Source organism: Phocoena sinus, chromosome 7 (assembly GCF_008692025.1).
Source record: "Phocoena sinus isolate mPhoSin1 chromosome 7, mPhoSin1.pri, whole genome shotgun sequence".
Lineage (NCBI taxonomy): Eukaryota > Metazoa > Chordata > Mammalia > Artiodactyla > Phocoenidae > Phocoena > Phocoena sinus.
In genome coordinates, this window is record NC_045769.1 from 79340524 (window position 1) to 80493956 (window position 1153433).

At 39.3% G+C, this 1153433-nt stretch overlaps 8 protein-coding genes and 1 long non-coding RNA gene across 17 annotated transcripts; 6 read left to right on the forward strand and 3 right to left on the reverse strand.

Moving 5' to 3' along the window:
* Window positions 1-75945: 75945 nt before the first annotated feature.
* On the forward strand, window positions 75946-127504 carry STAM2 (signal transducing adaptor molecule 2). Of its 3 annotated transcripts, none has more exons than XM_032637886.1 (14): window positions 75946-76348; window positions 104920-105004; window positions 105921-105996; window positions 106107-106205; window positions 107342-107488; window positions 109046-109115; window positions 109652-109838; window positions 113107-113201; window positions 115240-115322; window positions 115457-115544; window positions 116525-116579; window positions 120420-120573; window positions 123211-123380; window positions 124862-127504. In XM_032637886.1, exons 1-14 carry the CDS (start codon window positions 76075-76077, stop codon window positions 125091-125093), a joined length of 1815 nt encoding a protein of 604 aa, XP_032493777.1. In that variant the 5' UTR covers window positions 75946-76074; the 3' UTR covers window positions 125094-127504. The 3 variants fall into 3 exon arrangements, with proteins under 3 accessions (XP_032493777.1, XP_032493779.1, XP_032493778.1); XM_032637887.1 differs by having other exon boundaries at window positions 75953-76348; window positions 115243-115322; XM_032637888.1 differs by lacking the exons at window positions 123211-123380; window positions 124862-127504 and adding an exon at window positions 121978-122180 and having other exon boundaries at window positions 75951-76348.
* Window positions 127505-143316: 15812 nt separating this feature from the next.
* CACNB4 (calcium voltage-gated channel auxiliary subunit beta 4) lies at window positions 143317-418877 on the forward strand. 3 transcript variants are annotated; one of them, XM_032638265.1, is made up of 14 exons: window positions 143317-143401; window positions 143916-143999; window positions 359764-359883; window positions 361986-362108; window positions 368924-369054; window positions 377115-377191; window positions 378703-378722; window positions 378946-379026; window positions 380386-380444; window positions 388570-388679; window positions 393973-394124; window positions 396423-396518; window positions 409594-409779; window positions 412211-418877. In XM_032638265.1, the coding sequence occupies exons 1-14, from the start codon at window positions 143342-143344 to the stop codon at window positions 412469-412471; spliced, it is 1560 nt and encodes a 519-aa protein (XP_032494156.1). In that variant the 5' UTR covers window positions 143317-143341; the 3' UTR covers window positions 412472-418877. The 3 variants fall into 3 exon arrangements, with proteins under 3 accessions (XP_032494156.1, XP_032494157.1, XP_032494155.1); XM_032638266.1 differs by lacking the exon at window positions 143317-143401 and adding an exon at window positions 143590-143689; XM_032638264.1 differs by lacking the exons at window positions 143317-143401; window positions 143916-143999; window positions 359764-359883; window positions 361986-362108; window positions 378703-378722 and having other exon boundaries at window positions 368995-369054.
* A 4064-nt stretch (window positions 418878-422941) lies between these two features.
* ARL5A (ADP ribosylation factor like GTPase 5A) lies at window positions 422942-450844 on the forward strand. Its single transcript, XM_032636743.1, has 6 exons — window positions 422942-423290; window positions 433542-433602; window positions 434061-434208; window positions 436286-436369; window positions 441292-441443; window positions 444365-450844. Exons 1-6 carry the CDS (start codon window positions 423245-423247, stop codon window positions 444411-444413), a joined length of 540 nt encoding a protein of 179 aa, XP_032492634.1. The 5' UTR covers window positions 422942-423244; the 3' UTR covers window positions 444414-450844.
* Window positions 444571-721794, forward strand: NEB (nebulin). The gene is given in 167 exon segments (XM_032636744.1): window positions 444571-444690; window positions 457637-457729; window positions 469554-469666; window positions 485871-486012; window positions 494304-494368; window positions 497717-497758; window positions 499589-499789; window positions 501621-501728; window positions 502198-502302; window positions 502994-503098; window positions 503779-503883; window positions 509218-509322; window positions 513653-513757; window positions 514399-514506; window positions 517035-517151; window positions 518774-518878; window positions 518965-519072; window positions 519170-519274; window positions 519668-519766; window positions 520978-521082; window positions 522289-522396; window positions 522482-522595; window positions 530875-531072; window positions 533085-533192; window positions 535502-535600; window positions 536368-536472; window positions 536560-536667; window positions 538144-538455; window positions 538561-538767; window positions 547843-547947; window positions 548735-548842; window positions 551825-552136; window positions 553140-553346; window positions 555394-555498; window positions 557036-557143; window positions 558087-558398; window positions 558970-559176; window positions 559638-559742; window positions 559931-560038; window positions 560916-561227; window positions 562368-562574; window positions 566019-566123; window positions 567558-567665; window positions 569127-569438; window positions 569566-569772; window positions 570155-570259; window positions 571252-571359; window positions 574676-574987; window positions 575184-575387; window positions 577570-577674; window positions 579529-579636; window positions 579981-580292; window positions 580746-580949; window positions 581223-581327; window positions 581416-581523; window positions 582600-582911; window positions 583201-583404; window positions 583884-583988; window positions 587035-587142; window positions 588783-589094; window positions 589549-589752; window positions 590026-590130; window positions 590219-590326; window positions 598782-599093; window positions 599383-599586; window positions 600063-600167; window positions 603203-603310; window positions 604950-605261; window positions 607246-607449; window positions 607787-607891; window positions 609424-609531; window positions 610751-611062; window positions 611385-611588; window positions 612317-612421; window positions 615478-615585; window positions 616974-617285; window positions 618084-618287; window positions 618751-618855; window positions 619813-619920; window positions 621499-621810; window positions 626080-626283; window positions 627672-627776; window positions 627923-628030; window positions 628427-628738; window positions 629424-629627; window positions 630466-630570; window positions 631462-631569; window positions 632963-633274; window positions 634091-634294; window positions 635019-635123; window positions 635716-635823; window positions 636672-636983; window positions 639020-639223; window positions 639576-639680; window positions 643512-643616; window positions 643718-644029; window positions 644731-644835; window positions 645385-645483; window positions 645685-645786; window positions 645910-646017; window positions 647133-647444; window positions 648782-648886; window positions 649012-649116; window positions 649488-649595; window positions 650396-650507; window positions 650604-650716; window positions 651161-651358; window positions 651752-651761; window positions 651764-651801; window positions 651803-651856; window positions 652584-652688; window positions 652784-652888; window positions 656473-656580; window positions 658718-658831; window positions 659148-659345; window positions 659682-659786; window positions 660445-660549; window positions 661625-661732; window positions 663132-663239; window positions 664416-664523; window positions 665078-665182; window positions 665286-665390; window positions 666393-666491; window positions 666823-666933; window positions 670659-670763; window positions 671468-671572; window positions 671983-672087; window positions 674167-674271; window positions 674427-674531; window positions 675182-675286; window positions 676291-676395; window positions 677714-677818; window positions 679983-680087; window positions 680764-680871; window positions 683009-683113; window positions 684668-684772; window positions 685214-685318; window positions 686186-686290; window positions 686381-686491; window positions 687211-687321; window positions 687536-687637; window positions 687748-687852; window positions 692402-692512; window positions 693113-693217; window positions 693775-693879; window positions 696150-696254; window positions 697668-697778; window positions 698190-698300; window positions 698867-698980; window positions 699472-699576; window positions 701452-701556; window positions 702333-702437; window positions 703076-703168; window positions 704218-704310; window positions 706296-706388; window positions 706877-706969; window positions 711420-711512; window positions 713079-713171; window positions 713463-713555; window positions 713883-713975; window positions 714741-714848; window positions 714954-715137; window positions 715443-715535; window positions 716642-716788; window positions 717083-717189; window positions 720232-720317; window positions 720319-721794. Coding segments are annotated over 164 exon segments (22992 nt in total). The 5' UTR covers window positions 444571-444690; window positions 457637-457729; window positions 469554-469666; window positions 485871-485951; the 3' UTR covers window positions 720404-721794.
* On the reverse strand, window positions 714026-720218 carry LOC116756426. The gene is made up of 2 exons (XR_004350639.1): window positions 716634-720218; window positions 714026-714882 (listed from the first exon to the last, which is right to left on the reverse strand). It is a non-coding gene; the product is annotated as an uncharacterized LOC116756426 (long non-coding RNA).
* A 1295-nt stretch (window positions 721795-723089) lies between the features above and the next one.
* RIF1 (replication timing regulatory factor 1) lies at window positions 723090-780268 on the reverse strand. Its single transcript, XM_032636735.1, is given in 38 exon segments — window positions 723090-729506; window positions 729985-730093; window positions 731946-732099; window positions 732621-732736; window positions 732826-732903; window positions 733213-733359; window positions 735474-738704; window positions 739077-739131; window positions 739213-739293; window positions 739670-739821; window positions 741267-741386; window positions 742527-742626; window positions 743181-743383; window positions 743909-743951; window positions 745098-745362; window positions 751044-751143; window positions 754772-754921; window positions 755287-755394; window positions 756749-756929; window positions 757146-757216; window positions 760361-760447; window positions 761950-762050; window positions 762312-762374; window positions 763049-763159; window positions 763645-763809; window positions 764680-764797; window positions 767441-767592; window positions 769824-769962; window positions 772201-772293; window positions 774087-774116; window positions 774118-774194; window positions 774197-774276; window positions 775147-775241; window positions 775335-775462; window positions 776571-776667; window positions 778686-778764; window positions 779507-779622; window positions 780022-780268. Coding segments are annotated over 38 exon segments (7635 nt in total). The 5' UTR covers window positions 780247-780268; the 3' UTR covers window positions 723090-729291.
* Window positions 780269-803683: 23415 nt separating this feature from the next.
* Window positions 803684-821498, reverse strand: TNFAIP6 (TNF alpha induced protein 6). Its single transcript, XM_032636742.1, has 6 exons — window positions 821328-821498; window positions 816331-816468; window positions 814503-814664; window positions 810388-810616; window positions 808255-808295; window positions 803684-804374 (listed from the first exon to the last, which is right to left on the reverse strand). Exons 1-6 carry the CDS (start codon window positions 821419-821421, stop codon window positions 804205-804207), a joined length of 834 nt encoding a protein of 277 aa, XP_032492633.1. The 5' UTR covers window positions 821422-821498; the 3' UTR covers window positions 803684-804204.
* Window positions 821499-855599: 34101 nt separating this feature from the next.
* On the forward strand, window positions 855600-895295 carry NMI (N-myc and STAT interactor). Of its 5 annotated transcripts, XM_032636739.1 has the most exons (10): window positions 879270-879312; window positions 879403-879573; window positions 883006-883089; window positions 885714-885810; window positions 886861-886956; window positions 888959-889121; window positions 891913-892019; window positions 892106-892292; window positions 894119-894225; window positions 894680-895295. In XM_032636739.1, exons 4-10 carry the CDS (start codon window positions 885727-885729, stop codon window positions 894863-894865), a joined length of 930 nt encoding a protein of 309 aa, XP_032492630.1. In that variant the 5' UTR covers window positions 879270-879312; window positions 879403-879573; window positions 883006-883089; window positions 885714-885726; the 3' UTR covers window positions 894866-895295. The 5 variants fall into 5 exon arrangements, with proteins under 5 accessions (XP_032492627.1, XP_032492630.1, XP_032492629.1 ...); XM_032636736.1 differs by lacking the exons at window positions 879270-879312; window positions 883006-883089 and adding an exon at window positions 855600-855847; XM_032636738.1 differs by lacking the exon at window positions 883006-883089.
* A 15797-nt stretch (window positions 895296-911092) lies between these two features.
* RBM43 (RNA binding motif protein 43) lies at window positions 911093-932711 on the forward strand. The gene is made up of 4 exons (XM_032638426.1): window positions 911093-911308; window positions 917971-918181; window positions 928237-928325; window positions 929118-932711. Exons 1-4 carry the CDS (start codon window positions 911306-911308, stop codon window positions 929847-929849), a joined length of 1035 nt encoding a protein of 344 aa, XP_032494317.1. The 5' UTR covers window positions 911093-911305; the 3' UTR covers window positions 929850-932711.
* The last annotated feature ends 220722 nt before the right edge of the window (window positions 932712-1153433 follow it).

A 1153433-nucleotide genomic window follows, 5' to 3' on the forward strand; every position in this document is an offset into this window, starting at 1 on the left:
GGGCATCCCGGACGAGCCCCCAAATGAAATGCCCACGGTCACGAGACCCCTCCACAAGACCACCAGAGACAAGAGTCAAAGCCAAACGGCAAGGGTCATTTATTGCAGGTTCGAACCTGGACCTCCGCGCACTCGTTGCCGGTGACGCTAAGAGGTCCCGATGGAGTTTAGTACAGCTCTTTTATAGACAGGTACAAACAAGCTCGCGACCTTCAGCGGTGGGGGGTACTGATTGGCTAACTTTTAAACAAAGACATTAGTCACTGATTGGTTAACTTTTAAACAAAGACACTAGTCACCGTCTGATTGGTTGGATGGTTGTAAAAGGGGGTTCAGCAAGCATAGTTACAGAAGCGAGAGCGGCTGGTTAAGTTTCGGTTTCCTGAGGCTTTGTTTTTCAATTAGGAATACTTAAGATGGGGCCATAGTTACAAACAGTACAAACAGGAAGATCGATGCAATCCTAGCAGCACTACGGCCTAATGGCAGGGCATCAATTCAGTCCTATTTCTACCAAAGTAGAACATAGCCCTTCACTAACACAACATTGTAAATCAACTCTACTTAAATAAAAATATGTAAAAAATAAAAATAAATTTTAAGCAAAGGAAGGACACTTTAGAACATGGAATAGAAAGATCATTCTTGTGGCAGGGTGGAAGATTGGGGCAAGGAAATTAGTTAAGACACTTTTGCAGTCATCCAGTTGAGAAATGATAGGGCCTTGAACAAATGGGGATGGAGAGGAGCAAATCAATATGACAGTCCTTTAGGAAGGAAAGTCCACTAGGTCTGGTGAATGATTACAGAAAAGGTACCAAGTGATATTTTCTATCTTCCAAAGATCTCACTGGGGTACAAAGCCCACTTATTCCCTTAAACATATCACTCTAGAAGTGTGAAATTCAAAAAGTTCAGTCATGAAGCTTCTCTTTTATCCAGGTGGGGGTGTGAGTTTCCCTGGGTTTGGGCTTTGGTCTGTGGTCTCCAGAGAAAAGTTTGGACAGACTATCTTTTTAAAAAGGTCTAAATTTACAATTAAAAATACAGCTGACTTATAATTAAAAATAAATTGCCAGCAATCTTTTATAGCTTTATTTGCTTTCTGATTGTCAGATCTTTAAAATGCTGTGCGGCCACAAATAGTCCACCTATGTTCCCTGACTTCGTACTTCCTTCCTTATCTGATTAGCATGAGGCAGAGTACTAAGTAGCTCAGCTATCTTCGTCACCTTTAGCAGGATGGAAAAACAAGAATGAGCCGAGTTTTCTAACATGTGTTTGATGTGATGAAATCACATTTGTCTTCAAAAAGAGAATATTGTTGCCTTTTTTATGGCTTGATTTTTTTTTTTTTAAACTAAAAATTCATCCAGATGTGTGCAGATTCCAAATGACAAAAGCCATTCGTTTCAACCCCTTCAAGTGAAATGGAGTCATTGTGTGAAGAAAAGATTACAGGATTATGGCTCTGAAGTCTTTTCGGCCAGGAACTGAGTGGCAGTTTGGTGGTAACTGAGCTGCTCCACCGCCTGGCTGGGTCACACCACCACCGCCTCAAGCTGAGGGCAGAACTGACACAGATGGGGTTTGGGGGTGGGCAGAAATCACAGGCGAGACAAAGGAAAAGAGCAATCTGTCATTTTAAAGAAAGAAAACTTCCCCAATGCCAACCTTTAGGTTTATGGAGACAATGTGCAATGCACAGCTGTGGGAAAGGCGGCTTACTTCTGTCACAGTTGCTACTTGGGTCCTGCCGACTCAACTCCTCCTTGTCTGGCTTCTCTCTGGAAACCCCAGGCAAGATGCTGCAGTGCCCAACTAGGAGAGTGACCTCCGTCCCAATGCCGAATGGATGACTAAAATAAATACAGAAAAACAAATCATTGTTTTTGGACTGAAACACCCATTTTCTTCATTTCAGGCCTCTGGCTTCCTTTTGGAACCACTCTCTTGAGATGCCCGGATGTGGCCTTCTGAGTCTCCTTGTATGAGTTTGTTTTTTAAAGTGATATGTGCCATATGTTTGAGAGTCTAATAACAGTTCTTGTTATTGGCTGGAGCTAGAGGAGGAATAGAAGTCCAGTGTAGGAAAAGAAGATAAAGAACAAACTTAGCTGCATCTCTTAAGGAACTGAAGCTGCTTTAAAATGAGTGCTTATAATTCCTTGCCTGATCTGTGATTTGAAAGTCTTAGTACTATTGTCAATTTTTCACACGTGGAATAGAAACAGACTGGTTCAGTAAGTCTGACATAAAATTTAAAAATATTTTAGGGCCCATAGAAAATTTTTTTCAACCATTGTTGACCCTTTAATTCTTCATGGAGTTTTCACTTAAAGTCTAAAGTTATTATCTTTGTTTCATCCCACTATATTAAGCTAAGAATTATGGTTCTTAGGCCTTCCTCAGCTATTGGGAGTATATAAAAGCTATCTAAGGTCTAGCTGTATCAATTAGAACACTTTTGGTTGCAAGTGACAGAAACCCATTTAAAATTGGCTTAAGCAAAAAGTAGAATTTATCGGCTCACATAACAGATAAGCCTAGGAGTACCCAACTTCAGGCATGGCTTGATCAAGATGCTTAAACAATGATGTATGGAATCTTTCTATCTCTCTAAGTCATAGATCTGGTTTTCTTTTTTTTGCGGTACGCGGGCTTCTCACTGTTGTGGCCTCTCCCGTTGCGGAGCACAGGCTCCGGACATGCAGGCTTAGCGGCCACGGCTCACAGGCCCAGCCATTCCGCGGCATGTGGGACCTTCCCGGACCGGGGCACGAACCCGTGTCCCCTGCATCGGCAGGGGGACTCTCAACCACTGCGCCACCAGGGAAGCCCTGCTTTTCTTTATGTTGGCTTCATTTTCAGATGTGGTAGAAAGATGACTATCAACAATTCAAGGCTTGGCAACATCAGTAGAAAGAGATTCTATTTCTATATAATCCTTTCGGCAATTTTAGGCAAGGTTCTCTTTGTCCTGACTTAGGTCATGTGCCCAGTCTTGAACCAACCACATTGGTCAAAGGCTTGCAGTGTGGTTAACCTGCTCTCACTAGAGCCAAGAATGGGTCCTGCCCCACTCAAATCACAAGGATAGTTTGAGAAGGTGCATGGTTCCCCAAAGTAAAATTGGGTTACTAATACCAAGATGGGAATGGGCACTGTAGCAGGCAGTGTTGGTTGCCTCTCCAAAATCCACTTTCCTGGTCCTCCCTGCTAAACTGAACCCTGATTATGTTTAGGTATTTACTCCACTCCATGCAGATGTGGGCTCAGGAAAGGGGTAAAGAGTTGGGGAGCTGGCCAGGCACACAGTGTCAGAGTCTAGGCAGGATGAGGAAGGCATCTTGTTCACAGACCAACACTGACAGCATGTCACAACCCAAATGCAGTGAGGTTGGCATCCATGCAAGGACGGGTGGTGATAACTTATGGGAGATTGGTTACGTTCAGAGGAATTGATCAAATAAGTAATATATTACAAGTAATTGGGACCAGGTTTCTCACTGTCAGAGAAGGGAGTTAAAGAAAAGGAGAAAAATAGTGAACCCTATGGCGTTTGGATTGGAATTGGAGGTAATGTTGTGAACTCATGGTTTTCAACTTATATAGATACATACAGAAATATAGAGGAAAACAAGTATGTGCGTGTGTGTGTGTCTACACATATATAGCCTAGCTCTGTTCATAGAGAGGCCTGAGAACAGTAATACCTCATGGCAAAGAACAAATGTAATGCTCAGATGTTATCTTCTAAATACCATTCTCCACTAAAAGGAACCAAGCTTCCTAATCAATGGCCGATTCCTGGGCAAGGAAAGCATAAGATGAACCTGGGATATTTTGTAATACCAAAAATTAAGGAGGTCCTCCAAAAATGGATGAGAGCATCTTGAAGGGACACAAGGACTAATGTTAAGGAGTTCCAAATGGCTGAACTGTGACAACATTGAGCAACAAAATAAATAACCTTAGCAATGAATTATAGCCCATTGAATAAAATAAGAATTTGAGTGCATACTAATACAAATAAACAAATAAGGAAGAAAAGAGGGTTCTCCTGAACCATTAGCAGAATGGCAACTAATAAATGTTGAAGGAATGTTGAAAACAGAAAATCTCCATTTGGCAAACACTGTAGTAATAATTGTTTCAGGCAAGAGTCATCAATGAATGCTAAAATTAGAGAACAAAACTGTGATAAACTTTTGCTTACATAGTCTCAAAGTATCTCCCCATAAGTTAGTAATTTAGTAAATATAAATAACTTTATAGTGGAGAAACCTGGCAGACACCACCTGAATCAACTAATTAAAGTTAAAATTATCAAGGCAGAAGCTGGGGATAGGTGAAATGGGTAAAAGGGGTGAAAAGGTACATATAAGTCCTGGGGATTTGTGACTACAGTTAATTATACTGTATTGTATATTTGAAAATTGCTAAAAGAGTAGATGTTAAAAGTTCTCATCACAAGAAAAAACTTATAGGGAGTTCCCTGGTTGCCTAGTGGTTAGGATTCTGGGCTTTCACTGCCATGGCCCGGGTTCAACCCCTGGTGGGGGAACTGAGATTCCACAAGCTGCATGGCACAGTCAAAAATGTATATATAAATATATGTGGTGATGGATGTTAACTAGACTTGTTGTGATGACCGCTTCACAATATACACATATATCAAGTCATTATGTTGTATAACTGAAATATAATGTTATATGTCAAATATATCTCAATTTTTTTAAAAGTTAAAATCACCAGTAATGGGGCAAATCATCATATGCCTCTGATATGACGCATGAAGAAGGACACCACAGCACTTCTGTAGCACTTGGTCCAAAACACATAAGTCTAATCATGGGGAAATATCACACAAACCAAAATTAAGGGATATCTGCAAAACAATTGGGCAGGACTCCTCAGAAATGTCAAGGTCAGGAAAGTCAAAGAGTATGGAGCTGTTTCAGATTAGAGACTCTAGACTGAATCTTGGACCAGAAAATCTTTATTAGTAGGACAATTGGTGAGTCTGAATAAGATCTTGGGTATACTGAGTTAAGTAAAATTTATTATTAAAATTAATAATAAATTATTAATAATATTAGTACCTGTTTCTTTTTACCTTTTTAATGTGATTTCTAGAAAATTTTTTTTTTTTTTTTTTTTTGTGGTACGCGGGCCTCTCACTGTCACGGCCTCTCCCGTTGCAGAGCACAGGCTCTGGATGCGCAGGCTCAGCGGCCATGGCTCACGGGCCCAACCGCTCCGCGGCATGTGGGATCTTCCCAGACCGGGGCATGAACCCGTGTCCCCTGCATCGGCAGGCGGACTCTCAACCACTGCGTCACCAGGGAAGCCCCTTTAGAAAATTTTAAATTACACATGTGGCTTCCATTATATTTCTATTGACCAGCACTGATCTAGATCTTTAATGTCCTCCCAGTACTCAGGGTCACACACTCTGAACAGCCTCCTAGTTACCCTACTGACTGCAGTGGTCAGGAATCAGTCCTTGTGAATGCATGCTGGGGACTTGTACTGGGCCCAGTGGTTGAGTCAGTCCTCAGTAAGGCAGCAGGGTAGAATGCCTCAGCAGTGGAGAATAAGTCTCACTTAGTGGCCCTTGGAGCATCTATCCTCTTTGTTGTTATTCTTGATGTGCTCATCTAGAAAAAGAATGAAGCATCAGTGGGACTTAGCACAAATGCAGTCAGATGGCCAGGATTCTTGCTTATTTGTCTGCTCTGTTTGTCCCAGCCAGTACTATCATAGTGGAGTAAGGAGTCTTGGACCACTATTAAAAAGTTATTACATCAGAACTTTAGGAGCATAAGTTCCACCAAAATGGTAGGAGCAAGGGTATGGTTCAGGCTTTTTCCCCCAGAAAAGGAAAGCACTGATGGTATACCTTAAATAATGTACCAGTACTTACAGGGTTAACATTCATTTTTGTGCCTTTGGTGAATACATTCTCCATGATATGTCTGAAAGCCAAATTGTTGTGATCTTCAGGAGAAGTAAAAGCTTTCTAGATTTTATCATTTCTACAGGTGAAGCACATCTGCTACAATCAAGAATTCCTTAGGACGTTAGTCTCACCACACAGGTGCTTTAGAAGTACGTCTCCTTTTTCATTAATTTATTAGGGTTCTAAGGTCAGTTTGCTGAACGAAGGTTCTGGCAACGTCTATGACATGCTATGAAATTCCTACCTAAAAAGATAGTTTTGGAGGAAAAAACACTGATCTAACTGCTTAGCTGCCAACACTTCCAGAAAATTCCTTTGTGCTGTTTTTACCCAGGAACTAAAGGAGCAGCTAAAGAAGTGTATTCCTTGTATTGTGATTATGTCACACTTTATATACATTCATACAGGTCAATTAAAAGATATCCACTACAGGGCTTCCCTGGTGGCGTAGTGGTTGGGAGTCCGCCTGCCGATGCAGGGGACGCGGGTTTGTGCCCTGGTCCGGGAAGATCCCACATGCCGCGGAGCGGCTGGGCCCGTGAGCCATGGCCGCTGAGCCTGCGCGTCCGGAGCCTGTGCTCTGCAACGGGAGAGGCCACAACAGTGAGAGGCCTCCGTACCACACACACACAAAAAAAGATATCCACTACAGTGATTCTGTACATGGTACAAAAATAAAATATATTTTAGAAGAATCCCAAAGTTGTAACATTCACACAGATCTTAGTTTGCCTGAGTCTTTCTGTTTTAACCAGCAGCAGTGACTCAGCATGTCAGGGCATGAGAAGCTGTAAACCAAGGCACAACTCTTCCTTGAGTTTCTCCATGGTTGTAGGGATGGAGGAAATCTGTATGGGGAAGGGGCTGATAAACTCATCCAAGCATCAAGAAAGACCAGCCAAGGGGCTTCCCTGGTAGCGCAGTGGTTGAGAGTCCACCTGCCGATGCAGGGGTCACGGGTTCGTGCCCTGGTGCGGGAAGATCCCACATGCCGCGCAGCGGCTGGGCCCGTGAGCCATGGCCGCTGGGCCTGCGCGTCCTGAGCCTGTGCTCCACAACGGGAGAGGCCACAACAGTGAGAGGCCCGCGTACAGAAGGAAAAAAAAAAAAGAAAGACCAGCCAAATCAATTACAAAGGAAAAGGAGAACCTAGATTTAGAAAATGGGAGTATAGGTTTAGAAAAAAATTTGGCAATTCTTTAGATGTTTATATCATTAATTCCATTTTCATTATCAAAAAGTGGTCATGGGCTTCCCTGGTGGCGCAGTGGTTGAGAGTCCGCCTGCCGATGCAGGGGACGCGGGTTCGTGCCCCGGTCCAGGAAGATCCCACATGCCGCGGAGCGGCTGGGCCCGTGAGGCATGGCCGCTGAGCCTGCGCGTCTGGAGCCTGTGCTCCGCAACGGGAAAGGCCACAACAGAGAGAGGCCTGCGTACCGCAAAAAAAAGTGGTCATGAATGTTCATTGAGTTTATGGTGTTATTCGAGTTTGCTTTGACACCTAAAGGGCCTTTGAAACACTTTTGTCTGTTTCAAGTGTTTGATGAGCTTAATTAAAAAAACAAAAACAAAAAATAAAACAGTCACAAGCTGGAGAGTTTTTGATCATTGATATGAGTTGTTTCTTCAATGTGTTTTCTGTGTACTTGAACATTATGATTGAGTTGAATGACCCTGTACTCAATTTCATCACTAGGTCAGTTCATTTGATGAAAGGCTGTATTAAAGTATTGTGCCATGGCCTACGTGTTATCCAACTTCTTACACCTAGCACTCTTCTGAGCAGAGGGAAAAGCCACTTGTGGTTTTCATTTGAAATTTTTCAGAAATCAGATTATCCAGATTTTTTTTTTTTGCAGTACACGGGCCTCTCACTGTTGCGGCCTCTCCCGCTGAGGAGCAACAGGCTCCTGACGCGCAGGCTCAGCGGCCATGGCTCACGGGCACAGCCGCTCCGCGGCATGTGGGATCCTCCTGGACCGGGGCACGAACCCGTGTCCCCCGCATCGGCAGGTGGACTCCCAACCACTGCGCCACCAGGGAAGCCCAGACTATCCAGATTTTGAAGCTAGTGATCACCAGCTAAAGGCATTGTCTTGGAATCCATTAAGTATTTACTTTTCTACTTCTACCTAAAATCACTCATGCATTCCTATTAGCCAAAAACCTGAGCAGAAATCCCCACAGAAATTTCTCCTATCTTTGTGCTCCAATAAAAACTATCCATCTCACAATTTCACTGCCACAATGAAAGGAAACTTGCGTGTCTTTTTCCCATAGCAGCTACCGAGAGTCTCTCCTCTGTTTAATCGAAACTGGAGAGCCCCTGCTCCTGCCCTTCCTGTCCTTTGGCACCATGGGTACAGAATGCCCTAGAACCATGACTGCCAGACCTCCCTAGGATGCTGGAGTGAGTCACTGGCTGAGTTCAACAGTAATGGAAGCTCCAAGCAGAGGAAAGTCACAGGGCCAGGGCTCCACAGGCAACATTCACAGCACGCAAAGCCATTGTCTAAACATAATCTAATTTTGGCCAAGAGGGTATGGAACAGATTGGTTTCTTTTTTGTCTGTTTCTCTATAACTAGGATCTATATGATCTGATAAATCCAAAGAGACAATTTTGCCTCGTGGCATTTCTTTTAAATTGGGTTTGCCGGGAGGTATGCCAGATGAAGTCCTTTCTTCCACAGTGGATTCAGGGCAGGCAGCAGCAAGCTGACCTTTCCCACCCTTTTCATTCACACAGTTCTAAGAAGAGAACCTACTTTTGTTCCTGGAGCTCATTCAGCCCTCAGCCTCTCTGCTGAGCCTACCAATTAGTGTTAATAATGGTGGCCAGAGTTTAAGGTCTGGACACGGGAACACAACTGAGTAGATGGATTCATTTCAGGACCTAGACTACTAAGAAGGCATCTGATAGAACATGGAGGAAGCAATTCATAAAGCTAAATAATAGCCTGGGGAGGATAGCGCTTCAAGTTTGGAAACTTTCTATCAAAGCCTTTTCATGTTATGTCGATCAACTCATTCAATTTGCCTCAAATCTTACTTGCTACAATTAGAATAGCATAACAAGGCCAGACATTTGTTTACAATTTTCTACAATTGATAAGTTTACCTTAAAATACTCAAAAAGACTTGCAGACATTTAAAATTCTGTATTGAATCAGGGTAAAAACTTTGAGAAGCTCATAGTTTATTTCTTTCGTTCCCACCCTACCACTAGGATGTGTTTAATAAAGAATAGCTATAAACCAATCATCTTTTAAGGAAGGTGACTTTGAAGCCCAGCAAGATGACAAAATTTGCTTTAGGTTAGGTGAACAGTACAATGGCTAGGAGCAGAACACTATCAGGCACTATGGGCTCAGGCCAGAGGGAGCAAGGTGGAGTGACTGAATGCATGGGTTTTCACACCAGCCTTGCCTGGGTTCAAGTCCAGCCGGTTTACCTTAGGAGATCTACTTAACTTCTTTCTGCCTCCATTTCCCCTTTCTAAAACACGGCTAGTAGGAGTTTCTCACTTACAGGTTGGCTATAAGGACTGGATGAGCTAATGGGTGTCAAGTGCCTAGAACAATACTTGATATGGGCTACGTAAGTATTTATTCAACATAAAACACAATGGGATGGTAAAGACCTTCTGTTTTGCTCCTTATCTACTTACATGATCTTAAAAAAATGTTTCATAGAAACTAATATGTACAATATTCTTGGGATGTTGGGTAACTACTGGAGACCCAGGGTAGGGTCTGGCTGCTCGTCAGGCAGCGCTGTGGTGGAGTTGTGACTTGTAAAGCCCATTGCATAGTTCCCCATGCCCACCACCAGAACTCACTGCTCACCATAATTACAACAGGCTTTCATCGCCTGGTGTTAATGAGTATCATTGCATCCTTTGATCAGCGTTTTCACCTCCAAAGATGGATTCGTACTTTTGAAATTTTAATTTAAAAGGAAAATAAGCTGTTTGTTTACTGAGCACATATATTATGTAAATGTGACAATTATAGAGCTATAAAGAAGCACACATACATGTTTAATGTGCAAATTAGGGGTGAGAGGGATCTCAACAGCAACACACAAGGGTCCAAACCTCCAGTTTCAAAACTCCTAACAGAAACCAATGAAATATTTATGTTAGGAAGACATACACATCACATTTATATTTGTATATTCTACCATGAACAGACAATTTACACACATATTCACACCCACATATTCATATATCTATATATAAAATATATGATACTTATTCCCGTTTCATTTGTACCAAACAATGACAAACAGTCCTTCAAATGAAACATCTCAGGAAGAACCTGTGGAATTACTAGGTAATAGTTGAAGAGTATAATCAGGCTCTGGATCATAAACCTAAATTCCAAGCTGTATGTGTCCTTATCTTCCTACCTCATTTATGTAGATGCAATTTTGTTTGGTAATTACAGTGGTATTTTTGAAGCAATATAAAAAGGTTCAGAGGTGGGTGGGGTACTTATATACGTGTCTAATTCAGGAAGTCTGGCAAGCCACTGCAAGCCACCAACAGCCCTCCTTGCAATGAGAAGTGTGAATGCTGGGAATTTCTGAGTGCTCTGTGCTTACTCCCCAACATCCCTGGGGGAGGGGAGGCGTCCAAGTACTAAGTGAGGGAAAGCACACATTCCCCTGGTCTCATATTTTCCATAAAGAGATGAGTGAAAGAGGAGATTTTCAGCCTCTCCCCACCTCCTCACTTACTCTACCTCCTAGAGAAATGACTTGTTTCATCGGTGACTTTGGCTACACTGGGCTCACCCCTTCTGGGATTTCTTGAGGAGCCAGCCTGGCCACGTGACACTTGCATTCTGGTTTGTCTCCATGATATGATAACCTTAGCAGGCAGGTTTCTGCAGGGGGAAAGTTCAACCTCTGGGGAAGGTGGGGTGTGGGATTTTTAGCAATTGCTTTGGCTACAGATCTAAAGCAGAGCTGCAAATCAGTAATAAAACTGACATTTACTTATAAAACTGACATTTTAATCTTCATCTGTTTGTCTCCGTGCCTTCATTCTTACATAGTTTGAACTTAGCTATCTCCGTTTGGACCCCTAAAAGGCCCAACACTGCAAAATAAGGAGTTAGGATCACGAAAGTTGCACATTTGCTGCCTCCCTCACCCCTCAATAATTCTGTCACATAGCACCTCTGATCAAAGAGCTGTTGGGTTAAGCAGTGAAGGGAACATATAACCAATAATGGAATCCCAGGAAACAGAAGGCCACTGATTCATGATGAGGAGTAGAGATAATTTTGAGTGTGCCTCTGAACGATACCACCCAAATTCCCTTTGACCTGGAGGAATTTGACCAAAATACAGTGATGGAAGGACCCATAAGATTTTGAGGGAACGAAACTACCCTTTTGGGAACCTAATCAAAAATCCATAATACATAATCATTAGAGAAATGCAAATCAAACCTACAATGAGATATCATCTCACACCGGTCAGAAAGGCCATCATCAAAAAGTCTACAAACAATAAATGCTGGAGAGGGTATGGAGAAAAGGGAACCCTCTTGCACTGTTGGTGGGAATGTGAATTGGTATAGCCGCTATGGAGAACAGTATGGAGGTTCCTTAAAAAACTAAAAATAGAACTACCATACGACCTAGCAATCCCACTACTGGGCATATACCCTGAGAAAACCATAATTCAAAAAGAGTCATGTACCAAAATGTTCATTGCAGCTCTATTTACAATAGCCAGGTCATGGAAGCAACCTAAGTGTCCATCAACAGATGAATGGATAAAGAAGATGTGGCACATATATACAATGGAATGGAATATTACTCAGCCATAAAAAGAAACAAAATTGAGTCATTTGTAGTGAGGTGGATGGACCTAGAGTCTGTCATACAGAGTGAAGTAAGTCAGAAAGAGAAAAACAAATACCGTATGCTAACACATATATATGGAATCTAAAAAAAAAAAAAAAAAAGGTCATGAAGAACCTAGGGGCAAGATGGGAATAAAGACGCAGACCTACTAGAGAATGGACTTGAGGATATGGGGAGGGGGAAGGGTAAGCTGGGACGAAGTAAGAAAGTGGCATGGACATATATACACTACCAAACATAAAATAGATAGCTAGTGGGAAGCAGCCGCATAGCACAGGGAGATCAGCTCAGTGTTTTGTGACCACCTAGAGGGGTGGGATAGGGAGGGTGGGAGGGAGGGAGACGCAAGAGAGAAGAGACATGGGGACATATGTATATGTATAACTGACTCACTTGGTTATTAAGCAGAAACTAACGCACCATTGTAAAGCAATTATACTCCAATAAAGATGTTAAAATAAAATAAAATGATCTTTTTACACTAAAAAAAAAAAAATCCATAATACAAATGCCAATGGAAAGATTCTCCCAAGTAAGCCAGGGGTCTTCCAATGAACCATGCCTCCCAGTACTCATGCCTGTGTGTACTTCCTTCTCTTGAATTCTATTGGTTATCACAGAATCAGCAGGTTGCAGTGAAAGTGATGCTGCATGGCTTGCAAGGCTAGGTCAGAAGAAGCCTTGCAACTTTCACGTTGGTCTCTTAGAATGTTCACTCTAGAGAAAGACTGTTATCATAAAAGAACTCTGATTTCCCTGAGACCTTCAAACTATCATGAAGCCCAGGCTAGCCACATGGAGGGACCATGTGAATTGATATTCCAGGGAGGCCTCAGCTTTAAGCCACCTCAGTCCAGGCACCAAACAGGATGGAAAAAACTCCCTTGGACATCCAGGTGAGTCCTCAGAAAACTCCAGCTCCAGCCAACATCTAACTTTAACTGCTTAGAGACCCAAAATTAGAATCACCCAGCTGAACCCAGTAAATCCACAGAATTAGGAGAGATAAGAACAAGTTATTTTAAAAATCATTGATTATTTGGATAGTCGTCTATAGCAGCAGATAATTGGAACAGCATTCACAACATGAGGTATGAAATTGTGGTAATATTGCTGAGCTGCTACAGCCAGATGGGATTGTAATAAAGTGGGCATCCATGTTTTACCCAATGGGGGCATCCACTTTCAATTTGGATTCTAAGCATGAAGTTACTCTTCCCTCCAAAAGGAGCAAAAACAAACAAACCAAAAAGCCCACCCTTCCCATCTGAAAACAAAGGGCTCTCATTATGGACCAGCAAGAAAAGTATGTGACTTGTGGAAAGTGTTTTCAGGGAATCTTTAAGAGTTTACACCTTTAAAAAAAAAAAAAGAATTATAAATGTTTAAATCCAATACATAAAATGAATTTGGCACAATTCCAGATGGAAACAAAAAAAAAGTAGTAAGGCTCTGACATAAGAAAAGAATACCCTACCACAGACCACACTGGAATAGAAAGTAAGCAAAAGATGCAGGGCATACCAATGAGTTCAAGAGCTTAAGGTTTGGAATCACGGGTCTGGGTTTGAATCTTGTTACTGCCACCTACCAATGGTATGATCTTGGTCTAGTAACTTAGTCTCCCTGAGTTTATAATCTTAGAACCTAAATATAAAACCATAAATAAGTATTAAATGAGATGATAAATGCAAAGTACTTATTATCATGCCTAGAATGTAGTAGGTTCTTAATATAAAGTAGCAATTATATTATACTCTAACAATTTGAGTTGTTTTGTATATTTTTGCTTGAATAACACAAGAGTCTATTCATCTAAGTGCTTTCACCAATTTCTTATTGAGGGAGAAACTGGAAATTTACATCATAGCCTCACTGTATAATATTTGTGGAATGTTATACGAAATTATAAGTAAAATATATTAGTTAATGCTACTGAAATAAGAAATTCCTGAAAGTTCAGTGATTTAATGTGATAGTTTATTTCTTGCTCACTCAGTGTCCCAAAATGGGTGCTTCTTGTTGGGTCCGGACAACTCTTCTCCAAGTGATGATTCAGGAATCAAGGCTTGTTCCACTTTGTCATTTTGCCATCTTCAACATAAAACCTCCAAGGGCACCATATTCACTTAGATTGAACCAGACAGGGAAAGATTATAGAATATTATTACATGTGGGAAGCTTCTAGGAACCAGGCTGGGTTCCACTTCCAATCACATTCTATTAACTAGAAATCAGACACATGGCCAAACCTAAGTGCAAGGGAGTTAGTGGTCTAGCTAAGGGCCCAGAACATTTGATAATTAGATAGTAGTCTCTGCCTCAAAAAGTATAGAACCAGGCTTCCCTGGTGGCGCAGTGGTTGAGAGTCCACCTGCCGATGCAGGGGACACGGGTTCGTGCCCCGGTCCGGGAAGATCCCACATGCTGCGGAGCGGCTCGGCCCGTGAGCCATGGCCACTGAGCCTGCGCGTCTGGAGCCTGTGCTATGCAACGGCAGAGGCCACATCAATGAGAGGCCCACGTACCGCAAAAAAAATAAAAGTATAGAACCAAAATGACAGATAACTGATATGAACAACAAAAAAGGATAATATATTCTATGGCAAAATGTATATACATTTTTCCCCTGGTGGGTGTTCAACTACTTCTACTAACCATAATCTTTTTATTTCCAATATAAAGAACGCTCTAGATCAAAATCTAGATTTGTAGTACTGAGCTGACTATCATTATCAAGATTCTGTTGCCCAGAGCAGGAAAAAAGAGACAAGTGACACTTTTAACAGATTGTTGTTTTAACAAGATTTATTTATGTTCAGGTCGTATAAGTACCCACATTACGGGTCACCTTAATTGTTTTTAAGGAAAAAAATCCCAAGTATACTTTTCTTGTTGTTTTATTCATTAGTATGCCTCCTCAGCAACTAATTTATTAGAATTGGGATTCCATACATATTTGAGCAGACCATTCATTCATTCATCCATTCATTCTGTACTTTCCTATGTTCAGAGATGTAGAAAGTGTAAGAGGGAGAATAGAGGATGTGTTCCTCTTAAATCAGGTGGAGAGTTGAAAGTTATACAGCTTAGAATATCCAAAGAACAATTCTAGGAAAATATAAGGTGGGATAGCCTAGTCTAAATAGGATGACCATATTTTCTAGGTCAAAAAAATCAGGACATGTGGTCTAACAAAATATTCTTTTACTAATTCGTGAATTTGCTCATATGAAGTCTCATGAAGGTGTATTAAATTTGATGTTTCACAGACTATATGACGCAGTGACTTCCAGATTAATATTTCATGTCTTCTGTCTGAAAACACTCAAGCAAACGTGAGATTCTTTCATTCCATTTCCATCTGCTTGAGGGTGACCTAAAACCTCAAGACACATATCACATAAGTAATATCCTGGCATGGAGGAGGAAAATGTGCTTGTCTTTGTGTGCCTTCCTTGAGTTATTCATTTCACATGTCTGTTCATTGGCCTCAGTGGCTGAAGGGTTCTAGGGACACTTTTCTGCTGGCTTCTGGGTCCAGCAAGGTCACACTGTATCCTCCACCCATCAGTGAGCCTCTCTAAGTCAGCTGACTACCCTCAGGCTCATCCACTTACACAGTTATTCTGCCCTTCTTGTGTCACAGGGGGCTTTGCTGTGAGGTTTGCAAACTCCCAGGCTATATCCCAGGAAGTCATGTAATAGTCCTTCTGCTCCAAGATTCAACTCTTGCCCAATTTACTAGGAGTTTCTCTCTTCAGTCAACCACCCCCACTCCACACTTCAGAACTTGGCCCAGGACCTCAGGCCCTTTCTCAAAGACAATCCATGGCAAACCTTAGTCATGTTCATTTAGCTTCTTTCCCACCACTAGCAGGAAAAAAAAATGAACTTCCTGTTCTATCTGTGAAAAGCTTATTCTTGCCATCATGATGCCTTCTTTGCCACTCTGGTCTTTTATAAAGACTATTCTATCTCAAACCTGGCTCTTGATCTTCAAAATCAAGTTTGTAGGATTAAAAGCAATTCACAAAGACAACACTTCTTTCGGATTCTGTTTCACACAACTCAAAGGTGCTTTAATTTCAGACTATTGCCTCTGTCACGAATTTTTTTAAGTCTTCTTAAAAGCTTAAATCCTAGAATTTCACTAATTCCTCTCTCTGTGTGTCACCCCAATCTGGAGGAGAGTGCAAATAGAATGTTCTTAGTGCTGCTTGAATGATGTGGAAAGGGCAGGGGTAAATGAGGGTTTTTTTTCCAAATACGTGATTTAATATCAAAATATTTTTCTGCTACAGAAGTATAAAAGATTAATTCATTTAGATAGGCTACATTTATTGAAAAGAATGAAATGGTATGGAACTGTCCATACTATTGGAACTGTCCTGGAAAATTGCAATTGCATGGTTGCCATAAGTTGCATTGTACACATGTGAGTATTGAGGGAATTCACTGTTTGGGAAAGAGCACCAGGGGTCAGAGAAAGCTGTGTGGTTAGCCACTCAGTTACTGCCAGCATGAAGCTGTGCCAGTGGACAGATGGGCCTTTGTGCTCTCTTTAAATTCTGTAAAGCAATATGTTTGCATATGTTAAGTATCATCTCACTAATATTGAATCAATGGTTCTCAAATTTAGGGCTCAGAAAAATCAGGGAGGTTATTTAAAAATGTATCTTGGTAAGGGGGAAGGGGGGGTAGAATGAATTGGGAGATTGGGATTGACATATATACACTACTGTGTATAAAATAGATAACTAACGAGAACCTGCTGTATAGCACAGGGAACTCTACTCGGTGCTCTGTGGTGACCTAAATGGGAATGAAATCCAGAAAAGGGGATATATATACATATGGCTGATTCACTTTGCTGTACAGCAGAAACTGACACAGCAGTGTAAAGCAACTATACTCCAATGAAAAAAAAATTTTTTTAATAAGATAAATGTATCTTGTTAAAAAAAATTTAGACTCCTGAATTCTATCTCCAGAGATTTATTGAATAAGCCAGGGATGGGACCCACTAAGCAGTTTTAACAGATACCCAAATGATTCTCATTCAAGTGGCCCTCAGACCACACCTTGAGAAACTATCTCAACTCAGGGAAAGAAAACACTCATTCATTCAGGTGCTTTGTTTCATATCTGGGACTCCCCTAAATCAGTATCATCAATCACCACCCACACATGGATGGCAATGATCCTATGGCTTGCCAGGGCTCACTTTAAGAGCCTACCTGCTGAGGAAGGTGCCCACCCACAATCTCCCATGCAGAATCAGCATCTCAGCACCAACTGTGATTCCAGGATTTGTTTGGCATTTTGGCCATCTGGACACAAACACACACAGTGGGTAGTGCTAGGATTGCCAAATAAATTGCCTAGATAACAGCAAGCTTTTGTTCAGCATTTGGCCAGATTTTGTGCCTTGACAATTAGTTATTTTTAGGAATCTGACTTTTTTCCCCATAGGAAGATATTGTCTCTTAATTCTTTCTTTAAAAACTAGTTGTTATATGTGAAATACTCTTTCTGCTACCAAAATACCCTGAACATTACACTGGTTTCATTTAAACAGAAGATATGATAGGACGATTATTTAAACAGAAGATATGATAGGACGATTATACTTGTCTTCATGAATAAAAGCAGAACAGTGAAGCCATTGCTGATTTATTATTGTTCAGATTTGTTGTTTTGGTTGCTAGCATTTTTTAAAGGATCAAAATTCACTAGAACAATCTCATGAAATACAGATTTTTCTCCTTATTTATAGCACCAATAACCACAAAGATATTCAAAGGCATTTTATCCTATTCTAAAGGTGCTACAGGGCTTCCCTTGTAGCACAGTGGTTGAGAATCTGCCTGCCAGTGCAGGGGATATGGGTTCAAGCCCTGGTCCAGGAAGATCCCACATGCTGCGGAGCAACTAAGCCCGTGCACCACAACTACCGAGCTTGCGCTCTAGTGCCCGTGAGCCACAACTACTGAAGCCCACACGCCTAGAGCCCGTGCTCCGCAACAAGAGAAACCACCGCAATGAGAAGCCCGCACACCGCAACAAAGAGTAGCCCCCTATCGCCACAACTAGAGAAAGCCCGTGCGCAGCAACGAAGACCCAACACAGCCAATAAATAAATAAATAAAAATTTTAAAAATAAATAAAAAATAAAGGTGCTACATTTGCAAACATTCATCCGGGTAGAACAGAGAGCGCTCAAGTTCATTGTGCTGACTCAAATCGGGGGTAATAATTGGAACCAGGAGAGCTTGTAGGTAAAATATTGGACTGGAATGCAGTAGAAAATCTTACAGAGCTTTGAGAAAACACAGTGGTGCTTATTTCAAAGTGCCATACTGAGAGAGGAATTATTTACTGTCACGAGTTACAAATAATGAGGTAAAATAAAATGGGAAAATGTAGGAAGCCTATCTGAATTCCTAGCAGTGAGACTTATTTAATAGTGAAGTATGTTCTGCTAAGAAAAAAAAAATCCATATCAAATGAAGCATTGAAAGCCAGCCTGGACACTGCACTAGAAAATGTAGGGTGAAATCCTCTCCAAAGGGGAAATACATGGACTAACCCTCAGTGGTGCACCTCATTTCAGCATTTTAGGACACAATATTCCTAAAGAAATTGTTTCTTTCCATTCATATGTCAACACAGGAAACTACTTAATCCAAAAATCTTCAGAAATTAATTGTAAAGTTGCTATGGTACATAATGAAGGTGGAGGTGGTAGAAGACATCTAAGTAATTTAGGCTCAATAGGCAGTCCATAATGAGTCACTGGGCTTTTCCACTGTTAAACTCCGCCTCACTGTCCATAATTTCTTTCAGTCTTGTCTCAGTCCCTAGGCTAATTCAAACATCCTGCCCTCTTACTCCTTCACCTGCCCCCAATCTGATGGAACTTAACATTAAGTCCATTATTAGGCTGGGGCTCTTGAGACTCGGTGACTACCGCTGCACCCAGGGGTTTGTTGTCCAGATTCTTGGATTCCTGCTCACTGTTCCTTATTGCCATAAGTGGACAGCCACAATCACGTGTGCCTTATGCCCAAGTCCCAAGTAATGACAGCTACTTTTGCTGGCTCTTCCTGCTGTCATCACCCTTGGTCCCAGGGCCTTGTACTTATGGGCTAAGGTGCAAATCTCTTCCCCAGTGTCTCCCAGGTCCCTTCTTAAAAGACAATGTACTGTTTCTTTGCAAGAACACCACTTTTCTACAAGAGTGAGGGCCTATTAGGGTACAGTAACAAACATCTAGGTCCAACTCTATAAAGTAGTCTCTGTGGTCCTTGGTTTTAGATATATTTGCCCAAGTCTTTTCAGATTTAGGCCCTGTTCTGCTTTACTATTCAACAAATCCAGCTTCTCCCTATTTCATTTTATGTCTCTGCTCTAAACTCACCTGGCCACTAAAGCAATAGTGGCTTTACCATGTTCTTAAGGTCCCATCAAGACCTCAAGTACACTTTACCCAAGATCTTTTACACCATCAGATCCTACCTTGTCTCCAGTGTTTTTACAAGACTCTGCTCTGTTCTAACTCTGACTCATCCCTTTCTCTGATTCTCCTCTTAATTTGTTATCTTTTTCTCATTTGGAGGCCCAGAACCTACCTGTCTTTCACTGGTGTCCAATCTCTCCCGACTGTGTAGAGTATGACTGCCAAAATAGCAGATGTAAGCACAGAAATTTCCAAACAAGAGTATGAGATATAAGTGTGAGACACGCAAACTGGAGAGTTAGATGGGAGAAAGGCTTCTCTGTTCCCCCCACCTCAAATTAATTTAGGCCTAAAAAGTCTAGTAGCGACCTGAATTTAATATAATTGGATTTGTCTCAAATGTAGATGCTCAAGAAGAAAAATGCAAATGGCCATTTATTAGAGTAATGAAATTAAGCAGAATGCTAACATGCAGGGCTGACAGGGATGAGGGGAAATGAGTGCTTTCATGTAAGATTAATGAAAATGTCAAGGAGTATGCATTTTGGGGAAAGTAACTTGGCAATATCTATTGAAATTTAAAAGGTGCATACCTTTAGTCCAACAATCTCATTTTAACAAACATTTATTTAGTGGCTCATCTGTGTTAGAAGCAACAAAAACCATATTGAGCAAAGCAGACAAGTCCTGACCCTTATGGAGCAAGTATTCATGAAGGAGAAAGATAAATTAATCAAATCACCAAGGAGATGAATGTTACTAAACCACAACTATGATGCATGTTAGGAAGTAAGTGTACATGATGCATATACATGGGGGACCTAACCACGTCTGCAGGGCAAGAAAGGCCTCCCTGAGGAAGGGAGATCAAAGAATGAATAGAAGTACACTCGATAAAAGAGAGGACAGTAGGAGTTAACTGCGTAAAAAGAAGGGAAAATATTCTAGGCAGAGAGAACAGCATGTAGAATAATTTCTTCAATTTGTTCATTTTTCACCATGCCCAACCCTACCACCTTGGTCCAACAAGCCAAGCTCATTCCATACTAGGGTCTTTGCAGTTTCTGTTCCCTTTGCCTGGAAGGCTATTCCTCATGATCTCTGCATGGTTGGCTACCTTTCATTTGAAATCCTTTAGAGAGGCCTTCCCTGCCCACCCAATAAGGAGCATCCAGTTAGTCATTCTCTTTTATATCACCTTAAATTTATTCTCAGCATAGAAATTAACAATTATCACTATCTAATAAACTGTCTTGTTTATGTTTGTGTTTTTGGTGTGCCTTCTCACACTTTACTCCTCTAGAATGAAAGCACCATTAGAAGCAGAAACCTTGCCTGTCCATCCCAGAGCCTTGACATAAACAAATAAAGATGTTCTGTAGATGGAGGGAACATGGGAGAACACTGGAGGAATTGAAAGAAGGCTGGTGTGGCTGAAAGGCAGAAAGTGAGGAGGGAAGGTCAATCTGGCTATAAATGGAAACTTGATTAGAGAGGGGCAAGAGTAGGTAGATAAAGATAGAACTTAATTAGGAAGACATGACAGTGGCAAGAGATAGTTGTAGCATGAATTAGTTGGGTAGCAGTGGAGATAGGGAGAAATTGATGAATTGAAGAAACATTTAGGGGTAAAACCATGCTTGGTGATGAATTATATATGGGTAGTTATTTCTATTGTGCAACTTTTTGGATGCCAGTACCACTCAATAAAATAGAAATTACTGGGGAGGACTATGTTTGATGGAATTATGAGTTTGATTTCAGATAAAATGAGTTTGCGGCAGTAGGAGTCATGGGTCTAGAATAATGAAGAGAGGTATGGAGTAGAAAAATAAATCAAAAGTAATCTAGAAAGTAATAAACATGTTGCAATATACATGGTTCTGGAATCCAGAGAGTCAAGGGTGAAGATATAAATATGGGTGCCATTCCTGTATACATGGTAATTAAAGCCTTGGTCATTGATGAGGTTGTCTAGAGGTAAAATATAATATGCAAAGAAAAGAGTGCCTAGACTGAGCTTGAGGAGTTTGCATTGAAGAAGAGGTGGTGGTGAAGTAGATTTAGAAGGAACAACAAAAGAGGTAGGAGGAAAAGCAGAGAAACTTCCAAGGAACAGAGAGGATGGTCGAAAGTGTGCTAAAGAAAACCAACGTCCCACTGGCTCCAGCGTCATGCTGGTTATGGTGACCTTAGCAAGAACTAGTCTGTGGGGAGATACATCTTACATACATGCTACACAACCACATAAAGCTACATATTATTCCCTGAAATAGTGTTTTCAGTAGCGTAAAAGAAAAACATCTATATTTAACAATTTAAATATCAATGGAAAATATCTACACAGATTATGATACACCCATACAATGGAATGCAATAGTTATTGAAAGTGAGGAAATCTATGTATGATGATATGGAAATATGTCCAGATATATAAGTAAGGGGAAAACCTATGTTATAGGTCAATATGGCTAGCCTGATCCATTTCTGTAAAACTTGTGTAGATAGATTGATTAATATAGCTGTATGAAAGGGAAAATTGAAAAGAATTTGTAGCATCAAATTATAAACAGAGGGCTCTTCTTGGACTGCTAATAAATGGTGGGAGCAGGAGGATAGGAATGGGGTAAAATTTAAATGGTGGGATTATGGACACTTCTTTTGTGTATCTCAATTAAAAAAACATGGTGATGTGCTAAACCTCCTTTTCACTTTGTGATGTAAAAAGATATTTTTAAAAAATCTAAACCAATATAAAAGCTGAATCTATAAAATAACTGCTTCCACAAGTATGTCAGAGAAATGGATAACGTCACATAGGCCAAGAAAGTTCAACTGACACATTCACTAACTGGATCCTCTTTTGAAGTACAAAACAATTATTTTATGATTTTAAGTCAAATGCTGGACATACCCAAAGTGGTAGCCATCCTTAATAAATGCTTCTTTATCTAATATGAATTCCCATATTTTGTACAAACTTATCACAGATCTATGCTCAGTAAGCACTTCCTTGGATTAAATAGTTTTGTTCAGTTTATTTTTAAAATTAATGAATAGATTCTATTTTAAAGGAAGCAATGATGAAGAATAGCCCAAGATTCATGGTCTTATTAATTTTCCTTTTCTTTGGCATATGTATGGTGTGTGTATATCTGTGGGTTTTTAGGGGATGGATACACGTACAAATGTACATTATAAATCTACTTATATTGTGTATATACAGTTGACCCTTGAACAACATGGGTTTGAACTACATGGGTCCACTTACACATGAATTTTTTTCAATAGATGCATACTATAGTATTATAAAAATAATGTTTATTCTTCCCTGTTGGAGGCTGAAACATCATGTGCAAACAGAGACTGTTTTTTAAAAATCTTTATATACATATATCTACATAGTTGTATATGAAACTATAAATTGATTAGTTTATACATTAGTCCCAAACAGAATTCTCAATATTTACTTATTCACATAAGTAAGTCATATATAGAAATATATATTACAAAGCTTAGGCAGATGTGACATATAAGATACTTTAAGAAGTTTCTTTTAACATGTAAGCACTTTAACTTTAATAAAAAGGAATATGTCACTAATGGTATATTGTTATTTACTGTTTTAATTAATATAATTCAAAAATCAGGATGAATGAATTATAGAACCTTTTTAAAATGCTATAAATGCATTCTAAATATATTAGAAAGTATTTTCCTTAAGTTGCATTTAGTATCATAAATGGATCATTTACAAAATGTGTAAAACAGCCTTGACCGAAGTCTGCTAAATTTGCATACTTTCCAACTTAAGAGTAACTTAACTTGAATAACTCTCCATAGTTAAATTATCTAAAACATGCAAAAAAAAGGAGGCAAGAAAGGACTTTAATGATAGAGAAGTTAAATTTTTTTTCTCATTTCTGTATAATTCACTAAGACTCCATCCATCTTTACCATATGATGTCTATACTTTGGATATAAATATAATTTATAATCATAGTGTATGAAGCACCATAGAAGCACACACACAGAGTAACTGAATTTTTTAAAAGACACAAAAGTAAATATTGATTTCTGATAATACATAATACCTAAGACTCATCTTGAATATATGAATATAATTGTTTCGTTAGGCATCTTTACACTGTAGCTCTTGCAAGCCAAACTACTATTTCAAGCACAAAGTCTCAAACATACTTTTGTAAAATTCTGAAATGTTTAGAAACTCAACACTAAAGCCTAATTTTATTTTATTTTATTTTATTTTATATTATTTATTTATTTTTGCGGTACGCGGGCCTTTCACTGTTGTGGCCTCTCCCGTCGCGGAGCACAGGCTCCGGATGCGCAGGCGCAGCGACCATGGCTCACGGGCCCAGCCGCTTCGCGGCATGTGGGATCTTCCCGGACCGGGCCACGAACCCGTGTCTCCTTCATCGGCAGGCGGACTCGCAACCACTATGCCACCAAGGAAGCCCTAAAGCCTAATTTTAAACACAAGTCTTGCATATGCCTGTGAGTTGCTGAACTGAAATACTAAAGAAATTTCTCTTCCATCATCCTGCCTTTAGACAATGTCTAGCTAACCATCCCAAAGCCATTAGATGCTATTTTCTTTTTAAATGTCTCAGTCATGATGATTTCACAACCTCCCTTGTAATCCATTCCTGTACTTAAAGTTCTTTTTTCTCAGGAAGCCCTTCTCTAGGGTAAACTAGGAAGAAACAGTAAAAGAGACCTAAAAGGACTTTAACATATTCATTCTTCTTTAAAAAAAACAAACAAAAAAAGATATTCTCTTAGGGAATTTCACTGTCCTAAGCCAATTAAGAGAGAGCCATCTTGAGCAGGTAGATCAAAATCTTATGGGACTGCACCTCAGGGACGGCCCTTTCCTATCACGGTTGCTCCAGAGCCAGGCAGTCAGCCCAAAGAGCTTTCCTAGACAGAATCCCAAGGTTGTTCCAAGTTTGCGGCATCTCCCTTGGCTGGGCTCAAGCATCTGCCCTCTCAGGCTTTTCCTGCCTCTTTTGGTCTCCCCTACCTTCACTGTGAACCCAGAGATCTCATTACCATGAAAAACAAACAAGAGAAAACACCCTGCAAGTGTAAAGCATTATAGGATTTTAAGGTCTTGTTTATATGGTCCCCAGGTATGCCCCTAACATTTCACCTTTCTGCTCTGTGTGACTCCTTCCACTACTGACTACCTGATGTACATTTATAAACCCCTGGAATTGGGAATTGTTTCTAGAGGGCCCTGTTCTATCCCAATCAGATAGACAAACCCCAGCAAACCCAATTACCATTTATTATCATATTAATATATCACCACTCATATTTGCAATTTAAAAAAAAGATACTTTCCTGAGATAAGATCTTATCATAAAAACACTTGGTAAGCCAGAGGGGAAGATTATTTTTGTTCAAAAAGGTGGGTCTCATTAATATTTTACTCATGGCAATGAGAAACTAAGGAAAGAAAGCATTATCTTTGTAAAAGGCATTAATGTGTCCATGGAAAATGCTACAACGTAATATACTGAGAGCTGTTTGTTAAACTTAGCGTGCATTTTATTCCTTTTTAACTTCTGGTTTAGTGTTAATTCCTATTCTATTTGTATGTTAAAGAAAGCAAAGTTAGTTATATCATTCTCAGTGCTAATAAAATTGATGGTGAAAAATCTGACAAAGAAAACAGACGGTCCTCCTAAGACCCATCAAATCTCTCTATCTGCAGCCAGGCCTTGTTTCCTGGATCCTACATGTTTTATTTTTAATGTAACTGATGACTTATATATCATGGACACAATAGAAATGCCAGACTAATTTTTACTGGAAGGGCATTCTCTCACACTCATGTTACTTGTTCATTATAATTTAGAACAGTCAGATGACAGATTTCTGAGCTGCGGATCAGTAGAATATCTGAGTTCCAGCCCCAGATTTACTATCAAAAAACCCAGGGCAAACCACTCAATATCTCTTAATCATATTCTAATTCAGTAGGTCTAGGGTGGTGATTCTGCATTTCTAACAGACTCATTTGATGATGATGCTGGTTCTCAGATCACACTTAGAGCAGCAAGACCTTAGGATATCTGACTTGTGTGTAGATAAAAGCAGTTGTACTTATTATTACGCAGTACAACTGCATGAGTAAAATAATAGGTGAGAAAATGTTTGGAAAGTAAAGAACTATGTAAATGGGAAGTTTTATGAAGATATTAGCACCTTGCTTTTGAAACAAACTCAATGTGAAAATCTAACTTTGCAAAATAGATCAATAATTAAAAACTAATATACTTTTCTTGATGATTCTTTGCTTTATAAGAGATGTCAAGATGATATTTCTTCAGTTATTGTATCCACTAATATATTTAAGGTGATTCAACACTTAAAAATTACATTTAGGGCTTCCCTGGTGGTGCAGTGGTTGAGAGTCCACCTGCAGGGATCACGGGTTCATGCCCTGGTCCGGGAAGATCCCACATGCCGCGGAGCAGCTGGGCCCGTGAGCCATGGCCGCTGAGCCTGCGCGTCTGGAGCCTGTGCTCCGCAACAGGAGAGGCCACAGCAGTGAGAGGCCCGAGTACCGCAAAAAAAAAAAAAAAAAAAAAAAAAGAATTACATTTAATGCATGGCTTCTCATGAGCACAAATACCTCATAAAACTCTATACCAATAATTTACCATAAATGTAAGTCATATGTCCAGTCAAATTCTATTTAATACCTAGATTCAGTTTCTGTCTATCTGATCTAAAGTCTTAACAGAACTCAATTCAAAGAACTAATTTGACTGTTTTTTCTCTACTGAGTGGATAAATGGCAGCTGCAGCATTTTGTGTATGTAAAGAGAGTGTGTGTTTATTATTGGACTGAAAGAATTAACACTGGCCAGAGCAGTTAATGTACCACACTAGGAATAGTTAATAATTTCTATTTTGGAAAAATAAAAGATTTTAGGACTCACCAAGGCAATATCTCTTTGTTAGTATGCAAAATTTCTTTATATCAATTTTAAGCCTATAGGTAGTCCAAGCCAGAACTTATAGTAAGATATTAAAAACAAATAGCTCAAAATTTGTGAACCATATGAAGCTAAAATCTAGGCTGATGAAGAAAATAAGGGAGCACTGAGTGTGAGTGTGAATATCTGTGTGTGTGTTAATGTGAGGACTGGTTTTTGCCAAGCACTGTAGGTCCTACAAAGTTACACTGAGCCAATAAATCAATAGAAACAGTACACGGATCACTAAGACTGGTAAGCAGAGAAAATGGAATAAAACCACAGATGTCTTGGATATCAAGGACCAGGAATTGGCATGAAGTATTTATTAAGCTATATCTAAAAATTACACCATCAGTTTGAGTGATTTTGTGATTTGGCCTCTGGACAGAAAAACAAAAATAAAAGTAAAAATAAACCCAGTTCTTATTAAATTATTATATAGTGAAGAAAAGAAAAGTTTCCCACAGGTTGTAATTTAAAGAAGAAAAATATATACAGTACATCTTTGCTGCCCTAACTGATCTGAATAGCAATAACCTGGCACTTTCATATTACTCCCTTTTCCAGTAAGTAATTGGTCAGTTGGAAACATTTTGTAAAACATGGTCTTTTCTTTTTCTGATGTTAATGGCTCCTTGTTTATATGACTGTATGTGGCATTGATTATAAGGACATTTGTTGGATTCTAGTTTTATACTTATACATTTATAGGAACACATCAAGTATTAGGAGATACTCTATATATTTTCTCAATTTATTGAGTAGTAAAACCAGGAACAAAGAAATGAGAGAAGTCAGAGATTAGATGACAAAGTAGTAGCTTTGATTGAATCCAGTTCAGGAAGACAGTTAACTGCTTCCAAAAGTATTTATAAGAGTCCTGACCATAAACTGTGTATTTGAGCCATATTTACTAGGTATTAAAAACTGCTTGATATACATGTATGTTCAGTGAACAGCAGCACTATTCACAACAGCCAAAAGGAGAAAACAGCCCAAATGTCCATCAATAGGTAAATGAGTAAACAAATTGTGGTAGGTATATACAGCGGAATATTATTTAGCCAGAAAAAGGAGTGAAATACTGGTACATGCTACCATGTGGATAAACCTGAAAAGTATTATGATAAGCGAAAGAAGCTAGATGAAAAAGGTCACATTTTATATGAAATGTCCAAAATAGATAAATCCATAGACACAGAAATCAGATTAGTGGTTAATAGGGGTAGGGAGAGAAGACAATTCAGACTGATGACTTAACAGGCATGGGGTTTCTTTCTGGAGGGGTGAACATATTTTAGAACTAAGAGGTAGTGGTTGTACAACATTATGAATATACTAAATGCACTATTGTTTACTCTAAAATGCTTAATTTTATGTTATGTGAATTGCACCTCTATAAAAACCATTTGAGAATGAACAAAAGTAAGAATAATTATCACTCAGTGCCTAGTCAGCAGAGAGCCTGAGTGACAGTAAGTGTTCAATAAACATTCACTGAGCAATGAATGAATAATAAGATTATAATTCTCTTGCTAGATGGTCTGTTTTCAGAAAGCCATTGTTCAGATTTTTAGATTTCTCCCCCCTTCTAGAAACAGTGGAACCAGAAAATAGCATGAAAATCATAGAATTTAGAAGGGGAAATGTTAAATGACAGTCTAACCTCGTTACTGTATGAGGCCCACAGGTGTGACTCACTTTAATTAGGTAACAGCCACTTAGTCTCAGTAGGCCAGAATCTGAGGCTCCAGACTTCTAGTTCTCTCTTTGCTACTCCTCCCTGCTTCAGCCATGACCCAAGATCCCTGAGAAGGTTGGAGCCTGGTGGAGGAGGAAAGATTTGACCAGACAACGGCTGTAATGAAGTTAGTTTACTCTGTGGATCAGGACTCAGGCCATATTTGGGTGCGGAGGGAACACAGCTGTACTAAAAAGAGGAAAAACAAAGTGGGTGGTAAATAAATTATCAAAAGTATAAAATGCAAATATCCCAATGGTTGATGCAATTCTATTCCCAGTGGACAAATATCTAGAATTGTAACTCTTTTTCATAAGGGAGTTTAATATTGCTTAAAAGGAGAAAGAGGGAGGTAGGTCCCATTCAAACAAAGCCAAGGAAAATAAATACACATACACCTCATAAATTTATTAGAATTATTTGAAATTTGATAGAATTTTAGGATAAAGGTCTATCCTAAGAAATTTGGCTAAGAATAGTCCTTATACGCTCATATTTTGTAATAACGTGATCTGTTTGAAAGTGAGTTCTTTTTTTGATTCCTATCCTTAAAGAATTTCCATTTTCAAAAAGCCAACATGAGGCTTTTCTTATAAGATAGTTCAGTGACAAGAGATAGAAATTGTCATTAAAAGGTATACTAGAAATTTTCTTTTTCAATGCTAAAAAAAAGTGAATCGAGCTTGCAAATTGTGTTGAGATGTGAGTGTGTGTGTGTTAAAGTTCAGTGCTGATGGAAATGTGCCAAGGACTGTAATACTAAGAACTGGCTTACGGCCAAGTGCCTTTGGTTTTAGAGAAGGCGAGCACGAGCCAGAGAATGCTCTCAGTACTGGTGGGAGGTTATTTGAAGTTGAGGGGGTCAGTGTATTTGATGCCCAGGAGCAGAGAGAAACAATGATTCTCTGATAATTAGGATAGTAATCCCAGCAGGGAAGCCCTATCACCTTTGTTTCTCTCAGACAGAAGCATCTCCAGGCTATGGCTTAATCTTGTGAGTACTCTAACTTGGAGAAATCATGATATCTTTGGTAGTATGCTGCGAGCTGACCCATGCTTACTTTGCAAACTCCTTCTTCCATAAACAGACATTATAGAAGGTGAAATTCTATGACTTGATCCTTGTTCAAAGCATCTTATAAACCATATCAGCAATAACACTGCAAAATCACTAAGATGAATGCACATTTCTTGTCAGTATACTTATATATGTTTAATTCTCTAAAATTTCTGTCCTTTATTCTTTTTTCTTTTGATATCTTTCTTTTTTTTAATGTAAAGTCAATCGATTCCATTTTCTGTTTCCTCAAGCCCTCCTTTCCTCTCTCCTCTATTAGAATACTTTTCCAGGCCTGATGGTGTAATTGTACATACAATATTTCTTATCCTGGCACTTTCTAACAATAAATATCAAGATCAAAGTTAAAGTCCCATTTGCAGGATTTTTTTTTTCATGTCATAGACACACAGCACAAATCGGACCTTTTCCTAGGCCTAATGCCTATGTTGTTTTTTTCTTTATTTCTATCATTTATAGTCCTGTTTCTATGACTTTCTTTATTGATCTGACCCTCCTCTTTTCTTACTGAGAAAAATTCAGTTTTTACTATTAAAGATTCTTTTGACAGTGCTGTAAAACTCACACTTTAGTGATTTACATATGCTCCTAATTTAGTGGTATTATTTGAATTCAACAATTTTTAACAATTAATTCACCTCCAGTTTCTGCAAATTCAGCTCTTATACAGAGCCAGATCTCTTCATTGCTCAGGGAGCAGTCACCCAAGCCTTTGGGCATAACAGAACAAACATATTGATGTCTCTTAGCAGTTACTCATGTCTAGACTTTGCTCCAGAATCTCCTTAGTACTTCAGCTGAGCCTGAAGTCTCTAGTGGGATAAGCTAAGTTCTCTATTGCAGATAATTTTCTGACTCACAGTAAACAAGAAAATGTTGGGTGGAAAGATGCCATGACAGCAGAAACAAATGTTAGTGGGGAATACTGCAAAAGCAGCCTCTTATAGGCAACAAGTTCAGGAAACAATGACCAGTAAGACGGCAAACACCACAGACTCACTGTACTTAGAGAGGCTGCTGGGTTTTACACATGCTTTGTGTTTAGCCTAGATTTGTGATGAGGCCCTTAATATGCTCAGGGAAACTGCTGAATATTTTTTTTAATTGAAAACTTTATATGTGAATATTCCAATGAAGGATAACAAAAACACTGGATTTGCAGAAATTCTTTTCTACCAAGAGATCAAATACCCTAATACACAATACAGACAAGGACAGGTTACTAAAAGGAAAACTGAGAAGCCTAGAGAAGTACATTGAGTTGACAAAGCAAATCAGTGGCCAAGATGGAACTAAAATTTAAGTCTTTACTTATTTCAGAGAGTGGAATATTATTTGATGAATGTGGAAATATAAAAGTGGAATATAAAAGTAATTGGCTAGACAGAGATTCAGAACAAATGCATTCAACCAGGCTACTGTTTAGTGTCTACAATATAGGAAAACTAGTATCTGACATATTTCATAAATATTTGGTATTAAGATTTTATAAAGGCATAATACATTAAAGAGATATAAAAGTTTATAATGCACAAGAGCCTTTTTATATTTAAAAATAAGTTTATCGGGCTTCCCTGGTGGCGCAGTGGTTGAGAGTCCGCCTGCCAATGCAGGGGACACGGGTTCGTGCCCCAGTCCGGGAAGATCCCACCTGCCGCGGAGCGGCTGCGCCCGTGAGCCATGGCCGCTGAGCCTGCGCGTCTGGAGCCTGTGCTCCGCAACGGGAGAGGCCACAACAGTGAGAGGCCTGTGTACCGCAAAAAAAATAAATAAGTTTATCACTGTGCTTGTCATATTTTATGCAAAGTATTACACAGCTTGTTGAAGCCAAGAGAATCCCACGTGCTTTTTTTTATAAACTGCACATAAGAGTTTATTAAGTCAACATTACAAACCAATGCTCAAAGCCAAAACATAAAGTTCCTGTTTCAATTAGATATACTAACTCAATCTCTGAAGACCTTCACATTTTCTCATGTTCTAAAACAGGGGTTGGCAAACTTCTGAAAAGGACCGGAAAATAAATATTTTAGGCTTTGCAGGGCTTACAATCTCTGTTGCAAACACTCAAAGCAGCCATAGATAATATGTAAACAGATGAGTACAGCTATGTTCTCATAAAGTTTTATTCATGGACACTGATATTTGAATTTCACATAATTTTCACATGCTATGAAATATTGGTCTTTGATTTGTTTCTCTCCAACCATTTAAAAATGCAGAAACCATTCGTAGCTGCAGGACACATAAAAAACAGAAGCAGGCCAGTTTTGACCCATGCACCATAGTTTTCCAACCCCTGCTCCAAAATATGTATTTTTTAATACTTATTTAATTTTTAGGTTGAATATTCTCTCAATGACAGTGCCAGCAAAAGTATAATGAAAACTACAGCCTTATATGGAATTACTCTAAGAGGCTAACAGTGGAAAAGAACTGAAATTTAAGATAATAATAACATTTACAGAGAAGAGAATGAGACATTTATGTCATTATGCGAATGTATAACATAAGATAATCTTTACTTAACATAAATTGCAGACTGAGCAAATTACTAATTCAGTGTAAATGAGCTGGCTGTATAACTGGTTACTTGACATTCAGCTATTTTGCATATGTTTAATAACATTTTATTTTTGTTTAAGAATTAAACACATAAAATTTAACATTTTTAAACAAATCCTTTGGGAAACCATTAGCTTCTTAAAAATTATAGTAAAAAGGTAAAATAGCCATAAGTGATAGAACCCTAAATAAGTTCCAATTATTCAAATTTTAATTACCTAAAATGGGGCTATGTCTTGTGAAGTATATAATTCATTAAAATTTATCTAGCTTAGTCAAATTTCCAATTATTAGATGAATTCAGTAATTCAATCACTCTATCCTTGACCCATGATTACCTTGGGAATTACTTACTATTTTAACAGACTCTTAGAGGTTAACATTTATTACATTTGTGATTTATCAAAATCTGATATTTATGGCTACTTTTACTCTATTCCCAGAAAATGCTAGAATCTTAGAACAATTTACCAATATTTTATCTCTCCTAATATACTACTGTTGTGTATTTTTCTGCATACTATAAAGACCAGAAGTCTTTATTATTACTGTTTATGCAGCAAATACTCATTTATATTTACCCAAATGTTTAAATCTCTTTGTTTTCGCTGCTATCTACATTTCCAATTGGGATCATTTTTTTCTACCCAAAGAATACCCTATAGTATTCCCTTTAGTGTAGATGTGCTTGTGACTAATTCTCTCAGTTTTTTTTTTTTTGTTTTTTTTTTTTTGGTACGCGGTCCTCTCACTGTTGTGGCCTCTCCCGTTGCGGAGCACAGGCTCCGGACGCGCAGGCTCAGCGGCCATGGCTCAAGGGCCCAGCTGCTCTGCGGCATGTGGGATCCTCCCGGAGCGGAGCACGAACACCTGTCCCCTACATCGGCAGGTGGACTCTCAACCACTGCGCAACCAGGGAAGCCCTCTGTTTTTGTCTTTATTTGTCTTTATTTATATGTCTTTATTTCCCCTTAATTATGGAAGAATGCTTTCACTGCATATGAATGTCTAGTTTGGTTGTTATTTTCTTTCGGTGCCTTGAACTTATTATACCATTGTCTTCTGCCTTCCATTGTTTTTCTTTTCTTTTCTTTTTTTTTTTGGCTGCCTTGTCTTTGTTGCTGTGCGCAGGCTTCCTCTAGTTGTGGTGACGGGGGCTATTCTTCACTGTGGTGCGCGGGCTTCTCACTGCTGTGGCTTCTCCATGGGCTCTAGGTGCACAGGCTTCAGTAGTTGTGGCACGTGGGCTCTAGAGCTCAGGCTCAGTGGTTGTGGCACACGGGCTTAGTTGCTCCACGGCATGTGGGATCTTCCCGGACCAGGGCTTGAACCCGTGTCCCCTGCATTGGCAGGAGGGTTCTTAACCACTGTGCCACCAGGGAAGCCTGCCTTCCACTGTTTCTGTTTAGAAGTTAGCTGTTGGCTCTTAGGCTAGTCATTGGTCCTTTGAAAGCAATCTGTCCTCCTCTGGCTGTTTCCTCCACACCCCTGGCTAATTTAAAAATTCTTTTCTCTTTTTCTTTCCTTTTCAGAAAATTTTCTGTGATGGACCTGGCTGTGCATTTCTTTTGGTTTATCCTGTTAAGAGTTTGTAGGAAGTTATGAATTTTAAACTTATCTTTCATCAGTTTTTGGACATTTCTCAGCTATTACCTCTTCCAATATGTCTCTTAGTTTCTCTCCTCTACTTCTGGGATTCAACTGTACATATACATGGGTTTTTTTCACAAATCAACCTTTATGATTCTTACCCTTTCACCTATAATTTCAATCCTTTTGACTCTTTGTGCCTTATTCTCAATAGTTTCTTTTGTTCTAATATGTCTAATCTGAGTTTTAATTCCAGCTATTCATTTTTCATTTCTAGGTTATATTTGGTAACATTTTCAAGTATTTTTTGTTCTGTATCTCCAAAAACTTTCAATATTGTCTTTTACCTTCTTGAATATGGTAAACATAATTATTTTAAAGTCTATTCTGATAAACCTAATGGACCCTAGGGCCTGTTTCTGTTCTCTATTGTTCCTGCTGGTTCTCAGTTATGTTGTCATGTTTCCTTGGGTACCTGGTTATTTTTTATTGTGTGCTAGACATTGTACTTGAAAACACTTATGGAGGGGAGTTGATCAAGATGGTGGAGTAGGAGAATGCTAAGCTGACCCCTCTCCCCATAAACACATCAAAAATACATCTAGGGACTTCCCTGGTGGTTCAGTGGTAAAGAATATGCCTTCCAATTCAGGGGCCCTGGGTTCGATCCCTGGTCAGGGAACTAAGATCCCACATGCAGTGGGGCAACTAAGCCCACGCACCACAACTACTGAGCTCACACACCTCAACTAGAATGCCCATGCACCCTGGAGCCTGCACATCACAACTAGAGAGAGAAAACCCACATGCCACAACTAGAGAGAAGCCCATGCATCGCAACAAGGACCTGACACAGCCAAAAATAAAAATAAAGAAATAAATATTTTTTAAAAAGAAAAGTGTTTAAAAAAAAAAGGAAAAAATCTATATGGAACAATTCTCACTGAAAACAAACTGGAGACTGGCAGAAAGACTCTTGTACAACCAAGGCTGTAGGAAAGATGGGGTAGGAATGGAAGAAAAGTGATCAGGTTAGGACCTGTATCCCTGGAAGGAGACACAAAGAGGAGGAGGATTACACAGTTTCAGAGATCCTCCCTGGGGAGTGAGCAGTTCGAATCACATATTGGGTACCTCAGCCCTAAGGTTTGACACTGGTAAGATGAGTCCCCTTAGCCAATTTGAAACCAGTGGGTTTAATAGGAGGGCTATAAGAAACCCAGGCTCTACTCATGAAGAGTACACATGTGCTTGCTTACTCCCAAGAACAAGGCAGAGGAAGCAGACTGAAATAGCCTGGGACTTGTGCCAGGTCCCCAAGACCACCCCAGCAAGCAACCCAGCCTACTACAGCACCTGCTCTAACCCTAAACTCTGGCTCTGGAGCAGCTCCACACTAGCGAGAAGGCTGCTGTTGCTAAGGAGAGTATGCAGTTGTGGGGACAGAGTTCGCTCAGACCTGGTATGGCATCCAAACAAGGCAAGGGTGGTCATTACTGGTGTTTGCAGAAGTGACAAATACAAAGCAGCCTCAAGCTATGGCTGGTGTGCTGGGACTGGCAATGCATGTCCTGGCCCACACTGAGTGACCACTCTGGACCTTTTTGCTCCAGTGCTGCTTCCTTCTGGGGTGAAGGTGCCATTGCTGGGCGAGGGGAGAGTGCACAGTTAGAGGGAACAAAACTAGCTTGGACCCAAATCTCAGGGTTTCTGCATTAGCACCTTGGGACCCGACCACAGCCCTGATAGGTCAGTAACAGCCACTGAACATAGGAGAAGGCCCAGCTCACACCTAGCTCTAGCTCTAGCCACTCCATCTCCAGTGCCACCTCATACCAAGGTGATAGCTGCCAGCACACAAGGGGGAAGACATGGCCAGTGCTCACTTCAGATCCAGCTCTCCCACCAAAGTAACCAGACACACATAGACTGCATAGGAATGTTCCCACATAAGGACACCCCTTCAAGACTCGGATAGGTAACTGTTTCACCTAATTTCATAGAGACAGAGAAAATTTTAAAAAGTGAGAAGACATATGGATTTGTTTCACTTGAAAGAACAAGAGAAAACTCCTGAATAAACAACTAAGGAAACAGAGATAAATAATTTACCAAATAAAGAGTTCAAAACATTAGTAATAAGAATGTTAACTGAACTAGGGAAAAGAATAAATGACCACAGTGAGAATTTAAACTAGAAACTAGAAAACTAAAAATAAAACAGAGCTGAAGAATACAATAACTGAAATGAAAAACACACTAAAATGAATTACCTACAGACTAGCTGATACAGAACACAAAAGGGATCTGAAGATAGGAAAATAGATATCACCTAACAGAACAGCAAAAAGAAAAACAAATCTTAAAAAAGAGAACCATTTAAGCAACCACTAGAACAATCAAGCATACTAACATTCGCATTATAGGGGTACCAGAAGGAGAAGAGAAAGAGAAAGGGATTGAAAATGTATTTGATGAATATATGGCTGAAAACTTCCCAAACCTGAAGAAGGAAACAGATATATAGGTACAGAAAGTACACAGAGTCACAAACAAGATGAATCCAAAGAGGCATACACCAAGACATATCATAATTAAAATGGTAAAAGTTAAAGAGAATATACTAAATGGCAAGAGAAAACAGAGAGTCACATACAAGGGATCCCCCCATAAAGCTATCAAATGATTTTTCTGCAGAAGCTTTGAAGGCCAGAAGGGAGTGACATGGTATATTTAAAGTGCTGAAAGGAAAAAAGGTACAATCTAGGAAATTCTGCCCAGCAAGGTTATCATTCGGAATTGAAGGAGACATAAAGAACTTTTCAGACATGTGAAAATTAAAAGAGTTCATCAATACTAAACCAACCCTAAGAGAAATGTTAAAGTGTCGTCTTTAAGTAGAAAAGAAAACGCTACAACAAGAAGAATTTATGGAAAAGGAAAAATCCCACTAGTACAGGCAAATATATACTAAAGGCTGTGGATCAACCACTTAAATAAGAGAGTATAAAGATTAACACTTTTTTTTTTTTTGCGGTACGCAGGCCTCTCACTGCTGTGGCCTCTCCCGTCGCGGAGCACAGGCTCCGGACGCGCAGGCTCAGCAGCCATGGCTCACGGGCCCAGCCGCTCCGCGGCATGTGGGATCTTCCTGGACCGGGGCACGAACCCGTGTCCCCTGCATCAGCAGGTGGACTCTCAACCACTGCACTACCAGGGAAGCCCAAGATTAACACATTTTTGACTGGAGACAGATTACAGCCACTGGTGTTAGTTTCTGCAAAAATCCCCCCGTCAATAATGTGTTAAAAGACAAAAATTATAAAATCACCTATAACCACAACAAACATTTAAGGGATAAACATGATGTTATAAAATAGGACATGAAAAACACAAAAATAGGGAGGGGAGTAAAAAATGTAGATCATTTAGAACATGTTTGAACTTAAATGAGTATCAATTTACAACAAGTAGAATAGTTATAGGTCAACATATATGAACTCTATGGTTACCACAAATCAAAAACCTACCACAGATACACAAAAACTAGAGAGAGAGGAACAGAAGCATAGCACCAAAGAAAATCATCAAATCACAAGGGAGGAAACTAAAAGAAGAAGAAAAGAAGAGAGAACTACAAAAATAACCAGAAAACAAGTAACAAGTTGGCCATAAGTACATACCTATCAATAATCACTTTAAATGTCAATGGACTAAATGCTCCAACAAAAGACATAGGGTGGCTGATTAGATAAAAAAACAACACCCATCTATATGCAGCTTATAGGAGACTCACTTCAGAACTAAAGACACACAGACTGAAAGTGAGGGGATGGAAAAATATATTCCATACAAATGGAAATGACAAGAAAGCTACAGTAGCAATACTCCTATCAGACAAAGTAGATTTTTAAAACAAAGTCTATAACAAAAGATAAAGAAGGGCATTATATAATGAGAAAGGGATTAATACCAGAAGAGATTATATTTAACATATATGTGCATTAACATATATGCACCTAATATAGGAGCACTAAATATATAAAGCACATATTAACAAACATAAAGAAAGAAATTGACAATAATACAATAATAATTGAGAAATTTAACACCTCATTTACATGACAGATCATCCAGACAGAAAATCAATAAGGAAACAGTGGTCTTAAATGACACAATAGTCAAGTTGGACTTAGTATATATCTACAGGACATTACATTCAAAAACAGTAGAATATACATCGTTTTCAAGTGTACATGGAACATTCTCCAGAAGAGATCACATGCTAGGCCACAAAACAAGCCTCAACAAATTTAAGAGGATAGAAATTATATTGAGCAACTGTTCCAACCACAATGATATGAAACTAGAAATAAATTACAGGAAGAAAAATGGGAAAAACACAAACACATGGAGACTAAACAACATGCTACTAAAAACCAATGGGTCAGGGCTTCCCTGGTGGCGCAGTGGTTAGGAGTCCGCCTGCCAATGCAGGGGACGCGGGTTCGAGCCCTGGCCCGGGCGGATCCCACATGCCGCGGAGCAGCTAAGCCTGTGAGCCACAGCTACTGAAGCCCACGCACTGCAACAAAGACCCGACGCAGCCAAAAATAAAAATAAATAAAATTAATTAAAAAAAAAAAAAAAAAAAAACCAATGGGTCAATGAAGAAATCAAAGAGGAAGTCAGAAAATACCTCTGGACAAATGAAAATAAAAACACAACTTTCCAAAATATATGGGTCTATGCAAAAGCAGTCCTAAGAGGGAAGTTTATAGTGATACAGGCCCACACCAAGAAACCAGAAAAATCTCAAACAACCTAACATACCATCTAAAGGAATTACAAAAAGAAGAACGAAGTCCAAAGTCAGCAGAAGGAAGGAAATAATGAAGATCAGAAAAGAAATAAGAAAGAGAGACCCCCCAAAAAAAAAAAAACATCAATGAAAATAAGAGCTGTTTTTCTGAAAAGCTAAACAAAATTAATAAGCCTTTAGCCAGGCACATTAAGAAAAAAAGAGAAAGGACCTAAATAAACAAAACAAGAAATGAAAGAGAAGAAATTACAACTGATATCACAGACATTAAAAAAATCATAAGGGGGGACTTCACTGGTGGTTCAGTGGTTAAGACTTTGTGCTCCCAGTGCAGGGGGCACGGGTTTTATCACTGGTTGGGGAACTAAGATCCTGCATGCTGCATGGCACAGCCAAAAATAATAAATAAATAAGGGAATACTATGAACAGTTATATGTCAACAAACTGGATAACCTAGAAGAAATGGATACATTTCTGAAAACATACAATCTCTAAGACTGAATCAGGAAGAAATAGACAATATGAATAGATTGTTTACCAGTAACCAAATTGAATCAGTAACCAAAAAACTCCCAACAATAGTCCAGGACTAGACAGCTTCACAGAGGAATTCCACCAAACATATAAAGAAGAGCTAATACCTATTCTTCTCAAACTATTCCAAAAAAATTGAAGAAAAGGGAACACTCCCAAATTTATTCTACAAAGGCTCCATTACCCTGATACCAAAATCAGACCATGACACTACAAAAAAAAGAAAATTACAGGCCAATGTCTCTGATGAATACAGATGCAAAATGCCTCAACAAAATATTAGCAAACCAAATTCAACAGTATATAAAAGGATCATACACCATGATCAAGTGGGATTCATTACAGGGATATAAGGATGATTCAATATCTTCAAATCAACCAATGTGATACACCACATTAACAAAAAGACAGATAAAAATCACACTATCGTCTCAATAGAAGCTAGAAAAGCTTTTGACAAAATTCAACATCTATTCATGATACAAACTCTCATCAGAGTTATTAAACCAGGGACTATATCTTAACATAATAAAGGCCATATATGACAAACCCACCGCTAACATAATACTCAATGGTGAAAAGCTGAAAGATTTTCCTCTAAAATCAGGAACAAGATAGGGATGCTCATTCTCACCACTTCTACCTAACATAGTATTGGAAGTCCTAGCCACAGCAATCAGACAAAAAAAGAAGTAAAAGGCATCCAAACTGGAAGGGGGTAAATAAAACTGTCACTGTTTGCAGACAACATGATCCTATATATAGAAAACGCTAAAGTCTCCACCCAAAAGCTATTATTAGAACTAATACATGAATTTAGTAAAGTTGCAGGATACAAGATTAATCTACAGAAATCTGTTGCTTTTCTGTACACTAATAATGAACTATCAGAAAGAGAAAGCAAGAAAACAAACCAGTTTAAAATCACACTAGAAAGAATAAAATAGGGCTTCCCTGGTGGCGCAGTGGTTGAGAGTCCACCTGCCGATGCAGGGGACATGGGTTCGTGCCCTGGTCCGGGAAGATACCACATGCCGCGGAGCAGCTAGGCCCGTGAGCCATGGCTGCTGAGTCTGCGCGTCCGGAGCCTGTGCTCCGCAACAGGAGAGGCCACGACAGTGAGAGGCCCGCATACCGCAGAAAAAAAAAAAAAAAAGAATAAAATAACTAGGAATAAACTTAACCAAGGAGGTAAAATACCTATACTCTGAAAACTATAAGACATTGATGAAGAAAACTGAAGGTGATACAAAGAAATGGAAAGCTATCCCATTTTCATGGATTGGAGGAATTAATATTGTTAAAATGCCCCTACAACCCAAAGAAATCTACAGATTTAATGCAATCCATATCAAAATACCCATAATATTTTTCACAGAATTAGAACAAATAATTCTAAATTTTACATGGAACCACAATAGATCCTGAATAGCCAAACGAAACTTGAGAAGAAGGAACAAAGCTAGAGGTATTATGTTCCCAAACTTCAGACCATATTACAAAGCTACAGTAATCAACACAGTATGGTACTGGCACAAAACCAGACACATTGATCAGTTGATCAATGGAACAGAATACAGAGCTCAGAAATAAACCCATGCACCCATGATCAATTAATCTATGACAAAGGAGGCAAGAATATAAAATGGGGAATAGATAGTCTCTTCAAAATGATGCTGGGAAAACTGAACAGCTACATGTAAAAGAATGAAATTAGAACATTCTCTAACACCAAATACAAAAAGAACCCAAAATGGATTAAAGATCTAAATGTAAGAATGGAAACCATAAAACTCCTAGAAAAAAACATAGGCAAAAGGCTCTTTGACATAAATCATAGCAATTTTTAAAATCTATCTCCTAAGGCAAGGGAAACAAAAGCAAAAATAAACAAAAGGGACCTAATTAAACTTAAAAGCTTTTGCACAGCAAAGGAAACCATGACAAAATATAAATACAACCTACTAAATGGGAAAAAATATTTACAAATTATATGACCGATAAGGGCTTAATATTCAAAATATATAAACAGTTCATACAACTCAATACCAAAAAACAAACAACATGATTTTAAAATGGGCAAAAGACCTGAATAAACATATTTTCCAAAGAAGACACACAAACGGCCAACAGGAGGATGAAAAGATGCTCTCTAATCATCAGAGAAATATGCAAATCAAAACCACAATATCACCTCACACCTGTCACAATGGATATCTTCAATAACAAATGTTGGAAAAAAAACAAATGTTGACAAAGATCTGGAGAAAAGGGAAACCTGGTACACTGTTGATGGAAATGTGAATTGGTGAAGCCAGTATGGAAAACAGTATGATGGTTCCTCAAAAAACTAAAAGTAGAACTACCATATGATCAGCAATTCTACTCATGGGTATATATCCAAAGAAAATGAAAACACTAATTTAAAAAGATACATGCACCCCAATCCTCATAACAGCACTATTTACCATAGCCAAGATATGGAAACAACCTAAGGGTTCATCAACAAATGAATGGATAAAGAAGAATGGTATATATACATATATATATATAATATATAGCATAATATCCTCAGGTCCATCCATGTTGTTGCAAATGGCAAAATTTCTTTTTGGGGGAGGGGCTGAGTAATATATATATATAATATATATTTTATATATATATATTCCCCCAAATATATATATATTTCCTCCCTTGGTGGGAGGGGCTGAGTAATACATATTTCCTCCAAAACAGAAACTTACATTTCCATTAGTAGTGTACCAGGTTTCCCTGTTGCAAATTTTGCCATTTGCAACAACATGGATAGACTTGAGTGTATCATGTTTAGTGAAATACGTCAGTCATAGAAAGACAAATACTGTATATGTCATCACTTATATGTGGAATCTAAAAAATAATCAAACGAGTGAGTATAACAAAACAGAAACAGACTCACATGTATGGAGAACAAACTAGTAGTTACCAGTGGGGAGAGGGAAGCAGGGAAGGGCAAGGTTGGGGAAGGGGATTAAGAGGTAAAAACTCCTATATAATATAAATAAGCTACGAGGATATATTGTACAGCACAGGGAATGTAGCCAATATTTTACAATAACTTTTAATTTTTATAGATTTTATAACCTATAAAAATATTGAATCACTATGTTGTACACCTGAAACTAATTTTATAAATCAACTATACTTCAGTTTTAAAAAATGCTTATAGAAATAATTTGATGCTTACAATAATATTATCATACTGCATGGTGAGTTTATTTTTATCTTGGTAAATTGTATTTTTAAAAATCCAAGTATATGCTGTATATTGAGGTACACCTAAAATATAAAGACACAAAAAGTTTGAAAGTAAAAAGACAGAAAAAAAATGTACCCAGGAAATACAACACCCCAAAAACTGGTGCCATAATATTAGTATCAGACAAAGTACACTTTATGATAAACACTATTAGGCACAATATGGTCATTACATCATGATGATATGAACAATCCATTAAGAAAGTATAAAAATTCTTAACCTGTATGTATCTAATTATATTAGCATTAAAAAGGCAAAAATGGGGCTTCCCTGGTGGCGCAGTGGTTGAGGGTCCGCCTGCCGATGCAGGGGACATGAGTTCGTGCCCTAGTCCGGGAAGATCCCACATGCCGCAAAGCGGCTGGGCCCGTGAGCCATGGCCACTGAGCCTGCGCGTCTGGAGCCTGTGCTCTGCTACAAGGAGAGGCCACAGCAGTGAGAGGCCCGTGTGCCACAAAAGAAAAAAAAAGGCAAAAATGGAGAAAATTACAAGAAGAGAAGGATAAATACATTCAAATAGGAGAGATGTAAACATACTTCTCTTCATATTTAAGATACTATGCAGACAAGAAATTAGTAAAGCATAAAAAATGTGAAAGCACAATTAATATTCTTTCTCTACTGGACATACACATATATGTATGTGTGTATGTATATAACATACTGTTATATCCATCAAATACGTAATATATAGTCTTTTCAAGTACATAAATAACAGTTTAAAAATTGATCATTAACTTGCAAACTAAATTAAATAAATACCAAAGAATATTTGTCATGGAGATAATTTTGGTATTTATCAGATACCAATGAAATTACATTAGATAATAACAAATGAGAGAATAAATTTTTTAAATGAAAATTCCTTTTATTCCACACATCTTCTCCCCTACCCTCCATCCTAAATAACCAAGATGAAGAGATAACTATTGTAACAGTTGGGCCATATCCTCTCAGATCTTTTTTATTTTTTTCTAATAACATAGTAACATTCATCACATTATTTAGAAAGTTTTCAGATTTTTAGTAAAATCATTTCCTCTATATTCTTTTTTTAATTGAAATATAGTTGAGGTACAGTATTTTATTAGTTTCAGGTGTACTATGTAATGATATGACATTTGTGTGTATTTTGAAATGATCCCCACAATAAGTCTAGTAACCATCTGTTCCAAACAAAGTTATCACAAATATTATTGACCACATTTCTTATACTGTATGTTACATTCCCATGACTTATTTATTATACACCTGGAGGTTTGTACCTTTAAATTCCTACACTTACTTCTCTTACCCGCCACCTTCCTTCCTTCTGGCAACAACCCATTTGTTCTCTGTACCTATGAGTCTGTTTTCATTTAATTTTTAATTTAACATCTTCTTTATCCATTTATCTGTCAGTGGACATTTACATTGCTTCCATATCTTGTCTATTGTAAATAATGCTGCAATGAACATTAGAGCGTATATATCTTTTCCAACTAGTGTTTTTTGTTTTCTTCGAGTAAATACCCAGAAGTGAAATGGCTGGATCACACGGCAGTTCTATTTTTAATTTTTTAAGGAAACTCCATACTGTTTTCCATAGTGGTTGCACCAGTTTACAATCCACTGATAGTGCATGAGGTTTTCATTTTCTCCACATCCTCACCAACACTTGTTATTTGTTGTCTCTTTGATGTTAGTCATTCTGACAGATATGAGGTCATTATAGTTTTGATTTGCATTTCCCTGATGATTAGTGATGTTGAGTATCTTTTCATGTATCTCTTGGTCATCTGTATGTCGTTTTTGGAAAAATGTCTGTTCAGGTCCTCTGCCCATTGTTTAATTGGGTTGTGTGGGTTTGTTTGTTTTGTTTTTTGGGGGGGTTTTGTTGTTGTTTAGTTGTATGTGTTTTTTGTATATTTTGGAAATTAACCCCTTGTCAGATATATAATTTGGGAATATCTTCTCCCTCGAGTAGGCTACTTTTTCATTTTATTGATAATTTCCTTCACTGTGCCAAAGCTTTTTAGTTTGATAAAGTCCCATTTGTTTATTTTTGCTTTTGTTTTCCTTGCCTGAGAAGACATATCCAAAAAAATATTGCTAAGACTGAGGTCAAAAAGTATACTGCCTATATTTATTTTCTACTAGGAGTTTCATGGTTTCTGGTCTTACATTTAGCTCTTTAACCTATTTTGAGTTTATTTTTGTATATAGTATGAGTAGCTATTCAGTTTTCCCAACACCTTCCGTTGAAGAGGCTGTCTTTTCCCCATTGTATATTCTTACCTCCTTTGTCATAGATTAATTGACCATTTAAGTGACAGGTTATTTCTGGGCTCTCAATTCTGTTCTACTGAACTATATGTCTGTATTTGTAACAGTACCATACTGTTTTGATTACTCTAGCTTTAAGTATAGTTTGAAATCAGGGAATGTAATGGCTTCAGCTTTGTTCTTTTTTCTCAAGATTGTTTTGGCTATTTGGGTTCTTTTGTGTTTCCATACAAATTTTTGACTTATTTGTTCTATTTCTGTGAAAAATGCTATTGATATTTTGATAGAGACTGCACTGAATCCTGAGGGGAAATAAGAAAGAGAACATGACACAAATACAAACAATATGGTAGAGAAACAGGGCTTTTTACATGTATTACTTTATTACATGATGAAAGTAGGGAAAGGAAGAATTATACAATGAATCATTGGGGATATTTACTGAATAATTTGAAAAAAACAATGTCATTGCTTCTGACCAAATACTGAAATGAATTCTCAGGATCAGAGTTAATGGTGGAAATAAACCATAATAATCTAAAAGAAAATTGGTCTAAATATCTTTCTGAACTGTCAGTAGGAAATTCAAAGAAGATACCACAAAATATTAAATGTGTTCTTTGCTTCTTCTTTCTTCTTTTAAAATACACCACACACAAATATATATATAGTGTATATTTTATAAATATAGTGTGTATATATAGTTGTCATACAACTCAGTACATTATTGCCATACAACTCAATAATGAAAAAACAAACAACCCAATGAAAAAATGGGCAGAAGACCTAAACAGACATTTTTCCAAAGAAGACATACAGATGGCCAATAGGCACATGAAAAGATGCTTAACATCACTAATTATTAGAGATAAGCAGATCAAAACCACAGTGAGAGATCACCTCACACTGGTCAGAATGGCTATCATCAAAGAGTTTACAAATAATAAATGCTGGAGAGGATGTGGAGAAAAGGGAACCCTCCTACACTGTTGGTGGGAATATAAATTGGTGCAGCCACTATGGAAAACAGTATGGAGTTTCCTTAAAAAAAACTACCAATAGAGCTACCATATGATCTAGCAATTCCATTCCTGGGTATATATCTGGAAAAAACAAAAACTCTAATTAAAAAGATACATGCACCTCAATGTTCATAGCAGCACTATTTACAATAGCCAAGACATGGAAACAACCCACAAGCCCATCAACAGAGGACTGGCTTAAGGAGATGTGATATATATTCACGATGGAATATTACTCAGCCATAAAAAAGAATGAAATATTGCCATTTGCAGCAACATGGATGGATCCAGAGAATATGCCTAATGAAATAATTGAGACAAAGACAAATACTATATGATAGCACTCATATGTGGAATCTATACAAATGAATCCATACACAAAACAGAAACAGACTCACAGACATAGAAAACAAAGTTATGGTGACCAAAGAGGAGGGGGAACAAATTAGAAATACGGGGTTAATAAATATAAACTACTATGCATAAAATAGATAAGCAACAAGGATTTACTATATAACACAGGGAATTATATACAATATCTTGTAATAACCTCTAGTGGAACATGATCTGCAAAAAATAAAAAAAACTGAGTCACTATGCTGTACACACGAAACGAATGCAATATTGTAAATCAACTATACTTCAATAAAAATAAAATAAAATACATAATTGTTTTAAAATATTATATATTGGGACTTCCCTGGTGGTCCAGTGGTAAATAATCTGCCTTCCAATGCAGGGGACACAGGTTCGATCCCTGGTCGAGGAACTAAGATCCCACATGCTGCAGGGCAACTAAGTCTGCGTGCCACAACTACTGAGCTCACGTGCCTCAATGAGAGAGCCCATGTGCCGCAAACTACAGAGCTCACACGTCCTGGAGCCTGCACACCACAACTAGAGAAGAGAAAACTCGCACTGCCACAAGTAGAGAGAAGCCCACACACCACAATGAAAAGATCCTGCATGCCTCAACGAAGATCTCATGTGCTGCAATGCAACTAAGACCCGACCCGGCCAAAATAAATAAATAAATAATAAATAGATAAATAAATCTTTTTTTAAAAAAATAAAATATTATATATTACATACAATAATGATGTATAAATATTATATATATAATTGTATGTGTATATACATATGCCTATAATGTATTGAAATGTAATATATTTGCCAGTATACCGTATGAATATTGACGAAAGATTCTCTTCAATAAAATACTAGAAAACTGAATCCAGCAGCATATAAAAAGGGTATTATACCATGACCAAGTGGGATTTATCCTGGGAACGCAGGTTGGTTCAACATATGAAAATTAATCAGTATAATACACCATATGAATGGAATAAAGGAAAAAGTATGATCATTTCAATAAACATAGTAAAAGTATTTGAGAAAATCCAAAAGTTTTACGATTAAAACACCCAACAAACTAGGATTAGTTTAAGGAACTTCCTTAACCTCACAAAGAGCATCTATAAAAACCCCCACAGCTAACGACAAATTTAATGGTGAAAGACTAGATGCTTTCCCCATATGATAAGGAAGAAGACAAGGATGTTTACTCTTGCCACTTGTATTTAACACTGTATTGAAGGTTCCAGCCAGGGAAGACTAGAAAAGAACTAACTCTCTTTGCAGATGACAAGATATTGTAAGAAAGTCCTAAAGAATCCACTAAAAAATCTATGTCTGATGTATGAGTTCAGCAAGGTTGTGGAATACAAGATCAGCTGGAAAAGGTCAATTGCGCTTCTATACACTTGCAATAAACAATCTGAAAATGAAATTTTAAAAAATTCATTTACAATAGCATCAAAAATAAAATACTTAGGAATGAATTTAACAAAAGAAGTGAAAAATATATTCTGAAATATATTTGAAAGAAATTAAGGATTTAGATAAATGAAAAGACAGCTCATGTTCATGGATAGGAAACTTAATATTGTTATTATAGCATTAATCTCCAAATTGATCCATAGATTTAATACAGTTACTCTCAGAATCCAAAAGTTACTGCTTTGTAGAAATTAACAAGCTGATCCTAAAATTCATATGGAAACTCAAGAGACCCAGAATAGCTAAAACAATCTTTTTTTTTTTTTTTGGCGGTACGCGGGCCTCTCACTGTTGTGGCCTCTCCGGTTGCGGAGCACAGGCTCTGGACGCGCAGGCTCAGTGGCCATGGCTCAGGGGCCCAGCTGCTCTGCGGCATGTGGGATCTTCCCAGACTGGGGCACGAACCCGTGTCCCCTGCGTCAGCAGGTGGACTCTCAACCACTGCGCCACCAGGGAAGCCCTCATTTCAAAACTTACTACAAGAAACAGTAATCAACAGTATGGTGCTGACATAAGGATGGACATATAGATCAATGGAATAGAATTGAGAATCCAAAAACAACCCCCCACATTTATACTTAATTTATTTCCTGCAAGTATGTCAAAATAATTCAGTCGGGAGAGAATAGTCTTTTCAACAAATGGTGCTAGGACAACTGGATAGCCACATGCAAAATAATTATTTTGGACCCCTAACTCACACTATATAAATAAATTAACTCAAAATGGATCAAACATCCATTTTGTACAAGCTAAAATAATAAAATATTAGAAAAGACAAGATTAAATCTTCATGACCTTGGATTTAGCACTGTTGTTTTAGATATGACACCAAAAGCACAAGCAACAACAACAACAACAACAACAAAATAGATAAACTGGACTTCCCCAAAATTAAAAACATTTGTGTGTCAAATGATACTATCAAGGAAGTTAAAAAACACCTCATGGGATGAGAGGAAAATATTAGCAATTCATATATTGGACAAGAACTTGTATCTAGAATATATAAAGTACACATAATTCTCAATAATAAAAAGATAAATAACCCAATTTTAAAATGGGCAAAAGATCTGAATAGACATGTCTTCAAAGAAGATATACAAATGGCCAAAAAGCACATGAAAGGATGCTCAACATCATTAATCATCAAGGAAATGCAAATCAAAACAACAATGAGATACCAACTCACACCTACTTGAAAGGCTGTAATCAAAGAGACAGATAATGAAAAATGTTGGTAAGGATGTGGAGAAATCAGAACCCTTATAAACCACTGATGAGAATGGAAAATGGTGTGGTTACTTTGGAAAACAGTCTGATAATTTCTCAAAAGTTAAACATGGAGCAATTCCACTTCTAAATATATAGCCAAGAAAAATGAAAACATATCCACACAAACACTTGAATATTTATAGCAGTATTATTCACAATAGCCAAAAGGTGGAAATGACCCAAATGTCCATTAAATAATGAATGGATAAACAAAATGTGGTATTGTGGTCTATCTATACAATGGAACACAATGAATATTACTTGGCCATAAAAAAGAATACTAATTAATACATGTTACAACTTTGATGAACCTTGAAAACATTATGCTAAGTGAAAGAAGCCAGTTGTAAAGGACCATATATGTTTCATTTATATGAAATGTCCAATATAGTCAAATCTATAGAGGCAAAAAGTAGATTAGTGGCTGCCTACAGTAAGGGTATGGGGTAGGAGGATTGAGGGGTGGTAGCTAAAGGAGAGAGCGTTTCTTTTTAGGGCAGTGAAAATATTCTAAAATTGATTCTGATAATGATTGCATATATCCATGATATACTAAAAACCACTGAATTATATTCACTTTAAATTGGTGAACTGTATGTGACTATATCTTAATAAAGCTGTCACCAAAAAAATTTAGATGTTAAATGTGGGAAGGTCAGGTCAACAACTTTTGAGCAGGAAGTGATAATGGTAAATGTAATATGTCTTGAAAGTTAGTCTAAATAAGGAAAAATCTAGAAAACCAAGGTGAGGAGAATCTGTACTTTCTTGAGATTGCACTTAAGGAAGGGGAATACATGAATTTCAGTAAAAAGAGCTTTAATTTAAATTACTTTATTGCCTATGTACTTAGCAATAGAAAACACGTTAGTGATTTTTGCTGCTTATATACACTTAGTTTAGCTGAATGTATATCATGCAAATCTTAACCTAGAAAACAAGATATTCTCAGAGGTTTGGAAACATGTCTCTCTAATAACCAGGGTCAAAAACAGACTGTCATAGGTATGAACACTAACAGACATCTTCTTGGTAATGCATTCAGACTTTCTTCCAACATAGCTACAAAACTAGCATAAAACACTGAAACTTAGTTTTCAATATTATGACTTGCTGTGGATAGGTCAAATCATAAACCTTGTATTTTTTGTTTTGAAAGCAATATAGAAATAGACTTGAATGCTTCTTTGAAAATGATAGCATTTTAACTTTGATTCATTGGCATGTGATATGAAGTAAATATGGAGTTTTAGTGATACTTTTTATATTATAAGATCCTGGTCTGATTTTTCACATCCAGTTGTGTGATGTAGGTTTGATATTTAAAAATAAATTTGTAAAACGGAAATCAATTCATCTATCATTTGGAGAACCTAAGTAGATATGAAGAAAGTAACTTTTTTAAGAGCCAGAACAACAGGCTTTATAGGAACTTGGAATCTATAATCAGGATTCCTTGATCTATCAGGAATAATCTCTTTCAAGGGACCTGAATCAAGGTTCTTTTTTAGGATCTTAGTGTATCATCATGTGTACATGCTACTAAAATCATTATCTAGTGCCAAAATTGTTTACTGCTTCATATTGAGTGCTTTACATCAGGAAGAGGTTTCTCCATAGAATAGAATTTGGATAATCTTTGGCTAATGCAGACCAGGAATTATTTTCATTGAGAACACTGGTGTGCTACATGATTAAACATAAAATAATATCAAAAATTTTGTGGAAGAATAATGCCTGGAAATTCCTATAACCTGGCAACCCACTTCTATTTTCCCAAATTACCACTTAAATGTCTTTTAACTGATTTCATATGGAATATTTTCATGGTGATTATTAGTCAAGACAAAGTGGCACCTGAAATTAGGATATGACAGTAGGGCTAAGCAAACTGTAAAGTTTGTGCTCTGCTGTAGTTTCCACACATACTTCCTGATTCCCTTTCCCTCCTTTTATTGCCTACACCTCCTTGACCTCACATCCATTTTAGACTTCATGCTCTCTGTTTTGGAGGAGAACCTCTGACAAATGAATTCACATTAAGATGCCAATGACCTGAAGTTTCCCATCTAGAGATCTTTGTATTTTTAAAAAATCAGTCCCGGGACTTCCCTGGTGGCGCAGTGGTTGAGAGTCCGCCTGCCAATGCAGGCGACACGGGTTCGTGCCCCGGTCCGGGAAGATCCCACATGCCGCAGAGTGGTTGGGCCCGTGAGCCATGGCCGCTGAGCCAGCGCGTCCGGAGCCTGTGCTCCGCAACGGGAGAGGCCACAACAGAGAGAGGCCCGCGTACCGCAAAAAAAAAAAAAAAAAAAGTAGTCCCCTTACATGGAAAAAATACAACTTCAGACTTACATGAGGAACATATTTCAGGTAAAATCTTGGCACATAAATTCTGCTTAAGAAGTTAATTAGTTCATCACCCCACATAATAAAAGAATCACAATTAAGCAATAAACCTAACTATTAAATGTTTATTTTGATATAGCTGTTGAGTCATTAAACAAGCCTAGAAATAAAGATAGCACAGAGATACGGTTAAAAGTAGAAAGAAAAGGGCCTCCCTGGTGGCGCAGTGGTTGAGAGTCCGCCTGCCGATGCAGGGGACACGGGTTCATGCCCCGGTTCGGGAAGATCCCACGTGCCGCGGAGCGGCTGGGCCCGTGAGCCATGGCAGCTGAGCCTGCGCGTCCGGAGCCTGTGCTCCGCAATGGGAGAGGCCACAACAGTGAGAGGCCCGCGTACGGCAAAAAAAAAAAAAAAAAAAAGTAGAAAGAAAAAAGTTATCATGGTACATTGCCAACACTTTTTCCACTTAGCAATCAAGAACAGGGCACTAAGTGAAGTGAGTTTCTTCCCACTTACTCATTAGGAAGGGAGGAGAAGACAATGTTGAATTTCTCATGAAAATCAAATCAGTTGAATCACAAGGAGTGGATATGGGGAGAAAATAAATTAGGTTAGTGATCTGTGTTTTCCAATCTGGTGTGTGAAATGGTTTCACACTCTGGTTTTATTTTGAATGTCCACATTACCAACAAAGATTTAACATTTTTTCATATATTTGTGAGCCAGTTTTGATTCATCTTGGTGAAATTTCTGTTTCTTTCTATAGGCCATCTTTCTACTGGAGCATTTGTATTTTTCTTATTTAGTCATACCAATTCTTTAAACATTTTGGACAACTCCTTTGTCGGTTATATGTGTTGAAATTGTCTTCTCTCAGTTTATGGTCCATTTTTTCACTCTCCTAATATGTCTTTTTTTTTTTTTTTTTGCGGTACGTGGGCCTCTCACTGTTGTGGCCTCTCCCGTTGCGGAGCACAGGCTCCGGACGACGTGCAGGCTCAGTGGCCATGGCTCACGGGCCCAGCCGCTCCACGGCATGTGGGATCTTCCCGGACCGGGACACGAACCCGTGTCCCCTGCATCGGCAGGAGGACTCTCAACCACTGCGCCACCAGGGAAACCCCCTAATATGTCTTTGATGAAGAAAAGCTCTAAATTTGAATGTAGTTTGTTGATTATTTTTTATACTTCTCTGTTTTAAGAAATCTTTTCCCACTCTAGTGGTATAAAGATATTATCCAATACTGTCTTCTAAAGGTTTTATTGTATTGCTTATCTGTGAGGTTTGTAATCCTTCTTTTCTGTGTGTGGTGAGAGGTGGGGGGTAATTTCATCCACCTCTTCTATGGTTATCCAATTGTCCCAGCACCATTTATTGCAAAGCCAATATATTTCCTTGCTCAACTGCAAGATTTAATAATCTCAGTCAAGTATCAAACATCCACATCTGGGCTCTCAATTCTGCTCACTGTTCTTTTTTCCTGTCACTGTGCAAATAACACACCATTTTAAATACTATAACTTTATTAATTAATTTTATAACTGGTAGGTCAAATTGCTCCACTTCATTCATCTTCTTCAAGAGGGTTTTGGTTATTACCAATCTTTGCTCTTTCAATTTAAATTTTAGGATTAGTTTGCTCGAATTTAACAAAAAAGTACCCTGAAATACTGATTGGAATTTTATTAAACCTACACAGTAGTTTTAGGAGAAAAGAAATCTTTATAATATTGAGTCTTTTATTAATTAACATGGCTTCTCTCTAATAGTTTAGGGGTTTTTTAATGTATTTAAATAAAATTTTATAAATTTATCTTATAGTTTATACCTGTAATATTTATTGCTAGGTACTTAATATTTTTGATGCCGTTATAATAATTTAAAAAAATTTCCCCAATATGTGATTTATTTATTTATATTTTTATTCAGGAACAAAGAACACATTAATGATCACAACATAAGTAACTCTTTTTTTTTTTTTTTTTGCGGTACCCGGGCCTCTCACTGTTGTGGCCTCTCCTGTTGCGGAGCACAGGCTCCGGACGCGCAGCAGGGAAGCCCAGTAACTCTTTTAATATTTAACTAATTTCATCCTGTAGCTATACATATAGTAAAATTTAAAACCATGTCTATTATTTAAAAAAAAAACTGAAGTGTTTAAATAATCCCACCAGTGATTTTATCGCTGAGCAACAAATGTCTTCGGTTTGGTATTTTATATATATAATAAATTTTAAAATTCATTTTTGAACCATCTGTTGATAGTTTATACAAATGCAATGCACTGATATTGATGTATTTAGGAACACGCTATATTTTGAAATTAATTCTAATAATTAATCTGTAGATTACTATGAGTTCTATTACTTTGGAACAAACATACTACCTGCAAAATAATGGACTTTTTGTTTCTTTCTTTTCATCTCTATTCCTTTTCTTTATGCCTTTCTGTGTTGTCTAGGATACCCAGTACACTGTTGAATGAAATAGTTATTGTGGCTATCGTTGCCATTTGCCTGATGTCAAGAGTAAGCTTTCACTTTTTCAGAAATAAAAATTTGATGTTTTATTTTATGCACACCCTTTGTCAAATTTAGAAAGTTCTGTTTCTAGTTTTCTAAGAGTTTTATCACAAATGTTTCATCAAACACATTTTTTGCATTTATGAAGATAATCATATGATTTTTCTCCATTAAATCATTAAAGTGGTAAATTTAACCTTGTATTCCTGAAGTTAAACCCAATTTTGTGAGGATGTATTATCTTTTTTAGCTGGATTTGATTTTTTAATAGTCTTAGGGTTTTTCTATTTCAATTCATGAATAGTATTGACTTGTAAATTTTCTTTCTTACACTGTTTTTTAAGTTTTTCTTTCTTTCTACTTAATTTTTTTTTTCCAGCTTCTTTGGTGATTTCAGACTTTTCTTCTTTTCAAACATAAACATTCAACACTACCAATTAGGTCACAGTGGTTAACAATGCTCATAATCAGTATATCTTTGCTGATTTTTTTTCCAGTTTTATCAATTTCTGAAAGATCTCTCAAATGGTACTTGTGTTAAAATCTTCAACTATAATTGTGGAATTGTCTATTTCTCCCTTTAATTTTTTCAACTTTTATTATGAATTACACATGTTAGACTGCTTGATATTATTCCTGGTCTTTTTATTTTTAACTCTTTTTTCTCTCTGTTCTTCAGACTGAATAACTTCCATTGATCTGTCTCCAAGTTCTCTCACTCTTTCCCCTGTCATTTCCATTCTGCTTTAAGTTGACCCAGTGACATTTTTATTTCATATATTGAATCTTGAGTTCTAGAATTTCTATTTTATCTATTTTTATAGTTTCTATTTCTCTGCTGAGATTTGTTATCGTTTCATTCCAATAATATCTTCCTTTACCTCACTGAGCATAGTTACAATAGCTGCTTCAAAGTCTCTGGTATTTCCAACATCTGGGTCATCTGGGATCATCCTTCTTTGATTATCTTTTCTCTTACATTTCTTTAATCCTTCAAATGTCAAGAAAATTTGGATTGTATCCTGGATATTGTCAATGTTGTGCTGTGGGATTCAGGACTGTGGATTCTTTCATATTTCTCCAGAGAGTATTGACGTTTTGTTATAGCAGGATACTAATTGGTTATACTTAAACTGCAAGCTCTTCCTTGCCTAGAGTGGCTGGAAGCTCAAATCTCAGTTCAGATCTTCTATTTTAGGGGAACTGCTTGCAGTCTGCCATATGTAGGTGTTGTTCAGAGGCCGGCCTTGGGCAGAGTTTATACACAGGAATTTGGGGTCCCCTTCTTAGGCTCTCTCTTTTCTGGGATTTTTGTCTCACTTTCTGGAAGCCCTTCTTACTTGGGGTTCTATCCCCTGGCTGCTCAGGACAGAAAGATGGTTGACTTTCTGTGAGTCTAGCTGCTCACAGCATGCTTCATCTGTAGTTACCCCTGGAGGCAAGCTATAAAAAAGCAGGAAATTTACCCCAGGCTGGTCATCTTTTCCAAATTTTAATTTCTCTCCCAAACTTGCTGCTTTTTGTTCACTCTGCAGAGCTCTCAGGTAGTTAGTTTCTATATTTTGTTATTTGGTGGGAGTTTCAGTCTGTTAGGAGTTTATTCCTCGGTGCCAGGAGAGAAACTTTTCCATATCTTAAGTTACCAAGTCATGTTTTAAGAAGAAGTGCTAAATATGCCCTGGCACACCACTACACATTTATTGATGAGGGGGTAAAAGTGCTTTTGCCCACTGTCGTAGCAATGCCACAGCTGGCCAACCTAGTCACTGTCTTTTTAGGGTTGTTCCTAAAGGCAAGAATGACCGTGAATAAACTGGGGATGATTCTATCATAATCCTTTCAGATATCCCTCACAGCATGGTTTATTGTAAATCACTGACTTTCAGTATGGAGAACTGAATTCCTCTGAGACCAGCCCAGAAACTCTGGCTTTTTTCATGGTCATCCTGGTCACTGATGGATTTATAATGTTTCAGCAACAATTTCCCAAAGTAGACATCACTTTAATAGTGCTTTCTAGGTGGCAAAGGTCATTTACCTCAGAGACCCTTCAAAAGCATTCACTGGTGTATTTTTTTTTGAAGGATGGAAGTGCAAATTGCCTGAAAGCTGTACAAATCACTGTGGTTAATGTATGGTAGGATAACCAAGGCCCCTAGGAGTACTAATAGCATGTTAGAAGGCATCTAATGATAGACTGTATAGGATGTTGGACATATATTTAAATACCAAACTTGTCAGAAACATTTTTTTTTCATTGTTCCCATGTTTACGAACGAAGTCATCTCAGTAAAACTTGGCAAGTCTGAAAATGTTCCAAGATCCTCAAATTGGCCTGTACATCTTGTAATGATACTTATGGGTAAGAGATAATGTTCATGATTGTAAAGAACGTTGTGCGGGCTTCCCTGGTGGCACAGTGGTTGAGAGTCCGCCTGCCAATGCAGGGGACACGGGTTCGTTCCCCAGTCCGGGAAGATCCCACATGCCGCGGAGCAGCTGGGCCCATGAGCCATGGCCTCTGAGCCTGCGCGTCCAGAGCCTGTGCTCTGCAACGGGAGGGGCCACAACAGTGAGAGGCCCGCATATCGCAAAAAAAAAAAAAAAGAAGGTCGTGCCCTTTAGATCTGAAATCTTGTTGTTGGTGGTTCTTTTTTTTAACAGGTAGCTTCATGTCATGTCTAAGTATTTTAAAGGAGTGTTTCTCAAAATATGGCCCAATAACCTCCTGCATTAAAATCTCCTGTGGTGTTGCTAGAAATGCAAATTCGTAACCTTATTTTAGCCCTAGAGAATGAAAATCACAAGTAGGGAGGATAGGAGCGATGGGACCCTTGGATTTGCATTTGTGTCAAGCTCCCCCAGATGATTCTCACGCACATGAAAGAAAACAACTACATTAGATACTCAGGAGGGTATTTTTCAACATAAGGGTGCCAGTAAAATGATGTAACAAATTCTGAGAATTTTTTTCTTTTTATCTAATACATTCACTGTGTATCTCCTAAGTAAAGAACATTATGCTAGCTGCTGGTGGGATATAAAGATGAATAAACATAGAGGCTCCTGTCCTGCTAAGGGAAGAGCAGAGTGCCCAGAGTAGCTTGATTAGAAAAAAAGCAAAAGGTTCTAGTTGGAGTGTGATATGCAATGAAAGTGTCTAAAGTCTTAATGAGTTTCTCAAGTTGTCTGGATATATATTAAAAAAGTAGTCAAGTTAATGAGGGACCACATTATAGATCCATCTCAGAGACTGCTCTAAAGTCTGAGGCCCACAAAAAGAATGGAATTCCAAAACGTATTTCTTTTAATTCAGACTAGTTTATTTTTAAAGTTATATATATATTTTTAAAGATTATTTTCCATTATAGGTTCCAAAAGTTATTTTAAAACAAATTTCCTCAGTGTTTCAGACAGGTTCTGAGAAGCAGAGCCTGAGACTGGGATTCATTCAATTGGTTGATTGGGAGAATGCTTTCCTGAGACACTGTAAGGGAGGGAGGGTAGCAGGAGAGGGAAGGGGAAGAAGTCAGACAAACGTGTAGTTCAGAAGAGGTCTAGCCTCCGCCTTTCCTGCCCCTACATGAAGCATTCTCACAGGAGTAGGCATGTGCCACAGAGGCCTTCCGCACACCTGCACAGCCTCTGAGGGCCAGGAGCCACCACCGCCAGCCTCCCAGGCCTCCTAGTCATCTCCTGTCAGCCAAGGGTAACCCTCCCCCAAAGGGTGCAGCTGTGAGCCAGGAGCAGGCAATATTCGCGTTAGCTGGGGACACGTATGCTGCCCAGTAAAGAGATCAGGGAGGAACCAAAGCATCTGCCATCCTTGCCCAATGCCTGAAAGGCTTCTTCCTCTATGCTGCACTGACTCTGCTATTCAACTCTGCAGTCAGACTGCCTGTGTTCAAACCTCAGCTTCATCTCTTATTTGCCATCTTACAGCAGCCTCTTTGTGCCTCAGTATTCTCATCTTTAAAATGTAATTTATAAAGTTAACCATTAGAAGACTGTGAGGAGAGAATGAGATAACCTACACCAAGTATTTTCCGCAGTGCCTGGCATATAGTAAGCACTCAATACATTTTAGCAACACTAGTTATTATTTGCATTCCCTCATGATACTCCTCATTAAGACCTTGGCTACCTTGTGCCTAGGATTTTCCATCAGCTTCCTGCCTGGTTTCTCTGCCTCAGACACTGCCTCCCGCTCCGCCAAAACACACTAAACAGATACACACCTTTTTCAAACTGTCCTACACACATAAGCATATATATGTGTTCTCTTCGTAAAAAGTTCCTTTCATCATATTATCTCTCTGCTCAAAACTCCATTACCTCCATGATAAAAATACCCACTTTAGCCTGCAATTCAAGTTGCTTCACAGCTTGGCTCTTCACTGTCTCTCCAGTTTCATCTGTCTCTTTTCTTTTACACCAGTGGTTCTCAAAATTTGATCTCATAACCCCCTTTCCTTCTTAACAGTATGTTATCTATTGATATTTACCATATTTGAAATTAAAACTGAGGAACATTGAAAAGATTTACTTACTGATTCATTAAAAATAACAATAATAAGCACATTACATGTTATTAATAACAGTTTTATGAAAATAAATGTATTTTCCAAATTAAACAAATTTTTTGAAAAGAATATCACTTTTTCATTGTTGCAAATCTCTTTAGTATCTGGCTTAATAGAGGACAGCTGCATTCTGATATCTGTTTCTGCATTCAATATGTTGCTTTGGTTCAAGTATATGAAGAAAATCTGGCTTCATGCAGACACGTAGTTGGAAAAGGGAGAAGTATTTTAAAAGCTTTACAGATAATTGTAGATATTCCTCTATGATACAATACTGATATTCAACCAGTGGTAGTTTCTCAAAGATTAGCTACAGTGAGGAAACTGAAACCATATCCACAGTCTTTTCATACTTGGTTACATTAGAATCCATTGGGCTTTTGCACTTTGAGAAGATCTTTTACTTGTTCATGATTTTGATCTCTCAGACTCCCTGAAAGGTTTCAGGCAACCCAGAGTTCCTAAAACTGCACTCTGAGACCAAGTTCTACATAAGTCCTTTTCATTCTGCATCTCTTGTTTTTAAAACATACCCAGGATTTTGGTTTTTATTCTGGTAGAGTGGGTCCAACAGATCAGGAGACAACTGCCATTGAAAAGATAGTTTGTTACTTACAGTTCCCAAGAGGAGGGGGCACGCCACGCCATGGAGGGCCACAGGAAGCACCATGGTCAGTCAGGAGGCAAGACAAGCGCGGGGAAAGCACGGGCAAAAGGTTTGTTTATTTGTTTTTGCGATACGCGGGCCTCTCACTGTTGTGTCCTCTCCCGTTGCCGAGCACAGGCTCCGGACGTGCAGGCTCAGCGGCCATGGCTCACGGGCCCAGCCGCTCCGCGGCATGTGGGATCCTCCCGGACCGGGGCACGAACCCGTGATGAAAGGAGGCTGAAGTGGGTACGGACGAGGGATTGGTTGGTTTGAATATCAAAGGAGTGCTTGTGTTCACAGCACAAGCACTATGGTGGAGTATCTAGGAACTATATTTTCCTTTCTTTAGCTCTAACTCAATATCACAACCTGATTTATACTTACAGACAGACTATAAGCCTATCTTATAGGTATAGTCAATAAGCCAAAAAAAAAAAATAAAGGTATTTAGAGACTACCTAAAGAAAAAGATGTATTTTTCATTTGTCTTTGTTTAAACCTCTAGATCCTTTTATGAATACAAAGATCATGAACATTTTATTTTCTAATGGGGGCAAGAATAGGGAACACGTGTTGAGTGTTAAAGTGGTAAAGTCATTCATTTGTTACACTTAGGGTTTCCTTTTGACATTTCTTTAATAAGTGATATGCCTAGATTCTGCTAATGTGCTAATGAATTTGGGAAGCAAAGGTTATTTCATATTAACTGGAATATGGAAGATGTTAATCTTACGACTAAAGGTTAGTCCTAAAATAGTAATTTGGTAGTAGGTTAAGACTCCCATACAGTGTATTAAGAAGAATAGAGCAATTTACTTGATTTTTGTGTGATATTAGTTTTCAGCACCTAAGATTTGAATCTTAGACCATGGGGATGTTTTTGGAAGAACATTGTCCTCTATTTTTTCCTAACAACTCATTATGGATATATAATCTACAAATTGATCTTAATCTTCTTTGGAACCACTTAACTTTGAGGACTTTACCAGCCTAAATTATTTTTTAAAGTGTCTCAAGTTTATTGTCCACTGTATTACGGTATTTTGTCAAATTATGCTCATTAAATGTACCTCTTATAAACTACAAAGAAATCTTACCCACTTACAATACATTAATATTTAGTTAAGAGGTATATTGTCACTTTATCAACTCCTTCATGGTTTTACATGCTGTTTATTTTTTTTTTAATTTTAAGTATTTATTTATTTATTTATGGCTATGTTGGGTCTTTGTTGCTGCACGCGGGCTTTCTCTAGTGGTAGCGAGCGGGGGCTACTCTTCCTGGCAGTGTGCAGGTTTCTCTTTACAGTGGCTTCTCTTCTTGTTGAGCATGGGCTCTAGGTGCATGGGCTTCAGTAGTTGTGGCACATGGGCTCAGTATTTGTGGCTCACGGGCTCTAGAGCACAGGCTCAGTAGTTGTGGTGCACGGGCTTAGTTGCTCCGTGGCACATGGGATCTTCCTGGACCAGGGCTCGAACCCGTGTCCCCTGCATTGGCAGGCGGATCCTTAACCACTGAGCCACTACGGAAGTCCCCGTGCTGTTTATTTTTTAAATGAATATTATAATGATTAATTTTTACTAAATTTTTATAAGCAAATGAAGTATTGCATGACAGCATTTTTGAAAAATAATGCCATGTACATATGAACTACAGTTTATGAACTCTGACCATATTCCTTCTTAACGTCTATCTTTCTTAAATTATAGCCTTACTCATTTGGCTGGTTTTCAGATAGTAGACCTCATATAGTTTATCACTCTGGTGATTCCTTTCTGGATATTTTCAAGAGTCATTATATTCGTGAAGTACCACATAACTAGAACCATAAAACATATTTCCACAGCTATTAGAGTATGGTTTTATTAAAAAGTAAGTAGATGTTTTCTGCATTATTTCTGAATATCTTCTCCATTTAAAAATCTTAAATAACTTACACAGTGGAGGGTCATCCACCACTACATTTGCTTGTCATGTAAGCTCAACAATGTCACTTGCTATTTATGGCACTTCTACTTTAGCATCCAATAATGTTTAAATTTATTATTCAATTTGTTGAATAAAGCAATTTAGCCTAGTAGAGTGATAAATAGAAATAGTAAAATGTCCCCCTCCCTCCTCAAAAAACTCCTTTCAATTCTTGCCCCTGATCTTCTCCCATAGGATTGCACTGGTATCTCTAGGAGGGAGACCTACAGTAAGTTTGGGTGTACCCTCCTTTGTTATATTGACCCTATGATAATTACAACTTCTTCCTTTATTTTTTCTTAAATTGGGCCCATCATCTTTATAGAATTCCTTTTTATTTCTAGTCCAATGACTTCAACTAGTGAAATAATCTACATTGTTTAAAATGTGTTAGTTCACACCTGCGTTTATACATTTGCCCTAAATTTCCCTCCCAGATTAAGTTGGGGGGCTTGATGAGCCAGGGCTGGTTTAATGTGTGAGGGTAACAGAATTTGATGTCCAGGAAGATCTGAAACACAGAACTGACAGCAAAGCTGGAGCAAGCCTGGGAGAGAGTTGAACTGATATGAGTGTTGAATTTACTTGTTGCTAACTGAAGGGACAGTTAGAAGGGACACAGCAGAGAGGAGGATGCTGGGAATGAGGCACACGTTGGAATCAGAGACACTGAGTACAACAAGCGGGTTCATAAGAGAAAGCAGGAGGGAGACGCCAAGAAAGATTCCTCAAGAGGCTTAACAATAGCCACGGGGATTCCAGTAGGACGTCTGAGGCCCTGCCTGTGGGTGGAATCGAGCGATTCAGGACACTGAGACTGTTCAGGTGCATTTGTTCAGCCAACAGTTGTTTGCACATCTGCTGAGCCAGGTGCAGGTGATACAATGAATCCTAAGTTGTAGCTCTTAACACACTAAAGAGTTATTATTTTATATTACATACAACTTTTTTTTGGTGCAAACAAAAGAAGGTTTTTTTAGGACATCTGTCTCTATGCTTAATCTGAGATCTATAAAATATCTTATTAAAAATGTGAATATACTTGTGGACAATATGGTGACTCCCTGCAACAAACGTGATTTCTTGTTCTTTACATAAATCTCTGAAATGTCCTTGAATTGAAAATTTCCCTTGACTAGAAAGAATAGATAACTTTGACTAAAGTAAGAATAAAATAAGACATTTGGGAAAAAGCAACCTAAGCTGCTGCATGCTAGGTTAAAAGGCATGTATTAATTATGACCAAGAAAGAGATCTTAGAATTTTGAAGTTGGCTTCCTAAAGCTGTTGGTTCACACTCAAGATCCTCAAGAAATTATTGGAAACCAAAAATGAAAATATAATCCTACCTGGTATATCTCTACTTGGAATGTTTCACTTTAAGTAACACTACAGTGATTATGGAAAGGATCAAAAAGGGAACCCAAATGGGACAAGAGACAAAGACAGTTATTTTTTAAAAAATATCTCTTATTTTAGAAAAAGAAAGATTTAAAAATATAGGATCTTAGGAGGATATAAAAATAATAAATTCAGAATAAATTCTGAATACTAAAATTAGGCTGCACCCTTTAAAGCTAAAAGAGGTAAATTTTAGAATAACTAAAAATGGCTACTCCACATACTGAGTGAAGTATGTCAGACAGAGAAAGGCAAATATCATATGATAGTGCTTAGATGTGAAATCTAAAAAAAGAGTACAGATGAAATTATTTACAAAACAGAAGTAGAGTCATAGACGTAGAAAGCAAACTTATGGTTACCAGTAGGTAAGGGGGGGAGGGATAAATTGGGAGAATGGGATTGACATATACACACTACTATATATAAAATAGATAACTAATAAGAATCTACTGTATAGCACAGGGAACTCTACTCAATGCTCTGTAAATGGCTTATATGGGAAAAGAATCTTTTTAAAAAAAGAGTGGATACATGTATATGTATAACTGATTCACTTTGCTGTACACCTGAAACTAACACAACCTTGTAAATCAATTATACTCCAATAAAAATTTTAAAAAAACCCCAACTGCTCCATAGCATGCATAAATTATGGCTGTATATTGCCTGAAAGTGACGTTTTAAACCTCAAATGCATGTTGAGATTTTACCTGTCTTTAGTGCCCAACCCAGATAACTGCTCTTCTGACTACCTCTGCAGAGCTTCATGGAGTGCTGGTCATTGTAGGCATAATAAACATTGCTGAATGACTAGCACAAATGAAATTAAGTACAAAATAAATACTATCTTTACATTAAAACTAAAAAGGAATTAATTTGTTACAGTCTCGTGATGAAGAATAAGTAAATATTGATATTTAAAACAGCACATCCTGGTTTATTGACATTCATTGGCAAAATGAATTTGTCAGCAAATACTTTTTATTAAACTCAATGTAGGAAATATACAAATTTGGTATACTATAATGAGGTATTATTCATATAACTTTTTTTTTTTTTTTTTTTTTGCGTTACGCGGGCCTCTCACTGTTGTGGCCTCTCCCGTTGCGGAGCACAGGTTCCGGACGCGCAGGCTCAGCGGCCATGGCTCACAGGCCCAGCCGCTCCCCGGCATGTGGGATCTTCCCGGACCGGGGCACGAACCCGTGTCCCCTGCATCGGCAGGCGGCATATAACTTTTTAAGGTAGATAGAAAGGGCAATGTTTCAAATTGGCCAAATTGGGTTCCTGCAATTTGTTTCAATATTTGCTTCTGTATTTTGTAGTTAAGGCCATTCTGTTGATAGGAAGTTAAACAATGCCGCCACCTACTGTGCAGGGCATGGTAATAAAGATGATAAAAGGAGAAATAAATAATTCTCCAGTTTTAAGTTAGTTATGAAGTAAAAAGCTAATTTTTGGTGTAATTACATTATACCACTCTTCAACTGTATTTTCAATAAGCAATATTACTGAATAGAATCAACCAATCCTGCTGAGAGTCCTGTGAGCTAGGCCTTTATGGCCATGGGCCTTTTTTTTTTGCTTTTAAATTTTATTTATTTTTTAACATCTTTATTGGAGTATAATTGCTTTACATTGTTGTGTTAGTTTCTGCTGTATAACAAAGTGAATCAACTATACGTATACATATATCCCCTCCCTGTTGCATCTCCCTCCCACCCTCCCTATCCCACCCCACTAGGTGGTCACAAAGCACTGAGCTGATCTCCTTGTGCTATGCAGTTGCTTCCCACTAGCTAGCTATTTTACATTTGGTAGTGTATATATGTCAATGTCACTCTCTCGCTTCGTCCCAACTTACCCTTCTCCCTCTCCGTGTCCTCAAGTCCATTCTCTACATCTGCGTCTTTATTCCTGTCCTGCCCCTAGGTTCCTCAGAACCTTTTTTTTTTTTTAAGATTCCATATATATCTGTTAGCATACAGTATTATTTTTTCTCTTTTTGACTTCATTCTGTATGACGGACTCTAGGTCCATCCACCTCACTACAAATAACTCAGTTTTGTTTCTTTTTATGGCTGAGCAATATTCCATTGTATACATGTGCCACATCTTCTTTATCCATTCATCTGTTGATGGACACTTAGGTTGCTTCCATGTCCTGGCTATTGTAAATAGTGCTGCAATGAACATTGTGGTACATGACTCGTTTTGAATTATGGTTTTCTCAGGGTATATGCCCAGTAGTGGGGTTGCTGGGTCATATGGTAGTTCTATTTTTAGTTTTTTAAGGAACCTCCATACTGTTCTCCATAGTGGCTGTATCAATTTACATTCCCATCAACAGTGCAAGAGGGTTCCCTTTTCTCCACACCCTCTCCAGCATTTATTGTTTGTAGATTTTTTGATGATGGCCATTCTGACTGGTGTGAGGTGATATCACACTGTAGTTTTGATTTGCATTTCTCTAATGATTAGTGATGTTGGGCATCCTTTCATGTGTTTGTTGGCAACCTGTTTATCTTCTTTGGAGAAATGTCTATTTAGGTTTAGTGCCCATTTTTGGATTCGGTTTATTGTTCTTTTGATATTGAGCTGCATGAGCTGCTTGTATATTTTGGAGATTAATCCTTTGTCACTTGCTTCGTTTGCAAATATTTTCTCCCATTCTGAGGGTTGTCTTTTCATTTTGCTTATGGTTTCCTTTGCTGTGCAAAAACTTTGAAGTTTCATTAGGTCCCATTTGTTTATTTTTGTTTTTATTTCCATTTCTCCAGGAGGTGGGTCAAAAAGGATCTTGCTGTGATTTATGTCACAGAGTGTTCTGCCTATGTTTTCCTCTAAGAGTTTTATAGTGAATGGCCTTACATTTAGGTCTTTAATCCATTTTGAGTTTATTTTTGTGTATGGTGTTATGGAGTATTCTAATTTCATTCTTTTACATGTAGCTGTCCAGTTTTCCCAGCACCACTTATTGAAGAGGCTGTCTTTTCTCCATTGTATATTCTTGCCACCTTTATCAGAGATAAGATGACCATATGTGCGTGAGTTTATCTCTGGGCTTGCTATCCTGTTCCATTGATCTATATTTCTGTTTTTGTGCCAGTACTATACTGTCTTGATTACTGTAGCTTTGTAGTATAGTCTGAAGTCAGGGAGCCTGATTCCTCCAGCTCCATTTTTCTTTCTCAAGATTGCTTTGGCTATTCGGGGTCTTTTGTGTTTCCATACAAATTGCGAATTTTTTTGTTCTAGTTCTGTGAAAAATGCCATTGGTAGTTTGATAGGGATTGCACTGAATCTGTAGATTGCTTTGGGTAGTATAGTCATTTTCACAAGGTTGATGCTTCCAATCCAAGAACATGGTATATCTCTCCATCTGTTTGTATCATCTTTAATTTCTTTCATTAGTGTTTTATAGTTTTCTGCATACAAGTCTTTTGTCTCCTTTGGTAGGTTTATTCCTAGGTATTTTATTCTTTTTGTTGCAGTGGTAAATGGGAGTGTTTCCTTATTTTCCCTTTCAGATTTTTCATCATTAGTGTATAGGGATGCAAGAGATTTCTGTGCATTAATTTTGCATCCTGCTACTGTACCAAATTCATTGATGAGCTCTAGTAGTTTTCTGGTAGCATTTTTAGGGTTCTCTATGTGTAGTATCATGTCATCTGCAAACAGTGACAGTTTTACTTCTTCTTTTCCGATTTGGATTCCTTTTACTTCTTTTTCTTCTTTATTGCTCTGGCTAAAGCTTCCAAAACTATGTTGAACAACAGTGGTGAGAGTAGGCAACCTTGTCTTGTTCCTGACCTTAGTGGAAATGTTTTCAGTTGTTGACCATTGAGAACGATGTTGGCTGTGGATTTGTCATATATGGCCTTTATTATGTTGAGGTATGTTCCCTCTATGCCTACTTTCTGGAGAGTTTTTAATATAAATGGGTGTTGAATTTTGTCAAAAGCTTTTTCTGTATCCATTGAGATGATCATATGGTTTTTCTTCTTCAATTTGTTAATATGGTGTATCACATTGATTGATTTGCGTATATTGAATCCTTGCATTCCTGGGATAAACCCCACTTGATTATGGTGCATGATCCTTTTAATGTGCTGCTGGATTCTGTCTGCTAGTATTTTGTTGAGGATTTTTGCATCTATGTTCATCAGTGATATTGGCCTGTAGTTTTCCTTTTTTGTGTCATCTTTATCTGGTTTTGGTGTCAGGTTGATGGTGGCCTCATAGAATGAGTTTGGGAGTGTTTCTCCCTTTGCTATATTTTGGAAGAGTTCGAGAAGGACAGGTGTTAGCTCTTCTCTAAATGTTTGCCATGGGCTTTTAAGATAAACCTCCTCAGTATTTTTCTTAAAAAAACATACACACATGTGCACACACAGAATTTCCTGAATTTGTACCTCTGTTTTTCTTCTCCAACCCTTTTAACATGATTTTTAATGTTATTATCATTTGTTTATCCCTTACTTTTCCAGGTTACCTTTTTCTTGTTTTAAGCTTAATAAATTTTTTTCTAGTGACAAATTTTTATTTTTAAAATTTATTTATGTTTATTTATTTATTTATATACAGTATAGTGGACCATGTTATCTTTTTCATAAGCTGATTTTCAAAATGATTTTTTCTATACTGTCCATACGTAGTTTCTCTTTATTTTGCTAAGGATTCAACCTATCCAATTTGTGAGAGTTTAGTTCAAGATAAAATTTCTTAATTACAATCGGAAGCATCCCAGACACCAAAATTTGTTAGGCTAACTACCCTCAACTAGGCAACTAAAATATTTTAAATAGCTACATACCAAAATACTATTGGTCTATATTCCACCAACAGTTGGTAATTCCCTTTTTCCTGTGTATTCTCTTCCATTAATCAATCGTTTTCATAAATCACTCTCCTCTTCTAAATATAACTCATTCGAGAGCAGTTATATCATTTTCATGCCCCCATCATCAACTCTTTTTTTTTTTAATTTATTTGTTTGTTTGTTTGTTTTTTGGCTGCATTGGCTCTTTCTTGCTGTGCACGGGCTTCTCACTGTGATGGCTTCTCTTGTTGCAGAGCATGGGCTGTAGGCATGTGGGCTTCAGAAGTTGTGGCTCGTGGGCTTTAGAGCACAGGCTTGGTAGTGGTGCATGGGCTTAGTTGCTCCGTGGCATGTGGGATCTTCCTGGACCAGGGTCGAACCCATGTCATTTTTTTTAAATTTATTTTTGGCTGCGTTGGGTCTTTGTTGCTGCATGCAGGCTTTGTTGCTGCTAGGTGTGGCAGCGGGGGCTACTCTTTTTTGTGGTGCGCGGGCTTCTCATTGCGGTGGCTTTGCAGGCTCTAGAGCACAGGCTCAGTAGTTGTGGCGCACGGGCTTAGTTGCTCCGCAGCACGTGGGATCTTCCTGGACCAGGGCTCGAACTCGTGACCCCTGCATTGGCAGGCAGATTCTTTTTTCTTTGCCGTACGCGGGCCTCTCACTGTTGTGGCCTTTCCCGTTGCAGAGCACAGGCTCCAGACGTGCAGGCTCAGCGGTCATGGCTCACAGGCCCAGCCACTCCGCAGCATGTGGGATCTTCCTGGACCGGGGCATGAACCCGTGTCCCCTGCATCAGCAGGTGGACTCTCAACCACCGCGCCACCAGGGAAGCCCAAGCAGGTGGGTTCTTAACCACTGCACCACCAAGGAAGCCCCAGCAGGCAGATTCTTAACCACTGTGCCATCAGGGAAGTCTCCATCATCAATTCTTGTCCCTACCACTAATATTTTGTAAATAGTAGGCACCCAATGTTTAACTAAATTAAATGGGAAAAATGTAACGTACCTGAAAATATGCTTTTATTCATTTTGCAGGAGTGAGGAGAATAAAGTAACACAAAGGTAGAATAGAAAAAGATAAGTAAGTATTTTATTGGATATTTCGGCACTTCTTTCAGCCTAATTGGTAGCGGGAATTGGAAGGTGAGAAGAATGAATCAGAGAGGTAAAGGACAAGTAATAAATCAAACAGGGTTACTCAGTGTGTCTTAGTTCATGCTGCTAAAACAAAGTATCAGAGAGTGGGTAGCTTATAAACAACAGAAACTTATTTCTCACAGTTCAGGAGGCTGGAAGTCTGAGATCTGGGTGCCAGCATGGTCAGGTTCTGGAGAGGATCTTCTTCTGGGTTGCAGACTGCTGACTTATTGTATATTCACATGGCAGAAAGAGAGTGTGCTAGATTCTCTGGCCTCTTCTTATAAGGGCACTAATCTCATTAGTGAGGGCCACACTCTCATGACTTAATTACCTGCCAGTGGTCCCACCTCAAAATATCATCACATTGGTGACTAGATTTCAACATATGAATTTGGGGGAGACACAAACATTCAGTCCATAATGCAGTGTTTACATATTTTAAGTAATGGGCTATTTGCCTTGGAGGGGCACAGAATCAAAAACCACACAGATCCTTATATTATGCTCTTGGGGAGTTACAACTATTGCACAAGATAGGTCAGAAGAATATTAAGTGCTAAGTAGTGCAGTGTTGAACATCTGTTCAACAAAAGTTTCAGAGAAGTGAAAGACGTGAATTGTGACCAACTGAGGAATGCTTCTTGAGAAGATGGGTGTTGAATTAGGCCTTAAATTTACAGATGTGAAAAATGAAAAGAGGTAAAAGATGAAGATAGGTGAATGAAGAAAGCACGCATTTCTGGAAAGGGAAGTATCGTGAGACACAAGTAATACAGACAAAAGACACTTCTATTTCCTTCAACTGATTTTCACAATGTTTACTAGTGCTAGCTCTGTCTTAAATGCTAGCCACTAGCTACATGTGGCTATTTAAGTTTAAATTAATTAAATGAAATAAAATTTAAAATTCAGACACATTTCAAGTGAGCAATAGCCACAGATGCCTAGTGGCTACTATATTGAACAGTGCAAATAGAAAACACATCTATCATTGCAAAACTTCCTTTTGTAAATGCTGTAAATGCTACCGAGCACATACTATATGAAAAGCTCTCATAATCCCGTTGAATCTTCATAGCAAACTTATGAAGTTATACTTACAAATAAGAAAACTGAGGTTCCTAGAACTTAAGTATTTTCCCAAAGTCACATAGTCAGTGGCAAGGCTGTGAAAATTCACCTGATTTCAAAAACTGATGCTTTAAGCCATGGAAAATAAGGTTATTGGGTAGGGAAAAATGAGTTATTTACCAGAGACAGTGACAGCCCAGATTGAATTTTCTGTGGCAGGCAAATCCAGTAGGTTCTTGAGGGAACAAAACCATAAAGGTGGTGTTTCAGGATAATTAAGTTGTTCTGTGGGCAGGGATAGGCTAGCCCATATGATGTCTTTAAAAGAAAAAGGCTCCCTCTCTGGGAGAGACGTAGCCTTATAGGTTCATGACTCAGTTAACAGAGCATGAAGTAGATCCCAGCCCCTTCTATTGGGTGCCCTTTCTCAAAGGGAAGAATTGGAAGGCGTGGAGGAAAAGAGAGCGTGGGATACAATAGAGGCGATGCCAAAGGGAGGGGGTGGGTGGACAGCAAAAAGAAAGTTTGAAGAAAGAAGTGAAACAATTAGGTTTTTAGAAACTGGAAAAATAGAAGCAGAGTTAGAGCTTATTCTAAGGTTTCTAGTATGTAGGTCCAAAACACTGTAATGCCTATGATAGAAAAGAGAGAAAAAAAGAGAGCCAACTTCTGGTTTCTGGTCTAGAATCCAAGAAGCTTAGGAGTTGTCACTCTGGTCCACACAATAAGAAAAAAAAGCTGACCTGAAAATCAACAACTCTTTTTAGCTCCCTCAGAGATCTGAGGTCACAGGGCAAACTGCTGCCCCCAAAGTTGGAGAGACAGACAGGCAGATATAGAGAATCACAGCTTATTAGAGCAGAAGCCTCTGCTGGAACAAGTACTGGGGTAGGGAAACCTGAACTGTGATTGATGAACTGCTGGAGGCTCACTGTGGATAAGTCTGAGAGTTAAACACTTCATGAGGACCCAGTAACAGGGAGGCCCCCCCATTATTGTAAGTTTTACCTCTAGGAGCCCTATCATGTTCCCACAAGGAAGATCAGAGAAAATCCCCTTGTGCTTCTGGCAGGGGGAGGAGGAAAGTAGCCATTCTGAAATAAGCCCAGAGCATTCTATTCTTTTCAAGAAGGCCTGTCTTCAAGAGAAATTATTATTTTAGAATCTGGTAAAACCCTAGATTCTAACCTAAACTAGGGTTTTACCAGAGCCTAACTAAGTAGGGTTTCACCAGAGCCTAACCAACCCGGCAGAAATTAAGCCAGGTTGAAGAAATGTCTAACATCCCTGTCATGTCTGAATCTAGTTCTGATGCTTGCTCTTCAAACTGTTTTGTTTTGGTTTTTGTCTTTTAGTATGCTTTGTGAGCTTTGGTTAAAAGCCAGACATGATATACTGGGTAAAAGGAACTGAGGAGAATAGGCCTTTTGTGTGAAGTTTTATGTTTACCTGGGTAGGGTTTAACTTGTGCTCCACACAAGATTTACTAAATCAGAAACTCTGCAGTGGGGTCCAGCAATCTGTGTTTTTAGCAAATCCTCCAGGTGGTTCTGATGCCAAATGTTGAGAACTACTTCCGTAGCATCACAATTACTAAGATCATGGTAAATTGGAGTTGGGTACAGGTAGAAGGGCATGCACTGGCTTCTATAATAGCTCTAGCATTTGAGAGAGGTGAAGACAGTTATAAAAACTGTGGAATTGGATGGCTGTTGTTAATTACTGTTAATGTGCTTCAGGAAGGAAATAACAAGCTCAGGTTAGCCAGTTCTCTACTTAAGGCATCATGAAGGCTAGGAATCTTCTATGGCAGCCTTTAAAGAGAACGTCAGAACCAGGTTGCCTTCGAGAAACAGTTGATTCTAAGAATGCAGCAGAGAATACACAAGATGAGCCTATAGTACCAGGAAAGTAAAGAAATGCTAACAAAAATAGTAACGCATCAAAGGGACATAGAAGTCAACTGAAAGAACTCCCAGTGACCAAAGATGGAACACTTTGAGCAAACACAAACAAGAAAAGAGCAAAAAAAAAAAAAAGTATTATTGGGTTACAACTCAAAGTATAAGATAAATATACATGAGTTCATACTGCTATAAACAATTTAATAAATGGGTAAATAGGATAAAAGAGACAAATTTTCCTTATAGAAAAATTCCAATAATATACTTAGATATTCCCCTCTACAGAAGGTAAAGCTTAATGCCCTCCCTTCCCCTTGAGGGTGGGCTAGACTCAGTGACCTGCTTCCTAAGAACAGAGTACGGAAAGGGAAAAATATTAACTTTTAAGTGGAGGAACTTGGCAAATGCTACATTTACTAAGTGCTAAAAGTTACCATCACCAGATATCATGTACTCCTTACAATAATGTGATAAGGACACTCTACCTCTGTGATATACTTTCCAAAATCCTACAACACCCATCTAAGCATGAGAAAGACATCAGACAAACTTAGATTCAGAGACAATCTACAGCATATCTGGTCAGCACTCCTCAAGACTGTAAAGGTCATGAAAAACAAGGAAAGACTGAGAAACTGTCACAAACCAGAGGAGACTAGGGAGACATGACAACCAAATGAATTGTGATACTCTGGTATGCAGAAAAGGGCTAACATAGCAGGCCTGAGACCACTATCCTTAGAAAGGCCTGCTTGCCACACCACTATATATAAAGTAAATCAACAAGGATTTACTGTATAGCACAGGTAGCCATATTCAGTATCTTGTCATAATCTATAATGGAAAAGAACCTGAAGCTGTACACCTGAAACTAACACAGTATTGTAAATCAATTATAGTTAAATTTAAAAAAGCAATCAGAAATGATCATGCTAAGTGAAGTAAGTCAGAAAGAGAAAGACAAATACCATATGATATCACTTACATGTGGAACCTAAAATACAACACAAATGAACCTATCAATGAAACAGAAACAGAATCAGGGACATAGAGAATAGACTGGTGGTTGCCATGCGGGGGGGTGGCGGGAGAGGGTTGGATTGGGACTTTGGGATTAGAAGACGCAAACTGGTATATATAGAATGAATAAACAGCTAGGTCCTACTGTATAGCACAGGGAACTATATTCAATATCATGTGATAAACCATAGTGGAAAAGAATATGAAAAAGAATGTATATATATGTATAACTGAGTCACTTTGCTGTATAGCAGTTAATTAACATGACATTGTAATTCAACTATACTTCAATAAAAAATAAATTAAAAAAAAAAAAAGGAAAGTCTTGCTTGCAAAGTTGGCCCTTGACTGGCATCTGGGAACTTAGATTTTGGGAGAGTTCCCACAATTTCCCTGATAAGAATGGCTCATGGTGTCTAAACTGTACAAACAATGCGGTTTATGCTGACCACCTGCTTTCCTTCTGAGAGTCTGGAAACATGGGTGCATGTTAGGTAGAGGGTGCCTGTGTGACTAGACCCCGGTAAAAACCCTGGGCATTGAATTTGCAATGAGCTTACCTGGTAGATGACATTGTTGTACGACTCATTGTTGGAGGATTTAAGCATGTCCTGTGTGCCTTCCTTGAGAGAGAACTCTTAGAAGCTCGCACCTCCAGACTTTACCCTATGTGCCTTTTCCCTTTGCTGATTTTGTTTTGTATCCTTTAGTTGTAATAAAATACAGTCATGAGGATGACTATATGCTGAGTCCTATGAGTCCCAATGAATCATTGAAACTGGGGGTGACCTTGGGGGCACCTGGCACACCTGGATTGGATCCTGGAAAAAAAAAAAAGGAGGCCATTAACGTAAACATTGGTAAAATCCAAATAAATCTGTGGTTTAGTTAATAGCAATGAACTAATGTTAGTTTCTTAGTTTTGACAAATATACCATGGAAATGTAAGATGTTAACAGTGGGAAAAAGGGCTGAGGGGTAAATGAGACCTCTCTGTACTATCTTTGTAACTTCCTTGTAAATCTAAAATTATTCCAAAATAAAAAGTTTATTTAAAAAACACTCAAACTGAATGCTTTGGAAATTAATGAAAAATAACATACCACTCATCCTAAAGATACATAGAGAAATTATCCAAACTGAAATACAAAGAGAAAAATGAGAGAAGGAGAGAGAGAGAGAGAGAAAGCTAGCTAGCTTTATTTGCTATGGCCAGAGGGGAGGGCCAGAGGGATGGATTACAATTAAAAAAAAAAAATCAGGCTCAGGACCTGATTGTGAGAGTAGCAGAATTTAAAAGAAGGTTGAATTCATAATCCATAGCATAATGTAAAGTCAGGACTCTGCAGGGGAAAGAAGGAGACCCTGAGACCTAGGATGATGGGGATATCTGGGTGGATACTCTTGAGAACTTTGAGCTGATAGATTCACCTCAATCCTCTGGACTGACAGAAGTGGTGTGCTTGCCCCTGCTAGAGGATAGTGACCTCCCTTTGCCCGAAGACCATGGAGAAACCTCATCTGAGGAAGATGCCTTCCAAAATGCTACTTTCCCTTTCAAGATTTCCCTTTTGATCCAGAAAGAACCAAACCACTGCTTTCCCTGCTGACCTCAATCCTTATTCACTGAAGTACTGGGAGGAGGTCATGTTCATTAATCTTTTGCGAGGGAGAAAAAGAAAAAAAGATTTCCCACAACCCCCTTCAGTTTTTCTAGACCAATAACTAGAGTCAAGTTTCATCATGTCTTGACTGGGGAAGCACTGTCCCTGTTTTGCAATAAAAAGGGTTATTCACCAAATACAGACTGGCAGAGTTGGAAGAACATACCTGAGGATGGATCTTGGTGTATGTTCAGAGCAAGTGGTGTGAGGTAAGGATGTAGATTTGTTGAGTGTAAACCCAAAATAATAATAACAACAACAAAAGCACCTAAAGAGACAGAATTTAACTGAAATTGATGAGATTATTTTGTTATCAGGGAGACTGGGGCTCAAAAGAGGTTGTACAACAGAAATTTTGCACACCAGAACTTGTGGGCTGCCATTGACATATCTTTTACTTCTTCAATAACTTCATTAGGTGAAGTAACAATGAACAATCTTTGTATCTTCTTGTTTCTAACACAGGGCCTGGCTCTTGGTGACTATTAAAAATTTTGTTAACTGGATTCACCAAGAGACTGAGTATAAGCACAGATGAGTAAATACCCATAGATTCTTCTTTTTTTTTTTTTTGCAGTACGTGGGCCTCTCACTGCTGTGGCCTCCCCCGTTGCGGAGCACAGGCTCCGGATGCGCAGGCCCAGCGGCCATGGCTCACGGGCCCAGCTGCTCCGTGGCATGTGGGATCCTCCTGGACCGGGGCACGAACCCGTGTCCCCTGCATCGGCAGGCGGACTCTCAACCACTGCGCCACCAGGGAAGCCCAACCCATAGATTCTTGAACATGCTTGCTATTAAAGATGTGGAGGAGCTAAAGGAATCTCTTTAAAATGTGAATAGTTTCCAAAGACAAATCCTCAGACCTTTGCTCTTATCTCAGTACAATCTCCTCTACAATATCTCTTCTTCAAATACTACGTAACTCCTAAACTGTTCCACTGCCTGGTCTGCTTCTTAATATATGTCATGCACACTGCTGTCAGATTACTATCTGGAAACTCTTTTTTGTGTACTCCTCTGCTGCTCAAAATCTTTAAATGATTATCTAGTGCCTTATGTGATAAAATTAAAAATTCTTAGCTTGCTCCTTAAGGCTCTTCCCAATCTGTTTCCTCCTATCTCTATCTACCCTTGTTTTCCATTCCAACACTAAGCCTTAATCCTAGACAAATTCACCTAGAAAGTCTCCAAACATATCTTGAACATCCTAGGTTCAATGGTTTTTGAAAATCAGCTCCTTTCACCTGCTGATGTTTCCTCCTTATTTGTGAACCTATCTTTATGATATAAAATGCAACAACCTTTCTGAACTATTCCATGTATAATGGTTCTCTCTCTTTTGTATCAAGTCTTTACACAGAGGTTGTAAAATGGTCTTGTTTAGCCCATTATTAAAAATGTTGAAGTAATTCTTAACATTAAAAAAAACATCGAGGGCTTCTCTGGTGGCGCAGTGGTTGAGAGTCCGCCTGCCGATGCAGGGGACACAGGTTCGTGCCCCGGTCCGGGAAGATCCCACATGCCGCGGAGCGTGTGGGCCCGTGAGCCATAGCCGCTGAGCCTGCGCCTCCGGAGCCTGTGCTCCGCGACGGGAGAGGCCACAGCGGTGAGAGGCACGCGTACCGCAAAAAAAAAAAAAAATCATTGAAAAACTGGAAACTCTAGTAGAGCCCACACTTCAACAAATAGCTTAAGTTTACTGGTAGGTGCCATGCACTGTTTGGTTGGATTTGAAAAGTATTTACTGAGCACCTATTACTTGCTGGACACTGTTTTAGATGCTGGGGGTACAGCAGTGAACAAAAATAATCATGGAGTTTATAGTCTAAAGAGGAGAGACAGAAAACATAATTCTATATTAGGAAGTGATAAATGCCATAGAAAAATAAAACAGGGTTAAGAGGGTTTGGGAGCGTGTGGGTGGGAAGGGTGCTTGCACTTACACACTCATTTCAATACCTGGCTGTCTCCGATGGGAATTTGAGTTTGTGACCGCGATTGCATATCAGAACCGTCATGTACTGTCACGTATATGCTATACACTGTCCCCATAAAACTGTCAGCAACTTGAAGGCAGGGACAGTCGAGCAGTGTTTTCAGTGTAAGAGCACGATGGAAAGCGAAAAGTGAGGAGTCCCGATTTCCACGGTGGTTATTCTGGCGGGGTTTAGGCGCCGAGGAGAGTGTAACCCCAGAACCGCCAGGAGCGGAGCCAAACCCTTCGCCAACTCTCGAAACCAGTGAGGCTCCATCCGTTTCCAGGGCAACGGGACTGTGACGCGAACGTAGCCGCGGGCCCTCAGCCGCGTGGGACTAGCCCATATCTTAGGAAGGAACTAAACTGGAGGGAACTTGGCCGTCGGAACCAGCAGCCCTACGCAGGAAATCCCAGAACACCTCGCCCCCTGCAGAACTGCCGCCGGCATTGCAGCTTCCGGTCCTCTGGCGTCGCCAAGTTATAGGCTCGACAACTTCCGGCCTTGAAGGGCCCCCCCCTTCTATGGCTTGCCGGGGTCCTAGCGATGGAAAGGTGGCCTCGGCGGCCGCCTGACCCCTACGGGGGCTTCGGATCAGGGCTGCCGCCTCCTCCCGGAGGGCGGCGGCTACAGGGCCGCTGAGAAGATGCCCGCGGCTGGTGGGACCTCATACCGGGAGGAGAGGTCGGGGCGGAGCGCAAGGACGGAGCGCGGACCTGGAGCTGGTCCGTCAGGCAGGAGTGGGGCAGGTGCGGTGGCGGAAGTGCCGGACGCGACTGGAGCCGAGCCGTCTAGGAAGCCGGGGCCGTGGGTACCCCAGCCCGGAGCAGCTGCAGAGCCTCAGCCTGACCGCAGCAACTCGGGCTCGGGCGCCGGCGAGATGCCTCTGTTCACCGCCAACCACTTCGAGCAAGATGTGGGTAAGTGCTGGGCCGGGGCCCCAAGCCGTTGTTTGTTGTGCTAGAAAGTGGGCGGTGGCGACTCCGGGGACTGGAAAGCCTAGCAAAGCGGGAGGAGGGTGCGGCGTCGCCGCTGCCTGGCAGCCGGGATTTTTCTGGGGGCAACCTCGGCGCGTCCCTAGCTGCCAGGGGAGTGTCCCCAGCCCACCTGAGGTTGGGGACCCCGAAAGAGGACCGTTCCCCTTGCCAGGCACAGGAATAGGGAGGAGCCTGGGGTTCTCTGGAGACCGAACTAATTGAGCAATTACGGAGTTGATGACACAGAACTTCCAGCTCCCTCTAGAGCTGGTTGAGTCTTGTGTCCCCCCCTCCCCACTCCCCCGCCCCGCGGTTAAAAGTGATGCAGCAGACCCTGTTGTCTAGGGCAGCTCAGCACTTACAGAGACTTCAACTTGTCCCGGTTCAATAGGAAGAACCTATTTTATCTCGCTTATACATAGATGCGCCCAACCCCTGATCGCACGGCTTCAGGATTTATTTATGATAGTTGGAAGTGTTACACTATCCATGGATAGTGCAAGTTCTATAAGGTGTTCTGCCTTAGGGTATGAAAAGGAAAACCCCAGGATTTCAAAACAGTCCAGAACACCTGTTTTACTTCTTGGGGGGTCGTCAGTGACTATGGAGTGAGAAAAAGATGGATTGGGTATGAGAACTTAACTTGTGGCTTTAGAAAAACAGTAAACCAAGCTGGCTAAAATAAATATTTTTGTAGCAGTAGTTAATTCTAGGTAGAGTTTTAGGATTTAGTGGAATGAAAAAAACGCATGGCTGCAAATTGCCAGTTATACAGAATATTGCACCTGTTTCATAGTTACAATTTTCTAATTATGGGGAAAGTTTAGAAAGTGCCCTATTTTGGTATATTATGTGATTCCAAAAATGTGTTCAGAAGTCAAATATGATGTATAAGTACCTTCCTTTCACAGAGAGCTAAAAAACTTTATAGATTTTGACCCTTAGATAGTCTTCAAATATGTATTTCCATAATTTCATTCAACTTTTTTCTTGGTAGTTTAACATTGCTGACTGCTATAAACCTAGGAAGCATAATGTTGGGGTTCACAGCGTCTGCTTTTGGAACACCTAATGATGTCTTCCTTTGCTGCAGTGAGACCTTCACTTTTTATTGTTGTGAAGACTTTAATCTTGTCATAGTGGGGAAAAAAAGGCAAAATAGAATAAGACAAATGATTTTCAAACTTAACAACTGTGGAACTCTTCAAGGGAGATCTTTCCTGGAAGCCCATTGTTTTCTGATTGACAACTTCTCTGGTGAAAGTAAGCCAAGTTGCTTTTCTAAACCTCCCCCTCAGTGTCTCCTGAGGTTCCTACATGGTTTAGTGGATCACAGTTTAGTTCCACTGTAGTAAAAGAAGCATTGCTGTTCAGACATTAAAAAAAAAAAATACTGTGTATAGATTATTTCATGGGCAGTGCCATCAGCCAAAGCTTCAAGTACTTGTTAACTCAAGTATGAGTTAACTCAAGTATGACTGACTGAAGTCGGTTTCCAAAAGGCAGTTTAAGATAAAATAGAAAGTTTGATTGTAACCTCTTTTAGGCAAGTGGTTGGAATTAATAGAAAAAGTGGCATGAAATACTAAGGATTTCAAATTGTCTTTGTACATCTATCATAGAAGAAAAATTATATATTGCACTTTTCAAAACTTAAAGTCCCTGTTAATTTGAAATACAGTAGTTAATATGACGATCAAGTCATTGTTTAACTTGAGATGCCCACAGGAATGTTCCTTTGCAGTGTCATTGTCCTTTTCATCTTTCTTTGATTCAGTCAGATTTTTATTACCATTGTTTCTTTTTTGTCATAGCTTTGTTTACCTTTGATTCAACAAACAGGCTCTGAGTGATTACAAAGTGTGTGTCAGACAGTGTGTATCAGACTTTGGGAGCACAAATTTAATAAATAAACTGGGTTCCCTCAAGGAACTCTCAATCTAATGGAGGACTCGTACACACATAAAAAGATAATTGTATTTTTTACACCATATTACGATACTAGAAATACAGGAGATGCTTTACATTCTCCCTCTATTTAAAACAATCATCTTCCCTGAAGAGAAGACAAGGACCTTCAGGCAGACACTTTATTTGTAAAAGTGTTGACACTATCCTCTCTCTTCCCCTGCTTTCCTGATAGCACTTACACCTGCAGGAAGTGACCATCTCTTACTATATGTATGGTTTGGTCATTTTTATAATTAACTGTAAAGTTGAAACTACATTCCTTTGGTCGATGCAGTCTCATCAGAGGGTGAACAGCGTTTCTGACATCATTCATGTGGGGAAGAAATCCTTTTCTCAGACCTTGAGACTCTGAGAAAAGGCTGTAGTGACTCAAGATGTCTAGGAAGGCACTCATAAGTTGATGATGGTATATGAGTTGTCAAATGGTAGCCGGCCAAAGGCTAAGAGGTAAGGAACTCTGGCAAGTTCCTGTTTTTTTTCTTGGAGTCAGACCTACAAATCCTGAAAGGTATGCTAGGGATGGTAGCATTAGAGCTCTTTAAATATTTATTGGATCGCTTCTAATATGGGTTTATTGTTTGTTTTGTTGAATAAAATTCCTTTGAAGCTGTGCTGAGAAAAAAAGAGAAAATATCCACACACATCCCCCCTCACCCTGGCCCTGATTCTTATCTTGAAGGGGAGTGTAGGTTTCCTAAGGTAGAGAGCCAGTTTGGGGCAGCCTTTTTAGGAGATCCCAAGGAGAAAGTAAAACATGAGGGACAGAGCCACAATAGGAAGATTTAGTGGTAGTGTTAAAAGGGCAGACAGATGTCATTTCCTTACATCCTGTACCGATTTTTCCAGTCTCACTACATTGATTCCTGAGTCATGTCTGTCTGTTCTGCTCCATAACCCCAGTTCTTATTTGCGTGTCTTTTTTCTCCTTACTCAAGCCAGGCAATCTTGCCAGTTTCTGTCTCTGTGCCATTTACTACTATTCGCTGATAGATTTTTGCTTTTTTCAGCAATACTTGGTATCTCCTTTCTTACACATAAACTTACTTGTGTCCCACAGAGCTGAGCTCAAATTCTACTTCTACAAAAACTCTTTTCACACAGTGGATTGAAGTATGAACTTTATCTTAAAAGGAGACTTTTCCAAGTAAAATTTGAATGCATGTATTGCTATGTCTTTGGCTTGTGTTTAGTCAAATAACTTGACAGTGAGTAGCTTGGAGTTTTTGATAATGGAATCGTTTTCTCCAGTGAAATTTTACAAGAAACCCTAATATAAAAATAGATATTGGGCTTCCCTGGTGGCGCAGTGATTGAGAGTCCACCTGCCGATGCAGGGGACATGGGTTTGTGCCCCAGTCCAGGAAGATCCCACATGCCACGGAACGGCTGGGCCTGTGAGCCATGGCCGCTGAGCCTGCACGTCCGGAGCCTGTGCTCCGCAACGGGGGAGGCCACAACAGTGAGAGGCCCGTGTACTGCAAAAAAAAAAAAAAAAAAAAAAAGATATTGATGGCACTCTGGTAATACAAATTTACTTTATACATTTAAATATATTACATTTACATAGTCATTAAGGCAATTCTTGAACATATGAGGTTGTTGCAAAAAATTAAAAAAATTTTGGTTTTAGGTGAGAATGACAGCTGTAACAGCCAGTTTTTTTCCTATACTTTCTTTTGCTTACATGGTACCAAAAATTTCTAATACCTAGTCCTAATTAAAATAGTTACAAATTTTAATTAATATATTTCGTAATTTTTTAAACGATGAAAAATTTTTAGCATAAAGTACAGAATATAACATAAACTCCTATTCCTGTCAGTCACCTCTGTCAAGTCCTAACATTTTGCCACACTTCATTCTTTTTTTTTTAAAGAAAACATTCAAAATACAGTGGAAATTATTACTTTAATTTATTAGCTACCTGATAACTATTCTTTTTCCTCTCAGAGTTAAACACTCTAAAAAGATAAAAAAGTCTATTTTATAATATATACTATACATACAAATATACTATATTGTTTTGCATGTTTTTTTTTTTTTTTTTTTTTTTTTTTTGCAGTACGCGGGCCTCTCACTGTTGTGGCCTCTCCCATTGCGGAGCACAGGCTCCGGACGCGCAGGCTCAACGGCCATGGCTCACGGGCCCAGCCACTCTGCAACATGTGGGATCTTCCCGGACCGGGGCACGAACCCGTGTCCTCTGCATCAGCAGGCAGACTCTCAACCACTGCGCCACCAGGGAAGCCCTGTTTTGCATGTTTTTAAACTTCATAAAAAATAATATTCTCTGTAGTCATTTGCAGCTTGTCATTTAGCATTTTTTGTGAGAGTTATTCATGTTGATGTTTGTAGCTTTAGTTCATTAATTTTAAGAGCTATGTGATATTCCACATATTTTTAACTCATTCTCCTATTAATGAACATGAAGTTTTTTGCAGTTTTTTGCTATCACAGACAACACTGCAGTGAAAGTTATTATCCACGTTTTCTTCTTCACAAGAGTGAGAGATTCTCAAGGGATTGTATCTTGAAGAGGAATTCTTTTTTAAAAATGCATATAGTGCAAAGTTGCAAAATGTTAAATAATACAGAATTGTTCTTCTAAGTGTTTGTGGGAGATTTTACTCCCACCAGCAGTGGAAGTGAAGTCTCTGTTGTTCCACAGTCTCACTGACGCTGGGTATTGTCAGACTTTAAAATTTATGCCAATTTGATGGGTGTGAAATAGGGCATTGTTTTCCATTTATTTCAGCTTCATTGCAGTTGAGCATCTTTTCATATGTCTCTTGGTCAGTATTCTTTTTGTATAAATTGCCTGCTCCTTACTTTCATGTACTTATTATTCTGTTGGATTATTTTTTCTTATTGATTTTTAAAGTTTCACATGCGTTCTCTACTAATCTTTTGTTGTTTATGTGAATTGCAAATATATATCCTTGTCTGTTGCTTCTTTTTGTTTTTCTTTTTGTGCTGCCTTTTACTATTAAGAAGATTGAAGTTTCGGTTTAGTAATATTGTCTTTCTCCCTTGATTTTATTTTCTTGTTCAAGAAAAGCTTTCTCTCCTCCTTGAGTCTATAAGGATCTTGTTATGTTTTCTTCTGAAAGTTTTATTGAAGTTTTGATTTTCACAGTTAGGTCTTTAGTCCACCTGGACTTGGTCTTTATGTAAGGTCTAAGGAGAGATTTGATTGGATAGTCAATTCACAGTAGACAATTATCAGTTGCCTAATCACCATTTATTGAATTATCTATCCTTCCCCCACTAGTTTGGAGCACTTTCTCCTTCATACAGTAAATCCCTTTCCTTGTATGAGGTCTGTGTCTGTGCTTTCTGTTCTACACTGTTCTTTTTATCTATCCTGTACCAATACCACATTCTTAATGTCATTGGCCTTTATAGGTAGTAGGGCACGCCCCCTGTCTTGTTTTTCTTCATTTTTATACTCTTAGCTGTTTTTTGCCTTTTTTCTTTCATATGGGTTTATTATCAGATTAGTAAAATCATAAAAAGGAATTTCTTTTATGTTCTTTTAGAATTTGAGAAGACATTGTAGTTTATATTTTTGATTCATATGCACTGATGATGTTGATAGTTAATAATACACTTTTTATTTCCTGATAATAATGTTTAGTTCTAATCTTACTTAGATTATATAGTTGACCCTTGAACAACTCGGGGGGTTAGGGGTGCTGACCCCCTGTACAGTTGAAAATCCATGTGTTAACTTTTGACTCCCCCAAAAATTAACTACTAATAGCCTACTGTTGACTGGAAGCCTTACCAGTAACAGTCAGTTAACATGTTTTGAAGGTTATGTGTATATCTACATATATTTTATACAATTCATGACATACTTTTTTCTTAATTTTTTTGATATTTCTAGGCTACCCGGTTTGTCGCAAGTTTTTTCTAATTGTTACAAATCTCCAAAAATTTTTCCAATATAGTTATTTTTAAAAATCTGCATATTAAGTGGATCTCTGCAGTTAAAACCCATGTTATTCAAGGGTCAAGTGTAATTGTAAAGTTAGGTAAGAGAGCAAGAGGATGATTTTTCTACAAGTAAGTATACACATACTACTACTGTCCCTTGAGGTGGAAGGGAAAGGGAAAGAACTTTTTAAAAAAAAATATAATTGCCTTATTAGGCTCTGTAACTTTACTTGATAGTGAATAAATGTTTGTATTGAGTATAGGGATTGAACCTAAGAAGGTCTATATGACAGATATCAGACATTGCCCCCTGAAAATTATTGACATTTTGAAGCTGCCACCTACTTATTTTTAGCACATATTACTTCAATTTCATATAAAAAATTTGTTGGTACATGGTGGTGTAATTTTAAGAATTTTAGCCATTCTAGTGGCATCTCTTTGTGGCTTTAATAAGTATTTATTTATCTAATCTTTAATATAGTTATTCACTAAATTAATATCCTCCTTTTTGAAATATCTGTTTAAGTTTTTCACCCATTTTTCTTTTCACTTAATTTTCACAACTCCTCTTTTAAGCATGGCAGCCATTTTAATTTACATTTTACAGATGAGAACATGGATTCAGATTTGAGTCAGAGCTGAGGTGAACTACCTAGCAACCTTAAGCTAATATGTAAGTTTCAGAGCTGGGAATAGAGAAGGTGGGTCTTCAGTGTTAATGGGTGACGTGTGTACTCCACATGTGCATAATGATTTCCTCAGTCTGCAGAGGTTATGTGGTCATCTGCCCAACCTAACTGCTTTTGATTCTCCATCTGTGATGTTTTGGCGTGTTAGTGGCTACTTTGAGACTCATTTTTCCTTTTCCCCAGCTCTTATTGTGTCTTGCACGTGAAGCTTCCAGATAGGTCTGTTAAAATAGAAATTATACTTACTACATTTATTCTTCTGCCCTGTTCCGTAATGTAAGGGTGTTTGTAGAAAAGAGCATGCCTGTTCTGTGGAGTTGCGAGGGGGTATGGCTCTCAATGAACAGGATTACAGAGGGCATCTTGGGAGTATCAGACAAGAAGAAAGTGAACTTGTAGGAATGTAAAGGCTGGCTCTAGACCTTTTACCTTTTAAATAGATGATTTACAATATTAGAAGGAAGTAAAAGATGATTTTGATTTTGTTTCTTCCTTTTTCCTATCTGCCCAACGCTCTAAACTCTTCCTAGTCCCCCCACAAATGTTGGTGGTAACATGTGAAATGAAAAGAGTAGCAGTCACTCTTCTGTATTCCACCAGAGCAAGAAGTTCTTAAATATGTACATTGTGTTATTAAATGATGCAGTAAATGGAGTTAAGTGTGGCATTGTGTCTGATTCTTTTCTTATAAACAAGAGTTGATCTTGCATTTGTCCTATTCAGTATGTTTAAAATGTTCATGCATAGAGAAACTGAAAACTAACTTGTTGAAAGAGTTAATTTAGCAGTTTTGAACAAAAATTGCACCCAAGAGGCAGATTAATAGAAAATATGCCCTGAGCCAGACTGCCTAGACTGAAATCCCACTTTTACTATTTAGTATCTGTATGATCTTGTGCTAGTTACTTTTCTGTCTCAGTTTGCTCATCTATAAAATGGGGCATTTTCATTGGATTCAATGTAAGTAGTTTAGCGTACGTAAAATACTTTGAAACTATTGTTATTTTTTTCATTTTTAATTAATTATTTTATTTATTTTTGGCTGTGATGGGTCTTCGTTGCTGCGCGCGGGCTTTCTCTAGTTGCGGCGAGTGGGGGCTACTCTTCATTGCAGTGTGCAGGCTTCTCATTGTGGTGTCTCCTCTTTGTTGCAGAGCACGGGCTCTAGGCGTGCAGGCTTCAGTAGTTGTGGCACACTGGCTCAGTAGTTGTGGCTCGCAGGTTCTAGAATGCAGGCTCAGTAGCTGTGGCACACGAGGCTTAGTTGCTCCGTGGCATGTGGGATCTTCCCGAACCAGGGCTCGAACCCGTGTCCTCTGCATTGGCAGGCAGGTTCTTAACCACTGCGCCACCAAGGAAATCATTGTTATTGTTTTTTAATTAATTATTACCTATCATTCATTACTCAGAGCTGTAAGTAGGCTTTCATTTTAGGAAAAGTAGAATTTATATTATTGTTTTCTCCAGAGTAAACTGAAGATTTGTATCAATAAAATTTTTACCCAAACAAATCAAAGCATTAAATTGGGAGGAGGATTAAATGAGAAAATGTATGTTGAACCCAAGTACTCTAAAATGCTAAGTGTGTTTGTTGTCATTGGAGTCAGAGAAGCAGTGAAATATTTATAATCTGTCAGTTTGAAGTATTGGGCGTTTAATTTTTATTTAACTTTTAATTTAACTAAATTAACTTTTAGTTAATTTTAATTTAACTACAGAAGAATTGTGTGGTCTAGAAATTTAATAACAAATATGTATTTAATAGTGTAAACATGTAAGGTTTATAAACTAGAAAAAATTGTTCTATATTTTCAAGTAATTATTTAGTTTATAATGAATTGGTACAAAGAAAAAGCGTTTTTATATCTTTAGTAAAAGCTGTCAGCTGTGGTTTCCTGTTAGATACCAAAATGAATTTTACTTATTTACTTGCTTTCCATTTTCTAGTTTATTTCTTCTTCTGGGGAAAAAAAAATTCTTTTTTTTTTTTTTTGCCAGTTTTCCCCTGTTCTTCTACTATAGTTTTAAGGTATAAAAATAATTGTTTAATACATAAGAAGTAATTTTTTCTCTAAGATCTAAGCATTGCTTTAGTCATAGCCCAAGATATTGATATATAGTATCCTAATTATAATAAAATGTTATGTTACCTTCTGTTACAGTCTTAATTATATGTTGTGATTGTTAATGTCCTTGTGATTGGCTATTATGTTTGATCTAATACAAATATAGTGTATTCAGAGAACACACTGAGTCTGTTGTCCTAGATTATTTCTAGGTGTTGGTAGTTTTGTGCACATTTGAAGAAATATTTAAACTCTGCTTTAATGTACAAGCAGTCTTCACTTTACATAATTCCAACATGCATGAATTTAGTTACCATGTGTAATTAATTAACAACAATTCCCCAACAACAAGTCTGTAATAACCTGAGCATAGAGCCCAACTGAGCCTGCTTAGATTTTGAACTACAGAACTATGAGCTAATAATGGGTGGTGTTTTAAACCACTAATTTGCATTTGTTACATAGAAAGTTTAAAAACTTAATATACTGAGACTCTTCAGTTTTCTTAAATCTTTTTTCACTGTTCTTCAAATTTGATAACTTTTGTTAACTTTTCTTCATGTTCACTAACTTTTTTTTTTTTTTTTACATGTTCAGGTTTGTATCTGAGGTTATATTAACTGTATAATACTGAAACTTTCTTTTTTTACCAAATGACAACCATTTCCTCCATTACTCAAAATTGTATATGAACACATACCATAGTAGTTGACAGTTAGGACTTTTGACGTAATTGCATTCATTCACTTGCTCATTCATTCATTCTTCAAACATTGAGTAGTCATTTTAATTTACCATAGATTGTGCTTATGTGTTTCCTTTCCCATGATAAATTAACTTTTAGGATCACTTTTTAAAAAGGATCACTTTTTAAAATTTTCATTTATTTTTTGGTGCAGCAGGTTCTTAGTCATCCACTTTATACACATCAGTGTATACATGTCAATCCCAATCACCGAATTCATCACACCACCACCACCACCACCCCCGCTGCTTCCCCCCTTGGTGTCCATACGTTTGTTCTCTTCATCTGTGTCTCAATTTCTGCCCTGCAAACTGGTTCATCTGTACCATTTTTCTAGGTTCCACATATATGCGTTAATATGCAATATTTGTTATTCTCTTTCTGGCTTACTTCACTCTGTAAGACAGTCTCTAGATTCATCTACGTCTCTACAAATGACCCAATTTTGTTCCCTTTTATGGCTGAGTAATATTCCATTCTATATACGTACCATATCTTCTTTATCCATTCGTCTGTTGATGGGCATTTAGGTTGCTTCCATGACCTGGCTATTGTAAACAGTGCTGCAACGAACATTGGGGTGCATGTGGTTTTGTTTGTTTGTTTTTGTTTAATACAGCAGCTTCTTATTAGTTATCAATTTTATACACATCAGTGTATATATGTCAATCTCAATCACCCAATTCAGCACACCACCATCCCCACTCCCCCGTGGCTTTCCCCCCTTGATGTCCATACGTTTGTTCTCTACATCTGTGTCTCAACTTCTGCCTTGCAAACCGGTTCATCTGTACCATTTTTCTAGGTTCCACATAACATGTGTTAATATACGATATTTGCTTTTCTCGTTCTGACTTACTTCACTCTGTATGACAGTCTATAGATACATCCATGTCTCAACAAATGACTCAATTTCGTTCCTTTTTATGGCTGAGTAATATTCCATTGTATATATGTACCACATCTTCTTTATCTATTCGTCTGTCGATGGACATTTAGGTTGCTTCCATAACCTGGCTGTTGTAAATAGCGCTGCAGTGAACATTGGGGTGCATGTGTCTTCCTGAATTATGGTTTTCTGTGGGTATATGCCCACTAGTGGGATTGCTGTATCATATGGTAATTCTATTTTTAGTTTTTTAAGGACCCTCCATATTGTTCTCCATAGTGGCTGTATCAATTTACATTCCCACCAACTGCAAGAGGGTTCCCTTTTCTCCACATCCTCTCCAGCATTTGTTGTTTGTAAATTTTCTGTTGATGCCCATTCTAACTGGTGTGAGGTGATACCTAATTGTAGTTTTGATTTGCATTTCTCTAATAATTAGTGATGTTGAGCAACTTTTCATGTGCTTCTTGGCCATTTGTATGCCCTCTTTGGAGAAATATCTATTTAGGTCTTCTGCCCATTTTTTGATTGGGTTGTTTGCTTTTTTAATATTGAGCTGAATGAGCTGTTTATATATTTTGGAGGTTAATCCTTTGTCCATTGATTCGTTTGCAAATATATTTTCCCATTCTGAGGGTTGTCTTTTCATCTTGTTTGTAGTTTCCTTTGCTTTGCAAAAGCTTTGAAGTTTCATTAGGTCCCACTTGTTTATTTTTCTTTTTATGTCCATTACTCTAGGAGGTGGATCAAAAAAGATCTTCCTGTGATTTATGTCAAAGAGTGTTCTTCTTATGTTTTCCTCTAAGAGTTTTATAGTGTCCTGTCTTACATTTAGGTCTCTAATCCATTTTGATCTCTAATCCATTTTGAGTTTATTTTTGTGTGTGGTGTTACGGAGTATTCTAATTTCATTCTTTTACATGTAGCTGTCCAGTTTTCCCAGCACCACTTATTGAAGAGGCTGTCTTTCTCCATTGTATATCCTTGCCTCCATTGTCATAGATTAGTTGACCATAGGTGCGTGGGTTTACCTCTGGGCTTTCTATCCTGTTCCATTGATCTATAGTTCTGGTTTTGTGCCAGTACCATATTGTCTTGATTATTGTAGCTTTGTAGTATAGTCTGAAGTCAAGGACTCTGATTCCTTCAGCTCCGTTTTTTTCCCACAAGACTGCTTTGGCTATTCAGGGTCTTTTGTGTCTCCATACGAATTTTAAGATTTTTTCTTGTTCTGTAAAAAATGACATTGGTAGTTTGATAGGGATTGCATTGAATCTGTAGATTGCTTTGGGTAGTATAGTCATTTTGACAATATTGATTCTTCCAACCCAAGAACATGGTATATCTCTCCAACTGTTGGTATCATCCTTAATTTATTTCAACAGTGTCTTATAGTTTTCTGCTTACAGGTTCTTTGTCTCCTTAGGTAGGTTTATTCCTAGGTATTTTACTCTTTTTGCTGCAATGGTAAATGGGAGTGTTTCCTTAATTTCTCTTTCAGATCTTTCATCATTAGTGTATAGGAATGCAAGAGATTTCTGTGCATTAAATTTGTATCCTGCAGCTTTACCAAATTCATTGATTAGCTCTAGTAGTTTTCTGGTGGTGTCTTTAGGATTCTCTATGTATAGTATCATGTCATCTGCAAACAGTGACAGTTTTACTTCCTCTTTTCCAATTTGTATTCCTTTTATTTCTTTTTCTTCTCTGATTGCCGTGGCTAGGACTTCCAAAACTATGTTGAATAAGAGTGGCGAGATTGGACATCCTTGTCTTGTTCCTGATCTTAGAGGAAATGCTTTCAGTTTTTCACCATTGAGAATGATGTTTGCTGTGGGTTTGTCATATATGGTCTTTATTATGTTGAGGTAGTTTCCCTCTGTGCCCACTTTCTGGAGAGTTTTTATCATAAATGGGTGTTGAATTTTGTCAAAAGCTTTTCTACATCTATTGAGATGATCATATGGTTTTTCTCCTTCAGTTTGTTAATATGGTGTATCACATTGATTGGTTTGCGTATATTGAAGAATCCTTGCATCCCTGGGATAAATCCCACTTGATCATGGTGTATGATCCTTTTAATGTGTTGTTGGATTCTGTGTGCTAGTATTTTGTTGAGGATTTTTGCATCTATATTCATCAGTGATATTGGTCTGTGATTTTCTTTTTTTGTAGTATCTTTGTCTGGTTTTGGTATCAGGGTGATGGTGACCTCATAGAATGAGTTTGGGAGTGTTCCTTTCTCTGCCATTTTTTGGAAGAGTTTGAGAAGAATGGGTGTTAGCTCTTCTCTAAATGTTTGATAGAATTCACCTGTGAAGCCATGTGGTCCTGGACTTTTGTTTGCTGGAAGATTTTTAATCACAGTTTCAATTTCATTACTTGTGATTCGTCTGTTCATATTTTCTATTTCTTCCTGGTTCAGTCTGGGAAGGTTATACCTTTCTAAGATTTTGTCCATTTCTTCCACGTTGTCCATTTTATTGCCATAGAGGTGCTTATAGCAGTCTCTTAGGATGCTTTGTACTTCTGCGGTGTCTGTTGTAACTTTTCTTTTTTCATTTCTAATTTTATTGATTTGAGTCCTCTCCCTCTTTTTCTTGATGTGTCTGGCTAATGGTTTATCAGTTTTGTTTATCTTCTCAAAGAACCACCTTTTAGTTTTATTGATCTTTGCTATTGTTTTCTTTGTTTCTGTTTCATTTATTTCAGCTCTGATCTTTATGATTTCTTACCTTTTTCTTGTTCCTTTAGGTGTAAGGTTAGATTGTTTATTTGAGATTTTTCTTGTTTCTTGAGGTAGGCTTGTATAGCTGTAAACTTCCCTCCTAGAACTGCTTTTGCTGCATCCCATAGGTTTTGGATCGTTGTGTTTTCATTATCATGTGTCTCTCGGTATTTCTTGGTTTCCTGTTTGATTTCTTCAGTGATCTCTTGGTTATTTAGTAACGTATTGTTTAGCTTCCATGTGTTTGTGTTTTTTACGTTTTTATCCCTGTAATTCATTTCTAATCTCATAGCGTTGTGGTCAGAAAAGATGCTTGATATGATTTCAATTTTCTTAAATTTACTGAGGCTTGATTTGTGACCCAAGATGTAATCTGTCCTGGAGAATCTGTTCCATGTGCACTTGAGAAGAAAGTGTAATCTGCTGTTTTGGGATGGAATGTCCTATAAATATCAATTAAATCTATCTGGTCTGTTGTGTCATTTAAAGCTTGTGTTTCCTTAGTAATAATCTGTTTGGATGATTTGTCCATTGGTGTAAGTGAGGTGTTAAAATTCCCCACTATTATTGTGTTACTGTCGATTTCCTCTTTTATAGCTGTTAGCAGTTGCCTTATGTATTGAGGTGCTCCTATGTTGGATGCATATATATTTATAATTGTTATATCTTCTTCTTGAATTGATTCCTTGATTATTATATAATGTCCTTCTTTGTTTCATAACATTATTTTAAAGTCTATTTTATCTGATATGAGTATTGCTACTGCAGCTTTCTTTTGATTTCCATTTGCATGGAATATCTTTTTCCATCCCCTCACTTTCAGTCTGAATGTATCCCTAGGTCTGGAGTGAGTCTCTTGTAGACAACATATATATGGGTCTTGTTTTTGTATCCATTCAGCAAGCCTGTGTCTTGGTTGGAGCATTTAATCCATTCACGTTTAAGGTAATTATTGATATGTATGTTCCTATTACCATTTTCTTAATTGTTTTGGGTTTGTTCTTCTAGGTCCTTTTTTTCTCTTGTGTTTCCCACTTAGAGAAGTTTCTTTAGCGTTTGTTGTAGAGCTGGTTTGATAGTGCTGAATTCTCATAGCTCTTGCTTGTCTGTAAAGCTTTTGATTTCTCCATCAAATCTGAATGAGATCCTTGCCGGGTAGAGTAATCTTTGGTGTAGATTCTTCCTTTTCATCACTTTAAGTATATCATGGCACTCGCTTCTGGCTTGTAGAGTTTCTCCTGAGAAATCAGCTCTTAACCTTATGGGAGTTCCCTTGTTTGTTATTTGTCATTTTTTTCTTGCTGCTTTCAATAATTTTTCTTTGTCTTTAATTTTTCCCAATTTGATTATTATGTGTCTCGGCGTGTTTCTCCCTGGGTTTATCCTGTATGTGACTTACTGTGCTTCCTGGACTTGGTTGGCTATTTCCTTTCCCATGTTAGGGAAGCTTTCAAGTATAATCTGTTCAAATATTTTCTCAGGTCTTTTCTCTCTCTCTTTTCCTTCTGGGACCCCTATAATGCGAATGTTATTGTGTTTAATGTTGTCCCAGAGGTCTCTTTATTTTATAAATAAAGACAGTCCCAGGCTGTCTTTATTTCTTTTCATTCTTTTTTCTTTATTCTGTTCCGCAGTAGTGAATTCTACCATTCTGTCTTCCAGGTCACTTATCCGTTCTTCTGCCTCAGTTATTCTGCTATTGAGTCCTTCTAGTGTATTTTTCATTTCAGTTATTGTGTTGTTCATTTCTGTTTGTTTGTTCTTTAATTCTTCTAGATCTTTGTTAAACATTTCTTGCATCTTCTTGATCTTTGTCTCCATTCTTTTTCCAAAGTCCTGGATCACCTTCACTGTCATTATTCTGAATTCTTTTTCTGGAAGGTTTCCTATCTCCACTCCATTTAGTTGTTTTTCTGGGGTTTTATCTTGTTCCTTCATCTGGTACATAGCCCTCTGCCTTTCATCTTGTCTATCTTTCTGTGAATGTGGTTTCTGTTCCACAGGCTGCAGGATTGTAGTTCTTCCTTCTGCCGTCTGCCCTCTGGTGGATGAGGCTATCTAAGAGGCTTGTCAGGTTTTCTCCACTGATTCTTTCTGCAGTCTTCAATCTGTTTTAAACCCATTTAGTGAAATATTTTAGTTGAGATGTTGTATCTTCAGTTCTAGGTGTACCACTTTTTTAAATAGATCTTTATTGGACTATAATTGCTTCACAATACTGTGTTAGTTTCTGTTGTACACCAAAGTGAATCAGCCATATGCATGCATATGTCCCCACATCCCCTCCTTCTTGAGCCTCCCTCCCATCCTCCCTATCCCACCCCTCTAGGTCATCACAAAGCACCGAGCTTATCTCCCTGTGCTATGCTGCTGCTTCCAACTAGCTAACTATTTTACATTCGGTAGCGTATGTATGTCAATGCTACTCTCACTTTGCCCCAGCTTCCTCTTCCCCCATCCCCCCGCCATGTCCTCAAGTCCATTCTCTATGTCTACGTCTTTATTACTGCCCTGCAGGTTCATCAGTACCTTTTTTTTTTTTTAGATTCCATATATATGCATTAGCATATGGTATTTGTTTTCCTCTTTCTGACTTCACTCTGTATGATAGACTCTAGATCTATCCACATCACTACAAATAACTCAGTTTCGTATCTTTTTATGGCTGAGTAATTTTCCACTGTATATGTGTGCCACATCTTATCCATTCATCTGTCGATGGACATTTAGGTTGGTTCCATGTCTTGTCTGTTGTAAATAGTGCTACAGTGAACACTGTGGTACATGTCTCTTTTTGAATTATGGTTTTCTCAGGGTATATTATTCTATTTTTATAGTTTCTATTTTTCTGCTGGGCACTCATCATCTATTCACTTATGACCATCGTTTGCTTTAAGTTCTTGAAAAAAAAATATAATACCTGCTTTAAAGTACTTTTTTGCTAATTCTAACATTTGGATTATGCTTTTTTTCTTTTTTTTTTTTTTGCTGTACGCGGGCCTCTCACTGCTGTGGCCTCTCCTGTTGAGGAGCACAGGCTCCGGATGTGCAGGCTCAGCGGCCATGGCTCACGGGCCCTGCCACTCCGCGGCATGTGGGATCCTCCCGGACTGGGGCACGAACCTGTGTTCCCCGCATCGGCAGGCGGACTCCCAACCACTGCACCACCAGGGAAGCCCTATGCTATCTTTTTTATTGATTATTTTTATCTTGATTGTGCGACACTTTTTTGCACATCTAGTGATTTTTTTATATTATGCTGGTCACTCCTTATTCTTTGTAAGGAGGCTAGATTATGTTGTTTTCCTTTAAAAGAGTGTTGAATTTTGTTCTGTCAGGTAGTTATATTATTGGAGAATCTTTTAGGTTTTTGTCTGGCTTGGTTTTCTTTGTGAGGTAGGCCTATTTCAATATTGTACTAAATTTTCCGGTACCTTTATTCCTAAGGTGTTTTAACCTTTCTGGGGTTTCAACTGATAGCCTGAAATGTTCTCTCTACTCTAGTTGGGTGGAGTATTAGTCTTCTTGGGCTGCCATAGCAAAATACTATAGACTAGGTAGTCAAGCAACAGAAATTTGCTTTCTCACAATTCTGTCAACTTGAAGTCCAAGGTCAGGGTCCCAGCAGGGTTGGTTTCTGGTGAGGGCTCTCCCCTTGGGTTGCAGATGGCTGCATTCTCACTGTGTCCTCACATGACCTCGTCTTTGTACGTGTGAGGAAAGACAGTGAGCTCTCTGGTGTCTCTTCTTATGAGGACACTAATTCTCTTGGATCAGGACTTCAACCTTATGACCTCATTTAACCTTAATTACTTCTTTTGTGTCTAGTCTCCAACTACAGCAATGCTGGGGGTTAGAGCTTCAAGGTGTGAATTTTGTGGGGACACAGACATTCAGTCTGTAACAGGAACTTTAAAAGACTCCTTGCATTGCACAACCTTTCAGCCTCATAGTAGGTGATCTGTGCTAGACCTCATAGAGCCTCACCCTGTGTGGATGTGGGTGTGGGTGTGTATAGCACAGCCCTTGAGCAACGAGGACCCATGATTAAATCCCTGTGCTCAGAAATCTGCTGTCTCCTAGCTGCTTTATTTGAGCTAGTCCTCCTTGTGTTGGGACAGGAAAGTGTTCCCAGGCAGAACACTGGGGCCATCGAGAGGCTCACTTCATATTTCCCTTCCCTCAAAGACCTCAGATGTGCACTGCTTGTTATTCATTTCCTGAACACAGTTGCTTTGTATATTTTGGCCAGTTTTATCCTTGTTTTCGGTAGAATAGCAAATCTGGTACCAGATATTCTGCCATGGTTGAAAGCAGACAAGTCATGAGTTTTTATTTTCAAACATAGTAGGAGAAGCTTTAAAGATCTCTTTTGGGCATTCTTGTTTTTCATAGTTAATTTTTTTTTTTTATTACTGAAGAAGCCTATTTTATTAAAAGTTTTATGGGTAGACTTAGACTTCCCTGGTTGCGCAGTGGTTAAGAATCTGCCTGCCAGGGCAGGGGACACGGGTTCAAACCCTGGTCGAGGAAGATCCCATATGCCACAGAGCAACTAAGCCTGTGCGCCAGAAGTACTGAGCCTGCACTCAAGAGCCCACTAGCCACAACTACTGAAGCCCACACGCCTAGAGCCTGTGCTCCGCAGCAAGAGAAGCCACCGCAATGAAGAGTAGCTCCCACTTGCCGCAACTAGAGAAAGCCCGTGCAGCAAGGAATACCCAATGCAGCCAAAAATATATATATAAATAAATAAGTTTATTTTAAAAAAATGTTTTATGGGTAGACTTGAATTCTTTTTAATGCTGTGTGTTGAACATAATGGACTTTGTAGAGGGTGACTCTTTTGTTCTTACAGGTATTGATGGACTGATTCTTTATGATATTGTTAGAATCTTTCTGAAGTATTTCACTGTGTATTTGAAGCTCTCTATATACAGTAATCAAAACCTGGTGATGAAATGTTATAACTTACACCCACCAAACCCTAGAAATTTAGCATTTAGGCCCCAGGAGGGCTCTTTTAACTGTCTCCCCTATATGAATTTGACATAGGATAATGTGAGATATGGCCCCAACACTGGGCAAAGTGACATGCTATAAAAGAATGGTTCCTTAATTATAATAGTTAAAATTTTTCCAGGAGTTTAAAATACTCCTAAGTACATAATTTAACTGTTACTTCGTTCACTTGAAAAATGAAATCCTTTTTGGCAGACCATTATAAAGTCTTTAGATTTTATACTTTTTGAAAAGAGTAATTGTGAGTCCTGTATTTGTTGAAAGTAAACTATGCTGGATAGAGTAAGTCAGGATTTTTCCATTTTCTATAAGGATTACATCAAGTAAAAACAATTCTGTTTAGATATTTTTGAAATTGTTAGAAGGGTTTTGAGGGGTATTGAAAAGGCTTCACATTTAATTATGTATCACATGGCCAAAATTGAAAAAGCAATCATTAAAAGTTGAGTTCTAGCAGAAATAGGTAGGTTATTGGATGGTCCAAAATCGGACTCATTTGCATGTGGGGGGTGGGCATGAGTGGGTGTGAGTGTGTGTATTTGTACTCATACACATATGTACTGGCAAAATTTGGTAATTGATTATGCTGGCTTCTCAGATCAGAGAGGAAAGGATAGATTCTTAGATGTTGGAACTACTGAAAATAATTTATAAAAATACTTTTCTGTCCATGCCTCACTCCATGTGCCAAATGAAATTTCAGAAAGACTAAGGATTTGCCTGTAAATAATATATATACAGAGAAATATACGGGTGAATATTTAATCTCAGGTAGTTATAACATTGCCAAATGACATTAAAAAAAAAAGATCAATCTGTACAGCAAAAACAAAACCCCATCGATTATAAGCAGAGAGAAGAGTTGAGCATGAAGCTGGCAAGTCATATGTAATATATGTGATTTGTTCTTCAGACTCAAGGTAAAAAGTTAGTCACCTATATATCACTGTACAAGAAGTCCTTTGCCTCCCTCTCAGGCATTCCCTTCCACACTTACCTTGTCTACCTGTTGAAATTCCCAGAGGTTATTGTCATTCCTCTTTAGTAAACAAGCAGAGAACTGGAACCTCCCTCTTAAGCCCCTGAGTGCTGTTGCCTGTTGTTGCCACAGGGTGTTGCTATTGAAGCTTGATCCTGTGCAGCCCCTTGATGTCTGCTCAGCGGTGAAGCTCTTAACTGGTCCAGAAGTTTGCACAGACTTCACTGGGGGCACATGGGGCCTCTTAAAGGCTTTTAGAGTTCATATAATCAGAAGTTCTGCTATTGTTTCCCACTTTACAGCCATTGTACCAGGGTTATAGGATATGAAGGAGCAATGAGCATCATTCATTCATTCGACAAATATTTACTCAGCACCTGCTATGTGTACCAAATACTGTTTTATGAATTGGAAATAATAATAGTGAACAAAACAAAACAAAAAATTCCTGCCATAATGCAGTCTACATTCCTTCTGAGGATTGGGTGGAGGAAGAGTAACAGTGGCAGAGACAGACAGATAAGATTGTGTATGCTATGACACATCTACAGAAAGGCCTATGCATGAAGTCCTGACCTCTTTTAATTATTTTGTATTTATTCTATGTGGGACATCAATATGAATGGTAACAGTAAGTATATCAAAGAAGAGAGGCTGAGTACTTGATGTATTTAAAATTATAGTTTGCTGATAACTTCTCACTAGCTTGTATAGGCACTTTGTGGCCACACTGTATACAGTGGTGCATCATGCAGCTATTAAAAATGTTAGTATAGACATATATTTATGAACATGGAGAGATGTTTATTATAAGTGGAAATGCAGGTTAGGAAATGATACATTTAGTATGATCACGGTATCTTATATGATCACGGTATCTTATCTGATTGGTAAATTAGGGAGTAACTGGCCCTACTGATGCCCTTTGTCAGCATAGCAGCTAGCTAGTCTTTCCACAGCCATTGAGTGATTTCTTCATGGAATAAGTTGTGCAGGGGCTCACCCCTGAGGGAGAGCTCTTTTTCTTTCTAGTGCTAACATGTCCACCTCTGGGGCTATTAGCAAGCCCATTTGTCCAGCACACCTAAAGCTTCTATTAGTAATATTTTATTCTTTGTTTTGTTTCTCAACTTGTTCATTTGGCAGGGAAGTGGTTTTTGGGTGCTCTCTTTGGACACCTTATACTTATAAGCCTATTTTTAGTTTTACACATATTTTTATTATTTTTCCATATACATATATAGGAAGAAGTCTGGGGAAATATGCATCATAGATTTCCAAGAGGTTTGTAGACTTAGAAGATTTTTGCTTTCTTTTTTTTCTTGTCTGTACTTTTGAATTCACTGGAATTATTAGATATGTAATTAAGAAATAGTTAAGCATTTTAAACCTCTGAAAAATATAGCCTGGTCTGACTTTCCCTGTAGAAGAGTTAGTCATCTTTGTACAAGGGAAGAAGCTGGACCTGAGTAGATATGTTTCCACCTACAGAACTTGGTGCTTGAGTCTAGAACTTATGGTAGGCAAAAATATATTACTTCTAAAGTCTCTGACTTGTCATTTCATCACATATGTCAGAATAATTGCCTTTTATCCTTAAATTGTGTTAGGCAATTTGCATTATTTTTTTTTTTTTTTTTTTTTTTTTTGCGGTACATGGGCCTCACTGCTGTGGCCTCTCCCGCTGCGGAGACCGGGGCATGAACCCGCGGGATCTGCATCGGCAGGCGGACTCTCAACCACTGCACCATCAGGGAAGCCCGCAGTTTGCATGATTTTTAAAAGTTTGTTACAGTATTTAATTGAGGTCAACTGGATTCTGTATTTTTCTTTCCTACTTGCAAAGTATAGCTGTTTGCTAATAAGCCTGTTTATTTTTTTGGTTTCTTTTACTATTCCTTGCCTTTAGAAAAGGAGCTACTCTAGATTCCTACCATCCTTCCTGTTTATCATAGTGATAATAGTACCCTTATATGTATATAGTACCCAGGTTTGTCTGTATTTGAAATCATAGGATATATTTATTAAAAGGGGAAAAGACATAAAGAAAATGTTTCTAAAGTGCTAGTTTTTATATCCCCACTTCTCTATACTAGTAGAAAAAAAATTGTATTGTCTCTCTTGATATTGAAATTGTAAAAGAGTAAACATGCTACATAATTAAATTATTATAGTTTGACCATGCTTTTTAAAAATTTACATTTTTAATTTTTATTTTGATCATGAAATATTTCAGACCACAAAAAAAGATACTGAGAATAAAATAAAGAATTTCTGCATACTCACTTTGCAACTTAATAAACAAAAGTTTACAAATACAATTACGTCCCTGTGTACATTGTTTTAATTCCCCATCCACCTCCAGTTTGGTGTTTATCATTCTTGTGCATATGTTAATATATTTACTGTCTGTATATGTATATCTAAAGAATAGAGCATACTTTTAAATGTTTTTTTAAAACATAAAGTTTTAATTTTATATGAAACATTCATATATTGCTAGTAAGAATGTAAAATGATACAGCTGCTTTGGAAAACTGTTTGCCATTTCCTAAAAAAATTGAACAGTTACCATACAACTCAGCAGTTCTCCTAGGTATATGCCAAAGAGATATGAAAACATATATCCCCACAAAAACTTGTACATAGATGTTCATAGCAGCATTGCATTATTCAAACTTAGCCAAAAAAACCACAAAGAAAACACCCAAATGTTCATCAGCTGGTGAATGGATAAATAAAATGAGGTATATCTGTAGAATGAAATATTATTCAACATTGTAAAAAGGGATGAAGTACTGATACCTGCTTCAACATGGATGAGCCTTGAAAACATTATACTAAGTAAAAGAAGCCAGTTACAAAAGACTGTATATTTTATGATTTCATTTATATGTGAAGTCCAGAAAACATATAGAAACAAAGTAGATTAGTGGTTGTCTAGGGGGAGAATGGGCTGTGATTTCCCATGGTTAGGGATTTATTTTTAGGATGATGAAAATGTTCTAAAATGAGATAGTGGTGATAGTTGCACAACTCTGTGAATATACTAAAAACATTGAATTGTACACTTTAAATGGTGAATTGTATTGGGATGTGCATTACATCTCAATTTAGCTGTTTTAAAAGTTCATGTGAATGTTATATATAAGCTTTTTAAACTCAGCATAAGCCAAACAAATCATCATTTTGAGATTTACAGATTTTTGGACAGTTCAGTTCTTTATAACTCATTTTCACATTCTGTTATATGAATTTACTCTATTTTCTTAATCCATTTTCCTTTTTGCTCTTAAAAAAATGCTTCAGTGAGCAGTTCACTCCATGTTTCCTTATATTGTAACACATTTTTTTTTTTTTTATAATTTTTTTTAATTAATTAATTATTTATTTTTTGTTGTGTTGGGTCTTCGTTTCTGTGCGAGGGCTTTCTCTAGTTGTGGCAAGCGGGGGCCACTCTTAATCGTTGTGCGGGGGCCACTCTTCATCGCGGCGTGCGGGCCTCTCACTGTCGTGGCCTCTCTTGTTGGGAGCACAGGCTCCAGGCGCACAGGCTCAGTAGTTGTGGCTCACGGGCCCAGTTGCTCCGCGGCATGTGGGATCTTCCCAGATCAGGGCTCGAACCCGTGTCCCCTGCATTGGTAGGCAGATTCTCAACCACTGCGCCACCAGGGAAGCCCTGTAACACATTTTTAAGGCTTTCTTTGAAGTAAGAATTTGGTAGAATTATTGATCATTTGAAATTTATTTAGTATTTAATTATTTAGAAGACATTTTATTGGTATACCTCAGCACATTTAATTATACAACTTAAAATTGAAATTAATAAAAGTACTCATTGTCTGAAATCTTTCTGTGCAACTTTTATATTTGGCAAAAGAAAAGGTAAGACTTCTCAATCTTAACTACTGTGCCTTTCTTGGTATTTTTATTTTATTTTATTTTATTTTACTGTAGTTTAACTGAAGTATAGTTAATGTAAAATATTGTTAGTTTCAGGAGTACTACATAGTGATTTGACATTTGGGTGCATTATGAAATGATCACCATAATAATAAGTCTAGTAACCATCTGTGCCCATATCAAGTTATTACAGCATTATTAACCGTATTCCTAATCCTGTATTTTTATCTCTGTGGCTTATTTATTTTAAAACTGAAGTTTTAAAATATTCCCCTCACCTATTGCCCCCCCCAACCCTGCCAAATCCCTCCCTTCTGACAACCACCCACATTTGTTGAGTCTGTTTCGGTTTGTTTCATTTTGTTTTGTATTTTAGATTCTACGTATGAGTGAGTTCATGCAGTATTTGTCTCTTTGAGTTATTTCACTTAGGATAATATTGTTTATATCCATCCATGTTGTCACAATGGCAATTTTATTTTTTTCATTTTTTTAGAATATTACTGAGTAATATTCCATTACATACATGTATATACACACACCACATCTTCTTAATCCCTTCATCTTTTGCTGGGCACTTTGATTGCTTCCATATCTTGGCTTTTATAAATAATGCTGCAGTGAACATTGAAGTGCATATATCTTTTAGAATTATTGTTTTTATTTTCTTTAGGTAAATACCCAGAGTGAAATTGCTGGACCACATGGCAGTACTATTTTTAATTTTTTGAGGAACCTCCATACCATTTTCCATAGTGGCTCACCAATTTACAGTTTCACCAGCAGTTCACAAGAGTTCACGTTTCTCCACATCCTTGCCAACACATGTTATTTGTTGTCTTTTTCATGATAGTCATTCTGATAAGTGTGAGGTGGTATCTCATTGTGGTTTTGATATGCACTTCCCTGGTGATTAGTGATGTTGAGCATCTTTTCATGTGTCTGTTGGCCATCTGTAAGTCTTCTTTGGAAAAATGTCTATTCATTTCCTCTGCTCATTTTTTAAATTGGGTTGATGGCTTTTTTTGATGTTGTTATATGAGTTCTTGGTGTATTTTGGATATCCCTTATCAGATATATCATTTGCAAATATCTTCTCCCATTCAGTAGGTGGCCTTTTTGTTTTGTTGATAGTTTCCGTCACTGTGCCATATCTTTTTAAATTTGATGTATTCCCATTTGTTTATTTTTGCTTTTGTTTCCCTTGCCTGAAGAGACATATCCAAAGAAAACTACTAAGACTGATGTCAGAGAGCATTCTGCCTATGTTTTCTTCTAGTAGTTTTATGGTTTCAGGTCTTAACATTTAGGTCTTTAATCCATTTTGACTTTATTTTTGTATATGGTGTGAGAAAGTAGTCCAGTCTGATTCTTTTGCATGTAGCTCTCCAGTTTTCCCAACACCATTTATTGAAGAATTTATTTCCCCATTATATATTCTTGCCTCCTTTGTCATGGATTCATTGATCATATAAGTGTGTTGTTCATTTCTTGGCTCTTTATTATGTTCCATTGATCCATGTGTCTGTTTTATGTCAGGACCATACTGTAGCTTTTTAGCAGTTTGAAATCAGCTAGTGTGATATTTCCAGCTTTGCTCTTCTTTCTCAAGGTTATTTTGGCTATTTGGGGTCTTTGTGATTATGTACAAATTTTAGAATTATTTGCTTTAGTTCTGTGAAAAATGCCATTGGTATTTTGATAAGGATTGCATTGAATCTGTAAATTGCCTTGGGTAGTATGGTCATTTTAACAATATTCTTCCAATCCAAGAACACAGGACATCGTTGTTTTCAACTTCTTTCTTCAGTTCTTGTAGTTTTCTAACTACGGGTCTTTTACCTCATTGGTCAGATTATTCCTAGGAATTGTATTCTTCTTAATGCAATTGTAAGTGGGATTATTTTCTTAATTTTCCCTTCTGATAGTTTGTTGTTAACATATAGAAAAGCAACATATAATATATCATTTGCAAACAGTGACAGTTTTATTTCTTCCTTTCTAATTTGGATTCCCCTTATTTCTTTATCTTGTCTGGTTGCTGTGGGTAGGACTTCTAATACTCTGCTGAATAAAAGTGGCAAGAGTGGGCATCCTTGTCTTTTTTCTGATCTTAGGAGAAATACTTCCAGCTTTTCACCATTGAGTATGAGGTTGACTCTGGGTTTTTCATATATGGTCTTTATTACTTTGAGGTATGTTTCCTCTATACCCACTTTATTGAGTGTTTTTATCACAAATGGATTTTGAATTTTGTCAAAAGCTGTTTCTATTAAGATGCTCATATGATTTTTATTCTTCACTTTGTTAATGTGGTGTATCGCATTGATTCATTTGTGGTTGTTGAACCATCCTTGCATCACTGGGATAAATCCCACTTGATTGTGGTGTATGATCCTTTTACTGTATTGTGGAATTCGGTTTGCTAATATGTTTTTGGGGATTTTTGCATCTACACTTATCAGTGATATTGGCCTATAATTTTCTTTTTTTGTGTGATTTCTTTGTCTGGTGTTGATATCAGGATGATGCTGGCCTGGTAGAATGAGTTTGGAAGCATTCGTTCCTCTTCAGTTTTTTGAAATAGTTTGAGAAGAGTAGATGTTAACTCTTCATTAAATATTTGATAGATTCACCTGTGAAGCCCTCTGGTCCTGGACTTTGGTACTTTGGTTTCTTGGAGGGTGTTTTTGTTTGTTTGTTTGAATTACTGATTCAATTTTATTACTGGTAATTGGTCTGTTCATGTTTTCTTTTTCTTCCTGATTCGATCCTGCGAGATTGTACATTCTAGGAATTTATCCATTTTTCCTAGGTTGCCCCTTTTACAGGCATACAATTGTTCATAGTAATTTCTTATGATCCTTTGTATTTCTGCATTGTCAGTCATAACTTCTCTTTTATGTCTGATTTTATTTGGGCCCTCTCTTTTTTTCTTGTTGAGTCTGTCTAAAGTTTTATCAATTTTATTCATCTTTTCAAAGAACTAGCTCTGAGTTTCATTGATCTTTTCTGTTGTTTTTTTAGTCTCTCTTTCATTTATTTCTGCTCTGGTCTTTATTTTCTTTCTTCTATTAACCTTTGCGTTTTGTTGGTTCTTCTTTTTCTAGTTCCTTTAGGGATAAATTTAGGTTGTTTATTTGAGAGTTTTCTTGTTTCCTGAGCCTGGCTTCTGTTGCTATAAACTTCCCTCTTAGAATGGCTTTTGCTGTGTCCCAAAGATTTTGGATCATTATGTTTCCAGTTTCATTTGTCTCCAGGTACTTTTTTTATTTTTTCTTTGATTTTTTTTCAGTGGCTCATGGTTATTTAGTAACATATTGTTTAGCCTCCATGTGTTTGTGTTCTTTGCAGTTTTTTTCTTGTAGTTGATTTCTAGTCTCATACCACTGTAGTCAGAGAAAGATGCTTGGTATGATTTCATTCTTAAATTTATTGAGAGTTGTTCTTTGACCTAGCATATAATCTCTCCTGGAGAATGTTCCATGTGCACTTGAAAAGAATGTGTATTCTGCTGTTTTTGGATGAAATGTTCTATATATGTTTGTTCCATCTGCTCTATTGTGTCATTTAGGCCAGTGTTGCCTTATTGATTTTCTGTCTGGATGATCTGTCCATTGATGTAAATGGGGTGATAAAGTCCCTTACTATTATTATATTACTGTCAATATTTCCATTTTTGTTTGTCAATATTTGCTTTACGTATTTAGCTGCTTGAATGTTGTGTGCATAATTTACAATTGTTGTATCTTCTGTTGGATTGATCCCTCTATCATTATGTAATGTCCATCTTTGTCTCTTGTTACAGTCTGTTTTAAAGTCTGTTTTATCTGATACACATATTGCTACCCCAGCTTTCTTTTTGTTTCCATTTGTATGGAACACATACCTTTTTCCATCCACTCACTTTCAGTTGGTATGTATCTTTCCATCTAAAGTGAGTTGCTTGTATGCAGCATGTATATACGAGTCTTGTTTTTTAATTTATTCTGCCACCCTGTGTCTTTTGATTGGAGCATTTAGTCCATTTACATTTAAAGTAATTATTGATAGGTTTGTACTTACTGCCATTTTGTGAATTGTTTCTGGTTGTTATCGTAGTTCTTTTTTGTTCCTTTTTCCTTTGATCTCGTGATTTGATGACCATCTTTAGTGTTACATTTGGATTCTTTTCTCTTTTTTGTATGTGTACCTATGGTAGGTTTTGGGGTGGGTTTTTTTAGTAAATCTATTTATTTATTTTTGGCTGCGTTGGGTCTGCATTGCTGCGCACAGGCTTTCTCTAGTTGTGGTGAGTGGGGGCTATGCTTCATTGTGGTGCGCAGGCTTCTCATTGCAGTGGCTTCTCTTGTTGTGGAGTACAGACTCTAGGTGCATGGGCTTCAGTAGTTGTGGCACGCAGGCTCAGTAGTTGTGGCTCGCAGGCTCTAGAGCACAGGCTCAGTAGTTGTGGTGCACGGGCTTAGTTACTCTGCAGCATGTGGGATCTTCCTGGACCAGGGCTCAAAACCATGTCCCCTGCATTGGTAGGCAAATTCTTAACCATTGTGCCACCAGGGAAGTCCTTATTGTAGGTTTTTGATTTGTGGTTAGCATGAAGTTTATACATATCAACATACAGATATATATCGAGACATATACATATTTATATAATCATATGTATATTTTTTGACTTGATGACTTCTTTTTTTATTAACTTATTTTATTTACATACTTGGCTGCATTGGGTCTTCATTGCTGTGCACAGGCCTCTAGTTCAGGCAAGTGGGGGCTACTCTTTGTTGTGGTGCACGGGCTTCTCATCGCTTTGGCTTCTCTTGTTGCAGAGCACGGGCTCTAGGCATGTGGGCTTCAGTAGTTGTGGCACACGGGCTTAGTTGCTCCATGGCATGTGGGATCTTCTAGGACCAGGGCTCGAACCCATGTCCCTTTCATTGGCAGGTGGATTCTTAACCACTGTGCCATCAGGGAAGTCCCGACTTGATGACCTTAAGTTCAAAAACATTCTAACCACCTTACATTTCCCTACATACACTTTTAATTTTTTTATGTCATATTTTACAATTTTTCATTTTTTGCATCCCTTAATTACTCTTGTGGTTGTAGATGAATTTACTATTTTTGTCTTTTAACCTTCCTACCAGCTTTGTAAGTAGTTGATCTACTACCTTTACTGTATATTTGCTTTTACCAGTGAGATTTTTCCTTTCATAATTTTTGTATTTCTAGTTGTGGTCTTTTCTGCTTAGAGAAGTCTCTTTAACATTTCTTGTAAAGCCAGCTTAGTGGTGCTGAACTCTTAGCTTTTGTTCGTTTGTGAAACTCATCTCTCCTTCAAATCTGAGTGATATCTTTGCTGGCTAGAGTATTCTTGTTTGTAGGTTTTTTCCTTTAATCACTTTAAACATATTGTGCCATGTTCTTCTGGCCTGTAGAGTTTCTGCCAAAAAGTCAGCTAATGGTCTTACAGGAGTTCCCTTGTGTGTAACTGGTTGCTTTTCTCTTGCTGCTTTTATGTCTTTCTTGGTATTTATTGTTATGCAAGACATCCTTATTTTTGTGTGTGCTTATCTCTTATAGAAAAGGCCACAAATGAGTACAACACTACAGAAGATTGGAGTCTTATTATGGACATATGTGACAAAGTTGGAAGCACTCCTAATGGGTAAGATGCCCAGTCATGCCCACTGAACGTCTAGGAACTTAATAATCTGTGTCTCTTATCCTGATGTAACTTTGGAAGGAAAATGGGATTTTTACTATTTCCTTTTGGGGGATAAAAGTAAAGACATGCTGGTGGCTGGATTTATGCGGTTAACCTCATCCTGAAAGAACAAATGAAAAGAATTGACCAAAAATTTGAAATATTAAAACATATAATTAAAGCCTTGTTACAGCAGGGACACACGTTAACAATGAATAGACTTAATTATTTAGGGAATTCCCCTGTGACTTAGACATGTTTAATAATGAAGTAGGTAAATATAATAACATAAAACATATATACTAAAAAGACCTTTCAATAATGAATAGGTAAATGCAATAAATCATAATGAAAAAATGAATATAAATAATGGTGCTTTGGGGATGGAATGGAGCAGTCAAGCTGAACTGATTATACTTTAGAAGTTTAGAAGACTGATGAAAGCATTTTTTTAACATTACAGCTTTTCAAAGTGCATTCATGCATGTTTATACTTAAATCTTTTGAGACTGTATATCTTGCTAGTTTTTCTTCCCACAAGATAAGAATTTGCTGTGTGAAAGCTCAGTCTGTCTTAAAGAAATGAAAAGGTAATTTATATGATATTGTTCTCTTGTGTTGACTGACCTTTTTTGAAATGATTTGGCTCTTCATTTTTGATTTTGGAATGTACAACCTTTGCAACAAGTTTTCTTTTTCTTTTTTAAGTTCTACAAGTCTATGAGCAAAACATTGTGTAAGATCATTTTATAGATTGAGTCCTTTAATGAAGTGACATTTGCAGGTGTATATATAAGGTATTCTGCTACCAAATAAGTTTAAATTTAAAAATGTTTGAATTGAAATTCTGAACACTTAACCTTCTTCATTTTTTTAGAGCAAAAGATTGCCTAAAAGCCATAATGAAAAGGGTAAATCATAAGGTTCCTCATGTTGCTCTGCAGGCGTTAACTGTAAGTGAAAGTCATGTTATTATTTGACCCAAATTTTAAATGTGTATTTATTTCAGTTAAGTAAGATAATATCTTGACATTTATATATTGATTTTTATTTTAATTAATAGCTTCTTGGGGCTTGTGTGGCAAACTGTGGAAAGATATTTCATTTAGAAGTATGTTCCCGTGATTTTGCAACAGAAGTACGTGCTGTGATAAAAAATAAGGTAAATTTTAAAAAGAGAAGAAATTTGTCATTAAAAAATATATATGCTGTGTTATTTTAACTATATAAAGCATTAATAGAGTTGTATAGTAAGGGAAATCATTTTAAATAGATTTGAAATGAAAAAAACTTTCTGTTCTAAAATTTGTTGTTTGCATTTGTAGCACCAAAAACTGTTTTCCTCCCCAAATCATATATATTAGTGATAATAGCTGATCTTTATTGAGGGTTAGCAGTCACTGCTTTAAGCATTTTATGTATGCTACCTTTTTTAAAGCTCTTAACAACCCTTAGAAGTTAGATTCCCTTATCATTCCTATTTTATAGATGCAGAAACAGACTTAAGAGAAGTTAAGTAACTTGTCTAAGGTTATGCAGCTACTAAGTGGCATAGTTGATGTTCATATTCAGGTTTCTGTGACTTCAGAGTCCAAACTAACTACCATTCTGTCCTGATTCCCATTAGAGATGGTGAACAAAGGGGCCCTTTATTTTAGAGCAGGGTGGAGAGGGTCTTCTTGATGGAGTTGTTATTAATTTATTTCTGTTAGAAGCTCTGAAGCACTATTCTCATGCTATTAGTGGCAAAAATATCAGAATTTTAGTTTAGTTGATATGAAAAGCTTAATCTAATATTGAGAATATTAAGAAAACATAAAAGAAATAACCTCTGAATATAATAGATTCATTGTCATTGTATAAGGCATAAACGTTGATGTTCAAAAAGGGTAATTTTCTGGGCTTCCCTGGTGGCGCAGTGGTTGAGAGTCCACCTGCCGATGCAGGGGACACGGTTTCGTGCCCCGGTCCTGGAAGATCCCACATGCCGCGGAGTGGCTAGGCCTGTGAGCCATGGCCACTGAGCCTGCGCGTCCGGAGCCTGTGCTCCGCAACGGGAGAGGCCACAACAGTGAGAAGCCCGCATACCACCAAAAAAAAAAAAAAAAAAAAAGTAATTTTTCAAGAAACAACTGTATATTAAAATGTAAATAAGCATTTATCAAGTGCTCATTTAGGCTAAGGATTGCTAGACTTTTGTTGATGTTTATAAAATTAGAGAATTTTGGTGGTAATTCTCTTTGTTAAATAATTCAAGTACTTATTTTAACAATTTTTTTCTTTGCCTTTCTTTAAAAGGCTCATCCTAAAGTATGTGAAAAACTGAAATCTTTAATGGTGGAGTGGTCAGAAGAATTTCAGAAGGACCCTCAGTTTAGTCTGATATCTGCAACTATTAAATCTATGAAAGAAGAAGGAATTACTTTTCCTTCAGCAGGTTCTCAGGTAAGAGATCATTCAGACTCATGGTTGACCCTATACTATTTTGAAGATATATGCCTTGGGTAAAAGCTGGCAAGGTTTATCTTAGTCATCATTGCTCACCTGCACTCTACATGAGTCTGTCTAGCGTAGTGCCTTATATTGAGTAGACATTGTAATTGTCAAGTGAATTACTTCTACAAATGAGAACTTTGAGAAGTGAATCATCCATAAATAATCTGTTTAATGCTACTCTGAATGTAGAGTCATGCAAAAGGCATAGATGTGTGAGAGAGCCCTTATGTTCAAGAAATATATAGTCAATTTGGAGGGTAACTATATACATGTGAAAAATAACTAGTTATAATTAACAAATATGGATGAGGGATACACAAGCTAGATGCCAGGAGGGAGAGGTTAACTATAGATTGGGATGGTGAAGAAGGTGAAGAGTAGAATTTTTAGGCTGGAATGTATTTCAGTATGTAGAGAAGAGTAAAGAGGTCATCAAGGAAGGAATGACATGAACCAGTTCATGGACTTGAGAAAGCTCAAGATCTGTTTGTTGAAGAATGAATATGCCTGGAGTGAATAGTGTAGTTTACATATAAGATGGGGTGAACTATAAGATGAGAAATTTATTTGGGGATGTAGAGGGTAGCTTTAGTAGGACAGGGGTGGGAGCAGGGATGATGAGTCACAGAGTAGGTTGTTTTTTTTAGTCTGTGGGAGAAAAACACTGTGTCTTGGCTTTTGCTCTCAGTGCCTCTTCTTTTCCAGGATGTGGGCTAGGCAAAGAGACTAAGAGAAGTACTGTATATTTTTTTTAAATTTTGGACTGTAGACTGAAGACACAAAAAGAACCTATATAGCTGACCAGGCCTAAGGGTTCAAGGTAGAATTTTGAGATAAAAACCTTATAAGTAACAAAAGTCTAGCATTTTCCTGCTCTGTCCTTTCTGCAGGTCATTCTCAAAAATCTGTGTTAAAGAACTGGTTGATGGTTTAGAATCCTGGACATCTATCTCTGTCTTCCATGCCTTTAAGTTTAACCATGACCTTCCTTAGTCCTCTGCTATGCCTGAAGAGCCACCACCATTCAAACACAATGAGTAGTAAAAGGGGGCTTAATGTGTATGCCTAGAACTGCACCTTTTGTCTGCGTCCTCCCTCCTCTTCTCTTCAGTCATTATCATGGCTTCTTGCTTCTACTGCTCGCATAGCCCTGTGCCTCTAGCAGTATAGCACCTCTCACTGAATGAGAGACCTTGGACCACTGAGATCAGGAAGTGCAATCAGGAAAGATTCATATTTAAGTACTTTCTGTATGCCAGGTTCAGTGTCAGATACTAAGATTTATGCAAAATGTAAACTGGTTCGTGCCCTTTGTGATTTTTTTATGTTTTCTTGAAAATTCTGATGTTCTGTTTTAGTGCTTGAAAACAACTACTTAATATTATCACAAAGACCTTCACTTTTAAGTGGAACTTAATTAACTTTTTAATTAGCATGAGCGAATAATCATAGAGCTTGTGTTTTCCTTGAAAAGGTAGTTGTGTTCATTTTACTCATACATTACAGACTGTCTCAGTTGCTGCCAAGAACGGTACGTCATTGAACAAAAACAAAGAAGATGAAGATATAGCTAAAGGTAAATAAAGGATCATGCACGTGTAATTTAGTGTTGCTAATCTAAAAACTAGTGGAGTCTGAGAAGTAAGAGAAACAATTGACGAGATATAAGATTAATTGAACTCATAAGCGTTGTCAGTAACATGTATTTAATGTCCTACCTTTGACGAGATTACATTTCACCTTTTCTTTAATGCCAAAGTTATGAGTCAAGCACAGAAATATGTTCATGACTTGTCCTATATGGAAAGCTACCCATATTATAATGTCACAATCTGTTTGCTGTAAAAATAATAGCTGCTATATATGACAGACTGTGATAATAAGGAATGAGCAAAAACTTATTTTAAAAAATGTCATGGTTCTCTGCCCTGTCCCCTCTCCCCTTCCTGCCCCCACAAAAGCTAATTGTTTAGTGTTCAACTGGACAAATAAGATATTCACTTGATTTATTCTTATTAAATAGTATATTATGTAATATTTCTTATTAAAGTTTTAAAAAATAAGAATTAATTCTGGCTGTCTTGTTTTTTGTATTTTAATTTTTCAAACTAGCTATTGAATTATCATTGCAAGAGCAGAAGCAGCAACACACAGAGACAAAATCTTTATATCCATCTGCAGAAATTCCATCAAATAATAAAGTTGCAAGGAAAGTGAGAGCTTTATATGATTTTGAAGCTGTGGAGGACAATGAACTCACCTTTAAACATGGTGAAATTATTATTGTTTTGGATGACAGGTATGTTTTAAATATTTCTGGAATATTTTGAAGTTATTAAGTATAATACCCTTAATTTAGAATGCTGGATATTCAGCTTTTGACTTTGGTGTATTTAAATCATACTAGAACCTTTTCTACCTTAGTTATTTTTTTCTCAAACTAGACTGGGTAGTGTGAGTTTCTTATTCTTTTGTTAAATTTGGTAATAAAGTATTCTTTAGATCTTGGATTAAAAATGTATTAAATAATATTGTTTATTATCACAATTGGGAAACAGAAATATTCACTCATCTGAATGCATTTACGTTAGGAGTTGTATATACTAAAATTACTGGCAAAAAAAAAACTTTAGGAAGAGATATAGTTATATTACCTTTGATCAGTGCAACCAAAAACTATACTCAGCTCCTCCGCAATTCTTAATCTGCTACTGCCTCTCCCTCACAATTTCTCTATCACTTAAAGTTGTAATAAAGAATAGATCTGTCTGTATTGGGCCTAAGTCTATTTTACTTTGCTTTTAAAAGAAATTGATGAAATTTAGCAAGAGTGAGACCTAATAGCTTGTTGCTATGAAGAGAGATTGCAAATGTATTTGGTATCCATTATAAATAACTTAGTAAGGATACATTAGTATATTTTTAAATGGGTAGATACACAAAATCGTTTTACTTTGCTACAGTAAATATTTATTGAGAAAATGTTATGTAAATAAGCTGTGTTTATAATAAAAAAGTGACCGAGGGCACAATTCTTTCTTCATGAAACCTAGAATAAAGTAAGGGAGTTAAAGTTAGAGGTAATTAGGTGGGATGCAGATTGTGAATGCCGTAAGAGGTAACGTTGGGGTCCAGAAGAAAGCAGAATCACACCTGGTACAAGCATCTAGGAAAGAAGGCTTATCCAGAGGGTCTATTTCAGGTGTTTGGAAAGGAATAGACAAAATTATCATTTCTAGATTCTGTGGCTGTCCATTTACAAGGTCCAAGAGAATCAATGATCAGACTGTTAAAACTGATAAGAAAAAAAAAAAAAAAAAACTGATAAGAGTTCATCAGGTTGTTGGATATAGCTCAGTATACAAAAATCAGTGGTATGCTTTAATCACAACTATTTAGAAAATGTAGAAAAAAATGTCATTCTCTATAGTCACAAAAATTATAAATGATTGAGGAATAAATAAACCTAACAAAGGTACATAAGGACTTTATGGAAAAAATTATAAAATTCTTTGAAAGATACAAAGGAATATAAATATATGTAATATATTTATGTAAATATAAATGGAGAGAGATACCATGTTTATGGTGAAGAAACCTTAATATTGTAAAGATTTAATTTTTCCAATGTTAATGCATAAACAGTGCCTTTCCAATTAAAAGCCCAATAAGACTTTTTTTAGAGAACTTGAAAACGTTTTAATTTTAACATTAATATGGAATTGTGAAGGTATACAGTAACATAGAGAAGGTACTTTCCCTGCCAAGTATCAAGGCATATTAACAAGCTGTAGTAAATAAATACATAGACTGTTGCAACAAGATGGAATCCAAAAATAGGCTCATGAAAGATAGCAGCTTGCTGTTTGAAAGATAGGCTATCATAAATCAGTAGAAAAATTGGTGTACTATTAAGTAAATTTTGCTGGGATGAATGGTTTTTTATGCAGTATAAATAAAATTTGATTCAGCTTCACACAGTACATAAAATTTCATTCCAAATAAATTAAAGAACTAAACGTGGGAGAGGGATACAAAGGAAAACCTGAAACTATTAAACAAATATATAGGAGAATAGGGGTTCAAGGATAGAGAAAGATTTCTTTTTTAAAAAAGTATAGAGACTTCCCTGGTGGTGCAGTGGATAAGACTTCATGGTCCCAATGCAGGGATTTGATCCCTGGTCAGGGAACTAGATACCACATGCATGCCGCAAATAAGAGTTCACATGCCACAACTAAGGAGCCCACCTGCCGCAACTGAGGAGCCCATGTGTCGCAACTAAAGGAGCCCACGTGCTGCAACTAAGGAGCCCGCCTGCTGCAACTAAGACCCAGCACAACCAGATAAATATTTTAAAAAATAAAAAAAAATTAAAAAGTGTAAACCATAAAAGGTTGCTAAATTTGATTATAGAAACAGAAAACAACATGCAATAAAAGAAAACTGTAAGCATATGTTAAAAGACAGTGACAGTTTGAGAGAAGGTATTTGCATAATGCAGACAAACAAATGCTAATCAGAATATGTACAGAACTCCTACATATCCATGAAAAGAGACAAATGACCCAGTGGAAAACGAAAAGTGCACAGAAGGTATGAACGAGCAGTTTACAGAAGAGGCATTTTGGATGCTCAGAAGTGCAGATGAGCACAGCAGTGAGAGATGATTTCTCCTGTGTGACATCATGTGTTGATTGGACAGTTAACACGTGTGAGCAGAAATGACATTCTCACACACTGCTGAGGGAAAGGAGGATGGTGAATTGCCACAACCACTTTAGGGAACATTTGGCAATACTAGTAACGTGTTCTGTGGCCCTGCAAGTGCATGTCTGTGAATAAGCTGGAGAATTGTTGCATGTACGCCCTAAAATCTAGAATGATTATTGCCCCAATCCTCATAAGGGTGAAAGACTGGAAATAACCTAAATGTCCGCCTGTATGGGGATGGATAAATCAAATATGCCATGTTTGTGTGATGGATCTTTAAAAGGAATAAGCAAGAGCTGAAAGTATTGACATAAAATTTAAAAGATCTATAATGACTAGTATTTATATCTATAGAGCTGACTATAGATATCTATAGGTATATAGATATCTATAGATATATAGATATTTATATCTATAGAGTTTACTATATAGATATTTATATCTATAGAGTTTACTATGTAGATATAGTAAAAGAATAAAAAATACACTTGAAGGAAGGTGACATACCAACTTGATAGTGGTGGTATGAAAGATGGATGTGAGTTTGGGACTTGGGGTTGTTGATAAAGGAAACTTCAGTGTTATTTATAATGTTTTGATTTTTTTTAAGGCCCAGAATCAAATATGACCAGTTGCTGATTGGTTCTAAATTTAAGTATGGGAGTATGGATGTTTTGTTTTATTTGTGCTTTTTTATAGTTCCTATTAACTTTAAGAAGAACTACATTTAAATATAGTGGGATTTGAGCTGGTATTTTCAAAGTAGGCTAAATTTAATTTTTATCTTAATTACTTTTGACATTAGTGTACTGAAATGTAGAGTAACAAGTGACATTTTTGTACTGTATTTTCAGTGATGCCAATTGGTGGAAAGGAGAAAATCACAGAGGAATAGGACTCTTCCCATCTAATTTTGTAACCACTAATTTAAACATAGAACCTGAGGCAGGTAAGTTAAGTCTGAGGGAAGGTTAAATCTATTGAAGTTTTTTTAAACTTGAATTTTGTGGTTCAGTTTGAAATATAAAGTAGATTGACATTTAACTCTTGTTTTAAGTCATTTATTTATAAGCAATACAGTTTAACATACTGCTTACCAAATTAAGGCATTAACTTATCCCAGGTCAATTCCAAGGGTTATTTCCTTATCATTATATTTTAAATCCTTTGAGAGCTAATGTACAGAGGTACAATTAAGGCATAAAATAAGCTGTGCTTGACCATGTAAATATTTAAATCAATGTAATTATAGTTTTAAGAGGCAGTATGTGTTTGTTCAGTACAAACAAATATTTGTTTTATTCATCACTGAAGCACAGTATCAAAGCGGGCCGGGGGTGGGGTGGTGGTTGGGAGAACTGGTTGACAAGTGCTGAGTGTGATTACAGGGGTTAGGAGTACGCCTAAGTTTTAGACTTTTCCTCACCTTGATTTGATCCTAGCGAACTCAGAACAATAACAAAGTCATGTAATCAAGGCAGTAGGTCCCTAGTTCAGATCTTCTGAACTTCACTCAGTTTTGCAGCCATAGACCGTTCCCCTCAGCTGCTGCCAACCATACAGAGAAAGCTTCCATTTGTTAGGCAGGCAGGGAGTTGGGGGGAGCTGGGTGTAAAGAATAGCTGATGATAACACTAATGATGGTGAGGATCAAAAATAGAATTTCTCAGTGGTGTTTAAGCACTCATTTGTCAGGTGTTAAGCCAAATCTTTTGCTTGCACTATTTCGTTTAATGTTCATAAGTCTGTGAGGTAGGTACTTTTGTTACTTCATTTTACAGATAAGGAAACTGATGCTGAGGTTATGTGGCTAGTAGGTGACAGCCAGGATACTAAAGTCAGCCAGTCTGCAATTAGAATGTACTTGTACTAACTGACTCACTGCTGGACATACTGCTTCTAATGCTTATAGTTCTAGAGAAAGAACTTAAATTGAAAGCTCTCTGCACTGTGTGTAACATCATCTTTGTATGGGTAGGGTGATGCATTCAATTAAAATGAAGTGTAGAGAGATGAATACTGAGTACTCTGCCACTATTTATACTTTTTATTCCTCTAGTCTGACTCTCTAAGTAGGTATGAAAATTAGAGACACTAGTTTTAATAACTTGATAGACCACGCTCAGGGAATCCTATACTATGGTGATTTCCCCTTGGCATAGGCTAGAGAGATTGAGCTGCAGTTTTAAAAGGAAAAAATATTTGGGGTTTTCAGTAAGTCCTCATGTTATGCTGAGCTCTGCTCCTTAGGGCATATTTGAAAGTTAGCCAAATATTTGAAATAACTGTTGGGACTTATAAGTTCTTTGGTTATATAAATTTTGATTATAATTTTTTTTACTAAGATTTACTTTATTAAAATATAGTACATTATAGCAGTACTCCAGTGAGCATTTAAATAGTTTTTTGTATATGTATGTTTGTAAGTTATTTTTCAGCCTTCTTTTTCCTAGGAAAAGTTTGTGTTTTGTGTTGCTTTAACCGTTATCAAAGTTAGGTTGAAATCAAGTCTATTTTTTTGTACATATAGAAAATAATTTTTTATAGCAAGGAAAGAGTGTAGAAGGAGTTCATAGATTTAACTCTGAAATTAGCTAATTAGATAATACTCTGTCTACTCTCTCATATATATATATTCACCCTAGTGATAACACTCAGTTCTCAGGAAAGTGTCTGTAATGACAGTTCCCATGAATTGCTTACTTGTTCCTCTATAATGTAAGTTCCATCAGGGCAGGGATTCTTATCTGCTTTATTCATTGGTGTATTTCCAATGCCTAGAACAATGCCTGGCACGTAGTAAGGGCTAAATAAATGGTTGTGGCATGAATGAGTGAACATACGTAATAATTTATATTGATTATGAAATGTGATGATTATTTAAAGGGTTTCCATTTTCTTATGGATAATCACAGGCTACTTATAAATTAATGACTAAAATACCAAAGTAAATACTAAGGAACTTAAAGTTTACTTTGTTTCCATAGCAGCTGTGGACAAATTGAATGTAATTGATGATGAAGAGGAGGAAATTAAGAAATCAGAGCCTGAGCCTGTTTATATAGATGAGGTAGGATCCTTCTTTTGTTTAATGGTTAAACTGTTGAGACTTAAAATGTATTATCCTTGAGAACACTTGGAAAGAGTAATTTTTATTATCATTGAAATTAAAACTCTTTGTAAAGTGTCCTGTTACTTTTTTAGGATAAGATGGATAGAGCCCTGCAAGTACTGCAGAGTATAGATCCAACAGATTCAAAACCAGACTCCCAAGACCTCTTGGACTTAGAAGGTGAATATTAGGGATTAATGTCATTTAATGTTTTAGCTATTTATAATGTCTTAAATTTCTTCTGCCTTGGGTTGCTTCCAGAGTTTAGAAATCTCTGGTGGGAAATAGACTGGTGTAGTAAATGAGTAAACATATTACTTAGAAGATGTTGCTATAAAACTGCCTATCCTGTCCAGTGAAGAAGTCTTTGCTTTTCTGTAATATCACTAGTGAAATTTGCAGTCCAAAAAAGAACAGAATTAGAAATAACAGCATATTAATTGAGTCAAAATGTTCAAAATTCTTATTCCTTTTAATTCTCTTGTGTCATAATTTTAAATGTCAAAATTATACATGATCTGTGTTAACTTTGTAATGCAGTTATTTGATGCATGCTGATGTGTCTTTTTAGTCTCTAAGAAATCTGAAACAATTAAAACAAATGTCTTTATGCCTTTTTTAATCCATTGGGAGAAAAATCTCTGTGATAAATGGATAAATGTTATTAAATTTTTTTATGGAAGAAAGCCTGGTTATGAATATATAATACTGTGCTATTGTATCAGTGTTTACATTTGGAGATATATAAAATGTTTTATTTTGAAATGGCTTAAATAAATGAAAAATGTTCATATCTAATCTGTACTTAATTACATATTTTATACACTGTGACTCAAATTCCTTTTATTTTAGCTAATAATAGTTTTCTAGGTATTTTTAAGATTTTTGAGGTAACTCCAAATTTCAGTCTGCAAACTTAGTACTTCCAGAGAACATGGTGGGATTTCTGTTCTGATTTTGACTTTGCCTTGGTCACATGATATTAATGTTGGTGCTGAATAGTATTAAATTTGGTCTTTTATAGTCCCTTCTCTAGCATAAACTTAATTCTCTTTGTATTTTGCATGGTGTTGCATATGGTGCTCTGTTGTTCAAAATTGTTGAAATTGACTTAAACTGGTTTTTAGTTTCAAGATTTTAAAATATTTTTGTATTTACAGATATCTGCCAACGGATGGGTCCAATGATAGATGAAAAACTTGAAGAGATCGATAGGTGAGATTCTTCATGCAGGAAATAACAAATATGGTTTTCCTAAGTTTACTTGTTTTTGGCAGAACTTTAAGCTAGGGAGTTTTTGTGGAACTGTTCCAATCTTTTGAAATTGTTTCTCAGTTTCCAAAACTCTTACAAACTAATAGCAGAATGGTACTTTTGATTTTGGTGCAGTTTTTTTCATGGCAATATATTACATGCAGAATGATAGACTCCAGCTCTTACAGTGCCAGTCTTCCTTTTCCTACTTGGGCTGGAGTTGAGAGATAATGAGTTGTGAAGAATAAAGCACAAAAATGGGAATAGGGATCTTAGGCAAGCATTGTTTTGTTATATAATGAGAAGTAGTATTTGTAAAACTTTCAAATGAAATTTCCTATGTGTTTGTGACTCTAAATCCAGTGTATATACCTTCTGTTCTCATTTTTTGTTCCCTGTATTTCTGTATCTCTGTTGTCCTTTTAATTTCATTATCCCATCTAGTCTTACACTTCCTTAGAAATAGTAGCACTGAAAGACAGGCTGTCAGGGTTTTGAACTTTTAACTTAGTTTTGCTCCTTCTCTTATTCCTCAGAGCTTTCTGTCTGAAGTCAGAGGGGGCAGCCATAGTGAACAGCAGACAAGGAAGAAGGCTTTAGTGTTCCACCATCCTCCCTTTCTGTTTACTGAACTTGTGTACAAAACAGCACAAGAACAGGAACTACTTTACTTCTTATCTGCCTTTACCAGAGAAGAGTAGTAGCAGCAAGATTTTTTCTAGTCACTGAAGATTATAATCTTTGTTCCCTGAGACTTTTTTTTGGTAAATTTGTTGTATTTTCTACAGAAATGAAAAATAAATTCCTGTCGCAGTAAATGAAATGATGGTAGCAGTTTCATCACATTTTATTGGTCTTATTTTGGAGAAAGCATTGAATATCTACCTATACATCTGTTACTTTGGTTTCATTGAAGGCATGTTAATGGTCAGTGAATAATCAAATGGGAAAGATTAAAAAGAAAGATAGTATTATCTTAGGTGTGGTTAGGGGTGCAATTATTATAAACCTTTCTGGAGCCTAAACATAGTCTATATCTTTTAACCCAGCAATACTAAATACATAGGGATATATGCAAAGATTTACCTCTTAGAGTGTTCTTCACAGTGTTATTTATAACAAACTTGAAAGTAACTAAAAATCTCTTTTTTTTCCCCTTAATTTTTATTTATTTATTTTTGGCTGCATTGGGTCTTTGTTGCTGTGTGCGGACTTTCTCTAGTAGCAGTGAGCGGGGGCTACTCTTTGTTGCAGTGCTCAGGCTTCTCATTGCGGTGGCTTCTCTTGTTGCAGACCACGGGCTCTAGGCACGCGGGCTTCGGTAGTTGTGGCTCACGGACTCTAGAGCGCAGACTCAGTAGTTGTGGCACAGGGGCTTAGTTGCTCCGCGGCATGTGGGATCTTCCGGGACCAGGGCTCGAACCTGTATCCCCTGCATTGGAGGTGGATTCTTAACCACTGCACCACCAGGGAAGCTCTAAAATGTCTTTCAATGTGAAATTGGTTTAAAAAGTATTCTACATCCATACATTCTACAATAAAAAGCATTACCACTGATAAATATCTATTGACATGGAAAGATGTCATGCTATATAATGAAAAAATCCCCAAAGATATGACAGTATAATTTTATTTTTGTTGATAAAAAAGAATATCTTCAGAGAAAAAGGTCTAGAACAATTAAAAATTAGAGTGATATTTTCTGATACGAGTTAATTTTTTGAGTGAAAGCTCACCTGTTAACCAGTTCTCTCTTCAATTTCAGTTCCTGAATGGGCCAGCTGGCATTTTCCATTCCATGCCCACTAACTGCAGATGCATCTCCTGTTCTGGAAAATGCTTGCTGTTCTGCAACAAATTTTTATTGACTATTTACCTTTGTCAAACATTCAGAGATGAATAAAATATTGCTTCTTCCCTTGAATGGATCATTGTCAGTTTGTTTTTCCTTAAAAGAAAAACAACTTTACTGTCAGAATTTAAAATTTTACATTTCATTTCTGTCATTGTACAGAATGAAATTTGGTAGCATTTATTACACTAGGAAATTATATTGTGTAAACAATATAAATTAACCCCAAAAAAGTGTACATAGAGTTATTGAAGAGAGATCCATAGCTTGAACTTTTAACTATGTTCCAGGCTGTTCTAACGTTCTTTCCTTCTACCTTCCGAAAACCGTTTTCTACCACCTTAATCAAATTACCCTCTTCATTCTTCCCTTGTGTACCCTTCTCGTTCCTTTCACTTGCCTTAATTCACACTGTCCCACTGACCTGACTTAGTCTTCCTTTTTTTGCTTGGCCTCTCCATCCTTCCTCAGGTGCCAGCTTAAGTCCCAGCTTCTCCCTAAAGCCTTTTCAGTCAAATTAATCCCGTCCTCTAAACTCTTCTGTTCCCTACCTATTTCATTTAATTTTGCATTCAAATGTATGCTGTCTTACATCATTTGCTATTTTTCAGGTACTTAGCCTTGTCTCCCTAGTAAGTTGCAGTCTTTCTGAAGGAGAGGACCACACCTTCTGCCTAATTTCTCTGTCCCAGGATAGTGCTGGGCACAGTTTAGTAAAAATTTGTTTCTTTGGTATTATGTCTCAAATCCTGGAAGGTGATCTCAAATGTGCTCAGTCATCCTGCCCTTCTATGTTCTTCTGGTATTCATCAGTATACTGGGTTATGTGGACCAATTGCCTATGGTTACTTCTTAGTCACAAATTTGTCAGCATGGACACTAATTTCTGAAGCTTCCTGTATGATTTATAACTGGTATTTCTGAAAATAGAGTTTGACCTCCTTTATACAGTCACATGCAAGAGAGGAAACAGCACTTTTTGTTTGTTTGAGACATAACAGTCTCTGATAGAGGAAAGGTGACAAGTCCTGACAGGACTCAATCCAGGTCATGTATTTGGGAGCCCTGTGTCTGGCTGCCTGTGTTTGCCTCTTGTCTCTCGAGTCTCTCTGTGTACATATTTAAAAAGCTACATTTAATAAACAGACTTGTGGGTGCTTTAGGCCAGATAAAGTGGCCGTTCAACTTTTATGAACTTGTCAGTTGCAAAGGGAGTTCTTTATTACTCCCAGGGTAACAGGCAAAACTGTACCAAGTCAAAAGGATTTGCATTGGAGTTCCTTGGGCAGATTTGAAGATGCAAATTTGAAAATGTTCTTATTTGGACCTGGTTTCACTCACTTTTTCGGAAGAAACCAGCAAACAAGCAGTAGAGACTAGTTCATTATATTGTTTTCATTTGCATTTTCAAGGATAATTATTCTTTTTTTTTTTTTTTTTAGTTAATCCTTTCATGAGTATGAGCAAATGAAAATGTGTGTGATTTTGTTTGTGAATGTACTTTTATCTCAGTCATATTGTATTTCATAGCAGGCTCTGGGCCTTGCCTGAGGACTTTCTTCTACTAAGATTTTTTTAATTAAGGCTTGGACTCTTCCTAAATTTAGAAATTACTCTTCTTTGTAATTGAATTTCCAACAGAGACCTGTAACATAAGAAACAACATTCTCCTAGCACCAAAATTATGAATTGATTGCATTTTATGAGGTGTGGAAAGGAGTTCCCCTAATATTATGAAGTCATATCAGCCTAGACATTACATGAATTAAATAATTCCTCCTCCCATTTTCCCTTTTTGAATATACTTTCATATATATAAAGAACCTTTTAAAATATGAGTAGAAAATGTGGTAAATTTTAAAAAATAATTTATGTTGCTAAAAATTTTAAATATGCTTAAAATGCTTAAAAACTTTGAAGAGTATTAAAGTGCTTCCCTTCTATGTTAGGAAGCATTCAGAATTATCTGAGTTGAATGTAAAAGTCTTAGAAGCTCTGGAACTATATAACAAGTTGATGAATGAAGCACCAGTATATTCAGTCTATTCAAAGATCCATCATCCAGCACATTACCCACCTTCATCAGCTGGAGTTCCAATGCAGGTGAGCATTTTTGAGAACATTTTTCAAAATTTAAGAAAAGTTTTAAATTTAAAAAAAGAAAGCTTTAAAGCATAGTATTAAAATTTCTATGGTCTATGAATAACATTATAAAATTCATCTTTGTCAAAAAATGTTGGCTAAACAATTAGTGTTCACCAGGACAATTACAAAGACACTGATACTTCACAAATACATTTTAGATCATTTATAACATAATGAAGAGACCATTAAATATATGAGGGGAGTTCTGTTCTTCATAAGCTTTTGTAAATATAAAGCATAAATCCTTTATGTAACTGTAAATCCTTTTTGTAAGTATAAAGTATAAATCCTTTGATTTAGGACAGTGCCTGGCATGTCACAAGTTCTACAGATGAGGTACTGATGCTGTTCCTGTTGCTCAGCAAGCAAAATTTAACATTTCTTTTAAATTTCTGTTAAGATTTCTTTGACTTACATGATTATTAAAAGGCTTCATTAAAGAACTCATTTTGTTCTTAGATCATGCTTTATATTTTCTTAGATGCACAACTTAAATTGTGCATGCATAACATATATGATGCAGGCATATAGATGCAGGTTCCATGAGCCATTCATGAACACCATCTTTTCCAGAACTTTACACCTTTTCTGTGTTTCCCAGCTGAACTGAATATTTATATTTACCAATATCCATTATTCTGAAACCTTTTTGAAATTTCAGCCAGTTAGTGGTTGAATTCAGAATGAGTTTGGATGAACAAATTTCATATTAATTTACAAAAACTGGTATGTAAACGAGTGTGTGAAGGAGACACCAAGGAGAAAAGATAGAATATGGATGCATAATCTAGATGACTTGACACAACATAATTGTTAAGTAAAAAAAAACGAATAGTTACCATGGTAACTCACATCAGACAAGATGCATTTATCAAATATGCCATGCCCTGAACTTTTGAAAATGATGAAAGAGTCATTACATATGAGGATAGAAAGAATTTCTGGGTGCAAAAGACAGCTGGAGTTTATTCAATATTGCTTCTGTTTTCAAAGAGTTATCTGCTAAAAAAAAAAAAAGAGTTATCTGCTGCTGCTATGAACATGGAACAAAAAGAAATGTTTGCGCCATTGCGTTATGGGGCTGTGTGTTGTATTTCTTTGTGTGTCTGGAAAGGGTTATTTATTATTCCTATGTCAGGTTTTTCTGTTTAGTTGCATACTATTTACAGTCTGTGTTTCGCTAAGCATAACTCATTTCTTTAAAAAGCTAGCTTTCTGTCTAGTTTGATTCTTCACATGATGCTATCTGTACTATTCGTGCGTAACAGCATTTGAAATATTCAAAGTTCCTATTCTAATTTGAAAAAAAAAGTTCGTACTAAAAAAAGTTAGCGTAACACACCATTAATTGCATCTGTGAAGGCCACTCAGGAATCCTAACCTGCAGAAGAGGTCCGCTTCCACCATCTCAGCCTGTGGTCAGTGGGCTGTTATGTGTCTGCTAAGGAGGTAATATGATTGTACTTATTAATGTCATAGTTGATTTGGCATTTCTAGCACTCTAAATTTTCATGTCATTGGTCTTTGCTTTAAAAATAGCTTACTTTAAAACTTATGGTTACCAAGGGGGAAGGGGTGGGGGGGGAGGGATAAACTGGGAGATAGGGATTGACAAATACACACTACTATATATAAAATAGATAACTAATAAGAACCTACTGTATAGCACAGGGAACTCTACTTAAAACTCTGTAATGAAGAAAAAAAAAAAAAAAAGAAAAAAAAACTCTGTAATGACCTATATGGGAATAGAATCTAAAAACAGGTGGATATATGTATATGTATAACTGATTCACTTTGCTGTACAGCAGAAACTAACACAACATTGTAAAGCAACTATACTCCAATAAAAATTAATTTTTAAAATGAGCTCAGTTTAAAACTGGAGCGATTGATATTTATTAAACGTGCATCGTTTTGATGCTGTATTTGGTAAGCAGATGGTAGATCCTGTATGTTACCCTGGAAATTAAGTAGGGCACATATAAATATTCACAGAGACTTAGACCTTTACTATTTCTTAAGAGTACATCTCCTTTACCCATAGTTCTTCTTTCCTTTTGTCCTATCTGTCCTGCAGGCAGGATGAAGGAGGCATTGGCAGAGAGGGCCTGCACTCTGCCTTGATACCATTTATTCTTCAACTTGCTCTTTTAAGTTTCATTCTTAAGAAGTTGAATAAGTCACCTGAGATGGGGGTGAAGAAGGTCATCTCTCTGATGGTAACTTGAAGTGATACTGTGCTGCCCTTCAAGGGAGTATATAGTTTTCTGTGGCTCTTCATTCAGCAAGACATGTTACTTAGTAATAGGCAACCTGGGTGGATTCCAACGTGCTCCTTAAAAGTACACCACCTCCCTTCCTTTCAACCCCCTGCAAAATAAAAGAACAAGTAAATCATAAATTTCCATAGATTTGGCACTGTGATTTGGAAGCGCTCCACTTTTTATACTAAGGTGGATAGATTGGTAGAATCAGATTGCTCCCCAAAGAAGTATAACATTTTATTTCATTTAAGTCTTTTAAACTTTTAAATGTATCGCTAGGTAGTTGTTTGGGAGATCAGTGAGTCAACTTTTTCTCTTTGGTTAATAGACATATCCAGTTCAACCACATGGTGCAAACTATATGGGTCAAAGTATTCACCAAGTCACTGTTGCCCAAAGCTACAGCCTAGGACCAGATCAAATCGGTCCAGTGAGATCGCTGCCTCCAAATGTGAATTCCTCAGTGACAACACAGCCTGCTCCAACTCCATATTTAAGGTAAGTGTTTGGGAGCTGTGTTAATTTTGTAATTATATGCATTAAATTTTCACAGATTTTCAGAATGAGAATAATTAGACCCTTCTCTTTATAATAATAGTGCCCTCTTTTGCTATTGAGATGAAGTTGTAGAACTTCCCATTCAAGATCCCATGAAATCGGAATGGTGCTGTCTTAGCTTTGTTAACCATACTGAGATGGTGCCTAGACCTGGCTTATGGTCTGGGTCCCCGGGACAAAATAAAGCTAACTGTCCCTTACAGGACCCAAGCCTGTACTTGGGTCCTGTAAGGGTATACTTAGCACGGTGCTCTAATCAGCCTAGTAAAGTAGTCCCAGACATATTTTAGGAGCAGGTACTCCTAAAAATCAGAAAACTTTTGTTACTTTGACTCTTAAACAGAAGTGTGTTTGAGCTGTGGAATTTGTAGTCTAAGTTTTCATACTACCTTCTATTCTGAAAAACATGTTTAAATCTTGCCTTCTGTTAACTTTGCTTAACCACACAAAATGTTTATTCAGTACAGTCATGTGTAATGATTTGTAAGGTCTCTTCCCACTCTTAAATTCCATGTGTATAAATTTTAGACATTATCTGGAAATTAAATAAATCTGTTGATATTGGTGTTTGATTAAGTTAAAATGTAAAAATTTTGTTATCCTGGGTGACACTAGGAATTACAGAGAGAAAAATGAGTATAGACAATACTCGTTTTTGGACGAGTATAGACATTAATCCTCCTATATTGAAGCAGTGTATTTGGTGCATTTAAAAATTATATATCTTTTGAAAGATATGCTATAGTAATTACAGGAACAAATGAAAGTCCTGTGATTTGGTGTGACTTTTCAACTTAGTGGGGTTTTGGGGGTTTTGTTTTGTTTTTGTATAGTGTCAATATACAAATAGGTCAGGACTATTTTGAGGGTAGATTCAGGACACTTTGTGGATTACATGTTCTCCCTGCCTTTATTATTTTTATGTAGGGATTCAGGTTAAGCTACCCCGGGCAGCCTTGAAAGTGCCCTACCAAAGGAAAGTATAAAGAGTGGGTGAGGAATAGTGGTCTCCTCTGTGCTGATCGAGAGAAGAGGGAAGGGAGAAAATGGGCCGAGGGTGTACTTGAGCCGGGGTTTTGTTCTCATTGCAGCTGGCCAAGGACACCAGCATCAGAAATAATCTGCATCTCCTCAGAAGATTTCTAAATGTCTTCCGTGAGAGATTTTGGAGAAAACAGAATTAGATAGGCCGTATAATCCTATATTTTATTTCTTTTTGAGTACTTTCTTCTTCCCAAATATAAAAATTACATTAACAGTATTGGATAGCTGGAGTAGTTAAATCATAATCGGAATAGTAGAGGTATATAAACTTAAAGAGACGGAAAAGACATTTTTATTTTCTCATGATGATTGATCTCTGACCGTAACTTAGATAATGTAAAGTAAATATGGTTTTCTTTTTAAAATTTTGTTTGTAGTGCTGGACAAGACTCTGTTTCCAATCCTACTTACATGAATCAGAACTCTCACCTTCAATCAGCTGCTGGTGCAGCTGCTTACACGCAGCAAATGGGGATGTCTGTGGATCTGTCATCTCACCAGAGCACTACTTCCAGTTTGCCGCGGTCGGCAGGGTTTGCAGTGGCAGCTCCAGCTCATTCAGTTGCACAGCAGCAAACAGATTACCCTCAGCAGCAGCCTCTCCTTTAAAAACAAACCAAGCATTTTCTTGAAAGCCTTCCTAAGTGTACTACTTGACCATTGTGATTGTAATCTGAAAATATTAAAAGAAGAAAAAAAATTTTTCTCAGCTCAAAAGGCCCATGAATAAAGCTCAGAAACGTATTTTACTCTAACAGGCCATAAAAGGTTTTTTCAGTCCCAACTTGTTTGAGGTCAAATTTTTCATGAGAGGCAGCTTCAGGTTCCTTCCAGTTAGTTTTTTCTTACTTTCAAATCTCTCTACACAAATCTGGACAACCAGTAAGTAGCCTTATGACACTAAACAACATGACATAGGAGCGTATAAAGAAACCACCATTTACCCCTAAAATGGTAATTGGGAGAGCACTGAAACGTTTAAGTATTTTTTGTCTGCATATTTTTTTTTCAGAGTTTCCCACCCATCATTATTTTAAAAGGCAAACACGTTTTTGTGTATGCTAGCTTCCCTACATATTTCCTTTGGCTTCTTACATTGTAGTTGTGTTTGCAGTACTGTCAGTTTTGCTCTCAGTGGTGTGTTGAGTAGTAATTAGCATATAATTGTCTACGGAAGCAAGAGCACTTTGGGAGGAACAAAAATGTTTTCTGTTATTATCAGTGAAGACCATGTAAATGCAGTTGTGTGATAAAGCATTTAGCCAGTCCCCCAGTCATGCCAACAAGTGGGCTGAGGAATGCCCCACAAAACATTTCCATTCCCTGGAAAAAAACGATTTCTTTTCCTACAAGGTTCCTTGGCATTTAGAATTGCCACTAATGACCTTTTCAAGTGATTTTGGCCATTCTCTAATGAAGGTATGGTCAGTTTTTTTGTTTGTTTTGTTTTGTTTTCCTGTAGTGTGGTGTGCAGAGATGCTGCATTCCCTTTTTACAGAGTATATGTGAATTTAAGCTATGAGACGTTCCTAATAATTTGATGTGATATATATACCAAGTGTGGATGATGTGTGTTTTTATTGATGTTGTTCTTTTAAAGAGATGATTTGAATACCACTGGTATGCCAGACTGTTGAAAATTTTGCCCATTCCTTTCAAAAGTAATCCTGAGCCTGTGGAATAATAACAGGCAATGGCTTTATAGGGAAGCCATCAAGACAGTTTTCCTGAAGCCTATGTTTTAAAGTGAGTTTATAGTGCTAACAGATTCCATGTACTTTAGGAGTTCAGTAGTAAACCAATAAGGATTGTTTTCTTTCCTAAAAATTTGCACACTACTGCATCATCTGCCAACTTTTTAGATAACACAACATGCAAATACATATGCTTACAGATATATGGTATTTAGACTGGGGAAAAACAATGGACATAAGTTTTGTTTTTAAAAAGTTAACTTGTGGGAATTCTCTGGTGGTCCAGTGGTTAGGACTCGGCGCTTTCACTGCTGGGGCCCGGGTTCGATCCCTGGTTCGGGGAACTAAGATCCCGCAAGCCGCCAAAAAAAAAAAAGAAGTTAACTTGCATGGAAGCAAGATTTCTATATTGTTTTTTAAAGAAAGCCCTTAATCTTTCTACCAAGAATCCGTTTGAAGACAGTACTCTGGAAATTTTTGTCATTTATGTAGTTACAGAAATTTGATTATAAGTATGTTCTTTTTTCAAAGAAACTGTATATTAGAACAAAATAGTCTTAGGTATACTACTTGGTCTACATGTAAAGGGAAAAACAAGCAGTATTTGAAAGCCCAATTTCTGTCATTGTCTTATTTCAGGTACAAGTAACTGGAAAGAAACTTAACCTTTCATGTCTCTGTTTTGTTTTTTATCCAGTATTTTCCTTCTATGTGAATTCAATTATATACTTACAAAAAATTCTAAAATGGCACCTTACTTTTTTGGAAATGAATCTTCTATTTAAAGAAAACAAAACATAAAAAACATTTACAGAGCTGCTCTTAATAATAATTAATGTTTGCATATATATGGAAAATCTTATTTTTTCCCCAAAACAATATTTAATAAAGTTATTTTAATGTTTGTGTAAATAATTCATGTATAATTGTGATCTGAATTCTAAAAGCTTAATTCTGTATAAGTCTTTGAAGTAGAATAAATACTGCACACCCACTAAATCGGGATCTGCCATTTAAGTTCACCTAATGTAGTTTTGTAATGATGTAACATGCAACATGTATATAGTGTATATTGGCATTTAGCAGTGAAATTTTATACATCCAGAAGTTTCTTCTCCCTTTTAAATTAAAAATTATTTTTGCCATACTGTAATGAATTTTGTGTTGCAGGTTGTTGATAGTATAAAAACGTTATTGAATCTGTGTACTGAGATGATATTTTTGGTGTTAATAAGAAACACAGGGTTGTTATTTTTCTTTCTTTTTCATGATCTTATGGATTGTATTTAAGACCTGTTTATAATTAAATGTTTTCTGCCAAAGGAATTGTCTAACATCAGATTTCTACATTAGGTTCATAGGTTTATATAAAAAATAAAAATAACTTCTGCTTTTTCATATTGTATCTTGGTACATTAGAAAGAATTCCTGAAAATTTATAATAAAATTAATTTTCGCTAATGTAGGAAAAATTTCCCCTGGATGTTAAACTGTATAAAGTAGGATATGTTCTTATAGTTTGGAAAATGTATGGTCTATCAGTATTGTCTTGTAATTTGGTAATTTGTTTATAAAATTACCTGAACATTAAATAATTATAATATTTATATCAACTAGGAGTTGATACTTGACTAGGTAACAAATTTCACTGTAAATTTTTGAAGATAGTTACAGTTTCATTGTCCAAATTTTTAAGAAAATTGATTATTAGATGTTAAAAATAATTATGGCTTAAAGATTTAAAAAGCAAGTTTTTCTTAGTAAAAATTGTGTCAAGGCCCCTGACTTCTAAGAGAGGATTTATTGAATTGTCATTATGATGAGAAAGCTGAAGTTATTTTTGTAAATAATAACTTGTAAATAATATAGCACCAGTCTGTCATGCTTTGTTTCTGTCAAAAGGTATTTTTCTTATTTACTTACATCAGTTTTAGTAAGTAAAGGGAGGACTCAATTCTAGGGATTTGATTTTTTTGTTGTTAATTTGATTTATTTTTGTTTGAAGGTTAAAGATTATTTTTTTTAACGTTTATTTATTTATTTTTGGCTGCATTGGGTCTTCATTGCTGTGCTTGGACTTTCTATAGTTGTGGTGAGTGGGGGCTGCTCTTTGTTGCAGTGCGTGGGCTTCTCATTGCGGTGGCTCCTCTTGTTGCGGAGCACAGGTTCTAGGTGCGCGGGCTTCAGTAGATGTGGCGAATGGGCTTAGTTGCTCCGCGGCACGTGGGATCTTCCCAGACCAGGGCTGGAACCCGTGTCCCCTGCATTGGCAGGCGGATTCTTAACCACTGCACCACCAGGGAAGCCCCAAGATTTATTTTTTAATAAAGCTTTCTGCAGAAGAATTATTCTAATTTTACCAAGCCAAATTTGAGTTTGCATTTTTAAAAAACATTACTGTGTCAAAAAAATTAGGTTGCTTATGTAGAGTAGTGGGATGAATAGTGTCCTCCCAAAATTCACGTTCACCCAGAATGTCAGAATGTGACCTTATTTGGAAAAAGTCTGCAGATGGAATTAGGTAAGGATCTTGAGATGAGATCATCCTGGATTTAGGGTGAGCTCTAAATCCAATGACAGGTGTCCTTATAAGAAGAGAAGACACGGAGACAGCGAGCAAGTCATGTGAAGATGGAGGCATAGATCAGAATTATTCTGCCACAAGTCAAGAACTGCCTGGGGCCACCAGAGCTGAAGGAGGCAAGGAAGGATTCTTCCCTAGAGACTTCAGAGGGAACATGGCCCTGCTGACACCTTGATTTCAAATGTCTAGCCTCTAAAACTCAGAAGAAATTAATGTTTTAAGGCACTATGTTTGAGGTACTTTGTTATGGCCGCACTAGGAAACTAATGAACTTGGATAAAAGTGTACAGCAAAATCTGAATACCAAGCATTCCAAACTTTTACAAGATTGGTTAAAATTATCACAAGACTTCTGAGACAAATGTTTGTAGCCCAATAGCAATCTTTTATTATCTTTTCCAAACTATAATGAAATTGCATGGATAAATGAAACTAAGACCCCTGATAATCCCATAATCCCATTTTTAGTGATTTTTTAAAAAAAAATCTACATTTCAATTATTGCTTTCTTTATGCCAGAGGTGTTAACAAGATTGTAGCTTATGCATTTACTATTCACTCTTCTCCTCTATCTTGAGTAGTGGGTATTGAACGAAAGGAGAAATGTTCAAAGGCAAGCAGAGGAACAGAAGAAGAAACCAGAAAACTGGATTGGATATTCCCCAGAAAGGCTACTGAAGAATGGAGTTGTGTTCTTATTTTATACCATTTAATATACTAATGAGGAAAAGAAAGACTTTCCAATATCTTTACATCAAGTCAGTGACCTCTACTAATTACATGTGGTCTAGGGAGCCTGCTACCTTTAAAAAAAAATTGAGGTGAAATCATATAAAATTAGCCGTTCTGAAATGAACAATGGCATTTAGTACATTTATAGTGTGCAGCCACCACCTCCCAAAATTAGACTTTTTGTGTCTCGCTGTTTTCACTTAGTATAAAGTTTTTGAGGTGCATCTCTATATATACCATAATATATGAGGTTCATATACCACAGTTTATTCATTCATCTGTTGATGGATACTTGGGATGTTTCCACCTTTTTGCTGTTGTGAATAGTACTGCCATGGACATGCATGTACCTGTTATTTGAGTACTGATTTTCAATTCTTCTGGATCTATACATAAGAGTGGAACTATTGGGTTATGTGGTAATTCTATATTTAATTTTTTGAGGATCTGCCAAACTTCCACCAACAGTGCATGAGGGTTCCAATTTCTCTACATCCTCACTGACGTTTATTTCCTAGTTTTAAAAATTATAGCTCTCCTGGTAAATGAGAAGTGGTACCTCATTGTGGTTTTTGTGTTTCCCTAATGATTAACGATGTTGAGCATCTTTTCTTGTGCTTGGCCATTTGTATATCTTCTTTGGAAAAATATCTGTGTGAGCCCTATGCCCACTTTTTAATTGGATTGTTTGTCTTTTGTTATTGAGTTGTAAGAGTTCTTTATATATTATGGATACTAGACTCTTACTATATACATGACTTAGATCTAGTTTCTTCCATTCTATGGGTTATCTTTTCACTTTTTTTTTTTTTTCCGGTATGCGGGCCTCTCACTGTTGTGGCCTCTCCCGTTGCAGAGCACAGGCTCCGGACGCGCAGGCTCAGCAGCCATGGCTCACGGACCCAGCCGCTCCACAGCATGTGGGATCTTCCCGGACCAGGACACGAACCCGCGTCCCCTGCATCGGCAGGTGGACTCTCAACCACTGGGCCACCAGGGAAGCCCTTTTCACTTTCTTGATGATGTTCTTTGATGCACAAAAGTTTTTAATATTGATGGAGTCCATTTTATCTATTATTTTTTTGTTGCTTGTGCTTTTGGTGTCATATCTAAGTTCATTACTAAATCCAAGCTCATGAAGATTTTCTCCTGTTTTCTTCTAAGCGTTTTATGGTTTTAGCTCTTATAATTAGGTCATTGATCCATTTTGATTTAGTTTTTGTACATGATGTGAGGTAGGACTCCCAACTTCATTCTTTTGCATATGGGTATCCAGTTGTCCCCATTTGTTGAAGAGACTGTCCTTTCACCAGCTGCTTTTTGACACTGCTATAACGTACTCTAATGGTAGTCAGTTCTAGAACCTAAGTCCTCCAACTGCAATGCATCAACCACATAGCTGTATAGTTTGCAGTTCTAAGAGGTGACAGCCTTGTCCTCATCTGATTACTTCTGTCACATACCAAAAAGGGAATCAGTGCTATCTTGTCAGCATATAGCTCCCCACGGTGAACAGGTAGCCCATGAACAGATATGTTGGGTGTCACTCTAGAGGTGGTTTTTAGCTGTCACATAAATTTTTTTTTTCTCCAAGTAACTTCAAACAAGTGCTGTGAAAAGTACGTTGTCTAAACTTTATAAATGGGACATAGAACCCCAGACAAATATAATATTTATCATATTTCTTTCCTGGGAAACCCCCCCGCAGGGATTTTTGCCTACATGTCTTTGGTCAGGGCTGTGTCAAAAGGCTACCCTTAATGGCAAGTGAGTCTGGGAAAGTGAGTATTTTGTTTTCCAGCCTCTATATAATACAGAGAAGGCAGGAAAGAAGATGATTAGGAATGAATGTAGAGTGAGCCATTCTATAGTATCTGCCACAGAGACAGACCTGTCCAGGTGTGTTTACAAGCTGGTGTTACTATTTGTGTGCCTGGTAAATAAATTCAGACTCAGATTGCTCTGTTACTGTCCCATGGTCAAATAAGCTCTTGTTCAGATTCTCTAATACAAGCACACCATAGTTTTTTAGTCAGTAAAGGCTAAAATTAATATATTTACATCTGACTTGATTATTAAAACTGGGACATTTTTTTTTTTAACCTCAGGAGAGACAGAGAAGCCCCTGGAAGTGGAGATGGGGATTAAAGATTTAAGCTGCTCCTGTCACTTCTATTTTAAAACAGATTTTAAAAATTACAGGTTTATTAGCATTCATTAATTAATTCATATAATAACATAGCTACTATATGCTGGGGATGCTAAGAACTGAATTTCCAAGGCTGAGTTGCTTCTCGCTTCACCATGCACTAACTGGTCATATAACATCAGATGTTGCATTTTGACTTGATTGTAAACCATTTTCATATACAGTGTCATTGAATTCTCAACACTTGTTAGAGAGGTAGGCAAAGAGGTTAAATAATCTTCACAAGGTCACACAGCTAGTTAAGCGGCAAAGTTAGGATTATGAACCGGTCTATCCGATGCTCGCGCATGTGCCTTTTCCCTTTTCCCTTTTCCTTTACACTAGTGTGACTATTGCCTAGAAATGATTTGTATATTAAGGTTATCAGGTAACAGCTTCCTTTCTCACAAATCACTGAGATTGATGGGGTCCCAAAGGGCTCACCACATGGATATAAAATGCCTTCAGAAGTGAGAACGCTCATCTAAAGAAGAGCATACAAGTGGCTGGATGTATTTACTGTGTAACTTGTAGCAGTACACTTAGCTCTGTCACACAGGTGGGCTGATGAGACCAGAGTTTGATGCAAACAGACTGGCTCTTTCTGAGACTCTGACAGGGTTCTGTGTTTGCTGAAAGAGTGAAATTCAAGGGATTGCTCTGAGGAAGACAGCAAGTGACAACTAGTTGAGTGATTTGAACTAGGAGAGTAGTTCCGAGTTGAAGCCTGGGGACCCGCCGTCAACATACATAGGCTGGTTTCTCCAAGAACCAAAGTTGCTGAGAAAAATCATTCAACCTGAGCTTGGGGTTCCGTTACATTCTCGGTAAGGGCTAAACTCTTAAGGATCACATATTAGGTAGGGTCTTCATGATCTCACCCATGTCAGTCCTTCTAAGCTCCTCCACTTTCTCACATATATGCTAGATTCCAACCCCCAAGCCCCAAATTCCTCAGGTGCTAATTTTGCTTTTTTGTGCCTGCGTTTGGCCCTATTGTTTTCTCTGCCTAAAATGCTTTTGATCACCTAATAAATTATGTTTTTAAGTGTCAGCCCAAATTTCACTGATTCTGGCTTCCAGACCTTGCTGCCCTTCTGTGGGTAGCATCTTGTAACTCTGTTAGCCTAGTTGCCATGTTGCATTGGAATGATCTGTCTGTGTGTCATATGGATGTCTCTGTGTGTGATACTATAGTTTTACTCACCATGCATTTCCAACCATCTTATTAATATTCCTCCATATGGAAATCAGTAAATAAGATAATAGGGCTTGCGTTCCCGGACTCCTTTGCAGCCATGGGTGACCCAATGACACGGTTTCAGTCAATGAGATATAGGTCAGAGGTCCTGGGGAGGGCTTTCTAGGATGAGAGAAACACCTTTGAAAGAAAAGGCTTTTGGCTCTTTCCCCTTAAGGCTTACAACGCAGATGCAGTGTCAGGAGATAAAGCAACCATATTGTGACTATGAGGAAGAAAGTTATGATGGCTCAGGAAGATTACAGATACCTGGCTCTGATGGCACCTTTGAGAGCACTACCAGTTCTAGACTCTCTTCCTCTGGACTTCCTCATATGTGAAAAAAAAAAAAATCTTTATCTCTTGTCAACCCTATTTGTATAGGTTACTGTTGGTAGGGTTTTGCTATTTGTATCTGAAAGCATTCCTACCCCCACTAGGTCTACAAAATCCTTCAGAACTTGGAGTTGTGTTTTACTCATTGGTGTATTCCCAGGGCCTAGCATAGGCATATAAAACATTTGTGGAATGAAGAATAAAAATTGATTTAGCAGAGAGCTGCATAGCACCTCACAGTGCCTGGCATTCAATAAATGTGTGTTTTCTTCTAACTTTTCTTATCCTTGTGCTTGTTGTTTATCATAATCATTCCATTTTAACGTGTGAAATCAGGATGTATTTTACAGTGGATAGGCATGCATTGTAGGACTTCATTTTATTCCCTCAAAGCTGTTCAACCAATGATGCATCTTAAACTCCAAGTTGTCTTAGAATCCAGAGAATAGGGCATTATTTTAACTGTCAAGAGACAAAGGGGGCTAGGGTCCTAATTGTCAAGAAGGCCCATAGCTCTTAAAAAAACCTCAGTGTCTCCAGTGCTCATTGAATAATACTCATGGATGCTTTCCAGAACAGCATGCTCATTTCTCCACTCTGAGCTCAGGGACTGAAGCAGCACAGAAGCACAGTGAACATTTCTTTCTGGCTTACGGCAGGAAACAGTACATCACAGACCCTTGCTATGGGCTGGAGGAGGAGCGAGTGGTTATGAAGAACACTCAGTAAATAAAGGAGTCACCTAGAAGGTTGAAAGGTCATAGGTAATTTAGGCAGGTGACATTAATAAGAGACACAACGAGAGGACATGGGGATTAAGGAAAAAGCAAATTCTACGTAATCGTCCTGACAATACTGGATATCTCCACTTCCATGTTTATACTTGCTGTGAACCACTGGTATAGATTCATTCATGTTCTCTGCCAACTTTGAATCTCTGTAAGCCTTTGTCCTTCACTGGGGACAGAAAAGTAGGAAAACTAGTACAGTATTTGAATATTAGTTGGAATTTAATTAACACTCAGCACCAATGAACTTTTATTTATTTATTTTTGGCCACACCATGCAGCCTGCGGGATCTTAGTTCCCTAACCAGGGGTTGAACCCATGCCCCCGGCATTGGAAGCGCAGAGTCCTAACCACTGGACTGCCAGGGAATTCCCTAATTTGAACTTTTAGAAGAATGTTTCCTTTCAACATTATAGAAAGAATTAGCATTATTTATGACAACCACCCAAAAATGGCAGAATGAAGACAATGAAGGATAGAGGTGATCAGATTTTATACCTACCTAGTTCAGTAAGTTATCCTTCAAGTGAAGGGTTATATTGTTCTTTGTAGTTTTTTACTCTCCCCTTTCCTGGAAGAGGCTTATACATATCTGCCCATGCTCTTGACTTCTGGAGTAGTATGTCTCCATTCAATGATTTTGGTTTTGGTTGCATGTCATGCATTAGCCAATGGGATATGAGCTGATGCAACAAATGCCCACATCTAAGCAGAAGCTTAAAGAGGCATCACGAAATTCCTGTAACTCTCTGTTTTCTACCCTCTTCAGAGCTACTATGTCTCAGATCGGGGCTGCTTCTTTAGCCTGGGCCTGGGAATAGGAAGACAAGAGGAACAGAGCCACTGCCTGGACCAGAACCACGGGCTCCACGGCGTTGTAATCCACTAAGATTTTAGGGTTGTTTGTTACCAAAGCAAAGATGACAAATATGACTGGTAAAAGAATAGTAAACAATTTAAATTAGCTAATAGTTAGCATCTCAGTATAATTCCCCACTTATGAGTCATCTTCACAGTAATTATATTTCAAACTTAAATTTTAAAAATTTACTTCCATTACCATCTGAATCATTTATACCCTTTAAAATTGTACCCAGAGAATAGCATTTTCACTGGGTTTTATAGCATATAAGATTTTTTAGGGTTAAGAAAGTGGAATTTTTTTTCCAATTTCTGGAACTATAATAATCTTTAATATCCTGAAGGTGCATGGCTTTACGTGACTTTTGAACAGATTTGCAAAGTTTGAACCAGAGCATTAGGGGAGGGGTGGGGTGAGAAGAGGTAATTGGAGAAATTCTTTAGAACAAGACAAAGTAGATCCTCCCAAGACAAAAATTCAGAAAATTTACATTGGGATTGTTATGCAATTGAGCACATGTGCTACTGTTGTGATTTTGTATGCTCCTAGCTTAAAAATACAAACAATATTCTCCAGGTGCGTGGACCCTGGACAAAGTGTGTTGTAATTTGATTTTTAAACATGAAACCACTTCCATCTTACGATTCTGAGCTGTGACTTCTGCAAATCATGTTTTTTTTATAACAGTGCCTCAGGCAGGATATTAACTGTAGGAAGCACTTTTCAAAATGTATTTATTAAGTGACAGAATAAAGTTTATTAAGAGTATTTGCAGCTGAAAAAGTGATTTGACAGCATTCAGTGTTTGAGGAAGGAAAGCAGAGTGTAAGGTCATTTGCTCTTGAGCAAGTCATTCTCCTGAGCTCAGATTCCTAATTTGCTAAAAGCTGGGCTTGTTCTAGATGGTTACTAAGTTCCCTTCCAGCTATGAAATTTTAGACTCTTTAAAAATAAAATGTTATCTTGGGATCGTTTTAGATTTACAGAAAAATTGTGAAGATAGTACAGAGAGTTCTACACCTAGTTTCCCCTATAAACATGTTACTATGGTACATCTGTTACCATTAAAATCAATATACATTATTATTAACCAAAGTCCATACTTGATTCAGATTTCCTTAGCTTTTGCCTCATGTCCTTTTTCTGTCCCAGGATCCCATCCAGGATACCACATGTCATTTAGTCATCATGTCCCCCCAGGCTCCCTTTGGCTGTGACAGTTTCTTGGACTTTCCTTGTGTTTGATGACCTTGACAGTTTTGAGGAGAACCAGTCATATATTTTGTAGACTGTCCCTCAATCGAGATTTGCATGATATTTTCCTCATGAATAGACTGGGGTTATATGTTTGTGGGAAGAAGACCCCAAAGGTAAAGTGCCTTTCTCCTCACTTGATACCACGGGTATGTAATGTCATCCTGATCACCGTTGATGTTGATCGATCTCGAACACCTGGCTGAGGTAGTGTTTGTCAAGTTTCTCCACTTCTCCTTCCCAAGTTGCACTCTTTGGAAGGAAGTCACTATGTGCAGCCCATACTGAAGCAGGGGCAGCTGTGCTTTCCTCCTTGAAGGGTGGAGTATCTAATAAGAGTATTTGGAATTCTTCTGCATGGAAGGTTTGTCTCTTCTCTTCTGTTTATTTAATCATTTATTTTTATCACTATGGGCTCATGGATATTTATTTTATACGTTAGGATATATTCCAATACTACATTATTTTATTGCTCAAAGTGTTCCAGCTTTGGCCTTTGGGAGCTCTTTCATTTTGCTCCTGTGCCCCTTTGATATACTCCCAATCATTTTTTTTTGTTTTTAGCACTTCTTTACTTTCTGGCACTTTAAGATGCTCCAGGCTTATGTTATATATTTCCTGCCCCACTCCTAAAATCAGCCATTTCTTCAAGGTGCCCCTTTATTAGAGAATAGTATTAGAAACCAAGACCTGGATCCTAGATGCATTTGTTGCTGCTGAGATATAGTTATTTCTAGGCCCTCAACTGAAGGCAAGAAAATATGTGTGTATACTAACCTGTGTATATACACATATCTATAAACATTTCTATATGGAACCATCTGAATCTGTATCAAGCTACACTTGAGCTCATACCAGTGTCTCTGACTCTAATCCATTACCACATGGATCACCCCAGCCTTCTCCTGTTGCTCATCTGTAACCTTCCACTCCAACAGTAGAAAAGCTGGCTCCCAGTACTGGCCATCTGTTTACCTAATGGTCCAATTCCCGTATGTATGTATAGAGACTTCTGAATTGTTAACCTTTCCCCATCAGGAAACAACTTTGTCAACTGCAGCACAGTGCTTATGCACAGTTCCTTTTGCCTTTAGTCTTACAGACTCTACTCATTTCCAGAGTTACTTAGGCCAGTACCTTTTCCCCCACGCCCTTCAGTGAAGTTGTTTCATATATTTATAATAATAAAGAAAATAATATTCTTTTGTCACATTCTGCATCCCATCTTGGAATCGCCAAACTTCCTAAATGATTATTTTTTAAAATTTGCACACATTAAAATTCACTCTTGGTGCTGTAAAGTTCTATAGATTTTGACAGATGCATAGTGTCAAATATCCACCATTACAGTATCATACAGAATAGTTTCACCACCCGAAAAAATCCCATGCTTCACCTATTCAACCCTCCCCGTCTCGAACCACTGACCTGTTTACTGTCTTTATAGCTTGACTTTTTCTAGAATTGCATATAAACGTAATTTTATGTAGCTACAAATGTAGCCTCAGACTGGCTTCTTTCACTTAGCAATATGCATTTAGGGTTTTTCCATGTCCTTTTATGGCTTGTTCATTCTTTTTTATCACTGAATGGTATTCCATTGTATGATTTACCACATTTAAAAAAATCCATTCACCTATTGAAGGACATCCTGGTTGCTTCCAGTTTGGGGAGATTATAAATAAAACTGCCATAAACATTTGCATGTTGGTTTTTGTGTGGACGTAAGCTGGACTGTTGGTGTGTTTAGCTTATTAAGAAATTGACAAACTGTCTTCCAAAGTGGCTGTACCTTTTAGCATTCCCATCATCAATGAATAAGAATTCCTGTTGCGGGCTTCCCTGGTGGCACAGTGATTAAGAATCCGCCTACCAATGCAGGGGACACAGGTTCGAGCTCTGGTCTGGGAAGATCCCACATGCCGCAGAGCAACGAAGCCCATGCGTCACAACTACTGAGCCTGCGCTCTAGAGTCCATGAGCCACAACTACTGAGCCTGCGTGCTGCAACTACTGAGCCCATGTGCCGCAACTACTGAAGCCCACACACCTAGAGCCCGTGCTCCACAAGAGAAGCCACCACAATGAGAAGCCTGAGCACCACAACAAAGACCCAATGCAGCCAAAAATTAAAATAAATATAAATTAAAAAAAAAAGAATTCCTGTTGCTTCTAATCCTCACTAACAATTGGTATTGTCAATTAAAAACTTTTTTTAACCATTCTGATAAGTGTGTAGTGGTATTGTATTGTCATTTTAATTTACATTTTCCTATTGACAAATGATGTTGGGTATCTTTTCATATGCTTATTTGCTATCCATATGCTTATTTTCTACCATCTTTGGTAAGGTGTCTGTTCAAATTTTTTGTCCATTTATTAATTGGGTTTTCTTATTGTTGACTTTTGAGAGTTGTTTGTATATTTTGTTTACAAGTTCTTATCAGATTTGTGTCTTGCAAATGTATTCTCCCAGTCTGTGACTTATTTCATTCTCTTAACAGAGCCTTTCACAGAGCAGAAGTTTTTAATTTTAATAAAGCCAAACATACCAACTTTTACTTTGTTGGATCACATTTTTGGTAGTGGTGTTTCTAAAACCTCATCACCAAACCCAAAGTCATGTAGATTTTCTCCTATTTTTTCTCCTAGACATTTTAAAGTTTTGCATTTTACACTTAGATCTATGATCTATTTTGAGTTAACTTTTTAAAGTCTGAAGATTTTTCAAAATAGAGGCTTTGAGATAATCCATATACCATACCATTCATCCATTTAAAGTGTACAATTCAGTGCTTTTTAGTGTAGTCAAAGGTATGTGCAACCATCACTCTAATCAGTTTTATTAACATTTTCTTTGCCTCAAAAAGAAGCCCTGTACACTTAGCTATCACCTCAATATCCCCCAGCCCTAAGCAATCACTAATCTATTTTTAGTCTCTATAGATTTCCTTATTCTGGACATTTCATGTAAATGGAATCATATACTATATGACCTTTTGTGATTGATTTCTTTCATTTAGCTTAATATTTTCATTTTTTTTAGCTTAATATTTTCAAGGCTCATCCATATTGTAGCTTGTATCAATACTTAATTCCTTTTCATTGCCAAATAATATTCCATTGTATAGAGAGATACCACAGTTTGTTTATCCATTCATCAGTTGGTGGACATTTGGGTTGTTTCCACTTTTTGGCTATTATGAATAATGCTGCTATGAGCATTCTTGTACAAGTTTTTGCGTGGACATATACTTTTGTTTATCTTGGGTATATACTCAGTAGTAGAATTGCTGGGTCATTTGGTAACCTTATGTTTAACCACTTGAGTAGTTGCCAGACTGGTTTTCAAAGGAGGTGCACCATTTTACATTCCCACCATTAGTGTATTATATTTTGAATTTCTCTGTGTCCTTGCCAACACTTATTATCTTATGTTTTCATTATAGTTATCTAGTGCATGTAAAGTGGTATCTAATGGTATGTTGTTTTTTTCTTTGGCCGCACCATGGAGCATGCGGGATCTTAGTTCCCTGACCAGGAATCGAACCCGTGTCCCCTTCAGTGGAACATTGGAGTCTTTTAAAAAAAATTAATTTTTGGCTGTGTTGGCTCTTCTTTGCTGCATGCGGGCTTTCTCTAGTTGCGGCAAGCAGGGGCTGCTCTTCGTTGCAGTGCGTGGGCTTCTCACTGCAGTGGCTTCTCTTGTTGCAGAGCATGGGCTCTGGGTGCACAGGCTTCAGTAGTTGTGGCACACGGGCTTCAGTAATTGTGGTTCACGGGCTCTAGAGCTCAGGCTCAGTAGTGTGGCACACAGGCTTAGTTGCTCCATGGCATGTGGGATCTTCCCGGACCAGGGCTCGAACCCGTGTCTCCTGCCTTGGTGGGCGGATTCTTAACCACTGCGCCACCACGAAGTCCCGGAACATCGGAGTCTTAACCACTGGACTGCCAGGGAGATGTCCTCATGGTTTTGATTTGCATTCCCCTGAAGACTAAAAATGTCAAGCATCTTTTCATGTGCTTCTTGGCCATTTGTATATCTTCTTTGGAGAAATATCTATTTAGATTCTTCACCTATTTCAAAATTGGGTTATTTGTCTTTTTATTACTGAGTTGTAATATATATGTGTGTGTGTGTGTATATATATATATATATATTAGATACAAGTCCCTTATTACATATATTGAATATGATTTGCAAATATTTTCTCCCATCCTGTTGTCTTTTCACTTTCTTGATATTGCCCTTTGAAGTTCAAACATTTAAAATTTTGAAGCCCAGTTTACTTTTTTTTCTTTTGTTGCTTGTGCTCTTGGTGTCATATCTAAGAATCCATTACAAAACCCAAGGTCATGAAGATTTACCCTTATGCTTTCTTCTAATAGTTTCCCATTTTTATGTAAAACTTTCTCATTTAGGTCTTTGGTCCATTTTGAGTTAATTTTTGTACGTGGTGTGAGGTAGGGGTCCAACTTCATTCTTTCAGCTCTGGTTCTGGGGGCGGGGACAATGGTGTATCTCTCTGAGTGACACCCTCACTTTAGGAGCTGAGTGCTTGGTAGGGAGGGGCAGTAGGCCGGTCTTCTGGCTTGTCTCTCCATGAGTGATCAGGGCCCCAATATTCTCAGTGGCGCTGTGTCCAAGGTAGAGCCCCCATCCCACGAGTGAGGGCTGGGCTAAAGAAGGGAGCCCCCACCTCTCTGCTATATTTGATGGGAACTTAGCCTTAGCAACAGGTGGCTGCTGCAGGATGATAAATGCCCCATGACCTGTCCCTCTCAGGAAAATAACCCTCCATCTGGGAGCTGAGGGGAGAGGGAGCCCTGTTTTCTCAGCTGTACCAGTGTACAGTAAGTTTCCCTCTTGCTGAACTGGATGGAGGTGGTGGTGGAGGGGAAAGCAGGTCTTAGTTCAAATACCACAGGCTCACTTTTCTTACTGAGTTTTAGTAAATTTTCTTGAATAAAGGTTTCTTCATTGGCTGCATACCCTCAGGACCATTTCCAGAGATTAAAGAATTTTTTAGAAACTATTTTCACCATTTCTGCTGTAAGGTAGGTACAGAGAACCCCTCACTGTCATGCTGCTGTAGATTCTTTTTTGATAACTCAAAGTAGTAAGACTGTGGGCAGTGGAACACCAGAAAACTCAAATCCCAGTGCCCACATAGTAATTCATTCTGTAAGTATTGAGTAAGTATCAACTAGGAAAATGGCTGAGAACTAAAAATGGATTGAGTTGACAGTAACTAAAGCAGGAGTTATGCATTGGCAGACACACCATTACCCATATACTTTATGAAATATCTACTATATGTGAGGTATAAGAGTGGAAGATAAAAAGCTAAAAATCTATTTTAGAAATTAGACTTACACAAAAAGAGAACAAGTAAACCAAGGCAGTCTGCACTAAGTGCCCAGAGAATAAATGCTCCAGTTTTTCAGGGGCACAAGAAACTACCCAGACCTGGAATGGTCAGGGGAGATTTCTGTGGAGGGAGAGTGTGCTGAGCTAGGCTGGGAAGAAGGGTAGCATTCAGCCCAGTGTGGGTTGGGGGAAGGATACATTCCAAGGCAGAGGTGCTGAAGTGGGATTGTATTTGGTATGTCTGAGTATAGACCTGTCTACTTGCCGGAAGGTCTGTTTAGAGATCAAGTTGGAGAAATGAGGTGGCGACCAGAAAAGCAGGGGCTTGATTGTTGGACCATGGAGTTTGGACCCTGTCTTGTGGGCTGCTGAAAGCAATGAGTGCTTTTTAGAGAAGAGTGGCTTGGGCAAAGAGATTTTAGGAAAGTGGCTTTGCTTGTAGTGTGTAGATAGAATGGAGTGTGTGTGTGTGTGTGTGTGTGTGTGTGTGTGTGTATGTGTGTCCAGCAGGGAGCCAGGAGGCAAGGAGACTAGTTATTAGGCTGTTACAAAAAATTGAAGGTCTGGATTAAGTGAAGGGGGTGGGAATGTAAAGAAAGTGTCTGGTGGATGGTAAAACATAATCAGGACCTCAATAAGGCCAACCAATTGTTAAAACAAACATGGCAGTTTCCCTAAAAAAAATACTAGAACCCAAAGTGACATGGGCTGATTTAGCAGTTTGAGATACTATGCAAATTTTATTGATGGATTTCTCTTGCAGTTACTGTAATTAAACGGGGTCTCTTTATTTTTGAATTCACATATGTTTTTCTTCCCTCTTCTTATTACTTCAAATTCCTCTTCTCCACAATTCGCTTTTAATTTGATCTCAAATTAATCTCTAGTATGTTTTTGCAGGAGGAAACCAAGGGTTGCAACAACGGCAAAGATTGTGTATGATTTCAAAGATGAGTTTCCTCCCTTGAAAACAGATGTCCGCGTAGAAGTGGGAGGCACGTGGCCAACTCTTGCTTTTTAGCAGGTCTAACATGACCTTCAAAACTCCTTGGGGTATGCTGGTCTCCTGCGGGGCTGCATCCCCGTCAGACTCAGGTTGTCATAGTCTCCCGCGGCTGCCTGGATGTGTATGGCTTGGGGTTCTGAAGCTAGAGTTCACAAAACAATACAAAAACACCGACAAAAACCAAACCACAAAACCCCATGCCTTACCACCGTGGGCAGATGAGTGAAGTCGCGGAAGAACGGTTCGACTCTTGCTTGCCCTTTTAAAATTCCAGTGCAGCAAACACACACACACTCGCGCGCGCACACACACACACACACCCGGGTCAGCTCTTCCCACTCACTGCCACACTGCACCAGCGTCCCTCCCAAAGTCCTGATTCATGAACCGTGCTACCTTTGTCTCATTCTAAACTGTGCAGACTATTTTAATCCTCCCACCCCCATCCCAGATTCCCCCCCTCCCTTTCTCCTCTGGAAAGCTCTGATGTAAGGCGCTCGCTAGGTTGGAGAGCGCTTCTCCCGATCGGCTCCGGTAGGCGAGATTCCGAGAAGCCCCCTCCGCAGGACCTGCGCCTGCGGGGTCCGCTGCCCGGGACCCCGCTGTGGGCGCGGGGGAAGCGTCTCGGTCGCTTTAAGGTGTTGCGCTCTCGGAAGGGCGGGCAGGCAGCCCGGGAGCCGGCGCGGTCCTGGGAGCGGGTGGGGAAGTCCTGCCGCCCTCCCCTACCTCCCGCTTCCGAACGTCCGGGGGCCTCACCGCCCTCCGCCCACAGCGCCCGGGCCCGCCATGCGGCTGTGAACCATGTCCTCCTCCTACGCCAAGAACGGGACCGCGGACGGGCCGCACTCGCCCACCTCGCAGGTACCGCCCCCTCCTCCCCCTCCTCCTCCCCCGTCCTCGGCCGCCCTAGAGCGCCCCGCCTTCGCGCCCGGCGCGCGTGGCCCCCAGTCCTGGGAGTCTGAGGCCCCGCTCCCTCGCCCCTCCCCCCGCGTCCCTTCCTCCTCCGCCCCTCCTCTTTCTCCTCCTTCTCTTCCTCCTCCTTCTCACCTCGTCAGGGTCTCTGCGCTCCCGCTCCGGAGCCCGCAGCCTTCCCCAGCCCATGCCGGGGACTCGGACCCCGCACCCTGAGAGTCTTTGTTAATGGATGTGGTGGGTGCTCGCGGGCTGCTCTTCTCGGGCGCCTTTTCAGCCGTCGAGGCTTGAGTGGGTGGGTGGGGTGGAGGCTGTATCTGGGGACCGCGGAGGAGACTTGGGTGCGGGCTCTGGGGGACCCCGGGGATCTGGTGTCCGGAGGCGGACTCTAGCCAGGGGTGGTCGCCCGGTTCCACACTGCCGTCCTCACCGGGTTCTTTCTGGCTCCGTGTGTCGAGTCCAGGTGGCCCGAGGCACCACGACCCGGAGGAGCAGGTTGAAAAGATCCGATGGCAGCACCACTTCGACCAGCTTCATCCTCAGACAGGTAGGAGGCGGGCGCAGGGGAGCAGGTTGGGCAGTAAGCCGAGCGCGCGGCCCCCACGTGCCGGAGCGGCTGGTAATGTCTCAGCGCGTCGCTTTTCGGCCGCGGGCTGGAGCTCCGGTTGGTCCTTCACTCTCTGTCCCGGGTTCCCAAGTCTTCGGGTCCTGGGAAGTTAGTTTGTGGGTGTGGACACAAGCCGGCGGGGACCTAGTTTAGGTCAGGGACGTTGAATTTAAGACTGGAAGTTACTTCTTTTTGCACCTTCGATGCGTGAGGAAGCGTCTTAGTCGTGTGACTGGACTTTGAGCGATCAGAGCCCCTGGGGCCGGACAACTGCTGTGATTCGGCTGAGAGTTAGAGGGCTCTTCTGTTTTGCCCTATTTTGAATACTCTCCTTTGTCATCTCCGAGCTCTGGTCAAATGAAAGACATTTGGAACAGAAAGTTTGGTCTCGCTTTGGGACCTATTTGGTTCGCTCAGTTAGGGAAAGACAGCGGATCTGGTTTAAATCGAAATAAGCGAAGGCCGGCCCTCAGTTTCGGGGGTCTCGGTGGTGCTACACTTAGTGTTTGTTTTCTTAGGGGTTTTCTTCTGCGTGGTTCTAGTGCCTGTTGACAGTGCTAAAAATCGCCGGTTCAGCTGAATGCTGAGGTGCCTTTTACCTTGACACAGGAAATTGCTCCTTAATTTGCTGCAAAGAAACCACCCCTACATGGCTGCTGGGTGCTAGAGAGATCATGCAAAAGGGAATCACCTTGATCTCTCTTTGGAACAGAAACTGTCGAGGTGTGTGAGTTCGGGGTACCCTGGGAGGACTTTGGTCATTGCACCACGACGTTTTTATCCCAAGGCTCTGCTGTGGGCTGCTGGAGTGACATTGGGAAGTTTTTTTCCCTCTGGGTCACTCAGATCATTGTGTTTTTAACCTATGATGGCAGCTGCACTGTGTTTCTGTAGTGATTGTTATCAATTTAAACAGATTATCCATGACGAATTGGGTATTAGACTCAGAATTGGACTCAGACCTCTCCTAAAAAGTCCATAGAGCATATTTACATAATATTGATTACATAGGCATTCATTTTCTGCAGAAATAGAAATTATTCCTACGACTCTTTAATTCAGTGAGTACTAAGCATGTACATTTAAAAAATAAATATATTTTGGATTCTGAATTCATTCGAAAGTATATTCTATCCTTTTTGCAGTGTTTAGATTATTTATGTATTTAATAAAGCAAAGACATTCTTCATCTTTTACAAAAATTGAGTTAGGTGACTGAGATCTTGTTTATGTTATTTTGTAGGCGCCTATTTTTGGTAGTGTTTTATTATTGCAACTTCTTAGAAATATTAATTATACAGCAGTGTATTCCATGAGCTGTTTGACTAAAACTTTTGAGTTCAGCTACACCATCACTTCACTAATGTTTTATTCTTCCAAGCACAGAGCCGTCAATATCCTTTGTAATATTCTTATTCTTTCTTCAATTTAAATGAAAAAGTGAGATAATGCATGTATAAGTTCTTAAGTGTGCTGGTATGTGTTGGCTTAAAAATGTAGAAAGTATTCATGCTAAATAATTTCGAGAGTAATTTAAACCATTGCAGATTTTTGGAACAAATATATTTCATAAGTCTTTCTGAAAATAGGCTAGGATTTGTTGGTGTAATAAGATGGCCTAATTTAAATTCAGAAGCTAGCTGTGATTGTATTATATACACAATCTTAACTAACTTTTCTGCACAAAAATAATACATAGTTTTTGTGAGCACTTACAGTTCGGTAAGCATCCTATATATGATCTTGTTTAAATGGCATAATATAAACTTTTATAATGGCTACAATAAAATAACTGAGGGATTTTTATTTATTTGACAAGAGATGAAAAATGATTCCAAATGTAACTTTAACAGTGTATTTTGAAATTAAATTGAACAGTTTTCACCCAAATGCCAAAAAAGTATTTTTTTAAAAAGCACAACAGCTGTTTATGTTACTAGAGACTCATTATTTGTAGAGTGACCAGTGGTTTACTGTTTTCAAATTCTTGATGTATTTCACAATCTCTGTGATGCCTTTGCACATGATGAAGATAGTGAGGATACCAATAAAAACAGTGCTGCTCATTTCTCTGCTATATCATTTACAGAGATGGGAGGGGGAAGATTTCACTTACTAAAAAAAAAAAAGATTGTGTTGAATCAGATGGGTAAATCTGGGCTGGTGGTAAAGAACAGAGGACAGCTGGCAAACTCATCAAATAGAACAGTGTTTATTCTCTGAGCTGGTAAAAAAATTTCAGTGTTCATGTGTGTATATGCACAGATGAATATGTGTGCACACACATACACATGTACACATGTGAGTTGGCCTAAAAATGAACAGACTGAGACAGAGAGCCTGCCTCTCCCCTGAGGACTGCTCACAAAGTCCCTCTGGCATCTTTGACCTTGTTTCCTGGTCTCCTAGATTGCTGCCCTCCACAATTTAGGAGGGATGGAGGTTTTGGAATGAATCCAGGGAGCAGCTAAATTATTTCTTTGAGGAAAAGTGAGAAGATTAAGTATTTTGCCACTGAAAGGAGAGAGAGCTAGGGGTGACCCAGTAATGATCTTCAAAATGTACACAAAGATGGGACTTCCCTGGCGGTCCAGTAGTTAAGACTCTGAGCCTCCCCTTCAGGGGGCTCAGGTTGATCCTTGGTTGGGGAACTATGATCCCATATGCTGTGCGGTGCAGCCAAAAAAAAAAAAAAAGTACACAAAGACGTTCTTTGGAAATGTGATGGGCTGTTGTCAGTCTTCACTGAGGACGAAACTCAAGAATTGGCTACAATTAGAAAGGAATGATGCTTTTACAGCAGGACTTTCTGAAGAGTGTTGATATCATTGGAATGGCTTTCCAAGTAAGGCTGTAGAATTTTGTCTCAGGAGATTACTTTTGACAGGCTGTTTATGAATAGACTGTTTATTCATGTTTTAAATTTTTAGGAAACACATTAAATATTTGCCATGTGCCTAGCACTGCACTAGATACTGTGGAATAGGAATGAAAAGAAGAATGAGACACAGCTTCTGTACCCAAAGGATTTTATGATCTAGTTATGGAGACATAGATGTATACAAATAATACGGTGAAACGGAGCAAGGAATTAGGGTGTCTGCAGAATGCCCATGTGTGCTGAGTATATGAAATACCCATGGGTGGCACTGTGCATACAGGTTGTGTGGTAGAATGCTACAGGTTACTCTCACTGGGGTTACTCCCACCTTACTCCCCACTGGCTTTCGAAGGAAAATCTGATCAGAGTGAGATCAGTTTGTTGACCTCTCCTTGTTAAGTCTGCCTTTATGAGAACTGCAGAGTCTTACAAGACCTGGCTCCTACCAGCTTCCAGCCTCATCTTAAGCCATGATCTCTAAGCTCTGGACACAGATCTTGAACACACCACCCTCCCTCCTGCCATAGGCCCTTTGCACATGCTGAGTGTCTGTGTGGAGGGCTCTTGTTCTCCCCTCTGCCTAGCTGATTTTTTAATCTTCCTTGAGACCTAAGTTTAGTCTTCACTTCTTCTTCTAACCTCCCTGTTAAGGTTAGTTCCTTAGCCACTTACCTCACCCCAGAGTGCATTGTACCAGTTCTCAATAGTACCATCACTATTTATTTAACATTTCATTATTTAACATGTAATTAGATTTTTTTGTTAATGTCTGTCTCCCTATCCAGATAACAAGTTCCACTAGGGCAGGGACATGTCTGTATTTGGTCTCCTTTTTGCCCTCAGCACTTAGCATAATAGATGTTCAGTAAATACTTATTTGATTGAATGAAGGAGTGGAAGAATGGAGGACTAGCTTGATGTATTTTAGACATGAGGTTCTGCTCCAATATTAAACTCTTTGTTTAATCTGGAGAAATTGCCTCCTAACAAACCTCCCTCAAATTTAGTGACTTAAAGCAACAACATTTAAAAAAATGTCTGTGTACTGAGCAGACACAGTTCTTCTTTGTGTGATGTTACCTGGGTACTGGGAAGGCTGAAATGTCTAAGACAGCCTCACACGTGTGGTTGGTGGTTGGTGCTGGCTGCTGGCTGAGAACTCAAGTAGAGATTTTGGCAGAGGGCTCACTTTTCCTCTACCTGGGCCTCTCAGCATGGTTGCCTGAGCTTCTTCCCAACATGGTGGCTAGGTACCAAGCAGGACCATCCCAAGAAGCAAAGGCTGAAGCTGTAGACTTTATAAGACCTGGTATCAAAAGCTATATGACATCACGTCTGTTGCAATCTCTAAGTCAAAACAAATCAAAGGGATAGCCCAGTTTCAAAGGGAGGGGAAATAGACTCTATCTTTTGATGGAAATAGACTCTATCTTTTGATGGGGTGTGTCAAGGTCACCTTACAAAGGAGCACATAGAATGGAAGATATTGTTGCAGCCATCTTTGGAACCATCTACCTTAAAGCAAGGTTCCTTCTGTTTTTTTTCAGATTATGCTAATCAGATGATCATTACAATAATTCAATGAACCCACACTGTAGGTAGAGATCTAAAACACATTCAGGTACTAAGTTGATACTATAATAAAACAAGTTGGCAGAAATATTCTTTGGGTTCTAATTTGAGCACTGGTTATAGACACATTTCTCTGATGAAATGCAGATTCATCAACAGAAGGTATATGCTTTGTGCACAGCTCTAAGAATAATCATACACTTGGAGTCATGCATATATGCAAAATTTATCCATAAGCTTAGAATCACAGAATTATAGAACTGGAAGAGATTGTGGAGGGAAAGTACTTTGATTCCCCATTTTTAGATGAATGAAACACAGACCCAAGGACATAAAGCCCTTACCAAGGTCACACCAGTAGATAGTGGCAGAACAGAGACAGGAGACCCCCACTCAGATCCTGCAGTTTTTCCACCACAACACACTTCATCCCTGAATAATCACGACAGGCACACAAACACACAAGGACTTACTCCTCTTAGAGCCTAGAAATATTCCTAGTTTAGATGGTTACTGTGAAGAGCAAAGCAACCACTGAAGAATCTGCAGACTGTAGTTTTTTCCCAGTTTTATCATGGGATGGAATTTTTGTTTGCATGGTTCACGGTTCATGGAGGTTTGTTTGTTTGTTTACTTACTAACGTACTAGTCATTGTATTAACCAGTCTAACCAGAAGATGAAATTACTTGAGTTTTTACAGCTGAGGGACTTGAATTATAGAGACATGATTAAACAGGTGAGGGGAGGGCTTAAAAGCTAAACCTGAGGTTAGCAACAGCGGGAAGCTGCTATCACCTCTAGGTACAAGGACAAGGGGAGGAGACTGTAACTAGAACCCAGGGGCCAAAATCACCTGGTAGATGCTGGAACCAGTGGGGTGCTGTTTGTAGGAGCAAGAGACACAGAGGAGATGCAGCCTCTGTCAGAGAAGCCACTTGAGGTGGAGAAAATGGGGAGAAATACTCTGGCTTCTCCTTTCTTGTGCTCCCCACCCCTGCCTTGTCTCCCACTGGCTGACCTGGACACCAGCTGACATGGGAGTCTGGGAAACAACCTGCAGGCCATGGGCCCCCTGAGACAGAAAGCAGAGCAGAAAACGGAGAGGATGAATCTGAGGAAAACAGGCCAGGACTGGCACAACTATTATTATATTTTAGCTGCCTGGAAGATAATAATGAATCGTTTTCATCAGCAAAATTGGAAGCTTTTACTTGCTCTGTAAGTCGAGTGTCCTTGCTAAATGATATAATCCAGTGACAGTGAACCTTAAGGAAAAGTTTACACCTATTTCCTTTGTGAATTCTATCCAGAATGCATCTTCCCAAATTGAGATCTGATAGAACAAAACAGAACTCTGCCTCTGTGGCAAACTGTGCTTCGTTCTGGCTCTTGGGCTTGAATAAATGGAACTGAATTTATGAAGCTTCTTTCGGATTGAGAAATCTAATTACTAGGCAGCTAACCCGTTAAGCAGTCGTTTTTGCTTTTCTCCGAGTTTCTGTTCGTGGCGTGCAGAGTTCCCGAAATCTCATTTTTTATAGAATAAAGAACTATGTATCCTTCAGTTTAGGTTGATCAGATTTTATTGAAGCTTACATAAATTCTGATTCAAATTTTAATCCTTCTAGAAAATTATAGGACGCCGCGTGAAAATGAAGCTGAAAATGACCTTGGCTTTCCTGTGGCCCTCTCCCTGTAATTATTCCACGTGCTGACCCAGACAATGTTGTTACCAAGGATCAGGGACTATTTCTTCATCAAGGGAAAAAGCAAGGGCAGAGTGGAAGAGAATGTAGTTTTGTCTACAAACTACAGTTAGTAGCTAGTTGTAGAAACGAGTCTCTTCACTCCTGATGAGCCTACTAACTCAGTGGGGTTAGCTGGGCTCAGCAGATCGAGTTCTAACCCATCTTTTCTGGCTGAGGTTGTGGCGTTGTCAAAGCTCATCGTTGTCCCCTGAGTCTGGCCCTTTCTTGGTCTCATTTCTGCAGCTCAGATTCAGAAGAAAGCATAAGCCCTAACCAGGGTGAGTGGGCTTGCACCTCACTCAGGTTCACTGAAGACCCCAGGAAATGTCCACAGACTTGTGGGGAGTGGAGTGTGCAGGCCGCATTCCATGTTTGGCCTCTGCAATGCTTTGGAGAGGAGTGCTTCCTAGAGCAGCGCCACCCTCTCTGCTTGCTTGCCCTTTGCAGCCGGAGTGTGTGTGTGTGTGAGAAGGACCATCTGAGCCCCTGCCTGGTATAGGCAGAGCCCCTGGATGGTGTTCACTTCCTTTGAGTCCAGGCTGTTGCACCAGTATTTCCCCTGTGGGCCGTGCAGAGCACTTCCTTACCGTCCCCAATGACACATTCTCTTGATAATACCTCTCCAGATTAGAATCCACCAAATTGATAAGTCTTAAGAAGAGCTAGGCTGTTATGTGTAAAGAACCCCCATAAAACCCCACTCCGATTTAAGCAGCCAGTATGGTCCTGCCTTCACACAGTTACATGTCCTCATTCTAACTGAGCCAGGAGAACATAGAGGTAGAACACGCACTCTTTGTTCTAGAAGAGTGTAAGTTATGAACTTGACTACAGAGCGACACATCAGGCATTTTACATGGATTCAACCATGTGAATGGGGTCAGCGAGGCGGGTAGGGTGAGAACTAGAAGCCTGAACTAATGAAGAGGCTAAATTATAGATTCAATTTTAAGGGAATAGTTTTATTGCTTTCAAGTAACAAAAATGACAAGCTGTGTGCTTCCTTAGCGGGCGTTCAGAAAGTGAGAAGGCTGATGAATTACCAACACCTGGCTTGAATATAGATGGTGCTTTGAAATTCCTTGAAGATGGTTTTCATTTTAACTAGAAAAACATGCCGCTCTGTAAACTTTCCTACTTTCTTTACTCTATCCTTTCTTATTACACCCATAGACAGAGCAGAGGTAATTACTTGAATTCGAAGGGATGACATTCAGCTTTATTTACTGAAAGTATAATTTAGATGGGGCCATAAAACTTGAGGGACATCTGAATCTTTCTGATCATTTTCACTGTCATCATTGGATGAAAAAGTGTGCCTATTTTATTTCTCATTTTATGTTCTTTTCTGTTGGTGGAGGTATCTTTCTCCAGGGCTGCAATTTAAATTGCTGGAGCAGAAGTCTTTGTTTTGAGAGGAAATATTTTGTAAACAAACTTGAAAAGAATCAGCATTTTTTTCAGGTTGTGAGAATCACTAGAAATGGTAAACTTTTGTAGTGCTCACTGTGTCTGAATGTTATGATATTATTTTTTAACTCCTTAGGAAAAATCTTTTTTTCAATTTCTTTTTTAATGCAGAAAAGACCAACAGTAATGGAAATGCATAATAACTCACGTAGATGAATTTATCATCCTGGCCCACTTCCTTCTCCATGGCCTAGTGCTAGGGTAACAGCTCAAAGGCTGATTATGTTTCCAAATCAAACAAGTGGATAAAATCCTCACTGTTGAGGTTGGAGTGCGTTATGGTCACACCTTTCTAATTTGGCCTCTTTGTGTGTGTGAGTGGAACAGAAATGAGGAAGTCATTCTTTCAGGAATTCAGAGGCTGTATTCTGTTATCACCATAATCTAATTTTCGAACATTTTCATCACCCTCCCAAAAAAACCTTGTAACCATTAGCTGTCATTCCCCAACCTCCTTCCCACCCCCAGCCCTATGCAACCACTGATCTACTGTGTCTATAGATTTGCCTGTTCTTGATGTTTCATTCCAAATTACATTCACGTAACTGGAACCATACAATAATATGTGATCTTTTGTGACTGGTTTTGGATTATTTCATTAGCATATTCTCTACACCAGTCTGAAGGTTTCCAGTCGTAGCCCCTGGTCTAAACGCAAATGTTGGCCTGCCTGTGGAAAGAGACTTGCCTTTCCTTAAGCCTAGATCCAGAAAGCACTTCAAGTCATGGTGTTGAATTGGGTGGATCGTGTTTGTATTTATTTTGGAATTGCAGTGTCAGGTCATAAAGCTGAATTTGTGGGGGAGGGGTAAAACTATTTGACCTGCATGGAAATCAAATCCCTGACCTTGGCCTCCTTGTCATCGAGACTGAACAAAACTGAGTGACTCTCATCTATAGAAGGGATTTATGTAATAGGATGAGATCGATGGGATTAAAGAAAAATGTCAGGATTAAAGAAAAGTGATCAATGCCATCATTTTCAATAATTTTTAGTGATAGAAATGTCTTGGGTACTTACAATTCAAAATACTTCTTTTATCTAGATGTTTGTAATAACTCAGCTTTGGTAATTATATTTCTTCCTTGAGAGATACAGTTAAGGAGAAAGCAGAGTGCTTGAGTCCCAAGCTAAGTACAATATTTATGAGAATTATTGGGTGTATAAAACTGTACTTTCTATGTGGCAGGTGCTGCTCAATTATATTTGAGCACTTCCCTGGGGGACAAAAGTCAATTATCAACATAGTCCTGTGAGAGAGAAATAGGTCAGCTGCAAACATTCTCTGCTAATTTCAGAAAGCTTGAGGGGTGATTTCTTTTGGGGGATTTTTTTTTTTTTTTATTCCTTTGGTGGTTGTAGGAAGACCTTCTGATTAGGGAAGGCTCTGTTTTTCATTTGGGTGTCTTATTCAGTTACTTTACTGTGAATATTTCTTTTGATCATGTAAAATGAAAATTAAACAAAATAGTATCTTTTAAAAAACTGTCAAATCTACATTGTAAGAATAATGTGTACCATGGGTATTATTATTACTGTTTCTTATACATTAGTAGAGATGCTCAGGCTTTAAATTCACCTGGTAAAATGCAAATTTCATATTTGCAAGTATTTTGTTTAATAGTTCTGTTACATAGGAAGCGTAAAAAGTGTTAATTGTTAAAAAAAAGGAAGGATACTGGTGTTTTTTTAAAAAAAATTATGTTTATATTTTTATTGTGGAAAAATACATGTAACAAACTTTACCAATGTAACCATTTTTAAATGCATAATTCAGTGGCATTAAGTCCATTCGCTGATGTCATTTTTATTTTGTTTTACTTTATTTTTTTATAAATTTATTTTATTTATTTATTTATTGGCTGTGTTGGGTCTTCATTGCTGCACGCAGGTTTTCTCTAGTTGCGGCGAGCAGGGGCTGCTCCTCATTGCGGTGCATGGGCTTCTCATCACGGAGGCTTCTCTTTGTTGCGGAGCATGGGCTCTAGGCGTGCGGGCTTCAGTAGTTGTGCACAGGCTTAGTTGCTCCGTGGCATGTGGCATCTTCCCGGACGAGGGCTTGAACCCATGTCCCCTGCATTGGCAAGCGGATTCTTAACCACTGCGCCACCAGGGAAGCCCTGCTGTCATTTTAAAAATGAATGTGGCAGGTTATTTAAAAAGTGCAGACCAGGCAAAACTTAAATATATCCTACTTCAAAATACACTAAAAATGTCCACCATTGTCCAGGCCCCCAAACACAGCTGTGACCTTGTTTGAAGCCACAACAACAATAGCAGGAAACCGGCCCTGGAGCACGTCACGGTGCCATGGGGACTGCAGCTGAGCAGAACCAGGAGGCACTGTGGATGCCCAGCCGACCCCCAGGCTGGGTGTGGAGAGGTGGATGGGAATAGGTTGGGGCCCTGCCCCAGAACACCTGTTTTCTTCTTCCTCCACTGTCTGAAATCCGAACAGTTTCTAGATGATTTGGGTTAAGGAGCAGCCTATTTTAAAACTGTGAACGTTCCTGGGAGTCTTAAGGGGCTCTCGTCATTCATCTGTGATCGTGGTTTGACTTACTGCCTGCAGGTAAGCTCATTTCACTCTTGTCCCCAAGCCCACCTCAACAAGGCAGACGGTTCCCAACAGAGACCCCAGTCTCCCTGGGTCTGTTTGTCCTTTCACACCTGTGTTCTCCCCTTACTTTCCCCGCCGACCTGCCCCTGCTACAAGCACACCTGCCCAGACGCAGACTCAACTCCCGCTCTCTTCCCTCACCCCCTCAGTCATGCCATTCCTTCTCCTTGAAGAAGGTCTCACCATTTTCACTTGATGCTGATCTTTCCATCTGTTAAACCCTTCTAGAACCTTCTCCTCCATGAAGTTCTGTGATACGGCAGCAGGTCTCCTTCTCTGGCACTCCCTGACATTCTGTTTTGACCGTTCCCTATTAAATTCTCCTTTGTGTAACCAGAAGGACCCCGTGCCCCACCAGCCTGTGGGTCTATGTGGTCATTGTCACTAACTAATCACGTGGCGCAAGAGGAAGGAGAAGCAGCTTGGAAAGGAAGTCTTGATGTAGAGACATTGATAATGTCCCATTTTGCTTGTTCACTTCTCCTAGCTGTAGACAGAGGACTGCAACGCCTTGCCTCCTAATAGCCTGCCCATTATCTCTGAGTTGAGGGGGTGATCACAACTCTGTCCCTCGTTGAGCTCGGCTGCCACAAGCCTTTGAAGGAGGTTATTCCCGCTGCAGTTGCTCTGCTTCATCTGTGAGGACACTGCTTCCTTCTTACTAAGATGCTGCTTCTCAGGCAAAATCTCAAAGGTGACTAACAGCACTATACTCTTCAGCCTCTCTGGACAAGTTGTGTTCCAGACTTCCTCAACTCTGGGTCACACTCTGAACCCTGGGCCCTCGAATGGCACTTGCTGTGCCCTGCATATCACATGTCCCCTTGTAAAGCCAGCTTCTGTGCTTTCAGCCTGCATCTCACTGTAGGGTTACACTGGGAAACAGATGTCATTCTGCCTCTGCCCCAGGACTGTACACAAAACTTGCTTCGAACAGCGACCCTCCCACCCATGCATACGTGTTGACCTGTACAGTTTGAGGTAGCCAAGGCCAAACTTTGAATCCCCCATTAGTCTCATTGATAAGATACTAATAGTAATTTATGTATTTTTTCTTTATTTTTGTTTTGTGAATTTGAATGGGGGTGCGAATAGAAAAAATAAGAGGAAAGAGGAAGGTAATATTGGGGCCTGAAGCACTTTGGGAGTTAGTGCAGGCCTGGGTTGGATATCAGAATGGAGACCTTGGGACAGAAGGAGGGCACTGGGTACCTGGAGAGAAAAACAGTGGCTGGTGGGAGATGGTTTCAGAAAGGGAAGTGAATGAGGAACACACTTTGTTTATTTCAAACTTTGTTCTGGAACTGTGTCTGTTGGGAATCTTTCAGTTGCAAATAAACAAACTCAATGCAATTGGCTAAGGCAAAGTAGAGAATTACTGGCTTATGCTAGTGAAGAGTTCAGGAGTACGTCTGGCTAGCTTCAGGTATGGCTTGTTCCAGTTCATGACTTCATCAGGGCTTCTGTTCCCTTTCTCTGCAGTTCTTCCAGTACTGCATGATCTTCTGTGCTCAGTTCTGTGTGCTCGCTCAGTCCTCGGTTTGGCATTTTTCATGGTGGCAGCAGTGGCCACAGTGGCTCAGGGTCTCCCATTCATCCACTCCCCTGTTCAGAGGAAGAGCTAGCTCTTTTATGGTAGCTCCAGCAAAAAGGAAAAGAAGGTTTTGTTTGTTTGTTTTCAGAGGTACCACCCTCCCTCTGAAACAACACAATACACACACACACACACATATACTTCTTGAATCTTATTGGCCTGAAATGGCTCATGAACCAGTACTGTGGCCAGGGGACTGCCTGAAGCCAGTGGTTGGCCACTCCTGGAGATGAGATTGGGGTCAGCCCCACTAAGACTGAGAATGGGGAGGACCAGTTCCCTAAGAGAATTTGGGAGCTTAGTGGTAGACGGAGGGGAAAGTGGATGTTGCAGAAGCAATTAATCAGACGTTTATTCAAGGAAGGACCCTCAGGTGGACCCAGCCAAGATGGTGGGATTCATTCCTTCTCTTCCTTCTTGTATTACGTTTCATCCACTTCATGGGTTAAATAAGAATTTTTTAAAAATTGTGTTAAATACATGTAACATAAAATTGACCATCGTAACCGTTTTTCAGTGTACAGTTCAGTGATGTTAAGTACATTCTCACTGTTGTATTATCATCACCACCACCCATCCTAATTATAATTTTGTAGGGAGTCTAACGTTCTGTTGTAACATTGTTTCTTAATGAGAAAATATGTACCAAATTTCAAATAACTGACTAAACAATGAATTTATGGGACACCACCCAAGTATTAATACAGGAGTGGCTACCTGAATTAATATTTCTCAAGGGCCTCTGTTTTTCTGTCTGCAAAACGGGGGTTTGAGTGGGGTGGACTAGATGACCTCTGAGGTTCCTTCAGTCTCTAGTATTATAGAGCTTCACGTCTGTGTCTGCAGATGTGTGTGGTCAGTTCATGCATCTTGGTAGAAAACACTATATTCTGTAGTTTTTGCGGAAGTCCAGTGACACTTAGCTGCTGAGATGAACTCATAAAACATAGGGTCATTCAATATCAAATATTATTGAAAGTATTAGATGAAGGCATTCTTTATAGAATGTAGCAAAGAGATGATGTGGAAAGGTTTAGAAGAGGAAAGATAAATTTGGATAGAGCTGGAATTTATAACTCTTTCAGGCATGTGCATACAGCCTGAAAGGATCTGCAAAGAATAGAGTGGGTTGTCAAGAATGAGATATTTGTGAAATGTGCTGAGATGGTTCTCAGATGTGCATCCTGGAAGCTATTAAGAGGAAGTCAGCTGAGAAGTAGTGTAGCTCCTGCTATTATGATGATTACAGCCACCAGGAAGAGCAGTAGCTAATGGGGCTTAAATCTATAATAAAGAATAACAAAAGTTGCCATATGGAAACTTTGCTGGAGGTGAGTGGAACCACAAGTTTGATTCTTATCATTTAAAAACACTGCATTAGGAGCTTTCAGTACTGACTTTCCTGCGTACCCCTAGTTTCATAGGGGAAGGATATTTAGCATTTGTAGTTCAGCATGGCTCCCCATATTCCAGAAAATGAGGCAGGAATTTCTGTTTTTAAGTGACATTAACTATTTAATAAGTAGACTTCGGTGGATATGTTTATAGAACTTCGTGTGTTCAAGTTGCCTGGGTAAGCTGGTGCACTTGATTGTTTTCCTTCTCATCCCTCTTCCAGTCAGTGGTACATGCTCCTTATTTATTATTTAAAAATATGTTTACATCCTGGCTTGGTCTGGAAATGACTTAAGTTAGCTTGTATGATATCACAAGTGAAGAAAATGAACTAAGGAGAAAATAAGGCTAAGATGGTGTGCCAGTAAAATCCGAGTCACTCGTTAGTTGGGGGCCTCCAGTTTGACTCTGAACTTTCTAGGACGTACCCAGAGAGGAAAGCAAGGTCATTTACAGGATTTAGGATGTCCAAGGGTAAAAGTACACTTGTGGTTTAAGAGAAGCACAAATACTTCCCACTCTGAGACTAGAGAGAAGTTTCTCATGGGAGTTGAGAGTGTGTAAGGTAGTAAATTAAACCCTGATGTGACACCTTATCATTATTCTGGAGTTGTTTTTTTACTAATATCATTTACTATACAGATAATGTCCCTCATCGTGCTGGAGTATAGTTCAATAAAAGCAATTATGTGGGAGCCGTTGCTATATCATCCACAGATGTCTGTAATTCTCAACCTTGGCTGCATATTAGAATCACCAGGGACGTATATAAAAATCCCCATGCCAGGCTGCACTCGAGCCTCATTAAATTAGGATTGCTGGATATAGGACTCAGGCATCAGTATTTTTCAAATCACTTCAACTGATGGATGGGCTTATCTGGACTCAGTAATCCAGGTAAGGTTTTTTTTTTAATAACATCTTTATTGGAGTATAATTGCTTTACAATGTCGTGTTAGTTTCTGCTGTATAACAAAGTTAATCAGCTATATGTATACATATATCCCCATATCCCCTCCCTTTTGCGCCTCCCTCCCACCCCTCTAGGTGGTCACAAAGCACTGAGCTGATCTCCCCGAGCGATGCAGCTGCTTCACACTAGCTGCAGTAGCGGGATTGCTGGGTCGTATGGTAGTTCTATTTGTAGTTTTCTAAGGAACCTCCATACTGTTCTCCATAGTGGTTGTATCAATTGACATTCCTACCAACAGTGTAAGAGTGTTCCCTTTTCTCCACACACTCTCTAGCATTTGTTGTTTGTAGATTTTTTTGATGATGGCCATTCTGACTGGTGTGAGGTGATACCTTACTGTAGTTTTGATTTGCATTTCTCTAATGATTAATGATGTTGAGCATCCTTTCATGTGTTTGTTGGCCATCTGTATATCTTCTTTGGAGAAATGTCTATTTACATATTCTGCCCATATTTGGATTGGGTTGTTTGTTTTTTTGATATTGAGATGCATGAGCTGCTTGTATATTTTGGAGATGAATCCTTTGTCAGTTGCTTTATTTGCAAGTATTTTCTCCCATTCTGAGGTTGCCTTTTCATCTTGTTTATGGTTTCCTTTGCTGTGCAAAAGCTTTTAAGTTTCATTAGGCCCCATTTGTTTATTTTTGTTTTTATTTCCATTTCTCTAGAAGGTGGGTCAAAAACGATCTTACTGTGATTTATGTCACAGAGTGTTCTGCCTATATTTTCCTCTAAGAGTTTGATAGTGTCTGGCCTTACATTTAGGTCTGTAATCCATTTTGAGTAGATTTTTGTGTATGGTGTTAGGAAGTGTTCTAATTTCATTCTTTTACATGTAGCTGTCCAGTTTTCCCAGCACCACTTATTGAAAAGACTGTCTTTTCTCCATTGTATATTCTTGCCACCTTTATCAAAGATAATGTGACCATATGTGCGTGGGTTTATCTCTGGGCTTTCTGTCCCGTTCCATTGATGTGTATTTCTGTTTTTGTGCCAGTACCATACCATCTTGATTACTGTAGCATTGTAGTATAGTCTAAAGTCCGGGAACCTGATTCCTCCAGCTCCATTTTTCTTTCTCAAGATTGTTGTGACAATTCGGGGTCTTTTGTGTTTCCATATAAATTGTGAAATTTTTTGTTCTAGTTCTGTGAAAAATGCCATTGGTAGTTTGATAGGGATTGCACTGAATCTTTGGGTAGTACAGTCATTTTCACAATGTTGATTCTTCCGGTCTAAGAACATGGTATATCTCTCCATCTATTTGTATCATCTTTAATTTCTTTCATCAGTGTCTTATAGTTTTCTGCATACAGGTCTTTTGTCTCCTTTGGTAGGTTTATTCCTAGGTATTTTATTCATTTTGTTGCAATGGTAAATGGGAGTGTTTCCTTAATTTCTCTTTCAGATTTTTCATCATTAGTGTATAGGAATGCCAGAGATTTCTGTGCATTAATTTTGTATCCTGCTACTTTACCAAATTCATTGATTAGCTCTAGTAGTTTTCTGGTGGTATCTTTAGGATTCTCTATGTATAGTATCATGTCATCTGCAAACAGTGACAGCTTTACTTCTTTTCCAGTTTGGATTCCTTTTATTTCTTTTTCTTCTCTGATTGCTGTGGCTAAAACTTCCAGAACTATGTTGAATAATAGTGTTGAGAGTGGGCAACCTTGTCGTCTTGTTCCTGATTTTAGAGGAAATGGTTTCAGTTTTTCAGTTTTCACCATTAAGAATGATTTTGGCTGTGAGTTTGTCATATATGGCCTTTAGTATGTTGAGATAAGTTCCCTCTATGCCTACTTTCTGGAGAGTTTTTATCATAAATCGGTGTTGAATTTTGTCAAAAGCTTTTTCTGCATCATTGAGATTATTCTATAGTTTTTATCCTTCAGTTTGTTGATATGGTGTATCACATTGATTGATTTGCATATATTGAAGAATCCTTGCATTCCTGGGATAAACCCCACTTGATCATGGTGTATGAGCCTTTTAATGTGCTGCTGAATTCTGTTTGCTAGTATTTTGTTGAGAATTTTTGCATCTATGTTCATTAGTGATATTGGCCTCTAGTTTTCTCTTTTTGGGACACCTTTTTCTGGTTTTGGTATCAGGGTGATGGTGACCTCGTAGATTGAGTTTGGGAATGTTCCTCCTTCTGCTATATTTTGGGAGAGTTTGAGAGGGATAGGTGTTAGCTCTTCTCTAAATGTTTGATAGAATTCGCCTGTGAAGCCATCTGGTCCTGGGCTCTTGTTTGTTGGAAGATTTTTAATCACAGTTTCAATTTCAGTGCTTGTGATTGGTCTGTTTATATTTTCTATTCTTCCTGGGTCAGTCTCAGAGGGTTGTGCTCTTCTAAGAATTTGTCCATTTCTTCCAGGTTGTCCATTTTTTGGGCATATACTTGTTTGTAGCAATCCCTCATGATCCTTTGTATTTCTGCTGGGTCAGTTGTTACTTCTCCTTTTTCATTTCTAATTCTGTTGATTTGAGTCTTATCCCTTTTTTTTTTTATGAGTCTGGCTAGTGGTTTATCAATTTTGTTTAACTTCTCAAAGAACCAGCTTTTAGTTTTATTGATTTTTGCTACTGTTTCCTTCATTTCTTTTCATTTATTTCTGCTTTGATATTTATGATTTCTTTCCTTCTGCTAACCTTGGGTTTTTTTTGTTCTTCTTTTTCTAATTGCTTTAGGTGTAAGGTTAGGTTTTTTATTTGAGATGTTTCTTGTTTCTTGAGGTAAGATTGTATTGCTATAACTTCCCTCTTAGAACTGCTTTTGCTGCATCCCATAGGTTTTGGGTTGTCATGTTTTCATTGTTATTTGTTTCTAGGTATTTTTTTATTTCCTCTTTGATTTCTTCAGTGATCTCTTGATTATTTAGTAGCATATTGTTTAGCCTCCATGTGTTTGTATTTTTTATAGTTTTTTTTCCTGTAATTGATGTCTAGTCTTGTAGCATTGTGGTCGGAAAGGATACTTGATACAATTTCAGTTTTCTTAAATTTACCGAGCCTTGATTTGTGACCCAAGCTGTGATCTGTCCTGGAGAATGTTCCATGAGCACTTGAGAAGAAAATGCATTCTGTTGTTTTTGAATGGAATGTCCTATAAATATCAGTTAAGTCCATCTTGTTTAATGAGTCATTTAAAGCTTGTGTTTCCTTGTTTATTTTCATTTTGGATGATCTGTCCATTGATGAAAATGGGGTGTTAAAGTCCCTACTATTTTTGTGTTACTCTCCATTTCCCCTTTTATGGCTGTTAGCATTTGCCTTATGTATTGAGGTGCTCCTATGTTGGGTGCATAAATATTTACTGTTGTTATATCGTCTTCTTGGATTGATCCCTTGATCATTATGTAGTGTCCTTCTTTGTCTGTTGTGATAGTCTTTATTTTAAAGTCTATTTTATCTGATATGAGAATAGCTACTCCAGCTTTCTTTTGATTTCCATCTGCAGGAATATCTTTTTCCATCCCCTCACTTTCAGTCTGTATGTGTTCCTAGGTCTGAATTGGGTCTTTTGTAGACAGCATATAGATGGGTCTCGTTTTTTTATCCATTCAGCCAGTCTGTGTCTTTTGGTTGGAGCATTTAATCCATTTATATTTAAGGTAATTATCGATATATATGTTCCTATTACCATTTTCTTAATTGTTTTCAGTATGTTTTTGTAGGTCTTTTTCTTTTCTTGTGTTTCCTGCCTAGAGAACTTCCTTTAGCATTTGTTGTAAAGCTGGTTTGGTGGTGCTGAATTCTCTTAACTTTTGCTTGTCTGTAAAGGTTTTAATTTCTCCGTCAAATCTGGATGAGATCCTTGCTGGGTAGAGTAATCTTGGTTGTAGTTTTTTCCCTTTCATCACTTTAAATATGTCCTGCCACTCCCTTCTGGCTTGCAGAGTTTCAGCTGAAATATCAGCTGTTAACCTTATTGGGATTCCCTTGTATGTTATTTGTTGCATTTCCCTTGCTGCTTTTAATATTTTTTTGTATTTAATTTTTGATAGTTTGATTAATGTGTGTCTTGGCATGTTTCTCTTTTGATTTATCCTGTATGGGACTCTCTGCACTTCCTGGACTTGATTGACTCTTTCCTTTTCCATGTTAGGGAAGTTTTCAACTATAATCTCTTCAAATATTTTCTCTGTCCCTTTCTTTTTCTCTTCTTCTTCTGGGACCCCTATAATTTGAATGTTGGTGCATTTAATGTTGTCCCAGAGGTCTCTGAGACTGTCCTCAATTCTCTTCATCCTTTCTTCTTTATTCTGCTCTGTGGTAGTTATTTCCACTATTTTATCTTCCTGGTCACTTATCCGTTCTTCTGCCTCAGTTATTCTGCTATTGATTCCTTCTACAGAATTTTTGATTTCATTTATTGTGGTGTTCATCTTTGTTTATTTGCTCTTTATTTCTTCTAGGTCCTTGTTAAACATTTCTTGTATTCTCCATTCTGTTTCCAAGATTTTGGATCATCTTTATTATCATTACTCTGAATTCTTTTCGGGTAGACTGCCTATTTACTCTTCATTTGTTTGGTCTGGTGGGTTTTTGCCTTGCTCCTTTATCTGCTCTGTGTTTCTCTGTCTTCCCATTTTGCTTAACTTACTGTGTTTGGGGTTTCCTTTTTGAAGGCTGCAGGTTCACAGTTCCTGTTGTTTTTGGTGTCTGCCCCCCAGTGGGTAAGGTTGGTTCAGTGGCTTGTGTAGGCTTCCTGGTGGAGGGGTCTGGTGCCTGTGTTCTGATAGGTGGGCCTGGATCTTGTCTTTCTGGTGGGCAGGACTGCATCCAGTGGTGTGTTTTGGGGTGTCTGTGAGCTTAGTATGATTTTAGGCAGCCTCTCTGCTAATGGGTGGGTTTGTGTTCCTGTCTTGCTAATTGTTTGGCGTGGGACCTCCAGCACTGGAGCTTGCTGGCCGTTGGGTGGAGCTGGGTCTTAACATTGAGACGGAGATCTCTGGGAGAGCTGTCACCGATTGATATTACGTGGGGCTGGGAGTTCTCTGGTGGTCTAATGTCCTGAACTCGGCTCTCCCACCTCAGACACTCAGACCTGACTCTTGGCCAGGGCACCAAGACCCTGTCAGCCACACGGTGATCATGAAATTGGAGGTAGCAAAAATGGGTATATGCAAGTCACTCCTCTTTTGGCTGATGGCACTCTCTCCAATGGCTGTGATTTGTAATTGGAAAGCCAAAACTTCCAGCTACAGTCATGATCACAGATGCCTAGTTCTTCAAAATGAAATGAAATGCATGAGTCAGAACCAGGCTGCTAGTATTGGAGGGTCTCCTGCAGAGGCGAGGGGCAGCTGTGGCTCACTGCAGGGACGAGGACACTGGCAGCAGAAGTTCTGGGAAGTACTCCTTGGCGTGAGCCCTCCCCAGGTAAGGTTTTAAAGTAGCTATTTTTCAACCAGAATGTATTAGTCAGGGTAGGTTAGGTGATGCTGCAGTAATAAAACTTTCCTCAAACAACAACTACAACATCAAAGGCTTATCCCGCACTCACCCTCCATCTATCTCCTGGGTTAGCTGAGAGTTTGTTCACTGTTGTTCTCACTCCAGTGGAGTAGCCACTATCTGGAACGTTTCTGTTTCCTGCAGAAGAGGGAATGAGACACATGGTGGATCATATTCTGGCTGTTGAAGCTCTGCATGGGTGTAGCTAAACTGCTGCAACACTGTAGTCAAAAGGTATAATATGTATTTGTTTGTCACTTAAGAGTCCAGAGGTTGGTGAGCAGTTCAGAGTGGGTAGAGGGCTCTATTCTAAGAGATCAGTGGTCCGAGGACCCAGGCTGGTGGGTCGGCTCTGCCGTTCTCAGCATGTAGATTTCATCTTTGGGTCTAATGTGGCTGCTACCATTGTCACCATTTCCTAGGCAGCTCAAAATGAAGAGATCAAGTAGCTTCATTTTCAAGGGAATGACGTAGAAGTTAAACATATTTCTTCTGCTCACAGCCCATTGGCCTGAACTTTGTTGTGAGGCCACGTCTAGCTTCAAAGGAGGCTGAGAAATGTGATCTTTAGCTGAGTAGCCATGTGAAGGCTAAAAATTGCGACAGCTCTATTTCTGGAAGGATAGAGAGAATGGATATTGGGGCCAGTTAGGCAGACTCTGCCTTATCACAGTAGTGGTTTTCCAAGTTTGGTTTTACCATAAAAACCCTTTTTCCAAATGAAATTGCAGATGTCATTCTTGGCAATCAACATATTTGGAGATGCTTTGATTGATGCAGTGGCCTATATCTGGACCACTCTCCCATTATACACCTCATGCTCTCTGCAGCAGTTCTAGTGACATCTAAGAGGATCCATAAAAATCACTGATGTAGATGAACTGATGCATATGCTGTAGACCATCCTCCCAAAATAGTCTTCCAGTCACTTCTATCTCAAAAGTCCTCTCAAGTCCATCCACTTCTCTCTGCATCTCTCCTGCCACCACCCTAGTTCCTACTTTGAGCCAGCATCATCTCGTCTGGTCTACTGAATCTCCCTGCTTCCTTTCACCACCAGATCCATTCTCCACACAACTTCTGGAGTTTTTTATTTTATTTTATTTTTTTAGCAGTACGCGGGCCTCTCCTGTTGCGGAGCACAGGCTCCGGAAGCGTAGGCCCAGCAGCCATGGCTCAGGGGCCCAGCTGCTCCGCGGCATGTGGGATCCTCCTGGACCAGGGCACGAACCCACGTCCCCTGCATCAGCAGGCGGACTCTTAACCACTGCGCCACCAGGGAAGCCCCTGGAGTTATCTTTTTAAAAAGGAAATCAGAGCATGTCATTCCCCGGTTTTAAGCCCTCCAGTGGATTCCAGTTGTGTTAAAATATAATCTGAATTCCTTATTGTGGTCTGCAAGGCTCTGTAATAACCTGACTCCTGACAAACTCTCCTTATTTCATCTTCAACTCTCCTGCTTGCTACTCTACCTGCCACCCCTTCCCCCATCCCTGGCCTGCTTTTGTGTACTTTGAATAAGCCAGGATTAATCCTGTCTCTGGGCCTTTGCACTTCTGCTCTCTTGTCCTGGAGTGTTCCTTCCTCAGCTCTCTACATGGCTGGCTCCTTCTCATTCTTCTCATCTCAGACCAAACATCACCTTCTTAGAGAGACCTCCTCTGGATGCCTGTCTGAGGCAGCCCCCCTCACCCCTCCTTCCATGCTTTCTTGCTGTCACTTTCCGTCACGATCAGAAATCACCTTTTTAATGTCGTTTTCTTTTTCCTTATTCCTATCAATCCTCACTGGAATGTAAGCTTCAAAAAGGCAGGGAACTGGCGTATCCTTGTCATTGCACATTCCCATGAACAGAAGAGGCATCTGGCGCATAATAAGTGTTTAATAAACATTGATTGGTAAGGGAATAGGATGACAGTGATTTTGAGGTTCAGTAGCTGGGTAAGAATCTGGGTAGGACTGAGTCTTTGTTGTCAGTTAAGGGAGAAATGGTGCCAAAGATAGACTTGATGTCTATCTTATAGACCTCAAGACCTGAGGTCTCTAAGAAGAGCATGTTCCTGAAAAAGAAGGCTTAGAGGTGGTCCAGGGGCCAAAGATCTTCTCAGAAAGTAGTTTGGAATTTACTCAAAAACACACAATTGGATGTTTGTGGACCCGTAGTTTCAAGCCCAAAGACAGAGCTGCAGTGTTTTTTGGCTTGGAAAAAAAAGCAGTTGTGGTCACATGCCACCTTGGCCCCTACCTTGGTACACCTTGCTTTGAGAAATTTCCTTCCTAATCTACTTTCCAAAAAGACCTCATGACAAAATGTATACCCCAAGCACTGAATTGCGTGGCTTGGTATCAGGGATGTTAGCTGCAATTTGGTGACATGCAGGTTAGCAATCGCTTTACTTGATTGTTTCATTTGGACACTCCGTCCTGGATTTGCTTCGGGACAGTATCTGCCCGAATAGAGGGTGTCTAAAGAAGCCCCTTGGTCAGTCCCAACTGACTAACACTGGGCCTCAGCTCTTAATCTCCTTGTGGCTGATGCCTTGGTCCGGTGCCCGCTATTGGATGCCTGAGTTCCTGCAGACCAGATCCTTTCGTCCCAGACTTCCTTGGGAGGCGACAGGATGTGTTGGACTCTGGATTTTGAGCCAGAGTTAGGAAGGGCTGAGACAGGTGTCTGTGTGTAAGGCTCGGTGGGTGTAAAGAGACAAGCTGGCGGTTTGACCAGACCTGAGGCGAGGCCCTCAGTCAGACCAGAGGTCAAACGTGGGAACATTAGCAGAGCCAGCGGGGCTAAGGCAGCACAGTGTGTGTCCTTCACAGCTGCTGGTGCTCCACCTGGAATGCTCTCCCCTCCACGGCTTTTTCTGGTGACCTCCTACTCCTTTTCTTCTTGATTGTATAAATGTCACATCCTCTGTAAAGTCTTCTCCAACCACCCCCTGCCCCCTCCCGGGCAGAATGAGTTTCTTCTTCCCTAGTACAGTCGAAACACTTCTCACATTGTTTTTGTTTGTTTGTTTGCGGTACGCGGGCCTCTCACTGTTGTGGCCTCTCCCGTTGCGGAGCACAGGCTCCAGACGCGTAGGCTCAGAAATTGTGGCTCACGGGCCCAGCCGCTCCGCGGCATGTGGGATCTTCCCGGACCGGGGCACAAACCCATGTCCCCTGCATCGCCACCAGGGAAGCCCTCTCACATTGTTTTGAAATATGTTTACAGGCCTCTCCCACTGCGAGTGAGCCCCTCGAGGATGTGGCTGTGTCTTAATTTTCTTTAGAGAGGCGACACAGCAGAGCTGTTCATAGAATCAGCTGTGGAAGCAGGTGGGCTGGAGTGTGAGGTCGGGCTCCATCACTTTTTACTTGTGTGACCTTGGGCAAGTACTACTGTCCCCGAGGTTCATTTTCCTCACTCGTAAAATAGGGGTAGCCATGCCTGCCTCCTAGAGTTTGTGAGAATTTTAAGAAGTGAGCTAATATATGTCTATCCTGGATGAAAATTAATAAACCACACCTACTGTAGCTGTTCCGCTTTGTAAGCTGGGTAGTGGCCATCGTTTGTATCAGTACTGCCATCTTCCATTTTCAGGGACTGGTGGGGAAGGTTGACATTTCAAAGCCTCTGCCAGCTCCTCTGTGCTTGTGAAGGGGACATCCTAAAGGGATGATGGTCACGGGATGATGGTCACATTGGCGACGTGGCTGGTGGTAGTGATGGTGGTTGTGGTGATATTAGTGGTAATGATTGGTGGTGTTGGGAGTGAGGGTGAGGGTGGTGGTGGTGAGGGTGGTTGGTAGTGTGATGGTGATAATTGTCGGATGGTGATGGTGCTGATGGGAAGTGTTGGGTGGAGGTGGAGGTGACGGTAGTGATGGTGGTGGTGGTGATGGTGATGGAGGTGCTAATGGGGGTGGGGGTGATGTTGGTAATGGCGATGGCGGTAGTGATGGTGAGGATGGGGCCTGTGATGATAGTTGTGGTGGAGCTGATGGTGGTAGAAGTGGTGGCTCTGAAGGTTTGGGGAACAAGCTAGTTACTTTCTTTTTTTAAAATTTATTTTATTGACATATAGTTGATTTACAATGTTGTGTTAGTTTCTGTTGTACAGAAAATGATTCAGTTATACATATATATACATTCTTTTTCGTATTCTTTTCCATTATGATTTATTACAGAACATTGGATATAGTTCCCTGTGCTATGCAGTAGGACCTTGTTGTTTATCCATTCTATATATAGTAGTTTGCATCTGCTGACTGCCCCAAACTCCCAGTCCATCCCTCCCCCACCCCTCTCAGCCTTGGGAAGCTAGTTTCTGGCATTTACTCCAGGATCCTCACTTCTGTTGCTCAGCCTGCTAGTTGATACTCATGGCCTCCAGCTCCTGGAGTTATAACCACAGGGATTTGTTATCTCTTCTTCTCTGCCTGCCCACGTGCCTCATTCTGAGCTCAGTCCCCTCCACATGGGCTTCCCTGGGGCTCTTCACCTGGCTCCCAGCCCTTGACTCTATTTGGACACTAGCTTTGGTGGCAGATTCCCAGATCTAGCATAGAATCCTATCCCACCTGTCCCCATTCTCTACTCTATAAAGCCTTGCCCCTTCTGGTCCTAGATCCCTGCCCTTCACCCTGGAGCCAGGGACACGGCCCCAGTACATTAGTTTTTTGAGTTGCCTGTCAGAGTGAGAGATTTTAGTGTTAGAGGACCACATTTCTTATTGAAGGGGATGCTCCAAGTTCTGAGAGCCCCCCTTTGAAGAACATGGCTGGCAATGGAGAATGGATTTCCTTTTAAGCAATGACAACAGGTTGACCAGTCAGCCCACAATTTTATTCTGTTCTCAAAATCTATCTTTAATTATTTTCACAGACAGTTTTTATTAACTTGCATTGTGTTCCAATCTCTTAATGTTATTTAACCTGTTTTTAAAATTTATATATATAGCAATTCATTTGTTTACATTTCTGTCTTTGCTTGTTAAAAATTCATAATTTCGTCTTCTATGCCAGACGTGGTGATGGCACTAGAGTGTGGCGGTGGTGGCTAAATTCTTGTGAAAACAGTGAAAACATGATGGCCAGCTTACTATATAGGGGAAACTGCATTGAGCTGTAATGGAGAGGACACTTCCAGGTGTGTCGAATTTGTTGCAGGGGTAGGGGCTGGGATGGGTGAATTTTTTGGACCTTTGATGACCAGGAAGAAGGTCACTTTGTTAAGGAAATCATTATGCTGACATTGTGACATTTTTTTGTTCGCTGATAGCTGACTACTGTCAGTTCTCCGGGACCTTACTCTTTCTCTGCCAAGTACACAAAGTAGATATGTACAGATTTCTCCCAAAGACCAGTAGCATTTGTGATATAGTGCTCTGTGAGAGCACTTCCCTGTTATTTTGCAAAAACCCTTAAATTGGCAGTAAATTCTGGTCTAGTAGAAAGAGGACAATATTTACAGCAAAAGCCCAAGTTCAAGGTCTAGCTTAGCTATTTACTAGGCCTGGTATATGTGAGTCACTTAACTTCTTTGAGTTTTAGTTCCCAGCTCTGTAAGATGGAGATAACTGCTGTGCCTCATAAGGTTTTTGTAAGCCTTGACTGAGATATGATCTGTGAAAAACGCTTAAATGTTAAAAAATTTCTACTGCTATTTTTATATTTGACTTATGATACTTAGCTTGAGGCATGAATGCTCTGTAACTAGGAATTTTGCTGTTTAGGAAAACTAATACAACTATCACAGATATTTGTGAAAATAATTATATATATATATATAATTTTTTTTTTTTTGCGGTACGCGGGCCTCTCACTGCTGTGGCCTCTCCCATTGCGGAGCACAGGCTCCAGACGCGCAGGCTCAGTGGCCATGGCTCACGGGCCCAACTGCTCCGCGGCATGTGGGATCTTCCCGGACCGGGGCACGAACCTGTGTCCCCTGCATCGGCAGGCGGACTCTCAACCACTGTGCCACCAGGGAAGCCCAATAATTATATTTTAAAATCCGTTTGTATGCAAAAATTACCCTACAATTTCATATTCATTAAACCACTCTAGCCACATAGAGTTTCTCAGGTTGTCTTGGAGCTGGGAAGTAAAAGCTGGCTCAGTGACAGGTGTTCTCCAGATCTCTGCCTCCAAACTGTGCTCTCTGGGTCAGGAATGACTGTCCCCATTCCTGCCTGGTGTGCTCCTCCTCATCTCTGAGGCCCCAGCTCAAAAGTCACCCCTTCTGGGATGTTTAAGTCCTCCTGGCAGAAGGAGTTTTTTCTGTCCTTTTACATCTCCTTGTTCTTATCTCTAAGCCTCCCCTCTCAGTTCTTATCATCTAATTGTAAATGACACCTGAATGTAAGCTCCAGGAGGGTAGGGATTTCTGTTGCTTTCTATCACTGTGTGATTCCCAGGACCTAGAGATGTGCCAGGCACATAGTGGGTGCTCAGTGAACCTTTACTGAATGAGCAAATGGGTAAATGAATGAAGATACGTCACCTCCTTCAATTGCTTAAGGGCGTGAACTGGTTTACATTGATGTTTCTTGTGCCTTCATCTTGGTCAGGGCTTGACACCTACTAGGTTTACATGTTTGTTGAATGAATAAATTTCTGGATTAGGAACTAAAAAACAGAAGAGAAAGGCTAAATATTATAAGGTCTTAATGATGTCATTGTACTTTTATGCTATAATTGTTTAAAATGCATCCTTTATATTTGGTTTTTAGGTTTTCATAGGCCCAAATGCTATTTTATTATTATTATTTTTAATGAGAATCCACACTTTTACTCACATCGAACATCTTAAATATGAAGACCACAGAGGGAATTTCAAGAATTTAAAAGTCATTTAAAAACATACACAATTAAAAATTACTTCCTACTTAAATAAATGAATTTTAAAACTTCTTCCTAAAGACATTTTTTTTCTTTTTAATTTTTATTGGGGTATAGTTGATTTACAATGTTGTTTTAGTTTCAGGTGTATAGCAAAGTGAATCAGTTATACATATACATACATCCACGCTTTTTCAGATTCTTTTCCCATATAGGCCATTACAGAGTATTGAGTAGAGTTCCCTGTGCTATACAGTAGGTCCTTATTAGTTATCTATTTTATATATAGTAGTGTGTATATGTCAATCCCAATCTCCCAGTTTATGCCTCTCCCCCTCCCCCGGTAAACATAAGTTTGTTTTCTACATCTGTGACTCTATTTCTGTTTGGTAGATAAGTTCATTTGTACCCTTCTTTTAGATTCCACATATAAATGATATCATATGATATTTGTCTTTCTTTGTCTGACTTACTTCACTCAGTATAACAATCTCTAGGTCCATCCATGTTGCTGTAAATGGCATTATGTTGTTCTTTTTAATGTCTGAGTAATATTCCATTGTATATACGTACCACATCTTTTTTATCCATTCCTCTGTTGATGAACATTTAGGTTGCTTCCATGTCCTGGCTATTGTAAATAGTGCTGCAATGAACATTGGGGGTACATGTATCTTTTCAAATTACGGTTTTCTCCAGATATATGCCCAGGAGTGGGATTGCTGGATCATATAGTAGCTCTACTTTTAGTTTTTAAGGACCTCCATACTGTTCTCCATTGTGGCTGTACCAGTTTACATTCCCACCAACAGTGCAAGAGGGTTCCCTTTTCTCCACACCCTCTCCAGCATTTATTGTTTGTAGATTTTTTTGTTGATGGCCATTATGACTGGTGTGAGGTGATACCTCATTGTAGTTTTGATTTGCATTTCTCTAATAATTAGTGATGTTGAGTATCTTTTTATGTGCCTTTTAGCCATCTGTATGTCTTCTTTGGAGAAATGTCTATTTAGATCTTCTGCCCATGTTTTGATTGGGTTGTTTGTTGGAGTAGTTTTTAAAACCAAACAAACCAAGTCACAGATTTCTCTGGACCAGTTTTTAATATAAATTCCTAATTTTTTTTCTAAAAAATGATATAAACATCATTATAATAGAACATACCAAAATATGTTTTACATCTTTAGTATCCTAATGTACAGATATTAGTAGTTCCCTCTTAATAAGAGTTACTGCAAATTCATGGTTAATATCAAAATAATGACAGCCCACAGTTTTGCACATGGCTGTTTGCCAGGCTTTCTGTAGCTGCCTCCCCGCTACTGAGTTTGAGGAAGTCTTTCTCATAGTAAGGTTTTTTTAAATTCTACTTACAAAATTTTATATCCTCTTCAGCAGATGGGCTGACCAGCTTGCAATCTCCATGGTAACAAGGTTTCTGTACCCCCCCCCCCTTTTAAAATAGCCTAAAGTCACAGAAGGGAACTTAGTTATTAATAGCATAAGAAATTTCAGTGTGAACAACAGTTATTAAATATGCAGCTTTTGATTACTTGTTTCTTGATCTAGAATCATTTATGATATATAGCAACTGTGATTAAGCATATATGAATATAATTGTAATACTCAGAGATTAGGAGTAGCAGTTGGTTTGCTGAAATGATTAACTGTTGGACAACCTGTTTAAATTAGTCCCTACTTCCCAACATCCTTTTTGCCAGCCAAATCAGATTCTGCCCTATCCTTCACTTAGGAGTCAACAGCATAGTAATAATGCATTACATTATTTTAACCTCTATGTGGAAGACAAAACCAAGACTCCTTTGTGGCATTCCTATGGACACCCATTTCTGTGTTAAGCATAAGTGTGGTGTTTGTTCTAAATGTAGGAAAAGCATGGATGATTTCTTGGGGCCACAGCCCGCCCATGTTGACTTGATTGGGTTCTGGTATCTTTGATTGGCACATATAAGGCATTGCAACTCCAAACCCAGATAGTGCATAAATGATTCTCTAAAACTAGTACACTAGCAAAGCATGAAAAGCTATTTTTAAAAGAGAGGTGTATTTGGTTTGCTAAGATTCTGGCTTTTTCCCAAGAAGTGCCCTATTTTTGATATAGCATATTGAGCCTCACACAGAAAAAATGATTCTTATTTTTGGGTCTACTTATAAATGTTTATTTTTGAGACGTCATGACATATTCTTGCTTGTTTAGCTGTAAATATTGACATAGATTGTTATTCTATCAAAAGATCTTGAATAAAGGATAAGTTTTTCTTTAAAACAGCAGAAATTATTAAGCATACCTGGAATGCTTGGTCCTATGATGGGCTCTTTTGTAATATATTATTGGGCTAAAATCCTATTACAAGATCATCTGAGAGTTTCACTTAAATATTTCACTAAGACTTTTTCCTCCTTGTTTTCCACTGTCATGTCTCTATATTTACGTTCTGTGCTGTCAACTAATTAGGTTGAGCTGTAAAAGACCCAGTGTGGAGGGTATGTGTCAAAGTAGCATTTGATTCTACTGGAAAAGAAAAGAAGGGTGTTGCCTCTATGCTTGTGAAAGAAATTTAGTGGGAGATTGGTTAGGGTGCGAATCTGCTGATGACGCCTGTCGTCACTGGGACTTCTGCTGTGGGACCAATTTCCTAGGAGTCTAAGGGCTTGTCCCATATTAAAGCCCTTCTCTCCCCATTATCCCTAACTACTGGGCTTTGTTTTATCCAAAGTTCCTCTGAAAGCTTTTGTGCAGGTGCTTTATTTGGGAAGTGATTTTTCAAGCAGCGGGGAGTGGAGAGCAAAAGCCAACACCAGAATGTGTTAATAGGTTGGCCCATGCTGGGAGCCACTAGTGATCGATGATGACACCAGGCCTCCCTAAGGAGCCTTGTGAGATGCATGCAGAGCTGTCTACTCTGGACAACAGTAGGGGGAAGCATTTCTTCATCAGCTTCTGTCCCTCACTGACCAAGGGTGGCCCCGCAGAGGTTGGTTCCCTCACAGTGCCAGGCTGCATGTGTGTGAATGCCAAGTATCCTGCACTGACCACACTGTCAGAGAGGTCCAAGGCCAGGAAACCAAAGGCCCATGGAAGGCGAAGGCCAGGCACTGTCAGATCTCACCAGGGCGAAGCTGGTCATGGCCCATGTGGAGCTGATACTGCAGCAGTGATGGGAGTAAGAGGTGGGACCTAGAGGCTGAGAAGTGGTTCCTGAAAGATGTACAATTGTGCGTCTAAAGATACCACTGCCTCTGTTTGCAGTCCATTGCTTATCCTCTTGGTAAAGGGAGGACTCTTCTCTGTGCCCTTCCGGGAAACATAGGGAGCGGGTTCTTCAGTCTCATATGATAAGTTCATATTTATAGTCTCACCTGCCTGATCCTTGGATCCCTTTCTCGGTCTGGCATCTCCACTTCATTAACAGGGAGCCATCATCCAGTCCAAGCTTCATGAGCCATTCCAGCTGGATGTTAAGACCAGCGTCAGGTATCCTTGCCAGGACTTTGAAACCAGAGTCATAGGAGAGTGCTCCCATGCCAATGAGTTATTCTTTATCCAGCTTTATATTTTGCACCCCCTGGTCCTAAAACCCTCAGGATCCACTCTAAATCATCTTCCTCTGGTTCCAGCTGATATATATGCCCTTTGATAAATAAGCACTTTACTTCAAGCAGTAGGAACTCTGTTTCCCTGCTTGGGCGGTGCTGAGATTTGACTCTAGTTATTTGTTCAGAGGCAATGGGATGAGGTGGCAGCAGATCTTAAAAAGGACAACAACCGGGCTTCCCTGGTGGCACAGTGGTTAAGAATCTGCCTGCCAATGCCGGGGACACGGGTTCGAGACTTGGTCTGGGAAGATCCCACACGCTGTGGAGCAACTAAGCCCGTGTGCCACAATTACTGAGCCTGCGCTCTAGAGTCCACGAGCCACAACTACTGACTGAGCCCATGTGCTGCAACTACTGAAGCCCGCACGCCTTGAGCCTGTGCTCCACAACAAGAGAAGCCACCTCAACGAGAAGCCTGGCGTTGCCACAAACTAGAGAAAGACTGTGCACAGCAACAAAGACCCAACACAGCCAAAAATAAAAATAAATAAATTTATTAAAAAAAACAACAATTACCTTGTTAGGCACCTACCTACCTGTGAGGTGTCTAGGAAAGGGGAGGCTGCTGTCCTTTAGCAAGAAGGAGCGAGACGCTGTTAATGGTCTGGAAGATTCAGGGATTTAAGATTCTTAGGCTCATCTACCCAGATGTACAGATTCCTGGTCACAGAGTCACCAGTTTTCCTATCAGAGTCCAGACGTTGACACAGGAGATAAAGTGAGACCGCATTCAGTCTCCTTTGCAGGACTTCCAATTATAGTTCCTGAGCGTGAGTTCCAGCACTGCCTGCCTTGAAGACATGAATGAAGGTCAACCTAAATGCTATCAAAGAAGCATTTCAACTGTGCCTTGTGTTAATAGTTGACTGACCTGGATATGGAATTTTAATTTTACCTCTTCACAACTTCCAAAGAAGTTAACAAAAAACAGACAGTTCTGTGATTCTTATCATTATCATTGACCCCCTATCATTCAAGTACCTCAACTGCCAGTTAATTCAGCACTTCACACTCCATGTGCACCTCAGCCTCATCCACCACAGGTAAGAGTATTATTAAATGGGCTACTACCACATGCCAGGGTTTATCATCATCTTGCTTACCACCAGCAATGGGGTGGGTGATCCAGCTCCTTAATCCAGAGGGTCTGCTGATAATCCACTTGCTTATCAGCACTCTTAGCTTTGATCCCCAAGAAAGCAAAGCCTGAGATAACTGCTTGCATGCGGGTATTTATTTGGGATGTGGCCCCAATTGGAGTAGAGGACCTAGGAAGAGAAGGAAGGAGAGAAGCCAAACACATCTACATTGTCAAATTACCCACTGCTAAGGGCAATGGATGCTTGATTCCCCAGCACTTTTCAGGCAGCATATAAAATGCATCCCAGAAATGTCTGCTTAGGGGCTGAAATGAAGAAACATCTATCCATTGGCTTCTGTCACTATTGGTCAAGAGTGGCCCATAGAGGATGACTCCCCTGTGTTCCTGGGTTGCAAATGCATGAACATGGGATGGATACCTACGGGCTCCAAAGCCTTGCTTGGCATTAGAAAGCTCTGGAGCAGGAAGTGAAGGGTATGTGGATGGGGAGAGGAGGCAGAGGCTGGGAGCCGTCAGATTGTACCTGTTTGAATCTGGTTGAAGCTTGCATGGACCTGGTCACTTCATCAGGGGCTGGAATAAGACGTGGGGCTTGAGAGGTTGTGAAGTGGTGAGTGAGGGATATCTGATACAGGCTTCATCCCACCTGATACATTGGTTAAATGGATTCATTTTTTATGCTCCTTAGCAGTACACACTTTTTCTTAATTTTTTTCTAATATGAACATATTTAACTTTCGTAATCAAGAATATTACCTCCGGGCTTCCCTGGTGGTGCAGTGGTTAAGAATCCGCCTGCCAATGCAGGGGACACGGGTTCGAGCCCTGGTCCAGGAAGATCCCACATGCCGCGGAGCAACTAAGTCCGTGCACTACAACTACTGAGCCTGCGCTCCAGAGCCCGAGAGCCACAACTCCTGAAGCCCGGGCGCCTAGAGCCTGTGCTCTGCAGCAAGAGAAGCCACCACAAATGAGAAGCCTGCGTACCGCAACGAAGAGTAGCCCCTGCTCGCCGCAACTAGAGAAAGCCCACGCGCAGCAAGGAAGACCCAACACAGCCAAAAATAAATAAATAAAATTAAAAAAAAAAAAAAGAATATTACCCCTTTGTTAAAAAAAAATAAATATTGGAGTCTTAAAGCCAGGATATGTAGGACTGCCTGGGGGGAAAGGACAAGTGAAGCATGTAGAGAAGAGAATAAATTATGTAATTAAATTGCTGCTTGCTGTTACTTTTCAAGGGGAAAGTAGGGAAGCTCAGCATTGTAGCAAAGAGCCTGAATTTGCACTGTGTGACGTCCTTGAAGACCTGGTAAGAACAGCTCATTGCTAAGAACTCCTATTTCTAGCACTTTCCTTTCCCTCATACTTAGGAGGATTATCTGTGTGCTTTTACAGATGTAACCAAGCCTTCAAAATAGATATTGTTACCAGCCAAGGAACTCACCAGAAGTGAAACTGGAAAAAAAGTATATCGCTCCGCCTAAAATTGGCACTGTCTTGTGGATCAAGGTTGGAGGACAGATACACAAGTAAATAACATTTACTACACAAGCAAGAGTATACATTAAGCCTACTCTTTGCTGGGCATCTGACACAAAAAGGTAAATAAGGATCAGCCCTTGCCCTCAGGGGCAGTTCCTTCTGCTGGCCCTGATTTCGTAGGAGCACTGCTGTGTAGCAGCTGATTGGGGACTGAAGGGTCAAGCTTTTTGGTTTAATATTGAGTTTGTTGGTGAATTCCCTGTATGACTTGTGTAGACAGGATTCTTTGATTTCTGGACTATATAGATAGAATTTTTTATGTTTTATGGTCAGGTTTCTCTGAGTATATGATATCAGTGTTGGTGTAACTGTCATAGCCATTATTTTACTTTAATGTATATCTATTATTTGGAAAATATGTATATATAGTACTTTAAAGTGTATTATGAACATTGTGACGCAAATGTAAAAAATGAAATTTTAGAAGAATAAAAAATAGAAATATAAAGTGGAATATTTTCTTCCTGCACCCCAACAGCTGTCCGTGCATACCACCTGGAGTGCCTGAAGTCCACTTTGGAGACCCTTGACTCAGGTGCCCTTGGCTGCCTTCATATACTATAACAGGGGTGAACCTTGGAGATGTTTGGATTCATGTACTTGCCATTAGACACAACCAGACCAAAACCAACATCTTTGTATACAGACCTTCTTTGATTTATGATGGGGTTATGACCAGATAAACCCATCATAAGTTGAAAATTTTGTAAATCAAAAATGCATTTAATACACCTAACCTACCAAACTTTAGAGTTGTGCCCAGCCTACCTTAAATGTGCTCAGAACACTTGATTTAGCTCACAGTTGGGCAAAATCATCTAACACAAAGCCTATTTTACAATGAAGTGTTGAAGATCTCATGTAATTTATTGAATACTGTACTGAAAGTGGAAAACAGAAAGCTCCTGTGGCTACAGAATGGTTTTAAGTCTTTCAGTTGTTTACCCTGGTGATCAAGTGGCTGACCGGGACTGCGGCTTGCTGTAGAATATCGTACTGCATATTGTTAGCCCAGGGAAAGGTAAAAATTCAAAGTACAGTTTCTATTGACTGTGTATTGCTTTCTCAACATTGTGAAGTTGAAAACTTGTAAGTTGAACCATCGTAAGTCAGGGACCATCCACAGTTATATATTGATGACTATCTTCTTAACATTTCAGAATTTCTACTAATTTCCAGTACTCTGCCATTTAGAAGGCTACTATTGCCCTTGCCTGCTGAGAACTTCGATGAATCTAGAACAGAGGTGGCAGCCTGTGTTTGCAGATCAGTTTTTGTTTGGCTCATCATTCAGAGAAAGATAATCTTGAATGAGTGCCAAAATTTGAAAATTGTGGGGATTTTGCTCAAGAGTCCGAATTTTCAACCTTTGAAAAAATGTGAGAATTGGCAAAACTAGTTCTCCCATCTTCTAGGGAGACAGCTGTCTGGAGAGACAGGTAGACATTTGCTCTCTTGGTCCTCACTAACTCCCATCCCCCCACTTCACCGTCCTCACATTCAGCATACATCACCCAGTTATGCTTCTGTGTGTCTTCTGTGGAATTTAAGTTGTTTCCTTTGATCTGAATTTTGTGAATGGTTTGATGTTAACAAAGAAGGTCTCTTGAAATTATATAATCTTCAGAAAACCTATTCAAGGCTCATTCTGCAAGGAGTGCTGTCTATCTGGTTTACTCACTCAGAGCCACAGAATAATCTAGATTACATGCGCCGGTTGGAGTTGACCTGGTACAGTGTGGTTTATTATAGTTTAGTGATTACAGCACGCCTTTAAAATGAGATTGCCTGGGTTCAGGTTCTTACTCTGCCATTTCCTAACTGGGGCCTCAGGCATGTTACTTAACCACTTCCTGCCTCAGTTTCTCATCTGTAGAATGGAGATAATAACAATGGGATAGATGTAAAATAACCAGCTAATAACATTGCCTAGCATGTAGTAAGTACATGTTGGCTGTTATATTATCTTTAATTTATGAATTTTTAAAATTAGGTATTTGATAATGATTATGAAGAGGTTTGTACTGTTTGACAATATCTAAACTGGTTGAGAATAACTAAATCCACAATGTGGAATGATCTATCGATATATGCAGTTTCCTGAACAGTCAACTAGTCATAAGTATGTGTGTAACGAATTCCCAATAGCATGCTGGTGTGTCTGGTGTTAAATCCATCCCTTTCACTGAGGGAATAGTGAATTCCTTAGTGTGGAGCAGGTACAGCATTGTCTCTGTCCTGGTACATCTGGATATTTCTCAGCTCATCTCCTGCCTGGAGGGCTGGCCCACACCCTCATGCTGATCTGAGTCCAAAGGGGCACTTCCTTGTCCCAAAGCGGATATGCTAATTTCAGAGAAGTGCCAGCCTTTCTGTCTAAAATTGCTCACAGTTCACACCTCACGTCCTGCCTTCTGCTCTGTTTCCTTCCAGTTTGGTCAGTACACAGGTCTGAGCAGAGCCAGACTTTAAGGAAGTTCCCTCTCCTTCCCTGTGTCCTCAGCCTCATGCCTGCAGTCTGTCTGTCTGGCCAGGCTGCTCCAACTGCACTGCTCCCTGAAGAGCCTCCTTCACTGTCCAGAGATGAGGAGATGATTGATTCTATCGCATTTCCAGTCTGGCTGGGCCACGAGGGGTCTTACTGTTTAAATTTCATGCCCATTCTGGATGTGTACCACCTTTGCTTGCTTTGGGAATGCATGTATCTGGTGGAAATGCTGTTTTTCTGAGTATTTCTTTGTTGTGGTTTAAAGCAGACTTCCCTATACAATTAACACAGACATAAAGGGACTGGATCAGATTCAAAGTAAAATGACTTAAAAGAGTGGTCAATGATGTGTTGGTCAGTGTTGGTCTCACCTCCGCAGTGTTGGCAAGACCTCTGGCTCTGGGGATGGGGACTTTGTTCTTCACAGTATCTCGGCTGCCTGAATACTGGTTTTCTTAAACTCTCTGCCTGGTTTTTTCTTTCTATGTATCTTGATACATTAGGAGTTCCATATATTGGCCTGTGCTTAATTTGTAGTACCACTGAAAAGCATAGTTAGCTGAAATTTTCAGAAAAACTTATAAATAAGGTGACATGAAAATGAATTTATCCAGCAGTCTTCGGTATTTGCTGAAAAAAATTACTCAGGATTTCAGTATGTCCATGAAACATTCTTAATCATTATTTTGTGATCATTCCTAATTTTGCTATTTGAGATGACCAGTTGCATCTGGAACCATTCATAACATTTCCCTTCCCTGCTTTAGGACTCAGATACCATACATCTGTTTTTTTTTTTTACTTACTCGGTATGTGACTTGAGCAAGTCATTTGATATCTGTAAAATGTACTTAATAAGCTCACAAAGTTTCGGGAGGCTCAAATGAGTCTACTTAAAGTTGCTTTAAAAATTAAAATGTGATCGATTATGTTAGCTGCTTTTACATTCCAGAATATTAATTTAGTAAATAATTCAATTGGTAACCCATGTTTGCCAAATTAGGATAATACTAATTAATTCTTTCCTCTATTTTTAAACAGTATTAAATATTTTTGATTAAAATAAACATATGCTCATTGAAAACATCTGAGAAAATATAGAAAAATATAAAGATCAACTATAATGTGATTATGGATATCTATTAACATTTTGGTGTATATCCTTTCACATTTTTCGATACATGTGTACACAGAGATATAGGCAAATAACACTTTTACAAACATTTATGTACCATTTTGTTACTTGCTCTTTTCATATAATACTCAATTGTAGACATATTTCTCTGTTAATAAATAAGATCTGGTTTCATCAGTTTTTAATCCAATGTGTGTATATAACATGACTTATTTAACTTGCCCCTATTGCTGGATATCTGGTTCCCCAATTTTTTACTTTTAAAAATAATGCTAATGTTTTATTCTCTTACGATAAATTCCTAAAGCTGGAATTCCTGAGCAGTTGCTTTCTAGGCAGAAAAAGCTAACATATTCCCACCGTGAGTTATAGAATATCTAGTAACATAGAACATGTCCTTTTTAAAAGAGTATTTAATTAATACATTATGAGCCTCACAGCATGCTGTAGTATTGGGTTTGTCAGAGCACTAGTTTTTCTTGAACCTTTTTAAAGGAGTTATAGTTGTTTGAAATATCCGAGGACCTTATTATAGTACAGTTTTACTTGCAGCCCAGTACAGTGTTCTCCTGTGCATTAATAAGCATTAATAATTAATTTTAAATGTAAATATTTTAATGTAATGGTATTTAATGAATACACATTCAGCAAACATTTACTGAGTCCTGACTGTTTAATCAACTTTGTAGCATGCACGGGGGATATAAAGATGAATAAAATCTGTCATTTTCCTTTAAAACTCAATCTAGTGGGGGAGCAGATTTGTAAGCAAATAATTATAAAACATCATGGTAAACTGTAGTATAGGCATTATATTATACTATGTCTTTGGAAAAATAAAAGTCCCTCTCCCCACTGCCTGCCCTAGGCAGAAATTAGGGAGAAGGTTAGTGCTTTGTCAGTGTACCTTATTAGGACCTATCAAGGGTCAGATATTCTCTGGGGTCAAATCAATCTCTCTGCTTCTGTCTCTGTGTGTCTCTCTATATATATTAAAAAAGTTTTTTTTAGCCTGAGATAGAAGATGTCATAGTAGAGGAGGGAGGGAGAGGCTGAATAACACAGTGGAGTGGCTAAAGGATTCTTAAAGAATGTCCAAGATGCACCTTTATGCTTTTAGTGTTTCTGTGGTACAAAGCCTCTATGTCTCCTAAATGATGAGTAAAGTCTTCTGTATACACAGACATCCCACGTGAATGGGGCTTGTTTATTTGTTACCTATTAGTTACCTATTATTGCATAAACAGCACACATTTATTATTTCATGGTTTCTCTGTGGTTGGGAATCTGAGCATAGCTTAGCTGGGGCTTCTGTTTCACCTGCAGTCACAAGGTTGCAGTCAAGGTGTCAGTCAGGGTTGGGGTCTCATCTGAAGACTTGTGTGGGGAAGGATGTGCTTCTGCTCTCACCTACATGGATGGTGGCAGGATTCAGTTCCTTACGGTCTATCAGGCTGAGGGTCTCAGTGCTTTGGCTTTTGACCAGAGACCACCCTTAGTTCTATGCAGCATGGGTCTATCCAGTCAATGAAAGGGAGTCTGATAGCAAGTCAAAGTCATTATCTTTTGTCATCTGATCACAGAAGTAACATCCCTCAATATTGCCAGATTCTATTGGTTAGAAGCAGGTTACTCTGGGGGAGGGAATTGTACAATACCAGGAATATCAGGAGATGGGGATTGTTTGGGGCCATCTTAAGGGCTGCTTCCTGTAGTTTTCAATGGCAACCAGTATAATGAGTTGAGGTCCACGTTTGCGGAAGCAAAGACACTGAGCAGAGAATAGGAACTCAGTGGAGATAAAAAGTCAAACATAATAGTATCTACCAAGATGAAACACCACTCTCTCCTCAGCCTCTAGGAATTTCAGAAATCTTGGATGGGTATTGAATTTTGCACGGGGTAGAATTGTGTTGTGAGCCAATAGTGACTGTAGCATAAAGGGCAGTGTGATTCTAGTTGCCATCTGGGTTATAATAATAATAGAACTATGAAGAAGTTGCTGAGGATATCATAAAAGTAGAATCTGTTAATTGGCTGGTGAAGTTGGGAAGACTTCACCAGGGAGGCAGCACTGTCTGGGTCTTCACGCATGAGTAGGAGTCTGCTTTGTGCAGAAGAAGGAAAGTACATTTGAGAGCACAGGAAGTTTTAGGGGTCCAATGGTTTTGGTAAACTGGGAGAAATTTGATAAGGCTCGAGTGTGCGAAAGGTGGGAGGTAATTATAGCAAATGAGTTGGAGAAGCATCTGGGGACTTAAAATTTCTGATTTCTAAGTTTTTCTGACTTCTGAAAAATCTTTCATATATTAATGAGTCAATTGATATAACCAGATTTTTGAATTAAGATCCCTCTGCCTGTGTTGTGGTGGGTAGTCAAAGGGGGTGGTGGTGAGGGTGATGAAATAAGGATATTAAACTTCAGTTGCCCCAATTTGCTGTGTGTATTGAGCTCTCCTTCTCACACTTTGCGCAGTTTCTATTTCCTTCCTCTTTCCTAGTCAAAGTTAGAGAATTTCAGAGGCTAAAGTTCCTCTGACGAAAGTTATTTGTCTTTAAAACAACTTTTTAACTGTCTTCTTATCTCAGAATGGTGGTAGCGGGGAGATCACCTTCCTTCTTATCCCTCACAGCTATTTTAAGTATTAATTAATAATTCTGAAAGCCTGCAGAAACTTAAAAGCCTTCCATAGCTGTGTGAGTGTTCAAGAATAATCATAGACGTAATCAGAGACCAGCAGGACTCAGTGGGGGTGAAAATCCATTCACGTCTTGCATTGCCTGGGGGCTGTGTGGTCTGCTCTCTCTGCATCTATGAATGAGTCAGGCCAAGGAGAAGCCCTGCTGCTAAAATGGAAAAGAACCAATACCTGAGACTGCGAAACACAAGCTGAAAAAAGTTTGTTTTAAAAGAATTTGATCTTGAGATATGACACCAGAGCACAAATAACCAAAGGAAAAACAGATAATTTGGACTTCATCAAAGTTAAAAACTTTTGTGTTTCAGAGGACACTATCAAGAAAGTGAGAAGACAGCCCACAGAACGGGGGAAAATATTTGCAAATCATATGTCTGATAAGAGACTTGTATCTAGAATATATAGATAAGTCTTACAACTCAATCATAAAAAGACAAACAACCCAATGGAAAATTAGGCAAAGGATCTGAATTGACATTTCTCCAAAGAAAATATACCAGTGGTCGATGATCACATGAAAAGGTGCTCAGTGTCATTAGTCATCAGGGAAACACAAATCAAAACCACAGTGAGGTATCACTTTACACCAACTAGGATGGCTGTAATCAAAAAGATAATTTTTGGTGAGAATGTGGAGAATGTAATGTGGAGAATAATGTAAGGTGGACAACCAGGTAGGAATGTAATGATCCAGCCATTTTGGAAAAGAGTTTGGTAGTTCTTCAAAAAGTTAAATATAGTTACCTTATAACCTAGCAATTCCATTCCTAGGTGTATACCCAAGAGGCATGAAAGCATATGTCCACATAAACACCTATATATACAAGAATGTTTATTGCAGCATTATTCATAAGAGCCAAAAAAAGGAAACAACCCCAGATGTCCACCAGCTGATGAATGGATAAACAAAATGTGGTATCTCTACACAATGGAATATTATTTGGCAATTAAAAGGGATTAAGTATTGATACTTGCTGCAATATGGATGAGCCTTGAAAACATTATGGTAAGTGAAAGAAACCAGACACAAACCCCCCACATATTGTATGATTCCACGTATATGAGAAGTCCAGAATAGGCAATTCTACAGAAACAGAAAGTAGATTAGTCGTTGCCCAAGGAGAGGAAGGGTTGGGGGCTTGGGGAGTGACTGCTAAAGGGAACAGGGTTTCTTTCTGGGGTGATGGAAATATTCTTAAATTGTGGTGATGGTTGCACAACTCTGATTATACTAAAACCACTGAATTGTACGCTTTAAATGGGTGACTTGAATGGTTATGTGAATTATATCTCAATAAAGCTGTTACCAAAAAAAAAAAAAGTTGATAGTAGAAAGCAGGATGAGGGAGGGTCTGGGAAAAGGACTTTATTAGGTAAACTTGCTCAGTGGTCACTTGTCTTTATATTACATCATTCATTGTGTTGCTTTTAGAAAAACTAGATATGCCTATATTTTTCTTTCCTCGCTGTAGTGGACCTGGCCCTATTTGCTTATCAAAAAAACAGTGAGCATTGGTGGAATGTTAATGGTCTGAACTATATTAACTTCCCATCTGTCTGTTACTCTCCAGGAAGTCTCTTTTTATTTGATTGTGACTGATTAGAGGTTTTGTTCATGTTCCATTTGTGCTGATTTGGCTCATTGAGAATAAATCTAGTTTGTGATGCACCCTCCTCCCATCGTGTAGCATTTTAAACAGCCCTTCTCCAGATCTGTATTCTCTTCATAAATAGCAAGTGAGACTTCTAACCAGCCAGAGTGGGATACAAATTGAGGGGAGAGTGAGGGTTGGAACTGGGTGTGGGAGACCCTGCAGCTTTCTTTCCTGGTCTCTAAATGACAGGCGGCAGGCTCAACACAGGGCGTTACTTTGGGAAGTCATTTTCCTGGCTCAGCTGTCATCAGCTGTATTTCACCAAGAAACCTGTGGTCCTCATCCAACTTGCTATGTCCTGGAGCAGTGCCAGCTCCTTGGAGCTGCATCCACACAGCACAGGAAGGCTCATGCTGGGGTTCTCTGGGCCAAATTAAGGCATTTGGGCACCCCACCTCTATATTGTGTCCTGGTTGCTTCAGACACAGTTGCCTTGCAAACAAGTCAATACATCTGGCCTTTATTAGGAGTTCCTCATCTCAGGTTAATGATGGTCATTTGCAAACATAGTCATGACGTGTGACAGTCTTATGTCCCATAAAAGGAACCATTCATTCATATGATAAAGGAGGAACTTAGCATATGGAGGCTTCATCCTTCAGGACACAGTTTGACTTTCTTCTGTAGAGCTGATCTTTGAGGAGATGGAATCTAGGGCTGCGGCTGGTAACCTATTCCTTTCTTCTGATGAAGAAGGTCAGGGAGACGAGAGGGAAAGAGGGCGTGAGCCAGTGAGAGAGCCACAGAGAAAGAATCGTCATAGAGAAATGAAGAGAAATGAAGGGGTCTGAGTACAGAACAGGGAGAAAGAAGCGGGAAACTGGCTTGTAAAATAAGAAGGAAAGAGTGCATATGGAGAGGAGTATTGGTGTCAGGGTATGGACAGGACAAGTTAGGATGGGTAAAGATGCTGGGAGTGCTGGGCAATATAAAAAGCTACTTCTTTTTATTGTGTGTGTGCTGTACGCAGGCCTCTCACTGTTGTGGCCTCACGCATTGCGGAGCACAGGCTCTGGACGCGCAGGCCCAGCGGCCATGGCTCACGGCCCAGCCGCTCCGCGGTATGTGGGATCTTCCTGGACCGGGGCACGAACCCGTGTCCCCTGCATCGGCAAGCGGACTCTCAACCACTGCGCCACCAGGGAAGCCCAAAAGCTACTTCTTATTAATCCTTCCTTCTTTATGTCCTAGAAATTGCATTTGGTTGTTGCTGGTCTTAAGCCTCCCTGACTTTTCCCTGAATTTTCTTAAAAAACCTGAATTTTCTTAAAAACCTATCTTAGGCCCTGTCTTATGCATACCATGCAGTCACCTGAGACTATTCTGTTGTTTTCTAGGTTCTTGTGCCTCAGTCTTCTCCCTGCTCCTTTCCTGTACGGTCTCCCAAGCATCTGGCCCCTAAAATAGTTGTACTCCAGATCTAGAAGTAACCTCAAAGGAGGTCTAAAAGATTTGGCTCATTTGCTTTACACTGAGGAAAAGACATCTAGCAAAATTAAATGCCTTGCCCAAGGTCACGTGACCAGGGTTGCACAGCTGGACTAGAACACAGAGCTTCTTTCCCGTGGGCACCTGTTGGATCCCGGTGAGCCCACCTCTGTCAGTGTAGAGCTGTCTCCCTGCAGCTCAAGTCCTTGGATAGATCGCCTCCTTGGCAAAGTGGAGGGTGGAGAGACCACAGGCCAATGAAGTGCTAGCTTTGTCAGCTCTTTCACAGGTGGGAGACGGCAATTTGGGGTACTTCTTATATTCTCCTCTCCTTCATTTAGCTTGGAGGTTGAAGTGGAGGCCAGTTGGTTTCCACTTGGACAAATTCTCATCCTTCCCAACCTGGGTCCTGCTGATGGGCCCTCCTGGATCTAACGCACGTTCTCAGGAGTGATGGGTGGGGGCGGGACAGAAGAGGAGCGTTTCAGATTGACGTTTCTGATGGTGGTGGGTGATGGGATGGAATCTCATTTCACCCCAGTGGTTCTCAGCAGGGGAGTCCCTCCCCGTGAGGAGTCCTCCCCGTGAGGACTTTCAGCAGTGCCTGGAGACGCCATTGGTTGTCGCCTCTAGGGGGTGCTACTGGCATCTAGCAGGTAGAGACCAGGGATGTTGCTAAACTCGACACAGACAGCCCTCCCACAACAAAGAGTTCTCTGGCCCACAAAGTCACTAGTGCTAAGGTTGAGAAACCCCGACTGACAGTCCCCGAAGCCCAGGACAGACAGAGACACTTTTTCCTAACTGGGTGGAAGCACCAGGGACAGGTTAGTCCAGATACCCGGGGCTTGGGCAGGCTGCCTGAGATGATAAGCTGACAAGAATTTCTGGGTTAATTAACTTAATTTTAAAAAGCAGAGGTTTGATGAAAAGCAGGCAGAATTCTCATCTCCTTTGAGATTCCTACAGCCCAGCAGGTGTATCTTAACCCCTCTCATCAGTGGCCTCTGCCCGGGTGACATCTTTAACAGGCAGAAGTAGAGCTCTCTAAGATGAAGGCTTCCAGTGGTCTATGCGTGGTGCGGATAGACTGAACTGTTAGTTGTGGAAAATTAAACAGAAAGGAAGTAAGCGTGAGGCTGAAGCGTGACGGGCAGATTTTTAAAAGAGCAAAATAGATCGTTCTGTTTGCCGCAGTCAAGTTGAAACCGGTCACAGCTGTATGGAAGAAATTATGGAAGGAAGATAATCATCTTAGCAGTTGTTCTATAAAATTGCTTTAGGCCAGAGGTGTTTTTCTTTAACATTTTTGTAATTTAATCTCTTTTACCTTGTTGGGCCACAGAGCTCGTTTGTGTTCCTAAAATACCTTTTTTTCTCCAGGAAGGAGCTGTTTCTGCCTGTGGTCACGTTTGAGAAGATGAGTGCTTGTGTTCTCTTGTCTCCTCTGAATGCATAGAGCATGAGATATAAAATACATTCTTGGGCTTCCCTCATGGCGCAGTGGTTGAGAGTCCGCCTGCCGATGCAGGGGACACAGGTTTGTGCCTCGGTCTGGGAGGATCCCACATGCTGCGGAGCGGCTGGGCCCGTGAGCCATGGCCGCTGAGCCCGCGCGTCCGGAGCCTGTGCTCTGCAATGGGAGAGGCCACAGCAGTGAGAGGCCTGCGTACCGCAAAAAAAAACAAAAAAAGAAAGAAAAAAAGAAATACATTCTTATGCAATCAGAGTTTCCAGGTAAAATGTTGCCGTTTCCCTCCTGATCACTTATTTTCCTTTCTATTTTATTAAAAATGCTAACTCAAATTGATCTTATTTATATATGATGATTCTTTTCCCTCATTATAATAGACGTTGTTATTAAAGAAAAAGTTTCCCATCCTTTCATTGATTCTCAGTTACTCGGAAGATTGACTTGTTGTTTCTAATCTGTCTACCTTCTAGTCAATTTATCAGAAACTTTTTACCCCCTGTCTTCCAACCTCTGTTCCAAAAAAGGAAAAACAGTCCTTCCAACTGTTTATTACCTGTGCTTTTTTCCTTTTCAGTGAATCTGCAAATGTTTAATGCACCCCTGCTAGCTGCAAGTCACTGTATTTAGAGCATGGGATCTGCAGTTATGGATAAGGCACCATCTTAGCCTCGCCTGGAACCAGAAGAAGGAATTTACAGGACTGTGAGTTCCCAGTACTATGTGTTTGAAATGAGATGTATGAAGTAGGGGGATGTGAGGTCACCTGTAAATCTGTGAGTCTGCACTCTGGATCCTCTTTTCTAATCCTTATCTTTTTTTTTATCGTGATTAAATTTACCGTCATAACCATTTTCAGGTGTACAATAAAGTGGCATTAAGTACCTTCACATTTTGTACAACCATCACCACTATCCATCTCCAGGACTCTTTCATCATCCCAGAGTGAAATTTCCTCCCTCCTGCCCCTGGTAACCACTAGTTACTCTGTTTCTGTGAATTTGACTATTAGGTACTTCATGTAAGTGGAATCATACAATATTTGTCCTTTTTTTTTTTTTTTTGCGGTATGCGGGCCTCTCACTGTTGTGGCCTCTCCCATTGCGGAGCACAGGCTCCGACGCGCAGGCCCAGCGGCCATGGCTCATGGGCCCAGCCACTCCGCGGCATGTGGGATCCTCCCGGATCGGGGCACGAACCCGCGTCCCCCGCATCGACAGGCGGACTCTCAACCACTGCGCCACCAGGGAAGCCCAATATTTTTCCTTTTGTGTCTGGCTTCTCTCACTTAGCATAATGTTTTTCCGGCTTCATCCATGTTGTAGCAGCTATCAGAATTCCATTCCTGTTCAAGGCTGAGCAATATTCCATTGTGGGTATGCACCACATGTTGTTTATCCGTTCATCTGTGGATGGACATTTGGGTTGTTTCCGCCTTTTAGCTGTTGTGAATCATGGTGCTATGAGCATTGGTATACTTCCGATCCTTTTAAAGCATGTTAAAAACCTCGTCTACTTTGTGGAAGCACCCGAAAAGACGTTTAGCAAATGATACCTTTCTATAAACCATACATATATACATATATTTGTGTATTTATCTAATTGCGTGCTCTGGGAATAGTCACATGGTGGAAAATGATTTTTTTCTGGCCTGAAATTCTGAGCCAGGCCAATATTATTGCATTCACTTGCTTCATATTCTCCCTTCTCTGCACCTCATCTCCCTCTCTCTCTCTTCTCTCTTCTCTCTCTCTATCTCTCCACTCACTCCACCACCATCTCTTTCCAATGTCTTCTTTCTCCTAATTCAATTCAATTTAGCAAACTTTTATTACTAAGAACTTTTTGGGTGCAACATGCTCTGGGAATTTTGAAGAATAAAACTGCCCTTGGGTTGTTCATGGTCTCTCATTGGAGACAAGACCTCTAACACCAGATGTGTGGGCCAGGCCAGGTAGCTGCTATGGCGGCCAGGTTTTCTAAAGGGCAAATGTGTTTCGGCCAGAGAAAGCCACCCAGCAAAGGGCGAAGGATGGGAAATGTATTTTAAATTGATTTTGTTTGAATGTGGCCTTTAAGTGTTTTCCATTATTATGGTGTGCTTGATCAGCCCTCTACCTGGGAACAAGAGTGATTTTTCTAAACCCTGTATTGGAGACTTTATTCAGGCAGTTTCTCTTCAGTAATTTTGTTTTAAAAGAGGTGCGTTTTTGTTTGAGGTAATCTCAACAGACATTCTCCATGGTTCGAAGAGAGGAGCTAGTTCTTTTGGTGCGTTTTACCTCAGTAATTTATTTGGATTTTTTCCGTATAATTCTGTTGGCTTTTTAATTAAATAAATCTGATTGAATCAAATGTTTGTGAAGCCTGGAAAAGAAGACTTCTCAATTTAATAGTTTAATATTTGAAGAATAAAGACGTTTCTATTGATTTATTTAACAAAAGAAACAAGTGAATTCTAGATATTTCCCCACAAATATGTAAAAGACCCGAGTATTTATATGTGTATATATATATGTCTTTATGTGCACGCACACACACACACACACACACACACACACACACACACACTTTTAATTCCAAGTGTGAAGGTAAAAAAATCAATACTTTCAGCCAGAAGGGACACCCGAAGATTCAAAATACTATTTTTCTTTCCCATGATCATCTTCTAATGATTATTTGCTTTTAGCAGATGGCCACACAGTATGGGCAGTAAATGATGTAGTAAATTTAGCTGGTGTTTCTGGTCAATGGTACTGCCAGTCTAGCTCCTTGGACCTCAGCCTGACTTCGAAGAGTGAGTTCTCCTGGTTTATAGGACTCACTCAGGAAATCTCAGAGGTCTAAGAGGTCCAGGATTTTTCTTCCGCAGGAGCCTGAGAAATACAATTCAACCCCCTGGGAAACAGCAAAGATATGAGAACAGAGCCTGGGGAGGGGACAGATGGAGGAATGAAATGGAATTGGACAGCATTCCCAGGGGTAGAAGGAAACAGGAGCAGGACACGGCTTGAGACCTTGCTGGTGACCCCAGATTAGGTACTAGGGGGACCCAAAAGGCATTCTAGCCTTCCCACCGTCCAAGCTTCTGGGAGCTTGTCCCCCTGGGAGTCACTGATGTGCTCTGGCCATGGATGTTGGGGAGATAGAGTGTTGCATCTAAAGCACGAGTTAGTTAGTGTTGCATTTGTGGTGAGGTTTGGCTGGACTGAACGGATCACACAGTTTACTCATTTGTTCCCATGTGCAGCTAGTACTTATTGAGCACCTACTATGTGCCAGGCATTATTCCAAGTGTTAGCAATGATGGGGTGAGTGGGACAAAGACCCCACACGGTGTTTATGTTCCGACGGATTTTAAAATTTTGATACATGTATCTTTTGTGAAATGATTACCACAACAAGGTCAGTTAGTGCATCCATCACTTCACATACATACAAATTTTTTTTTTGGTAAAAACATTTAAGATTTACTCCCTTAGTCACTTTCAAATATGCAGTACAGTGTTGTTAGTTAAATTATTGTCACCATGCTATATATTAGATCCCCAGAACTTACTCATCTTTCTGATGGGATTAAGAGGAGAATTAGTGTTAACGTTTGGTCTTCCAACTCCTGGGGGAGTATCCTTCCACTAGTGCTAGACCACTGTCTTTTAATTACTTGCAAAATCTTTCTTTTTTTTTTTTTGATGGTTTTGGAGGAAGAAAGAGAAGCCATACCCAAAGCTGTTTCTGGAAAGGCTCAGTCTTTTTCAGAAAATCAGAGGATTATTGAAGGGAAGTGTTTCCAGTGCTATATCTCCAAGTCTCTTGGCCATGGATGATTTGCCCAGATTCTTCTTTCTTCCTGCAAGGTCTCCATGCCCCAGCCCCCTATCAAAATTCAACCTTGCCTGGTAGTGATTTTAGTAAACTCTCTCATAACCAACAATTGCATTCTTCCAGCCAATTGCCTACTTTCTGTGTTTCTTCCATTGTTATATTAATATTGTTTTTTTTTAAACTGGAGTTAATCCCTTGTGGCAAATTTAAACAGAAATGTATAATCCCCATTACAGACTGCCCTTTACCTTATTCCAGAAATGCTTCCCTTGAGTACTCAGTTTATGCAACTAAAAAACAATGATGCCTTGTAAATTCATGGGTTGTTAAACAGATGCTTGAGCCTCAAAACACAGACCTATCTATGCACAAAGGATTCTGCAGTGAAAAATTCCACAGGGAAAAAAATAATACTTTGGAAACTAGCTAATGGGAATAGGAAAAGTCATCTGTATGTCTTAGTGTCTCAGAATCACTATATTAAAAGCTAAGCGTTTGTTGAGAGAAACCAAAAGGGCTTTATTTGAGGTTGAAATCCTTGTTGTGTTCGTTCCACAGAATTCACAGATTCTACTCTGGCTGCTCAGAGGGTGTCCATCCTGAAAGGCTGAGATCGGGGGTCACAGTCGTTGCTCTACTGCCATGGGCATTTAAGACTTTGCAGAGATGACCAACATGGAGATTTGATCATAATGCAGCTTTGTTTATGTGAACATTTTCTTACTAGGAAATGGTCCTGAAAATACCAATTTGTGTCACAAAAAATATCAACTGGGGGTTAATTACCATCATTTGGCACTGGCAACTTGCACATTTGGGTTTGAACAAAGGGCCAGATTTTTCGGTAAGGTCTAATAAATATTTCTCTGATCTTGAAAAAATTATTACTGAATTTAATTTGCTGAAGGAAATATAATATCAGTGATTGGCTATACATGGTTCAATTCTCATCTAAGCTAGATTTGATAATAGAGATTTATAAATTTGAAGGTTCTAAATTTGTTGAATTCTTTTTAAAATGTAGGAGTTAAATTCCATGAAATAGGAGAATCATGAATTTTCTGATACAGCAGATATAAAAAATTCTTTTAACTAGTATATGGGTTAGACCTCTTGGTGTTTTTGATACTTAAAAAAAAATCTCCCGGCTAGTTTATTCAGCATAACCCATAAATGAGACATTTCCATTTAGCTGTAATGAAAACAGGGGCCATCGTTCATTAGCCAGTGTAATTTTTTTTGGTTTGTTTTTTGTTTTTGCGTTACTCGGGCCTCTCACTGTTGTGGCCCCTCCTGCCGCGGAGCACAGGCTCCAGAAGCGCAGGCCCAGCAGCCACGGCCCACGGGTCCAGCCGGCCCACGGGTCCAGCCGCCCCGCGGCACGCGGAACCCTCCTGGACCCGGGCACGAACCTGCGCCCCCGGGCACGAACCTGCGCCCCCTGCATCGGCAGGCGTTCTCTCAACCACTGCGCCACCAGGGAAGCCCAGCCAGTGTAATTTTTATAGAAATAGAATGTGGAATTAGAATTCATATCCTGCTTGGATGTAAAGTACATTCATTTCCATAATGCAATTAAGGGGCTTTAATCTTTGTCAACAAATTATGCCCAAAGTGTGCACAAGATATGTGTTGTAAATATCTTTATTTTGTTCCCTTGTATTTATTTTAAATTCTTTTGAAAAAATAGATGTTATCTTATGTACGTTCAGGTTCAGTGCTTCCTCCATGTCTACAACTGTTTCTGAGGACTTATTTCATTTTCTCAGAGCTTTGCTCTGCTTGTCCAGTGTCATAAAGGAAATTCTGCATTTCTGTGCGCAACACTGGTCCCAAGCTGCTCCCTTGCGCTCCCTGCTGGCCCTGGGTAGAGTGATCAGTCAGATGTTCTCAGTAAGTGATAGAAAGCAGCACACAACAAGGCTCTAGCCTCAAAGAGCAAACAACATAGTTGGAAGGGTAAGGTAGAAGCTATGTGAAAACAATGAAGAATATTCCAGGGCTCCACATGCTGTTGGCACGTGAATAGAGTAGGAAGGTGTAGGCTTTCTGCAAAGGGCCGGTCAGGGAAAGGTCTGGGTTCAACACTGGGGGTTAATAAGGTTTTTAAATAGGTAGAGAGATTGGAAAGGTATATTTCTTGATTTTTTTTTTAAATACAAGGAAACATTAGCTTATAGAGCTAAACCTTTAAAACATGCTGTTTAATTACTACTATATAAACTAAACAAGGGACCTGAGTGCTGTATTACAGTCAACTCTTGAACAACACAGGGGGTAGGGGCCCTGCCAACCCTCCCTGCAGTCGAAAATGTGTGTGTAATTTATAGTCCGCCCTCTCAGTATCCACGGTTCCTCCATATATCCATGGTTGTGCGTGTGCAGATTCAACAACCCTGCGTCATGTAATACTGCAGTATTTACTATTGAAAAAAATCCACATATAAGTGGACCCAAACAATTCAAGCCTGTGTTGTTCAAGGGTCAACTGGAATTTCTTTCCTTTCCTCTGTACTGGTCCAGAGCTGTGATAAGGGGCTAGCAGGAAGGCATCTCTGGGGAAATATCCTCATGTCCTCTTGGGGTGGGCATGCACAGGCCTGGGAAGAGAGTGGGAGTTTCTTTTCTGCCCAGAGTGTCCTGGGCCTGGAGGCAGGAGGCCTGGGCTCCTGTCCCTCCCCACCACCAACATGCTGTGTGACCCCAGCCAAGTCATAGCGCCTCTCAGAGGCTCTGTGCCCATCTGTGTGGCAGCATCCCCTCCATCCCCCAACCCCAATCTCACATTCTCTGAGTCTTTGAAAATGACTGAATTTGCAGCTGGTCCTGCCTTCTATTACCTGCGTCTTTCATGGAGAGAGATTCAAGAAGAAATGGGATCCTCAACCTCTGCTATTAAAAAGCCGAAGCAGAGAGAGACTGGGCTATGATAAAGGGCCGGTGTGAGGCAAGGACGGCCTTTCCTCTCCCGGGCCTCCAGCTGCTCCCTCGCACCGCCCGCTTACATCTCCCAGCCAGATTCAGGGCCCGGCGGCAGTCCTAGGTGCTCATCACCTGTGCTGAGCACACTCGCTATCTGCAATCAGGCCACACTCCACCTCTGCCCTGCCAGCAGCCAAACCCCTGTTGTCTTTAGTAGAAGCCGGATCCGGGATACATGGTCTGAATTCAGCCCCGCATGCCAAACAAAGGCAGACAGCAGAACCGAAAAGGGCCTGGGGAGGGCTGTCCTGCCATTCCCACCCAGCAACTTGTACACACGTTGAGAATTAGCAAAGCCCAGAATTACAAGCTCGCCACCCTCTTGCCTTACAAGGCTGTTTGTTCTGTGTGTCCATTGCAGGTGAGCATCCTGATGCTTTAAAAGAATTTAGGAACTCTGTCATGGGCAGGATTTATGAAAGCAAGCAGCACTTCCACTCCTGCCCCCAAACACAGCATATGGTAAGTCACAGGAGGTTCTTGACATGCCTTTCTTTGGGGACCCCTCTGATCCTCCCCAGTTTTCCCTGCCAGCTTGAACACTGAACAGGTTCCCTGGGCCTTGCATTTTGTCACTGTCTCTTTGGGGGCCGTTGCCTTCGGCATCTGGCTGCTGAAACCTGGCTCCGTCTTCCCTGCAGGTTGGGGCTCTGCCAGCTCCTGCTGTAGCATTTGGCGGGCAGCTCTGAGGATGAGGGGCGTGTGGGAATACTGCAGGCCCGCTGATGGCTTGGCTGCAGGATGGGCGCCCTGGCTGACTTTCAACCAAGTGGGAAAAGGAAAATCTCTCTGGCAAAACATTTCCTCCTTTCAGGTCACAGAGGGAAGCTCTGGCTGCCCTACAGCAATTCTTTCTCTCCCTCTCACCCATAGGAACAGAGGAGTGTCATCCTGAATGCTGTGCCCTCACCTGGAGGGGTTAGGTGCTTTTGGTCAAAGCAAGATGAATGAAAACATATAGATTCACCAGGAGTCAGAAGATCACATTGAGTTGTTCATGAATACTTCAAAATGTGTTAACATGTTTTTTGCTTTGAAATACCTAAAACAAGAAGTCAGACTTATAAGCATTCTTGGAGGTAGGGTTTATACTGACTCGAGAACATCACAATTCCTTTGTATTGTCTGCAGATGTGTTTCTTTTACGAAAGATTGAGGTTTGGGTCCAAGCAGTGTCTGTTTTTCTTGGAATGCTTGATTTTGTAAATCAGTGGGATGCAGAATGCTTCACAAGCACCTTCTCAGATTCATACTCAAAGGAGAGAACCTTGTTACATTCTTAGTGTAGTGTTATACTTTATACTATACTAATACATTATTAGTATAGTTATTGCAGTATCTACCCTATTAGAGTACTCATCAAAGGGGATGAGTGGAAATATTGTTATTATTTCTGCCCAAACCAAGGTTCTCAGATATGACTTATGCAAAAGGTAATGAAACAGAAGTCCAGGGGAGAAGACCTTTAACTAAGCACTTGGGAGCCTATTTGCCCTGGAAGAATAAACTGTGAGACAGTAGGTGTGCAGTATGGTCTATGAGCGCCATCTTGTGGCTAAGGCCATTATAATTGTTTTGAGATAGAAACACCCAAACAAGGACTCTGCCCTTTTGAAGCTGGAGCTCATGATAGCTGCTTTCTAGCATCTGGTGCAGTTCCTGACATACTCAGTTAATCTTTGTCAAATGAAGGGATCTCATATTGTGACAGAGGACCCTTGTTGTATGTTATACTAGAAGGCATAGCCAAGACTTTGGTATTACGTCTTTCAGCCATGGTCCATAGGCCACTGGGTCCATTGTGAGAAAGAATAAATCTAAATCTAAATCTAGTCTGAGTGCTCTAAAGTATCCTGGCACTATAACTTCCTATGTGCTGGAAACTCTGCTTCTAGAGGTTGATATCCTCATCAAAATCTGTCCTTCGTCACATTTAACACTTTTATTCTCGTTGTTATGATGGGGTTTAAAAGTCTTATGGAGAATTTAACTTATTCTTGAAGTTTTAAACTCAAATGCTTAAGGGAACAAGCTTGAGGGAGATTTTAATTTTATTTATTTGTTTATTTTAACATCTTTACTGGAGTATAGTTGCTTTACATTGTTGTCTTAGTTTCTGCTGTATAACAAAGTGAATCGGCTATATGTATACATATATCCCCATATCCCCTCCCTCTTGTGTCTCCCTCCCACCCTCCCTAACCCACGTGCCTCTAGGTGGTCACAAAGCACAGAGCTGATCTCCCTGTGCCATGGGGCTGCTTCCCACTAGCTATCTATTTTACATTTGGTAGTGTATATATGTCAATGCCATTCTCTCACTTCGTCCCAGCTTACCTTTCCCCCTCTCCGTGTACTCCAGTCCATTCTCTATGTCTGCATCTTTATTCCTGTCCTGCCCCTAGGTTCTTCAGAACCTTTTTTTTTGTTTTTTTTTTAGATTCCATATATATGTGTTAGCCTACGGTGTTTTTCTCTTTCTGACTTCACCCTGTATGACAGCCTCTAAGTCCTCACTATAAATAACTCAATTTCATTTCTTTTATGGCTGAGAACTATTCCATTGTATATATGTGCCACATCTTCTTTATGCATTTATCTGTCGATGGACACTTAGGTTGCTTCCGTGTCCTGGCTATTGTAAACGTGCTGTAATGAACATTGTGGTACATGACTCTTTTTGAATTGTGGTTTTCTCAGGGTATATGCCCAGTAGTGGGATTGCTGGGTCATATGGTAGTTCTGTTTTTAGTGTTTTAAGGAACCTCCATACTGTTCTCCATAGTGGCTGTATCAATTTACATTCCCACCAACAGTGCAAGAGGATTCCCTTTTCTCCACACCCTCTCCAGCATTTATTGTTTGCAGATTTTTTAAAAAGTATTTATTTATTTATTTATTTATTTATTTATGGCTGTGTTGGGTCTTCATTTCTGTGCGAGGGCTTTCTCTAGTTGCGGCAAGTGGGGGCCACTCTTCATTGCGGTGCGCAGGCCTCTCACTGTCGCCTCTTCTCTTATTGCGGAGCACAGGCTCCAGACGCAGGCTCAGTAATTGTGGCTCACGGGCCTAGTTGCTCCGCGGCATGTGGGATCTTCCCAGACCAGGGCTCGAACCTGTGCCCTTGCATTGGCAGGCAGATTCTCAACCACTGCGCCACCAGTGAAGCCCCGTTTGCAGATTTTTGATGATGGCCATTCTGACCGGTGTGAGGTGATACCTCATTATAGTTGTGATTTGCATTTCTCTAATGATTAATGATGTTGAGCATTCTTTCATGTGTTTGTTGGCAATCTGTATATCTTCTTTGGAGAAATGTCTATTTAGGTCTTCTGCCCATTTTTGGATTGGGTTGTTTGTTTTTTTGATATTGAGCTACATGAGCTGCTTGTATATTTTGGAGATTAATCCTTTGTCAGTTGCTTCGTTTGCAGATATTTTCTCCCATTCTGAGGGCTGCCTTTTCATCCTGTTATGGTTTCTTTTGCTGTGCAAAAGCTTTTAAGTTTCATTAGGTCTCATTTGTTTATTTTTCTTTTTATTTCCATTTCTCTAGGAGGTGGGTCAAAAAGGATCTTGCTGTGATTTATGTCATAGAGTGTTCTGCCAGTGTTTTCCTCTAAGAGTTTGATAGTGCGTGGCCTTACATTTAAGCCTTTAATCCATTTTGAGTTTATTTTTGTGTATGGTGTTAGGGAGTGTTCTAATTTCATTCTTTTATGTGTAGCTATCTAGTTTTCCCAGCACCACTTATAGAAGAGGCTGTCTTTTCTCCACTGTATATTCTTGCCTTGTTTATCAAAGATAAGGTGACCATATGTGTGTGGGATTATCTCTGGGCTTTCTATCCTGTTCCATTGATCTATATTTCTGTTTTAGTGCCAGTACCATATTGTCTTGATTACTGTAGCTTTTTAGTATAGTCTGAAGTCAGGGAGGTTGATTCCTCCAGCTCCGTTTTTCTTCTCAAGATTGCTTTGGCTATTCGGGGTCTTTTGTGTTTCCATACAAATTGTGAAATTTTTTGTTGTAGTTCTGTGAAAAATGCCATTTGTAGTTTGATAGGGATTGGGGAGATTTTATTGATTAATCTGAGATAAAGTAACCTTGTGGTTTGTCACAGGGGCAGTCTTAATCCATATTGGGTACATTCTAATATCCTAATATTTTTGAAAATTATCAGATAGTTTTTGGAGCAAGGAAGGGACTCAATGTACAAAATAAAAGAGTCCATTTAAGAAAGTTCTGGCCTCCCACAAGGCCTTTGGATATTGCTTGTAATGTGGTGGAGACGATGTCAGATATTTCTCTCTTCATAGGAATGTCAGACTTTCCTTCTCCTTCCCAGAGGCTTGGGATTTTGAAGGCCATGGGATTGTAAAGTAGCCTAGCCTACTGACGATTAGGTCAGGACCCTGGAAATGTGTTCACTTAACGGGGGCACTTATCAACCACTGACAATGCTTTTGCCACTGCATTCCCCTCACTTCAGCTGCCTGGGTGGTTCCTTTGGTCAGCTTCTCTGCCTTAACCCATCTGCTGATCCCACGGAGAATACAAAGGTAAAACCAGCTAGTTCCACTTAAGTAGCACCACAGAGTGCTTAGGAAGGAATAAAAGGGCCAGGGCAACTCTTTTCCCCATAACTTATTTTTCTTACCTCAGAGGTTAGCTGTGTTTGGAAGGGTATTTTTGTGAGGAGCGCTGTCACAGAAAGTGGCAACTCTCTATGTGATGCCATCCTCTGGCCTTTTAAAGCTGGACGGCAAACACCCAGAGAACAAAAAAGCCACCACCTCCTCCTCATTCATATGCAAAGCATTAAGTAAAAATGGACATTTATGTGATGCTTTTCCTGTCCATTTTGTGGTAACAGGGCTTAAAATAAAAAAGAGGGAAGGCCAGAGCAGGCAGGGAGATCAGCTTGCTTTTCTTGTGTGGTACAGATTGTCCTCGCCCTTAATTCCCCTGCAGGGTGGCCTTGTCCCTTCGTTGTCACCGCCTGTCACTGGAGTTCTGGGTGACCATCCTAATGGAGACCTTGGCAGCATTCAGTCCATAAAGTGTTACCATCTGCACCCTAATCCCAGCTCCCACCTCCCCTGCAGACCTCTGCTGCCTGGCATGGAAGTATTCAGACCTGCTTGCACGACATGACTTCTGGTGGGATTTTAATTTGAAATGAAACTTAAATGCACTAACCCTGTGCATTCTGATAATTTAACAGCCCTGTTGGGAGACGAGAAATGAGGAGAAAGTTGCTCTGAGTCGATCTTGCTCTTAAGCCTGACAGGTTTTATTTGGAAGAGCTGCCTGTTAGCAAGGGACAAATGCTCATTTTTTTTTCCTGCCTGAGGAGCTGTTGAACTTTATTTTTCCCCCCAGGTGTTAGGAAACAGGAATTAAAAATAGTATGTGACCCAGACACTGTGCAATGAAAAGTCATTTCTTTTATCATGTTGCTGATTCCCTGAATCTTGTTAATAAGGAAGAAAAAGATCTGTTCCCCCAAAACTGAAGGAGTGAATCATTCTATTCAGGGAAATTTGAAGTATCAGAGGAATTGGCGGAGTTCTTGAAAAAGAGCAAACCCCTACATTTTTCAGTTTTCTCTTTATTTCATGTGACTTCTGCCCTCCTCCCCACTTCCCCCCGCCCCCCACTCGCTAAATGTTGTGTCAGATTATTTAGAACTTTCTAAATAGGGGAGAAAAAACTCTTCCAAGTTTGGCTTCCCAGTTTTTGAGGAGATACCATCTGTGGAGGAGAATTTATAAAAAGATGGGAGGTTTGGGTTCCTGTTACTTTTGGAAATGGTATTTACCCAGACCACACTAAATCTGCGTCTCCCCCTAACTGGCAGATGCTGATGGGGTGGCATCTTCATGTGCTAGAAAGGCTGCTGGAGACCGAGCTGAGACCTCAGGTGACCTGAACTACAGGGGTATCCAAGCAACTGTGGAGAGAGGCTGCAGTTTGCTCTTGCAGGATGCTGGGCTTCACCCCTCACTTCCCCCTGTGTTGTCTGCAGTAACCTTAAAGGCGTGGCAGTCCGTTCACAACACTCAGGGGAGAACTTACCCAACGAGTTTAATCTGCACGGGCAAGTAGAGATCTGCCCTCTTGCCAAAACACTTGTCATCGTAGCTCTTCGGCCTCATTTCCTTCCATTCTCCTTGGTGGCTATTTTACCAGCTACAGGAGCCTTCTTGCCCTCAAATAAGCCAAGCTCATCCCCATGTAGGCTGTGGAATCTCTAGGTCTTTTTTCCCGGCTCCCTCTTCTTCACTCAGGCCTTAACTATGGTGTGACCATTGCAGGGGGGTGAGGGGGCTTTCCCCATCAACCTAGTCCATCATTTTTCTCTTTTCTATCGTCATAGCCTTTTTCAGTTCCAGAAATGGCCTTAGATCTAGCTCGTTAAAGGCACGGGCTGTGGCGTCAGGTCCCTTAGGTGTATCTCATCAGCTCCACCACTTAGGTGCTGTTTGCCCTTCGGTTTGAGCTTCCACATCCGGGTCCTCTCCTCATTGTTCTGTGTGGGAGGGACCACGGCTGTGGGGCTTCTTACCTCCATTTTTCGGTTCTGCTAGCACAGCGGGGGATGCGGTGGTGTGGGCGTGAGCGGCGGTCCGGGCAGACCCCGGGCTTTCTCGCAGTCCAGGCACCTACACCCCTCGAGGAACGGCCACACCTCTGCCCCAGCGGCACCGTCCATGGAGCCACCGTGTCAACGTCTTGCACCCGCTCCTTCGCGCTGGAGTGGACACGGCCCCCGCTGTTCGTGCCCTGGGGTTCTGCACTACCCCTTGTTGGTTTTCTTAAACACTTTGAAAAGCACCTTGATTAAACACTCCTCAAATCACTCAGTTTGAGAATGCTCTTTATTTCTCCCAGAGGCACGTAACTTACTAGCTATATGAACTTGAGGTAGTTAATTAACCTCTCTGTGCCTCTGTTGCGAAGTCCACATAATAACAGAACCTGCTTCATAAAGTTGTTGTAGGATTAAATGAGTTAATATATAAGAAGTTATTAGCAGGGTGCCTGGCACATGGTAAGTACTATATAAGCGTTTGCTTTTTAAAATTACAGTTATAATTGTAATTATACAGTTATACAAATGTAATTATAATTATTGTGTGGTTGTTGACCCATGTATTGCCTCGTTTGTCCCCACTAGAATGCATGCTCCCCGGGGGCAAGGGCTCTATCTTCTAGAACAATGCCTGCTCCATAGAGGCACTTTATTTATTTTTCTATTTCTCTACCTATTTATCTATTACCCATTTATTTATTTTTAAAACTGGCTGTCAGATAACCAGTAAATTGTATTCTGTAATAAAATTCAAGTCCACAAACATTTATTGCATGTGTCAAGTTTTATATTCTAAAAAGTTCAAAATCAGTTATTGATTGATTATTGAATGAATTTTAATTGATTCAATCATAATTAAAACAGAATAAAATCTCTTTAAATAAACTCTAGTTTTATCAACCTGATGAGCTTTAAATTTGCTAATTTTCAATATGGTAAAAAAATGGTTCCCAAATTACCTAAGTTTTCCGGGGTCTTAAACTTTTCATTTAGGCAGACTTTGCCTGCTAACCTGGAAAAAAAATAAATAAAGCTAAAGGCATGCTTTTAGCTGGACAAGTGTCTCTTCGGGGCTTAACATAAACCCTGCTGTGTGTGAGGAAATACAAGGCTGCTTATAACAGTAGGAGCACATATTCTGGCTGAGGGGATATAAGATTCCATGTTAATATACTTACTGAATATATCTCTTTTTAAACTGAAATCAGTCAGTTTCAAAGTACCGTTTACAGCCTCATACATGCATCATGCAGTGTAGACTTCCAGGCCTTTTCTTCCTTTAAAATTAGCCATATTACATATTTTCAGAGGATCATTGGCTTTTATGTCTTTTGAGTGTCTCTTGATATCACTTACTTAATGGCAGTGGCAGTCGGACTATTTAGTAAATGCATTGAATCAATCCTTAAATCCTTTTACTCCTCTTGCTATTTAGCAGAAGTAGCAGGGTTTCCCATGGCTGCAGTTTGGGTGTAGCATTTATTGAACTGTAGACTGCACTGCGGGGGTCGGGGAGGGAGCAGGGTAAGTGGGAAGAAAGAGGGTAAAGAAGACGAAACATAAAGTAAATAGGAGGCAATCCTTCCTTCAAGCAGTTCACAGCTGTGTTAGATATGTGGGAAAGGAAAAGGCTTGAGGCCATTCAGAGATTAAATGAGTAAATAAAATTAAGTCTTAAGTCTGTGTATACAAAGAGACTGTGAAAAACATACATTATATTTATTTATTTTTATAGGGAGATTATGTTAACAAAGATCATGCAACTCCTTTTAGCAACATTGGTATTTACTCACAGTAATCAGTGCCCTCACTGTACAAAGGAAATGCAACGATGGGACAGATTCCAGGGAATCAATATTGACAAATACTTAGAAGATATCTAAACTTATTTTGTCCAAAATGTGGTTCATTTGGGAAGATTCCAGCATGACAAAAGGAGTGGGCTAGGCCTACCTTGTTGAGAGCTTGTTGTAATGGGATTTAGAGAAGTTGTCTAGTGTCACAGTTCCAGAATCAGGTGTTCATATCCTGGCACTATCAACTAGCTGCGTACCTTGGTCAAATTTTGCTGCCTCAGTTTTCTCATCTGTAGAGGGGGATAATAGTGACCCTTCTCACAGTGTTGTGAGGAGTAAATGATTCAATACAAGTAAGCCCATGAGTTCAGTGTTAGCTGTTATTATCTGACATGCTTATTCCTCTCCCAACAGAAATATCAAAAACTTTTTAAGGTAGAAAGATATGAAGTACATTGAGATCTTCTTTGGCAAGAGGAAATGGCATTAAGTGAAAAAGCATTTAGACTTTTGAATTCCCTATTATTAAAAATTAAGTTTTATTAAAGCATCTCAGTAATATATGGTTAAACCATAGTGTTCATTTGCTGTGGTTAAGGAATTTATAGTTCATTACAGCATCCTTAAAATCATACCCACTGAGTTAGATGTGCCAGCTTCAATAGTTGATGGACTGGATTAGTTGCAAGTTAGCAAGTCAGTTGTTGACTCCTGTGGGCTGCAAAATATGTTTGATTCAATATGTCAGTCCTTCTTTCTTTAAGGGAAAGGTTAAACGAAGATGTGACACCTGGCTTCTGTCCCTGCTGGCTGTGTGTCCTGGGTCCGTCCTTTTCCTCTCCTGGCCCGTTCCTTCTCTGTGGAACAAAGATACTGGACCAGTGAGAAGAGGATTCCTTCTGGCTCTGACAATCTTGGATCTATATTTTGAAACCATCTGCTGGGCAGTTTTAACAGAAGGTCTGGAAAATCAGACTTGGTCACATGCCTCCGTTCCTTTTCTTTTCCTTTCTTTGCTACATTTCCCCCCATCTTGAATATCCAGAGACTTGAATCGTCAAGGCTAGGCTGCACTCTGTTCTTGCCTGAATATGAAACAAGAAAGTTCGCCCTCCCCTAATTGAACCTTAGTTAAAGCAAAGCTTTAAGCCCTTGGCTTTGCAAGACCATTCTTACAGTGTTTTACATTTTAGGGAGCTGGATGCTGACAGAAAAGGGCAGACTTTCAGCAACCGAGGGAAACATCCATTTTCAAAAGTGGATGGTTATTAAAGCATTCTCCTCTCTTCGATGCCTGTGACCTAGTTCTCTATCATTAACCCCAGGTGTCCCTTCAAGGTTTCCCAGAGTTTCCACTGACTCTCCTCCAGCTCCCTGGAGGCTCTCGGGCCTCAAACTGAGGATGAGGCACTGCCAGCATGGGTAGATGGGGAGGTGAGAAAGCGGGTAAGGAGAGCTGGGTGTCTGGAACATCCCCTGCCCAGTCCCACGGCTTTGGGCAGGAGGCCGCCGTGGGGTCTGCAGTACAGATGAGGGCACCTGTCAACAGTGGAAGGTCAGGAGGAAAAGAAATCACTCTCCTGCTCTTGAATCCTTAGTGCCCTGTGTTTCCAGTTTCTGGAGTGTACTCCCACTGAGCCGAACTGCATGTCCCATGTAACATGTGACTGCAATTTAAGTCATGATTCACCCTCAGACTTTTATCCACCTTTACTTCATTATCTTAATACCTTATACTTGCTCAGATTTAATATTTGTGAAGTGTCCTTTGTGGGGTCACATATGTCCTGGAGGCTGAGGGGTTTCGCAGGACGAGGGCGGATCGTTAGGTGCTAAAACCAAGCTGTTCCAGGCAACCCAGGATGGCTGGTCACCCTTGCTTGAGGTTCTCTTTTTCTGTCTGGTAAGGAGTTTGTCAATACATTGTTCCTTCTTCGTCTTTAAATATCTTGTTAGCTCATGGCCATACCTTTCGTCCACCCCAATGCCCTTTCCCTGGGACGGCAACACCCCATCTGCCTGTCACTCCCCTGTCTTCCTTCCAGACCCGAGACTGTGCAGTAAGTGAACCTTCCTTCCCGGCCTCGTTTTAAATTTTTATTGGAGTATAGTTGATTTACAGTGTTAGTTTCAGGTATACAGCAAAATGAATCAGTTATACATATGCATACATCTACTCTTTTTTTTTTTTAGATTCTTTTCCCTTACAGCCCATTACAGAATATTGAGTAGAGTTCCCTGTGCTATACAGTAGATCCTTATTAGTTATCTATTATATATATAGTAGTGTGTATATGTCAATCCCAATCTCCCAATTTATCCCTCTCTCAGATCATTTGACATCAGTCTCAATCTCAGAAGGTGAGAGTGCTTGGAGTTTGCCTCTGAAAAAAAGCATCTTGAACTTGGTCTTCAAGGTTCTCTACTCAGTGCAGCCTTTTCTGTGATTTCCTCTTTACCTATTGTCAGGATACTTGCTTTTGCTTCCATGTGATCAGTGTGGTCCATCTCCTCAGCCCTGGCCTATTTCTCCTGGATGGAATGTCCCCTCCCTAACAACCTAGATTTTTCTCCTCAAAGTGGAGTATTGCCTTCCTCTCTGAAGCCTTCTGGAACAAACCTCTCCTTCATTTTCCATCCCTAGCACTTATTGGTGCTTGTTGATGTATGTATCCTTTTATTGCTGATGTCCACTTGTTGAGTTCCCTGTTGCTTATTAGATTTTAAGCACTAAACGCACGGATCTACTGCTCCTTTCCCGTGACTCCCCTGAAGCTCACTGCAAGCTGTTCACCACGTGGTTACACATGAAATATTTTTGACCAACAGATTGCTCATTTGGTCTCAGGCTTGGTTGGATGCCAAGGAGAACACATTAGAATAATACAGTCTCTTCTGCTTCCTTCACAGAAAGACAGATAAAAATGATATGGTTATACATATTGCATGATGATGATGAAATGATTGCATCATTATCTGGAAATCACATAATTAAATATTCAAAGGTACAGTTAAAGAGTGGTTTGTCTGTAGGCTGCAGTAGAAATCAGAACTGAAATGAATGAGGGCAGGGTTGGGGCTTGGGCTGGTCTGTGCTGTAAAACAGGAGATGCCACTGGGTGTCAGGAGAACGTGCATTGACTCATGCAGGGCACATGGAGTCTGGGCCACAGGGAAGTGCTTGTTCATTCGCAGTGATGTGTTTCGTGTAGCTTTAATTTTGTAACACAACTTTTCTCCATTTTTCCCAGTTGTTGGTCTGGAGGTTCCAGTAACAGCCAACAAATCAGTAACCCTTTGGTTTAGTATGCACCATTGGAATTCCTGGCATTCCCAGCCCTAAATGATTTCTTTCCATTTGAAGGGGCTTACAGGTACACCCTCCTTCTCCGCTCTTCCCTCATTCCCTTACTTCACTGAGGTCTTGGCTCAGATGACTCAGGTCTTGTCGGGTGGAGAAGATCCAAAATTTGGTTCTGATGTGGAGACTGATGATGCCACATGTGCAGGGAGAGGGTATGAGGAGATTTATTCCTCACGATGTGAGGCCCTCTGAGAGACCAGGGCAGGTTCCCAAGCAGGTCTGAAATGGCTTGAAGAGCAGGGAGGGGCTATTGGCTGTGGCTCTTATGGTGGGTGGGCTTTGGGCTGGGGTGGGCCTTGTGAAGTTTGAGCTTCCCACCAGAGCCAAAGGAGGCAGCACACGGCTTTCCTCCCCGCCTCCCCTGACGTGCGTCAGCAGGGGAGGAAGGAGGGATGGGGCTTGAAAGCTGTCAGGAGCCCAACATCAAAAATGGGGGCAGCCCTTCATTACAGCCCTTTTCTCTGACCACCACTTGGCACTACCAGGTTTTATATTAAAAGTTTATTCATCTGATGGTTGTTCCCCCCACTAGGTTATGAGGTCTGATTTGTTTACCATCCGATTTCCAGGGCTGAGAACTGTGCCGAGCAGCGGTAGGCTCTCAGTAGGTATTTGCTGAAAGGATGCTGGGGCGTGGATGCTGGACGCCCCAGCATCCTCCTTATGACTGGCTGCATCTCTGACCCTCCTGCTTGTGATATTCTTCTCTATTCCTTCTCGTCTTTGGCTCCCAAGTCACTGATCAGATTCTTCTTTCTCACTTTGAGTTCATCTACACTGGCATCGTTGTCAGAGTAGCATTGGTTTCCCTAAAGATCTGGAGATGTGATTAATCTTGGAGGTTAGCAATTAGCCTCAGTATTTTCTAGTGGTTAAGAGTCAACGCTTTGGGATGAGATATACTTGGGTTTATATCTGGGCTGTTAAATAATTGTATAATGTTGACAATTTAATCAACAGGTCTCTGCATACAGGAAGCTAATAATAGAACTTAGCTCTTCAGCTGGGTGTGAGGCTTAAACGAGTTAATATATGAAAGTGCACATTATAGTGCCTGCAGAGGTAGCAGGGCTACTTATGTTATGTGCACCCGCTGCACATAAGAATCACCTGGTAAGTTTTTAAAATACATTGATGCCCAGGCCTCAACCAGACTAATTAAATCAGAGTCTCTAAGGGTGAGAAATGTTAAGAAATATTAATATTTCTTAAGAAATATTAATATTTCTTAAGAAACATTAATAATTATTATAATTATTGGCCTCCTCATTCATGCATTGAACTTTTATTTATTGAGTGCCTACTATAAGCCAGCACTAATTCTAGGTGCTGGGGACCAGCAATGAGTGAGCAAAATGGACCGAAATCCCTGTCCTCATGGAGTTTACATTCCACTAGGAGAGACTGAAAATAAACAAGATAAAAAATAAAAATACATACTATGTTAGAGTGTGTTAAGTGTCAAGAAGAAAAATGAAGTAAGGTCAGAAAAGAGTTGCAATTTTAAATAGTGCTGACAGGAAAAGACCTCAGTAAGAAGATGACATTTAAGTAGAGACCTGAAGGAGAAGAGAGAGGGAGGCAAGTGGTTAAATGGGAAAAGAGTGTTCCAGGTAGAGGTTACAGTAAGTGCAAAGGTCCTGAGGCAGAATCATGCCTGGTATGTTTGAGGAACAAAAAGGGTCAGTAGCAGATGTGATCTAAGAGGTCACAGGGGGCCAAGTTATGTCATCCTGACTTTTACTCCAAGTGAGAAGGGAAGCCTTTGGGTGGTTTGGAGCAGGGAAGTTACATGTTCTTTCTTACGTTTTAACAGGATCTCTCTGGCTGCTGAGTTGAGAGTAGATTTAAAGGGAAAAGGAAGGGTGGAAGCAGAGACAGAAAGCTGTAGCATTAATTCAGGCAATAGATGACGGCTTGGACCTGGAAAAGTGGAGGTGGTGAGAAGTGGTCATAATCTGGATATATTTTGAAGGTAATGTCAATAGAATTTGCTGATGGATTGAGTGTGGGGAGTGAAAAAAAAAGGAGCTGAGATGACTTTGAAGATTTTGGGCCTTAGCAACTGGGAGAATGGTGGGTAAGGAGTAGATTAGGAACTTGGTTTTGGACGTGCTACGTTTGAGATACTTGTTAGAAATCCAAGTCAGTACGTGAGTCTGGAGTTCAGGGGGAAGGTTAGGGCTAGATATATACAGTTTGGAGGCATCAGATGTAACACCCACATTGGTTACCAGGTGGCCTACTTTTGATATCTACCACAGCTGCGCTAGGCAGGTCACTGTGAGCTCAGACTCACCTCAGGTGCAAACTGTATCTTTCACTTTCTGTGCCTGGCTTTCTCTGAAGCTCACTGCAGCTTAGAAGTGCAAGGGAGTTAATACCTCTGGGGAAACCCTCCACCAAAGCGAAATGAAGCAAGTGGGTAAATGCTTCAGCATCCTGTGGAGGGGGATTCTCTACACTTTTCAGGAGGGCCAGCAGAATCCAGTCCCTGTTGCCCATAACAGTGACACTGAAAACACACTTCATTGTTTTTTTTTTTTTAAACATCTTTATTGGGGTATAATTGCTTTACAATGGTGTGTTAGTTTCTGCTTTATAACAAAGTGAATCAGCTATACATATACATATGTTCCCATATGTCTTCCCTCTTGCGTCTCCCTCCCTCCCACTCTCCCCATCCCACACTTCCAGGCTGTCACAAAGCACCGAGCTAATATCCCTGTGCCTTGCGGCTGCTTCCCCCCAGCTATCTACCTTACTACGTTTGTTAGTGTGTATATGTCCATGACTCTCTCTCGCCCTGTCAAAACTCACCCTTCCCCCTCCCCATATCCTCAAGTCCGTTCTCCAGTAGGTCTGCGTCTTTATTCCTATCTTACCCCTAGGTTCTTCATGACATTTTTTTCCCTTAAATTCCATATATATGTGTTAGCATACGGTATTTGTCTTTTTCTTTCTGACTTACTTCACTCTGTATGACAGACTCTAGGTCTATCCATCTCATTACAAATAGCTCAATTTCATTTCTTTTTAAGGCTGAGTAATATTCCATTGTGTATATGTGCCACATCTTCTTTATCCATTCATCCGATGATGGGCGCTTAGGTTGTTTCCATGTCCTGGCTATTGTAAATAGAGCTGCAATGAACATTTTGGTACATGACTCTTTTGAATTTTGGTTTTCTCAGGGTATATGCCCAGTAGTGGGATTGCTGGGTCATATGGTAATCCTATTTGTAGTTTTTTAAGGAACCTCCATACTGTTCTCCACAGTGGCTGAACCAATTCACATTCCCACCAGCAGTGCAAGAGTGTCCCCTTTTCTCCACACCCTCTCCAGCATTTATTGTTTCTAGATTTTTTGATGATGGCCATTCTGACTGGTGTGAGATGATATCTCATTGTAGTTTTGATTTGCATTTCTCTAATGATTAATGATGTTGAGCATTCTTTCATGTGTTTGTTGGCATTCTGTATATCTTCTTTGGAGAAATGTCTATTTAGGTCTTCTGCCCATTTTTGGATTGGGTTGTTTGTTTTTTTGTTATTGAGCTGCATGAGCTGCTTGTAAATTTTGGAGATTAATCCTTTGTCAGTTGCTTCATTTGCAAATGTTTTCTCCCATTCTGAGGGTTGTCTTTTGGTCTTGGTTATGGTTTCCTTTGCTGTGCAAAAGCTTTGAAGTTTCATTAGGTCCCATTTGTTTATTTTTGTTTTTATTTCCATTACTCTAGGAGGTGGGTCAGAAAGGATCTTGCTGTGATTTATGTCATAGAGTGTTCTTCCTATGTTTTCTTCTAAGAGTTTGATAGTTTCTGGCCTTACATTTAGGTCTTTAATCCATTTTGAGCTTATTTTTGTGTATGGTGTTAGGGAGTGATCTAATCTCATACTTTTACATGTACCTGTCCAGTTTTCCCAGCACCATTTATTGAAGAGGCTGTCCTTTCTCCACTGTACAACTTCATTCGTTTTTCATCATTCTCTCTTATTCTCTCCACTCTCTCCCTCCTGATTAATGGAATCACTTTCCAAATAAACTCCCTGCACACAAGTCCTTGACTCAGGCCCTGGTTTCAGATGAACCCAAACTAAGACATCAGCTTGTAAAAGGTATTTAGGACTTCCCTGGTGGTGCAGTAGTTAAGAATCTGCTTGCCAGTGCTGGGGACACGGGTTCGATCCCTGGTCCAGGAAGATCCCACCTGCTGCAGAGCAACTAAGCCCGTGCGCCACAACTATTGAGCCTGTGCTCTAGAGCCCACGAGCCGCAACTACTGAAGCCTGCGTGCCCTAGAGCCCCGCGTGCCACAACTGCTGAACCCACACACCACAACTACTGAAGCCCGCACGCTCTAGGGGCTGCGTGCTGCAACTACTGAGCCCACACGCCGCAAGTACTGAAGCCCGTGTGCCTAGAGCCCGTGCTCTGCAACAAGAGAAGCCACCACAATGAGAAGCCCATGCACCGCAACGAAGAGTAGCCCCCGCTCACCACAACTAGAGAAAGCCCGCACTCAGCAATGAATGCCCAACGCAGCCAAAAATAAATGAATAAATAAATAAATATCTAGGGAATAAAAAAAGGTATTTAAAGCCACGAGACTAGATGATGAGATCTCAGAGAGAGTGAGTGTAGACAGAAAGAGAAGGCTGGGAACTGAGCCACGGGGCGTTCCAGCATTTAGAGCAGTGATCCTCAATCATGGATGAACTTCAGACTCACCTGGGGCAATCTAACAGCCCACTTGTGCCTGGGACCCTCCCCTGCTGAATTAAGTCAATCATTGTAGTAATCTCTGGCACTCTACCTTTTAAAAACTTCCTGGGTGAAGCTAGGATTGAGGACCACTGGTTTAGAGGCTGGGGAGATGAGGATGAACTAAGGAGACTAAGGAGTGGCCAGAAAAGTAGGAGAAGATGCCTGAAAGCCAATGAAAGAAAGGGTTCCAAGGAAGGAGATATGTTAATTGTGTCAAATGCTGTCATTGCTCCAGCTAGATGCATCTGAGGTTCACTGAAGGATTTAACCACATGGAGGCCATTGGTGACCTCAGTAAGACCATTTCTGGTGGAGCAGTGGGCAGAGAAAGTTTTACTGGAATGGATTCAGGAGAGAATAGGAAGATTGAGATTGGAGCCAGTGATTGCCGGCAACCCTTTCAAGGAGTGCAGCAGTAAAAAGGAGTGGAGGAATGGGGAGCTAATTGGAGGGAGAAGTGGGGCCTCTTGGTTTTTTTTTTATGATAGCGTACTCATATGTTCATGCTGAAAAAAAGGAAAGGAAAAAGTGGAAAGGGAAAAAGAAGGATGCAGGAAAGAAGAAAGAGAATTGCTGAACCCAATGCATGACTGAGGGGATGGTCTTGCAGGGAGCTCGGGCAGTTTGCTCACAACCACAGGAGAAAAGGCAAGGCTCCTGGACCCATTGCAGGGAGGAGGGTAAGTGTGGAAGTTCTCTTCTGAGAGCTCCCAAGAGTCTCTCCTGGACACCCATGCAGAGGCAGTGATGGCCCTGGCCCTGCACCTTCCAGAGGCGCTCGCTGCATCAGCACCTCAACATCTGCATCAGCACCTGTGCCCTTTGCGCCCCCCGCCCCCCCAGTGCTTTGGTTACATGCTCTTTACTGAACACAGAGATGGGTGGGGCAACACTTCCTGCTGTAAACACAGTTCTTCGAATATACTTACATATTTCTACAATGCTCTAGGCACAGCTATAATCACATTTAAAAACAAATGTAAACAAAAAAATGCACACAAGAAAAATGCATGGTTTCACAGTATAACAGATGTTGACTTGTGGGATAATATAGAACATTTTCTGAAATCTTGTTAAAAACCACATGGGGGCACCGTTCCTTTAAAACTACAGAATATCCCTTTGTGATGATGGAACCAATGGCTTCTTTTTTTTTTTTTTTTTTTTTTTTTTTTATGCGGTACGCTTCTCACTGTTGTGGCCTCTTCCGTTGCGGAGCACAGGCTCCGGACACGCAGGCTCAGCGGCCATGGCTCACGGGCCTAGCCGCTCCGCGGCATGTGGGATCTTCCCAGACCGGGGCACGAACCCGTGTCCCCTGCCTCGGCAGGCGGACTCTCAACCACTGCGCCACCAGGGAAGCACCCAATGGCTTCTTTGAAGTTCAATTTCCTGAAGTTTATTTTCCTATGAAATGAGCAGCTCTTGTGTCATAACAACAAAATATTTTCCGCACCTCATAGGGCATTTGAAATGCTCTGGAGACCTGGATTTTAATTTAATCTGGCCCTTGAGCAATTATTCTTTTACTTTTACAACCACTTCCTTTGCACTTAAGGCACAATGAATATTTTTCTCATTTCTACTTTTTTATATGTTTACAATACAGGCTGAGGACTAGCAATGAATCTAGTTTGTGCTCGTATCTGGAATAAGGTAGATTGAAGTTGACAATTGGGGAGAATTTGGAGAAAATGTCCTTGTCTTTCTCGGTTGCCACCCCACCTTTCCCAGGCTCTCAGCTCTGAAGCTTGCACTTTTGCACTTTTTATGATGTGAAAGAGAAAATTCTTTTAAACCACTTCCTGTTTTCAGTTATACGTAATTTACACAAATGAAAGTAAAGTTTTGAGAGGTAAGGTAGGATTGGGAGAAGAACAGTGAAATTCAGAATTGGCTTACCAGTCTGGCAATATAGAAGCTAGTGGTAGAAGATAATTTAGCCAAGATGGCAAATTGGTTTAAAGTTAATACTGGATTTTAGATTTCTGGTTTTGTAGTTTTTAAATGAGTGCTGCCTACCGTATTGATAACAATGACAGGTCACTAAGGGTGCAGCCCCTTTCAATTGTATGATGATATGCTTGTGGGGAAGGATGCGATGATGCCTGTCATAGTTGATGTGCTAAATTAATAAGCAACTATTGAGGCAGGTATTTATCAACTCTCTATTTCACAGTTCAGAGCTAAAATACCATATAATATTTTAACGCCATTTTTAGGCTATCCAATAAGAAAATTACAGTGTTCGTTATGTAAAGGCTTTATGGAAGCTACTTAAATACAGAAAAACAGACAAGCAGAAAAGGTGAAAAAATAGCCATCATAGCTAAATAATTACAAAACCAGTGTCTACAAATATTTATTTTTAGCCACTTTGTGTTCTTCTCAGTTCCACTTGAACAGGTAAACAGTTGGTCCCTAGACAAGTTAGGGTGTTCCTGACGTTTTATGTCCCCCCTATCATGACCCATTCATTGTGCTTCATCTTAAATATCAGTTGTCACCATGGTAAACAGGTGTATGTGTCTCTAGGGCACAGTTCTAACTTACCTGTGCCTTTAGAGATTGTCTTTTTGGCTTTGTGATAGCAGAAATGCTTTTACTTCTCTGAGTTTTACACTTAAGTTGTTTTTCAAAACAGATAGCCAGTTACTTTGGAGGGGGAAAGCTATTTAAAAGTTAATATTAAATGTCAGTACAATACCCATCCTATCCACATAGTGGCCTTTAGCCAGAGTTCATTCTCTTTTTTCATTTTTGTCCAAACTTATTTCAGTTTTGCTTTTCTTGGACATCCTCAACTTTTCCAAGGGCAAAACATTGTCAAGAAAAGGAATTCAGGCAACCTCAAAACAGCCCTAAATTCCTTTGCCCTCATCACCTGGGTCCTAATGATTACAGTTGTGAGGCCTGTACATGATCTAATCAGTTAGTTGTGTCAACAACATCATAGGTCCCGGGGTGCTGTGGATCTCAGAAGAACATTAAGCTTTCTATAATTCTTTGGCCTCATGTTATTTCATTAAGGAAAAATCATACCAAATGTCTAATTATGTGACTCTGCAAGGAGGGCTGAAAGAAATGTAGTGATTGCACATCATTAAAATAAAGTCCATGCTTTCATACACACAAATCAATCATATTAAAGAAATGGAGATCTATGACATGCTGGCCTTTCTTTAGAAGGAAATATTGTACTTTTTGTCCAACTTAATATAACCAGGAGGTTTTAGAAAAATTGTAGCAATAGATATAATTCTTGATTACTCTTCATGTTTTTCACACTCGTTTTTTACGCGAGCCTCTCACTGTTGTGGCCTCTCCCGTTGCAGAGCATGGGCTCCGGATGCGCAGGCTCAGCAGCCATGGCTCATGGGCCTAGCTGCTCCGCGGCATGTGGGATCTTCCCGGACTGGGGCACGAACCCGTGTCCCCTGCATCGGCAGGCGGACTCTCAACCACTGCGCCACCAGGGAAGCCCACTCTTCATATTTTTAAATTCTACTTGGACTGAATCAGTTACTTCTTGCAAAGCACTCTGAAGTGCTCTGCTCTTCTATGATTTGAGCCATCGATTGTGTTCTTTATAAAATAGTTACTAGTTTCACATTTCCTCTCCTTTTCTTTGACAGCTGCAGACTGTGTGATTCATCTCTGCCCTTTGCTCAGTGTAATGAATGCTGAAAACGAAACAAACTGGGTTTATTTGTAGGAGTTAAAATAAGAGGAGTGGTTTGAGTGGTGTCTGTTGGATGGAGGTGATGCAGAGGTGGTGGGGGTGGGGGAGAGATGTGAGTAAAAGCAGATTGCCGAAGAGAGGAGCTGAGAGGCCCTTTATGTCTCCCTTGAGTTTAAGTGATGGGCTCATTGCAGTCACTACGGTTGTGAAGGAACTTGTCTGTAACTTTGGATCAAGATGACGTATTTAAAAATTAGGGGCTGATACTTTTTGAATAGGATCAGCCTTAAGTTTAAATTCACATTCTACTAGAGATGATCTTTTCAGGAGTTAGACAAAATGTAAAAAGCTAGTGTTCAGTAAGGTAAAAGAATAAGCTGTATCCCTTCTTAAGAGTAAGAGGTGAAAACTGAAGACAGAAAGTAAATAAAGAAACCTCAGGTTACTTTCAGTTTTTTAGTTTTCTTCCTTTCAAGGCTCCGTTCCGTGTACATTGCCTCAAATTCTGTGAAGTCTTTAAATCAATGATAGTTTTACACTTGATAAAACATACACTTTTTACACTGGATAAAGCATCACGGATTCACAAATAAAAGTACAAGAAGGGAACATAGGCACTGTTTTAATCCTTAGAAAGGGTGTCAGATATTCTCCTAGATTTTAACAATATTTTCAAAAAGGAGACATTTTCAAATTAAGAGACTTCACCTCGCTTTTACTGATAGTCAACTGACATTTCTAGGTGAGTCAAATGTTAAGGGAAGATGGGTTGATGCAGTTAATACCTCTGTTTTCATGAAGTCAAACTTTGGTTGTCTGCAGGGTAACATTTTTCTTTACTTGAAGTTTAACCCTCTTAAGTGCCAATCTATAATTTTATTTTATATGAAATCATTCTAAAATGGATTATGTATTTTTCTGCATACTTAACTAGAAGATACAGAACAGACTTTGGAAAAAATTGTTTTACTGTCTCAGAGTTATTTTGTGCATTTTGAGGGCAAGCCACAGATGCAGGTGGCAGATTAAATATACGCATTTATATAAAACACATTTTGGGTGCCTAGTTTAGACTTTTGCCTCCTTCCCGTATTGTTTCAGCTGAGGACATGCCCTGTGCCTGCCTTTCTAGGGCTTCCTCCTCCAGGTGCGTTCTTGATCCTCTAACCCTGTCACCCGGGTTGTCACTTAATTATCACTGTTATCCTCTGGGACTTTAGTCTCCCCCTACCCCCGGAGAACTTCTCCTTTCGCTGCAGTCATACTTAAGCATACCGCATTCTGGAAAGTAAATTGGTACAGCTACTATGGAGAATGGTATGGAGGTTCCTTAAAAAATTAAAAACAGAGCTACCATATGATCTAGCAATTCCATTCCTGGGCATATATCTGGAAAAGACAAAAATTCTAATTCAAAAAGATACATGCATCCCAGTGTTCATAGCAGCACTGTCTGCAATAGCCAAGACATGGAAGCAACCTAAATGTCCTTTGACAGATGAATGGATAAAGAAGATGTGGTAATATATATACAGTGGAATATTACTCAGCCATTAAAAAGAATGAGATAATGACATTTGCAGCAACATGGATGGACCTAGAGATTATCATACTAAGTGAAGTAAGCCAGACAGAGAAAGATACATATCATATGATATGTGGAATCTAAAAAAAAATGATACATCAATTCCTATCAACTTACCAATGGCATCTTTCACAGAACTAAACAAAAAATTTTACAATTTGTATAGAAACACAAAATACCCCGAATAGCCAAAGCAATCTTGAGAAAGAGAAACGGAGCTGGAGGAATCAGGCTCCCCAACTTCGACTAAACTACAAACCTGCAGTAATCAAGACAGTATGGCACTGGCACAAAAATGGAAATATAGATCAATGGAACTGGATAGAAAGCCCAGAGGTAAACCCACGCACCTGTGGTCACCTAATCTATGACAAAGGAGACCAGAATATACAATGGAGCAAAGATAGCCTCTTCAATAAGTGGTGCTGGGAAAACTGGACAGCTACATGTAAAAGAATGAAATAGGAACACTCCCTAACACCATACACAAAAATAAACTCAAAATGGATCAAAAGACCTAAATGTAAGGCCAGACACTATAAAACTCTTAGAGGAAAACATAGGCAGAACACTCTATGACGTAAATCACAGCAAGATCCTTTTTGACCCACCTCCTAGAGAAATGGAAATAAAAAACAAAAATAAACAAATGGGACCTAATGAAACTTCAAAGCTTTTGCACAGCAAAGGAAACCATAACAAGATGAAAAGACAACCCCCTCAGAATGGGGGAAAATATTTTCAAATGAAGCAACTGACAAAGGATTTTCTCCAAAATATACAAGCAGCTAATGCAGCTCAATATCAAAAAAAACAAAACAACCCAATCCAAAAATGGGCTGAAGAGCTAAACAGACATTTCTCCAAAGTAGACGTACAGATTACCAACAAAAACATGAAAAGATGCTCAACATCACTAATCATTAGAGAAATGCAAATCAAAACCACAATGAGGTATCACCTCACACCAGTCAGAATGGCCTTCATCAAAAAATCTACAAACAATAAATGCTGGAGAGGGTATGGAGAAAAGGGAACCCTTCTGCACTGTTGGTGAGAATGTAAATTGATACAGCCACTATGGAGAACAGTATGGAGGTTCCTTAAAAAACTAAAAATAGAACTACCATATGACCCAGCAATCCACTACTGGGCATATACCCTGAGAAAACCATAATGCAAAAAGAGACATGTACCACAGTGTTCATTGCAGCACTGTTTACAATAGCCAGGGCACGGAAGCAACCTAAGTATCCATCGACAGATGAATGGATAAAGAAGATGTAGCACGTATATGCAGTGGAATATTACTCAGCTATAAAAAGGAATGAAACTGAGTTATTTGTAATGAGGTGGATGGACCTAGAGTCTGTCATACAGAGTGAAGTAAGTCAGAAAAAGAAAAACAAATACCGTGTGCTAACACATATATATGTAATCTAAAAAAATAGGTTCTGAAGAACCTAGGGACAGGACAGAAATAAAGATGCAGACGTAGAGAAAGGACTTGAGGACACGGGGAGGGGGAAGGGTAAGCTGGGACGAAGTGAGAGTGGCATGGACATATATACACTACCAAATGTAAAATGGATGGCTAGTGGGAAGCTGCTGCATAACACAGGGAGGTCAGCTCGGTGCTTTGTGACCACCTGGAGGGGTGGGATAGGGAGGGTGGGAGGGAGGCTCGAGAGGGAGGGGATATGGGGATATATGTATACATATAGTTGATTCAGTTTGTTGTACAGCAGGAACTAACACAACATTGTAAAGTAATTATACTCCAATAAAGATATTAAAAAAATAAAAATTAAAAAATGGTACAGGGCTTCCCTGGTGGCGCAGTGGTTGAGAGTCCGCCTGCCGATGCAGGGGACGCGGGTTCGTGCCCCGGTCTGGGAAGATCCCACATGCCGCGGAGCGGCTGGGCCCGTGAGCCATGGCCGCTGAGCCTGCGCGTCCGGAGCCTGTGCTCCGCAACGGGAGAGGCCACAACACTGAGAGGCCCGCGTACCGCAAAAAAAAAAAAAAAAAAAAAATGGTACAAATTAACTTATTTACAAAACAGAAACAGACTCACAGACATAGAAAACAAACTTATGGTTACCAAAGGAGAAAGGGAGGGAGGGATAAATTAAGAGTTTGGGATTAACAGATACAAAGTACTATATATAAATAGGTAAACAGGGCTTCCCTGGTGGCGCAGTGGTTGAGAGTCCACCTGCCGATGCAGGGGACAAGGGTTCGTGCCCCGGTCCGGGAAGATCCCACGTGCCATGGAGCGGCTGGGCCTGTGAGCCATGGCCGCTGAGCCTGCGCGTCTGGAGCCTGTGCTCCACAACGGGAGAGGCCACAACAGCGAGAGGCCCGCGTACTTCCAAAATAAATAAATAAATAAATAAAATAAAATAGGTAAACAGCAAGATCCTACTGTATAGCACAGGGAAATATATATATATATTTATATATAATATAATTTTATATGTAAATATATATAATTATATATATATATAAAACTGAGTCACTTTGCTGTACACCAAAGACTAACAACATTGTAATTCAACTATACTTCAGTTTTAAAAAGTGTACCCTATTCTGAAATCAAAGCAAGAATAATAACAAAGAAACACCACCGCTCTGCTACTACTGCTACTGCTGGATCTCTCTCTCTCCTACCTTTAATGTCAGACGTCTTAGAAGAGCAGCCTTCTATTCATTACCTTTATTTCCTCATGTCCAATTTACTTCTCAGACAGGAGCATTTGGTTTCTTGCCTCATTACCCTATCCTGAAATGCTCTCTGAAAAGTCACCATGAGTTCATTGCCAATTTCTAAGCCTTCATAGAATGCTACTTAGTCTGTTCGGAGGCATTTCATCCTTCTGAAGATGCTCCTAACCTTGACTTTGGAGGCATTCCTCCGTCTTGACTGGACTGCAACTGCTTGTTCTGTTTCCTTAGCTGGCTCTTCTTTAACTACTTGGCTTTTAATTGCTAGAGCTCTCCAGAATTCTCACCTGGTCCCATTCCCATCCTTCATTTCTTTGACAAACTTACCCACTTACATACTGAATACTCCCAAATAATTTTACTTTCCTAAAACTGTCTTGGGAGGCCAAAGACAAAATGGTCTGTTGATTCCACGACCCAAGTAAACATAGCTCATTGGTCACTTGAAATGTCCTTCGAAACAAGACCATTCCCCTCTTTGAAAGGCTCTTGTTCAACATGCAGCAATGTATGATGTTGAAATACTGTCACTGTATGTTGGACATCATAGTGGCTAAGACTTGTGTCACTGGGTGTGGCTAAGATACTTCGTTCACCAGATTCATCTTTTTAACTTGCTTCTCTTTTCATGTCATGTCCAAATGGTTTTCTTTGAAGTTTAACTGATATTCTTACTTTCCCACCCTTATTTCTAGGTGGAGGGAAATTATTCTGAGGTTTTAAGTTCTCTATATCTAGCTGCAATGGCACAACACAGCCCATCGACTGAAATTGAAATTCTGTTGAATCAGAATTTCTGGGTGGAGGGCCTAAGAATATGCATTTTCACTAAACAGTCCTAGCTATTTGTATGCCCTAGAGCTTGAGAACCATGGGAGTGGGTGCTATGCCTGTGTTCTTAATCTGAGCTAAGCTTGTCTTATATTTGTATTTACAGATTTCTGCTCAGTGAGCAGAAAACCCTGGTGGTTTAACAATGTGGACTCTGGAGCCAGACTGCCTGGCTTCAATCCTGGTTCTACTTCTAACGACTATATGATGTTGGACAACTTGTGTAAACTCATTGGGCCTCAGTTTCCCCATCTATAAAATGGAGATGATAATAGTACCTACCTCGTAAGGTTGTTGCATGAATACAGAAACAAAAACAATAAGCGTGCAATAAATGTTGGCTATGACTGCAAGCGTGTTTTTGTATAGTGGCCTTTTGTGGTTTGTCCAAAGCGCAGTGATTGCTGCTATACAATAAAAACATTTTCCCCAAACACCCTCATGCCTAAGCACAGACACAGACATGCATGCCTGGTACCATGAATGACAGATCATGATCTGGGCTTCAAGTAGCACAACTGTAGGTCAAGGTCATGTTGACAGTTGCTCCTACCTCTTTGAAAGCAAAATATCTAAGTTGAAGGAGTATCACTGTCACAAGCCTTAATCTTTTTCGAGATGTTGAAGCCTCAAATTCAGAGACTCATCAGTGTTTTAAAACCAGAGTCGTGGCTTTGTTTTAAGTTGAGACAGTGAGATAGGGCTCTTGTGTGTGCACTAAATTATGCAGCAATTATGATGGAATCCCATCCAGAATTCTACTGGTTTCTATGGCAACCTGAATTCAAAATAGGCTCTTAGAAGCCTCTTCAGAGTAGAAAAAAGCAAGTTTCATTCCTCCTGTAGTTATGGAATATATAGCCTATGCGAAGAATTTTCTAAATGGAACTTTGTCTTTTTACTTATCTTGCCATTAATAATTTTATGTTGTTGTAGTACTTGCATTCCTAAATGTTTTTTCTGTATCTCTGAATGAGAATCTCAAGCCTCCTTAAACTGCTCATTTTGCTATGAATAGCTAATGTTTCACTTTGTTGCTCATACAGATGCACTATGTATTTTTTTGAATTTATTTATTTAATTTATTTATTTTTGGCGCATTGCGCCTTTGCTTCTGCACACGGGCTTTCTCTAGTTGCGGTGCGCGGCTTCTCATTGCGGTGGCTTCCCTTGTTGCGGAGCACGGGCTCTAGGCGCGCGGGCTTCAATAGTTTGCAGCACACGGGCTCAGTAGTTGTGGCTCGCAGGCTTAGTTGCTCCGCGGCATGTGGGATCTTCCCAGGACCAGGGCTCGAACCCGTGTCCCCTGCATTGGCAGGCGGATTCCTAACCACTGTGCCACTAGGGAAGTCTGCACTATGTATTTTGACTTTTCTGACTAATACAGTAGTAATTAGTACGAGGGAGAGCACTGCTAGAGGATTTCCAGGTTAGCAAGTCAACCTATTTTTAGTGACAGCTTAAAGAAATAGCATTTGAGTAAATGCCTAATTTTTGTAAAAGACATATTTTAGCACGTATCTGTCTGAGACAATTCCAAAATTGGAGCTTGTGCTCACAAAGAGCAAGTCTTTTGCAGATACTGACTAACTGATTTAGTAATGGCAAGTTTAGTGGTGAGCATAGGCTAGGTTTTCCGAGGTAACAAGCACACCCAAAGTCTCAGAGGCTTATGACAACAAAAGTTCATTTCTCACTTGTGCTTCCTACCCACTGCAGGTTTGCTGTAGCTCCTCTCCCTGCCATCTGCACTCTGGGAGCTGGCTTGACAGAACAGGTCTTATCTGGAGCATTGCTGGTCCCGTGGTAGAGATCATGGTGAAAGTGATTTACTAACTCTTAATCTTCAATGCAGAAGTGACACACGTTTCTGCTCACAATTCATTGTCCATAGCAAATCTCATGTCTGGACCTGAATCCACAGGTTGAGGATGTATAAACCCCCTGCAAAGCAGTTAATAGGATACTCCCTGTGGTAATAAGGTCTATCGCAGCAAGGACATCAGAGTTTGGAGATGATTTTTTTTTAGGGGTGTTGGTGGTGGGGAGTAATGGTTAAATGACAGAATTTTTGAGCTTGGTGAATTGATCCATGAGGGTTTTGTGACTACTAAAATCCTTGCAGCCATCGGCACTAAAACAGGTCTCTTAGCACCTATTCTTTCTAGAATTAGGAGACATGGTCTCATGGTTTTAACAAATGAGCTCTTTGTACAAGATAGCAGAGTGTTCAGGCCTTGGGTTAAAGTGCTTTCTCTTCCATTTGTTTTTTGTTTGTTACTTTGGATAATTAAATTAAATTAAACATTTTAATTTCTGATAGTGGCACCCAGTGACTGCACAAATGTTTTTATAATTGGTTCTCTGAGGCATGACCTCTAAGAAATGAAAATGGCCAACAAGACATTTTTACACTGGTAGTTTTTCTATATTGATTTGGAATTATGTTTCTTTAAATTGCACCCAAACCATCAGAAAGAAGAAAGAAGGAGACCTGTACTGGGCCAAGAAGGACTTTTTGAACTCTAGGGGTGTTGCTCGTTGGGATGCCTGAGCCATTGAACAACCGAGGGGCACCATCTGAGTCGTGTGGGTGGAGGTGGAGATGTACGACGGACTGTACGCAGATTTATGCCTGAACCATTTCCTTCGTGTGATATTGCTCCGGAGAAGGCTTAAGTGGTCTGCCATCAGCCTGCCTGTTTCTCTGGGTAGATCAACTGCGACTGATGCTTCAGGGTCACTATCCACACGAAGGAGTCGGTGGTGTTCACCACATCCCAGTGTCCCGCAGGGTAGCATCAGCGTTTTTCTAACCAGTTGGGGAAGGTCTGACTTGCTTAGCTAGTGACGTTACCTGCAGAATAGATGGGAGACAAGCAGAAGAAACATATTGGTCCAGGAGACTAGAAGCTTCCATCATATGGAGTGAAGTCTGGAAGTCTGCAAACGATATACTGTGAAGATTCTATTCTTCTGAAGGAAAGAACCAGCCTGTCTCCTAATGAGTCATAAGAGGGCGAGCCTTCTTACTGCAGAGTTACCGGGGCCTTGTGATTATAACCTGACATCTCCCACAGTCTTCCTGATTCCTTGGTAACGGTTGCATGAAGAGGTTGAAAGAGGACTTCCTCCTATGCTGGGGGAAGGGTCTGGTGCACAGGGACTGCTTTGTGAGGGGCCTGGTGCCTGATTCGGCTTCCTCCAGGTACCCTCGTCAGGGGCCTCTCTGCTGTGTGAACCCCCGGGAATTCCAGCACAGTGGCTCGCTGGGGCATGTGCTAAAGGGCCCCCCGAACACCTCTCTCGGATGCTCATTCTTTGCAACCTAGTATTTTCTGTCACTGATATTTCTGTGTACCTACTGCCCGAGGGCATTTAATATTCATAATAGTGTCCTTCCTTCGAGTGCTAGCAAAGACTTCAATATGTTTGGTGTGAATTAGACATATTCTGTAGTTTGATCTCTTGAAAATTTGTGATCCTTATGTGGTCTGTGTATATTCTATGTATGTGGTAAAACTCTGTATTAGGATAGCTGAGTCTTGAGTTTCCGGGTTAGAAAGGATCTTAGGGTTTATCTAGAATTCTGGATCACTGTTCCTACATATCATTTGTGGTCTCTCGCCTGTGGGGATGCAGACCTCACTGTCCCATGAGGCGGTGACCCTACTGGAATAATTCCTTTGTGTTCTCCATTGTATCAAAGCTAAATCTAGTTTCTTGGCCTTCTTGAGCTTTAGTTCTGCTTCCTGCGATTACCCAGAATGTCTGTCCCTTTTCCTACGTGGGAGCTCTGCAGATACATGGGAGAACAATCACATCTTCCCGCAACGTCTTGTCACGGGGCCAAGTTTATTCTCTCACCGTTTCTCACAGGAACTGGATTTCGTTTCCCCTCCCTCTGGTTGCTGTCCTTGGGCTGTGTTCCCTTGGGTCCTGGTTCCACCTTTTGGTGCTAGGCTTGGACTAGATGCGGGACTCTAGCTGTGGCTGGGCCAGCACTGTCCTCATCCGGGCAGAGTGGTCCCAATGGAAGGGGCACAAGCTCGGCCATCAGATGCAGCTGGGCGCAGAATCCAGCTCTGCCACTTGCGAGCTGTGTGAAAATGTGTCATTTTCTAATCTTTGAGCCTCAAGTTTATTCATCTTGTAACATGGGGACAGTGATTCCTTCATCCAAGTAGTATTGTGAGCAATAAAGGGGTGACATGCTTGAAGTATCTCATATCAGTGTGTGGCATATAAGCTATTGTCAGGAAATGTTTGATTTTCTGTTTTCTGGGTATTATACTTTTATTAATTGATGATTATATTATACATGCTTTTTGGTAGCCGTATGACTCCTATGCCACCCTGAGCCAGAAATAGTCTCAAGTCCCAACATCCTCCTCGTGTGCTTTGCTAAATCAGTCTCTCCTGTCCTGTTGAAAATGTGTAATAAGTATCCCATGGAGGTAGTAACAGCACCTGCCTTATAGAGTTGGTCTATAGAGTGAATGAGACAAGATCATACACAATAAAGCACATGGTGCTGTATCTCAAATACAGTGCAAAGAAGAAATGCTAGCGGTAATCTTTATTATTACTAATTATACTAATTGTTTAGTACAGATTGATTTCAATGGTGCTTACTTCCCTAAGGTCAATATTTTGATATAAACAAAATGTGACAGAGCTAATGAAAAAGGTTATTTGAGGAGCTGAGAGAGAAAGAAATCATCCCACTTAAAGAGAAGGAGCTTATTGTAAAGAGTGTGCAGTGGCACCTGAACTTGGTCACCTGTTGGTAAAACTTAGTTCCCCGTGGCACTTGACTTGACATCAGTACTTTCTTCTAAGAATTGATATAACTTAAATTTTAATCTCAAGAAAGTACATTTCAACCCAGGAAAGGCAGATAAGATAGTGCTAGAATATTGCTTAGAGTTTCCTGTGTCCTTAACCCCAGGTTTTTGATGCCCTTTTAGCAGATGGCTCCCCTCAAGGAGAAAGATGAGTAGCCCATTAGGCAGCAGAGGCCTGTCCCAGGCCCAGCAGAGGGAGGCTGGCCTGGTGTCAGATTCAGGGACAGCCAGCTGCTGACCATCTTTCCTCAGTGCTGCAGAGGTGTCACTTTGATTATAAAAGGTCCTGGAGGTACCAGCCTATTCCACAGCGGGAAATTAAAGACACAAATGTTACTTCCTACACATCTGCAGCTGATTTTCATCTTGATGTTCTGCCTGTTCTCTGCCTCCCCTTTTAAAATAAACTTTTTATGTTAGAGGAGTTTTAGGTTACAGAAAAATTGTGAAAGTAGTACAGAGAGTTCACACACTTCCCTGTTATTAACATCTTCCATCAGTGTGGTACCTTTGTCACAATTAATGATACATTATTACGGACTAAAGTCCATATTCTGTTCAGATTTCTTAGTATTTGCCTAATGCCCTTTTTCTATCCAGGATCCCATCCAGGATGCCACATGCCTTTTAGTCATGTGTCTTTAGGCTCCTCTTGGCTGTGACAGTTTTCGCTGCCCTATTTTTTCAACCTGCTTTGAGCTACTTTTCAAGGTATGCTTTTCATATTTTTGATAAATGCCTGATGGTGAGTATTAACAGGGCTGTTAATTTTCCTTATTAATCCTTCAATCAGCAAACATTTATGGAGCACCCCTGAGATGAGGTAATAGAACCTATCAACAGAATGAAGGTAAACTGCCTCTCCCTATCCTAGTATCACTCAACAATTAATGTGCTTGCAGACCCCCTGGAGATCTTGTTAAAACGCAGATTCTGGCTCACTAGTTCCAGGGCAGGGCCTGAGAGTCTGCATTTTTAACAAACTCCCAGGTGAGCCCACACTTGAGGATCAAGACCCCAAACTTGGGGACTTCCCTGGTGGTGCAGTGGTTAAGAATCCGCCTGCCAATGCAGGGGACACGGGTTTGAACCCTGTTCTGGGAAGATTCCACATGCGCGGAGCAACTAAGCCTGTGCGCCACGACTAATGAGCCTGCGCTCTAGGATCTGCGAGCCACAACTACTGAAGCCCATGCGCCTAGCGCCCATGCTCCACAACAAGAGAAGCCACTGCAATGAGGAGCCCGCGCACCACAACGAAGAGTATCCTCTGCTCGTGGCAACTAGAGAAACCCTGTGTGCAGCAACGAAGACCCAACGCAGCCAAAAAATAAATAAATTTTATTAAAAAAAAAAACACCCAAACTTGTGTAGAGCTCAATATTAGGTGCCAGTGGGAGTTAGGGGATTTGGATAGAGGGTGAGGGAAGGATACATAAATTGTCTATGACCATTTGGCCATCAAGAAGTTTGTGATTCTGTTAGGAAAAAAAAAAAGACTGAACGAAACAAAGGAGTGAAAAGTAAAGTGCAAAATGGAGATAAAGACAATAGATGGTGGACACTACACACCATTAAGATGGCTATTATTTTTAAAAAGCAGAAAATAACAAGTGTTGGAAAGGATGTGGAGAAATTGGAAACTCTGTGCATTGCTAATGGGAATGTAAAATGGTGCATCTTCTGTGGAAAATGATATGCTAGGTCCTTAAAAAATTAAACATAGAATTATCATATGATCCAGCAACTCCACTTTGGGTATATACCCAAAAGAATTGAAAACAAGGACTTGAGTTTGGGATTCACAGATGCAAACTATTATGTATAGAATGGATAAACAACAAGGCCCTATTATATACCACAGGGAACTATATTCAATATCCTGTGATAAACCATAATGGAAAAGAATATGAAAAAGAATGTATATATATGTAAAACTGAATCACTTTGCTGTACAGCAGAAATTAACACAACATTTGTAAATCAACTCTACTTCAACAAAATAAATTTTAAAGAAAAAGAAAGCAAGGACTTGAACAGATATTTACACACCTATATTCATTGCAGCATTATTCACAATTCACATTCACATTATTCGCAAAAGTTGGAAGCAACTCGTGTCCATTGATAGATGAATGGATAAACAAAATGTGCTATATACATACAGTGGAATACTGTTCAGCCTTATAAATTCTGACACATGCTACAACCTAGAGAACATTAGGCTAAGTGAAATAAGCCCAGTCACTAATGGACAAATGTTGTATGATTCCATTTACATGAGATACCTAGAGTCGTCAAATTCAGAGAAAAAGTAGAATGGTGGTGGCCAGGGCCTGGGGGAAGGAGGCAATGGGGAGTTAGTGTTTAATGGGGACAGAGATTCAGTTTCGGAAGATGGAGTTCTGGAGATGGATGGTGGTAATGGTGGCACAACAGTGTGAATGTAATTAATGCCACTAAATCATACACTTAAAAATGGTTAAAATGCTAAATTTTACGTTATGCCTATTTTACCATAATTTTAAAACGGTTGAAAAAAGACACATGCACCAAAAGTACAACATGCAATAGAGCTGTCGGGAAAGAGGGATAAAATGGTCCTAGTAAGTCCTCTTTTATGGACCACGTGTGACATGCCAGGCACAAAGTGCTTACTAACTCGTTTAGCCTCCACCAACCACCCTATGAAGCTTATTAGCCCCAACAATTGATGTCAAAACCAAGAAAGGGAAAGATTACACAGGCTGTAACAGTCAGGGAGAAGTGTCCGAGGTGTCAGTGGAATTTAAGGTGGGCCTTGGAGGAGAGACAGGATATCAGTGGCAAGAGGTTGGCAGGGAGGGCAGGGGCGGAGGTGATTCTAATCAGACAGTGAGAACTGGCTGAGGAAAGATACAGAGACTGGATGGAAACAGCTGTTCAGCTGGCATGATTGTGCCTGGCACAGAGGGTTCATATGAATAAAGCATGACTAGAAGGGCAGACTGTGAAAAGCCTTCAATTCCAGCATAAGAGATAGGGACTTTGTCTCTTAGTGTCTAAACAAGGAGTATCAAACTCAAGTGTTTTCAGAGCCAGCAGGCAACATAAATGAGAGAAGTGGACCAGGGCATATATCCAGAGAAAACTCTAATTCAAAAAGATATGTTTTCCCCAATATTCACAGCAGCACTATTTACAATAGCCAAGACATGGAAACAACCTAAATATCCATCGACAGAGGAATGGATAAATAAGATGTCGTAGATATAGACAGTGGAATACTACTCAGCCATAAAAAAGAACGAAATAATTTGCAGCGGATGGACCTAGAGATTTGCAATAATTTGCAGTAATTTGCAGTAATTTGCATTTGCAGCAGACGGACCTAGAGATTATCACACTAAGTGAAGTAAGTCAGAGAAAGACCAATATCACATAATATCACTTATATGTGAATCTAAATATGACACAAATGAACTTACATATGAAACAGAAACAGACTCACAGACATAGAGGTGGCCAAGGGGGAAGAGGGGTGAGGGAAGGATAGATGGGAGTTTGGGCTTAACAGATGAAACTATTATATAGAGAGTGGGTAAACACTAAGGTCCTACTGTATAGCACTATTGATATATTCAATATCCTGTGATAAAACATAATGGAAAGAACTATGAAAAAGAATGTATATCATGTATAACAATCACTTTGCTCTACAGTAGAAATTACACCAACTTTGTAAATCAACTATATTTCGTAAAATAAATTTTAAAAAATGGGAGAAGTGGCTTAGTACAAGGTGACAGGAAAGGGTGTGGACTGTGGCAAACTGAATAGAGCACATCCCACCAAGACACTGAAGTTCAATACATAAACCAGAGCAGTGTGGGCTGCTGTTGGTTTTCAGCTAGGCATTAGATACTACTGAACTTCTCAAGGTGAGGTCCCCACAATCCTTGAATGTATGCAGAGTGATGTTGAGGGCATGTAAGACTACATGATATGTGATGCACATCTTCCTGGCTGTGTCAACAGTACTAGAAGATTGTGGGTAAAAATTAATGCAGTTTCACTAAGTACTTAAAGTATTTTTATTGTATGACAAAGACAAATGGAGTAGAATGCTAATGTAGCTAACCAATTATTGGCACCAATTATTATGTAACAAATTTTAAAAATACATTCTTTTTTAAAAGAAGTATTTATTTATTTATTTGGCTGAGTCAGGTCTTAGTTGTGGCACATGGGATCTTCGTTGCAGCATGTGGGCTTCCCTCTAGTGTGGCGCTTGGGCTGTAGAGCATGTGGACTCTGTAGTTGTGGTTGAGAGGGCTCTCTAGTTGTGGCACACAGGCCTCCAGAGTGCACAGGCTCAGTAGTTGTGGCACGTGGCTCAGTAGTTGCAGTGTATGGGCTCAGTAGTTGTGATGTGTGGGCTTAGTTGCCCCATGGCTTGTGGGAATCTTAGTTCCCCAGCAGGGATCAAACCCGCGTCCCCTGCATTGGAAGGTGGATTCTTAACCGCTGAACCACCTGGAAGTCCCCAAAATACATTCTATCAATTAAAATAATACAGAGCTAACACTAATTGGACACTCACTACGTGTCAGGCGTTTTCTGAGTACTTTGCATATATTATCTCCTTCAACCCTTGTCACAGCCCACGTGCTCAGTACCGATATTACCCCTGTTTACAGACAGGCGATGGAGGTGTGGAACGGGGAAATCACCTGGCCCAGGTGATTGTGGCAGAAATCTAGGACGTGACAGCTGCCGCCGCTGTGCTTAGAATTAACTCTGAGTTTCCTGAAAGCCACGTTTCCTTTCTTTTTTCATGGCACTGGAATCCAAGAGTAATTTAAATAGGGGCCACTAGGTGTCATTACCTAGAGCTCCCTAAAAAAGAGCTGGGCAGCCCTGTGACTCCACCTTGAAGGGAACAGAAAAAAACCCACACGAGCACTGGTATTTCTGGTCTTCCTGTTGGAGATGCTGACATGACCTGGTCGCCACAGCATCTGTCTCCCTCCTTCCCCCTCTTGGTCCAGCCCAGCTAGCTGGTGCTGTCAGACCCCCAACTCTGCTTTATAATTGTAGAAAAACAGAAGGGTCTCTGTCATTTCAGGAGTCAGTTCCCTCCTGCATCTGTTGCCAGCTCCACTGAAGGCAGGGGGGCAGGACTGGCTGAGGGGGTTTTGGTGGTTGTTGCTGGTGTGTGTGTGTGTGTGTGTGTGTGTGCGCGAGAGAGAGAGAGAGAGAGAGAGAGAGAGAGACAGATAGACAGTGACAGTCTGAGTTGTGTTTTTTCCAGTTTTGACTACCCTGGGACACGTTCTTGCAAATTGGACTGGTGCTTCCAACTAAGACCCTTTCTAGCCCCATGCTTGCCCAGGGTAGAAGTGCTACCAACATCTGCTGTTACACAGAGGGCAGGAGTGGGGCTTGTGCACAGGGCACCAGTGAAGGAGAGGAGGATCTGGAAAGGGTCCAGGGCCTCCCAGGGCAGTGGGTGGTGGAGGATGTGAGAGGAATGTGCTCATTCGGAGGGAAATAAAGGGGTGCAGCAAGGGGCACTGTGCTTCCTTACAGGGTACCTGACTGCCACTGATTTAGGATATAGTTATAGAATGTACACGTTCTACTACAAGTGCGTTCAGAGATGTGCCAAGGATGAGCAAATCAGAGGTTTACAAAAATCCTTCCTCGACCCCAGCATCCTCCAACTGATTCTGAAATCTTCCTTCTCTACTGTAAACTTCTCGAGACTTCTGCATTTATATCTAAATACAGTCAATAGATTGATGAATTACATTTCAATCACTTGAGGCAGGGAAATGAGGAGAGGGTTCTCTAAAACATGACGCTCACACAAAAGTAGAGCAGAGAAGGGGAAAAACACTGCAGGGAAAAAAAAAGTGTAACTTTTTACTGAAATGTGTCTCCTTTCTTTGGGGTCAGAATATAATAGACACATTCAGGAACTGTTTTGAAAAATGGGGCTAAGTTATGAGAACAGCTGCAGAGCTCTTCTTAAAAAATGCGGATAATAAAGCAAAATAGTATAGCTGAATGTCTTTAAATAATAGTAAAAAATGTCAGTATCGGGCAGAACTTTGTGTTTCATGTGGGCCCCGGAGGTGGAAATTCATTTGCACAGAAATGGAAAGCATGCTTTATGTTATGTTCATTGATAGGATGTGTTTTTAAAATGTGGAACATAATAATTGGTGCTCTCCAGAAACTTTCCACTTTTATTAATTCAAATCGAGACTTTCTGCTACACACATAAAATGCAAATGCTGATTTATAAGCTACAGTCATCAAGACAATATGGTACTGGCACAAAAACAGAAATATAGATCAATGGAACAGGATAGAAAGCCCAGAGATAAACCCACGCAACTATGGTCAACTGATCTATGAAAAAGGAGGCAAGGATATACAATAGAGAAAAGATAGTCTCTTCAATAAGTGGTACTGGGAAAACTGGACAGCTACATGCAAAAGAATGAAATTAGAACACTTTCTAACACCATATACAAAAATAAACTCAAAATGGATTAGAGACCTAAATGTAAGACGAGACACTATAAAACTCGTAGAGGAAAACATAGGAAGAGCACTCTTTGACATAAATCAGAGCAAGATCTTTTTTGATTCACCTCCTAGAGTAATGGAAACAAAAATAAACAAATGGGACCTAATGAAACTTCAAATCTTTTGCACAGCAAAGGAAACAAGACGAAAAGACAACCCTCAGCATAGGAGAAAATATTTGCAAACGAATCAATGGACAAAGGATTAATCTCCAAAATATATAAACAGCTCATGCAGCTCAATATTAAAGAAACAAACAACCCAATTCAAAAATGGGCAGAAGACCTAAATAGACATTTCTCCAAAGAAGACATACAGATGGCCAAGAAGCACATGAAAAGCTGCTCAACGTCACTAATTATTAGAGAAACGCAAATCAAAACTACAATGAGGTATCACTTCACACCAGTTAGAATGGGCATCATCAGAAAATCTACAAACAACAAATGCTGGAGAGGATGTGGAGAAACGGGAACCCTCTTGCACTGTTGGTGGGAATGTAAATTGATACAGCCACTATAGAGAACAGTATGGTGGTTCCTTAAAAAAGTAAAAATAGGGCTTCCCTGGTGGCGCAGTGGTTGAGAGTCCACCTGCTCATGCAGGGGACACGGGTTCGTGCCCCAGTCCAGGAAGATCCCACATGCCACGGAGCGTCTGGGCCCGTGAGTCAAGGCCGCTGAGCCTGTGCGTCTGGAGCCTGTGCTCCGCAACGGGAGAGGCCACAACAGTGAGAGGCCGGCGTACGGCAAAAAAAATAAATAAATAAAGTAAATATAGAACTACCATATGACCCAGCAATCCCACTACTGGGCATATACTCAGAGAAAACCATAATTCAAAAAGACACATGCACCCCAATGTTCATTTCAGCACTATTTACAATAGCCAGGCCATGGAAGCAACCTAAATGCCCATTGACAGACGAATGGATAAAGAAGATGTGGTACATATATACAATGGAATATTACTCAGCCATAAAAAGGAACAAAACTGGGTCATTTGTAGAGACGTGGGTGGATCTAGAGACTGTCATACAGAGGGAAGTAAGTCAGAAAGAGAAAAACAAATATCATATATTAACGCATATGTGTGGAACCTAGAAAAATGGTACAGATGAACCGGTTTGCAGGGCAGAAACTGAGACACAGATGTAGAGAACAAACGTATGGACACCAAGCGGGAAAAGCTGTGGGTGGTGGTGGTGGTGGTGTGATGAATTGGGAGATTGGGATTGACATGTATACACTGATGTGTGTAAAATGGATGACTAATAAGAACCTGCTGTATAAAAAAATTAAAAAATAAAATTCAAAAAAAATAATAATAACCATACCACACATTTGAATCCCACTTTATCATGTGATTACATTTAAATCTTATATCAACCCTGTGTGGTGTAAGGTAGACATTGTAATTATATTTGATAGGTGATGGATGATCAAATCAAGGCTCAGAGAGGTTAATTAACCTGCCCAAGGCCACAGCTAATTATTGTGTATGTTGATCGTGAAGAATCCTTATTAAAATGAATAGATCCCATTAATAAACATTTTGCTTTGGGGAAATTGCAAAATCTTCTACTGCAGATGTGTATTTAGACCATAGTCACTGTGTAACCGTGGCAGTATTTATTGTATGAATGTGCAGAGAAAAAGCCAAGAAAATACATCTTTGATTTCTATTAGCTCCATATTATTTAATATTTTTTAAATTATCTTCCTTAAAAAAATCATATTTCTAATTTGTTGAATCAAGAAGTTCCATCATGGTTTTTTGTTTTAGTTTTTGTTTTTTTGGCTGCACTGTGTGGCATGCGGGATCTCAGTTACCAGGAATCGAACCCGCGCCCCCTGCAGTGGAAGGTCGGATTCTTCACCACTGGGCCGCCAGGGAAGTCCCCATCATGTTTTGTTTATTTGTTTGTTTGTTTATTTTTTAAGCAAGGGGAGGAGGAAGGAACCAAAAAAAAAAAATCTTCACTTTAAACATACTGCTGCATTGCAAGTCAGCCACTTATGAGACTTTGAAACAGTTGTGTTTAGAAAGATTCTTGGTACCTATAGTGAAGATGCAGGCACATCTGTGACCGCGTCTGAAGCAAGTAAGGGACGATGGTAGCAGCCCTCTTGCAGTGGGGTGTGGCATGTGAAGGCTTTGGTGTGCCACGGACTACTCCTTGGAGGGCTGGTCATTGTCAGCATCTTTAGGTCTTTGCCTGGCAGGATGGCAGAAGCCAATTTTCTAAAACTACCTCCACAGATCTCCCTGGTATCATTTTTTTTTTTTTTACATCTTTATTGGAGTATAATTGCTTCACAATGGTGTGCCAGTTTCTGCTCTACAACAAAGTGAATCAGCTACACATACACTTAATGTTCCCATATCTCCTCCCTCCTGCCTCTCCCTCCCTCCCACCCTCCCCATCCCACCCCTCCAGGTGGTCACAAAGCACCGAGCTTTTGCATTGTCTTCGACCTGATTTGAAAAGTTCCCACTGACCCTCCATGTTGACTTACCCTCTATTCAGCAACCCAGCAGAGCGGCGTTCCCCGCACTCCTTCCCTCAGATCTTGGCCTGATGTAAACTTTGTCCTCCAAAAGTATTTATACCATCATGACTCATTTTTTTAACTGAGTGGACACTGCCTTACCTGATGGTGGTTTCGTTCAGGAACATACATGTTTCATCTCCCCAACTTGAGTGTAAACTTCAGGAGGGCAGGATTTGCAGCAACCTGGATGGACTTGGAGGGCATTATGCTAAGTAAAATGAGTCAGACAGAGAAAGAGAAATACTGTACGATATCACTTATACATGGAATCTAAAAAATACCACAAACTAGTGAATATAACATAAAAGAAGCTGACTCCCAGATGTAGAGAACTAGTGGTTACCAGTGGGGAGAAGGGGAGGGACAATATAGGGGTTGGGGAGTGGAAGATACAGACTGTTGGGTGTATGACAGGCTCAAGGATGTATTGTACAACACGGAGAACAGAGCCAATATTTTGTAATAACTGTAAATGGAAAGTAACCTTTAAAAATTGTATAAAAGTAAAACATTTTTATAAAAAAACTTCAGGAGGGCAGGAAGTGGGTCTTAGGCCCTAATCTTTTATGTTTTTTAAAAATTTTTTTTTTTGCGGTATGTGGGCCTCTCACTGTTGTGGCCTCTCCCGTTGCAGAACACAGGCTCCCGACGCGCAGGCTCAGTGGCCATGGCTCATGGGCCCAGCCGCTCCGCGGCTTGTGGGATCTTCCCAGACCGGGGCACAAACCCGTGTCCCCTGCATCGGCAGGTGGACTCTCAACCACTGTGCCACCAGGGAAGCCCAGGCCCTAATCTTTTTTTAAAAAAATATTTATTTATATTTATTTGTTTATTTATTTGGCTGTGTCAGGTCTTAGTTGCATACAGGATCCTTGTTGAGGCATGTATGATTTTTCATTACAGCGGGCAGTCTCTTCATTGTGGCACTCGGCCTTCTCTCTAGTTGCAGTGTGTGGGCTTCCCTCTAGCTGTGGTATGAGGGTTTTCTGTCTCTAGTTGTGGTGTATGGGCTCTGTAGTTTGTGGCACGCGGGCTCTCTTGTTGAGGCGCGCAAGCCCAGTAGTTGTGGCATGCGGGCTTAGCTGCCCTGCAGCATGTGGGATCTTAGTTCCCCGACCAGGGATCGAACCCGTGTCACCTGCATTGGAAGGTGGATTCCTTACCACTGGACCAGCAGGGAAGTCCCTCTTAGGCCCTATTCTTGCTCCCCATCCTTCCACCTCCCTTCGGCTCCCAGCCCTGGGCCCGACCCAGTGTGCTGAGAGGCAGAGGCTGTGGTAATCAAGGCCATGTACTCTGGGCCTGATTTCCTGGGTTTGAATCCTAACTGCAGTTTACTGATTGTGACCTTCGGCAGCTCAGCCTCTTAATCTGTAAAACAGGAATCAGAACGTACCTACTTCATAGGGTTGTTAAGAAGATTCGGTGAGATATGGTGTGCAGAGTGCTTAGAACAGTACCTGGTATGCAGTAAATATGAGAGAAGCCTTAGCTGTTGTTATTCTTCAGTAAGTATCGGCAGGCAAGAGACAGGAGGCCTGGGAAGAGGCTGCTGGGGCAGGGAGAGTGGAAGAGCCGGCTGAGGCCCCACACTCCCTGCTGGGCCACAGGCACCAGTCACCACCTCAGCACAGGCCCCTTCACCAGCTGCAGGCACGTTCTAGCTGCAAGTGGAGAGTCGAGTCGAGTGCTGTTGCTGGGAGAGGATGCTGAGGTAGAGTGGACAGGATGTGGTGCCCATGAGAGTGGGTGTGGGGAAGCAGGTGGGGAGTTAAGGATGCCATCCAGCTTGGATGGCTAGGTCGACAGTGATGCTGTTTTTTTTCTTCTTCTTTTTTTAAAAAAATTTTATTGGAGTATAGTTGATTTACAATGTTGTGTTAGTTGCAGGTGTACAGCAAAGTCAATCAGTTATACATACACATATATCCACTCTTTTTTTGTATTCTTTTCCCATATAGGCCATTACAGAGTATTGAATAGAGTTCCCTGTGCTATTAAGTCCTTATTATTTATCTATTTTATATATAGTAGTGTGTATATGTCAATCCCAATCTCCCAGTTTATCCCTCACCCCTCCCTTACCCCTTGGTAACTGTAAGTTTGTTTTCTATATCTGTAACTCTATTTCTGTTTTGTAGATAAGTTCATTTGTACCTTTTTTTTAGATTCCACATATAAGTGATATCATGATATTTATCTTTCTCTGTCTGACTTATTTCACTCAGTATGACAATCTCTGGGTCCATCCATGTAGCTGCAAATGGCATTATTTCATTCTTTTTTATGGCTGAGTAATATTCCAATGTATATATGTGCCACATCTTCTTTAGCCATTCATCTGTTGATGGACATTTAGGTTGCTCCCATGTCCTGGCTGTTGTAAATAGTGCTGCAGTGAACATTGGGGTGCATGTATCTTTTCAGTAATGCTGTTAACTGAGAAAGGGATCTAAGAGTGGAACAGGTTAGGGACAAATAATGAGTTCAGTTATAGACATGTTGAGTTTCCAGTGTCTGGGATGCTTCCAGTTGGAGCCACCCAGTAGCAGTGGCAACAACAGATAACATGCATTGAAAGAATATCATGCTCTGGTCATTGTTCGAAGCCCTTCACTGGTACTAATCTACTCAGTCTCACAGCCACCCTTTGAAGGAGGTATTAATTGTTACTCCCATTTTACAGATGAGAAAACTAGGTGCAGAGTGGTTAAGTCATGCTGGTAATATGGGATGACACAGGTATTGGAACTTTGAGCTCCCAGATTTAGCCACCACTCTATGCAGACTCTGTATCTGTGGTTTCAGAGGGAGGCGGGTCTGGACATGTGGATGTGATGAAGCCATGGTAGTGATGATACTACTCAAAGGGAGACTGCAGAGTGGGGTGGATGTTGACTGGAAAAAACCCATTTGCTGGCATAAGGGAACATCATTGTGGAAGATACAGGTTCAACATAAGGTATGACTGGGAGGAAAGGTTAAGTAAGAGGATAGTGCTTGCTATGGACTGTGTTTGTGTCCTCCCCGAATTCACCTTGAAGTCCTAACCCCCAGTGTGAAGGCATTTGGAGGTGCAGCCTTTGGCAGGTAATCAGGTCACGAGGGTGGAGCCCTCATGGTGGGATTAGTGCCCTAATGAGAAGGGATGTGAGAGAGAAGGTCTCTCCCAGCCGTTTGAGGACATAGCAAGAAGGTGTCTGTGTGCAAGCTAGGAAGAGCGTCACCAGAACCCAGCCAGGCTGGCACCCTGATCTGGGACTTCCAGCCTCCAGAACTGTAAGAAGTAAATGCTTGCTATTTAAGCCACCCAGTCTGTTATTTTGTTATAGCAGCCCGGGTAGACTAAGACCATACTCTTTGTAAATCTCCAGGAAATAGTTACAGGCTTCATGATACAATGATTTGATAAAACACTATGTCATCCGTTTCAGGCAACAAGGTTTGTTTAAATTGTTTTTAAATTCCTTAACTTAGTGTTCTTTAGAGGTAAGTAGGTGGTGAGTGTTGTTATTGAGGGTACATACGGAGAAATGAATATGGGATAGAATCCTAGCTAGACACTCCCCGCCAAGCATGTTATGTAACAAAGCACCCACTGGAGGAGGGTTTAGGTTGCAAAATACTAGTTATGTCCTGGAGTTGGTTTAGTTTTCAATTAACTTTTAGGGTGGTATAGCCTGGTACCTAAACAAGATGAAGTGGCTGCTAATGATAATGATTTATTTTGTACCGTACATGCTGCCTTAACTATACCAAGAAGATTAATGCTCTCAGCTCTGGCTGTGCATCAGAATCATAATCACCTGGGAAGCTTTAAGAAAATGCACACTTATTAGGCCCCATCCCTGTGGGTTTTGGTTCAGTAAATTAGGGAGGGGGTAGAGGAGCAGACTAGTGGTTTTTGGTTTTGTTTTTGTTTTTTTGCCAATGCATTTTTAAAATAGGTGCACTTTTGACAAGATGATGGAATGACATAGCATTTGTTTGCTTTTTACCCCACAATCTCATTGAAACGATTTTCCCCAAAATTTTAAGAAAAAAAAATCCATAACAGGTGGCAGACAGGAAGGGGTACAATCATCTGATAAGAAAATTTGAGGCTTTTCTGGAATATACCAGCAGATGAGATTGGATTTTAAAAGATAACAGAGTAGAAAACTCAAAAGGATCTGACATGGGGCTTCCCTGGTGGCTCTGTGGTTAAGAATCTGCCTGCTAATGCAGGGGACACAGGTTCGATCCCTGGTCCAGGAAGATCCCATGTGCTGTGGACCAACTAAGCCCGTGCGCCACAACTACTGAGCCTGCGCTCTAGAGCCCACAAGCCACAACTACTGAGCCCACGTGCCACAACTACTGAAGCCCGCATGCCTAGAGCCCATGCTCCAGAACAAGCGAAGCCACCACAACGAGAAGCCTATGCTCCGCAAAGAAGAGTAGGCCCTGCTCGCCGCAACTAGAGAAAGCCCACGTGCAGCAACAAAGACCCAACACTATCCAAAAAAAAATGTATTTAAAAAAAAAAAAAGCATCTGACATGACCTGCTGCTTGACGTGAGTGCTGTTCTTTGCCCTGGAGCTGGGAAGAAATGCCACAGTGCCATCTAGGGAGGTTGGGAGGATGCCTTGGAATGATTGATTATCAGGGTAATTAATTATTGACAATAAAAGACACCCTGTTCGCACCTGCTTCCTCATGCCCAGCAGCTGGTGGCAGCATTTGTCTCCAGGCTAGAGCTGCAAGAACAGTTCTCTAAATAAAATTTGGGCTCTCTTGGGATGAGAGGGAACATTGGCACTGAGGCGACAGAGAGAAGCAGAGGTAACTTTGGACTTTGAGGGGAGTGAGGCTTGCCACGCTTGTCCCACTTTGGTGGAGGGGTTGATGACTTGCTTATTGCCCCGTTCACACACCCAACAGGAAGCCTGGCTGTGAACCTGTCTGCTCACTTAATAAGCAGATTCTCACAACTCGGCTAGACAGCACTGGAATTCAGGGGAGAGGCCAGTGGTACAAATCGACCTTCTCAGGTGTGTGCTGAATAAAACAACATTCTGATCCAGATTTGGCATGAGCAGCCAGTTATTGGTCATATCCATCGTTGATTCTCCTAGATGGATTCCTCAGTGCCTCTACTTACCTGTTTGCAGAGGGGAGATGAAGCAGTGAGAGGAAGGGTAACAAGCACTGGTGGTTTCTGTGCAGCCCCATCACTTTCACGTCAGAGCCTTGTAATAACTCTGTGAGGTATTGGTACTTCAGAGCACAGGCTCCGGACGCGCAGGCTCAGCGGCCACGGCTCACGGGCCCAGCCGCTCCACGGCATGTGGGACCCTCCCGGACCGGGGCACGAACCCGCGTCCCCTGCATCGACAGGCGGACCCCCAACCACTGCGCCACCAGGGAAGCCCTGTATTTGTACTTTTATTTCCATTTTACAAATAAGACAGCTGAAGGTCAGAGAAGTTAAGAGACTTATTAAAGTTCATATGGATAATACATGGCAGAGTCAGGATACAAAACTAGATTTGGGGACATCATATTACGTTCTCTTTCCGCTTACCACATAGGTTCTGACTTAATTTCAATGACTTGAAAAACATTCATTTCTCGAAGACAGAATGGACTTGGGGATTGTTAGGTAGCAATTGTTACCTGTGCCAGTGTAATAGCTGCAAAATATTGAGGAGTATTTGCAAATGATGGCTCCTATGTAAGATGATGGTAGTGAAAAGGACAGTTTAATGTATTAATAAGGGGTTATTTTAGGGGTTTGATTGTAGATGGATGGAGTGTGTATTAGTTTCCTGTAGCTGTTTTAACAAATCACCACAAACTTGGTGGCATAAACCAGCAGACTTATTTGCTCATAGTTGTGGAGGATAGAAGTCCAAAGTCAAGACGTCAGCACAGTCACCTTTCTCTGAATCTCTAGGGGAGATTCCGTTCTTTGCTTCTTCCAGCTTCTGGTGGCTGTTGGTATTCCTTGACTTCTTGGCTTGTGACTACATCACTCCAATATCTGCCTCCATCTTCACATCACCTTCTCCTCTGTGTCTCCCTGTCTTCTCCTTGTCTGTCTCTTTTAAGGACACTTGTTATTGGATTTAGGGCCTCCCTGGATAATCCAGGGTGATCTCATATCAACATCCTTAACTTTATTACATTTGCCAAGACCCTTTTTCCAAGTGAGGTATCCACTGGGGGATCCAGGAATTTGGATGTGGACATATCTTTTGGGGGGCTACCATTCAACCCACTACAGAGTGTAAACATTTTATTTTTCATGGTGAAATTAAAAAATCCCTTCGTCTTATTCCCTGTGGTGTATATTTATACAACCATCGGCATACCTCGTCTCTAGGGACTAGATCTATGTCATTTTTTCTTTTTTGTTTTTAGTATTTTAATTTTACGAAGAATAGTTGATTTACAATGTTGTGTTAGTTTCAGATGTACAGCAAAGTGATTCAGTTATACAGATACATATTCATTCTTTTTTTTAGATCCTTTTCTCATATTGCTTATCACAGAATATTGAGTAGAGTTCCCTGTGCTATACACTAGGTCCTTGTTGGTTTTATATCTTATATATAGTAATGTGTGTGTGTTCATCCCAAGCTCCTGATTTATCCCTCCCCACCAAGTTTCCCCTTTGGTAACCATAAGTTTGTTTTGATATCTGTAAGTCTGTTTCTGTATTGTAAATAAGTTCATTTGTATCTTTTTTTAAAAATTAGATTCCACGTGTGAGTGATATCATATGATGTTTGTCTTTCTCTATCTGATTTACTTCACTTAGTATGATAATCTCTAGGTCCATCCATGTTGCTACAAATGGCATTATTTTTTTCTTTTTTATGGCTAGTAATATTCCATCATATATATTGCGTTGGCCAAAAAGTTCTTTTGGGTTTTTCTGTAAGATGTTATGGAAAAACCCGAACGAACTTTTTGGCCAATGCAATATGTACGTCTTTATCCATTCTTCTGTCGATTGACGTTTAGATTGCTTCCATGTCCTGGCTGTTGTAAACAGGGGTGCAATGAATATTGGGGTGCATGTGTCCTTTAGGATTATGGTTTTCTCCAGATACATGCCCAAGCATGGGATTGCTGGGTCATATAGTAGCTCTATTTTAAGTTTTCTGAGGAATCTCCATACTGTTCTCCATAGTGTTTGTACCAACATGTCATTTTCTCTTAAACGCCAACAGGTAGCAGCCGCGAGTTTGAAAATCAGAGCTTTTCTTGAGCCTTTCCTATGCTTGCGTGTGATGACATTTCTTATGACTTTGTCTCTCCCTTCTTTTCTTTAGCTTCCTAGGCAAGACATTTGGATTTTCAGTCTTGGAAACTGCTATTCAGAAGAGAGGCAATCAAGCAAAAGAAAATAAGAAACTGTTCTTTGGTTTCTGTATTCTTTAGTAGTGGAAAGGAATGTCAGGTTTATTCAGGTCCCAGTTGGAAAGAAACATAAAATCCTTGGGAAGGGAGTGGATACTGGGCTATTTATTTTTGAGTCTCACTCACATTCTTCAGTTTGCAGATGGAAAAAACTGAAAGTCAGAAGGATTATATAAGGTCACTTGGCAAGTTGAAGGCTGACCCAGCATCAATGTAAGGAGCTTTGGAGCTCTCTATTCCCGTCATCTGATCGTATTACATCTCAGGGGGTTCTTACTCCATTAATCTTGGGTTGTCTGGGCAATAGATGGGGGTCTTGACACTCACAGTCAAACTGACGCACAGGCGAAGAAGTCAAGCCTTGAATTTGTTGAGTTGGAGCCTCATTCAGTAAATGAGTAGAAAACCAAATGGTCTGATTGTACTGTTCAGGCTTTCTCTAAGCTAGCTAGTGGTATGGTGTCTGCAAGCAAATGGATTTTCAAAACTCCCTTCCTAATATCTACCACTGGCAATGCCTTCCTTGAATCCAAGTAAATTGTCTGTAGGATAGCCATGGCTAGAGTCATTGTGTGCCTGGTTGTACGAGAAAAACAGCAACAAAACAGAAGACCGCCTTTCCTCTTCATATGACCTTGTTCCAACCGTTCACCTAAAAGCAGATTTTCCCTTTGCAGACTCTGAACTGCTTCGAACTTGTTTGCATGTTCACATGATCTGGTGGAATGAAAGCTATTTGGGGAACTGGAGTAAATGTTTAAATAAACCGGGCCAAGGAAAACTTTGCTTCATCTCGGGAACAACTGAGAGCTCTAACAGGTACTGGTGGGCCATGTTCCAACGTGAGGCCAGCATGCCAGGCAATATTGCCAGGCTCCACAGTCCTCCAAGTGACAATCAGGCTTTAATGGAGCATCTCTGTTAGGGATACTATGCTTTGAATCATTTTATCTATGAATTTAGTGCCTGATTCTTTTTTCTTTTTTTGCTAATGCTTATTGAATCTAATGTACTAAGCTTTTTTTTTTTTTTATGGTAAGCACATGACTGAACTACTATAAGCCACGAATCTTAAACTCAGAAAGTTTACATATGAGGTTTCTTCATTTGACCTAATAGCTGCATTGATCTTGTGGTTTATTGTCACGCCTGGGGGAGTTTTCAGGGTACATGTTGATTCGTGTCATCTAAAGGACAAGAACACTCCCGGTGTGTATCTAAGGGAATAGTCGTGTTGGTAGTTACGTTGGCAGTCATGCTTGCCAACCTTTTGGAGTTACTCAGTGGGCCAGTAATAATTTGGAATATGTCTTGTTGAGTATAAACTTCTGAAAAACTTAAAAACCAAAGTTTCTGCAAATTTATCAAATTCCTGTTCTGATCAGCACATGGGTCTCAAGGCTAAGTTTGTTTCTCTATCTTTGCTTGGGCACAAAAATCATTGCAAGAATTTCCAAGGCTAGTAGAAATCAGTGGGCTAAAAGGGACCTGGCCTCAATGATGTATGTGCTAGATGTAGGCTGGGCAGGCAATAACACTTGCTTAAGGAGACCAAGAGGCATCCTGTAGAAAAGAGACTCTTTCCCTGATGGTAGATAGGAAAATTTCAACCTCAGTATGAAGATGTTTGGCACATGAGACTGATTTAATCTAAACGCATTTCTTTGCGTTTATCCATTTCAGCTTTACAAGTGGTCGCTGGTCTCTGCTCCTTTGTTCAGAGAATTGGCTTCGGGAACTAGCCTACTTTTCTAATTACTTACCTGGCACCTCATGCAATTTGTTTGCCTCCCCTGGCCTACAGATTTCTCACTGCTTTGTTGTTTCACCCTTGTTTTGCCACTTTTACTCTGTGTTCCTTCTGGTCTGCCTCAACTTTCACTGGCTCCTGTGAATATCATCTCTCCTGGGCCCCAGGTTCCTACTTCCTGTCTCTGAAAGTAGGTCTAGGCTTCCTGGGTCAAACAAAAATTGTATCTACAAATTACTTTGTCTCAAAGAGTGTTTCTAGATATAGTGAGTGATCAAAAATGTGTTTCCTAACAAAAGAAAAGTTTATGGGTAAAACCTTGATAGTTAAAAAAGATGTTAAGAAAACATGGTTCAACATCTCTGACCCTTGGGACGTCCCCCGTGGTCCAGTGGTTAAGACTCCACCCTTCCACCGCAGGGGACATGGGTTTGATCCCTGGCCAGGGAACCAAGATCCTACATGCCGCGCAGCATGGCAAAAAAAAAAAAAAAAAAAAAAGAAAAAGGAGAGAGAGAGAGAGATATTTGCTAAAGCTTAAATGGAAATAAAGATTACTATTAAAGAAAAAAAAAAACAACTCTGACCCTGACCTTACCAAAGATGTTTTCTTGTCCTTTCTTCCCACATCTACCACAGAAAGGTACCAGAGTGGAGAACCTTGTGAGAGCAGGCCTCAATTTCAGGCCTGTCAGTGGGTGTGAGGAAAACAATAGTTACTGAATTTGGAAGCCGAGGCAGGTGTCATTTTGACAGTACCGAGAACTGAAATTTTCTGTTTGCATTGCTTGCAAAACTGTTTGCAGTTTAGGAAGTGAAAGCCTCTTTGGTGACATGGCTTGACCTTGATTTTGGGGGAGTAAAAGTCAGTCAAAGGTGCTCAACTAGTCAGTCAACTAGGTGCTCATAGCATCACCTTTTTCTAGGGTGACAGAATGAATCGCAGTTGTAATAAGGGAAGAAATGGGCCTGAGTTGCATCTTTGATTGGCACGGTAACTAGGGTCGGTTGCAGCTTTCCTGGAAACTTAAATATACTCCCCAAGGTGCCCGTTTGCATTTACACCTATCAGGAACTGTCATAATGACACGTGAAACAGTCATGCTGTTTACAGAAAGAGCTAGAACTTTGTGTTGGTAAGTAAAACCCTCCAGAGTAAGGATCTACTTAGTGGTTCCTGCCAGTGGTTATTATATGTCTTTCCATAGTTATGTACTTGACAACCTCCCAAAGCCATAGTTGCCTTTACATTTCGTTCTTAATTACTTGAAAGATAAACTAATAATGCAGGGAATGAATGCACACTGTTATTAATTAAGATCCCCAGGAAATGGGACAAACGGAAGAGAAAAGTGCTTCTTAAAAATAGTTAAGTGAAGCTTGCCACACTGCATAGAGAGTCTTATACCCACATAGAGCTATGGCTGGCACTTTTGGGGCCTCATGCCACATCTCGCTGGCCCACCTCAGATTTCAGCTGCAGCTGTGGTGGACAGTTCCTGTGCTTGAAACTGGCTTACCTTCTCTTTATTTGCCTCAGGGTTTCCCTCTGGAACCTGTGGAGGTTACTCAATCCTTGCTAAAGCCTTTTCCCAAACGCAGGGGAGTTAATGCCTTCTCAGCCACTGGGTCAGAAGACTTGATGATCACATGCCCTAACCTGTCATCCTTCAGAGGGACAATTTTAAGGAAATTTTACTTAGTTGCTCAGAAGTCCTCAGTGGGATTGAGCCTGTTACCTGAAAAGTCAAATCAGTAATGGCTTGATTGGCTTTTCCTTTTTCCCTAATACACTGTCCTGTCTCCCTCATTCCTGCTCCCTGAGACCACCTCCTAAAGTCCTTTATCTTAGGTTCTGCTTTGGGGGACTCCAAAGAGGAGAATGGATACATGTATATGATGGCTGAATCGCTTTGCTGTACACCTGAAACTATCACAACATTGTTAATCAGCTATACTCCAATATAAAATAAAAAGTTTTTTAAAAAAGGATTAAAAAATAAATAAAATAAAATTCCATTTCCTAAAAAAAAAAAAAAAGACATCTGCCATCACGGATGAAAAAATCATTAGAAGCAGCTTTTTCAGCATTTCCTCTTAACTCTCTGTAGTTAAAGATAATACTTCCAGATTTAAAAAAATTTTTTTGGAAGCCAGAAAAATGGAAAGATGAAGAAAAGGGTTATTTGTTTCTTATGGTCATGTCAAAAAGACTCTCAGAAGCTGTGCATTCAGACGGTTATGGCTTCAGAAAGTTAGAAGCATATTCTTCACACACTATTTTCAATTATTGGCATGTCATTTGGCACATTTTCAGAGTTTGGCAACAAATGGCTACTTTAAATTCAGAACAACATAGGTAGAATTGTAAGGGTGAAATGAGGAAAAGTCATCTGGTCAACCTCGCAGCCTTCAGCCAGGACAAGAATTAAACCCATTTGTCTTGTTAGGGAGCAACATGAAAAGATATGAAATATCTTTTAAGTGTTAAGTGAACTTAACAGCTATAAAGACCAACTTCTGGGAAGACAGTTCCCCAGGCTGGGTTCCATCCAATATGGAATTTTGGTCTTAAGTATTACTGATTAAGAGCTAACATGGGTCTCCAAAATGGAACTTCTATGCTCAGAGACCTAAGGCTAATCTAGAGCCGAACTCTGAGTTAGCTAGAAGGTGATGAAGCTGCTCAACTCCATTGTTTAGGGCAACACACAACCCATCTTTCTAAAGAGATACAGTAAATGCTATTTTGATGGGAGCATGTTAGAGATAATCTGAGTTTCATCATAGCATACTTCTGTCAGAGATTTTCTGATGTACTCAAAGGTCTAAAGATAAGTAGGACTTAGACATGCAGTTTTTGGAAGAACTTTAGTATAATTTGTATTCCATATATGATTCATTGCAAATTAATTCCCCCAGATTCTGTCATTTTCTACTGCCACACAATTTACCACTCCCAATTGGAAAACCATATTCCAAAATGACATTTTGAACAACTATTAGTGAGATTGTAAATGGACTTATTTTATTAAACTAATTTTTGAAAATTCTCCTCATATTTCTTCTTATTTATCTGCACATGGTAATCTCTTTCTGATACAGTTGACTGACTAATTCCTTGTTCTCCTTGCTTTCTCAGTTGAAATTGTGGCTTCATCGGCATCAGTGTCGTGACCCTGGTGTGTTAGGTATAATCAGAGAGTAAAAGGGAAGGGAATGTGTTTCATGGAAACTTCTTTACCAATGATGGGGTTAATCCCAGAATTCTAAAACTCTTTCATGTATTAAAAAAATTGAGGGGCACATTTTCTGTGTAACAGCCACTGCAGTGGCTGTTAAGAAATCAACCTGATACCGATCAGGGTTCTTGGCCTTCCTTAATCAATAGAAATTGATAAGAGGCCAGACAAGAAATTCAGGCAAGACTTTATTGGGGCCCCTGCTACAGCAGGGGGGGGGGCAAAAACAAGTAACAGTTTCGCTTGCTTGCTCACCGAGGAGGGGGTGAGCTGTTTCCTTATGTGGGGTGAGGGTAGGGGCGGGTCCAAGGGTCAGGCTGGAGGGGTGGCTTAGGTGATTTGCCCACCCCTTTGGTGGTGTTCAGTGCAGGAGGCATGCGCAGTACCCTGCTTTTGCTTCCGACACCCTGTTTTTGCTCCCAGCAAAGTGGCAGTTGGTTTTTTTATTGGTCTTTTTTGTATCTTGTTGTCCATAATTTGCCCCAACTGTGCATGCACAGTTATTTTTAGTCCCTTATAGTTTCTTTGTATTTTGTTGCTCACAAAATATGAGACGTTTGTCCAGATGCAAACTCTGTAGCAAAGGGCCCCAGGTCCCAGGTCCCAGCCTGTCTCAAACCCTGTAACAAGGTCCAGACCCTGTTCCTCCTGGAGCTTCCATTCTCACCTGAGTGCAGAGGGCACACTGTGGTCAGTGCTGTGACGTGGTGGCACCTGCACCTGGGAGACGCTGCAACAGGGACAGGTAATCTCTGACCAGAGATGGGTGTGCCTTTGGCAAGGCTTCCAAGGCTTCCTAGGCTGACTTTTGAATGACTAATAGAGAAAGTAAGGTAAAGAATGTGATAGCAAAACCTTTTTTGAGGAAGAGGGTTAAATGTGTTCAGAAACACAGGATAGTGAGTGCAAGTCCTTCAGGACCTACACTGTGGTATGGCTGGAACATAGATGAGGAAGTCGTGTGAGAGACGAGGCTGGTCACATCAGGAAGTGGCTGTACTTTATCTAAAAAAGAATTTGAATTTTATCCCAAAGAAAGGAAGGTGCCATTGATGTCGTTTAAGCAGAGAGTCTTAAGATTTGCAGAATATTTTGGTATTACAATGGAATGATATGTGGGACTTGTGAGATGGGCACAGGTAGAGGCAGAAATACCAATAAGGAGGCTATCACAATAATTCAGGGGAAAATGAGGAGAACCTAGACTCCTAAGGATTGAGATTCTGTCATTTTCTACTGCCACACAATTTACCACTCCCAATTGGAAAACCATATTCCAAAATGACATTTTGAACAACTATTAGTGAGATTGTAAATGGACTTATTTTATTAAACTAATTTTTGAAAATTCTCCTCATATTTCTTCTTATTTATCTGCACATGGTAATCTCTTTCTGATACAGTTGACTGACTAATTCCTTGTTCTCCTTGCTTTCTCAGTTGAAATTGTGGCTTCATCGGCATCAGTGTCGTGACCCTGGTGTGTTAGGTATAATCAGAGAGTAAAAGGGAAGGGAATGTGTTTCATGGAAACTTCTTTACCAATGATGGGGTTAATCCCAGAATTCTAAAACTCTTTCATGTATTAAAAAAATTGAGGGGCACATTTTCTGTGTAACAGCCACTGCAGTGGCTGTTAAGAAATCAACCTGATACCGATCAGGGTTCTTGGCCTTCCTTAATCAATAGAAATTGATAAGAGGCCAGACAAGAAATTCAGGCAAGACTTTATTGGGGCCCCTGCTACAGCAGGGGGGGGGCAAAAACAAGTAACAGTTTCGCTTGCTTGCTCACCGAGGAGGGGGTGAGCTGTTTCCTTATGTGGGGTGAGGGTAGGGGCGGGTCCAAGGGTCAGGCTGGAGGGGTGGCTTAGGTGATTTGCCCACCCCTTTGGTGGTGTTCAGTGCAGGAGGCATGCGCAGTACCCTGCTTTTGCTTCCGACACCCTGTTTTTGCTCCCAGCAAAGTGGCAGTTGGTTTTTTTATTGGTCTTTTTTGTATCTTGTTGTCCATAATTTGCCCCAACTGTGCATGCACAGTTATTTTTAGTCCCTTATAGTTTCTTTGTATTTTGTTGCTCACAAAATATGAGACGTTTGTCCAGATGCAAACTCTGTAGCAAAGGGCCCCAGGTCCCAGGTCCCAGCCTGTCTCAAACCCTGTAACAAGGTCCAGACCCTGTTCCTCCTGGAGCTTCCATTCTCACCTGAGTGCAGAGGGCACACTGTGGTCAGTGCTGTGACGTGGTGGCACCTGCACCTGGGAGACGCTGCAACAGGGACAGGTAATCTCTGACCAGAGATGGGTGTGCCTTTGGCAAGGCTTCCAAGGCTTCCTAGGCTGACTTTTGAATGACTAATAGAGAAAGTAAGGTAAAGAATGTGATAGCAAAACCTTTTTTGAGGAAGAGGGTTAAATGTGTTCAGAAACACAGGATAGTGAGTGCAAGTCCTTCAGGACCTACACTGTGGTATGGCTGGAACATAGATGAGGAAGTCGTGTGAGAGACGAGGCTGGTCACATCAGGAAGTGGCTGTACTTTATCTAAAAAAGAATTTGAATTTTATCCCAAAGAAAGGAAGGTGCCATTGATGTCGTTTAAGCAGAGAGTCTTAAGATTTGCAGAATATTTTGGTATTACAATGGAATGATATGTGGGACTTGTGAGATGGGCACAGGTAGAGGCAGAAATACCAATAAGGAGGCTATCACAATAATTCAGGGGAAAATGAGGAGAACCTAGACTCCTAAGGATTGAGAGAAGAGGAAAAGTTCAAAAGGTATTAGGAGATTAATACAACATTGTAAATCAACTATACTTTAATAAAATAACATTTTTTAAAAAAAGTGTTGGGGTAAACAATAACAGCATGGGGTTCAGTGGAGAGATGGGAAGGAAGCATCAAGGATGGTCCCCAAATTTCCAAATCGGACAACGGGGTGCAAGTGCCATTCTGTGTTATGGTACAGGTACTTGGTTTCATAGAAGATGGAGATGAGTTTGTTATTGGATATGTTGAGTGTAACATGTGTGGCCTGTGGGACATTGGGGTTGAGATATCTGGTAGGCAGTTGCATGGGTAGTTCTGGAACTCCAGACCTAAATTTGAACTGAACATATTTATTCATAAATTATCAGAAGACAGGAGGTGGTTGAAGCCAAGGGACACCTAGAAATGGAATTCTGGAAAATTGGAGAGGTGGCTAGAGAGTTTACTTGGCTTCTGTGGCAGGAACCAAGGAACAGGAGAGTTTCCAACAAAAGAGAGGTCAACAGTGTCAGAGGTCATGGAAGATGAGGTTCTATTATATATAGCAACAAAAAGGTGTTTGGCAATTTTGACGGGAACAGTTTGAGTCCGGGATGAGGATAAAGGTCAGATTATGAAGACTGAAAAGTGTAGAAGAAGTGAAGGCTGAGGGTGTGGATACACTCTCTGGAGGTTGGCTATGAGACATAGATAGAAACAGGTTGATAATGGGGAGAGACAAGGCCAGGGAAGGGCTGTTGTTCTTGAAAGTGAAGGGGACTTCAGCATGTGTATGTTTAAAGGGTAACAACAGAGAGGAATGGGTCGAAGTTATAGTCAAGAGAGCAGATGGAATCAGGTTCATATTGAGGTCACAGAAATTTGGATTTTGAGGACAGGTGACGAGATCAACCTTAGAAGGAGGAGGGATACCTCTTCCATTGAAATGGAATGGAATGGAAGGAGGTCTAATTTGTGGGATGGAACAGGAAATTCAGGGAATGTTGATTTGTTTGCCTCCTGGGGAGTAGGGGAGTGAGATCATCTCTTCATGGTAAAAGAAGAAGGATGAGGTAGGAATTTCAGATTGATGAAGATTTGTGTGGAGTAAGGAGAAAACTGATGATACATACAGGAGTGCTGGGCAGTTGTTATGGGCTGAATGTCTGTGTTCCCCCTCCAAGTTCATATGTTGAAGCCCTAATTCCCAGTGTGATGGTATTTGGAGGTGAGGCCTTTGGAGGTAATTAGGTTTAGATGAGACCGTGAGGGTGCAGCCCGCCACTTGAGGATGTGGCAAGAAGGCAGCTGTATGTGGACCGACAGGAGGGCTGTCACCAGACACCAAAGTTGCTGGCACCCTGATCTTGGACTTCCCAGCCTCCAGAACTATGAGAAATAAATATTCGTAGTTTAAGCTACCCAGTGTATGGTATTTTTGCTATAGCTGCCTGAGCTGACTAAAACAGTAGCATTGAGAGACCAGTGGAGGTCATCAGGCTGCATCTGCATACTTCTGATTTTTTTAAGAAATCAGACTCTTTACCCATGTTGGTGTAGGGTAGGAGGTTTTTAGATTCCACTAGGATGTTCCTAAGTGAACATAGGAAAGGTTGATGTATTAGATAAAATTGGAGGTGTTTAGGGTCGGGGGAGCTCAGCCGAAATGTGAGTAATTGAGAGACACATTTAGAGGAATGAATAGAGGAAATCATGTCCTTGGGTGGGGAGCCTGGTTTGTCTATTCCTTTGCTATTGTTGTCCACTTTGACTTCTTGGAAAAAATTAATTTACAGCCAATCACTGTAACAACTTCCCATTAAGATTTTACTTTACTTTGATTTCTAGATTATTTTAACAGGGTGTCTTAACCTCAAATTCAAGATTTTTTAAAAATTGTATTTCATTTGATAATTAAAAGGGAATATAAAAGTTATTTCATGGAATAAAATTTTCAAAAGGAAGGGTACAATCTTTAATGTAAAGACATTTTTCACCCAGCTCTATGGAGATGTATAAATCCTCAAGAATGGACACCAGAAAATGATGCATACTGACTGAAATTTTGTCATTGGAAATGGAAATGTACAAAAAAGACATTTAAATTGGTGGATCTCATCGAAACTGTGATTTATTCTTCTTGTGCATAGATACTATAAGTTATCTGAGTTAACAGAACTTGTAATGGTACTAAATTTAGAAAAGTAAAAAAAAAAAATGAAGGGGAGGGAAAGTGCTGGTGTGGTGATTTACAGTGACACACAGCTAAATGCCTAGGTGTGAAGGTGTGACCTTGTGATTACACTTATATATATGTGTCCTGGTTTGCTAATTCCAGTCACCAAGTTTGGTGCACTTATTAATGCTTTTTTTCTTTTACTTAGTTCAAAACATCAACGAAGTCCCTTTCTTTTGGATGCATCATCACAGCTTTTTATGCCCCGAGGCCTCTAAGCTTTTCTGTCCTGAGGCTTTCTTGAGGATGCTGTCCATGGCAGAAACAATCCAAAGGCTGCCAAAGTGGCCCCTGGAGAGAGATGAACAGAATGAAACAGAGTGTTCGCTTTGCTTCTCTGAACTCAGCTGTGCCCAGAGATGAAAGCACCCCCCTGAGCTGTAGTAGTAAACCATAAAGAATATTCATGGCCATATACAGATTTAATTTTTGAAGTTGAAATAGCCTATTCATTATTGTCAGTTAATTTGTACCAAGAGCCCAAGGTGGTTGGCATGGTAGTACTGATACTTTGGGGACTTTATCTGCAGAATAGATAAAATAATTCATTTGGACTCACATTTTTCCTAATTTTGAAAATCTGTCCCTTACTTTTCTTATTGGAAAATTGTAGTGACCTTTCCACTTAAGGATTTGTCAAGGACATGAGTTTACTCCTCCAATCTGACCCAACAGTGTAAGTACTGGTTCTCAGTGCTTAACTTGGTCCTCTCCTGCCATCTCTTCCTTCCAGAATGGTTTCTCTCTGGTGGTAGGGGATGACCACTTTTAGCATCTAAGAGGGAAGGAAACAATCTCTGAAACAATTCTTGCAGAGATTCTTGTGCTGTTCAATTTGTGAACCCCCAGTAGGGGTTCAGGCTCCAAACAATACTAGGAGAGTCTGATTGGACCTAGGCTGTTCTAATACTAGTATTTTCCAGCCAAATGGGGTTTACCAGAGTTGATATGGAGGAAACTTTCCCTTCTAACATCAGAACTTCTTTTTTCCCCCATATTTCCCCCCATTATTGTGTTAGCTAGCCTAGCTCTGTGAGATGAGGGCACTTCCTAAGCCCAGGTTATATCAAGGTGACGAGTTCGCTAGGCCATGTGACACCAGTATCAACAGGCATAGACTGTTCAAGTATGATGCTTAATTGTGTGAAGGGGAGTAATTGGTTGTTTGGAGATTGGAGTGGGATTGTGGGTGTGTCCAAGGGTCAGCTGGATTTCATATTTTGGTAAACATCAACATAAATGAGTAAATAATATCAACACTTATCCCTGGCCCATAGAATACAGGCAGAGGCTGTCCTTGAGTTGAAGAAGGTGCCATTTTGGAAATTCACACCAGATGTTTATCCTATCTGCTGTGTAAATACTTCTGCCAAGTACTGGGTATATGAACAAAATGGTACATCACTATTTAGATTACTTTCTTTTCACATGAAACAAGGTCATTCTTAGAAATGAGACTAAGAGGTATGGGCAATGTTATGTCCCTCGGTAGAAGTAGATCTCACAGGGTCCTAAGTTGCCTTATGGATGTAAGGTAAGCACCACAGAATAAAATGATAGTTTAGAGCATGGTGCTCTTCATCTTATGCCTGAAGGACGCATGCAGTAGCTTATTCACCTGACAGGTGAGACATTTAACTGTTTCAGTCTTAACTCAGTGATCTTCTCATTCAGTTGCCTACTAAAATGGCAGTGAAAGTTTTAGAAAATATAGATGATAGAAGCTCTACTGAGTTTGAGTCTCTAGAGTGTAAATGGATTGTAAAAAAGCTCCACAGGTGATTCTGGTCCTCTGCTGTTGCTGAGAGCCATTGCCGCAGATACTATTTTCATAAGACTTTACAAAAAGAGACTGGAGACAAGAACATCACAGTCTCTTTTATTTGAATGTGGAAATTCCTTATTCAGAGACAGTAAATTTGCCATGCTTATGAAAAAGTGCAGTATTATATATATCTCACATGTATATGTTTATTAGCGAAAAATGCAATTTAAAGCAAGAGTGAAATGCCACTTTTTCTGTATCAAATTAACAGATAAAAAAAATTAGGGGCTTCCCTGGTGGTGCAGTGGTTGAGAGTCCGCCTGCCGATGCAGGGGACACGGGTTCATGCCCCGGTCCGGGAAGATCCCACATGCCGCCCAGCGGCTGGGTCCGTGAGCCGTGGCCGCTGGGCCTGCGCGTCTGGAGCCTGTGCTCCACAACGGGAGAGGCCACAACAGTGAGAGGCCCGCGCACCGCAAAAAAAAAAAAACAATTAGAATGTTAGGTCTCCCGTTGCCCCACTGCTGATGAGGGCTAAGACCTAGGACTTCGTATCAAACTAGTAAGTATGTAAATTGGTAGACTGTTTCTCTACAGCATTTGGCAATGTGAGGATTAAAATGTTCATACACTTTGACCCAAGAATATCTGGAATCTAGCCAAAGAAAATAATCTGAATTACAGACTAATATGATATAAGAGCAAAACAGTGGGAACTGCCTAGTATATTCATATGATGCAATATTATATAATTGTAATAGGTTATGTTTATGAGAAGTTTTTAGTAATGTGAGAAAATGCTTGTGCCGTTATAGTTAAGAGAACACAAAAGTTTACATACAGCGTGTTCTAAATGTAAAATAAAAGGCATGTAGAGAATGATACCAAAGTACTAATAGTAATCATGTTTCAGTAGTAAGACTCCATATTTTTATTCTTGTCTTTGTATTTTTCTGAATTTTGCAAGTTTTCTACAACACGACTGTTTTAAAAAAATTTTTAATAGATCTTTATTGGAGTATAATTGCTTCACAACACTGTGCTAGTCTCTGTTGCACAACAAAGCGAATCAGCCATATGCACACACATGTCCTCATATCCCCTCCCTCTTGAGCCTCCCTCCCATCCTCCCTATCCCACCCCTCTAGGTCATTGCAAAGCACCAAGCCGATCTCCCTGTGCTATGCTGCTGCTTCCCACCAGCCAACTATTTTACATTCGGTAGTATATATATATATATGTCGATGCTACTCTCACTTCGCCCAAGCTTCGTCTTCCCACCCCATGTCCTCGAGTCCATTTTCTATGTCTACCTCTTTATTCCTGACCTGCAACTAGGTTCATCAGTACTATTTTGTTTTTTTAGATTCCATATATATGTGTTAGCATACGGTATTTGTTTTTCTCTTTCTGACTTACTTCACTCTGTATGACAGACTCTAGGTCCATCCACCTCACTACAAATGACTCAATTTTGTTTCTTTTTATGACTGAGTAATATTCCATTGTATATATGTCCCACATCTTCTTTATCCATTTATCTGTCGATGGGTATTTAAGTTGGTTCCATGTCCTGGCTATTGTAAATAGTGCTGCAGTGAACATTGGGGTGCGGGTGTCTTTTTGAGTTATGGTTTTCTCAGGGTATATACCCAGTAGTGGGATTGCTGGGTCATATGGTAGTTCTATTTTTAGTTTTTTAAGGAACCTCCATACTGTTCTCCATAGTGCCTGTATCAACTTACATTCCCACCAACAGTGCAGGAGGGTTCCCTTTTCTCCACACCCTTTCCAGCATTTATTGTTTCTAGATTTTTTGATAACGGCCGTTCTGACTGGCATAAGTTGATACCTCATTGTAGTTTTGATCTGCATTTGTCTAATAATTAGTCATGTTGAGCATCTTTTCATGTGCCTCTTGGCCATCTGTATGTCTTCCTTGGTGAAATGTGTATTTAGGTCTTCTGCCCATTTTTTAACTGGATTGTTTGTTTTTTTTGATATTGAGCTCCATGAGCTGTTTGCATATTTTGGAGATGAATCCTTTGTCTGTTGTTCATTTGCAAATATTTTCTCCCATTCTGAGGGTTGTCTTTTTGTCTCGTTTATGGTTTCCTTTGCTGTGCAAAAGATTTTAAGTTTAATTAAGTCCCATTAAAAACAAAAATTTGGGAAAGAATTGGCAGTGGAAGTTCTCATAAGACAGAGAGTTGATTTGCAAAGGGATGATCTGTGGAAAATTTCAGTAGACTACAAAAATGCTTAAGTTGGTTTCAAGCATAAGAAACAGCAGGAATCTGGATCATAAGCACATATTTTGGGGAAAGTGTAATGAGTGGATGAAATAAGGATAAAGTGAGAAAGATGTTGTAAAGTAGAGATGGCAGTAGACAAGTAGATGGAGAACAAATACAATGAAAAATATATTTTATTCTCTTCTTTTATGGTTTTAGAGTTGTGTGTTGTTAGGACACTTTCCCATGATTTCTAACCCTTCAGCTCTCTCTGATTATTTTATATTCATTAAGTTTATGGTTAAATGAAGTAAACACAACCAACAAGAGCTAAAAGTGAGAGGAAATGAATGACTCTACTGGCTATGAAGTTAGCTTGCTCATCCCCTCTCTTACTGGACCTTTTATTCTTCTCCCCCAAGTTTTAGTGACTGATTTGCTTGATTGAAGATAGGATGATGATATCCGAAGCTGTTATTTTGGTTCACATCTTACTGTTCTAGTAGATATCTTTTTCAAAAGTGAGCCTTTATTAGTTGAGGCCCACAGGCCATCTTCCTGACATTGCCTTTTAGTTCAGTTCTTTCATGGAAAGCTTTAAAGGTACCTGGCAGGGAAAAATCTCTTAAGTTCTTCATTAAGTTGGATAAATCTGAACATTTACTCATAACATTCTTTTCCTAATGCTGGCAGGTAGTACTTTGAGATCCGTAACAATGTGTTTGTGAACCGCCCCCCTTATTTTCTGGAATGAACTATTACTGTCTGTTAGTATCTCTTTCATGGCATGTAAACATATCCAAATTATGTTACAAAGGCTGTTCCATGTTCATGTGATCCATAGGTTTAAATGGTTAAAGAGCCCAAGAAACCTCTGGAACATGAAGATTTGACATTATTTGAAGATTAACAAGTTACTCATTTATTATCTTGTAGTGTTTTATATTTATTTAATTTGAAGGTTGAAAGAGTAACTTAGAGGGGCTATGAGAAATAATTCGTTTTAAACTACTGTTTTTGCAAATTGTGATATTATTGCCTTTCCCATTTAAAAGAAAATAGATTCATAAGGTGTACAAGACAAGAGGGTCATTTCTGAACCCTCTCACAGAAGGTTCAAAAATACAGTGAGTTGGGGTGCCGTAAGGTACATGACACCTAAATATTTATTTGGATATTGTTATTTTTAATTTTCAATCTATCTTAAACATTTGAGAAATCACTTTCTGTAATTAAGAAAAATGCATTGCCAAACAACTTTGAAAAACCGTGTGTGTGTGTGTGTGTGTGTGTGTGTGTGTGTGTGTGACCAGTCTATATGCTTAGTTTGTTTATGCTTTTGGATTTATGAAACATGCCTACAGATATAATGGATTATCTATAATTTTTCCACATTTTCATCTATTTTCTATCAATACAAATGTATACTATTTTTTTTATTATTTGTCCCCAAATTCATACTATTTTCTACGGAGATGATTGTTATTTTCCTTGAATATTTAATGCAGGAATCACTTCTGAGAATTGGAATTTAGATCAAGTAACTCAGCTTGTTTCCATTTGTGTCTCTTGGGGAAAGGATTTGGACTTAGTGCTCTAACTTATTTTCCATCCAGTACTGCAAAGGAAATGACCAGGTTAGGAACTAGGAGAAATTATATTGAAAATCTTCATGAGGAAGTCCTTATGGACTCTGCTAAAAAGTGGTGAATATTTTTCTCTTTGTAGTGGTCTTCTTCAATTTAAAAACCCAATCGAGTTGAAGATTTTCTCTGAACTCATTTAAGCTTTGAAAAAGCAGTATAAGATTGGCAATTTATATGTGTTTTTAGCTTACCAACATTTTGGGTTTTTCCTAATTTTGGTTTTAGAAAATAAACAGACTTACTGTGGCTAAACATTACGTAACAGTGTCTGTTTTTAATGGGGATAAGGGGGTGGGGGTGAGGATTTGCTGTAACCGACCACCATCTTGGTTTTATTAGCATTTTGTGAAAAAAGAATTGGAAGATATGCCACAGCCTAGTGAGAGACCTTTTTCTGAGTCCAGTGCCTACCTTATGGACGTTTTTTTCTGATTGCCTTCTTCTTGTTCTAATGACCTCCATCTTAGTTACTTCTGCAGCGGGCATTAGTTAATAGAAGCTGCTTTAACAAAGAGATCCCCAGGTAAAGATGTTTCTTTCTCTTTCACCCAGAAGTGTAGGAGAGCGGTCCAGGACAGCAGAGTAGCCCTCTTCACAGGTCATTTACTGACTCAACTTTCTTTAGCCCTAATAACTCTTCATTGTCCATCTTTCTGGTGGAAATTGGCTCATCAGTGCACATCCAAAGGAATGGGGAAGAGAGTGTGTGGGCAATCAGTATCCTTTCAAGGATGTAAGGTATAAATTGGATGCATTACTTCCACTCACACTCTGTGGGCAAGACCTGGGTCACATCTCACTGCAAGGGAGGCTGTGAAATGTAGTTTGTAGTTGGAGAGTCATATGCCTTGCTAAAATTGGGGGTGGAATAGGGTTTATTGCTAAAAGGAAGAGTTGGAGAATGGAATCTAGGACTGTTAGTCATCTCGGCCACATAGAATAATAAAGAAGTCAAAGCTTGGCAGTGTGCACCAAAACCGCCCACCCTTCCTTGCTTCCTGCTTACTGGGTTGCAGAACCTGAACACTATCAACCTGAAGCTCAAAACCAGTCCATTGCCTGAGACAATCCTACTCAAGTCTAGCAGCATTTTGTAAAGCTTTAGGTCTACCTGCAGGTGGGACCTAGAATGAGGATTGCTGCTCTAAACTCCGTATTTTGCAGTTAGTCACATTTCCCTATTTCCCTGTTGAGAGTCTAGGATGCCTGGTGCCTAAGGCAGCATGAGATATGATAGAACTTGAAATACAAGGTCCTCTCAGGACTATGTTCTGTTGTGGCGGTCACCTATATCATACTAGCTTATTCGCCTTTTCCCAATGTAGTTATTGAACTTCTACTTTCCAGTTATTGTGATAGGCACTGGGTTAGAGAGGGGTATGTTAAGATGAATAAGACATAGTTCCTGCCTTTGAGGGGTACAGAGTCTGGCACTCTTTTCCATAGGGAAATAGGGGTTTCTCCAAAAATATGTTCTAAGGCAACAATGTTTTGGGAAACACCCTGGGACCCCAATGCTACCATCCACTCATCATTCACCAGTATCCCTTCTGCCCATAGATTCCACTCAAGAAAAGCCTCTGCCGTTGACACAAGTCCAGCTCACACCTGAGTTCCTACACTCCTTTCCATCTTGTGGTTTGTTTTCTAAATCTATAGCAGCCCTAAAATTGACCTCACAGATTCCTGGCTCATTCCCTTCTCTGTTGATTCCCTCTAAGATCTCAAACATCTACTAGACTAGACTGCATGGATTATGATGGAGACAGTGTCATCAGGGCTCAAAATGTGGGTTTTCTTTTCATGTTTGTCATTCACTTTCTGCATCCAGTATTTATTGAGGCTCTTCTGTGGAATGAAGCATTTAGGGTACAAAGCTGAGTAAGACATGGTTCTCGCTTGAGTTGTTCATCTTGTAGTAGAAAAAACAGGTCTGCTGGATGAATTATACACTATTATGTGGTAGGCCCATTAGTAGAAGTCTAGGAGCATAGAGGGCTATGGGAGTATAGAATGAGTGTGTGATTGTCTGAGGGAATTGGGGAAAGGCTCAGTGACATTTACCTCGGACCTTCAAGAAAATGAATTCACTACTTAGAAAAAGTTGAGGGTGAGATGTTCCCAGACAGAGGGAACATTGTGTGCAGAGGTATGAAGGTATGAAAGATCATGGGGTCTTCTCTCCATCACCCCCCCAAAAAAATTCCATCAGTACATTATATAAATTGTATTTTTTTTAAAATAAAGGCATTGTTAAAACAACACCTCTATGTCACACCTAGATTATTTAATTTGTAAGAATCTGAATCTGAACAACTCTCACCCAGTCAGGGCATGAAGACAGTTTGTTGAGGACCCTCTAGGGATGTTCGTATTATGGGTTTTCTTGGCTCTAAAAAATCCACATTTCGTTTTGTGAGCTTTTTGTTGTTGTTGTTAGTCACTGCACTGTTTTGGCAGCCCAAGTGCAGAAGTGGCCAAGAGTTCAAGGCCATTGTGAGTTATTCGCATATTTATTTAAAGCTCTGTGTGTGCAAGGCACTGTGCTTGGCAGCGGGCATATGTGGCAAGAAGCTACCGGATTCCTTTTTCCATGGAAGTCACATTCTGGAGACAGATGTTAATTCATCAGCTTCATTACTGCGTGTTCATGGGGGCGTGGTGGTAGGAGGGGTGGGGTTTTAGGCAAAGGGCTCAACTAGATGGAGCCCTGTGGTGGGAGCGGGTGTGATGGGGGTGTCCGAGAAGGGGAGGCTGGCTCTAGAGGAGAGAGGGAAGGAGTCAGAGGTGCAAAGTGAGGGCTGTGAGGAGAGAAATGCTGAGGCCATGCTAGACCGTGTTAAAGGTTTGAATCTTCGCTGTAAGAGCAACGGGAAACCTCAGAAGGTTTCAGATAGGAGCTGACATGATCTGATTTCTGTTTGGAGGAGATACTAGGTACTTAGTAAGAATTCATGGATGTTTACTGGATGACCGAATGGATCTGTAAAAAAGAAACAAAAACAACAACAACAAAAAACATGTTATCAAATCAAAGAAAAAAACTCCCCCAGGGAGAGGAAAACCTGAATTTCTACCTCAAGGTGGTAACGAAATAGAAAATAACCTTTCATAAATTTTACATTGAAAAAAAGGAAACTGTTTACTCTTTATAGCAAATTAGGAATCACTGGAAAATGGTTTGCCCATGGCCATGCAGTAAGTTGGTGGCCGATTCATTTCTGCCCTGTTCCCTGAGTGAAATTGATCCCTTCCTTCCTCCTTCCTGCTTCTCCTGCTGAAGCCTTGAAGATAAAGGAATCAAATTCCTCTCCAGCTCTCCTCAGAGCTTATCCAAATGTGAGAGCTCTGATTGTAGCCATCTCCTTGGTTCGGTTTCTGTCTGAAGGATCTCCATGCGGCTCTCTGGAGGATGCAGTTGCCCATCTTCGAGTTCCCAGCCTCTAAAGTAGTGCAGAGTGGTCAGCAATTGAAAGTGTAATGATTAAATTAGCATTGATCATATGAGCTAAATGATGTATAGACGACGGGGAGGAGACCAGCTGGACTAGTCTCCTCAGCCCCTTTTGGCAGAAGCAGGGAAAATAAAGTTGTGTAAAGTTAATGAAAATTGTGGCTGCGTGGAGTGTTTTTGCCGAGAGATTGGCATTTTTTTTTAACAGAAATTTCAGAAAGCAAGAGATTTCTGAGTAATACGTCAATCACGGGGAGGTATCTGTCATTTTCTGGCAAGTGAATAGGCCATGGGAATTTTTTTACCTTACCTACACTCACTCTTTTATGAATTATGAAGTATTATTTTTTTCCCGGAGCCATCAAGAGTGGAAGAGTGGCAGAGAGGAGGAAAAACAAGTCCACAGATTCATTCTTCCTTTGGGTGTCTCTAGGGTTTTTTGTCTCTGCCTTTTTATCCCTGTCTCTATTTCTCTTTCTCACTGGCCTCTTGCCTCCTTGGTGAGAACCAGTCGTAGCATGTGTTGCAGGTTTTTCGCAGGGGTGCTTGCTTGGCAGTGGGCTGTGACAGGCTGGGGCAGCCAGAGAGTGGCTGGTGGAGGCGAGGGAAGCCAGAATTCTAGTTTGGGGAGAGGCCGGGCCGTCGGGAAGGTCAGGTGCACGTGGTGCGCCTATCCCGGGGCACACGGGAAGGATGTGGAGCTCGGAGGGGTGGCTGAAGGGCTGAGGTGTCGTCAGGCCAAGGAGGCCTGGGAGTCCCTGCCAGCTTCAGCATAAGGAGCAGTCAGCCTAGCCAGATGAAGCAGGTAGGCAGCCGGGAGGAAGTTGGCATGAAGGTAAGTAGGGCAGGGGGAGGCAGGATGCTGGTCTCGGCTCTGCTGGCTGAGACCAGGGACCCAGGTGGAGATTGAGAGGACCAGGCTGGCAGCAGGGACGAGGAATCCCACCGCAGAGGCAAAGGGCACCAAGTCTTCAGGCCAGAGCCCAGAGATGAGAAGAAGCAACTGGTGCTTGTGCAGCCTCGAGTTTGTACCACACATCGTTCTGAGCACTTTCTTATATCGAGGCTTTTCATCTTACACGATAATCTTGGGGTAATCCTCATTTTACAAAGGAGGAGATGGAGGTACAGAAAGGCAAAGTAGCTCACTGAGTGTCATCCAGCTGGGAAGAGGCACCACAGGGATATGCAGGCAGCCTGGCTCCAGAGTCCCTGCTCTTCACTAGCCTGCTCCGAAGAATCCCTGTGACGCCGCTCCTGGGAGTACCATTCACACGAATTGCAGTGCATGGGGGCCCTCGGAGCTGGGCGATGTAGGCGGCCCTGATTCCACACTACTCCCTTTAAAAAAAGACTGATTCTTCACTCTGCCTTATGATGTGCCAGGCACTTTCTGTGTACCTTTTATACATTCACTCATGAAGTCCAGAACTCTTTTTACCTCCATTACAGATGAGGCACAGAGAGACGTAAGGATACACCTGCCTAGGTAGTTATAACGGTCTAATTTCAAACTCGGAGGACTACTAAAAGGGCAGTCAGTTTGTAGAGTTTTGTTTTGTTTTCACTCTTGTCTGCCCTGCCGGTACCACCTGTCTGAAGCACGCCAGGGGGGAAACAGGGGTTAGAATATTAACGTGCAAAATGCCATATATGTTTCTAGAGGGAAATAAGTGTATCTGTGCTTGCAGAAGAGGGAGAAAATCATCTAGTACATTTAGCCACTTAGAAAAACTTAAAAACAAAGAGCAAAATAATCCCCAAGGTTAAATTGTCAGGCAGAGACCTTGGGCTCGTGTTCTAGTCCATAGAGCCAATGAGAGTCCGAACACTGTTCTTTTGTCTCTTCCCTGACCTCGCAGAGTCCTGCTGCAGAACACATAACCTCACTGGCTTAGAAAGTTAAATTCTGGAGAAATCTGTGGGGGGAAATTAGAAAGCAAAATTTCCTTTTGTTTCCAAATCTGTACCAATTGTCTTGATGACAGCTATGTAAAACTCAGAGCTAATCAGCTGATTCTTGGCTTTTCTCTCCCTCTTCCCCTCCCTTTCCAAACAAATGGAAAAGAGAAACGCTTGTCCTTTGTATTCCACCGTCAAATCCATAGGTGTGCTGTACCACAAAGCCCAGCCCAGGTAAGGAAAAGCAACTCCATGTCCCTAAGTATGAAGCCAACAAAAACTAGCTGAATGTTGCCTTGAGCTGCAGAAGAGAGCTTCCCTGATTTGTCGAGGACCACACCATTCCCTCCACTGAACTGAGCTCAGTTGAGACATTTGTCAAATTGCAAGAATAATCTCTATACGGAGAATCACGTGGAATTTAGAGAACAGAATCACACAAACAATACCTTTTCATAAGGTCTTTTGACTTTGAACTGTTGATGGTGGTGAGAGATGACTTGAAAGGAAACACAGTCAGCAGGGCACCCTCAAAATGGGAAGATGCCTTTGGGGGCTGTGTAGTTTTGGAGGCTACTCAGGGGTGAGAGGTGGACAGGTTATGGGGAAACACTGATGCAAGGTGACCCAGGAGCTTTTCAGACTGATCCTCATTGTAGCTGGAAATAGAAGTAGACCCAGGGGAGGGTTGGTTTCTCTTTAATCCTCTCAATCAATCACTTAACTGGAGAACTCTTCAAACCAAAACGAAGACGGTGCCGATCCCTCACTTGATGTTCGCCTCTTGCTGCAGTGAAATATGACACCCTTGAAATTTGGTCCTCAGAACTGAGACCTGATAGGATATCAAGGCCCTTTCACCAAAAGCTAGGGACTTGAGATGATCTGAAACAGGCCCAGGAAGCTCCCAGGGACCTCTCGCTACTTCTCAGCCAGCTCTCAGTTCAGAGAATCTTGGGACAGGAATGGTCAGTTCCAAGAGCCCCTTGGAGTTCGAGTTCACTTTTGTGGGAACTTCTCAGAGTTCCTTTGGGGAAGTCCAGACTGAGTCTCTCACTGGCTGCCTCTGGAACTCTGGGATCAGCCTGAGCATTGGGTTGAGACCTTTAGGTGACCTGTACGTGCAATGCTTATTCTATGGAGATCGAAACACTAGGGGCAGACTCCCCAATCTATTAATTGATTTTCAGTTGTCAACTTGTGGGTGGGTGACCAAATAGCTTGTGATTAGACAGTTTTTAGAATGAAAGGAGTGGGAAAAATAGGGGTTTTCCCATCAAAGTGACCCCCCCCTTTCATTTTACCAAATTCCTCCTGGGAATACACCCACTGCTCCTCATTCCTTATCTTGAAAACCCCCTCAAGAAGGAGCAGGGAAGGAACACTTAAGTATAGAAAATTATGGCTTTGAATACATCAGTTTAACCTTTCTGGGTATTAAAATGAGGGCTGGGGCTTCCCTGGTGGCGCAGTGGTTGAGAGTCCACCTGCCGATGCAGGGGACACGGGTTCGTGCCCCGGTCCGGGAGGATCCCACATGCTGTGGAGCGGCTGGGCCCGTGAGCCATGGCCGCTGAGCCTGCGCGTCCGGAGCCTGTGCTCTGCAACGGGAGAGGCCACGGCAGTGAGAGGCCCGCGTACCGCAAAAAAAAAAAAAAAAAAAAAAAAAAAAAATGAGGGCTGGATTAGGGGACTTCTGGGGTTCTCCCACCTCTAACAATTTGCTCAGCACTTTTCTAACCTGGGAAGCAGGCAGAGCCCCTGCTTTACATCTGTTCTTAGTCCTTGAGGGGTTTGGGTGTAGGGTTGCTGGGAGTAACCACAAGCTACTTTGCTTGATCCAATTCTCCCTCCGGACCGCCGATCCTGAGTTATCTTCCTTACTGCCTACATTCGTATATCACAAAACGAGCCCCTGCTCTTTAAAGACTTTCCTTAGACCCTTACATTGGCTGTTGGGAAATGCAGGAGAGGAATTGAGGCATGTACAGTTTTCCCAGTAGGGGGCAGGTTCTCTCATCTTGTTGGTGAATTATGGAAGTGAACGGCTTCTTCCCACCCGCCCCACCCCCCCCCCCAAATTTAGATTCCCATTTAAAGATATTCAGGAAATATCTATACTCTCGGTTGAAACAGTAAAATAAGGAAATGATCTGGAAAATCTAAGGAGAAAAAAGACCCTCTTGCCTTGATTTTCTGTTGATTCTGCCTAAAATATCACATGGTTGTAGTTAGAGAGTTAATTAAAATAACAGAATCTGATACAGGAATTTGAGCTTAGAAATCTTTTGGCCCAGTCCTCTTGCTTAATGGAGGGGAGAGCTGAGGTTAGCCTGGGAAATGACTTGCTCCAGGACACACAGTCGTCAACAGGTCGGGCTGGCACTGGGTCTCTTTCTATGAAATCCTGCCAACTGTACCCATCCGTTTCTGCCATCCTCCTGGTGGCACAGATGACCTCCTGTATGAACCCTACCATTTTCAGGCTCTGAAGGACAGGTGAGTCCCTTTGGCATCTTTTATATTTGAAAGGATTGATGCTGTTCCCAAAGTGTGCAGCTGTGATTGGAAGACCTTAGTGGGTCAGTGCAGACCTGGGCAAACTGTGCTCGACTCAGCAGTTGTAGCTCTTGTGTTGTTCTTTGTGACTCAAATTTGTTCCTTTAAGAGTTACGCTTTTCAGAGATACTGGCTTTTCAGAGATACGGGCCTCATTTCCTGGGTCCAGGGCCAGACAGTTACTCCTGTGCTGAGTTCCCATGAACTGCAGCCGATGTCTTCCAGCTGATGAAACAGGGTTGTCATTGATAAGTGTTTATGTTGCGCTTTAGATTTGCAAAGTCCTTTCTCTGGGTTATTTCTTACCTCAATTTGGCAGGTGAGGAAACTGAAGCCCATAGAAGTGGTGACTGGTCCAGAGTCATCCGACCAATTAGTGAGGAAGCTGGGCTCAGCCTCTGAGTTTCTGGGTCATTGTTTTACCCCTGTGAGTCATGCAGCTTCTCTAGATTATGTTCGTTGCTCCTCACCAACTTCTTTTTTTTCCAAATTTAGCTGGCTTCTTTTACAGTGAGCTATAAAGCTCTTCTGTTTCAAAGCTGCAGTACCTTATTGGTTGACCAGGAAGCTGCAAGTATCTAGGTATGCTCCAGTGTGAGACCTGTCCTAGGTGAAACCGAGCTGTGGTGTCATGGGAACTGGGAAGGCAGTGGGACTTTTCTGATTGGGTTTTTGGAAAAAGATCAATGCTGCTTTAGGAATATTAAAGGTCTAAGCGCTGGGGAAAAGGGGATTTAAGCTAAAACGTTGGCTGTCGCTTAAAGGCGATTAAAAAAAAAAACAAGCTAAAAAGATAATGGACAATTTTGCTTCTACATAAAGGCTTTTGAGAGTTTCTGGCTTCGTTTTCAAACTTCACTAGTTGGGTCACAGAGGTACCTTCTTGTCAGTGAGGCAGAGAGATTTCGGTGAGAATATCAAAAACTTTCACAGTAGAAATTCTTTTTTTTTTTTTTTTTTTTTTGTGGTACGCGGCCCTCTCACTGTTGCGGCCTCTCCCGTTGCGGAGCACAGGCTCTGGACGCGCAGGCTCAGCGTCCATGGCTCACGGGCCCAGCCACTCCGCGGCATGTGGGATCCTCCCGGACTGGGGCACGAACCCGTGTCCCCTGCATCGGCAGGCGGACTCCCAACCACTGCGCCACCAGGGAAGCCCCACAGTAGAAATTCTTTTACAGTAGAAATTACCACAAGAAATCTTACCATCTGTTTATTGTTTTTCTTTTATCTTGGTTTTAAAAAAAATTTTAAATGACTTATTGCCTGTTTGACTTCAGTTGCATCTGTTAAGTACAGGTGTTAGATAGAGATGAGTATCTGTTCACCTGTCTTTACACAATATTCTCTGAAAAAAAATTTCTCTGTTGCTCCCCATCCCCCTCCAGTTGTGCGTTTCATTAAGAAGATGAGCAGTTGTGTTTAGAGTATTCAATCGCCCGCCTTTCCCCACATACCAAGCAGCCTTTTAGATGTTGATAAGTGTTTGCTGCAGAACTATATGATCCAGACGAAACAGGAAGCAGCTGTCTGCTTGGTAGGGTGCTCCGAGCGGCCCTCCACTCACCGAGGGAGCACTCTTCAGCTGACTGAAGCAGGGGAGCTGAGCCAATCAGAGGCTGCTTTCCTAGCTCAGTCACCAGTCTGTGGTTGAGGAAGGGTTCTGCTTTTTTATGCTCTGTTTGGGAAGGCAGATAAAATGCCAGCTCTGGACCGCCTCTGGGGATAACCTCACCCTGTGCGATGTGAATGAATAGCATCTTGCCTGGTAAATTCACAGCAATTGATAAGGCAGGTGCAATTCTTCCAAACAGGCCTTTTCTGTCTTTACCTCTAGCTGTGGCTTCTGTAGCAGTTTTGTTTTCGCCTTGATAGAGGTGCTCTGGATTATCAGACCTCCATGTATGACAATTTGTACCTGCATGGAATTGAAGACTCGGAGGCTGTAAGTATTTTCACAGATAGCTGATTTCCTCTCCCCTTCTCTTCTTCCTCCCATTAACAACCCCCCCCCCCCCCACGCCACCTTATTTCTTAGGCAACGCAGGGAACATGGAGCTGAAAGCCAACATCATTCGGGTGCTTGCTGGCTGCTGTGTAAATGTTCTCTGTATAGTTTAGAGTTAACTGAAATAATTCTTTATTATATAATGTCTTGTCAAGCAAAAAACAAATTAATTAGGGTGATAGCTGAGGGATCTAAGGGTGTAGTCTGCCTGGATTTATACAATACTTGGTCCGCGTTTGATCTGACAAGGGATAACTGCTCCCTGCAGACCGGCTTAAACTATGCAGAAAGTGCCTATGTTTCCAATAGCAGGGTTCACAGAAAAGGCTCATTCATTATATAATACACATTGTATTGAGCTAGGGTGAAGGAAGTTCCTCAGCTGTAGCTGTATTATGTGCTTTCTGGCCAAACAAACAGTGCAGATCTCCTGCTTCTTTGTTAAGGAAATCAGATGCAAAGGTTGTGGTCATATAACACCCCAGTGCAGAGGCAGGAAGTATGTCCCTATACTCTACCCTGGAAGCCCGGAGTAGGCTCACTTGTGTTTTGGCTTAGAAAACTGGACTCCCTTCCCTCCACAGGTCAGGCTCATATAATGTATTAAAATCAGGATGAAGGTGGTTTTGAGAAATCCCTAAAATCATACCATCTGAATGCTAGCTTTTGAATCCAGGGTAAAGCTGATGACTGGATCTTTCTTTTACTATTGCTAGTGGTGGTTCTTGATGTTTTTCATCAATTATATAGAAACCTTGCAAGGTAAAATGATTCGGGATGGGAATGGGACCTGCTGTGCAGAGCCTGCATTTTCTATGAGTGCAATGCCATACATGTTGCTACATTTGAAACAGGAATGTGTTATATAAGATTCTCTGGCTAAACCACCAAACAAACAGATTATAACAGAAAAAACCCCCCTATGCTATACGTCAGTGTAGACGTATGTATCAAATGATGTGCTAGCCCTGAAAGATAGAAACCCTCTGTTCTGATGAGGTATCCCATTTTCCTGCCTGTCTGCGTGTGAGCTCTCACTCCAACTCTGTTTCTGCAAAGTCTCTCTGGTGTTGCCCAGCGTGCTCGTAAATTACCAACCTGTCAGTTTACTGCAAGGGACTATAGTCGGAAACGGCGGTGGCTGAGATAGAGAAGGTCCGCGTTGGCAAGTGGGATGGGAGGATGCAAACGGCAAGTACAGGAGTTGAGTGAACTGCTTCCCCGGCTTGGTTCTTCGGGAGGTCTGATTATTTCTCCTACCCCTTCTCTCCACACTCAGTTATGAAACATGTGATGCCTCATTGAATTGCAACTTTTCGACCCTTGGTTTTAAACTTAAGTGGATTGGACTTATTGCAGAATAACCCAGTGATGTGAGACACCGGCTGCTCTGACCAGAGTTGGCTAGGAATGAATGTATCCAGCACCTTGTTCTCCAGAACTGTGTACATTTCAGATGCAGTGGTTCAGAGGGGAGCCATTATAAGTATAAAAACATGTTTTTTCCCCTCCTGGTCCAGCCTCCCAGGACGGCCAAGCTTTTGGGTGGGGTGGCAAGTACTGAGTGCAGTGATTTGAGTCCGTGGCAGTAGTTGATGGCGGGTAGTGCTAGGTACTGCAGTGCTCTGCTCCAAGTGACTCAGTGGCGGCTAGCAGGCTGAGATCCTCAAGGGTGTGCACGTCTGCAGAGGCAAGGCAGGTGGGAAACTTGAGGAAGGAAGAAAGGCACCTGGCCCATCCTTAGTTGAAAGAGAGTAGGGGAGGCTTTCTCATGGGTGGGATCGGAAGGGTGTCCCATAAATCAGAGGGGAAGGCAGAGGTGTTCGGAGGGGTGAACTGTCTCTGAATGCTCATTTGAGTTTATTTGTTTTTATAAGGAAGAATAATGTGATGTGTTACCCAAGATGGTGTGAACAAAGCTTCAAGCCAATGGAGAAGACTAGGCCTAAATAGCTGACCCGGTGAAGTGAAAAATAAAGCCACACCTGGAGAGCCACATCCTCCGCAGTCTTTCTCAATGCCAATGCATATATGGCTGTAAGTGTGGGGTTTGCCCCGATCGAAGCTAAGCTCTCGGAACAGGTCTGGTGGATAGGTGCGGAGAGGCTTTTCTCAGACGCCCAGCTGCAGTCCGAGAATACACAGTCACTAAAAGCTGAGTACAGCGCTTCCTTTGGGGGGCTGGGGAAGCCACCCACATGTGTCCCACCGCTCTGTGCTGTTGAAAATGTCTTCGTGGGGTGTGCGGGGTTTTACCTGTCATAAGTGATTCTATTCAGTGTGTTCACACAGTCAGCCTGTAATAAGATCATCTCGCCTGGGGACAGATATTTTATTCTGAATAAGAACAAAGTGTTATTGTACACTGTTAGCCCTGCACCTCCCCGTAGTATGAGAGAGATTTTGGTACTGTGATGCGAGGCCTTTTTATAAGAATCTGGTCTAGAGGTAGACAGTCTACTCCGGGTACCCTAGATTTTTGCTCGTAACCTCTGTGTTTCTCGTACTGTATATACAGTGAGAGGGGAACAGGAGCCATGCTGCGATACACTCAAGTCCGGGCATTTTAGACTCGAGTCCTTTGGAGCCTTTTTGGACAAGTCCGTTAACTTCTGCTCTGGTTTCTAGGAGGGTAGTTAAGTGTCAGCATCATTTAGATTTGCAAGGAAGTACAAAAGACCTTTGGGTGTCCCATAGCAAGGCCCTGCACAGGAGTGGGAGGTTTCACACAGAATGTCACATCACTCCTTTTGTTGCCTTGACGTGAATAATGGAGTGTGTGCTCCTAAGTGGGTCCACACCCAGCCCAGGTCAGTTACTTCCATCATGCACAGACTGTGGGAGGGTTGCCCCATTCCACCTTCCCCGCCCCCACTGGGTCTTTAGGCAGCCCTTGATGGCCGAGATACTTTTCACTGGCTGAGCCCCCAATGTACACTATCTGTTTTTTATCTGATGCACAATTGATTTTGATAGATCTGCTCCTTGGTATACACATCTTATAAATGGATTCATTGCATATTTTGACGTTTGTGAAATCACTATAAGAACAGATTGTTTTCACTCAGCAGGGGTATTACACAAACAGTATGAGGGATGTTCTTATAGGGATAAATGGAAGAAGCACATAAGTAGAAAAAGTTACCTAAAATCCACCCAGAGATGATTGCTGTTAACATATTACTGTGTATCCTTTCAGACTGTCATTGTACATGTATGTATGTCATTCTAAACCTGCTACTGTGTATTGCATTCTGTGAAGTCCTGTTCTCACTTGATAAGATATTGAGCACATGAGGACTAGACTGGCCTGTGCAGGAGACACTTTGCAAAATTTAAAGTTCCTACGTGGACCTTCTGGAATTTTGAGCATTTTAAATGAAATACAGATTCTTAAGAGTATTTTGTAAATGGAAGCCAGGCTTAACTACACATTAAATTAATAGCTGATTTCTCTGACACAATTTGTTCCTTTTCCAAATGCTTAAATCTGAATGTAGAGGTAGGGACCTGACCTTTTTCAATAAAAAAGATGATCAGATCATAATCCAAGGCATTTACTAGGGAGGGAAATATATTCTTGTAAGTGTTTTCAAACACAGAAAGGAGCTATAGTATATTTATTAACACTATTAGAACTCTTAAAGTGAAGGTAAATTTTACAAAATCTAATGTGTACGTATACATTAAAGCACGTATGTAAATTTACATCTACTTACATATTATAAGGATAACTATATGTTAATTATTTAAACTATTCATTTTCTATAAGCTGTGTAACTATGTGTGTTTGCCTAAATGTCTGTGTACCCATAGATGTACACACACTGTACACCTCATACATTCATGGACATTCACGTATAGATATGATCCATGCTTTGCTAATTGATGGTTAATGCTAAGTGGGAGATTTCTGCCATAGAACTTGTGGAGAAGGAAAACTAACTGCTTTTGACATAAAGATACCCAAGAGGGTTGAAAAACAACACATCCCCAAGAGAGTAAATTATTGCTACTTCCAATGATTATAATAGAGTTATTAAATATGAAGGTATGTCCTTGTGCTTGTTAGGAGGGAGGATAAATTTCAAACAGAAGGCTTTGTGTGTTTAGAGACCTTTGGAAAAACACTCTAGGGATAGTAAGGCTTAGATTTCTTTTGGAAATGTTTAGACCAGAGGTCTTTATGGTTTGGTATATCAGAAGATCCCTTCTGGGGTTAAAAAGTCTTTCTGGCCTATTTCTAGGGAGTCAGGCCTGTTTTATGAAAGAATCCGTCACTGGCCAGAGAGAAAAACCAAATGCTGCTTATGTGTAATAAATTTGACTAAGAAAAAAAACTTGTTTTACTCAATTGAGCAATTTTGGTGTTTGTCCCGAGTCTGTTAAGTAAGTGGTGAACAGAACCTTCTCTTCAATCAATCAGTTCTTAGCAATATATATTGAAGAAATGATTTCTAGATATAATTGTCGTGGAGCTAAAGAGAGAAATTCCTTAAATCTGGTCAGAACCCATGAATTTGCCTCTCCAAGGTCATCAGTCTTGCCTCTTTCTTGGTACTTTGCATTTTCGAGCGACAGAGGGAAGCATTAGGATCGATCCCCAACTTTCCTCAGGGGCTTCTGTATCTCCTTTCCTGCTGGTGTTCTGCTTCCTATTCGATTATGATGAGTCAATCAGGACTTTAGAATGTGGTCTTCTGACTCTATGTGTACACAGTGAACATTACATTATTCTGTGGTGTAAGATGTTCTGTAGGAAGGTCTGCAATAATGATGAAAAAAACATGCTTTTAGGGTGAAGGTGAGGAGGCATCCCATTGCCTTAGCCCTTCCCTTTCCATCAGAGTTCAGCTTGGATCTTCTTTCTGTGTGGACAGTTCTCACCATTCAGTTTACCTAGGTAAACTAAGCCACCCAAGGAGGACAGGAGACATAATTGAATGTGTTAAGTTGTGTTCTTTTTCTTCCCTCTCCCACTGGTCCTTTACAGTAATCATCAAGTCATGAGCTCAGATTTCCATGAAGCTAAGTTAAAAATTGCACCAAGAAAGCTGCATAGATAGACACTCTGTATGCTGATCTAAATCAGGCTGACTTAGGTGCCTGTAATGTGTTTGCATCGGGCCGTGCGGACAGTAAACGCAGCAACAGCTGTTACACTGCTACCCAAGGTGAGGCCCCGTGGAGCAGGTGCCTGGGATCTTACTTTTGGAGGATGGAGCACTAGTAGTGTGTAAACTCAGGAGAGTTCACATAAAATAATGGGAAGCCGATTGGGAGCTGTAGATTTTTATACCTTGGACTTTGAACTTTTTAGGACTTGGAAGAGTCTATGATAAAACTGTGCAGCCCAGACAAAAGGAAGGTGACCCAGATAGCTCACATGGCAGTTTTTAAGATCTAAATAGAACAATCCTTGTTCTCACTATACATTTATGTATTCTTTTATAGCATAAATATGTGGTTTGAGCAATAAATACTTTTCTCTCTCTTAAATGGTGCCACAGTATCAGTACTTCCTATATCCTATTTTTTTCTTTTGCATCTGTTCTCAGAAATATTGAAAAGTCTCACATTTAAAACAGGATGTTTGAATTTGCTTTCATTCCTTTTTCATTCAAGGGAATTGATCTAAGATAGTACATCTTAACATGAATATTGGCAGCTGCCAATTATCCAGGAGCTTGATTGTGTAGTTTGTGAATAACTTAGTCCTCTTATTTTGCCTTTTTTGTTCCTATTATTCTGTAATCCCTCTCTTCTTCTTAACTCTAGCATCATATAGGAAAAAGAATCTGACCTCCAGTGTTATTATTCTATTAGCAGATTTGTTGAAAAGTTCAGTGAGTGATAAGATTTTAATTAAAAGTATCTCTCAATCATTTTTAACCTCCATAAAACTTAAAAAAAATTATCTTCTACTGAACATGGCTATGAGCTGGGAAAATGTCAAGTTTACTTTTTGTGTTTTGTATTATGAAACGTGTATGTGGTGTACTAGTGTTGTGATTAAAAACAGAAACTCAGGGCTTCCCTGGTGGCGCAGTGGTTGAGAGTCCGCCTGCCGATGCAGGGGACGCGAGTTCGTGCCCCGGTCCGGGAAGATCCCACATGCCGTGGAGTGGCTGGGCCCGTGAGCCATGGCCGCCGAGCCTGCATGTCCGGAGCCTGTGCTCCGCAACGGGAGAGGCCACAGCAGTGAGAGGCCCGCGTACCGCAAAAAAAACCAGAGACTCAGTCAAGATTGTCAGGGATTAAGTCCTGGCTCTCCACTCCCTAGCTTGTGGCCCTGGGTACACGTCTTAAATTTTCTGGGCCTCAGTTTCCATATCCCCGAAGTGTCAATGATAATGGAACCTGCATCTGGGGTGGTTTTGAAAATTAAATTAGTTAATATTTGTAAAGCTCTTAAAACATATACTGTAGGGCTTCTCTGGTGGCGCAGTGGTTGAGAGTCCGCCTGCCGATGCAGGGGACACGGGTTTGTGCCCCAGTCCGGGAGGATCCCACATGCCACGGAGCGGCTGGGCCGTGAGCCATGGCCACTGAGCCTGCACGTCCGGAGCCTGTGCTCTGCAATGGGAGAGGCCACAACCGTGAGAGGCCTGCGTACCAAAAAAAAAAAAAAACCCACCACATATACTGTAAGTGTTTTCTGCTCTTATTATTATACATATAATGAATATACTTATGCTTTTGGGAACTAAACATACTCCTTCCTTGGCAGGTTTTAATATTCCCACCAAATCCTGTGGTTTATTTTCAGAGTACTTGCATGGCTTTTGACAGTGATTTCCAAAAATATTATAGTAGTTGACAGGTAAAAATATGCACTAATCTCCCAAGGCCTTATGATTGGTTGATTGGTCCTGTTTTCAGAAGAGGGGGTGGTAGTGCGTAATTGCTGGGAGTTGGAGGTTTTGGTCTTTGCCACTTACTAGCAGTGGCCTTGAGCAAGTCATGTAACCCCTCTAATCCTTAATATTTCCTCCTATAAAACAAAGAGGTTTGGGCTTCCCTGGTGGCACAGTGGTTGGGAGTCCGCCTGCCGATACAGGGGACGCGGGTTCGTGCCCTGGTCCAGGAGGATCCCACGTGTCACGGAGTGGCTGGGCCCGTGAGCCGTGGCCGCTGAGCCTGCGCGGCCACAAAGAGGTTTGACTAGATAATTTCTAAGGTTTCTTCAAATCCAAAATTTTGTTCTGTTTGCTGATAAGCAATTTCTTCAGTTGGGGTACAAATGCCACTATATGCCATTTGATTTTTGAAATGATCAATTACCATGGTGTTTTATGTATGCTGACAAAGGGGTCAGGATTTGGACCTTGAGTCTTTTTCAGAATCTTTGAAGGATGAAGGTGTGTGTGACACACATCTTTGAAAGGACTAGATGTTTGAAAAGGAAGATTTTTTTTTTATCTTAGATTTTTAACTCTAGAAGCCAAAAAAGGATGCTTTTCCTATTGCTCATTTGCTTACCAATACCCACAGTGCACTTCCAGACCACAGCGATTTGAGGTGGAAACATCTGAGTCTCATCTCTAAGAAAAAAAAAAATCAAAGGCAAAAGCTTTCTGAGATGTAAGCTTCTCCTAATTCTTATTGATGATAGAGGAGAGGTATTTCTTCTTTAGATTATCTCTGACTTTCCTTCTTAGTTGTGCACTAGGAAAGTATTGACAAAAAAAGTTTAAATAATTGTTTTGTGATGGTTGTGACGTTTAATCATCAAGAATGTTTATTGTTTGGTGTTTTCTTGCTTTACAAACTTTTCTTCAGCTCAGCATTATTATCCTTTGGGGTGTACTGAAAACAATAATCACTCAATAGGAAAACCCCAGGAATAGAATAAATTCTAGGAGATATTCATTATTTTTTATAAAGTCATTCATTACTTTTAAAAGGAGTGACTGTTGTCAGATCTGTTTGATTTCTCTATGATAAAGTGAAAGGCCACCAAGATGAAAAAAGTAAAGAATGTTTACTTCAGCCACAAATCAGATATTCTCTTAGTGTTTGAATGAAGTAAGAGTTGGAGGCAAATATTTATCAACAAACTAGAAAAATGTATAGACCATCATGCTAAAATAGTTAGTGAGTAAACAAATCAGTTCCCCAGTTTATTTCCAAAGAATCATTATTGATAGCTTAATATTTAATTTCAAATGACGTTCCAGAGATTAATGTCTTGGGGTTTATTTGATTCAATGGCTCTACTGATCCAAGAGATAGAATTAGAATTTATTATTAGACTTTCAATAATCTCACATTTGATCATGTTGTTGTTGCTTAGAATATAGGGATGGAGGTATATATTTATATCATGTAGGTGAAATTGGTAAGGTAGGGAAGCGCAGAACATTTCCTAGTTATCACGATGCACAGGGCCTGCTGTGAAGTGCGAAGATGCTCCAGAATAGAGTAAGGATTAAAACCACACAGGTCCGAAAATGCTATGTTGATACTTGATTTTACAAAGAAAAGATCCTTGATAGTCACATTTAATTATTAGCTAACTAAAACCCAAATATTTGGTACATAAGATATGATGTGTCTTTCTAGAGTCCCAATGTTAGTTTTCTTCTATATTGTAACAATTTCTGAGGTCATATAGTGTATTTTATTGACCCTGAGCCATCTACCCCCTCACACACACATTTTGATACATCTAAAATTGGGCTACATCTTAAAATTAATGGTATCTCATAGTTTTATTGGTAGCTTTTTCCCCTAGTGATACATAATCTGATGTTGAGTCTTAAAATCATTGTTATCTTAAATTCAGTGAAATGAGGTATTTAGGAAAAAATATTTAAGCAGTAAAAAACCATATAGTGTGAAAAATTTGTCTTCCTTGACTATCTCCCAACCTAGTTCCTTCCTCAAGGATAGCTGTTCTTAGCAATTCAGTGGGTATCCATTCAGACCTTTTTTCTATACATTGATAGACATGGATATTTAGAAAAACATACTTACAAGCACATAAATGCTATTTGTAATTTAAAAAATTATAAATGAGATCATCATAAATATTATTCTGTGACTTGGCTTTCTTTACCTAAAAATGTACCATGGGTGTTTTTCCCTAACAATTTATTCTTTTTAATAACTGAATGACATAATGACTGTGTAGGGTAGATTTACCATAATGAATTTAGCTCATTGATAGATTTAGAATATTCCCCATTTTCAATCCTGCAGATAAATGTTATGGTTAATATTCTTACATATGAATCTTTGCATATACATAGAGCATTTCCCCAAAAGAGTTTCCTAGAAGTGAAATTGCTGGGTTAGTACATTTTAAGATTTACAGATATTGGTGAGTATTGTAAAACATTTTTATATTAAAATAAATATAAACATTCTTTTTTCATTGAGAATAAACCAAATTAGCTCAAAATTTTATTGTGAAATATAAGACTTCAAAGAACTTTCTCGATCAAGGGAAGCAGCGTTAGGCTGAGGCTTCCAGGTTCCATAAGAAGAATTTATTTACTCTCTGTTGTAATGTTATTTTAAAAAACAAATATTTGAGAAGTTGCATCCCCGCCCCCCGCCCCCGCACTTCATTTCATAAATGAAAAAACTGAGGTTCAAAAGCGGTGAGGCAGCTTGTACAGAATGACCCAGACAATTTGTGGTGGAACTGGCCCTAGAACCTCCTCATATCTCTTTCTAGAGCAGTGTTCTTTTTACAGTGCTGAATACCAGGGTTAATAATATAAAAAATTGGAATAAACCACTGAAGGGTGATATGAGCAAATTATTTTGTATGGTGCTTGCTTGACAGCTAACAAAGCAGTTGGGAGTTGGGAGAATATCCAAGATAGAGACTAGATTGCTCTCTGACGCAAATGGTGAGACCTTTATCTAACTTGGAATCCAGATTAAAGTTGCAATTTCTTTCAAGCTTTTTCGTTTGCTATTGCTTTCTGATACGATTTGAAATCCCCAGTCCTTCTTGACGGATTAAAATGATAGTGCATCCATAAAACTTAAACGAACATTAAAAACTCAGTGATAGAGAATGTCAGAAAGAGGTTTTGTGTTTTAGGAAAATGTTGGCGTCCTCATTCTTTGTATGCAGGTCTTGATGACATTTGCATGTCGATGCTACATTTGGCCCTAGCCAAGAGTGACCAAAGTTCCATTTTTATTCTTTCGTATTTTCAGTTCATCTCCATGAGCTTCCAATCCAGGAAAACATTTGCATGATTCAGTAGTGATCTTTTTAAAAGGTAAAAATGGATAGCAATATTTGTCAAAGGTAAAAGGAAACGACACGTTCTGAGTAGGGGGGGCGAGAGGTCCTTGTATCAATCAGAATCTCTACAAAAAACAGATAGCATCCTCAAATTAGGACAATTTGAGAGGGTTTAATAAATTGAAAAGGTGTTGGTAGGGTGTAAGGGAAGCATGAGGTCTGGTAACTGCAGAGCTGTTACCACCCTTAGGCTTAATAGGACCAGAAAAAGGCGTGGTTATGGAAACCTAGGAGGACTGAGTCCTATCAAGAAGGCTACCTCGAGAAGGATGCAGCTTTGCCTGTGGAGGGTTGCAGCCAGCCTGAGGGCATCCCACGGGGAGGAAGCTAGGGGATTAATACCCTAAACTCATTCTCTCCCCTCACTATGGACTCTGTTGGGGCTCCCACTGACTAAACCCAACCAGAAGCCAAAGAGTAGGGCTTATAGGTCAGCCATGCAGTGTAAGAGTAGAGTGGGGAAGAGTGGAGGCTGATCTGGAGAGGACGCTGCTTTCATGCACATTGTTATTGGGGCTTCTCTGTGTATATTCATGTCAACAGATGAAAGCATGTACTCGGAAGACATTCCTAAAACATACCTCCGGAGATGCCAGTGAAGCTCGAGGTGCTCCTGTTGGTCATTTTCTTTTTTTTTTTCTTTTGAAAATAAATTTATTTACTTATCTATCTATCTATTTATTTATTTACGGCTGCGTTGAGTCTTTACTGATGTGTGTGGGCTTTCTCTAGTTACAGCAAGCAGGGGCTACTCTTGATTGTGGTGCACGGGCTTCTCATTGCGGTGGCTTCTCTTGTTGCGGAGCTTGGACTCTAGGCGTGCGGGCTTCAGTAGCTGTGGCGCACGGGCATAGTTGCTCCAGGGCATGTGGGATCTTCCCAGACCAGGGATGGAATCGTGTTGCCTGCATTGGCAGGCGGATTCTTAACCATTGTGCCACCAGGGAAGTCCCTTTTGGTCATTTTCTATTGGAGATGTGTGTTGCCCTTCATATGTGAAAATAGTTCTACTGAAAATGGTGACCTGGATTTTAATAGTGTTTTGTCTAAATTAAGATTTGGATTACTTCAACAAGGTCTAGCAATGGGAGAAAATAAAAGATTTAAATACTAGTTTTGTGGAGAAAGCTTGAGAAGTTAAGCTGTGCGGGCTCCCACCACAATACACTAAGATCTTTGCAGATAATGAGCAGATACAGAAAAGCGTGGATGAGACCAGCCTGTGGCTCAGCTCCGCTCCACTGTCATGGCTGAAGCAGAATTAATTCTTAGGATCCCTCCTAACGTCATCACATTGTGATTCCCAGCACATAAAACAGTGGGAGGTTTGGTGGGAGTAAGGATTAGCGCTGGGAGATTTTACCATTCTGATGACAGCCTCCTTATTAAAAGATGTATTGACTTAGTGGAGCGGGGGTGGGAAGGCTAAGAGGAGTATTCCCTTTACAGTGTTAAAGCGGAAATTGTTTTGCGAGGTTATACGAAGCCGATGGAAAATACTAGCTTGGAGACCAGACTTTGCCATTTTGGGTAAAGCTAAACAGACCTTGTGTGTCTCTATTAAAAAGTCCACTTGACTGCTTGCCAGTTATGCAGTGTAAAATTTGTGAAAATCCATTGAGTTGCACATGTATATGGCATGTTTCTGTATGTGCCTTATACTTGAGTTAGAAGTTCTGTAAGTCTCTTTTGGGGAAGCAAGTGAAACTAGTGGGATTCTGGAAGCTGGGATAGAGATTAAGGTTAGGATGGGCATAATGAAGGCCCTTGCTTCCCATTGTTAGAGCCTGAGAAATGTAGAGGGAGGAGATTCTTACACTGACTATGTGCCGGAGGTTCTGAGTTCAGAAGAGCTCTAATCCATGACAGGTGGACCAGTTGGCCAAGGATGGGACACATGACTCATCACTGGGAGATGGGAAGACCATGCCCTTCCAGTGTCTGGAGCAGAATGTCCTCTTGTTGCTTGGTGCTCCTCTTGGCCTTTTGCTTCACCACCCTCCCTGGGACAGATTACTCACTATACTGGTGGTTACCTGCCATGTACGGTAGATGCCTCACCCCTCTAAAAATGATGATTCCTAAGGTAAAGAGGACTCAGAGTAGATTTTCTCTCTGCCTCTAGCAGTGTCTGCAGGGTCAGAACCAGGCTGTTTCCAGTGGTGAGAGCTGGTCCTTATGCTTACAGAACAGTGCCAGGGCATCAGCGCAGAGCCAGTTCAGACAACAAAGAATAAAATGATGATTGCCATGCGTCTCAGTTGAGGTTTATTTGAATAAAGTGCTAAGATTCAGATGTTTACTCTTGGAAGAGTGTGTGCTTGGTACATGGGTGTACTCAACAGAGAGGTGCTGATTAAGTCTTTACTAAAGCTAAGATGGCAAACATATTACGTGAACACTGAGTGTTTTCATTTTGAAAACTTATAAAATAATATACATTATTTTTAGACATTAGTTTCTCATATTATTTTTATAGCTCTGATTCTTTAATTATTGCTACTACAGAGTGTTGTAGTGTTGTAAGCAGGATGAGGTAGATCTTATAATTATTATAGATGCTTTCATCAGCTGTGGTATCTTGAATGGTGCGCGCGTGCGTGCATGTGTGTGTGTGTGTGTGTGTGTGTGTGTGTGTGTGTGTGTGTGTGTGTTTTAAACCCCTTGGATCAAAGTTACAATATAAAGAACTATGCAAACTATGCAAGATATTATAACTATCAGGGTTTTCTTAGGACTGAGTAATATGTTGATAAGTGTGATATTGTTTTGCCCTGGTTTTGAAATATACACTGTATAAAGGTAGCTTTGAAAAAAGTTCTTCGTGCCACATTCCAAACTTAGTGGGGGTGAACTTCCCAAAATATTTTTTAAGAGAAAGGAAAAGAAGAATACAAAAAGACAGAAAAATAATAAGGAAGTGCATAGCTTAGTTTCTATGAATGTTTTGATTCATATCCCTTTTAAGTAAAATATGTTCTGACTGTAAGATGTGCAACTAGTTAGATTTTTTGCTTGAGTGTTGCATTTACATAGAGTAGCTGGCTTGCAAAATGCCAGCCAGCAGCCAACTCAAATACTGAAGATTTGTCTAACTTAGTGACTAGTTTAGTAGGAAGATATCTTGAGGACGTTGCAGGGGAGGCACATATCAGATACCTAGCTCTGGAAACTCAGCCAGAATTTTGTCAGCAGTGATCTATCTGATTCTTAGGGTATTTGATTTTCATCTCCTAATTTAGGACTTGCAAAGATGCTGTGAGCATAAAACCTCACCTCCACATACTTAATTGAAGAGGATAATTTTGAAGTTCAAGATTGCCTTCCTGGAGAAAACTTGGGTATACCCATCAAGCTCTGAATGTAAACTATACCATTTCTTTTTATTTTTAATTAAAAATAAAAGTGGGAGGGGGCGGGGATTCCCTGGCAGTCTAGTGGTTGGGACTCTGCGCTTGCACTGCAGGGGTCACCGTTTCGAACCCTGGTCAGGGAACTAAGATCCCACAATTTTGGGATCTTAAATTTTGGGACAAAAAATTTTGTCCTGCAGTGTGGCCAAAAAACAATTTTTTTTTTGTTTAAATTGAAGTATAGTTGACTTACAATCAACTATTTGATTTCAGGTGTACAGCAAAGTGATGCAGTTATATACTCTTTCTTTAGAAGTGTAAAAAGTGCCCACTATCCCCTAAGCATTTATGTTACAGTAATTTCTGAGATTACCCCAGCCAAAGACATGGATAGACTCTGGAAGCATTTCCCAATTTACTGATTGGGGCTTCTTCTGCATCCTGATTCTCCAAAAAATTATTAGACCTTTCTGCAATACTGAGGGACAGATCAGACACTGATGGATAGTCTTCTTTATTGTACCTCCACGTAATGACACTGGCCTCCAATTTCAAAGGAGCCCTTTATTGTAGATCATGTATTACATTTGTGTTCTGCAGAACACACTTTGGGGAAAATTATTTGCAGTAGGTAATTGGGAGCTACTGAAGGATTTTTAAAACGGAAAGTGGTATGATCAGATGTGCATTGGTCAGAGTGGAAGATAGATTTGTGGAGAGGGAGAGTTGAGGCAAGGAGTCCAGTTAGGAAGCTCTTGAAATAGTGTAGGTGTGAGATGATGGAGACCTCAAGTAGGGCAGTAGCAGTGGGAATAGAGGAGGAGGTGAACTGAGAAATATCCAAGTCATAAAGGCAGCAGGTTTAATAACTAACTAACTTAGGAAGGGAGAGGAGTCTAGGATGAACCCCTCCACTCTGGTTTGGGTGACTGACTGGTTAGTTGTATGCTGCTGAGATTGGGAAGCTGGGCATTTCTTCTGATGCCTTTTGAATTAACCCAAGGAGCTCAGGTTAGAAGCACTATCCAGGTTTTGAAGGCTTCAGTCTTCCAGCTGTTGATCTTGATTCATGGCTAAGAAAATTACTTGGCTTCATCCCAAGGCTGTGGAATAGTTTTGTTTCAGAGATCTAGGACCCCCAGGGACCAGGAGCTGGCTGCAGAATAATTATGATCTAGCTGTCTCCATTCTGGGCCCTGTACCCATCCTGATAGACCCTATTACGTTTTCTCTGGAAACCAGAGAGGAAACATGCTGTGTTCCCTTAGCCTTGGCCTTGAGGAACTTCTCAGCAAAGAAATCTTCAAACTGATTTTTAAACAACCCCTTCCTCAGTAAGCGAGTATTGTTCCAAGTGACAATCAGTCTACACAGAAGGGCATTTGGGATATTGCTCAGCTAGTAACCAGAAGGAAAAACTATTGAAAAAAATTTTATTCTCTTATATATGCTTCTTTTTCTGTTAAGAAGTAGAAGATCATAATATTTTTCCAGAGTATCTCCGCTCTCTTAATTTTGTTAGCGTTTCTAGCCATTCGTTTAGTATGTTCACTGACATATGTGAGAGAAAAATGGGTCCCTAGTCAAGTAAGTTTGGTAATGACCACATTCAGTACCCTTTCAAGGCACACAGTAGGCCACTAAAGTCGCTTAGCATTCTGTGATAAATAAACCGATTAAATTTTATTTAACCCAAAGATATCCCAAAGTCATCTGATCTCAGAGCCCATTTTTTTTTCCCCCCAGTGAATGCCTATTAACTACTTGAAAAACTGGTATTCTGCAGAATGCAGCTGGGGAAAGGCACATCTAGTTATTTATACCAAGTTACATATTTTCTGGGAACAATCTCAGCATCTCAAATTGGGTGCATTTTGCAGGCAGGATGCAGTTAACATTAGATTGATATATATGTTCCCAGGCCTTCCTCTCAGAGACTTTGGTTCACTAGTTTGGGATGGGCCTTAGGGTTTTCATTGTTGACATACACTTCTAAGGTGATTTTTATGTAGCTACTTTGAGAAATACTGGGTAAAATTATTGCCCTGATCAGCCAGTGTTTGTGACAGGGCACAGTACTTGGAGTTTCCCTTTTTTTCAGGTCTCTCTCCCTCTGGGTGGCAAGCCCTTTGAAGTAGGAGTGTCTTTCTTATTCCTCTCCCTACCCTTGCCTAGCCTTGCTTGCCTGGGTACTTGCCCCAAGACAGACACTCAGTAAATATTTGCTGGAATGTATTGAAATTCAATAACCCTAATTCCTCCAGAAATCAAGAGGGACCTCGGGAATGGTCAGAAATGATTGAACATGGTGTATATGTCAGGGATTCCCTAGGAACGTATATCTATGAGCAGCCACACAATTATTTTTTATTTAAAAAACCAAAGTAAATTTGGGATTCCCTGGTGGCGCAGTGGTTGAGAGTCCACCTGCCGATGCAGGGGACGTGGGTTCGTGCCCTGGTCTGGGAAGATCTCACATGCCACGGAGTGGCTGGGCCCGTGAGCCATGGCCACTGAGCCTGCGCGTCCGGAGCCCGTGCTCCGCAACGAGAGAGGCCACAACAGTGAGAGGCCCGCGTACCGAAAAAAAAAAAAAAAAAAAAAAAAAAAAAAACCAAAGTAAATTTAAAAATAGAGGTTAGCAGGTTTAGGAAATCAGAAGGCCTATATCTGTAAAAGAGCTAGAGTGTGATAAGGGAAACTCAGTCTTCTCCCCTTATATTTCCAACTGGGCTATATATTGATTGTAAACGGAGTGGTGACAATGTAAGTTTCCCTCCACACCAGAATCCTAGACCCTACTCCGTGGAGCCCACCTCTTTCAACAGTTTTTCTTTTTTTTTACTAGAAGCTTTATTGAGATATAATTCATATAGCATACAATTCACTCATTTAAAGTATATAGTGCCATGGCTTTAGTATATTCAGAGTTGTGTAATCATCACATCCCCCCAGAAGGAAATCTCATACCTATTAGCAGTCACTCCCCACTACCCCCCAACTCTCCCAGCCCTAGGCTGTCTCTATGGATTTACCTGTTCTGGACATTTCATATATATGGAATCAGTCATACAATATGTGGCCTTTTGTGACTGCCTTCTTTCACTGAACATGATGTTTTCAGGCTTCATCCATGTTGTAGCATATATCAGCATTTATTTCTTCTTGTCGCCAAATAATATTCCATGTGTGGATATAAACTATTTATCTGTTCATCCACTGATGGACATTTGGGTTGTTTCACTGTTTGGCTGTTATGAATAATGTTGTACAAGTTTGTGTGTGTATATGAAACTTAATAGTTTCTTGACCAGTCACTTTAAAATGTAAGCCATTTTTTTAAAAATTGGAGTAAAATTGCTTTACAATGTTGTGTTAGTTTCTGCTGTACAGTGAAGTGAATCAGCTCTATGTATACCTATATCCCCTCCCTCTTGGACCTCCCTCCCACCCCACCCCCATTCCACCCATTTAGGTGGTCACAAAGCACCGAGCTGAGCTCCCTGTGCTATACGGCAGGTTCCCACTAGCTATCTGTTTTACACATGGTAGTGTATTTATGTCAAATCTAATCTCACAATTCATCCCACCTTCCCCTTCCCCCCGTGTCCACATTTGCATTCTCTATGTCTCTGTCTCTATTCCTGCCCTACATATAGGTTCATCTGTACCATTTTTCTAGATTCCACGTACATGCATTAATATACGGTATTTGTGTTTCTCTTTCTGACTTACTTCACTCTGTATGACAGACTCTAGGTCCATCCACATCTCTACAAATGACCCAATTTCATTCCTTTTTATGGCTGAGTAATATTCCATTGTGTATATGTACCACATCTTCTTCATGCATTCATCTATCGGTGAACATTTAGGTTGTTTCCGTGTCCTGGCTATTGTAAATAGTGCTGCAGTGAACATTGGGGTACATGTGTCCTTTTGAATTATGGTTTTCTCTGGGTATATGCCCAGTAGCGGGACTGCTGGGTCATATGGTAGTTCTATTTTTAGTTTTTTAAGGAACCTCCATACTGTTCTCTCCATAGCGGCTGTATCATTTTACATTCCCATCAACAATGTATGAGGGTTCCCTTTTCTCCACACCCTCTCCAGGATTTATTGTTTGTAGATTTTTGATGATAGCCATTCTGACCAGTGTGAGGTGATACCTCTTTGTAGTTTTGACTTGCATTTCTCTAATAATTAGTTATGTTGAACATCTTTTCATGTGCCTCTTGGCCATCTGTATGTCTTCTTTGGTGAAATGTCTATTTAGGTCTTCCACCCATTTTTAATAATTTGAGATATACTAAAGATATGTTGAAGATTCAAGGTATTTTTGAATCCTACTCCACTGACCTATATGGTCATATCTCAGCTATTTCCATGTAACTCTGCTCTAGGCAGTGTGGTCCCCTCCCAGTTGCATGAATAGGCAGTGTTCAATCCCAAGTGTGAGAATTGTGGACACCGTTCCCTTTTTGGGGGGAAGCTCCACCCCACTTTAGAGCTTTCACACTGCACAAGGTCCAGCTCTTATTCCATTCCTCCTGTGAGGCTCTTCCCAGCGTTTCCAGACTTTGGAATTCACGTGGCAGCATCTATCCCACTCACCTGGGCGCTGACCACCTGCAGCCCCGTATAGCTTTGTCACTCTTTCATGAGTCTGTGTCCTCTCTGCAGGTGTGAGATGCTGGCGGGCAAGGATCAAATCCTACCATTCTTTTGCGCCTCCCTTACCCCAGCCACAACTACACAAGGGTTAGAGAGAAATGAATACTAAATAAATGGTTGCTATAGCTCAAAGCCTCTGTGACATCAGTGTTCTCCATGCAGAGTAAAATGGGACTGGTTTGCAAGTGAGGAAATGATGGGAGTCATCGATTGAACCAGGTGCAGCTCTGAGATTGCGAGGGGCTCATTTAAAGAGTTGCAGACTTGTCACAGAAAATGCGGAAAGGCACTCTGTTTAGAAATAACCTTGTCTGAACATCATATATTCTCTTCATTTCTTCTTACTTGTTCTCATTTGCAAGGACATGTTCAGGGACATTGTCTTGAAAATAGGATCCTTGCAACTTCCTCTCTTTTATTTACAAGTTCAGATCATAATTTAGCGGCTCTATCATTATCAGAGCCATTATGTCTGTGATGGCCATAGACCACTTCACTAACAAGGTCAGTTCTTTGAATGACCCCCACATAAACAGACATTCTAATGTTAATCTCTAAAGCCAAATGGAAACCAAAAAGAAAAAATTATGAAAAATCAGATAGAAAAGTATAATAATTTGAAACAGAACAAAGATATTTGTTTTTCTGGCATTTGGCAATGAAAATTTCAAGCCATTTTCCTATAAAACCTTCTCTCTCTAGATATTTCTCTGTGGATGAAAGTATTAAACAAATCATCCCAGTTCTTTCTTTATGAGCTAGTTATGAAAAGGTCCATGGGAATAATTCTGCCTAAATAAAATTACTAATTCATAGCCTTAATTTTTCTGTGATATTGAAAAGAGCTACAGCCTAGGACAGTAGCTGTTGGTCACTGCTACCCTGGTTTAGAATGAGGGGCTGGCTGAGGGTTGTAGAGACAGACTGTACATTATAGTGAAGCTGCGGCTGTTACTTATTATGTCAGGGGCCACACTGGTTTGCTTGGTCACAGCTGTAATGGGTAGAACAGTGGTAGATCCCTTCAACAAGAATGTGTCTTTGGATCCCCGGCATCATTCATGTAAAGACAGGGGTCATCTGGGTGACTTCCTTAAATTCCTACCGTGCAAATATGTTGACATGTTTGTTCAACAAACAGAATTTGTTGTGAAGGCATGAGCTTTGTAAATTAATCCTAGAACTATTTATTGGTGGCCTTTGTACAGAGCAAGTTATTAAGTCAGAATGTTACCAAAGAACTGTTTACAGATATGGTTTTTTTCTGATCATCCAAATGGACAGTTAGTGAGTACCTATGGCATGCCTAACACTATACTAGGAGTGGTAACCCCTTAGAGTTATAGAGATAGAAGGTGTCCCAGTATGGAAATGCTTAGGGTTAAGTCAAGAGGACCAGATCCATGCACATGAAACAACCAGGAGGGACCATAGAATAATGGGATGGGCTTTATTTTTGCAGAAAGAATTGGATTCACCACAGTGCTTGCCACTTACTAACTGTTTGGATTTGGACAAATTATGTACCTCTCTGAGTCTATTTTCTTATCAGTAAAGTGGGGTAATAATATCCTTACAAGATTATTGTGGTGATGAAATCAATTAGATAACATACATAAAAAGATAAAGTTCTGACACATAGTAGTTTAATAAAATTTAGATACTATTATTAATTGGAAGACAGCTTAGGGTGACTGAAACCAGGTCCAGGAGATTTGGTATAGAGTCTAAACATAGGCACAAAAGGAATTGGGAATCATAAAAAGACTTTGGAGGCATGGAATTAGCCTGTGTAATTTCATAAATGTAATATCTAAGCCAGACTACGGTAACCATAGTAATAGTTCCCATGTGTTATAGGCCAAAATTGTTGTAATTACTCGATGTGAATTTTTTTCCCCTTAATTTTCACAATAACCTTATGATGTAGATACTTTTATCATCCATTTCCTAGGCGTAGAAAATGTTAAGTGATTTGTCCAACATCGTTCAGCTAGTAAATGATGGAACCAGGGTTTGAATCCAAGTGTCTGACTCAGAGCCACTTCCTAAAACAGGGAAGCGAGGGGTTAGGGTGGCTAGAAAGGCAGAGATGGCAAATCAAGTGAAGAAACAGAATCACAGGAGAAACACTAGGCAAGATATTGACAGACTAATAAAGATGGGGACCTGCTGGTGATCAGGCATGGCAGTGAGGGCTGGGACAGATCTGTAGGCAGAAGGGAGCCACTTCCTCTCAAGGTGGAACTTTATTGCATCTGGAGGAGTCCTGGCAACGTGGTGGTCTCACCTGACTGCATCTGCTGCATCTTTGAGTTCTACTGATAGAGACCGAGCCACTTCACATACCTTTCCTGTGTCAGGGCAGAATCTTTCATCTCATCTGAGTCGTTCCTTAATTTCCTTAAGTTTAGGACAGAATTGCATTCCAGGAACCCACCTGATATGCACTTTTCTTCTCTAAACATACCCTGTCCTCTCTTTTCCACGAGCCATCCATGCACTCATCCGTCTATTCATTCAACTAGGCCTGAACACTTGAAGCCTGTGCTGGCAAAGGGATGAACAAAGTCAGAAACAGTTTTTCATCCTTCTCACACAGTTCCCTAAAATGTACCCCCTATTCCTGGGACTATAAATATTTCAAATATTTTTGAGAACAATGCCAGTTTAGTCAACATCCGCACCCCACCTCCACCTCTCCCCATAGAAGTCCTTTTTTTTTGTGGTACGCGGGCCTCTCACTGTTGTGGCCTCTCCCGTTGCGGAGCAACAGGCTCCGGATGCGCAGGCTCAGCGGCCATGGCTCACGGGCCCAGCCGCCTCCGCGGCACGTGGGATCTTCCCGGACCAGAGCATGAACCCGTGTCCCCCGCATCGGCAGGCGGACTCTCAACCACTGCGCCACCAGGGAAACCCAGCAGTCCTTTTTTGATGAAGGAATCAAGCCATTGATCTGCATTCTGGTTCATGCTCCTCTCTTCTGAGAGGGGGTACGGCAGCCCTTTAAGTCCTGGACTCGCTGCTTCTGCGGTCCTTTTATTCGGGGCCTTTAGACTTCTATGGCGAATTATTAGCCAGTTTTAAATGTACCTTGTGCCTATTTACACTTCCTTTGTGCTTTCTTTTTAAGTGTCTGGGAAACAGGATCCACTTTGCCACCTTCCCTGGAGATCAGCTGTCTACAGAAGTGGGGTGTGGTAAGGGGACAGGAGAAAGAGGAGGCTCCCGGGCAAGGGGGGACTTTCAGAGATCTTTTCCAGCCGGTACTTGCCCTTGTCTGTCGTACATAGAGCTGTCTAAGAGTGGGCTGTATTTTATAGAAACAGTGCCCTCCCCCTCCAAATTCTGTTTCTAGCTGCCTCTTCCAAATAATAGTTACTCTTCATTGAAGGCTTACTATGAACCAGGAGCTATTTCAGGGAAGATTTGTACATTACCTGTGCAGCAAACAGATGGGACGTGGCTGGTGTCTATCCTGATTAGATTGCTTATTTCGTTGTTTATGCTGATTAGTTGGTATTCATATCACACCACTTATCAAACAATTTGAATATTTCCCGGCACTTTCTGAATACTCTACGTGACATATATCATTTATTTCTCATAAGAGCAGATGAGCTATGAGGTGGGTGTAATTATCCCTGTTTTACAGATGAGAAAACTGAGGCATAGAGAGGATAAATAACTTCTCATGGTCACACAGTTAGTCTGTGGCAGTATCCATGTTCATACCCAGAGCCTCCAGGCCTTTCTAGCGTGCAATGCTACTTTCCAAGCCCTAGAAAGCCCCTTTTCAGTGCTTGGTGCAACTAAGTCATGTCTTGCTGCTTTGTTTACTAGATGCAGGCTCTCAGAATGCCTCCTTCTCGGAGACCAGAGGAGGGAGGTTTGATCAGCTTCCTTGTGCACAGTACTCCAGCCTCTTCATTAGTCTTTCCTGTAGGAGGAAACAGAGGTGCAGCTGTGGCAGAAGCCAGACAGTGCAGTCTACAAGCATCTCTCAAGCCACTTCCCCCAAAGCCTGCTGTGCATGTTTCTGCAGTGGGACCTAAGCTTTCTTCCCCTGCACGGACTGCCCTGATCTATGGTATATTGCATTCTCTTAAACTATCAGATTCCACCACTCAAAGGAGCAAACTGAAACCTGTTCTCGCTGACCTCCCTGATTCTGCCGGCTCCTCTAAACTCTCAGCACCCTTAAGGGAAATTGAAAAATGTGACCATCCGTGGCTGTGTGCCAACTCTGGAGGGCTTGCTCTGGTCAGCTCCATCCTTATAACACTTCAGTTATCAGGACATTGATTATAGGGGGGAACAGCGTTGGAGAAAGAGGAGAGTGAAATTGGATCATTAGTTTTTCAAAAAAATTTTTTTTAATTGAGGTGAAATTTATATAACATAAAATTAACCACAGTACATTCATAATGTTGTGCAACTACCACCACTGTCTAGTTCTAAAACATTTCATCACTCCAAAATAAAACCCAGTACTCATTAAGCAGTTACTCAGCACTCCCCCCTCCCCCCTCCTCCTACCCTGGGTATCCACCAGTCTGCTTTCTATTTCTGTGAATTTACTTTTTCTAATATTTCATACAAATAGAGTTATACAACATGGCCTTTTGTGTCTGGCTTCCTTCACTTAGCACAATGGAGATTCATCCACATTGTAGTATGTATCAGTACTTCATTTGTTTTTATGGCTGAATAATATTCCATTCCATGGATAGATCACATTCATCCATGAATGGACATTTGCGCTGTTTTCAACTTTTGCTGCTAGAAACTTTTTTTTTTTTGGCTGCCTTGGGTCTTTGCTGCACACGGGCTTTCTCTCTAGTTGCGGCGAGCGGGGGCTGCTCTTCGTTGTGGCGCGCCGGCTTCTCACTGCGATGGCTTCTCCTGTTGTGGAGCATGGGCTCTAGGCGTGCGGGCTTCAGTAGTCATGGCATGTAGGCTCAGTAGTTGTGGCACACGGCCTAGTTACTCCCGTAGCATGTGGGATCTTCTTGGACCAGGGCTTGAACCCGTGTTCCCTGCATTGACAGGCGGATTCTTGACCACTGGACCACCAGGGAAGTCCCTAGAAACATTTTTGGATGTGTGTTCATTTGAGTACTTGTTTTCAGTTCTTTGGGGTATGTACCTAGGAGTGGAATTGCTGGGTCATATGGTAATTCCATGTTTAACTTTTTGAGGAACTGCCAAACTGTTTTCCGCAGGGGCTGAAACATGGGTCGTTGGTTTTGGTAGAGAACTTCAGGGCAGACATCATGAAGACAGGAAAGCACATACGACTCTGTCTCTATAGAAAGTCTATACATCTTGGGACAAGACTGAAAATGTACAGTAAGATGTCTTCTAGGGACCAATACTGAGCAATAAAAAATATAGCTGTATGTGTATGTACGGGGGCAGAGATTTTCTTATGTCTCCCCCAGTCCATCTCCCACTGGGATTACTGAGATAACCTCTTTGCTGGTCACTTTCCCTCTGCCATTGTCCCTCACCAGTCTTTCCCTTGGAGTGGTTTGCTCTAGGAATTATCTTTTTAAAGTGCAGATCTCGTCTTGTTACTCACCTATTTAAAATCCTTAAGTGGTACCCCATGGCCTTCAGAATACATTGCACATCCCTCTCTTTGGTGCATCAGGAGCTTTACTCCTTGGTCCATGCTGGGGTCTTCAGCTTCAGCTTCTGCTACACCCACAGGCATTGTCATCCTTAGACGACATTACCTACCTGTAGGTCCCCAATGGCTCATGCTCTTACCCCTTCTTGCCTTTGCACATGTTCCCTCCTCTGCCCACAGGGCTAACTGTTACATCTCCTTCCAGACTCCGCTCAAACACTGAATCCTACCAGAGGTCTCTCATGACTCCCCGGCCTGAACTTTGGTACTCCCCACTGTATTTTCATGGCTTCTTTACAGCTTTTACTAGGCTTCACAAGGATAGGGACCATTATTCTGTTTGGTTCATTGTGCGTCTCAAACACCCACAACAGTGCTTGGCACAAAGGAGCTCTCAAAATAGGTTCTGACTGAATGAGGTCAGGATGGCATTTTTCATTTTGTTGTCTTACTATCTGACAGGTAGTAGGTATCAAATAAATGTCATTTGAATGAAAGATAAGGTGGAAGAGAAGAGGAAAGGGCGAACGAGGGAGGGTGGGAAGAAGACATAGGAGAAAGAGAGATGGAGAAGAGGAAAGAAGAGAGCAGGAGAGGCAAAGAAATGACAAAAAAGATGAAAAAGAGAGTGGATAAAAGAGTGGGAGAATGAATGAAACTGGGGAAGGCAGAGAGGATGCCTAGCTTCAAAAAAAGTGTAGCCATTTGTACTACAGATTTCAAACTTATTACATTCAAACATGTGCTTGCGTATTAGAAGGATGGAGGGCTTCAAGTCTTGGGATGAATGCCCCTCACCTGATCTCATCACATTCCATGTCCATTCTGCACAGGGTCAGGGGAGGGTATCAGACACCTGGCAGAAATAGCTGCTTCCATCAGTCCCATCATCCTTAGTCTGTTTGGGGGACCTCTGGGTCAGAGCACATAAAGGGGCATTTGAGATCAAAGCGGGAGTGGCTGTCTTCTGCTCAGCCTAAGCTGCCTTCCTTTGCTTACATAGCACACGTTATGTAATTTGCACTTTGCAAGCAGCTGCTAGGTGATGCCGCTACCTTCTGGCTCTGCAGTGACAGAAGAAAGGCTCACTTAGGAAATGCTGGCATGGGACTAGGAAGGCTTTTTAAATTCAGGTCTCTATGGAGAAAATGACACCAGGTTCCTTCCTAGTTTCTCATAAGGGATTTTTAAGCAGCTAATCTAAATGCGATAGATGCCCTGGTGACAGGCTCCTGCCTACCCACATTGCTTCATGCATGCCAAAAGGTGGAGGAGCAAGAAGGCCTCCGCATGAGTCACTGGTCTCCTAAGGGCCTGAGCTCCTAAATGGAGCATGAGGATGCCCTCACGCACCTCCGGCAGCCCTGGCCAGGAAAAGACTCCTCAAGGTACCCCTTCTGCACTTTTTCACTGGCCTTTTCTCCCATTTTAAGGCTACTGCTGCTTGTTTCTATAAACCAGCAACTAGTCAGCCAACAAAATGATGTTCTCAAAACAGTGATTAAAATCTGATCTCATGTGTCTCACTACAGGGCTCTGTGTCAGGGCAGGTGCCTGCAGACCGTGTTGGGTGGGCTCAGAGAAGGCGAGTGGAGTTGGCGGTACTCACTCCCAATTAGAAGTGTCTCCTGTCAGAGCCAGAAGACCTCATGGCTTTTCACAAATCAAAGAAACTTCTCCTTGCAAAGGGAGCCCTGAGGTAAATGCTTCCAGAAGCACCTTTGGAAGTGCATAGACATTTTCAGGCCACTCAGGAACTCTTTCTAAAGTTGTTTATTCTCTGTGTGATCCAGAATCCCTGCAGCAGGGATTCTCAAAGTGTGGTCCACAGACCACTCTGTGGTAGAGTCCTCTGGGGAGCTGGTTAGGAATGCAGTTTCTGGATTCAGCATCCACTAGGGGAAGCAGGAAGCACCATCTTTATAAACACGGCAGATGATTCTTTGCATGCTGAACACCAGAGCCACAGTCTTACAGGTTTACAGAGCAGCAAATCTTGAAAGGCAAGCCCCAGACATCTCCTGTGTACGCACCTGCAGAGTTCCTTCTCTGTGTCTCACCTGGGTGACCCCCGGTCCAGGATGACGCGACCAAACACACAGCACCTGCTGCTGGCTGTAAGGGCACTTCTGGAGCTCTGATTTAAGCCATTCTTGTCAGCTGGGTTGCTTGTGTTGTTTTGTTTTTAGTGTTTATTTATTTACTTGGCTGCGCCGGGTCTTAGTTGTGGCATATGGGATCTGTTTCCCTGACCAGGGATCAAACCTGGGCCCCCTGCATTGCGAGCTTGGAGTCTAAACCACTGGACCACCAGGGAAGTCCCCTGGGTTGCTTTTTTTTGATGACTGCTCTTTTCTTCATATTGGCCGCATACGGAATGTTTTTCATCCATGTCTCTCCTTGGGGGATTGGACTGAAACCAAATCTCAGGCTGTGAGTACATGTCGCCACCAGGGTTTGTGGCACAGGGCACCAGGATTTACTTGGACTTTGTTTTCAGACCGGTACCGGTCCGTGGCCTGTTAGGAACCGGGCCGCACAGCAGGAGGTGAGCAGTGGCGAGCGAAGCTTCATCTGCCGCTCCCCATGGCTCCCCATCGCTCCCCTTCGTCCTCATTACCCCCTGAACCATCCCCCACCCCCGTCCATGAAAAAATTGTCTTCCAGAGAACTGATCCCTGGTGCCAAAAAGGTTGGGGTCCGCTGTTCTGAAGGACTCAGAATTGCCACAGTCCTTCAGAGTCCTAATCTTACTTCTATAAGGATCTATAGAAGAGATCCTCACAGCGGTGGTAAAGTACCCTCCACCTAAGGATGGTTTTGATAAAATGGAGAGGGAGAAACAGCATCTCTCTGGGACCGTTGTTGCCTTCCTTTTTCCCTCCTCCCTGTTGGGCATGCTCACCCCCTTTCTACCTCATCCTGCCTGATGCCAAATGTTCATCAGGAGCCCTTGGCTGGTCCGGACACACCCGGAATCTCTGATCTTCTTCTGACCCGCTGATTGCCCATCAGAACTAATCTGTCCTGTGGCTCGCGTTCTCAGAAGTTCGCTAAGCTATGGATCTAATTGTAATGCTAATGATTTAAACCAACCCAGCAACTCTCGGGTAACATCTGCATCTCAGTCACAACCTCATTGAAGTGAATGATGTAGGAATTTGAGGCCCCTTAGGGCAACACATGGCAAACGCGGAAGGTTGGTCTCTGAAGTCTCATTCTGCCTGTTCTCTGTGTACGGCCACTCTGCAAGAGGTAGTCCTGGGATAAAATAGTCTTCAAACCTGAGTATTTTTTTTTATCCCATGTGGCTTTCCTTTTGATGAACTTTCAGTTTAGTGGAAAAGTTGAGAAATTGTTTTAACCAACAAATTCATTGAGGCGCCTGCAGAAAATTACCTGGTGCTCGCAGTGTGGGGTTCTCCGTTAGTAGAACTTCCAATAAATATTGAATAGTGCCAGTGAGTGACTGAGATACTGAGCAAAGGTATAAAACAATGCCCAGGTTATTGACCCCAAACTAAAGGAGGCCCATGATCTGTGTTTAGTCTGCCTGGCCTGCCATAGCAAAATACCACTTAAAGAACAGAAATTTATTCTCTCACGGTTCCAGAGGCCAGAAGTGCAAGATCAAGGTGCCAGCAGAGCTGGTTCCTGGTGAGGTCTCTCTTCTTGATTGTAGATGGCACCATCTCACTGTGTCCTCACATGGCATTTCCTCTGTGTGGCTGCATCCTGGTGTCTCTTCCTCTTCTTCTAAGGACACCAGTCCTATTGGATTAGGACTCCTAATGACCCTGGTTAATCTTAATTACCTTACTGTTAACCAAATACATTAGGGATTAGGGCTTCCATGTATGAATTCTGGGGGTACAGTTCAGTCCATAACAATCTGAAAGGCAGAACTTCCTACTTCAGGGCTTGGTTCTGTCACTGGTTTGCCTCATGAGTAAAAGATAATTCTAAACCTTGTTAAATGGGTAATCTGTACAGCAACCTGATACAGTTGTTCCAGTCAGTGACAATGTGGTGTAGTCTAACTTGGGCTCAGCTTGCTTATGCTTAGGTTTCCGGAATCCATAACTCAAGACTGTGGGTTGTTGTTCTTGAGCATATATGTGTGTGTCTAACTGAACTTACAGCCATATAACATAAAGTGATTATAGCAGAGGAAAATTCTGTGGGGAGCAGAGCTGTTGCAGAGTGACAAAACAGGTGTCTACTTCCACTCTTGGTGATCTTGGAACATCAGATCTTGGACCCTGAGGACAGCTGTGTTTGGCGCAGTTGCGCCCCCTCCTGGATCTCTTTCTTCTGTTGGTTTTCAGGATACACATTGTCCAGGGTCTTCTGCTCCTCTGATCTCTCCTGTATCACCTTTGCTGTCTTCTCTTCCACCTTGGAATCCCTTACCACTTGCTCTTTCCTAAGATTTACTTAGACCTTGATCTTTTTTCTCTTTTCTCATTTTTTTTCTTTAAGAGCCCTCTGTTTCTCCACTTCAGCCATCAGCTTTATTCCAATAAATCTCGAATCTTTATCTCTATCTGTGATGTATCATCCAAGTCTCCGGTACCACAGGCCTGATTGCCTACCAGCCCTTCCACTTGAGTCTCTTGTTATCACTTCATTTCCAGTAACTCAAATAAGCTTATGCCTTTACTCCATCTCCCATAAAGTTGCTAATGACTAAATCCTGACAGCTTTTCTTATACTATGTATTATGCCATTTCTTTCTTAATTCTATTACCATTGGCCCAATCCAGACCCTGTTGCCTCATAACTGGATCACTGCCACAGCTTAATTTCTGGCTTCCCATCTTTCTCCTCTCCAGTCCATATGCTCCTGCTAGAACTGTCTTCAGATAAAACTTTTATCATGTCTCTCATCTGCTTAATACTTTACTCTCTTCTATCCTCCAGATCAGACCCAAAGAACTCTGACTAACTTTTGACCCTTACTATTGGGTAGGCCAAAACTTTGTTTAGGTTTTTCTGTAAGATGTTATGGAATAGGGGCTTCCCTGGTGGCACAGTGGTTGAGAATCTGCCAGCCAATGCAGGGGACATGGGTTTCAAGCCCTGGTTTGGGAAGATCCCACATGCTTGCAAAGCAACTAGGCCCGTGAGCCACAATTACTGAGCCTGCGTGTCTGGAGTCTGTGCTCCGCAACAAGAGAGGCCACAACAGTGAGAGGCCCGTGCACCGCGATGAAGAGTGGCCCCCACTTGCCGCAACCAGAGAAAGCCTTCGCACAGAAACGAAGACCCAACACAGCCAAAAATAAATAAATAAATAAATAAATAAATTGAAACAAACAAACAAAAAAAACTATAAAAAAACAAAGATGTTATGGAATACATTCTTCATCTCTTTTGAACCATCAGAGCTTAGCACTGAAAGGGACCTTAGATAGTCTAATCCTGTATCCATCTGATGATCAACGACCCACATAAACTATCACTCAGGAGCAATATTAACACCTTTAGTCACAGGCGACGTAGGGAAGCACATTCCCTTTCATACACTTTAGTTGTCAGAAATGTCTTTCTTGAATACAGGTAAATTTGAAGTCTGTATAAAATTGTCCATTGACCTTAGTTCTGCCCTTTTTCCACCTACTAGCTTTTAGGTATTTGTAAATGGTTACCATGTGTTGTCTTCCCCAAATAATACACAACCAGTTTCTTCAAATGATCCTCAAAAATCCCTTCCCTCCTGGTTCTTGTCTGGAGGCTCTCCTGGTTGACACTATTCATTCTAACATGAGGCACCTTGCACTGAACCCTATATTAGTTTGGGGGGAGGTGGGGCTGTCATGGTTAATATTAACTTTAGAATCAACTAAAACCACAAGCCCATTTAATTATTTTTTTGTGTGTTGTGGTATGCGGGCCTCTCACTGCTGTGGCCTCTCCCGTTGCGGAGCACAGGCTCTGGACGCGCAGGCTCAGCGGCCATGGCTCACGGGCCCAGCCGCTCCGTGGCATGTGGGATCCTCCCGGACCGGGGCACAAACCCGTGTCCCCTGCATCGGCAGGCGGACTCTCAACCACTGTGCCACCAGGGAAGCCCCCTTCTAATTACTATTTGTACTATTTTTAAGTCAAGTGTCTCATAACTGTACTTGGGTAGATTTTTTTCCCCCCAGAAATAAATATCTTTATTTAGATTAAATTTCATCTTGTCCAATCTGGCCATGATTTCAGCCAGAAGAATTCTTTATGGATTCTCTGCCTGTCACCCTATGTATAAATGTTCTCTCGCAATGTTATGGTCCACTGTAAATTTGATCATCAGTGCTATTTATATCTTCATCCAAGTTTCTGATAATGACGTTTTGGGCAGGACGCATTTGGAACCAGCAGCAAAGGTTGATACCTTGATAGGCATCCTGTGTCCAGGCACCTGCACAGCCATCGAGCACACAATCTGTGATTAACCAATCTTGTGAATAACTCTGTTCCATGGCTTGATGCATTCCAAAGAGCATTTCTTGTAGCCATATCAGACAAGAAGAACATGGAAATCAGGGGTGGCTTCCTTGTTATCCAGCATGCATGCCATGTTCGTGGTCACTTTGGGGCCTTTTTTCCATTCTTTCTGGCTAAAAGCTTCCTTTTTTTTTCACCTTTTACTTATATTCATAATGCTCTCTAGCACAGCCAAGAAGCCAGCACTCATCTCCTCCCCATTAATTCCAAGCATTCAGTTTTGCTACAAAGCCCCTAACCTTAAGGCACTTTGCATTGTTTATATACATTGCTTAGTATTACATTTATGCCCAGAATGAAACACACACTCAGGAAATATTTGTTGGATGAGTGCAGGGTAGGCTTGTCATCTTTATCAGACCATAACCATAAACTTCTTGATGGGGGGTGCTAGCCTTACATTTTTTTTTTTTTTAATTCTGGAGAAATTCACATAACATGAAATTAATCATTTTAAAGTGAACAATTCAGTGCTCCTTTGGGGGCAGTCAAAATGGAGTAGGAAGGCAGCTGAAGCAGAGTCTCTCTTTCCAAGTCACTCCTGGTCTGGCTTGGTTCATTTGATATATTTCTGTGGAGGTACTAAATGGAAATTTACTTTCTAAGCGCTACTTGCTCATCCAGAAGAATTCTTTGTCTCTGAAATAATAGCATGAGAGAGTCTAATACTTTCAGAATAAGGCTTCCTTTAGTTCACAACTTAGAGTTTCCAAAAATAAAACACTGGCTGTGTTGATAAATTCATTTCAAAGTATCTGGGTAATTAGTCATTAGTCACAGCATGCTTATGGAGGAAACCGATAGATTACTGCATCAGGTTATTGTTAGCAAATGCCTATTTGAGGATTTCTGTGTAGTTCTGTGCCAAAAGAAGAGTGGCACAGCTATGTGCACCATAATGAAATACCTTCACGCATCTCTCTTCCAAGACCCTTGAGAGTCATGCCACTGTTAGAAACACAAGCATTTGGCAAAGGCATTCTATCCCACTTTAAACAGTTCATGCCACATAACTCTCCCTTGTCTTCTTTAATGCTTTCTAGTTGGCAAGCGGTTTCCACCTCCAGGATCAGTGAGTCAGGTGGTAGTAGCATTGTACCCACTTATAGATGAAGAAGACGGAGCTCAGATACAACAAATATCTTGCCTAAAGCCTAACAGTTAGTAAATGCTGAACCTGAGACTTAAATTCCAGCCTTATCTCCAAGTCTTTGGATGCCCAGAGACACTTGCAACACTCAGGTTTGCCCCAGGTCACAAGCAGTCAGTGGTGAAACCTCTGGCCTCCTACTCTACAGTCCTGGGTTTTTTTTTTTTCTTAATCAAAACTGCATTGGTAACTACAAATTTTATTATGTGAACATTTTTTGTGACATGCATCTGTACAAACCTTTCAGGCAGTCGTCCACAGCTAGGTTGTGAATAAAAGGACATACGTTTTTCTCTCATTTTATTACAATGAAGTTTAACAGTACAGAAACGTCACATGACCTTGGTGAGTCTAGAACCCTGTTTTGGAGAAGCATTTTAGCTGAAAATTTCCATTCCCTCAACACTTAATCCCTTTCCTGCTTTTTTACCTTTGTTCATGCCTTTTCTCTCTTCTGGTACCACTTACACATTTTCTGTCTAAATCTACACAAATTCAGAGGCTTCTCTTTGGGAACATTCTTGAGGTTCTTTCCAGAAGGCCCTGTGTCATGCTGTGTGGTTTGAGGTCAGCACCGTGTGCTTCACATCTCCCGTGTGTACAGTAAGGACTGAGAACACGCTTTGTTTATAAGTGTCACATTAACTAGAAAGAGCCATTCTTCTTAGGAAAAAAACTGGATTCTACTGCTTTTAATTTGCTTTTTACTTGGGCACACATATACATGTCAACACTGCCAATCATGCAGATAAACTAGGAATCGTTATTTGGGCAAATGTTATTAGGCTGGACAATTTTTTTCTGGATAGATTTCATAACTAACAGGAGTATAATTTAGGAGTAGGACAGATTATTTGATATAAAACATGATATAATTCATAGCCAGTCTTATCTAAGAGGCTAGGCTCTTCTACTTTAAGAAATGAATTGAAAGGAATGTGATGACTGAAACAATTTTTTAAATTTGTTTTGTAAGTCCTTACATTGTGTACTATATTTTTCCTTTCCAAAAACTTTTATATCATAACAGGGTGGGTTTCATCATTGTCCAGGCCCATCAGTTTTTCTTTGGTCATGGAGGGTGCTGGCAGGTGCCCTAGGTCGTTGAGAAGAGTGCTCACATACAGCAGTTTGGAAGGGGCTAGCAAATTGCTGGGTCATGGAGAGTCACTTTGGTTGGCTGACTCCTGGGTGAGGTGCCCATAGCTGTGAATGGAAAGTTTTCATCCTCCCAGAGAGAAGTTCAGCCTAAGGGACCCACAGTGATGACATAAATGATAACTCATAAAGCCTCGTCTGGAGTCTTCCAGACTTGTCATTTGTTCAAGGAAAGTCCTGGGCCATTTCCACTTATTTCCAGTGGATTCTTAACCTGATCCCCTTGTCTGAGGCCCTCTGCAAAACCTCCTTTAAGGTCAGGGTCCTGTGCTATCTCTCCCTCCCCTCGACCCTCAAAAATCCAGGTGACTGTCATCTGGTTTCCTCTGGCCTACCCTTTGAAGATCTTTCCTTTGCTCCTCACAGTAACTTTCTTTTCCCAACAAAACCTACTGCTTCAAAATAAATATTTGGGCTTATTTATTGTTTTGCATGTTCTCATGTAAGTATCAAAAAAAATTGTTTTTCTTTTGGAAGTCAGAACTGAGTGTAGATTCATTCTTCTCGCTGCATTCCTGCTCTTTGGGTACCTGTACCGCTAAGGGATGCCAGTCCCCTGAGGCAATGTGGCTGCTGCTGACTAAGAGGAAAGAAAAGGGCTCCAACAAGGAAGGGGAAAAAAAAAAAAGCAAAAGGATTAATATCTTGCAACAATATATACTAGCTTTTTAAAATTCCCTTAGGAGCAACCTTGGGACATATGTAGGGAAAGTATTATGTCTCTTCTAAAGATGAAGAAATGAGACATAAGAAGATCTAATGAAGGTCTCATAGTTAGTACGCACAGCTGAGAAAGAATCGAAATTTCCTGGCTCCCAATCCAGCTTTTCTCTCACCAGCAAACATTGCCAGTTGTGGTCCCTGCCGCCTTCCATTATGTTTACCACAGTTTGGGACATCTGAGGCTGCGTTTTTAACTATGTTGCTGTCCCTCCACCCAGATTCTCCAAATGCAAGAAATTTCAGATTATTCTCATTTTTGAGCGTGGAAGAGGAAGAGGGGTAGTTCAACCCTTCTCATACTTCAGATGTCCTTTTTAAAAAAAGAACAGGAGTTGAGGAAAATGGCAGAAGAATAGGACGTGGAGATCACCTTCCTCCCCACAGATACATCAGAAATACATCTACACGTGGAACAGCTCCTACAGAACACCTACTGAACACTCACTGGCAGAAGACCTCAGACCTCCCAAAAGGCAAGAAACTCCCCACGTGCCTGGGTAGGGCAAAAGAAAAAACAGAGACAAAAGAATAGGGATGGACCTGCACCAGTGGGAGGGAGCTGTGAAGGAGGAAAGGTTTCCACACAGTAGTAGACCCTTCGTGGACGGAGACTGCGGGTGGTGGAGGGGGAAAGCTTCGGAGCCACGGAGGAGAGCGCAGCCACAGGGGTGCGGAGGGCAAAGCGGAGAGATTCCCGCACAGAGGATCAGGGCCGACCAGCACTCACCAGTCCGAGAGGCTTGTCTGATCACCCCGCCGGGGAGTTGAGGCTCGGGCTTCGGTCGGATCCCAGGGAGAGGACTGGGGTCGGCTGCGTGAACACAGCCTGAAGGGGGCTAGTGTGCCACAGCTAGCCGGGAGGGAGTACAGGAAAATGTCTGGACCTGCCGAAGAGGCATGAGACTTTTTCTTCCGTCTTTGTTTCCTGGTGTGCAAGGAGAGGGTATTAAGAGCGTTGCTTAAAGGAGCTCCAGAGACGGGCATGAGACGCTTAAGGCTGCTGCTGCCGCCACCAAGAAGCCTATGTGCAAGCACAGGTCACTATCCACACCTCCCCTCCCGGGAGCCTGTGCAGCCCGCCACTGCCAGGGTCCTGTGATCCAGGGACAACCTCCCCGGGAGAACGGACGGCACGCCACAGGCTAGTGCAACGTCCCACCGGCCTCTGCCGCTGCAGGCTTGCCCCACACTCCGTGCCCCTCCCTCCCCCCAGCCTGAGTGAGCCAGAGCCCCCGAATCAGCTGCTCCTTTAACCCCGTCCAGTCTGAGCGAAGAACAGACGCCCCCGGTGACCTACACGCAGAGGTGGGTCCAAATCCAAGCTGAACCCCAGGAGCTGTGCGCACAAAGAAGAGAAAGGGAAATCTCTCCCCAGCAGCATCAGGAGCAGTGGATTAAATCTCCACAATCAACTTGATGTACCCTGCATCTGTCGAATACCTGAATAGACAACAAATCATCCCAAATTGAGGAACAATTTGGACTTCGGGAGCAAGATATATTATTTTTTCCCCTTTTCCTCTTTTTGTGAGTGTGTATGTGTATGCTTCTGTGTGAGATTTTGTCTGTATAGCTTTGCTTCCACCATTTGTCCTAGGGTTCTATCCATCCGTTTTTGGTTTTTTTTACTTAAAAATTTTTTTTTCTTAATAATTATTTATTATTTTAATAACTTTATTTTATCTTACTTTATTTTATTTTATTTCTTCTTTTCTTTTCTTTTCTTTTCTTTCTTTTCTTTTCTCCCTTTTATTCTGAGCCGTGTGGATGAAACTCTTGCTGCTCCAGCCAGGAGTCAGTGCTGTGCCTCTGAGGTGGGAGAGCCAACTTCAGGACACTGGTCCACAAGACACTTCCCAGCTCCATGTTATATCAAATGGCAAAAATCTCCCAGAGATCTCCATTTCAACACCAACACCCTGCTTCACTCAACGACTAGCAAGCTACAGTGCCGGACACCCTATGCCAAACAACTAGCAAGACAGGAACACAACCCCACCCATTAGCAAGAAGGCTACGTAAATTATAATAAGTCCACAGACACCCCAAAACACACCACTGCCCACCAGAAAGACAAGATCCAGCCTCATCCACCAGAACACAGGCACTAGTCCCCTCCACCAGGAAGCCTACACAACCCACTGAACCAACCTTAGCCACTGGGGACAGACATCAAAAACAACGAGAACTACAAACCTTCAGCCTGCAAAAAGGAGACCCCAAAACACAGTAAGATAAGCAAAATGAGAAGACAGAAAACACACAGCAGTTGAAGGAGTAAGGTAAAAACCCACCAGACCTAACAAATGAAGAGGAAATAGGCAGTCTACCTGAAAAAAAATTCAGAATAACGATAGTGAAGATGATCCAAAATCTTGGAAATAGAATAGGGAAAATGCAAGAAACGTTTAACAAGGACCTAGAAGAACTAAAGAGGAAACAAGCAACAATGAACAACACAATAAATGCAATTAAAAATACTCTAGAAGGGATCAATAGCAGAATAACTGAGGCAGAAGAATGGATAAGTGACCTGGAAGATAAATAGTGGAAATAGGGCTTCCCCGGTGGCACAGTGCTTGAGATTCCGCCTGCCAATGCAGGGGACGCAGGTTTGAGTCTTGGTCCGGGAGGATCCCACATGCTGTGGAGCAACTGAGCCCGTGCACCACAACTGCTGAACCTATGCTCTAGAGCCGGCATGCCACAACTACTGAAGCCTGCGTGCCACAACTACTGAAGTCCATGCGCCTACAGCCCGCGCGCAACAAGAGAAACCACCGCAATGAGAAGCCGTACACCACAACGAAAAGTAGCCCCGCTCGCCGCAACTAGAGAAAGCCCACATGCAGCAAAAAAGACCCAACGCAGCCAAAAATAAATAAAATAAAATAACAAATTAAAAAAATATGTAGTGGAAATAACTACTGCAGAGCAGAATAAAGAAAAAAGAATGAAAGAACTGAGGACAGTCTCAGAGACCTCTGGGACAACATTAAATGCACCAACATTCGAATTATAGGGGCCCCAGAAGAAGAAGAGAAAAAGAAAGTGATTGAGAAAATATTTGAAGAGATTATAGTTGAAAACTTCCCTAATATGGGAAAGGAAATAGTTAATCAAGTCCAGGAAGCACAGAGAGTCCCATACAGGGTAAATCCAAGGAGGAAAATGCCAAGACACATATTAATTAAACTATCAAAAATTAAATACAAAGAAAACATATTAAAAGCAACAAGGGAGAAACAACAAATATCACACAAGGGGATCCGCATAAGGTTAACAGCTGATCTTTCAGCAGAAACTCTGCAAGCCAGAAGGGACTGGCAGGACATATTTAAAGTGATGAAGGAGGAAAACCTACAACCAGATTACTCTGCCCAGCAAGGATCTCATTCAGATTTGATGGAGAAATTAAAACCTTACAGACAAGCAAAAGCTGAGAGAGCTCAGCACCACCCAACCAGCTTTACAACAAATGCTAAAGGAACTTCTCTAGGCAAGAAACACAAGAGAAGGAAAAGACCTACAATAACGAACCCAAAACAATTAAGAAAATGGGAATAGGGAACATACATATCGATACTTACCTTAAATGTAAATGGATTAAATGCTCCCACCAAAAGACACAGACTGGCTGAATAGATACAAAAACAAGATCCATATATATGCTGTCTACAAGAGACCCACTTCAGACCTAGGGACGCATACAGACTGAAAGTGAGGGGATGGAATAAGATATTCCATGCAAATGGAAACCAAAAGGAAGCTGGAGTAGCAATTCTCATATCAGACAAAATAGACTTAAAATAAAGACTATCACAACAGACAAAGAAGGACACTGCATAATGATCAAGGGATTGATCCAAGAAGAAGATATAACAATTGTAAATGTTTATGCACCCAACACAGGAGCACCTCAATACATAAGGCAAATATTAACAGCCATAAAGGGGAAATAGACAGTAACACAATCATAGTAGGGGACTTTAACCCCCCCACTTTCACCAATGGACAGATCATCCAAAATGAAAATAAATAAGGAAACACAAGCTTTAAATGATACATTAAACAAGATGGACTTAATTGATATTTACAGGACATTCCATCCAAAAACAACAGAATACACATTTTTTCTCAAGTGCTCATGGAACATTCTCCAGGATAGATCATATCTTGGGTCACAAATCAAGCCTTGCTAAATTTAACAAAATTGAAATCGTATCAAGTATCTTTTCCAACCACAACGCTATGAGACTAGATATCAATTACAGGAAAAGATCTGTAAAAAATACAAACACATGGAGGCTAAACAATACACTACTTAATAATGAAGTGAACACTGAAGAAATCAAAGAGGAAATCAAAAAATACCTAGAAACAAATGACAATGAAAACACAATGACCCAAAACCTATGGGATGCAGCAAAAGCAGTTCTAAGAGGGAAGTTTATAGCAATGCAATCCTACCTTAATAAACAGGAAACATCTCAAGTAAACAACCTAACCTTGCACCTAAAGCAATTAGAGAAAGAAGAACAAAATAACCCCAAAGTTAGCAGAAGGAAAGAAATCATAAAAATCAGATCAGAAATAAATGAAAAAGAAATGAAGGAAATGATAGCAAAGATCAATAAAACTAAAAGCTGGTTCTTTGAGAAGATAAACAAAATTGATAAACCATTAGCCACACTCATCAAGAAAAAAGGGAGAAGACTCAAATCAATAGAATTAGAAGTGAAAAAGGAGAAGTAACAACTGACACTGCAGAAATACAAAGGATCATGAGAGATTACTACAAGCATCTCTATGCCAGTAAAATGCACAACCTGGAAAAAATGGACAGATTCTTAGAAATGCACAACCTACTGAGACTGAACCAGGAAGAAATGGAAAATATGAACAGACCAATCACAAGCACTGAAATTGAAACTGATTAAAAATCTTCCAATAAACAAAAGCCCAGGACCAGATGGCTTCCCAGGCGAATTGTATCAAACATTTAGAGAAGAGCTAACACCTATCCTTCTCAAACTCTTCCAGAATATAGCAGAGGGAGGAACACTCCCAAACTTATTCTACGAGGCCACCATCACCCTGATACCAAAACCAGACAAAGATGTCACAAAGAAAGAAAACTACAGGCCAATATCACTGATGAACATAGATGTAAAAATCCTCATCAAAATACTAGCAAACAGAATCCAACAGCACATTAAAAGGATCATAAACCATGATCAAGTGGGGTTTATCCCAGAAATGCAAGGATTCTTCAATATACACAAATCAATCAACGTGATACACCATATTAACAAATTGAAGAAGAAAAACCATATGATTATCTCAATAGATGCAGAGAAAGCTTTCGACAAAATTCAATACCCATTTATGATAAAAACCCTGCAGAAAGTAGCCATAGAGGGAACTTTCTTCAACATAATAAAGGCCATATGTGACAAACCCACAGCCAACATCGTCCTCAATGGTGAAAAACTGAAACCATTTCCACTAAGATCAGGAACAAGACAAGATTGCCCACTCTCACACTATTATTCAACATAGTTTTTGAAGTTTTAGCCACAGCAATCAGAGAAGAAAAGGAAATAAAAGGAATCCAAATCGGGAAAGAAGAAGTAAAGCTGTCACTGTTTGCAGATGACATGATACTCTACGTAGAGAATCCTAAAGATGCTACCAGAAAACTACTAGAGCTAATCAATGAAGTTGGTAAAGTAGCAGGATATAAAATTAATGCACAGAAATCTCTGACATTCCTATACACTAATGATGAAAAATCTGAAAGTGAAATTAAGAAAACACTCCCATTTACCACTGCAACGAAAAGAATAAAATATCTAGGAATAAACCTACCTAAGGAGACAAAAGACCTGTATGCAGAAAATTATAAGACACTGATGAAAGAAATTAAAGATGATACAAATAGATGGAGAGATATACCATGTTCTTGGATTGGAAGAATCAACATTGTGAAAATGACTCTACTACCCAAAGCAATCTACAGATTCAGTGCAATCCCTATCAAATTACCACTGGCATATTTCACAGGACTAGAACAAAAAATTTCAGAATTTGTATGGAAACACAAAAGACCCCGAATAGCCAAAGCAATCTTGAGAATGAAAAATGGAGCTGGAGGATTCAGGCTCCCTGACTTCAGACTGTACTACAAAGCTACAGTAAGTAAGACAGTATGGTACTGGCACAAAAACAGAAATATAGATCAATGGAACAGGATAGAAAGCCCAGAGATAAACCCACGCACATATGGTCACCTTTTCTTTGATAAAGGAGGCTAGAATATACAGTAGAGAAAAGGCAACCTCTTCAGTAAGTGATGCTGGGAAAAGCATGAAATTAGAACACTCCCTAACACCATACACAAAAATAAACTCAAAATGGATTAAAGGCCTAAATGTAAGGCCAGACACTATCAAACTCTTAGAGGAAAACATAGGCAGAACAGTCTTTGACATAAATCACAGCAAGATCCTTTTTAACCCACCTCCTAGAGAAATGGAAATTAAAAACAAAAATAAACAAATGGGACCTAATGAAACTTAAAAGCTTTTGCACAGCAAAGGAAACCATAAAGAAGACCAAAAGACAGCTCTCAGAATGGGAGAAAATATTTGCAAATGAAGCAACTGACAAAGGATTAATCTCCAAGATTTACAAGCAGCTCATGCAGCTCAATAACAAAAAAACAAACAACCCAATCCAAAACTGGGCAGAAGACCTAAATAGACATTTCTCCAAAGAAGATATACAGATTGCCAACAAACACGTGAAAGAATGCTCAACTTCATTAATCATTAGAGAAATGCAAATCAAAACTAAAATGAAATATCATCTCACACTGGTCAGAATGGTCATCATCAAAAAATCTAGAAACAGTAAATGCTGGCAAGGGTGTGGAGAAAAGGGAACACTCTTGCACTGTTGGTGGGCATGTAAATTGATACAGCCACTATGGAGAACAGTATGGAGGTTCCTTAGAAAGCTAAAAATAGAACTACCATACGGCCCAGCAATCCCGCTACTGGGTATATACACTGTGAAAACCATAATTCAAAAAGAGTCATGTACCACAATGTTCATTGCAGCTCTATTTACAATAGCCAGGACATGGAAGCAACCTAAGTGTCCCTCATTGGATGAATGGATAAAGAAGATGTGGCACATATATACAATGAAATATTACTCAGCCATAAAAAGAAACGAAATTGAAATATTTGTAGTGAGGTGGATGGACCTAGAGTCTGTCATACATAGTGAAGTAATTCAGAAAGAGAAAAACTAATACCGTATGCTAACATATGTATATGGAATTTAAGAAAAAAAAAAAAAAAAAACAGGTCATGAGGAACCTAGGGGTAAGATGGGAATAAAGACACAGACCTACTAGAGAACAGACTTGAGGATATTGGGACGTAAGCTGTGAGAAAGCGAGAGAGTGGCATGGACATATACACTACCAAATGTAAAATAGATAGCTAGTGGGAAGCAGCCACATAGCCCAGGGAGATCAGCTCGGTGCTTTGTGACCACCTAGAGGGGTGGGATAGGGAGGGTGGGAGGGAGGGAGACGCAAGAGGGAAGAGATATGGGAACATATGTATATGTATAACTCACTGTGTTATAAAGCAGAAACTAACACACCATTGTAAAGCAATTATACTCCAATAAAGATGTTAAAAAAAAAGTCTGAAAAAAAAGGACAAATATCGTATATTAACGCATGTATGTGGAACCTAGAAAAATGGTACAGATGAACCGGTTTGCAGGGCAGAAGCTGAGACAGAGATGTAGGGAACAAACGTATGGACACCAAGGTGGGGAAACCACGGTGAGGTGGGTGTGCTGAATTGGGCGATTGGGATTGACATGTATACACTGATGTATATAAAATGGATGACTAATAAGAACCTGCAGTATAAAGAAACAAACAAACCAAAAGAACAACTAATACTAAATTTTCTTTGGGTTATTTGTATGGAAATATGTTAATATAAATGTTTCAGACATTTAAAAAAAACCAAAAAACAACAACAACACAAAAACAAAAATTTTTTTAACCTCACTGACATCCAAGTAAAACTCTGAAATTATAGGATTCGTCTTACTTATGGAATCCAACCTAAGGGGAAAGTAAAAATGTGTCTAAGCACCTATGATACCCATCTATACCCAAGGGAGTGGGTCCCATTCCTTGCTAGCCCCACTTCTGCACTCAGACACAATGCCACTCTGTAAAGACACAGGTGAGAAACGGAAGCTTTGGTTGCAAAGGGTTTTATATAACCAGTGAGAGGCTAGTTAATTGAGTCCAAAATTTCAAAATGCTGTATCTTGTAGTCCTCCTAAAAAGAAGATGAAAATATATAGCTATAAAAGAAGAAATAAACAGTTCAGAATGGTTTGAATAGCCTCCCCAAACTTTCAGATGGGCAGGTACATTCTGTATATGCATGTCTGTTGACATGTCTGCCGACATGGTTGTCCAGGAAGCCATATTAGCACATTAGGATACTTAAACAGAGGCCCTCGGGCGAGGCTTTTACTCTCCTTATTAACTAATATTTGCTGAAAATATGCTAGAATTTCTTTAAATCAAAGGTAGTGTTATGTTATTCAGCACTTCTGGTACATAAAATACTCAGGGTATGTGACAGCTGTCTTCCGATGTTTCAATGACTGTCATGTGTGTCTAGCTTATTCTGTGGGAACTCAGGGTATTGGATTAGAATTCATGGATAGAAATCTCAGGCAGGCAGATTTTTATAATACATAAGAATAAAATTTCAGAACTTTCTGAAAATTGAATGCTTGAGTTCCCCAGCCTGGCAGGTGTTCAATCAGAGACTGGAAGACCACTTGGCATTTGTTATTTAGATGGATCTCGATTCTTAAATTGGCAAATGAACTACATACTCTCTAAGACATCCTCCAAGTTTGAAATGAGGTGATCCTGTGTGTCAGTTGGAAGTTAGACTTTGAAATTTGACCATTACATCAGTGACCATTTAACAGCCATCAAATAGGGCACCATGACATAAGATTCCATTGCAGATTCTGCAAGTCACCATATATCCATTGTCTACAGGAAAGGGGAACATGAACACCCCGGGGCATAGAGCTCCCCAGACTATAGACGCAGAGATAATGTATTGATTCCTTAGAAAACCTTCAAGTTTTTCTCTAATTTCTGAGCTGGTACCATTCCAGAATATTCTGTTTATCTTCTCCATAGTATGCAAAAGCACACTGCAAATAGAAATCAATTGAGAAAGGTTTCCTTCCTTTTGGGAGGCCCTGGCAACTCAGATCCCTCTCTTTACCCTCCTTTTCCACCTCCAGGCTCTTAACTAACTCTTGGGTAGCTGGGAAGTGAATTGATAGCTTAAAAAGGCTTAATTTAATGCCCCTCAAGAGGTCTTTGAATTTTCATAGCGAGTTCTGGATGATCAAGGCAAAACGAAACAAACCTCTAACACTTAAAAGAATAACACACTAATGGTAGAAATTGATCCTGGGACTGGCGGAAAGATTTTTGGTGAGGGGACTGGAAGGGAGAAGGGCCTTTCTGGCATGTAGATCATTATCCAACGTATCCATTTACAAGGCCTGCTCTGATAGGAATTCACTGAAATGTGTTAATTTTAGTGGTTTCCAAATAGGAAACTCTGCGAATGTGGACTGGAATTTATTCATTGCTGAAACTGGGTTGAAAGGTAATTTGTGCCTTTTCCACAACTGCCACACATCTCCTCTGACAAAACCTTCTCTAATCCCTACAAAGAAAACCTTATTCAGTGAGACATATAAAGATACCAAATGCACTCTCATGAAATGACCTCCATAAATCAACTGAAGCATCTTCAGTGATTTATGCTTTGAGAGGTTGGAGAACACTTACAATCTTGAAACACAGGAGGGATTTTAGAGGGTTTTAGTGGCAGTTCTTCTGGTGCACATTAGACTAAAGCATACTAGTCCTCAGGAAGAGAATTGGCTTTATACCTGATGATGCAGTAGGCATCTTGTTTCCCCAATGAGAGGTGGTCCAGGCCCCAGGGTCTTCACAGCCACTTATTACTGGGAGAGAAAGATGAAAGGGGGAGGGGGCTTTCACTTTCAAGTGTCAGACCTGCTCCCAAGAAGGCTACTTTTCATCCCTGAAGGAGGCAGTTGATACACAAATGACCAAGGAATCAAATACCACAGGACCTCCCAAGCATAGAGCACTTGAATTCACAGATCTGAAATTAAACAACACGATTCATTTTCAGCAGTTGTTTTCACAACAGCATCCAGAGGCTTTTACTATTCTTTGTGGAATGGGAACCACTTAGGCAAAGTTTTTTGCACAACATTTCTTTGGAGTTCTGACTACCATTTTCTGCGTCTTTGGCTGAGGTCTTTGGCTAAGATTCCCTGAAGAAGTAGGCAGAACCAGAACACATTATGATCCTTGAATGTCCATTAGAACCAAAATACGGCTTTTCATTGCAAGAAAGCCACGGTCCTCTGTGTAATTAACAGAGTTGGCTGCTCCCCAGAATGCTTTAAACAAGGATTACTAACTGTATAATGTCTGAACTTCCACTCCTTGGAAAATTAACATAGGCTTTCTGGCACTCTGCAAAAGCTGTTTACATTTCTGTTTCAAATAGTACTGAAAAATTCATGAATTGTACTTTACTCCAGAGCTTCAGTTTATTATGGATCAGATTATTTAAATGACCAAATCTTGGGAATCTTAAGATAAAGTTGATGTAGTTTTGTTTGTTTGTTTTGTTTTTCAGAGCTGGCTTAAGAGTTCCTCCATGTATTAGCACCTGTAAACTTGATCCAGTAATCATTTGGGAAAAATGGGTAAATTCACTTACATAAAAAAATGTAACATGGGCTTCCCTGATGGCACAGTGGTTGAGAGTCCGCCTGCCGATGCAGGGGACACAGGTTCGTGCCCCAGTCCGGGAAGATCCCACATGCCGCGGAGCGGCTAGACCCGTGAGCCATGGCCACTGAGCCTGCGCGTCCGGAGCCTGTGCTCCGCAACGGGAGAGGCCACGACAGTGAGAGGCCCGCGTACCGCCAAAAAAAAAAAAAAGTAACAAAGTATAATAATAGTCTTTCAGAAAGCAATCCAGATCTCCCTTTTCTAAGCATTTCAAATTCTTTGAAGGGAAACCTTCAAAGATAGGAGTGGGAAAATCTGTACCCCTCGGATTATTGCTCTCCTCAGGGTGAAAGGCCCAGCTTCACATTCTGTAGTCGTGAGACTGCAGGTTTCATATTCCAAGTCAATTCCTACTTTATCAAGTCTAATAACAAGTTTCATGTATTTGGTACATAGTCCTATAAGGGATAACTATCTTAGGCAGTCTCCTACATAAGTTAAAAAAAAATCCTCAATATAGTTATTTTAATGGTGATCCTATAGTTTAATCAAAATATGTAGAATTGGATTTCAAGTGTCACTGCAACTGAATTAAGGATCCCAATGTTATAAGCCTGTCCTTTACTCATCACAGTACCACACACTGTGGGCAGGGGCTGGGGGGTCTGAGTGGAGGCAGTGGGGTTTAGCAGTTCAAAGAGTGGACTTGGAGTTGCTCAGACCCAGATTTGAGGCCCAGCTTCTAACTGTGTGATTTTGAGTATGTTGCTTAGTCTTTCTGAGTTGCGGTTTCCTTATTTGTAAAAAGGCGAATGGTAATAACAAAAAAACTAACAACCTCAAGGGTTGTGGTAGGGTTTATATAAAATAATGCATGCAGAGCACAATGTTTAATATTTAGAAAGTAACCTCAAGTATCATTACTATCATTATAGAATAAGATATGGTCAAGGTGCTTTCCTGTCTTGTTAAAGACACAGGACATGTGTCCACAGAGCAACCAGAAAATATAAATCTGTTCTTAGATTACTGAATTGTGTGACATATATAAAAGGCTAGCATGAGACACTGACATTTCTAGTTTACCCTGTTGGATACGATATTAATTTCCTGGGTCTGCCATAGCCAAGCACGACAAACTGGGTGGCTTAGAACAACAGAAATTTATTGTACTTATAGTGCTGGGGGCTAGAAGTTTGTGGAGCTTTTGTGCCGACATTTGTAATATCTAGGTCCTAACAGCAACAGGAAAAAGACAAAGTATATATATTATTCTCTTACAGAATGACCTCATTTAAACTTGATTACCTCTGTAATCAAAACAGGTCACATTCTGATCTATAAGGGGTTAGGAGCTCAACATATCTTTTGGGGAGGACACAATGCAACCCATATCGGATACATATTCTCTAGTGTTGTCTATAACCCCAAGCTCCACCAGTGAGGGGCCCTCACATGTGGTGTTTATTGACTGCCATGCATTGGCTATTTCAGAATTTGGGGCTCATGTCTCATCTATAGCTTTAGGTGTGGTAGAAATCTGTCATTTTTGCACAGATTCTTTCAGGAGGTATACTTGTTTGGTGGCCTATTGTACTTTGTTTTAAAATGTTTTTCCCCTTTATTTTATAATTCTAAAATTATAAAAGTAGGGGACTTCCCTGGTAGTCCAGTGGGTAAGACTCCATGCTCCCAACGCAGAGGGCCTGGGCCCGATCCCTGGTCGGGGAACTAGATCCTGCATGTATGCCGCAACTAAGAGTTCACATGCCACAACTAAGAAGTCTGCATGCCACAACTAAGAAGTCCGCATGTTGCAGCTAAAGATCCCGTGTACCACAGCTAAGACCCAGTGCAGCCAAAATAAATAAATATTTTTTAAAAAAAATCAGTCACACAATTTTCAAAAAAAATTATAAAAGTAATATGTGATTATTGTAACAACTGAGTGAAACGTAAAAGCAAAAGTTAGCCATCTCTCTCTAGCTTTCTTTCATTTTCACCTTCTCCAATAGTAATGTCAATATTGGTAACCCAGCATCTATCTTTCCATTAGTTATTCATGTTCAATCAGGTGCAAATATACTTTGTCATTTTTTTTGGTAACTGATTTTTACAGAAAATGGGATTGTGCCATATTCATTATTTTGCTTTCATCCACATCATAGTTAGAGAGCTTTTGCTTTTGAATAGTTGCATTATATATGGGTATACTACAACTTTTTTCTATTCATTTTTAAAACTTACTGATGGAAGTTTAGATTTCTATTTTCCAGTTTGAATTGTAGGAAATGTTAAGGAGGGGTGGAAATCATTTGTTTGTCTTCCTACTGTGCTACTTGTAAATTTATTATTTTTAAAGAAAACCCTCCAAATCTCAGTTCTTATCAACGTAGGAATGTCTGGAAGGGTCTCACAGAGGGATAAAACCCTTTGCCACTTTGTTGCCCTGTGTCTTCATTTGGGAAAATGACAAAGGGTGTGCCTGGGACCAAACGGGAGTGTGAAATGTGGTTTGGGAGCATCTTTGAGTTTCGTAATTTAACGATGTCTGAATATTCCTAATTTGGTGTTGCCGTGTTCCTTTCGTGAGCCTGAAAATAAACCTTCGTGTGTTATGTGCTACATATATCATTGCCAGCTAGACTTGGATAAGCAGGCTCTTCAGGAAAATTAATTAGAACATACTAAACGTAACCTGGATTTTATAGATAAGCTTAAGCTGATGTCACCCTCCACTTTGGGGCCATTTCAGGGCCTAGTCTGTTCATAGACATGTCAGCAACAGGTCTCCCAAGCATTGTGTTGTAGTCACTAGTTAGCATCACTCATAAACTTGTTCTGTTTTCAAAGCAAACACAGGATACAGGTTCCTTAGCAATTTCTGGTCAATAGTCAGCTGTTACACTGCAGTGACCTAGGATAACCTGAGAGTTCACTGCAGGAAGTGAGTTTATAGGTTTATATATTATAACTGCAGGAAATGAGTAGCTGCTAACATTTTCTTGCATAATATGTATATTTTCAAGATGTATTAAGTGAAAAAAAGCAAATTACAGAACTTTATATATAGTACTTTTCCACATATATTACACAATAAACTAATGTAAGCATTACACACATATATATACTATATGTAAAGATACACACAAATATATATGTGTGTTTATGTTATTATATGTGTGTGTGTGTGTATATATGTATAGAATATTCTGGAACTTTCCCTTTCACTGAATAATATACCTTCAACATATTTCCATGTTCCACCCCATTTCTCTCAGTTGTATCAAAATTAGTATCTTTTGTTTTCTAATTCACACAGGTTAATATTTTCAAACTGTAGGTCACAACCCATTTGTGAGTCATTAAATCCATTTAGTAAATTATGACCAGCATTTTTTAAACCTGAAATAAAATAGAATAAAAATAGAAAGCTATCAGAGAGCATTACATATAGTAAGAGTTATGAATCTGAGATTTCAGTTGTGTGTGTATGTACGTGTTTACTGGGTCACAAGATAAAATTTTGTCTCACTGTAGGTTGTGGTAAAAAAATCTTTGAAATATACTCATATAAGTGATCTCATTTCTGGAACTTACAAATACTTTTCCTTTTCCTCTGGCAGTTAGAGGATAACCCTTCTCGTGGCTCCATCTCCCCTTGCCTCCCCATCAGGAACACTGAGTGGAATTTTGTAAGCACTGTGATGGCTTGACAGCCTCTTGGTGGAATGACAGTGGGGGCAGAAGCTCTGGCTTGGAAGGTGTTACCCTCAGCGGAATGTCCAGGAGGTGGGGACTAGAACCAGTTTGCTTTTAAAAAAGAAAAAAGGCAAAAGGTGAAGGCACTATTTGTTGAATTTAGGCAGAATAGTGAATCCATCTGTATTAACTTTCTTGGTTAATTTTGAATTATTTGCCAAATAAAGTACAAGGATTGCAAATCCACAGTTGATTTTTCAGCTACCTTTCTGACCACTTAGGCAACTCAGTTTCTCAAGGAGGCAGAAATAGGAGAGAGATGATCAGGGTGTAATCCCTTAAGAGTCATCACGCCTACACATTTGTGGACTGCCCCCCAAGCACAAAGGGATGTCCTAAGGCATGGGAATAGACCAGGTGAGGTCCTGGTCTTCACAGGGCTGCTTGTGGCTCTGTTACATTGTAGTTATTCAAATACTTATATTTGAACATCTGCAATTTAACACAAAACGTAGAAAGTGCTGTAAAAGGGGGCGTTAAACTGGCCAAACACTCCCATTTGTAATTTGAAAGTCATTCAATAATAAAAAGATATATATTTTTTTTAATTAGGCAATAAATGGCTCCCATTTGCTTTTACACCCTTCTATGCAGATAGTTGTATGTGCTCAAAGTCCAAAGCAGCTCCAGGGACCAGTTCTGAGCAGCTCATGCCCTGAGCAGTAGAAGCTGATGGAGCAACCGTCTCTCAGGAGATGGTCAACCATTCTCCTGACCAAGTCTTCTCCTTTTCCTACCTCGTACTCAACACAGGTTTCTGCTTACTTAAGACTTATGCTTACTCACAGCCCACCCATGCCTCTCCACCGTACAGACTTTTGCTTCTGCTTCTGCTGCCACCTGCCTGATGATTTTCCTTTTTCTAGTGTTTGACTCCCAGGAAAGCAGGAGACAGGAAAAAACAGAAAGGGAAAATGAATCTGAGTGGTCACACTCTCCTCTTCTGTATGCATGCTCTTTCTTTTCAAGCCATTGGCCACTCTCAGCAATCTTGCCATTCTCTGGCTTTGTCTTCATTTGCACAACCCTGGTTGCATCTCTCCACCTACTCAGCACCTGCACCACTGAAGCTGGATGAGACTAGAGTGGAGCACACAGTCATGGTGACTCACTTGAAATTCATGGTCATGAACCTCAAGAGAGTCCCCCGGTTTTAGTCTCCAGTCACTCTGCATTTCACTAGTCCATTCAATCTCCTACTCTTCTGCACAACCATTTCCTTCATACCTTCTGCCCCCTCCTCAGACCTCTAGCACCTCCTCCCATCCTCACTCTCAACTGATGACTTAGCTTCTTATTTTAATGAGAAGATAGGAGGAATCAGAAGAAGGGTCTCATCAGCATTTCCTCCCCCATAAGGTCTCAGCAGCATCTCCTCCCCGCTACCTGCTACTCTGTCCATATTCTATGCCTTCTCTTCTGTAGGTGCACAAAGGACCCAGGTTCTTATATTAGGCCAACTCCTCCATTTGTCCATCCATTAGATGAATCTAATTCTCCATCTCCTCTTGCCTACTCGAGAGCATTGCTTTAGCAATTCTCCCAATTCCTGCGTCATCATTGCCTCCCTCTGTAGTGAATCATTCTTATCTGCAGTACAAATATCTTTTATTTCTCCCATGTTAGAACATTGTCTGCTGATGCTTTCTCCTCCTCCTGTTATCCATTTCTCCCTTCCATTTTCAGAGGTCATTCTTAACTTCTTTATGTCATGAATACCTTGAATGGTCTGGTGAAGTTTATGGACTCCTCAGAATAATGTTTTTAAATGCTTAAAATTAAATATAGGATTGCAAAAGAAGCAAATTATATTGGAATATAGTTATCAAAATGACCTTCCACTGCTGTGATGTGGTAACATGTTATTCTTCATTAATGCACTAGATAATACATTTAAATATAGGCAAGCTAAAGGGAGACTTTATTTTCAAAAGCATAGTGCTGCAAAGGTTCTCACCAATCATAGTTCTTGCATCCTGTAACCTTTGTGTTACAAAAGGTTGTGCTATCTTACAAGAATTAAGAATTCTCATTTGATCTGTCAAGTTTTGTAAAATTTAAACCATGAAAATCACTCATCGACTTCCATGTATTGACCAACAAGTAATTATGGATTAGAACGGGGATACTGATGAACAACAAAGGTGTCTGGTTCCACAGGGAGAATGTGTACTACCAGGTGGCTGAATGACTTCTGGGCACATTTGCCACGCGTCGGCCAGCCATGTTTGTCCCAGTACTTGTACAGCAGATCCCAGTCGCATGAGATCTAGTGATAGTGATGGAGCCAGTAGTTACTGTACGTTTAAAGAGTGACAATCATGATGTTGTGAGAGATCTGTAACAACTAAAATGTGATGTGAAAAAATATCCACGGTTTCTAGATTTGGCAACAAAGAAACAGACACTGCTGATTTTACATTGATAATTGGAGAAAATGCTAGATTAGTTAGAGAGTAGTGAAAATATCTAATTCTTTTCCCGTCTAAATTCATGAGCTTTCTGAATTCTAGCCACAGATTCTTTGGGGACCCTAATTTAAAAGGCCTTGCTTTTCATAGCAATATTCCCTTTAAGAGCTGTTATATCCTCTGCTTTCTACTTCTCTTTCTCCTTTCTCTATTGGAGTTCAATAGTCTCTATGGCCCCCATAATCCATTGAAACTGTTTTTATCAAGGTCACCAATGACTTCCATATCGTTATAGCCAGTGATCTTGCTTGCCTTATCAGCAGTATTTGAGAAAATTGATCATTCTTTCTTTTTGGTATACTTTCCTTCACTTAGCTGCAAGGATATATACTCTCTTGGTTTTCCTGTGGCCTTTCTGGCCACTAGTTCTCAGGTCTCTTTACTGGTTCCTCATCTCCTGCATGCTGAATCTTGGAGTGACCCAGGACTCATCCTTAGGCATCTTTTATTTGTATCTATGCATTCTCTTGTTCTTTTCATCCAGTCTTGAGGTTTTAAATACTCATTGTATTCTGATGTTCCCACCCAATAATTTTAACTCCAGTCCTGTCTTATCGGCTGAATTCCACACTACTATACCCAACTGCCTACTCAGTATCTCCACCTGGTTGCCTAATGGGGAAGATTCATCATGTCCAAATCTGGGTTCCCGATGTTCTCCCCAAACCTGCTTTTCTTGCCGTCTTTCTCATCTCAGCAAGTGGCAGCTCTATTCTTCTAGTTGCTTTGGTCAAACACCTTGGAGTCAGGTTTCACTCTTCCTTCTCTCACATCCCACATCCAACCCATCAGCAAATCTTGGCAGTTCTAGCTTCAAGTATATCCCAGTGTTACTATTTTCCACCACCTCACTGTTGCCACCTGACACAAGCCTCCAAGGACTTTCCCCTGGTATACCATAGCCTCCTTACCACTCTCCCCACTCCTTTTTTCTGTCCTTAAAGCTGGAAGTCCACAAATCTTACAAGCAACCCATTCACTCTGCCTCCTCAGAATTCAGAAGAAATATGCACAGATGCCTAACTACATTCAAGCTCTTCTAAGTGCCAGATGTTTTCTGCTAATGCACACAATTCCAGATGGTGGATATTCTCCCATGAGTGACTCATGGAATTCATTCAGCAGCCACATCACTAACCTGATAGGATTTTACATGTAGCACTACAGGTGTGATACCCATATTAACAAAGTTTTAAAAGCTTGGTACCTCAACTTTAGGAGCTTATTTTGAAAGGATGCTTGGAAGTGGTTTCCAACGTTCAAATGAAATTATTACCTAGGTCCCCCAAATATTATGTGATTACTGTCATGTGACTGCCAATACACAAAATGTGTTAGCTAATAGCCACATTCTTCCACTGTCATTCTCTTGCTATTGCATCAGAAAAGAATAGAAATGCCTTCAAGTAGCTTAGAGTGCTGGTAACCTTTCTTAGCAATTAATTAAGTCATTCATCAGTAAACACTTTTGAATGGCTTTTATGTACTCCACTAGGTGCTAGGGGCACGAAGATGAATAAAATCCAGTGAATATCCTCTAAGAGCTCACAGACAAGTGGGGGAAGCCGAAGAGTAAACAATTAGGTACAGTGCAGTCTGACATGTGCCATAATAGAATGGTAGGTATACAACACTAGCACAAGGATTGGAATACTCAGCTCTGTTTAAATTGATCAAGAAGTTTCAATCCTGCGACACTGTGGGGATTCCTTGAAAAATGATATGCTCTTGGTCACCATGTGTAAAGGGTTACCTGTCCCTACCACACCTCAACTCTGTACCAGGGCTTGAAATTCTAAAGGATAAAAACAAATATCATAGGTATTGTAACCACCCTAAGTTGAAGAAGGGCCAGTCTGAAATGCTCGAGAAAGTGAGATCTGTTCTAAAACCTCCTAAAGCAGGTATATTCCAGAACCTCTCTTATTCCTTCAGAGATTGGGGAAGCTTCTTAGGCATTCTTACCTTATATATAATTTACCTCCATCATGTTACGACTTTTCTCCATGGTGATGTTTTACATAAAGGAGCTTACACATACATATATTTACACATACATACACATACTTTAGGAGGTTTTAGAACAGATTGTGTGTGTGTGTGTGTGTGTGTGTATGTATACACACACACGTAAAGATATATAATATATAATAAATATATTTATATAAAATTAATATAAGTATATATTATAAATATATCAGGGAATCATTATTTAAAAACCAGCCCTCCTGAGTGGAGATGAGATAGAAACTCATGGAAAATTATTAGAAATTTTAGAATTATAAGAGACTGCTTGAGTAGGTTCAAGTATCACTGTTCTTGTGTGACTTTACTAATAATAGGGTGCAAGGAGCCAGGAAGTAATCTCTCAATCCTCTTCCATAGTACTTATGAGAAAACTGAGACTGATTTTGGCAGTGAGGAACTTTCCTAGAGTTATCCTGCGGGAATAGAACCCAAGTTTCCTGCCTCAGTCCTGTTCTGCTTCTTCTACTTTCCTTTATGTGATTTCACTGGCTGGCACACAGAAACTTTTCCAATCAGGATCTATCGGCTAATGTGAGTTTATTTAGGCAAGAATATTTATGTTGTACTTGAAGAATGGAATATCAGCTAGATGCCCACCGTTTGCCTCTGACCAGGCTCCCTCTCACTAGTGGCTACAACAGAAAGGCCATGTGAATAGCTCCAGCAGTCCACAAGCAAGGGGCCACACTGGATCACAGGCCTGATGCCAGCACGGGAGAGGGTCAGGGTCTGGACAACAACTCGTTGAATACCAAGCTAGCATGTGAGAGATCTAGTATTTAAGCAGAATTGTAGGGTAGGATGTCAGAGTCTTTAAGGACAGAGAGGAATTGAGAGGCAAAGTGAGGTGAAGCTCTAATGGCCCAGTAGTAATCATGGGTCCCCTGGAACTGTAAGAGTTGGAGCCAGATTCAGAATGGAAGCAGCCTCTAGCAGGGGTAGCAAACTTATAGTCTGAGGACCAAATCTGACCTGCAGTTGTGTGTGGTTGAGAATAGTTATTGTTTTTAAAACTACTTTAAATACTTTAGGTAGGTCACACACTCTCCATTTTTCCAGCCTTACCTGTTGTCTCATACCTACTCAGACAGGTACTTAATGAGCCCAGGCTGCTGTTCCTTCAGGGGTCCAGGTATTGCACAGCTGATTAGGAAGCAAGCAACGTTCCTTAACACTGTCTCCAGTCCTCTGAGGCTCACAAATATGAATGTGGATAAATTCCAACCTGAAGTTATTTCATAGTAGGCAAACCCAACAAATCTTGGGTATTGTCTAGATATTGTCCTTTGGAATCAACTCAGTACTTTATGAAACTGACTGATGAAGTACAAAAGGTTTCAAAATGATGGTATGAAGATAGCATTTGTGATTTACAACTGCCTTGTAAAATATCTTTTTTGAACGTTTTGGTTGCCAGGAAACTCCAGAGTGTACATGCCAAAGGTCTGACACTTGAAAGGTCATGAATCTTATAAACCCCTATCTCACACAGGGCAAATTTTATATAAACTCCTTATAGTAGGCAGAATAAATGGTCTCCCCAAAGATATCCACGTACTAATCCCCAGAAGCTGTGAATATGTTTAGGGTACATAGCAAAGGAGAATTAAGGTTGCTTATCAACTAACCTGGAGATGAGGAGATTATCCTGGATTATCCCTGCAGGCTCAGTGTAATCACAAAGGTCCTTAAAAGTGGAAGAGGAAGGCAGAAGAGAGAAAACCAGAGAGTTGGCCGGTGAGAAGGACTCAGCCAGGCATAAGGATTACAGGTGGCCTCTACAAGCTGGAAAAGGCAAGGAAATGGATTCTCCCCTAGAGTCTCCAGAAGGAACGTAGCCCTGCCAACACCATGACTTTATAGGCCAGTAAGACCCATTTTGTAATTCTGACCTCTACAACTGTAAGATAATAAATTTGTGTTGACTTAAGCCACGGAGTTTGTGGCCATTTGTTACAACAGGATTATGAAACTAATACGCTACTAGATGAGGAAAGTGTGAAATGAGGCATGCCTGGATCAGTGTGGCTTATCTACGTCATTCATGTTGTTTTAAACCAAGATTCACCATCTGATGTTTGTAATTTGGCATTTGCAGCAACAGGATGAAACTGGGACTTGTTCCCAAAGGAGGTTTGTGAAGCTCTTTGAACTTCCTAAGCCAATCAATTGAGTTTTAAATAGCACAAGCTAAGGATTCTAAGGCCAGCTCTCAAAATCTTGAAGCCCCATTATAACTAGCCACTTAGCACTGTTTCACTTGTCAGTTGTGATCATAAAACATAGTTGCATGTTTAGATAGAAACTCTTTTTTGTTAGTGGAGACCCAAATTACAAATTACATTAGACTGATAAATGTCTGAGGTTACTACAAAACTCTAGGACTAGTAGAGTGAAAAAGGAATATAGAACGAAGTCTCTTTACAATTGCCCTATTTCTATTAATATTCACGAAGGACACGTTCTGACACCTAATAATTTCTAAATTGGTGTGACACTTAGTGGGATACCATAATAGGATTACCAAGCATAGAGCAGGAGCTAATTACAAGGCATTTAATTTGGAAATCACAACCACTGCAAAATAGCTCTATAGCTTGATTTTTTTGGGTGTTTGTCATGGCAGGAATAAAAATGAGTCCGGAATTCAGTCCTGTCTTGTCTGAACTTTCCAAGGTATATCCTGGTTTTAAAATTTATTTATTTTATTTATTTTGTATTTTTGGCTGCGTTGGGTCTTTGTTGCTGCGCACGGGCTTTCTCTAGTTGTGGCGAGCAGGGGCCACTCTGTTGCGGTGCGTGGGCTTCTCATTGCGGGGCCCCTCCCGCTGCGGAACATGGGCTCTAGGCGTGCGGGCTCAGTAGTTGTGGTGAGCAGATTTTAGAGCGCAGGCTCCGCAGTTGTGGCGCACGGGCCTAGCTGCTCTGCGGCACATGGGATCTTCCCAGACCAGGGCTCAAACCCGTGTCCCTGCACTGGCAGGCAGATCCCTAACCACGGCGCCACCAGGGAAGCCCCTATCCTGGTTTTTTAGTCGCATGAGGAAAAATTCAGTCTGGATAGTTTTTTTCAGACTTTCACTTAAGATGTGCCTCTTTGATGGTGGATCTCGTCTTAATGTTTCCTTTGGCATTGCTAGATTCCTGAGTCTTCAAAGTGTGCATTGAGGGGCTTCCCTGGTGGCAATAGATAGATAGATAGATAGATAGATAGATAGATAGATAGATAAATAGATAAATAAAACAAGTGTGCATTGAGGACTGACCATACCGATTAAGGGGCACCAAATGGGAGTGAAGGAGAAGTGGGGGAAAGTGAGCAAGTGAGAAGTCTCGGGTACAGAATTTTACCGAGGCGCTCACTCTCTGGACTATGCACATGCCAGTCTACACTTGCATGACCCTGGTGGTGGTGCCTCCTTAGGAGAGAGGCAACCGGGCACTCACTTTCAGGGTCACGCATGTGCCGAGTTGGCTCTTGCACCACCGTGACAGTGAGTGCCTTTTTAACATTTTACACCCAAGGCACCTCACTTGCCTCAGTGGTCTTGCCCTAGAGGTGAGGGTGTGGTCGCCGATGGCTGTGATGATGGCTGTAAGCCTGTCTCAAGTCAGGTGTTGCTGTGGGACTCCTCATGCATCCCAGACCATCCCCTTTGGCCAAAAAAAAAAAAAACAACTATAGAAGGCCTCCCTTAGTATGGCCCCAGATCAATCCAGAATTGAGCACGATCCCTCCTTCAAACCATACCTCTGAGGCTACGCTTGTCGAGGCTCTACGCTCACCACTGAAGAGAGCTTGACCCTACCGTTGACTCTGGTTTAAAACACACCTTCCATGTGCTACAGAACTTCAGGGAACAGATCCTTTCGACTCTCCTATATGCCTTTTGATTTCAGGAAACTCTTTCTATTCAATGATTATTTGAATCTATTTTGTACACATAGAAGCAAATCTATTTTGTACAAAGTCAGAATGGTAAACTATAGATGTAGTTAACATGGTATTTCCATCTCTGGGCATGCTTTCGTTGCCGATTCTGCCTTTTATGCAAGGGATCACTTGTATGGAATGCTAAGCCTATACAGTGCAGTTATAACATGAGTTTTATCGGGGAACAATTAATAAGCAGGCACAGAGCAGCATGTACACAATCCTTTGAACTCTCCTCCCACAGCTTAGACCAGGCGTGAAGGTCTGCTTGCACTTTAGCCACAGCTCGGGGAGAGAATGCTCGATGCATTTATAGGGTCAGTAGCCAGGGCACATCTATGTGATTGTTCAACAATGGAAGCTCCCTGGTCAGGGAGTGGCCTTATCAGAAAGGGAAAGCCTCTGGAGCCTAGCGGTTGGTATCAGCTTATTTTCCGTTGAGCTGAGCCAGCTTTCTTCTCAACTGGCAAAAGAGGGAAGGAAACCGAGTCTCCGGAGCCGTCCATATTTGTGTCTTGCTAACCACAGGTTTACTGTCCTCTTTGCCTGATTGGGAGCAATTGGAGAAGAAAGACAAAGTCATATGAATCTTTGCAACTCCCGTGGTACCCTGCCTGTGGTTGAGTGCTTAGTACATACTTGGTGAGTGAATGAATGAAATGCAATAGACCTCAATCAATGCTGAATGAGTGCTGTATTAAAAAACATAAGTACATACTTTCATGGCAACTTGAAGTATGGGCTATGCCTCCATAATGGCAAACCACATATTTTGGTGGGGAACAAACCAGTACATATGGCTGAGGGTGACTGCTGTATTGTTTTGGGTTTTTTTTTTTCAACAAAGAAGAAAAATGCTATTTTTTTTCTGTTGTGTGTTCTTAATGTGCAAATTGGTAGCACCCTTTCTCCCCTTGCCCTTTTCAATTTTGTTTCAAAACATTTGTCTCTGCCATATTGAGATGAGGAATTGAGACAAAAGACCCCCTTTAGTTGTCAGTACATGGAGGTTTCCAGCCAGTTTCTCTTTAATGCCTTTCTAGGTGTGCACAGACAAAGCACACGGAGGGGAGAAGAAGTTTGGGTAAATAGTGCTCATTTTGGAAATATTCTTCTTGTGTAGACTTGGTTTTCATAATAAGAATGACAGTCATCATCATCATCCTTATTCTAGTGACATTTACTCTGTTCTGCAGTGTACTGAACTCTTCATGTCATTTAGTCCTCAATCCCTTAGGGCAGTCACTGTTTATTAACCACATTCCCAGACCTGAGTTCACCTTGGAGTCCTTCCAGGTATTTGTTTTATAGCTATATTCCTTATACACCAGCAGCTGTCGTGTATAGGGATCCAGCTGAGATCCAGGCAAGCAAGTTTTGCCGAGTCTTCCCAAAGCCTTCCAAGTTGGCAGTTGTCTTTTCATCCATGATGGTTTCCTAGCAGGGAGCTATATTCTCTTCTGGTTATTCAAGGGCTGTGTGATCAGAACACCAGCTTTATAAATATTGGCTAACATCGTATTAGGGTCCCTACATCCTAGATATCTTCTTATTGAAATATTTAAAGTGAAGCTATGGTTGACTGATAAATTGTTTTCCTGTTAATCAGAAAAAACACAAACATATTTCTAAATATATCCACTTAATTAAAAAAGATATACTGGTCATTAAAGAGAGCTGATGATTCTAAGCCAGTTTCTTTTTTTTTTTTCCTAATGTATGCAGTTTGTTGAGTTTGGACATAAACATGTACCCATGAAACAATGACCACAATCAAAGCAACAGACATATCCATCACCTCCAAAAGTTTCCCTTGTCCCTTTGTTGCCCCCCTCCCACCCCCATGGTAAAAACACAACACAAGATCTACCCTCTTAACAAATTTTTAAGTGCACACTACAGTATTGTTTTTAATTATAAGCACTACGTAATTCAGCAGATCTCTACAACTTACTCATCTCACATAACTGAAACTTTACACCCATTGAACAACTCCCATGTCCCCCTCCACTCCAGCCCCACACCCACCATGGAAGTCTCTGCTTCTGTGAGTTTGACTATTTTAGATACCTCGTAACGGTGGGATCATGCAGCATTTGCCCTCCTTATTTCACTTAACAAATATCTTCCAGGTTTATCCATGTTGTCGCAATTAGGATTTCCTTCTTTTTTAAGGATGAATGATATCCCACTGTATGCATACACCACATTTTCTTTATCCATTAATCTGTTGATGGACACAGGTTATTTCCATATCTTTTTCTTTTAATTGAGGTATAATTGATGTACCATATTATGTAAGCTTCAGATGTACAATATAGTGACTCACAATGTTTAAATGTTATATTCCACTTATAGTTATTATAAATTACTGGCTATATTCCGTGTGTTGTATAATATATCCTGTAGCTTATTTATTTTATACATAGTAGTTTGTACATATTAATCCCTTACCCCTATCTTGCTTCTCCCCGCTCCCCTCTCCCTACCAGTGACCACTAGTTTGTTTTCTATATCTGGGAGCCTGCTTCTTTTTTGTTTTTTTCACTATTTTATTTTATTTTTTAGATTCCACATATAAGTTGTATCATACAATATTTGTCTTTCTCTGTCTGACTTATTTCACTTAGCATAATACCCTACAATTCCAACCATGTTTTTGCAAAAGTAAACTTTCATTCTTTTTTATGGCTGAGTAGTTTTCCATTCTCTCTCTCTCTCTCTCTCTCTATATATATATATATATCACATCTTCTTTATCTATTCATCTGTTGATGGACACTTAAGTTGCTTCCATATCTTGGTAATTATAAACAATGCTGCTGTGAACATTGACGTGCATGCATTTTTTCAAATTAGTGTTTTGTTTTGTTTTGTTTTTCAGATATATACCCAGGAGTTAAATTGCTGTGTCATAGGGTAGTTCTGTTTTTAGTTTTTTGAGAAACTCTGTACTGTTTTCCACAGTGGCTGCATCAATTATATTCCTATCAACAGTGTACGAGGGTTCCTTTTCCTCTACATTCTCGCTAACATTTGTTATTTGTGGTCTTTTTGATGATAGCCATTCTGACAGGTGTGAGGTGATATCTCAGTGTGGTTTTAATTTGCATTTCTCTGGTGACTAATGATGCTGAGCATCTTTTCATGTGTCTGTTGGTCATCTGTCTGTCTTTTTTGGAAAAATGTCTATTTGGGTCTTCTGCCCATTTTTTTTTTTTTGGCGGTACGCAGGCCTCTCACTGTTGTGGCCTCTCCCGTTGCAGAGCACAGGCTCTGGACACGCAGGCTCAGCGGCCATGGCTCACGGGCCTAGCCACTCCGCGGCATGTGGGATCTTCCCGGACCGGGGCACGAACCCGTGTCACCTGCATCGGTAGGTGGACTCTCAACCACTGCGCCACCAGGGAAGCCCCTACCCATTTTTAAATTGAGCTTTTTGTGGGTTTTTTTTATGTTGAGTTGTATGAGCTGTTTATATACTTTGAATTATTGGTCATATCATTTGCAAACATTTTCTCCCATTCAGTAGGTTGTCTTTTTGTTTTGTCAGTGGTTTCCTTCTCTGTGCAAAAGCTTTTAAGTTTAATTAGGTTCTGTTTGTTTACTTATTTTTTTTCCTTAGGAGACAGATACAAAAAAATATTGCTTTGATTTATGTCAAAGAGCGTTCTGCCTATGTTTTCATCTAGGAGTTTTATGGTTTCCAGTGTTACATTTAGGTCTTTAATCCATTTTGAATTTATTTTTGTATGTGATGTGAGAAAATGTTCTAATTTCATTCTTTTATATATAGCTGTCCAGTTTTCCCAGCACCACTTATTGAAGAGACTGTCTTTTCTCCAGTGTATATTCTTGCCTCCTTTGTCATAGATTAATTGATGTAAGTGTGTGGGTTTATTTCTGGGCTCTCTATCCTGTTCACTGATTTGTGTGTCTGTTTTTGTGCCAGTACCATACTATTTAGATTACTGTAGCTTTGTAGTATAGTATGAAGTCAGGGAGCATGATTCCTCCAGCTCTGTTCTTCTTTCTCAAGCTTGTTTTGTCTATTCAGGGTCTTTTGTGTTTCCATACCAATTTTAAAATTATCTGTTCTAGTTCTGTGAAAAATGTCATTGGTATTTTGACAGAAATTGCATTGAATCTGTAGCTTACTTTGGATAGTATGGTCATTTTAACAGTATTCTTCCAGTCCATGAACACAGTGTACCTTTCCATCTGTGTGTGTTGTCTTCAATTTCTTTCATCAGTGTCTTATAGTTTCCTGAGTAAAAGTCTTTTTCCTCCTTAGGTAGGTTTATTCCTAGGTATTTTATTCTTTTTGATACAGTTGTAAATGGGATTGTTTTCTTAATTTCTCTTTCTGATAGTTTGTTGTAAGTGTATAGAAATGCAACAGGGAACTTCCCTGGTGGTGCAGTGGTTAAGAATCACCCTCCAGGGCTTCCCTGGTGGCGCAGTGGTTGAGAGTTCACCTGCTGATTCAGGGGACACGGGTTCGTGCCCTGGTCTGGGAAGATCCCACATGCCGTGGAGCGGCTGGGCCCGTGAGCCATGGCTGCTGAGCCTGTGCTCTGCAGCGGGAGAGGCCACAACAGTGAGAGGCCCTCATACCGCAAAAAAAAAAAAAAAAAGAATCGCTTGCCAATGCAGGGGACATGAGTTTGAGCCCTGATCCAGGAAGATCCCACATGCCGTGGAGCAACTAAGCCCGTGTGCCACAACTACTGAGCCCGCATAATGCAACTACTGAAGCTTGCGTGCCTAGAGCCTGTGCTCTGCAACAAGAGAAGCCACCACAAGGAGAAGCCCACGCACCGCAGTGAAGAGTAGCCCCCTCTCTCTGCAACTAGAGAAAGCCCACGCACAGCAATGAAGACCCAATGCAGCCAAAAATGAATAAATAAATTAATTAATTAAAAAACTAAATGCAACAGATTTCTGTATATTAATTTTGTATCCTGCAACTTTACTGAGTTAATCGATGAGCTCTACAAGTTTTTTGGTGACATCTTTAGGATTTTCTATGTATGGTATCATGTCATTGGCAAATAGTGACAGTTTTACTCCTTCTTTTCCAACTTGGATTCCTTTGATTTCTTTTTCTTCTCTGATTGCTGTGGCTAGGACTTCCAATACTATGTTGAATAAAAGTGTCCAGAGTGGGCATCCTTGTCTTGTTCCCAATCTTAGAGGAAATGCTTTCAACTTTTCATCATTGACTATGATATTAGCTGTGGGCTTGTCATACATGACCTTTATTATGTTGAGGTATGTTCCTTCTATGCCCACTTTCTAGAGAGTTTTTATCATAAATGGGTGTTGAATTTTGTCAAAAGCTTTTTCTGCATCTATTGAGATGATCATATAGTTTTTATTCTTCAATCTGTTAATGTGGTATATCACATTGATTTGCATATATTGAAGAATCCTTGCATCCCTAGTATAAATCCCACTTAATCATGGTATATGATCCTTTTGATGTTTTGTTGGATTTGGTTTGCTAATATTTTGTTGAGGATTTTTGCATCTATGTTCATCAATGATATTGGCCAGTTATTTTCTTTTTTGTGTGATATCTTTGGTTTTGGTATCAGGATGAAGCTGGCCTTGTAGAATGAATTCAGAAGCATTCCTTTCTCTCCAGTTTTTTGGAATAGTTTGAGAAAGATAGGTGTAAACTCTTTTCTAAATATTTGGTAGAATTCACATGTGAAGCCATCTGGACTTTTGATTGTTGGGAGTTTTTCAAATTACTGATTCAATTTCATTACTGGTAATTGGTCTGTTTATATTTTCTATTTCTTCCTGGTTCAGTCTTGGGAGACTGTACATGTCTAGGAATTTGTTTCTTCTAGGTTGTCCATTTTATTGTCATATAGTTGTTTGTAGTAGTCTCTTATGATCCTTTGTATTTCTGTGGTGTCAGTTGTGACTTCTCTTTTTTCCTGTCTAATTTCATTGATTCAGGGCCTCTTGCTTTTTTTCTTGATGAGTCTGACTGAAGGTTTATCAATTTTGTTTATCTTTTCAAAGAACCAGCTCTTAGTGTCACTCATCTTTTCCTTTTTTTTTTTTCTATTTCATTTATTTCTGCTCTGATCTTTATTATTTCTTTCCTTCTACTAACTTTGGGTTTTGTTTATTCTTCTTTTTCTAGCTCTTTTATGTGTAAGATTAGGTTGTTTGTTTGAGATTTTTCTTGTTACCTGAGGTAAGTTTGTATTGCTATAAACTTAACTGCTTCTGCTGCATCCCGTAGATTTTGGATCATTGTGTTTTCATTTTTGTTTGTCTCCAGGTATTTTTTGATTTCAATAATCCATTGGTTGTTTAGTAGCATATTGTTTAGCCTCCACGTTTGTGTTTTTTACAGTTTTCTTTTTGTATAGCTGATTTCTAGTCTCACAGCATTGTGGTTGGAAAAGATGCTTGATATGATTTCACTTTTCTTAAATTTACCAAGGCTTGTTTTTGGCCTCATGTGTGATCTTCCCTGGAGAATGTGCCATGTGCCCTTGAAAAGAATATGTATTCTGCTGCTTTTGGAGTTGTTTCCTTATCTTGACTGTTAAGAATAGTGCTATAATGAACATGGGAGTGCAGATATCTCTTTGAGATCCCAATTTCAGTTCTTTTGGATATATACTCAGAAGTGGGGTTGCTGGATAATATGGTATTATAGTTCTAGTTTTAATTTTTTGAAGAATAGCCATACTGTTTTCCATAGTGTAAGCCAGAGTTTCTGAACCTCAGCACTATTGACACCTTGGACCAGATAATTCTTTGTCATGGGAGCTTGTCCTTGCATCTTAAGATGTTTTGCAGCATCCCTGGCCTCTACCCACTAGAGGTCAGTAGCATTCCCTTCCCCCACTCAGTGTGACGATCAAAATTATCTGTGGATATTGCTAAAAGCCCTCTTAGGAGGCAAAATTATGCCAGTTGGGAATCGCTAGTCTAAGCCCATAGTTTAAAAAGCTTGACCTTGCACCAGAACAGAAATTACTATTTCCTCTTGTGGCTCTCCAGGAAAGTTGTATGCAGTTTCAATATTTCGGCTTTCTTTGTTAGATATGAACAATCATTAAGTACTTTATAGTCCTTAGATAATTCCTTCCCTGTGACAATTTATAATCAAGATAAGATTTAAGTTTTTTTAGTTGACTGTTTTAAAACTAGTGATAGATTCTCATGTTGAATGTTTTTTTCCACAATAGGTCTTTTTTAATGGAAAGCTTTTAAAATAGGCGTGAATAATTTTATGCTTTAAGCACTTTTATTCTTCCAAGTATTCATGTAAATATAGAGTAAAATGGTTCAATGTATATCTGTCTTGATCTTTTATGTATTTCTAACTATTTGGTATTTTCTATAGCACAAGACAGGGGTTATATCAGGAAATCATGTAGAACGGGTATTCTGTGTTTTAGAAAGTAGATAAGAAAATGTAATCATAGTAAGAGACCTGAAAACCTTAAAAAACGACCCAGGAATAAGTAAGTCAAGGGTGGAAACTTACCTAAAGTTTTCTTTCTTCCTAAATTTATCCAATTATCATTTTTCAAGTATGATACCTGTTTGCTTTTTTTAAAAATATACATAACAAAATTCATAAATCCTTTATGTTGGCTTTTTTGCTTTTTACTTAAAGAAGATGAGAAAATATCTAACACGAACTTACGATAACCAACTTAGTAAACTTGTTTAATAACCAATTTTTACTCTTAAGTAAAATGCCAGCTTATACTCTTTTAAGTAATCTCTCAGAGTTATGAGGGAACTTGAGAAAGTAGGGCCAGAGATTTCATAATATGAATCATAAACTTAGTCCTCTTACCATCTTGGTCAAAAAAATGTATTTTTATTCCTGACTTAAATCTCTCATGCTGCAGTGAGGCATGTTTCTTTCACTCTGCCCTCCCTGCAAAGTCACTTTCTCCCAGCAGCCCTTGAATTTGAGCCATTCACATTCTTAAAGCGTGTTATTTAAAATCTTCCTTTGGCTTTCTAACTCCAGAGTAGTAGATCCAAATTCCTTTGTCATGATTTGTCATCATCACTTGCAACCCTCCACGTGCTTCCTTCAGGATCTTCACTTTCCCTTGTGTGCAGATTCCTGAAACCAGGGAGGGCTAGGGATGCCAGGATTGCACCACGGAGAGCCTGTTAAGGTATCCTGATTGACCTTAAGCTACTGTTCTAACTAGAATGGGATCCTCTCTTTATCATCAGGCAAAAGTTCAGCTTCCTTTTACCTTAAAAATAGTCCCTGCATAGTCTCTGCTTTCAAACTTTCCAAAGTGCTCAAGTTCACCACCTCAACCTAAATATACTGCTCTATATCTTTTAAGGCCTGGGAACATGGAAATTAGCAGCAAATGAGCCCCTTATTTTCTGCTGTTAATACCCTATAGACCTTGAAAGGCCCCTTTGCTGAAGACAGGCTCTCCCTGGTGCCTTTGTTCCTTCTCCCACTGTGCCCTTCCTCTCCAGCCTCCCTGCCTGGGTTTTGACAGCAGCAAAGGCCCATCCCATCCGTGTATTCTCCTCCTGCAGCTGTTTTTTCTAACCCGTTGCACCAAGCTAAGCTTCCGGACAAAAGCCTCTTGAAGAATATTTGAGAACTTTTGATCCACGTGTGATCCCTTTGAAAAAACCAACTCAGGAGGCTCTTTATTACCAGTTGTTTTCATTGCTATCATCTCTACTCTATCTCAGTTTCTTTGATTTAGAAACTGTGTGCTGACCTGATTGAAACAGTCTTAGCCCAAATGAGCGAACAGATAGATGTGCCTGGCAATTGAAGCAGGAAGGCACCTGCTGTGCTCTTCCTGGCTGAGACCAGGAAAGGAAGCTGCTGTCCTGTCCATCACACCTGAGAGGGAGGAAACAGGAAGAATGGTTGAGAGGTTTAGTCAGTCTTTGAAGCAGTTTTTCTTATTCGAAATCAAATCAATATTTGATTTAGAAAAGCATATACTAAACGTAATATGATATCCTGAACTGAATACTGGAACAGAAAAAAGGGTAGGAGTAGAAGACTGGTAAAATCTGATCGTATCTGGAGTTTCACTAATGGTAATGTACCAATGTTAGTTTCTTAGTTTTGACACATGACCATGGCTGGGTAAGATGTTAACATCAGAGGAAACTGAATGAAGGGTATGTGAGAACTCTCTACTATCTTTGCAACTTTTCCATAAATCTAAAATTATTCCAAAATAAAACGTTTATTTTCGAGGGCCCCAGCTTAATCCCAGACCCCACTCACACCCACATTGTGCTCGGCCCCGGGCGTCCCCGGGAGTCCCGACCAGCAGGACAAATCCTTGTGAGTCCGAGGAGGAACCTGTAGGGGTTGAAAAGAGAAGAAGGGGCAGGAGACGCGAAAGAATGGAGGCAAGACAAAATCCTGATCAAGCCTCAAACCTTTATTGCTGCAGTAGCTGTATTTATACAGTACAGAGAAAGGGGGGCGGGATCCAGAATAAGGGAAGTACTTGGCAAATTATCATTGGTGCTGCGTGCGCGGGCTTTCGTTGGAAGCGCGGGCTTTCGTTTTTAGGCGCGGGCTTTTATCTCATTAAGCAGGAAGAGAAGCAGGATGTCGGCCATCTTCTAATGGCGAAAACTTCTTGGCTCCCAACACATAGATATTTGCATACATGCTGGATGGAGCTGGGTAAACAGGCAGGAGAATAGCCACACTGTACTTGGAATCGCAACAGTTTCCCTTGGCCTCTGGACATTCCTTCCTTGCCAAGGCAACTTCTATTTTATTTTATTTTTTAATTAATTAATTAATTTTTGGCTGCGTTGGTCTTCGTTGCTGTGCGCAGGCTTTCTCTAGTTGCAGAGAGCGGGGGCTACTCTTTGTTGCGGTGCACGGGCTTCTCATTGCGGTGGCTTCTCTTGTTGCGGAGTGCAGGCTCTAGGCGCGTGGGCTTCAGTAGTTGTGGCACGCAGGCTTAGTAGTTGTGGCTTGTGGGCTCTAGAGCGCAGGCTCAGTAGTTGTGGTGCGCGGGCTTTGTTGCTCCACAGCATGTGTGGTCTTCCCAGACCAGGGCTCGAACCTTTGTCTCCTGCGTTGGCAGGCAGATTCTTAACCACTGCTCCACCAGGGAAGCCCTCCACTTCTATTTTAAATTAAAAATAAAGAAATGGAAGATGAGTATAAAAAGGCTTCTTTTAAAAGATAGGATATTTTTCTCTAGAATAATTTGGGTGGCTTACTTCTATTTCCTTGATGGTCAGTATATTAAGGACCCAATTCAAGGAAAAAATATTAACAAAGTACAGCTTTAGGACACAGCAGAGGATTGTTAGGGCTATAGCTCATCTATATCTGTAATGAATATATCTGGTCATATGTTAGTGCCCTTGCTTGTGCTATTTTTCCTACCTTCTGTTCTCTGCTTCTCTATAATAATTATTTACTTATTTACATGTTCCCTCATTCAATTAACATTTATAAAACCAGGCACTGAGTTTAACCCTGACGGGGGGAAAAAAAAAGGAGATGAATAAAGCATGGTCCCTGCCTGTATGGAGGGCACAAGCCAGTGAGGAAGGGACACACAGGGGGATAATGATTAAATAATCTAAGTGCAGTGATAACAAATGTACACAGCAGTTTTCACTAAGCAGGGCTACAGAGTGTTATCCCAGAAAGCATCCTGAACGGGACACACCTCTTCTTTCAGGATGAGTAGGAATTAGGATGGAAGTATTGAAGAGACACATCAGGGTAGGAGTCTACAAGACGCATTCAGGAAACTGGGGAGCTACAAGCTTTCAGCGTAGCATGAAGGAGGCCACAGGGAGGGGTGAGAGATGAAGCTGGGGAAATACACCGGAGCCTGTCTTAGGGCCATCGACATGGAGTGGTCCTTCTGTTGCTGAACAAGACTGTAGTTTTCACCCTTTAAATCGTAATCAGATGAAAATAGTAAGACAGCAAAAGTTAGGGACTAGAGAATTTCTTCTTCCCTTTATTCCCCATCCATGACAATGGCTCAGGTATTTCCTAAAAGTAAGGCTAAACTGAAGGAACTGTTCTTGCCGTGAACGAATTGGTGGCTTTATAGATGCAATGATTACTCTTAGGCTCTTACCCTCTGCCCTAGTAGCTAGAAACAGTGGTTTATTTGTAATGTTTATATAAGTGCTGATGCCCAATTATGATTACTATTAATACTTAAACAAACAGTAAAATATCAGACAATTATTTTTACCCCTGCAAAAGAGTGAAAATAAATCTTCTGCTTTTATTCTTGGCTTTATTAATATTTCACCCAATGTCTTCAATTACTTCTCATTTTAAAAACTCATGTGATGAAACATGAAAAGTTCTGATTTAAAGAAGCTGATAAATTGCTTCTTTTAAAATGTTCTTGCACTGTTGATCACACTTGAGTTGAGGATTTCTAAGATAAAAATGCATCTGAATAGTTCTTTTTTGATACAGGGTCCCTAAACTATTTGGGGAAAAAAGCTAGTTTTTATATTCTGGATCTGCTGCAACTCCTGGTGGCTACTGAGTAGGTTGATTATAGTGTGTGTGTGTGTGTGTGTGTGTGTGTGTGTAGAAAGATAGAATGAGGTAGTGAAGTGCTGTTTATTCAGAGCTAGAAGGAAACCAAGTTAGGGTTTTGGCTAAACACCCTTTTTACTTAAGGGGATCTGGCCACATCAGGGTTTGCTCCCATTGAGTTGAATATGAACTTGATGTAAGACGTTGAGTATTCTTTGTTTGTAAACAATTACATTAGGAAATTACTTCAGAGAGTAAATGATATATTCCCATTTCCAGTCAGTGAATGCTTCTTGACGTCTAGCCCTCCTTGAGTGCAGGGGTGGCCTTTCTGGTTAGTTTCTTCAGATCCCTATCCCACTTGGTTCTCTTTCCCTTGGGGAGGCTTCTGTCAGTGATGTTTCCCTGGGATGTGAAGAGTAATCATTTATTATCTAAAGACCCTGCCCTGACATAAGGCAACTGATACTTGAAGGAGGAAGCGGAACCTGATCCCCATTCTATATTGTCAGGTATAATACACATATTTGTGGCCATCCTGTCATTGTATTATTTTCTTTAGGACTCTGAATTAAAGAGAACAAGTCATCTACCCAAGACCTGCAAACACTTGACAATCAAATTATCCATTTCTTAAGCCTATGAATTGTTCCTCTCTGCTGCAGAGTTGGATTTTTAGCTTGAAAGTCAAGTGTACATAGGGAAGATGTGTTGGGTGGAAGTAAGATGCATTTTGCATTATCTGCAGCATGTGTGAAACTGTAAATTGATAATACAGTTATTAGCAAATGGAGTGACAGTGGGTGACAAGCAACTGGCTGGTGAGAACTCTGGTTTGGGAGAAAGAAATGGCTAGGCATGGAGGCTGAGCTTTTCGTGTTCTCCTTCTTTGGAGAATGGGTTGGATATTTTAGGTTCATCTGCAGGCCTCGGTTACATTTAATAGCACACGATCCTGGCACACACTTGAACCAGGCTGAGAGGCTGACAGCCAAAATGAGCTGGATCGTGTTCGCACTTCATTATTTGATTGCAGACTATGAGGGGAAATGAGAGCATTCTAGTTCTTTTTGGAAAAGATTGCATTACCTTTCAGAATGTTTCCTTGCCAGATGCCGCATAGGAATTAGGTGTAGTTCCTCTCTTCCCACCCGGCTAATAAACCTGGAAGCCAAAGAGATGTATTTGTTTCAATTTCAGTCGTTAGCATGTTGCTAATTGTTACTGTCTTTATGTTGAATGTCTCAGGGTTCCCTGATTTATGGAATATAGCTGGATTTTTTTTTTTTTACCAGTTAGTAGAAGAAAACAGGAGATTGAATGGTATCACATTTATTATGGCAGTAACCAAAGGGGCAAATGGAGTTCACATACTTATAGTTTTTGTAAATTATTCTTTTGTTTGTCAATAACGGACAGTTTGTCCATTTTGATTGGCTAAGGGGTAACAGTGGCTCCATTTCAGCAGACAAATACTGAGGATTTGAATCTTTATTAAAATTAATGGCACCTGGAGGAATTCCCAGCTGCACATGTAACTAGATGTGCTTAACTACCCAATTAATCATGAATGGATGGATTCAGTGAAACACAAAATTTAATCTGCTTCTGTAGGGGTGGTTTTGAAAAATTGGAGGCAAGCATTTTTCTCCACTGAATGCAACTCTGAGTAGCTAGTAAAATGCCATACGTTCTTTTCGAAGAGCAGTGCAAAGAAATGTTCCTCCCTCCCTTCCTTCCTTCCTACAGATATAAGACATCTGCCGTGTGCCAAGCCCATGCTGGAGGCACAAAGATGAAAAAAATGCAGTACCTGCCCTGAGAAGTTATTGTCAGAAAGGAAAGCAGCTCCACATACAAACAGTTACAACTCAGAGGATGGATGAAATGGAGTTTGCCAGATGAACAAGGAGAAAAGGAGCTTTTCAAATAAGAGTCAACAGCCTGTACAAGGGCAGGGAGGCATTAGGGCATTCCCCCTCCTTATTCAACAAGTGTTTTTTGCCTGCCTACTGTGGGACACACACTGTGAATGAAGCAGGTTTGAAAGCAGATTATGGCCGGAGCATGTTGGAGGAGAAAGTTGAAAGATGAGCCTGTCTTATTTTAGTTCTAGCTTGATGTTGATGAATTAAAGAGTAGTGGGACAAAGATTTTGAGTTGATTCAATGCATGTTTATACCTAATCTTAGTAGATATACAAAGAAACATACTGAATGAATCACAGACTCAGCATTCAAGAGCAGAACTAGGCCAACCCGTGGCACAGTAAACTACTGAATTCCTTATTTGGAAACTTCCAAATGGCTAGCAGGACCCTGGACAGACAGCAAGAGAGGGATTGAAAAACCTCCTGTCTGGAAAGAGAGTCTATTAACAGTTTTTTTTGTTTTTTTGTTTTTTTTTTTGCTATACGCGGGCCTCTGACTGTTGTGGCCTCTCCCGCTGTGGAGCACAGGCTCCGGACTCGCAGGCCCAGCGGCCATAGCTCATGGGCCCAGCCGCTCCATGGCACGTGGGATCCTCCTGGACCGGGGCATGAACCCGCGTCCCCTGCATCGGCAGGCGGACTCCCAACCACTGCGCCACCAGGGAAGCCCTAGTAACAGTTATTTTGATAATTGTTAGTGGAGAGCAGCAACCAAGGGCTCAAAAAAAACTATCTGAATACTTCTGTAAAGAAAATGGAAGAAAATTTCACCCATCACAAATGGTAGTTTAAAATTCAGTGAAAATTATTGTAGGGTTTTTTTTTTTTTTAATTTCTGGTTGCACCTCATCTAGCAGAGATTTTGAGGTGACTTAAAAGACCATATAAAGTCCCCCTCCCAAATTAGTAACAAGCAGATTAGGGTCATGGAAAATGTAAATCCAGGTAGAAGATGTACACCAAGAGGAAAATTAGAACTTAGCTCTGAGTATCCTGGTGGCTGAAGCAAAAAACAAAATATAATCAATTATAGTCTTCTCATTGTCCATAGGAGAACATATCTCAGGGCAGATGATGACTTCGTTTTTATTGTCTAGAGCACAAGGTTCTAATATTTGTGAAGAGCCCTTCTTCATGTAGTCATCTGAGGTAGAAGGTGATTGTAAACAGCCTTCCATGTTTTGAGGAGTGCTTTCACTGGGGGCTTTGCCGGGCATTCAGGGGGCATTTTTGCTGCAGAGTTTTCATGTGAATTTAAATTGGCGTTTCATTGAAAGACAAGTGATAGTGTTATCCACCAAGAAGAACATTGCCAACTTCAGCTGCAGCCACTTTGTTCTCATGAGGACTGCTTTTTGACAATATGTGTAGTGATTTATTTTCTGGTAAAGTTTGGGTGTTCTGCCAGTGTGAGCTTCATTTTTTCTCCATATGCAGCATGTATACAGCATTTCATACTAGGCGGTGATAGGTTCTTTTGTAGTTCCAGTTTTGTAAGGGAGTAATACATTTTGCAGTAAAACCAAGCTTCCCTGGAATTTGTTCAGTCAAGCAGTGATTGCTTAAAAGGGGAGGCTTGTTTCTCAAATTCTTATTCTCAAAATTAGTGTAAGCCTCAGCCTCCATGTATTTTGCTTGTTACTCATGGCCAGTTTTTACGCTCTCTTTGGTTATAAATAACTTCTGCAACAAGTACCAGACCACGTTTCAATAGCAACTTTCAAAACTCAATCTGCATTCCTTTTTAAATCCTCTGTGATCTTTTTTTGGAGGAAAAATTATCTACTAATTTTAATTTTGTAACATTATAAATAGTATTCCCTTGAACCTACACAGCTCAAGTTGGTGAAGAATGTTTTTCCAAAATATGAAGTTAATAATGAGGATTTATTGGATTTGTTAAAGGACATATTTTAAAACGTTCCCACCTTTACTACATTTTCTCTCTTATGAGCTCTGATTTTTGTTTCTCCTCATCTCTGCTGAACGGAAGATAGATAAAATGCTCATAGTTTGTTGATGGATTTAGCACAGCTTTTAAAAAACCGAACAAACCGTGAGAACTATTGGTCTTCAAGTTGAAATGACTAAATTAAGGTGGGGTTTTTTTTGAAATTACGGTGATCGGAGGTGGGTTTTTTCCCACCTCCGATCACCCTTAGCCAGCATCCCATCCCATTCAGTGCCCAGCAGACACTAAGCAGTAAGTAAAGTGTAGGTATCCCCTATATCCTGTCAACCATTTTTAGAATCTGCCCTTTGACACGTGTTTGGGTTTGCCTTTGCCTCCTCCCTCTTCGTGCTCCATTTTCCTATCAATCTCGCCGTCGGTCTCTCTGACTGCACTCTTTCCCACTTCCAGACTGAGTCTCCTAGTGTCCCCTTTCCGTCTGATACTCTCCTGCCCACGTGCAGCGTCAGCCATCGACTCCCCTGCAGGGGGCTGCGATCGCCTCCTCCCGGCTTCCCGCTTTGCCGTTCTCTGCATTTACTCCCCTCTACAATTTTATTTCTAGCCTCTCCTCAGCATGAGCCTCTCAGGGTACTGCCTCCTGCCTTTGTTCACATTGCTGTTGCCTTTTTTTATTTTTATTTTATTTATTTTTTATACAGCAGGTTCTTATTAGTTATCTATTTTATACATGTTGGTGTATATATGCCAATTCCGATCTCCCAATTCGTCACACCACCATCACCCCCAGCCCCGCCACTTTCCCCCCTTGGTGTCCATACGTTTGTTCTCTACACCTGTGTCTCTATTTCTGCCCTGCAAACCGGTGCCGTTGCCTTTTTTTTGAAATGTCTCAGCTACAGTTTTCTGAACTCTGCCTTCTTTCAACTCTAAAGCTAGTAGCCCTCATTGCTTTTCTTTTTTTCCTCTCACTTCTCCCTTTTATTTTTATTTTTTTAATTCAAGTATAGTTGATTTACAATGCTGTGTTAGTTTCAGGTGTACAGCATAGTGATTCAGTTATATATATATATATGTATATTCTTTTTCAGATTCTTTTCCCTTATAGATTATTACAAAATATTGAGTAGAGTTCCCTGTGCTATACAGTAGGTCCTTGTTGTTTATCTATTTTGTATATAGTACTGTGTAAATATTAATCCCACTGCTATATAGATTAATCCCAAACTCCTCATTGCTTTTATTAAATAACATAGTTCTAGCACTGAATTGCTTTGTTTCATGAACACATATCTCATCTCCTCAATTTGATTGTAAGCCGTTTAAAGGCATGAAACATGCCTTTTATATCTTTGATGTTCACCACAGCTCCCACCCCAATACTGACAACAGACTTGTCAAAATTCATCCTTCTCCAAACATATCCTTTATTTTCCTGCTCTTTGCTTTCCTCCCTGCCTGGAATGCCCTGTCTTGATGACATGCTGTACAACCTATTCCTGACAGCCCTGCTTGTTTAACACCCTTCACCTTCTCCCAAAGATTTTCTATTCCCCCAGACAGAATTAATCTATCCTCTCCTATTCATAGTTGCATTTGTATTTCTGTTAGAGCACTTCTCATGCTCTCCTTCATAACGTGGTTGTTTGCAGACCTGTCTGCCCTAGCAGATCATGAGCCCCTGTTATGCAAGGACCGCGTCTTATTCACCTTCATGCTACCACTGCACTTAGCACAGGTCTCATCCATACTAATTTTTCAACAAGTATTTGTCAGTTTGAATCCCATACTTGATGGGAGACAACCAGACTTGAACTATCGTTCGTTGTTAGGCACCTCCAAGTGTGGTTGGTGTGCAGAGGGCCACTTACCTGCTCTGTCCTCTTGGGATACCTGGACCCTGGGAACAGTTATCAGTTAGATTCACCTGGTTCAAATATAAAAGTATATATATCTATATACATATATAGATATATCTATATATATATATTTTAAGCAGAGGTCTTCTTAGAAGCCCATATGATTTAAATTTATTTATTTATTTATTTTTGGCTGTGTTGGGTCTTCATTTCTGTGCGGGGGCTTTCTCTATTTGCGGCAAGTGGGGGCCGCTCTTCATCACGGTGCGCGGGCCTCTCACTATCGCGGCCTCTCTTGTTGTGGAGCACAGGCCCCAGACGCGCAGGCTCAGTAATTGTGGCTCACGGGCCCAGTTGCTCCACGGCATGTGGGATCTTCCCAGACCAGGGCTCGAACCCATGTCCCCTGCATTGGCAGGCAGATTCTCAACCACTGCGCCACCAGGGAAGCCCGACACATATATATTTAACCAAGCAGTTAGGCATGATTTCACTACTGTGCATGCAGTAATCCATACAGACTCTGCCAAGGCTGTTGAATCCTTTGTTGCTGGGTGTTGGGAGTGCCCTCCCCCTGGAGAACAGAAGGAAAATGTCTCTGGCCCTTTCTTTCCAGGGCCCTTCTGCAGCACTGTTCACTGGCCCAGTATTGTTGTTTCTTAGGCCACCTCCACCTCCACCTTCCTCATCCAAAGCCTTTTTATTCTCTGCCTGTTTTTTAGGCAGAGAACTCTTAGTGTTGTGTGTGCATTTGCCCTGGATTCTGCATTGGGGTACTCAGTCTCCCAGAACTGAATTTCTCAAGTGTCTCCCCTGTTCCAATTGCCTAGTGCATAGGTACACTGTACATGCAGTGCTGGGAAGATGGAAGCTCCTTCTCCTCAGCCTGCCCGGTGCTGCCTGTGGTTCTCAGGGTCATCCTCTTCTGCACTGTGGGTCTCTCTGAGCTTCGTTGTGGCAACGTGGAAGGAGTTTTATATACTCTGAAATACTGGGGGCAGGAGAAGAGCTTTTAGGATGCACCCAATGAGAGAAAAGCTTTCCCCCTGAATGAACGTTGTGTGTCTTGTGTTTTGGTATGAACTGCCTACTTCTCTTCTCAGGCTCTTCACCCAGACTTGGGTTTCGCTCTATAACCATCACACTGTTGTCGAACCCAAGTTCATGTGCCTGACATACAGTGAGGCCAAACAAACCCAAATGCCAGAATTTGGAGCAGAGAAAGGCTTATCGCGAGGACCATGCAAGAAGAACAGGCAGCTCTTGCTCCAAAAGCCCAAACTCCTTGATGGTTTTCGAGGAAGAGTTTTAATAGGCAAAATTTGCAGAGAGGACTGAAAGGCATGTGATCTTCCTCTGATTGGTTGGTGGTGAAGTAACAGGGTGGTGTGCCAGGAATCTCAATCAGCCTTTTGGTTCCAGCCAGTTGGGGGTCCACTGCTTATGCTCAGCCTGAAGTTACAGTCCTGTACCTGGGTGGGAGCCTTAGGCTGTAGAAGAACTCAGAGATACGTATCAGATTGTTATGTGTATCCCTTGACCAGAAACCAGGACCTTGCCCCATTGCTGTTTCTTGACTGCCTTTCCTTTGCTTCTGCATTCCCTCACTAGTAATGCATTCCTTGATTAGTAAGTGTTTGAATCAGCCCTTTGGAACTCAGGGAAGGTCTAGGAGTCTGAAACCTTTTTCCTACAAATAAGACATAGGGGACACATGGGAAAGGCTTTTGTACCCAGGAGGGCCCCACAGGGTCCTGCTCAGTTTCAGCACCTAACAATAGAGATGATAACACTATGGTACTCAAATATTTGTTTATTTCAAACCCAGCCATTTGAATTATCTATGTGTATGTTTCATGAATTTTTTCTTGATCTATCAAGATGCAGAGTAAGAGCGATAACAAAAGACCTATTTTTAAATTCACTAGAGCTTTAAAACGGGAGTGTTTTCGTTTTTTAAGCATGTATTTCAAGGAGGCAAAAAGAGCGAGAAACTAAAAAAAACCCACAAAATATAGCTAAGTAAAGCAACTGCTGCCTTATTTTCCTCATTGAAAAGACAGGAGGGCAAACTCTGTGACCAGAGAGCCCATATTCTGCTTTTGGAAGGGAAAAGAGTGTCATGTCTCTTTGAACCTGTTTAGGGTTCTAAAAGTCTCTGATGGATTGGCTCATTTTGTTGACGGCGCTGGCCGTGAAACCCAGGGCGTGGGTGGGTTAGTAAAGGATATGCCTGTGCTCTGTGACTGGTGACTGCCCCTAGCCCCGGCTGTCTTGATGAAGGCACTGGAGTCTTAAGAGAGGAGGACTACCACATCAGCCTTGGTTGGCGGGCAAGTCCCTTAGAGCTGCCATGCAATTCAGGGTAGAGAGTGGGTCAAGGGCGTCATCCCCACATGAGAAGGACAGCAGTCTTCTTCATGCAGCTGTCTGACCAAAACCCAAAACTGACTGTCTTCGCATTATTCCCGAAGAGGGAATGCCTCCCGGGTGAACACAGCTTTTGCACGCAGAAAAAATATGGAGAGCTAAAGCCAACCTGATTTCTCAATTTCCTTTTAGCCAATACCTTTAATTGTCCCAATCAAAGTTCTTACTAGAGCCTTTAATTCTTCCTCATTTTGATTAATTTAAGCTTTGCATCTCTATGCATTTTTTTTTAAGAGAGGGGTTAAAAATAGCAAATATGGGCTCACCCAAGAAGCAAAGGGCCAGGATAAATCCATCAACGGAAGTGTGCTTGCTAACCAGTATGGAGTGATACCTCTGCTGAGTGCTTACACTGTTCTGAGTGCACAATCTTCACAGCACTTCTATGGGTTAGGTTAATATGCTTCTCTTCAGAAAGGGGACTGAGCAGAGAAAGATTAGGTATCTTGTCCAAAAGCAAACACCTAGTAAATGGCAGTCTTAGGATTCCAACATAAGTCTAGTTTCAAAGCCCATCTCTGAACTCTTTATTTTTTCCAGCTCTCATACAAATAATCACTGCCTCTCCTTATGTTTCCTAATGAAAAATAAAGGTGATTCAAATAAATTAAATCATAGTATCTCTCCCAGACTCATTCTTTTTTTTGAATTTTATTTTTTATACAGCAGGTTCTTATTAGTTATCTATTTTATACATATTAGTGTATACGTCAATCTGAACCTACCAGTTCATCCCACCCCCTATCCCCCTTTCCTCCCTTGCTGTCCATATCTTTGTTCTCTACGTCTGTGTCTCTATTTCTGCCTTGCAAACAAGTTCATCTGTACCACTTTTCTAGATTCCACATATATGCATTAATATATGATACTTGTTTTTCTCTTTCTGACTTACTTCACTTTGTATGACGGTCTCTAGGTCCATCCACGTCTCTACAAATGACCTAATTTCGTTCCTTTTTAAGGCTGAGTAATATTCCACTGTATGTATGTACCACATCTTCTTTATCCATTTGTCTGTCAATGGGCATTTAGGTTGCCTCCATAGTGCTGCAATGAGCATTGGGGTGCATGTGTCTTTTTTTTTTTTTTTTTTTTTTTGCGGTACGCAGACCTCTCACTGTTGTAGCCTCTCCCGTTGTGGAGCACAGGCTCCAGACGCGCAGGCTCAGCAGCCATGGCTCATGGGCCCAGCCACTCCGCGGCATGTGAGATCTTCCCGGACCGGGGCACAAACCCGTGTCCCCTGCATCAGCAGGCGGACTCTCAACCACTGCTCCATCACGGAAGCCCGGATGTGTCTTTTTGAATTATGGCTTTCTCTGTGTATATGCCCGGTAGTGGGATTACTGGGTTATATGGTAATTCTATTTTTAGTTTTTAAGTAACCTCCATACTGTTCTCTATAGTGGCTCTATCAATTTACATCCCCACCAACAGTGCAAGAGAGTTCCCTTTTCTTCACACCATCTCCAGCATTTGTTGTTCATAGATTTTCTGTTGATGACCCTTCTATCTGGTGTGAGGTGATACCTCATTGTAGTTTTGATTTGCATTTCTCTAATAATTAGTGATGTTGAGCAGCTTTTCATGCCTCTTGGCCATCTATATGTCTTCTTTGGAGAAATGTCTATTTAGGTCTTCTGCCCATTTTTGGATTGGGTTGTTTGCTTTTGTAATATTGATCTGCACGAGCTGTTTATATATTTTGGAGATTAATCCTTTGTTGGGTGATTCATTTGCAAATATTTTCTCCCATTCTGAGGGTTGTCTTTTCGTCTTGTTTATAGTTTCCTTTGCTTTGCAAAAGCTTTTAAGTTTCATTAGGTCCCATTTGTTTACTTTTGTTTTTATTTCCATTACTCTAGGAGGTGGGTCAAAAAAGATCTTGATGGGCTTCCCTGGTGGTACAGTGGTTGAGAGTCCACCTGCCAATGCAGGGGACATGGGTTCATGCCCCAGTCCGGGAAGATCCCACATGCCGCAGAGCGGCTGGGCCCATGAGCCATGACTGCTGAACCTGCGTGTCCGGACCCTGTGCTCCGTAATAGGAGAGGCCACAACAGTGAGAGGCCCGCGTACCACACACACACAAAAAAAGATCTTGCTGTGATTTACGTCAAAGAGTGTTCTTCCTATGTTTTCCTCTAAGAATTTTATAGTGTTAGGTCTTACATTTAGGTCTTTAATCCATTTTGAGTTTATTTTTGTGTATGGTGTTAGGGAGTGTTCTAATTTCATTCTTTTATGTGTAGCTTTCCTGTTTTCCCAGCACCACTTATTGAAGAGGCTATCTTTGCTCCATTGTATATTCTGGCATCCTTTGTCGTAGATTAGGTGACCATAGGTGCATGGGTTTATCTCTGGGCTTTCTATCCTGTTCCATTGATCTATATTTCTGTTTTTGTGCCAGTAGCATACTGACTTGATTACTGTAGCTTTGTGGTATAGTCTGAAGTCAGGGAGTCTGATTCCTCCAGCTCTGTTTTTTTCCCTCAAGATTGCTTTGGCTATTCATGGTCTTTTGTGTCTCCATACAAATTTTAAGATTTTTTGTTCTAGTTCTGTAAAAAATGCCACTGGTAATTTGATAGGGATTGCATTGAATCTGTAGATGCTTTGTGTAGTATAGTCATTTTCACAATATTGATTCTTCTAATCCAAGAGCATGGTATATCTCTCTATCTGTTTGTGTCATCTTTGATTTCTTTCATCAGTGTCTTATAGTTTTCTGAATACAAGTCTTTTACCTCCTTAGGTAGGTTTATTCCTAGGTATTTTATTCTTTTTGCTGCAATGGTGAATGGGATTGTTTCCTTAATTTCTCTTTCTGATCTTTCGTTATTAGTGTATAGGAATGCAACAAATTTCTACGCATTTATTTTATATCCTTAACTTTACCAGATTCATTGATTAGCTCTAGTAGTTTTCTGCTGGCATCTTTAGGATTCTCTATGTATAGTATCATGTCATCTGCAAACAGTGAAACTTTTACTTCTTCTTTCCAATTTGTATTCCTTTTATTTCTTTTTCTTCTCTGATTGCCTTGGCTAGGACTTCCAAAACTATGTTGAGTAGTAGTGGTGAGAGTGGACATCCTTGTCTTGTTTCTGATCTTAGAGGAAATGCTTTCAGTTTTTCACCATTGAGAATGATGTTTGCTGTGGGTTTGTCATATATGGCCTTCATTATGTTGTGGTAGGTTCCCTCTATGCCCACTTTCTGGAGAGTGTTTATCATAAATGGGTGTTGAATTTTGTCAGAAGCTTTTTCTGCCCCTATTGAGATGAACATATGGTTTTTATTCTTCAGTTTGTTAACATGGTGTATCACATTGATTGATTTGTGTATATTGAAGAATCCTTGCATCCCTGGGATAAATCCCACTTGATCATGGTGTATGATCCTTTTCATGTGTTGTTGGATTCTGTTTGCTAGTATTTTGTTGAGGATTTTGCATCTATATTCATCAGTGATATTGGTCTGGTATTTTCTTTTTTTGTAGTACGTTTGTCTGGTTTTGGTATCAGGGTGATGGTGGCCTCATAGAATGAGTTTGGGAGTGTTCCTTCCTCTGAAATTTTTTGGAAGAGTTTGAGAAGGATGGGTGTTAGCTCTTCTCTAAATGTTTGAAAGAATTCACCTGTGAAGCCATCTGGTCCTGGACTTTTGTTTGTTGGAAGATTTTTCGTCACAGTTTCAATTTCATTACTTGTGATTGGTCTGTTCATATTTTCTATTTCTTCCTGGTTCAATCTTGGAAGGTTATACCTTTCTAAGAATTCATCCATTTCTTCCAGGTCGTCCATTTTATTGGCATGGAGTTGCTTGTAGTAGTCTCTACTGATGCTTTTGTATTTCTGTGGTGTCCGTTGTAACTTCTTCTCTTTCATTTCTAATTTTATTGATTTGAGTCCTTTCCCTCTTTTTCTTGATGAGTTCTCCCAGACTCATTCTAATCAATAATTTTATCTCAACTTTTTTCTTTTTCGTTTGGTCCAAAAGTTTCCAACAACAACAAAAAAGCAGGTGTGGATTTCCTCTCTGATCACTTTGGATATAATAATGAGCTAATGGATAGGCCTGAAGGAAGGGAAGAGAAAACCTGAAAGTTTGATAGTCCCATCCTTAGGAATAGTTGATTGCGTGTATTTTGATGTGAATTCAAATGAATACTCTATCACCATGTACTTGAAGACCTAATTCCTCTCACTATGAAGACATCTTTAAGAACAGATCTCAGAAGAATCTTAGAGATCATTCAAGAGATGCTCTGACCTGAAATGCAATTCTTGGCTTCATTAGCTGATGGTTGGGTGACTTAGGGCATGCAGCCTGACCCGTCTGTGAGGGCTCAAAAGAGCTTTGGAGAGAAATCAAGATCATTTACTGGGAAAAACATAGCATGGTTAGTGATTGTTAGTTCATTCTAAAAGCAGAGAAAGAGAGAGATTCTAGTGTTTTTAAGCCAGAAGCCTTAGTGATCTGCTCATCCAGCAGTGTCTACCAACACCTCAACTGAGCTTAGTTATTAGCTATTAGCAAGGGCTTTTGAGTTAGTGAGATCAGAGTTCACCATACTTGGCCAGCTGTATGACCTTGGGCAGATTATTGGTTTCTCCTGAATCTTGGTTACTTCAGTGAGGATAATGAGCTCCACGTCTTAATGTTTTTATGGTGACATTTAGATAACGTCTGTAAAGTGCTGTTTTATTCTGATTAAAGCCTCATTTCCTAGTTCCAAAGGTTGAACTAAGAATTTCCTCTAATCTAACAAGCTCCAATACAATTATCAGATGGGAGTCAAAAAGCAAGCCTTGTTTTCATTCCCCACTTCTGAACCCACTGCGGAGGAAGGACACTACCCAGGGAAGGTTATTGCTTTCACCACTCCAGATTCCATATAAAGTTGATCGATGCTGATGGGGAGGGCTGGGCACTGTGTAGTCGCTGTCAAGGCCCCAAAGAGCAAAGGAGGGATAGCAAGTTTGTAAGGAATATAGCAGCCTGGAGTACAGGTCTCGTGACAGTGAGATGCTGGAGGATTCCTTCTCTGGAGGTAACTAGGGGTAGCTACGTGTGCGTAAGGGACCCACCAGACCTCTCATATACCCTCAAATCAGTCACTGTCTTACAATTCAAAAATAGCATTTATACCTAAATTTAAACTACTACATTAAGTTGCATCATCTTGTTTTTAACTTAAGACCTACAAGCTTCACAAATTTGGGAGATTAGTGGTCAAAGAGAAAAACTCACGCTAGCCTTTGTTGGGGCCCCTAGCCCTTTCAGAGGGAATATTCTTTTCCAAAGACCACAATTAATAAAAGTGGTTAACACTAACCACACCTATCAAAATCATCATTTGAGGTTAAGGCAGGTAATTTCAATCTACATAACTCTGTAAAAAGAAATACAGGGCTTCCCTGGTGGCGCAGTGGTTGAGAGTCCGCCTGTCGATGCAGGGGACACGGGTTCGTGCCCCGGTCTGGGAAGATCCCACATGCCGCGGAGCGGCTAGGCCCGTGAGCCATGGCCGCTGAGCCTGCGCGTCCGGAGCCTGTGCTCCGCAACGGAAGAGGCCACAATAGTGACAGGCCCGCGTACCGCAAAAAAAAAAAAAATAAGTACATGTTTATTTTCAAGCTACATAACTCTTAGTACACATTGTGTATATAAATGTGAATATCTATATACATAATATTAGTTTTTTGTAATTTCTCAAGGTAAAAATTCAAACTGTACAGAAAGATATAAAGTGTAATAAATGAAAGTTTGTTTTCCTCCTCCTGTGTGTGTGTGTGTATGCATACATATATATGTGTTATATAGAGAGAGACTCTCATTTATTTTAACACAATTTTAAAACAACATGCCAGATTATTTTACCATTTGATCTTGTGACAATTTTACATATACTTACTTAGAGGTCTGTGTCATGCTTTTTAGTGCTTACATACTATTCTATGTGTGAATACACTCTACTTTTAAAAACATGTCTTCTATGGCTAACATTTAGGTTTTTATGATTTTTTTGCTGTCATATGCAATATTGCAGTGAATATTCTTGTATGTACATTTATATATACATATCTGATATAGGTATATTTCTAGGGTAAATTTCTTCAGGTAGAATGGTTTGGTTAAAATTTATGTCTGTTTTATTTTGATTGTTTTTACCTAATTACCTCCAGAAATATAAAACCAACTTACACTCATACCAACATATGTACCCTCACTAGTACGGGGTATTTTCAAATGTTTTGATCTAATCAATGAAAGTAGTATCATATTTTAAGTTATATTTCTTTATGTAGGAAAGAGACTGAAGTTCTTTTCATGTGTTCAGTGTACATTCTTGTTCCTTTTTCTTTTTCCTAACTTTTTATTTTTTTGCCATATTGGTGGGTGAAGAGGTAGGTTGTTCATCTTTTTCTTATTACTTCATTAGTGGTCTTTGAATATGAAGAACGTTAAGCCCAGGTCACTTATGTGACAATATTTTCTTTTTCTGTCATTTGCATTTTTGTATTTTTTTCTCCCAGATAAATATTTAAACTTTTTATGTAGTCAAATTAATCAGTCTTTTCATAGCTTCTGAACATTTTGGCATGCTACATTAAAATTATAGCCATGGGCTTCCCTGGTGGCGCAGTGGTTGAGAGTCCGCCTGCCGATGCAGGGGACACGGGTTCGTCCCCCGGTCCAGGAAGATCCCACATGCCGCGGAGTGGCTGGGCCCGTGAGCCATGGCCACTGAGCCTGCGCGTCCGGAGCCTGTGCTCCGCAACGGGAGAGGCCACAACAGTGAGAGGCCCGCGTACTGCATTAAAAAAAAAAAAAACTTTAGCCATAGTTTCTGCCAGTGCTAGTATAAATATATGTATATATGTAAGAAATACATAAGGATATATCTATATAATTTTGCCTTTAAATATCTTCATCTGCAATTTATTTTTGTATAAGAAATCAAATAGAGATCTACCTTTTTCCCCCAATCGGCCAGCTAAGTTTCCCAACATTGTTTACTGAATAATCACTCTTTTTCCATTGATTTGAAATGTTTCCAGTTATATATATATATATATATTTTTTTTTTTTTTAATTTATATTTATTTATTTATTTTTGGCTGCATTGGGTCTTTGTTGATACATGTGGGCTTTCTCTAGTTGTGGCGAGCGGGGGCTACTCTTTGTTGCCATGCACGGGCTTCTCATTGCGGTGGCTTCTCTTGTTGTGGAGCACAGGCTCTAGGCACATGGGCTTCAGTAGTTGTGGCACGTGGGCTCAGTAGTTGTGGCACACGGGCTCAGTAGTTGTGGCTCGTGGGCTCTAGAGCACAGGCTCAGTAGTTGTGACGCATGGGGTTAGTTGCTCCGTGGCATGTGGGATCTTCCCGGACCAGGGCTTGAACTCGTGTCCCCTGCATTGGCAGGTGGATTCTTAACCACTGCGCCACCAGGGAAGTCCCCCTGTTAAATATTAATTATCAATATATAGAGGTTGATTTGTGGACTCTTATTTCTTTGATCTGTGCTAGAACCAAACATTTTTAATTTCTGCAGTTTTATAATGTTTTAATATCTATTTTAAAAAGGTTAATTCTCCTTCTTTATTCTTTTTTTTAACATTTTTTTCTGAGAGATTTTTGAATATTAAGTTTTCCAAATCACTTTCATATCATTTTGTCAAGTTAACATTGGTGTTCACTCTTCCTTCCAACATGGTTTCCAGCAACATCTGGAAGCCCAAAGTGCATACTCCCTTTGGGTGAAGTCTGGCCATTACCGGGCAGTCCATTTGTGTTTCTCTTCCTCCCCTTGAAACCTCCTTATTCACTTTTTCATTCAGTAAATAGTTTTGAACTCCTCTGAGGTGCAAAGCTCTGTGCTGGGGCCTCTGAGGACAACAAAAGTGGGGAAGACATGATCTCTGCCTGAAATGAAGCAGATGCTTCATTTTGGCTTCCGTCACATCTGCAGCCATCTCTGGGGAAGGGTTTCTGTTCTTGATGCAGTCAGTATGCATCGCTTTAATGAGAAACGTTATGAATACAAAATATTTTCAAAGAGTGAAGGATAATTTTTCATCAACCCATTTCTGAGGCTACAGAAATGATACAGGAGAGGTTCAAGTCCTTCCCTTACTTTCTTCTAAAGCAACCTATATTATTCCTTCCTTTATATGACAGAAGGAAAAGTCTTAAAAAAATTTTTTTTAAATACAAATAATTGCCTGGAGCTCCTTTTGGGAGAAACATATTTACTGTTATCAGGTCTCTAATATGACTCTCAAGAAAATAGACCACAACATAAAAGTAGTGTTTTGTGGGCTACTTTGTAAACTACTCTGGGGGTATGTGAAGTGTCAGTCAATCCCTTTTCCAGAAGGATCACAGACGCCCACATTTACAAGAAACCATTAGTTGCCTTATCACTATGCAGTTCTGCAGCAACCAGCAGCACATTCAGGATTTTCTGAACAAATATATTCATTTCCTTTTTAACGTCTCCGCTGAAACTAGATTAGTGCAGCTTGAGCCACCGCCCTGGCATGAAGACCGCGTGCTGTGGCTGCTGCTTGCAGGTGCCGCTGCTGGGATCGGCCAGGTGTAGCTGCCCAGACACTCACCTGTGTCCCATGGGTTGGTCAGAAGCTCTCAGTTCTGAGCAGGCAGCGCTGGTTCCGGGGGTGGCTGCTCCGTGTCCCATGATGTTGTTCTGTGACCCCGTACAAAGTAAAGCTTGACTGCTTGAAGCCACCTTCTCCCAGCAGGCAGTCACTTTCCCTTTCCCAGAAGGAGAGTGAGCTCCATAATCTCATCATCTGTACCATTAAAATAACCTTCTTCTTGTATGCAAAATGTGATCATGACTTTTTTCAACGTCTGTTGCCCTTTAGTCTCACAGGGGGTTTTGATTGATTACTAATTGTGTTCATTGATGTAGCACTTCTTACATACGTGTATGATCCCATGCACTGATTATCAGAGCAGTCTGGTGAAATAGGATCCATATAAAGTCATCTTTATCTTTTGTTCTTCCCCCAGTGTATTAGGCTGAACCATATGAAACTGCAATCCTCATAGTAGCCCAAGCTAAGAGGAATCTGCCCCCGTTACCAACATCACCACTGATTTAACTTGCAGATCTGCTGTTAGCCCCACAATGCAACTTCTCCTTTCCCACAAGCTCCTAAATGGCCATGACTGACACAGATTTCCTTTTCATCTCCATCTGGGCCTTTTTGTCACCTCCCTCTTCATACTTATGAGGCCAATTGAAACTTTTCTGCTGTTGTTGTATCGCCACTGATGGGTCTCCTTGGACTACCAATGAAAAGAAATACCTATCTATCATTCTGTGATATATGTAAGTCACATCATTATGCTGTACACCTTAAATTTATACAGTGCTGTATGTCAATTATAGCTCAGTAAAAGTCAAAGAAAAAATGCAAAAGAAAAGAAAAAAGAAAAGAAATACCTATCCGAAACCAGGCAATTGCAACAGTTGCCAAACTAGTCAACATAACGAGAAGGATAGGTTGGCTAAGTTTTCTAAATAGTATTACTTCCTTTTAAATAAATTATGTAAAAACAGTTATAATAGAACCCATTAATTTGGATTCCACTAGTCAGATAATTTAGACAAAGCCTGCATTTTGTTTTTAACTAAATATTGATATATGATTATAATTTAGTTATAAGAAGTAACCTGTAAATAAGTAGTTTAACACAACTGGAGGAGTTATCACTTAAGAGAAAAAGAAAACTCAAGGGGGCCTTAAAATCTCCTACCAATAACTAAAATGCTGAGTAAAAATCCTGTCATTAAAGCAGAAACTCAATGAAATTCACAAACCAAAACCTTGATAATCTAGAGTTACCATGTGAAGTTAGAAAAGCAAACATGTCTTTTGAAAAACAGTCTCCAGTTTGTTTTCCTTGATCTAAGAATGTCATTTCTTTACTTGCATCCATCGTTCCTAGTGAGTGAGATTTTGGTGTACGATCTGTGTTAACAAAATATTGCAGAATGTTGTTTTCTTTTAGTGAAGGCGACTAAAATGTTTGACTTTTTAATGTAAGTTTGCACCACATTTTGTAGAGGAAATTTAAAAAAAGATTCTGCCCATACTCCTGCACTCTGCAATGTGCCCTATGATAGTGACATTGAGGGAAGTTCTTATTGCCTGTTTGAGCCTCAGATGCCTCATCTATAAAATGGGGATAATCGTAACCTACTTTGTAGTGTTGATGTGATAATCTAAAGTTCATAAGTTAGTGACTCACATAAAGTAAGGGATGAGTAAGCATTCATTCTCTTTCCTTTCCGTTTATGGCCTTTTCTGAACATATTCCTTTGCTGCCATTGACTGCTCTTTGAAGCCTAAAATCGGAGCTTAGTCGGATTAATTGCTGGTCTTCTGTCCAATAAAAGTGGGCTGCAGAGCTTGCCTTATTCTCTCAACCAACGTATTTGAAGACCTTCTGTTTACAAGACACGGTACAAGGTACCTTAGAGCAAAGTTAAGTTGTCATCTCTGAGGCGTAATTTCAAAAGCTCCTTGTTCTGCCAAAGTGCTGATAATGTACACATTATCCAGTGCTCTGGATTAGGGCACTGAAAACCATAATTTAAAAAAAAAAAGAAAAAACTCATGTTATGGGGGGTTGTCTGCTAACAACATCACACCCAGTTAGCATAAACCTTGATCAATTAACCAACCACCCTAGAAGAACTTGAAATCATGGAACAAAGAATAGATTTTGATGGGAGCGAGAGTGTCTTTCTTTCAACGAAGTTGAGGTTCTGCTATGTTCTAGGCACTGCCCAGGCGTATCTACTTGGAGACATAGCCTGGACCCTGCTAGGCTGGGTGGGGGCCCTGGCTAAGAGCTCTGGACATGTTTGGTGAAGGGGGTGGAGGAGAAGAAAGCATCTGCAAGAAAGTGAGGGGCTATCCTGTAAAGATACATGTTGCCTACAAGACCTTTTTGTCTAGGGCAACCTCACGAGGGGGCTCTTTACCTATCCACCCTGGGAAATCTGGGAAAGTAATCAAGAAAGAGCTTTGTTCCTTCTACATTGTGGAAAAGTGCATCGTCACGTCATTGCAAACTCAGTGGAAAGAAACAAGCTCACATCCATTGGGAGTGATATGTGTCTCTGGACATTCCACTTTTACTTAGCCCACTTAATACAACTATTAAAATACCAGATTTACATCAGGTTTAACATTCACTTGTCTGATCTGGAAGGGCTGACATTTGGAGTTCGTACCACTGCACAGCCCCATGTGGTAGCCACTAGTTAACATGTGGGTATCTGCCTTTAAATTAATTAAAGTGAAATAAAACTTTAAACATTTAAAAATTAAATGATAAGTTCAGTTCTTCCGTCTGGCCAGGCACATTTCAAGTGCTCCATAACCACATGTGGCTAGTGGCTACCATACTGGACAGCAGCCATACAGAATATCCATCATTGCAGAAAGTTCTCTTGCACAACACTGGTTTTATTTGTGCCATTACTATGCTTGTATGCTATGCTATACTATGGCATCTTAGTAATTCTCCAATATAACCCTGAAGGGTTCATTCCTATTTTGCCGATGAGGATAGAATCTCAGAAAAGTTAAGCAGCTCTCCTCTCACATTGTTGCCACTGACAGGTGGTCAGTGTCCAGTGAATGGACAGCTAAGCTAGTTAGGAAGTGAGAGGCACAGGACTGACCACAAAGCCCAAAAGTTCCAACAATAACCACGTTCTGTTCCAGTATTAATGCATTTAAAAGTCAAACATTTATAAACTCTCCCTTCTCCTTGCTGTAATTTAATGACATATCTAAATACTAAAGCTACTCATAAGAAGAGAAGTATATTTTAGTTTTAAAAGGACAAGATAAGTAAGTGGATCCCTGGATCTCGTGGTAGGTTTGGAGAGTGACTGCAAATAGGCAAAAGGGTTTTTTTTTTTTCCTGAAGTGGTAGAAATATTCTAATATTAGATTGTTATGTGAATTGTATCCTGTAAATTTATTAAAAATTTATTGAATCATAATTTAAATTATGTGAATTTTATGGTATGTAAATTATACCTCAATAAAGCTGTTTAAAAAAAAAGAACAAGATGTAAATCCTAAAACTCTAGGGCAGCCAAAAATTGAATGCTGAAGAGCTGCCAAAAACTTTAATGAGTGAGTCAAATATTATTTGCTGGCAATTCCTGAATTTTCCTCATGATGGTAAACGAAATGATGTTCCATCTCAAATCAAACACTGGGAAACTCTGTGAGGTATGTGTTATTATCTCCATTTCAAAGGGGGAGGAAATTGAGACTCAGAAAGTTAAAATTAGTTGCCCAAGACACACAGCCAGTAAGAACTAGAAGCAGTGTCAAACCCAATACTTCCTGACCCCAAAGTCCACGGCCACTCTCCCATTCATGTCATGGCCTCTCTCTCCAGGCAGGAAAAGAAACTTTTCCATTGTTTGACTTGAGATCACTTTCCTTCTTCTAGGACAACAGTAAACTAATTGACTTTTTCAATGTTTCTATAACGTTTGTATTTTATACTCAAGAAGATTTACGAAAGGTGTGAGGCTGGAATCTGTTTTCAATATTGAGTAAAAGGGGGAAAAATCTGGGCCTCATGTTAATAGAAAGACATGTATGTGTTTCTTTTGATATTCGCTAGGATGCATTATTTTATACATACATATGTAATGTTATATATATATAAAAAGACTTGCAGCGGGCTTCCCTGGTGGCGCAGTAGTTGAGAGTCTACTCAACTACACACAGTGACAGGCCCGTGTACCGCAAAAAAAAAAAAAGACTTGCAGCAATTGTTTCCATTTTTTCCCCCCAATTTAGTTGTTTCTTTGGAGACTCAAAGATGTGACCTGCAATGGTTTCTGCTTAGGAACTTTTGAGGGACTAGCCTCTGTCGTGCATCTTACAGAAAGATTAACAGCCCAGGTTTGGCTCACTTGATGAGTTGGGTGCCTTGCTCTTTGCCCATTTTATGAAGTGGAATTTTGGAAAACAAAAAGCTGACGGGGCTGCAGTTTTTAGCTTTGGCCAGAGCTAGTAACCTTTATATCTTTAGTTCTGTCCTCTTAGCATCTAGCATTATTCCCTTCTTGCAGTTTCCCTCTTCCTGATCATAAAGGTATAACCAGACCTCTGGGCAGTACCCCGACCCTCCAGTCCTACTAAGCCTGCTGCAGCCCAACTTCCCTTCCCCATCCTCCCTCTAGTCCGGCCCAGGCAGTCTCCTCTTACCTCTCTGTGGCTCTCTTCTTCTGCTCTCTGTGCCTTTGTAAACAACCTAGGTTCTTTTTCTTTTCCTTTCTTTCTCCTGTCTGTACTCTCTATCAACCAGTTGAAACAAATCAAATAAAAATAGAAACAAGAAATCAGTTCTGTGCCAAGCCAGCAGAACATGTCCATGGGCCAAATTTGGGCTCTTGATGTTGGATCTCTGCTATCCCTAGGACCATTGAACAGCAATGATTTCCATATTCAGAGAAATGTAGATGTCATTGAAAGAAAAAAAAAAAAAACAGAGTAAATGCTGTGAATCTCATACTGTAATTATAAAAATAAATATCACAGTGCTTTATTTTTCCCTCTACCAATATTATTAGAATATTGTGTGCTTTTACATACTTGGCAATAGTAGAACTTATTAAGTAATTTTGAAATTCTTAACAGTCTTGTTCACATTTCAAAATAAAGTTTATTTGCAGGAGCCCTTGAGTCACTCCTTGTGTGCGCAGAGGATTGAATGCCAGGATTTGAAAAATCGTTAACAGAGTTTTCAGGAAATTAGCCATCTCCTAGTGTCAACAGTGGATTGTGTATTTTAGCTGTTTGACTCACTGCTCCACTGGGCAGCCTGCTTTCTTGTGAACTGCAGTTGTTAGCCTTCCCCAGCACGTGTTTTCAAAACAAGTGCCTCCTTCCTGACTTCCTGCATCATAATCACTTTATAGTCCAGACACTTTCGCAGACATCTAACACCTTAAAATGGTCTACCACACACATCACACTTCAGCAAAGCATTGCCTAGAACTAACACAAAACCGTTTTCATATATTTTTTAGAAACATTGTTTTCTTTCTCTCTTCCTCTGGATTTTATGCAGATATACCTAAATTTGGACAAAAGATTTATGCTGATAGAACTCTCTTGTTTTAAAGGATTTCAAGGTAGCTCTTTTTTTTTTTTTTTTTTTTGGCGGTACGCGGGCCTCTCACTGTCGTGACCTCTCTTTGCCTATTTTATGAAGTGGAATTTTGGAAAACAAAAAGCTGACGGGGCTGCAGTTTTTAGCTTTGGCCAGAGCTAGTAACCTTTATATCTTTAGTTCTGTCCTCTTAGCATCTAGCATTATTCCCTTCTTGCAGTTTCCCTCTTCCTGATCATAAAGGTATAACCAGACCTCTGGGCAGTACCCCCAACCCTCCAGTCCTACTAAGCCTGCTGCAGCCCCACTTCCCTTCCCCATCCTCCCTCTAGTCCGGCCCAGGCAGTCTCTGGAGCACAGGCTCTGGACGCGCAGGCTCAACGGCCATGGCTCAGGGGCCTAGCTGCTCCGTGGCATGTGGGATCTTCCCAGACCGGGGCATGAACCCGTGTCCCCTGCATCGGCAGGCGGACTCTCAACCACTGCGCCACCAGGGAAGCCCAGGGTAGCTCTTTTTTAAGCAATGAATGCATCTATAAAATAGTCACCCTGTACTTATTTATTTTGTAGGTCCAGATTTTTCCCCAGTAGATTTGCACAGATGAGTTTGGTTATAATTTGGTTAGCAAATACATTTCCTCTGTAAAGGGCACTTTCAAAAGCACTGCATAAAGTGCATGGATTTGGACACACTGCAGTTATGAAACTTACAGCATAATCATTTTGCAATATATAAATGTATCAAATCAACACATTGTACACCTTAAACTTGCACAGTGTTATATGTCAATTATATCTCAATAAAGCTGGGGAAAAAAACTTACCGTGTTTTCTATGCAGCAAATACAATAAAAAAGGATACTGTACATTTCAAGATGGGCAACTTACTTGCATATGTAAGTAAGCTGAAAAATGATTAGAATCTCTTAACTCTTTTTTTTAAAATCAAGTTAGAAATACCAGCACTAGGAAATAGAAATGAGAATGGCTATTTATTGTGTGCCTACTATGTGCCAGGTCCTAGAGTAAATACTTCATCAAGTCCAGCTCAATGTAGGGTTTGAAACTGCTGGCTCTACAGTTGGAGTACCCGTGTTTGAATCCCAGCTTACCCACTGCTCTAAGGATTCAGTGAGATAAGGTGTGCAAAGCATCTAGCCCCACGCTGGTGTGACAGCCAGGGCTCAATAATCAGGGATTCATTATATCCTATTCCATTTAATTCTGTGAAGTAAACCACATCCCCATTTTACAGAAGAGGAGACTGAGTCTTAGAGTGGTCTAGGAACTTGTATAAAGTCTTCAAAAGTGGGTTGCAGAGTTAGAATTTAGAACCAGGGTTCTACTGGGCATTCTGATAAAACTCTAACCAGGAATTATTGTTCTAGGCTGCCAGGAAAATCTGTGCTGGGATTTTTTTTATGGTGGGAAAGACTACCCCAGCTAAAATGACACCCTCTACTGAGACAAAGCTACCCATACAGGCAGCAAATTCACAAATAATGTATAAACAAACAAACCCTAACATTTCTAAGTTTAGAAAAATCTTTCAAAGTGCCCGCTTCAGCAGTCAGCCATTCTTAGAGTTATTTTTTTGCAGTGGGTGGCAAATTCTCAGCTATATGGATAAGCATACGCCTTTTAGAATCTGTACCTGGTTTATGAAACATGCCAAATCCACCAGTCTTATCAATACGTCTGCTGTGGAAATAGCTACACAAATATCAACTTCTCATGCCAGCTTAAGGAAATTGTAAGGGTGATGTTCTTTTAGCAAGCAGAAAGCAAGCTTCTGGGGTGTTTGTTTTTGTTTTTAACTTTTCAACTGCTGTGGTTTTCACCTCTTCTTATGGCATGAGCACAAAGTGATGTCCACTGCCCGAAGTTCCTTGGCCACATGAGTCAGGCTGGATTTCATTATTGTTCAAATAGTCCTTCTAGGAATGGGCTTCAGTTGAGGACATCCTTGTTCAATGGCGTTGACAATGGAACTGAAAATCATTTTACTAATTCAGGTTTCTGATTTGCTGTGTTGAAATCTTAAATTGATCATCTGTAATCCAAGATATGGGTAGGAGTTACTCTTGTAATAGGCTAAATCTCTTACTCCTTTAAAAATCTGTATATAAAACAGAGAATGGAATGAAATTTCAGTTCCGCAAGTTGATATGGGCTTAATATAAAGATAGCACAAAACAAGAAGAATTGGGGCTGAACATCACATAATTTTCATTGCAGTTTACTTTCTAGCACTTAATCTAGTCAAAATATTTCCCTTCCTAACATTGCTACCTTCCGAATTACTCAGATGCTTAACTATATTCTGCCATCTAAATTTATGTCTGCAATAAGGCATAGAGCGTATTTATCAAATTCTATGCAAATGAGAAGAACCCACTCCAGGATGCTGTTAGATGTGATGATTTAAGAAGCTCCACATCACCTCATTCAAGCTACTCCGGGTTTTCCTTTCCAGGGTTCAGCGGATTCCTACACGAGCAGGCCGTCTGACTCCGATGTCTCTCTGGAAGAGGATCGGGAAGCAATTCGGCAAGAGAGAGAGCAGCAGGCGGCCATCCAGCTTGAGAGAGCAAAGGTGAAGTTCTTGCCCCTCTTGGGTTCCAAAGTGGCATGTTGCTCAGCAGGTATCAGCTGCTCTTCCCCAGCCTCAGATTTCTCTGGAGTAATCATTTTATGATCATTCTGATAAGGCACCAGATTGCAAGGCTCCATGATCTGTTCACCCCTGATAGTAACATTCTCAGGGAGCCATATCCTGAGACACGGACCCCTTCACCTACCTTTTGTGTTTGGTTTGCTGGTGAAAATTCTTGGTCATCTTCTAACTTAGCGATTGTGCCCCATATCCAGCTTGCCCCTCCCACTGTCGTTAGAGGGCCTCCCAAGGAACCAGCGTGCTTGCCCCGTTCTCCAAGACAGCAGCTTTCATGCAGGCCACACGTGCATAACTGGTCAGTGGGTCTCCCTGTTGGTGTCTCTGTTCTTCCCTCTTGGTGTCAATCTCCCACCTCAAGTTCACCGTTCAGAGCTTTGAACAACGATTAGCATTTCAGCAAAAATGAGCAATGAAAGGCTTTGCCGCAAGAGACCTTCAGATATTCCACAGGGAGGGGCCCCCATAGGAATCCCTGCCCATAGGAGGCAACAAAGAACAAATTGCATTTTTGAATGTTAGAACTGAGTCACTAGAGATCTCCCATGCTATGTCTTTCAGACTTTTTTTTTTTTTTAAGTACAGACCCCTTTTGTCAAATGAAATTTTATGCACAGTAACAGATATAACATGTTCCTGGTCAGCCTCTCCTCCTTTGCCCTTCACGATAGACTCCTAAAGCATATTGATCTAGTCTTTCTAATTTTTAGGAGAAAAAAAAGGAAGCTCAGATAAAGTGAACTCCTTCCCTTTTCTATTTTTATTTTATTTATTTACTTATTTACTTACTTATTTATTTTTTTAATTTTTATTTCTTTGCGGTACGCGGGCCTCTCACTGTCGTGGCCTCTCCCGTTGCGGAGCACAGGCTCCGGACGCGCAGGCCCAGCGGCCATGGCTCACGGGCCCAGCCGCTCCGCAGCATGTGGGATCCTCCCGGACCAGGGCACGAACCCGTGTCCCCTGCATTGGCAGGCAGACTCTCAACCACTGCGCCACCAGGGAAGCCCCCCTTTTCTATTTTTACAGTAAAATGTTTAAAAGAGCGGGAAGAGGAGGATGAGGCAGGTTCACAAGGTGTCTTCCTTTGCTTCCACACCCGTGCTACCTGTGCTGGTTGGCGGAAGGGTGTTGGAGCAGCACCTGGGAAAGGACATCAGTGAGACTCTAACTCGGATCCTGCCTCAGTGCTGTTGCTCCCAGGCATGGTCCCAGCACGAATAAATGAGCCCATAACAGAGCAGCCCGGGATTGCTGGAAACTGGTGTTCTTACTTGTGGCTAAATTTTGTTTTAGGTTTCTCTCAGAGTCTATTTTGTGGCTATTGTGGTCACCCAAATGTCAGCAACAGCGCTGTTAGCTTAGGCTGGTGGCTTACTTAACCTCTGCCAAGCTGCACCAGCCCGAGAGCACTTTGCTGCGGAGGAATCTGTCTAAGAAAAGTTTCAGAAGCAGCTTTTGTTAGCTAGGGAGAAGGTGATGAGTGAGCAGCTCCGCCCTTCCTGTCTACTCGGACCTGGGCTTTCTTTTCCCTGGCAGGACAAGGTATTCTATTAAGTGGGATCCTGCAGGTTTTCAGGCCTAAGGCTATTTCAAAAATATTTATTTTAACCCTCCACCACCTTTTTATTTAAGACCCAGCACACATTTCCTGTATGCCAAGGTGGAGGCCTCTGTTACCATTTAAAATAATAAACATGAGTTTTATGACTAGAGGCCAAAGCAGACTGCCCCTCCCGCCTTTCCATCCCTTCCCCCCAAATTTTAGGGCACGATTCTTTGGGATGTTGGAAAGTACGACAGGAGGGGGAACATGGTCGGGCTGATAGGACTGAATCCTCTTCAGAGCCCTTTCTGCAGATTTCTCACTGCTGCCTGGAAATGTAGAACCCAGTTGAGATCCCTCTTTGGAAAGTGATTTCCCTTACTGCCTGGTACTATCCATTATCTGGTTCTACATTTCAGTGTGAAAAATCCTCTTCTGTCTTCCTCCCTCCATCCTTATTCCATGGTTCTGTTCCCAGTCCAAACCTGTAGCATTTGCTGTGAAGACGAATGTGAGCTACTGTGGTGCCTTGGATGAGGATGTGCCTGTTCCAAGCACGGCCATCTCCTTTGACGCCAAGGACTTTCTACACATTAAAGAGGTAAATGTACGGCACTCTGTATCCCCTAACCTGCTACAAGGCCAAGGCCAGGAATCAGCTCTGAGCCAAACTAAATGGAGAGAAGCCCTGAGGAGCTGCCAATGTGTTACCTCATTTAATTGGCTAAGCCTTCCAAATCCATTCCTTCTCAGCGAGATTTGGAAGCCTGAGATCATTGCTTACATTATCACACATTTAAAACATTGAATCACAATCATCAGAGGATCGATTTAGGATAGACCTGTGGTCCTCTGGTCACCTTTTAATCACCTACCATGGTAGATCCATTGACATAGATCAATGGATCCAATTTAGGGAAATGTGAGTTCGGTGGCATGGCTCCTACCCAGAAGGCACCATTTACAAGGGATGTTGTAATTATAAACATCTGGATTATTGTCCCGTGGACCTTGACCGCCAAACCAACACTACAGAGTATAATAATTAAATTGTTAAAGTTAAGAGAAGGGCAGAGGACTTTGGGAAATAGAAACCTTGAGGGATTGAGCACTTGAGGCCTCGCATCTTGAAAGATGGAATAGTGACATCAGAAACTTTCATTTACTCAACCTGGGTGTATTGAAATCCTCCTTTATGTCAGACATTGTGCTGGGCATTTGGGGATCAGAGCTGAAGGTCCACTGTCCCCTCGGCCAGGGAGCTCAGAGTCTGGTGGGGGAGACAGACTAGTGCATAGTTTCTGCATGGGTTGAGAAGTTCTGTTACAGTAAAATTGAATGGGTGTTGTGGGAGCCCAAAGAAAGAGCAGGAGGGACCATCCGGCTCAGGAGGAGGAGGGTGGGGGGCTGGAAAGCTCTTCAGAAGTGGTGAAGCCTGAGTTCAGGCTGGGGTGAGGGGTGGCAGTTTCAGGTGGAAGGGACAGCCAGGGGCAATGAGCACAGCACCGCTGGAGGGCGGTAAGCGGGGAGTGGTACAGGGGATGGGCCACATCAGAGAGGCAGGGGCCAGATGAGAAAGGATCTCGTAGGCCATGGCAAGGAGGCTGGACTCGATCACCAGGCAGTGGGCTGGAGAGGAATTTTAAATAAAGGATGGATGTGACCAGCCTCGTATCTTAGCATGGTGACTCTGATGGTCGAGGGAGTATTGCAGAGGCTGGGGAGACATGGTAAGTCTAGACAGTGGCTGAAGCAGAGATGATAGAAAGAGGGAGCAGCTTGGAGAGAGAGTTAAGAGGCAAATAGACCAGATTGGAAGATTTCACATGGTGGCGGGGGCGGGGGGGGATAGTGGAGAAAGTGAGATGAAGAGAAATGAAGGATGGAGGGCAGTTTTTCTAGCTCACCTGAAAGGGCAGAGGGTGGTGTCAGCTATCAAAATAAAGAAGGCTGAGAGGGGAGAAGATTTGTGACAGGGGTGATGTGATTATAAATTTGCTGTTAGGTGCACTGTGTCTGGGGCACTGGGAACCTCCCATGGAGTTACTCAATGGGCCTCTCCCCACATAATGTGGAGGCCAGAGGAGAGGAGTTGCAGTTTGCTCTTCCTAAGTGCTTTGAGTTGAAAAGGACAGGTTTTACCCAGGAGAAGGCAGAATAGAGTTGAGGGAGTGTTTTTAAAAGTTTATTTGCTTTTTTTTGTTTTTTTAGGATGGGAAAGATTTATATATGTTTTCCATGCTGAGATGTTGAACCCAGTGATATATATGGGAAGGAAAAGACCTAACTGATAGAATGAGGGGCTGGAGTAGAGGGAAGGAGACAGCATCCGGAATATTGGCACAAAAAGTAGGCCGAGTCAGGAGGAAAGTCTTGCCTTCCTTGAACTTCCCTGTTCTGCACAGGATTTTCCAGTGGGGCTGGAGGCATACATCGGAGGACATTCCTACTTGATAGTCTCCATTGGCTCTGCTGGAAAGGAGCCGTTAGAAATTGGATCTTAGAAAACAGAGAGTGGATATATAATGGTGGATACATGTCATTACACATTTGTCAAAACCCGTAGAAGGTACAACATGACTCTGGGTGAGAATGATGCGTCATTGTAGGTTCATCGTTGTAACAAATGTACCACTCTAGTGTGGGATGTTGATAGTGGGGGAGGTTATGCATGTGTGGAGGCAGGGGTATATGGGAACTCTCTGTACTTTTCCCACAATTCTGCTATGAACCTAGAACTGCTCTTAAAAATAAAGTTTACTAATTAAAAAACATTTTGAAAAAAGAAAAAGGAGAGTGTAAGGGTGGAACAATAAAGTGAAACCCGACCCTGAGGAGCCTGAGGAATGTGATCAACATAAACCTGTCACTTAATGTCACTGAGACACCAGCACTTACCCTCTGGCCCAAAACAAGATGTGCACAGTTAATATATAACAATTTGAAAATCACTGTCTTTCAAAACTCTGCATTCTACAATAGCATTAATGACACCAAAACATGTACATTTAAAAATTTTTTAACTATATGATAGCAAGTAGGTCAAACACTGATGTGTCTACAGATGTCTCACTGTCTTTGCATTGTGCCCATGTGAACTGGGTGGAATTCTACATTTGTTCCTTTGTTCCATTCAAGATATAGTTCTTGAGCATTTAGTGTGTGCTAATGTTGGCAGATATTGTCTGACAGATGTTGTCTGACAGCTGTAAACAAAGACAGAGTACCTTCCCTCATGGACTTAAATTCTAGTGGGGAGACAGATAATGAAAAAATAAATCATTACAAATTGTGAATGCTTTGTGTAAAAAATGAACTGGATGCTGGGAATCTTAAAATATAGGGATGAGGAGGTTATATACTTTTAAATATAGGGGTGATCAGAGAAGCCTTTCTGAGTATGTGACCATTAAGCAGGGTAGCCAGCCTTAAAAAAAAAAAAAAGAAGAAAGAAGAAACCTTCTAGGGAGAGGAAACAGCATGTGTAAAGGCCCTGTGGTAGGACAAAATAAGTTGGCACAATCAATCAACTGGAAGAAGGTCATATGCCTGGAACGCAGTGAGCCAGTAGCAGGAAACAGAGTTGTAGAAGTAAGCAGGGCACAGGTCAAGTAGGACCTTAAGGTGACGGCAAGACTTCATATTTTATTCTAAGTATAATAAGATGGCACTGAAGACTTTAAAAGCAGAGGAGTGGGATGAATTTATTATTTGAAGGCTATTCTGATTGTTGTAGAGACAGTGGATTGGAGTGGGATAAGTACGGAATCAGGGAGACTGTTAGAACCATTTTAGATGAGAGATAATGGGACTGAGCTGGCCTGGTGTCAGTGAGATGGAAAGAAGTAGACACCTTTGACATATATTGTGGAAGTTCAATGATCTGTGCTGCTGATGGACTACATGTAGGAACTAAGATTGAGGGAGAAATCCAAGATGATCAAGGAAATCAAGCTTTATGAATTGAGCAACTAGGATGGAGTTGACCAGGGTGGAGTGAGGACAGATGGGAAGGGAGGTTAGGGAGTAGACATCTCAAAGGAGATATGAAGGAGGAAGTTAGATGTAAGAATTTGGAGCTCAGAGGACGGGGTTGGGCCAAAGAAATAAGTTTGGATCATTAGTTTATCCAGGTGGCATTTAAAGCTGAGGTAATGACAGAAGTCACCTAAAGAGAGAGGAGAGGGAGGAGAGAAAACAGCCCTAGATCAAACTCAAAGGAATTCCATCCTGCAAAAGTGCGGTGCATGAAAAGATTCAACAATTACGGAAAAGGAGAAACATGAGATTTGGGAGGAAAATCAGGACAGAGCAAGGCATGGACATCAAGAGAGAAGAGCATATCCAAAAGGAGGCAGCAACCAGCTGTGGCCAGTGTTGCGACGTGTCACCTAAGACAAGGAGAAAGGAATGGATGTCGGGTTGGCAAAGTGGTCAGTAGCAACGAAGTCACTGGGACCATTGTCTGGAGTTATGGAGACAGAGAGACAGAAGCTGGATGGAGTGTAATGAGGAGAGAAGGGGAGTTAGGAAGTATATTTAGCAAGCACAGACGGTGCTTTCAAGGGAGTTGACACTGACCGGGCAGTAGACTGAAGAGCGTATGAAGTCCAAAGAGCTTTCCTTTCAAGATGGGAGCTATCAGAGCACCAGTACATGCTGCTATTAACCACCAGAGAGAGAGAGGGAGAGATTGATGGGAAAGGAGAGATGGGCAAAGGAGTCAAGTTTTTGGTAGTCAGGAAGCGTGGGATCCAGACCCCGAGAGGAGAGACAGACCTCTGATACGAAGGGGAACACTAATTCATTATAACATGCAGGAAAAAGATGAGTGCAGGCACACACAGCTCAGAGCCTTGGTTATAAGAAGCTGAGGAAGCACAGAGTTGATGGCTTCTGCTTTCTCAATCGTGTACGTGGTGGGGATATCCATATCTGCCTCGAAGACAAGGACTCTTTACCTGAAACATGTACCCTGACATCTGAATGGTTACGTTGACTTTGTCTCACCATTCCCATCAAAAATGACCAAACAGTATTCCTTAGCTGCTCATACCCATCGTTTCCAAGGAGAAGCAGCACTTTAAATGGTAAGAGAAGTTTTCACATATTCCATGCACACTACTCACACCCTTATCCCCACCTTGCTATATTTTATTGCTTTCCTCCATCCCATCAATCTTTTCCATTTGTCCAGTGGGTTGCTTTTTTGAAGTATGTGCTCCTTCATCAGTGACTTTCTCTTGTCTGGCAGTTTGATGTATGGTATTGAGTTGGTAATCCTATGTGGATTTGAGCCACGTGTTTTCAGACCTTGAGGTCGCAGATAAGGAAACATCTTAGAAAGAGAAAGTGCTCATCGTTTTAGGGAAATGAGAAGGATTGGAACACTAAGGTGACCTTGCCAGAGAGCTGGCATGTGCTCCCAGAATATCAACACAAAGGAACATATTTCTATAATCGAGTTGTAGCCTTTCCTCTCATCCATCACCTAGAAGGCCATTTGGTATATGCTCTGTTAAAAGTACTGCCTCAGTAACGAAAAGCTTCAATGCAGAGAAAAGCTACAGCTCTCCTTATCACATATATACCAAAGGACGGGCTATTTAATAAGCTTTTGAACATACAACGCAGCTTTCCCCAAATTGGCTCAAAGAACTTTCATTAATGTTAAGTCAGATTCTCACTGTTTCTTAGAACTAAGGTAAAACATCTTGGGAAGTTGTGTTAACTACTTCAGAAACCCCTTAAGGTTATTTGGATAAGACTTAGTAAGTTAGTGTTCTGGTGGGCTAACTTGATTTCCGGAAGTAACTTAAGCCCTAGGAAACGATGACTCATTGTGTGTTTTGCCCCTACCACAGTAAAATTTAAATTCCAGGTCTGTGCACCAAGCATTCTGAAAGGGTCCCGTTGCCTTTTGTTAATTCCAAAATAAATGGGCCTGGTATTTCAGGCCTGTTATCCTGAAATAAACGATGGAAAGATGGAAGAAACTGAGACCTAGATTGTTCAAGATTTTATATTAGGTCAACTCTTTTCTTCAATGCAGGCTCAGACTGCATGCCATGCGGGCCTTGTGTAGGAGCTGTGTGCATAACAAAGGCCAAATCTCTAAATCATATCTTTTTGCTTTTGAGTGTGAAGCTGTTACTCAGAATTACTCAGTTACCTGGAATTTCATGCTGCGATGATTCAACAGAATCATCCATTCCTCCTTCACAACGTGTCAATGTCATATACATATAAATTCTACTGTTCTCTGAGCTAAGCAAAATATACCATAGAGAGTTACATTTCGAAAAAACTAAATGGTTTCTGGATCAAAGAGAGAGAGTTACCTTGCCCAACACTGTTAAGGACACAAAAGGAAGTTTTTGGAATTATCTCTGGAGGATGTAAACAGTAGGACTAATATCTGCTTTCTAGAAATCACCTAGCAGAAACCTTCCCTTGAGGCAGGTAGCTTGGATTAAATATGCCTCCTGTCCTAGGATCCAGCAAATCTATCATTACAAATGCAGTTTTGCTGGCCCATCACATAGGACCATGTTCACCCCATATTGGCTGAAGCCTTTGTGTGGGTTTGTTTCCCAAGTTTATGTGTCATGGAACTTTATTTAAATGGAAATTCCTTCATTCCTGTTGGGCTTCAGGCCATTTGGAGATTATTTCAAAAATTCCACTTATGTATAATATGCTTAGCCTTTGTAAGAGTAGGCTTGTTTTTCTTCGGGTAGTAAGATGGACCTTGATTTGCAAACCTGTATTTGGAAGATTATAATTTTTCCCCAGAGAGAGTAGAATACAGATAGTATGGTGGAATTTTTACCTCAAAGCTTTCGACAAAAACCAGACTATTCAGTGTATTTTGTCTTAGGCTTGTCTATCCTGTCTTCCAGAGTTCCAGTTACGTTGGTGCATATTTATCCATGTAAAATCTATTCCTTAAGAATTGGCTAGAGCTTCTTGACAAGGACCAAAAGAATCCAAATGTTAAGACCTGACTTTTGCCCAGGGATTGGCAAACTGTGGCTCACAGGCTGAAACCAGCCTGCTGCCTTTTTTGGAAAGAAAAAATTTGTTGAAGCACATCCGTGCTTACTTGTTTACGTATTGACTGTGGCTGCTTCCACACCATAATAGCAGATTACAGTAGTTGCAGCAGAGACCATATGGCCTGCAGACCCTAAAGTGTTTACTCTCTGGGCCTTTAGATTAAAAGTTTGGTTTCTTCTATGGACTTCTCCACCCCAGATATATATAATATAGTATAATATACTATAAATAGTGTTTGTATATGTAATATAGTATAATATTATATAATATAGTGTTTCATTCCTTTGGTCCCCTGAGATTTATAAATGTGAAGATCAGTGAATTACTGTTGATAGCAGTTTTATTCCTGCATTCCAGAAATATAACAATGATTGGTGGATAGGAAGGCTGGTGAAAGAAGGCTGTGAGATTGGCTTCATCCCAAGTCCACTTAGATTGGAGAACATACGGATTCAGCAAGAACAAAAAAGAGGACGTTTTCACGGAGGGTAAGGCTCCTTCCTTTCTCTAAAGTTTTTTGGTGGAAGTAGGAAAATTAGGTGATATTTTCAAGTTTGCTTATTAGGTTAAACATATATGCTTTCAAAGTAAAAGCTACTTCTCTATGTGCAAGGTGTTTCTGAAATTGACACAAAGGGGTTTCACATAGTTCACTCTCTCCATTGTGTGCTGAAGCCTGGACACCCCTGGAATCAACACGAATTCCACAGTGGAGACTGTTTTCTGCGGCTTCAGCAAACCCTCCTGGGAACCTAAGCTTTCCTCTGTGAGAGTCGTGTAGGGTATCCTTTCTCAGTACAGTAAGTGGGGGCCTGACCTGACCTGGCATCATGGCTCTTCTTGGTTAACTTTCAGAGACTCTCTTTGAAGTGGGCACAGAATGCCATGGCACATGCAAGACCATTCCGGGACTAGTAGCACTTTGTCCAGGGTTTTCTGTGGCTGCTGCCATCACTTGGTACTTGGGGTAAGACTCTGTCCAGCTTCAGATGAATTAACCTCTAGTGAACTCATGAAGTAGCCACAAAGATCTCAGAGTGCAGGTATTTAAAGGTCCCAGGGATACAAGCAAAGCCTGAGAGGAGAAATCAGAATCATACTGAGCCTGCATATATTGTGAGCCTACATTGAAGTACTGATTTGCTGTGTGTTACCATTTTATGAAAGTCCTAAAATAGAAGCAGTTCTTTCTTTCAACTCTCAACCTCCTTTTTCTATTAGATCCTTTTCTGTTTCAAAAACTCCTCTGTTCTTCAGGGGCCCTTTTGCCTTTGTCATAATGGGAACCTCTTAAACAGTGATAGGAGATCACAAAAGTAGAGTGTGAGCCCACTTTTAATTATCATGCGTATAACATTATTAATGATTAATCCTTCTTATTACTTCTTCTCTAGACTTTTTGTCTCTCATGCTGCTCCATGTGGGAACACATGTTCCTGTCTCAGGACCTTTGTAATTGCTGTTTCCTTTTACTGGACGCTTTTCTTCACTTTTCCACTGGATCACTCCATCTGCTTCAGATCTTAGTTAAATATCACCTTTTCAATGACCCCTTTCCTGCCACCATATTTAAAGTTGAATCCACTTCTCTTCCCTTGCTTCCTGTCTCTCTCCCGACTCAGTTTTCTCTGTTGCACTTATTACTGTCAGAAATACTATATATTTACCTATTCATCTGTTTGATACTGATACTTCCCATTAGAATTTGTCTGTATAAGGGAAGGAATTTTGTTTTTCCCCCCACTGTTGTATTCCTAGTTTCTAGGACAGTGAATACTCAATAGATATTTGAATGAAATAATAAATGAATTATTATCACCATTTCCAAAGTTATTCTACTATTATTATTCCATAAAATTATTTTACACTTCTGAACTAAAGGCTTACTTTGCCCACAGGCACAAGAGTAAAACCAAGAGCTCAAAGATATAATCTTCTTTTATCTTTATACCAACTGTGAAGTATAGTTTCTCCTTCTAGAGATGGGGAAACTCAGGCACAAAGATATGATATGGTGTGCCAAGGTCCCACGACTAGTAATGGGCAAAGCCGGGAGGAGAAATCAGATTGTCCTAACTCTAGGGACCATACTTAAGCACTGAAGGAAGGGACACTGGAGAAGTGGGAAGGTGGGCTCCTGAGGGCCCTGGTGGGCTCCAGGGAAGCTTCCCAAGCCACATGCAGGAACCAATACGAATGAGCTTCCATTCCATTCCATAATATTACTCATGACCAAATCCTTACTGCCAGTTCTTAATTCTGCTCCCCACATAAGGAGTGCTTCTTCCAGGTCTTACTGCTTGTTTTGAGCGACATCCAGCTAGTGTACTAGTGACCAGTGTTGGTTAAAAAGACAGTTCACAAGAACATTCCCAGTAGTGATTCTTTTGCCTCATTTCTGCATTGAATAATTAGGAGACATACTTTAGCAAAATATTTCCAGGTCCTAGATAGTTTCCCACTTTCTCTGAGAAAGGAGGTCAAAGAAAACATTTGGGCAGATCCTTGAAGTACTCTATAGCAGGACTTGGTGTGTTTTGAATTACTTAGTGGATTAAGGCCAAAGAAAGCTTTGTACCCTCAAGTTCTATTTCGAAGGAATCTGGGGAATGAGTCTCTTTTTTCTTTGAATTTTATTTTATTTATTTTTTTATACAGCAGGTTCTTATTAGTTATCTATTTTATACATATTACTGTATATATGTCAATCCCAATCTCCCAGTTCATCCCACCACCCCCCACCAACTTCCCCCCCTTGGTGTCCATGCATTTGTTCTCTACATCTGTGTCTCTATTTCTGCCCTGCAAACCGGTTCATCTGTACGATTTTTCTATGTTCCACATATATACATTAATATACAATATTTGTTTTTCTCTTTCTGACTTACTTCACTCTGTATGACAGTCTCTAGATCCATCCACGTCTCTACAAATGACCCAATTTCGTTCCTTTTTATGGCTGAGTAATATTCCATTGTATATATGTACCACATTTTCTATATCCATTTGTCTGTCAATAGGCATTTAGTTTGCTTCCATGACCTGGCTATTGTAAATAGTGCTGCAGTGAACATTGGGGTGCATGTGTCTTTTCAAACTATGGTTTTCTCTGGGTATATGCCCAGTAGTGGGATTGCTGAGTCATGTGGTAATTCTATTTTTAGTTTTTAAGGAACCTCCATACTGTTCTCCATAGTGGCTGTATCAATTTACATTCCCAGCAACAGTGCAAGAGGGTTCCCTTTCCTCCACACCCTCTCCAGCATTTGTTGTTTGTAGATTTTCTGATGATCCCCATTCTAACTGGTGTGAAGTGATACCTCATTGTAGTTTTGATTTGCATTTCTCTAATAATTAGTGATGTTGAGCAGCTTTTCATGTGCTTCTTGGCCATCTGTATGTCTTCTTGGGAGAAATGTCTATTTAGGTCTTCTGCCCATTTTTGGATTGGGTTGTTTGTATTTTTAATATTGATCTGCATGAGCTGTTTATATATTTTGGAGATTAATCCTTTGTCCGTTGATTCGTTTGCAAATATTTTCTCTCATTCTGAGGGTTGTCTTTTCGTCATGTTTGTAGTTTCCTTTGCTTTGCAAAAACGTTTAAGTTTCATTAGGTTCCATTTGTTTATTTTTGTTTTTATTTCCATTACTCTAGGAGGTGGGTCAAAAAAGATCTTGCTGTGATTTATGTCAAAGAGTGTTCTTCCTATGTTTTCCCCTAGGAGTTTTATAGTGTCTGGTCTTACATTTAGGTCTTTAATCCATTTTGAGTTTATTTTTGTGTATGGTGTTAGGGAGTGTTCTAATTTCATTCTTTTACATGTAGCTGTCCAGTTTTCCCAGCACCACTTATTGAAGAGGCTGTCTTTCTCCATTGTATACCCTTGCCTCCTTTGTCATAGATTAGTTGACCATAGGTGCATGGGTTTATCTCTGGGCTTTCTATCCTGTTCCATTGATCTATATTTCTGTTTTTGTACCAGTACCATACTGTCTTGATTACTGTAGCTTTGTGGTATAATCTGAAGTCAGGGAGTCTGATTCCTCCAGCTCTGTTTTTTTCCCTCAAGATTGCTTTGGCTATTTGGGGTCTTTTGTGTTTCCATACAAATTTTTAGATTGCTTGTTCTAGTTCTGTAAAAAATGCCATTGGTAATTTGATAGGGATTGCATTGAATCCATAGATTGCTTTGGGTAGTATAGTCATTTTCACAATATCGATTCTTCCAATCCAAGAGCATGGTATATCTCTCTATCTGTTTGTGTCATCTTTGATTTCTTTCATCAGTGTCTTACCGTTTTCTGAGTACTGGTCTTTTACCTCCTTAGGTAGGTTTATTCCTAGGTATTTTATTCTTTTTGTTGCAATGGTGAATGGGATTGTTTCCTTAATTTCTCTTTCTGATCTTTCATTCGTGTATAGGAATGCAAGAGATTTCTGTGCATTAATTTTGTATCCTGCAACTTTACCAGATGCATTGATTAGCTCTAGTAGTTTTCTGGTGGCCTCTTTAGGATTCTCTATGTATAGTATCATGTCATCTGCAAACAGTGAAACTTTTACTTCTTCTTTTCCAATTTGTATTCCTTTTATTTCTTTTTCTTCTCTGATTGCCGTGGCTAGGAATTCCAAAACTATGTTGAATAGTAGTGGCGAGAGTGGACATCCTTGTCTTGTTTCTGATCTTAGAGGAAATGCTTTCAGTTTTTCACCATTGAGAATGATGTTTGCTGTGGGTTTGTCATATATGGCCTTTATTATGTTGAGGTACGTTCCTTCTGTGCCTACTTTCTGGAGAGTTTATATCATAAATGGTGTTGAATTTTGTCAAAAGCTTTTTCTGTATCTATTGAGATGATCATATAGTTTTTCTTCTTCAATTTGTTAATATGATGTATCACATTGATTTGCATATATTGAAGAGTCCTTGCATCCCTGGGATATATCCCACTTGATCATGGTGTATGATCCTTTTAATGTGTTGATGGATTCTGTTTGCTAGTATTTTGTTGAGGATTTTTGCATCTATGTTCATCAGTGATATTGGTCTGTAATTTACTTTTTTTGAGACACCTTTGTCTGGTTTTGGTATCAGGGTGATGGTGGCCTCATAGAATGAGTTTGGGAGTGTTCATTCCTCTGCAGTTTTTTGAAAGAGTTTGAGAAGGGTGGGTGTTAGCTCTTCTCTAAATGTTTGATAGAATTCACCTGTGAAGCCATCTGGTCCTGGACTTCTATTTGTTGGAAGATTTTTAATCACAGTTTCAATTTCATTACTTGTGATTGGTCTGTTCATATTTTCTATTTCTTCCCAGTTCAGTCTTGGAAGGTGATACCTTTCCAAGAATTTGTCCATTTCTTCCAGGTTGTCCATTTTATTAGCATAGAGTTGCTTGCAGTAGTCCCTTAGGATGCTTTGTGTTTCTGTGGTGTCCATTGTAACTTCTCCTTTTTCATTTCTAATTTTATTGATTTGAGTCCTCTCCCTCTTTTTCTTGATGACTTAGGCTAAAGGGTTATCAATTTTGTTTATCTTCTCAAAGAACCAGCTTTTAGTTTTATTGATCTTTGCTATTGTTTTCTTTGTATCTATTTCATTTATTTCTGCTCTGATCTTTATGATTTCTTTCCTTCTACTAACTTTGGGTTTTGTTTGTTCTTCTTTCTCTAGTTCCTTTAGGTGTAAGGTTAGATTGGTTTTTTTGAGACTTTTCTTGTTTCTTGAGTAGGCCTGTATTGCTATAAACTTCCCTCTTAGAACTGCTTTTGCTGCATCCGATAGGTTTTGGAACATCATGTTTTAGTTATAATTTGTCTCTAGGTATTTTTTGATTTCCTCTTTGATTTCTTCAGTGATCTCTTGGTTATTTAGTAACATTTTGTTTAGCCTCCATGTGTTTTGTGTTTTTTACGTTTTTTTCCCTGTAATTTATTTCTAATCTCATAGCGTTGTGGTTGGAAAAGATGGTTGATATGATTTCATTTTTTTTTAATTTACCGAGGCTTGATTTGTGACCCAAGAGGTGATCTATACTGGAGAGTGTTCTGTGTGCACTAGAGAAGAAAGTGTAATCTGCTGTTTTTGGATGGAATGTCCTATAAATATCAAGTAAATCTATCTATTGTGTCATTTAAAGCTTGTGTTTCCTTAGTAATAATCTGTTTGGATGATCTGTCCATTGTTGTAAGTGAGGTGTTAAAGTCCCCCACTATTACTGTGTTACTGTCAATTTCCTCTTTTATAGCTGTTAGCAGTTGCCTTATGTATTGAGGTGTTCCTATCTTGGGTGCATATATATTTATAATTGTTATATCTTCTTCTTGGATTGATCCCTTGATCATTATGTAGTGTCCTTCCTTGTCTCTTGTAACATTCTTTATTTTAAAGTCTATTTTATCTGATATGAGTATTGCTACTCCAGCTTTCTTTTGATTTCTGTTTGCATGGAATCTTTTTCCATCTCCTCACTTTCAGTCTGTATGTGTCCGTAGGTCTGAAGTGGGTCTCTTGTAGATGGCATCTATATGGGTCTTGTGTCTTGTTTTTGTATCCATTCAGTGAGCCTGTGTCTTTTGGTTGGAGCATTTAATCCGTTCACGTTTAAGGCAATTATTGATATGTATGTTGCTATTTTCTTAATTGTTATGGGTTTGGTTCTGTCGGTCCTTTTCTTCTCTTGTGTTTCCCACTTAGAGAAGTTCCTTTAGCATTTGTTATAGAGCTGGTTTGGTGATGCTGAATTCTCTTAGCGTTTGCTTGTCTGTAAAGTTTTTGATTTCTCCATCATATCTGAATGAGATCCTTGCCGGGTAGAGTAATCTTAGTTGTAGGTTCCTCCCTTTAATAACTTTAAATATATCGTGCCACTCCCTTTTGGCTTGTAGAGTTTCTGCTGAGCAATCAGCTGTTAACCTTGTTGGAGTTCCGTTGTATGTTATTTGTTGTTTTTCCCTTGTTCCTTTCAATAATTTTTCTTTGTCTTTAATTTTTGTCAATTTGATTACTATGTGTCTTGGTGTGCTTCTCCTTGGGTTTATCCTGCCTGGAACTGTGTGCTTCCTGGACTTGGGTGGCTATTTCCTTTCCCATGTTAGGGAAGTTTTCGACTATAATCTCTTCAAATATTTTCTTGGGTCTTTTCTCTCTCTCTTCTGCTACTGAGACCCCTATGATGCAAATTTTGTTGTGTTTAATGTTGTCCCAGAGGTCTCTTTGGCTGTCTTCATTTTTTTTCATTCTTTTTTCTTTATTCTGTTCCACGGCAGTGAATTCCAGTATTCTGTCTTCCAGGTCAGTTATCTGTTCTTCTGCCTCAGTTATTCTGCTATTGATTCCTTCTAGTGTATTTTTCATTTCAGTTATTGTATTGTTCATTTCTGTTTGTTTGTTCTTTAATTCTTCTAGGTGGCTGTTCTTTAATTCTTCTAGGTCTTTGTTAAACATTTCTTGCATCTTCTCAATCTTTACCTCCATTCTTTTTCCGAGGTCCTGGATCATCTTCACTATCATTATTCTGAATTCTTTTTCTGGAAGGTTGCCTATCTCCACTCCATTTAGTTGTTTTTCTGGGGTTTTATCTTGTTCCTTCATCTGGTACATAGTCCTCTGCCCTTTCATTTTGTCTATCTTTCTGTGAATGTGGTTTTTCATTCCACAGGCTGCAGAATTGTTCTTCTTGCTTCTGCTGTCTGCCCTCTGGTGGATGAGGCTATCTAAGAGGCTTGTGCAAGCTTCCTGATGGGAGGGAGTGGTGGTGGGTAGAGCTGGCTGTTGCTGGGGTGGGCAGATCTCAATTAAACTTTAATCTGCTTGACTGATGATGGGTGGGGCTGGGTTCCCTCCCTGTTGGTTGTTTGGCCTGAGGCGACCCAACACTGGAGCCTACTGGGCTCTTTGGTGAGGCTAATGGCAGACTCTGGGAGGGCTCACACCAAGGAGTACTTCCCAGAACTTCTGCTGCCAGTGTGCTTGTCCCCACGGTGAGCCACAGCCACCCCCCTCTGCAGGAGACCCTCCAACACTAGCAGGTAGGTCTGGTTCAGTCTCCTATGGGGTCACTGCTCCTTCTCCTGGGTCCCGATGTGCACACTACTTTGTGTGTGTCCTCCAAGAGTGGAGTCTCTGTTTCCCCCAGTCCTGTCGAAGTCCTGCAGTCAAATCCTGCTAACCTTCAAAGTCTGATTCTCTAGGAATGCCTCCTCCTGTTGCCGGACCCCCAGGTTGGGAAGCCTGACGTGGGGCTCAGAACCTTCACTCCAGTGGGTGGACTTCTGTAGTATAAGTGTTCTCCAGTTTGTGAGTCACCCATCCAGCAGTTATGGGATTTGATTTTATTGTGATTGTGCCCCTCCTACCGTCTCATTGTGGCTTCTCCTTTGTCTTTGGATGTGGGGTATCTTTTTTGGTGAGTTCCAGTGTCTCCCTGTTGATGATTGTTCAGCAGTTAGTTGTGATTCCAGTGCTCTTGCAAGAGGGAGTGAGCGCACATCCTTCTACTCTGCCATCTTTGGGGAATGAGTCTTAAGTTCCTTTTCTGTATCTTAGGAAATCCAGTGGAAATTCTTCTTCAAGTCTTGGAGAAATGGTATCAGGGACATTTCGAGCAACCCCCACATCAACAGGTGAGGGTTTCAGTTAGACCTTTTTTTAATGGAATGTATTCCTTTCTTAATATTTGAAAGTACATGCAAGTATTTTTACTAATTTGGAAGCAATTTAAAGACTTGACTTAAAGATTTTTGTACTTAACTTTTCATTGCTCATTTGCTTTCTATGGTCATTTAATTTGATTTAAAGGGTACTTGTGGTACTAGAAATTCAGATCATGGTAATATAATTTTGTAAAATCTTATTTGCCCTCTATTTTATAAATCATTCAGAAGCAAGTTCATTATTCCACACAGAAACCCAGCAGACTTTAAGATGGTGAGGGCCAACCAATTAAAAAGTTTTTACAAAGTTGTAAAGTCTGAAGAAAATGCTCTATTTAAGTCTCCATGTAAAACTTTAGGGTGTGTTGGTACAGCCTGGGCTGTGGAGGTGGAGAGGGTTGAAGCAGAGAATGAGGTTGAGCCCAGATGACCTCACTTCTGTTTGGACAGCAGATAACTGAGCCCTGGAATTAATGGTAATGAAGAGACAGTGTTGGCCCAATCAGGAGTTGTATATTTAGAAACTGTGGAGGTATTCAAGCAGGAATTTTTCTTCCACCACGTTCCCTGACTCCTATAGGCTCATTTCATTCTGCCCAGAATTGATGCTGCATTAAGTCATCCAGGATTACCGATTCAGAATGACAGATCCAAGGTCTATCCTGGTCTATCATAACTGCAGGAAACTGGATTGATTCTGGAACAGATCTGAGTATCTGGGTCCTTGTTCATGTGAATCCTGATTTCCATGGCTCTGAGCCAAACTCTGGGTCTCTGGGTTGTCTGCAAATGGACTGGACCTGATTGGGTGGCCACAAAGCCACTTTAATCAGATATTGAGTATATTTTGCCTCATCCCCATTTGTTGGACATTTAGGTCATTGCAGCTTTTCACTATTACAAACAAGAAAGAACAGGAATAACTGATTATAAACTTACTTGAAATTAAGAGCAACATAGTAGGAAAAATGTGTCAATATTCTGGAAAGTGAGCAGAAAGACTTAAGAACACAAAAAGAACCACAAAATTTTTTGATAATTCACCAAAATTACAAATCCAAAAATAACTAGTGAGTGAGGTAATGATCATTACTATCCAAATTGTTATTCTAAGTGTCTTTTTATCAAATTTGATTTGTCCAAGTTGCTGTCAGCCACACTGCATGGTGTGTCCAGCACAGGAACAGCCCATGGCCTGTGAGTGGCCCAGCCAATGTTATTATGAAATCCACCCTCCCCACCCCACATGAAATCAGGATATAAGCCCATTCTAACGGAGAGGAAGTTGTCTGTTTTTGCATTTGTCTTCAAAATTGGCCTGACCAGTATGAAACAGTAGAGTGGTGCTTTGCAGAGTGGGTGAATTGGAAAATGACGAAAATGACAGGGACAAATTGGTACATTCTTCCTTCTTTTAAAAGCATGTGCTAACAATGACAGAGATTGCATATTTTGATATGGCTCTCATTGTTGTCTTTTAGCAAAACAGAAGCAAAAAGTGGTAAGTTGTGTTTCCTTTTTAAATCTGCTGTGAAGGTTTCTATCCATACATGCCTGCAATGCTCCATTTCAGTGACCCAAATGGCTATAAAATAAGGGAGGAGTCTCCTTGGTGGGACCTGTGGTCATCATTTCTCATTTGACCTGAGGATTATGAATGTTGTGGCTGTGGAGGAGGTGTGCTGACCCTCCCCTTGTCACGTGTGTCCAATCATCTTTTTCAGACGGAGCACATCCCTCCCTACGATGTTGTGCCATCCATGCGTCCGGTGGTGTTAGTGGGGCCGTCACTGAAGGGTTATGAGGTACAAATACCAGTCTGTTACGCTTCAGTTCTTGATCAAGAACCTAGGTGACAGCCATTTGGAGCTTGCTTCTCAGGGTCTGCTTTCACACGGGTCCTAACAGAAGCCAGCCCTCAGCTCGTGAAGGCAGGAGGTGCAGCGTGGGGCTTACGTGGCCCTTCACTCTTTCTTCCCTCCCTGGCCCACTTCTTGCCTTTCTTGTATTACAGTGTTCAGAAATAGCTCCCTCAAAATATTTATAATGGGAAGTTCTTGTCAAAAATTTGCTCTGCATTCAATTCAAAGAAAAGGATTTTTTCTGTCTCCACTGTTCCCATTGCTATTAGAAATAATAGAGTATGAACAGCACAAGGGAACATATAGGCAATATGCCAGCAAACCTCACCTCAAAGCACCAACAGATCTCATCTTGCTGCGTGCTCAAGACAATGGTATATTCCACCAAACATTTCTCTGCTTCTTTACTTTAAAGACCATATTAAAGAAAAAAAAAAAAACACTCCACTAAAAGTATTAGTGAACTCCTTCAGAGATTAATTAAACAAAACCATGCAAAAACGAAAAGAGTAAAGACTTAGATCACTGCATTTCAGATGTTGCCATTTTGGCTTTATGCCAGCGTGGATAAGAATAAGTGGGTAGGACATTAAAATCTGAAGGTGGGCAACCTCCAAGGCACCCTTCCCACTGAGTTAGCATAGTGGCTGGCACATAGTAGGCATTCAGTACACATTTGTTGAGTGAATTAATGAGTCTCTTTGAGGCAGATTTAAGAATCCCATCTCCTTCTCCCCCACCCTCCCTTTTCCCCTTCTTCTTCCTCTCCTCCTCTCCCCTTCTCAATGGGGAACATCAGAGAAAGAGCAGGAGAGCGGGGTACAGAAATCCAGCCCTAGGCGTGGAGAATTTCCACCGACTTGCACAGACTAGCAGGAGGCAGAGCCCCAGGCTGGCCTGAGGAGCTCTAGCTGCTCCTCACTGAAGGCAGGCACCACTCAGGTACGCCAAGGATAGGCTGCACCTGCGCACAGAGCTAGCCTATCGTGGACTCTCGGTGGCAGTTCCACCCCCTAAAAGGAGATGAGGGTTTGCCTTGGATCTAGTGAACACTGCTGGTTCATGCCTCAACACCCTGGAGGAGAACCAAGGGGGGAAGTTGAGTAAGTGCAACTGGTTAAGTATGACAGACTCTGTCCACGGTCACCTGCCCTGTCCCACCTCCACCAGACGAGTGGCTGTGATCAGATCTTGGCTCCGTCAGAATGCCTTCCCTTTCAGCTCTCTCACTTTTGACTTCTCTCTCTCTCTCTCTCTGCGTGTGTTTGCCTCATTCTTTTTTTTTTTTCCACCTCTGCAAAGGTCACAGACATGATGCAGAAAGCCCTCTTTGATTTCCTGAAGCACAGGTTTGATGGGAGGTGAGGCATACAGATGCTTTTGTATTCTTTATTTTCCTTTAACCAAACATGAATGATAAATTGATTTGTGGATCTATGTTTCTGGTGATTGCAGATGTTCTCTAATTAAAAGTTAACTCAATGTTCAGGGGAGAATACAATGGAAGTGTTCTGAAAATATGAAGTTATGACGTATAGCATTGAATCCCTTAAAGAAAAAGGACCTTGAGAAGGAAAATTATCCATTTGTTTTATTTATATGTACGTGTTAGTCTTTATTTTCTCACTTGTTAGTGAACTCATACCAAACTTATGTTTATAAAAAATAGTGAAAATATAGAATATTTCTGACAAATATGGTGCCTCACTGGTCAAGATGGGTAGTATCATTTGGGAATTGTACGTGTGCATTCATGTATGCGTGTGTATCATATGAAGGTATAAAGTACTGAATTTCCTTAAAAGAAGAGCGCAAGAAATGTTTTCATCATAAGTTTCCAAAAATGACTATTTTGTAGGGAATAGTACTTCTTTGGATGTTCAGTTCTGGGTTTGTTTTACTAGAAATTTCATTGCTATTTTATGGGTTTCTTTTGTATGTATCCTATCCCCCTATGACCCATTATCAACAGGGCTCAGTCTTTAACCATCAGAAAATTTTATCATTTAAGTTTTGTGAAAAATATCTGGAAAGAGTTTCTGTATTTTGCAGAGTAACGGTAAAAAGTCCATACTGACTCAATACTAAGTACCAAGCTCTTTCACAATTCAGAATGCACTCCATGTAAAAATAACTATGTGCAAATACCTGAAGACTTATTAGAAATGAAGAAAACTTAGTGTGTGCTAAGTATGGTTAAATGCATCCAGCTTACCAAATATTTAAGTATTTGAAGACATTTTAAAAATATCCACAAATAGATTTTTTTAAATATGGTATTTTAAGAAAAAAGCAAACATGATAATGCTTTAAGTACAAATTGTATGCATTTGTCAAAAGAAAAACCTTCTGGATAATTGTGCTTGAAATATTTGTTAGTTTCTGGGACTATATACAAAGAAAATAAACTGAGATTTTAGTTCCAATAATTGAGATTTTAGTTCAAGAAAGCAGAATGCTTCAGTGCCATTATATGAATTGCTAAGTATCTTAGTACAGGCCAGGCTGCCTTAATAAGTAGAGCCCAAAATGTGTAATGAATCAAACACAATGGAAGCTTAGTGTTGCTCATTTAATAGTCTGAGGCGGGTGTTCCTCAGCTGGGAAGGTGGGTAGTGTGGAGGAGGGAAGGACTGGGCAAAATGTTTGTCCTGCCTGTCATTTGGGACCCTTGACCTGGGCTTGGTCTCTCCAATTAGCTGTAGAGAGAGGAGCAAGCTGGCCTGGAAGTGACTTCACATCATTCTCACATTTCATTGGCTAGAACTTAGTCATGTGGCCACACCTAATTGCAAAGGAGGCTGGGAATTACAGTCTAGCTGTGTACCCAAGAGGAAGAGTAAATGGATTTTGCTGAACAAATAATAGTCTGCCACATTTATCTAGTGGACACAAAAGGCTTAATAAGAAAGTCATGGATGTATCCTATTCTCTGTATTTTTGTTTCTGTTTTTTTTTAAACAAATAGGCAGAGAATGAAGTAATTTCAGAGAAAACAAGTGAAAAGCACTGAGTGCTAGACTCTTGGAGTTGGAAGGAAATGTAAAAGTCCTTTTAGGCTAATCTCTTATGTCCCCAAACCACAAGTAGATGGATAACCTTCTTCTGTTGGAAAACTTTTGACTACTGGGAAATTACTTCTTAAAAAAGCATTACAAAGAAACAGCTGAACTCTTGACTCGTTAAGTTAATAATATTGGTGTTGGTCCTTGCCTCCGATGACAGACGCCATCACCCTTACCCTCATGCAGCTCTCCCTGGGTTGGCCGCTGCTGACATGCCCGGCTCAGTCAATCACACTTCCTTCAGCTGTGCTTAGAGTCACATGGTTCTAACCTGCAGTGCCTTTATTTAAGGAAGTTCTGAGAAGTGCCTCATCCTGTGGCCCCATAATAGCCCTTGAGCTGAACAAATGCCATCCTATACGCAATCAGCTTCTGTTAGATTGTTTTGGTCCCCACTTAACATCCTTGTAAGCAGCAGTAAAATTAAAGGTTTGAAAGGTAGGACCTATGGAAAAGAAGAAAGGAATTATTATAATTTAGCAAAGAGAAAGTGAGTGACTTAATTACTGCCTTCAAGAATGAAGAATCTGAGGTTCTTCCTCAATCTTCAGACCCAAAAAGAGGAAATGCATTTAATTGTAAGAGCAGAGATTTACCAGCTAGAGTTACCTGATTCACCAAGCACTTGTACACACTATTGAAGTTAGTTTTAGTAGAAATAGAATTAAAATTTCAATGCCAAGTGTTCCATGGGGTCTGATGGCACAGCAGAGGGTCTGGAGATATGAGGAAGAATACAGCAGCAGCAAAAGTAATAGCTGGAGAAAGAGACTCAGCCCTAGAGAGATCTGATGTATGGCAGAGTTGGAGAAAGCTAGATATTAAAAGTGGGAGTAAGAGAGTGGATTTGCTTTCAAATTAGAAGAGGCCAGTGTAGCAGAAAAATGATAATGAATTCATTGGTTGAGTATATATAGAGAGACTTTGGTAAGGAAGAAGAAATGTGCAATGTGGATACACAATGACTCTGACATGTCTGCTGTGTGGGGAATATCCTTACATTCTGAGCCATGACAATCTGGTGTGTTATGTTTTACCAATTAATAAAAGGAGAGAAAACAACAAATAGTCTTTAATTGAAACCAGCCAAGAGAACAATTACACAGTGGGCTTTTGCACAACAATACAATATAAACAATATGTTCTTGTGGAAACCTACACAGTGTTTTGTTGGCTATGAATGCAGTAGGTCAGACAAAATAGGATAAAGTCTTTTCTTTTTCAGAAAGAGCCTAAAAAGCAAAAAACAAAAAAAAAACAACAAAAAAAAACACGGCTAAAAGGCTTGCTTCTTCAATACCGTTTTTCAGATCTTGGCTAAAAAATAATTCAACAAATTGGATTAAAATCCAACATTGACTATTACAGAATCATATGCTTATTTTTTTTATGATACCTTAGAAATTATTTGAATCAGTTTAAAGCTACTTACTTATTTTACAATTTTATTGTTATTGTAGGGCCTAACTACAATCTATGTAAGAAAAATGGAAAGCACAATACTAAATACTTCCTGAGGGAACCCCTGTACATGTGGATCTCCACACATAGTGACAATTCCTATGCACAGATCATAAACTAAGTGAGCCTAACGAGCTGCTACAGTGGCACCAGCCTGGCAGGGACACAGTGGATGCACAATGGCATGGAGCTTTTCTCTCTTCATTTAACACCACAAACATTCAACGGGGATCATCCTTTCAGATGAGGTTTGTTCAGCTTGTTGAATCTACCATTCATAGGCTGAACAGCAAGCAGTCAAACCAATTGCAATTTGTTGACCTATGCTAATCATTTCAAATCCCAACAAAGTTGTAACTTTAGGCTTTTTGACAACTGGATCAGATCAGCTCTATGGCAGTTATAGGACACTTTGTAACTGAAATGATTATGGCCCCAAATCATAAATGAACATACAAATAGGATCTGAAGCTATTAGCCAAGGAATGCTTAAAAAAAAAAAAAAGGTTTGAGAAATAATTTGAAGAAAGGAGGCTAAGAATATAATTTAGGGAGACTCAAAGAAGTAGTATTTATTTATAAAAGGAAATGGCAACAGCTGATGCTATCACAAAGCAGCCAAGACATGGAAGATTTGCAGTCAACAAATGGGAAAGAACAATACAGTGTCTTCTGTTTCATAACCAATATCCTCTTATTATCTCCTCCTCCTACTCTCTATTCAAATGCAGACTCATCAGTGGACACTCAAGCACTAGAGATAATTAATTGAAAACTTTAATGCCAAATATGATTTTTTAAATTAGCAGATTTTGATTGCAACATGTCTGACCTTATTCTCCCATCCTCAAAGTATATATAAATTTCACAGACTCCAAGAATGGGAGAGTTCATGGTAGACTGCTAACTTTTTTTTTTTTTTTTTTTTTTTCGGTACGCGGGCCTCTCACTGTTGTGGCCTCTCCCGTTGCGGAGCACAGGCTCCGGACGCGCAGGCTCAGCGGCCATGGCTCACGGGCCCAGCCGCTCCGCGGCATGTGGGATCTTCCCGGACCGGGGCACGAACCCGTGTCCCCTGCGTCGGCAGGTGGACTCTCAACCACTGCGCCACCAGGGAAGCCCGACTGCTAACTTTTGAGGATAGAATATAAAGAAACTGTCTCCTTCAAGTCTCAAATCCCCAACAGCTACCTTGTATACGTTATATATGTGCCTATCAACATAGGACACTATGAATAATTATTTAAGAAAGCACTTTTATATATTACCTGGTTTGCTCCTAAGGACAGTCCTGTGAGATAATTCAACAAAGCCACTATCACCACTTTATTGATTATGATATTGATGCTCAAAAGATGGCATGACTTGACCATGGTCACACAACCAGCCAAGAGGAAGACCCAGGAAGAGTACCGAGGTCTACATATGCCTTCCATTCCTGTGCTCCTGACAGTTTGCTGTCTCATCTTTGGAATGTTTTCCCTTTGTGAAGGAAGTCTAAGCGTTTTAATAAAAACTAATACACTAACAGGGTTGCATATTAGATGTGGCAAGGATAGAGTTTAGAAGGATCTTTAGCTGTTCCATTATCAACATGGAAATACTAATTATTGTTGAATGAGTGTGTCTCACCTAAGAGTAATGTCTTTCCATAGAAAAATCACAGAAAACTAATACTCATAGCACATGATGGACTGCAGAAATAATGAATTCCAAACCAGAAATAAGCAACAATTAGGGTTCAGATTTACTAGATTTAGAGATATATATACAGTCTGCTGGGGAACTGCACTTCTGTTAGTCTTTCATCTCCGGGCTAGTAATTACTGACACTACATCACAAAAAAGTTTCCAAGGGAACTTTTTAGAGATGTATATCAAATAAGATACATAGAAGTACTGAAAGAAACTAGAGGATATGAATATAGCAAGAAAAGAAATAGAAAGGGTATAACTTTAAGTAAAAAAAAAAGTAAATAGACTAGCATTTAATGATGAATGTAATTACATTGCTGGGGAGCCTTTTAAACAACAAAAAAAGTTTGGATTTGGTGTCTGAGTTTGATAATAGTAAGCATCTTTGCATGGAAAATAAAAACTCCTGCTTTGTCTTATTAGAGGGTTTCTGGAGCTGTGTCTGTCTTCTCCTGAGCTGTTTCATAATGTGTATTTTTATTAAGAAATAACCTATATTAACAAATTAGCTGTTATTTTATTGACCAATAAAAGAAGAAAAAGAACCTTTTATTGTCCACACCTTTTCCTGGTTTGGGAATACATGAAGCAGTTTTTTTTCTGTTTTTGTGTATGTGTGTTATTGTTTTGTTTTTTTGGTAAAACTTTGGATGTGTCTGAAAATGGCTTGGTAAAAGTGTGTTAAAACCCAGAAAAAAATAAGAGTGCACATCTGTTGATGATCCTTTCAATTTTTAAGAACCAAGGGGCACTATTTGGCCAGTACAGAGCTAGCAAATTTGATTTTCACTGAAGCAGAGTAGACTCTTTGGGCCCTCTAAAAATCATTATTCTAGAAGGTTGAATTCTGTCCCTAAACCAACCCACTTGTCTCCAGTCATATATTTGAATTGCTCTGGAAATTAACTGTATGTTTCTAACCAGCAACTCCATTCTTAAAACTACAAAGAAAAAAACCAGAAACTCAAAAATAAGCAAATCCTCTTCTGTAGGTACAAGGAGCTATGACCGCAAAGACTACCTATGAGATTTCATGCCTCAAGGGCAGCAGCCAACTGAGTAATGGAGACTCAGATGTGGGCTTCACTGACTTTAACCTGATTTAGATCTTGACCATCTCTCAGCATGTGGCCAAGATCTGCACTTGATGATGTGGCTGGTATCAGGAGATTCAGCGTTGCTGGAGAAGAAAACTGAAACTGTAAGAGAATTATGAGTCAGGTGACTTAAGTACTGGCCTGGTGCTTGGGGACCTGTGCTTTTAGACCTTCTTAGACTCTAAATAACCATGTGTAACTTCCTCTCTGTGTCTCACTTTTCTTCTTGATAAAATGAAGAAGTGGGACTTCCCTGCTGGTGCAGTGGTTAAGAATCCGCCTGCCAATTCAGGGGACACGGGTTCGAACCCTGGTCCGGGAAGATCCCACATGTCGTGGAGCAACTAAACCTGTGCGCCACAACTACTGAGCCTGTGCTTTAGAGCCCGCGAGACACAACTACTGAAGCCCGCACACCTAGAGCCCGTGCTCCACAACAAGAGAAGCCACCACAATGAGAAGCCTGTGCACCACAACAAAGAGTAGCCCCTGCTCGCCACAACTAGAGAAAGCCCACGTGCAGCAACAAAGACCCAACGCAGCCAAACATAAATTAATTAATTTTAAAAAATGAAGAAGTTGTACAGACCAGTGTTTTCCAATATCTTTTAGCAGTTGAACAAGTTCTTACAATGAAATCATAGATAAGCCCTCTGTGTAGAAAACATAAATGCAGGGGTGTTTGCCTGGCATTGAGGGTCAGAAAGCTGGAGCCCTCCTGGCCTACTCAACCCCCATTTAACATTCTCAGTAGCCCAAGATGTATTTCACAAAATTCTTGATTTCTTCAGAAGACAATTTGAAGATGCCTCGAATAATTTATTAGAACCTAAAAATTTCTAAGAAGTTCAAAAATTTTAAACTTCCTGACCATCTATAGCTTATATATACAACAATGCAAACAAGGAGTACTTTGCTTTAAAAGAGCACCAGAACTTTTGCACAGCCTGTTGCTTTAAAGAAATCATTTCCAACCATTTATGAAAAGGACTATTTTAAACTCTCCCCAAGGATTCAGGTCTCTGAAGTCAGGTGAAGAGTCCCCTGAGAGTGCTGACAGTGTTGTCCCCAAATAGGTGTGAGATGACATATTGCTCAATAATTGTTGCTAACTCTACCCTCTTCCCTGCTCCACCAGCTAGAGGCATTTGAAAGTGGGGGAGAATGAGTGCAGTGAGTACAAAAGGGAAGGGGCGGGACTCTTCGTGTCTCCTTCCTGGAACTCTGCCAAGTTTTGGAGATAAGAATGAAGGGCCCATGATGGCAGTAGCTGGCTTAGAGAGGCATTCTTTGCATTCTGCAGGGAGATCATAATCTGAAGTTGTGCAATCCCAGCTTAAAATAAAGAATTTTAAAATTATAAATTCCAGAGCTTCTCATCATATACAGCTAGACCCCTGTCTCCATTCATTTGCAGTGTCTCGGTTTTATTCTTGTCTTGCATGACTGCAAGATACTTTCTAACTTATGGAAATCCTGGAACAATCCTTATATTGCCTTCAGCAATAGTGTCTTATTACTGCCCACAATATGCATTCAAAGCAATATGCAAATATGCTGAAGAATCCTTGTGCCTGCCGAAAAGAAATCATATTTTTCATATTCTTAGAAATGAAACATTCCTTTGGGCCTGTGGCGAAATGCTTCATGTACCATGAGTTAACTGTTGAGCATCAGGAATGCAACACAGCTGATTGTCTTTGATGATTGGAATGAAGAGGATTTCCCGCTTTGACCAGCAGCATTGATGCACCTGGGCAGAGCATTTGCCGTTCCTGAAAGTCTTGTTCAAGAGCAAATCAACTGTGAATTGTGGGGAAGTTGTATTGCTGCTTCCTAGAAAGAGCATGGTTTATTCGTATGTTTTGATTCCCTCCTGGTATGGTGTGTATTATAAGGAGAATTCAGCAAGGCAGACAATAGTGGAGGAAGAGCTGCATTTTTCCTGGAGTCCTTTTTTGTTAAATAGCCAAAACCTTCCTCCATTCTGCTCTGCCTGTATTTTAATGCTAGCGAAATCCTATTTAAAAATACTTGTGGCCAATGTTTATTATACTGTGGTTGCAGTATAGTATGTGAGGCGGTTATTAAGTACTGTGGTTATAAATCTCTTGGAGAGCCCCACGACATTTTTACTGGCTTGTTCTGTTCTGTGTTCCTATTCATAGGATATCAATAACAAGAGTGACAGCTGACATTTCTCTTGCTAAGAGGTCTGTCCTAAATAATCCCAGCAAGAGAGCAATAATTGAACGCTCAAACACTCGGTCCAGCTTAGGTAAGATGTTCAAATGTGGTACTGCGCTCTCAGACCGGGGTGACACATGTTGCATTTGTGAATGTCTTTCCAATTTGCCCATTTTCCCCATTCTGAAGGGGGAAGTGCTGGTTAACTGACAAGAAGGCTAGCCATGGAAAAGCAGGGAGCAGAGTCCTGCAGTAGCCTGAGACTCCTCTTTCTCAGCTCCAGTCACTTAGCTAATTAGTAGTCTGGTAGGAAGAATCCTCAACAGGTTGTCCACCTCTGTCACTGCCTCAACACGCGAAACCACTCATCCCTGCTTTGCCTGAGCTTCTCAATGAGGCTAATGATATCTGTCATACCCAAGTCACAGCTGACATGAAAGGAAATGAGATGTCCACCTTTCCCAGATCCTTAGAAGGAAGCTAGGTAATGATGTTCTCAGTGTGGTTTCTGCTGCCAGCTGGTGCCCAGAGTAGTCACATCCTTAAGTGGAAGTAGCAACCACCATTAATACCGTTCAGGGAGTTTAAACATGTCTTTCCTGGTGAACCGATCAGAAAGCATCCTGAAATTCACCACGATGGAGAAGAAAAAGCACTATATGTGATTAGTTCCGTCAAGCCATGCAGGAGCAAGGCTGTGGAGGATGGATTCACCAACCACAGAAGTGGCTCCAGGCTGCAGGAGAATCATATCACTCATCTCTAAAGCCTGTTTGTGGTTTCTGTGGTGGCCCAGAATGGTGTAGTCCACTTATAACTCTCTTTTGCATTCACATTCTGAGGGCAACTTGTTTACTGCCCTATTCCTCATGGACAGGGTTTTTCTATGCCACTACATTTTTTAAAAAAACTACTTAAATGAGCTCTGTAGGTGATAGAAAACTTTTTCTAAAATTAGGGTTTCTAAGATAGATTGCATGCCCAAATATCCCATCAAGTGTCCACTGAAGGCTATGCCAAGAATTGTGCAGGTGGAAAGAGACGAGTGTCATCTCTATTCCTGGCCTGGGATTGGCACATGGTAATTGCTCAATAAATGTTTGTTGGATGGCTGCTTTTTGAAAGAATGCTGAACCTACCAAATGCGACAGTTGTCAGCGTTTGTGAGAGCAGGATCCCAGACATTGGTGGTTCCTTCTTTAGTTCTGTATTTAGAGCCTTCCACAGACAGAGTGAAATACTCTTAAAGGCACAGTATTTTGACCTTCAGGGGTGTTGATGGCAGAGTTGATGATGATAAATCAGATTAGGTAACTGACTAAAGTAGTATATCATGGGTGACAAGGATACCAAATTAGATTGAAGGTTTCTCAAATAAGCATCTGTTCTCTGTTCTCCTGTCTTCCACCCTCCTTTCCACTCCTCACAGTGCCTTTGACTCTTAACCATTCCTTCCTCTGATGTATAATGAGAGGCTAAAGGACACTGAAAAACATAAGCTAGGTTGCCTGACTTTTTCAGCCATCTTGCACCAGCCTAGAGTGTGATGGGCATTCTGTGAGGTCGTTCCATATCACCTATGTAGTCACCTGTTGTCAGAGTCAGTGGAGTGGGTGCAGTGGGGTTGGTGTAAATATTGAGGAAGAAACAAGGTAGATATCAGTTCACTGGTTTTCCTTTTTACTCTGTAAAGTCATAACTCCCACAACCATTGGAGATAATTTAATGGCAGCCTATTATAATAACCACTATGTGAGCCACTTATGCCCATTTGTCTGCTTGTTAATGCACATGTGTAGATTCTTTCATCAAATGTTTATTGAACACTTGTTACTGCCATGCATTGTACCAGACTTAGGAAGTACAGACATAAATAAGGCAAAGTATCTTAGCCACAGGCAAACAGAAAAAAGGGAGTGATGGTTAAAATACTGTGTGATAATGGAATTATGAGCAAAGTACTAAAAGTATAAAGAAAGAAGGGTAGGGAGTAAGAGGCGTCTGAGAAGACTTCACAGAAGTTCTTTTTGAGCTGGTTCTTAGAGCAGTCAAGAATGTACAAAGGCATTGACATTTAAACACTGTGTGGTTGAGAAACAAGTTGTTTTGTGCAGAGCATATTTAGAAAAAGGAAGTAGGGGGCATGATTTGAGAGCAACAGAAGAGACTGAAAAAACAGATCGAGGCCAGTATGTTAAGGCTTTAGTACGCCTTGCTAAAGAGACCCCAAAATAGATTCCACAAAATGTTGATTTTAAAGGATACTAATAGTATGTTTTCCGCAGTCAAATAAATTTGAAACTTACGGATTAAATAGCTGTCAGATTTCTTCACTGCAACACTTCTTAGAGGCATTAAGATAAAGAGGGCAATGTACATTTGAAATTGCAAGAGAAACTATTATAGCATGTGATATCTCCCTTGCAAAAAAAAACCCTTCTTTGCGTAGGCTATCTCATGAGATTAGTGATCCAGGGTACTGCCTTTGGAAAATGTTGCTTTGGGCCACAGGGAGCCATTGAAGTAGTTTAAGCCTTTGGATATAAGAGAAAGGGCACAAGTGACAGAGATGCTGGGGAGAGGTGGGTCCAGACCAGTTGTGGTCAAGTTATAGAAGTGTTCACTGAGGTCCCTCCAGGTTCATGGTCCATGACTTCTCAGAGTTCATTTGTCTGGAATAAGATCATGATAAAGCTTTGATTGGAATCAGCCTGGGTAGTCAAGATTGTTGTCTTTGGTTAAAGTTTTTCTTTAAAAGAACTGAGCTGTGTAGGTAAATATGTCTTTCTCACACATATAATTTATTCATTGTATTCCATATACATATTATCCCAATATTGGACCCACTCCAGTATATAGGGTGGACCTCTGCAGCCTCCTGGCCTGCTCTGCCCGAGTACCTCTCTGTTGATACCCATTGCCCAAGTTTTGTTTTGGTTAAGCTGTAGGTGTGCCTGCCCTTGGCGCTTTCACTGCGCTTTCACTGCCAGGCCCGGGTTCAACCCCTGGTCCAGGAACTAAGACCCCTCAGGCTGCGTGGCGTGGCCAAAAAAACTCCCAAAAAATACCACACTTGCCTCATGGCTGGTGCAAAGTAAATAAGGCCCAGGTGTCTCTGAATTATTTACACAGAGACTCAGAGTGCCTCATGGGTTCTTTGTACCGGGGCAGTCTACTTTGCGTCACTGCCTTTTTGCTACTTCAGAAAATACTGTATTCAGATTTTAAGTTTAAAGCAAGATAGCCTTGTTCTAGTACAGTCCTGGCCAGGAGTTACCTTAAACCAGTGGCAGTTTAATGAAAAAAGAAAAAAAAAAAGAAACTTACTACAATAAAAATAAACTTTACTTTCCAAACTTCTCTCATTAAAAAAATCTTTCTGTTTCTGACATGAGAAAAAAGGGACAAGTAGGTTGTTTTTACTAATAAATGTAGAAAGTATTTCAGAATTTTGCAAATAAGCCAAATTGTCCAGATTCTTTACATTAATATATTGAAAACTAGTCACCTTTCAGAGCAACATGAGATCTTTCAGGGTATTGGTATTGGATAATATGAAAAATGATAGATATGTTGCTTTTTTTTTACTTGAACAATAGAAATTTGTCTTCTCAGAGTCTGGAGGCTAGAAGTCTAAGATTGAGGTATCCACAGGGTTGTTTCCTTCTGAGGGCTGTGAGGAAGAAGGTGTTCCATGCCTCTCTGCTAGTTTCAGTTGGTTTGCTGGCAATCTTTGGCATTCCTGTCTTGTAGAAGCATCACCCCAGTCTCTGCATCCATCTTCACGTGGTGTTCTCCTGTGTGTGTGCCTGTCTCCAAATTTCCCCTTTTTATAAAGACACCAGTCATGTAGGAGTAATTCCCACCCTAATGACCTCATTTTAACTTGATGATCTCTGTAAAGACGATGTCTCAAAAATAAGGTTACATTCTGAGGTACTGAGGGGTTAAGACTTCAACATATGAATTTAGGGACGATACAATTCAACCCATTATAGGAGGGAAATCAGAGAACATGTTGAGAGTCAAAAGTTGAACTGAACAGCCTCTACTGGGTTCTAATGACTCTTTAAATTCATACTTCTTATACAGATCATGCATTAAACACCAGTGGTTTTGTGGGAAATAAGAATTTTATGCTATTAGCAAAGCCCTAGAAAATAGAGTTACATGGTAGTTTTGAGCATTCATGGTCCCACACACCCTGTCAATCTGTCTGGTTATGGAAGGGAGAATTTTTGGTGGTTAACATGGATTTGAATTTATACTGATTAAGCAAAACAAATCACGGGATTCTGGTACAAACCCTTTTCAATGAGGACATTTAGAGCAACATCAACTTTTTCCTAGGCCATCTTGGAAATAATTTAAATTAGGTAGCTTTGTCTACTCTATGTAATTTGGATAAGATTACAACATTGTTAAGTCATGCTATAGCCAAAAATGAAAATAAGCAAAAAGCAAACAAGATCGTCTCTCTTAAATAGACCAATTCAGACTGTGGACATGATCAATAAATCTGGTGATTTATAAAAATATATATTGAAAAGCTTTTTATATTTCAGAAAGCCATATTATATTTTTATAGATAATCTGCTTAATTTTTGCTTAAAAAATAGCTGGATTGCTTTTGACATTGAAAATAACTAGATTTTTCATTTGACCAGATTTGTGCACAGATTCAGGTCAGTTGGCTATTACAGCAAGCCAAGTAGATTTGCATCTAAATGCATTGTGGCACTTTAATATAATTGATCTTAGGTTGTTTTTTGTTTTTTTATTTTAATACTGAAGATAATTATGCCTTAGAACAAGTCCACTGGCCCTAACACTTGAATGAAGACTTAGCAATATGCTAGTTGTTAAGAGTAGATCCAGAACATTTAACAGGGATACAAAAATGTGCATATCAGTCAAAATAGATGAGTTGTGAGATGTTAAAAAACATATCCATAAAATATTAACATGGAAGTTGTTGATTGGTAGGCGTATTTCAGCATAATTTGCTTTCCATGTGATGTTGCTCTGCACATGTATTTCGATTGCTTCCTAAAATGTAGTTGCAGCTTCTATAGCTAAAATAAAATTTCTTTAGAACAAAAGCACAATCAAAACCAACATAGCTATGTAAATAGCTAAATATTAGGGTGAGCATAAGAAGCAAATCAAGAGAGCCTTCTCAATTTTTTCCACCAACTCTTTGGTTTTATGTAAAACTCAACCCATCTCTCTTTAGAAAAGATCTTAAGTTAGATAGGACTATGAAAATTCAAAATGTTCTGTTTTGCAATGTAGGCTAACATCTGAAAGAGGTACTATTTTTTAAATATAGGAACTAATTAATAAAAATACCATGACCTGTTATTTGATATTTCTCCTTTTAGCGGAAGTACAAAGTGAAATTGAAAGAATCTTTGAGTTGGCAAGATCTTTGCAACTGGTTGTTCTTGATGCAGACACCATCAATCACCCAGCACAACTTATAAAGACTTCCTTAGCACCAATTATTGTTCATGTAAAAGTCTCATCTCCAAAGGTAATCAGCTCATTTCTGTCTTAAGGGTTAGAAGCTTGTTTCTTCTGAAATATTTTTTGCTCTGTGCATTTTTGTTAGTGGGCAAGGAGAATGTCTTGTTGAGACCCTTTTAATGAGCAGTTTTTAATTCACCTGTTCTGTACAGGTTCTAGAAATTTTGAGATAGCACATAAAGAATTGTTTATTCCTTCAAGAAGCTCAGTGTCTATTGTGGTTCCCAAACTGGGCAGTTATGCAAGAGTATAATAAAAACAAAAAGAACTAAGGTGAGGAAAAGTAAAGTCTGGTTTTTCAGAGACTTTAGGTTCTATCTTGGTAAACCTCTTGGGTAATATTGATTCTTGTATCACCTATATTCTCGCCCCAGTTGAGAAAGTACATATATATGTAAAGCAATTATACTCCAATAAAGATGTTAAAAAAGTACATATATTTATCATATAAGTCAAACATCACTGTATAAAATCTCTCATGGAAACTTTATAGACCCTTAATTTGTGCTTCGGTTGGGTTCTTCAAGGAGTATAGTTATTCTGTGGTTGAGCACAATGTCATATCTGCCATGTATCTTTATGCCAATGGGGGAGATTAAAAAAAAAAAAAGTGACACAGCCTCAAAGTGGTCCCTTTTGACTTGGGTGTTCTTTAATTTTAAAAAGTGATGATGAAAAAAAAAAAAAAAAAAGTGATGATGGGCCAGGGCGGTAGTGGGGGGAGAGATAAATTGGAAGATTGGGATTGACAGATACGCACTACTATTTATAAAATAGATAACTAGTAAGGACCTACTGTATAGCATAGGGAACTCTACTCAATACTCTGTAATGGCCTATATGGGAAAAGAATCCAAAAAAGAGTGGATATATGTATATGTATAACAGATTCACTTTGCTGTACACCTGAAACTAACAGAACATTGTAAATCAACTATACTCCAATAAAAATTAAAAATAAATAAATTTTAAAAAATAGATTATGCATTTATAAAAACTAAGAGTACAATGAGATTGCTTTTAAAAATAAATATCGAAATTTGAAAAAAAAAAGTGATGATAGGGAATTCCCTGGTGGTCCAATGGTTAGGACTCCATGCTTCCACTGCAGGGGGCATGGGTTCAATTACTGGTCGGGGAACTAAAATCCCTCATGCCACGTGGCGTGGCCAATAAATAATTAATTAGATTTTAAAAAGTGATGACGTTCTAAAAAGTTAATATGAAATGGATACCCTTGGGAGGTACTACCTTAACAATCAGCTTCTTTTCAGTGGCCCTAGGAGTGCATTTTCTTGCTTAAATGCCAATTCAACTTCCAGCCAGAACAGGGGTCTCCTCTCACAGGTAGAGAATGTGCCCTTCCCAATGCTTCTGAGCTTCTCAGCCTTCCATCTCTACAGGCACTGATTCTGTGCAGTATGAGCTTGGGAATCCTGACCAAACCAGGACCTTTGGGGAATCATTAAAATCGATTGAAAATGCCTTGAGCACTCGGAGTCTCTTTGACCCGGAACTGAAGGGGATTCAAGCACCCTTACTGCAGTGGAATAGATTTCAACCCCTCTCGCCCCAGTCACCGTGGGCTCCATAAGTGCAGGAACGGGGACTCCTGTGGATATATGTGCTGAGATATCATTGAGCCTCATAGATTAGTAGTAGTTGGGGGGAAGGGTCTTACTTCAGCTAAAAAAAATATTAAGGGAAAGATGAGTATATGGAAAAATGCAGTTACAGCAGTGCCCAAAAGACATAGGTACATCCCTGGTTTATACGTAGCAATACACCAGTACAGATGTTCTGCCTAGATGTCGATCATGAAATTGTCCTTTAATGTAAGATTAGACTGGAATGCCTTAATTATCAGTGACACAAAGGGTCAAATATATGTAACTCTTATATTTATCTGACATTGAGATAGTGAACCAAAATATTACTGAACTAAATTTGGACATAAATGACCTGGTACAGATCAGTGCCTGCACTTTTGCAGGGCTCTCTTTGAAATCTCTGGGTAAAATCTAGGGTGGGAACTCCAGATCCCACCAAGACCTCACATGGAGCGAGAATAGGATGAACATGTCAAATCCACTATAACTGAAAGCTAGTGTAAGTGGCTGATGTCATTACAGAGTTTATATATATATATATATATATATATATATATATATATGACTTGTTATATTGTATTTCCTCCCTATTAATACTCAGCTCAGGCTAAACAGACTATGAGAAAAGGTCTGGATTTATTTGGTTTTCTTTCAGCTCATTGACAGTATCTCAGATTCATGTCTTCTTCTATCAGGTTTTACAGCGGTTGATTAAATCTAGAGGCAAGTCCCAAAGTAAACACTTAAATGTTCAACTGGTGGCAGCTGATAAACTTGCACAATGTCCCCCTGTAAGTACAATCATTTTTTTTGTCTTAATCATTCTTGACTAGTTAGGAGAGGTTGGTAGGTTTTGTTTTTATCATATTAGCATTGTCATTTTTATTCTAGAACGGTCGTGATGATGGTATGTTGTCACATATCTAAAGGATTTCTTGCAACAAACTGCTGCTGTCATGTTGGCTTACCCAGGCATCCAGAGCTGTGTGGTGTCTGCCACGTAATAAGAAATGAACTTGGTGTCCAGGGTCTGATGTCCTTACTGCCACCTTGATTGCCTTGCAAACAGTCAGCAAACTATTTAATGCAGTCATGTGGACACTTTTATGAAAAGAAAACAACAAATAAAACATACTGATTTGACTCCTTTAACTTTTCTGACAGAAAGTTCCTAGAGGCATAATAGATTATGACATTGAAAATTGAGAGTTTATTAGAACTAGAAGAGCCCTGTGGTTATAGCAGATGAAAAGGTCAGGGTTAAGTAAGATGAAAAACCATATTAGAGCAGCTTTTCTTCTAATGCCATTACCAGAAAACAGCTGCTGAGTTCAAAGCTGAGCAAATGGCGAGGAGGTGGGGGGGGTAGGGGTGGTAACTGCTACCGTGTGGGTCACCAATGTCTACACCTGCTCGGCTGACTTACTATTTCTGTGCCTGTGTTTCTCTGAAGGAAATAACTGTTTTTCCTACTAATTTAATTCACTAGTTTTTGTTATATGCTTATGTAAGGATCATTCATGCTCTGTGGAATCATAAAATTCAATTCAAGTGTTTAGAGAAGCAACACAGCATAGCTGTTAAAAGTACAGACTCTGGATCCAGACTGCCTGGGTTCAAATCCATACTAATCTACACTAAGGATTACATCCCTAGTTATGTAATCTTGAGCAAATACCTACCTTGTTGGTTTGGTGTAAAGTGTCAATGAGTGAATGTGTAGTAGAGCTCTTAGAACAGTACCTAGCACATAATAAGCACCATCTAAGTGTTTCTGTTATAATTACTGGATGTACTTTGTGCTGTGCCATGCCTACCTGTCAGGCTCTGCAAGGATCTTTGCCTGTCTGGTTCACTGTTGTGTCTCAAGTTCCTATCATACTAGGCCCACGATAAATATCAAATGAATGAAAGGATGTACAGGCAATAAGAGTACAGGGTAAGAATAAGGATGTACAGGCAATGCGATCTCTTATTAGATGCTTACAATGGGCCAGACACTGTGCTAGGTGCTTTATATAGATTATCTCTAACCCTCACAGTTACTATCTCTAACCCTCACAGTTACTTAGTAAAGTAGGGCAGTATTATCCCCATTATATAGTTGAGGTGACTGAAGACAGAGAGGTTAAGGGATTTCCTTAAGGTCACACAGCAAATTAGGATTAGATTTAGATCTGTCTGGCTCCGAAGCCAATTTTCTCTCCAATCGAACCCACCTATTCACACACACGCGCACACGCGCGTGCGCACACACACACACACACACACACACACACACACACACACACCTGGTTATCTGCTTGCAGATAATTTGGATAGCCCGGAGTCTGGAGTCCTATGTTAAGTCTAATTGTAGTTAGACAGACACATTGCTGACTATTGAAGTCCACTTACACAATGGAATGTATGATTAAAGCACTGAGCGAATGTAGGAGAATGTATTACCCAGTCCCTGACTCTAATGCGTCCCAGTTGAAGGAAGCTAACCTTTTTTTAGCAGCTACCAAAAGACAGGAACTATGCTATTGTTTCCAATTTTTAGAACAGTTTTCTAAGGATAGTTATATCAGTTTGGGTCTTCTGGGAAGCAGACACTTAAGTGGAATTCAAAGTACAGATTTATTAGGGAAAATGCCTATGAGAGGAAAAAGGGAACAGGGACAGAACTGGCAGGGACAGCCTTCAGACCTGATGTAGTTCTGACTCTATGAAAGGAAAAGGGGAAGGAAAAAGTGGGTAGGAGGAGCCTCAGACTGTGATGTAGCCTTGAGAAAATCTCCCACTTGGAGCTGGGGACTTCCCAGAGCACTAGAGGAGCCTCATGTTGGGCAGAAACATTTAGGCTCTAGTCCACGTGCTGTGCTCAGGTGGTGGCTGGGAGCAGCCTGGGGAGAGCAGGTCCTTGCTTGAATGTCCTGGTGGATCCTGAAGGTGCAGCAGCCCAAGGCTGTCTGCTGACTGCACTCAGCACAGCAGGTAATTTGACTCCAGGGGAAGTCTCGGCATGCACCTCTATGACCGCCACAGTAGATAATACTATCCTTACTTCCTACAGGAGAAAGCTAAGTCCCCACTAAGCTAAGTCCCCACTAAGAAATTTGTTGGAGGTCACAATTAATTGTTAATCAACTGTGCTCCAATATAAAAATTAAAAAAAAATAAGTGGGCCCCAAGATTCAACTGCTTTGTCTGACTCCAGCAAAGCTCTGTCCACCGTACTGCTCCACTGGTACACATAGCTGTGTAGTATAGATGGATCTCTGGCCCCTAACTTCGATGTGCAAGAAATGGCTCTTTTTCTACTTTGACCCCTTAGCCCACTGGGCAGGCAGGATGTTTAGCCATGCTTGCAGCTGCCTTTACCCTAATCCAGGGCAGAACAAAGACAAAGGGTGGGGCTGGCGGGAAGTTGAGGGAGTGAGGGGGAGAGTTCCAATGCAGACAACCTATTCATTGACCAGATCCACGTGGTCCTTAAGGATGGAGGCTGTGCTGCATCAGACCTTATCGGGAACAGGGGGTCTTTGGCAAGGCCGGGAGACTCATAGCCCCTCCTCTCCGGGACATTGGCAAGAGAGCTCCCTTCTCTTCTCTGTCTGAGAGAGTGGAGGTATCTTCCTTTTTCCCCCCTCTTGTTACTATTAAAGGAACTCTGCTTTTGTTGTATCTAAAAGCATCCTCACCTTCTTTTGTTTCCAGAGGCAGTTAGCACAAAATGTTTCCAACCAATTTAGGCTTTGGGGACACAAAATCCAGAAGGGGAAACGGAGAGCTGGGAATTTCCTGCCACAGACACCTCCCTCCCCCACCAGACAAGGAAGCACAGACCCTGCCACCTGCTTAAATGGCAGAAAATGAAGAGGGAAGGTACAAAAGGAAAAACACGGATTCATAGCTCAGATCTCATTGGCCGTGTCTGAGTTCCTTTATGTAGAGATCCACACTGTGAGGGCAGCGCTGGTTCTGTGAGGTCCCAGACGTGGTGCTAAGATCTGTGGGAGTATGGGGAAGCAGATCTGGGGGGACTTGAGGGCAGTTAGGCCTGTGTAATTTCATTTGACACAGGAATCAGACTCACCCAACAGGAGGAAGGCGTTTCACACATCTGCTCAAATGCAAATGCTGAGAAGAATGGGACGGCTTTCTAAGTAGAGAGCTTGTCTCTAATTGCCTTCAGTTGGTGGCAGGGATGTGGGTGGAGTGGGCTGTAGGACCTGATGTCAGGTGTCGTGGAAGGAACCTCCTCTGGTGAAGGCTGAAAGCCGTGGTAGCTAACATCCCTTCCCAACTCTGACACTCTGATTCTATCTAGATTTTGGAAGTGATCAGCACAGACATGTTATTGAAATCATGACGGTTGTAGAGCCCAGGGAAAAGGAGAGTATAAACATAAGCAGAAGATATATTAAGTCAAGTAATATGCTTATTGTTTCAAAACATGATTAAGATGTTTCACAGAATGACATGGGGGCATGTCTGAAGACGTGGTATCCATGTCTCCATATGGTTAAACCAGACAAACTCAAATATTTAGTCATTTCAACTCTGTGTAGCTCACCTACAATCGACCTTCTTGGCGAGAACTAAAATACACTCAGCAAACATTATTTAAGCTTTAGGCCTGTTACCTTGCTAGGTGCTAGAGAGACAAAGGCACGTTCCTGCCTTCAAGGAGCAGATAGTCTAAAAAGGTTCCATTGGTTGAGTCAACTCTTGGCAAACAATTTGTTAGGTCATAAATATCGTTGCAGATACTACTTTATAAATCTTTTTTAGATTAAAAGAGAAATGTAGATCAGGGTTTCTCCACAATTGACACTGTAGGTTGAATAATTTTTTATTATAGGGAACTGTCCTGTTCATTGTAGGATTTTAGCAGCATCTCTGGCCAGTAACAAACCCCAAGTTGTGACAACCAAAAATATCTTAAGACATTGTCAAATGCCCCTTAGGGAAAAACGTCACTCCTGGTTGAGAACCCCTGGTTTAGATGAATATCTACACAAGTTTTGGTTAATAATGTTATAAGAAGTCTCAGTAAGTGATTCCTTGAGATGCATTTCAGGTGAATTGAACTTGTTCCTTTTTAATTTGATCTTTTTATGAGAATGAGTTTATTAACATTTATTCCTAATAATTACTAGAGAAAATAACTTGTGTCTTATTAAAATTGATGTATTATAGCTGCGGAGACAGTTGATAGTTGAGTATGTATACAGTACATGTTACATCTGAAATAGCTGGAACCAACAAAAGATACGTGCACTTAAATGCACATAATACCGTGAGCTGCCTTAGGGTATGTCCTCGTGTCAGGAATCTCCAACAGCCTCATGCACTGCGAAGGCAGCTCTACCCTGTCATTATTTCAGTAGGGTAAACACTTCCTTGTTTTATATAATTGGTTCGATAACCTGGAATTCTAAACATGCAGTCTGGATAAGCAAGGTTACCTTGTATTTAATATTTTCTAAACACTTTACATTATTAAACATGTTCATTTAATATTGTTTGAATAGCATTTGTAATGCTAAGAAGGAATTGTACACTCTATTTTGGCATTCACGAAAAAAATCTTTGGATTATAAAAACCAGTAGTAGTCTCAAAATGTATCTGCACTTGTCCCTACCCTACTTCAAGACCATAATTATCATTTTCATCCAAAGACGGGTGATCACTGTGTCATTTTAGTTCCTCTAGGAGAATTTGCAACTTGCTAAATTGGCCACTGCGTCTCCAATCTGAAAAGTCAGCAAATTACACTGGTGGAATCTCACATCGCTAAGAAATTAAAGGCGGCAGTCTTTAGAAAGGGAAGTCTAAAAGAGTACTGAAAAAAGTTGACTCTCTATATCCAGAAAAATGAACTCAGCGACTATTGAAGCAAAAAGGGAACTTGGAAAGCACCCTGTGTAGTATTTCCCGGAGTGCGTTCTTCCCACTACAGGTTCCATATGCAATGTCAACAGGTGGAAAGCACTTTGGTACCAAAAATGTTTGAGAAAACACCTAAGTAAACAAACGTAGACTGGTTTCTTTACAACAAGAGCCTTAATGTGCTAATGAGCATTTTGTATCTCCATTAAGATAGGTCATGTACAGTGCTTCCCCTGAATTTTGACTGTAGAACCATTTTAGTGTTTCATGGCACAGTTCTAAGGAAAGTCTCATGTTACAAATGAGGGGACTGAAACCAAGAGAGGTGACCAGGCTTTCCAAAGGTCATGCACCTTGGGCAAAGCCAGGGTAAGATCTCTGTCTCCTCATCTAGCAAGACTTTAGAGAGTGAATGGCAACAGACGGGCTATTATATATCCTCCTGTAGAGAGAATCATGGGTTTCTTGGGTGAGGCTTCTTCTAAGAGTGGGGTCAGCAAACGTTTTCAGTAAAGAACCGTATAGTAAATATTTTAGGCTTTGTGGGCCATGTGGTCTCCTTCACAAAACTACACAACTCTGCCTTGGTAGCAGGAAAGCAGCCACACACAGTATGTAAACAAATACAAGTGTTCCAGTCAAATTTTGTTTATAGAAGCAGGAGGCAGGCCCAATGTAGCCAGCCCACCAAAGTTGCCATCCTTGTTCTAGGACAAGGTTCTGGTTACCTATTTCTGTGCAACAAACTACCCCAAAACTTAGTGACTTCAAATGACAACCACTTGGTGGTACTCAGCTGGTGGCTGACTTGGTCCCTTAGCAGGAATGGTTGGAAGGCTGGGCTCAGCCAGCTCCTCTCCCTCTCCGCGTGGTCTCAGGGCTCTTCCATGAGATTTTTCCAACAGGAATATGCGCTTCTTACCTGGCATCTCCCAGGGCTCCAAGAGCAAGTATTCCATTCCCTTTAACTTAGATACTGGGCTTGGATATTGGCTCAGTATCACCTCCACAGCCTTCTGCTAGTCAAGGGAACGTCTCTAGTCAAGGCTGCTCAGATTCAAGGAGAGGGGACGTAAACCCTCCATCTCTATGCAGGGAGTGTCAAAGAACTTGTGGCCATTTTTAATCTGCCACAGACAGAAAGATGAGCTGGGAGGATGGGCTACTGAATAGTTCTACTCTGGAAGAGGGAGAAACTTTCCTTCATTGCCTGCTCGGGATTCACAAAAGAAAAGTTGGGATGGGGCTTCCCTGGTGGCGCAGTGCTTAAGAATCTGCCTGCCAATGCAGGGGACACGGGTTCGATCCTTGGTCTGGGAAGATCCCACATGCCGCGGAGCAACTAAGCCTGTGCGCCACAACTACTGAGCCTGCGCTCTAGAGCCCGCGAGCCACAGCTACTGAGTCCGTGTGCTTAGAGCCCGTGCTCCGCAACAAGAGAAGCCACCTAAGTGAGAAGCCCGCGCACCACAATGAAGAGTAGCCCCTGCTCGCCGCAACTAGAGAAAGCCCGCACGCAGCAGCAGAGACCCAACGCAGCCAAAAATAAATAAAGAAATTTATATTAAAAAAAAATTGGGATGCAGACAGAAAAGGGGTTTGTGAGACTAGAACCCATAAGCCCTTTCCATATATGTATTTTTATATGACCAGCCTGAATTTGCATTTGGAATAGCCTTCTGTACACTATAGTGTTGGATTTCATTTTGCTTCTACCATGTATTGGTGCCATTTTCCTTTTTAGAGAAGTTGAAAATAGTACATTTTAAGAAGCGCAAAGTTCAAATTGCCCCAGTACTGTGGTCACAAGAGCTACATAATGCATGGTGAGAAAAGCAGATAGGCAGACAATTGAATATATAAATGAAATGTAATCCTTTTATCCTACTTAGCTACAAGCTGGTTTGTGTTACCAAAAGCTGACCCTGGTTCTTTGAGCTCTGTAATTTTTCTGTGCATATAAATGACATTGATCGCTCTGTCTGCTAGAGGGGAGTGTGTCTCCTCCACAGTCTTGCAAACCTCTAACGTTACAGTAACCATGGTCATTCTCTTCTGTCACTCTTCATTTTCCATTGCTGAATGGACTCAGATTTATTAAACACAGGAATTCTGAAGTGAGTGGCGGTGCTCAGTATCCTATCACAATAGTATTGCTATCATGGTAGTAATTTTCCACTGCCCTTTTCCAGTAATTTTATTTAAATTATTTAGAATTGTGTGAACTCACCTACCTGAAGCGCCATCCCCACTGGTGCATTCGTTATTACAGAGCCTCTGGATGGTCGTAGTTTAATTCACAACATTACTTTTGAAAAAAGAGAATAATTGATTTCAGATGTTTCCTTCATGAAACAAGGCCACATGGGATCTAGTTTCTCTCAGTCCTAAGGCGACTACTCTTGAAGGAATTTCAGCCACCCAACTTAGATACACCGAGTTAGGGATACTTCAGTACTGTGATGTAAAGCATTGGATTAATATGGACTTAACAAAAACACTGGGTGCCTTTTCTGCAGACAGTAGTACGGGTAAATGTTGTTATAATCTTTGAAGAATAAGAGTGGACAGGATGGGAGTTCCCTGGTGGTCCAGTGGTTAGGACTCAGAGCTTTCACTGCCATGGCCCCAGATTTAATCCCTGGTCAGGGAACTAAGATCCCATAAACCACACAGCACGGTCAAATAAATAAATAAATAAAAAGCAGGACCATCTTTTAAAAAAAAAAAAGAACGGACAGGACGGATGGGTGTGGTGAGGAAAATGTGGTTGAGTTCAGAATGAATGTCACGGATCATTAAAAGAGAGGAGCTAATCTATGAGCCATGGGCTTCCCTGGTGGCGCAGTGGTTGAGAGCCCGCCTGCCGATGCAGGGGACACGGGTTCATGCCCCGGTCTGGGAGGATCCCACATGCCGCGGAGCGGCTGGGCCCATGAGCCATGGCCACTGGGCCTGCGCGTCCAGAGCCTGTGCTCCGCAAGCGGGAGAGGCCACGGCAGTGAGAGGCCCACATACCACAAAAAAAAAAAAAAAAAAAGAGAGGAGCTAGAAGGGATCAAAGTCACTGTATCCTTTGCCTTCATGTTTTCCCCCACCATCAGTGGCAGGAATTCTGATTGTCTTTCCCTTTTGGCTCATTAAAGTGGAAACTGTGCCTGAAACTAACTGCTAGAGCCCCATGATATTGGTAGGCTTTCCTTTATCCCCATGAGATCTCCTAAATCTTTCAAAATCCCTTTAACTTAGTTCTTTGAGCCAAAGAACTTTGAGCTATCACTAGTTGACCAGTGAGTTGAGTACTCAGGAATTCAAAAGCTTTAATAATATAAAGAATACAATTTTAATATGAAAGAAACATTGGTTGGTTATTTTATAATTAGCATTGCATATTTGCCATTCAGCCATATTATTTCACTGAATAGTACTTGCCGGTCTTTTTTTTTTTTTAATGGTGGCAGATTTAGGAGCTCTATATTCCAATAACAAAGAAGTAAAAGTATGCTCACCCCTATTATTTCTTTTTTCCACTTAGAAATAGGAAAGATGACCCATATGAGGTTTTATCTCTGCGCAACAAATAAATGTAAAGCAATGCATATACCATGGGAGAGTTTGTATATATTTAATCCCCTGGCTAGCTAATATTCAGTGATGCACCAACTTTTTAAAAAAGTTAAGATTAAACTGCAAAATTAATTTCTAAGTTTTATAAACTTTTTATTTAAAAATGTTTAATAACAACTCCTAGATAAGACATATAAGAAATTGTTTGTTTTAATGAAATTCTCCCTCTTTGCTAGAAAGTATATATTTCACAGTCATAAAGAAAGACGTGCCCACTCTCTCTATATCTTCCCTCCCAAGAGAATGTAAAAGAAATAAATGGAACCTGTTCCAGTTGTCAATGTAGGAACTGAAATGTGCTCCATTTTTTCTAAAAACTAGGGTGACTGACCATTCCATTTCTCCCCAGTTTTCCAGATTTTGGCACTGATAGTCCCAAGTACCCAGAAACACTCAGTCCCCGGCAAACCAGGATGGTTGGTTGCTCTAATTCAGGTGCCTTCCTTAGGAACGTTTGTGATACTCTATGAATGAAGAACTAGACAGATCTTTAAATACTTAAAAAATTTTTAAAAAGCTATTGCAGATTTTCTTCATTCCCATTTTATTCAGCTTCAATCTTTCCCTTTCTTCCCTGTCATTTTTGTTCTCTGGCCACTGGATAAGCTAGAGGTATGTTTTTCACTCTTGTTATTTCTAATGCTTTAGCTTTTCATTTTTCTGAAAGAGGTTGTCCAGAAAAGGGACCTACTCTGCCTGGTTTTCTGGTGATTTGTTTTGACTCCTCTGTTCACTCCTTATTTACTTTGGAAGTCACATTATTTCTGACCACCTCAGCTGAAGAAAATACCCCATCACAAAATGTCAGAAGCGCGTGCTGTGTCTGTACGGTGCTTTGAAAACAACTCAGCGTTACCCTTATCTCCAGCAGTCCCAAGAGCATGGTATCACTGAGTGGGTAATTGTTCACTGCCTGTGACTGTCCCATTACCCACACCCTCTTCTCCTGATTAGATAGCTTTCTGCATCCATATCCCATGCTGGAGGCTTCACATATTACACAGTAAGGAGCTAGCTAGGCTTGAACATTTTTTCTTTAATAAATTTATTTATTTTTGGCTGCGTTGGGTCTTCGTTGCTGCACCGGGGCTTTCTCTAGTTGTGGCGAGCAGGGTCTACTCTTCGTTGGAGCACTCGGGCTTCTCATTGTGGTGGCTTCTCTGTTGCAGAGCACGGGCTCTAGGCGCACAGGCTTCAGTAGTTGTGGTGCATGGGCTTCAGTAGTTGTGGCGCACGGGCTCAGTAGTTGTGGCGCGTGGGCTCAGTAGCTGTGGTGCAGGGGCTCAATTGCTCCACGGCATGTGGGATCTTCCCGGACCAGGGCACGAACCCATGTTCCCTGCATTGACAGTCAGATTCTTAACCACTGTGCCACCAGGGAAGCCCAAACTTTTAAATTTATGAAAAATTGGCAAAGCTGGTTTGCATAATTCATTCGGCTGCTTTTCGTTGAATTTCTCTTTGTATAATTAAAAAAAATTTTTTTTTCTCCCTTATCCTCATTTCCTAACACTCTGGTCTAATCAGCTGTGTTATTTCCTAAAGAGTTGAAAAGAAAAATTGTCACAGATATCCAGGCTGTGAGATTCCTCTTAGTTGGAAATAAGCCACACATGTCAGTATTCATTCAGAGGCTGAAATTTGCTTTGCCCTGTGCTTTTGAAAGCCTAAAAGCAATTTCAGATCATCTTCTATCATATAGCTGTCTTTTTAGCAGTGCAAAAGCTTAGTTTCCTAGAAATGATTGAGGCTTCAGCCAACAGCCATGTGCTGATATATACAAATTCGATCCATTGGCAAAGAGAAGTACTTTATTAAAACTACTTGTAATTAAGTGTATGTTTAACTGTGTCTGAAGCCCTGACCATGTAACATGTGGAACAGCCAGGGAGATAAAAAAACTCTTTCAAATAACACTCTGCAATGAGGGCTGCTTACCTTGTTTTACCCTCTCTGGACTTGGCAGTCCTGGCTGTAATAGTTAGAAACCTTAGGCCAAGTGTCCCTGGAGGGTTCATTAACTTGGGACCTTAGGAAAGCAAGGAAATGACTTGTTGAGATTACACATTGTTGGGACCCCACATTAAAGAATGAGATCTACCTAATTGAATTATACAGTTAACATAAATAACACCATGTAAACAGCAGACTCCAGATCAAATAGAATTTGTGGACGATTTTAGCCTGGAGTGGCTGACAGAGTGGTCCCTTGTTCCAGTGCTGCGCGGTTTCCTCTTTCTTCTTCCTGTGTCATCTGTCTGAGTCTGTGCACGCCCTTTGGGATGGGGCTGTTCTCGTTCCACTCAAGTTAGCACTGCAGTGCTATCAGAGGATGCAATGTGTGTATCAGAGCATTAGGGACATTTCTCAGAGTCTCTGTTTGTAACTGTTGACGGATTAGATTAATGGGGGGAGGGAGCTTTTGATTGCAGGAGACAGGCACTCCCTTGATTTGCTTTAGTGGAAAGAGGATTTATTGTAAGGATGTATGTTGACTGACACTGTAGGAACTAGCTGTTGTCCTGTTCTCTCATGGGCTCTATCGTCTCTTCCATTGTGTCTTTGCTCCTCTTTGTCTGTTTTTTCTCTTCCCTCTACAGATAGAATTCTTTGACTTATAATTTAACTTATAAATTTAACTTATAAATTTAACTTACACATATCTCTCTGGGCCTCCTTCTAAATCCAGAACTTTAAGCTGCAGCTCTGAACATTCACTGGCTCAGTCTCTGTTGTTCTGAATTAAAGTCCTGGTCTGATGTAGGGTATTATGGATTTTAATACTTGTCTCTCCCCCGAGACTGGATGCTTCTTGAGCATAGGGATGAAGTCTGTTTTCTTTGCCACAGTATACCCACAATGCTTAGCACAGGATAGGTACCGAGTAAACACTTTATGAATGAATAAAATATGTAAAAACCCATCTGAAATCCACTAATAAGTGTTCTTGTGGGGGAATGGTTTCTACATGACTTCAACTGGCTGAGTCTTCTCAAACAGCAGTCGGTTTAGGCTGAAGCCACCTTATTTCTTTCCTAGTCGCTAAACGTATCTCACTGCTCCAAGGACTTTGAAACTGCTTTGCAAATTAGGGTCAAAATATTCAGTAAAGATCAACGTGATGAAAACATTCAAAGAGTTAATGTCGGGAGAGAGATTGTTTCCATGGTGACTTCTGCTTCAGGGAGCCCTCGTGCTGATGAGAGTGAGTCAGCTGACCCACCACCAACTCAGAGTCATCCAGTTGTTACAAACCTACGGTCCACCTGCCGCATCAAGCGTTGATGGCAGTAACCCTGTATTTGATTCATTACTGGGAGCTCCTTCTTTGGGTAAAATGAGCTTGTAAAAGCAGGTGGAAGTGGTGCAAGAGGGAAGAAGTGGATTCAGAGGCTGAAAGTCAGGGGTGTGCTTTCACTTACTCATGGAATGGCTTTTCTCTTTATGAGGTGCCACGGTTATCTGACTGTCCCTCCAGGGAATCTGTGTCCCGGTTATAGTCTGTGTTCCTGACCACACTGCAGTGACAGAGGGGCCACTCTGCTCCTTTGGGGCTGAAGAACAACTTCCTGATTATAGAACAGGTGTTGGACAAAGTCCTTACTGTCAGAAACATGGACCCCAGATACTTCTTGGGCGAACTACCCCCCAACTCCCTGCCTACCACCACTGCAATCAAGTACTCGTTCTTGTTCTTTTTTAACCATTTCACACAGTGATCCTCTGGTAGCAGAAGTCACTATACTGTGGTTTTCTACTATTGATCCTAAACCTTTCGTATTGCTTTACCACGAGACAGATAGCAGATAATATTTTCACCAACATTCTAAAAATTACCTAACTAAATGTTATTTCCTCCAACATAGTTACTTTGGGAGATGAAATGTTTATTCCAGTGATACATTTGTTACCGAAACATTTTTAGAACTCCTCTTTCCATACCATTAACTTGCTTCTCTCTTATTCTGAAGTATAATTCAAAACTTTTATATAGTATATAAAAGAATGTATTCAGTAAGTATCTATAGGAATATATGGATAAAGACGTGAATACGTATGTGTTTTCACTCTATTCTCCTTAGAACGCTTTTACGTGTACCTCATCTTTTTTTTTTCTAAATGAAAGATCCAAATATTTGATGAGCTTTCCCATTTTTATGTGAATGTCCAAATTTGTACATGGCTAACTGTGCAGTTCTTCACTTGACTTTAACTTTAGCAACTTCCAGTACAGCCCCTCAAGTTTGATATTTGCTGTTGGACATTAGAAACAATATTATCTGCATGCAGTGAAATTTTAGGTTTCATTGCCTAAAACCTGAAGTAGAAATAAAATGGACTTTCCTTGTCATCTGTAGGAAATGTTTGATGTTATACTGGATGAAAACCAGCTGGAGGATGCGTGTGAACATCTGGGAGAATACCTTGAGGCCTACTGGCGTGCCACTCACACGACCAGTAGCACCCCCATGACCCCGCTTCTTGGAAGGAATTTGGGCTCAACAGCACTCTCACCATATCCCACAGCAATTTCTGGGTTACAGGTAGTGTCACTTGTGCTCTTACAACCTTACATTTAAGGTTCTATAGGAAACTTGACTGAGATGGAGACTGGGAGTGGCCTAGAGAGCCATGCGTTACTATATTAAAAACCTAGAGTATCGCCTAATCATATAGACTATTCTACATTTTTACAAACTCAAATCACTTTGGTTCATATACTTGCTCTGAAGTCTTGGCGACAAAATTCTTCAGATTCACATTTTTGGCTCCATTGATTCTAACAGATACAGACTATTTTACATTTTTACAAACTCAAAACGTGTTACCTAATTATGACCTGCCCTAGACAAAGTTACCCTGAGAGTGGCGTTTTCCTTAGAACTTTCTCCTCTGTTAATTTATAATGGCTTTTACCTAGGTAAATTCATCCCTCCTATGTCTAAACCCTGCTAAGAAACTTTCTACCTACTATGCAACTGTCCATTACCTGTCCGTGTCACTTCTTAAGGATTATACGGTGGTGGCACTGTCAGGCACAGGGCTAGCTAAGTAAGGTATGTGAGACAGATGGACCTTATGGCCACCCTTACCTAACCCTTCCCCCCGAGGCTGCGGGGCCCGTCCCCTAGCTTGCCCAAACAAAACATGCACGTAAGTAGAGTCACCTTGTTTGGAAACAGTCGTGAATCCCTGAGTTTTCTTAGGGGCGGGCAGGGCCCACCTCGGTCATCGGCTATGGCCAGCGTCCTTTAGGGAAGCTGGGGACGAGTGTAGGAGCAGGAGGCTCCTGCTGTTGTGGTGCTGCACTCAGGGCTAGAGGTGGGGAGCCAGAGGCATTATGATACAAAGTGGATCTTGCCTTCCTCCATCAATGATTATGTACCATCTACCAAGCCACTGCTGGAATGTGGCCAAACCCCCAGCTGACTGAGGAACAGGTAGTCAATTGAGCTCTCTTGCATCATGACTAGTTTTGTATTAATGGGTTATAATGATAGTCATAATTGTAGATCCTACAGAGTTAACTCTGAGATAAATGGCACTCTCTCAAATGTTATTATAACTGTATTACTCTTTTACAGAATTGCATCTTTGTAAGCAAAAAACTGCCATGTAAATGAATAGCTTTCGAGGCTGGAAATGAACTTGGGAAACGGGCTATTGTAATATCAGTGTATATGTGCGCACTGGGACTCTTTCTTTTTCTTTTTTTTTTTTTTTTTTTTTTTTTTTTTTGCGGGGGGACTCTTTCTTTCCTTGTTTCACTGCCTGCCTGCTGATCCGAGTGTGGTGTTCCACCGACTAGTTTGGGTTGGCTTCAAATTGTACACTGTAGGGTGAGAAACGGATTCATGAAGCGATATGCTTCCACCTACACTAGTAGGTGGAAATGAAATGTTGCACTTTGTTTATGAATATAACACTCCTGACTTATCACCTCCAAGATGTCCACGTAGAGTGCTTCTCCCAGTTTCACTTGAGTTACCGTGGTGCCCTTTATCCTGGGGCCTAGTTCTCCTAGTAACCATGGGCACTTAATTGTGAGACCCCTGGTTGGGGCTCCTAGCACAGGCTGTGACTGTTGAATGAGCTTCCTGCTGTGTGCAGGTGAGTGTCCTTTAGAGGAAATGCATCTGGGTCTTTGGTTTCATCAGCATCCTGTTTCTTAACTGAGGCGACCTACCTAAGGAAGTAGACACAGCTATGATACATGTTTTCCCATGATTTGAAGCAAAACGTTAATAGCCTTTTCTGAGTGCTCAAATAAGTATCTAAAGATTAATTTCAAGTAATGGTATTAGAGGAATTTAGTTTATATTCTGAAGATTATTTCTGCAGGACATTTCAGTTGAGGAAGCAAGAATTGTAAATATATCAATTCACTGGCTCCATAATTATTGTGTACTTCTTTGGAGAGAATATTGTTGAGTCTTATGTAGGATGTAGAAACAAATATTTTATGGGTAGCACAAATCATAATTTTATTAAAATATTTTTTAAAGGTATCAGGAACATTCAGCTAATAAAGATGAACTGTGTGACTTTAGAAGGAGAAAGGTTTTATCAGTTCAAGAGAGGAATAAAGTAACAGATGCTATTCTGAACTTTAACTTATTTCCCAACAGTAAAATAATCCTCATTTTGCAATAGAAGTGGAATTATTAGGCCTTCGTAAATATATTAAGTTCCATTCAGCAGCTAACTTTGAATTCTGTGTTTTTAATAGGAAGCATAATTATGCAGTATTATGTAATTAAATTCATAAACTACCAGCACTTTGGCATCTTTGCATGTTGTGTCCCAAATACATAAGACCAGGTATTTCGAGCAGACCATTTGTACGTCAGAATGTTTTATTGAGTCAGATATTTAGCATCTTATTGTCCAGATCCTACCGTTGTACATACATTTGCATGTTCTAGAAGAATGAAGCTGATGTAATTTAACCAGTGAACCATCTGATATTTTTAGAGTCAGCGTATGAGGTACAGCAACCACTCCACAGAGAACTCTCCAATTGAAAGGCGAAGTCTAATGACCTCTGATGAAAATTATCACAATGAAAGGGCTCGGAAGAGTAGGAACCGCTTGTCTTCCAGTTCCCAGCATAGCCGAGATCATTACCCTCTCGTGGAAGAAGATTACCCTGACTCATACCAGGACACTTACAAACCTCATAGGAACCGAGGATCGCCTGGGGGATATAGCCATGACTCTCGACATAGGCTTTGAGTCTGCAGAAACAAGCAAAATATTCATCTGTTGACAATTTGCCATTGCACTGCTAGGATACAACCAATCATCTTAACTCGGCAACTACAGCACAGTATTGACTGTGCTTATGGGCTGCTGTCATTGATGCTAAGAAGGGGCAAAAAGAAAAAAAAAAAAAAAATGTACATTATGCCCTTAAGTCTAGATGGATATTAGATGCCCAATCATAGAGATATTTTTAAGTGCAACATTTACATAACAGTACCTTTTGTTTTCTTCATTAGGTTTAGACACATCAATTTGTAATTTAAGGTACTTATCAAGGCACATATAAAATAATTTCCCATGCTGGAAATTCCAAATGACCAGTTCCAGTTGGAACCAATTTATAAACCAATTCCTGTTGGAATTTGGGTGAATCGACTAGAAAGTCTACTTGAGCATGTTGTAATCAATTTAAAAATCTGAAAAAAAAAATAAGAAACTAATTAATAAAATCAAAATACCAATAGAAGCCAAAACCAGCTATGGTATTTATTTGCTGGAGACTAAATTTACACTTAAAGTTGGAATGTATAAACATTTTAATATATGTTAACGTTGCCAGAATGGCTTTTCAGACTTACCAAATGTATTGATAGTGCCAAAAAAAAAAAAAAAAACTCAAATTAATGCAGAAATTCTACAGTCTCCTCAGATTTTAATATTTTTATTTCTTTTCTGGCACACCTGTTGTATTCAAAGTGTTTTGCTTTTTGTTTAGTCACAACTGTTAGCTTGTTTGAAGTTGGCAAAAAAAAAAAAAAACTCAAAATTTCTTTAGCAGTGAGAGAGAATAGTAAAGAGAAGCCCAATCATAGCTGGTTATGTGAGATGGAAAATGGAGTGTCGTTTCCCCTTTAATCAATCTGAGCACAACTACATACATCCAGGAATCTGAAGTCAGACAGTAAGAATGGGGCACAGATCCTCCTGAGTGCAAGGCTAAACATCTCCAGATGGGATTTCACCTATCCCACTTAACCACAACTACGGGTTCCGTGTTTACCGCCAGCACAATTGAGTATCTTTCCATTGCTTCACTCAGTCTCTGTCTTTGAATATCTGAATGTTCTAGCCCTTCACCAAATTCTTTATAATCATGCTAAGGATTTTTTGTTTTACATGGACACATTGAATTTTGATATTGAAAGCTGCGTTTATACAAAATGATTAATTGAAAAACTGTGAAAACGAATTTAAGAGCTTGCAGTAAAAAAATAAACTTGTAGATTCACAATAGATTTGTTTACTAAAATTGTATCATTTTTATTGCAGAGAATTATAAAGCATTTGAAGATTGAACTGCTTTATTTCTAATGAACACTCCTCTTTACCTATTAAGTCTTCACAGTTTTTCCAGTGACTATAATTACAGAATCAGTGACCTTATGTCTACTATAATCAAGGAAGCCTTAGATTCACTATGATCCAAGAAACTATTGAAATTGACCCTTTTATACAATACACAAATGTCTTTAGGAAAAGACTCTTGTTTCTAAGAGTCCGTTTTTCTAAAACTCGCATAGGATCAGGCATAAAAGTCCTTTTCTACTAGAACATGTCATGAAGCCTATTTTTTTTGGAAAACAATAATAGTTCATATTCTGTTATCTTATTTCCCCCCATCCAAGCCTTTCAGTGTTTAGGCTCTTCAAAGCATGCACCAGTTAAATAATATTTTGACCATGAAAATAGGTTCCATATTGTTAATTAGTTATGTATATATCTTGAGCCTCATTATAACCCCCGCATTCCCTCTCCTCCTGTTATTCACTGTGCATACCCCATTATGAACCTGTTTAGCTGATAATGAGGATGCCTATAATCATGTAAGTTATCGCAAGTATTTGATACAATTAAAAAATGTGGGCTCAGTGAATTCTAAAAGTTAACATGTGATACTGGCTTGTGAGGTTCTTTTGTCATCTAGTGAAGCTTACAGAATTTTCAGTTAAGACATTTAAAAGAGCTATATCCATTAGGCACTTTACTAAACATACAACCTGCCATTACTGAATACTTTGTTAGAGCACAGAAGAGCATTTTCCAGCAAACAAATATATTTATTACATGTACAGCACATATTTGCATGAAAAAGAAAACACTAGCCAAAACATTTTTCTATATGCTTTACTGGTTTCTTGTTTGTGCGCATTGAAGTATTTAATTGCAAAGAGTGCACCAAGGTGTTAAACTTAGATTAGACAGCTGTTCAGCTTTTTCTGTAGTAGCATTAGCAATCTGGCCATTTAACTACTTTAAGATATTTACATTTTATGGCAGGTAGCTGTAACAGCATTTACATATATTTCCTAGTCAGCAAGATTACCATATTCTTTCAACTTTTAAAAATCTCTTGTTTTTAACGGCCTCTCAAAGCCTAGTTTCTATGTCCTCTATGTCACACTGATAGAGAGGTCCATTCAATATCTGTGCACAAAACCAATCTTTCCTTTACCATCAAGTGTCCATACCTGTTTTGCTTTGCATTCTTATTCAAAAGCTAACAATCTTGGAAAGGGTATAATGTATATTTTCTTGATGGATGTACTTAAATTTTTACTTAGATTTGGCATATCCTTTCCCCTTCCTTTTATAATATGTTATCTTCTCCAAATGAATAAGGGATATGCATTTTCCTTTCTCTTTTTCTTAAGCCTTAGAGTTTAATGTGTAAATGATACTAAAATACAGATATATACTAAATGAAAAGTTTTATTTTTACCAAGGCACATCAAGCACCTTTGGAAAATACATATACTCCATAAATACTTTGTTTTTAACTGATTTCATTTAAAGATTAGCAAATGATAAGCAGGAGAAGCAAGTCTTATAATGTTTTGAGCCTGTTTTAACTTGTAGTATAAACCACATATTCTGTAATTTCAGCATATATAATTTCAGAATATGTAAATTACATATTCTGTAATTTCAGTCAGCGAACATGTAACAATGTAGACACATGTGACAATGTGGAAGTGTAGTCTTAGAAAAAAAAGGAATGCAATTTGTCAATCCTGATGTTAATTCCTCAAGGCTGTATGTGACTCCAGTATTGTAATCAACCATGTTATCTTGTTTCCTCCAACATTTAAAGCAACACTTAGAAATGTTTATAAATGACTGATGATTCTTGCTTATCTTTATACAGTTCTGTTGGAAAGAAAATTGAAATTAACAATTCAGACTGATAGTCTTTCCTAGTAAGAGAGTCTTAATTATGTGACAATGTGACATTGCTTAGTTCTTAATGAAATGATTTTTTTAAACATAAAACAAATTCTGAGAAAATTATTTGTTCCCTTTGAATAATTTGTTAATTACTTTAATTATTATTGTTGTTGTTTGCAAAATGTATTTTTGGAATGTTAACCTCTTTAACATACCTGCATACTTGAACCTGTCTTTTGTGTGAGGGCCTTAAAATTCATAATAGGAAGCTAAAGCAGTGAAAGGGAGGGAGAGAAGAAAATGATGCCAAAAGACGGTTTGCAAATTTAAACTCCTTGAATGAACATATCATAAAATGTTGTTGAGACCCAGGATGTCAGTTAAGAATGTGTCTAGGCAACCTTAATTTGCATGCTAGTGTATTTTCTTATTATACAATTTTATTTTGGTATTTGCTAAAAAATAAAAACAAAATAATGCCACTACAGAAATTGCCCTATATATTGATATTTATACTACCTCTTCTCTAGAGAAGACAATCTGTCTTTAAAGAGAAAACACTTTTCAATAAGTAGGGAATTTATTACTCTTACTGCTAACCTTGCTGCAAAGCTAAATGCATAAATTGTTAAAATATACTTTCCCCTTAGATTTTCAACTGTTGACAAAATGCTCTTGTCACCCTTTCATTTCTTCCATGTTAGTGAACTTTTCTTTGAATCAGTTCACAGTTTATCAGGAGACAAGGTAAACATTTAATATGTCAGTAATCACAGGGAACAAGACAAACTGCAAGGAAATTGCTTTTGTGTGCAATTTGTTATAACATCTAGCTCCAAGTCTGAGAGTAGATTCAGAGATTTGATGTTTAAGTGAAGTTGGCTTGCAAATTCAAATTTTGTTGATCCTTGACTTTTCCTATGGACACTTAGCCATTTACTGAGTAGGATCATCTTGGACACTCATGTCATTGGAACAAACTTCATATCAATGTTTCAAATAAATGAGAATGTACCCCTTATTTCTTTTATATTTCTGCCTGTATTTCTGTCTTTCATGACACTGTTGCATGTTCTTTTATTTATTAATTATATAAAATTCATTTTTTAATAACTTTATGAATGAAAACATTTTAGGGACTTATGTAATAAAATTTGTTTCATTAGTTCCTCATACCTTTAAACATTAGTTCCTCAATACTTTAAATATTGTTAATGCTGTAACTGTTATGAAGTTACTTACTCAAGCTGTGTCTATAAGGCAGAGAACAGTCCTCTTCTTTTAGATGATAATCATGATCAAACCACTCAATACAATAGTTGTCAGATAGACAACAAGGATAACTTTTTTGTTGTTGACTTAAGCAGTCAAGTTACCAAAATAGTAAAATTGGTTTATATGAGCAGACAGAGCTACAGCATTCAAAAATTACTTGTTAAAGGTTTCTTTTTTTGTTAAAATGAACTTTCTCAAATGAAACTCATCCTCATGTAGCAAGTATCTCTCTCTACTTGTGGATGGTTTCATACCAAATGCTTCATGTAATTAAGGGACATTATGAGAGGACTAGAAGATATTTCATCAGATAATCTTGACTAAGGGCTGTAACTCCCACTTACCATGAAAACATAAATAAGAGTGAATAGTCATGAGTTTGGGGGAGTCATAGTTACATATGAAATTTTCCTTTGTTTCTTTTGATGTATGTAAAATGTTTGTAGAAAGATGGTAGAAAATGTTATTAATGAATTTAGAGTGTTTGGGGAATACACTGATGCTTCTTCTTTGAAAATTATAGAGTTAAAATGAGGACTATCTAGGAAGCAAAATTGGCAGGCCTCCAGCTTTACAATACTTTGTAAGTGTTCTTGGTTATGTTTTGAACATTTGAATTTCTCAACAAATGGCTATGTCTATATTTATGTAGGGGCCACTCTTGCTCTACTTGCATGCCACTTTCACACATCTTTAACTGAGATCAGTGTGAATTCTGTATGCATATGGGATGTATTTTAAGATGCAGGATCATTAATGCTATATTGTTGCATACTATTTTTTATTTTTCATATGCCTTACAATATTTTCTGGGATGTTATTAAAATGAAAGCATTTTATTGCCAAAATAAACCTATGTTGTTATTTCTAATCTGCATTAGCAGTAGAAAAATAATGTAGCAAAAACATATATTGTATAGTACAAAATTATAAAAGATATATATTTTGCCAATAATATAAAAATAGATTGAGGAGAAAAGCACATTTGTTATAGCACAAACTTACAACAAATCCACTGTTAAATTTGGCAGTTGTATTTTTTAAAAGTATATAGATTTAGTTCTAAGTTTTATCAGATTTATTTCATCTACCATCTTTTTAACTTGCTGCTTGATACTTTTCCAGCAATTTACTTCATAGCCTTGCAATCTGTGGATGTAATTTATTTTACTTTATCCCCTTCCATAAAACTTATTAAATTTTATTTTGTGATAAGACTCCTACTATATTTACTGTTCTTATTTCTTCTCCTTCAGTAACAACTACAAAAAGTAACAGCAAGTGAGCTTATAGGGCTCCTCTGAATTTTGGACATGTTTGAAATGTTTTATATTTTTCACAGCCTACAGTCAGAATGAGAAATAAAGATGTCCCAACAACAACAAAAAAGTATTTAGGGATTCTTCAATTTGTTTTGTACTGAATACCATTTTGAAACATAAGTAAAAGCCATTAGCTGTTTTTTTTGAAAGGGTGGTGGGAGGGAAAAGCATAAACTTATTAATACTAAAAATAAAAATGGCAAATTGATGTAAAAAGATTTCCCTACTATTCTGAGAGCTGTTGATATCCCAAACTATTGCTATATCTCCAGCTACAAAGTGGAAAAAAAATGCTTTTATCTAGTATTTTTCCTTTCTTTAAATTTTAGTTATTTATTTTGATAATTTACCCCCTTTTATTTTTCTTACATAGGTAAATGTGTAGCATTCTACAAGGCATGCTGGGTAAAATATACTATGCAAATGTGTACAGTGCTGCATGTTTTGTTCTCCCTCTGCTTTAGTGGCTTTAAAGAAAAAAAAAAAGTGTTGTTATTTTTGTGAACCAAAACATTTAACAAAGAAAATGCAGAGTGCATGCATATAGTATCCTAATTTCTATGGATTTGTTTTATGGAATTTAAATGTGTACAAACCAACTGCATTAATTTTTTTTCTTTTATATAATAAATGAAAAAAACACTGAAACCAGCGTTATACCTCTCCTTTATATTATTCTAGAGATATACTGAAGATATACCGGAAATCAGTAGGTATATTCCCGTCCCTTTTATCCAAAAAAAAAGTCTAAACATTTACCCTCAAAACACAGGTTCAATTAAATGACTACTTCCTGAATACTCTGCTAGGTGTTACAAGTGATTGCAAATATTAGGAAAGAGCTTGTAGTTAAATACATACACATACACGCATGTGTGCATGAAATAGAATATATTACAATGTATGTGTGAAATAGGATTGAATACAATATAGAAAAATAAACTAGATAAACCATATTGTTCACAAGAAATCCCTATATGATTATTTTAACAATTATCAGAAGTTTCCAAAGGTATTTTGTACCTGTAAGAATTCCATGGATGGCATACAGCTTATGACTTGACATTTCATGTGCTCAATGTCAAGTGTCCGTGCTATGACTTGATCCGTATTTGACTTTTCTCTCATTGCAGTGCACAAGAAGTTCAAAAGAAATGTGTACTATGTTGACTATTACCACTGTATTAGGATTATACAGTGATTTATTATAGCCAAATTACTTCACAAGCATTATCACATTTGATCAATCTGACCCCCCCCCCCCGATGGGAGATAGGCAGGGCATAGGTTATTAGACAACTAAAATGAAGATGCCAAAGCTCATTGTAGTCTTTCTCTCTAAAGTACTGTTATCTAAAAATACATATATTAAATGCTTTTAGGCTGATAGTCATCTGAAGCATACAAAACAAGGCCTGGAATACAGTAAATAGTGACTGAATGAATGGTACCTTGGTTATTGGAGGTGTACTATATAAGGCTACCCCAACTATCAAGGCATTTCAACCAACAATCTGCAAGTCCCAACTGGAAGAACTGCAGCTCACTGCAATCGCTCCATCAACCTGGCCCTGAAGCCACACCTTTTGCATCATCAGTGTATCTCCACTAATGAGATAGGTTGTAGAGAGAAGCATCTTGTTTGTCCTGTCATACAACATGCAGATTAGCATAGTGGTTAGACTGTGGCCTCTAACCCTTGCCTGGGTTCAAAGCCTAGATCCAGCAGTAACTAGCTAGGAGTTTGGGGCAATCACTTAACTTCCCTGTGCCTGTATCTATTTTTGGTAGAGTGATTTTTCTTTTGGTTATGGGTCATGTTTTCATATTTCTTTGAATGTCCACTAATTTTTTTATTGGATTCAAGATATTGCAAATTTTCCACTATGAATGACTTGATCTTGTCTTCTTGATCTGTAAAGAACTTTGGCCTTGTTTTGATAAACAACTGTGAGTTAGTTTGATCCTTTCAAGGTTTGTTTTTAAGGTCCTTTAGGACTGGTCTAGAGTAAGGCTTATGCTTAGGCTAGTTTAGCTCCTCTTTTAAGATCTGTGGGTTGTCTACTGAATGTCCTATATATTCTGTGTGTTCTCTTCACACTGGCTGAAGGGAACTCAAATGATTCCTGGCCCTTTGTAAACTCTGGTAATTACTTGTTTTACCCCTTCCCTGTACTTGTTTATTTCCTTTAGTCATTACTGGCTAGCCTCAGGGGGTTTCATACTGGTTTTATACTACACACGTACAGATTGATATGCAGTCAAGGACTCAATGCCTCAACCTATGTAGGTTTCAGGAGCTTTTCTCTGGATCGCTTCCTTCTTTCAATCACTCTGCTTTACAAATTCTAGTAGCCTTGATCTCTTGGAATGCTGATCTATGTCTTCATCTCCAGGGAATTGCCAGACTCTATTTGAGTTTCCACTCCCTCTGTAGCTGTCTGGAGTTGCCTCCAGGCAGAAAATCCACATAATAATAAAACTTGTCCCATTTGTGTCTCTTATCAGGGATCACAGTCCTTTGTTGGGTGTGAGCCGAAAACAGCTGTTTTCTATATTTTGTACAGTTTCCTATTTATTAGTGGTAGGATGGTAATTCCAGACCATCCCACTCTCCTTTACATGGAAGCAAAATTCTCTCCAATGACATTTTGCATATCACTATAATCATGAATAAATGAGTCTTTTAAAAGTCTCATAAGCAGTCTATTTGTACAAATAGCTTCATACCACCCAATGTTATTTATATAACATATAAAACCTTCTTTACTACTAAAGAAGTAATTGCAAATTTGTATTTCACCCATGGATCCTACAGTTGGACAAGATTGTATTAGGAAAATTTCTTCTCCCCCCCCCCCCCCCCCCCCCCCGCCCACGCATCCCCACCCCCGCCTTTTTTTTTCTTTTTTGAGACACTTAGAAGATAAGCTGGGAGACCATCTCCCAGGTTATAAAATATGAAGCCCTAACTTCCCAAGTTAATATGGATATGACACCCATTTAATAAGTTGACAGAGATGTGTGGGGAGTTTGCAAAAAGTTTTAGAGCTGCCAAAAGCATTACCTACAGTGGGCAAGAATGGAAATTGTTGTTTTTCTAAATAGGCTAGAGAGAACTTTCTTATTTTTTTAGGAATTTATTTATTTATTTTTATTTTGGGCTGTGTTGGGTCTTCGTTGCTGCGTGTGGGCTTTCTCTAGTTGCGGCGAGCAGGGGCTACTCTTCGTTGTGGTGTGTGGACTTCTTATCACAGTGGCTTCTCAATGCAGAGCATGGGCTCTAGGCGCGTGGGCTTCAGCAGTTGTGGCACGTGGGCTCAGTAGTTGCGGCTCACGGGCTCTAGAGCCCATGCTCAGTAGTTGTGGCGCACGGGCTTAGTTGCTCCGCAGCATGTGGGATCTTCCCGGACCAGTGCTCAAACCCGTGTCCCCTACATTGGCAGGTAGATTCTTAACAGCTGCGCCACCAGGGAAGTCCGAGAGTACTTTATTATGTAAATATAAACATAACAATCCATAAATTTAAATGGATTAATATAGTAATTTTCTTTCCCTTCATTTGTTTTCTCTAAACTTTGTTTCATAATGATAAGTCCCAAAAGAAACCAAAGGACTTTTTCTTGAACAGTTGTTTAAAAAGAGACGTTTCAGCCCTCAATGCTGCCCTTTGTTTCACAGGTACAAGTTTGCTTACAGACAACTACGAAAAACTGTAGACTGTCTTCAGGTCTTACTTAAATGGGTTATTTTTCTATGTATTGAGATGAGATAGTGTATGACTAGGAGAAGTGGTGTGGAAAGGTGGAGTTTATTGCTGATTTTGTTTCATTTCATTTAGCTCTTGCACATGGGGGGCAGAGCAGTTCAAAATGTCTTTTACAGCTCCCGCACCTTTTTCTTTCTCTTTTTACCAAAGTTAAAGAGAATAGAAGGGGTTGGAGCTGTTTCTGGTTTCTTTGTGGAAGGGAAGAAGTAAACAACCTCAGTTTGTTTTCCCACTCTTGCCTCTAACAAGAATAGAGACTAATTATCATTGTTCTCAGATGATCTGGAATCGAAGAAAGACCTTAGAGACAAACGCCTCTGCTACTCAAAACAGCTTTAGTGGCCACTAAAAATTTTTAAACACGGGAGTGAACTGATCAAGATAGTTGTTTCGGGCAAGATTGATTTGAAAGTGAAGGGAGTGGAGCGGGAACAGCCTTGAGGTGCAGGACGGCCATAAGGCGACCGCTTAGGTAAGGCCACCCTTCAGGGCGTCCAGGTCAAGAGATTTGAGAGCTAGAGGTATTCAGCTTCCCTCAGAGCCCCTGATGGAATGCCATGTCTTTGAAGGCCAAGATGTGGGACTTTTGGTGTTCTGTGCGTGCAGGGTTGGGGATGGGCACTGGGCACTCAGTGACATGTTCACATTTTGGCTCTGTGTAAGAAATGCAGAAAAAAAAACAAAACTCGGCGGGGACGCCAAAGCAAGCAGCCCAGAGCCACCTGCCCCAACCTGCAGCCCGCATTGCCTGGATCCCGTGGCTCAGTCCCGCCGCCTGAAGGTCGTCCGGCTTGTCACAGAAGCTAGGGCCAGGCGAGTGCCCTTTCCCAGACCCCGCCCCTCCGGCCGCGCGCCTGCGCATTCCCGTGGCCTCCGCCCCGCCCCTCGCCTCCCCCACTCGCCCGGTAGTCGCCGCCTCAGCTGCCCGAGAGGAGCTGTGGGAGGACGGTGGCCTGCGAGGCTCGCCGCAGACAACGCGGCGGCGATGTCCGCGAGTCAGGCGGGAGCCGCGGCGGCAGCGGCGGGTCCTCGCGCACGACAGGGCGTCCTGGGCTTCGGCCTCCCTCCGGTTCCTAGGAAGCGGGCCGACGGCCAGCGCAGGAGCAGCAGCGGCAGAGACGGAGGCTCCGGCGCGTCTCTCTCCTCCCCTTGAGCCTGAGCCGGGGGAGGCCAGGCGGCCGGGGTGGCTGGAGGGGGGTCCGCTGCCCGAGAATGGGAATTCTCTTCACCAGGATATGGAGACTGTTCAATCACCAGGGTGAGGGGCTTGGGCCGAGCGCGTACGGGTTAGGGAGAGCGTCAGCCCTGGCCGGGTGGGTGGGGGTCTCCGAATACTTCCGGAGTGTGGGCGGCGCGGTGGCGCGCGCTCTCTGCGCTGGGTGCGGGCTGCTGCGGCTGCGGGCCTTGGGGCTGTTCGCTTTCACTCCCAGCTCGGGAAACTCCCGACTCGCAGCCCTTTGTCTTAGGAGAGCTTCCTAAGAAATCATGCCTCAAATACACCCATTGCTCCGATTTCGATTGGGAGTGGAGAGGGTTTCTTGCCTCACGTCCGACGCCCCTGAGTGGCCCCGCTTGGTCCACGTTTCAGTCCTTTTTCCTTCAGCAGTTGGGTTTGCACAGCACTGAGAAATGCTGGGGTTCTCTGGGATGAAGGTTACAGGTTGTGGCCCCAGCCGCACCACTGAGCACCCGAGGATTACAGAATGCGGTAAAACCTGAGGAATCGCTCTTGGCTTGACCAGTACATTCAGGTTTATGAGCCTGCCCTCCACCTCCACCCCGCCCTTCCCCGCTTTGGGGAGATTCTTCTGCATCCTCAGTAGTGATGGTCCTCTCTCCTCTTGCCATATTGATATCTGTGTTTAAGGTTAAGCTTAAGGTCAGTTTCCTACTCGTGTTGCTTATTTAGAGGTTTTGGGGGGCTGGATTAAAAAATGGTAAAATGTTTCGCCAAAAGCACTTAAAAATCATATCATATGAAACATTTGTTAACTGTAGGTAACGACTAAGTTACCAGGTATGGAGTATATTATAAAGAGATGCTTAAGTTCATCTAAGCTCAAACATTGCCTTGAAATGCATATCAGATTTATTGAAATTTGTTACAAAATAAGTGTAAAACTGGGGAAAGAAGATACAATTTTAACAAAAAGAGTCCATAGTCATTAAGATACACTCTAGTTACTGGTGTACTTTTGTTCTTTTTAACTCAAGTAGGGTGATTCATCATCCTGGCTGTCAGTAACTTAGTTTGTGTTTTTCTCTTGTGTAAGCTGGTGGTGGTGTCACAGCCCAAAGTTTTCCAGTAAAGACTTAAATGAATGGTGGCATCTATTATGTACAAGCATCTCCGCCTCCTCCTTCGTTATCCAGCTGCTGCTGTAAGAAGGCGATTGGGAGGGAGCAGAACTGGAACTTGTGATCGATCTCTAGTGTATCTTTTAAAAATATAAAGATGATGGTGTCGATCACATGATAGTGAATGGAAGAGCAGTATTTCAAATGATTTTCAAATGATATGGAGAATTTTCATAAACTGGAGAAAGCCAGTTCTAATCTACACTGTCTCTGGCTAGCTGTTTCTGTTGAGAGAAGGGTGAGTGGGAGCCAGTCACTTAACCTCTCTGGGTCCGGGTCTCACCTAGCATAGCAGGGATCTTGACTGTGTGACTGTGGAGCCCACAAATCCTAAAAACTTAATGTGTAGGTCTTAAGAATTGAAACTTAACATTGCTGTAATACTGGTGGTGCTTATAGTAGATAAGATCTATTCTAGTTTTTAAATCCATAATTTTGTATTATTTTTAGCAAAGCTAGTATTTCAACTCTGCTGTGAAATTTAGAAAGGCTTTGCTTGTTAATTGAGCTCTAGTCCTGCAAGAAAAATTCGGTATTTCCACTTTCTATTTTGAGTCAATGATAAAACTATTTGTCTCTGTAACTTAAGAATGAATTAGAACTTTGCCAACAGCTACTTGCCAGTAGTAAATAATGATGTGTGCTTTGTTACCACTAGCAATCGCTGAGTAGTGTTCTTATTACCTGTATTTTGTGGTAATTTTTGACTGGACATTTATTTCAGTGTTGGGAATTAATAGTAAGAGAAATTAATGAAGTTAAGTTCTAAAAATTTAGATGTCAATATTGTGAAAATGTGAATAAACTATTTCTCTCCTGTTAAATGATGTGGTTGTCTTATCAGCAGGGTCACTTTAAAAAATATTCAGCATTAAATCTAATGTCAGGTACTTGTTGGTCTTTTTAGTTCTGTATTAAACTGGGTATATATATGTGTGTTAGATATATCTTGGATGCTTTATTTTACGTTCAGAAGATACAGAACACAGTCCTATGTTCTTTTCACATAAACTGTTGGAAGGAAGTTTTGGGGGATTACAGAATTTGCTATGCTGATGAAACAAACTGTAACATCTCTCTCTCTCTCTCTCTTTATTTTTTTTGAGCTCCCTTTAAAAACAACTCTTTCAGTTTAAGCTTAAAATATGAGTACACAGTGAAACCTAATTGCATATTGCTCAAACTTGAAAAACCAGAGGTTCCATTTAGGTGATATTTAAATCAGTAGGGTACAAACTTTGTCCTAGATGCTGTTGTATATATCATTTTTAAACGTTTCTACAGTCCTTCGAAGTAGTTATTCTTTTCTCCTGAAAAGAGGAAACTGAGGTACCAGTGGAATGATTTTCCTAGACGACGCAACTGGTAAATGCCAGAGTTAAAATACTGCAGAAATATGCTGCTGACACTGGTCTTAAAGAAGTGACTGACATCATTTTTTTGTATGAAATCCCCTCTCCCCCCAAAGGTGTTTCTCAGTTACTAAACTATAAGTGTTTACAACTTTAGGACTTTGAAGAGTTGCCATTAGTATCTTTTAGTATAGAAGGACTTATGATCAGTACTCGGTTTGTTTATTAAACACGTATTTTGAACACCTATTTTGTGCTGGGGGACTGTTCTAGATGGTGGGGATAGACAAGGAACAAAACAAACAAGACCCCCTGCCTTTATGTGGGGAGACAGAAAATAAGCTAACTTCATCTTTATAGATAAAATAATAGCAGTTAATACTGGCATGCAACGTTAGGTTCTACATGTTTCATGCAGTTGATTTAGTCTTAATTGATTTACTCTTAACCACAACCCTGTGAGGCAGATATTCTCCCCCATTTTAAAGGGGCAAAGAAACATTAGGTACCTTGCTTCAGGCACTACAATTAAAAGTGATAGACCTTTTAGATAGAGATTTTAACCAAGGTAGTCTAGTGCCTGAGTCAGTGCTCTTGAAACAAAACAAAACAAAACTTCCTTTGTATAAGAAGGATTTGTGTTAGGTAAAAGGAAGAACTTTCAGACACTACTATGAACTATGAAAGAAGTTGTGAAGTTTCCTCATGGATAGCCTTGTTTCATTCTTCCGATTGGTTCTTAGAAAAGGAATGATACGTTGTGAATGAGTTCTGGACAAGCTCCCTGTGCTGCAAGACCTGGTGCTGGGAAAGGCACCTCAGCTTCTGTTGTTTTTTTTCATTGTGTGGGAATTCAGAAGTGCAGAAGAGTACATATAGAAGCTGAGTAGCCAAAGGGGTGAACTGTGCCTGCTATTAAAAATTTTAGCTCCAAATTCACCCTTTTTGCATGCTCTGTGGATACAGAACTGGGTCCTTTAAGTATTTTTCTTTTGCCCTTTGGCACGGTGTTAGGCTCTGTCGGTAGACGGCATTGGAGGGACCCTGAAGGAGGAGAGGATTTTTCTTCCTGGATATGGCGTGCTGCTCAGCAGGGTCTGTCCTGCTCATGCAGTGTGGACATCTCGAGTGGCTGGCTCTTGCACTGTGTAGTGGTCAGCAGCAGCTTCTTCTAGCACCCACTTCGGTTGGTCTCAGAATGGAGTCCCTCCAGTGAAATAACCTCCCAATGAACAGTTTTCCCCAGCATCCTAGAGGGAGGATTTCCAGAAAGATCCACTGGCAAGTTTGCTTAGCTACTTCTCTGACATTCAGTGAGCCCTGGCCAAGCCCTCAGCAAGGTCTGCATCTCAGTCCTGGGGAATTGGGGGAAGCTCTCAGCCCTAGAGATAGGGAATGCTCCGTGTATTTGTCATTCCTTTAATCTTTAGAGTTACTTCTTGTTAGCCAATCCCTCATTACTCCAATCCTCTGTAGTAGTTATTTTCTTTAAATTAAACTTTGAAAGTTCAAATTGCTATGTGGTTTATGTTTCCTAATTGGATCTCTACTTTTGCCCTGTATAATTGTTACTTTTCATTCAGCGAAGTTTTTTCCCCCTGAAACTTCACTACCATTGCTATAAATCGCAAGTTTATTTTCCAACTTTGTTTTTTATTGATGATACTTTTAGATTTTGCAAATTGAATTTTTAGTATGTAGAGACTTGATTAGTTATCTCCCTTCTAACCTTTATGTCTTCCAAATCTGATTTATTTATTCACTCATAGTTTATTAAGCACAAACTTTATTCTAGGCTCTGTGTTAAGGCCTGAGAGAACTGTAGTAAACCTGACAGAAATGGATTTTTTGCTCCATGTGAGACAGAATCCACGGGGCTTAGTGATAGTTTGGATATGAGGTGAGAATGAAGAATCAGGAGGACTCTCAGTTTATCTGCCTTAGTATTTGTAGTATTTTTGTTTTCTGGCTTTGGTATGATTCACAGAGATAGAAGTCCTCCAGGATGACAGTGACATTTCTTTTTGCTTAATTTACTGACTGGTAGCTGGTAGGATATATATATATATATATAGACTCTTAGAACCTGGCAGTAAACAGAACTGGTAGGCTGCCTGCGTATATCAAAAGGAAGTGAAGAAGGGAAACAAGCATTTTCATGACAAAACAGTAAAGTATTGATTGGGAAACTAAAGCCTAAGTGATAACTCAAAATTCCATCCAGGCACTGTGACAGTGTATAGTTGTTTTGGCTTATCTGAGAAACTGCAAGAATGCTATGGCATAGATATTCTAGAAGAAGAACCATACTAAGCAGTAAACTTGTCATGAATCACATGCTTCAAAGAGTTGGTATAACCAAAAGTTCTATTACATTTTCCCATAATAACATCTCTTTGTATACATATTATATATTCTATGGAATGTTTGTTTTGAAGTGCATTATAACAGTTTTTAGCTACAAATTTGTGTTTTTCATAGAACATTGTTCTGGTAATGAGAGACACAAGTTGGGGTGGTGAAAGAACCTAAGGATAGTCAAAGGAAGTTGATTTAATATTAGAAAGTGTGAATAATCTAACACTATTGTTGGGGATAAACTGGCTCTTCACCATTGAGTCAGCACCTTTATCTTTGAGCCCATTGCACAATTATGTCTTAATTTTATAGTTCTCACTGTGACCCATGTGCTATACCTTAGACTTAGGAAGCTGTTATATAGCCATTGCTGCTTTATTGTAAAAACACACAAATATTCAAATAGAGACAAGTCCTAGGAGGGAGTAGATATAAGTTGGTATTGAATGTGGCTTGTAGGAGTTTAGGTAGGGTGAAGAGGTGAAGGACCTCTGGATCATGGCCTCATTGGAATGCCCTCCAAAGAAATCTCAGACTGCTCCACAGAACATGTGGCTCCTTGGAGATTTTCTACGTTCTGCACATGCTTGATGTGAGACTCTTTCTTCCTCTTTTTCTTTTTAAAATATTTTAACCACTAAAAAAAACCCTCATGAGTTCAAATATGTTAGCTTGCATTCACTTGAATGACTTTAGAAATCTGCTTTCTGTCTTAAGAGTTTGGAGGAATGTTTGCATATTTATGGCATTTGTAGGTGACAGGAATTCATTGTGTTTGTAAAATTAAATAGACAGAAGAGGGAGGTTGTTTCCAGTATGGACAGTGGTTTGAGTAGCTTCTTTACTACCCCTGTCAACATCTCTGACACTCTTTTCTCCTGTTTACTCTCTACCATGCCAGACATGAATTCTCGCCTTGTATTGTCCACCAAACCTTCTCTCCCCAGTGTGCTTCCTTTATTTCTAGGTACTAGTGAAGAAAGACTTAACAAGACTTTACATCTTTATCTACCACAGGTTATGTTATCTAATTTCAGCTTATTCTCTAGTTCATTCATTCATTCAGTGGCTGTAAAAGGTGTGTCTTGAAACTGTTCCCTCCATCCTGTCCTTAGCTGGCAACTAACTTGTGTAAGGAGGAGCCGGAATCCCGTTGTGAGCCTCTTCTGCCATCTGCTTTATCTCAGTGTATGTGTGTTGATTGCACAGTGGTTTGTTCACAGTAGTTTCACCTTATCATGTTCATCTTGTGATCAAGTATGATACAGAATCTTTCTTTAGTTGTTGTTTTTTTGCCTTCCTCACAGAAGTGGTAGAAGAGTACTGTGTTTGAAATCAAGAAATAAGTCCAATGGGGCATGGCTAAATTAAGGAGACCACTTTAAAAAACAAAACCAGATGGGGTTTTCACCTTAAAAGCAAAGGAGGCCAGATAGTTTTTCTGCTGGTACATCTTACTATTACTCAAAATACCTTTTGAAACTCCTTTTAGAATTTCTTTAGAGACACATTTAAAAATAATATCATTTAGGAATCACACCTCATTTAACAACAAAGAGGTAACAATCGTCTTAGCTGCCTTTTACCTTACGACTGAGATGATACCACGTGGCTCCCCTCCCCCTTTAAAATCAAATTCATCTTCAGAACACCATTGGGAGTGTTCAAAACAGTGTATCTCAGGCTCTGAAAGCAATGGCAAGAGAAAAGTAGCAAAATATTTTGAAAAATGGTAGCATGGTTAGAATAAGTGTTTAACCTCCTTAAGTGATTAAGGGCCTTGTAAGAGACAGTGCTCTTGTATTTGTGATCTCTGTGTGTATAATTCATACACACAGATGCATTTTTTAGTCAGTCTGTAGTTATTTATCATAGATCCTTGCCTAAATTTGTATTGTTTGCTTTTGCCCCTATTTTGTACTGTTTTTAGAGTATCATTTCTCTCATTGGTCAGAGTAATTGTATTTTCTTCCTGAGTACTGGCAAGTCTATCTAAATTTAGTCCTGCAGCTAATACATAGGGTTTTACAAAATGATGTTCCTGAAACTTAAAAATAAGTTGAGGGCTTCCCTGGTGGCGCAGTGGTTGAGGGTCTGCCTGCCGATGCAGGGGACACGGGTTCGTGCCCCGGTCCGGGAAGATCCCACATGCCGTGGAGTGGCTGGGTCCCTGAGCCATGGCCATTGAGCCTGCGCGTCCGGAGCCTGTGCTCCGCAACGGGAGAGGCCACAACAGTGAGAGGCCCGCGTACCCCAAAAAAAAAAAAAAAAAAAAAAAAAAAAAAAATAAGTTGACGTTTTAAGAATTATATGATTACAAATTGGTATTCAAGTGAGAAACTAAAAAAACTTTCATCCAAGTCAGCGGTCAGAGTATAGCCCAATATGAATTCTGCTTATATTAGAATGTTTACATTGTTTGTATTACTAGAACTGAAGAAGATATCTGTCATCAAAAGGGGAATGCCTAATTTGGGGACATAGAAAAATATAGAGTCAGGCAAAATTGCCATGCCGTTTAAAAACTTCCCGGATAAAAAGGCACCCTGCTCCAGGGACTCAGTAATCTGGCCCTGATGCAGGTATGGCCCTCCTGTGAAGATGGATTTGTCTGTCACCACAGCGTTGAACACTCCCTTTGATGGGATTCCATGCTCCCCAAGTAATCTGATTTTAATTCAGTCACCTTACATACTTTGCTTTAGGCAGAAACTGCACTTGTCAGGTAGTTTCATTTTCTCAGTTCCTTCCCCCTAGTCATCTCTAAAGATGATAGACTGGGCCTGCATTTTTTAAATGACCTTTAAGAACCTGTGTGGGGGGAGCATGGTGATGTCAGTTTAGGACCCTGGTGGTTCTAAGCTGCCTGCTCTTTCTTCAAAGAAATAAGTGATTGGATAAAATGGATTGTGTTAAAATTTTCTATTTACTTGATCTTCGTATTTTTGTGTAACAGGAGGTACCTATGTAGCATTAGGAATTCCCCTCTATGGTAAATGTCAACTATTTGGAAAACATCTACTACCTGACTGCAAAAGCTTTTTCTTAAAGATCTCCTTACTCTTAGGTGTTATAATCCTTAGCATTTATTATTTATAGAATGAATATTAATTCAGCATTTACTGAGTACCTGCCTTGCACCAGAAAAAGTTGTAGTTACTAGGAATATGAAGATGATTAGCATGTGATCTATATACTTGAAGGGTGCCTCATTAAGCTGAGAAGATTAGTGAGTGTACATGTAAATTATTATAAGTGCTGTCTTCGAGGTGTGGCAGAAGAGCAGGAGAAAGTGATTTTTCTTGGGAAGCTAAACTTTAAAGATTAGTAGGAATTCTTTAAATGGAGAATTGGAGAGGATAATTCCAGCACAGGTAAAAACCATGAGTTTAGAGGTAGAGAAATGTTTGCCGTGAACATACGTGGCAGCTTGTGTAGGGAGAACAGCTTGAACTCCAGCTTAGATACCTGGCGGTAGTGGTGAGGGATAATAAAGCTGAAGCCTATTCATTTGGGACTGGCTTTATTTACAAGGCTGAGAACTTGTACCTTGTTTTCCTGTCAAACTGGAGAGCCATCATTTAAATAACAGAGTGGCATTATGAGCTTTATTGTTTCTAGAAAGATTACTCTAGAAACAATAGGAAGATGGACTGGAGATAGTCTGCTTAGGTACAGTAAGAGATGAGGAGGACTACAACTAGGACAGTGGGAGGAGGCAGGTTTGGGATATATTTTTGAGGTAGAATAGAACTTGGTGACAAATTAGATGTTCGGGTTGAGGGACTCCAAAGGCATCTGAATTAATGGTAATACCATTAGGCAAGTTAAGTAAGATAGAATTAGGAACAGGTTTGAATATTGGGTTTTTGGTTATGTTGAGTGGCACTGTGTCTATCCACTAGGTAGATTGGAGCTTAGGAAACATTTGGGAACATGGATTAGGAATTGTCTTTCTTGGTGGTAGGCACACCCCATGTGCTGTCTTAATCATGACATAAACCCAGAAAGAGAGGTAGTGTTGCCCCTGTTTTACAGTGACGAAGCTAAGAGTTAGAGAAATAAGTCATTTGCTCAGGGTCACATAACCACATGTATTTTTTCATCTTGCTTCTGTTATCTATTACTGTGTAACAAGCCAATCATAAATTTTATGACTTAAAGGGATAATTTATTACTGTCTCTCATGGTTCTGTGAGTTCACTGAGCTCAGTTAGGAAGTTCTGGCTTGGGGCTCATTTGATTACATTTGGATGGCAGCTAGCGCTTGGAGTCATCTCCAGCTCCACCTGGCTGCATATCCGAGGTGGCTTTTCTATTTGTGTGTCTGGCGTCTCAGCTGGAATGGCTAGAACAGCTGGGGGCATCTGTGTGTCTCTCTCCACAAGATCAGACCATGTGATTAGCCTGAGCTTCCTCACTCATGCATAGCAGTCTTGGGGTAGTCGGACTTGTTACATGGTGTCTGGCTTACCCCAGGGGGAGTTGTCCTAGAACCAGGCAGCAGCTGCAAGGTGTGTGATAATCTAGGTGTGGAAGTCATACAGCGTCACTTCTGCTGCATTCTTGTGGTTAAAAGCAAGTCATAGGACCAGCCAGGATTTAAGGGGGGAACTATATAGGGGCATGAATATCCAGAGGCCATCTTTGGAGATTACCTTTCTCCACACACTGCTGTCTTTCAGGATAGTTTTTAGACAGCACGGCAATAGATAGGCCCCAAGATGCCTTGTTAAAATGTGAGAGGAGTGTAAGAAGAGAACTCTGGGAAACGTGAATGTTTGAAGGAAGACCCAGGGAAGAGGAATCAGTGGAAAAAAATAAACATCAAGAGACAGAGGAAGAAAACTTGGAAAAAGTGATGCTTTAGAAGCCAAGGGGAGAGGAAGCTGCTGCCACCATAGCTATAGGTCCTTAAATTTGGTTAGAACGACCCTATGGTTCAAATGTACTCAGATAGCTTATAGTTGCCTTTTGCCAGCAGCTTTAAAAGGCTGCCCTTTTTTTCCCTTCCCATTCATCCCATCTCACCTATACATACCCAGTTAAGGCCTAAAATTCATATTTAGAACTTAAGTGACTTAGTTAAGTTTAGTTAGGTAAACTTAAGTTTCCAATGTGAAACATTTATACCTCAAGTCATCCATAAATTGTTGTGATTACATTTGGGATACTTTACTGAGAGTAGGCTTCCATAGAGTGGAAAGAATGTAGTGCTTCTGGCTTCCTTCAGAGAGATGAGATGAGAGTTCTCTATGTAGAATGAGGGGGATAGGAGGTTAGACCAATGGCGTACTTCTGGTCTTGCTGTGATGTTCTTTTGAGTTACAAGAAGGTATAAAGTGCCATGTACTGAATTATACCATAGCTGGAAAGAATGGGTGAAATAGGAAAATTTTTGTTTTTGATTAATAAATCACTGGTGTTTTTCTTTTTTTCAGAGCACAAAGTTATTATTGTTGGGCTGGATAATGCGGGAAAAACTACCATCCTTTACCAATTGTAAGTACTAACTACTTAAGATTTTTTATTTTATTGTTTATAGTTTTTCAGCCTGAGAGATATTTGATTAATGAAAGCAATAAAAAATTATATGGAATCCAAGTTACTCTGTAAAAAGGCAGGTTGGCCGTGAACCAGGAGCCAAATTTAAGCAACTGTTTCTAGAGAGCTAGAAATTTATATGACATTGAGCATGTTGTTCAGTTGTTTTGCTTGTGGAGAGTAGAGAAATATTTGTTTCTATAGTTTCCTGGAATGAATCTAGAGTATTCCAGATAATCCACTACCTAGCTCCACCTCTGTTTAAACCCTTCATTCACTCTTATGAGCTAGTGGAAAGGGGACATTTGGGTACAAAATATAAAAGTAGGTGATGCTGACTTATCCCTTAATTGAAAAATTTTCAAACAATCTAGCTTCCTTACTAACTGTAATATATTTGAACTTTTTTTCCCCAGTTCTATGAATGAAGTTGTACATACGTCCCCAACAATAGGAAGTAATGTAGAAGAGATAGTGATTAATAATACACGTTTTCTAATGTGGGATATTGGTGGCCAAGAATCTCTTCGTTCTTCATGGAACACTTACTATACTAACACAGAGGTATGTTTCTTAATATACTAAGTCTTCTATGAATATAATGCCTGGGAAACACCTCCCAGATATGAACTCTTATAGCTCGTCTTTTTGAAATATCACAGTATGTTAATATAAGTGGAGTTTAAACATAGTGGAATCTTTGATTCCCTCTTTCAGGGTCATTGTTATATATATCCATTCTCACTGAACCTCTGTAGGGAGAATTGGTGATTGATTAATCTGATTTTATATTGATCCTAGAGCTTGCCTTAAGTACTTGTTTAATAAAGAGTTCCATTTCACAGTTTGTAATTCCATTTCTCTCTTACTATTTATTTATGTCTGCATAGAGGAAATCCTAGTTAGATGCGAGGGCTCTGATGGTTTGAATTCTTGGCCAGAATTTTACTATGTGTTTTCTTTTATGCAATACAATTGCACATTAAAGAATTCTTTTTCTTTTGATTATAAAGCAATTTAGACATAATCATGTGTTTTATTTACATATTATTTGCCAAGAGAAAATTTCTGACGTTTGAGAGCTTCACTATATAGACCTTATAAGATGAAAGGCTGTGACAGTTGTTTTTGTAGTGCTGATTATAAGTTAATAAATCTCCAAATGTATATACAGATTAATATTATGTCAGTAAGACACTATTAAGTGTCTCTAATGACTTGATCCCCTAACACTCCATTAAGCATTTGATTATGTCTTTTGGAGAAGGAGGAGTATATATAATTGGTATTCCTATATAAAACGCTGCAGGTATCAAGTTCATGGCAACACCTTGAAAATTAATAGCTTTGTTAAGAAGGCTTGGAGTAGAACAGGTGTTATAGTGATAAAACCACGTATCAGTAAGGTCTCAAGTGAGAGAAGAGGGAAAGTAGCGGTTCTGTTATCCTTCTGCATTATGGTTGATGAAATCTGAAGAATAGAAAAGATCCTGAAAATTACTGTGGTTTATTTGGAAATGAAAAGCTAGTTCTAAACAATAAATAGCACATACTAATAATAGGCAGTCAGAATTAACTTGGGCATAACAAATGCCATCATAAAGCAACTATATCTGCTTCTGTTTCCCTGGTGCCTTTTGGTGTTCATGGAATTGAAGAAGAGGCACACTGTAGCTCAGTCCTGCACAGCTCCTTTCGAGTCTTTGATTGCATCTGGTCTCATCGTCAGTTCAGGAAAGAGTTATGCCACTTATATAAGGAAGAGAGCATGGTTTTTGATATAGATTTATTCTTTCAATTTGTTGATTTTTAAAAATTGGTTTCTTTAACTGTCACATTACTTTATTCTCATACACATACCCTTTTAGATTTTTTTAATTAATTTATTTGTTTTTATATTTGGCTGTGTTGTGTCTTTGTTGCTGTGCACGGGCTTTCGCTAGTTGCGGTGAGCGGGGGCTACTCTTTGTTGCGGTGCGTGGGCTTCTCACCGTCGTGGCTTCTCTTGTTGCAGAAACCGGGCTCTAGGCGCGCGGGCTTCAGTAGTTGTGGCACGTAGGCTCAGTAGTTGTGGCTGGTGGGCTCTAGAGCACAGGCTCGGTAGTTGTGGCGCCCGGGCTTAGTTGCTCCAAGGCATGTGGGATCTTACCGGACCAGGGCTGGAACCCGTGTCCCCTGCATTGGCAGGCAGATTCCCAACCACTGTGCCACCGGGGAAGCCCTCTTTTAGATTTTTAAATTGACATTAATAAATAATGTCTGTCTGGAAGTAACTTAAATTTAGGATCATATTTTTGTCTTACTGACTTATGGTGCAAATAGGCCCATTAGCATTCAAGATATTAATTTAGAAAACAAACATGTTACATATTGGTTAGAATATTAGCAGAATATTCTAAAAGAATGATAACATCATATTGTCTTTTACTTTCTCTTAAAAATTAGTAAATATGTCTGAATTCAGGATCAGACCTTTAGGTTTCACAAAGTATAGCGGGTATCTCTGGTTTTCCAGTAATACCATACCATAAGGTTCTAATTTCTTGATAGCTGTTAGCCTGTAAATCAAATAAACACTTGATAAATTTTACAAATATCAAATTATGTAATCACTAATGATTTTTTTGTTTTGTAATTTTAGTTTGTAATAGTTGTTGTGGACAGTACAGACAGAGAAAGGATTTCTGTAACTAGAGAAGAACTCTATAAAATGTTAGCCCATGAGGTAAGTAGGATTCTGGCATTAGATGTACGGGGGTGGGATATTTCTATCACCTTTGTACTTTCTACTTTCTCATGAGCGTACTATTTCAAATCTTTAAAAAAATTCTTTATCTGCTGGCCATGCCTGCTTTATAATTTTGACACTTCCCAACTTGGAAGCATATCTGGAAGCAGCAGAAAGATTGAGGAGTCAATTGTAGTATTTTAATTCCATTCATCTTAGATAAATTTGGTCTAGAAGTTTTCCTGGCCAAAAAGACCTAAGTTGACTTTCATTTTGCATTTTAAATAGATTAATTATACAGACGATTATCATTAGAAATGAGATTTTACAGTGTCAGGGACACACAGCAAGTGTTGATTGTAACTCAGTTATCTGACTAATATTTAAATTTGTTGCTCGTAGGTTTCTGATATTGTTTCTTTAACTGAACAAAACTGTTATAACTAGCCACATTTTCTTAGTCCTTGAGAAATATTACTGGTAGCATAATTTGAAAATTACATAAACTGAATAATAGTCAGTAATGATAATAGTAACTGTAAAATCATATAATATTTATAAAACAGTCATATCTCTCTATCAGCAGAGTTTTGGTTCTAGGATACCAAAATCTGAGGATGTCCAAGTCCCTTGTATAAAATGGCGTAGTATTTGCATTATAACCGGTATGCACATCCTCCGGTATACTTTAAATCATCTCTAGATTACTTATAATACCTAATACAATGTAAATGCTGTGAAAACGTGCAGCAAATTCAAGTTTTGCTTTTTTGAACTTTCTGGAACTTTTTTTTCCTGAATACTTTCAATCTCAGGTTGGTTGAATCTGAATGCAGAACCCACGGATAAGGAGGGCTGACTGTAGTGGCAATTGATTATTTTTGCATGCCTTTTATTGCAGATGTTACTTTCTCAACTCAAAGGTGGAAATAGAAAAGTTAATATTCAGTGGAATTTTAATAAAGCTTAAGAAAACTGGGATATCTTTGTAATGAAGTTTTATATTAATTTTAATATTGATTCAATGATTTGCTTCTGAGATTTTCATTAAGAATTTTGGTATGTTTCAGACATAAGGAAACTTAGTAAAGTGGTTATGTAAACTGAAATTTATGTTTTGCTTGTGGTGATCATACCCACCAAGATGCACCTTCCCCTGTTTTGGACTGATTCTAGCAGTTGTGCTAAACCCTTTGGGGTTTTTACAGAAAAAACACATCTTGCCTTTGTACATGTATTTAACAGCTTTCAGTTCTAGTTTGAGAAACAGAAAGCAATAAAAGAGGCAGGGGGCTAAGGATTTTTTACAATTTCCCCTTTGCATTTTACAAGAATACGTCATTCTTCATTTTATACCAAAGGGTTGTTTTATTGTTGTTTTATGAAGACTTTAGAAAAAGAAAAGTAAGACACAAAATGTATTTGTCTCTTGACTATATTTTTTACTCTGTAAACAGGTATCCTCCCTATTTGATTCTTACTCTAATTGGCCAGGATGTAGGAGGATCAGTATTATAAAAAGCCCAATAGTAGGGCTCAAAGTCATTGAATTTTATAAGTTGGGTCATTAACTTGGATAGATCAATTAACCTCATCTGTTATGGATTAGTATGCTGAGGCCCAGTAGTTTTTGGGACTTGAATTTAGGTATTCATGTCATTCAGGCTCTTTGCTGGGAAAAAAAAGTAAAAGCCAGAAATAGGGCCTAGCTGGAAAGTGATAGGAGAAGGGATGAGATTACCAGAGAAGAAGGGAATTACAGATGAACTTGGGAGCTAGAGTAAGCCACGTAATAGGGTCAGGAAGAGCCAAATAGGCAGAGTTCTGGAGAGGGAGGGACATCCGGATCAAGGATGAGAATGTGTGAAAAACAAACTTTGACATGGGTTGGTCACATGTTTCTTGCATACCACAAAAACCAACAGAGTCGTATTATCATCACCAGTAATGATTCTTTCTATGTATTACTAAATACAAAGCTATAAAACATGTAAATTCATTTCTGAAAGCTTCATCTTAAATGAAGCATAAAACTTTGACACTCATGAATTTTTAAAAAGTTCCAAAGACAAAAGGATAGATGAATTTTATTCAGAATGACTCAACTTCTAGGAATTATCTTCACAAAGGAAGCTTTGCGAAACAAACAGACAACTACATGTGGCATATAGAAGATGCTAAATAAGTATACTTTCATGTGCTGTTATTCATTTTCTTGACTAAACTAAAAAATATTTTTAGACTCTGAAGAACAGAAGTTGATATGTAGCAGAAGTTTTTCAAAGTGTTTAAAATGGGTGTTGTACAAAAGACGCTGTTTACCTTGTACTTTGACCTCGTGTTAAGTCAAGTTGAACAGCCTTAACCCAATGTATCTCTTTTCTACTATTATCATAATGCATAATTGGTTGTGAGGTTATTTAATAAAAAGTAAAGGAATATTTTCTTTCCTCTCTTCCTAAATATTTAAAAGTGGGTAATATAGCTTAAAAAAAAAATCAAGAACCCTAAATAAAAAAGTTTGAGCCTGTGAAATCTAGAAAAAGTACATTCAATATGGATTTTTTTTCTTTTCTCTTTTTTAGACCTTTCAGTAAATGACTTTTTATTTCTTATGTTTTCCAATTTTCAGTCCAGGGCCTTCTCCAAATAATTTTGTTACTAAAAGTGATGAAGATAGGTTACTTGTAAATAAAATAGCGTAAACTTTGTGTCCTAACTTATGCCGAGTATTTCTGTTGTCAGATATTTCTAAAGTGTGTTTGTTCTCTGAACATGCCAGCATTAGCAATCCTGACCTATATAAAAGATTTCAACACACATTGGCAAGAGATAGTGAAACCTAGACGATAGGAAGATAGGAATTAAATCCCATGGAAAGTCCATCTACTCAATGATTCAGCCATATATCAACTATTGATAACTGTTCCATGTTCTGATTAGGATAAGAGAAAAAATATCCATATACTTGATAATGTATATGTGTACTAGTTATAGTTCATCCCTTCAAATTTTTGCCTTATATAAATAGACAGATGAACTGAACTATAGCTGAAACAAATTGAATAGGAGGTCTTAAAACTTAATGTTGTAGAGTATCCCTTTCTGACCAAGCTATTCAAGTAACTCTGTCCTTATCTGTAGTAGTGTAGTTGCCATCCTGCAGAGGGCACTGTAACTAAGCCAGCCTCCTTTGTTATATAAAGCATATTGCAGAACTCCTTTTAACCAAATAAGAAATTTACTACTTATATTTTTTATTTGCATCAGAGAGAATCAAAGAAGTCATGGAAACTCTGTTCTAACAAGAGTAAAATAATGTGGAGCAATGTCAGTTTAAACCTACTGAACACTTTCTTGCTTCAAACATACACACACATGATTGAAACCAAAATATTCCACTAAGATCCCTAAGAAGAAGGTGGCATTCAACACAGCTGTGAAAACTTGCAGACATAGCACCAAAACCTTAGTTTCCTCAATATCTCTTAAAATATATAGGCAGAATTTTATGAGAGTTTAATCCACTTGTTGAGTGCATCCATCATAGTTTCTTAGCCCAGGATCCACGAATGGACTTTAGGATATCTATTAACACCCTAAAATCATACTTAAACTTTTTTTGACATAAACATATATACATTTTTATGAGGGAAAGGTTCATAACTTTCCATAGGTTATCAAGGAAGCTCCCGGCTGTAAAAATGGTTGAGAGAGGGGAAGGTAGAGTACAGCAAAAGGAGACGTAGAACCTTTGGTCTGCTTTGTGAGTAGAGTGTTACATCAGTCATTTGGGGGCATGCACAAGGGTAAAGCTAATCCTCATTTGCAGAGCAATAAGTGAACTAACTTTGTTGAACTGTCGCCAAACCCAGGTACTGAACTGAGTGCTTTAAATATAGTAATTCATTCATCCAAACTACATTCCCAGGAGGTAGGTGGTGGTCTCAGCATTTTACAGATGAGGGACAACAGCTATAGTAGGAAGATCTCAGCTCAAACCTGGCTCTATTATTGAGTAGTTATGTGACTCTGTATGATTTACTTATATCTGAGTCTTAGTTTCCTCATCTGTAAAATGGGAATAGTAAAGCCTATCTTGTAACAGTCTTGTGAGGATTAAAGAGATTTTATTCGGGAAATGGTTAGTATCATGGGTGACTTGCTCAGATTAGATACTCAATAAATGTTAGTTATGAGGAACAGATTCAGAAAAGTTAAAAGAACTTACCTCAGAGTTGAAGCATTGAAGTGGTAGAACTTACTATCTAATTGGGAAATCTGATACGTTTAATGGTAGTCTAAGAATGCCCTATCAAATATTCAAATCTAACACATCTTCATGGACAAAGATAGAAGAGCTAGATCTCAGAAGATGAATAAGATTGGTTTAGGTTAGCACCTTCCAATTGAGAAAAGTCCTAAGGCCTAAGGTGTATATTGTATATAATGATTTAGTTTATTTCCTAAATAAACTGGGAAGAAGATTGTAACTTTAGGTATAGATATAGTATAGAGTGGGGTAGAATTTTGTATAGTATAGACTGGAGTAGAATTTTGAAAAGCTCTTGAGTCCCATGCTAAAGAGTAGTTCTTAGTAGCCATAGAAGTTTTGGGTTGGGGAAAGGGTTAGATATGTATTAAATTGGAAGATGTGACTTTGTTAAATATAGCACTTTGGACCATAAAAATGTAATCTAGGAATGTAAGAAATATATAAATCCATACAAGTATAGATTGATTTATTTAAATGTGTTCAGTTTGATATTTACTTTCCATCATAAGAGCTATGAGATACTTTTATGTCAAGTAGTTGAGAAATTCTAGGTTACAAAGGTTATCATATATAATCTGTTAATTAAATTGGAAAATGTATGAAAAAAATGAACTGGCCCTTACAGTTTTGTTTGCTTTTATAGGACCTAAGGAAAGCTGGATTGCTAATCTTTGCTAATAAACAAGATGTTAAAGAATGCATGACTGTAGCAGAAATCTCCCAGTTTTTGAAACTAACTTCTATTAAAGATCACCAGTGGCATGTCCAGGCATGCTGCGCTCTTACTGGCGAGGGGTAAGATGTCTTCTTCATGAATAGCATGTATTTAACTTTGAAACATGTATTTCTCTTTAAAATCAAATATTTAAGGTTACCATTTACAGAACTTTGTAAGGGAGAGATGTAAGACATAGTCCATGTCTACAGTGAGAGAGTTTTTAGCTTGGTTCTGTAAAGAATTAAACACAACATACACAGAATACACATAAACATACTGAACTAAAGCATGTGAGCATATGGATGATAGAGTTGCTGTAGGAATTCTGAGAAATGGACTTGTCATGTGTCTGGAGAAGTCAGGAAATAGTTCCTGCACTGGCGGTGCTGACCTATAGTCTAAGAAAGGAACTAACACTTGCTGAGCGTGTCCTTGCCTTGAGTGCTTTCTATAGAGTGTTTCATTTATTCCTAACAATCATGTAGACCAGTTGTTTTTAATTCACATTTTATGCATAAAGAAGCTGAAATAGAAGAAGATTTGCATGTGGGACTAGTGTGCAGATATGCCATCAGTGCTGTCAAGAGGGAGTTGCTGCACTTAAAAAAAATAAAAGAGCTAGAATTGGAGAGAGTGTGGCATGAGGGGGTGCCTGCAGTAGAATTTTGCCCATGTCTAATGCCCAGAGATGAAAGGATTTCAAGAAGGCAGTGGTTGTTAGCATTGTTATATGTAAGATATATAACATAAAATAATCTATACGTGGCATAGATAGATAGTGTCAGTAATTCAATGTTTGGTTTACTCTTCACTGTGGTCTTAAAAGGAAGGGAATTTCTACTACTTCAGGTAAACTCATGTATCTGTGCCACAAGCTTCTGCCCTTTCCTGACACCTGAAGAACCTCAACCCCAAATTTAAGACCTTTATTTAGAAGCCTTCATGTATATATTTAAAAGCAGAGAAAAAAAAGAATTAAATTGGGGGGCTTCCCTGATGGCGCAGTGGTTGAGAGTCCGCCTGCCGATGCAGGGGACGCAGGTTCGTGCCCCGGTCCGGGAAGATCCCACGTGCCGTGGAGCAGCTGGGCCCGTGAGCCATGGACCCTGAGCCTGTGCGTCCAGAGCCTGTGCTCCGCAACAGGAGAGGCCACAACAGTGAGAGGCCCGCGTAACGCAAAAAAAAAAAAAAAAAAAAATTGGAGATGAAGCTGAATCTTAGTGTAATAGAAGCCACTGTTACCTGATTACAGATATTTGGAAGAGCATAATTAGATCCTCAAAGAAGCAAATCTGTTCATTAAAAAAAAAAATCAGACAATACCAATTGTCCACATACTTATTTAAGTAAAAATATCTTTTACATATTTCTTTGTCGAATAGTTTAATACATGTCAAGATGCATATATAGATATAGGTATATCTTTATATATTATCTTTGTCTATCAAAGGTCTTTAGGCAAAAGCACTGATTATAATACTAAATTTGACAGCAAAGACAAATCATCTAGGATTGATAAAAGATTCAACTTATATACTTTGGGTAATTGTGTGGAAGATATATCATTAGTTAGGATACATATGAACTCTGGCAGTTTTATTTTTAAAAGTGGACATCGACAGATGATGGTATCTTTTCAGTTTGGGGTCTTTGGCAAGTAGAAATGTTTGGTTTGAGGGGTACTGTTGTTTCCCTGTGCAGTCTGACCACCTTGGTCTAAATTCTTGGTTTTAGTATTGGTGACATTTTGACTCCCATCTCTGCCATTTGCTAACCTCTCTAAGCCTGGGCTCCCTCTGTAATATGGGAAGGGTTCTGGTCTTAGTGTTGTGAAGATTAATGAAGATAATGGATATTAAGTGCTTACCGCAGTTTCTACTTGGCTGTTAAGTAACTACTGTACCTTTAACAGTTTGGAATTAAATAATTTACTCACCTATTAGTCTTATTATTTTGTATCATTTTCTATGAGTAGTTTAAAAGTAAGGAATCGAGTAATGGCAGAAAAGTATGGGCCAACACCAAAACAACCATTTATTTACCTCATTGCCCTTTTTTCCCTTCTATTTCTATCATCTTTTATATTGTTAGACTGCTATACAAAAATCTGAGTTCTGGCTTTTTAAGTATTAATATAGTAGCATAGTTTCTCATATCTATAAAAGCTCCTTGTAGATAACGGTTAATGCTTCATAACAGTCCTTCATTTTCTTATAAAATTATATGTACAGCCATTTCTCTCTTACTAAACATTTAGATTCTTTTACTACAATGAATATCTCTTTCTGTATTTTGGATTATGCTCAATTACCCATTGTTCAGTGGTAACTGGTGTTAGTGATGTGAGATTTTATTTCTTTCAGATTTTTAAAATATATAGATGTAACAAATATTGTGTGCATACTTTGTTTTAACAACTCTACTATATATTTAATATCCTGTCATTTCTACTTCATTTATATCATGAGCATTTTATCATATTGTAAAATAGTCTTTGAAAGGAAGTTTTTAATATTTCATCATATGAATGTTCCATAATTTGTTAAATTTTTCCTCTGTTGCCAGACATTTAAATTTTACTTTTTCCTATTAAGAATGCTTTCATGAACAGTCGAAATACATAAACCTGTCTTTATCTCTGATTATTTTTTAGGATACATTTCTGAAAGTAGAAAAAGGGGTAGAGTATTGATATTTTAAACATTTTTGATACTTCTTGCTAAATTACTTTCTGTGGGCATTCACTGTGTAATTATTGAGCTCCTTGTATGTGTCAGGCAGTATTCTAGGCACTAGAGACATAACAGAACCAAAAATATACGGACGCACTCTGTGAAAGTATGGCTTCACCACAATAGCACCAACACTGAATATTACTGATTTTTTAATCTTTGTTGTTTAGGTAGATGAAAAATGATATCTTCTTTTAGTTTGCTGTTCATAGCTTTTTAGTTCATAGCTAAAATATCTTAATCAAGATATTTTATTTTCTTTATAGATTATGCCAAGGACTTGAATGGATGATGTCACGACTTAAGATTAGATGATCTCTACTGACCTGTTCTCATAGACTTTGTATAAATGAAGTGCTGGACTTTACCTGAAAGCTGCAAAAATTAATGGTTTAGATATATTTATAATAAACTGATTTAAACAGTTAAACTTTTTCTATAAGAAGAACAATTAAGACCACTTGTTTGAAAACAAAGATGAAGTCTCACCTTTCCATCTGCTTTCTCATTAGTTCCTTCCAAAGCAAGGTCTTAAAGCTGTGATGGACATTTTTCTCAAAAAGAATCCTCTCAGGACATTGTGTAGCCTGTGGTAAGTACAAAGGGAGAGGACGATATTTTTAACTTTAAGAGCTTTATTATCAAAAGTATTTTGCATAGGGTTGTGTAGGTATTATGTATATACCTCAAATTCAAGTTAATGGCTTTGATTTATGTTCTTAAAAAAAGGAAATAACACAAAAATTAATAACATCCTTCGTTATAACCATAATGAGATGAGTACTGGCATTGGTGGTAAGTGCCATTTTGTACTTCCCCTGTGTTCTCTGTATCATACTAACCAACCCCCAAATTATTGAGCTGCTCTTAAAAAAGAAAGAAAAAAAAAGAAAGGAAAAAGCTTGACATTGTGTACCTAATATTTTGTTGACCAAATCACATACAAGGAAACATGTAGTCCAGCTGAGTGAAATATCTGTCATATTCTTGACTTAGTATTACTAATGGGCAGAATTGCACATTGAGCAATCACCAGATTGCTCCCTTTACTGGACCTTATGCCATCTAAATTTACTGAGTAAATTGTTAATCTATTTTCAGTTAATCATTAATTGTGATTAAAATTATCAAGTGATTTTTTTTCCAGCGTTAATTGGAAACTGTTGCATGAAATATGTCTACCCAGAGAAGAAGTATCACACTATAAATATTATCAAATAATTTAGCTACAGTCTTTTTAGATATTAACTTGTATGTCAAGCATTTAAAAGTCAATTTGAGATGAAAAGTAAAGCATATTTTCTAAGCAACAAAGATAATTTCTTAATTTGAAAGTTTCTTATTTCTTAACTTAGGAGTTGGAATAGTTTGAGGGTTTTTTTGTGTGTCTGTAAGTTTTCCTCTATCATCTTAAACCACATGAATGCATTGTTTGACAATTACAAAATATGAATCCTTTTTAATGCTTTTAAGAATTTGGTTTAAATATTGATCAACATAATGTATTATTTTTACTAAGAAGTAACTTGGCCCCAAAACCTTTTATGTTTGCTAGGTTTTTTTTTTTTTTTTTTTTCCAGCATCTGAAAGTCTAAGGTATTTCTGTTATACATGTAAACAAACTTATCCTAAATGTGTTAAAACATATTCTTGGGCACTCTGTTGGTATATCTTTCATGCCCTGAAAATCTGGTGACTAATCCCAAACTGGCACGTTTTAGAATATTCAAGAAAAAAAAAAAAAACTACTTTTAATACCAGCCTTTTAGATTTCAAAGATTTTGATGAGAAATAATAGTACGTACTATAAGTATTGACAAAACTTTGAAAGTTCCTTTCTATAAAATATAAAATACTCGTTATATAAATCCAAGTCAGGCATGGGAAATCAGCATTTAAAATTAGATGTTTTGTGTTTTATATTTATATTATAATGTTCAAAATGCAAGTATAACATTTTAATATTTGTGAACTTGCTTTTACAAAAGTAAATCCTAAATTACTAAGCTTTATTTGTTCATATGTCCTCATACTTTTTCAAATCACTGTAAGAAATTGCTTGTATATTAAAAACCCAAATCTATTTTGTTGATGTTGCAGTGTCATCACAGACAAATATTCTGTAAAGTAGCCCAGCAAATCCACACCTTTTATCCTTTTTGTCTTTTAATTTGAATAACCATGGTTTAGTCCCTTGAATTGCTGCCACATCAGTTCAGCAATATACCAGCACATTCCCTTGTCATCAAGGTATTAGCCAAAATTTATTCTTAATTGGATGTTTAAAGCATGTACTACATTGTTACAGTTGGTTTAGTAATTGACATGGCATCATGAGAATGCATGAAATCTTTTACCACATTTATGAAACATGCTTTTTTTGTTATATTCTACCCTCCAGGCCAAGCATTAGAAAAAAGGTGGTACCTTTATACTTGTGCATAAAACCAAAATTACAATGGGAAAAAATTTTTTTAATTTGTGTACGAAAATACATCAAAATCATTGTAACAGTATTACTTCCAAATAACATGGAGAGCCTCATGAATAGTCATATTGGTGATTTATATGTAGTTTTTAAGTGGAATTAAGCAAAGGGCAATGCTTTTGGTTTTTTAATATGCTACTTTTGGGTATAAACAAACATTTTATTTAGGGTTATTATGCTCAGCTTTGAAAAGAACAAAGCTTCATACCTCTGTACATGTGGCTGGATTTAAATATCCTGTGTTTGATACTAATTTTGAAAGTTGTGTAACTTCTCTTGATATCTTCGTAAAAGTAACCATATTGCTATACGCATTTAAATATGTTTAATTTTGTCATATTGCATTTAGGAAGTATATCTTACACAGTCTAATAAGGATTCTTGTTTGAAATTTTTCAGTTCTATCTTCTTTGGCCCTCATGGATGGGCAAAGAATACATTGAAGGCAGGTAGTTTGCGAGGCAGGGGAAAGTGGGTAGGGAATATGACATTTTGCCTTAAGAATAAAAAAGTGCTTCAGCACTGCTGTCTGGCATTTTTAATGCAGGTAAAGTGATTTTAGAAGCGTGGCATGGAATAGAGAAGAGTTTCTGTTTTCTGGCCTTCAAGAAGTGCCTAGTAGGTAGTGACAGTGAGATCACAGAGAAGTGAAGGGCACTGAGGAAGGGCCGGAAGTCCCTGAGATGTTCTTTTCTTTTCTGTCTGAGTGTATAGTATTAAGATATCTAGAAATGGGATTCTGTTGTCCCCCCTCACAGGCACTTTACATCTCTTGCTGTGACTGCAGCAACCACATACAGTACAGACAACCTCAACATTTGTTTATATTAGTGCACATAGAAAAACTGTAGACAGCTTTCTAGTTTTCTCTGCAGGCATTTTTGGGAATATATCTGTAGTGTGTCCTACTTTGTATATAGGGGGTAATAGCACATCCCAGATTATCTGTGGACTTTGGAATCATCTTCTCTCAGTTTCCCAGTCATATCCTAGAATCAATCCATCTTTCAAGGCTGGGTAGAGACAAGGTTTCTTTGCATGACTTAACTTTGAACACTCCCACTGTCCAAATATAATCTGGAACTTCTTGCTTTAGGATTGGCTTTCCCATAGCTCAGCCATCCCCTGCTCTCCGGTATCTTCATTGCCCATCAACAAAGATATATTATCTTGGTCCTGGAGATATTCTAAACTTTACCCATATCCACTGTTCTCCAAACTACTAGTTTCTAAGTTGGTTCTCTGGTTCTTTGCTATCCTCCACTGGCTTGATTCATTGATTTGCACTTTGCTCATTAGAGAGTATTATTAGAGTTATTGAGTACATCACAAGACTGGCTTGCTGTGTGTACAGCACATAAATACATACCAGCAGTAGAGTCCTTTAAATTATACTCTATTTAACATTTTAATACTACTTAATTTTAGCTTCTCACACTGAAAGGTAGATTCAGAAAGATAAGAGAACTACCTAGACTGCCAGCTCCTTGAGCTACTGGGTAGACATGAAAGGGATTAAGTTATATGTGTATTATCTTCCCATTATGAAAAATGAGTTACATTTTGAGGAATAAAAGACGCCAGACCAAATTCATATGTAGTGTTTAACCTGAAGACATCCCCACATCCTTAAAACCATAGACCACATTCCATTTTTTTCCCTCATGTTTACTTAAAGAACAAAGATAAACATTAGCTGTCGAAAGGAATTAGTAATGAGAAGCCTATCTTTACAAAATAAACCTGTTGAAATGGACTTTAAAAACATCAAAATTATCAATCACCATGTATTGACACTATAGATGCAGATATAATATAGATAATACTTTTTTAAAGTTCCACTTATACAAAAAATAAAACTTCTATATCATGCTCCCTCAAAGAATGTACGATAATTTTAAGACCAGAATGGTGGAGTAAAGGAAAGAAAGAGAGAATTTAAAAACCTTGGATGCTAAAAAGTGAATCTATTAAATCCTAAAATCATGTGTGGGATTGTGAAGAAATTGTAACAGGATACAGTTGGATTAATTATGCAATATTTCTTATCGAATGTCTAGCCCTTGTGTATTGTTCTGAAAACTACAGTTTGAATCTTTATGGTCTTGCCTGCTAGATATTGTGTTCTTTGGTAGAAAATTCCCATAGTCTGTACTCAGCAAGTGCCTAAAACTGATTTGTGTTGATTTTTAAGTCCATCTAATAAATTATACATGTTTTCTATGGTATTATATGTGCTTGGCTTACTGATGATACAGCCTTGAGGGTTTTTAAGTCATAATTTTTGCTTGGTTTGACTAAAAAGCCTCAAAACTGAAAATACCCATCCTAACCCTGAATAAACCATAGGTTAAGGAAGCACGAGCAAAACCATTTTTTCTCTTTCCTAATACAAATATTCCATGACCCTGGTGTTAGTTAATGCAGAGACTAGAAAACTAGACTCTATTTCTGTTCTTTTTAAATAGTTCTAACACACAGAAAATGATATTGTGTTTTAAAATCTTGGTAAAAGTTTGTTGCTTGTGTAAGAGTAGCCTCTTAATTCTCATACTTAGTGGTTAGTAATTTTAAGTTGTATCATTTAGATCTTGAGCCATTTCATGTGTGTGCACACCAGAATCCTTCCTCTTTAGAGTCTCCTTATAAAATGAAATATTTGATAGAACTCTACTATGTTTCTCATGTTCATTCTTCCTTCCTTCCTTCCTTCCTTCCTTCCTCCCTCCCTCCCTCCCTCCCTCCCTTCATTCCTTCTTCCTTTCCCCTCCCTCCCTCCCTTCATTCCTTCCTTCTTTCTTCCTTTCCCCTGCCTCCTTCCCTCCCTCCCTCCCTCCCTTCATTCCTTCTTTCTTCCTTTCCCCTCCCTTCCTCCCCTCCTTCCTTCCTTTCTCTTTCTTTCTTTCTTTCTTTTTTGACTGTAAACTCTGGGGGCAAAGACTGTATTTTCAGTGATTCACAACTACATTTTGTTTATATTTTAAACAATCTTGCATGAAAAGTGAAATGTATATGTGATTTTAATTATTATAATATATACTATTCTCTTCCAAAACTTCTTACATTGGTGATGTAAAGAAGTCCTCTAATTATTTTTGCTTGAAATAGTCCTTTAGATTAGAGTAGTCTTTTGTTACATTATGTCCCTCTGTGGTTCCTTAAGAGGAAGTGATACCTGCAGAGCACTTTTAAAGATATTTTCTGGGTTAATGTTCAAGATAACACATTGAAAAGGAAGCTATAATTATGTCTAATGAGGGCTCTTCTGGTTGCTAGAGATGAGAAAAATGAATACTAATTTTAGTTTGTGCTTAAAATATATTTTACTAACTATATTGATTTTTAAATATGACAAATGTATCTTGTAGATATTAATCTTCCTTGCTTATATTTTCCTAGAGAAACTAGATGAAAATGTGTTCCAACTAGTCTCTATATATTGACATATGTGCTCTATGTATATTGACATAGTTGAAGCTGCATTTAATACAACTAATTAGAAACATTTTGAAAATTTTTAGGTTTGTTGTATTGGAATTTCTAATATGATACAAGGTTTTGACTCAAGCTTTGTATGCAAGAAGAGGTGGAAGATTTTTCTTATCTCTTTATCATTTTATTAACTTGTATTTCTCTGTATCCTAGGAAAATTGTACATTCAAGGAATATTCCAAAAAGTGATAATCTTAGAGCACTTGGGTGCTTTTCTGTTTCATCAGTGCTGATATGTTAGGTACCTAGGGAAATAATGCTTCAGGGCCTTCTTGACAAGACAACTTCGTGGGTGGCTGGGGGATATTTATGTTTGTGCTCATGTTGGGATGGAGTGGCAGATGGTATAGGGACCTCTCCATTGGTAAAGCAGTGCAATCAGCTTCTTTGCAGGTGTGTTACTTCATTATACTTGTAACATCATTCCTGTGTCCATAACTGACTGAAATGTCAAGTTCCAGAAATGTAAGGCATTGGGTCAGGTGACCAGTAGTAGGACCTAGTTTATAATGCAATAAAGGAATAATGTTAAGGTATGTTTGAGGGGAAATAACAAATATGATTTTACTGCTGAATTTCCATGTTTAATATGTATATTAACTTTTTTTTTAAGTTGCATGTTAACCTGGTAAAAAGTATTGTCTCTGCTTTATGCTTTGAGTAAAAAGAACAGCAAAAAAAAGACAAGTTAAATTGTTACCCTATTATGTACTATTACATATACCTTTTCTTTTAGAAAAGGTTAATTATAATTACTATTCACACATCCATGTTGTCAGTGTTTTCATTCTGGTTTATTGTCTTAATGTGTGCAGACTTGGTGATGGTAGCTCTATTAACTGTCCAGGGCTGGGATCGCCAGGGCAATTGGAAAGGTGTGACGGTTGCATTATGCAAATGAAAAAACGATTGTCCTCATCTTCTCTAGGAACCTTTTTATGGAACTCCGTCAACTAATAGCATTCTATCTTTTACTTCTGGGTACTTGAATTGGACATGAACCTGATAAACAGTGTGACCAGTTTGTGTGATTAATTTGTCTTAAAATGTGAGGAAGGTCCAGTCGTTTAAAGTGAATATTTTTTAAAGTGAACAGTCATGAGAATGGTTGACAGTAAACTGGAGAAAACGGAGGAAAAACGTTGCGGATGCCTGGGGACGGCACCTCCACACGCATGCTTGTTGAGTAGCGGTCTTTCTCCCCTCTGCAATGTAAGCTGCAGGACCACAGTGACCACGATTGCTGTGTTTACCAGTTTACATCTCTCAGCGCCAAATACGGTGCCTAGTATGTGACAGGTGTTCAGTTTATACGTGTTGACAGACAAATTAATGAACTATTAACATTTTTGTGTCCTGCCCCCCACCATGAATGAGTTTTTCTTACGTCTGTGATTGTAGCATACTACCTCATTTAATTCTTATTTCAATTTTTATCTCAACTTTTATTTAATTCTGCCTTATTTCAAAAGGAATTCAGGGTGACTATTTTTCTGACTAGTTCTTCTAGTAGGAATAAGACATATTTCCTTAAAAATGGCCTAAAAGCATCATGCAGTGCAAATAAATATATACAAATTTCATTTCTTTGAGATCTGTGTGAATCGGCATCTAGGAATGTCAGGAATGCAGCAGAGTTTGTGGTTTACTATCTGTAGACATTGAAATAGTAAATGGTACGACAGCTCTTTTGGGAAAAGATCTGTGTCATCATCTTCTTGATCTTTTATGCCCTTCCTTTTTTTAGTTTTCACATCTGGAATATCCTCTTTTGGGTGCTAAATAAACTTTATCCCATGAAAAGAATATTTTCACAATGTAAAATAGCCTCCGGCAGTCCTTTTGAATGTGTTCCTAATGACTGGAACCAACTTTTGGGGGATCCCATGAGTTGGGCTGCCTAAGTGACCAGTTATTCGCATCACTACATGGCTTACATTCTAGCAAATCATTCTGTATCAAAATGGACAAAATCTTTTTGAAACAGATCCAGTGTTTGAATTCTTCTAGTATTCAAATCCCCAAGTAATCTTCTACTGTATTTCCATTATTTTATTTTACAAGGAACATTGTGATTGACATCTTCCAGTGAAAGTTGTTTTCATAGTTAGGAGTATTTCTTTTGACTAGAATCCCAGAAGAGAAAATGGTTTGATGGGATTTGAGAATGCCTATTATTCCATGTTTTATTAGTATTGTATATTTTGGGTGGGGGAATTTCCACTCTAATAAAAGGATAAGCACATATTTGATTATTGAGACTATTTTTCTTATATGCTTCAATGTCCTCTTAATTATTCTTTTGTTCATTTATTGTTAGAATCTTAGTGTTTTTCTTGTAAATGGAATAAGTTCTTTAAATACTAAATATATTAGTCCTTGATCATTAAACTTCCCCATTTGTCCCTTTAATTTTAATAATTATCTTTTCTTTCTTTTTAAAGATTTAATTTTATTTATTTTTGGCTGCATTGGGTCTTCCTTGCTGCACGTGGGCTTTCTCTAGTTGCGGCTAGCGGGGGCTACTCTTCGTTGTGGTGCGTGGGCTTCTCATTGTGGTGGCTTCTCTTATTGCGGAGCATGGGCTCTAGGTGTGCTGGCTCATTAGTTGTGGCTTGTGGGCTCTAGAGTGCAGGCACAGTAGTTGTGGCACACGGGCTTAGTTGCTCCAAGGCATGTGGGATCTTCCCAGACCAGGGCTCGAACCTGTGTCCCCTGCATTGACAGGCAGATTCTTATCCACAGCGCCACCAGGGAAGTCCCTATAATTATCTTTTTAGCATATAAAAGTGTTTATGAAAATAAAAAAATTACATAAGAAATGCATGATTTCTTTGTGTGAAAAACAGAAAAGAGACATAATAAGCAAGAAGAAAATTAAAATCATTCAGGGCTTCCCTGGTGGCGCAGTGGTTGAGAGTCCGCCTGCCGATGCAGGGGACATGGGTTTGTGCCCCGGTCCGGGAAGATCCCACATGCCACGGAGCAGCTAGGCCCACGAGCCATGGCCGCTGAGCCTGCGCGTCCGGAGCCTGTGCTCCGCAACAGGAGAGGCCACAACGGTGAGAGGCCCGCGTACCGCAAAAAAAAAAAAAAAATCATTCACTGTCTCATCATTCTAATAAAACCAGTATCAACACTTTGGAATGGGTATATATTTGAGTCAATATTTTGAATACAGAATTCTAAAAAACTCTGTAATTTTTCCACAATATACTATAAACGTCTTTTACACATGAAACATTATTTTACTGGATGTATTATGTTTGCCTGTTTGGATTATCATAATTTATCTAACCAGTCTTCTGTTGTTAAATTGTTCCTTAGTTCTCACCTTTAAAAATAATACAATTAATACTTGAATTTATTTTTTATTCAAATTACAAATTGAATTGCTGTGTAAACGTGTTTGAATTTTTAAAAGGCGTTATTGACATGTTGCATAATTGTCTTACCCAAAGAGTACCCACATCCTGGTCAATTCTTACTCAAGCACATGACCATCTCTATATTAAGACACTTTTTAAAATTTTTTATTTATTTTTGGCTGCTACTCTTCGTTGCGGTGCACAGGCTTCTCGTTGCGGTGGCTTCTGTTGTTGCGGAGCACGGGCTCTAGGCACGTGGGCTTCAGTAGTTGTGGCATATGGGCTCAGTAGTTGTGGCTTGCGGGCTCTAGAGTGCAGGCTCAGTAGTTGTGGCGCATGGGCTTAGTTGCTCCACGGCAAGTAGGATCTTCCCGGACCAGGGTTTGAACCCGTGTACCCTGCTATGGCAGGCGGATTCTTAACCACTGTGCCACCAGGGAAGTCCCAAGACATTTTATATTATAGTAAGATTTGTTGACCTGTTCATTGCTCCTCACAGGCCATCACTGCTCTCCAGGCGTTTTCAGGTTGTGCTGTACGTTGACTCGTTCTCCCTCACTTAGCAAAGGGCAGCACAGAGCTTCTCTCTACCCTCGACTTTTCTGTGATCTTTAGCCTTTAATTATTGTGCAAAGTTTATTTGTTAATCCACTTGTATCCATCATGTGCTAATCATAGACTTTTTTTGGAAGAACAGAAGGGAAAAACCTAAAAAAGGTACTCTCAGCTCATGTTTTTTTAATGTGGGGGAAGAGTAATCTCTAACCATCTAACAGAGATGACTGGTCTTCTGCCTTGGTGATGCTTTCCTGCAAATGTGTCAGTGTACAACTGGCAGCCTTTAATGCTAGTCCTTTTGCTTTTCTTTTAAAGGTTCTTTGTTTTAGAGGAAGTTTACATTCATTTTAATAATAGAGATTGTACTCTTTCCCAGTGTGACTGAAACTCCCATCTTACCGTTATCTCTCGCAAGAAAATTGCTTTTGATGAACAAGTTTTTAAGTTGCAGGAACACATCTTTGTATATTTCAAACACTTACTGTTTCATCCTTTTAAATTCTTAGCTACTCTCTGGATATGTTTGAGGTATGAGATTGAACATCTTCATAGATTTTTGGTCATTTGTATTATATAAATTTTCTACCTCCTTTGTACATTTTGCTCCTGCTTTGTGAAAGTTGTTTTAAAGTACAATGATCTTTTGCCATGTGTCATTAATCTTTTTACCTTTTGTGTGTGTGTGTGTGTGTGTGTGTGTGTGTGTGTGTGTGTGGTATCTTAAGTTGGTCTCAGAAGAATTAAAAATTTTAATTGGATATATTAAGCTTTCTTTATGGTTTGTTGTTCAAAACTTTTGTGATGGAGAAGATGGAAAATAACTATACCTAATGGTTGTAGGATATTTTTTTTGTACGCTGAGTAGATGATAATGACTTTATATTTATTCCTTTTTTCCCCCAGTAAACTGTTTCTAGTTAATGTGATAGGATCAGTAAAGAGGACATGATTGGCTTTTTATCTACTGGAATATATTTCCTACATTTTCTTTGTTTTTAGGATTTTGCCTTTTTTGTAGAACCCTACTTAAGCCATACATTGAATACAATTCAAAGGTAAAAAGTGTTGAAAGTCCTGTGTTAATTCCTTCAAAATATATATCCAGTGTCCATCCATTAATGTCCAACATATTAAGGGATTTGTTAAATTATAAGGTGAAACATGCTGCCATTAAATTTTCTTTACAAGATTTTAACAGTGTGGGGAAATAACTGATGTGACAGGTAAGTGGGGAAGAAAGGATACAAACTTTTACATCTAGTATGATCTCAACTATGTTTAGGAAAAAAGCATAGAAAAAAGGAAGAAAATGTATCCTAACAGTATATATTACAGGTTGTTGTAAGATGACAGCATTATGGTTGATATTTTTCTGATTCTTTATGCTTTTGTACATGCCAGATATTCTGTATTGAGCACGTTACGTTCATACTTAGAAACCAGTGTTGGATCATTTTTGTTTGTTTTTAAAGAATCATCTTAATGGGGTAGGAAAAATACAAAAATGTTTCTAATTTATAAGTAAATGAGATGCAACTCTGTTTTTTTGTTTGTTTTATCTTCGTCTAACTGCATTTGGGGCATTATGAAGAGAGATCAAGGTGATTAGTAAATATTAATTCACTGATACAATACCATTTGCAAACTCCAGATGCAAGGTTGATTAATTTTGATAGAATTCCCATCAATCATTGTGGATATAAAGATACGAACTACTCTTTTAGCTTGTTGTTGATATTTTACGGCTTTTGAAGGATTCTTGACCATGGATAAGATCCATTCAAATGGTTATTTTTCAAAAGATACAAGCAAAATGCAGTGAGAATTAGAAAAAAGAGGTATTATTTCCTGTGCAGGGTTCAAGAACTCTTCATATAAGCAGGCTGGTATAGTAAACCAAACACTAGGCTGGGAGACAACCTGAGTGATAAACTTAGATCTGCCGTGTACGCACTTCCAGTGCTTTAAGACCTCAACTTCCTCATTTGCAAAACCCCTTTTTCTTAAGTGATATTCTGTGAAACCCCATGTAAAACAAAAACAGATAAAATTGTTGTTTTATTTCTGTCCATTTTCTGTAAGTTCCCACATTTACTGGGTGGAAAAAAGGGGGAGCAGTATAATTAAAATTTAATTAGTTAGTATCAAATTTAATTAAAATTTTACATTTATTTAGAATTTTTAAAAATGTGTTCCCTTTTTGAAAATAGGAAAATAATAATTGACAAAAAATGGGAAAGATGGATTTACTAAAGATAGAAATAAATTTTAAATGTTTAATGGTCTTTTTGTACATATAAATAGTGTTAGCATTTTGGCTTCATTTTAATAAAAATAGGATGTATTTGAGAGAGAGAATGGTAGTCAGTTTTTAAGAAAATATAAATTTTTTTCACATTATTAAGTTGCCTGCTTGTTTTCTGTACTTGATAAATGAGAGCCACATTAAAATTATTTATAGTTTAATGGATTGCTTCACTAATATTTGCCAGGTGAGAACATTACTTTAATAAAAGATGTTTATACAACATTTTTCATGGTGAGTATGGCTCTCAAATGTTTTATTCTTATATTATCATTTGATTAAACAACAAATTCATTTGATTCAGACAAAATTATTTGCTACCCCTTAAAATGAATACATTTAAGAGTCCCTCTATGAAAAAGCAAAGTTGATATATAAGGGAATTATACCAAATGGGTAACAGTGGCTCTCTGTAAGGAACGGGATTGTGGGAAGGTATAAAAATGACTTAGTTGTAACTATTCTTTTATTTTTATTTAATAATTTAATTATTAGATTAAATTTCTGTAATTAGTATCAAATAATTACAATTAAACAGTATGTTATACTTTTGATATAAAGTTGGAACAGAGAAATATAGGAAATATAAATATATCTAGTGAATAATGACTATAAGCAAATATAATTTTCAGCTGACTTATCAAAATTAATTATAATTAATGTGCTGAATTTGAATGTTAGAAAACAAGCTAACACTTTAAACATTAGTAATGTATTAAAAGTAAAATGACTCTTACTTTAAAAGAGGATTCAGGTAATTCATGCTAAACTTTCTTTTGACTTTAAGCTGCCGACAAGAGTGCCAACGTGATGACTTTCTGGGTACCGTTGCTGTAAACAAGCATATATTCCGTTCCTGCTGTGTGAAAAGGAGCCACATGTAATGATTGTGGTCGTATTCAAGGACAGAGTGCTGAGGATATCATTTCCATAGACAGTACAATGCTGCAGCTGGCTCTGTCAGTCTAGGAGGAGAGTGCACTTAAAAAAAGACCATGAAGTAATTTGCAGTTCAGGGGCAGTGTTTTAAAGGAAATGAGCTGGAAGTCTACTCACTAAAGTCAAAGGAAACCTTGTGCTGTTTTTTCTTTTTAATGTTTTTGTGTCTTCAAAGTGTAACCATACCAGCTTGCATAGCCCACGTTAGGAATTCAGGAAAGGGTGGACAGCGTTAAGAATTTTGCTTTTTGGAAAAGTTCTTTGGCGGGAGACCTTGGAAGAAAAAATTATATACATGTCTGGAATTTAAACCTACATTGGTAATTTCATCTAAGACATTTAAGAAATGTGTTTCAGGGATATTTATTAGTTATTTGTTCCCTTGCAGTGCAAGGCTGACAAGCATATAAGTGCACGAGTCCCAACAGCATGAAAGCAAGGAGTCAGAGTTCCCACCCTCCTTGGCTCAAAGGAAATACAAGTGAGTAGCATTCAGTGGACCAATAACCTGACCAAAAATCCATTAAGTGCATAGCTAGTTTTCCTAGGACAATATTTTAGCTACAAGTGATTTTTTGACACCATGTGTATCTCCTCACTCCTCTTCTCTAGTGTCCAAAAATGTATCTTTCAGCTTCTATATACAATAGCAAAATAAAATTCAACAGATACCTGAATACCTACCATGTCTTAGAGATGGTGCTAGGGGTCAGGGATGTAGAGAATGAAACCACGTATGTTCCCAGGTTGCTTAATCTCGTGGGGAAGATTTATGAACAGTTAGCTTGGGCAGTGTTAGAAACATAACATTAGACATGTAAGTATTTCTGCTTCTGGTTGTAAGATTTCTGGCCCAAGACTCATGAGAAATAAGTCTGTGCCAGAGCATCTCTCTCTTTTATTAGGTGTCAGTCACATAGCTTGGTTCCTCTTTGGGATGTATTTTTTTCATATTTGTGCCTACTGACTCCTCTTTCACCCTATATTGTGGGAATTCCTCAAGACACACCACCACTCTGCTATTCCAAGTCATTCAAGGTATTACCAAACCTCCCTCTCCATCCCTGACCATTTGCTTTTTATTGAGACTCACGTTGCCTACAGACATATGTTGCCTGTGTGATTGTTCAGATGTCTGAAATGTGATGTGTATGTCAGAAAAATTCATCTTCCCTACTACCCACCTCTTGCTTCCTTTTTCCATTTTCTCAAATTTCATTACCATTGATCTTCTCTTGGTCCTTCAAGTAACAACGTCCTTACATAGAATGGCCTCTCCTTTTCCCTTCCCTCTCTCCCTTCAACCTTTGTTGCCAGTATCTGTGTTTCTTTCCTTCTTTCCAACTTCAAACAAACATTTGGAAAGTTCTCCTGGTTTAAACTCAAAACTTTATTCCTTCCTCAAGTCTGTTCTTTCAAAATTACTGCTCAAGTTATTTAATACTAATCAGTTACATTATCACAAAAGTACTAGTATACCAAGTATTTTTAAAAGATAGATTTATCAGAACAATGACAACATTTCAGAGATGTTTGCTAGTGATTATACATTTAAATTAATAATGTTCTGTATGCATATACTTCTTGAATTCTCAGTCCACTCAACAAAAATGGTATTAAAATTAATTCTAAGGTATTGTTTGAAAAGTAAGTGGATAGAAACAGCTCTGAGTTGAACTTTAACATGTATTCGGAGATTTTTCTAGTTGTCCAGATGTTTATCCTTTCCTCCTTCAAATACTGGAACCACCTAAATAAGTCTGTTGAACCAAAAATCCTATAAAATGATCAGATGCTACTGAATTCAACTGGCTGGTTTTCTACAGATTTACCTATTTACCTGTAAACCAAAATAAGTCAGAGATTCCTTGAAGTTGTTTATTTCTCCCGTAATTGTCCAAGGCAGGTGTTCCAATTTGATGGCCAGGTCCTTCCGTCTTGGGACTCTACCATCCCCAAGGCCTTGCTGTTAACGGCATCAAGGCTGAAGAAGGGGACAGAGCATGGAGGAGATATGTCTCCTTCTTAAAGGCCTCAGCCCTAAAAGTGGCATGCCTGACTTCTGATCATATTCCATGGGCAAGAGCTGGTCACGTGGCCACCACAAGATCCAAGGGAGGCTGGGAAATACAGTCCCCGGCTGGAGAGCCACTTCCTGGTCACCACTGTATCACAATCAATGAGTGGGATTTGGTAGACAACAACTCTCTCTGTCATGTAGGGCATTTGGACAAGTTGACAAATGATTACAGTATGGCAGTAAAGAATACATTTAACTCAGTTAACTCAGACTGGGGGACAGGTCAAGGAAGGCTTTGGGGAGAGAGTGGCATTTGAGCTGTGTCTTAAAAGAAGAGTGAAAGTTAACCAGGTGAAGAAGAGGAAATGATTTGAGGCAGAGAAAACATGTGAAAGATAAGGAGATATAAAAGTATGATAAGGAGAACAAAAGTAGTGCAGTATAAGTGGGTTGCATTGCAGAGCTGTGATAAGGTGAGCCAAAAGACGTGGCTAAAGGGGCTTTAGATTCAAAGGAAAACTTGCGTATTCAAAATATTTTGTAGGATGTAGAATCCACAAGGTTTGGACGGGAGATGAGGTCTGAGATAGTGAAAGGTCATACTACCTATGGCCTTGTAACCATGGGGGAAATTTTGGATTTTATTGTAAATAAGGCTAAACTAAGGACACACATGTATTTATTCAATCACAACAACCATATTCTGCCCCTACTCCCCAGAATACAACATTTCCTAAGTGGTACATGTCAACATAGTGTACTAGCATGGGACTCATTATTTTAGAGTGACATTGACATGTTTATTTGAATTAATGTTCTCAGCTGAGCTGTCTCATGGTGAGAACAAGTTCACATGCAACAGAAATGAAGACAACAGGTATAGGGAGAGGAGGGAGAATGAAAATAATGCCAAACAATGCTAATGTGAATTTTTTCTAAAATGAAACGTTTTGGGTATGGTTTTGCAAAAGCCAAGCCAAGATTCAATGTTGGGGGTAGTCTCCAAAAGGAAAGTTTTCCTCTCATTTAAGATAATGGTGCCATTTCCTCCAAAGGCTGTGGTCCAGTTCTCATGGTGTCTATGACAGGCACTGGCCCAACAACTCCATGCAGAGGATTTGGGGAAGAGTTCAAGAGAGGTTCAAGAGAATTTATATTAGAAAACTCCTACTTCTAAATAAGAATCTGGGACCTGATAATATGAAGATGCACTTTTCAAAAGAGCCCTCTTGAGACTCAAGGAAAAATTTTAGGAAAGGGGAAGGTCTCAGAGTTGAAGAGCAGACTTTGACACAGCTGCCTGTAGGATATGATATGAGAGGCATTTCTGAGAGGATTTCCTATTCAAAATGGCAACGTAGCTAATTTTGAATAGCTAATCCCCAGACCCCTTGCTAACCCCAGGAACTTTCCAAAGTGCTTGGTATTAAAATGTCATTCCATTGGTCAGGGTGAGATTTTTGTCTTAGAGTACAGTGGAATTGCCTTTACCCTGATATGGTGGATGTGTTAATAGCTGAGTAACAGACAGGAATCCCATTTTGTAGAGTGTCTCCTGAAGCACCTAACTCCACCCACAGCAGGTGCCCCTTCTTGCCCACATGAGGTATTGCAACACTTCAGTGGACAGCTCAGCTCTCCTCTACCATTTTCCTTACTTTCCTTTCCCCAAGCTCAGCAGACAACCTTGCTTCATAATTTTTTGAAAAAACAGTCAAGGCCATGAGGTGTTAATTTCTTGATTTTCCTGCCCTCTTATCTACATATTTACCTCCCTCTGCCCATTTCTGGGAATTTGTTTCCTCCGCTCACTGAGGAAAGACACACAGATTCTACAAAATGTGTCCTTGAATTTCTAGACATCTAGGCAAAAAGGATTTCCAAAAGGGAGGGAAGCAAGTGGCCCTGATCTGAGGAGAAAACTGACCTTGACCTTGGGCCCCATCTCTGCAGGGGAGGCGGTGTAGGCTGGTGGTGGCCAGCCAGGGTTTTAGCTGGATTCAGTTTTGACTCATCTCTCCATCCCTTACTGACTGTGTAATTTGGAGCAAATTAACCTCTGAGCCACCTCTTTTAGCTTCACTTCTCTTTGGAAAATCGGAATAATGTCTACTTTGTAATGAGAATTAAATGAGATCATACAAGTGTGGAGGAAAGAAAATGTAATTTAAAAACCTAATTTCAGTTGCTTCCACATGAACCGTCCTCAACAGGGGAAAACTTATCCTTTTGATTAGGAAAGCATATTGATGGGCCACCTACTTCTGAGAGGCAAAGTACAGACCCAACTGGATCAGAGAGGTTGGGATATAGTGGGTATAAATGTAGCTTGCTCTGAGTAAAGAAGCAGTGAGACTTTCAAATTTTCTCCCTGAAACCCAAGGAAAGCAGTTTGGACCCTGGAACTAGAGGAAAAAGCAATGGGGGAATAAGCCCAGAGCGCTCTTCCCAACGGGCATAGTAGATAATAAAGTGATGGCTGCTTTTTCTTTGATGCTCCAGTTTCTTGTTACCCTTTCCTGTGTCTTCAGAGAAGCTTTGCAGCTTCCTTAGATTTGTATTAACACTGCCTTAAGGAATCAGTGGAAGGTCATGTTCAGAGCAGGCTGGGGCAGGCCACAGGATGTCGATAGGGAATCAAGAGTTGCGTCTAGGGACTGGGAGCAAGTGGTGAGAAGAACCACCAGGAAAATGTAACTTCCTCTCTGGCGCTCCTCAGAAATATTAGGAAGGGAGCTGGACTCTCCTAGTTATCCATTTATTTGCATTTTGGAGACTTTGTATCCCTTTGAGCCCAAAAACCTGGAGGACTTGGGGACAAGTGAAATACACTGAGTACTTTGTACTGCCACCACCTTAGAATAAGCTACCACCCCCTCTAACCTGGACTACTGCAAGTGCCTCTTACACATACAGCATCTTCCATTGTCACTTCCAATCCATTCTTCATACAATTGCCAAAAGAAGGTATTTTAAGCATAAAATGGATCAAGCCACCACCCTACTTAAATCTTTTCTTTGGCTTCCCCCTGGATAAAATCCAAACTCCTTATCTTGACCTATTAGGCCTGCATGTTTCCATGAGCCACCTTGTGTGGTGTCCAATGGCGCCCTTCACCGACAGTGCTCCAGGACCCTCAGGGTCCGTACACACCCTTCTGTCTTCTGAAGTCCTCCTCATCCTCTTCACGTGTCTGGCTCATCCCACTCCGGTCTCAACACCAGTGTCACCTTCTTGGTGCGATCTTCCCTGGCCACTCTAGGTAAATAGGTCTCGCCCTCTGACCCTTGCTATTATCTATTGTGATACTCTGGCTGTTTCTTCATCACACTTACCCAGATTTGTGATTATTCATCTTTTTGCTTGCTTATTTACTATCTGTCTCCATGAGGGCAAAGGCTTTGAGTACTTCACAAACCCCACCATGCCTCTAGCACCTGCCTTAGTGCCTGAACCCTAGTATAGGCACTCAGATATTTGAAGGATGGATAGATGAATGAACGTGCATCCAGAGTAACACCATTCAATAGAAGTATAATGTGGGCCACATATGTAATTTTAAATTGTTCGGTGGTTACATGTAAAAGAAACAGTAAAATTAATTTTAATAGTGTATTTTATTTACCCAGTATATCCAAAATCTTATCATTCCAGCACGTAGTCAACATAAAAATTATTAATGAGAAATTTTACATTTTTTTGTACTAAGTCTTAAAAATCCATTGTGTATTTTACACTGTCATCGCATCTCAGTTTGACCTAGCCACATTTCAGGTGCTCAGTAGCCACATGTGACTCTTGGACAGTGAGGTCTAGAGCATACTGGACAGTGAGGTCTGTACTGGACAGTGAGGTCTAGAGCATACTAGGGCTTCATATGTGGTAGCTTACATGATAAAAGTAATGCAAAGCTTCAGATGAAGAAAGGCTCATTTTGAGAGCTGCAGAGAGGAGCTGTACCTACTGGCCAAGTCAACAGTATACCTGAGGCTTCATTCACCCGCTAACATCTGGAACAACAGGGAGACCTAGCGTGCCCTAATGGATGAGTAAGGCTACTGGAAGAGGAGCAAGATGGACATCTGTGCAAAAGCCCTTGCCTTCCAGATGCCACAGAGCGAGTGCAGAGAGGACAGCAGAACAACAGGCTTGCTGTCTGGGTGGGAGGACAGTGGACAGCAGGCTTTGCCGGAAAGTTCTCTGCCAGCGGAGTATCTCAGAATGGAATCCATCCAGACACCATCAGAGATCTTGCAGAAACATACTGTTTCTGGGGTTTGTTGGTAACATAGTATGTAATGCTGATTTTTTTTTGGTGATTTTTCTTCTTTTGATTAAAACTTCCTTTGGCTAATTTGTGGCCAAGCATGCTTCCAGTTAGGAAGTTAGAACCAGCCAGTTAGGCTGTCTACTGAAGAGTTTTAACCAGTTTTCTGGGTAGGAAATTGTCTCCTAAAAAAGTGACTTTTAGATGAGAGCGTCTCACTAGATAATATTCACCACTGCATCCATGGCACAGTGCTTGGGAGAAAAATCCATTATGTATATTTAAAACTCAGTTGTAATACTCTGAGAGTAAAATGTGCGTAGTATAAAGAGGTAAGCCACTTACTGGTATCCAAAGCAAGAAATGTTTCCCACCCATGTTACGTTTCATCGCTCAATGCCATTATCATCTCTTGTCACTGTGAGTTCCTGAATCAGAGGGACAATAGGGCAATTAGTGCCAAGTCACTGAGCCCACCTCTTTGCTCTTACAGAGCAATCTGGGTAGTGGATTCTGAATCGTTTTGCACAGAGTTCCCAAAGGCGTCAGTGGAGATCTGTAAGCAGGAGCACGTTTATGGATATTTGAGAATTCAGCAGCCCAGATCTGAGAACCCAGCCCACAGTCCAGAGTGAACAGTTCTAACATGTTGACTTCTCCTAAAACTGAAGACCCGTTCTTTGCAAGTTTCAAATAATATCTGCCAGTAATATTTTGTTGGAGATCCATGATTTACAAAAGGTCCAATAATTTTGGTGAGAGGTTTCCTTAGTGGGGTGAGGAAGGTAAGACTCTTTCCCCAGCACAAAGAAAGCTGCTAATTTGATAAAATATCAGCTGTGTTTGACAACAAACAGAAACACGCCATGAAAGCACAACTGTTCATTTCAGACTATATTAATAGAAAAATCTGGTAAACAAAGAAGATTAGCACAAGAACGTTCTACCAAGTAGATCCAATTTCTCCAAGGAAATGTTAATCCATACTCGCTACAGGCTTTCACATTAAAAATAAAAAATGAGTCATCATTGTCTCACTGATTATTTTAAAAGATTTTATAAAGGTTAACGGGTGTTTTGAGTCAAATGAGTCTTTTTTTTAATTTGTTTTTCTCCCCTTCAAATACTTATAATGAAACAAAATATTAAAATATATTTTTAAGTTCTTAAGGGGCCCTTGCCAGTTTCATTTCTCTTTCCCTCTTAAACTATATTATGTCTGAGCTCCAGTGTATTTTCTACTTGCTATATATGCATGTATCCAGAGATAAAATACAGTATTGCCTTTGCATTTTTTAATTTTCAAATAAATGGTAACTACTGCTAATACTTTGTGTCTTCTTGCAGAAACTTTTGTGACCATACAAGCATATATAATTTTTTACATACATAAGTTCATATACACATTTCCACACCTTGTGCTTTTCACTTAATATGTCTTAGATATCTTTTTATATTTACCCATGTAGAGCTACCTCATTTGACTTAACAGCTCTGAATATTCCATGTTAGATGTACCTCAGTTTATTACCCCAATTTCTTATCAATGGGCATTTAAATTGTTTACTTTCTCCTATTGCAAAAATTCCTCTATTACAAATATTGCTGAAAATGTTTCTGTGTACTTACAAAAGTATACTCATGAACTAAATTTCAAAGGCTGTGTTCATTTTAAATTTCAATAGTCATAACCAAATTGCTCTTCAAGAAGTATGAGAGTGTTTGTTTCCCCCTATTCTGGGTATTGTCAGATGATTTGACATTATTCAAGCACTGGTGAAAAATGGCATTTTATTGCTTGAATTTGCAATTTTCTAATATGTGCAATAAAAGCTCTTTTCATCTGCTTATTGGTCCTTTTTTATCCTGTGAACTGCCTATTCATAGCCTTTTCTCTTTTAAAATTTGATTCCTTTTTCAAGTTGCTATACAAGTGCTTTTTTATATTAGGGAAATTCAACCCATTCTTGTACGTATCGCAATTTTGTTTTACCAATTTTCTTTTGACTTTGTTTATGGTATTGTTTAAGTTACAGAACTCTGCAGCATTTGATTCTTTCTTACTTCTCTTTCTTACTCGAGTCTGGGTCCTTGCCACTCAAAGATTTCCCATTGAACAATTACAGAACCAAAGCAGGGCATTACTAATAAACCTGCCTCACAAAATTGAGGAATCCCAGACCTTGGAATGGTTCAAACGGGCACTAAAATTTATCTGACAGGACTGTTGTGTGGAGGACAGGGAGACTGGATTTGAAGATATTAGAGTTCCTTCCACTTTTCAATAAAACCCATGGTGCTATGAAGAATCTGCTTGGAGTCATTTTTTGGAGTCTTTCAGAATGAGCATTTTTGAGTTCTCCTTATTGTCTGTAGTTACTTGCATTTACTGTAGGAGACTTCACTGTCTTGGCTGCAATTTATGCCCATGTGGCTCTCTGGAAATAAAAGAGGTTGGAAATGTGTGACTCGGGCTTATGCCCAACACTCCCCTCCCCCACTCCACACCTCCTCTGCCCTCGAAGGTCCCAGCACCTCCGTGGCCCAGGTGGGGAATGAGGAGTGGGTTTGTGTGACCTGTGAGGCCTCCAAGGGCTGTTGTGGGACCATCTGTTGATCAGCCAGAACGAAATGTACCCCCTTCCCAGCCCACATGTAGCGTGTTTGCCAGCTTCTTGAAGATGGACACATTCCCTTTTCTGTTTACACCATAGACACTCAATAAACAGCAAATGTTAGTAGTCATAATAATCCATGGTTGCCCTGAAAAACAACAAACTCTTGAATAAAATCAGCATTAATGGACTCCAAACAACTGTCACATCTCAGGCGCCTCAGAGTGAGCTTGCTATTTGGTAGCCAATGACCTTTCCTTGCCAGCCTGCCCCTGCGTGTTACTGGAGGGGGACCAACTGCTTTCCCAGAGTGCTCGGGGCAGCTTCCAACAGCTGTGTTTGCCCAACTGTTTGATGTCACCTTCCTATTTAGTCTTCGGACTAGATCTGAGAAAAGAAAACACAGCACAACAGCAAGTTCTAAACTGTAAATATGACAAGGCAATAAAATGGCTTGTCTGCTTAGATATTGGGAATGCTCCACAGAGACCAAAAGGCTGGAAGGGGAGGCTAGGATAAGATTTGGAATCCCCATTTCTAATTTAAGGCCTTCAGAAGTCTGGATTTGTTTAGCATGTAAATTCCTTAGAACTGGCATTCCTCAATTGATTGGAGAGTCTGAATCTGGGCTGCTGACAGAGAGTCTAGAGGAGAGCGATGGGTACAGCAGAGTGATTAATCATCTCATTTCTTTAGAAATGGAAACAAAGATCCTCTGTCATTGTGCTGTGGCTTAGCGGTAAGGGATCTGGAGCGTATCTGGAAACAGTCGCCTAGTTCTGGCACTACCTGGGCCAAGACATTTTATCTCTAGGCTTAGTTTATCTCACTTTGCCCATCTGTGTAATGGGAGGGTCAGACTTCATTAGATTGTCTAATGAAACTCTAAGAGCTTCAGTAGCCTTTGCAAAGTTAAACAGAGACCAGAAACTATCCAGGAAGCCTTGACTTTATCCATAAAAAGGGCTTATAAAGACTTTTAAAAATGTTCCCTGTGAATTTTATATAAATTTTGCCACTCCCTAAATCTTCTCTATCTTTCTTTGGAAACTAACTCCAAGGAGGGTTAGTTTCATGAATCTACTCATAGGAGCAAAGGGAATTTGACTAGCTGGAATAATTCCTCAAACTTTTAAACTCTTGAGTCCAGATCTTGTCTATCACTGTCATTGATAACAGAAACAAATATATATTGAATATTTACAGTAAGTAAGAAACTTATTTTGCCAGGAACTTGATTAAAAACAAACTCGGCCCTATGCCTAACAGACAGACTCACATGATCATTGTAGAGGTAAATTTCAGATAACAAGGTAAAACACAGGGGTGGCATTTTCTGGATTACAGTGGAAAATGGCGTCAGGATGCTCTGTGGATGGGGAGAGCCCTGACAGAAGCCTTGAAAAAGGAGGCCTCAGAGTAGTGAAGTGAAGCTGGGAGGTGCTCCAAGCCAGGAGGAATGATGCACAAGGGCACACAAGAGCAATATTTGGGAGACACTGAGCAGGTGAGCCTCTGAAAGACAGGACCAGTGAAAGCGAGTGGCCAGCAGATTTGGCTGGAAGTGAGGTTGGAGGTTTTGGCAGAAACTGCTAGTTACTTACTCTGATATCTTTTCCTCTCCTCCTTAGTAATCTAACCCTGATTTTTAGCTGAGCTTCTTACTGCTCCGAATTAAATATTACTTTTTCCAAGTTCCTTTGCAGTTAAGTGTGAACATGTGGATGAGTTCCGGCCTATAAAATATTGATACAAGCAGAAATGTTCTGGGGGACTCTAGGAAAATGCATGTTTATCTTTCCCCTTTTTTCCTGCTACTTGGAAAGCAGATGAAGTGGCTTGAGCTCTAGCAACCATCTTGAACCAGGAGGTGATTTGAGAATGGGTATCACATGCTAAAATTTCTAGAGAAGAAAGGAGACTGGGTCATTAATAATGCTTGGAAGCTGCATACTAGCCCAAGACTGCTTATCTTCAGACTTGTTTTATGTGAAAGAGATTTTTAGGGCATAATTCTTTAGTATTTTTCTTAAAAAAAATTCTTTTTATTAAAGTGTAGTTGATGTATAATATTACATGTTACAGGTGTACACTATAGTGATTCACAATTTTTAAAGGTTATGCTCCATTTTTAGTTATTATAAAATGTTGGCTATATTACCTGTATTGTACAATATATCCTTGTAGCATTTTTTTTTTTTGGCCGCACCATGCAGCATGTGGGATCTTATTTCCCGGACCAGGGATCAAACCTGCGCCCCCTGCAGTGGAAGCTCAGAGACTTAACCACTGGACCACCAGGGAAGTCCCCCTTGTAGCTTATTTACTTTATGCATAGTAGTTTGTACCTCTTAATCCCCTACCCCTATCTTGCCCCTCCCCCTTTCCCTCTCCCCACTGGTAACCACTGGTTTGTTCTTTATATGTGTGAGTCTGTTTCCTTTTTTATTATACTCACTAGTTTGTTTCATTTTTTAGATTCCACACATAAGTGATATCATACAGTATTTGTCTTTCTCTGTTTATTTCACTTAGTGTAATACCCTCCAAGTCCATCCGTGTTGTTGCAAATGGCAAAATTTCATTCTTTTTTATATATATACACACTTTCTTTATAGTAATTTCTAATAAAGTTCAATGAAGTTAAGAATAATAATAGTAGCTAACCTTTTTTTTTTACCATGTGTCCTGTATTGCAAAAAGTATATTACATGTATTATTTAATTTAGTGCTAACAGTAACTCTGTATGCTAGGTACTGTTGTAATCTCTATATTTCACATGAGGAAACCGAGTCTTGGAGAAGCTAGTAACTTTCCCAAGGTCACACGGTAGGTTCACAATGGAAATGGACAATATTTCCCTAGTTTTGTTTTTTGTTTTTTTGGGTTTTTTTTTTTTTTTGCGGTACGCGGGCCTCTCACTGTTGTGGCCTCTCCCGTTGCGGAGCACAGGCTCCAGATGCGCAGGCTCCGGTCGCGCAGGCTCACGGGCCCAGCCGCTTCGCGGCATGTGGGATCCTCCCGGACCGGGGCACGAACCCGTGTGCCCTAGCATCAGCAGGCGGACTCTCAACCACTGCGCCACCAGGGAAGCCCTCCCTACTTGTTTAAGAAGAAGGTTAGTGAGTTCTCTCTGTCGCCCCAGACAGGTATAAACTGAGTCTGGGGTGCTGAGCAGAGATTTCTAGGCTAATAGGATTTATCTGGCTGGTTCAGAGAGCAGGACATGAATTTTGACGCCCTGGGTTTTGAGGACATTTTGACTGTGCCGTCCAAGCATACTATCTGTAGTGATGTTCTTTCTAAATATATCACAGGAGAGAGTTAAAATATAGAAATATATGTAAGTTAAAGGCAAAAAAATGAACCCCCTGTTTATAAATTTATCTTCTTTCTTACAGATTCAAACAACGCATTTGGGTTATGAAGATAAAAGCTTTGCTTATGAACCATGTGTGAGTCACAGTGACTTTAGGAAATGATGATTCAGCAAATGATTCAACGAAAGTTGACAGTAAGCAAACTATTTCAAGTTCTCTTAGAGTCGTAGAGTTGGAAGGACTGTGGGATGCCGAGGGCCCCCCAGCACTCCTAATCAGAGGTTGTACTGCCGTCTTCTATACCCTTTGAGTTACAGCAACTATTACCTCACCAAGCAGGCTGCTCCTTCGTCAGACAGCTCTAGTTATAAGAATGTCTCTGTCTATGTTAGCCCCTAGTCTACCTCTCTGTGACCCCCCTCGCCCTCCATTGAGCCTCATTCTGCCATTTGGAGCTGCTCAGGGATTCTGTCTAATCCCTCTTCCACATAATATTAACCTATGACTGTGTTTCCAAGTTCCAACTCTGTGGTTGCCTACCTCTGAACAAAAACTAAAACTCTGTGTGTGTGTGAGAGAGAGAGTGTGTGTATGTCTGTGGTATTGAGGGGAGGAAGAAGAGAAGACCAAGTCAGATCACCACTCCAGGACCGGCTGGTTCACTCTGGTGCTTGAACATGCACGTCCAAGCCTACATTTGCTCAGTGCTAGCTGGGCTTGTTACTTTCAAAGGTGATTTTGCCTAGTGCTTTCTAGCTTAGAACATCCAACTGCTCTTTCTGTTGCCTGTGAGTTAACGCATGAGGGAGGATGAGAGTGACTCCTGGGAAAGGTGACTATCTTCAAGTTTACCTCAGTCCATGGAACCCTCAGAGGATGGGCATCCAGATGAGCTATCATTCCAGGAAATACCTCTCTGCCCACACGCTCCCCTCAACCCCCAACACACATACCCTGAGCCCTGAATCAAAGGTAGGGCTGCTGCCACAAAGCTGATGAGGGACAGCTCAGTGGCTCATTAAGAATCGGAGAGGCTATGGCTCCAGAGTCATCATAGTGACAGGGATACTCGAAAGGAGACACAGAGTCTGATGCTGGCGGTTCGACGTGGGAGCCCAGCCACACACATAGGAGAGAGGGCTCTGGTGTCAGCGCTGCAGCTAAATAGCCATCTTCCTTACCTTCTCTGATGGCCAGTGTCCTCATCTATCAAATTTGGTAGGAATCCCTTTCTTGCAGGCCCTAGCACCGATGTTTACTCAGTAGCTCTAAACTTCCTTCCTTTCTTGGCTCAAAATGTTAAGGCAGGAAATAACTTAATGAATATCATTAACTTGAGATTTCCTTTGTGGTTCATTATAAGGAAAAGAAGGAGAGAGGGGGAGAGAGGATATAAATGAATCAAAGGCAGCTGGGTTTGGTAGGATGAACATTGGCCCAGGAGAATCAGGACCCCTGGACTTCTAGCCCCAGGTTCTGCTGCTAACTGGCTGTGTAACCTCGGGCAAGTCAGTTGACCTCTCTGGGTGGGCCTCATTTTTCTCATTTCTAAAATGAATGCCATAAACTGGGAAGTAATTTCTAGTGTATTATACTCACAAAAATTCTAAATCTGTTCTCACTCATTGAAGTTTGTTGTGTACCTTTCACACACCAGGGACAATTTCACAGCCAGGAGCAACTCCCGAGGTCCCTGCTCTCGAGGTGCCTGTTTCCCGGGGAGGGAGACAGATAATGAATAGACAAATACATGGTGATGGCTAGTTGGTGATGAGCACCGCGAGGGACAATAAAGCAAGGCAATGTGATGGAGAGTGGCTGGGCTGGCAAGCGCTGGCCGGCACACGGTGGAAGGAAGTGCTATTTGGGCAGCAGCTTAATGATGGGAGGAAGGGAGCCCAGTGACTATTTGGGGGAAGAATGTTCCAGGCAGGGGTCACAGTAGGTCTGAAGCCTGGAGCTCCCAGGAAGAAGGCCAAGGGGATTGGAGCCCACTCTGGGGAGAAGTGAGCCTGGAGGGGCAGGAAGCAGGCCGATGCAGGAGATTGGATCTCACTCCAGGCGTGGGGACTTTCATTCTATTTTGGTTCTCAGAGCTGTTCAGTCCATGTGTAACAGGGAAAAACTGCTTCTCCCAGCTCCCTCCCATCTCCAGTGGTGCTGAGAGGTGAGAGGTGCTGTAGGTGAGAGAGGGAGGCTGGGGAGGGAGGTGGGCGGGGGAAGTGGACATCGTAGGGCTCCTTGGAGAAATTGTGAAGTTTATGAATGAAGGCAGGAGGCTGGCAAGAGAATGGCTTCCAGTTCATCTTGTGTTTTTCAAACTCTGAGTTCACTATTTAGAATGAAGAGAGAAGCCCTATCACATCCCACCTTTCCCTTTTCCCTTGTATTTTCTCCTCTGTGAGAACACGGGGGCAATCAATGGCAGTGCCTATACTTTCCTAGCTTATTTTTAAAATATTTGCTAAGCCAAATAATTATGTGTTGTGCAGAAGCTGTTCCCATATTATCTTCGGTCTTTATTTCAATACAACCTTTTGAAAGCAAAGAAGTAAAACCATTGCTTTCCTGGCCTCGGTGTCTCCCGGGGGCCTGGCTGCATGGGCCGAAGCATGTGGACATCTACTCTCCAGAGGGGCAAGTTCAAGCCCTCTAAAACAAAGAAAAGAAATAACAGAATAAAATAAACTGATAATTGAGTAAAAAAGAGCCAGGCTGGGACTGGTTTCACGAATCTAAAGCAAAAAGGGCAGATACTAATGATGGACACGGATCAGCTACTTCCCAGACCTCAGATCAGCTGTCGGTTCACCCTTCCTTACCTACACTTGGACCAAGTTGAAAGACTCGTGGTTTGCATTTTGTCTCCTCTCCCCAGTTTACCTTTCCTAGAAGTCTATTGAGGAGGGACAGCTCCTGAGTGGGAGGAGAAGGAGGAAGGAGAGAAACAGTGGGCAGAATGATGCCCACTCCTGAATTAGCTCCAAGAGACTGGGATTGGAACTTACTCTCTGCAAGGAATGGTGGCCCTCTGGCCACCTCTGAAAAGTCTGTGCAAGACACCCAATCGTCAGAACTAACGCCCTTTCCAGGATTATCGATGTGGACCACAGTGCACGTGGCTGTCACTCCCTGACTCATAACCTTCCAAAAGCATGATCAGGGACGATGGGATCTGACTCTAATGTGTTCTGAAGGGTTCCATGCTAATCTCCTCCATCAATCCCTTCCAGCCTCCTTGGCTTGGCTTTTGCTTAAATAAGTCAGGCATATCCCTCCCTCAGGGCCATTATATTTGCTGTTTCTTCTGCCCAGAATGGTCTCCCTCAGACACTCATATGGCTCACTCTCGTTTCATTGAGGCCTGTGCTCCAACTTCACCGTATCACAGAGCTTCCGTGGCTCTCCTGACAAGCTTGCCTTGCCGCCCTTCCCTCTCCTCTTAGAACTTTGATCTGTCCCCTTGTATACTATCTGTCTTCCTCACTGGTATGTAAATTCAGGAGGATAGAGACTTTGTCCTTTTCAGTCATCACCATATCCACATCACAATTCCTAGCACATTAATTGGCACTCAATAAATATTCACTGGATGAATGCTTTGGTGGGGCAGAGTCATAACTTGCTGGTCCAGCAATGTCTCCAGCACAAGCTTCGTTCATGAGCCTATGTATATCATCTGCACTAATTATATGCCCTGGTTGTGTGTGTGTGTGTGTGTACATGTGTATACATTCGCATGTTAAGAATAGCTCTAATAAAAGTGCTATATATATATTTTTTTTTTTTTGCAGTACGTGGGCCTCCCACTGCTGTGGCCTCTCCCGTTGCGGAGCACAGGCTCCAGATGCACAGGCCCAGCAGCCATGGCTCACGAGCCCAGCCGCTCCATAGCATGTGGGATCCTCCTGGACCGGGGCACGAACCCATATCCCCTGCATCAGCGGGCGGACTCTCAAACACTGTGCCACCAGGGAAGCCCAGTGCTACATATTTTGATTTTTGAAAATTGTAAAATAGGCATGGTGGCAAGTTCAGGAACCTATGTGGCCAGCAAACAGAGGAAACGTTCAGGACCTCAGCCTTGAAGGCTTTCACTAGGGCTCGGGTTGGCATGCCTTCCTGTTGTCCTGCTAGCACAAAAGGGAGATGCCATCCAGAATGCATCTGGCCTCTGGGCATTGCTGAGCGTGGATCTCAAAGAGGGATCCAATTAATTTAAAAAAATAAAAATAAAAATAAATAAATTCTTTAAAGAGAGGGAATCTACTGAGCTAGTGTTGATAGGAACTGGGTATTGACCCAGATCTCTTTGGGATACTCATATCTCCCAAACAGCCTCAGGGTCCTCTGTGGTTTCAGCCACATTGGATTGAGGAGTTTGATTGCTTTTTAGCTTGGTTTCTCTGTTTACATGAAGCTGTTAAAAGTCATGAAAGGACCTCAACACCTCTGAGTTTCCTCTCTTCCCCAAGAGGACTAGCCCATGCTGCATGAAATACCCATAAGGCAGTACCAAGAGGAAAGTTGTCACCCGTGTGTCATTCCTACAGCTTTTGTTGACTAGGTCTTTTTAGTCTGGCTTGCATTCATAAGCAGTGACATCATTTAGCATCTGTTAATCCAAAATTCACTGAGCACATATATTTTGAATCTATTGGAACATTCAATAAATATTTACTGAGTAGCTACTATAATGCATTAAAATGAAAAACCAAATTCTGCCTTGTTTATCAGGAGCAAAATCCAATATGTAAAGGAGGGGGGAAAATGGAGAAATTCTACTGTCAGCTATTCCTAGGGTAACTCCAAGAAAACTCCTTCCAGCCACCCAGGGCCTCAAAGACCATGGTCAAAAGACCACGATCAGGTAGAGTATTTTTAAATGTTAAAAAAAAAAAAGTGTTCTCAGGTCTATAACAATAGCTGATTTTCAGGCACTTCCCTGGCTGTCCAGTTGTTAAGACTCCGAGCTTCTAATGCAGGGGACGTGGGTTCGATCCCTGGTGGGGAAATAAGATCCCACAGGCTGGGTGGCATGGCCAAAAGATTAAAAAAACAAACAAAAAAACAAAAAAACTGTTTTTAATGTATTTAACATATCTCAGTTTAAAAGCCACAGTCTCTTTAACCCTCTGGCAAACTATTGAAATTCACTCTGCTTGGCAGGTAGACAGGCCAGAGTGTCGATTCAGAGAAAGGAAGGCCCGTGGTAACCAAGTGTCACATCTAAAACACCTGTGTGGGTAGGTGTGCACCTAGATGAGTCAGAGTTCTCTCAGTTTTCTGATACCGTTTATACCACTGCACAAGACAATCAAGATTCTGACCATTGAACACGAGGTGTATTTACTGCAGTGTGGTCAGTTTAGCCAGCGGCAGGAAGCATTTCTCTCTCTGGTGACTGATTTGAAGGCCAGTTGTCCTGAGAATTTGGATTTTTCTGGATCTTTTCTCATGCATATGGGAAACAGATGATAAGCACGTAGTCGTTCTCTTTTCCATCTGATCCTCTGGGCAACTATTGAGGTTGACTGGATGGTTCCAGTGTTCAAATCATGATGGTTCTGTTAGAAATAACTCAGTTTGCATCTAGGGGTAAATAACAAAATACAACTTTTCCTAGTGAGGTATAAATTGGGTATCTTTGAAGTTATACATTTTGAAGAATTTAAAATGTCCAATACTTCTGAAAACACATAACCTTTAATGAATTGATTTTTGTTTTACCATTTCTTTTCCTTTTGTTATGTATTTCATCTTTCTAGAACTGACATGTTTAATGATAACATGATTATTTTCAACCAATGGCTGTGTAGTAATCATCACAGTAGCCTAATTGTAAAAGTCATTGAATATCAACTCAAAGACTGTTGACACCAACATCAGAAATTTATACACACACCTACATACACATCTACTTGTGTATGTGTGTGTGTTCACATGTGTGTGCATTATATATGGAGAAGGAGAAACACTGAATTACAGCTAATATCTCCCACATGTGCACTGGACATTGAAGTGATACTCATTTTTAGTTTCAAGGAGTTGTTTCCCAGGCAAATCAGTAAGGCAATAAACTTACTTTTTAAAAGGCCCAAAAGTGTGTGACTGAAGGCTACTCAGAGGTAAGGGGCAGATCTGAGGTCAAGGCTGTGTGACCAACTCAGTGTCTCAGATCCCACAATGTCCTCCAGGGCCATTTGCTGCTGCCCTGGTTTCTCACACCTAGCACCTTTGTATACCTATTAAGTTGGAAAATAGTTCAGTATTCAAGGGCTGGAGGCTGAAGGTGGACCAGCAGCCAAGGTGAATCCCAGAGGTTCTTTGAGATTCATTCGTTCAGTCAAACGTGCATTTATCGAGCAACTATTATGTGCTGAGTTATAGATGAATAAACACCACCACTCCTGCTTATAGCCCAATAAGAGAAGACAAACATAAGGCAACACATGGGATCCTGTTCTAACAGATGCCTGGACCATCTAACAGAGGCTGTGAAAATAGAGGGCAGATGTAACCTTGTGTAATAGTTTGCTAGAGCTGTTGTAACAAAGTACCACAAACTGGCTGGCTTGAACTAATAGAAATTTACTGTCTTACTGTTCTGGAGGCTGGAAGTCTGAAATCAAGGTGTTGGCAGGACCATGCTCCCTCTGAAAGCTATAGGAGAGAATCCAGTCTTGCCTCTTCTTGCTCCTGGTGTTTGCAGGTAATCCTTGGTTCCTTGGCTTGTAGATGCATCACTCCAATCTCTGCCTCCATCTTCATGTGGCCATCTTCTCCTTTGTGTCTCTCTGTCTCTGCACATGACAGTCTCCTCTGTGCTTCTCGTCTTTTTGTGAAGACACCAGTCATACTCTTTAAGGGCCTATGCTACTCCAGTATGACCTCATCTTCACTAATTACATCTTCAACAACACTGTTTCCACATGAGGTCACATTCTCAGATCCTGGGGATTTAGAACTTCAACGTACCTTTTTGGGGCGAGGGTTGGGGGGATACAATTCCACCCATCACATCCTGATGTTCATTTTGTAAAAGTCAATGTAAAGCTTCAGGAGACTCAGTGCCTGGCCTGTTCCACTTTCTCTTTGGAGACTCATAATCTATTAAAAAACAACTCTTGAAAAAATTTTGTATCAGGATTACAAGATTATAAATATTATGGGATACTTAAATGTTTTCAATCAACAAATTAACTTATAAAACAAAAACAGAATGCAATATAATTATGTTATTCATGAGAAAATTGCAGAACTTACTTAAAAATCTTAATTTACAGTGTACTCTAGGAAGTGGGATCCAAGTTTTAAGTTCCCTGATGAACGGCAACTTATTTTAATCCTGTCAGTTTATCTTGGTCAGCTATTGTGTAACCTCACTAGACTTAACTTCAGAGGCCTCCTCTTGAGGCCCTTTGTGAAAATGAGGCTGGGCCTCACAGATAGCACAACCCCCCTTGAAAAGAAGCCATTTTTGATTGAAATGTGCTTAGTTCCTTCCCTTCTGCCCACTGAGCCCACACACACTGCCTTTGCTCTGGCTTAGTTTTCCTCACACCCTCATGCCCCTGACTCCTTGCCAGAGGGTGGACACATTCTGTCCAGCCCACAGGTGGCTGCTATTTGCAGCAGTGAGCTCCGCGTTCAACACTGTGTTGACCCCAGGTCTTGAGCCTGTTTGCTCTTGTCTGATGACCCAAAGACAGCTCAAGGGCTCAAGACAGTTTTCTAAGTGCGGCAAGCATTCTCCAGAGACATTGTGATGGCTCCTATAATATATTCTTCACAGTTTGGTAGAGAATATTGCTTTACCTCACCACATTGCTACTGCCCCCAGAGAAATGATAATAAGAACCAACATTTATTGAACACTCACCACGTATTAGGCACTGTGCTCACCTTTTTACAGAAATTCTCTCAATCTGCAGAAAATTTTATGAGGCCAATACAGATGTCTTCCTCATTTTACAGGAAAGGAACCCAAGGTACATAGCAGGTAGGTTACTTGCTCAAGGTCACACTATTAGTATCCTTGCACTCAGGTGCTCCAACCTCAGGGACAAGACTCTTCACCGCTCTGGCCACCAATGGAGGACAATGAATGGATGACCAGTGAGCAGGTAGATGGATGGACGGACGATAGAGCAATAGATTGACCCCTGTACAGTGAGCTCAACTGGCCTACCCTAGAATATGTCAGGCCCTTTGGATAATGTCACATCCCCACAGTCACAGACATGCTCGGGAGGCAGTAGCACACAGGGGTTAAGAAATTGGGCTCTGGAGTGACACTACCTGGGTTTGAATCTTGGCTCCATTACTTCTAAGTAATGTTGGGCAGGTTGTTTGCAATTTCTGCTGCCTCTTAAGTTTCCTCTTATGTGAAATGGGATTATCATAGTATTTTACTCATGGAGCTTTAAAAGGATTAAATAAAATGATGCATTTTACAGTCAGATTAGGCCTGGCAAATAATTAGTGCTCACTAAATGTTGGCTAGTGTAATTGTCTCAGTTATTTAACAGCAATACCTTACTTTTGTCTTGTATCTATACCTCAGAGCTTTCAAAGCTTGTTATAAATGTTTTCTCATTTGAGCCTCATCCAGCCCCATGTGATACACAAGGCAAGCATTTATCTCTAGTTTACGGAGGAGGAATTCATCTCAAAGAGTTTAGGGACAAAATAAGTCCTAGAGCCAAAGACAGTGAATGCAGAATGGGCTGGAAAACAAGTGGCTTGACTGGGCCCTGAGGGGTAAGACCTACCCAGAGGAAAACTGAAAAAGTAGAGAAAAATCTAGCTTTGGCCTCTCCATCCTCCTTTTCTCTTCACCCATGCAGCCTGAGTTGCTTTAGGCTACTGATCCCCTCCAAAATTTGATTTTGTCTTGAAGAGTTGTTTTTTACATGGCTATGGCTTGTTTAAGGAGGGCACTTGTGGGGTTTTTAAGACCCTAAGGAATGTAGCTGTGATAGAGACGGTTCAGGCACTACCTGAGGAAGTGAAAGGGGAGGTGTGTCTGAAGTCCAGGAAAAGTTAGGCAGGAGACAAAGCACAAATGGCCTTCCATGAAGAGCCTAAGGATCTTAAACTTACCTTTAGATGACAGACTGCAATGGAAGCATTTGAAGCACTAGAGGGACACAACACATTTGCATTTTAGACACACACACACCAGGGCTGATGGAGAATAGATGGGAAGCACGGATTCTGGGAGACCAGTTGGGAGACTGCATTGATAATTCAGGTGAGACGTATGGATCGGCCTGAATTAAAGCAGTGACAATGGAGAAGGAGAAAAGAGGTCATCATGAGAGAGATTTACGAGGTGGCGCTGAGAGTTTGAATAAATGTGGAAGAGGGTAAGAACTGGAGTTGGAGGTTTTTACAGTCAGATTGTGGGTGACAGGAAATGCTTCCTAGAACAGTAGTTCTCACATTTCATCGTGCATCAGAATCACTTGGAGGGCTTGTTAAAATAACGATGCTGGGCCCCTACCCAAGAGAATCTAATACAATAGGCTGGAGTAGGGGCCCAAGATTTGCATTTTTAGCAAGTTCCCAGGTGATCCTAATGCTGCTGGTCCTGGGACCATACTTTGGGAACTCTCCTAGAGAATGGTATAGTTACATTTTGATGTAGCTTCTAGGAAGGATTTAGACACAAATTAGCTGAGAAGATAGAGGGGAGCATTTTAGGGGGGCTCAAAGGCATAGGCGAGGCAATCATGACTTACTCACTGGAGTGGCCTTTGGAGAGCTTCAGCATGTTGGAGGTGAGATTTTCCTTGACAACTATGCCCCTTTGCAGTATAACCTGTTTTTGAGAACTTCCCTTCCTCATTGTGAAATGGCCATTGGATATAACGAGTCTTAGTGTGGGTTTTCCCAGGTGCAGACGCTGAAGATGGATTTAAGTGAAAGTACTTTATTTAAGAAGCACAAGCAACTCCAGTAAAGAAAGGCATGTTATACAGGGAAGGGAAGACAGAACTATTAAGCCTCAGGGAAACTGGGATCATTGCAAAGCACACGCCTCAAAATTATTCCTACCAAGGTGGGAGGGAGATGGGGTATTTATACAAAAACTCCTGACAGGCACTATTGAGTGTGGTAGCTGGTGACTTGGGGTAGTGTGTTAATTCCTTGGCACTTCTGGTCTGCAGCTTGCTGGGCAGTACAACTTCCCTTAGTGCTGAGGAAAAGAGCCTCAGGGACAGAGATGCAGATTTGGCTTTAGAAGTGGTGGAATATGTCCAAAGGGGCAAGCGACAGACTGTACATTGATAAAACACCACCTGGGGGTAATCTTGAGCTGAATGCCAAAAATGGTCTCTGATAAGTCTCCCAGTCTGGGCCTTTAGGCAGCGTGGCAAAGCAACAGTCAGCCTTGTAATTCAGTGTTTATTTTCATTTTGTGCATCTGGAGAAAGAGAAAGTCAGGAACGTGAATTGAGCTGAGGTAGGAGTAAGGATTCCTTTGGCTGGCTAAGGATGGCAGGTATTTAGCCTCTGGGAATGGCACATTTTAGAGTTAATATTCTCTACCTATTCCCTACATGTAGGACTATTCTTTACATACTCCTTATCTGGAGAACTATTCTTTTCTTATTTCAAGAAGCAGAAGTCAGTTCCAAACTGCTAATGGGGTTTGAATTTTGTTTTGGTTACTCACTTGAGATTAACACATTGCTAGCTTATTATCTCATAGTTTCTTATTATTACTTTTTCTCCCTGAAAATACCATGACTTAGGTATTTCTTTAAATGTTCTTCCCTGAAAGCCATATTTTCTTTGGCATCTAAGTTAGATTTGCATTTTACTTTTGGTCCTTCTCAGTCTCTGCAGCCTTAGGTCCATTTTTAGATCAGCTGGTGTTTAGACCCTTTTGTCATCATTCAGAATTAAGCAAAATAACAGAGAAATGAAATGGTTCTGCTCCCTGTTAAGCTCCTAGGGTGGTCAAATAAGGCACACCTGTAACCAATCAAGAAATGTACTAATCACATTGAAATGTCTTTTATTGGTTTCATAAAAAAAAGGAAACAAATTTTTTAGGTAAAAAGTCATTATTAACCCCAATGGCCCCTGGGATGACTCTAAGGTGCATTGAGATGCCTCTTGGGTGTTGACCTGTCCAGAGAAATTGCTTGGTAAGTTTTAAACTTATTTTCAAATAAAAATCAGGACTGTCATTCATACTTATTAAATTAAAAATATGTCATTGCTTTATAGTGTAATATAATGGTTTTTAAATAGTGTAAAATGTTTTCTTTTGGAGATCAGATTGGTCTTGTTTGAAAGTTACTATGTGTCAATCTTCAGCTATAAATTCATCCTGAGACCCAAGATATGGAACATCTATTTATGGAAGATTAGCTGTGGTGTCTGTCATTCAGCAGCCCAAGGGGCAGTGGTGAGGTCAAGTTCTAAAGTGAACCTCACACGTAGGAAGATATTTCATGCAATGCAGAGCCGAAAGGGTCATACAGCTTGCTCATTTTACAGATAAGGAAAATGAGTCCCAAAGCAAGGGAAGGATTTCCTAGAGTAAGACATTTAGTTGTCAATTAAATGACATGCAGGTCAGAGATGGAAGGTTGGTAAACTGACTCTCTCTTCCCAGCCTTGGGTGCCAGTTTTTTTTCTGTGGCAGTCCTCAGGGTTTGTTTCGACCAAGGCAGGTCTGGAATTGCCACACTGGATAAACGTTAACGTCGGGATTCACAAAGTATATTCAGTGGGACAAAATTAACTTAAATATATTGTACTATGGTTGAATACTTTTCAGACATGCAAGGAGAAACCAAAGAAGCCAGTAGATTTCTCTTCCTTCGAGGCTCTGTTTCTTGGAGCCATTACAATTGAATGTGCCTGCAAATCTCATAGAGGGGTTAGAATGCTCAGCACTTCCCACACTTCTTGACAATGGAACCCTCTTCTCATGGACCAACTTATAAGACTAATGATTCTCAAGAACTCCTACTGGGAAAGGCCAGTCCCAATTCCCTTGTTTACTTTTGAGGAAAGGAAGCCACAGAGAAGTTTTATGGGACAAGCTTCTATTTTGGAAAAAACTAATCTCAGGGGACTTCCCTGCTGGTGCAGTGGTTAAGAATCCACCTAAAAAAAGAAGAAGTAAAACTGTCACTGTTTGCAGATGACATGATACTATACATAGAGAATCCTAAAGAGGCCACCAGAAAACTACTAGAGCTAATCAATGAATTTGGTAAAGTTGCAGGATACAAAATTAATGCACAGAAATCTCTTGCATTCCTATACACTAACAATGAAAGATCAGAAAGAGAAATTAAGGAAACAATCCCATTCACCATTGCAACAAAAAGAATAAAATACCTAGGAATAAACCTACCTACGGAGGTAAAAGACCTGTACTCAGAAAACTATAAGACACTGATGAAAGAAATCAAAGATGACACAAATAGATGGAGAGATATACCATGTTCTTGGATTGGAAGAATCAATATTGTCAAAATGACTATACTACCCAAAGCAATCTACAGATTCAATGCAATCCCTATCAAATTACCAGTGGCATTTTTTACAGAACTAGAACAAAAATCTTAAAATTTGTGTGGAGACACAAAAGACCCTGAATAGCCAAAGAAGTCTTGAGGGGAAAAAAAGGAGCTGGAGGAATTAGACTCCCTGACTTCAGACTACACTACAAAGCTACAGTAATCAAGACATATGGGACTTCCCTGTGGCACAGTGGTTAAGAATCCACCCGCCTAATGCAGGAGACACGAATCAATCCCTGGTTCGGGAAGATCCCATGTGCCACAGAGCATCTAAGCCCATATGCCACAACTACTGAGCCTGCACTCTAGAACCCGTGAGCCACAACTACTGAGCCCACGTGCCACAACTACTGAAGCCTGCGCACCTAGAGCCTGTGCTCTGCAACAAGAGAAGCCACTGCAATAAGAAGCCTGTGCACTGCAACAAAGAGCAGCTCCTGCTCGCCACAACTAGAGAAAGCCCACGCACAGCAACGAAGACCCAATGCAGCCAAAAATAAATAAAAAATAAATAATTAAAAAAAAAGGACAATATGGTACTGGCACAAAAACAGAAATGTAGGTCAATGGAACAGGATAGAAATCCCAGAGATAAACCTGCACACCTATGGTCAACTAATCTATGACAAAGGAGGCAAGGATATACAATGGAGAAAATACAATCTCTGCAATAAGTGGTGCTGGGAAAACTGGACAGCTACATGTAAAAGAATGAAATTAGACCACTTCCTCTTAGAGGAAAACATAGGAAGAACACTCTTTGACATAAATCACAGCAAGATCTTTTTTGATCCACCTCCTAGAGTAACGGAAATAAAAACAAAAATCAACAAATGGGACCTAATGAAACATAAAAGCAAAGGTAACTACAAACAAGACGAAAAGACAACCCTCAGAATGGGAGAAAATATTTGCAAATGAAGCAACTGACAAAGGATTAATCTCCAAACTATATAAACAGCTCATGCAGCTCAATATTAAACAAACAACCTAGTCCAAAAATGGGCAGAAGACCTAAATAGGTATTTCTCCAAAGAAGATATACAGATGGCCAAGAAGCACATGAAAAGCTGCTCAACATCACTAATTATTAGAGAAATGCAAATCAAAACTACAATGAGGGGCTTCCCTGGTGGCGCAGTGGTTAAGAAGCTGCCTGCCAATGCAGAGGACACAGGTTCGAGCCCTGGCCGGCGAGGCTCCCACATGCCACGGAGCAACTAAGCTCGTGCTCCACAACTACTAAGCCTGAGCTCTAGAGCCCGTAAGCCACAGCTACTTAAGCCCGCACGCCTAGAGCCTGTGCTCCACAACAAGAGAAGCCACAACAATGAGAGGCCTGCGTACTGCAATGAAGAGTAGCCCCTGCTCACCGCAACTAGAGAAAGCCCGCACACGGCAGCAAAGACCCAACACAGCCAAAAATAAATAAATTTATTTATTTAAAAAAAAAAAACTACAATGAGGTAACATCTCACACCAGATAGAATGGGTATCATCAGAAAATCTACAAACAACAAATGCTGGAGAGGGTGTAGAGGAAAGGGAACCCTCTTGCACTGTTGGTGGGAATGTAAACTGATACAGCCACTATGGAGAACAGTATGGAGGTTCCTTAAAAAACTACAAATAGAACTACCATATGACCCAGCAATCCCACTACTGGGCATATACCCAGAGAAAACCATAATTCAAAAAGACACATGCACCCCAATGTTCATTGCAGCACTATTTACAATAGCCAGGTCATGGAAGCAACCTAAATGCCCATTGACAGACAAATGGATAAAGAAGATGTGGTACATATACACAGTGGAATATTACTCAGCCATAAAAAGGAATGAAATTGGGTCATTTGTAGAGACGTGGATGGATCTAGAGACTGTCATACAAAGTGAAGTTAAGTCAGAAAGAGAAAAACAAATATCGTATATTAACACATATATGTGGAACCTAGAAAAATGGTACAGATGAACTGGTTTGCAGGGCAGAAATAGAGACACAGATGTAGAGAACAAACGTATGGACACCAAGGGGAGAAAGTGGCAGGGGGTGGTGGTGGTGGGATGAATTGGGAGATTGGGATTGACATGTACACACTGATATGTATAAAATAGATAACTAGTAAGAATTGCTGTATAAAAAATAAATAAAATAAAATTCAAAAAAAAAATGAATCTGCCTGCCAGTGCAGGGGACACAGGTTCAAGCCCTGCTCAGGGAAGATCCCACATGCTGTGGAGCAACTAAGCCCATGCGCCACAACTACTGAGCCTGTGCTACTGAGCCCGTGTGCCACACTTCTGAAGCTGGCACGCCTAGAGCCCATGCTCCGCAGCAAGAGGAGCCACTGCAATGAGAAGCCCACACACCACTCTGAAGAGTAGAGACCCGCTCGCTGCAACTAGAGAAAGCCCGCGTGCAGCAACGAAGATCCATTGCAGCCAAAAATAAATAAATTTATTTTAAAAAACCCAAACTAATCTCAGGAGTAACCAAGCACCAGGCATGCCCACTCTAGGCAGCTGTCTACTGAAATAATAATTCCAGGGTGCCCCATTTAGGCACAGTTTGGATCTGAGATTATCTGTTTAATTCAGGATCTGCAATGCCATCTTGGCCCTCCCTAAAGCATATCTTGAGTCACTGGAGAAGATAGAATTGACCCAGTTTTTCAGTGACCTCCAGACCACCTGTGTTCAATAGGTCAGCTAGACTGCCCATACCATGCTGAACTGGATTTCAGGAATAGACCTGCATTTCAGGGTCTTCCTGGGGCTACAATGCACTTGAGAATCAATGGGACAATTATTGTCCACTGTTTACCTGCCCATATATTGCTATATTGTCAAACATTCCAATTTCCAATGTTATGTGACTAACCATGAAAACATTGCTGATAAACTCTCTCCACTTTCCTTCTTAAAAAACAAACTGTTCTGGTCCCGCTGACAGTGACGGAAAGGTGAGTTAGATATTAGTTCAAACTCTGTCAAGTGAGTTAGGCATTCCCAGACTGCTCATTACCTCACAAAGAGCGTTAAGAACTAGTTAACCTTTTTTTTTTTTTTAAAGAACTATTTAATAAATCACTCTGAAAGGATGGCTTAGGTAGGTTGGTTTGGCATATACAGGACCTCATAAAATGCCACCTCCTTCACATAGCCTTTTCTTGCTAACTAGAAAGTGATACAGCAGCTTCCTCCCCTAAAACCAGCTCATACAATCACTAATGGACATGGAAATGTATATTCAATTTAAAAAATTGTCATCTAAGCTAGATGTACCTTTTATGTTGTAAATTCTATGGCTGCCTCTCTGTTCATACTTACATATACATGTATACACAAATACATGTAATGAATAATTTTTGAACTCTAGACCTTATTTTTAACAACAACGTAATGACATATATTCAAACTAGTTTTTGGGAAGTCATTTTCCTGGAAAGAAATTCACATACACATACATACACACATATGCGTGCAAAGATGCACACACACATACACATGTATATTTGTGTGTGAGGGCAAGAGTTGGAGGTACTGACTATGGAGTAAGTTCAATGCCACACAAGAAAGCCAGCTTTGCTATCTTATCTTTATATCTCATGTTGGAAATTCTTTAGGAATCAGCAATTTAACGCTGACATTTTTTGAGACCCATTCATTTGCGAAGTTTGGTTGGCAATGGACAGTAAATTGTTGTAAATTCTGATAATTTACTGCATAACTATTGAATATCTATGGGTAGTGGGTTGAAAGGACAATTTTGGGCTAGGCTGTGGAGAGGGGAAACAGAAGCAAAACAATGAAAGCCCTTGGCTGTTCTCATTGCAATACAGAGATCCAGAGACTCGCTGCTTCAAAGTCAGGACTCTCAAAACCAGGAAACTTCATGAAGAGCTCACTTAGAAGATAAACCTATGTCCAAGACCTCCAAGGAAGCAGGGACAGGAGAAAGAGAACCTAGAAATGGATCAGAAGGTAATTTTAAAAGCTCCCTCTTCCATGTTTATGTGTTTTTCATCGTAGGGAGCATCAGTAGGAGGAGGTAGGAGTCTTTAGAAGGGTGAGTAGGCATATTGCTGAAATTTAGTTTGTCTGACATGGATTTTGGAAAGCAAATAACACCTGGGAGTTTTGATAATTTGAGAAATCTCTTATTCATACCTACATATCCTGCTATGTTATTGTATCTGCATGTTTCACAATTGAATGTATTTAACTGTATACTGTATAATGTATTTCTGATGTATATTTGTTTAGCTGCTGTCTCTACACTAAAGAGACAGTAGCTAAAGCTCTACACTATGTAGAAGAGAATAGCCATATGGCAATGTCAGAACATGCCATTTTCCACTGCTTAGCTCGGCATTCAGGGTCCTCCACAGCATAACTTCTACTTTAGAGTCTTCCATTACTTCTCTACATATACCTTACTTGACCTAAACCAGATTAATCTTCATTCCTCAAACATGCCACACACTTTCCCACCCCTATGTGATCACTCATACTATCTACTAATCCTGGAATGCTCTTCCCCCTGTCATTTCTGGATCTTAAAATTGTATCCAAAATTCACTCAAAAATGCTGTGTCCATGCTTTGGATTCAAGATGGCTGACTGAGCACACACACTTATTTCCACCTTTCTCAAAATCCTAATAAATTTTATGAAAAAGTTATTAATAGTAACAAATGACAAATCAATAACAGAAATAAAAAGAACTTGATGCATAGTATCTACTAGAAAGTCTATACAAAATCTAATTTACAGTGAAAATGAGTGCTTTAATATACCTAGAAATACACTTATACTATTAATGTGCAAGACCTATATAACAAAAACCATAAAACTTTAGTAATGGATGTAAAAAAGAATCTGGATGGGAAGATTACATTATCAAGTATCAATTCTTGCAAAATAAATCTACAAATTCAATGCAATTATTAAAAAAGAATCCAAAGATAATTTTCATGGAACTTGATAAACTAATTCTCAGTACTTCTAAAAGAACAAAAGTATAAGAATATCTAAATGAATGTTAGAAGAATGAAGGAAGCTTGCCCTACAGATATCAAAACATACAAAAGAGGTACAATAACTAAAACAGTGTGATACTGATTTAGAAAGAGTCAAATAGATTAATTGAATGAACACTTTTTAGGGAAATTGATAAGCCACTTCTAAAATTTATGTAGAATATCCAAGACAGGTAGAGCCAAAACTCTCTTACAGATAATATGGTGGGAGGACTTGCTCTTCCAGATATCAAGGCAGATTATAAAGCTACAGAATTACAACAGTGTGATATTGTAGACCAGTGGATAGAATAGGGAGTCCAGAAAGAACTCATACATATATAGATAAGATTGATACCAGAGGAGGAATTTCATCAGTGGGGAAACAATGGAATTTTAAATAAAAGGTGCTGGCATAATTGGCTATCCATATGCAAAAAATAAAATTAGATCTCTTGTTCATTATATAAAAAAAACATTTCCAGATAGGTTAAACACAAATATGAAAGGTAAGACTCCTAGTATTTAGAAAAGTATACAGGAACACATCTTCATGATCTTAGGGAAGAATTTTTTTTTAATTGGAATATAACTACTTTACAATGTTGTGTTAGTTTCTCCTGTACAATGAAGTGAATCAGCTCTATGTATACCTATATCCCCTCCCTCTTGGACCTACCCCCCCCCCCCATCTAGGTCATCACAGAGCACCGAGCTGAGCTCCCTGTGCTATACAGCAGGTTCACATTAGCTATCTACTTTACACATGGTAGTGTATTTATGTCAGACCTAATCTCCCAATTCATTCCACCCTCCCCTTCCCCTTCCATGTCCACATGTCCGCGCTAGTCACAAAGAAGAAAATTGATGAGGTCGACTACATGAAAATTAAGAACTCCTGTTCATCAAATGTCAGTGTGAAACTAATGAAAAGAACCACAGAGAGAGGAAGATATTTACAACATATATAACCATCAAAGGATTAGTATCCTTTATAGGATACTATTAGATCAATGAACAGGGGGCCAAGAACTCAACAGAAAAATGCGCAAGAGAATTAAACAGACACTTCTCAAAAAACAACAAAACATCCAAATGTCTAATACACATACGAAAGAGTTCAACTTTACTAGTAGTCATGGAAATGCAAATTAAAACCACAAGATTACATTATTTCACACCCATCAGACAGATGAAATTTAGAAAGCTTAAGCTTAAGTGGTGGCCAGGTTAAGAGCATACATGTAAAGAATGTAAAAAATTCTTATCAATTTACATGATAAGAATGTAAATTGGTACCAACATTGGAAAACAGGTAGCATTATTTAATAAAGTTGAAGATAAGCATACTCCTTGACCTATAATTTACCTGCCTACTTACATAGGCAGGTCAGTTAATTGTCTATGAGTACCAGAATACACGTGCAACAATGTTCATTTCAACTTTGCTCTTAACTGACAAAAGCTGGATATACTCAGTTCCTCCTTACCAGCAGAATGGATAAATAGAAGTATTGTCATATTGTACAATAATTAAATTATTACACAATAATAAACATTATTATATGATAATATTATACAATAATAAAAGTAATGACATTAAGTGAAAAGTTAAGTTATAAAAATTACATATAGCATGAATCCATTATATAAAATTTAAAAACAGACAAAACTAAACTATATTGTTTAGGAGTGCATACAGAGGTGGCAAAACTAAAAATAAAAGCAAGGACATTTTTACTCTCAAGGTCACGACAGAAATGACCTTTTTGTACCTGAGTGATAATTATATAAATGCTCACTTTACCACCATTTGCTAAACTGTACACATAAGCTTTATACAGTTTTCCGTATATTATACTTCACAACAGAAACAAAATTAAAGTAAAAAACAAAAACAAAAACCCAGAAAGTAAAAGGAGAACAAAACAAGAAAAAACACAAGAGACTAGAAACAGACATCCATGTTAATTCAACAAGTGCTAAAAGTGGCATTTCAAATTCAATTTACTTGTTAAGTAGAGTCGAAACTGGAAAGAAGAGATTGCCTGATTTGACTGCATATGGATTTAAAACATCTTTATGGCCATACATACCACAAACAACTTGGAGGAAATACGACACACAGAAGAAACACATGGCCAATAGCTATAATATATTAAGAATGACTGGGGCTTCCCTGGTGGCGCAGTATTTAAGAATCCGCCTGCTAATGCAGGGGACGAGGGTTCGAGCCCTGGTCTGGGAAGATCACACATGCCGCGGAGCAACTAAGCCCGTGTGCCACGTCTACTGAGCCTGTGCTCTAGAGCCCGCGTGCCCCAACTACTGAAGCCCATGCACCGAGATCCTGTGCTCCGCAACAAGAGAAGCCACCGCAATGAGAAGCCTGCACACTGCAACAAAGAGTAGCCCCCGCTCACCGCAACTAAAGAAAGACCACGCGCAGCAATTAGGACCCAACACAACCAAAAATAAATAAATAAATAAAATTAAAAAAAAAAAAGAATGACTATAAATCAGTATAGGTGGGGAGATATGGGCCAATAATACACCGAATAAAAGATACAAATGGTCGATAAACATATGAATAAATAACCAACTTTATTAGTAGTTGGTAAAGTGCAAAATAGAAAAAAATATATAATATGCAGGAAATTTTAAAATACAATGTAATTATTTGTGCAATTATATATTAAACTTATTAAATTATAAAATAATTACAAAATATAAAAATTAAGGGGGTTATTAAAGCCTGAGTCTCCTTCTAGCTTTACCTTTCTTAGTGTATGACTTACACCCTCATGCTCTGCCCCCGGACATTACATCTGTGTCCCAGGCCTAGAGAAGGGTGGAATGGCAAGAGGAAAACAGTACGTGCCTGCTGAATCTGACCCTGCTCCTCAGTAAAATCATACCTTTCCCAGCAGGCTTATTCTCTAGAATTACACTTAAATCTTATTGGCAAAACTATGTCACCTTTTTCCCCTAACATTTAAGGAATTGAGGAGGAATGTATTTTTAAAATTAGCATATTTCTGTCCCAAACTAAATTGCAGTTCCGTTAAAAAGCAAGAAGTGCTTAGTCAACTCCTGCTGCAGGATGGAAGCACCTAGAACAGTGCCTGCTACATTGTACATAATATATATTAGTTAAAGGACTGGGAATTTTCATATTATAATCTACATAATCCCCAGAATGACAGTGAGGGGCATCAAGATGAGATCTGAGTACCAGGAAATTAGGTCGGATAGAACAAAAGGCTCCCTGAGAGATCTAAGATGAAATAGATATAACTATAAAATGCTACTTGATGTCTTTGAAAACACCAAGAGCGGATTTAGACAGAAAGTTTGAGGTAGTGATAAGCCTCTAGAATTGTGCTGTTAACACCATAACCACCAGCCCCATGTGACTATTTAAGTTTAAATTAAACAAAAAAATATATAAAAACTCAGTTGTGCAGTCATGCCAGCCATATTTTGAATTCTCAATAACCGCACGTGGCTGGTGGCTACCATCTTGGTGCTGCTGGTATAGAACTTTTCCATGACTACAGAGAACTCTATTGGATACTGCTTATCTGGAAAAATGAAGCCAATGGAGAAAAAAAAGGAGAGACAGAAAACAAACAACAACAACAGCAACAAAAACTATCAACTTGCAGAAAAACAAACCCTTGTGCAGGAAAAGAAAAATAATCATAATATATATATGGGGTTCAGCTATGAATGGCCTTTTGCAATCATAATAACATAAACATTGAATTCTGAATTACATAAATAGAACATTATTGGGAGGATAGAGATGGGGCATGAGGTTTGTGTCTGGTGAGAGTGGGGGTTATATAAAAGAGAACTAAAGCCTGATCTTCCAAGGTGGGAACCTGACAGATAATACCAATGACTGGAAAACTCAGAAAAGAATAATATAGACATTTTGTTAAATGTGTAGAGATAAATAACAAAAGATTCAGTTAAAAGGGTTAAAATTATTGTTTCCAGGGTGGGAAAAATAAAGGAATAGTGGAAACAGGAGGCACTGATTTTAATAACAAGCCTTGCAAAACTATTTGATTCTTAAATGATGTGCAGATAAAATTTGGTTAAAATAATTAATAAAATCAAACTGCAGCAACAAAAACTCTTTTACAATGCCATTTCCTCCATCAAATCTTTTCTGGTCCCCAGACGTGACACTTCTATACTTTGATATTTCAGAAAGCATCATCTGAAGCTCTGCTATTGGTACCTCACTGTACCCTGCTTTGTTTTGTAGCCAATTATATTGGCTTATAGCCAAATTCCTATTGATTCATAAATTCTGAGACTAACTACCAACTGGTTTCGGAAGCTTCACAATATTTTGGTATTTCAGTCTAATATAAAGAGTAAAGATTCCAATAAAATGTTTAAAGATGTAATAATAATTTAAAAATAATAATAGCTAACATTTATTGAGCACTTACTATGTATAAGGCGTATGATAAGAAGCTACCAATAGATCAAGGTGTCAATTGATTCTTTTTCAACAGAAGAGGCCGTTGATAGGCCAGAAAAATAGAGGTGCTCTTTTGTCTCGAGGGCATAACTCCAGATAAGCATTAATCTATGCCTATTTTTTACTTTTTAAAAGGCCCGTATTATTTTTCAACTTAACACCATCTTTTAAAAAGCACATAATGAATAGTAAGTCATAATTCTAGTTTGCAGATGCCAGGTGAATGATCTCATAATCCACACAAATATTCCTTGGTCATAAAACCTGTGGAAACAAAAGGAACAGGTATAATTAATTCAGATGATAAAATGATGTTCAAATTTTACCACCATATGAATCATGGAAGGGGGAGAGATACGTATGTTTGAAATGTGACATTACTTCCTAACATTTAACCAAAAAGAACTATAACAATATGTTTAGTTTCAAATCCATATCAAGATGTGAGTGACCCATGGGGTTTTTGCCTTAATACAGGGAAGTGGAAAGGGATTAAATCAGTGAAAATTGATTTCAGGTAGAAAATTGTTGGATGATTTTTACGAAGTCAATGTCTTACACTCTGACTTGCATAATAGAGCATTATCTTCTAGTAATTTACTGATTTCCATTTTATCTGCCCTTGCTGTTCAGAAATTGAACCCTTTTGTGCCTGCATTCACAATTTGCTTCTAGGAAGCATTTGAGTAAATAGAAAATCAATAACCCAGTTACATATGAGAGGCTCTGCATTCCTAGCAGCTAGGAATGCTTAGAAAGGGAGAAGGTGATGAACATGATCTTGGCATTCTCCCCACCTGGTTTAGTAATAGAAAAATGATGGGGCCTAATCTCTCTAATTACGCCCTGTGGATACCTTATCTAGTGTCACCATCAAGTATTTTCACCAATCACTTCATTTTTATCACATTTTAAAAAATTGGTTTTGCCAACTTGATGTTTTCTGGATCTTATCCCCCTGTTTCTTTCACATTAACACCTGTGACTTACCTGTGGCTCACCTGGTGAGCTGTATATGAGCAAGCATAGTTATCTCCATGAAGATTGGAAAATTGACAGGAAGAAAGTTGCAGAAAGCTTAAAGCCCCTCAAAGTCATGCTGATTTTCTTCTAAATTCTTTTGCATGAATATGGTATTAAACAGAGCTGTAGGAAATGAGAGATTAAACATAACTTAGAACCCCATACTCTGGAAGTTAGGTAAAATTCCATTACATTTGAATACTTCTATGCAAGCAATTTGTTACCCTTTATCCTTTAGTGGAATTGATGAACAGGTGGTTTTCAGAAGCTCACTCAGTATATTTAGCTTCTGAAATTTGAGCAACTCGAGATCTGATTGGCTGCTCTGGCCACATGATAATTCGGAGCCCAGGCTCCTCGCTGGCTCTTGCCTGGGGTTCTCAGGAGGGGAGAGTTGGGAGAGGCTTTGCTGCTGAGGAAATTTATTTGGTAGATTGAAGGTAAGGCCAATTTACGGCTTTTTCTGTAATATTCTTTCAGGACCTGTTCCACAACTTCCCTTGAAGTATTTTCCAAAGTTTGGGTTGTAACTGGGGAAATGAGTGACGCAAATGTGACTAGGAAAGTCTGTAACCCCATTGCCCTACTCAGACCTTACTAATACGTGACATGTAGTGTGTGATTAGAGTCGAGTCCTATATTAACCAATTTATTGCTTGACTGAGTTGGATCTGTTGTCTAACAATTTTTTTTTCATTTTTTGCCTTTTTTTTTTTCTAAATATATTAGTACAAAAAGGATCTATGTTCTACGTTCCTATATTTATCTGGTTCTACTGGGCTTCATTTGCCTCAGAAGGAGCGGCAGTTTTGCTAGCGTAACAAAACCAGCCACAGCTGGGGTATTGATTTACATGGCAAATATCTTTGGCCAAAGGGACAGCTGCTCCAAATCATCATCCACTTTTATCAAGGGAGAGTCCTACTCTCTGGCGTCAAACTAAGAAGGCCTTGGGAGATCCTTTTGCTAGTTCCTGAATTAGAAGCTTAGGCCAGAGACCCACCATCTCATATGTACTTCAATCAATGCTTTAACAATTTGTTATTTTTCAGGTTTGAACAGAGCTACAGAAACAAAAGAGAAAAAGCCACACAGGCCAATGGTGTTCGGGAAGAGAATAACCCCATTGCCTTGAGGTTTCTATTTTTTCTCTTAAAGTCCGTTGACAGATTTATTTTTATGTGTTCTAATTTGAAGCATAGGATCTATTGCATACAATGTAGTAGAACAGGATGGAGACCTAAGGCAGCCCTCCTAGAATTTGGGTGCTACCAGGAAAAACTCCAACTTTTTCTGAAAGCCAAGCTGAACTTCCACTAAAATTTTTGCTTGAAATTTTACTTGAAAATACTGTTCTCCAGGTATCTGGAAATGTAGATACTCTGTACCTTTGAATCCAAACCCTTTACCTCCCTTACCTCAGCTTCCTTTTACAACTTTAGCTAAATTGATCATGTAGCTAGAAGTAGCAATACAAAACACATTCCTGCGGGAATCAAGAGAAAGAAATTTGAAAAAAAAAAAGAAATTTGAAGCCTCAGATTTTTTAGACCTGTATTTAAATGTCTTTTCTCACTTAGCCTGCAAAAATATATGAATATGTAGAATGGATTAGCCTTAAATTCTGTTTTTAGAATGTTATAAGATGGTTTCAGTCCTGGGGATAGATTCTAATGTATTTTCTAGTGTATAGATTCTAATGTATTTTCATTCGTCTGGAATATGAAAAGTTTGTAGGTGCCACTACTACTCTGGGAAAATGGCAGATGACGAAGAATATGAGGAGGTGGTGGAGGTAAGATTTTTTAAAATCCTGACTCTGACAGCAGAGAATTTTATGTGGCGACAATCAATATCGTGTAGGTGAACTAATCATTCGAAAAACACATTGTCTATTATAACTTCTCAAGGAGTCATCATTAAAGCATAAGAAAGGAATATTTTACGTTCAGTTTCACTATAATTATGTGGGAGTAGAACTGAAAAGAAGTATCACTGTTTCCCACTTCTGCTTTTCTTTAAACTCTCAGAAAAAAAAAAAAAGTGTAGTGTAAAGACAGATTTTCATTTGTCTTCTGAAGTTACATTCTTCCCCACTTCCCAGACCCCATGATCAAAGGGACTAAGGGGATGAAGAGAAAGTTCTGAGAACTGAACTCAATTTCTTAGTGTCTGCACAGCCACAGAGGAAAAAGAGCTACTTACTCTTTGCTTCAATCAGCTAATTATCTATGTATAGGGCGAAATGGACCAAGTGTTCAGAATAATGTATATATATGAGCTTATAGACATATGGGAGATTTTATATATGTGTTTATGTGCACACACATCCATATATAAAAGCAAACTCATGAGTTTATTTTTACTTGTCTCACAAGTGACGGCTGGAGCCACACTTCCCCACCAACTCCAATATATTTACCCAAGAGAACAAGACTAGCTTTTGCATTTGAATTTTGAAAAAAAAACAAAGATCATAGTGGGCATCTTGAAATATTCCCTCAAGATTATTGGTGGATATCTGACATGAGTTATAAAGTTAATTGTTTATTATATATTTATTTTATATTTATTTTATTTTATTTTGTCTTTATTATGTTGTGGGTTTTCTTTACCACCTCTTGCCTTTAGCATTCATGTGATACATTGCCATTGAATCTGAAGGTCCTTAATAATTACCAATTAACCATGATGATCTACACATGTGAAAATCTCTAAGTGCCCAAGATAGGTGGAGGCAGCTTTGAAAATCTGTGCTTTTTAATAAGAATGAAATTAACTTTAAGAGTTACCCAGAATCAAATTCAAATTGAACGTGCCAAAATTTGTCTTTGGAAGATTATTTTATGGAGCAGTTTATATTTAGGTCAAGAAAATTTTATTCTACAAATAAAATTGCTTTTATTACTGAAGGATAGGAAGAAGAAGGAAAAGAAAAAAAAAACCCACACTGAGACTCATTCAATATAATGTTCAACTTATCTGGCTTAAATGCCAAAGGTCATGTCTTCAGTGTTCAATATTATCACTAGTGCATTTTACATACGTCCCTGATGGTCAGAATAATCACTATGAAGCACTAACACAATTATAAATTAAATTGCCTTTCCTATGATGGTAATACCAGGAATACTTTTTAGCCTCCAGCTTAAATATACCTTGTCTTTCTTAAAATAATTGTGTTCATTGGTCCCTGGAAATTGTCCTTAGTGCTAGATTTGATGGATTTAACTAGATGTCATAAAAATGGAGGAGGCTATTTTTAGGCATCTCACCCTTGCCATTTTGTTCCCATTACTGCTTCTGGGTCTGACCAGCAGGTGATATACTAATAGACTTTCTGCCAGAGAGAATTGAACCAAGGTCTTTCTGACCTCAAAAAAGATGCCATGAGAATGGGATGGTGGCAGATTTAAGAAAACGGGCAGGGAAGAATTCACAAAACAGACAGGAACTAGCTTTAAAAATATATCTCCTGGGGATCTTGGACAACTAAATAAAATTGTACTGTCATTCTGTACTCAAACTTAAACTTGGAAAGAAAGGAAAAGGCAGAGATGTACTATCTAATTAGTGGCACAGATCTAAAAAAAAAAAATGTGAGATTTGGCATGTAAGTTAATGCCAACCATTTGGATAATGTTGCCTGTTTTGGTAAGCTTTTTTCTAAGACATGTTTACTAATGATGAGAGCCCAGTAAAGGTAAAATTTGATGGCTACCAAAAAGCTGCTTTTACTTGGATGCTAAGAAAATCCAAAATAGTTGTGAATCACTCACTTTAGTTTAAAATTTCTTTTCAAGTCACTGATGTTTTGTGTGGCCAGAAAAATGGTTCCATGTAGATCAGCATCAAACAGCATTTCCTAAAGTGTCCAAATGATAGTTCCCAGGTGATGAAGGCACAGCATACAAGAGATTCTCTGTCCTGTAAGAGCTTGTGATTTATGTTGCTATGTGTAAGGGCACAGAGACAGAATTAGATTTCAAATTTTTAAAAAACAGTACAGGAGCAAAGAAAGCACAGGAGTGGGGGACGTTAAGCAAGTTTTATGCTAATTTTACTGCAAGTGAAACAGACCATGTGGCCTACTGACAATGGTTAAGTAATTTGATGAGAGTTCACTGAACCAAGGGCAAAAGAAAGGCCCCCGAGAGGGATTTTGCCTTCAGTGTTTTTTCCTCCCCGCAAGAATGTTTTGGTGGCAAAGAAAAAATGAAGCATAAAATGTTACACATTTTGTTAACTGAGAAAATGAACCAAGTGTTTCATTTTTATCCCTTTCCTTGTATGCCTCGGCCTAAACTAGTCTTTCCTTCTGTTCACCCAGCTTTGCTGGGTGATGCTGGGGGCAGGATTCCACTCTCCTTAGCATCTGAAACAAAATGTCAGCCAGCTCCTATCCACGTCTATTTATTGCTAGTGATGTCAGAAGTAGCTCAAAAGTAGATTTGACTTCATATCCAGCCTGCAGGCACCTCAGAGCCATCAGTGGCAAATCGCTGCCTAACTTTCCCACATTTTGTTGATGAGGAATTTCTCCGTAGCAACCCTTTCAGGACCATCATGCTACTAGAAGCAATTTGCCCATCACTCCAGAAGAAACTTATTACTTAGTACTCAGGGTGGTATAGGGATAATTGAGATGTGTCTGTGCTTTCGGATCTATCATTTCCATGATAACAATATTTTAAAATTTTATTCACACTGAGGTTTCTGCTTTTCTTCCTTTTTATTGTTAGTCAGCAGTGAGTTTTATCACAGTTCCTCTCTGCCAACTCACACACTCAAGATATTGTTATTATATTCTTTTCTCAGCAAACTCTATCTAGGGTACCATAAGAAAAGAATTTTACTTGTCTCAAGTAAAATAGCTTCAGCAGATAAATAGCCAGCATCAGACACTTTCCTCGTCATTCTGTCTGCATCTCCTTGTCCAGTCTGAGGGCTTTCACTGTAGCTACCCTGATGTTTCACATAGTTGGAATGCGTTCCAAAATGTGAACAGCCTCGCTCATCTACGTCCTTCCCACAAATATTAAAAACCAACTGGACTAGTGAAATAAGCCAAGTGGTTCTACTGAGGCAGAGCAGAGGTGATTTCTGCTTTAGTTCTCATGATAACTTTGTTCTCTATTTATAGTATTACACAGAGGAGACAGTCTATGAAGAGGTGCCGGGGGAGGTAAGACCCAGCCCACACCTGCACGAGCTGCATGCTCATTAAAGCAGAAGGAGCCTTCTCCTCTCAGACTCCCAGGGCCACCGAGCTGGCAAAAGGGAGAATCTGGAGGGTCACTCACCTGTGTGCCCAGCAGCCGGTGTTAAAAGAATGAACGTTACCTGTTTTTACTATTCAATATATTCAAGATGGCTAGGGATGGTTTCCCCTGTTACTCGTATTGTATTTTTGGTGTAGGTGATGCTTATTAGAATGACATCATTGGCTATCACCACTCTCTGACTGCAGCAAAGGTATTGCCTTGGACTTCTGATTTGCACGGGGACCAACAGTTTTATTGTGTACTGTCATAACTTCTGGGGCACCAGCTCTGCCAAAAGAGATGGCACCTCCAAGCCTTTGTTCTTGATGATACAATAAAATGCTACTTAGATTTTGGCACATTAGGAATTCTGAGAAAGTCATTTCCATAAATATTCCAAGTTGGAACTTTTTTTTCCAAGCTCTCTCATGCTTCATTTTCTGCATGGAGCTGTTTCTCTTGAGCATGACAAATAGTGATATGGATGGCTAACCCTGAAGCCTGCATAAAAACTAACACCTGTAGATGTTGTAAATTGGTTAGTTTCTCACCATCAGCCATACATCAGTAATAACGGGCAGAGAGCAACCTATTAACAATGATCTGACAAGAGTAGAGGTAGTTGTCATAGATGTACAATTTCCTTATCATTTAGCTTTCTATTTTCATAATTGATGCTGGAACTCTTCCTTTGGTACAGATGATATAAGCTGTGAAGGAAACTTTACTATGAGATGGATTGAAGATTTAGCTACTTATTTCTTTTCTTACATACTGTATTTTTAACCTCGGACTAGACCCAAACTTTGGACCTTCGTTTCTTCCACTATAAAGCCTGTTGTAAGAAACAACAATCTCCCACCTACCACATACGTAGGACTGTTGTGAGGCTAACCAATTACCCCATTATGTTGTCATCATTATTCTTGTCTACCTAAGCATTTATTAGTGTAAATGGCACTCCAGTTCACATTAATTTTTTTAAAACATCTTTATTGGAGTATAATTGCTTTACAATGTTGTGTTAGTTTCTGCTGTATAACAAAGTGAATCAACTCTATGTATACACATATCCCCATATCCCCTCCATCTGTGTCTCCCTCCCACCCTCCCTATCACACCCCTCTAGGTGGTCACAAAGCACCAAGCTGATCTCCCTGTGCTAACTGACTAAGCCAAAAGAATGGTAATCACTTGTAATATTGATGTGATTCATTTTTTCAAGTTCATCATTCTTTGTCTCATACTACAGAATGCTTAAAACACCTGCAGAACAAGCAACCAACTTTTTCTTAGAATCATTTAAAAGTTAATATTAAAGTCAAGAATTTGAGCTTTGATTGTCTTCATTTTTTTGTTCCCTGATCCCAGTTTGCTTTTACTTTACCCATGCAGTTTAAGAAGATTTTTAAATGTTTGAAAATATTTTTATTTTTGATTTTTATCCTATCTTAAGGTGTTCCTTTAGGCAAATGGAATTTTATGGTAATGTTGCAAGTCAGTAAAGAGTAACCATTTTATTCCATGCAATCTGACACAATCAGCATTCAGATTTATGTCACACAATATGCCTTCACATGAATATAGCATGTAAGTTCCTGCTTTGGCTTGCTTTAGATATGGAGAAGTAACACCAGGGATATCAGTCTGACTTGAAGTTAGAATAATGTATATCAAGACTATGGTATCTCAGTTTTTACTTTCATAACAATGTTGTCAAATTTTGACATAACTGCATGTCAAATTTTCAGACAGTAACAGAAATCTATGAAACTACGACAACAAAGACATCTGACTATGGGCAATCAGAAACTTCCAAACCGGCACTGGCACAGCCAGTACCAGCAAAGCCGATGGGGAGGAAGAGAATCGTTCGAAAGAAGGTGGACTCTTCAAAGTTCATGACCCCTTACATTGCACACAGTCAGAAAATGCAGGATCTCTTCAGCACAGTAAGTTTCAAACAACTTCTGCTTATCTGGTTTTATTATTGAGAAATTACTGATCTCAGTCAACTCTGTTTTGGATGCTGGCTGGATTTTGTTTTTCAACCATGTATGAGAAAACTTATTGTACAGAAATATAATGTCTTGTAACTCTTGAATTCTGCTTTCAGGTAATTTACTTGTACCATTGCAGCATCAGGGGAAGCATCCTTATTGAAATTGTCCCCACAAAATAAGCATAAGGCCAACTATAAAGCATTTACTGGATTTAATCACTCTTTGATAGCCAGTCTAGAATAATGGAAATCATAGTTATAGATTTATAGATATAGATTTAGTTGAAATCAGTTCACAGAAGCTAAATAACACTTATCTACACTATGTCTGAGCATGATGCCCTTCAAGTAGACTAGCTGACAGTATATAACAAGGTATCTAGGAGGTATAGTGCAAAAGAACGTGTCGTTGAACAAGCCAGGATCAGACTAAGAACTCTTCTGAAACTGAGGATCAGAATGTTTTACTGTACCTTGGAACAGCAGTTTTTTAACTGTGGCTGCACATTGGAATTCCCAAGGAGCTTTAAAATTACTGATGCCCAGGCTGTTCTAGTTTAATTGGTCCAGGCAGGCCTGGGACCTGTAGAGGAGGATTTTTAAAAGCTTCCCAGGCTCTCATGTGCAGCCCAGGTTGAGAATCATTGCTTTTGATGATCCCTGGTCCTTACATTTCCATGTACATTTCCGTAGGTTACAGTGACTGGCAGCAGGTTTAGACCCCTTTGAATGGATCTCACTTGTTGATTTCCAGAGTAGACTGAGGTCTCACTAGGTGGCCTGATTGCACATCCTCTGGAGGTTTGAAAAAGATGAAAGGTACTCAGGGGAACATCGAATTATATAGGATTAATGCTTATGTCAAAAGCATCCTGTTGTGGTTGGCCAATAAATATTCATTTCTGGTTGAGTGTTAACTACTGGGGACTATTTGGTAAATTTCTAGTTCAGATTATTGAATGATCTAAAATTTAGGTTTTCTAAAATTTAGATTTCTAAAAACAAGATTATCTTGCCTCTTTTATCACAGTCGTATTCAGCAAAGATAGAAAAATTTGTCAATTTATTGTCATAAAAATCTCATTAATTCAGACATTAATATTCAAGAATTTCTGATGGTCTGAACAAAATGTTGGCAAAGGTTTGTAATATTTTTAAAGTGATTAGTAATGAAATCAATAGTATAATTTAGATTGTTGACTATTCCACTTGAGTCTTCCTGAAGCATTAATAATGATAAATTATGCATATTATTGTTAAAGCAAGAACTCGTATATTTAGCAGAAATAATAAAATTGCATTCCTTTTCAAAATACTCATAATTTAGACTTCCCATTAATTCAGCTGGTGTCTCAGTTATCTAAATTACTGAGATTTAGCTGCAACTTCTGAACTGAATATTTTTGCATTGTATTAGCAATCAAATCTTTTCAGACTTGACTCAATTTCTATACTTATTTCCTAAAATTATTGAGGTTCCAGCTTTTTATGTGTGAATTTAGACAATAAAAATATTGAAAGAATCATTTTAGGGCATTTCCAAGACAATATTTTATAATAAAATTTCTACTGTCTCCAGTATTCAGCCATGTTTAGGAAGAACAATTAACATATCTATTTTAGTTTTTGAGAATCAGGGTAAGGGACAAAAAGAGAGCTATTATAATTGATAATTGTTATAACCTGCAAGATTAAAAAAATAAGATGGGGATGTGTGCATTGCCTGAAATTTCTGCTACTGTGTTGTCAGGGTTTAGGCTAATATCTGATATTCTTTTTAGAATAAATACAAGGAGAACTATGAGAAGGCAAAAGGACAGCCATACGCCATCACAACTGATACCCCAGAACTTCGCAGAATCAAGAAAGTACAAGATCAACTCAGTGAGGTGGGCTGCATTGCGAAAATAAAGGAGAGAGACATTTCAAAAATATACCTACTACTGGGAATTTGAGGGCTTTAAATAGGTGTGGAGAGAATAAGGGGTCAAATTACTATGAGCCAGTCCAGAAATCTAGAGGAAGCAATGGCCATAGATTATGCTGCTGTAAATATGAACCTAAAGAGATTTCTAAAAGCTTGGCTTCAAGGTGATATGAGATGGGAGTTCCAACTCGCTGTGATCCTCCATACTGGAGCACAGAGAGGCTGAAATTTGCCCGGGAAAGCAGACACGCAGTAAATACAGGTGCTCTATAGATCTTTGGAGATCACAGTTTTCTACCTAAAATGCAGAAACTTGGCTTTGTGATGCAGACATAGAGTGATTGGGTCAGTGCTCTTTATTATAAGATATTCTTTAATATACTCATATGTTCATGCCTGTCATGAGTTCTAACTGTGCATTATTTTTGCAGGTTAAGTATCGAATGGATGGCGATGTTGCTAGAACTATTTGTCACGTAGACGAAAAAGCAAAGGACATTGAACATGCAAAGAAAGTGTCGCAGCAAGTCAGTAAGGTAAGGTCATGGGATGGATAGCTGGGGTACTAAATAGCATGTGCATTGTCTCTGCCTGGCCTTAGAGGAGAAAACTGGACTGGCCAGATCCTGCTCACCAGTCTCACTTGAACCCACAGGCATGGTGGGCTCTAACGGCAACACGTGTCAGGAAGGCTGCACAGGTGACTGAAGTGGCTGGTCAGAGCTATGGGGGTTGGAAAGCCCAGGCCATGCCACTCAGTTCCAGGCAGGTGCTGCACAGAATGCAGTCCCAGTGTCACCAGAATCTCTTATTTATTTTTTAAAGAAGTTGGGAGGTGAATTTTTATGAGAAATCTCCAAATTTCAAAGGTAGGCAACTAATTAAAACATTAAAAAAAAATACCGTCTAAGTCAAACACATCTACCATCCAAATTCAGTGAATGACTGACAGGTTGCAACCTTTGTAAAGAATCTCTAGAGAATTAGAATCATGATTTAGTTTACAAAATTAGGCTTTTCAAGTAAAAGCTTACTAATGCAGGCAAATTATCATGGGATGTCGACATGGTCAGTGTTTCCATAATTGATGCTGGTGGCACATCAGCAGGCTTTGCATGAGGACAACTTGAGTTTGAAAGACTCTTCATAGTGCTCTCCTTTGTGCTCTAAATCCTCATGCCCTTGTGGGAGACATCAAGTCACAGGTCCTCTGTTCTTTCTGTCCAGGTTTTATACAAGCAGAACTGGGAAGACACCAAGGATAAGTACCTGCTTCCTCCTGATGCCCCTGAACTTGTCCAGGCTATCAAGAACACAGCTATGTTCAGTAAGGTAAGGGCCTCTGCTCTGTCGCCACTTCTATCTTCTCATGTCCTCCCACACGTCATGCAGAGGGATACCCCGTAAACCCTGGCTAATCTGGAATATGGTTCCCCAACCATTTTGTGAGTAACCTTGAGACATGTGGGGCTGCAGGGGTAGGGCTGGCCAGGAGGAACTGAGAAGAAAGCTCTTGGGCCGAGTAGAGGAGAGGGTCTGAACAACCAGGGAAAACAAAGATGCACCTGAGAGCCTGCTGTGAGACCCACAAAGACCCACAGAGTGTAGAGCCTGTGCTACACTTTGGATATTCCCAGCTGTCACTCTCATTAAAGCTTTAATTTTCTCACTCTTATTAAAGGTTTATTAAAGGTTTAAGCACAGCAATTATGCTAAGTGCTTCCTGGCTCCTTACATTTGCATTAGTACTTGCTGCAGGAGGCAGGTGCAGTTACAGAGGGGAGATGAAACAAAATCAGACACATCTGCCCTTCTGTAAGTAAGACTTGTCAGGAGAAGCTGGAGAAGCTATTAATAAATATGACTTGGATTGAATGGAATTTGTGAATTCCACTTACCTTTGCTCTCACCTTGCCCTGGGTTCTTTATGCCATTGATGGATGAATTCAAAATTATATATTTCAAGTAAGTGTGTTCTCACGTTCTCATAACTTCATTCTTCCCTGATTTAGAAACTTTACACTGAAGACTGGGAAGCTGACAAAACTTTGTTTTATCCATATAATGATAGCCCGGAGCTGAGGAGGGTTGCCCAAGCCCAGAAAGCTCTCAGTGACGTAAGTGCAGTGCAGTGTGCACATTTGGGAGTGTGGAATCAGGACACCTCGAGTTATGTCTTCTAGCCAGAAGTTCATTGCAACTCCTCCTGTAAAAAGACTAAGTGCTATTATTGTAAAGGAGTACATCTAGAATCATCATAATTTATGATGTCTAATTTAAATTAGATTTTATAATTTATATTACATATGTTAGTCTAATGCCCTCTTCTTACTGGTGAGGAACCTGAGTCTAAGGTCACATAAGTAGTTAGTGGCAGAGCCCAGACCAAAAGCCTCGTCTTGTGATCCTAAGACCAATGTTCTTTCCGCTAGAGCATGTGTCCTTCTATCCCGCTGGCTGGAGTTAAGTTTTTCTGTGACATTAGAGTGGCATTTAAAAAAACTTACTGGGATTATAGCCACCTTCCCAGTTGTATTAAGAGAACAATGTTATTGAAGGATTTTGCTTTGCTATCCTAATCATAAAGTCTGAACTGTGGTATGTCACCTACTTCTGCACGGGGGACCTGACTACGTACTTGTCCAAACATCTTGGTGTAGTTATCTCACAAAGAGCTCTCACCATTGAGTGTACATAGAGGATATTTCAGAGTTAGTGAAAAAAAAAAAGTCAGCAGCCCCACTGGCCAGAATTTTAGTATCCTAGACCTTGAAATCTTTATTAGAGGAACTTAAAAGGCATAATAGAGCTCTTAGAATTGAGAGCAGCAGCAGCAAAGATGACCACTTGGGTCCAACACTAGCCCTTGTTTTGAGGTACTTTATTTCTTGACCCCTTGATTTGCTAGAGGCCATACTGAAAATAAGACTGCTCTAGGCTTCAGGAAAACACTGTATTATAGAATGAGACATTGTCTTTCATTCAATAGACCCCTGAACCTCTTACGTTAAACATAGACTTAAGTCACTTGGCATCTTGAGACTCATTAGAATGCATCCTAGGATCCTATCTTGCCCTGAACTGAAGTTATACATACTCATTTGAAGGTATCTCCAACTTTTGAGCTCTATTTTTTAATTCCTATCATTTGATATCAACTGCAAGTTTAATAGACATATTTCTATCCCAGTTTGCATATATTTGATTAAAATATAGCACAGATATAATCCTATCCTTCCACAGGGTAAACTAGGAAATAACGGAGGCATAACAAAATTTTAAGGCCTGCTAGTAAATGGCAGCAATTTTAATGTGTGGGGACCTTCTGCCTCTCTTTTAAGATTAGCTGTTTGGTTTTGAACCTCATAAATGTACAATGTTGTTGTGTGGCCTTTATTAAGTGATCAATAATTTTTTTTTAATTGAAAGTCCATTATGCATGCATACCTGGCAGGATGAAAAAGTACAAGAAATTTTCATCCTTTCCCCCTCAGAATTTAAAACCAGGCTGGTAAGATGAAAGTGTTCTATAACAAACAACAAGACAAAAATTAAAAACAAAAACAAAAAAGCCAGACCCAAACCATACAGTCTAATATTTGCTAAGAGAAAGACAGGACATGTGTGAATAATCAGAGAAAGCCATGTGGAGGTGGTGATCCCAAGGGAATAGGTAGTGATGAACAGGAAAGGCATTTTGAGGAGAGATAGTACTGGACAAAGGGACAGTAGTGAAATGAGTCTGGAGTTTTAGGGGACAAAGAAAGTGAATGCTTGCTGTGATAAACCATAATGGAAAAGAATATAAAAAAAGAATGTCTCTGTGTATAACTGAGTCACTTTGCTGTACAGCAGAGATGGGCACAACATTGTAGATCAACTCTACTTCAATTTTAAAAAATTGAAAAAAAAAAGAAAGTGAATGCTTGGGTGCTCAGTTAAGAAGGCACTTGTAAGAAACTGGTATCAGGACCTTGAAAATCAGACAAAATAGCTTTGATATAACATGGTAGGCATTGAGAAGCATCATAAGATTTTGGAGAGGAAAACAACATGTTAAAAGTAGAATCTCAGGAGGCAGACAGCAGAAGCAAGAAGAACTATAGTCCTGCAGCCTTTGGAACGAAAACCACATTCACAGAAAGATAGACAAAATGAAAAGGCAGAGGACTATGTACCAGATGAAGGAACACGATAAAACTCCAGGAAAACAACTAAATGAAGTGGAGATAGGAAACCTTCCAGAAAAAGAATTCAGAATAATGATAGTGAAGATGATCCAGGACCTCAGAAAAAGAATGGAGGCAAAGATCGAGAAGATGCAAGAAATGTTTAACAAAGACCTAGAAGAATTAAAGAGCAAACACCTGAAAGTAGAATCTGGAGAAATTTTGATGGACCATATGGTGGATTGAGACAGGGAACATCATGATTTGTAGAATATTATTTTAGTAACAGACAAATCAGAGGGATGATGGAGACAAAGGAGAGGAAGAAAGGAATCTGAAGGTGGTATTTAAAAAAATGTTAATGACATTAGATATTGCAGATAAAGGTGAGAAAGGAAACATCCATGAGTTTATGACAGACTGGTAGTCTGGGTGAATAGGGGTATAAGTGGTAAAGATGCCTTTAGTGAAAAGAGAAATAGAGTTGAGATAATGGAAGAAACATTCAGATCAAGGCATTTGATAAACTAGAAATTTAGTTCTATTGCACAGGTGTGATATCAGGACAAGAGATTAATATTTGAGTCAAATAATTTTTAAAAACTGACAACTGTAGACATGAAAATGTATGAAGGAGGCAGAACAGTGTATGGCCAAGGGCAGAGTTCTGGAGGACACCCACACTTAGGACATCTGGAAAGGAGCCAACAGAAGAATGACAGAACAAAGGTCAGAGAAGTTGAAGGGGAACCAGGAAATGCCATGTCATGTAAGCCTAGGGAGAAGTTTCCAAGAAGACTCTTAATCTCCAAATGTCTCCTTTTACCCACAAAATGGAGAGATGAAGAGTCACCTCCATGCCACTTTAGTGCTATGGACTTTGAACAATTAAAGTTGACCACATTTTTTGAGATATCTCAATAGATGACATAATGAAGAATTTATAATAGCGAAGTAGAATCTTCCCATCCTTGCCTCAGAAAGACTTGGCAGTTGAGGTATGGCTTTTATTTTTGCTGCAGACCAAGTATCAGATTACCAGCATGCCTATTAATACTGTTGTCAGCACCATGAACTTCTACAGTTATTGGACACAGGGCCCCAAACAAGCTGTTGTCCACAAACATACCACTGGGTAGGTTCATAGATTTTGAGCTAAGGGTTTGGTTTCAGAGGCTCTCTCTCCCTCTCTGTGTCCTTAACCCTACTTAACCATGTTTTCCTTATTATCTATCTAAGTAGAGACAAACGACTTTGCAAACACTGAGAGTCTAAGCCGATCCGGAGTACCGAATTCTAACTAGACAGAATTCTGAACAAAGGTTCTTCAGAAATTAGGACTTCTAGATCTGATCTCTCAGAAAGTTCTTGACAGCATGTCATACTTAGTAAGCATTTCTCCTGGCAGAATGTTGCTTTCTCCTTAAGGACTTAGCTAGTCATGGAAAATACAGGTTGCCCTATGCCTAGAATAAGTCTTCACTTATTTAAAAGAAAATAAGCCATGGAATTAATACAAATACATTTTAAAATCTGTCTTTTGTATCCCAATTGACTTAGTATTTGTGAAAGCGTTTATATAGGCACGAGGTAGATATTTTTAGAATAAGATATAGTTAGACTTGGTTAAAGTATGATGAAGATGATTGTGACCTTGGAACTATCCTACCTATTTACTTTATAAATAAGGACACTGCCACATGGAAGAAGAAATCATCTGTAGAAGTCTCACAGCTGAGTAGTGGAAGAGCTGGGAGGATAATTCTCCTCTTCAGATCTCCCCTGATGGCTTCAGTTTGTAAAACACACATTCAGAAAACAGTTATCAAACCCTCGCTCCAGTCAGGTACTAGACAGGGAACAGGGTTCCCAAATGAGAGGTTGCCATCCCAGAGCTCACAATCCAAGGTGGGACAGACATGTAAACAACCAGTTACAGTGTCATCCGATAATTCCTTTAAAGGAGGTAAGGGCCAAGTTGAGTGAGATCCCAGGAGAAGGTCATCAAGACAAAAAAGGCTCAAGAGGTGAAATCGTGCCTGTCCTGAGACATGAAGAATGAGTAGCAGTTTGCAAGCAGATGGGGAGAGGGTGGAGTTGGAGCTTCCAGGGAAAGGGAACAGCATGTCTGAGGTTCAGAGGCATAAAAGGACCTTGTGTGTCTGGGGATCTGTGAATGTTCTACATTGTTAGAGGCAGGGGTCAAGACTGGTAGAAGAAAAAGCCGGAGAAGTCAGTAGTGAAGAAAAAAGGGAGAACAGGAGCCAAGGGGATGCATAGTTAATGGGCACAATGCTTATTTTAAGGTTCGAGAGGCCTCTTGTAGGCTGAAGGAAAGAAGCTAATGAAGCGGGGGGCTGTTGAATCTGTAAGAAAGAAGAGGGGTGGCTTCTAGAGCTGGGTACCCAGGGCTACTGGAGTGAGCAGCACCCCATGTGCAGGACTCATGCCCTGCAAGGGATGCTTCCTCTGAGCCATGCAGGGGCTGGGAGAGGCAGGGATGAGGATAGATAAAGATAAGTGTGTAGGCTGTCTTTATGAAAGAGGAAGCTGAGAGGAAAATGGAGCGGATTGGACAGTGTTGGGGTTTCAGACGAGTCACTGGGAGTAGAGACTGACCAGAGACACAAAATGGGATGTTCAAGCTTCAGTAAAGGCGAAGTAGCAATTGGATACCATAAATGCAGAGTTTTGGGCACACAGCACCAAGCAAGTAGCTGTTCACAGAACATACCATTGGGTAGACACATAGATTTCAACTAGAGGCTTGGGTTCCAGAGGCTCCCTCTCCCACCTCTGCACCTTCTTCCAGTGTCCCTTTTAACCCTGCTTATGGTGCTGTCATTACCTAATCCATAGAGTTGTGTGATTTTCCTCGGCAGCACTCAGCATCCTGGATATAAGAACAGCTGAAGTGTGTGCCTGACTTTTCCAGAGCTGGGAGTTTGTGAGCAGGTGTGATGTAAAGACAAGGGGATGGGAGTTGAGGGTGCTACTTAAGAGAATAACTTTAGTTGTAAATCATGGTGTGGAGACGAATGGAAGGGGATGGATGTAAGGCCAATAGTCTTGGAGAAGGAAGACTCAAAGAAATTGAAATCACTAGTAAAGCTGAGAGAAAGGGCCTGTAACATTTAAAAGGATAAATTACAGTACTCTAAAATGTAAGACTTCAAATAAAGTGGAAGACATAGCCTTTTCTAAAAAATGTCAACAAATGGAATGTGGGAAGTAGATTAATTTGCTCTAGCTCTTGAGCATCCCTGTCTTTTATTTTGTCAGATTGCCTACAAAAAAGGTCATGCTGAACAGCAAACTCAATTCACATCTCTGCCGGATCCTCCAGATATAGAATTTGCCAAGAAAGTGACCAATCAAGTGAGCAAGGTGAGTAAATGGGGCTGGGACAATGTTTCCCTTGAAAACTCTGCTGAATAATCTCAGCCATCAGAGAAAGTAACTAAGGTAAACCTAAAAATGCAACACAAACACTAAGAGTATTTGTGTATATGACCGGAAAACTCTACAGCTAAAGAAACACATCCATTTACACCGTGGAACCATGTTAATAAATACTCAGCCAGCTTGATGACTCAGTGATTGATACATGGGAAAGTGTTTTGAGAACAGAACCCATGTCCTGATGTCCTTTGACATTTTGACTTATGAGAGGGATACTAACAGAGTAACCAAGTAACTGCAAATTTCCACAAAGGATCTGATTGTTTTAATTCAGTGCAGACCCTGTATAGTTTTATGCTCAGAGTCAGACTTGGAGAAGGTAAGAGCGCATGAGTGGTCTCTCAGATGTAGTTTGGTTAGACAGCCCTGGGAAGTGCACCTCATAATTTTTAAGGCCCTGGCAAACAGCTTACTCTGTCTGTATTTAGTCAGGTAAACTAGCTCTGAGGAATGCAGCCCTGACAGGGAATGCAGAGAAACAGATGTTCAACTGATGAATAGATCCATGCTAAATTACCATTTTATTTGTTTTGTTTTTGTTTTTTGCGGTATGTGGGCCTCTCACTGCTGTGGCCCCTTCTGTTGCGGAGCACAGGCTCCGGACGCACAGGCCCAGTGGCCATGGCTCACGGGACCAGCCGCTCCGCGGCATGTGGGATCCTCCCGGACCGGGGCACGAACCCATGTCCCCTGCATTGGCAGGCGGACTCTCAACCACTGCACCACCAGGGAAGCCCCTAAATTCCCATTTTAATTTGGCCCAAATCAGGCCACTTTCTTCTGGGATACTGCTGCTTTTAAATACTTTCCTTTGCCCTCTGTGGAGTTGACTGTCAGTTTGGTCTTCTGCTTGAATTGTGATGGGACCTCATGATTTCTATCTTGTTTAAGTATTTTGGGGGAAATTATGTCTCCAGTAAAGGAGAAGGAAGGAGATTACAGATGATGAAGTCTATTCAGCAATATTTTTTAGTGTCTGACATTGCAGATTACCTACTGGTGTAACCAAGGGCTATTTGGATAAAAGATCTAAGTACAGTAAATTTTCACTGATAGGAATACCGTGAACCTGAAATTTTGCCCAGGCAGGGCTAAGCAGATATTAACTTTAGAACTAACTATTCACAAAGAGATGGCCTCCTGAAAGTGTTGCTACTGTAAATAAGATTGGAGAGAAGGACAATTAGAGAGAAGGATGGTTATTTATTTATTTTGGAGGGGGGGAGAAAAATAAAAAATGGCTTTCAAGTAGTCATTTAGAAAGAAAAATGAATCTATTTTTAATATTTGCAACATTCTTTTACCTCATTTGAGTATGCGGGGTGGGTACTTGAAAGTGATTTAAAAAAAAAATCTATTTCAAACTCCTATAATCAGTCTCTCCACTAATTTAGGCTTGCCAGTTAGTCTAGAGCTGCACTCTTTTTTTTTTTTTAACATCTTTATTGGAGTATAATTGCTTTATAATGGTGTGTTAGTTTCTGCTTTATAACAAAGTGAATTAGCTATATGTATACATAAATCCCCATATCCCCTCTGTCTTGCGTCTCCCTCCCACCCTCCCTATCCCACCCCTCTAGGTGGTCACAAAGCGCCGAGCTGATCTCCCTGTGCTATGTGGCTGCTTCCCACTAGCTATTTTACGTTTGGTAGTGTATATATGTCCATGCAACTCTCTCACTTTGTCCCAGCTTACCCTTCCCCTCCCCGTATCCTCAAGTGCATTCTCTAGTAGGTCTGCATCTTTATCCCGTCTTGCCCCTAGGTTCTTACAATTTTCATTTTTTTCTTTTTCTTTTTTTTTAGATTCTATATATGTGTGTTAGCATACGGTATTTGTTTTTCTCTTTCTGACTTACTTCACTCTGTATGACAGTCTCTAGGTCCATCCACCTCACTACAAATAACTTAGTTTCTTTCCTTTTTATGGCTGAGTAATATTCCATTGTATATATGTGCCACATCTTTATCCATTCATCTGTCGATGGACACTTGGGTTGTAGAGCTGCACTTTTAAGAGAGTAGCCACCAGACACATGTGACTATTGAGCACTTGAAATGTGAGGGTATGAACTGAGTCCTATATGTGTGAAATATACACTAGATCTTGGATCTTGGACACTTGGTATGACAAAAGGTAAAATAGCTCATTAATTATTTTATATTATGTTGAAATGACAATATTTGGCATCTATTGGCTTAAGTAAAATATATTATTAAAATTAATTTCCCACCTGTTCCTTTTTTACATTTTAAAGTATGGCTACTAGAAAACTTAACATTACAATGGTGGCTTGGATTATACGCCTATTGGATTGCAGCAGTCTGCTGGATGCAGAGACAGCATTGGGTACTTTGAAAGCATTGCTACAACTGGGTTTGCTTTGTGGAATAACAATATGATCCAAGGGGAGGAGGGCTGTGGATGAAGGTCATTTAGATTCAGCCATGGTGATAGTTATTCATCCCAGTCTCATCCAGATTTCCAACTTCTAAATGGCTGTTGTGCATCCAAAATAATAGTCAAATAATAATAGCCCCAATATAATAGTCCCAATAATAATTGGGAAGAAGTGCTTGTGATGGGTAGCAGTCCATCCAACAACAAACCATCCAGTAAGAGAGGTGTAGGGCTGCCAGGGGTGACTTAGATGTGGGACTTGCTGCCTTTCTTTTGAAGTTTTCCTCACTCTTAAGCTGCTTTGACCCATGTTTCAGTATCATTTCCTTTCTCTCCAAAAACGTAAAGTCTCCTTTATCTACTCTCTTTCGTGCTGTAATTTCTTAGCATTTCCTTGTCAGATTATGTCTCCCAGATCCATCCCTTTGTCTTACAGCCTCCAGTTCAGATTTTAACATAAGGAACACATATCTGTAATGATTATATTGCCATTACATTCTGTTTACCATCCTTCCTTACTGTACCTTTCAGAATCAAGTCTCTCACCTTTGTCTTTGGCCAAAGCCATCAAGTACATGCCAGCACCGCCTCCTGGCTCAGCGCGTTTTGTAGAGATGGGTAGGCAGGCAGGGCTGTTTGTGTACACCATGCCTGCTACAACCAGCTGGGGTTGTTACAGGGGGTTCTGTAAGAAACACTGGGAAGTCCCTTTAGTTAGCTTCTCTGTGCTAACTGCTTCTCTGCTTTCTTACAGACTCGTGATAGGAAAGATATAAGATTTCAGGTTGGAATTTCCAGTTAACACTAGGTCTGGACCTGAAAGGAGAAACTGGGATCTAGAATGTTAACCTTTTGAGAAGAAAGGATATAGGGTGTTAGAGAGAGGGCTGGGCTTCCTATAACTCAAATTCTCTGGCTTTGCGTATCACTCACCCTTGGTACTTGTTCTTTAAAGGTGTAACAGAAAATGACTTTCTTTTTCTTTGAAGAGTGTGGTGGGGGTATAGGCAGGCAAACACTTTGAGACCCCCTGGTAATGTCTGTGGACACATTCTATTGAGCAAAGGAGGGGAAATTGCTCTAACCCAGCTCTGGCTCGGGCTCATGTCCCAAATTTGGGGTTAATTCGATTCCAAGAACATTCAAGCCAAGGTAGTCAATATATCATGGACTAGGTTCAGTTTAACATAGTTGAACATACATTTATGTGGTAACTTCTGCATGCTGCATTTTGTGTTAGATCCGGAGGATTCAAAAATGAAAATGATACAATTCCTCTTTCCAAGGAGCTCACAGCCTAAGATTCAGGTGGTGTGGTGTTTGTGAGTTAATATGGGACAGCAGTTCAATTTTTTAATTACTTGTCAGTTCTCATTAAAATTTCTTTAAGTCTAAACCAGGAAGTCTTATTCATTGGCCTTCATGCCAAATTTTGTTGTGGTGTTGCTTTCTGGATAACTAGGAGTTTTGGTAAAGCTCAGAAATTAATGGCAAAGTTCATCGGGCATGAAAATCTGGGGTTGAGTGGTTTTATTATAACTATGAATTATAGAAGGAAGATGCATCCGACTCTCTCTTCCCTCAAACATCAGGGACCATCTGTGAGTTCTCAATGAACTAAGTCTCTAAACTCAGCAAAGCGGGGATTGATACCTCTATCCCCCACACCCAACCTTCTTTTGGGTAAATTGACACTATACTGGGAGATTTGAAGACATCTGTTAAGTACCCAGGAAGGGCCTGGTCAAGATATTTTTAAAAGCCAACCACTACCACTTAATTAGCTGCTTTATTTGGCAATTCCCAGATTTTGCTTCTCTTATTTTCTTTCTTTCTTGTTTTTTTTTATCCTAGCAAAAATACAAGGAAGACTATGAAAATAAAATCAAAGGCAAATGGAGTGAGACACCTTGCTTTGAAGTTGCAACCGCCAGAATGAATGCTAATAACATCAGCACGGTAAGTAGGAATGGATTGCCAGATGTCCTTGGGTTGAGAGGGTGACCCTTTCCTGTATGACTTCTAGCCACCTGCTGCTCCAGCAATGGTACTGGAACATTTGAATCTGGGCACCTCTTCTTGGGGGTAAGACCTGTGTAGTGTTCCTATTTAGAAAGGAATTCCACAATCTTGCCTTCCTTTTGAGAAATGCTGTTTTTATTGGATTCCATTATTCTTGCCTCGGTTTTCATAGGAACAATATGGTTTCAAAGTGAGTACAGGTGAAAGGGGCCCTTTTAAGTTTATTCTGTGTCTGGGCACTCGAACGGTACATTTATGAAACTGATTAGTTTCTTCCTAGATTCTCCTCCCTGGAAAACATAAGTCCCCTTTTTCTCTTCTCTTAAATTCTCTGCCTCTGGCCTTTGAGAGCTCCTTATCTGAAGTTGTCTTTCAGCCTATTATAATTTTCCCAAGTCTCTGTTAAGTTGCTAATGGTTTTTGTGATGGCACCACATTCTATAATTGTAATCTGACCTGCAGAAGCTAAGAGGAGCATGGCTTTGGGTAACATCTCCAAATGGCCTCTGTCCTCGCGTATAAAATATTTATGTAGTTTGTTCCCTCAGCAGTTCTCCAGCATGTTTAATGTCTTACAGAGGAAATACCAGGAAGCCTTTGAGAATATGAAAGACCAGATCTACTTCATGCAGACTGAAACACCAGAGTACAAAATGAATAAACAAGCTGGGGTGGCAACTAGCAAGGTATGGGGACATTCTCTCTTTTATCTTGATGGTCTCAGTGTGGGTGAATTTCTTACAACTCTTACTTTTGTATATAATGGGAAAAAAAGGTTCTTAGGGGAACAATAAGAAAAATACTTTGGGATTACAATAGGGCTACCAAATTTTTTTTTTAAAAATTGCCATGTAGGAGAATTCACAATACTCAATTACCATCTTCAGCATTTCTTAGACTAAAGGACGTTCTGATACCCAGAAGTAGAAAGGACAAAAGAATTTCTCAAGAAAAAGCAACTGGCAGCCTTGTATGCATATAGACACTTCACACTTACAACTACCATCATTTTTCTATTTTCCTACTAACTGGTGAAAATATAGTCACAGACAAGATACTTGAATCCATGGATCTGCTCATATACTCTATAGAGTGACTTTGGTAAATAGTCTACTCCTAGGCATTCTAAAGCACTAGAAAGAGCAATATGTTCAAAGCCAATCAGACTTGATTCTAACCCTGGTGCTGGCTCTGCTGGAGCAGTGCAAGCAGAAAAATCACATCACTTAGGAGGCTATTTCAGTATCCAGGTGCAAGACAGTGATATTTTGGACCAGGAGGGTAGCACAGAAAGTGATGAGAAGTATTTTGAAAGTAAAGCTGACCTGATTTGCTGATGGGTTGGATGTGGGATATGAGAGAAAAGTTTTGGTCTAAGCAACTAGGTGGATGAGGTTTCCCTTTGTCAAGATAGGGAAGATGGTGGAAGGAGTAGGTAATTTCTTTTTAGAGGGGAGACCTGAGCTCTTCAGATATGTAAAATTTGAGATGCCTTTGAGACACCTAAGTGGAAATGTCAAGTGGGCATTTGATTACATGGGTCTGAAGTTTCAGGAGAGATATCTGGGAAGGCTGTATAAATTTGGACATCAGTAGCATATGGACTGTATTTAATGTCATAAGACTGGAGGCCATCAAGGAAGCAAGTGTAGACAAAACTCTAAGGACTGAACTCTGGAGTGCTTCCATGTGAAGACATCAGTGAGATGGGATTGGAGCAAAATTAGGAGAAAGTGATGTCTTGGGAAGCAGGTGAAGAAGGAAGGGAGTGAGCAACTGTGTCAAATGTTTCTGAAGTGGATTTATCAATGTATGGTCTCTGGTGAACTTAATAAGAGCAATTTGGTTGAATCTGCTTAGAGAGGGTTTGTGAGTGAATGAAAAGAGAGACATAGAATATGAGTGTACTCCACTCTTCCAAAGTATTTTCCTGAAAAGAAAAGAAGAAAAAGGGGTAGTAGCTGATGGATAAGTAGGTGAAGAGGAGATTTTTTTAGGTAGGAGACAAAAATACCATGTTTCTATGCTGATAGAAGAAAAATCCAGTGTAGTGGGAAAATGTGATGATGTTGAGGGCCGGGGGAAGAAAGTGGCTGGAGTGTTGTCCTAGAATAGGGGAAAGGAGAAGGGACCTGGCATTTAAGAGGAGGGGATGGCTTCCCCAGAAACAGGAGAGGAGGTTGCGAATCCAAGATGCGGATAGGCGGATAGTAGGGTTTGTGAAATTTCCTTTCTGGTTGTTTCCATTGTTCAAGGAACTAGATAATTCTATAAGATTGAGAGGTTATCTATATCGTCCACTCCTGTAGAACACCCCCTGCGAGTCCCCTGTTTGGGCTCTAGGGGGTGGTGCATCTGTGTTTCAGAGTGTATCTCCTGCCTTTGGATACCAAGATGATTGTATTTGTTTCTGAGGTTCTTAAATGTTGGCAGGTTATCTAGGATTCCCTCAACTTGTCTATATTCTCACATTACATTGCTTGAACTAATAGCTGGCACTGGAGATCATGGTCAAGATTAGGACCAGTTTCTTGTTTTCTTTCCTTTGGACATGCGCCTGAAGGGGGCTTTTGTGCCCTCACTTAAAGCTTCTGTCATAGCTGGAATTGAAGGTGCAAAGCAGGGGGTGCAGAAGGAGAAGATGAGGTTGCCAGCATTCATCTAGCCCCAGCCCCTTCCTCTTCCTCCCGCGTGTACATTAAATACACATGTGCTCACACACATAGTCACGGATGAGGCATGAAGCTTCCAGCTTTTTTCTTTAAAAATGTGTTGGCACATAGGCAGGTGGAGGTTAAGAGATGAATGAGGGTTCTGGAGCAGCAGGTATCTGGGGCATGATGTACTACCGTTATTATGATGTGCATCTTTTATTATTTCTCTCCCCCTGCCCCCCACCTTCCCTCCCTCTCTCTCTGAGGTCAGGGACCATGTGTTACTCTTTCTTGTATCTGTCCCAGGGCCAGGAACGTAATCAATGCCCTATGGATATTTTTGAATGAATAAATGAATGAGAAGAAAAGATATCCTGAAAATGTATGCAGTTTCCCTGCTGCTGTCATAAGTTACTATGAATATTTTGTTTATGAAATGTCAAGCTGCCATTTTTCTAAAGAGAAAATCGATTTGTGGAGCTATGTCATAATATCTGTAATAGAGACGAGAGCAAAAATAACCTGGAGAGTTACTTTATCACTTTATTTCACTCCTACAGGTAAAATACAAAGAAGACTATGAAAAGAATAAAGGAAAAGCAGATTATAATGTACTTCCTGCTTCAGAAAACCCACTGCTTAGGCAGCTGAAGGCGGCAGGAGTTGCCCTAAGCGATGTAAGTATATTCTTGTCAAAAGTGTGTTTTTAACCTTAGCAGCAAGAGAGATGAAACTTCTCTCCTTCTATAATGAATAAATGCAAATAGAACTTTACAAATACTTTAAGATTATGGTGTAACAGTTTCCCTGGAGCTGTCTAACCACAGGAAGGCATTAGTGCCTCTGAGTATGATGTGTGTCAATTTGGGGAGCCTGTGGACTTATTTCAGCAGGCAGGGAAATCCTCATTTGCTTATAAGCTCCAGGAGCCTATGCCTTTGTGTGGGCAAAGAGTACATTGTAGGAGTTACGTTGTGATTCTGACAGAGGCAGAAGGAGACTTTGAAAGGGGAGGAGAGAAAGACGAAGCCACTTAGTGCCCTACCCTTGTGCTCTTCAAGCCTGCTGCTAGGAGAAGAAGGAAAAGTTCCTGTGTTTCACAACTTCTCTCCCCAGACTCTGCCATTTTCTGCTCAGGTCTTGGCCCCAGAAACCATCATCTGCAGATAGCAGAACTTAAAAGATGGCTCCCTAAGTCTTCAGAGCAATTTCTACTTGTGGAATATTAAGAGCTTGTCTAATCCATTAGGTTTCAAATAGATTAGATAAGTGAGAACTGGGCCTGGCATTAAAAGACTAACAGCCCAAGACCACTTTGATTATATATCAATATATAAAGACACTGAACAAAAGATCAGTTGAGTTTTTCCCTTTTGGTTAGGCAGTATTAAGTTTTCCAGTATTTGAGGATTATATGTAGCTCCCTGTGTGAGTTAGTTGTCTTTTCTTTGTGCCTTGAATTCAGCACCACAGAAATGTGTACATGTGACTGAGGAGTGGGGCAAGTGGAGTGGCAGGTGAGAGGATGTAAATGGATCTGTTCAAATAGCTCTACTGGGAAATCAATGCAAAGCACATCGCCTGCTTCCTAAATGAAGGTCATCTTTATCAAACGTATAAGAACTGAAGTTCAAATCCATTTTGTTGAAAAAGACAGCAATATAAAAATATTGAAAATGAATAGCACTATTTACAATTTCAAAACCGAACATGAAAAAATCATGTTTTGCACTGTAAAATCCAGTAACTTTTAGAGCTAAAGATAAATCCTAGCAGAGAAGAGGAGTTAGTAGACTCTTGTATATACCTTATTTTTAAGGTGTACTGTCTGTTCGTATGATAAGGGATTTTTTTCCTTGGTGGAAAGAGGAAGAGTGCGTATTTCTCTGTGTGCTAGACTTTTTCCATGAAGGTTTGTTTAAAAAAAATGAAAAATTTGCTGTTGCTCAGAGTATTCCTGTTTATTGGGGCATCACTAGTAAGAGAAGAGTATTGAGTTGGGAGGTCTAAAAGGCAGCAATTCAGATACGCAAGAACCTCTACAACTAAGGTCTTGGTCTGAGGCAGTCTAGTGGTTTCTTAATTTTTTGGAGAATATTAAAAACTTAGGCTTCACAATAATAGCTAATAGAAAAGGTTTATCATTTATGACACTCCAATGTTTGATTGTCAGTTTTTAGACAGTTGACAGGTAATATCTTTTTTCTTCTTCCTTTGTTTAGTGTTGGAAAATACAAGTATAATAATCGGGGTGGGAGTGACAGGAATCTACTGTAACTGATTTTTTTTTCTTTGACAGAAACTGTACAAGGAAAACTATGAAAAGACAAAGGCAAAGAGCATAAATTACTGTGAGACCCCCAAATTTAAGCTCGATACAGTTCTGCAGAACTTCAGTAGTGATGTAAGCCACCCCATGGTCATTTCCTCTGTTAAATCAAAGACCCATCACTTTGCCAATAAACAAATGAAATATGTTTTGTCTTTCAGACTAAATATAAAGATTCCTACTTAAAGAATATTTTGGGACATTATGTAGGCAGCTTTGAGGATCCATATCATACACACTGCATGAAAGTCTCAGCTCAGAACAGTGATGTAAGTCCTAAGGCAATTGTTTGACTTCCCAAATAACACATTTTTAGGGCATGAATACACTGGTTGCATCCTTATGTCTGATTTCTTTTCCTCATAGAAAAACTACAAAGCAGAATATGAAGAGGACAGAGGCAAAGGCTTCTTCCCCCAGACCATAACTCAAGAATATGAAGCAATCAAGAAACTAGATAAGTGTAAAGATGTAAGTCTGTAGTATAAACTGTGAATGTTACCACCCTCCACAGTATCTAGTGATCAAGATGTGTTTAATATTTTGACACTTTTGCAAACAAATGCAAGCAAGGAGTCTGTAAGAAACACAATTTATTTTTCCCTGTTGTCACCCACATGTCTCAAGCGCTCATTCTAGCTCATTTTCCCAAAGAAAAGTAATCAGGAATCTGTAGATATGGGAAAGTTTCCTATATAGATGTAAGAGCATCTCTCAAAGAAACTGCAGTCTAATTAGAAAAAATTCATTTTGCTTACTGAAAGTTTCTTTTCTTTTGGGGGATGGGGTTCTGCTTGCTTGGCCTTTAGGCCAACTCGGATTTGACAAGTGATACTACTAAACGTGATTCTCTTTCCCCCACAGTACACCTACAAAGTCCACCCAGATAAGACAAAATTCACTCAGGTCACCGACTCTCCTGTTCTGGTGCAAGCCCAAGTCAATTCCAAACAGCTGAGTGATGTAAGTTCCCCTAAATATCCAAGAAATCCAGTTATGAGGGATAGCATATCATAACTCTATACGTGAAATCCAGTGACTTGTCACATTTATAAAAAAGGCTACGTAACTTTTAACAAGTTTAACTTGTATATATTTGTAATCACCTAAAATACTTTCCTATTTAGTTACCTTACATCTTCTTGGGTGGATAACAATTATAGTAAAAGAGCTCTGCAAGGGAAACTAACGTAGCTTAATGCGCTGGAAAGAACATGAGTTTCTGAGTCAGAGAGAACAGGATTCAAATTCCAGCTCTGTCATTTATGACCTGGGGCCTAGGAAAGTTGTTTAACCTCTCCATACCTCATAGTTCCCTTTGATAATTTGTGGTGGTTTTGAAGATTGTGAAAGAAGATACGCGCATAGTACACATCCTGGCCCAGAGCGGGTATTCAGTACATGGGATTTCTCTGTCTCTCAAATAAGTTTTTAGGAAATAGAGTCTTTGAGATACATTTTATCATATAAATTTTCAGTGTGAATTTCCAAACTTGTGTTGAAATAAAAAAATGAAAAATAAAAGTAACCTCAGTAGATTATGGCCAGAAATGAAGGCTTCAGTTAGAGTATCCACAAACCATAATGCATGTGAGGGGACATAACCAGATTTGTTAGAAAAGATTTTCCAGTGGTTGAGCGTTGACAGCAGAAAGGAAGAAAGGCTGTCACTCTCAGAACCTACAGGACCAATTGTGATATATAAAGAGGGGAGCTCCCACGTATGAAAGTGCCACCTCTTTCCATTAGGGCCCTACCATGGTGACAGATATGATAACAGCTGTCAACTATCCTCACGCAGTGTCAGTAAGGCAGAGTGGCCCACCCTAGATCTGGATTTCTCTTTTTCTTTTTAACATCTTTATTGGGGTATAATTGCTTTACAATGGTGTGTTAGTTTCTGCTTTATAACAAAGTGAATCAGTTATACATATACATATGTTCCCATATCTCTTCCCTCTTGCGTCTCCCTCCCACCCTCCCTATCACACCCCTCCAGGTGGATTTCTCTTTTGATCATAACGACTCTGTCAGTTGTTATTTAACAAAATGTATTTTACATTTTATCTCATGAAATGTACCACCCAATATTTTTTTTTCTTTTGCATTTTGGAGCAATCTTCTTCTGAATTGAGAACTAAATGGCTCATTTTCTCTCTCTCTCTTGCTCTCAGCTAAATTACAAAGCAAAACATGAAAACGAAAAGTTCAAGTGCCATATACCTCCAGATACTCCTGCCTTTATCCAGCACAAAGTCAACGCCTATAACCTGAGTGATGTGAGTTCCTCATGCACTATGCCGTGTGTTATACTGACAACTATGCTTTTATTTTTGAATTGCCTCATTGAATAAATATTTCAATGTTAAAGATGGGAATAACAGTTAACATTTGTATTGTGTCCCTATGCCCCTGCCAGGGTAACTTTAAACTCACCTTATAAAATGTGTGTAGCGATCTTATAAGTAGCTTTATACAATGAGACAATCTTAATATATTTTAACCAACCCTCAAAATACCACTGTTCATGTATGTTTAATTGCAAATCTTAATGTAAGCTCTTTTAGCCATATATCCTTTTATACTATACTATAATTTTCTTTCAGAACCTCATATTTTAAGATAGTTTCATTTTGTTTACTCCCCAGGCATGTAAAGTCCCTTCTTTCACACAAATGATACTTATTTCTACATGTAAGAGAACTTGCACTAACAAAGATATAGGGTATTCAAAAGGCATAAGGCCAGGTATCCATTGCTATCTTTCATTTCCAAACTAAATAATTTTATAGAAAAGTCAAATTACCCTTGAGGGTTTCAATTTCTTCAACAATTCTTTAAATAAGTACTAAAACTATCCAGCATCAATGAGTATTGCAATGATTCGTGAAATAACCTTTCCAGAGGACTTTGAGATCAAATGAAAATGGTGCCTTTATATAATACAAAGTAAGTTAACTATAGAATATTTGTGCCACTCTATAAAATATTCAGTGTTAGGAATCAAATATTAGTATGATAACTAGAATGAAGTTAATATAATACAATATTCTCATGGAGAGTAGAGAAACTTAATCTTAGAGAATTGGAAGATTCATCTTGAGGAGAATTATCTAAAATATGCACAATTTCTTTTTTTTTTTTTATTATTTTTTTTTTGCGGTATGCGGGCCTCTCACTGCTGTGGCCTCTCCCTTTGCGGAGCACAGGCTCCGGACGCTCAGGCTCAGCGGCCATGGCTCATGGGCCCAGCCGCTCTGCGGCATGTGGGATCTTCCCGGACCGGGGCACGAACCCATGTCCCCTGCATCGGCAGGCGGACTCTCAACCACTGCGCCACCAGGGAAGCCCTATGCACAATTTCTTAAACAAAGAAAATGGTCTTTTTATATTAAGACAAGGTATTGGGTTACCCTCTAGTCTTTAAAGTGTGATAACATGCATATTACTTTTGCCCATTCCTCTGCTAAAATTTTTCTGTCCAGAATGCTTATAAGTATGACTGGGAGAAGACCAAAGCTAAGAAGTTTAACATTAAGGTGGATGCCATTCCCCTGCTGGCAGCCAAAGCCAATACCAGGAACTCTAGCGATGTGAGTATGGCCTGGGCACCTGGACAGGGGGGGCCTCAGCGATCTTCCTGATGAGTGAGATCTGGCACGTGTGATGTCTTTGCAGGTGATGTACAAGAAAGACTATGAGAAAAGCAAAGGAAAGATGATTGGAGCCCTCAGCATTGACGATGATCCCAAGATGCTGCACTCTTTGAAGACGGCCAAAAACCAGAGTGATGTGAGTGCTTTTGTGAATCTGTCTTGTTTTCAAGATTGTGTCCCAGTCAATATGCCCAAGGGTAATGGTGTAAAAAGATTCCATATCCATGGGCTCTCTCAGGTTCACAACAATGAACTGCTGAGGACAACTTTAGAAGTACAGTGATTCCCCAGACTCTTGCACCTCTCATGTTTGAGGAGAGAAATTAATGATTTGTACTTGATCTTCATTTCACTTTGAAAAAACCTGTATTCATATTTAGTAGAATATTGATTGTAATTCTCAACACCTTTTGGAAAACATTAAGATGTTTTCATATTTTCTAATTCAAAAGTAACTTAAAACTGTGGTTTAAAAAGTGACTTTATTTTGGAAGAAAATCATGAGTCAGAGATAAAAATCTTAGTATAGCTAACATTGCTCTTTACTGACTTTAGTAATTAGTATTGGCCTAGGTCTAAGATTCCATTAATTATAGGCCCCGTTGAGAATCTGATAAAAGATCTGGTCCATCTCTTTAGGGAAATGGAGTTTTTTTCACATCTTTTGCCTGACTTTCATAGAGAATTCATGGACTCCCTAAGGATAGCCTTTAGGATATCTATCATCTTCCAGTTAAAATTCTTACCATAGAGAGGCAAACATATACTATTGAAAATTGCAATATACACTGTGTTTTAAAATGTTTGGAGAATCCCTTAAAAGTGGTAAGAATGTTCAACATAGCTTGCAAATATTAGCTTTTCATGGTGAAAGAGAAGGGTGTTTGTATCATTTAGCTTCACTTTAACCACGTGTTCATATTGTGAGCTATTAAACCTTCTTTAAATCATTTCACATTTACTATATAGTCATATAGCACTTTAAACGTCTTATTCAGTTATTTTCTCTAGTAAGTTCACACTGAATTAGATACAGTGTGATTATATACAGTCAGTATACAGTGCTCACATACATAATACTATCTTCTTCACCAGTTCCTTATTTTGTCTCAACTCAAGAAAGTTATAGCTCCCATTGACAGCACGTGTATGTTTATCTTTGGTTTTTACCCTACCACAGAACCCATTAGAACACTAAGTTATTAAGTGCATAATAATTGTTCAATAAGTACTTGTTAATTGATTCATGTTGGCAACCAAAAGGGATAGTCAATGATGAGTCATTCTCAAATAATATTCAGGCTAAAATCAAGCTGCAGATACAGAGCACACATCGCTTTAAAAAAGAGTCTTTTAAAGCCATTTGGGACTAAACAACATGCCACTAAAAAAACAGTGAGTCAGGCTTCCCTGGTGGCGCAGTGGTTGAGGGTCCGCCTGCCAATGCAGGGGACACGAGTTCATGACCCGGTCCGGGAGGATCCCACATGCCGCGGAGTGGCTAGGCCCGTGAGCCATGGCTGCTGAGCCTGCGCGTCCGGAGCCTATGCTCTGCAATGGGAGAGGCCACAACAGTGAGAAGCCTGCATACTGCAAAAAAAAAAACAAAAAAACAAAAAACCAGTGAGTCGATGAAGGAATCAAAGAGGAAATCAGAAAATACCTCAAGACAAATGAAAATGGAAACAACACTCCAAAATCTATGGAATACAGCAAAAGAAGTTTGAAGAGGGAAGTTTATAGCGATATAGGCCTTCCTCAAGAACAAGACAAATCTCAAATAAATAACCCAATCTACCACCTAAAAGAATTGGAAAAAGAAGAACAAACAAAACCCAAAGTCAGCAGAAGGAAGAAAATCATAAAGATAGGAAATAAATAAAATGAAAATTTAATAAAACAATAGAAAAGATCAATGAAACCAAGAGCTGTTATTTTGAAAAGAGAAAAAAACTGATAAAGCCAAGATCACCAAGAAGAAAAGAGAGGACCCAAATAAATAAGAAATGAAAGGGACAAATAACAACCAATACCACAGAGAAACAAAAATTATAATACTATGAACAGTTATAAGCTAACAAATTGGACAACCTCGAAGAAATGGACAAATTTCTAGAAACATACAACTTGCCAAAACGGAATCAAGAAGAAACAGATATTTGAACAGACCAATCGCTAGTACTGAAATTGAATTTGCATTAAAAAAAAATGCAAGCAAACAAAAATCTAGGACCAGACGGCTTCACAGGTGAATTCTACCAAACATATAAAAAAGAACTAATACCTATCCTTCTCAAACTATTCCAAAAAATTGAAGAAGATGGAACACTCCCAAGTTCATTCTGTGAGGCCACAATTACCCTAATATCAAAACCAGAAGAAGATACTAGAAAAAAATACAGACCAATATCTTTAAGTATAGATGCAAATCTCCTCAACAAAATATTAGCAAACTGAATCCAACAGTATATAAAAAGGATCATATACCATAATTGAGTTGGATTTATTCCAGGGAGGCAGGATGGTTCAATATTTACAAATCAATGTGATTCACCACATTAACAAAAGGAAGGATAAAGATCACATGACCATCTCAACAGATGTAGAAAAAACATTTGACAAAATTCAATATCCATTCATGATAAAAACTCATCAAAGTGGGTATAGAGGGAACATATCTCAACAAATAAAAGCCATTTATGACAAACCCACAGCTAACATCACACTCAGTGATGAAAAGCTGAAAACCTTCCCTCTAAATTCAGGAACAAGCAAGGATGCCCACTCTTTCCACGTCTATTTAACATAGTATTGGGAGTCCTGGCCACAGCAATCAGAAAAAATAAATTATTAAAAAAATAATAAAAAGCATCCATATTGGAAGGGAAGAAGTAAAATTGTCACTATTTGTAGATGACATGATACTTTATATAGAAAACCCTAAAGTCTGCACCCAAAAACAATCAGAACTAATAAATGAATTTAGTAAAGTTTAAGGATACAAGATTAATATACAGAAATCTGTTGCTTTTCTATACACTAATAATGAACTATCAGAAAGTAAAAAAAAAAGCCACATTTAATATTGCATCAAAAAGAATAGGAATAAATTTTTTTAAATTCAAACAGAAAGTCACAAAAATTATAATCATCCTCATCAGTTCACTCAGTCCCATGTAATTAATTTTTTTTCATCTTGATCTTTTGTTAGCACTTTTATGGATACATCAGTTTTCCATTAGAGTTCTGAAAATGCTTATTCATTCAGTTCAGCAGTGTAGTCAGTTACCAGAAACCTGTACTTGTCAGAGTCTTTTCCATGAATTCCTTGAAGATGAAATCCTTTTATAGGAACATTTTTGCAAAAGCATCAGAGTACACCCAGAACTGTCTGTAAATGACAAAAGACTTAAAAATGACCATGGTTAAAGATTTGATGAAAGTTCATAATAATGCAATTAACAAGGAAATTTAGTTATTTCTGAGTTATAATTTTAAAGTAATAACTAGAATTATGACTTATAACATTATACCAGAACATACAAGATTTTTAGAAATTTCATGTAATGTCTGAAACATTTATATTAACATATTTCCATACAAATAACCCAAAGAAAGTTTAGTATTAGTTGTTTTTTGTTTGTTTGTTTGTTTATACTGCAGGTTCTTATTAGTCATCAATTTTATACACATCAGTGTATACATGTCAATCCCAATCGCCCAATTCAGCACACCACCATCCCCACCCCACCATGGTTTTCCCCCCTTGGTGTCCATACATTTGTTCTCTACATCTGTGTCTCAACTTCTGCCCTGCAAACCGGTTCATCTGTACCATTTTTCTAGGTTCCACATACATGCATTAATACACGATATTTGTTTTTCTCTTTCTGACTTACTTCACTCTGTATGATAGTCTCTAGATCCATCCACATCTCAACAAATGACTCAGTTTTGTTCCTTTTTATGGCTGAGTAATATTCCTTTGTATATATGTACCACATCTTTATCCATTCGTCTGTTGATGGGCATTTAGTTTGCTTCCATGACCTGGCTATTGTAAATAGTGCTGCAATGAACATTGGGGTGTACGTGTCTTTTTGAATTATGGTTTTCTCTGGGTATATGCCCAGTAGTGAGATTGATGGATCATATGGTAATTCCATTTTTAGTTTTTAAGGAACCTCTATACTGTTCTCCATAGCGGCTGTATCAATTTACATTCCTACCAGCAGTGCAAGAGGGTTCCCTTTTCACCACACCCTCTCCGGCATTTGTTGTTTGTACATTTTCTGATGATGCCCATTCTAACTGGTGTGAGGTGATACCTCATTGTAGTTTTGATTTGCATTTTTCTAATAATTAGTGATGTTGAGCAGCTTTTCATGTGCTTCTTGGCCATCTGTATGTCTTCTTTGGAGAAATGTCTATTTAGGTCTTCTGCCCATTTTTGGATTGGGTTGTTTGTTTCTTTAATATTGAGCTGCATGAGCTGTTTATATATTTTGGAGATTAATCCTTTGTTGATTCATTTGCAAATATTTTCTCCCACTCTGAGGGTTGTCTTTTCGTCTTGTTTATGGTTTCCTTTGCTTTGCAAAAGCTTTGGAGTTTCATTAGATCCCATTTGTTTATTTTTGTTTTTATTTCCATTACTCTAAGAGGTGGATCAAAAAAGATCTTGCTGTGATTTATGTCAAAAAGTGTTCTTCCTATGTTTTCCTCTAAGAGTTTTATAGTGTCCAGTCTTACATTTAGGTCTCAAATCCATTTTGAGTTCATTTTTGTATATGGTGTTAGGGAGTGTTCTAATTTCATTCTTTTACATGTAGCTGTCCAGTTTTCCCAGCACCACTTATTGAAGAGACTGTCTTTTCTCCATTGTATATCCTTGCCTCCTTTGTCATAGATTAGTTGACCATAGGTGCGTGGGTTTATCTCTGGGCTTTCTATCTTGTTCCATTGATCTATGTTTCTGCTTTTGTGCCAGTACCATATTGCCTGATTACTGTAGCTTTGTAGTATAGTCTGAAGTCAGAGAGTCTGATTCCTCCAGCTCTGTTTTTTTCCCTCAAGACTGCTTTGGCTATTCGGGGTCTTTTGTGTCTCCATACAAATTTTAAGATGATTTGCTCTAGCTCCATAAAAAATGCCATAGGTAATTTGGTAGGGATTGCATTGAATCTGTAGATTGCTTGGGGTAGTATAGTCATTTTCACAATATTTGTTCTTCCAATCCAAGAACATGGTATATCTCTCCATCTGTTGGTATCATCTTTAATTTCTTTCATCAGTGTCTTATAGTTCTCTGCATACAGGCCTTTTGTCTCCCTAGGTCGGTTTATTCCTAGGTATTTTATTCTTTTTTTTGCAGTGGTAAATGGGAGTGTAAAATAGGAATAAATTTAACAAAGGGGGTAAAATACCAGTACTCTGAAAACTATAAGACATTGATGAAGAAAATTGAAGGTGATACAAAACAATGGAAAGATATCCCATTCTCATGGATTAGAAGAATTAATGTTGTTAAAATGCCCATACAACCCAAAGAAATCTACAGATGTTATGCAATCCATATCAAAATACCCATAACATTTTTCACAGAACTAGAACAAATAATTCTAAAACGTATATGGAACCACAGTAGATCCTGAATAGCCAAACCAATCTTGAGAAGAAAGAACAAAGCTGGAGGTATTATGCTTCCAAACTTCAGACTGTATTACAAAGCTACAGAAATCAATACAGCATGGTCCTGTACAAAATCAGACACAGAGATCAGTGGAACAGAATAGAGAGCCCAGAAATAAACTCATGCGTCTATGGTCAATTAAACTATGACAAAGGAGGCAAGAATATACAATGGAGAAAAGACAGTGTCTTCAATAAGTGGTGCTGGGAAAACTGGACAGCTACATGTAAAAGAATGAAATAGAACATATTTGCAAATGATATGGCCAAGAAGGGGTTAACATCCAGACTATATAAATGGCTCGTGCAGCTCAGTATCAAGAAAGCAAACAATCAAAAAAAACAAAAACAAAAAAGAAAATGGGCAGAAGACTTGAATAGACATTTTTCCAAAGAAGGCATACAGGTGGCTGACAGTCTTATGAAAAGATGCTCAGCATTGCTAATTATTAGAGAAATACAAATCAAAACAACAATGAGATATCACCTCATACCTGTCAGAATGGCTATCATCCAAAAGTCTACCAATAGCAAATGTTGGCACGGATGTAGAGAAAAGGGAACCCTCCTACACTGTTGGTGGGTGTGTAAATTGGTGCAGCCACTATGGAAAACAGTATGGAGGTTCCTTAAAAAACGAAAAATAGAGCTACCATATGATCCAGTAGTTCCACTCCTGGGCATATATCCAGAAAAGACAAAAACACTAGTTCAAAAAGATACATGTACCCCAGTATTCATAGCAGCATTATTTATAATAGCCAAGATACGGAAGCAACCTAAGCATCCATCAACAGATAAATGGATAAAGAATATGTGGTATATATATACAATCGAGTATCACTCAGCCATAAAGGAGTGAAATTCCGCCATTTGCAGCAGTGTGGATGTACCTAGAGAATATTATGCTTGTAAAATAAGTCAGACGGAGAAAGACAAGTACTGTATGATATGTGGAATCTAAAAAATAAAACAAATGAACGTATATAACAAAACAGAGACAGACACAGATATAGAAACAAACTTGAATTGATAGTTACCAGTAGGGAGAGGGAAGGAGAGAGAGGCAAGATAGGGGTATGGGATTAAGAGACACAAACTGTTATGCATAAAATAGATAAGCAATTAGGTTATATTGTACAGCACAGGGAATTATAGCCATTATCTTGTAATAACTTTTAATGGAGCATAATCTGTAAAAACACTGAATTACTATGCTGTCCACCTGAAACTAATATTGTAAATCAACTATACTTCAATAAAAAAATAAATCAGTAGGGAATTCCCTGGCGGTCCAGTGGTTAAGACTCTGCACTTCCACTGCAGGGGGGCACAGGTTCCATCTCTGGCTGGGGAACTGGGATCCCACAGGCCACACGGTGGGACCAAATAAATTAATAGATAAAAATAAAAATAAAGCCATTTGGAACTTTGACAACCTTTTATATGTGCAGCATATGTGAGCTTATCTGAACTTGAACAAAAGGGTCAAAACAATTTAGTCAAAAACACTTCCACACACCAACTGCTATTGCAACATTGCTTTATCCGTTTATTTCTAATAAAGACAAACTGTCTTTATTTTTTTCAGTGTTCTTGCATGCCATCATAAAGTTTCCATATTTTATTTTCATAAACCAGGGCCTAGATTTTACAATTAAGAGAGGAATTTATTCTGTGAAACTGACTACCCATGATGTTTTAGAAAGAAGACTATATTCCCTAAGAAAGTTAAAAGATTGGATTATTTGTAAAAGGAATTTCTGCAGGAGATTTATAATGCACATCTATACTTGCTAGCTTGGATCACTGTCTTTAGAGCTTACGTGATTATAGGGAGATATAATAGGTTTAGAATCTTCCTAAAGGAAAAATTCTGGGTCAGAATTTTTCTCTCTTTTAAGGTAATTGGTGAGCAGACGTGATGAACCTGGGACTTTGGCCTAATTAACACCCTGTCTAACCATTCCAGAAAACCAACCGATGAAAGTGCCTTCTGAGGCCAGTCAGGACATTTGGTTTATGAGAACACTGTACATAAGGGCCAAGGTTACTTCAGTGGGTCAGTTTCATAAAGTTTTCTCCTTTGAGGTCTTATAACTGCTGAAATCTGAAACTTCTTTTAAATTGTTACCAAAATTAAACTTAGTATGGAAAAACCTCTGGGGTTCTCAGTGGGGCTTATCTGTTGTCCAAAGTAGAATAGTCAGGTTGAAAAATCAGTAACTATTCACTTAAAGATGACTTTAGAAAGGTCAAGAAGTCAAGTGTACAGCTCTGTTTATGAAGTAGTCATTTTATAAAATCAGAAGTATGAAATGATTGTCAAATGATTTTTGACAATTTAAAAAATACTTCTTTAATGGAAGACTCTTCCAAGGTTAGATTACCTTAGCAGAAATCATGCTTGCTAGTGGTCCTTGAAAAACCCTGTTTTAAAATAAAATAATAGCTGGCTGAATCAGAAGCTGTGGCCCATTCCTGCTGTCTGACAGTTCCTCTTTGATCTAAACAAAGATTTGAGAAGATCTGTCCATGCATCTGCCCATGATTTTGGGAGGGGCGGTTTCAATGATATGAAACATATGATCAAATTTTAGGAAAAAATAACGAACTAGAAGGAAAAAATCTCTATCTTGTATTTGTTGTTTATGAGAGATCTCTGTGCTTTTCTGGAAATCCATTGAAGGTTTGTGCTAATAAATGGTAATTTCCTATTCACAGCATGAATATCGTAAAAACTATGAAAAGTCAAAAACTATCTACACGGCACCTCTTGATATGCTCCAAGTGACTCAAGCTAAGAAATCTCAGGCAATTGCCAGTGATGTCGACTATAAGCACCTCTTACACAATTACAGCTACCCGCTGGACAGCATTAACATGGACCTTGCCAAGAAGGCTTATGCACTGCAGAGTGATGTGAGTAACCAGATTTTCTCTATTCCCTCTTTTTAAGGTAGAAACTGAAAAGGATTTCTAAGTTGAGTGATTTTTTGGCAATTCTCAGAAGTATCTGCATTGTCTTCTGTATGTAGCAAGTAGTAATGGGAAAATGATCCTTGGGATTCTATGAGAGCACACCCCTCAGAGTTAGAGAGGCCTGGGTCTGGCAAAAGCACCCCATCACAGTTTCCTTTTGGGAAAGTGATCAGCCTTGCTGAGTTTAGAGTCCTCCTGCAAAATTGGAATAATACAAAAGAATTGTTTTCATTATTTAAATGCATTCAAAATACTCTTAGCATGGTGCTGGGCCCTGGTGAATTCTCAGTAAACATTCACTATTATCATTATCACCATTATCATAATTATCACATTCATCATTATCAATACTTTTTTGTGTAGATTGCTTTCTTGTCTGAAAATAGAATATATTATTTATAGCATTACTTTTTATAATAGCTGGGTTTTTTTCCCTGCAGATCAAAACTTCTTTAGGCAAATTAATTTGTCTGAGCTATACAATTGAATACTTTATCCTAACAATTCTATTTTTTTAATGGTAAAATAGACATAACATAATATTTGCCATCTTTACCAGTTTTGATTGTACAGTTCAGCAGCAGTTACATTCCCATTGTTGTGCAACCAATCTCCAGAACTTTTTCGTCTTGCAAAAATGCAACTCTCTGCACATTAAACAGCTCCCCATTTCCTCTTCCCCTCAGTCCCTGTCAACCACCCTTCTACTTTCCGTCTCTGTGAGTTGGACTACTCTAAAGACCTCGTATCAATGGAATTAATGCAATGCTTTCCTTTTGTGCCTGGTTTATTTCACTTAGCATAATGTCCTCAAGGTTCATCCATGTTATAGTATGTGTCAGAATTTTCTTCCTTTTTGAGGCTGAATTCTATTCCATTCTATGTGTATACATTTGGGTTATCCATTCATCTGTCAGTGAACATTTGGGCTGCTTCCACCTTCTGGCTATTGTGACGAATGCCACAATGAACATGGATGTATGAATATCTTCAAGATCCTGCTTTCAATTCTTTCGAGTATATACCCAGAAGTAGAATTTCTGGATGATTTGGTATTTCTATTTTTAATTTTTTGAGGAATCGCTGTACTTTTTCCCATAGCAGCTGCACAATTTTACATTCTTATCACTAAAAATTCTATTTTATGCATTATTATCTTATTTGTTTCATTTTGTTATGTTTCTTCCTCCCAAATAGATCATAGGTTTTTCAAAGGCAGGAACCAATGGTTTCTTGATTTTTCATTCCAGTTAGAAGGCCCACACTAAAGAACAATCATCTGAATTTTATATCTAGAGTACATGTTTTAGGTATCACCTATAGCCAGACAACAGGAGTAGGTCATTATTTTAATAGCATCAAGTAACTGTCTCCCAGATAGGTCCAATTCCAAATGATAACTGCTCTCCATAAGCAAATTATTGAATACAGCTGTATTAAAGTATGTTGTTAGCCAATGTAGAAACACTCTTAAGCTTACAATTACACATGAAGGGCAATATGTGTAAACACTTAATACAAATAACTACTATCAAGTCTTATCAGAAAATGAGTAAAATGATCCACCTTCAATATGGCCTTCAGTTATAATCTGACCATAGAAACATAATACATAATATGTTCTAGTGAGCAAACATCTCACGTTTGATGATCTAAATATAACAATTTCATTTATTCTTTGAAATACAGCTTTGATTTTAGCAGATTGGAATTATAATTCCACATACTTTGGAAATAAGGGTGAAGTAGAACATATGCTAACTAGAAAGAACAGTGCAAACCTAAGGGCTGTTAAAATCTTTCCCCAAGGAAATGTTTAAAATAACCTCAACGTATGGAATAAGGAAACTGGTCAGAAAACTTAAAAGCATTATTTTGGGGAAAATGTTAATGATTTTACGAAGAAGGATGATGCTGAGAAAAGAAATGTAATCTTTCTCTTGGTGTTTTAGGTCCAATACAAAGCTGACTACAATAGCTGGATGAAAGGTTGCGGCTGGGTACCTTTTGGGTCCTTAGAAATAGAAAAGGCAAAGCGAGCTTCAGACATTCTGAATGAGGTAAAGCCATCATATCTCTGTGTGTCACAGAGATAGATTTGTGAATGTGACATGGTAAAACTTCCCAAACCATGGGAAATGCCTCCTTTACCACTTCATTTTCTAGTATTGTTGCTGAGGAAAAAAACCCCAACTTATCACGTGCATGAATTATCTCGGTAGATAATCATACCTCTTCACATCACCAAAGTCGTTTACGTTAACCACTCATGACAGAAATATTTTTAACAGCTTTATCGAGGTATAGTTTGCATACCACAAAAATTCACATATTTTAAGTGTACCCCTTGACAAGTTTTAATAAATCCATATAGTTGCATAGCCATCCCCACAACTGAATTTTTTTTAACTGGTAAATGCATCTTTATTTTTCAGAAGCAAGATAGAAAATGAGTAGTATATTATGAAATACACAATATAGGAGAGAAATCAGCATGGTCTAGGGAGGTTGGACTGCAAGCTCTGTTAGGTCGTTGGATGCAGTTGGTATCAAGAGGTTAGGTCAAAGTTGCTTCAACTTTGGCCTTGGGTTTCATGAGATCCCCCTACTAGTTAGGAATGGTTTTAGCAGCAAGAAAAAGAGAATACTTGAAGTTATGGAGGCTACTCAAATATTTTGTCTTCAAAATAGTCAGGAGGGGGTTGGCTGCTGGCGTAGATTCAGGGGCTCAGTGATATCAGACCCACAATTGAATTTTTTTTTTTTTTGCGGTACGCGGGCCTCTCACTGTTGTGGCCTCTCCCGTTGCGAAGCACAGGCTCCAGACGCACAGGCTCAGCAGCCATGGCTCATGGGCCCGGCCATGGCTCACGGGCCCAGCCGCTCTGCGGCATGTGGGATCTTCCCAGACCAGGGTACGAACCCGTGTCCCCTGCATCGGCAGGCAGACTCTCAACCACTGTGCCACCAGGGAAGCCCCACAATTGAATTTTAAGATGCTGCTAGCACCCCAAAAAGTTCCCACTCCCATTTTCAACCCCAGACAACCACCGATCTGCTTTCTGCCTCTATAATTTTGCCTTTTCTAGAAATTTCTTTTGTATCAGTATCAGACATATGTCTCAATGTTTTTGAGGTTCGTCCATATCTCTACATGTGTCTGTAATATTTTCCTTTTTATTAGTGAGAGTAGTATTCCTTTGCACGGCTATATCACACTTTGATTGTCCAGTTAGTGGGCATGTGGACTTTTTCCAATATTTGGCAATTGTGAATTATGCATATAATGACTATTATAGAAATTTTCTTTGAAGTATTATTTTACCTTATGCTATATTCTTGATGACTTTGAAGTAGTATATATGTTGTTATTCAGTCTAAGAAGAAACAAAGATGATCTTGGGGCTCTTAAAGCAGTCCCTTCTCTGACAGCAACTGAACATTCCCCCTGCTGTCAGGTGAATCCGTCATCCAGGAAGTTAGACCACATAAAGAAGGGTCAGAGGTGCTAAGTGAGGGTTGTCTTCCACACCCAAGTTTTTGTTGTTCTTATTGTTTTGTACATCTGTTTGTTTTTGGTGAAAACCACTTTATCTACTCAAGAGATCTTTCAGAAAAAATTCTGGGTTAGTGGTTTTCAGAAGTCTGAAGTTGAAAGAGGGATGCTACTATATACACAAAAGTGGGATGTATAGTATGAAAAAATGAAGAGAACTAGGAGAAAAATATAGAAATAAGGGTAGCTAGATGTTGCCAGCTCCCAATTGAGACATCTTCCCCATGGCCCCTCTCCTGTGTCTCCTCAGCACTTTAGTGATAACTTATGTACTAACCACATTAAGGCTTGCAAAGCAAAAGTCCTCCTTTTCTTATTAGTAATCCATAGCTATTGCCCTAGTTCCTCAATTCCTCGTCCCTCAACTGGAAAACTTCAGTTGCTGATGGAGTGACAAAGAAAATGACATTCCTGGGAGCTTGTTTAGTGTCATGCAAAGATACTCCAAAGATACTCCATACTCTTGCATGCTTTCCTGTTAATCCTTTAGAAAACTTTGTGATGTTTCGAGATTCTGCTGAGCTTTCACAGTGCCTTCTTTCACATCATAAGCAAGAAATTAAGAGAATAAAGTCATTCCTGAAAGTTGTATTGGTCTGTACTGCCCCAAACAATCCAAAATTAAAACAATTTCTTTAAATGTTGGTTTTTGTATTGTATTCATTTTTTCACCCAAGCCAACAAAGAATCAAATATTTTTACATTTTAAAATCAGGAAAATTTCTTGTCCCTCCAAAATAAATTTAAAGTTTTTTAATTTATTAGCCTTTGGTGAAAGTATTATTATCTTTCTCTTTTTAATTTGTCAAACAGAAAAAATATCGGCAACATCCAGATACTCTCAAGTTTACTTCGATTGAAGATGCTCCAATTATAGTACAGTCTAAGATTAACCAGGCCCAGAGGAGTGATGTAAGTGTTAATTCTCTCTGTATTTAAATGTTAACTAATACAAATACATTTGTATTCTAAATGTAATGATCACCTGTACTTATTAGGCAATCTAAAGAGACTCAGTTATATAAACAACTGTATAATTCCCCAGGTTTTCATTAAAAAAGCACACCTAATTCATATCTTTAGAGGATTATACATATTTCAGTGATTGGACATTGCTCTCAAAGGAAAAGGTAAGAGGGGCTTCTCTTGATAACCAGAAACACAAGCCTATTTCTAGGAAAGATCAGGAAGGTGATTATAGACACTACATCATATGAAAGGGTTATATTTAAAGTCAGAGGTAAGACAAAAATCATGCTTAGTAAAAACTACCCCTAAGTCCCTTTAGTCACCCACTGCCCACAAAATATAACATAGATAGTTGGTAAATCCCACCCTATTTACTTTTCCTATGCTCAGGAAAGTGTCTACAGGTTAACTTTGTCTTTGGGTCACTTTCCTGGGCTCTTAGGTAGGTCCCCCTACCTTAGTCTGGAGGTTCTTAGCACATACCAAGGGACTTTTGCCAAGGCTAACAGGCACTAAGATCAGACCCTGTGCAATTACATAGGAGATCTTAAATGCCTACAAATATTTTCCGGGGAATGTGGGGAAGGCACAGAGAGTGTCTTTCATTAAAGAAACTCCTCTGTGCAATGTGATCTGCTCCAAAATTATTCTCTTGTGCCATTAAACACTTTCCCCTACTTTGTTTGTTTATGCATTTTTTTCTCTTCCAGATTGCCTACAAAGTCAAAGGGGAGGAAATTATTCACAAGTACAGTCTGCCGGCGGACGTGCCCCAGTTCATTCAGGCTAAAGTCAACGCCTACAATATCAGTGAGGTGTGCATGTGGGCTCAGCCGCTCACTGAGGGTTAAGCCTTTTCTACACGTGGTCTGAGTTATCTTCAAATGACATTTTTCTTTCAGAATATGTACAAAGCAGACTTGAAAGACCTGAGCAAGAAGGGGTACGACCTGAGAAACGATGCAATCCCCATCAAAGCTGCCAAAGTTGCCAGGCAGGCAGCGAGTGACGTAAGTCCAGCTGGTGGTTACCTGTGTGTAACCAGAAAATGGGGGCAGGTGGGCTTCTTATCCAAGTCTCCACGTCTGCTGTCCCTGACTGGAAGCAAGCCAGGCTGAAACTATTTAGAGAAGAAAGTTCCCTAAACAGATCTGAATTTTCTTGGGGGTAAGGATTTGTATAACCTTAACCAATCTGTTCTAATCAAGCCCCCTAATTTAAAATTCTCATCTATATTTCGGCACAAATTCACATTATTTCTCTTATAGAAATAAAGAAGTTACCTGCTATTTACATCATAATTACCTCCTGATGGTAAACCTTTATCTCAAAACTTGCTTAATTTCTATGAATTCCCTCTTTGCCTTACCTCTCTTTTCATTTCATTGCTTCTACAGACTGATGAATGGGCTTCAAGTGTCAGAGCCCCTAAGAGTCAGTCATTAGGTTGCATTAAAGTGAAGACTTTTGTTTCTTTTCCTATCTTACTTCAACTCAGATGTCAACTGAAGTCACTTTGCTCTTTGAGATTTAAATAAAATGGACTCAAGCCCCCTCCTGCTGTCCTGCAGGAAGTGGGATTCCCTCCCCATGATTGCTGCATTCTCTGAGGTTTTTGCTTTTCTGATCACCTCTGGCTCCTGGTTTGCACATGATGGTTTTGCTCTGGCTCACCTGGGCTCTCCTCCCCTAGATTTATTCTCTTTCTGCTCTGCATGATCCAGAGATGGAACTCAGCCCCTTCTTTTTGGTTTCCCTCCAAATCCCAAGTACAACTTTAATAATTGTTTGAAATGGAGTTGTCACTGCAGCAATGTAAATACATTAAGGCTGAATAATGAATGTCCATGTCCTAAAAGCCCTGCTCCAGAATTTCTCACTGATCCCCTTTCTCTGTGGGTGATCTCCTCCAGCCACCCCACCCCAGCATACACATAAACCTTTCCTCACATCTCTGCTACTCCGTTTCCTGGGGTTCTTCCCAAGTCTCCTCAAGGACACTTAATTCTCCCCACTTTATTATTTGGAACCAATTAGTGTTACACACTACTGGTTCTGGGTCTCCCTTTGAATATCCAAAGATTCATTAAAATTGTACTACTACTACTACTACTATAACTCTATTATTAAAATAGCCAGCTATTTGGCTTTAGAAGCACAGTATAATTGGTAGAGTTTGTGAAATATTTATCTTTTCATTTGTCTCTATCACTAAGTGGAACAGAACTTATTTTACTTTGTCACTGATATAAATTATAGTAACGTCCCTCAACCTCCCTTGGGTGGCAGAAGCAACCACAGACAACCAAATGGGCTCTAAATAACATTTTAATTTTAACAGGCTACATTTCATATATATACAAGCAAATATCAAATTGGTTATTGAAATAATTTCTTGGAAGCTTAGTTGCTCAAATCATGGTCTCATTGTTCAGTAAAACCTTCATAACTACATTAAAAAATATGCCCACCTTTGTTTCCAACAGGTTCACTACAAAAAAGATTATGAAAAAGCCAAAGGGAAAATGGTTGGCTTCCAGAGTCTCCAAGATGATCCTAAACTGGTTCATTATATGAATGTGGCCAAGATACAATCGGACCAGGAGTATAAAAAAGACTATGAGAAGACAAAGACCAAATACAACACACCCCATGATATGTTCAACGTTGTGGCAGCTAAGAAAGCTCAGGATGTTGCCAGCAATGTCAACTATAAGCATTTGCTTCATCACTACACCTACCTGCCTGATGCCATGGACCTGGAATTGTCGAAAAACATGATGCACATACAGAGCAATGTAGGTGACATTTACTCCACAAGACAGTCCCCCTCTAAGGAGGGAGCCTGCGTGAGAGAACCCACTGCCTGGGGCACTCACTTCTCTCTTCTCTCTTTGGTGTAGAACGTCTATAAGGAAGACTACAACACCTGGATGAAAGGCATAGGCTGGATACCTATTGGCAGTCTGGAGGTAGAAAATGTTAAAAAGGCAGGTAATGCCCTGAATGAAAAGAAGTACAGGCAACATCCAGACACCCTCAAATTTACCAGCATCGTGGACTCCCCAGTTATGGTCCAGGCAAAACAGAACACAAAGCAAGTCAGTGATGTGAGTACAACAAAACAGAGGGTGCAAAAGGATGGAGGGAGGCTTCAAAAGATGAGCTCATCATTTTTATTCTCTGAGCCTGATATCTTTTCCTTTTAAAATTATTATTTTATTTCATTTAAAAATAATAATTACAATTATTTTTAGTTTGGGCACTAACATTTTCTTTTTTTTTTTTTTATATCTTGCTTTTTATCTTCCTTTTAAAAATGTCTTCCTTTTTAACTGCCTATAAATACTGTGTTATTGGATAAAGTATTTGAGAAAGTGCAAAAAGTTCTACCCTAGAACGACACACACACAAACAAAACTTAAGCTTAAATCCCATACACGTTATTGTGGCAAATGCATCATATTCAATTCTGTATTAAGTTGTTCATATATAAAATATTAGTACAGGGAAATAATACACATGAGTAGATGATTTCTCTCCTCAGAATTCATCATATACAATTATTATAGATACTTTATTTATGTCGTGGAGATTAGTGTATTGTTTGCCTGCCTGTCCATGAGGAATGTATATGCTCTGGCTAAAGACAGCTCTCAAGAAAAAGTTGTATGAAAGAGCTAAAGGGACATCAAAAAACATTCATTCATTAATTCATTGAATGAGTGTTTTTGAACACCTTCCATGTGCGAGGCACTATATTATGTGCTGATGGTATAAAGATGAAACAGACGAGGATGAATGGGATACAGGACAAGAGTATAAGACAAAGGCGTGGATAGAAACAGCATCATCATATGGAGAGACGAATGCTACAGGAGAGGCATGTGCTAAGTAAGTATAAGAGGAGAGGGTAACTGCCTGCCAGAGCTTCCCTGGCAAATAAGGGAAGGCTGCATTACTGGCAAAAGGAAAAACATAATGACAGTCAAAAAGTAATGAATGGAAGGACAGTGAAGGATGAAGGATTTAGGATTGTAATCCTTCAAGACCTGATTATTGAGGGTCTTGAATGTTAATTTATACTCTGGACATTATGGGGTAGGTAACAGGAAGTACTGAAGATTTTTAATCCATGGAGTTGCATTATCAGGTCTGTGTTTTAAAAGATAATTGGCAAAAAAATGCAGAGAATATATTGGAAAGGGGAGAGATTGAAGGCAAGGAGGTGAATTAGAAAGCTGCTACAGAAATTCGACAGAAACCTTATTTGGACCTAACTCAGGCAATAGCAGTGGGAAAGGAGATGTTTAGAAGGTAAAATTAACGAGATTCTCTGAATGCTTAGATGTGGTTTCTAAAGGCAGTGAGGAAGTGAAGATAGCTCTTGGATTCCTAAAAGAAATTATTTAGTATTTGGAGATTCATTTAGATATCAGCCATTTCAGATTTTACTTGTGATACATGCATACCAGTTTACATATGGTATTCCACACAGACATGCCTGGGAAATGGAGGTATAGATGATAAATGACAATCAAGAGATAAAAATTTACTTGGGATTCCGATTGTGTTTTAGTTTTAGAAACTGAGCAATTTCTTTCTTTTTCATTACCAAGAGGAGGATACAGTATGATTTCTACCCCATGCACTTTGGTGTCTTTCAGACATCTTTAAAATGGCAAAATAGGGTAAATGTGAAGTGGTAAACCTCTTGCGTAGGCTGGATTTACATATAAGCACCTTTATATCATGAGGAAATTATTATGTGCTTTTACTGATACAATTATAATTGGAAAGTTTTTAGGGGAATTGAAAGACTCATTCTAACTACCTCTTTCTAAGAATAAAAAACCAAAAAATAAAAATAAAACCAAGACTTTAAGAACTATTAATTCCACTAGCAAAAATGACCTTTTCTGGCTTTAGTGAATTCTGTTATCCATTTTAGGGTTTCACATTTGAACTCAGTTTTTATTCATCTCTGGCAAGCAAAGATTTCTATTTTCTTAGGATTTTTTTCTCTCTATTTTAATACAGAGTTTTTGGGTCTTCCTTAATGAGATTCTTGAGTTTCTTAAAATAGGAAGATGGCTTTGATGATTTTTTTTTTTTTTTTTTGCCGTACGCGGGCCTCTCACTGTTGTGGCCTCTCCCGTTGCGGAGCACAGGCTCCGGACGTGCAGGCTCAGCGGCCATGGTTCACTCCGCAGCATGTGGGATCTTCCCGGATCGGGGCACGAACCCGCGTCCCCTGCATCGGCAGGCGGACTCTCAACCACTACGCCACCAGGGAAGCCCGGCTTTGATAATTTTAAGTAATAGAAATTGTGGGGAATTATGCTAGGAATAACTTCTTTAAGCGTGTAATTAATGTATTTTCCTTTTTGTACCATCCATAATGCATTTTTCTTTTAACATCTTCATTGGAGAATAATTGCTTTACAATGGTGTGTTAGTTCCTGCTTTACAACAAAATGAATCAGTTATATATATACATATGTTCCCATATCTCTTCCCGCTTGCATCTCCCTCCCTCCCACCCTCCCTATCCCACCCCTCCAGGCGGTCACAAAGCACCAAGCTGATCTCCCTGTGCTATGCGGCTGCTTCCCACTAGCTATCTACCTTACGTTTGGTAGTGTATATATGTCCATGCCTCTCTCTTGCTTTGTCACAGCTTACCCTCCCCCCTCCCCATATCCTCAAGTCCATTCTCTAATAGGTCTGTGTCTTTATTCCTGTTTTACCCCTAGGTTCTTCATGACATTTTTTTTTCCTAAAATTCCAAATATATGTGTTAGCATACGGTATTTGTCTCTCTCTTTCTGACTTACTTCACTCTGTATGACAGACTCTAGGTCTATCCACCTCATTACAAGTAGCTCAATTTTGTTTCTTTTTATGACTAATATTCCATTGTACATATATGCCACATCTTCTTTATCCATTCATCCGATGATGGACACTTAGGTTGTTTCCATCTCCGGGCTATTGTAAATAGAGCTGCAATGAACATTTTGGTACATGACTCTTTTTGAATTATGGTTTTCTCAGGGTATATGCCCAGTAGTGGGATTGCTGGGTCATATGGTAGTTCTATTTGTAGTTTTTTAAGGAACCTCCATACTGTTCTCCACAGTGGCTGTATCAATTTACATTCCCACCAACAGTGCAAGAGTGTTCCCTTTTCTCCACACCCTCTCCAGCATTTAGTTTTTCTAGATTTTTTGATGATGGCCCTTCTGACTGGTGTGAGATGATATCTCATTGTAGTTTTGATTTGCATTTCTCTAATGATTAGTGATGTTGAGCATTCTTTCATGTGTTTGTTGGCAGTCTGTATATCTTCTTTGGAGAAATGTCTATTTAGGTCTTCTGCCCATTTTTGGATTGGGTTGTTTGTTCTTTTGTTATTAAGCTGCATGAACTGCTTATAAATTTTGGAGATTAATCCTTTGTTAGTTGCTTCATTTGCAAATATTTTCTCCCATTCTGAGGGTTGTCTTTTGGTCTTGTTTATGCTTTCCTTTGCTGTGCAAAAGCTTTGAAGTTTCATTAGGTCCTATTTGTTTATTTTTGTTTTTATTTCCATTTCTCTAGGAGGTGGGTCAAAAAGGATCTTGCTGTGATTTATGTCACAGAGTATCCTGCCTATGTTTTCCTCTAAGAGTTTGATAGTTTCTGGCCTTACATTTAGGTCTTTAATCCATTTTGAGTTTATTTTTGTGTATGGTGTTAGGGAGTGATCTAATTTCATACTTTTACATGTACCTGTCCAGTTTTCCCAGCACCACTTATTGAAGAGGCTGTCCTTTCTCCATTGTACATTCCTGCCTCCTTTATCAAAGATAAGGTGTCCATATGTGCGTGGGTTTATCTCTGGGCTTTCTATCTGGTTCCATTGATCTATCTTTCTGTTTTTCTGCGAGTACCATACTGTCTTGATTACTGTAGCTTTGTAGTATAGTCTGAAGTCAGGGAGCCTGATTCCTCCAGCTCCGTTTTTCATTCTCAAGATTGCTTTGGCTATTCAGGGTCTTTTGTGTTTCCATACAAATTGTGAAATTGTTTGTTCTAGTTCTGTGAAAAATGTCAGTGGTAGTTTGATAGGGATTGCATTGAATCTGTAGATTGCTTTGGGTAGTAGAGTCATTTTCACAATGTTGATTCTTCCAATCCAAGAACATGGTATATCTCTCCATCTATTTGTATCATCTTTAATTTCTTTTATCAGTGTCTTATAATTTTCTGCATACAGGTCTTTTGTCTCCTTAGGTAGGTTTATTCCTAGATATTTTATTCTTTTTGTTACAGTGGTAAATGGGAGTGTTTTCTTGATTTCACTTTCAGATTTTTCATCATTAGTGTATAGGAATGCCAGAGATTTCTGTGCATTAATTTTGTATCCTGCTACTTTACCAAATTCATTAATTAGCTCTAGTAGTTTTCTGATAGCATCTTTAGGATTCTCTATGTGTAGTATCATGTTATCTGCAAATAGTGACAGCTTTACTTCTTCTTTTCTGATTTGGATTCCTTTTATTTCCTTTTCTTCTCTGATTGCTGTGGCTAAAACTTCAAAAACTATGTTGAATAAGAGTGGTGAGAGTGGGCAAACTTGTCTTGTTCCTGATCTTAGTGGAAATGCTTTCAGTTTTTCACCATTGAGGATGATGTTGGCTGTGGGTTTGTCATATATGGCCTTTATTATGTTGAGGAAAGTTCCCTCTATGCCTACTTTCTGCAGGGTTTTTATCATAAATGGGTGTTGAATTTTGTCGAAAGCTTTCTCTGCATCTATTGAGATGATCATATGGTTTTTCTCCTTCAGTTTGTTAATATGGTGTATCACGTTGATTGATTTGCATATATTGAAGAATCCTTGCATTCCTGGTATAAACCCCACTTGATCATGGTGTATGATCCTTTGAATGTGCTGTTGGATTCTGTTTGCTAGTATTTTGTTGAGGATTTTTGCATCTATGTTCATCAGTGATATTGGCCTGTAGTTTTCTTTCTTTGTGACATCCTTGTCTGGTTTTGGTATCAGGGTGATGGTGGCCTCATAGAATGAGTTTGGGAGTGTTCCTCCCTCTGCTATATTTTGGAAGAGTTTGAGAAGGATAGGTGTTAGCTCTTCTCTAAATGTTTGATAGAATTCGCCTGTGAAGCCATCTGGTCCTGGGCTTTTGTTTGTTGGAAGATTTTTAGTCACAGTTTCAATTTCAGTGCTTGTGATTGGTCTGTTCATATTTTCTATTTCCTCCTGATTCAGTCTTGGCAGGTGTGCCTTTCTAAGAATTTGTCCATTTCTTCCAGGTTGTCCATTTTATTGGCATAGAGTTGCTTGTAGTAATCTCTCATGATCTTTTGTATTTCTGCAGTGTCAGTTGTTACTTCTCCTTTTTCATTTCTAATTCTATTCATTTGAGTCTTCTCCCTTTTTTTCTTGATGAGTCTGGCTAATGGTTTATCAATTTTGTTTATCTTCTTAAAGAACCAGCTTTTAGTTTTATTGATCTTTGCTATCGTTTCCTTCATTTCTTTTTCATTTATTTCTGATCTGATTTTTATGATTTCTTTCCTTCTGCTAACTTTGGGGTTTTTTTGTTCTTCTTTCTCTAATTGCTTTAGGTGCAAGGTTAGGTTGTTTATTCAAGATGTTTCCTGTTTTGAAAGGTAGGATTGTATTGCTATAAACTTGCCTCTTAGAACTGCTTTTGCTGCATCCCATAGATGTTGGGTCATCGTGTCTCCATTGTCATTTGTTTCTAGGTATTTTTTGATTTCCTCCTTGATTTCTTCAGTGATCACTTCGTTGTTAAGTTGTGTATTGTTTAGCCTCCATGTGTTTGTATTTTTTACAGATCTTTTCCTGTAATTGATATCTAGTCTCATAACATTGTGGTTGGAAAAGATACTTGATACAATTTCAATTTTCTTAAATTTACCAAGGCTTGATTTGCGACCCAAGATATGATCTATCCTGGAGAATGTTCCATGAGCACTAGAGAAAAATGTGTATTCTGTTGTTTTTGGATGGAATGTCCTATAAATATCAATTAAGTCCATCTTGTTTAATGTATCATGTAAAGCTTGTGTTTCTTTAGTTATTTTCATTTTGGATGATCTGTCCATGGGTGAAAGTGGGGTGTTAAAGTCCCCTACTAGGAATGTGTTACTTTAGATTTCCCCTTATCTGGCTGTTAGTATTTGCCTTATTTATTGAGATGCTCCTATGTTGGGTGCATAAATATTTACAATTGTTAAATCTTCTTCTTGGATTGATCCCTTGATCATTATGTAGTGTCCTTCTTTGTCTCTTCTAATAATCTTTATTTTAAAGTCTATTTTGTCTGATATGAGAATTGCTACTCCAGCTTTATTTTGGTTTCCATTTGCATGAAATATCTTTTTCCATCCCCTTACTTTCAGTCTGTATGTGTCTCTAGGTCTGAAGTGGGTCTCTTGTAGACAGCAAATATATGGGTCTTGTTTTTGTATCCATTCAGCCAATCTGTGTTTTTTGGTGGGAGCATTTAATCCATTTACATTTAAGGTAATTATCGATATGTATGTTCCTATTCCCATTTTCTCAATTGTTTTGGGTTCGTTATTGTAAGTCTTTTCCTTCTCTTGTGTTTCTTGCCTAGAGAAGTTCCTTTAGCAGTTGTTGTAGAGCTGGTTTGGTGGTGCTGAACTCTCTCAGCTTTTGCTTGTCTGTAAAGGTTTTAATTTCTCCATCAAATCTGAATGAGATCCTTGCTGGGTAGAGTAATCTTGGTTGCAGGATTTTCTCCTTCATCACTTTAAATATGTCCTGCCAGTCCCTTCTGGCTTGCAGACTTTCTGCTGAAAGATCAGCTGTTAACCTTACGGGGATTCCCTTGTGTGTTATTTGTTGTTTTTCCCTTGCTGCTTTTAATATGTTTTCTTTGTATTTAATTTTTGACAGTTTGATTAATATGTGTCTTGGCATGTTCCTCCTTGGATTTATCCTGTATGGGACTCTCTGTGCCTCCTGGACTTGATTAACTATTTCCTTTCCCATATTAGGGAAGTTTTCAACTATAATCTCTTCAAATATTTTCTCAGTCCCTTTCTTTTTCTCTTTTTCTTCTGGAAACCCTATAATTCGAATGTTGGTGCATTTAATGTTGTCCCAGAGGTCTCTGAGTCTGTCCTCAGTTCTTTTCATTCTTTTTTCTTTATTCTGCTCTGCAGTAGTTATTTCCACTGTTTTATCTTCCAGGTCACTTATCTGTTCTTCTTCCTCAGTTATTCTGCTATTGATCCCATCTAGAGTATTTTTCATTTCATTTATTGTGTTGTTCATCATTGTTTGTTTCATCTTTAGTTCTTCTAGGTCCTTGTTAAATGTTTCTTGCATTTTGTCTATTCTATTTCCAAGATTTTGGATCATCTTTACTATCATTATTCTGAATTCTTTTTCAGGTAAACTGCCTATTTTCTCTTCATTTGTTAGGTCTGGTGGGTTTTTATCTTGCTCCTTCATCTGCTGTGTGTTTTTCTGTCTTCTCATTTTGCTTATCTTACTGTGTTTGGGGTCTCCTTTTTGCAGGCTGCAGGTTCGTAGTTCCTGTTGTTTTTGGTGTCTGTCCCCAGTGGCTAAGGTTCGTTCAGTGGGTTGTGTAGGCTTCCTGGTGGAGGGGACTAGTGCCTGTGTTCTGGTGGATGAGGCTGGATCTTGTCTTTCTGGTGGGCAGATCCACATCTGGTGGTGTGTTTTGGGGTGTCTGTGGACTTATTATGATTTTGGGCAGCCTCTCTGCTAAGGGGTGGGGTTGTGTTCCTGTCTTGCTAGTTGTTTGGCATAGGATGTCCAGCACTGTAGCTTGCTGGTCATTGAGTGAAGCTGGGTGCTGGTGTTGAGATGGAGATCTATCGGAGATTTTTGCTGTTTGATATTATATTGAGCTCGGAGGACTCTTGTGGACCAGTGTCCTGACGTTGGCTCTCCCACCTCAGAGGCACAGCACTAACTCCTGGCTGCAGCACCAAGAGCCTTTGATCCACACGGTTAATTTGGGATGATTGGTTGTCTATTCATATATTCTACAGATGCAGGGTACATCAAGTTGATTGTGGAGCTTTAATCCGCTTCTTTTGAGGCTGCTGGGAGAGATTTCCCTTTCTCTTCTTTGTTCTCACAGCTCCCAGGGGCTCCGCTTTGGATTTGGCCCCGCCAATGCTGTAGGTCGCTGGAGGGCATCTGTTCTTCGCTCAGACAGGACGGGGTTAAAGGAGCCGCTGATTCGGGGGCTCTGGCTCACTCAGGCTGTGGGTAGGGAGGGGCAAGGAGTGCCGGGCAAGCCTGCGGCTGCAGAGGCCAGCATGACATTGCACCAGCCTGAGGCGCACCGTGCGTTCTCCCGGGGGAGTTGTCCCTGGATCACGGGACCCTGGCAGTGGCGGGCTGTCTCTGGGGTCCGCGCTTTTAGCCGCGGCTCACGCCCGTCTCTGGAGCTTCTTTAAGCAGCGTTCTTAATCCCCTCTCCTCGCGCACCAGGAAACAAAGAGGGAAGAAAACGTCTCTTGCCTCTTCGGCAGGTCCAGACTTTTCCCCAGACTCCCTCCCGGCTAGTTGTGTTGCACTAACCCCTTCAGGCTGTGTTCACGCTGCCAACCACAGCCCTCTCCCTGCGCTCCGACCGAAACCCGAGCCTCAGCTCCCAACCCCGCCTGCTCCGGTGGGGGAGCAGACAAGCCTCTCGGGCTGGTGAGTGCCAGTCGGCACCGATCCTCTGTGCGGGAATCTCTCTGCTTTGCCCCCCGCACCCGTGTTGCTGTGCTCTCCTCCGAGGCTCCGAAGCTTCCCCCTCCGCCACCTGCAGTCTCCGCCCGCAAAGGGGCTTCCTAGTGTGTGGAAACCTTTCCTCCTTCACAGCTCCCTCCCACTGGTGCAGGTCCCGTCCCTATCCTTTTGTCTCTGTTTATTCTTTTTTCTTTTTCCCTACCCAGGTACATGGGGTTTTTTTTGCCTTTTGGGAGGTCTGAGGTCTTCTGTCAGCATTCAGTAGGTGTTCTGTAGGAGTTGTTCCACGTGTAGATGTATTTCTGGTGTATCTGTGGGGAGGAAGGTGATCTCCGCGTGTTACTCCTCCGCTGTCTTCCTGGAAGTCAGCCACAATGCATTTTATTTTTGTGACTATGTGTTGCAGATCTTATACAAAGCTAAAGGAGAAGATGTGAAACATAAATATACGATGGGTCCTGATGTTCCTCAATTTCTCCAGGCCAAGTGCAATGCTTACAATATAAGTGATGTAAGTAGGAGTTTTGATGGGGTGTGAAATCCTGACCTGATGATAAAATAATAGAATTTTAGAGTATGACAGGGCTTTGACAATTTAGATCAGTTTTCTCCATAGCCCCCATTAGAGCATATCCCATGATGATGGTTCTGTACCTCTTGAGTTGGCCTTTTCAAGTGTTGGACAGCTCTAAGGGGTATAGCATTCTTCTTTGTGTCAAGCTCAACACATATTCCTCTAGTTTTCCTAGTTCTGCACATGGAGGAAGTTTTTATCCTCCAGAAAAATAAGGATAAATGAAATCCACCCCCCCGCGTTTTTTTTTAACAACAACACTAAAATTTCTAAAGCTAACCACCAGGTCTTTCCTGGACCTTCCTTTCATAAGATTGAACTTCATTTTCTCCAGTTGGTTCTCACATACTGTAGTTTCCAGAACCTTTATTATTCTCCTCTGGATCCACTCCAGTTTCTCTATTTCCCTCTTCAATATGTGCCCAAACCAGACTTGGGTGAATGATTAGTACAGAGTCTAATAAGTTTATGCTATACAATTTCATGTACAGAGTCTAATAAGTTTATGCTATACAATTTCATGTATGACACTTTGCTAATGTGACTTCTGTTTTTTAAATTGAAGTATAGTTGATTTACCATTAATGTGACTTCTTAAAACTGTGTGCTATAGGAGATTCTTCTAGCTTCTATCTGGAAAAGAACAAAGCAATCCCAGCTGTTGAGTAATCAGTCGCTGATTACCCCACAGCATGCTGACATCCTTTTTCCTTTTCCATCGCAGGTCTGTTATAAACGGGACTGGCATGATTTAATAGCCAAGGGCAACAATGTGCTGGGTGACGCTATACCCATCACTGCAGCCAAAGCCTCGAGAAACATTGCCAGTGACGTGAGTAAAAATTTTAGGTGAAATCTGGGTGATTGTTATTTTTACAAAGTAAGCAAATGGGTGCTTGTTTAAATGATACCACATTGAAAACAGTATGTTGAATTAATGACATTTAAATTCTCCACAAAATATTGTTTTGAAAACCTGTCACTTTTTTTTTTTTTTTCCCCTGCGGTACGCGGGCCTCTCACTGTTGTGGCCTCTCCCGTTGCGGAGCACAGGCTCTGGACAGGCAGGCTCAGCGGCCATGGCTCACGGGCCCAGCCGCTCCGTGGCATGTGGGATCTTCCCGGACTGGGGCATGAACCCATGTCCCCTGCATCGGCAGGCGGACTCTCAACCACTGCGCCACCAGGGAAGCCCTGAAAACCTGTCACTTATTTTTTTTTTTTTTCTCCCTGCGGTATGCGGGCCTCTCACTGTTGTGGCCTCTCCCGTTGCAGAGTACAGGCTCCAGACACGCAGGCTCAGTGGCCATGGCTCACGGGCCCAGCTGCTCCGTGGCATGTGGGATCTTCCCGGACTGGGGCATGAACCCATGTCCCCTGCATCAGCAGGCGGACTCTCAACCACTGCGCCACCAGGGAAGCCCTGAAAACCTGTCACTTATTTTTTTTTTTTTTCCCTGCGGTACGCGGGCCTCTCACTGTTGTGGCCTCTCCCATTGTGGAGCACAGGCTCCGGACACGCAGGCTCAGTGGCCATGGCTCATGGGCCCAGCCGCTCCATGGCATGTGGGATCTTCCCGGACTGGGGCATGAACCCATGTCCCCTGCATCAGCAGGCGGACTCTCAACCACTGCGCCACCAGGGAAGCCCTGAAAACCTGTCACTTATTTTTTTTTTTTTTCCCTGCGGTACGCGGGCCTCTCACTGTTGTGGCCTCTCCCATTGTGGAGCACAGGCTCCGGACACGCAGGCTCAGTGGCCATGGCTCATGGGCCCAGCCGCTCCATGGCATGTGGGATCTTCCCGGACTGGGGCATGAACCCATGTCCCCTGCATCGGCAGGCGGACTCTCAACCACTGCACCACCAGGGAAGCCCTGAAAACCTGTCACTTTTTCAATGTTTTGTGATTCTTTTCAGTTGACCCCACTTGGTAGAGCTGTCCTAAATCTGACAGTGGCTTTCTCTCCTGATTCGTAGCCCAAATTATCTTCCCTGACAGCCCACATTTATTTTCAGGGAGAATACCCCACCTGCCACTAACATGTTAAATTCAGATGACTGCCTGTATTATAATTGTATTAGAAGATTGAAAAAAATGTTAAATAAAATGTACAGATTTTATAAACCAAATGGGAGAAAGCCCACTTTTCTAGAATATAATTTTGATTTATTTCATCTGTAATAGAAAAAGTATACACTTATACTTCTTCTCATCATTGAAAAAGAAAATTTTCCAAAAGCACGCACACACCATAGATTTCACTGTCACACACTATTCCAGAGGCTACACTCTTCGTCTGACACAAGAAAAGAAAGAAACCACGTGTACAGACCATGTGGAAGATAGGGTGTAAGAATTCTACAGCCTTCCATGTAGGGATGGTACTGAAAATGTGTTCTTCAAAGCTTTGCACATCACTCTGAAATACATTTCTAGTTTAAGGAGAAAGTGACAATCTAAAATATGACATTATCATTTTTATTTTTAGCCCTTACACAGAACTTTTTCTAACATGCCTAGAAATTACTTGATAATTCTTTTGCCTGCTAAACTCTTGTTTATAAATTGGTGCTTAAATGGCAGGAGCAGAGTGTCTTCAGAGTTTGGGTGGATTTGAATTCTCTTACATAAAAATTGAGGTTTTGATTTGTTACCTACTGTATAGCTCAGTCTACACCCCATTGCCGATCTCAGCAGTGAGAGACCTTGGACCGCAGAGCTTTTGCAGTCAGGCTTTTACTGATGAGGAGAGGTCTTGGTGGTTCCTGCCCTTATTATATAGTTCCTTAATTCATGTGCAGCTGCTTCAGCAGTGAGCTTGGAGAGTAGCTGCTGAGAAATGGGGTTGGATGAAAGCCTAGCTACCTGCCAAAGAAGAGGGTTTTTTTGTTTAACCACATTAGGTCAACTGAGACAACAAACATAGTAATATTTTCCATCCCCCACCCCAAAGAGATCTGAGTATAAAAGTCTTGCATGTACAGTTCTTTAGAGTTTCTTCTGCACCTTTTGTGTACATATCCTGGACCAATCAGAATTGAATACAGAAGTATTTCTAGTATTCTGTGATGTGAAGTAACATGTTGGATTAGGCAAATTCACATCCCTGGAAAACCAAGAGGTATATTTGGAATGTAGTCTTATATTTTGGAATATGTTATGTTTATATTAAGTGTGAAAACTTAATAGAGTTGGCTCTATATAAAGTTCCAGGGCTTCCCTGGTGGCGCAGTGGTTGGGAGTCTGCCCGCCGGTGCAGGGGACACGGGTTCGAGCCCTGGTTTGGGAGGATCCCACATGCCGCGGAGCGGCTGGGCCCGTGAGCCACAACTACTGAGCCTGCACTCTAGAGCCCGCGAGCCACAACTACTGAGCCTGTGCGTCTGAAGCCTATGCTCTGCAACGGGAGAGGCCGCGATAGTGAGAGGCCCGCGCACTGCGATGAAGAGTGGCCCCCACTTGCCGCAACTAGAGAGAGCCCTCACACAGAAACGAAGACCCAACACAGCCAAAAATAAATAAATAAATAAAAATTTAAAGTTCCACATGCAAATCATCTATAGCATTCGTAGCAAAGAAAAGAAACTGCTCCTGAATTTATCATGATACCCATTTATAACCCAGCAGTATTGGAAATAAATGCTTTCAGTCTAAACTTCCTGGGGTTGGGAGGCATGGGGTGTGGACTGTATTTCTTGTACAGTCTTCCAGAAAATCACAATATTCTGAATGCCTTTGTGTGTGAATATAATCGCTCCACCTAATGTTCCCAATGCTTAGGACTTTGCTAACCAAATTCTGCCTCCACAGTATAAATACAAGGAAGCTTACGAGAAGGCAAAGGGAAAGCATGTGGGTTTTAGAAGCCTCCAGGATGATCCTAAGCTCGTCCACTATACGAATGTGGCAAAGTTACAGTCTGATCGTGAATACAAGAAGAACTATGAAAACACCAAAACCAGCTATCATACCCCTGGGGACATGGTTAGCATTACAGCTGCAAAGATGGCCCAGGATGTTGCCACCAACGTCAACTACAAGCAGCCGATACATCACTACACATACCTACCTGATGCCCTGAGTCTTGAGCATACCAGGAATATGAATCAAATTCAGAGTGATGTGAGTATGTATAACATTATAGACCTAGAGATGCTGGTACTGAACAGGTGATCATTTCTTCCTATTTTAGTAGACTTCACAATACAATAAGGTATTTGAAAAATGCACTTTAAAATATACAGTCATCATTGAAAGAGTAACAAAGGCATGGTAGACACGCTGTGTTTTACTAGCTTTCTGTGCTCCTATCGCAATCATTGATATTACCTTTATTAACTTATGGGTCAAAGATAAAGCCATGTTCTACTAAGTACATAAGCCACCCTGGTTCTCAACAAAAGGAAATGGTTACTCCTGGTGGGCCTGCTTCAACGGCAATAGGTATAATGCAAAATAGGAGCATTCTCTATTCTTTCTGAATTCAGGAATGTTCTTTTTTTTCTTCTTCTTCTATTTTTGAACTCAAGGTCACACTCTCATGCATGTAAATGTATGTAACAAGTCATCTAAAATGAACCAGGAGGGTTTTGTGATTGCAGCATGACTCATGGAGAGCTGCATGGGGGAGGGTGTTTAATATTCAGAGCATTTCCTGCTGCAGGAGCCAGGTTTTTGTAAGAATCATCCTTGGTAAAGGGAAAAAATTGTGTTCCTTTATTGTTGCTCAATGAGAATGTCTCTCTCCAACTGAGATGGAGGAGCCCAGGTGGACGGTGTGGGTGAAATTCAGAAGTTGTGGAGATTTCAGTGAAATCAAAAGGAAAGCCCAATTTATTGTCAGAAGAGACACTTTTTTTTTTTTTTTTTTAGCAGTACCCATGGAAATATGTGGCCTACATTCTCTCCTGGAGTGTTAATGCACTCTAACAACAGAACTGCTTTTTCTTATGACCAAATTCTGGGTAAGAAGCTCTGTGGCATAGATAGCCAAAAGCTCCAGTATAGACACAGGCATGCTGACAGGTTGCTCTTCATTCCCCCCCCCGGATAGAATTACAGATTCCAGAAACAGCTCTTGAGTATGCACTAGGATATCCCCTCATCTGAGATTACTCTTTTACAGAATGTATATAAAGATGAGTACAACAACTTCTTCAAGGGCATTGGATGGATCCCTCTTGGTTCTCTGGAGGTTGAGAAGGCCAAGAAGGCAGGCAATGCATTAAATGAGAGAAAGTACCGACAGCACCCAGATACCATCAAGTTCACAAGTGTGCCTGATTCCGTGGGCATGGTTTTGGCTCAGCACAACACAAAGCAGCTAAGTGATGTAAGTGGTTTTCCTTCAAAGAGTTTTGTCCATGAATAAACCCATGTCCAGTTACTCCACAATCCTTCTTAATTCAATTCATGAGTGTGCATCTATCTTAGCAAATCATCTGCTTTCGGAGGTATATCAAAAGGTTTTACTTTTGAAGCAACTTAGGACTTAAGAAGAACAGGAAGGAGAGAAGGACAATGTTCCAAGTTTGCTTTGTTTTCCAAATGTAGAGAGTCTATGTTATTTATAAGTCTCTCTCTCTCTCTCTCTCTCTCTCTCTCTCTCTCTATATATATATATATATATATATATATATATACACTGTATATATATATATATATATATAGTTGTAAGAGTTCTACCTAGCCAGATGAGGAGAAGGCTAATGTCCTAATCCCCTTGCAAAATAAATAGGACGATATTCTGAGAGAGAGATACACCTCTGGGGAAGAGTAAAGCAGTTTGCTTTCAGAGTCATTTTTCTGAGCCGAGGTCTATCTGGACCCTTTTTCTTAGTCAGAGGCTAATGACAATGCTCAGTGCTTCCCCTCATTTGATAATTTCAGAGTTCTAAGGTATCTCCCCCAGAAATAGAGTGGTAAGTAAAAAACAAAGAAGAGAGGACTTTTTGTGTCTTTAACCCCAGGTATTCGAAGGTGGGGAGTGCATTCTTTGGTTCAGATTTGAGGGTTTTCTGGATTTTATTTCTCAGATCAGTCCCACATTACCACAGATGTTTCAAGGTTAATTCTATTCTAGTGGTACTAAATGGTGTAGACTGTTCTGATTTCTTTTGTACTGACCGAGGTGTCACTTATCCCTGTGTTTTTCCAGTTAGCTAGGAAAACCCTAAACTCACTGTATTAAGTCTTCCTCATCCCAATAAATGCCGTCAACATCTACCTAGTTACTCAAGCCTGAAACCTGGCAGTCACCATTGACACCTCCCCATGTGAACCCCCCTCATCCAACGCATCTACTGAGTTAGCCTCCCAAATCTCTCAGCCATCCTGTTGGAGCACTTCTCTGTCTTTCAGCTGCCACCAACCCTAGTTCTGGCCTCCATATCTCACGTGGACAACTGTAATAATCCATTACCTGGACTCCCTGCCTGGGGCCACACAAAAACCAAAAAGACTGTCTTAAGACATAAATCAAATCATGTCCTTCTTATACTTAAAACCCCTTAGTAGCTTCTCCTTGAACTCAAATTAAAATCTAAACTGTTAACTTGGTTGAAAAATCCCTCAGCTCTGTGCCCCCGCCCCCCTCCTGTCTAATCCTCCTGGGACCCCGCTCAGCACATTCCAGCCCAGTGACCTTCAGTTCCTCAAGCTAGCCATGCCCCTTCTAGACCCAGGGCCCTGAATGCTCTTCTTCTGCCCGGACCCTTCCCTTTTCTTCAAGTTTGGGTGTAAATGTTACCTTTTTAGAGAGCCTTTGCTGACCCCCCACCCTGACCCTGTTCATTTCTTTCCTAAAGTTATTTAATTTACAACACATCACGAATTCTAGCTCTATCTTACAGTTTATGTGCTATTCTCTGTTTCCTCTATTGGACTATAAGCTCCAAGAGGACAGGTCTGCCTTTTTCTTTTTCTTTCTTTTTTTTTTTTTGTGGGCCTCTCACTGTTTTGGCCTCTCCCGTTGCGGAGCACAGGCTCCGGACGCACAGGCTCAGCGGCCATGGGTCACGGGCCCAGCCGCTCCGCGGCACGTGGGATCCTCCTGGACCGGGGCACGAACCCGTGTCCCCTGCATCGGCAGGCGGACTCTCAACCATTGCGCCACCAGGGAAGCCCCTGCCTTTTTCTTTTTAACCACTTTAAACACAGAACCTACCATGCTGCCTATTGATCAGAGTGCTGTCCAATAAATATGGGTGGAATGAGCAATGAATATGTCTGCCAATACTCCCTCTGTGTGATAATGTAGCTAATTGCCTTATAAATGGAAAAACACAAACGATAGTCTTCCTTTTTAAAGGAACGTGTGCTAGATGAAACTTACATTATGTTAGCTAATACGATTTGCATGCTGCCTCCTTTGTTTTTAGTTGAACTACAAGGTGGAGGGAGAGAAACTGAAGCACAAGTACACTATGGACCCTGATGTACCACAGTTTATTCAAGCCAAGGTCAATGCCTTCAACATAAGTGATGTGAGTATTTGGCCTGGTGCCCGTCTAGTATTGCTTACATGGGCCTCTCCTTTCCAGTTCTATATAACTCTAGCACTGGGAGTTTTAAGGGGAGCAAACTGAGTGTGGACCCTTTGAGTCTTTGATAGAGGAGGTCATTGAGAGGACATGATTGACAGGTGACCCTTGAACTGGACTTGGGCAGTTGGAGGCTCCTCACCCCCTCCCATCCTTGGAATGTAAGTTCTGCCCACTGTTCCCACAGTGGGAGCCATTTTCAAGTACACAGCCTTGAGAGACCAATGTGTTGTTGAGACCATTTGCACTGAATCCACTTGAGGCCTTAATAAACTTGTAAGGTTCTGGCGGGCGGGTGTGAAGATCTACTTGTCTTGTGACTGCCCAAGACAACCCTCGAATGTAAGTTCCCTTGTTTATTAAACCTACCGCCTACCAAGCTGGAGTGGTCAGCCTGTTTTTTCAGTCTCTCCTTGCCCTCCATGTACGGGGACCAATTTGCGAACCAACAGTCTCCAGATTGGATCCTTATCATAGAATATGAGACTAGAGCCTACCATACATTTCACTTAATGCAGACTTTTCCCAACTGTGGGCTATGACTCATTAGTGGGTTATAAAATCAATCTAGTAGGTTGTGTTCCATTTTTTAAAAAGTAAAACAAAATAGGACAGAGAGGATTGGAAAATACAGGAATGCATGGTCTGTAGTAAGGATAAGTATTGCTATTTCTATAACTTTTGTTTCAGTTATATGTTAAAATTCTAAACTTCTAAACAAGTTTACCATGATTTTCTTTAGAAACTCTTCTTTGTATGTGACTAGCATCTCTCTCTAATTGGTGGCGATGTTTCAATTTACTATTATGAATTATTTCCTTTTGCTTTTAAAGAAAATTGGTAAATTCTAATTTAAAGACATAATCCAACCTGGATAAAATTGTTCATTTCTTAAAAGATGATTTAGTCATTCTTCCTAACATTTTAGGCTCTCTTTTATCTCCAAATAAACATTTTTTAAAGTACTCATTTCTATGCTTTTGGTTTATTTAAAACTTTTTCCTGCTTTTATAAGTAATATTTAAAAATTAATATTAATTAAAGCTGGGTGGTACTACATCTGAACTTTTAATTTTAGTACCCACATCTTTCTGTAAGTTTAAAATGTTTCATTATAAAAAATACAAGAAAATAAAAGCATTGCATGCTTATTATAGAAAAATTGGAAAATATAGAAAATTATGAAAAAATTAAAATCTTCTGTTATCCCACATTCAAAGCAATACCTTTCCATTGCTTTTTTTAATGCACACATATACATTTTTTACAGCAGTTGAGATCATACTGTGTATATATTTTACTGATTTTTTTTTTTTTAAAGAATAATAGATTTCTAAAAGATGAACTTAGAGCCCTAACTCTGGATTCTTTTAATAGAAAGGGATATATTATGACATGTTTTATAAGAAAGATTTTGGTTTCCTGTTTCATTCCTCTTTTAATTATGTCAGATAATAAAATAATCTTTCCTTTTTTCAAGGCTAAGTATAAAGCAGATTGGAAGAAAACCCTTGCTAAGGGCTATGATTTGAGACCAGATGCCATTCCAATTGTTGCTGCAAAAAGTTCAAGGAATATTGCTAGCAATGTAAGTCTAATTTGAAAATAGTAAACTCTCTTTATATTTAAAAAATATTTACATGGTGTATGAGGTTATATGAGCTATATTAGGAAGCAAATAAAAAATTGTAGTATAAAAATAATTCCTAATATCTTAGGTACCAGTGATTTTTTTATCTTAAAAATATTTAAAAACTCAGTAAGTTGTTACAAAGAAGATACTTTTTTTTAACTGTCAAATACATGGAATTCTCATTAGTATTATTATTATGAACTTGAAAACTGCTTTTTATTTGGATTTTGTTAAGAAAAAAGCCTTGGTATACTAAAATATTACTAAATCAAGAAAGTCTCCCAGTATTTTAAAAGAATACAATTTTTTGATAATATAATTTCCATAAAGAAAAAAATCTGGTGAAATATGGAAAACCAGGAAGAATTATATATTAAACGACAGCATTTCAGTTACCTGCTTACTTAATTAATTAATTACTTTTTATAAATTAAGTTATATTTTCTACAGGAATTGATATACCTTGGTAGAGTAGAAATTCATTTGGAGTCCAATATACTAATTTTTATAATGTCTTTGCTGCAATTTACTCAGGATTATGCAAATAGTTTATAAGGTGGTGCAAATTAATCATAGAAACAGATAATAAAAACTATGTACACCAAATCCTTAATAAACTTTTCAGGAACCTTTGATTGTATTCAAAGAATCCACCTATGAATAATCTAGATATAAACTACAATTTATTCCATTCTTAATTGTCCCCAGAGCAGATCTCAAGACCATCCATTGGAAATACTTTGCTAGTTTACTTAAAAATACGAAAAGACTTAGGTGTTACCTAGATTCAGAATGAATTTGGCTATTGCTTAATTTGTGATATAAATTCAGTTTAATGCTTTAATATTTCATACAATCTACCCTATCAAACTTCTGTCTGCCCTTCTTTTTCATGTAGTTCAAATATAAGGAGGCCTACGAGAAAGCCAAAGGCAAACAAATTGGATTTCTCAGTCTTCAGGATGATCCTAAACTGGTTCACTACATGAATGTAGCCAAAATCCAGTCAGATCGTGAGTACAAAAAGGGCTATGAAGCCAGCAAGACCAAGTATCACACCCCCTTGGATATGTTCAGTGTGACAGCAGCCAAGAAATCTCAGGAGGTCGCCACTAACACCAACTACAGACAACCCTTCCACCACTACACCCTGCTGCCTGATGCCTTGAACGTGGAGCATTCCAGGAACGCGATGCAGATTCAAAGTGACGTATGTAGCAGTCATCAGATTGTCAGCATAAAATTAGTTATCCATTTCTAGCTGACGGCTAAGAAGAACTAGAAATCAGCAATTCCATTTACTCCATCCTAAACCTGGTTGGACTCACTGTAATTAGGGATCCTCTCCAGAATTTGGAGTTTTAGGATTTCACTCATTTGAACTATATATATCGTTTTCTTTAGTTATAATGTATATATATACTCAAACTTTGGAAGTTAGACCCAATATATGTTGTATTCTCTGAAAGACTAACAGGTCCAAATGGGTGCTATATAATATCCTTTCCAGTGCAAAATTCTGTTAACGTTCCCCCCAAGAAAGTTAAATTTTTAAAGGAATTATTGGGTCAGGATTTTCTGTTCAAAACCACCATGAATACAATCACTTTGTAATTATTTTTTTTCTGAAGGATGGTAGGGAATAAAAAGCAGATTATTCTCCCAGTCCCCCCCATCCTTTTTTTTTTTTTTCCTCTTTTTAAAAATGAGCAAATCATCTGGTCAAAGAAACCCATGCCCTGACTCTTTCTGAAACGAGAATTTCCTTTTTCGTTGTGAAGAATCTGTACAAATCCGACTTCACCAATTGGATGAAAGGGATCGGCTGGGTGCCCATAGAGTCACTGGAGGTGGAGAAGGCAAAGAAAGCAGGAGAGATTCTTAGCGAGAAGAAGTACCGCCAGCACCCTGAGAAGCTGAAGTTCACATACGCCATGGACACAGTGGAACAAGCACTAAACAAAAGTAACACACTGATTATGAACAAGGTAAGAACTCACCTGCTGGCCTCAGCCTCAGAACCCCTGCAGTGCCCAGACCATTGAACCAGGCAGTGCCACTTTGACCTTCATCAGCGTTTTCATCTTTCTGATGGTCGTGGTCGTGGCGGTGGTGGTAGGAGGGGGCAGTCTATAACCGTCATCGTGTCTAGAGAGCTCCCACTTATACCAACACCAGGCTGTCTGTCATGCTGAGTGTGTGCTAGAACCACGAAACTATGTAATGTGTGGTTGGAGCAAGATAGCCTTTGTTGTTTCAGTGGAAGAGGGCTCCCTTGTTTGATGATTTTTAAAATCATGTGTCCAGTCTCATCAGCCCACCTTCTTGCTATTTCATTCATTTTCCAATATCAGATTTAACCTCTTCTACCATGGAGATGTGAGTCTCTTGATAGCACATTGCAGATTTTTCCTGCTGTACAGTCATGTGCCTGCCTTTCTTGTTGTAGAGGCTCTACACTGAAAAATGGAACAAAGACAAGACCACCATTCACGTCATGCCTGATACTCCAGGCATTTTACTCTCCAGAGTCAACCAAATCACCATGAGTGATGTGAGTAGATTAACAACAACAACAAAGATGCAGGGAGCGGGAGAGGGGGGTGGCAGGGGGAGGGAAGAGTTTGAAGGGAACTAATAGTTGTGGAATATCTGTCTTCCACATGACAACCCCTTTAAAATTAGGGTCCCCATTCTAACACGACTAACAAGCTGCTGGTGTTTTTTTACTTCATCATTTAGAAACTGTACAAAGCTGGCTGGGAAGAAGAAAAGAAGAAAGGATATGACCTGAGGCCTGATGCCATCCCAATAAAGGCTGCAAGAGCCTCCAGAGACATTGCCAGTGATGTAAGTGCTTTCACTGATGCTTATTTAGTCTAAACGAGAAAAAGAGCAAATGAACCAAGCTCATGTGTATGCAGGAGCTGTAATCAGCTCTGTCCAGTGTTGGTGGGACCACTGTCCCATGTAACACACAAGACACCTCCCTTCACCCAGTCCAAGGATGCTCTAATTATTTGTTCATCATTCAATGTAAAAAGTGACAGGGTCTTGTTAAAATAAGTTACTTTTAGAGTGCTTAAGTTGTTTATGGGCAATTCCTAGCAAACATAGGGATGTGATCTATGCACTTTATCCAGAAGATCCATTACCAAGCTCTTTCCTGAATGTAGAGGTGCACCATGAAAAGTGGTGCCTGCAGCCTTTTCCGCTGGTTACACATCAGAGTGGGAAAAGCTGCTTTCTAAATAACCCTAAAACAACTTATTTACACATCACTTTGATTAACTCTAGATGATTTTTTCCCCTCATGGACTCAAGTCTGTCGAGAAATTTGAAGTAAAAATATTTTGCCCCTGGGGCTTCCCTGGTGGCGCAGTAGTTGAGGGTCCACCTGCCGATGCAGGGGACACGGGTTCGTGCCCCGGTCTGGGAGGATCCCACATGCCGTGGAGCGGCTGGGCCTGTGAGCCATGGCCACTGAGCCTGCGCATCCGGAGCCTGTGCTCCGCAACAGGAGAGGCCACAACAGTCAGAGGCCCGCGTACCGCAAAAAAAAAAAATTTGCTCCCAGTCCCCCCACCCCGCCAACAACTCCTCCCTTTGTAAGTTTAGAGTAGCTCTAAAACCCTACACCTGTGACAAAGCTAATGGCACGTAGTGAATTATATTTTGTTCTCTTTCTTTCACTATCTTCATCACCATGTTTCTTTTCCATCCACAGTACAAGTACAGGCAAGCCTATGAACAAGCCAAAGGGAAACACATTGGCTTCCGGAGCCTAGAGGACGACCCCAAGTTGGTGCACTTCATGCAAGTGGCCAAGATGCAGTCAGACCGGGAGTACAAGAAGGCGTACGAGAAATCCAAGACATCCTTCCACACCCCGGCGGACATGCTCAGCATGGTGGCAGCCAAGAAGTCTCAGGAAGTGGCCACCAACACCAACTACAGGAATGTGATCCATGCCTACAACATGCTTCCTGATGCCATGAGCTTTGAATTGGCCAAAAACATGATGCAGATTCAAAGTGATGTACGTGACAGCCACAACATTTGCAGAGCATTTACTTTGGATAATAAGCAAATCATGAAAGACCATAAGTAATGACATTTTGAAAATCCTGAAAGAAATTCATATGTAATTTCCCAATGAGGTGTTTCAGTTTTTACCTTAGATTGAATTTATTTTTTTTAACACAAAAGGGATGAACCCTATCTGTTATTGTTGTGAGCATTATTGGATGCTAGATCAGCAATAACACATGAAATTTGGTTTCAGAAAGAATGTGTTGAAGGAAATATATCTAGCAGGGAGAGTCAGAAGTATAAAAAGTTCCTGATTAAGGAGTAAGAGGTAAAACAGAAAGTCAGGTAACTTGAGAGCTACTGTCCCTCACTCCCAGCCAGCTTTCATTTCCAGCTTTATAATTGCCTATCTTACTTACTGATGAAATAGTAAGGAGGTGATGGCTGAAACAACTATTAGAATAAATGTGAGGAAGGCACAGAGAGTGTAAAGCCAAGAATTGAGCTATAGGGGCCCTTTGGTGGCTGGGGAAAGTGAATATAAATTATGAACGAAATGCAGGCCATGCCGAGCCTATATTTCTCTTTGGAAATGTAAGAGATGAGCTATAGCTGGGGAGGTACATAAGTACCCAAATGAAAGCAACCATGGTACAGTTATAGGGGGAAATGTCTGATTTGAGGGGAAAAAAATGAAATTTGCACAAAGTATCAGTGAGGTTTCTGGCATACCCGAAGGAGTTGTAACCATGGTGGCTGCTCAAAGGCTTATAACAAAAGAGAGAAATGGAGTCCTCTAAGTCTCCTATTAACCAAGGGGCCTTGGGGATTTTTGTAAGAAAGTTAGTCCAGCATGGTCACCTTTCTTGAGATAGTAGTCACATGGTAGATTGATCTATTTGGTATTTCTTAGCACTTTTTCTTTATGAAGGCATTGAGAGAAGCAAATAAATCACAAAGATATTGCTGCTTGTTTTAAATTCCTCATGCAAGGAGATGTAAAAAAAAGTAAAGTTTAGGGTTAAAAGTAATTAAAGTTGAGTATACTATCAGTTGAAAACTGAAGTGGAACTTATGGAATATTAAATACTCATGGTTCTTGGAAGATTTGGTTTCTTCTCATCCTCGAACTTTTCCTCTTTTGCAGAATCAGTACAAAGCTGACTATGCTGACTTCATGAAGGGCATTGGATGGCTCCCTCTGGGCTCCCTGGAGGCTGAGAAAAACAAGAAAGCCATGGAGATTATCAGTGAAAAGAAGTACCGCCAACACCCAGACACTTTGAAGTATTCCACCTTGATGGACTCAGTGAACATGGTTTTGGCCAAGAATAATGCAAAAATTATGAACGAAGTAAGTCTTTCAATATTGTAGTGTTTCATAAGCAACAGGAATAAGCCAGGCATATCCTACATTTAATCTACAGGTTTTGATAACAGTTTTACAGCATCATAATTAATGTTTCCTCTACCTTGAAAAAGGGTCTTGTAGTTAAAAAAACAAACAAAAAAGATAGAAATTAGTCCTAATAAGTGCCCTCTCCAAATGCTCAATGAACCACCCTACCTAATAGACATAACAAAATAAGTATGGACTCTTTTCTTTCGATGCAGATCTTGAAAATGAGTCCCATTTGTCTAAGGCGAAGTTAGTAGAAGCTCATTATGCTGAATCAGTAGACTGTAGGGCTGATGATAACAGCTGGGTGTTGCAGCCCACCCCTGCTTCCTTGCTCTTTTGATGGAATAAAAGAAAACTAGATTACATGGCTGTAGTAGCATTCTGAGCCAGGACCTTCTCTGGGCAATGCTGAGAGCGATAGCTCTCCACTAGTACTTCCCTGGATCATTAATGACTCCAGCCTTCAGAAAAGCCTTACTGTAGTTTGACATAATTAGCCATAATTTGATTTCAGGATCAACAAGTACATCACCCTTGGACATCTGTTTTTAAGTTGCAAAAGTAAAATAATTGCAACAGCATTGGTTATATGTTGTGGATCATAATTAGAAATGCCATTGATTAACCAAAAAGGGGAAAAATAATTTGGATCTGAACATGAAACGGTTGCAGGAAATGATGTAGAAAGATAGAGCTGTATTACGCTAAGTCTCTGAGTAAATCCTCTGGAGTCTTCTGAGAAAGAATTTTGTCAAGAAGACCAATCTCTTTGGAAAGGACTTGTTGACACAAGGCAAAAGTCTCAGTGCCCCTTTTAAGACTTAGAATTTAAACTACCACAAACATACATTTACTTTTTAAATATTAAATTAAGCCTTTCATTTTTTCAATGTTAAAGATTACCATTTTAAAATAATCATGCCAAGATGAGAATCACAGAAGTAGCAAATGCTAACACTGAGAGATATCTTGATGGTCATCAGGTTGAACCCCTTCCTTGCAGAGTTGAGGAAAGGGTGGCCCAGAGAGGCAAGGCACCTCCCTTAAAGACACACAGCAGGTCAATGACCTGGTCTGGACTAGAACCAGTACTCTAATGACTAACTATTGCTCTTTCCATTAGAATTGTGCTTCCAATACTATAATCACTAGCCACATGTGATGACAAATCTCAATTAATTAAAATTAATGTTAATAATTTGTTCTTCATTCACATTAGTTACATTTCAAGTGACTGATAGCCCCGTGTGGCTAGGGACTGTCGTGTTGATGACACAGATGACACAGATCACTTGATCAGAAGTCAGAAAATTAGTTTTTGTAAATAAAATTTTATAGTAACACAGCCACAGCTATTCATCTGCATATCATCTGTGGCCGCTTTTGCACTGCAACAGCAGAGCTGAGTAGTTCATAACAGAGACTCTGTGGCCCACAAAGCCTAACATTATTTACTATCTGGCTCTTTACGTTTACTGACCCCTGATCTAGAAAAAGACTCTAGCAGAAGTTTTTTTTTCTTTTTTTAATCAAACCTGGCTAAAACAAAGAGATAGCATTTTTCACCTATAAGATTTGCAAAGATTAAAAAAGTTGTGTGATATACAGTATTGGAAAGGGAGTTAATGTAAACTAATCAACAGTTTTTGTTAATATTTGTTAAAATATTAACAGTTGCCCAATACCCTTCAGAAATCCTCATGTATGTGCAAAGATGTACACACATACATACACACGGTAATATTTTTTGCAGGTTAGGGTCCCCAAAAAGAGATGCTGAGATGAAATTTGGAGTACAGGGCATTTTTCAGGGATCAGTACCAGTGAGGGGGCTTTAGGATATGGGGAGGGGGAAGGGTAAGCTGTGACAAAGTGAGAGAGTGGCATGGACATATATACACTACCAAACGTAAGGTAGATAGCTGGTGGGAAGCAGCCACATAGCACAGGGAGATCAGCTCGGTGCTTTGTGACCACCTAGAGGGGTGGGATAGGGAGGGTGGGAGGGAGGGAGATGCAAGAGGGAAGAGATATGGGAACATATGTATATGTATAACTGATTCACTTGGTTATAAAGCAGAAACTAACACACCATTGTAAAGCAATTATACTCCAATAAAGATGTAAAAAAAAGGGGGGGGGCAAGAGGGGTCCGACTGTGATGCCAGCCCTACAAAGCCTATGCCAGTGCCCCAGAGGTCTCTTGAGTATATACGGCCTGTGAGACGTGTCCTGAACTGGGTGGAATGGCCAGGCCTTTGTACCACCACTCTGATGAGTAACTGGATGGCCACCAGGGAAGAGTGTGCTCTTGAGTGAGGCAACAAAACCTTGAAGCAAGTGACAGTTTGGAGGCTGTCTGCCAATAGTTGGTGCAACCAGTCCTTCCTTGAGTGAGTGTCTGGGTTGTCCATCTCCAGGCCCACCACAAAGATCATGGTATCATTGCTTATAGTAGAAAAAAACTGGAAACAACAAATTAAATGTCTATCAAAGGAGAACTGGTTAAATCAATTGGGTTACACCTCTTCATGGAATACTGCACAGCTCTTTAAATGAATGAAGTAAATTATTAAGAGGGCTAAAAGATGTCTAACCTATAATATTAAGTAAAAAAGCAAGATGTAAAACATGTTTTATATAACCTCATTTATATTAAAAAAAGGACTATATGTGGACTTTAATACGCATAGAAAATTTTAGGATGGAGATGCTATATCCAGGCTGTAAAATAGGAAGGCAGGACATTTTACTTTCCATCTGACATCCTCTCCACTGTTTTGTTTGAATGAGCACCTTTTTTAAATTTTTAAATTTTTAAAAATTTAAAAATTTTTAAATTTTTAAAAATAAGAGCCAGGGCTTCCCTGGTGGCGCAGTGGTTAAGAATCCGCCTACCAATGTAGAGGATATGGGTTCGAGCCCTGGTCTGGGAAGATCCCACATGCCACGGAGCAACTAAGCCCGTGTGCCACAACTACTGAGCCTGTGCTCTAGAGCCCGTGAGCCACAACTACTGAGCCCACGTGCCACAACTACTGAAGCCCGCGTGCCTAGAGCCCGTGCTCCACAACAAGAGAAGCTGCCGCATTGAGAAGCCCATGCACCGCAATGAAGAGTAGCCCCTGCTCGCCACAACTAGAGAAAGCCCGCGCACAGCAACAAAGACCCAACGCAGCCAAAAATAAATAAATAAAATAAATAAATTTATATAAAAAAAAAAAAAAATAATAAGAGCCAGCTAATAAAAATACATAAAATATTGATATTTGTGTACAATAATATATATGTACTGACTTCCTTTAAAACTTTTAAATACTAACTTCCATTGCTTTTTTCTTCTCTTTTTTTTCTTTCTTTTTTCCTTCCTTTCTTTTCTTTTTTTTTTCTTTCCAGCACCTCTACAAACAAGCATGGGAGGCTGACAAGACCAAAGTCCACATCATGTCTGATATCCCCCAGATTATTCTGGCAAAGGCAAATACAATTAATATGAGTGATGTGAGTATAATTCCTCCAGTTGTCATTTTTCTTTCCTACCTGTTTGAACCAATAAAAACAAATTAACTAATTAATGGCTCGATTTTGAGAATGACTGTTTTGACAATAAGTGGGAACCCACAAATGAGAATCTTTCTCTTTCTAATCTTGCTTTGCTAAGAGTAGGAGTAGGCCTGTTTATGGGACAGCAGTTAGGAATTCGAAGGGCAGTTGGATTTTGTTCTAGTAGTAGGTACTTCTTAACAAACTAAGAGAAGTAAAGAGAGTGGTTTAGAGCCCAGGATAAGAGATAAGGAAAGAGTGAATCCCAGGACTTTCTTAAAGAGTCCCTCTACCAAGTTTTTGAAATGATTCTAAAGAGGCAGTCTTGGGAAAAGTTAAATGGAAAGGGAAGAATAACATTTTGAAAAATTTAGGTCAAGCCCCATAAGGAATTTAGGTCAAGCCCTGTAAGGAATGTAATGTTCTAACTTACTGTTAGAAACTTCATAGGTGTTTTATTTCACTTCCTTTCTCATCCTGACCAGTTGCCAGGAAACCCTCAAATCCTACCAGTTTTTTTAAAAAAAGATTTATTATTTATTTATTTATAATAAATGCCGCATCGTGTCTTAGTTGCGGCACGCGGGATCTTCATTGAGGCGTGCGAGATCTTCGTTGCAGCACACGGGCTTCTCTCTGGTTGTGGCATGTGGTTTTCTCTCCTCTAATTGTGGCTTGCAGGCTCCAGGGTGGGTGGGCTCTGTAGCCGTGGCACATGGGTTCCAGAGCGCATGGGCTTTGTATTTTTGCCGCTTGCAGGCTCTCTAGTTGAGCTGTGTGGGCTCAGTAGTTGTGGCATGTGGGCTTAGTTGCCCCACGGCATGTGGGATCTTAGTTCCCTGACCAGGGATCAAACCCGGGTCCCCTGCATTGGAAGGTGGATTCTGTACCACTGGACCCCAGGGAAGTCCCTCTACCAGTTTTTTTCTTTTGTTTGTTTGAATTACACAGGGATTTGGAATTGTTGACTTCTTTTTGAATTGTAGTATCCACACAGTTATATACATAAAAGTGTCAATTGCAAAACAGTGAAGTCTTTTGATGTAAGAACATGGCTATTTTGTATTCTTCTCTTGAGTCTTATTTGACAAAATGCATCAGTAAGAATCTACTGGGCTTTCACATTTTTAAAAAGCATATTTACAACCTAATAGAGACGAGTAGCTCTTACTTTTTCTGATGGTTTTTTGAAGATGTTTTAATTTGTAATAGATTTTGTTTTCAAACACAGTTATGTTACTTGTGAGAGCATTTAGCCCTTGAACCACCAATGAAGCATTCTGCTGAAAGATTAAAAAAAAAAAAAGATGCTGCAGTGCCAGTTTACTCTTTTAAAATAAACACAGACTTTCCTATTTAGAAGAAAACTATTTCCTTTGCCTCTCTTTCCAGAAACTCTACAAACTTTCTTTGGAAGAGTCTAAAAAGAAAGGGTATGATCTCAGAACTGATGCCATTCCTATCAAAGCTGCCAAAGCCTCAAGAGATATTGCAAGCGATGTAAGTCTGAAGGAAAGCGGTCACCTGACTGGGGGTTTCTAATCTACCAAAATAATAGGGGCTGAGTTTTAGAAACACTGAGTGAATAAAATATGAGAAAGAAAGCATGCCTGCTAACAATAGTCCCATTCTGTTCTGTGAATGCTTCTTAGCCTTGCTCTTGTGTTTTCTCTGGTATTCTGAAAAAACAGAATGCCAGCTACATTATGACCACCTTTGTACTCCATCACCAAGGCTATGGCCAGTAGAAATCCAAAGCCCTTCGCTAAGTTTTCTTAAGACTTGTGTTGTTCTTGCCTCCTGCCTCTTAGGCTCTGTCTTCCCAACAGGATGTCCCAGGAAGTGGTGTGCTGGGGGTCCTGATCTTTTGTGCTCATGATAGCTGATTATTAAATAATCGTGAATTTTGCAAACCAGTTGTTAAACTATTGGTAGTTTGATATCAACCATAATGGGAGAACTTACACCACAGAAATTGGCAAACACTACAAATTAGGGCTTTTTTCCCCCAGAGAGCTGGTGTGCCAACACACCGTTGCCATAACACATCACCTTTATGAAACTCAGTTCTTTCGTTTGGTTGTTTCCACAAGGAATCCACTCACAGTGAACATTTAATGATTTGGGGGTAATGAGAGGAGCACATTCAGGGCACTCGTTCCTCAGCCATCCCCCAGATCTACTTTCTCTTTCCTCTCCCATCTCTGCTCTTCATTTTTCCTACCTACCCATCCCCATCCCACTCCTACATTGTCCTGAGGACTCCAGACTTCTCCCTCTATTGTGCTGGAGTCATTTGGCTCTCCCAGCTCCTAACCTCTAAGTTGTACACCCGAACTCACAAGAGATAGGCAGAATAAGAAGTTTTCCATGCATCAGGATCTCCCCATGAAAGAGGGAACTTGGTGATAAATAGTAAAATTTCTTCCCCATTATACCAGAGTAGAGAGTCTTAAAAGAAAAAAACCTCCACAAATATAAAGCTGCCCTAAATTTATACTGTGTATCTTATAACTAAGCCTCTTCTCATCAGTGAAAGACTGGCTGGATGATTTTTCAGGGCAACATTAAACTGCTTAGAACATTCTGCTTTCTTTTCTCTCATTTGCTGTACACTTATTACCTACTAAATGTTCTTTAACAACAGGGTATGTGTGAAAATCTGGGTGGTGTATCATCGCAAGATCCATGTTCTAAGCTTTAATGACTTTAGCAAGTCACTCACCCCTCTGGCCTCAGCTTACTGTTCTCTAAAATGGGGGCAGTAACAATAACCTTGCTGTCTACCTCACAAGGTATAGTTGTGATGATCAACTTACACAAATAAATGTGAAAAAAGTGTTTTGTGAACTGTAGAATTCTATAAAAGTATCCCTTTTTATGAAATACAGAATATTGACACTAGAATGATTTCTGGTCAAGGGAATTGCTCTGAATAAATATTCAATTGTTTCTTCACAGTATAAATACAAACACAATTATGAAAAGGAGAGGGGGAAGATGGTTGGTTTCCGCAGTCTTGAGGATGATCCCAAATTAGTCCATTCCATGCAAGTGGCCAAGATGCAATCTGATCGGGAGTACAAGAAAAACTATGAGAAAACCAAGACCAGCTACCACACCCCTGCCGACATGCTCAGTGTCACGGCCGCCAAGGATGCCCAAGCCAACATCACCAACACCAACTACAAGCACCTGATTCACAAGTACATCCTCCTTCCAGACTCCATGAACATCCAGCTGTCCAAGAATATGAATCACATACAGAGTGATGTAAGGCTCTCTTCTTTCTGAGTGATGGTTGCATTCTTAGCATGAGAAGGGAGATTACAGGCTCCTGTGCCACAGTTTTGTATCTAAATTGATAAGGTAAAGTAGAATGTGCTTCTTCTCTTTATAGAATGAATATAAGCAGGACTACAATGAATGGTACAAAGGGCTTGGCTGGAGTCCAGCTGGTTCCCTAGAAGTGGAGAAGGCCAAGAAAGCAACTGCAAATGCCAGTGATCAGAAATACCGCCAGCACCCTAGCACCTTCCAGTTTAAGAAGCTGAATGACTCCATGGACATGGTTCTTGCCAAGCAGAATGCGCATACCATGAACAAGGTAGACAGAACAGCTATCCTTCCTTGTAGCTCCCAGCCAGACAGGGCTAGCAGTCTCTGGTTCTTGTTTGGGAAATTTAATTTGGGCCCACCACTTCTATGCAGTGGCAAACCAGAGCACTCCCCTACACCATATTCTTCTGCTCCCAACCTCTTATTTTTATTTTACTTGCCCTTCTAATTAAGTTAGAAATTATTTGTTCTTTTAAATTATTTTTTTAAGTCTGAGTTTATTTTTGGTGTCTTTTCTGAATCATATACTACTTTAGTTACTAAGTTAACTTAATCTAATTCAAATTGAGTGCATTCAAATATATATTTTTTCTTTCTTGTTTGTCCTAAAAAGTTATTACATTTTAAATGTATGCTTTTTAACTTTCTAGTACCTATACACCGTTGATTGGAACAAAGATAAAACCAAGATTCATGTGATGCCAGATACACCAGATATTTTACAAGCCAAGCAAAATCAAATACACTACAGTCAGGTAAAGCTACATAAAAATTTTGCTTGAAACTAATTGAACGTTTTAAATGATGGCATGGTATATCATTGATGTAAATGCTGAAGCAGTGGAAATGAATGACTCAAACTGGTTAGCGCAGGGATGTTGCAGTTTATGGTGGTTTAAAGCAAGCGCTTCGGCTGTGATTATATATCCCATGGAGTAGGCATTGTGCCTGTTTTGTTTATTTCAGTACTCATTGTGCGTGGCGCAGTATAGAAAATTGATAAATAGCTGTTGGAAGAAAAAATTGCACCAAACAGACCTGGTATGAGCTTTGGCTTTGCCATTTATGAATTGTGTAATATTGGGTCTAAACCTTAATTTCCTCATCCCTAAAACTGGGACCATAAAAGTGCCTATGACATTGAATTGCTGTGAGGACCAAATGAGAAATTCCATAAAGGGCTCTCATCACAGTGCCTGGCACATAGTAAGCACTGGATGGCCTTCAGCTATTTTTATTATTGTCCAGTTTTAACATACGTGCATCCATTCAATAAATTTGATTCAAAAAGATTAACTTATTTATTGCACTTTACAAAAGGCATTTCATTATCTATTACTTTTATCATTTAGATAATTAAAATATGTTACCTGGCCCTTTTTTTTTTAAATCAATTTAACATCTGTAATCAAAATAGTGAGCCTAGACTGTATTTAACTGCAAAGGGAATCTACCTAATATACTTGATATGACCATATTGTGTCTGAACAGAAAAGGACATGATCAACTGCACTACCAAGGGGGTGGGGAGTGAGTCTCAGAGGCAAAGAACAAAAAAAGAAGCCAGATCATGTGATGCTAAGTCATTGCTCTATTAAACAGCTTGCTTTGTTTTTATCCATATCTTCAGAGATAAGATAGGTGATGTTAAAATCTGCTGTCTACTCTTTAGGTACACTTTTGTTCAATAATCTGTTTGGGTTTTAATATACACTGAATAATGCTAAATAATTTCTTTAATTTTCAGAAACTCTATAAACTTGGATGGGAAGAAGCTTTGAAGAAAGGCTATGATCTCCCAGTTGATGCAATTTCTGTACAATTGGCCAAAGCGTCAAGAGACATTGCTAGTGATGTAAGTATTGTTTGACTTCTATGAGGATATACTGTTATCTGAATCCAGTACCTTAATGCTGGTAATGATTTTCACAGATAGGCCCTACCTTTCAAAATGTAATGCTGTCCCCTTCATCTTCTCCTACCCTCTTCACTTACCCCCAATTCACTCTTGTTTCTCACTGATCGAATATCAAAAAAGGGGCTGCCTGGACAGAGACTGAGCCAGAGGACCTACAAGGTGCATTACACTAAGACATGACGTTTCTAGACATTACAAAAGTACCAGAGATTTCCGTTTTCCCCTGCTTGCCTGCAAATAATTTTTCTGGCTTCTATCTGTCTATTTTAGACAAATTCAAAGTGCCAGATAATAAATAACCTCAACAACCTAATGTCAATAGATTTTTCTTTGCACATATTTAAAATTAGCTTCCAATTCTTTCTATTTAGTCCATCCTTGCATTTACATAATTATAATAAATTGGCTCAGGGTATAGAAAATACAGAAAGTGGCAGGAATTTAGGTTTAAGATCCAGAGGACTTAACTTTCCCCGGATATCTGGTCGAAAGTTCATAAAGCAAGGATGTTCGCTCTCCAAGGCAACTTCTTCTTTTTTTTTTTTTTTTGGCCGCACACAGTTTGTGGGATCTTAGTTCCCCGACCAGGCATTGAACCCCAGGCCATGGCAGTGACCGCGCCGAGTCCTAACCACTGGACAGCCAGGGAATTCCCAAGGCAACTTCTATTTATGATTGGAAAGGGTAGTAAATTTGATAAATAAACTGGATATAGTTCCTATTGATCAATTAAATTTTTATAAGTATTCAACTTAGATATTCTGCAAACACTAAAACATATAATTTTGTTAACCCCAAAAATTAAACACCAAAAATTCAGAGAACTTTGGTTATAGAGAATAAATTACCAGAATTTCATAGGGAAGCACAACCTCTTAATCAAAATCTTTGAAACAAAGCAAAACAAGGATTTGGTTTGGAGAGAAAGCAGAATCTGACATAAAGAAGATGTGGTACATATATGCAATGGAATATTAGTCATAAAAAAGAATGAAATAATGCCATTTGCAGCAAAGACCTAGAGATTGTTATACTGAGTGAAGTTAAGTCAAACAGAGAAGGAGAAATATCGTATGATATCACTTATATGCGGAATCTAAAAAGAAATGATACAAATGAACGTATTTACAAAACAGAAACGGACTCACAGACTTAGAGAATGAACTTAGGGTTACTGGGGGGAAGGGGGGAGGGAAGGGATAGTTAGGGAGTTTGGGATTGACATGTACAGACTGCTATTTTTAAAATGGATAACTAACAAGGACCTACTGTTTAGCACAGGGAAGTCTGCTCAATGTTATGTGGTAGCCTGGATGGGAGGGCAGTCTGGGCAAGAATGGATACATGTTTATGTATGGATGAGTTGCTTTGCTGTGCACCTGAAATTATCACAACATTCTTAATGAGCTATACTCCAATATTAAAAAGGTTAAAAAAAATAAAGACAGAATCTGACAATAAACTCTAAGAATATAAGGGAAGTTTCTCTCTAATTCAGTTAATCTGTGGCACTCCAGAAGTGCTGAGAATTAATTAGATGATGTGTTATTACCCACCCTGGGGCTTGCAGGTCAATACTTCATTAAAATGAATAGATGTGGTAATGAACCTAAAGCAGTAGTGATGCTTGAACGGTCCCCGGAAAGTAAACTCATTTTCATTTAATGTTAGTGCTCCCCATGAGGTAAAGATAGTTTAGGAAATTAAATTGTGTCAATACTTTCGTAACAACACGATATTTGAAAGTACCTAATTTCTTTTCACGTAAATCTGTTAGAAACTTTCGAAATCGTACCCTAAAATTAAATTACCTATAAATGAATTTCCCACCATTGTAGAGATTGTATCTCCTCTCAGTTTCAAATGGTTCTTGTATCTATACAGTCTAAGGAGAGTAGAGCTATTTTTTTATGAGTACTCAATTTAATAAATTAGAATCATAGAATTTAGAGTTAGAAGATAACTTAAAGGTTATTTAATCTAATCTCCCACTCAGCATCCTACCTTCTCTCCATTCCAACTGGTCTCTGGGTACTTACAAATATAAGAATTTTTGTATCCTTCAGGGCAGGTTGTTTCCTTGCTGGATCATCTCTAATTGACGTTAGCTATTTCCTTATTTCGAACATGTTACTGATCAGCCCTAGGTCTGTGTTTTAGAACACCACAAAAGTAGCATATTTCCTCTTTCACCTGATACCCCTTCAAACATTTCAAGTTTCTTACTTATTCTCCTTTGGTTTTAGCTTTATAGGTCCTTCAATCCTCTGATCATTCCACTTGTGATTTATTCTATTTTTTCAAAACCCCTCTCAAAATAGAGTGCCTCAAAACTCGGTGTTGTTTTCCTGTTTCAGGTCAGGCCAAGCAAGTGAGTTTCTGATTTGCCTTCATCTGTACCCCTACAGAATCTCTTACAAAAATCTACTTTTTTAAAAGCAACTTTGTCAGATTGCCCACATTGAGCTTATAACCCACGTAAACTCTTGAGTATTTTTAGTAGACATAACCATGAAGCTGGGTGTCAAGAGAGAGTAGAACCTACTTCTGTGAAGTGTAATGTTTGTTCAGCATCTGGTATCAAGTACATGCTATTATTCCTCTCATTATTATTATCCCTCTTGTCATTGTCATCCAACAGTAATGCAGTTTTTCCCAATTGAATCTAAATACTAGATTTCACTCTTAATTTCTTACATTTATGTAGTTCGTTTGACCTATCTTGGCGATATGTTGAGATCTTGTGGAATTTTGTTTCTAATTTAACATGTTTAGCTGTTTTATGTGCATGAAGATATGGATCCCGAACAGGCCAAGTTTATGTGACATAATTATATGGCAAACCACTAAAAAACCCTGCTGCTTAATAAATTAATCTACACTATTAGGCCTGTTCATCAAGTCCTGAATCTACCCAATTTTTTTTTTTTTTTTTGCCATTCAGCCGTACTTCTCCATCATTCCCATAAGGATATCACAAGAGCTTTATCAAATACTACCGTAGTCAGCATACACAATGTCTAGCACATCCCAATATATATTTCTACCTCTAGTTGATTTTAATTTCTCATCATAACCTGTCCTGATACTCAGCTACATTATGTTTTTTTGGAAGCTTCCACTTAAGTTTTCACATTTCTTATTAAGTTAGATGAAATTCTCAGTTTTGGAAAACAAACATGCAAACAAAGCAAACTGAGTTTAACTTGCCCTGTGTTTATGTTAATAAGAGAACTGTTTCCTCTGATTTCAGTTTAAATATAAACAAGGCTACCGCAAACAAGTCGGCCACCATATTGGATTCCGGAGTCTGCAAGATGATCCAAAGCTTGTGTTGTCCATGAATGTAGCCAAAATGCAGAGTGAAAGGGAATACAAGAAGGACTTTGAGAAGTGGAAAACCAAGTTCAGCAGCCCAGTGGACATGTTGGGAGTGGTGCTGGCCAAAAAATGCCAGGCCTTGGTCAGTGACGTGGACTACAAGAACTACCTGCACCAGTGGACCTGCCTGCCTGACCAGAATGACGTTATTCAAGCTAAAAAGGTTTATGAACTACAGAGTGAGGTCAGTTTCTACTAAATCTCATAGTTTATGTAGTACTTTATATCTCATATGAGTAGCCATTTAATCATAGACAGAGTGAAACTAGATAAATTATTATTGAATATCTAAAATGCATCTGTTTGTAATGCATAGAATCACTTCGGTCAAGGGTCCAGATGAGGTTGGAATTTTGATGGCTTGCTTTGTATTTTCACAGAATTTGTATAAGTCTGACCTTGAGTGGCTGAGAGGCATAGGATGGAGTCCCCTGGGTTCTTTGGAGGTAGAAAAGAGCAAACGGGCTTCAGAAATCATCAGTGAGAAGAAATATCGCCAGCCTCCAGACAGAAACAAGTTCACCAGCATTCCTGATGCCATGGACATAGTTCTGGCAAAGACAAATGCCAAAAATAGGAGTGATGTGAGTAACTCTTCATAAATAAATAAAAGAAATTATAGTGCCTGATACCTGGTAGGTGCTCAATAGTATGTGCTTAATAAATTAGTAGAACAGCACAGCATCGCATCACACAGCATAATGTTTTTTTATTTGGTTACTTCATTTGAATTATCAGTTACCCTACACTGGATCATGTAAAAATGGGTTAGTATAAATTTTGTCACCCAAACCTTGCTTGCTTATTTATTTATCCAAATCATAAAGAAAAATCTATTGAACGTATTTTTTTCTTTGAAACTTGAGTGCATTAAAGACCCAGATTTTGTTGGGATAGAGTATATGAGAGGGAGATATTCTGAGTACCTTACACAGGCACAGTGGAAATGTCATAAAGAGTATATAGTTATCTATTTATCTGGTGGTTCCCAACCAGGGACGATTTTGTCCCACAGGGGACATTTGGCAGCATGCAGAGACCTTGTCATAACTTGAGGGTGGCATGCTACTGGCATCTAGTGGATAGAGGTCAGGACAGTTCCCTCACAACAAAGAATCATCCGGTATACAACACCAATAGTGCTGAGGTTGAGAAACTCTGATCTTTCTTAATCAGAAAGGTTAGTCCAGAACCAGGGTAAAGGTATATGGAAATTCACAAGCCTTGGTTTATTTTAGTCCTGAATGTCTTTAATTGGCTCCTCTGGGTTACATGGACCATAGTAAGAATGTTCAGGAAGGAGAAAAGTGCCAACCCCTCACACCCCACACTGCACACCTCAAAGGGAAATTGATAAGTCCAAGGAACCAATGAGACTTTAAAATCTTTTTATATTGAAATAATTTCAGGTATACAGAAAAGTTGAAAATAGTACAAATAATTTACGTGCATCTTTATACGTATATATATCTTTTCACCCAGATTCCACAATTATTAGCATTTTGTCACTTTTGCCTTTTTCTTTCTTCCCTCCCACCTCTTTCTCTTAGCTCTGTGTGTGTGTGTGTGTGTGTGTGTATATATGTATGTGTATGTGTATAAGTTGCTTCCTGATGCCACTCTATCCCTAGATGTGTATTTCCTGAAAATAAGAACATTCTCTTAGATAACCACAGTGCAATGATCAAAATCAGGAAAGTAGTGTTTAAATAACACTAGTCTACAGAATTTGCTCAATTTTACCACAAGTGTCCTTTATAGAAAGTAAAAAATCTTTTCTGACCCAGGATCCAATCCAAGACCACACGTTGAATTTACTTGTCATGTCTTTAGTCTCCTTTAATCTGAACTGGTTCCTTACTTCTTTGTCTTCCAAGTCCTTGACATTTGTGAAGAGCACAGGCCAGTTGTTTTGTAGAACCTCCCTAAATTTGGTTTTGTCTAGTGTTTCCTCATGATTAGATTCAGGTTTTGTATTTTTGGCAGGATAGCACATGTTGCATCCTCCTCCATATAGGCACATAGTATCAATCTGTCCCATTACTGATCATTTTAACTTTGATTACTTGGGTGAAATGGTGTCGCCAGCTTTCTCCACTGTCTGGTTACTATTTTGTCCTTTGTAATTGATAAGTATCTTGTGGGAAGATTCTCTGACAATGTAAACAAAGTTTTTCATCAGACTTTCACCCCCTATTTTTAATATATCAATGAGATTTTTGTTTGGGTCCCTCTGTCTTCTGTTGAAGAAAGACGGATGATGACCCCAAGACATAAAAGAGGCTTTGATAAATCTCATACAAAATCCTTTGGGGGAATCCTAATCCTCCCAAGTAATTATGAGGTATAACCATATAATAAACCACATAGGAAATGAGACTGCTTAATATATAGACATACCCTGAATATGTCATCTTTTCAGAAGATAAGGGCTGTCCCCCAGTTAAACACCGAGGGAGACTTTTACAATCCAACAGGTGGAGAACTGCTGCTCCATTTGATGATGTTGGCAAAGGCTTTAAATACTTGGGTTGATTTCTTACAGACAGGTTAGTTGTAACTTTGAAAAGGTAATCCATAATCTATATTTTTGAAGGCAGTTATGTCTCAGATGGGTCAAAAAATACTATATCTATTCTCTGCTTATGTTATCTGCTTATGCTATTGTGATGCTTAATTTAGATGAATCAGTAATACTGTTTGAAGTTAACTATGTCACTCACTAGTCTTATAGCACCACTGAAAAACACTTATTTCTCATTTTAGAGACTTTATAGAGAAGCTTGGGACAAGGACAAGACTCAAATCCACATCATGCCTGATACACCTGGCATTATTCTGGCTAAAGCAAACTTAATCAATACAAGTGATGTAAGTTTCCAAATTCAGCATGTGTTTTCAGAAAGCTCATTTTATTTTTATTTTTTAAAATATTTTTTTTTATTTGGTTGCACTGGGTCTTAGTTGCAGCAGGAGGGCTCCTTAGTTGTGGCATGTGAACTCTTAGTTGCGGCATGCATGTGGGATCTAGTTCCCCGACCAGGGATCGAACCTGGGCCCCCTGCATTAGGAGCGTGGAGTCCCAACCACTGCGCCACCAGGGAAGTCCCCAGAAAGCTCCTTTTAATTGCGTCTAAGGCAGTGAATTTATTTGGAATTTATTTTGAATACTTGAATCATGTTAATTAACAAACTACAAGTGACATAGAGTCCTCATTTAGTGGTTTTAAGCCTGAACATCCAAATAATTGGCACTCCCTATGTCAGATAGAGTTGGAAGGATGTGCTCTCTGTTCATTATAGTCCATTATTACACATGTTGTTATAACATAATGGTTTGTATAGCTCTTCCCTATGTGGATAAGAACTTCTTGGGAGCAGAGACAATTCATATTTGATCTGCAGTGCTTAGCTAGTATAGTGCCTGACATACATGAAATTCAATAAAATTTAAATGAGTGAGCATAAAAAACTCTTGCACACACACAAAAAATTCATGCACCAAAAAAAAAAAAAACTCATGCAGGATAATTTCATTTTTATTGTCATCATGGCATAATCTCCTGAAAATAATGGATGTAAAAATTAATATTTTAAAGACAAGTTCTAAATTCTAATACAAACACTTTAGCTTAAATAATTTACTAGAGTAATGACACAAAGGACTAAAATATAAAAATAAATCCAAGATCAGTAGGCACTTTAAACAATCTGGTTTCTAAATGAAGTGCATTAAATTAGATTCTCAATTATTTAATTATGTAACAAATCTGAAGAAGCACATTATTTCACTTAAGCTTTTTAATTCAATATTTAAACTTTCCTCATTTTAAAATCTTACATTTTAAAAATTATGAAGGACTTTGTTTCTTACCTAAAAATGTGTATCCTACTTTTGGACAGCCCTATATTGTGAAATAGACTTTGTTTCACAATGTGTTAGCTACGTAGTCCGTTAGGTGTGATTTTCCCCCACTAGAGGTGTTAGATGGGAAAAGGCATTGCTCTTGGGCTTCCCTGGTGGTGCAGTGGTTGGGAATCCACCTGCTAATGCCGGGGACATGGTTCAAGCCCTGGTCCAGAAGGATCCCACATGCCAAGGAGCAACTGAGCCCATGCGCCACAACTACCAAGTCTGCGCTCTAGAGCCCGTGAGCCACAACTACTGAGCCCGCATGCCACAATGACTGAAGCCCCGCGCACCTAGAGCCCATGCTCCGCAATAAGAGAAGCCACCACAATGAGAAGCCCACGCACTGCAATGAAGAGTAGCCCCCGCTCGCTGCGACTAGAGAAAGCCTGTGCGCAGCAACAAAGACCCAAACGCAGCCAAAAATAAATTAATTAAATAAATTTTTTTAAAAAAGGCATTGCTCTTTTCTAACAAAAACTTCTAATGAAACATTCAAAGTTAATTGGAAAACAGCACCTAAATGATAATTTCATTTCATGTCTCTACCAATTTACTTCTATCTGTCTCATTCTCATAAACATTTGGGAAGAGATGACATTTAATTTTATTGATCTAAGTAATTGAAGAGCTTTCAAGTTTAAAACAGGATCATCAGCAATCAATGAGCATAATTTCCAATTACATTTGAGTATTCTAGAGCACATATTGTACTATCCTCATGAGCTCTTAAAATATTTAGCACGTTGGATTCATTATGATGCAGATGTTTATGGAAAATAGCTTTTTTCAAAGTGATTTTCATCTCTTAACAGAAACACTACCGAATGGGTTATGAGGAGCTGAAGAAAAAAGGTTACGATCTTCCCGTTGATGCCATACCACTCAAAGCAGCAAAAGCATCCCGAGAAATTGCCAGCGAAGTAAGACTTTCTCCCTTGTTTGTATTGATTCGATTGCAATTTTCACTTCAGAGCAGTCTCAATTTAAGATTAAGTTGAACACAGTCCTCCAAGTAACAAATTAAAACACAGTGAAATGATCCCAGGGACGCAGTGTGAGATGAGGATAAATTCAAGGATGCATTTATTATGTATGGGATTTGTAGGATTTAGCCTATAATCTTTACTATCAAAAAACCCTGAAATCTGTGGCTCTCTACCCTTGGTGATATTTGGAATATATGTTCTTTGTAATTTGCCACAAAGATAGTAATATAAGTTAATCTTAAAAAGAATAAGACATGATTTCTTTTTTTTCCCTTTAGTACAAGTACAAGGAAGCTTTTCGCAAGCAGCTTGGCCATCACATTGGAGCCCGGGATGTGAAAGATGACCCGAAGATGATGTGGTCCATGCATGTGGCCAAGATCCAGAGTGACAGGGAGTACAAGAAGGACTTTGAGAAGTGGAAGACCAAGTTCAGCAGCCCAGTGGACATGCTGGGGGTGGTGCAGGCCAAGAAGTGCCAGGCCTTGGTCAGTGACATAGACTACAAGAACTACCTGCACCAGTGGACCTGCCTGCCTGACCAGAGTGATGTCACCCATGCTCGACAAGCCTATGACCTCCAGAGTGATGTGAGTATAAGATTTTCCTTTGGCCAACAAAACACCATGTCTGATTTCCTAAGTATCCCAGTTCCCCCAAAATGAGGGGAGTTGAGTTTATACAACTGAGTTCTACCTCCCTGGACTAATGCCCACTCTCTATCCAGTCACACAGACATCTGAGAGCATCATTATTTCCATAAAGAAAGAACCAGCAAAGCACCGATTGCTTTGATGGAAACCTCTAGATTATTGATCTAGTAGAGTTGGGTCATTCTCTATGTTCTGTTTAAAATGTTTTTCAAAATAGGTTTCTAATCTGAATATTGGGTGGATTCACAAGACATAGCAAAATTTTTAAATTTCCCAAGAATCCAAGCATTGAAATATATAATATAATACAATGTATTGTAATTCAAATTTTTATTTCTTTAAGGCATATCATTATGCTGATGTTTAGTGGTTTATCACTTACAATTTCAGAATTTGTACAAGGCCGACCTTCAGTGGCTCAAAGGCATTGGCTGGTTTCCTAGTGGCTCTCTTGAGGATGAGAGGAACAAGAGAGCTACCCAGATTTTGAGTGACCACGTTTACCGTCAGCACCCAGATAAATTCACATTTTCCAGCCTTATGGATTCCATCCCAATGGTTTTGGCAAAAAACAACGCTATTACCATGAACCACGTAAGTCCTTTTTTTACTTGAGCGGGGTATCAATTTTTGTATGTGTGTATGTAAACACTGAAATCTGTTTTGATAAAAGAAGAATCACATTCAATTATTTTGCTTGGTATTAAAGTGGTTTTTAAGTAAGTGTTGTGCTTCTTACTGATATGAGACACCTAGACGTAAAGGTGTCACAAGGACTGACTCACAGAGTGGGCTCTCTTTACTCTCATTAAGAACCAGATTCATCACTGGCCTGTACTAGTCACATCCTTTTTTTGTTTCTTTCAGCATCTCTATACAGAAGCTTGGGATAAAGATAAAACCACTGTCCACATTATGCCAGACACCCCTGAAGTTTTACTTGCTAAACAAAACACAATAAACTACAGTGAGGTAAGCAATGTATTCATGGTGCATGTTATATTTTTTTCTTGCACTGCACTTTATATATCAAACTTACGATGATTTATGTCTATTTCAGAAACACTATAAACTTGGCCTAGAAGAAGCCAAGAAGAAAGGCTATGATATGCGGATAGATGCCATTCCCATCAGGATGGCCAAGGCCTCCAGAGACATTGCAAGTGAAGTAAGTGCACCTGTAGAGTTCTTTGCTCAGCTTTGGCTCAAAGATTTCTTTCTCTCTCAAAGATATGTAGTAGAGCAAGTAAGCTATGAAGTTAAGGTTCTAGCTAACAGTTTTTTGTAAGTAAATAGTTTAAAATAATGGTAATAAAACTCTCAACATAAAGGTTAACTTCTAGGTACGACTGAGTCCACAGCAACATGCATTTCAAAATACTGTCTGTTCCCTGCTGAACAAAAGCACTGGCTACTTGACTATAGCTCAGAGACAGCCTTTTGGCTTTTCCACATGATGTGTACTTATATACAATTGAGCTCATCATAGGATCCCTTCCAAACCCAGCCCATTCATTCCCTGTAAACCAATGGACCTGTAAGGGCTGAAGGAATGGACACATTATTCTATTTAAAGTCCAACCATTCATGCGCACCATGTGTTTATCTCTGCATCCTGTGATTGGCTGCAGATACTCACTTATTTCAAAATATGGGTTTGCTCACATTTCTAGAAATGTTTGTCCTTCTATTTCTTTTGTCTGTGAAGTCAAAAGCATATTTTCCCTTTATATCCAAAATATGGGAAGCAACTGTCATACTTTAAAAATAAATGTTCAACGATCACAGAATGGTTAAAAGTATTAATATATACCAATATAATGGAATACCTGCTGTCATTAAAATTCATGTTTGTTGGGAATATATAATGACACAGGAAAATGCTTATATAATAACTGAAATAAACAGATACAAACCCATATACAGTATGACTCCTAATTTTAATCTTTCTCTCTCTCTCTCTCACACACACACACACACACACACACACACACACACACACACACACAAAGCCGTTTTCATCAGCGGTTATCACTGAATGGCAGAATAATGTCTTAATTTTTATTTTCTTTTCTGTATACATATACAAGCTTTATTTTCTAAATGGTTAACAAGATGCAGACACACATATTATTTATATATTCGGGGGGAAACATGTTTTTAATGAATAGGAAAATCTGAGCCTACTAATCACTTTATACTAAAAGTTATACTAGGTGACTATCGGTATTTTTCTTCTTCAAGTTCAAATACAAAGAAGGTTATCGTAAGCAACTTGGCCATCACATTGGTGCCCGAGCGATACGTGATGACCCCAAGATGATGTGGTCCATGCATGTGGCCAAGATCCAGAGTGACCGGGAGTACAAGAAAGACTTTGAGAAGTGGAAGACCAAGTTCAGCAGCCCAGTGGACATGCTGGGGGTGGTGCTGGCCAAGAAGTGCCAGACTTTGGTCAGTGACATAGACTACAAGAACTACCTGCACCAGTGGACGTGCCTGCCCGACCAGAACGATGTCATGCACGCTCGGCACGCCTATGACCTCCAGAGCGACGTGAGTACTGAGGATCATAATGCCGTGCAAAGGTGGGAAATCAGTGAATTAACACCCCTTGGATAAGTGGCGCCAAACTCACCAGCCCCTGCAAGTGGGGCATAACACTTCTTCTTTTCCTGTGAGTGTTAAGTGTCAAACCCTCCAGACCGAAAAGGAATATTGTCTGATACCCTGCCTGTCCACCAAACTACGTTTTCAAGAGTGTTCTTACTTTATTTCATATCCTTCTGATGAAAATGTTTTCCCAAACCAGAGATAAATATTTATTGGCTATTTGTATCAACAGAATATGTACAAGGCAGATCTCCAATGGCTGAGAGGCATCGGCTGGGTTCCCATTGGCTCTTTGGATGTGGAACAATGCAAAAGGGCAACTGAAATTCTGAGTGATAAAATCTATCGCCAGCCTCCAGACAAATTCAGGTTTACCAGTGTGACTGATTCTCTGGAACAAGTGTTGGCCAAGAACAACGCCATCACTATGAACAAGGTGAGGCTTCAGAGTTCAGAGAACCAAGGTAGGACTCCTAATGCTAAACCAAAGGAAAAGAAGCATGATCAGGAGAAGAAAGAAATAGAGCAGTGAGCAACAAAATATATCTGTTATCTATCTATATCTATCCATATCTGTCTACCTAATGTCTATGTCATTTATATTTTAACATTTACTTCAGTAGTTATTTCATGGTTTTGATAAAATGGTACATGTTTATGGAAAATCATCTCTGCATAAAGGATATTCTAAATTTCCTTTTGTTAACATACAACTCAGAGTATCAGAAGGCACTCATACATATCTGTTTTACTGTGAACTGGTTACTTTACTTGAAGATACGTGTAAAATACATAATGTGTATAAAATACGTAACCTTTTGTTATTTCTCTTTATAAAGTTCTTGTGGCCTTGAAGTTTCGATTAACAATACACTGAAGTTTTTTCCTGATGACATTTTATATTTTCCTTGCTAGCGTTTATACACGGAAGCCTGGGACAAAGACAAGACCCAGATCCACATCGCACCAGATACACCAGAAATTACGCTGGCAAGAGTGAACAAAATCAACTACAGTCAGGTGGGAGCAGATGCTAATTCTATGACATTTGCATGGTGTTTCATATTTCAGTTAATCCATTCCATGGTGATGTAATACTAAATGACAACTTTGTAAAGAATGTCTTTTCTTGCTCCGTGTGAATACCAACTCTTTCATTTCTCACTTACCTAAACATCAGTCTTCAAGTAACACATATTATCATTTCGGAAGTGCAAGTTATAAGGATGAATGATTTAAGCAGTAACCAGAAGATTAATTAGACCTTCCTCTTTTATTAATTTAAGAAATTAGCAATAGACCAAAGTACGTTTATCTCCTCCTTATGCTACATAGCTGTGCTAAATGTATTTGCCACATATGACTTATTTATCCTAAATTGTACTCTAGGGTCAAAATTTAAGATTTTTAATGTACAAGATTTAAGTCAAGGATTAAAATCACAGTACATTCAAATAACACTTAGAGACAGACAGACAGATACAGAGAGGATCTGTCAATATATAAATATATTAGCAAGCCCATTTCCTGTTCACTTTCTGTGAGCATAGAGCCGTGTGCCCCCATATCAGAAGCACAGATGTTTAGGCTGAGAGGTCAGTCTCCTCTAGCGCAGGAGTCCCCGCCCAATAGGTCGTCATCCTGCCTTCGCTTACGTGTTCTCAGTGACGAGGTGCTTATAAATCTCATAAATCAACCTATTTGTTCTGGAAAGTTCCTTTAGAAGATGCTTTTCATGTATTGGGTCAATGGTTTCTCTCTGTAGACCCACATAATCCTCTAAGACCATGCAGAACCAAACTGTGCCAACTCCATAGGCACTGTGTGCCTGCGCTGCCACTTCACCCCAGGTTCTCTTTATAATCCAAGCATCCCAAGCTCCTGGGCATTCCTCACATGACATCCCTGCTGGAATGTGACTCTCAGAACCAAACAAAGTCCTGCGAGTGAGGAATGACTAGTGTAGGGTACAGTCGACATTGCATTTCCTCTTCTGGACATTTATCCTCCATTTCTGCACTCTGTGCCTTGGGGCTCCTTGGGGCTATGTCACTGCTGGTGTGCGTGGGACTTGGGCGCAACCAAAACCCTAAGACAACTTACATGGGCTTAAACTAGGTTTCCTCTATCTTGTATTTATACATTTTTCAACTTAAATCTCAGTTCAAAGATTGACATTTATCTCTCTGCATTTTTTTCTTAGAATGAGCCTATTGGTTTAAGCCTGTGGAGATTTTTGTGACTCTAAGATTCTGTCAGATGATGTATTAGTTATTTCTTCCAGCTTTGTGCTACCAGCAAGGAAAATATTGTTTCTTTGACAGCATAAATCAATAGCGTGTTACTCTTCTGCAGAATATAACTGAGAGAATTTAGATTGACTAGCCACCACCTTAAGTCATTTTATTTTTCAGGGGTGCAAACTATAATTTTAATGCTTATATAACTAGCTCTTAATTGTCACCCCAAACTAAAATTGTCAAGTTCCACTCTCAAATCAAAAATAAGTGAATTTTCAGCTACACGTGCACTATAGGTCCCATAGTGTTACAGGAAAGCGTGTGCTATATGAGCAGATATTTTGAGAGACAAAGGGTCCCTGTAACTAGCCACTCAGCATTTCTGGAACTGTTAACTCTGTCTTTGCTGCAAAAGCTCAGAGATGTTGTATGTTGCCCCTGGTTTGAAGAGGCCCAGGAAGAATGCCTGAACCGATTGCCTAACCCGTCTGGTCTGCTTTCTCTGACTTTCTCTTTCAGCTTAGTTCATTTCTATTGTGTTTCTTTCTCATTTAGGGTAGGAAGATACAATGCAGATTTGATGATGTCACTGTTCCTCAAAGATTGTTGTTGGTTTCCCTTTTCCTATAGAAGTAAGGACAAAGTTATCTTAGCACCAGGCCTTCATAGCCCGACTCCCGATTCTTTTCAGTTCTGTCCTGCCACTTCCTCTGGCACTGGCCCCCCCCCCCCCCACCGCCACTGCTTGACACCCCTGCACTTTCACTGCCCCGTACTTTGATTCATGGAAGTTCCTCTGCCCTCGACCACCATCTCAGTCTATTGAAACCATATTTATCACTCAGGATCCAATGCCAAGGTCATGCCCTCTGAGGAAACTTCCTGATTTTCAATTCAGAATAAATTACTCCTTCCTAGAGCTCGTTCTTATTTTTTAAAAAAAATTCCATCTTTTTTAAAAAAACTATTTACTTATTTATGTATCTGTTTGGTGCGTGGGGTCTTAGTTGTGACAGGTGGGCTCCCCAGCCATGGCTCGTGGGCTCCTTAGTTGTGGCAGTCAGGCTCCCCAGCTGCAGCCCCAGGGCTCCTTAGTTGCAGCTCTCTGGCTTCTTAGTAGCAGCATGCAGGCACCCCAGCTGTGGCATGCAAACTCTTAGTTGCGCAATGCATGTGGGATCTAGTTCCCTGACCAGGGATCAAACCCAGGCCCCCTGCATTGGGACCGTGGAGTCTTGTCCGCTGCGTCACCAGGGAAGTCCCGTGGAGCTCTTTCTTAATAATATGGTTAAAGCACCTTTCATGGTCTGACTTTTTGGCAGCTTGTTCTGCAGGTTATCAGTCTTTCCATCAGTTCTCCCAGAAACCCTGAAGATGGGAGAGGCCTCATATTCATCTTTGTTTCCCAAGTACCAAGCACAGTCATGGCACAGAGTCAGTGCAGAATAAATGTGGATCAAATGAGTTTCCCTTCTGTCCACATTTTGCCACCTTAGGCCCATGAGTTTCAGCTTAATTTTTTCCAGTTCTTTCCAAAAACGGATTCATTGTTGTAACTAAAGTTTTAAAACCATGAATAATATCTGTATATGGTTTAATGTAACATAAGTTTTTAAAATAAAAAGCAAAGGTGCCATATTCCATATAGGTATCATGTTTAAGTCTCAACTTCAGCCAAAACCGCAGAAAGCTTAGGACTCTCAAAAGTGACATTATTACAGGCCACCTACCCGTGCTTAGAACTTGGTGAATTATTTTAGTCGTCTGTCGTTTTTGGATATGAACGTTCAACATGTAACTGATTTGTTTTTTTTGCCCCAATTTAGAGTCTGTATAAACTCGCCAACGAAGAAGCAAAGAAGAAAGGCTACGACTTACGAAGTGATGCCATACCGATTGTGGCAGCCAAGGCCTCCAGGGACATCATCAGTGATGTGAGTTGTCAGTTTTACTCCTAGTATGTGGTCAGTCTGAAGTGACATTTTCACTGAACTAAATCTTCTAAAAGAATTTTCCTGTCCCTTTGGAAATATATCCTGATGTATTTGTGTAGGGTTTTCAAAAACCTGGTTTTGAGGGAAATGAAAAATTTGATGTTTACAAAAAAGTTTTTATAACCACTAAGTCACAGTATCTTCAGTGAAAGCGGATCCACCAAGAACAGAGAAAGATCCATTCATGTGGAATTTGTTAGAGTGTAGCTGCAGGCTTGGAGATGCTTATATAAAAATTGTCACAGTGCTTATAGAAAGTGTGACTCATAAACTGAAGTTCTCCCAGTGAGAATCAGGGCCTAGCTTTATATAGCATTTTAATATACAATATTCAAATAATGCATATGACACTTGCCATTACAATTCATCCTTGTAAAATCATGAAAAGAAGGCAGTTGATCAGTGCCAGACTAGCCCAAACTTGCACCCTTAACACTAGCTCCTGGCTTGTGGCTTGTGACTCCCAGAATAAAGCCATCATCCTTTCCTGGTACCTCAGGGAATTCTTGTGGAACAGACCACTGCTCTAAAAATCAAGGACCCACTATTTGGGAATATGGTTAATACGCTGCCACTTTATTTTGGAAGATCATATTAGTGACTCACTTTAGTTTACGTATGTTTACCTTTCCTACAAATGGATTTTATACCAGTAATAATATATAACAAAATAATAATAACCAAGAAGTGTGAGAAATCTGTGCTAAGAATGTTATATGCATTATGTCACTTATTTTTCATAATTACGCTAGGATGTAAGATTGTGATTATCCCTGTTTTATGGGTTGCTAAGCAACTTGTCTAAAATCAAACTCTTAGTAGGTGATGGAGTGAAAACTCCAATCAACCTGATTCCTTCCCACTGTACTATATTGCCTCTGCTGACTCGTTTATACTTTCTCACTCAGTTATCTTGAGACTAGAAGCATGTATTTTGGATAATTGGCTCAGATTCCAGGACAACGTCTTTGGACATGGAATAATAACAACACTGTTGGTCCATGAGAGATGAGAACCCGTGACTTCATTAGGGGCATGCTCTAAGCAACTGGGCTGCTAGGTCAGCTTCCTAGTATAACCAGTTTTCCAAAATGATGCCAAAATTTGCCACCACCACTGAATGCCTGAATCCAGTATGAAACAGGAAATTCTCTTCTGTTGCTACTGCAAGTAGCCTTGGACCTTGACTTCATCCTCAAAGGAGCCAGACACGCATTTTACTACTTATTAAAACACATCTTGTCACCAAGTGCATTTCTTTTCTGATGTACTTTTAGTGCCTAACCCATTTCTCCAAGTCCTTGGTCCACATTGACCTCTCCGCTGTGTGCATTGCTGCCCCCAGAACTATTCCTTGTTACCAGGCCATTAGGTGATTTGGGGTATACACTACAATTATATGAATTCCATCTATTTTATTACCTCTATAAGCTTCTAGGGGAAAGGTAGGATATTGCCTTGAGTTAGTGCTTATTAGCAAAAGACAACGTACAACAGTGATATAAGCAAGATGATTTTGTACAGGCTTGTGACCTCTATGGGCTTAAAATAAAAATCTAATTTGTGCATTTTCATCTCAGTACAAATACAAAGATGGTTACCGCAAGCAGCTTGGCCATCACATTGGAGCCCGGGACGTGAAAGATGACCCGAAGATGATGTGGTCCATGCATGTGGCCAAGATCCAGAGTGACAGGGAGTACAAGAAGGACTTTGAGAAGTGGAAGACCAAGTTCAGCAGCCCAGTGGACATGCTGGGGGTGGTGCAGGCCAAGAAGTGCCAGGCCTTGGTCAGTGACATAGACTACAAGAACTACCTGCACCAGTGGACCTGCCTGCCTGACCAGAGTGATGTCACCCATGCTCGACAAGCCTATGACCTCCAGAGTGATGTGAGTATAAGATTTTCCTTTGGCCAACAAAAACACCATGTCTGATTTCCTAAGTATCCCAGTTTCCCCCAAAATGAGGGAGTTGAGTTTATACAACTGAGTTCTACCTCCCTGGACTAATGCCCACTCTCTATCCAGTCACACAGACATCTGAGAGCATCATTATTTCCATAAAGAAAGAACCAGCAAAGCACCGATTGCTTTGATGGAAACCTCTAGATTATTGATCTAGTAGAGTTGGGTCATTCTCTATGTTCTGTTTAAAATGTTTTTCAAAATAGGTTTCTAATCTGAATATTGGGTGGATTCACAAGACATAGCAAAATTTTTAAATTTCCCAAGAATCCAAGCATTGAAATATATAATATAATACAATGTATTGTAATTCAAATTTTTATTTCTTTAAGGCATATCATTATGCTGATGTTTAGTGGTTTATCACTTACAATTTCAGAATTTGTACAAGGCCGACCTTCAGTGGCTCAAAGGCATTGGCTGGTTTCCTAGTGGCTCTCTTGAGGATGAGAGGAACAAGAGAGCTACCCAGATTTTGAGTGACCACGTTTACCGTCAGCACCCAGATAAATTCACATTTTCCAGCCTTATGGATTCCATCCCAATGGTTTTGGCAAAAAACAACGCTATTACCATGAACCACGTAAGTCCTTTTTTTACTTGAGCGGGGTATCAATTTTTGTATGTGTGTATGTAAACACTGAAATCTGTTTTGATAAAAGAAGAATCACATTCAATTATTTTGCTTGGTATTAAAGTGGTTTTTAAGTAAGTGTTGTGCTTCTTACTGATATGAGACACCTAGACGTAAAGGTGTCACAAGGACTGACTCACAGAGTGGGCTCTCTTTACTCTCATTAAGAACCAGATTCATCACTGGCCTGTACTAGTCACATCCTTTTTTTGTTTCTTTCAGCATCTCTATACAGAAGCTTGGGATAAAGATAAAACCACTGTCCACATTATGCCAGACACCCCTGAAGTTTTACTTGCTAAACAAAACACAATAAACTACAGTGAGGTAAGCAATGTATTCATGGTGCATGTTATATTTTTTTCTTGCACTGCACTTTATATATCAAACTTACGATGATTTATGTCTATTTCAGAAACACTATAAACTTGGCCTAGAAGAAGCCAAGAAGAAAGGCTATGATATGCGGATAGATGCCATTCCCATCAGGATGGCCAAGGCCTCCAGAGACATTGCAAGTGAAGTAAGTGCACCTGTAGAGTTCTTTGCTCAGCTTTGGCTCAAAGATTTCTTTCTCTCTCAAAGATATGTAGTAGAGCAAGTAAGCTATGAAGTTAAGGTTCTAGCTAACAGTTTTTTGTAAGTAAATAGTTTAAAATAATGGTAATAAAACTCTCAACATAAAGGTTAACTTCTAGGTACGACTGAGTCCACAGCAACATGCATTTCAAAATACTGTCTGTTCCCTGCTGAACAAAAGCACTGGCTACTTGACTATAGCTCAGAGACAGCCTTTTGGCTTTTCCACATGATGTGTACTTATATACAATTGAGCTCATCATAGGATCCCTTCCAAACCCAGCCCATTCATTCCCTGTAAACCAATGGACCTGTAAGGGCTGAAGGAATGGACACATTATTCTATTTAAAGTCCAACCATTCATGCGCACCATGTGTTTATCTCTGCATCCTGTGATTGGCTGCAGATACTCACTTATTTCAAAATATGGGTTTGCTCACATTTCTAGAAATGTTTGTCCTTCTATTTCTTTTGTCTGTGAAGTCAAAAGCATATTTTCCCTTTATATCCAAAATATGGGAAGCAACTGTCATACTTTAAAAATAAATGTTCAATGATCACAGAATGGTTAAAAGTATTAATATATACCAATATAATGGAATACCTGCTGTCATTAAAATTCATGTTTGTAGGGAATATATAATGACACAGGAAAATGCTTATATAATAACTGAAATAAGCAGATACAAACCCATATACAGTATGACTCCTAATTTTATTCTCTCTCTCTCTCTTTCTGACACACACACACACAAAGCCGTTTTCATCAGCGGTTATCACTGAATGGCAGAATAATGTCTTAGTTTTTATTTCCTTTTTTCCTTTTTATTTATTTATTATTTTTTTAACATCTTTATTGGAGTATAATTGCTTTACAGTGGTGTTTTACTTTCTGCTTTATAACAAAGTGAATCAGGTATACATATATCACCATATCTCGTCCCTCTTGCGTCTCCCTTCCACCCTACCTATCCCACCCCTCTAGGTGGTTACTAAGCACTGAGCTGATCTCCCTGTGCTATGTGACTGCTTCCCACTAGCTGTCTGTTTTACATTTGGTAGTGTAAATATGTCAGTGCTATTCTCTCACTTTGTCCCAGCTTACCCTTCCCCTCCCTGTGTCCTCAAGTCTGTTTTCTACATCTGCGTCTTTATTCCTGTCCTGCCCCTAGGTTCTTCATAACCAGTTTTTTTTTTTTTAGATTCCATATATATGTGTTAGCATATGGTATTTGTTTTTCTCTTTCTGACTCACTTCACTCTGTATGACATACTCTAGGTCCATCCACCTCACAACAAATAACTCAATTTCATTTCTTTTTATGGCTGAGTAATATTCCATTGTACATATGTGCCACATCTTCTTTATCCATTCGTCTGTCGATGGACACTTAGGGTGCTTCCATGCCCTGGCTATTGTAAATGGAGCGGCAGTGAACATTGTGGTACATGCCTCTTTTTAAATTATGGTTTTCTCAGGGTATATGCCCAGTAGTGGGATTGCTGGATCGTATGGTAGTTCTATTTTTAGTTTTTTAAGGAACCTCCATACTGTTCTCCATAGTGGCTGTATCAATTTACATTCCCACCAACAGTGCAAGAGGGTTTCCTTTTTTCCACACCCTCTCCACATTTATTGTTTGTAGATTTTTTTATGATGGCCATTCTGACTGGTGTGAGGTGATACCTCATTGTAGTTTTGATTTGCATTTCTCTAATGATTAGTGATGTTGAGCATCCTTTCATGTGTTTGTTGGCAATCTGGATATCTTCTTTGGAAAAGTGTCTATTTAAGTCTTCTGCCCATTTTTGGATTGGTTGTTTTTTTGATATTGAGCTGCATGAGCTGCTTGTAAATTTTGGAGATGAATCCTTTGTCATTTGCAAATATTTTCTCCCATTCTGAGGGTTGTCGTTTCGTCTTGTTTATTGTTTCCTTTGCTATGCCAAAGCTTTTACGTTTCATTAGGTCCCATTTGTTTATTTTTGTTTTCATTTCCATTTCTCTAAGAGGTGGGTTAAAAAGGATCTTGCTATGATTTATGTCATATGGTGTTCTGCCTATATTTTCCTCTAAGAGTTTTATAGTGTTTGGCCTTACATTTAGATCTTTAATCCATTTTGAATTTACTTTTGTGTATGGTGTTAGGGAGTGTTCTACTTTCATTCTTTTCTATGTAGCTGTCCAGTTTTCCCAGCACCACTTATTGAAGAGGCTGTCTTTTTTCTGCATTGTATATTCTTGCCTCCTTTATCACAAATAAGGTGACCATATGAGCGTGGGTTTATCTCTGGGCTTTCTATCCTCTTACATTGATCTATATTTCTGTTTTTGTGCCAGTACCATACTGTCTTACTTACTGTAGCTTTGTAGTATACCCTGAAGTCCAGGAGCCTGATTCCTCCAGCACCGTTTTTCTTTCTCAAGATTGCTTCGGCTATTCTAGGTCTTTTGTGTTTCCATAAAAATTGTGAAACGTTTTGTTCTAGTTCTGTGAAAAATGCCATTGGTAGTTTGATAGGGATTGCATTGAAACTGTAGATTGCTTTGGGTAGTATAATCATTTTCATAATGTTGATTCTTCCAATCCAAGAACATGGTATATCTCTCCATCTGTTTGTATCATCTTTAATTTCTTTCATCAGTGTCTTATAGTTTTCTGCATACAGGTCTTTTGTTTCCTTAGGTAAGTTTATTCCTAGGTATTTTATTCTTTTTGTTGCAATGGTAAATGGGAGTGTTTCCTTAATTTCTCTTGCAGATTTTTCAGCATTAGTGTATAGGAATGCAAGAGATTTCTGTGCGTTAATTTTGTATCCTGGTACTTTACCAAATTCATTGATTAACTCTGGTAGTTTTCTGGTAGCGTCTTTAGGATTCTCTGTGTATAGTATCATGTCATCTGGAAAGAGTGAAAGCTTTACTTCTTCTTTTCCAATTTGCATTCCTTTTCTTTTCTAATTGCTATGGCTAAAACTTCCAAAACTATGTGGAATAATAGTGGTGAGAGTGAGCAACATTGTCTTGTTCCTGATCTTAGTGGAAATGATTTCAGTTTTTCACCATTGAGAACAATTTTGGCAGTGGGTTTGTCATATATGGCCTTTATTATGTGGAGGTAAGTTCCCTGTTTGCCAACTTTCTGGAGGGTTTTTATCATAAATTGGTGTTGAATTTTGTCGATAGCTTTTTCTGCATCTATTTGAGATGATTATATGGTTTTTCTCCTTCAGTCTGTTAATATGGTGTATCCCATTGATTTGTGTATATTGAAAAATCCTTGCATTCCTGGGATAAACCCCACTTGATTGTGGTGTATGAGACTTTTAATGTGCTGTTGGATTCTCTTTGCTAGTATATTGTTGAGGATTTCTGCATATATGTTCATCAGTGATATTGGCCTGTAGTTTTCTTTTTTGTGACATCTTTTTCTGGTTTTGGTATCAGGGTGTTGGTGGCCTCGTACAATGAGTTTGGGAGTGTTCCTCCCTCTGCTATATTTTGGAAGAGTTTGAGAAGGATGGGTGTTAGCTCTTCTCTAAATGTTTGTATAGAATTTGCCTGTGAAGCCATCTGGTCCTGGGCTTTTGTTTGTTGGAAGATTTTTAATCACAGTCTCAATTTCAGTGCTTGTGATTGGTCTGTTTATATTTTCTTTTTTTTGCAGGTTCAGTCTCAGAAGTTTGTGCTTTTCTAAGAATTTGTCCATTTCTTCCAGGTTGTCCATTTTATTGGCCTATAGTTGCTTGTAGTAGTCTCTCATGATCCTTGGCATTTCTGCAGTATCAGTTGTTACTTATCCTTTTTCATTTCTAATTCTCTTGTATGAGTCTTCTGCTTTTTATTCTTGATGAGTCTGGCTAATGGTTTATCGATTTTGTTTATTGTCTCGAAGAGCCAGATTTTAGTTTTGTTGATCTTTGCTCATTTCCTTCATTTCTTTTTCCATTAATTGTGATCTGATCTTTATGATTTCTTTCCTTCTGCTAACTTTGGGGGTTTTTTTGTTCTTTCTCTAATTGCTTTACGTGTAAGGTTAGGTTGTTTATTTGAGATGTTTCTTGTTTCTTGAGGTAGGATTTTATTGCTATAAACTTTCCTCTTAGAACTGCTTTTGCTGCATCCCATAGGTTTTGGGTCATCTTATTTTCATTGTCATTTATTTCTAGGTATTTTTTGATTTCCTCTTTGATTTCTTCAATGATCTCTTAGTTAATAAGAACTGTATTGTTTAGCCTCCATGTGTTTGTATTTTTTACAGAATTTTTCTTGTAATTGATATCTAGTCTCATAGCGTTGTGGTTGGAAGAGATACTTGATATGATTTCAATTTTCTTAAATTTACCATGGTTTGATTTGTGACCCAAGATATGATCTATCCTGGGGAATGTTCCATGAGCACTAGAGAAAAATGTGTATTCTGTTGTTTTTGGATGGAATGTCCTATGAATATCAATTAAGTCCATCTTGTTTAATGTATCATTTAAAGCTTGTGTTTCCTTATTTATTTTCATTTTGGATGATTTGTCCATTGGTGAAAGTGGGGTGTTAAAGTCCCCTACTATGATTGTGTTACTGTCAATTTCCCCTTTAATGGCTGTTAGCATTTGCCTTATGTGTTGAGGTGCTCCTATGTTGGGTGCATAAATATTTACAATTGTTATATCTTCTTCTTGGATTGATCCCTTGATCATTATGTAGTGTCCTTTTTGTCTCTTGTAATAGTCTTTATTTTAAAATCTATTTTGTCTGATATGAGAATTGCTACTCCCGCTTTCTTTAGATTTCCATTTGCATGGAATATGTTTTTGCATCCCCTCACTTTCAGTCTGTATGTGTCCTTAGGTCTGAAGTGGGTCTCTTGTAGATAGCATATATATGGGTCTTGTTTTTGTATCCATTCAGCCAGTATATATCTTTTGGTTGGAGCATTTCATCCATTTACATCTAAGGTAATTATCAATATGTATGTTCCTATTACCATTTTCTTAGTTATTTTGGGTTTGTTTTTGTACGTCTTTTTCTTCTCTTGTGTTTCCTGCCTAGAGAAGTTCCTTTAGCATTTGTTGTAAAGCTGGTTTGGTGGTGCTGAATTCTCTTAGCTTTTGCTTGTCTGTAAAGGTTTTAATTTCTCTGTCAAATCTGAATGAAATCCTCGCTGGGTAGAGTAATCTTGGTTGTACTTTTTTCCCTTTCATCACTTTAAATATGTCCTGCCACTCCCTTCTGGCTTGCAGAGTTTCTGTAGAAAGATCAGCTGTTAAGTTTATGGAGATTCCCTTGTATGTTATTTGTTGCTTTTCCATTGCTGCTTTTAATATTTTTTCTTTGCATTTAATTTTTGATAATTTGATTAATATGTGACTTGGCCTGTTTCTCCTTGGATTTATCCTGTATGGGGCTCTCTGTGCTTCTGGACTTGATTAACTATTTCCTTTCCCATATTAGGGAATTTTTCAACTATAATCTCTTCAAATATTTTCTCAGTCTCTTTCTTCTTCAACCCTATAATTTGAATGTTGGTGCATTTAATGTTGTCCCAGAGGTCTCTGAGACTGTCACAATTGTTTTCATTCTTTTTTCTTTATTCTGCTCTGCAGTAGTTATTTCCACTCTTTTATCTTCTGGGTCACTTATCTGTTCTCCTACCTCAGTTATTCTGCTATGGATTCCTTCTAGAGAATTTTAAATTTCATTTATTGTGTTATTCATCATTGTTTGTTTGCCCCTTTGTTCTTCTAGGTCCTTGTTAAAAATTTCTTGTATTTTCTCCATTCTATTTCCAGGATTTTGGATCATCTTTCCTATCATTACTCTGCATTCCTTTTCAGGCAGACTGCCTATTTCCTCTTCATTTGTTTGGTCTGGTGGGTTTTTACCTTGCTCCTTCATCTGCTGTGTGTTTCTCTGTCTTCTCATTTTGCTTAACTTACTGTGTTTGGGGTGTCTTTTTCGCAGGCTGCAGGTTCGTAGTTCCCGTTGTTTTTGGTGTCTGTCCTCAGTGGCTAAGGTTCGTTCAGTGGGTTGTGTAGGCTTCCTGGTGGAGGGGACTAGTGCCTGTGTTCTGGTGGATGAGGCTGGATCTTGTCTTTCTGGTGGGCAGGGCTGTGTTTGGTGGTGTGTTTTGGGGTGTCTGTGACCTTGTTATGATTTTAGGCAGCCTCTCTGCTAATGGGTGGGGTTGTGTTCCTGTCTTGCTAGTTGTTTGGCATAGGGTGTCCAGCATTGTAACTTGCTGGTCGTTGTGTGGAGCTGGGTCTTAGCGTTGACATGGAGATCTCTGGGAGAGCTTTTGCTACTTGATATTACGTGGAGTCGGGAGGTCTCTGGTGGATCAGTGTCCTGAACTCACCTCTCCCACCTCAGAGGCACAGGCCTGACACCTGGCCAGAACACCAAGGCCCTGTCAGCCACACGGCTCAGAAGAAAAGCGACAAAAAAAGAAAAGAGAAGGAAGTTATTAAAATAAAAAATAATTTTTAGAAATTTAAAAGTAATAAAAAAGAAAGAAAAAGAGAGCAACCAAAACCAAGAAACAAATCCACCACTTATAACAAGCACTAAAAACAACAAAAAACGGATAGACAGAATCCTAGGACAAATGGTAAAAACAACGCTCTACAGACAAAATCACACAAAGAAGTGTACACACACACACTTACAAAAAGAGAAAAAGGAAAAAAAATATATATATCATTGCTCCCAAAGTCCACTGCCTCAATTTTGGGGTGATTCTTTGTCTATTCAGGTATTCCACAGATGCAGGGTACATCAAGTTAATTGTGGAGATTTAATCCGCTGCTCCTGAGCCTGCTGGGAGAGATTTCCCTTTCTCTTCTTCGTTAGCATAGCTCCTGGGGTTCAGCTTTGGATTTGGCCCCGCCTCTGTGTGTAGGTTGCCTGAGGGTGTCTGTTCTTCGCTCAGACAGGACGGGGTTAAAGTAGCAGCTGATCAGGGGCCTCTGGCTCACTCAGGCCGGGGGAGGGAGGGGTACGGATGCGGGGTGAGCCTGTAGCGGCAGAGGGCAGTGTAACGTGGCAACCGTCTGAGGCGTGCCATGTGTTCTCCCGGGGAAGTTGTCCCTGGATCACGGGACCCTGGCAGTGGCGGGCTGCACAGGCTCCCTGGAAGGGAGGTGTGGATAGTGACCTGTGCTTGCACACAGGGTTCTTGGTGGCTTCAGCAGCATCCTTAGCATTTCATGCCCATCTCTGGTGTCTGCACTGATAGCCATGGCTCCTGCCTGTCTTTGGAGCTCATTTAGGCAGTGCTCTGAATTCCCTCACCTCGTGCACCAAAACAATGGTCTGTTGCCTCTTAGGCAGGTCCTGATTTTTTCCGGGACTCCCTCCCAGCTAGCTGTAGTGCACTAGCCCCCTTTAGGCTCCGCTCACGCAGACAACCCCAATCCTCTCCCTGAGATGTGACTTCCGAAGCCCGAGCCTCAGCTCCCAGCCCCGACCCGTCCCAGCGGGTGAGAGACAAGCCTCTCAGGCTTGAGTGCTGGTCAGCACCGATCCTCGGTGCGGGAATCTCTCCACTTTGACCTCTGCACCCCTGTTGCTGTGCTCTCCTCCGTGGCTCCAGAGCTTCCCCCCCGCCAACCCCGTCTCCTCCAGTGAAGGGGCTTCCTGGTTTGTGGAAACTTTATCTCCTTCACAGCTCCCTCCCAGACGTGCAGGTCCCGTCCCTATTCTTTTGTCTCTGTTTTTTCTTTTTTCTTTTGCCCTACCCAACTACGTGGGGAGTTTCTTGCCTTTGGGGAAGTCTGAGGTCTTCTGCCAGCATTCAGAAGGTGTTCTGTAGGAGTTGTTGCACATGTAGATGCATTTCTGATGTATTTGTGGGGAGGAAGGTGATCTCCACGTCTTACTTCTCCGCCATCTTGAAGGTCTCCCCTCATTTATTTATTTATTTATTTTCCTCATTTATTTTTAAAATAAGTTTATTTGCAATCTGGTGACAACAAAGCTTGTGTAATCTTCAAACAGAGAGCTTCTGAATATATGAGTTCACTTTTCTGGGTCTTAGTTCCTTCATCTTTAACCTGTGCTCCCTGGGGCCCGACGGTGCATGCACGAGGCCACCCAGCGGTGACATGCTGACTGCCACCCCCATCTAGAGCAGCACCCAGGGCACTGCGGAGGCTGAACACACGAGGGCGCACAATGGCTGAGCGCAGGGCGACGTGGGGTCTGGCCAGGCGCAGGGGCCTATTTTCTTTTTTGTATACATATACAAGCCTTATTTTCTAAATGGTTTACAAGATGCAGTCACACATATTATTTATATATTCGGGGGGAAACATGTTTTTAATGAATAGGAAAATCTGAGCCTACTAATCATTTTATACTAAAAGTTATACTAGGTGACTATCAGTATTTTTCTTCTTCAAGTTCAAATACAAAGAAGATTATCGTAAGCAGCTTGGCCATCACATTGGTGCCCGAGCTATACATGACGACCCCAAGATGATGTGGTCCATGCATGTGGCCAAGATCCAGAGTGACCGGGAGTACAAGAAAGACTTTGAGAAGTGGAAGACCAAGTTCAGCAGCCCAGTGGACATGCTGGGGGTGGTGCTGGCCAAGAAGTGCCAGACTTTGGTCAGTGACATAGACTACAAGAACTACCTGCACCAGTGGACGTGCCTGCCCGACCAGAACGATGTCATGCACGCTCGGCACGCCTATGACCTCCAGAGCGACGTGAGTACTGAGGATCATAATGCCGTGCAAAGGTGGGAAATCAGTGAATTAACACCCCTTGGATAAGTGGCGCCAAACTCACCAGCCCCTGCAAGTGGGGCATAACACTTCTTCTTTTCCTGTGAGTGTTAAGTGTCAAACCCTCCAGACCGAAAAGGAATATTGTCTGATACCCTGCCTGTCCACCAAACTACGTTTTCAAGAGTGTTCTTACTTTATTTCATATCCTTCTGATGAAAATGTTTTCCCAAACCAGAGATAAATATTTATTGGCTATTTGTATCAACAGAATATGTACAAGGCAGATCTCCAATGGCTGAGAGGCATCGGCTGGGTTCCCATTGGCTCTTTGGATGTGGAACAATGCAAAAGGGCAACTGAAATTCTGAGTGATAAAATCTATCGCCAGCCTCCAGACAAATTCAGGTTTACCAGTGTGACTGATTCTCTGGAACAAGTGTTGGCCAAGAACAACGCCATCACTATGAACAAGGTGAGGCTTCAGAGTTCAGAGAACCAAGGTAGGACTCCTAAAGCTAAACCAAAGGAAAAGAAGCATGATCAGGAGAAGAAAGAAATAGAGCAACAAAAGGTATCTGTCTGTTATCTATCTATATCTATCCATATCTGTCTACCTAATGTCTATGTCATTTATATTTTAACATTTACTTCAGTAGTTATTTCATGGTTTTGATAAAATGGTACATGTTTATGGAAAATCATCTCTGCATAAAGGATATTCTAAATTTCCTTTTGTTAACATACAACTCAGAGTATCAGAAGGCACTCATACATATCTGTTTTACTGTGAACTGGTTACTTTACTTGAAGATACGTGTAAAATACATAATGTGTATAAAATACGTAACCTTTTGTTATTTCTCTTTATAAAGTTCTTGTGGCCTTGAAGTTTCGATTAACAATACACTGAAGTTTTTTCCTGATGACATTTTATATTTTCCTTGCTAGCGTTTATACACGGAAGCCTGGGACAAAGACAAGACCCAGATCCACATCGCACCAGATACACCAGAAATTACGCTGGCAAGAGTGAACAAAATCAACTACAGTCAGGTGGGAGCAGATGCTAATTCTATGACATTTGCATGGTGTTTCATATTTCAGTTAATCCATTCCATGGTGATATAATACTAAATGACAACTTTGTAAAGAATGTCTTTTCTTGCTCCGTGTGAATACCAACTCTTTCATTTCTCACTTACCTAAACATCAGTCTTCAAGTAACACATATTATCATTTCGGAAGTGCAAGTTATAAGAATGAATGATTTAAGCAGTAACCAGAAGATTAATTAGACCTTCCTCTTTTATTAATTTAAGAAATTAGCAATAGACCAAAGTACGTTTATCTCCTCCTTATGCTACATAGCTGTGCTAAATGTATTTGCCACATATGACTTATTTATCCTAAATTGTACTCTAGGGTCAAAATTTAAGATTTTTAATGTACAAGATTTAAGTCAAGGATTAAAATCACAGTACATTCAAATAACACTTAGAGACAGACAGACAGATACAGAGAGGATCTGTCAATATATAAATATATTAGCAAGCCCATTTCCTGTTCACTTTCTGTGAGCATAGAGCCGTGTGCCCCCATATCAGAAGCACAGATGTTTAGGCTGAGAGGTCAGTCTCCTCTAGTGCAGGAGTCCCCGCCCAATAGGTCGTCATCCTGCCTTCGCTTAAGTGTTCTCAGTGACGAGGTGCTTATAAATCTCATAAATCAACCTATTTGTTCTGGAAAGTTCCTTTAGAAGATGCTTTTCATGTATTGGGTCAATGGTTTCTCTCTGTAGACCCACATAATCCTCTAAGACCATGCAGAACCAAACTGTGCCAACTCCATAGGCACTGTGTGCCTGCGCTGCCACTTCACCCCAGGTTCTCTTTATAATCCAAGCATCCCAAGCTCCTGGGCATTCCTCACATGACATCCCTGCTGGAATGTGACTCTCAGAACCAAACAAAATCCTGCGAGTGAGGAATGACTAGTGTAGGGTACAGTCGACATTGCATTTCCTCTTCTGGACATTTATCCTCCATTTCTGCCTCTGTGCCTTGGGGCTCCTTGGGGCTATGTCACTGCTGGTGTGCGTGGGACTTGGGCGCAACCAAAACCCTAAGACAACTTACATGGGCTTAAACTAGGTTTCCTCTATCTTGTATTTATACATTTTTCAACTTAAATCTCAGTTCAAAGATTGACATTTATCTCTCTGCATTTTTTTCTTAGAATGAGCCTATTGGTTTAAGCCTGTGGAGATTTTTGTGACTCTAAGATTCTGTCAGATGATGTATTAGTTATTTCTTCCAGCTTTGTGCTACCAGCAAGGAAAATATTGTTTCTTTGACAGCATAAATCAATAGCGTGTTACTCTTCTGCAGAATATAACTGAGAGAATTTAGATTGACTAGCCACCACCATAAGTCATTTTATTTTTCAGGGGTGCAAACTATAATTTTAATGCTTATATAACTAGCTCTTAATTGTCACCCCAAACTAAAATTGTCAAGTCCCACTCTCAAATCAAAAATAAGTGAATTTTCAGCTACACGTGCACTATAGGTCCCATAGTGTTACAGGAAAGCGTGTGCTATATGAGCAGATATTTTGAGAGACAAAGGGTCCCTGTAACTAGCCACTCAGCATTTCTGGAACTGTTAACTCTGTCTTTGCTGCAAAAGCTCAGAGATGTTGTACGTTGCCCCTGGTTTGAAGAGGCCCAGGAAGAATGCCTGAACCGATTGCCTAACCCGTCTGGTCTGCTTTCTCTGACTTTCTCTTTCAGCTTAGTTCATTTCTGTTGTGTTTCTTTCTCGTTTAGGATAGGAAGATACAATGCATATTTGATGATGTCCCTGTTCCTCAAAGATTGTTGGTTTCCCTTTTCCTATAGTTTTAAGGACAAAGTTATCTTAGCACCAGGCCTTCATAGCCCGACTCCCGATTCTTTTCAGTTCTGTCCTACCACTTCCTCTGGCACTGCCCCGCCCCACCCCACCCTCCCCCAGCTGCTTGACGCCCCTGCACTTTCACTGCCCCGTACTTCAATTCATGGAAGTTCCTCTGCCTTTGACCACCATCTCAGTCTATTGAAACCATATTTATCACTCAGGATCCAATGCCAAGGTCATGCCCTCTGAGGAAACTTCCTGATTTTCAATTCAGAATAAATTACTCCGTACTAGAGCTCGTTCTTTTTTTAAAAAAAAAAATTCCATCTTTTTCTTAAAAAATATTTATTTATGTATCTATTTGGTGCGTAGGGTCTTAGTTGTGACAGGTGGGCTCCCCAGCCATGGCTCGTGGGCTCCTTAGTTGTGGCAGTCAGGCTCCCCAGCTGCAGCCCCAGGGCTCCTTAGTTGCAGCTCTCTGGCTTCTTAGTAGCAGCATGCAGACACCCCAGCTGTGGCATGCAAACTCTTAGTTGCGCCATGCATGTGGGATCTAGTTCCCTGACCAGGGATCAAACCCAGGCCCCCTGCATTGGGACCGTGGAGTCTTGTCCGCTGCGTCACCAGGGAAGTCCTGTGGACCTCTTTCTTAATAAGATGGTTAAAGCACCTTTCATGGTCTGACTTTTTGGCAGCTTGTTCTGCAGGTTATCAGTCTTTCCATCAGTTCTCCCAGAAACCCTGAAGATGGGAGAGGCCTCATATTCATCTTTGTTTCCCAAGTACCAAGCACAGTCATGGCACAGAGTCAGTGCAGAATAAATGTGGATCAAATGAGTTTCCCTTCTGTCCACATTTTGCCACCTTAGGCCCATGAGTTTCAGCTTAATTTTTCCAGTTCTTTCCAAAATGGATTCATTGTTGTAACTAAAAGTTTTAAAACCATGAATAATATCTGTATATGGTTAATGTAACATAAGTTTTAAAATAAAAAGCAAAGGTGCCATATTCCATATAGGTATCATGTTTAAGTCTCAACTGCAGCCAAAAACGCAGAAAGCTTAGAACTCTCAAAAGTGACATTATTACAGGCACCTACCCGTGTAGAACTTGGTGAATTATTTTAGTCGTCTGTCGTTTTTGGATATGAACGTCAACATGTAACTGATTTTGTTTTTTGCCCCAATTTAGAGTCTGTATAAACTCGCCAACGAAGAAGCAAAGAAGAAAGGCTACGACTTACGAAGTGATGCCATACCGATTGTGGCAGCCAAGGCCTCCAGGGACATCATCAGTGATGTGAGTTGTCAGTTTTACTCCTAGTATGTGGTCAGTCTGAAGTGACATTTTCACTGAACTAAATCTTCTAAAAGAATTTTCCTGTCCCTTTGGAAATATATCCTGATGTATTTGTGTAGGGTTTTTCAAAAACCTGGTTTTGAGGGAAATGAAAAATTTGATGTTTACAAAAAAGTTTTATAACCACTAAGTCACAGTATCTTCAGTGAAAGCGGATCCACCAAGAACAGAGAAAGATCCATTCATGTGGAATTTGTTAGAGTGTAGCTGCAGGCTTGGAGATGCTTATATAAAAATTGTCACAGTGCTTATAGAAAGTGTGACTCATAAACTGAAGTTCTCCCAGTGAGAATCAGGGCCTAGCTTTATATAGCATTTTAATATACAATATTCAAATAATGCATATGACACTTGCCATTACAATTCATCCTTGTAAAATCATGAAAAGAAGGCAGTTGATCAGTGCCAGACTAGCCCAAACTTGCACCCTTAACACTAGCTCCTGGCTTGTGGCTTGTGACTCCCAGAATAAAGCCATCATCCTTTCCTGGTACCTCAGGGAATTCTTGTGGAACAGACCACTGCTCTAAAAATCAAGACCCACTATTTGGGAATATGGTAATACGCTGCCCTTTATTTTGGAAGATCATATTAGTGACTCACTTTAGTTTACGTATGTTGTACCTTTCCTACAAATGGATTTATACCAGTAATAATATATAACAAAATAATAATAACCAAGAAGTGTTGAGAAATCTGTGCTAAGAATGTTATATGCATTATGTCACTTATTTTTCATAATTACGCTAGGATGTAAGATTGTGATTATCCCTGTTTTATGGGTTGCTTAAGCAACTTGTCTAAAATCAAACTCTTAGTAGGTGATGGAGTTGAAACTCCAATCAACCTGATTCCTTCCCACTGTACTATATTGCCTCTGCTGACTCGTTTATACTTTCTCACTCAGTTATCTTTGAGACTAGAAGCATGTATTTTGGATAATTGGCTCAGATTCCAGGACAACGTCTTTGGACATGGAATAATAACAACACTGTTGGTCCATGAGAGATGAGAACCCGTGACTTCATTAGGGGCATGCTCTAAGCAACTGGGCTGCTAGGTCAGCTTCCCTAGTATAACCAGTTTCCAAAATGATGCCAAAATTTGCCACCACCACTGAATGCCTGAATCCAGTATGAAACAGGAAATTCTCTTCTGTTGCTACTGCAAGTAGTCCTTGACCTTGACTTCATCCTCAAAGGAGCCAGACACGCATTTTACTACTTATTAAACACATCTTGTCACCAAGTGCATTTCTTTTCTGATGTACTTTTAGTGCCTAACCCATTTCTCCAAGTCCCTTGGTCCACATGACCTCTCCGCTGTGTGCATTTGCTGCCCCCAGAACTATTCCTTGTTACCAGGCCATAGGTGATTTGGGGTATACACTACAATTATATGAATTCCATCTATTTTATTACCTCTATAAGCTTCTAGGGGAAAGGTAGGATATTGCCTTGAGTTAGTGCTTATTAGCAAAAGACAACGTACAACAGTGATATAAGCAAGATGATTTTGTACAGGCTTGTGACCTCTATGGGCTTAAAATAAAAATCTAATTTGTGCATTTTCATCTCAGTACAAATACAAAGATGGTTACCGCAAGCAGCTTGGCCATCACATTGGAGCCCGGGACGTGAAGGATGACCCGAAGATGATGTGGTCCATGCATGTGGCCAAGATCCAGAGTGACAGGGAGTACAAGAAGGACTTTGAGAAGTGGAAGACCAAGTTCAGCAGCCCAGTGGACATGCTGGGGGTGGTGCAGGCCAAGAAGTGCCAGACCTTGGTCAGTGATGCGGACTACAAGAACTACCTGCACCAGTGGACCTGCCTGCCTGACCAAAATGACGTCATGCACGCTCGGCAGGCCTATGACCTCCAGAGCGATGTGAGTACCGCGTCCGTAACAGGGCTGTGTGCGGAAATAACTTGAAGCATATGAATGTTATCCTTTGTAAACAACCCACAGGCCTACTCAAACTAGGATTTCTTGTTCATTGAATGAGATTTGAATCAGAGTATGGTTTTATTGCTTTATTGTGGATACATTACTAGGCTTTATAAGGAAGTGAAGTTTACCAACTGGACCTAGCCTTATAAAAATAAGACTGGAATTAAGCAGTGTTAGAATTCAGGGTCCAACACAGGAAGATGTTTTATTTTATTCTTTTAAGGGGGAAAGAAATAACACATTTTTATTTTTAAAAATTACTCATAAATTTGTTTTTAGCTTCCTTGCAAAACAAATGAGGTTATCATTAGCAGAATACTGTTACAACACTAATTGTTACTCTTATGAATTAAAAGAAGTCACTGTGTCTGGAAGCTGTGGGGTCATTTCATTGACACTTTGTCCTCTCAGCACAGCTCTCTTTGTGGAGAGGTCATGTGGTAATGACAGAACCGGTACCTATTAGAAACAGAGGCAGCATCTCAAATCTGGGTGTGACAAGCACATTTCCTGCAGCATATATTTTATAGACGTTTAAAGGAATTATTAAGCATTAGAGGACTTTGGAGAATAACATGAATTAACCATAATTATACATTAAATGGCTGTTCCTAGAAATTGTACAGCCTACCTGTGGAAACTCCCACATTTGTTCTGTAGCTTTCCACAACATGCAGAACCCTGTGTTTTGCAAAGAAAGGCTTTGCCTGCATCTGAAAGGTAGTTAAAAACGGTTAATGTCACCCATAGAATGACAGCATTGACAGACTGCTTGCCTCTGTCTATTTGTCAAGTGCCTTTTTGAGATCACCTCCTTCTCACGGTGACACAGTCTTAATAATATGGGAAGCATTCGAAAGTTAAGAAGCACTCCAGAGGTGTAAAATGTTATTGTTTTCATTCTTGCTGTTGTTATTTAAGGGGCAATAACTAGTCAGCATAAGGCAGTTCCAATAGGCTTTTAGTCTAGACAGTAAAATAGCTGTCTGTATGCTCTACTTAACTGCCGTTACAGGTAAAATCCTTCAAATGATCTGGGCAAAGGTCCGATGCCACCGTTGTGAAGTAGTTATGAATGCCTAATAAGTACACAAAAGTCTTTAGCAGAAAAAATGACTTAAAGTGTTAAATAAAGATATGGAAAGACAATTCTGGAAAGGAGTCTGTGCTTCGCAGCCTGAGGATTTGGTGGGGAAGAGACGGGTTCTGGGCCAATAAGATGGTCATTTATTGTCCTGAATCTTGGACAGTGTCGAAGTAGTCAAAGGTCTGCCTCAGGGCTTCAGAGGTTCTATGTCATTATTATATTTTAACTTCTCTTTTTTGTTGTGAAACCAAGAGCTTTACAGATATTTTGAAATATAAGAAAAAATACACAGAAAGCAGTAAGAATCCAACGTAATCCAACCACTGAAAAAGCCCACTCCTGCTCATGTAATTTATATACAGATTGTTTTATGTGCTATTGTTTCGTTATTGTTACATTAATGACATTTCTACCAATCATTGATATTCTTTAAAATGTGGCTTTTAATGGCTGCAGAGTGTTTCATTGGACTGGACCTAATATTTATTTACTGACAGCCTGTAGGTCGACATATGTGTGGTTTCTCTCACTTTGGGCTGGCATTCTTTTCCTGTGCACACGAGCAGTGAACATCCACTGAACTGGCTGACAGAAGATATTCATTTGGATTCCTCCTGTCCTAACAACCTGAAATATTCTATCATTTTTTTGTTACATTTTTGGGTCGTTTTTGAACATACTTCCTCTGTTAGTCTGCCTAACACAGGGAGCCAGTTTTCTATGAAACCAACAAGAGCAACAACCAGAATTGTACTTTACTATCAATTCTATTTGCACCTTGACCCTAAATCTTTCAGTCTTACTGAAGAGTTCCTGCCTTTTTCCTCCTCACAGAATGTTTACAAGTCTGATCTCCAGTGGCTGAGGGGCATTGGCTGGGTCCCCATTGGGTCTGTGGATGTGGTCAAATGCAAGAGAGCTGCAGAGATACTGAGTGACAACATCTACCGCCAGAGTCCAGACAAGCTGAAGTTTACCAGTGTGGCTGATTCTCTGGAACAGGTGCTGGCCAAGAACAATGCCATCAACATGAGCAAGGTGAGCCCCAGCTGCCTCAAGCTTCTTCAAGATGTCAAAAGAGGTTTTTAGACTTTAGTGACTAGTAGAGTTAAAATTATCCATGCAGGTGTGGGGTCACGTTTATCTCCTAAATGATGTACTTGAAATCCTCTAAGTACTTTCTATTATCCCCAGTTGTAACCCTGATAACTATCATTAAGACAAACCTCCAGCTGAATACCTTAAATCCTAGTGTGGTTTATTTTCCTAATTAGATCAATAACATTCCTGCTTTAATTGGCTTTTTGTAATTCCTATTTCAAATGGTTTTCTTTTTTTTTTTCAAATGGTTTTCTATCAACATATTCTTTGATAGCACTTATACACAGAGGCCTGGGACAAAGACAAGACTCAAATTCATATAATGCCTGATACCCCGGAGATCACGTTGGCGAGGCAGAACAAGCTCAACTACAGTGAGGTAGGGGCAAAATCCTGGGGGACCACGCTTGTTTTGTTGTTATTGTTGTTGTTATTGTTAGTTTTCTACACTTTTGTGGATATTCTCGGACCTCAGCTATCATGGTACGTGCAGCTCTGCGATATGAACACTCAGCCCATCCAACCTTTCATCTGTGGGTTGAATATCATACGCTATAGGATTCCAGGGGCAAACTGAAGTCACATTATCTTTTCCATTTGTGGTCTTTACCAGTGTGGGTCAGTGGAACTGAGGAGTATTTTTGGCATTTCCAAGGCGTAGGATAACCAGATATAATACTAGCTCATTATTTATATGAAACCATTGTTTGTTATTTATCTGAAATTCAAGTTCAGCTGGGCATGCTATCTTTTTATTTGCTAAATCTGGCAACCCTACCAAGGGGACCTCTAATAATATGCACCTCTTTCCCACCTGGATCCTGAATAAAATTGAGAAGTAAAACAAAGGAGTGGAACTAGAAGTCAAAATCTCACATCTCTTACTACTAAAGTTAGGTTCAAGGACACATTTGTATGAGAGCCAAACAAACCTGCTAAGTGAACCCCAGAATTAGGTTCCCCATCCAGGCACAGGCCACACTGGAGCAGGACAATCAGCTCTACCTCCCTCAGGGGAGAGTCCTGCTTCGCACAGAGAAGCAGAGGAGGGCACTGGGCATGTTCCTAGAGGGAGGAGGTCAGAGCTGAGCTGGGCATGCCCTGCTATCCCATCCCTACCAATTAGATACATCAGGAAATCACTGCACCTCTCCAGGGTAAAGAGAGTAAAGGGGCAGAGATGAAATAATCGAGCTCCTTTTATAGAAAGAGAACCTCAGGCATGGGGAAAAAGTGCTCTCCATTAACAATACTGATTACTATTTTTTTTAAGTAAAATGCAGTTTTATAGTTGAATGTTTTACTAATATGATCCAGCCAAAAATTAGAATCATAAAGTTGTGATTATAGTCAAGTTAACTATGTTTTAAATTGTACTTTAATTTTTTTCTCATTTGTTTTTTTAAACATCATAAGATACTACATGATTTTCAAAAATGTTTAAGTGATAAAGAACTAAGTAAAAGTATATAAATATATATTTTATATACAAATGAATAATATTAAACACATTGTTCTGCAATTTTTTCATTTAGAAATACGTATAGATTGATGCTTTGCCTATCAATCTATATTACATTAACATTAACATAGATTATATTAACATTAACATTATATTATATTGATATGCATAATGTATCATATAATCTACATATTATATATATTAATCTATAATGATATAAATAATAGATTACTCTATCAATCTATGTTAATGCTCATTGATATATTTCATTTGTTTCTAATGCTACATAGTTTTTTTCGGTAAAATATAATTTATTTACTTCCCAATATTGCTAGAAAGTTAGATTGTTTCTGGAGCCTATCCTTTTTAAAATTTTGTGATATGTCACCTGTTAGACTCCAAATTGTTGCTATCAAAACTTTGCTTTAAGTCTGACTTTGCTTCTATAGGCTCTGTATAAACTCGCCAATGAAGAAGCAAAGAAGAAAGGCTATGACTTGCGAAGCGATGCCATCCCGATCGTGGCAGCCAAGGCCTCCAGGGACATCATCAGTGATGTGAGTACCAACACTCCACATATGTACATGGCTGGATGGGGGTGGAGCAGAATCAGTATTACAACAGCAAGATACATCCTGGTGCCAGTTAAAGCACATTTACTGTGCTTTAAATGAAATGTTTTTCATTTCAAAAGAGCTTTAATAATTTAACTCCAAAAGATTTTAATATTCAGGTCCCATATGCAGAGGGGGTATCGTAAACTTCAGTTAAAAAATGGAATTTGAATCTACATTTGTTTATATCTGTAACTATAAGGCATTCATCTGCATATTTTGAGCACATAGAAATAAGAAAATGACAGAAGAGTTGGGGAAAAAGCTTGGGTACGTGTATTGGTTCAGCATAAGAAAAAGATCTGGTACAGCCAGGTTCAGGAAAATTCACCCTTCCCCAAACCTGCTCTGGATTCTTGCCAACCCTTTCTTTGAAAAATTGCCTTAAGTGCTTCCTTTGAGTTCTTTTTAAATGAAAAAAGAAAAAAAAAGTTTTATAACAACCAAAACCAACAAAATAGCCTGATTTCTCTTTCCACTGTCTCCGAAAGAAGTTCCTTTGGTAGAGAATTCAGACTTCAGTAAATATATGCTAGGATTTGTGTAATTTTGTTGCCTGAAGTGGAGAGAAGCTAATCCAGAGTCAGCTCTTACCATCGCCAACAACAAAACACTTTCTTGTAGTTGTATAATCCGTTTTTTCTCCTCACGGAATCCCAACAGACCTCACCCAAATTTGGTGTCCAGTAGAGCCGGTATACAGGATGGAAACGCAAGCCAGTCTATTTCAGGAGTCCTGTGAAAGTTAGCAGAGCCAGATTTGGGAGAGGCGGGATGGGCAGGGGAGTGAAAAGTTTCCTCTGAACTCAGGAGTTGTTCTAAAAATCATGTGTAAAACTTCTGGGTTAATGATTTCACTGGCCCCAAAAAGATTTAAAAAACGGCAGTTTTACAACTCCAACTGATTTTCTGAAAAGTGCTGCTGCCTTTAATTCCAGTGACTTAGTGTCTGCAAAGCATAGAACTATGAAGTTTGGCCTGCTCCCCATTAGAGTACTGCTGTGAAGTCTCATCAGAGTTTAGGATGAGGAGATAAGTTGATATTCAGATGATTTATTTCTCTGCAAGAATTACCAATTTTAAAATAATGAAGTTTTATATTAATAAGACCTTTAGCCCTTTTCATTAATTTTTATTTTTAAAATGACTACTGTTATTTCAGTATAAATACAAAGATGGTTACCGCAAGCAGCTTGGCCACCACATTGGAGCCCGGGACATCAAAGATGACCCCAAGATGATGTGGTCCATGCATGTGGCCAAGATCCAGAGTGACAGGGAGTACAAGAAGGACTTTGAGAAGTGGAAGACCAAGTTCAGCAGCCCAGTGGACATGCTGGGGGTGGTGCAGGCCAAGAAGTGCCAGACCTTGGTCAGTGATGCGGACTACAAGAACTACCTGCACCAGTGGACCTGCCTGCCCGACCAGAATGACGTCATACACGCTCGGCAGGCCTATGACCTCCAGAGCGACGTGAGTACTGAGACCCATTAAACACCACTGTTGACCATGCTTATGATGATAATACATAGTAATATGCAGATAATGGCCTAGGATTAGGTAAAGCCCTCAGAAAAAAAATAACGTTTTTTCCTCTCCACCTTTAATTTACTGTGCCTTACTTTTCTTTTAGAGAGAACATAATACCATGAAATATATCCAATTGGGCTTCATATTTTAAAAGACATAGACATGAAGTTTGCCTATCCACTTTTTCCAGTCCTTTTCATTCATTTTTGAAATCAAGAGTCCTAACAGCTTCAGTAATCCTTGCTTTTGTGTTTGATCTCACCAGAACATTTATAAATCAGATCTCCAGTGGATGAGAGGCATTGGCTGGGTCCCCATTGGGTCTGTGGATGTGGTCAAGTGCAAGAGAGCTGCAGAGATACTGAGTGACAACATCTACCGCCAGAGTCCAGACAAGCTGAAGTTTACCAGTGTGGCTGATTCTCTGGAACAGGTGCTGGCCAAGAACAATGCCATCAACACGAACAAGGTGAGCCCCCAATGTGGGGGAACATAAAACAGGGCTGTATGTCCTTGAGAATATCTATTACTAATTAAGTTAGTCCTTTTGTTTGTTTTATCTAGTTGCCATCCTGTGTATGGTGATTTGATTGAGTTCTGTATTAGGATTCCCCAAGTATATGTGGGAATTTCTGCTTTGACATCTCTTGTGAAATAGAGTTAGGAGTAGGACAGCTGTTTGGTGTTTAAATTGTTTTAAGTCTATAACAGTTATACATGTTTGGTATCAAGGTTCCTTTCTCGTTGGGTACTTATCTAAGTAAGTATAGAACAAACAAGTCAGGTGCAAATCTTCATAACCTTTATCAAAAAGAAATCTAGAGATGGCATATCCAGGTAAATTTGCAGTTAATAAACAGACAAACAGACAAAATCATGGGAAGAATTTGTTGATACAGCCTCAGTACATACGGACGTGTATACATGCTTGGAAAATACTTGCTTTTAATTTAATTGGAGTGGAGGTGATCTTGTAATGAAACACACACACATTTTCTTTTCATATCTTAGTCTACACTTATATTTAGTGACAATAATATCTTGTAACATCAAAGAGATTGAAGAATGTTAATATACAGCAGACAGCCCAGATAGTCAGAAGGCTGGCTTTCAACTTTGTCATGATCTCTAAGTTGGAAACCTCTGTTTACAGCAAACATTGTTGTTCTAATTCATTAACCTTTTTATCCTTCACAGCGCTTATACACAGAAGCCTGGGACAAAGACAAGACCCAAATCCACGTGATGCCTGATACACCTGAAATTATGTTGGCGAGACAAAATAAAATAAATTATAGTGAGGTAAGACCATTTGTTTTGACCTGGCCACGTTATTTTGCTGATGTAGTAGAAAGGTCAGAATTATGGATTTAATTCTCATGTTGACCAATTATTTATTTATTTTTGCCATAACCTACCCTGAATATATGTATCATTATATTCAAGAATAGTTACAGAAAAAATTAACATAACATTGTAAATCAACTATACTTCAATTAAAAAAATACATAGGGAAATGGATAAATACAAAAATATCTCCATGTCAGGAGTGGGGGGGAAACTCTCAAAGTCAACTATTAATGATAGAATCATATTGTAATTTTAATTAAAAAATAATTATTGCTATTTATCAGATTAGTATTTACTTCAAAATTTGTTCTATGAGTTTTTCTTTAGTTACCTCATCTGTAAAATGAGATTAAAATGTCTATCAAAGAATTTTTGTGGTGGCTAAATGGGGTAGTATATATAATATGCCCCGTGTAGAGCCTGGCATACAGTAGCTGCTTAATAAACTTTAATTTCTTCCCTTTACACTCAAGTCACTGTGAAGATTAGATTTATTTAATATGCTCAAAATGACTTCAGTTTATTTATAAGAACTGAAATAAGAATTCTTAAATTCATCCATCTCAAAATTGCCTGAGGACAATTAAAAAAACATTTTTTTTTACTTACTATCTCCAGCCCCACTAAACTTGTCATCACAAATCTTTGCAGAATAGAAATACTGCCGCAGAAAAAGCTTCTTGCCCAATTGTTCTTGCCAAAGTCAAGAATTATCTGGTTCATTCAAGATGAATATTGATTTCTTACATGTTGTTTTGTGTCTTCATTAAACAAAAAAAAGGCAGACTTCCCTTTAGTTTGAGAATATTGGAAATTTTAAATACTCATTTTCAAGACTTGACCATATTATTATTTTACCCATTAATTACTTTTGCCTATCATAATGTAGCCCTAAAGAAGAGGCATGACAAGTGAAATGAAGAGGAGACGATTTCCTTTTGTCTAGCGTTATAAAACAGACCCAAGGACAAGCCTGATCACGAGGATTTGATTGACCTTGGCTTCAGTCATTTTTGAATGAACGATTTTTCTCTTGGCCACAGGGCTTCTCTGTTGGACTATCTTTTCCCAGACATTCTGCCTCACCCCAGGCAGATGAAGTTAGTTTCTATCCCAAAGGGATAATGCTTTTAAGCCTCTCCCTTTTGTTAAAATTAGGTCAGATGAGGTAGGGTATTTTCTTTTCAGACTGCTGAGAGGAAATTGGGCTATTTTTTTAATTTCTAAAATTTTCATCTGGATTTATTTCTTTAAAATTGCATGATTATGTTAATTCCCTAAAGACTGTCTCCTGAAGATTAGATTTCAAAACAGCCCACCTGAATTTCTTCTCAACCCGTTACCAATGGTACCTTCATTCCATACTTAGCTCAGTAAAGTTTAACAAAACAAAGTAACTATATCTCATTTTTTTTCTCTTAAACTCTCATCTACCTATTCTAGTTCTCTTGGATAAATAACGTACCAAACATTCTTTAAAACGTAGCCTTGATGATAATAAAATTGTTTTCTTTGAAGCCCTGCATCTTTTTCTAATGTTGAAAGAATGAAAAAATTTTGTTTGGCCTGAAGCTGGAAGATGATTCAAGCACATTTTTTCCCACTTATACATAAGGATAAACTTGAGAATTTATTCTTCAAAGGAAAAATATAAAGTATAAGAGTATTTGACTCTAGTTACAAAATGAATATTTCTAGAAAATTTTTTTAAATTAATTTATTTATTTGTGGCTGCATTGGGTCTTCATTGCTGTGCACAGGCTTTCTCTAGTTGCAGTGAGCAGGGGCTATTCTTTGTTGCAGCGTGAGGGCTTCTCATTGCAGTGGCTTCTCTTGTTGCAGAGCACAAGCTCTAGGCATGAGGGCTTCCGTAGTTGTGGCACATGGACTCAGTAGTTGTGGCTCGCAGGCTCTAGAGCGTAGGCTCAGTAGTTGTGGCACACAGGGCTTATTTGCTCCGCGGCATGTGGGATCTTCCTGGACCAGGGCTCAAACCCGTGTCCCCTGCATCGGCAGGTGGATTCTTAACCACTGAACCACCAGGGAAGTCCCTAGAAATTTTTAAGAAGAACAAATGCCCTTGGGACTTTATCTCAAACACATTAAATTTATTCTTATTTACTTTAGCTTTACCTTGTAAAATCTCAACATGAAAAAAATGTGAATTGTCACACGTTAATAATCTACATTAAAAACATTTAATGACATCCTTCTCAGACTGTAAAGTCATTTAAAAATTATTAATAACAAAGCACTAAATTCTTGTAATGGTTCACAAGCAAAAAAGACTGAATACTACTGATATAGATGATTTGTTTAATGCCATGGTTTTCAAGCTGTGTTCCCGTGGAATACCTGTGTTCCACCTTCTGTGTGCATCTGTCCTGCCACAGAAACTGAACAGTGGGTATGTCCCAATTCATAAAGAAATTATTATAATTTCATCAATTTTGTCCTTTTGTCTCATAAATATCTGGTATCTGCTATCCCTCTGTCTGCTAGCAATTTCTGGCAATCGACAAAATGAATAGAGAGCAAATCAATATTAACAAAGATGTTCAGAAACAATGGATTATCCTCCGTTTAGCACTGTTTGAATACAGGTACATGCTCATGGTGGTAGTGTTGTTGTTATATAATCATATTCTCTGCTAGTAAAATTGGTCCTAATTCAAATTTGCAGTTAAATAAAGTCATTTCTTGGTTATTTCATGAAAAGAATAAGTGCTGAGCCATCCAAGCACATTTCAGAGTTAATGACTTAATGTGTAAAATCTAGAAGGATTTATCCAAGGAAAAGTTGTGTTAGATCTGCTGAAAGTAAAATTTCAAGTTAAATAAATAGCTTGTATATGTAGGAAGAAAAAGGAAGAAAGATTTTTTTAAATTTATTTAAGGCTAAACATACTAGTGTTGTTCTGCATCCAAAAGTAGTCTTCCTTTGACAGAAATACATATTTAGGGTGAAAGTGAGCACTGTATCTAAAAGCTACTACTTCTTCCTTCAGAACCTCTATCGCCAGGCCATGGAAGAAGCCAAGAAAGAAGGCTATGACTTAAGAAGTGACGCCATTCCCATCGTGGCTGCCAAGGCCTCCCGGGATATTGCCAGTGATGTAAGAGTTGATCACATCGTTACATTTGTTACCAACAGGCCAGCCACCTGCATAGGGAATCACACTCTTGGGACACAGCTGGAAGTGTCTGTAGTCATCATCCATCTTAACTGCCTTCATTGCACAGGCAGATAAATTGAGGCTTTGAGACAGTAGGTAACCTGCCCAAGATTACAAGTTTCATAGAGACACACTGGGATATGGTTCCTTTGTTGCTCATGTTTTGGTCTTTGCTTAGTAAGACTGAGTGCCTTGGTCAAAGTTAAATGGACATATGTTGAGCTACTTATGAAACCTCATGAGCTCTCCTCAGGCTACACTCAAGGCAAAGATGCCAATAAAGAAGCAGGCTTAACTGAGTTCCCCATGACTTGAGGAAGGACATAGGATAGCAAAAAAGTTAAACGTCTCTGCTGTGGGGCCCACAAAAATCAACATTCCTTTACCCTAAAAATTAATACATCAGGTTCCTGGACAACTTAAATATTAAGAGTAGCAAAATTGTCCATTTTGGTAGGTTTTTCTTTTAAATCATGATAAAAATACATAACAAAATTCACTATCTTTACCATTTTCAGTATATAGTCTAGTAGAATTAAGTATATTTATGCTATTGTACAACAGATATCCAGAACTTTTTCATCTTGCAAAACTGAAACGCTATGCTCATTATCAACAAAAATTATCCATTTTAAAACTACTCCTTCCAGTTTATTTGTGCAGAGGACAAATTATTTCTCAGAATGCCTTAAAAAAAAGAAAATTAATGAGCCATGTAAACAATTCCCTCCAATATGTTCTCACTTGGGTCCACTCACATGACCAACTTCTGAGAAACTGCTTGTCACTGTAATTGAGCTCATTCAGTGTTCACTTTTTGTTTTCATTTGTGTTTTTGGTTTTGGTTTTTTTTTTGCGGTACGCGGGCCTCTCACTGTTGCGGACTCTCCCGCCACAGAGCACAGGCTCCAGACGTGCAGGCTCAGCGGCCATGGCCCACGGGCCCAGCCACTCAGCGGCATGTGGGATCCTCCCGGACCAGGGCACGAACCCGTGTCCCCTGCATCAGCAGGCGGACTCTCAACCACTGCGCCACCAGGGAAGCCTAGTGTTCACTTTTTAATCACTTTTTTTGTGATTAAAACACCTAATTTTCTAGCATAATATAAAGGAATCAATGTGGAGTTATTCTCTATAGAGGTGTGGAAATGAGCACTGTATCTTCTTTTTTGGGTGAAAGCATGCCCCAGTGTGTAGCATCACAGCACCATGTTTGATGAAATTCCCCTGATGTCTTGAGGATTTCATAGAAAAGCATCACCACAGAGAGAGCAACTGGGACCAGCCCTTGCCACTTCCTCCTCATTTACTGGGTTCTTTTCTTTCAGTACAAATACAAAGAAACTTATCGTAAGCAGTTGGGTCACCATATTGGTGCCCGGATGATACATGATGACCCCAAGATGATGTGGTCCCTTCACGTTGCCAAAATGCAGAGTGACCGTGAGTACAAGAAAGATTTTGAAAAATATAAGACCAGGTTCAGCAGCCCAGTGGACACGCTTGGTATCGTTTTGGCCAAGAAATGTCAGACCTTGGTCAGTGATGTGGACTATAAACATCCTCTGCATGAGTGGACCTGCCTGCCCGACCAGAATGATGTCATCCATGCTCGGAAAGCTTATGACCTCCAGAGTGATGTGAGTACCCCCAATGCTGCTTCTGCATACTAGTGTTAACAATAATAATACTAGTGCAATAATAATAATACAGTTAGCATGCCCTATTGAGAGTAAAATAAAATAATTAGGATATATCTAATATTATTATCTCTAGAACACCGCATTACACACTTTATATTTTGTGATTTTGAAGATGAAAATAAAGGCAAGAGTTTTTTAAAAATCTCCCATCATAAGAAAAAAAAAGTGTGGGTATGGTGATCATTTCACAATATACACACATACTGAATCATGATATTGTACACCTGAAACTAGTATATGTCAATTATATCTCAATTAAAAATGCAAATCAAGAGCGTGATTTGTAAAACTTAACATTACTATGTGTTGAAACTCACAACTATAGTTGAATTTCACCTCTTCTCCCTTTAAAAAAAAAAGGCAAAAGTTTTTGTGACTGCAACACTTACACAGCATTGGTCTAAGTATGCAGTCTTTTGGGGAGCTATTAGAACACATTTTCCAAAGCTAAAGAAACTCTGCTCTTGTGTAAAAAGTCTTGTAATACCCTCAAGGGCAGGACTGTGTTTTTACTTTTTAAAAAAGATCTTTCATCATTCCTAGTACAATCCTCTGTGCCAAAAAATGCTTAGGAAAAAAATGTACTCAGGATTCAATAATGCTTCTGAATGAGTGATTGTGATGGCAGCTTTACCTGTTCATCAGTGCTTTTGTGTTTCTCTAACATGATCCATTTTGTGACTGTGAATCTGAACAATTAATTAATAAAAGTGTTTCTTGTTGGTTGATTTGAAGAATTTGTATAAGTCAGACCTTGAATGGATGAAAGGCATTGGCTGGGTTCCAATTGGCTCCGTGGAAATAGTTAAAGCCAAGAGGGCCGGAGAGATACTGAGTGATAACATCTACCGCCAGCGTCCAGACGCACTGAAATTTACCAGCATAACTGACTCCCTGGAGCAGGTGCTGGCCAAGAACAACGCTATAAACATGAGTAAGGTGAGTCTTCACTCCTCACCATCGGGTATAGGAATTTACCATAGAATGAAGTAAAAATTCTGACATGTTACTACATTTTAAAGATTCCTGTAGGATTTACAATACCTTTTAAAATGATTTTCCCATTATAACACCATAGTTACCTAGTAATACTTCAGAATAGTAAACTGATGTTAAAAATACCATGTGCTGTAATTATTTCACAATTATAGATATTAAATTCTGCAACTCAATTATACTTTTCAGAACTGTTAAAAAATTTTAATAAGAAACAGTAAAAACTCTGAGTCAATGAAAAAGTGAGCTAAATACTCTTGGAAATAGTAATTTATCTACATGAAAGGTAGGAATTTATGCAACTTTAGTAATTTCTACTTTGTACAGAAGAGAGGTGACTGGCACATAATCAAAAGGAAAACTGTCTGTGAACTCCAAAATAATTTTTCTCATTTTTTTTTCATAGCACTTATATACTGAAGCCTGGGACAATGACAAGAAAACAATCCATGTCATGCCTGATACACCAGAAATCATGCTAGCCAAACTCAACCGAATAAACTACAGTGATGTGAGTAAACTACTGATCATATCATGAAGAGAAAGGCAGAAATGAACTATTGTAATAATATCCTTAGTGAAACCTTTTGACTAATTTATTGTGCATTCTCCAGAACAACATTGTCAATAAAAGAGATAGTTCTCCCTTGATTCAAGAGATAGTTTTCCCTTGATTCAATTTTGGTCTATGTGGTAGGTCCACAAAGTAGACTAGCCTTTTATGAAAATGATACCAGAGAATGAAATGATTTGGGGGAGTATCCCAATAGGGAATATACTCTTTAAGCCTTCCGCTACAGGTCAGTGTGCTTATCAAGTCATTATTTTATTCAACAACTATTTAGCAGGCAGTCACTAGGTTAAAACAGTGAGTTACCATACTGTGTATTCTTTTGCCACTTCATTGTGTCCTGGTTACCATTTAATGTTATTTGCAAGCATTTTCCTAGCCATCTCCTTCAGGACCAACATTTTCATCAGAGTGAGGATTCTGAAACCCTAGTCTACACAGATCAATCAAGGTCTGTGATGATAATCCATGGTAAAATGGGAGAAAACAAGGACAACGCATTGAGTTGTTCACAAATCCAAATATATTCAATTTAAAAATACTGTATTTATTCCTTCTCCTTCTTTGGCATAAAAATGGCCTTCCTTTTATATTAAGATCATGACACTAAATAGCTGGGTTTTTGTTTTTGTTTTTTACAGTTTTGCTTGCTTGGCAAAACAAAATTTTAGCAACCTGATGCTGATTTCCCCAAAAAACTTTTTAGATTTACTAATCAATAAAACATCAAAGTTTAAACCATGTGCCTTAAAATCCTTGAGCACCTATGAAAGTTTTCTACAAACTCATACTGATACTTAATTCTGTGTAGTTTAAATGAGGACAGAGAAAGCTTAGTAATAAATAGTTTCATTTTTTATGAAAGGAGTAATGATTGATCAATTCTTTTTTCTGCAGAAACTTTATAAACTTGCTTTGGAAGAGTCAAAGAAGGAAGGCTATGACTTGCGCGTGGATGCCATTCCAATCCAAGCAGCCAAGGCATCAAGAAATATTGCTAGTGATGTAAGTTGATGTTTTTGGAAGAGGCATTTCTTACTCAAAGATGTTAACAAATGGCAGCTTTTACAGCTTTTCTTGCCAGAAATTTAGCCCACAAGTCTCAATTTCCTTTAACGACTCCCCCATGTACAAAATGGCAAGTGAAAACAAAGAAAACAAAAGATACTACATCCAGTATACCTGCTAATCTGTCAAAGATGGAGTTATGTTCTTTAAAAATAAGTGTCTTATGAACACTAAAAATGGGCTCATATTTTATTTTATTATTTTTTTTTTATTTGTTTTTTTGCGGTACGTGGGCCTCTCACTATTGTGGCCTCTCCCGTTGCGGAGCACAGGCTCCGGACGTGCAGGCTCAGCGACCATGGCTCACGGGCCCAGCCGCTCCGCGGCATGTGGGATCTTCCCGGACCGGGGCACAAACCCGTGTCCCCTGCATCGGCAGGCAGACTCTCAACCACTGCGCCACCAGGGAAGCCCTGGGCTCATATTTTTGAGCCTCAGAAGTTGAGCAGCTGATAACCCAGACGTTTGTAAAAAACATTGTTGTTAAAGACGTTGGTAGCACATGTAAATCAGCCAGCATAAATGTGAACTCTTTCCTACTACTTCTATCCGTTTACTCTGGCATTAAGGGAAGATGTTAATTATGCATACATTTTAGAGTTTTGTTTAATCCTTTGTTGACCTTTAGTGAAGTTCTCCTACCAAGATGCCCATAACTGGACACAAGAACAAGTTGAGAAGTAAGCAAAGCTTTTACTCAGCACTCACTTTCCTCTCCTCTCTAGTCCTTCCTGTGTCATGAGAAACATCTCCTGAGGATGTCCAGTACCCTCATTCTGTACCAGGGCTCCTTAAGACCCAAATCCAGACTTTCCTTCTTCTGGAAGTGTCCCAGACCTTAGACGTATGCTTCATTCCTTCCATTATAAAAACCTTTTCTGGCTGTTAACCTAGAGAAGCCCACACTGTGACCATCTCATGGTAAAATGGACCATAAAGTATTATTCTTGAATTTTAAAAGTAGATAGAGTGTTAACCCAAGGTATTACTCTCTCATGGTTGAAAGTTCAATGAAATTGACGGCAAATAAGGGAGGTATTTCCTGGTGAAACTTTCTAAATGTAGCCTGTATCCTTGACCACGGAATTCACCATAAATTCTGATTACAAGGGAAATATTCTAAAATATTCATCATATCAAAACATTTTTAGAAAAAACAGTCATGTCTTTAAATTAAGTAGATGCTCTTTTAAATCGTACAAGATGTTTTATCTTTACTTGTTAAGCAAATGTAAACTAGGCAGTAGAGTTTAGTGGAAGGGGAAAATATTAAGAGTCAGAAGCTCTCCATTCTAGTCTCAGCCCTGCTACCTGCTTATGATGTGACCTTGAACAAATCACTTAACTCCTGGAGGCTTCAGGTTTCTATTTTATAAAATGGAGTTGATAATATTAAACTTTCTCCCTAACACTAGTGGTGGGGAAAATCAAAAGAAATAATGTGTCTATGAAACTGAAATGTGATATAAATAAGTTGTCCTTATCATGAGACTTATATCTCTATTCTTTTTTCAGTACAAGTACAAGGAAGGCTACCGCAAACAGCTTGGCCACCACATTGGGGCCCAAAATGTTAAGGATGACACCAAGATGATGTGGTCCATCCACATGGCCAAGATCCAGAGTGACCGGCAGTACAAGAAGGACTTTGAGAAGTGGAAGACCAAGTTCAATAGCCCAGTGGACATGCTGGGAGTGGTGCTGGCCAAGAAGTCCCAGATCCTTGTAAGCGACGTAGACTATAAGAAACCCCTTCATGAATGGACCTGTCTGCCTGATCAGAATGATGTCATTCAGGCTCGGAAGGCCTATGACCTTCAGAGTGATGTAAGTGGGTTTAATATTCTTTAGCAAGGTTTCAAGAAGGGGTTCTAACTTTTGTGCTGTGGAATCTTTTGCCAGCCTGGTGAAACCTATGGATAACTTCTCAGGACAGCGTCATGAGATGCATAAAATTACACACACACACACACACACACACACACACACACACACACGTTTCAAAAGAAACCGATTACATCGAAATATGGTTATCAAAATATTATACTAAGCAAGGGGAGGGATAAATTAGGAGTTTGGAACTAACAGATACACACTACTGTACATAAAATAGATAAACAGCAAGGACCTACTGTATAGCACAGGGAACTATATTCATATCGTAATAACCTATAATGGAAAAGAATCTGAAAAAGAATATATATATATAACTGAATTATATATAACTGAATCACTGCTGTATACCTGAAACTAACACAATATTGTAAATCAACTATACTTCAATAAAAAAATAATAAAAAATTAAAAATAAATTAAAAATAAATAAAATTAGATTATCAGGAGAAAAAAATTAAACTAAATATGTGATGCTTTTTTATTGAAGTGTAGTTGATGTACAATATTATGTCACAGGTGCACGATATAGTGATTCACAATTTTTAAAGGTTATACTCCACGTATAGTTATTATAAAATATTGGCTTTATTCCCTGCATTGTACAATATACCCTTGTAGCTAATTTTATACATAATCATTTGTACCTCTTAATCCCCTCCTCCTATCTTTCCCCTCCCCCCTTCCCTCTCCCCACTGGTAACCACTAGTTCTCTATATCTGGGAGTCTCCTTCTTTTTTGTTATATTCACTAGTTTATTGTTTTTTTAGATTCCACATGTAAGTAATATCATACAGTATTTGTCTTTCCCTGTCTGTCTTATTTCAGTTAGCATAATACCTCCAAGTCCATCCCAATTGTTGCAAATGGCAAAATTTCATTCTTTTTTATGGCTGAGTAGTATCCCGTTATGTATATATATAAACGTCTTCTTTATCCATTCATCTCTCGATGGACACTTAGGTTGCTTCTATATATCTTGGCAATTATAGTAATACTGATATGAACTTTGGGGTACTTGTATCTTTTCAAATTTGTGTTTTTGTTTTTTTCGGATGTATACCCAGAAGTGGAATTACTGAGTCATAGGTACTCCTATTTTTAGGTCTTTTGTTTGTTTAATTTTTTTTTTATACAACAGGTTCTTATTAGTCATCCATTTTATACACATCAGTGTGTACATGTCAATCCCAATCGCCCAATTCATCACACACACCCCCACCCCCCACCACTTTCTCCCATTGGTGTCCATACGTTTGTTCTCTACATCTGTGTCTCAGTTTCTGCCCTGCAAACCAGTTCATCTGTACCATTTTTCTAGGTTCCACATATATGCATTAATATATGATATTTATTTTTCTCTTTCTGACTTAACTTCACTCTGTATGACAGTCTCTAGATCCATCCACATCTCAACAAATGACCCAATTTCGTTCCTTTTTATGGCTGAGTAATATTCCATTGTATATATGTACCACATCTTCTTTATCCATTCGTTTGTCGATGGGCATTTAGGTTGCTTCCGTGACCTGGCTATTGTAAATAGTGCTGCAATGAACATTGGGGTGCATGTGTCTTTTTGAATTATGGTTTTCTCAGTGTATATGCCCAGTAATGGGATTCCTGGGTCATATGGTAGTTCTATTTTTAGTTTTTTAAGGAACCTCCATACTGTTCTCCATAGTGGCTGTATCAATTTACATTCCCACCAACAGTGCAAGAGGGTTCCCTTTTCTCCGCACCCTCTCCAGCATTTGTTGTTTGTAGATATTCTGATGATGCCCATTCTAACTGGTGTGAGGTGGTACCTCATTGTAGTTTTGATTTGCATTTCTCTAATAATTAGTGATGTTGAGCAGCTTTTCATGTGCTTCTTGGCCATCTGTATGTCTTCTTTGGAGAAATGTCTATTTAGGTCTGCCCATTTTTGTATGGAGACACAAAAGAACCCGAATAGCCAAAGCAGTCTTGCGGGAAGAAAATGGAGCTGGAGGAATCAGACTCCCTGACTTCAGACTATACTACAAAGCTACAGTAATCAAGACAATATGGTACTGGCACAAAAACAGAAACATAAATCAATGGAACAAGATAGAAAGCCCAGAGATAAACCCATGCACCTATGGTCAACTAATCTGTGACAAAGGAGGCAAGGATATACAATGGAGAAAAGACAGTCTCTTCAATAAGTGGTGCTGGGAAAACTGGACAGCTACATGTAAAAGAATGAAATTAGTACACTCCCTAACACCATACACAAAAATAAACTCAAAATGGATTAGAGACCTAAATGTAAGACCAGACACTATAAAACTCTTAGTGGGAAACATAGGAAGAACACTCTTTGACATAAATCATAGCAAGATCCTTTTTGATCCACCTCTTAGAGTAATGGAAATAAAAACAAAAATAAACAAATGGGACCTAATGAAACTTCAAAGCTTTTGCACAGCAAGGGAAGCCATAAACAAGACGAGAAGACAACCCTCAGAATGGGAGAAAGCATTTGCAAATGAATCAATGGACAAAGGATTAATTTCCAAAATATATAAACAGCTCATGCAGCTCAATATTAAAAAAACAAACAACCCAATATATTTTTAGTTTTTTGAGAAACCTTCATACTGTTTTCCACAGTGGCTGCACCAATTTACATTCCCCCCAACAGTGTGGTAATATATATGCTTTTTATTAACACATTAAATAAAAAGATCTAGCAGTGGGTGTAAAACTAGCTTAATTTCAAAGAAGTGATGAACATAAATATGCAAGATGTCTGCAACAACTGTAATAAAATATGAAAATATTTATGACTTCTATTGCTGATAAAATTCCATGTAGTGTTAATACTACCATAATCTGTTGCTTACAGTTATAGCTAAAAGAAATGCTATGTTTTAGTTAGAGGTTAATGAAAATAAAGATGTTTTTTCTATCTAAGTTCATTGATGCCAGGTTAAGAAATCCTGATTTAATGCAACCGGATTTTCCAAATGAATTTATTGCATTATCATTTTTCTGACTACTTAACTTATAGAAAATATCTATTATAGCTTGTGGAAGGAAATATAAGAATGAGTTATAGGGCTTCCCTGGTGGCGCAGTGGTTGAGAGTCCGCCTGCCGATGCAGGGGACACGGGTTCGTGCCCCGGTCTGGGAAGATCCCACATGCCGCGGAGCGGCTGGGCCCGTGAGCCATGGCCGCTGAGCCTGCGCGTCCGGAGCCTGTCCTCCGCAACGGGAGAGGCCACAACAGTGAGAGGCCCGCGTAACGCATAAAAAAAAAAAAAAAAAAAAAGAATGAGTTATATATATCAAGACAATTTTTCTAAGAAGCTGAAAACAGTGTCTCCTTAGAAATACGTTAAGTATTTTTGTTGTCAGCCAGTAGATTGTCCTTGGGACTCAAATACTACCTTACTGGTATAGTAGCTCCTTGTTTTTTGATCAGGCTCTGACAAGTAGTCACTTTTGGAAGAATGATAAAAGTGGTGGCATTGTAAAAAAGAGTTTCCCAAAAAGCCATAAAAACAAAAAGAATTGTTACTCTTACTTATGAGAAAAATTCTCCTTCAGCCAATTTATTTAAGTTCAAAGAAGAAACATGAAAGCAGGATAAAATATCTTTTTTTTTTTACTTGAACTGCAACACAAGAAGAGGGACTGAGGATAAGTAAGAATAAAAATATATATACTCTTTGGCTTAGAAACATGAGTATAGAATCATCTGAAAAAAGATCCCTTTTTGTTGTCCCAAGAAAACACGTGGATTCAGCATGTGGAAGTGTTCATCCTTTCTTTTGGTGCACAATGGCTGTGAAGGCCCCTGCCCAACGAGATAGGAACAAACTATACTCTAACAGAGAATTATTCCCATACAAAGAGGTATAGGCAATCAAATCAGAAAATAAACACTTTGTATCAGGAGGCAGGCAGGAATTTCCTTAAAATGGTTTTTCATTGATGAAGTCACATATTATTAGAGATTTCATAGGTCTTTAAAACAGCAAACATTGACTACCTACAGGGACAAAGTGCTGGACTAGCCATTCTATACCAAAGTAAGGCAGTCCTGTGTCTTCCTCGAAATTTACACAAGATGCAGAATTATACACCATCTGTATACACCATGCTAAATCAAGATTAGACATCAGGCCGTGGAGGTAATTTCTGCACATATTTGACATTGTTTCATTTTCAGGCTATTTACAAGGCTGATCTTGAGTGGCTGAGAGGCATTGGGTGGGTGCCCATTGGCTCTGTGGAGGTCGAGAATGTGAAGAGAGCAGGAGAAATCCTGAGTGACAGGAAGTACCGCCAGCCCGCAGACCAGCTCAAGTTCACATGCATTACAGACACCCCAGAGATTGTCCTGGCAAAGAATAATGCCCTGACCATGAGCAAGGTGAGTCTCCAGCTTTTGCCAGTTGCCTGTGTCATACCTTCCACAGACTGGGCTTATAAAGTGAGAAATGTCCTAGAGGATTTCCAGAGAAAGGAGAGGTGATGGGCCTAATTCTCATGCAGGCCTTCAACAGAGCATGTGCTTGAATCCTAGTTGGACCTGCATGCTTCTCTCAACCCTGTGTCCCCTCATTCTCTGGGTGGGTGAGGAAGTACAGCCTAGGACAATTTCTCTGCAGTAAGGCATACACTCTTCTGAGCAGTGACCCAGAGACATCCACAAATGCATTACTTTTCTCTGCACATTCTGCTTGGCAGAGCAGAGTCAAGGCATCAGCATCTCTTTATCCATCCTGTAAAAAAATATACAGTCGTTTTGCATTTTGTTCAGAAGTCTTGGAAACACAGTGTGCATAGCAGTGCCAGTGCACAACTCAAATTACTTGCTTCCAAAACCATAGGTGGTAGAAATCCCACTTTGGAAAGTGAGATGTTATTGCTGCTTTCATTTTTATTGTACAAGATCGATGATCACTTTTTCCCTCCAGAGTGCTGGCAATCTGTTTATTTATACTCGGCTAATTTCTTTATCCAACAGGTAGGCCCTTAATATGCACAGCTGAGATTGAATTGAACTTTTCTGAATTCTCCCACACCTGCCTGAATGTCTTCCAAATATCTGGGTAGTGAGAATGAGGGCTCAGTGCAGAATATGAAATTGACTCTCAGATAGCAAACTCCGACGTCTGGGGTATTAAAACTCCAGAAACTCTATATTCTGTACCACACGCATCAACAGCAGTGATAATAACAATAGGAAACATAAAATTTGTTGAGTGCCTACTATGACTCAAGCACTTTACATATGTTACAGTTAATCTCGAAAAAATACTCAATAAAGTAATACACCAATTTTACCCCAACTTAAAAAAAAAGAGGTAAGTATAAAGTTTAAAAAAATACTTAATGAGAAAGATATGATTATCCCCCTCCAAAAAATGAGACATGTGAGGCTTTATGTACCTTTCTCAAGATCACACAGCTTGGACATCGGGGAGTTGGGTTTGACCTTGGGATTGATTCTGAAGTCTAGGGATTTCTACTATATCATAGTTCTATAGCCAAGCTCCATCCTTGAAGGTTCTGTGAGTAAGCTTGAGAGTCACTGGATGAAAAGAATCAATAATTGAGATGATGTTGCTTTACATTGGCTATGAAACGATCATATGTCTGTTTAAATATTGCCATGATTTACTCTCCCCATACCCTTTTGCTTCCCTCACCTCCACATAAGTTTTCAAAGGCTATTTTACAGTTAAATGAGTTAAATTTTATAATAACTGCAATGTATTGGCTTTAACAAAGGGTTTTACCTCACCTCCCCCATAGCATTTATATACAGAAGCCTGGGATACTGACAAAACCTCCATCCACGTGATGCCGGACACCCCAGAAATCAAGCTGGCCAAGAGCAATTCTGCCAATATAAGCCAAGTAAGAGATTTCCTGATTGTTAAGTCAGCCTTTAGTCTAGGAGTAATTAAAATACTTTTTCTATCTTACCACCTTCCTTACTGGAAGTGGCCTGTTAACTTTCTATAACTCTTTTCTTTTTCTGTTGTGTATTATCCTCCACCTAGAAACTTTACACCAAGGGATGGGATGAATCAAAGATGAAGGACTATGATCTGAGAGCTGATGCTATTCCCATCAAGAGTGCCAAGGCCTCGAGAGACATTGCCAGTGACGTAAGCGCTCTCTGTCTAACCCCCTTGGTCTCACCTTGCTGAACAACCACAGTGAAGCTGGTGGTCCACAGTTTGTAACTGCTTCCTCATATAAGTCATGCTTCTTACATTCTAAGACCTTTCCCTTTGTTGTCTCAGAGAAGAAAAACACATTTTGAAAACACATTTTGAAATTGTAGTTAGAGTTGCAGAAAAAGTTTTCAGCAGTGAAGATATATGATTACACTACTGTTACGTTTATGACAGCATAAAACAGTTTAAAATTGTTCAGAGATGTCAAAATATTCAAAATATGAAATTCTTATCCATTTGCTTGTGGGTTTTCATGTTGTCTAACTGTCAGCATGCATATGGTTTTAAAACTGGGCTTTTAAACATATATTTCTTATGTTTTAGTACAAATACAAAGAAGCATATGAGAAACAGAAAGGCCACCACATTGGAGCCCAGAGCATTGAAGATGACCCCAAGATTATGTGTGCCATACATGCAGGGAAGATTCAAAGTGAAAGAGAGTATAAGAAGGATTTCCAGAAGTGGAAGACCAAGTTCAGTAGCCCAGTGGACATGTTAGGCATCTTGCTGGCCAAGAAATGTCAGATTCTGGTCAGTAACATTGATTATCGAAATTACCTGCATCACTGGACGTGCTTACCTGATCAAAACGACATTATCCAAGCAAGGAAGGCCTATGAATTACAGAGTGATGTACGTAACGTGATCTTTGGGAAAGGAGGAGTGGGAGGACATAGATTTGTTAATTGTACAGACAGTGCCTCTGTGGACAGACCCATGGGTTGCTCACTGCACAACCTCGGGGAGCCATTCACATTGTTAAAACAAAACCCATATTTAGGAGTTATGTTATGGGAATCAAAGAACATAGATGAAGAACCCTACTTAGGTCATGTCCTCCCTGGCCTAGATTCCAGACTATTTTCTTCATGTCCTTTGTACTGTCTGGCAATGAAAATATATTTCAAATAAGCGTAAATTATCTGAACATTTAAAAAATAACTGCCACTATTGTACTATATCCAAAACACTAAACAGAGTTTCATCCTATTACAGGATGAAAATGAAATGAGATTTGACACAATATCTTTAAATTGTTTTTCAGTTATATAATTCTTTGAAATATCAAATAATTACCATGAAATTTAGCATTATTACCATTTTATCCTTATTCATGGCTAGCATAAAAAATTATGCTTTTACAAATTACTCTGTCATGGATATTGAAACCCCTGATTCATGTAACATCTCAGGTCCTGCTTTTTTGGAAACACCATCTCCTGTGCTTATCAGCCCCTCAACCCTGTGAACTTACTTTCCAATTAAGGGATGCTATGTCTAGCACTTGGAACAATATTTCTGTCTAATGTCTCTGTAGAATGTGTACAAAGCAGACCTGGATTGGCTGCGTGGCATTGGCTGGATGCCAGAAGGCTCAGTAGAAATGACCAGGGTGAAGGGTGCTCAAGACCTGCTGAATGAAAGGCTCTACAGGACACGCCGAGAAGCCTTGAAATTCACTTCCATTGTCGACACGCCAGAGGTTGTCCTGGCAAAAGCCAATTCTCTGCAAATGAGTGAGGTAAGAACCATCCTACCGCCAGGCTCTCCTTTAGCAGGACTCTCGTCTCAGAAGATGCCACCCAAACGGAGCATCTGTGGATGAAACAGAGAAAGTAGATTGTTTCTCTTCCAAGACTTAAAGTGCTTGGAGCAACTCTAAGAATCTCTTAGTTTAGTTTAGTGAAGGCACATGCTAAGTAGAACTCTGACAAATGCCAAGGCGCCTTTCCCCTACCTCACACACAGACCTGGAAGCACTAAAGTGAAAAATGTCACTCCATTACAACTCAGGAAAGCAAATACTTATTACAAAACCTGTGGCATAATGCTACATGTTAAATGGTAGAACACTGTATTAGTCAGGGTTCTCCAGAGAAACAGAGCTAATAAGAGGTATGAGAGAGAGATTTTTTTAATGGAATTGACTCACATGATTGTAGAGGCTGGCAAGTCCAAAGTTTGCAGGGTCGGCCAGCAGCCTCAAGACCCAGGCAGGAGTTGCAGTTCAAGCCCAAGGTAGTCTGCTGGCAGAATTACTCTCGCTCAGGGGCGGTCAGTCTTTTTTCTCTTAAGGCCTTCATCTGACTGAACAAGCCCCCACATCACAGAGGGTAATCTGCTTTACCCAGAGTCTACTGGTATAAATGTTAATCTGATCTAAAAAATACCTTCACAGAAACATGTAGAATAATGTTTGACCAAATACCTGGGTATGCTGGCCTAGCCAAGCTGACACAAAAAACTAACCACTGCAAACCTATAACAACGTTTTCCCGGGTTAAATAGTTGCTAAGGCTTAATGTTTAGATATCCATCTCTATTGCTGTATTAAAATAATATTTTCCTTCTCTCCACAGAAACTATATCAAGAAGCCTGGAATAAAGATAAAAGCAACATAAGCATTCCTTCTGACATGCCAGTCATACTGCAAGCCCAAATCAATGCCATGCACATCAGCAATGTAAGAGGCATAAATATGAAGTGTAAATGTCTTTATGGGACAATATCTGTCAGCTTATGGGGTGTGTTATAATGGACAAATTACCTGCCTTAGAAATGTTGACAGCTTTGGGTGCTAGATACTTCCTCTTTGGCTACCATTCCCAATGCAGTATGAATGGAAATTCTCTTTCAAACATTAGTTTCGATACATATCTGGGCCCCTGCACTGCAAGAGGTGGGATACCTGAATCTCACTGGTGTCCTTCTTTCAACCTTGGAATCATTGTCCTATATCCAACGTCCACAGCTCAGTTTCATTGTATATTAATTGAGAGGAATGAAATCCCTAGTAAAGTGCCTCTTACACAAGTAACTATAAGAGATAACAGTCTCTATTGTCTTGATAGGTTCTTGGTTGATCCAGAACTTTCTTATTTGACATTTCAAGGCCATAAGAAAAGTCAAACTTTTAATTATATGCAAAGTGTAGGATAGGTATGATATCTATGTCACATCCCTTTAGCAGGGACCTTTGAAAAGTCAAAGGGCAACATTGGGAAAAAATCTTATCAAGTCTTATATAGTTACTTGATGAAGGTTCTCTAGGTTCACAGTTGATTCTTAGTTCCCATTACTGTATAATGGGATATTTTCACATTGTACTATATTGTGGTGAATGCAAATAATTCAAATATTAGTAGATTTAGATGTTTAGCTTTAAAATTGTAGTCACAAGTACCCTGCACTCCACAAAGTAAATAGGCAATAACCAAAAGAAGGACTCAGAAGCGACTGTTTTTTCTTATGCCGCCTTCATTTACATTGTGCTTTGTGATTCATATCATGACTCCTTTGAATATGTCTACTGATTTTCAATTCTTGTAAGCAAACCTGTGTTTTCCCTCAATAGAAACTCTACCAGAAAGACTGGGATGAGGCCAAGCAGAAAGGCTATGACTTGAGAGCAGATGCCATTGAAATCAAGCATGCCAAAGCCTCCAGAGAAATTGCCAGTGAGGTACAGCTCCTTCTGTTTCCTTGTGGATTTTCTTCTCTATACAACAAATAGAATATTTTTCAAGAATTTTGATTTGGTTTGATTTTTTTTTAATTCTATGCAAACAATTGCATTTGCCTTGTGCTAAAGACTTTATTTTAAAATATTAAAATGGGATGAAAAACACTGAGGTAAACATAGGTGAAGGATATGTGTAAATACCTTCTAAGCTGTTTCTAAGTAGAAGTAAAATATCATGAAGATCTATACCAAATTCTGGGGAAAAATTCAGGAACCAATACAATGTGATTTTATCCCACAGATCTTTGGGACATTCTCCATAAATATAAATCACAGATGAAAGTTTGATACAAGACTTAAGACTGAGATCACATTTTATATACAAGATTTTATGCTGGAGGTGTATGTATACTCCTCTGAGTAACCCTTTGAAGTTCATTTAACAGTAGTTTTAAAACGTACCAGCAGTCAAAATAATTATTCTACCAAGGCCCCCCAGCTCCAAATCTTTAAGCTACCTTTGTTCCTTTTCTTCAAATTCTCCTCTAGTTTTTGTCTTAGTATCCAGCTGTCTCTTCCTTCTTACTTCTCATTTTTATCTCTGAAAAGGCATAGCCAATCCATAGTATCTGCATTATTCCCAGCTCTCTCTCTCTCCCGTTTCTCCAAACTTTCCCATGTTATCCAAATATAGGAAAGAAACAGAAATGATCTTACTCTTGTCCTAAGACACTGAGAACAAGTGTGGAATAGGTGGAAACTCTTATCCACAGGCCTTTTGTTGTCATCTGCTGATTCAAACCAACAGCCTTGTCTTCCATTCCTGAAGCATGCTCCTTTCTTGTCTGTCTCCAAAACCACACATATGACTTTTTCCTACCTGAAGTACCTTCAGTACCCTTGATACTGACCTTCCACTTGCCAGGCAACCTTAGGGACAATGATTATCCCCATTGTGCCTTACTTTTCCCATTTGAAATATGTGATAATACTAATATCCACATCATAGAGATGTTCTGAGGATTAAATGAGGTTATAATTGCCACAATTCAACTATTTTTAACCAAAAAATTCAGCAATTTCATATGAATCAACCTAATACATTTGAAGCATTCATAATAGTGTCTGACATATAGTGATTGCTAGTAAATGTTAGCTATTATTTTTTTATTACTCTTGTTCACCATACTATTTCCCTCCTGATTTGTTCGTGTCCTCTGTGAAACTATCTAAAATAGCCCTAATTTCCTTAAAGAGAACTAAAATATATAATAACTACCAATTTGAGCCAATTTACATTGAGGCTAAAAAAATATTCCAAAACCATTTAATGAAAAGTCCTCTTTATACATTATGTCCATATGTCTTTTTATCTTATTTTTTACAACTTTAGTACAAATACAAAGAAGGTTACCGTAAGCAACTGGGCCACCACGTGGGTTTCCGCAGCCTACAAGATGACCCCAAATTGGTATGGTCTATACATGCTGCCAAGATCCAGAGTGACAGAGAATACAAGAAAGCTTATGAGAAGTCTAAAGGAATCTACAATACACCGTTGGACATGATGTCCATTGTTCAGGCCAAGAAATGCCAGGTCCTGGTTAGCGACATTGATTATCGCAATTATCTGCACCAGTGGACGTGTCTGCCAGACCAGAATGATGTGATCCAGGCGAAGAAAGCCTACGAACTGCAGAGCGATGTGCGTATCCTGTCTCCAGACTCTTGGGGAGATGTGTGTCTATGTGTTTAATCACAGAATATTCCTTAAGGATGTAATTTAAACAGTAATCTTAATAGAATCTAACATATTCTGTATTTTTCTGCAGAGTTTTCCTGAATATTTTCTATCTTATAGAGGATTCCTTCTTATAAGACCTTACTCATCAGATGAAAATCACTCTCTTATTCTATGTAACTAAGTAGAAAATTTCAATCCCAGTTGTCCTGATCCATTACATTTGCATGATCAGGTATCTAAATGTCAGAAACAGATGTAAGCATAAAAAAATGTTGGATTTCAAGTTTATCTGGCACACATAGGAAAAATGTGTGTATATATATATATATTTAAATAATATGTTTAGAGAGAGAGAAAGAGGAGAGGTGTACATAGATATAAGTATGTATTTTGCTTTTCATTATACATGCTTCTAAGAAACTTTTTCTCCCAGATTCCTACAGAAATTATCCCCAGTGGCACATAAAAGGCAGATTTCAAGTAGTGAGCACAGAAGCTCAACCTTACATAAAAACAAAATTATGTGCCATTGTGGTCTGTCATTCCACAAGTGCTAGTTGTTAGCCCTGCTCCACTTCCTGTAGGATACTCTGAACTTCTCCCAGAGATGTGTGCCAGAGATGTAACACTCAAATATTAACATCTAATATTGATCCTTGAGTTTCATGGGACTGGCCACCCAGCTGGTTTAAGTAGAGGTTGTGTGTGGTTTGCTGGCATCATGCTCTAGTAGGCAAATTGACTCTTCTGTACTCTGTGGTCCTCTCCTTCTTGTAGAACGTGTACAAATCAGACCTGGAATGGCTGAAGGGTATTGGATGGTTGCCAGAGGGTTCCGTGGAAGCGATGAGAGTAAAGAATGCCCAGAATCTCCTGAATGAAAGGTTGTATCGCACAAGGCCTGAGGCCCTCAAATTCACCAGCATTGTTGATACCCCTGAAGTTATTCTGGCAAAGATCAATGCTGTACAGATCAGTGAGGTAAGTCAATTGATGCTATGTTCAGACACATTGAAGAACTCTCAATAAAAATTATAATTGTGAACTTTAAACTGCTAACACCAGGATTAGAATCTTGAACATTCATGTATGCAGATAGAATTTCATATAGCCCATCAATTAACGGCATCAACATTTCATTTGTTTAGATAATTCTTTGGTCAATATAAGTGTGGTAGGCATCTTCATGTTCCATATTCTCTGAAGTACACCTTGAACACATTTTGTAGACCTTGCCTGTAATACAGGTCCACCAGTTAATACAATGATCACAAAACCGCCACCTTTTTACTGCTATTCAACGGTGAAATAAGTTGAAAGGTCCAGGGGCAGCCCCAATATTAGACATTATGACAGTTATTTAGGCCAAGAAAGCCAGGACTTGATTTGCAATGTGGATTATCATAATCACCTGCAATGAGAGCTTACCTGCCAGATAATTGCATGTGAATAAATAGAAGAGGATCTATTTACTATCATGTTTCTGACTCGTTTTACATTTATATTATAGCAAACATGAATGTATTCTTCTTGCTGAAGTCACTTTTGGCACCTTCTAAATAAAAACACAGATTAAAAAAAAAATGTGTTCTCCATTTACATCTGAACACATCCAAAGAAAACCTTTAATTGTACCTGTAATTTTATTCATGTGGTAATTGGCTTATTTACTCATCACCGATCCTTTGTTTTTCATTTTTACCAGCCACTGTATCGTGACGCCTGGGACAAAGAGAAGGCAAATGTGAATGTACCAGCTGACACTCCATTGATGCTGCAGTCCAAGATGAACACCATGCACATCAGCAACGTAAGGCCCTGCACATCCACTTGCTTCACACAGTGTTCTCTGCCTCACCAAACCTCTCATCAAAATGCTCCAGAGAGCATTTAGCAAAAGGCATTTCCCTAATATTCCTTTTACTTCTAGTCTTTAATGATAAGTGTCATTTGTGTGTGCTCGCACACCTACGTATGTGTTTATAATATAGAGATGTGTGTCCTTATCTTTTTTGGAAGGAAAAATGCAGTGGTTTATGCCAAACACACGACATCAAAACATATATATGCATGTATAGTAATATTTAGTTCTCTTTTTAGTGGCCTATCATTGATTTTTCCCTTTAAAAGCCAAACAATATGTATAATTTTTCTCATTTTCACATGATTTACTATCTTTTAAATTCCCTTCTTTAAAAAAAAGTTAGTGGAAAAGAACTTTACTACATGTCATTAAAAATGTACTGGAGCTTAAGTTCAGTATGAAACCAGTCTATTTTATAAATCTTAAGGGGAGATTAATTTTTCATCGTAACTGTTAACATATTCTTGAACACATCGGTAATGCTGACTCAGTAGCTTCCTCTTCATATTGACTGTGGCACTGCAATCTCCGTTTGCAGAAACAGTATCAGCAAGCTTGGGAAGATGTCAAGATAACGGGTTATGACCTGAGAGCAGATGCCATCGGGATCCAGCATGCCAAGGCTTCCAGAGATATTGCCAGTGATGTGAGAGCTCCTCCTTGCCCAGCGTTAACAAACACTAATTCATAGACACTCAGAGAGTTAATACTGTACTAATCTTTAATTTAATTCCCCAGGAATTATATCTAATAGAATGAAGGGCATTGTTACTAGTGTCGTGCTTTAAAATCCCCAATTCAAGAACAACTTTGACAACAATTTGATGACCCACTTAACTTCTCTGCTTGGTTCTGCTCTCCGTATGTTTAAGCACAGATTTTTATTTTCTTTTCAATATCTTCTCAATATCAGTTAATGCATGAACACTTACAGAGATCCAGTGGGTACAAAGAACTCTACTGTTTGTTGAAGTACAGCATACATAGGTGGTTCCTGTGATAATTTTATGCAGTACATGGACAAGCATTTTTAAAATAGTTACGTTGGTTTTGATGTGTCCTAGAAAAATACTGATTTTTTTCCCATTTAAATAGGAGTATAAATTTTAAAATAAAAATATTAAATAAGTTTAAACTTTAAAATATATTTATTTAGACAAAGAATCAAGTTGACAAAGTAAAGTATGAAGTACAGGTGGTGCTTTGTAGCAAAACATGTGAGAATGGCAAACAGTGACTGAAGTCTGGGAAACAGTGGGCAACGCTATATTGGAATCCAGACGCACCATTGTTGCCTTTGAGGTGTTCACAACGTTTTCATGCTTACAGAAGACAAACCAATGTATCAAGAAGTATAAAACTTATAGTATGAATTCAAAGAAAAGCAGTGCCCCAAAAAGGGTAATGTGAGGGAGATGGAGTTATTTGAGTAGGCTGTCTAGAAAAAGTGAGTTTGGAGAAACAATTCTTCTTTCTTCTGTTCACATCCACCAGTATCTATACAAAACTGCTTACGAGAAACAGAAGGGTCATTACATTGGGTGTCGCAATGCCAAGGAAGACCCTAAACTGGTCTGGGCAGCAAATGTGTTGAAGATGCAGAATGACAGGCTGTACAAAAAGGCCTACAATGACCACAAGGCTAAGATCACCATCCCGGCAGACATGGTGTCCATCAATGCTGCCAAAGAAGGCCAGGCGTTAGCAAGCGATGTGGACTATCGCCACTACCTACACCAGTGGTCTTGCTTTCCTGACCAGAATGATGTGATCCAAGCCAGGAAAGCCTATGACCTGCAGAGTGATGTAAGTTGTTGCTTGTGGTGCCTGAGGGGTGAGCTATTGCCCAGGAAGACAGCCTTCCACAGCTTTGCCCGGTCACTCCTGCCAGTGCTGAGGAAAATGCAATTCTCCCTGCCTGAGCACTTACTTCCCTTTAGTACTTTACCAAGTTTATTAATCACAAGCCTTAATGCTGGGCTTATTCAGAGGGTTTTCATCTTCATTGCTACTGGTGCTACCAGAATTTTTCTATAGGTTTGTTAATGTGTGCACTGTCTGTAGTTTATTAAACATAGGCATCTTCGTGGTTCTTCAATTGAATGATAGGGGCTGTCTTCCTTGAAATTAATTTGAAAGGTTAGCAGCATGCTCCAAACTCACTAGGTTCCCTGAACTTGGTATTCTTCAGAGCACTGTTTTATTAATTTACCTAAAGTATTTTTAGATTTACTTATCTTTTTGCAGATTTAATCTTTTGAAAATGATGACTTCCATCAGGATGTTTGTTTCTTGTACAGAATTAATACCTTCTTTTAATTATCTGAACATGGTTGCCTTAAGCTTCAGGAGATGTTTTCTCATAATGAATGAATTTGTTATAGAAAAGTATATCCATCATTTGAAATGAATTCCCAACCGGTGGATTTAGTACCATTTCTAGATAAATTCAGTCTCCTCATTATCCTGAACCACGTTAGTATATTAAGGAATGCATATCAATGAAGTTCTTAAAGAATGAGGAAGGGAAGCTTCAAAACCTGTATGTAATCCTCTTCAAGAATCCCTTCTCCCAAATTTTGGGTACCCACAATACTTTACACACTAAAACATATAACATTCTTCATTAAGGTAGAAATTTCCCTACATTTTCACTCCTCTTACTCTTTATTTTAGTTTGATATTTGTATCCTATTAAACAGTTATTAAAATACCATTTCTGAAGAACACAGTGGGTTATTTTATGAAATTAATAGTTGGTGTTTCACACAGAGCAATTATATCTGGTTAACCACTTAACATATACCTGACCAAACAGGTTTAGACAGCCAAGAAAATGCAAATTCCAATTCAAAGAGAAGTGCTATCTTGGAAAAAGAAAACTCAGTTGAGATCAAAATTGTGGAAGTAAGGATTACATTCTTAATTATCCCTTTAAAAGTAATTATTAAACACACCATGTGCCAGGTCTTGTGCTAAGCCCTAAAGGTACAATGGGGAATAAAGAAGAACAAGACAAACTTCCTGACTTTAGGGAGTTCACACTGATGAAAAGGAACAGATGTTAACTAGAGAATATCCATAAAAATGGGATGGCTGAGGAAGAATGATCATGGCACTATGAAAAATGAGGTGGGGAAAGCTTCTCTGGGAAAGCGCTGATTTAGGAGTAAGAAGGGAGAGCATGAGTTTGTTCCATGAGGAGGACACAGGGTGCATTCCTGCAGAATGACCAATGTATGCAAAAGGGGTGGTATGCAAACCACAAACTGAAAGGCCAGTGTGGTCAGAACACATGGGTAAAAGGGAAGCACGTATAAAATGAGGCTGGAAGAATAGGTAGGGACTGATGCTAGACCATCATCACCTTCTAATCTATGTTATGATTTTGATCTTTATCCTGAGACCAGTGAGAAACCATAGGTTGGGGGTATGTTGTGACATCAAATCTGAATGGTGAATTTTGTAAAGATCATTCTGGCTGTTGTGTGGAGAACTTGCTGGAGAGCCTATTATTATTGCTTTAAAAGTCCACCTTGGCTAGTGTGATGATTACCAAAATATTCAAAAATCTTCCACACATCCCCTAAGCAAAGCACTCCTTCTGCATCCTTCTGCTTTCTAGACTATGCATAGGCACCCCAACACAGAGCCCCTGCCACGGAAAACAAAGTAGGACAAAACACTGCTATGCATATGAGGAATTATTTTTGTCAGGCCCATGCTCGGCTTTATCATTGTTTGCGGAAGAGAAAATGCAACATGAAAAACTGCTTCCTTACTTTACCACGATTTAAAAAAAAACAAAACCCTGCCTCTCCTAACTTTGTTTTCTTAAACAGGCCATCTATAAGGCTGACTTGGAGTGGCTGCGTGGCATCGGCTGGGTGCCCGAAGGGTCTCCCGAAGTACTGAGAGTGAAAAATGCCCAGCATATCCTACAAGACAGTGTCTATCGGACACCTGTGGTGAAACTCAAGTACACAAGTATCGTTGACACACCTGAAGTTGTTCTTGCTAAATCAAATGCTGAAAATATTAGTATTGTAAGTCACATTTTTCTTCTATATTAAAATTAAGTTCATGTTATAGAAAATGATAATTAACCTGGTAATCCATTTGTAAGATAATAATATTGATGATAGCAAAGATTTTAATAAGTAATATTGATACAGTTGTTTTGTTATTGCTTACTAATTTTAAACCAAAACTCGAAGTATGAATAAAAGGTATTAATGCAGATTTCATATCAAATTTGAGTAACTTATGTGAAAAGATTCTGGAAACTTTTACCTTAGTATGAAAAGATTTTGGATCAGAAAAATCGAAAGTTGTGCACTACAACTAGCAAAATGACAAATTGTGAAGTAATTTTGTTATCATTGGTTCTTTCCATAGCCAAAGTACAGAGAAGCTTGGGACGTGGATAAAACTTCGATCCACATAATGCCAGATACTCCAGAAATTAATCTCGCTAGAGCCAACACTCTTAATATGAGCAATGTAAGTACTGCAACAGCCTCCCTTTTTGTTTGGAAAGTCACCCGATTGGTATGAAGATATCACTAGGGAACTCTTCATAGCCAGGGAAGAGAAGATTGAGTGGGCAAGGAGGCCCTTGACCAGGAGTGAGGAGAGGGGCAGACCCCTGGCTTTCAGTCACTGGGCAAGGCCAATTATGGTGAAGCAATGTCAACATGACAGAAGAGAGAAGGGAACAAGGACAAGAAAGATAATGAAAGAGGAATGAAGAGACACACAAAGAAAAAAAGGGGAATTAACAACAGATTCAGAAGAGCACAAAATAATTATGAGAGTTCTTTTCACAACTTTATACAAATTAATTTTAAAACCCAGATCTATAGGGGATTTTTAAGGAAGTTATAAATTACTAAAATTGAGCCCAGAAAAAGAATAAAAACATATTGCAAGAAATTAATAGGTTATTAAAGACTCTCCTTCCTCCTCTCTGATATCAGGGTCACGCAGAATGATTTCATAGGGGAATTCTTTCCAAACCTCAAAAAATAAACAAACTGACAGCCTAATGAAACAAGGAAAGCCATCACCATTATCAAAACTTGTCAAAGATAGTTCCACAAATGAAAACTGTAGACCATTAATAATGGGGAAAATCTTAAATGAAATATTAACAAATCAAATTCAGTAACACATGAATATGATATGATACAAACAACTAGGGTTCATTCAGGAATGCCAAGAGTGTTCTGTATTCAGAAACCTAATGATGTGATAAAACAAAAGAGAAAAATCATATGCTCATTGTATTAGATTTAAAAAGACATGTGGCAGGGAGGGGGAAGGGTAAGCTGGGACCAAGTGAGAGAGTGACATGGACTAACGTACACTACCAAATGTAAAATAGCTAGCTAGTGGGAAGCAGCTGCATAGCACAGGGAGATCAGCTCGGTGCTTTGTGATCACCTAGAGGGGTGGGAGGGAGACGCAAGAGGGAGGGGATATGGGGATATATGTATACATATAGCTGATTCACTTTGTTATACAACAGAAACTAACACACCATTGTAAAGCAGTTATACTGCAATAAAGATGTTTAAAAAAAAAAAAAAGACGTGTGGGACTTCCCTGGTGGCACGTGGTTAAGAATCTGCCTGCCAATGCAGGGGACACGGGTTCGAGCCCTGGTCCGGGAAGATCCCACATGCCGCGGAGCAGTTATGCCCGTGTGCCACAACTACTGAGCCTGCGCTCTAGAGCCCGTGAGCCACAACTACTGAGGCCAGCGCACCTAGAGCCCATGCGCCGCAGCAAGAGAAGCCACTGCAATGAGAAGCCCACGCACCACAACAAAGAGTAGCCTCTGCTTGCCACAACTAGAGAAAGACCCCATGCAGGAACAAAAACCCAACACAGCCATAAATAAATAAATACTGATGAATTAAAAGAAATTTTTTAAAAAGACGTGTGAGCAAATCCAATATCCATTCTTATTTTTTAAAATAAAATCTTAGCAAAATAAGAATAAATGAATATTTTCTTGTCATAACTAAGAATAAATCTCATATCAAAGGCCAGCCACATCCTCAAGTAAGTAAGCTTCTCAGTCAAGTCAGGATACCCATAACATTACCATTTATTAATATTAGCTGGAAGTAGCTAAGTGATAAGCTTCTTATTCACAGCAAAATAATTACATAAGTATAAGAGATAAATATTGGAAAGAACAAGGCAAAATTATCATTATTTGCAGAATAAATCATTACATGTCCAGGGAAAGGAAGAGTATCAACTAAAAAGTCTATTAGATAAAAAGAGAATTCGCTTACATGGCTAGCTTCACAGTTTAAGAAAGTTCAAGAAATGTACCACCTTCATAGATCACAGAGATTTTTCTGTGTGTAGAACAAGTATGACCTTAGAAGAAGGATACTACCTTAATGCAGTCCACCATGGCTTGGAACTGGCATCTTTCAAAACATAATAAATCTTTGTGAGAGAAGGAGCCTTCCAAGCAAAGATTACTCACCCTATGCCAAACTGCACCACCAACTCTATTGTAATGAGCCTCTTGGGAGCTAATTTTTTCCAAGGGCTGGGAAGAAAACAAAATTTTGAGGCATTGCTACATTCTTTTCTGGACCAGAATCAGTATATGGTGCAGTGTACTCTTACTGCCAAGTGACTGGATGAAGAAACAGCCAGCTCATCACTGCAGTGTAGTCTCCTCACCCTCTTCCTTCTGAGCCATAGGTATCTTTGGCAGGGGAATTCTGAAAGTCTCGTGGGCTCTCTTTTACATGATAAGTTTCTCAGCTGGAAATACCAGAACCCTACCATTAATATCATGATAAAAACAAGACTAGTAATTGAAACTATGCCAAAAGTAAAGTTGTTAAATTTAGGTATTTAGATACTAATGAGAATGACTTTTGTTCTGGAAGAAATCAAACATCCTATTTGAATGTTAACCAAAATATACACTTTCTTCATACATGATGTTGCCAGTAGTATAATCTCGATAAAATCCACTATTTTAAATTATTTCCATCATTTAGAAAGTACAACTTTTGCAGAATATTTGTATATCATTTTATGGGTAACCAAGCAAATCCATGTTAAATTAACTCATTTAATCTTCACACTAATCACACGGGTAAGACTGTTATTTTGTTTGTATCATATGGGAAAGCTGAGACTTAAAAATATTAAGGAATTTGCCCACATTCTCAAAATTAGTACGTGAAGAAGTTAGGTCTCAAGCCCAATTTTTTTTTGTAGTTCAAATAAAAAATATATTTGACCACATAAACAAAAAAAATACATAAGAAAAAATAGTGTAACAGTATATGTAATAAAACAAAGTAAATTTTAAAAGTTTAAATAACATAGTTACAAATTTGCATGAAATATTCTCTAGTGTAATACATTTAAATGTGGAGAACACTTTTTTCTTTTGTACAAAAAAACAAGTCAAATGTTAAAATTGGACCACCCAAAATTCATACAAAAACTTGAATGAAAATTCATATAAAACTTGTCCATTACAAGGACAAAATTTATCTAAGCACTCATTTTTCAAATATGAAAAGGCCATGAAACTGTCAGTGATTGAAATTCACTCCTCCTTTCTGCACTGTTCAAGCTCCCATAGTGATAGGTATGATTTCTGATTTATACATTTAAATTACTCTTATTTCTGAGTCTTTCTGACATCGTCAGTACAGAAGGTATCCACTTAAATGTGAATATGTTTTTAGAAGGCTATCTGTAAATCAGTCACTACTTTAACTGACTTCTCTTTACAAACAAAACAGTGCTGCACTTAGAAAATAGCCGTTACATCCAATGGTGCTTCAGAAAGAAAAGCTAACATTCCCAAACAATATGCATCATCAATCGTATTAGAAGATCTAAGAAACCATACAGAGAGGAAAAAACTCAAATGTAAAATGTTTATAATTCTGAAGATTAAAAAATGAATTAAAGAATTATTAAACTAGAGAAATTCAATACTAGCCTGCCAATGTCTGAACTTAAACATATCCCAGTGCCACTAATACACCAATACAAGAGGCAGATAAACCCTTTCACATAAACCATGAACAGCTACATCAAAGCTATAATTCAAAAAAAAAAGAAAAGAAAGAACTCTTGTGCAGCCCAGATCTTTGGATTCCAGATATGATTTTGTTCTCCAGTACACTGGTACAGAATGATTCTTTCACCTATTCTTTTTTTAAACTGGTCTGGGACTTCAGAAATGGCACCCCTCTGATATTAATTCTACTTGAACCCTTGGAGTCATTAGTAAGTTTGAATCTGGAACGATACCTTATTTTTCCTTCTCTTCAGAAAATTTACCGCGAAGGTTGGGATGAGATGAAGATGAGCTGTGATGTACGGCTGGACGCCATCCCCATCCAGGCCGCCAAGGCCTCCAGGGAGATCGCCAGTGATGTGAGTATGGCCTTGTTTAACTCCTCAGTTTTTCAAACAAATGCCCTAGGTACACTGAGAGTTCATGCTGTGATCCATCTGCTTTGTTTTTCTGTCTCCAGTATAAATACAAGCTTGACCATGAGAAGCAGAAGGGACACTACGTGGGTACCCTCACAGCCAGGGATGACAACAAGATCCGCTGGGCCCTCATAGCTGGCAAGATTCAGAATGAAAGAGAGTACCGGCGGCACTGGGCCAAATGGAAGTCTAAGTTCCAGAGCCCTCCGGATATGCTTTCCATCACGCACTCTAAACATTGCCAGGCTCTGGTCAGCGACATTGATTATCGCAATTACCTGCACCAGTGGATGTGCGTGCCTGACCAGCAGGACGTGATTCAGGCCAGGAAAGCCTACGATCTGCAAAGCGATGTGAGTGGGCTGCGTTTTAGCCTGAGCTCTTGCATCATTTTCCCATGACTCCCAGAAAGTTTATGTCATTAAATCCTTGCATCATCACTTCACATCTTTGTATAGCGAAGAATTTGGTTTTGGTTAGACCTTATAGTATGGTATCAAAATCACCAGAGCCATGAAGGATCTGGACTTTGTATCAAGAAATAAGTGGTAGTGTGAATATAGTTCTTAACTGTTTCCGGTTAAAGACAGCTACTCTGAAAATATTATTTTAATAGAATTTAAGTAGCAACAGAGGTTTAAATTGTAACTAATATATCAGCAGTCCATGGTCAGGATGTAGTCACAGATATGCTATTTTAGTTGACACAGTATTTTTAAATGTTGAATTAAGTTGCCAAGGCTTTTAAATCAGGGAATTTTGTGTACAAATCTAGGGGTTCCCATTTTTATTGAAAAAAAATCAGAGGATGCAGCTCCAGACATGCATTAGCCCTTGCAACAATAACCTGGAGCTGAATTGAGGCTAACCCCCTTTAAATAGCAAATAAGTCCCCAGCCGGTTTGTCATACCACCTGGCCTCATAGTTAATTTACTTATGTTACTTGTCTGGCTGCTTGAGTATGTCATTCTTAAAATGCATTTCTCCATCAGACCAATGGATAGAATAAATATGACCAGGGTCACTGACTTCTTCCTGGTCTTATTTTCACAGGCTATTTACAAGGCTGACTTGGAATGGTTACGTGGGATCGGCTGGATGCCAGATGATTCTGTTTCTGTCAATCATGCCAAGCACGCTGCAGACATCTTCAGTGAGGTATGCCAGGATCTTATCCTGCCATTCAGCACATTTCCTAAGAGACTGAGCAAAAACTGTAGGAGCCAAAATGCAGTCATTCCCCATCAGCAGTTTTAACAATTTCAATTGCTGTCATTTAAGCCAGACATACATTTTTCCAAAATAATCCTGTACTGTCCCTTTCACATTATGGAATCACATCCATCTACACTCAACAATGCTTAGAATTGTATAAATAGAAACCTTCTTTTGTCAGCAATGGCAATACACTTGAGAGAAGTTTGTCCAGTTGAAAAAAAAAATGAACTGAGTTCACATAATGATACATTACATGGCTTTGGGAGCTAACTAGATCTGCTACTTTAAAATCTGTGGAAGGTGTAAGAAGGCAACCCATTTGTTAAAAAATAAAATGCTAAGAAGAAAGCCAAATTGCCAGGAAGATGCCATTGACATACGGCATTCTATGCCTCTAGTAGAGAAAGGGTCCTTAAATGCAGCATATCTTTATCAACTCACACAGGACCAGAGACTACAGCTATCTAAAATATATTTTCTTTCCCATAGAGAAAATATCGCACAAAAATAGAAACTCTCAACTTTACTCCCGTGGATGACAGAGTTGATTACGTGACAGCAAAACAAAGTGGTGAAATCCTAAATGATGTAAGTACATGACTGTCATTCTAAAATTGCTCGGTTGGGAAGACATCATTTCCAAAGCTTTTCCACTTACTTACACTCAGCGTGCAGTCATTGTCTGAGATACAGATTGTAAACGTTGAGATGAATGATGCTAGCATTTGCTTGGACAGCATTATGTTTTCTTAATATCAAAGAACTTACCAACTTTCTTCTCATTTCTAGATTAAATACCGAAAAAATTGGAATGACACCAAATCAAAGTACACCCTCACAGAAACCCCTCAGCTGCACGCTGCCCAGGAGGCAGCCCGAATACTAGACCAGGTATGGATTTTACCTGGATGCCTGGCACTTTGTATGGGGACAGAGGACCATAACATAACAATAGGAGATTTATCCCTCCATTCTGACTCCTTGGTTTAACCCTTTGTCCTGGCTGTCTTTTAGTATCTCTACAAGGAAAGCTGGGAGAAACAAAAAGCCACAAGTTACATTTTGCCTCCGGATGCTGTGCCGTTTGTTCATGCCCATCACTCTGGTGACGTTCAGAGCGAGGTAATTTATTCTGATATGAGTGTGCTTTGCAAAGGCTGGACCTTCCCTGTGCAGGAACCCATTTATGCTAAGGCATGTAGCGTAATGGAGAGTTCCTTGTTGGCTGGCAGGCCTGGCCAGGCTTGGGGATGGTCAGGGTACTTGCTCCCTTCTGGTCCTTTTCCCATGGGCTTTTGGCATTCTTCATCTTTTTTTTCTTGGCTTCTTTAAAAACTATCGTTTGAAGTCTTTGTTTTTTCTTCTATTCCCTGCTTCCCTAAAATCTCTAAGCTTTCAAATACAATATTGCCAGAATTAGAAAATAAGTGTATATTTTTCTATTTTTAAATTGATATTTCTTCATATCTATTTATTTCAATGTTTCTGTTTTGTTTTTTAGCAAAGTGGTAAAAATAGATTTTATTTAAAAACTATAGTAAAAGGGGAAAAGCAACCTCATTACAGAACTGGGCTCAAGTCCAAATACAAAAAGGACAATTGAAGATTTATAGCCAAGGAACAGTGAGGGGTCCAGTGGACGGAAAGTTACTAAAAGGAGATATCAAGGATAGGGGGATTCCTGCTAAACTCTGCTAAAATTTAACAGAATTTTTGCTAAAACTGGGCTCTGCAGCCCCAGCAAAGACAGAGACCAAAGTGGAGCCCTCATCAAGAAGAGGGCCCAGGGGAGCCTGACTAAAGTTTGATCAATGAGAGAGCCTGTCAGTACTTACGTGGTTCTCCTTAAATAATTACATCTACTGAGCGAAATAATGATTATTTTATTTCTATTATTTTATACAAAAGATTTATATATAATCTTGCAATTATTTCGTGCAATCTTGTTGCTCTTTCCCTTTTACTTTTTAAAAAAAATATCTTTATTGGAGTATAATTGCTTTACAATGTTGTGTTAGTTTCTGCGGTACAACAAAGTGAATCAGCTATATGTATACACATATCCCCGTATCCCCTTCCTCTTGAGCCTCCCTCCCACCCTATTTCAATGTTTTTTGATATTTATTCTTGGGGGAGTAACACAAAGAGCTGGGGGACTGAGTTTGCTGATGTTTCAAGCCCCCTTTGCCTTGTGTGCTTGTCAAAGCTGATGGGATCTCTGTTCCTCTTCCCACCAGCTGAAATACAAAGCTGATCATGTCAAGCAGAAAGGTCATTATGTTGGTGTCCCGACGATGAGAGATGATCCTAAACTGGTTTGGTTCGAGCACGCAGGCCAGATTCAGAACGACAGACTATACAAAGAGCACTATCACAAAACAAAGGCCAGAATCAATATACCTCCTGACATGGTGTCGGTGTTGGTGGCCAAGGAGGGGCAGGCCCTTGTCAGTGATACTGATTACCGCAATTACCTGCACCAATGGACGTGTCACCCTGACCAAAATGATGTTATTCAGGCAAGGAAGGCCTATGACCTACAAAGCGATGTAAGTGATTTTTGTTTCTTAATTATCTAGAAACGTATGGTCTACTCTGAGAATCATAAGCAGCATTCTAGAACCACCAGTCTATGACACTTTGGACCATAAATACTTAGCTTGCTCTCAGAAGGTAATTAAGACTGGATATGAAGTAGAGAAAGGTTGGGAGCAGTGACAGACAGCTTTGCCTACTGACTGTGCATTTCTGAATAACTTTCAAAGTCAATTTTTTAGAAATCTGCTTTTGTACCATCTCTGCCATCAACAGCTCCTCACATTTGCATGGAAAATTATCAATTTATGATTTGAAATAATAATTGGCTGGGGTGGGAGCTGAGATGGAGTTGGGATTTTGACTACATTAGATGATAGTATAGTCAGGGACCTGGGAATGCCTCCTTCTTGCTTTGCTGAGCGTCTCCTTCCTCATGGCATTTATGAAGGAGTTGCTTACAAGGGATCAAAGCAAAGAGGACACAATGTACTGATGAGCTGCATGAGGCCCAGAATCCCTTATGCAGAGTTTAAAGCTGGGATGGAGAATATATCTCAGGCCAGCTCCCATTGAAGGCTGAATCAAGATCTCTACCTGCCACCAGCAGTCTTTAGGGAACAGAAACACAATGCATCGATGTGATGCTCAGGTGCGCCGAGGAGCTAACCCTACCTGGGTCTTCTCATAATTACCAAAACAGAAACAGGATGTCAAAGACTGCCTGCAGCACAGGTGGTGAACTTGAACATCCCACCTCACTGGTTGCTGCAGGAGGATGACTACTGTGGAACTTTAATCAGATTAGCAACTCCTCTTCATTTGGTGTGGGATGGCCTGAGAGAATTCAGGAAGTGAGGGGGAAGGGTAGAGATGGGCTGGAGGGATGCTTCCCCCAACCCTACAGTACATGAGCATTTACTCCTTTACTTAGTCTAAATGCCCCTTTAGTCTAAATGTATTTCTGTGTAACTATAACTTCCTTGGTAAAACCTTCTCTTATGCTCACAGATGAAAACAATGGTCCCTTACCCTCAACTCCCACAGCATCTGCATGGTCTTCCTCTCATAGCCTTTAACCACTTTGCACTTTATAAGTAACTTTCCTTTACACTTAGAGGTCTTCCTTATACTTATACCTCAAATAACCTTCCATAGTTCTTCATTTATAGTAACAGGCTCAAGAAATGTTGCTCAGGTGTACGGATGAAATCATGATTGAATCAATGAGACAACAGCCACTAGAGAGAAAACCCTAAAAAGCTTCTGAAAACATTGTTTCTAACCTGCTGCTTGTCATCCTGTGCCTGAGTCATTTATACGTGCATCATGTCTCCCTTCCTGCTCTCAGAAAGTCTACAAAGCTGACCTGGAGTGGCTCCGAGGCATTGGTTGGATCCCCCTGGATTCTGTAGACCATGTGAGGGTTACCAAGAACCAGGAAATGGTGACTCAGGTAAGCAAAGCCTGTTCTTCTTACATAAGGCCTGGCCTCCTTACCTGCCATGTGGGGATATGTACCTATCCCCATTTGGGGGGGCAGGGGGGACACCTGTCTTAATCGTCTCTATTTCTTTGCAGATAAACTATAAGAAAGATGCTCTTGCCAACTATCCTAACTTTACAAGCGTGGTGGATCCTCCAGAGATTGTTCTGGCCAAGATTAACTCGGTCAATCAAAGTGATGTAAGTTTGCTTTGTGTATAACGAGATACACAACTGGAGACTTAGTTGTCTGTAGTTGAACAGGCTTGCGTAACTCCAGATAACTGCGTGTGAGACGATAGGGAGTAAATTATAAGAAAATCTTTGGCGGAGAATGTCTTAAAAGTCACTAGTAGGTGGTATACTGTACCCACTTTTAGATAATATCTAAATTATTATCCAAAACTTTCCATTATATTAGTTATAATATAAATTATATATCATATAATGAAATTTAACCAGTTGGTTAATCTCTAAATGTAGACTAATTATTATCTTGCTAGGTAGATCTTGTGAAACTTTAAATATACATTTAGAATAATCAAAGGTTTTGTTTTGTTTTCTCCCCTCAGGTAAAATATAAAGAAACATTTAATAAATTAATAAAGGGCAAGTATACCTTTTCTCCAGATACACCATATATTACCCATTCCAAAGACATGGGAAAACTCTACAGTACCGTAAGTTCCATTTTATGTGATATACAACTCAGTTCCGAATTTTAAGCTCTTGTCAGTATTCATATTCTTGGCTGATTTTGTGAGCAACTGAACTTATAAGGAGATCTATTGTTTTTGTTGTATTTAGTCTTGTTTATTAGAAGTAGCATATTATTCAGGGCAAATAATGTTTATCCAGCTGGTGTTGTTTGAGCCCCTGTGATGTGCCAGGCCCTATGAGAGGCACTGAGGAGCTAAAGATCAATGAGACAAACCCTCCAGGAGCCCCTGTAAGTGAGGGGAGACATTCAAATAAAGAGAGAGACAATAACCTAACAAGAGCTATGTCACTTCCGGGCGCACGTAGGACCAAGCAACTACCAACAGAGAGAAGAGAGGAAAGGCTGGTCCCCTCTTTAGCAATCATGTACATATATCTCCAGCCAACAAGTGGAGGACTTGCCCTCCAATTTTAATTCAGCTAATCTAAAGTGATGTGTGTGTAGCGTATATGTGTATATGCCGAATGGGAAGCCATCTTTGGTGATTCTCTCTCTGTGTGCAAATTTGTTTTCACTTTTATTAGAACTGTAAATACAGTTAAACTCTGTTATAAAATGCCTCAGGGTCTGTAGATTTAATTTGCAACAAGCCCAAAGACTCTGCCCTGTTCTTAGGTACGCACACTAACAGCTGTTAATGAAGATTTAAGCCTTGCCTTTAATCATGAGTATTTTGCCTTGATTTTACTACTTTCTTTCAAGTGACACCTGAAAGAAGTTGAATGCAAACTTTTGTTGATACACCTTTCTTTGTCCTAGGTACTGTATAAAGGAGCATGGGAGGGAACCAAGGCCTACGGCTACACCTTGGACGAACGCTATGTTCCCATTGTTGGAGCCAAGCATGCTGACTTTGTGAACAGTGAGGTCAGTAGGACTTTTTCCTTTCACAAGTTTGAGAGTCTTTCCAGCCACAAAGGGCTGGTTAGAAAGTCCCAGTGATTTTCAATGTTGCACCTATTCACAGCTTAATACAAAGAGACCTATGAGAAGCTGAAGGGTCACTACCTGGCTGGAAAAGAAATCAGTGAGTTCCCCAACGTGATTCACTGTCTGGATTTCCAAAAGATGAGGAGTGCGGTAAGCAAAGTTCACTGTAACAGAGGATCTGCACACTTAAGTGTAATACTAGTCTGCCTATTTATAATCTGCCTTTGGTTCAAGATTAGCTGGGGGGTGGGATGGTGAGGAATGAGCCAGTCTTGAGACTGTCCCCCGCCCCTGCCAGTTAGCCCTGTGCACCTCTGATGGCTGTGTGTTTTCTCCCTTTCCCTCCTGCCTCCTCCAAACACAGTGAGGGCTCTGTATTTGGAAAAGGAGAAAACAAAGTCACTCTTTACCCTGTGTTATAAAAGGATGGGAAATTTTTAAAGAAGAAGAGAATATTAAGTGTCATTTTTTAACCTTAGTCTATTCTAAAGGTATTGATCTATGTTGAAAATAAGACTATAAAAGAGATTGATCAGAATAATTTACATTTAATTCCTTCTTATTTTTTGTCTTTAAAAACATATTATTCTTTAGTTGAACTACAGAAGACATTATGAGGACACCAAAGCGGATAGTCATATCCCCAATGATATGATGAATCACGTGCTGGCTAAAAGGTGCCAGCACATCCTCAGTGACCTGGAGTACCGACACTACTTCCACCAGTGGACATCTCTTCCAGAAGAACCCAGTGTTATTCGGGCCCAAAACGCACAGGAGATGTTGAGTGATGTATGATGTCCTTTCTGCAGGTTGACTAAGTTACAGGCTTCACCCAGCCCTGCCTGGGGCCCCATGTTCTAATTGTCCCCTGTATTCCTAAACCCTGCTGCTTTTCAATACAAAGTGGCATGAGTAACCTTTTTTGGTGTAAGGATCCCCTTGGAGCAATGAGGCACCTATGTTAAATATTTTATCTGGTCAACACTAGACTAAAACTTAGCTGTTGCTCTCTTCCTAAACTTCTTTACGGCCAGGGCATTAAAGACCTTCCAGGTGTTGAGAAAACCCACCCTATGACTGCCTAAGTACTAAGCACAGCCAAGGGCTGATAGGAAATTATCAAATGCTCGATTGTAAATTCAGTTAGTACCTGTCACCTTTCACAGTTTCTCTTTCTTGCAGAACGTGTATAAAGTGACTTGAATTGGCTGAAAGGCATTGGATGCTACGTTTTGGGATACACCCCAGATCCTCCATGCCAAGAAATCATATGACCTCCAGAGTCAGGTGAGCCATCTTCTTGGACTAGCTCCACTGTGGATTGATGGCTTCCACGGTGCTCTCAGTGGAGTGATAGCAAGGCTGTCCCTGTGCCCCAGAGAAAGCAACTTTGACAGTGATCTAAGGGAACCAAAGAGAAAGCAACTTTGACATGATCTAAGGGAACCAAAGGCCCCTGCCCAATAAACCTCTCTGGTGGCCTGTTCTGGTGCTGGTTTTCCTCAGTTTGAGTCTCTCCTGTGATTTAAGGCTATAGACATTTACAGCAGAAAGTTATCTGGGAGGTGTTTCAGAGTGAACTGCTCTCAAGCATCTACACCTTAGTTGATCAGGTTAACTGGCAGGGAGTAGAATGCACATGCATACTTTGACCATAAATAGTTAAATCTTGAAGTAAAAAGTAGACATGTGGGAAATTTCCCAGCAGAAATTCAGCTTGGATAGGGCAGACTAATGGAATGTTGAATTGAGGGGCTGCTGTCAGGGATGGAGTATAGGCATGGAAAACAACACAAGGAAGAAGGGACATGGCAAAGATCTAGACTCCACTCTTGGTCAAGAGAAAACTGTTAGTTTTGACAGCCATGCCAAGTCTCAAACTGTACAACGTATCCTCTGTTAGGATTAAAGCAGAAACCCAGAAATAAAGGTACATCTAAGTAGGCACAAACTGCTAAAGCTGATGGAAGACCTGCATTTTACCATTTTCAGTGACTTTTCTTTTTCTTCACAGATACAATACACGGCAGCAGGGAAAGAAAATCTAAAAAATTATAACCTGGTCACAGATACACCGCTTTACGTGACTGCTCTTCAAAGCGGCATTAATGCCAGTGAGGTGTGTCTTCCTTGTACTTCTCTCCCAAGACAAGCTGTTATTGTCTTTACATATTGTCAAACAACAGAAAAGAATAACCATGCTTTTGTCTGTAGGTGAAATATAAAGAAAATTATCATCAGATTAAAGACAAATACATGACAGTTCTAGAAACGGTGGATTATGACAGAACCAAGAATCTGAAGGATCTGTATAGCAGTGTGAGTTGAGTTCTCTTTCTTTTTCTCGGTATTTGAGTAACTTTTTCACCTTTATAGACAATAAGAGATGAAAAGGGACAGACAACCTTACCCCCAAAGGTCTTTCCAATCTTTTTCCCGGACCTTTAAATTCCTACTTTATCTTGGAAGTCCTCATAGTTACAAGTAAATCAGCCCCAATTTGAATATTGTTTCTGTTTCATGCAATTGACACAAATTCACCAACTCCTTCCTTATTGCAGACAGGTACTGTTGAAGCTCTTCTTTGTTGACCCTTGACTTGTTTTTTCCGTGGCTTCTCCCTTGGCCAGTGACTTACAGACCAACAGAGGCACACTTTTTTTCCTGCCTCTGAATTGGTTACATTTTTTTTTTTTTTTTTTTTTTTTTGCGGTACGCGGGCCTCTCACTGTTGTGGCCTCTCCCATTGCGGAGCACAGGCTCCGGACGCGCAGGCTCAGCGGCCATGGCTCACAGGCCCAGCCGCTCCGCGGCATGTGGGATCTTCCCGGACCGGGGCACGAACCCGCGTCCCCTGCGTTGGCAGGAGACTCTCAACCACTGTGCCACCAGGGAAGCCTGGTTACATTTTTAAACTTCATTTTGAATTAATTTTAGATTTACAGAAACACTGCAAAAATAGTACAGAGAATTTCCTCATACTTTTACTCTATAGTACAACTATCAAAACTAAGCAATTAACATTGTTACGATGTTACAATGTTAATTATAGGCTTTATCCAGACTTCACCACATTTTCCACTAACCTGCTTTTCTGTGCCAGATTCAATCCAGGATCCCACATTGCATTTTGTTGTCGTGACTCCTCAGTCTCTTCTATCTGATAATTTCTCAATCTTTCCTTGTCTTTTTCTCATCTTGACACTTTTTGATGAATACTAGCCAGTTATTTTGTAGAATAACTGGCTAGTATTCTTTCCTCAATTTGGCTTATCTGATGTTTTCTCATGATTAGATTAAAGGTATGCCTTTTTCTTTTTTTTTGCAAAAATAACACAGAATTGATGCACCTTTCTCAGCACACCATAGCAGGTGGTACATAATGTCAATAACTTGTGATGACCTTGATCACTTGGTTAAGTTGCTCACTGCCGAGATGCTCCACTGTAAAGTTACTAGTTTTACCTTTGTTATTAATAATATCTTGGAGGAGATCCTTTGGGGACTATGCAAATATCCTGTTTGTCCTTATACTTTCTCTCACGTGTTTTAGCATCCATTGATGGAGCTTGCCTGCAAGAATTATTACTGTGGAATATGCCTACTAGTGATTTTCTCTTTCCCTTTTTTCTTCTATATACATTTATTAACTGGAATTCTTCTGTAAGGAAGAGCTGTTCCTTCTCCACTGTTGGTTTGCTTACATGGGCAATACCCACGGCTCATGGGTATTTATTTTATTCTATGGTAGAGTCCTAATATTATTGTTATTTATTTTGTTGCTCTAATGGTTTCAGCTTTGCTATGGGGAGCTCTTTCAGGGTGACTCCTGTGTCCCCTTGATACACCCAATCACGTGTTTTTTGAGCACTTCCTTACTGCTTGGCACCACAAGATGTTCCAGGCTCATCTGTATTTTCCCTGTTCCAGACCTGGAATCAACCACCTCTCTAAGAAATCCCAGTTTATTTTATTGGAGAACGGTATTTTGAACCAAGATTTAAGCACTAAGTGTGCTCATTACTACTAGGATGTCACTGTTCCTAGGCTCTCTAAGTGGACAGAGCTTAGAAATATATGCATGTATACTAACCCATGTATGCATACATATCTGTATCTATTTCTGTACTTACCTAACTGTATCTATATTTTAAAATCATGAGTCCATACTGATACCTTCAGTGCAATTAAACACCACAGGGTTCATTCTATCCTTCACCCTTTCCTAAGTGAAACTTATTTTTTCCAACTTGTGACTTTCTATTTCCTTTCAGTGAAAGCTGGCTCTCATTATTTATGATATATCTACTTATTTGTGCAACCCTTGTATCCACATAAAGTATTTTCAGAATATCTAACACACGCCTGTGAGAAACAAATTTACTAACTAGAGTAGGGTATTTTTTTTTAAATAAATTTATTTATTTATTTATTTTTGGCTGCATTGGGTCTTTGTTGCTACGTGTGGTCTTTCTCTAGTTGCGGAGAGCAGGGGGCTACCCTTCGTTTGTGATGCGCGGGCTTCTCATTGTGGTGGCTTCTCTTGTTGCGGAGCAATGGGCTCTAGGCGCGCGGGCTTCAGTAGTTGTGGCACGCAGGCCTAAGTAGTTGTGGCCCATGGGCTCTAGAGCACAGGCTCAGTAGTTGTGGCGCATGGGCTTAGTTGCTTCACGGCATGTGGGATCAGTAGTTGTGGCCCATGGGCTCTAGAGCACAGGCTCAGTAGTTGTGGCGCATGGGCTTAGTTGCTTCACGGCATGTGGGATCTTCCTGGGACCAGCGGTCGAACCTGGTCCCCTGCATTGGCAGGCAGATTCTTAAACACTGCGCCACCAGGGAAGCCCTAGAGTAGGGTATATTGTGTGCAGTTATATTTGCCTATAGCCTTAGAGTATCCAGTCAAGTTACATTTGCCAAATTTACTTAAGTCAGTTGTTTTCTTTGCCACTTCCTTCACTGTAGTCTGTTCTACATTTGTATTACAATCAGATTTATTTGCTACAGTTTGTATTCCATTTTAGTCACCTCCCCCATTCTGGCTGATTCTTTGTTTTAATTTGCATACAGTAAATTTCACTCTGGTATGTAGTACTATGGCTTATGACAAATGCATAGAGTCATGTTTTCACCATTATAGTCAAGATACAGAAAAATTCTGTATTACCTCCACATTGTCCCTTTGCTGCCCCTCTCCTCTCCCCTAGCATCCACAGAGCTGTTTTCTGTCCCTATAGTTTTACCTTTTCCAGAGTGTCACGTAAACGTGATCACAGTATATATGTAGCCGTTAGGTCTGGCTTCTTTCTCTTAGCAAAATGCATTTGTGTTTTACTCACATTGCTGCCTAAATCAGTAGTTTATCCTTTTTATAGCAAAAGCAATATTCCAAACCACAGTTTGTTTTTCCATTCACAGCTGAAGGACATCTGAGTTGTATCCAGTTTTTGACAATTAAGAATAAAGCTGCTATACACATTTGCATATAGGTTCTATGTGTTCATAACTTTTTATTTCTCCTGGGTATATAAATACCTAGAAGTGGAAACAAACATTTTTTAATCTTCATATATATATATATATATATTCATATATATTTTAATGTTAGTGGTTTTCATCCTCCAGGAATTCTAGACCTATGAGGGAATGAATATGGCATTGAAACCTCTGATAACTGTCAAACTGTGATAAGTGCTATGGTAGAGAACAAAATAATGGACTCTGAAATTATGGTCATGACATTAAACCCATTATTCACTTAGGAGTACTTGGCTCCTACAGAGTGAGAAGATCTGGGGATTGCTAGGGAATGTCTGAGAAGGACAAAAACAGAGGAAAAATCCACTGCTGGAAGCTAGCCAGATTGCATTTTTCTGTGTTCACAAGAAGATTTTTAACCCTTATAGAACCTGTACAAGGAGGCCTGGGATAAAGTGAAAGCCACCAGCTATATCCTGCCTTCCAACACCGTGTCCCTGACACACGTCAAGAACCAGAAGCATCTGGCCAGCCATGTAAGTCAAGTACAGATATGATAACCTTCCTACCACATTTTACCCTTCCCTGCCCTCCACTTCCAAAATGTTTCTGGCTGATTCCTGTGTTGAACACCAGCAAATAACTCCAGACACTTGGTCATCACAAAGTCTGTGCACTTATGCTTCCTTTCAAGGGCCCTGAAGTCCAGAGAGATTCACAGACACTTACATGAAGGACAGCGATGTGACCTTTTAGGCTGCCTGCCTGAAAATGACATGGATGGATACACTCTATTTTAGCCAGAAATGGGAATAGGTAGAGGACATAATATGCCATACAAAATACTCTTTTCTAATAGAATTATGTGGACATTGCTATAAAAAATAAACCAGTGATGTACAGCAGAAACTAACACAACATTGTAAATCAACTATACTTCAATAAAAATTAATTAAAAAAATAAAAAATAAATAAATTGTACCCTTAAAAAAAGACAGTGAATGTGGTAACTAGTTATTGCACCAGACCCAAATACATGATTTAAAAGTAAATCATTATCTTTATCACTATGAAATATAAAAATTTAAAAATCTTGAAATTCAGTTTTTTTTAAACAGAACTTTTCTTAGGTATAGACATAATTTTTTTTAAATCCTAAATCACATGAGCTGTTTAAATATAGTATAGTATAAAATCTTAACACTTTTAACCCTTTATGCCTAATATGTTCTTAAGTAAAACTTCTTATTGTAAAATTCCCTGTAACCTTCACTGCAATTCTAATAAGACTAATTCTCTTTCGGAAACTTTACTTCTATTAGAGACTTTTACTTCTTAATTATGAACATTTTATGTAACACTTTAGACCAGTATTTCTCAAATCTTTTTTTTGACCATGACCCACACTGAGAGATTTATTTTGTACTGCAAGTCAACACACACACACACACACACACACACAACTGAAGTTTTTGTGAGTGCCTTCTGATATAAGCATTTTACAGAAGAGTACTGATCACTACACTAAAGGCAGTGCATCCTGATCTTTCAATTCTATTCTCTTCACTTAAATGCTAATGACCCAGGAAACTGATTTCACTACTGTTTAATGGGCCTAGAGAGTCATGTTTAGAAAAAGACGTTGTTAGACAATATATGGAATTAATTTAATTTTTACCCAGAGGAAAAATTAAATCTAAATGATTTTTCCCAGAGCCAACTCTATTTGGAAGATTGCAAACCGACTAGCCCAAAGGAGCAAGCTTTTCATTTGGGAAGAGAATTTTTGTAGATAGGATCCAGAAAGTTCAGCAAAGACTTTTTCCTTTAGTCATGAAAAAAGTCACAGAATACTATCTTCTTTATAATTGAAGAATAGCTTAGATGTAAGGAGTATGTGAACTAATGTTACGGAAAATTCTGATGGGAATTTTGTTTAGTTTCCAGTCAGTGAAGAAGGGCTTTACTGGAGTTCTGTATATATATATACATATATACTCCCATCTTTCCTTTCTTTTTTTTTTTTTTTTAACTGAGATGTGGGTCTCTGAGTTGTGAGAGCGTTGTTATTTTATCATGTGCTAGGAGATTGGATCTCAGCCTCTGTAAGGGCCTTACTTCCTAATTCATGAAATCATGAAGCATTAATTAATAGGCAATATGGCTTAAGAACTAGACGTTGGTTTTCCCATAGAAGTTAGTTGCACTGTGTTTTTGGAAAGCCTTGTAGAAACTGAAATTCAAGGATTGAGTCTCTTAAGCATCAGGCTTGTCAGTTACTAAAAAAACAAAGAAATTCCTGAGTACATTTTTCATCTTTCACTTATGGTTAAGAAAAACAAAACCAATATCACAAAAGAGATCATTTAAAAATTACATAATCTTTAAAAGTAGTTGTGGTAACAGTAGAAGTACCAGTATTGGTACAGGGGTTTTAAAACCGGTACCTGAAGAACATTTACACACAGTCTACTCTAATCCTCAGGTAATCTGGAGGCAGGCTGTGCCACCTCTGCCTGTGGGCACAGACAAGGAAACAAGCTCAGAGAAGTGCTGACCCCAAGGTGGCCCATCTTAGAGTTGGGTCCTTCTGTTAAGTCTCATGCGTTTTTAACAATCCAGATCCATTACTCTTCAAAACTGTGTTTCTTCCTTTGTATTTTCTCTCTATAGAACAAATATCGGGAAGAATATGAAAAGTTCAAAGCTCTTTATACTTTACCCAAAAGTGTTGAAGATGATCTGAACACAGCACGGTGCCTCCGAGTTGGCAAGTTTAACATCGACGTAAGTGACCCCAAAGGCTGGCTTCAAAAGTCAAGTAACGGAGCCATGAACTATAAATCAGAACATGTTCTGTTCAACAACGCGTATGGCGTTGACCATGCACGTGTGAGGAAGCTAAGTGTTCTTTCAGCCCATACTGCTTCCACCACCGCCATGAATCTGTAGAAAGTGTCAGAAACTTCTAGTCTCCACCCTGCCCCCAACCAACTGCTGTAAATTGGTTCCCCTGACCTCTCTGGTGTCTAAGAAAGGCACGTATCACCATGATTCCTTGCGTAATTCCCTGCGTAACTGGCATGTTACGTTATCTTCACAGCGCCTGTACAGATCCGTTTATGAGAAGAACAAGATGAAAATCCACGTGGTGCCCGACATGGTAGAGATGGTTACCGCTAAGGATTCTCAGAAGAAAGTCAGCGAGATCGATTACCGCCTTCACCTCCACGAGTGGATTTGCCACCCCGACTTGCAAGTCAACAGTCACGTCAGGAAGGTCACAGATGAGATCAGCGACGTAAGCCCATTGCTTATGAAGATCTCCCCTCCCCAGACCCATACGCCCACCCTGAAGAGAGACTGACTCACCTCGTTCTTCACCTGGTTCTTCAGCTCAGCCCTCTTCCAGTATTGCTTTTCGATACACCCATAGGTCTGTCAGGAATTCGAGGCCGTCCCTAGAAGCAGGGCTCTCTATGCTGATGTCTCCAGGACACCCACGGCCTCAGGGCATAATGTCTTGCTTTTCATTCCACAAGGTCATCCTGGGTCCCGAGGGTGTCCATGTCTTTGGTGTTAAGGTTACAGTAAAGTTTTCTTTTTCTGACCCCCTCCATCTGATGCAATCCCCTAGATTGTGTACAAGGATGATCTCAACTGGCTGAAAGGCATTGGTTGCTACATCTGGGACACTCCTGAGATTCTCCACGCCAAGCATGCTTACGATCTACGCAATGATGTGAGTTTGCCTTGTTTTTTGTTTTTTTAGCTCTTTAAAGTATGTTTCCTTCTCTGTGTAGTCTAGCGTCAAGGGGAGAGTATGTAAGTATAGACATTGTCACACCCAGCTGTGTCTCAAGTGGTGCTGAGGATGGCTGAGCTGGAAGAAGATTCTGAGGAGCAGAGCGCCCATTTCTCAAGCGTGCAAACAATGCAGACGAGCTGTCCCACTGTGCTCTGGTGGAGAAGGGACCCCTGGCTCTTCTCGCCACCTTCTGAACTATTTTGGATATATTAATGCACATATAATCCTCATTATGAGAAAAAACTCGTTTGTTAGGCGTCTTTGATGCTATAGATGGGATCTATTTGTAAAGAGGATTAGCTAGGCAAAGTAATACTGTAATCAAGATTTCAGGAAGAAAGCTTAAACATTCCTAGGAAAGCAGTTGTCAAGCCTCCTAGAAGACTCTAAAAGATCCATGTGACTGTAAGCATTGATTACGCCGATTGTTATAAAATTCAAGTGCATGTTAGTCTGTTGTAAATGCCATTTACATGGATGTAAATGTACATGTAAATGCCATGAGTTAAAAGCAACCAAACCCTCTGTGAAAACCAGCAATTTCTAATATAACGAATGGTCTAACACAGGCTTATTTTCTTCCTTTCGGCAGATCAAGTACAAAGCTCATGTGCAGAAAACAAGGAATAACTACAAGTTGGTTACTGACACTCCCATCTATGTTCAGGCTGTCAAAAGTGGGAAACAACTAAGTGACGTAAGTGCCCACTGGGAAAGTTACTGCTGGGAGAGTAAAGACAGGGCCACTGCTCCAGCAGAAGTGGGAAAAACCAAAGTAGGGCAAGGCCAGGCCTTTTCTCAATGGGAAACCAGAGTTGGTGCCTTAGAAAGTACTTAAGAGTCTGCTCTTAGGGCTTCCCTGGTGGCGCAGTGGTTGAGAGCCCGCCTGCCGATGCAGGGGACACGGGTTCGTGCCCCAGTCTGGGAAGATCCCACATGCGGTGGAGCGGCTGGGCCTGTGAGCCATGGCCACTGAGCCTGCGCATCCGGAGTCTGTGCTCTGTAACGGGAGAGGCCACAACAGTGAGAGGCCCGCGTACCGCAAAAAAAAAAAAAAAAAAAAGAGTCTGCTCTTATTTCCTAAAACCTGATATGTTCCATCAGTTTCCTGGGGTGGCCTTGTAAGTGATCCAAATCTATGAAATCCATGGATTTAAAAAGCTTTTAGAGCTTCCAAGGTTACTTTTGTATCCTTGTGTTGTAAGCAACGGTTTATGCCTCATAGTATCAGCCTTCTAATACATTAGTGCTCACTATGGTAAGATGAGGAGGGGAAGGTCTCTGCAGTTACAGATGTGGCCTCTACCATGCATAATCGGTGAGGCTTGAGAGAAGCTCTTAATCCCCCAAGCCTCAGCATCCTTATGCAGATGACTAGAAAGTGGATAGAAAGCACCCCCTGTAATGGCACAGTGACACAGAGCAGGCTGCCCATTTTTTTTTATTAACCCCAAAGGTTAATAAGCAAATATTAAATCCCACCAATGAGTCAGGACGTGAAAACTTATACTTTTGGAATAGGTAGTGGTAAAATGCCCATTCTTCCTCTTCTTGTGCCTGAGTTGACTCTTCCACTGATTTTTCAGTGTGGGGTCCATACCCTGGCTGTGTTCCTGGTGGACAAAGCACAGTATATGAGATAGAGTTCCCAAGGCAAAGGGGGGCAGGCTATTACTTTTTATAATAGGAGACTTGGGTTTGTGTTTACTTTGCTTCTTTCTAACCCTGCTGCCGTAGTCCACTCAGCTCACTCTGCTTCTCTCTGTACCCAGGCCGTCTACCACCATGACTACGTGCACAGCGTCAGAGGCAAAGTGGCTCCAACCACAAAAACTGTGGATTTGGACCGGGCCCTTCATGCATACAAGCTCCAGAGTGAGGTGAGAAATGAGACCTGGACAGAATGCCCAGCAGAAATCCAGGACTCAGCTGACGAGGGCCAGGCCTCTGTAGAAGTGGCCTTGGCTTGGGCATCCTCAGCCTTTACAATTTACATCCTGACCTTGTAAATTGTAAAGCCTGTTTCATTCACATGAGCTAAACAAAACAAAACAAAAAACAGTGCATTGCTTGTCTTCCCTCTTGTCTGAGAGCAAGCAGTGGGCATTTTTGGAGCAATGCTTGCACAGAAGTTACATAGAACAGGGTCAGTCTACTATCTCTGCTCTCAAAAAGCTTAAAATCCAAGACAAGATGACAAAGACAAGGCATATAATCATAAAAGACTATTTATTTGGGCTTCCCTGGTGGCGCAGTGGTTGAGAGTCCGCCTGCCGATGCAGGGGACATGGGTTTGTGCCCCGGTCTGGGAAGATCCCACATGCCGCGGAGCAGCTGGGCCCGTGAGCCATGACCGCTGAGCCTGCGCATCCGGAGCCTGTGCTCCACAATGGGAGAGGCCACAGCAGTGAGAGGCCCACGTACTGCAAAAAAAAAAAAAAAAAAAAAGACTATTTATTCCATACAATAAGAGATAAAGCTAGAAATTACTGTTGGAATTCAGAAGAGAAGGAAACTAGATTCCACTCACGTTATTTAATATCCCTGTTCTTTGTTATCTGGTGGTGCTACTTTGGTCTCACCTTTAATGCTACTGTCCTATACTGAATGTTAAAAGTAATTTGGTTTTTAATATTTTAATAATATTTAATAATATTAAATTATTAATTATTTATATTAATTAATAATTATTATTTATTTATAATTATTATAAAATATTAATTATTTTAATAATATTTTAAATACTATTCTTTAGCTCCCCTGAGAGACAGACTATTTCAAATCACAGACAGAAACTCCTTTCCTCCTTCTGCCAGGAATATGAGCCTCCTGACCTGACAGCCTAACATCAAGACACTGTATTTATGGGGTCCTAGGGGCTTCCAAAGATGCGTCTTATAATTATGACTATCTCGGGGATTGGTGATGGCTTGAATATCAGCTAAGGGTAGGGTTAACCACAGAGGTGGCACTAGCTGCCGATTTACTTTTCCCAAATTCTTGCTGGTTGCCATGCAGTCAACCAGGCATATGTTTAGAAACACAGAAGAATTATTTTCTATAAACCCCTTCACTCATGGCTCTTTTTTTGAAAGCAATATGTTAAGAGTAATTTGATTCATTGCTTGACTCTTAGAATTTAGTTAATTTCTTCTTGAAATCAATTCAATGAGTGTAAGTACACTAAGTATCAAATTGAAAACCTGGATCTGACTTGTTTAACTTAGATCAGTCATTTGATGTAGCTCCCATTTAACCTGCTCTTCTCTGTCCCGGCAGAATCTGTACCGAAGAGCTGGCCTGCACTCCCTGCCTACGGGATATAGGCTTCCGGTTGACACCCCTCACTTCAAACACACCAAGGACACCCAATACATGAGCAGCTATGTGAGTGGTCTCCTCTTCATTAAGATGGGGCTTAAAGGGGGAAGGGGGACGCTAATATTTGTTAACAGTCTATTCTCATCCCCCTAATCACACCCTGAAGTTTCAACATGATACAATGATGGGAGCAGGGAAGGGGAGATGGTGTGTTTTCTAGGGGTGCTTCTCCTGCAATTCGGCAGTGCCTGGGTAGCCCAGTGGGTTAGCGTAGGATTTTCATGGGGTTGTATCTGCATCACTCAGTTACCTTGGCTTAGCAATCATGGCTGCCATGATGCCTCCACTTCTTTTGGCCTTAGCACAGAAGCATCCTGAACTATCCCAAGCCCTCTACTGGAAATGCAACTTCATACATGCACCACTGCTGGGTAGCGATAGTGTTGTCTTCCTTCTGCAACATTTCATTGCAGAAGATACAACATCACCGCATGTTCCTTTGAAAGGAAAGGCTCTGATACGTGCCCCACTACTTACCCTCTGTGCCCATTTCATAGAAATCTCAGAGGGGTAGTTAGACTCTCACTACCTGAGAGCATTGCCCAGGCATTAGCTCTGATACCAACCTTTCCCACTAGTGTCAGGTTCGGACTTGGTGAACAAGGCCTGAAGAAGCGTAGGCTATCCCAGTGACTCTGGCCTTCAGGTCATACCCACAAACCAACCATCAGTTGAAGAATGAGCTCTTCATTCCACATTGCCCTCCAGAGTCCTGGGAATCAAACATGCTGACCAGCAAAGTCCCATAGTCTGTGGCCCAATAATATGGTTTCCAAAGCAGAGTCACAGATTTAATCTTCTAACATCATTTTTTAAATAGTCTATAAAGCCATTCATCCATCAGTCTTACAATTAGTCTCTTGTTTCTGCTTTGCATTTCTTAATTTCCTAGCCATAATGGGACTAAAAATACAGGTTTTTCTTGCATTTTGCATACCTACTTACAAACAGATTTAATCTAGGCAACCCTGAGTTGTATTCCTTTCTGGACCTGGCTTTACTAGCCAACAAATAATTTTCAAGACTCAGATTATTACAAAAATTTTGTCAATGACTTTTTTTCTTACTTAATGCTTAGAGACTAATTTTCAAATGAAAGCGACAGCCCTTTTCCATTTGAGAAATGTGACGCTTACTCTCTGTTCACCCATCAGTGATCTCATTCTCACTTTGCGTCTGCAGTTCAAGTACAAAGAAGTTTATGAACACATGAAGGCAAATGGGTATACCCTTGGACCCAATGACGTCCCATTTGTCAATGTCCGAAGGGTCAACGACGTTACTAGCGAGGTACTGTAAATGTTAATTCTGTGGAGGAGTTTCAAAGACCATGGTTTTGTTTGAAATGCATTAAGAATTAATTGTATTTCAGCTATAAACTTACACATCAGCAAGGAGTAAGGAGATCCTTTTTGTCACCATTTTGATACTGATATCCTGTGGCAATGTTTTTTTTATTTTGGTAATGCCATTGTAGAGACCCACCCCATCCATAGATTATAATGCAAATTAATTCCTTCTTTTGACATTTGTATTCAAAAATCTTTAGTAAGGTTGCATGTTAGTCTGACTCATGAACCTGGTTTTCTACATAAACTATTGGTCTGAATATCTAACCCTACTATCCAACCATCTGATAGAAAGTGGAAAGATTGTGCTCAAAATTCTTCACCCAAACAAAATAAATATCACTTTCTATTTTTTCTAATTTCAATCATTTTCTGTATCCTTAATCTCACTTCTCATGGCTCTTTAAATATGTATACTATTTGATTGTTGATTAGTGTATAGATGCCCTCATCATCCTACACTAACCACCTGGAATGGTTTTCCCTCCAATGTAGAGACTGTATCGACAGTTGTACCACAAACTGAAAGACAAGATCCACACAACTCCCGACACGCCTGAAATCCGCCAAGTCAGGAAGACACAAGAAGCTGTCAGCGAGGTGGGTATTTTCTTAGGAGAGAGGGGAGGCCATGGAACCCAGGGATGAATGTCAACCATTTGGTCTCTAATTTATGTGTTTATGGGCATTTTTTTCCCTGTAGTTGATTTACAAATCAGACTTCTTCAAGATGCAAGGCCACATGATCTCTCTGCCATACACACCCCAAGTGCTCCATTGCCGCTATGTGGGAGACATCACCAGTGATGTAAGCATCTCATACGGGTCTTTCTGGAAGACTCTTACCAAGAGGCAGGCTTGCTCTCAGTATGTAAGCCAACCAGTCTTTGAGCAGCCTTTTGCTTTGAGTAAACTTCTAAACTGAGTGTAGAACTTGGAGGTAAAGCAGTGTGGAAGCAGGACCCCATATTTCCCCAGCTATGGAAATAGTAGTAAGAGGACCACTTGGGAGATACAAGAATGGCTGACCACCATTCTACATTCAACACCAAATCATTACCAGCTCCTCACTCCAAGTGGCCTCTGTCCAGGTCATGTTTAGTATCTTTCTCCTACTCACCCCTGCTCCCATCCACTTTAGCTACTTCCTGCTGAATTTTTTTTTTCTCCTTGAATGTTTACTTCTCATAAAATACCACTCCATTTAATCTATGGTATTTTTCATCCATATAATAATAAAATAATAGCCATATCCTCTTCTCAGTTCAGGGTTAGCAATTAAAATTTTAAAAACGTATGGGACTTCCCTGGTGGCACAGTGGTTAAGAATCCGCCTGCCAATGCAGGGGACTCGGGTTCGAGCCCTGGTCTGGGAAGATCCCACATGCCGCAGAGCAACTAAGCCCATGCTTCACAACTACTGAGCCTGCACTCTAGATCCCATGAGCCACAACAACTGAGCCCATGTGCCACAACTACTGAAGCCTGCGCACCTAGAGCCCGTGCTCCACAACAAGAGAAGCCACCACAATGAGAAGCCCACACACTGCAACAAAGAGTAGCCCCTGCTCGCCGCAACTAGAGAAAGCCTGAGTGCAGAAACAAAGACCCAATGCAACAAAAAATAAATAAATAAGTTAAAAAAAATTTTTTAAACCTATGACTCATTTGAGTTCAAGCAAACTCAGAGTACAGGGTGGATGTGTTGAACCAAAATGAAAGATCCGTCACTAAAAAAGTATCACTACTCTGTCTTATTCTTGATTTATATTTGCTCATGACCAGCTATATTTCTATGTTTGTGACACAGATTAAATACAAAGAAGACTTGCAGATCCTGAGGGGACTGGGCTGCTTCCTGTATGACACTCCTGACATGGTCCGCTCCCGGCACCTGCGGAAGCTCTGGGTGAGTGCACACCGTCCCAACACGCAGCTCCTCCTGCACAGCTTCACAAAGCTGGGCAGGAGGAGTCTGTCTGTAGCTTCTGTTAAGGGGAAATTTGCCATTAACTCACTGAGAGAGTCCTGACCCACTCAAGATGATCTGTGCTTCCTCAAAAAGGTAATGAGCTTAGTTAAATGACGGTTGTCTTTGGTCCTGCTTGGGAAGACCTCCAGGACACAGGGAGGGTCAGTGTGGCTTGCACATGCCAGCCGTTTGAAAGACAACATGTGACCATGACATGCAATTCCTGAAGTGATTAATCAACTTGTATTTCCATTGTTTTTTTTTTAAGTCTAATTACCTATACACCGATAACGCGAGGAAGATGCGAGACAAATACAAAGTGGTGCTTGACACTCCAGAATACAGAAAAGTGCAGGAATTGAAGACACATCTGAGTGAAGTAAGTAAACATGTCACCACAAGGGCCTCCTTCCTCTAGCGATCTTTTTTTAGGTAATTATATTGGGCCAAAATCTCCCTTCTGCCTTTAATTACAGAGTGGCCACCCTGTCTAAACAAGTCAGTTGACCTCACTTTGCCTCAATTTACTTATTTTGTCCCTTTTTAATAAGATGAGGCTATTGATACTTGCCCTACCTATGACTAGGACAGCTGAGAGTTTACATGATTTTATACATTAGAGAGTCCTTCTGTCTTAGACTATTGTTGTCTCCAAACTGAATTTATTTCAAAAATTTCTCGCTCATTAATTCCTGCTGTCAGGAACCCTAATCATGGCAGTGCAATTTGAAAAGTTTTTCAATGGCTCTCTGCTCTACTGCCCACTCAGGAAATTCCAAACAACTTAGTTTCATTTTCATCTGCCCCACCTGGCACCCAGGCTCCTGATTTATTGCCATTAGTTGTGCATAGATCTGATTCTCTCACCTATGTTGGTCCCTTGAGGGATGGCCCCCCATCTTACTTAGATGTGTATCCTATAGTGCCATAACAGATGTCCGTGTTTGCCAAGGACGAAATGTGCTTTCTAAAGGTAAGGGCATCCCACAAATGTAAATGGTTGCTTCTATTATAGGTCAGTGGGCCATTCTCATTCAACTCAGTTTGTCTTGTGACCTCATTTATCGGACTCCATAAAGCTGTCAGGCCACTTCATTGACTCCCCACGCTTAATAACTCTGATGGCTGCTGTTTAGGGATCACTTATGTCCTTAGACTTAAAGAAGCCTTGGCAAATCAAGCGTTGTCCTCAGTGGAGAGGATGTGCAGCCTCCTACGCTTGGAGTGAGCCAGGGCAGAGGGTGATTCATTCTTCAGCTCTTACAAATGCTACACTGAGCACATTTGCTTTCCTGAGCACTTCCCTCTGTTATTTCAACCAGTGCTAGCACTCAGATAGGAATGCGTATGGGATTTCTTCTCAGTAAAGGTGCCTCTCCACGCTGGCTAAGTATCAGAATCATCTCTGAAATATTTTAAAACTACCCTTGAGTGGGCTCCAACCTCAAGCCCCACACCAGATTCTCTATGTCTGGACATCTGCATATTTTTAGCTGCCTCACAGATGATTCTAATATTCAGGCAGTGTTGGAAACCACTGCTTTAAAGTATCACATCTCTCCTTCAGCCAATAATTAACTAATTAAAAATTGTTTGGTAACTTAAAGTGCTTATTGGCATCTTTTGAAATACCTTTACTTCTCTCAGCTGTCTGGGTTCAGAATTATCTAAAACTTTAATTTCTTTTCTTCCCAATTCCTGTTGGGATTTTGTGCATATTATGCAACAACATTGAGGAAGAAAAATAGATATTGTTTAGTAGTGCAATTTCTCTCACACTTGCCTCACTGTAGAATGACCTGAGCTTGAGAAAATACCGATTTGAGCTACTGCCCTGGATTCAGAAGGTCTGGGGTAGAGCCTGCAAATCTGTTCTTACTAAGGGGGTTTTAGGATCAGGTGAGTTTGGGAAACACTGGCTTAGTAAAAAGTTTGATGGCCAAAAGTTCAAATTATTGACTTTTGACTTGTCTTTAAATTGTGCAGGTTCTTGACACATATGTATCTGTAGTACTAGGAAGCCGAGATGTTGTCCCAAGGAGTATAAACAATGCATACCTAAGTACAGGGGAAATACACTTCAAAGGGAATCGTAGAAATGGCATGGGAGAGGTGGGTCTTAGTTCCAGATTTACTTCCAATTTGTTGTGTGACTTTTTCTAATTCACAACTTTAACACCCTAATTTCCTGAGCTAGAGAATTGGACTAGGTAATGATTTGGGCTTCTTTTAGCCATAAATTCTATGATTTTGTCGATTTGATTTATTCAAAAATTTAGCCTGGGAGAAACAGTAAATTTCTGTTTTGTTTATCTTCTTTCTTTCATTGGTAACACCAAAAACAGCCCTAAGTAGATGAGCTATATTTTGTTTCAGCTTGCACTTGTATATAATTGAGATGTAAAGAAATGGACACGTACTTACATGTGTATATACATATTATTTATTTCCTACATTTTATCTGTTCAACCAGCATTTTTATCCGTGATTAGGATTTATTTGTTATCCATTTAGACTTTCTCGTTCACCTCATTATATTAAATATCCTCGATATTTATTAGAGGACTACTGTTTTTCAGATCTTCTATCTAAATATGAGGTGATAAAAGTATGATAAAACTGAGCTCCTGCATTCTATGGGCTCATAATCTCTGGGAAGAAACAGACATCAATATGATAAATGGTATCCTATAGGAATGATCAAGACAGTATGGTCTCCAGGAGTTCTCCAGGCAGATAAGAGTGGGAAGAAAATTCTAGGTAGAAGGCACAGTATGGGAAATTGGCCATAATGAGTTCTAGAAACTGGGACTAGTTTCAAATATCACATGGGGAGTGTGGAAGACTGTTGGGAAATGAGACTGGAGACATGGGATAGAAGAAGCCAGGTTATGAAGACTCGTGGGTGATATATTAATGATCTTGGACTTGATGAAAAGTCATTGATGAATTATTTCTGAGCAGGATAGATCTGAGCATTAACATCTAATTAGATCTGAACTCTAAGAAAATCTCTTTCTTGGGCTTGTGAAAGATGGGTAAGCCATGTGAAGTGTCCAATAGAGGATTTGGGAAGGTGGTTTAGAGGCTCTTAAGGATGTGTAGAAAGAAACAATACAGGAGGCTGAACTAGGGCCATGGCAGTGGGAAAGGAGAAGAAGGTCAGATTTAAGGAGTATCACAAAGTTAGGAGCCCAGGATTCATGACCATTTTGATGTGGGAATGAGGGAGAAGGGGTCTAGGATGACTCCCCAAGTTTCTGGCCTGCATGACTAGGATATCAAGGAACCATTTAACAAAATTTGAAAACCATCAACCTCAAATTGATGGTTGAGGTCCTGGGTAGAGATGAGGTTACCCAAGGAGAATGTATAGGGTAAAAGGAGCCAACCCTTAACTCTAGCTAATAGCAGCCTTTGGGGGAGTGCAGAACCATAGAAGGAAGCTGAGGAGTGCCTAGAAAGATGGGAGGCCCCCTAGGGGAGAATGGGGGAATGGAAGGCAGAGAACAGAGTTCAGGAATGAAATTGCTGAGCAGTTACAGTTGTTGCAGAAAAGCATTCTAGGATGTAGCAATTGTAATTGTTTGTGGTAGTCTTAATGCAATTCACTTCATTGGAGTGGTTGGGTGGAAGCCAAACTATTGCCTTGTGAAATTAATCAAAAGAGAGAAAAAGGCAAAACACATAGTTTGCTTGGTTGTGAAAGAAAGGAAAAAGGCCATTGGCAGAACTTGGAAAAGGCTTAATGAAGGGAGGGACTTGGGTCTGTTTGCAGAAGAAGGGAGAGGGCTGGAACATGGGAAAGGTTGAGGGTAACTGCTAGAACAGGGTCCTAGAAGGGACAGGTGAGAAGGGAACAAGAACACAGCAGGTGGCTTGGAACTCGGACAGGCTGCAGAATGTCTCTAATTTTGATACAAGGGAAAAAAGAAAAGGAAGGCTAAGGAGGTTAAAAAAATGTATTGGTTTACTGGACAGAAACTGAGATTGCTGCAGTGGGAGAGGCCCTGCTTTTTCTCTGAAGTAAGCAATAAAGGCATCTGCAGAGCATAGAATGTGTCCATGAAGCAGAAATGATGGTTATGACTGTTTTATGTCCAGCTGGTGTACAGAGCTGCAGGCAAGAAGCAGAAGTCAATCTTCACTTCAGTTCCTGATACTCCCGATCTTACGAGAGCCAAGCGAGGGCAGAAGCTTCAGAGTCAGGTAACATTCACACATGAAGATTCATAAACCTGCCCCAGGGGGTGGTTCTATGTGCCTGACCACTCCTGTCAGTAGCAGACCCTCACACTTGGTCGTCCTGATGCAGCCTCATGCCCTTTAACTTCAAGAAGCTGCTTTCTTTGGGGCCGTCTTCACTATGGTATGTTTTACATGAGCAGGTAATGCCATGTCTTCTAAGTTCTATACAACTTTAGTCATTGGATGAGTGGTCTGTGGATTCCAGGTGGTGAAAATAAATTTTTTAATTCATTCCATAGGACCTACATTTTGTCCACAGATAAATGAAACCACAATTCATGCATTCAGGCAAAAATGAAAAAAAAATATGTTGAAGACTATCAGAATTCCTCTCATTCTTCTATCAGCATTTTTTATCACGTGGATTTAGACTAGACCACACTCAGCAGCAGGAATGTTAGATGACTGGAGCGCGTATATGTGTTTCCTAATGTTAGACAGGGGGAGAAACAAATAAACAGAAACACACATAACAACAACAACAACAAAAAATCAGGACAATAACAAGTAGACACTGCCCTCCCATCTTAGGGTTAGAAATGAGTAAAGAGGACTGAATACTAAATAAGGGGTGTTTTATCTCTGTAACATCTGATCCCTATTCTTTGTTTTTCATTTTTATTGGCATATAGTTGATTTATAATATTGTGCCTATTATCATTCAGTATCTGTATGTTGAACTTGCCACCAAAGAGAGGCCACATCATCATGCTGGAAACCAGACCACAGCCTTGAAGCATGCTAAAGACGTGAAGGACATGGTCAGTGAGGTAAGTTGGGAATTCAGCACCCAGGCACTGAGCTAAAGAAACAAATCCTTTGCTAAAACCTTCACCTGCTTGGGAGTTCCCTGGTGGTCTAGTGGTTAGGATTCGTTCACTGCCATGTCCTGGGTTCAATCCCTAGTGATGAACTGAGATCCCATAAGATATGCAGCGTGGCCAAGATAAAAATAAATAAATTTAATTAATTAAAAAAAAAACCTTCACTTGCTGCCTCTAATCAGAGAGCTCATTTCTATAAGTTGTGCTCAACAGCATCAAGAAACAGAAGGCAGAGCTATTCTCTTAACGAGCATGATCCAGTGTGTCCCTAGGCTGGATCTGTTCCATGGTTGTGAATTGGGAGGGATGAAAACACTTGAACTTAAATTTCTCTCTCTTCCATCTTTATTTCTTAGAAAAAGTACAAAATTCAATACGAAAAGATGAAGGACAAGTACACTCCAGTTCCAGATACGCCAATCCTCATCAGAGCCAAGAAAGCTTATTGGAATGCCAGTGATGTATGCATCCCTCCCTTCTTTCTTCATTGTGATGGGGCAGCTGAAGTGGAAACGCCTAAGAAGCATAAGATATTACAGTCATATCCATAATTCAAAGTCCTGGCCCACAGTACAGATCAGGAAAGAAACAAAAATACAAAAGCCAAACAAACAGGCACAAACAATACCATCTGGCAAAGTCGCTAAGAATAATGCTGGGAGATGCTGAAAACCTACTGCTTTTCTCGTTGCTCTTCCAAGCAAAAATAGGACCCTTTCTTCTAATTCTTTGGTGGCATTTCCTAGGGATACTTGATGTTGCTTATCCATAAAATGTTGTTCTTGGAAACAGCCAAACACGGTTTCAAATCCTGATGCTGTGATTTGCCTGCTGTATGACTCCATATAATTTACCTAATTCTTCTGAGTCTCTTTTCTTATATGTGAAATGAGGATAAGAATTGTGATAATTAAATTAGACTAAACAAGATAACAGATACACGTTTCTAGCACAGTGCAGGGCTCTTAGTTGACACTCAGAAAATGTTTGTTCCTCCTCTTGATCGCCTAAATCATGTGAATGACATGTTTGTTAGAATTCAGAGGGACAGACTTTCATTTCCCATACCACGTGATCAAGGACAGAGTGCCTTTCAACGGTAATGAGATTATCTGTTAATGAAGATATGAAATGAATCAACCTGGTTAGATGGCCAGTCCTTACCAGTTTTGTGTCCCAGAGCCCAATTATGAATGCATTGCACCTATTACCAGGATCTCTGGAGGACTGGAGGACTGGTTGGGACTTAACCCAGCCAAAAGCTCAAGCAACCCCCTCACCCTCAATTTAGCAACATAGCTCTAGGATTTCAAGCATCTTAAGTGGTTACAGTAATCCCTAAGCAGAATTGTGAAAGTGTACAGCAAATTGGAACAATATCTTGGTTCCGTAATTTTGTCAGAAATTTTCAGTTGCAGCTAAAAGGAGTCTGCTAGTTGGAAGAAGACCATGTCGGTTTGCTTAAAATATAAGCTGAAAAAATTATACGCTACCCCCAAAATCTATTTGCTAGGATAGTTTTTGTCTTCTTGTGACAAGCCCATCTTTATCACTTCAAGGTTACTGTTGAATATTAATTTGAACCAAGCTTGCTCTGCATCACCACTTCTCAGGGATGTCCACACAGTGAAATTGGCCCCTGGAGCTCATTATATGCCACTGGACAGCCCTATCCCCAGGGCTTTGTCAGTACCAATACTGGTAACTCTAACCTTTGAAATAGTCCGGCTGGTATGTGGCATTAAATTTAGCCTATCTACCGTGGCTATCTCCACAAGTAGAGCTAAAGGCTCTTAGATTACCCATCTGAAAAACAAAGTTAAAGGCCTCCTTCACTATGTGTTTGCTCAGCTACCCAAAAAAGAAAAGATTCGTTCGAGATTGAAAACAGAGTGCTCAGAGAAGTACTCATTTTGTGTAGATGAGATGAATCTTCTATGATATTCTTAGGTTAAAGTCAGAGCTGTTGACCTTTGAAATACCACAAAGATAAAGATTGAAATGGAATAAAATTTTAGGACTGCTCCATGAAAAAGGCATTTTAATACCAGGAGTTAGAAACTAAATCTTTCTCCTTTTTCCACATACATTAGTATGTCTTGGGTTCAACAAAGTTATGCTTCTTTTTTTTTTTTTTCTCCTCCCAAATGAGCTTTTTGTCTGCTTGTTTTACGTTTAAATAAACTTTTTATTTTAAGTAGTTTTAGATTTACAGGAAAGTTGCAGCGATAGTACAGAGAGTTCCCATATAGCCTATACCCAGTTTCCCTTGTTGTTACCACCCTACAATACCATGGGATATTTGTCACAAATCAATATTGATACATTATTATTAACTAAACTCCACACTTTATGTAGATTTCTTTTGTTTTCTCCGAATGTTCTTTTTCTCTTCCAGGATGTGAAAGAGGTTTTTAATCTCTCCCAAATTTATTCAAGGGAAAACATAAGAGATAAGACTCAGGAGAGTTCAAGGTTAAAAGAGCTTAGTTATTTAACTTGGTAGTTCTTCATAATCCATGTGCTTTTCCTCTTTCCAGCTACGCTATAAAGAAACATTTCAAAAGACCAAAGGGAAATACCACACTGTGAAGGATGCTCTAGACATCGTTTATCATCGCCAAGTCACAGACCACATCAGTAAAGTACGCCCCTATATATTTCTAGTTGTGTTGGGCTCAATAACCCACCATAATTTTTAAAAGTATCCTCCCTTTCCTAAAACTCTCTGGAGACAAATGGACTTTTTTACATTAAATTTGGGTAAGACGTTAAAGCTGTCTTTGTGCTTTTACCGCAGGTAAAATACAAGGAGAATTACATGAGCCAGCTGGGAATCTGGAGGTCCATCCCTGATCACCCTGAGCATTTCCACCATCGAGCAGTCACTGATGCAGTCAGTGATGTGAGTCTTGAAATCTTCTATTTTTACATATGAATTAATATGTCCACATGACAATGAAATCAAACACTGCATAAAAACTGATTAAACACTTGACTAAATTTTAGCTCTTGTGTATGGATGTTTAAGTCATAAAGCTCATTGCTAAATAAGTGAGCTTCAACTCAGGAGACAGAAAAATATATTCAAATTTATAAACCTTATTTTTCTTCTAAATGTGTTACATCATAATACATGACTGGAAGCGATATATTTCATGTAAATGATAACCTATTTTTGAGCAACTGAAGAGACAACTTCAGGACAATTAAGCAATGAAGACACATGACAATGCTCATTTAGAAAGAAATTTCAGCTCTTTATATGAAAATACAGCTGCCAAGCTAATGATGTACTCTCTAGGCAAGTATGCCTGTTAAATTTGAATTGCTTTACTTGGTATTAAAATGAAAAATTCCATATGCAATACAGTACACCATAAAGTGAGCAGAAATCAGTATTATTGGAAATGTCTCTTAAATAATTATTTCAATACTTTATTATTCTATATACCTTAGTGGTCAGACCTTCTATTTGTTCTACTTGTATCGATCCTAACCTACTGCTATTTGGAGATAGGTACTTAAAACTCTTTGGTGACATTCTTCTCCCAGGTAAAATATAAAGAAGATTTGACCTGGCTTAAAGGCATTGGTTGCTATGCCTTTGATACCCCCGACTTCACTCTGGCTGAAAAGAACAAGACTCTGTACAGCAAGGTATATATCTACTCAAGGGTAACAGCCACATCCATGAAATGTACTCCAGTGCCCACAGAGAGAATTAGTACTGAGGAAACAGCTTCTTGTATTTCCATCCCTATCCTTGCTTCTAGACCCTAAAGTTGGAGTATATACTACATTATTCACTCTACTCAGGAATTATTTTAGTATTGGCCTCATTGACAATAGTAATCATTTATTTACATCACTCATTTGAATTTGATAAAAGGCCATCTCAGTACAACTCCTCATGGCTCTTCCAGAATTTCCTAATATGTCTCTGGGTGATTTGATATGGAAGCAAATAGAAAGTGAGATTATTTTAATCTACAAACTTGACGTGTGACTTGAAGCAAATAACTTTGTTTTTATGGCCTCATTTTCCTACTTACAAAATAAAGCAGTTGGATTAGCTTCCTTTGAGTTCTAAAACAGAAGTCAGCAAACTTTTCTGAAAGGTTCCAGATAGTAAATAGTTTACACTTTGTGGATCACATTCATTCTGTCACATATTCTTTGTTACAATCCCTTAGTACTATATAAAAAAGTTTTTTCTTAGTTCATGGGGCTATTTAAAAACAGGTAGTGGTCTAGATGCTAGCATACCCCTGCTCTAAAATATTATGATTATCTGATTCATTACTGGAAAACTACTTCTAATTAACGGACTAAAAACTGCCTTCGAGGGCACATGGAAATACATTCAAAGTAAAATAATAATCACTATAAGTATTGAAACAAAGAAGAAACTGATTTGGGTTTTTGTCCAATATGGAATATAGATCTATTTGACATCCATTCAATGAAAGTATGTATTTGGGGGCTAGTTTTTAAGACATTGAGGTGGGTATACCCTTCATTGCCTTGGGAGCCAGAGTGTGTTCAGTGATTACTTGTTATCTCTATGAATGAATTAATCACAATTGTATACAATAAATGGCATGTCTCATTCTTAAGATAATCACAGGTGCTATCAAGTAACCATGTTCTATTTTCTCTAGTATAAGTATAAAGAGGTATTTGAAAGGACGAAGTCAGATTTCAAGTATGTTGCTGATTGTCCAATCAACAGGCATTTCAAGTTTGCAACTCAGTTGATGAATGAGGTATGTATGACCGGATCCAATTGAGCCTATTAGCGTCCCTTAAGAAGTCTATAAATGACGTTTGATTAAAACCCAATACCTAAAATGACAGGAAAGCCATTTTAGTGTTGATTCAAGATTACGTATTGGGAAGGCTCTTATAATATCTCTGTCTGATGAGCTCTGCCAAAAGCATGAATAAGAACAAAGGAAGGGACTGTCCAGAGTGGAGTGAGGTCCCCACAGCCAGCACAGCCTGTGCTCGCACTAGCACAGGGCAGCACAGCCCTTTGGGTGACGAGAGCAAAGAGGTAAAGGATTTTGTTGACTCTCAGCTGAACTCCCTTCAACAGGGAGGGTGTAGGATTCTGTGTAGAGTTGGAAGACCCAGAAGTTCAAAGTTAACTTAGTATCCCTTACCAGGGCACAGAAATGGCAGCCCTAAGGGAGTAGTTGTGATTCACGCCTTCAAATGTATTGCCATTGTGACTCATACATTGGTGCAGAGAAGCGTCCATTTGCACTCAGAATATTCCTTTACCTTCTACCCAGTTTTTCCTGGAACTGTCTTTGCAATAGTTTAAGGTAAATTTAGCTTAAAATGATGAAAGAAGCAAGCTATGAATTAATGTATGGATGGATGGTTTTTACATTTAATTTCCTATCTTTGTATTTTCCACAGATTTACATAAATTCAAAAACAAAGTTAGAAAATTAGTAAAATGTGTTAGAAGATGAAAATGTAGCCAATGGTATATTTACTTCAATATATAACTTTTTTGTTGTTTATAAATTTGATTTAGTTTATTTTCAGTAGATTTCTAGGTGGGATGACTCTGAAGAATTACTGTTGGTAGGTTCCTAGGAAGACAGTCTTGATATATTTTGTTTCTATTTTTCTAATTCACGAAGGATTTCCAGGTCTCTTTTATAATCAAATAAATTAACTAGCATATTAGAATGTGTCCATGAATATACCTTTTGACTCTCACAGCCTAAAGTAGTAAACCTGTAGCTTGTCAGCGCCTTATTTTAAATACAATTTAAGATGTCATAAAACTTAACGTTGCTAATGACATCATATGTAAAGATGGAACATGTTTAGGTACAAGGTATTTCAATTTTGATGTTATAACTAATCTAGTCCAAGCCCCAGCCTTCTCCAGGCCATCTTCCTTTGCTTAATTCTGTTCACCTCCCTATTTTCATTACCCTGAATGCTTTGGGAGCCCACCTCTAGAAAGGACATTTTTCTGGCTCTCTGAAGTATCTTGGGACATTTGTGTATAGCCTTGAAGTTGTTGTACTCTTGCTATAATTTGATATGATGTTTGAGCAGAAAAAATACAGAGCTGATTATGAGCAGCGGAAAGATAAATACCACCTGGTAGTCGATGAGCCTAGACATCTGCTGGCTAAGATCGCAGGCGACCAGATCAGTCAGGTACTGTGATGGGGCCGCCTGGACGGCCAAGCAGGACTGTGCTCCAAGTTTCTCATGAGATGTCGTCCCGTCTGCTGCAAGGATGTCATAGGTTCTGCCTATGATATTGGGATGTTCTGTTCCAAATTATCTGTCTAGCCACCCAAAGAGCCCACGAGCTCTTTGAGTGTGCCAGTCCATGCTCTGTGTCCTCACGTGTGCTGTGGTGAACATGAGATGCACAGCTGGGTCCTCACACCCTTCATCCTTCAGGAGGGCCTGTGTGTAAACTGCAGTTGTAAAGTGTGAATTAAGGTGCAAACGCAGAAACAAAGAAACAAATTAACAGAAGGAAAGAAGACAGAACTCCTTACTGTGTTTTTCTATTTCAATGATGTCACCTTTTCTATAAGGCAATTTTGGTGGGACTGGCCCTATTATTCCCCATTCACAAGGGCAGTGGACGGTCAACTGCAAATATCACATCACCCTGCTTGGCATTTTAATGCATTTGGTGTCTTCACCCCCACATACACGTGAGAGCACAAAGTGTGTGTGCCTACATCTCTTCACTCAGAGGTGATCAGGATATAGAGCTATGTTCTTTTCCGTCTTCACAAGTCTCTTTTGTGCTTCACTGCTCTTTGCATGAACAGAGAAACTATAAATCTAGTGCCAAGATGCTTCTGAAACAAGGATGTAATGAAATTCTGCGTCCAGATATGTTGACTGCCCTCTACAACACACACATGTGGAGCCAGGTAATGTCTGATGTGATGCGAAGAAGAGATTTAGAAGCCTTGGGGGCATTCACTTCTATGCTTCCCCTGATTTCCTTCCCTGGCCCCCTGACCAAGCTGGTTTCACATGACAAAGCTACATAAATATTCACTGCCTGTAAATGAACTCTGGATGTGACCAAGTGTGGTGCTGTAGCAGCCAACATTTGTAGGTCTTCTGACACTTTTGGAATTCCAAGTAATATTAACTGAGACTATTTCAAAGTTTTTCAAACTTTTCCAAATTGGTATAACTTTATGTTTTTCAATATTTGCCCCAAAGCAGTAGATTTCTTAGAGATTGAGGATGTTAAGTAAATTTGACAGTATTTAAAAGATGTGACTATTTAATGTTTTCACCTAATGTGTCCATTGCTCAACAATGACTACGCTGTACCATTTTGGAGAGATGAGGATGACAGCGCAGCTCTGTGAATATTGTGCATATTCATGGCCCCTCTTGAGTTTGACGCTGAATTTGCTAGGTTATTTCCAGCACATCTGTCCTCACGCACCCTTGTTAACAGCACTGCTGATCACCTTGCCTTCCTGCAAGGTCAACTGAAGCACACACCACCACCTTCCTGTCATACGCTGGAAGGTAAATTTGAAGCAGCAAAAGACACTGATAATTGCTTAACTACCAGATACGATGTTAATAAAAGGCCATCGTTCCCACACGCAAGGAAAGTTTTTAATCAGGCTTTTGTATTAGCAACTTGTTTTATCACTTTAGTTTGACATCAGACCAACACATGAAATGAGGAGGATGAGGTCTTCCTATGAACATTCGGTTTGCCTGAACTTTTACCTTGGTCCCGATATGATCATCAGATAGTTGTGCGTGGAATTTTGCTGTGCTCTCTGTCTGTACTGTTTGAAACCGCTTATGTGCATGAAAAAAAAAAAATCATGACTTGAAAATTTCAAAAATGAATGTCTTTAAAAAGAACTACTTCAAAGTGTATGTATTTATTTTTTTATCTGTTCCATCTTTGATATGGAAACATACTTAAGAGATCATATATATTCGACGTAGCATATTGTGAGCGAATCATTACTTGCCAGAGTCCAGAGAGCATGGGTCTAGTCCTGGCTCTGAGATTCACTCTATATTTGCCCTTAGCTCATACTCTTAACCTCTCTGGGCCTCAGTTTCCACGTGGATAAAACATATGGAAAATATTTATTATTATTATTATTTGCTCACTCTATTACACTATTGCTATCAAATACAGATTTATATAAACATTTCCAGTTAAGAAAGCATGGCATCATCCCGCACACCTATGGCTTATATAACAATCCTACTCTTTGCCGTGGGACTCTCTCAAGAGGAAAACTAGAGTCCCTGAAAGCCCTCTCTCCTACTTCAAGTTAACTTGTTCTTCTCCTCTACAATTTAGATCAAGTACAGGAAAAATTATGAAAAAACAAAGGACAAGTTTACCTCAGTTGTGGATACTCCAGAACACCTACGTACTACAAAAGTCAACAAACAAATCAGTGATGTAAGTACAAGAAACACTGAATGGATTTTTGGCCTTGGGGGGGCACTTGCAAATGTGGAGGGGCATTTTAGATGGCCACAATGTTTGGAAAAGTTTTTTTTTTTGGCTGCGTTAGGTCTTTGTTGCTGCGCCCGGGCTTTCTCTAGTTGCAGTGAGTGGGGGCTACTCTTCGTTATGGTGTGTGGGCTTCTCACTGCGGTGGCTTCTCTTGTTGTGGAGCACGGGCTCTAGGTGCGCGGGCTTCAGTAGTTGCAGCACATGGGCTCAGTAGTTGTGGCACGCGGGCTTGTGGGATCTTCCTGGACCAGGGATCGAACCTGTGTCCCCTACGTTTGCAGGCAGATTGTTAACCACTGCCCCACCAGGGAAGTCCCTGTTTGGAAGATTCTCCTGCCATTTAGAGGGAGGGAGGCAGGGACAATAAGTGTCCTACTATGCTCAGGACTCTTCTTTTACAGTAAAGAATTGTTCCAACCAAATTGACAGACACCCCATTGTAGAGGCACTGGAGCCTTAGCAGAAAGCATGAAAGCACCTGTTGAGTTTATGGAATTCTCTTTCCTTTATATACACTCGATGACAACAACAACAATGTTGCCTTTATATGTTTACATTATGTTACAATGTCAATCGAGATACATAAAGTTGTCTCTTTCTGCCTTTTCATCTCCTTCAGATACTGTATAAGTTGGAATACAACAAGGCCAGACCCAGAGGCTACACCACAATCCACGACACCCCCATGTTGCTGCATGTCCGAAAGGTCAAAGATGAAGTTAGTGATGTAAGTTACTAGGACGGCTTTGCAGCCCCTCTCACTTTGGCCTCTTTGTAATGTGATATACCAAACCCAGGTCCACTTGTCTATTCCTGTGTAACAATCGCTCTAAATGTAGTGGTTTGAGACAGCAGTCATGCCTTTTTGGCTCACAGTTCTGTGAGCTGAGTGGGCACAGTTGAGTGGATGCTCTACCCCACGCGCTGCAGCTCAGGCAAGAACGCTCACTCCCGGAGCTGGCGCCCGATCACGGCTGGGCTGGGAGCTCAGCCACTGTATAGACAGGAGCCCCTGTACGTGGCCTTTCCGTGTGGTTTGGCCGTCTCACGGCAGAGTGGATGGGTTCTAAGAGGCTAGAGTAGAAGCTTCCAGACCAGTCTGAAAAATGCAGTGTGCCATAAACTCTATAAGTTTTGTCTTGGCTAAGAGGAAAAGGTAGCCATTAAATTCTAATACTCTGAATTTGAGGAGAAGTTATATTCACATATTTTCATATATATAGCTAGATTCTATGGTGGAAAACTATCATAATATTGGTTAAAAAATAGATTAAATATATATATATATATATATATATTTTTTTTTTTTTCCCAGTACACGGGCCTCTCACTGTTGTGGCCTCTCCCATTGTGGAGCACAGGCTCCGGACGTGCAGGCTCAGTGGCCCTGGCTCACGGGCCCAGCCGCTCCGCGGCATGTGGGATCTTCCCGGACCGGGGCACAAACCCATGTCCCCTGCATCGGCAGGCAGACTCTCAAACACTGCGCCACCAGGGAGGCCCTTAGATTAAATATTTTAATGGCTATATGGGCACCATAAAGAATAATGAAGGCAACTATGGAATCCCTACCCCAAAGCCTTGACTGAGGCTGGTGCTCAGGAATTCTTTGGTAGCTAAACAAATGGGTTCACACTATTGACTCTAAGTTGCCAAGAAAAATGCTAAATACATCAGTGCACTGTTTATGAAGGCAGAAATGTATAAATCATTTAAAAAACATTTTTTATATTTTTTATGTTAAAATAAATGTTGACACTTTGGACATAAACGTCGGGTATTCATAAACATCTATAAGGTAGATCCCTTATGTGGAGCAGCCCATTCCCTCTCAGTGTAGAAAGATGAAGCAATTCTATATCCACTTCCCTAAATTTCTGATTGTAACGATAACCTGAGACGTTGATGAAAAATATGAATTTCCAAGTCAGTCCCCTAAAGCTACTGATTTACTACATCTATGGCGAAGCACAGAAAATTGTGATTTTTATGATCAGGCAAGTTTAGTAAGCGCTACTATGGCTTCCGTAGAACAGTTTTACTCAGTCACAGTAAGACCTAAGATCCTTCCCCAATAACTAGTGAGAAGTCCCAGGTGGAGTCCCAGGGCCCTGAAATTTAAAAGGAGCAAAAGTGGGTTAAGCTAGAAATTCCAGGCTAGACATGAAAAAATGACCAGTTGGGCTCAAAGAGGCTAAGCCTTCCCTTTTCTCCCCCTCCCATTCAAACCCACACGTGCCCAAACTTACCAGCGATGGCTCTAGCAGTGACAGTAGTGACGACAGCATTCATCCATCAGTTCATTCATTCATCAAATATTTATTGGGTTCCTAAGTGCCTGATGCTAGGAATGAGGTGATGAATGATACACAGTCTTTGCCCGCAAGGGATTCAGCTCAATGGAAAGAATAGACAGGTAAATAATTATAACACGACATGATAGCAGCTACAACTGTAGGGACGTGGAAGAAGGGCAAGCCTGATCCCATCTGGGTGAGCCAATGGGGGAAGGCTTCTCTTCCATCAACAGTTTTCAAGAGGTCCTGAACTCAGGAGTTTCTGATTTGGGGACAGGAAAACACACATGGATAGCTGTCCAGCTGCCCCTTTCAGCACAAGCTCAGAGGACATAAGTTCTATGGTGACACTGGTGAACATACACAATGTGTCCTAGGGAGTTGGTTTTAAGATCTGAGACAGGATGGTGCGTGTCACATAGCTGCCTGGCTGCATCCCTTCTTCACAACAGACCGATTCAGTCTTAAGGAGTATCATGTACTATATCATGGTTTTAATTTCTTGTTTTTTAAGATACTTGTGGGCTGCTATATAAAAAAAAAATTGATCTGTGTTTCCTCCCACAGCTGAAATACAAAGAAGTTTACCAGAGAACTAAGTCCACCTGTACCATTGAGCCTGATGCTGTTCATATCAAAGCAGCCAAGGATGCCTACAAAGTCAACACCAATGTAAGTTCCAGAAACATCCCCAAGCCTAAGAGGGGTTCATCAGCTTCTGTAGGGCACATGGCCTCTTTTGACATCTTTTCAAGTGATTGAGTTCTAGTGAGTCCAGATCAAGGGTCGGGCCCCAGAACATGAGTGATAACACTGACCCCTAAATGCTGCCCATGGTTCTTGCAGAGGACGGTGGGGAAGAGCAGGGACGGCCCACGGATGTTATACCCCCTCAGCCTTCATGTTACGATGCTGAAAAATGGGGGATTTAATTCTGAAATGAAGGTTACATTTTCGACAGTGTCTCCGGTCTCCATGTTCTTCTCCTGCCACAAACTCTAGAGCCTACTTCTCCTGAAAAAAAAAAAAAGAGAACACTTGAGCTGCTTGGTGCTGTCAGGAGTTGGCCTAGACCTTCCTCCTGTTCACATCTCCCTGCGCTGACTCATTTCTTTGTGATGGGGCATCTTAAAGCCTCAACCACAGAAACATTTTTGTGCATTTAAATGAGTATCGACTTCTTAAAATATATATAAATGGTTATATAATGAAATATTGTAAAACCCAACTAGTGCCTACTAGTGCTACAGATAACTTATATTTATTAGGGCCAGCAAACTGAAATGCCTTTAGGGACTGGCAGGTATCGTACAGGTGTCCTGGGGATGGACAGAGGGATGGGTAGCAGGATTGATGTGGGACGAAGCAAATGCAGTAAAATGTACGTTGTAGAATCTAGGTGCTGGGTGTATGGGTATTCTCTGTAAGATTCATGCAACTCCTCATGCATCTGAAAATTTTCACAATAGAACGGGGAAAAGTTGGATCAGTTTTTAACTTATAAAACATGTTATCTTATTGTATACCAATTATACCTTGACCAAAAAAAGGAGAAAGAAAAAGAGTGAGGAAAGAAATGTGCCTCTCATGATGAGGGCTCTTCCCAAGGACACTCACTTCTGTGCTTCAGGTTCAGCCCAAGGCAGCCAGTTCTCCAGCTCAGATGCAAGTCTAGCAAGTCCACAAGCACCTCTGATGCCTGGCTGCCCAGGTTTGAAACCCAGATCCACTGTTCACTAGCTGTCTCACCTGGGCAGCTTACTTAGCCCTTCTAGGCAGTTCCTCAGCTGCTGATTTCATATAGTTGTGCTAAAGAGTCAATGAGTTAATATACATATATATAAAGCACTTTGAAAAGAGCCTGGAATGAAATAAATACTGCAAGTGTTTAATACTTTTTTTAAAAGTTTGAATTTCGTTAGAAATTAAAAGTACTTGACTCTGAAAATGATTAGACTGCACTGACTGAGTTTGAAGAGTTGTTTCGCCAGGAGCCTTTAAAAATTTTAGCCCCTATTTTGAGGCCAGAGGGTCCCACAAGAGGACAACTTGAGTGGCCAACTAGTTGCATCCATTGTACAGAAATTTTACTTGGGGCTCTCTCTTGCATAAAGAACCATGACTTGTTACATGTTAAAACGCAAGATGAGTCTCTCTGTGCAACGTGTGCGGTTGTGAATTCAGGCCACTGAATGAAGTGACTTGTTTTTGTCCTGTTAAAAACAGCTGGATTACAAGAAGCAGTATGAAGCCAACAAAGCCCACTGGAGATGGACCCCTGACCGACCGGACTTCATCCAGGCCGCCAAGTCATCCCTACAGCAAAGCGATGTGAGATAAGAGAGGCAGTCAGAACTGCATGACATACCTGAGACAGAAAAATTTATCTTTATTCATAATAACCACTGTCACAGGTGTTAACCCTAGCTCATTTGAGATCCAAGAAGGACAGGGGGGTTGTAAGGTGTAGAAGGCAAGCTCAGGAAGCAGACCTGGCCACAGAGCCTGGTCTCCCGTGGCTGGGCCCAAACACTAATGGCTCAGAGTCCTGAGGGAGGCGGGGGAGGGCCAGGAGGGCTTTGTCCTGGCCTTGGGGCTGGAAAGGAGGAGCCCAGCTTTCAGTGGGCCTAGCAGGAAGCCCCTGCCCCCATCCTGGTAGCAAATCCCCATAGTGCCCTTAAGAAGAGGACTCCCTACAAATTCAACCAAATACCGGCTTCCTCCTGTGCCTGTCACCCTTTCCCATCTTCCTCTGTCTTTCTTCTGTTACAGTTTGAATACAAGCTGGACCGGGAGTTCCTCAAAGGTTGCAAGCTTTCTGTCACTGATGATAAAGACATGGTGCTGGCCCTGAAGAATTCTATAATAGAAAGTGATGTAAGTATTCAGTCCCTTCCAAGAGGCCTAACCTCACTCAGGGCTGTCTTCTGCAGCCCAGTGCCCAGGGGCCCGCAGCACAGAGGAGGCTGCTGCCCACGTCGACACCACTGACTTGGCAGAGCAGAGCGGCAGCAGTGGGAAGCTGTTACAGCCAGGTGGCCTCTCCCGATCTATGCTGCACCTCAAGATAATCCACACGCCGCAGTGGGGACTCTGAAGGCCTGGTTGGACTCTATAAGGAAACGTATTCATTTCTGTGGGGTCATACGCTTCCTATGCTTCCTGTGTTTCCTCATCTGGAAAGGAGGAATAATAATGCCTCCCAGGGTTTACGGGAGGGTCCAATGACATATTTAAAAGTGCTGTGAACTAACGCTGTATGTATAAAGATTCATCGTAAGATTCATTCTGATTGTTATTAAAGTCTCAACTTGCATGAGATAAAGAAAATCCTTTTTTGATATTTCCCAAGATTTCCAAACATGAGATCTTTTCCTGAGTTTAATGATTCTACTCCGTCAATGGTGCTATTCTCCCAGCTCTATTTAGTAACTTGGGAGCTTAATAAAAATATGCAGGAGGGCTTCCCTGGTGGCGCAGTGGTTGAGAGTCCGCCTGCCGATGCAGGGGACACGGGTTCGTGCCCCGGTCCGGGAAGATCCCACATGCTGCGGAGCGGCTAGGCCCGTGAGCCATGGCCGCTGAGCCTGCGCGTCCGGAGCCTGTGTTCCGCAACGGGAGAGGCCACAACAGTGAGAGGCCTGCATACTGCAAAAAAAAAAAAAAAAAAAAAAATTAAAAAAAAAAAAAAAAATATGCAGGAGAGTCAGAGGAACTGAAGAAATGCTTTTTTCACCCCTGCAGCTGAAATACAAACAGAAACATGTCAAGGAAAGAGGAACCTACCATGCCGTGCCCGATACGCCTCAGATCCTCCTGGCAAAGACAGTCAGCAATCTGGTGTCCGAGGTAACCCTCCAGCACCCCATAGGCTTGCCTTCCGTCTTGGGCTGATGCCCCAGGCAGACATTTAAACAAGCTCTCTGTGCTTTCCCTCAGAACAAGTACAAGCAGCATGTGAAGAAGCACTTGGCTCAGGGCTCATACACAACACTGCCGGAGACCCGGGACACCGTTCATGTCAAGGAGGTGACCAGGAACGTCAGTGATGTAAGTGACCATCCCCAGGACTCTTGGCAACAGCAATGGCACTTTACCTTAGAATCCAGCAAAAGACTGTAAGCGGCATTTTTGCTTATACTTTCCTTTGCGTTACTTCACTCTTACCATCAGTACCTATATGTGAATTTTGAACGCTGGTTTAAAAGACAACTCAATACTTATTGGCTTTCCAATTACGGCAACTGTGGCAGATGTGGGTTTGGCCATAGGATGTATTGTCTAGCAGTATAAGATGCCACTAACCTAGTAGTGGTAATAAAGGGAGGGAGCATTGATAGTAAAGATCAGCCTCTCCCATCATCTCCCCTCTCCTTAAACTGCTGAACAATTTTAGAGAAGTAAAGTCACCTCTTTGTATCTCAGTAATCTCTGCCCACTACATCCTTATGGATAATGCTTTAATAATCATGGTATTATATTTTATGAGCCCTGTGTGGTTCCATTTATTTTAAAAAGGTAGAAATGGTCAATGAAAGAGTTTAATTTGCTTGTCATCAGTTCTCCAAAGACTGGTGTGTGGTTCAATGACAGGTTCCAGGACAGAAATGACAGGGAAGAACTAGAATATGTATCAGAGACCCCAGTTCCAAAATGACACCAAAATGGAGAGCCACGGATTTTCCTCAAGATCTTCTCATAGTTCTTCAAGTAAAACAATTCTGTTCCCAGCTTCCTCTGCTCACATAAGTAATTCTGGCTCTTTTTAGACAAATTACAAGAAGAAGTTTGTCAAGGAGAAAGGAAAATCCAACTACTCCATCATGCTGGAGCCCCCAGAGGTGAAACACGCTATGGAGGTGGCCAAGAAGCAGAGTAATGTAAGTTTCTCCTCTCACTCGCAGGGGGCCACTTGAGCTGGTGGATCCCACATCGGTATATGCTGGGCTGGGTCCAGTGAGTGGTCACCCTAATTTCTATATCTGGTGGTCTAAAAAATACGGTAGTGGGGTTGATTTGGTTTTAATAAAAGGTTCCTTTCAGAAAGATAGCGTATCTCTCAAGTGAGCAAATGTTTTCTTTTTCCAAATAAAGGTCGCTTACAAAAAAGATGCTAAAGAAAACCTGCATTACACAACAGTGGCCGATCGGCCAGACATCAAGAAGGCCACGCAGGCAGCCAAACAGGCCAGCGAGGTAAGGGTGTGTTTAGAAGGTACCCAGTCCCAAGTGGTCACTGCAAACAAGTAGTTGGTGGTCACTGGCCACCTAGAACGTGGTGCCCATTCTGGTTTTCTTTGATGCAGGTGGAGTACAGAGCCAAGCACCGCAAGGAAGGCAGCCACGGGCTAAGCATGCTTGGGCGCCCAGACATTGAAATGGCCAAGAAGGCAGCCAAGCTGAGCAGCCAGGTAACACAGATGGGCGAGCAGCAGCTCTGATGTGAGGGGATGTTTAAAGACCTTGCAGGAAGAAGTGATTCCCAGAATGAAAGTGCGGTATTAGCAACCAGAGAGATACTGCAGCACTCCAGAGCTTTGAAAATGATATCACGAAAAGCTTTGAAAAGTTATATCAGATGCAGTCACTTTTAGTTTTTCATTCAGCAAACATATATTGAATGCCTGGGCTAGAAACTAGAGGCAGTAGATGTCCTCAGACTATATGTCTATGGCTAAATAATTACAGTTTGGGGTTGTAAGTGTTTGATCGAGGTATGTACAGGGAGCTGAGGGGGAATGCCTAATTCTAGCAGATTTCATATTATTGAGTAGATGGACTTAGGAATGTGTCCAAACTTGATTGCCCCATTACCTAATTTCCCTTGTGAGACCAATTATCTAGAATACTCCTGAGTTACGACAAGTTTTCAGACTTCAGATCAGAGACCCCATGATCAACCACCAGATCTTCCAGAGAGCAAGTTTTAGTCCCAAAAGATGAGCTCAGGAATATCTTATCTCTTCTCCAATTCAAAGATCCTACCTTCTTTTCATTGTCTGTTTTCTCAAGTATTTGTTTGAAGAAATATGTTTAGGATACCTTTGGTGGTTGTATGTATGACTTTCAGCAATGCCAAATGTGGGATCCCAATCTTTTGGAAGATACAAGTAACATCAAGTGACAAAACAGGAGGGAATTATGAGGAGACAAAAAGTTCAGATGACTGAGGACAAGCAAATACTATTTTTAAAACGTTTTTGAATTTAAAACTCCTATGTGGTATTTTTATTATAAGTTATTGGAATTGTATAAGTACTTGAAACCAAGATATGAAATCACCAGCAAGAAACAGTGGAATCTCTAAGAATAATGAAATGTAACATGAACTTTTCAATGTAAAAATTTTTAGTATGTTTTTAAATCTCCAAGGTCATACCATTAGCAAGTTAAAAACAGGTTGAAATTTTGAAGACTTTACCGGTTTTACAAATAGAGGCCTGTATTTCTTTTTTTTTTTTTTTTTTTTTTTGCGGTACGCGGGCCTCTCACTGTTGTGGCCTCTCCCGTTGCAGAGCACAGGCTCCGGACACACAGGCTCAGCGGCCATGGCTCACGGGCCCAGCCGCTCCGCGGCACGTGGGATCCTCCCGGACCGGGGCACGAACCCGTGCCCCCTGCATTGGCAGGCGGACTCTCAACCACTGCGCCACCAGGGAAGCCCTGTATTTCTTTTTTATTTTTTATTTTTGGTACGCGGGCCTCTCACTGTTGTGGCCTCTCCCGCTGCGGAGCACAGGCTCCGGACGCGCAGGCTCAGCGGCCATAGCTCACAGGCCCAGCCGCTCCGCGGCATGTGGGATCTTCCCGGACCGGGGCACAAACCTGTGTCCCCTGTATCGGTAGGCAGACTCTCAACCACTGTGCCACCAGGGAAGCCCGAGAGAGACCTGTATTTCTAACCCCAAGTGAATCCTATGATGTGGAGAATGAGTCCCAACCAGATCGTTTTATGAGCTCCCTTTCCTGGGTTTACTTCCTGGGAAAGGCTTGCCTCAGGATTGACAGCTTCATGGTGCGGCCCCTGGTCCAAGGAGACTTCTCCTCTGTGTGGGCCCTCCCCGTTCTGACTTTGCTGTCTTGCTGGTACTCTAGGCGGAATACGTCAAAGGCCAAAGGAGAGGGTACGGGCACGGCGCCGCATCTTATGACACCCCTATGATGAGGCAGCTTAAGAAAACTAATGTGCTCATCAGTGATGTAAGACTGGCATCAGTGATCCCATATATCTGTCTTCCTCTTTCTCTCACCTATCTTCTTAGCCTTGGTCAGGGGACTGACCAAGTCGCACTCTTTTCTGTTGGTTTTGTGTTGGAACGTGTAGAATGCTGTGGAAATTTGTCAAAGGATATACTTTTGCACACACCTGTCTTTTGCTGCATGAAACTTTCCCTCTGGAACATGCCTTTGGAACAGGAAGGTAGAGTAGATTTGGAGATGGCCTCCTACCTTCTTTAGGCTGCTGACACCAATCAAAAGATGAAAACAGACTGAGAATCTCATCTGCAACCACACAAAGACAGCCTCTGCTGATTACCATTGCTGGTGTTTAATACATTTAAGACTGGCATTTAATACAGTCTCTCAGTTCAGACATACTCTGAGTCAACAGTATAAACTGCTCAAAATGTTTTCGCTCATAGCTTTCACCCTGTTTTTTACAGTCTCAGTGGCAAGAAACATTCTAATTCTTGGACCTGCTCTTCAGTCTTTAGAAGCACCGATATACAGTTCAAGTCCCTGAAAAGGAGCAGAACAACTGGATGTTAGATCTTTAAATTTAATTGAACTTTGAAAGAATAATTGATCAGAAACCGTTTTCTCACACTATCTGAGCCCTTTGGGGTAATGGACACTGGTATTGCCGTTTGCTGATACACGGCATTGCATGGTTGCCTCTCACTTCCCTGGTAAACAAGAAAAAGAAGGCTTTTCCATTCCATACGCCATGTGAATGTGGTTTTACTGTACTTCCTGCCTAATCCCACACCTTTCTAAGAATTCTTGGAGTCCTGAATCTGATGTGTGTCCTTATCATGCAAAATATAGTAGTTCTTAAGATCCAGTCAAAAAGGAAGGTCAAGCGTGTTGGCTCAGATTCCCAGCAGCAGTTGTGCTCACCTGCACTTGCTTGGGGCCTTCTTGTGGAAAGAGGAGGCACAACTTTTTTTTTTTTTAATTAAAAAGTTAGAAATTTAAATCTACTTAAAATTAACAGAAAAGAACTGAAATGAGACCAGTAGAAAGCTGCTCTTCAAATATTTTCTCAGAAATGAGTTATTTTCTAAAAGATAGAGGATTTTTAGCATTCTTCTAAAAGAAATGGATTTTATTCTCATCAGAGATGGGCCTTTGCATCATCCCTTCCCCAGTCTGACTCTGCACATCTAGTTTACTTTGCTTTTTCCTTGTTTCACTGCTCTTGGGATCAGCCCTAGTCTTATGGGTTTCTATATCCTTAGGAAAAGTTTTCTCTTGGTTCAGACAACTCACCACCTCTGACTTTCCTTAGCAGGCTTTGCATTTCTTTCTTTGCGGAGTGAACTTCCTTTCAGAGAAGAGCCATTGTAGCATTTATTCACATTGTGTTTTCCTGTTATGTTTTCTGCTTCCTCCATTGTGTGTCTGACTCAGTGTGCCTGCATCGTGCTGTACTGTTCTGCATGCTTATTTTGCCAACACATTTCCACTGGAGATTTATTCAGAATAAATGAGCCTCAGCACTGCGAATGCTTTTTCTCTGATGTGGCAGATTTCATTGTTCTTAGCATTTGAGTGGTCTCCTTTTGTTCCTGTTGTGCTGGATGTGTAAAGTTGTGGGGAAGTAAAGTGATGAAGCATGAGGGGTACTGATTTTAAATGCCTACAGTGTGAAATATCTGGTGACCAGATCCTGGTGTGCTAATAATTTTGAATGAGCGAGTCTTTCATCTTACCAATAACAGAAACTCTAGGTGTCCCAGAGCATCAAATATTGCCCTTTCAGCTGGCTAACTTCTAGAAATAGCTCATTTTTCTTTGTTCCTAGAGTGAGTAACTAGTAGAGTTCTACTTCTGGATTAATCCTAGTGACAAAGGCATCAGTCTGTTTTTAAATAAGGAAATGTTTCTGTCACTTTCAGTTTATTCTGTTGAATATCCCTATAAGTAAATCATCATCTTTAGCTATTTTACCTAGGCATTATGACTGTCTCTCTCTTTCATCAATCAGATCACATTTATTGAGCAACTATTAGTGCCAGGCATTGTGCTTATTTTTTAAATTGAAGTTATTTTGTCCTTTGTGTATTCTTACTTTTATGTATCCTGCAAGTATATTTAATCTTATTTTTTCTCATTATACTAAAGTTATCTCACTTCTTTCCTTCTTCTAGCCTGAAATCATACCGAAGCCATTAACCCCCAAATTCTGTGCTTCTTTTACTCAGAAGTTATGCCAATTTTTTTGCCAATTAAAAACAAATTTAAATGATATAGCGAAAGTACATAACAATAAATCTCCTGATTTAATAGATTCCTTACTTCTCACCCTTCTTGATCATTTATAAAGCCTCTTGGAACTCCTGGCAATAGACCTAAAGTGCTTTTGGTTTTGCTAGTTAAGAGGACCAAAATGTTCTGAGTCAAATATATTAGATCACTTCTTTGAATTTAGCCTGAAGCCTTTTCCCATGCATTTTTATTCTGCATCAAAAAAAGGTGAATATCTTTCATACCTCCAGATAATATAAAAATGAGCAAAACAAATACTATATCACTTGATCTTATTCTCAATTGCCTGTTGTCCCAACATAATTATTAATAGTGCTTTTACTCTTAAAAGTGTCCTAATTTGGATAATAAATTATATGACCCCTTTATGTGTAGCACATACTCTTTTATATTTACATTTCCTCCATTCCTCAGTCTTCAGATTAATTGATGCTCAGGAATAATTTGGATTTTTGCATTTGCTGTTAGGTTAAATACCGAGAAAATTTCAACAAAGAGAAGGGCAAGACACCAAAATACAATCCAAAAGACAGCCAGCTCTTCAAAATCATGAAAGATGCTAATAATCTCACAAGTGAGGTATGTGTTTGTTTAACTGTGGTAAAATATATAATGTGAAATTTGCCATTTTAACTATTTTTAAATATGTAATTCGGTGGCATTAATTACATTCACAATGTTGTCCAACTACCACTATTATTTCCAAAACTTTTTCATCACCCCAAACACAAACTCCGTAACTATTAAGCAATAACTCTCCATTTCCCCCTCCCACCAATCCCTGGTAACCTCTAATCTACTTTCTGTCCCTATGAATTTGCCTATTAGAGAATTCATGTAAGTGGGGTCATACAGTATTTGTCCCTTTTTTTGTCTGGCTCACTTCATTTAGCATAATGTTTTCAAGGTTCATCCCTGCTGTAGCATGTGTCAGAACTTCATTCTTTCTTATGGTTGAATAATAGTCCATTGTATGTTTACATCACACTGTGTTTATCCCTTTGTCTGTCGATGGACACTTGAATTGTTTCCACTTTCTGGCTATTGTGAATGAGGTATGGTTTTTCACCGCCATCCCCAGCACTTGTTTCAGGATGGGACATCTTATTATGGTTTCCATTAATACAATTTTCCATTTCCTATTTATGTGATTTCCTTTTTTCCTTTACTGTTGTACAGGTTAAGTATAAGGCTGACTTGAAGAAACTTCACAAACCTGTGACTGACATGAAGGAATCTTTGATAATGAATCATGTCTTGAATACAAGCCAACTCGCCAGTTCTGTAAGCTCAATCATTTGCTCCAGAAACAGCTTGTTTCACCCATTTTCAACTGAATTCCTTCTCTGAGGTCACTTGCATCTCCTTCTCTGCTACTGAGGCACTACATTTATTAGAAAGCTCTCCTGTTCTCTGAGTGCATTCTTCCAAATTACAACATTAATCTACCAGTTCTCCACTGACTCTAACACCTCTCAGAATATAAAAATGCTTCTATTTTGGGGCTATTTAAATTTTTTTTCGAGTAACCACTCCCCTTCCCCCTTCTAAAAACATAGACTTACCATTTGGAATAGTTTCTTTCACGTTTAACTTTGCACCTTAAAACCTACTTTGAATAAGCCATATAACCTAAGTGTTTACATCCTTGGATTAACTGACAATACTGAATGTGGATCTTCATCCTTTTAAAACATTTTCTTAAACCCCCTATATAGTGTTTGCTAATTTTAATTTGGTCTTGGTGCTGTTGCTGTGTAAATATCTAATGTAAAGAGGAAAAATAGGAATGCTGAGCAGCTTTGCCATCAATGTGCCTTTTTTTGCCACCTTCCCCTCAGTACCAGTACAAGAAAAACTATGAGAAGAGTAAAGGCCACTACCACACAATACCCGACAATCTGGAGCAGCTTCATCTAAAAGAGGCCACAGAATTACAGAGTGTAGTAAGTTGACCAAGACTGACTTTTTTTTTTTTTTTTTTTTTTTGGAGGGCTTATAATTTTTATTTCCTCAGCTGTACAAGACTGACTTTTTTCCTGCACATTCTACAATGTAAAAAATTTTGATGTATTCCACCCCTACCCCCCAAGGATGGTAGTTATAGTTGTAGTAACCATTGCTTGAGAAAATACCCAAAGATATTAGGGGCTTTGAATTTAGCAACATGTTGAAGCAAATGTTTATGTTATGAATGAGAGCAGTGTGAACATACGTTGGAGAAACAGTGCATAGACATGCAATATGTGTTATTCAGGGTACTGACAGGGACTGATAGCATAAAGATTACATCACAAGGGAGACAGACCCCTTAGAAAATATTACTAAGGATGATAGGGAGCCTTTCGAGCAGAGGAGTGATATGCTCAGGTCACCACTGAAGTGGTCTCTGGGTGTGGAAGAAACTGCAAAATTTGTAAAATAATTAAGATTCTTAGAGGAAAGAACTTAGAGAAGGAGCTTGCTGTCACATGACCTTCTATATCACAAATTCAGCACTATTTAGGTCCCCCATTGGGCATTAACCAAGAGGTCTAAATTACTAGAAATGCTCTCCTGTCATCTGTAAAGCAGCCCATGATCCCGGGCCTCTATTTTATTTTATTTTATTTATTTATTTATTTTTGAAAATGTGTTTATTTTATTTAAAAATACCTACAGCATCCCTTTCATTTATTTATTTTTTTAACTTTTTATTTATTTATTTTTAACATCTTTATTGGAGTATAATTGCTTTACAATGCTGTGTTAGTTTCTGCTTTATAACAGAGTGAGTCAGCTATACATATACGTATGTCCCCATATCTCTTCCCTCTTGCGTCTCCCTCCCTCCCACCCTCCCTATCCCACCCCTCTAGGTGGTCACAAAGCACCGAGCTGATCTCCCTCTGCTATGCGGCTGCTTCCCACTAGCTATCTATTTTATGTTTGGTAGTGTATATATGTCCATGCCACTCTCTCACTTTGTCACAGCTTACCCTTCCCCCTCCCTGTATTCTCAAGTCCATTCTCTAGTAGGTCTGCGTCTTTATTCCCATCCTGCCCCTAGGTTCTTCTGACCATATTTTTTTCTTTTCTTTTTTTTTAGATTCCATATATATGTGTTAGCATATGGTGTTTGTTTTTCTCTTTCTGACTTACTTCACGCTGTATGACAGTCTCTAGGTCCATCCACCTCACTACAAATAACTCAGTTTCGTTCCTTTCTATGGCTGAGTAATATTCCATTGTATATATTTGCCACATCTTCTTTATCCATTCATCTGTTGACCGGGCCTCTATTTTAATGTGTTGTCACAAGCAAGAGAGATGAGATTGGGCTTTGCTATCAAGATGCTGTGTGACACAGACTTCTGTCTCTATGTCTTTCAATGTCTCCTGTGTAAATTAGGAATATCTATAGGCTCCCCCCATTCCTGGTCACATGTGATGAGGATAAGGAGATTGTATTTGTAAAATAGCCTTGGGGGTCTTTTTGAGAATGACAGGTTTGTTAGTAAGTCAGTCAACAACTAGTCAACTGGATTTCATTTTTTGGACGCGCAGGCTCAGCGGCCATGGCTCACAGGCCCAGCCGCTCCGCGGCATGTGGGATCTTCCCAGACTGGGGCACGAACCCATGTCCCCTGCATCGGCAGGCGGACTCTCAACCACTGCACCACCAGGGAAGCCCTGGATTTCATTTTTATGCCAATCTATATTGGCAGCACTGAATATGTGACCAGTTATGACCTCAATTGAGTTTTTGATATATAATTAAAGCTGTATGCATTATCTATTAAATCAAGACCCCAGGTTCCTCATAAAAGTTCTTATGAAAGAAAAACTGGAGATTTTTATCAGAAATATTGGCTGAGGCTCTGGCTAAAATGTTCACATCTACACACATCAAATCTTGGCCAACCTTATCTATGGGCGGTTTCCCCAGGCACTTTCTTGCCTCACAGCTTCTCTTAGCTGATTCTTCTGCAGTGATTCCTTTGTCTCCTTGAATTGAACACAAATCCTGACCATGCCTTGCAGACAGTAATGATGTTCTCCCACCAGGCCAAAACAAAAAGCTACTGGATCTGAATCACAACAGGAAACTGTTTTGAGTGGCAATGAGATACCACCCACTGGACATAATGTATCAATTAAAAATACTATTGCTAAACTGGTGTCTGTCTACAGATTGGCCAGAGAAGACATATCTCATAAAGCTTTTCATAACTAGGTGAAATACAAAGAAAAGTATGAAAAGGAACGAGGAAAGCCCATGTTGGACTTTGAAACACCAACATACATCACTGCCAAAGAGTCTCAGCAGATGCAGAGTGGGGTAAGTCCTGCACAAACCCACCACACAGCAAATATACCATCAAGCTGATGAAAACAAGCTCTACCCACAGAAGTATCCAGCCTGTTGTTATCCCAAAGTTGTGAATGATGGGACTCTAAAATATGATGACTAAAATCTTTTCCATCTCACAAATCCTGTGGCTCCATTATAAAAAGAAATGATCTGAATAGTAAACATTTACCATATATGTTTTATTTCAACTATCCTTTTCATAGAATTAGAACATAGAAAACTGTTCCTAACACTGAAACAATTTATTTTGAACATAACATAAATTTTTCTTTGAATGAAAAGTTCTCTCTGTGCAGACCTACTGTTGGCTTTGAATTGCTCTTCTCTTAATAGGAAGCCTCCAGTCCCCAAAAGGAAGACTTTTTTCTTTTAATCAGGATTTTTATCAAAATATCAAGTCAACATGACATATTTCCTATTTTAGAAATGTAAGCAGAGGCATCTAAAATAGTTCTTTTAATTTTTAAGCAATAGTAGAGAAGAATGGATCTTAGAATGTCTGTTTTCATTGGGAAACAGGCTTATTTTGGATTTCTTTTTGCCTCCCCTCCATGGGCATATCTCCAACCATAAAGATAAATGGTTTTTAATAAAAGTAACATTTGGGGGAGCTTCCTGGTGTGTAGAATGCCAAATAATGAAAAATTTTGAAGGGTTTCAAACAATTGCTGACTCTGGGTAAAGCATCTATGGGAGTTCCTTGTACTATTCTTGATACTCTTCTATAAATGTAAAATTCTGTCAAAATTAAAAATGACAAAAATCAAGTCCCAACATCTCTTCCAAGCCTCCCAGTAAAACAGCCTCATCCAGGGATTGGAGAGGAGATGGGGGAGGTCATGGCCCTCCCTCTCAACAGTGAGCAAAGCCGGAGAACTTGTCTGTGCTACATTATTCACCTTATCTGTTCAGTGACTTAATAGTCATGATTATGAAAAAGGCCAAATTTGCATTTGGTGCCCTCAGGTTCCCTTCCTCTGGGGTGTTTTTGTTTTTTTTCCCCCTTGAGTCACTTCTAATTCAGAAGTAAAATCTTTTGTTGCCTTCAGAAAAATGTCATCAGGAGAGATGACAGTGGATTGAGAGTCTTGGTGGCATATCCATCCTTCCACTTTCAAAGGGCCAGCCCCCATCACAGCGGCAGACAGACGAATGAGAGGCCACCAAAGTTTCTCAGCCTCTGAGTTTCCTTGGGCCATTTGCTCTACACAGAGTATTTCCAGAACAATCAGGCATATTTCAAATGTGTGACCATTAGCAGAACTAAGATCAAGTTAAGAGGCCATACATAGAAGGAAAATGGAATTCTTTTCTTCCTAGGATTGAGAAAGAAATTGTAATAAACATTCTTAACTTGTCTTTCCTTCCTACTCACTTTAGAAAGAATATAAGAAAGATTATGAAGAGTCCATTAAAGGCAGAAACCTGATTGGCCTGGAGGTCACGCCAGCTTTATTACATGTCAAATATGCAACCAAAATAGCCAGCGAGGTAGTGCCTACGTGGTCTTTTCTTTCCCTCCTGATCCAAATAATTGCACTAATGACACTCATCAACGTGTTCCTTCTACCATTTTCACTACCACCTAACTTTTCAGGTTTCAAGTTGGGTTCACATGTGTTTGGTACTACCCCCTAATCTACTACCCATGTTAATTCTTCTAATTTTTTAATTGAATACCTTATTAAATGTGCTTACCTCAGCCTTCTATTAATTTCTAGTTTCTTATTTGACATTGAATATTAACTGATGAAGCTTATACCCTGCCTTTATTCATATCTTTATTTACTAAACTGTAACTCTTTAAAATTAGAAGGATTTTTTGTTTTGTTTTGGCTCTTCACCAAAGAGGAATAATCCAGGCTTTCTTGTCAGCATTGTTGCTTGTATTTTGTGCCATAGAAAGAGTACAGGAAAGATCTAGAGGAAGGCATCCGTGGGAAGGGTCTCAGTGAAATGGAAGATACGCCCGACATGCTAAGAGCAAAGAACGCCACTCAGATCCTCAATGAGGTGGGCACACAGCCAACTGCATGCACAGAATCAACCCAGCATCTCCTCCTCCTTAGCCAAGTTGCATAAAAAACCAGAAAGCAATAAAAAGAGAGTTTTTGTATTTCAGATTCCATATTCAACATGATTATTAACCGTTAAATAAAATATCTCGATTTTGGATGTGTTGATATTATAACAGTCTGTTTCTGTAGTGGCTATTGTAACCTGTTATTTATCTAATATTATTTGATTTAACCTTGATACATTTGTTGTGCCCATTTAAATAAAGGCAGCACACTGGAGTGGTGGGCACCTAAGTATAATCCTTTACATACCAAACCAGATTTAAAATGTGCTTTTATACTTTAATTTTCTAAGTAGAGAATGCTAACAAGCGTTCCAAAGGAGGCCTGGCATGAGTAGAATAGTTTCCTAAAGTGGTCTGCTGTTGTCACCACTCCATCCTGCCACAGGGAAAGGTGAAGGTGGCATGTTATGTGGATCTGTATTCACTCTGCACATTTATTACCTAGTCATGAGTTAAGTAACTTTTCTTTTTTTTTTTTTTTTTAATGCTACTATAGAAAGAATATAAGAGAGACCTGGAGCTGGAAGTCAAAGGAAGAGGCCTGAATGCCATGGCCAATGAAACTCCCGACTTCCTCAGAGCCAGGAATGCTACAGATATTGCCAGTCAGGTCAGTGTTACTGTTCCATGTCAGTCTTTCAACAAAAAAAGTAGCTGTGATTACAAGGACACAGTGTTGTCCTTCTGTTGTCTTACTTGTTGATCAATTACAGTTAAACACATATAGTGGCATCCCTAAATATCCACATGGTGGAATGCATTCTGATGAAAGGATCAGGGGCCCTTTGCCAGGGCTGCTTTCATCTGTCCTTCTCCTACTGTCTGTTGATTATCTCTCTCCTTCTGCTTTCCCATACCCTACCCAACACCACCCTGCCCCCGCCCCCAAATAGATAGTAAGCCTTTCAACAGCTAGGACTCAACCTTTCTTTCTGAATCTCACTCTTTAGCATAAAGCTATAGACACAATAGGGAAAAAATGTTGGCTAGCAAATGAATGAATCCTTTTGGATAAGAAATATTAATCACTTCTTAGTCAAACTAAGCCAACGGATGTGCACATTGTAAACATTTACCCAACTATTGGCTGTCCTTTTGCAGGTTAAGTATAAGCAATCAGCAGAAATGGAAAAAGCCAATTTTACTTCTGTGGTTGATACTCCGGAGATCATTCATGCCCAACAAGTCAAGAACCTTTCAAGCCAGGTAAGGACATTCATCAGAACATCACTTATTGACCCCAATCATGAAGAACAAGTCTTTCCATTAATACCAAAGAAGATTCTTTCAAATCACAATTTTTCCCAGTGAAAAAGAAGGGGTTCGTCTATGATGTAAGTTTGAGTTGAAGTTGAGGTTTCCGTATCAGAATTAAAATAAAGGAGGGAATTTTAAGGTACTGAAGAACTCTTACATGGTACCACCCATAATTTTTTTTAATTTATTTTTCCAGTTTTATTGAGACAAAATTGACATATATGACTGTATAAGTTTAAAGTGTACAGTGTAATGGTTTGGCTTATATTTACTATGAAATGATTGCTTCCATAAGTTTAGATAGCATCCATCATCTCATAGAGACACAGTAAAGAGAGAAAGCAAAACAAAAAGACAAAAATTTTGCCATGTGATGTGAACTCTCAGGATTTACTCTCTTAACACCTTTCACATGTAACATAGAGCTGTGTTAGAGCTGCATTCACTGTAGTCGTCGTCATGCTGTACATGACATCCTTAGTACTTATTTATCTTATAACTGGAAGTTTGTCACTTTTGACCACCTTTCTCCAGGTCCACCTCACCCTCATGAGTCTCCCGCCTCTGGTAACCACAAATCTGATCACCTTTTCTAGGCACTTGTTTTGATTTTAGATTCCACAAATAGGTGAGATCATACAGTGTTTGTCTTTCTCTGTCTGACTTATCTCATTTAATGTAATGCCCTCAAGGTCCACCCATGTTGTCACAAATGGCAGGATTTTCTCAGTTTTTATTCCATTGTACATATATACCACAACTTTTTTTTTTTTTTTTTTTGCGGTACACGGGCCTCTCACTGTTGTGGCCTCTCCCGTTGCGGAGCACAGGCTCTGGACGCGCAGGCTCAGCGGCCATGGCTCACAGGCCCAGCCGCTCCGCGGCGTGTGGGATCTTCCCGGACCAGGGCATGAACCCGTGTTCCCTGCATCGGCAGGCGGGACTCTCAGGCGGGAATCAGTCTCATAATGTGGATGTAAAATTTGTGTGCAAATCTGGAAGAAACAAAGTAGACCTCCCACATTTGGATTATCAATTTTTTTTTAATAAGACTGAGATTATGTCATCAACGCTAACCACACAATCTAACCCTGATTCCTCTTATGGTGGGTAACTCTCCATCTTCCTACAAATAGAGAGACAAAGAAAAGTAAGATGTCCTTCATACACCAGGATATACCCTCATTTGTTTTAATCTTCACTGCTGATCAGGAATCTGCAATTTACTTGAGTAGCCCCAAATTATAATGTTTGCTTGTCTCCTAATCAGTGAGTTCTAAAGCAGTAGTTGCCTGGCCTGACTATACTTCGTAAACACCTGGGAATGTAGATTTCCTGGTCCCACCCTGGGAGCTCTGGCCAGGAGCCTGGACCACACCTGCTCACAGCTCAGCAAAAATATCCTTGTCACCAACCAAGGCCTGGCATTCAGGAGGCCTTGCTGATGGCTCCTCCTGCTTTTCTCTCCACCTGCCTGTTGAATAATCTGGCTCCATCCAGTTCACTGTAGACATCCCCAAGTCCCTGCCAGGAACCTCAGGGGCTGTCAACCTCCCTTGTGTGGACCAGTCCACAGGGGCCTCCCTCTGCCAGCTTTGCCATGACAATGGGTCCTATTAAATGCCTGGGCTCAGTTCTCCTGGAAAGAAAAGGCGTGGCACTCACTGACCCAGAGGGCTCTGTTTTATAACTCCCTAACATCCTTAAATAGTCAAAAAAATATAAAGGACTTCCCCTCTGCTGAGCAGGAAGGGCTATTTTAGGTCCCATTGGCCCATATCCCTGTGTTATTCCCTATCCTTATTTCTTGGAATCTATTTCCAGAAAAAGTACAAGGAAGATGCAGAGAAGTGCATGTCATATTATGAGACCGTTTTGGACACCCCAGAGATGCAGAGGATCCGGGAGAACCAAAAGAACTTCAGCCTTGTGAGTTTTTATTGAATCTAAGACACAGCTCACTGGTACCTGGGATGAGACGGGGCAAGAAGGATGCCTCTGGGCACACATGCTTGCATATCTACCTGCAGCAGCCCTCCACACTTCCCCACGCCCCGCCCGGGAGCTGTGTGCTCCTGTCTCCTCTGAACTCACCTTATATCTCAATCCCAACTCATAGCATGAAAGACCCATCTCTCACTTTGTTGGTGGTTTCCTGTCACTGAATATGAACTATCACCATCTTCCATTGGTGGTGACATCTTTTTCAAAATTAACTCTAGGCAAGATATATATATATATATATATATATATATTTTTTTTTTTTTTTTTTTTTTTTTGCGGTATGCGGGCCTCTCACTGCTGTGGCCTCCCCCGTTGCGGAGCACAGGCTCCAGACGCGCAGGCTCAGTGGCCATGGCTTATGGGCCCAGCCGCTCCGCGGCATGTGGGATCTTCCCGGACCGGGGCACGAACCAGCGTCCCCTGCATCGGCAGGCGGACCCTCAACCACTGCGCCACCAGGGAAGCCCTATATATATATATATATATATTTTTTTTTTTTAAACTAGTTTTAGGGCTTTAAAAATTTAGTTTCTTCACAAAATTCGTATTAAAGAAATTCCCGTTGGCTATGTGACTATGATTATCGTAGCGTAGAAATTTTTTTTAAATATAAGATTTTAACTTCCTTTACACAATATAGGACAATACAATATATAAAACAATGTTGAAATCTTACCAAGATGTTTGCTCTTTTTTCATAGCTTCAATACCAGTGTGACCTTAAAAACAGTAAAGGAAAAATTACAGTTGTTCAAGACACGCCAGAAATACTGCGTGTTAAAGAAAATCAAAAGAATTTCAGCTCGGTATATTTACTATTTATTTTCCATTTAATGCTAACCTAATAATATCAGGCTCCTCTTTGAAAATATACTAGCCGTATGTTGATTCAGACAATTAACATCTAACCTCCTCAGTTAATGCTAGCAGTTGTTAAAATTCCCCATACTTTGCTCTAAAATCATCACCCCAGAGACCATTTGAAATAACAACTTAAATCTGCTAACAAAGGAGCTTTTTTCTTTTTAACTTTTTAAATCCCAGAGCAGTAACGTGTTGTCTTGCTCCAGAAGATGGATTTCTTTCTGACACTGTGATTTATTATCCTTTCCCAAAATAACTGACTTTGTATTTCTTTAATGGATTTTGTGTTTCACATGGGAGGGTTTTTTTAACCAACATTTTCTGGTTTTTCTCATCATGTATTAATACAGTATGATAATCTTAAAAGAAATTTCAAGATCTGGAAATTTAGATGTGTGTTGTATACATGGTTTGAGTTATTGATGCTGATGCAGAAGACAGTCCAGATACTCCAGCACTTGCCTAAGAACATTCTGTAGTGTCTTCTGTTTTCACAGAAGCCAAGTTTCCTAGTCTTTCTCCAGGAATTGCTGGGGTTTCCTTTCTTCTGTGTAACACTGTCCTGATTCTGAATGCCCAGGTTTTATATAAAGAAGATGTCTCACCAGGAACGGCGATTGGAAAGACACCCGAGATGATGAGAGTGAAGCAAACCCAGGACCATATTAGCTCGGTAAAGACAGCCACTGGGGACTTTCAAAATTTTCTGCTCGCCTTTGAAGATTTACACTGATGTCTGAGCTGCACTCATGACTTTTGTCACCAGAAGCAGCTTAAGTTGCTAAAATAAGGGTCATTTCATAATGCAGTGCCCAGGCAGTTTTCATGAGGGCTGGTTAGATGTAAAAAATGGAGAGGCCTGTGTCAAAACAAACGAGAGCTGGACAGTAGTTTAAACAGTTAAAACAACAACAAAAAGATTTTTATTCAGGACAATTGCGATATAGGGGAAAAGAGATCTCGGTATAGAGCTGAGCTCAATTCTAAATACAAGGGAAAGAAGGGATTTATGGGGGCGGGGATGGTTGGACAGGGATGGGGGGATGGGGAGGTCGGGGTGTGGAGAAAGGATCAGTGGATGGAAAATTACTCAGAAGAAACATCGGGGGTAAATGGGGGATTCTGCCTAAACCGACCTACCAGGATTTTTGCTGGAGGCAGGTCAAGGTGATCAGACTTCTCCTGGGGGATTGGGGGCAGAGGGCGTTAAGGAATTTGATCAGATATCAAGGATGATGAGACATCCAGGGTGGGGGATTTTGGCTAAACTGACTTAGCAGGTTTCTGGCTAAAATTGGGAGGTGCAGAGATGGTCTAGGAAGTCCGAAGCTCAAGGCCTAGTTGGGAAGAAAGTGCAGAGGAGCCTGACTCAAGTTTGGTCAAGAAGAGACCCATTGTCACCTGTAAGAAAGTAGCAGTTGTGAGAGTCAGAGACTGGCTCTTCCTGGTGTGTATATGTGAGTGTGTCCATCCTGGGTCAATGAACTGTGGCTGTAAGACATGGGAGACCCCAGGGAAGAGAAGGGGCTTCAGTCTAAGTGTGGACCCCACCCCAAAGAGACCAGAGAGAGCCCAAATGTCCGTGTCCTTGGCACGGACCCAGTATCAGCATGTGGCCCCCTTCCCCCTAAGCATAGGTTTTGTGCTGTTTAAACTGCGACTTCGCACGTCGCGGGGCTACTAATCAAACGCATGCACACGTTCCCACTTTTACACCTGCAGGTGAAGTATAAGGAGGCGGTTGGACAAGGAACCCCCATCCCAGACCTGCCTGAAGTGAAGCGCGTCAAGGAGACACAGAAGCACATCAGCTCGGTAACGCGCCCCCGGCCCCTCCCCCGTACTCAGCCCTCCCCCCGCCGGTTGGCTTGTCTCACCCCGTCTCCCTCCTGCTGGGCTTCCCAAGCCCGGAGATGGCGCGAATCCTCCCTGCCCTGTGAGGGGCAGTGCGGTTTGCAAAAGCAGAAGAGGAAACTCTGTCTTTACGTAATCAAGGAGCACAAGGCACTAGGCTTTGTGATTGCTCATCATACCTGCAGTTTCTAAAATAAAATGTGCCGATTGTAGTAATAAGTTTATTGGGATGATCTCAAGGTAGTTAACCAAAAGCATATACATATAAACATAAAAGTAATAGAAAAGAAATATGTATACATGCATGGATGTATATACATACCTCAGGGCATTCTCCAAGGCATGCCTAGCGACGTCTCCGCGGCCACCTCCCCTCCCTTGCCCTGTATCCTCTGCTCTCTCCTTGTAAATACAGCGCGTGTTCAAGGCGCTGGCTGTCATCTACCCACAAGGGTATATTATACCTTAACCCTGTTCTCTAACAGGAATCACAGACACCTGTGCGCAGTGTGTGTTTTGGGGGAGGTGGGATTCTCCCACACCTGAAATATCAGGTTTAGTACACATTTCTCCCGACCTTCTGTCCAGCTAGCCCCGTCTCCGCCCACACACCCCCTGTCCCCCCTCCCCCAGCGCGCCGCCCTTCCATCCGTAAGCAGTTTCTAAGCAATTGCCGGCTACTAGCAAAAGATTGTGTGAAGTTTGGGAAATAGTTGATGGCCCATAAAAGGTGAGGATCTTGGTTTCAGAGATCCGCCTGGCCCCTGGAGGCCTGAACTCTCATTTAATTTCCATTAGAAGACAGTTGCTATTTCTCTTGCAAGTCGTTTGTATTATTTAGACCTCATTCCCTTCGCATTCCCTGCATATACTCTGGCTCCCAGTGGTACAGACTGCATTTAGAATTACATGTCCACTAATCCAGGAAAACCAGCCCGCATCTCCTTTGCTGCTTCTGATTGCAACTTCTTGCCTTTCTCTGATTTTGTTCTGTTCTGTGGTCTACGATCTGTTCCGTTGCCTTGCCTAGTAAAGAAATACAACTTTGTACCAAGATGGTAGATATTTAAAGATCCCGAAAAGTTTCCTAGCAAAGAAATCAACACTAGTTTGTCAGTGATTTTAGGAATTAATCTGTGACACAAACCCCTAGGATTTCTGTGTTGCTCCCCAGCCTGTGCTCTAGTGCAACATAGAATCCATACATTTAAAAAGAATTCATTCCTTCCTTGAGGCTGAAAATTCTTAACATTGGGAGGGAGGGAGGAATGGAAGAAGCTAAGAGGCTCTGGAAGTTCCTTACTTGTTTCATTAACATTTACAGTCCTTTGACACTACCCAGAACAAATAGGGACTCTTCCCTGTTCAAAAACACTAATTGGCAAGATCCAGCAATCATCAGTAAAAATTTCAGAGAAAAATGCTCTTCCTGGAAAAATAAACTGTTTAAGTCTCCTTGCATTAAGGGTACGTGCAGTCTAAAGGCCAGCTAGGAATTTTCAGAAGAAAATACAAAACAAACAGAAAATTCTCAACAACTGTGAAGGAACAGAGGATCACATGATTAGAAAAATCTAAGCCAAGCCATCGATTGAAGTACAAATCTATTGTGGACCCATTATATTCAAGGGACTAATACTAGATGTTATGAAATGGTTAGACTTTTTTCATTGTTAAATTCATTAGCACTATTTAATGCATTTAAGGAATGTACTAAATGTTGACTACAGAAAATGCATAATTTAGTACAGTCTTCAAGGTAGTAAAATTACTACTTTTGAAGAGAGAACATAGATATTTGTGGCATTTCCTTCCTTATCCCCTGAGTGTCATGTTTGAAGGCTAGATTGCTTTTATGAGTTTCCACCAAATAGCCCACATATAGCTGTAATCCAAAGGATTCGTGGTCATTTTACTTTTTTAGATGTTCTAATTATCTTCTACAGGTTTTGTACAAAGAAAACTTGGGAACAGGCATTCCAACCCCTGTCACTCCAGAGATTGAGAGAGTCAAACGCAATCAAGAGAACTTTAGCTCGGTATTTACAAATATATCAAATAAGATACTTGATTTCCCATTAAAAAAATTACCGGAATAACCCATCATCCTTTTTTAAAAAGCAACATCTTAACACCAATTTTGTGTGTGTCCGTGTGTGTATGTGTGTTCCACCTGACCAAGACCATCTGGACTTACACAAAATGACTCAATTTTCTGATGGTATTTTAACACTTTTGGCGACTGACAAGTGTGAGCACTTAGATCTGAAATACTGTAAATAGAATTAACATAAGATTCCTCACCATTCATAACTCAACCTTTTCTGTGGTACCTTTTCATGCCCAGAATTAGCATTGTAGAGTTTATCCTTAAAATGTGAAGTAAAAAATAAAAGCATTATCCTTACTAAATATTACTCACTAAAAAACCCCCTCCTCACACCCACCCCCTGCCCCCCATCTTCTCTCTTCCTTAATCTTTGTGTTTGTTTTGAATGTCTTTTGGGTACTTTCTTGTATCTCACAGGTTTTGTACAAAGAAAATCTGGGGAAAGGAACCCCAACCCCTGTCACTCCAGAGATGGAGAGAGTCAAACGCAATCAAGAGAACTTTAGCTCGGTATTTCTTAGGGGCCAAAAAATAAAATCCCTTATTTTTTATTTAAAATAATATTTTTAACACATTACCAATATATAATTTTCCTGTAAAAATACTAAATTCATATAATGAAAATGATACCAAATATTACCTCAATTTTCAACCCAAATCTAATTTAGTATTTTAGTTCTGCTGTGAAAATTTTAACTATGTTTTTCCTAAAACGTAGCTATTGATACACATTCCTTGAAAAACCTGTAATACTTAGTGTTTCCTTCCTCAAATTCCCCTTGAGTAACAGCAGGTGTTTCTAACCGGTGTGGCACAAGTCAAAAGTAAAATCTAACATGCCTCCGAAAGGATATGTTAGCTAGAATTTTATGTGTATTTTTGTGGGCTCTGTTTGATGTATTTTGTTTGCAGCTCTTCTTAAAAGAATGTGATTCTTGAACATTTTCATTCCAAAGACAACATAGCAATTCAGAGTAACTCAGAAATACAGAATTTACTTGGCTCAGCTATTTTTGGTATATCACTGAGAGATAAATGAGCTTTCCTTGGAATAGTTTCAGGATCATTGAAAGCTAATATTTATTTAGCTTTTAATACTATTTTATTCCCCCAACACCCCCCCTTTTTTTTGTTCACTAATTTAGAGTTACCAACAACTCATGAGGCATGTAAATTTCAGTTAACTTGAGTTGTCTCTGATAAGGCCGAGTCCTTGTCTTTGAGAGAAGGCTTATATAAGTGACTGACTCCTCCTGCAGCCTGGCAGCTCGGTCGCTATGAATGCCTCTTACTGACAGACCTCATACTGTATGTGATGAAATGGCCAAAGGTGATCTGTACTTGTTCTATTTCTTAAAGTTATTTAGGCCAATTTATGTCATTATGAAAACAAACAAGCAAAAATACTTTTAGAACCTATTTTAAAAGCTAAGTCTTCCTAAACAATGGGTCCAGGCTGATTTGATTGTTGATTTTGTGCACACAGATTCTGTACAAAGAGAACTTGAGCAAGGGGACTCCCCTCCCAGTCACTCCCGAGATGGAGCGGGTCAAGCACAACCAGGAGAACTTTAGCTCGGTATTTGGGAGAAAGCTCTTTTAACTCGCATTTAAAAAAAAATGATAATACCGTTGTATAAACCAAAACTTCTGTTAGTCCCTTTAAAATAATCAGTTTAACACATTTTTCTAAAAAAAAAAAAATCTCATCAACTAAATTTTTGTTTTCCAGATCTTTTACTCACCATTCGATTCTAACATTTTATACTTCCTATAATAGTCCCTTAAAACGTTTCATTGATTCTTTTCCTTCCCTTTTCACGTTTTATGGGACTTTTTGAAGTTAATTGATGTCCAAAACCCCCAAACACTATAGCTTTATTTACTTGGGAATATTTTTATTTGATGTAGCTGCGTTAGCATTGAAAGAAAAGACACAGGACTTGAGGCCATGTGTAGAAATAGTGGCCTTTGCTAGGGACAAGGTTTGGCTTAACATAGATCCTATCTGGATAAACAGAGCACCAAGAAAGAAAATCACTCAGTATTGGAACCCAAAGCAATCTTATCTTGATACTTGTTCTAAACAAGCCATTCCATGAATTGAAATCCAGATCTTCTGATCTTTTAAAAAAATATACAAATTAGATCGTGAGTCTATATTTAATGTTATTTTCTCTTTATTAATATTTTTGTTGCTAAAAAAACTCTATACTATTCAATAGTCTGTGAAGCTTTTATATAAGGATCTTAGATTTACTTATGCCTGAGATGGAGAATCAAATGTCATTAGGAAATTTAGCTGGATTTTTTTTTGGCGGGGTGGGGCAGGTTGGTAGGGTGAGTTTTGATCCAAAATGTTTAATTCTCCATTTCAATATTTTCTGAAAGTTTGATTCTTTCACACAATTAAGTAACTTTCTTTGGTCCCACTGTCTTTTTGTTTTGTTTTTGTTTTGTTTTTAATTACTATTCACTAACAACCTTTTGATTTTATTAAATTTTCGGTATAAAATTGATATTATTTTCGGAATGTTATATTCACTGTTTTCACCTATAGGTATATATTATTATTCCTTCTTTTGGAAAGGTTTACATTAATTTTCAAAACTATTTAAAAATCATTTTCTTCTGTATTACAGTAAGTATATTATTGTTCATATCTATTTGAGATATTAATGATCCTGATGATCCTGGACAATTTCTTTAAGTAACCATTTGTGTTAATTTTTACATAGGTTGCATTTAGGCAATTTTTATCCAGTGGTGCATAGAGCCTTTAAGATTCTATGGAAGATAAACAGTGCTATGTATTTAGACTTGACCACCTCTATAACTTGAATTTACCCAAGAAAGACCAATTTCCTATATTGTATAGATTTGACCTAGGGTTTAAAATATCTGTTATTCTGTAAAACAGATGTTCTTTGTAGGGAAAATAAGTATTTGCCCATCTAATTAAAAAATAACCTTTCTATTGTACACTAAGCATTTTAGTAATTTTATGAAATTAATTTTTTTTCTTAATTCCTAACACAGAAAACCAACATTTAATATATGAGTTAGCTTAAAAGTTGAACATCAAATACACCAGCACTTTAGCCAAGGAAATATGGAGCATGTTTTCATCCAGATCTGTGCTTGAAAAAACAGATTGACTTGGTGAATTTGTCTTTCCTGTTTGACGTCTGTGTTTCATAGTACGTTCCTTACACGATAGATGAAAGGGCTGTTTTTGACTGCTCTTTTTTTTTTCTGGATGCTTTCTTGTATCGTACAGGTGTTGTATAAAGAAAACATCGGGAAAAGGGATTCCAGTTCCCATCCACTCCAGAGATGGAGAGAGTCAAACACAATCAAGAAAACTTTAGTTCGGTATTTAAAAAGCAAACACAAAAACCCTTTAACTAATTTTAAACCATTTTTAAAAAGATTAATGGCTATATTTTAAAACCTAATCAACTTATCCAGTAAAAACTTTGACACGTCTGTGTCTTGTTTGCAACTTAATGCTAGCCATTTCCCATGAATCCGTTTCCCCTTTTGGTTGAACATTAACATCACTTAAAAAATGTTCAATATGATATTCCAATATGTTTAAAAACATAGCATTCCCAGTCTCTAGGCACCCACATTATCCTGCTTTGGCAACTTTCATTTGAACGTAAAGCTTACAAAAATTTATTCTGCAAATAAATTTAAACTGTTGGCTTCATTCCTATTCTAACCTTCTTGGTCTCTACTGGTATTTGTATAGATATTTTCAGGTTTTTTTTTTTTTAGCATTTTGTCATTGTTCTCCATTTAAATATAATTAATTCTTCCCAATATGTTCACCTAAACTAAAAATTAAATACCTTGGACTTCTTTTGAAAATCAACAAAAGAAGACTTGTGTGTAATGCATCTTCATATATGCAGTGTTTATTAACCTAAATATCCTTATGTGGTTTATTAATAACATTTACCAAATCAAAATAACTTCCTTGGTTTCTCCTTCTGCCTCTGCCCCTTTTTTCCCCAACCTCATAACAAGCTGGGGGCGCAGCTCATCAATTCCCTTCCATGGTGCTCTCCTTTGCTCAGTGATGCAGAGACTAGTTCAACAAAACAGTAAAATTCTTTCAAATTTCTTAGTTTCCCTGCTCCTTCCTGCATTCCCTTGCTTTTAAGGACGTCTTTAGGCTCCTACAGGTTGGATCTAGAAGCTTCTGGTATTTCCCTTCCTCTAACTGGTTCTCTTCCTCCTTGTCCTTCTACTCCCAGCTGCTCTGCAAGAAGGGGAGAGTGGTTGATTGCTCTTTTTGTTCTGGATGCTTTCCTATCACACAGGTGCTATACAAAGAAAACCTGGGCACAGGAATCCCAATCTCCATCACTCCAGAGATGCAGAGAGTCAAACTCAATCAAGAGAACCTTAGCTCGGTATTTTGGAACAAAAGGGAAAATAGATGCCATTTAATCTCATAATTAAGTTGATTCTTAACATTTATTCTTCTTTTAAATCCACTTCCCTTCCTTTGCTTCTAACATACCTCACTTAGCAAAAGGACGTACTTTCACATTTCTGTGGTACTACCATGGATTTTTTTTTTCCAAGTTAATTCTGATTTCTGTTATATCTGGCATTTAAAAAAATGTTTTTTGAAACCCTTTTTCTTTTAGTTTGCTTGGATAACGACACAACCAAGTTCTAACAATCTCAAATCCCCAAGTGACTGTTTGGGAGGATAACTCCAGTCTTTCCCCAGCAACTACCTGCTACCCCAGATAGTGTCAGTTTGCTAATCCCAAAAGTGGCTATCATTACATTTTTTTGTGGCATCTTGTTAGCACATAACTCCTGGCTCCTCAGACTACTGTGTCATTTGATAACAAGGAAGTTGAACTGACCCTTAAAATCTCACAACAAATGTAATGTTACTTATGGTTGTTTTTCTGGATGCTTTCTCATCACACAGGTGCTATACAAAGAAAACATGGGCAAGGGAACCCCTTTACCTGTCACTCCAGAGATGGAGAGAGTCAAACACAATCAAGAAAATATTAGCTCGGTACTTTGGCAAGGAAAAAAAAGAAACTACTTCTTTAATGATTTAAAATAATACATATTAATCCTACTTTTTAAAGACAACTGAAATTTTGTGCATTTCTTAATCACATTTATCCTTCTTCCCTTTAGAGCTACTCCTAGACTTAACTCCATAAAAACAAGGTTGCTTTAATCCATATTTTAAAGTTGTAATATCAGAAAGTAATAAATCATCCTTTTGCTCCTCTCTCCCTAAACTTACTCTCTATCCATTACCCCTAAGGTCTCTTTGTTTTACGTACTTGTGAAATTTGGGGAGTGGCGTAGTAGGTGTGGACAGGGCTCTTTCTAGACAGTGGAGTTGTGATTTTGTTGTGTTTTTGCACCTGACTTTAGGTTCTAATTTACCCTGCCGGATTTGGACAAAGAGACCTTGGGGAAAAATAACCCCTAATCCTCTCCCTTCAGGGATAACGACATAAATTTAAGATCCAGTAGCGGTTGTGGCAAATGAATGTCAATTTACTTAAAAATGAAAGTGTCACTCGAACTGTTTTTTGTTTTACCAGTTTTAGTTCTCTTTGTTCTTCTGTATTTATCATGGTCTTCAGCTGCTAATTTTAGTAAGCCGTTTTCTGTAAGCCTGCACTCTGTGATATTTTATACGTTTATAGACTGCTGGGGCATTGGGGTTTGTGTGGGGACATTAGCGTACACAGTGAAGCACCAGCGGCCCTCCACATCTACACTGTCTGCAGGTTCCTCGGATACTGGAACGCAGGACTCCTGAGACTAGTGTGCATTAGAATCACCGGGAAGCCCACGGTCTCTCATTCTGTAGATCTGGGGTGGGCCAGAAAGTTTGCATTTCCAGCAGGGTCTCAGGTGATGCTGACCTTGCTATCCAGGGACTTCAGCTTTGAGAACCACTTCTTTGACAGAATTCTTCCTCTTGAATGCCATATCCCGAAACTCCTGTGACCCCAAGAATGACACTGAGGTGACAGCGAGGCTGGGAATTTATCACAGTGTTTCCTATTGACTTACCACGATAGTGATCTAATTGCTGAAAACATTTTTCCTTACTACGTATGATGATGTACTGAACTAAAGCAAGAGGCAGAGCACAGATGATAGCAAGGATACATTTTCCTGATGTGTCTATGTGAGTTCAAGTGTGGCAAAAGGGTCCAGTCTCCCTATGCTATTTAGGGAGCAGCCTCCACCTTCTGTGTTATTCAAGCGCATGCCCTAAGTCCTGTGAGATGACCTGTCAGGAGCTTGACATGCATAGATTAGTGGGAGAGTGAAGGCAGTTTCCCATCCCTGCCCCACATCCCAGAACTAGGCACAAAAACTGCAGTTCTGTCTTGCAGGCTGTAAGGATTTCAGGGCAGGGTCCTAACCTAGAAATGTGTCTTGCTGTAACTACATGAACTTGTTTTGGAAATGTCTTTCCATCTAACCTTATTGCCCAAATGGTTTAGCACCCTGAGCCTCCTAACAAATGATCTGTTCTGTTTAATCTTTTGGTAACTGCAATTCTTTTTTTCCTTTTTGGCTTTTTGGATCCATTGGACTCATGTAGGTTTTGTACAAAGAAAATGTGGGGAAAGGCACCCCAACCCTTGTCACTCCAGAGATGCAGAGAGTCAAACGCAATCAAGAGAACATTAGCTCGGTATTGTCTTGAGAAATGAAAGTGCTTTTAATTTTGCAAAGTAACCCCTGCCGTTTGACCTGCTCCTAACTCCATCTCAGGTTAAAACAAACAAGATGCCAGCTTTTTACAATCTCCCCTAAATGATATACATTTACTGTTGCCATTAACTGTTTTTTAAGCTTTCTTCTAGAGTTGTACTCACTAATAGTAATAGATTAAACCTGGAGTTTTCTCCCCCGAATTGCATTATATTGAATAGCCTGAATACTGCCTCCTAGTGACTTTCAGGTCCACCTTTGTATCTCACAGGTGTTATACAAAGAGAACCTGGGGAAAGCCACCCCCGCACTCTTTACTCCCGAGATGGAAAGAGTCAAACGCAATCAAGAAAACTTTAGCTCGGTATTTGAGAGGAAAAAAGAAATGGTGACACTTTTAACAAGTCTGGCAAACATGGTTATACCACTAACTTATCTCACAGTTTCCCCAAAACTTTTATCTTTTAAAATTCTTCTTTACCTACTTAAAAATGACATACCAACCCCACCGGCTCACCTGATTTACTTCTTTCGTCACTTTTTGCTTTCTACAATAACACTTTAATGGCTTTCTCTTCTTGAGGTGTTTTTATAGAGTGTGACATAACTGAGCCATAACAACAGCTCGATGATGGTTTTCAGAACTGGGTTTCTGCTCTCTGATATCTGGATGCTCTCTTGGCCCCTCTAGGTATTGTACAAAGAGAATATGAGAAAAGCAACTCCGACACCGGTCACTCCAGAGATGGAGAGAGCTAAGCGCAACCAAGAAAACATTAGCTCGGTATTTTCTAGGACTAAAGGAGGAGTAGTGCAACAACTTGGAAAATAACATTTTAACATCATAAAAAAGTGTTTTTATTCAACTGAAAATTCACACTAAAATTAACATAACTGTGCTTTTAAATTCCAAATGACTGTACTAAGACGTAACAAGTTAATTGCCAGTGTTTCCTCTTCCGTTTTACTTTACTCTGAGGTAGTCTTATGTAACCAAGTGTAACAAATTGACTTCCTAACATCCTCAATCTTCAGCAATACTTTTTTAAGATACCTTATGAAACAGGTAATACTCTGAAATGGAAGCCTTCTCTGACTTTGATATTTTGGGTTTTTCATTTCTGAGACTTTGATTTCTGTATTAGCATATTGGTTTATGAAATCTGGACATAATCCTTCAAAAAATGATCACTTGTTTTAAAGGATAGTTCTTTCAAACGTCAGTATCACGTTTAGCTCCAAATATCATCCAATGTGCTGGTGCTACAATTCCCAGCAAATTCAAGAGATCACTTTTTCCCCTTCCTTTCAAAATTATACTTTGCCCTGTCTCCTCAAACTCAAAAGAAATCCTTTGTCTCATTCAAGCCCTGCCTGTCCACCCTCATGCTACCTGTTCCTCTGTCAGTCACGGGCTAGCTGGGGCTTTTCAGGTGATTCAACCTTCCCTCCCCAGTTTCTTTCACCTCCATCTGTTGGAAAGGTTTTGAGGCTTCAGAATTAGGATGGTACCACAACCTGTCCTCATTCATGGTCTCTCCTCTGTCAGGTGCTTTATTCTGATAGCTTCCGGAAACAAATACAAGGCAAAGCTGCCTATGTCTTGGACACGCCAGAGATGAGACGGGTGAGGGAGACCCAACGCCACATCTCAACGGTGAGTCAGGAATTCCTCAGATTGGGTGGGCGGCCTGTTGGAACATGTAAAAAAGGAAATGATCACACCATCCTATTTTCACCAAGTGAACTCGTGAAATTTCAGGTGAAATATCATGAAGACTTCGAGAAACACAAGGGTTGCTTCACACCAGTGGTGACAGACCCCATCACTGAACGAGTAAAGAAGAACACACAAGACTTCAGTGACATTAACTACCGAGGTATTCAGAGAAAAGTGGTAGAAATGGAACAAAAACGGAATGACCAGGATCAGGAGACTATTACAGGTAACTGGAGCCTGGGGAGAAAAATCAACGTTAAGTTAAGGAAGGTAGAAGAACACAAGTGACATTATCTAGAGCAAAGCAAAGGCCAGAGGGCCTCAATCTGTGTTTTCATTAGATGTGAAAGAAAACCCCTATCATTCCACTGTTTGCAAAGCTGAAATCTACTTTATGCTTTGTTCCCCTCCTAGAACTAAGCTCAATGAGTGTTATTCAATCCGCCTGTGGTTGTTTAGGTTCATGCCTTGGTCTCCAAGCTATCACAAGCGTCCAAGAACATCTGTGCTGATCCTGAATCTCACTTTCAGGTTTACGTGTCTGGCGTACAAATCCTGGCTCAGTTTTTGACTATGATCCAGCAGAAGACAACATTCAGTCCCGAAGCTTACACATGATTAATGGTATGTGATGCCACAAAAGGCTTACGACGTAAACATCACCATTTAGTGGGCTAGTGCCAGTGGCTTTTAGGCTCAGAAGTTCGTCTCCTCCAGGGCTTTCAATTTCCTGAGTCACCCATTCAGCATAAGAACACCTCCTTGACTAGTGGGCCAAGCTCATTTTCTAGACAAGTTCAAGTTAGGAAAGATTGTTTCACTGCCTAAGGGTAAGTCCCCTTCAGTCCCCATTATCATTTTTTTTTTTTTCCTAAAGAAAAAAAGGTAGTACATCTTTCTGTTGGGAGAAATAATGAAAAAAAAAAAAAAAGAAATACATAAGCAAAGGGAAGAGAATGGATTTGCCCTTTAACAACTTTCTGAACTCTCTTATGTCAAGGAAGATTAGCCACTCAACGAAACAGGCCACATACCTTTATGCCTTCTATTCATGTTAAAAGTAAAACAATATGTAGTGCCTATAAGTCTCAAAGGATTTGAGAAGAACACAAGTGACATTATCTAGAGCAAAGCAAAGGCCAGAGGACCTCAATCTGTGTTTTCATTAGATGTGAAAGAAAACCCCTATCATTCCACTGTTTGCAAAGCTGAAATCTACTTTATGGACTAGTCCATCAGTGGACTAGAGATAAGTCTCTAGTCCACTGATGAAGAGAGACCAGTAAATCAGTGGTTACACCCTGACATGTACAATTTTAAAGGTCTGCACACAGATTGCGGAAACACAGAGAAAGTGTATCTAAATAAATTTGGAAGTTAGGGGGCACGTTCTGTAGAAGTTGAAAGGTGGAATTTGTGCACATTACTATCTGTTCATTTTAGTGAGCCCGGAAAATGAGCAGGATAGAGGGATGGAGTAGTAGTCAAGGACAGACTCCAGGATTGGAAGCCTGGCTGTACCACTTAACGGATAGGGGACCTTGGGTGATTAAACTGTCATCTGGAAAATGTATCATTAGAGTTTTTGAGGGTTTAATCCACAGAAATCTACTTAAAACCCTGCATGCATGACAACAAACAAAAGCCAACTGAGAGTCAATTACCGTTAGGCATTGCTGCTATAAAAAGTTTCACCTCTGCTCCCTCTCCAATGGGTCTTACCTCCCCAGCACAAGCTCAGCGCCGGAGCCGGGAGCAGTCTCGATCTGCCAGCGCACTGAGCGTCAGTGGCGGCGAGGAGAAGTCCGAGCATTCAGAAGGTGCCCACCTCTCCACCTACAGCGACGGGGGCGTCTTCTTCTCTGCAACCTCACCAGGTACACGTGGATGGCCCTGACCTTGACAGCCACGGCCAACCAGCTAGCTCGCTGGAGGTTACTGTTAAGAGATGCTTTGAGTAAAAACACAACAAAAAACATCTAGATCCTTTCTTCTAATGAGAGGGCTAGAATTGTGGAGAGGTACACGCAGTTAGCTATTTCATTTTCATTCCTCCAATCTTGGAAATCATTCTTTTTAAATTAGGGGAAAAGATTAGCTCAGTTGCTAATCACAGATTAAATGAGGTCTAGTCACGTTTTCTCCTAATAAACCATTTTCTCCCTTTTCAGCTTACAAACATGCAAAAACCACAGAGCTCCCACAGCAACGATCATCTTCAGTTGCTACCCAGCAGACAACGGTATCCTCCATCCCATCTCATCCATCTACTGCTGGAGTAAGTAACAGTAACTTACTGAAGTCATTCTCACTTTTTGATATGTGCAATAATGATTATAGGTATTCTGGTCTTTTTTTTTTTTTATTAACCGCATCTTCTATTTTACATAATGCTCTTTTACTACACATCTCATGCTAACAGTAATGAATTATCAGAAAACCTTCATTAGCAACTCACATTAATTAAAAAGCATTACTCGGTGATTGAAAACAAACACACCAAAAAAAAAAAAAAGCCTAAAGCAAAGTCATCATTTTGGTCTCATCAGACCCACCCACTATCTTAAAGCAAAACATCTGTGGCTTGGAATCATTCTTCCAGAATATATTGGGCTGGCCAAAGAGCTCGTTCGGATTTTTCCCCATCATCTTACAGAAAAACCCGAACGAACTTCTTGGCCAACCCAAATATATGTGTATGCACATGTCACACATGTAATCTGGTCATATCTTAGATATCCCCTATTAATATACATTGAAGAAATAAGTCAAATCATGTTCACAATTCACCAGGACTACTTAGTTTAAAACCCTGGATCTCATTCATAATATTACAAAAACATAATTCTTTAGGATTGAAATGAACAATATTTGTATGTAGAAAACTATCTTTACTAAAGGACATAAGACTTAAGTAAGTATTGAGACCCATTATAGTTCAGGAAGGGAATCTTGAAGTCATTTCTCCAGAAACAAATCCATAAATTCAAGGCAATTCCAATCAAATCCTAGTAAAATTTAAAAAATTTTTATACATTAATCCTATAATTTATTTGAAAGAGTAAAGATGCAAGAATAAGCAAATTTTGAAAATGATAATAGGAAAGGACTTAACCATAAGAGCAAAATATGCTACAAATCTATTGTAATTAAATATGAATTTAGCATGAGAATAATTTTAAAATAGATGAAGTCCAAAAATGGACCCTAAAAGAATTACAAATCAGCAGAGAAAAAAAAAAAGGAAAACTAAAATACTACAGAAAAAGAGAGACTACTTTTACAATTGGAAATGCGGAAAGCCTTCCTCAGCAGACTCCAAAATCTAGATATGTAAAGGAAAAGACTGACAGATTTGACCATAAAAGGTTAAATGTTTTTATAGCAAAAAGAAATGTCAAACTGGGAAAAAATATTGTACTCAATAAAAGATTAATATCTAAAAACGCAAAAAAGTATCCAAAGTTCATTGACATATTATCCCCCTTCCCTTCAAAATAAAACCTGGAAGCATATGAATAGACAATATACAGCAAAATTTTTAAAAATGGCCAACAAAAAAAACATGTTCACCATTTGACTACTAACCAGAAATATGCAACAATAAAAGTATATTAGAACATTACAGTAGTGAACTTTCTAAAAAAACTTACTTAAAAGGCACATGCCTTTGACCAAATACTTTTACTTTTAAAAGCTTTCTTTTGAAATATCTGCCCAAAGACAAACACTATAGGGTTAGTGGATGAAAACATGGTGACAAAAACATGGTGACAATTAAATGTCCAGAAATACAGAAATGGCTAAATAATTTGCCATAGTACTAAAATATGGAATTCTCTACAGCAGTAAAAAAGAATGTGATCAATCTATATTCATATGGAAAGACTTCCAAGCTATATTAAATGGAAGGAACAAGTCAGAGTACTATTTATAGTAGTATTCCACTTATGTGGGGCGGGGGGAACCTATCCTTGAATGTGAATATATGTTGTGTATATTTCAGAATGCTAGGAAAAAATATGTAGGTGTCATACCAAATTACTAACCAGTGACTGCTCCTATAAAGAAAATTTGGGCACTTTCAAATTTTATTTTTATCTCTAAATTGTTAGTTTTTAAAAACCTTATTTCATTGTTGTGAGAACACGAGATCAACCTACCCTTATATTTTTAAGCGTATAATGCATTATTGTTTACTATAGATTCAAGGTTGTGTACAGATCCCTAGAGATCTCTAGAACAGATCTCTAGGGTTTATTCATCTTGCTTAACTGAAACTTTATGCCTGTTGATTAGTAATGCTCCATTTTCCTTTCCCACCATGCTACAATTCTTTAACAAAAAACATTGTGGAGGTTAGCTTTCCAAACTTTTACTACTGGTATGCTCCCAAATTCCCAAAGTGAGAAAAACATGCAATATTGCTATGATTTTTCAAATTTTTTTCTCCAAAACACTAGATTAGTACATCCACTAATGTACTTTCTGTATATATTTGCCTATTTGGGATATATTTCATATAAATGAAATCACACAACATGTGGTCTTCTGTGACTGGCTTCTTCATGTTTTGAGGTTATCCATGTTGTATCATGTATCAGTACTTCATCCCTTTTATTAGCCAATATTTAATTGTATGGGAATACCTTTTCTTTATTCATTCATCAGTTGATGGGCATTTGGGCTAGTTCCACTTTTTGGCTGTTACAAATAATGCCGTTATGAATACGGATGTACAAGTTACTATGTGGACTTATGTTCATTCCTCGTGTATATACCTAGGAGTAGAATTGCTAGGTCACATGGTAACTCTTAAAATGGGAAGAACTTCCAAACTGTTTTCCAAAGTGTCTGCACCATTTTCCTTTCCACCAACGGTTTATAAAGATTCAAATTTTTCCATATCCTCCCCAACACTTGTTACTATCTTTTCAATATCACCATTCCAGTGTGTGTGAAGGGTATTTCATTGTAGTTTTGCATTTTTCCTGATGACTGACGATGTCAAGCATCTTTTCACGGGCTTATTGGCTCTTGGTTTATCATCTTCTTTGGAGAATTCAGATCTTTTGCCCCTGTCCCTTTTCAGTATTGAATTATAGGAGTTTTTTTTTTTATATAGTCTGGATAGTGATCCCTTATTAGATATATGATTAGCAAATATTTTCTCCTAGTTTGTGAGTTGTCTTTTAGTTTTGGTGGTAGGTAGTTGCACATTCTGTTTTGTGCAAGTTAAGTTGGTGGAAACTAAAATTAGGTGTTCGGGTTAATTGCTGCAAATCTAATATATATTTCCCTTTTTTGTCTTTGCCCATAGAAAATCTTCCGTGCCATGTATGACTATATGGCTGCAGATGCAGATGAGGTGTCCTTCAAAGATGGGGATGCCATTGTAAACGTTCAACTGTGATGAAGGTTGGATGTATGGCACCGTGCAGAGGACTGGCAGGACGGGCATGCTCCCAGCCAACTATGTTGAAGCTATTTAGGAACTTCAAAGCACTGCATCTGTCTACAGCACCTACAGATCTTGCCGTCAGCATTTGTTTAGACTCTCCACTATTCCCCGAGTTCTGAAGCTGCGTAGTGCTTTTTGTGTCAATATGATTCATGGTTGTACCATCCCTTGTTTCTATATGTACCCCAATAATTCACCAGGAAAACAAAGGTTAGTACAACTAATCTGTCCAATTATTAAACTAGACTTCTATCTTCTGGACTTGCACATAAAACCTGAGACAACATTAAACCCATAGGTCTTTTAATTGCCATTATTAAATTTTCCTTTGGGTTTTAAAATGTTAAATTTCAGAATAGACATTTTTAAAGTTTCTGCATTGTTGTTATATTACTGTTGCCTCAACCCAGAATCTTTCTCCATTATGAAAATGTTTTAACAGTATTTCTTTTCTAAATCAAGAGTTCTAAACATGTTAAACACATTTTTTTTTAATGGCAGATATTCACCTTTTCCTTGCTGACTGTAGTTCTGAAGTTATAAAGTGGCTAGTCAATATAAACTGGTGTTAAGCTAGTAAGTAATAAAATCTGCACTTCTGCAACAAACACCACTGATGGAATGAGCATTATTTATTTTTAAAGATCTACAAATAAAAACTTCAACAAAAGCAAACCCCCTACACTAGACTTCACTAAAAAATTAAACTTAAAAAAGTATTAAATGCACCAGACACAACATTGTAGATCAACTATACTTCAATTAAAAAAAAAAATGCACAAGTGTAGACTTTCTCAAAACTCTATCCATACTTGTATACACAAGCTTTCCTTATGGCTTTAGAAATAGCTGTGGGACCTGTGGGATCCCAAAGGGGATCTTCCCCGTGTGTATCCAGTGGGCTGGCAGTTTGTGGCAAAGGCATGGGCAAAGGGTGGAGTGCCAACCAATAATGGCTTGTGCTTAAGTTTATAGAGTATCCTTTCTAAAAAGCAAAAGATCTGTCCACAATACTTTAGAGCCGTAGTAATACTGCTGTCCTAAAGCTTCTTAATGTGTGTCTGAGACTCAAGAGCAAAGAGTACATGTGAAAATGAAGGCAGAGACTGGGGTGATGCTTCTACATGCCAGGAAAGCCAAAAATTGCCAGCAAACCACAGAAGCTAGGGGAGAGGGATGGAACAGCCTTCCTCACAGCCCTTAGAAGGGACCAACACTTGCTGACAAAGTTATCTCAGACTTCTAGCCCCCAGAACCAAAACAATAAATTTGTTATTTAAGCCACTCAGCTTGTGGCTGTTAACAGCAGCCATAGGAAACTAATACAGTATTTTTCAATATCACTAAGTATTTCGGGTTTTTTTTCCCCTTACTTTAAAAGTACGGATTTACAGTCTCCTAAGGCAAAGAAATAAAAGCAAAAATAAACAAATGGGACCTAATCAAACTTTAAGCTTTTGCACAGCAAACCATGAACAAAACGAAAAGACAACCTCGGAATGGGAGAGAATATCTGCAAATGATGCAACCAACAAGGGGTTACTTTCCAAAATATACCAACAGTTCACACAACTCAATACCAAAAAACCAAACCACCCAATCAAACAACGGGCAGAAGATCTAAACAGAAATTTCTCCAAAGACATACAGATGGCCAACAGGCGAATGAAAAGATGCTCCAAATTGCTAATTATTAGAGAAATGCAAATCAAAACTACAATGAGGTACCACTTCACTCTGGTCAGAATGGCCATCATCTTCAAATAATGCTGGAGATGGTGTGCAGAAATGTTGGTGGGAATGTAAACTGGTGCAGCCACTATGGAGAACAGTATGGAGGTTCCAAAAAACTAAAATAGAACTACCGTATGATCCAGCAATCCCACTCCTGGGCATATATCTGGAAAAGACGAAAACTCTCATTAGAAAAGATACATGTACCCCAACATTCACAGCAGCACTATTTACAAAACCCAAGACAGAAACAACCCAAATGCCCCTCAACAATTAGTTTAAGATGTGAGATATATACATACATATATATATATATATATATATGATCTCACACACACAATGGAATATTAGCCATAAAAAAGAACGAAATATTGACCTTTGCAACAACATGGATGGACACAGAAAATACCATACGGAGAGAAAGACAAGTATTGTATCACATATGCACAATCTATAAAATAATACAAATGAATCTTTATACAAAGCAGAAAGAGACTCACAGGCATAGTTAACAAAGGGGACAGGGAGGGAGAAAGTGATAAATTACAAGTATGGGATTAAGAGATAAACTCTACTCTACATAAAATAGATATGCAACAAGGATTTACTGTGTAACACAGGGAATAATATTCAATATCTTGTAATAACCTATAATGGAAATAACCTGAAAAACATATATATAACGGAACCACTTCACTGTATATCTGAAACTAGCACAATATTGTAAATCAACTATACTTCAATTAAAAAAAAATGGATTTAGAAGTGTGTGGAACCCATAAGACTATGAATAAAAGAGAGATCCTCTACGGTTAAAAATAGGCCATAAAAGAGGGGAAGAATATGAATGGTTCATGTGCTCATGGAGGAATACAATGCTCACTTTTAGGTTGGTATCTGGATTATGTTATTCTCATTCATTGCAGGAGACCTCACTGAAACACAAAAATAAAAAAACAAAAACCAAAGAACAACAAGTACCATAATTTTTTTTGTTTGTTTTATTTCAGATTAAAGTGCATTTCTTTAAAAATGTTTCAATGTCCAGTTTCAATTGGCAAGTGGTAACAGTCAACTCTCAACAGATTATGAAAGTTTTACTGTGGATCAGACACAGATTCTCCCTCCCTCCACTCAGTCATAATGAACCTGAAAATACAATTTTAGTACAGGTCTACCTGCTTCAAACGTTGTATAAAGCATTACACAAACAAAACTGACTGCACCCTTATTTCCCATATACTAGTACAGTCAATTGAGGAATGAACAGGTACTTCTGTGAAGTTTCAACTTACATCATTTGACTTATCAAATATAAATACTTTCTGAATGTAAAACTAAGCTCTCTTAGAGTTTATCAAGTGATGAAAACAAAAATATTACAGGGCTAATAAATGACTGATTTGGCTTCTCTCAGTCCTTTTCTAAGTGCACATTAGTCAAGTCTATCCACAGGAGGTAGTGTTTATATTGAAAGCGATCCATTACTCAACAACACAGAAAACAAACTCCCCAAAGCCCCAATTGTTTTACAGGTGTGATTTAACCAATTAGTGCCAGATGCCTTTCCTTCACACATCAGGTCCCTTAATATCCATGGCAAACACAGAACAATGCTTTAAGGGTTTGGGAGAAAAAGGCTTACGTAAAAAATACTAGCATCTCCTAGTGTATATGTGTATTTGAGCGATGGTAAGATATAAATGGAATCAGGGGAACCCATTTTATAAAATAAAATCTAAATAATGGCAATAGAAATTAAATCAATATTCCTATCCTGCCTGCCAGAAGTAGCCAAACTGCCATGTATGCACAAATCTCTCCCTTATGTCAAGGACTGGCACACTTTATGTAAAGTGTCAGATAGTAGTATGTTTGAAGTGTCAGACAGTATGTTTGATATTACAAGCCACCACAGTCCTTCAGACTACTCAATTCTACCACTGTAGCTGGAAAGCAGCCAAATATGTAAATAAGCATGACCGTATCCCAGTAAAACCTTATTTACAAACAATACAATTTTAATTTTATATATTTTCATGTGCCACAAAATACTATTATTTTGATTTTTTCAACCATTTAGAAAACGTAAAAACCACTCTTAGCTCATCAGATGTAAAAAAGAGGCGGCAGGTTGTAGTCTGTCAACCTCTGCTCTTTAAACTTACTAGGCAAAACTGCCGTCTTTCGTTTCCTATACTCAAAATCGATTAATTCCATTCTTCTATTAAAAAATTTCCATTCCATAAAAATTAAAAATTCCTCAGACCCCTGTTAACTATTCAGCTAAGTATCAAAATAGCTATTATACATTCCATTTTCAGTTCCATGACATTTTATTTTGAAAGTGAACCTTCTAGTTATATGCAGCTTTTCCATCTAAGGAGTAACATTGTCTTTTGTTGGAAATTATTTACTGATGGGGGGGGTCAGAGCATTAAATAATAATGTATTTCTAAATAATTATTCAAGGGCTTTATGAACATTAATTATGGTACTGTATTATGTATAGGATAACTCAGGGACCACTGGCTGCCAGTTATTTTCAAAATACACAGAACTGTTTGTCTCTATACTTAATGCCCTAATTGCTTTATTACTATTTCAGCTCAATTTTTCTTTCCCTTTCTCTTCATTTTATCATTTATCAGTGCATCAATTTCTATCAGCATATAAGTCTGCCATCTGATAAGCTTAGTTTCATCCAGCTATAAAATGGTTCACTGTAGTGTAAAGATATTGTTCCCTCTACTACAAGTAGAAGACCAAAAGCTATGTAGGTTTTCTTCTTCCATGTGACATCAATTTAAAATACTGTCTTTAATTTTATACTCACATGTAAAGAGAGAGGTTATCTTTTATTCTAATGGTATATTTCAGGGGAGTAAGCATTTACAGTTCGGCACTTGGTTTTAACTGTTCTTTGGTGAAAGGATTGGCATATGAAGAAAAAAATGGTAAAGACCACATTGTAAAATTTAATATTCTACTCCAAGAACTAAGTAGACACTCATAATTATATCAGACTACTACTCTATTATCTATAGATCTTCAAATCCAAATGACTCAGATTTTAATGGATACTTTCAAGAAGCAATATACAAAACCTGGCATATAATAGACATATCATTAATTGGGCCATGAGAAACCACAAAGACCAGATTTGTTTCACAGGTTATCAGTAAATTTTGATAATCTATTTTTAAAACCCATTACTTAACTCCTGGCGACATTTCCTTAAGTGCTTTGGATGAGGGCAGCTCTTACAATAAAAGTATTTAAATATGAAGGAAATATAACATCTTAACAGAATGCCAAGAAAAACTCATTTTGGAAAATCAGATTATTCAACTCTTTCAACTCCATTTTACAACAAAACAACAAGTTTTAACCATGTAATGTCGCAGCAGTCACCAGAGGTCTTCAGTAAAATGATTATAAGGCACATTTGTCAGAACTGACTTACTACAGCACTGCTAACTTTACTGCCAAATTAAACTTAGTTAGGGGTAGTCTGTTTTCAAGGTTTATTAATGAAATAATGAAGTCCCATAACTTAGTCTCTAAATGAAATCTTGCCTTCTAAATGCACCTCTAATATTGTGAAAATTTACCTTTATATTAACAAAAAAATCAGAACATAATTCACATATACTCGTAAGACTCCACATTGTCCAAACTACTTAATAAGGTTCTTTATAACATAAAATATTTATCTTCCATATTTAAAAGGCTCCAAATGAGGCAAAATTCTACCTTTTACAATTTTATTTAAATTTTTGTACTGTAATTTGAAGCCTTCAAGATCAATCTGAATCCTCAATTCAGACATTTGAAAAAGTTTCTTTAAAAAAGACTAGCTTTTTATCTTTTGTGGCAATAATTCTAAGGACTTAAATCTGCTTGGGATACCAAAACCTAATTTAGATCTTGAAGCCTCTTATGCCTACAACCACAAATGCGCAGTCCACATCAGCATTTGTATGGATCACATGGGAATTGTTAGAAATGAACTATTAGGCCCCCATCACAGACCTACTGAATCAGAATTTGCATTTTTACAAATACATGCAAGTTTGAGAAGTACTATGTTAAGAGTCAGAACTTCACTCTAATGTTTGTATACAACGTACAAGACCTTTCCAATGGCTTAGGGATAAAATGGTCTTGTGCTGAACAAGCAGCTAACTCCCCTGACTCAAGTATTAGCCTAATAATTATTAACAACTGCTATTTTATGGCCTCTAAGCCTAGCTCACAAATTATCTCCCTGCAAATCAATTATGAAGAATATGAGATGGAATCTAGGCTTTTCTTAGTGGATTATAAAGTCAAAGTTGGAAGGAATGGCATTAAGAGAAAAATGTGACACTGTAACTCGTATTTTTGGTAAATTTCAACTAAGCCTGCCTTTGAAACAGCACTTATTTTTACTCATTCCTTTAAAAATAAAACTCTACTTGTATGTTTTCCACATACTCCTCCCATTTTTCCAAACTTTTGTTTCCTGTCCTGCCACCTTTATTTAAGGCAAGATATAACCCAACTTTCTTGACATTTTTATGATTCTTAAATATGTAACAGAATCCCTGACTACTACACCAAGCTGCACAGAAAGAAAGAATCATGGGCAATGTCAGGGTTACCATACTTATAAAGTTCACATTTCAATCTTATTTTTGACTGTATTATCCTACTGCATAATTACTTGAGCAAAAGCTCTCCACTATTCAACAATGGCTTTCGAACTTGTTCAAACAGCAGAGCATCTTTAATAATGGGCTCACTGAAATAATGGAAATTTAAATCCACTGTGAAATACATTTTGGAACATGGAAAATTATACTATGGCTCTGCATTCAACTAGATTCTTTATAGATACAAAAAATAAGAAATCACATTTGAGTGTTCTCAGTAACATTTGCCATGTTTTATTAACCATTAGGAATTATCTGAAAAAACTGATTTCACTTTAATAGTGAAACAACACACACTGGAGCTGATCAAGGAATATTAATGCTTTCAGCTCTTCCGGAATCACTCAGGAAAAAATTTGCAGAAAATTTTAAGGCAAGAAAATTGAAAATAAGGTGCCTCACATACACACTTATAACTATATCAACAATGAACACTTAGCAAACTGGTTTTTGCCCTCAAATATTTAAAAATATATCCTCATTAAACCACAATGTTTTAAAATTAAAATCTGTGCTTGCATCAAACTCAGTGATTTAAGTAAACAGTAATCATTTTGGTCACATTTTCTGCTATACTGTTCACCTTCCCAAGAACTTCATTCCACCAGCAAGTAAGTTTAGTTCACACAAATATTAAGATACGAAGTCATGAAATGAGCTAATTCTGACTCCTCTCAATACACATACACATCCCTTCTTACACATGTTTGCAAAAACATATATGCCTCTTTACTGTCAAATACAATTTGGGAAATAAATGATAGACAATTTAAACCACAATTATAAATGTTTAAAGAAATTCCTAATTTTTCATTAGTTATTTCTTTAAGCTACAATCCTCAGTTTAGTGGTCCCAGAATTTCTTTTAAAATCATCCTCAGCATATAAATATCACACTTAGACCCTAAAATATTTGCGATACTGATAATGGATTTATTATTAAAGAAAAACCAACTTTTACTGTGAATGGGTGGCAGCCCCTTTCTGAATGTAAAGCTAACCAAGACACAAGGATTAGACTTTTTATAAGTTGCTGAAGAATGTGTGCCTTTTCAAGTAAGGGTTAGTTCTGAATAAGTCTGAAACTGAGAAGATCACTCGCTCATTCTATTTCAAAAACAAATGAAATACTCTCATTGTTAAAAAGATGAAACAAATATGGGAAAGTCAGGCACTAATACCAGTTGGTAAAAAATCTACAAATGGTTTAATTACATACACCCTACTTTTTTACTCGGTAAAACATAAATATTTTGAATGAACGGTTTCAAATTTCTCCCAAGTTTGCTTTAGGTATAGGTAAAAAGAGCAGATAAACTCTAGATTCCTTATGGTCCAAGTTATAATAAAAATACTCAAGCTAAATCCCCATTAAAGAGAAATGTAATGAGGCACGCCTTCTAGTGGCTGATACCCTCTTCTAAACCAAAAGGGATGGGGGTTGCAGGGGAAGGTTATGGGAATGAATGGCAAAGTTGTCATGTAACACTTTCTCATTTCTATTACTTTACTCTTTCTGGCTACTTTAGAAAATAAACTCATGTTTTAACTAACACTATTAACTAAGTACAAAACTATTTGTTGTTTTATTTGTAGAGACAGAATCCTACAAACATCTGCAGCAAGCCCATGAAGCACTTCTACCATCCATACTGATATCTCAGTATTCAATATATACAAAATTATGTTTCTATTAAACAAAACAAAGGTATTCACAAGAAGCTGCAGAAAAAAACTCATGCAATTAACGAAGACTGAAATTTATAAATTAAAAACTTAATCTATACATAATGTACAAATAGTCGTGCATTTTAAAATGAATATTATATGTCTCATAAGTATATTTTCACAGGCAAATGCTGCTGAACAAATATTTGCTAACGCAAATGAATGGAATTTTAGTAAATTCTGCTTTAATATTTAACCCCAAAAGTTGAAACTTTTAATATTTTTCTTGAAATATAAGTATTTTCTTGTCCAAATAACGTTGATGTCTGCGAAGAGCGTTCCAAAAGATTCTCTTGCATCTCATTTGGGGTGTTTTACCAAGAACAAATTTCTTAAACCTCAGGCACAACAAATAGAAATTTTAAAAAAGGAAATCAAGTATAAATACCTTATCAGTTCAGCAAAAAGTTCAAATAAAATTTTTCATTTTTACTTACTGAGAACAGGTATATTACATAAAATGTTCCATTAAAATACGCATGAGTAAGTGAAATAAAATGTATGCTATTTAGTTTTTGCTTTCACATTTCAATATTTAAATTTTTGGAAAAACTACACATAGCAGCCAAGAAAACATGTTATACAGGAAAAAATGATCTAACAAAACTGAACTTAATAAGATATTGCCCTTCAGCGTCTGAAATGTTACCAACTTTGCAAAACATTCAGTCTGAAATTGTGCTATATTTCAGAACTTACTTTATGAATCAACAAATCCAGTGATTTTTTTTTTTTTATACTTCAATTTTCTCTTAAAACACTAAATAGAATTTTCATGGGCTGGTGACCTCCAACGTGACTGCAGATTTTTAATTATAGAGTTTGCCATGCTACCAAGTTTCTCATGCATTTCAAATAGCTGGCTTCCTGAATAATTATGGAGATCTTCTGAATCTAGTTGAAGAGCAAGTGCACTAATCTGGGCCACAAGGTTTTTAGATAACGGAGTCTCTAAAGCAACAGGATCAATTAAATCTAAAAGAAAGGAAAAAAGCACAATTAAATCTATTCCAGATAAATCTTAAATTATATCTCTCTCCTTTTAAGGTAATAAAAATTTAAGTGCCCAGGTTTCAAATTAAGAATGCAGGCTGAGGTATACCTGCTCAAGGTCAAGAGAGTAGGCAACAGAAAAATTACCATAGCTTATTCTGTGCCATTACAGAAATCATGACTACTTCATTTTTATGAACATAACTGGAATGCAATGTTTATAGTTTATATCCTCATTGGAGGCCTTGATAGAGCAGAAGTTGACAATTAGAGAAAAAGCAACTAGACATACTTGAAGTCGTATCAGTTATTTTTTCACACACTTGGCAACTATTACACAAAAAAATACTTGTCTAATTCACAGGGCATGGTCAAATTAAAACTAAAAGCACAATAACAAAATACTTCTTCAAGAAAGTCAGCTGATCTTATAAAATTGTCCCACTTTGCTAAAATATACCTGAGGCAAGTCTTTCTTCATCAGGAGAAATAGATTTATTTTCCATTACATTTACTGTTTTTTCAGAAATATCAAAAACTGGAATCTCTTCTAGTCCACGAGACTTCACCTTGATTTATACATTCAGACCAGTAAAAAAAAAACAAAAAAAAAAAAACAAAAGCGACAAATTGAAAGTAATTTTTAACAGGACTAATAGTAACAGGACCACTAATGCTGGAAAACAATGTGACATACTATGTTTCACAGGCCATTACATGATAAGCTTAGCTAATACTGCTAAGAACCCATGTTCTACTAACAACACACAAAAATAGCATTACATAGCACTGTTTTTTCAAAGAGGTGGTTATGGGGTTTATAATATTTCCTAATGGACTTGTCAAGAATTATTGCAAATGGTAGCCATGAAAAACTACACTATATTCCCCAGGTTCAGGAACAGGGAAAAAGCAAATCTAAGGCAAAGATTTCCAAGCTTAAATAATATATGGACTTTTTTTAAAATTTAAGAACACAATTTTCAAAGGTATTCCCAGGGCTTACTGATTGTTGACTGAGAAAATACTAATTTCAGAACGTTAGAGTTACCATATGACCGAGCAATTAGATTCCTACATATATACCCAAGAGAAATAAAGAATGTTATGTCCACACAAAAACTTGTATATGAATGTACCTAATAGCATATTCATAATAGGAAAGTGTGTAAACAACCCAAATGTTCATCAAGTGATGAATGGATAACCAAAACGTTGTATAGCCATAGAATGGGATATTATTTAACCATAAAAAGGAACGAAGTACTAATACCTGTGAACCTTGAAAACATTATGCTCAGTTAAAGAAGTCATTCACAAAAGACTACAGGTTATATGACTCCACTTTTATGGAATGTCCACAATAGGCAAAACTACAGAGACAAAGATTAGTGGTTGCCTTGGGGGTGAAAATGCAGAGTGACTGCTAATGAGTACAGGGTTTTTTTTTTCGGGGTAGTAACAAATGTTCTAAATTTAGGTCTTGGTGAGGGTTGTGTAACTTTGTGAATATACTAAAAAACCACTTAATTGTGTGTTTTGGGTGGGTGACTTTTATGGTATGTGGCTGGATCTCAATAAAGCAGTTGAAATGCTTCAGCTATCAGACTGAAAATTACTAAGAGTTGTTTTTTTCCCCACTGGTTAAATGTTTTTAAAGATCAAGTAAAATTAATAGTAAATCAAGGACTTTCACAAATACAGCAGAAGTCTTCAGTAGTCTGCAAACTCCAGTCCCAGAAATTCTAATAGAACACCAGCTTTCACCCTTAACAAACCCTATTTTTCATATATTCACAGTTTTGCATAGTATCAATGAATACATAAAGGGTTTCTAAATGGGTTTCAGGAGAGTCTGCGAATTCTTCTGAAATGATACACAAAATTTTCCATATATTGATACATTTTTATATGGCAAAAGCATCTTGGCTTTCATAAGAATCTTGAGAAATGTCCATGACCTAAAATGTTTGTGTTAAAAGTTGATAGGAAAAAAAAAAAAGTTGATAGGAAGAACAAGTAAAAAAAAATTGGCCACAATTGTGTTGGATATCAAAATCAAAATACTGTTAACTACAAATACGCAAGATTTTTGTAAATGTTTAGATTTGAACATCTAGGTTTTAGAAATGGCAGCCACGAAACCAATCACCTATTTGGTGGAAATAAAAGAGATAAGAGGGTAGGAAAATAGAATTCAAAGAATAAAGAGGTATTATACACAATAACAGTACAAAATGAGCAAATCTATGGAATTATAAATGAATCTTTTAAGTTACTCTTAACTGCAGGGGAAGGGAAGATAAGGCATCATATAAAATGAGCTTTTTAAGCAAGAATAGTTTAAATGCAAACTTCTGTAACTGTATTGCTCAATCATTTATTTATACATGATGTTATGACTAACATCAAAGTTTTTACCTGCTGCTCATGATATACTCTGAGAGCCTTTTTTACATTAGACACTTTTGGAGAACGGATAGGAAGAGTTTTTATTTCAGATGCTGTAAGAGTACTCAAATCACCAATTGTTTTTATATTCTTGGCTCTAATGAGTTGTCCCAGTCCTCTTGCCCTAAAGAGATGACAGAAACAGGAAAAATGTCATATAGTTTTACATTTATTCTGTTTGTAAGGGCCTACCCAATTGAATTTCCTGATCTAAGCTCAATCATAACTGAATTTATATAGACCCACCTAGCCCACTCTGAGGACAGGCATACATGCATTTACTTTAAAATTTGAATCTGATGTGTATACCTGGCTTAAGCAAGACTAACCTTTACAAACATCTTATAAAATGGAACTGATTATACTCCTTATAGTATTTATATTAGGATTAAATAAGATAATGTATGCAAAACCTGGCAAATATTAAGCACACAATTATCTTAGCCATTACTGTATTATGATCAATGCTTCTATTATTGCCATATCTCACCCATCTTCCCAGCTGCATTTTCATTCATTTCTAAAACAAAGTGTGTGAAAGTACATATAAATCAATTCTAAACATGAGAACCTTGATCATTTAAATATCCCTCTTAAGTAAGTGGCATCTCTAGGTATAAGCCAGAAGCCTAAATAACCACTTACCACATGTTGGACGTAATCTGAGGTAAAATGATGTCAACTGGTGCTACACAGTTCACCAAAGCAGGGTAAACACTTTCTGTTGGGCATGGCACAGATTCCTTAGACATTTCTGCAATCTTAGAATAAATTTCAAAAGCTGTTAAATAGAGGTCACCTGACTGAACATGAAAATATAAAGTTGCATGAAAACTAAAGCACTTCTTACTAAACACTTCTTTGAGCTCTTAAATTTAGCGCTACGTGATCCTGGGGACAGAAATCCTTTGGCTGAAGTAGTATTATGCTAGATAGAAGAAAGGAGAAAAAAAAAACTCAGAACCCTAGATAACTGTAAATTTTACAACTCTATTTTCACAACTTAAGCCTGCAGTAATGTCTTAAATTTTTCAGAAAATGTAAAATGTAACAGTATTACTGGATCAATGACTTGCTGGATCATCATTGCCTCTTACCACCTCTTGTCTGCTTACCAAGTAAGCAGACAAAAGAACAATAAACCAAACCAATTAAGTTTTGTGTCTTAGTTAATTTTAAGACAAATTACCCAACACAATTCTGTCTGCATGTGTATTTTTTAAAGCCTACAGCTTACCTTAGATTGCGCAGTAGGTGAAGTTTTAACACTTTTTACTACGGGAGAACTATTTGAAGAATGGCACCTAACAATAGAGCATCGCCTATCAATGTCATCTGCCAATCCTGCCTGGTATATAGGATCTGCAAAGGAGACACGGCGAACCTGAAAACATAGGTCATGTTTTTATTTAACAAAATTAAAAGTTAAAAAAAACCCCACAACACTGTAAATTCTCATTATAAGGTTAGCCAAAAACAGAATGTGAAGCTTAATTTAGTTCACTAGAAGCCAACTGCACATAGTTGTAGTTCTTCCTGGTGACTGCTTTCACAGATATTACTCAAGACCAAGGGTCATTCCAATTATCTATAGTCTAAACTGCATAATACAGCAACAAGGAGAGTGAAAGAAGGATAACAGCAGAAACTTAATGAAATTGCATGTGACAGTTAAAATTGTATAATCAAATTCTATTAACCTTACAGGCTTACTATGGACTGTAAAGAACAATGTAAAGAGGCAGAGACAGTACTAACTGGCCTCTGGTATATCTTACTAAGCTCAGTTCTTAACTCTTTGAGGGTCCAAGAGTCAGCAATTGGGTGGCTTTTTTTGTCTTTCTTAGCCCAGCTTGAAGTCATTTTGGCCTCTTCTAAACTCTTTATTCACTCTTTCAGCTATCTAAGCACACAAAAGAGCACTTAAACCATTAAATATGTATATAAATGCCTCCTGGTCTTGATTCCCAAAAGACTGGGCAGATTTTGTACATATCTGCTACAGAAAATTACTGTATGCTGTACTGTTGCCTAAATAAAAATTAAATGAGCTACTATGGAACAAAACATGACTAGTTAACTGATATTAACAATCTAAAGTATACTGAAGAAATCAAATGCATTTTACCTTATGGCCTATTTAAACTTAAAAAAAAATAATAGTAAGAGCCTCAAAACAAAAGCAAACCAAGACCAAACTGAAAAAACCTCAAGTGGTGTTAAGTCTTCCCAAGAACTAATCTCTGAATTCTCAATATGAGAATTTTCAGTATATCTTGGGGAAGTCTTCAAAATGTGCTGACTAAAGGCAAAATTAAGTGCCAGTATAATTATATTTATATATACACGTTTGTATACATAAACACATGTGTCCTACAGTAAACGGTAGGTTCAGTTTCAAAATTAAGTTAAGGAATGCCTACATTGTACTTTTTCAAAACATCTACTTTGATAGAGAGGACAAGTTATGTAAGCACATGCAACTTTTCCTTTCTAAATTGTATTTATTCAACAAATTATGTGCAAGTCACAGGGCCAGGGTTAAAACAGATACATAGGTAATCCATATGTTTACAAACCAAAGTAGATAAACTTTAGTGAAGAAAATGGGGACATAAACAAAATAATTACAAATGAAATCATATCCAGAAATTAATGAAGGCACAGCCTAAAAAGATTTTTTTTTCTTTTTAATTAGACAAGGTGTGAAAATAAGTTTATATAAATACTTAAATGTGAAACAGCATAATGTCCTAGTACATAGTAAGTGCCAACTAAAGCTACTTTATCAGTTTCTAAGTGTTTCCTCATATATTATGATACGAAGAGCAGAAAAAAAATCACCATGAGAGATTATCTAAAGTTTTCAAAAAGTGAACAATGGTGATGGTTGTATGAAGATCTGTAGCTTAGTGCCCTGAAATAAAGGAATATCTAAAGGGCTTCAGGGACTTCCCTGGTGGTGTAGTGGTTGAGAATCCGCCTGCCAATGCAGCAGACACGGGTTCGAGCCCTGGTCCAGGAAGATCCCACATACCACGGAGCAACTAAGCCCGTGTGTCACAACTACTGAGCCTGCGCTCTAGAGCCTGCAAGCCACAACTACTGAGCCCACGTGCCACAACTACTGAAGCCTGCTAGGCCTAGAACCCGTGCTCCACACAAGAGAAGCCACCAGAGAGAGAAGCCCATGCACTGCAACCAAGAGTAGCCTCCGCTCACCACAACGAGACATAGCCCGTGGGAAGCAACAAAGACCGAACGCAGCAAGCAAGCAATAAATTAAATAAATAAATAAATAAAATAAATTTAAAGGGCTTCAGTCTCCTTTCTCAACCTTTCCTTCTACCTGCCCTTTTCCCTAGCCACCATGGTAAATGTTCAAAATGAATGGTCATATAAACCTAATATTCTGTCATTCACCAGGTATCATCACCATATGGCCAAAATATTCCAATTAAACATGGACTCATTAATATTCAGCTTCAATCCCCCTACCTTGTGAACAGGTGATGAGCTTTCATCTTCTTGGGGTCTTTTTAGTCCTCTCTTTAAAATGCTGGTGGATGGAGAAGCCAAAGGAGACCAGACACAGCGTGTCTGCATGCCACTAGGACTGTCATTTGCTGACATGAGTAAAGGATCAACATCCTTTAATTTTTGAGGAGATGTATTATTGTCTTCTGATACCAGTTCAGAAACAGCTGTTTCAGCTGTCAGAGGTTGTGGTGTCTCCTCCACTTTCTCTGAAATATGGTAAACTTCCGGTAAAATTCCATTATTTCCTGCTACCATCTGACTGTCACCTAATTTTGTTTCCTCAAATTTATTAGGTTCAATATTTGTTTCAGTTTTATTAGAGTCAACCTTTCCTTCTTCAGAGCTCATCTCAAGTGTGTTGGGAACAAAACTATCGATTTCTGCATTCAATCTCTTTGTTTCAGCTTCTATAGGCTTAGAGGCTTTGGTAGTTAAGTCCTCATCCTCTGTTTCATTGACACGGTCAGTTTCAGTAGTCACCTCACCAATCACTGTTTCTTCACAATTTTCCATTTCAGCATTCATTTCTCCAGATGAGCCTGGATCAGATTCATCACTTCCTCTGTCTAGTTCCCCAACTGCTATTTGTTCAGAAATCTCTAACTGAGCACTCACTTTTACAGGTGCGGTATTATCAGAATGACCAATACCTGAATTAAATTCCACAGCTATTGCTTCATCAGCACTGAGTTCTTCAGGTGCATCCGTACTTTGACTGTTTTTCTCTGTTACCTCTTCCTCTGAAATATCAGTTTTGACACTCTTTTGTTTAGAGAAGCTAGCTTCAGATTTATCATTTTCTGCATTCAATTCCATAGCATCTACTTCTCCTGGATTTAATTCTGCATTTGCTTCAACATTAACAAGGTTCTCTATAATACTCAATTCCTTTTTGGGGATAGCCTCTGGCTTTTCTTCTTTGGTCTCCAAAGTTAAACATTCCAGTGAAATATCTTTGAAGTCACCCAAACATGGGTCAATCGTTTTACATTTTTTATTAGATGGCTCCTGGCTTTCAAGAGATATTGCTACCTCAGAATCCCTATCACAAGTTTCTTCTTTAAAATTTACCATTTCAGAAGGAAGAAAGTCTTTAATAGTATTTTCTTTCAACTCAGTTTCAGATATAATTAATGAATCATTTATAGTATCATTCTCCTCCTTGAGATCCAAATGAAAATTCACACTATGATGCTCATCTAAAAGTTTTACTTCTGAATACAGATCAGCTTTAGAAGTTTCTGATATAGTTACAGGTGTCTGCACATCTGTCTTTTTTGTTTCGCTGACTTTTACATCATAATTCTCTGTATTCTTTAACCCAATGAATGACTTTTCCTGAGGTTGTGATTTTTCTCCACAGCAATCACAACCTTTAGATCTCCTCACCCTCTTACTTCTCTTGTGTTGGCATTCAAGTGTTTGAAGAGTTTTCTCAGAAAGCAAAGAAATGTCTGATGTTTCTGTTTTTGAGGATTCACCCACACTATTTTCTAGAGAATCTCGCTTATGCAATCTTTTATTGGCATTTCTAGTCCTTAGATTTGATTCTGGTACAGAAGGATTTGAAAAGGAATGTTCTGCACATTTGTTAGTTTTACTTTTTCCCTCATAAGTATTTGATACATCACCAGAAACTTGTAATAATTCTGAAGATATTGTAGAATCTTGAAGAGTTACAGTATTACTTTCTTCTCTTTTTTCACAGATCTGAGATTTTGTATCTTTGTCTACTTCAGAATTCCCTTTATAATCATGTGTCTGACTTTCAACCTTTATACATTCCTGTTTTACCATTTTCTCTTCTTGATCTTCAATGTCAACACTGTCATTGCTTTTGTTTTTCCATTTTCCAGATCTTTTCTTCTTAGAACCTTCTTCTTTTGCCTCAGAACTATCAGATTCTGAGTTTTCAATGCTGGAAAGTAAACCCTGGGATGCTCTTCTTGTTTGATACCGTGTTCGTCCCCTTACTGTTATCTCAGAGGATTTATCTGCAATGTCCTGGGCACCATCTCCCTCAGATTTAGTAGTCTCAAGATCTGGCTTTCTTCTATTTTCATCGATTTCAGCATTAGCGCTGGTTTCCCCAAAAGTCTTCTCATGTAAATTATTTCCTTTCTCAATTAAATTTTCCTGTACAGTTTGTTCAGAAATCAGTTTTTGCTTAGGTAAAACATCATCTTTTACATGCAATGGACTCCTCTGCAGAGTCTTTTCTTCTTCCTTACGTCTTTCCCTTTTTTGATTATTTTCTTTATCTTGGCTATCAGTGGTTGGCTCTGCTGTTTCTGAACGTCGCCTTAAAGATCGTCTAAGGGTTTTATGATTTGGAGTTATCTGAACATGACTATCCTCATTTACTGTTTGATCTGTTGTTATTATGGCTGGGGGTGTGTTTTCTTTGGATTCCAAATTAATTTCTAAGGTTTTCTCCTCTACAGTACTGTTTTCTAATAGTACAGTATTTTCTATTGTTGGTTTAAGCATTGTATCCTCATACTCCACTGAAGACTCAGAGAGATGAACCTGATTATCTAATGCACATTCTGTTTGATTAAGCAAACCAGGTGGGTTATTTTCTAAGGCTACCATGCCATCAACAGATTCCCGAGTACTTTTCTCCTGATCAGATCTCAAGGGCTTAGACTTTTTATTCCCTATTGGTTCAGGCTTACTCGACCTTCGGACTGATCTCTTAATCCCATGCACTGTTTTTGCAGAGTCAGATTTTGAAAGAGCCACTTCTCTTTTCTTTGCTTTTGGTGGATTATCTGTTTTAGCCGTGCCTTCCTGATTATTTTTCACTATAACAGCTGATGACATATTATTCAAAGGGGATGGACTAAAGGGTCTATTTTCTGAGCCATCAAACTTCTCCAAAGTAATAAAGGATTGCCTTCGACTTGTAGGCTGTGGGGGAGGAGTTCCAGAAATAGTGGCATTAGAAACCGAGCTACTGCTGACACCAAATGTATTTTCTGTACTAGATGCACATTCAGTTGGCGTCTTCTTTGATACAATTAAAGCCTTTTTTCTGGCATCATTACTGCTCAGTATTTCTGGATTGGTTTCCTCAATAGAACCACACTCATTATTCGAAAGGGAAGCCTTTTCAAGGTGTTCATCCATACCACAGTTTTCCATGACATGTTGAGGAATGACAATGTCACTCTCCTTTTGTTCCTCCTGCACAGAAATGTACATATACATATAGATTAACCAGCGAACAAGTCTGACTTTCTGGGGAAATTTTTGTGTAAAGCTTTAGTAATTCAAAGGGCAATGTGACTTTCAATATTTTGCAAATTTTCCAAAGGTGATGGTAGATGCCCATTAATTTATGTTTCCAATTGTAAGTATTCAATAAAGCCAAATACATTTAAACACACATGCACTCACACACAGATGCAGACCCACACATATAATGACTATAATTCTGCTAAAGTCTGCTAAGGAAAGTTAAGAGATTATACAATAAATCTTAACATTAATATAAGAGACTCCATAATAATGGAAGGGTGATTCTAAAAACCCCAAAATATGAAATACCAAATATACCTTAAATATCATCTTGGAATCTTCCTTGGATTTTTCAGTTAAAGTAGGAATTTCCCTGAAATAAATAACTGCATAAATTAGAATACTGTTAATTAAAAATTAGAAAACCAGTTACTTCAACAACTTCCATACTTACATAGACTCTTCCTGACCATACTGAGAAAACAAAGTATCTTGTGAAACATCCAGATTATTATACATGGCAGGAATATCACACCTGAAAAGGATTTTTTATAAGCAACTTCAATATCTGATATTCCTACAACTAGAAATTAAACTTACAATTCTACATCTAGTTACATTTTAAGAATAATAAAAAATCAAGGTTTAAGTGCTTCCAGATTTTCCATGAAACCATCTCCCCTACCTTTTCCTCCCATACCTCAATAAAGGAATTGTTTAGAAACATTTAGCGCATTTCAAGGCAGCCTTATACATTATGAAATATAGTTATGCAGTCTATCTTTTTGACACTTAAAATATAGCAGCACAGAATACACAGTATCTTAGTTATAAACTCAAAATTATGGTTTGCCGCATGAAATCTAAATGTAAATATGGAATACTCTATTCAAGATTAAAGTACTACAAACCTCTTTGTTTTGAGTACTTCCTTCTGGTGTTCAGTTAGTATCCTTTCCTTTGTTTCTTTTCCTTCTGGAGGTATAAACACAAAGTCAGTAGACTTTTCTTCTTCCAAAGGCATTTCACTCTTTGCTTTTGGAGTTGAAGACTCTAGTTTCAACTGCAAATTGAAAACGTTAATGCGCATTTTGAGTTTCCAAATTATTTTCCAATACTTCAATCAATCTCTCTTCGGGCACTATGATAAAGGTTTTTGATAATGACTAGGAAGTTTGAAGTTCAAACTCATACAATATTCCTGGTTAATAACTAACAATCAGTACCATGTCCGTAACTTTCACTCTGCCTCTACTAAATACTCAGAAAATAAAAATTATTATACCTCTTTAAAAAGTAGGCAAGGACTTCCCTGGTGGCACAGTGGTTAAGAATCCACCTGCCAATGCAGGGGACACAGGTTTGAGCCCTGGTCCAGGAAGATTCTACATGCCACGGAGCAACTAAGCCCGTGCACCACAACTACTGAGGCCTGTGCTCTGGAGCCCGCGAGCCACAACTACTGAAGCCCATGCGCCTAGAGCCTGTGCTCTGCAACGAGAAGCCACCGCAATGAGAAGGCCACGCACCACAACAAAGAGTAGCCCCCGCTCGCTGCAACTAGAGAAAGCCAGCGTGCAGCAGTGAAGACCCAATGCAGCCAAAAATAAATAAATAAAATATATAAATTTATTTTTAAAAAAAACAAACAATGGATCTCCATTTCCTTTAAAAAAAAAAAAAATGTAGGCAAATGTGTGCTTACCAAAAAAGCATGGGCAAATGTTTTTCAGGCCAACACACAGAAATCAAGTGTTTTGGCAGGAGGAAAGTATATCTGCAGTTTCAAGTTGAAGCACAGACTACTCAAATTAAGTAAAAGGTGCCAAAATAATATGTCCTATATACCAATAATATTGGTACCATAATGTCATTTTTACAAATTTTCAGCACAGTTGTTCATTCTACTGTTCAGTTGCTCATTCTCACAGTTGTTCATTCTACTTTTCAGTTGCTACAAGACTGTGTCAAAGTTATTCTTTAAAAATAACATATTTCTTTTATTTTGCCAGGGCCATGGTCTCAAGATTCCAGAACACTCCTTTACTGGAGATCCTGGAAGAAGATTATCTGAAAATTGGTTAATTGGTCACTAGCTACTAGATATTTAGTTTTATATGTGAGCTTACAACAGATGTCTTGTGGATGCATTCTCTTCCTATTCAATAACAGAAGTTCTAAAACATTCTCCTTTCATGCTACCTATGTTATAGTTAATCTTATTTAGTTTCATTCCATCTCAAGGGGGCTGCTGCCTCGAGTAACTATACTAAACAAATGCTCAGTGTTATGCAGACTTAACTTTACTAAGAAGTAATCATCTCCCAAGGCTTCTAGGTTACCATGCCATCTTAATAGTCTTCCCAGGCCACACTTTACTATTTCCCTACAATCCCATCTTTTATTTAGTGTTTAACAGGTTTTTCTTCCAATCAGAAGTTGTATATTTGCAAGCTACCACATACTTTAATTTTAAAAGTTCTATTAAATACACTTTGAAAAACATACTTTAGCTGGTGGTTTCATATTGTCTTTTGTATCCTTTGTTTGTGCCAAAAAAGAATCTCTTTTTCCACTTGAGGTTCTTTCCATGCCACTTATCTTCATATTTAACTGTGAATTTTCTGTCTGTTTTTGTAAAAGTAAAACAATTTCATTATGTGCAAATGTTTTTTATTTATCCTTTTCACATTTTGATAATTACAGTCTAATCAATATTTCAAATTTCTTTTGACTATTCATATCTACTAAGATCATGTCAAAGAAAGCCACTGTCTAATGCAGTAACAGCAAAGATTTGTTGTCTCCAACTTATATAGCAATAGTTGTTTTGCATCCTGAAAATAAGATATATCAAATAAACACTATAAAAATGAATCGAATTATTGAACTCAAATACCCCTCTTATTACTGGAAATTGTTTTAGAAGAAAAACCAAAGCCATAAAACTTTAAACAATAAAATATACATGACAGAAAATACTATCAGGTCCCTCCCAACAGAATATATGGCTTTTTCAGGCCAAATTACACTGAAGGAGTCTAAACAAGTCTAGATAATTATCTGATAAGAATTTTTATTTTACCCAAAAACCAAAACTAAGTAAGAGCATTTAGCTAGCTATAACACTTTTTCTCTTAAGGTTCTAAACAAAAAACAGTGAGACTCCATTTGTTGTTGAATAGGAAAAAAGTGCCTAAGGGTGTTCTACCTGATGAGTATATATACATAGTGCTTCTATCTTTATTCCTTAATCTTTAGACAGTAATCAAGTACTATTAGCCAAAGTAACCTTGGTCCAAATGGATAATGTGATATCAAGGATGTGTTTCTCTGGCAGAATGAATGAGATTCAATGCAAAGAAATCAGAAAATGAAGTGTAGCTCTTGCTTACATAGGGATTAGTAACCAGTATTCCCAGTTTATATAAAGCAACATTTAACCATATATTTCAATAATTCCAACCTTTGCAAAACAATATACGAGGTGCCATAGTTAAATAAAAAAGATCGTTAATGAACAAGAACCAGAGATTATTTAAATGAGACTCCATGGTGAAACTGCCCTTAATTCATAAGTTTTCTAGGCCACACAACTAACTTTATGGAAAACTGTTACGGAACACTTCTGTTCAGGTTTTACTTGTTTATCACTTCAGTAAAACATTCTAAGCTTTTGTCCTTTTTAAAACTACACTGAAACGCAATAAAAGAACTACTCAAACATCATGCAAAAGTAAACAACGCCCCCCCACACACACAACTTACTGTATCTGAATATGGTCCACCGGATTCCTCAATAATTTCAACATTTTCCAAACCAGGCAACAGAAGCAGAGATTTTTGTTTGGCTTGTTTCAGTATTGGTCTTCAAAAAAGTACATAAATACATATGCCTTAAGTAAGCAGTACTGATGACACATTAACAAGAACACTTTAATTATAATTTTAAAGTGGCAAAATACAGCCAACTTAAAGACTGTTTTTTACTCCACATACATAAAACTGGGAGAAATTACAGACAATATTTGAATTTTTCACTAAACTCTTCAGTTTCTGAATTTTATTCTTTAAAAAGTTTTCCAATTTTCCAAATTTTAATCATAAAATTTTGAGCAAAAGTAGACTGTTACATTAAGTACATGTCACTTAACAGCCACCAATTTCCTGCCTTTTGCTGGAAATTTCTTTTGTTAAGGATAATCCGAAATTGCTTTTTATGTTCCTAAAACTAAGGTTACTCTAAGGACCAAAGCAAAGGGTCAGATAATTTTAATAATCACCATGTACTCCAAATAATAATATTTCAACTAAGAAATCCTCTGCAATGATTCCTCATAAGGAAATTTTATGTTAAAACCAAAATGTCAATACATAATCAGAACAGAGTAACTGTATAAAAGAGTTTTGTTGTTAGCATACTTTAACTCCTCAGGATAAATCAACATCGTCACTTTAGCAAATGTGGCATTCCAGAACTGAGCACTTTGTTTTCTAATCTGTTTATTCTTGTGTAAAAATACTATGCATAATAATGGCGTGATCTGTTCAAGAAGTTCACTGTCATAAGTCCCAGTGTAGCTGACGTGTAGACAAGCAATAATTTCTCCTAGTAGCTTTTCTAACTAGGAAAAAGAAAAAGTTCATTAGGATAACACTTAGAAATGTTACTTTTCAAACAGAAAAAATAAAAGCACAAAGCATACTAAATTAAATTCACAGAACATGCTGTTATTTCAATTTTTTTTTTTAAAGCTCCCATCACCTTCAATATATAACACTCTTTATAGGCAAGAACTTACTTTATCGATACAACAGCTTGAATTCAAGCTTATTCTCCATTAACAGAAAAAATTATGTTTTCACATAAATTGTAAGTTTTACCTATAAAAACCTTGGAACCAATTACTTTCATATATAAAGGGATAAGACAGATGAGTTATATGAATTTAAAGCAATATTAAATCTTCCTTTAAAAAACTATCCTTTGGTTATATCCACGTCTTGTTACTAAAAGTTCATTAAAATTAAGGTGTAATAATGACCCTTTAAAAAAAAAATCAGTAAAATTATATTTAAGGAAGACAATTATTTAAATCCTAAAATTTTTCTTCATGAAAGTGTATTTTTTGGACAATGTCTATTTTTACCTTGTTGTTCATACAACTATATACTTTAGGAACTTCATCAAACCTATGAAGAAAAACAGAGTACCATTTATATTTTAGAACATTAAACCTAGAAATATAATGCAGCACAAAAAAAATGAGACACGTGTAGTGATATACAAAGGGGCCCCAAGACCTAACAAAAATTGTCAAACTGCAAACATTTACACATGAAACAAACCTGTCTTTAAAATAGGAGTTAAAAAAAACATCTGGAATAGACCTCGAAGTATTAATACCAGTCACTTGTTTCCATGCTTTTTAAAAAGCATTATTATTTTTGATGAAGCTTAAGGACTAAAAAAGATTTGCAAAAACTTAATGGATTTGGAGTTCTATTTTGTAGTTTATAAAATCTGTTCCTAAAGGTTTCTCTGTGAATTTATGAAAGACAAGCTGTATTATAACTGAACCACACAAGCTTGCTATAAAGAACATTAATGAATTCTTCCAAAATGCTTCTTTCAAGTATGTTACTTGGGATTTTTTCATGTTGTTTTTTAGGCACTGCTTTCTTTGGTTCAAATGTAAAAGGTAATGTAAATTAATACAAACTTCTGGAGGGTAATTCAGAAATTTAAATGCATATACCCTTTGAACCAACCATTTCAATTTTAGGGCCCTCTTCTGCTATTTAGTGGCAAATGATTTATGTACACATACGTTCAATACGTTCAAATGTGATATTGTTAGTTATAAGGAAAAAGACTAGAAAACGTATGTCCGCCAACAGGAAATTGGGTAAAGTTTCACGAAGCCCTACGCAGACCTTAAAAACAATGAGACTCTTAGGTGAATGATGCAAGATGCATCCAATATACTAAGTGCATACTGTATATAATACTGAACTGCAAAGCAGTATGTCAAGTCATATATATCATACATTTAAGAGGTATGCTTTTTGTATTAACAGTTCTGAAAAGACACGCACTAAAGTAAAAAGAGGGTTGGATTAATCATGAAAAATAAAGTGACTTCCAATTTCTACCTCATACTTATTTATTACTTGAACTATCTTTTTAACAAAAGCATAGTTTCATATATTACCCTTTCCACTAAACTTTAAAGATTAAGATCTTTAACAACAAAGCTGATATGAAAACAATAAATGTTTGCTACCTAAATCTAGTTATATATGTTTAATTCAAAGTTATTAAGCCAAAATACTTACTTTGAGTTTTCGTAAAATAATGCCAGAGGTCTTGTTAAAGTTGCAAATATTTTTCGGATCATAGAAGGCAAAGAAATATGTCCAAGTACATTGGAAAGAATGCTGGTGATTGAGTTGCCAATAGCGAGGAGAGTATCAGAATGTACTTCCTTGAGGCTCAGAGTGTGGAAAGAACAGATCACTCTCACAATAAGTTTAAATAAAGAAGCCAATTTTCCCAAGGGCTCCTTCTTCTTTTTGGACCAATCTGAAGGTCTCTGTGGTGCTAGGATAAAATTAAACTTATTAAAAACTCAAGTGTGTTCAGAAGTGTCACTGTTCATATTTACAATTTATGTCTCACGTTTACATGACATCTACATCTAATACATGTGTTTCTGTAGAGTGATACCCACAAATCTTAAAGTGAAATACCATTAGTGGATAAACATCACTACATTATCTCTAAAAGAGAATCAGAGATAAGGGAAAACTGGCAGAGCTAGAATAAGAATTCCACAAAAATGACTCTATTTTCTCTAAGGAATTTTTAAATGCATTAAAATTTTTATTTTATAGTCTCAGAATTTCAACAACTAATTTGTAAAACACTAAATTATATAAGCTGTGCTCCAAAATTAAAAGTTTAAAGTCCATTTTAAAAATAAGAAACAAGATTTCCCTTAGAATCATTGCTTCCTGGCTCATCTATAGTACACTAAACCCCACAAATTAATACTGAACAAGTCAGAGATCCAAATCCTCAGAAATAATACAAGGGAAAAAGCCTATATTTAAAGAAAAAGATGTATCTCCAACAGCTTGGGACTTAATGCTGACGGAGCAGATCTGGCAGTGCCAGGATGGTGCTGCTGGAAAGTGAGCAGTTCCTGATGGAGCTGACCAGACTCTTCCAGAAGTGCCGGTTGTCGGGCAGCGTGTTCATCACCCTGAAGAAGTGTAAGCAGCTGTGGATGCAGCAAGGCCGGAAGGGAGCTGGGAGGCCGAGCGACGCCCCGGCCCGGGTGCCCAGCGACTGGGCGCACAGGCAGAGTCTGTCTGCCGCGCGTCCCCGCCTTCCCGTACCTTCCTCCACCTGATGATGGTCGAACTAAACCCATTCCAAGGAAGGGTTCTGCGGAGGGCTTTGAGTCCTCAGACAACAAGTGTCTGTTAAGAGCTACTGATTGGAAAAAGAAGATCAGCACTGTGGTGAGCTCCAAAGAAGTGAATAAGTTTCAGATGGCTTATTCAAACCTATTGAGAGCTAACATGGATGGGCTGAAGAAGAGGGACAAAAAGAGCAAGAGTAAGAAGAGCAAAGCAGCGCAGTGAAGGGCACCAGGTTTCCTGCTTTCACCAGTTAACCACTGAATTGCTATGTTTCCTTTGGTTTTTACTTTTGGCCACAAAGCTGGGTTTCTGATTCCTCTACAATAACTGTTTTCATGTGAGATTAGGGTCAATTTTGGATGGAAGAAGGGCTGCAGTGTTTACAGGGTAGTTACAAGAAGCCAGTTTATTTTATATCTGGCTAAGTGGTCTGTGTTGTATGATTGTATGTTTCTGGATAATAGTTTACAGTCTCTGTAGCCGTCTGTGAAGAGCACTGTATCATTAAACCTGTATATATCAGTAAAAAGAAAGAAAGAAAACGATGTATCTGTCCAACTTTCCTTTGCATCCTTCTTAGACTCCATCTCTCTCCAGGGGTTTACCTAAACCCATTATGTCTTTCAAGAAAATCGTACCCATTCCAAAATTACCTTTGTTTCCCTCAAAGAATCCATTCTTTTAAGGTTAAGATATCTCAGATTTAAGAGAAAACTCTAATGCTTATTAATTAAAAATATCATGTGGTGAAATGAAAAACAAGTGTTGCTACTGAAAGGAAGTCAACCTTCTTCCCTAGAATCAGTTTTCCATACATGAATAATTTAAATTGGAAAGGCCACCCAGAAATTCTTGGCTAGTATGTTGAGGCTGAAGACGGCCCGTAGTCAGGGGAGCAGTTACATACAAGAGACTGATCAAACAGTATATATGCTGAGGCAGGTAAATAGAGAAAGGGGATATCCAAGACTAGAATAAACCTTATATGAGAAAATAACTGAAAGTAATTCTAGAGAAACATAACTGTGTAGTTCACAAACACACCAATGTATTTCCCACCTCTGTCCACTCAGAGATCCAGAAGCAGTGACACCTTAATAGCAATGAACAGATTTTGGTTTCTAAATGCCATTCTCAGCTAAAAGGAACCATATTCCTTGGAGATATGGCTAGTTCCAGGCTGAGGCAGGGAAAAATATAAACATCTTATGTCAAAGTTCTCAAAGAATAATGGAAACATATGAAAAGGTTAATAGACACCAACAAGAACATTAAATTTTAATAGAAATAAATTATAGCCTACTGAATAACAGAAATCCATGCTGATAAAAACAAAATAAATAGGGGACAGGGCTTCCCTGGTGGCGCAGTGGTTGAGAGTCCGCCTGCCGATGCAGGGGACACGGGTTCGTGCCCCGGTCTGGGAGGGTCCCGCATGCCGCGGAGCGGCTGGGCCCGTGGGCCATGGCCGCTGGGCCTGCGCGTCCGGAGCCTGTCCTCCGCAGCGGGAGAGGCCACAGCGGTGAGAGGCCCGCGTAACGCATAAAAAAAAAAAATAAATAAATAAATAAATAAATAAATAGGGGACAAAGGAAGCTATATCTTACATTAGGATGTCACTTGCACCTGTGTCTGGTGCTTAGTGGCTTGATAAATAATTGTAGAATGGTTTATTATGGGAACATAATGAGATAAATAATTAAAATGGGGACAGCTTTTAGAATTAATGTAATTAAAGCAAAGGAGATAAACTCCTTGATACAAAGTAACGTAATTAAATGAAACAACATGAACTACCACTTTGGGAAACATCATAGTGTTTTAAGCAAGAAGCATCAGTGGCTGAAAAACTCATGGGTAAAAGTATGCTGGGTTAACAAGATATTTACACAGTCTCAATGTACCTGTCACAAAACATTAACTTATTAATTATAAGTATTTACTAATTAACTTTACAGTGGAAAACCTGGCAGATACCATCTTAACCAAATAGTAAATGTTAATAACATCATTAGTAATGGGACAAACTGACTTGTGTGCCTGTTGACATAATGCACTGAAAAATATACTTCTGTAGTATCCCAGTGAAGAAATGAAATCTCAATCTAATCTTGAGGAAATACTGACAGAGCCCAATTGAGAGACGCTCAGAAAGTAACTTTATTTGTATTCTTTGCTTTTTTTAAAAAAAGTTACTAATTAAAAAAAATTAATTTATTTTATTTATTTATTTATTTTTGGCTGCCTTGGGTCTTCATTGCTGCGCACAGCCTTTCTCTAGTTGTGATGAGCAGGGGCTACTCTGTTGCAGTGTGCAGGCCTCTCACTGCAGTGGCTTCTCTTGTTGTGGAGCACGGGCTCTAGAGCACAGGCTCAGTAGTTGTGGCTGGCGCGTGGGCATCTTCCCAGACCAGGGCTCGAACCCGTGTCCCCTGCATTGGCAGGCGGATTCTTTTTTTTTTTTTGGCAGGTGGATTCTTAACCACTGCACCACCAGGGAAGCCCTGTACTCTTCACTTTTAAAGGTCGTGAAAGACAAGACTTGGGAAATGTTCTAGATCAAAGACTTGTCTACAAGTACTTTGAAATGGTTCCAGGAAATAAAAATAAAAAGTATAAAGGGGAGTGGGGGATGAAAATAATAAGACAAAAGCAATCAACTGATAACTGAGGAATCTGAGTAAAGAATGTTTAGTGTTGGGCTTCCCTGGTGGCGCAGCGGTTGAGAATCTGCCTGCTAATGCAGGGGACACGGGTTCGTGCCCTGGTCTGAGAAGATCCCACATGTCGCGGAGCAACTAGGCCCGTGAGCCACAACTACTGAGCCTGCACGTCTGGAGACGCTCCGCAACAAGAGAGGTCACAACAGTGAGAGGCCCGCGCACCGCGATGAAGAGTGGCCCCCGCTTACCACAACTAGAGAAAGCCCTTGTATAGAAACGAAGACCCAACACAGCCAAAAATAAAAATAAATTAAAAGAAGGCTCAACATTAAAAAAAAAAAAAAAATGTTTAGTGTCTGTGTATAACTTTTGCAATGTTTCTCTAAAACAAATTACAAAATAAAAGTTATCCAAAAACTCTCAAAGTGATCCTTATGCATATTTATGAATAATAATAATTTTCTTTCAACTAGTTCTAATTTTTGTTTCCTCTCCTCCTCAACTTTTGCTGGCAGCTTTTAGAAATCTCCCCTAGTTTCCATAAATTTAAACAGCAAGAACACCTCTTGCAAGACAAGGAATGAAGACAAAAGACTTCTAATTCTGGGTTTACAGATCATGGATAGAATGGATATTCAGTTAATTCTAATTTTTCATAAGTAACAAAATAGGTAAAATTATGTCTACCTGGAGCTCATCGTCTTGCCTTATCAAACTTCGGTGGCTTACAAAATAATTTCTGATATCATCTGTTATATAACCTTTATAGTTAAGATATTTAGAGAATTTTATTTTTGGACTAAGAGGTAATCAGATTAAGTGTTGCTCAGCCCAAAAGGGGGCTGAGATTAAAAACAAAAAATCCAAGCACATCCATTTCTGTAGCATCAAGGCTGGGATGCTCTGACCTGTAATACACTTTAGTCACATAACATCTTTCTCTACATTACTATTTAAAACTGAAACACCCCCCAAAAAACCCAAAAACTCCCCCCCCCCAAAAAACCCTAAAGATATTTTATGTTCTAGTAATCTTTACACTAATTCATCAAGGATAGATCTTATTAAAAGAAAACTGAGGGACTTCCCTGGTGGCACAGTGGTTAAGAATCTGCCTGCCAATGCAGGGGACACGGGTTCGATCCCTGTTCCAGGAAGATCCCACATGCTATGGAGCAACTAAGCCCGTGTGCCACAACTACTGAGCTTGTACTCTAGAGCTTGCGAGCCACAACAACTGAACTCGCATGCCACAACTACTGAAGCCCGCGCACCTAAAGCCCATGCTGCGCAATGAGAAGCCACCGCAATGAGAAACCCACACGCCGCAGCAAAGAGTAGCCCCTGCTCGCTCCAACTAGAGAAAGCCCGCACGCAGCAATGAAGACGCAATGCAGCCAAAAATAAACAAATAAAATAAATTTAAAAAAAAAAAAGAAGGATATGAGCCTTAAAAAAAAAAACCCAAAAGAAAAGAAAACTGAGTATGTTCTCAATCTTTCAACAGGAAAAGTAACCTTTAAACATCCACATTTTTCATTACTGGAAGGTTCTTTCCTATACAGTATGAAAATATATAATCACTGGTAGAAATATATAAGTTCAAAGAACCACTTAGTAGAATAAAATAGCTCAGTATTTATTACAACATAATTTAGAATTAACCAAGGAACATAGTTATAAAAATAAGACAACTTGTTATGATTTCAATTGTCCAATTTTATGGAGTAAAAAATTGAGTTAAACTTTTAGCATCATTTTAAATTTCCTGTAAAACCATAACTGATTAATCACTGCCACGATTTTCTATGCAGTTGAATGTCAATTTAATGATTATTTCAAATCAGGCTACCAAATAAGAACATTTTAACAAATGTCCAAGTTTTTTGTCCACATAATCCCTTGTACCAGATGAAGTAAAATCATTTGTATTATTAGACAATCTCTAAATAGGACAATATTTATGTTTCTGCATCATAAAAAGGCGTTAGATTGGGGGGGGAGGGTGAGAGAGAGAGACACACACAGAAGGAAAGAGAGCAAGCATGTGAGCTACTAGCATAGTAACTAACATGGTTACACAGCATCAAAAGTAGGTAAAATGAGATGGGAAAAGCTATTAGGATTTGCCCTGACAACAGTTCAGACAGCCATGTTTATGATATATAAGGTAAGCAAACAAAATACTTACATTTAATTTTGGGCTGATACTTAATATTATATGGTGAAAAGTCGATGCAATCAACCATTACAGTAATAATATGAGTGATCCTATCCAAGAACAATAAATTCTAGGAAAGAATAGTTAAGTATTATATTAGAATCTTTTAACTACTGGCATGGTTTATATAAAGTATAAGCATGAACAAAAATATAAGACTAACTCCCACATATAACATATAGTAACACACGTCATAGCTTATACCATTTAAGGTACATTAAGTATATGGTTATGAATATTTCCCAGTTAACTGCTGTGTGCCAAGTACTATACCTTTTTTTTGTTTCTCAGTATTTATGGAAAATAATTCAGCTTTAAGATGCCCATAAAACTCAGCATATAAACCAATTAAACTGAAAATGGAAGAGCTAGGTTCAAACTTAAGATTCTTTACCAAATTTCTCTTCAAAATTACAAAAGTGTTCACTAAACCCAGCAGAAACAAAATGTGAAATGTTGCTAAAGCTCCCCGATACCCTTTCCTCCTCCCTCCTCAAATCCAAATGAAATAAAAATAAACCCTTAGAAGCATCAGACATTTTTCTGGAAACTTTTTTTAAAGACAGGGGGGCAGGGCTTCCCTGGTGGCGCAGGAGTTGAGAGTCCGCCTGCCGATGCAGGGGACATACGTTCGTGCCCCGGTCCGGGAAGATCCCACATGCCGCAGAGCGGCTAGGCCTGTGAGCCATGGACACTGAGCCTGCGCGTCCGGAGCACTCCGCAACGGGAGAGGCCACAACAGTGAGAGGGCGTGTACCACAAAAAAAAAAGACAGGGGTGCAAGGGAGACTGAAAATAGAACAAAGGAAATCCCAGCACCATGAGTCAAAGAACACCTCAAAAATAGTGAGCTTTCCGAGAAGAAACTGAGTAACAGAAGACACAGGGAGGGTTCTGAGAAAAAGATATGATGGTCATTATAAAAATCAAATGGGTAATTAAAAGACTACTGAAATTTAAAGTTCTATAATACAGTTGCTCTGCTTTTATTCTCCATTACCTTTCACTTGTCCAATTCACTGGACTAATTCACATGTCTGCCACTAAAGACAACCTCCCCCAGTCAGTGTTAAGGACCAAGAGGAAGGGAGAGCCCCCAGTTAACCTAAGAAAACCACATGGAAGGTTCAGTACAGATGATAACCTACACATCCATATAGAAAAGATGTTAAAGCTCCAGTGCTTCCTTCTTGCTCACAATTACAAGGCAAAGCCTGCTTGTAACTACAATTGGCTATCAAAGCCAGAAAAACAGGGGATCTCTCCTGGGTTAGAAAACACATTCCAGCTACCAATATTGTTCAATATTAACCTTTATTGACAAATATGAAGAAGGTGTGCTAAATACCAGTAGAACTAATCCACGAGGAAAGAGGTAGTAACAGAAACAGAAGAAAACTACTATCTTCAAAGAGGAAATCATATCCACTTAAAAACATAAATGTAAAAATAAAACTACTATAAAACACCTCAGCATTTAAACAAAGAATGGAAACAGAAATATCACGGTCCCAGAAATCAGTACCAAAAATAAAGCAAAACACAAACAGATATAAAGAAAGAAAAGCAACAGACATAGAAGATGACACCTGAAGATCTAAGCACTCTTCCTGAGATGAAGGCACAGCTCTTTAGATTGAAAGGGTCTACCAAGTACTTAAAACAGTTTAAAAGATGCCTCAAGACACACCATGGTGAAATGTCTAAATTCTAAAGGCAAGAGGAAAACCCAAAAACTTTACAAACTAAAAAAGAGGTTAATAACAAAAAAATTAGAAATTAGTGGGACTTCCCTGTAGTCCAGTGGGTAAGACTCCACACTCCCAATGCAGGGGGCCTGGTTTTGATCCCTGGTCGAGGAACTAGATCCCACGTGCACGCTGCAACTAAGTTCACATGCCACAACTAAGAAGCCCGCATACCATGCTTCAACTAAAAGATTCCCGCATGCCAAAACTAAGACCTGGTGCAGCCAAAATAAATAAATGTTTTAAAACTTATTTTAAAAAATTAGTATCAAACAATGCATTTGTAACAGTAGCAGTAAGAAAAATAATAAGTCTTAGATGCATATTTTGTAAAAATGAAAAAAATGTTACAGAAATGAACAAATGAACAGTATCTTCAAAACTGATAAAAATTTTTCTGAAACCTAAAAATTGTAACTAATTACTTAGTTACATATTTGACAAGGAATTATCAGTCACATACATGTGTGTTATTCCCAAAATACAAAAATTGGACAATGACGAACTCCAATCTCACTAATGAAGATATACGCAAAAAATTTTAAAACACTTATCTACAATGTTTTAAAAGATTTTCACTGTGACCAAGAAGTGCCCTTCTCAAGGACACAAGTTTGGTTTAACATACAGAAATGCACATTACCAACAGATCTCATATACTCCAGCAGCAACCAAATATGGGCAGCAAAGAGACCATACATAACAGCTGAAAAACAGCTTTAAAACTTCCAAAAAAATCAAGCAAGCTTGGTTAAGTTTAGAATTAAATAAATATTCCTTAATAGAAAAACTCAACATTATAAAGATGTAAATTCTTTTCCAAATTAATCTATAAATGCAATATAACCAACTAATGACAAAATCCCGACAGGGTATTTTATAAAACTTGATATATTCTACATTTCTTGCAGAAGAGAATAAAGATGTAAGCCTACCCAAGACAATAATTTAAAGGTGAAAACTGAGGGTCAAGCTTCTCCCTAACAATTATAAAAGCCTTCAACAAATTCACTGTCTAGGTGGCCAGATAAAAGCCAGGGATATACATCAACAAGACAGAAAGTCCCTAACCTCATGGAGCGTGGGGGGAAGTTACAGAATGAAGTACACAAACGATTCTGATGACAAGATGCTCAGGTAGAAATTAACAAGACTAATTAAATAAGATTCTTTGAAGAAGGAAGCACAAGCTTCAAGGGCAGTTGTAAGCAGTTCAGATTTTTACTCCAAATGCAACAAAAAGCTACAGAAGTGTTTTAATCTGATTTACATTTTTAAAGTCACTCTGACAAATACTATAGTACCAAAATACCATAGTCAGAATTATGCCAATATTTTAAAAAAGAGATTATAAATACTTTTACTCTTCTCTGTAGGGGTAACCACTATTAAGAGCTAGAAAATCTATCTTTTTAGATGGAAAAAAACATTCTTCAGAGTAATAAATAAATTTCAACTGGCAAGAACACTGTATTCATGTACATATGTGAGCATAAATATGTAACTTATGGGTAGAAAGAAAGAGGTCTATTCTAGAATGATACATACCAAACTGCTGACAGCAGTTGTTGCTCTTTTTATAGAATAAGGGAAAGGAGTGAATAGGAACCTACATTTTTAGATCTACGAACTTCTAGAGGATAGACTTTAAAGAGCTAACAGATATGATAAAGCAAGGTCCAGGACAGTAAGGTCCTTGTACGGTTCATCTAGAATGGCACAGACACACAACAGAGTAGTAAAATCACATCACTGTTAAATGGTCCTGATACATGGACCTTAGAGTCCAAAGACACAAAACTTTTTTGCAAAGCTGTTACTCGTTTTATACACTAACTTCATTACTTATAAACTAAAAGCATTAGTAAATGACAGTTCACAAATGTTATCTCTATTTACTTGAAAAGAATCCTTTACATGCAAAAAAGGTCAGTATCAGGATAAACTCACTGAAAGGCCTTCATCTTCCAAACTGGACATTATCTTGGAAGAAAGTTCCTCACAGCACAAATTCTCCTCTGCAGTTGCCACCAAAGCTGCACAGCGAGCAAATGCTCTATATAATTCTGACCAAGTTTTAAGTAAGGTCTTCATGGTGGCCTAGTAACAATAAAAAAGAAATTTAGAAAACACATCTACACATCAGAACACCTAACAGAATACATCTTTAACATTTTAAGAACACGGTAACATTTATAGGTGTCAAGGAGGAGACTAGTATAGGGTAGTGAGTTTGCCCACCTCCACAGAGCTCTAACTGAAGAACTGCAATAATGCCACAATACCAACAATTATCAAAGGTCAAGAGGAACTTCTCTCTTCCTTCACCACTTTCCTTTCTCCTAAGCTGATTATAGGTCATAAGAAAGTCTTGTTTTAGGTAAAATTACTGTAGGGGTTCATTATAAAGGGTGACATAATATTTTCAGAAAAATGCAAATTCATCAAGTAAAACTTTGCCTTACCGCTGGAATTTTTTGTGCTGAAAAAATATGGTTTATTGGTAAAGTCAGTGCACAATAGATGGCACTAAAATTATGTTCTAAGGCATCACCTTGATTCACTTCATTGGTCTGAAACAAGAAAAATAATGAAGAAGTTAGACAAATTACCATCTAATTCTAGCCTGAAGTAGTAACATCTTACTATGTGTAGTCAGTAGAATTGTGTCTCCAATGTTGAGATGTTCAACAGATGGTGAACTCCTAACCTCTGCAAACTTTGGAAATAGGGTCTTTGCAGATGTAATCATGCAATAATAAAGCCATGCCGGTTTAGGGTGGGCCCTAATCCAATAACTGGCATCCTTATAACAAAAGGGCAAGTTGAATAGACAGAAGCTACTTTGAAGAATGCCACGTGAAAATGGAGGCTGAGACTGAAGTTATGCATCCACAAGCCAAGGAACATCAAGAATTACTGGAAGCTAAGAGAAGCATGGAACACACTCTCCTTCAGAGCTTCAGAAGAAACCAAACCTGCCAACACCTTGATTTTGAAATTCTGGCCTCAAGGGCTATAAAAAAGTAAATTCCTATTGATTTAAGCCATCAGTTCATGGTAATTTTTTAAGCAACCCTGGGAAACAACACACTGGTTTTAAGTCCTAAAAAAGAACCCCAAAGGTGACTCCAAAATCTTTTACTATACACAGAAGGTAGATTCAAGCAAGGACTTATAAAAAGGGCCTCTAGCATCCTTTAAACAGTTGGAAATTATTTATGAACATAAACTTTTTTCTTCAGGAAGAATATGTTTAATGGAGTGTTGGCTCGAGCAGCCAAAATAAGGGCTACTGTATAACCACATAAAAAATTCCTTGGAGTCTTCAGTCCATTTGAGAGTTATAACGGACTATTTCCCAAAGAATAATTCCATTTAAAGACTGATGAACAGATAAAGCGGCTGATGAACTATTAATAGTGACAGAACTTCAGCTCCATACGCTGACAATATTGCCACTTTATAAAGTAATTAAACGTAGGGTTAGTCAACTCTCAACAATTAAAGATTTAGGAACTACAATATGGCTTTAAGGTAATCACCAACATAGGATCCCATCAACCATGGGATCCTAAGAATATACAGTCTAGTCAAGATACCCATATTATTCCCCGTAGTACAAATGAAAGAATCCAAGATATAAACAGGGGAATCTGTATGTATCATGTAAGCCTTCTGGCTTTCTAATTACTGGAGAAAATGGACTGTTTAGTCCCCACTAAGTTATACTTTCTTGAATAAGGCAGAAACATGATGAAATCAACTAATCTAAAGAGTAGAAAATTAACCAATCCTGTAGAAAAAAACATGCAATATCTTCCATTCAAATACAAACTTCTATTCATATACCCCTGTGCTCTAACAAGGAAGAAAAAAAGGAAGATATTAAATTTGGGGGAAACATGCAGCTAACTTATATCATACCTGATTTATCAATTCAGTTAATGGGGTGACTATAATACTCCACATTCTCCAAAGATGCTCCTTGTTTTTCAACTGCTTTGCATTTTGATTAATAACATTTAAGACAGAGTCACTGAAAGCCAGCGGTGAAGTTGGACCAGAAAGAACACAGCCTACAAGTGTTTCCAGGTTGAGAAAAAACCTGGAGGAAAAAATTTTCAACTATGCATTAACTGTACGTTCTTCGAAAATACATTAATTACATTATAGCAAGGTTATAAAAATAACTGACAAAAAAAGAATCCCAACTCTTATTTTGATTTTTTTCATTTTTAAAAAATTTAGAGTAAGTCAAAAGAATATCATTCATCACAGGACAAACTTTCCAAGATAAACAAAATAGTTTGTTTAAAATTACCTTTCATCTTCTACACCACATGCTAACAGATTATTGAAAATTAACTGAATTAAGAACAAAGCAGGAGTCCCCTGAAAAAAGATGGGAGATGGCAATCAATCTTCCTGTTACAAACAGTATATTCTTCTTGTTATACTTGTTTTCTACAATCAATTATGTGAAATACGACCGTTTTAAGCTTGAGAAATTTAACTTTCGAAATTACTTAGGAAATGACAAAAATGATAGCAAATGTACTTCCACAAACTACACACAAAAAGCAAGCTCTTTATATTTTAATCATAGCTGTTACATCTATGTGAGCAATTAAAGAACAGAGAGAGATTCCAGATATAAAAAAAAATGTTGACTTAAAACTTGCTGGATCAATAATACCTACATCCAGAAGATATTAAATATATTTCACCATAAGTAACCTAATGCTACTAAGCTTCCAAAATTTATAACAGTAACCAAAACTATTATTATATAAAAGCAAAGAGAAAACTTTCCTTCTAGACCCTTTGTTTAATCCAGGAAAATAGTTCCATTAATAGTGCCATACTTAATTATTCACATTAATTATAACGAGTGTACCTTGTTTTATTGTGCTTTGCAGATATGGCATTTTTTACATATTGAATGTTTGTGGCAACCCTATGTCGACCAAGTCTATTAGCACCATTTTTCTAACAGCATTTGTTCACTTCATGTCCCTGTCACATTTTGGTAATTCTCACGATTTTCAAACTTAACATTATGTGTCCTGACTGCTCCACTAACCAGCCATTATCCTGTCTCTCTCCATCTCCTCTGGCCTCCCCATTCCCTGAGACACAATACTGAATTTAGACAAATTAATAACACTACAATGGCCTCTAAATGTTTAAGCAAAAGGAAGAGTTGCATGTCTCTCACTTTCAATCAAAAGCTAGAAATAATTAAGCTTAATAGGGAAGGCGTGTCAGAAAGGCTAAAAGCTAGGCCTCTTGTGCAAGTTAGCGAAGTTGTGAACGCAAAAGAAAAGTTATTGAAGGAAATGAAAAGTGCTACTTCAGTGAACACAAGTAACAGTAAGAAAGCAAAACAGCCTTATTGCTGATATGGAGAACATTTTAGTCGTCTAGATACATCAAACCAGCTACAACATTCCCTTAAGCCAAAGCCTAATCCACAACAAGGTCCTAACTCCTCAATTCCGTGAAAGCTGAGAGGTGAGGAAGCTGCAGAAGAAAAGTGTGAAGCCAGCAGAGGTTGGTTCACGAGATTTAAGGAAATAGCCCTCTCCATAACATCAAAGTGCAAGGTGAAGCAGCAAGTGCTCACACAGAAGCTGCATCAAGTTATACAGAAGACCTAGCTATTTAATTAATAACGATGGTGGTTACCGTAAACAACAGATTTTCTACCTGTTGATAAAACAGCCTCGTACTGGAAGAAGCCGCCATATAGGACTTTCACAGCTAGAGAGGAAAAGTCAATGTCTGCTTCAAAGCTTCAAATGACACGCTGCCTTTTATTAGGGGCTAATGCAGCTAGTGATTCTAAGTTGAAGCCAATGCCATTTACCATCCCAAAAATACTAGGGCCCTTCAGAATCATGCTAAATCCACTCTGCCTGTGCTTTATATAAATGGAACAAACCCTGGATGACAGCTTATCTGTTCACAACATGGTTTACTGAGTATTTTAAGCCCACTGTTGAGATCTACTCCTCAGGGGAAAAAAAAAAAAAAAAAAGAGAATCCTTTCAAAATATTACTGCCCATTGATGATGCACCTGGACACCCAAGCACTCTGACGAAGATGTACAATGAGACTAATGTTGTTTTCATGTCTGCTAACACAACATCCATTCTGCAGATCAAGGAGCAATTTCAACTTCCAAGCCTTTTTCAGAAATACATTTCATGGGCTTCCCTAGTGGCACAGTGGTTGAGAGTCCGCCTGCCGATGCAGGGGACATGGGTTCATGCCCCAGTCTGGGAAGATCCCACATGCCGCGGAGCGGCTGGGGCCGTGAGCCATGGCCGCTGAGCCCGCGCATCTGGAGCCTGTGCTCCGCAACGGGAGAGGCCACAACAGTGAGAGGCCCGCATACATAAAATAAAATAAAATAAAAAGAAATACATTTCATAAGGTTATAGTTGCCATAAAGAGTGATTCCTCTGATAGACCTGGGCAAAGTAAACTGAAAACCTTATGGAAAGGACTCATCATTCTAGATGCTGTGAAGAATATTCATGGTTCATGGGAAGAGGTCAAAATATCAACATAAACAGGCGTTTGGAAGAAGTTGATTCCAACCTTCCTGAATGACTTAGAGGGGTTTAAGACTTCAGTGGAGGAAATAACTACAGATGTGGCAGAAACTGCAAAGAACTAGAATTAGGATTGGAGCCTGAAGATGTGAAAGAATTGCTGCAATCTTATGATAAAACTTCAACAGATGTGCAGTTGCTTCTTATGGATAAGCTAAGAAAGTGGTTTCTTAAGATGGAATCTACTCCTGGTGAAGATGTTGAAGACTGCTGAAGCGACAACAGGATTTAGAATTATTACATAAACTTAGTTGATAAAGCAGCAGTAGGGTTTCAGAGGGCTAACTAATTCTGAAAGAAGTTCTACTGTGGGTAAAACGCTATCCAACAGCATTACATGCTACAGAGAAATCATTTGTGAAAGGAAGAATCAATCACTGCAAACGTCACTGTTGTCTCATTTTAAGAAATTCCCACAGCCACCCCAGCCTTCAGCAACCACCACCTTGATCAGTCAGCAGCCGTCAATATGGAGACAAGACACTCCAGCAGTAAAAAGATGACTCACTGACGGCTCAGATGATAGGTAGCATCTGTTTAGCAATAAAGTACTTTTAAATTAAGGTATGTTCTTTTGTTTTTTTTTTTTTTAAGGAATAATGCTATTTACTCACACTTAACAGACTACAGTATAGTGTAAACATTAACTTTCACATGCATTGGGAAACGAAAAATTTCATGTGACTTTCTTTACTGTGATATTCACTTTCTTGGCACCGGTCTGGAACTGAACCTGCAGTATCTCTGAGGTACACCTGTACTTTGTCTATCATTTTTTCCTTTAACATAATCAGCGTATTCAAATTCAATTCTCTTGGAACTTTGCAATCTAAGTTTCACTACCTTATGAAAAAAAATACCATGGATCTTTTTGTTTATTAGCTAATTTAGTATCATTACATTTAAGATACTTGCATTAAGAATATCCATATTAGCAACCTGATATGCTGGAGAACCTAATACTTTCTGAGGAAGTCCTTTAATTGTAATTTCCATGAGAACCTAAGAAAGACAAAAGGTTTTACTGTACATTAGCCATAAAAATAGTACCTTACTTAGTAAAAATCTTATAGTATTAACTATATTTTTAACAATTTATTACAAGTAATGTTTGTTCATTAATGTAAATACATTCTCATTAGCTTAAAATGTTCAAATACAGAAATATAAATAATAAAATGATGAAGTCCTTTCTTATCTCCAGGAATAATCAATGTTACCAGTTTGGAGTTTATTTTTTAGACCTAAATTTCCATATATGTAAGTACAGAGAGAAACATAACTTCCTAGGCTAGCTGTCTTATACCTGTTTTATACCATTAATGATATTGTACTGTAAGATACTCTGGAACTAATTTTCTTCACCTGACTGTGTTACAGTTTTCACATCAGTCTATGTAGACACATTCTTAACTGATAAACAAATGTGCCGTTTGTTCAAACTTTTTAAAAATTAATGGTCCTTGAGGTTATTTTCATTTTTTATACTACAAAAAGAAATTCTGCAATCAATTATGTACTCAATAGTGCCAGAAGCAAGTATTTCAAAGAACTGCTAACTAGAAGCTGTATCTAAGACACGCCTCTCAAATGTGACAGAGATTACCAAACTGCCATCCAAAAATATTATTATACTGGTATTAACCTGAATTATATAACATAAGTGAATAACATGACAAAAATAACTGTTGGTGAAAATAAGCTTTCACGTATTCTCATTTGAACAGACACTAACAATAATAATTAGCATTCACTGACACATTTATTTTGTTCCAGCCCCATAATGCTCTGCATTTATCAACTCATTTAATTATGAACTACTACTACATCTCTTCTTTATAGAGAGACAAGAAAGTAGACAGAGTGTCTAAGTTCATTCAGTTAATAGCTGGGCTGAGGTTCAACCTAGTCTGTACCAGAGCCCTTGCTATTAACCACTATCCTCTATTGCCACAGTAGATATGGCTGTCATGGCACATAAAGGAATCACTCAGAATCTACCTACGGGTGTAGTTTGTTCCATCTGCAGTTTATTTTGGGAAAGTCACTATTACAAAAAGTATATCCAATTCACTTTTTCCCTCTCTACTATGTAGGACATATTTAAAATGCAAAAGCTCTCCAAAATTATTACCAGATATTTTTTTAAATGTACATACTAACAATCAGTGGAACCCAGCAATCTTGTCACAAAATTAGTGTTCATCCGAGTTTCTTCAGTTCAAGTTTCATGCCCCTTATCCCATTTTCTCTGTATGGCCTATTCTTTTTCCTATGACACTGGAAGATTTCTGTAGTTGCCACTGTCATCATTTACTTTATTAAGAAGGTTTCAAATGACTCTATTTAGTCAATGGAACAGCATTTACTACAGGGCCAAATGGCTGATAAATACTTGATATAAAATATTTTCCCAAATCCTGATCTGTGGTAGTACCTTCAATATAAAATTCAATTTCAGAATATGGTTTTAAAATTCCAGCACATATAGGTCTTATACTTACCAGTGTTTTCAATACAGGAAATACTTCTGACTTCACTATGCTTTCCAAAGATTTTAATAGAAGAGTCAAAACTTCAGAACCTGGTCTCTCTTTTTTGTTACCTATCAAAAAGGAAAAGGAGGGGTACAGTTCTAAACATGTATTTTTAGGGGTGAAAATACAGTCTTTTCAGGGGTAAAAATATATACTCAGAGAGCTATTAAAAAGTAATTTTTTGTTTTTTTCTTAATAAAGTGCTTTGTTTAAAGGTAAAGTCTGGAAGATAAGATACTTCAAAAAAGGATTTTAAAATTAATTTTATATATGAAAGCCAAACAATTCACTGAGTGCTATAAAAATCTTTTGATCATTATAGTGCTTACCAGATTCAATAACTGACTTCACCAAGCTAACTAGCTCCTTCCAAATAGCATTGACAATTGCATCTGCCAAACAAAATAAAAGGTACTTTAGAATGAAATAGATATGACTACAAAAGCTCTCCCTTTCAAGCTTATACTACAGAAATAAATTGAGCAATACTTAAAAATTTAAAATATAATTCTCCTTGTAATAGTCAACCTTGTAATCAGTTTACAATATACTATTCACCTCATTTTTGTTTAAAGAAATATTTTTCAAAAGGACTGTTAACATACTCAGGGTAATTCTTTTTTTTCATCGACTGTATTTTCTGTATTGAAAACCTTTCACTTTTGAGACAAGGATTAAAGACTGAGAAGGATACCTGAAAGCCACTAGAAAAAAATTTTCCAACCAGTACAATAGCACTCTATTTAATTTTTAAAACCTGTCATCATTACTTGATAGGCTTTAGAACACAGGAGTTTAGGTGTAGATACTAAAATCACAGAGCCTAGGTATGAATCATAGCTCCGTCACTTACTATGTAACTTTGCACAAGTTATTTACTTCTCAGTATAACACAATCCCTTATCTGCAAAATAGGCTAACACAGAAGGTTCCTGTGAGGAGTCAATGAATTATATGTAAAGCTCCTGCAGCACAATCTGGAAACAGGTGGCACTATATAAACATTCACTACTTTTTCTTTTTAAACACAGGTTTAAATAATAAAAATCTTCTCTTAAACATTTACCAGAAGCATCTTTTCTAATTGCAACAAAGCTATCACGAACAGCAGTGATAAATGTATTTGCATGTTTGGAAAAAAAAGAAGAGCTGCTGATTAACGGATGTTCAAGTCGCTCTAAAAGAGAAAAAAAGACAATTATGCAAAACCAAAGCTTTATGAAATAAATTTCTCAATGTAAAATGTTAGGTGGTCTGATATGTTTTCTATGAAAAAGATTTAGGGACTTCCCTGGTGGCGCAGTGGTTATGAATCTGCCTGCCAATGCAGGGGACACGGGTTCGAGCCCTGGTCCCAGAAGATCCCACATGCCGAGCAAATAAGCCCGCGCTCAGCCACAACTACTGAAGCCCGTGTGCCTAGAGCCCGTGCTCCGCAACAATGGAAGCCACCGCAATGAGCAGCCCGCGCACCACAAGGAAGAGGAGCCCCACTTGCCGTAACTAGAGAAAACCCACACGCAGCAACGAAGACCAAACGCAGCCAAAAATAAATAAATAAATTTATAAAAAAGAAGATTTATAAAATCTCTTTCCTCACCCCAAAGTACAGTGTTCTGAACTGTGTTAGTAACTGAAATGATTTTAAAAACAATTAAATACCTAAGCTCAGCATAAGTTTGTTTTGCTTAGCAAAACTCAAGACTTCTGGACCCAACAAAAAATGAAGCAACATTTCAAGCCCCAAAACTTGTATAGAGGGGATTGTGGCCATTCCACCAAAATTTGAACTCAAGTTCATCCGGGGAGTTCCATATGGAGAAGCACCTTTAAACAAACAAACAAAATTGCTAAGTTATGTACGATTGAATTAGTTACCCAAATAAATATATTTTGTTTACTTCATTTCAATGCAATGTACTTTTAAAAGTAAATAATTTGTTTTTCAATAAAAGTTGAAGAGTTTTTGTTTAAAGCCCAAAACAGAGTTCCTAATTAAATACTAATCTTACTAGGTTAAGAACAAGACTAGTGTCACACACCATTTAAATGAATTCTCAGACATTAATCCATACCTTGACATTAATATGCAGGCATTCCTAAAACTTAAAATATAAAAATTTGACTCAGAATAGTTAACGTAAAATAGGAACAGCAGGGCTTCCCTGATGGCGCAGTGGTTGAGAGCCCACCTGCCGATGCAGGGGACACGGGTTCGTGCCCCGGTCCGGGAAGATCCCACATGCCGCGGAGCGGCTGGGCCCGTGAGCCATGGCCGCTGAGCCTGCACGTCCAGAGCCTGTGCTCCACAACGGGAGAGGCCACAACGGTGAGAGGCCCGTGTACCGCAAAAAAAACAAAAAAATAGGAACAGCAAATAATTTTCTTTCACTGATATACGTACTAAGCCACATTCCTTACATCTGTTAAGATCTGACATTTTAAATTATAACTCTAATATTCTAATTCTGAAACAAATGTTAAGAGTCTGTAATGCACTTCATATAATGTAGTGGAAAAAAGTTGATCTTATCCAACTACAATACAATGACAGCAGTACACAGTAACACATACAGAAAACAAAACGATTTTGTGATAAGGCAGCCAAAATTATGTGAATTACATGGAGCAAAGACTTGATTCAAAGTCTTTTTGTAAAAATAAAGGAAGAAAACCCCAAGTAGGTCTATCTCTTACCTTTGTGTACAGGGGTCGCAGGATTTAAAGCTGGAGAAGTAGCTACACGAGATGAACTGCCTTGAGGTGAAGCATTAGAATCAATGCTTATTGTGCTTTGAATCAGAGGCACACAGACCTATTGGGGTTTAAAAAATAGAAAGAGATGCAGGGAACTGAATCTGTAAATATGTGTAACTGTCCTATTTTTTTAAAGTCTTGTATAGGGGCTTCCCTGGTGGCGCAGTGGTTGAGAGTCCGCCTGCCGATGCAGGGGACACGGGTTTGTGCCCCGGCCCGGGAAGATCCCACATGCCACGGAGCGGCTGGGCCCTTGAGCCATGGCCGCTGGGCCTGTGCGTCCGGAGCCTGTGCTCTGCAATGGGAGAGGCCACAACAGTGAGAGGCCCGCGTACCGCAAAAAAAAAAAAAAAAAAAAAAAAAAAAAGTCTTGCATAATACAGTTAAATATCCTTAAGAGGCGATCTCAATTGTTTTGATATGTTGAAATTTTATTGGCCTTTTTGATGCAGAGGGTAAAAACTGAAACTTGGAAAAGTGAAAATTTTTATTACAAATATATTTGCCCTAAATATGTACTATCTATAAATTTCAACTCTACATTCCAGATGGAAAATTATACACATAAATTGCTTTTACAAATAACATCTACATGAGTTTTAATGCTACTGGTAAACAGACCATTTTAAACATTTTAAAAAACACCTTAAGAAAATATGAACTAAGACAACTCCAAGCTTATTTCTAAGATCATTCCAATACCTGTCAAATGTAGCCAATGAGTAGATTATGCCAAGGAATGGGTCGACAACTGGGTAAGATCAGCCTACTAGGAACTTAAAATGGTAGAATTTGAAAAAATTATGACCCCAGTTACAAGTTACAATCAATGCCCAAGTTTAATCAGTTCATGCTCTATCAAGCTTAAAAACTTCAATGTATTAAGCAATTAAAAATGTAAAGAGAACTTGCTAAAAAAAATCCAATACTTGAGGAAGAACTGATAAACAGCAAAGTATGCAGGATACAAGAATGACATACAGAAATCTGTTGCATTTCTTTACACTAACATTGAAACATCAGAAAGTAAAAAAAAAAAAAACCCTTTTAAAATCACATCAAAAAATAAAATACTTGCTGTACACCTGAAACTATCACAACATTGTTAATCAACTATACTCCAATATAAAATAAAAAAATTTAAAAAAAAACCCAAAAACTTAGGAATAAACCTGACCAAGGAGGTAAAAGTCCTATATGCCAAGAGCTATAAAACATTAATGATGACTTAAAGAAATGGAAAGATACCCACGCCCTTGGATTGAAAGAATATTGTTAAAGTGGCCATACTACGCAAAGCAATCTACAGATTTAGTGGGATCCCTATTAAATTACCCATGGCATTTTTTACAGAACTAGAATAATCTTAAAATGTATATGGAACCGTAAAAAACCTAGAATTGCCAAAGCAATCCTGAGGAAAAAAAACAAAGCAGGAGGCATAACCCTCCCAGACTTCAGACTATACTACAAAGCTACAAAGTTATCAAAACAGCATGGTATTGGCACAAAAACAGACATACAGATCAATGGAACAGAATACAGAGTCCAGAAATAAACCCACACTTATGGTCAATTAATCTTCGACAAAGGAGTCAAGAATATACAATGGAGAAAAGACAGTCTCTTCAGCAAGTGGTGTTGGAAAAGTTGGACAGCCACAGGTAAATCAATGAAGTTACAACACTCCCTCACACCACACACAATAATAAACTCAAAAATAATTTAAAGACTTACATACAAGACATGACACCATAAAACTCCTAGAAGAGAACATAGGCAAAACATTCTCTGACATAAATTGTAGCAATGTTTTCTTAGGTCAGTCTCCCAAGGCAACAGAAATAAAAGCAAAAATAAACGAATGGGAGCTAATCAAACTTACAAGCTTCTATACCATAAAGGAAACCATAAACAAAACGAAAAGACAACAAAAAATGGGAGTTTGGGATTAGCAAACTATTATATATAGAAAGGATAAACAACAAGGTCCTACTGTATAGCACAAGGAACTATATTCAATATCCTGTACTAAATAATGGAAAATATGAAAAAGAATATATGTATATAACTGAATTACTTTGCTGTTCACCAGAAACTAATACAACATGTAAATTGACTATACTTCAATAAAAAATAAATCAAGAAAAAGATAAAAGGAGTTATCAGGACTACCCTTTTTTACTTAAACAAAAATAAGATTAAGCTTTCATGTTTAAATGCAGCAAGGATATCAAAATCTAAAGGAATCTGTAAAACTCACATGTGACAATAATGAAAAGCTACAATGGGATTAAATGATTGGTTATCACTATGTAGCCTGGAAAAAGGAGATATAAAAAATTAGAATTGATCCAACTCTGTGTAGCACATGATTTCTATTTCAGTAATGCTGACTCTACTCTCAATTATATTCTAAGTCATGCAATTCCTTTAAAAAAAAATCTTTCATGATGCCACTAGAGTAAGAATATTTGAGTGTTACTGATTAAAAAGGTTTTAGATGCTCCATTTCAGATGACTGGAGAGTATCCTTTGAGGAAAATGAACTCAAGTTCTGTGTCTGGGTGAAAAAATCTTTTATATAACGTGCTCTGCTAACACAGCAAAAACAGCACTGAAAGATTAAATTGGTAAGAATCTAAGAACACATTAATAAAAAAAAACACATAAAGTATTGTAATCAACACTTTAATGTTACCTGTTCAAAATTAGCAGGAAGATGAGGTCCTAGTCTCATCAATAAATACCACCAGACTTCTAGTTTTGTCAGCGCTAGAGTTTCTGTTCTCACATGGATAGAACTCAAAGGCTGCATTAACAACTTCAGTCTTTTTGCACTACATAGTATTTCTTAAAAAAAAAAAAAAATTAGCACCCAGGTAAAAACATTAAAAGAGGTAAAGATTAAACTTTAAGAATGATAGTATGCAACAGCCTACTATAGCAAGAGAATAGATTTAAAAAAAAATTTTTTTTTAATTACCAGCTGTTCCTGTTCTACCCCAAATGTTCATCTTGACAAACTTTAGTACGACCAGGTCACAATACTTAAGGCTTATTTTAAAAAATAATAACTAATATTTATTAGATACTGTGTGCCAGGGGTGATTTTTCCACCATTTAGCAATGTCTGCAGTATTTCTGGTTACAACTGAGAGGCAGGGATATGGAGACTGCTACTGGTATCTAGTGGGCTGCATCCAGGGATGCTGCTAAACTTCCTCTAACACACAGGGCAGTTCTCCACAACAAACTGTCCAGCCTAATATACTAAAATGTTGAGAAACTCTTTCTAAGCTGCTTTAGTATTCTCATTATCCCCATTTTACAGATTAAAAAATAGAGGTATATTTTTACCTCAAAAAAAGTTGTCATTACCAGTAATTTATTTTACCAAGCACTTTAACTGTTGGTGCAATTAATGAGATTTTGGAAATCTAAATATTCATTTAGATTTAGTTCTACTCTACATTAGCGATAATCAGATTGCTTAAATTCCACACAAACACTAAATACACTTTAAACAAAATATTTATACCTGAAGTGTTTACTATATCAGTGACGGGAGGATATATAAAATAATACAGTCTGTGCTAAATCAACTTATCAAAAAGACTTGAAAAGGATTGTGAAGCATCTGTCAAGTCATGTATTTGGTGGAATAACATTGATCAATGTTTCTTACAAGTATTCTGCCATTCAGCTTTCAATTAACATTTTTATAAGAAGAAAATGAAGTCAGACCACTGTGGAAACAAATCCTCTAATCCTTTCTGAACTCCTATCTATGAGAGGAGGAGAATACCAACAACTGCTGTGCAATACCCCATTCTCTTTTAGTTACAAGATCTGCTTTCACTCAGAACAGTGATGGGTATCTACTCTTTTACTACTTTATCTAGTTTCCCATTTAGCCATTGTCCCAATGAGATTTTTAAGTGGAACTGTATATGGAATTTCTGAAATGCTGTTTACAGATGGCTGACTCAGCTGCAAAGCAGCTCATTTTTGCCCCTTCTGCCTTCCCCTCCTTCCTGTAGTCTGCAATTAAGGCATACTGAAGATGACAACAGAAAAAGACAGGCATCTGATTCCTTAATGACTTCCTGGATCCATAATACCAGTCATAGACTCTCTAGCTCTTGACTTATTTCAAATGAGACAGCATTTTATTTACCTTCTTTAAGTCACTCCTATTTTACGCTTTAACACAACTATACATAATTCCACCAGATTTAATCCTGGATACCTCACACTGAGGTTCATAAACAATAACCAAAAAAAGGTGACATTTCCAATTAAAATCTGTGTCTGGCAATATTTTCAATAAAAGTAGTTGTAGTTAATGCAAATAGTTATTTACAAAACACATTTTAAAAGGGATTAATGGTCTTTGGCAAGGGCAAACACAGGATGAAATCAACATTATTTAGCAGATCTTGTAAACTATCAATTATACCTAAGATTAACTACCCAGTTAAGTAGGTACTCATACTGACCCACTTTTGGGCGTAATACTTTTGCACATATATATATATTAAGCACTTCCAGTGAACAATAAAAAGATAAGGGTAAGGTGCATCAAAAGGAATCACTTCTACATATTAATGTTAGCCCACTATCAGGTGCTGTTCTAAAGATCCTGAAAAAAAGTTCCTCAGTCTGATACTTTGATTCCATAGCAATCAAAATTGTTTGCTATCATCTATTGGCTGTGTGACCTTTGATCAACTACTTAATCTTCTGAAAATAGCGATAATGCTTACCATCTAAGGTCTACTGTGATGATTAAGTGAGAAGTATGTAAAATGCTCAACTAAGTGCTGGAATTCACTAAGAAAGCCACAAACAGCATCTGTCACTTTGTTCAGTTTTTGAAATAGTGTAAAATAAACTTTATATCTGTGATTTTCAATAATGCCTGGCCTTTGAATTCTACTTTTAGCCACAAATTTATTCCCCTAAAATAATATTCAATGATAGGTAAATATTCAATATAAAGTCCCCCCCCCAAAAAAAATCAGAAGAGCTTTGTTTTTCATCTTAAGCCATAAAAAATCGAATTTTTAAATATTACTTACCTGGATTTAAAGCAAAATTATCTATTAAACTCTTCCAAGCAATAAAAGCTATTTTTTTAATCATGGGTGCTCCACTACGAAATCCCAGTTCTTCTAGCTGTAATAGAGAATTGATGAAACTCCCACTTCGATGCAAGGTCTAAAAAGGAAGAATCATTAAGAAGTTACTTACCTGCCTGAAACAATATATAGGCACTATCATCATTCATTTATCTAACTCACCCAGTGTTAACTATGTAAAATCTAAGGAATTTAAACTTTTTAAAGTACTAAGTTTTGTATGCAAAATTCTGCATCACAAAATATAAAGCTCCATGAAATAGGTAATGCATAATACACATTTCTAAAACGTTAGAGAATATGAGAAATGTGATAAATCCAAAATTTTACCAACATATTAAAAAAAGTATTCATATGAAAAAATCTGAATATTAAAGATAAATAAATTCAAACTAATAATCTTTTCAAATACACTGAAACAGGCAGGAAAAACAGTTAAGTAAAAGATGGATAAATGACAAGTAAACAATGCATCCCAAGAAAAAATACACAAAAAGAACTTTAATAGTCATAAGTGACTATAGTCCACACATAATCTGAACAGAATATAAATGTAACAAAAACAACCGGCTTAGAAATTCACAAAAATCCACAAGAAAGCTACTAGAGCCAATAAAATCATTTCAGCAATGTTGCAGAGTACAAGACCAACACACAAAAATTTGTGGTTCTATACAACAGCAATGAATGATCTAAAAAGGAAATCAGGAAAGCAATTCCATTTACAATAGCACCTAAAAGAATTAAACACTTAGAAATAAATCTAATCAGAGGTGAAAGACTTTTAAACTAAAACCTACAAAGTATATATGAAAAGGCCTAAATAAATGGAAAACCATCTGGTGTTCATGAATAGGAAGATTTAATATCATTAAAATGTCAATACTACCCAAAGCAATCTACAAATTCTACACAATCTCTATCAAAATTCCAAAGGCCTTCTTCACTGAAAAATAAAAGCTGATCTTCAAAAATTCATTATGGAATTGCAAAGAGCCCCAAATAGCCAAAACAATTGTGAAAAAAAAAATTATAAAGTTGGAATACTCACTTCCAAACCTACTGCAACAGTACAGATTAAAGCATATGGTAATGGCATAAGGAGAAACATAACAGACCAATGGAACAGAGATCCCAAAAATACTCTCACATACACTGTCAACTGATTTTCAGCAAGAGTGCAAAGACCACTCAACAAAAAAGAGACTTAACAAATGGTGTTTGGAAAATTGAGCATCCACATACAAAAAAATGAAGCTGGACCCTTGCCTTACACCATATATTAAAATAAACTCGAAATGGATCAAAGATCAAAATTTATGAATTAGCAAATCCAGAGAAAAAGCAGAATGGAGGTTACAAGAGGCTGCAGAGGGAGGGGCAGAGGGAGTCAATGTTTATGTAACATGTATAGTTTTTGCTGGGGATGATGAAAAGGTTCTGGGTGTAGACATTGGTGATGTTTACACAACTGTAAATGCTTTTAGTGCCACTGAACTGTATACTTAGGATGATTATGATAAATATTATGTTATGTTTATTTACCACAATAAAGAAAATCACAACTCCACCCCCTCAAAAAAACCTGGCTTAAAGATAGAACATACAGTTAATTCTCATTATTCACCATAGTTATGTTCTATAAAGTTGCCTTGACACTGTATTAGCAAATACTGAGCCATGGCTTGTAGGGAAAATGCAGGGTTAGGTTCCTGCAAGCCTCTGATCACATTTTCATCGACCATTTGACACACAACCTTGTTTTATGTTTGTTTTGGTTTAAAGACATCTTGTTGATTCACTAACATTGAACTCACAGCGGACAGCACTGTAACTCACACCTGAACAGTCTATCTAGCACATGTATTTCCCCCTTAAGGCACATCATATAGCCTTCCGCTGCTTAGCAACCACAGACAGCACTTCAGCACTACATTTTGGGGCCATTTAAAACTGAAATCACCAAGAAAAAGCATGAAATGTGAAAAATGTGGCATTAAATGGATCATGAAATGGACATTTGTTTAAAGGACATTAAGAATTGAAGCAAAAAAAAAAGAATTGAAGCAAAAATGCAGAACGTAACCTTGCTCAACCTCAGGTGGGAACATGCATGCTGCAGGGACTCAACTTTTTGCCACTACACGTGCCTACAATTGACTGCAAAAGCAGCACAAATACTGATGTTGGGTTAACAAATAAATTTTAGTAATTTTCATATACGGCATGCATGAATAATGAGGATCAACTGTACTATGGAAAGTTAAGAAATTAAAGGGTCTGGCATGTAAAAACTGTTCATTAACTGTGCACTTACCTTCCCAAGAAGTTTGACAAACAAAGGCCATAATTTTAACACGTAAGTCTCATTTTTACTCATAAATAGCTTCTGGAGTTCTGAAAGTAATTTCTAAAAACCAAAGCAAAAATATTTACCAAAGATGCTTGGAAAGAAAAAGAATGCAGTATTAAATTGACCTCAGCAAAGTAACTTTTCCCAGTATTTTATCAGGAAAACTTTCACATATATAGCAAAGCTGATGGAGTCTTACAGTAAATATCCAAGTATAAATACCACTAACATTTTACTATGCTTGTCTTATCACATATCTGGCCATTCTTCCATCCATCAACAGTTTTTTTCCCTACCAATATACTTTCCCCTAAAAACTTCAGCTTGCTTATCATTAGAGTTCAAACGATAATGCTTTAACCACTCACTCTAACTTTAAAAATTAATAGCTTCATGGGTAACACATCTGAGAAAATTTAAGTTCAAATTTATTAAGAATTTTATACAGTGGACCCCTGGACAATGTGAATTTTAACTGTGCGTTCTACTTATACTCAGATATTTTTCAGTAGTAAACACTACAGTACTGCACAGTCCGTGGTTGGTTGAATCCAAGGATGCAGAGAAACCACGACTACAGAGGGCCAACTCAAGTTGTTCAAGGGTTCACTGTGTACGCTCTTAAGAAATAAATTTATCAATAAAAAAAACTTACAAAGACACTGGTGTCACTTTTAGACTCCAAACCTTACCATCAGGCATCCTGGTTATTAAAAAATAAACAAAACCCCAGGTTTTAGAATCTGGACGCCTCCACTACCTCCTGGATTACTGTAATGTCTCCCAACTAGTCTCCCTGCTCCTACGTAGAGTTTTTTTTTTCCTCAACGCAAAGTGATCCCTTTAAAACCAAAGTATGCATATCACTTGTAGACTCAAAAGCTTCAAATACGGTTTTCAATATAACCCAGAGTAAAAACCAAATGCCTTACAATGGCCCCCGAGGTCCGATGTGATTTGGCCCTGTTTCTGGTATCATCTCCTCCTCCTCTCATCCTCATCACTCTATCCTACTGCCCAGTGTTCGCTGAACACAACCAAGTACTCATATCAGAGCAAGGCCTTTTGCGCTCATGGTTCCTCCTGACTCAAATGAGCTTACTGCATATTATTCAGGTAGCTAACTCCTATATCGCCTTCAAATCACCTTCCAAATAACCTATTCTTTTTCCTTCCCTGACCACCTCACCCTTCCTCTCCGATGGCACTTTCCATCCAGTCCCTGCTGTTTTCCATTAATGCTCTTTACTAAATATACTATATACTTTATTATCTCTATATATACTACATACTTTATTATTTCTATACTATATAGATACTATATACTATACACTTTATTATCTCTCCCACTAGAAAATAAGCTCCACAAGTTGCTTTTGTTCACTGCTATACACACAGTACCTAAAACAACGTCCAGTATATAACAGGTGCTCAATAAATGTTATGAGAAAGGTTGAAAAACCTAAAACCTGGGGCAAGTAATAACTTTAGGAAATTGTACACACTAGATGCACTTGTGTGCATTAAATTTGTATCTACTGGGATTATGCTTTAACAATCCAGATAGCGATGAATCAGTTAATGTTCTCCCCTTTTCCAAAAATGCAATTTCTTGCAATCACCATTCGTTGGGGATGGGGTAAAATGCCTGGATTGTATAACACTGAATAGACAGCTCCCTTCCTTACTATAATATAGGATCAGTGTGACTACATTAACTTTAAACAATTCTTTGTATTAATTCAAAGAGGAACTTCCTAGATCATAGAGCAATTACACCAATATGAGCCCTCAGCTTGGCGCAAAACCTTACAATGCAGTATCCAAAAAATCCTTAAAGTATTACTTACGGTAGTCATAAGCTGCTCTGTGATAGATGCTAATTTCTTGTTGTTTCTGAAGTAACAACGGCATTCCCATCTCTAGAGCAGTAGCTCCCCGCAAATGCACCTTTTGGCCGAATGACCACTTAATGGTATGACCAATTTTGCCCATCTAATTGACTCTTCTCCCATTTGAATTGGGGCTTGTTCAATTAGCCTGTGTAGAGAAATCAATGACTAAATTAGTTTGACCTCACCTTTTACGTCTAAAGTACCAGGAAAATATACAGTACACAAGTATGCAGAAATATGCATAGTATGGTCCCAACTGTTTTACAATACTATATACACAATATATACACACACAAAAATAAGATCTAATTTTTAATTGCTAATTGTAGACTTCCCTATTATTTTAATAAACTTTTCAAAAAGGAGAACGTATCATCTTTCCTTCAGATTAAAAAGTGTAAATACTAATTATTTTTTACAGAATTAAGTTCAATATTCTTATAAGACAGGACAGCTAGAGAACCATGATACACTGTGAACATCAATCAGGGCATCAGAACACTAAGTAGTTAAAACATAGAGCTCAACAACTAAAGGAAACTTTTAAAGAATGAAAAACAAGTTAAAGCAAAGCACATCAACAGTTTATGGCTGGTCAGCACATCCATTATGAAAGCAAGGATGTGTAGGAAGAAGACAGGGGATTTTCCTGTTCCCCTCATCTGCTGCTAGGAATTATTTAATGCTTTCCTAAATGCCTGTTACAGCTCACGTAAAAGTCTGTATTATTTTTTAAACTCTTGCAAAAGCTTTAACAGAAATAATTTTTAAAACCAGAACTGTGTTAGCAGCAGCGGCAGAACCAAGGCTGTATTTTAAGGACTGTCTCAGTAAAAATAAAGAAACCTAGTAACTTATGCACATCTACCTCCTTCTTCCTGTTACTTGCTTTTAGTCTAGAAGACATTTCCTTCTTTTAATGTTTAACTCAATTTCAAGTCCCAAAAGACTACTCCTTAAAGTTCTAAATTTACTGAAACTGTTCTTCTAAATTCCATAGCATACAAACTCATACCTTATGATGACATTTAATGCTTCATAATCCACAACAGCAGAATGCATCTCTCCTCTATTAAAGACTATTTCTAATGAATCAATTATACTAGATACCTGAAAGACAGAACCAAATAAATACAAACCAAATAAGTATGAAGTTTTTAATTGGCATGTGGTTAAGAAGACATATACAAAAACTATACTCACTACTTTGCCAACAACTTCAGTGGGAAACGTCTGTTTGGATATCACCCAAAGTGCCCTAGTACGTACATTTTTATCTGAATTCTTAACAATATCATTCAGTTTTGAAAGCAGTTCTTGAATATTTGTCTCTGAAAAATAAGCAGTTTTAATTATGTGGAATCATTTACATCCTTTAAAATCTCTAACAGAAAAATAGAGAAGAATCCTGTTCCCTTCAGTGTCAAAAAGTTAAATGCATATCCAGAGAAAAGGACCAGAGAACCAATGTTGATATCAAACTTCTTCCCAAACACAAAACTCAGGTCAGAGGGAAGGTATTCTCAGAGAAAACAGATAGTAGCCTCTAAATCAGATATTTTTCAACTAAAATATTTCTATAAGGTCTTATTATTAGGTATGAACATACAAGTCAATTTTTGGCAAGACATTATGAATCCTTTATCTCTGCTCCAAATGAAAAACTCCTACTTTAGATTGCTAAACATTTCTATATATAAAAAAAGCAGAAACTTTTTCCTCAGAAAAAAAGATGGTAACAACTTTCTTATATCCTTAATCCCTATTCCTAATTTCCTCTCTCTAAAGATCACCTCCCAGGTTTCCTTTACCATGACAAGCTACCTACAGAACAATAATTAAGATCACAATCCTCCCCGGATATCCATGGGAAACTGGTTCTAGGACCCCCTCTCAGGAATATCAAAATCCAAGAGATGCTCACGTCCCTTACGCCTTCCAAATCCGTGGGTTCTGCATCCAAGGATACAGAGGGCCAAGGATGCTTGAAAACTCAGAAAAGCATCAGATCCTGTGCTTTCATTACCACTTTTAGCTCCAAATTATCTCATTTACCACTAGGTGAAAGAACTTTTCAAATACAGCATGTTCCTTAACACATGCTTGTGTAAAATAAATGAACCATCTAACTTCCAAAATTAATTCCATCTAATTATAAACTTCCCAAAGCAGGTGTGTTTTTATAAAGGACAAGGTTCAGTTTTTGCAACAATTATTTTTAAATAGGCTTATTTTATTTTCTTTTACAGCAAACTTTATAGGTAACAAAGTCAGAACTACATCTAAGGAAAAGAAACCTTCCAACAATGATATAACCTAAACACTTTTCTCAGAAGCAAATCCTGAACTACAGGTTATGAAACTAATAGAGAGGTAACAGTACTTTTAACAGTATCAAACTATAAACCTCTAAAAAATACTATATCACAATAAATTTACCTGATAATCCAGAGGTAATTTTCGGATTATATAAGCAAAACCCCAAGGCCTGCAGAGCAGCACTACTGAGCTCTGAGTTTTGACTGGCAATGTGAGTCTTCGAAACAAAATAACATTTGTTACAAACAAGTACAACTGTAAATTAATTTTTAGACAGCAAAAGTTGATTAAAAACAAAATTACATTTTAATTCCAACAATCAACTGATCTTTGAGAGCAGATTAAAAAGGATTAAGATCAGGAGGCCATGGATACACCCTAGCAAAGAAAGAAGGAAAGTAGGTAGAGATCAGCTAAATAAAGAATATTTTTCTTAAAAGGAAAAGAACATCTCCACACATCTGAAAGCAAAAAAAAAAAAGCCAACAAATGGAAGATGCTGAAGACACTAGACAGGAAACAGAGTAGGAGCAAAACCCTTCCACAAAAAGAAAGCAAGACTCAAAGGCAAAAGCTGACATATTAGCTATGGAGTGGAGCAACACCTCTAACACAGAGAGGGAAGGAGCTGGAATGTAACATTTACTAAGTAGCTAAAGTGCTAGGACCTTTAAACATTATCTCAATACTTCACAGACAGGAGAATTTGAGTCCATAACCATCTGGAATTCAAAGCCCAATGCATATTCTATATGTAAAAGTTATAAAATCCCAAACCTGTCAAAGGGAGTCTTGCCATATGCCCCAACCCTACATTTACTTGTAACCCTGCATTCTTGGTACCATTTCCCATTCCAAAGTGATTTATCTTCAAATCCCCCCATTTCTCTGAATCCAATATCCAAGGAATCCTCGACTATCTGCTACTCTTGACAGAGAAGAATGGTAAATGTTAGTAGTCAAATATAAGAACAGACACTTCATTGGAGCACCCCTTTCATAACTAATCAAAACAAACATCCAAAACACTACACCCTGAGATACAAAGTCTTAAACACTTAAGACGATGAGAGCTACTACTATATCTCCTAGATAGTAGCTAATATGTGTGTGATCAACTTTTGATTTTCCTATTAACCACCCACATGCTTCTAAATAATTATTAGGCATTTTAGTTACAAACCCTATTTACAAACAATGCAACTTGACTCAAAACGCATACAAATGAGTTTCTGATCCTACATGCTCTCAAATACCAAATACATCATGCATGTCTTCATCACAACAAATACACTACAAGAATGTGGAAAATGACAATGAAGAAAAATGGGACAATAAATACCATTAATATTGTTTACACTATTAACAAGTCTTGACCTACTACACAATAAAGTTCTTGCTTACATGAACAAAAACTACTGATGACTATAACAGGAATATTTAAGGGTAGGCAAGGTAGTACCCCCAATGCCTCAACATTTGGCCCAAAATCATGGTAAAATGTATAATGAACATCTTGACAGAATACTTCTGTTTAAAAGCACAAAAACAGGGTCACAAAAATAAGAACTCAAAGGGACTTTGGAGATTTAGTTCAACCTCTTTATTCTAAAAACAAGGAAATTAAGTTACGTGTTAAGGAAAGACAAGTCACAAAGGCACAGTATACTCAAGTGACGACAAGAGCACAGGTCCTCAGTTTGATGTTTAAACTACACAACCTCCCTATAAACAAGCAAACAAGATAACCATAAGCGGTTTTTTAAACTAAGCAAGAGTGGCAAAAAACTAAGGGTGAGTGAAGATAAAAAAATGAATGTTACCCCACACAAGTAGACCAATGACAAAACTACAGATTCATTTATTTAAAAGTACATTGCTACAAAAGGAGAAAAAAAACAGATTAAATAATCTCTGATCACTGCTTTCCTATTAAGAGTGCAAGTTTTGGATTCAAGTGGCCACGGCTGACTTTAGGCACATTAAACTAATTTCTTCTGCCAAGTGGGGATTAAAGACTAGCCTCACTGGGACAGGGAGGGTTAAGTGAGAGAAAACAAGATAATTAAGACAGCACCTGATACAGTACCTGATACACTGTAAGTCCTCAAATAGTACTATAATAACCCCGGTGTTATTTATTTTAGACTCAAAGTTTTTGAGTTAATTGGCAAAACCTGTTTTCCCCACAAAATTAAAAACTATTTACTATTTACAACAAATATACATACATACCTTTAAAACTCTGAATAGCTGAGGAAGTTTCTTCTCAATTTCTATAATGATTTCTTTTCCATCTTCTCCAGTCATACGACTTCAGAAAAGCAGAAAGAACACAAATTTATGCAAACAGCAGACACAAAATTGAACTATGAAATACTTGCATAATCTTTTTAAACATTATGTTAGAACACGGGCAAATTAATTGACCCAGTGCTTAAGATGCTTAAGAACATATAAGAATATAAATACGAAGAAACCCTCAGAATAACTTGTGCATCCACACTGTCCACAGGTTTTGACAGCTTCCCTATGTGAAGAGGAAACAGGGAAATCTATCCCTAGTTAAAAACTAAGAAACTTACTAAATCTTTATCGCTTTGTACCAGTTGTTACCCTTTCCTTGCAATTTCCAAACTACATTTAACTCAGAAAAACATGGTCTGCAGGGGAAAATAAAAAACGTGGGAAGCATTTGCGATTAAAAGAGAACTCGGTTTATTGCTCTCTATTAAAAAACCAATTGTGGGTTCCCCCACTGTCCCGAAACACAGGTGGCTCACGCTGAAAAACCATTACTCCAGCACGCTCCCTTCCAACCAAACTTTTCTTAACCCTTTGCTTGCAAGACACACGTGCAGGCTTCCTCATTCAAAACTTGCACCTTAAGGGAAGCAGCACCCGCAGCCGGGAACGTCACCTAGCACGCCGCACCCCGGCGTCCCCGCAGCTACTAGACTTCCAAAATACACAAACTCGCTTCGCGTGCCCACCCGGACTACCTCCTCCCCAAGACCCGCCAGGGTGCCCCACCCCATACCCCCAGCAGGCCTCACCTGGTCAGAGTCAGGTAAGCGTCGGTCTGCTCTCCAAGGGAGGCGGAAGGGTCTTCCAAAGTCTCCAACAGCGGCACGAAAGGGCTGTGGCCCGGGGCCGTCATGTCGGCCCCTCCCTGAAGCCCAGACCGGAAGAGGACAATCCAGTGACCGATGGTAACAGCTCCGCGGCGGCCCCGCGTGAGTCCGGGCCCCAGCCCCGCGTGAGTCCGGGCCCCAGCCCCGCGCGCCCGCCCCCGCCCTCCCAGAGCCACCGCGTCCACGCCCCGGGCCCCTCGCGCACAAACTCAAGGTCCGAACCTCCGCCTGCGCGCCGCAACACGGTCCCAGGCCCACGCCGCGCTCCGCCCAGGGCCCGCTCCCGCCACCAGTTTCCCGGGCAGCTTTCAACAGCAGGAGGAGACCGGCGCGGCTTCGAGAGAAGCCCGGGGAGCGAGGCGTCTCACCGCGAGGGGGCGGAGGTTGCGCCAGGCTGACGGTTCCCCGCCGCCTATCGCTGTGACCCCGATATTCACCCCCACGTACGAAGATAGACCTGCGTCCTCTCCGCCGCTGCCCTGCAGCACCCGGACGCAGCCCGACCTCGACTTTCCCGGCTCCGGCTGTTTACTCACGCGTGCGGCCCGCTCCCTCCTAGACCAAGATGGCGGCGGGGGCGGGCCCCAGAGCGCGCGGGAGTAGGACAGGCCTGGCGGGAGAGGCTCGAGCCAATCCAACAGGCAGCGGCGCGCCGGAGTCATCGATCGCCTCCCTTCCCTGCCTGCTGCCCCGCCCTGCCCCTCAGGTCACCTTGCAGGTGGGGGTGTTTTGGCCCGTATTTAACCCGCGAGGGACTTGAAATTCAAAATGTAAGTGAATCGCCGAAGTTTACCAGACTAAATTTAGTGCGTCTTCAAACTGCAAGTCCAGTACTTCTTGAAGTATTAGCAACAAATCATTTAGCAACAGGAGATAACTGTACTGTGATGTTTAAGAGCTGCGTTTAGATTGGTCTAGATTCCAACCCTAGTTCCGTGTGACTTTAGCAAGTTAGTCAACCTTTTTATGCCTCAACTTCCTCCTCTGTAAAATAGAGATGATAATAGTACCTACTTCAGGTTCAGGTGAAAGCTAACTGAAAAAAGTTTGGAGAGTCCAGAGGCTCTCAAGTTCTAAGTATACATAACAATGACCTGGGGATATTCATGATTAAACTGCTGGCTTCTGGGCCCCGCCCTTAGATATTGTGATTCCGTAGGTTTAGGAGCTGCATTCTTTTAATTGGCCTCAGATGTTGAAGGGTGGGACTTGGCTAACAGTTAACACTTGGAGAAACTACAGTATACCCGTTTTGTTTTTGTTTTTTGTTGTTGTTTGCTTTTCAGAGAACTTTAATGCAGAAAATACACGAAAAGATTTGTATAAAATTTCTGGTGTTTTGAACGAATTGGAAATTGAGTACTCATAGGGAACAAGTTTTCCATCAGTTGTATACTTGTGACTTAATTCATAACAATGATTGCGATAACTATTTACTCTATGAAAATCTGATTATGGTTAATACGGAAAGATACAGGTTGAATCTTGTCCAATTAGACTGGAGGGCACTGGACTTTTAGGCAGATAAAACCTTGCACCTCTCAAAATGCACTTGCCGCCCGTGGGCCTAACACGCGGTGCTAATGAAGTTCGTGGCAAATGACAAGTAAAGCAAGCGAGCGATAACGAAAGTGTTAGGACCAAAATTATGCTGTTATGTTTTTTTCAGTATCTAATGTGCATGACTGAGTGAAGACAACAAAGTGAACAGGAACGCTGATTAATCCCCTCCTAAATGGCCTTTAAAAGTCCTTTGAAATTGTCAGAAGAAAATAATACATACAGTATACCCTTAATGAAAGTCAATTCTTACCTTTTTATAGACCTCTGAGCAATTTCCACAGCACACAGAATTGTATCAACTTTAAACCAGGCATTGAAGGCCCAATAGCAACTGTTCCTTCCACTCTGGCCTCACAGGTTCCAGGCACCTGGCTTGAGCCTCTACTTATCCACACACAGTACAACTGCTTATCCACACAGTTCCAGAATTCAGGCTGTGGTTTGCCCGCCTCTGTGTTATCTGCATCTAGCAAAATGTCTGCGAAACCAAGCACTCAACACAGAACATGTATCAAATAAAAAGATGAAGGAAGAGAGGAAGGAGGACCTGCAAGTTTTTGTTTTTGTTTTTCCAGAGCCTACCTCTGGAAATTAAAGACTCAAGAAATGGTGAAAAGCTGTGTCTGGGTGAGGTGTAGAGACACTGTAGAAGTAATGGCAGACACAGCTTTTTAGTTCAGCCTGATAACAAGTTCTTTAACCTTCGGAGGGGAATTTGCTCCTCATTTTCTGGACTTTGGCAAGACAATACTTAAGAAGGTAAAGAGGTTATTAGACAATGAATGAAATACATGGAGAAGTTTGCAACATTGAGATTTCAGTATAGTGGAGCTGTTGTGTGGAAAGTGAGAGAGGATCTTGAAACCCTATTATTTTTTATGGTGGCTATGAGATAAGTGGAAAGAACACTGTTTGCCTTTAGACAAGTACCTCCACTCAATCCTTGTGTGCCTTACCCGTCTTACTCTCTTCTTTCTAGCACTTATCACAATCTGATATTACATCGTATATCTATTTTTTATTGTCTGCCTCTCCCCACTGGAATGTAAATTCCTTGTGTATAGGGCCTTTGTTCTATTCTTTTTTTTTTCGAATTTCTCATTTATAAAGAAGAGGTTGGGGTGGTCATGTTGCTCCTCTTTCAAATGTGTAGAACAGTGATCTTCCTAAAATGTTATGTAATATTTTATCATTGTCACTCCCATGCCTGAGATTCTTTAGCAGTTCCCATCAATCAGGATGAATTTCAAAACTCTTGGCATAACATGCAAGCCTATTATTATTGGGCCACTGCTTCACCTCCAGCCTGACCCCCACTTAAGCCAGGTTCTGAACAGTCTGCCAGGATCTTTAACTTTTCTATGTCTTTGAAGGTCTATGTTGTTCCTTGTGTTTAGAATATTAAGTCGATTTTTCAAGTGTGATAAATGAGTCAACTAAAATCACACCTTTTAATGAAATCCTTCCCTCATCTACTCTGTCCCAATGGAGATTTAAATGTTTTTTGCCTCCATGCTGACATAGCGCTTCTGTACATAGACCTGTTAAAGTGAGTAGCCCATTGACTTGGTTTGTGCATTTGCAGTGGCAGAGTTGAGGGTTAGCCTGAGGGAAATTAGTTCCAGCCATTATCTCAATCAGGCCCCTTCCCTGTTCTTTAGTATTTTTCTGATCTAGGTACTAAGAGATTATACAGTCTAGACAAATCTTCATTCACCACCTAGACCCTTCTCCAGGCACCCTTCCAACCAGATTGCTACTCCCAAGCTTCTCTTTTATAGGAATTCTGAAGCCAGCACCATGGACCTGCTCCCACTGAGCAATAAATTTGTACTACCTGACACTCAATGAATATTCTGAGTTAATTTGTTGATTTGTCCATGCATTAATTCATCCATCCTTTCATATATTCACTCAACTAATATCTATCTGCTTTGCCTCTCCCAATCCTATATCTTTGTTTCTCCTCGGAACATCTCCCTCAGGATGAAAAGTTTTGCAACCTCAGTCCCATATTCCTGCCTAATTTCCCCATTCTTGTCTTTAATCACACATTTTTCAACAAAGATCAAGCATATAATCTCATATCTATCAATGACTCCTTTCTCCTACTTGCCCCAGTGGTCCTAATAATTATTCTTACCTCATAATTCTTAGATCTGTCCAACTAGGATCCCAGTTTATGGCCTAAACATATAACTTCAGGATTATAATATTGCTTTTTTTTTTAACTGTTTTTACTGAGTGCTAGATGTTTTAATAGATGATCTCATTTATTCCTCACAATGGTTCTAAGATGAAGTACTTTCCCTGGATTTACAAATAAGCAATGTGAAGCTTAAAGAGTAAACTAGGGAACTTTACTGTAGTCATGTGTAACCCAAAACTAATCTATTTAAGCTGCATTCATTCATCAACATTTAGTGAGCTCTGCCCTGTGGGGTATGGTTTTCATTGGTAGATTTATTCTTGAACATTGTAAGAAAAATTCAATATAAAGAGTCCTATGAAAACTCACTATTTACTATAGTTAATCATTTAGTAAAATAAAGTATCCATCTGTAACCCAAATTACTAAAGTTAATGCAATGCACCTAGTTTTGGAGTCAAATTGGTGAGGATTGAAATACTGCTTTGCCACTGTGCAACTTAAGATCTGCGCCCAAAACGCTTAACTTTGCCATGTCTTCATCAGTAAGATGAGAAGAAAGACACCAACATCAAAGTCCAGTAAATGATCAATATTATTACCTGGTGCCTAGCACAAATCCTGGCACATAGTAGGTGTTTAATTGGTGTTTATTACATGAATACATTAATTGAAAAATCACATGGTTTCTTTTTCTTTTTTCTGAAATACATGAGCTAGTTTAAAGTTTGTCACTTAAAAATTGTGGAGTATGAGGGTTCTGAGAGACATTTGAAACATTACCCAACATGATAACTATTTCACTGGATTCATTTAAAGAAAGGCGGTCTTTGAGATTGTTTTAGCTTTTTAGTCCTGTGTTGCTAAAAGATCCCATGATGGACTTTTCAGCAGTTAATAGATGGTAAAAGAAAATTTTTTTAAGGATTATTTCATCCCATCATTAGTTCAGATACAATAAAAATATATAGCTAATAACATACCCCAGGACCCTCACGAAATCTACTACCTTTGCATTCAGACCTACTCCACAAAATTATACAATTGTATTAACTAAGAGGTGCTTTTAATCCTTTAACAGACCAAAGGCTTTATCTGTACATATAGTTACACGCTTTCCAGTGAGCTGTGCAGAGTTCCTACCATTTAGGACCAAGCCAACTCCTTTTCCGATGAGAAAATTGAGCCCCTTCAAGTTAAAATGAAAAGAGAGGGGCAACATAGTATAACAGAGGCTGATTGCTAAGGTTTGAATCCTGACCCTACAACTTCTTAGCTGTGTGACTGGCAAGCCACTCAACCTCTGTGCCTCAGTTTCCTTTGCTGCAAAATGAGAGTAATTGTACTTGCCTCATGGGCTTGTGAGGCATATGTAAGTTAATATCAATTCATGGAAACTGCTTAAACAATGAGTGTGTACATACTATAAATATTCAGAAAATGTTAGCCATAGAAACATTGGTTTCTCAGGTTTAAGTAAAACAACATGTTATAAAACCATGAATACTTCCCATCCCCTCCAAAAAAACCCACCACTTTTTCACTGAAATGGGTTTCCTAGTCCACATTAAAAGTATGAGACTACAGTCCATCAGCAATAATTTAATGTTATATTTCTCAAAGTGTGGTTCCAAGATCATTGCATCAGAATCACTGGAAATCTTCTCTATATGCAAATATCTGGTCTATACCTCTCAGACCTACTGAATCAGAAGTTCTTAGACAAATCCAATAATCTGCATTTTTAATATGCACCTGAATGATTCTTTTCAATACCAAAGTCTGAGATTCCTACTGTGTTCAAGGCACAAGTTTTCTTTAACTTTTGTAGGACAGCTCTTAACTATTATTTGTAATTGGAATACAAAAATCTATTTTTGAAAAAACCCACCCATGTATGGCAGAAATTGTTTGCCTATATTTCAAAGCAGATTCATGGAGAGAAAACAAGTCTTTAGAAGCTCAAAGCTACAAAGATAATTGAAACTGACAGCCTTGAGGAGCCAAAAGGGATAGTGACTGATTGTTATGCTTTAGGCCTTTTTGGAGAAAGAACATAATCACAAATTTAGAAAATTAATCCAGTTCAAATTCATCACCAGGGCTACTCATGGGCATGATTAAATGCTCTACTTTTCTTGATCACTGGATTAAGGAAATTTTTCTTAAACTGCCTATTCTAGTAAGCTAATATAACTGAAAATTTTAAATCCTCGAAGTGTACTATGGATAAAACAGAATTTTGACCTAAATTTGTAAGCTTCGTTGTCAACCCTCATATGATACTGGTAGAAATGTAAATTGGTACAATCTCTTGGAAGGACAATTTGCAGTATTTATCAAAATTACAAATTTCCAGAGTTTTTGATGCAAAAATTCCACTTCTAAGCGATTATCCTACAAATATGCTCATTCATAAACAAAATAAAGTTTGGAGACATTTCATTGCAGAATTGTTTGATTTAAAAAAAAAAGAGATTAGAAACAACCAATGAGGACATGTTAAATAGATTATGGTACATCTATATTGTATAATACTAGTCAGCTAACTATATACTTACTAATATGTAGTGAAATCCAAAATATTTTAATGGAAAAAAATGTTTCACTAAAAGGAATCAGACATCCTTAGAGAAATGACTAACACCAGGGCTGGGGTTGAGAAAGTATAAGAAGAGCCTGGAATATCTTTTTCGTGCCAGAAAGTAAACAAGTGCTTAAAAATGTTGGGAAAAAAAAAAAAATGTTGGGAACATGTTTAAAGGACTCAGGAGCCACTGGCTGAATCTGGAACAGTGGATTATAAACCATTGAATAAAAAAAGAATCCATGAGCCCATACTGATACTTAAAATATAAATAAATAAAGGGAGGAGAAGGAATGACAGAGTTAGGAAACTGCCATTTTGCAACCATGATTGTAATAATTGATTCAGGCAATAATCATCAGTAAGTGTTAAATCCATTGAGCAAAAGTCTCATGGGGAGCACAGTCTCAAAGTATCTCCTCATAAGCAAATAAGAAGAGATAAATGGCAGCTTTACAGTGGAGACACCTATGAAAATCACCAAAACTTGCACAAACTAGTATCACTGAGATTCCCTGAGGTAATTCACTGGGGAAGCAACATCACTTCTACGGTGTGCCTACCAAAAATTCATAACCTGAATCTCTCCATGAGGAAAGAATCAGAAAAATCCATATTGAAGCATGTCCAATAAAAACAAAAGTCAGGGACTTCCCTGGTGGTGCAGTGGTTAAGAATCGGCCTGCCATTGCAGGGGACACGGGTTCGAGCCCTTGTCTGGGAAGATCCCATATGCCGTGGAGCAACTAAGGCCGTGCGCCACAACTACTGAAGCCTGCACGCCTAGAGCCCGTGCTCTGTCACAAGAGGAGCCACTGCAATGAGAAGCCTGCGCACCACAATGAAGAGTAGCCTCCGCTCGCTGCAACTACAGAAAGCCCATGTGCAGCAAGGAAGACCCAATGCAGCCAAAAATAAATTAATTAATTAAAAAAAAAGTCAAACAACAAACTGGCCTGTATTCTTCAAATGACAAGGTCATGAGGAACAAAGGAAAGCAGAGGAATCGTTTTCAGAATAAAGAAGATACAAGAGCTATGACAACTAAATGCATGCATGATCATGGATCAGTACATTTTGGAAACAATAAATTTTGCTTTAAACTCATACAACTCAATATCAAAAAACAAACAACTTGATTAAATATGGGCAGAAGACTTGAAAATACATTTTTCTAAAGAAGACATACAGATGGCTAACAGGCACATGAAAACATTTTCAGCATTGAATAATTATTAGTGAAATGCAAATCAAAGCCACAATGAGATATGACCTCACCCTCATCAGAATGGCTACCATCAAAAAGTCTATAGAGGTTGGCGAGGAAGTGGGGAAAGGGTACCCTTGTATGCTGTTGGTGAAATGTAATTTGGTGTAGACACTATGGAAAACAGTATGGAGGTTTCTCAAAAAACTAAAAATAGAACTACCACGTGATCCAGCAATTCCACTTCTGGGTGTGTATCAAAATAAACCAAAAATACTAACTCAAAAAGATACATGCACTCCAACATTCATAGCAGTATTATTTACAATAGCCAAGATATGGAAGTAACCCAAGTGTCCATCAACAGATGAATGGATAAAGAAGATGTAGTATATAAGATGTAATATATATACACAATGCAATATTAGTCATTAAAAATGAAATTGTGCCATTTGCAATAACATGGATGAACCTAGAGGGTATTATGCTTAGTGAAATGTCAGACAGAAAGACAATACTCTATGTTATCAATTATATGAGGAATCTAAAAAATAACACAAATATATATAACAAAACAGAAACAGACCCACAGATATAGAGAACAAAGTGCTTAAAGTGGTTACTAGTAGGGAGAGGGAAAAGGGTAGGTGGCAAGATAGGGGTATGGGATTAGGAGATACAAACTACTATGTATAAAAGAAATAAGCAGCAAAGATGTACAGCACAGTGAAATATAACCATTATTTTGTAATAACTTTAAATGGAGAATAATCTACAAAAATATTGAATCACTATGCTGTACACCTGAAACTAATATTATATTGTAAATCAACTATACTTCAATTAAAAATTTTTTTTGCTTTAAAGGAGTAGTGAAATTTGAACAAAGATATGTTACAACAAATACGTTTGATAATTGTATTGTAGTTATGTAAGAAAATCAGAATGAGAAATTCTCACAAATTTAGGGAAAGATCGATTTTTCTGTAGCCATAGAACAAAGTCACAGTCAGAACACATTCAGTTGATAGGCACAACTCATCTCCGTGAACCTGCTTTTGTAAGCCAACTGATCATCATTAGCCCTCTGTGTATACAGTCAGCTGATCAGGCATGAATTCACTCCAGAAAGATGCCTTTGAGTACCAACCAGTCAACAATAGTCACTCAAGTAACCAAGCTTTGAAGGATCACGCCAACCCTTTTATGCCTCTCAAAGCCCACCCATCCTGAGCTCCATGCCTCCCAAAAACCCTGAGTCCAGTAGTTGGCTTTGCTCAGACTCTACCTGACCAGCATAGCTCTAGATTACTATAGTAAGCAGTAAATTTCAGCTTTGTCTTTTTATTTCAGATATCAATGGCAGTTATCCTTATCCTTTGGTAATTCTGGAATTTCCACCAAGATTGTTTTAAAAACTCGTTTGGCAGTATTCCAGGTAAGCTCTGGGCCAACAGGTACACTTACTGGTCCAAACTTTGCCATGAGTCAGCTGCCAGGTGAGTCAGTCTCAACCGCCCTGAGCTCTACTTTCATGAATTCTCATTACTGTGTGTATTCTTTTAGCCTGGGATGTATAACCCAGTAGTTTTTTTTTCATAAGATCATTACGCTTAGGTCTTTGTTCTAAGTAATTAGACCTTTTGGTTTGGAATAGAGCCATTTGGTAGTTACACTGAGAAGTTTAATAAGGTTAATAGACCATTTTTTTTTTTTTTTTTTTGCCGTACGCGGGCCTCTCACTGTTGTGGCCTCTCCCATGGCGGAGCACAGGCTCCGGATGCATAGGCTCAGCGGCCATGGCTCACGGGCCCAGCCGCTCCGCGGCATGTGGGATCCTCCCAGACCGGGGCACAAACCCGTGTCCCCTGCATCGGCAGGCAAACTCCCAACCACTGTGCCACCAGGGAAGCCCAGGTTAATAGACCTTTTGCTTTGGAGGTCTACCATTTGAAAATGTTTGCCATTAACCTGCATATTCTCCTGCTGCTTACTTTGGTTTTGTTTTGTTTTTAGGAAATTTTTAAATATTTACTTTTAGAATTCATTTAAAAACAATAATGAGCCCACTATATGTTAACATAAATATTATATTTTAATTACAAGATTTTATGAAAAAAATTAGAAGCATGGCATTATGTTTTACTTTTTTGTCTGGTTTAATAGAAGACTGCTAAGTTCTACGAAAGGCTTCTACCTTTACTTTATTGTGCTGTGTTGTTTTGTTGAAGAGTAGGAAGAAAATCCAGCCTGGCATAGCTATGTAGTTGGAAGAAGCAGTATTTTAATAGCCTTTTCAGATAATTGTGGATATTCTCCTTTTATGTAACAGCAAAGCTTGACAAGCAGTAGTTTCTCAAAGATTAATTAATTGCGATGAAGAAATTGCGAGAAGAAATCATACCAGTGAACTTTTTATACTCTGTTACATTAAAATACTTTGGTGTATCTTGAATGTTGAATGGATCTTTTACCCATGCATGATTTTGTATAGGTATGCATTGGTCATTTGAAAAATATTGTCATTGAATAATGTGCATCTTCCAAATGTTGGCACATTTCGTTATACGTTACCAAATATCACCTTTGTTAATATCACTACTAATCTCATTAGAAAGTTCTTTCTGTTGGTATATACTTAGTGGAATTCCTGGGTCACAGGAAATGAGAACATTTCACTTTATAAGGCTATGACAACTTGTTTTCCAAAGTACTATTCCTAATTTACAATCCTACAAGCAATCTTATAGGAGAGCTCAACATTTTTTCCAGCATTTGATAGTTTTGAACATTGGCATAAAAGAGTAACTTGCGGTGGTCTTGATCTGCGTTTTTCTTTCTTTTTTTAAAAAATAAATTTATTTATTTATTTTTGGCTGTGTTGGGTCTTCGTTGCTGCGCACAGGCTTTCTCTAGTTGTGGTGAGCGGGGGCTACTATTCTTTGCAGTGCGCGGGCTTCTCGTTGTGGTGGCTTCTCTTGTTGCGGAGCATGGGCTCTAGGCGTGCGGGCTTCAGTAGTTGTGGCACATGGGCTCAGTAGTTGTGGCTCACGGGCTCTAGAGTGCAGGCTCAGTAGTTGTGTGCACAGGCTTAGTTGCTCCATGGCATGTAGGACCTTCCTAGACCAGGGGTCAAACCCATATCCCCTGCCTTGGCAGGCGGATTCTTAACCACTGCACCACCAGGGAAACCCCTGCATTTTTCTGAAAATGAATTTGAGCAACTTTTCATATTTATTCTATTTTGTGAAACAGATGTCGTGCCTTTCATTTCTCCCTTTTTTTTCTAACAGCTTTATTGAGATAATTTACATTCCTTACAATTTACCCATTTGAAAGGTACAATTCAGTGGTTTTAGTATATTCACAAATTTGTGCAACCATCACCAAAATCCATTTTAGAACATTTCATCACCCCCCAAAAAACTCTATACTTTTTAACTATCACCCCACTCTCCTCCAAACACTCCCCTCTCACTCCCAAACAACCACTAATATAATTTCTGTCTCCATAGACTTGTCTATTCTGGACATTTTATTTAAATGGAATCACATAATACATGACCTTTTGTGACAGGCTTCTGGCACTTAGCATTTTGTTTTCTAGGTTCATCCATATTATGTAGCATGTGTTAGTACTTCATTCCCTTTTATGGCCAAATAATATTCCATTGGATGGATATACCACATTTTGCTTATGCATTTATCAGTTGATACATATTTGAAGTTAAATTAAAATCCTAATGTATCAGTTACATCTCAATTAAAAAAATCCTGGTCTAGAGCTAAATTAAGGGCCATGCAGGCATGCCTTGGAGATATCGCAGGTTTGGTTCCAGACACCACAGTAGAGTGAATATTGCAATAAAGCAAGTCACATGAATTTTTTGGCTTCCCAGTCCATTTAAGGTTATAATTACACTATACTGCAGTCTATTAAGTGTGCAATAGCATTATATCTTTTAAAAATGCACATCCTTAATTAACAATCAATGCTGTTGAAAGAATGGTGCCAATAGACTTGCTCACTGCAGGATTGCCACAAACCTTCAATTTGTAAAAAATGCAGTATCTGCAAAGCTCAGTAAAGTGAAGTACAGTAAAATGAGGTATGCCTGTAATTAAAGAATTTCCTAATCTCCAGAAATACAGGCAAATTTTTGCTATAGAATCTGGAACTTTTAAAGATACTTATTATCATGGGCTACAGATCTGTACCAACTAATTTAGTTACTTATAAGCCCTTCCGAAGGGAAAAATGTCTAAAATCATCAAGGCATGAAAGAGGAGCTTTTTAAAAACTCAGCTGTGAAAATTTTTTAAATATAAAAAGAAAAAATATAAAGCAATTAATAGAAGCCTCTATTTTAAGGGTAGTCTGGACAAAGCTTCAATGTTGTAACTTAAACAGACTTCAGGAAACTTTCAAAAAGTATTCTGGGTTACATTCAGTATCTGGAATTAAAGAAGCCTTCCCTTCTCTTTTTTGTAGACTTAATAAAAAATAAATTAATTAAAATGTAAAATTGCTAGCTTAGAAAATATCTAATATATGGCTCAACGTTTCCAGATAGCTTTAAAAAGTAAATAGGCTAGAAATCGTATATTGTACGGCTCTATAGATGGAATACCCCAAAGTGTCTCTGTTCTCTAAGATGTGAGAGCCTACAGGTAAGGATACGTGTAAATATAGTGAATAGAAGGACCATTAAATAAACTATGCACCATGCCAGCTAAGAAACAGGACAGCTATTCAAAAATCTATCCAGTGATATGGCTCCAACGTAAACAAGAGCACCCAACAATTACCAATCCTTTTTCTATTTCCCTATATTTTATATAGTTATCACTTTATCATTAGTTCCACCTCTATATCAGAGTAAGATTGTCTAAAAAGCAAGAAGAAAGGCAAATTGACTTCTCATGAAAAAAGAAAACAAATAATTTTGTATTAAAGTAAAAATGATAGTGCCATGTTGGTTTTTTTAAAAGAAGATAAGAAAAATTTGAATGTATATAGTAAATTGTGGAGGACTTGAGAAGAAATCAACTTTATTTCAGTTCAGTTCAGTTTCAATTCAGTGTCTCAACTATAACTGATATTTTGAGATCATTATCAGAGGGATATTCTTTATTCTCTGTGATACAACATTGTGAAGAAAATAATCAACAGAGCAAGCCTGAACTGCTCTCCTTGGAAAAGCCTGTTTGCAAGGTTGAGTGTTGACTGGCATCCAGGAACTTAAATTTCAGGAGGGTTCCCAACATCAACTGATGAGAGTGACTCACTAAACTATTTGTACAAACAATATGGTTTCTGCTGAACCTTGCTTTTCCTTCTGGGTGTCTGGAATTTGGGTACATGCCAGACAGTGGGGCCTATGTGATTAGCCCCCAATAGAAACCCAGGGTACTGAGTCTCAAGCTTCTGTGGTTAGCAACATTTCACACAACATTTCATACGTGTTGGCACAGCTCATCACTAGGGAAATTAAGCATGTCCTGTATGACTCCATTGGGAGAGGACCCTTGAAAGCTTACATCTGGTTTCCCACAGACTACGTCTAAGTGCCTTTTCCCTTTGCTGATTTTGTTCTAGATTGTCTATATCCCTTAGCCGTGAATACAACTATATGCTGAGTCCTCTCAGTCCTAGTGAATCATTTTACCTGGGGTGGTCTTGGGGATCTCTAACCCGAACATCTATAAATGTAGTAAGTAAGATCTACTTTTAGACAAAAATATACTGCAGCTCTTATACTTGATTGGATTATAGTTCATCTAGATATGGGAATGTATGCGGTTCTAGAAAGTACCAAAAATATAGCTATGGTACCAGAATTCTTATGGATGAAAGATTCCACCGATATAGGCAGATTAACTTGGAGCAGAGTCCATAAGATTACAGATTGATTTTTTTTTTTCCTTAATTGCATTATTTATTTATTTATTTTGTACAAACATGAAAATGTTAGGCCATGCTCTATGGATTTTAACTCACTAAAACACCATTGCCTATAAAACCTATCTCTTAAAGAAGCAAAATAAATAAATCTCTGTGCCACTGAGTAATTACAGGCCTCAACTAATAAGTCAAAATAGCTTCAGATCTTCTACTAGGCCTTTCAGTCTAATGGTGGCACATGTACTCAATCACTATTGCTAGCAGAAACCACTCGTTTTTTACTTATTGATTAACTAATTATGAATTATCATTTTCTCCTTCTCATGTAACCAAATACTGGTGTAGCACTCTTAATCCAGCAACTCCATAACCCTGTGAAGGAGAATCCCGTACTTGTGTTCCTGTAATTCAAGAAGACAACCATGATCAGAACAGAATTTTTGACACTATAGTATCAAATTCTTAATATTATTTGTTGAAGGGTTTTATGTTAAAAATATGAAAAAACATGAGGCTAATATACAAAAAACTGTCCTGTTTCTCTTATAAAATTTCTTACCAAAAGCCAAATTGTTCACATATCTGAACCATGGTTCTTTCTAGGGTGTATTAAATTGTTAGTATAAATGTGTATATATATATATATATATATATATATATATATATTACACTAAGATTAGTAGCTTTTAGAATAATTCATTTCTTTAAAAGGATATACAAATGCAAAGATTTCTAAGGTATCCTAAAATTGAATAACAAACACATCAATTACCTGGTGTCTTCACATTAAAACAATTGTCATAAAGCCAGACACTCATAGTAGAAGAGATATTACAGAAGTTAGTATACTATACTATAATCATTATGGAAATATTCTGCGTATACAGAAATACATGAACAGATTGTCATGCTAAACAGATTTCTCTGATTAAAGTCATTATACAGGGACATCATTAAAACATCAAAAACAAAAATAGTAACAATAAATTGATGTAGAAGTTCAAAGATTTCATCATAGATGGGCAAAATCTGGATACCCGAATTCTGAAGATAAACACTGGGAATGATTAAGTTATAAGATCTATGAGGATAAAATCTGGCAAATCCACAATGGCCACCTGATAAGCACCCAGTAACACCCCAAATGAACACTTGTGGAAATCTTCCATCAAACAACCCATCCACACCACAGTCAGGATAAATTGACCACAACACCATTATGAGAACACTCCCAGGAACAGAGGATTTAGCCAGTTCATGCCCTATCTGAAAACCAATTAACCTGGAAAAATTGTAAAAATAAGGCAAAGACTAAGATCATGCCTTAAAAGATCCTTTGAGATCACTGAATGAATTGTAGCAATTGCTTCCCTCTATCATTTATGAATGTATACTATTAATAGTACATTTGTTACCTGGGTAGGTTAAAACATTTGCTTGTTGAAAAGCCACAGCATTCACCATGGTTAAAATATTTACCATTAGATCTTGTATTTCCTGTGTAGAACATTTTGTCTTGTTTATCCAGCAGTATGGGGATACATTTAATTAGAAGTTATTCATGATTTTTAGTAACACAGGATTTTACTTACTCTAAAACCTTATTGTCTGTATCACTGACAATCCTCTAGAAAAATATAAAGGACCTTGACACAACTGAAAAGTTACATCTATTGGAGATCCTAAACTGACATTCTCCAGAGACCCTCCAGAAATTGATGGTTCCTGAAAGTGGACTGCTGATTCAAGATATTAAGAATAAGCTGGTAACTACACACTGTGAAATGTGTTTTCACAAGACCATTGGGGGAGTTCCCTGGTGGCCTAGCAGTTAGGATTTCGGGCTTTCACCGCCGTGGCCCAGGTTCAGTCCCTGGTTGGGGAACTGAGATCCTGTGAGCCGCATGGCTAAAAAAAAATAATAATAATAATTCCCAAAACTGCTGGAACAATATTCTTCTATGTAACACACTTAAGAAAAGTACTTTTATATAATTATGCTTTTTATTCTTTAGTGATTTAAAGTTGTACACTTTTGACTCAGTCTATTATGTTACCCTAACCAATAATAATGATGTGCTTATATGTAAGCTTTACCAAAAACAGTCACCACCTCTCCTCAATAAAGCTGGAAAAGAATAAAATAAATAAATAAATAAATAAATATTTTTTTTAATGCTGGAAAAGAAAAAAATTAAAAATAAAAACGATCACTTTTCTAATTCTGTAATTGAGCTCTCCTAAGCTTGGCTAATACAGCCAGGTTGAAAAATAATTGAAGGTATGTTACATAATAAAACTATAATAATTTATATTATGTATTATTAAATATATTTTATATATCAATAATTATATTAAAGTAATAACTATATATCAGTTAATATTTAAGATAGTATATTATATAAAATTATATTACTATATTATCTATAATATATAAATGAAGAAAAATATTCTTTTGCTGCAAGAGAGGGATATAACTATTCTTGGGCTGTAGCAGTAATTGTTTCTCATCACTACACCCAAAGACAGTATATCTATAACTTCAAGATTGATTGTACCTTTTGGGGATCTCCTGGATTCTTTTTCCTATGTGACAATCAGTCTTCAGTGCTGACCCAGAACCAAGGCTGTACAAGTGTTCTGTAGGGCTTTCTGTGAGATCATTCCATGAGTTTAACTCCCCAACACTCTCAATGAACTACATTTCTTTTTTTTTTTTCTCGGTACGCGGGCCTCTCACTGTTGTGGCCTCTCCCATTGCGGAGCACAGGCTCCAGACGTGCAGGCTCAGTGGCCATGGCTCACGGGCCCAGCCGCTCCACAGCATGTGGGATCTTCCCAGACCAGGGCACAAACCCGTGTCCCCTGAATCGGCAGGCGGACTCCAACCACTGTGCCACCAGGGAAGCCTGAACTTCTTTTCTTAAAAAAGAATCTGAAAGATAAAACCCTTTTTAGCAAAAGATTTCCCCCAAATATTTTCCCCCCACCCACAAGCACAACTTGAGATGGTAATTAAAAATTTGTCCCTTCACACTGGCTGAACCCGACAGGCAATAGAATAGCATAGCCTTAATTTTTTTTGGTCAGCCAGGAGGGAGTCTGTGCCATTACTAAGACTTCTCATACAGGGAATAACACTTTGGGTGAGATAAAACAATCTATAGCCAAGTTAAAAGAAAAAACAAACTGACTAAGGTAGACTCAGGGAGTTGTTAGGCCTTGTTTTATTCCTCAGGCTTGTAGAATCTTGGTTCACGGTTATGGAGTATCTTCCTTTCCCTTTTATTACCAATATTACAGGTACTTATAGTTTTACTTGTTTGTCTCACTGTTGTTCAGTGTCTGTTGTCCAAACTTTAAAATGATTCCACACAGCCACTGGGCTAACAGTGATTCAACAAATGATTCAAAGACAAAAACAAGATAAAATCACAATGATAAATGTGCAAATTGAAAATCATATCTCCATAAAGGGAACCTCGATATTCAAGAACCATGAACAACAATGGTGAAAATCTGGACTTTTGGTCCTTCTTTCAGCTTTGGCTGAATGAGGACGAAAAGAGAAGACTGAGAATAAAGGAGTCCCCACAAATGCAGGAAAACACTGCTTACTCCGAAGCCATGATACTAAGTAACCATCAGAACTGGTCTTAAACCTGTTCCGTTGATCAGCTACTTACCTCAGTGAACAGCAAACTAATCAATGTCAGGTCCTCACTTCTGACAGTCAGCCAGCCAGGTATGAGCTCAGTCCAGTAAACATGACTTAGAGCGCCAGTCAACAACAGCCTCGCTAAGTCACCACACTTCAATTGCTGACGTTTAACCACGTACGCTTCTGAAAGCCTGCCAATCCCAAACATCCTATAAATAAATCTTTCTATAGTAAGCAAGAAATTCAACACTGTTATATCGAGTGTTGGTCGTATCATCATTGGACAAATATCACGCTGTTTTAAAGGATTGATTTTAGGGTAAAACATGTGATGTCTGCAATTTAACTTCAGATGGTTCAGTATATTTGTTTATATCAGAGACAGAGAGGTAAAGCAAATATGGTGAAAATATTAACAATATTTTGTGAGTACATCTAGGTGAGCATCATTATAGTAGCCTGTAACTCTTCTGTAAGTGTTACCGAGTCCAACCTCGCCCTGGTCGCCACCCAACAGGCCAATGAGTCGGAGGTGAGGTGTTGAGGCAAGGAAGACGACTTTATTAGGAAAGCCGGCAGACTGACAAGATGGCAGACTAGTGTCTCCTATAAACCATCCTATCGGGGTCTGGATGCCAGTTTCTTTTATAGAATCAGAGAGGGAGAGGTGGTGAGGAAGTAAAGTAAAAAGGCAGAATAGAGAGGGAGAGGTGGTGGGAAAGAAAAGTAAAAAGGGTCATCATTCTTACAAAACATCTCCTGGAACGACCAGCCTAGGTGAGGGGATGTGTTAATTTCTTCTTTCTAGCAGCCATTCACAGGTGGGCAGGGTCAGATTTTCTCCCTGGGAGCTGAACAGAGGCACTTTAGTTTAACATTGAGGCAGAGGGGCAGGGTTCCCTGAGGCAGGCCATTATGTATGATTATAATAACAAAAGCAATGAAAAGCAAAGGTTAAAGTAGAAGAAACAGACCAAGCATGGAGTCCAATTTAGCTCTTCCCTGTTCTATAAGTTTAATTTTTCAAAATTAAAAAATGTAAACAAGAGCAGGGGCATCAGCAAAATGGTGGAATAGGAAATTCCAGGCCTTTGTTCCCCATGGAGACACTGACTTAACAACAATATAGGTGCCAAATTGCCTTTATGAGAATTCCAGAAACCAGGTAAGAGGTTGCAACATGCCAGGTGAATGCAAAGCCAAGAAGAGACATAAGGAAGCAGGTAGGAAAGTTCTTATTTGCCTGTCCTAGTTCCTCCCCATCCCCCATCCCCCCACCCCCAGTGAAGTACCTGGCACTCCCGACTCTCAGTTTCTCCCTTGGGAGGGAAACAGAAAAGTGGAATGTGCATCCAACGTTCTGGCTTTTCAGAGGGCTGCTCAAGGGACTGGTTTCTGCCTTGCCTGACTCAGTGTGCTGATGGGAAAAGAATGGATGTGTACTTTGAATACCAGGTTGGCCAGCACAGTAGCTTGTTACACTAGAGAGACTGCAGTACTGCAGACAGACACTAGGGAGAGACTGCAGTACTGCAGACAGACACTGAGTAAGTTTACATTTAACTTCTTAAGAATCTACCTACTGTTTTCTAAAATGTCTACTATTTTGCATTCCCACCAGCAATGAATAAAATTCTAGCTGGTCATATCATCATCAAACTTGGTGTGGTGGGACTTCCCTGTTGGTCCAGTGGCTAAGACTCCACACTCCCAATGCAGGGGTCCTGGGTTTGATCCCTGGTCAGGGAACTAGATCCCACATGCCCCAACTAAAGATCCCACATGCCGCAACTAAGACCTGATGCAGCCAAATAAATAAATATTAAAACAAACAAACAAACTTGGTGTGGTGGGGGGTTTTTCTTTCTTTTTTTAAAATTTTAGCTATTCTAGCAAAATCAAGTGGTATTAATTTGCATTTCCCTAATGGCTAACAATGTTGAGCACCTTTTCATGTGTTTATTTGCCATCCATATACCTTTTTTTAGTGAAGTGCCCAATTCTTTTGCCCATTTAAAAATTTTATTTGTTTGTCTTTTCTATTATTGAGTTTTAAGAGTTCTTTCTTCTGGATATAAGTCCTTTGGTGTATGTTTTGCAAATATTTCTATCAGTCTGTTCTTTCATTCTCTTGACAGTATTTTTGGAAGAGCAAAGTTTTATATTTTAATGAAGTCTAATGTATCATTTTCCCTTTATAGTTTATGTTTTTTAAGTCCTATTTAGGAAATATTTGCTTACTCCATAGTTACTAAGATTTTCTCCTATATTTTCTTCCAGAAATTTCATAGGTTTTTGACCTTTAGGTCAGTTAATATGAGCTAATTTTCTAAATGGTATAAGGCAATGGTCTTTCTTCCTTCCTTCCTTTTTTCTTTCTTTCTTTCACATATGGATATCCAATTGTTCTAGCATCACTCTTTAAAAGAGTATCCTTTCTCCCACTGAATTGCGTAGGCATCTTTGTGGAAATTCAATTGACTATACATGGGTAGGTCTATTTTTGGACTCTGTTCCATTGACCTGTAGGTCTACCTTTATACCAATACCACATTCACTTGGTTACTGAAGCTTTATTTTTTTTTAATATTTATTTATTTATTTGGCTGTACTGGGTCTTAGTTGCGGCATGCAGGCTCTTCGTTGCGGCATGCGTGATCTTTATTTGCAGCGTGCGAACTCTCAGTTGTGTCATGTGGGATCTAGTTCCCTGACCAGGGATTGAACCTGGGCCCCCTGCATTGGGAGTGTGGAGTCTTAGCCCCTGGACCGCCAGGGAAGTCCCATGAAGCTTTATAATAAGTTTTGAAATCAGAAAGTTTTACAAATTTCTGCTTATTTTTCAAAATTGTTGTGGCTATTCTCATTTTTCCTTTGATTTGGCCGTGTTTCCCTGTTGCTTTGTATGCCTTGTGCTCATCTGTTGAGATCTGGGCATCTGAAAAACGAATCAGCTTAGCTAGAGATTTGGGAACCTCTCAAACCTTTTCTGGGTATGCATCTTCTCTGGACTTGTGCAACTGATTTCCCAGTTAAAGAGGTTTACCTCTGCTGCTTCTCAGAAGCCCATAATTTCCTCTCCCTAGTGGCTGTCTGCAGTACTGCAGTCTCTCCCTAGTGTCTGTCTGCAGTACTGCAGTCTCTCTAGTGTAACAAGCTATTGTGCTTGCCAACCTGGTATTCAAAGTACACATCCATTCTTTCCCCATCAGCACACTGAGTCAGGCAAGGCAGAAACCAGTCCCTTGGGCAGCCCTCTGAAAAGCCAGAAAAAAAAAAAACGTGGAGTGGGGAAGGGAAAAAATATGCATTTACATAAAGTCTTTTGAAGGATATTGAAGACCCTGGAACTAGCTCTTGAGGACCAGAAATGGGTAGATGGAGAAACAGGATAGGAGGAAGAATATTCATAATAACATCAGCTGTAAATTCTTAAGTTTTGTTAATATGAGCAGATAAACTAGCCCCAAATTAAATTAAATTGAAAGCAAAAAGAGAAAAAGAAAAATCTTAGTTGACTAGATGAAGAGCTGTATTAAGTAGATGATCAACTGTGCTGAAGATACTGCTGTTTAGGCAGAGCATACATGTTGCTTTTCCCCATAGCAGTAACACTTTAGCTGGAACACTGATGTTTATCTAGCATTGCATTGTCCTCTATAGCACTTTTTTTTTTTTTTTTTTTTGCGGTATGTAGGCCTCTCACTGTTGTGGCCTCTCCTGTTGCGGAGCACACGCTCTGGACGTGCAGGCTCAGCAGCCATCGCTCACGGGCCCAGCCGCTCCGCGGCATGTGGGATCTTCCTGGACCGGGGCATGAACCCGTGTCCCCTGCATCGGCAGGCGGACTCTCAACCACTGTGCCACCAGGGAATCCCTATAGCACTTTTAAACTTGATTACCTGTAACTTTTAAATTGAAAAAAAAAAAAAAAAGCCAACTCGTTACAATTCTAATCATTTTTACCTTCTAACCTTGCTCTTTCTGGTTTTGCAAGAAACAGCTCATATACTGGAGCAATTTTTCCTACTTCTGCCTACATTATGTGAATAAGCTGTTGATGAGGCATACTTATCAGGTATATAAACAAACCTGCAAGTGATTCCTATTCACTGTAGCAGGGATAGAACTTCAAAAAGCAATATGAAAATTAGTTTTCATACTGTATTGTACATGTAATTTTATTTTAAATGAACATCTTGACTCAGTTAAATCTAATACTATGTAACTTTTCTTTTGGCATCATGAGAACTACTGTGAGGTTACTAACACTTAGGCAAGTAATAGTCCTATTTATAATTGTTTGACAGTCAAGTAAGTGCTCAAAAACTGTTTTATATTTTATGAATACTGCTAAGGATGTGGCTTTCCCAGTGGAGGCCCAAGAGCCTGTGTTTTTAGGGAGTTTACTTTTATATATTGAGGTTTTGTGGGATGTGATTTCTTCTTGTGGTTTTCTTTGCTGGGCATTTGTTCAGAAGGAAATTAAATAGCTGTGGATATATATTTTAGACATTTAAAAACAACACAAGACATGAAAACAACTTGCCTTCAAAATAAGGTTTTTTTGAGGGGAATGAGTTGTAAAACATATTCTGAAAAAACTTCCTTTCCAAAAAATTTTCTTCAAAAAAATCTGAACTCAAATATTATATTAAATAAAATATTTAATATTTAATTAAAATATTAAATACGTACGTATGTACATGTATAAACATTAGTCAGTTTGTTTTCTTTTCAGAGAATGATATTGATATCAAGATCACATTCAATTGAAAGTAAGTAAAACTTAAAGAAATGGAACCTCCCAAACCCACACATAAACATGACAAAGAAAAAAAAAATAGAGAAAAATACCTACAGATACATTTAAGCAGGTATTAAATTGAAAACATTCAAATGAAGTGGAATTGCTAGAACATAAAGAATACTGGAGTAGACATGTAAAAGATGCTAAATTGAATAAATAAAATCAAGTTTTTAAAAATGTTCTACAAGGTCACTTTTTTTACTAAAATTATTATTAAAAATTATCTCTCTATATATTATAATTCTTCCTTTTCAAGAATTTCTATAGATCTTAGAATATGATCATAATGTATCCTAAATCTCAGTAGGAAGGCTTGTAACTAATTCAGTCAAATCTCTAGAAGTCATTATAACCCATCTCTGATCCTGTATATAATATTCTCATATAATACTCTCACTACACCATTGAGATATAGGGGAACCTGGGTCAGTGGTAATAGATAACATTTAGCATCATTCTAAATATTTCATACATCTAAATATTATTTCCAGGAAAATCTTGAGGATTTATATTCATTATCATCAATAATAATACCTTATATCCTAGAGTGCATTGTAATTTTCAAGTTAACACACATTCTTCAATTTACTATTTAAATTCCATTATCAAAATTTCCAAAGGAAAAAAAAAGTTAATTCTGATAAAGACCAAAACGCCTGTGGAGGGAATATAGTCAATAATATTGTAATAACTTTGTATGGTGACAGGTGGTAACTAGACTTAAAATGGTGGTCATTTTGCAATGTATAAAAATATCAAATCACAGTATTGTACACTTGAAACTAATATAATATTGTAAGTCAATTACACTTCAATTTTTAAAAGCTGGGGGGAAAAAAGACCAAGAAGACTATGGGTGGGAGGAAAAGAGTAAAAACAATAGTGGAAAAAAAAAATTCATGATCAAGGAAGTAAAAAAAGTTTACATGTAGGCAGGAAAACATGAACAGAGAAATGTTATACTAGCCTTAAATAATATTCACCTAAATTAATTTCTCTGAGTTTAAAAAATAGCTATCTTCTGTTTACAGCTCCTTCTTGTTTATGCTTTGTCATCTAGAATTAGACTTTTATTCCTAAGTCTAACCCTGCATGAAACTGATTAAAAGGTGTATTACCTTTATATCACTGCTCCACTCAAATTGTAACATACATAGTAGCTTAAAACAACATGAATTTATTATCTTACAGTTCTGTAGTTCAGAAGTCCAATGGGACTCTTTGAGCTAAAATCAATGAGTCAGCAGGGATGCATTCCGTCTGGAAGTTCTAGGGGAGAATCTCTTTGCCTTTTCCAGCTTCCAAAAGCCACCCACAATCCTTGGCTCATGGCACCTTTCCTCCATCTTCAAAGCCATCAATGTTGCATCTTTCTGACTTTGCTTCTCTTGTCACGTCTTTTTTCTGACTCTTTTTCTTAAGCCTCCTTCATCCACTTTTAAGGACCCCTGTGATCACATTGGGCCCACCTGGACAATCCAGGATAATATCCCATTTTAAGGTCCTTAATCACTTGTGCAAAGTCCCTTTTGTCACCTAAGTTAGCATATTCACAGGTTTTGGGGATTAGGATGCAGACATCCTGGGAGGGAACACTGTTCTGCCTGCCACAGAAGGTTATATTTAATACCTCATTCTCTGACCACTACCTACTATCTCTCCAGTGCGTCCCCTTTCATACTTGATTTGACAATTCTTTGAGCCCACCACTTTTTTACTGTCGCTCATTTCCTTACTGTCCTCTCTTCACCCCTTATCAAACTAAATTCCTTGGGTTATCATTGCAATTCCCTTCTTACCCATATCCTCTACTCCTTTGCCTCTGTCTTATACTCACTTGGCAAAACTGACCCTGCTGACTCCTGCTCTCTCACTAATCTTTGTCCTGTGTAGCTGAACATGGCCAGAGGAAAAGAGACTTGCTGACCAATCTCCTGTTAAAGTCCATACCACAAAGGTCAAATGGACCTTAATGCTGCTGGTTAATGACCTGCTATTTTCCTAGTCCATTCACTTTCTCGCTTCCCTAGAGGATGTCTTTGTAGGCTGAGTGAGTAGTGCAGCCCACCAGCCATCCAGCCCACCACTCCCCATTAGTGTCATAAAGTCCAGCTTATCTCCCTCAAAAACATTTTTTTATTTTAATTAATCTCTGACTCAGTAATTCTACCTCTAGGACCCTATCCCAAATAATTAGAGAGCTGTACAAATACATATATGTCCAAGGATGTTTATTGAAACAATATTTATGAAAACTACCTATAATTCCCACAATAGACAGGCTTACATAAAGTATGGAACAATCATAGCATGGACAGTTTACAGAATACTGTAAATGAAATCATGTTTTTGCAGAATACTCAGCGATAGGGGAAAACGTGCACACCGTAAAGTTCAATGGTAAAAAATCCAAGATATCAAATTGTACATAGAGCAGCATTCCAAAATTTGAAATACAAATACATATAGATACATATATACATATACCACAAATCAAAAAATGACTAAAAGAAGAATATATGAATGTTAATGCTTGTTATTTTTATGCAATGGGATTATGGGAGATTTTATTCTCTCATTTAAAGTTTTCTGTATTTTCCAATTTTCCCCAAATTATCAGGTATTGCTTTCACATTTAGAAAAATAATAAATAAATGTTAATAATAATAATAATATAAAAGTGAGATCAAAGGGGCTCCAAAAGATAGAAACATAAATGCGGAATGTCTGTCTTTGCTTTATAAATGGCTAAATCTTCCAGCTAAAAAGTTTTTATTTCCAGGAGAAGTAGTACTTGTATTCTTTCCTTGACTGGATTTGGATAGAGGATCCACTGCAACATATTTGATTTGGAAACCTCCTGCTGTCACTGAAGCATCACTTAGAAACTTCAGGGTCATGACATTTCCTGGGGAGGAGGAAGGTGCAAAAGAACCATGATGTTACTCTCCTTCAATTTGGCTGACAATTCAAAGACTCATTCTCAGAGGAGAATATAAAAATTCATGAACAGGACTCCCAGAATTCAGAATTAGATTCTCAAGCTGTAGAGTCTGTAGTTTCACTGCCAACTGGGACCAGGACTGTCATATTTTTTCCTGTGGCTCTCCAATCTGTCCTAGAGGAAATTTTGTCTATTTTGTTTTCAGAGGTATTCTTTGTAGAAGGTACATCCATAAAATTACAGGAGAATGACAGGCAGTTCAAACCATTAAGATATGGATGGATTATTTACTAAATGAGGGCAACAAGCCTTGCATTTGTTAAAAAAAAAAAAAAAAAGAGCCCACAAAGCTAGATCCCTTTACTCAAAGCACCTAACTACATTTTACCTGCATTAAAGACCAAAATGTACCAAAAACAAAAAGGAAAAATGTTATTGTGTAAAATAAATATAGGAATATTTTTCTTTTTCAGGAAGGAAAGACCTTCTTAATCCAGATCACAAATCCAGAATTCATTACAAAAACCCCATATATATAAGATGAAAGGCACAGCTTGAAGTGCCTTTCATCTTATTTTCCAAAGCAACACTATGAGTTGGATACTATTAAAATAGTCATTTTTATAGACGAAATTGAGGCACAGAAAACCTGAGTAGCTTGCCCAAGGCCACAGGGTTATAAGTGGCAGAACCAGGTTTGAGTTCAGAGTTCATGCTGTGCTCCACTGTACTTTTCTCAAACTTGAAAGAGTTGTTTAAATTAAAAAAAAAAAATTTTTTTCCAGATTACTCAACTGGTTAAAATACAAATTGGCACTGTAGGGCTAGTGCTAATTTGGTGACATCTATCCACATCTAAGTGCACATCACCTATGATCCCAAAATTTCACTTCTAGAAATTTACTTTTTAAAAATAAAATAGCACTACAAAATAGAGTTTTTAAAATGTCTGGTGAAATGTTCAATAGCAAAAGAAAGAAAAATAGAAAAACAACCACCTTCAGGATGTTAAATATTGGTATATGACAAATTATGGTACCTATTAGGTAGTCATTAAAAAGAATTAGAATGATCTAAATATTATACTCTGACTTGAAAATAGCTCCATGGTCTCCGTGTATTGATATATAATGTTTGTATAATACAGGAAGACATCTGGAAGGACGGTCACCACATAGTTATCCAATGCCTTTCTTGGGTGGGGAGACATGAGAAGGGTGGGCACATTCTTTCTTTACATACCTTTTTTTTTTAAATTAATTAATTAATTTATTTATTTATTTTTGTCTGCCTTGGGTCTTCATTGCTGCACTCAGGCTTTCTCTAGTTGCAGTGAGCAAGGGCTACTCTTCGTTGTAGTGCTACTACATGGCATGTGGGATCTTCCCGGACTGGGGCACGAACCTGTGTCCCCTGCATCGGCAGGCGGACGCCCAACCACTGCGTCACCAGGGAGGCCCCTACATACCTTTTTTTAAAGTGGTACAGTTATGGGTAATTTTTAGTTTATTTAGTTTCTGTTTTTGTTTTTTAATATAAATATCCAGGGGTGAGTAAGTATATATTTAAGAAGAACACTAAATCAAAACGTTAACAGCATTATGCTTGACTGATAGGATAATACTTTAAACATATTTTATATCTTCTTTTTCTATTACTTTGTATCAATGTATTCTTCCTGCTGTTTTGCTAAATCTTTGGCTTTTTATTTAACTATGCTCTTTTCTGTTGATTTGTTTCTCTTTGAATAATAAATTGTGTGGGTTTTTCTTTTTTTAGTTCCTTGCAGTTGTGCAAGAAAAACACTGATTTTGTGTTACATTTGGAGTAAGTTTTGTCTGTTTTAAACAAAACAGGAAAAATATTAAGTTTTAGGCTTCTTTTTGACTCTCCCTTTGTTCATTTTGTTTTTATTTTAAAAATAGGATTCTCACCCCCCAAATACCTCCTACATCTCATAAAATGTCTTCTTTTCGTTTTCTGTTAACATAAAATATGTTCTCAAGTAAAGAATAATAGATAAATAGAAAGTTTAACAGATTACTCTTCCTAGGGAGACTGTAACAGTAATGAATTCATAAATTTTAAGCATTAATCATTCCAAGACTGAACAAGAATTTCCATCTCTTGTAATGATTCATAAATGAGAATTGCATATACTGCAAAGCTAGGGTGTGGGACTAATTTTAGCTAGTAGTATCTCAGCTTAAGGACTGCTTAGAAATTGCAACTCAATGTAGGTTTGTTGTTTTTAGTTGGAGAAGTATTGCGATAATTTTTTTATGATGTGGAGGAAAAATAGAGCAAGTCAGAATGCCAGGACTTCCCTGGTGGTGCAGTGGTTAAGAATCTGCCTGCCAATGCAGGGGACACAGGTTCAGGCCTTGGTCTGGGAAGATCCCACATGTCGTGGAGCAGCTAAGCCCATGCGCCACAACTACTGAGCTTGTGCTCTAGAGCCCACGAGCCACAACTACTGAGCCCATGTGCCACAACTACTGAAGCCAGTGTGCCTAGAGCCCGTGCTCTGCAACAAGAGAAGCCACCGCCATGAGAAGCCCGCGTACCACAACAGAGTAGCCCAGCTTGCGGCAACTGGAGATAGCCCACGTGCAGCAACGAAGACCGAATGCAGCCCAAAATAAATAAATTAATTAATTAATTAAAAAAACAAAAAAAGAATGCCAATTACTGGTGCTGGTGATGAAAATGAAAAGGAAAATGAAGACATCTAAGAAAGTAAAAGTTCTTAGTCAGAAAGTAGCAGTTTGAGGCAATAGCAATGGTATTGCTTATTGAGATAAATGTATGCTGCTACAGGGACATTTCTTGGGGTACATTTTAAGGAACAAAGTCACACAAAATAATTAGCAAGAGGAAAAAGATTTGGAAAACTGCCCACTATAGCTAGCCTTTTTAGATTTACTATGCATAATTAGCATAGTAAAAGTTCTCTGACATCTTCTAATAAAGAAACCTGTTTCACATTGTTTAATCCAATATTTCCCAAATTTACTTGACCTTAAAGCCCTTTTCTCATGTAATATCTATTAAAAACATCCAACAGAACTGTGTTCTTCACAAGACTCTGGGGATTGCTGTACTAATGTGAAAATGCAATAAATATGATGCAAAATTTTTTTCAGTGATAGAAGGTACTTTTAACAACTTTACAAATTACTTCAATCCTTTATCAATGAAAAGTTTAGACCTTTTATTACCACATTTTATGGGAATTATAAGCTACAGCAGTATTTATGGATTTGCAGATTCAAGACTATCTCAGACTGCATTTCCTGCAAATAACCAGAGTACACATCTTTAGTGCAAGGAGTTGGTAAAAGTCTTTAAATATAAATAAGCACTTCTTTGCCTTTTACAAGCTAGCAAGCTATATCTGTCTTCAGCTCTCTCAACTTTAAAAAGTATATAGTATGGCCTTCCCTGGTGGCGCAGTGGTTGAGAATCTGCCTGCTAATGCAGGGGACACGGGTTCGAGCCCTGGTCTGGGAGGATCCCACATGCCGCGCAGCAACTAGGCCCATGAGCCACAACTACAGAGCCTGCGCGTCTGGAGCCTGTGCTCCGTAACAAGAGAGGCCCGCGCACCGCGATGAAGAGTGGCCCCCACTTGGCACAACTAGAGAAAGCCCTCGCACAGAAACGAAGACCCAACACAGCAAAAATAAATTAAATTTAAAAAAAAAAAAGAAAAAAAAAAAAAAAACTTAAAAAAAAAAATTAAAAAAAAAAAAAAGTATATAGTAATAACTACTGGATCCTTCATTTTCACTGATACTGAAAAAGCAAATCATAGTTTTGTTCTTCAATTTAGAGCCATTACCTGTACTAATGATGTCTTCTGGAAGCTCATCTCCACAGTATCTGAAAGAGAATTTTTTAAAAAGAGAGGTCACATGAATGATTATTATATAGCTATTGCAAGTGGCTCTTACTGATAATTGACGTACTTTATTTCCCCTAAGTAATGGCTCATTTTTCTATTATTTTACAACATTTTATTGTTATCTTTATTTATTTTTACTTGAATTTGTAAGAGAGAAGAGGGGTTAAAACTGTTTGAAATATCCTTCTCACAGCATTAATGAGATTCTTAAGAAAGAATTTGTGGCATTACTGTGTGCCTACAAAGCTTTTTGTGTGGTAGACAATTTGAATCTATTTGGAAATTTTTTATATTTGTTTCTGATTAATCTCATGAAGTTTTCTTCACAGAGAAGAATGGGTGTATGGCTGATTTAAAAGGGAAAGAATTACGTTGGACCTCATAGACATAAGAGGGTGTGATTTTTATCTGAATCATGGCTTGAAGGGAATTCCCTTGCACATGATAATATAAAAAGTAAGGGTTTTTATCAGTTTCTAAAACGATGTAATTTATTCCTGAGGGGGAGAAAGTCTATTATAAAGGTAAATCACACAATATAATCCAATAAATAACAAATTAGCCTGTAGATTAAAAAATCATTTATGATTTTATCTAGAGCTCTAATTGATTTCTGAAACTAGGTTTAGAATAAAAATGTTACCTTAATTCCCAAGGTAGGAGGTCCATTCTTTCAAAAAAGACTTTGTTCTTAATTCCTCCAACCCTACTTCTAGTCTTCTTCAAACTATTTTAAAAAACTATAAATTTTTCTATAGTAGTAGTCTCAGCTAAAGAACAAAACAAAACAAAAACCACTTTCCATCCAAAAATTGCTGTTCATTTATGCAACAAATGCCTTTGTTTTTCTTTGTATTTAAGTTACAGATTTCAAAGTCAATAAAAAGATATTGTCTGTCATTTTTAATTATCCCCACTACTATTTTCTTTCATTAAGTTACTATTATGGATAATAGAGAATTGATAACTGATAATCTATTGATAATGGATAGTCTAAAATACACATTATTAAGTGGGGACCTGAATACATAAAACACCTTAACTGTACACTCTTTAATTTACAATATTTTGTAAAATGTTGCAAATTTTGTATTGTAAAATTTAAACTATGTTAAAGATATGGATGGGAACACAAAAAAAGTGTGTCCCAGCATGTTAAAAAACCCAGGGAGAAATACTGAGGAAAGAAATACTTGTTTTTTATGGCAAAGAAAGTTATTTTTAAAAAGATATCCATTGTATATTTAACTAAACTATATGAGAGAAGGGGCTATAGTTTACTTACTTGCCTTATATCCATAATGCTTAGTACAATGCTTTGTACACAGAAGAAAGGCAACAATTATTGAATTTATAATTATTTTTAGGAAGTTGACAGAAATCAGAACATTTAAAAAAACCCCAAAATTTCCCAACTCATACATCTTCTTTCTCCTGTTAGTCAAATCTTGAGGTCTTTATAAATAGAATATGTAACTAATTGTTACAACTTAACAAATCAAAAAGCATCTATAACTATTTTAATAAGTAGACATAGCAGCTGACTATGGCTTGTTATGAGTAACAGAGCAAAAAAAAGTCGTGGTTAAAAAAGGATACCTTGGGGCTTCCCTGGTGGCGCAGTGATTAAGACTCCGCCAGCCAATGCAGGCGACACGGGTTCGAGCCCTAGTGCAAGAAGATCCCACATGCCGCGGAGCAGCTAAGCCTGTGCACCACAACTACTGAGCCTGCGCTCTAGAGCCCATGAGCCACAACTACTGAAGCCCACACGCCTAGAGCCTGTGGTCCGCAACAAAGAGAAGCCACCCCAATAAGAAGCCCGCACACCACAACAAAGAGTGGCCCAGCTTGCCACAACTAGAGAAAGCCCACGTGCAGCAATGAAGACCCAACTCAGCCAAAAATCAATAAATGAATAAATTAATTTTTTAAAAAAGGATACTCTGTTGCAGGAGAATAGATAAACTGGAAAATCAATGTTGTAGGGACAGTTGGAGAGAAATAAAAGAAACATCATGCAAAATATCGGGTGTTCATTAGCTTCCTGTATGGAGAAACAATACATACCTTCCCACAAAGCCATGGACATCATCGTAACTGTCATATATCTCAACATAGTCAGCCAAGCAAGCTGGGTCATCTTCAAGGTCAAAGTCCAAAAAACTCAGGTGAATACGCTGACCATACTTGAGTCTAATGTGCCAGTAGCAGATTTGGTTATCATCATACTCATTTGGGAAGCCTGGAGTTTTAAAAATTTGCTTTGGATCTGTGAAGACACCACCACACTCCTTTGCTGAAAAGAGGAAAAAAAAAAATGATAAGAAAGCATTTTAAAAAAATGATTCCTACTTTAAAAAAGATATTCATTTCTTAGTGTCCATCTATTTAGTAGTTTTTATGAAATAAAAATAAAATGATTTAATATATAGCATCCATAGTATATTGTGTGTAACTGTAGCTAAAGAATAAAAGTTTTTTCATTAATAGTTGCTAAATTCTCTAAAATGAATATAGACCACTTGTGAATTTTTTTTTGTTCTAACTTTTAAAAAATTAATTAATTTATTTTTGGCTGCATTGGGTCTTCGTTGCTGCGCGCGGGCTTTCTCTAGTTGCAGTGAGCGGGGGCTACTGTTTGTTGCGGTGCGTGGGCTTCTCCTTGGGGTGGCTTCTCTTGTTGCGGAGCACGGGTTCTAGGCACACGGGCTTCAGTAGTTGTGGCAGGCGGGCTCTAGAGCACAGGCTCAGTAGTTGTGGCGCATGGGCTTAATTGCTTCGTGGCATGTGGGATCTTCGAGGACCAGGGCTCGAACCTGTGTCCCCTGCATTGGCAGGGAGATTCTTAACTGCCGCGCCACCAGGGAAGTCCCCACTTTTGAGTTTTTTAAAAAGTAAAACAGCAAGAAGGAATAATAATTGTGCTCCTGTTGACATTTTTGCTCTGTTTACGTTTTAAGCATAGGATGCATGTCTTATGCGTACACTTAAGTGTGTTTTGACAAATACATATGCCCATATTACCAACAGCCCAATCAAGATGACAGGGATTTTGTTCTGTGCTGTCACCACTGTGTCTTCAGGGACTCAGACACTTGGAATAATGAGTCCAATAAATTCTGTTTGGGAAATCATTATAGAATATGAAGATCACTTAGGGAATTTGAAGGTCACTCTAATCCAGTTAAAAGGAATAATTTATAATCATTCTATACTCCTTTTACTGGTTTACATTAGCAACTTAATCCTAATACTATTTGAGGATTTGGTGGAGATATCCATGTTGGTTTTTTCAAGTCATTTACCATTTCATCGATTTCTGTCCTGTCCCATAACCTGTTATAAGAACAAACAATCTCCGCCAGAACAATGATTTTACAGTATGCCTAAAGAGAAAGCTGTGGAAGGGCCCCAGTTAATTTTAAATATCACCTAAATATCTAGTGTCTTGAAAAAAAGATACAAACTGGAAACTCAAAAATAATCTGAGTGGTGGTGATGGTAGTGGTGACTCTGGATAGCATTCAAAGGTATTTTTTATTATATCAATTAGAGGGTTTTTTTTTTTTGGCTGTGCCACACAGCTTGCGGTATCTTAGTTCCCCGACCAGGGATCCAACCTGTGCCCTCGGCAATGAAAGTGCCGAGTCCTAACCACTGAACCGCCAGAGAATTCCCCAATTAGAAGTTTTTTACAAGAATATTCTCCTTTAAAATAACTATTACAATAAAAAATTGTGTTAGAATCCTTCACACCATAGAAGTAAAGGAAGCTTATCACCCCAGGGTAGAACAGGCTCTTAGAAAGGCAAGGAAGTGACAAAAGAGGGTCAGGGATCTAGTCTGAGCTCTGCGTCCAGTCTATACCTCAGTTTCTCCATTGGTAAAATAAATATAGTCATGTCTCTCCTGTTACCTCCCTCACAGGACTATTATGAGGGTAAAATATAAAGGATAGCTTAAGGGTATTATGCAAAGTGTAAGCTATTCTTATTGTATTATTAAATATTATATAATACATAGTTTATATGTGCACATAAGCATGTACAGTGCCCGCTTTGGGAATGATTTTCTCTGTCCCATAGCATCCTATCTTTGATGTATATATCATTAGATTAGGAAAAATATTCAAATATTGAACTAACTCGTTTTTATATTTAGCTATATCTATTCAGCTCTATACTTCGTGTTACATATAATTATTGCCTCATCTCTTGCTTATTTAGAAAATGACAGATTTATAAAGCAGGCTGGGTCCCTGAGGACTGACAGCTAATTGGTTAAGAAGTATTCATACAGGAGGCAGTCGACATCATGCCACACATTCAGAACTCGAATGAGCAAGCTGACTTCTGAACACTTCTGAATGACCCTATTCTTCCTTGCTTCAATCAACTCTAACTTGGTGGTATTGATTAATTAATAATCATTGCTTTATTTTTCTGATACCATTATGATTTTTTTCATTCCAATTATTTTTCAATGAACTGTTCTCCCATTGCTAGTTCAGGTGGCCCCCAGTCCCCTTCAGGTTGACCACATCCTAAATAATCAGTATATCACTGAATCCAAAAGTAAGCTGAGACTTGAGTAAGCACAAGTCTCCCAGGATTCTGTACACACATTCCCAGAGTAAAAAGCATTCAGCCTCTATAAGAAACAAAAGCAGCTTATAAAAATTTGTAAGTTAAGGTGGCATTCTTATAAAAGGGCAATGAAATACTGTAAGAATCTTTCCATTTGTACTTCTACATCTTCCTTAGACTTTGACCTTTGGAAATGATTGAGTAGATGCTCAGAGATCCTGGAGTTTATCAAGCAGAAGAATCAGATAATATACTTGGAAATAGAAGTACTCTTAAGATTAAAAAGAGAGTTGCCTGTATAAATATATTTAAGAAAAAGGAAGAGAGAAAGAGAGGAAAAGAAGATATATGAATTATTAACAATGACTAAATATAGGACTAAATATAGTATACTATAGGCTTAAAGTATGTCAAAGTGATTTGAAAGTCATAGTCTATATGAATGCACATTATTCATATTTTTTGAATTTTATTTATTTTTTATACAGCAGTTCTTATTAGTTATCTATTTTATGCATATTAGTGTATATATGTCAATCCCAATCTCCCAGTTCATCCCACCCCACCCCCATTTATTCATATTTTGTCTCAAGTGGGAATAGGTGACAGCTCTAGGAAAAATTCTTTTCTACTTGGAGTATACATTATTGTGAGGTAGAGGTTAGTTGCAAATGTGAGAAACTGTTCTCCAATGGTTAATATTATTAAATAATAAATTCTATAATAATATGCTAGAACTTCACTGTAATCTCCTACTTTGTCATGGACATTCTCTAAGGTAGATCCAAATGGGACACCACCTGAGGATGTTTATGATCATATATCTGGGAAATACTTTGTAACATGTTGTAACACTTTGTAATATTATCCTGGGGGAAAAACATCCCAAAACAACAGTCTACTGTTTTCTCCAACAGCATGGACCAAGAATTACTGTTTATAGTAATTATAATGTGTTAATTTTCTCTTTAAAGTTTTCCTAGCTGCAATCAACCATGGAAAAAGAATATGAATAAACAGGTACTTACAATAATAACTAGCATATCCAGTATATATTTGTTAAAACAAACCACAGAGTGAGGGTTGGTTACTTTGGAAGTTTAAGAATTTATGCCCAAAAAGAAATTAGGGAAAAACTTTGTTTATTCTGTCTCCCTTTTCTCATTCTATTAAAGGGATAATTTTGAACAGTTAACATTTGGTAGTACTACTTCTTGGTTTTAGCTAATTAACTGTGACAAGTTTATAATCTTTTTTTTTTTTTTTTTTGTCCTTTGTAATCAGGAAGTTCCCTGGCACAGAAAAGAATTAAGTCGTGATCTCACCTGCCTACTAATTACTGGCTGTCTGAAAGTTACTTAAGCTCTTGAACTTTAGTTTCCTGAATTCTAAAATGGGTATAACAATAAAGTGACAGTGTGGATGAAGAGACATAAGTCAGTGTGTGGCACAGCATAATCATTCTATGAATGGTAGTTGTTATTAATAATTATCGTTACTAAATTGCTCTCTCTGGAAGAAGTCATTTCTTTTTACTAAGCTCTTAGTAACCTGTACCTGTTTTTATATAGTATAAAATTATTGTTTTTGACAAACCATGTGGGTTGTAGCAATAAGCATCCCATCTTTCACTTCTGTTCAGACGGACTCCATAATCAATAATACCAGTTTTTCCAAATCCACAGTTGGGCCCTGGCTTCACAATGGGGTATCCAACTCTGCCCTTGGCCATCCACCCAGCAGCACAGATGTGAAATCCTGCAAGAGAATGGAAGGGTAATGGCTTAACTGGTTATTTCCTCAGCTGAGCAAAGGTCATCTCAACCAACATGGCCCCTTGCAACAGGGACAGTGTCTTAACTGCCCAAATCCACTTCATATAAAAGGGGAAGAACTGTTTTCTTAAAAAATAAAGTTTGAATGTATATAAAAGTTCTTGTAACATCTGACTTTTACTAGGAAATGACATCTTACTTGGAAAAAAAAAACAAGCAGATGGACTAGGAAATAATAATACCATGGATATGAAAACAATCCAATTTCAGAGCTGGCTTCTTTTCACAAATGACCGAGCTAGTGCCATGAGTTAATTTCTGGAATTACCATCAATACTGAAAAAAATTTTTTCAGATGATAATTTCTCCTTCAGGGTCAATTAAGATATCACTAGGGCTTCCCAGGTGGCGCGGTGGTTGAGAGTCCGCCTGCCGATGCAGGGGACACGGGTTCGTGCCCCGGTCCGGGAAGATCGCACATACCGCAGAGCGGCTGGGCCCATGAGCCGTGGCTGCTGAGCCTGTACGTCCGGAGCCTGTGCTCCGCAACGGGAGAGGCCACAACAGTGAGAGGCCTGCGTACCGCAAAAAAAAAAAGAAAGAAAAAAAAGATATCACCAATATTTTAAAAATTTGAATAGGGATAAAAGTACTCATACATTTCGAACAAAGCCTCAGCCTTGTTTTCCTTACTCAACTTTGGAGGCTGTTTTAATAGTTGCCGATGCCACCCAAGAACGATTTGACTACAAGTCCCCCATGGCTAGTAATGTCTCTGGCCTTTGTATACCTCATTCCATTTACTGCGTCACACACACAGCCCAAAGGGTATAGACTGAGCAGTCATCTGGGGAGACTTTGGGGCATTTTCGAGAACACCTTTATTTTTGTCTTGGGTAATGTATAATAATAGTATGAGCTTTGCCAGGTATGTTCCTATCAGCAAAGGGATATCTTCAGTGGAGAAGAAAATTCTGAATTAGGGTGGCCTTTTGGATTCTCCTGAAAGTCCAGGAGAGACAGTAGCAACCCGTTTTTTTTAATATAAAGAAGCAAATAGCATTTGTTAACTACTGGGTTTTCACCGGGTGTCCTGACATCATCTTCCCAGTTTCTTTCATCTGCCACCTTACAACTTGCTTATCCTCCTTTTCCTCATGGCTTTTGATCCTAAAGTACAAATGCATTCTCCCACTTAATGTAAAAAAAAGAAAAGGAAAAAATTGAAAATAATTGAAAAAAAATCCACTAAATTCACTATTTCTTCTACCAAGTAAATTTCCTTGTAAGACAACATAGTAGCATCATTTAACAGCTGAGGAAAATGACACACAGACGTCAAGAAGAGATAGAATGATATTAAAAATGAATAGCAATGGCATTAAAATTAATGAGGGGTTTAAATGATATCGAGATAATGATGTCTTCATTTTCTTTTGATGTTTATTTATTAGCTCCCAATGGGGTGTGACCCCAACTAAGTTACTAGTAGTAAGAATTGTCTACCAGCTCTAGGCAGAGAAGATGAGAGTAGCCAGAGGAACTATTAGCAGGGGTGGAGAGAAAAGTCTTAATGAGGGGTTGCAGGAAAGGTGGAAAATTTTTTTTCCAAGGGTGAAAAAGAAGAAGATTATTGTCAAAGCTGTTACCAATTTTTCTGGCTGCCTCTAACTGCTTGTAGGTGGCAAGATGGCCACCTTCATATTCACACACCGCCTTCGCTTCTGCGTAGGTGAGCTTGTACTTGCCAGACCGCGCTTCTCTGTGGTACACGCCTGCTGCTTGTTCTGTGAATTCACAAAATGTCGTCAATGCACTATTATCCATTCTTGTGGAACAAGGGAAATTTTGTGGCCTCAGCTGGAAGATTACATCAGCTATTGTTCCCGCCAAAGGGTTCCCTGGGTCAGCTGCCTTGAGTGGCTAAGTTTTCATTGTTAGAAAGCTTTGGGAAAAAAATATGAATGAGGGGAATTTGGGGGGACATAGAAACTTGAGGCTAAATTATTTTTTGAACTGATAACCTGAAAGAAAGTTTTAACACAACATTGTATTTCTGCATTATCCAAAGGTGATAGAATTTTGACTTTTTTTTTTTTTTTTTTTGCGGTACTCGGGCCTCTCACTGCTGTGGCCTCTCCCGTTGTGGATCACAGGCTCCGGACGCGCAGGCTCAGCGGCCATGGCTCACAGGCACAGCCGCTCCGCGGCATGTGGGATCTTCCCGGACGGGGGCACAAACCCGTGTCCCCTGCATCGGCAGGCGGACTCTCAACCACTGCACCACCACCAGGGAAGCACTGACTTTTTTGTTTTTTTGTTTTTTGACTTTGTTTTAAAAACTTGGAAAGGTAAGCAATAGGAAAAGAAAAGGAGTTGAAGGCAAAAGAAACCAATGAAAATTGGCTTACAATGAAGGAGAAAAGTAAGCCAAAATATCCATTTGAGGGAAATGACTAATGCAGTATGATCGAGAATTTAGTAAACAAATCAAAAACTGAGGAAAAGTTTAAAGGAATCCAAGGCAAGCAAATATTACATTGAAGAAAAGAAAAATAGATTTAACTACAGCAGAGAAAAAGTGGGACACACCTAACTACCAGTTCCTAAGTTCTTTATCTGGTTTGTCTTTTTCGGTTCACATTTGTTCCCAACGTATTTCAGATAGTGTTAAGTCATACATGAGCCATCTCCCAATAGATCACTGTTTAAAATGATTGTTTTGAGTCTGGAGTGCATTTTGCCATAGAAACAATGTGAAAAGATTCCCAAGACAATAATCATAACATAGCGCTAACAGTTCTATGTTGACTGTCAGATTATTGTTAAGTCTTTGTCCCCTGACCTGTGCAATCAGCCACCATCAAGACCATTTCCAACGAGAACGTATGTTTCTTGGCATGCAGCAAGATATGAATCCAGCAGTATTAGAAATACTGTTCTTTACTCTCTTCCCCAAGCTGAAGTTGACAATGCCACAGTTCAATAGGAGGTGCTGCTTGGCATTTTTCTGGACTCCAAGGGATACTGCTCTTATACCTTATACGGAAAAAGCCTGTCATTAATACACAGTACCTTAGTGCATCTGATACTTAGAGGTCAGAGAACACAAGGAACATCAAAGTCATTTTCCCCTTTGAGAGTCACCTACTTCCCAAGTGTCCTTCATAGGACACTTTACACATAGGGTAAAGCCTCATTAACTAAACTTTTACTCGTTTCCAATTTGGCTGTTTTAAGAATATACCATGAGGTACTTTGATGGGTGCTGGGGATCAAGCCCTATTCTCAAGCAACTCGAGCACTAGTGGGCAATGCAAGTACATCTATTTTGAAGTACAGGGGTACTAAGGCTTTTAGTAGAGAAGGAGACATGTAGTGCTTACTAATGTATTGTGATGGAGATTATTGTTACTTTTTAAAAATGTTAAAACTGTATATGTTCTCTATTTTATTTTATTTTTTTTGCGGTACGCGGTCCTCTCACTGTTGTGGCCTCTCCCGTTGTGGAGCACAGGCTCCGGACGTGCAGGTTCAGCGGCCATGGCTCACGGGCCCAGCCGCTCCGCGGCATGTGGGATCTTCCCAGACTGGGGCAAGAACCCGTGTTCCCTGCAACGGCAGGCGGACTCTCAACCACTGCACCACCAGGGAAGCCCTGTATCTGTTCTCTAAAAGATCTTTATTTGAAAAAATTTTGTAAGAATTATTTTGTCTGCCAAGGTTTCTCAAACTAAGATTTCCGTGATATTTTACTCCAGAAGTAAAAATATGTTGTACTAAAAACACGACAGCAAGCTCCAAATGGAGTCCCTTATGCTAAGCCCCACATCACCAAACCAAGACTTAAGTATGGTTTCGGCTCACCCAGAAATGGAATCTTAAACCAGTCAGTCAGAAATCTCCTGATCACCACCAGTTAGGTCATCTGCCTGATAGACCCCTGCCATCCGCTGAAGGAAAGTAACCTTGCCATAACCAACCTGCTTTTTCACCTAGTAAAACTTCCTTCTGCCTGCTCCCTTCTGCCTATGAAAGTCTTGCATTTTGTACCACTCCTCGGAGCTCCTTTCTATCTGTTAGATTGGATGCTGCCAAATTCAAATGGATTTTTGCTCAGATAAACTCAAAATTTTAAGTATGCTTCAGTTTCTCTTTTAACAGATGTTTGCAGGAAAAAAATAAATTAACAGAAAAAAATTTTTTAATAATTTTAAGTTTTCTTCCTGGTAGTTTTTCTTAAACTTTTGGTACCTCTTAAACTTGTCTAGTAATAAGATAGTAACTTAAATAGCAGAAATGTCTATGCTATAATTTTTAGTTTATTAAATAATATTAATATTCCACACTGTTCCTGAAAGAGACCCAAACTTCCCATTATTTTGCCTTATGAACAGTTGAGTACCCTTGGCATGTGTACTTGACAGTTTTAAGCACACATTTATTTTAAAGTATTTCTCAATTCAGAATTTTAAACTACTAAGATGGTCCTTTGTACAATGAGTCCTAATCTAAAAAATTTCACCTTTCAGAGGAAGTAATAATTTATTAATTTTTCTAGCTGTCATTCACTGAAATTGAAAATCTATTTAACCAATAACTTCCTTTTCCTTTTAGTAAGTGGTGACACAATACTATGTTGGCTCTGATTTCTATTCCTGGTTCTACAGTGGACCAGTTGTGTGACCTTGTATAAATCACTTCCTGAGCTTCAGTTTCTTCATCTATCCAATGAGAATAATGACACCTATTTTTTGGAATATATAAACCATAAAACCCATAAGCATAGCTTCTGAATCCTAGTAGGAGCTCATGATAATGTTACTTTTCCCTTCTCCTTTTTTGGATTCAATACAATGGCTAAAAAGAATTGCTTATCTGTACATTTTTTGATTTTCATAATCCATTTAAACTAGTTGAAGTCTCTTGTCCTTAAGTGTCTTTAAAAAAAATTACTATCTAAGGAATTAGAGGATATAAGAGTTAAAAATAAACCTTAGGGGTCCCTTACTTCAGACTTCTCATTTTACCAGTATGGGACTGAGACCAAGAGTTTAAAGTGCCTTGTTCTTGATAGTTGCTAGCAGATTCCTACCTTCTAATTCAACTCTCTTCCCTCCCTAAATAGTTTTCTAATACTACATTGGCCTAACCAACTGTAAACAATTTATGCTAGGCTGACTGATGAATAATTTGTCTCACATTGAAGCGTGAAGCACGGTGCAATCACTCCGGGCCTCAAATGTGCAGCATATACTATCAACAAACATTTGGGTTTGCGCCTCTCTATCTCTAGGACAGAACTCCTATTGTCTAGGTTTATATTTTGGTGATATACAACATCACTTTAAAAAAAAAAACAACAACTCCAAATTACTTGATCATTAGCAAATTTGACAGCATTTCAAAGTTTATCCATGTGGGTTTAACTCTTACTAGCTTTATGATCATCTTTGTCATTTCTGACAAATAGGTGTGTATTTCCCAAGTTTGATGGTGTGCAATGAAAATAAAGAGACTTGCTCATTCCTCTAGTAAATTCCAGACCCCATCTTGGCCAAATGGATTGCACTGTTCAGCATGAAAGCTGTTCACTGGCTCAAACTGAAAAAAGAGGCTGCAAGGCTGTGCATTGCAATCGAGCTTTCTAATGAAATCCGCATGGCTGCAGTTATTACCAGAGAGAAACATGCTGAAAGGGAAAATATTCTATAACTATGTGCTGCTTAGCAAGCATAACATCAAGATCTAGGTTAATTTTGCTCTCTCTTTATTTATTTTATACAAGGATTTGTCAGTTTTCTTCTTGAGCAAGTCATATTTTTTTCACTATCAAACACAACAGTGAACATAAAGCAGTATTAATTTGTATCATGAGAATTAAAGCATTGTTTAGAGTACTATATGGGGTATTTTGGGTTTTCTCTATTTAACCTTTTTTGGTCTGTTGTTTATATTCGCAGTTAGGTCTATGTCATTCCTTACATTTAACAAAACAAAGCAACAAAAGAAACTTTCCTTGTCTAACAAAAGAGGTAGAAAGGTATTTAAATGGATAGCTCAAACAAAAGAAATCAAGTGGTAAGAATGCATCCAGAAATACAAGCTTTTTTCATTTTTTTCTGTATTACAAGCTGGCTTTGTCAAACTAGTCAAAAGATGTTTGGAAAAAGCATGATATACACTACAGGTCAGAGTACATGGAGCAATGATTATAAAATTATTGTATATTCCAATTTACCTGTTGTAATTCTCTTATGGTCACCTGTTATGAAATCTGACTAGAAATGCATTGAAATGAAAACAAAATAATATATTGGTGGTTTTATTTTGTTAAGGAAACATTCTGCACTATACCACCACACCTTCTTTGAAAATTTTAAAGCATATTTTCATATGGAATATAAATATTAACCTCTATTTTCTACTGAAAAGTTCACTTTATAAAAAGCTATTTTAAAATTTTAGAAGGCAGAAACACTTTTTTAAAAATTATATATGCATTCCAGTATCTATCTTTCCCAAGCATTTTCTTTGAAAACATCAGCCTTGAACAGAAGAGAAAAATTTACAGCTTTGATTCACTTCTCCATGAATTCAAAGAAGCCACTTTCCCAACAAGAAGCTCATGAGTGAAGTTTCTTACCAAGCCATATGGAGTTATGAAAAATTCCATTTCTGAATCCCCATCCGTGAGCCTCTTCCCACAGCAAGACAAATAAGTAAATTAAGATGATCATATCTCAGTTGTAGAGAAGGAATAGCCTGTTAGGGGCTGCTCAGGATAAATTCCCAGAGCAGAGGCTGAAATGTGTCTGAAACATCTGGTTTCCACATCTTTAAATGGTTTTTCTTTTTTTTTTTTTTTTTTTTTTTTCAGCTGTGAGGTCAGCAAGTACTCTCCAATGGCATTTTCCTCTGTAGAGTTACACAATTAACTCACTGTCTGAGGCAAATTCTCTGACTCATTTGCATTGGCAGCCAAAACTAAGGATATAGAATGATCATCTACATTTTAAAATTCACTTACTTTGAAAGGGGATCATTTATTCTATCTGTCATGGACACTTTTCTCTTAGGAAGTTTGTTTAACTTGGTGCAGATTCAGCAGTGGTTTCAAAACAACAAAAGAAAGACACCAGTAGGGATTTTAAGAGAAACCCTGAATATCTTATTTGCAGTAAGGCAATTATGCGGTATGGGGTTTGGGGTTAAACACTTGAACTTGACCCTGGTGATGTTACTTTAGTTTTCCTTAAACATTGCCAAGCTTGTATAGAACGTTTGAAACAAAAAGTGTGCACAGCTGGCAAACTCTAAACTGTCTCCAGTGATGTAGCATTTCTTTACCCTCTCCTCTGCTTTTGTCCTGGGTGGGGTCTGTTGCAGTCCTTGGTTTATTGTGGTCAGTAGGTAAATACATCAGCTTCCAGAAAAGTAGTTCAGTTTCAGAGACTTAGGACATTCCAGCATTTTGGGGCTATCTTATAATACAAATTTTTCCAGGCCACAAATCCTTGATTTTTTGGGAGGAAGGTGGGTGGGTAGATAGTCTTAGAGTTAATTAAAATATGGCCTTACGTTCCCCGAACCACTCTAACTTTGAAGATGATTGAAATCATAGGTAACAGTTATCATAGAAAAGTCACCATGCCTTGAAATACCCCAAATTTTCCTCTCCTTTTGTGCAAGGTCCTTGGGGAACCTGTCTGGTAATACCCCACTGCTCTGATGGTAGTGGCGTTTCCTGTGATTGACAGCCATTTTTTTTGGCAGCTTTGGCTTCTCTTTCTCATTTGTCATTCTTCACTACTTAGCAGTCTCTACTCTTGCTACCAAACTGCTTCCCATTTGCTCCCATTATATTCATTTCTCTCATGCTTTCTTAGTTCCGCCATTGATATTGGAATCTGGATTTGCTCTGATCTAAAGTCAGCCTTGAATCCCTTAGGCATCTTTGTGTTGCACATCAAAGGCTTAGACTGATCTTATCTCTCCTGGAAAGAGCAGTTGTGGGGGGTAGGCTGAGGGTGCAGAATTTACTGGGTACTCACTGAGATGCGCATAAAGCTGTTAGGGTTCAAAACTCTCTATATTGGACCCACAGCAGATGAGAGATGAGGGGATTATATCCCAGTTCACTGACAGAATTAGAAGGTTTAAGTTTGGTGCAAAAGAGGATCTAGTCTAGACCAGGTAGGCATGACTATGAAGAAGATAGGCATGGTCAGCGGGAATAGGATGAATAGAGAGTTGGAAGGAACAAACCATGATATTTCTCTGGAAAGTGGAATTATATGAGTATTTGTTTTAATTAATTAATTTACTTATTTATTTTTGGCTACGTTGGGTCTTCGTTGCTGCGTGTGGGCTTTCTCTAACTGCAGCGAGCAGAGGCTACTCTTCCTGCGGTACACGGGCTTCTCATTGCAGTGGCTTCTCTTGTGGAGCGTGGGCTCTAGGTGCGCAGGCTTCAGTAGTTGTGGCTCACAGACTCATAGCTGTGGCTCGCGGACTCTAGAGCGCAGGCTCAGTAGTCGTGGCGCACGGACTTAGTTGCTCTGCGGCAAGTGGGATCTTCCTGGACCAGGGCTAGAACCCGTGTCCCCTGCAGTGGCAGGCGGATTCTTAACCACTGCGCCACCAGGGAGGCCCTATATGAGTATTTTAAGTTCGTGGTTTAGGAAGTAAATATAACTTTACTTGTGCAAGCCTACAGCAGAACCGTCACAGCCTTTCCCATTCTTTTCCTGGTCATATTCTCTGCCCATGTGCTTTCTGCATCTCTTTAAAGTACTCAGTTCCCTCTAGGTCTCATTTATCAAAACTTACTCTCAGAAAAGTGTTGGAAATTAATCTTTACTTAGGTCAAATAACGAACAAGAGATACCCTTCTTTGTTAATCTGCATTTTAACAAAGCTCCAAGTATAACAGGGTGTAAATGTTCGACTTGTTTTAACATAACATTTAATGATTACTTTGATGGATTAACCCAATCTAGGGTGGAGGATTTCTTTCTCTCCCTCCCATTTCCACATGCAATTCCCCCCACCTCTGTCCAATGTTTGGAAACCCTATCATTCAGCAAAGAGAAAACAGTGCCTAATCTTGTGGGCTCTGGTTTTGAGGGAGTGTTCAGTTCTACTGTGGAAGAAAAGAGGAGAATGAGGGTTTTGTATGGAAAAGATGCAGGGGGTGTGGGTGGGAATTCAGAGGAGAACCAGAGGGAGAAGGAGAGAGGAGAGCAGAGGGAGTTTCGTTGTGAACTTACCTTGGAAGTTGCCCAAGATAATAAGCACTCCCTGCCCACCCCCCAGTACACACTACCCAGGATGTGTCTGAGGAGCTGAGAGAAGATACACTGATGAAAATTCCTTTCAAGGGCTCGGAAGACTTGGCCAGTCCAATGCTCTGCCTTCAGGGATAGATGTCACCACCAACACCCCCTGCCCCCAATCTCTTTGATTGCACCCACCAGTCACTGGCTGAAAACCCAGCAGGACTGCTTTTATGCAGAAGTACCTCCCCTTTCAGCTGCTTCCCCACAGTGTTCCAATTCCCATAAGTCGAAGCAGCTACTAGACACCTAAAGACAAGGTAGGGACAACTCTACACTTGATTTGGGCTAAGACTGCACTGAACAAGCTTTAAGATCTCCTAAGCTGGCACAGTGGTTTGGTGATGTCACTATTCCACAAATTTAAAGTAAAAAAAAGGGACTCTAGGGTGGAGTTTCAAATATCTGTCAGAGGGAGAAGAAGACATTTAAAATCCTTTCAACATGCTCAGCCTCAGCTGACCGGGAAAAGGTATGGAGAAGTGTCAGGTGGATGTGGATCGAGGGGGAGAAAAAGGAAGAGAGGAAAGAGAAACACGTTCTAAGAGATCTCACGTCTGAGTATACTTTAAAAAGACTGGATTTCAATTTCCCAGCAAGACATTGTGGGAAAATGCAATTCTTTGGCATACAGTATGAAAACTAAAACATAAATTATATCATTTATTGATTATATCATATATTTTGTAATCTTGGAAAGTGAAGGAAAGAGAGGAGAAGGTAAGAAAAGAAAAGTGTGGAGCTCAGTGAATTATGAAATATGTCAGTAGAGAACATCTTTAAGAACACTGCCAGTAAGGCCATTAAATTACAATACAGGAATGCCCTACCCACCCCAAGAGCTCCATATGGACTATGGTATGAATAAAGGTAATAAAAGCTCACTATGGTATGAATAAAGGTATAAAAGGAAATAAAGCTCACTTCCCTAGTGCACGATTTAAAACAATTGGAGAGAAATTCTAATGCATGGCATAGAGCAAGGTTTAAGAAATGTGTGGCATTCTACTCATTCATTCAATAAATACTTAATCTTCACATGGAATACTGCAAACTTTTACAGGGCCAGTAGGCTGGATAGAGCCTATGTAGAACAATGGGAAATATATGGAAAAGTGAAACATTTAATTATTTTATATCAAGAAGTTTTTAGAAAGTGACTATGACACTGAACAGAACAATGGGCTTTCAAGTTTATGGGAAAACAGACGTCAGAAAGAGATCTGAAACTGACATTGGATTTCCTGTAGGTATATGGTGTGACATTCATTAGTAATACCCACCAAGTATTTCTGGTTCTCCACCTTCCAGCAGCACTTTGGTAACATTGTACCCTGCGACCCTCTGTGGTTTGGTGGTATCATGTGACTAATTCTGGCCAATGAGATGTAAGCAGAAATTAGATATGTTATCTCAGAGATGAGCATTTGATTGCTGATTCTCCAGAACTCTCTTTCCCTCCTGTATGGAGGGAACTATTTGAGATGGTGGCTGCTCTATCACTTGGATCCCTGGTTGAGCCTGAAATATAAACCTTTATTGTTTTAAGTCACTGAGATTTGGGAGTTGTTCATTACTGTTAGCATAACTTAATCTGTCCTGATTTATAGGAAGAAGTGAGTGTGTATGGGTACTTAAAGCAAAGGATGACTTCAGAAGTCTGGGAGTCTAGGGACATTCAGTTGCAAAAGCTGAAGCCAGGAGGAGAAGGAGAAAGAGAAGAGCAAAGAGAAGGACATAATGATTAATGTACTTAATATCCTTCGTCTCCCCACCCCACCTCCTTATAACACACAACTCCCCAGTTTGCCTATGATCTGCCTTCCAAATTTATTTATGCATTCATTCTAATCAAACAATTCCCTATACCTCTGATAAATCTTGAAAACTCTTGCCTCCTCCTCCCAACCTCTTCTCTTCCCTTATTCTAGTTAGAGAATCACAGAACTCATTGCTGGGGACTTAGAGACCAACTGGTTCGAATTCTACCTGTGTTGTGAATTCCTGCTATGCTGCCCTGACTTATGTTGACCTGAAATCCTTTTAGTTAAACTTTGACTCATTTGTGTTATTGAGGTTCACAGAATAAGTCTTACCTATATCTGCTTTCAGGAAAAATTGCCATGATCTGTGAAGCTGGAACAAAGAATACATATTTGAAAACAAATTTAAAATATGCTCACTTAGAATTTGCTTTTTAAATATTTTTTTAAAAGTAGGTCCAGAGGGCTTCCCTGGTGGCGTGGTGGTTAAGAATCCACCTGCCAATGTAGGGGACACATGTTCGAGCCCTGGTCCCAGAAGATCCCACATGCTGAGGAGCAAATAAGCCCGTGTGCCACAACTACTGAGCCTGTGCTCTAGAGCTTATGAGCCACAACTACTGAAGTCCACACACCTAGAGCCCATGCTCCACAGCAAGAGAAGCCACTGCAATGAGAGACTTGCACACTGCAACAAAGAGTAGCCCCCACTCATCACAACTAGAGAAAACCCACACACAGCAATGAAGACCCAACACAGCCAACAATAAATAAAATAAATAAATTTTAAAAAAAGTAGATCCAGAAATATTAAGTTCAGAGTGATCCTATCTTGATAAAGGAGGGATATGTGTAAATATGTATGAAATGAAAAGTCCAGAAAGCTATACGTGCAAATGCCAGATATCTCTGCATGGTTGGGTTATGGCTATTTTCTATCTTCTTTTTGTTTTTCGTTCTGTAAATTTTTGTTCAATAAATATGTATCATTTGTATAATGAAAAAAGTTATGATTCATATACATATATTTAAAGGCATTAACTTAATTGACATGGCAATGAAACTGATAAAGAATACCAAGAAAATCATGACTAGAAAAGAATATAAATTCTAAGAAAATTGAGTATCGTGCATCTAACCAGGTAAATGGGTGAAAGGATTAAACAGTCCTTCCAAGGAGAATGAGTTTAGTCATAATGGTATCAAAACTGAAGCCAAACCATAGTTCATAAATTTGTACTGAGGTCACATGGCATACGTGCTTGCTTTCAGGTAACTTGTTATGTATATAATCAATCTTGACCTTAGCCTGCCCATAAATATTCAATTTTTTACAAGTGTTTACAGAGGGCATAGTTTATGTTAAGCATTATACTGTGTACTATGTGGAGATGTAAAGATTAATAAGACATGATCTCAAAGAGTTCACAATTTCCTATTTAAAAAGTTATGAAGTAGGCTTGATTCTTTTTTTAAAATTAATTAATTTATTTATTTATTTTTGGCTGAGTTGGGTCTTCATTGCTGCGCGCGGGCTTTCTCTAGTTGCAGCGAGCGGGGGCTACTCTTCGTTGCAGTGTGTAGGCTTCTCATTGCGGTGGCTTCTCTTGTTGCGGAGCACGGGCTCTAGGCGTGCGGGTTTCAGTAGTTGTGGCTTATGGGCTCTAGAGCACAGGCTCAGTAGTTGTGGCGCATGGGCTTAGTTGCTCCGCGGCATGTGGGATCTTCCCGGACCAGGCGGATTCTTAACCATTGCGCCACCAGGGGAGCCCCAGGCTTGATTCTTTACCTGGGAGTTTTTGGAAGGGGTGTAGTTAAAGGTAATACTATGCCCATTGTCTTTGCACATTCTCTAACCCGGTGAAGGGAGGATCTACCAGGAAGATTTTTGGTCTTAGCATCTTCAGTACTGATAATACTGACAAGACTAGCTGCTGCTTGCTGCCACCAAGACTGGTGGCTCTGCTCACTAATTATTAGGTATAATTAGACAGGTGAGTACACCCTTCTTCAAAGAAATACTTTATATCATCAGGGACAGCTTCCCTTTAGGGTAACTTCCTCCCTTTCTGCCTTTATGTGCTGCTCAATTGCTATGGGCAAAATCTTCTTGTCTCCTTGCATTCATCCTCCCTCACAGAAAGGTGAGGGATCAAGCATATATCCTAAATCTTCTTTGACCCCTGTTTCCAAGCATCACTAGTGAGAGATTCTGAGGCTTCCTTCTTTTTTTTTTTTTTTTTTCAAATTTTATTGGAGTATAGTTGATTTACAATGTTGTGTTATTCAGGTGTACAGCTGAGGCTTCCTTCTTGATCCCTCTCTTCCTTTCATCAGTTTCACCCAATCCATTCCCACAACCTGTGATCTCTACCTCCAAAACACAATGGCAGCAGAGATTGTTAGATGATTACCAAACCAGGTTCCCTTTCTACCTGGGCATAGTCATAGACAACATTTCTCTGCCTCCTTTGCAGTTAGGTGCATGGAGGATGTGGCTAGTTTCTAGTTAATAGAGTGTGGGTTAACTTGATGTATAACAGTTTCAGACCAGGCCCATAACAATTTCCCACCGGTGGTCATGCATTTGCCATCTCGTGACTTAATGAGGAGGACTTTCGTGGCGCTGGAGGAGAGTGCAGTCAAAAGGTAGAAGGAGCCCCATTCTCTATGTACCAGATAGAAAGAAGCACACCAGTCAGGAAAACCAAAGAAAATTCTACTCTATTAAACCACTGAGATTGGGATTTATTTGTTACCTTAACTCATATAATACAGTTATATTGTATTGTTTCTGCCTTTTTCTGTCTCTATGCCTCCAACCTAGTCCGTGACACCGTAATCTCTTGCTTGGACTATTACAGTAGCCTCCTGTGTCCTTCCATGTTTGCTTTTGACCAGTCGTTCTCTGCATAGCAGCCTGAGTGATCTTTCAAAAGCATAAATCAGAACTTGTAATTCCCCTGCTTAAAAACTTAAGTGCTCCTGTGGCACGAAAATAACGTCAGTCTCCTGATCTTGGTTTCTAACCTCCCCCATGTTCCGGTTCTTGTTCACATTTCCAACCTCACCCGCCCTGCTCTAACTTGAACATGCCAAGGTTATTCCCACCATAGAGATTTTGCAAAAAGGCACGCCTTTCCCTTCATCTTTTTCCTTACATTCAAATCTCAACTTAATTATGACCCTCTCAGTGAGGACTTTGTTGCCCAATCTAAAGCAGCCTCCTATAGCTTTTTATTGTAGGATCCTATTTTTTTTAAATAAATTTATTTTTTAGCTGCATTGAGTCTTTGTTGCTGCATGTGGCTTTCTCTAGTTGTGGCGAGCAGGGGCTACTCTTCATTGTGGTGTGCAGGCTTCTCATTGCGGTGGCTTCTCTTGTTGCGGAGCTTGGGCTGTAGGCGTGCAGGCTTCAGTAGTTGTGGCTCGCAGCCTCTGGGGTACAGGCTCAGTAGTTGTGGCTCATGGGCTTAGTTGCTCCGTGGCATGTGGGATCTTCCCGGACCAGGGTTGGAACCTGTGTCCCCCGCATTGGCAGGCAGATTCTTAACTACTGCGCCACCAGGGAAGCCCTAGTATCCTATTTTTTAAAGGTCAAGTTTTTCAAGATTTAATTTACATAGGGCTAGTCACCCTTTATAAGGTGTACCATTCTATGAATTCTGACAAACATATACAATTGTGTAACCACCATAATCAAGATGTAGGGGATCTCAAAGAGTGGATACATGTATATGTATAACTGATTCACTTTGCTGTACACCTGAAACTAACACAACATTGTAAATCAACTATACTCCAATAAAAATTTTAAAAAAGATGTAGAGCATCTCCATCACCCCAAAAAGTTCCCCGGTATCACCCTAATTTATATCTATCACAACCTAATATTCTTAAATACACTTATTGCAATCTAATATTTTTCTTGTTTATTACATATCTGTTTATATTTTAACTCATCTGTTTGTTTTATTATTTGTCATCTTCTGCAAGGATATAGATCCATGAAAGCAGTGACCTTATCTTCCTGGTTTACCTCTGTATGCTGTGCCGAGAATAGTACCTGGTACATCACAGATTCTGAACAAATATTTGTGAAAGGAAGGAAGGAAGGGAGGGAAGGAAGGAGGGAGGGAAGGAAGGAGGGAGGAAGGAAGAACCTCTTTGGGTCTTGCTTGACATATGTTTTCGTATGTCCAACGGGGGTATGTAATAACATCCCTTTTAGAGTACTCGTGAGGAGAGGAGGAGAGGAGATGTTGACTATAAGAGCCCCTAGCATCATGCTGGCATTTAGTAGTGTTCAGTACCTAGAGTTCCTGTGAAGTCAGTTCATCAGTCTTCCTTGGCCTGTTTGGCACTTTCAGTTAGACTGGTCTTATTTTTACTTTTGCTGTTTTGTTCTATGGTGCTGCCCTCCACGGGTCCAGGGCTTCTCTCTCACTAGTGTCAACTCTTCAGGTCAGGGTGATCAGTGACCTCCCTCAATAGCCTCCATACTAACAGAAGAGACAAGAAGCTTCCAGATTTCTTCCTGCTCTGGCCAGTAATTACACATGTTTCTTTCACAAGACCCACAGTGCTATTGTGAGGAGCAAGATGAGGGATTCTCTGTTGTCTCCTGTCTTTATGGTTCCAGGGACTCAGCAAATAGAGTAGTTCACCTTTCTGTGAGGCTCTGGGCTCTCTCAAGGATTTATTCCCCGCTCTGAGCCCCCTTTAGTGCTCAGCCTTGGCCCAAACTTCAAGAGAGTCAGCACCCTATGTGTCAGCCCTGACATACTTTTCCAAGGGACCACCGCCCACAGCTGATGTTCATCTAGCTCCAGGTTACAGTTGTCAGATTTCAAGTGAAAATGCTTTGTCACTATTCTCTAGCTTCCATCTCAAGGGGGCTTTTATCTGCATACACTGGAGACCTTTGTTTTAATGCTTCTTAGCCAATGTATGGTGGGAACAAAGCTCAGAGCACAGACTTTTTGCTGTAAGTAAAGCAGATACATTAGAAACTATACAACTTCTTACTAGGATGTTCCCTCTAACACAGTGTATAATAAGACAAATTAGAAGCAACTGTGATGTAAATCGACAAAGGAATGATTAAATAAATGATGGTTTGGCCATATCTTGGAATACTGTGCAACAGTGTAAAGAATGAGAAGGAAGAATTCCAAGACTGATGGGAAACATTTTTCATTAGTATTATTATTTGAGTATTTAAATAATAATGTTGGTTACTGAGTAATTTCAGAAAACGTTTTTTTAATTTATTCGATCTGTTACCAAATTTGAAACCTGGGAGAGAGGTGGAGGAGCACCTTTTTAACACCCTCTTGTGGAGAGTGTATCCTCAATGTAGAAACAGAGGCCCAGAGAAATTATTGCGTTGACCAAGAGGTTCGTTCGGTTTTTCCTGTAAGATGGCTCTAGTAGCACTTAGTTGTCTTTAATTTCAGTCGAAACAATTTTATTAGTTTGTATTGTGACAGCTGTCATATCAAAATGCATTTAAAAAAAATCAAAATTGGTGAATTTTTGTATAGCCATTTTAATATTGAAGATGGAAGAAAAAAAGCAACATTTCTGGCATAGTATGCTTTATTATTTCAAGAAAGGTAAAAACACAACTGAAATGCAAAAAAAGATTTGTGCAGTATATGGAGAAAGTGCTGTGACTGATAGAATGTGTCAGAAATGGTTTGCGAAGTTTCATGCTGGAGATTTCTTGCTGGACAATGCTCCACGGTTGGGTAGACCATTTGAAGTTGATAATGATCAAGTCGAGACATTCATTGAGAACAATCAACCTTATACCATGAGGGAGATAGCTGACATACTCAAAATATCCAAATCAAGCATTGAAAATCATTTGCAGCAGCTTGGTTATATTAATCGCTTTGATGTTTGGGTTCCACATAAGTTAAGCAAAGAAAACCTTCTTGACCCTATTTCCGCATGCGATTCTCTATTGAAACATAATGAAAACGTTCTGTTTTTAAAACAAGTTGTGACAGGCAGTGAAAAGTAGATACTGTATAATAATGTGGAATGGAAGAGATTGTGGGGCAAGCAAACTGAACCACCACCAACCACACCAAAGGCATCCAAAGAAGGTGATGTTGTGTATATGGTGGTATTGGAAGGGAGTCCTCTATTATGAGCTCCTTCTGGAAAACCAAACGATTAATTCCAACAAGTACTGCTCCCAATTAGATCAACTGAAAGCAGCACTAGATGAAAAGAGTCCGGAATTAGTCAACAGAAAACACGTAATCTTCCATCAGGATAACACAAGACTGCATGTTTCCTTGATGACAGAGCAAAAACTGTTACAGCTTGGCGAGGAAGTTCTGATTCATCGCCATATTCGCTAGACATTGCACCTTCAGATTTCCATTTATTTCAGTCTTTACAAAATTCTCTTAATGGAAAAAATTTTAATTCCCTGGAAGACTGTAAAAGGCACCTGGAACAGTTCTTTGCTCAAAAAGATAAAAATTTTGGGAAGGTGGAATTATGAAGTTGCCTGAAAAATGGCAGAGGGTAGTGGAACAGAAGGAAGAATACGTTGTTCAGTAAAGTTCTTGGTGAAAATGAAAAATGTGTCTTTTATTTTTACTTGAAAACTGAAAGCACTTTTTGGCCAACCCAATAAACTGTCTTGGCTTCTCAAGGTCATATTTATCAGAATCTGGATTAAGACCCAAGTCTGTTGATTCCTGTTCACACATCATTAATAAAGCCAACATGTTTTCTCCCAGAGAAGGGAAATATGGTGTTTTCTGAAAGCCTTTATACCTACCTAATACCCTGTCACTGCACGGCCAATGCTCAGAGATATTGATGGCCTTAGGATCAAGGGGAGGCTGACACATAAATCATGCTGTGGCATCCTTGAAAAGGAAGATAATATTGCATATAATGGGATGAAACATGGTAGCTAATCGCAATAAACACATTACCAGTTGGAGTCTTTAAACAAAGAATTATCTTTAAACAGTGTTAATATTTGGATGTGATAATCTTGCCAGGGCCAAAATGTTCTAAGCAGAGGAAAATACACATGTGGAAGTTCAGAAACCAAAACAGCTGATTCCTTTGGAGAACAGCAAGTTCTTCAGTTTAGCAGGGGAAGAGGACATAGTAGGAGATGGGGAAGTGATTGGAAATGAGACCAGAGGGAGGCACGAGCCAAGTCTTCTTTGCAAACCTAAGGAGTTTGAATTTTTATCCTGAAGTTAGAGGGCACCTCTTAAGGGCCAAGAAACTGTCTACAGCATGTTTCTTTCCATAATTACTTCAACCTTCATGACTCTTTTCAGGAGTCCTCTAGTTCATGAACTTCTATGACTCCTTGGTCCAATTAAATTCATTTATTTGAGAGAACTAAGGACTGCAATCTATTTTTTTTTTTTTTTTTTTTTGTGGTACACGGGCCTCTCACTGTTGTGGCCTCTCCCATTGCGGAGCACAGGCTCCGGACACGCAGGCCCAGCGGCCATGGCTCACAGGTCCAGCCGCTCCGCGGCATGTGGGATCTTCCCGGACCGGGGCACGAACCTGCGTCCCCTGCATCGGCAGGCGGACTCTCAACCACTGCGCCACCAGGGAAGCCCTGCAATCTATTTTTTAAAATAAATTTATTTATTTATTTATGGCTGCGTTGGGTCTTCGTTGCCGCATATGGGCTTTCTCTAGTTGAGGCGAGCAGGGGCTACTCTTCACTGCGGTGTGAGGGCTTCTCATTGCAGTGGCTTCTCTTGTTGTGGAGCACAGGCTCTAGGCGCACAGGCTTCAGTAGTTGTGGCACGTGGGCTCAGTAGTTGTGTCTCGTGGGCTCTAGAGCACAGGCTCAGTAGTTGTGGCACGTGGGCTTAGTTGCTCTGCGACATGTGGGATCTTCCTGGACCAGGGCTCGAACCCATGTCCCCTGCACTGGCAGGCAGATTCTTAACCACTGCACCACCAGGGAAGCCACTGCAATCTGTTCTAAAGGAAGAGACTTTTTAGTTGCATGGCAAAGCGTGTGTGTGTGTGTGTGTGTGTGTGTGTGTTCGTATTACCATATATTTAGTATACCTTGCCATTAGGTGCTATTGGGAGAATAAATAAATAGAAATAAATATATACAAGACCACACATATATATACAAATTTTTGAAATAATTATTTATTTACCTATGTTTCAGTAGCACTCAATGCATACCATTAGATTTAAAAGTCTCCTCCATGAAGTAAGTCAGACAGAGAAAGACAAATATCATACAGTATCACTTACATGTGGAATCCATAAAACAAAAAAACAAAACACATACAAATGAACTTATTTACAATACAGAAACAGTCTCAGAGACTTAGGGAATGAACTTATGGTTACCAGAGGGGAAGGATGGGAGGGAGGGATAGTTAGGGAGTTTGGGATTGACATGTACACACTGCTATATTTAAAATGGATAACCAACAAGGACCTACTGTATAGCACAGAGAACTCTGCTCAGTATTATGTAAAAATCTAAATGGGAAAAGAATTTGAAAAAGAATAGATACATATATATGTATAACTGAGTCACTTGGCTGTATACCTGAAACTAATTATGACATTGTTAATCACCTATACTCCAATATAAAATAAAAAGTTAAAAAAAGTCTCCTCCATAAGGAAGATTGTAGCCCTTAACTTTCTTCTTTATAGAAATTCCACAGCAGCCACAAAATAAAAAAATTTAAGAGAAAAATGCATTCATAGAAGGACTAAAAATCAGGAAAACGCCATCATCAAGCAGAAATTTTGAAAAATTCCTAAGAGAAACAGATATGGTTAGCTAAGTAGAGGAAAATACATAAGCAGGAAAGTGCTTCTGCTAAAGGTGGGATTGGCTTCAGGATTGCTCTAAACACATAGCAGTGACTGTAAGGAATAGAAAGTGTCCCTTCAGCAATTGGGAAAGCATCCAGAATGGTCAACCAGATCAGCCCTGGCCAGGCAAGAGGAAGACAGCAGAACTGTTCCTTCCTAAGTAGAACAGTGAGGGTAAGAGCTTGGGCCAGAGGCAGGGCACTATACTGGGTGACTTGTTTTTTTTTTTTTTTTGGTATGCAGGCCTCTCACTGCTGTGGCCTCTCCCGACCAGGGCACGAACCCACATCCCCTGCATCGGCAGGCAGACTCCCAACCACTGCGCCACCAGGGAAGCCCCCTGGGTGACTTTTTGCCCTCAGAAAGGAGCTGGTATTTCCAGAAGATAAGCTACTGTAACATCCCAATAGGCATCAGATTCAACTCTTTCCCAACAATAACTGGTGCAGACTCTGTAAACAGAAGCAGAATTCTCAGACAGGCAAATGTGGGGTCTCAAAGACACAGAGGAACTGAAAAGCAAGCATCGCCAAGCATTAAAGGAATAATCACAACCATGAAATGGAAGCACTTAACTCAGCTAACATCTGTGGAAGTTGAATTTATAGAGCAAGAGGTAAGAGTGCGTTGTAACCATGAAACAAGAACAGAATATTATGAAAGAGAACAAATGAACAAAGATGGTAATGAAAAATATGATCATTGAAACAAAAACTCAATAGATGAGCTGAACAGCAGAATGGAGACAACTGAAGACTGAATAAGACCTGGGGTATACACTAACAAACGTAGTAAGGTAGATAGCTAGGGGGAAGCAGCCGCAAGGCACAGGGATATTAGCTCGGGGCTTTGTGACAGCCTGGAGGGGTGGGATGGGGAGAGTGGGAGGGAGGGAAACGCAAGAGGGAAGACATATGGGAACATATGTATATGTATAGCTGATTCACTTTGTTATAAAGCAGAAACTAACACACCATTGTAAAGCAATTATACCCCAATACAGATGTTTAAAAAAAAAAAAAAAAGACCTGGGGTATAGAAAAGATAAATTATCTCGAAGCCTAATAATGCAAAAGTACGGAAACATGAAAAGTATGAGAAACGTTGAGAAATGTCTTATAGCTCCATAGATTTCACATTTACTTAGATCCTAAAACAATGAGGTTGAATATATTCTTGTATGCTTATTAATCATTTGTATTTCTAGCTCTGGGACTTTTTATGCTAGGCTGAACTACTAAAACCAGGTGGATTTTAAGAATTGGCAAGAATGATGACTCAGACTTGTCTGAGTTTACCTTTGCACAAGATCAAGGATACAATATTGTAGGGATGCTCCTTTCTAATGCACCTCATAGTTATCATGAAAGCATGTCTACAGTTCGGTCATCTCTGCTACCTGTAAGAATGTGGAATTCCTCAGATCAGGAGATCCCAGAACTGTGGGCTTGTTATCCCTTTTTGGCTTGGAGAGGAAGAAATGAAAGTCAGGAATGTCAGCACTCATGAGTCTACTTTATGATCATTTCAAGTACTACAAGGACATATTTCCATGTTTCATTTTTGCTGTTCCATTGGATCTGCTCAGAGTTTCAGTGCCAGAGACCTGCACATTTCTTTTCCCACAACTTTTGCCATTTTTCATTGGGTGTTGATATTTGCCATTTCTAAATGTACCACATACATCTATGTTTCCCCTTCCTCCACCAGAAAACAATCTATTCAAAATTTTGTTCCCTCTCCCTCATGAAACCTTCCTTTATCCTCCACAGGTAGAATGAATTTCTCTCAGACTATCTTAAGAGTTCATTTTTATGATAACATTTTCTGAATCAAGAGTCAATTCAGGACATATCATTGGCACATCAGTTAGGTTTGTTGAGCAAATGAACAAATATATTCTTGAAAACAACTCTGTTTTGGTAAAGCCCTGCCACAAACATAGTTATTCCATTGAATTCACCTTCAACCTCAGAAGCATACCCATCATAATAATAATGATAATTTGTAAGAGACACTGTGGTACTGAGAAGAGAACAGATCTGAAATCAGATGGATTAGCTCTGTGACCCTGAGCATGTTTCTTTTTTTTTTTTTTTCTGAACATGTTTTATCTCATTGAACTTCAGTTTACTTGTATGTAATATGTGGGTAAATAGGTTGCAGGGTTCCTGTGAGATTTCTGTGAGCTAACACATGAGAAGTACCAGGCACATAACAGGCACTCAGTAAATGCTAATTCCCTTGGTGCTTTATAGCATATTTTTCAAAGAAGTCCACATTGATTATTCCATTGGAGTATCACAATCCAGGTAACATTCTTAATTTTGGAAAATTAGTTATGGTACATGACTGCTGGTCCCAGAATATATAATTTGCAAATTAGAATAAAACATAAATCTGTATTTTAAAAGGTCTTCCATTTAAATTGTCATTTTCCTTATATCTCTCCCCCTCACCAATAGAGCAGGGTGGAGATAGCAGCAGAGGTGCAAACCAACTGGCAACTGAATAACTTCAAACTCCCTCTCCCTCCCACTCTCCCTCCCTTCCTCCTCCTTCTTCTTCTCTTTCTCTGTCTGTCACACACACACACACACACATGTGGCTTGAGGAAATAAAGAGAAGAAAGACATTCCAAGAAATAGTGTACATTTAGGACTCTCCAAGTGGAATTTCCTCTCTTTCCCTTCTTGGCTTTTATCCCTCTCAGCTAGTCAAAGAAAATGTGCACAGCTGGATGTGAGAGGCGGGGGAGTCCTGTGTCCTCTGACTGCTGGCCCATCCCCTCCTGTGCCTGGGATTTCCCAATTAAGAAGAGATGAGGAGATGGAAGAAGAAATTTTTAAGGGAGGACAGAGAAGCTTACTCTAAACCAGGGAAAAGGAAGCAGGGAGACTCAGAATGCAGGCAGACGTCTACTGCTCTCTTTTCTTTTAGTTAATAACAGTTACTGCCAGCTGTTACTGCTGCATTCAAATCTTCCTGGGTTTTTTAAAAGTGTATCTCAGGGACTTCCCTGGTGGTCCCGTGGGTAAGACTCTGCACTCCCAGTGCAGGGGGCCCGGGTTCGATCTCTGGTCGGGGAACTAGATTCCACATGCAAGCCACAACTAAGAGTCCGCATGCCTCAACTAAGAAGCCCACATGCCGCAATGAAGATCCTGGATGTCACAACTAAGACCCAGCACAGCCAAAAATAAATAATAAATAAATATATTTTAAAAATGTATCTCAGGGCTTCCCTGGTGGCACAGTGGTTGTTAGTCCGCCTGCCGATGCAGGGGACGCGGGTTCATGCCCTGGTCCTGGAGGATCCCACATGCTGCGGAGCGGCTGGGTCCGTGAGCCATGGCCACTGAGCCTGCACGTCCGGAGTCTGTGCTCCGCAACGCGAGAGGCCACGGCAGTGAGAGGCCTGCATACTGCAAAAAAAAAAAAAAATGTATCTCAAATTTTCCTTATTTCTGTCATCCTTCCTGGTGTGCTTGTGTTTATAGAAGTTCATTTGTAAAAGTGGCAAACATGACTTCTTTATTAAAATTGATTTTTTTCAAAAGTCAATATATTATAAAATAGAGTTATTTTATTCTTAAATATTTAATATAATTATAAGTGGTAGTATGGCATCTCAGGCTACTTGCCACTACCAGCTCATGCCCACTCCTTGCTAACCTGGCTGCCCTTTTGCTTGGAACAAATTCCACTTTAGCTTCCTAAATATTTGTCTCTATGTCAGCCTTCTTGTTTCATCTTCTTTTTTGCCAGATTAGGGGTTTTGGTGGTTGGGGGGAGGGAGTGCTGCAGATAGGCAATTGTTTAACTTGTCTCTACGTTATGATTTTAAAAGCAATGTAGGGAACTGTCTCCCACCTCTCCAGACACATCGAAAGTCTCACTATTGATGAGTATGCCTTTCCACGGTGCTGTGTTTTTGCATAGTGATAAGTAATTCTGGAGAAGTGTGACTAACTTCTGAAATTTTTCTCTCTGACAGATGAACTTTTATTACTTCTTCAAAATCCTATCCAAATGCCGTCTCTTGTGAAATGATCTTTGCTTCTTTTGAGCAGTTTATTTCTTGACTCATTTCTCCTTCTCTGTTCCCATAGTGCACGGAACACATTTCCACCATGCATACTATGGTATCCTTTTCATTTCTGTCTCCTCCATGTAGACTGTGATGGGTCTAAATGTTTTAAGGACTTTTAATACATAATACCAGCTTGCTCTCTAGAAAGGTTTGCACTAATAAACACTCCACCATCAGTATGAGTACCATTTTTCTTCCACTCCAACAAACACTACATAGAATAATTTTTTTAATTTTTGCTAATTTGATAGACCAAAATTGGCATCTCATTATTATTCAAACTTACATCACATGTGGTGAAACATTGAGCAATACGTTTTGTGTAATAATGGGTATTTGTGTTTTGAACTAGTCATATTTTGAGGTCGATTCAATTCTGTTATTATTAAGCACTCCACCCACCCCAACCTCTTACCCCATTCTGTTTAGCACTTCTGGGGATTATAGTACTTATTTTGCAAAACATCGCACTATGGTGATCTGATTAAGTTACTTCATGGGAAAGTACTAAGGCCATAACATTTTCCTGGAAAACAGGGCTGACTTAATTCTTTGTGGTTATCTCTGCCCAGTCACACTACTTCTGAATTACACATCACTACCGGTAAGTCCAATAAAAATTTATTCCAAATGAAGTATTACTAATAAATCTGGAAAGAATTTGAAAAGTCCCTGGAATCAGTGGAAATATTTTTTATGCTAATAAAATTTTATAATATATTTTATGTATTTGTGTTGAAGAACATTATCAGGGAAAGAGGAAGTAGATTTAGAAAATGGATAGAAAGTTTGTCAGTATTTGATTTCACGTGAATTTTAATGACAATAATGATAGTGAACTAACAATAACAACAACAACAATAACTAAGATATATTGAGTGTTTAAAAGATGATGGGCATTGGGAATTCCCAGGCGGTCCAGTGGTTAGGACTCTACACTTTCACTGCCAAGGGTGCAGGTTCCATCCCTGGTTGGGGAACTAAGATTCCAAGCCTAGCAGTGCAGGCAAAAAAAAAAAAAAAAGATGATGGGCATTATTCTAAAGGCGTTACACATTTTAGCAGATTTAGTCTTTATAACTTACTCTACCCATCTCCACCCTACTCAGTTTCATGAGAGCTGAGGTTTACAAACAACATTGTTGGAGTCACTTGCCATCTGGCCTTTAGGGTGTCTGGCCAGTGGGAAACAGGTAGGAGATTGGAGGGAGGCAAGAGGAGGGAGGTTGGGGCCTATATTTCCTGGCCTCCTTGCCATCAGCTTGAGGCAATTATCGGCATCCTCTGCTAAAGGATGCAGCTCTTGTCTTGTAACCATTTGCGAGAATCTACCCTCTGCATGCTAGGACTTCATTCTTCCCTTTGTGCCCTGGTGGTAATAGGCTCTGCTCAAACCTTCACAGCCAGTTCCTTTGTTAAAGCTTCTCCATTATCCTCCTGGAGTGCACCCTCTCTTTTCTGGCCAGGATCCTGGCTGATAGGCTTGACTGATAATTTATAGAATTCTTGGTTAGAAATTATCCTCCTCAGAATTTAAATGACATCAAAGCTTCATTGCATCAGGCTTTCCAGCGTTGCTGTTGAGAAGTCTGATGATATTTTGATTCCTGAATTTCTTTCTCCCCAACCCCAGAATCTTGTTAAATCTTCTTTTTGTCCCTGGTGCTGTGAAATTTCATGAAGTTGTATGTTCTTCGAGAGACTTGCCCCACCATTGTTTTGGATGGTGGGCTCCTAGGATCTGGAATACTCAAATATTGGGAATTTTTCTTTTCTCTCTTTTATTTGGCCATGCTGTGCGGCTTGCGGGATCTTAGTTCCCCAACCAGGCAGGGATCAAACCATGTCCCCTGCAGTGGAAACATGGACTCCTAACCACTGGACCCGTCAGGGAAGTGCCTTGGGAATTTTTCTTGATTATTTTGCTGCTTTCTCCTCTCTGTTTCTCAAGTTCTCTCTTTCTAGTATTCATATTACTGTATATTAGATGTTGGAACTTATTGTCTTATCCTCTAGTTTTCCTGATCTCTTCTGTCTTTCACATTTGTCTATTTTGTTTACTTTTTGAGAGATTTACCTAACTTTATCTTCCAACACTTCTATTCAGTTTTTCATTTCTGCCATCATTCCTCTCCCTGCTCCACCCTCCAACCCCCCGAGATTGCTCTTCTTCTCCTGGAATGAACCCTTTTAAAAGTAGATACTTAGGGCTTCCCTGGTGGCGCAGTGGCTGGGAGTCCGCCTGTCGATGCAGGGGACGCGGGTTCGTGCCTCGGTCTGAGAGGACTCTGCATGCCGCGGAGCAGCTGGGCCCGTGAGCCATGGCCGCTGAGCCTGCGCGTCTGGAGCCTGTGCTCCGCAACGGGAGAGGCTACGGCAAGTGAGAGGCCCGCGTACCGCAAAAAAAAAAAAAAAAAAAAAAAGTAGATATTTATATTTAATGGATGTACAGTCCTTTTGACTGTATAAGGATATTGGTTTGTTGGATTTTGAAATTTTCTTCTCTATACTTAGTCTCTGTTGCCTCCAAGTTCCTTTTGTTCATTTGTTTTCATCACTGTTTTTTGTATTAGATGCTTTCTCAATTTCTGGTGACCCCTGAGTGTTTGCTCATACTTAAGAATTGGAAGTAAAAAAAGGAAGACCCAGAGTACACAGGTGAGTCTTGTTGGCCGGGATCTTCATTTTAGGGTGATTTGACCGGGCTGTGTTGTTGTGAAAGGTAGCTTAGGTCTGAGCTCTTAGACCGGTCCTATTCCCCAGATAAGAATCTTCCAATGACTTGCTTGGAAGAGATAGTCTGGCTGCCATTACCTGGAAGCTGAGTGGGGAAAGAAACCAGGGCCTCGTCATTCATTATGAAAATATCCACTTAATACCTCTGTTTTGAGTACATTACTTCTACTCTCTATTGTAACTGATTTTGTTCTGTCCAGAGATCCTCTATTTTGCCATCTTCAAAGGGGGAAAACAACCCTTGAGTCTTATAGGAGGAGAAGAGCAGTGATTAAGCTGATCAGAGTTGGGGCATGGATCTGGGAGTTATGATGATTACTCAACACACTTTCAACCAATTCTCACATTTTTACCACTTATGCAAGTATATGACACTATCAATTTTTGAGCATTTTTCTTTTTCTCTACAGTGTAGTGGTTACTTCTCAGATTTCCTCACTACTAAGACAGGATCTAGCTTCCTTGTTCTAAGGTAGTTGCCACTCACATCTGTTTTCTAGCATCCAAAGTCTTCATATTAGATAAAGATCTTTTAAAATATGTCCATTTAGTGTCATTTTAATGGGATTTCAGGAAGGAGAGAATAGTAGTGCATTTGTTAAATCCACCATGTTTACCTATTTGAGCCTAATTATAACTTTCTATGGCTGAAAAAAAAGAGATCCATAATAGCCTGTTGTTTGCCTTCTATATACTTTAAAACGCTTCCTTCCCCAATATGTGGCTGTTTATTGATTGCTAATGAAACAAGACCACTTTACAATTGTTGATACTGGTAAGATATATTATTCTTATATGAAAATGAGTGATCTTGTGAAAAAGCAAGGTAACTCAAGAACTGTGCTCTGATGTCACTGTGAGAATATCATATTAACAAGTTAATAATAGTCCACAATTTTGCCCTTAGCCATGGCCACCATGCTAAGGCCATGGTGGCACCACTGTGGCATTTTGTTCTAGCACTCTCATCTACCTTTTGAGAAATCTCCCAATATATGTATTTTCAGTGGAAGATAGTAGCCAACTTGGCCTTGACAGATTCAGGGGACATATGGCTTTGGATCTTCCTATTGGACACTGTCCTGCACTTTGTCATGCAAGGTTGTGAGGTCAGATCTATCACAGAGGCAGAGGCCTTGTTGTCCTCTTAGGTGACCACTGCCATGGTTTCTTTTGCTCAGCCTGGTCATACTGTCTGCCCTGAGATTATTCCCATTTCTCAAGTGGGGCCATCTGGCCTCTCATCAATTCGGTCAGCCCTGATGACCTTCTAATAAATTTCCTTTTTGCTTAAGATAGCCAGCCATGATTCAGTCACTTGCAGACAAAACCCTTGACTGATAAACATGGCAACAAAAGGAAGGCTATTTGCAAGTGCCACCGGAGGCTGGATGCTGAGATGGATAGACATAAGTTCAACAAGTCTTTGGAAAATAAATTGAAAATTCTTGCCCCATTAGGAATGGATGGCCAGTATCCCCTGCCTATGAAAATGATGGTCGACGTTTTACAATCTCTGCTGCTTACAGTCTAAGAGTAGATCAATGCTCACTTCTGTGCCTCTAAAACCCCATGTTTGTTTTATCAGTGCCAAAGAAAATGACTCACTAATGAGCACCAGATTTGCCTTTGTCTGAAACGCCAAGAGAGTTGTTTAGTGATATGTGGGAATACTCCCTGAAAAACAGCATAAATCTAAAAGAGTCCATAATAAATTAGGTGGGAAATAAAAGTCATTTTTGGTCGGCCAATATTATATTACTCCTATACATTCAGTTAAATACGTTCAATTTGACTTACTTTGAGTTACTTGAGGTTGGCAGCAATCTAAAACGCACACACAACATCTTAAAATATTACAAGTACTAAAGAAATGCATGAAATGAGCTTAATGTAAAAATAATTTGAACAATACAGAAATATATAAAGTGAAACCAGAAAGCCCTCTTCCCTAATCCTCATTCTCCCCAATCTACCTCCAATCCCATTCCCTCGCCATAAGTAATGTATATGTTATTCCTACATATTTCTACACACCTTTGTAGATCTACATTTTTACATGTTTGTAACCTTATTATTCGTGTTACTCTGTGACACGTTTTCATTTATCCAATACATCTTAGTGATCTTTTCGTGTAAATACATATAGATCTCCTCCATTCTTTTTAATGATTACAGAGTATAAATAATATGGCTAGGGCTTCCCTGGTGGCGCAGTGGTTGAGAGTCCGCCTGCCGATTCAGGGGACCCGGGTTCGTGCCTCGGTCCGGGAAGATCGCACATGCCACGGAGCAGCTGGGCCGGTGAGCCATGGCCACTGAGCCTGCGTGTCCGGAGCCTGCGCTCTGCAACAGGAGAGGTCACGACAGTGAGAGGCCCGCGTACCGCAAAAAATAATAATAATAATAATATGGCTCAACACAATTAACTTGGTGAGTCCCACGTTTATGAACTTTGGTTGTTTTGATTTTTCTCTATACAAACAACGCTAACATGCATATCCTGTGTTTTATATTTCTATATGCATTTAAGTTTTTTGTATGATAAACTATTCCCAGCGGTAGAATTGTTGGTTAAAGGCTGTGCATGTTTAACACTTTGAAAGATCCTGCCCCCCCAAAAGATCTCCTATGACTTTAATTTGCATTTCTATGTTTACTGGTGGGTTTGAGCATCTTCATTCATGTCTTGTTTGTGAAATTGCCTGTTTATACTATTTGTGCACTTTCCTGTTGGGTTGGTTATCTCTTTCTTGTTGATTTGATTGAAAAGCATATTTATAATGAACCCTGTTCATTCTGTGCAGTAGAAGTCTATAAACAAATGGCAGCTTTACCTCCTTACCCCCATTTGCCTTAATTGAAGCAATATAAAAGCCTAATGGCTTAACTTTTTAAACTGCAATGTCAAGGAGTCAATCAGCGCCAGCCATAGGCATTAATCCAACTTGTACTATATGTCACAAAGTAATTTAAAAAGACAAAAATATGACTGAAATAGTATTCTCTAGATAGCTCTTTTAAATTATATACATTTAATTTGAAAATTAGGGTATTTGGAGACCTAGATAAATTTATTCTAAAATTTATATGGAAAGGCACAGTCCTAAAATAACTAAAAGCATCTTGAGGAAGATGAATAAAGTGGGAGGAATCACTCTATCTGATGTTATGGCCTACCAAGTAGCTATAGTGATCAAGGCAATGTGGTACTAGCCGAGGGGTAGACACATAGATAAATAGAAGCCAGAAATAGACTCACAGAAATATGTCCAACTAATTTTTTAAAATAAATTTATTTATTTTATTTTTGGCTGCGTTGGGCCTTCGTTGCTGTGCGCAGGCTTTCTCTAGTTGCGGTGTGCGGGCTTCTCATTGCGGTAGATTCTCTTGTTGCGGAGCACGGGCTCTAGGTGCACAGGCTTCAGTAGTTGTGGCTTACGGGTTCTAGAGCACAGGCTCAGTAGTTGTGGTTTATGGGCTTAGTTGCTCTTCAGCATGTGAGATCTTCCTGGACGAGGGCTCAAACCCGCGTCCCCTGCATTGGCAGGCGGATTCTTAACCACTGTGCCACCAGGAAAGCCCTGTCCAACTAATTTTTGACAAACATGAAACAGTAATTCAATTGAGGAAAAATAGGAATAGACTTTTGTTACTGAACCACGCTTGTTTTGCCTGATGCACAACAAGGTTTGTAGCAAAGAGAGGGTTTATTCCCAAGGCAGACTGAGGGAGGAGAGACAGGAGAACAAATCTCAAATCCGCCTGCCCAAAGGCGGGGGGCTTGGAGCATTTATAGGGTAAAGAATAAAGAAACAGGGCAGTCTGAGGTATAGGGAGCGTGGGGAGTGTGAGGAAAGGTGACTGGGAAAAGGTGTAATAATCGTGTTTCTGTACAAGCATGACTAAGCTATAGGCCTCTGCACATCCCAGAGGTCACTGAGTGGACACTATTATGGGCCCAGTTGAAGGGTTGGTGGTCCCATCCAGTCTTAACCAGCTCAGCTGGAACTAGACACAGCTGACTCTTGGCTTAAATCGAACTACCTGCAGCTGACTCCAAGTTTGTGGAATGATTACTCAGGAAAACATCTTTCTGTTCAGGCTATGTGCAGCTTGGAGGACATGCAAGTCTTTTGTAGCAACAATTAAAACCCCTTGATTAGTGAAGGCATGTTATGGGGGAAATGGATTTAACTAATGACTACCCCCAAAATGGTGCTAGAGCAACTGGATATCCATAGGTCAAAAAAGGAACCGAGACTTAAACCTCACATCTTATTAAAAATTAACTCAAATGGATTATGTACTCAAAGGCAAAATGTAAAACCAAACTTTTAGGGAAAACATAAAACAAAAACATGAGAAAACCTTCAGAATCTAAGACTAGGCAGACACTTCAGGATCAAAGGACTAGATCTTAGATTGGACCCTAAAACACTATCTGTAAAAAGGAAAAACTAGTAAATTGGCCCTCATCAAAATGAAAAAAATTTTTCCTTTGCTCTAGGAAAAATGCTGTTAATGGGATGAAAAGACAAGCTACTAACTGGGAGAAAACTTTGGAATTCATATATCTGACAAAGGACCAGTATCTAGAATAGATAAAAAACTCTCAAAACTCAATAGTAAAAAACCAAATACTCCAATTAGAAAAATAGGCAAACATATGAATAGAATGTATAACTCACTGAAGGAAGTAGATAGTTGGCAAATAAGCACATTAAGATGTTCAACATCATTAGCCATTAGAAAATACAAATTTATGGGCTTCCCTGGTGGCACAGTGGTTAAGAATCTGCCTGCCAAAGCAAGGGACACAGGTTCGAGCCCTGGCTGGGGAAGATCCCACATGCCGCGGAGCAACTAAACCCGTGTGTCACAACTACTGAGCCTGAGCTCTAGAGCCTGCGAGCCACAACTACTGAGCCCACGTGCCACAACTACTGAAGCCCTGTGCCTGGAGCCCGTCCTCCGCAACAAGAGAAGCCACGACAATGAGAAGCCCGGGCACTGCAACAAAGAGTTGCCCCCACTCACCGCAACTAGAGAAAGCCCGCGCACAGCAACAAAGACCCAACACAGCCAAAAATAAATAAATAAATTTCTAAAAAAAAAAGAAAATACAAATTTAAAACTGCAATGAAATATCACTATACATCTATCAGAATGACTATAATTAAAAGTAATGACAACACCAAATGCTGATGAGAATGCATATAAACTGGAACGCTCATACGTTGCTGGTAGGAATATAAAATGGTAAGCCCATTCTGAAAACAGATTGGTGGTATCTTATAAAATTAAACATGCAAAGACAACCCTCAGAATGGGAGAAAATATTTGCAAAGTCTGATAAGGATCTAGTATCCAAAATATATAAAGAACTCTTACAACTCATCAATAAAAAGGCAACCCAATTTAAAATATGAGAAAAGAATCTGAACAGACATTTCTCCAAAGAAGATATACAAATGGCCAATAAGCACATGAAAAGATGCTCAATATCACTAGTGATCAGAGAAATGCAAATCAAAACCACGATGAGATACCACTTCATACCTACTAGGATGGCTAGAATTAAAAAGTCAGATAATAACAAGTGTTGATGAAGATGTGGAGAAATCAGAACCTTTATAACACTGCTGGTGAGAATGTCAAATGGTGCAGCCACCTTGGAAAACAAGGTGGCTGCACCATTTGAAGTTCCTCAAAAATTTAAACATGGAGTTACCATATGACCCAGCAATTCCACTCCCAGGTATATGCCCAACAGAAACACATATATATGCTCATGCAAAAACTTGTACATGGATGTTCATAGCAGCATTATCCATATAGCAAAAGATAGGAACAAGCCAAATGTCCATCAGCTGATGAGTGGATCAACAAAATGTGCTGTATCTATATAATGGAATATTATTCAGCCATAGAGGAACAAAGTACTGATACTTGTTAAAACATGAATGAACCTTGAAAACATGCTCAGTGAAAGAATCCAGTCACAAAACCCCCGTATAATTACATATATATGAAATGTCCAGAAGGGGAAAATATAGAGATAGAAATTAGATTAGTGGTTGTTTAGGATTGGAGGGTTGGGGAGACTGGGGAGTGATAGCCTAGGGATGTGGGGTATCTTTTTGAGGTGATGAAAATGTCTTAAAATTAATTGTACTGATGGTTGCACAACTCTGTGAATACACTAAAAATCATTGAGTTGTACACTTTAAATGGGTGAATTATATTTCAGTAAAACTGTCACAAAAAAATACCTAAACATTCAACCACTATATGACCCCAAAATTGTACTCTTGGGCACTTATCTTAGAGAAATGGGAAGTGTATGTTACTTAAAAATCGGTACCAAAATGTTCACAGCAGCTTTATTTGTAAGAGCCAAACCCAGAAAGAACACTGATGTCCTTCAAACAAACTGTGACACATCTATTCCTTGGAGTACTACTCAGGAATAAAAAAGAATGAATTATTGTGAATCACAGCAACTCGGACGAATCTCCAGGGAATTATGCTGAATGAATAAATCGAATCCCCAAAGTTCACATACTGTATGATTTCATTTATAAGAAAATTCTATAATGACAAAATTATAGAAATGGAGAACTAATTAGCCATTGCCAGGGGTCAGGGGGTGGGGTCAGGGGAGGCAGAGGGAGGTGGGTATGGCTATAAAAGGACGATGTGAGGAATCTTGGTGGTGAGGGGCCTGTCCGTTTCTTGACTGTATCAATGTCAGTATCCTGGTTGCGATGTTGTACCATAGTTTTGCAAGATGTTCCCATTGAGGGAAACTGGGTAAAGGGAATATGGGATCCTTCTGTATTATTTCCTACAACTGCATGTGAACCTATAATTTTCTCGAAATTAAAAGTTTAATTAAAGGAAAAAAGACTAGGCACAATGAGGGCAGGAGTTTTGTACAATATTTAACAGAAAAATCAATTAGTAAAAAAATTATGGTAGATATCTTCAAGTCAACTATATATTCAGAAAAGTTCCTTCTTGGAAAGGAAGTTTTCATTTCAACAACTTTAATTTCTTTTAATTAAATTAATTTTTTTTTTTTTTTTTTGGCTGTGCCATGTGGCTTACGGGATCTTAGGTCCCCGACCAGGGATTGAACTCGGGCCCTCAGCAGGACCACCTAACCACTGGATCACCACGGAATTCCCTAAATTTAATTTTAAATTTTTATCAGAGTTTTAAAAGTCAGACAGTTCTAGGGGCTTCCCTGGTAGTGCAGTGGTTAAGAATCCGCCTGCCAATGCAGGGAACACGGGTTCGAGCCCTGGTCCTAGAAGATCTCATGTGCTGCGGAGCAACTAAGCCCGTGCAGCACACCTACTGAGCCTGAGCTCTAGAGCCCGTGAGCCACAACTACTGAGACTGCATGCCACAACTACTGAAGCCTGCACGCCTAGACCCCATGCCCCACAACAAGGGAAGCCACCGCAATGAGAAGCCCACGCGCCTCAACGAAGAGTAGCCCCTGCTCACTGCAACTAGAGAAAGCCTGTGCGTAGCAACGAAGACCCAGTGCAGCCAAAAATAAATTAAATAAAATTTTTTTAAAAGTTAAAAAAAAAAGTCAGACAGTTCTATAAGACAAAATATAGCGATCTTTTGCCTGACCTCTCTTTAATCTAATCTGCCCCACCCCTTCAATTCCTACTTTGAGTCAATCATTTTAGATACTTTCAGTAGTTTCTTTAGGTATTTACCTCTGCCTTTCTATTATAAAATGCTTATACTACTATTTCTTAAGCTTTTACTTTTAGTTATTATCCATTGATTTTCTACCATAAAAAGTAAGGATTTAGGGGCTTCCCTGGTGGCGCAGTGGTTGAGAGTCCGCCTGCTGATGGTGCCCCGGTCTGGAAGGATCCCACGTGCCGCGGAGCAGCTGGGCCCGTGAGCCATGGCCGCTGAGCCTGCGCGTCCGGAGCCTGTGCTCCGCGACGGGAGAGGCCACAGCAGTGAGAGGCCCGCGTACCGCAAAAAATGAATAAATAAATAAATAAATAAATAAGGATTTAGCTCTTGTATTTCCTTCCTATCATCTCCACACTTCCCCACCCGCATCCTCCCAATATAATTATACCAGAAATATAAACAAATATTTAAGTGCTTACACTATTGTGACTATGTAAATACTCTCCTTAGCTGAGCCAGGTAGTATACTGTGGTTAAATATCCATTCTTGTACATGGTGAATATTTTCTCTGAAGATAACATCAATACTTGCCTTTTTTCCTGTTTGTTTAGTCTTCTCTGTATATATTGTTATTTCAGCTCTAAACTTCCCACAGAATAATAAAGCTGCTTTCAATATAGGCAAACATATTAACTAAACTATCTGTTCAAGTTTGCTTGGAGACATCTCTCCTAAAGCCCTCTGCAGAGGAGGGAAGGTCTGTTACCTGGCTGTGCAGGGGTGGTGAGGAGATCTAGTGGTCGAACTGCTTTTATGCAAGCCACCGGCCTCTTGTTTTCAGACTTGTCTGTTTCCCACATTCAGAGACAACTTGTGGCTCTAATTTCTGGGCTTTGAAGGATTTGGCAGCCTAATCAGCATGCTTCTTGGCATCCTCCATCCTCCCTCTTACTGCACATTTCATTTCTTCTTCCTCTAAGTCGGTTATCCTAAGTCTGTTTTGTTAATGTCTCTTAGCTATTATCTCCTCTCCCATCCTCACTATGCTTGTAAATTTTTGAGGTTTTCTTTTAAAAATTTTTTTACCATGATTTCAGTGAGATTTTTGGGTAAGGGCAGTGAGGGTCAATAGGTGTTTTGCTTTGCCATATTTGAATGGCAGTCCAAACTTCTTGCATTCAAATATGAATATAAATGGTGATTGCTTCCCAATGATCAAGCTTTTGGAATGCCTACATTCTTAGGGCATCAGAAGACAGCTGTGGCTCTGCCTGCTAATTGTTCTCCACAGATTTCTGGCCAATGGAAAATAAAGAATTGATGAATACTAATTCTGCTACCTGGCACATAGACATGGACAATGTGGATGAAGGAAGCACCCTAGAGATGGCAGAGCAACAAAGTAAAAAATTTGGATCCTTGACACTATGATGCTCTCACATACTTGTGCTTGGAAAATTATGTGGGAGAGAAGTTTACTTTAACTTCTGTTTTATACAAACTTCTCTTATTGGTTTTTATTTAGTTATTTGGTTGGTTTACTGCCACCAAACCAGTATCTTACATAATTAACACAATATTTTTTGCTAAGAAAGTCAATGATATGAGAACAATCATGAATAGGAAGGCAGAAAAAGAGGAGAAAGAAAAAAGAAATATTAAGAATAAGTTTTTCCTCCCCAAAAAGAGGATAAGCATATGGGAGGTGGGGCAGTGTGGTAGAAATGAGTCAAGTGGAGAGTGGGAAGCCCTTGGGGTCATAGAGACCTAAGTGAACCCCATCTCTGTCATTCATGGGCTCTGTGGGGCACAGTAGCTTACCCATCACAGCAGCACAGTACCATTCTTGGGCAATTCACTCAGCTAGAGGGTAGCTGGAAAGGTGTTTTTAGAGAAAACTGGTCGGGGAGAGGCTTTCAACTACTCTTACTTGTATTGTGGGCTTCCTCCACTATTGCTACCATTCCTACTTGTTCCTAGGAAAATAAATCGTGAAATGAAAAAATCTAAATAAAAAAAGTAAAATTTAAAATAATTAATATTACAGAAATAAAATATCTGAAGGATAACTTTAATCAGATTTTAAACTCTGGAATAAAAAGATTAAAATCAGGGCTTCCCTGGTGGCGCAGTGGTTGGGAGTCTGCCTGCTGATGCAGGGGACACGGGTTTGTGCCCCCGTCTGGGAGGATCCCACATGCCGTGGAGCGGCTGGGCCCGTGAGCCATGGCCGCTGAGCCTGCGCGTCCGGAGCCTGTGCTCCGCAACGGGAGAGGCCATAACAGGGAGAGGCCGTAACAGTGAGAGGCCCGCGTACCGCAAAAAAAAAAAAAAAAAAAAAAAAGATTAAAATCAGTTAAACATAAAAGAAAATATGTCATGACATAAAAATAAAAATTAGGGGGCTTCCCTGGTGGCGCAGTGGTTGGGAATCTGCCTGCTAATGCAGGGGACACGGGTTCGAGCCCTGGTCTGGGAAGATCCCACATGCCGCGGAGCAACTAGGCCCGTGAGCTACAACTACTGAGCCTGCGCGTTTGGAGCCTGTGCTCCACAACAAGAGAGGCCACGACAGTGAGAGGCCTGCGCACTGCGATGAAGAGTGGCCCCCGCTTGCCACAACTAGAGAAAGCCCTCACACAGAAACAAAGACCCAACACAGCCAAAAATAAAAATAAATAAATTAAAAGAAGGCTCAACATTTTAAAAATAAAATTAAATAAAAATTAGATAAATTGAAAGATAGAAACTACAAAGATAATTAAATCAGAATAAATTATAAATACAATTTTTAAAACAATGTAAATGTGCCATGATATATCCTCAGTAATAAAGAGTAAAATCATAGTTGGAAAAAAATGTTTTTCCTATGAGTGATTTTATACTTCATTAAAATAAAACATCACTCCTTTAAAATTTAGAGTATGAAAATTCTCATTCTGCTTTTGGAAATCTTTCTAAAAAGATCTCTGTGCACCATGTAACTTTGATTTTTTTCTTTAATATAAAAATATTGGCGAAAAAATAGCATTATGCTCTACTTGGTCGTTGACTAATCTTAGGTTTATTTTTATTATTAGTGAAAAACGGAACTCTCTCTTCCATTCTTATATCTTAGTCAGACATGATATCATGCAAGCTGATTACATTAAAATAGTTTTTCTCTGGTGATTCATCATCTTTCTCATTTCTTGCACCACCATGTCTAAGTTCTTGGGTTGGAAGAAGATGACGTTAGACTGATATGTTTTTGGTTTTTTTTTGCGGTACGCGGGCCTCTCACTGCTGTGGCCTCTCCCACCGCGGAGCACAGGCTCCGGACGCGCAGGCTCAGCGGCCATGGCTCACGGGCCCAGCTGCTCCGCGGCATGCAGAATCCTCTCAGACCGGGGCACGAACCCGCGTCCCCTGCATCGGCAGGCAGACTCCCAACCACTGCGCCACCAGGGAAGCCCTGATATGTTTTATTTAACATTGATTAAAAGAGTTCAGATTATTGACATTACAACTTTTGTTTTTAAGAACTAAGCCTAGATTACTTTTATTTTTATTTATTTATTTTATTTATTTTTGGCTGCGTTGGGTCTTCGTCGCTGCGAGCAGGCTTTGTCTAGTTGTGGCAAGCGGGGGCTACTCTTCATTGTGGTGCATGGACTTCTCATTGTGGTGGCTTCTCTTGTTGCAGAGCGTGGGCTCTAGGTGTGTGGGCTTCAATAGTTGAGGCATGCGGCCTCAGTAGTTGTGGCTCTTGGGCTCTAGAGCACAGACTCAGTAGTTATGGCACACGGGCTTAGTTGCTCCATGGCATGTGGGATCTTCCCAGACGAAGGCTCGAACCTGCGTCCCTTGCATTGGCAGGCAGATTCTTAACCACTGCACCACCAAGGAAGTCCTAGATTACTTTTTAAAGACGCATGTTTATTTTTGCTCTATTATTCTTTTAATGGAAGTATAATTTACATAAAATGCTCAGACCTTAGATGTCTTCAATGAGTCTTGACAAAACAAGACACAGAACATTTTCAGCTCCGCAGAATTCTTCCTGATGCTCATTTCCAGGCAATACCCTTCAAACATCCTGCGTTAAACATTGTTCTAATTTCTGTCATCACAGATGAGTTTTACCTGTTTTAGGATGTCATATAAAATGGAATCCTATAGTGTATATTCTTTTGCAGCTGTTTTCTTTTCCTCAACATAACTGAGTAAAATTTTTGAGATTCATCTATGTTTCTGTGTATATCAGTAGTTTGTTCTTTTTTTATTACTGAGTAGTATTCCATTGTATGAAAATAATACAATTTAAAAATCTATTTTCAATCAGTATTGTGAAAATGACTATACTTCCCAAGGCAATCTACAGTTTCAATGCAATCCCTAACAAATTACCAATGACATATTTCACAGAATTAGAAAAACAAATTTTACAGGTTGTATAGAAACACAGAAGACCCTGAATAGCCAAAGCAATCTTGAGAAAGGAAAACGGAGCTGGAGGAATCAGGCTCTCCAACTTCAGACTATACTACAAAGCTACAGTAATCAAGACAATATGGTACTGGGACTTCCCTGGCAGTCCAGTGGTTATGACTTTGCACTACCAATGCAAGGGCCCAGATTTGATCCCTGGTCAGGGAACTAGATCCCACATGCACGCACAACTAAGAGTCCACATGCCACAACTAAAAGATCCAATGTGCTGCAACTAAGACCTGGCACAGCCAAAAAAAAAAAAGACAATATGGTACTGGCACAGAAACAGAAATATAGATCAGTGGTACAGGATAGAAAGCCCAGAGATAAACCCACGCACCTATGGTCACCTAATCTGTGACAAAGGAGGCAAGAATATTCAGTGGAGAAAAGGCAGCCTCTTCAATAAATGGTGCTGGGAAAACTGGACAACTACATGTAAAAGAATGAAATTAGAACACTACCTAACACAAAAATAAACTCAAAATGAATTAAAGACCTAAATGTAAGACTAGACACTATAAAACTCTTAGAGGAAAACACTCTTTGACATAAATCACAGCAAGATTTTTTATGACCCACCTTCTAGAGTAATGAAAATAAAAACAAAAATAAGCAAATGGGACCTAATTAAACTTAAAATCTTTTGCACAGCAAAGGAAACCATAAACAAGAATGAAAAGACAACCCTCAGAATGGGAGAAAATATTTGCAAATGAAGCAACGGACAAAGAATTAATCTCCAAAATATACAAACAGCTCATGCAGCTCAATATCAAGAAAACAATCAAAAAATGGATGGAAGACCTAAATAGACATTTCACCAAAGAAGACATACAGATGGCCAACAAACACATGAAAAAATGCTCAATATCACTAATCATTAGAGAAATGCAAATCAAAACTACAGTAAGGTATCACCTCACACTGGTCAGAATGGCCATCATTAAAAAATCTAGAAACAATAAATGCTGGAGAGGGTGTAGAGAAAAGGGAACCCTCCTGTAATGTTGGTGGGAATGTAAATTGATACAGCCACTGTGGAGAACAGTATGGGGGTTCTTTAAAAGCTAAAAATAGAACTACCACATGACCCAGCAATCCCACTACTAGGCATATACTCTGAGAAAACTGTAATTCAAAAAGACACATGTACCCCAATGTTCATTGCAGCACTATTTACAATAGCCAGGACATGGAGGCAAGCTAAGTGTCCATCAACAGATGAATGGATAAAGAAGACATGGTACATATATATATAATCGAATATTACTCAGCCATAAAAAGAAATGAAATTGAGTCATTTGTAGAGGTGTGGATGGACCTAGAACCTGTCATACGGAGTGAAGTAAGTCAGAAAGAGAAAAACAAATACTGTGTATTAATGCATATATGTGGAATCTAGAAAAATGGTACAGATGAACCTATTTGCAGGGCAAGAATAGAAATGCAGATGAAGAGAATGGACATGTGGACACAGGGGAAAGGGAAGGGTGGGATGAATTGGGAAAATAGTTTTGACATAAATACACTACCATGTGTAAAGTAGATAGCTAGTGGGAACCTGCTGTATAGCACAGGGAGCTCAGCTTGGTGCTCTGTGATGACCTAGATGGGTGGGGTGGGGAGAGGAGGTCCAAGAGGGAGGGGCTATATGTATACATACAGCTGATTCACTTCATTGTACAGTAGAAACTAACACAGCATTGTAAAGCAATTATACTCCAATAAAATTTTTTTTTACTCTATTTTCCATGGATAGATGTGGTAGGCAGCTTCTGACATGGTTCCCAGTGATCCTCACATCTTGATATTCATAGTCTTGTGGAATCCCCTCCCTTCAAGTGTGGGTTGGACCTTGTGATTTTCTTCTAATGAAAAAAATATAGCAAATGTGATGGAATGTTGCTTCTAAGAGTTGGGTATAAAGGACTTGACTTCCATATCTGTCTCTAGTTCTTCTTTCTTGCTTGCTTTAAAGAATCAAGCTGCCATGTTGTAAGCTACCTTATGGAGAAGTCTACATGGCAAGGAACTGAGGGAGACCTCCCACCAGCAGCCAGTGAGGAACTCTGGCTGTCATTCCAACAGCCTGTGAGGAACTGAATCTTGCCAACAACCATGAGAATAAGCTTGGACATGGATCCTTCCCCAGGTCAAGCCTTGAGATGATGGCAGCCCAAATCACCTTCATTGAAGCCTTGTAAGAGAAAAGACAACTTCTTTTTGGTGAGATTCTTTATCCACAGAAACTGTGAGATAATAAATGTTGTTTTAATCCACTAAATTTCCAGGTAACTTGTTATGCGGCAGTGGGTAACTGTTTCAATAGGCATTTAGGTTGTTTCCAATTTGGAGACTATTATGAATAAGACTGCTATGATTATTCTTGTAGACTTTTTGTGAATATATTTTATTTAAAATGTGTTTCTTGTAAATAGCATAGAGTTGGGTTTCCTTCCACCTCCTCTGCCCCCTGCCACCCTCGTCTGACAATCTCTAGCTTTTAATTGGCATGTTTAGTCCGTTTGAACTTAATGTAATTATTGATATGGTTGGGTTTAAGTCTACCATTTCATCATTTAGTTTCTATTTGTTTTAGTTATTTTATGTTTCTCTGTTTCTCCTTTTTTGCCTTCTTTTGGGCGATATCAATTAGTATTTAATATTTCATTCTTTCTAATCTATAGCTATACCTCTTTAGTGTTATTTTTTAGTGGTTGCTCTAGAGATTAAAATATTCATTTTTAATTTACCTCTAACTTCAAATAATATTTTACTGTTTAACCAACAATGGGGGGATTTTACAACTGTGTAATTCTATTTACTATCCCTGTCTTTTGTGCTTTTATTGTTATATGTGTTACTGCTACAATATATTGCTCTACTTTTTGCTTTAAATATATGTAAAGTATACTTAAAGCAAAAAGAATAACAATGATATATGGCTTTACATATATTTAAAGCAAAAAGTAGAGCAATATATCATGGGATATAGATATAATTTATAGCAAGTATAATAGCAATATATTTAATTTAAAATGGCATTTTATATTTGCCTAGATATTTATTGTTTTTGGTGCTCTAAATTCTATCTTGGAGATCCAGGATTCCATCTGATAACATTTTCCTCAGCTTTTAGACTGAGTAATTTCTCTTAGCATTTCTTATAGTGCAAACCTATTGGACACAAATCCTATCAGCCTTTGTCTGCTTTATTTTGACTTCATTTTTATATATTTTGAATTCTGGATTGAAAGTTTCCCTTCCCTCCCCATTTTAAAGATGCTATTCCATTGTATTCTGGCCCTTATTGTTTTTGATAAGAAATCAGTCATAATTCATATTTTGTTCCCCTGTAAATGATGTCTTTGTTTCTACTTTGTTTTTAAGATCTTGTTTTTTTCTTTTCTTTTGTTTTGGTTTTTTGTTTTATTTTGTTTCCAGCAATTGGACAATAATGTTCTTAGGTGTGTTTTCTTTGTATTTATCATGTTAAGTTTTACTGAGTTTCTTGGATCTGTGGGGTCTTTTTAAAAATTAATTTTAGAAAAAACATTTTTAAAGGATTTTAAATAAATTTGAACTTTATTTATGACAACAGTATCTCCATTCCCCTGAGAGCAAGTAGTCTAGATATGTGTTAGATGTATTGTCATTTCTATATGTAGACAGGACTTGGTGCCTGAATGGATGCAAGAAACCCATGATAACTTCTGCATTCACAGGTTGGAAAACTTGGTTCTGTATAAGGTTGGCAGCTAAGTTCCTTCTTTTTCTCAAAGTGTTTTTGGTCATGCTATTCTTGTACTTTAGTGCAAAACCTGAGCCAAGACTGCTGGCAGGAAGTGCAAAGAAAGAAATACCAAGGAGGGCAATGCCTCTGGAAAGCAATCTTCCCAGCCAAGTTAGGGGATTTTTGTCTCCATAGCCACGTAATAAGATTACCAGTTAATTTTAAAAGGATATAACTCAGGAATAGCCAGATGATAGAGATGCATAGGACAAGTATGTGGGAAGGTGCAAGAAACTTCCAGGCTCTAGCCAGGGGTCCACTCTCCCTGAATCTCCACGTGTTCACCAACCCAGACTCTCCTTAGAAAATTCTTGACCACTATCTCCTCATATACTTCTTTTCCCCCATTCTTTCTCCCTGTCTTATGGGGATACAATACATATATGTTAGACCATCTGTTGCTGCCCAAAGACTCTTGGATTCACTGTTCCATTTTGTTTGCTCTTTTTTCTTTTTGTGTTTTCACCTGTATTTGAGTTGATCCTTTCCTCTGCTATGTGCAGACTTCTGTTGAGCCCATCAAATTGATATTTCATATTTTTTATTTCAGGTGTTTACAATAAGTTCTTTATTTAGCTGGCTGCATCGGGTCTTAGTTGCAGCATGCAGGATCTTTCACTGCGGTGTACGGGTGTCTCTGGTTGTGGCACGCAGGCTCTATAGCGCAATGGCTCAGTAGTTGCAGTGTGCAGACTCTCTAGTTGTGGCGCGTGGGCTCCAGAGTACACGGGCTCAATAGTTGCAGCACATGAGGCTCTCTAGTTGTGGTGCATGGGCTCTAAAGCGTGTGGGCTTTTTTGCCCCGTGGCATGTGGGATCTTAGTTCCCCAGCCAGGGATTGAACCCGCGTCCCTTGCATTGGAAAGTGGATTCTTAATCACTGGACCACCAGGGAAGTCCTGTACAATAAGTTCTTTTTTATAGGTTCCATCTCTGAAGAAATTATCCATTATTCATGCATATTATCTAATCTGTCCACCAAATCACTGAACATGTTTAACACAGTTACCTTAAAGTTCCTGTCTCTGGTCTATAGTTTCAACTTCGAGTTTGCTCTGTTGACTACATTCTCTCTTGACCTTGGGTCACATCTTGCTTCTTTATGTGTCTTGTAATTTTTTTATTGTATGCCAAACATTTTGTGTAGAGTCTGAAGTAAATTGTATTGTTTCCTCTGTTAGGCTACTAGTCTGGTTGACTGAATCAATCTGATCTGTGGATTTCTCCTTCTCCCTCTGGTCTGCTAGTAATTAAAACAGCTGTGGGTCTCATCTTTTCTAGAATGGGCTTATCACTTTCTACAATTTAGTTAACTTAAGGGGTTTTTTTTTGAGGGGAGGGTGTTCTTAGTTCTCTGATAAATATGTATTTTAATTGAGGTGTAATTGACATACAACATTATATTAATTTCAGGTGTTCTGATACATTTCTTTAAAACTATGATTTTCTGGCTAATATCTTGTTCTTACCAGTAGAGTAGAAGCAATGTCTCTCAAGACTTTGTAAATTAATTTGAAATGGAATTCCCTGTTTTTTTCTTAATATGTTTAATTGTGCAAATGACAGGCAAATGTGGATCAATGTAGCTCAAGAATCAATTTTTCTCTCCCTTTAAAAGGTCAGAAAAAAAAGTGAAAAACTTTAAAGTGAGCAAAAGTTTATTGGTGGCATTTTCAATGGAAAATTAGGCATTGTATATTGTACCCTCTAAGTTAACAGACTTTGTAGATATTTTTGCCTTTCATTATCTTTGAGCTATTTCACAACTTTGTAAATTAAATAAAACTGACAGTACTGCAAACTATTCTTGTCCATACAGATGTAAATAAAGTTGTCCAGTGGAGATACAATTAGTTACTGCCCTGTGGATATTGGTCAGTTTTGTGTCTATTAGTTAACTAATTTCAGCATTCCTGATTGCCTATATCTGTGTCTGCTCTTTGGATTAGCCTTTGAACTGTTTTTAGTTAGGTTGTCTTTCTTTTTTTTTTTTTTGGCTGTGTCACGCAGCTTTCAGGATCTTAGTATCTGACCAGGGATTGAACCCGGGCCCACGGCAGGGAAAACACGGAGTCCTAACCACTGGACCACCAGAAAAAATCCCTAGTATTTTTGTTTGTTAACATTTTACTGTATTCCTGATTGATGAGTTAAATGAAGTATGTGTTCATTTTATATTTTATTGAGAGTTATGACTATATCCTTTATAAAAATTATTTTTTAACATGGGTCACCTTTCTCTAGTATGTTGTTAGTCTGGAATCCTGTACTCTCTCTGCTGCTCCAAGTTGCATGTGGACCACTTTGCTGCCATTTTCTAGGCTTCTTGGGCACAGACTTTCAACAGCATGTTCCCTCTGATTGAGCATCAGGTAAATGTGTGATAAGCCTCAATTCCACTTACAGCTCTTTTCCTTTATTTTCCACAACACCGCCACTTTAAGATCATAAAAGGTTTTTACACTTTACTGAAGGATTTGGTAGGTAGCAGACATCTGTCATTTGTGACTAATTGGAATCTTTTGAATACCTTCTTCATATTTTGATAGTTACCTACTGTAGAAATCTTTCCATCCTAATGAAGAATCCAAAAACATCATTTCCAGCTTCCTTGCTGCTGGGTACGGATGTTAATTATGCCAATCAGATATATCACGTGACACTGGCACAGAAATGAGTTACTTGGTAAAAGAGGCAGGACACAGATCGTCCATTTTACTGGCATAAAACTAAGCAGGAGCAGTGTTGTTTTGGGGCTGGCTGCTGTGACCAACTTCTCAATCATGACAGACGCAGCAATTGCCTATTTTACATAGGGCTGAATGAATGTAATAGAGTATTATAATAATGACCTTCAATGAATCATGCCCCTCTGTGTCTGTGTCCCTGTGTAATGTGACCTTGCAATCACTACATCAGGAATTGAGCCTATTTCTCCACTGTCTGGGACCTGGGTTGGCCTTGATCATCGTGCTGTGAAGACGCCCAGTTTAGCTTAGTAGAGAATGTGGGACCTCATACAGGAAAAACAAAGTTCCTCAGCCGACAGACAGCATGACATTCTCAGAAATGTCGTAAGGTCATCTTGGACTTTCCAGGCCAGCCTGGCTTCCACTTGGAAGGAGTCATATGACCAGCAGCCCAGAGTCTAGGTGAGACTGGCAAAACCATCCAGAATGCCAAACTGCAGAATGATAAGAAATAATAAATGATTATTGTTTTAAAGTCCCTAAACAATAATAAGATGGTTTAGGGTATTTTGCTATGCAGCAAAATAACTAATGATAAGAAATAATAAATTATTACTGTTTTAAAGTCCCTAAACAGTAATAAGGTGGTTTAGGGTATTTTGCTATGCAGCAAAATAACTAATAAGATAACTGAAACAGGAATCTGGTTGCTGCTGCAACAAAAACCTAAAATAGTGGTTTGGGGATCAGGCAGTAGGCAGAGGCTGAAAAGGTAGCAAGGAGACTGTTAGTAGAGGCTGGAAGACCAGTGAGGGTAATTGTTATTAAGCCTTCAAAAAGGGGAACTGGTATAACGTAGTAGTGGAAAAATTAGTGGCACTGTCACCTTCTTTAACTCGTAAATTAGAAAATGAACCTAGTAAATTGGAGCTTGCTGATGAGAACCTGGAAGGTGCAAATGGCTTCTTTTAGCTTTGGATAAAAAGATGTTGTAAAATAGAAAGGAACTAAAAAAGGAACTGTTTTATTTGCAAGCACAATGCAGAAATGTGGACAGCCACAACTTGCTAGCAGATGCCACACATCCACTATTTCCTAAATGAGTTTATCTTCCTCTTTCTAAGCCTGCCCATATATTGGTAATGGTATCAGTAATACCAGATGTCCACACTGGAAACTGGGACTGACTTTAGACTTTTCCTCTTTTATTCATTCATCCATTCATTTATTATGAACTCAGATACTTTGTGCCAGGGGATATAACTGTGTCTCTCAATCCTGTATCCTCACAGACCTCATAGCCTGAAAAGCTCTAACTGATCACCAAGTCCTCCTACTTCTGCTCCCTAAATACCCCTGGAATCTACCCTTTCCTCTCCATTCTCTCAGTTCCTACTTTAGTCCAGTTGTCATCATCTGACTATTCTGTATTCTGCCATATTTCCTCCTTTCATTCGTTTGTCACTCTGCTGTAAGAATGGTCATTTTACATGCAAGCCAGAGAGTGTCCTCCCTTTCTTAAAATCCTCCAGAATAAAGCTTAAACTCCATAATTTGATGGTAGCCTATATTTTCCACCCTGCCTGAAGGTGTCATCTTCTTTCTCAACTCTCTGTGTCTTTTGCCTCTTCTCTCCAAAACACATTTGGTGAATTCATTGTTCAAGGTGACAGGTGAAACCTCATCTTCCCTGTGTAGCCATCCCCAACCATTCTATGCACATTTTTAATATAACACTTAGGATAGCATATTACAAATCTTTTCTTGGCTATATTCTCCACTCTTGAGTAGAGGAAATCTAAGTACAGGAGGGTAAGAATTTAGTTATATTTGTCTTTGTTTTCTGAAATAGTACCTGGTATATAATTAATTCAATAAATGGTTTTGAATAAGTGAATGAGTGAATGAGCCTGTGTAATGGATATAAGATTAAGCTCACCAATTCTGGAGTGACAGTCACCTTCTCTCACACATTTAGCAAATTTATTCAACACTTATTTGTTTCATGTCTACTTTGTCCCAGACATCAATCCCAACATAATAATGAATAAGACATAAAAAGTCACTGCTTTTGTGGAACTTACCATTCTAGTGACTGTGACAGATTAATAAAGCAATAAATAAACGAGAACATCATCAGATAATGATAAGTGCTTTGCAGAGACACAGCAAGATGATATGATAGAGAAAGACTGAGGAGCTTCTAGAAAAGAAGGTCCTCAGGAGGAGTGAAATTAAAGCTTAGATTTGAATGATGTGAAGGAGCCAGCCATGCAAAAATAAGTGGCCAAGTGTGCCAGATAGATTGAAAGGCTGGAGAAAAAACTCTGGGGCAAGAATGAGCTTGGCCTGTTCTCCAGGAACAGAAAGGAGACCAAGGTGATGGAGCTTAATGAGAGGGGAAAAGCAGGTAATGGCCAGTACTATGTGGTTATGGAAGCCACTTCAAGAGTGTGGAATTTAGTCTATGTGCAGTAGGAAGCTACTGGTAGGAGATGCCATGATTTAATCTGTGTTTTAAAAATATCCCTTTGGAGTCTCTTTAGAGAATAACTCGTGGTGGGTTAAGAGGGAAAACAGGAAGTCATGTAAGGAGGCCACTGCAGATGTCCAGGGAGAGAGATGGGATGGTGGCATAGGCAGTGGTAGCCATAAAGAAGGGGAAGAAGTGTGCTGATTTGGGAATATTGTGGTTTGGAGGTTTGCGCTTGAATTTGATGAGCAGAATGAGAGGATAAGAGCTTTCAAGCATAATGTGATGAATCCAAGTCCTTTATTCACTTTTGTTACCAGTTCTTTCTTGTATTCATCATGAGAGAAAAGCGTGTAGAAGGAGACTCAAAGATCTTGATTATGGCTATTGAACAGAATGTAAAGGTGGAAAAGAGTGTGTCCTTGGATGGAGGATGTCCATGGAAATACTGAGTCTTTCCTTGAGGAAGGGAGTGCCCTGGCTACCAATATTTAATAAGTCTGGGACACCAAAACAGATCGGCAGGAGGTACATGGGATCTACCCATGCCAGCAATATCAGAAGTTAAAGATTCCAACACAAAAAAAGCTCCTAGGCTTTTCCTTTAGGGGCATCAGTGACTGTGAGGTGTGGAGAGACAGTGGGACTTGGGTAACCAAAGTATTTTTGAAAACACCTTCTAAGAAAAACATCAGGTTGCCTACTGGAGCACTTTTCTAGCCAAATAGGAAAAGTGTGAGTGCCTTGAGGGCAAGGATCGTGTCTTAGTCATCTCTGAATTCCTACTCAAGGCTTAGCACCATGCTTGACATACAACAAACCCTAAAGTTCAACATGTATTGAATAAAGGAGTGGGGTGGAGACTCGAGCAAAGAGAAAACTGACGATTGTCTCAGATGATACCTCAGCATTTTGTGCTCTGTTATCTTCAATATCAAATTTATGTATTGTGGTTTAGTTTTGATCCTGTTAATACTAATCTCTCTGTCCTTGTAAACAGGAGGCCATCACCAATTCCTTCACTCCATTTGTTTTTTTTTTTTTTTTTTTTTTTTTTTGCGCTACGCAGGCCTCTCACTGTTGTGGCCTCTCCCGCTGCGGAGCACAGGCTCCGGACGCGCAGGCCCAGCGGCCACGGCTCACGGGCCCAGCCGCATCCGCGGCATGTGGGATCCTCCCGGACCGGGGCACAAACCCGTGTCCCCTGCATCGGCAGGCGGACTCCCAACCACTGCGCCACCAGGGAAGCCCTCCATTTGTTTTGATTAGACCAAATTCTCCCAGGTACATTTCAAAATTAATTCATGGTTTTTGTTCTGTTTTGTATCATTAGATAACTAATCGCCACTTCAATTCTGTTCATTTGTGAGAATAAACATACTTTATAGATACTTCCCTCGTTTATTGAAGAAAAAATACACCTTAATTGAATAAAAATTAGAAGATACAAATAAAGGTAGAAAATAAAGAGCACCCATGACTACTTGCATAGAAACTTTATATATTTCTATAGGGAATTTTTTCTATGTATACACACACAGATACACACATATATTTGGAAGGGGACAAAAATGGCATCACTGTAGACTTAATGTTTTGTAATTTGCATTTTAATATTGTTTTAAGATAAAATTAATAAGTGAGAAAAACCTGACTTTTAGTTTAGAGTGTGCTTATTTCTTCTTTTCCCTCTTTTTCCTGAAAGTAGTGTTTTTTTTGTAAAATTATTCTATGAGCCCAACTGAAAAGAATGAGTGAAAGGTCAAGTAAGTAAGATGCCGGCCCTACTGAAGGAACAGTTGTATAGAGAGGAGTCAAGCATCTGGCTGACAGTTGGACCGCATGACCTCTGAATTCTCCAACTCTGAGATTCTGTGAATGAAGACAGGAGACAGGAATTTCTAAGCCTAACCAGACTGCAATGGCTGACGTAAGCTAGTGTAAGGGAGTTCTGGGAATTAGATTGGAAAGTCATATTTCAACCTGGTTGCATTTATATCTTGGATCCAAAGCTGGGTACGCAGTCTATGTGTGTGGAAACTTGAATTTGCAGGAAAGAAGATTGCTAAGGTCAGGAGTCATTTTCTTCCTCATCTTCCTCCTTCCTCTTCTCTCTTTTCCTCCTCCTCTTTTATTTACTTTTCCACGGAATGAACAACATTCTGAGCCTTCTCTTTCTTGAATTCCCATATGAAATAACTTGAGCTCACTTCCCAATAAGGGGGAGTTTGATGCTAGATACACAAATCAGTCTTCTTTTTTCCCATGCATCTGAAAACAGTAAAACAGTGATTGATCTTACATCATTTTACAATGTTATACAAAAACTCACATGCAAATAGGACTACAGTTTTTATTTTTAATTGTGGTAAAATACATATAAGTAGAATTTACCATTAACCATTTTAAACATACATTTCAATGGCATCAAGTACATTCACATTGCTGTGCAACCATCATCACCTTCCATCTCTAGGACTCTTTCATCATCCCAAATTGAAATTCTGTACCCATCAAACCTTAACTCTCCATTTCTCCCATCTCCCAGTCCCTGGCAACCATGATTCTACTTTCTGTCTCTATGAATTTGAGTACTCTCGGTACCTCATATAAGTGGAATCATACAATATTTGTCCATTTTTGCCTGGCTTATTTCACCTCGCATAATGTCCTCAAGGTTCATCCATGTTGTAGCTTATGTCAGAATTTACTTCCTTTTTAAAATTAAATAACATTCCATTGTCTGTATATACTGCATTTCGTTTATCCATTCATCTTACTAAACATTTTCTAATGATAAACCTGTAACCCACAGTTAAGGCCTTCTGCTTTTTGGGCCTGGAAAAGTTACTACTGTTTCACTTGAAAGTTTCCTAGCATTTCCAGATTTTGACAGCCTAGAATTCTTTGAGTTGTTTTTTTTTTTTTTCCTCTCAGACATAGCTGGTGTTCGCTGAGGGAGCAGGGCATCTTAGGGCCAGGGCTGTGGAGTAAATAGGTAAAGAGTGAGGTCAAGGCCATAAGTTGGTTCATATTACCTTATTCAACAAGTATTCACAGGTCACTTCTGTGTACAAGGCATCACCGTAATCACCCTTCCCGCAATGGCCAGATGTCTGTTTGGTGGAGAGAGTGGACAAAAGTGCTAAAATGGTAGGCTTAATACTACTTCGACTCTGTGCCCAATAACCAAGACAGATGGTTGGAGAGAAGTTGTGTGTTTCACTCACACACAGGGATTGCCATAAATCAAGAAACAGCAGAAGATAGTCAAGTAACTCTTTGCTCCCCCCACCATCCCACCCTCCTCACCCCAACTCCTTGCTTCCTGTAACTTGGATTGGAGAGCCTGTTGTAAATTAGATGCACAAAAGCAGGGAAATTGCTTCTCCTGACGCTCTTTTCCTGCACCACCCGAGCACCCCTGAATCTTACGTTATCATCACAGTATTTTCGGTATTCGGTGTATTCGGTGAGGATACACGTGTGGTGCAGGGCACTGCAGAATGCTGTAGAGAGAATTCATCTTTTCTTTTCAGACACCTCAATATCTCATCACAGTTGTCAAAGCAGGTGAAAACTAGGGCTGCTGCTGAGTCACAGCCTCTTCTATCGCACATCCTCTCTTCTACGTGTGTCCAGAGAATTGATGTAATTTCTCCAAACAGTTCTTGGAAAATATCTACTGTTTTTTGTGCCTCTCAGTAATATTACTTTGGTCTATGGCCAGAAAAGCATAGGTTGACTCTACTTTTTTTTTTTTTTTTTTTTTTTTTTTTTTTTTTTATGCGTTACGCGGGCCTCTCACTGTTGTGGCCTCTCCCGTTGCGGAGGACAGGCTCCGGACGCGCAGGCTCAGCGGCCATGGCTCACGGGCCCAGCCGCTCCGCGGCATGTGGGATCCTCCCAGACCGGGGCACGAACCCGCGTCCCCTGCATCGGCAGGCGGACTCTCAACCACTGCGCCACCAGGGAAGCCCTCTACTTTTTTTTTAATTTATTTTTTATCGAAGTATGGTTGATTTACAGTGTATGTTAATTTCTGCTGTACAGCAAAGTGATTCAGTTATACATATATAAACTTTTTTATATATTCTTTTCCATTATGGTTTATCACAGGATATTAAATATAGTTCCCTGTACTATACAGGAGGACCTTGTTGTTATCCATTCCATATATAATAGTTTGCATCTGCTGACCCCAAACTCCCACTCCATCCCTTCCCCACTGGGTCCCCTTGGCAACCACAAGTCTGTTCTCTATGTCTGTGAGTCTGTTTCTGTTTTGTAGATAAGTTCATTTGTGTTATATTTTAGAGTCCACACATAAGTGATATCATATGGTATTTGTCTTCCTCTTTCTGACTTATTTCACTTAGTATGATCATCTCTAGTTCCATCCAAGTTGCTGCAAATGGTATTATTTCATTCTTTTTTATGGCCAAGTAGTATCCCATTGTATATATGTACCACATCTTCTTTATCCATTCATCTCTTGATGGACATCTTTTTGTGTGTGTGAATTAAAACATATTTTTTAACTTATTTTTTGAGTTGGTCCCAATATTTATTTTTTTCTAATTAATTTTTTTTGTTGGAGTATAGTTGATTTATAACGTGTTAGTTTCTGCTGTACAGCAAAGTGAGTCAGTTCTACATACACATATATCCACTCTTTTTTTAGATTCCTTTCCCATATAGATCATTACAGGGTATTATATATATATATATATATATATATATATATATATATATACATATATATTTTAAATTTTATTTATCTATTTATTTTTGGCTGCGTTGGGTCTTTGTTGCTGCATATGGGCTTTCTCTAGTTGTGGCGAGCCGGGGCTATTCTTCATTGTGGTGCACGGGCTTCTCATTGCAGTGGCTTCTCTTGTTGCGGAGCATGGGCTCTAGGCGTGCGGGCTTCAGTAGTTGTGGTGCACGGGCTTAGTTGCTCCACGGCATGTGGGATCTTCCCTGATCAGGGCTCAAACCCGTGTCCCCTGCATTGGCAGGCGGATTCTTAACCACTGCACCACCAGGGACGTCCCATTACAGAGTATTGAATAGAGTTCCCTGTGCTATTCAGTATATTCTTATTAGTTATCTATTCTATATATAGTAGAGTGTATGTGTCAATTCCGGTCTCCCAATTTATCCCTCCCAGTTGGCTCTAATTTTAATTAGCATTTATTGACCTATTCTTCCATATTATTGGCTTTTGAGGTTCTCTTCACTATCCACGTCTAATGTCTTTGTAGTAGTAGTGAGCTCCAAGAAGAAGTTTCTGACGTAGGAACCAATCCAAAGATTAATAGTATATAAAAGATTTTCTACTTTTTCCCAAGAAGTGAAGCAAATCAGTATGAAATATGAGACAGTGTAATTTTTCTAGACTCTCATTTCTCTACCATAGCAGGCAGCTTCCCTTGTAAATAAGTGCTCTTCTTTCTTCCAGAAAGAAATTTATTACAGGAGGCTAGTTAACTGCCTTGGGGAGTTGATGGAAGTCCCATCTCTTTGAGTCGTGGTGCGTACCTCGGTGGGAGTGAATTCCACACAGAGTTTTAGTGACGATGATCTCACTGTTTTATGCCTCATGTCTGCACTTTAGTTTATGTGCCAAGATTGCTTTCCCTGATGAACAAAGTTCTGTCTAAGGCAAAGTGATCTTGCCTCTTCACTTGTCCCTTTCCCCCTTAGTTAGCCACACTTTGGCATGTGGTACCTGTTAATGAATTCAACCAAAGATGGTCCCACTCCAGATTGTTACTGACATTTGTCATCTGACATCTACGAGTATAACTGATAATGAGTGCACTTTAGCTGAAACCTTAGTCAGCAGTACCATATTCCTGGGGGAGACTAGACCACTACGGCAAGCCTGTGGGTCCTGCTGCTCTTCTGCCTTCCAGGTAGAGGCAAGGGGATAGCACTGAGACACCATGATCCAAGAGGTGAACTAGGATGAGATCTTCTAAATAGCCCTCTCACTGGAATACCAAGGTAACACCCAAGTTAAGTCTCTTAACTTAGTACCCAAATTAGGGGCTTCCCTGGCGGCGCAGTGGTTGAGAGTCCACCTGCCGATGCAGAGGACATGGGTTCATGCCCCAGTCCGGGAAGATCCCATATGCCACAGAGCGGCTGGGCCCGTGAGCCATGGCCACTGAGCCTGCGCGTCTGGAGCCTGTGCTCCACAACGGGAGAGGCCACACAGTGAGAGGCCCGCGTACCGCAAAAAAAAAAAAAAAAATGTTTGGATCCCTCACGAAGCCCTACTGTACTCAAGTTTACCAGGAGATCTGGGTAGGAATGGTGTTGATGGGCTTTATCGTTTATAAAATCAAGAGTGCTGATAAAAGAAGTAAAGTTTTGAAAACTTCAAGTCCTGGGCCTGCTCACAGCCATCATTAACCAGCTTAACTTAGAGTGCACATCAGGTGAAACACAGTCTGGCTGTGAATTTAAGCAAGTTCTGTTATATGGAAACATAGGACATCACTGTACACCTGTATAAGGGCCATTTCCTTCATGGAATGAATAAATGTACTTAGAAGATGCAAAAACAAAGCAAAACAAAACCCAGTTGATTCTTTAGGTTGATGTTCTGGTTCTATAACATTCCTTTTAAACCAGGGTCCTTAACCTAGATTCCATGGACTCCCAGGAATCTATGAATGGCTTTAGGGGATATGTAAGACACCTGAAATTGTATGCACAATTTCGTGTTGCTATGGATATTTCTGAGAAGAGAGTCTCTAGCTCTTATCAGAGTCTCAAAGATGTCTGTAACTCCCTCACTCTCTAAGTGAGGTCATTTGAAATGACCACATTATATGGTGTATTGGTTCTCAGTTACTCATTCAATTGATTTTCATTAATAAATATAGGATAAGTAATTGCCCAAGAAAGGCACTATATTTGACATTTAGGGAGAGACAAAGATATAGTACAACTCTTGTTTTGGAAAAGATGACCATCTTTTGGGGATGAATTGCACAATAGTCCCCCAAAAGACAATTAACAATGCAAGGTTATGAATGTACCTAATAAGTGGTATGGGCAAAACATGCTAAAATAATTTAGAGAGGGAGGGATCACTACTCCTGGGGTTGTTGGACAGGAGCTGAACTTGAGCCTGGAGATGTAGCAGCAAAGCCTGACGCTGGTGTTCAGCCACTGTACCCTGGGTGTTCATATCAGATATTAAATAATGAAATATTTCTGTGCCAGTTGGTTGCAGTCTTCCCCCAAGCCCACCCCAGTGCCTCTACTGCCCTGGCCGTATCTCCACCAGGAATTCCCAGCACTCCCCGCACCGCCACCTTCTAGGATCCAGTAACTGTAGGATTAATGCCTAGCCCAGAAAGATCTTCTAGGACACCACTCCATCCTTCTGGCTAGAGCTCTTCTGATGGTTCAGTGTCCATACTGATCAGTATTGATATCTTGAATATCATCACTGCCTTTAAGGTATGATATGTGTTTGTTAGGAGTTCATGTGTACAATCGTATGACTGAAATAATAGAAAGGAGAAGGAAAACATCTCAGGAAAGGGAAATGGTAAAAGAAAGAAGACCAGTTGGTTGATAAGGCTATTCTGGATTTAGATGATAGCCGACTAATTTGGTTGGATACAGAGAAGAGAATAGTGAACGATAAAGTCAAAAAGACAAGCTGTAGCCAGCTTGTTGTGGAAACAGTTTGGGATTGGGAGCATGGGAGGGAGGGTAGGTACTGCACTCTGGAGTTTGGGCTGTATATGTTAGATGTCACCTGTAAATGCTTAAGGTGTGGAATGACAGGATGACAGCAGAACTTTTAGAAGAATAATATGGCAGGGGTGTGTAGGATGAAAGGACAAAAGGAATCATTAGCAAGGTAAATTCTAGATGTAAGTTAGCCACCATGAAAATTTTCCTGTGAAAATTAGACAATCAACTATGATTTTTTTTTTTTTTTTTTTTTTGTGGTACGCGGGCCTCTCACTGTTGTGGCCTCTCCCGCTGTGGAGCACAGGCTCTGGACGCGCAGGCTCAGTGGCCATGGCTCACAGGCCCAGCTGCTCTGTGGCCTGTGGAATCTTCCCGGACCGGGGCACGAACCCACGTCCCCTGCATCGGCAGGCGGACTCTCAACCACTGCGTCACCAGGGAAGCCCTCAACTATGAATTTTAATGTGAGAGGGTGTGGAGGAAAAGACACACTGGCTGTGGCACAGAATGAAACTGGATAGAGTATTTGAAAGGGAGTCTTAAGAAACCTGGGCCATCTGGTTACAGTGTCCCTAGGAGAGGGCAGATCAGGTTAGTGACTACAGAAAGGAGCCAGTGAAGAGCAGGGAAAATCGCATTGCTGTTTGGGATACGTTCAGGGTAGTAGGATAGAGACTAGACCACAAAAAAAGCCACTCAACAATTACCTGTCTGTCTTATGTAAAGTTCATAAAATAACATGACAAAATAGTTGGGGGAGAGAGAAAGAGAGAATATGATTGAATCTTGGACTTGTTTGACTGACTTGTTCTTACTTGTTCTATCTAATTTTAGAGCAGCAATCAAGCAAGTCTTGGAAGCCCAGAATCCCTCCCTAGCATGCATTGCACATTTTCAGGGAACACCAGGAATTTCCAGGGAACACACTGCATGTGAATGTGTAGTGTGACCAGTGTGACCCTGTAGTAAGGGTCAGAGCAGAGACTCAGCCCAGTTCTCCTGGTGATTTTAAGGTGGTGCAATTTCCATGACAAGCCAGCTACAGCTGTTGTTCATCCACCCGAGAAAGCCTTGCTTTGAGTATTGGCACCAAAATTAGAGTTCTTTTTCTTCAAATGGTTGAAAAACAGCTGAGGTCAACCTCCCAAAAGGCAATAGTGTTTCTATTCCAATGCATAAAGTCACCAAGCAATAAGATCTGAAGGACACTTCTTTGTTTTATTTTTATTGGGGATGAAGACTGTTTGTCTTTTTAATTTTTCTGGAGGAGTTTAAGCATTTAGAGGGATGAATTACCTCTGGTTTTATGTGTCCAACATCATCAAACTGCCCCATGAAGATATTTTGTTGTTAAAATGAGCCCTGTGTGTGAGGTCATTCTATCTTGTTACACCGGACACCAGGGCAAACTATTTAGAATAAATTGAAATGAATAACTAATGAAAGAGAAAAGAATATTCCTTTCAGTGTTCCTGGATACACTAGTCTTGTTCTTTTTTTCTGGCTTCTCCTTACTTCTTTCCACTTTTGCATCATTTTGACCCATTCACCCTCATGGCTTATTCCTTCCTTTCCATTTCAGAGTAGCTGTAATGACAGCCTAGCTGCAGACAAGGAGGCTTTGTCCTCTGAAGGAGATGGCATGAAAGACAGGAACTGCTGTTGTCCTGTCTACCATGGATGTCAAGAAATGCCTTTCCTTCTACTCATGAACCTAGGCCACCAGGCTGGCAAACAGGAAGAGGCCCTGTGCTCCCTGGCTGAACCACACGGTACACAGTACCCTGACTCTGGAGTGAACATTTCTGCTCCCTCTTTGTTCTTTAGGGAACTGGTTAGTCTACAGCCTTTCTATTCAAAGTATAGTCCAAGACCCAGTGCCATCATGCCATCAGCATCACCAAGCAACGTTCAAAATGAAGAACTTCCACCTCAAACCTATGGAACCAGGATCTGCTTTTTTTTTTTTTTTTTGGCCGTGCCACATGGCTTGTAGGATTTCAGCTCCCCAACCAGGGATTGAACCCGGACCCCAGCAGTGAAAGCTCTGAGTCCTAACCACTGGACCACCAGGGAATTCCCAGGATCTACATGTTAACAAGATCCCCAGCTGATTCGGATGGGCATTAAAGTTTGACAAGCACTGGTCTATAGGACGTCCTCTTACCCACAGACACATTTTCTCTTTCTGGTGAGTTTGGGACACGATTCAACAGAAATCATACACTATACTGAGATATATCTTAGTAGAAATTATGCCCCTACATATAACTAGGTACACTAAGAACAAATTGAAAACAAATTTAACTTAAAAAGTTGAGTTTTTTGCCTGATATGTTTGTGTTTGTTTTTTTTGTTTGTTTTTTTGTTTTTTGTTTTTTTTGCGGTACGTGGGCCTCTCACTGCTGTGGCCTCTCCCGTCGCTCCGGATGCACAGGCCCAGCAGCCATGGCTCACGGGCCCAGCCACTCCGCGGCATGTGGGATCTTCCCGGACTGGGGCACGAACCCATGTCCCCTGCATTTGCAGGCGGACTCTCAACCGCTGCGCCACCAGGGAAACCCAAGCAAAATAACTTTTTTTAGCTGTTTTCACTATGTTTGTGCATATTCTCTTAACTGCTGAGCTCCCTGGGAAGCTACATTGATTTACTTGGATGCTTTGCCCGATTCTTTCTCATTTGGGATTTTTGGTGAGAACATAATCAGAATTTAATATTTTGATTTTTCCAACATTCCAAAGCTATGTTCTTTTTAAGCATTCTGAGAATCTCAAGTTTCTTTAAGCTTTTCCTCCCCTGTGATTTTAAGTTCGAGCCAAACAATTGGATTTATCCTACTATCACTTCACCCTGAGAGAATTCTGTCAGAAGCAGTATTCATTTTTTTTTTAAACTTTTTATTTTATATTGGAGTATAGCCAATTCAGAAGCAATATTCAGGGGCTTCCCTGGTGGTGCAGTGGTTAAGAATCCACCTGCCAATGCAGAGGACATGGGTTTGAGCCCTGGTCCCGGAAGATCCCACATGCCGTGGAGCAACTAAGCCCGTGCGCCACAACTACTGAGCCTGCGCTCTAAAGCCCGTGCACCACAACTACTGAAGCCTGCGTGCCTAGAGGCCGTGCTCTGCAACAAGAGAAGCCACGGCAACAAGAAGCCTGCGCACAGCAACAAAGAGTAGCCCCCGCTCGTCGCAGCTAGAGAAAGCCCGTGCACAGCAACAAAGACCCAACAGAGCCAAAAATAAATAAATAAATTTTTTAAAAAAAGCATTATTCAGTTTGCAAGCAAAGCAGGAAAACATCAGCAGTATCCTCAGATTCTCTTAAAATAATTTCCATAATATAATATTGAGGTTTACTGCTTGATATGTTAAGGATATCAAGGATCAATTTTTATTTTTGAACCTCTGTTTCATGAGCAAAACACTTACTTGTTCTTTCCAGCATTGTCCAAGGACAGTAGCTTTATTCTCTAAATACTTTAACAAAACAGCATTTTCTGACTGATCAAGTATGTTTATATGATAAATCAGTGGCCCAGGCATGATTCTAGAAGGTAATGTCCTTTAATTTTATTATTATTTGACTTGGATTAACTTCTGTTATAAACTTCTATTTATAAATATTTGATCTAGCTCACAATATTTTGTTCACTTAGACAAACTTATTCATACACTAACATGAAAACCTATACAAAGGAGTTATAATATTGAGCCTAGAGTATTTGACTCCTACTCTTGTATCTAACTACTAGTTAGAAATAGGCATAATATTTATATTGCTAGTACTAAGTATAGTCATTTTACTAATAACTGCAGGTGACACAAAAGAAATAAAAAATGGTCTTTGTCTTAAGTGTACTTTTTCAGGTAGGAAGACAAAGCAGAAGAAATGTACAAGAATAAAATGGGGAAAAAATTCTCACCCAGGTATAAAATGGTAACAGCTACCTGGGCCACCAGTGTCAAGCTACTTGAATACTTATCCTGGCTAAGGCACTGTGCTTAGACCTTGACATGTAGCAGTATCTCATTCACAACAGCTCCATTCTACAGAGGAGAAAAATGAGGCTGGGAAACTTCAGTAACTTGAAATTGGTATTCAAACCAACATCTCATATCAAAACCATGCTCTTAACTATATAGTACTGCCTGCCTGATAGAGAGTAAGGGATAGAATATTTATTTTCCTTTGCTTTTAAAAAAACCCGTTGTCTACTATTTTATTTATTTTTTTACAGCTTTGTTGAGATACAGTTGACAAATAACGTTGTGTGAGTTTAAGGTGAACAAGGCATACAACATATTGATTTGATACACTTATACATTGTCAAATGATTACCACAGCTAAATACCTCCATCATGTCACGTAATTATCATTTCTTCTTTGTGGTGAGGGTATTTAAGATCTACTCTCTTGGCAACAGTCCTTTACTCCTGATATGTCAATTGCAAACCTCTTGAAAATGAGAATGATGTTACCTAATTCCTTTGTGTTGCCCAGGACCCTGCACGATGCTGGGCACAGTATAAATGTTGCAACTTCCCCAAGGATGAACTGCAAACAGGATTACCAAAATCTTGGCAACTAGCAGCATAAACTTGGTGTGCTAGACCTTTTCTAAAAGAAAGAGCATAATATAATAGATATCAGGTGGTTTTCTCATGATTTGCATATCCACTAAACTCATGATGCCTCTCTGGGATTTTTCATCTGACCTTTGGTCTCAGTTCACTTCCTCTACCTTTAAGAGTCAACTCAATCTTCACCTCTTCTGTGGAGGAAACATTCCCTGACTTCCTGAGGTAGAGGGGGGCTGTTTTCTCCTTGGTGTTCTACTACTAGTATCACACTTCATAGCACACATGGTACAGTATGTAGCACTGGTGTGTGTGGGGATGGTGCATTTATAGGGAAGCCTGAGAGGAGCCCATTGCCATCTGGTGGGGAGATAAATTTCTAACACAACATACATCTCATATCATGGCAGTGTAGATTTACATGACATGTTCAAGGCATCTCATGTGTGGTATAATATTTATTGAGTGTGTGATAGATAGATAGATAGATAGATAGATAGATAGATAGATAGATAGAAAGAAAGAAAAAGTTTTCCTTGACCCTCTTAGGGTTCCTGGCTGGGTCTGAAAATGAAACTGACAAAGACAGATGAAGAGGAGAAAAGCCTACAAATTTATTTAACATAAGTTTTACATGACACAGAAGTCTTCATAAGGAAATGAAGACCCACGGAAACAGTTAGAACTGAGTATTTTTTATTTATTTATTTTTGCCGTACGCGGGCCTCTCACTGTCGTGGCCTCTCCCGCTGCGGAGCACAGGCTCCGGACGCGCAGGCTCAGCGGCCACGGCTCACGGGCCCAGCCGCTCCGCGGCACGTGGGATCTTCCTGGACCGGGGCACGAGCACGTGTCCCCTGCGTCAGCAGGCGGACTCTCAACCACTGCGCCACCAGGGAAGCCCTAGAACTGAGTATTTTTATGCTAGGTTTGATGAAGAGAGGATAGTCATGGAAGAATATGATAGGTCAGAGAGTATGAGGTAATTGAAGTAAACTGGAGAAAACTTAGCAAAGCTGGTTTGTTAAGGATTCTTCTCTGGGTCCATTTGTCTTTGGAGATAAGAATGCTCCTTTCCCACAGGTGTAGGGTGAGCACTTCTCACAGGAGGCTTTTTGAACTATTTCAGAGAAGGATGGTAGTGGGGAGGAAGGTCAGAGTGACCGTCTTGCTTCCACTGTTTTCTCAAACTCTTTCCACTTAAAATAGTCAATATGCCAAGGTGCCATATTTTGAGGAAGCAAGTCCTCAATCATTAAAATCATTAGTAAAGCATTACTCAAATTGCCCCACTAGAAACTTTTCAAGATTTTAATAGCTGCTCCTTGAAAATAAAGGCTTTAGTGGTCAAATGAATTTGATAAATTCAAGATTAAATAAAGTTAAACTTTTAAATGTATGCTATAATTTTTCCCTGCAATACTTCTCAAAACTCAACATGCGGATGTGCATTGTGACTCTCCCAAGTGTGAATCCAGTATGCGGCATTTCCTAATCATACTTGCCCATAGAATTCCCTCATTTTTCATGCCCTGTAGAACATAGTGTGGAGACTGACTTCATGGTTGAGAGTAGAGAAAGATATCAATGTCATCACAGATTAATTGTTTGGTTTTGGGTCAGCACTTTAAGCCATAGTTTCCTATCTGCAAAATGGGGATAATACCTATATCTCATATTGTTGTTGGCAAAACATAAAAGGTTTATAAAATGTCTAGGAGTTCTCAGTAGATCATCGCAATTACGATTGTTAACAATAATATATCTGGGAGCTGGGACTTCCCTGGAGGCGCAGTGGTTAAGAATCCGCCTGCCAATGCAGCAGACACGGGTTCGAGCCCTGGTCCGGGAAGATCCCACATGCTGCAGAGCAACTAAGCCCATGCACCACAACTACTGAGCCTGCACTCTAGAGCTCACGAGCCACAACTATTGAGCCCATACGCCACAACTACTGAAGCCCGCACACCTAGAGCCCATGCTCAGCAATAAGAGAACCCACCGCAATGAGAAGCCCGCGCACCACAATGAAGAGTAGCCCCCGCTCACCACAACTAGAGAAAGCCCGCGCAGCAACAAAGACCCAATGCAGCCAAAAATAAATAAAATTTAAAAAAAAAATATATATATATATATATATCTGGGAGCTGCCTATTCATCTTCGGAACCCCTGTGCTTTGCAGAGTACTGGACCTGAAGTTCACTTGAGTTCAGACTGTTACACATGGCTCAGCTTCAGCAAGTGGGTGGCCCAAAGGCTTCCCTACTAACTGTATCCTTTGTCCTTTAACAGGATTGGAGTCAATCTTAGATGAGTCCTGTTCTGGTCATGGTCCTGTTGCTTAGTATCTTCTTATAAAAAACAAAAATAAGATAAAAGAAGAAATGAGGTTTGAACTAAGTAACCTCTAGAGTTCATGTTCTCTAAAACTCTAAGGGATGGAAGTTTCCTGGTGGTCCAGTAGTTAGGACTCAGCGCTTTCACTCCCATGGGCCAGGGTTCAATCCCTGGTCAGGGAACTAAGATCCCTCAAGCCTTGCAGTGCAGCCAAAAATAAAATAAAAGGGGCTTCCCTGGTGGCGCAGTGGTTAAGAATCCGCCTGCCAGTGCAGGCGACACGGGTTCGAGCCCTGGTCTGGGAAGATCCCACATGCTGAGGAGCAACTAAGCCCGGGTGCCACAGCTACTGAAGCCCACGCACCTAGAGTCCTTGCTCTGGCAAAAGAGAAGCCACCACAATGAGAAGCACGTGCACTGCAACAAAGAGTAGCCCCTGCTTGCTTGCAACTAGAGGAAGCCCTCATGCAGCAATGAAGACCCAACGCAGCCAAAAATAGATTAAATAAATAAATAAATTTAAATAAATAAAATAAAAAACAAAAATTAAAAAAACAAATTTTTAACCCAATGCAGCCAAAAATAGATAAATAAATAAATAAATTTAAATAAAAAACAAAATTTTAAAAAAACAAATTTTTAACCTAATGCAGCCAAAAATAGATAAATTAAATAAATAAATAAATAAATAAATACATTTAAATAAAATAAAAAACAAAATTTTAAGGGAGACCAAAAGTAATTCTCAGGCTGCCACAGTTAGAATATTTGTACTGTTTTTTTTTTTTTTTTTTTTTTTTTTAGATGTTGGGGGTAGGAGTTTATTAATTAATTTATTTTTGCTGGGTTGGGTCTTCGTTTCTGTGCGAGGGCTTTCTTTAGTCGTGGCAAGCGGGGGGCCATTCTTCATCACGGTGCGCAGGCCTCTCACTATCGCGGCCTTTCTTGCTGCGGAGCACAGGCTCCAGACGCGCAGGCTCAGTAGGTGTGGCTCACGGGCCCAGCCGCTCCGCGGCATGTGGGATCCTCCCGGACCGGGGCACGAACCCGTGTCCCCTGCATCGGCAGGCGGACTCCCAACCACTGCGCCACCAGGGAAGCCCCGATTTGTACTGTTTTGACTGGGCTGATGAGTACAAGTGTCTATGCACCACTTTATTTTCTTCACTTAGAAAGGCCACTTTAAACTGATTGCCATCAATATTCTTTTTTTTTTACATAGAAAAGGTGAATATTTAATACACCTGTAAATGTTTATTTCCTTTTCCCTTTGCAGAGCAAACCAGTTTTTAATTCAGGAGTGGCATGCAATCAAAACCTATTGATATTTACATCATTTGGAAATATCTCAATGTATTAATTTATTTGAAAATGCATATAATATTCTTGATATAAAGGAATTTGACTTTGGTTAATATTTCATTTTATCAGATTATATATCAGTTATATATGAATACACAGCACTGTAAACTAGAATTTATGCCTGGAGGTCATTTTGATACATCTCCTCCCTGACCTCTATTTACCAGCCAGTGCAGCTGTGGGGTGGTTTTCTGTGTAGGATTCAGAAACAATGCAATTTTTGAAGTCAACCAGATGTTTTCCATTTCAAAGGAAAAGATCACACTTGTGAAGTATTTATTTATAAGCTTCACAGCAAAACAAAATGATTATAAGAAAACTTTCAAGGGACACAGGTCGTAGAAACCAACTGAACACCACAGCTTTCCCAACTTCCTGGGAAGTTGCAAAAGAAATACCTGTACACAAAAGTTGACCTTGTGCTGGCTGCAAAGATTTGTAGATTAAGGTTATAATGATCAATAAATTACAACGAGAGTTACCATTACAATCTGATGAGAGACTCCCACTTTGACTTTATTTGGTTTCTATCCACTTTTTCCAAAAACACGTCCTGTAATATACATACAAAGGAGTAGTTTTTAAAGCATGTCCTAAAATGATGTCTATGGAAACTTAAGGAATACTTTGGGAATAAATTCCCTCAAAACAAAAACAAAACCAATACGTTTTAAAAATCGAAAGTGAAAATAGGTGTAACTTAGTGACTAATCATTGGAGACACCAGGTTTGGTATTCGAGCAGTGACTAGATTTAAAGAAAATCATCATTTGAGTAGTTTTCTTCTCCTTTTATTCTTTCTTTCTTTTTTTTAAAGGAACGAAACTGTTGATCTGGGGGACACCCACTTGAAAAAGGCTCAAAGCTCTTCTGGACAAGGCAGCGCCAGCCGGGCCCGGAGGTTCAGCGCCTCCCGCGGACGCTCCACCTGCGCGCCGCCAGCGAGGTTTCCGGGAACCGGGGCGCGGCGCTCGGCGGGCCGAGGCGGGTGAGTGGGTGCCCCGTTCCCCTCCTGCCATCCCCGCTTCTAGTGGTCCAGGGCTGGAGAGGCAGTGGATGGCGACGAGGCAGGTTCCGCGGGACTCGGGACCTCCTGCGGGGAGACGCCCGGCGGAGAGCCGGGGGCGGACGGGGGCCGGGCGCGGAGCCCCAGCGCTGCGCCCCTGCGCTGCCCGCTGCCGGGGTCGCGGGGACCACACAGCCACCGAGGGGACGCGCCTGCCCTCGGCCCACGGGGCCTTCTCTGTGCCGTCCCGGCCTCTGACCCCGTCTCCTTTGCTTTGCTTCATTTCGGAAATTGAAACTTAAAATGGTTTGTGTTTCCCCACTGTTCTTGTAGTGTCTCTGGAGACAGCTGTTAGGAAAACAGATTCCTTCAGGACATTTACTCTGTTGGCAGGAGGAGCAGGTTTTGGCAGCCGTACCTCACTTTTCAGAATATGCAGGGGTTTTCTTGAAAGAGACGTCCAAAAGAGAATGCGATGTTTCCCTATCTATACACATGCAGAAGTTTAAAAAACAAAAACAAAACAAAACAAAAACAACTTTGTGCATCACCACCTCCTTTTTTCCTTCCTTCTCATTTCCTTTCTTTTTGCCGCCAGGCATGCATATGGGAAGATTTGCTTCTATCAGGCGGGGTGGGGGTGGGGGGGTGGGGGGGTGGGGGGGCATCACGGTGATGTGAGTGTATTAAGGGAAATAGGTGGTAAATTGGTATAGGTGATTTGTGCTGGTTTTTTCATTCGCTGCCATAACAAATCACCACAGACTTAGTGGCTTAAAATCCACAAGTTTATTATCTTAAAATTCTGCTGGTTAGAAGTTCAACTGGGCGTCACTGGGCTAAAATCAAGGCGTCTGCCTTCCTTCCCCGAGGCTAATGTGGTGAACCTGTTTTCTCGTCTTTTCCAGCCTCTGTAGACTGCTCACCTTCTTTGGCTCAGTGGTGCCCTTTCTCTATCCTCGAAGCCAGCAATGTTGCATTTCTCTGACTAGTCTTCTGTTGTCACATCTTACTCTGATTCTACTCTTCTGCCTTCCTCTTTCACTTTGAAGAAGGACCCTGGTGATTACATTATTTCCCCACCAATAATCCAGGAAGATCTTTGTATTTATGTATATATACTTTTGGCTGTGTTGGGTCTTTGTCGCTGCATGCGGGCTTTTTCTAGTTGTGGCGAGCAGGAGCTACTCTTTGCATAGCACGGGCTCTAGGCACGCAGGCTTCAGTAGTTGCAGCACATAGCCTCAGTAGTTGCGGCACGCTGGCTCAGTAGTTGTGGTGCACGGACTTAGTTGCTCCGCGGCATGTGGGGTCTTCCCGGACCAGGGATCGAACCCGGTTCCCCTGCACTGGCAGGCAGATTCTTAACCACTGCGCCACCAAGGAAGTCCAAGATCGTTATATTTTGAAGTCAGCTGATTAGCAACCTTAATTCATTCTACAACTTTAATTCTCCTTTGCAGTGTAACCTAACATATTCACAGATTCTGAGGGTTAGCATGTGGGCATCTTTAAGGGGACCATTATTCTGCCTACCATTTGACTGTATAAAAGGAAAGCTATTACTGTACATCCCATTTATGCAAAGAGGGAAAGTATCCAGTTACTAGATATGCTGTAAGAAGTCCTGGGAATATTATGTAGTAGACCATTCATATGAGTTAAATATATTATTGAGAGCCTTTATTACAAGCCTTTATTATTATTCTTAGTCTATATTAAGAATATAGACTAAAAAAACAGTTAAATAATGTTGCAGTTTCTGCTTTCTGGAAATGTAATAAGAGAACTTCACATGCCTGGGATGTCCTGAGCTGAATAAATACCTCAGTCAAGATACTGCACAATTCTATAAATATTGAGTGTTTTCAGTGTGTGAATGTGTATTGTGCTCTGAATGGATACAAGGAAGAATGGACGTGGTCCCTGGGCTGAAGGTCATGACCATCTAGTCATGGAAAATGACACAGGTACACAAATAAAGCTCCCCAAAAGAGATAATAGCAGGAGAAGTAAAATCATTTGGGGGAATCAGACAAAGCTTCAAGAACTTGGAGGTGAATTTGGGATGGATGTTGAACAGTAGGGTTTCATTAGGTGGAGGTTAAGGTTGGAAGGGGAGGAAGGATGTGACATTGAGGGACAGGAGGGAAAAGAGAAACCCTTAGAGTGTTCAGTGTGGTTAAGGGACTTGGTCCAGGAGTTGTCTAAATAAGACTAGTTGGGGTTAGATTGTGTAAGACTTGGGATGAATACCGTTATAAGGACTCTGCAGTTGTTAACGCAATAAAGAGCTACTTATATATACCTTTTTTATTTTTAAACTCCTCAAACTTACAGAAAATCTGCAAGTAAAAAATTGTCTTTTTCCTGAGTTATTTGAGAGTAGGTTTCATGACCAATTACCCTGGAATTCTTGAGTATTTATTTCCTACAAAAAAGATGTTCTCTATGTAACTCCAATACAGTGATTAAAATCAGAAAAATTAATATTGATACATTATGCCATCTAATCCTTGGATCTAATTTAAATTTTGCCAGTTGTCCCTATAATATCCTATAACAAAAGGACCCAGTTCAGAGTTATGCATTGTGTTTAGTTGTGATGTCTCTTTAATCTCCTGCCTGGGACAGTTTCTCAGTCTTTCCTTGGCTTTCATGAACTTGACACTTTTGAAGAGAACAGGCCAGTTTATCTCATGTTTCCTCTTGTTTAGATTCGGCTCATGCATCTTTGGCAGGAATATCATAGGAGTCATGCTGTGTTCTCGGTGTGCCTATCATATGTCAGATGATTTTGATGTATCTCATTATTTACTTTGATTACTTCATTATGGTGTGGTCCGCCTGGCTTCTTCACTGTAAAGTTATTCTTTTCCCCTTTGAAATTAGTGTTTTGTGGAGAAGTATTCCTTTTGTTTGTTTTGTTTTGAGAAGCTTTATTCATAATAGCCCCAAACCAGAAATAACCAAATAGCCCACCAACGAGAGAATGGATAAACAACTTGTAGGCTGTCCATGCATGGAATACTACACAGCAATAAAAAGGAACAAACTACTAATACATGCAATAACAAGGACAAGTCTCCAAAACATGTTGAGCTTAAAACTCTAGCACATATAAAAGGGTGCATACCAAATGATTCCACTTATATGAAGTGCAATACAGGTTGTTCAGTGTAAGGAAATTTTAACTCAATTAAAAACAATCATTTCCTGAGTGTGGACTATATCCCTGGCACTCTTTTGGGTACTGTTAGGGTAGCATTCTGGATGAACTAGAGCATACTTTAGAGAACAAAACAAAAATCATAGCCCTTACAGTGCTTATATTCTTGTAGGTCAGCTTGACATGTTCAAAGCAAAAGGGCAAACTGATATTTATCCCCATTGAAATTGTTGATCTCCTTCAAGGGCTTGTCAATGCCAGGACTGGTGAGTGCTCAGAACACCTAAATGATTGAGATTGCACTGGATTTTGGTTTGCAGTACTTGTGGGTAAGTATTTTGAAACTAATTAAATGGTCCTTTCCTCACAAAACTATCAATTTATCTATCTATCTACCTATATAGCTAGCTAGCTAGCTAGCTATGTTTACCGACTCATAGTTCTGTTTTGCTCAGTGGATTTAATTATTACTGTCATTATTTATTTCTGTGCTTAATTGATTCCCAGATTTGTCCAGTGAGAACCTCATCAAGGTGGACTCTGTTCTTGTGACATATCCTCATCATTCTTTGAGCACTTCTTGCTTTCTGACATCATAAGATGCTTGTCTTGTACTTTTCCTGTCCTACTTCTAGAAGCAGCCATTTCTCTTAATAGCCTTGGTTCCTGGTAGCTGAGAATGGTACTAGAAACTAAATTCTGGGCGCTAGATGTGCTCACTGCTGTTGTCTTTGTTTCCAGGCCCTTTTAGCAGACAGAACTGGGGAATATCACACACTCACACACTTATATCTATATTTAAATTTCTGTACTTTTCTATCAACATATCAGAAATCATGAGATTATGCTGATATCTCCAGTTCCAATTCATAGCATTCATTCTATTTTTCTCCCTTTAAATTTTTTTTTTTTTTTGATTTTCTGAGTCAGGTTTTTCATTGTCAGAGAACGTGATTATAAATATGCAGAGGGAGAGCTTCCCCGGTGGCGCAGTGGTTGAGTCCACCTAACGATTCAGGGGACACGGGTTCATGCCCCAGTCCAGGAAGATCCCACATGCCGCGGAGCAGCTGGGCCCGTGAATCATGGCCACTGAGCCTGCGCGTCCGGAGCCTGTGCTCCGCAACGGGAGAGGCCACAACAGTGAGAGGCCAGCGTACCGCAAAAAAAAAAAAAAAAGATGTTAAAAAAAAAAAAAGGAGAACAAAAAAATAAAACCCCAATGAGATACCACTTCACATCTATTAGAATGGGCGTCAAGAAAAAGACAAGAGGTAACTGTAAGGCCAACTGGCCCGAGGCAGGGGAACACAATCAGATTCATAGGTTGCATCAGACCGAAACTCTCCGGACCACCCAGTTCCAGGAACTGACCTGGGGACTTTGAACCCGGCCCAGCCTTCCCGCCTTTCGAGGGGCGGGACTAACGGTCCCCCAGGATACCCGGAAAGACCACCAAATAAGGAATACCCTGCGCCCTCCCAGATTCACCACACCCCTTTCCCTTCTTCCCCTATAAAATCTTGCCCAACCCTCGCCCGGGTGCGACTTCTCTGGCCCCTTTCTCTCGGACCAGTGAACTTCGCCCGGGTGCGCTCCCTAGTAAAGCTCACTTGAAGCTTTCCTCTGTTTCGCGGTGCCGTTTGTTAAGATCCGACCTTACAGTAACAACTACTGGAGAGGGTGTGGAGAAAAGGGAACCCCTGTGCACTGTTGGTGGGAATGTAAATTGGTGCAGCCGTTATGGAGAACAGTATGGAGGATCCTCAAAAAGTTAAAAGTAGAACTACCATATGACCCCTTTTTTTGGACACTGCTTGTGTTCACACTGAGTAAACTAAGCCATGACTAATTTTCTGCTAGTCTTCTATTTTATGTTTAGAGAAGAATACATGTCTTTTCTGTTTCTTCTATAGGAATAGTGAGAACTTAGCCACTTGAAATCTTGGAAGATTGTATTAACAGACACATTATTACTGTGTTTCTAAAACAATAACTGTTGTGATAATCCTTGTGTCATATTTGATCTGGGATAACTCCATCTTAGTAAATTGATATGCAGGCAAGGTTTCTTAACTTTTTTGGTGCCAGTCGGAAAAAGCTTGTGGGCCTTTCTCAAAATAAAGTTTTTAAGTTGTATAAAACAAAATACATAGAATTATAAAGGAAACCAATTATATTGAAATATGATTATCAGGTTATTTAAAAAGCAAATATTTAATATAGTAATATATATCAACATACTACAGTTTATTACAAGACCTAGTCATGAGTTTAATAACTATCATAATTTTGAAGCAGGGTTAAACACAAGCAATGTTTTAAGATATCTGGAAGAGTTAAAATATTTTATGAAAATATCTGTACCGTCTTGGTGACTTTTGTCACAGGGGCTGCAAATACTATGTGGCTTGTTGCCTATATTCATATTTGAAGAGAATGCTAAGTTTCAATCAGAGGTTATTAGAAATAAAGATGAAGTTTTTTTCCTGTCCAAGTGTATGAACTCAGGAGGGTTTGTGAAAACCCCTGTACGCATAGAGGAACGGTGTTTGGAGGTCTTTTTACTCCATTACATTTGGAGAGTATAATAGGGAGAATTAAATATTTAAATAAAAACCTTTGAAAAAGTCTAGAAGACCAAAATAATAGTCTTTTAAAATGGAGCATCATATTATGATTGATATGAGAACTACAAAGGAATGTTAATACCTATTATTTTCTCTTACGGTGTTGAAAAGCAAAGAATTTTTAGAACCTTTTTATATGTTTATAGGTGTGAAAGTTATTTGAAATAGAGACTTTGGATATAATCCTCATGATAATAAAGACTTCGGTGATAGGAAATAACATATAGCAAAGAAGAGATGTTTCTTCTGTAAGAGGGTAAAAGTTACTTTTTCTTCTTGAATTTGTGTGTTTGTACTATTTTTAAAGTATTTACCTTTTATAGTAATTAGGGAATCATGGCAACTGATGAAGATAACAAAAAACAAGTTCTTAAGGAGTATGGGCCAGCTGAAGAATTTATGAAAGATGAACAAAACCAGGTAAAAAGGAAAAATTACTGAGTACTATTAAAAATTAACTTACATCTATTACTTTTGCAGTGAGGCATGTTTCATATGTCTTTGTCCAACATTATGTTGAATTTGGAAGAATATTAGGGTTTTCAGTTTTTTTTACCTCTATTATTCAAGACTGACAAGAAGAATCATATTTCTTTTCTTTCTCTTACACAGCTTACAATGTTAGCTGCTTTTTCACTTCCTCTCTCATTTCTTTGATTTGCACCTAGAAGTTAAGAGTTTCGTTAGCAATTATCCAATTAGACCTAAGGGAATGGAGGCTCAGGTAGTTAAACCACTTACTCAAGGCCATCTGTCTGGCATATCAAGGCAGCTATACTGTGGGAATCACAGAAAAAAATATTTTTAAATTGCCCCAGAGTAACATATGTCCACAGTTATGGTGCAGCTTAAAAGTCATATTGGAGTCACAAATAGGAAGGAATTGACAGAGCACTGAACTAAGATCCAGAAGACAGGGGTATCAATCCTTGCTCTACTATAAACATTTCTGTGACTTTGGTTTAGTGTGAAAAGTGGTTTCCTTTTTTGTATAATAGAGATAATAATCCTTGGCAGTGGTAAGAAAGTCGACAGGTGATGATGTAAAACATTTGACAAAGGTATTAGTCACGTGATCATATTTATTTTGAGACTGTCTAATGTCTTTCTTTGCCTTGTTCGAAGTGAGAGAAATTTTGCTTCTTTAATTAATTAGAAAAATGAGGTCGGGGCTGGGACTTCCCTGGTGGTCTACTGGGTAAGACTCCACATTCCCAATGCAGGGGACCCGGGTTCCATCCCTGGTCGGGGAACTAGCTCCCACGTGCATGCACAACTAACAAGTCCACATGCCACAACTAAGAAGCCCACATGCCGCAACTAAAGATCCCACATGCTGCAACAAAGATCCCGTGTGCCACAACTAAGACTTTGTGCAGCCAAAATAAATAAATATTAAGAAAAGAGAAGAAAAATGAGGTCGGGACTGTTTAAATTTTGGGTGTTATTTTATTTCCTTTTTATTTTTAGAAATTAATTAGTGAAATTGAAAAGGAAAATATTCAGTTAAAGGAGGAGATCCAAAAGCTTGAAGCTGAGTTGCAAGCGACAACCAGGAACTCCCAGGTACTTCTTTAATTATTTTATGTATCTCATTTTTCACAGACCCCATTTTTCAGGAAAAGCAATTTATCGATACAGAATTCATTTCTAAAACATTATGGTCATCCATGGCACCACTGTTTGCAACAGCCCCAAACTGAGAGCAGTAGGATGAATTAATAAATTAGGGTGTATTCACACAGTGGACTACTACACAACAATGAGAATGAACAGGCTACAACTGTATGCAATAACATCGATGAATTTCATAAACACAGTGCTGAGCCAGAAAAGGAGAAACAGGGCGCACCATATGCTTCCATTGAAATACAGCATGAAAACACGATGTTAGAAGTTAGTATGGTGGTGACTCTTAGAGGCAGGTAGGAACTGGAAGGGAACCCAAGAGGGCTTCTCGGGTGTTGGTCTTGTTCTGATTATTAATCTGGGTGCTGGTCACAGGTGTGTGATCACTGTAGAATTTCATCTTGCTGCACACTTATGCTAATACATGTTTTAATATTCATGTATATGTTAATCCAAAACTACCCCCAAATGATGGTCATTATCAATCACTTTTGGATCAAATTCTTGGTCTTCTCACCAAGTTCTTTTATTGTTCTCCTCATCCAAGAAATTTAAGTGAGTTTCACAGTTAAAAAAAATTGGATGAGTATCTTCATTTAAATTCTTAATTTCTCCTGTGTTTGAGTTAGACATAGCCTTCACTCCTTTTTTCTTCATAACAACCCAGGTTGTTAAAAAAAATACTTTAAACAATTGAAATGCTTAAAGCATTGTCACTTTTTGTTTCTGAAATGGGGGATAGGATGTTGAATATCAGGAAGTGAAGTTTCCGGTGTTTGTGAGATTTAGAGAAGTCTCTGTTAAGATTCTGGATACTTCTCAGGCTGGATCCAGAATCATTTAGTCCTACGACTCAAGGGGCCTCGGGAACCCAGCCAGCTCAGTTGATTCACTTCACAGAGGACTGAAACTGGGGTCTAGAGAGCATAAGTGAATTGCTCCCTGCCACGGTCTACTCAGGACTAGAAGCAGGCATTCTCACTCTCACTCCGGAAAGCTCTTGACTTCTCAGGGTATACTGGATGTTTCTACATTATTGGGAAACACTCTGCCTTTTCTCAAGACACTGCAGATCGTTTTGAAGTCAGAGTTATGGTAATCAGAAATTCTACCAAAGTTACATGTAGAATAAATGTCAGATGAGATCAAATGACTCACTTGACATTTCTAATGTCTTTGCGATAAAACCTTTTCTTGCACCATGTAAAATAACCATGGGAAATAGAAATGCAAATACTCAATTCATTTGTGCATTTATGTGTGGTTGTACTGACTGTTCATCCCAGTGATTTTAAGCAGCTAAGTATAACCCCTTAACTTTATCCTCCAGATTACAGATCTTGCTGGTAGTGTCCCTTCACATTTTTATAAACCTCAGTTGGGGTAATGGTTAAAAAGTTGATGGGCAGGTGTTGAGGAAGGGGGAATTTAAATTTGATAAATTTTAAGTCATTGAATTCAGGAGTCTTTCTTTTTGGATGAGGTTATCTGAGTTTGCCATCAAAATAACCATATACACCTGACTCTATTTCATACCTCTTTGCAGTGAGGGTAAATATACTGTGCAATGATTTCTTTGTGAGATAGCTTATTATTGGCACAGTTGTTCAAAGGGTATTTTTCTACAGGAATGATGTAGGCTTTAGACTCAAACACCACACAATATTGACCAGTTTAAACACTTAGAAAAAGTGAGAGATTATATATTTACAATTTCATCTGTGAAATAATATTGAAGGATCAGCATCTGACTACATTACTGAGTACTTCCCTGGGAAGAAGCAATTACTAAAGATATTAAATAAGACCACGCTCAGTATTCCGTGGGGCTCTGAAGTCAGTGGAGAGTGAATTATTGGATGATCAAATCACATTATCATTGGAAGGACTTAAGTTATTTCTTGTCTTGATTTTAATCAAACATTTCTGTTTGAATTAGATTAACGAGGATATTCCCGAAACAAAGATAAAGTTCACAGCTGTAGAGAATCCTGAGAGTGACAGCCAGTTTTCAAATACCTCCTATTCGTGTCACATGAGCTCAAAAGTCCCTTATGAGCTACAAAAAGGACAAGCACTTATCACCTTTGAAAAAGAAGAAGGTATGACTCATGTTCAAAAATTTGACCATGTTACCTTTGGAAAGCACTGGGACTTTCAAAGAGTTTTTGTAGATATTTGGCCATTGCTTTACAATTTTTACATTTATCATTTCATCTCATCCTCATAGTGACACCCTGAGGTAGGTATGATTATCCCCATTTTACAGATGAGAAAACTGACTCTGAGACATTGAGTGACTTGAACATGATCACTCATTCAGGACGTGACAATGCTGGGACTCAAGCCCAGGTGTTGTGATGTCCAATACCAATGCCTTTCTACTGCAACTGCTACCTGCAAATGATAATACTAGTGATAATGTTTCAAGGTTGTAAAGCTCTACATCATTCTAGGAGAGTTCTCACAGACATTATCTCATTGTATACTCACATGAATCCATGAAAGAAATAAGATAGAGAGTTACTATTTACATTTTATAACTAAGAAAACAGATTCTCAGGTGTTTAAGTGATTTACCTAAATGCACAAGACCTGTGAATGGCAAGAGCCCTGGAGTCAGAGATTTGGGAGTGGGACCTGATGTTTGCCACGTCCGCCGTGGTGTGGGACCCTCTTGAGATCTGGGGGCACCTTAATGAGGAGAATCTGGCTTTGAGTGCCAGCTGTGCCCCTTTCTAGAAGTGTAACTTGGTTGGGTTCTTTATAAATCTCAATTTTTTTATGACACATTTTGTGGCAGTACCTACCTCAGGGGGTTGCTTTGAGTATTAAATGAGAAATGTTGAAAAATACTTAGCACAGTGTCTGATATATAATAAACACTTAATAAATGTTAGCTGTCATTATTGTTACATGTTAGGAATTTTTCAGCTAAAGAAACAGAAGCTTACCTAAGATAAGGAACTTGCTCAAGGTCCATACAGGTGATAAATTGCAGAGCTGAGAGCCAAACCTCAAGTACCCTTGTATGTTCTACTGTACCAACATTCCTCTGAGCAGGCCACCATCTGGGCTTTTTGTTCTCATATTTTCCAAGTTAGATTAAGTTATGGGTGGGGTCAGATGGTCTTCACAAGCCCTTCCAGTGTTCAGATTCTGGGAATCTATGATTATAACTCATGTCTCCTTGACGCCTGGTTTGTTACTATAGCCTGAAAATAAATAGAAAGGCATTCTGGCAGGTCACTATATGCACATACGCTTTGTCCACTCTGGGTCCGCCCCTGCAGCTGAGGGTGAAGGGGGAGGCCAAGAGCCCTGTTGGCACTTGGCAGTTGGCTGTGGTAATTGAGATATAACTGAAGGATGGAAGTGAGGATTTGGGAAGCAAGGATTCTGCATAGGAATTACCTGGGGATGCTGGGAACAGGATTTTCTTCAAAAACAGCTGCATCACTGCTTCCACCCTTGGCATGGCTCTGAGGTCCTGCTCTTCTGGACAACTTTGGGTTTCTACACAATTAAACAGGAGTTGGCTTTTGACAGAGTCACAGAAGTTGAAACACAAGTAGCCCTCTCAGCTGTGTCACATCACCAGATGTTGGAGGTTTGGGGGGTGGGCGTTGGGAGGGAAAGATCATCATCTAAGTATTACTTACAGTTGATAATCTCTGTTATTGTTGCCTGTTGTCAATAACAACAAAAAGATGTAATTCAAGTTAGAGAGCCATATCATGGTACAATGAGTCTGAATTCCCACATGACAACGCCCTGTTTTCTAGCCTTGTTTCTCTCTTCCTCCAGCTGTGGTGTGCTGTCTGGTTGTTATAAACACATGTGAGGTTTATAAGACCGAGACTAATTTGTGTCTAGTCTTTATGACATATTAGAGTAAGCAGCTCCAAATAGCAACAACTGAAGGGTTATAAACTCTTATGTCACACAATTAAAAATAAACACATACCCACATGCATTTTATTTTGGTTTTTTCTTATTCTTATTTATTTATTTATTTTTGGCCGCGTCTTAGTTCTCCGACCAGGGATTGAAACCCAGCCCCTCAGCAGTGAGAGCACCGAGTCCTAACCACTGGACCACTAGGGAATTCCCCGCACATTCATTTTAAACTGTCGTATAGTTGCTATTGGATTTCTAATGATGTTTGGCATAATTATATTACTAAGCCTTTCCCATTTGCATGGCTAAATTAGACTAGATAGTTTTGTGATCGGTATATGAAGACTATCGACTTTTTAATGAATAATCTCAAGAGCATTTTAAGGAAAGTAGAATTCTTCATTGAATATGACCAAAAAAAAAAAAAAAAAGACTCACTCTTTGGTATTTAAGTCTTTGTGGTCTTTAATATGTAATCCTGGGGAAAGACAGAGACAAGAACAAATATTTATTTCTTTGTTGCTTGTAACATATTAAGGAGCAGTGACAAATGATAAATAAGATTAATTGTCAGAATGGCACTGACCTAAAAAGTCTTCCTAGCTTACTCAACATGGAAGAAATTTCTGGCTGAGCTTTAATGTACTAAGGGAGTTCTCTGATAATTCTGTCTACAGTGGAAAGGAAGGGTGTGTGGCTGTACTGAAGTAATATATGAATTTCTGAAGGATCATCGGGCTTATCTCTTAAGGGATGAATCTAGAGCTTGTCGAGAATTTCTACATTGTAATTTTTTGCTGATATATTTTGGCATTAATATATCCTACTATGGTGGCAAGACCATCATCACTTAGAAATCCTAAGAAAAATGTAAAAATTAGATCCCTTAAAATTAAAGAAAACTTAAAATATTCAGGATTATTTGTTGTTAAACCAAACATGTAAAAATGTATTGAAATATTGGCAATTAATACTTCCCAAATTATTTTTCAGTTGCCCAAAATGTGATCAGAGTGGGGCACCATCACGTGCAGATACAGGGTGTAAACGTGAAGGTTATGGCCAGCCCGGTTCCATTAAACTCAGGAGTCAGATTCCAGGTAACATGGTGATTAAAGCGTTTCAGAATTTGTTAAACACGGACACTTTTCTCATCCATATTTCTGAACGTGAACCGATTTCCCAGGTTCACGTAGAAGTGTCTAAAATGAAGATCCACGTTACCGACATTCCTGATGAACTGCCTGAAAGTCAGATGAGAGACAAGCTAGAACTGAGTTTTTGTAAATCCCGCAACGGAGGCGGAGAAGTGGACTGCGTGGAGTACGACAAGCAGTCCCGGAGCGCCGTCGTCACATTTGTGGAAAGTGGAGGTATTCCTGCACTGAGAGTTAGACAGTACTCTAGCATTTAAATTACGTTCTGCCAGGTCTGAAAGTATCCCTTTCTACTGCTTTTATTTGGAATTTATTAGACAGCATAATAACAGGGGATTTTTTTTTTAACCTTATGAAATGGTAGAGTCCTGAAAATGATTTCCCTGAGTGCTGCTGAGAATGATAGGATTACAGATAACAAGTACCTACATCTTAGTGCATTCCTATCACGTGCCAGGCATGGAGTCTTTGGTGTTTTATACATATATCTGCTCAGATCCATAGCACAGCTCTGGATGTAGGTGTTATACTCATTTTATTGATGAGGAAACTAAGGCGTACTCAAGGTAAGCAGCTTACCCAAGATCGCACAGTGGGTGTGTGGCAGAGAAACATTCTGAAAAAATATATATATAAAACTGTCTCTTCATCTCACTTATTACGATTGACAAGGATCTCAGGTGGAGGTAATCGATTCCAGGAAGGAAAGGGGGCAATAGAGAGAACAGCTGTTCCTTTTTTAGGTAGAAATGGACTTTTACCAAATCATCTTAGGGAGGTTTATATTCTTATAATGAAAAATAGAAGATTCTCCAAGTTCTTTTGTTAATATGTTCAAATGATTCTCAATGTAAAAATTTCTTCCTCTAGTTAATCTAGTTCTTAGGACTTCTCCAGGGTTTGCACATACGATAGAAATCCAAATATACAATTAAAAACCGTTGACTGATTTAAGTTTTTTCATAATAAAGTAATACATGCTTTTTAAAGAAAATTGAAATAATAGAGAACAACATTAATTTAATAAAAATTGAGACATTTCCTTAAATTTCCAAACTTCCCTTTCTCCTGCTATGTAGCTAGTTATGGTTAGGTGAATGTCTTTCCAGATCCTTCTGGAATTGCTGGATAATACGGTAATTCTATGTTTAATGCTTGAGGAACCGCCATACTGTTTTCCACAGTGGCTACACCTTTACATTCCTACCAGCAATGTACCAGGGTTCCAGTTTCTCCACATCCTTGCCAGCAAGGATCTACACTCTTAACCACTGTACTATATTGCTAATTCAAGGTGGACTGGTGAGAGGAGAAAAAAAGTGATTGGATATTCTTACGAACTGTTTGTGTTAAACTCTATGCAATCTTGACACATTACCTTTTTTCCCCTCTAGGAAAAAAAGCTGCTAAAAATAAATCTGGTTATTTTTTGTGTTGGAGAAAGTTGATGAATTTTTGTTATTTGCCTTCACTTTTTTTAGATGACATTCAGCACCCCTGCACCTTTGATTAACATCATTATACAGGTTTATTGAATGTCATGTATTAGTTACAGGACAATTAAGTAATTTTAGATATATAATAGTAATATGTAATTTGCTATATGTATGTATGTGTATATATATATATATATATGCACAGAAAGAGAGAGAGAAAGAGAGTATTCTAATCTTAATTTGCATGTGTACTTCTTGAGAGATTGGGAAACACTGGGTTTTGTTAGGATGGCTAGGTTATTTTTTGCAAATGGTTATCACATTTTATGTAGCTCAAGGTAGGTCTATCTGAGGACATTGCAGCTCACTGTGCATTGATTGACTGATAGTTTAAGACAGATGGAGCTATTTAAATCTCATTATCATTTGGTCTTATGTTTTTTAAAATTATGTACTGTGAATTCTTTAAAGTGGACTGTAGAGTTTCTTAAAAATTAATCCCTCAAGCCACTGTTTACTCTGACATTCTGTTTGAAGGAGGTTTAAACTTTGGTTTAAAAATGTTTGATATAAAGGAGAAAATAATTTTTAAAAATTTACTTCTAGTTGCTGACAAGATTTTGAAAATAAAAGACTATCCTCTTCATATAAATCAAAACTGCCAGAGAGTTACTGTTTCTCCGTACACAGAAACATACCTGAAAAAGTTTCAGGTAAAGTCATCTCTTTTCTTTCATTTTGGAAACTTATTGCCCGGCCCCACCCCACAGAAAATAAAAAGTTGTGATTCTGTTTCCGTTAGAATCTTATTAATTAACCTAGCCTGCCATCCTGAAAGCTAGAACTCATGCCTAACTCTTGGTTTCGCTTCCCCTCCAGCATTCATTTCGTTACTTGATCTTGTCACTTCCACCTCTCACTACCTCTCTAACTGGTCTCTCTGTCCATAGAGTTGCCCTCCTTTCCTCTATTTGTCACAATGGCACCAGAGTTATCTTTCTGAAACTCAGATCCAACTCTGATATTCTCTTGCTTGAAAATCTTCCTGAGGCCCGTTGTCTCTCTCAAGATAACATCCAAACTATTAAGCAGAGCTTATAAATGTAAAGTTTTGTAATTCAAAGCGCTTAGAAAATTTTCTATTTATCTTTTTATTTTGCTTCTTAGGTATTTTCAGGAGTATCTAAGAAGACGGTGCTTCTGACTGGACTGGAAGACCTTCAGATCATAGATGAAGAAACTGTAGAGGATTTTATTAACATTCACTTTCAACGGGAGAAAAATGGAGGTGGAGAAGTCGAGGTAGTCAAGTGTTCCCTTGGGCAACCTTACGTAGCATACTTTGAAGAATAGAGTCATGGAATCCTATGAAAATTAGAGCTTTTGAACCCAAATCACTGTTAATGCTTGACAAAAATGAATATCCTTTTCCTTAAAAAAAATGAAAAATTTAATTCTTTCATGTTTGTTTATTCTTAGATACAAAAGATATTTCTGTTTTTGAATTCTTTGTTTCCACCTGTGCTGAATGTTTACAAATGCAATAACTATATTAAAACAGTTTTGTTCATAAATTTTGTGGCTGGGTGCCATGTCCATTGAAATGAACCATAAGTGATCCAGTTGTCCGCCTGCCATGTTGGCTCATTCTGTCATGGTCTGAGCCAACAGCAGAATTAAATTCATATTAAAATGCTGTCAGAAATGAAATGCTTTTAGAAAAGATTCTAAACCTAGACCTATCCAATGCTGCCTGCCATCTAAAATAAAGGGAAAAACTAAAAAGAAAAAAGGCTTGGTTTTGCTTCTGATATTTCATTTTTAGGTTTTCAAGTTGTTATACTACCATCAGAAATACTCATTTCTCTCACATTTCTCTTTGGAATAAGAAATGTTGCCTATGGGGCTTCCCTGGTGGCGCAGTGGTTGGGAATCCGCCTGCTGATGCAGGGGACACGGGTTTGAGCTCTGGGCCGGGAGGATCCCACATGCCGCAGAGCAGCTGGGCCCGTGCTCCACAAGTACTGAGCCTGCACTCTTCAGCCTACGAGCCACATGTACTGAAGCCTGCCACACGCCTAGAGCCTATGCTCCTCAACAAAGACAAGCCACCGCAATGAGAAGCCTGTGCACTGCAACGAAGAGTTGCTCCTGCTCGCTCCACCTAGAGAAAGCCCACGTGCAGCAACAAAGACCCAATGCAGCCAAAAATAATAATTTAAAAAATATATTAAGAAAAATTTAAAGAACCTCATTTAATTTTGATTGGTACAGTCTCACTAGCACAGAGGGTGTTATATTTAGTCTATGGTAGACTGCCAATTAGAAATAATTTTTTCCTAATATTTAGGACAAAGTTGGAAACAGTCACTTTTGTTTCTTTTGGGGGCCTTCCTCAGACAGTAAAATAGATAATTTCATCTGATCTTAAATTTTCACAATGGTTTTGATAAATGTTACTTATCCTAGAAAAGTATGCTTTTTCTTTGGGTTCCTTTCACCATTCTACCTCCGTGTGATCTGACTAAAACTCAGAAATCAAGCACTGGCTCTCCTGCTTATTTCCAGAGTTTTACAGATTTTACAGGAGGAAACTTTTCTTTAAAATATACCAAAAGATACTGTATTGACTATTTAACATATCGCATGTTACGGTAGGAAGCCTTCAACTATGTGTCCAGGATGAGCTATCTCCACTTATTAATGTGTGAAAAGACTTTGTCATTAAGTAAGTCAGGAAAGACAGATAATGTGGAATTACAAGTCCCTTTTGCTGTTTGTAGATTTATCAGTCAGGAGAGGCTGGGCTATGCTGTGATAGCACAACCTCCCAAATCTTGGAGACCTAGTAAAATAAAAGTTTAATTCTCGCTCATGCTGAATGTCCAACAAAAGTTGGTAAGGGACTCTGTCTTAATCACTTCAGGCCCCATCTTGAGACATGCTCCCAGAATCATGCAGGTGGGGAAAAGTGAAATCTGGAGAGTCTTGGCACCAGCAATTAAATGCTGTGACCCAGAAGTGACCTGTGCCATTTCCTCTCACATCTCATTGGCCAGAAATAGTCATGTGGCCTCACTGAAACATAACGGCACTAGGAAATTCCCTGGCCGTCCAGTGGTTAGGACTCCTCGCTTCCACAGCAGGGGGCATGGGTCGGGTCTCTGGTCGGGGAACTAAGATTCCACATGCCATATGGTGTGTCAAAACAAAAGAAAAAAGAAAAGAAAGAAAATATAAGGGGGCTAGAAAATTCTGTCTTGTAAAAATGAGAAGAACTAGATATAGTTGAGACAGAATAATAAGGAATAATAAGTGTAGTATGTCCTGTCCTACTGGTCATAAATATGTTTTTTTTTTTTACCATCTTTATTGGAGTACAGTTGCTTTACAATGGTGTGTTTCTGCTGTATAACAAAGTGAATCAGTGAATCAGCTATGTGTATACATATGTCACCATATCCCCTCAATCTTGCATCTCCCTCCCATCCTCCATATCCCCCCCCTCTATGGGGACACAAAGAACCGAGCTGATCTCCCTGTGCTATGAAGCTACTTCCCACTAGCTAGCTATTTTACATTTGGTAGTGTATATATGTCAATGTTGCTCTCTCACTTCATCCCAACTTACCCTTCTTCCCCGTCCCTGTGTCCTCAAGTCCATTCTCTACGTCTGCCTCTTTATTCCTGTCCTGCCCCTAGGTTCTGCATAACCATTTTTTATTTTTAGATTCCATATATATATGTTAGCATACGGTATTTGTTTTTTTCTTTCTGACTTACTTCACTCTATATGAGAGTCTATAAGCCCATCCACCTCGCTACAAATAACTCTATTTCATTTCTTTTTATGTCTGAGTAATATTCCATTGTATATATGTGCCACATCTTCTTTATCCATTCATCTGTTGATGGACACTTAGGTTGCATCCATGTCCTGGCTATTGTAAATAGTACTGCAATGAACATTGTGGTACATGACTCGTTTAGAATTACCGTTTTCTCAGGCTATACACCCAGTAGTGGGATTGCTGAGTCATATGGTAGTTCTACTTTTAGTTTTTTAAGCAACCTCCATACTGTTCCCCATAGTGGCTGTATCAACTTACATTCCCACCAACAGTGCAAGAGGGTTCCCTTTTATCCACACCCTCTCCAGCATTTACTGTTCGTAGATTTTTTGATGATGGTCATTCTGACTGGTGTGTGGTGATACCTCATTGTAGTTTTGATTTGCATTTCTCTAATGATTAGTGATATTGAGCAGACTTTCATGTGTTTGTTGGAAATCTGTATATCTTCTTTAAAGAAATGTCTATTTAGGTCTTCTGCCCATTTTTGGATTCTGTTGTTTGTTTTTTTGATATTGAGCTGCATGAGCTGCTCGTATATTTTGGAGATTAATCCTTTGTCAGTTGCTTCGTTTGCAAATATTTTCTCCCATTCTGAGGGTTGTCTTTTCATCTTGTTTATAGTTTCCTTTGCTATGCAAAAGGTTTTAACTTTCATTAGGTCCCATTTGTTTATTTTTGTTTATATTTCCATTTCTCTAGTAGGTGGGTCAAAAAGGATCTTGCTGTGATTTATGTCATAGAATTTCTTGTTCTAGTTCTGTGAAAAATGCCATTGGTAGTTTGATAAGGATTGCATTGAATCTATAATTACTTTGAGTAGTATAGTCATTTTCACAGTGTTGATTTTTCCAATCCAAGAACATGTTATATCTCTCCATCTGTTTGTATCATTTTTAATTTCTTTCATCAGCGTCTTTCAGATTTTTCATCATTAGCATATAAGAATGCAAGAGATTTCTTTGCATTAATTTTGTATCCTGCTACTTTACCAAATTCATTGATTAGCTCTAGTAGTTTTCTGGTAGCATCTTTAGGATTCTCTATGTATAGTATCATGTCATCTGCAAACAGTGACAGCTTTACTACTTCTTTTCCGATTTGGATTCCTTTTATTTCTTTTTCTTCTCTGATTGCCGTGGCTACAACTTCCAAAACTATGTTGAATAATAGTGGTGAGGGTGGACAACTTTGTCTTGTTCCTGATCTTAGAGAAAATGGTTTCAGTTTTTCACCATTGAGAATGATGTTGGCTGTGGGTTTGTCATATATGGCCTTTATTATGTTGAGGTAAGTTCCCTCTATGGCTACTTTCTGGAGAGTTTTTATCATAAATGGGTGTTGAATTTTGTCAAAAGCTTATTCTGCGTCTATTGAGATGATCATATGGTTTTTCTCCTCCAGTTTGTTAATATGGTTTATCGCATTGATTGATTTGCATATATTAAAGAATCCTTGCATTCCTGGGATAAACCCCACTTGGTCATGGTGTATGATCCATTGAATGTGCTGTTGGACTCTGTTTGCTAGTATTTTGTTGAGGATTTTTGCATCTATGTTCATCAGTGTTATTGGCCTGTAGTTTTCTTTTTTTGTGACATCTTTGTCTGGTTTTGGTATCAGGGTGAAGGTGGCCTCGTAGAATGAGTTTGGGAGTGTTCCTCCCTCTGCTATATTTTGGAAGAGTTTGAGAAGGATAGGTGTTATCTCTTCTCTAAATGTTTGACCGAATTCATCTGTGAAGCCATCTGGTCCTGGACTTCTGTTTGTTGGAAGATTTTTAATTACAGTCTCAATTTCAGTGCTTGTGATTGGTCTGTTCATATTTTCTATTTCTTCCTGGTTCAGTCTTGGAAGGTTGTGCTTTTCTAAGAATTTGTCCATTTCCTCCAAGTTTTCCATTTTATTGGCATATAGTTGCTTGTAGTAATGTCTCATGATCCTTTGTATTTCTGCAGTGTCAGTTGTTACTTCTCCTTTTTCAGTTCTACTTCTATTGATTTGAGTCTTCTCCCTTTTTTTCTTGATGAGTCTGGCTAATGGTTTATCAATTTTGTTTATCTTCTCAAAGAACCAGCTTTTAGGTTTATTGATCTTTGCTATCGTTTCCTTCATTTCTTTTTCATTTATTTCTGATCTGATCTTTATGATTCCTTTCCTTCTGCTAACTTTGGGGGTTTTTTATTCTTCTTTCTCGAATTGCTTTAGGTGTAAGGCTAGGTTGTTTTTTTGAGATGTTCCTTATTTCTTGAGGTAGCATTGTATTGCTATAAACTTCCCTCTTAGAACTGCTTTTGCTGCATCCCATAGGTTTTGGGTCATCGTGTTTTCATTGTCATTTGTTTCTAGGTATTTTTTGATTACCTCTTTGATTTCTTCAGTGATCTCTTGGTTATTTAGTAGTGTATTGTTTAACCTCCGTGTGTTTGTATTTTTTACAGATTTTTTCCTGTAATTGATACCTAGTCTGATAGTGTTGTGGTTAGAAAAGATACTTGATACAATTTCAATTTTCTTAAATTTACAACGGCTTGATTTTGTGATCCAAGGTATGATCTATCCTGGAGAATGTTCCATGAGCACTTGAGAAGGAAGTGTATTCTGTTGTTTTTGGATGAAATGTCCTATAGATATCAATTAAGTCCATCTTATTTAATGTGTCATTTAAGGCTTGTGTTTCCTTATTTATTTTCATTTTGGATGATCTGTCCATTGGTAAAAGTGAGGTTTTAAAGTCCCCTACTATGATTGTGTTACTGTGATTTCCCATTTTATGGTTGTTAGCATTTGCCCTAAGTATTGAGGTGCTGCTATGTTGGGTGCATAAATATTTACAACTGTTATATCTTCTTCTTGGATTGATCCCTTGATCATTATGTAGTGTCCTTCTTTGTCTCTTGTAATAGTCTTTATTTTAAAGTCTATTTTGCCTGATATGAGAATTGCTGCACCAGCTTTCTTTTGATTTCCATTTGCATGGAATATCTTTTTCCATCTCCTCACTTTGAGTCTGTATGTGTCCCTAGATCCGAAGTGATTCTATTGTAGACAGTGTATATATGGGTCTTGTTTTTGTATCCATTCAGCCTGTGTATGTCTTTTGGTTGGAGCATTTAATCCATTTACATTTAAGGTAGTTATTGATATGTTATGTTCCTATTACCATTTTCTTAATTGTCTTGGGTTTGTTATTGTAGATCTCTTCCTTCTCTTGTGTTTCCTGCCTAGAGAAGTTCCTTTAGCATTTGTTGTAAAGCTCTTTTGGTGGTGCTGAATTCTCTTAGCTTTTGCTTGTCTGTAAAGGTTTTACTCCGTCGAATCTGAATGAGATCCTTGCTGGGTAGAGTAATCTTGATTGTAGCTTTTCCCCTTTCATCACTTTAAATATGTCCTGCCACTCCCTTCTGGCTTGCAGAGTTTCTACTGAAAGATCAGCTCTTAACCTTATGGGGATTCCCTTGTATTATTTGTTGCTTTTCCCTTACAGCTTTTAATATTTTTCCTATGTATTTAAGTTTAGATAGTTTGATTAATACATGTCCTGGCATGTTTTACCTTGGATTTATGCTGTTTGGGACTCTCTGTGCTTCCTGGACTTGATTGACTATTTCCTTTCCCATATTAGGGAAGTTTTCAACTATAATCTCTTCAAATATTTTTTCAGTTCTTTTTTTTCTCTTCTTCTTCTGGGACCCCTATAATTCGAACGTTGGTGCGTTTAATGTTGTCCCAGAGGTCTCTGAGACTGGCCTCAATTCTTTTCATTCTTTTTTCTTTATTCTGCTCTGTGGTAATGATTTCCATTATTTTATCGTCCAAGTCACTTATCCATTTTCTTCCTCAGTTATTCTGCTACTGATTCCTTCTAGGGAATTTTAAATTTCATTTATTGTGTTGTTCATCATTGTTTGTTTGCTCTTTAGTTCTTCTAGGTCCTTTTTAAACGTTTCTTGTATTTTCTCCATTATATTTCCAAGATTTTGGATCATCTTTACTATCATTATTCTGAATTGTTTTTCAGGTAGGCTGCCTATTTCCTCTTCATTTGTTTGGTTTGGTGGGTTTTTACCTTGCTCCTTCATCTGCTGTGTATTTCTCTGTCTTCTCATTTTGCTTAACTTAGTGTGTTTGGGGTCTCCTTTTCGCAGGCTGCAGGTTCATAGTTCCCGTTGTTTTTGGTGTCTGCTCCCAGTGGGTAAGGTTGGTTAAGTCAGCTGTGTAGGCTTCCTGGTGGAGGGGACTGGTGCCTGTATTCTGGTGGATGAGACTGGATCTTGTCTTTCTGGTGGACAGGACTGCATCCAGTGGTGTGTTTTGCGGTGCCTGTGAACTTATGATTTTAGGCAGCCTCTATGCTAACGGGTGGGGTTGTGTTCTTGTTTTGCTTGTTCTTTGACATGTGGTGTCCAGCACTGTAGCTTGCTGGTTGTTGAGTGGAGCTGGGTCTTAGCGTTGAGATAGAGATCTCTGTGAGAGCTTTCGCCGTTTGATGTTATGTGGGGCTGGGAGGTCTCTGGTGGACCAGTGTCCTGAACTTGGCTCTCCCACCTCAGAGGCTCAGGCCTGACACCTGTCTGGATCACCAAGACCCTGTCAGCTGCTCAGCTCAGGAGAAAAGGGAGAAAAAGAGAGAAAGAACTAAAGTAAAATAAAGTTATTAAAATAGAAAATAAAAAATTATTAAAATTTTAAAAAGTAATAAAAAATAAGAAAGAACAACCAAAACAAATCCACCAACAATAATGAGCCCTAAAAACTATAAAAAAAAAAAAAAAAGGACACACAGAACCCTAGGACAAATGGTAAAAGCAAAGCTCTACAGGCAAAATCACACAAAGAAGCATACACAAAGCATACACAGAAAAAGGGAAGAAGGAAAAAATATATATATTAAAAAAAAAGGAAGAGAGCAACCAAATCAATAAAGAAATCTACCAGTGAAAGTAAGCTCTAAATACTAAACTAAAATAAACATAAAACCAGAAACAAGTTAGATGCAGAAAGCAACCCCCAAGTCTACAGTTGGTCCCGAAGTCCACTGCCTCAATTTTGGGGTGATTCGTTGTCTATTCAGGTATTCCACAGATGCAGTGTACATCAAAGTGATTGTGGAGATTTAATCCACTGTTCCTGAGGCTGTTGGGAGAGATTTCCCTTTCTCTTCTTTGTTCGCACACATCCTGGGGTTCAGCTTTCGATATGGCCCTGCTTCTGCATGTAGGTTGCCTGAGGGCGTCTGTTCTCCACCCAGACATGATGGGGTTAAAGTAGCAGCTGATTCGGGGGCTCTGGCTCACTCAGGCTGGGGGGAGGGAGGGGTACAGAATGCGGGGCGAGCCTGCGGCGGCAGAGGCCAGTGTGACGTGGCAACAATCTGAGGCGCGCCATGTGTTCTCCTGCGGAAGTTGCCCCTGGATCATGGGATCCTGGCAGTAGCGGGCTGCACAGGCTCCCGGAAGGTGAGGTGTGATTAGTGACCTGTGCTTGCACACAGGCTTCTTGGTGGCTGCAGTAGCAGCCTTAGCATTTCATGCCCATCTCTGTTGTCCATGCTGATAGCCACCGCTTGCACCCATCTCTGGAGCTCGTTTAGGCAGTGCTCTGAATCCCCTCACCTTGCGCACCTTGAAACAACGGTCTCTTGCCTCTTAGGCAGTTTCACAGTTTTTCCCGGACTCCCTCTCTGCTAGCTGTGGCGCACTAGCCCCCTTCAGGGTGTGTTCACACAGTAAACCCTAGTCCTCTCCCTGGGATCTGACCTCCAAAGCCCAAACCTCAGCTCCCAGCCCCCACCTGCCCCGGCAGGTGCGCAGACAAGCCTCTTGGGCTGGTGACTGCTGGTCGGCAGCAGACCTCTTTGTGGGTCTTTGTGCTTTGCTCTCTGCACCCCTGTTGCTGTGCTCTCCTCCACGGCTCTGAAGCTTCCCCCCTGCCCACCCCCCGTCTCCGTCATGAAGGGGCTTCCTAGTGTGTGGAAACTTTTCCTCCTTCACAGCTCCCTCCCAGAGGGGCAGGTCCCATCCCTATTCTTTTGTCTCTGTTTTTCCTTTTATCTTTTTCCCTACCCAGGTACGTGGGGAGTTTCTTGCCTTTTGGGAAGTCTGAGGTCTTCTGCCAGGGTGAACCCTGGCAGGTGTTCTGTAGGAGTTGTTCCACATGTAGTTGTATTTTTTTTTAATTTATTTATTTATATTTATTTATTATTTTTGGCTGTGTTGGGTCTTTGTTGCTGCATGCGGGCTTTCTCTAGTTGCGGTGAGTGGGGGCTACTCTTCGTTGGGGTGTCCGGGCTTCTCATTGTGGTGACTTCTCTTGTTGTGGAGCACAGGCCCTAGAGCACGGGGGCATCAGTAGATACAGCGCATGGGCTCTAGAGCGCAGGCTCAGTAGCGCATGGGCTTAGTTGCTCCGTGGCATGTGGGATCTTCCCAGACCAGGGCTCGAATCCATGTCCCTTGCATTGGCAGGCGGATTCTTAACCACTGCACCACCAGGGAAGCCCTGTAGTTGTATTTTTGATGTATTTGTGGGAAGGAAGGTGATCTCCACGTCTTACTCCTCCCCCATCTTGAAGGTCCTTCCTGGTCATCAATATTTGGATCACTCTTTTTCACACACAAAATACACTCACACTCACCCCATCCACAAGGGAGAAAAACCCCAAATTTCACCCAATCATAACAACAATACTCAAAGTGCAAGAACTCTAGGTGATATGTGGAAGTTTCTGTATAGGGCTGAATGTTACTTCTCTTTATCTAGAGACCCCCAATATACAGTGGTGGGGCCAGAACAAGATAACTGCAATCAACTCTCTCACATTTGAGGGCTTCCCTGGTGGCGCAGTGGTTGAGAGTCCGCCTGCCGATGCAGGGGACACAGGTTAGTAGTGGCCCAGTCTGGGAAGATCCCACATGCTGTGGAGCGGCTGGGCCTGCGAGCCATGGCTGCTGAGCCTGCGCGTCCGGAGACTGTGCTCCGCAGTGGGAGAGGCCACAACATGAGAGGCCCGCATACCGCAAAACAAAAACAAAAACAAAAACTCTCTCACATTTGAAAAAGGAAAGAATGGGAGACACATAGCAGTCACTGGGCCAAAGCCATTCTGAAATCCCATGGAGTTATTGATTAGGCTGTGATTCCGCTCTGGAAATTCTTCTCTTGCTCATTGTCCTCATAGCTCCCGGACATTGTTCATTTTCCATTATTTTCCTGGGCCATATCTAGAATGGAGATTCATGATATATTTTTCTTGGAGGCTGAAAAGCTTCCTCACTTGGCACACATCCTATGATTAATGTTTGGGACCAAGTTTTTAAAGTTTTGAACAGTCATAATCTCTTTACCTGGGCCAGTGGCAAGTTAGGTGGTGTAATTCAAAACCGTAACAGGCTTCTTATCTATTAAAATAGACTCAAGTCTGGTCAGCTTACATATGCCAATAGCCACACCTATAGTTGTTGTGTTTTTTTTTTTCCCTAGACTTCTCTTTTTAGAGTAGCTATAATTCTCTGATTTCTTGGCCCCCTTCTCTTCCTCTCTTCACTTGATTTGAGTCTATCAGGACACTTATAATTTCTTTTCCCTGAATTAGTCTAGTTGAAAGGGTTTATTGAATTCCGCAATCTTACTTGCTGTTTTTGCTCTGAGGGACCTTAGCTTGTTCAGAGATTTAAACCTTGATTTGATCATTGATTTGATCCTTGCTGTAAAGCAAAGTTCTAATCAGCCTTTTTTACTCAAAGGTCTTCTCAGTTTTATCATTTGAGAATGAAAAGTGTTGTTTATATCCAACCCTGCAAGTTCCCATATTTCTGGACTTTATCTATTCCCTGTTATTCCTGCTTTCAAACTGGCCAAATTCTTTTCTAAGCTCATTTCTTTCTTATATTACTTTGTTAAATGCACCAAGACATATGCTACTAATTTTGGCTTTCACACTTTTTTAAAAAAACCTACAAGCTAATTAGGTATATTATTTGCCTTCCAAGCTATCATGTGTGACAGTTTTACCAAATGTTTTTCCACTACATAATATGGATCAGCATCCTAATCTCTGATAACTATTTTCTAATCACCTGCCATTTGGTGTCTGAGCCAAACCCTGTATTTTAGATTGTGTTGTGGATTTTCTTTTCTTTTCTTTTTCTTTCCTTCTCTTCTCTTCTCCCTTCCCTTTCCTTTCCTTTTCTTTTCACTACATCAATACTCCACTTCAGAATACCAATTTCTGTATCATTTGGGATAGACTATGTGATGCTGATGTGACAAATTATCTCTAAATTTCAGAGACCTAAAACAACAAAAGTTTACTCATTGCTCATTCTACACGTCCATGTTGGGTCAACGAAAGGAATGCTCATGGTAGCACTCAGTGAACCAGGGTAACAGCAGCCACCAATTTTATTGCTAGATGCGATGCCAGAGGAAAATAGTTTTGAAGGGTCTTGAACTGGCAATGAAATTTTTGGTCCAAAAATGTTCCTTCCATTCACAACTCAACCAGAACTAAATATACAGCTCCACCCAACTGTAAAAGAACTTGGATGTTCAATCCTAGCATATGCTGGGAAGGCAGAAAGCCAAAACTGTATAGTGAATAGCATTAATGATATCCTGTTGGTATTTGCAAAGAAAAAGATGCTTATTCTTGAAAAATACACAACGTATATTGAAGATAATAAAAATCACCAAAAATTCACCCCCACAGATAATGGTAAACATTTTTATGTCCTCCTTTCCAGTCTTTTTATTTTTTAATCATGTTACATTTCACCTTGTGAAAGTATCCCATGTTATTTTTTCCCTATTGTTGGACATTAAGATTGTTTCCAATTTTTTCGTACTTATAAGTGCTAAGGTGTACATAAACCTTTATATATCTTGTTATACAGATCTTTTCTCTGCAGTTCTGACCTTATTTCAAGGTGATACTTACTAGTGTGAGAGGTTGAAGGATATAAATTCTTTTAAGGATCTTGATACATATGGCTACAATTGCTTTCCAGAAAGGTAGGCATCAGTCTGTACTTTTATAAATAGTGCAGGAAAGGACTATTTCACTGCTCCCTTTCAGCATTGACTGCTACACTTTAAAAAATAACTTTCTTTTTATCCTATTTTTAGAAATCTTCCCAATGAATGCCACATCTTATGAAAATCAGTAATTATAAAGATACAGGTGAAACATCTAGTAATAGGTTTTGTTTTTTTCAGTATCACAAATTAAAAATATTCAGGAAAATGTTGACCAATTTGATTTTACTTAAGCTGTGAGACAGAAAAAAAGTATAGTGAGATAGGAGGGCTTCTAATTGGGGCTGTGAGAGATCAAAATTTTTTCTTTTGGATGTAGTTTTAGTAATAAGTTGCTAGAATTATTTTGGACTCATGCTTCCTAGAGACAGTTTGGCACTGGGTGGGGGGTGGGGGAAGTTTTCTTCAAGCCTCTTAGGGTCCCTGTTTGGATCTGGAAATTAAATTGACAAAGACAGACTAATGGGAGAAAAGCGTACACATTTATTTAATATAAATTTTTTGTGACATAGGAGGCTTCACAAGGAAATTAAGATGGGAAGAAATGGTTAAACCCGAGTGTTTCCATGCTAGGGTTGATGAAGAGTAATGTGGTAGAAAGTGGAAAATGATAGGACCTAGAATAACAGCTAAGTGTAGTAAACTGAGGGAAGCTTAGTAAGGCCTAGTCACTCAGATTCCTCTCTGTGTCCCTCTGTCTTTGGAGATAAGGATGTTCCTTTCCTGTGGGTATAGGGAGGGCACCTCTCACATGAGGGTTTTGTGACCTGCTTCGGGAGGAAGGTCAGAAAGTCCTTCCAGTACATGCCATTTCCTTTAGTTTGACATGTTCAGTATGCCAAGGAGCCATATTTTGGGGTAGCATGTCCTGAATGCTGTCAGCACATACAAGTTGGAATAGTTGGCACATACAAGGTTAAGGGTCACCCTGGGTCAGATTTGATCTCACAGATGAGTAGACCTGCATTGTCCACTGTAATCTGAGGTCTCTCATTGTTCCCTGGAGAGGATCCCAGTTTGGATTATGGTGCTCATGTCCATTCACAGTTTATCTTTGTTTCCACCTCTAGCCCAAGGCATCACTTTTCTACTTTGTCTCTTCACATATTTGTCTTTTCTGGTTAAATGTGGCCACTATATGGCCTTTTGTGTCTAGTTTTTTTGTACTTAGTATGACTTTTTTGAGCTTCATCCTTGTTATAGCATATATCAGTATTTCATTCCTTTTTATTGCCAAGTAATATTACATTGTGTATAAATGTGTGTATGCATATATATATATAATATACATATATATATTATGTACATAGTATATATATATATATAATGCATTTTATTCATCCTTTAAGCAATTGATGGCCATTTGGGTTATTTCTATTTCTTGGCTATTACTATAATGTTATGGACATTTGCTTATAAGTCTTTGTTTGCAAGCATGTTTTCATTTCTCTTGGGTAGTTATCTAGGAGTGAATTTTCTTGGTCATATGGTAAATTTATGCTTAACTTTTGATAAACTGATCAACTGTTTTCAAAGGTGGCTGTAACATTTTGCTTTCCCACCAGTGATGCATGCGGGTTCTCATTTCTCCACATTCTTGACATTTGCTGTTATCTGTCTTTTTTTTTTTTGTTTTTTTTTTTTTTTTTTTTTTTTTTAAATTTTATTTATTTATTTATTTTTGGCTGTGTTGGGTCTTCGTTTCTATGCGAGGGCTTTCGCTAGTTGCGGCGAGCAGGGCCCACTCTTCATCGCGGTGCGCGGGCCTCTCACTGTCGCGGCCTCTCGTTGTGGAGCGCAGGCTCCAGACGCGCAGGCTCAGTAGTTGTGGCTCACGGGCCCAGTTGCCCCGCGGCATGTGGGATCTTCCCGGACCAGGGCTCGAACCCGTGTCCCCTGCATTGGCAGGCGGATTCTTAACCACTGCGCCACCAGGGAAGCCCTATCTGTCTTTTTGATTACAACCATTTTAGTCAGTATGGAGTGGTATTTCATTGTTTTAATTTGCATTTCTTTAACGACTAGTGATGTTGAGCATATTTTCATGTGCATATTATGAATTCATGTATCTGCTTTGATAAAATATCTATTCAATCTTTGTCCAGTTTTAAGTGGGTTATCTTATTTTTGAGTTGTAAGAGTTCTTTTTGTATTCTGAATACAAATCCCTTATCAGATGTGTGATTTGCAAATATTTTCATGGTGTTCTTTTTTTCTAACGGCTTGGATATATTAGTCAGAGTAGGCTAGGTGATATTGCTGAAAGAAAGTTCAGTGGTTTTAAACATCAAAGTTATTTCTCATTCACATAAATTTTGTTATGGGTCCAGGCAACTCCCTCTTGCAGCTGTGTTCTATGTGTTGGCTCACTGATGCATGTTGCCTTCAATACATGCTTCTATGTGCACCAAGGCAAAGAGAGTGTTGCAGACTCTTGCACTGGCAATGAAATGCTTCCATCCAAATATGAGACATGTCAGTTCTCCTCCTATTTCATTGGCTGAATGAATCATATGGCCATGCCTAACATCAAAGGGAGAAGGGCGATCCCTCCACATGGGATTGAATTGACAACAAGTAATGTTGGTGAGCAGCACTACTGTTAGGGGAACCACTGACCAAAACCACCCGCCCTGGCCAGGCCCTACTGTAACCACTTGCATGAGTTATCTTACCACAGGAGGTTCTGGTAAGGAACATGGAACTAACAAGCTACCACCAACCAGAAGAATTCGGGAAAGGTCAAAAGGAGAGAGAAGATACCAGTCCATATGTCCTACAAACCTCCCAGAACCCTTCTCGCTGGAATCCATCTTTGGTGAGCCATGCACCCGCCACCGGGAAGGACCCTGAGTCAGAGTGATTGGCCAGAGACAACCCGGAAACTAACCCTGTCGCCATAAAACCCGAGACTGCGAGCCACGTGGCAGAGCAGTTCTCCTCGTTTCCCTTACCCTGCTGCTTTCCGCCTGAGCGCCTCTTCCCAATTAAGTCTCTTGCTTTGTCAGCACGTGTGTCTCCTTAGACAATTCATTTTTGAGAGTTAGATAAGAGCCCACTCTCGGGCCCTGGAATGGGTCCCCCTTCCTGCAACACTACTGTCTATTGTGTTGGGGGGGGGTGACAGGTAAGAAAAAATAAACAAATGTATCTTCATATTTTTAGAAAGGTGTGAATGCTATTAAGATGGAATAACAGGGTGATAGAATAATAACTGGGGGGACAAATTTAGACTGGGTGATCAGAAACAGTCTCCCTGAAGAGGGCTCATTTGAGCTAAGGCTCCAATGACAGCAATGAGCCAGTTAAGTGAGTATCAGGGAGGGGCCATCCAGGCCACGACATAGGAACAGGGCGGGGGTGGGGGATGGGGTGGGGTGGTGGTGGGGGTGGTGGGGGGTGGTGGTGCGGGCAAAGCCCCCTTGGTGGGGAGGTAAATTTTATTTAAAGTGCAATGGGAAAACAATGAAGTGTTCAGACAGGGATCAAACCTGATTTACATTTAAAAAATATCATCCTGGGTGTGGTATCCAGAATGAATTGAACAAGGCCGAAGGCAAGGCGGAGGACGCAGTTGATCTGGGTGGTAGAGATAAAGTTGGAGATAGTGTGCAGTTTGTGGAATGTACTAATGAGCTAAGGAAAAGAGGAATTAAGGAAGACAAGTGAGTTCTGAGTTTAAGTTCCTCAGTGGGTGGTAGTGCTATTTACTGAGAGGGAAGAATGGGAGGAAGGTCCTATTAGGCTTCACCTGCTTATCAGACATTGAAGAGGGCATTTAAGTGTAGGAATCTGAATATAAAATATAAATTGGGGAGTTATATATAGATCTACCTCATTGTTTTAAAATCTTCATAGCCTTAGGCCTTAACAGATGTGCCATCGACCATATAATAAATAGTTCTATTTCATGGTTTAACTGGGTGGATCCCAGACTTTCCGAAAAAAATTATTGTATTCCAAGCAAGGCACAATTAAAATATCTGTACAGTATCTTAGTTCTACCCTTGCACTGTAACTTCAGTTCATTTCTGAAAGTGGAGTTGCTAATTCTAAGGATATATATGCATTTTTACTTTTCTTTATTTTTCACTTTACATTTTTGAGAGAGGCCAAAATCCTTAGAAATGCTTACACCTATCTATGCTTGCAGCAACATTGTTTCCTCATACTCTGGCTGACACTGAATATTATCAGCACTTTAAAATTTTTGCCACTCTAATCATGGAAAAAAGGGGATCCTGTTATGATTTCAATTTGTATTTCTTAGGAGCGGAATTGAACTTCTGCATACTAGCCAGCTATTTGCTTTTCTTACTCATGCTCTCTTTGACTTTTAAGCTATGTATGTAGATTCCCTGTGTCCCTGTGGTGCCAGACTCAGGAATCTGAGCGCGGGATGGCCAGGATGGTGAGCTCTGTTTTAGCAGGGACCTTTCATCCTGTGCCCTGCGCACCTGGCCACTGGTCCTGGACAGGGGACGAGAGGAGAAACAGGCGTGGTGCGGTGAGAACACAACTAGGGAGATAAAGATGGCATAGGAAGGACGATCCACTGCCCACAGGACAGACACAGCACCCGGAGAATCCCCGCATTCCCGCCGGGGAATCCCCCCGCCCCCCGCCCCCCCCCCCGCCCCCGCAACCCCGACTTCTCTCCAGCTTGATTTCAAAAGTTGCGAAACTACCGAGGGCGTCCGGAGAGCAACCGCCCCAGGTCCGGGCTCTCATCCCGAGGCCCCGAGACCCGAGGCCGCAGAACTGCGGGGTGGGGTGGAGGGGCTGTCTCCAAACGAGCGGGAACAGAAAACCGAAACCAAAACCCATCAGCCAGCTCCTGCCGCGCCGCCCGCGCTCCGCTAGATCTGGGCCCCGCCGGCCGCCGAGGGCGCGTCTCTCTTCCGCCATGGCAAGTTGCTTTTGCTTTGGGTTTTGCAGGGCGGAGGGGTCCTCGTCCCGTCACCACGGTCCCCCAGGAGGACGCGGAGCCGGGCAGAACGGGCGAGGGTGCGGGGTGACCGGGGAGGCGCGGGGAGGGACCCCGGAGGCAAACCTAGCCCGGTTTGCCTGCACCTGTACAGGTGGCAGTTCCGCGCGCTTCACCGCAGGCCAGCTCCAAAGGGACGCATCGCCGCGGCCTCCTCCCGCACCTAGTGCCTGGTTGTCGGGGACACAGCTGTTTGGTCGACGAGTGGACTCGCAGCCAGTGTTAGGGCTTAACTGTTGTCCTGCCACACTTTGGGAGCAGGAGAGGAGAGAATTGCCCAGAAATGGAGGCCACCGTTTCCTTTTGTAAAGGGCCAGCAAGAAGGATTCTAGCCAAGGACACAGCTGGGAAAGCAGCCTGACGTCTTAGCGGGAATTTTCTCTTGTGGCCTTAGTTCTTTCTCCAGACCCAAAGGGCTCTGTGTTGTCACCATCTTTGCTGCCTAGCAAGAACAGTTAGCAAATTTAATATTTAGGCTTCCGTGTACTTTGTATCAAGCGCTTAAAAGCAGTGGCAGGGCCTTCAATTCCCGGTCAGAAGTGCCCAAGCAGTTGTGAAGTGCAAGTGCGACTTTGTTTACCGGTGGCGGTAAAGGCAACGTGAATGAAAATAGACACCTAATTTTGAGAAAAGGAATGTAAGCGAACTCAGTGAATAAATTTAATTATCTCTCCCAAGTGCTTTACTTACAAAAATAAACTCACAGTTTTTCTTTTTGTTTTCTGATACTATGGTCAAAAGTCTCTTAAAATGTATCGTTGATGCAGGGAAATTGCCGTCATTTTAATACCTGCCGACCAAAATGCTGCTCATGTTTCAAAATTCTGTATCTCCATATGGTAACTCTTGAAAGGGCTATCTCCAAGACCTCTCTTTTTCTTCTTAACGGTGGATAGAAGCCATCAATAGCCATCAAGGAGAAGTTTCTTTGATTTCAAAGATAAATGTAGACATTTGAACAAAGAAATATGGTATTAGTATTGATGAGGGCAGAGGCGGAGTAAGATTTTCCGAATTTAAATTGATTTAAAGATTTTCTTTGGCACTGATGAAGAAAAGGAAGCTAATTCACTAGCCACTTATCCGTGGAGGTTGGTGTGGACTGTTAGAACCAGATGTATAGTAAATCAAGACAAATCTCATGTGAAATAAAAATCCCCTTAAAGTCTCAAAAATCTGTCATTTTTTTTTTTCCTTTTCTAGAAAGAACTATTTTGGGATAATTACATCTTACCACTTGGGGCTAGGATGGAGGAACACATTTTTATATTTTTATTGTTTCCTGTGCAATTTATTTGTCCCTGAATATTTTAAGAAATTTTTCCTCCACTCCCCTAAATGAGCTCCCATAACAAAGAGTCCATAACTATTATGAGTTTCCTTTTCAGGAGACACTACCTTTGCTTTATATGTCTCAATATGAGCCATTTTCATCCTCCATTCCTCTGTCCCTTTGCTTTTGCTGTGAACTCTTTTTTTTTTTTTATCAATTTTTTGTTGTTGTTGTTGGTTTTTTTTTTTGCTCTACGCGGACCTCTCACTGTCGTGGCCTCTCCCGTTGCGGAGCACAGGCTCCGGACGCGCAGGCTCAGCGGCCATGGCTCACGGGCCCAGCCGCTCCGCGGCATGTGGGATCTTCCCGGACCGGGGCACGAACCCGTGTCCCCTGCATCAGCAGGCGGACTCTCAACCACTGCGCCACCAGGGAAGCCCTCTTTTGCATTTTTAATTAAATTTGACCGTTAGTTAAAATTCGACCTCAGCCTTCAAGGTCTCTGTTTCATGAAGCCTTCTTTGACTGCTTTAGCCAGAATTAATCTTGCTTCCTAATCCTAAGTGACCTTTATTGTGAATGGTCCTGTATCCTTCTTAGATTTTGGGGTGTTGGTCTGTTCTTCTTGTAGAGAAGTGGACCTCCTTCTTTTTGTGCCTACCAAGCTCTGTTGAAATGATTTGTGTATGTGCTTGCCTCCTTCTCATCCATAACTTAGAGGCTCTTTTTGTGTGTGTGTGTTGGTAATCTTAAGGCCCATTCAGGTGCCCCGCACATAATAAATGCTCAGTAAATTTTTATGGTGGAACAATTTCAGGGTGAGGGGTGTGCTTTATGTCTTTGTATGTGTCATCTTTGGTACCCAGCATATTGCCAGATATAGAACACCTGCTTCATTAATACTGTATTTGTTAATTGATTAACTAATTGACAGGATACTCTCTATTCTAAGAAATGCAGGTACATTTTTGCCACCTTATTTTATAACCACCAGCTGAAAAGTCAGAGGAGATGCTGAGAGAGTGCATATCCTGGGGGCGGTCATCATTGACTTTAGGCATTTTCTATTATTGAATTCCTGCTATGATAAATGAGGATTTCACTCAAGTAACCTCTGACTTCTCCCACCTTTCAAGCTTGAAAGTTTTAGTAATATTTTTAAATTCTCCTGTGGACTATTTTTGTAGCTTTCATAATATACTTAAAATTTTGATGGTATTACATGATTTTCAGTAATATAAGTATAGATTTTTCTTTCTATCTTTTTTTCTCAACTTCTGTTAGTTTTGCCTTTATTCTTACATTGACAGGGTTGAATGTTTCCATTTTATTCTATAATCATATTTAAGTCTTTGGTATTTTGAAGATTTAACAGAATTAGTCTAAAAGATAAAAAACAATGAGGGTGTCTATATTATTATGCAAACAGTAAATACTGTTTACAGCAGGGCCTAATAATAGTGTGCTGTGATTACTTTTTCTCCTTTTGGTCCAATGTCATGTGTATTTTTCCTTTTTCCATTTACAGAAAAATGTTCCTCGCAGCTGTGTCAAATAGATTCTTTTTTTTGGTATTCTATAATTTACTGAAAACATGCACACTTTAGTTTACTTCTGATCTTTAGGCTTGGGCCCCTTCAAATGCCAGAAAGTGGAGGGGGAGGGGGCTTGCTCTGAGGTGCCAGCACCCATAATAGCAGGTCAGATTCTCCCTAGAGTGTCCATTCAGTTTTGTTTTGCCACTAGCTTTTCAACTAAGCTTTCTGGGTTTGGTCCCTTTTTTCATTTCTGAGGTTCTGCCATGAAAGTTGTCACCTTTCCATTGCAACCCTCTTTTCTTTATTCTGGATTCCCTCTGTCTTATCCTTCCACATACTTCTGTATCTTTTCCGTCTACAAGAAATTGTTGAAATCTCCTCTATGCTGCTGATTGCTCCCCTTAATTGTGTTTATTCTCTTTTTTATTCTTCTACTTTCATTTTAAGATGCTCCTGGGTTAGAATGGACATTGTGTGTGTGCTTAGACTGTTTTCTTGATCAGGGAGGTCAGAAGCTGTTTGCCTATCCCCAGTGAAGTCCTACTCTGAGTATATAGAGTCCTCTGAACTGAAAAGCGAAACATCTTTATGATCTATTAACCATTACTTGGACCTGTGAGAAATCCTGTCCTCCCTGGGGGTAATTTAGGATAGATTATGTCTGAGCTCTGGTGTAATCAAGCTGGGCTACCTATATATGCATTGGGAGAAGTTTATAGGTCCACTCCCCTAAATGAGCTGGGGAACAAATTAAAACCTTAATACAAGAAGTTCACAGAGAGTGAGCCCAGGGAAGGATCTACTTGCACTTGGTCCTCTGTTCCCAGGGTGGCACAGTGTACAATAGCATGTGCTCTCAGTGGTTGAATTCTATTTCAGGTATGTGGTGGAAGGCAGGGTTTACTTCACTGTAGCTCCAATGTTATTTCCAGGGTTTTATTTTTTTATGGTGACTTTTTCCTAATTTTACCAAAAAAAAAGAAAAAAGAGAATGTGTTTTTTATTACCTTCTGTACTTTCAACTCTACAGTCAAGAAAACATACAGCTAACTCCAAACTCCAAAATTTTGTGGTTACCTTGACTTTTTGTTTTCTTTTTTTAACATCTTTATTGGAGTATAATTGCTTTACAATGGTGTGTTAGTTTCTGCTGTATAACAAAGTGAATCAGCTATACATAAACATATATCCCCATATCTCCTCCCTCTTGTGTCTCCCTCCCACCCTCCCTATCCCACCCCTCTAGGTGGTCACAGAGCACCGAGCTGATCTCCCTGTGCTATGTGGCTGCTTCCTACTAGCTATTTATTTTTCATTTGGTAGTGTATATATGTCCATGCCACTCTCTCACTTCGTCCCAGCTTATCCTTCCCCCTCCCCGTGTCCTCAGGTACATTCTCTACATCTGCATCTTTATTCCTATCCTGCCCCTAGGTTCTTCATAACCACTTTTTTTTTTTAGATTCCATATATATGTGTTAGCATACGGTATTTGTTTTTCTCTTTCTGACTTAACTTCACTCTTTAATACAGTCTCTAGGTCCATCCACCTTGCTACAAATAACTCAATTTCGTTTCCTTTTATGGCTGAGTAATATTCCATTGTATATATGTGCCATATCTTTATCTGTTCATCTGTCGATGGATGCTTAGGTTGCTTCCATGTCCTGGCTATTGTAAATAGAGCTGCAATGAACATTTTGGTACAGGACTCTTTTTGAATTATGGTTTTCACAGGGTATATACCCAGTAGTGGGATTGCTGGGCCGTATGGTAGTTCTATTTTTAGTTTTTTAAGGAAACTCCATACTGTTCCCCATAGTGGCTGTATCAATTTACATTCCCACCAACATTATAGGAGGGTTCCCTTTTCTCCACACCCTCTCCAGCAGTTATTGTTTGTAGGTTTTTTGATGATGGCCATTCTGACAGTGTGTGGTGATACCTCACTGTAGTTTTTGTTTTGTTTTGTTTTGTTTTTTTGCGGTACGTGGGCCTCTCACTGTTGTGGCCTCTCCCGTTGTGGAGCACAGGCTCCGGACGCACATGCTCAGTGGCCATGGCTCACGGGCACAGCCGCTCCGTGGCATGTGGGATCCTCCCAGACTGGGGCACAAACTCGTGTCCCCTGCATCAGCAGGCGGACTGTCAACCACTGTACCAACCAGGGAAGCCCCTCATTGTAGTTTTGATTTGCATTTCTCTAATGATAAATGATATTGAGCAGACTTTCATGTGTTTGTTGGCAATGTGTATATCTTCTTTGGAGAAATGTCTATTTAGGTCTTCTGCCCATTTTTGGATTGGGTTGTTTGTTTTTTTGATATTGAGCTGCATGAGCTGCTTGTAAATTTTGGAGATTAATCCTTTGTCAGTTGCTTCATTTGCAGATATTTTCCCCCATTCTGAGGGTTGTCTTTTCATCTTGTTTATGGTTTCCTTTGCTGTGCAAAAGCCTTTAAGTTTCCCTATGTCCCATTTGTTTATTTTTGTTTTTATTTTCATTTTGCTAGGAGATGGGTCAAAAAGGATCTTGCTGTGATTTATGTCATAGAGTGTTCTGCCTATGTTTTCCTCTAAGACTTTGATAGAGTCTGGCCTTACATTTAGGTCTTTAATCCATTTTAAGTTTATTTTTGTGTATGGTGTTAGGGAGTGTTCTAATTTCATTCTTTTACATGTAGCTGTCCAGTTTTCCCAGCACCACTTATTGAAGAGGCTCTCTTTTCTCCACTGTATATTCATGTCTCCTTTATCAAAGATAAGGTGACCATATGTGCGTGGGTTTATCTCTGGGCTTTCTATCCTGTTCCATTGATCTATCTTTCTGTTTTTGTGCCAGTGCCATACTGTCTTGATTACTGTAGCTTTGTAGTATAGTCTGAAGTCAGGGAGCCTGATTCCTCCAGCTCCGTTTTTCGTTCTCAAGATTGCTTTTGCTATTCGGGGTCTTTTGTGTTTCCATACAGATTGTGAAATTTTTTGTTCTAGTTCTTTGAAAAATGCCAGTGGTAGTTTGATAGGGATTGCATTGAATCTGTAGATTGCTTTGGGTAGTAGAGTCATTTTCACAATGTTGATTCTTCCAATCCAAGAACATGGTATATCTCTCCATCTGTTTGTATCATCTTTAATTTCTTTCGTCAGTGTCTTACAGTTTTCTGCGTACAGGTCTTTTGTCTCCTTAGGTAGGTTTATTCCTAGGTATTTTGTTTTTTTTTTCATTGGTTAGCTTGACTTTTAAAAAAATTTTGATGTAAAAAATTTATATCTCGGGACTTCCCTGGCAGTCCAGTGGTTAAGACTTCCCCTTCCCATGCAGGTGGTCCCTGGTCAAGGAGCTAAGATCCCACATGCCTCAGGGCCAAAAAACCAAAACATAAAGCAGAAGCAATTTTATAACAAATTCAACAAAGACTTTAAAAATGGTCTATATCAAAAAAAAAATCTTAAAAAAAATTTATATCTCAATCTTTTCCTTTGTGATTACAATTATTTTTAGGTCTTTCTAAAATCAGACAAATGTTAACCAGTGTTTTCCATTTATTAAAAAAAGGGGTTTCCTTTTTACATTTTAACTCTCAAATTTATATAGAGTTTATGCTGGCATATGGTATGAGACCAGGCTCTAAACTTAATATTTGTTTTCAAGTATCTAATCAATTGCAAGAGCGCCTTTATTGAATATAATAGCTTTTCCCACTGTTGTGTAACATTGCCTATATTAAGCAGAATCCTATATATTTGAAGAGTATCCTACTGTGTTTTTGCAGGCATCAGTTTTGAAGGTCAAGGAATCCGAAGTTTCTGAAAGAACAATTGTAGTTGCTGGTCTTCCAGTTGGTTCCATTAATGATCAGTCGCTGACCATATTAGTGAAGAGTCACTTTCAAGATATTGAGAATGAGGGTGGAGTTGTTGAAGATGTGATATATCCAACAAGAACCAAGGGAGTTGCATATGTAACATTCAAAGAAAAAAAAGGTATTTCCCAATCAAGTTTTTGTAATCTTAGAAATACTTCTGTAACAAAATTAAAAATTGAATTTCATTAAAATAATTCATGGGACTGGTAAAGTTTAAAGTGTATTTAAAAAATAATAATTCTGTTTTTTTAACATCTTTATTGGAGTATAATTGCTTTAGAATGGTGTGTTAGTTTCTGCTTTATAACAAAGTGAATCAGTTATACATATACCTATGTCCCCATATCTCTTCCCTCTTGTGTCTCCCTCCTTCCCACCCTCCCTATCCCACCCCTCTAGGTGGTCACAAAGCACCAAGCTGATCTCCCTTTGCTACGCGGCTGCTTCCCACTAGCTATCTATTTTATGTTTGGCAGTGTATATATGTCCATGCCACTCTCTCACTTTTTCTCAGCTTACCCTTCCACCTCCCTGTATCCTCAAGTCCATTCTCAAGTAGGTCTGCGTCTTTATTCTCATCTTGCCCCTAGGTTCTTCATGACCTTTTTTTTTTTTTTTTAGATTCCGTATATATGTGTTAGCATACGGTATTTGTTTTTCTCTTTATGACTTACTTCACCCTGTATGACAGACTTTAGGTCCATCCACCTCACTACAAATAACTCAATTTCGTTTCTTTTTATGACTGAGTAGTATTCCACTGTATATATGTGCCACTCTTCTTTATCCATTCATCTGTTGATGAACACTTAGGTTGCTTCCATGTCCTGGCTATTGTAAATAGAGCTGCAATGAACATTGTGGTACATGACTCTATCTGAATTATGGTTTTCTCAGGGTATATGCCCAGTAGTGGGATTGCTGGGTCATATGGTAGTTCTATTTTTAGTTTTTTAAGGAACCTCCTCCATACTGTTCTCCATAGCAGCTGTATCAATTTACATTCCCTTTTCTCCGCACCCTCTCCAGCATTTATTGTTTGTAGATTTTTTTTTTTTTTTTTTTTTGCAGTAACTGGGCCTCTCACTGTTGTGGCCTCTCCCGTTGCGGAGCACAGGCTTCGGGCGCACAGGCCCAGCGGCCATGGCTCACAGGCCCAGCCGCTCCACGGCATGTGGGATCTTCCCGGACCGGGGCACGAACCCGTGTTCCCTGCATCGGCAGGCAGACTCTGAACCACTGCACCACCAGGGAAGCCCTGTTTGTAGATTTTTTGATGATGGCCATTCTGACTAGTGTGAGATGATATCTCATTGTAGTTTTGATTTGCATTTCTCTAATGATTAATGATGTTGAGCATTTCTCTAATGATTAATGATGAGCATTTCTCTAATGATTAATGATGTTGAGCATTCTTTCATGTGTTTGTTGGCAATCTGTATATCTTGTTTGGAGAAATGTCTGTTTAGGTCTTCTGCCCATTTTTGGATAGGATTGTTTGTTTTTTTTGATATTGAGCTGCATGAGCTGCTTGTAAATTTTGGAGATTAATCCTTTGTCAGTTGCTTCTGTTACAAATATTTTCTCCCATTCTGAGGGTTGTCTTTTGGTCTTGTTTATGGTTTCCTTTGCTGTGCAAAAGCTTTTAATGTTCATTAGGTCCCATTTGTTTATTTTTGTTTTTATTTCCATTTCTCTAGAAGGTGGGTCAAAAACGATCTTGCTGTGATTTATGTCATAGAGTGTTCTGCCTATGTACTCCTGTAAGAGTTTGATAGTGTCTGGCCTCACATTTAGGTCTTTAATCCATTTTGAGTTTACTTTTCTGTATGGTGTTAGGGAGTGTTCTAATTTCATTCTTTTACATGTAGCTGTCCAGTTTTTCCAGCACCACTTATTGAAGAGGCTGTCTTTTCTCCACTGTATATTCATGTCTCCTTTATCAAAGATAAGGTGACCATATGTGCGTGGGTTTATCTCTGGGCTTTCTATCCTGTTCCATTGATCTCTATTTCTGTTTTTGTGCGAGTACAATACTGTCTCGATTACTGTAGCTTTGTAGTATAGTCTGAAGTCAGGGAGCCTGATTCCTCCAGCTCTGTTTTTCTTTCTCAAGATTGCTTTGGCTATTCGGGGTCTTTTGTGTTTCCATACAATTTGTGAAATTTTTTGTTCTAGTTCTTTGAAAAATGCCAGTGGTGGTTTGATAGGGATTGCATTGAATCTGTAGATTGCTTTGGGTAGTAGAGTCATTTTCACAATGTTGATTCTTCCAATCAAGAACATGGTGTATCTCTCCATTTATTTGTATCATCTTTAATTTCTTTCATGAGTGTCTTATAATTTTCTGCATATAGGTCTTTTGTCTCCTTAGGTAGGTTTATTCCTAGATATTTTATTCTTTTTGTTGCAATGGTAAATGGGAGTATTTTCTTAATTTCACTTTCAGATTTTTCATCATTCGTGTATAGGAATGTTAGAGATTTCTGTGCATTAATTTTGTATCCTGCTACTTTACCAAATTCATTGATTAGCTCTAGTAGTTTTCGGGTAGCATCTTTAGGATTCTTTATGTATTGTATCATGTTATCTACAAACAGTGACAGCTTTACTTCTTGTTTTCTGATTTGGATTCCTTTTATGTCTTTTTCTTCTCTGATTGCTGTGGCTAAAACTTCCAAAACTATGTAGAATAAAAGTGGTGAGAGTGGGCAACCTTGTCTTGTTCCTGATCTTAGTGGAAATGCTTTCAGTTTTTCACCAATGAGGATGATGTTGGCTGGGGGTTTGTCATATATGGCCTTTATTATGTTGAGGAAAGTTCCCTCTATGCCTACTTTCTGGAGGGTTTTTTATCATAAATGGGTGTTGAATTTTGTCAAAAGCTTTCTCTGCATTTATTAAGATGATCATATGGTTTTTCTCCTTCAATTTGTTAATATGGTGTATCACATTGTTTGATTTGTGTATATTGAAGAATCCTTGCATTCCTGGGATTAACCCTACTTGATCATGGTGTATGATCCTTTTAATGTGCTGCTGGATTCTGTTTGCTAGTATTTTGTTGAGGATTTTTGCATCTATGTTCATCAGTGATATTGGCCTGTAGTTTTCTCTCTTTGTGACATCGTTGTCCAGTTTTGGTATCAGGGTGATAGTGGCCTCGTAGAATGAGTTTGGGAGTGTTCCTCCCTCTGCTATATTTTGTAAGAGTTTTAGAAGGACAGGTGTTAGCTCTTCTCTAAATGTCTGATAGAATTCGCTTTTGAAGCCATCTGGTCCTGGGCTCTTTTTTGTTTGAGGATTTTTAATTACAGTTTCAATTTCAGTGCTTGTGATTGGTCTGTTTATATTTTCTATTTCTTCCTGATTCAGTCTCGGAAGGTTGTGCTTTTCTAAGAATTTGTCCATTTCTTCCGGGTTGTCCATTTTATTGGCATATAGTTGCTTGTAGTAATGTCTCATGATTCTTTGTATTTCTGCAGTGTCAGTTGTTACTTCTCCTTTTTCATTTCTAATTCTATTGATTTGAGTCTTCTCCCTTTTTTTCTTGATCAGTCTGGCTAATGGTTTATCAATTTTGTTTATCTTCTCAAAGAACCAGCTTTTAGGTTTATTGATCTTTGCTATCGTTTCCCTTATTTCCTTTTCATTTATTTCTGATCTGATCTTTATGATGTCTTTCTTTCTGCTAACTTTGGGGTTTTTTGTTTCTTCTTTCTCTAATTGCTTTAGGTGTAAGGTTGGGTTATTTGAGATGTTCCTTGTTCTTATGGTAGGATTGTATTGCTATAAACTTCCCTCTTAGAACTGCTTTTGCTGCATACCATAGGTTTTGGGTTGTAGTGTCTCCATTGTCATTTGTTTCGGGGTATTTTTTGATTTCCTCTTTGATTTCTTCAGTGATCTCTTGGTTATTAAGTAGTGTGTTGTTTAGCTTCCATGTGTTTGTATCTTTTACAGATTTTTTTCCCTGTAATTGTTATCTAGTCTCATAGCGTTGTGTTTGGAAAAGATACTTGATACAATTTCAATCTTCTTAAATTTACCAAGGTTTGATTTGTGATCCAAGATATGATCTATCCTGGATAATGTTCCATGAGCACTTGAGAAGGAAGAGTAGTCTGTTGTTTTTGGATGGAATGTCCTATAAATATCACTGGAGTCCATTTTGTTTAATGTATCATTTAAAGCTTGTGTTTCCTTATTTATTTTCATTTTGGATGATCTGTCCATTGGTTAAAGTGGGGTGTTAAAGTCCCCTACTCTGATTGTTTTCCTGTGGATTTCCCCTTTTATGGCAGTTAGTATTTGACTTATGTATTGAGGTACTCTTCTGTGGAGTGCATAAATATTTACAATTGTTATATCTTCTTCTTGGATTGATCCCTTGATCATTATGTAGTGTCCTTCTTTGTCTCGTAATATTCTTTGTTTTAAAGACTATTTCACCTGATATGAGAATTGCTACTCCAGCTTTCTTTTGATTTCCATTTGCATGGAATATCTTTTTCCATCCCCTCACTTTCAGCCTGTATATGTCCTTAGGTCTGAAGTGGGTCTCTTGTAGACAGCATATATATGGGTCTTGTTTTTGTATACATTCAACGAGTCTATGTCTTTTGGTTGGAGCATTTAATTCATTTATGTTTAAGGTAGTTATTGATATGTATGTTCCTATTACCATTTTCTTAATTGTTTTGGGTTTATTATTGTAGGTCTTTTCCTTCTCTTGTGTTTCCTGCCTAGAGAAGTTCCTTTAGCATTTGGTGGTGTTTTGGTGGTGCTGAATTCTTTTAACTTTTGCTTGTCTGTAAAGGTTTTAATTTCTCTGTCGAATCTGAATGAGATCCTTGCTGGATAGAGTAATCTTGGCTGTAGGTTTTTCTCCTTCATCACTTTAAATATGTCCTGCCACTCCCTTCTGGCTTGCAGAGTTCCTGCTGAAACGTCAGCTGTTAACCTTATGGGGATTCCCTTGTGTGTTATATGTTGTTTTTCCCTTGCTGCTTTTAATATTTTTTCTTTGTATTTAACTTTTGATAGTTTGATTAATATGTGTCTTGGCGTGTTTCTCCTTTGGTTTATCCTATATGGGACTCTGTGCTTCTTGGACTTGATTAACTATTTCCTTTCCCATATTAGGGAAGCTTTCAACTATAATCTCTTCAAATATTTTCTCAGACTCTTTGTTTTTCTCTTCTTCTTCTGGAACCCCTATAATTCGAATGTTGGTACGTTTAATATTGTCCCAGAAGTCTCTTAGGCTGTCTTCATTTCTTTTCATTCTTTTTTCTTTATTTTGCTCTGCAGTAGTTATTTCCACTCTTATCTTCCAGGTCACTTATCAGTCCTTCTGCCTCAGTTATTCTGCTATTGATCCCTTCTAGAGAATTTTAAATTTCATTTATTGTGTTGTTCATCTCTCTTTGTTTGCTCTTTAGTTCTTCTAGGTCCTTGTTAAGCGTTTCTTGTATTTTCTCCATTCTACTCCCAAGATTTTGGATCATCTTTACTATCATTATTCTGAATTCTTTTTCAGGTAGGCTGCCTATTTCCTCTTCATTTGTTTTGTCTGGTGGGTTTTTGCCTTGCTCCTTCATCTGCTGTGTTTCTCTGTCTTCTCCTTTTTCTTAACTTACTGTGTTTGGGGTCTGCTTTTCGCAGGCTGCAGGTTTGTAGTTCCCGTTGTTTTTGGTGTCTGTCTCCAGTGGCCAAGGTTGGTTCAGTGGGCTGTGTAGGCTTCCTGGTGGAGGGGACTAGTGCCTGTGTTCTGGTGGATGAGGCTGGATCTTGTCTTTCTGGTGGGCAGGTCCACGTCTGGTGGTGTGTTGTGGGGTGTCTGTGGCCTTATTATGATTTTAGGCAGCCTCTCTGCTAATGGGTGGAGTTGTGTTCCTGTCTTGCTAGTTGTTTGGCATAGGGTGTCCTGCACTGTAGCTTGCTGGTCGTTAAGTGGAGCTGGGTCTTGGCGTTGAGATGGAGATCTCTGGGAGATTTTTGCTGTTTGATATTATGTGGAGCTAAGAGGTCTCTTGTGGACCAGTGTCCTGAACTTGGCTCTTCTACCTCAGAGACACAGCGCTGACGCCTGGCTGGAGCACCAAGAGCCTTTCATCCACACAGCTCAGAATAAAACGGAGAAAAAGTAGAAAGAAAGAAAGAAAGAGGAAGATAAAATGAAGTAAAATAAAATAAAATAATTAAAATAAAATATAATTATTAAGAAAAAAATTTTTTAAGTAAAAAAAAAAAACAAAACAGAAAAATGGACAGACAGAATCCTAGGAGAAATGGTAAAAGCAAAGCTATATAGGCAATATCACACATAGAAGCATAGACATACACACTCACAAAAGGAGAAATAGGGAAAAAAAAAATATATATCATTGTTCCCAAAGTCCACCTCCTCAATTTGGGATGATTTGTTGTCTATTCAGGTATTCCACAGATGCAGGGTACATCAAATTGATTGTCGAGATTTAATCTGCTGCTCCTAAGGCTGCTGGGAGAGATTTCCCTTTCTCTTTGTTAGCACAGCTCCTGGGGTTCAGCTTTGGATTTGGCCCTACCTCTGCATGTAGGTCACCTTAGCGCGTCTGATTTTTGCTCAGGCAGGATGGGGTTAAAGGAGCAGTTGATTCGGGGGCTCTGGCTCACTCAAGCCGGGGGGAAGGAGGGGTACGGCTTGCGGGGCGCGCCTGTGGCAGCAGAGACCGGCGTGATGTTGCACCAGCCTGTGGCGCGCCGTGCGTTCTCCCTGGGAAGTTGTCCCTGGATCACGGGACCCTGGTGGGCTGTGGTGCCAGGGTCCCGTGGCGGGCTGCACAGGCTCCCGGGAGGGGAGGTGTGGAGAGTGACTTATGCTTGTACACAGGCTTCTTGGTGGTGGCAGCAACAGCCTTAGCGTCCCATGCCGGTCTCTGGGGTCCGTGCTGATAGCCGCGGTTCCCAACCGTCTCTGGAGCTCCTTTAAGCAGCGCTCTGAATCCCCTCTCCTTGCGCACCAGGAAACGAAGAGGCAAGAAAAAGTCTCTTGTCTCTTCAGCAGCTCCATACTTTTCCTGGACTGCCTCCTGGCTAGCCGTGGCGCACTAACCCCTCCAGGCTGTGTTCACGCTGCCAACCCCAGTCCTCTCCCTGGGATCTGACCTCCGAAGCCCGAGCCTCAGCTCCCAGACCCCGCCCACCCTGGCGGGTGAGCAGACAAGCTTCTCGGGCTGGTGCGTGCTGGTCGGCACCGATCCTCTGTGCGGGAATCTCTTCGCTTTGCCCTCCGCACCCCTGTTGCTGTGCTCTCCTCCGTGGCTACGACGTTCCCGCCCGTCTGCCACTTGCAGTCTCTGCCCTCGAAGGGGCTTCCTAGTGTGTGGAAACCTTTCCTCCTTCACAGCTCCCTCTCACTGGTGCCGGTCCCGTCCCTATTCTTTTTTTTTTTTTTTTTTTTTTTTTGCGGTCCGCGGGTCTCTCACTGCTGTGGCCTCTCCCGTTGCGGAGCACAGGCTCTGGACGCGCAGGCTCAGTGGCCATGGCTCACGGGCCCAGCCGCTCTGCGGCATATGGGATCCTCCCGGACCGGGGCACGAACCCGTGTCCCTTGCATCGGCAGGCGGACTCTCAACCCCTGTGCCACCAGGGAAGCCCCCGTCCCTATTCTTTGTCTCTGTTTTTTCTTTTTTCTTTTGCACTATCCAGGTATGTGAGGAGTTTCTTGCCTTCTGGGAGGTCTGAGGTCTTCTGCCAGTGTTCAGTAGGTGTTCTGTAGGAGCTGTTCCACCTGCAGATGTGTTTCTGATGTATTTGTGGGGAGGAAGGTGATCTCCGCGTCTTACTCTTCCGCCATCTTGAAGCTCCTCCTCAATAATTCTATTCTTGAGTATAAAAGTGGCACAATAGTGTGTTAAGCAGGAATAAATGCAAAAATGTCTCATGATAGAGTTGTCAATAACTGGCAGTCTTAAAGACTTCTTTTTTTCTATATTTTAAATCTGTCTATATCTTGGGATAAAGGTGATATATTTTATTGTAGAAAATTTGTAAAATGCAGAAACTGCCTCCACAAAAGTTATCTATAATCTCACAAAAAAGATAAATACTTGGAGAATTTTGAGGTGGCTTCAGCAATATAATTATACCATTTGTTTCTCTTTGATCAAACCAACAAATGGATATTCTCACATAGTATCTGCTTTATTACTGGGAAAGTTGGACTGAAGGTACATGGCTTGGATCTGAGGTCAGAGTGAGCCATTCTGTTCCCCACCTCCAACCTGACATAAGTGAGGAAGTTGGGTCTGCAGAGCTATTCACCCCTCCAGCCTCATGGATGGGGCAGCCTTCTGTACAGCATAGTGGCTGGTAGAATAAATTGCCAAAGAAGGGTGAGTCTCCATGCCAGCCTTTTGGAGGTAAAAGTACTACATAAGGGTAGGAGCAGAAGAGACCTTGCTCTGCTTGAGGGAAGATAGGGTCCAGAGAGAGATCCAAAAGACTGTGGGTTATCAGTACCTTTATCTCTCACCATTAGTTATGTCATTCCTTCTCAATGGGGATGTTCAGGTAAGGGATGGCAGGAAGGGCTCCTTATTATTTCTCTAAGGGGAACGTAGAAGTTAATAATTTTATATTATTGAGGGAAATTATTAGTGTTGTGTATTGCATTGATTAACTCAGAGAGAGAAAGAGAGGGCTCATTCATTCATTTATTCCCAAGTATTTATTGAGTGCCTATTACTTTTCAGGCACCATTCTAGGCCTTGAGGTTATACAGCAATGAATGAAATAGGCAAAATGTTTTTTTTTTATGAAGCATACATCTGTGGAGAGATAATAAACAAGCCAATAAATGAATATATAATTGTGTGCTTTATTTATTTGTATATTTATATATACTTATATATTTATACATATTAATATATAATATGGTGCTATAAAAATATAAAGAAGAATAAAGGGATAGAATGTGATGGATAGTGCTACTTTAGGTAGAGTGGGTAGGAAAATACTCTGTTTGGGTGACATTTGAACAGAGACTTGAATGAAGTAAGGGAATGACTCATGCAGATTAGGGGGAAGAAAATTCTAGGCACAGGGAAGGACTGGGAAACATTCTCTGAGGGGCAGCCTGCTGGGCGTTCTGAAGAGCAGTGGGGAGGTTCGTGTGACTGGAGTGGAATGAGCAAGGAGGAGAGAATAGGAGATATGGTTAGATGGGCAGCTGGGACCAGGTTATGTTTAGGAGCACATGGGTCAAAGCAAGGTGTCTGGATTTTATTCTAGGTGACATGGGAAGCCATTGGAGGGTTTTAAGCAGAGCACTGACAGAATGTGATGGCCTTTTTTAATGTGATCCATCTGGCAGCCGTGTGGAGAATAAGAGCTACTAGTCGGTGCTGGTTTTGACTAGGGTGGTAGCAGGGCAGGTGATTGAGAACTGGTGGGTGTTCAGAATTTGTAGATGGACTAAGTGTCATTTTCTGAGATGCTGAACATAGGAGGAAGAGTACTTTTGGAAGGGAGGTAGTTATTAAGAGTTGAATTTTGGTCGTTGAGACGTCTATTCAGATAATGAAGTAGAGATTTCCACAGGCAGAAGGGAGAAAGGTCGATGTTGAAGAAAGGATTTTCGAGGTGATGCATAGAGAGATGATGTCTAAAGCTGTGGAAATTGTCGACATCACCCAGGGGGTGGGTGTAAGGTTAGCGAAGAGGTGTGAGGCCTGAGGCGGCGGGGCAGGGACGTGGGAGGGGGCATGCCAAAGCCTAGAGAATGGGGAGATAGAATGGGGATAATTAGCGAAGGAGACTGAGCAGGTCAGCCAGTGAATTAGAGGAAAACAAACCAGGACAGTGTGATATCCTGGATTCAGGAAGATGAAGTCTCCTCATGACCATAATTAACAGAGTGGTGGGGGATTTACTTTTAGGTGTTTGTTATGTATTATATATAACATACAAAACATGCAAGTGTCTTACGTATGTATGTATACATATATATGTATAAATTTTAATGTGTTAAAGTAGAAGGAAAAACTATGTAAATGCTGAATTTAGAGGAAACACAGAAAAAATCTTAGGTATTTTAAAAGAATTGAACATCTTTATTATCATTAATTAAAATAATTATTAGTGTATTGTGCCACAAACACTTCTGGTGGCCCTTTTTCCACTTAGTTGCAGAGAATGTCATCAGAAAAAAGAAACACTATCTAGCAGAGATGGTCAGACCCGCTCAACTCACCGTCTCCCATTTTAGTGAAAAGGTAAGTGTAATGCTGATTATCTGGATCCCATTTCTTCTGCAGAGTATCTCCTCTACATAGGAGGCACAAAGCACCCTCATCCCATGACTTCTAGAAAAGAAAGTGCAAACTCCTGTTAACCTGAGTCAGTGTTAAAGGTCAAACCTGTGTCTTGAAATTTTTTCGTTATTGCCTGGTCATTTTTATGTTTCTCTATGACCCTCTTAATGCTTTTAAAGTGACAGTGAGCTTTTATGCTGTCATGGATGATGTCAGGCATCTACCTAAAGACTTCTTTTCTGGGGGAAAAAACAATTAGGATGAACATTAAAAAGGAGCTTTGAAGACACAGTAAAGGTGGAAGTAAGAGGAAAAAGTAAAATTCAAAGCATTGGTTTAAAACTTTATTCTGTAAGAAACCTAGGGTTCTGTGCAGCCATCTGAGGAACTTCTAACTTGGAGGGCTCTCTACGGGGACCCCTATCCAGAGCAGAACCAGAACAGTGTACTCCTCTGGGTTCTGCTTAAGACTTTGTTTCAAAAAAGCATTCTGCCTCTGAAAAAATATTTGACCACCTCTATTTAGGGTAATCCAGTGAGAAATGTGAATCCCAAATCGAACACTGTGGTCTTGATAGGGTTGTGGCATCCGTCTGATGGGCAGCGATGGCGCAAGAAGCCAGCTGTGCTAGGCAGTTGAGGCCTGGTTTAGGGGCTACTGCAGGGGAGACCAAGAAAGTGGCAGAAAAAGAATGTGTTTATGTAGTCTGCTCCACTAGGTGGTGCTGTCTTAATTTCTCTGTTTAATTTTAGGTCTTCAGCTCTGTAAATGCTGTCCTTGATCTTTCTGTTTTTCGGAGTCAAATTGGTCTGAGAAGTCTGGTAATGGACCTGAAAATGGAAATCCCAGCTTTATGCTTCAGTCCTTTGGAAGCTAATGGAAGAATCTCCGTTCAAGGATCATTTCTGGCTATCAAGAAGCTCAAAGAGTCTTTGCTATTAAAAGCAAGTTCTCTTTTAGAAAAAAACAGGAATAGGCAGAGCCCCAGAGGGAGTACATGGGAAAGTAGTCACTCTTTAAAGCCACCCAGGTCCTCAACACCTGAGACTATGAGAAGAGGAGAAAGGCTTATTCTCGACACAGATATTTTCCTTTACCTGAAAAAGATGAGCGGATTTTATGAAAGCACACTGAAAAAATTTCATGCTCTATGTCAAGAGACAGTGGATGGTGAAATTACCACACTTTGTATAAGGAATGCTCAAGGTGGTTCTCAGCCAAACAATGAAAAACAGGTAAAAGAGCTCATTGAGAAATATTCACATGCTCTTCACTTCGGGCTTAGAAAGGAGACATTTATTTTGGCAGGAAAGGAAAATAGAGAGAAAAGAAATATTAAGCTGGCATGTAAGCAACTAAGTTCAAGGTACCTTCAGGTTCTGGTTAATTTTTATCATACGCACATTGACATTATAGGATCTTCTTCTGACACGTACTTGTTTAAAAAAGAGGTCATGAAATTAATAAGGCAGAAAGTTAGGTAATAAAATCCTCAGCAATAGTAATAAGAATGGCTGCTGCCTTCCCTTACTGAGCAGTGGTGACGTCATGAGTGATCCCAGCTTTACAGACATTATCTCATTTAATTCTTTTTTTTGGCTGCACCGCACAGCTTGTGGGATCTTAGTTTCCCAACCAGGGATCAAACCTGGGCCCCCTGCCGTGGAAGTGTGGAGTCCTAACCACTGGATGCCAGGGAATTCCCTATCTCATTTAATTCTTGTGAACATCTTTCATCACAGGCATTTCCATCCTCATGTTATAGGGGAAGAAACTAGGATTTGAATAGGTGAAAACACTTGTCTGAAGTTATGTACCTGCCCATCAGCAGGAGTTAAACCCAAAGATAATATCTAAGGTATAAAACTTCAAAAATTATAAAACTAAATTTAAAGAAACTTCACTTTCTCTGCAACCCCAAATTCTTAGAAAAAAGAGGTAGCCTTCATTCTAACATATAAGAAGTTTGGATGATTATTATGCCATTGGCAATTTCTTAACATTTACAAAATTTGCGTTTACTCCAAATAGAATTAGAATCCTAGCAAAACTCACTTGAAAAGCTACTTACATGCTATTTCTGATGCAGGTAGTCATTACTTGACCAAATCCCATATTAGTATAAGGCTACTGGATATACAGAACATTTTTACTGCTGCTTACTTAGCCTAAGTGCTTACATAAAATGTTGGTTCTCCTGTTGGAATTATGAAGGGAGTATAGTGTCTATTTTATAATTGTATTGTAAAATTAATAGCATTTCAGGAATAAGATCATGGATGATAAGAATAATAGCAAACACTTACTTGCTAGGCATAATTTTAAGTGCATTACATATCTTTACTCATTCAGTCCTGACAGCAGCCCTGTGAGGTAGGTGCTATCTTTATCCCCCTTTCACACATGAGGAAACTGGTGCCTAGTGATGTAATGTAACTTGCCCATGGCTCTGATTACCGAACGGTGCTTCTCCCTTTTGTAGTCTCTCACAATTCTACTTAAACAACTGAGAAATGTTTCCTTAAAGATGACAGAAGGATTTGAAAATTCTTTACTGAAGGGTAGCCAGAGCTTGTAAGTCATTTGGCTGTCTGTGACTGACCTGCATTTAACTTAGCATTAAGTCAATTTTAAGTACCGGGGACACTGCAGAGACCCTCCCAGGATAATAAAATGATACATCTTGCTCATCTCAAAGTAAACAAACATGGTTACGATGATTTGAACTGTTTATATCAGTAGAAAAGCATAAGAAAAATCTACATGCTTTCATTTTTCTTAGCTACCTAAATCCCAAATATGTAAATGATTTCTATTTCTTTAAATATGTTATTTCACTTCTGTATGACTAAACTTTTTGCGTGGGAAAATTCTCTTTATATGAAGTGTCCAATAAGGTATCTTTAAAAAGGTGTTTGACTTTCATTTTGCTTCTAGGGGTTTGTCTCAGTCTGGGTCCAGTCGGGAGAGAGAAGGCACACAGTAATTTGAACAGGGAAACTTTAATATAAAGAATTATTAACTATGATGGGATTGGAATAATGAGGGATTGGCTCATAAGAAACAGAGAAAACTCTACCAGATAATAGGAGTAACAGATATAAGGAGTAGTTTAGACAGAGCACCCAGGGAAAACCTCCCCCACCCACCCTACAGCCCCGAACTTAGATCCAGACTTTGCCATAGGGTTTGTGCCAGGGAATCTTGCTGGAGATCCATCCTCTAGGGTACTGGAGGAATCTGTGTAGAAGGTGTCTCTCCAGCGACCCTCCATTACAACATGCCTGAGGGGATTTCTGGGGGGAGCTGCTGGTGGCCGGGTGCCGCTGGCCATTTGGTACTATGGGCGCTCAGTGCTGGGGAGGCCTTGGGTTTGGGCGTTGGACACTGGAGCAGCTGCCCCTGCTGCACGAGCCTAATGCTGGAGAAGCTGCGTGTGCTGGAGAAGCTGTGTATGGGGGACCCTTCCTCTGCTGGGAACCCGGATTCTGAGGAGCCTGCTAATTGAACACACTGAAGGAGGAACAAGGCTCTTTCCTCCTGCAGTGCCTCTCCAGCGCCCTCTACTGAGAAAGCTTAATATCTTGCCAGCTACAAAGGAAGGATAAAGGGCCCAAATTTGTTTTTACTGAGTAGGCATATAGGATGAATTTAAAGCTGAGTCAATAAATTGATAACTGGCAGTTATATTTGATACCTACCAAGGCTTTCATTATTACCACAAATTTAATACCAATAGAATAGTCTTTCAGGGACTTCCTTGGTGGAGCAGTGGTTAAGAATCCACCTGCCAATGCTGGGGACACAGGTTCGACCCCTGGTCCGGGAAGATCCTATGTGCTGCGGAGCAACTAAGCCCGTGTGCCACAACTACTGAGCCTGCGCTCTAGAGCCTGTGAGCCACAACTACTGAGCCCGTGTGCCACAGCTATTGAAGCCCGCGCCTAGAACCCGTGCTCTGCAACAAGAGAAGTCACTGCAATGAGAAGCCCTCACACTGCAACAAGGAGTAGCCCCTGCTCACCGCAACTAGAGAAAGCTCTCACAAAGTAATGAAGACCCAACACAGTCAAAAATAAATAAATAAATGAAAAAAAATCCTATTAAAAAAATAGTCTTTCAACAAAGAGCTGGATCAGAATACTGAGGCTCATTCCTTGACTGGATAGACACAACGCTAATTGGTTTATGGGTATGAATATAGCATCTTTTGCTTGAGAAGATTATGTAATTCAGGTGTTTTACATATTGCTGTCCATTTTAGAGTTCATTTAACAGCACTGTCCTTATAATATGCTAGTCATGTAACCAATTTCTATCCTTAATAAAAACTGACATTTTCATTTTCAAAATAGTAGTAATGATTTTTATTAAAATTTATTTTTGAAGGTTACTGATGCTCAGGAAGATGATGTGAATTCTATCCTGTTCCAGCCTAGATCCTGTTGTGTGTCTGCCATTGGGAGAAAAACGTATCATTTAACTAGATAATAAGTTGGTACTTTTCAAAGAGGTTGCAGATGGTTAAGAAAGCCATTCTCAAGTTAAAAGAGAAGATGTGGGAGTTTCAGCTTATGATGAAAAAGAAGAGTGGGAGAAAGTGTGGGAGAAAGGAGAGGCATTTTGAGTATGAAACTCATTCAGGGATTTTTGTTGAGCTCATCCTCTGGGTTCTGGAGACAACAGTGGGACGTAAGACAGAAATGTTCAGTGACTCCTTAGAAGTTACTGCCTAGTCTGGCAGAGAAGGCAGGCAAACAAGCCATTACAATAGTGCTTGCTATAGAAGTACTTGCGGTAGGGTTGGAGGGTCACTTCTTACCTGGGATATATTAGTCATTTCAATATTATCAGCATGAGCCTCAGAAAAAGACGGTAAGCATGAATTAAAGTTTTATTTACATTATTATTAAGGAGTAAACTAGCAGAACGACAAAACTCGTTCAAAGAGAAAGTAAGAAGTGAAATTAAAAAGTCAATAGGGGGCTTCCTTGGTGGCATGGTGGTTGAGAGTCCGCCTGCCGATGCAGGGGACACGGGTTTGTACCCCGGTCCGGGAAGATCCCACATGCCGCGGAGTGGCTGGGCCCGTGAGCCATGGCCACTGGGTCTGCGCGTCCGGAGCCTGTGCTCCGCAACGGGAGAGGCCACAACAGTGAGAGGCCCGCGTACCGCAAAACAAAAGCAACAACAACAACAACAAAAAGTCAATAGGAAAATGCATGTTAGTAAAAATTGCTAAATTAGAAACAAAACTTGTCGGTGTTATAAAACTGATTTGGAAGGTTATTTTCTCTGCTAGACAGAAAAAATAATCACACTTTATCGTTTTTTTAAGAAGTTAAACTTATAATTTTACAGAGTTGTAAAATGTCATTGCCCTTATCAACTGTGATATTAAGTGAAACGAACTTACATTCCTCAAAAGAGATGACCCACAAGTGGGCTTATTAGGGCTTGTCCAGCAGGGCATTAAAAGGTCGCAAAATTATTTTTTGCCTTACTTCTGTGTTTTGAGTAATTTTCTTTAACAAGCGCAAGAAGAAGCTCCCAGAGGCTGAGAGCCTGTGGATGGGTTAGTCCAATGATGGGATGAAAAGGCAGGACAGCTCTTGGTTTGGCAGATGAATGCCAAGTTTAGGGATGGCTGAATTTTGATAGCTTAGTTTTTACAACTTTTAACTGAGGGACAAGATTGCTTGATTCTTCAGTAGAAGACTCACACATATAAACGTGTAAAGGGAAGGAAACATCAAATTTGCCTTGTGAATTTCTCCATATAAACCATGTTAGCGACAATGTATGGAGTTTCCCAAAGATAGTAATTAAAGGAATGTAACTATCCTGCCAAGATTTCATTACTCTAGGATCATTTCCTGGTATAAATACTGGCCTAGGAAACTCGTGTGGGCGCTCTTCCATATTCTCCACTCACCCCTTCTCTCCCATCTTTTACCTCCTCCAAACTGAGGGATTCTGAGAAAGTTCCTCATTCCTCTAGCTTCAGTGTTCTCAGCTGTAACCTGAAAATAATACCTATTTTGCAGGGTTGTTGTGAGTTTTAGAAAACATGTTACATAACAGATGTTCAAGAATAGTAACTATAATCTTAAGAATTGGTAATACCAACACCCCAAGAAAAGCTCCCTCTGCTTGGAATGCCTCATCTCAGAGCTGGCACCAATATGTCATCCATGCTGGAGAACACAGAGTTGTTCTGGGCTCCTTCCTCTTCTTTCCATTTATATGGCCACAACCTTAGACCAGGCCTCTGTAATTTCTTGTCTGGTTTAGTGGGTTAAATAGTATTCCCTCAATATTCGTGACTTCCTGGAACCTCAGAATGTGACTTTATTTGGAAATAGGGTCTTTGCAGATGTGGTTAGTTAAGAGTGATGCCCTAACCCGCTGACTCGTGTCCTTATAAGAAAGGGAGAGGATGCAGAAACTCAGAGAAAACAAGGAGTAAGTTCATGTGATGACAAAGGCAGAGGGTGGAGTGATACAGCTACAAGCCTAGGAAGGCCAAGGATGGCAGGGAGCCACTAGGAACTGAAAGAGGCAAGGAAGAATTCTTCCCTGGAGTCTTCAGATGGAGTGTGATCCTGTCAACACTTTGATCTTAGACTTCCAGCCTCCAGAACTGTGAGAGAATAAACTTCTGTTGTTTTAAGCCACCAACTTTGTGGTAATTTGTGATGGCAGCCCTAGGAAACCAATACACTTGGCTTTACTTCAAAAAATTCCTGCAACCCCCGATCCTTGCAGCTGGCTCTGTGTGTGGGATCCTGTTGTATGCGCTATAACACCTTCTCTGTGACAGCATTTCACAGTACTTTTTGTTTTTTGCTTTCTTGTCTTCCTTTCCCACTACATAGTGGTTTCCATGAGGACAGGAATTTTGTCTTTTTTCTACTGTATTTATCCCCTGTTTATAACAGAGTGCCTGGCACAAAGTAGGCATTCCATAAATATTTATGAAATATAAGAACAATTTTTGTGTTAGCCACAGAATTTAGTACAGGGTTTTATACCGAAATAAGTGTCTTATAAATGTGTGCTCATTGGAATTTTCTGTCTTTTGATACAGTCTTCCCACTTGCCAACGTCATAAAACTAATACTAATCTCTTACCATCTCTTCAGGATGTGTCCTCATTTCTTACTTGCATCATTTCTTCCAATGTAGGAAATTCTGGCAAGACCAACTCAAGCAGGTTGTCCAGTTACTGCCCTGGCAGGAAGGCCCTGGGCATGTTCCCTGAATTCCCTCCATTTGCCTAGTTCCTGACTAGGTTTCACCAGTGAGACAAAAGTCTCTTGTGACTTAATATGATAGTTATGAAGATTCATGGGGTCTGTCCATGCTGGTATCTGGTTGTTGTCAGCTTTAGCAGCTCACTGGAGAATTCTCAATGTCTATAAGCTGTCTACCCATTAATGCTTGACATAGTAAAGCATTTAATTAGAAGAAAATACTATATAGCATGCGTAAGTAAGTAAGACCATCCTTCAGTTAACAAATTTCTGAGAAAAGCAATAGGAGTAGAATATACCTCCTTTTGATTATCTATGAAATTTAGTGCTAGAGGAAATTAGTCTAACAAATATTTCACTGACTCAGATATTATAAGAGGATTAACTTAAAAAGTAGGGACTTTTGGGCTTCCCTGGTGGCGCAGTGGTTGAGGGTCCGCCTGCTGGTGCGGGGGACATGGGTTCATGTCCTGGTCCGGGAAGATCCCACATGCCGCGGAGTGGCTGGGCCCGTGAGCCATGGCCGCTGAGCCTGCGTGTCCGGAGCCTGTGCTCCTCAACGGGAGAGGCCACAGCGGTGAGAGGCCCAGGTACCAGAAAAAAAAAAAAAAAAAAAAAAGTAGGGACTTTTAGGGAGTGGGTGGGAAGAGGAATATAGAATATAAAGGTTCTTTTTGTTGTTGGAGAAACTTGTTTAAAATAAATATGTGATTTCATGAGGGGAATAAAAAGATAATATGTAAAAATGGTAGCGTTTTCGAGGGATGTGTATGAAGATTGGGAGGAACAGCTTGAAGATAGATGTTTATGGGCTAACTGTTTAAGGTTTATCAAAAATGTCAGCCAGAGTAGACAGCTCACATCCCTTCTTTCTCCCTGGCAAGGTTCCTCTTAGACTGAAAACCTCACAGTTTCCTTCCCTCACCAAGCATTTTGGATTCTATCTCCATATCATCCTTTGTATTTGTTTCCTCTTTTCCATTCTCAATGACACTGCTGTAATGAGCTCATACCTAAGCTGTTGCAATATTCTCCTAACAGGCCTTCCTGGGTCTGCCCTTCCCACCCCCATGCCCTCAATCCGCCTTATATGCCACCACCAGATTAATGTGACTGTAGCGATTAGTGAAATTTGGGAGGCTTCTGCTGTCTGGCTGGTGTTGTCCTACCCTGAAATTTCATTGCAACATTTAATCTTAGGTTCTCCGTATCCCTTTATAGCATGTGTTTTCTGATAGGTATACACTACTCATGCTCATAAAAGATAAGTGTTTTGTCATATATTAACTCATATTCTTTTTTTTAATGTCTAATATTCAGAAGTGAATACGTTTTTCTTTTCTTTTTTTTAAGCTAGAGCTAGTAAGCATAACTTACTTATAGGCAGTGTTAGGGGAACCACTGACTGAAACCGTCTGTCCTGGTCAGGCACCATAGTAACCACTTGCATGAGTTATCTTACAATAGGAGGTCCTGGTAAGGAACAGGAACTAGCAAGCTACCACCACCCAGAATAATTTGGGAAAGGTCAAAAGGAGAGAGGAGACACCAGTCCATATGTCCTACCAACCTCCCAGAATGCTTCTCGCTGGAATCCATCTTGGCTGTGTGATGCACGCACCACCAGGAAGGACCCTGAGTCAGAGTGATTGCCAGAGATAAGCCGGAAACTAAGGCAGTTACCATAAAACCTGAGACTGCGAGCCACGTGGCAGAGCATTTCTGGTTTCCCTTATTCTGCTGCTCTCCACCCAGGTGCCCCTTCCCAATAAAGCCCCTTGCTTTGTCAGCTTGTGTGTCTCTTTGGACAATTCATTTCCGAGTGTTAGACAAGAGCCCACTCTCGGGCCCTGGAAGGGGTCCCCCTTCTTGCAACAGTAGCACTATGTCAGAAGAACACTGCCTATGTGGTAGTCAAATGGCATAGAGATTGAGAGCATGGGTTTTGCAGCTTGATGGGTCTAAGATTGAATTTTAGCAACACTACTTACTGACTTGTGACTCTGGACCTTTAGTTTCCACATCTATAAAATGGGAATAATAACTGACCCAATAAGATTTTGTGATGATACGATGAAGTTCCCAGCCCAGGGCTTGGCTCCCCGCAGCAAATCGAAGCCATTTCTGTCACTCCTGTCAATCAGAGGAGAGAACTTGCAGTGGTTCAGACTAAATACAGTAAGATGACTTAAAAAGTATTCCTTATATTTGCTCTTGTTTCAGGCCTTAATCTATAATAGGAGGAACATGGGAAGGAAGATACTGCTTGATGTTAAAAAACATCTCTTATAAAAGAGAATGCCCTCCAAACTGGTCTCCCCATAGGTACGGAGGTATAAGTCAAGCAGGCTTCATTGTTTCACAGCATAATCTTGGGAGGGAATATCAGAATGTGTCAGTACTTTTCATGCCCCGGGGGGAAGAGGAAGTGGCTTCTGTTCGCGCAGAAGACAGTAGGTGACTCGACCTCTCACCCATTTAGAGGGCTGAGCTCTGGCTTTATTATGTTAAGGGATGCGACTTTCAGTAGCTTCTAGCCTCCAGGAGCCTGGACCAGCTAATAGATTCCTGTAGTTTTCAAATTTCCCCCTTGATTTTTTTTGCAAGGGTGGGGGTGGAGGTGGGATGGAGGTGTGGGAGGTGTGGGTGTGGGCAGGGGTGGGGGCACTGGGAGAGGGAGTACTGGAGTGCACACCTGCAGTTAGTTGTATGTCATCAACCACTACACCTGGGAAACTGCTTTAAACCCTTTTAACTGATCTATACTGTTTCATCACATTGGGGTATAAGATTAGACTCTTAAAATATTTAAATGAATGACTCCAATCCTTATTTTTTTTCTTCCACAGTGAGAAGGGCTTTCTTCTTTTTCTGGGGTCCTCTCTGTCTCTGATTCTAAAATGCCAGGAGGGTCAGACTTGAAGGAAAGACAACTGGTAAGCCCGCCCAGTTTGCCAGAGGAATTTATCCTGGTTAACAAGTTGTCCCAAGTGGTCTGTCATTTCAGTATGTCATCCTAAATAAAGAGGTAAACTGAGGCGAGCTCACATCACCAGAAACTGAATTTTTACAGGAATAACCGAGAGAAATTGCAATTCGGGAAGTGCATTTTATATAGCAAGTATGTTGAGGGTTTAGGGCTGGCTGTTATCTATAGGCAAGTAATCAGAGTCCAAGCAGTGAATTAGTTGGCCTGAAGCTGGGGAGAGATTCTTGGGGGATGCTCACTGGTCAGCAGGTAACTCCCCATCTCCTGTCAATCAGGCATTGATGGGAAATCAGTCTCAGTTCATTGGTTCCGTTCTTCCGAGGGCGCATGCGTGAGAGCCGCCATTTCTTCTCCTCCGAGTCCGCTTTTGAGTGACGTCGTTTCACAAGTGTGGTCCTTGTCCTCAAGGTGGTCAAGCCCAGTGCCTCTCACTGTACCGGTAGTAGTTTCTGCAGGTGAAGAAAGCAGCCTGGCAGGTGTCATACGCCGTCTTCACCAAGGTCTTCACGACGCGCCAAGGTAGGCCGCCTCCTGGGGAGTTGCTTCTTTAGGGACGGAGCTTGCTCCTCTCACACAGAGGCGGTTGTCATTATTCTTGGAGTCTGTATTTACAAATTAATCTACGCTGTAAAATTTATCTGTAAGCCCCATTCCCAGACATGCGCGAAAGCTCACAAAAGTCGCCTGACAGGCATGTACCCAGCTGAGGGGGAACAAGGTGACGCGCTAGCTTCCTATTTCAGCTCTGTCACTGTCGGCACGTGTTGTTTACACGGTATTTAGTGCCATGTTTTTCACATGTCTCTGCTTTTGGGGGGGCGATTTTGCCTTTTAAAGTGGCCCCGGTGGAGAGCTGCAGTACTACTGTCTAGTGTGGGTTAAGTTTGAGAAGGCTGCCGTGGGCTTTACCAGAAGAGACGTGTGGTAATAAACTTATTTCAGGCAGGACTTAGAGAGCTGTTGGACATGAGTTCAGTGTTAATGAATCAACAACAGATATTAAATAAGGCACCTTTCAGCAGAAGCACACATAAAACAAGGTTATGGGGCTTCCCTGGTGGCGCAGTGGTTGAGAGTCCGCCTGCCGATGCAGGGGACACAGGTTCGTGCCCCAGTCTGGGAGGATCCCACATGCCGCGGAGCGGCTGGGCCCGTGAGCCATGGCTGCTGAGCCTGCGCGTCCGGAGCCTGTGCTCCACAACGGAAGAGGCCACAGCAGTGAGAGGCCCGCGTACCAAAAAAACCCCAAAGAAGCAAAAAAACCAAGGTTATGTATTGATGGGTTTACGAAAATGCTGAGACCAGAGGCTTGCAGGAATGTAACTCTGTATTTGCCTAGAAGTGATGGCTCAGTCCCATCATCTGTTTCAGTGTTCACCAAAACTTCATAGGACAAAACTACCCTCGATCATGAGAATCGGCGGTCTGGACAGCTGTTTCTCTAAGATGTGCCCATGGTACCAGGAGGAGGAGTCAGAAGTGGTCCTTCTGTAAGACCTGTGGAAGGACCAGACTCTCCTAGGTTCCACAGGGGTCAGCCCTGGCCCTCTTGCTGTTCTTCATCGGGGTGGAACCCACACGGGGGCTGTGTCTTCCTTGTCACTGCCACTAGCTGGGGTGGGGCAGTGAGGGTGTGGCCTAGGGCAGGAGGGTAATCCAGAGATGTGACAGTGCAACTCACCTTCGCCTCTGTGGGCAGCCTTCCACCAGCCCCACTCCCGTGTCTCTCCTTTGAACTCAGCTATGGAGAAAATTCCTCTTTCTGGCCTCAGAATGAATTGTAGTGGGAATATCTACTGTCTTTGCTGTCATCCCCCCAACATGTAATTGCAAAAATAAAACAAACAGACACTAATCCATTTCCTAAGATCTGAGCTGTCCAGTTGAAGCCAAGGTCACCCTGATAGTGATGTAAACACTAAAAACAGTTATCCATTGGTCCTGTTTCTATCATTGCTAGAATAAAACCTGAGGCTTCAGTGGAGAGAGAAATAAATCAACATTGCCTGCAGTCAAGTCAGGTTTGAGCTGGGCTGGAGACTGAATTCATGTTTAATCAAAATTATATTGGATTTTGTTGTTGAACCTTAGCTTTTTGTAAAGAATTTGAAGGTGGCAATGTTTTCCTAAATTTGGCATTCTCTTGACACAGTTGAAAAGATTTCTCACATGTGTAAGAGACCAGTCTTGAATAGCTAAGTTACTACTACCCTGAGAAATTCTATATGAGGGACTTTGGGGGTGTTTGCCTGGTATTCAAGAGATGGGGTATAATTTATACCCTGCCTCCTTTTCACTTTAATTCAGCTTTACTTTCTTCTTTCAGGAATGCATTTTTAAAAATGGCTTGTGGCAGAACAGTGACAATTTTTAAACATAAATAAACAAAAATATCTTTAAAGCTTAGCATTTTGGCAGATGAATGCATGCCTATCCATATACTTACTCATAGGTGTGAAGATTATTCAAGGCAAACAAGTCTTACTTGATTAGGTGTATCTTTTCTTACCCTTTTTAAAATTTTTTCTGAGACATGCATATCTTTTAGTGTTATTCTCCTGTTGTTTTTTTTCTCCTTTATTTTATTTTATTTTAACATCTTTATTGGAGTATAATTACTCTACAATGGTACGTTAGTTTCTGTTGTATAACAAAGTGAATCAGCTATACATAAACATGTATCCCCATATCTCCTCCCTCTTGCGTCTCCCTCACACCCTCCCTATCCCACCCCTCTAGGTGGACCCAAAGCACCAAGCTGATCTCCCTGTGCCATGCAGCTGCTTCCCACTAGCTATCTATTTTACATTTGGTAGTGTATATGTCCATGCCACTCTCTCACTTCATTTGTTTTTTTTTAATATCAATTATAACACTTTGTATAATCAATTATTATTTAAAATATATTAATTTAGCATATGTTGATTATATATAATAGTGTCTGTGCCTCTCCTGGTGCTGCCTGGTGCTATCTCCCAGTTTTAAGGATTGTTATAATCTGTTTTTCTTTCATTGTTTCTCTCCTGTTCTATCTTTCATCATCCTATGCAATGACAAAAAGAACTGTAAGACATCGGAATTGCTTTTAGAGAAACCCCTGTGTACCCTCCAAATATAGTAATGTGTAGAAAGAAACAATAGCAGTTTGAAATAAAGGTGCTATTAAAACAATAGGGGGATCCCGGAGGAGTGGGAGAGGAGCAGAGGGCCATTGCCCCGCCCACTCGAGCCCAGGAAGCCTGCTGAGCTCCCAGGCCTGTGTTGAGCTCTCCAAGGCCACTCCCCTCAGCCGAATTGGCCCGGGGGGGGGGGGGGGGGGGGGGGGGATAGGAGAGAAGCCGGGGAGATTAGGAGAGGCAGGTGGGAGGGGCCCTCCCAGACTGGAGGAGCAAGAGAGGAGATGAGGGTGTTTGCCCTCCCCACTTGAGCCCAGGAAGCCTGCTGGGCTCCTAGGTGAGATTCCCCTGCCCTCTGAGACAGGGGTGGGGGGCACGCCTGGGCCCCTCTGTTCCTTGAGCTTAAGCCCCACCGCCCACAGCCCCCAGGCCCTTTTCCAGCCCTGTGAGTCCTGAGCATAGGTGCCGCCCACTGCCCAAACCTCGCCCTTGCTTAGGCCCCACTCTCCACAGCCAAGGCCTTTCCCCCCACCCCCTTTTTTTTCTTTTTCCTCCTCTTCTCTTTTACTGTTGTGGTACCGATGTACCATCCAGTTGTTGATCAATCTATATATATATATATTTTTTTTTTTTTGCCTTACGTGGGCCTCTCACTGTTGTGGCCTCTCCCGTTGTGGAGCACAGGCTCCAGACGCGCAGGCTTAGCGGCCATGGCTCACGGGCCTAGCCGCTCTGCGGCATGTGGGATCTTCCCGGACCGGGGCACGAACCCACGTCCCTGCATTGGCAGGCGGACTCTCAACCACTGCGCCACCAGGGAAGCCCCATCTATATTTTTATTTTTACATTCTTTCTAACATATCTGCTAGTTTCCAAGTCTAATTTTATTTTATTATTATTTTTTACATCTTTATTGGAGTATAATTGCTTTACAATGGTGTGTTAGTTTCTGCTTTATAACAAAGTGAATCAGTAATACATATACATATGTTCCCATATCTCTTCCCTCTTGCGTCTCCCTCCCTCCCACCCTCCCTACCCCACCCCTCTAGGTGGTCACAAAGCACCAAGCTGATCTCCCTGTGCTATGCGGCTGCTTCCCACTAGCTATCTACCTTACGTTTGGTAGTGTATATATATCAATGCCTCTCTCTCGCTTTGTCACAGCTTACCCTTCCCCCTCCCCATATCCTCAAGTCCATTCTCTAGTAGGTCTGTATCTTTATTCCTGTCTTACCCCTAGGTGCTTCATGACATTTTTTTTTTTCTTAAATTCCATATATATGTGTTAGCATACGGTATTTGTTTTTCTCTTTCTGATTTACTTCACTCTGTATGACAGACTCTAGGTCTATCCACCTCATTACAAATAGCTCAATTTCATTTCTTTTTATGGCTGAGTAATATTCCATTGTATATATATGCCACATCTTCTTTATCCATTCATCCGATGATGGACACTTAGGTTGTTTCCATCTCCGGGCTATTGTAAATGGAGCTGCAATGAACATTTTGGTACAATACTCTTTTTGAATTATGGTTTTCTCAGGGTATATGCCCAGTAGTGGGATTGCTGGGTCATATAGTAGTTCTATTTTTAGTTTTTTAAGGAACCTCCATACTGTTCTCCACAGTGGCTGTATCAGTTTATATTCCCACCAACAGTGCAAGAGGGTTCCCTTTTCTCCACACCCTCTCCAGCATTTATTGTTTCTAGATTTTTTGATGATGCCATTCTGACTGGTGTGAGATGATATCTCATTGTAGTTTTGATTTGCATTTCTCTAATGATTAATGATGTTGAGCATTCTTTCATGTGTTCGTTGGCAGTCTGCATATCTTCTTTGGAGAAATGTCTATTTAGGTATTCTGCCCATTTTTGGATTGGGTTGTTTGTTTTTTATATATTGAGCTGCATGAGCTGCTTCTAAATTTTGGAGATTAATTCTTTGTCAGTTGCTTCATTTGCAAATATTTTCTCCAATTCTGAGGGTTGTCTTTTGGTCTTGTTTATGGTTTCCTTTGCTGTGCAAAAGCTTTGAAGTTTCATTAGGTCCCATTTGTTTATTTTTATTTCCATTTCTCTAGGAGGTGGGTCAAAAAGGCTCTTGTGATTTATGTTATAGAGTGTTCTGCCTATGTTTTCCTCTAAGAGTTTGATAGTTTCTGGCCTTACATTTAGGTCTTTAATTCATTTTGAGCTTATATTTGTGTATGGTGTTAGGGAGTGATCTAATCTCATACTTTTACATGTACCTGTCCAGTTTTCCCAGCACCACTTATTGAAGAGGCTGTCCTTTCACCACTGTACATTCCTGCCTCCTTTATCAAAGATAAGGTGACCATATGTGCGTGGGTTTATCTCTGGGCTTTCTATCATGTTCCATTAATCTCTATTTCTGTTTTTGTGCCAGTACCATACTGTCTTGATTACTGTAGCTTTGTAGTATAGTCTGCAGTCAGGGAGCCTGATTCCTCCAGCTCTGTTTTTCGTTCTCAAGATTGCTTTGGCTATTCAGGGTCTTCTGTGTTTCCATACAAATTGTGAAATTTTTTGTTCTAGTTCTGTGAAAAATGCCATTGGTAGTTTGATAGGGATTGCATTGAATCTGTAGATTGCTTTGGGGTAGTAGAGTCATTTTCACAATGTTGATTCTTCCAATCCAAGAACATGGTATATCTCTCCATCTATTTGTATCATCTTTAATTTCTTTCATCAGTGTCTTATAATTTTCTGCATACAGGTCTTTTGTCTCCTTATGTAGGTTTATTCCTAGATATTTTATTCTTTTTGTTGCAGTGGTAAATGGGAGTGTTTTCTTGATTTCACTTTCAGATTTTTCATCATTAGTGTATAGGAATACCAGAGATTTCTGTGCATTAATTTTGTATCCTGCTACTTTACCAAATTCATTGATTAGCTCTAGTAGTTTTCTGGTAGCATCTTTAGGATTCTCTATGTATAGTATCATGTCATCTGCAAACACTGACAGCTTGACTTCTTCTTTTCCGATTTGGATTCCTTTTATTTCCTTTTCTTCTCTGATTGCTGTGGCTAAAACTTCCAAAACTATGTTGAATAAGAGTGGTGAGAGTGGGCAACCTTGTCTTGTTCCTGATCTTAGTGGAAATGCTTTCAGTTTTTCACCATTGAGGTTGATGTTGGCTGTGGGTTTGTCATATATGTTGAGGAAAGTTCTCTCTATGCCTACTTTCTGCAGGGTTTTTATCATAAATGGGTGTTGAATTTTTGTAGAAAGCTTTCTCTGCATCTATTGAGATGATTATATGATTTTTCTCCTTCAGTTTGTTAATATGGTGTATCACGTTGATTGATTTGCATATATTGAAGAATCCTTGCATTCCTGGAATAAACCCCACTTGATCATGGTGTATGATCATTTTAATGTGCTGTTGGATTTTGTTTGCTAGTATTTTGTTGAGGATTTTTGCATCTATGTTCATCAGTGATATTGGCCTGTAGTTTTCTTTTTTTGTTACATCCTTGTCTGATTTTGGTATCAGGGTGATGGTGGCCTCGTAGAATGAGTTTGGGTGTGTTCCTCCCTCTGCTATATTTTGTAAGAGTTTTAGAAGGATAGGTGTTAGCCCTTCTCTAAATGTTTGATAGACTTTGCCTGTGAAGCCATCTGGTCCTGGGCTTTTGTTTGTTGGAAGATTTTTAATCACAGTTTCAATTTCAGTGCTTGTGATTGGTCTGTTCATATTTTCTGTTTCTTCCTGATTCAGTCTTGGCAGGTTGTGCATTTCTAAGAATTTGTCCATTTCTTCCGGGTTGTCCATTTTATTGGCATAGAGTTGCTTGTAGTAATCGCTCATGATCTTTTGTATTTCTGCAGTGTCAGTTGTTACTTCTCCTTTTTCATTTCTAATTCTGTTGATTTGAGTCTTCTCCCTTTTTTTCTTGATGAGTCTGGCTAATGGTTTATCAATTTTGTTTATCTTCTCAAAGAACCAGCTTTTAGTTTTATTGATCTTTGCTATCATTTCCTTCATTTCTTTTTCATTTATTTTTGATCTGATTTTTATGATTTCTTTCCTTCTGCTAACTTTGGTGTTTTTTTGTTCTTCTTTCTCTAATTGCTTTAGGTGCAAGGTTTTTTATTTGAGATGTTTCCTGTTTCTTAAGGTAGGATTGTATTGCTATAAACTTCCCTCTTAGAACTGCTTTTGCTGCATCCCATAGGTTTTCAGTTGTCGTGTCTCCATTGTCATTTGTTTCAAGGTATTTTTTTATTTCCTCTTTGATTTCTTCAGTGATTACTTCATTATTAAGTAGTGTCTTGTTTAGCCTGCATGTGTTTGTATTTTTTACAGATCTTTTCCTGTAATTGATATCTAGTCGCATAGCGTTGTGGTCGGAAAAGATACTTGATACAATTTCAATTTTCTTAGATTTACCAACGCTTGATTTGTGACCCAAGATGTGATCTATCCTGGAGAATGTTCCATGAGCACTTGAGAAAAGTGTGTATTCTGTTGTTTTTGGATGGAATGTCCCATAAATATCAATTAAGTCCATCTTCTTTAATATATCATTTAGAGCTTGTGTTTCCTTATTTATTTTCATTTTGGATGATCTGTCCATTGGTGAAGGTGGGGTGTTAAAGTCCCCTACTATGAATGTGTTACTGTCGATTTCCCCTTTTATGGCTGTTAGTATTTGCCTTATGTATTGAGGTGCTCCTATGTTGGGTGCATAAATATTTACAATTGTTATATCTTCTTCTTGGATTGATGCCTTGATCATTATGTAGTGTCCTTCTTTGTCTCTTCTAATAGTCTTTATTTTATTTTATTTTTTATTTTATTTTTTTGTTTTTGTTTTTGCGGTACATGGGCCTCTCACTGTTGTGGCCTCTCCTGTTACGGAGCACAGGCTCCGGACGCGCAAGTTCAGCGGCCATGGCTTACGGGCCCAGCTGCTCTGTGGCATGTGGGATCTTACCGGACCAGGGCACGAACCCGTGTCCCCTGAATCAACAGGCGGACTCCCAACCACTGCGCCACCAGGGAAGGCCGTAGTCTTTATTTTAAAGTCGATTTTGTCTGATATGAGAATTGCTACTCCAGCTTTCTTTTGGTTTCCATTTGCATGAAATATCTTTTTCCATTCCCTTACTTTCAGTCTGTATGTGTCTCTAGGTTTGAAATGGGTCTCTTGTAGATAGCAAATATATGCATCTTGTTTTTGTATCCATTCAGCCAATCCGTGTCTTTTGGTGGGAGCATTTAGTCCATTTACATTTAAGGTAATTATTGATATGTATGTTCCTATTCCCATTTTCATAATTGTTTTGGGTTCGTTATTGTAGGTCTTTTCCTTCTCTTGTGTTTCTTATCTAGAGAAGTTCCTTTAGCAGTTGTAAAGCTGGTTTGGTGGTGCTGAACTCTCTCAGCTTTTGCTTGTCTGTAAAGGTTTTAATTTCTCCATCAAATCTGAATGAGATCCTTGCTGGGTAGAGTAATCTTGGTTGCAGGTTTTTCTCCTTCATCACTTTAAATATGTCCTGCCAGTGCCTTCTGGCTTGCAGAGTTTCTGCTGAAAGATCAGCTGTTAACCTTATGGGGATTCCCTTGTGTGTTATTTGTCGTTTTTCCTCTGCTGTTTTTAATGTTTTCTTTGTATTTCATTTTTGACAGTTTGATTAATATGTGTCTTGGCGTATTTCTCCTTGGATTTATCCTGTATGGGACTCTCTGTGCTTCCTGGACTTGATTAACTATTTCTTTTCCCATATTAGGGAAGTTTTCAACTATAATCTCTTCAAATATTTTCTCAGTCCCTTTCTTTTTCTCTTCTTCTTCTGGAACCCCTATAATTCGAATGTTGGTGCAGTTAATGTTGTCCCAGAGGTCTCTGAGACTGTCCTCAGTTCTTTTCATTCTTTTTTCTTTATTCTGCTCTGCAGTAGTTATTTCCACTATTTTATCTTCCAGGTCACTTATCCGTTCTTCTGCCTCAGTTATTCTGCTACTGATCCCATCTAGAGTATTTTTAATTTCATTTATTGTGTTGTTCATCGTTGTTTGTTTCATCTTTATTTCTTCTAGGTCCTTGTTAAATGTTTCTTGCATTTTGTCTATTCTATTTCCAAGATTTTGGATCATGTTTACTATCATTATTCTGAATTCTTTTTCAGGTAGACTGCCTATTTCTTCTTCATTTGTTAGGTCTGGTGGGTTTTTATCTTGGTCCTTCATCTGCTGTGTGTTTTTCTCTCTTCTCATTTTGCTTATCTTACTGTGTTTGGGGCCTCCTTTTTGCAGGCTGCAGGTTCGTAGTTCCTGTTGTTTTTGGTGTCTGTCCCCAGTGGCTAAGGTTGGTTCAGTGGGTTGTGTCGGCTTCGTGGTGGAGGGGACCAGTGCCTGTGTTCTGGTGGATGAGGCTGGATCTTGTCTTTCTGGTGGGCAGGTCCACGTCTGGTGTGTTTTGGGGTGTTTGTGGACTTACCATGATTTTAGGCAGCCTCTCTGCTAATGGGTGAGGTTGTGTTCCTGTCTTGCTAGTTGTTTGGCATAGGATGTCCAGCACTGTAGCTTGCTGGTCGTTGAGTGAAGCTGGGTGCTGGTGTTGAGATGGAGATCTCTGGGAGATTTTCACCGTTTGATATTATGTGGAGCTGGGAGGTCTCTTGTGGACCAGTGTCCTGAAGTTGGCTCTCCCACCTCAGAGGCACAGCACTGACTCCTGGCTGCAGCACCAAGAGCTTTTCATCCACATGGCTTAGAATAAAAGGGAGAAAAAGTAGAAAGAAAGAATTAGTAGAAGTAGAAAGAAAGAAAAAGAAAGAAAGGAGGGAGGGAGGGAGGGAGGAAGGAAGGAGGGAAGGAAGGAAAAAAAAAGAAAGAAGATAATGTAAAATAAAATAAAATATAATAAAGTTATTAAAATTAAAAAAAAAAGAAAAAAAAGAAAAGAAAATGGACAGATAGAACCCTAGGACAAATGGTGGAAGCAAAGCTATACAGACAAAATCTCACATAGAAGCATACACATACACACTCACAAAAAGAGGAAAAGGGGAAAAAATCTTAAATCTTGCTCTCAAAGTCCACCTCCTCAATTTGGGATGACTCGTTGTCTATTCATGTATTCCACAGATGCAGGGTACATCAAGTTGATTGTGGAGCTTTAATCCGCTGCTTTGGAGGCTGCTGGGAGAGATTTCACTTTCTCTTCTTTGTTCTCACAGCTCCCAGGGGCTCAGCTTTGGATTTGGCACCACCTCTGCGTGTAGGTCGCCGTAGGGCGTCTGTTCTTTGCTCAGACAGGACGGGGTTAAAGGTTCCCCTGATTAGGGGGCTCTGGCTCACTCAGGCCGGGGAGAGGGAGGGGCAAGGAGTGCTGGGCTAACCTGTGGCGGCAGAGGCCAGTGTGATGTTGCACCAGCCTGAGGCGCGCCATGCGTTCTCCCTGGGGAGTTGTCCCTGGATCCCGGGACCCTGGCAGTAGTGGGCTGCACAGGCTCCCCGGAAGGGGGGTGTTGATAGTGACCTGTGCTTGGACACATGTTTCTTGGTGGCGGCAGCAGCAGCCTTAGCGTCTCATGCCTTTCTCTGTGGTCCGCGCTTTTAGCCGCGGCTCGTGTCCGTCTCTGGAGCTCCTTTAAGCAGCGCTCTTAATCCCCTCTCCTTGCACACCAGGAAAGAAAGAGGGAAAAAAAATGTCTCTTGCCTCTTTGGCAGGTCCAGAGTTTTCCCTGGACTCCCTCCCATCTAACCGTGGCGCACTAACCCCCTGCAGGCTGTGTTCAGCTGCCTACCCCAGTCCTCTCCCAGCGCTCTGACCGAAGTCTGAGCCTCAACTCTCAGGCCTGCCCACCCCGGCGGGTGAGCAGAGAAGCCTCTCGGGCTGGTGAGTGCCGGTCGGCCCTGATCCTTTGTGCGGGAATGTCTCCGCTTTGCCCCCCGCAGCACTGTTGCTGTGCTCTCCCCCTGCGGCTCCGAAGCTTCGCCCTCCGTCACCCACAGTCTCTGCCCGCGAAGGGACTTCCTAGTTTGTGGAAACCTTTCCTCCTTCACAGCTCCCTCCCACTGGTGTAGGTCCTGTCCCTATTCTTTTGTCTCTGTTTATTCTTTTTTCTTTTGCCCTACCCATGTACGTGGGGGGTTTCTTGCCTTTTGGAAGGTCTGAGGTCTTCTGCCAGCATTCAGTAGGTGTTCTGTAGGAGTTGTTCCATGTGTAGATGTATTTCTGGTGTATCTGTGGGGAGGAAGGTAATCTCCACGTCTTACTCTTCCGCCATCTTCCCGGAACTTCTCTTTAATTTTATTTTTTACTTTTTTATTATTCTTTTTTTTTTTTTTTTTTAACTGCCACATGCGGCTTGCGGGATCTTGGTTCACAAGCCCGGGGTCAGTTGGAAGCTCCTGCTGTTGGAGCTCAGAGTCGGAACCACTGGACTAAAAGAGAACCTCAGAACCCAAGGAATACTCATCAGAGTGAGGTCTCATGGAGTTCTTCATCTCAGCACCAAGACCCAGCTCTATCCAATAGCCTACAAACTCCAGTGTTGGAAACCTGTGGCCAAACGACGAGTAAGTCAAGAACACAGTCCCACTCATAAAAAGATGAACAACACAATAACTGAAATGAAAAATACACTAGAAGGAATCAGTAACAGAATAAGTGAGGCAGAAGAACGAATAAGTGAGCTGGAAGACAAAATGGTGGAAATAACTGCTGAGGAGCAGAATAAAGAAAAAGGAATGAAAAGAATTGAAGACAATCTCAGACACCTCTGGGACAACACTCAATGCACCAATATTCGGATTATAGGGGTCCCAGGAGAAGAAGAGAAAAAGAAAGGGTCTGAGAAAATATTTGAAGAGATTATAGTTGAGAACTTCCCTAACATAGGAAAGGAAATAGTCACCCAAGTCCAGGAAACACAGAGAGTCCCATACAGGATAAAGCCTAGGAAAAGCATACCAAGACACATATTAATCAAACTAACAAAAATTAAATTCAAAAAAAAATATTAAAAGCAGCAAGGGAAAAACAAAAAGTGACATACAAAGGAATTCCCATAACGTTATCAGCTGATTTGTTTAGCAGAAACTCTGCAGGCCAGAAGGGAGTGGCAGAGTATACTTAAAGTGATGAAAGAGAAAAACCTACAACCAAGATTACTCCACCCAGCAAGGATCTCATTCAGATTCAATGGAGAAGTCAAAAGCTTTACAGACAAGCAAAAGGTAAGAGAATTCAGCACCACCTAACCAGCTTTACATCAAATGCTAAAGAAACTTCTCTAAGGGGGAAACACAAGAAAAGAAAAAGACCCACAAAAACAAACCCAAAACAATTAAGAAAATGGTAATAGGAGCACACATATTGACAATAACCTTGAATGTAAACGGATTGAATGCCCCAACCAAAAGACACAGGCTGGCTGAATGGATAAAAAATCAAGGCCCATATATATGCTGTCTACAAGAGACCCACTTCAGACCTAGGGACACATACAGACTGAAAGTGAAGGGATGGGAAAAGATATTCCATGCAAGTGGAAATCAAAAGAAAGCTGGAGTAGCAATACTCGTATCAGATAAAATAGACTTTAAAATAAAGATGGTTACAAGAGATAAGGAGGGACACTACATAATGATCAGAGGATCAATCCAAGAAGAAGATATAACAATTATAAATGTTTATGCACCCAACATAGGAGCACCTCAATTCATACGGCAAATGCTAACAACCAAAAAGGAGAAATAGACAGTGACACAATAATAACAGCCTACTTACACCAATGGACAGATCATCCAAACAGAAAATTAATAAAGAAACACAAACTTTAAGTGACACAATAGACCAGATCGATTTAATTGATATTTATAGAAAGAACAACATCCCACCCAGAAGTGGCAGAATACACTTTCTTCTCAAGTGTAGATGGAACATTCTCCAGGATAGATCACGTCTTGGGTCACATATCAAGCCTCGGAAAATTTAAGAATATTGAAATCATACCAAGCATCTTTTCTGACCACAATGCTATGAGGTTGGAAATCAGTTACAGGGAAAAAACTGTGAAAAGTACAAATACATGGCGGCTGAACAGTGCACTACCAAATAACCAAGAGATCACTGAAGAAATCAAAGAAGAAATAAAAGAATACATAGAGAAAAATGACAACGAAAACACAACGAATCCAAAACCTATGGGACACAGCAAAAGCAGTTCTAAGTGGGAAGTTTAGAGCAATTCAGTCTCACCTCAAGAAGCAAGAAAAATCTCAAACAATCTAACTCTACACTTAAAACAACTAGAGAAAGAAGAACAAAGAAAACCCAAAGTCAGTAGAAGGAAAGAAATCATAATGATCAGAGCAGAAATAAATGAAATAGAAATGAAGAAAACAATAGCAAAGATCAATAAAACTGAAAGTTGGTTCTCTGAGAAAACAAACAAAATTGATAAACCATTAGCCAGACTCATCAAGAAAAAAAGAAGACTCAAATCAACAGAATTGGAAATTAAAAACTGACAGTGTAGAAATACAAAGGATTATAAGAGACTACTACAAACAACTATATGCCAATAAAATGGGCAACCACAAAGCAATGGACAAATTCCTGGAAAGGTACAATTTCCAAGACTGAACCAGGAAGAATTAGAAAATATAAACAGACTTATCATAAGTAATGAAATTAAAACTGTAATTAAAAATCTTCCAACAAACAAAAGTCCAGGACCAGATGGCTTCACAGGAGAATTCTATCAAACATTTAGAGAAGAGCTAACCCTGATCCTTCTCATACTCTTCCAAAAAATTGCAAAGGGAGAAACATTCCCAAATTCATTCTATGAAACCACCATCACCCTGATACCAAAACCACAGAAAGATATCACAAAAAAAGAAAATTATAGACCAATATCACTGATGAACATAGATGCAAAAATCCTCAACAAAATACAAGCAAAGAGAATCCAACGGCACATTAAACAGATCATACACCATGATCAAGTGGGATTTACCCCAGGGATGCAAGGATTCTTCAGTATATGCAAATCAATCAATGTGATACACCACATTAACAAATTAAGGAATAAAAACCATATGATCATCTCAATAGATGCATAAAAAGCTTTTGACAAAATTCAACACCCATTTATGATAAAAACTTTTCAGAAAATGGGCATAGAGGGAAACTGCCTCAACACAATAAAGGCCATATATGAAACCCACAGCAAGCATCATACTCAGTGGTGAAAAACTGAAAGTATTTCCACTAAGATCAGGAACAAGACAAGGATATCCACTCTCACCACTGCTATTCAACATAGTTTTGGAAGTCCTAGCCATAGCAATCAGAGAAGAAAAAGACAAAAAAGGAATACAGTTTAGAAAAGAAGTAGTAAAACTGCCACTGTTTGCTGATGACATGATACTATACATAGAAAATCCTAAAGATGCCACTAGAAAACTAGTAGAACTAAACAATGTATTTGGTAAGGTTGTAGGATAGAAAGTTAATGCACAGGAATCTCTGGCATTCCAATACACCACCAATGAAAAATAAGAAAGAGAAATTAAGGAAACACTCCCATTTACTATTGCAACAAAAAGAATAAAATACCTAGGTATAAACCTGCCTAAGGAGGCGAAAGACCTGTACTCAGAAAACTGTAAAACACTGATTAAAGAAATCAAAGATGACATAAACAGATGGAGAAATATACCATGTTATTGGATAGGAAGAATCAATATTGTGAAAATGACTATACTACCCAAAGCAATCTACAGATTCAATGCAATCCCTTTCAAACTACCAATGGTATTCTTCACAGAATTAGAACAAAAAATTTTACAATTCGTGTGGAAACACAGAAGACCCCGAATAGCCAAAGCGATCTTGAGTAAGAAAAATGGAGTTGGAGGAATCAGGCGCCCTGATTTCAAACTATACCACAAAACTGCAGTAATCAAGACAGTATGATACTGGTGCGAAAATAGAAATATAGATCAGTGGTACCTGACAGAATGCCAGAGGTAAACCCATGCACATATGGGCACCTATTTTATGACAAAGGTAGCAAGAACATACAATGGAGAAAAGACAGCCTCTTTAATAAGTGGTGCTGGGAAAACTGGACAGCTACATGTAGAAGAATGAAAGTAGAACATCTCCTTACACCATACACAAAAATAAACTCCAAATGAATTAAAGACTTAAATGTAAGACCAGACACTATAAAACTTTTAGAGCAAAACATAGGAAAATCATTCTTTGACATAAACCACAGCAAGATCTTTTTTGACCCACCTCCTAGAGTAACGGAAATAAAGACAAAAATAAACAACTGGGGCTTAATTAAACTTAAAAGCTTTTGCACAGCAAAGGAAACCATAAACAAGACAAAAAGACAGCTCTCAGAATGGGAGAAAATATTTGCAAATGAAGAAACAGGCAAAGGTTAATCTCCAAAATATACAAACAGTTCTTGGAGCTCAATATCAGAAAAAAAAAAACAATCCTGTTAAAAAATGGGTGGAAGACCTAAATAGACATTTCACCAAGGAAGACATACAGATGGCTAAGCGGCACATGAAAAGATGCTGAACATCACTAATTATTAGGGAAATGCGAATCAAAACTACAATGAATTATCACCCTGCGCTGGTCAGTACGTCCATTCTCAAAAACCTAGAAACAATAAACTGGAAAGGGTGTGGGGAAAAGGGAACCCTCTTGCACTGTTGGTGAGAATGTAAATTGATACAACCACTATGGAAAACAGTATGGAGGTTCCTTAAAAAACTAAAAATAGAACTACCATATGACCCAGCAATCCCACTACTGGGCATATACCTTGAGAAAACCATAATTCAAAAAGAGACATGTACCACAATGTTCATTGCAGCACTATTTACAATAGCCAGGACATGGAACCAACCTAAATGCCCATCGACAGATGAATGGATAAAGAAGATGTGGCACATATATACAATGGAATATTACTCAGCCGTTAAAAGAAACAAAATTGAGTTATTTGTAGTAAGGTGGATGGACCTAAAGTCTGTCATATAGAGTGAAGTAATTCAGAAAGAGAAAAACAAATACCATATGCTAATGCATATATATGGAATCTAAAAAAAAAAAAGGTACTGATGAACCTAGTTGCAGGGCAGCAGTAAAGAGGTAGGCATAGAGAATGGACTTGAGGACATGGGGTGGGAGGGGCAAGCTGGGGCGAAGTGAGAGTAACATCGACATATACAGACCACCCAGTGTAAAATAGTTGGCTGGTGGGAAGCAGCAGCATAGCACAGGGTGATCAGCTTGGTGCTTTGCGATGACTTAGAGAGGTGGAATAGGGAGGATGGGAGGGAGGCTTAAGAGGGAGGGGATATGGGGACATGTGTACACATATGGCTGATTAGCCTTTTTGTGCAACAGAAACTAACACAATATTGTGAAGCAATTATACTGCAATAAAGATCTATTAAAAAAAAGAACAATAGGGGTATCTTAGCGAGACATTCTGGTGTGAACAATCATAATGTTACTTTGAATGATGAACTGTGACATTTTCCATGATAGAAAATATCATGAGGTATTGACTCTGTATTCGGCATTCAGTAACTTATCTTTCATTATTAAAAGGAAGAAATAATTCCTTTCTTATAGTAGTATGATGTAAGAAATACGCAGCTACAAGCACGGAGCTATTTTTTACAGCACGGAACTATTTACATCAGGATTACTCTTCTGTTTCTTAGTTGGTTTGAGAAAGAGAATCAGTTACAATTTGAAAAAAGCGCTAGAGGGAGACAGACCCCTTTCTGATGAATTCTTCTTTGTCCTGGATTTGGAGCACAACATTTAGATCAGCTTGTAAGCTTGTGAATTTAGTGCTTATCTCCGTCCATAGACGTGATTACATGTGTATTTGAAATTTAAAAATCACAGATTTTAGAGAGTAAACTTTTATACATTAAAAGGGACTTAAGAGACTTATCATCTAAATGCAATCTGTGGACATTGTTTGGGTCCCGATTCAAACAACCCAACCTAAAAAAGATGTTTGTGGGACAACTAGAGAAATTTGAACAGGCATAAATATTACATGAGGGAACTATTGTTAATTTTATTAGGTGTGATAATGGTACCTTGCTAATGCCAAAAAATTCCTTTAAAATCCTATTAAAGATACATGCAGAAGAAGTTTTGCTTGAAATTATATGATGCCTATAATTCATTATAAAATATTCTGCAATATAAAAGTGTGTGTGTGTGCAGGTACATGTGTGTGCGTGTGCATGTGTGTGCATGTATGTGATAGCTGATGAAACAAGACTGACAATGTCTTGATAATTTCTGGAACTGGGGTTCATTATATTCTTTTGTGAGTGCTTGACATTTTTTCATTAAAAGTAAAAATTAGAAAGCACAGACATTATTTTCTCACAATTTATATTTATGATCTAGTTTATGATCATTTATGGCTGATGCATCTTTCTTACAAGCTCAAGTATTCAAGAAAATATCGTCTTTTCCCCTGAAGTGTGGCAGAATATGACACTCCAAACTGTGACTGTAGGAGTTTAGGACATTCCACCCCAAAATATGCTGCTTTGGCTTATTGATTATTTTGAGCTGTAGGCACTTGACAAACAGCAAATGCAGGGAGGGGCTTTCTCCTAACTCTCCTTTTCTGCTTAAAGACAGATCCTCCCAAAGGAGCTCAGTTGTCATAAATCCCCTCACCAGGAAGGAGTTTCATCAACCAGGGAAGATTAGCTCTTATCACAGGAGAAGAGACCAGAAGTCAGAACCACACCCAGACAAATGTTGTCTTGAACTTTTATACCTCCCATCTATTCTTCAAGGGCGCATTCATCTTTCCTAAAAATCATTTACTCTGCCCCAAGAGGCTTACGTGCCCCTCCCCTTTCCCTATTAAAATGGGCTTTAACCTTGAATTCTAAGCCATCTTGGGGAGTTACTCATTTTTATCTGGTATCGCCCAGGTATATATGAGTATACCTGTTAATAAATGTCTGTTTTTCTCTTGTTAATCTGTCTTTTATTACAGGGGTCTCAGCCAAGAACTCAGAAGGGTAGAGGGATAATTATTTTTTCCCTCCCTATACCCCTCATAATTTAATTTATCTTTTGAATTTCCATTCTACTAGATATCAGAAACTAAATATCATTTAACTCAGCATAATCTCACATTGCACTGAGTCAAAAACTTAATTCAAGGTGAACTTAGTCAATTTTGGATTTTCCCTCCTCCATCTGCACGGCAGAGTCTAAATCTAGTAGAATTGCTCGGTGAAAGCCAGTGAGTGGGAGGTGGTGATGGTGAGGTGGGGCTGGTCCTTGATTGTCACCTCTGTAGTCAGACATCCTGAAAGACAACTTCTGTCTTCTCTCCTGTCAGTTTGTCATGCAGATGACAGTCATGTTGTTGGACAAACTTCTGCAAGGGCCTCTCCAGAGCTGCCTCTCCTCAGGGTGGCCAAACCTCTTGGAATGGAGGAAAGACCCAGAGGTTGTCCTACTTGACTCTGGCGTTCTCACCCTGCTTGGCCATTTCAGCTCTACTTCTCCTATACCATGTTTGTCATGGAAGGTTCTGAAAGACTTCCCTGGGACACTTGACACTTTCACAGGTTCTATTCGGGACAAAAGCACAGGTACTTTCTGCTTTTAAAACCCTTTACAAATCTGGGGGTTTGGGGACATACTCAGAAGAGAGGGATGCACACAGGCCACCTTCTTAAGGAAATATCACAATATCTAATATCTCTCCCTGAAGCCCGTAGTGTCTGTCTAGTCTGATGGGAAGGCCAGCACATAATTTTCTGTAATGATTGATTCTAGCATAAACATGCCCAAGTCCTTCAGAGCTCTGGATGCAGAGAAGGGTAAGGGATTAACAGGAATTAGGAAGAACATTTTTGATCAAATTAATATAATAAAACATTATTGTACTGAATGATTTTAATTCTAAACTTACTGCTTGCTTCTCATACAGAAGTGAGGGGAAGCAGTAGGTAAATAGTGGTTAAGCATGTGGGTCCTGGGCTTAGATAGACCAGTGTTCTAATCCTGCGTCTGTGTCTTTTTAGTAGGGTTCAGCACGAATTTGTTAAGGTTTTTAAACTTCAGTTTCTTATGTATAGAGCAGAGGCAGTTAATATCTAAAATGTTTTGGGGAGAGTTAAATAAGAATATATAGAGAGAGTGCACAAAGAGAATTTGGCCCTTTGTTTAAAACCTGTAAATGACAACCATTTTTATTAAGAATAACATAAGAACAAAAAGCCCCATATGGAGTTCCCAAGTTATTAGATCAGGTCTTTCAGCACCACATGGGAATTTGGGTGCTGCCCCAGAAAACTGAAACTACTACAACTTAGAAAAAAATTATCTTTCTTGTATACAGAGCCTACATTCTCTTGGTATTTTAAGAGTAACTGCTTAGCTTTCATTCCCAGTGTGGCCCATCCTTTATGAACTGTCAGTGGAAATGAAGCAGATGAAAGGAGGAATTCCATGTGTCTAATATCACCATGGCTTCATGAAACAGGGGAAAAGAAACCAAACAGTTTATAGTGGGCAAGCTTCCAGATGTTTATTGCCAGGACCTTCTGCTCAGAGTGAAAAGAAAATCCAAACAGATGCCAGGTCCCTCTCCTGTAATATAAGAAAAAGCAAAGTTACTTTACTCACACTTTTTTTTTAAAAATTTCTTTTTCCCCCCATTCCATTTGATGTTCTGGATAGGAGGGGAAGGTAAATTGCTCCTCTGTTTTCCTGGAGGGACTTGACAGTGATTCTATGTTGAGTAGATTTCTGATTCATCTTTGCTCTTGGACATTGGATTCCAACTCCCTTGGTAGAGATGTCCAGCTCTGTAATTGGCTTCCTTCTAGAGGTGGTATGGTGATGGTAAGGTGCCAAGAATTGGCTTGGAGTCAGAAATTGCAGTCTCAGATATATACAGTCTCTTTATTCAAATACAATCTATTAATTGATATTCACCGACAGTGTTACATTAAATTTTAATGCTTTACTGATTAAAGTCAGTTCTGTGAAAAAATGTGACTCATATTCAGAAATCAATTGATCTCACACTACTATTTAACACAAATCTCCTAGATCCAGCGTATTTTAAAAAAGTGTCCTTGGTGGGCACTTATAGTAGTTTCTATTGCCACTGTAAACCCTGTGAAGGGTCCATCCAGGTGATTCCTCCATTTCAAGATCATTAACATAATCATATCTATAAAGTTGCTTTTTTCTTATATTCACAGGTTTTGGGGACTAGGAGGGTTATCTTTGGGGACCATTATTCTACGTATCATGATCCACCTTCTATCCCTTCCAAATTTACTTCTGTCCCACATGTAAAATACATTCACCTCCATCCCAATATCTCCAGGAGTGTCAACCCATTGCAACATTAACTCAAAGTCCAAAAACCTCATCTAAATCTCATCAGCTCAAAAGTTCTAAATCTCATTAGATACGGGTGAGGTTCTGGGTAGTCATGAGGCACAATTTATCTCCATTTGTGAATCTGTGAAACTGAAAAAGCAAATTACCTGCTCCCCAAACACAATGGTGGGATAGGCCTAGGGCAGATACAAATATTTCAGTTCCAAATATTTTCTCTACCCATGCTCAGGTAGAGAAATTTGCTCAGGTAGAGAAAATGGAAGGAATAAAGGAGTCACCGGTCCCAGGCACCTTTGAAATACATCCATGCAAATTTCATCCATCCATGAAATTAGGTTTCAAGGCCTGGGAATAATTTTCTGTGGTTCACAGCTCCTCCCTCTGGGCTTGAAGCTTTCTCCCTTTGGAGTCATCCGTCTTCATGAAGGATAGCATGTATTTGCAGTTGAGTAGTTTTATTGGCCTGTTTCTTGCCTATACAGTTTTGGGAATCTGACAATCTTCTTTTATTTCATCCTCTCTCTGTCCCCTTTAGGGTGACTTTTAGACACTGAAAGTCAGTTTGGGTTGCAAAAAACATATTAGGGATTAACACCTGAGGAAGGAAATGAGCATGGGTAGAGAAAATATTCGGACTTTGATGCCGGCCTGATAAAACCTTGGCCAACTCAAGGCTAATTGCTATCAGAGTTGTCCTGTGTTGGGCCAGAATGGTCAAGCTTTCATACCCCGAGCTTGCTCAGCCACAGAATAGGTGTTACCTACAGTCAGGCAGCTTTCTGCAGCTGAGGCAGATTGTGAAAGAGCCAACAGTTGGAGGCTGTCTGCTGATCACCCTTGAAGGGTGATATGGATCATGCATCTTTGTATTTATCACACATATTGGGTCATGGTGAGTATGAAAGAGATTAGAAAGTAGGCTTATTAATTCCTGCAACCTTTGAGTGTTGAATTGGAAGCTTTTCCTGGACCACCTCTTAAGTCCTGAAACAGTAGTGGCAGAACTATCAAGGTATTTAGGGCAGCCAGTTAGCTTAGGAAAGAGCTCAGTTGTGTTCCAGGGACCAAGGGCCATTCTGGAAGTTTTTCCTCTAGGCTTAGCGCCTTCCACTTGGAGGTAGGTTGTTGGGGGAGTCTAGTTTATTCAGGCACAGACATAACCCTCTATCTGCATGCCAGTAATTACTGTCATCATTAAATTCCACATCGCTATTATTTATTGAACATTTACTCTGTATCAAGCACTGTGCTAAGGATTTTACATGTAACATGTCATTGAATCATTTCAATATGCCTCTGAACATTTCAAGGAGTAGTTGTGGGTTAAGTAAAGGAGCATAAAAATGTTCAATTCTGTGCTCAACGATCCTTCCTGAGATGTATCATGGCTCAGCAACAGTAACCTCCTCCTGGTCAGCGTTTACTTTTGCCCACGTCCTGACATTTAACTGCAACATGTAACATAGTGGCGTGGGGGTCAGTGAGATAAGTTGTTTGAGTTCTAGAACGCTTAGGAACCTTGCCATTCAAACAACTGCCTCTATCCTGATGAGTTCCAGATGTATTATAATTCTGGAGGCCAGAAATCCAAAGTGTGTCTTACGAGGATAAAATCAAGGCCTTGGAAGGGCTGGTTCCTCTGGAGAGAGTAGAGGAGAATCCATTCCTTGCCATTCCAGCTTCTAGGGACTTCCTGCATTCCTTAGCCCATGGTGCCATGTCACTCTGACCACTGTTTCCTTTGTCATATCTGTTTCTGTGGCTCTGACCCTCTTTCTTCCCTCTTATAAGGACCCCATGATTACACTGGGCCCAGCTGGATAATTCAGGATAATCCCCCCACCTCAAGTTCCTTAACATAATCATATATGCAAAGTCCATTTTGTGATGTATGGTGATATGTGCCAGGTTCTAGGGATTAGGTGATAGTCTTCTTTGGTGAGCCATACTTATACCTTGTATCCATTCATATTGAACCTCCCAAATAAAATGAGTCCAGCTCGACAGCTTCAATGGCTTCCTACTTCTTCCCACATCACATCCATATTTGGAAATGCCTGCTCTTCAATCCTTCTAAATCCTACTATTATTTAAGGTTCATGCTCAAAGGTTCATGCCTTTTATCTGAGACTTCCCATGAAAACCTAACCTTCTTTGGTTTCTCTCTTCATGGTCTTCTAAAGCATTTGTAGATCTTGCACACAAATTTTGTATATATGTTTATAGATACAATATTAGTCTTTTGCTGTTACTTCACTTATGTTTTCCTTGCCTCATTTTGATTATAAGGTCTTTGAAAGTAGGAAAAATATATTTCTTTTGCATATTGAATCACTCTTAGCATGGTGCTAAGGACATGGTAGTGTCAAATAAATATTTACTCTGCCTCATTTGGAGTTCTCTTTTGGTAGGTCCATGACTTTCAGAAACTTCCACTTAGAATATAAGAAAATAGATCTCAACTTAATATCTAAATATTAATAAGCAACAGAGGATTCTGTACAGATCCATTCCATAACCTACTGTAAAGCTATTTTTCTTCATTTGCATTTTAAGGTCTTTGATTTATAATCTTTATAACTGAACTTTCTCCATATTGCGATAAAATGGCGTACAGTGCAGAGTGCATACGCTGTCCCAAGGTGACTTAGCTTTGTGTGTTATTGTAGTACCCCTTTGGTTTATGGAGGACTGTGTTGCCTTTCCTGAGCAGATCGTGTCCTGCCATCAGAAATTTGTTGCATTGGCCTCAGAGTGAGTCTTTCATGCAAGGAGAATTTTGGAGGGCTCGAACACAGAGAGTAGGGCTTTTTCAAACTTAAAACAACAGATCATGTGGCTTTCCTTGTGTTTGCTTGCTAGTAATTGATGGTGCATTTGGTAGAATTTTGCCTAAGACTTGTTTTCATTTTAATACTCTACCAAGAAGAAAATTGTGGAGAAGGGGGAGATGCTCCCCTTTATTTCTAATTGTGGAGTCTGTTATCAAGGAGGATTTCATCATTTACCAAAAGAGCCTGACGATTGTTGAATGGCCAATTTGGCTTGGGTCAGTTTGCAATAACAAACCTAGGAGAAAGATATTATTATTAATTATTATTATTGCCTTCATTTTATTGATGAATGTACTAAAGCATATGAAATTAAGTGACCGGACTGTGATGGAGCTAGGATTTGAATCTAGGCAGTCTGACTTGAAGGTATTTGCTTTTATCTTTACACTAAACAACTGGGATATGTTTATGTTCCCCCAGGGTAATTGGCAAACCTGATATATGAAGAATATAAACTGACATATAGAGTAGGGCCAGAAAATGTTCAAAGACTTGAAAGTGCTAAAATAAAAATGGCTTCTCTTCTAGATGAGAAACATTTAAAAGCAAGGTACATCTTTTGCATGTTAAATAGTCTTATTTTGTTTCTTGCTTCTGTTGCTATGGGAGAGAGGGTAAGTAGAAAGGAACTTATTGATTTCCTCCAAGGCAAACTTGCTAGTTGCACTTTGCCTGCCCAGATCTCCCAAGGTGGTGTAAAGGACTGTTGGCCTGTATAGACAGTGTAGTTGTTTACATAGTAATCGATTCCTGAATATATAAAGCATATATAGAGAGTATATATATATATATGGAATATATATAAATGGGATATATATATATATACAGAATATGTATATTCTGTAAAGCTGTTTTGATTAATTTCAGTCAGTTCATTTTTCTCTATCTTGAAATCTCAAATTATAGAACTGTTTCACATATTTTTTTAGCTAGAAATACTTAAGCCTTCAAGGAATATAAATATTGACTATAGTGAAATACCAGCATGTTGCTTCTACATCTGTAATAATTAGGATGGATATTAAACAAAAATTAATTTTAACCAAAGCCATTTACATTGGGGTATCATTTTCAGTAAAAGTTATGAAACACTTGACAGAGCAAAATAAAGAATTTGGCTCTTAGCGGTAACTACTGATGTCTGATTTAGGCCCTGTGAACAAAATATGAAGCAGCTAACTGCATCTCTATAGTTTATGGAAGATTAGAATAATAATAAAAAAAACCTACTTTTTAGAAAAGATGCAACAATGCAAAGTGTCTGTCTTTGAAATTTTTTTTTTTCCCAGCTGGTAGACATCTCCACTAGGGAACATCTTTAATCATCATCAAATAAATAAATTCCTGCTGTTACTCATCTTGGTGCAGAATTCATAGGGTTTGCCCACATGAGAAGCAGCTCTATCACAGACCAATGCTTATATTATGTATATTATTTGCCTTTATAACTTTTGATTTATGGTTCATGTTTGAAGCTACACTTTATTTTCTCTATTCAAAGAATTTTCATATGTATATGATGTTTTTTCAGACCATTACTTAACTTACTATCTTATGCTTCAGTTCCAGCTGTTTTTAAGCATTGTAGTCTGTATTTTTGCCGTGTTCTCTGGGTTCTTCCCAAGCACATTTGATTAACACTATCATATAGCTTCTTTTTTTATGTCCAGGTAATTCCAGGCATAACTCCAAATTTGATAAGAGCCTGATCAAGTCTTTTTTGCTTGACAGAGTTATGAAAAAACAGATAAAAATTTAACTATGTAAAGTAGAAAGTGAGAAATAGGGACTGAGATACAAAGACAAAGCAATAGTAATAATAACATTAATAATTAATTCCCAAGTTTGCTGGTCTTTTCACTTTCTTAATGGTGCCCTTTAATGAACAGAATTTATAAAATTAAGTCTAATTTATCAATCTTTTCCTTTATACATAGTGCTTTTTGTATCCCTTTGAAAATTATCTTTGCCTGACCTAAGATCAGGAACACATTTTCCTATGTAATCTTCTGGGGATTTAGTGCTTTGCCTTTCACATTTAGGTCTGCAATTCATTTGGAATGGATATTTATATATATGGTGTGTGGTAGACGTTAACATTTTCCCCCTCCACCAATTGATCTAGAACCATTTATTGATAACATCACTTGTTCTCCACAGTATTACAAATGTCTAGGTCTATTTCTGGACTCAGTTTTTTCCATTGGTCTATTTATCTATTCTTGTACCAGTAGCATATTTTATTTTCTGTAGCTTTGTAATATGTCTTGATATCTGGTAGAGAAGACCTTCAATTTTGTTCCTTTTCTTAAAGGTGATCTTGGCTATTCTATAATCAGGTTGTTAATTACCCCCACCACCCCTAAGTGGTAGCATTTTGATTGGGGTTACATTGGATCTATAGATCAATTTGGAGACAATTGACATCTTTATAATATCAAATCCTCTAAACCATGCACATGGTACTTTTTGCATGGAGGTGTTGCATATCTGTTATTAGATTTATTTTTAGGCATTTGATGTTTTTTGATGCTAGTGGAATGATATTTTTAAAAAGTTTATTTTCTAATTTTCTTATTGCTCATATAAAAATACAATTGATTTAAAAATATTGACCTTGTATCTTGTGACCTTGCTAAATTCTTTTTAAAATTTCTGATCACTTTTAGATATGTATCGGTATTTTGGGATATTCTATGTAGTAGACTTATTTTCAGTTATTCTGTTGTGATGTTGTTATATTTCTCCAATCTAAGGAAACATGCCCTTCATTAGTTCTGGAAGTTTTTCTGCTTTTGTTTTAGTTGAATATAAGCTCCTCCATTCTCCTAATTTTTAAATTTCTCTCTTTCATCTAGAGTTATTATTGTAAATTTGTACATTGCCAAAGAGAAAAATCTGCAAAGCAACCTGAAAGAAAAAAGATTACTTACAAAGGTACAATAGATAGACTGGCAACAGGTTTACATTACCAGAAATAGAAGCCAGACAGTGAACAATATATTTAAAGGGCTGAAACTATCAGTATAGAATTCTATATTAAGCTAAATTTTCATTCAAGAGAGAGGGTGAAATAACTTTTTCAGAGAAACTCATAATTTAATTCTCCTATAACATTGCTAAGAATTACTAAATGATATATGTCACTAAGAAGAGAGAATGCAGAATAAAACAATATTAGAGAGACGGCAGGAGATATAACTACTGATGGTGAAAAGATTTAAACAAGTATTAGAGATTATCATGAACAATTTTCTACCAATGCATTTGAAGCCTTATAATAAAGGAACAGTTTTCTAAAAAAGAAAATAGACGTTTTCAAATTGGATTAAAGAAGAAATAGAATACTGAAACAGACCTAGATTCATTAACAACATTGAGTAAAATAAAATCACCCCATATAAAGAAGTACAAAATACAGACACAGATGGTTTAAGGGTAAATTCTGACAACCCTCAAGAAACAGATTATCTGTATACAAATTATTGCAATGAAAAAAGAGGAATTTTCTACTCTCAAACACATTTTATGATAACTTGTATAACTGATTATAAGACAAAATGTACAAGGACAATATAAGAAAATTCTGAACGTGGATATAAAAATAAAAAAATGTCAGCAAGCAAAATTTGCAAGTGCTTATCGTGATCAAATGCATCATGTCTAAGTTAATTTTACTCCAAGAATAAAAGATATTAACATCAGATAAAATGTAATTGCAAACCAGGAGCTCTTCCTAAGCTGAAAAAGAATATCTGTCAAACGCGCAGCAAGTATCATGCTTAGTGGTGATACATTTGAAAAGAAAACTGCACTCTGCTTGGCAAACATGTTGTTTATTTGGGGTTTATTTAGGATGATTGAAGAATGTTCTCTTTTGTATCTCGAAGAACTACATATTTGAAAATTTTATACTAAGTGATAAACTGCAGTTCATGTCAGAAGAGCAGTGATCTACAAATAGTTGATTCTTAGGTGTCAAACAGCTCATTCAGACACTTCTAGATATTAGTGCTAGATGTTTGGTTTTGACATTTCGACAGTGACAGGCTGCTTATATTTTAGAGCATTCCAACTTAAACTCATCCTTAAATCTGATTATATATACATTTCATATAATATCTTATTCATATGTAAATAAAATACAAATGCATTGGAAAAACCCATAACAGAGGTATTGCTATTAACTTAGGTAATAACAATGACTGCTATATAAACATTAAACTGAGACTCCTGTTATTGCATGCCGTAAGAAGGACGTACAACAGGTATAAGGACTGGAAAACAAGAAACGAACTGGTTGGCATTCATAGGCTATATGATTGTCTATGTAGATAATCTGAGAAAATTAGAACCAATAAGAAAATTCAATAAGTTACTAGATACAATCAAATTATAGAACAGCTAATGGCATTTTATTTGGAGACAAAAAGCAATTAGAAAATGTAATTAGAGAAGTGGTCTCATATACAATGGCAACAACAATGATAAGGAACCAGGAATAACTAATAGAAAATATGTAAGACCTTATTTCTAAAATTATAAAATTTTATTGAAAAATATGAAGATCTAAATAAATGAGAACCATTCTCTGTTTATGGTTGAGGTTACCCAATGCCATATGGCAACTGTCCTGTTTAATTTATAAACAATGAAATTCAAATGAAAATATCAGTAGTGTTTTTTTTTCATGAAACTTGTGATCCTGAGTCAAGAAAATTTTGAGGAAGAATAAGGACACCAGTCCTGCTACTAGATATTGAGTTAATTACCTTAAATATATTATTAATATAACAATTAAAGCAGATTATTGGTGAAGGGATAGATAGACCACTGGAACAAAATTAAAAGCCCAGAAATATATCCTTACAAATATGAAAACCTAGTGCATTTATTCATTCAATAATTATTAAGCACTTTCCTTTTTGCTAGTGGGAGCTTCTTCAAATTGTCTTCCAGGTTCTTTTGACATGATCCTGGGAGTCACTGATAGCTTCCTTACTGCTGGTGTGACAAAATTTTCAGCCTCACCTGGTACATTTCCTGTTCCTAACCTGGAATCAGCCATTTCTCCACGAAGCCTTGATTTCTCTTGTGGAAAATAGAATTTTTTTTTTTTTTGCGGTACACGGGCCTCTCACTGTTGTGGCCTCTCCCGTAGCGGAGCACAGGCTCCAGACGCGCAGGCTCAGCGGCCGTGGCTCACGGGCCCAGCCGCTCCGCGGCATGTGGGATCCTCCCACACCGGGGCACGAACCCGTGTCTCTTGCATCGGCAGGTAGACTCTCAACCACTGCGCCACCAGGGAAGCCCCTGGAAAATAGAATTTCAAGACCACATCTGTGTATTAGGGATGCTCATTGTTTCTGGGTTGGTCAGTATTTTTAGGCCTTTTCAGTTAACAGAGCGAAAAAATTATATATATACACACATAATTCATATATAAATATATATTTAATCTATATTATCTATATATTAATATATTATGTATATTATATATTAATATATAGTTAAGTGTAATATATTTAAAGATAAAAACCTCATGAATTCATACTGATACTTCCAATTCAATTTCAGAAATATAAGACTTTTACTTATATTCTCATATGTTAAATCTCTAACTCCTTTGACATTGGGAATCATAACTGTCAAGGACTTGAGGGATAAGAAAATTACAATATACTTATTTCTAGTTCGCTTTATATTTTATTACACACAGACTCATCTCAGAATAATAATATTAATACAATCATTGCTAGTATGATAACTGAAAACACTTAACTTTGTTGTAAATATTGTCTGTGTGTGGTTTTTTTTGTTGTTGTTGTGTGTGTGTTGTTTTGTCTATTTCCACATCGGGATTTGGGGGGATTAAAATCTATGCTGCTCCTTCCATGGCAGCATATGTCAGCTCAGGATCCTCTTTTGAAAAGTTCTGAAGTCTTCCTTGGCTAATTGGAAATACTTAAGGAGTAATCCAATTGGCTAATCATTGTTTAGTTCAGTCTAGGATGTGCCTTGTAGTTTATTTCTAAAGGCCACTGTTGTGCCATGATTCTGTGTAGTAGCCTCTCTGGTTAATCCTACTGGGAATTCCAGAATAAGGCGAAGAGAACTGTAATAGCAATTAGGGGGTGTCTTTGGGGTTATGGTTGGTAGAGGGGCCAAGGTGTGGCTTGGAGACGTTGAATTTAGCCAGTAATTTTCAGCAACCCTTCAAACTACCCAAATGAAGATACAATCTAAGTCAAAGCTGTGTGATGGCTATCGACATGTAACATTAAAAAAATACCCTATTGTCTGCTTTCAACCAGATTGCTACTTCTACGTAGAAATTCTGGAGCTGGCATTAATGGTAGTAGACATGTACTGTGTTTTGGTTACCCATCACCCATTTCCCCTACTTCAGCATAAGCACAATAATTGCCTTTTCAAAATTTTAATTAAAGCTTTATTTCTTACAGCAGTTTTAGGCTCTCAGCAGAAGTAAGGGGAAGGTACAGAGGTTTCCTATATACTCCCTGCCCCCACATGGGCACAGCCTTCCTTATTACCAGCGTCCCCCACCAGAGTGGTATTTTTATTACAGTTAATCAGCCTACACTGACACATCATAATCACCCGAAGTCCAGTTACACATTACAGTTAACTCTGGGTGTTGCACACTCAGTGCGTTTGGACAAATGTATGATGACATGCATACATCATTATTGTATCATAGTATTTTCACTGCCCTAAAAGTCTTTTGTGCTCCATCTCTTCATCCCTCCCTCTCCTCCTCCCACCGAGCCCTGGCCACCACTGATCTTTTTACTGTTTCCATAGTTTTGCCTTTTTCCAAAATGTCATATAGTTGGAATCTTATTAGAGTGTGTAGCTAATTTCTTTTTGAAGAATTACCTCTCCCTTTAGAAATTTTCTACCTTTGGGAAGTTAGCCCCTAGGAGTAGGCATATGACACTAGCTAGATTAATCAGACTCTTGTGAAGCTTCCAATATTGATGGGACTAATGCAGAAAGGTTACAGGATGGTAGATCATTCATTCAGTGATGGTATTGTGGTAAGAATGTTGATTAAATCCACTTGCTTTGGAGCTGCCCTGATTCTTGACCTTTTCCAGCTTGTTTCTCCAGCCTTACTGTCAATTTTGTGCATTCTCGGATACACACTTAATACATTTTCTGTTTAGAGCTGGTTTCTGTTACTTGTAGCCAAACAGCTACAACTGATTTGGTGGTGATAGCCAGAATATATGAGAAATGTTCAATCTATAGTCCTACCTTGAGGTATTGCAGGTTCGGTTCCATACCACTGTAATAAAATGAGTTACACAAATTTTTTGGATTCCTGGTGCATATAGAAGTTATATTTATGCTATACTGTAGTCTATTAAGTGTGCAATAGCATTATGTCTAAATAACAACGTACATACCTTAATTAAAAAGTACTTTATTACTAAAAAATGCTAGTCATCATCTGAGCTTTTAGCAAGTTATCTTTCTGCAATAGTAATGTTAAATATCACTGATCACAGGTCACCATAACAAATATAAAGGTAATGAAAATGTTTGAAAGATTGTGGGAATTACCAAATTGTGACACAGAGACACAAAGTGAGCAAATACTTTCGGAAAAATGGTGCCAATGGACTTGCTTGATGCAGGGTTGCCACAAACTTTCAATTTGTAAAAAATGCAATATCTGAGAAGTACAATAAAGCAAAGTGCAATAAAATGAGGTATGCCTATATTTAGATTGCAACCTCTCTTCCAGTAGTTCTTCTGATCCTCCTTTCCTTGTTCTATTAAAAAAAATACACTTTATAATTTACTTATTAACTGTGTTTTGTCTCTCTACCTTACTAGAATATAAGCTCTATGAGGGTAAGAACTCTTTATTTAAATCTGTTTCTATGAATCCTGTATCCCAAGTACCTAGGACAATTCCTGGAACATGACAGGTACTGAAGAAATATTTGTAAATTTAATTAATAATTAAATCTAAGCCACTGTTTTTTGAATCTCTCGATTGTCTGTATGGACTAGTGCTTAGTCCCAGTTCATTGTAAAATGTTGGCATGCTTTTGCTACAGATGGTTTTGTTTTGTTATCACCGTGTGGGTTGGGAGAAAATGTAATTACATGGAGGACAGTAACCAGCTGCTCTCCACCCCCAAAGAAATGAACAATACTATGGGCTCCATAGACGGTTGAAGTTCTACATGGTCTTCCAGGTCTTGATATCTAACTTAAGCTCATTTTATTTTATTTATTTATTTTTTTTGCGGTGGCGGGCCTTTCACTGTTGTGACCTCTCCCGTTGTGGAGCACAGGCTCCGGACGCGCAGGCTCAGCAGCCATGGCTCACGGGCCCAGCTGCTCTGCGGCATGTGGGATCTTCCTGGACCGGGGCATGAACCCGTGTCCCCTGCATCGGCAGGCGGACTCTCAAGCACTGCGCCACCAGGGAAGCCCCTTACTTTATTTTTTAAGAGAAATTTTGAAAATATCAGTTATAATAAGGTAAAAGCAGATTTGATTGAAGGACTAAAAAATAATGCATTCATTTTTATAAAAAATACAAAAATTAAAAACTTGCACTATTCCAACTAAATGGCATAGCATTCAAATGAGACATAGATCCAGCTGAGACTGAATTGGGGGAGGACCTCAGGTTGGAGAGGATGGCTGGTAAATGATTGGAGGCATCATTATAGAAACTAAGCCCAGAATGAGGTTATTACCAGAATGTTACAGTTGCTAAGGGAAGGTCAATTGAACAGCAAATCTTGGACAAGGAAGGGGAATTAATATTTATAAGCAAGTCTAATGTTTCACATAGGCATTACATATATTATTTTACATATGCTTTTCACATGTTTTTCACATTATCCTCAAAATAAGCCCATAACTTAACCACCTTCATTTTATAAACAGAAAAACTGAGAATAAAAAAAGTTAGTTAACTTACACTCATATAACAAGAAAGTGTCAGACTCAAAATCTGGCTAAGGTAAATCTAAATCTTCTATTCTTTCCACTACATCACTGCTAACACAGGAAATTGAGTCTGAAGCTGTAGAAAACAAACCACTTTTTTCTAGGTAAAGGTGGTGGATTGAATATATGCAATAGCCACCACTTGCTTGTCAAACACCAGACCTCTCTAAAACAACAGTAACTATTTTTTTTTTTTAAGGCATAAACACACAAGGACAAGAGAACAGGAGAGGAAATGAACGACAAAATTTGAGAAATTGATAAGTAGAAGGAAAAGTGGGAATTAATGACGCAGACCTGAGATAACTGAATCTTAAGCTATCAGTAGGGAAATTTGAGTAACAAATTGATTTGCACTATTGTATCTCCAGGGCTCAAGAATTAGAGCTAATACCCGTGTAAGGGCAAGGAAAGTAGTCTGATTTTGAAGCAGTTTGGTTCCCCAGATCCATATCCCAACTCCATAGACCTGTATGATGGCTTGCTTTTCTCACATCCTGGAAGATTAAAGATACATTCTCTGGAGAGGGTAATGCAGAAAGTCACTGGAGGATCCCAAGCACAACTGAGAACAGGGGACCGACCATACTGAAAGTAGGAGGAAAGAGTTAAAGTTTGTACACTGAACGCTGAAATCATTGACTGTCTTTCCCTACACACCTCACAGAAAGCTGGCAACCAGGCCTATACCTTGTAGAAGAGGAATTTGGGTGATCATTCTCTGGGGATCTGAGCATCCCATGGCTCTCCAAGACGAAAGCTCTTGTGACATTAACACCAGGGATACTTTACTGAAATAACTCATCTTACCACAAGCCCATGACAAACCAGTCCCACCTTTGTGCTCAGAGCTTCTAACCAACATTTTTAAAGAGTTATTTTAAATTGTGGTAAAAAATGCATGACATAAAATTTGCTATCTTAGTCATTTTTTAACTGTACAGCTTAGTAGCATTAAGTACCTTGACATTGGTGTATGATAGACCTCCAGAACTTTTTCATCTTGCAAAACGGAAACTCTCTACCCACGGAACAACAACTCCTCACTTCTCCCTCCTCCCAGCCCCTAGCAACCATCATTCTTCTGTTTCTATGAGTTTGACCGCTTTATATACCTCCTATTAGTGGAATCATGTAGTTCTTGTCTTTTTGTGACTGGCTTAATTCACTTAACCATAATGTCCTCAAGCTTCTTCCGTGTTGCAGCATGTGACAGGATTTCCTTCCTTTTTAAGTCTGAATAATATTCCAGTTTCTAATCAACTTCTAATGCTCCAGTCTTAAATATGTGCAGACAATGTGCAATTACCAGGCATCAGAGGAAGGCCTCTTTCGTGAAAGACAGACACAAACAAACATGAGACACCAGACTATTTAGGGATTATATAACTTTTCAAAAACCATCAATTAAAATGTCAGAGAAGATATCATACAGGAAGCAAGAATGGGATAACTTTTAAAAAAGGAAACAGTAAAAAAACAAAAAGTTCTTGGAAAAAATTCAAAAAATGGTGGGAATATCAAGTTGGGGAAATTTCTCAGAAAGTGGAGAAAAAAGAAAAAACAGATGGAAAATGAGAAAAATAAGGTAAAACTAGGACAACAGGTCAGAAAATCCAAAACCAAGATAATAGGTGTTCTAAGAGAGAGAGAACAGAGAAAATGGATGGGAGGAAATCAGCAGAATAGTATGCAACCTAGAATGGAAAGGGATGAATTTTTCATTGGCAGGATCCATTATAGTTCCTAGCAAAATGGCACAGCATCATGAAATCTCAGGATTCCAGGGACAATAAGAGCACTCTACAAATGTTAGAGAGATATAAAAAAAAGATTTAGAAATTGGGACATCAGTATTAAAACAGCAATGCTGGAAGCTAGAAGATAAGGGAGACATGTCTTCAAAACTGTGATGAAAAGTCTTTCCAAAGTAAAATTCTCTGCCCAGCTAATTTATTAATCAAGGTGTTTAATGAATATTAATTTTGTGAGTGCTGAGGCTCTACTTTACCATTTCACTTGCTGGGTGCTGTTGGAGAAATAAAAAAGACAGGTCACTTCTCTGTATTTTATTGTTGTTGTTTTTAAATAAACATTTAATTTTAGAATAGTTTCAGATGTACAGAAAACTGTGAAGAGAGTAGAGTTCCCATTTCTCCACATCCAGTTTGTCCTATTATTAACACCCTACATTAATTAGTATTGTAGATCTGTCACAATTTATGAACTAATATTGATACATTATTATCATCTAACGTCCGTACTTCATTCACATCTCCTTAGTTTTCACCTGATGTCCTTTTACTATTCTAGGATCCCATCCAGGACCCCACATTACTTTTATTTTTTTATATAAATTTATTTATTTTTGGCTGCGTTGGATCTTCGTTGCTGTGCGTGGGCTTTCTCTAGTTGCAGCGAGCGGGGGCTACTCTTCGTTGCATTGCACGGGATTCTCATTGCAGTGGCTTCTCTTGTTGCAGAGCATGGGCTCTAGGCGTGTGGGCTTCACTAGTTGTGGCATCAGTAGTTGTGGCTTGTGGGCTCTAGAGCGCAGGCTGAGTAGTTGTGGCTCATGGGCTTAGTTGCTCCGTGGCATCTTCCCGGACCAGGGCTTGAACGCATGTTCCCTGCATTGGCTGGCGGATTCTTTAACCACTCTACCACCAGGGAAGCCCCACGTTACTTTTAGACGTCACATCTCAGGCTCCTGTTGGCTATGACAGTTTTACAAATTTTCTTATTTTTGATGACCTTGACAGTTTTGAGGAGTACTGGTTAGGTATTTTGTAGAATGCTCCTCAACTGGGATTTGTCTGATGTTTTTATTATGATTAGACTGGGGTTTCAGGTTTTGGGGAGGAAGACCACGTAGGTAAAGTATCATTCTCATCATATCAAGGGTACATGCTGTCAATCTGACATCACTGTTAATGTTGACCTTGATCACCTGGCTGAAGTACTGTTTATCAGGTTTCTCCACTGTAAAGTTACTCTTTCCCCCTTTTCTTACTGTACTCGTTGCAAAGAAGTCACTGTGTGCAGCTCACGCTTATGGGTTAGGAGTTATGCTCCACCTCCCTATGGGTAGAGTATCTACATAGATTATTTGGAATTCTTCTCTATGGTAGATTTGTCTTTTCTCCCCTCATTTATTTTTTCAATAATTTTTTTTCAATAATTTATTTATATCAGTATTGACTCATGGATAATAATTTTATACTTTGGGTCATAATTCAATATTACTAACATTTATCTTGTATATTTCTTTTTGTAATACTTATTTCAGACGTGCTGTGTCACAAAGGCCCAGAATAGTCTAGTTGTCTTTCTTCTAACCTATAGCCTTTAGTTTAGGTCCCAAGAAGATAAAATTGATACACTGAAGAAATGCTCTTCTACTTGTACACAGTTACAGACTTTAATTAAAGTAAATACAGTCAGCATTCTCTGTTAGCAATGAAAGCTACTCCACGGGAGGCACAGTGCCTGTGGAGCTTATGATCCATTCACTTACTGTAATGCCATTTCCCCCGAATTAGGTCTGTTGAGATGAATTTATGGTGTAGTTAACCTGAACTGCTATGGAACTTGAGGCATTAAAATGCTTCTTACTGTACTGATTATCATTTGACTCATATTCCTGTCAAGCAGTATATGTAAAAAAATGTATTTTCTTTAATTTTTAGATGACTTTATAGCAGAGAATTCTGTTTAGAGAAGTTGGAGCTGCTTCAGCAGGCTTATAAAGAGAAAACAATCCTCAACAGGTTTAGATACTAAATTTTGAGTTTTAAAAATATAGGGCTTCCCTGGTGGCGCAGTGGTTGAGAGTCCGCCTGCCGATGTAGGGGAAACAGGTTCGTGCCCCGGTCCGGGAAGATCCCACATGCCGCGGAGCGGCTGGGCCCGTGAGCCATGGCTGCTGAGCCTGCGCGTCCGGAGCCTGTGCTCTGCAATGGGAAAGGCCACAACAGTGAGAGGCCCGCATACTGCAAAAAAAAAAAAAAAAAAAAAAAAAATATATATATATATATTTGTTGCTTGAATTTTCTAACAAGTTTCTCCATCTGTGGTCCTCATGACTTAGACTGTACACCTTCAATCATATGAATTACTATGTGCTCAAAACAAGGACTGATGATAAGTCATTAATCTTAAACAGAAACAATGTAGAAGAATATCAGTGATAGAAGCACTTGTCTTATTCTTAACTATTAAATTTCTTTTTTTTTTTTTTTTGCGGTACACGGGCCTCTCACTGTTGTGGCCTCTCCCTTTGCGGAGCACAGGCTCTGGATGCACAGGCTCAGCGGCCATGGCTCACGGGGCCCAGCCACTCCGTGGCATGTGGGATCTTCCCAGACTGGGGCACGAACCTGTGTCCCCTGCATCAGCAGGCGGACTGTCAACCACTGCGCCACCAGGGAAGCCCCAAATTTCATAATTAAGTATGAGATTTTCTTTAGGTTGCTGGTAGAAGTCCTTTATCAAATTTAAGTCATTTCCTTCTATTCCTTGCTTAATATGATTTTTTTAAGTTGAGAATTAATGGTAAATTTGTCAAATGCTTTTAAAGGAACTCCTATATTTTTCCCCCCTCCGTTAATCTCTTAATGCAGTGATTTGTATCAGTAGATTTTCTAATATTGACCATTCTTGTATTCCTGGGAAGAATGCTACTTGGTTCATTTGGCATAGAAATTATTTTTTCCTTGAGGATTTGGTAATGCTTTCTTACGAAAACATCTTGGTACCTTATGGGGGCAGAGATTTTAGTACTTAACATTTTTTCTTCTATATTTATGGATCCATCTAAATTTAAGAAGTCTTCTTAAGCCAATTTTGTTAATTTGTATTTTCCTAGGTAATCACCCATTTTATCTGGATTTTCAAGTTTACTGCTATGAAGTTGTACCACATTATCTTAAAATTAATGTTTTTTATATACATTTAATATTATCTTTCTTGATGCTATATTAAAGTTGTTATTTGTATTTTCTTTAATCATTTTTTGGGTCTACTCCAATAATCAGTTTTGTATTTACTTGATTGATTTATTCATTTCTATTATTTTTTATAGACAAAGTTAGCACCAAATTTTTTTTTTTTTTTTGTGGTACGTGGGCCTCTTACTGTCGTGGCCTCTCCCATTGCGGAGCACAGGCTCCGGACACGCAGGCTCAGCGGCCATGGCTCACGGGCCCAGCCGCTCCGCGGCATGTGGGATCTTCCCGGACCGGGGCACGAACCCGCGTCCCCTGCATCAGCAGGCAGACTCTCAACCACTGCGTCACCAGGGAAGCCCAACACCAAATATTTAAAAAGTTAACTTTTTGTGGAAAAAATTTTGACTAGAAATGAATTGTGATGGAAAAAGAAGAGCAAACAAGTCCTGCTTCCCTCCATTCCCACAAAAATAGAAGTTTTGGGTTGCTTTAATTTTTCTATTCTCTTTTATCAGTAGGAGAGAAACTTTATAGTGGTATTCACAGATTTGCAGATTTTCAAATGTCTTAGGATCCATTCCATGAGAAGAATGTCATTGGTGTTTGTCTTAACAAGCTGACTTGGATGGGACTGGAATAACCCCATGCACGAAGGATGCCTGCTGTATTAGTTGTTACTGTAGACCTCTCCATAATGCATACAGTTATAAGTTGATAAGGAGACTATATAGTGAACAGGGGAGAAGCCTGGGTAAACTAACTTATATAGCAAAAGAGGCAAATAGTTTTGCACAAAAATTATGCATCCATTTTGAGCTTGCATCTAAAATGCATAGAAGACTGGCTTCTTAGTAATACTTGAAAAAAGCTGTACCAGTTCTATTCTGCCCTTGGGGTCCTTTTATGACTATCCCTGCTGGAAAACTTCAATAATGAGGGACAAAATGAAAAATATTTGCATTTTGAATTAAGTTTTGCCATAGTTTTCTGTCTGTCTCTCTTCTTTATCCTTACTTATATGCATTTTTTGCAAACATTAAAGCCAGAATTGATTAGAACAAGAATTCTGTGGCCTACACAACACATGCTAAATCAATACTCTCATCTGGAAGTTGGACATTTATCTTTCCAGGCCAGGCTAACACCTAATTCTCTCCACATTGTGAGAAGTATAAAGGCCATCATGACAATGGGGCAGAAAGTTTAGCCAATTCAATTTATTTAACACCTCATAACACTCTGGAGTTTTCTTCACTGCCCAAGCTTGTAAAATTTATTATGAACCCTAATCCCTCCTCTGGCTTTCCTTGGAGTTTTAAAGTGAATGTAAAACAACAACAAACAGAGTGTATAAAAACATATCTGGGGCTTCCCTGGTGACGCAGTGGTTGGGAGTCCGCCTGCCGATGCAGGGGACATGGGTTTGTGCCCCGGTCCGGGAAGATCCCACATGCCACGGAGCGGCTAGGCCCGTGAGCCATGGCCGCTGAGCCTGCGTGTCCAGAGCCTGTGCTCCGCAAGGGGAGAGGCCACAACAGTGAGAGGCCAGCGTACTGCAAAAAAAAAAAAAAAAAAACGAAAAAGAAAATTTCCACAGTAGCAGCACATGTGGCAGTGCACATGCTATGACTACAGCTTTAAAAATCTGTTCCAAATATGTTAGGCTTTTCAGACTTTCTTACACAGACTTTGTGTCTTTCTCTTATGTGGAAGATGTGGATAGTAAGTAACATTTTTCAGATTCTTTTCCATTATAGGTTATTAAAAGACATTGAATATTGTTCCCTGTGCTTTGCAGTCCTTGCTGTTTATCTATTTTATATACAGGTGTGTATCTGTTAATCCCATACTCCTAATTTATACCCGCCCCCCTTTCCTCTTTGGTAACCATATGTTTGTTTTCTATGTCTGTGAGTCTGTTTCTGTTTTGTAAATAAGTTCATTTGTATTATTTTTTATATTTCACATATAAGTGATATCATATAATAATTGTCTTTCTCTGTCTGATTTACTTTGCTTAGTGTGATATTCTCTAGGTCCATCCATGTTGCTGCAAATTATTTTGTTTCTTTGATGAAGTCTTGTTCCACATTTTAATTCTCAGTTACTTATTGGCAAGCACCTTGCCATTTACCTGTTTTTTTAGATTCTAAGGAACATCCAATAGAATGATTAGTAAGAATTGACATGTATTAATAAGAATTGAATGCTTAATAAGAAATGATAGTGAGAATTTGATAAATGTTTTTCTTTCTCGATTGATTAACAAAGACCTTACTGACTTCTAAGATTTGTCCACCCCTGCCTCCTACCAGTGTTTCTGTGGGTTGTTGGGTTTTGTAGGCTTTTTTCAAAGCCTCTGAAATTGCTTTGAGACACACACAGGAGGCTTCCCTGCCTGATTCTGGGAGGTCTGGACTGGCTACTAATTCTGTGAGCCAGAATGTCCAGTGGCCCGTACCACCGAGTTAATCGATGGTCTCACCGTATTTTCAAAGTGGCTGGTTCTATTCTTGAGCTTCTAATCTCTTTCTCTTGGGGTATAGTTATAGTATCTAACATTGTTTGCTTGACATTTAGGAGGTATTCAATCCCAAACAAATTAATGAAAAAAACAGATTTAGAAGGAGGCAGGACAAGATGGAGGAATGATGACTGTTGGAGAAAAGACCTCATTAAAAGCTTCCTTTCTGATGGCAGTGCTCTTTTTCGCTGGAATTTCTTTACTTGCCTTATTAGGTTTGGAAATGATTCTGTACTCACTCTCCCATCCCCTTCAAAGATGTTTAAGACAGAGGGGAAGACTTTTGGGAAGACAGATGCTTGAACAAATAAATTACCATACAGTATTGTAGAAGTGCAACAATAGGCAGACTTATGATCAGTCCTGGAGAGTGTGACAAGCTCTATTAGGGTGGGAGTAGTGAATGGGGTGTGATGTTAGGGTAGATCCTGATCTGGGTTTTGAGAGACTAATAAATCTGTTATGAAGCATGGGCACAAAAGGATCATGAAAGACTTGTATGAGTTAAAAAAATCCCATAATTGAAGTGTTGGGTGATAGAAAGTATTGTTAAAATTGATTTCTGTGGCTGGTTAAGTTCTTTCACAGGAGTTATGAAACTATGGGTGATCTCTTTATAAACAACGTATTTGTATAGAAGCTGATCCAAATAGTATTTGAGTGATTTTGTTATCTTAATAATTACAATATAGTTTAATAAGATACTATATATATATAATTTATATAATTAAAAATACATGCGTATAATTATACAAAATATACATTTTTATGACCCCCAATTAGATTCTCTTTCTTCTAGTCATCTGTTTTCAAAAACCACAGTTTAGATCTTCATAGAATTGCCATATTTTGCATGCTTAGATCTCCATAGAAGTGCCATATTTTGCAACAGGGAAAGGTCTTTGAGTTGCCCCCAATTCATAAACCTGTATCTAGAGATTATAACTTCCTCAGTGAACCATAAAATACATATGCTCAAGTAATTAAGGGTACTTACGGGGTTAAAACATGCCTGAAGTTCCCAAACAAATTTGTAAGTACTTTTCCAGAGAACTGCTTGCCTAAGAAAGGTTATGCCAGTTCTCAACACAGCAGTGATTTGTACCACTGAACTCACAGTACCTAACGACTAGCTTTCCTCAACACATAGGTTTGATTTTTTGTTTCTTTGTTTCTCTGTTTCTCTGTGCTGAGAATGTATTGTTGTACTTGTGGCTTGGGTATATGGTGAGTTAGTAAATGATGGAAAAAGGGTTTTAATTTCCCTGATTAGGATTTCTCACTACTGCTTGATGTTGCTATAACTAAATCTGGGTGCTTTCCCATAATGGTTTGATTTTGGTTTTTTCTCAATGATCTAGGCCCAGTGGTGGTCTGCATAGATGATTGACAGGTATAGCAAATCCATTTTCCTTGGTGGATGTCATGGTTCTGGTCCATGGCAGGAAGTGACTCTAGTCACCTTGGACCAGCCCTTGGACTAAGGGCTTATTTGTTTTGCTCAGTTTTTCTGTCTTCACTGTCTATAATGACTTTCTCACAAGTCTTCCAGGCCCTTTCCTTTCTTTAACCATTTACATAGGAGAAACAGAAGAGATGTAGTGTAGCACCACCCTGTGGGAGTTAATACTTGGGGGACCAACGCAAGAAAATGTTGATATTCTGGCTACAACAGTTGTTGTCAGTCATGAAGTCCTTTATCTCTGATCCAGGAGTCTCCTGTGTTCTGCCAGCACCCATGAAACAAGTTAGCCTGCACGTTGGGTAAAATCTAACTCTTCACAGTTCTTGACATTTCCGTTATAAGCCTTTCTGCAGTTTACTTTCCTTGCCCACTGATTAAACATGGGTGTTTCTCAAAGTTCTGCCTCTGGTTCACTGCTTTTTTCTTCCTTCATCCTTAGTCTCATGTGTGTAGTTCTAAATAATGGAGGATGCCTTCCAAATTTGCATTAGCCTTAATCTGTCCTCTGAGCTGTGGACTCATATATCTAACTCGGGTGCTCAGGGGACCTCAAAACTTAACATGTCTCATGGTAACTACTTGTATCGTAAACTCTTGCCTGCGCCCTCACTTCCAGGGTCTCTGCCTCCATTGGTGATATAATCAGTGTCTGAATAGTGTCTGATATAGTGTTGCTCAATAAATGTTGACTGACCAACTGACTGATTTTAAGTCCACAAAAACTCCATCTTGGAGTTGGATTGAGGAAATAAAGGAAGAGAAAACAGAGATCTGCTTTAGTGAGAAAAACAATTTAAATCCACCATGAAGTTTGAGATTCTTTTGGGAAAGTAACTTTAAGCAACTTCTAAGCAAGTTGAGGGCTTCTTATTGAGCGTTGATTACCTGTAGAGTCAGAGGCTGGCTGGACTTCCTTTGTTATTAGCATGAGGCCATTTAGTTCTCTGCTAGACATCTGTGGAGGATTTGGGTTTTAGTGTAAGGATAAGCCTGAGAACCCAGGACAGGGGTGAGTGATTGCTGTCACATTAACAGGTAAGATAAGCTGACACTTCAAAAGAATTATTATTAATCATTATTATTGTTATTTCTGAAAGATTTCAAATGCCTGAGAACACTATAATTAGTTTTTTTTCTTTCTTTCTTTTTTTTGAGGCTTGTACTTAATACACGGGCATTTTTGCTACAAGGCAGTATTTAGTCTATACACCATGTTCTGGGCACCTGAAACCATGGCAACCATGATTTCTGATCATTTGTAAGCAATTTAATTTGGCTTAAACATTTAGCATTATTTTGCCAGTTACTTCTGGAAATGATTGAAAAAACACTTCAACAGGCATAAATTTTTATTTTATTTTAGTGCTTTTCTTCTGAACCGTTGTCTTCCCTTTTTTCAGGTTTCAGGGGTAGAAAGTGATTTACAGCCATAAGCCTGTACATATGCTCATGTATCATTTACTTAGTTTTTGAAATTGGGCTCAAAGAATTCAGTGTAGGGCAAAGACAGGTATTATTATCCTTTAAAGAAAGTCATAAGAAGTAAGCCCCTTTCTTAACTTCTCTCCAAGTTAACACTGTGAGGGGGTTCAAGTAATTTTAAATCCTAAAATGCAAACTGAGGTAAAGAAAGATAATTATTGATGCTTTTATGTGTGTCAGGGAGCAGGATGGTTTGATTTTTTTTTTTTTTTTTTTGCGGTACGCGGGCCTCTCACTGTTGTGGCCTCTCCCGTTGCGGAGCACAGGCTCCGGATGCGCAGGCTCAGCGGCCATGGCTCACGGGCCTAGCCACTCCACAGCATGTGGGATCTTCCTGGACCGGGGCACTAACCCGTGTCCCCTGCATTGGCAGGCGGACTCTCAGCCACTGCGCCACCAGGGAAGCCTGGTATGATTGTTTTTTAAAGCTATTAATTATAGGAGGAAAATACATATCATTTCTAATAAACAGCCTTTTTTAATCTAATCTCACATTAGCTTCTCCATGTACATTAGCTGAATCATCTGTAGATTATAAAGATTGTTATCACAAAAAAAAAAGGCTGAGTTTTCATTCTAAAAACTCAATAACTAATGTTCTTCACAGGTCTCTCACAACTGGAATTTAGAAGCTTCCATTCAGAATGATTCAAGATAAATTCCCCACATTTGTCAAAATTTGTGGATATATATGGAAATTTTTCTTCTATCCAGCTGGAGGAAGACAGTTTTAGTTTTGTTCTTTCCCATAGTCAGTGGGTGGGGGAGTACTAAAACTTCTTGTTGATAAAATATTTATAAGGCAATATTTTCAAAGTTATAATCATGATGGTAAATACATTTATACAAAACTAAATGAGGCCAAATGGGAGTGTAGTTAAATATCTTCTTAGAAATTTTAGCAAGTTACAATGGAGATTAAGATTCTGAGTCATTTAAAAATAGGATTCAATAATTTGTTATCTTTCATCCCTTTTGTAATTGTAATTAGGGAGCCATACAAATAATTCAGATAATTAAGATTATTTATGCAGATATTTGTTTAACTTGCCAGAATCTTTACAGCTTCTTTTATTTTTTTTGTTCAGACCACAAGCTTGACTAAATGTTAACATCTGCATTTTGATATATAAACTGGGTTTTGCTAGTGGCAGAAATATTTTTATAAATAAATTAGAAGAAATTTAAAAATGTTTTATTTCTGTATATAAACATCTATTGACACAAATAGTCCTATTGCCTCAACAGTACTTTGGTACTATGATATTAAAAAATTAAGCAGACAGTGCAAGCAGTCTTGGTTAGGGACAATCCTCCATGGGCTTGAGGCCCTTCCAAGCAAATTCTACTAATAATTGAGATTTCCTTTTTCTGATTTCCAGATCATTCCCTACATTGTAAGAGATACCCATAGACCTTAAATATAAAGTTGGCTGGTGCAAGTTGCTTAAAAAATTTCACTTTGATTTTTGAAACCAGATTGTATGATGCGCTTTTAATTGTGTATTTAAAAACTTTGCCTGGCCACTCCTGATTTTTAAAAATGTAAAATTTGCCTGGCCACTCCTGATAAGTCAGACTAAACTCAGCCGCCTTATTGCCAGGGTGCCTGATGTTCTCTCTCTCAGCAGAGTTAGGCAGTATGATGCATAGCTGACCAATGCTGCTGCCTAGCATCTGCTGGGTCCTGCTGATGGAAGGACTTCTTTTTGGCTGGACTGATGATAAAGAACCCAGTTTCCTGAGGACTTGTGGCCACCAACCTGTACCTACTTCCCCAATTTGACCTCTCAACCATGGTGATGTCCTTCCTGGAGTGTTGAGAAAGAGCTATTCCCCCATTTGGCTAGAGGTACTCCCTTTCTTTCCCATTGGATTTGAGAAGTTGGGTGGAGGCATTAAACCCTTCTTGTCCTTTTACCATGTTCTGTAAGTCTGTGTTACTGTGTAAGGGTATACTTCCCTAGGCATAAAAGAACCTGCTCTTGGCCTCACCTTGGACCTGGAATATCAGTCTCAAACCAGGCGAATACCCTCTGCTTGATATGGTCATTGTGATCTCATTTTATTCATCATCTAATTTCTCAGTCCTCTTCATAACGGGTCAGCTCTCTTTCTTCCGATTTCTATGTGTACATGACATCAGAAGTTATATAAATAATTACAAATTAGGTCGGAAAAATCAAAGTTCTATATCTTTAATAGAACTTGATTGCTTTTTAAGCCACTATTCTCACTTGGCAGTGGAAAAACAATGTTGTCATGTTCATGTATTCTTGTGAACTAAATTTTAAATCTTGCTTTAGTGTAAATATTCAGTCAAATTTACATGATATTATCTCTCCCATAGCTCTTCACAGCTCCCCCTCCCCATCTTCTCTTTCTCTGACTCACAGTCCTGTTTCTATTTCTCTGGGCTCAAGATTCCATCACCTGGCGGTGGAAGGAAGAGAGGGAGTTTGTTTATGGAGATGGTGTATGGTGAGGCAACATAAAGGCTGTCCACTCCCTTAATCTCATTTCTTACCCAGATGTTAATGCTTACTGATGTTCATGGTTGACTCTGGAGACGTGGATGACATCCAACATTGACTCTTCTATGTTGCATTAGATGATCTTTGGTGTCCAACTGGTGCCGTTTATAGCATATTGCAGGGGATCCTATGGAGGCAGCATTGCTTTCCCTCCCCTCCTTTTAAATTTTCTTCATTCTTCTGGCAGGCCTCATCTGGGCCTAGCAAGCTAAATCATCTCACCAGATACTTTCAGGTGCCTACTCTAAGCAGATGGCGTGTGGACTCAGGATAAGAATATAAGACCAGAAGGGTCAAAGTCAGAACAAGGTGAAAGTGTCCTATTGAAAATTATATTATTTCTAAGTGCAGTGAGTTCTCATAACGTATTGACACTGAACAGTATTATCACAACTGCTTGAACTTGTAAATCACACAGTAGTCTTTCCTATCTGGGATGAACATGATAAGTTATGTGCATCTGTGGTTTTCTTTCCAAGAATGGACATTATACTTATTTTACAACTGCATAAAAGTTAGCATAATTGATCATGCAGGTAACTGCTTTAAAATACTGGTCTACAAAAATGATTTCATGTTGATCTTAGGAAAAGAGGGGTAAGAGATCTCCTCAGGCTTCAAATACTAAATAAACAGAGTACTTAATGGGCTGTCTACACATATCAAGAGTCAGAAGTGGGTTTATTTTAGTGAAGGGATGTGTCAGACCAATAGGGCTGACACCAGAAGGTTAGGTCACCCATCATGGAAGGTCCAACGAAGAAGACTGCAGTGTTGGGAGATCTAGCAAGAGACAGAGCTGTGCATGTGGAAAGAGAGAATGTAGGCAGGAAGCCTGGTGATGCTGGAGCTTGGAGACCAGAGGGGAGGGTGGATAGAAGACAGAGGCTGCTATCAAAAGGGCCTGCCTTGTGGGGCCAAGTGTCTAGCAGGGCAGGCAAGCCCAGCAGGACTCACAGGTGGAAACAAAATGTTAGCTAGAAGTCTGGAGGGGGTGAGAAGTAAAGGGGACAGAATCCAGGCAAGAAGTTCAGTAACAGTTAATGGTCAGGAGAAGCAATGAAGATCATGGCTCAAAACTTAGGATTCTAAGCTCAGAACTTTCTGAGATAGAGACCGGATATGGTCTTAGTGTGATGGAGATAAATGAGTACATGTGGCTAAAGCAAGTAATGTGGGCAAGGTAGTCCAAGACTCAGATCTCTCGAATATTACACACACACACACACACACACACACACACACACACACACACACACAGGGCTGAAAAACTACAGAGCAAAACGTTCACAAAATCTCTCTTAGAAGTAGAAGGAAAATACGAGTGACTTCATTTTATTTTTGCTTGTTTATGCTTTCTGACTTGTCTACAGTGAACATCTATTATTAAAAAAATAATATAAAAACTTTCTGTAAAAAAATCTACCCAAATGAACGTTAGTGTATTTGCAGATAGTTTGAGAATTTGGTATTTTGTGCAATGACTGGATGACTGATCCTGCCTAGATGGGGCACAGATGTAAGACCAAATTATCACAGGATACAACAGATTCTATTGGAATTGGATAAATTTCCATATTCAATCCACTTGCCTTTTATCTTCTAGTGGAAATTTCTTGATTGACTGGTAGAACAGTTACTTTCTTCCAAAACAGTCATTTAAGCTGGGTCTATCTGGGACAAAATGAACTAAGAGTTGGAACTTGTTGAGCTGAGATGATTAATTGGAAGAATTCGAACTGAATAAATTACTATTGGACCTTAGTCCATGTACCCAGCTGGATACTTTTTATTGGGTGATTGAGCCCATAATGGGGTAATGGAATAAGGTGAATGTTGGGCTTTATTTTTTAGTTCATTTTGCAAATGACAAAAGCCTTAGGCAAAATCCCTTTTGTTTTTAATGCCAAAATATTTCACCATTGGCCCAACACAAAATGTATTAGATAATAATTTTTAAAAAACACTGGACCAATAAATCTCATAAAATTTAAAAATGTTTCCTGTCCAAACTATTTTCATTAACCCCAGTGATGTAAATGGAGCCAAAGCTATCAATAATGAGAAGATAAACAAGTTCTATTCTCAGTTAAGCTTTTATTCATACCTCAGGAATTGGGTTATAAGAAAAGAAATGTTTGATTACATGAATGAAATTGAATATTTAAATTTGTTACCCACACATACATATCTATTATAATTGTTTGGCTCAGTGGGAAAATCAGTTTAAATAGCAGTCATGATTGTAACCTATCCTTGTTCGTGTGTATCCTCTGAATTTTGGAAAGCCACAGCGGCTTTAGGACAAAATAGGATGGTTTGGCTATAGACTGAATGCTAGATAACTCACATGCTGTGTCTTTGCAAGACCAGTAATGTTTAGCAAGGGATAACAAATGGGCCATTATCAAGTTCAGTTGGTTCATATCACCGTTACCCATGGCTTGGGTGCATAAAGATCACAAAGGAGCCCATGGGGAATATAATGATGCTATACGGACCCTAAATGTACTATTCCCCAATTGAGGTTGTAGTATTGAATTTATCAGGACTCTGCTAATTACAAATACTTTCTACTCTTTGCTAGAGTGACATAATGAACCTCATTTAATATTGTCATTAACATGCTGTGAACCTGGTGATTACTCCCATACACAAATAGTCTCAGTAACTAGTGACCCCTAGGTAGGTGGTGGACATGCATGTTTTCTGATTGACTGTTTGCTCTGTCATTAAGGCTTCGGATGAAATAATTCAGGTTGAAGGGAATTTGGATGTTAGAGGACAGGTCTGGGACAATTAGGCCAAAGCAGTAGCTTTCATTTAGTGTTTTCCCATCCTGTATGCTCCACTTAACAGATACATCTCTGGATGACACCAACCAAGAGGTACAGATATGACATCTTTTCTTAGTTGATCCAACCAATTGTCCTCTCCCACATATTCCCACATGCTTTCTTGCATTCGGGTGAGAGTGGTGAGACTGCCTTAGTCACCCCTCTTTTTTTTTTTTTTTTCCGCGGTACGCGGGCCTCTCACTGCTGTGGCCTCTCCCGGTGCGGAGCACAGGCTCTGGACGTGCAGGCTCAGCGGCCATGGCTCACAGGCCCAGCCACTGCACGGCATGTGCCTCCCGGACCGGGGCACGAACCTGTGTCCCCTGCATCGGCAGGCGGACTCTCAACCACTGCACCACCAGGGAAGCCCAGTCACCCCTCTTTTATGGCTATGCTTGGGGTCACTAAGCCCAGCCATCCCCTGCCCAGTGCAGTCTTGGCTGCCCTGTTTCAATGTCGCTGCACTGTTGGTAGTGGCACGTTGCGTGGGCCATGGTTTCTGTGCCTGGCATAGAACTTGAGGTATTGGGATGGCTCCCCTGAACTTCTCTTCCAAACTGGGGTGTCCTTTCCTTTTCTTTTTCTTCGCAGGGAGTTAAGCTGCTCAGACCTTAGGCTCCAGGTTACATGAAATCCCACCAGGGGCCTGGGCCTTTTCTGTATGATTTAAAATTTTACATTCTAAGCAACTGGTGGAACCTATACAAACTTGTCTTCATGCCTTCTCTGTGTCTCCCTATGTGGTCCACTCAGGATCAGCTGTCCGATTCCTTAACCACTGAATGCAGAATTGGAAAGAGGTGCCCACAACAGCTTCCTGTGAGCTGCTGTGAACTAGTGTCAGCTCACTGTGGTCTTGGGTATCTCACACTTTGTGTTTTGCTCCCAATTACAATGAGAAAGTAAGTTAAGACAAGCCTCTTAGATAGACTCATCCACCAGAGGGCAGACAGCAGAAGCAAGAAGAACTACAATCCTGCAGCCTGTGGAACAAAAACCACTTTCACAGAAAGATAGACAAGATGCAAAGGCAGAGGGCTATGTACCAGATGAAGGAACAAGATGAAACCCCAGAAAAACAACTAAATGAAGTGGAGATAGGCAACCTTCCAGAAAAATAATTCAGAATAATGATAGTGAAGATGATCCAGGACCTCGAAAAAAGAATGGCGGCAAAGATGGAGAAGATGCAAGAAATATTTAACAAAGACCTAGAAGAATTAAAGAACAAACAAACAGAGATGAACACTACAATAACTGAAATGAAAAATACACTAGAAGGAATCAATAGCAGAATAACTGAGGCAGAAGAACGGATAAGTGACCTGGAAGACAGAATGGTGGAATTCACTGCCGTGGAACAGAATAAAGAATAAAGAATGAAAAGAAATGAAGACAGCCTAAGGGACCTCTGGGACAACATTAAACACAACAACATTTACATTATAAGGGGCCCAGAAGGAGAAGAGAGAGAGAAAGTACCCTAGAAAATATTTGAAGAGATTTTAGTTAAAAACTTTCCTAACATGGGAACGGAAATAGCCACCCAAATCCAGGAAGTGCAGAGAGTCCCAGGCAGGATAAACTCAAGGAGAAACACACCGGGACACACAGTAATCAAATTGACAAAGAAAAGAAAAACTATTGAAAGCAACAAGGGAAAAACAACTAATAACATACAAGGGAACTCCCATAAGGAGCAGAAAGTCTACAAGCCAGAAAGGAGTGGCATGATATATTTAAAGTGATGAAAGGGAAGAATCTACAACCAAGATTGCGCTACTTGGCAAGGATCCCATTCAGATTCAATGGAGAAATCAAAAGCTTTACAGACAAGCAAATCTAAGAGAATTCAGCACCACCAAACCAGCTCTACAACAAATGCTAAAGGAACTTCTCTAAGTGGGAAACACAAAAGAAGAAAAGGACTGACAAAAACAAACCCATAACAATTAAGAAAATGGTAATAGGAACATACATATCGACAATTACCTTAAATGTGGATGGATTAAATGCTCCAACCAAAAGACACAGGCTTGCTGAATGGATACAGAAACAAGACCCATATATATACTGTCTACAAGAGACCCACTTCAGACCTAGGGACACATACAGACTGAAAGTGAGAGGATGGAAAAAGATATTCCATGCAAATGGGAATCAAAAGAAAGCTGGAGTAGCAACATTCATATCAGATAAAATAGACTTTAAAATAAAGAATGTTACAAGAGACAAGGAAGGACACTGCATAATGATCAAGCGATCAATCCAAGAAGATGTAACAATTATAAATATATATGCACCCAACATAGGAGCACCTCAATACAAAAGGCAAGTGCTAACAGCTCTAAAAGAGGAAATCGACAGTAACACAATAATAGTGGGGGACTTTAACACCTCACACCAATAGACAGATCATCCAGACAGAAAATTAATAAGGAAATGCAAGCTTTAAATGACACAGTAGACCAGACAGATTTAATTGATATTTACAGGACATTCCATCCAAAAACAGTAGATTACCCTTTCTTCTCAAGTGCACATGGAGCATTCTCCAGGATAGATCACATCTTGGGTCAAAAATCAAGCCTTGGAAAATTTAAGAAAATTGAAATCGCATCAAGCATCTTTTCTTACCACAACGCTATGAGTTTGCAAATCAACTACAGGAAAAAAAAACTGTAAAAAACACAAATACATGGAGGCTAAACAGTGTGCTACTAAATAACCAAGAGATTACTGAAGAAATAAAAAAAAAAGAAAAATAGGTAGAAACAAATGACAATGAAAACACGACGATCCAAAACCTGTGGGAATGCAGCAAAAGCAGGTCTAAGAGGGAAGTTTATAGCAATACAAGCCTACTTCAAGAAACAAGAAAAATCTCAAATAAACAATCTAACCTTACACCTAAAGGAGCTAGACACCTAAAGGAACTAGAGAAAGAAAAACAAAACCCAAAGCTAGCAGAAGGAAAGAAATCATAAAGATCAGAGCAGAAATAAATGAAAAAGAAACAAAGAAAACAGTAGCAAAGATCAATAAAACTGAAAGCTGGTTCTTTGAGAAGATAAATAAAATTGATAAAACATTAGCCAGACTCATCTAGAAAAAGAGGGAGAGGACTCAAAACAATAAAATTATAAATGAAACAGAAGTTACAACAGACACTGCAGAAATACAAAGCATCCTAAGAGACTACTGCAAGCAACCCTATGCCAATAAAATGGACAATCTGGAAGAAATGGACAAATTCTTAGAAAGGTATAACCTTCCAAGACTGAACCAGGAAGAAATAGAAAATATGAACTGACCAGTCACAATTAATGAAATTGAAACTGTGATTAAAAGTCTTCTAACAAAAGTCCAGGACCAGATGGCTTCACAGGTGAATTCTATCAAACATTTAGAGAAGAGCTAACACCCATCCTTCTCAAACTCTTCCAGAAAATTGTAAAGGAAGGTACACTCCCAAACTCATTCTATGAGGCCACCATCACCCTGATACCCAAACCAGACACAGATACTACAAAAAAAGAAAAGTACAGAACAGTATCACTGATGAATATAGATGCAAAAATCCTCAAAAAAAATACTAACAAACGGAATTCAACAATACATTAAAAGGATCATATACCATGGTCAAGTGGGATTTATCCCAGGGAAGCACGGATTCTTCAATATATGCAAATCAATCAATGTGATATACCATATTAACAAATTGAAGATTAAAAACCATGTGATCATCTCAATAGGTGCAGAAAAAGCTTTTGACAAAATTCAACACCCATTTATGATAAAAACTCTCCAGAAAATGTGCATAGAGGGAACCTACCTCAACATAATAAAGGCCATATATGACAAACCCACAGCCGACATTGTTCTCAATGATGAAAAACTGAAAGCATTTCCTCTAAGATCAGGAACAAGAGAAGGACGTGCATTCTCGCCACTATTATTCAACATAGTTCTGGAAGTCCTAGCCACGGCAACCAGAAAAGAAAAAGAAATAAAAGGAATACAGTTTGGAAAAGAAGAAGTAAAGCTGTCACTGTTTGCTGATGACATGATACTATACATAGAGAATCCGAAAGATGCCACCAGAAAACTAGTAGAGCTAATCAATGAATTTGTTAAAGTTGCAGGATACAAAATTAACGCACAGAAATCTCTTGCATTCCTATACACTAATGATGAAAAATCTGAAAGAGAAATTAAGGAAACACTCCCATTCACCATTGCAACAAAAAGAATAAATACCTAGGAATAAACCTACTTAGGGAGACAAAAGACCTGTAGGCAAAAACTATAAGACACTGATGAAAGAAATTAAAGATGATACAAACAGATGGAGAGATATACCATGTTCTTGGATTGGAAGAACCAACATTGTGAAAATGACTATACTACCCAAAGCAATCTACAGATTCAGTGCAATCCCTATCAAGTTACCAATGGCATTTTTTACAGAACTAGAACAAAAAATCTTAAAATTTGTATGGAGACACAAAAGACCCCGAATAGCCAAAGCAGTCTTAAGGGAAAAAAACGGAGCTGAAAGAATCAGGCTCCCTGACTTCAGACTATACTACATAGCTATAGTAATCAAGACAGTATAGTACTGGCACAAAAACAGAAATATAGATCAATGGAACAGGATAGAAAGCCCAGAGATAAACCCATGCACCTATGGTCCACTTATCTATGACAAAGGAGGCAAGGATATACCATGGAGAAAAGACAGTTTCTTCAATAAGTGGTGCTGGGAAAACTGGACAGCTACGTGTAAAAGACTGAAATTAGAACACTCCCTAACACCATACACAAAAATAAACTCAAAATGGATTAGAGACCTAAATGTAAGATAGGACCCTATAAAACTCTTAGAGGAAAACATAGGCAGAACACTCTGTGACATCAATCACAGCAAGATCGTTTTTGATCCACCTCTTAGAATAATGGAAATAAAAACAAACAAATGGGACCTAATGAAACTTAAAAGCTTTTGCAAAGCAAAGGAAACTACAAACAAGAGGAAAAGACAACCCTCAGAATGGGAGAAAATATTTGCAAACGAATCAATGGACAAAGGATTAATCTCCAAAATATATAAACAGCTCATGCAGCTCAATATTAAAGAAACAAACAACCCAAACCAAAAATGGGCAGAAGATCTAAATAAACTTTTCTCCAAAGAAGACATACAGATGGCCAAGAAGCACATGAAAAGATGCTCAACATCACTAATTATTAGAGAAATGCAAATCAAAACTACAATGAGGTATCACCTCACACCCGTTAGAATGGGCATCCTCATAAAATCTACAAAGAACAAATGCTGGAGAGGGTGTGGAGAAAAGGGAACACTCTTGCACTGTTGGTGGGAATGTAAATTGATACAGCCACTATGGAGAACAGTATGGAGGTTCCTTAAAAAGCTAAAAATAGAATTACCATATGACCCAGCAATCCCACTACTGGGCATATAACCAGAGAAAACCATAATTCAGAAGGACACATGCACCCCAATGTTCATTGCAGCACTATTTACAATAGCAAGGTCATGGAAGCAACCTAAATGCCCATTGACAGACGAATGGGTAAAGAAGATGTGGTACATATATACAATGGAATATTACTCAGTCATAAAAAGGAATGCAGTTGGGTCATTTGTAGAGACGTGGATGGATCTAGAGACTGTAATACAGAGTGAAGTAAGTCAGAAAGAGAAAAATAAATATTGTATATTAACGCATATATGTGGAACCTAGAAAAATGTTACAGATGAACTGGTTTGCAGGGCAGAAATAGAGACATGTAGAGAACAAACGTATGGACACCAAGGGAGATTGGGATTGACATATGTACACTAATATGTATAAAATGGATAACTAATAAGAATCTGTTGTATAAAAAAATAAATAGAATTAAAAAAATCCCCCCCAAAAACCCCAAAAAACAAAAAAAAAGTAGGTTAAAATTCAGTGGAGTAAACCATGGAGACATACCTTGCTTAATGTGATAGAAATAGCCCTGAAGGTTGCACCTGAATAGAATATTTATTAATCATAAAGGGGTCATTATTTTAGAGAAAATGTAGTAAAGAGCTTAGTAAAGCAAAGATTCCATTTTTGCAAAATAAACCATGCCTCCTGATTTATCTGATTTACACATTGGGATTTTATGTTTCAGATTTTCTTTTAAGTAATATATGCCTATAAAACTGAAAAGACCTTAACAGTTTTATGGGAGGCTGGAGCTTGAGCAGGGATCCCTCATGATTTTTCCATTTTTTAGGCTTCCTCCTTCCCTTCAGATGGAAAAGTGACTGGAATCTTTGGCAGCTTTTGACAGGCCCCTAGGAGCCACCTGCAAGTACATATCATCTTCTGTGGGAGAATCTGCATATTTTAGACTTCCTATTTTTTCATGTACTTTCTCTGTTCCTTTGAACAGAGGCACAAGGAAGCAGGAAAGCTGGATTTGCGCTCTGGTTCTACCCTACATGGCTGCATGATTTGAATAAATCTGTTGTCCTCTCTGGGTCTCCTTTTTTCCAATCAGTAAAATGAGCAGAGTAGACTTCATGATTGCTAAATTCGCATCTGGCAGTGCAATCTTAAAAAACAAAAATAAATTTTAGAATCCATCTTTGAAAACACCACCAAATCATGAATTTCTTTATTCATACTCAAATGCTAACTACCAAGGACACATGTTTTGTGCTTTTCTGAAGGCAAAAATGACACAGAACTTTTGGGAAACCTATATATTTAACAGAGCTAAATGGTTCCTGTGGGACTTCCCTGGTGGCACAGAGGTTAGGAATCCACCTGCCAATGCAGGGGACACGGGTTCGAGCCCTGGTCCGGGAGGATCCCACATGCTGCGGAGCAACTAAGCCCGTGTGCCGCAACTACTGAGCCTGTGCTCTAGAGCCCATGAGCCACAACTACTGAGCCTGTGTGCCACAACTACTGAAGCTTGCGTGCCTAGAGCCCATGCTCCGAAACAAGAGAAGCCACTGCAATGGGAAGCCTGCGCACTGCAACCAAGAATAGCCCCGTGCTCGCTGCAACTAGAGAAAGCCTGTGCGGAGCAACGAAGACCCAATGCAGCCAAAAATAAATAAATAAATAACAAAAAACTGTTCATGTAGTGGCAAACCGTATTCTTTTTTTTTTTTTTTTTTTTTTTTTTTTTGCGGTACACGGGCCTCTCACTGTTGTGGCCTCTCCCATTGCGGAGCACAGGCTCCGGACGCGCAGGCTCAGCGGCCATGGCTCACGGGCCCAGCTGCTCCGTGGCATGTGGGATCTTCCTGGACCGGGGCACGAACCCACGTCCCCTGCATCGGCAGGCGGACTCTCAACCACTGCGCCACCAGGGAAGCCCCAAACCGTATTCTTGAGCAATGGTGGAATATGTTTTCTCAGGTGAGAGCTTAATTTTAGTTCTACTGGGGCTTAATTAAGGAATGCTGTCTGTAGTTACGAGCAATTCTGTGGAATAAATTCACTGACGAAATAGAAATGCCCGAGAAAGCAATGCCAGTCTTTGGCATTTGAGGCATAATCTGGTTTAGTTAGTTTGGGTTTTTAAATTTAAAGGAGATTCAAGGCTCTGTTGAATGGACTAGGGGTGAATCCCAATGGCCTTGACGAGTTGCAAAGAGCCAGGGAAGTTTATTTTGTGTCTGGGTTGTTGGGTGAGTTCCCGAAACCAATTTTCTGCTGGAAACGGTGTGTATCCTTCTGGCAATAAGCTGCTTGAGCAATGAGCTGTCACATTTCAATGCAGAAGCCTTTTGTTTGGCAGTGAGATAATTTTAGTTCTTATTCTATCAGGAATCTATTTAGAAATTCAGCATAAATGCATTTGGAGTACACTGGGCTCTTCATAGGGGAGCTGAGGTCCAGGGAAAATCATAATGTTGTTTTTCCTTATTTTCTCATCTTCCTCTCCTTCTGTGTGCCATGTTTTGATACAGGAAAAAGAACGCTAGAGGCAACCTTGAAAGGTGGTTCCCAAAACACAGTATGTGTGGAGTGCAGGGAAGTATGTACACAGCAGCATCCTATCCCCATGTTACCAATGGCAGTCAGAGGGATTTAGACTGAAGCTGTGTATATCGGTTGCTGAGGTTTTGTTGGCATCTTCTGGCTTTTGCACTTGATAAGCTTCATCAGCTTTCTCAGCTTTAAACATCTATGATACTAAGACAAAACTGGAAGCATTGTAAAGAATGTACTCAGATTCAAATTGCTCACAGGTCCATGAGGGTAGACTATCCAATCTTGTTTACTTTTATCTTTAATTTTTATAGTATAAATCATTCATTTGTTCTTATATGCTATTAGAATGGTATTCAAGCAGACTTTCTTATTATCATTTTGTGATTCTTTGTTGCTTATGTAAGGAAAAAGAGACATGAGAAAATTACAATTTTAAGGTGGCTTAGTGTGTGTTTTCCAATGGAGAGCTTTGTGTAAAATGTAACCTGAACAGAATCTTGATGTCTTCCTTCCTTGCCATGAAATTCCTATTCACTTATCTTTATTTATGTACCAACAGAGACCAAACTGCAGCTTTTCCTTTACATTTCCTTATATTTGCTCTTTCAATAACCCTTTTGAATTCAACAGAGCATGTAATTATTGCACCATATAGAAACAGTTGGGGGAAACAAATGGCATAGTGCAAAAGGTATAATTTATGGAGATAGGTCATCCAGAAAAATGTGGAAAGAATGTTCAATTTATTTTAAATATCTTAATACCATGGCCTTTTCCCCCTTTCAGTTGTGCACATTAAATTCTTTGTGTGACACATGAAAAATTATTAAACATATGCCTATATAAAAATCTACAGAAGTTGCTGTAAAAATCAAAATGTTCCAATTTAAATGACAATAGAAAACCAGAGTTTAAGGCATTTTTTTCCTTGGTTCAAATGTGACTATAACTAGAGACAAGACATTTTCATTTGTCAGCAGCTCAAATAACTTACGTTCTTCAATCTTAGAAAGATGCGAAGGTGAGGTTCCAGCCTTACAGAGCACTAGCATGAAGTGTGTGTATGTGTATGGTGGTAGAATGGAACTACTAGTGACATTTTGATGTTAATATTACCTGAAAACCTGATGCATAGAATACTATAGGACTGTAGTAGTGTAACAATTATGCACTCACACAGTCATACTCATCACATATATGTTTGTGTATATGTATGTATACACATGTATATATGCCTATCTTGTAAATTTATGAACAATATACTAACATATTTAATCTTGGAGTTAGGGTTTTCCGAATAAGCAGAAGTAGGGTACAGTATATGGGGAAACACTGTTTTGGAGTGTTTACTTCAATATTTAGGTTATTTTACTTCTATTAAATCTCCATGCTAACTGTGGATGTCTCCCATCTTTTAGCTCAGCAGATCTCAACACCGGATTCAGTAGAATTATCTAGGGAACTTAAAAAAAATTCCACTGCCCGGACTCCATCTCTGGAGATTCTTTTTTTTTTTTTTAAATTAATTAATTAATTAATTAATTTTGGCTGTGTTGGGTCTTCATTGCTGCGCATGGGCTTTCTCTAGTCGTGTCGAGTGGGGGCTACTTTTCATTGCAGTGCGTGGGCTTCTCATTGCGGCGGCTTCTCTTGTTATGGAGCACAGACTCTAGGCACGTGGGCTTCAGTAGTTGTGGCATGCGGGCTCAGTAGTTGTGGCTCATGGGCTCTAGAGCGCAGGCTCAGTAGTTGTGGCTCACAGGCTTAGTTGCTCTGCGGCATGTGAGATCTTCCCGGACCAGGGCTTGAACCCGTGTCCCCTGCATTGGTAGGCGGATTCTTAACCACTGCGCCACCAGGGAAATCCCTGGAGATTCTGATTTAATTGATCTGGGAGTAGGGCTGGGCACTGGTAATTTTTAAAAGCTCTTGATGAATCTGATGTATCGTCAGGGTTGACAGCTACTGCGTTAGCTGTGTGTTGACGAGCAGTCACTGTCAATATCTAGCAACAACCACATGGTGATCTGGGCTTTGCTGAGATCTTTTCTGACTCCTTGTGATTTGTTAAAACTCAGAGCTGCTGAGGTCTGCAAAAGGGCACCATCTATCGCTTCAGACAAAAAGAACAAGGAGAGGTGAAGCAGTGGAAATGACTTAGGACAGGTTAAAAGTGAGGTGACTTGCACCAGAGTATAAGCTGAGGTGATCAGGACTTGAACCCAGGTTTTTGTAGTGATGTGGTTGTGAGTGAGGGCTCTAGAGTCTGCCTGCTGCTGGCCTGAGTGTGTCGGCTCCTGCGTTAACTAGCTGGTTGAGTGATGATGGGCATGCCATTATTTGTCAGCCTGGTAAATACTCTGGAACTTCTCAGTTCCTGAGTCAGTTATGTTTGGGGAAGAAAAATATTGCAGTCGCAGACTTATGTGACAGGTCTTAGTTATCCTCTTTTGGCTAAAGTTTTTTTTTTTTTAACATCTTTATTGGGGTATAATTGCTTTACAATGGTGTGTTAGTTTCTGATTTATAACAAAGTGAATCAGCTATACATATACATGTGCTCCCATGTGTCTTCCCTCTTGCGTCTCCCTCCCTCCCACTCTCCCCCTCCCACCCCTCCAGGCTGTCCCAAAGCCCCGAGCTTATATCCCTGCGCCTTGCGGCTGCTTCCCCCTAGCTATCTACCTTACTACGTTTGTTAGTGTGTATATGTCCATGACTCTCTCTCGCCCTGTCAAAACTCACCCTTCCCCCTCCCCATATCCTCAAGTCCGTTCTCCAGTAGGTCTGCGCCTCTATTCCTGTCTTATCCCTAGGTTCCTCATGACATTTTTTCCCCTTAAATTCCATATATATGTGTTAGCATACGGTATTTGTCTTTGTCTTTCTGACTTACTTCACTCTGTATGACAGACTCTAGGTCTATCCATCTCATTACAAATATCTCAATTTCATTTCTTTTTAAGGCTGAGTAATATTCCATTGTGTATATGTGCCACATCTTCTTTATCCATTCATCCGATGATGGGCGCTTAGGTTCTTTCCATCTCCGGGCTATTGTAAATAGAGCTGCAATGAACATTTTGGTACATGACTCTTTTTGAATTTTGGTTTTCTCAGGGTATATGCCCAGTAGTGGGATTGCTGGGTCATATGGTAATTCTATTTGTAGTTTTTTAAGGAACCTCCATACTGTTCTCCATAGTGGCTGAACCAATTCACATTCCCACCAGCAGTGCAAGAGTGTCCCCTTTTCTCCACACCCTCTCCAGCATTTATTGTTTCTAGATTTTTTGATGATGGCCATTCTGACTGGTGTGAGATGATATCTCATTGTAGTTTTGATTTGCATTTCTCTAATGATTAATGATGTTGAGCATTCTTTCATGTGTTTGTTGGCATTCTGTATATCTTCTTTGGAGAAATGTCTGTTTAGGTCTTCTGCCCACTTTTGGATGGGGTTGTTTGTTTTTTTGTTATTGAGCTGCATGAGCTGCTTGTAAATTTTGGAGATTAATCCTTTGTCAGTTGCTTCATTTGCAAATGTTTTCTCCCATTCTGAGGGTTGTCCTTTGGTCTTGATTATGGTTTCCTTTGCTGTGCAAAAGCTTTGAAGTTTCATTAGGTCCCATTTGTTTATTTTTGTTTTTATTTCCATTACTCTAGGAGGTGGGTCAGAAAGGATCTTGCTGTGATTAATGTCATAGAGTGTTCTTCCTATGTTTTCCTCTAAGAGTTTGATAGTTTCTGGCCTTACATTTAGGTCTTTAATCCATTTTGAGCTTATTTTTGTGTATGGTGTTAGGGAGTGATCTAATCTCATACTTTTACATGTACCTGTCCAGTTTTCCCAGCACCATTTATTGAAGAGGCTGTCCTTTCTCCACTGTACATTCCTGCCTCCTTTATCAAAGATAAGGTGTCCATATGTGCGTGGGTTTGTCTCTGGGCTTTCTATCCTGTTCCACTGATCTATCTTTCTGTTTTTGTGCCAGTACCATACTGTCTTGATTACTGTTGCTTTGTAGTATAGTCTGAAGTCAGGGAGCCTGATTCCTCCAGCTCCTTTTTTCGTTCTTAAGATTGCTTTGGCTATTCGGGGTCTTTTGTGTTTCCATACAAATTGTGAAATTTTTTGTTCTAGTTCTGTGAAAAATGCCAGTGGTAGTTTGATAGGGATTGCATTGAATCTGTAGATTGCTTTGGGTAGTAGAGTCATTTTCACAATGTTGATTCTTCCCATCCAAGAACATGGTATATCTCTCCATCTATTTGTATCATCTTTAATTTCTTTCATCAGTGTCTTATAATTTTCTGCATACAGGTCTTTCATATCCTTAGGTAGGTTTATTCCTAGATATTTTATTCTTTTTGTTGCAATGGTAAATGGGAGTGTTTTCTTGATTTCACTTTCAGATTTTTCATCATTAGTATATAGGAATGCCAGAGATTTCTGTGCATTAATTTTGTATCCTGCTACTTTACCAAATTCATTGATTAGCTCTAGTAGTTTTCTGGTAGCATCTTTAGGATTCTCTATGTATAGTATCATGTCATCTGCAAACAGTGACAGCTTTACTTCTTCTTTTCCGATGTGGATTCCTTTTATTTCCTTTTCTTCTCTGATTGCTGTGGCTAAAACTTCCAAAACTATGTTGAATAAGAGTGGGCAACCTTGTCTTGTTCCTGATCTTAGTGGAAATGCTTTCAGTTTTTCACCATTGAGGATGATGTTTGCTGTGGGCTTGTCATATATGGCCTTTATTATGTTGAGGAAAGTTCCCTCTATGCCCACTTTCTGGAGGGTTTTTATCATAAATGGGTGTTGAATTTTGTCAAAAGCTTTCTCTGCATCTATTGAGATGATCATATGGTTTTTCTCCTTCAATTTGTTAATATGGTTTATCACATTGATAGATTTGCGTATATTGAAGAATCCTTGCATTCCTGGAATAAACCCCACTTGATCATGGTGTATGATCCTTTTAATGTGCTGTTGGATTCTGTTTGCTAGTATTTTGTTGAGGATTTTTGCATCTATGTTCATCAGTGATATTGGCCTGTAGTTTTCTTTCTTTGTGACATCCTTGTCTGGTTTTGGTATCAAGGTGATGGTGGCCTCGTAGAAGGAATTTGGGAGTGTTCCTCCCTCTGCTATATTTTGGAAGAGTTCGAGAAGGATAGGTGTTAGCTCTTCTCTAAACGTTTGATAGAATTCACCTGTGAAGCCATCTGGTCCTGGGCTTTTGTTTGTTGGAAGATTTTTAATCACAGTTTCAATTTCAGTGCTTGTGATTGGTCTGTTCATATTTTCTATTTCTTCCTGATTCAGTCTTGGCAGGTTGTGCATTTCTAAGAATTTGTCCATTTCTTCCAGATTGTCCATTTTATTGGCATAGAGTTGCTTGTAGTAATCTCTCATGATTTTTTTTATTTCTGCAGTGTCAGTTGTTATTTCTCCTTTCTCATTTCTAATTCTATTGATTTGAGTCTTCTCCCTTTTTTTCTTGATGAGTCTGGCTAGTGGTTTATCTATTTTGTTTATCTTCTCAAAGAACCAGCTTTTAGTTTTATTGATCTTTGCTATCGTTTCCTTCATTTCTTTTTCATTTATTTCTGATCTGATTTTTATGATTTCTTTCCTTCTGCTAGCTTTGGGGCTTTTTTGTTCTTCTTTCTCTAATTGCTTGAGGTGCAAGGTTAGGTTGTTTATTCGAGATGTTTCCTGCTTCTTAAGGTGGGCTTGTATTGCTATAAACTTCCCCCTTAGAACTGCTTTTGCTGCATCCCATAGGTTTTGGGTCGTTGTGTCTCCATTGTCATTTGTTTCTAGGTATTTTTTTATTTCCTCTTTGATTTCTTCAGTGATCACTTCATTATTAAGTAGTGTATTGTTTAGCCTCCATGTGTTTGTATATTTTACAGATCTTTTCCTGTAATTGATATCTAGTCTCATGGCATTGTGGTCAGAAAAGATACTTGATACAATTTCAATTTTCTTAAATTTACCAAGGCTTGATTTGTGACCCAAGATATGATCTATCCTGGAGAATGTTCCGTGAGCACTTGAGAAAAATGTGTATTCTGTTGTTTTTGGATGGAGTGTCCTATAAATATCAATTAAGTCCATCTTGTTTAATGTATCATTTAAAGCTTGTGTTTCCTTATTTATTTTCATTTTGGATGATCTGTCCATGGGTGAAAGTGGGGTGTTAAAGTCCCCTACTATGAATGTGTTACTGTCAATTTCCCCTTTTATGGCTGTTAGTATTTGCCTTACGTATTGAGGTGCTCCTATGTTGGGTGCATAAATATTTACAATTGTTATATCTTCTTCTTGGATCGATCCCTTGATCATTATGTAGTGTCCTTCTTTATCCCTTTTAATAGTCCTTATTTTAAAGTCTATTTTGTCTGATATGAGAATTGCTACTCCAGCTTTCTTTTGGTTTCCATTTGCATGGAATATCTTTTTCCATCCCCTTACTTTCAGTCTGTATGTGTCTCTAGGTCTGAGGTGGGTCTCTTGTAGACAGCATATATAAGGGTCTTGTTTTTGTATCCATTCAGCCAATCTGTGTCTTTTGGTGGGAGCATTTAGTCCATTTACATTTAAGGTAATTATCGATATGTATGTTCCTATTCCCGTTTTCTATATTGTTTTGGGTTCGTTATTATAGGTCGTTTCCTTCTTTTGCATTTCTTATCTAGAGAAGTTCCTTTAGCATTTGTTGTAAAGCTGGTTTGGTGGTGCTGAACTCTCTCAGCTTTTGCTTGTCTGTAAAGGTTTTAATTTCTCCATCAAATCTGAATGAGATCCTTGCTGGGTAGAGTAGTCTTGGTTGCAGGTTTTTCTCCTTCATCACTTTCAGTATGTCCTGCCACTCCCTTCTGGCTTGTAGGGTTTCTGCTGAGAGATCAGCTGTTAACCTTATGGGGATTCCCTTGTGTGTTATTTGTTGTTTTTCCCTTGCTGCTTTTAATATGCTTTCTTTGTATTTAATTTTTGATAGTTTGATTAATATGTGTCTTGGCGTATTTCTCCTTGTATTTATCCTGTATGGGACTCTCTGTGCTTCCTGGACTTGATTAACTATTTCCTTTCCCATATTAGGGAAGTTTTCAACTATAATCTCTTCAAATATTTTCTCAGTCCCTTTCTTTTTTTCTTCTTCTTCTGGAACCCCTATAATTCGAATGTTGGTGCGTTTAATGTTGTCCCAGAGGTCTCTGAGACTGTCCTCAGTTCTTTTCATTCTTTTTTCTTTATTCTGCTCTGCAGTAGTTATTTCCACTGCTTTATCTTCCAGGTCACTTATCCGTTCTTCTGCCTCAGTTATTCTGCTATTGATCCTATCTAGAGTACTTTTAATTTCATTTATTGCGTTGTTCATCGTTGCTTGTTTCATCTTTAGTTCTTGTAGGTCCTTGTTAACTGTTTCTTGCATTTTGTCCATTCTACTTCCAAGATTTCGGATCATCCTTACTATCATTATTCTGAATTCTTTTTCAGGTAGATTGCCTATTTCCTCTTCATTTGTTAGGTCTGGTGGGTTTTTATCTTGCTCCTTCATCTGCTGTGTGTTTTTCTGTCTTCTCATTTTGCTTATCTTACTGTGTTTGGGGTCTCCTTTTTCAGGCTGCACGTTCGTAGTTCCCGTTGTTTTTGATGTCTGTCTCCAGTGGCTAAGGTTGTTTCAGCGGGTTGTGTAGGCTTCCTGGTGGAGGGGACTAGTGCCTGTGTTGTGCTGGATGAGGCTGGATCTTGTCTCTCTAGTGGGCAGGTTCACGTCTGGTGGTGTGTTTTGGGGTGTCTGTGGCCTTGTTATGATTTTAGGCAGCCTCTCTGCTAATGGGTGGGGTTGTGTTCCTGTTTTGCTAGTTGTTTGGCATAGGTTGTCCAGCACTGTGGCTTGCTGGTCGTTGAGTGAAGCTGGGTGCTGGTGTTAAGATGGAGGTCTCTGGGAGATTTCCACCATTTAATATTATGTGGAGCTGGGAGGTCTCTTGTTGATCAGTGTCCTGAAGTTGGCTCTCCTACCTCAGAGGCAGAGCCCTGCCTCCTGGGCTGGAGCACCAAGAGCCTTTCATCCACACGGCTTTTGGGAGCTCTGAGGTCTTCTGCCAGCCTTCAGTAGGTGTTCTGTAGGAGTTGTTCCACGTGTAGATGTATTTCTGGTGTATCCGTGAGGAGGAAGGCGATCTCCACGTCTTACTCTTCCGCCATCTTCCCGCCGACCTCCAAGGTCAGAGAGTTCTGTAACCACAGGTCAGAGCTAGAACAAAGTTTCTCCAACTCTTGGTCCCCGTGTTCTTCCTCCGTTACAAGTCAACACACACAGCAACCTTAAGATCAGGGACCAGCCCGAGAGGCTTGTCTGCTCCCCCGCCGGGGCGGGCAGGGCTGTCTTTTTGATTTTAAAAAAACATTTCTTCTGGGTTGTAGGGAGAGAAACTGGAGCAAAGACAATGGAAGACTAGCGACATGAGTTGAGTCTCATAAGCATGGACATGGCCTAATCGTAACACAGCAAAGAATTTCCAGTCTTCCCCTTGCACTGGGATTAACAGTGAGATGTATCTCCTTTGTCATTTTGCAGGGAATGTATAGCAACTGCCTTTGCCTTTTCTGGTAGAGCCAGCGTAGATATTTCTGAATTTGGAGAGGACAGGTGTTTCTCCTGCAACCTTCCAACAACTGTCATTTCCCTCCTGGCAGCTACTCAGAGTTAACGTGATTGATTTCTGCTTTGAAAAGGACTGAAGTAGGTTGTATGAATCAAATAATGTACCCTAAATACCAAATTGGTGGTAGAACGTTTTGCTTTATGCAAAGTTATGCAAAATTAGGGAGTCCCTGGCTTAATTGATGAGAAATAAATCCTTTGGTCGGTAAATGCACAGGTGACTGAGGAGGAGGAAACGTTGTCCTGTTACTTTTGTCGCGCCGTCCAAGGGTCGAGGCAGAACGTCAACACAAACACATCAGCCTCTTAAGGTAGCTTTAAAACAGCCCACTGAAGTTTCTCCTCAAAATTCCAAACCAGTTGCCCAAATTGAAGGCTTATAAAAAGATGCCGTGCACTCTCGGCCTCCCGGAGGTGGCGCTATGAGGGTGACGGAGTTAGTGCCTGCAAAACGCCGCGTGTGAGCTCATTCGAGAAGTCATGCTCTGCACACATATTATTTATAGCAGAACTGAGGCGTACACGGTGTTTGACATTTTCTTCTTTTTAAGTAGGGGGACTTCAAAAAGTCGTGGGCACCCCCATCCCCCAGGCAGAGTGCAGTGGGCCGGCGTCAGGGCGCCGGCTGGAGGCGAACGCGCCAACCACGCGTGTCCGGGCGCAGGTGCGGGGGGCGACGGCGGCCACTCTGCAGCGTCCGCTCGGGAGGAGATTTCGCGGCTAATCTCGGGATGCCTTGCAGATGCAAAATGTCTGGCTAAAGTTTTCATACCTATAAAATGGAGATAATTAATGGTTGGGAGGATTAAATGATGTAATAACTGTAATACCACTTATGACAGTACCTCACACATAATATCTCCTCAATACATGAGAGCTAGTATTGTTATTATTACTGCTGTTTTTATTTGATTTTATATCCTATTCTCTTTTTTACTATACGATGCTACTTAGATTGTGTATAGACGTCTCTATCTTAACTTTTTTTCTCATGACTTGGAATCTTTTACTCTTAGGAGCTGGGCACTAAATCAGATTTGTCACTCTAACACTTATCTGAATGATGGACTGTTTTCCCTTTTTTTTTGATAACAGTTCCTTGGATGGCTTCATTTGCCTTTTCTCCTAAGCCAACTAGAGATCTAGAAGAACATTTTATTACTTACTTTTCCTTATGTACTAGAAATAAAAAAAGAGGCTAAATGTAAATAGAATTAAAATAAATTTATGTAAGTGCTTTGAAAATGAAGTTCTTGCTGTAATAATACCAACTTGTATATGGTGCTTACTATGTGCCAGGTATAATTTTAAATGTTTTACATAAAATATTAAAAAAACTTTTTATTATGGAAAATTCCAAACACAGACAGGAGTACCTGTGTATGTAGAATATATGAACCTCCACATACTCATATTTCATTTTTAACTATTACTCCCTCATGGTCAGTTTTGTTTTATCTATAGCCTTCCAACCCCACTATCTTAATCTCATAAATATTTTTCTCTGAATAGTTCAGTATGCTATGCATCTTGAAAAGACGTTTTAAGAAAGATTCTTACAATGCCAGTATCACACATAAATGTAACCCTTGTAAAGAAACCTTATATGTTAGGTAGTGTTATCCCCATTTTACAAAAGAAGAAGCCAAGGCAGAGACAAGTAACTTTCCCAAGGTCACATAGCTAGTAAGTGACAGAGATAGAATTTGAAACCAGGTGGCCTGGCTACATAGTCTGTGTTCTTAACCAGTTTGACGTACCAACTTCTCTAATGAACAAATGCTCTTGTCCACGAAAACTTAATCAGTCAATCTAAGAAAGAAATGGAAAATTTTATTCGAGCCAAATTGAGGTTATAACCTAGGAACAGCATCTCAGAAAGCTCTAAGAAGTGTTCCACCTGTTAGAAGTTAAGGCACAGTTATAGAAGTTTTTTGAAACAGAGGGCTGTACGTTAAATGACGTATTATTGACAGTTTACACAATCCAGATCTAAGCGTCATCGCAGCCCCTTACAAGATCAAGAAGGAATGTTATCTTTAGTGAGTTGTCTTGTTGATGCTAGGAAAATGTTCTTTAAGGTTGAGCAGGTATTTCTGCCGGTAGGGGAGGTTGGTCGATGCATAATGCAGATACACAGTGCACAGTGAGAGGAGAGAGGAGGCCAAAGGGCAGAGAAAAGTTTTCATGTTTAAATTTTTCTTGTCTTGCCATACAATGTGAATTTTATTTCACACTATAAAGAGTGATTTCTTCTCAGTGCACATGAGGTTTCAGCTTTTGATGCTCTTATTCTAATTAGTTGGGTGTCATGTTGAGCACCACAAGCCAGTGCTGCTCTCTGCAGCTGCATGGACTTAGGTTTCTGACAGACCTGAGTTTGAACCCTGGCTCCATCACTTATTAGCCATGTGACTTTGTGCCCATTGCTTATCCTCTATAAACCACAGTTCCTTTGTTTGTTATATGATGATATAACAATACCTACTTCATGGAACTGTTGTGAGTTGATGTGTACAGAATGCTTTGTACCATGCCTGGTGCATATTGGTACTTATGCATTATAATATGGGTACATAAATTAGGCAGCTAAGTGTTTCTAGGAAGACAGGTGTATATTTGCAAATGTTTGGGGTATTTAAGTAGTTTTTAAATGCTAACATTCAGAAGTGTAGAGTTTTTAAAAAAATCATTGAGAGGACACAGTGTACCTGATTAGATTCATTCTCATGACTTGATCGGTTAGGCAGCAGTCCCTCTGAACGGTCAAGAAATGCCGTGTTGAAGACTTAGTGCAACTCATTTAGAAATACCTCCTAGTTTACAGCTGGGAAGCTGCCAGCTTGTTAAATAGAAATAAATGTTATAACATATTAGCTCGTATGAGCAAAGGAGCAGCATCTTCAAGGAATAATGTCTCTTTCTTTGAGCTACTTTAAAATTATTTGTCAGCATCCATCCTAAGAACACAGTGAAATTCTCACGGAACACGTACACATGTCTTTTGCTGCCTGGCTTCCTCCACTTCAGCTGGAATGCACACTGTGAACGATACCATGGAGTGTGAAGAATGTAAAGACCAGGGGAGTGTAAGTGTGTGTGTGTGTGTGTGTGTGTATGTGTGTGTGTTTATGTGTGTAGGAGTCTCTGTGACTGCCCTCCAAAATTAAATATAAATTCTTTCTTAATCACCTCTTTTGGAATTTATGTGCATTCCTATATAATACTAATTTTGATAATCAAGAGTTGACCACACACAGAATATTTTGTGGTATTTTTCCTTTGGTCTGTAACATCTGATATTCAGAAACTGTACCACATTCCAGATCTTCTTTATTTTTTCCTCATTCATATTGCTTCTTCCCAGGATTTATATTTAACAATTCAACCTTGTCAAAGAAGAATCGTGCCTTCCCAATATTACACTTAATTATGTGCCCTGTTACTTCTAACCTGTGTGATTTATATACCTTGCACATTTTGTCAACAATGCCATTCCTTTTAGTATTCCCACTAGGTAAGAACACTCTGTAGCCTTGTTCTTTCTCCTTTCTCTGCTTTGTTAGGTAAAAATGAAAAGGTTATTTTGATTTACAAGGAGCAGCTGAGCTTGGCTCTCACCTTGGATGTCCTTACACAATGAAGAAAACAAATGTTATTTTCCTCTATAAACGTTGTATTTGAGAATTTTCTTCACATGTCTTTCGACTTCCTGCCCCTCGGTTTAGAATCCCTCCCTAGCCACCAAAAGTGAGAATTGTGGAGGATGCTGATTCTGGGAAATCCTCATGTGAAACCAAGTTTCTTGCCTCCAGCAGTGTATTTATAGGGGAAATTAGGTTGCTTGCTTTTCCTATAGTTGTGTCAAGGTCATAACTCATGCTGTCTGATCAAACACTTGGCAGGATTTAGATGACTTGCTGGCCTGTTAGAGTTTTGCATTAACAATTTCTGAATAAAATAAAAACTCCAAACTATATTCAGTTTAGGAAATTCAATCCTGGATATACAATTAGGAAATTGGGAATGGTTTGTCACTCCGATGAGTTCAGTTTTGCTTCGTTTTATCTATCTATCTATCTATCTATCTATCTATCACCTACCTACCTACTATCTGTTTATAGGTTTTTTTTTTACAATCCCCTTTTTGAAGTATACTTTTTGTACAGTGTGTCAATTTTAAGTAGAATTTATTGACAAATGTATATATTCAGGTAACCACTACCCTAACTGATTTATAGAACATTTCCGTCACCCCCAATCTTTCCTCATGCCCTTTCCAAGGTTGATAAGAACACCCTTCAGAGACTGTCATTCTTAGATGAAGACCCATCATCAAAGCCTAGTTGTAACTCTGTGGCTAAGGCTGGCTTTTCTTTAACAAAAGCAACATTCACTCTGATTACTTTATTTTAAGTAGAAACATGCAGGCACTAAAAGAGTTCCTACTCTTGACTGACAGCTCAGAGAGGAGGAAGGGGGGATGGGTGGAAATGAGTGGCTGCTGGGTAGCAGTTTATATAACTGCAGTCAGCTCAAGATACTGGCTTCAGCTTTTGAAGGACCTGGCTTTCTGTGGCTTTAGCCACAGAAGGGATGAATGATAGTCAACGTGTGCAATGAAGGCAGCAAGGTGACCCAGAGGAAAAAATGTCAGATGTGGTAGAGGTCAGAGAGCCTTGCTGAATTGTCATTGAACAAATGTAGGTTTGGTATAGAGACCAAAGGCAGTTGCTAGAGAGTCAAAAGATGTTAGAAGTATGTGTTCAAGAATAGAAAGTATCCAGAGTATATACAGAGCACACTGGTCAAGGTATTGGCCCTTTATTAAATCAAAGAATTCGTATACAATGGAATATTACTCAGCCATAAAAAGAAACGAAATTGAGTTATTTGTACTGAGGTGGATAGACCTAGAGTCTGTCATACAGAGTGAAGTAAATCAGAGAGAGAAAAACAAATACCATATGCTAACACATATATATGGAATCTAAGAAAAAAAAATGTCATGAAGAACCTAGGGTCAAGACGGGAATAAAGACACAGACCTACTAGAGCATGGACTTGAGGATATGGGGAGGGGGAAGGGTAAGCTGTGACAAAGTGAGAGAGTGGCATGGACATACATACACTACCAAATGTAAAATAGGTAGCTAGTGGGAAGCAGCCGCATAGCACAGGGAGATCAGCTCGGTGCTTTGTGACCACCTAAAGGGGTGGGATAGGGAGGGTGGGAGGGAGGGAGACACAAGAGGGAAGAGATATGGGGACATAGGTATATGTATAACTGATTCACTTTGTTATAAAGCAGAAACTAGCACACCATTCTAAAGCAATTATACTCCAATAAAGATGTTAAAAAAATAAACAATTCCACCTGGGCAAGGCAAAGGTGGGACTTTATTGTGGTTGACATATTAGGTGAGAGGGTGAGGCAGAGGCGAGGAGACTGGTGATTCCAGTTAAACAGGGTTTATTTTTGTTGAGATAGGTCTGAGTTCTTTCCACGGTACATCTCTATGGGCATTTGATATTGTTCAGACAGCTCTGTTATAGGATTTCGATGCCTTTAGTGGCTCAATCAATCATCTGCAGTAAGGTTCAGGTTGTTTTCATGCTGTAATGTGCTGATGAAGATGGCAGTTAGCTCTTTCATTATAAGAATGGAGGGAGTGCAGCAGGGGAAGCACAGATGCTCTTTCTGATTTAAATTGCCTGCATACAATTAGATCTGAAAATAATAGTTTGAAAGATGGAATAAGATAGAAGCCTCAGTTTTGCCCATATGCCAGGCCTTATTTATTTTTTATTATTCCATTTATGCAAAATTTAAATCGAAGGACATGCAACTTGGTCCAAAAGACATCTAACAAATAGTGACTTCTCTGGAGAGTGGATTCAGAGCAGTTAAAACAGGCTCACATAAGGAAGGAGAGTGCCGTGGTTATTGTGGTCAAATTTCATGTCCAAGTTCAGAATAATTTTCCAAAGCAAGAGGATTCTGGTGATGCCAGGACATTGGGCAAGGACGCCAACAGAAGTGGCACACGGTGTTTTTTTGCCATCTTGACAAGGAAAAATGCCAGAGATTTAGTTGATCCTATGGGCTCTCCACAGGATGCCTGAACTTCCCTTTGAGATTGTATTTCACCAGAATTCAATCAGTTGATTTTTTTGTATGGTATTTCCCCACCCTCCTCAGAAACAGAGTGAGATGTACCTTACAATGTACTAAAATATCCTTTAATCCATGCCATGTGGCAGCTTATTGCTATTTAAGTAAAATAAATAATTCTTAAATATGCATGCACTTTTTGTATAGACATGTATTTGAATTACCAACTGTTTGTTGTGTTTTTGTTAATTTGCAGCAAACCAGTGTGTTCGATGGTTATATTCCTCCTATGAACAAGCCTATTATTTCACTTCTAGTACATGCTAATTCTCCTAAGACTAGAGTCTTCAATTCATTTCCTTGGAGACAGGGTAAGAAAATCCCAAATTTATCAGGATCTGACTGTTGTTCACCTTGGTAAATTTTAGTTATAATTTGTTTCCCCCACCAAAGGATATTTTGTTTAAGCAAAAAAAAGCACATACAACCTTCCTTTCTATTTCTCTAAATCACGTTTTAAATACAATCCCTCCTCTTGCCCCAGCTTTGGAGAGACTAGTTTTCTTCTTTCTCAGTTTTCTCTGTTTTCATTCTTTAAATGTGCCTGGATAACAGTGATTTTTAACTTTCCATCTTACAGCTATTGAATGAAGACCCTGACCTGTTGGTCCTAATAAAAGAGTTATGAACCATGCCCTGCTAAAATGACTCCACTCCCCCCATCTCTCCCTTCACCCTGATAAATTCCCTTGGTGGGTGATAAAATACTGGATCGAAGTGGACACATTTGGTCTCTGTTAAAGCTATTTACGGTGATTTCTCTGCCACAAGCATTATACTTAGGGCAACCAGATGCTCCTCTTTCAGGGTCCATCTCGTAACATATTCTCTCAGTATTCCAAGAACTCCTTTGGGTCCAGCAAATTATCCCCTCTCTGCAAGTGCAGTTACATAACATAGCTCCATCCAGAGAAGCTGTGCATATAGGGAGGAAAAATAGCACAACAGGAAAGTCACCTTTAATTTTTAAAAAAAATCATTCAACTAAATGTCATTTGCTTTCTCTTTGTCCATATTCTTAGCTTCCTATAGTGAGGGACATTAGAGATGGGCTGGCAGTTGTCCAGAGGACATGGATGAGTTTTATTCTTTGCTCTTTTGTTTCTGAAGGGATACAAACTGGATGAGACATTTTAAGGCTCAGGTAAACAGACATCCATGTCAGAGTTTATTGTGAGACCCAGTATTTTTGGTTTTTCTAATAAATATATTTCACTTTTCTCCATTTATCTTCTTGACGATTATTATATCAAATAAACAAGAAACAAAATCCCCACAGCACCACAGTCATCTCCCTGGGCCTTAGGCCTTAATGCTGCTAGGGCTACATAAATATCTGTTTGAAGAAGGCATTCCTTTTTTTTTTTTATTAAAAAAATTTTTTTAACATCTTTATTGGAGTATAATTGCTTTACAATGGTGTGTTAGTTTCTGCTGTATAACAAAGTGAATCAGCTATACATATACATATATCCCCATATCCCCTCCCTCTTGCGTCTCCCTCCCAACCTCCCTATCCCACCCCTTTAGGTGGTCACAGAGCACCAAGCTGATCTCCCTGTGCTATGCGGCTGCTTCCCACTAGCTACCTATTTTACGTTTGGTAGTGTATATATGTCCATGCCACTCTCTCACTTCGTCCCAGCTTACCCTTCCCCCTCCCCATGTCCTCAAGTCCTTTTTCTGTGTCTGCGTCTTTATTCCTGGAAGAAGGCATTCTTGAAGATCTGTGTCTTTTATTTACATTTATGGAAGATCTAGTTGATCTACTCTAGGTTACAGTTTGTCAGTTGGATGTTTGGTGTTGTATCATCTCCTTTAAGTTTCAGCACCACTCTCCAAGGCCTACCTTTTTTTTTTTCTGAGACTAACATTAAGAATAATAGCACTAATAGTATTGTTAAAACTGCAGTTTGCTTTACTTATTACAACATAGATGAGTGCTTCTCTGTAAGTTCCCAGGAATGTGGAGAAGTTTGTCTTTATTCCTCCAGGTGAGTTGCCTGGGAGCCCAAAAAGGGCAGGATGGCTGTGGTAGACCAGAACCTTCTCCTTTTCAGCCTCGCCAGACACTGTTTCCTCAGTTCCACAAGCAAATGTCACAGTTACCAGGTCTAGAAAACAACATCCCCAGAAGAGACTATCAGATTTCATGGAGACTATCAGATTTCATTTTCTAATACTGTTTCCAGAAAATAATTTCCTTTTAGGTGTGGCAGGGAAACAGATACTCAGAATTACATGGCAACTTTCTTCTCAGGAGCTGTGAAAAGTTGTCTGTAGGAATAGATTTAAAAGACAGTGTGTATTTCTTCAGGGGAGAAATCAGTGTGAAAACTGGATGATGCTATATCCTATATGAGTCTCTAACACAATGCCTGACAAAAAAGCAGGCATTCAAATATTTGCTGAATTAAAATTTCTGTATTAAAAATATCTATGAACTGGAAAAACAAAAATAGCATTTTAAATATTAAGTATCAATAGTGGTTGTTGTAGGAAGAAGACAAAATGACTAATGTGGATGCATGCACATACACTCAGCATGTTTATATACAGCTTGTGAAGACTTAACATTCATTCCTCTTATGTCCCAACTGGATGAAATTCCTTTGTTATAGATCTTGATCTTGACTGTTTCCATTGCTTACTTTGGAACTGGCTCTCAGGACCTAAGTTTCCTGTATGTAAACATGCCGTATTTAAAAACTGTTTTGGAAGCCCTGATGTAATCTTTTGAAATACAATTTGCTGAAGTGAAGTCTGCTTTTGGAAAGAAAAAAAAAAAATCCTCTTTGGGAAATAGGATTGTCTTTGTGCAGTTGAGGCATAATTCAAGCAAGGTTGTTATATCATTCAAATTAAATTTGGAAAAATAGAGAACAGTCCAAAATTCTAATATGATAGAAAGATAACTACCAAGTTTGGTGAGATCTTACTCTCAGAAAATTAGCTTCAATTTGATTCAGTTTTACTTAATTCAACTCACTGAACATTTAATTTGTGCAGACATTGTGCTAAGTGCTAGAAATACAAAGATGATTTAGATGCAATTTGTACCCTCTAGGAACTCACAGACTGGCGGGGAAGATAAATGATTCCATTAGAATCTAACCTCCTTGAGAGCAGAACTTTGTTTTGTTTACTCTTTCATCCCTAATGTCTAGAATAGTTTTTGGCACATAGTAGGTGTTTTAGTTTGCTCAGGCTGCTATAACAAAATACCAGAGACTGGGTGGCTTAAACAACAGAAATTGATTTCTCATACTTCTGGAGGCTGAAAAGTACAAGGTTAAGTTGTCCGCAGATCCAGAGTCTGGTGAGGAATTACTCCCCAGCTTGCAGACAGCTGCCTTCTCCCTGTGTACTCACATGGCCTTTCCTTGGTGTGTGCTCATGGAGAGAGAGAAGGCTGTTACATCTCTTCCTCTTCTTATAAGGGCACTAATATCATCATGGGGGCTCCACCCTCATGACATAGTTTAAACCTAATTACCTCTCAAAGGTCCCCCCTCCAAATACCATCACATTAGGGTTTAGGATTTCAACTTGTGAGTTTAGGGGAGGACACAAACATTCAATCCATAACAGTAGGTGCTTAATTAGTAACTTCTGAATAAGAAAAAGAGGGATGGATTATTATTTTGGAAGAAGATTCTGATTATCATGTACTTGCATGACCAATGTTCACTAGTAGGAAAATTGAGCATGCTCCTACCCAATCCCTGTTATCATCTATAGAGGATCACAAAAATTGCCACCCTTTTCAAATTCTGGATTATAACCTGGTATATTTGGATGTAAACTTCGGATCACCCACTGTTGTCTCAGGGCTATCTTCCTGCATAGGACAAAGCATAACTTAATAATTTCTTTAAGACAGCTAAGTCCAAGGGAAGCATCCTGCAAGCATTTTTTTTCCCCCTTTTAGTTTATCTCAGAATATTTTTTAAAATAGATCTTTAAAGGAGTATAATTGCTTTATAATACTGTGTTAGTTTCTGTTGCACAAAAAACCGAATCAGCTATATGCATACACAAGTCTCCATATCCCCTCCCTCTTGAGCCTCCCTCCCATCCTCCCTATCCCACCCTTCTAGGTCATCGCAAAGCACCGAGCCAATCTCCCTGTGCTGTGCTGCTGCTTCCCACCAGCCAAGTATTTTATATTCGGTAGTGTATATATGTTGGTGCTACTCTCACTTTGCCCCCAGCTTCGCCCTCCCACCCTATGTCATCAAGTCCATTCTCTATGTCTACCTCTTTATTACTGCCCTGCAACTAGGTTCATCAGTACAATTTTTTTTCTTCTTTTTAGATTCCATATATACACGTTAGCATATGGTATTTGTTCTTTTCTTTCTGACTTACTTCACTCTGTATGACAGACTCTAGGTCCATCGGCCTCACTACAAGTAACTCAATTTTGTTTCTTTTTATGGCTGAGTAATATTCCATTGTATATATGTACCACATCTTCTTTATCCATTCATCTGTCAATGGACATTTAGGTTGGTTCCATGCTATTGTAAATAGTGCTGCAATGAACATTGTTGTACATGTCTCTTTTTGAATTATGGTTTTCTTAACAAAGACCTAAAAGAACTAAAGAATAAACAAACAGGGTATATGCCCAGTAGTGGGATTGCTGGGTCATATGGTAGTTCTATTTTTAGTTTTTTAAGGAACCTCCATACTGTTTTCCATAGTAGTTGTATCAATTTACATTCCGACCAACAGTGCAGGAGGGTTCCATTTTTCTCACACCCTTCCTAGCATTTATTGTTTCTAGCTTTTTTGATAATGGCCATTCAGACTGGTTTGAGGTGATACCTTATGTAGTTTTGATTTGCATTTCTCTAATAATTAGTGATGTTGAGCATATTTTCATGTGCCTCTTGGCCATCTGTATGTCTTCCTTGGTGAAATGTCTATTTAGGTCTTCTGCCCATTTTTTTAACCGGATTGTTTGTTTTTTTGATATTGAGCTCCATGAACTGTTTGTATATTTTGGAGATTGTTCCTTTGTCCATTGTTTCATTTGCAAATATCTTCTCCCATACTGAGGGTTGTCTTTTCATCTTGTTTATGGTTTCCTTTGCTGTGCAAAAGCTTTTAAGTTTCATTAGGTCCCATTTGTTTATTTTTGTTTTTATTTCCATTACTCTAGGAGGTGGGTCAAAAAAGATCTTGCTGTGGTTTATGTCAAAGAGTGTTTTTCCTATGTTTTTCTCTAAGAGTTTTATAGTGTCAGGTCTTACATTTAAGTCTTTAATCCATTTGGAGTTTATTTTTGTGTATGGTGTTAGGTAGTGTTCTACTTTCGTTCTTTTACATATAGCTGTTCAGTTTTCCCAGCACCACTTATTGAAGAGGCTGTCTTTTCTCCATTGTATGTTCTTGCCTCCTTTGTCATAAATTAGACACCCACATGTGCGTGGGTGTATCTTTGGGCATTCTATCCTGTACCATTGATCTCTATTTTTGTTTCTGTGCCAGTACCATACTGTATTGATTACTGTAGCTTTGTGGTATAGTTTGAAATCGGGAAGCCTGATTCCTCCAATTCCGTTTTTCTTTCTCAAGATTGCTTTGGCTGTTTGGGGTCTTTTGTGTTCCAATCCGAATTGTAAGATTTTTTTTTTCTAATTCTGTGAAGAATGCAATTGGTAGTTTGTTGGGGATTGCATTGAATCTGTAAATTGCTTTGGGTGGTATAGTCATTTTCACAACATTGATTCTCCCTATCCAATAACATGGTATATTTCTCCATCTGTTTATGTCATCTTTGATTTCTTTAATCAGTGTTTTACAGTTTTCTGAGTACAGGTCTTTCACCTCCTTAGGCAGGTTTATACCTAGGTATTTTATTCTTTTTGTTGCAATGGTAAATAGGAGTGTTTCCTTAATTTCTCTTTCTTATTTTTCATTGGTGGTGTATTGGAATGCCAGAGATTCCTGTGCATTAACTTTGTATCCTACAACCTTACCAAATTCATTGTTTAGTTCTAGTAGTTTTCTAGTGGCATCTTTAGGATTTTCTATGTATAGTATGTCATCAGCAAACAGTGGCAGTTTTACTTCTTCTTTTCCAGTCTTTATTCCTTTTTTTTCTTTTTCTTCTCTGATTGCTATGGCTAGGACTTCCAAAACTATGTTGAATAACAGTGGTGAGAGTGGACATCCTTGTCTTGTTCCTGATCTTAGTGGAAATGCTTTTAGTTTTTCACCATTGAGTATGATGCTTGCTGTGGGTTTGTCATATATGGCCTTTATTATGTTGAGATAGGTTCCCTCTATGCCTATTTTCTTGAGAGTTTTTTTAATCATAAATGGGTGTTGAATTTTGTCAAAAGCTTTTTCTGCATCTGTTGAGGTGATCATATGGTTTTTATTTCTTAATTTGTTAATATGGTGTATCACATTGATTTATTTGCATCTATTGAAGAATCCTTGCTTCCCTGGGATAAATCCCACTTGATCATGGTGTATAATCCTTATAATGTGCTCTTGGATTCTGTTTGCTGGTAATTTTGTTCAGGATTTTTGCATCTATGTTCATCATTGATATTGGTCTATAATTTTCCTTTTTTGTGATACCTTTTTCTGGTTTTTGTATCAGGGTGATGGTGGCTTTGTAGAATGAATTTGGGAGTGTTTCTCCCTCTGCAGTTTTTTGGAAGAGATTGAGAAGGATCGGTGTTAGCTCTTCTCTAAATGTTTGATAGAATTCGCCTGTGAAGCCATCTGGTCCTGGACTTTTGTTTGTTGGAAGAATTTTAATTACAGTTTCAGTTTCATTACCTGTGATAGGTCTGTTTGTATTTTCTAATTCTTTCTGGTTCAGTCTAGGAAAATTGTACCTTTCCAAGAATTTGTCCATTTCTTCATGGTTATGCATTTTATTGGCATATAGTTGTTTGTAGTAGTCACTTATAATCCTTTGTACTTTTGCAGTGTCAGTTATGATTTCTCATTTCTAATTTTATTGATTTGCTTCCTTTCTCTTTTTTTCTTGATGAGTCTGGCTAAGGATTTATCAATTTTGTTTATCTTCTCAAAGAACCAGCTTTCAGTTTTATTGATCTTTGCTATTGTTTTCTTCATTTCCATTTCATTTATTTCTGCTCTGATCTTTATGATTTCTTTCATTCTACTGACTTTGGGTTTTCTTTGTTCTTCTTTCTCTAGTTGTTTTAAGTGTAGAGTTAGATTGTTTATTTGAGATTTTTCTGTTTCTTGAGGTGAGAGTGAATTGCTATAAACTTTCCTCTTAGAACTGCTTTTGCTGCATCCCATAGGTTTTGGGTCGTCGTATTTTCGTTGTCATTTGTTTCTATGTATTTTTTGTTGTTGTTGTTGTACGCGAGCCTCTCACTGCTGTGGCCTCTCCTGTTGCGGAGCACAGGCTCCGGGCGCACAGGCTCAACGGCCATGGCTCACAGGCCCAGCCACTTCGTGGCATGTGGAATCTTCCCAGACCGGGGCACGAACCCATGTCCCCTGCGTCGGCAGGCGGACTCTCAACCACTGCGCCACCAGGGAAGCCCTCTATGTATTTTTTTATTTCTTTGATTTCGTCAGTGATCTCTTGGTTATTTAGTAGCACACTGTTTAGCCTCCATGTATTTGTGTTTTTTACAGTTTTTTTTCCTGTAATTGATTTCCAGATTCATAGCGTTGTGGTCAGAAAAGATGCCTGATGCGATTTCAATTTTCTTGAATTTTCCAAGGCTTGATTTTTGACCCAAGATGTGATCTATCCTGGAGAATCTTCAGTGTGTACTTGAGAAGAAAGTGTATTCTGCCACTTTTGGGTGGAATGTTTTATAAATATCCATTAGATCTATCTGGTCTACTGTGTCATTTAAAGCTTGTGTTTTCTTATTTATTTTCTGTTTGGATGATCTGTCCATTGGTGTAAGTGGGGTGTTAAAGTCCCCACTATTATTGTGTTACTGTCGATTTCTCCTTTCATGGTTCTTAGCATTTGCCTTATGTATGCTCCTATGTTGGGTGCATAAACATTTATAATTGTTATATTTTCTTGGATTGATCCTTTGATCATTATGTTGTGTCCCTCCTTGTCTCTTGTAACCATCTTTATTTTAAAGTCTATTTTATCTGATACGAGTATTGCTACTCCAGCTTTCTTTTGATTTCCACTTGCATGGAATATCCTTTTCCATCCCTTCACTTTCAGTCTGTATGTGTCCCTAGGTCTGAAGTGGGTCTCTTGTAGACAGCATATATATGGGTCTTGTTTTTGTATCCATTCGGCCAGCCTGTGTCTTTTGGTTGGGGCATTTAATCCATTTACATTCAAGGTTATTTTCAATATGTGTGTTCCTGTTACCATTTTCTTAATTGTTTTGGGTTTGTTTTTGTGGGCCTTTGTCTTCTCTTGTGTTTCCCGCTTAAAGGAGTTTGTTTAGCATTTGTTGTAAAGCTGGTTTGGTGGTGCTGAATTCTCTTAGCTTTTCCTTGTCTTTAAAGCTTTTGACTTCTCCATTGAATCTGAATGAGATCCTTGCTGGGTGGAGTAATCTTGGTTGTAGGTTTTTCTCTTTCATCACTTTAAGTATATCCTGCCACTCCCTTCTGGCCTGCAGAGTTTCAGCTGATAACGTTATGGGGATTCCTTTGTATGTCACTTTTTGTTTTTCCCTTGCTGCTTTTAATATTTTTTCTTTGAATTTAATTTTTGTTAGTTTGATTAATATGTGTCTTGGTATGTTTTTCCTAGGGTTTATCCTGTATGGGACTCTCTGTGCTTCCTGGACTTAGGTGACTATTTCCTTTCCCATGTTAGGGAAATTTTCAACTATAATCTCTTCAAATATTTTCTCAGACCCTTTCTTTTTCTCTTCTTCTGCTGGGACCCCTGTAATTCAAATGTTGGTGCATTTAGTTTTGTCCCAGAGGTCTCTGAGATTGTCTTCAATTCTTTTCATTTTTTTTCTTTATTCTGCTCCTCGGCAGTTATTTCAACCATTTTGTCTACCAGCTCACTTATTCATTCTTCTGCCTCAGTTATTCTGTTATTGATTCCTTCTAGTGTATTTTTCATTTCAGTTATTGTGTTGTTTATCTCTGTTTGTTTATTCTTTAGTTCTTTTAGGTCCTTGTTAAACATTTCTTGTATTTTCTCAATCCATGCTTCCATTCTGTTTCTGAGATTCTGGCTCATCTTTACTTTCTTTACTCTGAATTCTTTTTCAGGTAGATTGCCTATTTCTTCTTCATTTATTTGGTTTTTTAGGTTGTACCTTGCTCCTTCATCTGTGACATATATTTTTGCCAGCTCATTTTTTTTTTTTTTTTTTATGGGTGGGATTGTGTTCCTGTTTTACTGGTTGTTTGGCCTGAGACTTCCAAAGCTGGAGTTTATAGGCTATTGGGTAGAGCTGTGTCTTGGTGCTGAGATGAGGACCTCCATGAGACCTCACTGATGAATATTCCCTGGTGTCTGAGGTTCTCTGTTTGGAAACTCTAGATCAACAGCATCCTGGCATAGGCAACAGAGAATCAAGCCTGTCCCATAACTGCATCATCCAGAACAGGCAGGTTTGTCTGCCGGGAGAGGAACCACAAACAGAATTACAATAGCTGGTCTCCTATCTGATGTGACTGGACCCAGAAGCTAGTTATTTAATCAACAAAGTCAGCTAAAAGTGGAAAGTCATAAAAGAGGATGCATGATAACTTACACAATTTATTTAAATGTACTTTAAAACATGTTCATGCATATTCATTATTCAGTATTTTGATATGGGGTCAGGGCATTCGTTAAGTACTGTTCTGCTGATTGGAATACCTGTTTTTCTTTCTTACTTAAACGTTGTCCATAATGCATCTTCCATGATTCCCAGTGTCAGTGTCTTTAAATTAGACTGAGAACTTCAGTATAGTTGGAAAGAATTCTGAGAACAAAATCTTTCTATACCTATATGATTTTCTGTAGTTTTATGGTTATAAACCTCCTAAATCCTCACCAGTTTGCCTCTATTGAATCCTTTCAAAATAACAAATTCTTTTTAGATGAGTATTTTGTTGGTTTTCCCCAATATTTTATTAAATTATGAAATTGCAATAACAAGTACAATTTTCATAAATAGGTTTCAGAACAGACACAACTGATTTTTTAAAAAAATAGATTTATTTATTTAACTTATTTATTATTTTTGACTATGTTGGGTCTTTGTTGCTGCATGTGGGCTTTCTCTAGTTGTGGTGAGCGGGGCCTACTCTGTTGTGGTGCGTGGGCTTCTCATTGCAGTGGCTTCTCTTGTTGCAGAGCACGGGCTCTAGGCATACGGGCTTCAGTAGTTGTGGCTTGTGGGCTCTAGAGTGCAGGCTCAGTAGTTGTGGCGCACGGGCTTAGTTGCTCTGTGGCATGTGGGATCTTCCCAGACTAGGGCTTGAACCCGTGTCCTCTGCATGGGCAGGCGGATTCTTAACCACTGTGTCACCAGGGAAGCCCCACAACTGATTCTTGTGAAGAGTACAGTTCCATGGTTGGGAGCAAAAATGCACACTGCGGAGTAGCCAGTTAGCTGTGAGTGGGAAAAAGGTTTTGTAGAGTTAGCACAAGCTTTGCCTTGAGTGGGCTGAAAGCTGTGTTATTAGCAGTTATCTACATTGTGACAATGAGAAACAACAATCTGGCTTTCTATGGGCAAGGATGAATAGCTCAGCTCATACTTTTAAAGTTGTTTCAAGAAAATATAAAATACAGCACTTATTTGAGCTGGCTTGCCAACTCAAGAGGTGTTTGTTTGTGCCAAGAGAAACAGAATTGTATAAAAAGTACTTGTTTGGTGTCAGAAAATCCAGATCTAAGTCTCAGCCCCAGCTCTTCTACTCACTAGCTGTGTGAGCTTGGGCTTCACCTGAACCATGTCATTGTGCCCACATGGGTGTCTGAATGTTGAACCCTGAATCAAGATTTAGACTCAGCCCACTGGGGTCCAAAATGATCACTACTATGAGAGGAGATTTTGGAGAAAAGCATCAGTTTAAGAAATTTATTGCATTAGTCAGAGCTCTCAGTTGCAAACAATAGAGATTGAGTGATTAATCAGAAAAAGAGTTTATCGGGAGGAGGTGGGGCAAATTATAGAATCCTTGGGAGGGCTGTAGTGCCAAGCCAGAGGCAAATCTGCCAGAATCAACATCCCAGACTTTGCATCAGAACTGCCTTCAGCTGCTACCAAGATACAGATGCAAACATTTGTACCACTTCTGCACTAGGAAATTGCTTTTACCACAACCAGTGCTCACCTCACTGTTGTCAAGGACTCAACCTTGTAGCCACTGAGTGCGTATGCATGTGTGTGTGTGTGTGTGTGAGGGAGGGAGGGAGAGAGGGAGGGAGAGAGAGAGAAGGAGAGAGAGAGAGAGAGAAACGCTCTGTCCTTTCCTGCTCAAGTCTCTAGATCCTAAGTCTAGTCTGGTGTGAATGGATCTATTTGGTTGGTTACAAGCTTGAGCCTAGTTATAGATAATGCTAGGAAAGCAAGTACCTAAAATTTTTATCTTCAGATAGAAATGCACCAGACATAGAAAGGGTTTAGATTCTGAGCTGCTGAATGAATACCAAATGTCTGTCTAGGCACAAAACAGCCATGTGGAGGCCACCATGAAGTGCAGGAATGCTGAAAGGGTATGTGCCTAAGTGAATATAAAGTGTCCAGAAAAGAGAATCAAGAAGACCACTGTCCTCATTTTGGAAGGAGGCAAGTCACTGAACCCTCCAAAGCTTGAGGGGATTCTGTCAAGGTGATAGCTAGAAATTGCAGTTTTATAGCTGTTCTCAAGGTAAAGAGAAGAATTGAGATGAGTGTCCAGGTCTTAATTTTCATATTTTAAGGGTGATGAATGAGTGTTTCTCCTGCCTGCTGGAATGGAAATAGGAATAGGGTGTATCCCTAATGGGATAATGGAGCAGTGCTACAGTGCTTTAATTTCCCAATTTTAGTAGGATCTAGGCAGCTGTGATAAACCTGACAGATCAAGGAAGGGGTGGTTTCATGGGATGCAAACAGCTGAGCCAACCTGGCACTCCTCCCTTCTGCATCCTGAGAGCCTCATCAGACAATGGCTTGGCTCCACTTTCGGTGGGGGTTCTCTGTCGGGCTTCCAAGGCGAGGTCCCAGTGATGCTGAACGCTGAAGTCTGGGCCAAGATTCCCCTGGTCGTGGTCCTCTATGTGCCCATGGAGGCTGTTTCTAATCCTGTTTTGGAATGGACTGCAGTAGGGAAGATCTCATTCAGCGATAAGCAGCCAGCAGTTATGGCACCCGAGGTGACCTTTGGATTATTGGCCATTTATATATATGGCAAATATTTGTTGAACACCCACAGTGTTCAAGGTGCAGGGTTAGTCCTGTGGGGGTTAGAGAGAGAAGAGGAAAGCACCACTCTGGACTCAGGAAGGTGAAAGGAAAGGACTAACATACTGCATGGAACACTGACAGGCAGGGACTCATATGTTAGTAAAACAGAAAATCATCTCTGTTTGCATCTTGGACTGTCCTGGACTGTGACAATCATTCCTCCTCAGGGAGCTGGTGATGTCTGAGTGAGTTGATGAACACTGGACCTGCTTGGCACCAGTTTGTGAGGGTAGATGAGGCTCCCAAACCTCAGCTCAGCCTTCTGGAATTAGCTGCAGCCAAATCCCAAATCTCTGGGTATGAATGCCGGATCCAGTTGGGACAGCCTGGTTGAGGGGTCTTTTAGTTGCCAGTTTAAGATTAAAATAATACTCTTTATGTTTCAACTTCTGCCAGTCTGACTCCTTTGTGGCTTATTTTGCCTTGTTGGAGCACATGGAGGAATGAGCTCAGGTGGTCAAAAGAATTCTAATGAAGTCAAGTTTCTACTTCAATTGCTTTGTATCTGAGACTCTCCCCTAAAGAGAGGAACTGTTTTCCCTGGGTCATGCCAACTCTTTTATTGTAAGAACAAGAAAACTCATCCTCTGGCTTTCTCTTCTGGAAAAAAAAAGCTTTGATGCCATCGGGACTGATTTTAGACACAGGCCTTAGGATGGGGTACAGATCCTTCAACAGGGAAAATTCTTGAGCAAAAATCTGGGGGGCTTTTATGAAAAAGGTCCAGGCACTGCCTGATGCAGAGTATGAGTATAGAGTGCTGTGTGTGATGAAAGTCCCGGCTTCTCCCACATGATGCTGTTTACAAGTACCAGTTAATGCTCCTCTAGTGCTTCTCTGTTGAGCACAGCTCTTTTTGTTTGTTTGTTTGTTTTAAGTGAGTTTAGCTAGACATAAATCAGGATTTTTTGTTTTTTTTTAATCTGGGCCTTGGAAAATGTTAACATCAGTCAACCAATATGAGAGATTTTCTTTTTGTTAACTTTTAATTTTGTATTGGAGTATAGCCAATTAACAATGTTGTGGTAGTTTCAGGTGCACAGCAAAGTGACTCAGCCATACATATACATGTATCCATTCTGTCCCAGACTCCCCTCCCATCCAGGATGCCACATAACATTGAGAGTTTGAGCACAGTTCTGTGTCCATACATTTGAAACCTATGACAGATTCTGTGAGATTGATTCCATTATCATCCCTCTCATATTCAGATGAAGAGACTAAGGTGCAGAGAGGTTAAGCACTTGCTCAAGGTTCACGCATTAAGCGTATGAGCTGTGCATTTTCCCCAGGGCTTGTACCTTGAACCACTGTGCCAGACTGCGTTTGGAGGATAGTTTTTCTTGGGAATAAAGGAGACACAACAATTGGACAGTGAATCTCTGCTGCCATGAGCCAGGAGTGCTGTTCCATCATGACCCAGATGCAGCATCACCTTTTGGTTCCTTTATACAGAGATTAGCTGCCCTATGTAGTGGGAGAAGAAATGAATGTAAAAGGAATAAGATCCAGCATGTCCTTCCCCTTCTTTCCTACCCTGGTCATTCTCAAATTAGTCTCTAAGTTCCTTGAGGTCAGGGATGATGTCTCATTCAGTTTTGCAACCCTTTATTATCTAGTGCAATGCCTTGGCACACAGTGTGTCATGGGACTACTGAAACTCCCTCCCTGGAGTCCTGCCTACTGTGGAGGGTGAGCCCCTGGGCTGCTATAGAAATATTTGATGGGAAAATGCTTTTATTCATATATATGTTCACAAATCTCTAGCACTTTGGGCATCAGTGGTGACACTGATATTTCATGCTAATGATTTGGTAGAATTTACAGTTCTTACAAAAGAAAAAAATGGTGCTTGCTTGCTTTCTTTGTGACCTGGTCTGGTGATTCTGTGCTTAGGTTGAAGATTAGCAGGACTGTTCTGACATCCTGAGAGCCGAGGTCTGTGATGAGGATGCTATATTCAAATACAGCGGTGGAGCATACATTGGTAAATGAGCTCTTCCTTTCGTCTTTCCTAATGGAATGCCAATTTTATGGGAAAAGGGACAGTTATGTATCCAGCTACAATTATCACCTTTCTGAACAACTAGAGTTGGTCATTTTTCATAGTGCCAGCTAATGAAATTTAAATTGGGTTTCATGGCAAGCTTTTCAGTTTCTGATACAGGTACTCTCCTTTCTTCCTTACTTTGTTATTCTTTCTACCTGGAATAATGACATGAGGCTGAGGGTGCAGTATCCATCTTTTTACAGTGAAGCAATAAGCAGGTGGACAAAATCCAACATGCAAGAGATGGCAGAGTAGGAAGCACAAGTCTGGGTCATTGGCAGCATACTCGAAAAGCCGCAGCAGCCCTGGACTGCTTCAATTCAAATTTCTTATTATGTGAAAAAATAAACCTGAGGTCAAGGCTTGTGTAAATCACGTTTCTTGTTACTTTTAGATGAATGTAATCCTTGCTGATCCGGGTGGCATCTTCAGACCTTGAAATTAGTAAAATGTCGCAGATTGAAGTAGAAGCTAACAATAATCATTGCTCAATGCATGAAATTAACTGGCCCAAGCAGTACATTTAACAGGTCTGTTGTAAACATGCTTTTTAAATGAGAGAATAGCATGTTTCCAAATGATTTCATCAGGAAGGTTTTAATGTAAAGCACAAGTAGCACACACTAAGTTTTTGAGAATTACAACATGGGCTATAGCTGTCCCATAGTTGACTGATAAAGAATTCCTTATCTATAGAGTAAAAAATTTGTGAATTAATCATTGCTCAGGAGAGGATGGACTTTAGTTCTAAATACCAGTACTGGTTATACAGACAGATATATCCATCAGTGGACAAAGCTGATTCATCTAGTTCCTTGACTGTGGGCCTGGGAGCAGTATCACCTGGGAAGTTGTAAAAATGCAAATTCCTGGGTCCTATTACAGACCCACTGGTTTGGAAGTGCTGGGGGACGGTGTCCAGCAATCTGTGTTTTAATAAGTCCTCTAGGTGATTCTGATGTAAGCTAAAGGTTGAGAATCCCTGCCTTAGATTAATTTTCATACTTTAGCTTAACTTCCACATATTAGGCTAACTAGGACTGCTCCTTCCCCCCGCGCCCAGTTCTAGGGTCATGAACATCTTTCTGATTTGTGACTTGTTCTCCTGGTGACCATCTCCTGAGGGAATATCCTGTGATGGTAAATTAAGAAGTTGGCATTCTGCTTTCTAAATCAGTGTCATGTAAGATGTAGTCCTTTTCTCCCAGGAGCCCTAAGAGAAACCTCTAATATCGTGTTTCTAAACCTGAGTTAATCTTTACTAAGAGGAGACTCACTCTGAAGCAACTGACCTCTTTTTATGCATCTTTACTATGACAGGAGCACTCAAAGTCATACTAAAGTTTATGTTTTTTTAATCTAGAAGAATTTCTCAAAGCTGAAAAAAAGGGATTTGCCACTAATAATCCAGAATGTGAACAATTAGCTAATTGACTAGTGGCTCTAAGTAAACAAGAGGAAAAGCATAGAAAATAGGTCCTTTGGGCTAGCTAAGATGATTTGCTGGTTTAAACACTTTACACAAGTTTAACTCTACAATTAACTTCAACATACACTCAAAAGGGAAAAAATATTTGGGGGAGCTTTGTTTGTATACTTACTTATACTAAAACCTATCAAAATTAACAACCTATTTCTTCCTTCATAAAAAAGTCCTAAAAATGAAATATCCTTTAAAATAAGTCTGATTTGATTTATTTTGGAAGGGAATGTCTTAAATCTTCCCTTCTTCATGATGAAATTATAATTCTTTGTTCCAGAAGATGAAAGGAGGTACATGCAAAAGAGGAATCTGATGGTAGTACAGTTTCTGTTAGAAAAGAGTAAGTGCCTTAGTGAGACAGATGGTCCATGGAAGTTGGTGAACCTTTTGATTAAGATATTTAACTTTTAGGAATAAAATTAATTTCTGATTTTGTAATAGGAATTTTCTGGGTGTGTATTTATGGGTATTTGTAGGTGTTGTGATGTGTATGGGAATGATATGACTCAGCTAAAAATAGAGAGTAGTGAATACTAATTAATATATATTGAATCCTTATTATAATGTAATCTTCTATAACAGTGTATTTAAGGATCTCTTTAACCGTGGTATATTTACAAATACATTAGTAAACTTTCATTTTACCCTATTTCCTGGAATCTGGAATACTGTTATTTTATTGAGGATTCAAAGTGTTTATGTCAAAGACTGCAGTAGTGTGTGTCATAAATGATGTACTGGCATTCAGTAGGGCCATGGGTGCCCTTACTATTCCCTTCATTAAATATTTTAACTACTACTACTGAGGAAGCACAACCCTGAGTAGTGTATAGCAGGGAAAGCATGGCCAAGAAAAGTGAGTGAGGGGGTTTGCTCCAACTTGCCCAGGATCTGGAAATGTTTTCACTATTGGACTCGCCTAGTTAGGACACAACATTTTGAAACTGTGATGGTAGTGTGGATAATGGAAAGTGGTGTTTGGAGTAGAGAGAAGATGAAAACATTAAGTGGGGAACACGGGTAGAGACAGACTAAAGATTTAATTTAATAAACACTAGAGAAGGGAAGCAGGGATGTTCAGGGTATCAAGATAAACCCAGATGGGCATCTCCAGTTGAGATTTTACCCGTCTGCTGGGTCAGATGCACCATCTGCATATATTCCTATTCCCAGGTGTCTTCCTTCATTGCTACGCCTCCTATTTTATAGAGATCTTCTGTCAGTTGGTGATACAAGGTTTTAAATCAAATAATAAAACTACCCAGCTATAAAAGAGTTTATGCCACAGGACCTGGTTCCAGGCAGGTTGACTTTGATGTTCAGGCATAAAGGTACTTCTGAATTTACCTTCTTTTGACCTTAAGAAAATAAATACACAGAGAGGAAAAGGCTAAGGTGGTAATTTACCTGACCTCTGTAGACTTGTGCACCAAAGACACATTGACTGGCTTGCTGACCAAGGCAGCTCTACTAGACATCATCTGCAGAACTGCTCTCTGAGCTGGGCTGAACTCTGCTGGTAGTTCTTCCTCTGGCACCTCTCATGACTTAGAAACCAAAGAATAGTCTAACCTCTTATTTGTCAGGGTTCAATGAAAATACCACAGTTCCCTTTTTATCTTGTATAAAAATCAGTTTTCTGAGTGAAAAATTCAGATTCACAATACCAAATGTGTTATCCAGTGGTTTTCAAACTGTGACGTGCAGGGCTTCTCAGGGACTGGAGTAGGGAGTAAGGTGAGGCCCAGATTGGGGACGGGGCTTGCCACTCTTCCCTGTGGAGCAGTTCTGTCTTTTTCTGCTTTATAACTTTGTTTCCGATATGCTTTTGCTTGATGACAGTGTTCCTAGGCTAAAAATAATGTGTGAAAATCTTGATGCAATGATTATTTGCTTTACAAAAGTGCCTATAAAGTGATTCAAATAAAGCCTCCTATGATACCTGGAACCACTACTTTTCCCAGATGCTTGTGTTCTTCTGTGAAGTCTTGTCTGCTGGCCAGGTGTCTCCTCTCATCCCGCCTCCATTATTTTTTTCTTCAAGGGCTCTGCTCCATAGAGATCCACATAATTTAGCCAACTTGAGTTCTCTTACCAAAGTGGGTACACAAGTCTATGGGTTTGGACCTCCAAGTGTGCATATACCGTATGCTCTTTACAGGAGGTTCATGGGCTCCATGCACATCAAAGGTTGTGACCAGATGGAAGGGGGAGGTGCCATCTAATTTCTCAAGTTAAATGTCCTTAGGCCTTAGCTCCAAGTCTTCTGGGACACTAACACACCCACAGTCACACACGCACAAATACACACATGTGTGTGCAACACCCCCCCACCCCATTCCTTCCCCACCACACACATAATTATCAGCCCCTTTGAATCTTCAGTTGTCTTCTCCCCATTGTGTTTATATCTCTTCAGCTCCCACTTTTCAATTTGTACGCATGGTGTTAGGATGATGGTTGTTACTACTATGTATAGAGTTAGCTAAAGAGATTAGATTGATAAGCTTCTTTTTCGTGTGGTTCTAATTCAAAGACTTGTAAACTACTCCATCTGTAGTTGATACTGTAGGTATATGTAGATGGTATAGATGCTATTTCCAAAGCTTTTCCTAAGCTTTCTATTCTTCTTATTATTTTTTTTTGCGGTACACGGGCCTCTCACTGCTGTGGCCTCTCCCATTGCGGAGCACAGGCTCCGGACGCGCAGGCTCAGCGGCCATGGCTCATGGATGGGCCCAGCTGCTCTGCGGCATGTGGGATCTTCCCGGACCGGGACATGAACCCGTGTCCCCTGCATCGGCAGGCGGACTCTCAACCACTGCGCCACCAGGGAAGCCCATGTAGTGTGGTTCTTTAAATGCTGCCTCTCTTTGCACTTGGGGTTGTCCACCTAAGCCACTGTGTCCTATTGTCCATTCTCCACATCAGAGTTCCATATGCCAGAAAGCACAACTTCTGCTGTCTAGGACTCTGCTTTTGATTGTTACCTTGTGGTCGTGCCTCCTAATCCTGGCATTACAGGCAACTGTCTGGAGAGCTTTTAAAAAATAGCAAGGCCTAGTTTCCCACCTCTAAGAATTCTGATTTAACTAGTAGGGTGGGCCTAGGTGTTAATAGTTTAAAATATCTCCCCATGTGATACTAACATGAATCCAGAGCTAAGAATCACTGCCTTATAGTTAGTAGGGCTTTCAGGCCTCCTGCCATCTCTAGAGCTAGAGAGAATTGTTCTCAAAGCGTGGTCCCCATTCTAGGAGCATCAACATCACCTGGGAACTTGGTAGAAATATAAATTTTGGGGCCAGCCCAGACCTACTGAATGAAAACCTCAGGGGTGGGCATAGAGATTTGTTTTAACAAGTCCTCCAGGTGATTCTGATGCAAGTTAAAGTTTGAGAGCCAGTGCTCAAACCCGCCATTTCCGTGGCTTGAGTATGTGATTATGATTGATTATTATGTTGCAGCTCTTAGATGCCACATGTTCTTACGACCTGCTGTTTGCACTGAGCCCTCTGCTTCTAGGCTCCAAGTTCTTATGCTGATTCTTTGCTGCACCACATTGACTTAGAAATCAAAACACTCCTTCTAAGAATCCACTCACACAAAAAGCACTTATGAACATGCAGACTTTACTGAAGATAAGTTGAAGAGTGGCGAGGAGGTATTTATATTACATACCCCACAAGAAACAAGTTAACAATGGCCTATTGGAAATTCCTGTTCTGTCTTTTCAGCTGTGCTGGCCTTTGGGCTGTTCTGACCCTTGCATCCTACAGTGCTCAGCTTCTTCCCTTCTCATTAGCTCCTTTGGGTCTTCAGAATATCATCCTTCTGTTGTGTGGATCTCTCATCAGCTCCCACTTGCCAGCTTGCATTCACAAACTCATGAAGGCATTGGTAGAACCAAAAAACTGCCCTTTAGTTGGATTTACGCTGTCAAACAGCAGTTGTAAATCACACATTTTTTTCCTGTTGTTTCCTCTGCTGCATAATCCAAAGCCAAGTGGACTGTCTGAGGCAGATTCAGTTCTCGCTGTCGTAGAGGGTGTAAAACATCATCAGAGTGGCTCTGCTCACCGTTTTGGCTTGTCACTTGATCCCATACACTAACTGGATCAAGATAGTGCCAAATAAATGACTGAAAAAGTGAAAATTCCAACTAGTTGGTTGCTTTGCCTAACTAATACCAAGTCACCAATTTGAGTGTTCTTCTTTTATATTTTTCCTTTTCTTATAGAACTGAGTTTTGGGGGGTGAGGGATGGTGTCATGCAGATATAGCTTTTCTTTGTCAGTCTTTAAAATGTTGAGCTTGGTCTACTTCATTTCCAAGTGGGTGATAAGAGAAACACAGTACTTCAAAATTAACAAAGATCAGAAAAATTCTTTAAGGGAATAGAGCCTCCAAATGCCAAAGGACAACTTGAAATTTGTATTAGACTTCTCTAGAAAAAAGAACTGCTAATGAATAAATCAGCTTGGTAGTGATTTTGAATGTGTCCAAGATGAGGAAGTTTTTACTTTACTTGACGGGGAAATAAAGACAGTGAATAGATTATTCAGTGGACTGCTGATGTGGCTTCACATCCATTCTGGCAGGTGCAGTGTGCTCAAATATACATGATAATAGTTTAAATGTAAATAAGGTTAATGAATTTTAATATTCCTCTGAATCATGTATTCATACTTCCATTTGCATAGTGACTTATTTCTCAAGTCCTTTTGTAAATATTGTAATGAAATAAACATAAGAGGCCAGCACAAAGGGGTACATAAAATCAACTCAGCAGACAGACCTCCATGAAGGCAGATTGGAATCATATCACAGGATCACAGACGTCGGGGATGGATGAGTCGCATAAGTAAATCAGCTGATCCTTCTTTTCTAGTGGGGAATTATTCTGTTTGGGAGGATTTCAAAAAAGTAGCTTGGTTTAACTTTCTGTGCCTCAAGTCACAAGGTTTCTGAACTTGGCTTCAATAGAATATTTACTGTGCTTCCCTCTGAAGTGATTGTGGTCCTAGGGATGTGGTGTGAGGGGTGAAGGAGAAAAGAGGTGCCTACCCTAGCCACCTTGGGTGTAAACACTGTCAGAGCGGGAGGGCAGCCTCTTGTCACCGGGCACAACCAGGCACCAAAGTTAAGCTGGGAAGCATAGCAGCACAGAGCAAGACTCACTTTCTTTAGCACAGCTTTCACTTTTTCTACTACCAATTTTGAAAAATAATTTTAAAAAAAAGGTTACCCTTCCCCCTCACCACTGTTGTCCTGGCAAAGATTAGCCACTCTGATCTTAACTCTTGCTGCTTAAGAAAGGTATTTATTTATTTAGTTTTAATTTTTTGCAGTACGCGGGCCTCTCACTGTTGTGGCTTCTCCCGTTGCAGAGCACAGGCTCCGGACGCGCAGACTCAGCGGCCATGGCTCACGGGCCCAGCCGCTCCACGGCATGTGGGATCTTCCTGGACCAGGGCACAAACCCGTGTCCCCTGCATCGGCAGGCAGAGTCTCAACCACTGCGCCACCAGGGAAGCCCAAGAAAGGTATTTAAATTTAAGGCAGTTAAGGATGACTTTATCTTTCAGCCTTTTCTTTAGTACCAAATCATTATATACAGTGACAACACTTGAAGTTTCAGTTCTGCATGGAATGCACTGTACTCTTTCACACCTCAGTATCTGTACCTTTGCTACTGCAGGAGGGCAGTATGGATGCTGGGATCATGGTGACAGCTCAGATGCTGGGATCAGGACACCCACATTCAATTCTTGTGTGAAACAGGAATATTAATAGTAGCTACATCATAGGTTTGTTGAGTGGGTTAAATGAGTTACTACATGTAAAATGCTTGGAAACATGCCTGGTATTGCTAAGTGCTTAGAAGCTTTAGCTGTCACTAAGTCCTCTGCTTGAAATATTCTTTCTCCTCATCTGTAAAACTCTTTTGCACTTGGGTGCAAAGGTTGCTACCCCACTTCCCCAGCTTTCCAGTTCAAGGTAGCGTTAGTTACTTGTTTCTTTGACACATTTCATGTACTTTTTTTATTGCATGGTATTTGTCAAGGTGTATTACATTTAGTCCCCAAATATTTCTCCTGTTCCCAAGCTATAAATTCCTTGAGTGCTGGACCATATTTTACTCATCTATTTATCATCCCTCAGCACCCAGAACAAGCTCTAGATATAGCACATGCTTGATATTTATTTGTTGCATTGAACATAAGCAATGTTTAAGCATTCATTTTTGGGGGAATGAGTCTAGCTGAGGACTTCATCCCAGTATTGCTCTGGATGTGTGTGTGTGTGGGTCAAGAGAATGTTTATTTCCCTCTGTTCACTGCAGGAATGAGTCATTTGTGAATGTAATTGTGCTGTAATAAAATGGGCAAGACGAGGGTGATGGAGCCGGAGGAGGCTGGAATTCTGCTTTTCATTTAGCAACTGAAGTTCACATTTGTTAGATCCTTGGCTACTCATTTACTTTTGAATAGCCTTTGTGTATTTGGGGAAATTCCCACATTATGAGTCTCAGTGCCCTTTGCACTTGAAATAAATGTGGGATGCTGGGCTCGTGTCTGTGTGAGGCGTTGATTTGCAAGAGCAGGAGGAAACAGGGCAGCGCTGACTTCCATTCTCTGGTTTGCCTGGCTGTTGAGGCAGCTGACTTTCAGGTATGGCATAGGTGGTAAGAAGTAGTATTTGTACTGGAGGTGGTGGCAGGGACAGTAAAGTCAGGTCCTCAGGTTCCTGGAACCTGAGCCTCTAGTCTCTCTATGATTTTGTAAGTTACCTAATATCCTTTAATAAATCTCCTTTCTGCTTGAATTAACCAGAGGGGATTCTGTTGTTTCCATTAGAAACCCCGACTAATAGAGCTGCTGTTGAACCAACTCCTCTTATGGTAATGATGATAATAATAACGTGATTTGTTTGGAGCTTCGGACTTAAAATCAGAGGAAGAAGTCAGCAGGTCCCTCCATATGTCATGTGACAATGGTTAGTTATGGAAGCAATGTTAAAATCCTATAGTACAGTTACTTTAGTGGAGTCTTTAAAAATCTCAGTTTTCTTATTTATAAAGGGCTGGACCATATAGCCTGAAAAATGCCTCCATGTTTGACCAAGAAACATATTCTTTTCTATCATCATTGGAGGTTACAGAGCAGGAGTGTGAGTTAGTGCTTTCCTTTGATGGCTGCCTAGACTTTTGAAAACAAATTGGTTGCAATCAGCAGAGGGAGCTAGAATGAGGGCTAGCTCTAGAGGGCTGAAATGAAATGAAGCCAGTGTTTCCAGGGGGAAAATTATCCAACATAAAAGAGGGTCAGGAATAGTTCAGTTAGGATTTTCTGAAGGAGAAAAGGATTGCGAGAAAGTAAAGAGATCAGAAGATTGTTATAAGAGTAATAATAACAGATTAAAAAATAGAGAAGAATTAAAAGATTTGATTAACAGCTGTCACTACTTCAATTGACAGAGCTGGTTAATTGCCTGTGTAATCCTAGTATATAATTTCCCACCTAGTATATTTCACTCCTGAGAATCAGAAATGAATCGCCTGTTACTTTTGTTAGGAGGCTGAGGACATGCATACAAGCAATGGTTTTGACTCAGAAGGAGAAACAATGGTAAAAACTAGACTTGTACGTACATATGAAAGGATCTTTCCTGTTTACAGATTGAAGGCCTTTTAGAGCTGGGATTGAAGACAGGAATGATCTCTCTCTCCTTAAACAGATGCAAAGCTAAGTCTCAGGTAGCTGAACTGACTGGCCCCAGGACTAGTCCTTGGATGGTATGTACTGTGACATAAACATCAGGAAATTCAATATTAGACTCCTTGCTTTATAACAACTAAATAACCATCGCACAAAAGTCCCCACGTCGAAAAAAAATCCTCCTCTTTAAGTGCACGTTCAAATCCCTCTCTTCCCCTTTATTTACTCAATTCTCACCACATGGAAAAAGACAGTGATCTCCGTGCATATTCTGATCCATTTTAAAGCTTGGGCACCCTTAGATACTTCTTCAAAATATTCTAGTCTGTGAACACTGGCAAAGGAAAGCTTCCCTTCTGTTGCATTTCAAACATACAGATTTTTATTTTCAGTCTACACTAGAAGACTTATTTTTTCTTTGTGTGTTTGGATTTTTAAAGATTTAATGCTTTCTAGGTAGAAAACAAGTTTGTCAGATTCAGACATTTGGCTGAGTCTTTGAGCCAGTGAGGAAAGCCTGTCTAATACTACCCGTTAGCAGGTCCTATATTGTTGCAATCTATAGGACTAGAATTTCATTTCATTATATTCTTGGTGCTAGTATTACTGTGCTGTAATCCTATCACTGTCATTTGCCACCCGTTTCCTTCTGTGGTTTACCTGGATTACGCAAGTGATCCTTTAGAAATCTTAAAGGAATAGGAAAAGTTATTTTAAAAATTAAAGGATTTTCCTTGGTCATTGCTCAGGCTTTTTCCTGGCTTAAACTCTGATTGTTGCTGTGGAAACCAAAGCTTACTTATTGGTGTAATAAATGATCATTGTTGTCACATTTCTGTGCCTTTCTATTTGGGTTTCTTTTATGACCTTTGAAAAAATGGAATATATTTTCTTGGGTGTTGTAGTAATAAAATGATCTTGAAAGCACTTAAGATGTCATATTTAGAAAAATATTTACTTAAGGAAATAAGTCTGCTATAGATGTGGGTAGAATAAAAGGGACACTTGCTCTTATGTGTTACAAGTATAGTAATGTGAAAGAGACCACCTACCTCCAGCCATCCCTTGAAGATGCAGCCAGCACAAGGAAGAGTCTATTTGATTTAGACCCTATAAGCCTTGTTTAGTTGATCCTCTACACTTGTACCAGCCATTTTTTAAAGTGAACCTATTGGTAGTTCCATGATGTTGTTTTCTGAATGTTAAATTTTTCCATTTTACACTATCAGAGTCCTTTGATATCTTTTTAAACCTTCCAAGAATATTTATATACCACACTGGGAGCTTTGCATCATTATCAGATAGTCAATACCAATTGATCTTTGTCCTTCAAGGATTTGATATTTGCAGTTTTCAGTGATTTCTCTTGGATCTCAAGGTCCATGATATGTACTTTATATTGCAGTTTTGAAAAGGTGTGAATTGAGGTTGGGTAAAGGTTAGTAGGTGACAGCTCAATATTTGCTTTCCTGTGAGCCTGGACAGCTCCCTGGCTCCTGTATTTTAATATAGTTTTAAAGCTTTGTTTTTCTCTGCTAATTTTCTTACACAATAGTTGTGTGTGTGTGTGTGTGAAAATGGTCACTGAGTGAGAGGGTAAAACTTGAGCGATGTGAAGATCTGCCTAAGAAATATGTGGCTCTTGATGAAACATGATTTGGAAGAGAACCAGTAGGTATCAGAAACAATTCTGATTTGGGAATTTATGAATATCTGGGTACATGTACTTGTGAGTGTCAAAGGGCTGCTTTACATGCATTTTAAAGAAATCTATGAGTTGTACCAAAAAAGAGTAAAAAATGTTACTTCCCTGCCAACATAGTCCTCTGTGACTTACCTGAAACATCTCCCAGCTTCATGTTAAATTATTTATTTGTCTTTATGGGCTTGTTCATTTGTTTATGTTGGATATAATGGATATTATAAAACTCAAAGTAGTATTAATAGTATTTTCTTTGAAACATAAACTTCATATCACACCATGCTTTATTTACAAAGAAATTTCAACTTGGGTATGCAAATAGAAAAAGCCAAGTCACTTTATTCAGGAGAATGAATAATATTTTTTTCATAATTTTATACTCTGCTTTTGAGAAATCCTTAGATTCATACATACTAGTCAGGTTTACTGCCCATGATGTGTTTCACAGATTTGTTGGCTAAGCAGTACCTGAAGGGGGAGACCCCTCTAAAGACAGCTGCCCATCAGGTCTGGCTGCAAAAGAATGAGAAATGTCATGAGCCCTTCCTGGTCCTCTTTGGTCTGAAGAATAACTTGTAAGGTATCATGCTGGCCTGCATCAATTCCAGGACAAGCATGTATCTAAAACCTAAGAGGGAAGAGGGATTGACACTACAAAGTGCTGACTCAGTTGGTCTGGCAAAAAAATCTATTACACCACAAATAATTTCTTCTGCAACGTAGATGTGGAAAATCTATCCTTAGCACATTGGCTTCACAGGATAACAGCTCATCAGAAGCAGGCGTTGTGGTCAGCTTAGTACCTTGGTGGCTTGATCTTAAATTAACTAGATATATCAGTCAGCCAAGAGCTGACTGGCTGGCTCACAAGCACATATAGAGTATTTACTACTGGGAGGATATAATAAATGAAAGATGGAGGAAAGTAATTTTTATAGATTTCTTTTTAAAGAAAGGAAGCTTAAGCAGAAGTCCTGAAAGATTCTTTTCTTTTTTTTTAATTTGTCCTGTGATGTTAATTTTGTCCAGTTATTCAGTTTTTAGGTTTAAAGTTCCCTTGGGCCATTTGTTTATGAAAATAATTTTATTATTTGTTGCTAAGTCAAGAAGTTAGAGAATAGCCCTCATCACTGAGTTGAAAAACCTTTAAGAGTTATGCATTTTTTTGGTCTTCTTAAACAAATCATAAGCTCTTTGGTGCCACAGATTACATCTATTTGAATCCTCACATCACCTACTAAAGAGTTCTAAAGGGATTTACACTTTAAAATTTTGTACACGTTTCCTTAGAGTTCTTACTAGGATGTAAAATTGTATTTACACTATTATTAGAATGATGTAAAAAGGCATAGGAGAAAATAATTTAAGAAAATACCAAAATACTAAATTGATTATATTAAGATGATAGGATTATGGGTGAGCCGTTTCCTTTTGTCTTTTTCAGTTTTATTATGCTTTTTTTGTACCATCCAATAGTGGAATAATTAATTTATTGAAAATAAAACATCCTTCTGCTTCTGGCTGTAATAGAAAACTCGTATCAGATCAATCCTCTCACCAATACACACACACACACACATGCACGCACACACACACACACACACACACATGTACACATATATACACAAATAGCTGTTGAAATCATCAGAAAACAACCAAGGCAGCCAGGACTTCAAGAGACAAGACAGAGAAAAGGGAAACACATTGAAGTAACCCTGAAATTCTCTGTTACTTCCCCACTCTAGGTTTTTGCTGATTTGTAAGCAGGGATGAGAGGCTGGGTAAAAAGTGGAGGCCTAGGGTTTTTGATTTCTCTTAGAGTTTGGGAGACCAAAAAACCCCCAAACTCTCCCCCAAACACCGCCCCCCCCCCCACCGCCGCCGAAAACCAACCAGCCAATCAAACAAAAAAAACAATGGCGTTCAGAACTCCAAGGAGGAGTGTCCATGGTAAATGTCTGAGTTGAGACTGTTGAAAGACTGGACTCCAGGATAAACCAGAAGTAGACCAGCCCTCTCAAAAGCTAAAAACTAGTCTCAAAGCATCTCAGCTCCTAATTGGATCTGCCTTTGGTCTAATAGCTTTTGGGAGAAAAATTAAATGCTCTCTGGAGGGAGCTAGCATGTCCTTTTTAACTTTTCATATACAATACATGACAATTAAGAGTTAACTAGGATGCCAGGAGACAGGACCACATGACTAAAAACCAAAGGAAAACCAGATAGATCCATGGATTGTCCTGATAGTAGAGCTATTAGATGTAAACTCTAAAATGATATGATTAATGTGCTCAAGAACAGGGGTGGCAAGGTAGACAATTTCTGTAAAAATAGAATCGTGAGAAAACAAAAGAAATATGTTGGATTGGAATTTTCTAAGGTCTCTTCGGCTTCTTACAAAGCTTATCTTGTTATGAATGTTTTTTCTCTTACTAGCCTTCTTTTTTATTTCCTGGTGGTGGCCTTATGCCTCTGTGATTCTCTACTGTCTCCTTTCTGGTGAGTCATTCATATCCAGAGGCCCACCTCACTTATGAAAATTCTAGTTATCTTGAAGCAGGTATTCCCAAACTACCCCCTTCTCTCCTCCCACCCCCAAGTCATTTCCTATTCTGTGGACTGGAACTTGGAAGCGATATGTAAAGCAAATTCCATTTTATGGCTTACCAACTTCCTTCTTCATCCATGAGAAGTTGCTCTTCAACAGAACAGACTCTGGACAGGTAGTTTTATTCCCAATTCTGTTTCAATCTCTCTGAATGATCTGGGCCAGACATAAGCAAGTCATCAAGTCATGGTTTCCCACTGAGCCCAGATGTAGCCTTAGAATCTTTCTCAGCATCACATTCAAGGCAGCTAATACCAAATGATCAGGGTGGCCTTGAGACAGATTATATCTAGAAGCTCTTCTGGCTCTAGAACTACACAGTTGTATCCAGTAGTTGGTTTTCAGTTGCTGTTCAGTAAATCTGTGGGTAAGGAGCGTGAGGGATGGGTGAACAGCAGGAAGGGGTGATCCAATTACAATTATTGTTGCATTTGTTTAGTCTAAAATTGTGTCCATGCACTCATATTTTCCTGCCCTGGGTGGTGCATTCGATAGATGGACCTTGCTATAGTATGCATTAGTTGCCAAGATAGTTGAAAGCTCTGATTTGGACTTTTTCAGTGTGGTGCCTTTTATGGCATTGGACATGGCCAGACTCAACCTCCCTGTCCCTCAAAGTCGCTTCTCATCAAGCTCTGTCAGCCACGATGTCTCCTCTGCCATCTGCAACCATGCTCTGGTGCTTCCAGTTGATTTACACTAGATCCTTGGAGCAATTCATCTGAATGCTGTAAGTGTCAGAGCGTGGCTGCCTGTACATCCAATGTCAGTAACGATTTCAAGACCCCAGAGAACAGGCGGAGAAAGGCTTTGTTCCACCAGATAGACAAAAGCCTTTTTTTTCTTGACTTAAAAAATTGTGGTAGAATGCATACAACATAAAATTGACCATCTCAGCCATTTTAAAGCATACAGTTCAGTAGTTAAGTGTATTCACATTGTTGTGCAACAAGTCTCCAGAACTCTTTCCATCTTTTAAAACCGAAACTCTGCACCCACTAAACAACAACTCCCCACTCCCCCAGCCTCTGGCAGTTGCATTCTACTTTCTCTCTCTATAAATTTGACTACTCTATGTAGCCCGTATAAGTAGAATCATAAATTATTATTATTGTTATTGTGACTGGCTTAATTCACGTAATATACTGTCCTCAAGATTCATTTGTGTTGTACCATGTGTTGGCATTTCCTTCCTTTTTAAGTCCAAATAATATTCCATTGCATGTATATACTACATTTTATTTATCCATTCACCTGTTGGTGAACACTTGGGTTGCTTCTACCTTTTGGCTATTGTGAATAATGCGACTATGAACATGAGTGTATAAATATGTCTTTGAGACTGTGCTTTCAGTTCTTTTCGGCATGTAAATACATGATCCAGCAATTGTTTGGTAATTCTGTTCTTAATTTTTTGAAGAACCACCATACTGTTTTCCATAGTGGCTGCTTCACTTTACACTCTCACCAACAATGCAGATGTGTTCCAGTTTCTCCGTATTGTCACCAAAACTTGTTATTTTCTGTTTTTTTGTATAGTAGTCATCCTAATGGGTATTAGGTGGTGACAAAAACTTTTTTATTGAAATAATGTCTTCTTGAATTTTAAAATTATTTTTCCGCAATTGTTTGTAACAAATATGTAAGGTGGACAACAGACATAACCAAACTCATTACACTGTTGCTAGTCACCAGTCTTTAAAACCTCTACTTTAGTTTCTTTTGAAAATTTCATGTCAGTTATCTGCTAGGTAGTAACTGGCCCAGCAGTCAGGGGCTTAAATGAACCTAAGGATGGTATTCTGTTTTTACTCAAGCTAGGGCTTCAATGAATTGGTGAACTGTGGCAGGCAAATGGATTAGAGGTCAGAGTAGAATCATTAAACTCTAATATCTCTTCCAAATGCAATCGGTCATATTCAGGGAGATGAGGGTAGTAGTATATTCTTCCAGGCTGTTCCGGAAGATATAGGTCTTTCTCTAACCATGAGGCTAGAACTTACCCCAGCCCTCGAAAAAATATTCCATATGCTGAATAAATTAAAAAAGCACATCAACAAGGCTGAATGATCACCATGCTGTAAGACACACATAATTTTTGTATAAAATCATGTGTCTTTTGAATTTTGAGGATTGTAGATGTCTAAAAAGGGATATAAAAATGCAGAGCCGACTTTTATTTGTTTCAGGACTATTTTAGCATTCAAAAAAGTTTTTTTAACCCCAGAATCTATCATTATTTGTAAAGGATTTTAGCTATTCCTGGAGTCATAGATTGGCTGTATTTTAGAGAGATGAGTCAGGAGGGAGGGAGGACTAGCTTGCCACAGCTGGGTTTGTAATCAGGCCTATTGTCCCTTTCTAAGCAGCATGGGAGGTTGGTGCAGGTGTGTACAATGCGCCTTTACCTGCTTTCACCCCTACTGGGACGAGCATCCATTTACTGACTCCAAAGGCTGTGATCACATTCTCCCTTCCAAACATGGCGTTCTGCACAGTTTGGCCTCATACCTCGATAGCTCCACGACCTTGATCAAGATAGGAAAGCCAGCAAAGTTTACTTGGGGGAATTCTGACTTCTAGTGGCTGTGTTTCCAAGCAAACTTCCTGGGGAAAGCTCAGAGTTTTAAAAATGTGAACGTAGAGAAATAGCCCACAGGCTACCATGAAAATTGATAAGCTTCTTTTTCCCTATTTCCCAGTTCAATTTGGAAAGAAACTTCAATATAGGTGTTTTTTTTTTTAAATTGTGGTATAGCTGGTTTACAGTGTTATATACATTTCAGGTGTACAACATAGTGATTCACAATTTTTAAAGGTTATATTCCATTTATAGTTATTATAAAATATTGGCTATATTCCCTGTTCTGTACAATAAATCCTTGTAGCTTATTTATTTTACATGTAGTAGTTTGTACCTCTTAATCTTCAATATACGTTTTTAAAAGATCTTAATATATGGAACATTTCAAACCTGTACAACATAAATAGTATAATGGGCTTCCGTGTACCTACCATACAGTTTCAACCACTGTCACCATCTGCCACTCTTATTTCATCTATACTTCTTCCCCCTTCCAGCCCACCACTCAATAATTTTGACAAATGGATAAAGTGGACATCGATTTTTAAAAAAACTTTGATCAGGAAATTCCCTGGCAGTCCAGTGGTTAGGACTTGGCGCTTTCACTACCGTGGCCCGGGTTCAATCCCTGGTCAGGGAACTGAGATCCTACAAACAAAAACAAAAAAACCTTTGATCAGTGAAACATTGACAATTGCCATTATGGTTCGAGAGGTTTGATCTACATTTTATCTTGGCACTGTTATCTAAAACCATGTGAAAGCAAACTGTTTCATATGTTATCAGTTGGTATTTAAAGTAAATCGATTAACCTCACAGTAGCATCCAGTCCTCTATTCATTCATTCGTTCAGTAAACATTTAATGAGAGCCTACTATGTTCTGAGTAATTTTCTAGGTGCTGGGAAGGCAGTAGTGAACAAAACCACCAGAAACACTTGCCTTAACGAGGCTTATATCCAAATGAGTGTGTGTGTATGTGTGTGTGTTTGATGCTGCGGTACTAAATAGGGGTATTAGGGTGGGTCTACAGGGAGGAAGCTATCTGAGTAGGGGGTGAGGAGCAAGCTGCATGGAAATAAGAACACTGTTACTGTTCTCGTCAGAGGGAATAGCAAGCACGGGGGCCCAGAGGTGGGTGGGGGCCTGGTTGGGTCGAAGAGCAGCAAGGCGGCCAGGAAGGCCGAGAGGGTTAATGTGGGGGTGGACGAGGGAGAGGCGATTGGAAGATGAGGTCTGAGAGCGAAGAGGAGGGCTGGCAAATATGTAGGGACATGGACAGGACTTAACGCCTTCCCGGGGAAGCTGAGCGTGAGCAGGGGCACGGTTGGCCAACAGAATAAGACTGAGACACAAAGCACTGGTCCGATGAAAACAAATGGGACCAAAGACAGACAGTTTATAGTTTTCATGTAAGCTGAATTTCCTGCAGTAATTTGGACAGTACCCAAATTTTGTTCCCCAAATCTAAAAGGAATGCCAATATCCTGGGCACATTTATTTTTCCACCAAGTTGTTTTATTCAGGTCTTCCTGTCCAACTGGATTGTTTTATATATCCTCCCTTCTTTGCAAGTTCTGCCTAATAGAATTTGCAAAGAACCAAGTTTCCTTAGACAAACCTAATTCCCAATCCCGTTTCCTATTAATGGGTAATACTTGCCCAGGATCTTCAGTACAGCCTTGATGACTGAGTTATTTAGCTTGTCAGTTTTCTCACAGAGCCTTGAGAAAATTATCTGCTGCTCTGAATGACTGTGTAAGTTACTTGAATGCGTTATGCTATACTGTATTTATATGGGGCCATATTTATTGCATGACTACTCTCTTATAGGAAAAGTTGCTTTGGGAGGTGTCAGACATACTTTAAATGGCTGTATAATCTGCTTTGTTTTACCACTGTATTTTCCAAAAAAATCAGATTTTGAAAAGCAGTTGCCTTGCTTCTAGTCAAATACCAGTGCAAAGTGATTATTGATTTTTCAGCTGTGTCCGTGGTGGTTCGATATTGTCTTGGGGCTAATGCATTTCCTTTCAGGGGTGGTAGGGTGCGTTTATTACACTAAGTGAGGTTGCACCAAGAGGGGCGCAGGAGGGGCTCATTACGAGTCGTAATTTTCAATCATTCACATCCCTGTTCAAATTCAATTTAAGCTGGTATAAGTGAGGAGTAACAGTATATGATTAAATTTTAAAAGGGGGAGAAAGATTGGATATCTGTCTATGAGAGGCAGTTGGATATCAGAGGAATGTGGAGACGAAAAGACAAATTTATTCTTAGGTACCCTGCATAAAACTTGCTTAGCAGGTTTTATGTGTTTGCTCATAATAACAATTTTGGGGGGTTTATTTACCTAAAATTTTGATTGACTGCCTATTAGGAACCCATGACGGTAGTATGTGCTGGAAGAGATAAAAGATTTTTAAGTCGTGGTTCTTGCCTATGAAATGATTTTAGAACAATAGAAGATAGCTTTCATCAACTCACCAAATATTTTTTTGAGCACTTGTGTTGTCAGGCACTATATGAAGAGGTAATGAAACATTCCTTGATAGGGAATATCTATTAGTTCTTCCTTTGTGTCATTTGTCTCCACGCTCAGAGGTTCTAACCGAATGAAAAGCACTGAAACTTCTGAATTACAGAATAATACTTTTTAATGACATAGATAAGGGCTTTCTGGGTCAGCAATACAGAAGCAAACAAAAAACAAAGAGTCAACCTGGAATCTATACCCTGGTTTTACAGTTAGCATTTTTGAGCAGATGAAATGACCCAAACCAAAGGAAACTAATTATAGTCTGATATGCTCTGAGAGAGGCTATATTTTGATGGTATAACTTGGCCTCACAGGACTTTTCAAAAGGTATGAGGAAAGGAGGATGAGTAGAATAAATAAAAAGGGTTATGATTTCCATTTGCCACAATTAAGCTTCTCTGTTAAAAAAAAAATGTAACCAAACTAATCCCCTACCACTTAGTATTTTTAGCCTTTTAAAATAGTCACTGACTTTGATGTTCAGATTGTGGCTAAGCTGGCCTTCTTTCACTAGAAAAAGATACAATTGAGTTTTTCTTTCATCTATTCATCCACATAAACTTTCTTAATCATTATTCAAAGAAACTGCTCATGTCACTCTTGGCTCTTGGCTGACCCACTAGCCTTGCTAGTGTACCCTGAAACTGCATAGCCCGCCCACCTGAAGTTTTAGTATCCATGAGTGGAGGAAAAAAGAAAATGCATGTCACTGTGGATTTGCTGATAAACTGACGAGCATGCACAGCCTCCTTGTTTAATCCACTCTGCCAACTACGCTTTGACTGCTAGCCTGCCCTGAATGATGACGAGCCTCATACAGGGAGCTGTGGCAGGCCCCTCATTAGAAGTAGGAAAACCCAATGGCTGGATCAACATTGCAGTACTATATTTAGCTGGTAGAAGAAAGAAAATAATCTCTTTCTCTCTTTACTGCCTTCTTTGGACTTTATCCTTATTTAACATTTTGTGGAGTATATTCTGGTTTATATAAAAATAAAATTTATCAGACTTTTTCTTGCAAAAAGTAACATATCTTCTTCATAGATGATTAAATATAGAAAAGTAGAAGGTGTCCCACCACTGAAAGAAAAACCAGTGTGCACACATTTTGCTTTTCACCTAGGTAGAGTTTTAGCCTGTTTGACATAGTTTGATCATACTGCATTTTCACTCAACATAAATAAACATTTTTTCCCTTATATTTTTTTGCAAGAGTTTTTCACTTTAAATGGCTATATTCCTTTGGGAAGAGTAATTTATTTAATGGTTCTGCTAATAGTGTGTTATTCTTTTATTTGTTTATTGTAAACAATCAATCCCTAAACGACATCTTTGTGCATGTTGTTTTTCCCTTATTTAGAAATATTCCCTTAAGATAGATTTTTTTTAGAATTGATCCAGTAAGGATCACAGTTTTTTTTTTTTAAACAGTTCTAAGGTTCTTAATAACAGTCATTTTCTAAAAATATTGTACCCATTTGCACTCCCACCAGCAGTGTGAGAGAGCATTCATTGGAAGTTTGACAGAGAGGTAGGCTTCAATCTGTCTGTGATTTTGGACAAAAAGTCCTCAGAGAAGCTAGAAGAATGGCTCTATATCTGCTTGCTGTGTTTTAAATTTTGCTTTCCTTACTCCTACCCCCATCTTTATCTGTTTTGCATTTTATACTTAGTGGCTTTGGACTTGTTTCTCCATGGCGGACCTATTCTTTGGTTCTGCTGCAGGTTCTCCACATCACTTAGACTTTTTTTTCCTTCAAATTTAAAAGACTGTTTATTTATAGACTTTTGGCAAGGAACCCATCTACTATTGCTTTAGTGTCAGCAGGGTTTCAAAGGTGTAAGCAAAGAGAGTAAGCTTTTTTTTTTCCTTTCAGTTTTATTGAGTTATAAAAAAAAAAAGTAAGCTTTTTTTTTTCCTTTCAGTTTTATTGAGTTATATGGCACTGTATAAGTTTAAGGTGTGCAGCATAATGATTTGGCTTACATACATCATGAAATGATGACCACAGTAAGTTTAGTGAACATCCATCATCTCATAATAGATACAAAACTAAAGAAGAGAAAAAAATTTTTTTCCTGTGATGAGAGCTCTTAGGATTCACTCTATTAACTTTTATATATAACACACAGCAGTGTTAATTATATTTATCATTTTGTACATTATACCCGGTATTATTTATTTTATAACTAGAAGTTTGTACATTTTGACTACTTTCATCCAGTTCCCCTCCCACCACCCTCTGTCACTGGTAACCAAAATTCTATGGGTTTCTTTGCTTGTTCATTTTTGAAGTATAACTGACCTACAACAGTATGTTAGTTCCTGGTATACACCATAGTGATTTGAAATCTCTAAATTTTTCAGAATGATCACAATGATAAGTCTAGTTACCATCTGTCATTATACAAAGATATTACATAACTATTGACAATATTCTGCACACTGTATATTTCATACCTGTGATTCATTTATTTTGTGACTGGAAGTTTGTACCTCTTAACCTCTCCCACCTAACGTTTTGCTCTGCCCAACCTCCTCCCCTCTGGCAACCACCTGTTTGTTCTTTGTATCTATGACTCTGTTTCTGTTTTGTTATGTTTGTTCATTTGTTTTGTTTTTTAGATTTCATGTATAAGTGAAATCATACAGTATTAGTCTTTCTCTGTCTGACTTATTTCACTTAGCATGTTACCCTCAAGGTCCATCCATGTTGTTGCAAATGGCACGACTTCATTCTTTTTATGGCTGAGTAGTATTCTATTGTATATATGTACCACATGTTCTTTATCCATTCATGTATTGATGGGCACTTAGGTTGCTTCCATATCTTGGCTGTTGTAAATGATGCTGCAGTGAACATCGGGGTGCGTTTACTCTCACTATTGCATTTCCCCAACTATAGGACTTGGCATTAGATAGTTTTATGTTGTAACCTTTGTCAACTGTGGGCCATTTCCAGTAATTTCTTCTAGTTTTAAAAATTGTTGTAGATAATAAGTTCATATTCAGGTAAAATATAAATGTTCTCTGCAGTCTGGTGTATCTGTAGAAGTCTTTCATTGGACATGCATGGCTTTAAAGTAGAAAAATGAGGACATTTTCTAATTTCAATCAGCTGTTTGATTCACTGAAGCCTCTCAGTGCCAGACAATTGCAGGTTTACTTCTTATAGGTAGAAACTCTGTAATTATTGTTCTCTAAAGAAGCATATAATGTATATTGTATCTGGGATATTACACAGAATTACATTTGCTCATTCAGATGAAAGCACGAACACTACAAATTCAGCAGTCATTTCTACCACTGATGAGAAAACAAAAGTTAGGAACCACAGCAAAGCATTCTATTAGATAGACCTAGCTTGTTTTCCCAAATGTTTTAACATTTATGTTGTGTTGCTAAATGAACGTACATTGGAGTAATAGGCTATTTGCAGAGCATATTAATCCATAGTTAAATAAGATAATTGAGATGTACAAATGAGTATGATATAAAATATATATTTGAAATGTAAGCATATTACCCTCCTAAATCTAAAGGCATGCTTTATTTAGGATACATTGCGCTTAATTTTCTACATTGATGGAGAGGAGTAGTAGGAATAGTAGCATAAATAATTTTTAAATGCACATAATGTAAAAATATTTTCACTTGACTTTGGAAAGTATTATGAGATTTTTATTTTGGTTGCAAATATATCCTTATAACTGTGTTCTTTTAGAGTCAATGTTAAATTTAGATTTGATTCAGAGAGCATTCACCAATCCATGGGAGAAGGTTTTAGTGTTTCCCTAAAATAAATTTGGGGAGGCTGAGTCAAGATGGTGGACTAGGAGGACACGGAATTCGCGTCTCCTCACAACTAGGGCACCTACCAGGCACTCGTGGGGGACCATGGACACCTGAGGGGACGGGACAACCCCCCAGCGATCGGGCAGGACATGTGGCGTGGGGGGAGTGAAGGGGGAAAAGAAGTGGAGGTGGGACAGGACTGGTGCCCCTGAGGGGCGGCTGGGGGAGGGGAAGGGATCCCACGCCCGAATGGAGAAATTGGGGAACCATTGGGAGGGCAGAGGATCAAAAGGGAGTGTGGCCAGGTTTCCCCTGCCCACTTGGATCCCCAGGAACATGTTGAGATCCTGGGCCTGATCCTCTGCCCGCCTAGGCCCTCTCCAGCTGCGTAGGTCTTGAGGGAATGGGAGGGAGGGAAGGGGGAGCAAAAGTAAAGGCTAGACCTACAGGACCAGCACCCCTGAGGGGTGGCTGGGGGAGGGAAGGAGTTCCTACACCCAGCGGGACCCACCCATGTTTAGGGGTCCAGTGGTGACAGGGGAGACCCTGGGGGAGGTGGTAGGGGAGGGGTGCGAAGGGAATGGGGCCTGTGCTTTCCCTGTCCACTTAGGCACTGGGAAGCCTGTTTGGCTCCTGGGCCTAATCCCCTGCCCTTGGAGCCTCCCTCCTGCTGTGCAGAGCCCAAGCCCCACCCCTACACCCCCACCCAGGTCCCCACCTCTACACTTGGAGATCCCCCTCCAACGAGCTGGGCCTAAACCACACCCACACACTCTCATTCAGGGCCCTACCTCCAAACTCCCGAACTCCACCCTCAGGATTTGCTACCTCTCCCCTTCCATGCAGGACCTAAACAGAGGCCTTGTCTTGAATGTTGCCTGGCCTAGGCCCCTCCCCAGGCTCAAATGTCACCCCCCCCAACCCAGCTAGGTCCCACCCCAACCTAAACCCCACCCCTGCCTGAGTTCCACCCCCTCCTAAACTCCACCACCATAGCCAAGGCTTTTTTTTTTCTTTTTCTTTTCTTTTTTCTTCTTTTAGATTGGGGTTCTGTTTTACCTTGTTGATTCATTGTTGTTGATTCTTTTATATTTTTAAATCTTTTATTTTAAATCTTTTATTTTTCTAATTTTATTTTATTCTTTGTACTTTGTTAGTGATTTCTCCTTTTGGCTTGTTCCCCCTCCACCCGTTTTTTATTTTCTTTTCTTTTTTCTGTTGTGGTTTTAGTTTACCTTGTGGCAGTTGTTTCAATTATAGTTTTATTTTTCCTAATATATTTTTTATCTTTCTCATTTTATTTTGTTTTTTATTCTTTGATATTGTACTGCTCCTTTTTTTCTTTCGTTCTTCCTTTTTTCTTGTTTTACTGTGCCACGAAGCTTGTGGGATCTTGGTTCCCAGTCTGGAGGTCAGGCCCAAGCTCCTGTGGTGGGAGTTCTGAGTACAAACTGCTGGACTAACAGAGAACCTCAGACCCCAGGGAATATTAATCAGAGTGAGGCCTCCTGGAGGGCCTCATCTCAGCACCAAGACCCAGCTCTATCCAACTGCCTGCAAACTGCAGTGCCGGACGTCTCAGGCCAAACAACCAGTAAGACAGGAATACAGCACCATCCATCAAAAAAAAGGAAACAACGAAAAAAAATGTTACAGACGAAGGAGAAAGGTAAAAACCTACACGACCAAATAAATGAAGACAAAATAGGCAAGGTACCTGAAAAAGAATTCAGAGTAATGATAGTAAAGATGATCCAAAATCTAGGAAACAGAATGGAGAAAATACAAGAAACATTTAACAAGGGTCTAGAAGAACTAAAGAGCAAACAAACAGTGATGAAAAACACAATTACCGAAATTAAAAATACTCTAAAAGGAATCAATAACAGAATAACTGACGCAGAAGAACGGATAAGTGAGCTGGAAGATAAAATGGTGGAAATAACTGCCAGGGAGCAGAATAAAGAAACAAGAATGAAAAGAATTGAGGACAGTCTTAGAGACCTCTGGGACAACATCAAACGCACCAACTTTTGAATTATAGGGGTCCCAGAAGAAAAAGAAAAAGAAAGGGTCTGAGAAAATATTTGAAGAGATTATAGTTGAAAAATTCCCTAATGTGGGAAAGGAAATAGTCAAGTTCAGGAAGCACAGAGAGTCCCATACAGGATAAATCCAAAGAGAAACATGCCAAGACACATAGTAATCAAACTATCAAAAATTAAATAAAAAGAAAACATATTATAAGCAGCAAGGGAAAAGCAACAAATAACATAAAGGAATCCCCATAAGGTTAACAGCTGATCTTTCAGCAGAAGCTCTGCAAGTCAGAAGGGAGTGTCAGGACATATTTAAAGTGATGAAAGAGAAAAACCTACAACCAAGATTACTTTACCAGCAAGGATCTCATTCAGATTCGATGGAGAAATTAAAACCTTTACAGATAAGCAAAAGTTAAGAGAATTCAGCACCACCAGACCAGCTTTACAGCAAAGGCTAAAGGAACTTCTCTAGGCAGGAAACACAAGAGACAGAAAAGACCTACAAAAACAAATGCAAAACAATTAAGAAAATGGTAATAGGAACATACATATCAATAACTACCTTAAACGTAAATGGATTAAATGCTCCAACCAAAAGACATAGACTGGTTGAATGGATACAAAAACAAGACACATACATATGCTGTCTATAAGAGACCCACTCCAGACATAGGGAAACATACAGACTGAAAGTAAGGGGATGGAAAAATATATTCCATGCAAATGGAAATCAAAAGAAAGCCGGAGTAGCAATTCTCATATCAGACAAAATAGACTATAAAATACTATTACAAGGGACAAAGAAGGACACTACATAATGATCAAGGGATCAATCCAAGAAGATATAACAGTTGTAAATATTTATTCACCCAACATAGGAGCACCTCAATACATAAGGCAAATGCTAACAGCCATAAAAGGGGAAATCGACAGTAACACAATAATAGTAGGGGACTTTAACACCCCACTTTCACCAATGGACGGATCATCTAAAATGAAAATAAATAAGGAAACACAAGCTTTAAATGACACAGTAAACAAGATAGACTTGATATTTACAGGACATTCCATCCAAAAACAACAAAATACACTTTCTCCTCAGGTGCTCATGGAACATTCTCCAGGATAGATCATATCTTGGGTCACAAATCAAGCCTTGGTAAGTTTAAGAAAATTGAAATCATATCAAGTATCTTTTCCGACTACAATGCTATGAGACTAGGTATCAATTACAGGAAAAAAAACTGTAAAAAATACAAGCACATGGACGGTAAACAATACGCTACTAATTGACCAAGAGAGCACTGAAGAAATCAAAGAGGAAATCAAAAAATATTGAGAAACAAATGACTATGAAAACACGACAACCCAAAACCTATGGATGTAGCAAAAGTGGTTCTAAGAGGGAAGTGTATAGCAATACAACCCTACCTCAAGAAACAAGAAACAAGAAACATCTCAAATAAACTTACACTTAAAGCAATTAGAGAGAGAAAGAAGAACAAAAACCCCTCAAAGTTAGCAGAAGGAAAGAAATCATAAAGATCAGATCAGAAATAAATGAAAAAGAAATGAAGGAAACAATAGCAAAGACCAGTAAAACTAAAAGCCGGTTCTTTGAGAAGATAAACAAAATTGATAAACCATTGGCCAGACTCATCAAGAAAAAAATGCAGAAGACTCAAATCAACAGAATTAGAAATGTAAAAGGAGAAGTAACAACTGACACTGCGGAAATACAAAAGATCACGAGAGATTACTACAAGCAACTCTATGCCAATGAAGTGGACAAACTGGAAGAAATGGACAAATTCTTAGAAAAGCACAACCTTCTGAGGCTGAACTAGGAAGAAATAGAAAATATATACAGACCAATCACAAGCACTGAAATTGAGACTGTGATTAAAAATCTTGCAACAAACAAAAGCCCAGGACCAGATGACTTCACAGGTGAATTTGATCAAACATTTAAAGAGCGAACATCTATCCTTCTCAAACTCTTCCAAAATACAGAAGAGGGAGGAACACTCCCAAACTCATTCTATGATGCCACCATCACCCTGATACCAAAACCAGACAAAGGTGTCACAAAAAAAGAAAACTACAGGCCGATATCTCTGATGAACACAGAGGCAAAAATCCTCAACGAAATACTAGCAAACAGAATCCAACAGCATATTAAAAGGATCATACACTGTGATCAAGTGGGGTCTATCCCAGTAATGCAAGGATTCTTCAATATACGCAAATCAGCCAATGTGATACACCATATTAACAAATTGAATGAGAAAAACTGTATGATAATCTCAGTAGATATAGAAAAAGCTTCTGACAAAATTCCCCACCCATTTATGATAAAAACTCTCCAGAAAGTAGACACAGAGGGAACATACCTCAACATAATAAAGGCCATATATGACAAACCCACAGCCAGCATCATTCTCAGTGGTGAAAAACTGAAACCGTTTCCTCTAAGATCAGGAAGAAGACAAGGTTGCCCACTTTCACCACTACTATTCAACATAGTTTTGGAAGTTTTAGCCACAGCAATCAGAGAAGAAAAAGAAATAAAAGGAATCCAAATCAGAAAAGAGTAAGTAAAGTTATCACTGTTTGCAGATGACATGATACTATACATAGAGAATCCTAAAGATGATACCAGAAAACTATTAGAGCTAATCAATGAATTTGGTAGAGTATAAGGATACAATATTAATGCATAGAAATCCCTTGCATTCCTATACACCAATGATAAAAAATCTGAAAGAGAAATTAAGGAAACACTCCCTTTTACCCTGCAACAAAAAAAAATAAAGTACCTAGGAATAAACCTACCTAAGGAGACAAAAGACCTGTATGCAGAAAACTGTAAGACACTGATGACAGAAATTATAGATGATACAGACAGGTGGAGAGATATACCATGTTCTTGGATTGGAAGAATCAACATTGTGAAAATGACTGTACTACCTAAAGCAATCTACAGATTCAATGCAATCCCTATCAAACTACCAATGGCATTTTTCACAGAACTAGAACAAAAAATTGCACAATTTGAATGGAAACACAAAAGACCCCGAATAGCCACAACAATCTTGAGAAAGAAAAACAGAGCTGGAGGAATCAGGCTCCCGGACTTCAGACTACACTACAAAGTTGCATAATCAAGACAGTATGGTACTGGCACAAAAACGGAAATATAGATCAATGGAACAGGATATAAAGCCCAGAGGTAAACCCATGTACCTGTGGTCACCTTATTTATGATAAAGGAGGCAAGAATATACCATGGAGAAAAGACAGCCTCTTCAGTAAGTGGTGCTGGGAAAACTGGACAACTACATGGAAAAGAATGAAATTAGAACACTCCTTAACAACATACACATAAATAAGCTCAAAATGGATTAAAGACCTAAATGTAAGGCCAGACACTATAAAACCCTTAGAGGAAAACATAGGCAGAACACTCTAAGATATAAATCAACAGCAAGATCCTTTTTGACCCACCTCCTAGAGAAATGGAAATAAAAACAAAAATAAACCAATGGGACCTAATGAAACTTAAAAGCTTTTGCAAAGCAAAGAAAACCATAAAGAAGATGAAAAGATAACCCTCCGAATGGGAGAAAATATTTGCAAACGAAGCAACTGACAAAGGATTCATCTCCTAAATATATGAGCAGCTCATGGAACTCAATATCAGTAAAACAAACAACCTGATCCAAAAACGGGCAGAAGAGCTAAATCGACATTTCTCCAAAGAAGATATACAGATTGCCAACAAACACAGGAAAAGATGCTCCACATCAATAATCCTTATAGAAATGCAAATGAAAACTACAATGAGGTATCACCTCACTGTGGTCAGAATGGCCACTATCAAAAAATCTACAAACAATAAATGCTGGAGAGGGTGTGGCGAAAAAGGAACCCTCTTGCACTGTTGGTGGGAATGTAAATTGATACAGCCACTATGGAGAACAATATGGAGGTTCCTTAAAAAACTAAAAATAGAACTACCATATGACTCAGCAGTCCCACTTCTGGGCATATACCCTGAGAAAACCATAATTCAAAAAGAGTCATGTACCACAGTGTTCATTGCAGCACTATTTACAATAGCCAGGACCTGGAAGCAGCCTAAGTGTCCATCAACAGGTGAATGGTTAAAGAAGATGTGGCACAAATATACAATGGACTATTACTCAGTCATAAAAAGAAACGAAAATGATTTATTTGTAGTGAGGTGGACGGACCTAGTGTCTGTCATACAGAGTGAAGTAAGTCAAATGCCATATGCTAACACATATATGTGGAATCTAAACAAAAAATGGTCCTGATGAACCTAGGGGCAGGACTGGAATAAAGACACAGATCTAGAGAAAAATTCCCTAATGTGGGAAAGGAAATAGTCAAGTTCAGGAAGCACAGAGAGTCCCATACAGGATAAATCCAAAGAGAAACATGCCAAGACACATAGTAATCAAACTATCAAAAATTAAATAAAAAGAAAAAATATTATAAGCAGCAAGGGAAAAGCAACAAATAACATAAAGGAATCCCCATAAGGTTAACAGCTGATCTTTCAGCAGAAGCTCTGCAAGTCAGAAGGGAGTGTCAGGACATATTTGAGGGCACGGAGAGGTTGAAGGGTAGGTTGGCATCACGTGAGACGGTAACATTGACATATATACACTACCTAATGTAAAATAGATAGCTAGTGGGAAGCAGCTGCATGGCATAGGGAGATCAGCTTGGTGCTTTGCCACCACCTAAAGGAGTGGGGTAAGGAGGGTGGGAGGGAGTTGCAAGAGGGAGGGTATATGGGGTTATATGTATGCATATAGTTGATTCACTATGTTATACAGCAGAAACTAACACAACATTGTAAAGCAGTTATACTCCAATAAAGATAATGAAAAATAAAAAATTGAAAGGCAAATCACGATGACTTGGAGTGAAGAAAGCATTTTTTTTTTTTTTTTAATTTATCTATTTTATTTTTGGCTGCATTGGTCTTTGTTGCTGCACACAGGCTTTCTCTAGTTGCAGCGAGCGGGGGCTCTTCTTTGTTGTCGTGCGTGGGCTTCTCGTTGCAGTGGCTTCTCTTATTGCGGAACATGGGGTCTGGGCGCGTGGGCTTCAGTAGTTGTGGCATATGGGCTCAGTAGTTGTGGCTTGCAGGCTCTAGAGCTCAGGCTCAGTGGTTATGGTGCATGGACTCCTTGGCGTGTGGGATCTTCCCGGACCAGGCCTCGAACCCGTGTCCCCTGCCTTGGCAGGCGGATTCTTAACCACTGCGCCACCAGGGAAGCTCAAGAAAGCATTTCTTAAATAAACATCATAAAGAAAATGACTGATGGATTTCTGTTCAATAAATGACATCACAGACAAAGTTAACAAATGATTAACAGATTGGGAAAAAGTATTTGCAGCATATATGCAACAAATCAATAAAGTATTAAGATCTAAGTTGTACAAGAAACTCAGTAGTAAGTCAACAAGAAAAAAAAATATAGCAACCCAGGGACTTTCCTGGTGGCACAGTGGTTAAGAATCTACCTGCCAATGCAGGGGACACGGGTTTGATCCCTGGTCTGGGAAGATCCCACATGCTGCAGGGCAGCTAAGCCTGTGTGCCACAACTACTGAGCCTGCGCTCTAGAGCCCACGAGCCACAACTACTGAGCCCACATGCCGCAACTACTGATGCCTGCACGCCTGGAGCCCGTGCTCCGCAACAAGTGTAGCCCCCACTTGCCACAAGTAGACGAAGCCTGCTCACAACAGCGAAGACCAATGCACCAAAAAAAAAAAAAAAAAAAAAAAATCGAGCAACCCAATAGAAAAGCAGGCAAACTCACTTTTTGAAGAAGTCAAGTAGTAAATATACACATGAAGAGAAACTGAGTTTATTAGTAACCAGAGAAAGAAAAATTAAAACAACAGTGACACACTGCTTTACATTCATCAGACTGGCCAAAAAAAAAAAAAAATTCAAGTGCTGAATAGGATGTAGAGAAAAAACCTGATGTGCCTTGTAAATTAGCATAGTCATTCTGAAGAGTAATTTCAAAGTATGTAGTGAAAGCAAATACATTTTAATCTATTAATAATTTTTCAAATTGTGGCCCATCAATATGTTAAATAATCTGTTTAGTAGGTTGTGATCAACATTAAAAAAAGTGGCTTAAATAGAATAAAACACATGCTTTTGTCATGAAAAAAGAATGAATTTGGTTCTAGCAGATTGCCTTTTTAAAAACCATAGGCACATTTCTTCCAGAGTGCCTATGTTTATTTTTACCTTATGTAAAGAGAAGAGCTTCTATAGCAGAGAAACCTGGGTTCACCAGTTACTAGCTGTATAACTCTGAGCAAATTTTTAAACACTTAAAAAAAATCAGATTCTTTATCTAAAAATGGCAATAACAATACTGGCATTTCTGGGTTTTTGTAAGAAATGAATAAAATAACGTGCTTAGTGCAAGTCCTGGTATAGAGAAAGTGCTCAGAAATTGCAAGTGATTGTTAGGAGATGCTTGACAAATTCAGTTTCCTTTCCTTCCGCCCTTTCTTCTCTTTGACTCTGCTTATCTGAACTCTCTGGATTCTTTAAGACTTTATTTATTTAACATCTTTATTGGAGTATAATTGCTTTACAATGTTGTGTTAGTTTCTGTTTTATAACAGAGTGAGTCAGCTATACATATACATATGTCCCCATATCTCTTCATTCTTGCTTCTCCCTCCCTCCCACCCTCCCTATCCCACCCCTCTAGGTGGTGGTCACAAAGCACCAAGCTGATCTCCCTGTGCTATGCGGCTGCTTCCCACTAGCTATCGGTTTTACATTTGGTAGTGTATATATGTCCACGCCACTCTCTCACTTCGTCCCAGCTTACCCTTCCCCCTCCCCGTGTCCTCAAGTCCATTCTCTAGTAGGTCTGCGTCTTTATTCCCGTCTTGCCCCTAGGTTCTTCATGACCTTTTTTTTAATTTTTAGATTCCATATATATGTGTTAGTATATGGTATTTGTTTTTCTCTTTCTGACTTACTTAACTCTGTATGACAGACACTAGGTCCATCCACCTTACTACAAATAACTCAATTTCGTTTCTTTTTATGACTGAGTAATATTCCATTGTATATATGTACCACATCTTCTTTATCCATTCATCTGTCGATGATACTTAGGTTGATTCCATGTTCTGGCTATTGTAAATAGAGCTGCAATGAACATTGTGGTATATGACTCTTTTTGAATTACGGTTTTCTCAGGGTATATGCCCAGTAGTGGGATTGCTGGGTCGTATGGTAGTTCTGTTTTTAGTTTTCCAAGGACCCTCCATACTGTTCTCCATAGTGGCTGTATCAATTTACATTCCCACCAACAGTTTAAGAGAGTTCCCTTTTTTCCACACCCTCTCCAGTATTTGTTGTTTGTAGAATTTTTGATGATGGCCATTCTGACTGGTGTGAGGTGATATCTCATTGTAGTTGTGATTTGCATTTCTCTAATGATTAGTGATGTTGAGCATTCTTTCATGTGTTTGTTGGCAATCTGTATATCTTCTTTGGAGAAATGTCGATTTAGCTCTTCTGCCCATTTTTGGATCGGGTTGTTTGTTTTACTGATATTGAGCTCCATGAGCTGCTCATATATTTAGGAGATGAATCCTTTGTCAGTTGCTTCGTTTGCAAATATTTTCTCCCATTCGGAGGGTTATCTTTTCATCTTCTTAATGGTTTTCTTTGCTTTGCAAAAGCTTTTAAGTTTCATTAGGTCCCATTGGTTTATTTTTGTTTTTATTTCCATTTCTCTAGGAGGTGGGTCAAAAAGGATCTTGCTGTTGATTTATATCTTAGAGTGTTCTGCCTATGTTTTCCTCTAAGGGTTTTATAGTGTCTGGCCTTACATTTAGGTCTTTAATCCATTTTGAGCTTATTTATGTGTATGTTGTTAAGGAGTGTTCTAATTTCATTCTTTTCCATGTAGCTGTCCAGTTTTCCCAGCACCACTTACTGAAGAGGCTGTCTTTTCTCCATGGTATATTCTTGCCTCCTTTATCATAAATAAGGTGACCACAGGTACATGGGTTTACCTCTGGGCTTTATATCCTGTTCCATTGATCTATATTTCCGTTTTTGTGCCAGTACCATACTGTCTTGATTATGCAACTTTGTAGTGTAGTCTGAAGTCCGGGAGCCTGATTCCTCCAGCTCTGTTTTTCTTTCTCAAGATTGTTGTGGCTATTCGGGGTCTTTTGTGTTTCCATTCAAATTGTGCAATTTTTTGTTCTAGTTCTGTGAAAAATGCCATTGGTAGTTTGATAGGGATTGCATTGAATTCCATGGATATATATTTGTGTTTTTTGTGCCAGTACCACACTGTTAAGACCCAGTTTAATCCAACCTCCTTTAACGATGCTTCCTTGGCAATTTTTAAAATCTTCTTTTCTTAATTTAAATATTTATAAATCACATTGAGGTATACAGTAACAGACAGTACGGAGGGTTTGTAACAAATAGCAAGAGTGTTCTGCGTCACTAGGCTTCTTCCACCTCTCAGTCTAACCACTCCAGGGATGTAACTCATGTTCAGAATCCAAGTGGCAACATTGCTGAAAGGCAGCTGTACAAAGGATGGGGTGGAGAACAGGGCAAAGGCCATGGTCTACTTTCTCTTGAAGGAGCATCCTGGAACTACCATGTTTTACCTCTATTTACTGCCCTTTGGCCAGAATTTAGTCATATGGCCACACCAGCTGCACGGAGGATGGGAATTATCTTCATTGTGGGAGATCATATGCCCAGCTATAAAAATTCAGTTATGAGGGAAGAAGGAAGCATGTATATTTCAGCCAGAATTGGCAGTCTGAAAGAGTTGGGCATCTTGGCATCCTTTCTTCACAGGTATCTATCTCTTGTCCCTCCCCAGTGGCCTTTGATACTTTTTCAAGTGCCTTGCTCTTTTCTAGGACTCAGTTTCAAAAGGAGATTTCCAAATCCTTCTATTATCGTTCATTGCCATAGGTCCTTTAGGTTCATCATTATGGAGCCCCTAAAAGACATGGAAACTTAATTTTGTTTAAGTAAGCTACTGTGGTGTGCTCCAAGAACAAAGAACAAGATAAACTCAAAGGGCCAATATTGCCAGAACAAAGAGTTACAGAACTCCTGTCACTCTGTCACAGTGTGACTATTGCAATGTCCCAGAGCCCTCCCAAGCAGCACGCCCTGTCCTTTTCCCATCGCATATAAGGAAAGACATTTGCCCTGTTTTTCTCCTGCTCAGCACACTGAAACTATACATACTCTGCCCAGTCAGCAGATGGCTTGCAGGTTCCCTGGCTGTAAAAACAGACAAGCAACCCATGCTCATTGTCGACTTTCCCTAGCTACCTGCTGTTCTTGCAGCGACCCTTCTCTTTAATAAACTATGTCTTCCTTACATTCTGCCTTGTGTCTGGAAATTCTTTTCCAACCCGTGCTCGGACCACGACAGCTACCTTTTATAGAAAACTTTGGTGCATATATTGTGCAGGATTGTAATTTAAAACCAAAAAAAATTTTTTTAACCAGTATCTGCTTTCCTCTCCCCTAGGGAAGAATTACACTCCCCTGCCCCCATTAATTGGCTGTGTAACTTTCTTTATCCAATACAATTTGAAATTAAGGTATTTAACTTTAGCAGAAACTTTAGGAGCTTCAACCACTCTTTGTTTCTCTGCAACTCATTCCAGAAGGCACTGCTTTTTTAGCCTGTGTGCCAGAAGATGACATGGAGCAGAGCCTCCTCCAAACACCTGTGGTCACATAGCATGAGCAGGGAATAAACCTTTGTAGCTCTGAGACTCTCAGATCTTGGGCACATTTATCACCACAGCGTGCTCTTGTTTATCTCAACGGATACAATTATTACGCTAAAATTTTTTTAATCGAGTTTTCTTTTTACCTCAGTTGTCTTCACTCCCATCTAGGAAGGAGTGAGGAGGTAAGGCAAGAAGGGAATGAGAGGAAAAGGCCATTCTGCCACATTAAGACTAATGTCACCAGCTGCCTATTTTACATTCTAATTTCCAAAACATACTTGACATTTTATTTTAGCATTTCTAATCATACATAAACAAAATGTTAAGTGAGGTGATTATGGCAGCAAAAAATGTCCCCTAAATGAATATATTTATGTCTAATTTATTATTGAAAGTACCTGTCTAGGAGCAATGACAGAATAATGTCTTTAGTAAGAAGAAAAATTAGCACATTTCTTAATTGTGTTTTTATTAATGTATTTAACTCTTCAACTAATGGTTTATTTGATTGAGAGACTTTGTGTTTAATATAGCCATTAGTATATCAGGCCATGTGATCATTAGTAAGTAAAAGTGTTGTTTTGTTTCACAAATGAATGAGAACTTTCCAAGTTGTACATTTCATACCAGGAAGCTCAGTTTACCAGAACTTGTGTATCCAGCTTCAGGGTTCTGGCTGTTTGGATCTTGGCCATCACTACCACTGCTCTGTCCCTTCCTAAAAGTTCATTAGCATTTTAAGCAATGAACTCTGGGCATGGAATTATGGTGGGACTTCTCATTATATAGTCCTCTTCATAACTTACTATACAAATATTTCTCACACATTTATACCACTTACAGGTTGTCAACCTCTTTTTCTCAACCCTCATCTCTGCCTACATTCAATAACAAAATTATAGATGAGGCACAGAATCATTTTTCACCAAAGAAGATTGAGAAGCGTCATTTAAAGAAGCTAAAAATTGGTTTTGAGAGTAGACGTGTTGATAGTTTGCCACAGAACTAGCAGTGTAATAGTTTGATGGAATATATGTTGTCCGTTTATTTACCATTCCATCTCTAACATCAGAACAGTACTTGGCGCATAGTAGGTACTCATCGAGTCTTTGCTGAGGGAAAGAATGGTAGATCTTCTGGAGCTCAGAACCAAGACTTCCAGGTGGATTCTCTCCTTAGTAAAGAGATAGATGAATTTCTCATTTTATATTTCCATCGATATAGACTTTTAACATTATAAGGTATATCTGGGAGATAATGAAGTGTGCTTTTAAAACAATGACATCAGTACATCCAAAAGAAGCTTGACCTTCAGTTTCCTACCCCAGGAAGTTCAGTGACATTACCATTGCTCAAAGCACTTTATGAACCCCACTTCTCCCCCAGCAGGTAATCCCTCTGTGGGGCTGGTGTGTGTATATTACAAGTGTTACCAGGTACTGACTGCTGTGCCTGGATGACATAGAGTCTGGAACCTTCAGTGCCCCTTCTGTTCATCTGATCCCTACCCTAAGGCGGTGATAGCTGGTAGACACAGTAACTGTTTTTTTTTTTTTTTTTCATGGAGAGGCATTTTATTTTAAATACAGCAGTGTGTACATGTCAATCCCAAACTCCCAATCTATCCCCCTTTTCCACCCTTCCCCCTGGTCACAATAATTATTGATAGTCTAATTTCTTGCAGTGTCTAGTTGATTGTCTAGTGGTAACTTAGGCAAACAAATGTACTGAGTTTTTCAATTTCCACAGTTATCAACTCTCTCTAAGAGGTGATGTTTTTTCTGTGTTGGGGTGGCATAGGCACTAAGGAAGCAACTTGAGCGTAAGGGAGGAATTGGTTCATTTTAACAGAAACTTCTGTAGTCATTTAAAAAAAAATAGATTTAAGATTTTTGTATCAGCTTTCAATGGATACATCAGCTAGAAAATCATGGTGTAGCAGTAAAAAAGATGGGCTCTGAGGTCAGACTGCCTGGCTTCAAATCCCAATTTGCTGGTAATATGGCATTGAGCAAGTAACATGTTCTCTTTATCTCAGTTTCATTATCTGGACATGGGAAGGGTGATAGTGTCTACCTCATAGCATTTTTAAAAATTTAAATTAATAGACATGATGGCAGTATGCATGAGAGGGACTTCTGGGGTCTGAGCATTTTCTCTTTCTTGAGCTAGTAAAAGACATATTTGGCTTGTGAAAATTCATCAAAATGTATACTATGTGTATTTTTCTCACTATATATTTTTCAACAAAAATTGAAAAATGATTCTTAACCTTAGGGCCAGAAAATTTCTGCTGTAAGATCTCTCTCATTGTCTCTCTCAGTAGAATTTCTTGCTCTTTGGTAGGTAAATAAATGGCAAGCCTCAAGTGATTTTATTTCATAAATTTTATAGACATATTTCTATTTACATAAAATATACTTACGTTTTGTAGATATATTTTGGGCTAGTTGTCCCCAAAAGATTGACTGCTCTTTGAACTAACCGAAACTTCTTTGGGTCAACCTTTGGTTCTACAAAGTTGATGTATATAGGCATGTTCTAGGCTAGAATTTAAACATTAGGCTTGACTGCAGCTATTCCTGTTGTGGATGAATATTAAAGGCCTTGAGGTACTTTGTGAGAGAATATTTTGCTCTGATGGTTTGGGCCAAAATTTTCACTGTTGGGCAGTGGTGAAATTGGCCTGGGCTCCTGGGGAGATTGTGTTCATATGATTGCATTGGGGCCAGGTAGAGACCAGGTAAAGAAAGGCCTCTGGGCCTCTTCGCTCTCCCTGTAGTATCTTTAGAACCTGATTTAAGGTGGATTGGACCTATAGAAAGACAGTCAAAGGTTTTGTTTTTCTCAGGGAAAAAAAATGGAGGCAGAATTAATACAACAGAGAGAATCTTCTAAGACTGAAAACATTTTAGGTACTTTCTGCATGGAGTTGGTCGACTTTGCTAATTTTAGTAGATGAAACTGAGATGGATTTCAGAGCACCTGTAGCTTTAGAAAATTTTATTTCTTAGGATAAGTATGTATTAAATAAAATTGATACCACCAGCCCGTTTAGACGAAAAACAATTTAGTGAGAACAAAAATTAGAGTCCTTAGACAAAACTACAAGCTGATCAATTTACTCTTCACTCAGCTTTTGTCATATTGCAATGATTGAGCCTTAAAATCACATTGCTTAATAGGCACTCTTCAAAATGATCTTAATTAAACACAGATGCACATTTTGCACTTCAGGTTATACTTCTCCCTTCAAGTCCATTGCTTATGCCAAACAAAACAAAACACCCCTAAAAATCCAAACCTTACACAAAGTAGTTTATGTTCTTTAAATGTCTCCTATTCCATGATCCCACAAGTTAATTATGGAAGAACAATATATTTGGAGAAGGTCTCTTATGCTTGGTACTATTAGAATTACTAATTATTAATGACCTGTATTATAAAGTACTTTTCAAAGTGCTATCTACCTTTTTAACTCTTTGCGATAACATTTCTGCAAAGCTGTGCCTCTTCTGGGAAGTGGGGTAGGTCTGGGTTTTGTAATAGATTAGGACCTTATGGGCTAATACCCTTCCAACTGACGGACGCAAATTCACCCAGGAACGTAGTGGTAATATCTCTGGGTTCCTATAAAAGGGGATAGTTATACCAACCTACTTTATGTGAGACTGTTGGGAGAGATAAATTGTTAAAATAAAGTAGAATGACAACAGATATGTATGAATCAACCCCCTGAGGCATTGGAGTTTAAATGATCTACAAATCAGGTACATAACTGGTTATCCAGCAGTATAACCAAAGAAAGCGAATGTCCACTTGAATTAAAGATAATGAGAATAACATAAGCATTAGACAAACATACCAATCAGATAGGTAGGATTTGCTTTCCTGTATTTGGAAAGGTTAGCAGGAAATGTTAAATATGTAATTGAATGTATTATGGCAGAAATGAGGTATATAATGCTATTATAATTGATTACAAAATATCCATAGTTGGAAATATGTAAAGCCATTCACATGTGGCTTTTCAATCTGCCTCAGAAAGCTTTATGATAATTTATTGAGAAAAACCTCTGGTCATTACTTGTTAATAATGTATTTGAAATGTTTCCCTTAAATATTTTTCCACTTTATGTCTGTGAATTTCATCAGTGAATGCACTGATGAAAATACATCTGAGAAAAATGTGCATGAGGCCAATCTTGAGGGAGCAGTTAACAATGACTCCAGGCCTGCAGCCTAAAGGATTGGAACTGTGGCACAGTTATGAGAAAAGCCCAAAATTATATAAATGTTCTCTTCCCAATAGATCTTCTTTTAAATAAACAAAAGAGAATTTGGAAAGAGCTGTGTAGTTCAAATATTCCTTCCTTAACCCCATGTTTGGAAAACGAATACAATATTCCTGTCCTTGTCTTGGGACAGGTAATATGTGCCAATCCACTTAATGGTTGGCAAATTAGTTTACCTTAGAAACAGGAAATCTGCAAAACCCCGAGAAGGGCCTTCCTCAAAAATCGAGGATATGATGTTGCTGCCCCTGACGCCCAACAGTATTATTATTATTATTATTATTATTATTATTATGAAAGGCTTAAACAACAGAAATTTATTTCCTCACAATACTGGAGTTTGGAAATCCAAAATCAAGGCACCATCAGTGTTGGTGTCTGGTGAGACCTCTCTTCCTGTCTTGCGGGCAGCTGCCTTCTCACTGCGTCCTCATATGGCCTTCTGTGTGTGTGCAGCGGCTGTGGGAGGTAGTGGGTTGGGGGTGGGAGAGGAAGACAGGGAGAGAGAGGGGTCTGGTGTCTCTTGTCTCTTCCTCTTTTTTAAAAAAATTAATTTTTACTGGAGTAGAGTTGCTTTACAATGTTGTGTAAGCTTCTGCTGCACAGCAGAATGAATCAGCCATACATATACATATATCCCCTCCCTTTTGGATTTCCCTCCATTTAGGACACCACAATGCATTAAGTAGAGTTCCCTGTGCTATACGTATGTTCCCCGCAGTTGTCTATTTTATACAAAGTATCAATAGTGTATATGTGTCAGTCCCAAACTCCCAATTCCTCCCAGCCAACCCCTTTCCCCCTTGGTATTCATACATTTGTTCTCTATGTCTGCCTCTCTATTTCTGCTTTGCAAATAAGGTCATCTATACCATTTTTCTAGATTCCACATATATACGTTAATATACAATATTTGTTTTTCTCTTTCTGACTTCACTCTGTACGACAGTCTCTAGATCCATCCACGTCTCTACAAATGACCCAATTTCGTTCCTTTTTATGGCTGAGTAATATTCCATTGTATATATGTACCATATCTTCTTTATCCATTCATCTGTCAGTGGGCATTTAGGTTGCTTCCATGACCTGGCTATTGTAAATAGTCCTGCTGTGAACATTGGGGTGCATGTGTCTTTTTGAATTATGGTTCTCTCTGGGTATATGCCCAGTATTATTGCTGGGTCATATGGTACTTCTATTTTTAATTTTTTAAAGAACCTCCATACAATTTTCCATAGTGGCTATATCAGTTTACATTCCTGTCAACAGTGTAAGAGGGTTCCCTTTTCTCCACACCCTCTCCAGCATTTATTGTTTCTAGATTTTTTGATGATGGCCATTCTGACCGGTGTGAGGTGATACCTCATCGTGGCTTTTTTTTTTTTTTTTTTTTTTTTTGTGGTACGCAGGCCTCTCACTGTTGTGGCCTCTCCCATTGCAGAGCACAGGCTCCAGACGCGCAGGCTCAGTGGCCATGGCTCATGGGCCCAGCTGCTCCACGGCGTGTGGGATCTTCCCGGACTGGGGCATGAACCCATGTCCCCTGCATCGGCAGGCGGACTCTCAACCACTGCGCCACCGGGGAAGCCCGATCATATGGTTTTTACTCTTCAGTTTGTTAATATGGTGTATCACATTGATTGATTTGCATATACTGAAGAATCCTTGCATCCCTGGGTTAAATCCCACTTGATCATGGTGTATGATCCTTTTAATGTGTTGTTGGATTCAGTTTGGTAGTATTTTGTTGAGGATTTTTGCATCTATGTTCATCAGTGATATTGGCCTGTAATTTTCTTTTTTTGTGATATCTTTGGTTTTGGTATCAGGATGATTGTGGCCTTGTAGAATGAGTTTGGGTGTGTTCCACCCTCTGCAATTTTTTGGAAGAGTTTGAGAAGGATAGGTGTTAGCTCTTCTCTAAAGGTTTGATAGAATTCACCTGTGAAGCCATTTGGTACCAGTATTATTTCTTAGTGCTAAGTGAAACTACTTATGGAGTAGGTTAGTTCAGTTCATCACAGAGGGTGCTGGCTGGTTATGTCAGAATGGTCTATTGGAGACCCCATGACAATCTTTCCTGTTTTCCATGTGGCTATCGATACTATAGGCAAGAAACTGTGTGTGAATGAGTGAAATCTAGCAAAAACCGAACAGTATCATTTTATAGTTTTTAGTGTACCAATCTTACAAATCTCTTCAAAATTATCCTTAAATAGTTTCTAGTCTTGTGCTATTGTAAAGGATATTTTTATAATTTTAACTTATTTATTTATCTGGCTGTGTTGGGTCTTAGTTGCAGCACATGGGATCTTCATTGTGGCATACAGGATTTTTAGTTGAACCATGTGTGGTCTTTTTTTTTAGTTGAGGCATGTGGACTTCTTAGTTGTGGCATGCAGACACTTAGTTGCAGCATGCGGACTTCTTAGTTGTGGCATGCATGCGGGATTAGGTCCCTGACCAGGGATCGAAGCCAGGCCCTCTTCATTGGGAGTGTGGTGTCTTCACCGCTGGACCACCAGGGAAGTCCCTAAAATTTAACTTCTGATTATTTCCTATAGTATACAGAAATGCAATTTATTTTTATCCACTGATGTTATATCTTTCAATCTTGCTAAACTCATTGATAGTTCTAGTAGCTTTTTAGTAAATTTTGTAGTAGATAATTAATCATGTTATCTGTAAAAAAAATACTACTTCCTTTCCAATTTGGATGCCATTTCTTTATGTATGCCATTTATTTTATTTGTTTGTGTGTGTGTGTGTGTGTGTGTGTGTGTGTGTGTGTATGTGTGTGTGTGTATGTGCTTTTGCCTTACAGTGCTCTCTGGAACCTTCACTACAGTGCTGAATGGAAATGGACATTCTTTGTGCTAATCTTTACTAGGATTTTAGCTGTAGGTGTTTTCATAGATAACCCTTTACGAGGTTGAGGAAGTTTCCTTCTATTCCCAGTTTGCTGAGAGTTTTTTGTTTATTGTTTTTAATCAGGAATGGATGTTGGCTTTTGTCAAATGCTTTTTATGCATCTATTGAGATGATCATATGGTTTTCCTTTTTTAGTTGGTTGGTATGGTTAATCATATTAATTAACTTTTGAATGTTAAACCAACTTTGCATCCTGGGGATAAGCCCCACTTGGTAATGATATATTATCCTTTTAATATATTTCTTGGGAACTTACACATCCATGCTTATGAGGGATATTGGACCGTAGTTTTATTGTAAAGTCTTTGTCTGGTTTTGTTATCAGGGTATAATTGGCCTCATAGAATTAACTAGAAAGTATTCCCTCTTTAATTTTTTAGAAGAGTTTGTATAGAATTGGTACTATTTCTTCCTTAAATGTTTGGTAGCATTGTTCAGTGAACTGTGGGCTATGGTTTTTTTTTATGAAACGGTGTTTTACTATGAATTCAGTTTCTTCAATGGATAAATGATGACATGTTATCTTCTGCTTCTTGAGTAAGTTTTGGGAGTTTAAAACTTTCAAGGAATATGCCCATTTAATCTAAGTTCATCACAATTTTTGGCCTAAAGTTACTGATAATATTCCCTTGTTTTCTTTTTAACATATGTAGAATTTATAGTGATATCCCCTCTCTCACTCTTGATATTAATAATTTTTTTTCTTTTTTTCTGATCAGTGTGGCTAGTGGTTTATCAATTGTATTGATGTTCTCAAATAATAAACTTTTGACTTCATAGATTTTCTCTTTGTTTTCCTGTTTTGATTTCATTGATTTCTATCTTTACTGTTTCTTTTTTTCTGATCAATTTGTGTTTAATTTTTTTTCTAGTTTCTAAGGTAAAAGTTGAGGTCATTGATCTGAGAATATTTTTTTCCTAATATAGGCATTTTGAACTATAGATATCCCTTCAAATATTGCCTTAGCTGTATCCCATGAATGTTAATATGTTGTATTTTCATTTAGCTTCAAATGCTTTCTAAATTGCATCTTGATTTTTTTCTTTGACCTATGGTTTATATCGAAGTTTCCAAATATGTGGAGATTTTCCATACATATCCTCTTATTTATTTTGAATTGAATTCTACTGTGGTCAGAGAAAATACTTTGTAAGATTTAAAACCTTTAAAATTTTTGAGACTTACTTTATGGCCTAGAAAGTAGTCTATCTTCATACATGTTCTGTATGCCCTAGAAAGGAATGTGAGGGGATTGTAAAATCTCTAACCAAAACTGTGGATTTACCTATTTCTTCTTGCAGTTTTATCAGTTTTTGCCTCACACATTTTGAAGATCCATTATTTGGTGCTTAAACCTTTGGGATTCTTCATAATGAGTTTACATTTTTATCATTATGAAATGACTCTTTTATCCCTGGTTATAGTATTTGCTCTGAAATTTACTTTGATATTAATATAGAAACTTCAGCTTTCTTTTGATTAGTGTTAGTGAGGTCTATCTTTATCCATCACTTTACTTCTAACCTATTGGTGTCTATATTTAAAGTACATTTCTTGTAGACAGCATACAGTTGGGTCTTGTTTATTTTTTAACGCAATCTGACAATCTCTGCCTTTTAATTGCAGTGCTTAGACTATTTACATCTAATATGATTAGTGAATGGGTTGGTTTTAAATCCATTATCTTGTTATTTGTTTTGTATTTGTCCCTCTATTTTTTCTTCTCTTTTTCTGCCTTCTTTGTGATTTTTTTTTATGATTCCATTAAAATAATCTCTTGTCCTCTTATTAGGCATAGTGTGTGTGTGTGTGTGTGTGTGTGTGTGTGTGTATGGTTGCACTGAGGTTAAGGGTTTAATATATCAAAGCCTAATTTCAGGTATTATCATAATACTTCATGTACAGTAAAAGATCCTTTTATAGTATACTTCCATTGTCTTCCTCCCAGGCTTTGTGCTGTTTGTTATTTTACATCTTCATATATATAAACCCCATAGTACATGGTTGTTATTTTTTTCTTAAGCTGTCAACTGTTTTTTTTTTTGGCTGTGTTGGGTCTTTGTTGCTGCACGTGGGCTTTTCTTTAGTTGTTGCAGCAAGCGGGAGCTATTCTTTGTTGCAGTGCACAGGCTTCTCATTGCCATGGCGTCTCTTGTTGCAGAGCATGGGCTCTAGCCATGTGGGCTTCAGTATTTGTGGCAACTATCTTCTAAAGAAATAAAAAAAACACAGTGTCTTATATTTACCAATATTGTCGTCATTTCTACTATTCTTCATTTCTTTGCTTAGCTCAAGATTTCTATCTGGTGTCATCTATGTAGGTCTGCTGGCAATGAATTTTTTTCATCTTTTTATGATTGAAAAAAAATTTTTTGCATTATTTTTGAAATATATTTTCACTGGGTATAGAATTTTAGGTTGACAGTCAATTTCTTTCATTACTTTGAGGTGTTTCTTCACTGTCTTTGATTTTGCACTGTTTATGATGAGAAATCTGATGTCATTCTTATATTTGTTCTTCTATGCAATGCATCTTTTTCTTTGGCTGATTTTAAGATTTTGTCTACATAACCACTTTTAAGCAATTTAATTTTAATGTGCCATGCTAAATTTTTCATTTTTAAAAAATGCTTGGTATTCATTGATCTTACTGAATCTGTGGGCTTCCAGTTTTCTCAAATTAAAAAAAATGAAGCTGAAAGCCTTCTCACTAAAATATGGAGCAAAACTAGGATGCCCACTCTCACCACTTCTGTTCAACATAGTATTGGAAGTTCTAGCCACAGCAGTCAGACAAGAAAAATAAATAAAAGTATCCAAATTGGAAGGGAAGTGGTAAAATTGTCAATATATGCAGGTGACATGATATTATATATAGAAAGTCATAAAGACTCCACACAAAAACTGTTAGAACTGATAAACAAACTCAGCAAGGTGTGTAGGTTACAAGATTAACATACAGAAATCTGTTGCATTTCTTTACATTGACAATGAAATATCAGAAACGGGAAGTAAAAAAAAAAAAATCCCTTTTAAAATTGCATCCAAAAAAAAAACCTTAGGAATAAATCTGACCAAGGAGGTGAAAGACCTATATACTGAGACCTATATACTGAGAACTCCTTTCCTTGATAAAGGAAATTGAAGATGATTCAAAAAAATGGAAAGACATTCCATGCTCTTGGATTGCAAGAATTAATATTGTTAAATTGGCCATACTACCCAAAGCAATCTACAGATTTAATGGAAACTCTATCAAATTACCCATGACATTTTTCACAGAACTAGAACAATTTTAACATTTATATGGAATTTATAAAGTAGTCCTGAGGGAAATGAACAAAGCAAGAGGCATAACCTTTCCAGACTTCAGACTGTACTACAAAGCTCTAGTTACCAAAACAGCATGGTATTGGCACCAAAACAGACATATGGATCAATGGAACAGAATAGAGAGCCCAGAAATAAACCCACACACCTACAGTCAATTAATCTTCAACAAAGCAGGCAAGAATGTACAATGGAGAAAAGACAGTCTCTTCAGCAAGTGGTGCTGGGAAAGCTGGACAGCCACATGCCAATCAATGAAGTTAGAACACTCCCTCACAACCTACACAAAATAAACTCAAAATGGCTTAAAGACTTAAATATAAGGAAGAAGAGCAAGTATGGGGAGAAGGGAGAAACCCTTCTTTAAAAGAAGCCTGTAAGCTGATCCTGGGGAGAAAGGAGAAGGTCCTGGAATTGCTGGTGAGTGAATCTGGAAGACCAAGTATTCATGAAAGTTGTGTCCTCACTTGTCTGTCACTCAGATTTCATTGAAATGGGATTTTCCCATTGACTCTTGAGCTTTTGCCAATAGATTCTACCATCAAAATTGGAGAGCATTTTGTTTCATTTCCCCCTAGTATTTGCTTGATAGGAATGACACCCATCCACACCACAAAACTTTGGGTGAGCGCCTCACCTCCCTTTAATTATCCTCTGTGTCTATGTCTCTTAAGGCTCTAGGATGTGCATAAGCCCAAATCTAGGGATAGGGAGAGGGCCTGCATACTTGGCAGAGTGCTGGTGGGGAAGTCATTATACGTATGGAGTGGGTGTGAGAGGGCAGAACTAAACAACTACACGATGGTAGAGCTGAGATGATGGTTAGGGTACCCTATGATATATTGTTACATGTTATCTTCTTCTGTAGAAATTAAATTTGGTGATAATTCTAATTTACTTTCAGAATAGTGTTCTCTAAACTATTTGTTCAAACACCTGTCAATAAAAATTGAACAGATGTCCTTAGTATACATATTTATTATCTTACATGTTATTTTGAAGAACTAATTATTAAAATAATATGTAAATTATTAAACACAAAATAAGTTTTATAGGAATAAGATATAAATAATTGGAAGTAGAAATCCTAATATTTCTGTACCACCTAGGGTGAGCACAACCTATTGTGGGGACAACAGCCCTGGAGTAAGGGCTCAAGAGAGGCAAGCCTTCCATTTCACCAGTAATCCAGGAAGGAGCCTTTCAAACCCTCCACCAGGCCTTACAGCTGAGGTCTTCACTACCATGTAGGATAAAGATTACAGTATCATCTAAATGCAAACAGACAATCAGAGAGCATTTCTAGGAAGCTGTAAATTGTAAAGCAAACCATATTCAAGTTTGCTTACTTTGTGCCCAGTATTGCCCTTTGTATCAGCCATTAAAAAAGACAATGTCTATTCAGTCCAAACCCAGCACTGTGGAGTAGGTATTATTATCCTCATTTTATAAATTAAAAAGCATGTGCCCGATTCTGATCTATCTGCTTTCGAAGCCTGCCTTTCTGTTCTCCTGGGCTGCTTAAGGACTGTGGCATGTCCATCTCTGCATGGACCAGGCTTCTCAATTACCTTTCAAGGAAAGACGCTGTTCATGGAAAGTTAACCAAAATCTTCATCAAAATTTTACATTGACTTGCAGAATCATTTTGGAGGAAGAACTTGTTGGGTTATAGTAAAGTATTATGATTTTTATTTATTGTACAAAAGGCATTGCAACAAGGGAAATAACAAAAAAGAATTTGAAAACACCCATAGACACTACTGTGATTTATTTTATTTTATTTTTATCACTACTGTGATATTTTTATTCTGTTCATGTTTCCTTTAAATTTTTATCCATGTACATATTTGTTGCATAATTAATCACAGTTTAAATGTAACATTGTTTTCTGATAATTTTTTTTGCAAAAAATTTCACGAGATGATAGAGATATAGTCTAGTAGCAACATGGAAATGTATAATGGCTGCATTATATCGTAGCAAACGTTAGTATTTTTTTTAACGTTTCACCAATTTTCAGACACATTGTTTCCAAATTGTTTTATAATATGTGATGCTGTAAAGAACATTTTGTGCATTCAACAAATATAAATTTAATTTCCTTAGAATAGTAACTAATGATAATATCATGTATTGAGTATTTACTATGAAGTGGGCACAGTTCTATGGAGTGGGATTTCAGGACAAAGGTATGAACATTATTATTATAATTAACACATGTTACTAAATTTTTGGAGGCAGTGTAAATTGATACTAAAACTTGGAAAAAAAAGAGTGAATTTACCACTTTCTCCACTACCTTGCCAGCTTTAGGAATTATTATTGTATTAGAGTAAAACGTTTTATAACTTTGATGGTTGAAACTAGAATTTCTCTTAAGGAGGGAATAGACTTTGTTTAGGAAAATACCTTGATAAGCCACTTCGGGGTAAAGAAATAAATTCTAAATTCATGGATTGGCAAAAGCCAAGATGGCAGACTACCCTGAATTTGAAGTAAATGGGAAATGGGGAGGGGGGTGGAGTGAGGAACAAGAGGAAAGAGAAGAGGGAGTGAGAGGATAGTTGAATATAATGTAGCAGGAGATTGAAATTCTAGTTGTGCAAATGGCCAAGTGACTTTTGGAGCAGGAATATCTAAACTTGAATTGTGGTTTGTTTGTCTTGTGGCCATACAAATTCCCCCACATCCAAAATTTGCAGTCAAGTCTTTTCCATATATGTATATGTGTGTGTGTGTGTGTGTGTGTGTGTGTGTATATATATATATATATATATATATATATATATATATATACACCCATGGAAATGATTGGTTTTTGGGAAATTAAGGAAAACAGTTCCACATTTAGATCAATGTAGCATGAAATTGAACAGGATGAATGAACAGGATGGTGAGGTGTTCTCTAACAGAACCAATTCAGAAATTTTAGGAGCTTAAACTAGAGGTGACAACCAAGAGAATGTAAAATTCCTAAGAAATTCTCTGAAGATTTTGAGAGGGTTTTGTATCTCCACAGGGCATAAAATAAGGGTTTGAATGTTCATATTTAGATCTCAAAAGGCAGCTAAACTTCAGTAGACATCTGGTTTATGTTTACTTTTCTTACAATGGCTTCAAGTGGCTTTCTTCCATCTCAGACTTCTGCTGCAGTATATACACCTTTATGTCAGTTATTGGCTATCAGTGGATTGTCAGCTACAATGTCTAAAAAAAGGCTTTTGTTCACTTCTATCATATCAAAGAAACCTTTACCAGAACAATTTCTGAGCTGTCATCACTGCATTTAATCATCATTAAAGAAATGGTCAGGCTAGCACAACATAGAGAATAGTAGGAGGCTTGGTCAAATGTTGGAGAAGATGGTCAGCAAGAATAGTAGATTATACAGATTCAATGCAATCCCTATCAAATTACCAATGGCATTTTTTATGGAACTAGAACAAAAAATCTTAAAATTTGTATGGAGACACAAAAGACCCCGAATAGCCAAAGCAGCCTTGAGGGAAAAAAACAGAGCTGGAGGAATCAGACTCCCTGACTTCAGACTATATTACAAAGCTACAGTAATCAAAACAATATGGTACTGGCACAAAAACAGAAACATAGATCAAAAGAACAAGATAGAAAGCCCAGAGATAAACCCACGCACCTATGGTCAACTAATCTATATGACAAAGGAGGCAAGGATATACAATGGAGAAAAGACAGCCTCTTCAATAAGTGGTGCTGGGAAAACTGGACAGCTACATGTAAATGAATGAAATTAGAACACTTCCTAACACCATACCCAAAAATAAACTCAAAATGGATTTGAGACCTAAATGTAAGACCAGACACTGTAAAACTTAGAGGAAAACTTATAGGAAGAACACTCTTTGACATAAATCACAGCAAGATCTTTTTTGATCCACCTCCTAGAGTAATGGAAATAAAAACAAAAATGAACAAATGGGACCTAATGAAACTTCAAAGCTTTTGCACAGCAAAGGAAACCATAAACAAGACGAAAAGACAACCCTCAGAATGGGATAAAAAATTTGCAAACGAATCAACGGACAAAGGATTAATCTCCAAAATATATAAACAGCTCATGCAGCTCGATATTAAAAAAAACAAACAACCCAATCCAAAAATGGGCAGAAGACCTAAATAGACATTTCTCCAAAGAAGACATACAGATGGCCAAGAAGCACATGAAAAGATGCTCAACATCACTAATTATTAGAGAAATGCAAATCAAAACTACAGTGAGGTATCACCTCACACCAGTTAGAATGGGCATCATCAGAAAATCTACAAACAAAAAATGCTGGAGAGGGTGTGGAGAAAAGGGAACCTTCTTGCACTGTTGGTGGGAATGTAAATTGATACAGCCATTATGGAGAACAGTATGGAGGTTCCTTAAAAAGCTAAAAATAGAATTACCATATTGATCCAGCAATCCCACTACTGGGCATATACCCAGAGGAAACCATAATTTAAAATAACACATGCACCCCAATGTTTATTGCAGCACTCTTTACGATAGCCAGGTCATGGAAGCAACCTAAATGCCCATTGACAGATGAACGGATAAAAAAGATGTGGTACATATATACAGTGCAATATTACTCAGCCATAAAAAGGAACGAAATTGGGTTATTTGTTGAGATGTGGATGGATCTAGTGACTGTCATACAGAATAAAGTAAGTCAGAAAGAGAAAAACAAAAATCATATATTAACGCATATATGTGGAACCTAGAAAAATGGTACAGATGAACCGGTTTGCAGGGCAGAAATGGAGACACAGATGTAGAGAACAAACGTATGGACACCAAGGGAGGAAAGCCGCGGGGTGGTTGGTGGTGGTGGTGGTGGTGGTGGTGTGAAGAATTGGGTGATTGGGGTTGATGTGTATACACTGATGTGTATAAAATTGATGACTAATAAGAATCTGCTGTATAAAAAAATAAATAAAATAAAATTCCAAAAAAAAGAATAGTAGACTGTTTTTTACTGGAAATAACATATCACATTTAGCCAAAGGAACCAGTCTTACTATTGCAACATTGTTTCATAGCTTTCCTTAAACTTTTTAAGGTAACATTTGACTTCAGCTTTAAGTAGGCAGTTTTTAATGCCTGTTTTATTAGATATTTGTGATCGTGTCTTTTTTATTGTTATAATTAACATACAATATTATATTGGTTTCAGGTGTACAACATAGTGATTTGATATTTTTATGCATTATGAAGTGAATACCTCAGTAAGACCAGTAACCATTAATCACCATACAAAGTTGTCACAATATTATTGACTGTATTCCATCTGTGTAAATTATATAACTGAGACTCTTTTATTTTATAGGTAGAAGTTTGTATCTCTTAATCCCCTTCATCTATTGCTTCTGTCTCCCCACCCCGCTCCCCTCTGGCAACTACCAGTTTGTTCTGTGTATCTGTGAGTTTGTTTCTATTTTGTTTTGTTTGTTTTAGAGTCCATATATAAGTGAAATCATACAGTATTTGATTTCTCTGTCTGACTTATTTCACTTAGCATAATACCCTCCAGGTCCATCCATGTTGCACAAAAGGCAAGATTTCATTATTTTATTTTATTTTATTTTGTGGTTATGCGGGCCTCTCACTGTTGTGGCCTCTCCCGTTGCGGAGCACAGGCTCCAGACGCGCAGGCTCAGCGGCCATGGCTCACAGGCCCAGCCGCTCTGTGGCATGAGGGATCTTCCCAGACCGGGGCACGAACCTGTGTCCCCTGCATTGGCAGGCGGACTCTCAACCACTGCGCCACCAGGGAAACCCCAAGATTTCATTATTTTTATGGCTGAGTAATATTCCATTGTGTATATATCTATATATATAGATATCTATATTATAGATATTTATATCTATATATCTGTATCTATAATATCTCTCTCTATATCTATACACACACATCTTTTTTATCCATTTTTCCACTGATGGGCACTTAGGTTGCTTTCATATCTTGACTATTGTTAATAATGCTGCACTCAACATTGGAGTACCTATATCTTTTTGAATTAATGTTTTTGTTTTCTTCAGATAAATACCCAGAAGTGGAATTGCTGGATTGTATGGTAGTTTTACTTTTAGTTTTTTGAGGAAACTCCATACTGTTTTCCATAGTGGCTGTACCAATTTACATTACCACAAACAGTGTACTAGGGTTCCCTTTTCTCCACATACTTACCAATATTTGTTATTGTAGACTTTTGGACAATAGCCATTCTGACAGCTGTGAGGTGGAATCTCATTGTGGTTTTGATTTGCATTTCCCTGATGATTAGTGATGTTGAACATCTTTTCATGTGCCTGTTGGCCATCTGTACGTCTTCTTTGGAAAATCTATTCATGTCTTCTGCCCATTTTTTAATTAGATTTTTTTTCATGTTGACTTGTATGGTTCTTTATATATTTTGGACATCAATCCCTTATCAGAGTTATCATTTGCAAATATCTTCTCCCATTCAGTATGTTGCCTTTTTGTTTTGTTTAGTTTCCTTTGCTTGCTAATTTGATGTAGTCCCATTTGTTCATTTTTGCTTTTGTTTCCCTTGCCTGAAGAGACATATCCAAAAAAGTATTGCTAAGACTGATGTTGAAGAGCATATGCCTATGTTTTCTTCTAGGCATTTTATGGCTTCAGATCTTACATGTAAGTCTTTAATCCATTTTGAGTTTGTTTTTGTGTATGGTGTAAGAAAGTGGTCCAGTTTTATTTATTTATTTTTTGCATATAGCTATCCAGTTTTCTCAACACAACTTATTGAAGAGATTGTCTTTTTCCTATGTATATTCTTGCCTCCTTTGTTGTAGATTAATTGACCATATGAGCATGGATTTATTTCTGAACTTTCTCCTCTGTTTCATTTATCTATGTGTCTGTTTTTGTGCCAATATCATACTGTTCGGATTACAACTTTGTAATATAGTTTGAAATCAAGGTGCATGATACCTTCAGCTTTGTTTTTCTTTTCAAAGATTGCTTTGACTATTTAGGGTCTTTTTTTAATAATAATTTTAGGATCATTTGTTCTAGTTCTGTGAAAAATGCTACTGGTATTTTGATAGGGATTACATTGACTCTGAGATTGCTTTGGGTAGTATGGTTATTTTAATGATACTGAGTCTTCCAACCCGTGAGCACAATATATATTTCCATTTATTTGTGTCTTTTCAGTTTCTTTCTTTAATATCATATGGTTTTCAGAGTATAGGTCTTTCACTCCTTTGGTTAGATATATTCCTAGGTATTTTATTCTTTTTGATGAAGTTGTAAATGGGATTATTTACTTTATTTCTCTTTCTGATAGATCCTTATTAGTGTGTAGAAATGCAACAGATTTCTGTATATTAATTTTATATCCTGAAATGTTATTGAATTCATTTATTCTAAGAATTTTTAATTTTTTTTGGTGGACTCTCTGGGTTTTTCTATATATAAAATGTCATCTGCATGGGGAGCGGCAAGGGTAAGCTGGGACGAAGTGAGAGAGTAGCATTGACATATATACACTACCAAATGTAAAATAGATAGCTAGTGGGAAGCAGCTGCGTAGCACAGGGAGGTAAGCTTGGTGCTTTGTGACCACCTGGAAGGGTAGGATAGGGAGGGTGGGAGGGAGATGCAAGCAGGAGGGGATATGGGGATATATGTATAAATATAGTTGATTCACTTTGTTATATAGCAGGAATAACACAACATGGTAAAGCAATTAAACTCCAACAAAGATGTTAAAAAAAAGACAAAAAAAGTAAATAAAAATAAAAATAAGGGTAAGAGAATAGTGAAAAATAAAAAGTCATCAGCAAATAGTGACAGTTTTACTTTTTCCTTTCCAATTTGGATACCTTTTATTTCTTTTTTTTGTCTGATTGCTGTGGCTAGAACTTCCAATACCATGTTGAATAAAAGTGGTGAGAATGGGCATCCTTGTCTTGATCTTGATCAGCTTTTTATCATTGAGTATGATGTTAGATGTGGGTTTGTCAAATATGGTCTTTAAGATGTTGAGGTATGTTTCTTCTATACCTGCTTTGGTTGAGAGGAAAGAAGTTTCTCTTTGTTGAGGGTTTTTAATCATAAATGGATGTTGAATGTTGTCAAATACTTTTCTGCATCTGTTGAGATGGTCATAAGATTTTATCTTTTGTTCTGTTAATGTGGTGTATCACATTGATTAATTTAGGAATTTTAAACCATCCTTGCATCCCTGGAATGAATCTCACTTGATCATGTTGTATGATCCTTTTAATGAATTGCTGAATTTGGTTTGCTAATATTTTGTGGAGGTTTTTTGCATCTATGTTCATCAGGGATATTGGCCTGTAATTTTCTTTTTTCGTGTGGCATCTTTGTCTGGTTTTGTTGTTCTGATTGGATGATTTCCACTAATTGTTTATCCATTCTTCTGTATCATCTATTGATTCTTTCTAGAGAATTTTAAATTTCAGTTATTGTATCCTTCAGTTCTGATGCTTCTTTCTTATATTTTCTAAGTTTTTGTTCAAGTTCTGAGTTCCTCCATTCTTTTTTTTTTTTTTTTTTTTTTGCTTAAAAAACCAGTAATGTATTCTCTCACAGTTCTGGAAGACAGATTTTGAAATCAAGGTATTGGCAGGGTTGGTTTCTTTGGGAGGCTCTGTGGAAGAAGGTGTTCCATGTCTTTCTCCTAGTTTCTGGTGGCTTGCTACCTGGTAATCTTTGGCATTCCTTTTTTTATGGCATATCGCTCCAATCCCCACCTCCATCTTCATATCTTCTCCTCTTTGTGTCTCTGTGTCTCAGATCCCCCTCTTCTTTCTCTTATAAGGGACACTAGTCATTGGATTTAGGGCCCACTCTAAATCCAGGATAGTCTCATCTCACGATCTTTAATTACATCTCTAAAGACCCTATTTCTAAATAAGGTTATGTTCACAGGTACTGGGGGTTAGTACTTGAACATATCATTTTGAGGCTACAATGCATGAGTTCCTCCATTCTTCTCTTGAGTTTGGTGAGCATCCTTATGACTGCTTCTTTGAATTTTCTTCCATGTGAATTACTTATTCCATTTCATTAGGGTTTTTTTCTGGAGTTTTATTTTGTTCTTTCATTTGGAACATATCCCTCTGTCTCCTCAATTTGTTTGAGTTTTGTTTTTGGTTTTTAGGAGAATTAAGTGAAACAGCTACCTCCGCTGGTTTTTAAGGAGTGGCCTCCTATGGGAGCATCCCCTGTGTAGGCTGCTTGTGCTTGGAGGCTTTGGCAGGCTGGCTAGAGGGAGTGGGTGGGTTGGATGCAGTGCCTGAGGAGCACTGCCCTGAGACCACTTTGGTGGGAAAGCTGGTGCTTGAGTGGGTGTGGGCTGGGGGCTGTCCCTTGGGAGTGCTGTGCCCAAGGCTGTGTTGGTGGCATGGCTAGAGGTGGAATGGGCACAGGCTGAGGGGAAGTCCTGGGGGAACGCAGACAATGGTGCTCACCAGAGCCTTTGACCTCGGAGAAGGCTCTAGCCGTTCCCTCACTGTCTGGCAGAAACTCTAGGGTTAGTAAATGGATATCCCACCCAGGTGCTATTTAAACTTCTTTTTTTTTCGACTGTGTCCTAGGGCAGGAGAGTCTACACCTGGGCTCCTCTGCAACATCCCTCCCTACTGCAGGTCGCTGTGTTGGGGATGGGGTTCCCATAGATGCTGTGTCTGTCTTTCCTACCTGTTTCTAAGTGGTCCTTCTATGTGCAGCAACTGTTCAATCAGCCTTCAGGTCTTCTTTGGGAGGAATTGCTCTGTATATTGTTATAGATTTGGTGTGTCCGTGGGAGGTGGTGAGCTCAGGTTCTTCCTTCATCACCTTGTGATTGTGTCTTATTACAGCTACTAGCATGAAAACTCTTGGAAGGAGGAATCTACGTTCTATTCTTCTTTTCTCCACTATTGCCTTTAGCATAGCTTGAAACATGTAGTCCACATTTAATAGTATTTGTTGATTAAATAAATGTGGATTCCCCGCCTGCACTCCCAAACAAACAAGTGAACATTATGTTCACTTCTTATTTTGATGTCTTTGTTTTCCTATTTTTAAAAATTTTATTTTCTTTGTATGTTTTCTTCTTTAATTGTCAGTATCACCTAATTTACATAATTATATTACCCATGATGTATAATGCTGATTGAACCATGAATTATCCTCTGGGTATGTTCTCCTCCTAAATGGTATAGTTATTTTCTCCAATATCTTTTTTTTTTTTTTTTTTCTCCAATATCTTAAAGTAACTAGTACAATAACATATGGTGGGTATTTAATAAATGCTTCTTGGCTGATGCACTTATTATTGACAGATATTTGTTAGCACAAATTAAGAATCAGTCAAGGCACATAATTGACAAAGTATCCTTTTATTATTTATTAATAAACAAAAACATTAACATTTGAGGGGCAGTCTCCGGGCAATTTGGAAGAGCAGATGGAGTAATTTAACTCCTTTAGTTTGTTGGATTGCTGACAGGTACCACATAGAGTTAGAGCAGTCACCTCCATCTGGCACACACACGGGTGGTTACTGAGATATTTAGCACAGCAACTAATGTTAAAACAGATGCTACTGTGAAAGGTACAGGATTAAAATGGCAAAAATAGACTTTGCCTACTCATGAACCTTACTTAAAGGGCAAACTTTGAGCTGCAGTTAATAAAAATAATGAGACTGTTTTTAGGTAATGACTAGCTTTAAAACATTAGTCAGAGATACAAAATTCTGAATTTAGTAGCAGCAAAATGAATATGCTTTTCCCGATTCATTTGGTGCCCTGAGGGCTAGGCAGCATTTCATGAGAAAATCAGAGGGCACTGCTAAGTCAGCGACACAAAATGCTCTCACATTCCCCGAGTTAAATCCTGAGGCTTTCCAGTCTCTGATTCTTTCCTGTAAACCTGACAGAAAACTCCTGTAGTAGGCTTTATCACCTTTATATTTCTAAATGTGAGCAGCCTCCATTTTATTTGCTAGAGGCACTATACCTATTTCAATTATGGAAAAAAGGGAAATAATGTTTTAGAAAAATGAGAAGTATTACCAATCTCCGTCATCATGCAGAGCAATTTGTATCCCTGAAAGTATTCAGAGAAAGTCGTTTAAGGAGACCCCCCATTGTTCTGAATTGCACAAATGTGCATGTTGAAAGGCCACATTTTCTGATGTGGCATTAAGGAGAATGACATTTATAAATATCTACTGCTGGAGCTGTGGAATAGGTGACTTAGGAAAGTGGAGGTTCCTATGCAGCAAAAGATCTTTGTTGTATATGCAAAACTTTTTCTTAATAAAATGGGTCTGTTGAGGCTGTCTGAAAATGCAGGCGTGTCCTGTTTGAGATATTGGAATGAAAAGTATTCATACGAATAAAGGATCACACATAGAATAATGATGCTTCCCATACCCAATTTCCAGATGAGTTGGGAATGTAGCAATTAAAATAAATCAATAAAGCTTATAGGTTAGAGTACTTTTTTTAAAATTGGGGTATAGTTGCTTTACAACGTTGTGTTAGTTTCTGCTGTACAGCAAAGGAATCAGCTATATGTATACATATATCCCCTCTTTTTTGCATTTCCTTTCCATTTAGGTCACCACAGAGCAATGAGTAGAGTACCCTGTGCTATACAGCAGGTTCTCATTAGTTACCTGTTTTATACATAGTAGTGTATATATGTCAATCCCAATCTCCCAATGCATCCCACCCCCCTTTTCGCACCTTGGCATCCATGTGTTTGTTCTCTACGTCTGTGTCTCTATTTCTGCTTTGCAAATAGGTTATTCTGTACCATTTTTCTAGATTCCGTATATATGTCTTAATATACGATATTTATTTTTCTCTTTCTGACTTACTTTGCTCTGTATGACAGACTGTAGGTCCATCCATGTCTCTACAAATGACCCAATTTTGTTCCTTTTTATGGCTGAGTAATATTCCATTGTATATATGTACCACATCTCCTTTATCCATTCATCTGTTGATGGACATGAAAAGATGCTCAGCATCACTAATTATTAGAGAAATGCAAATCAAAAGTGCAATGTGGTATCACCTCCCACTAGTCAGAATGGCCATCATCAAAAAATCTACAAACAATTAATGCTGGAGAGGGTGTGGAGAAAAGGGAACCCTCTTGCACTCTTGGTGGGAATGTAAATTGATACAGCCACTTTGGAGAATGGTATGGAGGTTCCTTAAAAAACTAAAAGTAAACTACCAAATGACCCAGCAATCCCACTACTGGGCATATACCCTGAGAAAACCATAATTCAAAAAGACACATGCACCCCAATATTCACTGCAACACTATTTACAATAGCCAGGACTAGGGTATTTTTTTTTAGTGGGCACTTTCCCAGCAAGAAATATTTGCAGAGAGTGAAAATGGAATCTGTATATTTTTAGCTGAGTTAATATGCTTGATTGTAATTTATCAGTTGGGTTATGTAAAGGGATTTTCTTCAGAAGGATGCCCAAATACATATTTGGAAAGGAATGTCTACAGAAAATAGGACTTCCTTTGTTGGAGTAGAATGTTTTTTATTTTCTTTTAGTGGTTGTATGACTGGGATAATGGGGAAGAATGCATGTGAACTAGGAGAGTGGTGAGCAACCTGAAGTTCTGGTTTGGCTGTGCTTGGGCTAGATAATTAGCCCCTCTGGATATGATTTTCTCATTAGGTATGAATGAGACAGAGTGGGACTAAATAAGTAGTAGGGTTATTCCCACACAATGAAAATGTCACTCCAACTTGTTTGGATTTCATTGTTTCTTTTGTGGCATCATCTGTCAGTTTATTTGCTTCTTTGAATGAAGCATTGTCTTTTTTTTCTCTGCTGCTTAATAATTTTTTTTTTGTCTTTGGTTTTCAGCAGTTGTACAATGATGTACCTAGGTGTTCTTTTATCTGTATCTATCCTATTGGGGGTTGTACAATAGAACATCTCAAATCTGTGGCTTGGTTTCTTTCATCAGTTTTGGAAAATCATTTCATTAAATGTTGCTTCTCTACTTATTCTTCGCTTTTCTTTCCTGGGCTCCCATTACACATGTGTGTGTACCACATGTCTCTTGTGCTCTTTTCTGTATTTTCTATTTGTTTCTCCATGTATTAGTCTGTATACTTGTCCTGACCTACCTTACAGTTCATGAGTCTTCTCATCAGCTTTATTTAATCTGCTGTTAGACTCACCAAATGCTATTAGACTTTTAAAAAATAATTTTCATTTCTCTGCTGAAATTCTCCAACTTGCCATCTCATGTCTTGAAGGTATTACTCATAGTTTTAAAAAGTCATGTCTAATAATGCCCATAAACTTTCTTTGGATCTGTTTATACTGTTTGTTATTCTCTTGATTTTGATCAAGTGCTTTTGTTTCCTGGTAATTTAGGATTTAATGCCAGATATCATATATGAAAAATTTGGTTTTGAACGATTTTTATTTTTCAGAAAGGAGTTTCTTGTGTTTTAAACAGGCAGTTAAGGTAGGGGGTGCCACCTTAATCTAGCCAGGAATTGAACTGATTCAAAGCTGGGTTCCAGGACTTGTAAGGCTGATTGAATACTGTCTGTCTGATTCACCCCTATTTACAGGGATTCACAACAGTCTTTCAGGGGTCCTGCCTGAAAGTCTTGGTGATCTATCGAGATTCCTTTTCCTTAGTGTGCTCTGAACTCCAGTTTGTGTCTTCCTCGGCTTCTCAAGATGTTTGGAAGTTCTATTTAGCTTCTCATCCTTTCAGACACAGCCTTCTACTTGGCTTTTCAGTCTTTAAGCCAGCACTGGTAAATTGGCAAACACCTTCAGGGTAAAAGCAACACACTGACTGTTGAGCTCATTTTCTCTGTGTTCCTTTCTTCTATGGTGTCCGCTTTTTCAAAATCTTACTGTTTTTGAAACTCTCTGATGCTTCAAATATTTATATTTTTAAAAATATCTTTTTAGTTTTCCATTTATTCTCAGAAGGAAAATTTGTCTGGCAAAAAACAAAGAAAACCAAAAACAAAACTCTAATCTGCCTTTACAGGAAGCAGAAAATCTCTCTCAAGTGTTAAACTGTAACATTCTATATTTTTATGATTTTATTTTAAAAGGGTGAATTATTCTTTCTTAGTAATCAACCTGTAGAGGGTATAAGACAGTAAATATTCATTAGTTGGGTGTTTAGATGCCCCATTTGTTGTTAAATATATTTCTTTCATTTGTTCTGATTGATGGAATTAAAAGGCCAAGGTTGTGGAACAACTGACAGTATTACTTTTCCTACGGCACTACATACGCATGCCCTCTGTCATGCCTCTGCATAAACCAGTATGACATTTCTGTATTTCTTTAATGAAAACATTTTTCATTCTGATGAGAAATATCTTGAACCAGAATAATGATTTAGAAGCTATTGATCTGAAATCACGATGAAACTCTGCTTTTTCAAAGTCTTCTGGGATATACCAAGACCAAATTATAGGTACCTTCATGAATAATTAGATACACAGTATTTCCACAGCTGTGTGATACCAGATGGTTTTGCTTTCTTAGGCTTAAAGGAACTTCCTTCCTTAGTAGTTAAAAAGTCAACTATGTCAGATTCTATACACTCATCCTTCTTAACATGGGGCAGAGGAGTCTGAGAGACTCAGGTTTGAACTCCATGATATTCTTTTAGTGAAAGAGGACTCAATTTAGTATGTCACATATTAGAGTCAAGAGGTTCTACAGCTAGAGCAGCAAATGTTTTAGCTTTCAATTGAATTATTTAATTTGCAATAATGGCACACTAAAAGATAGGTGGAAGTAGTGAAGCTGCGTGCCCCACTGACCACAGATTTTAGTTCTCAGCCAAGGATGTCCCTGCAGATTAGCTGAACAGTGCATACTTGGGTCTCCAATCAACCCCCAGGCTCATGTTTGGCTTGGCTCCTTCTTTGCACTGCTTTTCTGATTTCACTTCTGTAGGTTCATTTAAGGCTGAATACCTGATGTCATCTTTGTTTTTACCACAACCTAGTTAGTGATCACATAATAGGGACAGTCTTTTACATAATATTAAGAGACACAAAGTGACCTATTTGAATAAAGTTACTTTGGACTTCACTGAAGGGATTTCTTCCTTTATGAGGAAGAAGGTAAGACTCTTCATCTTTGATTACTGATTAACCAAAAATTTTAGAAGGATAAGGACTAAACACAGAAACGAAAACATCTTTATTTGTTATAAATATTAAAAAAAAACATGTCTTTTAAAATGATGTTCTTATTCTTACTTTTGCTGTTATTGTTTTGAAAAGTATAAAGCATTGTAAACAATGTAAAGTTTTTATTGTTGGTGTTATTATTAGTTATGGCCAGCTTATAAATTTAAAGCTTTATTTTTCTTATAAAAATGATATTTGCTGGGCTTCCCTGGTGGCGCAGTGGTTGACAGTCCGCCTGCCGATGCAGGGGACACGGGTTCGTGCCCTGGTTCGGGAAGATCCCACATGCCGCAGAACGGCTGGGCCCGTGAGCCATGGCCACTGAGCCTGCGCGTCTGGAGCCTGTGCTCCGCAACGGGAGAGGCCACAACACTGAGAGGCCCGCATACCACAGGAAAAAAAAAAAAATGATATTTGCTTTAGCCAAATGTCTATTGGTCCAGGTATATACATGTAGACATTTTCTATAACATCCTGTAAATGAGATCCTACTATACTATAGTCTGGTATTTTTATTCAACAATAAACTATGGATACCAGTCTAGGTAAATAACTATAGATATTTATTATCAAGATATACAAAATAGAAGATGAACATTTATCACAATTTAATAATTTTATTATTTTTGGCAAATGTAGAAGTTGCTGTAAGTTGTGAGTTGAATTGTGACCTTCAGAAAAATATGTTGAAGTCCTAACCCCCAGAACATGTGAATGGGACCTTATTTGGAAATAGGGTCTTTGAAGAAGTAATCAATTTAAGATGAGGTCATACTGGGTTAGGATGGGCTCTAAATCCAATGACTGGTTTTCTTAGAAAGAGAGAGATTTAGAGACACAGTCACACAGGGAAGAAGGCAGTGTGACTATGGAGGCAGAGATTGGAGTGATACATCTGCAAGCCAATGAATGTCAAGGATTGCCAACAACTACCAGAGCAAGGAAGAGGCAAGGAAGGACTCTTTCCAGAGCCCTTAGAAAGAACATGACCCCACCAAAACCACCTTGATTTCTGACTTCTAACCTCCAGGACAGTAGGAGAATAAATTTCTGTTGTTTTAGCCAGTTTGTGGTAATTTGTTATAGTAGCCCTGGAAAACTAATGCAATATGCTGTGCTGAGTTACTTAATTTTGCATATTTCCCTATAGTTGGAAATTAGTTATTATTAGTATCCTCTGTCCCATGTTTCATGGGTTGGCACTTCAACTCCGTAATTAAAGAAGCAAATACGGTGTGTAAGAAGGAATGTAGAATTTAGGAATTATGACATATTAGATCTGATAAGTTTTTCAAGAGATCTTTATCCAATTTTAGTCTCTTCCATTATAAGGGGACACGGAAAACTCAGAGACACTTTAGGGCAACAAAAAAGGCAAATGGTCTGAAAAATAAGGTAGGTTAGTCACAGTATCTGAAAACTGAAAGGGACTGTAGTGATTATCCATTCCAGGGCTGGCATCTTAACAGCATGGTGCTGCCCCTTCCACAGCAGACATTGCTATTCGAACAGGATGCTGTTTAGCCCTGAGCCCAGACCTTGATGCATAATCCTCCTCATACAGTGCACCACTGTTAGAGCCAACCAATCAGAGCTAGTCCTAAGTAAAGCCTATCCAGCCTATTTGATTGGACTAGGGTCCAATCAAATCTTTTTATTTACAGTTGAAAAAACTGAAGCCCAGGCGGAGAAAGGGAGTTGGATTCAAAGTAAGTTAAGGACTGGATATTAATGCCCAAATTCCAGTCTAATGCCTTTCTATTTCACCACAGTGTCTCCTCAAGCAGCAAGCAAAAAATTGAAATCTTTTTTTTTCTTTTTTGATTTTTGTTGTTGGGGAAAATGTACTAGGGGCATCAAAGCTTCTTTCAAAATCTAAAACAAATTCCATATGACTCCTTAATAGTAAGTATGTACAGGGGTCCCATAGGCATGTTAAATTCTTTAGGACACAGAAGTCAACGTGAGAGATTGGGTATAATTTTAGTGGGTAATAATTGTGGTGGTGATCAATGAAGGAAAGGAAAAGAATAAACTTTGTTGCTAGAGGGGCACAGGTTATGCTACTTTGGTTTCCTTATGCCACCATTGCACAATGTTTATTAAGTAAACCTTGTGCTCCATGACAGCAATATCAAAATGAGTAAAAGGACGGCCTTAACCTCAAGGAGGTCAAGATGTAAATAATGAATGGCACCATGATGAGATGAGTTTGGCAATGCATTTTTGGTGCTGGGACACAGCCAATAGACAGTACTTTATTATTTATAGAATTAGAATAATGTAAGGGAAGTTGGAAGCTAATTAGAGGTCGTTGATCTTTCCTCATAGTCAACGCAAAAATCCTCTTTACAGTATATCCTGCAAAAGATCAATTAGTCCATTTTCTCTTGACCTGATTGACTTAAAGTTTAAAATATATATACCTCTTAGTTTCATCCTTTGCACAGCAGTCAATGTGATCTATTTTAAAAAGGCATGACCCTAAAATTTTTCATATAAAATCCTTTAGTGATGTCCTGTTTACTAAAATGAGACTTTGTAATAGCTACACTGGAGGCTAGAAGACAGTGGAGCTAAGCTTTCAAAATTCTGAGGTAATATATTTCAAACATAGAATTCTATACTTATATTAAAACTAAAGTGTGAAGACAAAAATATTTTCAGGAAGCTACTGAATGATGTGCTTCGCAAATACAAGCAAGTAAATGGAAAGGAAATATATATGGAATCCTGGGAAATATATGGAATCCTAGGTCCTGGGGGACCTACCACAAGAAGCAGCAGTGTGGATTTCCAGGATGATAGTGAAGGGAAACTTCCAGATAACAGCTGTGCAGAAGCCTATAAAGAGGAGAAGGAAGGCAGAGGGCTCTAAGAGCAATGTCTCTCAAGGAGCAATTAAGGAAATGTATCAAATTGATATATTGCCATGTTTTAAAAACTATAATGGGGGAATTTTATATATCTTGGGGACAGTTGGTGTGAATTAATGATACGTACATAGATAATGAAGCAAGTGAAAGAATGAGGCCATTAATAACTCAAAAGAAAACAAAATATTGTACAAGAAATTATATAATGCAAGCCAAGAAATAAACTTCACATATATAGCCAAACTATTTTTGGCAAGAGTGTCAAGAATGTTCAATGGGGAGAGGATAATCTTTCTAATAATTGGTGTTAGGAAAACTGGATATTCACAAGCAGAAGAACGAAAGCAGATCCTTGTCTTAAACCATAGAGGTAAAACTATAAAACTCTTAGATGAAAACATAGGGAAAAATCTTCATGACATTGGATTTGGCAGCAATTTCTTAGATGTAACACCAAAAGCACAGGCCAAAATAGATAAGTGGAATTAAATTAAAATGAAAAAAAGTTTTGTGGATCAGAAGACACCACCAACAGAGTGAAAATGCAGCCCAGGGAATGGGAGAAAGTATTTGAAAATCAGATATGAAAAGGGATAAATATTCAGAATATATAAAGAACTCCTACAACTCAGCATGAAAAAAGAGAACAGTCTGATTAAAATATAGGCAAAGACTTGAATAGACATTTCTCCAGAAGAAGATATACGAATGACCAATAAACACATGAAAATATGCTCAGAATCACAAATGATTAGAGAAATGCAAATCAAAACCACAATGAGATATCACTTCACACCCATTATGAAAAAAAATTGTGGAAAAATTGAAACCATTGTGTATTGTTGGTAGAAATGTAAAGTGGTGCAGCCACTGTGGAAAACAGTATGGCAGTCCCTCAAAAAATTAAATATTGAATTGCCATATCATCCATCAATTCCACTTCTGCATAAATACCCCAAAGAATTGAAAGCAGGGACTCAAAGAGATTTTTGTACACATTTTGTTTATCCATTCATCTGTGATAGACAGTTGGTTGCTTCTACCTTTTGGCTATTGTGAATAATGCTGCCATGCACAGGAATGTACAAATATATGAAAACATTTACAATACCAACTGGCCTCTTAGCCAAAAGATCTCTTTTTTTTTTTAACATCTTTTTTGGAGTCTAATTGTTTTACAATGGTGTGTTAGTTTCTGCTTTATAACAAAGTGAATCAACTATACATGTACATATATCCCCATATCTCTTCCCTCTTGTGTCTCCCTCCCACCCTCCCTATCCCACCCCTCTAGGTGGGCACAAAGCACCAAGCTGATCTCCCTGTGCTATGCAGCTGCTTCCCACTAGCTATCTATTTTACATTTGGTAGTGTATATATGTCCATGCCACTCTCTCACTGCATCCCAGCTTACCCTTCCCCCTCCCCATGTCCTCAAGTCCATTCTCTACGTCTGCATCTTTATTCCTGTCCTGCCCCTAGGTTCTTCAGAACCATTTTTTTTTCTTAGATTCCATACATATGTGTTAGCATACGGTACTTGTTTTTCTCTTTCTGACTTACTTCACTCTGTATGACAGACTCTAGGTCCATCCACCTCACTACAAATAACTCAATTTCGTTTCTTTTTATAGCTGAGTAATATTCCATTGTATGTATGTGCCACATCTTCTTTATCCATTCATCTGTAGATGGACACTTAGGTTGCTTCCATGTCCTGGCTATTGTAAATAGAGCTGCAGTGAACATTGTGGTACATGACTCTTTGAATTGTGGTTTTCTCAGGGTATATGCCCAGGAGTGGGATTGCTGGATGATATGGTAGTTCTATTTTTAGTTTTTTAAGGACCCTCCATACTGTTCTCCATAGTGGTTGTATCAACTTACATTCCCACCAACAGTGCAAGAAGGTTCCACAGTGTGATGATCTCTTAATGTTTACATTCAGTGGGTCAGTTTTGATATAGGTAAGTTCATTCTGATAGGTTTTAAGTGCAAACCCATGGACTTTTTAGGAATTGTGACATCCAAATCAAATTTCTTTTGTCAAACTATGTGTAGCAAAAAGCTCTCCCTTCATTTATGGGCTGGTATCTAAGACTACTATCCCTGAGTAAGGCATCATTGTAATAATCAAATCTGGAAGAAGTTAGGTATCTTACATATATACCAAGTTCTGACCTGGCCCACACACTGAGTCATTTCTTTTCTATATATTACCTTTCTTATTTATCTCTTGGATTCTTCCTTTGAATGAAAAGTAACTTTAAAAATAGCATTCACATTGTAATATTGTAAAGAACTTGTAAACAACTCATTTTTTCCATCAGTGCACTAAATATAGAAATAAGTATTAACTTCTTGCTCCCTTCATACCACATATAAATAAGTGTTTCAATTTGCCCTTTTCATTTCACAGATTTTTAATTTTCTGTTTCATTTAAGGTCATTAAGGAATATTACTTAAAATGGGCAAAAAAGGCTATTTTTAATTTACTATGACACACACTTTTGCTGATTTACTGAATGAACTAAGGTTATCATAATGCATGGTCTGTGCTCCTTGATGCTTTTGGATTGCATTTCCATATGGATGCATTTTCCATTAGAAGTCCTCCTGGCCACACAGTGCCCCTATTAACTGAGTCATAGATTATATAACCTTCAGGAGAACTTACTAACCTGATATGGAAGTGCAGTGAGATTTAGGATGAAAGATGAAGCCATTGCCAGTAATTTAGGACTTTCCAGGGCAAAGATCACTGTTCTTGTCTTTCTTCCAGTCTCCCAGACTACCACCTCAGAAGTCTAACTCTTGGTTGGTCAGTTTCCTCAGCAGCCCAGAGTCCACACCAGGTCATGCTGGGAAACCTGTATTCATGTAGTTTTATAGCTATATCCTGTGGAGCTGTGAAACCCAGAACATGGGTGTTTGGAATTGGGTATGAGCTTGAGACAGGAGGATGAACCCCTAGAATGCCTGGAAGGGACATTCCAGGCATGAGAGGAGGAGGAAGGGGTTCTTTTCATCTTACTTCACAAAGCTGCTTATGGAACCCAGGCCATGGGTCTCTAAACCATCTCGTGTGTCATCTTCCCCTTCACTTGCTAGTGGACAAGTTAATGATAACTGGTTATAGCCCAGACCCAGGGAAAGGCAGACACCACTGAACTGCTCTCTACATGCCAATTACCAACCCTAAATATTCACTCCTAATTTCTTTGACACTCAGGATACTAAGTGGAGAAGTTTTGGCTAATGAGACCTTAAAGGGAGCATATCCTGAGGGTGTTTGAAACAGCTTTGCTTTCCTAATAAAATGGATTAGAGGTAGTTGGCTCAGGCCTTTGCCCTTTTCCTTTGTCTTGGTTGTGTGGGTGTCTGTGTGTGGTTGTGTATGTATGGCTCTGTGTATATGGCTGTGTGTGTCTTGACTGTGTAGGGCTAAAGGGAGGACTAAATAAATGTGAGATTCCTCTCACCTCCTGCCATTATTTCTCATTGCACCACCAGAACACCCAGCTGATGGGTGAGCTAGGTATCACTGAAGGGTTGGGGCCCCATTAAAGGGAATTCACACAGAGAGGCATTGATACTGTCCAAAGAAAACATTCAAAGGGGAAGTTAAAGGCTTCACAAGTGGTCCTCTCAGGGGCACACCCAAATTCCTGCCCTTGTCCACCTGACTTCAGATCTACCTCTCTCTGTGGGAACCACTTTTTAAACCACTGGGCAAATCTCCCCTCACCCTGTAGGAAACCTCCCTGACCACAGGGGCTGTGCATGCTGGACCCACTTCTGCTTTGCAGTAAAACCGTTCCCTGTATTTGGGGATTTGAGATGGAATTAGGCTCTGCTGCTATAGCAGGAGAGTTTCTAACAACTTTTGATTTCCCAAGTCCTGCAGGAAATCTGCAAGTGAAGGATGGTGGGGAGGAGTTTTGGTGTTCCAAGTCTGTCCTTTTTAAGGTCTACCCCCAGTGTAAGTTACAGAGATGAATTTTTGTTTCCGATTTTCCAGCAACTGTTTATTTGTATGTGCACATGAACATATACTGGTGCACATGAATGCACCCTTACACACACACACACACACACACACACACACACACACACACACACACACACACACACACCACTACCATGATTCTCAGGGAAAGGACAGTATAAAGTCATAGGAGAATGAGGAAGTTTAGTCACCCTCAACCCCGTGTAGTTATTAGCAAGGTTCCTCTCTTACAGTGGACTTAGTATGTTAAGTTATTATGCAAAGTAAGATTAATTCCTTTTATTCATCTCTCTGCTTTCAAATAGTGCCCTTTGAAATGATAGGAAGGGGAAAAACCAGGCTCATTTCTGACCCATATCTGTCTTAATGGCTGTTTTTTTTAGCCAGGCAAAACTGAAGATTCGCGTCTGAAATGTCTTAGACAAAGTTATTTTCCTTCCTAGTCTTTGGCCCAAAGGGAGGGGAGCTGTGGATAAAGGTCTTTCTTCATGTAACATCATAATCATTTATTATTATTATTTTTGTTATTATTAAATATTATTATTAATTATCTGCTACACTGATATGTTATCTGGCCCTAACTTATTGTTTGTATGTTCTTTCCTTCTTAGCTTAAATTTTAAAATAACCACTCAATAAAGCTCTCAGAGATGGTGCAGATGTCAAATAATATTGCCTGACTTTGCATGACAATATCTCATTTTATTCTCTAATTTAGTTTAATTCAAAACAGGGCTAATGTCTGTGAAATAGCCTATACAGAGACCAGCTGGGAACCTAACTGGCATCACAAGCTCCACTCAGATTAACATTTCAAAAATGACACCATATGGTAGAGAGCTTTGGATTTTATGACAAAGAAGCACAATAAATGCTGGACATGACAAACCAGCACAGGCTATGTTGAATTGAGCACCGGAGTGAAAGGTGCATAAGCGAGAATAATTTAACTGTCACCTGCTTCCTTAGCAAGCTCCAGGCACAAGCTGTTTTTAGGCAGTATTTAAGCAGATATCTTTGTCATTTTACAGGATAGCTAGATGGCCTCTGATTTCAATGTGTTATTTTCGAATTATTATGATTGTTGAAACCATCCTCCAGGAAGCTATACTTACGTACCATAAAGGTTTGGTTGCAAAATCCAGACCCATGTTCACTAAAATACACTAATGATGAAAAATCTGAAAGAGAAATTAAGGAAACACTCTGATTTACCATTGCATCAGAAAGAATAAAATAACTAGGAATAAACCTACCTAAGGAGACAAAAGACCTGTATGCAGAAAACTGTAAGACACTGATGAAAGAAATTAAAGATGATACAAACAGATGGAGAGATATACCATGTTTTGGGATTGGAAGAATCAACATTGTGAAAACGACTATACTACCCAAAGCAATCCACAGATTCAATGCAATCCCTATCAAACTACCACTGGCATTTTTCACAGAACTAGAACAAGAAATTGCACAATTTGTATGGAAACACAAAAGACCCCGAATAGCCAAAGCAATATGAGAAAGAAAAACTGGAGCTGGAGGAATCAGGCTCCCGGACTTCAGACTATACTACAAAGATACAGTAAGACAGTATGGTACTGGCACACAAACAGGAATAGAGATCAATGGAACAGGATAGAAAGCCCAGAGGTAAACCCACGCACATATGGTCACCTTATTTTTGATAAAGGAGGCAAGAATATACAGTGGAGAAAAGACAGCCTCTTCAATAAGTGGTGCTGGGAAAACTGGACAGCTACATGTAAAAGAATGAAATTAGAACACTCCCTAACACCATACACAAAAATAGACTCAAAATGTATTAAAGACCTAAATGTAAGGCTAGACACTATGAAACTCTTAGAGGAAGACATAGGCAGAACACTCTATGACATAAATCACAGCAAGATCCTTTTTGACCCACCTCCTAGAGAAATGGAAATAAAAATGAAAATAAACAAATGGGACCTAATAAAACTTAAAAGCTTTTGCATAGCAAAGGACAACATAAACAAGACGAAAAGACAATCCTCAGAATTCCTTTTTACTACTAGGTACTATTCCATGGTAGGATGTGTTACAGTTGGTTTAACCATTCACCCTTTGAAGGACATTTGGATTATTTCCTGTTTTTGTCTGTTATGAATAAAGTATTTGCAGATGAAGCAACTGACAAAGGATTAATCTCCAAAATTTACAAGTAGCTCATGCAGCTTAATATCAGAAAAACAAACAACCCAATCCAAAAATGGGCAGAAGACCTAAATAGACATTTCTCCAAAGAAGATGTACAGATTGCCAACAAACACATGAAAGAATGCTCAACATCACTAATCATTAGAGAAATGCAAATCAAAATTACAATGAGGTATCACCTCACACCAGTCAGAATGGCCACCATCAAAAAATCTACAAACAATAAATGCTGGAAAGGGTGTGGAGAAAAGGGAACCCTCTTGCACTGTTGGAATGTGAATTGGTACAGCCACTATGGAGAACAGTATGGAGGTTCCTTAAAAAACTAAAAGCAAACTACCAAATGACCCAGCAATCCCACTACTGGGCATATACCCTGAGAAAACCATCATTCAAAAAGATTCAAGTACCACAATGTTCATTGCAGCTTTATTTACAATAGCCAGGACATGGAAGCAACCTAAGTGTCCATTGACAGATGAATGGATAAAGAAGATGTCGCATATATATACAATGGAATATTACTTAGCCATAAAAAGAAACGAAATTTCTTTGTTATTTGTAGTTATTTGTAGTGAGTTATTTGTAGTGAGGTGGATGGACCTAGAGTCTGTCATACAGAGTGAAGTAAGTCAGAAGGAGAAAAACAAATACTGTATGCTAACACATATGTATGGAATCTAAGAAAGAAAAATGGTTCTGAAGAACCTAGGGGCAGGACAGGAATAAAGATGCAGACGTAGAGAATGGACTTGAGGATGTGTGGAGGGGGAAGGGTAAGCTGGGACGCAGTGAGAGAGTGGCATGGACATATATACACTACCAAATGTAAAATTGATAGCTAGTGGGAAGCAGCTGCATAGAAAGGGAGATCAGCTCAGTGCTTTGTGCCCACCTAGAGGGGTGGGATGGGGGGGTGGGAGGGAGACACAAGAGGGAGGAGATATGGCGATATATGTATACATATAGCTGATTCACTTTGTTATAAAGCAGAAACTAACACACCATTGTAAAGCAATTATACTCCAATAAAGATGTTAAAAAAAGACGCAACACAGCCAAAAATAAATTAAAAGAAAAAAATAAATTAAAAAAAATCAGTTGTATTAAAAAAAAAAAACCAAACTATGTTTTATTATACCAGATAAGTACACATCCAGATCCAGATCTAGATCTATCTGTATTCTGTATGTGTATCTCCCTATCTATCTTTGTATCTATACCTATATGGATATAGCAGTATAGTGCCATGTAGCTTATAGGTGAAGTTTTGCAGATGGTGAATCTTTAATTTGTAACACAGTTATATTTTGAATTAATTAAGTTAATAAGATCTGTTTTTGTTTCTTAATGAAAACCATAATGCATGTTTAAATTTCTCAGTCTGAGTGTTGTTTTTCAGTGACTTGTTCTCCCTCAAGGTTATCCTTGATGCTGATAGAACTTGGTTTTCCTGGTATCTAAATGTTGGGCGTTGATATGGGTGCTTCAGAGAGGGGAACCCAGCACAAAATATATTTTACATCTTATCCCAAATCCCTCTAGGGAATATTCTGCTCAAAGAAAAAGGACAGCTTTTTATCTGAACAGTCTTCCCCTGTTTTGCAAGTATAATTTACTCCTGAAAGGAAAACCTTAAAGGGGTAAATCATTGTAATTCAAAAATGTGATTGCCAGAAATTTAAATGGGGAAAATTTCATGTTTTGTTTTAAATTTTTGGTTTGAAATAATTACAGATTGACAGGAAGTTGCCCAAAAATGTACAGGGCGGTCCTGCTTACCCTTCACCCAGTTTTCCCTGATGGTAACGTTTTGCACAGCTTAAATATAATACTGAAACGAGGAACTTGACATTGGTACAATCCAGACACTTGTATTCATATGTATGTGTAGTTGTATTTAATTTTATCACGTGTATATCTGTGTAACAACCACCACAATCCAGGTTCAAGAGTGTTCCATGACCATTAGGCTCCCTCATATTATCTCCTAGTCGCCACATATCACCCTGTCTCTACCATCCCTAACTCCTGACAACCATGAATCTGTTTTCCATTTCTATAATTTGGTTATTTCAAAAGTGTTTTATAAATGGAATAACTCACTGTGTATTTGAGAATTGGCTTTTTTCCCCACTCAGCCTAATTTCCATGAGATCCATTCCAAATTGTCCCATGCATCAATTGTTTGTTCCTTTTTACTACTAGGTACTATTCCATGGTAGGATGTGTTACAGTTGGTTTAACCATTCACCCTTTGAAGGACATTTGGATTATTTCCTGTTTTTGTCTGTTATGAATAAAGCTGTTAGGAACATTCATGTATAGGTCCTTGTGTGAACATAGGTTTTCATTTCTATGGGATGAATGTCCAATAGTGCAATTGTTGGGTCATATGATAAGTGCATGTGTAGTTTTTAATTTTGTAGGAAACTGCCAGACATTTTTCCAGAGTGGCTGTATTGTTTTACATTCCCACAAGCAATGCAGCGTGATCCAATTTCTCTGCACCCTTGGTAACATTTGATGTTATCAGTCATTTTTTATTTTAGCTATTCTGATGGGTGTATACTAATATCTCCTTTTGGTTTTAATTTGCATATTCCTGGTTGCTAATGAAGTTAACATATTTATCATTTGTATATCTTCAATGAAATGTATGTTGATGTCTTTTGCTCATTTTCTGATTGGATCTTTTTTTTTTGTTGAGTTTGAGAGTTCTTTCTGTATTTTAGATACTGATCCTTTGTCTGATAGGTATTTGTAGTTTGCAGATATTTTCTCTTGGTCGTATTCTTAGCTTGTATTCTTATCCTCTTCACAGGGTCTTTTGCAGAAGAAACATTTTAAATTTTAGAGTCCAATTTATCAATTTTTCCTTTTATGGATTGCTTTTTTTTTTTTTTTTTTTTTTTTGCTGTATGTGGGCCTCTCACTGTTGTGGCCTCTCCCGTTGCGGAGCACAGGCTCCGGACCCACAGGCCCAGCCGCTCCGCGGCATGTGGGATCTTCCCGGACCGGGGCACGAACCCGTGTCCCCTGCATCGGCAGGCGGACTCTCAACCACTGCACCACCAGGGAAGCCCATGGATTGCATTTTTGATGTCAAGTCTGAGAACTCTGCCTAACTCTAAATCCTGAAGATTTTCTCATGTTTTTTTTTCCTTAAAGTTTTATAGTTTTACATATTACAGTTAAGTTCATGATCCATTTTGTGTTAATTTTTCACATAAGTTAATTTTTCTTCATAAGTTATGAAGTTTAGGTGTAGCTTCTTCCCTTCCTCCTTTCCTTCCTCCCTTCCTTCCTTCCTTCCTTCCTTCCACCCTCCCTCCCTCCCTCCCTCCCTCCCTTCCTTCCTTCCTTCCTTCCTTTTCCTCCTCATCCTCCTTTTTCTCTTCTCTTCTCCTCCTCTCTCTCTTTCTCCCTCTCTCTCTCCCAGATGTCCAATTGCTCTAGTACCATTTGTTGAAAATGCTATCCTTTCTCCACTGAACTGCTTTTGCACCTTTGTCAAAAATCAATTGGGCATATTTATATGGGTCATTCTGGTTCTCTCTTATGTTCCATTGATCTATATGTCTTTCCCTCCACTAGTACCAACTGTCTGAATTACTGCATCTAGTAGTGTGCCTTAGTATTGGGTAGAGTGACTCCACTCATTTTATTCACTTTTTTCAAAATTGTTTTAGCTATTTTAATTTCTTTTGGTCTTTCCATATAAATTTTAGAATAAGCTGTTTTACGTCTACAAAAAACCTGGCTGGGGTTTTGATAGAAATTCTCCTAAATCTATAGGTCAATTTGGGGAGAACTGCTATCTTTACTATGTTGAGTTTTCCAACGTATGGTACATTTCTCTAGATTTTCTTTTAAATCAGCATTTTACAATGTTCAGCATTCAGATCCTTGTACATGTTTTCTTAGGTCATGTGTTTTTGAGCCCTCACATGAACATTTACTTAGACTAAAACAACACAATATTCCATTAAATTGGGCACACTTATTTTAATAGTTGTTAAAATAAGTTGTCATAATGGACCCTGTCAAGGTTTTTTCCCTTCATTAATTAGAAAATAGCTGTTCCTTTGCTCTTGTTAGGCAATTTTTACCCCTTATCATAGTATACTTAAGACTACACTCAAACACAAAGCATCCCAGTTCTGCCACTTACTAACTCTATAATCTTGACTAAGATAATGAATTTGTGCTTCAGATTCCGCATCAGATAAAGGAATAATAATAATACCTAATACCTACCTCTTAGGATGTGCGAGGATTAACCAATTAACATGTGCACAGTGCTTGGCATAAGTGCCTCGCACATTGTTAGTGCTCAGAAAGCTATATATAAGTATTACTATTACAACATAATACTATGACTCAAACTTTACCACAAAACAAGTAAACTTTAAACAATAATAAACACAATTCAAAGACAAAGGAAAGCAATGAAAACAAGGCAAATTATGTCACATTCACTAAACATGTTGACATCATAAATGGCCTGAGATTATTTCTGCTGCTATAAATTAGCAAAACCAAAGTTTCCTGAGGGGAGAATTTGCTGCAGTACAAGCTAACTACATATGCAAGGGTGACTACATGTGGCTCAGGAGGTGAAGGAAATCCAAACTGGCCCCTGTTAATGGGAAGAAATGCCTCAGAAGCCAAAGGAAGGAGTATTATATAAAACGCTTCATAAATGTGAATTCTCATAACCTGAACAGGCACATTTTGGATTATAACTATATTTATAGATCACTTCACTTGGTACTTACAAAACTGATTTCAAGCTTTAAATATCCCCTCCTCTATCATTTTTACTTTTGAATTATGGTTCTTGAATACGATTATTAGCTCCCTTGGAAGTAGTTACTAAGAAACATGTAGAATTCTAAGAACTTTGGGAGCTTTGTTGCTTCACTGATGTTGAAGTGTCTACAAATGAATGCCCTCTCTTTTCTGTTAAGTCCTAGCTTGAAGTCCTAGGTGATCTTTCTCCTCTCAATAGCACAGTCAGGACTTCCCTAACCCTTAAACCCTGATTTATTTTTATTAAGTCTTCATTGTCACACTGACATAGCACCTACCCAGCTTGAACAATAGCTTTTCTGAGAGTCTCCTACATACTTTTATACATCAATTTATCATCTCTTTAATACTCAGGAAAGAAAAACACCCAATTCTCCATGGTCTGGTATCCCTCCTTAACATTCATTATAGCAAACCACCCCATGTCCTGCCAAAAGGGTTTAAATTGATTCCTGCCTGTATGTCCCAGCTGGGGCTCCTGGCTTCATGTCCGTCCCCAGGCCTAGAGATTAGCTGGATGTATTTTGAATACAGCTGTAGACCTTTTTAAAGAGCATAAACCAAAATGAGTTCATAATCCCTGGAATGCATGCTCTATGTAGGCTTTTCATTTGTTTTTGGAGAAACCCCAGAGCTGGCAAATTCAGATAGAGTTTCACTGGCCTCGACCCTGATGCATCCACGAGGGGATTTTTGTTTCTTTGTCTGTCTGCTGGGCTCTCTATTGCCTTTGTGACATTTTGGTTATATTTCTGCCTATTACAGAACAAGAGAAAGGTACGTATTCTTGGTGGAAAGGCTTTAGATTCAGAATAGATACACCTCACATGTGCTAATAGAAGTTTGTTAAAATAGAGAACATGATGTAAGATGCCTCTGTTTGGGCACATGCTGTACTTAGGATGAGCAGTAGGTTTAAGACACAAGGACGGATGATTGAGTTTTAGTGGAAGGAGTATGTGACATGAAATTATTAAGACGTGACCTATTTTGTTTTGTTAATACACAGAATATTGGTGATATTGGTGTAACAAAATACATTTGTTCTCACAACATTTATTATAGGTTTAATATATCAATAAAATAAACACTTTAAATCTCATTAGCTTGGTAAGGATTTAAAAACATACTTCCAAAATAGTGCAAAGAGCTCAAAAATGGAATTGATTTATAATTAAGCAGTAGTAGTCTATATGTGACAGATATTAATGATTCTCTCATAAAACGTGCTTCATCTTACTTTGGCAGGCATAAAAATTCTATATGGAATTCTAAACTTACAGAGTTCTTTTTATATAATCTGGATTGTGGCTACCCAGAGGCTATAATATGTTTCATCTCCCCCGCTTTCCTTTCTCTATCAAAAATAACCAAAAAATGAGGAAAATGGTACTGCTTTTGAAAGCTTAGTATTTAAGTTTAGTACCTTATGGATCTGAGCAGACTTGGGTCAATGTGAAAAGAGAGTTAGAACCATATTCGGGCTGGTGAGACAGCTATGATCCGAGGGGGAAAAAGTCTGAGTGCATCAGAATGCATCTGGCCAGCCATGGAGTTACAGAAGGAGAACTAGGGTCAGTGTAGGCAGGGCCCATCCAACCTCATCAAGGAGAAGAGGTATCTCTAGTGCACTCAAGCATTATGTTTTCCTTCACAGGACTCACCCAGTATTACACAAACAGGTCTTAATCTTCCTTTCTTGAGAGTCATTTCTTGAGATACCTTGTCCCTCATTTCTAATTCTGCAGTTTTCCAGCAACCTTCAGATAACTTGGCATCCTGCATAAACCATTCATTTACAGGGAATGAATGTGCCGACTGTATGACCATTCAGTTTCCTTGAGACATGTGTCCCTGACTGTAAGTTGATGACTCCACATTCTACTTATAATTTGATAGTTAAATTAATTAAATTAAATAGATACGTATTGATCACCTGCTATGTGCCTATCTTGCTTATTGGGAAGGAAAATGATACTTTGTAGATGTGAACAATTTAGTCTGCTTAAGAGCAGAATTTCTTATTGTGAGTTAATAAATGGGCATTGTGCTGTGTGTGTGTGTGTGTATTCAAGTATCTGTGTGTTTGCTTAATCTTTTGAGACTGTTCCTGTGAGATAGAGTCCCTCTTTTTTTTTTTTTAATAAATTTATTTTTTGGCTGTGTTGGGTCTTCGTTTCTGTGTGAGGGCTTTCTCTAGTTGTGGCAAGTGGGGGCCACTCTTTATCGTGGTGTGCGGGCCTCTCACTATCGCAGCCTCTCTTGTTGCGGAGCACAGGCTCCAGACGCGCAGGCTCAGTAGTTGTGGTTCACGGGCCTAGTTGCTCCGCGGCATGTGGGATCTTCCCAGACCAGGGCTCGAACCCGTGTCCCCTGCATTGGCTGGCACATTCTCTGCGCCACCAGGGAAGCCCTAGAGTCCCTCTTGATAGGACTGGGATAGCATCTCAGGGTTCTGAGCCTGTAAGTTGATTAACCACAGTACACCTTCCATTTTGAGTTATCCAAGCAGCCTGCAAGAGAACTGTGCCTTTATGTGCTCCTTTGTAGCACAATATCTGGACTTACTAGGAACTCTGTGCCAGCAAACTGGTCCTTCTTCGATGCCTAAGAGAACAAGCTGACATAGGGTGAGGATTGCTGAAAAAGTCTTTCTTCTCTGTTCAGCAGTCCTGGCCTACAGTATCAGACATAGCAGTAGTGGAGGATTCTCTTATTTGAGTATGATACTCAAGTAGATCACAGGACAAATTCCTAATCAATGGGCAGGTAGCAGGTAACAGACTAGGATTCCCTTGCAATTTTTTTTCCACATCACATTTACCTTAATATTGAAGGATTGTTCATTTGTCATAACATGGCAAATCCTTCATCCTTCTTGCTCCCTCTAAAAAAATAGGTGTCAGTCCTAAGGCAAAGGAAACAAAGGCAAAAATAAATAAATGGACCTAATTAAACTTAAAAGCTTTTGCAAAGCAAAAAAAAAAAAAAAATTAACAAAATGAAAAGACAACCTTCTGAATGGGAGAAAATATTTGCAAATGGTATGACCAATAAGGGATTAATATCCAAAATATATAAACAGCTCATATAACTCAATATCAAAAAGACAACATGATTAAAAATGGGCAGAACATTTTTCCAAAAAAATAGACATTTTTCCAAAAAAAGACATATAGATGGCCAAAAGGCACATAAAAAGATACTCAACATCACTAATCATCAGAGAAATGCAAATCAAAATTACAATGAGTTATTATCTCATACCTGTGAGAATTCTGTCATCAAAAAGACCACAAATAACAAATGTTGGTGAGGATGTGGAAAAAAGGGAATCCTCATACACTGTTGGTGGGCACATAAATTGGTGTAGCCACTATGGAAAACAATATGGAGGCTCCTCAAAAAACTAAAAATAGAACTATTATATGATCCAGCAATTCCATTTCTGGGTATATATCCAAAGAAAACAAAAACACTAATTTGAAAAGAAACATGCACCACAATGTTCATAGCAGCATATTTACAATAGCCAAGATATGGAAGCATCCTAAGTGTCCATTGACAGATGAATAAAGAAGATGTGGTACATATAAACAATGGAATACTACTCAGCTGTGAAAAAGAATGAAATTTTGCTATTTGCAACAACATGGATGGACCTAGACGGAATTATGCTTAGTGAAATAAGTCAAAGACAAATACTGTATGATATCACTTATATGTGGAATCTAAAAAATAAAACAAAGGAATGAATATAACAAAACGGAAACTGACCCACAGATATAGAGAACAAACTAGTGGTTACCAGTGGGGAGATGTAAGCGGGTAGGGGCAAGGTAGGGGTGGGGTATTAAGAGGTAAAAACTGCTATATAGAAAATAAATGAGCTATAAGGATAGCACTGCACAGGAAACATAGCTAATATTTTATAATAACTATAAATGGAGTATAATCTATAAAAATTCTGAATCCCTATGTTGTATACCTGAAACTAATATAATATATATCAACTATACCTTAATAAAAAATATTAAAAATGAAAAAAAATTGGAGTCAGTTTCCTCAACAACAGCTCCTGATGGGAATGTTGAAAGTCATCTTTAGGCGTTCCATATTTTCCACCAGTGAGTTAGGAGAGTGAGTGCTTGGTTCAATTTTGCCATAGTCTTTCCTGTGATCCAGATGAAGTTGGGCCTCAGTTTTCTCATTTTTGAGAGAGCATTGGGATAGATAACAATGATCCTCAGATTATTTGTAACGGCATAATTCTTTCCATAAAAATATCTTGCTTAGAATCCCGGTTCATAAAACAGACAAATGGGGAGCTGTGCAGGTGGTAGCAGGGACAGAGGGGCTCTGAGGCCTGCTGGCTTGCCTATTCCCTGCCTCCCTAACCTACATGATTCTTCTCAAGTCTGCTCCATGGAAAGGCTTTAGTCCAGTTTGAAAACTGCTGTACTAGGTGGCCTCTGAAGTGCTTCTCACATATTAAGCTCTAAAAGTCTAGCTACAGTATTGCTTCCTTTTAATTTTCCAGGTATCATGTCAGGCTATGTCTGTCTGACCAGGCATTCATCCACTATCTGTATGTGTGTATGCATGTATATAAGTGTGTATGTATGTTTGTATCTATGATTAAGAAAATAGTTTTGAAATCAGAATGCCTGGGTTTGTGGTCTCATTCTACCACTTTACTGGCTGTGTGACCTAAAATAAGCTAATTAACCTCTCTGTGCTTCAGTCCTCAGCTATGGAAAGGTGGGAGGGGAGAATATTATCTATCCAAGTGTTGCTGCAGGAAAGTCTTTCCTGTCTCCATGTTAATGTACTTCCCACTTTACACCTTGACCACAGCTTAGTTTCCTCATTGACTATGTGATTCTCTTCTGAACCATCTGACAAATTGTCGAGAGTCTAACATTCCATTTTATTGTTCCACTCTAAGTTAAAGTGACCTGCCCCAACCTCCTTTCCTGTCACCACGTGTGGGATTGCACATGACAACCAACCGTGAGCTGAACAGGTTTTAAATGCATCATATACTATCAAACTAATGTTCCCATTTGAAAGCTTGAGAGGCTGGCAGTTTCCATAAAAAGCCCACACTAAGCCCCTCTACATCCTTCATTCATTCTCTTATATTATTTGTGCCATTAAATTTGAGGCCAAGTCCAGCTTTTATCATTGCCTTCCAAGGGGGAGAACTCCAACCATAAGAAACACATTTGGTAGTCTCAGAACTGTGTGAACTGTTTTTTGTGCCTCTCCAAAGGATATTTTTTCTTTTTGAAACAAGCAGGGCAGTGCTTTGGATAACAGCTCATTGGACAGATATGATGAATAAACATATATTTTAAGGTGTAAAAATAGTTCTATTTTTCATCTTCTGTAGTTAGTATTGGCAAAATAAATTAGAAATTACTAAAATAATTTGAGGCCAAGTCCACATCTCACATATGGCATCTGACCACTGCACTCCATAACCACAGTGTGGTCTATCCACTGCCCAGCAGACTGCATTTGTGATTCTTTGTTTTGCAGGATCTCTCCTGCTCTCTACCTACTAGCATCAACTCATATTTCTCATCTGTGAGGCCTTTCTTATGTGACCACTGCAGGCTTCATTGAGCTCTCTGTTCCCCTCTGAATTTTTACGAATGGTAAATTGAGTAGCACAGACTGATTACAATGGGACTTTCATGACTCATTCCATATTAAAGATGTTCTGACTTCTCCATCCCCTTTTGCCTGGAAGAATGTCAGAGGATAATCACTGTCTCATTTCTGTTTGCTTGTGTCATGGGTAGATAGATCCATTCCGCCAGGTATCAGTGCTAGTAGTTCTATCAGGCACCTGACTATATCTCATGGTTACTTTGTATCCTCACAATTTTCATGCTCCACATGGGGTGGAAACACTATACATACTTGCTGATTGACTAATGGGTTAATTCTAGGACATACCCATGCTTAACCTGAAACCATCATGTGGAACACACAATCAATTCCAGAATTATAGGGAAAAGTTAAGTTACTGTTATCCTGGGATACACAACACATGTTTCAGGATAGAGTAAAGCTCACTTTCAAATAGCAATAATTATAGCTAATGTTTATGGAGTGCTAATTAAGCACATATGGCCCAGCACTATTCTAGACCTCTTTACCTGTGAGGTAGGTACCATTCTTATTCCTCTTTTATAGACAAGGAAACTGAGGCACAGTTTCTGTTAATTGTAGAATCAGAGTTTGAACTAATCTGGCTCTAATGAATCCTGCTCTGTTAATATGGTACTTAAGTATGGCATTAATGCCTTCAGGTCGTTGGAACATCATGTCTTACAGCAATTAGAAGCGGCACTGAAAAGGTCTTTAAGAAGTCTGCAGAAGGTTTCGCTGATAGATTTGGCAATGACTAAGTCAAATGCCAATTTTCACGTTTCCCACTTGTGAAAAAGACTGAACATCACTATTTGTTTTTAATTCACTTGTCTCATTAAACTGAGAGTTGAGTATTTTAATTTATCCTGCAACTTATGCCTCCCCTAAAAAGAAAACATGAACTTAAAAACCTCATATAACTCAGGCATCAACTTTACCCTCTGAAACTGCTCTTTCCCCCTAGAACCTTCCTTTGTGAATGGAACCACCTTCTAATCCATCCTGATATTCTCAAATCTACTCTTTTCCTCACTTTCCACACCCAGTCATATCCAACACTGCGTTCCACCCTACACCTCGTAAACAGCCCTCAGGTTTGTCCTCCCCTCACTACCCCTACTGCCCTTGCACAGCTCCAATCCACCCTCTATGACCAATACCATGACCTTCTAAACTACATGTTGACTGAGGTGTTTGAGCATCTCAGGGTAGTAAGGTGCAAAGAAAGTGGGCTTCCTCCTGAACCAGGTTTCACCACTTAGCTTTGTGGCCTTGAGAAGGACCCATAGCCTCTCTAAGACCAAGTTTTCTCTTCTGTATGATGCAAGCCATATCTACCTTGTAAAAGGATTGCTATAAGAATTACAGATAAGGCATCCAAAGTGCCTAGTCCTAAATGGGGCTGTATGCATAGTTCAATGCTTTATTACTTTAATTATTTTCTTATCTGTAAAAAAAGGCAATAAGCCTCTGAGTTACTTTGAAGATTAAATGAGAGAAAATGTAAGGCACCAAACACAGTTACTGTTTCCTTTCTTTCCTTTTAATGGTTCCCCATCCCCAAGACAAAATACAGCCACTGCCACTTTCCCAATTTCATCTTCTGCTACTTCTCCTTTAGCATAATGAATTTTGTTTTGTATTTTTTTTTTTTGGCCATGCCACGTGGCATGCAGGATCTTCCCCGACCAGTGATCAAACTGGTGTCCCCTGCATTTGGGAGCACAGTCTTTTTTTCTTTTTTTAATTAAATTAAATTTATTTTTTTTGATCACTTTTCTTTTTTTTTTGTACAGCAAGTTCTTATTAGTCACCCATTTTATACACATCAGTGTATACATGTCAATCCCAATCGCCCAATTCATCACACCACCACCACCACCCCGCCGCCACTTTCCCCCCTTGGTGTCCATACGTTTGTTCTCTAAAACTGTGTCTCAATTTCTCCCCTGCAAACCAGTTCACCTGTACCATTTTTCTAGGTTCCACATATATGTGTTAATATACGATATTTGTTTTTCTCTTTCTGACTTACTTCACTCTGATGACAGTCTCTGGATCCATCCACGTCTCAACAAATGACCCAATTTCGTTCCTTTCTGTGGCTGAGTAATATTCCATTGTATATATGTACCACATCTTCTTTATCCATTCGTCTGTTGATGGGCATTTAGGTTGCTTCCATGACCTGGCTATTGTAAATAGTGCTGCAATGAACATTGGGGTGCATGTGTCTTTTGGAATTGTGGTTTTCTCTGGGTACATGCCCAGTAGTGGGATTGCCGGATCATATGGTAATTCTATTCTTAGTTTTTTAAGGAACCTCCATACTGTTCTCCATAGTGGCTGTATCAGTTTATATTCCCACCAACCATGGAAGAGGGTTCTCTTTTCTCCACACCCTCTCCAGCATTTGTTGTTTGTAGGTTTTCTGATGAAGCCCATTCTAATTGATGTGAGATGATACCTCATTGTACTTTTGATTTGCATTTCTCTAATAATTAGTGATGTTGAGCATCTTTTCATGTGCTTCTTGGCCATCTGTATGTCTTCTTTGGAGAAATGTCTATTTAGGTCTTCTGCCCATTTTTGGATTGGGTGGTTTTATTTTAATAGCAAGCTGCATGAGCTGTTTATATATTTTGGAGATTAATCCTTTGTCCATTGATTCGTTTGCAAATATTTTATCCCATGCTGAGGGTTGTCTTTTTGTCTTGTTTATGGTTTCCTTTGCTGTGCAAAAACTTTGAAGTTTCATTAGGTCCCATTTGTTTATTTTTGTTTTTACTTCCATTACTCTAGGAGGTGGATCAAAAGAGATCTTGCTGTGATTTATGTCAAAGAGTGTTCTTCCTATGTTTTCCTCTAAGAGTTTTATAGTGTCTGGTCTTACATTTAGGTCTGTAATCCATTTTGAGTTCATTTTTGGGTATGGTGTTAGGAAGTGTTCTAATTTCATTCTTTTCTATGTAGCTGTCCAGTTTTCCCAGCACCACTTATTGAAGAGGCTCTTTTCTTCATTGTATATCCTTGCCTCCTTTGTCATAGATTAGTTGACCATAGGTGTGTAAGTTTACCTCTGGGCTTTCTATCTTGTTCTTTTGATCTATGTTTCTGTTTTTGTGCCAGTATCATATTGCCTTGATTACTGTAGCTTTGTTGTATAGTCTGAAGTCAGGGAGTCTGATTCCTCCAGCTCCGATTTTTTCCCTGTGCATTAATTTTGTATCCTGCAACTTTACCAGATTCATTGATTAGCTCTAGTAGTTTTCTGGTGGCATCTTTCTGATTGTGTATGTATAGTATCATGTCATCTGCAAACAGTGACAGTTTTACTTCTTCTTTTCCAATTTGTATTCCTTTTATTTCTTTTTCTTCTCTGATTGATGAGGCTAGGACTTCCAATACTATGTTGAATAATAGTGATGAGAGTGGGCAACCTTGTCTTGTTCCTGATCTTAGAGGAAATACTTTCAGTTTTTCACCATTGAGAATGATGTTTGCTGTAGGTTTGTTGTATATGGCCTTTATTATGTTGAGGAACATTCCCTCTATGCCCACTTTCTGGAGAGTTTTTATCATAAATGGGTGTTGAATTTTGTCAAAAGCTTTATCTGCATCTATTGAGATGACCTTATGGTTTTTATTCTTCAGTTTGTTAATATGGTGTATCACATTGATTGATTTGTGTATATTGAAGAATCCTGGCATTCCTGGGATAAATCCCACTTGATCACGGTGTATGATCCTTTTAATATGTTGTTGGATTCTGTTTGCTAGTATTTTGTTGAGGATTTTTGCATCTATATTCATTAGTGATATTGGTCTGTACTTTTCTTTCTTTGTAGTATCTTTGTCTGGTTTTCGTATCAGGGTGATGGTGGCCTCATAGAATGAGTTTCGGAGTATTCCTTCCTCTGCAGTTTTTTGGAAGAGTTTGAGAAGGATGGGTGTTAGCTTTTCTCTAAATGTTTGATAGAATTTGCCTGTGAAACCATTTGGTACTGGACTTTTGTTTCTTGGAAGATCTTTAATCACAGTTTCAATTTCATTACTTGTGATTGGTCTATTCATATTTTCTATTTCTTCCTGGTTCAGTCTTGGAAGGTTCTACATTTCTAAGAATTTGTCCATTTCTTCCATGTTGTCCATTTTATTGGCATAGAGTTGCTTGTAGTAGTCTCTTAGGATGCTTTGTGTTTCTGCCGTGTCTCTTGTAACTGCTCCTTCTTCATTTCCAATTTTACTGATTTAAGTCCTCTTCCTCTTTTTCTTGATGGGTTTGGCTAATGGTTTATCAATTTTGTTTATCTTCTCAAAGAACCAGCTTTTAGTTTTATTGATATTTGCTCTTGTTTTCTTTGCTTCTATTTCATTTATTTCTGCTCTGATCTTTATGATTTCTTTTCTTCTGCTAACTTTGGGTTTTGTTTGTTCTTCTTTCTCTAGTTCCTTTAGGTGTAAGGTTAGATTATTTATTTGAGATTTTTCTTGTTTCTTGAGGTCGGCTCTTATAGGTGTAAACTTCCCTCTTAGAACTGTTTTTGCTTCATCCCATAGGTTTTGGATCGTCGTGTTTTCATTATCATTTGTCTCTAGGTATTTTTTGATTTCCTCTTTGATTTCTTCAGTGATCTCTTTGTTATTTAGTAACGTAGTGTTTAGCCTCCATGTGTTTGTGGTTTTTACATTTTTTTCCCTGTAATTCATTTCTAATTTCATAGCATTGTGGTCAGAAGAGATGCTTGATATGATTTCAGTTTTCTTAAATTTACTAAGACTTGATTTGTGACCCAAGATGTGAGCTATCCTGGAGAATGTTCCATGCTCACTTGAGAAGAAAGTATAATCTGCTGTTTTTGGATGGAACCTCCTATAAATATCAATTAAATCTGTCTGGTCTATTGGGTCATTTAAAGCTTCTGTTTCCTTATTTATTTTCATTTTGGATGATCTATCCATTGGTGTAAATGAGGTGTTAAAGTCCCCCACTATTATTGTGTTACTGTCGATTTCCTCTTTTATAGCTGTTAGCAGTTGCCTTTTGTATTGAGGTGCTCCTATGTTGGGTGCATATATATTTATAATTGTTATATCTTCTTCTTGGATTGATTTCTTGATCATTATGTAGTGTCCTTCCTTGTGTCTTGTAACATTCTTTATTTTAAAGTCTATTTTATCTTATATGAGTATTGCTACTCAAGCTTTCTTTTTTTTTTGCGGTACGCGGGCCTCTCACTGTTGTGGCCTCTCCCATTGCGGAGCACAGGCTCTGGATGCACAGGCTCAGCGGCCATGGTTCACGGGCCCAGCAGCTCCACAGAATGTGGGATCCTCCCGGACCGGGGCACGAACCTGTGTCCCCTGCATCAGCAGGCGGACTCTCAACCACTGCGCCACCAGAGAAGCCCTCCAGCTTTCTTTTGATTTCCATTTGCATGGAATATCTTTTTCCATCCCCTCGCTTTCAGTCTGTATGTGTCCCTAGGTCTGAAGTGGGTCTCTTGTAGACAGCATATATATGGGTCTTGTTTTTGTATCCATTCAACAAGCCTGTGTCTTTTGGTTGGAGCCTTTAATACATTCACATTTAAGATAATTATTGATATGTATCTTCCTGTGATCTTTTTCTTAATTGTTGTGGGTTTGTTTTTGTAGGTCCTTTTCTTCTCTTGTGTTTCCCAGTTAGAGAAGTTCCTTTAGCATTTGTTGTAGAGCTGGTTTGGTGGTGCTGAATTCTCTTAGCTTTTGCTTGTCTGTAAAGCTTTTGATTTCTCCATTGAATCTGAATGAGATCCCTGCTGAGTAGAGTAATCTTGGTTATAGGTTCTTCCCTTTCATCACTTTAAGTATATGATGCCACTCCCTTCTGGCTTGTAGAGTTTCTGCTGAGAAATCAGCTGTTAACCTTATGGGAGTTCCCTTGTATGTTATTTGTCATTTTTCCCTTGCTGCTTTCAATAATTTTTCTTGGGCTTCCCTGGTGGTGCAGTGGTTAAGAGTCCGCCTGCTGATGCAGGGGACATGGGTTCGTGCCCTGGTCCAGGAAGATACCATGTGCCGTGGAATGGCAGGGCCCATGAGCCATGGCCACTGAGCCTGCGTGTCCAGAGCCTGTGTTCCACAAATGGAGAGGCCATAACAGTGAGAAGCCCGCGTACCGCAAAAAAAAAAAAAAAAAAAAATTTTTTTCTTTGTCTTTAAATTTTACCATTTTGATTACTATGTGTCTTGGTGTGTTTCTCCTTGGGTTTATCCTGAATGGGACCTACTGCACTTCCTGGACTTGAGTGGCTATTTCCTTTCCCATGTTAGGGACGTTTTTGACTATTAACTCTTCAGATATTTTCCTGGGTCCTTTCTCTCTCTCTTCTCCTTCTGGGACCCCTATAGTGCGAATGTTGTTGCGTTTAACATTGTCCAAGAGGTCTCTTAGGCTGTCTTCATTTCTTTTCATTCTTTTTTCTTTATCCTGTTCCTCAGCAGATAATTCCACCATTCTGTCTTCCAGGCCACTTATCCATTCTTCTGCCTCAGTTATTCTGCCATTGATTCCTTCTAGTGTTTTTTTCATTTCACTCATTGTATTGTTCTTCTCTGTTTGTTTGTTCTTTAATTCTTCTAGGTCTTTGTTAAACATTTCTTGCATCTTCTCGATCTTTGCCTCCATTTTCTTTCTGTAGTCCTGGATCAACTTCACTATCATTATTGTGAATTCTTTTTCTGGAAGGTTACCTATCTCCACTTCATTTAGTTGTTTTTCTGAGGTTTTATATTGTTCCTTCATCTGGTACATAGCCTTCTGCCTTTTCATCTTGTTTATCTTTCTGTGAATGTGGTTTTTATTCCACAGGCTGCAGGATTGTAGTTCTTCTTGCTTCTGCTGTCTGCCCTCTGGTGGATGAGGCTATCTAAGAGGCTTGTGCAGGTTTCCTGATGGGAGGGACTGGTGGTGTGTAGATCTGGGTGTTGCTGTGGTGGGCAGAGCTCAGTAAAACTTATTTTGCTTGACCATTGATGGGTGGGGCTGGGTTCCCTCCCTGTTGGTTGTTTGGCCTGAGGCAACCCAACACTGGAGCCTACAGGCCCTTTGTTGGGGCTAATGGCAGACTCTGGGAGGGCTCATGCCAAAGAGTACTTTCCAGAACTTCTGCTGCCAGTGTCCTTGTCCCCACGGTAAGCCACAGCCACCCCCCGCCTCTGCAGGAGATCCCCCCAACACTAGCAGGTAGGTCTGGTTCAGTCTCCCCTGGGTTCACTGCTCCTTCCCCTGGTCCCAGTGTGCACACTACTTTTTGTGTACCCTCCAAGAGTGGAGTCTCTATTTCCCCCAGTCCTGTCAAAGTCCTGCAATCAAATCCCACTAGGCTTCAAAGTCTGATTCTCTAGGAATTCCTCCTCTCCTTGCCGGACCTCCAGGTTGGGAAGCCTGACGTGGGGCTCAGAACCTTCACTCCAGTGGGTGGACTTCTGTGGTATAAGTGTTCTCCAGTCTGTGAGTCACCCACCCAGAAGTTATGGGATTTGATTTTGCTGTGATTGCACCCCTCCTACCAACTCATTGTGGCTTCTCATTTGTCTTTGGATGTGGGGTATCTTTTTTGGTGAGTTCCAGTGTCTTCCTGTTGATGATTGTCCAACAGCTAGTTGTGATCCTAGTGTTCTCACAAGAGGGAATGAAAGCACATCCTTCTACTCTGCCATCTTGGTTCAGGCTCCCATCACTCTTTTTAATTACTGAGAAGGACGTAGACCCAACATGTTATAACAATCACAACAGTAGTGGCAATTTCCAAATACAGGGACAATATAAGGTACAATCTATTTCTGTTTGTATTAATTAATGTATGAGACACAAATTTTCTAAATATTACATTAGTTTTTCTGTAAAGAGCCAGATAGTAAATATTTTAGGCTTTATGGACCACAGACTGTCTATCACAACTACTCAACTTGGCTGCTGCAGAGCAAAAGAAGCCACAGACATTATATAATTGAATGGGTGTGACTCTATTCCAATAAAACCTTATTAACAAAAATAGGCAGTGACTTTAGTCTGGTCCATGGCCCTTAGTTTCCTGACTCTTGGTTTGCATAAATAATTTCTGTCCTGTCAGGTTACCACTGAGATTGTGCGCATCTTTCAAATTACTCCCTCTGCACTTCTGTTAAGAACCACCTAATAATGGAACTACTTTTTTTTTTTTGGGTGCTTTGGGTCTTCATTGCTGAACATGAGTTTTCTCTAGTTGCGGTGAGTTGGCGCTACTCTTCATTGCAGTGTGTGGGCTTCTCATTGCGGAGGCTTCATCCTGTTGCAGAGCACAGGCTCTAGGCGTGCAGGGTTCAGTAGTTGCAGCACATGAGCTCAGTAGTTACAAGCACATGGGCTCAGGCGTGTGGGGTCAGTAGTTGTGGCTTGTGGGTTCTAGAGCGCAGGCTCAGTAGTTGTGGCACATGGGCTTAGTTGCTCCGCAGCATGTGGGATCTTCCCAGACCAGGGCTTGAACCCGTGTCCCCTGCATTGGCAGGTGGATTCTTAACCATTGCACCACCAGGGAAGTCCTGGAACTCCTTTTTAGTTTCTCTGGCAGGCTTTCATTATTCTTCCCATCCAGGGATTTTTGAAAATGTTTCTCAGATATTAAATCAGTTTAGGGCTCTATAAGCAACAGCCAACTCAATGCTTTGTTCATTGCTTTACATTCATTGACTGTCAAAGACCTGCAGAAGGCACGGGTACTCAATTTTAGTTTATTGTAATTGAGATGCTTCAGATTTGTTTCCAACTCTTAGTTTTCAAATATCGTGTGTGTGCCGGGGGGGAATATAGTCACAGAAAGAGGGGAGAGATGGGGAAAGGGAATAAGGGAAGTCAGAAAAATAGAAGAGAGGAAAGAGATGAGGGAGCAGGGGACTCTGGACTATAAAGAAAATGAGTATTTATGACATTCTTAAGACTCAGGTTTCTCTAGTATAAAGAAACTCATGAAAGGCGTACTATGGATAGCACAGTCCTGTCTAATAAACACACACACAAAATTATTGAACTAAATAGGTGTTATCTAGAACAGCGGAACTAACCACCATTACCTATTGTACAAAACCTATGGAACCAATGCATGAGCTTTCTCTTTAAATGCTGCGATTTTAGAATGAAAGTATGTAAAGAAATTTATTTGATTTCTATTTGTATTAAATAACTTTTTTTTTTGAGTGTAAATGGTAGAACATTGCTGTTGACCACAGAGCAGTTCCTGTAAACAAGACAGCGGTGAATCCTCATGTGATCCTTCTGGTTATGGAGATCAATATGAGAGATGCCATGTCAAGGCATTTGGTCAAGCTTGAGGGAAAGAAAAGGGATCTTTCTGAACTGTTGACCAGACCTTGGTGTCATCAGAAGATGGTAATTAGGGGCAACTGGCTTAGTGGTGTGAAAAGACTGCTTTTCTTGCACTTGGCCTCTGGGCACGAGGATGAGTCCATGGGGAACCATACAGTCTGAGAATCAATTCAGTGTGTGTTGTATTTAAGGAAATATTTATTTTCCTTAATATGGATTGATATTGTAATTTTCTGAAAATTCTCTGATAACATTTGCTGAGAATTGCTGTGTGTGTGTTGATATAGTGCTTCTCTGCTGGAGATCCAGGAAGCATGAGAGGGTAACCTGTGTTTGGGTGGCAGCAGACCTGGAGGATTGAAACTCCTTCACTTCACTTCACCATCCACCATGGTGTTAGTTGTGGCTGAATGTAGGTTTGGGACTTTACTGCTGCGGGTCCCTTATGGCTTGATCATAAAGTAAAAGAAACTCTTGTGGTCTGGCAGTAGGTTTCTCCTAAAAGGGTGGGTGTAGATCTGTGATTTAAAGGTTTGAAGAAAGAAGCTGTCTCAGAAGGGGGAAGAAAAAGAAAGACAGGGACTAATATGGATGTGTCTCCATGGGATTCATCTGAGAAGGGTTTAACTTTTGTGCTTTGTTTTTTTACTTTTCCCATGAATTCTGGAAATAACCATATTTAAATAAAGGTTCTAAAGTTGTTTCCTTATGTTGGTCTTGATTTCAATTACCCACAACTTGTTTGTAAAGTGAATTTCCCGTGAATCTTGTAATGTGGGTGGTGCTTGGAATTAAGAGATGCAGTATTAAAAGGATAACTTGTGGGGAGCCTGCACAGTAGTGCGAGTCTGAGGACCCAGGGAGAGGCCCAAGGGCGTGGGAGTCCTTGGTGGAGCTGAGACCCACTGATGTTTGGGAGAAGCACTGGGGAGAAGCAGCTGCCAGCTGAATGGCACGGAAGCCCATGTAAGATTCCAAAACAATCTTCTCAAGATGAAAACAACTATTGCTTTCAAAAATCAAAGAATCAACAGCAAGTTTCTATGCTGATTCACTTGGCTCCTGTGTTTTACTCCTACAGATTGCCTGAAATAAAACATTTTAAGAACTCTTCTACCATGAGAGATTATCAGATGCATCTGGCTATAAACACACAAAATTTATTTCTGTGCATTAGATCTCTCAAATTGTCTTCAATATTTGCTAAAGACAACCATTTAGTCAATGTGCTTCCTAGTTAGGCTTAGACTGTTGCTACTGTTGGCATAATGGTATGTAATGACAATATGAGTATTGGGTTTTCTCCTTTGTACTCAGGTGGACAATTCAATAGCTTTTTCACTTGTTCCATTCTTATTCCTTCCATATGTCTTCCTTGCATCACTTTCTGCCTGACTTAAAGGAGAAGGAGCCTCTCTTTGGATACTTTGTTTCTAGGAATGGAAGTGGTAAGGAGGGGATGGAGGTGGGAGCCCATGGAGCTAGATTAAACCCCTTAATTAATATTAAGTAGGCGTCACTGGCTTTAAAATCAGATAGACACACTGTAGGATACTAGGCAATTTGCTCATTCTCTTTAAGCCTCAGTTCTTTATCAGTAAAAGAGGGGATAGTAATGGAACCTTCTTGTTAGGATTATTGTAAAAATTTATATGAAAAAATGTGTAAAAAACATTTAGGACAATTTTTGGGTCAGGTTAACACTCAATAAGTGCTCTTTATTCAATGAATATTTTTTGTATTAATATCCAAATATTAAAGCTGATCAACATAACAATTTGAAAGATCCTATCATCATTTCCAATGGGAATAATTTGAATTCTAATTTCCTGTTTCTGATTCTAGATAAGAGAAGTGATACCCTCTCCTTTGCTCCCGATTAGCATCAGTATGAGTGGATTTTATGTAAATGAGACATTTGCATTCATAGTGACGGGAGGAATGGTTTCTAAATCATGTGGACTGTTTGGCACCTTATTTTCTTGTTTTTTAGTGTTGTACTAATGCCTGCATCCAGTGCACCTGGGTCTTCATGTTTGGCTGAGCTGAAGTCATTAAACAAATATGTGAACTGTCTCTTTTTAGATTAATGACATATGCTTCCACTCTTTATGTTTTGGGCAAATAGTGAAAATTTCCAATGCAGCTATGGGTAATTTGTAACTTAAGTGAAATCTCACCATATGAATACTTACCTTTCCAAACTGCCAGTTCACTAGTATCAGGGACAAGTGGAAACAGTTCCTGATGCTGGTGTGCCATGAGCTTTTCTTATCAGCATAATCATGTGATTAAATGTGATTTAATAATTTATTAGTTTGATGTGTTGGGATATTTTCCTTGCCAGGAATGTCTTCTCCACTCTTCTCTCATTTATAATAATCATAGTAATCATCATAACAGCAACTATATTTATGGACTTGCTCTGTGCTACACATTGTTCTAAGACCTTTACATGTTTTAACTAAATTTCATCTCACCACCCTCTTAATATGACAGATACTATTTAATCCCACTTTTATAAGTGCAGAATTAGAGCTCAGCAATGATAAGCAACCTGTTCAAGGCTACTAAGTGGCAGAGCTGGGATTTGAAGCCAGGCGGTTTGTTCCAGAGTTCATACTCTTAAAAATTATAGAACTATGCTGCCTCTCCATTTTGTTCAATCTCAAACTTTCTTAAAATCTCAATTTATTGTCACTTCCTCCCATCTATAACCCCTGCCTAGTGTACCTCCCGTCCCCCAATTCCTATAGCGTTATTTTATTTGCTTCATTTATTTATTTGTCATATAGGGAACTCTCCTTATCATTGTTAATTAACTGTTTCATGTGTAGATCCTGTCTGTCCCCAAAGATTTGAACTCCATGGATTATGCCCAGTAAATATCTTACCTGCATCAGGTGTTGATGGGTCAAAAATGCCCACCTTGACAATATCTCTCTACACAGGAAAAGTGCAACACAATTTTCCCAACTAGAAACTGATGAATAGAAGGGTCAAGGGATACATTCTTTTCACCTATTTGCAGATATATGAGGCAGAAAACCAGTCTGAGCTAGGAAGAAAACTAAACATTTAGGTTCTTGGATTCAGTTCTTTGTTGCCTGTGTGTGAATGATCATCTTGAGTCCATATGTTTTGAGAGTTATTTTACCCTGGCCAACATTTTACTATAGCACTTTATTTATTAACATTAACAAGAATCATGGGACTAGGCCCTCATGCCTCAGATGGAAAGTTTACACCTACTAAGAGAGTCCAGAACAAGGCAATTAGTACTTACATTTTTGAGTTGTATGAATGGGAACCATCTGAGAATTAGAAAGCATACCAAAGTGGCCAGCACAATGGAAAGCAAGTTTTCAGGAATGGCTAACTGGATGCTGTGACTGCATAATTATTTTCAGAAACATTCCACAGCAAGAACTTCTCAAAACCCAGATCACATTGATTTCTTTTCACAACACATGATGTGTAACTGCTTGGTCTATAGCCATTCTTATTCCCTCTGTGGGAGATGTGTTTCAAAATGGGAGGCATATTCTGTCGTTGCAGCTGGGAGTTGGTAAAATCAGATGTGGCTGAACTCACTAACTGGAGACAGAGAATCTAATGTTTGGTGGGCTCACTTAACCAGGGGGACAAAGAAATCCCCATTGTAAATTTCACCATTTATTGTCATCGGGCAAGAATCAGTATTTACACAAGTAGGTAATGAGGGAATTTAGAGGATGCCCAGTAGGATTTCATTATTATACTTTAGTTTCCCCCAAACCAGAGTTGAGAATTATGGCTGCAGTGCCACGCTAATCGGATGTTATTCTGAGCTCAATATTAGCTTAAAAATGCTTATAGGGAGAAGGAAGCAACAATGGAGAGGCTTCTTTGTTAATATCTATCTGGAAAACTGGTGTGATAAATAAAGCAGCATACCAGTGCCGGCTGGATCTGAAGCGGGGAGGAGGAGCTGTTCTTTGGATAAATCTAAAAGAGCCATTGATCTTCCAGTGCTTTTTGGAAATGCCTGTGTTTCTTTATGTTGCATTTTCATTCATTCGTAGTTGCTTCTGCTAATAAAGGTCCTCTGGTGGCAGTAATGCTTTTCAACAGAGTGAAGTCGTTTAGCAATGAAATCCTTGGTGTATTCACTAACATGAAGTGTGATCTGTCCTTGCACCTGGTACACACGCAGCTTTCCAGAGTCACATTGCTATTCATTCCTTTTGTTTAGTCACACAAGGAAACTGGAACAAGAAGTGTAGATTTTCACCTTGGCTTTTATAAGGTACGTTATAAGCTGTACACCTCCTTAGAATGAGCTTGGCAGTCCTAGTTGTTAGGCAACAATGATTTGCAACTGGACATAAGGAAAAGGGACTTTAATTGCTAGTAATTAGTAGTTCACAGAGGTTTTTTTTTTTTTTCCCCTCACTATAAATTAATCAATCCCCTAAGAAGAATGGGGAATAGAAAATCAAGGTTTTAGCTTCAGAATCCAAGCACTTCAAGTTTAGTGTCAGACCAATGACTCACTCTACTTTTATTTTGGGGCTCACAAAGCTTCATGTCACCCTCTCTTTTAAAATTTAATAGTATTTTATCAAAGCTCTACATGTACGTTGTTTAAAGAGTCAAATATTTTACAAATCTCATAATGAAAAACGGCTATCTCCTGCTCCACCCCTTCCTTCTTTGATTTCTAGTCTCCAGAGGCAACCTCTTTCAACTTTAAGCTGTTTCTTCTGCTGTTTACTGCTATATTTCTAAATAACTTGTGTGCAATCTTATTTCTTGATTTTTTTTTCAGTTTTAGGTTATATTTACTGGCTTCTTACTATGGAAGATAAGAATTTAGCGCTTTAAAACCACCTCCCACAACCCCTCTTCATCCTCTCTTATTGTTGCATGATCATTTTGATGACATCCGTAGTCAGTTACCAATTACACTATTGGTACGATAGAAATATTATTCACTGCTGTGAAGTATGGCAAGGTATGGTAACATTTTCCATATTTTACAAGCTTGGGTTTTCCTGGAGTTAGTAATTGGCTTTCTCTGTCTCACTCTTTCTCTCTTCCCTTCTTTTATCTTTCCTTAGGTTTCTACGTAATTTAGCAAAAATGGTTAGTAACTCATTCTCAAACAGTCTGCCAGAAGTATAAATCTCATCTCAAAAACATGAAAATATTTGGTAATCTGTCTATGCCCTTTTTTGCGGGGAGGTGGAGAGCTGAAAGCACATCATTCTGGGGCCCCTTTCTTCTGATCTGGACTGTGTACTTACAAGGCTCAGTGCACAACTGCCATCCTGTGACTCCCCTTTCCTGCCCTTGGGAAGGTTCTCTTTACCTTGCTTCTGTGATGGATCCCCTGCGTCCTGGATCTCATGTCTTCTTTCATGGTTTTCTCCCGTATTTTAGTTGAGAACATCCTTTGGAAACTTATATGTCTGCTCATAATTTTGTTTTGTTATCACGAATGTTTTCTTGTTTGATCAGGTTTAGATGTCTAAGATGGAAGTCAGGTTTCTGCAGAGTATTTGAAAGAACTGCCCCTAATTTTGGAGCTTCTAGTGTTGCTATTGAAAAATCTGATGTCATCTTGATTCTTGATCCTTTGAATCTGAACTTAAAAAAAAATCTTTATGGAAATTATTTAATCTTTTCTTTGCTCCTGCTGATCTGAATTTTATTGATGTGCCTTATAGTGAGTTTTCTTCCAATCCTTTTGTTACTACTTTTAATCTGGAAACTCCTGCCTTTCAATTCGAGGAAATTTTCTTGAAAAATTTTTACAAAAATAATTTCCTTCCTCCTGTTTTATCTCTTCTATTTTTTTTCTAAAAATCTTATTATTCTGATGTTGGATCTTTTGGACTAATCCTAATCTTTTCTCATCTTTTCTTTCCTATATTTCATATGTTTTTACTTTTATTCTACCTTTAGAAAGATTTACTTTTATCTTCAAATCCTTTTGTTGAAGTTTTAATTTCTGCTGTCATTTTAATTTTCAAAAGCACTTTATATTTTGTTTTCTAAATGTTCCTTTTTTACTTCTTTTCTCATTTCATGGATACACTGTCTTATCTTTCTAAGTATAGATCTGTGTAGTCTCTGTTTCTTCTAAGACAGTTTCTCTTTGTTTGTTACCGTCATCTGCCTTTCATATTAGGAGTCTTTCTCTAGTAGCTGGTGACACTGGGCTGTCCATTTACTTTTACCACTTACCTGATAATGTTTGAAAATTTGAAAACTTTAATGCAATTTCTCTTCTTCTTGCCTTTTGAATGATTGGTTTCATGTTGTGCAAGTATTTTACATGTATGTGAAATCAGGCAAAAACACTACAGTCATTGTTTTGCATAGTCAAATTCTTTGTTTTTGTATTTACTTCAATCTTACCTTTCCTGGCGGTCTTCATTCCTTTCTTTATTTCTTTGCTTCTAGACTCATCTTCCTTCTGCCTAAAGAATTTCCTTTAGTATTTCTTCTAATTCAGATATGCTGGTGACACGTTCTCAGGGCTTTTGTTTGTTGGAAAAGTATTTATTTCATCTTGGTTTCTGAAGTGTGTATTCACTAACTATATAATATTGTAGGTTGGCAATGATAGTCTTCCAAGATTTTAAGATGTCATTTCATTGTCTTCTGTCTTCTACTATTTCTGTGGAGAAGGCAGGTCTCAGTTTTACTGTTGCTCCTTAGAAAGTAATACAAATTTTTTCCTTTGGCTACTTTTAAGATTTTTTTTAGAAGTTTTACTATGATGTGCCTAGGGGAGGCTTTCTTTTCACATGTTCTGCTTGGGGGTTATTGTACTTCTTGAATTCGTGGGTTAGTGTTTTTCATCAGTTTTAGAAAATCTCAGCCATTTTCCCTGCAAATAGTGCTTCTGTTTAATTCTCAAAACAAAAACAAAACATGTGTTCTTCCCCAGATCCCCCCTCCCCAGGTTTACTGAGTACAATTGACATATAACATTGCTTAAGTTTAAGGTATACAAAGTGGTGATTTGATATACAGTATATTGATATACGCCTGTCATATTGCAATATGAGTACCACATTCATCACCTCACATAGTTAACTTTTGTTGTTGTTGTGAGAACTATTAGGATTTATTCTGTTAACAATGTTTGAACATACAACACAGTATCGTTAACCATAATCATCATGCTATAATTATATTCTCAAACTTATTCATCTTATAACTGGAAGTTTGTACTCTTTAACCACCTTCACGCATTTCTGCCACTCCCCACCACTGGCAGCCACCAGTCTATTCTCTGTTTCTATGAATTCAGCTTCTTAGATTCCACATGTAAGTGAGATCATACCCTGTTTGTCTTTCTCTATCTGTATACACCACATTTTCTTTTTTTATTTATCTGTTGGCAGACAGGTTGTTTCCATGTCTTGGCTATTGTAAATAATACTGCAATGAACATGGGAGTATAGATATCTCTTCAAGATAGTGATTTCATTTCCTCTGGATATATATCTGTCAATAGAAGTAGAATAGCTGGATCACATGGCAGTTCTATTTTTACTTTTTTTGAGGAACCTCCATACTGTTTTCCATAGTGGCTGCACCAATTCACATTCCTACCAACAGTGTACAAGGGTACCTTTTCTTTACATTCTACTAGCACTTTTCCACTGTCTTTTTGAGAATAGCCATTCTAGCAGGTGTGAGGTGATATCTCATTGTGGTTTTGATTTGCATTTCCCTGATGATTAGTGATGTTGAGCACCTTTTTGTGTACCTGAGGGCCATTTGTATATCTTCTTTAGAAAAATGGATTTTTATCTCTCACTTGGCCTTCTGAGACTCTGATTACACATATATCACTTGTAACCTACATGTTGCAGAGATAGCTGCATGCTGAACAAGGGGGGGTTGTGTGAATGTGTGTGTGTATGATTTGGGGCATACTTTGTATAAAGACATGTACAAGTTTATACAGACATTCAATGTACCCTTCTGTATTCTGCCTCACTTGAATCCCCACCTCGAGAGCTACCTACCTAGTGTCTTTAATTCCGGAACTTTTTTGGGTTCTGAAGTATCAATTAGCTGCTCCTGTACCTTCTCCTCTGCTGACTTAACTCTGGGCTTCCCTCTCTCTGCCAAGTCAGGTACTATTTATCCATCTGTTTCGCAGTCACAGAGTTTTTTGTTGTTGTTTTTTTTTTTCTGCAGTACGCGGGCCTCTCACTGTTGTGGTCTCTCCCATTGCGGAGCACAGGCTCCGGACGCGCAGGCTTAGCGGCCATGGCTCACGGGCCCAGCTGCTCCGCGGCATGTGGGATCCTCCCGGACCGGGGCACGAACCTGTGTCCCCTGCATCGGCAGGCGGACTCCCAATCACTGCGCCACCAGGGAAGCCCAGTCACAGAGTTTTTGGTCCTTGGGTATTTTTTTTAAAAAATCCATCCTTTTATTGTTATTTTGTTGGATTTTAGGAGGGAGTAGAAGTAATAAATTATTTAACCACAAGTCCCACTGTTAATTTCCTTTCTGAAAAAAAAATTGGAATTGTATTGTTACACTACTTCTTAACAAATGATGCTTGACTATCAGCAATGATATTGACCAAACTGTAGCCAAAGTTAGAAATGGAATAGGGTGGGACACTATTTTCTTTTAATCATCTCTCTCATTTCTTGTATTTTACCAGCTCAGACAAACTGCGTTTTTGAAGCACTTGATGTTCAGTGAGACTCAAGGTATATCCTGACTTTACTTGGGAGTCTGCCTCAAGAAATACAGAGCAATTATAGAATGAGGATAAAATGATCTTCATAATAGAATTATTTCTTATTAATATATTTTATCCTATTACATAGTCCTTACACAATCATTTTTAAAAATAGACTTCTAGAGAATGCTGTAACATGGCTTTCCAAGTAATGTGCATGTGTCCTGGAAGTATACAAAAGTTACTGATGTAATGTAAGGGCCAGCATTCAGAAATTAGTACTTCATTTCAATGAAACTATTTGCCCTAAAAGTCTCTATTCACTTGTTCTATCCACAAATAATTATTGAGCTCTTACTTTGCGCAAAGCCCTGACTTAGGTGCTGAGTATATAGCAGTGATATTTTTCCTCTTCTTTAAAATTTTTTCTTTAAAAATCGAAGTATAGTTGATGTAAAATATTATATGTTACAGGTGTACAATATTTTGATTCACAATTTTTAAAGGTTATACTCCATTTATATACTCCATTTGTACTGTGTAGTACAATATATCCTTGTAACTTATTTTATACGTAATAGTTTGTACCTTTTAATCCCCACCCCTGTATTGCCCCTCCCCGCTTCCCTCTCCCCACTGGTAACCACTAGTTCTCTATATCTGTGAGTCTAGCAGTGATTTTTTAAAATAGTTTTTTAATAATTATATAATTGACATATTAGTTTCAGGTGTACAACATAATGATTTGATATTTGTATGTATTGTAAACTGATCACCACAGTGAATCTGGTTAACATCCATCACTACACATAGTTACAAAATTTATTTTGATAAGAACTTTTAAGATCTACTCTCTTAACACCTTTAAGTATACAATCCAATATTATTAACTGTAGTCACCACGCTGTACATTACATCCCCAGGACTTATTTATTTTATACCTAGAAGCTTGTACCTTTTGACCACCTTCACTCACTTGGCCCATTCCCTCATCTCCTGCCTCTGCAAGCCATGGGTCTGTTCTCTGTATCTATGAGATGTTTCCCCCCTTCAAATATAAGTGAGATCATGTGGTATTTTTCTTTCTCTGTCTCACCTATTTCCTTGAGCATAATGCCCTCAAATTCCATTTGCGTTGTTGCAAATGGCAAGATTTCCTTCTTTCTTTTTATCACTGAATAATGTATATCTCACATTTTCTTTATCCATTCATCCATCGGTGACAATATGGCAATGAATTTAATTAAAATACCCTCCTCTTTGAAGAGCCTTGCATTCTACTGAAGGATATGACAATAAGCAAACAAATATGTATTATAATGTTAGTATGATGTATGTGTCATTAAGAAAAATAAAGCGAGGTAGAAAATTAGAGAGCAGGGGGATACTATTTTATATAGGATGGTCACTTTTGAGGAGTGACTCTGGGATCTGAACAAGCTGAAGGTGGACCCTGTGTATATCCAGCAAGGAAAATAAAAACAAAAATAAAATCAGTCATCTAGGTGGTTGACACCATGCATGATATAGATATTTAGAGTTAGAAAAATCTTTCCTCACCTTGTTTTATTTGGTAATCCAGATCCCTGTCCATCTAGAATGATGTTCTTCAAAAGTTATACCGAGATAATAGATATCATTTCAATTTCACACATATTTATTGTATCTAAATCCAGTGATGTCTAAAATAGAATTTCTATTTGTAGTAAGCCAAATTCAGGTTCTCCTTACCATTTCATCTGTATGAAGATATTTGTTAGACTTACTAGGAACTATCTTCAGAGTCACTTTTAGAAACACACCTGCCCTAGGGGTAAAAGAATGGGTCAGTTTTCTGCATTTCTGTAAACCTCCAGCAGAAGACACAGAAGTGGAGTCACAAAGAGCCTGTTACACTGCCTTTCGTAGCAGGCTCATGGAAATACCTATTCTCCTGGCCCAGATGCTGCAGGGGTCATTGTACTAGGGAGAAGTAGCTCCTCCTCCAGTATTTTGGAGAATGATCCTGCTTAGCGAGCTGTGTCTGCAAGATATTTGTCTTCTTTTCTGAAGTAATGATGGAGGCAGCTAAGAGAGACCACCTTCCCAGCGTGTCTCCTGTTGGCTGTGGACTCTGGCAATATCTGGCAATATCTGATGGCGAGTGTGTTCAGCTTTCTCATTCTCTTTGAAGCCGAGCTATTTGCACTCCAAAGAAGTTAGGAGCTATTTGCACTCCAAAGAAGTTAGGATCCTCAAGACTGTCTAGGCTGAATGTGGTATGAAACCCAGTGTTTTCCTCACTATTCAAAAGCTCTGTCTTTGCGAGAGTATTTGCCAGTAGGTAAACTGTCTAGGAGAACTTGTAATGATAACCGGAAATACTACTAACTCTGTATTTAAAATCGTCCTGCTTTAAAAATGTGTTTGTTTTGCCTGTTGTTAAAATAATTTAATATAGCAAGTTGATACTTTGAAGTGAAACATATTTTGAGGCATCGTTTTATTTTTTTAAGCCAGGCAAATGTTTTGGTAGCTCTATAATTAATTATACTGCAATGCACTCAATTGATACTCAGTAAATGGGCATGAACAAAATATAAACATATTCAATACATTAACTGAAGTAGTTATTCAAACATCAAAACTTAGAAAAATTTCTTTTAAAAATCATTTAATGATTTATCCATATTTTTACCTCTGTAAGGTTAGAATTTAATTAATAAAGTATGTATTCATAAATTATGTTATTCACATGGCTCAAGTTCTATGTAAAGGAAAGAAATATACTATATGTAATTTACTAACCAAAAAGTCAGTCCTGCAACTGCTGATACTCTTTTTCCTGTGGGCTCTACTCTATACTATAGGTCCCCAAGAAATATTAATAAAAAGTGTGCTGTGTATTCTGGGCCATTTTCAGTAATATAATATATTTTATATGTAAAATCCACATGTAAAATATTAGTAGGCAGAGCATGAGTATAGATTTTTATATCAGTCAGTTATGTGGCTCAAATTTGTCCTAAGGTTTGTGTGTGTTTTTGTAGAGTTAATTGGTTACATAGGGCCTAGACTCTATTTTTACCTAATTACTTGGTGTAGAACCATGTAGAAGTGCTTGGAAATTTACTTGTATGATTATACTCTGGTATGACAAAGTCCCTCCTCTGTCCTAAAGATATTCTTTGCTCACTTGTGTGTGTATAGGGGATAACCTAGAATTCAGCCTCACAATCTTATGTAGAGAGGCTGTGGGGTTTTTTCCCCTCTATTAGGGATCATTGTGTTGTTGCTGATAACCCATGGAAGCTCTGCCAATCTGTGTGTGTGTGTGTGTGTGCGCGCGCACGCACACGCACGCACGTGTGTTGTCTCCATTGGGAAGTCCAGCAGTATGTTTCAGGGCCATTTGCCATCTTTTTCCTGAGATACTCCTATGTGCTTAGTTTTTCCCAGGTCAAACACACACCTGATTATAATGGAGATAAGGCACGAATCTCAGAGTTGTAACTTTGTTGTTCCCTTATAAGACCCAAGGGAAGGGTCTGTGGACTCCCTGCTTCAAGGTATAGGTGCTGTCTCTCGATCCCTCCTCTTTTCTTTTTCTCCTTTAGCTTCAAAGCAGCCACTCATGTTCCTTGGTCAGGTGCCCGCAGAACTCTATTGGGAAGCTTCAGTCTTTTCACAAGAGGAAGAAACAACCACCTCAACACATACCTTGACCCTCTCTTGGGTCTTATAACCCCCAGGGCCTCATATTTGTCTGGGTGCTAGTGGAAGCTCTCCTCTACTCATCAGTAGGAGCTGGGCTCAGATACCATGACTGAGAATGAATGTGGTACCCAGTTCCCGTTTTGTCTACCCAATAGTGTGACCTATGGCTGATTCCCTCACTGGTTTCCCTAAGAAGCAAGCACACTACACTAAGGAGAGAATTCTTTTTTCTAATCACACATGGAACCCCCCAAACTATTTTTCCTGTCACATAACTTTGTGCCCCCAATAAAATAATCAGCCACTACATTTCTGTGCAAATGAGCAATTTATTTGTCATTTCCCTGGATTATTTCTCATATCCATGGATTATTTCTCCTCCATTAGAATGGACATTTATAAGGGCAGAGGTGTTAGTTTTGGTCACTGTTCTATCCCAGTCTGTGGAACAGTGCCTAGCACAAATAAGTGTTCAATACGTATTTGTTGAATAAATGAATATTGTAAGGATTACACACTACCAACAAATGACTACTTTTTTGCCATAACGAAATGGTATGTGTCTGAAGAGAATGTCAACTTGGATTAATGTCTATTTTATTATAAATTTCACCCCAAATATGAAAGAAAGGAAGTTTCTAATTTATCCCCTTCCCCGCTTCCTCCCCAACACTGATACTAATAAGGGATGACTAAGGTAAAGAAAACTGAAGGATGGAGGATACACAGAATTTATTTTAGTGATGGGCAGCTGGTGAGTTTGTAGTGCTGGACCAAGGACAGTAGACTTGGACCTACTTCAAGCTGATGTGGCTGAAAGGGACTGTAACTGCCATTTGGTGAGTGGATATGAGGTTTACCTCTTTTTAACAAATAAATTTAAAAGTATATATATCAGTAATAAACATTATACATATAACTTTTTTTTCAAGTTAAAATTTACAATACACTCAAGGGTGTTAAGCATCTGATTTTTTAAAACAAGAATGTTCAATAGAGTAGATTAGGAATAAAGCAGATAATAGCTCTGGTTTACAGAAACTTGAGCAAGGGCCAGTCATGCTTTGCAGTCAGTGGCTCTCATGCTGGGTATTGAAATTGTGCTGGAGACAGGCCAAAGGAAATGTGAATATGACACAAATAAAGAATGGAATGAATGCAAGATCCATTCTTTTTCTTTTAAAATAAATTTATTTTATTTTTGGCTGCATTGGGTCTTCGTTGCTGTGTGCGGGCTTCCTCTAGTTGTGGTGAGTGGGGGCTACTCTTCGTTGCGGTGCGTGGGCTTCTTATTGCGGTGGCTTCTTGTTGCAGAGCACGGGCTCTAGGTGCAAAGGCTTCAGTAGTTGTGGCTCATGGGTTCTAGAGCGCAGTCTCAGTAGTTGTGATGCATGGGCTTAGTTGCTCCACGGCATGTGGGATCTTCCTGGACCAGGGCTCGAACCGTGTCTCCTACATTGACAGGCGGATTCTTAACCACTGTGCCACCAGTAAGCCCACAAGATCCATTCTGACGAAAATATGAGCACTGTGCATCAAACTGAGGGGAGAAGAGCAGATTGGGTTAATTTCCTTTGTAGATAATAAATATTGTGGCATAAGGCAGTAAGAGAGGGAAAGTCGTTGTGAATGACTAAAAAAAATTGCTAAAATCTCTAAGTCGGTAATTGATCCTAATGGAATTTAATTATTTTACTACCGAAATCAGTCACCTCTTATCTTGCCTTAGCTTCCACTCCACTTTGAGAGCTATTAACTCCTATTACCTAGCTGTGGTCAGGAAGAAACTGCTTGATAACAAGTTTTAATTCTTGTTGCAGGGTAACTTTGGCAGACTCATTTGTCTGCGTTCATAGCACTGGAAGAAAAATAGTTATTGTAAATTGAGTTGGGGTGTGGGAGATTGGTAGATGTGTGCATCACTGTATTTATTTTTACTCTCAAGGCCCAATGTGAATTCTCTGAAGTTACAACTCATGTTGATTTATTTGGTATTCCCAGTGCCACCCATAGTACCTATTATAAAGTAAGCACCTAATAAATATGGAATGAGTAACAAAAATAATTCTTCATACTACTGTTATTTCTCAGATATGGAGATGATTTATATATTGTCATGGGTTAAATAGCTCTTTTAATTGGTTCTTTATCAACAGATATAAATTGGCTTTGGGGCAATTATTAAAGACTTTCTTTTTTGAAAAACTTACTCTTTAATGATAAAATTTTAGACTTGAGGATTAGAAGATGGTGATAACACTTAGGAAATATTAATAATATTGTGACCATTTTATTCACAATTGCAGTACCCGACAAGTCTATGCATTTTTTCCTATATACTTCATTAATTGGATAATTCTGAACAGCCTATTAGTCCCTTCTCTATTTTCTTGTGAAAGTTATATATTTGATTTTGTAACATAGCTTTTTATTTAGACATATATTTAGACCCACAAAGAGTTGCAAAAATAGTACAGAGAATTTTCAGTGTATCCTTCACCCAGTTTCCCCCAGTGATAATATTTTACATACTAAAGTACATTGTCAATATCCAGAAGTTGGTGCTGGTACAATATTATTCAAGTACAGAACTTATTCAGATCTCATCAGTTTTTAAGTGTACTCTTTGTGTGTGTGTGTGTGTGTGTGTGTGTGTGTGTGTATAGTTCTATAAAGTTGTACCAGGTGCAGATTCTAGTAACCAGCACCACAATTAGGATACAGAACTGTTCGATCACCACAAAGAAACTCCTTGTGCTTTCCCATAAAAGTCACACTCTTCCTCCAAACCTAACTCCTACAACTGCTAATCTGTTCTCCACCACTATAACTTTGTCATTTAGAGATTGCTGTACAGAGGAAATCATATGGTATGTAACCCTTTGAGACTACTTTTTGCCCTCAGTGTGACGTTCTTGAAGTCCATCCAAGTTGTTGAATTAGCAATATTTTGTGCCTATTTATTGCTTAGTGGTATTCCATGTATGCTTGCTTTTTGTTAACAAACCTTCAAATCCACACCCAAAGCATCCTACATACTGAAACTAAAGGTCTCCCAAGAATTATGATCTTAGGGCATATCATGATGATTTCCAAAGCTAGAGAAAGATATGAGGGATGAAAAAGACCATCTTTCTCAACTTCTTCATGTGCTCTTACAAACTAATGCCATTCAATCCAGCCCCCGATTATTTTATTATTATTATTTGTTTTATGCTGTGTCAATTTAGGGTTTCCCACTTCTTTCCTTAGATACCTGGGCATTGGCTGCTTTTTTGGCCATCTGTATTCCTAAACTTCAATTCTTTCTAGCCCATCTGTCAGATCCCCATTTCGGCAATAGCCCTCAGTTTGAGTAGCCTAAGCTGCTCCTCCAAGGATTCAAGCAGCCTGGGAACATGTGTTGACCCATGGGGCAGGCCTGCCAGACCTCTATTTGTGTGAATGACTGAAAGTTCTCCTAAGGAAGACTGAAATTTATTAAGACTCAGGGCCAAGGTCTACAGAAAAATGCACTTCTGAGGACACCATGTCTATCACTGAAAAGTTCTAAGGGGGTTTCAAATAAAAGACTCTAAAAACCAAATGTGATCTTTCTTTTTAATCTCTGAGGGATATAGAGTACAAAACGTAATGGCAATGTGCCAGAAGCACTATGCTAGTAGGCAATAGTGATTAGGGCAGCTTTGGCAACGGAGGTGATATTATTGGTGTCAGTAGCAATATCAGTCCAAGACAGGCATCTCCTCCAGGACTCGTGGCCTTGTTATTGGTTTCCTTAGCATTGGCATCAACACCTCTGTACTTTGGCAGCCTTGGGCAGACCTCCACCAGCTTGGCTGGGTGGCAGTGCCTCCTGTGGCCACTGGCAAAGAAGGTACTATCTTCAACATCAGTGATGAGAGGTGATGTGTGTGCGTGCACGTGTGTGTGTGTGCGTGTGCGTGTGTGTGCGTGTGCACTCAATTTTCAGTCTCTGGGGGTTTACTCCTGCAGAGCTATTACACATCTCAAACTGTTTCCTGTGCTGATTTTATAGAAGAAAAGTGAAGTTTGAGACTTGACCTGGCTAGAAAACTAAGAAAAGAATTTTGAATTTCAAAACTTTTGCCGGGGGGCTTCCCTGTTGGCGCAGGGTTGAGAATCCGCCTGCCAACGCAGGGGACACGGGTTCGAGCCCTGGTCTGGGAAGATCCCACATGCCACGGAGCAACTAGGTCCGTGCGCCACAACTACTGAGCCTGTGCTCTAGAGCCCTTGAGCCACAACTACTGAGCGCATGTGCCACAACTACAGAAGCCCACGCGCCTACAGCCCGTGCTCCACAACGAGAGAAGCCACTGCAATGAGAAACCCACACACTGCAACGAAGAGTAGCCCCTGCTCTCCACAACTAGAGAAAGCCCATGTGCAGCAATGAACACCCAACACAGCCAAAAATAAATAAATAAAATAAAATAAATTTATAAAAAAGAAAAAAAACTTTTGCTGGGTCTTATTGTGGTAACAGATGAACATCAATAGAAAGATGCTTTTGTAGAGGGCTCGACTGTTACTCAGGTGTTAAAAATAATATTTTTCTATGATATGAATTATTCATACATAGAATATTTTCTCATAATGAAAATTAAAGGAATACAAAGGGTATGTGTGCTTTTCAAATGATGTAAAATACTGATATTGTGTAGTTGTGTAGCGGTGGATAGAGAAGTGTTTCTTTCCTTAGTGTGGTTTGCAACTCTATTCTCCTGAGCATTACTATATATCTGGAAGATGTGTATGTGTGTGTTTGTGTGTGTATGTGCGTTCATGTATGTACCTATTGTTAAAAAACAAAATTCAACTGAGTAAATTTTAAAGATATTATTGGCTTTATTGCATGATTCATGAATCAGGCAGCACCCAATCTAGCAGATAGAAAGGAGCTCTGAGGAGCAGCACAAAATGAAATCCTTTATAGGCAGAAGGGAGCGGGAACCAGTCAGTTATACTTCGCAGAAAAGCAGGTTGGTTATTGCAAGGTTACTTTCCTTTAGTGGATGACAGGGCTCTACCAGACAAATTATGCAACTAATGCTGATCAAGCAATTCCTGGGGGACTGGTTTAAGATTCCTCTTCTGGGAGAACTGAAACTGTAATTAAGTTAGATCTCTGCTTGATGCCATGGACTTAACATAAGCAGCTCCACTTTGGGACTGTTGTCTTGTTTTTAACGCTATATTTACTTACTCGATGAATTAAAGAAGAATGAATTAAAGAAGTCACCTCATTCGGGTAGGGACACCTCAGAAAACACCATATTTGACTGACTAACTCAGAATTTTGGGGAATATATTTTCATGGGTGACTGAATTGTGCAATATTCTTGAAGTGAAGCTGGATCTTATAGCTGGATAGATGATAGGGTTTTCCTAAAATAGGGAGATTTGCATGGCTATGAATGCAGTTACCAGTGGAAATTAGCAGGTGACTCTTGGGAAAGGTGAGATCTTTGGAAGGATTTACTGCATGCTGATCTACGTATGTTGGTTTTGTCCCTCCCTTTATATTTGACACACTTTTTTTTCCCCAGATATTCTTGTGTCTGGTATACTGTTTCTTTTCTTTCTTTTTTTTATAACATCTTTATTGGAGTATAATTGCTTTACAATGTTGTGTTAGTTTCTGCTGTATAACAAAGTGAATCAGCTATATGTATACATATATTCCCATATCTCCTCCCTCTTGTGTCTCCCTCCCACCCTCCCTTTCCCACCCCTCTAAGTGGTCGTGAAGCACCTAGCTGATCTCCCTGTGCTATGTGGCTGCTTCCCACTAGCTATCTATTTTACATTCGGTAGTGTGTATATGTCAATGCCACGCTCTCACTTGTCTTTCTGGTGGGCAGGACTGTGTCCAGTGGTGTGTTTTGCGGTGTCTGTGGCCTTATTATGATTTTAGGCAGCCTCTCTGCTAATGGGTGGGGTTGTGTTCCTGTCTTGCTAGTTGTTTGGCATGGGATGTCCAGCACTGAAGCTTGCTGGTCATTTAGTGGAGCTGGGTCTTAGCATCGAGACGGAGATCTCTGGGAGAGCTCTTGCTGATTGATGTTACATGGGGCTGGGAGGTCTCTGGTGGACCAATGTCCTGAACTCGGCTCTTCCACCTCAGACGCTCAGGTCTGACACCAGGCAGGAACACCAAGACCCTGTCAGCCACACAGCTCAGAAGAAAAGGGAGAAAAAAAAGAAAGAAAAAACATAAAATAAAGTTATTAAAAATAAAAAAATTATTAAAATAAAAAAAGTAATTTAAAAAGAGCAACCAATCCAATAAACAAATCCACCAATGATAACAAGTGATAAAAACTGTACTAAGATAAACATAAAAATCAGAAACTAGTCAGTCGCATGCAGCAAACTCCAAGTCTACAGTTGCTCCCAAAGTCCACCACCTCAAATTTAGGATGATTCGTCGTCTATTCAGGTATTCCACAGATGCAGGGTACATTAAGTTGATTGTGGAGCTTTAATCCGCTGCTTCTGAGGCTGCTGGGAGAGATTTCCCTTTCTCTTCTTTGTTCTCACAGCTCCCAGGGTTCAGCTTTGGATTTGGCCCCGCCTCAGTATGTAGGTCACCGTCTGGCATCTGTTCTTCACCCAGATAGGACGGGGTTAAAGGCGTGGCTGATTAGGGGGCTGTGGCTTACTCAGGCCAGGGGGAGGGAGGGGTACAGAATGCGGGGCGAGCCTGCAGCTGCAGAGGCCGGCGTGATGTTGCACCAGCCCGATGCACACTGTGTGTTCTCCCGGGGAAGTTGTCCCTGGATCACGGGACCCTGGCAGTGGCGGGCTGCACAGGCTCCCGGGAGGGGGAGGTGTGGATAGTGACTTGTGCTCACACACAGGATTCTTGGTGGCTGCAGCAGCAGCCTTAGCGTTTCATGCCCGTCTCTGATGTCCGCGCTGATAGCCGTGGCTCACACCCATCTCTGAAGCTTGTTTAGGCCGTGCTCTGAATCTCCTCTCCTCATGCACGCCTGAACAATGGTCTCTTGCCTCTTAGGCAGGTCCAGACTTTTTCCCAGACTCCCTCCCAGTTAGCTCTGACGCACTACCCCCTTTCACGCCGCCAACCCCAGTCCTCTCCCTGCATCCGACCGAAGCGCGAGCCTCAGCTCCCAGTCGCCGCCCGCCCCGGCGGGTGAGCAGACAAGCCTCTCAGGCTGGTGAGTGATGGTCAGCACCGATCCTCCGTGCGGGAATCTCTCCGCTTTGCCCTCCGCACCCCTGTTGCTGCGCTCTCCTCCGTGGCTCCAAAACTTTCCCCCGGCCGACCCCCCTCTCCACCAGTGAAGGGGCTTCCTAGTGTGTGGAAACTTTTCCTCCTTCACAGCTCCCTCCCAGAAGGGCAGGTCCCGTACCTATTCTTTGTCTCTGTTTATTCTGTTTTCTTTTGCCCTACCCAGGTACAGGGGGGGTTTCTTGCCTTTTGGGAAGTGTGAGGTCTTCTGCCAGCGTTCAGTAGGTGTTCTGTAGGAGTTGTTCCACGTGTAGATGTATTTCTGGTGTATCTGTGGGGAGGAAGGTGATCTCCACATCTTACTCTTCTGCCGTCTTGAAGGTCCTTCCCGTTTCTGTTGACCCACTTTAGATTACATTTTTTTTTATTGGCCACGCTGTGCGGCATGCAGGATCTTAGTTCCTCGACCAGGTATTGAACCCACGCCCCCTGCAGTGGAAGGACGGAGTCCTAACCACTGGACCGCCAGGGAAGTCCCTATATTTGACCCACTTTATTTTTTTTATTCTTACTTCTAAAATTAATTAATTAATTTTTATTTTTGGCTGCACTGGGTCTTTGTTGCTGCGTGTGGGCTTTTCTGTTGTTGCGGCGAGCAGGGGCTGCTCTTTGTTGCGGTGCGTGGTCTTCTCATTGGGTGGCTTCTCTTGTTGCAGAGCATGGGCTCTAGGCACGTGGGCTTCAGTAGTTGTTGCACTTGGGCTCAGTAGTTGTGGTTTGTGGGCTCTAGAGCGCAGGCTCAGTAGTTGTGGCGCACGGGCTTAGTTGCTTCACGGCATGTGAGATCTTTCCAGCAGAGATCAAACCTGTGTCCCCTGCATTGGCAGGCGGATTCTTAATCACTGCACCACCAGGGAAGCCCCTTGACCGACTTTAGATGCCACACATAAAGTAGTGACTACTGTCACTACTAACACCTCCATAGTCTACAGTGGAGTTCCTCACAGGTCTATAATTATCCTTTGCCAACCCCATGTCCTGCCATTGCATCCAGCCTGCGATGCTCTGAGCTGCAAGGCTCAGGCAGCTTCTTTATGGTCCATTCTCACTGCCAGAAATAGGAGTCGAGTTTTTGACATGCTAAATTTGAAATTTCTGTTGGACATTCAAGTGGTGATATTAAGTAAGCTATTTTGTCTGGAGTTTAGAGAACATGTCTGAGCTGTTAAATTTGGTTGTTGTCAGCACACACATGGTGTTTAAAACCACGAGACTAGTTGGGATGATCAAGGGAGTTAATGTCCTGGGGTGAGTTTGGGGAGGGGAGAAAGAGGATGAAGCAGCCAAGGAAATGAAAAAAGAGTGATCTGATGAAGAAGGAGGAAAACTTGGAGACTCTGGTATCCCTGAGACAAATGGAGTCAGAGTCCTTTGGACCATGGGAGGTCATTTATGACTGTGGTAAGAGTGGATTTGGTTGAAGGAGGTAGACAAAATTCTCTTTGGATTGGTTTGAATAGAGAATGGGGAAAGAATTGAAGGCCTTGGGGGTAGATAAGAGAGCAAAGAAACAGGATGGAAGCTGGTGGAAGAAGTGGAATCAACATAATGTGTAGATGTGGCTTGGTGCTTCATTTAAAGGGGAATAAGGTGAGAGGAGACATTTTTAGCAAGTTTGTGTCTCCTAGTGTCCTGCAGTTTCTATCTCATCATGATAAAAAACAAAGAGATCTGGTCCCATTTTGGGTAGGCCTGAAGACAGCACCCAGGCCACAGGGACCGTCTCAATTCGGCTGTGCAGTTTCTCTCCCCTTTTCCCAGAGCTAGAAGCGCACCTGAAAGATTCAGAGGTCGAGTTTAACAGGAAATCCTTCACATCAGGCTCCGATGAGCATAATCCCCTTCTTCCCTGCCAACTCTGCTGTCTCTCTGACTTGCTTGCTACTCTCCACATCTCTCCTTCCAGCTCTAAGAGTAGCACAGAGAGGGTGACTCTCAAAAATCACCACTAACTCCCTCCATCTTCTCTGTGCCCCTTCTGTCTTCAGGGGTAATGAAGTGGAATCCAACAGTTTTGAAAGAACCTGGATGCCCTGTCCAGTCATCATTGCAGTATCCCACAAAAATAATATTCCCTCATTGCAGTATTCTGCTAAATTAATAATCCATTGTTATTCCAGTGCTTAGGGAAAGAAAGAATTATGATTAAGATTAAAAAGACGTGGGCTTCCCTGGTGGCACAGTGGTTGACAGTCCGCCTGCCGATGCAGGGGACATGGGTTCGTGCCCCAGTCCGGGAGGATCCCACATGCCGCGGAGAGGGTGGGCCCGTGAGCCATGGCCGCTGAGCCTGCATGTCCGGAGCTTGTGCTCCGCAACGGGAGAGGCCACAACAGTGAGAGGCCCGTGTACCGAAAGAAGAAAAAAAAAAAAGACGTAAACTTTGTGGCATAATTACAAATAAACAGTATTCTGTAGTTTATTTTTCACAAGAGGTAAAGTATTGGTTGGAAACTTAAAAAAATAAATGAGATTTTTGGCTGTTGTTAGATACCAACAGACTTTTTTTTATCTGTAAAAAAGGCTTTTTTTTTAGTCTATAGCAGATCACATTTCTTCTGAAAAAGAAGATGCAAAACAGTAACATATTCACTGCCCTTATCTTGGACAGCGGTTTAAACCATGTAAAAGCAGCTTTCTCTCTCTGCACTCCCCGTACATGGCATCATTTTAACCTCACGTGAAAATCAGGGAGTCTCACCTCTGTTTGTTCCTATTTCAAGGAGCAAACTGTGATGTCAGCATGTCACTAACATACTAGATATGTATCTTTAGAGGTTGCCATGGCAAAACTGGAACCAGAGCCTCCCTAATGAGCCCTAGCTATTGCCACCTGACAGACTAAGCATTCTCAGGCATTTCCTGTTAGACTCGGTGTCAGCTTTGGCTGTGAAAGCAGTTGCTTTCATTTCTGGGGGTAGATTAGCATTGCGGGGGGTGGAGTGAAGTCTTATCCAGTCATGAAATGTCACTTAATCTGACAGAGGAATTTCTAGGGCTGGAAATGTATCAGGTACAATAACACACTAAGGAAATATGTTAAGTTAAAATATAGATCCTGGCAGCTTTATGATAAATCCCTTCATACCTCTTAGGAGGAGACAAAGCCACTCCTAATTAAAAGAGCGTTCATTTGTACATCAGTAATTGGGCTAAAAGGAATGAAGATTAAAAAGTTACGCGATGGGGCTTCCCTGGTGGCGCAGTGGTTGAGCGTCCGCCTGCCGATGCAGGGGACACGGGTTTGTGCCCCGGTCCGGGAGGATCCCGCGTGCCGCGGAGCGGCTGGGACCGTGAGCCATGGCCGCTGGGCCTGCGCGTCCGGAGCCTGTGCTTCGCAACGGGAGAGGCCACAACAGTGAGAGAGGCCCATGTACCGCAAAAAAAAAAAAAAAAAAAAGTTACGCGACGGGAGAGGCCACAACAGTGAGAGGCCCGTGTACCGCAAAAAACAAAAAAACCCCAAAGAACAAACAAACAAAAAGTTAATGGAAGAAGAGAAACAAACAATACTAGGATAAGAGAATGGTTCTCTGAAACTGCCTCTTGTTTTGGTTGGTAAGATGAGTTTTGATAGTGAAGACCATACATGTAATCCTCCTCTGGTAACAAGTCAAACATTTTCATGTGTCAAACATGGAAGACTCACTACAGTGATAGTTCCCAGTCGCAGCAAAGTGCGAAGATGGCAAGCACTCTCCTTCTTTATCATCTCCTTTAACATAGTTTTTAATTATTCACAAAGCTTAGAACCTGAGGTGATGCCCTTTTTAGTTCTACCAGAGTTGACACGAACATCTTAAGGCAGAATGGAGTAAATGCTATTTAGAGTCAAGAGAACAATATGTGAGGTAACAATTTGATTAATTTACTCTTCCTCTTAGTTATAGTAACACAGTTAAACCCTTTGGATGTTCAACAATAAAACAAGCAGCACAGGGGTTCAGGGAGGAGTATTGGGAAGCCGGAGAGGTTTGTGAATGCTCACTGATGGGGATGATGAAATGGATAACGCTGTGAATTATTAAGTGACAAAACAGAAAAACCCAGGAGGTTCTGGCCTTTACTATCTTTTGGGATCAATTTCAGTGTTCTTGGACTGTGAGAAACCTGGGAACAAGAAGACCTCCTAGAGAAGAAGGGACAGATGGGCAGTGTGAAATAATAGCAAAATCTGTGTATCTATCTGTGTATCTACGTATCTCTATCTGTCTGTCTATCATCTATCTTTCTATCTATCTGTCTATCTGTCTATCTATCTATCTATTTATCTCCACTCCTAATTCCTGGTGTAGCTCTCCTCTAACCCTTGTAATTTCCAGGGTGATAGGAACACCTTTTGTTCTATTTGGTCTTTGACCCAGTTCCTGACACAGAGCTCCTAAACCCCTTGGAATTTCCTGGGTGACGGGAGCATCCTTTGTTCTAATGAGGTGACTCTGAGTGGCTTGTGTATAACTCCCAGATGGGGGCTGGTCATCAGAAAGAACAAACCATGATTAGAAGCTTGGAACATTCAGTCCCACCACCGGGAAGGGGAGAGGGGCTGGAGACCGAATTAATGATTGATCTTGTCTATGTGTTGAAGCCTCCATACAGATCCTGAAAGTATGGAGTTTGGTTAGCTTCTGGGTTGTTGAATACATGGAGGTACTGGGAGGGTAGCATGCTTCTGGTGAGGGCATGGAAGTTCTGCACCACTTCCCCCATACCCTGCCCTAGGCATCTCTTCCTTCTGGATGTTCATGTGTATCCTTCATCATATCCCTGTATAATAAACCAGTAAATGTAAGTGTTTCCCTGAGTTCTGTGAGACATTCTAGCAAATTATCAAATCCAAGGAGAGCATCATGGGAGCCCCTACTTACAGGCAGTTGATCAGAAGTACAGATGACAACTTGTGACTGGAGATTGGCATCTGCAGTGGAGGGTAGCAGCTTTGTGGGACTGAATCCTTAACCTGTGGGATCTGATGCTGCCTCCAGGTAGATAGTGTCAGAATTGAGTGAAATTGGAGGACACCCAGCTGGTGTTGCAGAGAATTGCTTGGTGTGGGAAAAAACCCCACCCATTTGGTGACCAGAAGTGTCAGAAGTGAAGTGTTCTGTGTGAATAGTAAAGGATAAACACACAGGAGTATGGTTTTCCTATATAGTAGTACCATCTTGGCACAGTAAGGTTCCTACACAGCCAGCCACTCTCCCCTGATTCTGACACATGGTGGTAGGAAGACCAGTAAACTGACTTTCCTGGGTATTGTAGAGACAACTCATCATTGTCACTGCAAATCCTAGTCTTGAATCCAAAATGTGACAGATTTGAGGGTGATATGCAAGACAGGCTGGACCCCAGTATGCTCCTCTCAACATGAACATAATACCTACTCCTGGCAGTCCTGTTGGATAGCATTACTTTTTCTCCACACCTCCTGAATAAGGCCTTCATTCATTGAGGATACAATAAAAAGACATGGAGTCCTTGTTCTTCTCAGCAAGTGCAAGCTAACATACTTCAGGAGGAGTGGGTGTTCTTAGTTTCCTTACAGAACTGAGACACAGTTGGACTGATGTCCATCCCCACCTGGACCTGGACTGGATAATTGCATGAAGGCTGTGGGTTAGGGAGTCAGTTTATACTCTTGGAACAGGGCAAAACCATTTGGTTCAGGGCTAAATTGAACCCATGTCTATTTTTTTTATTACACATTTTATTGTATATTTGAATGTAGCCAGTTAACAATGTTGTGATAGTTTCAGGTGCACAGCAAAGCGACTCAGCCATACATATACATGTATCCATTCTCCCCCAAGCTCCCCTCCCATCCAGGTTGCCACATGACATTGAGCAGACTTCCCTGTGCTATACAATAGGTCCTTGTTGGTTATCCATTTAAAATATAGCATTGCATATGTTTAACCCATGTCTTTGGATTTATAAGAGTGGTAGCCCACCAGCTGAGTGAGACTGGGAAGGGAGAGGAGCATTCAAATGTTGTTGACATGCTAAGTTGTGGGGCTCAGTGTCCAGCAAGGTTCAGTCCTGGGATCCTCAGGGCTGTGAGCCGTGGGGTGGCTTTGAGTTCTGGAGTGTTTCACTGATTTCAGTCATTCAGTGGCATTCAGTGTCTACTGGTGAGTGTTGATGAAGAAATCAGCTTCCCTAAAAGGCATGTCATCAGGTAATATAACCTATTAGAGGAAGAAAACTAACAGAGCCCTGACACTTTATTGGAGAATTACAGACTCTTTTACTTGAAAGGAAGAGCCTTTCAAGTAAAAGTTTGATAACCTCAACTGTAACCCTCTTTTAATGCTCTATATTTTCCCTTCTCTGATTATCACAGAATTCTCCCTTCCACATTCCTTGAGTGTTGTAATGTACCTAGGTAAGAGGGTCATAGATTGTGGCTATGTATAAGAGAAAACCTATAGTTTTGCTGTATTCAAGGAATTAGAACCTCAATACATAAGGCAAATGCTAACAGCCATAAAAGGGGAAATCAACAGTAACACAATAATAGTAGGGGACTTTAACACCCCACTTTCACCAATGGGCAGATCATCCAAAATAAAAATAAATAAGGAAACACAGGCTTTAAACGACACATAAGACAAGATGGACTTAATTGATACTTATAGGACATTCCATCCACAAACAACAGAATATGCTTCCTTCTCAAGTGCTCATGGAACATTCTCCAGTATAGATCATATCTTGGGTCACAAATCAAGCCTCATCAAATTTAAGAAAATTGAAACTGTATCAAGTATCTTTTCTGACCACAATGCTATGAGACTAGATATCAATTACAGAAAAACAACTGTAAAAACTACAAACACATGGAGGCTAAACAATACACTACTAAATAACCAAGATATCACTGAAGAAATCAGAGAGGAAATCCAAAAATACATAGACACAAATGACAATGAAAACACAATGACCCTAAACCTATGGGATGAAGCAAAAGCAGTTCGAAGAGGGAAATTTATAGCAATACAGTCCTACCTCAAGAAATAAGAAAACTCTCAAATAAACAACCTAAACTTACACCTAAAGCAATTAGAGAAAGAAGAACAAAAATAACTCAAAGTTAGCAGAAGGAAAGGAATCATAAAGATCAGATCAGAAATAAATGAAAAAGAAATGAAGGAAACAGTAGCAAAGATCAGTAAAATTAAAAGCTGGTTCTTTGGCCAGACTCATCAAAAAAAAAAATGAAGAAGACTCAAATCAACAGAATTAGAAATGAAAAAGGAGAAGTAACAACTGACACTGCAGAAATACAAAGGATCATGAGAGATTACTACAAGCAACTATATGGCAATAAAATGGACAACCTGGAAGAAATGGACAAATTCTTAGAAAAGCACAACCTTCTGAGACTGAACCAGGAAGAAATAGAAAATATAAACAGACCAATCACAAGCACTGAAATTGAAACTGTGATTAAAAATCTTCCAACAAACAGAAGTCCAGGACCAGATGGCTTCACAGGCGAATTCTGTCAAACATTTAGAGAAGAACTAACACCTATCCTTCTAAAACTCTTACAAAATATAGCAGAGGGAGGAACACTCCCAAACTCATTCTACAAGGCCACCATCACCCTGATACCAAAACCAGACAAAGATGTCACAAAAAAAGAAAACTACAGGCCAATATCACTGATGAACATAGATGCAAAAATCCTCAACAAAATACTAGCAAACAGAATCCAGCAGCACATTAAAAGAATCATACACCATGATCAAGTGGGGTTTATCCCAGGGATGCAAGGATTCTTCAATATATGCAAATCAATCAATGTGATACACCGTATTAACAAATTACAGGATAAAAACCATATGATCATCTCAATAGATGCAGAAAAAGCTTTCGACAAAATTCAACACCCATTTATGATAAAAAAACCCTCCAGAAAGTAGGCATAGAGGGAACATACCTCAACATAATAAAGGCCATATATGACAAATCCACAGCCAACATCATTCTCAGTGGTGAAAAACTGAAATCGTTTCCACTAAGATCAGAACAAAACAAGGTTGCCCACTCTCACAACTATTATTCAACATAGTTTTGGAAGTTTTAGCCAGAGCAATCAGAGAAGAAAAAGAAATAAAAGAATCCAAATCGGAAAAGAAGAAGTAAAGCTGTCACTGTTTGCAGATGACATGATACTATACATAGAGAATCCTAAAGATGCTACCAGAACACTACTAGAGCTAATCAATGAATTTGGTAAAGTAGCAGGATACAAATTAATGCACAGAAATCTCTTGCATTTCTATACACTAACAACAAAAAATCTGAAGGAGAAATTAAGGAAACACTCCCATTTAGCATTGCAACAAAAAGAATAAAATACCTAGGAATAAACCTACCTAAGGAGACAAAAGACCTATATGCAGAAAACTATAAGACACTGATGAAAGAAATTAAAGATGATACAAACAGATGGAGAGATATACCATGTTCTTGGATTGGAAGAATCAACACTGTGAAAATGACTGTACTACCCAAAGCAATCTACAGATTCAATGCAATCCCTATCAAACTACCAATGGCATTTTTCACAGAACTAGAACAAAAAATTTCACAATTTGTATGGAAACACAAAAGACCCCGAATAGCCAAAGCAATCTTGAGAATGAAAAACGGAGCTGGAGGAATCAGGCTCCCTGACTTCAGACTATACTACAAAGCTATAGTAATTAAGACAGTATGGTACTGGCACAAAAATAGAAATATAGATCAATGGAACAGGATAGAAAGCCCAGAGATAAACCCATGCACATATGGTCACCTTACCTTTGATAAAGGAGGCAATAATGTACAGTGGAGAAAGGACAGCCTCTTCAATGCATGGTGCTGGGAAAACTGGACAGCTACATGCAAAAGAATGAAATTAGGACACTTCCTAACACCATACAAAAAAATAAACTCAAGATGGATTAAAGACCTAAATGTAAGGCCAGAAACTATAAAACTCTTGGAGGAACACATAGAACACTCTTTGATATAAATCACAGCAAGGTTCTTTTTGACTCACTTCCTAGAGAAATGGAAATAAAAACAAAAATGGGACCTAAACTCAAAAGCTTTTGCACAGCAAAGGAAATCATAAGACAAAAGACAGCCCTCACAATGGGAGAAAATATTTGCAAATGAAGTAAATGACAAAGGCTGAATCTCCAAAATATACAAGCAGGTCATGCAGCTCAATACCAAAAAAACAAACGACCCAATCCAAAAATGGGCAGAAGGTCTAAATAGAGAGTTCTCCAAAGAAGATATACAGATTGCCAACAAACACATGAAAGAATGCTCAACATCACTAATCATTAGAGGGATGAAAATCAAAACCACAATGAGGTATCACCTCACACCGTTCAGAATGGCCATCATCCAAAAATCTACAAACAATAAATGCTGGAGTGGGTGTGGAGAAAAGGGAACCCTCTTGCACTGTTGGTGGGAATATATATTGCTATAGCCACTATGGAGAACAGTATGGAGGTTCCTTAAAAAACTAAAAGTAAACTACCAAATGACCCAGCAATCCCACTACTGGGCATATACCCTGAGAAAACCATAATTCAAAAAGAGTCATGTACCACAATGTTCATTGAAGCAGTATTTACAATAACCAGGATATGGAAGCAACCTAAGTGTCCATCGACAGATGAATGGATAAAGAAGATATGGCACATACATACAATGGAATATTACTCAGCCATAAAAAGAAATGAAATTGAGTTATTTGTAGTGAGGTGGATGGACCTAGAGTCTGTCATACAGAGTGAAGTAAGTCAGATAGAGACAAACAAATACCGTATGCTAACACATACATATGGAATCTAAAAAAGAAATGGGTTCTGATGAACCTAGGGGCAGGAAAGGAATAAAGATGCAGACAGAGAGAATGGACTTGAGGACATGGAGAGGGGGAAGGGTAAGCTGGGACAAAATGAGAGAGTAGCATTGACATATATATACTACCAAATGTAAAATAGCTAGTTGGAAGCAGCTGCATAGCACAGGGAGATCAGCTCGGTGCTTTTTGACCACCTATAGGGGTGGGATAGGTAGGGTGGGAGGGTGACGCAAGAGGGAGGGGATATGGGAATATATGTATACATATAGCTGATTCACTTTGTTATACAGCAGAAAGTAACACAACATTGTAAAGCAATTATACTCCAATAAAGATGTTAAAAAAAGGAACTAGAACAGTAGGTTTTGGTAAATCAACCAGGTCTTAGTTTAGATTCTGTGTTGTGGTCTTATTTTCTGCAACAGCTCGGGGGGGGGGGGTATCATGTGAAATGCATTCCATTTTAGGGAGTAGAAACTAATTTGAGTAAGAAGAGGGATAAACGGGAACCCACATGGTCTGCCTTTGTCAAGGAGACAGACATTTTTGATACAGTCTTAGGGGAGTAAGAAGGTTGTAATAGAATATATCAGCCCTCTAGAGGAAAGAACACATTTCGTATATGATGAGGGTGGTTATACATTATATCTGTGGAAGTTTTTTCCTTGAGTCCTGATATCTGATCTGCTAAGGGGACTCTGGGAGAAGATGACTGTATGCTAGAGGTAAAAAGGAAAGGTTGGCTCAGATTTTCCCCAGAAGTAGATCAGACAACAGAATTTTAGCATCCACCAGGTATCTGTCAGATGGTGGCAATTTCTAGCAACAGCATAACAGGGACATATTGACAGATTGAATTGGTTATCTAGAAGTGAAAGGCTCCTCAAACCCTTGTTTCCTCCTGGATTCAGCTTTTGATTGCTTGCTTTGTCCTCTATATCTCTTTGCTTCACAATCTCATAGGTTCCTTTCTCTTCTGTTTCAGAACCTCAAGCTTATCTTTTAAACTGATTTATTTCTGGTTTTATGGCTTAGGGAGCAGCTGAAACTAACAGGAAAAATACAAAGAGCAACCTGGGTATTTTGTTATTGTCAAACAGATGCTGTGACTGGTGCTTTTGGTAAGATATTATAATCAAATAGGCACAAATATGTAGAATTTTATTTCTCCATCTTAAGACAGGGCTCTCAACTTGCTGATTCATTCATGCAACTAAGGGTATATTAATATTTCAGGAAATTTGCCCATAGACTGCAAGAGAGTGACAAGTGACAGAGCCCTTTATGTACTCCCATAATGCAGATTCATCTGGGAGGAATGATGTTCTCCACTTAATTAAGTCCTTGTTACATTACATTTCATGCCATAGTGAAACAGAAGCTACTCTCTGCTCCCAAAGAAGAGGGAATATTTAATCGTTCAAACTAATCTCAGTAGTCAAAAGTGTGTCTGGTTTTGATAAATCCCCATGTTTAGATTATAAGTAGAATATTCAGGGTTTTTTGCTTGTACCTTTGTCATAGGTCTGGCATAACAAGTCTCTCTCTAAGCTGCTCATATTTCAAGTATTCTTTTTGGCTTACTTTATGTTTTTATTCTTGGGGCCAATAATATACCTGTCAGTTCTTTTTAATGGTCCTTTTGGCTAATTTTCAGACACTTGGTTGTTCATTTTTTAGTAAACTGTTGATAGTGGAACTTAATCCAGTTCTTCTGCCCAGAGAAGAGGATGTGGCAGGCTAAGGTTGTTTGGGCTGTTTAGATATTGGTCTATGAAGTGGACTGGGCCGGTTTCTCGTCCATGATTTGGGGCTGCCACTGAATCCGCTTGATATTGGAAAAAAGACATTGCATATCTTGGTTTGTTAAGCAAGGCTATTTCCTGGAAAAGTTGTTGGAAAATTTCTTGATAAAGGAACTGATGTAATATCTAGTATGGCTGAAACAGTTCATTCAGTGAGACTGCTAATTAGAGCATTTTGATGTTGATATGCACTCACTTTCCATTTTATCCAGGTTTGTGTGTTAAAACACATTCCTTTAAGACTTGCCGTAGTGATATTGTTAAAGATTAATTATTCTTATGAAGTCGTGGCTCCAAAATGATATTCATGATTTCTCTGGGCCATCAGGGCTTGAATGCAGTTGAGGCCTATTAATAATTTTCTTTCTCCCAACCTGCTTTTGGGCTGATGGAAATGCTCTGGTAAACATATCTTCACAAGTCAAATTGGAGCTTTTTTGTAGGGGAACATTGAAATATCTTTGGTGGTTAGGCAATCCACTCACTTTCATTGGTCCATTTATCTAACTGGAAGAGAGCTGAGAGAAAAATTGATTCGAGAAGATGTTATTATGCCAGTACCAAATTGTTTTAGTTAGTGGAACTTTGTGATACATTTTGAAATCAGTGTGATGACTCCAGTTTTGTTCTTCTTTCTTAATATTGCTTTGGCTACTTAGGGTCTTCCATGCCTCCATATGAATTTCAGGATTGCCTTTTCTAGTTCTGTGAAAAATATCATTGGGATTTTTAGGGGTTGCATTGAATCTGTGGATGGCTTTGGATAGTGTGGACACTTTAACAATATTAAGTCTTCCAATACATGAACACTGGGTGTCTTTCCCAGTGTCTTTTCAATTTGTCTTTTTCAATGTTTTGTAGTTTTCATTGTACAAGTCTTTCACCTCCTTTGTTAAGTGTTTATTCCAGAGTATTTTATTCTTTTGTTTCTATTAGAAATGGAATTGTCTTTTAGTTCCTCTTTGGATAGTTCATTTTTAGTATATAAAAATGCAACTGAGTTTTGAATGTTGATTTTGTATCCTGCAACTTTATTGAATTTATTTATTAGTTCTAGCAGTTTTATTTGGCATCTTTAGAGTTTTCTACATATAAGATCATGTTATCTGCAAACAGAGATAAATTTACTTCTTTCTTCCCTATCTGAATATCTTTTATTTCTTTTTCTTGCCTAATTGCTATGGCTAGGATTTCAGTACTGTGTTGAATAGGAGTAGCAAGAGTGGGCATCCTTGCCTTTGTTTCTCATCTTATAGGAAAAGCTTTCAGTTTTTTCCAATGAGTATGATGTTTGCTGTGGACTTTTCATATTTGAATTTTATACCTCTAAAGATAACTTCTGTACCTAAGTTATTGAGAGTTTTTATCATGAAAAAATGTGGAATAGAGAGCCCAGAAATAAACCCATGTATATATGGTCAACTGATCTTTGAAAAGGGTGCTAAGAATACACAATGGGGAAAAGATAGTCTCTTCAATAGATGGTACTGGAAAAACTGGATATACACATGCAAAAGAATGAAATTGGACCCTTACCTTTCACCATACACAACTCAAAATGGATTAAAGATTTAAATGTAAGACCCAAAACTGTAAAATTCCTAGAAGAAAACATAGTGAAAAAGCTTCATGACATTGGTCTTGGTAATGGGTTTTTGGGTATAATTCCAAAAGCACTGGCAACAAAAACAAAAGTAGACAGTGGGATGACAGCAAATGAAAAAGCTTCTACACAGCAAAGGAAATAATCCACAGAATGAAAAGACACCCATGTAATGGGAGAAAATATTTGCAAACCATATATTTGATAAGGGATTAATATCCAAGATATATAAGGAATTCCTACAACTTAACGGTTAAAAACCAAATAACCCAATTAAAAAGTGAGCAAAGGACTTTAACAGACATTTCTCTAAAGAAGACATATAAATGACCAACAGATATGTGAAAGATACTCAACATCACTAATTATCAGGGGGAATGAAAATCAAAACCACAATGATATCACCTCATACTTGTCAGGATGGATACTATCAAAAAAACCCAAAAAACAAAAAACAAATATGGCTGTCAATGTGAAGAATACTTGTATACTGTCAATGGGAATGTAAAATCATGCAGCCACTGTGGAAAACAGTATAGAGGTTCCTCAAAATATTAAAAATAGAACTGCTGTAAAATCCAGCAATCCTACTTCTTGGTATATGTCCAAAGTAATTGAAACCAGAATCTTGAAGAGCTGTCTGCACTCGCATGTTCACTGCAGCTTTTTCACAATAGTTAAGATATGGAAACAACCTAAATATCTATCAGCAGATGAATGGACAAAGAAAATGTGGTATATACACACAATGGAATATTATTCAGCCTTAAAGAAGAAGGAAATCCTGCCATTTGTGGTAACATGGATGGACATTATGGACTTTATGCTAAGTGAAATAAGCCAGTCACAGAAGGACAAATACTGCATGATTCCATTTGTATGAGGTATCCAAAATAGTCAGACTCATGGAAACACAGAGTAGAATAGTAGGTATCAAGGGCTGGGAGGAGGGAAATGGGTAACTGCTGCTCAGTGGGTACAGGTTTCAGTCATGCAAGATGTTAGGTTTTAGAGATCCTCTGTATAACAATATGCCTACAGTTAATAATACTGTGTCGTGCACTTAAAAGTTTGTTAAGAAGGCAGATCTCATTTTAAGTGTTCTTACCACAATAAAGAAAAAAAGCGGAAGCAGCCCCGTAGTGAGAAAGACCCCAAGGCTTGCAGTCAAGGCAACGCTGATTCAAAGCCCAATTTGCCACTTCAAGGCAATGTGACTTTGCCTTGCTGAGACCAAGTTCCCTATTCAGTAGGGTTAAGATCTGACTGAGTTGTTTGTAAAGGAGTAACTGCAATAACAAGCAAAGTCTCTATCAGTCTTAATAAATGGGAATTTTCTACTGGTTTTCTTCCCTTTCTCTGAGACTCAGTTTCCTCATTTTCAAAATGGAGAAAATAATAATTACTTCCTAAGGTTATTGTGAGAATTAAAGAGAATATGGATTTATTCACGGTAATGGATAGTTACTAAAAATAAATAATTCCTTAAAAATAAAATAAAATAAAATAACCACCCTTGTTTAACCAACCCTGCCCACTTCCTACTTTACAGACAAATTGAGGCTTAGTAAGAGGTTGTGCAGTGGTAGCCTGGGCATAGACACACTGGCCAGGGCTTGTTTCACTATATTATTATTGACATTCAAATATTCTAGATAACCTGGTTTGAGGAGTTGGAGACTAAATTTTAAGCCATTCGATGAACAGACTGGATATACTACTAGACTTACACAATGTCAAGAAATATTTTGAAATAGCTCATTGGACATCCAGATTTACCAGAAGAAAAAATTCAATGTGCTGTGATGATAAAACTTGATTTTAATTTAAGTAATGGCTTAAAATGTGATTTTAAAAAGCTGCTTCACATTGAACAAAACCATTTTCTTTAGTTATCTTGTTTTTCTTTGAGTACCGTTAGTGCTAGCTAATATAACAATTTTGTCTTAGTGAATTCTTTACTAGGTGTCTCTTTACCCTGAAAAGCCAAATAATACCCTCATTCTATACGACACTGATACCAAAGTCAGATAAAAAGGGTTTCATTGCAAGGCTAAGAAAGAGCTAATTTTCTAAAATTGGAACATTATCTGTCATGTGTTACTACTCTGTAATTATGACTATTATTCTCATTGGGAAAAAAGAGATATTTCAGAAGGGGAAAGATTTTTATAAGAGGCTTTTAATATAAATGGGCAATTATATTAAAATACTGACTTTCATACTTAGATACTATGTTGGAGATACATTATATTATATTTGATGTAAATTTAGTAAATGATATGCATGTGAAAACTTAAAATATATGATTACTACTTCCTTAAATTAAAGGCATGAATAGTCTGGCAAAATAGATTTTTGAGAAATGAATTCATGACTTTTATGCTTACAGAGGTTTTATTGTTCATAATGCATTGTTTTTTTCTTTTTTGGTGAAGCATGAATCATTTTCATTTGGCAATGATTCTGAATTTTTTGCAAGAATGATTGTGCTTTTTAAATCATTTGTGAGGCTGAACAAAGAGTGGTGATAAACATAAAAATTAGAACCATGATTCATCTTTTTCTAGAAGAAGAAGACAGTAATATAAATCATGAAGGCTCAGTTTTGCTCTAAGTGCTATGTAGAAGGAGAGTTCTCAAGCAGATAGAAAGTTTAGACACGGAAGAAAATAATAATATTTAATCTTTACTGTGTTTATGAAGTTTATGTTGAATAGCTTTGAAGTACAAAATCTTCCCAGCATAATTTACCTCAAATGTCACTCCCATGAGAAAATCTAGGATTTGTAGGCCAGAAGCTTATACAATTTTGGAATCCTTTAAGAAATAATAGAAGATTAAAACAATACATAATGAGAATCAAAGGTGGTATTTACTTGAAATGAGAAGAGTAATTAAACAAATTATAATTAAAAACTGGCAAATAACTACAAGTATAATTATATCCAGAAAAACATCATCATATTTTAAATTATAACTGTCTGACATGTCTTTACAGTACAATTTTGTTTACATTTGGCTGGTTAGTTTTTGATTGCTTTTTCATGTGAACTGATTTTGTAATATTTTCTATGGAGGAGATATGAAGATAATTCAGTGTTTCCATTAACATGGTTGATTAAAATTTGTTTGATCGTTTGATAGTTGGGATGCTTAAGTATGACCATACATAAATGTACTACTGTGTAGTACTAATTCAAGACTGTGCCCTTCAAACATACATAGGACTGCTGACAAATTCAATTTCACATAATTCCCAGAAAAAAATATGGTTCACCTACCGTTATACACTCAGGATTATTGAGTCTTTCCCAATAGGTGAGAGCTTCTGTTTTGATGAGGATGGTAAATGAATCCTCTACTTAAATTTTGCCCAGGGGGCTTCCCTGGTGGCACAGTGGTTGAGAGTCTGCCTGCCAGTGCAGGGGACATGGGTTCGTGCCCTGGTCTGGGAAGATGCCACATGCTGCGGAGCGGCTGGGCCCGTGAGCCATGGCCGCCGAGCCTGCATGTCCGGAACCTGTGCTCTGCAATGGGAGAGGCCACAACAGTGAGAGACCCGAGTACCACAAAAAAAAAAAAAAATTTTGCCCATATGATGATTGGAAAAATTTTCTACAGACTAGCTTTTGGTTCTATACGATTCAAAACTTGTTATTTTCCTCTATTTCCCACATACTTCTGAGTGTTTGGTGCTGTATGAACAAGCATATCTTAATATGACCTCTAGACTAGGCTCTTATAGTTTGCCTCAGAGGGTGATACAAGTACTTCTGGAAGCCATTCCTAGAATGGGATAGCCAGGAATAAACTTACTATATAAAGAAACAATTGTGAGCCACATAAACATATCCCACTAAACCAAATTAAATGTTTCTCAACTCAACTTCCTCTTAGCTGGATGTGACAGAAGCCCATAGCCACTCCAGTGCCACCTGACATGAGGGAATTATGATGAAGTCCAAATGGAAAGATCCAATCGCCAAAACAATTGTGGCTAAAAAAAATAAACAACCCCAAAACAAAAAACGTTACTTTTGGCAAATTTTACAAAAACACATTGCTAGCATCTTTCCCAGGGCCTTGGGGGGGTCCATGCGTGTAAATAGCTCTACGGCTTAAGCTCCATTGCTTCACCAGAGATCTTCCTGGCTCTCAGGTGTGGCGGTCATGTGCTAAGGGATGCGTGTGTGCCTGTGTGGAGAGACATGAACCATCAAGGGGAGCTCTCTCATTCTAAACTGTCTCCTTCACTGAAGACTCACCCTGAACCATCACTTCCTTCTCTTCAACCTTGCCTTTTCCCTTGGCAGAGTCCTCTCTTTAAAATGCTCTGTCCCTTGTGAGGAGTGACACAACTGACAGTGGCAGAGTGAGAGAGCTGGATGGGGTTTTGCTGTGGCTGCTGCATCATGCCAGCACTAGAGATTTATGAACCATTATTGTCTTGTATATGTTAGCATAATCGTGTCATATGTGTCTGTGCACTTTTGTATGTAGCTGTCCCATTTTCTCAGAGGATGTCATTCATTAAGGGTAGGAACAGTGTCTGCTGCACCTTTATTATTCTGTGAGGAGGGATCACCTATTGATGAGCAGGTTTGCTGCCAGACAGAAGCTTGAGCAGGCACTAGTTGAACATTCGTTGATCCCTAATCACTCATGTCTTAGCTTATTTTTTCTTCTTTGGATCCATTCATCCTTCATGGCGCCTACTACCTTCATGTTGTTTTTTTAAAAAAAATTTATTTTTGACACAGGTGTAAAGGCCATCCTGTGGTGGATTTTCTTTCTTCTTTTTAAAAATTATTTATTTTATTTATTTATTTTTGGCTGCACTGGGTCTTCATTGCTGCACACGGGCTTTCTCTAGTAGCTTAAGTTGCGGCGAGTGAGGGCTACTCTTCGTTGTGGTGCATGGGCTTCTCATTGCAGTGGCTTCTCGTGTTGCAGACCACGGGGCTCTAGACACGTGAGCTTCAGTAGTTGTGGTATGTGGGCTCAGTAGTTGCAGCTCACGGGCTCTAGAGTGCAGGCTCAGTAGCTGTGGCGCACGGGCTTAGTTGCTCCACAGCTTGTGGAATCTTCCCAGACCAGGGCTCAAACCCGTGTCCCCTGCATTGGCAGATGGATTCTTAACCACTGCGCCACCAGGGAAGCCCCTACCTTCATGTTATTTTTAAAATAATACATATACTTCTAAGCAGAAATCTTTTAAACTAAAGATTGAACAGAAACCCAGCTGATAAAATAGATGCATGTAGAACAGCCTTGATCAAAGCAGGGGTTGGGCATAAAGCACCGGCCACTTGACCTCCTCTTTGCCTTGTGGTAGGTCTACTGAGTGAGCTCCCAGAAGCCCTTAGAGCTCCCACTGAACAAAATTTGAAAACCCTGGTATAGAATGATGATTCCTAAAGAATTGTAAATTCTGAGTTTTTATTGTGACTTGCGTTTCTAATAGTAGACAATAAGCAAATCACTAATTGCTCTGACCCTGAATTTTTGCATTTGTAAAAAGTTGATGATAACATATTGCCTTGCTCAGCCTACATCAAAGTGAGGCTATGAGAATGAAAGAGGTCATAAATGTGAAAGCCCTTAGCCTTTCTAATAAAATCACCCTTTAGATTATTGAAATCACAAAATCACAAACAGTAACATCTTGCAAGAGTTATCTGTGATACTCTATGTCCTTGATAATATACCAAGTCTCAGGTCAGCGGCCACCCACTCCCTGTTCATATTGACAAGGACACTGTGAGAATGAGTGTGGCATTTTCCAACATGTAATGGGACAGAAAGCCCATATACAATGACCTGAAGGATGATGACTAAGCATAGCAAGAAAGAAATGAAAAGTCAAAATGGGCTATGGGTTTTCCTGGCCTTGGCAAATTTCTCCTGGGGTTAACAAAGTAAGAATGATACTGTTTATATAGTATGATGTGCATGTGATATGCAGAAATAATAAATATTTGGAAGTGACAGATTAATCTCAGTTTCACTTAGTGCCGAAGTGTATCTGACTTGTAGAATCCACACTGTAAAATGACAAGATATAAGACTTAAAAGAAAGCAGAAGAAAATAGGACAGGGAAAAGTGAATACAAAGTATTTGGGCTATTTAACTTGAAGAAAAAACCCTGAAGAGTGATCTGATAATTGGTTTTTGGACACAAAGACATTTATTATATAGAGTACAGTCTGCGGCTAGATCTTCCCAAAGAATTCACAAGTCCGTTGGAGCTCACGGACCTTGGCCTTCAGGGAGAGTCATAGAAAATGGAAGAAGGAAGGCAGCCTATCAGGAACATTGGCTCCTCTGCCATCAAGTCCGTTTGGTACCTAAATCATTTCAGAGAAATGAAATCTCACTCATTCTTAAAGAAATAGAATTGATCCTAGATGGGATTAAGGATGGAATGACATGGAGGAACTCGATCTGAAGCATGATCTTGAAGAAAAGCTGGTGATTGACACCAGGAAAATTCAGAGCCAGGAGGTGGGGAGAGGTAACTTCTTAGCAGCTCTTAAGTCTTCAGAGATGACAGAACCTGCTTCAGTTACCTGAAGAGATTGGCCTCTACACAAGATAGATAAGGACAAAAAACCTCATAATAAGCAGCTTTCCTTAATTGACATGTGGGATGGCCCTGGCAGACAGAGAAGCTCAACCTACATCAAGATAAGCTTGGCTTGTGGTCAGGCTGAAGGGCTTGTCTTGAGTTGCTTCGAGTTATTAGGAGCAATTTCCACACCGAGAAGCACAGAAAGGAAGAAAAGATACACAAAGCACAAAATGTCCTCTGTAGGTTTATAGACTTTCCACATCATTAATGCATAGGATTCATCACATTTTGTAGAGTTAGTCCACATGAGACGAATGTGTGTTTATACTTCTGAAGGTCAGTGTCCCATATACTGTTCACTCAAATCCCATATACTGAGGGGCAGGTTGCAAATACATCCTCCAGGCAGGCCAGATCAATTGCACGTCTCTTAGGCCATAGACAGATTTCCTGGGTAGGATATTGCTGTCTGCCTTCATAAACCACTTGACATAGGCCTGACCACCTTCTAGGTTTCCAGACTTATTTGAGAACAGAACATGAGCTAAAGATTTAGCGGGGTAAGAAACAAGATTTAGCAGGTATCATATTTTGTTGTATTTTCCATTCATTTTTCTTTTGGGAAAGATTTTAATTGTCATGTGGTCTAGTTAAAAAGAAATTTTACAGACCCCTCTAGTACATAAGACTGGAGAACATTTTTTATGTCTACTTCCAACTATTAGACGAAAGTTTAAGCAGCTCTCATGCTTTTTATAGTGAATTGTTAGGGGTCTTTTAA

Coding starts and splice junctions, on each gene's coding strand:
- STAM2 (XM_032637886.1), top strand. CDS start 76,075: ATGCCCGCGGCTGGTGGGACCTCATACCGGGAGGAGAGGTCGGGGCGG. Junction 105,005..105,920: donor GTTGGAAGCACTCCTAATGG/GTAAGATGCCCA, acceptor TCATTTTTTTAG/AGCAAAAGATTGCCTAAAAG. Junction 109,839..113,106: donor ATTATTGTTTTGGATGACAG/GTATGTTTTAAA, acceptor CTGTATTTTCAG/TGATGCCAATTGGTGGAAAG.
- CACNB4 (XM_032638265.1), top strand. CDS start 143,342: ATGTCCTCCTCCTACGCCAAGAACGGGACCGCGGACGGGCCGCACTCG. Junction 369,055..377,114: donor AGAGGACGTTTTCACGGAGG/GTAAGGCTCCTT, acceptor TCTGTATCTTAG/GAAATCCAGTGGAAATTCTT. Junction 396,519..409,593: donor AACTTGCACAATGTCCCCCT/GTAAGTACAATC, acceptor TGTCATCTGTAG/GAAATGTTTGATGTTATACT.
- ARL5A (XM_032636743.1), top strand. CDS start 423,245: ATGGGAATTCTCTTCACCAGGATATGGAGACTGTTCAATCACCAGG. Junction 433,603..434,060: donor ACTACCATCCTTTACCAATT/GTAAGTACTAAC, acceptor TTTTTTCCCCAG/TTCTATGAATGAAGTTGTAC. Junction 434,209..436,285: donor CTTACTATACTAACACAGAG/GTATGTTTCTTA, acceptor TTGTAATTTTAG/TTTGTAATAGTTGTTGTGGA.
- TNFAIP6 (XM_032636742.1), bottom strand. CDS start 821,421: ATGATCATCTTAATTTACTTATTTGTCTTGCTGTGGGAAGAGGCTCAC. Junction 816,469..821,327: donor TCATAACTCCATATGGCTTG/GTAAGAAACTTC, acceptor GTGAATTCACAG/AACAAGCAGCAGGCGTGTAC. Junction 808,296..810,387: donor GTCCATGGCTTTGTGGGAAG/GTATGTATTGTT, acceptor ATTCTCTTTCAG/ATACTGTGGAGATGAGCTTC.
- NMI (XM_032636736.1), top strand. CDS start 885,727: ATGGCAACTGATGAAGATAACAAAAAACAAGTTCTTAAGGAGTATGGG. Junction 892,020..892,105: donor ACTCAGGAGTCAGATTCCAG/GTAACATGGTGA, acceptor CCGATTTCCCAG/GTTCACGTAGAAGTGTCTAA. Junction 894,226..894,679: donor CATACCTGAAAAAGTTTCAG/GTAAAGTCATCT, acceptor TTTGCTTCTTAG/GTATTTTCAGGAGTATCTAA.
- RBM43 (XM_032638426.1), top strand. Junction 918,182..928,236: donor AACATTCAAAGAAAAAAAAG/GTATTTCCCAAT, acceptor TTTTCCACTTAG/TTGCAGAGAATGTCATCAGA. Junction 928,326..929,117: donor TCTCCCATTTTAGTGAAAAG/GTAAGTGTAATG, acceptor GTTTAATTTTAG/GTCTTCAGCTCTGTAAATGC.